The 1119063-nt window shown below is 41.8% G+C and overlaps 2 protein-coding genes across 4 annotated transcripts; one reads left to right on the top strand and one right to left on the bottom strand.

Moving 5' to 3' along the window:
* The first annotated feature begins 398467 nt into the window (after window positions 1-398467).
* MAST4 (microtubule associated serine/threonine kinase family member 4) lies at window positions 398468-1010063 on the top strand. 3 transcript variants are annotated; one of them, XM_068990600.1, is made up of 31 exons: window positions 398468-398809; window positions 577338-577491; window positions 602611-602735; window positions 719338-719369; window positions 890560-890648; window positions 932563-932632; window positions 936543-936551; window positions 937960-938038; window positions 944376-944533; window positions 947117-947192; window positions 949061-949270; window positions 951273-951374; window positions 953792-953924; window positions 957825-957892; window positions 960509-960594; window positions 967979-968187; window positions 969896-970034; window positions 971317-971449; window positions 972418-972583; window positions 974424-974525; window positions 981902-982024; window positions 982229-982341; window positions 984119-984246; window positions 984892-985127; window positions 989338-989538; window positions 991501-991730; window positions 992255-992377; window positions 1001462-1001598; window positions 1003997-1004178; window positions 1004473-1006896; window positions 1008022-1010063. In XM_068990600.1, the coding sequence occupies exons 1-31, from the start codon at window positions 398468-398470 to the stop codon at window positions 1009467-1009469; spliced, it is 7827 nt and encodes a 2608-aa protein (XP_068846701.1). In that variant the 3' UTR covers window positions 1009470-1010063. The 3 variants fall into 3 exon arrangements, with proteins under 3 accessions (XP_068846701.1, XP_068846700.1, XP_068846702.1); XM_068990599.1 differs by lacking the exon at window positions 936543-936551; XM_068990601.1 differs by lacking the exons at window positions 936543-936551; window positions 989338-989538.
* Window positions 1010064-1022917: 12854 nt separating this feature from the next.
* CD180 (CD180 molecule) lies at window positions 1022918-1037552 on the bottom strand. Its single transcript, XM_068990725.1, has 3 exons — window positions 1037410-1037552; window positions 1028466-1028632; window positions 1022918-1024646 (listed from the first exon to the last, which is right to left on the bottom strand). The coding sequence occupies exons 1-3, from the start codon at window positions 1037497-1037499 to the stop codon at window positions 1022918-1022920; spliced, it is 1986 nt and encodes a 661-aa protein (XP_068846826.1). The 5' UTR covers window positions 1037500-1037552.
* Between the last annotated feature and the right edge of the window lie 81511 nt (window positions 1037553-1119063).

Genomic DNA, 1119063 nt, shown 5'->3' with positions numbered 1-1119063 from the left:
TCTTTGCCTTTTAACACACTGTCTGGGATTGTCATAAGAAGCAGCCGTCTTCTAGTTGCATGGCTGCAGTCACCATTTGCAGTGATTTTAAAACCCAGGAAGAGGAAATCTGTCACTGCTTTCACACTTCTAGTTCCCATGAAGTGATGGGACCAGAGGCCATGATGTTAGTTTTTTTAATATTTAGTTTTCAGCCGGCTCTTTCCTTCTTCACTCTCATCAAGAGGTTCTTTAGTTCCTCTTTGCTTTCTGCCATTAAAGTGGTATCAGCCGCATATCTGAGGTGGTAGATATTTCTCCCAGAAATCTTGATTCCAGGTTGTAACTCATCCAGTCCATTTCGCTTGATGTGCTCTGCATCTAAGTTAAATAAACAGAGTGACAATAAACAGCCTTGTTGAACTCCTTTCTCAATCCTGAACCAGTCAGTTGTTTTCTCTTCTAACTGTTGCTTCTTGACCAGCATACAGGTTTTTCAGGAGCTCGGCAAGATGACCTGGTATTCCCATCTCTTTAAGAGTTTTTCACAGTTTGTTATGATCTACACAGTCAAAGGCTTTTAGCATAGTCAGTGAAGCAGAGGTGGATGTTTTTCTGGAATTCCTTTCTTTTCTCTATGATCTAGTGAATGTTTGCAATTTGATCTCTGGTTTCTCTGCCTTTTCTAAACCCAGCTTGGACATCTGGAAGTTCTCAGTTCACATAATCCTGAAGCCTAGCCTGTAGAATTTTGAGTATAACCTTACTGGTATGGGAAATGAGTACAATTGTCTGGTGGTTTGAACGTTCTTTAGTATTGGCCTTCTTGGGAATTGGGATGAGGATAGACCTTTTCCAGTTCTGTGGCCACTGCTGGGTTTTCTAAATTTGCTGACATACTGAGTACAGCACTTTGATGGCATCATCTTTTTAAAATTTTTAAATAGTTGTGCTGGAATTCCATTGCCTCCACTAGCTTTATTGACAGCAATGCTTCCTAAGGGCCGCTTGACTTTGCTCTCAGAATGTCTGGCTCTGGGTGAGTGACCACACCATTGTGGTTATCCGGGTCATTAAGATCTTTTTTTGTACAGTTCTGTGTATTCTTTCCATCTCTTCTTGATCTCTTCTGCTTCTATTAGATCCTTACTGTTTTTGTCTTTTATTGTGCCCATCTTTGAATGAAATGTTCCTTGGATACTTCCAATTTTCTTGCGATCTCTAGTCTTTCCCTTTCTGTTGTTTTTCTCTATTTGCATATATAACAGGCTCTGAGAGCTTCATCCACCTCAGTACAACTGACTCAAATTCATTGCCTTTGTGTGGCTGAGTATCAAACTACCGCACAATTGCACTCATCTCACACGCTAGTAAAGTAATGCTCAAAATTCTCCAAGCCGGGCTTCAGTAATACGTGAACCGTGAACTTCCAGATGTTCAAGCTGGTTTTAGAAAAGGCAGAGGAACTAGGGATCAAATTGCCAACATCTGCTGAATCATGGAAAAGGCAAGAGAGTCCCCAGAAAAACATCTGTTTCTGCTTTATTGACTATGCCAAAGCCTTTGATTGTGTGGATCACAATAAATTGTGGAAAATTCTTCAAGAGATGGGAATACCAGACCACCTGACCTGCCTCTTGAGAAACCTATATGCAGGTCAGGAAGCAACAGTTAGAACTGTCTCTCCTTCTCTGGCGGGACATGGAACAACAGACTGGTTCCAAATAGGAAAAGGAATATATCAAGGCTGTATATTGTCACCTTGCTTATTTAACTTCTATGTAGAGTACATCATGAGAAACGCTGGGCTGGAAGAAGCACAAGCTGGAATCAAGATTGCTGGGAGAAATATCGATAACCTCAAATATGCAGATGACACCACCCTTATGGCAGAAAGTGAAGAGGAACTAAGAAGCCTCTTGATGAAAGTGGAGAGTGAAAAAGTTGGCCTAAAGCTCAACATTCAGAAAACTAAGATGATGGCATCTGGTCCCATCACTTCATGGGAAATAGATGGGAAAACAGTGGAAACAGTGTCAGACTTTATTTTTTGGGGCTCCAAAATCACTGCAGATGGTGATTGCAGCCATGAAATTAAGATGCTTACTCCTTGGAAGGAAAGTTATGACCAACCTAGATATATTAAAAAGCAGAGACATTACTTTGCCAACAAAGGTCCGTCTAGTCAAGGCTGTGGTTTTTCCATTGGTCATGTATGGATGTGAGGGTTGGACTGTGAAGAAAGCTGAGCGCCGAAGAATTCATGCTTTTGAACTGTGGTATTGGAGAAGACTCTTGAGAGTCCCTTGGACTGCAAGGAGATCCAACCAGTCCCTCCTAAAAGAGATCAGTCCTGGGTGTTCACTGGAAGGACTGATGCTAAAGCTGAAACTCCAGTACGTTGGCCACCTCATGGGAAGAGTTGACTCATTGGAAAAGACTGGTGCTGGGAGGGCTTGAGGGCAGGAGGAGAAGGGGATGACAGAGGATGAGATGGCATCACCAACTTGATGGACATGAGTTTGAGTGAACTCCAGGAGATGGTGATGGACAGGGAGGCCTGGCATGCTGCGGTTCATAGGGTCACAAAGAGACGCGACTGAGCGATTGAACTGAACTGAATATTCCATTGCATATATGTACCACATTGTCTTTATCTGTTCATCTGTTGATGAGCTAGTATTTGCAAAATGAAAATTGCCACTAGTTGTAACAGCAAGTGGAATGCCTTCTCCCATATGTCAGAAGTTTAACTCTCCATTTGGTGAATGAGCTGTGTACTTGGGATGGTCATTTGAGTGAGACAAACTATTAGGGGTTTTAGGGGTTTCTCTTAAAAATAAATTGGCTGTCAGATACGTAAATTTGCAACCCTATATGACCTACTGGTTTAACTGGTCCAGAGGTGGTGAGGCTGCACACAAATTTCTCTGTGTAAGCGTTCTGTCCTGTGGTTAAAGGTCATGAGCTGCTTTGGTTTCCAAATGTTGACCTACATGTGTGAGGACAGGTTGGGGGCGAGAGAGGAGAGGCCCTTGCCAGTAGTGAGTGTGAACTTTTCCAAGTGTGACCTTCACATGACTTCCTAGAGGAATGACACGTGATCCTTAACTTTTTGACTTCCAGACAAAATGTCTCATATTATTTTTACTATGAATGATTTCTAAATAGTAATTACTTAAGGAGTATAATGAGAATATATTTAGTTTTTATAATGCTGATTTTCTTACCTGGGGAAAAATACCCTAAGATTCACTGACAAACGAGTAAAATCTCTAGAAAGTATGTTCCGCTATGCTACAGCATGATGTCAGAGGTGGTGCATGCTAAGTTGCTTCAGTCTTGTCTGACTCTGTAGCCCTGTAGAGGGTAGCCCACCAGACTCCTCTGTCCATGGCAAGAATACTGGGGTGGGTTGCCATGCCCTTCTCCAGGGGATCTTGACCCAGGGATTGAACTTGCGGCTCCTGCATTGTAGGCAGATTCTTTACCACTGAGCCACTGCGTAAGCCCCTTCAGAGGTGGTAAATGGAATCAATTATATAGACATGACCTTTAGTACTGTCTTTCTATTGAGCACCAGTCCATCCACCTTCTGATTAGCACATGACAGAAGAACTTACTGATTCTTAGCTCCTAAATACTGGATGTCTTACCAACACATTAAATTTATTCTGTTCCAAACAAAACATTCCATTTCCAATATCAAGTCTATGCCTCTGTTGTTCATTGGTTTCAGCCGAACTGACATCTTTTTAGTTCTGCATCACCACTGTTCATTTCTGTCTTGACTTCACTGTCAATCGTATTTGCTAAATCCTCTCAATCCTACTTTTCCTCTGAAATACTTTAAATGTGCCCTTGTGTCAGTTTTGATTCCTAGTTACACAAAAGAGTCCACTCTATTAAGTCCCTTCTCCTTTGAGCCTGTTTGTATAGGTTGCTAATTGGTTTTCAAACCTCAGGCCTTTTTCCAAATTCTTTTAAGCATAACTTGGCTAGTGGATTACTAATTCCTTTAAATTGGTCAGTAGTTTTATAAAAACTTTCTGATTTTAGTGTGCCTGTGTGTAATTCTTTGAGTCATGCTGGCTTGATAGAATGAGTTGGATGTTATTCCCTTTGGAGTTTTCTGAAGAAATTTGTGTCATGTTCACTGTTTCTTCCATAAATATTAGATAGGATTCCCCAATAAAACCAACTTGAGCTTGGAATTTTCATGCTACAAATCCAACATTCAAAATAAAATTAGGGCTATTCATGTTACTTAATCTTGAGTGAGCGTTAGTGCTGTATGTCTTCTAAGGAATTTGTCCATTTTATCTAAGGTGTTGAATTTGTCAACATAAAGGTGTTCATGATGTTACCTTCTTATCTTAGTGTATGTAAGGTCTATAGTGAAAGCCTCTCATTCCTCGTATTGTTAGCTATTGTCTTTTTCACCTGATCAGTTTGCTAGTGATTTGTCAGTTTTCTCCAGTAAGATTTTTTTCATCATATTTTCTCTTTTTTCTCTGCCTTTTATTTCCCTGATTTCTACTCATTATTTCTTCTGCTTATTCTGCTTATTTTGAGCTTAGTTTGCTCTTTTTTTCCCCCTAAAGTGTGAGCTGGTATCACTGACCTGAGACCTTTGTTGTTTTTTTTTAAGCCATTAAAAAAAATTGAAGTATAGTTAATTTACAGTGTTGTGTTTCAGGTGTATAGCAGAATGATTCTTTATACATATATATACACACACACACACATATGTACTCCTTTTTAGATTCTTTTCCATCATAAGTTATTACAAGATATTGAGAGTCCCTCTTTTCTAGTAGAAGTAGCCTGATACACAGTAGCCTGCCAGGCTCCTCTGTCTATGCAATTGTCCAGGCAAGAATACTGGAGTGGGTAACCATTCTCTTCTCCAGGGCATCTTCCCGACTCAGGGATCAAACCTGGGTCTCCTGCATTGCAGGCAGATTGTTCACCATCTGAACCACCAGAGAAGCGCCAGAAGTATTTTAGTACTATAAATTTCCCTCTAAGCATTGCTTTAGCTGCATTCCAACAAATTTAGATATGTTGTGTCTTCAGTTTCATTCAAGATACTTCATAAATGGGGTTATCAATGAAGGAAACAATAAGATTAAAAGACAGCCTTCAGAATGGGAGAAAATAAATACAAACCAACTGACAGGGTTAATCTCTAGAATATACAAGCAGCTCATACAACTCAACATCAGGAAAGCAAACAGCCCAATCAAAAAATGGGCAAAAGACCTAAGAACACATATCTCCAAAGAACACATACATCTGGCTAATAAACACATGGAAAGATGCTCAACATTGCTGATTCGATTCAGTTCAGTTCAGTCTCTCAGTCGTGTCCAACTCTTTGCAACCCCATGAATCACAGCACGCCAGGCCTCCCTATCCATCACCAACTCCCAGAGTTCACTGAAACTCATGTCCATTTAGTTGGTGATGCCATCCAGCCATCTCATCCTCTGTTGTCCCCTTCTCCTCCTGCCCCCAATCCCTCCCAGCATCAGGGTCTTTACCAGTAAGTCAACTCTTCACATGAGGTGGCCAAAGTATTGGAGTTTTAGCTTTAGCATCAGTCCTTCCAGTGAACACCCAGGACTGATTTCCTTTAGGATGGACTGGTTGGATCTCCTTGCAGTCCAAGGGACTCTCAAGAGTCTTCTCCAACACCACAGTTCAAAAGCATCAATTCTTCAGCGCTCAGCTTTCTTCACCATCCAACTCTCACATCCATACATGACCACTGGAAAAACCATAGCCTTGACTAGACGGACCTTAGTCTGCAAAGTAATATCTCTGCTTTTAAATATGCTATCTAGGCTGGTCATAACTTTTCTTCCAAGGAGTAAGTGTCTTTTAATTTCATGGCTGCGGTAACCATCTGCAGTGATTTTGGAGCCCCAAAAAATAAAGTCTTGACACTGTTTCCACTGTTTCTCCATCTATTTGCCACGAAGTGATGGGACCAGATGCCACCATCTTAGTTTTCTGAATGTTGAGCTTAAGCCAGATTTTTTCACTCCTCTTTCACTTTCATCAAGAGGCTTTTTAGTTCCTCTTCACTTTCTGCCATAAAGGTGGTGTCTTCTGCATATCTGAGGTTATCGATATTTCTCCCAGCAATCTTGATTCCAGCTTGTGCTTCTTCCAGCCCAGTGTTTCTCATGATGTACTCTGCATATAAGTTAAATATGCAGGGTGACAGTATGCAGCCTTGACCTACTCCTTTTCCTATTTGGAACATTGCCCATTAGAGAAATACAAATCAAAACTACGATGAGGTATCACCTCACACCACTCAGAATGGCCATCATCACAAAATCTACAAACAATAAATGCTGGAGAGGGTGTGGAGGAAAGGAAACCCTCTTGCACTATTGGTGGTAAATTGACAAAGCCACTATGGAGAACAGTATGGAGATTCCTAAAAAAACTAGAACTACATGCTTTTTAAATTATTTTGATGGGGATCCTAGCAAAACTGAAATGTTCTCAAGGACCTGAGAATTAGTGCAAAGTTAAGTGGGCCTTAGGAATCATCACTACAAACAAGACTGGTGGAGGTGATGGAATTCCAGCTGAGTTATTTCAGATCCTAAAAGACGCTGTGAAAGTTTTGCACTCAATAGGCCAGCAAATTTGGAAAACTCAGCAGTGGACACAGGACTGAAAAGATAAGTTTTCATTCCAATCTCAAAGAAGGGCAATGCCAAAGAATGTTCAGACTACCGCACAATTGCGCTCATCTCAGATGCTAGCAAAGTAATGCTCAAAATTTTCCAAGCAAGGCTTCAACAGTACATGAGCCAAGAACTTCCACATGTTCAAGCTGGATTTAGAAAAGGCAGAAGAACCAGAGATCAAATTGCCAACATTGTTGGATCATAGAAAAAGTAATTCCAGAAAAACATCTGCTTCATTGACTACACTAAAGCCTTTGTGTAGATCACAACAAGCTGGAACATTGTTAAAAAGATGGGATTACCAGATCACCTCACCTGCCTCCTGTGAAACCTGTATGCAGGTCAAAAAGCAATAGTTAGAACTTGACATGGAGCAATGGACTGGTTCACAATTGGGAAAGGAGTACATCAAGGCTTTTTATTGTCATTCTGTTTATTTAACTTACATACAGAGGAACATCATGCGAAATGCTGGGTTGGATGAAGCACAAGCTGAAATCAGGATTGCCGGGAGAAATACCAGTAACCTCAGATACGCAGATAATATCATGCTAATGGCAGAATGTGAAGAGGAACTAAAGAGCCTCTTGTTGAGGGTGAAAGAGGAGAGTGAAAAAGCTGGCTTAAAACTCAGCATTCAGAAAAACTAAGATTGTGGCATCTGGTCCCATCACTTCATGACAATAGATGGGGAAGCAATGGAAACAGTGACAGATTTTATTTTCTTAGACTCCAAAATCCCTGCAGGTGGTGACTGCAGCCATGAAATTAAGACGCTTGCTCCTTGGAAGAAAAACTATGACAAAGCTAGACAGTGTATTAAAAAGCAAAGACATCACTTTGCTGACAAAGGTCCATCTAGTCAAAGCTAGGGTTTTTTCTGGTAGTCATGTATGGATGTGAGAATTGGACTGTAAAGAAGGCTGAGTGCCAAAGAAGTGATGCTTTTGAACTGTGGTATTGGAGGAGATGCTTGAGAGTCCCTTGGACAGCAAGGGGATCAAACCAGTCAATCCTAAAGGAAATGAGTCCTGAATATTCATTGGAGGGACTGATGCTGAGCCTGAAGCTCAATACTTTGGCCACCTGATGTGAAGAGCCTCACTGGAAGAGACCCTGATGCTGGGAAAGATTGAAAGCAGGAGGAGAAGGGGATGTCAGAGGACAAGATGGTTGGATGCCATCATTGACTCAATAGACATGAGTTTGAGCAAGCTCTGGGAGAAGGTGAAGGACAGGGAAGCCTGACGTGCTGCAGTCCATGGGCTCGCAAAGAGTTGGACACTACTGAGCGACTGGAGGAAAACATGATCCAACAATTCCACTGTTGAGCATATACCCTGAGAAAACTGTAATAGAAAGAGACACATGTGCCCCAGTGTTCATTGCAGCAGTATTTACAATAGCTGGGACGTGGAAGCAACCTTGATGTCCATCGTGACAGATGACGGATAAGGAAGTTGTGGTATGTGTATAGACAATGGAGTATTACTCAGCCATAAAAAACCACATTTGAATCAGTCCTAATGAGGTGGGTGAAATTAGAGCCTGTTATACAGAATGAAGTAAGTCAGAGAAAAATATATATTAATATATATGTATACACACGTGTGTGTGTATGTATATATATACACATATATGTGTGTGTGAATATATATATATATATATATATATTAATACATATATAGGGCTTCCCTGGTGGCTTGGACAGTCAAGAATCTACCTGCAATGTGAGAGACCTGGGTTCAATCCCTGGGGTAAGAAGGTCCTCTGGAGAAAGGAATGCTACCCTCTCCAGCATTCTTGCATGGAGAATTCCATGGACTGAGGAGCCTGCAGGATATATAGTTCATGGGGTCGCAAAAAGTCAGACGCGACTGAATGACTAGCATGATGGTCATTAGAAAGATCATACTGATGAGGCTATTTGCAGAGGAGCAGTGGAGACGCAGACAGAACAGACTTGTGGACACAGTGCTTGGATTGGGGCAACATACATCACCATGTGTAAACTAGATATCTAGTGGAAACTTGTTAATGTCGCAGGGAACCTAAATCAGGTGTTCTGGGACAGCCTAGAGGGGTGGGATGGGATGGGAGGTGGGAGGAAGTTCCAAGAGGGAGGGGACATACGTGTACCTATGGCTGATTCATGTTGATGTATGGCAGAGACCAACACAATATTGTAAGGCAATTATCCTCCAATTAAACACTTAAAAAATAGGGTTAATTTGCATATTTACCTTTCTATCATTATTAAATTACTCTTATTCCTGGTAATATTCTTTGCTTTGAAATATTTCTCTTTTATTTATGTTAGTAATCCAGTTAAAATTAGCATGGTGTTATCATTCCTCATTCTTGCACTGTTGTTATATTTAAAGAGTATACTTCTTGTATACTCAAGTATACACAATGTGGTCCACTGGAGAAGGAAATGGCAAACCACTTCAGTATTCTTGCCTTGAGAACCCCATGAACAGTATGAAAAGGCAAAATGATAGGATACTGGAAGAGGAACTCCCCAGGTCAGTAGGTGCCCAATATGCTACTGGAGATCAGTGGAGAAATAACTCCAGAAAGAATGAAGGGATGGAGCCAAAGCAAAAACAATACCCAGTTGTGGATGGGACTAGTGATAGAAGCAAAGTCCAATGCTGTAAAGAGCAATATTGCATAGGAACCTGGAATGTCAGGTCCATGAATCAAGGCAAATTGGAAGTGGTCAAACAAGAGATGGCAAGAGTGAACGTCGACGTTCTAGGAATCAGCGAACTAAAATGGACCAGAATGGGTGAATTTAACTCAGATGACCATTACATCTACTACTGCGGGCAGGAATCCCTCAGAAGAAATGGAGTAGCCATCATGGTCAACAAAAGAGTCTGAAATGCAGTACTTGGATGCAATCTCAAAAACGACGGAATGATCTCTGTTCGTTTCCAAGGCAAACCATTCAATATCACAGTAATCCAAGTCTATGCCCCAACCAGTAACACTGAAGAAGCTGAAGTTGAAAGGTTCTATGAAGACCTACAAGACCTTTTAGAACTAACACCCAAAAAAGATGTCCTTTTCATTATAGGGGACTGGAATGCCGAAGTAGGAAGTCAAGGAACACCTGGAGTAACAGACAAATTTGGCCTTGGAATATGGAATGAAACAGGGCAAAGGCTAATAGAGCTTTGCCAAGAAAATGCACTGGTCATAGCAAACACCCTCTTCCAACAACACAAGAGAAGACTCTACACATGGACATCACCAGATGGTCAACACTGAAATCATATTGATTATATTCTTTGCAGCCAAAGATGGAGAAGCTCTATACAGTCAACAAAAACAAGACCAGGAACTGGCTGTGGCTCAGATCATGAACTCCTTATTGCCAAATTCAGACTTAAATTTAAGAAAGTAGGGAAAACCACTAGACCATTCAGGTATGACCTAAATCAAATCCCTTATGATTATACAGTGGAAGTGAGAAATAGATTTAAGGGACTAGATCTGACAGATAGAGTGCCTGATGAACTATGGACTGAGGTTCATGACATTGTACAGGAGACAGGGATCAAGACCATCCCCATGGAAAAGAAATGAAAAAAGCGTCTGAGGAGGCCTTACAAATAGCTGTGAAGAGAAGTGAAAAGCAAAGGAGAAAAGGAAAGATATAAGCATCTGAATGCAGAGTTCAAAGAATAGCAAGAGGAGATGAGAAAGCCTTCCTCAGTGATCAATGCAAAGAAATAGAGCAAAACAACAGAATGGGAAAGACTAGAGATCTTGTCAAGAAAATTAGAGATACCAAGGGAACAATGGGAGTGATAAAGGACAGAAATGGTAGGGACCTAACAGAAGCAGAAGATATTAAGAAGAGGTGGCAAGAATACACAGAAGAACTTTACAAAAAAGATCTTCATGCCCAAATAATCACGGTGGTGTGATCACTCACCTAGAGCCAGACATCCTGGAATGTGAAGTTAAGTGGGCCTTAGAAAGCATCACTACGAACAAAGCTAGTGGAGGTGATGGAATTCCAGTTGAGCTATTTCACATCCTGAAAGATGATGCTATGAAAGTGCTGCACTCAATATGACAGCAAATTTGGAAAACTCAGCAGTGGCCACAGGACTGGAAAAGGTCAGTTTTCATTCCAATCCCAAAGAAAGGCAATGCCAAAGAATGCTCAAACTACCACACGATTGCACTCCTCTCACACGCTAGTAAAGTAATGCTCAAAATTCTCCAAGCCAGGCTTCAGCAATACGTGAACTGTGAACTTCCAGATGTTCAAGCTGGTTTTAGAAAAGGCAGAGGAACCAGAGATCAAATTGCCAACATCTGCTGAATCATGGAAAAAGCAAGAGAGTTCCAGAAAAACATCTCTTTCTGCTTTACTGACTATGCCAAAGCCTTTGACTGTGTGGATCACAGTAAACTGTGGAAAATTCTTCAAGAGACGGGAATACCAGACCACCTGACCTGCCTCTTGAGAAACCTATATGCAGGTCAGGAAGCAACAGTTAGAACTGGACATGAAACAACAGACTGGTTCCAAATAGGAAAAGGAGTACATCAAGGCTGTGTATTGTCACCTTGCTTATTTAACTTCTATGTAGAGTACATCATGAGAAACGCTGGGCTGGAAGAAGCACAAGCCGGAATCAAGATTGCTGGGAGAAATATCGATAACCTCAAATATGCAGATGACACCACCCTTATGGCAGAAAGTGAAGAGGAACTAAGAAGCCTCTTGATGAAAGTGGAGAGTGAAAAAGATGGCTTAAAGCTCAACATTCAGAAAACTAAGATGATGGCATCTGGTCCCATCACTTCATGGGAAATAGATGGGAAAACAGTGGAAACAGTGTCAGACTTTATTTTGGGGGGCTCCAAAATCACTGCAGATGGTGACTACAGCCATGAAATTAAAAGATGCTTACTCCTTGGAAGAAAAGTTATGACCAGCCTGCTGCTGCTGCTAAGTCACTTCAGTCATGTCCGACTCTGTGCGACCCCATAGATGGCAGCCCACCAGGCTCCTCCATTCCTGGGATTCTCCAGGCAAGAACAGTGGAGTAGGTTGCCATTTCCTTCTCCAATGCGTGAAAGTGAAAAGTCAAAGTGAAGTTGCTCAGGCGTGTCCAACTCCTGGTGACCCCATGGACTGCAGCCTACCAGGCTCCTCCATCCATAGGATTTTCCAGGCAAGAGTACTGGAGTGGAGTGCCATCGTCTTCTCTGATGACCAGCCTAGATAGCATATTTAAAAGCAGAGATATTACTTTGCCAAGAAAGGTCCGTCTAGTCAAGGCTATGGTTTTTCCAGTGGTCATGTATGGATGTGAGAATTGGACTGTGAAGAAAGCTGAGCACTGAAGAATTGATGCTTTTGAACTGTGGTGTTGGAGAACACTCTTGAGAGTCCCTTGGACTTCAGGGAAACCCAACCACTCCATTCTGAAGGAGATCAGACCTGGGATTTCTTTGGAGGGTATGATGCTGAAGCTGAAACTCCAGTACTTTAGCCACCTCATGCAAAGGGTTGACTCATTGGAAAAGACTCTGATGCTGGGAGAAATTGGGGGCAGGAGGAGAAGGGGCGACAGAGGATAAGATGGCTGAGTGGCATACTGACTCGATGGACATGAGTCTGAGTGAACTCCGGGAGTTGGTGATGGACAGGGAGGCCTGACATGCTGCAATTCATGGGGTCGCAAAGAGTCGGACACGACTGAGCGACTGAACTGAACTGAATACTTCTTGTGGGCCTCATATAGTTTGGTCTTGCTTTTTTAAAATCCAGTGACAAGTTCTGCTTTAGTTGGAGTGTTTAAACTAGTTACAGTGAATGTGGTTATGATGTCATTGGGTTTAAATCTGCCGTCTTGCTGTTTATCCTCTGTCTCCTTTGTTTCTGTCCACGTTTTCCTCTTGATCTGCCTTCTTTTGAACTGAGTACTTATTCCATTCCATTCACCTTTGTTGGCTTATTAGCTATGATTCCTGAATTTTTAAATGATTTTAGGGTTTGTATGTGCATATTTTCATTCATCACAGTGTATGTGTAAGTTTCACTTCACGTATATCACTTTATGTTTAGTATAAAAGAGCTTCCCTGGTGGCTCAGTGGTGAAGACTCCATCTGCCAAGCAGGAAACACAAGTTTGATCCCTGGCTGTGGTCCATGGGGTTGCAAAAGATTTGGACACAACTTAGTGACTGACTAAACAGTACAGGAACAATAGTATAGAGACCTTGCAGTGCTATTCTTTTGTTTTCCCGCTCTCAGGTTTGTGTCACTTATGTCATACATTTTACTTAATACAGGTATTAAAATCCCCACAGTATGGTGTAATTTTTTTCCTTTAAACAATCAATTTAAAAGAGATTTTAAACAAGAAGAAAAGCCTCTTCAGTTTTTCCACAGATTTACAATTCATGGTGCTCTTCATTCCTTTGTGGATACTCATATTTCTGCTTGGTACTCTGTTCATTATGATGGAAGACATCCTTTAACATTTCTCACAGTTCAGGTCTGTTAGTGATGGATTCTTTCACCTTTTGCATGCTGAATTTTATTTCAACTTAATATTTTAAAGGTATTTTTGCTGGATATAGAGTTCTGCGTTGGCTTTTTTTTACCCCAGTACTTTAAAAATGTGACTGCTATGTCCTTTGGTTTACTTTGTTTCCATGAAGATGTCTGCAGTCATTTTGATGATTGTTCCTCTACATAGAATGTAGAGGCCTCCCTTGTGGCCACTTTTAAGGTTTCCTCTTCATTCACTAGTGTTAATCAATTTGATTATGATGTGCTTTGGTGCTGTTTTATTTTTGTTTTATGTGCTGTGTTTCCTTGAGCCTGTATGTTTCAAGGTTCTATTAAATTTGGAAAATTGCAACCATTATTTCTTCAAATATGTTTTCTTTTTCTTTGACACTTTTCTAGTCTTGAATTACATGTATATTGCCATGTGAAGTCCCACAGCTCACAGACTGATGGCTCTGTTCATTTTTTTTCAACTTTTTTCTTTGTTTCACTTTGGATGGTTCTGTTGCTATATCTGAATTTGTTAATATTTTCCTCTGTAAAATCTAATCTGTTCATTTTATCCAGTATATCTTTTAAAAAGATCTAAGATATTATTTTTTGCAACTCCGAGTTCAAATTTAGTCATTTTTATATCTTCCATGTCTCTATTTTACATATTAAAATGTAATTTTTATATATAATATATATTAATAACCTGTGAATTTCACCTTTTTTAGTTCTGAATATTTTTGCATCCTATTGATTGATATTCTTTAGTTTTGTTCTGAGATGCACTTAAGTTACTTGGAAATTGTTAGAAGGACCAGATTAGCCATTTAGGGCTTCCCAGGTCGGACACGACTGAGCGACTTCACTTTCACTTTTCACTTTCATGCATTGGAGAAGGAAATGGCAACCCACTCCAGTGTTCATGCCTGGAGAATCCCAGGGACGGGGGAGCCTGGTGGGACTCCCCAGAGTCGGACATGACTGAAGTGACTTAGCAGCAGCAGCAGCAGCAGCAGCAGGAGGTGGTGTTAGTGGTAAAGAACCTGCTTGCTAATGCAAAAGACTTGAGAGACGTGGGTTCGACCCTTGAGTCAGGAAGATCCCCTGGAGGAGGGGCAACCCACTCCAGTAATCTTGCCTGGAGAATCCCATGTACAGAGGAGCCTTGTAGGCTACAGTCCATAGTGTCACAAAGAGCTGGACGTACCAAAGTGACTCAGCACATAGCACACAATGTTACTCTACTACAGAAGTGATACTCTTCTGAGTACTTGATGGTCTGTGAATTATGCTCCCCTCCAATCCCCACCCAGGCTCATGGGAATTCCAACAGTTTCTAGTCTGCTTAAGCTTTGGGGATTTTCCCCTTTGATCCTTTCTGGTGTCTTTTTTCCTGAGCCTTGGATAGTTTCTTCACATGTGTATGCTGACTGTTACTCAGCTGAAAACACAAGCATCCTGGTGTGCAGGTCTTCAGAGCTTTTCTCTGTGCGGCTCTTTAATCGGTCCTCTGCTCTGTGGCCCGTGGCTACCTTGTCCAAGTGTACCCCCAACATCTCAACTCAGGCCGCTGTGTTCTCCCTGGTTGCCCCTTCTTTTGCTTCAGCTTGTAAGCTGGGGGCAATCGTAGGGCTCGCCTCATTTGCTGATCAGAGATCTTCACTGTCTGATGTCCAATATCTGAAAATCACTGTTATGTATTTCTTTCCAGTGTTTCAAGTGAGATGGTAAACATGTTTCTGTGGTTCCATCTTGGCCAAAAGTGGGCATCATGTTGGTGTACAACCAACATTTTTTGACCACAGTTTTTTCTATAATATATATTATGTTTTTCTATACACATAATGACCAGATTTCTTAAAAAGGACTGGGGTAAGTGATGGGTATTGAAGCTTAAGCATTATTATCTTCCTTGGGTCTTACTTAGGTAAAGGAGGAGCTTTGGAAGGATGGAGGCTTCAGTCCAGCCTGATCTGACTCTTCCTAAGTGCAATATGGCCAGTGACAACCAGTGAAGGAGGTAGTATTTACAAGGGCTGATTTCTTGATAGGTTATAAAAACTCATTTTCTTGAATATTCAGGGAAGCCGCTCAGCCAGTGGATCCACCTCTGCCTCCAGGGAGCCATCCATCCAAGATGTTGTCCACCTTCATGAGGGAAATCTCACTTTACAGTATGCCATGAGCTAAATCTGTATTGCATACCCTTATCTTTGTTGTCCTAACTTCAATCTTCTACAAATTACATGACGTGAGAGCAAGCTAATATCATATATTTGAATAGAGGTTAAACTAATATCCACCCTAGTCAGGAGAACGTGATTCTAGGACAAACCACAAAGCTAACAATTTAAACATTTTTTCCCAAACTTGTTTATTTTTAATTAAAGGAAAAGTGCTTCACAATATTGTGTTGGCCTGCACCTTACGTCGGCATGAGTCAGCTATAGCTATACACATGTCAGTTCAGTTGCTCAGCCGTGTCCGACTCTTTGCGACCCCATGGATCACAGCACACCAGGCCTCCCTGTCCATCACCTCTCTCTTTAATCTTCCTCCCACCTCCCACCCCTTCCCACCCTTCTAGCTTGTTACAGAACAATTTACACATTTTAATGGAATCACAACCAGCAACGTAGATTGTTGTCATGTATAGAGTAGAGTATTATAAGGGCTACTCGAATTGGGGAATTATTTAGCCTGTCTATGGCTCCTTGGGTCTACAGGAATGAGGCTGTTCATCAGTTCTTAAGACAAGTGATGATAAACAGTAATGAATTAGTAACTAATAAAAAGCGAGTATGCTCTTTAGCTGCTTTCTCTGAAATAAGGAAGGTATCTGCAGCCTTTCAAAGAAAGTATGAAATCCAGGGAGGTGGGAGCCCGGCAGCCTTGAGCCTCTTCGGGGCCTTCGTTGGGGTTAAGAAAAGGTGCGAGGCCACCTCGCGGCTGCCCTGCAGTGTCCTTGTGCAATAAACAGACTACACAGTTGTCTGTGGGGCACCAGTGGCAAGAGGTGGCTTCAGCAATTTCCTGACTCCAGCCCTGGCCTCTGGCTGGCCTGTCTGGCTGGTAGAGGGACGGAGAGATGAGCGAGACATTTTTTGGCTTAAAAAAGGATGGAAGGCTCGCCATGGAATCCTGAGCCCATATAAACATGTTGCAGGGGAATAAGAGTAAAATGTCCATGGACAAGGCTATTTGAGAGCTTGGATGGATTTTGGAAACAATCTAGTTCTTCCCTTCCTACCTTTAACAGATGACGACTCACAGGGTTCAAAGGTGAAGTAAGTAGCTCTAGATCTCAGCACTATGAAGGAGCAGAGTCAGAAGAAGGCTTGAACGCCGTGATTCCAGGCTGTGTTCCTTTCATGACCCGCTGCCTGGCCAGGAGCAATTTTCTTTCGATATTTAACTGCCATTTTTATAAATTAAAATTTGAATAGTTTTTTTCCCTTAAAGTGCTGCTTACAACCCATCTTGAAAATACAGATAAAAAGATGACTTCTATTATTCAATAATTATAAGACTTCCAAGCATCATCATTTATAGCACTTGAAAAATACAATTTTAATTTCCATGGAATCATGGCTTCTGGCAGTAATAATTTCATTAATCTTGATGAACCAACCGAGACATCCGCGGTAATGTAATTTGTGTTCAAAGATGTCCTAAAAATCTGATGTAACTTCATTATCAGTACATGACTTTAAAAAGTATTTTATCTAGGAAAACAAACAATGAGAACATCTTCCAACATTAATATGATTTTCTTTTCTTCCAGGTCAGATGGCAAAAGTTTAATGAGCAATTTCATTGCTTGATGAATCAGATCTGTCTCATTTTTGGCCCCAAGGGCTGGGGTAACACTGATTCAGATGAACTATTAGAGTTTTCGTTAGGGTATTCTACCTTCAAGGAATAAAACTACCTGAGAACTCATCTCCAGGTCCTCCAAAGCGTATATTGTACCTAACTTCACTGTCATTAATTACTTATCATAAAATCCACCAACTTTAGAGCTAAATTTCATTTTAGAAATTATTTATTATCATCTTCTCATGGTACTCAAGTGGCAGATAACAGGACTACTATATGTATCAAAATACCACAACTGGGTGACTTAAAACAATAGAAACTCATATTCTCGTGAGAACATCAGTTATATTTGATCAAGGCCCCTCCTTACTCCAGTATGACCTCATCTTAACTAATTACATCTGCAATGACCCTAATTCTAACTGAGGTCATATTCACAGGTACCAGGGGTTAAGACTCAGGTTTATCTTTTGGGGGACACAGTTCTCACACTACTACTATGAATGCCAAAACACTTCAGACAGTCATTCATTACCCCACCATTTGGGAGGGCCCTTTGAATTAGGTGAAAGTGGAGTTCAGGGAATCAGCATTTATGCAGACCATTCTTTTCCTCTCAAAGCTTATAGTCTCATGGAAAAACTGATGATAAGCAAGTCAACTGGTAAGTATTCATTAGAAAAAATGACTGTGTAGAACATGGTTTACAAAGTGTGGTCAGAGGAGGCCTTTCTGAGGATGTGATATTTATAGAGATTTGAAAGATGACAGTGAGCCAGGCATGGGAAAGATAAGGAGAAGAATGTTCCAGATGGAGGGAAGAGTAAATATCCCGAGGTGCAAAAGATCTCAACACTTAAGGGAAGAAGAGGGGAAGGTGATGGAAGATGAGATCAAAGAGGTGGCAGGGGCCCTGACCTGATGGGGAATAAATGGCTTGCAAACATGTTTGACTGCAACCCCACAGCTAAGGAAAACCGGCTCAGAGATGCATATATACACACCTGCACGGTGAAAACAGAAGGGAGTGGACAGTGGTTAGGTTTCAGTTACAGTTTGGAGGCACCCTCTCAGGGTGCTTGCCTGGCGTTTTGGCTCGAGCGGTCGGGTTGAATGTAGTGCCAGAAAGTGCAATGGTGAAGACTGAGGTGGGAAATGGATTCTGCTGGAGAAGGAGGGGCTGACAAACAGGTCAGTGTTTGACATTTTCAGTTTCAGTCACCAGCAAGTCGTAAGTAGATATGTCTCTAAAGCTCAGAGACAAGCTCTGGGCCGACAGTATGAAGCTGGAAGTTGATGACTATAGATAGATGGAATGTGAAACCATGGAAATAGATGAGATTTGAAGAAAAGGACTGGAAGGACTCTTAAGTAAATGAAAACAAACCATGCCATCATTTGTGTGTGTTCGTTACTATTTTTCCATGCATAGCATAGGTGTGCTGGGTGAAATGATTTGTCCTACATGTGTCAGTTGAGTAAGACATTGACTCTTTCTAAGCTTCTATTTCCACATCAGCAAAATGGGCACAATAGGGGTTTAGTAAGTGTCAGTTTCCTTTTCTTTTTTTTCAGGGCATGTGCTTCAGTGCTGGGACCTTGGGGAAGAGGAGAGAGAACAAGAGAAAAAAGATGTTATAGGTCTACCTGAACTTCTTTAGTGCTTTGCTTAAAGACATAAAAAATTAAATTGTATAGGTATTTAATTTCATACCTGTTTAACTCCCCTGTTGAGGGAATGTGTGTTTGCTTCAAGTACCTGATGGAGCCATATGATTTTTGCATGTTTATTTAAAAGCCACCACTAATAAAATAGATCACAGTCATTGTTCTGTTTGGCAGGTCTCCACTGAGTTCACATCAGACAGGGAAGTGCATATCGTAACTGAGTCCTTGCTCAGGTGTAAAACAAAACTCTGGTGCACTGAGCCAGAAGCGGAACTGTAGCTGAAACGGGAGGAGGTGGGAACCTGATATTTTAACACCCTTCCCTGGTGATTCTTATGTACATTAGACTTTGAGAAGCATTTCTGTATGCTGGAAAGAGAGTTGTTCATATTAGATCACTAACACAAGAACGTTCTCAATCCCCTGTTATCACCGAGTGAGTCAGGTGTGTGGAGAATGTTCTACGTGAAGAAAATCTTATGAGGAGATGGGCTGCTTCTGCTCTTTCAACTCTGAGTTCTCTTTCAACCATGGGGTTCTCAAATGTTTTGGATCATGAGAAATTGGTACAAATACATCTCAGTTCAGTTCAGTTCAGTTCAGTCGCTCAGTCGTGTCCGACTCTTAGCGACCCCATGAATCGCAGCACGCCAGGCCTGCCTGTCCATCACTATCTCCCAGAGTTCACTCAGACTCACGTCCTTCGAGTCCGTGATGCCATCCAGCCATCTCATCCTGGGTCGTCCCCTTCTCTTCCTGCCTTCAATCCCTCCCAGCATCAGAGTCTTTTCCAGTGAGTCAACTCTTTGCATGAGGTGGCCAAAGTACTGGAGCTTCAGGTTTAGCATCATTCCTTCCAAAGAAATCCCAGGGCTGATCTCCTTGCAGTCCAAGGGACTCTCAAGCGTCTTCTCCAGCACCACAGTTCAAAAGCATCAATTCTTATCTCAGGGTAGGATAAAATAAAGAAATAAAACATAGGAATAACAAATCACATTTTTGACCTAAAAACAGAGCTTCTTTAAGTCTTTTCAGAAAGTAATTTTTTGAAATGTGTGAATTACCCATGAAGGTTTTTGTTTTGTAAAGACAGAAGTGTGTGTGTGTGTGTGTGTGTGTGTGTGTGTGTGTTTCTAAGGTTTTTCTAGAAGACAGGAAGTCCTGCCTCCATATGAGTTCCTGACATGGCCCGTAGGCTCCCCACCACCTCTTCAGAGTGGTCCCTGCAGAGGCAGTGTTGGAACGTGTTGGGGACTGCATGACCCTAGGGCGTGCCTCTCCCAGGCCAGTCCGTGTAGATGTGGCAGTTTTCTGGCAGAGGTCAGGAAAGGGCCTGAGGAACGAGTGCCACGTTCTGGACCTCGTGGAGGCTCTGTAGGGCTGGCAGCGGTGCTGCGCCACGGGCCTCTGCCCCCAGAGTCACAGAGCCACTTCCCCCCAAGGGTAGCCTTGGTCTTGGTGAAGCAGGAACTCATAGAAACTTCTGCACTGGGTTTGGCAAGCTCTCTGGGGGGACTTGGCTCAAATCCCCAGCCTGTTTGTACCCCCTGCTTTCCTATGGCCTCCATGAACCTCTGACCTTCTCAAGGCTGCCTGTAGTCAGCTTCTCGGCCTAAGTGTGCTGCCTCAGTATTGGCCCCATACCAGCCGGTTCACTAGCCTTGTCCTGTCCCCGTTTTAAGAAAGTCCAATTACACTCATGATTTCGTGACTTTAGAAGTGTTACTGAAGGTCTAAGGAGTGGGAATTCTCTGGTGGTCCGGTGGTTAGGACTCCGTGCTTTCACTGCCAGGGCCCGGGTCAATCCCTGGTTGGGAAACTAAGATTCTGCAAACCACATGGCATGGCCAAAAAAATAAAAACAAGTGTCTAAGGTGTTACAGTGCCACACTGGTGTGTGTGTGCTAAGGTGCTTCAGTCATGTCCGACTCTTTGCGACCCCATGGACTGAAGCCCGCCAGGCTCCTCTGTCCGCAGGGATTCTCCAGGCAAGAATACTGGAGTGGGTTGCCGTGCCCTCCTGCAGGGGACCTTCCCAACCCAGGGATCGAACCCATGCCCCCTGAGTTTCCTACATTGGCAGGCAGGTTCTCTACCACTAGCGCCACCTGGGAAACCCAGTATCCTACTAGCAGCATACCACTTAGTCTCACACTGGTTTTCCCTCCTCTCTGGCTCCACCATAGCCCAGAAGGCCACCATCCTGACCTTGTTCGCTTCTTTCACTGCAGTGTGTAGACCCCTACTCTACCCCGCAAGCGGGCTTCCCTGGTGGCTCGGACAGTAAAGAATCTGCCTGCAGTGCGGGAGACCCGGGTTTGATCCCTGGATTGGGAAGGTCCCCTGGGGAAGGAAATGGCAACCCACTCCAATATTACCTGGAAATTCTCATGGATGGAGAAACCTGGCAGGCTACAGTCCATGGGGTCGCAAATAGACACGACTGAGTGACTTATTTTCTACCCCACAAGTACACTTCTGTTAGGCCTACCTTACTTAGTCAACCTTGAAGCTCTGGTGAATAAAAATATTTAAAAAACAAGTATGTGTATTTTAAATTGTGATTTCATTACTTCCTTTTGAATGTGTGTTTCAGAATTCAAAGGTGACAAAGCATACAGTTTTCCTCAGAAGCAAGCAGCGTAATGAGTTTCTTATGTATCCTTCCAGAGATATTTTATTTACATGCAAGTAAATTAATTTACATTCATTTTCTCTTATTTGAATACCGTTAGTAGCTTACCATATGCAGAGCTCTGAACTTTGTATTTTTCACTTAACATTGGAGTAAAACATTTCTCCACCCCATTTCTGTCAGGGACTGAAGGTGAAGGAATGGTTTCTCATCTAGAGAAACATCATGCAAGCTGCTGGGTAGACAATAGGAGTGGCTGGGAGAGTGGGGCTGTGCCCTCAGTCAAGAGAGGTGCAAGGATTCTAAAATCCAAGAAGACTGACTTGGTTTTCAGAAAGTTCCAAGGAGAAGGTAGGGCTTGGCTGGGTGGGGTCTTAAAGGAACTGGGGAGAGATCAAGCCTTCTATTGTCCTCCTCCTGGCCCGTAGGTAATGGAGACCAGGTGGAAGGGAAGATCTTTGATTTTCCCAAGGAGAAGACCAGCCACTTTTCAGAGATTCAGATTCAGGCATTCTCTGGTGAGCTGTGGGATGGGGGACTTAACATATTTTAGAACTTCAGATTAGTTTCTGAGGTTGAAAAATAAAGGTGGGTGGAGAGATGGGATATTTCAGGGATAAGTGACTAGTGTAAAGTGGGGCAGCATGAGCTGCTTTCTGAGATTTTCTGCTTCTGAGGTTCTGTAGCCAAAAGTAGCTCCTAAAAATCCAACTTGCAGGCCTGGGATGACTGGGCAGCTGGTCCCACCTAAGACCTCTTCCCAAGACATGGGGCTGGTGAGGTCAAAACCACAGGGATTATTGCTAAAGTAAAAAGATCCTTTCATGCTATGTGGCTCTGCAACTCAGCCTGCCTTTTGTCTGCGTGTGTATGTGTGTGTCTCTCTGTGAGTGTGTGTGTCCGTGTGCTGAAGGGCTTTTCTAAGGTAAAGCGCGGTTCATGAGCTGAGACTGTGCTGAGCCGTGCAAATTGGTTTCAGCTGACGGCCCATGTTAGTGGAGGCTGCACTCCTGCTATCAGTCTTATTTTTTTAAAATTTTCTCTCTGAATTCCTTTCTTGAGCTTAGGGCCTCAAAATAACCAGCTCTTAAAATGACTCAGTGTGCTCTCAGGCTCCGTGGATCCAGCCTCCCCCAGTTCGTGTTCTAAGCAGAGTTTTCAGATCCAGAGGCACAGAGCAGGCAGAGGGAGCCTCAGCTCGGGAAGGAGGATGAGCAGGGGGAGGGGAGAGGGGATCAGAGGTCTGGGGAGTGCTCACACATCCTGCTTGGGCCTGCAAGCTCAGTAGCTCATAGAGTGACTCCTTGCAACCCCATGGACTGCAGCCAGCCGGGCTCCTCTGTCCATGAAATTTTCCAGGCAAGAATTCTGGAGTGGGTTGCATTTCCTTCTCCAGGAGGTCTTTCTGACTCGGGGATGGACCCTGTGTTTCTCGCCTCTCCTGCGTTGCAGGTGGATTCTTTACCACCAAGACACCTGGGAAGACCCGTGCATCATGCTGTGTCCTAAAGTGCTCTTGAGTAACCTTCAGCTTGTTCTTGAGTCTGAAGTTGCTGAGCAAAGGCCCTTTGGCGATGGACGCCTCCCTTGCTCTGGACGGTGGCCCTGGTGCCTGCAGGAACCCACCCAGGCTCTTAGGGGGCCCTGGCCTTGCCGGAGGATTTGTCTTCCCCAAGATCTTTGCCTCCAGAGCAGAAGCAGAGTCAGAGCATATGCTGACCGAGTCCCAAGAAGGCACAGGTGACCACAGGATGTGGGGGCCGTGTGGGGATCAATGGTGAGGGTTTGGGGCTGGGAGCAAGTAGGGATGGGAAGCAGGGAATTTGTTGATATGGGAGCCATCCTGGCAGAGATGTCTGCGTGGGTCTTGACAGGCAACTGACTTGCTCCCTGAGACAGGAGGAGGGTGGTGGCCAAACGCCTCCTGGCAGAGTGCTGGGCTGGGAGCTCAGGGGCCGGGTATGTTAGCATGGGTTTACTCAGTGAGGTGGGAGGACCTACCACCTGGCTGTGCACCGGCGTGAACTGGGCACCTCACTTCACCCAGGCCCAGGGAGCACTGGCCAGCAGGGCGCAGGCGTTTTCGAGAAGTGGTTGATTGGATGATGTGCTGCCACCATTGGGATGATAGAATCACTGGATGGATGGCAGCCACAAAGCGGAGATGACTAACTTGACAGAAGGGGGAGGCGTCAGTGCTGGTTTATAGTGACAGAACTTTAGACTTGACCTTAAGAAAGCTCTCGTCCTCCTGCAGCCCAGCATCCAGGGGCCGCTCAGACCAGTAGCCCTGACCCAGTACCGCCAGTGCCCTTGCTCTGCTTGTGACGGTTCCTCACCAGTGTGAGAAGCTTCGCGGTCCTGAGGGCAATGGTTCAGGCCTCCAGCAGGTCTTGTTCAGGTCATTCCAGGAGCCTCCCATCAGACCCCTCCCACTAACCTTTGCCTATGGTGAACTTCTGAACTCAAAGTTGCTCTTGCTACTTCCTGGCGTCAAATCTTTCAGTCGCCTCCTATTGCCCTCTGGGCAAACCTGGGGCGTGGCATACAAGCAGGGGTGGGCTGGGGTGGCGGTGGGAAGGCAGGGGCACATTGAGCAGCCATTGCACTGGGCCAGCAGACAGCCCCTTCCCCACCCCCACCCCCACAGCTACTGGTCTCATAGTTCCATCTTAGTCTCTCTCTTCTCTGCCTTATTGGTCTGACCAACACTCTGACCAAAGCTCCTCTTTCAAGTCTCAGCTTGAGCAACATCTTAATGAAATGTTTTTGAGGCCCCAGGGAGAACTAGCTACTTCCCTGTTCTGCACTCCTCTCCAGTTTATCTCCCTACCCTACTGAACTTGCTGTGCCCCAAGCCACCAGATCAAGGAACAAAAGTTACAATTCCTTCCCTTTGTCATATATATTTCTGAATGCATATGCAGTGTATATTTTTGTTACGAAGGTAAAACTGTTCTATACAACATCAGAGTGTTCAAGATGCAAAGTGAAAGACCCTCTCCTCTTGTAAACCATTGTTGACTTGGATGCATGCTTCTGGATCTTATTTCAGACATGTGCACAGATCATGTAATTATCCTCCAGAACCCCCATCTGTTGGACTGGGAAAAGCTCATTCCACGTCCCACCCTTTCCCCAATATTAAGTCTTGTGAGTCTGTTGGGGTCACAGGCTTGCAAAGAAACCACTGAAGCCTGGTTGTTTTACGGGGGCTCCTATTCCCTTTCGCCGGTGTTGGTTCTGGGGTAAAGAGGTGAGGCCTGCTCCCTCCCAGTGCTCTGCTCTCCCCTGTTCGTCCATGGCAAGGACCTGTCCTCTGTACCTCCACCAGTACAGACTCAGAGCTGAGCCCTTAGAGCTGGATGGACCTGCCGCCGACCGCTGCAGTTCACTCTACCCACTGGCTCTCGACTCCCCTTCTAACTAACTCACATCTCTGATTATGCCTTTCACCTTAAAAGCATCCGCTGTCCCTGCCACTGTCTAAAAAATACAGTCCCAACCTGGTTCTCTTTGTGGCCCTGTGGTGGGTTGTGTTAACTGTGCATTTTATATCCTGCTTTCCCATCCCCTTTCTCATGATTTTGCATCCTAGTCTATGGCAAGAGGGTGGGCATATAAATCAGGCCTGGCCAACCATTGCACCCCATTTGCCAGGGCCCAGTGATTGGCTCAGTAAGAGGCAGGTGCTTTAGGCAGGGCCATAGATTGACCTGCTGATCGTTGTTTTCCATGACTACCTGGAAGAAGTGGGCCTGCAGAGGGAGTGAGCCAATACCCATTTGTGAGCAGCAGAGGGAAGGGGAGAGAGAGAAATGGAGGACATTTTTTAGTGCTTGGATCCAGTCATGCCTGAGGCAGTCACCATCTCTAGATGTACCAGTTATGACAATCAATTAATTCCCTTTTCTTTTTTTGACTCAGCTAATTTGAACTGGGTTTCAATTACTTCCATTGGAAGAACCCTTCTAATATAGGCCCCATCCATCTTTCCAACCTCTGTTCTTTTTCCCTTCTTTGAAAATATATTCTGTGCTCCAGGCAAACTCTGCTCCTCACTAGCTGGCCCCCTCTCCTGTCCTTGCCTTTTCAGCTTGGAATACCATCCTCTCCAGTCTCATTTCTACAAGTCCAGATTCCATTTCTCCCCAGTGCTCAACACAATGGGCCTCCTCTATAAAAAGTTCCCTCTGAGGGACTTCCCGGTGGTCCAGTCATTAAGACTTCACTTTCCAGTATAGGGGTAGGGCTTTGATCCCTAGTTGGGGAGCTAAGATCCCATACGTCTTGTGGTTAAAACACCAAAACATAAAGCAGAAGCAATATTGTAACAAACTCAATAAAGACTTTTCAAATGGTCCCTCTGCAAATTTCCCTCATATATTATCTTAGCCTATATGGACTGCTATAACAAAATGCTACAGACTGGATAGCTTATTAACAGCAGACATTTATTGCTCATAATCCTGGAGTTCGGGAAGTCCAACGTCAAGGTGCCAGCATAGTTAGATGAGAGCCTTTTCCCGGGCTCACAACTGGTACATTTCACTGTGTCCTCACATGGTGTAAGGGTGAGGGCGCTCTCTGGGGCCTCTTTTATAAGGGCACTAATCCCATTCAGGAGCACTCCACCCTCATGACTTAAGCAACCCCCAAAGGCCCTACTTCCTAATACCATCATCTTGGGAAGGGGCAGGATTTCAATATATGAATTTTGGAGGGACACATGAAGACTGTGGCAGACATTACAATTGAATGGTTAGATGCTATTTCTCTCCCTGCACACTGCAGCTCAGTCCCAAATAATGTAAGGTAACAAGCAGTTTGTAGTGCTCAGGGGGGAGCTGTGGCCTTTCAGGAGGCTGCCCGCACAGCCCCGAGTCAAGACAAGCATCACATCATTTATCATAGAAATTGATTTTTCTCCAGCATGTATTACTAAGCTATATCCATCTTACTTTGAACTTGGAATGTGCTGCAGCACAAAAATCACAATAAGCATTCAGCACCAAGGTCAGTCGAAGGTATTGATGCCTAGAAACATAAATTGTTTCATTCTGATCTCAGCGAGGATCAAGAAAGGCTTGGCAGTTTGCAAGAGACTCCCTCCAACTATCTCAGCCTTGTCTTGCATGTTATTTGGGAGGAGGCTGAAGAGCCATAGTGGAAATCTACCAGTTCACTGACCTTTCATTGGCCTGTCCTTCTTCGGGATTTAATGGGTTGAACTCAATTTCAAACCAAACCAAACCAGCCCAGGTTTATCACCTGTAGAACTGGAGGATGAAAATAGGAGCACATTACTAAGGTCATTCCAGCTTGGAGTCTGTGAACCCAGGATGCTCCAGGATCGAGATGACTTAGCAAAACCTGGTAAGTGTAACCACTGTAGATAAAACAGGTGTGAAAATCACAGCGACACATTGAGGCTGTTTCCTCTTTTGTCAAGTAGGGGATGATATTGTCTACCTCAAAGGGTCTGGGGTAAGACTTAGACATAATACTTGTACAGTACTTAGTGCTATAACTGATAGACAGGAGGTACGTAATAGATGGTTGTGGCTGTTATTATTAGCATTACAAATTATCATTTATTATAAGAACCCTCAGGTAGTTATTCTTCCCTGGTGGCTCAGCTGATAAAGAATCTGGAAGCAATGCGGGAGACCTGGGTTTGATCCCTGGAGAAGGGAATGGCTGCCCGCTCCAGTATTCTGGCCTGGAGAATTCCATGGACTGACTGTATAGTCCATGGGGTCGCAAATAGTCAGACACGACTGAGCAACGTCCACTTCACTTCACTTTAGCTAGTTATAGAGCATATGCTAAGAGGGTGCCATAGAACCAGAGACTGGTTTTGTGGAAGATAATTTTTCCATAGACTGAGGTCAGGGGATGGTTTAGGGATGATTCAAGTACATTACATTTATTGAGCACTTTAATTCTATTATTAGTACATTGTGATAGATAATGAAATAATTGTACAACTGACCACAGTGCAGAATCAGATCATCAGACATTAAATTCTTATAAGGAACCTGCAACCTAGATCTCTTTGCATGTGCAGTTCACAGTAGGGTTTGTGCTCCTATGAGAATCTGATCCTGCTGCTAATCTGATGGGATGGGAGTGATGGGGAGCAGCTGTAAATAGAGACGAAGCTTCTCTTGCTCACCCCGACTCACCTCCTGCTGTGAGGCGCAGTTCCTGACTGGCCACAGACCAGCACCAGTTCGTGGCCTGGGGACTGTGGACCCCTGTCTGAGAGGGGAGTGAGAAAGAATTCATGAAGACCGCATGTATTTAGAAGGAAGGAAAGATGGGTAAAGTTGGGTGTGGTAGGTGAAAGTGGAGACAAACCCTGTGGTCAAAGGACATGCTCTGGTCTGGAGAACATTCTCCCTGCTCCCTGTTCATTCCCGAGCATGAATGTCTTTCCCATTAATCAAGTTCCTATTCTAACATCACCAGCACAGAGGTCCCCTCATCCTCTTCCATATATGTTTTAGCGACCTCACAACGTCTACACACCGCGAGAACCCTGTCAGACAGTGCTGTCATTATTTTCAGTTGCCGTGTGTATTTTCAAGAACACAAGAGGGGAATAATACACTATGATACTTACCAGATATTTGCCATTTTGTTTCTCTTCCTTGGTTCCTGAAGATCCAAGTTTCCTTCTCGTGTTATTTCTCTGCTGCCTGAGGAGCATGCTTTAGCACTTCTTTAGAGCAGGTCTAAATGAATTCTCATAGTTTTTCTTCATCTGAGAATGTCTTTCATCTCGAGGGATATTATCCTGAATGTAGAATTCTCATAATTCTTTTCCTTTCAGCCTGTCAGGTACTGGACTCGAACCCAAATCGCCTGCATTGGCAGGCAGATTCTTTACCCCTGAGCCACCAGGGAAGCCTGAATTAGTGCCTAGATTTATTCTTTGTGTTGCTCAAATTGCCTTTTATTGGTCTATCTTTATGTTCACTTGCTTCTGTTATCTCCATACTACTATGCAGCTGCTTCAATGCGGTTATTATTATTATTTGGTTTGAAATTTTCCACTTGGCTCTACTTTCTATCTTATATCCTATCATATTCTTCTATCTTATATCCTTTGCTGATACTTTCTAACCTTCTGTTCATTTCATGAATGTTCACCCTTACTTGGTGGAGAAAGTTTATAATAGCTGCTTTGAAGTCTTTTTTTATAATTGAGGTATCAGTTCAGTTCAGTCACTCAGTCGTGTCCAACTCTTTGTGACACCATGAATCGCAGCACGCCAGGCCTCCCTGTTCATCACCAACTCCCGGAGTTCACTCAGACTCAAGCCCATCGAGTCAATGATGCCATCCAGCCATCTCATCCTCTGTCGTCCCCTTCTCCTCCTACCCCCAATCCCTCCCAGCATCAGAGTCTTTTCCAATGAGTCAACTCTTCGCATGAGGTGGCCAAAGTACTGGAGTTTCAGGTTTAGCATCAGTCCTTCCAATGAACACCCAGGACTGATCTCCTTTAGAATGGACTGGTTGGATCTCCTTGCAGTCCAAGGGACTCTCAAGAGTCTTCTCCAACACCACAGTTCAAAAGCATCAATTCGTCAGCGCTCAGCCTTCTTCACAGTCCAACTCTCACATCCATACATGACCACTGGAAAAACCATAGCCTTGACTAGACGGACCTTAGTCTGCAAAGTAATATCTCTGCTTTTGAATAGTTGATGTATAATATTATATGTTTCAGATGTATAACATAGTGATTCACAATGTTAATGTTATATTCCATTTATAGTTTTATAGAATATTGGCTATATTTCCCTGTGCTGAACAATATATACTTGTAGCTTATTTATTTTACACACGCTTGTTGGTGCCTCCTGGTTCCCTCTTCATCCCAATCTTCCCTCTTCCCCCTCCCCACTGCTAACCACTAGTTTGTTCTCTGTAAGTCTGTTTCTTTTTTTGTTATATTCACTAGTTTGTCTTATTTTTTCAGATTCCACATCCAAGTGATATCACACAATATTTATTTCTCTGTCTGACTTATTTCATTCAGCCTAATACCCTACAAGTCTATCCAAGTCACTGTAAATGGCAAAATTTCATTTTTAAACAGTGGCTGAGTAGTATTCCATTATATATGTACTGCATCTTTTTTGTCCATTCATCTGCTGATGGACACTTAGGTTGTTTCGGTATTTCGGCATTTGTAAATTATGCTGCTACGAGCATCAGGATCCAGCTGCTGCCGTGAAGTCTTAATAAGATAACTCCAACATCTGTGTCATCTCTGTGAACATCTGTTCCTTATCTTTTCCCGTGGAAACTGAGAGTTTCCTAGTTGTTCATCTTCCAGGTGATTTTGGGCTGCGTGTTAGACATTTTGACATTTATGTTATGTGACTTTGGGTGTTGTCTAAGTTCTATGGAGTATGTTGGTACTTTTATTTATTATTTATATTATTATTATTTTTTGGTAATTTCTTTTAGAAGAGAGTTGGTCTGCTTGGGTTCAGGTCACAGGTTCTTAACCAGTATTTTGTGGGCTCTGGTTTCAATGTCAGTTCTTTTTCAAAGCCTTCACAGTGCTATTCAGACCTGTCCCATGTGTGCCACCTGCTGACACTTGGGAGATGGTCTCTTAGTTGAACTCTGAGCTGTTTTGCTGGTTAGGATTATGTCTGTTCATGGGTAGCTTGGCAGTGAGCCCAGGGGTTTATCAACAACTTTATGGGACTGATTTTCCAAGTTCCTTTCTCTCTGTGATTTCTTTGTATGTTCAGGGCCCTGGGGACTCTTCTTTTCGGTACTTACACCAGAAAGCTGTGACTTTATTTACCCTGCTCCCCCACAACTGTGTTTGCTTCAGGACCAAGTACTGGGAGGACGCAGAGAGAAAAAAGCAATGGGTTTTGCCTCTTTCTTTTGGGAATGTAGCTCCTCTGATCAGAGAAGAACGTTCCCCTCCCTCAGTGTTTCAGGCATTGTAGGCCCCTTACTGTTACTACTAGAGACCTGTTTACTGCCCCTGGAGTCAGAGCTGGAGGGTTTCTCCCAGAGCTTTCTGTCTGCATGGAAGCCTACTTGTGGTTCCTCCCGATCTGCTCCTCTGCAAAAACCCCAGCACAGGCCAGGGTTGTTGTTCAGTCACCAAGTTGTGTCTGACTTTTGTAACTGCAAAACTGCAGTTTGACTTTTGCAACTGCAGCATGACAGGCTTCCCTGTCTTTCACTATCTTCTGGAGTTTGCCCAGATTCATGTCCATTGTGTCAGTGATGCTATCTAACCATCTCATCCTTGTTGCCCCCTTTTCCTCCTGCCCTCAGTCTTTCCCAGCATCAGGTGGCCAAAATATTGGATTTCAGCTTCAGCATCAGTCCTTCCAATTCAATATTTAGAATTGACTGGTTTGATCTCCTTGGGGCTCTCAAGAGTCTTCTCCAGCACCACAGTTTGAAAACATCAATTCTTCAGTGCCCAGCCTTCTTTCACATACATACATGACTATTGGAAAAGACACAGCTTTGACTACATGGGTCTTTGCTGGCAAAGTGATGTCTCTGCTTTTTAATATGCTGTCTAGGTTTGTCATAGTTTTTCTTCCAAGGGGCAAGCGTCTTTTAATTCCGTGGCTGCAGTCACTGTCTGCAGTGATTTTGGAGCCCAAGAAAGTAAAGCCTGCCACTATTTCCACTTTCCCCCCATATATCTTCCATGAAGTGATGGGATTGGATGCCATGATCTTAGTTATTTTAAATGTTGAGTTTTAAACCAGCTTTTCCACTCTCCTCCTTCACCCTCATCAAGAGGCAAGGGTACACTGGAGTTTAAAAAATGGTATACTCTGCACTGGCTCAGGGGTACTTCAGAGGCTGATTCCCCAAACCTCCTGCTACTTTATGTTTGCTGCTGCTGCTGCTAAGTCGCTTCAGTTGTGTCCGACTCTGTGCGACCCCAGAGACGGCAGCCCACCAGGCTCCTCTGTCCCTGGGATTCTCCAGGCAAGAACACTGGAGTGGGTTGCCATTTCCTTCTCCAATGCAGGAAAGTGAAAAGTGAAAGTGAAGTCGCTCAGTCGTGTCAGACTTTTCGCGACCCCATGGACTGCAGCCCACCAGGCTCCTCCATCCATGGGAGTTTCCAGGCAAGAGTACTGGAGTGGGGTTCCATTGCCTTCTCCAACTTTATGTTTAGATTGCTTAAATCACTGCTCCTTGCATTCAGTCCAGATTTTATAATTGCATTTAGTTGGAGGAGACATGGGTGGACCTGCTTACTCCACTTTTACTTGGACTGGAACCCTACAACTCAGAAAAAAACATTGTTAACATTTTGATGTCTTTTCTTCCAATATATATATTTTGTGAACATATACAGGACATATACAGAAAACTACAATATTGTAGTGGTTTTTCCATACATTCACATGAATCAGCCATGGGTGTACATGTGTTTGCCATCCTGAACCCCCCTCCCACCTCCTTCCCCATCCCATCCCTCTGGGTCATCCCAGTGCACCAGCCCCAAGCACCCTGTCTCATGCATTGAACCTAGACTGGCGATCTCTTTCACATATGATAATATACATGTTTCATTGCTATTCTCTCAAATCATCCCACCCTCACCCCTTCTCCCTCAGAGGCCAAAAGACTGTTCTTTACATCTGTGTCTCTTTTTCTATCTCTCATATAGGGTCATTGTTACCATCTTTCCAAATTCTATATATATGCGTTAGTATACTGTATTGGTGTTTTTCTTTCTGGCTTACCTCAATCTATATAATCGGCTCCAGTTTCATCCACCTCATTAGAACTGATTCACATGTATTCTTTTTAATGGCTGATTAATACTCCATTGTGTGTATGTACCACAGCTTTCCTATCCATTCGTCTGCTGATGGACATCTAGGTTGCTTCCATGTCCTGGCTTCTACAGCACATTTTAAAAGGCTACATTATAATCCATCACATGAATGTACCAGGATATATCAAAATGTATTAAAAAAAAAGTTTGAATGTCCTTGAACACCATAACAGCTTGATAAATATTTAATGACTTCTAAGTCCAATGCTCAGAATGCTCAGAATATGCAAGGAGATGCAACCAGTCCATCCTAAAGGAGACCAGTCCTGGGTGCTCATTGGAAGGACTGATGCTGAGGCTGAAGCTCCAATACTTTGGCCACCTCATGCGAAGAGTTGACTCATTGGAAAAGAGTCTGATGCTGGGAGGGATTGGGGGCAGGAAGAGAAGGGGACGACAGAGGATGAGATGGCTGGATGGTGTCACTGACTCGATGGACATGAGTTTGAGTGAACTCCAGGAGTTGGTGATGGACAGGGAGGCCTGGTGTGCTGTGATTCATGGTGTCACAAAGAGTTGGACACGACTGAGCGACTGAACTGAACTGAAGCCTAGCGCTCAGAATATTTACCAAAATTGATCTGAACTTTGACACAATTTGGTTCTGTGTAAGCAAACCTTCCTCTGGTCAGTTTACCTTCAGAACCAGAGATTTCTCTTCTGGATCCTTCCAAATCATTGTTCAATCATCATAATTTTATGGCACATCATTTCAGAGTCAAGACTAGTCTGCTGTTTTGAGTTCATCTGGACTCTCAACCTCAGGCTGACCTCTGCTCCAATCCAGTCCCCATTCATTTGCTCATTTAGTCATTCAGCAGATGTTTATCCAGCACCTCCTATGTGTCAATACATACTATGGCCTAATGTTTGGGTTATGGCAGAGAACAAACCAAAGATTCATTTCCCCACAAATGTTATTTTAGTGGAGGAGATAGATATTAAACGATAAACACAATAAGTAAATTATAGCTATGTTAAAAGATATGGAAAAAAAGAGAAAAGAAGTGTAAGAGGAATACAAAGTGCCCTGGGAGGTAAGAAGAATACAGTGGTCAAAGTAGGCCTCCTAGAGAGCATGACAATTAGGCAAAGACTTGAAGGAGGTCAGGATGTCTGGGGATGGGTCGTTGCAGAGAGGGAATGGCTGCGAGGAGCCTCGAGGCATGACTCTGTTGGTGTGTTGAAGGCAGCTGAGGGTTGTATTGATGGTTATTGAAGGTTGTGTTGAAGTTTGGTGTGTTGGTGTGCTGAAGGTTGTTGAAGGTTGTGTTGTGTTGAAGGTTGATGCGTTGGTGTGTTGAAGGCAAGGAGCCCACAGTGGCTGCAGCAGCGTAGGTGGGAGTGTAAAGCAAGGCTACGGTGAAGCACAGGAGTTAAATGGGGAAGAAGAGGAGTCATGATCTGACTGAACATCTGTAAGGACCATCCTGACCGCCGTGTGGACAGTAGGTGAAGACTGGCAAGAAGGAAAGCAGAGGGCCAGGCACTTCAAATCAGGACGACACTGGCTTGAATCAGGATGGTTGCCGGGACTGGAAGAAGGGACATAAGGTGTTTTTCCTTTATGGCCGTGCCATGCAGCCTGTAGGATCTTAGTTCCCCGATTAGGCATTGGATCTCGGCCATAGCAGTGAAAACGAGGAGTCCTATCCACTGGACCTTCAGGGTGTTCCTGGGAGTCACAACTTAGAGACACTTGGAATATTGAGTCCATAGGATTTCCTGACAGACTGGATATGGGGGCGGGTGTAGAGAGAAAGGCTCCACGTTGTGAATACATGGAAGGTTGCAGGTTGTGTTGTAAAGGCGTTAAACCCTGCGAAAGCTCCCCCTCAGTCAGCATGAATCAATATTAAGTGAAATCCAAGTTTAACAAAAACATACTGGGCTCTCCATGGCTGGTTTCATCTCTCCCCTTTTTGCGTTTTACACGTGAGCCATAATCAAGCTGTTGACGTCTCACCTTCCATCCCCGCACCCTCTCTACCCTCAGCTCACGTGTTGTTTTATTTCTTGAAACTCTTCTCCGGTTCATCATACATTAGTTTCCTATGCCTGTTGAACACCGTATTGTCATGAACCCCGTGGCCCCAAACAACAGAAGCTTGTTTTCTCACAGCTGCGGAGGCCAGGGCCTGGGTCAAGGTGTCAGCGGGGCTGTGTTGCCTCCGGAGGTTATGGGAGGGCCCCTCCATTGACGTTCCCCAGCTTCTGGAGGCTCCTGTTGCTCTGTGGCTTGAGGCTGCATCACTTCAGACTCTGCCTCTGTCTTCACGGCGTGTTCCCTTCCATGTGTGTGCGTCGCGTCTCTCTGTCTTTCTCTTATGAGGAGGCTTGTGATCAGATTGTCCAGGCCCACCAGGGGACTCCAGGACAATTTCCGCATGTCAAGATCCTTATCACATCTGCAAGGATCCTGTTCTTTATAGGATAACAGCTATCAGGGATTAGGACCTGGTGTCTTCAGGTGGCCTTTAGCCAGCCTACTATGCTTTCTCGAGGCCCTGGGAAATGTGTGTTCTAGCACATGGATCAGTCCCATTCAGAGCACTTGTACACTAGCTCAGACCTTCCCTCTAAACTGAGCTTCTCAAGGCCATGGATTATATCTTATTAATTGATCTTAATAATTGATCTTCCTTCCCCCATCCTGCCTTAAACCCTGAGCCCCCAGCACAGTTTCACAACTGATGGTCAGGGCACATCGACAGATTGGGTAAATGAATGAAGATTCAAGAAGTAGAGTTTGTAACTGCTATGTGCTATTGGGAGTTAATACTCTTAAGAAAAATTTTAAAAAATTATTTATTTGACTGTGCTGGGTCTTAGTTGTAGCACATAGGATCTTTAATTTCTGCATTTGAACTCAGTTGCAGTGTGTGAACTCTTAGTTGCGGCATATAGGAGCTAGTTCCCTGACCAGGGGTCAAACCTGGGGCCCCTGCATTGGGGGTGTGGACTCAGCCACTGGACCACCAGGGAAGTCGCAGTCTTAGAAAGGCTAAAATAGGATTGGATTCCTCAGACGTCTGCACTCTGGCTTTTCTGTCTCATTCCTGTTATCTTTCAGTGTCCAGCTGTTGTATTAGAATATCTCCATTAAATAAACCCAGTCCCTTTAGATTTGGGCCCACTTACAGCCCTTGGTAAACATAGCTATAGTTGGACAGAAGAATCACTGTTTTCCTTTAATTGGTATATAACAGCTAGAGTTATATCTTTGAGATTAGCTGGGTGCTAAAGAGATTGATCCTGCTGTCTGTTTGGGACATAGGCTCTCTCAGGAGGATGACAGGTGAGGGTAGCAGGACCTCCTAAGAATGGTCCTTCCTTTGCTATGTGTGGTCATGGCATTGATCAGGAGGCAGGTGGGCTAGCCAGCAGGGTACTTGGAAGTTCCTGTGACTTGGGCTTTTAAAAATTTGCGCAATCCCTGTATACTTGGGTTAGGGCTTAGCTGGGGCATTGCTTGGCTTACATGGCCTGAGATGCAATGAGGTCAGAATCCCCTCTCAAGAGTCTACTTACAAAAGATTTCTGCTTTTATTTACTTTATTCTAGGGCTTCATTAACAATAGGTCTCCGCGGCTGAAGAGCAGGTCAGTGTTGTGCTTCTGCAGTGGGTTGTATCTACCCAGAAAAGGTGCAGTGTTTAATTTTCCATCTTGAAAATGACTGTTTCCCAACATTTTCTCTCTGTGTTCATTTGATTACTGTGATTTTTGCAGACAACACTGTGTCCTACTTTGCTGTAGTTAGTAAGTCAAATTTGTTATCGATCTATCTGGGTACAGGCCAGACACACTCAAACATTACACTGATTAAAATCATGCATTTTTTAAAACCCCTATGGGGGCAAACTGTGCACATTGTAAAATTCTTGAACAAAGCCTGAATACATTGGATGACAGATATCCCTCACTGTTATGGAAATGCAGTGATTTGTGTTAATAATCTACTCAATCCAACTATCTGCTTTGTCTATTCATATCTATAAAAATATAATAGTTCTATATAAACTTATTTTTATATTTATGTATGTTATATACTTTAGATATGTGTGCACGTGCACTCAATCATGTCTGACTCTTTGTGACCCTATGGACTGTGGCCCACCAGGCTCCTCTGTCCATGGAATTTTCCAGGCAGGAATACTGGAGTGGGTTGCCATTTCCCTCTCCAGAGGATCTTCCCAACCCAAGGATCAAATTCGTGTCTCTTGCATCTCCTGCATTGGCAGCTGAGTTCTTTACCAGGTGAACCATCAGAGAAGCCCATATTTTAGATAGATACACATAATTTTTAAAAAATATAATTGGGACAATGTGTACTTGGAGAAGGCAATGGCACCCTACTCCAGTACTCCTGCCTGGAAAATCCCATGGACGGAGGAGCCTGGTGGGCTGCAGTCCATGGGGTCGCTGAGGGTTGGACATGACTGAGCGACTTCACTTTCACTTTTCACTTTCCTGCATTGGAGAAGGAAATGGCAACCCACTCCAGTGTTCTTGCTTGGAGAATCCCAGGGACGGGGGAGCCTGGTGGGCTGGCGTCTGCAGGGTCGCACAGAGTCAGACACGACTGAAGCGACTTAGCAGCAGCGACAGTATATATACTTGTGACAGATCGATTAGAAAAGGGCCCCAGTTCTCCACTTCTCCCTATTTAGAATCTTTACAAATTTGCAAAACCTTCCCATCAAGAAGCAGAGTCCATTACCCCCATGTATGCTGGCCTTGCGACTTGTTCTGGCTCATAGAGTGCAGTGGAAGTGATGGTTTGTCAGATCTTAACCTGGGCCTCAGGAGGAGGCCTGTGTGCCTCCCCCACCTCTCTCTCTGCCCGGCTGTTCTGATGACTGAGAAGGGCTGAGGAACCTCAGCTGGTAGTGAGTTAATAGGGCAGTTCCTTCCTTAATAATGTAGTCTTTATTCTGTAAAGCAAAACTTAACCAGATCTGGTAGATGAACATAGTATGTTTTAACTTGTATTTCACTGATGACTAGTAAAACTGAGCCATTACTGGCCATTGCCCGATCCTGTTCTTTGCATATTTCTCTCTTGAGATAGTCATCTGTTTGCAGAGTCCTGCAGAGTGAGCTCTGTCCCTTTACTCACATCCTTGCTTATATACGGGCAGCTTGTCCCGAACATCCATTAGGCAGCCCCAAGCCTCGGGAACACGGATCTCATTTTTATCAGTGAGAAAATCCTAAATGTGTTGGCAGTGAGAGATTAGATGGAGAAAATTGAAGTTGAAGAGGGAGAGGGAAGTGGAAGTGAGCTGCGAGAAAGAGCCCTTTCAGCTGGGGACATCTGGGTCCCTCCAAACTCGCTGTCACTTCTCCTGACCTTTTTGCAGCCGCTCGCTAAAATAAGCATTGTGGATTCTGCTGTGCTGTGTGCTGGTGATTTAAAGGGCCAGAAAGAGCATAAAATAGAGCAGAGGAGTGTGCTCTGCCAGAGGGGGTGCGGTGGGAGTAGCAGGGCAGGAAGGAGCTGGGTAACAGCCACCAGAGCCACGGCCACTGGGGCTGGTTTTGCTGTAAAACAGGCCCTGCTGGGTTGTTCTCCAGTGGTTCAGCGGTAAAGAATCCCCCTGCAATGCGGGAGACACAGGAGACTCAGGTTTGATCCCTGGGTGGGGAAGATCACTTGGAGGAGGAAATGGCAACCCACTCCAGTATTCCTGCCTGGAAATTTCCATGGACAGAGGAGCCTGGTGGGCTATAGTCCATGAGTTTGCAGAGTCAGACACGACTGAAGACGTAGGCCTCTGCAGGGCCTGCTGTTTGCGTGTGTGTTCATGTGTGTTCACTGGGGTCCAGTCAAGCTGTGGTGCTTATTGCAGTCTGCTGAGTGCCTTTGGGTCCCACCCCCACAGAGGCTGGGTCTCGCACACCAGACATGCCTCCTGGCTCTTCCCTGGCCTTCAGCTGGCCCCAGCAGGCCCCTCTTCTGTGGAGCTCTGTGCTGGGTTCAAATGAAGACTCTACTCAAGAGATATTTGCCTTTTAACTGGGAAAACTTTAAAAGAAGTTGAATTCTTCTTATTATTTTGTACATATTGTTACTGAAGTGAAACACACAGACAGCAAAGTGCCAAAGTTTCAGGGACACATCTTGAATTGGTACAGTGTAGTCACAACCTAGATCAAGACCAATTTGCCAGCAGCACCTTGTGCCACACTTGGATCACCCTGTTGTCAAAGGTAACTTCCATTCTGATTTCTGTGATCACAGGTTAGTTTTACACACATGCAATTACACTGTAAGGTGTGTACCTTTTTGGGCTCTGGGTGTGTTTGCTCAACATTGTGTCTGTTAGAGTTACCAACTTTGTTGCTAGTAAAAAGTATTTATTCTTTTTCCTTCAGTTCAGTTCAGTTCAGTTCAGTCGCTCAGTCGTGTCCGACTCTTTGCGACCCCATGAATCGCAGCACGCCAGGCCTTCCTGTCCATCACCAACTCCCGGAGTTCACTCAGACTCACGTCCATCGAGTCAGTGATGCCATCCAGCCATCTCATCCTCGGTCGTCCCCTTCTGCTCCTGCCCCCAATCCCTCCCAGCATCAGAGTCTTTTCCAATGAGTCAACTCTTTGCATGAGGTGGCCAAAGTACTGGAGTTTCAGCTTTAGCATCATTCCTTCCAAAGAAATCCCAGGGCTGATCTCCTTCAGAATAAACTGGTTGGATCTCCTTGCAGTCCAAGGGACTCTCAAGTGTCTTCTCCAACACCACAGTTCAAAAGCATCAATTCTTTGGTGCTCAACCTTCTTCACAGTCCAACTCTCACATCCATACATGACCACAGGAAAAACCATAGCCTTGACTAGATGGACCTTAGTAGGCAAAGTAATGTCTCTGCTCTTGTATATACTATCTAGGTTGCTCATAACTTTTCTTCCAAGGAGTAAGTGTCTTTTAATTTCATGGCTGCAGTCACCATCTGCAGTGATTTTGGAGCCCCAAAAAATAAAGTCTGACACTGTTTCCACTGTTTCCCCATCTATTTCCCATGAAGTGATGGGACCAGATACCATGATCTTCGTTTTCTGAATGTTGAGCTTTAGGACAACTTTTTCACTCTCCACTTTCACTTTCATCAATAGGCTTTTTAGTTCCTCTTCACTTTCTGCCATAAGGGTGGTGTCATCTGCATACCTGAGGTTATTGATATTTCTCCCAGCAATCTTGATTCCAGCTTGTGTTTCTTCCAGTCCAGCGTTTCTCTTTCTCCTTACTATGTACTATTCCATTTTGTGACAAGTCTCACATTTTATCCTTTCCAATGTTGATGAATATTTTGGTTGATCTTGGCTATCATAAATACACATCTATGAATATTCTTAATCATGTCTTTTTTGTATATATATGTATTTATTTTGGGTATATACCTAGGAATGGAAGTGCTGGGTGTTAGAGTGTACATATGTTCAGTTCAGTAGATATGGACAAGTTTCATAGTGATTCTACCAATTTGCATTCCTACCAGCAAATTGGTAGAATGGCAATGGCAACCCACTCCAGTACTCTTGCCTGGAAAATCCCATGGATGGAGGAGCCTGGCAGGCTGCAGTCCATGGGGTTGCTAGGAGTCAGACACGACTGAGCGACTTCACTTTCACTTTTCACTTTCATGCATTGGAGAAGGAAATGGCAACCCACTCCAGTGTTCTTGCCTGGAGAATCCCAGGGATGGGGGAGCCTGGTGGGCTGCCATCTATGGGGTCGCACAAAGTCGGACACGACTGAAGCGACTTAGCAGCAGCAGCAGCAGCAGTAGTAATTCCCTATCTCACCAATACGTGGTACTGTCAGCTTTTAAGAATTTGTTTGTTTTAATTTTAGCCATTCTGGTGAGTAGGTAATGGTGTCTCTTTGCAGCTTTAATTTGCATTTAATTTCCATGGCGACTAGTGCTACTGAAGATCTTTTCATAGACTCGTTGGTCATCTGGGTATTCTCTTTTGTGTGGTATTTTTTCAGTTGAGAGTATATTTTTATGGCTGGTCTATCTATCTACATATCACATATATTTATGTATATATATTTTAGATAGATACACCCAATTTTAAAAGCGTAATTGGAACAATGCAGTATATGCTTATGACAGATTGATTGAAAATGGACCCGATTCTCTCTCTCTTCCTATATTCAGAAACTTTGCAATATGAGTTTACAAATCCTCCCATCAAGAAGCAGAGTCCAAAAAAAAAAAAAAAAAAAAAAAAAAAGAAGCAGAGTCCATCTTCCCCCAAAGCTCTGCTGGGCTGGTGACTTGCTGTGGTAAGAGTGATGGTTTGCCAGTTCTGAGCCCAGGCCTCCAGAGGCCTGTGTGTTTGCTTCCTCTGTCTCCCTTTACCCCTGAGGCCGCCGTAGTAATGAAGCCAGGCTGGTCTGATGAAGACTGAGGAGGGCTGAGCAACCTCAGCTGGTAGCCAGGTTAATAAGTCAGTTCTTTCCTGATAAGGCAGTCTTTATTCCTTTAAGGACAAAACAGCCAATTAAAAATTGTTAGATGAACATGGTATTTTAACTCGTACTTCTTTATTAGTAGTAAAATTAAATATTAAAAATACATTTAATGGCCGTTGCTTGTTTGTATTTTTTGCACTTTTTTTTTCTTGAGGTATTCACCTATTTTCAGAGCTTTTTATATAGAAACAATATTAACTCTCAGTACTGTATGTAGAAAAATTGTTCTCCAGTTTACTGTTTCCCTTTAGAGTTTAATAACGGTATTTCTACATTAAAATTTTAACTTTATGTAGTTAAATGCATTAACATTTTCCTTTATAAACCATTTCCTTTTGTGCAATACTAAGAAAAATTGTCCCTTCTCTATACAGTTATTTACCTATTACCTTTTAGAGAACACAAATATTCAAAGGAATAAATCTCTAATTGTGGAACATGGGGACTTGCTTATTAAAGGAGATTATTTGGGCAGGAAACAAGATACATTAGGATGCTTTTGTATCTCAGTTGAAAACTCTGCCTCAAACTAGTTAAAAATATACATTTTATATTACAAGAAATTCAGAAGTATGACAGGTTCAATAATTGGTGAAGTCATCGGCTCAATGGGTTTTTTCTTATAGACTTGTGCTTTTTCCATCTTGCCATAATGCCCTTGTTGGGTGTTGCCTTTGTCTTCATGTGGTTCTCCTCAGGATCACAATATGGCTGCCAGTTAGCCAAAGGGTGATACATTTCCTTGTCTGTTCAGAGAAAAGACAAGAGTATCTCTCAAGATTGGAATACATGTTCCTGTCTTTAGTATAATTGCCATCTAAGGTCATGTGCCTACCCCTAGATCAATAACAGTGATTAGGAGAATGCCAATCAAGGATTCTCTTAGTTCAGTTGGGATTCTCCTTTGGGAGTTATAAATTGGACAATTACATAAGTGAGGTTTGAACAAGAAAGATGAAAGTGGGAAAGGCTGTTGAACAGGTCATCATTGATGGTAACCCCAGGCCCTTCTAGGCATACCTCCAGTTGGAAGCCATTTTCCAATTTGTAGTCTCAAAAAAATCATAGCCATTTCCCACGTATTCTAAAAAAAACAACAACAAAAAACAACCTGGGCTTTGGATTCAACTCAACCTCAATTTGGATCCAGGGTCTGCTCTTTATCACGTGTGGCATCTCCTGTAGGTTAGGTTATTTAGTCCCTTTAAGCCTCAGTTTCCCCATATGTAAAATGGGAATAATATCTATATTGTTTGATACATAGAAGATCCTCAATAACTGCTGTTTCTTATTATGACCACTCATAAGTCAACTCATAATTTTCATTTCCTTAGCTGCATTTTGTCTCAACAAGACATTTAAGTCCATTTGTGATTTACTGTGCTATATATTATTTGCTGTGCAGCAAGGCTCAAACACAGACCTGGCTTTTCTTTCCATAACACTCCCATTTGCCTTTCCTCTGCCCTTCTATTTCTCTTACATGCTTCTGAGTTTGGGTGTTTGATGCACTTTACACATGAGTGGCGTTGACCCCCTCACCCCTTATGAATTATATCTGACAAAATTTTGAGGGTTAGCATTTATAAAAAGATGATTCCATCTATGAGAAAGTAGCCAGCTCTCCAATGCATGTTAAATCATCCTTTGGTTTAATAATAAAAACCAACTGCCCGTTCTCATTTGCAACTAACGTAAGCAGAGTTCTTTTCATTTCTATTACCTCATGCTTATCAAGTGAAGCTGAGCTCCTCTCAGGCATCACCTGTTTGTGTGTGTGCTTGTGTGTGTCCATCCCCCAGCATGACACAAGACAATCTGTCATCCTGGCAAAGAGGAATGAGGCTCGGAGACAGGAGGACTGAGAAGCAGGCAGTCTCCTTGTGCCGTCAATCTGGGCTGATGACCTGGGGCCTCTTTACGCATCAGCACTCATGCTTGGGTCATGACCAAATAAAGTGTTTCTTCAGCTGGTGCTGTGATGAGTTGGTCTGGAGGTGAGACATAATTTTGCTTTCCCTGCCAATGATGGGAGTGACTGCTCTCCATTTATCAAAACAATACGTGAGCCATCTGGGCCTCCTGAACACTCCCTCAAACACTACACACCATAGACATATGTAATGATGTTACGTGGAGGTTACCTTGATACAAAGTCAAGTTGACCCCTCCAATATTTCCCAAAGTGTTTGGATGTTCATTTCATTATTGTGTTTATTATTTTTTTCATGGGAGGTGCCCCTTAAGACTGGAAGACTGAAAGGCTGTATAGAATGATTAAGCATAGAGGCTCAAACTGGCCTACTCAAGTTCCTTGATGTATGACCTCATACAAGTTAATTAACCTCTTTAAATTTCAGTGTTCCCATCTGTACAGAAGAGTGAATAGTACCCACGTGGCTATCATAGGAAGCTCTTTGATCTTTGACTCAGGTTTTTGGCATAGGAAGGAAGGACAGAGCTCTTAAAACCCTTTCAATTTCCTAAGGCATAAAGATATTAGAGAGTCTTTTATTCCACTGAAGCAAATTCTTAGTGTGTCGTGGCAGTTCAAATGCAGGTTGGAAAAGAATTTCCAGATAGAGTACTGTAGAAAGGAGTGAGTTTATTAAGAACAAAGAGCAGAGAGAATGTGGGCACTGTGAGTGCAGCAGGCCAACCTCCTGATAGACCAGAGAAAGTCAATGCTTTTCACGGGTTAGTAGACAATTTTTATAGTCTCAAAATTATTGCAGGAATGTTGGCATTAGGTGATTGGTTAGGACACTATTGTCTTCCCTGGTGGCCCAGATGGTAAAGAATCTTCCTGCAAAAAAGGAGACCCAGGTTCGATCCTGGGTTGGGAAGATTCTCTGGAGAAGGAAATAGCTACCCACTCCAGTATTCTTGCCTGGAGAACTGCATGGACAGAGGAGCCTGGTGGGTTACAGTCCATGATGTTGCAAAGAATCAGACACGACTGAGTGACTAACAGTAGGGTGCTATAGGGTGACTGCCAGGGTGGTAATATTTTGCCTAATTTGGGGTCAGGAAACCTGCTGGTGATGATCAGGGGGCTTTCGGCAATGGTAAAAAGGGGGTCAGTCAGTTTCACAGGCGACCTTGGTTCTGGGCTCTGCTTCTGTGCCCTTGGTGCAAGGCCTTGCACCTGTGGCCTTGGAGCAGGACTCCGCAAATGGGCCTGTGGATAGCTCAGGATGGGGGCCAGTCTCTAGAAAGAAGAAGGCTTGATTAGAGGCTTGGAAATTTCATGCCCACCACTCAACCTGAGAGAGGCTGCCGGTTGAGTTCAGTCATCAATGGCCAGTGATTTAATCCTGCCTATGTAATCAGACCTCTGTTCAGTCTCTAAACAGTGGGGTTCAGAGAGCTTTGGAGTTGGTGAACACATCTGTGTGTCAAGATGGTGCTGTAGGGACAGAAGCTTCTGTGCTTGGGATCCTTCTGGACCTTTCCTGGTACACCTCGCCATCCTGCTTTTCACTTACATCCTCCAGAATAAACTCGTAATATTGAGTATCCTCTTGAGCTCTGTGAACCCCTTTGTAAATGATCAAACCTGATTGGGGCTGGCTGTGGGAACCCCTGACTTTGCAGCCAAGGCAGACAGAAGTGTAGGTCCCCTGGGCACCCAGGACTTGCCGCTGGTCTCTGGTGAGGGCAGCCTTGTGGGACCCAGTCCTTTAATCTGCGTGGTCTGATGCTAACTCCATGTCTTTAATTCCAGAACTGCATTCAATTGTGAGACATCCAGGTGATGTTGGAGGCTTGGAGGACTGGTTGTTGGTGTGAAAAAAGCCCACACATTTGGTGTCTGAGGTGCTGTGAATCTAAATAGCTCCTCCCATCACAGAGGATTGTTATGAAAATAAATAAGGTAATCCTGAAAGGTCCCGTATGGGACCAACCTTCAGTAAACCTCAACAAGTGGTAGTGTTGAGAAGGTTAGGATTGTTTTTTAACCACAATTAGAACCATACCTGATTATTTATTTATGTGAAAATTATTGTTTCACTTAATTCCTCCAATTTTAAAGATGATTTTTTTATTCAGCTATTCAGCACACCATCCAGTTTTTGACACCGTGGTTTGGAGACCAATCAACACCACTCTGTTTCTCTATGAGAGAGGTTGAGACTTTCCAATGAGTTATGTAAAAACACATCTTTGTAGATTAATAGAGAAAAACAGCCTGTGCAATCAGCTGAAAGCCTTTTTGCTTGTTTGTTCACAGTTCCTGTGTTCCTGTCCTGGTGTGGGTTTTGGGGAGAGAACTCAGACATCATGTGACTGCGTCCGAGGGGTCACGGGGGATCCGTGTGGATGCTCCCTGTAGCAGGAAGGGCTCAGAGGCAAGTCTGGGGAGGGGTGGGAGGGCAGCAGGTCCTCCCCTTGGTGGCTCCCCGGGCTATAGGAACCAAGTGTGTTTGTCAGGAGGCTGGTGGGCCTAATTGGGTGGTCTTAAATATCTAGATATAGCCAGCTTGACCACCATAAGGCAGTGAAACTGGGTTTGGCATGTGGCCTGCATAATCTCTCTCGATGGGGGAGGCTCTGGGATGAATTAAGTGATGGAAATCATGCTTGCTTTGTCTCTGAATGTCCAGAGGGCCTTAGGTTGGGCTGGGTTGTATTCTGCTTGAGCGCTGGCTTTACAGATGGCACATTGGAGGGCCTGACCGGGGTGGGGGGGAGACCTCAGGTGGTCTCCAGCTGTGCTGTAGGGAGGCTTTGGCCAGGGTCCAGCTGCTAGCTCTCTGTGAGCTCAGGAGGATGTAACCCAGCAACACGGTTGAGAAGACAGCTCCACGGGGGCTGTGGAAATGTGCCCAAGGAGGGAAAGCGCATCCCTGCTGTGCGTCCCTGGGAGGCTCTGCTCGAGGCCTCTTCTGTTATGGACGGGCTCTTCCTTCCTTCTAGCCTCTGTCCCCGAGGTCACCAAGAGGGCACTGTCCTGTCTCAGCAGTGGAGGGAGTGCTCCAGGATGGCTTAGTGTTTAGTGGGAGCATCTCAGAGCATGGGGCCAAAGGCTCTGAAAGTCTAGAGCAGACTCTCTGGCTGTCCAGTCCGTGTGAGCCCCCACATGGGGGTTTTCTTACAGTGCAGCTTCTGCCTCAGGAGGCCTGGGCTCAGACCCAGCATTCTGTATTTTTAATAAGCTCCCAGGTCATGTGGTGGCTGGTCTGGGACTACAGTTCTGGTAGCGAGGGTCTAGATCAGAGGGTCTCGGAGTGTGGTCTGCCCATCAGTACCATTAGCACCCCTGGGAACAGGCTAGAAATGTGCATTCTTGGGCTTGACCCAGATGTACTGAAACAAAGCCTGTGGATGTGTTGAAATCTGTGTCTTAACAAGTCTGCTAGGTGATTCTGATGTCTGCTCAAGTTTGAGAACCACTGGTCAAGGATACAGACAAACTTGACCATCTTGATATCACCTATTTATATTTTTTTCCAAAATAGAAGAAGGAAAACTTTTAGAACATTAGGATGTGTAACAGCCAAGTTTGAATAGAAATTCCCTTGAACAGATCATGTTTAACAACTCTTGACATTAGCTGTCCACACCTGGAGGCTTCCATTTGGCTCACAGCTGTGAAGAAGGAAGAGGCAAAAAGAGAAAAAAATTTAACCTCAAAGGAAGTCCATGTTAACTTAAAAAAAATTCACACAGTATTGAACATTATAACTGAAAAAGGGGATGTTCCCCTCTTTCCATGATTCTTCCCCATTTTGTGTGGGAAGTAACCACTGCCCACGATTTGACATTTGACATCGGATTTCTTTTTTTTCAAAAGGTTTGCACACAAGTACACCATAGAGAGCCCATTTTTAAGTACAAAAATTATAATGTCTTGTGTATTGTTTTCCAATTTGTTCCTTGCATCTCACCTTTTTCCACAGGTATGTGGAAGTTTCTGAAACCTCAGGGCCATAGTGAGGCCAGCTCTGTGATCACCCCTTGCTGCTGTGGGGGTACTGAGCCAAGGCTTTGCCCACAGGGAGCTCCCAGGAGGGAGCAGGGCCAGAAGCTCCCCGCTGCTTTGGCTGGCTGCATTCTGTCTAATAGACCTTCTCCCTGTGGATGTTACCGCAGAGAAGGGAGGTTAGATGCATGTGCCTCAGTGCCTGCTTCTTCTCCCTTCTTTTGTCCTTTTCCCTGTCCTTCTCACCACACCCAGCTTGGTTGGAAGGGGCAGGCTTGTCTCCCTCCTTCGTGTTTCAGAAACCAGTCCAGGGTCATATCTTCAGTGCTTTTGTATTCTGAAAGAGACTTGGTGATTTCGATTGGAGCTGGGCTCTTAATAAAGGAGGGGTATCAGTCTGGGTTGAGCTCCAGCTGGCAGCAATTACTTGGTAGATTTTAAAAATCATTTATTTATTTTTGGTTGCCCCGGGTCTTCATTGCTGTGTGCAGGCTTTCTCTAGTTGTGGTGAGTAGGGTCTATTCTCCAGTTGCTGTGTGCACACTTCCTGCTGTGGCTTCTCTTGTGCTGGAGCTCAGTGCATGGGCTTCAGTAGTTGCAGCGCATGGGTTCAGCATCTGTGGCTCCTGGGCTCTGGAGCACAGGCTCAGTAGCTGTGGCGCACAGGCTTAGTTGCTCTATAGTCTGTGGGATCTTCCCCGATCAGGGATCAAACCTGTGTCTCCTGCCTTGGCAGGTGAATTATTTACCACGGAGCCACCAGGGAAGCCCTTGATTTTTAGTTTTAACACAGGCAGATGGAATACATTATGTTCAAAGGCCAGAGAAGACGGCTCCAGACTTAGCTTCTGGAAGTGACTCCCAGAACAACACTGCAGAATTAGCCCCCTAAAGGTGCTGCTGCCTCTGTCGGGAAATCAGGAAGGGAAACCTCTGTACCCACAGCAGAACTACTACAGCCTCAGCCAGCATCCACGCCAGCAAAATATGTGCCGTGAGTTCCACCAGTGAAGAGGTCACCTCACCCAGGATTTGCAGATATCTTGTGGGGTGTCTGCTTGATGCCAGGTGACAGAGGAGCCTGAGGTCAAAGGACATCAGCGAAGCACAGTCTTGTTTTCCTGCCCCTAGTGTGTGCAGCAAGGGTACTAGGGAGTGGGTGAAATGGAAAAGGCTGAGACAATCTGAGAACAAACATCAACCACAGAGCAGTGGAGGACTAGATAACACGTGCGTGAAAATATGTTGGTTTATTGCCCTTGATGCTGTGATCATAATTCACAGCTACTAAGTCCATAATCCTCCTGGGCATAAACTCTTCCAGAGCTCATTTTTTTTAAATTAAATTTAATTTTTTTACTTTATTTTACTAGATGCTTGGTACCAAAGTCTCCAGCCCAGGACAATGTGCTAAAGGGACCTCAAAATGAAAAAAGAGAGAGAGAGACCTGGATTCCAAGGAATTTAAAGTTCATGGGGGTCTCATCAGAACTACCTAATAATGCTATTGTCACTACCACCATCATCATTATAGAGTGATTATTATGTATAGTTCCATGGTTGCTATACATACACTGTCTCATTTGTACCTTAGAACAGCCCTGCCTGATAAGGGTTGTTTATCCCTTTTGTTTATGAGGGCTTTCCCTAATAGAGCAGTTGGTAAAGAATCTGCCTGCAATGCAGGAGACTCCGGTTCGATTCCTGGGTTGGGAAGATCCACTGGAGAAGAGATAGGCTACCCCACTCCAGTATTCTTGGGCTTTTCTTGTGGCTCAGCTGGTAAAAAAGCTGCCTGCAATGCAGGAGACCTGGGTTTGGTCCCTTGGTCAGGAAGATCCCCTGGAGAAAGGAAAGGCTACCCATTCCAGTATTCTGGCCTGGAGAATTCCATGGACTGTATAGCCCATGGTGTCTCAAAGAGTCGGACATGACTGAGTGACTTCCACTTTCACTTTCTTTTTTCATCCCTTTTGTTGGGTGAGCAAACTGTATTTCAGAGGACTGAGTAATTTTCCTACATAATGTCACAGCCAGCACATGGCAAGGCTGGAATCTGAACACAGAACTGGCTACAATCAAAGCTGATACTCTTTGTGTTTTATCCTACCGCTTCCTATAATTGCCCAAGATTTGAAACATAAGAACACAGTCATCCTAATTGCAATTTTACAGATTTAACCTGGGGATTAATAAATTATGGCCTGTGGGTGGAATCTAGTCCATCATCTCTTTTTTGTACATACAGCTTTATTGGAGCACAGCCATGTTTATTTCCCTATTATCTGTGGCTGCTCTTGTGTTATAATAGCAGAGTTGAGTAGTTAAGACAAAGGCCAAATAGCCTGTAAAGCATAAAATATTTACCAATTGGCCCTTTACAGAGTTTTCCCTGATTTGAATAATTCCAGGCAAATTCCTTCTTGTCCTTCATCTTTCAAATATGACCATAAGAAACTCATCACTTGAGAAGTTAACATTTCTGGTTGTGTCTATTTGTGAGCTGTCCCAAGCATATACAATCATGTGACATAGGGAATTTCCCGTGCATACATGGTCATGTGATACAGGGAATTTGTGAGTGGAAAGCACAGTGTGGCCGCAGATAAATGTGAGCTGGAGGCCTGTTTCTGGTCCTTACTTGCTCTGTGGCCTTTGAGAAATTGATTAATCTACTTAACTCTGTTCATTTTCATTTATTCATTCAAAAATATTGAGTACCTACTATGTACCAGGCAATGCTGTCTGTGTTGAGGACATAGCTGTGAACAAAACACAAAAACCCCTGCCTTTGTGGAGTTGGCATTCCACCAGGTAGAGGCAGACACTAAGAAGAGAAGTAAATGTTTATAGTGTGAAGATGACAATTAAGTGTCATGAAGAAAAATAAAGAAAGGGGGAACAGATAGTTTCAGGGTAGGAAGAAGAGAGGATATAGAGGCATTGTAGTTTTTTTTTGAAAAACTTTTTTATTGGACTATAGTTGCTTTTCAATGTTGCATTAGTTTCTACTGTACAGCAAAGCGAATCAGCTATATGCATACATATAACCCTTCTTTTTAAATTTCTTTCCCATTTAGTTCACCACAGAGCACTGAGAAGGTTCCTTGAGCTATATAGTGGATTCTCGTTAGTTGTCTATTCTATGCAGAGTATCAGTAGCGTATATCAGTTCAGTTCAGTTCAGTCGCTCAGTCGTGTCCGACTCTTTGTGACCCCATGAATCACAGCACGCCAGGCCTTCCTGTCCATCACCATCTTCCGGAGTTCACTCAAACTCACGTCCATCGAGTCCGTGATGCCATCCAGCCATCTCATCCTCTGTCGTCCCCTTTTCCTCCTGCCCCCAATCCCTCCCAGCATCAGAGTCTTTTCCAATGAGTCAACTCTTCCCATGAGGTGGCCAAAGTACTGGAGTTTCAGCTTTAGCATCATTCCTTCCAAAGAACACCCAGGACTGGTCTCCTTTAGAATGGACTGGTTGGATCTCCTTGCAGTCCAAGGGACTCTCAAGAGTCTTCTCCAACACCACAGTTCAAAAGCATCAATTCTTCAGCACTCAGCCTTCTTCACAGTCCAACTCTCACATCCATACATGACCACAGGAAAAACCATAGCCTTGACTAAACGGACCTTTGTTGGCAACGTAATGTCTCTGCTTTTGAATATGCTATCTAGGTTGGTCATAACTTTTCTTCCAAGGAGTAAGCGTCTTTTAATTTCATGGCTGCAGTCACCATCTGCAGTGATTTTGGAGCCCAAAAAGATAAAGTCTGACACTGTTTCCCCATCTATTTTCCATGAAGTGATGGGACCAGATGCCATGATCTTAGTTTTCTGAATGTTGAGCTTTAAGCCAACTTTTTCACTCTCCTCTTTCACTTTCATCAAGAGGCTTTTTAGCTCCTCTTCCCTTTCTGCCATAAGGGTGGTGTCACCTGCATATCTGAGGTTATCGATATTTCTCCCGGCAATCTTGATTCCAGCTTGTGCTTCTTCCAGTCCAGCGTTTCTCATGATGTACTCTGCATATAAGTTAAATAAGCAGGCTGACAATAGACGGCCTTGATGTACTCTTTTTCCTATTTGGAACCAGTCTGTTGTTCCGTATAGTAGTGTATATAGTAATGTATATACATCAAGCTGAATCTCTAGTTCATCCCACCCAGAAGGCTGCAGTTTTAAGTTGGGTGGTGAGGGACACCCTCAATGGGAAGGTGATATATGAGTAAAGACCAGAAGGAGAGAAGAAGTAAGGTAGTAAAAGTCTGCAAAAAACAATGCTCCAGGTTGAGGTAAGGGAGAGAAAGGCCCTGAGGCAGAAGAATGCTGAGCGTATTGAAGAAATGGCAGAGTGGCCAGAGGGGCTGAACCAGGATGAACAGTGACGCAGCAGCAGAGGAGGCCCAGGTGGTGCTCAGGGCTTGCACATCTGATGTCCTGTAACTTATCATAAGCAGTTTAGTTTTTACTTTTGATGTGATGGAAAGCCGATGGAGAGCTTTTGAACACTGACAGACATAACTTGATTTATGCCTCAGACAGTCCACTTTGGTTTCTGGGTTGGGAAGAGCCTGGAGGTGGGAGAGTGGCCAAGGGCAGCAGGAGTGGGGTCAGTTAAAGAAGACCACTGCAGTAATCCGAGTAAGAGATGATGCTGGCTCAGATCAGGGTGGCTGTAGTGAGCTGGTGAGATGTGGTTGGATTCTGGAAATGTTTTGAAGGTAGATCTAAGTCTTGGATCTGGACAGACTGTACGTAGGCTTTAAAAACATTCTTCATTATTTTTGGCTGTGCTGGGTCTTCATTGCTACTCAGCCTTTTCTCTGGTTGCAGCAAGCGGGGGCTACTCTTTGTTGCAGTGCGCAGGCTTCTCATTGCAGAGCACAGGCTCTAGGGCACGCCTGTTGCAGTAGTTGCGCAATGCAGGCTCAGCAGGTGCGGCTGCTGGGCTCTGGAGCCCAAGTTCACCTGTTGCGGTGGAGGGGCCTAGTTGCTCTGCGGCATGCAGCATCTTCCTGGATCAGGGATCGTATCCAGGTCTCCTGCACTGGCAGGTGGATTCTTTACCACTGAGCCACTAGGGAAGCCATGGATATAGGCTTTGAAGAAAAGTAAAGACTTTGGTCCACAGGCCTGGAAGGATGAGGCTCAGTTAAGAGTCTTAACTGAGATAGCAGACTAGCAGTTGGAGTAGGTTTGAGCAGAGGATTGAGTTTGGTTTTGGATGTACTAAGTATGAGATAGCTGCAAGACAGTGGGGCTATTAAATAGGCAGCTGGATAAAGGAGCGAACCTGAAGTTGCCATTGTTGATAAATGACAAAGTCCAGGGTGTGACTGTGGGAGTGGGTGGCTGAGATGGCACAGAGGACAAGATCTTCAGGACCTGAAAAGACAGAATATTGGCAAGATTATCCGAGTGGATATTAAAAGTACCAAGAATTTTGATAAGGGTGCTGTTAGAGTGGCAATGAGCCAAGCACAAAAATCTTAACGGAATGAGGGTAGAGATGCGAGGACTGGGGACACAGTGGGGATGACTGTGACAAAGAGGGATGAGGGGAACCGTGTGATGATGTAAGATACGAAGCTCTGGGGTGCGGATTTGGGAAGAAGAAAGGTCTGAAAAGGTAGTGAGGAGCAGAGAACTGTTATCCCATCTCCAGTCTGGCTGTTTAAGGGGTGTGAAGGGGGAAACAGCCACCATTTACAGGGGCTGCCGGAGAAGCAGCGTCCTCAGATTTAGTTACAGTGACGGGCGAAGGGCATGGTTCCGAGGAGGCTGAGGATAGCAGAGGTTTTGCTGAGGATTGGCTGTGTGATCCGACAGGTATAGTAGTGGATTTCAGAAGTTAGGAGTGGGTGCTGGCAGAGGACAAGGGTCAGAAAAGGAGATGTCCCCATGGTTTGGGGCCCTGGAGTTCTTTTGGTAGCTGATTCACAGGAATAAAAAGTCTGGTGGTCATGAGGAGGAGGGTGGTGGCTGAGACATGAGCAGTGGAGGGAGTCAGGGAGGGAGGGTGTGGGGCCTTGCCAGGACAAGCAGTTCTGGGGCTTCGTCTTGATTCCTGCTAGTGGAAGTGCCGAGGCTGGGAAACTAAGGTCTTCCTGGGGTGTGGAGCTCCCTCTCAGTCCCTCCAGTGGGGCAGGGAGCTCCCTCCTATCTCCTGTCATGAAGGGCATGGTGACCACAGCAAGGAGTAGAAAGAACTCAATCCAGCTTAGGAAAGAGTGCTTGCTGGAAGGTCTCGTGTGGGCTCCAAGGGCTGCCTGGAAATCAGCAGCTCAAGTTCGACGCTCCTCTTTTCAGTCTTCGCTGTTAAGACTCATCAACCAACTTCATCTCTCTTGCTCTTCACTCAGATTTGAGCTTTTGAATGGGTCAACTGACAGAAAGAAGTGGTACAAACCTGTTTCCTGGGAGGCTACCTCTCTGGATGAAGACAGGGGAGATCAAAGAGATGGGAAAATGATTATGAACTGGACAGACCCGAGCTGAGATGTCTAATTCACTAAACTGAAGATTCTCATGCATTAAATGAGGGGTCATATTTACCACATTGAATTCAGGTAAAGATTTAATGAGGTCATAGATAGACAACTTTTAGCACAGTATATCTTACCCAGTTGGCACCCCCTACATATCAAATTTTATTTTTTTAATCACAGTATCTAGTAATTTGTCATCATACAGAGGGACATGTTTGATTTGTTCCTGTTGCGTGTGAATCACTGAGCTCCTGAGGAAGCTGGGGAGGCGGTGTGTATGTGCTGGACAGCACGGGAGCACTGGGGTCTGGTTGCCCCCACCGGGACCAGCAATGGGCATTGACATTTCAGTGTGGCTTTGTCGTTCTTTACTTTGGTCTGAAGGGACATTGCATTTCTATTTGTATTTTATTGCTTTTTCTTGTGGAATCCTATCCTATAGAGGTTTGCTTGCATACAGGAACCCCCGACAGTCTGAGGACTCATTCTCAGCTAATGCCAAGGGTCTCGGTGGGTCTCCTTCTCTGCCTGCTACGGCAGCTCCCTCATCTCCTTGACCTTCACGGCTGACCTCCACTGGCTTGCTTTTGTCTGGTTTCTAACTCAGTTTCTATTAGGACAGACCTTGAATGTGAGCAGCCATGCATTCGCCCCTTGGATAAGAATTTTTAGTTAGCCCTTTCATTTAGAATGTATTGACTTATGTGTCTATCTGAGCACTTGTGGATAAACGTGGGCACGATGCATAGATGTGCCCTCTATTGTGTGTCTTAAAGAGATCATAAATGTATTGATGGAAGCTGTGTGATAAGAAAAATGTGGTGTGTGCGGGAATCATTTTGGTTCCTACTGAGAAGCCCCAAGGACGCCCAAGTGTACTAAGTCAGTAATGTATTATTGAAGAGGAGCCTATTATAATTCAGGTCACAGTGATTTGCAGCTGCTGCAAGGTCACCAAGACCCCTTCTATGATCTCTGGATTGTCCCAGGTAACAGAAAATGCTAAACTGTGGATATCAAATGCTGATTTTTCTGATTTCTTGCTTTATTGCTGTGGACCTTGCTGTAAAACATGGGCAGTTTAGGGGAAATAAACTGTTATGGAATTGAAAAACAAAAGCCCCAAGGCATTTTTGACATGAATCATAAATAACATATAGTTGTAACTTGGGAAATATATGACTACAGAAACTCTTTGGATATGTTGCCGATGATATTATTTGATCAGTTTCTTCCAATTTATCCTATCAGATGTCTGAAAAAAGTAGATAAGTGGCTGAAGACAGGTGTTTTAAAATAGATGACTTAAAAATATTAGAATTTTTATGCCTATCCTCCACTGACAGACCAAGTTTCTGAAGCCAGGTGACTTTTCTTCATTATTAAAAATATAAATGATGAGCCTACCATAAAAGCTCTTATCAGGACCCATGTTCTATCACCACTGCTCTTGAAGGGGCATGGAATATACTGGTTCATCCTCTTCAGAATATCACGGTGTTTTGTTACTTCACTCTCTCTCGTTTTAAAGGATTTCATGGCAAAACACATACTTTATTACTTTAAGCAGATTTTAAAGACACTTGGTGAAATATCGCATGGTTATTACTAGAAAATGAAGTATGTTGATTCAGTTTGCCCAGTTCCTGGAACAGGAAAATTTACAAAGTTATCTTAAATTATCAATTTGAATTGCAAAGAACCATCTTTTTATTATGTAGATCAGTTCACTAGGGGAAACATGATATATGTATTGAACTTTGTGTAGGGGAAAAGACTTTGTTACAGACCATAAAATATAGCACCCATAGTCTCCAGTTAGCTTTAGACTGAAAAATAGCCAGCCTGCATATTCCGTTTTCTGGTCCTGTATTGGATCCTAGTTCTCAGTCATGCTGAATCATGGCAATTCAAACACTCCAGGGCCATAGTGGGGTGACTTACTAGGCAGCTTTTTCAGTTGTTGTTATTGTTTTAATTGGAGCATGATTGCTTTATAATGCTGTGTTAGTTTCTGCTGCCCAACAATGTGAATTAGCTATTAGTATACATCTATCCCCTTCCTCCTGAGCCTCCCGTCCACCTGCATTCTCCATCCCGCCTCTCTAGGTCATCACGGAGCACTGAGCTGAGTTGCCTGTGTCACACAGCAGCTTTCCACTGGTATCTATTTCACACGTGGTAGTGCTCTCCCGGGTTGTCCCACCTTCCTCTGCTGCCCACAAGTCTGTTCTGTATGTCTGTATCTTTATTTCTACCTTGCAAATAGTTTCATCTCTACCGTATTTCTAGATTCCATATATATGTGTTAATATACGATATTTGTTTTTCTCTTTCTGACTTACTTCACTCTGTAAAGCGGTCTCTAGGTCCATCCACATCTCTATAGATGATTCATTTTTGTTCCTTTTAAAGGTCAAGTCATATTCAAGAATGGACAGTGTTTATCAATGTATATTTGGTCCATGACCCAATCCTGGGATCAGGATGCCCTGTCATGAGAGGATCAGGCCAGTTTTCATCTTTCCTTGTCAAAGCTGGTATCAGTGTACAGACTAAGCCTGCACTTACCCTGGGATTCATCAACCATTTGGTCCTACACGGAGATCCCAGTTCACCCCCAAGCTGACAGCATTGACTCCAAGTCTAACTCTGAGCTTCTGCCCTAAGAAAGGCAGCTGCCATTTGTTTGAGACTTGGTGTGCCTTCTCCAAAGCCAAGGGTTAGTTAGTGTCTCCATGGAGAGCTTTAAGACAATTGCTTTTGTTGCCTCCAGTTGATTCTCTCACCTCCATGCCTTTGTGCAGGCTCTTCCCTCTGCCTGGAACATTTCTCACGAGCCCCTCTCCTGCCTAATTTCTGTTTGTCTCTCAGAATTTAGCTTGATGTCACTGCCCCGGGAACCCCCAGGTTTGCCTTACATGCTGCTTGAATACCCATGCTTTTTCTGGGGGAGCCCTTCCCACTCTGCATTGGAAATTTGGTTTGTAGAACTGCCTCCACCAGTGGGCTATAAACTATTTTCTTTGTACTTAAAAAATGATTTCTTTTCCATATTTAAATCTCTAATCATATTGACTTTTTGGGTAGAATGTGAGGTCCTAATACTTACAGAAGAATTCTTCCCTTATCTCTTCCTTACCTGCCCTGAGAAGATCGTTCTATACTCATCTACTGTTTGTTGAGGGACTGCTAAGTACCAGCCTTGCTGATGCCAGGAATGAGAAATGAATGATGCTGCTCCTGACCTCAAGAAGCTTGCATGCATGATTCCTACTAAGTCATTTCAGTTGTGTCTGACCCTTTGTGGCACTATGGACTATAGCCCACCAGGGTTGCCATGCAATCTTCCAGGGGATTTTCCTGATCCAGGAATTGAACCCGAGTCTCTTAATCTCCTACGTTGGCAGGCAGGTTCTTTACCACTTGTGCCACCTGGGAAACCCCAAGAAGCTTACATTCTATCAACTATGCTTCAATTAAAATAAATAAATAAATGGAGGAAGAAGAAGTTTACATTCTTTTGGAAAAGAGCAAACAAATAATCATTAGATCATATGAAACTGGCGTTTTGTAGGCCAAGAATGATCAATATTGGCAATTTCATATAGTTTAATCCAATGCAATACAAAATAAACACAGTGTCTTACTTGATTCCAGGGATCAGAAGAAGGGGAGGGACCATGGGAGTAAAACAGGGAAAGAAGAAAGAATACACGGATGCCTTTGGAGGTGGCCCCTGTTCCATCCACCGGTGGTCAACTGCTGGAACTTCTGAGGAGCTTCATGAAACTTGAGTCAGAACTGCCTGCACAGGGACAAAGGAGAAACTTCATCTGTGAGTAGTCTCTGAGGGGTTACTTCCCCTGCATGTCATTGGATTGGCCCATGGGTGAGTCCGTGGGTTTCTGTGGATGTCCCAGTCTTGGCATCAGAGAAGGGCTGGGCCAGGAAGTGAGAGGCAAGCAGGTGGGCTGAGGAGAGGTGCTGTCATATCACACGTATGTGAAGTTGGTTGAAGTGGGGCCTGGGGCTGGTTGCAGGGGGCAGTGGCTGGAGTGAGAGACCAGACTGAGACAAACAATAGATAAGGGGCGCATCTGAGGAGGAACGGCGGATTCTGTGGGAGTTTGGCTGGGAGCCAGAAGGGTGCAGTGACGAGGGAAACGGAAGCAGGGAAACTGAGCTGATTCTTCTAGGGCTCGCTGGTCCCCCAGGGGGAGGTGGGCACGGGAGGGGATATTTCAGGTAAGCAGAGCAATCTGGGCACAAGCCCGGAGGCATGAACGAACACAGCACATCTGGGGGATTTGAAGCAGATGGACATGGCTGGATTGTAAATCCTGGGGAGGGGAAGGTGGGATGTGGCTAGATAGGCAGGAGTCAGATCAAGAAGCTGACTTGGGAGGTGTATTAGTGTGCTGGGCTGCTGTAATAGAATACCACAAACCAAGGTGGCTTGAACAACAGAATTTTATTGATTCAGACTCTGGAGGCTGGAAGTCCAAGACTGAGGTATGGGCAGGATTGGTGTCTTCCCAGGGATGAGAAAGACTTTTCCTTGTTCAAGATTCCTTCAATATTTTTGGTGTCATTCACACTGTAACAACTGCCAACATGATATATTTTAAAGTCTAATCTGCATTATTAATATTTTTCTATTACTGAAGTATAAACAACCAACAGAACAATAGATCACGCCCTGATTTATAGCAAAGAGCAAAATGGCTGTCTGAGGAGGCCTTACAAATAGCTGTGAAAAGAAGAGAAGCGAAAAGCAAAGGAGAAAAGGAAAGATACACACATTTGAATGCAGAGTTCCAAAGAACAGCAAGGAGAAATAAGAAAGCCTTCCTCAGTGATCAATGCAAAGAAATAGAGGAAAACAACAGAATGGGGAAAGACTAGAGATCTCTTCAAGAAAATTAGAGATTCCAAGGGAACATTTCATGCAAAGATGGGCTCAATAAAGGACAGAAATGATATGGACCTAACAGAAGCAGAATGTATTTAGAGGTGGCAAGAATACACAGAAGAACTGTACAAAAAAGATCTTCACAACGCAGATAATCACAAAGGTGTGATCACTCCCACTCACCTAGAGCCAGATATCCTGGAATGTGAAATCAGGTGGGTGTTACGAAGCATCACTACGAACAAAGCTAGTGGAGGCAATTTAATTCCAGTTGAGCTATTTCAAATTCTAAAAGATGATGCTGTGAAAGTGCTGCACTCAATATGCCAGCAAATTGGAAAACTCAGCAGTGGCCACAGGACTGGAAAAGGTCAGTTTTTATTCCAATCCCAAAGAAAGGCAATGCCAAAGAATGCTCAAACTACCACACACTTCCACTCATCTCACATGCTAGTAAAGTAATGGTCAAAATTCTCCAAGCCAGGCTTCAGCAATACATGAACCATGAACTTCCTGATGTTCAAGCTGGTTTTAGAAAAGGCAGAGGAACCAGAGATCAAATTGTCAACATCCAAAAACATCTATTTCTGCTTTATTGACTATGCCAAAGCCTTTGACTGTGTGGATCACAATAAACTGTGGAAAAGTCTTCAAGAGATGGGAATACCAGATCACCTGACCTGCCTCTTGAGAAACCTGTATATAGGTCCAGAAGCAACAGTTAGAACTGGACATGGAACAACAGACTGGTTCCAGATAGGAAAAGGAGTACGTCAAGGCTGTATATTGTCACCCTGCTTATTTAACTTATATGCAGAGTACATTATGAGAAATGCTGGGCTGGAAGAAGCACAAGCTGGAATCAAGATTGCTGGGAGAAATATCGATAACCTCAGATATGCAGATGACACCACCCTTATGGCAGAAAGTGAAGAGAAACTAAAAAGCCTCTTGATGAAAGTGAGAGAAAAGAGTGAAAAAGATGGCTTAAAGCTCAACATTCAGAAAACTAAGATCATGGCGTCCAGTCCCATCACTTCATGGCAGATAGATGGGGAAACAGTGGAAACAGTGACAGAGTTTATTTTTCTGGGCTCCAAAAATCACTGCAGATGGTGACTGCAGCCATGAAATTAAAAGACGCTTGCTCCTTGGAAGGAAAGTTATGACCAACCTAGACAGCATATTCAAGAGCAGAGACATTACTTTGCAAACAAAAGTCCATCTAGTCAAGGCTATGGTTTTTCCAGTGGTCATGTATGGATGTGAGAGTTTGGACTATAAAGAGGGCTAAGCACTGAAGAATTGATGCTTTTGAACTGTGGTGTTGGAGAAGACTCTTGAGAGTCCCTTGGACTGTAAGGAGATCCAACCAGTCCATCCTAAGGGAGATCAGTCCTGGGTGTTCATTGGAGGGACTGATGTTGAAGCTGAAACTCCAATACTTTGGCCACCTGATGTGAAGAGCTAACTCATTTGAAAAGACCCTGATCCTGGGAAAGATTGAGGGCAGGAGGAGAAGGGGACGTCAGAGGAAGAGATGGTTGGATGGCATCACCGACTTGATGGACATGGGTTTGAGTGGACTCTGGGAGTTGGTGATGGACAGGGAGGCCTGGCGTACTGCGGTTCATAGGGTCACAAAGAGTCGGACACAACTGAGCAACTGAACTGAACTGATTTATAGCAGTTGCAGACTTCTGCTATGTATGTGCTCTCAGCAAGGAGTTGGGAAAAGGGTTCAGGATCACGTTATTACCCAGCATTGCTGCTTTCCAGATGCAGTAGATGTAGATAACCTCAAGAGCATCAATAATAGTAAGATGCAGTAAAATAATTAGGAAGTGATGAGTTCTGAGTATTTATTTAGAGTATTTATTTAGTATTTATTTATTTAGTACAGTATTTATAATACTGTATAATGCTAAATTATACAGGGCTTCCCAGGTGGCGCTAGTGGTAAAGAACCTGCCTGCCAGTGCAGGAGACATCAGAGAGGCAGGTCAAGACGATCCCCTGAAGTAGGAAATGGCACCCCACTCCAGTATTCTTGCCTGGAGAATCCCATGGACAGAGGAGCCTGGTGGGCTACAGTCCATAGGGTTGCAAAGAGTTGGACACGACTGAAACGAGCTAACATGTACTCATATATTATACATATAAATTAAGTTATAAATACAATATTATTTAGTTAGTTGTAAGCTTGTATATTTTAATTTTTAATAATGACTGCTTTAGCAACTGGTAAACATTATTCCTGAAAAATGTAAGAGCCACTTCTCACGAGACAGTGGGTACTGGCTCCTGTAGGCCGTTCCTTCTCGTTTTCCTCTCCACAGACTCAAATTCAGTTCAAGCTTCAAGGTCCAGTCACAGTTCCACCTTGCTGCAAAACCTTCCAAGTACATATCACATCTTACTTTCCCTAATTCCTTCAATCCTTTCAGTTGATACCAGTCCTTACAATCTATCTTATACTACTGCTCAAGTTTGTCTCCTGTTTTTATCTGATCTGTTTCATCATTGATATGGTCAATCCTGTGAGGGCACAGAGCTTGCATTGTTGTCTGTGTGCTTTCTGACAATATCAGCATCATCTTCACACATGAGGTACTAGATATTATGCTGTTGAGTTTCTTGCTTTTTGGATAAATTAACATATACATTTGTATAATACCCAATTGTCCCCATCTCATAAAGATGAGCACAGAGGTGCAAGTCTGATTCCAGGCAAATGGGAGTTTATTGTGTTTGCATAGCTCAGACTCCACTGACATTGGGTGTTGCAAGATTCTCCCAGTATGACCTTGACATACACTGTTCACATCTCCAGACACACTTTCTTTGAAAAGATCCTCCTTTTGCCCTCAGAGCTCTGGCAGCCCACATCCAAGCATCATTACTTGTCTTCCCTTAGTCACCTCATCCTTTTCTTATGCAGGGAGTTCTGTCTACCTGTTGAATTTTGAATGAAAACCCAATGGACAGAAGCTCTGTACTGAATTCTATATTTTGTTCCTTGCTGAGCTTCCATGAATATAAAACACCAGCACAAAGGGGAGAGTCAGCAGGTGGAGATCAACACTATCCATATTTAATGAGAAGGGAGCCTGAGTTCATAGTGGGAAAACCACATTTGATGAAGACCAAGTTCAATAACTTGCCCAGGCTTACTGAGTAAGTTTCTAGCAAAAAAATGAATAAATATCTTATGATGAACTTTCATGATTTACGCTTTAAAGTATTACCATTATTTTAATCCCCAAGGGGGAAAAAAAGCAAGCAAGGAAGGAATTAAATAGTGATTGGTAATCGGGAAATTTCCCTCACCTACAATGGAGTAAAAAAGGAGAGAGGCAGGGACCCATATCCTTCAGCAAGAGTCTGACTCTCTGAGTGGCTGGCCCAGATCCCCACCGTTCTCTCTCCTCAGAAGACACCAAAACCCTCATAATCTCCACCCACTGCCAAAAGGTCAATGGTTAAGAGGCACAGAGGCCTGGAGTCCGAAGCACGGTGGTCTTCCTGCCTGTCTCTGGTTGTGTGACCCCCAGTTTCTTCCCTGGTCCCTAGTGGCTTCTGACATCTTTCTGAGGAAATCCTTCATGGCAGCAGGATCAGTAGTAGCTGTGGCTTCAGTTTCAGTACTATTGCTTCCAGAACCCTCTTTGGGTGCCTGGGATCTCTCCTGTGTTCCTAGGTGCTAAGTCTCTCGGTGGCTGAGCAGCCATCATCACTCTTTCAGTATCAAATATACAGATGAATACATTCTTTTAATAAACTACATCAACAGATAAAACCTGGAGTCCCACCATCAGCCCAGTTCCTGTTCACAAGCACTCCTTTCGCACTGGACATAGAAGCACCAGTGAATCTGTCAGAAAGATCTAGCAAGTCCCAACCGCAAATTCAGTGGGACTGTGCCTTGCATTCTTGCTCTCACAGCTGCTTGCTCATTTAAATAGTTGTCTTTCTATTCATTCATTCAGTCACCCACCCAATATTTATTGAGCAGCTAGTATGTGCCAGGTACCATGACACGGAGAATTAGATCAAAGGCTCCCATTCAAGGTGCTCACAGCCTAATAATAATGATAATAATAGTGATAATAATAATAGCAGAAAATACAGAATGCTTAGTGTGTACCATTTCTCAATATCATAAGGTAAATATTTTTTATTATTCCTTACTTTACAGGTCAGAAAATAAAGACACAGTGAAGTTTAGTTGTTTGTTTTCACACAGTTAGACAGGTAAATAGACAATTACTGTATCATGGAGTAACCCAGTGATGCGGGGAGCCCCCTGTTCAGGGTTACACTAAGGAGTTAGGCGGGATTCAAACCTACTTGGGTTGCATACTCATGCCCCTGCCTAATTCTAGGATTTTCCAGGCATCATAAAATTTTAAAAAGGGGTTTTAGGAGAAACGAACAGGAACCTGGATTACTGTGACGTTGAATGGTTTTCCTTGGAAATGAACTGAGACCACTCTGTCATTGTTGAGATGCACCCAAGTACTGCATCTGGGACTCTGTTGACTCTGAGGGCTACTCCAACTAACAGGAACACAGTAGCAATAAAACAAAGAAGTGTTCATCCAAAATGGAAAAAAAAAGTCCAGCTTTAGGGTTTGTGTGATTTCCCACAAAACTCAACCCTATTCCTGGAGAAAGGGTCTAGTGATGAATTAGAAGGGGATGGAAAGAGTTGTGATTGCAAAAGAACGCTCAGGAAACCTGTTCAAAATAGACAAGACAAGGCATCTGGAGCGTGACTCCTCCTGTCTGGAAGTAGGACTTCTGCAGACACAGAAAGAAGAGACTGGAACCAGCAAAGCTGTTCTTCACACTGTGGTATCTGCTCAATTTCACCTCCTACCATTGTGCTAACTCTGGCAGTTCTTTGGATGTGAATTGATGCCAGGTCTCCTTGAGCTGATTTTTTAAGATCTGAGAGAGAGCATATGAACCTGAATCATATGACCAACAGTTTGAAATTCTGAATAAATGTGCATTCTTGCTACAGCCACATGATACGAAGTCCCTTATCAGCTCTATCAGTTCAGAGAAGAAATCAGGACAGTGAAAATCCCTGTAGGTTTCATGAAACTGATAGAAGCCCTTAGACTGATGTACTCAGCCATTTGTTTTAATGTCGTGTAGAAACAGCCCCTGGTTTCGTTTCTGTCTTTGTTGATATTATGCTTTGGTGATCAGCTAAACCATTCACTCGGAGAGCCGAATTCTTCTGGTGGTACTTTTCCACATCAGTTTGAGGCATGGTAGGAGTTTTTTTTGTCAGCAAGAACAGAAGATGATGCCAAAAGGAAGCAGCTTAATGAGCAATTGGCAGTGATTCTACACTTATCTCTAGAAGAAAAGGCTCAGGTTTCAATGTGGTTTTTGCAAAGTAATAATTCTTTGCTGACTTCTTCCTAAACATACCTTTCCTGATTGTGAAGAAATAGTCACAATTAATCTTTTTAATTGGGCTTCCCTTGTGGCTCAGCTGATAAATAATCCACCTGCAATGCGGGAGACTTGGGTTTGATCCCTGGGTTGGGAAGATCCCCTGGAGAAGGGAAAGGCTACCCACTCCAGTATTCTGGCTTGGAGAATTCCATGGACTGTATAGTCTATGGGATCACAAAGAGTCAGACGCAACTAAGTGACTTTCACTTTCCCTTTCCCTGATGGCTCAGACAGTAAAGAATCTGCCTGTGATGTGGAAGTCCTGGGTTTGATCCCTGGATTGGGAATATCCCCTGGAGAAGGAAACAGCAACCCACTCCAGTATTCTTGCCTGGAAAGTCCCACGGACAGAGGAGCCTGGCGGGCTACAGTCCATGGGGTCACAGAGTTGGACAAGACTGAGCGACTAACAGACTGAATCTTTTTAAGTAACAAAGGGCCTTTAATGAAAATATTTTGCTTGATATTAAGAGATTTTGGAGAGATTTATCAATTATTTTTGCCATTATTTCTTTGAATATTCTTTCTTTTGCTTTCTATTTCTTCTTCCTTTGGGACTCCCATTATATGTATGTTGGGATGATTGATGGAGTTCAACAGGTTCCTGAGATTCTTTCATTTTCCTTCATTCTTTTTTCTTTTCTCTTTCTCTCATTAGATAATCTCAGCTGACCTGTCTTCAGGGTTGCTGGTTCTTTCTTTTGTCTGCAATAATTTGTTGTTGAGCTCCTGTAGTGAAATTTTAATTTCACTCATTGTACATTTCAACTCCAGAATTTCTATTTGGTTCCTTTTAATAATTTCTCTCTTTTTTGATATTCTCTTGGTAAGACCTTGTTCTCATGATTCCTTTCATTCTTTAGGCATGATTTCCTTTAGAAATTTGAACATATTTAAAATAGCTGATTCAAACTGTTTTTCTAGTATCTCAATGTCTGGGTTACCTCAGGGACCTTTTCTTCTTTTTTTAATTTATTTTTTGTTTTTACTTTACAATATTGTATGGGTTTTGCCATACATCAACATGAACCCACCATGGGTGTACACGTGTCCCCAATCCTGAACCCCCCTCCCTCTTCCCTCCCCATACCATCTATTGATTGTTTCTTTCCTGCTGTGTATGGATCACATTTTCTTGTTTCTTTCCATGCCTCATAATTTTTAAATGGAAACAGCATTTGAATACTATAATTGGTGACTCTAGAAATAAGATTCCCCATCTTCCTTCAGGTTTGTTGTTTCTACTTGTTTTAGTTGTTGACTTCCTAGTGACTTTTCTGAACCAGTTTTAAAAAGTGCATCTTTTGGTCATTTGTGACCACTGAAGTTTCTGTTCTGTTAGTGCAGTGGTCAGTTAATGCTTGGATATGGATTTCCTTAAATGTTTAGGAACAAAGTAGCTCCCCGTTTTTGCACATGGGCTGTCTATGTTGGGGCACACTTCCAGTACTCAGCCAAGCAGTTCGCAGCTCTGCCTTAGTGTTCGTTTCCTGTTTGTGCAGAGTCAAGGTCAGCCAGAACTGAGAATGTGAAGCCTTCTAAGGTGTTTCCTGAGCATGCGCACAGTCCTGTTTATGTGTGAGACCTTCTATATGGTCAGGAATATGTTGGAGCCTTTCAAAGTCCTTATTCCCCAATGTGTATCACTTCCCAGCCTTTCCTCCAAGTTTTTTGTTAATCTAGTGTTTTTTTTTTTTTTTTTTAATAACCGTTACCCATTGTTGCATACAGTACCTATTAAAATATTTGCCTGTAAATGTTTTTGACAGACACCCCTGGGTAGTGGTCATAGTTCTGGCTGAGTTCCAGGTAAGAAAAAACATGCCTTTTGAGCTTGTCTTCCGTGGAGTCACTGGGCAGATCAACCAAGGATAACTCTTTCCAGATGAGGTCTGTTCTGCTCCCTCTGGTATCAGCTCTGTTACTGGGAAAGGGAGCTGTTTCTTTCAAGGCTACTGTTAAGCTGAGCAACAGGTGATGGGACTAAAATGCCACAAAGGTCAGTGTTCTTACTGAGATTCAGCCCTTTTCGCTGATTCAGTGCCTCCCAAGTTGCAACAAGCTTTTGGTTTGTCTCCAGTGTTCCAAAAAAATGTTTGATTCTGACAGTTTTTGCCAGAGTTTTAGTTGCTTCTATAGAGGGGTGGTCTTCTGCAGTTTCTTACTCTGACCATTATATTGATATCATCTTGCCTATTTTTTCTTACAGGAATCTTGGGCTTTATTCTTGTATTCTTAGAAGCTCTTTATATGTTTGAGATATTAACACTTTGTGATTAGTTGTGAACTGTTTCGCCCTAGTTCATCATTTGGTATGTTACTTCGTTCACGGTGCTGCGACGTATTCAAATATTTTTGATTACTGTCAGATTTATTAATCTTTTCTCTTACTTCTGGATATTGAGCCACAGTGACAAAAAAATTTCCCTCATTGTAATTCTAGAGCAATTTACCTATGTTTTCATTTGGTATTTGTAGAAGTTTATGTTTTACTGTTTTTTGGTAGTTGGAGAATATTTATTTATTTATTGTATTTAAAGGCACTAATTTAAATTTAAATCACTAACCCATTTGGATTTTGTATAGTATAAGGTATGAGAAATGGATCCAATTTTATTTTTTTCATATAGCTAGCCATTTATACTTTCAGCATTTACTATCTTTTCTCACCAATTTGAGAAACCTTCTTTATACTAAACTTCCATGTGCAATCGGGCCTATGCCTGAATTTTCTATTCTGTTCCACTGGTTCTCTAGTCATGCGCCGATGCCGTGGTGTTTTCAGTTGTAGTTATTTTATTTTATACAAGCTCGTTCCCTATATTCCTCCATTGTTTTTCTTTTTTAAAGATATTTTCATGGCTATTATTGTTTATTTGTTCTTCCAAATGAAACTAGTTGTAAACTGCTATATGCCAGAAAAAAAACTGATGAAATTTTATATTGGGATTGTGTTAAATTTATATATTACCTTCATGATAACTGATATGCCAAGACATGGTATATCTCTTTTTTCTTTCATGCCTACTTTTGAGACTTAAATGAATGCTTTGTGGTTTTCCTCATATAGTTTTTGGGCATATCTTTTTAAGTTTGTACCTAAGAATTTTATTTCATATTTTGATATCACAAATGGGGCATTCTCTTCCATTCCAGTTGTTTTTTGTTTGAATATATATAAAACTTACTGCTATACATTAATTGTATAATATACTATTTTATTATTATCTGTAGTAGTTTTCCCATGGGCTCTTGTGAGTTTTCTAAAGTAATGTCAGCTTCTGGAATATTTTATTTTGGTGGTTTTAAAAAACTGTGAAGCCATATAATAAGAAATCCTGGACATCAGTATTCAGTAATAAGACCCATAAGCCGAGTTATTCTGTTATATACCTCAGCATTTCTTATGATGTTACTTTGATTTGAGGCCTAAATCAGCCACTAAAAGAGAATTTAAAAAGTGACATTAATGATAAGCCTACAGCAAACATTATTCTCAATGGTGAAAAACTGAAAGCATTCCCCCTAAGATCAGGAACAAGACAAGGGTATCCACTTTCACCACTATTATTCAACATAGTTTTGGAAGTCCTAGCTACAGCAAGTAGAGAAGAAAAAGAAATAAAAGGAATCCAGATCAGAAAAGAAGTAGTAAAGCTCTCACTGTTAGCAGATGACATGATACTGTATGTAGAAAACCCTAAAGATAGTATAAGAAAATTAATAGAGTTAATCAGTGAGTTTAACAAAGTTGCAGGATACAAAACCAATACACAGAAGTCATTTACTTTTCTATATACTAACAATGAAAAATCAGAATGAGAAATTAAGGAATCTATCCCCTTCACCATTGCAACAAAAAGAATTAAATATCTAGGAGTAAACTTACCTAAGGAGAGATAAGAAAGCCTTCCTCAGTGATCAGTGCAAAGAAATAAAGGAAAACAACAGAATGAGAAAGGCTAGATATCTCTTCAAGAAAATCAGAGATACCAAGGGAACATTTCATGCAAAGATGGGCTCAGTAAAGGACAGAAATGGTATGGACCTAACAGAAGCAGAAGATATTAAGAAGAGGTGGCAAGAATACACAGAAGAACTATACAAAAAAGATCTTCACAACCCAGATAATCACGATGGTGTGATCACTCACTAGAGCCAGACATCTTGGAATGGGAAGTCAAGTGGGCCTTAGGAAGCATCACTATGAACAAAGCTAGTGGAGGTGATGGAATTCCAGTTGAGCTATTTCAAATCCTAAAGGATGATGTTGTGAAAGTGCTGCCCTCAATATGCCAGCAAATTTGGAAAACTCAGCAGTGGTCACAGGACTGGAAAAGGTCAGTTTTCATTCTAATCCCAAAGAAAGGCAATGCTAATGAATGCTCAAACTACTGCACAGTTGTACTCATCTCACATGCTAGCAAAAAAAACACTCAAAATTCTCCTGTCCAGGCTTCAGTAGTAAGTGAACTGTTAAATTCCAGATGTTCAAGCTGGATTTAGAAAAGGCAGAGGAACCACAGATCAAATTGCCAACATGCGTTGGATCATCAAAAAAGCAAGAGAGTTCCAGGAAAACATCTACTGCTTTATTGACTATGCCAAAATCTTTGACTGTGTGGAATACAACAAACTGTGGACAATTCTGAAAGAGATGGGAATACCAGACCACCTGACCTGGCTCCTGAGAAACCTGTATGCAGGTCAAGAAGCAACAGTTAGAACTGGACATAGAACAGATTGGTTCCAAATCAGGAAAGGAGTATGTTAAGGCTGTATATTGTCACCCTGCTTATTTAACTTATATGCAGAGTACATCATGAGAAATGCTGGATTGGATGAAGTACAAGCTAGAATCAAGATTGCCAGGAGAGATATCAATAACCTCAGATATGCAGATGACACCACCCTTATGGCAGAAAGCAAAGAAAAACTAAAGAGCCTCTTGATGAAACTGAAAGAGGAGAGTGAAAAAATTGGCTTAAAATCAACATTCAGAAAACTAAGATCATGGCATCTGGTCCCATCACTTCATGGGAAATAGATGGGGAAACAGTGAAAACAGTGACAGATTTTCTTTTTGGGGCTCCAAAATCACTCCAGATGGTGACTGAAGCCATGAAATTAAAAGACGCTTACTCCTTGGAAGAAAAGTTATAACAAACCTAGACAGCTTATTAAAAAGCAGAGACATTACTTTGCCAACAAAGGTCTGTCTAGTCAAGGCCTTGGCTTTTCCAGTAGTCATGTATGGCAAAAGACATAAGAACTGTGCACAGACAAAAGAACTGTGCACAGAAAATTATAAGACACTAATGAAAGAAATCAAAGATGACATAAACAGATGGAGAGATATGCCATGTTCCTGGGTAGGAAGAATCAATATTGTGAAAATGTCTATACTGCCAAATGCAATCTACAGATTCAATGTGATCCCGAGCAAATTACCAATGGCATTTTTCACAGAACTAGAACAAAAAAATCTCACAATTCATATGGAAACATAAAAGACCCCGAATAGCCAAAGAAATCTTGAGAAAGAAGGATGGAACTGGAGGAATCAACCTTCCTGACTTCAGATTATACTACAAAGCTACAATCATCAAGGCAGTATGGTACTGGTGCAAAAACAGAATATAGATCAATGGAACAAGATAGAAACCCCAGAAATAAACCCATGCACCTATGGGTACATATTTTTTTGCCAAAGGAGGCAAGAATAAACAATGGGGCAAAGACAGCCTCTTCAATAAATGGTGCTGGGAAAAGTGGACAGCTACATGTAAAAGAATGAAATCAGAACACTTCCTAACACCATACACAAAGATAAACTTAAAATGGATTAAAGACCTAAATGTAAGACCAGAAACTATAAAACTCTTAGAGGAAAACCTAGGCAGAACACTTGATGACAAAAATCAAAGCAAAATCCTCTATGACCCATCTCCTAGAGTAATGGAAATAAAAACAAAAGTAAACTGAATAAACTTAAAAGCTTTTGCACAGCAAAGCAAACTAGAAGAAAGGTGAAAAGACAACCCTCAGAATGGAAGAAAATAACAGCAAATGAAACAACTGACAAAGGATTAATTTCCAAAATATACAAGCAACTCATACAACTCAATGCCAGAAAAACAAACAATCCAATCAAAAAGTGGGGAAGACATACAGATCACTAACAAACACATGAAAAGATGCTCAACATTGCTCATTATTAGAGAAATGCAAATCAAAACTACAATGAGATATCACCTCACACCAGTCAGAATGGCCATCATCCAAAACACTACATGCAATATATGCTGGAGAGGGTGTGGAGAAAAGGGAATGCTCTTGCACTGTTTGTGGGAATGTAAATTGATACAGCCACTATGGAAAATGGTATGGAGATTCCTTAAAAATCTAGGAATAAAACCACCATATGACCCAGCAATATATCCTGAGGAAACCAAAATTGTTCATTGCAGCACTATTTACAATAGCTAGAATGTGGAAGGAATGTAGATGTCCGTCGACAGATGAATGGATAAAGAAGTTGTGGTACATATACATAATGGAATATTACTCAGCATTAAAAAGGAACACATTTGAATCAGTTCTGATGAGGTGGATGGACCTAGAGCCTATTATACAGAGTGAAGTGAATCAGAAAGAGAAAGATAAATATCATATTCTAACACATATATATGGAACCTAGAAGAATGGTACTGAAGAACTTAAAACAGGACAGCAATGAAGAAACTGCTGCTGCTGCTAAGTCACTTCAGTTGTTTCCAACTCTGTGCGACCTCATAGACAGCAGCTCACTAGGCTCCTCTGTCCCTGGGATTCTCCAGGCAAGAATACTGGAGTGGGCTGCCGTTTCCTTCTCCAATGCATGAAAGTGAAAAATGAAAGTGAAGTCAGTCATGCTCGACTCTTAGCGACCCCATGGACTGCAGCCTACCAGGCTCCTCTGCCCATGGGATTTTCCAGGCAAGAGGACTGGAGTGTTACCACTGAAGAAACAGACATAGAGAATAGACTTCTGGACATGAGGAGATGGGAGGAGAGGGTGAGATGCATGGAAAGAGTAACATGGAAACTTATGTTACCATATCTAAAATAGATAGCCAACGGGAATTTGCTGTATGGCTCAGGAAACTCAAACAGGGGCTCTGTATCAACCTAGAGGGGTGGGATGGGGAGGGAGATGGGTGGGAGGTTCCAAAGGGAGGGGATATATGTATACCTATGGCTGTTGATAAAACTGAAAGAGGAGAGTGAAAAAGTTGACTTTAAGCTCAACATTCAGAAAACTAAGATCATGGCATCTGGTCCCATCACTTCATGGAAAATAGATGGGGAAACAGTGGAAACAGGGTCAGACTTTATTTTTCTGGGCTCCAAAATCACTGCAGATGGTGACTGCAGCCATGAAATTATAAGACGCTTACTCCTTGGAAGGAAAGTTATGACCAACCTAGATAGCATATTCAAAAGCAGAGATATTACTTTGCCAACAAAGGTCCATCTAGTCAAGGCTATGGTTTTTCCAGTGGTCATGTAAGGATGTGAGAGTTGGACTGTGAAGAAAGCTGAGCACTGAAGAATTGATGCTTTTGAACTGTGGTGTTGGAGAAGACTCTTGAGAGTCCCTTGGACTGCAAGGAGATCCAACCAGTCCATCTAGAGGAGATCAGTCCTGGGATTTCTTTGGAAGGACTGATGCTGAAGCTGAAACTCCAGTACTTTGGCCACCTCATGTGAAGAGTTGACTCATTGGAAAAGACTCTGACACTGGGAGGGATTGGGAGCAGGAGGAGAAGGGGACGACAGAGGATGAGATGGCTGGATGGTGTCATCGACTCGATGGACATGAGTTTGAGTGAACTCTGGGAGTTGGTGATGGACAGGGAGGCCTGATGTGCTGCAATTCATGGTGTCACAAAGAGTTTGACATGACTGAGCGACTGAACTGAACTGCCGATTCATGTTGAGGTTTGACAGAAAACCACAAAATTCTGTAAAGCAATTATCCTTCAATAAAGAATAAATAAAATAAAAAGTGGCATTAGCAAGACCCTTTGTGTCTACAAACTCACTATGTATATATACACTCACACACATAAATACTCCATCTCTTTTGTTCTCGAGAAATAGATATATTTACAGGGCTGACTAGATTCTACCTGATAAGGTCACCAGGTAAGTTAGTGCAGGACTGGTGAAAAGAACATCGAACCCCTCATCTATTTTTTGTCCAAGCTGAGGTAATTCCTTAGATTTTGCTAACACGCTTTACTTTTAAAAAATTAATTTACTTATTCTAACTGAAGGATAAATGAAGTAAATGAAAGTCACTCAGTTGTGTCTGACTCTTTGCAACCCCATGGACTAAACAGTCCATGGAATTTTCCAGGCCAGAATAGTGGATTGGGTAACCTTTCCCTTCTCCAGGGGATCTTCCCAACCCAGGGATCAAACCCAGGTCTCCTGCATTGCAGGCAGATTCCTTACCAGTTGAGCCACAAGGGAAGCCAAGTTGGAGGATAACTACAGCATTGTGATGGGTTTTGCCATATTATCAACATGAACCAGCCACAGGTACATGCTTCACTTTTAACGTGTAATTTTGTGCATTTGAGTGCCCCTCATTGCTTTTTTGTGTGCCTGCTAAATTATTTCAGTTGTGTCCAACTCTTTGTGACTATGGACTCTAATGCACCAGGCTCCTCTGTCCATGGGATTCTCCAGACAAGAATACTGGAGTGGGTTGCCATACCCTCCTCCAGGGGATCTTCCCAATCCAAGGATCGAACCCACATCTCTTATGTCTCCTGCATTGGCAGGTGGATTCTTTACTACTAGCGCCATCAATTATTATTAGGTGGGGAGGTGGCTATCCTGTTCTAATTTCCCAGAAAGCTGAAGTACTGAGGCTAGTTAACCGGCTAAGGGAGAAAAGGTTTAGAACTCAGATTTTCTGTCTTCATATATATTCTTTCCAACGTACTGAAATACTTGCAAAGCCTTTTGCTTCTATTGAAGCCCATTTCTTACCTGTGCTCAGAGGAATCGGGAACAGCTGCTCAGTATTCCCTATTATAATATCCCTTCATATGTATGAATCCTGTGATTTTGTTCCCTTCCAGCATCCCCTACGGCAGGTTAAATAGCCCAGATTCTGTCCCTCATAGAGTTTATCTCCCACCTCTTTTGTCAGTTTTAACAAAGAGGTTGTGACTCTTGGGTTCCTGCTCAACAGAGCTCTTCCTCATTATTTTGTAACCTTTATACCTCCTTCCAGGGAGAGTTAAATAAAGCCTGTGGATTTTTGATATGAATGTCTGGCAGGCTCCCGCTCACACAGAAAGGTTTCCAGCAGGGCTGGCTGATGAAAGCCTCAGTCCGACGACTGAGTCTCATTCATGGCAGATGAAAGGCAGCAGCACCTCTGCTCATTCCAAAACCCGCAAATGGGCATAGTGCCCACGCGAAGGTCCAAATTCCACACTGAGTCCTATTTTGGCAGGAAGAGGTGGGTTATAATGAGGATATTTAGAAACTAGGAACCACTGGCTAATTACCTCAGGTGAACAATTTATTTTTTGGAAAGGCACTATTCTTTTAGCTTGTTAATCATGTGTAAAAATTATCCCTGACCTAGAATCTCATTTATTGCACCTGAGCCAGCCTGAAAATTAGAGAAATGAAATATCATAAAGTAGACATATTAAAAAGGAGAATAAGCCTTGAGGGTAACAACAGTGTGACATTCTGAATGTTAAAGCATGGAGCACATCCTGCTTGCTTCAGTGGTGTCGAAAACGATGACCCCAGCACCACTTCTCTTTCAACATCTTTGGGTTTTCTTCCCAGAACCTTCTCTCTGCACCCACAAAAATTTGCTAGATTCAGACGATGGGAGGATGCTCTATCCATCAACCAGGTTACTTGCCTTTTCTCTTTGTGGACATTCCCATATGTGCGGCTGACATCACTGCGCTTGAGAGAATATTGATATGAGTCAGAAAAATGAGTGCATGCTCAATAGGATCGACTGCTCCCTGTTTCTGAATAACATGTCTCTGCAGTTGAGCGCCTACCCGTCTCATGGATTCCCTGGTTATTCTGTCACTAAAGGAAGACTCTCCTGAAGGTTTCCATCATCTCAGGTCAAGATGAGAAAGTGGGAGGAATTTGAAGAAGCCCCTTTGTGCGTCCCTCATCTTAAAGAATGGGCTTCCCAGATGATGCTAGTAGTAAAGAACTTGCCTGCTGGTGCAGGAGATGTAAGAGATACAGGTTCGATACCTGGGTTGGGAAGATCCCCTGGAGAAGGACGTGGCAACCCACTCCAGTATTCTTGCCTGGAGAAGCCCATGGGCAGAGGAGCCTGGTGGACTGCTGCCCATGTGGTCACAAAGAAGTGGGCATGACTGAGCGACTTAGCACCCATACATCTTAAAGAACTGAGACTGATATTGATTCTTTTTTTTTCAAAAGATTTGACTAATGAGTGTGGAAAACTTTCCAGGAGGGGGAAATGTAGTGAATAAATGATGAGGCTAAGTGAGCACCGAGACTCTATCTATCCTGGCATAAGTCACCTTGATGTGGGTTAAGCAGGGCCTGATTAGACAGGTCCCCAGGGGCATGAAGAGATAGGTGGGGCCTGGTGGCTTCTTGAGCAGGGAAGGGACATTATAAAAGTGGTATTTTAGAGGGAGAGTCTGATGACGGTGAGTGTGGAGCATGGTCTGAGGTGTAGCCATAGGAGTTATGGGAGAGAATGATGCCAGCATCCATTGTGAAGGGAATTTGCTCTGACTTTTGACAAAAGGAAGCTCTGGTATAAGTGGAGAAAACACTGGTCTGAGAATGAAAAGGCCTACATTGGAATTCTTGTTCTGCCTTTAATTAGCTGGATAACCTCAAGTCTCACTTCTCTTGAGCCTTAAATCCAGATTTCAAACTGGATCTGACCAGTGCATCAGTTTCACCTGCTGACATGTTGATTTTGGCTAACACAATATTTCATCTTCCATAGTCCCCACTGCTCCCTACTGCATCAGAGACAACCTGCTTTTCATTTTTACATCAGCAGCCTGGCCCCTCTAGTTGTGCAATCTCTGCTCTAAATCTTGGTAAAATAAATACATTTGTGTTTGCCTCATTTGTTGGTGTTCACTCTAGGTTACAAGTTCTTAGAGTCAGGCAACTAGTTAACTTTTCCCTTGTAAGTAGAATGTTCAGGGCAAATTAGTAATTCATAATTACTAGTTGATAATATTCAAGAATACAAACATAGGCCCTCTTCCCTCTCCTTGCTTCTCTACTTTCTGGGAAAACCTATAGCAGTTAGAAAGCATGTTTGGGAAATGTTCATAAGGTTAGATTTGCCATTACCTTTACCTTCCCTGCTCAATTTGGACTCTTATATATTTAGGGCCACAAATGCACAAGGACCTGTATTTGGGAGAAAACTGGTTTTAGCCCCTTTGGTTGATTTATGATAGTGCTTCGGGGAGTATGATGAAGAGAGACTCACTGTAAAAGTAGCACAGGGGAGGATTCTAGAGATAATCAGCTCCAACACCTGTACTTTGTAGAGGAAACAGCTGAGCCCCAGATAGAGCAAGGGACTTTCCTAGTGCCCCATGTCCAGTACTGGAATCCAGTACTGGAATCCAGTACCACCTCTCTTGAGCCCATGGCTTCTCTAGCTTGGTGCTGACATAATGTTTGTAAAAGATGATATTCTGCTTGGGGACTGGCTCAGGACATTTATCTAAAGTTAATTAAACCTCTTAGACTGAATATCTCTGCTGAGTTGCTTAAATTGCATTTAAAAAAATGTGGGTAGTGATGTGTTCTTATAGAACTAAAAATCTGCAGTGTAGGTTTATTTTCCCAAAAGATTAAAGAGTCAAGTTACAGAAACCAGATGATTTAAAAGTGTAAAGATTTATTCAATTATCATAGAATTTTAAGTATTTAATTATATTTTGAGATAATTGTTTAGTTATGGCAAATGCTTTTTTCTTTCATTTTCCTTTCTTTGTTTTATTCACTATGAGTTATTTTATTGTTCCCAAGAGCATATAACTTTAAAATGCGTTGACATGTTACATTTTCCTTTATAACATAAAATTTCATTATATTGTATTTAATTCATGTAAGTGTTCATCCAACAACTGGATTTTTAACTATTTTTTGAGTTACTAGAACTAGAGCCTCTCTTTTTTCTTTTTTCCTTTCCTTTTGCTCCTCTTTTTTCTTTTCCCTCTTTCTTCTCAAATAAATTCCTCAGCACTGTCTCTTGCTTGCAGAGTCACAAAGCTGAGCCCATTAGAGCTGAAAGATGCTTAGCGATCCTCCTGTCCGTGAGTTTCTGACCCTGGGTTCACTTGCACAGGTAGAGTCCTAGGTGGGCTGTTGCAGGGAGCCCCCAAACCTTGAAATTCTGTGCAAAGCTCTGTGTTCATGTGCGCCTGGGAAGAGGGTCTATATCTTCCTCAGATTCTCCGAGGGATCCCTGACCTCAAAGGTTAAATAAGTATCAGTGATGAGAAAACAATGGCTAAGATATCAAAATAACTCATCCAGGCTCGCATAACTGTGTAGCTGCAGAAGCAGGAGTCAAAACTAGGTCTCAGGCTTCTAGTACAGGCTTTTCCTGCAACACTAAGAAAGCGGGCTTAGTTTCAATTTTTATGGAGTTGATGATGTAGTGTTATGTCTTCTTAAACCTGTATTCCATGGATGGCTAAGAAATTAGAAATAAATTACTAATAAAATCAGATTGATTAAAACAACTTCTCAGCCAGCCCAAACCAAAATACTCTCTGAATTCCAAGTGCTCTAGTTTCTTTCATATGAACTATCACACACAAGAGTATGTCTGATATCATATATACCTGAAGGCAAAGTAAAATTGGGAGGGAGGCAGAGAGAGTGAGAGGAAGTGGGGAGAGGGTAGGTCATGTATTTCAGGGCAGTAAGGGAGGGATGAAAGGGAAAGAGAGTGAAAAAGTTGGCTTAAAGCTCAACATTCAGAAAACAAAGATCATGGCATCTGGTCCCATCACTTCATGGAAAATAGATGGGGAAACAGTGGAAACAGTGTCAGACTTTATTTTTTTGGGCTCCAAAATCACTGCAGATGGTGATTGCAGCCATGAAATTAAAAGACGCTTACTCCTTGGAAGGAAAGTTATGACCAACCTAGATAGCATATTCAAAAGCAGAGATATTACTTTGCCAACAAAGGTCCGTCTAGTCAAGGCTATGGTTTTTCCAGTGGTCATGTATGGATGTGAAAGTCGGACTGTGAAGAAAACTGAGTGCCGAAGAATTGATGCTTTTGAACTGTGGTGTTGGAGAAGACTCTTGAGAGTCCCTTGGACTGCAAGGAGATCCAACCAGTCCATTCTAAAGGAGATCAGTCCTGGGTGTTCTTTGGAGGGAATGATGCTGAAGCTGAAACTTCAGTACTTTGGCCACCTCATGCGAAGAGTTGACTCATTGGAAAAGACTCTGACACTGGGAGGGACTGGGGGCAGGAGGAGAAGGGGACGACAGAGGATGAGATGGCTGGATAACATCACTGACTTGATGGACGTGACTTTGAGTGAACTCCAGGAGTTGGTGATGGACAGGGAGGCCTGGCATGCTGTGATTCAAGGTGTCACAAAGAGTCGAACACGACTGAGCGTCTGAACTGATCTGAAGGTAGGGAAAGAACCGTGAGAACTTCCAAATGAGCAAGTCATGCCTCCTCCTTCACTTGTAACAGATGATCGGGGCATCCTCCCTTGGAGAACCCAGAGTATTTGAAACTTCTTGAATATCAACTCTGCTATTGCCTTCTTCCTGATTGAAGAAAACATACTGGTAGGGAGAATTTCAAGACCCTCACGAACTGAGTGTAAGCCATAGCATGCTGGACTCCATTGCAAGAACCACCATGCCCTAGAGCGCTCTTTCATAAAGCCTGCAGGCATCAATCTGCTATATACACTAAGCTGGAATAAGACAGTGTTTCCACAGCCCTGCTCATATCCCTTCCTGTGTGACACAGCACTGACTCCTAAACCATGAGCCCTGCTGTGGGCTGCCTGTCCTCAGAAGGATCTTTTATCTCGGTTCCATGTTTCATTTTAGCTGTTTTGACAGGTGGTAGAGATTTCTAGTCCACATTAGGGTAAGCGATTGTCTTTTCAGACACAATATTTAACTCTTTCTTAAATGCTCTGTTTGTGGCCAGCTCCTTGATTGTTAATAACAATGAATGGATTGAAAATTTTTTTCTGAGCCGAGGTGCAGTCTTCAGTGGCAAGGAAAGGTGTTTTTTTTTCTTTTTTTTTTTTACCCAAAAGTAATAATGAGGATGATTTAATCCTTTTTTTTTTTTTCCTCATGCTGTTATATAATAGAGACAAATCATGCCCAGGCAGTTTAATCATACCTGTCATAAAGGAGGCTGTAATTCTTTGGATTCTTTTTTATTAGGGGTATTTAAAGATATGCCACAACTTAGATTGTTCAGTTGGCCAAATGGCTGGACATCTGTTTCCCTTCCTCACCCCCAAATTTGAATAAAATAAAGGAAAAGAAGGAAGGAAGGAGGGAAGGAAGGATGACAGAATTAACTGTCTGTGACAGAGGCAGGACGAAACACCAGGCCAGGGCGTGTTACTGCTGCTGCTTGAGGAGCAGTCAGGGGCCTGAGGAACCAGAGAAGAGCTGCAGAGGGTGGGCTGCTCCTGAGTCTGGGCCACGGAACCCACACCCCGCAGAGAAGGGCTCATGAGACTTTCAGTGGTTCCTGGGAGGATGTCGAGGTTAGGTTGGTTCTGGGGCTTTTAATTAGATTTTTCCTGTTGCTTTCCCCTTCCCCACACTGAGCCCACATGGACCTCAGGGTAATTTGGATCTCCACAGCTGATGGCTCAGGTGAGTTTGACTGATGGCTTCTCAGCTCACCCCTTCCCTCTGCTATTGGTAGGTCAGATGCTTAGTCCCTGCCCTGGCTTTGGCATCTTTCTCTGGGCTTTCTAGGGCAAGCAGTGATTTTTGGCAAGATGAAGCCCTCAGCAGCAAGCAGAGGCATCTCTTTCAACTGTCTGCATTTTAGTACCACTTACTAAGCATCTGGCTATGGTGGCAACCATATGATGTCGTGTTCTGGAGCACACAGCATTTGATGGCAGTCTACCATCCTCAAGGGAGGTGTAGGGATGAGTTTTTAATATACCAAGACCATGACTTGGCCTGTGGGAAAGACCATCTGCCAACATCCATATCCTATTCAGACAGAGGGAGCAGAATAGTACATGGAAGGCAAGCTTCAGCTGCTATATTTCCTTGCCCTGTAGACTGAACTCTAAATTAGGCATCACCCTGTGAACTTCCAAACATATGGATGGCAGCTGTCATATAGCAGTAAGTTTTTTTTCTTCTATTTTTCCAGTATTTTACCAAAATATGGATATTTTCCATCAAGTGTGTTCCTATAACAAAAACCATTCAGTGACTAAAACAAAGGAAATCAGGTAAGTTTAGCCAGACTTAATCATATGGAACTCATTATTTTCAATAATTTCATCTTCCTTTCCAAACCACTCACAATCCATCTCTAAATATTTTGTTCCTGAGTTTGACCAGGAATTGACGTCACATCTATTGAAGTGTTCTTTTTCAGACTACATCTTATTCCCTTTTTTGAAAATTGGTGATTTTCCCATTTCAGTCATCCAGCACCTTTTAAAATTTCTATTTCGAAAAAGGGGAAATTTTAATATGTGTTGAATATTTATTATGTTTCAGGCACTGTCTTAAGTGTATCTTTCAAAACTCAGGTTGGTAATCACGCTTTCCTGTCCTTTCCAACATGAAGGTGATTTCTTTTATGCAAAGGATGGAAGCAAAATAGACATTGAATCATCCTCTTTTCTTTTATCAATTAACTGATATAAGAGTAAATTTAAGCACAGGATGGCGAATACTGCTTTAGTGATTTCCAGTTTGCTTGTTTCTTTTTTTGGCAGGAGCATCTTTGATTGATTTCCAGAGATTTTTTGCATCATTGACATCAAAATTAGATGGAAGGGAATCTTAAACAGTTTGGCAGCCATTGTGTGTGTGTCTGTGTGTGCGTGTACGTGCGTGGCAATATGAGTGTGTGTGTGAAAAGCCTTCGTTCTTGATGTTGAAAGGAAGACAGCCCCTGACCTTTCAGGACCAGAAGCTGGGGGGAGGTGTATAAATAGTTAGAGAGACTTCTGGTTTATTTCTTACTAAAATATCCACAATGATCCCGTATGAGATGACCATTCATATCGCCATCGCAATGACAGTCTGGGATGGACTGACAATAATTATGAAGCGGATGGAGTTGGACTAGGAGAACTAGTCAAGCTTCAGATTTGTTTTCAAAGCAGACTGCCTGAAAGAAGTCAAGAGATATTGCATATCCCACCACCACTTGTCCTCTTAATACAAGAACTTAGGTCCCATATAATTTTAAAATGATCAGTTGCATTTCTGGGGTCCCTCCCCCCCACCTTGAGGCCAGAAGAGTGTATTCTTTTTCCAGTTTTCTCCATCTGGGAAGAAACTTAAAATCTCAGAAGTCAACTGGGCATGAGGTGTGTGTGTGTGTGTGTGTCTGTGTCTGTGCTCGCGCATGTGCACACCTGTGTACAATGGCACTATATATTTTGGGAGATGTAGTTTCATGAATAAAGCACTAGTTTAGAAGCAGCACATGCTAGGAACTCCAGCCTCTCATGTATTCCATTGGTTCAAGGGGGAGAGATAAAGGAAAAAGAGATAGGAAGTGATACCTCTGCAGCAAACCAAAGATCATTATGAAAACCCACACAAAACTGGAAATGAATTACCCTGGGAGAGTGCATATCACACTCTTTGTTGACAAACTCTGAGGCTAGCTGGATACTTCGAGAAAACAATAATGTGGGGCATGTGAAAAGACTGTGCAGAGTAAAGGGAAGGAAAGGATCTGGGCAACTCAGAGGGAAAAACATACCTTTAAATATCTTCTCCCACAGAACCCATGAGAAAATTTCACAAGACTTTTTGACATTCAAGAAGACATGACCTCTATCAGGAGAGAAAGCCAGAAGTAAAAAAGAGCTGAACTGAAAAGGCAGTGGGTTAAGATAAAAAGGAAGTTAAATGAATTGAGAGAGGATTGCTCACAGCAAGAACACAATTGTGGAATTAACAATTACTACATTGAAGCCAGTAAAAGCAGAACTGATGTGAAAAAAGCTGAGTGCAAATGTCCCATGATCCTCCTTAAAGAGAATATGTAATATGAAATTAATAGTAATCTGAATTTTATGAACAAAAAACCTGAGAGTGAACAGAAGAGAAGAAGGAATGTGTTTAACTTCTTATGTCAAATGGCACAACTAAAAACTACAATATTCTCTTGGTTCTGACAGGGAAATATAAGCTAAAGTATTATATACAGAAGTATTATTTAGCATAATAAAAAGCAAATGAATTTCCAGAACCCTAAAGAAAATAAATCAAAATCACCTAAATGAACATAAAACCAAAAGAATCCACATAGTAAAACATAAAACTAAATTAGCATCAAGAAAGCATAGAATGCTGTGATAAAACTACAAACAACCAGATCATTGCAATAAATACAAAAAGGGACAAAATATCATCCTTATTAAAAGAAGTAGAATCTCATATGGTGTCAAAAAACAGAATCCAGTTTTGTGTTGTTGAAAAGGACCTCCAATTAAAATGAATAAATTTATATTAAAAAAAAGAAAAGAAAAGAAATCGATCTAAAACAAAGCGAAGAAAATGCTTAAAAGGTGTTGGTATATTAGAAAATGAATAAAAAGGGATAATGTCAATATGTAAAGGTAGAATAAGGAGCACATTAAATAAGATTATGGGAGCTTTATGTTGATAAAATAAATAATTTTCAAAACTATATATTCATAAACTCTTATGAACCAAATAACATTGTTTCAAAATATACAAAGCAAATAATGTCTAAAGTAGAAAGAGAATCGGAACAACATCAGTAATAAAGGTTACTCTGATATCTATATCTAATCTATATCTATGTATGTTCTTTTTCAGCCTCCATGGAAATATTATTAAAATTATCTAAAATAAATCTTAAAAGTAAATAAAGTTTCCAAAAAAAAACTCCAGAACACCGTCACCACCACCACAATGTGCTTGTGATCTGGCCTGGTGCAGAACTTTTCTGAATTGCATACCTTCTCCAGTTTACACAGTCCACCAGTCCCTGATTGTTTTACTTATTTGTGTTACTTGCCTGGCCCTGTACATTTGAATTTGCAGCCTTTGATAAGGGCCTAAAAAGCCTCTTGATGAAAGTGAAAGAGGAGAGTGAAAAAGTTGGCTTAAAGCTCAACATTCAGAAAATGAAGATCACGGCATCTAGTCCCATCACTTCATGGGAAATAGATGGGGAAACAGTGGAAACAGTGTCAGACTTTATTTTTTTGGGCTCCAAAATCACTGCAGATGGTGATTGCAGCCATGAAATTAAAAGACGCTTACTCCTTGGAAGGAAAGTTATGACAAACCTAGATAGCATATTGAAAAGCAGAGACATTACTTTGCCAACAAAGGTCCGTCTACTCAAGGCTATGGTTTTTCCCGTGGTCATGTATGGATGTGAGAGTTGGACTATGAAGAAAGCTGAGTGCTGAAGAATTGATGCTTTTGAACTGTGGTGTTGGAGAAGACTCTTGAGAGTCCCTTGGACTGCAAGGAGATCCAACCAGTCCATCCTAAAGGAGATCAGCCCTGAGTGTTCTTTGGAAGGACTGATGCTAAAGCTGAAACTCCAGTACTTTGGCCACCTCATGTGAAGACTTGACTCACTGCAAAAGACTCTGATGCTGGGAGGGATAGGGGGCAGGAGGAGAAGGGGACGACCCAGGATGAGATGGCTGGATGGCATCACGGACTCAATGGACGTGAGTCTGAGTGAACTCCAGGAGTTGGTGATGGACAGGGAGGCCTGGCCTGCTGCGATTCATGGGGTCGCAAAGAGTTGGACACAACTGAGAGACTGAACTGAACTGAATTGAAAGTTTAGTAAGAAGTTCTTACTATCTTTGTTTGGGTTAAAACCTATTACACAGGTTTTTATATTCACAGAATCTGCTGGGGGCTGGGATGGGGCAATCTCCCGAAGTGTGAAGTAAGTTCAGTTGAAGCTGCATTGGAAAGGCTGTGGAGGGCTCTGCCAGATGTTGAAGAAAGGTTGGCTGTTTGATCTTGAGTTAGAGGTGAGTGAATGACATCTTCCTAAAGCAAAATAAGAAATGTAAAGATGATCAAGCAGTGATTGGTGACAGTTGTAGATTTATTCAGATGGTTTTAATGGGATTTTCTAAAGGCAATGGTGTTCTGAAATTTCTAAATATATCTTCTAGGTATATTTAGTTCCTAGGTATATTAGTATTCATCCTTGCTTCATTCTGAAAAGACTTGAGGCAGTTACTAAGACTGTGATACCCCAAGGGAGGGAAACTGTCTGTTCCAGAGACAAGCAAAAGAGAGATTTAAGATCAATAGTCAGTTCAGTTCAGTTGCTCAGTCATGTCCAACTCTTTGTGAACCCATGAACCGCAGCATGCCAGGCCTCCCTGTTCATCACCAACTCCCAGAGTCCACTCAAACCCGTGTCCATTGTGTTGGTGATGCCATCCAACCATCTTATCCTCTGTCGTCCCCTTCTCCTGCCCTTGATCTTTCCCAGCATCAGGGTCTTTTCAAATGAGTCAGCTCTTTGCATCAGGTGGCCAAAGTATTGGAGTTTCAGTTTCAACATCATTCCCTCCAATGAACACCCAGGACTGATCTCCTTTAGGATGGACTGGTTGGATCTCCTTGTAGTCCAAGGGACTCTCAAGAGTCTTCTCCAACACCACAGTTCAAAAGCATCAATTTTTTGGCACTCAGCTTTCTTTATAGTCCAACTCTCACATCCATACATGACTACTGGAAAAACCATAGCATTGAGATCAATAGTAAAACTGGCTAAAAGCCAGTCTGTTTTTATAGCATTTACACCAGTATCCTAAACAATATCAGTGATAAAATACTCCTTCTTGCCATGATGGACAATTCTATCATATATTTTAAATACAAACAGTGTTTTTATCTATTTAAAATAGGTGTTTGTATTTATTTGAAATCCTGTTTCAAAACTGCATATCAGAGCCTATAAATGGGAAAATAGTATCTATACTTCATCTGTAAATAAAATTTTATTTTCAGTGAAAAATAAGTGCAATATGTCTATAAAACAATAAGTTGGATTTCTATGGGACTCAGCCTGTGACTTACTTAGATAAATTGCCTAGGTAAGCTGACTTTCTCTTCAAACCATTGATCAGGTATTACCACCAGCCTAGTCCTAGTTCCAGATATACAAGCTTATATAAAAGATTTATATACATATATATATATATATATATATATATATATATATATATATACAGATTTATAAAAGGCAGAGGAACCAGAGATTAATTTGTCAACATCTGTTGGATCATAGAAAAAGCAAGGGAATGCCAGGAAAACATCTACTTCTGCTCCATTGACTACACTAAAGTCTTTGACTGTGTGGATCATAACAAACTGTGGAAAATTCTTAAGGAGATGGGAATACCCAACAACCTTACTTGCCTCCTGAGAAACCTGTATATAGGTCAAGAAGCAACAGTTAGAACTGGACATGGAACAATGGACTGGTTCCAAATTGGTAAAGGAGTACATCAAGGCTGTATGTAGTCTCCCAGTTTTTCTGACCTATATGCAAAGTACATCATTCGAAATGCTGGGTTGGATGAATCACAAGCTGGAATCAAGATTGCTGGGAGAAATATCAACAACCTCAGATATGCAGATGATATCACCCTAATGGCAGGAACCATCCTAATGTGATATACTTAGGCTCATATCAAAATATTTATTGGAAGAGTTTTTTCCTAAAATGGTGCATATTTGTCATTTGTCATCTGTATGCATTCAGTCCACTTGTAATGAGACCCCAAGCCAATTCCATGTACCTTCTCATCAGTTCTCTGTCAGGCCGGGATTTTTACCTTCCCTTGTGATAGGCAAACATCACCTTCCTGTTGCTGCGGTATTTGCGGTGCTTCCTTTGTCCTCTCTTTCTATGAGAGGAAGGGGAAGCCTGCAGACTGAAAGTGTTTTCACTCTTAGGCGTCTTGTTTTTTCAAAAGTTAGGAAGCAGGCTCTGGGAAGGTAGGTTAATATAGGCACCTGGTGTGGACGTTCTAGGAACCTGCCCACATGACTTTCCTAGGAAGGTGTTAAGCTCCTGATGATGTCTTCCTTCTCAAGAAAGTCCATTACAGGCCATTACTCAACTTTCAGGCACAGAATAGCCCTCTTCTTGGTGGAGTACCTGCCTGTTCCTGTGGGCATGTCCATGACAGTGTGGGATGGTGAGGGGGGCGTTTGTGCCACAAGGGGAGACAGAAAGTTGTAGGCCTGGACTCAAGGTGTCGCATCCACCAGTTGTCCAAGACGAAGGGAGATTCGTTCCTTGCTCTCTATTCAGTGTTCTTCTCCTGAGTTGTCCCGTTACTGTCAGGTGATTAGAGGGACCCTCTTGGGTCTAAATTTCTGTTTCTAAAATAGAAGCCACATTGCAGCACTCAGGGAGCTTATGTTTGGCATCATTCCAGCTAGCGTTGCAAGGAAGTGTGAAGTTGTTTGCAGTTCTCCAGACTCAGAGTGTGAGGACCAGACTGACTTTAGCGCTGAAGGAGAGCAGGGAGGGCGTGGCTGTGCTGGTGTTCATCCTCGTCAGTGGTGGGTTTGTCATGCTGGCCACTGGTGAGGAGGGATTTTGACCTCTGAGCCCTACACAAATTGTTCAAAAGAGCTTTGGAAATCTTCAGACAGAAGTGCTATGAGGAGGATGATGCATCTGAGAAAAGAGATAGATGGGGCCACAAACTCTTGTTCTACAGGCTTTCCTGTTTCCTTCCTTATCTTTTGAGAAAGAAAATGCATAAAGAGCAGCCACTCTGTAGCTTGCAGGGGATTGACTTTGACAAATTTGAAAAGGACCACAAAGGACTGACTTTGGGGTATAGAAATGGCTAATTCTCAGAAGGAGAAATAGGTATAATTGTTTTTAAACCTCTTGAAGGGAATAATTTTGAATATGACTTGGTATATCTATTCTATTCTTGCACACATATTCAAATCTACAACAAAGTTTCTTGGGTCATTGCTCATGTCAGAACCGTTGAAAAGCTGGTTCCCCAGGGTCGTCATATGGCTAATACTCAGGCAAGTGGTACAACAAGGGTTATACTAAAATGACTTAACTGGAAGCACAGGCACTAACCAGCCAACTTGGAGCCCTGATGAATCTATCTATATATATATATATGTATGACTGGCACAGCTGTGTCAGTGTGATCTGACTGAGGGTTAGTGCTGGGAATAGTAAGGGGTGGGGTAGCTTGGGGGGTTTCCCAAGTGGCTTAGTGGTAAAGAATCCACCTGCCAACGCAGGAGACACAAGAGACTCAGATTTGATTGCTGGGTCGGGAAGATCCCCTGGAGGAGGAAATGGCAACCCTCTTCAGTATTCTTGCTTGGAAAATCCCATGGACAGAGGAGCCTGGTGAGCTAAAGTCCATGGGGCCACAAAGAGTTGGACACGACTGAAGTGACTGAGCATACACACGGGGTGACTTTGGAAATTTCAGAATGTCTTCATTGGCTATGCTGCTCCCAAAGAAAACAGGTGCATGTGGGTGTGAGTGCACAAGTGTGTGTGTGTGTGCATGCATGCATGCACACACATACAAGCAGGAGAGAAGTGAGATTTATCAAAACCAGATTAAGACTTGCCAAGGCAACAGTCTATAATTAGCACCAACATATCACTGGAATAAAAGGGAAATATTATATGAGTTAACTCAGGGATCCTAATAGAACGGAAGTATAAATGCATTCCTCTCATTGAAATAAACAGTACCCTTAATAGTGGAAGTATAAGACACTGATCTACTGAGTACTTCTGTAGAGGGCAAGATTCATGGTGCAAAGGCAGGTGGTGTATTGTTGTGTACCAAACTTGGTACCAAAGGCCACCGAAGTCAGTGATTCCTGATCATTAGTCATTGGTATACTCAGATGTCGCAGTGGGCACCTGTGTTGCTATAAGACTTCATTGGTGTTCCCCAATAAGTCGTGTCTGATTCTTTGTGACCCCATGGACTTTAGCCTGCCAGGCTTCTCTGTCCATGGGATTTTCCAAGCAAGAAAACTGAAGTTGGTTGCCATGTCCTCCTCCAGGAGATCTTCCCGACCCAGGGATTGAACCTGCATCTCCTGCATTGTCAGGTGGATTCTTTACCACTTAGCTACCTGGGAAGCCCAAGACTTTGTTACGCTCAGCCGTAGGTGGCAGGGCACGGCCTGCAGTGGCAGGAGCTCCCGAGCAGCCTCGGGAGGGTAACCCAAGTGGAGCTCAGGCTGCTCTGTGGTCCCCTTGGGGACAACTGTGTTGAGCAAAACCCAGCATGCATGACCCTAGGTTGCTATTCAGAGTGAGATCAGGGAGCTCTTCTCCCCAGAGACTTACTTCAGCAGCCAAGTGGAGAGTACACTCTGCCACCTGTGGACATGGGCCTGTGGAGCTGTTGGAGAATCTGTGTGTTTGCTGCCCCCAAAGTAGGTGGTTGGAGGTGGGGGAGGTGCAGAGGTTGGCCAGGGTTCCTTGTGGGCCAAGCTCTAGGTCCTGACTCCGCATCCGTCTAGGTACGTTAGTTTTCCATTAATATTCCCACAAACTTAGTGGCTTAAAGCAACACAAGTTTATTATCTTACAGTCCTAGAGGTCAGATGTCAGAGATAGGATTGACTGGGCCCAAAATAAAGATGTTGGCAGGATTGCATTCCTTTTGGAGGCAGTAGGGGAGAATCTTTCTGTTCCTTAACCTTTTCTAACTATCTGAAGCCACTTGCATTCCTCGACTTGTGGCCCCTCCCTCCATCTTCAAAGCCAACAGCATGGCGTCTTCAAATATCTCCCTGACTCTGCCCTCAGTTTCTGTTGTCATATCTTCTCTGACTCGACTGCCTTCTACTTTTTCTTATAAAAACCCTTAGGATTACACTGAGTCCACATGGGTAATCAGGAGCATCCTCCCATCTCAAGAGTCTTTAGCTAACCATTTGCCAGTGAAGTAGCATGTTCACAGGTCCCAGGAATCACAGCATAGATATATTCAGCCTCCCGCACAGATGAAGGCTTCCTTGTCTGTTTTGTAGGTGATTGGCCCTGGAGGGTGACATTCATACCCTCCAACTTAGAGTGTTATTATTTTGAAATGTCTGAGGTAGTAAAGTTCATTGGATCAAAAATCTGTTCCCATCATTAAATACATTTCAATATTATATTGCCACTGAAAAGAAAGAAGAGTGGTTAGATTTTTAAGGTACAATTTTTACTGTTGTGAAATTTTCAATGCTTATTTATTTTCAATGGTTTTAAAATTGTTATTATATGTATGTGTACAAAATTTCTCATTGATGTGACTCTCACAAATTTCAAGGGTCACCAGTAAAAACTGTTGATCAGGAATCGTGTGTAGCCATTTCAGCCTTAAAATCTTATATAAGAAAGTTATGCTTGTTATCTTCATGGAAGCAAGCTCAAGGTTCTCATTTAAAAATATGAAAAGATTTGGGGAAAGTTTTATTTTAGTTCAATATTCAACATATTCCCTATTATCTTTTATTTTTATCATGATTATATAAAAACAAAGAAAATGTAATGTATTACACCAAGTTTCAAAGAGATATGCTCAAATTTCCCCCAAATTACCTCAGCATGGTATATAATTATTATCATTTGCTATATGTGGATAATATGAAAAAAGATTAAGGAGAATAGACTGGGTGACCCCATCCTTTGTGACTGTGCAGGACCAACTCAAAACAATTTCAAAGACAATATTACACAATGATAGAAAATTACATTATAAGATCAACTGCAAACTTTACAACACATAATAAATCTCTTAATTTGACCATAAAGAAAGAAGTATATAGTTGCTCCTTGTTGTCTATGGAGGACTGGTTCAAGGATTTCCCACAGATGTGAAAATGCAAGGATGCTTCAAGTCCCTTACACAAAATGATGTAGTATTTGCATGTAACCTATGCAATCCTTCTGTATACTTCAAATTATCTCTGGATTACTATAGTACCTAATACAAAGTAAATGCTACGTTCAGTTCAGTTGCTCAGTCATGTCAGACTCTTTGCGACCTCATGGACCACAGCACACCAGGCCTCCCTGTCTATCACCAATTCCCGGAATCCACCCAAACTCATGTCCGTTGGGTTGGTGATGCCATCCAGCCATCTCATCCTCTGTCGTCCACTTCTCCTTGTGTCCTTAATCTTTCCCAGCATCAGGGTCTTTTCAAATGAGTCAGCTCTTCGCATCAGGTGGCCAAAGTATTGGAGTTTCAGCTTCAACATCAGTCCAATGAACACTCAGGACTGATTTCCTTCAGGATGTACCGGTTGGATCTCCTTGCAGTCCAAGGGACTCTCAAGAGTCTTCTCCAACACCACAGTTCAAAAGCATCAATTCTTCGGCACGCAGCTTTCTTGACAGTCCAAATCTCACATCCATACATGACTACTGGAAAAACTATAGCCTTGACTAGACAGACCTTTGTTGGCAAAGTAATGTCTCTGCTTTTTAATCAGTTCTCTAGGTTGGTCATAACTTTTCTTCCAAGGAGTCAGCGTCCTTTAATTTCATGGCTACAGGCCCCATCTGCAGTGATTTTGGAGCCCAAAAAAATAAAGTCAGAACTGTTTACACTGTTTCCCCATCTATTTGCCATGAAATGATGGGGCCAGGTGCCATGATCTTAGTATTCTGAATGTTGAACTTCAAGCCAACTTTTTCAATCTCCTCTTTCACTTTCATCAAGAGGCTCTTTAGTTCTTCTTTGCTTTCTGCCATAAGGGTGGTGTCATCTGCATATCTGAGGTTATTGATATTTCTTCCAGCAATCTTGATTCCAGCTTGTGCTTTCTTCAGCCCAGCGTTTCTCATGATGTACTCTGCATTGAAGTTAAATAAGCAGGGTGACAATATACAGCCTTGACATACTCCTTTTCCTATTTGGAACCAGTCTGTTGTTCCATGTCCAGTTCTAACTGTTGCTTCCTGACTGCATATAGGTTTCTCAAGAGGCAGGTCAGGTGGTCTGGTATTCCCATCTCTTTCAGAATTTTCCACAGTTTATTGTGATCCACACAGTCAAAGGCTTTGGCATAGTCAATAAAGCAGAAATAGATGTTTTTCTGGAACTTTCTTGTTTTTTTAATAATCCAGAAGTTGTTGGCAATTTGATCTCTGGCTCCTCTGCCTTTTCTAGATCCAGCTTGAACATCTGGAAGTTCACAGTTCATGTATTGCTGAAGCCTGGCTTGGAGAATTTAGAGCATTACTTTACTAGCGTGTGAGATGAGTGGAAGTGTGTGGTAGTTTGAGCATTCTTTGGCATTGCCTTTCTTTGGGATTGGACTGAAAACTGACCTTTTCCAGTCCTGTGGCCACTGCTGAGTTTTCCAAATTTGCTGACATATAGAGGGCAGCACTTTCACAGCATCATCTTTCAGGATTTGAAACAGCTCAACTGGAATTCCATCACCTCCACTAGCTTTGTTCGTAGTGATGCTTCCTAAGGCCCGCCTGACTTCCTATTCCAGGATGTCTGGCTCTAGGTGAGTGATCACATCATCATGATTATCTGCGTCGTGAAGATCTTTTTTGTCTATGTTCACTCTTGCCATCTCCTGTTTGACCAGTTCCAATTTGCCATGATTAATGGACGGCAAATGATTAATGATTAATATTATTAATATTCCAGGTTCCTATGCAAGATTGCTCTTTACAGCATTGGACCTTGCTTCCATCACCAGTCACATCCACAACTCGGTGTTGTTTTTGCTTTGGCTCCATCCCTTCATTCTTTCTGGAGTTATTTCTCCACTGATCTCCAGTAGCATACTGGGCACCTACCGACCTGGGGTGTTCATCTTTCAGTGTCCTATCTTTTTGCCTTTTCCTACTGTTCATCGGGTTCTCAAGGCAAGAATACTGAAGTGGTTTGCCATTCCTTCTCCAGTGGACCACATTTTGTCCATATTTGTCCAAATGCTATGTAAATAGTTGTAAATGCAATGAAAATATTGTGTAAATAGCTGCCCTCAAGTTTAGTTTTTGGAATTTTCTGGACTTCCTCCCCCTCCCCTGAATATTTTTCATTGAGGTTGTTTGAATTTGAGGATGTGAATCCCCCAGGATATGGAAGGCTGACTGTCTATAAGTCTGAATGTGTTTATATATGTAGATATGTGTATCCATGTGTTTATATATGTAGATATGTGTATATGCATATACATACTATACATGTGTATGTGTACATGTGTGTACACACACATACACACACCTTTAGAAGGTTTGTATTTTAAGGTCCCAAACTGGTCCTTTGCTGGGCTTGCTGGGGCGTATCCAGGCTGTCCTCCTGTGGGCCCTTGAATGAGTTAGTTACCTACCTTGAGTCCTGCTTTCTGCTTCACACCTATGGTCTACCTTGTAAAGTTAATGTGAAAGTTAAAAGAGGCAGAAATGCACCCAAGTGTCTGTTACAACCCCGGATGCTAATAGTGATGACTCAGTAAAGGTTAACACCCATCTTCTTTGAACTCTTTGGAAAGAAAATGATTCATGCCTCTAAGTCAAGCCTGGTTTTTTCTTTTTTTTTTTTTTTAAGTGAAAAACATCCATTTCATCAATAGGTGAGCTGAAATCCTGGGGATATTGATGGTTAGGATGATGTGCAGGAGGCCTTCCCGCATTGGCCTGAACGCCCACCCCGCCCAGGGCAGCCATTGGGTTCACACAGCAGTGAGAGGAGGAAGGCTCTGCCTTCTTCTCCTTGTCCACTCCTACACGTGCCAGGCAGTCAGTTCGAACATGGCTTTGTCCAACAAGAAGTGCAACAAACCATAATTGCTAAAAAGCCCACGCTGCAGCATGAGCCCTGCCTTCAGCTTTTCTCACCTCGGAAAGGCGGGGAGCCACCGGGAAGCCCAGCAGGAAGGCCAAGGTTCCCACCTCCTGCAGACCAGGCAGGGCCTCGGCCTCCTCCATCAGTATGCAGGCGGCAGCCGGCACCCTTTGTGGCAAATATTTATCAGGCCCCACTCTGTGTCTGGTTTCTGGGTCTAATGAATGAGGTGGCAGCGTGTGTTAGGTTAAAAGGCCTAAAATCCATTTACCGCCTGGGTGGACATCAGAATTAGGTGACAGATGAACTGTAAGAAAATCAAGGCAAGAAATGAGCCCTTGCTGGAGTATGCTCACTGAGAGGCGGCCCTGGATCATTTCTTCGTGCTGCATGTTCCCTGTGTTTCTGCAGACTGTAGGTGCTACCTAGTCAATGCTTGTTAGTTTATGGTGTGAAGGATTTTGGAATTAAACCTCTTCTTTGCTCTAGGAACATGCAAAACCATGAATAGTGGATGAAGAGGTCTGCGTTCGAAGGTTGGGGAGGAGTTGATAGGCTCCAAGGCAGTCGTGCACGAATGACCCCTGTGGGTGAGAGGAAGGGCAGCCGCTTGCTTTGCTTGCTTGCCCCTCTCCCCCCGACCCTCCAGGACAGAGCCGGCTGTCTCAGGCACTCAGGTGCCTTGACGGCCCTTGGGTGTATCCATGCCTGATGAGGCCAGGATATTTTCGGGCTTTGGTGTGAGCACAGCTCTGCAAAAGCAGAGAGGCCTGGCTTTGGTATGATCTGCCACAGGGCTGGTGCCTGTCCGCAGATGTCTAGATTCTCGCATCCTGGAGGCAGGGGGAAGCCGCGAGGGTGACCGTGCTGCCTCTATAACTGTGCTCACCTGCAGCGTGCAGGGGTGGACCGCCCCGCTTGCGCTCTGTGCCTTTTCTTCTTCTCCCAGGGCTACTTCCTCCCTTGGTTCTTTCCCATTCATTCATTCAGGAAACATTATCTGGTGCTGGGTCCTATGACCCCCGTACCCAGCGTGGCCAGCAGAGACAGAAGTAAGCAGATGGTTACAAACTAGGGGGTTCATGACATGCAGGCTGAGACCTGGAGGAGCTGAAGATGTTGGGCAAGGGTCTGAGCAGGAGGACTTGAGGGTGGTGGAGAGCATTCCAAAGAGGCCCGGAAGTGAGGGAGCAAGTGGGGGCATGTTCTGTTAGGGCTCCAGGTCCTTCTGTTCTCTCCTCCACAGACCAGGAAAGGGTGTGGTTGAGAGCAGCAAAGAGGCTGAACCGGGCCGAGCCTGGTAGAGGGGCAGTGTTCAGTATCTAGAAGCTGTTACTAACTCTTTTTGAGTGCTTCTTGTCTTTCCCCCATGCCTTTTCTCGTTTTCTTGGCCTCTTTCAATTCTCTCTCTTATTTGAGGCTGAGCTCTGATCCATGATTTCTGAAAACCCTCTTCCATTTTATCTGTCAGCCTCTTCTCCTGTGCCTCCTGTTATTTTTAATGAGACCTGTGACATTTTATGCTTCAAGAATCACCTTGAGTGTTGTAGTAATGCTCTATAGAAATAGAACCAATAAGATGTGTGTCTGTATCCCACAGTTAAGAAGGCTGGCAAGCCCAGAATCTGTAGCATGGGCCAGAGGGCTGGAGACCAGGAGGAAAGGCCATGTTGCTGATGAAGTCCAAAGGCTGTCTGCTGGCAGAATTCCCTCTTGTTGGGAAGAGGTCAGTCTTTTTGTTTTATTCAAGCCTTCAACGGAACAGATAAGGCCCACCCACATGAGGGAGGGCAATCTGCTTTACTCAGTATCTACCTGTTTAAATGTTAAAATCATCCCTTCCTCATTCAAATACCCTCATAGAAACAGCCAGCATAATTGCTGACCAAATAGATGGACACTGTGGCCTAGCCAAGTCACATAAAATTAGCGATCACAAGTATGTGGATGGTGCTTTGAAATTAAATGAGAAGCATTTTGAAATTAGAAAGCCCCTTATTCTGAACTCTCCGTATACTAGACAGCTCTAGCATTCTGCCAGGCTCCAAATGAAGCTTGAGTAATGTTGGCCAACAGAGTGCTTGAGTAATGAGCAAGCTTCAGATCCAGCATGGGGGTGGGGTGGGAGTGGGTAAGGTGTCTATTCTACTATTAGGGTGACCATTTAAATTAAGGTGTTCCTGCTTGGAGGACTTCAATGTGGAGGCTAATTTTGAATTAGATGAAAAATTTATAAAAGCTTTAAAGATAGTGGTATTTCCAAATGCATCAGGAAAGCAAATTATTAACCTTCATGATTTTGACTCTCCTTATTTTCTCTTACTCCGTTTATGTTTTTATTCCTTCCTCACTTTGGAAAGAATATAAAATGATAATGAATGGAAAATATATGTGCAGGTGTCCAAGTGCCCCATGGAGACAGACCTTCATAATTATTACTTAGTGGGTTGTGAGAAGCTGATCTCCGGTATGAAGTATGGAGAGTCTCTGCTCAGTCAATGCATTCATGCCACCAGTCATGGTCAATGGCTCATGACCTCTGTCCCTCTGGAGTTCCCACTCCAACCTCATTTCTGCTTCCTCCAAGTGAAAATTCACACATTGTGACATACAGACACATTGTGAGGTAATTTGTGAGATATGAGGGTGGCAGAGGATGAGTTGGTTAGCTAGCATCACTGACTCAGTGAACATGAATCTGAGCAAACTCTGGGAGATAGAGAACAACAGGAAAACCTGGCATGCGCAGTCCACAGGCCTGCAAACAGTCAGACATGACTGAGCGGCTGAATAACAGCGAAGGCACAGCACCACTGGAGAAAATAAACTATAAAGGACAAGTGAAAGTGTGAGTTGCTCGGTTGTGTCCAACTGTTTGTGACCTTGTAGACTGTAGCCTGCCAGGCTCCCCTGTCCAGGGAATTTTCCAGGCAGGAACACTGGAGTGGGTAGCCATTACTTTCTCCAGGGGATCTTCCCAACACAGGGATTGAACCTACTTTTCCTGCATTTCAATTAGATTCTTTACCATCTGAACCACCAGGGAAGCCATCAGCAGACTTATAATACACAGGACAGAGACTGTGTGATGGTTCATTTTACGTGTCAACTTGTCTAGGTCTTGGTACCCAGATGTTTGGTCAAACATATGTGGGTGTTGCTGTGAAGGTATTTCTTGGGTAAGACAGACATTTAAATCAGTACACTTTGAATAAAGCAGATTACCCTCCATAAAGTGGATGGGCCTCATCCTATTGGTTAAAGAACTTAAGCAAAAGACTACTTCCCAGTGGTAAAGAACTCACCTGCCAATGCAGGGGACATAAGAGACTCGGGTTTAATCCTTGGGTTGAGAAGACCCCCTGGAGGAGGGCTTGGCAACCCTCTCTAATATTCTTGCCTGGAGAATCCCATTTACAGAGGAGCCCAGTGGGCTACAGTACATATTCAGTTCAGTTCAGTTGCTCAGTTGTCTCCGACTCTTTGCGACCCCTTGAACTGCAGCACTCCAGGCCTCCCTGTCCATCACCAACTCCCGGAGTCCACCCAAACCCATGTCCATTGAGTCAGTGATGCCATCCAACCATCTCATCCTCTGTTGTCCCCTTCTCCTCCTGCCCTCAATCTTTCCCAGCATCAAGGTCTTTTCAAATGAGTCAGCTCTTTTCATGAGGTGGCCAAAGTACAGGAGTTTCAGCTTCAACATCAGTCCTTCCAAAGAACACCCAGGACTGATCTCCTTCAGAATGGACTGGTTGGATCTCCTTGCAGTCAAGGGACTCTCAAGAGTCTTCTCCAACACCACAGTTCAAAAACATCAATTCTTTGGCACTCAGCTTTCTTTATAGTCCAACTCTCACATCCATACATGACCACTGGAAAAACCATAGCCTTGACTAGATGGACAGCACATGAGGTCGCAAAAATCTGGACACCACTGAGCATGTACACGTGCACTGTTCCCAGAGGAAGAAAGAATTGAGCTCCAGGCTGTCTCTGCATCTGAGCTGCAACATCAACTCTTCCCTGATCTCCAGCCTGCTGATCTACACTACAGATTTTGGACTTGAATCTCCATAATTGTGTGAGCCAATTCCTTAAAATTAATCTATCCATCTATCTACTTACATATTTATCTATCTATAAACCAGTATATCTAAATACTCACACATCTCCAATGGGTTCTATTTCTCTGGAGAATCCTTTCTATCACACTGTGGTCAAATGGATGTTTATGTTTATTGGACCATATGACTGGAAGTCCAGAGATAGAGCAGGCTTCAGTGCTGGCTTAATCTAGGGGCTCTTGCCCCATTTCCCGAGATGCTCTTGGCTTTGCTGGCCTCTATGGGTAGGCTTCTTCTTCAAATATTTTCTTTTGTTTCCCAGGTCTGAATTCAGTGATATGCCCTTGTGGAAACAATCACCAGAAAAGGATGGAAATGAGATTACCTTTGGAACATTGTGAAGCTGGGAATGAGATCAAATTTCCCTTATGGGCTACCTGGAGGAGAAAGTATTTCCTTGAAGGAGATCAGAAATCTCTTAGAGAGAAAGGGAAATAGGGAAGAGACTCTTGAATAGTGAAGAATTGTTGTTCAGCCACTAGGTCATGTCCAACTCTTTCCGACCCTACGCACTGCAGGAAATAGTGAAGACTCTGGGGTAGCAAAAAGCAGACACAGTTATTAGATGCTCTTGTGCTGAAAAAAAATCTCTCCATGTTGTTGATTTAATTGATGCCTTACAATTTTTATTCACTCAACCAACACTTTTGGACCATTAAATCTGCGTCTGGCACTATGCTAAATGCTGGAGGTACAAAGAATAATACAAGTAGTGCCCTATCTCTGAAGGGTCTCACAGTCTATTGGAGGAGACATATAGGTGAATGAAACTATTGTGAGAAACGTACGAGGAAGTTATTGAAGAGATAAAGCAAAATGCTATGATGACTCAAAGGAGGGAACAGCTAACTCTGTAGGGAAGGAGGTTGAGGAGGAGAGTATATATATACTTCCATACCTGGCAAGATGGGGCATCCTAGTAGAAGGAGCAGTGTGTGAATGGCACAGAGCCATAGCAGGTGGTGGGACATTCCACTACCTGTGTGTACATGGAACGGTGTGCATTTGGGGGATGGTAAGGGATGAGGGCTGAGGATTCAGGTCCTAGGGAAATTTGAATGTCTTCGTGTACATGTTAGGACTTAGAAAGTTAAGTAGGTAGGAGGGCCATGGGGGTAAGAGTAGAAAGTCTGTTTTGACTTGGTATGGAGGACAAACTGGAGGAGGCGACCTTGAGGGCAGGGAGGTTCGTTCGTTCATTTAATTTGTAAACACTGGAGTATACTTGCTTTACGGTGCTGTCTTAGTTTCTGCTGTACAACAAAGTGAACCAGCTCTATGTATACGTACGTCCCCACCCCCATCTCACCCATCTTGTTGTTTAGTCACAACAACAACAACTACACTGTTGGTAGGAATGTAAATTGATAAGGCACTATGGAGACCAGTGCAGAGGTTCCTTAAACTAACATATGACCCAGCAATCCCACTACAGGGTATTTGTTGTTGTTTAGTTGCTAAGTTACGTCCAGCACTTGGTGACTCCATGGACTGTAGCCTGCCAGGCTCCTCTGTTCGTATACACTGCGAAAACCACAATTCAGAAAGATACGTGTATGTCCACTGTAGCACTGTTAACAATAGTCAGGACATAAAAGCAACCTAAGTGTCCCCTGATAGAGGAGTGGATAAAGAAGATGTGATTCCTTTATAAAATGAAATAGTACTTAGCCATAAAAGGGAGGTTCTTTCAGTAGCCAAGTGGGAGATAAAAGGCAATGAGAGCCTGAACTGAGGACCTGATGGAGGGTCTGTAGCAGAGGACACACCAGAGGAAGATTCAGAGGAAGAATCAGGTCCTGATGATGGCTTGGATGTGGAGGGGATGGGAGGAGAGGGCGTGGCAATTCCAGTGGCACCCAGGAATATGAGTAGGAGAGGGCTCCAGCAATAAGCAGATCAGGGTGGTGTATTTGAGATAGAGTCAGGAAAGGCCATTTTGAGGAGGAAGCATTCAAGCCCATACATGAATGGACTCATGGAGCAAGGCATGTAAATATTTCACATGAGTAGCTGGCCACTGCTTAGGCTGCTTTCCCTAATAGCTATAAGAGCTATGGAGCCAAGGTTGGGAGGAAGATGCTCACTCACAGGTGAAGGCATAATTTCGTTTGTCCTCCTGAGCTCTGTGGGTAGCAATCTATTTATCCGTGTATTCTGGTGAGGCTGCTGGCCCTGATGGTGAGTGTGCTGGAGACTGGCCCTGATCTGAGTGTGCCTTCTGGCACGACTTCTCTTCCCTTCCACCCATACTCCTGGCACAGAATCTTCCAGGTCTTAGAGCTTGGCTGTAGTCTGCATCTAGCAGCAGGGAGCTCCACTTGATGCAGATACTGCTTCTGAACACCAGGGGACTCTCTTGAGAACCTGAATCAAACTAGATGACGTCTAGGACAAGGCATCTTCTGAGGTGTCCACATCGAATTGGGTGTGATGCAAGGAAGGGACTGAAGCGTTATCCACTTATTCAAGCTCAAATTATATTTTTAACTTGGGATCAAAAACACCTCATCCAATAATTTCAATGACTAAAACAAAGTGTCATAAAGGTCTCATTTCTCTACTTTACTCATCTTGGTATTGAATTATTTGTTGAGTGAATAAAAGAATGAATACTTAGGCAAAATTCCAGGAGAATTTTCAAATGGATGTAAAGATAGGAAGTAAGCAATTGCTATTTTCTTGCACTTGAATCAAGTCCCATCTGAGTGTTATTCTCTGACCCTTGTTCCTTTCACTATCAGTTTACTCAGAGATCTTTACTGACTCTTCAATAATAAAAGCCTCCTCAGAAACAGTGTCTCAGAAACGGAAGTGTGTGGCCATATGGACACTTGGAGTTTTCGAAGGCACATTGTCTTGCTACTTCACTGTCCAGGAAGACCTTTCAGTTCAGTTCAGTTCAGTCGCTCAGTTGTGTCCGACTCTTTGTGACCCCATGAATCGCAGCACGCCAGGCCTCCCTGTCCATCACCAACTCCCAGAGTTCACTCAGACTCACATCCATCGAGTCAGTGATGCCATCCAGCCATCTCATCCTCTGTCGTCCCCTTCTCCTCCTGCCCCCAATCCCTCCCAGTGTCAGAGTCTTTTCCAATCAGTCAACTCTTCGCATGAGGTGGCCAGAGTACTGGAGTTTCAGCTTTAGCATCATTCCTTCCAAAGAAATCCCAGGGCTGATCTCCTTCAGAATGGACTGGTTGGATCTCCTTGCAGTCCAAGGGACTCTCAAGAGTCTTCTCCAACACCACAGTTCAAAAGCATCAATTCTTCGGCGCCCAGCCTTCTTCACAGTCCAACTCTCACATCCATACATGACCACTGGAAAAACCATAGCCTTGACTAGACGGACCTTTGTTGGCAAAGTAATGTCTCTGCTTTTGAATATGCTGTCTAGGTTGGTCATAACTTTTCTTCCAAGGAGTAAGCGTCTTTTAATTTCATGGTTGCAGTCACCATCTGCAGTGATTTTGGAGCCCCCCAAAATAAAGTCTGACACTGTTTCCACTGTTTCCCCATCTATTTCCCATGAAGTGATGGGACCAGATGCCATGATCTTCATTTTCTGAATGTTGAGCTTTAAGCCAACTTTTTCACTATCCTCTTTCACTTTCATCAAGAGGCTTTTTTAGTTCTTCTTCACTTTCTGCCATAAGGGTGGTGTCATCTGCATATCTGAGGGTATTGATATTTCTCCCAGCAATCTTGATTCCAGCTTGTTTCTTCCAGTCCAGCGTTTCTCATGATGTCCTCTGCATATTTTAAGACAGAGTTTACGCCAGCCAGGTTTGGATGATATAATATAAAAGCACAGTAAGTCCTTGGATAAAAGGGAGAAAGGCTACTAGTTCGGGATAAAAGCATCTTTTAAAAGTCGTTATTTTATACACCGCTGTGTCTTTTTTCCTGTCTTGCATACAGGGTCGTCATTGCCATCTTTCTAAATTCCATATATATGTGTTAGTATACTGTATTGGTGTTTTTCTTTCTGGCTTACTTCACTCTGTATAATTGGCTCCAGTTTCATCCATCTCATCAGAACTGATTCAAATGAATTCTTTTTAACGGCTGAGTAATACTCCATTGTGTACATGTACCAAAGCTTTCTTATCCATTCATCTGCTGATGGACATCTAGGTTGTTTCCATGTCCTGGCTATTATAAACAGTGCTGCGATGAACATTGGGGTACATGTGTCTCTTTCAATTCTGGTTTCCTCGGTGTGTATGCCCAGCAGTGGGATTGCTGGGTCATAAGGTAGTTCTATTTGCAATTTTTTAAGGAATCTCCACACTGGACTCAGAGAGAGAGGGAGAGGGTGGGATGATTTGGGAGAATGGCATTCTATCATGTATACTATCTTGTAAGAATTGAATCGCCAGTCTATGTCTGACGCAGGATACAGCATGCCTGGGGCTGGTGCATGGGGATGACCCACAGAGATGTTATGGGGAGGGAGGTGGGAGGGGGTTTCATGTTTGGGAACACATGTAAGAATTAAAGATTTTAAAATAAAAAAAATAAAATAAAAGTCGTTATTTTAAAATGAAATATGCTGTCCATTCTTTGAATGAGGTTATTTTTTGGTGCCACTGTCCTTTTAACATCCGGCCTGTACCAGGTGACATGTCTTAGATTGTTGACCTACAAATGCCGTGTTTTTGCGGCAGCAGCCATCTACTGTGTTTTAAGAAAGCAGGCTTATATTAGCACCAATTTAAGTACAGATGAAAAATACAACAGGTCTGGAGGCAATCTGTTCTCCGTGACTCTTGTTACCATATTCTGCCATCGCATGTGATTCTTCAGGTCCTGGTCCATGGGAAATGGGCAAGTGAATGAGAGTTTACTTAAAACAAAACCAACCCCCAAACTCTATGTGCCAGCCAGTAGGCAAGTTTGGTGAATTCATTGTTTTACCTCAAAAGAACACCCGTAAAGGCTTTCATATCGGACACCACTAGGTGTCACTAAACATCAAGCTTCTCAGAACAGTTGAGCTGGAGGATTTACCAACCGTGGCTCCCCGCGTTCTATTAATATTTTAAAACTCTATTTGTACTGTATACATTTTCCACATCATTATTTCTTTCTGCATCTTTTACGTTTAATGTGACATGCTTTCCTAGGAACACAATTTCATCCTATTTGACAGTAAGCCAGCTTATTCTTCAGATGGAGTTAACTCCTCCAGCCCATCCTCCGTGTGGCAAGGGGATTCACGTTTCATTTGTTATTAAAATATTAGGGCCAAATGTGCATGGTTCTGTTTTTTACGTCGGCAGAGTACTTATTCTCTGATGCCTTTTGGCTGCTCAAGCACAATGTGAGAAAACCAGAAGCTTGATTGCTTGCGTATGATTTAGACTGCTCGGGAAGTGTGAGGCTCTCACAGATATCATGGTGTCCATCTGTGGCCTTCCGACAGGGCCACCGTGGGAACCATCTGTGGAGAATGAAGAGTCAGTTCTGCCTTAAAGACTCTCTAGAAAAGGTCTTTGCTGAAACAAAACCCCTTCCTTTGATGCCCCTTAATCCCTTTATCTTTCTCTAGGCTTCCTTGCCGTATTTTCTGTGACAGCTCTCAGGGGACCAAGGCCAGCAGAATTTTCTATGCCTTGGGAATATCTATCCCCATCAGTAATTCAGACAGTAGGAAGGAGAACTTGTGCGTGTCCCCAGGGGACGCTTCAGTTGTGCATTTGATGTTGACGGCTTTCTTTGTCATGAAGAATGGAATCAGGGGTACATGGATCACACTATCTAGTGATAAAACTTTGGAGCTATATCAGGCTTTACAATTTCCGGAGCACTTTCACATCTATCATCTCACTTGATTCTCACAACCGTCTGTTAAGGAAGGCAGGATGGGTGTTTGTATTTCTGTTTCACAGAAAAGGAAGCAGAAACTCAGAGAGGTTAAATGGCTTGCCCAAGGTCATCCAGATATAAGGCAGAGTTGTAACACTCACTTGCTTTTCCACCTCCTCTCCAACCCCCTCACACCAACCTGTTCCCTGCAGTGGAATTGTTAGGGGCAACAAGAGAATGCGATTCTAGCCAGGCTGCTTCCACAAAGCTGGCCAAGAATAAAAAATCAGGTGCTGGAGATTTCAGGGCAAGGGCAGAGTAGTCCTCGTCATTCTGCTGCCAACTGCCCCCTTCCCAAGGCACCTTACCGAAGGCACACCATCACCTGGCTGATCGCATGACGGGTACTGCTTGATGAAGCTGCCATTTAAGAGATGTGAAAAAGATGGAGAGTACACAGGAAGCTATTAAAAATACTTTCATGACTGCAGGGTACTTTGGGGGAAAAAGGGTTCAAGATATGGAGCTTATTTCATTTAGAAAAGCAAAGTTGAAAAGAGAAGTTGAACACTGTTTTCAAGTCAAAACCCCAAACTTCGCTTCTTGGAGTGTAAGAGGAGGCAAAAGGATGCAGTGGGTGGAGGTAAGGGAAATGGCGCCAGGGCCTGTGGGATGCATTTCCGGCCTTCCCAGACCACGAGGGCCAGGAGTGAGTTTAGGGAGGCTTTGGTAAACTTCTTTGTCAGTTTCAGGGGCTGTATGTGTTAGTTGCTCAGTTGCATCCGACTATTTTTGACCCCGTGACTGTAGCCTGCCAGTCTCCTCTGTCCATGGAGTTCTCCAGGCAAGGATACTGGAGTGGGGAGCCATTCCCTTCTCCAGGGGATCTTCCTGACCCAGGGATTGAACAGGGGAAAAGCAGTACTGCTTTTAAAAAATTTTTTTACAATTATACAATTTTAACCTTTTTACTTTTAAAAAAACTTGTAAAGTTTTATACTGGAGTATAGCCAATTAAAGTGTTGAGATAGTTTCAGATGGACAGCAAAGGGACTCGGCCATATGTACACCTGTATCCATTCACCCCTAAACTCCCTTCCTATCCAGGCTGCAGGGGCTACTGCTATCAAAGCTTATCTATAAGCATTTTACTAACCTGAAGAAAAATACTAGCTGGCTGAGAAAAGAAGACAATCTAAAGGCGAAGGAGGAAAGGAAAGATATTCCCATTTGGATGCAGAGTTCCAAAGAAGAGCAAGGAGAGATAAGAAAGCCTTCCTCAGTGATCAGTGCAAAGAAATAGAGGAAAACAACAGAATGGGGAAAGACTAGAGATCTCTTCAAGAAAATTAGAGATTCCAAGGGAACATTTCATGCAAAGATGGGCTCAATAAAGGACAGAAATGGTATGGATCTAACAGAATCAGAAGATATTAAGAAAAGGTGGCTAGAATACAAAGAAGAACAATACAAAAAAGATCTTCATGACCCAGATAACCACAATGGTGTGATCACTCACCTAGAGCCAGACATCCTGGAATGCGAACTCAAGTGGGCCTTAGGAAGCATCACTATGAACAAAGCTAGTGGAGGTGATGGAATTCCAGCTGAGCTATTTCAAATCCTAAAAGAAGATGCTGTGAAAGTGCTGCACTCAATATATCAGCAAATTTGGAAAACTCAGCAGTGGCCACAAGACTGGAAAAGGTCAGTTTTCATTCCAATCCCAAAGAATGGCAATGCCAAAGAATGTTCAAACTACCACACAACTGCACTCATCTCACACACTAGCAAAGTAATGCTCAAAATTCTCCAAGCCAGGCTTCAACAGTACATGAACTGTGAACTTCCAGATGTTCAAGCTGGACCTAGAAAAGGCAGAGGAACCAGAGATCAAATTGCCAACATCGTTGGATCATCAAAAAAGCAAGAGAGTTCCAGAAAAACATCTACTTTTGCTTTATTGACTATGCCAAAGTAGTATGGCGTGACTGTGTGGATCACAATAAACTGGAAAATTCTGCAAGAGATGGGAATACCAGACCACCTGACCTGCCTCCTGAGAAATCTGTATGCAGGTCAAGAAACAACAGTTAGAACTGGACATGGAAGAACAGACTGGTTCCAAAACAGGAAAGGAGTGCGTCAAGGGTGTATATTGTCACCCTGCTTATTTAACTTATATGCAGAGTACATCATGAGAAATGCTGGACTGGATGAAGCACAAGCTGGAAATCAAGATTTCTGGAAGAAATATCAATAACCTCAGATACGCAGATGATACCATCCTTATGGCAGAAATCGAAGAAGAACTAAAGAGCCTCTTGATGAAAGTGAAAGAGGAGAGTCAAAAATTTGTCTTAAAACTCAACATTCAGAAAACTAAGATCATGGCACCTGGTCCCATCACTTCATGGCAAATAGATGAGGAAACAATGGAAACAGTGTCAGACTTTATTTTCTTGGGCTCCCAAATCACTGCAGATGGTGACTGCAACCATGAAATTAAAAGACGCTTGCTCCCTGGAAGAAAAGCTATGACCAACCTAGACAGCATATTCAAAAGCAGACACATTACTTTGCCAATAAAGGTCCGTCTAGTCAAAGCTATGGTTTTTCCAGTAGTCATGTATGGATGTGAGAGTTGGACTGTAAAGAAAGCTGAGCACCGAGGAACTGATGTTTTTGAACTGTGGTGTTGGAGAGGACTCTTGAGAATCCCTTGGACTGCAAGGAGATCCAACCAGTTAATGCTAAAGGAAATCAGTCCTGAATATTTATTAGAAAGTACTGATGCTGAAGTTGAAACTCCAATACTTTGGCCATCTGATTTGAAGAACCGAGTCATTGGAAAAGACCCTGATTCTGGGAAAGATTGAAGGTGGGAGGAGAAGGGGACAACAGAGACTGAGATGGTTGGATGGCATCACTGATGCGATGGACATGAGTCTGAGCAGGCTCTGGGAGTTGGTGATGGATAGGGAAGCCTGGTGTGCTGAAGTCCATGGGGCAAAGAGTCAGACATGACTGAACAACTGAACTGACTGAACTGAATCACTAAAATAATCTGTTAATCTGTTGAATGGTGGAATCCCTCTGCTGATGAATAGAGACTGAAATATACTGAATATTTTATATATATAATATAATAATATATATATACTGAATATATATATATATATATCATTAATCAGTGATGACGACTGGGCTCATTTTCAAATGCAGCTGATAATTGACTGAAGAGTGCAGCTGTAATGTCATACTTATAAGCCATAGGATGCTGGAGCAAAAGGCACCTACCTGGTGTTATTTCAGAGAGAGGTCCTACCTGCAAAATCCATTTGTGAATTCCAAAGCAGCTTGCTTTCAGGGTACATTCTGAAATACTGGCCTTTCCACCAGATGCCCAATTATTTCTAAGGTCCAGCCTGAGTGCCATTTGAAGGCAGCAGTGTTTGCCTTCGCTTTCCAAGGTTGGTTTTGCAAGACTAGCTCCTTAGTTCTCATTAGAACTGGTGGTTCTTGACCTTGGCTGCACATGAACATTGCTCGGTGAGCTTTAAAAAATTGCTGATGCCTGGACTCCATCCCTAGATGTTCAGATTTAATTGGTTGAGGTTGAGTCCAGGCACTGGTATTTTTAATAAGTGCCCCCAAATGATTGTACTCTGAAAAGCACTGTGTTAGAGCTATAGGACACTTGTCTCATGGTTGGTAACTGAAAATTCTGGTTAGCATAGCTTTCCATTCTTTTTGTTTGTTTGAGTGAAAGAAACTTTGTGCACTAATCAGTAATTATTTTATTTATTTAAAAGTTCAATCACATTAAAGTGCTGAATTGAAATATATATACCAGCTCCTAGTTAAAATTTGTTCTATAATTTAATCTAGTGTTTTTCAAAGGGTTTTTTGAATCATTCACATTACAATATGTGTGTGAGTGCGTGCTCAGTCGTATCTTGATTTTTTGCAACCCCAAGGACTGGGGCCCACCAAGCTCTTCTGTCCACACAGATTCTCCAGGTAAAGATACTGCAGTAGGTAGCCATTTCTTCTTGCAGGGGATCCTGACCCAGGGATCGAACCTGTCTCCTGCACTGGTGGGCGGATCATCAGCCACGGCTGAGTCGCCTCGGAAGCCCTGTCAGAATGTAGGGTATTTGCTGACATGCAGGTTCCTGGGCTCCCTTGCAGACCTACCGAATGGAGCCCTCTGGGTGGAAGCCCAGGAGTCTGCATTGTGGCAGCCGTTCAGGGGTTCTCGGTGAGAGACCGCAGCAGTACTTAACAGGTTTTAATGAATATTAACACTGTCCTGAGGGCATTAGTAAATCTTAGTACTTATAGTGTTTTATTTTGTTTTGTTTCTGAAATAGCAAGGCTTCTAGCCCTGTAGCCCTTCATCACTTCTCTGTCAGAACCATTAAATATTTATCTGTGTAGGCTGTTTGCTGATGAGAGGGATTGCCTGATTTAACCTTTCTGGCACTCCTGACCAGCTAAAAGATCCCTTGTATCTTTCCTCAATTCTGTCACAAAATAGGAAGAAAAAATGAAGTGGCAGCATGATGTCACTGGTGTGCTTTAAAACCCCATGACTGTCTATTCCCAATTAGCAGTCTCCCTGCTGGCTGGCTCCTAAGTCTTTCCAAGCTTGCCCTGGTGTCACGTATCCAGCTGCTTGGTGTTTGTTGATTTATTTGCATCAAGTAGTCCCCTAATAACTGTGTCTCACAGGATCAAACACTTCTGCTTTTTGGCATGGTTTTCTCTCAAGAGTTTGGAGTTAAACAAAGCCAAGTTCTATCCATGATGTTGCAAATCAGTTTTAGAAAACACAATATAATTGTGAAGTAGCTGTAAAGAGGTTTTTCCATGTAGATGAAATCTTTCCTATCCCTGCTTTGCTGTGGTCCCTCTCCTGCTTCTGGTCTTTCCAATGGCAAACAGATTCTCAGTGGGTGCCTTACTCGCACTCTCAAACTTTTCTAAAATCAAGCTGCCTTGTATCTTATTCCCAGTTACACTGAAGAATTAATGTAATGACGTCTGAATCAAAGAGTCAAACTGATAGCAATGATGACCCTGTATGCAAGACAGGAAAAAAGACACAGCTGTGTATAACGGACTTTTGGACTCAGAGGGAGAGGGAGAGGGTGGGATGATTTGGGAGAATGGCATTCTATCATGTATACTATCATGTAAGAATTGAATCGCCAGTCTATGTCTGATGCAGGATACAGCATGCTTGGGGCTGGTGCATGGGGATGACCCACAGAGATGTTATGGGGAGGGAGGTGGGAGGGGGGTTCATGTTTGGGAACACATGTAAAAATTAAAGATTTTAAAATTAAATTAAAAAAAAAAACAAAAAAACCCAAAGAGTCAAACTGAACACATGTTAAGGATCCTATTCCCATATCAAACATATAGAAATGGCCAGAAAAAGTTATTCAAAGTCAAAAGAAACCAAGAAGAAATCTTGAAAGTGAGAAACAGAGTCATTGACCTAAAAAGCTCAATAGATCAGTTATAGGATGGTTTAGACACAGGTAAGGAGAGAATTAGCATTTGGAAGATAGAACTGACATCGTTTTCCCTATGTAGCAGAGACTGATCGACAGAAATTGAGAAATGAAGGATATGATGAGAAACGCCAAGTTATATCAAATAGGAACTCCATTAAAAAAAGAATATGACACTGATGGAAAGCCAAGATTCACAGAAGAGCAATGGCCAAGTATTTTCTAAATACGAAGATACAACATTTTAGAAAGAAAAAGAATGCCAAGAAGGATTGAAAAAGAAAAAAATCCTTCTGTAGGTTCCAATTATAGTAGAATGGCAGAATACAAAATTATAATATCCACCGGAACTACATACAAGGCAGTGGCCGTTGGACTGACAGAAGGCTTCTCATCAGTAGATGCTGGAAGATAATAGCTTTTATTCTGGAACACTCTACCTCAGAATTTCAGATCCAGCTGTTAAGAACAACTAAGTCTATTCAATTGCTGCTTTATTCTTTTGGTAAATTTTGGTGCCTTCTAGCAATTGGGAGTGAGTGAAGTCCTCTTCTGTACAATTTTGCCACCAGGTAGAATGTAATAATGAAAACAAGTCTTATACAGAATTCTGCCCCACTCCCAAACATTTTTGGTAAGCAGGCATAAATAGTAATCACTCCTGTTTTTATAAGGTCAAGGAAATTCCAGTTTGGCATCCTTTAGGCATTTCTGCCAATGCCTTGCATAAAATATTTCATAGAGGCAGATGTGACATTATTCTAGAAGAAGGATATTGTTGCTGGATCAAATGACAAGAGTCCTCCTTTAAATGGTAGCTGCTGCTGCTGCTGCTAAGTCGCTTCAGTCGTGTCCGACTCTATGCGACCCCATGGACAGCAGCCCACCAGGCTCCCCCTGTCCTTGGGATTCTCCAGGCAAGAACACTGGAGTGGGTTGCCATTTTCTTCTCCAATGCATGAAAGTGAAAAGTGAAAGTGAATGGTAGAATGCTGGTCAAAAGGGAGCTTCCTGCTCTACGGGGAGGTAAGCGGTTGGGCTGACCCAGTTCTGTACAGGACCCAGTTCTTATACAGGAGCAGAGAAGGTGTCTCCTCAATATTTCTAACCAATCCATGTAGCCTGACCACCAATTATTTCAACAATGAGAAATATTTCTATAAAACTGTGATAATTAACATGCTCTCTCTGTGGTTTTGGATAGCAGTCTTTATGAGGCTTGCAGAAGTTGCCTCTGGGGAGTCTTGAATGGAATCTTTCAAATTCAAATTGTAACTAACCACACTTAGAGTGTTTATTATTAATTAGGGTACTACCAGTCTTACCCAACCACGACAGTAGATTAAAACTAGCGTGCATTTTCATAGATGTATGTCATGCTATCTCTGCTGAAATATTTAAAAGTAAATTATAGACTATGTAACATCAGCCAAATAATATTTCTAAGGGTGAGGGCAAAATTTTTAACCATAAAAGAACTTGAATAATTTACTACTTACAGATAAAGAAAACTCATAAAGAATGTCCTAGGGGTTTCTGTGGTGGTCCAGTGGTTAAGAATTCACCTTGCAATGCAAGGGACACTGGTTCAGTCTCAGGTCCAGGAAGATCCCACATGCCACAGACCAACTGAGCCTGTCCGCTGTCACTACTGAGCCCACGCGCTGCAAATACTGAAGCCTGAGCACGCTAGCACCCACACATCGCAACAAAGAGTAGCCACCTCCCCTAAGCCACTCACTGAGACTAGAGAAAGCCTGTGTGCAGCAACGAAGATCCATCACAGCTAAATAAATAAATCTAAAAAAAAAAGCATGAATGCAAGTAAACCTGGAAGGAAGATACGGGATGCAAAAGCAAAGCAATTTACGTACTTGTTTAAAAGTGAAATATAACAAAAACTCTTGATTATGAAACAACAAAGGTTTAAGACTGGGTAAGTTTGGGAGGGAAGCTAAAGCAAGCAAAGATTTGGAAGGTGGAATGCAGGTATCAAATAACTCTAGATTGAGTTGCAAAAATGGGAAGTTAGGTATGTATTTTAAAATCTTAAGGGTGACCATTGAAAAATAGAAGTGGAAAGTGAGATCAGGAGTGAAAAATAAAGTGAGATCAGGAGTTAAGAATGTAAAATTGTATGAAAAAATGGATGGAAAGATATCTGCTAAACTTCCAGGTAGTGATTTTCTGTGGGGGAAGGCTGGCAGGAGAGTAAAGATGGGGGGATAAAGCTTGTGAGAAAAGAGATAGCGAACAAAATGATTAATTCTGCATGGTGGGAATACAGACTTTTTTGGTGATGTTTAAGAAACTAAGTCTTAAAACAGGAAAATGCACGTTGCAGCTTTGGATCAGTTTAAGTGTAGCTGCTGGGAGACAAAGACTTGGGTGCGAGGCTCATAGACTGAGCACCTCAGGAGCTAGGACCAAGCGTTTTAATCATTGTATCGAGCTCACCGTAGATGCCCAATTAATGCTTAAAGCTACAGATTTGTCTCTGAAGGCTGACATATTTGATTTCAGCCCCCTTGAACCACTTTCTCAGAAGGTCCAATGTTGCTCTTGTCACTCTCTGCTGTACCCTCTCTTCATCTGCCCTTCCTGGGGTCCCTGCCCCAGCACACCCCACAGTGATGGGAACCTTTAGCTCATCCCACAATATTGGGCCTTCAAGTGTATTCAGGACAATTAAGGAAAGTCTGTTCTCAGACAATGTAGGTGCAAAGGTCCCCACTGGCCCCTCGCCTGTCCCATTGACACTTGTCACTGCTCTTCTGTTGGGAGGAGGCTTCTGGGAGGACCTAGGCTGGGTAGGAGCCATATAGCCTGAAGGGCTTTAGACTACTTGGGTTTGCATCCCTGTCCTGCTCCTCACCAGCTCAGGATCCCAAGCAAGTTACTTAAGCTCATGCTGTCTCAGTTTCCACATCTGTGAAATGGGGATAATAACGGTGCTACCTCACAGAATTTCTGTGAGAAGAAAATGAGTTATTTTATGATGATGGCTAAGAACTACCAAGAGTTCCTGGCACAGTGTATACTTGTCGACTATATGGGATGTGGGAAGGTGGGGGTCTGAGGAGTGGAGGAATCACAGAGAAGGGGTTCAGATTGTACTCTGCCATCTACAGGCTCTGCATCCGTGGAGGAGTTCTTCAGCCTCTTAAAGTCTAAGTTTCATGTGTGTATAAAGGAGAATATAGCATCTGTACCACGTGGTGGTGAGGATTAAAGGAGATGAAGGATGGAGACTATCCAGCGGTGTTTGTCATACATAATAATCTTTCAGCACATGTTATATTGGTAGTAAAATGTCTCACTGAAGGTTTAGCTTATGCTCTGTGTGAGAGATGAAATCCCTGGGGTGAAACTCAGGGAGTAGCTTTGTTCTTTTTGGGGTGAGGATGGGCAGGGGAAGAAAGAAGGTGGAGTTGGCACTGGGAAGAGGAAGGAATGGGGAGGGTGGGGGAGGGAGCAGAGAAGGAGAGGGGAGGCAGCTGGCAGAAGACAATTAGGACAGCCCTCCTTGATTGTTTTGAGATCTACTGAATTTCAAAGCTGAAAAGAAAACTCAGCTTGCCATCAGAGGTCTAGATTCAGGGAACTAAAAGGGAGAGCAGGCTCTAGCCACATGAATGAATTCTGATAGAGAGCTCCTGAGAACTCTGACATCTGGAGAACAGGTCAGAAGGGAGTGGGAAACACCAGCTAAGAACTGCTGTCCTGGGAACCCACGTTAGGGTGGGCACCCTTCGCTGAACTTGACATTGAAGGTCACTGTCCCCTCTCGGAGGACCAAGGGTACTGGATCAGCACAAGATGGATGGACAATCAGATTTCAACAGCCTCTCTGGTGGCAGCAAGAAGCCTGGCGGAAGGGGACCACCAGAGACCGGGGTTTGCCTTGGTCAGTGTGGAAGGCAGGCTGGCCTTGACTTGGAGGGTAGGTGAGAAAGAATACTGGACATAGTGCTGTGTGGTAGGTGGGTGATTGAGCCAGTTCTGGATTTATTTCAGAAAAGAGACTGAGGGAGGGAGGAGAGAAAGAGAGCAAGAAAGGGAGGGAGAGAGGGAAAGGAGGAGCGAGGGGGGAGCTGTTTCCTGAATCAGTGGGGCAGGTCTTTCCTTTTCTGTCTTTTTGAAGGAAAAATGCGAGAGTCCTTTTCTACTTCCAGAGTTGCCTTTTTCCATGGGCTTCAGTTGGCACCCCACTCCAGTACTCTTGCCTGGGAAATCCCATGGACGGAGGAGCCTCATAGGCTATCGGACACGACTGAGCGACTTCACTTTCACTTTTCACTTTCATGCATTGGAGAAGGAAATGGCAACCCACTCCAGTGTTCTTGCCTGGAGAATCCCAGGGACAGAGGAGCCTGGTGGGCTGCCATCTATGTGGTCGCACAGAGTCGGCCACAACTGATGCGACTTAGCAGCAGCAGCAGTAGGTCAGGAAAGGTGGCTATTCTGAGACAAGAGTCTGCAGGCTGGACCCATGCCTCTCCTCACACAGGATACCCACAGCAGGAATTTGTACCCACTTTGAGTTTCATCCATGACTTCTGCCACACAATGATCACAACAACCCCGATAATCAGTATTTTTATCCATTTTACCAGTGAGAAAACAATCCTAGAGAGACGCTGGAACTTGCTCCAGGTCGCACGGGGAGGTGCTGCTGTCTGATCTAAAATTCCACATCGCTTCCACTCCGCCATTCCCTGCCCCTTGCAGTCTCAGTCCTTGTGTGAGCATACCCCTAATGTTCGAATTGGATACAATGGCAGTTCTATCACGATTTCATTTTTCTTTATTGTTCTGAGTCTAGGCTTCTTTAAGTCCATAAATAATACATAAATTAGTATGTTGAGCTGATTGCCACCTTTTTTCAACAAGCCTTCAGTTCTTCCTGAGATCAATAAAGCTTGAAAGAGAAGAAAAAAGCCAGCTCAGCTTGTGTCTAGATCCTGGACCTTGCTCTAATTCAGACCCCTTCCCTAGCGTTTAGGAAGCCATGCTTGACAGCTCAGCTTTCTTGTCACTAATGAGATGGGATGTGATTGTGCATTCCAAATCTAGTAAGGACGAAGCCAGTGCACTTGGATCCACAATGCTGATTAAACATAGGTGCAAAGAAATTTCTTTTCGAGGGGATGTGTAAGAGGAGAGGCAGAGGTTTCTTGTGTGTGCAATGCTTCCTCTGAACCGTGGCTATGCTAGGGGCTGCTGAACTTTCCACAGGGGACAGCGGACAAAATTAAAGAAAAAAACAACAACAAATACCTGCGGGGAAAGGCTGGGGGGAGGGATAGATTGGGAGTTTCGGATTGACATGTACCCATGGCTATATTTAAAATGGATAATCAACGTATAAGACAGGCAACTCTACTCAATACTCTGTAATACCCTAAATGGGAAAATAATTTTTAAAAAGGATTGATGCATGTATGTGTACAACTGAATCACTTTGCTGTACTCCTGAAACTAACATAACTTTATCAATCAACTTTAAAAAAGAAAATTAAAAAAGAAAGAACTGGAAAACAAATAACCAAAGAAGAAAAGAGCAACAATTCAACATGATGAGAAGAAACAACACCCTAATGTGCCCTTTGGCTCAATGCCTCATACAGAAGAAGCTACCCACTAAGAGCCCAGGGAAGCTGCCAGTTCAGATGGCATTTGGTGCCAAGTGGGAAAGGGACCCTCTGTAGGCACACACAGCTCTACGTGGGCTGAATTTCAGGTCCACTCACCTCTCATCCAGGCGCCCTTGTGCAGGGGACCCCCCCTTATAGCTGTGCATGGGGCCCTGAGGGTCTGCAGGTAATCATGTCATATTTCCAGTCTTTCCTTTTGTCAGATTTTTCCTTCTTTCTTTCTTTCTATTTTTTTTTTTTTTAAAGATTCAGGAGCTACTTTATTTTTTTAGGACTATGAGGCTGTGGCCTCTGACATGATATATAGATAAAAGATGTCACAGGGATAAGAGCTGGAGAAAGCTTTAATGAGAAGAGCTTAGACCATTTTCAAAGCACCACCATGGTACACGGAGAGGCCCCAGAGCTGGTGGAGTGCTGGGTGACATGCATGGGTGCCACACCATGGCAGTGGGCTCTTGCTTGTGCAAGGCTTGCTCTGATGAGCTGCGCAATTGGAGGACTGTTTGAACAGACCAAAGAAAAAAATCAAAAGGCAAATTGGAGTCAGGGGGAAAATGAATAGCCCATGATCTCCAAGGGAGAATACAGAGGTAATGATAAAGCAGTCAGGTTTTAAAAGGAGCTGTTATTCGAAGACAGGTAATTTTGTTCAACTTTTTTTTTTTTAATGGAAAAGAGGATGAAGAGATCAGTACCAGCTACATCATCACTGTCAGATAAAAGATAAATCTTTCATTAGGAAACATTTCTTTGCTTGGCCTTTTGACACTGAAGAATATATTTGATATAAGGATTTGTGGCTTTATCAAAACTGTAATATGCTAAAATAAACAAAACCGTGATGCCATGTTTTATTGGAGAAGAGCAGCGGTGGGAAAAAAAGAGGAAGAGAACTTTCAAGATTGATAGTGTGTCTTCCCTATGGGAGAAGCTCTTTTTAATCATTTTTTAAGATCCGTACTCAGGAATGTTTGCACATTCAGCAAACACGGGTTTGGATAGCGAGAGTGGCTGCCTTGACCCCTAGAGATTCAGGTGCAAACTCCCATCCAGAGATTTCTGCTGCCTGCAGAGCTTGGTTTCCTAAATAGGTTTCTTGCCCCAAACCACTGCTGAGATCTTGCCTCTATCCTCAGCGGGTACGTTAACTGCTCACCACCCCTCCCAATTTCCCAGTTCCCGCACTCCACCCAAACATCTGCAGGCACAGGTTGCCCTTCCTTCTGGGACCAATGAGAGAGAGAGAGTGAAGGTGTTAGTCACTCAGCTGTGTCTGACTCTTTGCAGCCCTGTGGACTGTAGCCCATCAGGCTTCTCTGACAATGGAATTTTTCAGGTGAGGATACTGGAGTTGGTTGCCATGTCCTCTTCCAGGGAATTTTCCCAACCCAGGGATCGAACCTGGGTCTCCTGCATTGCAAGCAAGTTCTTTACCATCTGAGCCACTGGGGAAGCCTTGGGGATGAGTGAGGGGAAATTAAAGAAACTCTCCTGAGATGTGATCAGCCGCTGGCCCTGCTGGGACCCAGTGCTTCTGCATGGTCCTGGCCTTCCCTCTGCCATCACACCTCCCCCCGATCCCCTTGCCATCAGCGCAGGGCTGCGCATCCACCAAGTCTCCGTGGGATTTGTGTTGTGCCCGCATCATGGCCCCTGCCTCTGACTTCCTTAAAGCTGTCTCCAACCCCCCGTATAAACTCTTCCCATCCCCTGGCAAGAGCTCTGCCACTGGGCAGGATCCCACTCAGGACCCTGGACTGTAATTCTGGGGTCACCTATGTGTCAGTCCCCAGTTTCTCTGCACACCATCTGGTGACTGCTGGGTGCCCTCCTACAGCCTGAGCTGTGCCCAGGCCTCAGCACCTGACCTAGCCTCCTGGACAAATGTGTTCTCCAGGTTACCAACCCCCTAGTCTCACCTATAAAACTCTACCCTAGTCGGGGAGTTCTTGGCTTTTCATTTTAGAGTGCTGCCATTAACACAACACAGACACACCCTCTTGGAACATCTGCTCCAATGTCTTGTGGATTACACTTCTCATCCTCCACTTAGTGTGTGTTCTCTACCAAGTGTCTCCATTACTCGTAGTATATGCTCCCTTAGAACTTCAGCTTCTGCAGGGCGCATTTAGCCTGTGTGTCTCTCCTCTCCCTCTCTGTGTGTCTCTCTATCTGTCTCTGTATATCTGTCTCTCTACCTCTACATATCTTTAGAGAGAAAGACATATGTAGACATTTATGTATTTATAGAAATAAAATTATTTATTTATACAGATGTTCGATATAGACATTTCTCTGGTGCTGTAGTAGGCACTACCCCTGGGCCCTGCCCAGATCCCCATTACTGGGCCAGTGGGCTCATCCCCCAGCTGCCATGAGCATTGCCTGCTAAAGCTCCCAGCTTCTCCTTTCCCTGGAACATTATCCACTACAGATAGGAAGGCAGACCCTACCATCCCAGATGAGACGTGGGGCCAGCTCTCCAGGTCAAGACTAGACTTTTTCTGAGGTCACAGCTTTTCTAAGCACTTTCCTCTTTTCTGTACTGCTTCACTTGCTCCCTCATAGGTTTTCCTGAAGAACACTCCCTCAGTAAACCATGTGTGCCAGAATCCTTGTCTCAAGCTCTGCTTTTAGGGAACATGATTTAAGCAGGAACTCAGTTTACTTCTCTGCAAAGTGAAGTAGGAAGCTTGATTAATGAGCTCTTCCTACTCTGATGACACTTGGTGCTTTTCCTGTGCACTGTCCACTTCTGTTTTCCAAAAAGACAAGGCTTAGAAGAAAACTAGTGGTCAAACAGGAGATGGGAAGAGTGAACATCGACATTTTAGGAATCCGTGAACTCAAATGGACTGAATGGGTGAATTTAACTCAGATGACCATTATATCTACTACTGTGGGCAAGAAACCCTTAGAAGAAATTGAATAGCCCTCATAGTGACTTAGCAGCAGTAGCAGCAGCAGCATAGTCAAAAAAGAGCCCAAAATGCAGTACTTGGATGCAGTCTCAAAAATGACAGAATGATATCTGTTTGGTTCCAAGGCAAACCATTCAATATTAAAATAATCCAAGTCTATGCCCCAACCAGAAATGCTGAAGAAGCTGAAGTTGAATGGTTTTATGAAGACCCACAGGACCTTCTAGAACCAACACCCCCCAAAAGATGTATTTTTCATCATAGTGATTGGAATGCAAAAGTAGGAAGTCAAGAGATAGCTGGAGTAACAGGCAAATTTGGCCTTGGAGTGCAGAGTGAAGCAGGGCAAAGGCTAATAGAGTTTTGCCAAGAGAACATACTGGTCATAGCAAACACCCTCTTCCAACAACACAAGAGAAGACTCTACACATGGACATCACCAGATGGTCAATACTGAAATCAGATTGATTATATTCTTTGCAGCCAAAGATGGAGAAGCTGTATACAGTCAGCAAAAACAAGACCTGGAGCTGACGGTAGCTCAGTTCATGAACTCCTTATTACCAAATTCAGACTTAAATTGAAGAAAGTAGGGAAAACCACTAGACTATTCAGGCATGACCTAAATCAGATCTGTTACCATTATACAGTGGAAGGAACAGATAGATTCAAGGGATTAGATCCGCTAGACAGAGTGCCTGAAGAACTATGGATGGAGGTTCATGACATTGTACAGGAGGCAGTGTTCAAGATCATCCCCAAGAAAAAGAAAGGCAAAAATGCAAAATGGTTGTCTGATGAGGCCTTAAAAATAGGTGAGAAAAGAAGGAACCTAAAGGCAAAGGAGAAAAGGAAAGATATACCTATTTGAATGTCGAGTTGCAAAGAATAGCAAGGAGAGATAAGAAAGCCTTTCTTGGTGATCAGTGCAAAGAAATAGAGGAAAACAATAGAATGGGGAAGACTAGAGATCTCTTCAAGAAAATTAGAGACACCAAGGGAACATTTCATGTAAAGATGGGCTCGATAAAGGACAGAAATGGTATGGACCTAACAGAAGCAGAAGATATTAAGAAGAGGTAGCAAGAATACACGGAAGAACTGTACAAAAAAGATCTTCATGACCCAGATAATCATGATGGTGTGATCACTCACCTAGAGCCAGACATCCTGGAATGCGAAGTCAAGTGGGCCTTATGAAGAATCACTGTGAACAAAGCTAGTGGATATGATGGAATGCCAGCTGAGCTATTTTAAATCCTAAAAGATGATGCTGTGAAAGTGCTACATTTGATATGCCAGTAAATTCAGAAAACGCAGCAGTGGCCACAGGACTGGAAAAGGTCAGTTTTCATTCCAGTCCCAAAGAGAGGCAATGCCAAAGAATGTTCAAGCTACTGCACAATTGCACTCATCTGACACGCTAGCAAAGTAAAGCTCAAAATTCTTCAAGCCAGGCTTCAACAGTACATGAACCATGAACTTCCAGATGTTCAAGCTGGACCTAGAAAAGGCAGAGGAACCACAGATCAAACTGCCAACATCTGCTGGATCATGGAAAAAGCAAGAGAGTTCCAGGAAAACATCTAGTTCTGCTTTATTGACTATGCCAAAGCCTTTGACTGTGGATCACAACAAACTGTGGAAAATTGTGAAAGAGATGGGAATACCAGACCCCCTGACCTGCCTCCTGAGAAATCTGTATGCAGGTCAAGAGGCAACAGTGAGAAATGGACATGGAACAACAGACTGGTTCCAAATCAGGAAAGGAGTATGTCAAGGCTGTATATTGTCACCCTGCTTATTTAACTTATATGCAGAGTACATCATGAGAAATGCTGGACTGGATGAAGCACAGGCTGGAATGAAGATTGCTGGGAGAAAAATCAATAACCTCAGATACTCAGATTATAACACCCTTAGGGGAGAAAGTGAAGAACTAAAGAGCCTCTTGATGAAAGTGAAAGAGGAGAGTGAAAATTTTGTCTTAAAACTCAACATTCAGAAAACAAAGATCATGGCACCTGGTCCCATCACTTCATGGCAAATAGATGGGGAAACAATGGAAACAGTGTCAGACTTTATTTTCTTGGGCTCTAAAATCACTGCAGATGTTGACTGCAGCCATGAAATTAAAAGATGCTTACACCTTGGAAGAAAATCTATAACCAACCTAGACAGCATATTAAAACCAGAGACATTACTTTGCTGAGAAAGGTCCGTCTAGTCAAAGCTATGGTTTTTCCAGCAGTCATGTATGGATGTGAGGGATGGACAATAAAGAAAGCTGAGCTCTGAAGAACTGATGCTTTTGAACTGTGGTGTTGGAGAAGACTCTTGAGAATCCCTTGGACTGCAAGGAGATCCAACTAGTCCATCCTAAAGGAAATCAGTCCTGAATATTCATTGGAAAGACTCACGCTGAAGCTGAAACTCCAATATTTTAGCCACCTGATGTGAAGAACTGACTCATTTGAAAACACTCTGATGCTGGGAAAGATTGAAAGTAGGAAGAGAAGGGGATGACAGAGGCTGAGATGGTTGGATGGCATCACCAACTCAATGGACATGAGTCTGAGTCGGCTCCGGGAGGTGGTGATGGACAGGGAGGCCTGGCGTGCTTGCAGTCCATTGGGTCACAAACAGTTGGACATAGCTGAGCAACTGAACTGAACTGATTGATAAAACTGCAATGGCTGTGTTTCTGTGTAGCTTGTAAGATAATTGACTTAGGCTAAGAGATATCTTAGCCAATTAGATTGTAGCACTTACTTTGGGCCTCTGGCAACAGGATCTGGAGAAGTTCCGGGGGTGACCACCACGGAGTGTTTTCATCAGCCTGGGTGCTATTTTCACCTGAAGTTTTTGACTTGCTGAGCCATGTAGACATTTCAGGGTCCCAGGTTCCTGGAATGTAGACCCAGGCAGTCACTGATACCAGCCCAACTTGGTGCCAGGTGACAGCTATGCAGACATTTTAAAGTACCGTGTCATCTCCAAGTGAGCAATATGTAGATCATTGAGAGAAACAGGCGGACTGTGTTCCAAATTATTTATATCTAGAAAATATTAGTTGTACACAATGATGTTATCGACTGTTGTCAGTCTTGGCTTGGGTCATGGAAAAACTGAAGATGAATTAGATCATCCAAGTTAATAGCACAAACAACCCTGCAAAAGAAAGTATCTTCTCCCAAATTAAAATTCTTTCAGCTCCTGTGTGGTTGTTCTAACCATACAGTGTCTTGCTATTATGCACTTCGCAGTTACCAATGTCTGCCAGAACTGTGTCACGTGACTGTTGTCAAGTAGCCATGAATTGCTTTCATTTAGGGAACCTCATTAAACTTATCTATTGGACATGTGGGTTTTGGCCTGGAACAAAAGACCTGACTGCTCTCTTGTCTACTGACTTCACCTTGTTAGCATAACAGGGCACTCAACACTCATGTGGCTGCACAGTCTGAGTCATCAATGGAAGATAATAATTATTCCCAAAAGTTTCTATGAGAGGGAGGTGCTTAGGAAACACTTAAAAGATGCTTGCCACACCTCCAGTAGGGCTCTAAGCCAGCCCACAGAGTCCCCTGAAACACACATGCCTACCTGGGGTTATGGGAACACAGAATTCAGAAGTAAGTGGTCCTCTGGAACTTGTTGCTAAATCTGAGTACAGTCTTGGGGCAGAGACCTCCTCAGGAGATTGTTTTGCTTTGATCTGTACTTTGAACTCTTCATGGGGAACATGGTAGAAGAGGAAGGGTTGTGAAAAATTAATATTTCCTTAAGGCCTTTATGCTAATAGCATTGCCTTTTGCCAAAGGGAGCCAAGGAGAATACTGCAGGCTCCTTCCACCCCTTGCTGTGTGGTCTCTGCATTTCTTTTCCTCGTTCCCAGAGGCTTCAGTCTCCTAGGGCCCAGGAGAGGTAGTCTGGAAGGACTCAGTGGAGCTGGGCTCTGGAGGCAGAAGACCAGGCTCTAAAGACCACTGTGAGCTTGGCCAAGTCAGTGTGCTCCCCAGGACATAGATTTCCTCATCTGAAACAGAAGAGATGGAGGGAAAACGTCCCTTTCAATCAGAAAACTGTGTCCTTTTAGACAAGTTCTAGCTCCAGAAAGTGTTAGTCACTCAGCTGCTGTGTCTGACTCTTTGCAACCCCATGAACTGTAGCCCACCAGGCTCCTCTGTCCATGGAATTCTCCAGGAGTGGTATCCAGTCCCTTCTTCAGGGGATCGTCCCAAACCAGGGATCAAACCCACGTCTCCTGTGCTGCAGGGAGATTCTTTTCCAACTGAGCCACCAGGGAAGCGCTAAAACCCAATACCAATTTCCTTACTGATGGATGAAGAAACAGCCCAGTCACTTCTCCCAACTCCCAAATCTGTGCTCAGAGTCCCTCAGCAGTGCAGCCAGCCTCCCTGTGACTGCTTACTGAGCCATTGTCCCCATGACGACTTCCTGAGCACCTTCCAAGGCTTGGTGGCGCTGGTCAGACTACCCATCCTCAGCTTTGACCACGTTGGCAACCCAGAGTTAGCTTCAGGGTTTAGTTTGAAGATGGACTTTGGACAGTTCCTGGCACCCAATTTGCATGCATTCCTTGTGTCCTGTGTAGGTTGAGTGGAGGTGTAAAGGCTAATTCAAATTTTTTTAGAGTTCCCAGTTTCTTGTATATCAGAGGAAAGGGTAAGGTGTTCAAGACTGCACTACTCAGTGGGGAGGGGGTGGCAGTGGACACAGATACCCTGGGACACTTGGCACTGGGCCTGGGCCTGCTCAGATCACAGTGTGGTGGAGATGGACGGGGATGGGGAGTGTGACACCAGCTTGGTGATAGAAGGGTATTCGATCCAGGAAGTGATTCGGCACTTCCTGGTGTTATTCACTTTAAAAGGCTGTGGAACACTTCCTTAAAAGAGTCTGGTGGCCTCTAGGCAGGGACATTGATGTGAATTGTTTTCCAGAGATGAGCTGAAAGAATACTTGGCAGGCTTACCAGGATGGAGTTACAGTACAGGGACCTGAGGGAGATTTCCAAAGCACTTGGCAGGAATCCCTTTTGGGTGTGGGTGTGTGGGAAGGGAGGGAGAGAAAAATAGAGGAGCCAAAACCCAGAGACCGAGTTTGAGGAGACATTTCTAAGTGAAGGTTTCCACCATCCCTTTGTTGGTATGGGGGGGCATATCCCTTTAAGAGATAAAGAGACTAGCACATGTCTGGGGAAATACAGAGTTTCCCACCAATAAACCTAGGAACCTCCTGAATTCTAAGCGGGGAAGTGAATTCTTAGTCAAACCCTTGAATTAAAACTTGATATCACAGTCTGAGTGGGAATGGGTGGGGTGAGGATTGAGAACGGCTTGGGTGTCTCACCTGAACAAATGAATCATGGAAAAGAGCTTAAATCATCCAGCCCTGCCTCGCTTCCACCACAGAAATCCCTCACATGACAGCTCAGTCAGATGAGCATACATCTGTTTCAGTTCTTCCACTGAAAGGAAACTTACTCATCATATCTCTTAATAATGATAGACTTGAACATTCCATGGTGGGACAGGCTTAATTATTAAAAGCTGCTTCCTTGTGTGAAATTAAAGAAGCCTCCCCTTGGTCATAGTTTTGTCCTCTAGATCTAAATATTCAAGTATATTGACTTTCAGCGTATTTTCACTGAAATTCCTGAAGGGAGGTTGTTAGCGCTCTGCAGCCACCTTTACTCTTCTCCCACCAAATGCCTGGGGCTTCCCTGGTGGCTCCGCAGTAAAGAATCTGCCTGCCAATGCAGGAGACATGGGTTCAACCCCTGAGCTGGGATGATGTCCTAGAGAATGATATATAGTAACCCACTCCAGTATTCTTGCCTAGAAAGAGCCCAGAGGAGCCTGGCAGGTCTACAGTCCAGTTTAGTTCAGTTCAGATGCTCAGTCATGTCCAACTCTTTGCGACCCCATGGACTGCAGCACGCCAGGCCTCCCTGTCCATCACCAACTCCTGGAGTTTACTCAAAATCATGTCCATTGAGTCAGTGATGCCATCCAACCATCTCATCCTCTGTTGCCCCTTCTCCTCCCGCCTTCAGTCTTTCCAAGCATCAGGGTGTTTTCAAATGAGTCAGTTCTTCACATCAGGTGGCCAAAGTATTGGAGTTTCAGCTTCAGCATGAGTCCTTCCAATGAATATTCAGAACTGATTTCCTTTAGGATGGACTGGTTGGATCTCCTTGCAGTCCAAGGGATTTTCAAGAGTCTTCTCCAACACCACAGTTCAAAAGCATCAATTCTTCAGTGCTCAGCTGTCTTTATAGTCCAACTCTCACATCCATACATGACTACTGGAGAAGCCACAGCTTTGACTAGATGGACCTTTGCTGGGCTACAGTCCATGGGGTCACAAAAGAGTCAGGCACAACTTAGTGACTAAACAATGACAACCAAGTGGCTGACGATCTTCAGTTCATTCAACTGTTGATCATACATGACATTACTCTAGACCCATTCCTTTTTCACCTAATGTCCTCCGGCTTGTCAGTGTGAGCTGTGACCCACCTCCTTTCTTCTCTCTGCAATCCAGGAGGATCACAACACCAGACTTTCTTGTGTATGGAGTCTGGGAGTCTTTTGAGCCTCTCCAAGAGATTTTGTGGTGTAGACCGGCTTGCTCTGTGCCTGCTGACCATGTACGGCAGCCCAAAGGCAAGGGGTTTTGCTCATGTGGGAATACTGAGACCTGGGAAACTGGACGTTCCCACCAAGCATGGGAAAGGAGGTTGATAAAGCCTTGCCTGTTGTCTTTGAGGATCTGCATATGCCCCAGATTTTTTCTCATTTCTCCCCAGACTAGGGCCTCCTAAAGCCCAGGGTTACAGCACAAAATTAACTTTGGCCCTGAAGAAGAATGGATAATGATCTGACATCCCTTACCTCCATCCATCCATCCACTCACATATGTAATCTTTTGTCAGTATATATTGAGCACTATTTAAGGCCATTTACTAGGCTTGGTGATAGCACCCGTGAGATGTGGGTTCCTGCCAACTAACTTTTTTCATCTTCTTGAACCTCACTTCTCTGAGCAGCCAGAGATCCAAAGAAGATTTAAGAAGATCCGAGCAGATTAAGACAGTGCCTCCAAAGGGTCACAATCTCAAATAACTTTCAATTGAGTATTTCCAATTGGGGGACAAAATTTCTCAATTAAGGGTGTATCAGAACCTCAAGCAGTGGGGGTGGGAATGGCGGTAGGAAAATTGGAGACAGAGAGAAGTAGCAAGCTTAGTTCAGAAAGCATATGCTTATATCACCATTATGCCTTTTGCTTAATTGAAGTCAATATACTAATTTACTTGAAATTTATACAACTCTAAAAGAGGGTGAGAGGTTTTCATATTTAATACAATGGGGCCTGGAGTTTAGATAATGCCAAGAGCTCCTGTCTCAGATTTAGAAGGGTGGACTCTTCCGTTATTCTGTGTGCTCCCTTCCTCCTGAGATGGATATAGCTATTTTTACTCTCACTGCTTGTGGCTTACAGTTCACTGATTCTGATGAATGGGGAATCTTTTCTTGGCACTTCCTATAGATCAGCTTCTCAGATCTTCTCTCCTTCGGGTCTCTGGCTGCTCAGAGGCAGGACTCTCACAGAGAAAGAGAAAAGAGGTTAGTCAGCAGGAGCCTGCATCTTGCCTCTGCGCCCTCTACCCACTCTCTGGCTGCTTTGCAGACCACTTTCTCCAGGATATCTCAAAATCTTGCCACCTCTGTGGCCGGGGATCTCTGGCCACCCCAACGCTTTCCCACAGGGGAAGCTAGTCTAGGTCAAAGGTGATGGATTACTTCCCTGCCAATCTGAGATCCCAGAGGATCACACCTAGGGATGCAGAACACCTGACAATAATGCAATTCATAGAGGGCAGGACACCTTTTCTAAAAAATTGAAGAATAGTTGATTTACAATGCTGTGTTAGTTTCAGGTGTAAAGCAAAGTGATTCAGTTTATATATATGTATATATACATATTTTTTCAGATTCTTTTCCATTTTAGGTTATTGTAAGATACTGAATTAGGCAGGACACTTCTTAACAGCAGACAGGGAAATATGACAGGGTTTACAGCATCTCATCCAAATGCCTCTCCTGGCTGCTGGAGTTGGAGAGAACACTGCCCTACTTCTGGGTTCTCATCCCCATTCCAAAATGTACACTTTCTTCCTGGCAACAGTCTCCAGGTCACATTGCCCAAAGGCATATCTTACTCTAGGTTCTGGAGAACATTGTTCCCTTAGCTAATCACCTGTCCGCTGTAGGTGGGATTTGCGTGTGGCCAGGAAGACAGGGTTCAGTAGGGCCCAGCTGAGCACTTGGTACCTGGTGTGTGCATGCTTAGTCGCTCAGTCATGTCCAACTCTCTGTGACCCCATGGACTGCATGGGGATTCTCCAGGCAAGAACACTGGAGTGGGTTGCCATGCCCTTCTCCAGGGGATCTTCCCAACTCAGGAATTGAACCGAAGTCTTCTGCATTGCGGGCAGGTTCTTTACCATCTGAGCCAACAGGGAAGCCTGTGGTAGGCACTCAATAGAAGTTGGTTGAATGGAAGGCTGATGGGGCTAGACAAGGGATGGTTTCTGCCAGGTTGAAGTCTTGAATTCTGGACAGGGTTTTCATGGAGGGGAATGTTTCCTTGTATTTTGAAAGTGATGACCTGGTACAGATTTTTACCCACTCTGTTACCCGCAGAGAAACTGGGGTGGGTTCTATGGATTAGGATGTCTGGAGCTGAGAAGGAGAACCTAGCGGCCTTGGTATGCCCACACACTGGGAGACAGAGGGGCAGTGATGTTTGTCCAGCTCTGGAGGCCCTGAGAAGGAGGTGGTCTGCCTCAGTTCAGTTCAGTCGCTCACTCATGTCTGACTGTTTGTGACCCCATGAATTGCAGCACGCCAGGCCTCCCTGTTCATCACCAACTCCCGGAGTTCACCCAAACTCACGTCCATCGAGTCGGTGATGCCATCCAGCCATCTCATCCTCTGTCGTCCCCTTCTCCTCCTGCCCTCAATCCTTCCCAGCATCAGAGTCTTTTCCAATGAGTCAACTCTTCGCATGAGGTGGCCAAAGTACTGGAGCTTCAGCTTTAGCATCAGTCCTTCCAAAGAACACCCAGGGCTGATCTCCTTTAGAATGGACTGGTTGGATCTCCTTGCAGTCCAAGGGACTCTCAAGAGTCTTCTCCAACACCACAGTTCAAAAGCATCAATTCTTCAGCGCTCAGCTTTCTTCACAGTCCAACTCTCACATCCATACATGACCACTGGAAAAACCATAGCCTTGACTAGATGGAACTTTGTTGGCAAAGTAATGTCTCTGCTTTTGAATATGCTATCTAGGTTTGTCATAACTTTCCTTCCAAGGAGTAAGCGTCTTTTAATTTCATGGCTGCAATCATCATCTGCAGTGATTTTGGAGCCCCCCAAAATAAAGTCAGCCACTGTTTCCCCATCTATTTCCCATGAAGTGATGGGACCAGATGCCATGATCTTAGTTTTCTGAATGTTGAGCTTTAATCAACTTTTTCACTCTCCTCTTTCACTTTCATCAAGAAGCTCTTTTGTTCCTCTTCACTTTCTGCCATAAGGGTGGTGTCACCTATATATCTGAGGTTATTGATATTTCTCCCAGCAATCTTGATTCCAGCTTGTGTTTCTTCCAGTCCAGCGTTTCTCATGATGTACTCTGCATATAAGTTAAATAAGCAGGGTGACAATATACAGCCTTGAGGTACTCCTTTTCCTATTTGGAACCAGTTTGTTGTTCCATGTCCAGTTCTAACTGTTGCTTCCTGACCTGCATACAGATTTCTCAAGAGGCAGGTCAGGTGGTCTGGTATTTCCAGCTCTTTCAGAATTTTCCACAGTTTATTGTGATCCACACAGTCAAAGGCTTTGGCATAGTCAATAAAGCAGAAATAGATGTTTTTCTGGAACTCTCTTGCTTTTTCAATGATTCAGCGGATGTTGGCAATTTGATCTCTGGCCAACAAATTTGGAAAACTCAGCAGTGGCCACAGGACTGGAAAAGGTCAGTTTTCATTCCAATCCCAAAGGAAGGCAATGCCAAAGAATGCTCAAACTACTGCACAATTGCACTCATCTCACACGCTAGTAAAGTGATGCTCAAAATTTTCCAAGCCAGGCTTCAGCAGTACGTGAACCATGAACTTCCAGATGTTCAAGCTGGTTTTAGAAAAGGCAGAGGATCCAGAGATCAAATTGCCAACATCTGCTGTATCATGGAAAAAGGCCTGCCTTAGAGATGGTCAGCTAAAACTCCATCAGTCTCAATCAATAGGAACAGGGCTGGCTATGCAGTTTGCAGGGCCTACTACAAAGGCAAAGTCTCTTGTCCAAAAATGATTTAGAATTTCAAGATGATGACAGCAGGGCACTAAACTAAGGACAAGCTCTTCACAGTGCGTGGCCCTGTGTGGGCTCCGTGAGGCCTCTGGGGCCGGGAGGCGTTGCTTCTTGTCGTTTCAGGAGCAGCTGAGTCAGCTCCTCTGCAGTGCGTCCCTTTGCCCTCTCTGCTGGGCCCAGTCACATCAGGTCCACTTTGCTCTTGTTCTGGATCCACTGCATTTGTTTCGTCTTGTTTCTTTGCTCTGTTGTTAGCTGCTTACAAGTCTGAGATTCTCTACAGCTAGTAATGCTGTTTCCGTTCTGTCAGGTTGCCATGCCTCTGGCAGAAGTGCCTTGTATACCTTATCTTTATCTATTCAAAAACACTTGGTGGTACGTAGTTTTATCCCCTTTAACAGAGACACAAAGTGACTTGGCCAAGGCCACACAATTTACAAAAGACCGAACCGAGATCAGGACGGCCTCAGAAGCCCAGGCTCTTTCCTTTTACCACTTGGTCTGGGCACAGTTGTCTCTTGCTAATTTTGTTCATCTTCAGGGCCTTGTGGCTTCCCTGGTGGCTCAGCAGTAAAGAATCTGGCTGCCAGTGAAAGCAACATGGGTTCTATCCCTGGGTCAGGAAGATCCCCTGGAGAAGGAAATGGCAACCCACTCCAGTATTCTTGCCTGGGAAATCCCATGGACTGGGGAGCCTGGTGGGCTACAGTCTGCTGCTGCTGCTAAGTCACTGCAGTCATGTATGACTCTGTTGAACCCCATAGACGGCAGCCCACCAGGCTCCCTCATCCCTGGGATTCTCCAGGCAAGAACACTAGAGTGGGTTGCCATTTCCTTCTCCAATGCATGAAAGTGAAGTCGCTCAGCTGTATCCGACTCTTAGTGACCCCATGGACTGCAGCCCACCAGGCTCCTCCATCCATAGGATTTTCCAGGCAAGAGTACTGGAGGGGCTACAGTCTATGGGGTCGCAAAAGAGTCAGTCACGACTGAGCAACCAAACAATGATGACAGGACCTTGCAGATTGCAGGCCCTCAACATTTTGCCTTGTTTTTTGAGTGCCAGGGTATGTGGTAGGAGAAGCAGTCACATGTGGAACTAGAGTGAATTAGGGGTCTCAGCTCCAGGCAGTTCTCTGCCTCCCACACCTCCGTGCCCTCCTGTCCTGGTCTGAGCATAGTGGGAGAGACCTGGGTGGTGGAAGTTGCTGCGGTACACTGGGGCCTTCTGGATTCTGGACCCCATTGACGTTAGGGTTTCCCTGACTTGGGCCTGACTTGCACGTCTTTCTGCCTCTCACAGGCACTGAGCCCATTCCCGCTGAGTGCATCTTTCTCCTGGGTCATCTGCCTATACCTTATCTCTTCTCTGGCAGGGACGTGGGCTGATAATGTGGGAGTTAAGCAATTCCCCTCGTTTCCCAAAGACTCGGCCAGCATGGAACTGGAACACCCAGTTTTTGCTCTGTTCCCCCAAGCTTCACCCTGACTCTTCTCCACCTTCCAGAGGGCCCTCCAAACAGAAGTCTTCCCAAGCAGAGGACACGCCCAGCCACAATAATTTTTCCAGGAAAGAGAGTGAATGAACATGTGAGCCAAGATTTTTTTTACTGTGATTCCACTTCCCACCTGAGGCAGGAGGGGCACAGGAGGTGAGTAACATTCCAGACAAGGCTGTTGTGTGTGGCTGAGGCCTCATCTTATGTTTAACCAGCCCTTTCAATTGGAAGGGTGCATTTGGCCAACACTATACAACTCATGTACAATAAAACCTTGTTGCCCTCCTGCTTTCTAAAGCAAGACTCATATGCACCCATGACTCTACTTGACACACATACCCACTGTAGACAGGTGATGTGGCCCAAAGGCCTTTGCCCGGGGACACTGTTGTTGCCCCTGCAGGCCTCATAGCCTGATGCCTCGTTAGCCTGGCTCTTTGTGACTTAGATCTATTTGGTGTCCTGCCTCACGAGGTTCCTCCGAGTCTCCGAGTTTGCCCACTAAGAGTCTTCATCTTGTTTTCCTCTGGATGGGATTAGGTTAGTGCCTTTGTGCGGCTTGTGAATAGTGGCTCAGAGGGTAAAGTGTCTGCCTCCAATGCAGGAGACCTGGGTTCGATCTCTGGGTAGGGAATATCTCCTGGAGAAGGAAATGGCAACCCACTCCAGTACTCTTGCTTGGAAAATCCCATGGATGGAGGCACCTGGTAGGCTACAGTCCATGGGGTTGCAAAGAGTCGGACATGACTGAGCAACTTCACTTTGTGCGGCTTGGGATCTCACTTAGCCGAGTTCCTTTCCCTCTGGCTTATAATGAAAAATAAATTGAGAGGACTCCTAGGTATGCTCTGCTGATTCTTGCTGTTTGGGGAAAATGGGGTTGTGCTGGCAGATCTCATTTGGAAGCTGTCACTTCTCGGTCTAGAATGTTCAGCAGGACGAGTTTTTATATAAGTAATGTGGACAATTGATGATATGTACCTGCTGGGCCCTCAGGGATTTCCTCTTTGAAATCGCAGTTGAAGCAATGAGATTCCGAGAAGCTGAGCTAACTGGAGTTTCCATTTGGAAGATCTTGATCTCTGGAGTCTTCCGCGTGAGCTGGTTTGGCTTTCATGCTGTTTCGCTCATCTCTGTTCAGGTTTTGTAGCAGTGGAGAAAGACTAAAACTTCTTCTGATGTTTATTTGACTATTGAGGCGAACTGTCCATTTGCTGAAAGGGTCTCTCAAATATTACTCGTTGTAAGGGGTGAATGGGAGGGTTTTTATGTGGACGTGGTTATTCACTTGTTTCTCTGTGTTAGAGAATTAGACGTAGGCACCAAGCTTAAAATAAAGACAAGAGCATTTTATAAAGAACATTTTCCTTTTTTTCTTCTCCCCGCAGAAGGTGCCGCCTTTCAGCTGTAATTACACCTTCTATTTACCACTGTGAATCAGTTACACAGGTCCGGGCAAACTGTTGCATCGTCATGTTTCTCTTTTGATGTATAATTGTGGTTGAAATACAAAAGGCATGATTAGATTTCAGGAGGGAGAAGGAAGCTGGAATCTGAGATCACAGCACTCTGTAAGTGTCAGACTTGGGGGAGAGGATTCTGTCTCCTGACTTGGGGTGTGGACCGTGCCTCAAAACCCAGGCAGGCATCCGTGGACGCTTAGGAAAACCATTTCCCTAGAATAGGGAAGACGAGGAGAGGTGGTAAGAGACTGCCTGAGACTCTAGCCACCAGAGACTAATGCTGATGAAAATTGTGCATATCTGAAAGAGCGAATCACTCCTCTTTTTTTCAGTGATTGCCCTGGATTTTGAAATTAAACCCTGCGGGGAGAACATACCTGCCTATAAATGGTCGGGCGCAGCACGGGGTTTGTGGGCTTATGAGTTGAGAGCATCTATTTTTCAAGCTCTGGAGCTCTGTGCCTGCCCTGCTGTAGCTGCTATGTGACAGATTTCCCTTTTTAGCCCTACTTTAGGTGGAGAGGAAGCTGATTTTACCTTGGGAGCCTGTCGGGGAGGGAAGGGTGTGGTGACTCAGGTAGTAGAAACCAGCACCTTCTTCTCTTTTCACGTCTGGGAGGCATTTGTTCCATTGCTCATGCTACCCTTAGAGGAGGATGTAAATCTTCCAAAGTCAAAAACAGCTCTTAGAAAGCCTTCAACATTTCTGATTCAATTAGAGTTTACTCAGTGCTTGACAGACAGAGGTGCTGGCACATCTCTTTTTAAAGGGAGGTTTGGCTTCCAAAATCAGTATGGAGGGTGAACATTGCATATAGTCAGATTTATGCCTGAAGTTCCCCTACCTCACCTGCATGTTCGTGGCAAGATGTTCAGGACAGCTGGGGCTGGGAAAGTGGCCCTGTTGGTGGGACAGGCTCATGCCACCCTCTCTTCTGGAGCTCACCTTGTGCTCCCTGATAGAAGGCAAGGAAGACTCGCAATATTGAAACTGTTCTCCCTACCTCATCCAGCCAGGTGGGCATTCTTGGATTTTCTTAAGTTAAATCCATGTAGTATGCAGGTTCATGGCACCAATGAGTGGTCCAAAAATATGCATTTGCTTATGTGGAAGAAAAGAGAAGACAAGTGAAAAGAAGAGAGAGAGACCGGGAATGCAGGTGTTAAAAGCCCCAGCGTGAGCTCAGGGACTCTTAGGTTTCACTGTGACACGTTTTAGGGCCTCTAGCTCTTGAGTCCCTTGGACAGCAAGGAGATTAAACCAGTCAATCCTAAAGGAAATCAACCCTGAATATTCATTGGAAGGACTGATGCTGAAGCTGAAGCTCCAATACTTTGACCATCTGATTCGAAGAGCCGACTCTTCAGAAAACACCCTGATGCTGGGTAAGATTGAGAGCAGGAGGAGAAGGGGGCAACAGAGAATGAGATGGTTGGATGGCATCATCAACTCAATGGACATGGAGTCTGAGCAAACTCTGGAAGATGGTGAAGGACAGGGAAGCCTGGTGTGCTGCAGCTCATGGGGTCTCAGAGTTGGACACAACTGATCAACTGAACAACAACAGCAAGCTAATAATAATAGCTAATATATTGCACTGAAAAATAGAAAAATAGGTAAATAAAATAATCGCCAGCATATTGCTAGGCACTGGTCTAAGCACTTTTCATATATTAACTCATTCGATACAATAACTTTAGAAGGAGGAACTTTATCCCATATTTAGATGAGGAAACAAAGTCTTAGAACCCATTCACAGTTTGTCCCTGAAGTAGCTTAACCTGAAGATGATGCAGAAGCCTGTGGGCAGAGCCCCTGAGAGGAACTGGAACTCTTCTTTCCTGGGATTCAGTGAGGGTGCCGCAGTGGGACGACCTGCCCTTTTGGGCGCAGTGATGCACCCAGGTTCAGCTGCCTTTTCCTCTGTCTTTGGGCTTTAGTATGGCCTGTTCATCCCCTCTCCTCCTCCTGCTCATGCCTCCTTGGCTCTGGGAGCTGGATGAGGGTCCCACCACTTGCTCCTCCGCCTACTCCCCACTTACTCTGCTGGCCCTCTGGTCCCATCCTAGGGCTCTTCCAGACACAGATGCTGGCTCCTTCACTCTTGTGTCCACAGCCCACGACACAGTGCTGGGCTCATAGTACTCAATCAGTGTTCCTGAGTGGGTGTGGAGTAAGTACAGTGGTAGAGGGCATCACTTCCTATGCAGTTTCTAAAATACTGTCTCCTCCCATTAACACCAGTAATCTGCTTCTAAAAGTCAGACGGTCTACATGAAAAATGCCAACCAGAGCCAATTTCTTGTTATTGGAAGTGGGAAAAGTTACACTGTTACACATCAATTCTAAGTTTCCACACAATTTCCTAAAACATCATGGAAACATAGTAAAACATGCATGCATGCTAAGTTGCTTCAGTCATGTCCAACTCTGTGTGACCCTATGGACTGTAGCCTGCCAGGCCCATCTGTCCATGGGATTCTCCAGGCAAGAATACTGGAGCGGGTAGCCATTCCCTCCTCCAGGGGATCATCCCAACCCAGGAGCTGAACCCACATCGCGTATGTCTCCTGCACTGGCAGCCACCACTAGTGCCGCCTGGGAAGCCCACAGTACAATGCCTACATGGAACTAAAAGACTCTCCTACTGGGATGTAAGATGCTTAAAACATTCCTTCCTAATCCCAAGCTATTAGTGTGGTTGTTGACAAGCAACTTCTCTGTGTGCAGTAAGATTTCCTCTTTCAATGTCAAGGTTTCCTCTCGTTTCCAACTTTTTCTTCAATACTTTCCCAGATTTGAGGGGACTTGTTGTATAACACTAAGCAAAAACCAGGGCAGATTACCCAAGGCTTGCAGAAATATGTTCCGGGCAAGAATACAACAGGCAGAGAGTGGTTCATACTGAATATGAAATCTTACCAGTTGAATTTGGAATGTTATTCAAGTCTTTCACCATACATTGTTTTGTGGAAAATGATGCACTGAGTTTTGGGGATGTAAATATAATTTTCCCCTCAAATTCATACTCTGTATGAAAAAGATTTGATCTGAGCCAGTGCTTTTTCCCACACAGGATAAAATCAGTAGAAGAGATTTCCAGAACCAGTTACCAAGAAGTGTGGGAGTTTTCAGGTGTTAATTTCCTTATGTTGGCTGGCTTGAACTTTGCTCTTGATAGAATCAGGCCTTGGGGTGAACCAATCCTTCTGCACAGTGGCTTCAGCCAAACAGGAGGGAGATAAGCCTCATGCCTTCTGAGCAGCTTGCCTACATCCTTAGCCCTCTGTCCTTGGATTTTTATCTTTTTGTTTGAAAAAAATATCACAAGGACATGGGGCCTAACAGCATTGATTGTCTTGATGGTTTGTTGATTAAGTCCAGGAGATGCTGGCATCTGCAAATACATCTTATTAGGTGTGATCAGGCAAGTAAATTGTCCATGCCCTCCAGCATGCTGCAATAATTAACTCTAACACTAATAACCAAAAGGTAATCACAGCACGTGCAAAGCTGGGCTCTCTTTTGTCTGCATGCAAAACCTCTTTCCCACCATGGCTTCAAGGTGTTAGTCCTGAGACTTGGAACAGGTTCTTTGAAAAAGAGCCTTTTCTTCCAGTAAAATTGTTCCACATATTATTATTTTAATTTAATTAGGTTTTAAAAAGGTTAACCATGACATTTTAATAGCTTAAGCTCACATTAATATTCTGAGAACACAGTTTAGCCCAACCACTTGTGATTCAAAAAGGATGTTTTTCCAGAAAAGGAATTGGCTTTTAGGACAATTACTGAAAAATAGCTTTCATTTGATTCAGATGGATATCTTACTATTAAAAGATAGTTATTGAAATAAAATACATATAAGACATTGAAAAATGTTAAAGCCTTAGCATGACACTGTTTATCTAGTAGAAAGGAAGTCTGGGCAGTGTGTTTATGGAGATTATCCCAAAGGTGACTGATGTCCTTCGGCAATGAGCGAATTAGTGAACTGTGCTTGTGATGTGCTGAGTGTTGTCAACCTAATGTTTTATTTATTTGGCTGAGAGCTGCTATCTTCATTAGGGAGTTTAGAGAGAAAAGATGATATTTATTAGCCTGGCAAACTAATAAACTCTGCTCATGTTTCTTCTTTTGCTGTCATAGCTAATTGTGGTGGTGGTTGTGTTTCTTGAATAGCCATTCAATGTGAGAATGAATCCTGTGGGAACAGGAGCTGACCATCCTTTCCTGTTGAGGGAGGCAGCGAGCAAGAGCACAGCCGTACATGTGTGTATGGCCTCTGTGTGTCAGGCGTCGTGCTTGCTCTAGGGGTTCAGGGATGGGAAGGCTGTGGGCCAGCCCTCCAGATGCTCCCAGTTAGCAGGGAGCTGACATTGATTATACAACTCACTCTAATTATACAGTGGAATAGGTGCTCTTCTCTCCCCCAAGAAGCACAAGGGACGAGTAATTAGTTCAGCTTGGTGGGATTGGAGTTGGCTGCAAAAAAGAAGGGAGGAGCTGGGGCTGGAAGGACTGGAGAGATTTTGCTGGGAGAAGGAAGTCCTCTGAGGCAGACTGTTGTTTACCCCAGTGGTTCTCGAAGTGTAACCCCTACCAGCAGCAGCAGCAGCAGCAGCAGCACCTAGAACTTGTTGGAAATGCACATGCCTGGGCCTCCCACAGGACCTGCTGAGTCAGGGTGGCAGGAGAATGTGTGTGTCAGGCTGTGCTGTAACCATCTTTCCAGGTGATTCTGATGCTTGTGGAAGTTAAGAATGGTATGTATTCATGGTCCCTCTGGTCCACTGTGAGAAGTTGGGCTTGACCAGAGCTCTGAGTTTGATGGGGGCGTGGGTTGGAGAGATGGGGTAACAGGCAATGCAGCTGAAAAGGTTAATTGGGATCAACTATGAAGGAAAGAAGGGGAGGATAATAATATTTATATTGGCTATCTTTGTATGTGTATGTGCTCATAATAATGATGGTCCCTGAGCCAGGTAACAGGACCTAACGTGAAATAATTTAAACAACGGAAATACATTGAAAAGATATCATGCTATCTCGTTGCTACACAAGGGAGAATTCAACAACCAGAGGCCAGGAGAGATTTTTTTTTTTTCTCTGTATTTCATACTATTTCCTTAGGATAAATTCCCAGATGTAAAGCTACTGGTTCAGAGAGTGTGAACAATTTCATGGCTCCTGATAGGTATGGTACACAGCTTCTAAATGGTGGTAGCAGCAGACGGGGCCACCAGTGTGGAGCATAAACACCAGTTTTACTACATCCTTACCAACCTCAATTCTACTGTTTCTAATGAGGGGAATGATATGCCACTGTTGCTGCTGGCAATCAGTTGACTATTACAGAAGTCAACTATTTAAAATTGCTTATTTACTAATGGTATGTGTTGCTTGAAAGGAGGTTTTTTTCTTATTTTAGCAGGATGGGATTTCTAAATTCTGTCCAGGGATTCAGAATAAAAGTCATTCTATTGAAATAAAGAGGAAATCATATTAGTTTTGGTTGCTACAGAGGCAGTCAGCTTACTACTGATCCACCCTCATGAGTATCCTCACCAGTGACTGAAAGGTCCAGAGGGTCAGGAAACAGTGTCCAAATCCCAGCTCTGCCTCTTACCAGCCTTGTGATTTGCTGTGAGTTTCTGTACTCCTGTGAATCCCAGTCTCCTCATCTGGAAAATAGGACTAATCTCTCCTCTCTGCCTGCGTGGTATTTTGAAGAGCAGAACAGGGTCAGGTCCTGGAAAATGCTTAATAAACTATAAAGCCCTGTAAACACGTAGATGTTGCTGTTGTAACACTGGCTTCCCTATATGAACATTATTCCTGAGCTTGTGCCAGCTCAGGACTTTGGCTGTTGACTTTCAAACAAAAGCATCTCTGGTTTAGTGCTAGACTTTCTCACTTTTCACACAGATGGGACTTAATTCACAGATGCAAGTTCAGGAGAGACCTAGGTGGTGGCTCAGGTGTTCTTCCTCCAGCCAGCAGGTAGCAGGCATCACAGATAGGGAGAGGACCTAAAATTTTATACCTCTTGGAGGCGTGGTCTTCTTCCTCCCACCCCTCCTCCCTTCCCTGTTCTGAGCACTGGGAGTAAATAGTGAGAGAGCCACCCGGCCTTCACTCTGAAGGCTCTGATGTATTCATTCACTGCCCTTGATGGGGGTCTTCAGTGTACTGAGCAGTGCTTTACGTTCCTCGGGTGTTTAGAGTGACGCATGTATTAGCCACTTCCATCGTGAGAAGGGCTCAGCAGCGTGATCTTCTGAAGTCTAGGCAGTTAGGTGACTTGATCGTGGGGTGGAATAAGCAGTGGGGGCTGGCCCTGTGCTGGCTGATCGTGGGGTGGAATAAGCAGTGGAGGCTGGCCCTGTGCTGGAGCCCCGGGTGCCTGCTTGAGCACCTTTCCCGGCACCACACTCATCAGCCCTTCTCATTCTCATGTTTACAGTGGGTTCCATTTAGCTCTGCTTTGATGAGGGAATAGATATAATGGGATTCCCCTCTAGAACCGCAGTTCACCCAAGGCCTAGGTTGGCTTTTGTTGTGTGAAATGTGGTCCCACACATGATTAAGAAGAGGAAGCCTGACAGCCAGAAATTAAAAAGCTAAAGGAGAACGAAGTACCATCTGGGAAAGTCCCTGCTGACCTCAAAAGCCAGGCAGTGGGGCCACTGAGGTCAGGGAGACTGCAGATTGGAGGAGGGGCTGGGGGGGCTCAGCTCTGCTTTCTGATGGAAACATGTCCCCTCCAGTCAGTGGAATGACAGGAGATGACTGTGGGGGATAAAGGGAAGTAAGTGAGCCAGATAGAAAAGCTTGCAGAAAATTGAACAAAACCAGCGGAAGATGAGATGGGCCAAAAAAAAAAAAAAAAAAGCAGCTCAGGGAATCTGAGTAAGAGAAGCCACCTGTGATTCTCAGGCCATCTTCATGTCAAGGGAGAGTAAAAGGTGCTGTGGTAGCTGGCAGTCTACACCGCCTGTCAGACAGGATGGCCAGGCCAGGAGAGGCAGCTTCACTCTCTCTCAAGCCCCTGTGTACCTGGTGGCTATACAGCAGGTGGTTTCTCACCTGACCATCTCCTCTACTTGGACCTTGGAGACAGCAGAGTTGCCCAGGTCAGCTTTTCCTTCCTGCAGGTGGAAGGGTGACCCTGGAAGGCTCAGGTGATCCTGGAAGCAATAAGAGTCACCAGATTGTGCTGGACAAGGCCTGCCCCACTGGTGTTTAAGATGTTAAGATTTTCAAGCCATTGAGATATTTTTCACACAAATTAAAGATGCTATTACATATCAAATACTCCCTGACCCACATTAGGTAAGCATCTTGGAACCGGACTTGGGAGTTATTCTGCAGCACGAATCCACAGGTGAGTCAGAGAGGTGGGACAATTAATTCAGTCCAAGGTGATTTTTTAAAAAATCCAAATTTCCATGAAATTGCCTCATTCTCTGCTTTATTTGAAGGAAGAATGGTTTGACTGTTGGTTCCTCAGTCTGCTATGGGCTGTATCACCTCCAGTGAGCAGAAATAGCCAGCTCTCTGGCTTTACCTTCTGACCCCTGAAATAATAGGAGAAGAAAAGAAGGAACCTTTTCTGTGCCCGCCTCCCTACTCTATCCTTCCCTTTTCCCTCTTCCCCAGGATTGTTTGTACTCTCAGCTGAGAACAATACGACTTTAGAGACCTGTAACCCAGATGCTGTCTGTCTGTTGCTATTCAGGGTACTGGGGCCACGCTTCCAGTTGGTGGTCCCATACAATGACTTGAGCCTCCCTCTCCTTCTTGGGAAGCCCAGTGTTTCCCCATATCTCCAGGAATTGTAGACAGCCCTCTGTTTCGTCTCTAGCTCCAAGTTCCTGTTTCCGGTGAATTCCTTCTTGATCTCTTCTCGTCTTTTCTCCTGTACACACTATCCTTTAAGCACATCATCTCCCCCACATGGACACAGCCCCCTTTCTTTCAGTTCTCCAGGGCAAGGCCATGACTTTAGTGAAAGACCGTAGGTACTGAAGCTGGTTACATTGCCGTAACACTTAACAGACGATTTTCACAAAATCAAAAGGAGAATGGATATTAGATACCCCTGCTGTTGGAACATCCTCATACTCCCTGGCTCTGCTTGCTAGTGTGGTCTGCTTTGGTCTTCCACATTCTTTTTCCTTCCTGATCTCTCTCTTTTCCCTCTTCCCATTTGCTTTACCTTTGGAAGCCTAGCAGATCACCTTCCCTAGCAGATCATCTTTGGAAACCAACTCCCAGGAAAAAGAAGAGGAGACACTGAGCTGAGTCACCCTAGTTATTCTCCTGAAACTTACCTATCATGGGATGCATTGGGGAAGAGAAACTCCCAAGAGGAGGGATTAGAACCCGGGTGGGGAGAGCCCAGGATACATTCTCATCTTGGAAGTAATCCTAAGCCTGTTGAAACTTGTTAGTTTCTCATTGTCTATTCTCAGCCTGGCCTGACTAACTTTCATCTCTAAATGTAAAACAATGGCCAAAAAGAGTCTGTGGTTTTCAGTGCTTCACTGGTTAGAGAGCTTCAGCATATATTCTTTCTCCTGTTTAACTGCCACCATCCTTCTTTAGATGCAATGTATCATGTACTGACCAGAAGACATCTTGAACATTTATGGGTTTTTTAAATTTATTTTTTCCTGCTTCCTATAATTATCTTTTCTTCTAGTTGTATTAAGATATAATTGATATATAGCACTATATAAGTCTAAGGTATACTGCATAATGATTTGCCTTATATCATGAAATAATGAGATTAGTGAATATTCATTATCCCATATAGATACAAAATTTAAAAAATAGAAAAAAAATTTTCCTTGTGATGAGAGCTCTTAGGACTTACTTTATTAATAACTGTACAGCACTGTTAATTATATTTATCATGTGGTACATTATATCCCTGAAAATGCTAGTCACTCAGTCATGTCCGACCCTTTTAACTCCACGGATTGTAGCCCACCAGGCTCTTGGAACATCCTCATACTCCCTGGCTCTGCTTGTTAGTGTGGTCTGCTTGGGTCCACAGAATTCTCCAGGCAAGGATACTGGAGCGGGTTGCCATGCACTCCACCAGGGGATCTTCCTGACCTAGGGATCGAACCCAGGTCTCTTGCATTGCTGGCAGATTCTTTACCATCTGAGCCATCAGGGAAGCTCTTATATTTATTTATTTGAACTTTTACTGTTGAATTTTGTTTTCCTCTTATTTCATGACCGTTTAATATCAACATATTGAGAGATGGAATATACAAACTAAAACATTAAAACAAATTAAAAATTAAATTAAAACATGCTTCCTGGGGGAATTCCCTGGCTATCCAGTGGCTAGGACTCTGAGCTTCCACTGGAGGAGGCATGGGTTCAATCCCTGGTTGGAGAACTAAGATCCTACCAACTGTGTAGCATGGCCAAAAGATAAACAAATAAAAGGAATAATAAAAAAGGCATGCTTCCTGCCCTTGAGGAAATCATGATCTAGTAGAAGATAAGTACAGAGTACGCTATTATCTTTAACATGCTTTGAAGACATTATCCTACAATGCCTGTGAAGTAGGGAAGGGGGATGACGATCTGCCGTGAAGAACGACAGAACAGCAACTTGGTGCTATTAGGTTCAGACTTGCACAGCTAGTATGTGATAGACCAGAGTCGGGCTTTATTTCCTGGCCCAGCCCCTTCCTACTCCCTACACCCACACTGGGTGCATCACTCCCACTTGAAGCACATTCCCAGAAAAAGGAAGTATTCTGAAGATGATTGGATTGGTTCCAGGAATGGAGGAAACTCACTAGGTTGTGGGGAAAAGAATATGTTGTGGTAGGGAGTAGTTTTGTTTTTTTCTCTTAAAAGTCAGTATCCAAATCTATGTCAGTCCCATAAATCATATCAGGGTGAATTTCAGGGGAACTGTTTGTTCTCTAAAAGATGTTTCGATTAGGTTTCTTTTGGGTTAGCTAGATATGAATTTCTTATTTTGAGAAGGTTGTTATCCTGTTCTCAGGTAGATTTTTAAACAAATGTTACTTGTGCGAGCTGAATAATTGTTGACATCCCCAAAGCTCAATAAATGTTTATTCAATTCACATTAGGCAAATTGTGTGATAGAATCTATTTAGGCACAATTCATTATTTTTAAAAGTTTATGTTGACTGTTCCTGGCAGGAGAAACCCAAAGAGGAAGCTATGTTACATGAATATACGAAGCCCTCAGGGTGGTAGAGTCCTAGGAAACGGAGGCAGCAGAGCTGACCCTGAGCTGCTTTTCAGCACTTTCCAAACCAGGTGTCCACAGCACAGTTTCATTTCCTGTGTACAAGGCTTTGTACATTCCAGGACAGCCGGCAGCCGTACTGAAGTGTTCATGCATGTACTTCTGTATCCAGAGCCACAATGCAAAGAAATGGAGAGCGTCTTTGGGTCATTATTGAGCTGCTGATCAAACAGTTCCCCCAAACTGCCTTACTTCTGGTCTTGCTTTCTTATTGTTGGGTCAGATTGATTTGAGGCTTTTGATTATTTGCATAAACCTCAGAACGAATGAGAGAAAACTTATCTACTGTTTCGGATTGCCTGTTTTTCTGTACTCTCCAATTAGTGCAAATAATCGAGAGTTGGCTGGTTCTAGGATTTCTGGGTTGAACAGGGCCAAAGTTCCATAGTGCTATGTACAAGTTATCAAAATATGTGGAGGTCCTTTCTCTCCTCTGGTCACAGACAAATATATGAAAGTAGTGTGTATGTTAGACTGTGAAAAAAATGTCATGGTGGTTGACATAAATTAACCAGCCCCTGGTCTGGTGCCTGGCATGAAAGCTCAATAAATATTTGTCGACTTTCTCACTATAGGTTCAGTAAGTATTTGTTGACTACTAATGTAGATTACGTTATCATTTCTTTCTTGAAACTATCACCATGAAATTAAGCACTTATTCTCATATGGCTTAAATATGTCTTGTCATATTACTTGGTATTATTTGATAAATAATAACATCATTGTTTGAGAAGATTAATAATTGTTACCATTTATTGTTTGCTAAGTGCTAGGATCTGTGTTAAGTGTTACATATGTGTTATTTCATTTCATCTTGCTATAATTCTATAATGCATTATTATCCTCACTTTATCAATGAGAAAATTGAAGCTGAAACTGTTCTTATATTCTGATGAAAATACTCCTAACTTTAAAATATTTAAATTAATTAATCTTTTATTTATAAACAGTGTGTCTTCTTTAAGAAATCTTTCCCTATTAGAAGGCCTAAAATATATTCATCTAAATTTTCTTCTATAAGTTTTAAAGTTTTGTTTTTGACATGTAAGACAATCTGGAGTTGATTTGTTCGTGTGGTGTCATTTAAGGATTCTGTTTCATTTTAGTCCCTATGGAAAATTATTTAATTTTCTATCGCTATGTAGCTGAGTTTCTCTTTTCCCCACTGATATGCCTTACTAAATCTGACATACATGGGTGATCCACATAGGCATTCCCATAATGAGGTGTCACATGGCAGTTTAAAATACGCCACCTATATGCAACAATGTGAATGAATCATTGCAATATGCTGGATTAATGATGAGAAGGTGTCATGAACAAAGGATTGTGATGAACTGAATTCTGTCTGTTGGAGGTCCTAGGGAAAAACAAACCAACCAACCCAGGGCTAAAAGAAGTTAAATGATTTGCCCACGCTCACTTGGTTAGAAAAGTGGTATAACTAGAACTCAAAAATGGTTCATCCAATTCCAAATGGCAAGGTTTTCCATTAGACAGTGTGGTACAGCCAGTTCACAGCCTCTCTAGAAACATATCATTCCTTATGAAGACATCAGCACTTAATCATCCATTATTCCTACTGTCTCAGCTCTGGAGACACGGCTGTTATACCTATGGGTAAACAGAATACCAAACAGTTAGAAGGCTCTAGATCTTGCTCCCTTTCTGAATCCCTGAGGTTCTCAAACCACTAGTTACCCTCCGCTCCCCTGCATCTTCCAGGCTCCTTTCCATTAGTGGTTAGGCTTGGATACTTGAGTTTGCGTGGCTATGCTTGCATCTTTGCATCTTGATTGAAGAAGCGCAGAAGCCCCTGTGGCCACTGCCATATCCCCTCTCAGTGCTGTGTCCTGTCGATCCTCAGCTGTTTGTCTCCCTCTGCCCAGAAAGTCCTGCAGGAGCAAGGTTAGCTGCCTCACCGTTGCACCTGGTGTCTAGTCTCCTGACCAGCACATAGTATGCCCTCAGTCAATATTGATCTAAGGAAAGAAGAAAGGTGCTATATTGGGTTACCCAAAACATTTGTTAAGATTTTTCCATAAGCTCTTATGGAAGAACCCAAATGAACGTTTTTACAAACCCAATAGTTACATACTTATATTTCATTTCTAGTTTCTGTCTCCCCTTGGCTTTTAGAAGAGTCTTGTTTTAAGATGAGGGAATTTAAATGGCCAACTGGTGATTTAATAAGCCAGCATTGTTGACAAGTCCACTGTGACCGTGTTTTCAGTTCTAGTAACTGGTTCTTGTTTCCTTCCTAGTTGATAAGCTTCTGCCTTTGATTTCAGCTCCAATAAACAGATCCCTGCTCCATTCCTCTGGCAGCTGCAGGGAACACAAACCCTACAACAAGCCTTGGTCCTTGACTGTTTCCCTGCTGCCCTCACCACATGCCCAAAAGGCAGTTCTGCCCTCAACCCACGGACTTCTCTGTGCAGCCTGAACCCCATCTTCCTGATGCTCTGCCCTCATCCTTACTGCTGGGGCCTGGCAGAGAGCCGCCCTGCCCCACGTGTGTCCAGCCTCTGAGTCCACTCACTCTTCTCCATGTGAATGCCTGCTCTCACATACTGCTGAGCCCTGCAGGGACCCAGCCACCATCTAGGATGTCCTTAGAGTCACTGCAGGCAGAACCACTGATGCCCAGATCCTTATGTTCAGTGAAGATGGAGGGATAGGAAGGCAGGAAAAAAGCAGAGAGGAAAGTCCCAGGAAACTAGCAGGAGCCAGTGTTGCTGCAGGTCCCACATCCTGACTGGAGAGAAGATTCTATCTCAGTGGGAGTGGGTGGCCCAACTATGAAGAGTGTGAGCATGTGTTGTGGGGGAAACATAACTTGTTTGTCTTCTTATCCCCAACACCTGCCACGGAGCCTGCCATAAACAGGTTATCAGTCAGGAGATGTTATGGAGGGGCATGGACACATACCAGCCCAAGCTGTGTCCTTCACACCACATGTGACATTGAATTAGTAGGTTCCCCTCTGAGCCTCAATTTTCCCATCTGTTAGATGTGGATCATAGTATTTTCATATTGTTGATTCAAGGAAAAAGTAATTTAATGCATTTGGGGATGCAACATCAGTAGCCTCCAATAATTTTTCAGCATGACCTCCTATTCATAGGAAGTTTTAAATATGCATCCTGTTAGATTATATATATACATAAATGACACACATGTTCTGCTACATATTTACAGAGTATGTGTTTTTAATGAGTGAAACAAAAAATAAATAGATTTTCTAATATATTCTTCCTATAACCTAGTGAATAATCTTATGAAATCTTAGGGTGTGTTTTTCTTCTTTGGACGGCATGACTTTAAAGTCTGATATATATAAAGTCTGGCTTTAAAGTCCTTCCTTAAGGAGGAAGAGATAAGCTTTTGAACTGCTCTTATTCATAACACTTCTGACATTAAATGCATGGGATCTTTTTCAATACCACTTCAACCCACTGACACCAGCTGGGTGTCCCACAGTTCCATTCCATTTTGAAACTATCTACCTGGAATTGGCGTTAGATCCCAGGAGTTAAGGGCTTAGTCCCACAAGCCTGCCCCCACTTTAGATACCAGTCACAAATCCCATATTGTCGCTTCTGACCAATCAGCCATAAATTCAAGTGTCCCTACAACCCCCTCCTTAGGTTTGATGATTTGTTGGAATGACTCACAGAACTCAGGAAAGTGCTTTCTTTACTATTATTGTGTGAGTCTGTGTCAGTTGGTCAGTCGGGTTTGAATCTTTGCTGCCCCATGGACTATAACCCACCAGGCTCCTCGGTTCATGGAATTCTCCAGGCAAGCATACTGGAGTGGGTTGCCATTCCCTTCTCCAGGGGATCTTCCCAACCCAGGGATTGAACCCGTGTCTCCTGCATTGCAGGCAGATTCTTTACTGTGTGAGCCTCTAGGGAAGCCCACTTAACTATTACTAGTTGATTATAAAGGATAATTCAAGAATAGCCAAATGGAGGGGCTGCAGAGGTCAAGGTATGGGGGAAGGGTCACAGGACCCCCATGTTCTCTTCAGGCATGACAACTTCCTAGCACCTTGATGTGTTCACCAACCTGGAAAATCTCCAAAGTCCACTGTATAGGGGTTTTTAAGGGAGGTTTCATTACATAGGCATGATTTATTGTATTATTGGCCACTGGTGATTAAATTCAGTCTCCAGCCACTTTCCCGCCCCAGAGGTGGTGGGAGTGGGGGACGGACAGCAGTCGAAAGTTCCAACCCGCTGATCACATGGTTGGTTCTTTAGGCAACCAGCCCCATCCTGAAGCTATCTAGGGGCCCATCAAGAGTCACCTCATTATCGTAAAACTCTGGTAAGGTTGAAAAGGGCCTGTTATGAATAACAAAAGACACTCCTATTACCTCCACCTCTCAGGAAATTCTGAGGGTTTTAGAAGCTCTCTGTCAGGAACCAGGGGCAATGACCAAATACGTATTTCTTATTATGTCACAGACATCTATGAATCACTGTTCCTATTAGCATTTGAGTGGTCCAAAAGTAAGGCCTATTGCCCACTGATATATGTCTGATCAATAAAGTACATCATTGCAGTGGTAAAAATACACACCATTTCTTCCTCCCCATAGGATTCAGTAAAGTTATCTTCATATTAAATTTTTAAATGCTGATCATAAACATTTGTATTTTTCCTGAGTTGGGTCTCAAGCAGAAAATGTTGCTCACCACTGGCTTAATGTCACTAGTAACCACATGAGTTTTTTGCCAATGTAAATTCTTAGCTTGTTAAGGCAAAATGCTCCCTATGGTACTCTAAACAGATGTTGCAAAGGCATTACCCACATCAACAGAGAAAACTTCACTCTTCTAGCTCCAACAAAGAAGTTACACGGTCAATAAGCTGGGTAATATTCCTTCATTTAACAAATACTTATTGAGTGCTGGACACCTGGCTAGTATTTGGAAATGAAAGATCAAACATGAGCAATGAAGGTTTTACCTTCATGGAGTTTACATACTAACTGAAGTGAAAGACAACAATAACAACCAACAAACGGAACAATTACAGGTAGGATGAGTCTAGGCTAGGAGTCAGAGAAGGCAATGGCACCCCACTCCAGTACTCTTGCCTGGAAAATCCCATGGATGGAGGAGCCTGGTAGGCTGCAGTCCATGGGGTTGCGAAGAGTCGGACACGACTGAGCGACTTCCCTTCCACTTTTCATGTTCATGCACTGGAGAAGGAAATGGCAACCCACTCCAGTGTTCTTGCCTGGAGAATCCCAGAGACGGGGGAGCCTGGTGGGCTGCTGTCTATGGGGTTGCACAGAGTTGGACATGACTGAGGGGACTTAGCAGCAGCAGCAGGTTAGGAGTTCTCAATGTTGAGGCAGGGAACTGGGGGATAGGAGAAGGTGTGCGTGTGTGTGTGTGTGTGTGTGTGTGTGTGTGTGTGTGTGTTAGTTGCTTAGTCATGTCCGACTCTTTGCGACTCCATGGACTGTAGCTCACCAGGCTCCTCTGTCAATGGAATTCTCCAGGAAAGAATACTGGAGTGCATTGCCATTCCCTTCTCCAGGGGATCTTCCCAACCTAGGGATCAAACCTGGTCTCCTGCATTGCAGGCAGATTCTTTACCATCTGAGCCACCAGGGAAGCCCAGGAGAAGGTAAGGAACCTCATGAGAGTCAAGGACCTTTCTCTAGGACAGATGACAGCCTGTCTTATCAATAAGAAGCCTTTGGGAGAGTTTGTAAGCAGCATAGAACAGAGTGTTGGAAAGCACTGGAAAGGGTCTGGCAAGCCTGAGACTCGAAAGGATGCTACCGTGGCTGGAGAGCGTTAGCTCAGCGGAGAAGGGGACAAGGCACAGATGGAGTGGGAGGCAGAGCCTGGATGATGCAGGAAGGCTGGGACCATGGCCTGGCCGACCTCCTAAAGTCATGGTAAGGAACCGGGGTTTTATTTTAATGGTAATAAAAGGTCACTGAAGCTGTACACCCAAAACTAACACAACATTGTAAATCAAGCGCTGCTGCTGATGCTGCTATGTCGCTTCAGTCGTGTCTGACTCTGTGTGACCCCATAGATGGCTGCCCACCAGGCTCCCCCATCCCTGGGATTCTCCAGGCAAGAACACTGGAGTGGGTGTCATTTCCTTCTCCAATGCATGAAAGTGAAAAGTGAAAGTGAAGTCACTCAGTCGTGTCTGACTCTTAGCGACCCCAGGGACTGCAGTGCACCAGTCTCCTCTGTCTCAACTATACTTCAGTAAAAAGAAAAAAAAAGTCATAGAAGGGGAGGCAGTGTGCCGGGGATATGCAATGAATAGTCTCAAGCGTGGAATAGGGAGACACTATGTCCGTTACTAGTATGGCGGATATGGCTGAAACCTCAAACATGCTGTGGCAGAAATGCAGCTTGAAGTCTTTTCTTTCTATACAGTTCAGCTGTCAAATTCCCATTCTTCTAGGTAGTGGAAACTTTTGCCTAGAGTCTAGTCTGTCTAGACAATTCAAGGTAAACACAGTCACTTCCATGTTTCTTTTGTCATTTTAGGATTCTGCCCCACCTCCTTCTCCTCCTTCCCCCGACCCCAGGGGTGCTCTGAGTTCTGGAGTTGATTTCCACGCCATCCTGTCCCTGACCGACTGGATTCTGCTCCTTGGGTCTCACCATCCTCTGTACCCAGTGGCCCCTCTGAGATGAATAGCCCCTCTGGGACTTTTACCATCTTTTCCCACTCTTGTCAGGTTCTTGCCAATCAAACACATCTTGGCTATTGAGACTCTCAACTCTCTCATGTAATAAAAAACTAACTACTTAGAAACTTAGTTGACTTCTCCCCTCTCCTTACACTGAAATAGGTGTGAATGTCCACTGGTCAGAGCAGTGAGTGAGTGCTCTTGGCTCTTTGGGCACTGGGTTTGGGGGACAAAGAGAGTCGTGGGGCAGATGCAATAAGAAAAAGCAGGCTGATAGATCCACATTTTCTATCTCTCCTTTTTTTATCTAGCAAAGCTTTGAATAGCTTCTTATGCCCTTTTGCAGTCACTGCCTCCATCTCACTGTGTGTAGCAGGGAGCTGGTGTTCTCCAGAACACTAGGCAGGATATTCTTTTTGTGGATCTGTTCTTTTCAGGAGAATGTGCTTCAGTGGTTTCCGTTGCATCAAGGTGATAAGGACATTATACTAGGAGTTTAAAGATAAAGAAGGTGCCTAGCTTCCACCTTGAAGTACCAAAAAAGATCCTGCTTATCAAGACAGTGTCAACATCTAGGGAGAAAAAGATGTTTTGAACATTTATAAGCTAAGATCCTGGACTAACCAAGAGACAGAGAAGATGGGTCAACAAGCTCTCTTTGTTCCCAGAGATGAGATGTTTCCCAGGTTAGAAGAGCAGAAGTGAAGAATGGACTGGTGTCCACTACAGAAAATGGTATCATTAGCTTCCAGAAGAAAGTGAGAGGCAGAGTTAAAGAATAAAGCCTAGTTTTCTGTCACAGGAAATGATTCTCTTTGTGTAGCCTTACACCCTGAAGTACCAGGGTGGGGGGTGTGGTGCAAGGACACAATCCAGGGTGAATTTGAAGAGACCAGAATGAGGTTTCAGTTAATTCAAGAGGCAGAGCGACTATTTAGTGAAAAGGGTGAGGCTTGGGGAATTTGTTTTTCACAGAATGTGTGTTATGTCTGTTCTAGGAAACCTTGGGAGTCAGTCCTGTGAAAGGAAATAAGGCTAGGAGGAAGGAAGCCCAAAGGCGGTAGATAAGACAATCAGCTAATCGCTTGCATCTTGGGTAGGGACCAGGCTACAGAGCTGTGAGGCTCAGTGGGTTTGTGTGGCCGTGAGGCTTCCATCTTCAGGAGCTGGAAGGACTCAGGTTTCCTGATGGAACCCTGACCGGAGAACCAGGGATTCCCACCAGCAGCTTCTTGTGGCTAAATGAACATTTATGAGACTGTGGCCCCCAGAATAAGGACAACGATCACAGGTAGCGTCAAGCTTTGAATCCCTCAGGGTACCTTCTGCTTTATCCAGTCAATACTAAGTGCCTAGAAAACATGCAACGAATAAATAAAAATGTGACTCTATTGTTTTGGTTTGCTAGGACTGCCATACTGGGTGGCTTTGTTGTTGCTGTTTAGTTACTAAGTTGTGTCTGACTCTTTTGTGACCCATGGACTGTAGCCCAGCAGGCTCCTCTGTCCATGGGATTTCCCAGGCAAGAATACTGGAGTGGGTTCCCCTTTCCTTCTCCAGGGGGTCTTCTTTACCTCAGAATTGAAACTGTGTCTCCTGCATTGCAGGCGGATTCTTTACTGCTGAGCACTGGGTGGCTTCAATAACAGTACTTTGGTTCATAGTTCTGGAGGCTAGAAGTCTGACATCAAGGTGTCCATTGGGTTGGCTCCCCATGGGGACTGTGAGGGAGAATCTGTCGTGCACACTTCTTGTAGCTCGTGGTGATTTGCCAGCAGTGTTTGCTGTTCATTGACTTGTAGGGATGTCACCCAGATCTCTGCTTCCTGTTCAATGTGCTCTTCCTGTGTCTGTCTACACAAAGTTGTCTTCTTATAAAGACACTAGTCATAGTGGGTGAGGGGCCACCTCACACCAGCATGACTTCACCTTACCAATTACATCTGCCGTAACCCTATTTCCAGGAGAAGGAAATGGCAACCCACTCCAGTGTTCTTGCCTGGAGAATCCCAGGGACGGGGGAGCCTGGTGGGCTGCAGTTTATGGGATTGCACAGAATTGGACATGACTGAAGTGACTTAGCAGCAGCAGCAGCAACCCTATTTCCAAGTCAAGTCCCATTCTAAAGTACTGGGGGTTAGGACTTAAGCATATGAATTTTGGGTGCCGCAGTTCAATTCATAACACCCATTTTTAAAAAATTCAACCCATTATGGGGTCCCCAGAGTACTGCCTGTGAAATATGACTTCAAGCCACCCACTTCTCTCCAGTTCTTCTTCTGCTCTTTAATCCAGGCTGCCATCAACACTCACTCAGACTCCTGCTCTAGCCCAGGGAGTTGGAGTCACACTTCGTATGTGCAGAGATATAAGTTATCCTTTAGCTTTACTGAGTTTCTACCTCCAGTCACCATAGTGACTGATACAGGAAGCTCAATCTAGTCACGCCCAGATCAACTCAGGGAACTTCAGTGATTTCTCAGTTTTCTTGAGTTTGTGTTCAGTCACATCAAGTATTTCTCTCTCCCTCCCTCTCCTTGGCAAGGCAAGACTGTTCCTTTTGGGGGGACATCATAGTGATGTGGCATTAATGGGGCAGGATTTGTGGTCACTCTGAGCTGGCATCCACAGTCCACAGCGCTGTCTGGTCTCGACTGTTGGCTCCTGGTGAAGACCCCCACCGGGATGTGCTGCAGCAGCCTGGGTCCATGTCTCAGGGCCAGGCTGCCATCTCTAGCTGCATCTCATCTTCCTGACTGTGGTTCTCATCAAGCTCCTCCCCTGGAACCTAGGAGGATTTGTCTGCTGTCTCTGCAGCTGCTGGGATCTACAGAGCTCCAGAAGGTTGACCCCAGGACCAGTGGCCCAGACACCTTGCACAGTGATTAGTCATCCGTGGATTCATCTGCATGGTTTTCCAGGGTTCTAGAACTCCAGGTAGCAAGTCAGGACCAGCCTCTCTTATTCCCAGATTTCCCAAAACCTGTTTGAGGGTTCGATTGTCTGTTTTCGAGGAATGCGCTGTTGGAGTCTTATTTCCTTGTGTGTCTTTAGTAGAATAGAAGCCTCCTGTCACCTTTGTACCCCTTGGAATTAGCACAGTGTCTGACATGACGTAGATGCTCAGTGAAGTGTCTGCTGGGTGAATCTCCCGCTATCTGACACCTCTGGTGGATGACACATCTTAGGACTTCCAATGCAATGGGGAAATGGTGGGCTTTGGAGGCAGAGCAGACCCTCCTTCAGATCCCAGCCCTGCCCTTTGCTACTTGGGCCACCTTGGGCAAGTGATTTTTTCTCTATAAGTCTGAGCTTTCTCAGACATAGATGGGAAACTACATCACAGGTTGAGATTGGGTGTAAATTAGATAATGTATATTAAAGCACTTAGCCTACCTCCTGCTGTTTAAGTAAGTACACTGTGAATGGCTTTTTATTATCACTGTGCTCTCTTTAGCTCCTGTGAGCCCCTCAGAACTTGCAGTTAGAATGCTTTCTGTGAGCTTTGAAGGAGGGACCCATCCTGCTTAGCCTCAGATCCTTACTTGGCTGAGGGTGGGTTGAGTTTCAAAGTTCTCAGACAGGAGGATGTGAGAGCAGTCAGGACTGATGCCTCCACTTCCGGCTCTCGCTGAGAGCTATGATCGTCCTGGGTCTGACTCAGATGGAAGGTTGCATGACAGTGGCAGCTGTTGACGTGCTCAGATAGAGGGATGAAATTTACTGTGGTTGAAACATGGAAACCACTTCTTTTTCCTTAGAAGAAACCAGATAATGGATGTGAACTTCAAGTTCCAGAAGCAGAGATAGATCAGGAGATTCTAGACTGGGGGGCAAGAAAGGGATGTAATTTCCTGGCCGGAGTTCCTCTTGGGATTTGGTGCTCCATGAACGTTGGTCATGTGCTCTCATTATAGTTATAAAACAGCGGGATCTTGCTGTCTTCTTGTCTGTCTGTTCTTTATTTCACATTGTATTCAGAAGGGTAGGGAAGTGGTGACTTCACTGGTTTCTGTCTCTAGGTCTGAGTAGGCGCCAACTTGATCCTGTTTTCCACAATGAGGTCCCTCTTTGCTAGGGAAATTTTCCAACGCGCCATTCTAAATATTTTGAGCCCTGCGCTTTTATTTTTATGGAGGAAACCAAGCGAAGTCTAGCGGGTCTGAAATGCAGGTGAGTTGGCCAGAAATACTGGCCTCCTTGTTTCTAAAATGCACCAGGGGAAAATAAAATGATAACAAGTAGTACGTACACACCAAAAAATCATTCTAACGTTCAGAGTGGAATTTAATGGAATAAGCAATGAAGCAGAAGACTGAGTTCCAGACGTGGCTCCAGCAACAACTGGCTGCCTTGGCTCACTTGTTTGTAAAATAGGGACAACAATAGCAAACCCAGTGAAATCACTGGCAGTTAACTAAGCTCGTGCTAGTAAGAACTGATGGCATTTTTTAGCATGATGTGCTGGGTGCTGTTATAGATGAAGGAAACCAAGGCCAGGGGAAGCCGTGTCTGACTCTTTGCAATGCCATGGACTGTAGCCTGCCAGGCTTCTCTGTCCATGGAATTCTCCAGCAAGAATACTGGAGTGGGTTGCCATTTCCTTCTCCAGGGGATCTTCCCAACCCAGGGATTGAACCTGGGTCTCCTGCATTGCAGGCAGATTCTTTACCATTCTTGAGCCAGCAGGGAAGCCTAGATTACTATTAAGTTCCCATGGTAAGAATTGATGGCTTTTTTTTTTTTTTTTTTAAGCATGATGTAGGAAACCAAGACAAAGAGAACTTCCAAAATTTACCCAAGTGTGTGCAGCCAGGAAGGGCAGGACCAGGATGGGGCCCAAGGGGTCTGACCAGGTCTGCCTGGCCCTATCCATGCTGTCTTTTGACCTTGAACCTGAAGCCCCACAGGCTGCTGGTGAGCAGTGCAAGGTGGTTATTTGCGAGGAGCAAAATGAAGTGATGGTAGAAAAGTGCATTTTCTGATAAGGGTTGTGTACAGTGTAAGGGTCTAAATCTAATGTGAGCCATTGGATGAAGGCATCCACACACATCTCTTTCCCTCTCTTCTTAAACACAGTGTAGACAAATATTTGTTTATACCCTAACATATTTAGCCCAAGCTGCATACTCTGTGTCAAAGCTGTTCCAAGTGCTTTGCCTGCATTCTTGAACACCAGTTCCCAACCAACCAGGGAGACTGAGAACAACCCTTTTTACTGATAATAAAACTAAATCACAGAGGTTGGGGCTTCCCTGGTAGCTCAGATAGTACAGAATCTGCCTGCAATGGGGAGACCTGGGTTCTGATCCCTGGGTTGGGAAGATTCTCTGGAGAAAGGCATGGCAACCCACTCCAGTATTCCTGCCTAGGGAATTCGATGGACAGAGGAGCCTGGAGGGTTACAGTCCATGGGATCACAAACAGTTAGACACGACTGAGTGACTAATACTTTTATTTTTCACAGAGAGGTTAAATAACTGGCCCTGGGCCACAGAGCTAGGGCTGAATCTGGGTTTGAACTTGGGCTCTGGCTCCAGGGCCTGCACTCTTCCTGACCAGAAGTTCTCAGTTACAACCTAGTGGGCTGCGCAGGGCAGCATGAAAGGAATGGGTATGTTTGTGGTTACTGATCCCTGAGTCTGTGCCAAGCACTGTGCCAGGAGCTACACAAGCTTTCCCTCATTCAGTGCTTCCCACAAGCCAGAAGTCAGGTGCCGCTGTAGCTCCACCTTGTAGCTCAGGGAGTAACGGGTAGAGAAGTTAAGTCAAGCGCCCATATCATATAGCTCATAAGTGTTAGAGCTGAGCTTCAAATTTATGCTCTGTGGCAGGAGGTCCAAAGTTCTCCAGCTGCTCAGTGTGGCCAAGTAAATGGTCAGGCTTGCTAGCAGGCGTATGGATGGGGTGTGTGGTATATTAGGGTCTCATTTGGTTGTATGCTCTTTGCTCTCTCCCACCAGCTTCATCCAATATGTGAAGTAGCTGATATGAGCTGCATCTCTTGGCTCGTGTGTATTTCTCAATCAATTCTAAAATCAGAGGCCAGGGGTATAGTTTCTTGTTTTCCTTAAGTCCTAACACAGGATAAGCACTATCACAGAAATATGAAGAGGGGACTGTGAGGCCAAAGGGGCAGGTCTGAACAGGAACACCTTCACAGAGGAGGTGACTTTGCAGCTGGGACTTGAAGAGAAGGGCATTTGCCCGGTGGAGACCCAGAGGCTTGATGCGCTACATCTGATTGGTCTTTGCCCACCTCCCAGCCTAAGCACAGGGCAGGGCTCCCGGCAGGGGTTCCCTACCTGTCTGGGGGATGGGGAGATGATGAGCCCTAACTTATGACTGACATGCAGGTGAGGTAAGAGGATACAAGGCTGGGGTGTGAGGAAAATCTAGGGAGAGTTTAGAAGAAAACTCAGGAGCTTAAAGCAAACGGCCTTTGAAGTTAGGTATTTTCTTGGAAGAGAAACCAAGGCAAGCAATTCAGTTAGGTGAGGGGCAATTCAGACTTTTTCTAATACAAAATGCCAACTTTGTGAGAGGTTTTTTTTCCTGTGAATTTATGGTGGGTAAAAGCATTCAGGAACTCTGGGAAAACCCAGTGCACAGGCAGAAAATCAACTCTAGCTGAAAATAAAGGACTGGAAAATTATTATTGAAGAATTATTTTTCTGTGGTTCATCTTTCCATATCTGAGACAAGGATTTATTTCATCAATGTAGTTAGTGATTGTATTTTCTACAGGACATTTTTTGTGTCAAGCAGGCAATGGTTCCAAAGAAGAAGGCGGGTGGGGCTGCACAGAAAGAGAAAACAGTGGCAGGCTGATGCTGTTGTGGGGGTGCAATTGGATTCAGCAGAGGCACCCTGCTTGCACCATGAGTTACTCTCAAGCATCAGTAAGCCTAAGCTGACTTTTGAAATGTAGTTGAAACCCTGTGGTAATGCACCCTCAGGAGCTCCAAGTGATTTGGCTATGGTGGAGCTTTGCCAGCTCAGTTCAAGTTCACTTCATCTTTCTATCTTGCTCTCTTTCCTTCTCCCTCTTTTCTTCCTTCTTCCCTCCCCACTTCTCCCTCCCTCCCCAACTGCCCCTCTGTCTCTCTCTCTTTCCCCTCTACTAGGTATTAGTAATACTCAGATGAAGACTTCCTTAGAGGTCAGGTGGTTAAGACTTTGCCTTCCTAGGCAGGTGGTGTATTGGTCTGGGAGCTGAGATGCCATGTGCCTCATGGCCAAACACCCAAAACATAAAGCAGAGGCAATATTGTAACAGATTCAATAAAGGCTTTAAAATGGTCCCCATCAAAATAAATCTTAAAATACTCAGATGAAAAAGAGATAGCCTCTGTCCTTATAAGAGAGAGAGGAGTAAGTTGGCAGGACAGTGCAGTGTGGTAAGTGTTGTGAGAGGATTCCGAATGGGACACACTGAGGGGTCATCTACCCAAACCTGGAGCAAGGTCACCAGAGAGACCATGCTGCCTGGAATGAGTTAATTACTTGGTTGTGGCTGTTAATGTCTTCCTTGGAGTTAATGCTTCAAGCCTGTTCTTTTTATTTCACTCTCTTCTTGGAAACTTCCCTTCTAGCCCTTCACTTTTGACCCCTGCCTTCCCTGTTCATTGGAACTACCATCAGTATCCACAGTCTCTTTGGCTCCTACCCACTTCCTCACCCACGGTGGTCCAGCTGTGACAGCTGACCGTGGTTATTTGGTTCACTCCCCAGCCTTGCTGTCCTGGGTCCCTGTGTAATCAGTCAGGCTTCCCCAGGTGTGAGGATGAAAGCATGCTCCAGGGTGGGGATGAGTTGTGAAGGTCACTGGAAATAGAAGGCGAATATATTTCATCAGGTGTGCAGCCAGGCCTTCAGAGGATCTAGACCACGGTTCTGGGGTGGGCAGTATGGTCTCCGTCTATCATAGTCTATGACAGAGTCTCCCAGTTCAAGCAACTCTGTTGTGCAGGATGTTCAGTTCAGTTCAGTTCAGTCGCTCAGTTGTGTCCGACTCTTTGTGACCCCATGAATCGCAGCACGCCAGGCCTCCCTGTCCATCACCATCTTCCGGAGTTCACTCAAACTCATGTCCATCGAGATGGTGATGCCATCCAGCAATCTCATCCTCTGTTGTCCCCTTCTCCTCCTGCCCCCAACCCCTCCCAGCATCAGGGTCTTTTCCAATGACTCAATTCTTCGCATGAGGTGGCCAAAGTATTGGAGTTTCAGCTTCAGCATCAGTCCTTCCAGTGAACACCCAGGACTGATCTCCTTTAGGATGGACTGGTTGGATCTCCTTGCAGTCCAAGGGACTCTCAAGCATCTTCTCCAACACCACAGTTCAAAAACATCAATTCTTCAGCACTCAGCTTTCTTCACAGTCCAACTCTCACATCCATACATGACTACTGGAAAAACCGTAGCCTTGACTAGATGGACCTTTGTTGGCAAAGTAATATCTCTGTTTTTTCATACACTATCTAGGTTGGTCATAACTTTCCTTCCAAGGAGTAAGCGTCTTTTAATTTCATGGCTGCAATCACCATCTGCAGTGATTTTGGAGCCCCCCAAAATCAAGTCTGACACTGTTTCTACTGTTTCCTCATCTATTTCCCATGAAGTGATGGGACCAGATGCCATGATCTTCATTTTCTGAATGTTGAGCTTTAAGCCAACTATTTCACTCTCCTCTTTCACTTTCATCACGAGGCTTTTTAGTTTCTCTTCACTTTCTACCATAAGGGTCGTGTCATCTGCATATCTGAGGGTATTGATATTTCTCCCGGCAATCTTGATTTCAGCTTGTGCTTCTTCCAGCCCAACGTTTCTCATGATGTACTCTGCACATAAGTTAAATAAGCAGGTGACAGTATACAGCCTTGATGTACTCCTTTTCCTCTTTGGGACCAGTCTGTTGTTCCATGTCCAGTTCTAACTGTTGCTTCCTGGCCTGCATACAGGTCAGGGTGTTCGCCTTCTCTCATCTCTGAGTTGCCTACTGACCCTCCTGCTGATGATCTTGCCTGCTGCTTCTTTCCCCCTTCATCCCTCCCTTGCATTTAAGCATCTTCAAGAAACTTCTTCCCCAATTTTGGGTTTAGTTGGCATTTTTGGGGGCAGCACCTTTTCTTGACATAGTGTGTGTGCCAGGAGCCACTTGGTGTATGCTTTACTTAGAGCAGGGCCTGGGCATGACAGAAACATAGGTCTCCACCGACTGGCTGGCGTGGGGGTGAGTTTCCATTCCTGGCCGTGCACTTAGACCTAAGCTCCTAAACATTCTGATCTTAGCTCCAGGGTCTAGCCTGGTACTAGGGTTCCTACAAGAATCTACCTCATGCTCCCAATTCTGATCCCACCCCTCACTCTGACATCACAGCATTTTACCTTCTCAAACTATTATTGCTTTAAAACGACGTTGTTGGAGGCTCAAGAGGAAGGCGATATGTGTACAATTATGGCTGATTTGTGTTGTTGTACAGCAGAAACCAACATAACATTGTAATTTTCCTCTAATTAAAAAAATAATAAAAAATAAAACAAGGTCGTCATGCCTTAAGATGGACCATGAGGGCTATTTTTCCGGGTTTGTGGGGTGACCACCCTGCTGCAAAGACTCGCAGTCTGTAGGTGCCTGAGCTCAGCTCTGCCTGCTTGGGTGCCCAGGACACTGACTGGCTATTTAGTTCTTTCTTTTGCCTCAGCAGACTTCCTTTTGTTCCTATTGCTCGACTTGTTATAGGTGTAGATTATATGCCTTTACAAAGTGTTTCTTTTGTGTCATATCAAAAGTTCTTCTTTTTTAAAATGGAGGACAAGAAGCTCCAGGTTAGGGGTTCAGACCAGGTTCAAACAAGGCCGTCAAACTCCGTAAGCGCTCTGATGCCCTGGAACATCTCCCAGATGACTGCTGGAAAGCCTCCGAGGTCGCAAAGCCAGCCCTTTGGAGAAGGTCCACAATTCCCCCACAGGCAGTGATGCCCCTTTGGACACTCTGCAGAGCTGAAGAAGGAGGATTCCATCCAGAGGACTATAAACTCAGTCTCAAAGTAACCCAGCAGAGCTATTAGATATTGGTGATGTTTATGAGCTCATTCAGGGTATGTGCTTCTGTGTCGTGCAAGTCGCTTCAGTTGTGTCTGACTCCTTGCGGGCCCACGGGCTGTAGCCCCCCAGGCTCCCCTGTCCTTGGGATTCTCCAGGCAAGAATACTGCAGTGGGTCACATGCCCTCCTCCAGGGGATCTTCCTGACCCAGGGATCAAACCCGCATCTCTTACATTTCTGGCATTGGCAGGCAGGCTCTTTACCGCCAGCCCCACCTGGGCAGCTCCATTCGGGGTATTTGTTAGCGTATTCATTGACCTTACTAGGTGTCCCACCTTCTGCTCTTGCCAGATCTGCCAGGGAGCATATATTATGCACTTGGGTGTAGTCAGTGTTTCTCTAATTTCAGTCTTTCATATACTCATTTTCATTATTTTGACTTTGTTAAACTATTATTTATTTAACTCTTTCTGTAAATCAGCTCAAACAATTAAACATAAATATCTTAATCTTGTCCTAAACAAGTATCCGTGAAATCATAATTTTGGTTTATTACTTATATTTTCCTAATTAACATTAAACACATTCAGAATAATTATTATTAAACATTTGCCTGCATACAGATGAAATCCTTTAATACACCTGCATGGACCCATGTGTCACGCTTTGTAAAGGACAGGCTTAGAAGGAACTTTAAGTGACGAGATCCTTTACATTGGGAGAATCTATTCTAACTTATCCACCTTCTCTCGAGATAGGATTTCCAGAGGATTCTCCTTGATGCAGCTATTCCGGATGCTTTCTTATTGTGGAGATCAAGGTCACTTTCACCAGGAACTTTAATTTTTCGCAGTGACTAAGATTCTAAGCTCTCTTAATTCAAATATTTGAGTCCGCCTAGTGCCTGTGAGGCACTGTGGGTGGGGCTCTCCTGGCCCTACATTTAGCAGCTCCCCTTTCCTGTGAAGTTTCAGAGGATGATAGGAAAGGCATGCAGAGTTCCATGGGTTATGACATAATGTGCCAGAAACCCCAATGAGGAAGTCTGTGGCTTGGGCTGGAGGCCTGAAAGGAAACTCTCCCTCCTCTGAAACCCAGGCCATTTGATCACTCATCAGTCACATCAGGGGACAGAAAATGAAGCAGATGAGAGAGCTTAGGGAAGAAGAAAAGAGAGAGCTGGGTGGCCAGACTTCTTTGTGCACTTTTGTACCTGCCATATGGAGAGAAAACCATTCATGGCTAGGAACTTTGACCACACTGCAACCTCATCCTTTGTAAACAAGATCTAGTCACATCCTGGACTCTCCAGGCCAGGGCCCTCTGTGATCCCTGCAAGGGGAACAGGAAGGGAGACGCATGGCATCAAGACAGAGCTCCCAAAAGCAAGATTGTCTTCAAGTGTGTTTGTAGATTTAAAGTTCCATTTGGGGGCAGAAATGTTGGTTCTTTCTGCCATCACCTCTATGGCCAACCTCCATTCTGTATTCAAATATGAATTAAATCTGTAATTATCCACAAGAGGAAATTAATGTGATAGGAATCCCTGGAATAACCTCCCTGAGGTCCTGGGTCTCTCCAAGAAAATGCTCCTTTATGAAAGAAGCTTTTTTCGGTTGCCAGCCTGTGTGCTAGAGCGTAGGGAAAGCATATAGCCTTAGGCACGTGCCTTGCTGTTGCACATGGATTGGGATGCTGCATTTAGAACAGAAGTGTCAGTGCAATGATGGACGTTTAGCTGTGTGATTGTCTTTTAGTCATGTACATGTTTTTGTAAGGCCCATGTTTGAAAGTAGCCCTCCACAAGAGGCAGGACCAAACTGGTCCCATTTGAGAAGAAGCCCAGTGCCCCTCCCATGGGGTCCGCTGAAGGAACAGGACCTGCGCTGGGTCCCTGCCACTGCTCTTCTTCCCACTGGGATGCTATAAAACGTTGAGATGGCACCAGTGCCCCTTCCAACCATCAGGATGAGCATAATTCTGCCTAGAAGGGTGAGAAATTATAACCCTGAGCCCCCCACTTTATTCAAGGACCCTTCCTTTTCTTCCTCACTGGATCTGAGGTGAATGGGAAGCAGAAGGAAAGCCATCTTGGGTTTTAGCCATTCAGTGAGTCTGGCTGTCTGTGCAAACTGCTAGCAGCATAGAAGAAAAAGAACCTGCTTTATTTCTACCACAGAAATGAGCAAATTAGTTTTTAGCAGCTGAATGCAACATTGCTGCTGCCACCAGATCACCAGGTGCCTAAAGAGAGTGGATGACTCTTTAGACAACAGCAGCAACACACGGCACTTCATACCCTTGAGAGCAACTCCACTGGAAGGATCTGCAACCTAGCAATTGCTAAAGACCACTTGAGACATCTGTCACTTGAAAGAGACCATCTAAGGGGCATGCTGCACGTCACCTTCACTCCATCCTCTAAGCACCATCTGTGTATTAGTTCAGGTTTCCAGGAAACAGCACACAAATGCTTTTGAGTCCCTTAAAGAAAGGTCTACCAGGAGAGATGACTGAGTGTTAGTTATGCCTTTGTAAGTCCTGAGAGTTAGTACAGCAAAGGACCCGTTTTCGCATGTGTTTTTGTATCTTTTGTACATCTCTTTTTGAAAGTGTCACTCATTACACAATTCATGCAACATTTCCTGAAATTCATTGCTAGGAAAAAGCTTTTTTGACCAGATTAATTTATTAATTCTCCCAACAAACCTTTACTGAATGTTGTGTGCCAGGCACTGGGGTAGGTATTGGAACGTAGATGAACCAGGATGTTTTCTTGTATTTGGTATAAGCACTAAGTCACCCAAGGTGTATTCAGTTTTGCTAGATCTGGCAGGAGCACTAAACTCAACTGAGCTTTCAAATACATTGAGTCCTTCTTTCCAAGTAGAACTCTTTGACACTCTTCTCATTTTTATCGTTAATTAAAGCTGTATTATAAAGAGATATATTCTCATTTAAATTTTTTTATAAGACAGAAAAGTTCATAAGTTTTCTGCTCTTCATATCTGCTCTTCAAACATCCTCTAATTCCACTCCTAGGTGTGACCGCTATTAACTGTGTGTTGTTATCATCTGGCTACTAAGCATGCAGGTGAGCACACACACACACACACACACACACACACACACACACACTGACATTCCAAGAGCAAGATTGGAATGATCCTCCCCAGGTGCAGACTGAGGTGCATTGTTAGGAAAGAACTGTAAAAAATAATGAGGACTCCTAAAAGTTAGTCTGTTTTTTATTAGCACCATATACCAGCAATTCTAAACAATGTCAGGGATAAAATACTCCTCCTTATGGGGCGGACTATTCTCACCAGGTCACCTTCTCCAATGCTGTAACTCTGAACATACATACACACATAGCAAATGCACACAGGTACACCTATATATACAGACAGGTGTGCAAATATGTACTTGTACAACACATAGCTTTTGCAAAATACAGATGGGTTATCAGACGTTATTCTTATAATATTTTTCTATTAATTTATTTTGGATTTTTTCTACATCATTCTTACACATCCAGTTCTTTCTGCTGTGCTGGTCTTAGTCACTCAGTCATGTCTGACTCTGCAACCCCATGGACTATAGCCTGCCAAGCTCTTCTGTCCATGGGGATTCTCCAGGCAAGAATATGGAGTAGGTTGCTGTTCCCTTCTCCAGGGGATCTTCCCAACCCAGGAACTGAACTGGGGTCTCCTGTATTGCAGGCAGATTCTTTACCAATTGAGCTACCAGGGAAGCCCAGTTCCTTCTGAATGATTGCCAAATTTTCTGTGATGTGAATGTATTGTACATTTTTTATCCAAGCCTTCATTGTTTCGCTATTAGCATGATAAGTAGATGAGTTTTACTAATCCAGACTGGTAGTCTTTTTCTTTTGTTAGGTACAGATGCCTCATTTACATTTATTTTTTGACAACATGTATTTATTACACTTAATTTTATTACAATATTTGGTTGGTGATAGTATCTGTTTATATTGTTGTCGTGAAATTTATTTTGGTTATTTTGTTCTGTCTGTGCCTTCTTTGCTTTGCTTTGTCTTCCCGTTTCTCATAATAATATTTGAAAATTTGATAGTTAAATGTCTCTTTCTTGTTGGGCAGATTTATACCTCATCATGAAAGGAGAGGAAGATTTATACTTTACACGTCCTCTCAGCTTCTTTCACTCATCTCACTTTTTATTATTATTATTTTCTATATTACCAAGATTTACAGCTTACATAGAACTAAGTTCTGAGAATGTAATTACACACTCAGTGGTCACCAATAGTCCTTTCATCCATGGCTTTCGTGATCATGACATGACTTCAAACATTTTTTTACTTATCTTTGGGTTGGCTGGATTTGTTCTGTCTTTTTTTTTTTTTTTTAAAGAAGGTCTCATAAGTACTATGTTATCAGATTCTTTGCATTATTAAAACTGTCTTTAGACATAAAACATATAATTCTCGGGTCACACGTTTTTCTCCATCAGAATTCTGTAGACATTGTTCACCTACTGCTTGTATTGAATGTTGATATGGAGAAGGCTGAGGTCAGCCATTTTCTCTCTTTGGGAAACATGCTTTATTTAATTTCTGAATGTCCAAAGGAATCTTTTTTAATTCTCGAACTTCATGGTTTTCACTAAGTTATGGTTTAAATTTGAGATTGTATTTTTCCTTCATCAAAAAGTCTATTTTCTGTAGATTTTAATCAGTGGATTCATATTTTTTTGTTATTTAAGAAAACATTTCTTCCTTGTTATATTGAATATTTGTTCTGCTTTCCGCTTTAGGAATATTAGCTATACATCTAATGAACTTTCTCACCCATCTGTCATCTTCTCTATACTCTCTCTTATCTTTTAGAATTCCTTTTCATTTTTTGTTATACAAATTGCTTAAGGTGTACCTCTACCTCCATATGGCTCCCCTGGTGGCTCAGCTGGTAAAGAATCCGCCTGCAATGCGGGAGACCTGGGTTCGATCCCTGGGTTGGGAAAATCCCCTGGAGAAGGGAAAGGCTACCCACTCCAGTATTCTGGCCTGGAGAATTCCATGGACTGTATAGTCCATGGGGTTTCAAGGAGTCAGACATGACTGAGCGACTTTCACTTCACTTTCACTACATCCATATACATAGCTGTGTTATTTATTCTTGCTGCTTCTGATGTGACTTTTGTTTTTATGCCTTTATTGTCTTAAACTTTTTTCAAATGCTACTTCAGGTTATGTTTTATTTCCTTTTGATATTTCATACTCTAATCTTTGATTGTCTGATTTCTTTTCTATCTCTCCATAAAGAGCCTAAGTTCTCTTTCTTTAAAAATAGAGAGATGTGTGTGTGTGTTCAGTCATATCTGACTCTTTGTGATCCCATGAACTGTAGTCTGCCAGGGTCCTCTGTCCATGGGATTCTCCAGGCAAGAATACTGGAATGGGTTGCCATTTCCTTTTCCAGGGGATCTTCCTGACCCAGGGATTGAACTTGCGTCTCTTGGATCTCCTGCATTGGCAGCCAGATTCTTTATACCACTAGTGCCACTTGGGAAGCCTCCAAAGGAGAGATAAGTATATGAAAATTTCTTCTCTTTCCTGAAGTAGTTCTTTTTCTGAATAGTTTTTTTAAAAATCTGTTGTTATTTGGTAGGTTCGTTTCTTACCTGTTAGGTACTATCTTTTCATGGGTCCCCTTTTGCTTTGTGGTAATATGTGAAGGAGACAAGTCTACACAGGATGAGAGTAATAGGGAAAGTCACGAATGTCAATGTGGGCAACATCTTCACAGAACTCTTTCCAGATTTCCCTTCTTATGCCCTGAGGGCTCGTTTTGCCTCAGTTTTTTGTTCTTCTCCATTTGCGGAGAGTAGATCACCCGAACGGGAGGTCACTGTGGCTCCATGTAGGGCCTCCAGCTCATGACTGATTGTTCAAGCATTCTTTATAAAGAATTCAAATAGTACAACAAGATGTAGGTTGAAAAACAAGTCTACCCCACACTTAACCCTTTCCCCTGAGATAACCACTCTTACTGGTTTTCTTTGTCTTCCGGACTGAGAGCCTATGTGTATACAACTTGGTAAAATAGTATCCAGAATGCTTGTGTTTTCTTACTTAATAATAGATGCTGGCAGTTGTTCCATATTAGCAGATATCTTTCAACTTCAGTCTTGTTAATAGTTGCAGAGTGTTCTTTCAAATTCACACTCAGGGCATACTGAATAATTCAGGCTTTCTCAGCCAGCACATAATTTCTGATAATGATGAGGGAGTATTTTCCTTCCTCTGTTTCTTCTGTGTGTTCTCCACCTCTCGGGTTGCCTGAGTCGTCAGGATCCCCTGAAGGCCTAGTTAGGACAGGGGACAGAGCAGGAGGGATCTTGTTGGAGATGAAAGGATGATCATTAATTCCTCCTTGTACCTACATCTACCCAACCATAAAGTACAAGACTAGGAGGAACAGGATGGTGGGAACTCGGTTATACAGACATTAAAACAAGAAAGAAAGTTATGTAAGTGAGCATGGTATCAAAAGACTCTTCATTTTCTCTCTAGTTCCCCTTTCTACAAGGAACGAAAACCTGGAAGATACAAAGTGTGTTTAGTTTTGGCCAGTCAGAAGTTTGGCTTGTACAGCTGGCTTCACTCTATACTTTAAGTGTTTTCCCTAAAAACAATACAGTTATATCTGAGATAGGGACAAAAAATAAGTTAACCATATCAGATAGATTAAACAAACAGATTCAAGAAGGGCTGAGATAAACCGCTGGAAGCTTTAACCTCAGTGAGAGAGATCGTTCAAACATGAATCTTGGATCTGATCTCCCAACTTGTATTTATTATCCTCCATGAAGACAAATAGGAATCTCTCCAGGGGGTTATTTGGAGTGCTTTCCCTGGTGAGGTAAGACTCTTTCCTGTGGTGCTTTCAACCAGAGGAGAATTCAGCATAAACAGAGTCTCCACATAAACCCTCTGTACAAACCTTCATATTGCATATCTGATCTGTTGGTTGCAGTGAGACTGGAGAAAGGGCGGGGCAAGCTTAGTTAAAAAGATTCTTGAAAAATTTATTATATGTACTTATTATGTGCCTGGCATCATGCAGAGCATTTTATGGGGTGTTATCTCATTTGATTTTCACAAACAGCATCATGAAGAAGGTGGAGTCATCTTCCTAGGATCAAATTCCGACTCTGCCAGTTCTAATTCTTGGTGAGAATTTAACTCCTTTGCCTCTCTATTTTTCATAAAATGAATTAAATGCAGTATAATGCAAGGAAAGGTCCAAGCAGGGTGCCAGGGACCTGGTCAGCCCTCATTAAATGTCTGATTATATCTGTACTATTACTCTTAGTACTCCCATTTTACAAATGAAGAAACTGGGGTCCACAGAGGGAGTGTTTTTGCCATGTCACCCAGCCAATAATGTGGAGCGAAGATCCAGACCTGGGTCTGTCCCATTGTAGAGACTGGGATTTTAAACATGAAGCTCTCTGGTCCCTTCATCACAGGCAACACTGAAGCTCAGATGTGGGGCTCAGAGCTCTTTGGGAATGTCAGGTACTCTAACAAAACAAAATGCCTTTGAACTTCCATATATAATAGGTATAATCTGAAAAATTATGTTCATGTTGAATCCTGTTTTTCCTTGGCTTTCATTACATGAATAATTATATGATCATCCCTTTCTTGCTCAATATTTTCACTCAGAGACTCATAAATACATCTGAATCCTAGTTTACTCTCTGGAATCTTTAGTATTCTTTTAGAGTTTTCATCCATTTACTATGAAATTAAGCTCCAGCTAGAGTTATTCATAGGACTAGCTCACTAACCCTTTGTTGAATGCCATTAGGAATCTCACTAATATGTCCCTTCATCAGTGAGTGAGTGCATTCCTAAAATATTCTGCTTAGAACAAAAGATTGTTTTGTGTAAGTCTAGGTAGGTAATTATATGTGAGAGTTGTTTTTGTTATGCCTTTCAGAAGTGTGATATTATATGTGGAGATAAGAATATAGGTTTTGTTATTTTAAAATCTTCTTTAGAAGATAAAATCTTTTTCTAGAAGCTCAAAAATAAATGGAAGCACCTTTGATTCTAATTATTTGTGGTCATTATTGGGTTGGCTTAAAGCTCATTTAGAAAACCCGAATGAACTTTTTGGACAGCCTGATATATTCTATGAATGAACTTTTTGGACTACTCAGTATATTCCATGAATATTTTTTTTGTTGCTGCTCAGTTGCCCAGTTGTGTCTGACTCTTTGCAGCCCCATGAACTGCAGCACATCAGGTCTCTCTGTCCCTCACCATCTCCCGAAGTTTGCCCAAGTTCACGTCCATTGCATTGGTGATGCCATCCAGCCATCTCATCCTCTGACACCTGCTTCTACTTCTGCCTTCAATCTTTCCCAGCATCAGGAACTTTTTCCAATGAATCAGCTGTTCACATCAGATGACCAAATACTAGAGTGTCAGCTTCAGCATTAATCCTTCCAGTGAGTACTGAGGGTTGATTTCCCTTAGGATTGACTGGTTTAATTTCCCTGCTCTCCAAGGGACTCTCAGGAGTCTTCTCCAGCACCGCAGTTTGAAGGCATCAATTCTTTGGTACTCTGCCTTCTTTACAGTCCAGCTCTCACAACCGTACATGCTGCTGCTGCTGCTAAGTTGCTTCAGTCATGTCCGACTCTGTGTGACCCCATAGATGGCAGACCACCAGGCTCCCCCATCCCTGGGACTCTCCAGGCAAGAACAGTGGAGTGGGTTGCCATTTCCTTCTCCAATGCATGAAAGTGAAAAGTGAAAGTGAAGTCGCTCAGTAGTGTCCGACTCTTAGCGATCCCATGGACTGCAGCCTACTAGGCTCCTCCATCCATGGGATTTTCCAGGCAAGAGTACTGGAGTGGGGTGCCATTGCCTTCTCCACAATGGTACGTGACCACTGGGGAAACCATAGCCTTGACTCTACGGACCTTTGTTGGCAGAGTAAAGTCTCTGCTTTTCAACACACTGTATAGGTTCGTCATAGCTTTCCTGCCAAGAAGCAAACGTCTTCAAATTTCATGACCACGGTCACCATCCATGGTGATTTTGGAGCCCAAGAAGAAGAAATCTGTCACTCCTTCCACCTTTTCCCCTCTATTTGGCATCAAGTAATGGGGCTGGATGCCATGATCTTAGTTTTTTTAATATTTAGTTATTAAGTCAGCTCTTTCACTCTCCTCCTTCACCCTCATCAAGAGGCTCTTTATTTCCTCTTTGCTTTCTGCCATTAGAGTGGTATCATCCACATATCTGAGGTTGTTTATGTTTCTCCTGGCAATCTTGATTCCAGCTTGTAGCCCCTCCAGCCCAGCATGTTTCATGATGTGCTCAGTATATAGATTAAACAAACAGGGTGACAGCAGACCGCCCTGTCATACTCCTTCCTTAATCTTGAGCCAGTCAGTTGTTCCATTTTCCATACAGGGTTCTGACTATTGCTTCTTGATCGGCATACAGGTTTCTCAGGAGACAGGTAAGATGGTCTGGTATTCTCATCTCTTTAAAAGCTTTCCACAGTTTATTATGGTCCACACAGTTTGTTTACAATATTTGCAGAGTACATCATGTGAAATGCCAGGCAGGATGAAGCACAAGCTGGAATCAAGATTGCCCAGAGAAATATCAATAACTGCAGATATACAGATGACACCACCCTTATGGCAGAAAGTGAAGAGGAACTAAAAAGCCTCTTGATGAAGGTGAAAGAGGACAGTAAAAAAAAGCTGGCTTAAAACTCAACATTCAAAACACAAAGATCATGGCATCTGGTCCCATCACTTCATGGCAAATACATGGGGAAACAATGGAAACAGTGGCAGACTTTATTTTTTTGGGCTCCAAAATCACTGCAGATGATGACTGCAGCCATGAAATTAAAAGATGGTTGGTCCTTGGAAGAAAAGCTATGACCAATCTAGACAGCATATTAAAAAGCAGAAACATCACTTTACCAACAGAGATCCATCTAGTCAAAGTTATAGTTTTTCCAGTAGTCATGTATGGATGTGAGAGTTGGACTATAAGGAAGGCTGAGTGCTGAAGAATTGATGCTTTTGAACTGTAATGTTGGAGAAGACTCTTGAGAGTCCCTTGGACTGCAAGGAGGTCAAACCAGTCAATCCTAAAGGATATCAATCCTGAATATACATTGGAAGGACTGATGCTGAAGTTGAAACTCCAATACTTTGGCCACCTGATACAAAGAGCCGACTCATTAGAAAAGACCTTGATTCTGGGAAAGATTGAAGGTAGGAGAAGGGGACAGCAGAAGGGGATGGTTGGATGGCATCACCAACTCAGTGGACATGAGTTTGAGCAAGCTCCGGGAGGTGGTGAAGGACAGGGAAGCCTGGCGTGCTGCAGTCCATGGGGTCACAAAGAGTTGGACAGGACTAGCACAAAAACCACACCGTCAAAAGCTTTTGCATAGTCAATGAAACAGAAGTAAATGTTTTTCTGGAATTCACTAGTTTTCTCTATAATCCAGAGAATGTTGGCAATCTGATCTCTGGTTCCTCTTCCTTTTCTAAATCCCTCTTGGATATCTGGAAGTTCTTGGTTCACATAATGCTGAAGCCTAGTATGCAGAATTTTAAGCATGACCTTGCTAGCATGGGACAGAGAAGGCAATGGGACCCCACTCCAGTACTCTTGCCTGGAAAATCCCATGGACAGGGGACCCTGGTAGGCTGCAGTCCATGGGGTTGCTAAGAGTCAGACACGACTAAGGAGCTTCACTTTCACTTTTCACTTTCATGCATTGGAGAAAGCAATGGCGCCCCACTCCAGTTCTCCTGCCTGGAAAATCCCATGGATGGGGGAGCCTGGTAGGCTACAGTACATGGGGTCACAGAGAGTCGGATACGACTGAGCGACTTCACTTTCACTTTTCACTTTCATGCATTGGAGAAGGAAATGGCAACCCACTCCAGTGTTCTTGCCTGGAGAATCCCAAGGACAGGAAAGCCTGGTGGGCTGCCGTCTATGGGGTCACACAGAGTCAGACATGACTGACGTGACTTAGCAGCAGCAGCAGCAGCTAGCATGGGAGATGAGTGCAATTGTCTGATGGTTAGCACATTCTTTAGTATTACCCTTCTTGGAAATGGGGAGGAGGATTGACCTTTTTCAGTTCTGTGGCCACTTCTGGGTCTTCCAGACTTGCTAACGTATTGAATGTAACAGCTTGATGGTATCATTTTTTAGGATTTTGAATAGTTCTACTGGAATGCCATTGCATCCACTAGCTTTATTAACAGCAGTGCTTCCTAAGACCCACTTGACTTTGCTCTCTAGAATGTCTGACTCTGGGTGGCTGACCACACCTTTGTAGTCATCCAGTTCATTTGGATCTTTTTTTATACAGTTCTTCTGTGTATTCTTTCCAGCTCCTCTTGATCTCTTCAGTGTCTGCTAGATCTCTACCATATATGTCCTTTATTGTGCCTGTATTTGGGCAAAATGTTCCCTTGATATCTCTAGTTTTCCTGAAGAGAGCTCTAGTCTTTCCCTCCTGTTGTTTTCCTCTATTTTCATACATTGTTCATTGAAGAAGCCCTTCTTGTCTGTCTTTTTTTATTCTTTGGAAATCTGCATTTAGTTGGATATACCTTTTCCTTTTCCTCTTGCTTTTCACTTCTCTTCTACCTTTAGCTATTTGTAAGTCCTCCTCAGATAACCACTTCTTGCTTTTTTTTTCCCCTTTGGAATGGTTTTGCTTGCTTCCTCCTGTACAATATTATAACCTCTGTCCATAGTTTTTCAGGCACAGTTTACAGGTTCTAACCCCTTGAATCTATTTGTTACTTCCATTGCATATTCATAGGTGATTTGATTTAAATCGTACCTGGCTGACCTAGTGGTTTTCCCCACCTTCTTTAGTTTAGGCCTGAATTTTGCCATGAGAAGTTGATGATCTGAGCCACAGTCAGCTCCAGGTCATGTTTTTGATGACTGTATACAGCTTCTCCATCTTTGGCTACAAAGAATATAATCAGTTTGATTTTGGAATTGGCCATTTGGTGATGCTTTTGAACTGTGGTGCTGGAGAAGACTCCTGGAAGTCCCTTGGACTACAAGAAGATCCAACCAGTCCATCCTAAAGGAGACCAGTCCTCGGTGTTCATTGGAAGGACTGATGCTAAAGCTGAAACTCCAGTACTTTGGCCACCTCATGCGAAGAGTTGACTCATTGGAAAAGACCCTGATGCTGGGAGGGGTTGGGGGCAGGAGGAGAAGGGGATGACAGAGGGTGAGATGGCTGGATGGCATCACCGACTCGATGGACATGAGTAGGGGTGAACTCTGGGAGTTGGTGATGGACAGGGAGGCCTGGTGTGCTGCGATTCATGGGGTTGCAAAGAGTCGGACAAGACTGAGTGACTGAACTGAATTGATGTGTAAAGTCATCTCTTGTGTTGTTGAAAAAAGTTATTTGCTATGATCAATTCATTCTCTTGACAGAATCAGTTAGCCTTTGCCCTGCTTCATTTTGTTTGCCAAGGCCAAACTTGCCTGTTACTCCAGGTATCTCTTGACTTCCTACTTTTGCATTCCAATCCCCAATGATGAAAAGAACATCTTTTTTGTGTGTGTGTGCTAGTTCTAGGAGGTCTTCTAGGTCTTCATAGAACTGATCAACTTCAGCCTCTTTAGCATCAGTGGTAGAGGTGTAGACTTGGATTACTGTGATGTTAAATGGCTGGCCTTGGAAACCGACCGAGATCATTGTGTCATTTTTGAGACTGCACCCAAGTACTGCATTTTGGGCTCTTTTGTTCACTATGAGGGCTACTCCATTTTTTCTAAGAGATTCTTGCCCACAGTAGTAGATATAATGGTCATCTGAATTAAGTCTGCCCATTCTTGTCCATTTTAGTTCACTGATTCCTAAGATGTTGATGTTTATTCTTGCCATCTCCTGCTTGACCGCATCCAGTTTACCTTGATTCATGGACCTAACATTCCAGGTTCCTATGCAATGCTGTTCTTTGCAGCACTGGATTTTACTTTCATCGCCAGATACATCCACAACTGAGCATCATTTCCACTTTGGCCCAGCCGCTTCATTCTTTCTGGGGCTATTAGGAGTTGTCCTCTGCTCTTCCCCAGTGGCATATTGGACACCTTCAGATCTGGGGCACTCATCTTGTGGTGTCAAATCTTTTTGTCCTTTTATATAGTTCATGAGGTTCTCATGGCAAGTTTACTGGGGTGGTTTGCCATTCCTCCTCCAGAATATATTAGAAACACTGAATGTGTGAGTATTGACCCATTGCTCACAGGGGAAATGTAGGGTTAGGTTCCTGTGAGCTTCTGGTCAAAACATTTCAGCTTACCAATATATAACTTTGTTTTATGTGTCTGTCTGCTTAAAAACACCTTTTAAAATATATATTGTTGACTCATTAACATTGAAGTCATGGTCAACAGTACTGTAACTCATGCCTTGAAGAAAGCTTATATACCACATTTTTCCCCCCCTTAAGGCATATCTCAGCCTTCTTGTGCTTGGGAAAACCAGACAGCACTTCAGCACTGCACTTGGGGGCCATTTTAAACAGTGAAATCACCGATAAAAAGGACAAAAAATGCAAAAATGTTGGTATTATGCATACTGTTAAAAGAACACTTGCTTGTAGTATGAGAGCTGAAACACAAGAGCAGAGCATCTCCTTGTTCAACCTCAGTCCAGGGCATGCATAAATTTCCACTGCTCTGTGCACATAGAGCAATGATTGTCAAAGTGTCCCCAGCTAATGAGGATGAGGTTACAAGCAAATTTTAGCAAGGAAGCAAATTCTCATATACGGAATCTTCAAATAATGAGGAACTACTGTATTTTGCTTTCAAAATGTCCCTTTTTGCTCCTTTTCAGGTTTTAATTTGGGAACTATGAGAGATTAATTGCATTTATGGCCACCATATTGGTCTTCCAGTATCAGGCTGTCTGTCCTGTAACTCTTGGTCCCCTCCTACATTAATTCCAGACTTGGGCATGTGATCTGGCTTGGCCAATGGAATGTTAACAAATCTGGTGCAGGTAAAAGCTTTAGAGGTACCTGTGCATTTCCTCCTTTCCTTGTGGACCTCTGCCACCATCATGAGAACATAGCCTACAAGAAGGGAGTGGGAGATACGTGGAAGAGAGCAGAATTGTCTTATTCAAGGCCATTTAGACCAGCTAGCCATTAGTTGACCACAGATGCATGAGAGAGCCCAGCCAGCTAAGATCAGCCAAACCTGGCTCAGGTCAGCCAGTTGACCAACCCAATCCATTGACCGTGAGAAATAAACATTAGATTTTCTTTTTATTTTTTAATTTATTTATTTTAATTGGAGGATAATTACTTTACAATATTGTATTGGTTTTGCCATACATCAACATGAATCCGCCATGGAGGGTGGTTTTTTGCACATCACTAACTAACTGATCCAAGGATTTGAGCATCTCCAGTTTTAATTTGAAGGTTTCCCTGGTGGCTCAGAGGTTAAAGCATCTGCCTCCAATGCGGGAGACCCGGGTTCAATCCCTGGGTCAGGAAGACTCCCTGGAGAAGGAAATGGCAACCCACTCCAGTATTCTTGCCTGGAGAATCCCATGGATGGAGGAGCCTGGTAGGCTACAGTCCACGAGGTCGCAAAGAGTCAGACACGACTGAGTGACTTCACTTAGTTTTAATTTCGGAGCTTTAGCATTCTAGATCCTCTAGAAGAGCATCAGCCAGCCACTCCAGCTGAAGGTTGATGCCTGCCTGTCTGTCATGTGAAGATGGAAAAGGAGATAAATCATTTCAACTTAGACCAGGGAAGAGAGAAGGGAGATAATGGTCAACAGGGATGGTCATTAGACTGGGGGAGAACTCAGAGTACAGTTTTTCACATCTACCTTCCCAGGTCTTAATGAGTATCTTCCAATTATTTTAATTTAACTTTGGCTTGGCTAGGCTCACATATGACTGTTAAGCTTTTTTCCCCCTTTTACATGTAATAATGATTTTTAAAATTTATTTTGCACTGAAAGGAGAGAAAAAGAGGTAGCCAGGGAAAAGGAGGGGTAGAGGTGGAAAGAAGGTAGTAAATTATGTACAGAAAATAATTTCTCTCGTTTCAGTCTCAGAACATGAAGGAAAATTCACAAGGGGTACCATACATCAATAACTACACTGTGTTTCTCTAGAAAAGCTACTGGCCCCAAGGTATAATAAAAGTTACACTTAAGAATACCATAAACCTTTTAAAAGTCACTGTTTGAATCAAAATAATTTTGTGATAAAATATTAATTCTCAAAATGAATTGTAAAATATGAACACAAAACAGCTTAGGCGATTTTTATTTCTGACAATAAAGTTAAAATATCCTGGAGAAAGTGACAGGTACTAGGAGCTAGTTCTCAGAATCAATGAATGAAAATATGAGTTTGAAATTCCCTCAGATTCTATTCTGTCTTTTAGTTCTCAGTTACTAGGAAGGTGCCAGGCGCCATGCTTGGCCCTATATGGGGCTTCAGGCCAGGCTGTCAAAGGGAAATCTCAAAACACAGTTGGAGCTCAAAATGTAACTTTAGGGTAACTCATCACCCTTTCTGAATTTATTTCCTGGACACTGGCTCTTTAAATGAAAAGATAGATCTTAGCTAAAGATACAAATCAGAGGCAATTATTTTAAAATGCAGAAAAAAATGAACTCACTTATTGAAGGACAGCTCTGAGTGGAAGTAAAAATGCTGTGAAGTAATTAACTGAAAATTACCTTACGGAAATTTATGCTAATCTAGTACTTTACCGCTAATGTTAAAAGGATCAGTTCCCTTAATTTATAAATTTTACTGTTGGGTTTTTGGTATAGCAAATATTGGTTTTATCACATATTCCTGTGATAACACAGGTCTCTGGAGTCAGACTCCTTGCATTCAGCTCTTAACTTCACCATCTGTAAAACCTGTAATTTTAGGTAAACTCCTTGACCTCTCTGTGCCCCAATTTCTTCATCTGTAAAATGGAAATAATAATACTACCCGTTTCCTTTTTTTTTTTTTTTTTGCTATGTGAATTAAATGAGGTGATGTGTGTAAGGGGTCATTCCATGTCAGCTAATAATAAATATACATTAGTGTCAGCTAGGAAACCCAAGCCTTCATCTGACATTTCCCCAATACATTTCCTGACCTGTCCTGAGTGTCAGTTTCAGATCCACCAACCTTCATGCCCTCCTCTGCTTTTTCTCAATGGTAGGTGAATTTCAGATATTACTATGAAAGTCCTTTTCCACCAGGAGCACTGCCTTCCTGTGTAACGTAAAATCAACATAAGTACTTTCAGATTTGGATAACAACACTTAATTCAGCTTGTTTGTATAGGAGACTAGATGAATTAAGACTCTTCAGCGAACCCATTCCTATGCTGAACCCCTAAAAGTCTCTTTCCTGTCCTCCCAGACTCTGCCCATCACCTCCAACCTCAACTGTCCTGCTTATCCTCTACAACCTAGAAATTTCCTGGGTTTGAGGAGTCCCTGCTGTGTCAGGGCTGGGCCCTGGTGATGACATTTTCTGAGGCTAGTTAAAGCATTTGTTGACATTTTTGTTGGATGTCTATATGTAGTCCTTGAACATAACTGAACTATAACTCTTTACAAGTTCGCTCATTCATATTTTCCCTATATTAAAACAACCTCCTATTTACAGCTGTAAATCTCTGGGGATTTCCTGCTCCACCTTAGGAAATCCGATGTGCCTGGCAGACTCTGAGGCCCAGATACGACTGAAAGTACATCCTTGTTTTCCTCCCAGCCCATTTTCAAATCTATTTAAATGCAGTTCCAGTCCAGAGCCTCTGGCAATTCCCTCCCAGTCTCCCTGAGCCGACCCCCTGATTGACCATTGATAGATCAATTCTCATCTTGCCTTGTTTAACTCATATGCTCTCTCAAGCTGCTGTTACACAAACACAAAATGGGGGAGGTCAGGGGGGTTAGAAATAATTTAGAGTCCACGACAAGGTGCAGTTTGGAAAGGCCTGACTTCAGCTGACCCAGCCTCCAGCCATAACTCCGCATCACCATCCACACTGACCTTCATCAATCTTCCCTCTTCCAATTAGCCCCCTTCCCTAAAGAAAGTGACATGCTCACAGTTACAGGGCATCCAGTAACAAAGTTAATTATGAGTTAGGTCTCTAAGTAGTATTGCCTTTCCCTGGGAAAAAATTCCTCTGTTACCAGAAAATGGAGTTTGAAACCAAGCAAAACAGAAAATGCCATGACTGAGCATAACAGTGTCTCTATGAAATGGAGCTGTGCATAGTAGCATGTTTGTTTAGAATAGAAAAGACAAAGGCAGAGTGTGTTGTATTATTTAAATAATAATAATAACAATAATGGCTACCATTTACTAAGCATATATAACATGCTATGTGTTGTGGCAAGATTTCGGTATTTTATCTCATTTTGATTCCCATGACAGCGCTATTCTTCATCAGAAGGCCTATATGCTTATCATGTGCTCAATAAATTTAAAAAGAATAAGGTGTGGTAGGGATAATATTTGGAGAAGGAAATGGCAACCCACTCCAATATTTTTGCCAGGATAATCTCATGGACAGAGGGTTCTGGCGGACAATAATCCATGGTGTTTCAAAAGAGTCAGACACGACTGAGCGACTGAGCACACAGGGATACTATTTTCAAAATATTGAGGCAGTACGTTTAAATGTTTTCCTGCATAGTGTCTGGTGGCCACTCCCTCCCCTGTAGGATCTGGGAAAGGGAAGCAGTGCTGTGCGATGTGCATTGTGGGTATATGGGAAGGTCAAGGATGGAAGGGGAGAGGAAGTGGAAATCCTGTTGCTGGGGCTGTGGGAAGAAGGGGATAAAACATGGCGAAGGTGTGCTGGCAGCATGTGGATCCTGGCCTTGCTTACTCTGGCTGGAGCCCAGGGGATAAGAGACAACTGGTTCCTTATAATAATATAGACATTTATATTCGGCTGAAAGATTTGATGCTCATGACACGGCTGAGCTAAGCAGGACCTTAGATCAGCAGTCAGAGAGGCGATGGGGTGGCTGCCATATGCTGCCTTTGCTGTTCCTCAGATGAGGCAGGAAGAGGTCTGGGGAAAGCAGAGGGAGGCTCAAATTTGGAAACCAAAGTGAGGAAGGGACAGGGAGCAGGGAGGGGCAGTGAAAGGCCAGGAGACAGAGATCCTGTGCTCTGGACGGTAGATGGGGAGCAGCCTTTCTTTCTAACTTCCTTGTCATTTCTTTCCCAGATATTCTGACTGTGGGGAAAACTCCCCATGGAGAAGGTCTGCTCCATCACCCGCATTGGAGAGGGTTTGCTGAAGGAAGAGGGGAAGGAGGCTGTAGCCCTGCACCAGAGCTAACTAGCTTCTCTGAAGGCAGGTCTCCCAGGGCACTCCACGGTCCCAGCCGTCTCTATGTACTTGACATGAGAAATTGATTAATCATGCAAATGGACAGATTCGTGGTGGGCAAACAGCTCTGTGTCACCATTCCCCTTGGGAATAGCATGTGAACAGAATTAGATATTTGTAAAAATTGGGTGACAGATGGGCTGTTTGGAACAGTTTCATTTATGGTCATTAACTGGCACCTTTTGAAACAGCATCTGGGATATTGGTGGTCCCTTTCAGGAACAAATTGTAAAACCCACACGATCCAGTGTTTGGTTCCATGTGTTTCCCAGAGTTGCAGCGACTGCACAACTGGGTCCTTGGTCTCCCCTCTCCTGGGGCTGAAACCACCATGAACCCTGCTGTCTTCCTCTCCTCATCTCCGCACCTTTGGGGCCTCACACCATCCTGCTCTGGTCCTTCACCACTGGGAAGCAGTTTTCCGTTCCCTGAGAACAGACAGTGGGGGAATATGGCCCTAACACAGCTAGACGAATGCCTAGCCACCTCTGCCTTAGCCAGGCCCATTCCTGAATCTTCTTTCCTTTCTAATTTTGTTTTAAAAGTAAAATACTCAAGTGAAAATATTGATCTGGGTTTCCTGTTCAGACATTCTCACCAGCCCTCAGGAAGGCTGATGTGTGTTAGGTACCATGGGCCTAGGGATTCTAGATCTAAGGAATGCTAGGATCTCAGAATCTGCTTGTCACCCTGTGATGGACCACAGAGGTCCAGCCCCTCCCCCTGCATGTTTGGGCGGAGCCCCAGAGTTGTAAAATGCCTTCCAAGGTGGCGCAGCTGGGCGTCCCATGCCCCACAGCTATCCTTGCAGCCATGTCTCTTGATTCCCATATTACATGGATGCAGTGATGTGGTGTGTGAGAGGCTGCTTTTCCAGAGAAAAGGAGAGGCCCTCCTTTGCCGTTTCTCCCATTCTGAAGTGAGTTTAGAGCTCTGGAAGTGTCAGGCCCAAGGAGGTTAAGTCTCTACACACATTGATGGTGTGGACATTCTGTCACCCTCTGACCCCAGGGTCAGAGGTCATTTCCCAGAGCCTTCAGCCACTAACACCCTTCTCCACTCTTGCCCTCACATGCCCTCATCCCCTCTTAGGTGGAACCTCCCTCTCCCAGCAGCCCCTCCAACAATCCCCTCCAGCCTCCACCACTCCCGAGGCTCTCTCCACACTCTGACTCAACAGGTGGGTAGATTTCATGTGTGTATCCTCTCTCCCTGACCTGCTTCATGGAACACACAAGTCATACTTGAAAAGGATAGTGAGGTCTGATGAAGAATCAATATCGTTAACCTAACGAGGGCCTTCTGGGGCCAGAAATTTCCTGCTGGATATGCCTTGACCTTCTGCCTCATGACATCTGCTTTCCCTCAGGCTCTGGTATTGAAGGGCCCTCTGAAGTATGTGGGTCAGGCAGCAGAAGTTTCAAGTGGAAGCTTGGATTAAGACACATTCTTTTTTTTTTTTTTTAATTAATTTTTTTAAATTTAATTTTAAAATCTTTAATTCTTACATGTGTTCCCAAACATGAAACCCCCTCCCACCTCCCTCCCCATAACATCTCTGTGGGTCATCCCCATGCACCAGCCCCAAGCATGCTGTATCCTGCGTCAGACATAGACTGGCGATTCAATTCTTACATGATAGTATACATGATAGAATGCCATTCTCCCAAATCATCCCACCCTCTCCCTCTCTCTCTGAGTCCAAAAGTCCGTTATACACCGCTGTGTCTTTTTTCCTATCTTGCATACAGGGTCGTAAGACACATTCTTACAAGCTCTTGGAGCAGTGGGGATTGGGGCTGATGCACTAATCCAGAGAGTGAAGGCAGGGGGCGTTTCCCAAGGATAGCTGGGTGATGAGGAACTTTGGCAGCTTTGGGTGAGCAGAAGCATGGACCATGGGGCCAGGAATAAGGTCACAGTTGAGAGTTTCTGCCAAATTCCTGCCTTCTTGGCTTCGTAGAATCTTACTGTAAGGCAAGACTACAGAGAGCAAAACCCAATCTCCTACTCAGTGTTCCACATCCCTGACCTGCTCACTCAGCACCTGCTTGTATATATCCAGTGACAGATATCTGACTGCTCCGGGAGGAAGTCCACTGCCTATTGGGTCTCTCTAGTGCCACCAGCTGAACTTTAGCTCCTTGTGACTTCCGGCTGATTCAAGGTCCACTCATGGAATAACAGAGAACAGTTTATTTTTCAGATAATAACACTTTAAATATTCAAAGGGAGATACCAGTTTCTTCCCTGCCTGCCTCTACTCTGAAGTCTCCTCTAGGCTCTGCATTTTCAGTGTCTTAGATGCTCTTGTGTGGACTTCCATCAAGAGAGTATCATATAGTGGACAAAGCAAAGGCTTTGAGTCAAATGAGGGTTCTAATATACTGATACATTAACTCTGGATCAGCATCATCATCTGAAAATGGGGATAAAGTGCTGTAGTGGGCAAGTTATTATTGGGCAAGCTTGGGCATTCTCCACTGGTTCAGATTGTTCCCCATTGTTGCAGGCATGTGTGGGTCCTTCCCAACTCCTATGATGGCCAGTGAAAATCAGAAGAAAACCAAGAAAAATCTTGACCACATGCTGGGTGGTCTTCAGTGAAGTGAAGTTCCCATGGAATCTTTCTTGGGGACTGATCAGCAGTCTCTGAGGATGGTGATGGATGCTGCTCACTTGAATGGAGGCTCCCACTTGATCCTCAAGTGGTACCCATTCATGGTGCTCTGTCCACCTGCTTCTGCTGGGTAGGGACCTCTCTATCTTCTTGGACAACTTCTCTTTAATTTGCTCCCAGACTTCTGGGTACAAGAGTTCCAGTCAATGGAACTAGCTCACAAAGAGTGATGTGAAGTGGGGCTTAAACTTGTACTACCTAGTGCAGTGAAGAAAAGGAAGAAACACAAAATGGTTGTATTTCTACATTAAAATAGTCTTAGCAGGTTATTATTATGAGTGTACCAGAAATGCCTGGGCTTCCCTGGTGGCTCACTGGAAAAGAATCCACCTGCCAATGCAGGAGATGAAGGTTCGATCCCTGGGTTGGGAATATCTCCTGGAGAAGGAAATGGCAATGTATTCTGATATTCTTGCCTTGGAAATCCCATAGACAGAGGAGCCTGGTGGGCTATAGTCCATGGGGTTGCAAAGAATTGGGCACAATCTAGTGACTAAACAATGACAACAACTAGAAATGCCCAGCTCTCGTCCTGGCCTGGCCATGGAGGATGCTCTCTGAGTGAGGGTCTTGATCTTCCCTAGTAGTAATACTGTGATAGGTAAAATGTGTGGTCCCCAGTTGGAAGCAACACTTCAGAAGCAGTTTGCCAGGGCAAAGCAATGCAGAAGCATTATTTCCCTTAATTGGAACATCTTTCTTCCATTGAACCGTCTTGAAGCTGCAAAATCATCTTTGGGACTTGCATCATTCTGTTAACTCTCACTGGGCTGTTGTAACTAAACTCCTAGTTTTATTATTGCTTGTGAACCACATAGAGTTTAGTCAAATCTCTCCTGTTCTCTACTTCTGCAATTAATTAAAAAACTTGTGGTGTATAATTTCTTCTTCAACCTGTATGGCACTTTGTTTTAGACCTGTCTAAAGCTTAGCTTTCTCACCTGAAAACTGAAGGCTTTGGGCTTTGTGATCTTGAAGCTTTTGTCCAGCTTTGACAGCCTGTATTTCATAAGTTGTGTCTCTCCTTAGACTTTTTCAGCAGTTTAACAAGTATCTCACATCCAACTTGTTTTTCAGCTCTGCCTTCACTGCAAATCTGGGCCTTCATCCTCGTCTAACAACTTCCAGCCCTAGGGCCAAGGACAGAACCTTGCCAGGGTGATGGTTAATTTTGTGTGTCAAGTTGATTGGACCATGGGTACCCAGATATTTGGTTAAATGTTATTTTAGGTGTGATTGTCAGGTTGTTTTTGGATGAGACTAACATTAACATCTGCAGACCGAGTAAAGCAGATTGTCCTAACCAATGTGAGTGAACATTATCCAATTAGTTCAAGGTCTGAATAGAAAAAAGAGGGTGACCTCCTCTGAATAAGAAAGAATTCTTCTTGCCTAATTGTCTTTGGGCTCAGATATTGGGAATTCTCCCCCCTTCAGTCTTTGGACTACAATTGGAATGTTAGTTCTTCCTGGGTCTCCAGTCTGCCAGCTTTCAAGCTGAAAACCATTGGCTCTTCTGGTTCTTAGGCCTTTAGACTCTGATAAAACTAAATTGACAGTTGTCCTAGGTCATTAGCTTGCTGACACTTTGCAGATCTTGGGACTTGTTTCCATAATCATGTGGGTTAATTTCTTATAATAATTCTCTAACTTTACATATATAGTGGCTCAGACAGTAAGCGTCTACCTACAATGCGGGAGACCAGGGTTCAATCCCTCGGTCGGAAAGATTTCCTGGAGAAAGAAATGGCAACCTGCTCCAGTATTCTTGCCTGGAAAATCCCATGGACAGAGGAGCCTGGTAGGCTAAAGTCCATGAGGTTGCAAAGAGTTGGACATGACTGAGTGACTTCATTTTCTTTCTTTCTTTCACTTTCTATGGCTTATACATATATACATTTTATTTTTCCATATGCATAAATTACATGTTTTTAAACATCTAAATCATATATATATAAATTCGTGTCCAACTCTTTGCCACCCCAAGCCCACCAGGCTCCTCTGACCATGGGGATTCTCCAGGCAAGAATACTGGAGTGGGTACCCATGCCCTCCTCAGGGGATCTTCCCAACCCAGGGATCAAACCCAGGTCTCCCACATTGCAGGTGAATTATTTACCATCTGAGCCACCAGGGAAGCCCAAATTATACATATTTGCATACATATGCAAATAATATGTATGTATATATATATATAATTAGATTTATAATTATACCTATGAAATTTATAATAATGTAAGTATAAAAAAATATATGCACTATTGGTTACTCTGTAAAAACTTGATTAATACTCGAGGAGAATTTTCCATCTGTGTTGAGTGAATCTCATCAATCAACCACTAACTAAAATTAGAGTCAGCAAACTATGGCCCCCGTCTGTTTTTGTAAATAAAGTTTTATTGGAACACAGCTACACCCGCTTGTTTATGTACTGTCCATAGCTGCCTTTCCACTACACTGATGGAAGTGAGCAGGTTATGGCAGAGACCATCTGTCCTGCAAAGTGCAAAACACTTGATTTCTAGTTTTTTCAGGAGAATGTTTGCTGACCTCTGCTCTAGAATATAGTTGTTCAGTTCACCTTACCTACTCACACTACGTTTCTTAACTTGCTTCTTTTCTTAACTGTCCACCTCTAAAATGTGGCATGTCCATCTCTGAACTTCGAGGCTAGGGCTCCAAGCTGGTTTCTGTCATGCCACTTAGAAATTGCTGCATTTAAGGAGATGGACAGTTTCTAGAGCCATTTGCTGAGTGGTCTAGATTTGGTGCTTTCCTGGTGGCTCAGACGGTAAAGAATCTGCCTTCAGTGCAGGAGATGAGGTTTGATTCCTGGATGGGGAAGATTCCCTACGGAAGGGAATGGCAATGCACTCCAGTATTCTTGCCTGGAGAATTCCATGGACAGAAGATTCTGGCGGGCTGTGGTTCATGGGGTTGCAAAGAGTTGGACACTACTGAGCAACTAACAGTTTCACTAGATTTCCAGGTTCTACCACTATCAACTACAGATGGAAATATTTAGGTGAGATATAAGAAAGGAATTCTGTGATTTTGGTACCTTACAGCATCAGTACTGTCAGGATTTTGGAAACTTTACCTGGAGAACCTAGAGAATAGTACAAGGGTAAAATTGAAGAAAGTAGGGAAAGCCACTAGACCATTCAGGTATGACCTAAATCAAATCCCTTATGATTATACAGTGAAAGTGAGAAATAGATTTAAGGGGCTAGATCTGATAGATAGAGTGCCTGATGAACTATGGAATGAGGTTCGTGACATTGTACAGGAGACAGGGATCAAGACCATCCCCATGGAAAAGAAATGCAAAAAAGCAAAATGGCTGTCTGAGGAGGCCTTACAAATAGCTGTGAAAAGAAGAGAAGTGAAAAGCAAAGGAGAAAAGGAAAGATATAAGCATCTGAATGCAGAGTTCCAAAGAATAGCAAGAAGAGATAAGAAAGCCTTCTTCAGTGATCAATGCAAACAAATAGAGGGAAACAACAGAATGGGAAAGACTAGAGATCTCTTCAAGAAAATTAGAGATACCAAGTGAACATTTCATGCAAAGATGGGCTCGATAAAGGACAGAAATGGTATGGACCTAACAGAAACAGAAGACATTAAGAAGAGGTGGCAAGAATACATGGAAGAACTGTACAAAAAAGATCTTCATGACCAAGATAATCATGATGGTATGATCACTCACCTAGAGCCAGACATCCTGGAATGTGAAGTCAAGTGGGCCTTAGAAAGCATCACTACTAACAAAGCTAGTGGAGGCAATGGAATTCCAGTTGAGCTATTTCAAATCCTGAAAGATGATGCTGTGAAAGTGCTGCACTCAGTATGCCAGCAAATTTGGAAAACTCAGCAGTGGCCACAGGACTGGAAAGGGTCAGTTTTCATTCCAATCCCAAAGAAACGCAACACCAAAGAATGCTCAAACTACCACACAGTTCCACTCATCTCACACGCTAATAAAGTAATGGTCAAAATTCTCCAAGCCAGGCTTCAGCAATACGTGAACTGTGAACTTCCAGATGTTCAAGCTGGTTTTAGAAAAGTCAGAGGAACCAGAGATCAAATTGCCAACATCCTCTAGATCATTGAAAAAGCAAGAGAATTTCAGAAAAACATCTATTTCTGCTTTCTTGACTATGCCAAACCCTTTGACTGTGTGGATCACAATAAACTGTGGAAAATTCTTCAAGAGATGGGAATACCAGATCACCTGACCTGCCTCTTGAGAAACCTATATGCAGGTCAGGAAGCAACAGTTAGAACTGGACATGGAACAACAGACTGGTTCCAAATAGGAAAAGGAGTACATCAAGGCTGTATATTGTTACCCTGCTTATTTAGTTTATATGCAGAGTACATCGTGAGAAACGCTGGGCTGGGAGAAGCACAAGCTGGAATCAAGATTGCCGGGAGAAATATCAATACCCTCAGATATGCAGATGACACCACCCTTATGGCAGAAAGTGAAGAGGAACTAAAAAGCCTCTTGATGAAAGTGAAAGAGGAGAGTGAAAAAGTTGGCTTAAAGCTCAACATTCAGAGAACAAAGATCATGGCATCTGGTCCCATCACTTCATAGGGAATAGATGGGGAAACAGTGGAAACAATGTCAGACTTTATTTTGAGGGGCTCCAAAATCACTGCAGATGGTGACTGCAGCCATGAAATTGAAAGATGCTTACTCCTTGGAAGAAAAGTTATGACCAACCTAGATAGCATATTCAAAAGCAGAGACGTTACTTTGCTAACAAAGGTCCGTCTAGTCAAGGCTATGGTTTTTCCTGTGGTCATGTATGGATGTAAGATTTGGACTGTGAAGAAAGCTGAGCACAGAATAATTGATGCTTTTGAACTGTGGTATTGGAGAAGACTCTTGAGAGTCCCTTGGACTGCAAGGAGACCCAACCAGTCCATTCTAAAGGAGATCAGCCCTGGGATTTCTTTGGAAGGAATGATGCTAAAGCTGAAACTCCAGTACTTTGGCCACCTCATGGGAAGAGTTGATTCGTTGGAAAAGACTCTGATGCTGGGAGGGATTGGGGGCAGGAGTCAAAGGGGACAACAGAGGATGAGATGGCTGGATGGATCACCGACTTGTTGGACATATGTTTGGATGAACTCCGGGAGTTGGTGATGGACAGGGAGGCCTGGCGTGCTGCGATTCATGGGGTCGCCAAGAGTCGGACATGACTAAGTGACTGAATGGAACTGAACCTGATCATTTAACTCAGGTGAAATTCTGTTCTGAGCTGGAAGGATGGATTAGATCTGTGGTTTCTGCAACATGGTATGGTTTGCATCCAGTGAAGAGCACGTAAGGTAACTTTAGATGATATATGGGTCAACATTTCTTATTTTAATATTAATATCCTAATTTTAATGAATTAAATAAACATTCAAACTGTAATGTGTATTTTAAAGAGGTAAAATGAGCACATCTCAGCTCCAATTTTATGATCACTATGACTTAGGATAGGGCTAAAGAAAAGCAAATCAATAGAGTTGATTTAAGGGAAATATTAAATGAATAAAATTACAGGTATTATGCAGCAATGGCAAAAACTGCAAAAGTGGAGCTCAAATGACAGAGATTGGGAAAACACTGACTGGACTCAGTGACAAAGTTACTGCCTTTGTCTCTTGCTGTCATGACATCTGTAAGAATTTCAACACAATTTAGAGCTTTAAGGTCTCTTTATTCTACCCACTGTCAGTGTGATGCAAGAGATTTTGCCGGGCTAACGTGATTTTCAGGTATTTGGGGCAGAGGCCCTGCAGCCTGACCCGGGTAATAGAGTTCATCTCCCCAGCAGCCCAGGCAGCTTATCATCTGTGCCTGATGCGTGGCCACTGATGAAGATGGAATGGTCGAGCCAGCAGTGTTATTAACGCCAGCGCCACATCCATGAACATCTGCAAGTGAAACGGAGTGAGATGCCCTTCACTTAAGCCCACGAGGACAATGAAAGGCAATGTGCCGCTTGGCTGGGAGCCAGAAGCCGGCCTGCTGTCAGAGGAAAGAAATTCATTAGAGGAGAGCTTGCAGCAAGGACTGAAGAGAAAAAGGAAGAGGGGGTGGGTGTTGATGGAGCGACAGCAAATTAAAACTTTGTCCCTTGCTCCAATATGCACTTTGGTCGCTGCTTCTTGAGGGGATTTATGATGTAGTGGCCCACAAGAGGGGCTTTCAAACGCCTGTGATCATCCAGCCACACCACACCCCCTTCCATGCCGCAGGCCTTGTTTACTTTCTGGAGTCAGAAGAGAGGGCTGCCATGACACCTTTGTGCAGATGGAAGAATTCCGAATGGGAGGACCTGCTGCCAACAGCTGGAAGTCCAACACCTGAAGTCCAGAACAGAGGGTAAAATGTTAGTCTGCGATCCACTGGTCAGAATTTGCAAATTTAAGGTGTGAGGCCGGTCACATAGCCTGAAGTGGGCCAGGAGTAAGTGGCACTGGGAAGAGGTGGAGACTACAGCAGCCTGGGAGCTTCATGTCCCTTTTAAATGGGGAGTCACTCTGGGCACCAGCCTTTGTTTTGATGAGGAAATCCAGGTCCTTGTTTCTAGATGGCTGACATCTCTGCACATATGCATGGTAAGTCGCTTCAGTCATGTTCCACTCTTTGCGACCCCATGGACTGTAGCCCACCAGGCTCCTCTATCCATGGGATTCTCCAGGCAAGAATACTAGAGTGGGTTGCCATTCCCTCCTCCAGGGGATCTTCTTGACCCAGGGATCAAACCCACATCTCTTGTGTCTCCTGCATAGGCAGGTGGGTTCTTGACCACTACCTCCACCTGGAAAGCCCCTGAGGTTTCTAGATGTGGACAGGTTAAAAAATACACAAAACTTCTCAACTTAAAAATCTTTAACCTAAATTTCTAAAAAACATTTTTTAAAGAGAAAAGAAAAGGAAAACACTAGACTGATAAAACCCATGGCTTGTGGCTCTCTATGGTAAGTAGAATAATCCCCTTGACAAAGAGGTCTGAGTCTTAATTCCCAGGACCTGTGAATGTGCTTTGTTACATGGCAAATGGGCTTCCCAGGTGGTGCTAGGAGTAAAAAAATCTGCCTGTCAATGCAGGAGACACAAGAGACTCAGGTTCAATCCCTGGGTTGGGAAGATAACCTGGAGCAGGAAATGGTACCCCTTCCAATATTCTTGCTTGGAAAATTCCATGGGCAGATGAGCCTGGTGGGCTATAGTCTGTGGAGCCACAAAGAATTGGACACAACTGAGCGACTGAGCACCACCACAAAGGAGATACAGATGGAATTAAGTTGCTAATCGCTGACTTTAAGATGGGGAGATTAGCTTGAATTATCCTCATCGTCTCAACACAATCACAATTGTCCTTAAAAGTGGACAGAGGAGGCTGGAGAGTCCATGTCAGAGTGATAAGATATGAGAATGAGTCATGCAGTGTTGCTGCTTTGAAGTTGGAAGGGGACCACGAGCCAAGGAGTGTGGGTGGCCGCTGGAAGGTGGAAAAGTCAAGGAAACAGATCTTCCTGCAGATCTTATGGAAAGGGAATCAGTTCTGCTGACCCTTGATTTTAGCCCAATAAGATCCGTTTTAGATGCCTCAGCTACAGAAGTGTAAGGTGATAAGTCTGTGTTCTTTAAACCACCAAACTTGTAATTTGTTACAGCAGCAAAAGAAAATTAATACAGCCTCTATTTTCAAACTCCAATATGGAGAATGAAAGGCAAGTCCAGTCAAAGTGGAGAAATGTCGTGGTCCTCTATTTGCCCTTCATCATAATGAGGGAAGGACAAGAGAGAATGAATGCTAGGCTTGGTTTCTTGAATTCTTCAGTGACTATTTTGATGAAAAAATACCTGCCCAGTTAAGCAAATGCATTTGGCCTTTTAATTCTGAGATAATCTGGCCTGTCCTGGGGACAGTTTTGGAGCAGTGATCCAGGGGCTTTCTAGGTCAGTACACCTATGCCAAAGCCTTTGACTGTGTGTATCACAATAAACTTTGGAAAATTCTGAAAGAGATGGGAATACCAGACCACCTGACCTGCCTCTTGAGAAGTCTGTATGCAGGTCAGGAAGCAACAGTTCAAACTGGACATGGAACAACAGACTGGTTCCAAATAGGAAAAGGAGTACATCAAGGCTGTATATTGTCACCCTGCTTATTTAACTTCTATGCAGAGTACATCATGAGAAACGCTGGGCTGGAAGAAGCACAAGCTGGAATCAAGATTGGCAGGAGAAATATCAATAACCTCAGATATGCATAAGATACCATCCTTATGGCAGAAAGTAAAGAAGAACTAAAGAGCCTCTTGATGAAAGTGAGAGGAGAGTGAAAAAGTTGGCTTAAAGCTCAGCACTCAGAAAACAACGATCATGGCTTCTGGTCCCATTACTTCATGGCAAATAGATGGGAAAACAGTGGAAACAGTGTCAGACTTTATTTTTGGGGGGCTCCAAAATAACTGCAGATGGTGACTGTAGCCATGAAATTAAAAGAGGCTTACTCCTTGGAAGAAAATTTATGACTAACCTAGACAATATATTCAAAAACAGAGACATTACTTTGCCAGTAAATGTCTGTCTATTCAAGGCTATGGATTTTCCAGTAGTCATGTCCAGATGTGAGAGTTGGACTGTGAAGAAAGCTGAGTGCCGAATAATTGATGCTTTTGAACTGTGGTGTTGGAGAAGACTCTTGAGAGTCCCTTGGACTGCAAGGAGACCCAACCAGCCCATCCTAAAGGAGATCAGTCCTGGGTGTTCGTTGGAAGGACTGATGTTGAAACTGAAATTCCAATACTTTGGCCACCTTATGCAAAGAGCTGACTCATTGGAAAAGACTCTGATTCTGGGAAGGATTGGGGGCAGGAGGAGAAGGGGATGGCTGAGGATGAGATGGCTGGATGATATCACTGACTCGATGGACGTGAGTTTGAGTGAACTCTGGGAGTTGGTGATGGACAGGGAAGCCTGGTGTGCTGCGATTCATGGAGTCGCAAAGAGTCAGACACGACTGAGTGACTAAACTGAACATCTAGTTTGGAGACTAGGTGGGGGAGACCCTAAGTGCTCCCCAATAATCTGTGAGAATGGCTGTTTTTCTGTTTCACTTGAAGTTGCATTGGGGCTACATGGCCAGTGGGATATAGACAGACGTGATACAGGCTACTTCCAGGCCTGGCCCTCCAATGAATCCATTCGATCGCTTTCTCTTTTCCTGCCCATGGTGACCCCGTAGTCCATTTTCCCAGATGATTTAGGTACAAGGTGGAGGAGGGCTGTCCCATATGTGTTCTGAGCAAGGAATAGACTCTCGTTTTGTTGAACCATTAAGATTTTAGTATTATCTATGGCAACATTTGGAGAAGGCGATGGCACCCCACTCCAGTACTCTTGCCTGGAAAATCCCATGGACAGAGGAACCTGGTAGGCTGCAGTCCATGGGGTTGCTAAGAGTTGGGCACGACTGAGTGATTTCACTTTCACTTTTCACTTTTCACTTTCATGCATTGGAGAAGGAAATGGCAACCCACTCCAGTGTTCTTGCCTGGAGAATCCCAGGGATGGGGGAGCCTGGTGGGTTGTTGTCTATGGGGTTCCACAGAGTCAGACATGACTGAAGTGACTTAGCAGCAGCAGCAGCAGCATGGCAACATTACTTATCAGTTATTAAATCCAAAATGGACAAAAAATCTGCCTTGGGGGAATGTGAATATGTAAAGATAAGTGATAAGTTGGAACCCAAGAGAGAAGATGTGTGATGGTTCAGAGAGGAACCATGTTTGTCCAAGTGTAATCTGTAAACCATTAATGGTAACTGAGCATATGTAGATGGCAAACTTTAAAAATTTTAATGGGCAAATGTTTATTTGACTGTGTAGTAGAAAAAATTTTACCCAACATCTGCAGCCATGAAATTAAAAGATGCTTACTCCTTGGAAGAAAAGTTATGACCAACCTAAATAGCATATTCAAAAGCAGAGACATTACTTTGCTGACTAAGGTCCATCTAGTCAAGGCTATGGTTTTTCCAGTGGTCATGTATGGATGTGAGAGTTGGACTGTGAAGAAGGCTGAGTGCAGAAGAATTGATGCATTTGAACTGTGGTGTTGGAGAAGACTCTTGAGAGTCCCATGGACTGCAAGGAGATCTAACCAGTCCATTCTGAAGGAGATCAGCCCTGGGATTTCTTTGGAAGGAATGATGCTAAAGCTGAAACTCCAGTACTTTGGCCACGTCATGCAAAGAGTTGACTCATTGGAAAAGACTCTGATGCTGGGAGGGATTGGGGGCAGGAGGAGAAGGGGACGACAGAGGATGAGATGGCTGGATGTCATCACCAACTCGATGGATGTGAGTCTGAGTGAACTCCGGGAGTTGGTGATGGACAGGGAGGCCTGGCGTGCTGCAATTCATGGGGTCACAAAGAGTCGGACATGACTGAGTGACTGAACTGAACTGAACATCAATGTCTACACTGTAATTTCATAATTTTTGCTTAGGAGTCAGTTAGAAGTAGACTTAGAAAAAATTTAAATAACAAATATACAAGTGGTACATAGGGATGGAATAAAAATGTGGAGGTGGCAATAACTAAAATCTAGGGGCCAGGTAAATAGGCTATAGGGAAATCAAGGAGGCTTGGAATATATCTGAAAAGAATAGAGAGCTGTCATGACTTTTGCTGTGGGAAGTCATATATTTAGCTAGAAAATTATAGGAATTAAGTGGGACCTAAAATTATCAGCTCCTTGCTGCCTTTATAATGATGTCCAACTTCCTTGGCCTGGCATTCAAAACCTAGATTTCTAGAATCTAACAGTAATTTAACTTGTTTGTTTAATTTCTATTGGCTGTTGTGTATGATTCTAAAAGTTAATTCCACTCAACTTGTAAGCCGTAGCTCAAATTTCATCCTCCATGAAGCTTTACCTTATTGTCCCTCGCCCCAGTAAAAGTGATCTCACCCTCTTGAAAAGCCCTGCTACTGCTACTGCTAAGTCACTTCAGTCGTGTCCGACTCTGTGCAACCCCATAGATGGCAGCCCACCAGGCTCCCCCATCCCTGAGATTCTCCAGGCAAGAACACTGGAGTGGGTTGCCATTTCCTTCTCCAATGCATGAAAGTGAAAAGTGAAAGAGAAGTTGCTCAGTCCTGTCTGACTCTTAGCGACCCCATGGACTGCAGCATACCAGGCTCCTCCGTCCATGGGATTTTCCAGGCAAGAGTACTGGAGTGGGATGCCATTGCCTTCTCCGTGAAAAGCCCTAGACCACCTATTAGGTACTAACCAGATATACAATCCTAAAGTCATTTCTGTGAGCATCTTTTCTTCCCATTTAAACTCTAAGCTCCTGGACAAGACTAATCTTATTCTTACAATATTTCTTTGAATCTTTCATACTTCCTGATAATTTTCAGTAACACACAATCAATATGTTGTAATTTTTTGTTGTAAAACATCTGTTTCTCATGCTTCAGAGCTTTTCAAAGTATAAGCCAAGAATTGCAAGGTATGATGGAATTGAACTCCTATGACATGAGGATAATTTAATGAGCTTTCTGTTTGATGAAACTTCTAGGCTCTAAGGAAGGTGTCTATTGGGAATTACATGAGGTTTGCTGTTACCTGGTTTATTATAATGGTCATGTTGTTGAAATGTTTTCAGGCAGGATGTTAAAGTAATGGTAGCTGCTAAAGTAAGTAGACTTCAAAATTAAATAATAGAATTTGACTTCCCACTTATATAATAGTCAAGGAAAGTCAGCTTTCCTCAACACAGGTATCCAGGCTCCTTTTATCATATGGCTCAGCCATTCTCTAAGCCCTGTTGTCATCTGCATCCAACTGGCAGAAGATGAAAGGGAATGTGAAGCAGGTACTCCCACTTTTAAAAACCTCTGATTAGGAAATGAGATACATGATTCTAACTTGAATTCCATGGGTGAAAACTGGTCATCTGGTCACATCTAGATGTCAAGGGGCCAGGAAAATGTCATCCCTTTGAGAAATTATGGATTGGAGAGTGTGAACTCTACTTGGATGGTTGACTGTTTCTGGCACACAGCTGGGTCAGCCCGCCAGCTGCCTTCCAAGTTTAGCCACCATTTAATTAGACATTTACAAGGAAATGTGGAAGAGCTTGATAAATAATTGGAACAACAGAGGAAAATGGTGGAATAAGATAACCTGAGAAATAAGCAAAATGGAAACAAAGCCCATCTGGGTCCCTAAACGACTGTCTTCATCTTTTTAGGAGATGGAGAGAGGCTAGCATAGATCCTGGAATTCAGGTGTGCTGGCTTCTGGAATGGGGAAGCATGGGTGCAGGGTAACTTTTTTTTGTTTGTTTTGGCTACGTGAATATGTTTTTAAACCTTTGTGTTTTGTTTTATTTAAAAAATTTTAACCATTTTATGTGGAGTAGAGTTGATTAGCAAGACTGTTAATTTCAGGTGTACAGCAGAACAGTACAGTTGTTCTCGTATCTGTTCTTTTTTAAGTTCTTTTCCCATTTAGGATGTTACATAATCTGTGTGCTTCTAAGAGTTGCTTTGGGATTCTGGTCGGGTGGAGGAGTCACACTGCCAGTCCCTTCCATCTGGACTGTGGGCCAGTTTATGCTGCTTCCCCAACTACTGGACGTGGGCCGGAACCCAGAGCACTGGCTTTAGGTAGAATGCTACTTTGTTGTTGTTGTTGTATTTTCACTTGTTCCCTTATTTGAACTTAGAATAATTTGGTATAATAGAGAATATTATCACTTAACAGGCTTGAAAAGTGAGTCATGGAAATGCCCCAAGCTCTCTCATGAGTGAGTCATGACTAGAGTCTTAATCCTCTGACTCTAGATTCAAGGCCCAATGCATTATAATATGGTCTCCCTTCTGGGAAGCAGTTGGCTTTAGGTAAAGAGGAGAAGGTCAGTTCTGTCCTTCAGTCTTCCAGGTTCACTTTTCTAAGACTGTTTGCCCTCTTGGTTCCTAATGTCAATCCAGACTTGCTCTGATCTCCTTGGTGGTACTGACTTGTGCCTGTCCTGGAGGTACTGGCATCTTTTTCTAGGCTAAATAGAAAGAGATGTGGCTCTACCAGTGGCACCCTGCGGGAGGATATCAGTGAGCATTAGGGCCTGTGGCAGCACCTGTGAAACACAATTAAACAATCACATGCTCCATAAAGCCAGTTCTGGCTTCAGCCAGCATTGCTATAACCATCTCCTCTTGCCAGAGCGTGAATCACACAAGTCAGATTTTAGAGCTTCAAAGGCTTTTGGAAATCACCCAATCTAGCTATTTATGTTTGGGTAATAAATATATGAGTACTTGAAAAGATGCTTACTCCCACTAGTGAGCAGAGCAGTGCAATTAAAGTAAGAAAACAATCTTTTCCTTTGGCAGGTTGGCAAAAACAGAACCATACCCAGTGTTACCAGACAGGTGGACAAATTGTCTCTCTCCTACACTGTTGGATGAGTATGGATTGATAACAACTTTTGAGGGGTACTCTAACACATTTCAAAGCAAAACTAAAAATAATACAAAATTAAAAAACAACGTAAAAGGCAAAAAAAAGAGAAAAATATTAAAAGCAAAAATTAAAGGGACATAGTAATTTCAAGTGCAAGAATCTACATTTATGGAGGTGTACAAAATTAGATATTCATGAATGATTGTGATTAATTGTGATTATAAAAGAAAAATGGAGAAAACATGAATGTATTTCAATAGAGAAAATGTTGAATTAATTATGGAAAATCTATGTTGCTATTTTGTGGAATTTTGCATAGATTTTAAAAAGAATGAATTAGAAATGTAAAATGATACAGCTGTTTTGGGAAGCACTTGGCAGTTCCTCAAAAAGTTAAAGGGTTTTCATATGACCCAGCAGGATATAACCAATAATACTGAAAGCCTATTCTACACAAAACGTGTACACAAATGTTTGTAGCAGCATTATTCAGAGTAGCCAACAATGTGAAACTGGGCTTCCCAGGTGGCTCAGTGGGTAAAGAATCTGCCTGCAGTGCAGGAGATACAGGAAACATGTGTTCGATCCCTGGGTTGGGAAAATCCCCTGGAAGAGGGCATGACAACCCACTCTGATATTCTTGTCTGGAGAATCCCATGGGCAAAGGAGCCTGTGGGCTATGGTCCATAGGGTCACAAAGAGTTGGACATGATTGAAGCACCTGAGCACACATGCACAAGTGGGGACAACCCAAATTTCCATCAGCTAATGAATGGGTAAGCAAAAGGTGGCATAGCCATACAATGGAATGTTGCTGCTGCTGCTGCTGCTAAGTCGCTTCAGTCGTGTCCGACTCTGTGCAACGCCATAGACGGCAGCTCAACAGGCTCCCCTGTCCCTGGGATTCTCCAGGCAAGAACACTGGAGTGGGTTGCCATTTCCTTCTCTAATGCATGAAAGTGAATAGTGAAAGGGAAGTCGCTCAGTCATGTCCGACTCTTAGCGACCCCACGGACGGCAGCCTACCAGGCTCCTCTGTCCATGGGATTTTCCAGGCAAGAGTACTGGAGTGGTGTGCCATTGCATTCTCTGATAATGGAATGTTACTCAGCTGTAAACAGAAATGATGTACTGATTCTTGCTATAAGGTGGTTGAGCTTTGGAAACATACTAAGTGTAAAAACCTGGACATACAAGTTCATGGATTGATTATATGATTCTATTCATATCAAATGTCAAAGAAGAGGCAAGTTCATAGAGATGAAAAATATGTTGATAGTTTCCAGGGACTGGGGAGAGGGAAGTAATAGCAGGTGACTGCTAATGAATACAGATAGGGTTTCTTAGGGCAGTGATGAAAATATTCTAGAATTAGATAGTGGTAATGTTTACACAACTTTGTGAACAATATATACTAAAACCACTGAGTTGTAAATTTATTTATTTATTTATTTATTTTACTTTATTTTACTTTACAATACTGTATTGGTTTTGCCATACATTGACATGAATCCACCACGGGTGTACATGCGTTCCCAAACATGAGCCCCCCTCCCACCTCCCTCCCCATAACATCTCTCTGGGTCATCCCCGTGCATCAGCCCCAAGCATCCTGTATCCTGCATCGAACATAAATTGGCGATTCATTTCTTACATGATAGTATACATGTTTCAATGCCATTCTCCCAGATCATGCCACCCTCTCCCTCTCCCTTGAAGTCCAAAAGTCCGCTCTACACATGTGTCTCTTTTGCTGTCTCGCATACAGGGTCATCATTACCATCTTTCTAAATTCCATATATATGTGTTAGTATACTGTATTGGTGTTTTTCTTTCTGGCTTACTTCACTCTGTATAACTGGCTCCAGTTTCACCCATCTCATTAGAACTGATTCATATGTATTCTTTTTAATGGCTGAGTAATACTCCATTGTGTATATGTACCACAGCTTTCTTATCCATTCGTCTGCTGATGGACATCTAGGTTGTTTCCATGTCCTGGCTATTATAAACAGTGCTGCGATGAACATTGGGGTACATGTGTCTCTTTCAATTCTGGTTTCCTCGGTGTGTATGCCCAGCAGTGGGATTGCTGGGTCATAAGGCAGTTCTATTTGCAATTTTTAAAGGAATCTCCACGCTGTTCTCCATAGTGGCTGTACTAGTTTGCATTCCCACCAACAATGTAAGAGGGTTCCCTTTTCTCCACACCCTCTCCAGCATTTATTGCTTGTAGACTTTTGGGTCACAGCCATTCTGACTGGTGTGAAGTGGTACCTCATTATGGTTTTGATTTGCATTTCTCTAATAATGAGTGATGTTGAGCATCTTTTCATGTGTTTGTTAACCATCTGTATGTCTTCTTTGGAGAAATGTCTATTTAGTTCTTTGGCCCACTTTTTGATTGGGTTGTTTATTTTTCTGGAATTGAGCTGCATAAGTTGCTTGTATATTTTTGAGATTAGTTGTCAGTTGCTTCATTTGCTATCATTTTCTCCCACTCAGAAGTCTGTCTTTTCACCTTGCTTATAGTTTTCTTTGTTGTGCAGAAGCTTTTAATTTTAATTAGATCCCATTTGTTTATTTTTGCTTTCATTTCCAAAATTCTGGGGTGTGGATCATAGAGGAAGTTGTAAACTTTAAAAGGGTGAATTTTATGGTATGTGAACTGTATCTGAAAAAAAAAAAAAAGAGAGAAATTCTGTTTGTCTGAAATAGAGGGGTGTCCCTGATACATTGTAGGTTTCAGGAACAAGTTGTTAAACAATATATAGGTTATTTTTTTATTGGAGTGTAGTTGGTTTACAATGTTGTATTAGTTACAGGTATACAGGGAAATGCTTCAGATATATCCCTTTATATATTCTTTTCTGATTCTTTTCCCGTATAGGTTATTACAAAATATTGAGTATAGTTCTCTGTGCTATACAGTAGGTCCTTGTTATTTATCTATTTTATATATGGTAGTGTGTATGTGTTCATCTCAAACTCCTAATTTATCCCTCCCCCAGTCCCCATTTCTTCTTTGTTAACCATTAGTGTGTTTTCTATGTCTGTGGATCTTTATAGCTTATTTTTATTACAACAAAACACACTTTTATCAGTTTTGGTCTAACCGAAAAAATAAAAAGTCCTATAAATATTTAAAGCAAGAAGCTTTTACACAGGGAATTGATTACAAAGGTGAAAAGCACCCTTACACTGGAGGGGCAGAGTGAGGAGACAGTATTCTTGCCAGAGTGACCCATGTGTGTGGTGGGCCCATCTCATGGGAGCTGAACCCGTGGAGGAGTTGCAGCTGTGAGAGAGAAGCCACAGGAAGCAGGATGAGGGGGAGAGATACCCTTTTCTTCTCCCCTCCTCCTACTGTCCAGTCTTCCCCTATCATAGCCTATTGGTCACATCTACTCAGAAGCCAGGGGAAAGAGAGCCTGAGAAATGCAGTTCCCTGAAGTACAGAATAGAGCAGAGGAGGAACTGGAAGTGTCTATGAAAGCAATCAGGCTGTTGACCTCCACATTGTATCTCTTTTGCAATCTGGTGTCCATTCTCACCTGCCTGACTTAAGACATGTCGTGGGCTAGCAAACCAGACTGTGGGATAGCTACCATGCAAAAAGCTCTAACATAAGACACTGCCAGGACCATGCACAGAACAAAGAATGGAACAGAATTAGCTGGCTGCAGACCATCCCCCTCCGGTGACAGGCAGCCAGAGCTGGAAGAGCCGGAAGAGGGCAATAGCACCCCCAGAGAGACATTAACTACCAAACTGCAAACAGGCTTCTTTGCTAACTAAGACTTCTTGGGGTTCTGGACAGTCATCATCCGCCTGAGAAGGTGAGCCAGTTGTACACCCAGAAAACTGAGCAGCAGGGATGGGAGAGGTGATAAGTTGCAGCGACCACACTCGCCTAACACCTGAGCTACTCGGACCTGGGAAGGGCACAAAACGCAGGCCCAACCGAGTCTGTGCCTCTGAGGACTCCCTGAGTGCCTGAGCCTGAGCGGCTTAGACCTGGGAGGTGCATGCAGCCCAGGGCCGGCCTCAGACGGTTCCCGGCAGAGCAACCTAGAGCCTTAGCTGTGTGCACCGTGAGCGGGGGCAGGCCCAGCGGAGCTGAGACACTGCGAGCACACGCCAGTGTTATTTGTTTGGAGCATCCCTCCCTCTGCACAGTGCGAATGAACAAGTGAGCCTAAAAGAAGTGTCCACCACCAGCCCCCTTGTGTCAGGGCGGAAATCAGACACTGAAGAGACCAGTAAACAGAAGAAGCTGAAACAGAGGGAACTGCCTTGGAAGTGACAGGTGCAATAGATTAAAACCCTGTCGTTAGTACCGACTACATAGGAAGGGGCCTATAGATCTTGAGAAATATAAGCCGGACCAAGGAACTAACCGAAAATGAACTGACCCCACACTGCCCACAACACCACCAGAGAAAGTCCTAGATATAGCTTTACTATTTTTACGATCATTCTTTTTGTTTGTCCGTTTGTTTTTTTCTTCTTTGTTTTTTCTTCTTTTTTAAACATTTAAAAAATTTTAAGTCCTCTATTACTCCTTTAATTTTCATTTTTATACCCAACTATTACTTTTCAAAAAAAGACCCTATTTTTAAAGCAAACTTCATATATATATATTTTTAATAATTCTTGTGACTTTGTTTTTTTCTTCTTCTTTTCTTTAATATTGTATTTTTGAAAATCCAACCTCTACTCTAGATTTTTAATCTTTGCTTTTTGGTATTTGTTATCAATTTTGTACATTCAAAAACCCAATCTTCAGTATGCATTTTTACTTGAGAGCAAGATTACTGGCTTGACTGCTCTCTCCTCCTTTGGACTCTCCTTTTTCTCCAACAGGTCGCCTCTCTCTCCTCCCTCCCCCTTCTCTTCTCTACCCAACTCTGTGAATCTCTGTGTGTTCCAGACGGTGGAGAACACTTCAGTTCAGTACAGTTCGGTCGCTCAGTCATGTCTGACTCTTTGCGACCCCATGAATTACAGCACGCCAGGCCTCCCTGTCCATCACCATCTCCTGGAGTTCACTCAGACTCACGTCCATCGAGTCTGTGATGCCATCCAGCCATCTCATCCTCTGTCATCCCCTTCTCCTTCTGCCCCCAATCTCTCCCAGCATCAGAGTCTTTTCCAATGAGTCAACTCTTCGCATGAGGTGGCCAAAGTACTGGAGCTTCAGCTTTAGCATCATTCCTTCCAAAGAAATCCCAGGGTTGATCTCCTTCAGAATGGACTGGTTGGATCTCCTTGCAGTCCAAGGGACCCTCAAGAGTCTTCTCCGACACCACAGTTCAAATGCATCAATTCTTCAGTGCTCAGCCTTCTTCACAGTCCAACTCGCACATCCATACATGACCGCAGGAAAAACCATAGCCTTGACTAGGCAGACGTTAGTTGGCAAAGTAATGTCTCTGCTTTTGAATATGCTGTCTAGGTTGATCATAACTTTTGTTCCAAGGAGTAAGCATCTTTTAATTTCATGGCTGCAGTCACCATCTGCAGTAATTTTGGAGCCCAAAAAAATAAAGTCTGACACTGTTTCTACTGTTTTCCCATCTATTTCCCATGAAGTGATGGGACCAGATGCCATGATCTTCGTTTTCTGAATGTTGAGCTTTAAGCCAACTTTTTAACTCCCTTCTTTCACTTTCATCAAGAGGCTTTTTAGCTCCTCTTGACTTTCTGCCATAAGGGTGATGTCATCTGCATATCTGAGGTTATTGATATTTCTCCTGCCAATCTTGATTCCAGCTTGTGTTTCTTCCAGTCCAGCGTTTCTCATGATGTACTCTGTATATAGGTTAAATAAGCAGGGTGACAATATACAGCCTTGACTTACTCCTTTTCCTATTTAGGGAACTGATTACTGGCTGGATCTGTCTCTCTCCTTTTAATTCCCCTCTTTTATCCTCCTGGCCACCTCTGTCTCCTTCCTCCCTCTCCTCTTCTCTGTATAACTCCATGAATATCTCTGAGCGGTCCAGACTGTGGAGTGCACATAAGGAAGTGATTACTGGCTAGCTTGCTCTCTCCTCTTTTGATTCCACCTCAGCTCATTCGGGTCACCTCTAACTACCCCCTCCCTCTTCTCTTCTCCATGTAACTCAGTGAACCTCTCTGGGTGTCCCTCAATGTGGAGAAAGTTTTCATCTTTAACCTAGATGTTTTATCAACGGTGTGGTATAGAAGGAGAAGTCTTGAGACTACTGTAAAAATAAAACTGAAAACCAGAAGCAGGAGGCTTAAGTCCAAATCCTGAGAACATCAGAGAACTCCTGACTCCAGGGAACATTAATTGATAGGAGCTCATCAAACACCTCCATACCTACATTGAAACCAAGCACCATCCAAGGGCCAACAAGTTCCAGAGCAAGACATACCATGCAAATTCTCCAGCAACACAGGTACACAGCCCTGAGCTTCAATATACAGGCAGATCAAAGATGCTCCAAAACCATTAACATCTCATAACTCATTACTGGACACTTCATTGCACTCCAGAGAGAAGAAACCCAGCTCCACCCACCAGAACACCTACACAAGTTTCCCCAACCAAGAAACCTTGACAAGCCACTGATACAACCCCACCCACAGCAAGGAAATTCCATAATAAAGAGAACTCCACAAACTGTCAGAATACAGAAAGGCCACCCCAAACGCAGCAATATAAACAAGATGAAGAGACAGAGGAATACCCAGCAGGTAAAGGAACAGGATAAATGCCCACCACACCAAACAAAAGGGGAAGAGATAGGGAATCTACCTGATAAAGAATTCCAAATAATGATAGTGAAAATGATCCAAAATCTTGAAATCAAAATAGAATCACAGACAAATAGCCTGGAGACAAGGATTGAGAAGATGCAAGAGAGGTTTAACAAGGACCTAGAAGAAATAAAAAAGAGTCAGTATATAATGAATAATGGAATAAATGAGATCAGAAACACTCTGGAGGCAACAAATAGTAGAATAATGGAGGCAGAAGATAGAATTAGTGAAATAGAAGATAGAATGGTAGAAATAAATGAATCAGAGAGGAAAAAAGAAAAACGAATTAAAAGAAATGAGGACAATCTCAGAGATCTCCAGGACAATATGAAACACCCAAACATTCGAATAATAGGAGTCTCAGAAGAAGAAGAGAAAAAGAAAGACCATGAGAAAATACTTGAGGAGATAATGGTTGAAAACTTCCCTAAAATGGGGAAGAAAATAATCACCCAAGTCCAAGAAACCCAAAGAGTCCCAAACAGGATAAACCCAAGGCAAAACACCCCAAGACACATATTAATCAAATTAACAAAGATCAAACACAAAGAACAAATATTAAAGGCAGCAAGGGAAAAACAACAAATAACACACAAGGGGATTCCCATAAGGATAACAGCTGATCTTTCAATAGAAACTCTTCAGGCCAGGAGGGAATGGCAAGACTATACTTAAAGTGATGAAAGAAAATAACCTACAGCCCAGATTACTGTACCCAGCAAGGATCTCATTCAAATATGAAGGAGAAATCAAAAGCTTTACAGACAAGCAAAAGCTGAGAGAATTCAGCACCACCAAACCAGCTCTTCAACAAGTGCTAAAGGATATTCTCTAGACAGGAAACACAAAAAGGGTGTATAAACCCAAACCCCCCCAAAAAAGGTAAATGGCAACGGGATCATACTTACCAATAATTACCTTAAATGTAAATGGGTTGAATGCCCCAACCAAAAGACAAAGACTGGCTGAATGGATACAAAAACAAGACCCCTATATATGTTGTCTACAAGAGACCCACCTCAAAACAAGGGACACATACAGACTGAAAGTGAAGGGCTGGAAAAAGATATTCCATGCAAATAGAGACCAAAAGAAAGCAGGAGTAGCAATACTCATATCAGATAAAATAAACTTTAAAACAAAGGCTGTGAAAAGAGACAAAGAAGGACACTACATAATGATCAAAGGATCAATCCAAGTAGAAGATATAACAATTATAAATATATATGTCCCTGATGGCTCAGAGGTTAAAGCGTCTGCCTCCAATGCGGGAGACCTGGGTTCGATCCCTGGGTCGGGAAGTTCCCCTGGAGAAGGAAATGGCAACCCACTCCAGTATTCTTGCCTGGAGAATCCCATGGACGGAAAAGCCTGGTAGGCTACAGTCCATGTGGTTGCAAAGAGTCGGACACGACTGAGCGACTTCACCTCACCTCACCTCACCTCACCTCATGCACCCAACATAGGAGCACTGCAATATGTAAGACAAATGCTAACAAGTATGAAAGGGGAAATTAACAATAACACAATAATAGTGTGAGACTTTCATACCCGACTCACACCTATGGATAGATCAACTAAACAGAAAATTAACAAAAAAACACAAACTTTAAATGATACAATAGACCAGTTAGACCTAATTGATATCTATAGGACATTTCACCCCAAAACAATGAATTTCACCTTTTTCTCAAGTGCTCATGGAACTTTCTCCAGGATAGATCACATCCTGGGCCATAAATTTAGCCCTGATAAATTCAAAAAAAAAAAGAAATCATTCCAAGCATCTTTTCTGACCATAATGCAGTAAGATTAGATCTCAATTACAGGAGAAAAACTATTAAAAATTCCGACATATGGAGGCTGAACAACACGCTTCTGAATAACCAACAAAACACAGAAGAAATTGAAAAAGAAATCAAAATATGCATAGAAACAAATGAAAATGAAAACACAACAACCCAAAACCTGTGGGACACTGTAAAAGCAGTGCTAAGGGGAAAGTTCATAGCAATAAAGGCATACCTCAAGAAACAAGAAAAAGTTAAATAAATAACCTAACTCTACACATAAAGTAACTAGAAAAGGAAGAAATGGAGAGCCCCAGGGCTAGTAGAAGGAAAGAAATCTTAAAAATTAGGGCAGAAATAAATGCAAAAGAAACAAAAGAGACCATAGCAAAAATCAACAAAGCCAAAAGCTGGTTCTTTGAAAGGATAAATAAAATTGACAAACCATTAGCCAGACTCATCAAAAACAAAGGGAGAAAAATCAAATCAATAAAATTAGAAATGAAAATGGAGAGATCACAACAGACAACACAGAAATACAAAGGATCATAAGAGACTACTATCAGCAATTATATGCCAAAAAAATGGACAACTTGGAAGAAATGGACAAATTCTTAGAAAAGTACAACTTTCCAAAACCAAACCAGGAAGAAATAGAAAATCTTAACAGACCCATCACAAGCACGGAAATTGAAACTGTAATCAGAAATCTTCCAGCAAACAAAAGCCCAGGTCCAGACAGCTTCACAGCTGAATTCTATCAAAAATTTAGAGACAAGCTAACACCTATCTTACTCAAACTCTTCCAGAAAATTGCAGAGGAAGGTAAACTTCCAAACTCATTCTATGAGGCCACCATCACCCTAATACCAAAACCTGACATAGATGCCACTAAAAAAGATAACTACAGGCCAATATCACTGATGAACATAGATGCAAAATCCTTAACAAAATTCTAGCAATCAGAATCCAACAACACATTAAAAAGATCATACACCATGACCAAGTGGGCTTTATCCCAGGGATGCAAGGTTCTTCAATATCTGCAAATCAATCAATGTAGTTCACCACATTAACAAATTGAAAAATAAAAGCCATATGATTTTCTCAATAGATGTAGAGAAAGCCTTTGACAAAATTCAACATCCATTTATGATAAAAACTCTCCAGAAAGCAGGAATAGAAGGAACATACCTCAACATAATAAAAGCTATATATGACAAACCCACAGCAAACATTATCCTCAATGGTGAAAAACTGAAAGCATTTTCCCTAAAGTCAGGAACAAGACAAGGGTGTCCACTTTCACCGCTACTATTCAACATAGTTCTGGAAGTTTTGGCCACAGCAATCAGAGCAGAAAAAGAAATAAAAGGAATCCAAATTGGAAAAGAAGAAGTAAAACTCTCACTGTTTGCAGACGACATGATCCTCTACATGGAAAACCCTAAAGACTCCACCAGAAAATTACTAGAGCTCATCAATGAATATTGTAAAGTTGCAGGATATAAAATCAACACACAGAAATCCCTTGCATTCCTATACACTAATAATGAGAAAGTAGAAAAAGAAATTAAGGAAACAATTCCATTCACCATTGCAACGAAAAGAATAAAATACTTAGGAATATATCTACCCAAAGAAACTAAAGACCTATATATAGAAAACTATAAAACACTGATGAAAGAAATCAAAGAGGACACTAATAGATGGAGAAATATACCATGTTCATGGATCGGAAGAATCAATATAGTGAAAATGAGTATACTATCCAAAGCAATTTACAAATTCAATGCAATCCCTATCAAGCTACCAGCCATATTTTTCACAGAACTAGAACAAATAATTTCAAGATTTGTATGGAAATACAAAAAACCTCAAATTGCCAAAGCAATCTTGAGAAAGAAGAATGGAACTGGAGGAATCAACTTGCCTGACTTCAGGCTCTACTACAAAGCCACAGTCATCAAAACAGTATGGTACTGGCACAAAGACAGACATATAGATCAATGGAACAAAATAGAAAGCCCAGAGATAAATCCACACACATATGGACACCTTATCTTTGACAAAGGAGGCAAGAATATACAATGGAGTAAAGACAATCTCTTTAACAAGTGGTGCTGGGAAAACTGGTCAACCACTTGTAAAAGAATGAAACTAGATCACTTTCTAACACCGCACACAAAAATAAACTCAAAATGGATTAAAGATCTAAATGTAAGACCAGAAACTATAAAACTCCTAGAGGAGAACATAGGCAAAACACTCTCAGACATAAATCACAGCAGGATCCTCTATGATCCACCTCCCAGAATTCTGGAAATAAAAGCAAAAATAAACAAATGAGATCTAATTAAAATTAAAAGCTTCTGCACAACAAAGGAAAATATAAGCAAGGTGAAAAGACAGCCTTCTGAATGGGAGAAAATAATAGCAAATGAAGCAACTGACAAACAACTAATCTCAAAAATATACAAGCAACTTATGCAGCTCAATTCCAGAAAAATAAATGACCCAATCAAAAAATGGACCAAAGAACTAAATAGACATTTCTTCAAAGAAGACATACAGATGGCTAACAAACACATGAAAAGATGCTCAACATCACTCATTATTAGAAAAATGCAAATCAAAACCACAATGAGGTACCACTTCACACCAGTCAGAATGGCTGCAATCCAAAAATCTGCAAGCAATAAATGCTGGAGAGGGTGTGGAGAAAAGGGAACTCTCCTACACTGTTGGTGGGAATGCAAACTAGTACAGCCACTATGGAGAACAGTGTGGAGATTCCTTAAAAAATTGCAAATAGAACTGCCTTATGACCCAGCAATCCCACTGCTGGGCATACACACTGAGGAAACCAGAATTGAAAGAGACACATGTACCCCAATGTTCATCGCAGCACTGTTTATAATAGCCAGGACATGGAAACAACCTAGATGTCCATCAGCAGATGAATGGATAAGAAAGCTGTGGTACATATACACAATGGAGTATTACTCAGCCGTTAAAAAGAATTCATTTGAATCAGTTCTGATGAGATGGATGAAACTGGAGCCGATTATACAGAGTGAAGTAAGCCAGAAAGAAAAACACCAATACAGTATACTAACACATATATATGGAATTTAGAAAGATAGCAATGACGACCCTGTATGCAAGACAGCAAAAAAGACACAGCTGTGTATAATGGACTTTTGGACTCTGTGGGAGAGGGAGAGGGTGGGATGATTTGGGAGGATGGCATTGAAACATGTATACTATCATATAAGAAACGAATCGCCAGTCTAGGTTCAATGCAGGATACAGGATGCTTGGGGCTGGTGCACTGGGATGACCCAGAGAGATGGTATGGGGAGGGAGGTGGGAGGGGTGTTCAGGATTGGGAACTCATGTACACATGTGGCGGATTCATGTTGATGTATGGCAAAACCAATACAGTATTGTACAGTAAAATAAAGTAAAAAAAAATGCATGTATCCTTCACTCAGCACTTTACTTCCAGGAGTTTCTCCAATGGATGGATGCTTTGCACATGAATTCAATAGAATATCACAAGGATATTCATGGCAGCATTTTTAAAATTTATTAATTTTTTTAACTGAAGGATAATTGCTTTATAGAAGTTTGTTGTTTTCTTTCAAACATCAACATGAATCTGCCATAAGTGTACATATCATGGCAGCATTTTTTTGTAAAAACAAAAGGGGGGAAATTATTTACATGTCTATTGATATGGCATCCATACAACGGAATGATTTCAAACAATAAAGCGAATCTTTAAGAACAGGTATGGACTTATCAGTAAAATGTGATGTTTAATGAAAAAAAAAAAAAAGACATGTCATATAAGCCAAAATGTTCTCACCCTCTCAACAAGGGGAGACCCAAAGTCACTTCACTGTCATCACCTGCTTCAAGTGCATAGCTTCCAGTTGATAGCATCCTTCCCAAAAGTCTGGGTGTGGGTTGTCTTAGTCTGGTGGTCTGCTGACTTAACTGTAAAGTTAAAATCCTTGACACTTTGTGTAAAAAATAAGAGAATAGAAAAAGAAAAAAAAAGAATAGAATGATAGAAATGTAACAAAATATTCATAGCTGCTAAAGCCATCATTGGGTTTCCCTGATAGCTCAGTTGGTAAAGAATCCACCTGCAATGCAGGAGATCCCCATTTGATACCTGGGTCAGGAAGATACTCTGGAGAAGGGATAGGCTACCCACTCCAGTATTCTTGGGCTTCCCTTGTGGCTCAGCTGATAAAGAATCCGCCTGCAAGGTGGGAGACCTGGGTTTGATCCCTGGGTTGGGAAGACCCCCTGGAGAGGGGAAAGGCTACACACTCCAGTATTCTGGCCTGGAGAATTTGGACTATATAGTCCAAGGGGTTGCAACTGAGCAACTTTCACTTCACTTCACAAAGCCATCATCTCTGTCACTGGGCATGAGAGCACAGTTCATGTTTATATCTTCCTTTTTCTTCCACCCATTCCCTTTTACCTTGCTATTAGTCAGCACTCCACTTGGTTGGGGTTCTTGACCTGCTGGGGTGACTAAAAGCACAATTCCTGGAGGTTCTGAGTCTTTAGTGACTGTACCTTTAGTGGATTGCTCTCTACTTCTATTTGGAAGTAATAAGCAGCATCTAAGATTATCCCTGGGCTCCTGTGATGGCCTCTTTGCCTCCACTGTGTGGAAGCAACCCAATATCTCCAGGATAATTGAAATCAACCCCATTTTCTGTTGATCCAGGAACATGGGGAAATCCTACTAGCTAGCTGGAAGTCTCCTCGTCTCTTCCCTGTGGAAGCAGTCACTCCTTGGAACACCTTCAAGACTGCAGAGACAGTAAGCAAATCTCTGAGGATAGGTATAATAGCAAATGGAGCCAGTCCTCATCTCTTGGTTCCCAGATCTGTATGTTCTGATTATAGAAGAAAGAGCAGTGACCATTTATTTCAGTTTAAAGCATATATTGCATCCTTTGGGACAGTATCCCACCTCACAGGGTATGGTCTCCTATCTGACTCTGTGACCGAGTCTGTAACGACCCATTCTATCAGACCAGCTTTTCCAAGGCATTTGAGAGATGTGTCAAGGCCAGTGAATTCTGTGTGTGTGAAGCCACTGCTACACCCCCTTCACTATAAAATGTATTCCTTGTTCAGAATGTCATGTGAGATACTCTCATGATAAATGAGGCATTCCCTAAATCCATGGATTGTGGTACTGACAGGAACATGCAAAGCTCATTATACTAGGGAAGTTTTAGTATCTTGATGTAATTGAATGAAAGCAGTTGAATCCAAGGCTCAGTCAACCAATCAAGGACACTGTTGGAGCTATTTCTGGCTGCAGGAGCTAGAACATTATCTGGAATCTTGAGTAAGGGTATCCTTATTGACAAATTTGGCCTCATCTAATTTTATTTTCTATTCTTAGGCTGTTAGCCTTAGAATCTGACTGCACAGTTGTTCTTCAGGTTTCTGCTCTTAAGAATTACCAAGAGTGTATAATTCCTCTGGTGTATAGGATGTCTTTCCCAGAGCACACCTTGCAATTCATCCCTTACAGTGGGATCGGATTCTACTTTAGGGTGCAGAGGCAGTAAGAACTAGTAGGAATGGGTCTTGAGAATAGTATCCCATTGCAAAAGTTGCTTAAGGTAAGATCGTTATTTTACATTGCAGTGACTTTAAGCAAGGGAAGGATAGTTTCTAGAGATAAGGAAAGATGGACTGCTTGCAAGGTTCTAAGCATCATCAAACTATTTAATATTCAAATGTCCTCCTCTTGAGGGTCAGGATCCTACTCTTACAACTAGTTCTGACATTAATATATGAGACATAGCTAGGTTTTGCACTCAGGTAACAGTGTTTTTTTGTGACATGTACTATGTGGTCTGGGACCAAATTTTCAGACAAATCTACCCAGTGAAGAAAGGCAATGCCAAAGAATGCTCAAACTACCACACAATTGCACTCATCTCACACGCTAGTAAAGTAATGGTCAAAATTCTCCAAGCCAGGCTTCAGCAGTACATGAACTGTGAACTTCCAAATGTTCAAGCTGGTTTTAGAAAAGGCAAAGAAACCAGAGATCAAATAGCCAAAATCTGCTGGATCATCAAAAAAGCAAGAGAGTTCCAGAAAAACATCTATTTCTGCTTTATTGACTATGTTAAAGCCTTTGACTGTGTGGATCACAATAAACTGTGGAAAATTCTGAAAGAGATGGGAATACCAGACCACCTGACCTGCCTCTTGAGAAACCTGTATGCAGGTCAGGAAGCAACAGGTAGAACTGGACATGGAGTAACAAACTGGTTCCAAATCAGGAAAGGAGTATGTCAAGGCTGTATATTGTCACCCTGCTTATTTAACTTGTATGCAGAGTACATCAAGAGAAATGCTGGGCTGGAAGAAGCACAAGCTGGAATCAAGATTGGCAGGAGAAATATCAATAACCTCAGATATGCAAAAGATACTACCCTTATGGCAGAAAGTGAAGAAGAACTAAAGAGCCTCTTGATGAAAGTGAAAGAGGAGAGTGAAAAAGTTGGCTTCAAACTCAATATTCAGAAAACTAAGATGATGGGATCTGGTCCCATCACTTTCATGGCAAATAGATGGAGAAACAGTGGAAACTGTGGCTGACTTTATATTTTTGGGCTCGAAAATCACTGCAGATGGTGGCTGTAGCCATGAAATTAAAAGATGCTTACTCCTTGAAAGAAAAATTATGACCAACCTCAGTTCAGTTCAGTTCAGTTGCGCAGTCGTGTCCGACACAGCACGCCAGGCCTCCCTGTCCATCACCATCTCTCTGAATTCACTCAAAATCACATCCATCGAGTTGGTTATGCCATCCAGCCATCTCATCCACTGTCGCCCTCTTCTCCTCCTGCCCCCAATCTCTCCCAGCATCAGAGTCTTTTCCAGTGAGTCAGCTCTTTGCATGAGGTGGCCAAAGTACTGGAGTTTCAGCTTTAGTACCATTCCTTTCAAAGAAATCCCAGGGCTGATCTCCTTCAGAATGGACTGGTTGGATCTCCTTGCAGTCCAAGGGACTCTCAAGCATCTTCTCAACACCACAGTTCAAAAACATCAATTCTTTGGTGCTCAGCTCTTCACAGTCCAACTCTCACATCCATACATGACCACAGGAAAAACCATAGCCTTGACTAGATGGACCTTTGTTGGCAAAGTAATGTCTCTGCTTCTGAATATGCTATCTAGGTTGGTCATAACTTTCCTTCCAAGGAGTAAGCGTCTTTTAATTTCATGGTTGCAGTCACCATCTGCAGTGATTTTGGAGCCCCCCCAAAATAAAGTCTGACACTGTTTCCACTGTTTCCCGATCTATTACCCATGAAGTCATGGGACCAGATGCCATGATCTTCGTTTTCTGAATGTTGAGCTTTAAGCCAACTTTTTCACTCTCTTTCACTTTCATCAAGAGGCTTTTTAGTTCCTCTTCACTTTCTGCCATAAGGATGGTGTCATCTGCATATCTGAGGGTATTGATATTTCTCCCAGCAATCTTGATTCCAGCTTGTGTTTCTTCCAGCCCAGCGTTTCTCATGTACTCTGCATAGGGTGTGATGTACATAAGGTGACAATATACAGCCTTGACGTACTCCTTTTCCTGTTTGGAACCAGTTTGTTGTTCCATGACCAGTTCTAACTGTTGCTTCCTGACCTGCATACAGGTTTCTCAAGAAGCAGGTCAGGTGGTCTGGTATTCCCATCTCTTTCAGAATTTTCCACAGTTTATTGTGATCCACACAGTCAAAGGCTTTAACATAGTCAATAAAGCAGAAATAGATGTTTTTCTGGAACTCTCTTGCTTTTTCCATGATCCAGCAGATGTTGGCAATTTGATCTCTGGTTCCTCTGCCTTTTCTAAAACCAGCTTGAACATCTGGAAGCTCACAGTTCATATATTGCTGAAGCCTGGTTTGGAGAATTTTGACCATTACTTTACTAGCGTGTGAGATGAGTGCAATTGTGTGGTAGTTTGAGCATTCTTTGGCATTGCGTTTCTTTGGGATTGGAATGAAAACTGACTTTTCCAGTCCTGTGGCCACTGCTGAGTTTTCCAAATTTGCTGGCATATTGAGTGAAGCACTTTCACAGCATCATCTTTCAGGATTTGAAACAGCTCAACTGTAACTCAGTCACCTCCACTAGCTTTGTTCGTAGTGATGCTTTCTAAGGCCCACTTGACTTCACATTCCAGGATGTCTGCCTCTAGACGAGTGATCATACCATCGTGATTATCTTGATCGTGAAGATCTTTTTTGTACAGTTCTTCTGTGTATTCTTGCCACCTCTTCTTAATATCTTCTGCTTCTGTTAGGTCCATACCATTTCTGTCCTTTATCGAGCCCATCTTTGCTTGAAATATTCCCATGGTATCTCTAATTTTCTTGAAGAAATCTCTAGTCTTTCCCATTCTGTTGTTTTCCTCTATTTCTTTGCATTGATCACTGAGGAAAGCTTTCTTATCTCTTCTTGCTATTCTTTGGAGCTCTGCATTCAGATGCTTATATCTTTCCTTTTTTCCTTTGCTTTTCTCCTCTCTTCTTTTCACAGCTATTTGTAAGGCCTCCCTAGACAGCCATTTTGCTTTTTTGCATTTCTCTTCTATGGGGATGGTCTTGATCCTTGTTTCCTGTACAATGTCATGAACCTCATTCCATAGTTCATCAGGCACACTATCTATCAGATCTAGTCCCTTAAATCTATTTTTCACTTCCACTGTATAATCATAAGGGATTTGATTTAGGTCATACCTGAATGGTCTAGTGGTTTTCCCTACTTTCTTCAAATTAAGTCTGATTTTGGCAATAAGGACCAACCTAGACAGCACACTAAAAAGCAGAGATATTACTTTGCCAACAATGTTCTATCTAGTCACAGCTATGGTTTTTCCAATAGTCATGTATGGATGTGAGAGTTGGACTTAAAGAAAGCTGAGCGCCAAAAAATTGATGCTTTTGAACTGTGGTGTTGGAGAAGACTCTTGAGAGTCCCTTGGACTGCAAAGAGATCCAACCAATCCATCTTAAAGGAAATCAGTCATGAATATTCATGGAAGGACTGATGCTGAAGCTGAGACTCCAATACTTTGGCCACCTGATGTGAAGAGCTGACTCACTTGAAAAGCCCCTGATGCTGGAAAAGATTGAGGGCTGGAGGAGAAGGGGATGACAGAGGATAAGATGGTTGGATGGCATCACTGACTGAATGGATATGAGTTTGAATAAATTCTGGGAATTGGTGATGGACAGGGAGGCCTGGCGTGCTGCAGTCCATGGGGCCGCAAAGAGTCAGAGACGACTGAGCAACTGAGCTGAACTGAACTCAGTGACTACTAGAAATAAGAGACATTGCTAAAGACTCAAGGCATCTCAGTGGTTCTGTGCCTGACTTTATAGTTTCCTTTCTGAAAGCTCTCAGCACCTTTAGAAATAGCTGGCCACCTTGCGGCTTATACCGGTTGAGTGCAGGAGTCATTTGATTTCCCAAAGCCTTGTCTTAACTGGTACATGATCCCAGGCAATCTTCAGCTGATAATTTAAGTGAAGATGTTGCCACTGCATGACAGATATGACTTCCATTTGCAAGGAGATTATCATTATATTAATGCTATAACAGGTGAATAATCCAAACCAGAATTCTACTTTGAAAACCTGTTTTTTGGTTTTTTAAAAAACCAATGCAAGAGCTATATCATCCAGGAGAATGAGAAACTTCTCTAGAACTTAAAATAGACCAAATCTATAGTATGGTGAATATGCTTTTTGCTATTGAACTGCACACTCAAAATGGTTAAGATGATGTTATGAGTCAATCTAGTACAGCGAATTGGTTTCAGGAAATGGAAGAACGGAGAAGCCAATAGAAGATCTTGAGATCATCCAGGGATGAGCAACAGCAACATCCTTCTGCTAGAGGAGCAAGGGGAGAAGATAGCTGGACAGGCCTCCAGAGTCAGGGCCACACTCCAGAGCCGAACCTGGGGGGGCCTGGTCCTCCTATGAAGGGGATGCCATAGGAAGCCGAGGAAGGCTTCCTTCTGCTTCCTCCCCTCCAGCCTTCCACCAGGACCTTCACTGGCAGAGCTGACCACAGATACAGGAACAGAGCAGAGGAAGAACAAACAGGCAGCTGACCTGCACACAGGCCTCTTTGCAGATATGTATAAAGGGAAAAAAAAATCTGGAAATGTAGAGTCCAATAACAAAGCAGACTGCATCTCTCAGGAGGGTGCAGCCACTTCCAGACAGCCTCTCCCCTGGAGCACCTCCTGCCTTCGAGGAGAGGACCCGCTGTGTGCCAGGCGCAGAGAGATGTAGCCAGCCCACAGCAACCTGTGAGAGGGTCTGGTCCCTCCAGGCAAGTGGTCACGACACTGTCTTTCAGTCAGGAGGAGCAAGGGCCATGCTGGCAAAGCCTGAAGCAGAAGGGGAAGGTGGCTGTGCTGAATGGTGAGTGGGGTTTTTTTAGGAGCACAGGCTGGAAGGGGTGGGCAGTGAGTCGGCTGAATACAGACCTGCCCCTGTTAGTGTGTCAAATCCTCAGGAGGAGCCAGACACCGGGGAGGTGGGGCAGGAGTCTAGAAGCCTCAGAATATTTTGGCTCCCCGTATATTTGACTCTCTCAGTTCCAACACGTTCACCTCAATCTGGCAGTCCACAGTGCTTTTTCCAGTAACACAAATCAAATATTCTATTGGGTCGGTGCAGAGCAGTCAGGAAGGGGCCCTGCTCGGGGAACTGGGGGCATCACTGTTGTCAAACTGGTGCTTTGCTGTCAAGTAGGCACAGGTCTGGCCACAAAGGCTCAGTTATTTAGTGACCCAGACTCGACCGTGAGGACAGTGGCAACTGTGCCCTTGTAATCGCCAGCCTTCGTTCTGCCTGGATCAGCACTCTGCCTTCACTGAATTACGTAAATATTCATGTTTTTATATAACGATGAGGCAATTGCTTAAACAGAATACATAGTTTTTTGGTGGCTGTTTGTCTGCTGCCTGTAAGGGGTCAAGGGCAAGGCAACCTTCAAGTACCTTGCAATGCTGGGAGGGCCCACGACAGGGCAGGGTCTGAAGAGCAGGAAGGAGTCCCCTCACTCTGACAGGCCTGTGGGATCACTCCAGGGGCTTCGTTATTAGTATTCTGGCCCAGTGCTCCCCTGTTGCTTGCCAGGAGCTGAGGTGAATGCAGACGCTTGCACGGGCAGGAGGTGTGCCTTCCCTTGCCAGCCCGAGGTTTGGAGGAGTGGCTGGTCCTCGGGCCCTGGGAAGAACAGAAGAGGCATGGTTGAGCCTCCCCTAAGCCCGCGGTGCAAGGCCACTGAGGCTGGCCACTGAGTCTTGCCCATCTGCCACCCCACCTTGGTTTTAATGGAAACTGTCCATGTGCTGCTGCTCATTCCTGATCATCTGCTCCGGCCTGGCCGGCCGATGTGTTTATTTTGCGGCTGCCAGACTGGTGGAGATGGCTCTTTCATAAAGAATCACACCCCTTTCAAGTTGAATTTCCTTTCTGCCCATCATTTGTTTTTGCAAACATTTCAGGATTAATTGAACACTCTTCCCCCTTCCAACCAAAACACATGGTCGCGTTCCCTGTGCAATATGGCAATCTTGGCACTTGATCATCTCCGCACGCTTTGATTTCTGAGTCCCCAGGGCTGACAAAAGGCGGGTCTCAAGTAACCTCAGGCCACTGACTTGGAGAAAATTGAGTTTCATTTCAGATTAGCCTCTTCAGTTTCTGTCTCTGAAAAGCTCATTTTCTATAAATTTAGGTTTGCGTATCTGCAGGCGCACCTTGAATATGCAACTGCATATCTTTTGCTCATCTTTTTAATTATAACTATGGGTTTGGAAGCTTCACACAATATGTCATGTTTTGAGTAAGGGAAGAAGGAGGAAAGAGTTCTGGGCAGACTTTAAAAAGTGTCAGGTAAAACTTGTTCTTCTCTAACATGATTTCACTATTAAGACCCCATTGGAAAAAAACAAAGCTAGGAGTTGAAATGATTGTCTTTTTTTATTTCTGCTATGCACACCTCATTTTAAAAGACAAAACAAAGAGAAACTCTATAAATTCCATTATCATCCTCTTCCTCTGTCTAGGGTTGCTTAATCCTGGCTGCTCAGAAGAATCACCGGGGGTTTAATTTTACCCATATGTGAGGTCAGAATACCCGCCTTCCAGAGATGTCCATGTCCTGATCCCTAGGACCCGTTACCTTCCCTGTGATTAAGTTAAGATCTCAAGGTATGGAGTTGCCCTGAATTATCCAGGTAATCATGGGGGTCTTTAAACGTGGGAAAAGGCCTCAGAAGAAGAGGGTAAGAAGATGTTACTATGGAAGAAACAGAGAGAAGCAACATTGCTGGCTTTGAAGATGGATGAAGGGGGCCTTTAGAAGCTGCCAAAGGTAAGAAAACAGATTTTCCCTGGAGTCTCTAGAAGAAATGGAGCTCTGTTGATACCTTTGGTTTGGTCCAGTGAGACCCTGGAGGACTTCTGACCTACAGAACTGTGAGATATTTGTATTGCTTTAAGCCACTAAGTTTGTGGCCATTTGTTCCAGCAGCAGTAGGAGACAAACACACCATGTAAATTTGCCTTTGGAGAGAGGGCTCTGCGGGTGATTCTGGTACAGCAGGTTTGAGTGCCCATGGGCTGTGCCGTGTCCATTTCCTCACACCTACTTGCCCCCTTGGTCCACTGCAGTCTGGCCCCTATTCCAGTAATATCTGGACTCTTCTTACGCACCAGCCACCTCTTGACAAATTGAGCGGACGCTATGCCCTACTTATGTTACTCCATGTTTGACACCACTGGGCCATTTCCTCATGCAGAAGCAGCTCCTTTCTTTGGCTTCCCAGATACCACTCATCTGTTTTCCCTCTTACCTCCTGATTATCTTCGTGATTCTCTTGGCTACTGGTTTTCTCCAGCCCATTCTTGAGTGTCAGTGCTGGGAGGGTTTGATTCTAGGGCCTGGTCTCTTCTTGCCCTGGGTGGTATTCTTGGGATGTTTCATCTGTCGCTTTGGCTTCTGTATAGTGATGGATACCTAACCTCAGTTATCTTCCCTAACTTTCAAAACCATGTATTCAACAATCTACTGTAAACTCAACATGTCCAGTCACGTTAATTTCATTCTCCCGCCTTATTTCCCTTCCTCTGTACGTGGCTTTCTCGTCCACGCCGTAACTGAAGTCAGAAACCTGGAGTCATCCTGTCTCCTCCTCCTCCCTCGCCTCCTCCTCTCCTAGGTGTAACAAATCATGTCTCTTTATCTGTTCAGTATCATCCTGGTTCACGCTACTTTGATCTCTCCCTGAATTATTGTGATGGTTAAAGCCACTTCTCAAAAATAAAAAAGTCATAACTCTACATAAAACATTTTATCATCTCCCTCATCCTCAGGAATAAACCTCAAGCTTTTCACTTGTCTTCTGGATGCAATGTCACTCTGTCCCTGTTTTCCTAACATCATCTTCTCCTGTTCCTGGCCTCTTTATCCCCTGCCTACCCCTACCCAACCCTGGGCCCCATCCATTAGGAATTACTTTAGTCATCTAAACTCGCCACACCTCCTCTTGTCCCAGGCTTTGCTCATGCTCTTCCTGAACATACGTTTTTCTCACCTGAGATTAGCTAAGTCTTCCCCAGGCCTCAGTCTCTGTTTAGCTGTTGTCACAGACTTGGGTCATTTCTTGGGCTGTGTTCACCCTTCCTTTAGCATCTTGATTGCCTTCTGGAGAAGAAACCCTTTTTTGTGTATCCTTGGCTAGATGGTAAACTTGAGTGTCTGTCTGTTATCACTGAACCTAAAGCGAGTTAGTTCCTTTCTCTCCTGGCCTTGGTACAATTGGGTAGATGAACTGTGATCTGAACTGATCAATCAGCTGCCTTTTTCTAAAACTTGAATATTGAATAAACAGTGCCAGGAGGAAAGAAATGGGGATTCCTCCTTGCCTGGGGCAGGGTTCTGACTGGACTGTTCTGGCTCAGAGACCCTGCCTGGGTTCCTATTTTCCAGCCTTTCAAATCCACCCTGATTTCTGTCTTTCTATAAGCCTACTTCTCCATCTATTCTGTTGATTCTACTTGCACCAGTATCCTTTCACAACTTTCTTCATTTCTTCCTGACTGTGTCCGGTCTTAGCTGTGGCATGCAGGATCTTTCATTGAGGCACTTGGGTTCGTTAGTTGTGGTGCGCTGGCTCAGCTGCCCCACTGCATGTGGGATCTTCTTTCTCCAGCCTGGGATAGAACCTGCGTCCCCTGCACTGGAAGGTGCACTCCCAAGCGCAGGACCACAAGGGAAATCCCTACATTTCTTTATTTTTGAGTTAGAAAGAGTTGGTTTCTACCCTTTTTTCATATACAAACTATTCCATGGCTCCCTAGCCCTCCTATGTGTTATCATTGAACCTAAAAGAAGTTTGGTTAGATGCTTTAATTACATTAATTTAATTAACTTAATGTGATCTAAGAATTCACTTAGTTAAAGCAAGCTTTTTTAAAATTTTTAATTAATTTTATTATATTTTGGAGTATAGTTGATTTACCATATTGTGTCAATTTCAGGTGTATAGCAAAGTGATTCATTTATACATATACCTATATTCATTCTTTTTCATGTTCTTTCTTCCAAACTCACTTTTCCTTTGCTATTCTCAAGCATGAATCTCAGCCCATCTGAGGCTTCTAGATTTATATTTCAAGGTTTCCCTTAGCTGCTTTTTATTGATTTGTAGATATCTGAAACCATGAATGCTATACTCAATATTCTTTTATATTGTTTCTTTTTTTATAGGAGTACAGTTGCTTTACACTGCTGTGTCAGTTTCTGTAGGACAGCAAAGTGAATCAGCCACGCATGTACATATGTGGGTATACTCTTATTATGGTAATTACTACTGTACAGTGTATTAAAATATCACTTCTCTGTTTCTCCTTTTAGACCATAAACTTCTTGAGAGCAAGGACAATGCTTTGTTCATTATTATACATCCAGAGTGAAGCACAGTGGCTGGTACATAGTAAACATTCAGTAAGCAGTTGAGAAATGTATGAATGCATTTTCATTCTCTGATAAGGTCAGAATAAATGTGGAAAAGAATCACGGATGCTAATGTTTTCAAAACTATTGCCAGTTTATATAAATTATCACCAGAAAGTTTCATTAATGCTTTCTCTGCCCAGTGGCAGAAACATGCATATAATTGTGCAAAGCCCAGAACAAACTAAAAATACCAAAACAAGAACTTCTACTTTCAAGGAGATAGAATGGACATACTTTTCTCTTTTCTCTCACATGAGTACAACAAAAATCCCTGGACAAACATCACTTAGCAAAACCACAATGAGGTGTTATCTCACACTTATTAGAATGGCTATTATCAAAAAGACAAGAAATAACAAATACAGCAAGGAGGTGGAGAAAAGGAAACCCTTTTCTACTGTTGGTGCGAATGTAAATTGGTACAGTTACTACAGAAAATAGTGTAGAGATTCCTCAAAAAATTAAAAATAAAACTACCTTACAATCCAGCAATTCTACGTCTGGGTATATAGCCAAAGGAAATGAAATCACTATCTTAAGCAGATATCTGTACTTTTGTGTTCCTTGCAGCATTATCAACAATGGTCAAGATACGGAAACAAACTTAGTGTCTATCAAAGGATGAATGGATAAAGAAAATGTAGTATTTATGTACACAGTGGAACAGTATTCATACATTAAAAAAAGAAATCTGACCATTTGTGACAAAATGGATGGAGCTTGAAAGTGTTATGCCAAGTTAAATAAATCAGAGGAAGACAAATACTCTATGATTTCACTTAATTATAGAATCTAAAAAATTTCATAGAAAGAGATCAGATTTGTGCGATGGGGCTGGAGGAATTAGAAGGTGATCAAAAGGTATAAACTTCCAGTAATAACATAAATAAGTTCTGGGATGTGATGTACATGATAGCAATAGTGTTAGTCACTCAGTTGTGTCTGACTCTTTGCGACCCCACGGATTATAGCCTGCCAGGATCCTCTGTCCATGGGATTCTCCAGGCAAGAATACTGGAGTGGGTTGCCACTCCCTTCTCCAGAGGATCTTCCTGACCCAGGGATTGAACCCAGGTCTCCTGCACTACAGGCAGATTCTTTATCATCGGAGCTACAGGGAAATCCTGATGATGTACATGATAACTATAGTTAATCAAACTGTATTATATAGTTAAAAGTTGCTAAGAGAGTCGATCTTAAAAGTGCTCATTTCAAGAAAAAATTGTAACTGTGAGGTGATGGATGTTAACTACACTTATTGAGTAATCATTTCACAGTATATACATGTATATCAAATAATCACATTTATATACTTTAAAATTATAAAATATTATGTAATTTAAAATTTTTATTTATAATTAATAAAATTTATTTATAAATTAATAAAATAATGTATTTTATTAAAATAAAATTTATTTAAATTTCAATAAAATTAGAAAACAAATAATAAAAATACCCATAAAATATAACAGTATACATGAAAAATAATGTGTAATTAGTCATCAAGGAGGGCTTCCCTGGTGGCTCAGATGGTAAAGAATCCACCTGCAATGCGGGAGACCGGGGATCCTTGGGTTGGGAATATCCCCTGGAGGAGGGTGTGGCAACCCACTCCAGTATTCTTGCCTGGAGAATCTCCATGGACAGAGCAGCCTTGGGCTACAGTCCATGGGGTCACAAAGAGTCAGACACAACTGAGTGACTAAGATCAGTCATCACGGAAATGCAAACCCAAAATGCAACACCACCACTACACACCCACCAGAATAACCAGAATGAAAAAGTGTTGATAAGGATGTGGAGGAACTGGGACTCTCATATGTTACTGATGGGAGTGTAAATTGGTGTGTGTGTGTGTGTGTGTCTGTTAGTTGCTCAGTTATGTCTGACTCTTTGTGACCCTATGGACTGTAGCCTTCCAGGCTCCTCTGTCCATGGAATTCTCCAGGCAAGAATACTGGAGTGGGTAGCCATTCCCTTCTTCAAGGGTAAATTGGTATACTCACCACTGAAAACAGGCAGTTTCTACTAAAGCTAAACATATATATAATGCTGTGACTCTAAATGGATGGAGAAACATACAATGTTTGTGGATTGGAAGAAACAACACTATAAAGATGTCAGTTCTCCTTAAAATGATTGACAGGTTTTACACAATTCCCATTAAAATCCCAGAAATTTGTTTTACAGATATAGATAAGATTATTCTAAAATTTATGTGGAACAGAAAAGGGACTGGACTAGCTAAAACAATTCTGGGAAAGAATAAAGTGGGAGGACTCTGTCTTCATGGTTTTACTATTTATATAACTATAGTAATTAAGATTGTGTGGCTTTGGGGGAGGACAGACCCATAAATCAGTGGAACATAATAGAGAACAATATAACCTTTCTAACAAATGGCACTGGAACTTGGACATTCACAGGCAAAAAAAAAAAAGGGAGAAATAGAGGGAAGAAGGGAGGAAGGAAGACCCAAATCTCATAGCTTAATATAAAGCTTAACTCAAAACAGTTCATGCATGTAAGTGTAAACTATAAACATTAAAAAAAAAAAAAACATGATGTCCAAATAGCCAATAGGTAAATTAAAAATATTTTTGTATTGAAATAAAAATATTGAAATAATCCAAGAGAACAAATAAGAAAATGATAGCTCTAAATCCAGCCATGTCAATAATTAGATAAAGTGTAAGTCTGCTTTAAATATAAAGATATGGATAAAAGTATGAAGAAAGATATGTCATGCAAACAAAAATCTAAAGAGAGCTGGAGTGACTATATTAATATCAGACAAAGCAGACTTGAGAACAAGGACTATTACCAGCAGTAAAGAGGCAGTATACAATGACAAAAATATCAATTCACCAAGAAGATATAATAATTCTAATTGTGTATTCAGGATTTGTTGCAGTTTGACAAAATAACGAGTTGGTTAGTTTTTTGGGGGAATGGGGTGGGGAACAGCCTTGGGAGAGCCTAAAAAATGAGTTTAGTATATATCAGAAATATAAAGTCACATTTATTGTTTCCTGCAGTAGTTTCTAAAACGAATTCTTAGTTGTTTCTCAGTCAATGAAACATCCCTTGGAAGTGTGTATTCCTCTGCCATCATAAAGGGTAGGAATCCTGAGCAAATATGGCAAATGCCTTCTGACAGGCTGACTTCTGATTTCTGACCCTAAAAGGTATGAGTGTTTGAAGCTGTAACTCAAGCCTGGAGTGAGCAATCATAAATGACCCTACACTTACTGCCCTCAATCCCAGTTTACAGCATGCTGCTTTTCAATTTAATGAAAAGCACACATCTAGAAACCAAAGCAATGGCTTTAGAAATTCTCTGAGCTCCGGGTCTCCATAACCTGCTTCTTACTGGCTGCAGGAAGCCCCGGTGGGCGGATCTTCGTCTGACCTTCCACTAGGAGTGTTTCTAGTTCTTTTCTTTACTGCGTGGAGAGTCATTACCTGATTCTCATTCTTTCTGTATTTCCTCACAAGTTAAGTGAGAAGTTACAGGCCAGTCTAACTACTGGATTTTGACCCATCTGCCAACTGTTTCTTTTCATCACAGAATAGAATATATGAAGGGAAATAAGTAACCAAAAAGACGTGGATAGATTGCTGCAATAAAATAAAAACAGGGGATGAAATTATCAGGAATAAATATCAAACCTAATATTTATATTTAAAAGATCAGTTTCACTGTAATTGGCATATAGGAGGTCATTGTAAGGAACCCTGAGGAAACTGGTAGCAAGGTCACTATCTGAGAGTGAAGCTGGTAAAAATGGATTTAAAATGAATGACAAAGAGTACCCACGTACATGCATAAGCCTACAGACCAATTTCACTCATGCTAATCGATGCAGAAATCCTAAAGAAAATATATGCAAACAGATAGCATATTAAAAGGTTAATATTACATGACCAAAGGAATTTATTCCATAAATGCAAGGATGTTTCAGTATTTGTATATTTATTAATGTGGTTCCCATTAATGGATGTGAATAGAAAAATCATGTGATCATTTCTATGAATGTTGTAAAGGTTTCTGAGAAAATTCAATGCCTATTCTTTATATTTTGAGAAGTTTTAACTGAATGGAAATCAGATATTATTCTTTTGTGCCAAGCCCAGCATTATATAAAATAAGGAAAGAGTAGGAGCATTCCTATTTAAATCGGAACAAGGAATGGACACACTATTACTATTAATTGTCATGGTCTGGTGGTGTTCTTTACCACAATTAGAGAAGAGAAAGAAAAGAATGGTTTAAAAGCTGAAGTAGAGGACATAAAATTCTAATTATTATCATATAATATAACTTTTTGCCTCAAAAATGCAAAGGAGAGTAAATTGAAGTACTGTTACAGTCAGGGAATTCATTAAATTCATATATGGAAATCAATACCTTTCATATATGCAAGCTATAATCAATCAGAGCAAGATACCCCCAGAATAAATACAAAATGTATGGAATAGTTATAAGTAAACCTAACAAGAAATGTTCAAAGTCTATAGAAAGAACATTTTAAATACTAGCAAGGATCACAAAGGGAAATGAACAAATGTATACTGAATTCATAGACAGGTAATTTTATTTTCATCAAGATATTATAATACTTCTCTCTAAGATATACTAAAATTATAATATACTTTCAATAAGCTGCAGACTGACTTTTTTGGAAGTATGAAAGCTAATTCTAAAATTTATATGGAAAAATAAATAACCCAGGAAAGCTAGGAAATTTCTGAGAGAATAAAATGAGAAGAGATTGTCTTTACTAGATAAAAAAACATTATATTCAAAACAGTGTTAACACTAAAACTTAAATAGACTAATCAGAAAAAAATTGTCTGGACCCTCACACATGGGGAAATTTATTGTATGGTAAACATGGCTTTTCAAATCAGTGGGTGGGCTAATTTTTTTGTTAGCACTCAGCTCTAATCTTAACCTTCTGGGCTCTCATGTGTTACAAAGGTGCTGGCTGAAAGCCAGTATGTATTGTTTCTAGATTCCCTCATCAGCTTGCTTTGGTTAGGTTCTGTGAAGGGGAAGGGTTTGCTAGGGTCGGGCTTCCCTGGTAGCTCAAATGGTAAAGAATCGGCCTGCAATGCAGGAGACCTGGGTTCAGTCCCTGGGTTGAGAAGATCCCTTGGAGAAGGGAATAGTTACCCACTCCAGTATTCTTTCCTGGAGAATCCCATGAACAGAGGAGCCTGGTGGGCTACTGTCCATGGGGTCACAAAGAGTTGGACCCAACTGAACGAGCGACTAACTCTTTTGAATGGAAGGCATTGGTTGGGGTGGAGGAGTAAGAAGTAAGGAAGAGCCATTTTTATGCCTCCAGTGCCTCTTCTTGCAGTAGTAGTAACGGCTGGTAATTTGGGCTCCACTAAGGCACTGGAGAAGGCAATGGCACCCCACTCCAGTACTCTTGCCTGGAAAAGCCCATGGGCAGAGGAGCCTGGTAGGCTGCAGTCCATGGGGTCACAAAGAGTCGGACATGACTGAGCAACTTCACTTTCACTTTTCACTTTCACGCATTGGAGAAGGAAATGGCAACCCACTCCAGTGTTCTTGCCTGGAGAATCCCAGGGACGGGGGAGCCTGGTGGGCTACTGTCTATGGGGTCACACAGAGTCAGACATGACTGAAATGACTTAGCAGCAGCAGCAGCAAGGCACTGGCAGATGACACCATCCTTATGGCAGAAAGTGAAGAGGAACTAAAAAGCCTCTTGATGAAAGTGAAAAAGGAGAGGGAAAAAGTTGGCTTAAAGTTCAACATTCAGAAAACTAAGATCACGGCATCTGGTCCCATCACTTCATGGGAAATAGATGGGGAAACAGTGGAAACAGTGTCAGACTTTATTTTGGGGGGCTCCAAACTCACTGCAGATGGTGATTGCAGCCATGAAATTAAAAGACGCTTACTCCTTGGGAGGAAAGTCATGACCAACCTATATAGCATATTCAAAAGCAGAGATATTACTTTGCCAACAAAGGTCTGTCTAGTCAAGGCTATGATTTTTCCAGTAGTCATGTATGGATATGAGAGTTGGACTGTGAAGAAAGCTGAGCGCCGAAGAATTGATGCTTTTGAACTGTGGTGTTGGAGAAGACTCTTGAGAGTCCCTTGGACTGCAAGGAGATCCAACCAGTCCATCTAAAGGAGATCAGTCCTGGGTGTTCTTTGTTTGTTTGTTTGTTTGTTTTCTAGGTTGTGACTATTTTTCTTTCTTTTTTTTTGTTAATATAAATTTATTTATTTTAATTGGAGGCTACTGGGTGTTTTTTGGAAGGAATGATGCTAAAGCTGAAACTCCAGTAGTTTGGCCACCTCATGGGAAGAGTTGACTCATTGGAAAAGACTCTGATGCTGGGAGGGATTGGGGGCAGGAGGACAAGGGGACGACAGAGGATGAGATGGCTGGATGGCATCACTGACTCAATGGACGTGACTTTGAGCGAACTCCAGGAGTTGGTGATGGACAGGGAGGCCTGGTGTGCTGCGGTTCATGGGGTCACAAAGAGTTGGACACAACTGAGCGACTGAACTGAACTGAAGGCACTGGCGACCCACTCCAGTACTCTTGCCTGGAAACTCCCATGGACGGAGGAGCCTGGTAGGCTGCAGTTCATGGGATCACTAAGAGTTGGACATGACTGAGCGACTTCACTTTCACTTTTCACTTTCACTCATTGGAGAAGGAAATGGCAACCCACTCCAGTGTTCTTGCCTGGAGAATCCCAGGGACGGGGGAGCCTGGTGGGCTGCTGTCTATGGGGTCGCACAGAGTCAGACACGACTGACGTGACAGCAGCAGCAGCAGCAGCATTAGTGAGAAAGGTGGAGGTTTTGAAACTGAATGTCGTTCAGTCAAGCCCGACTGTGACCCCATGGACTATACAGTCCATGGAATTCTCCAGGCCGGGATACTGGAGTGGGTAGGCTATTCCTTCTCCAGTGGATCATCCTAACTCAGGAATCCAACTGGGATCTCCTGCATTGCAGGTGGATTCTTTACCAACTGAGCTATCAGGGAAGCCCAGTATCATTAAAGTTTAAGTTCCTGAATTTCTGTTCAGTGTTTACAGTGAGATTCCAACAAAAAGAAAGAAAGAAAGAAAGAAAACCAATGGCCATACTGCCAGCAGTTCATCAGTGAGCACCATCTGGTGGTCTCCAGCTGGGGGGTACTAGGGGCTTCATGATCTCTGAATAATATCACTATCCCCTTTGTTACTTTGGTTCAATGTCTTTGTCACTAATTCAGATCATTGAATTGCCCCCTGCTTGAAATATTTAGAGTGCTTTCACATTTCCTGATAGGACACTAACTAATGTAAGGAGAAAACAATTATTCAATAAATGATATTTGGTGAAACTAGGTAATTCAGCATGTGAGGAAGTGGAAATAAGGTTTGGTTCTCTCCCTTATACCTTATACCAAAATACATTTTAGATGACTCAAAGATTTGAATATAAGAGAAAAAAACCATAAAAATACAGAAGAAAACATGGTGGATTAAGAAAAAATTCTCAGAGATGTTCCAGATAAGAAACATTAGAAAAATTAATCCCATAAAAATGGTGGCATAACAACAAAAAGTCCAGCATGTATAAAAGCAACAGGAAAAATATTTACAATGTCTATCCATAGACAAATACCAAAACCCCAACAGAAAAATCAACAAAGATCCCAGACAGAAAGTTTACAGAAAGAATATATAAAAGATTCTTTTAAAAAATATACTCAGAAATCATTAGTGAAACCACCAGGTCACAGGCTTTCCTTTGCTGGGAGGTTTTGATTACTGATTGAATCTCCCTCCTTGTCAGTCTGTTGAGATTGTCCATTTCTTCATGATTCAGTTTTAGTAAGTTGTATGTATCTAGGAATTTCTTTCTTTCTTCCATGTTATCCAATTTCTTGGCATGTAATTGTTCATAGTAGTCTCCTATGATCCTTTTTATTTCTCTGGTATTAGTTGTAATGTCTTCTCTTTCATTTCTAGTTTTGTTAACTTTCTTTTTCCTTAGTTATTCTGGCTAAAGTTTTGTCAATCTTGTTTCTCTTGGAATGTGTTGGATATGTCTGTTACCTTGATTATGGTGATGGTGTCATGAGTGTTTTACAATTTGTCCAAACTCATCAAATTGTGTATATTAAGCATGTGCAGTCTTTGTGCATATGCTTAATATACAGTGAAGCTGTTACAAATACTCAATCTCACTCATAATAAGGAAATGCACATTAAAACCTTATCTACCTACTTTCCTATCTATAACTGAGTCACTTTGCCGTACACCTGAAACTAACACAATATTGTAAATCAGCAATACTTCAATTATAAAAAGGGTTCAATTCAGTTCAGTTCAGTCGCTCAGTCGTGTCTGACTCTTTCGACTCCATGAATCGCAGCATGCCAGGCCTCCCTGTCCATCACCATCTCCCGGAGTTCACTCAGACTCACGTCTATCAAGTCAGTGATGCCATCCAGCCATCTCAACCTCTGTCATCCCCTTCTCCTCCTGCCCCCAATCCCTCCCAGCATCAGAGTCAATGAGTCAACTCTTCGCATGAGGTGGCCAAAGTACTGGAGTTTCAGCTTTAGCATCATTCCTTCCAAAGAAATCCCAGGGTTGATCTCCTTCAGAATGGACTGGTTGGATCTCCTTGCAGTCCAAGGGACTCTCAAGAGTCTTATCAAACACCACAGTTCAAAAGCATCAATTCTTCAGTGCTCAGCCTTCTTCACAGTCCAACTCTCACATCTATACATGACCACAGGAAAAACCATAGCTTTGACTAGACGGACCTTAGTTGGCAAAGTAATGTCTCTGCTTTTGAATATGCTGTCTAGGTTGCTCATAACTTTTCTTCCAAGGAGTAAGTGTCTTTTCATTTCATGGCTGCAATCACCATCTGCAGTGATTTTGGAGCCCCCAAAAATAAAGTCTGACACTGTTTCCACTGTTTCCCCATCTATTACCCATGAAGTGATGGGACCAGATGCCATGATCTTTGTTTTCTGAATGTTGAGCTTTAAGCCAGCTTTTTCACTCCCTTTTTTACTTTCATCAAGAGGCTTTTTAGTTCCTCTTCACTTTCTGCCATAAGGATGGTGTCTTCTGCATATCTGAGGTTACTGATATTTCTCCTGCCAATCTTGATTCCAGCTTGTGTTTCTTCCAGTCCAGCGTTTCTCATGATGTACCCTGCAGAGAAGTTAAATAAGCAGGGTGACAGTGTACAGCCTTGATGTACTCCTTTTCCTATTTGAAACCAGTCTGTTGTTCCATGTCCAGTTCTAACTGTTGCTTCCTGACCTGCATATAGATTTCTCAAGAGGCAGGTCAGGTGGTCTGGTATTCCTATCTCTTTCAGAATTTTCCACAGTTTATTGTGATCCATACAGTCAAAGACTTTGGCATAGCCAATAAAGCAGAAATAGATATTTTTCTGGAACTCTCTTGCTTTTTCCATGATCCAGCGGATGTTGGCAATTTGATCTCTGGTTCCTCTGCCTTTTCTAAAACCAGCTTGAACATCAGAAAGTTCACAGTTCATGTATTGCTGAAGCCTGGCTTGGAGAATTTGGACCATTACTTTACTAGCATGTGAGATGAGTGCATGGTGCAGTAGTTTGAGCATTCTTTTGAACTGCCTTTCTTTGGGATTGGAATGAAAACTGACCTTTTCCAGTCCTGTGGCCACTGCTCAGTTTTCCAAATTTACTGACATACTGAGTGCAGCACTTTTGCAGCAGCATCTTTCAGGATTTTAAATAGCTCAAGTGGAATTCCATTGCCTCCACTAGCTTTGTTCGTAGTGATGCTTTCTAAGGCCCACTTGACTTCACATTCCAGGATGTCTGCCTCTAGATGAGTGATCATACCATCGTGATTATCTTGGTCATGAAGATCATTTTTGTACAATTCTTCTGTGTATTCTTGCCACCTCTTCTTAATATCTTCTGCTTCTGTTAGGTCCAGAGCATTTCTGTCCTTTATCAAGCCCATCTTTGCATGAAATGTTCCCTTGGTATCTCTAGTTTTCTTGAAGAGATCTCGTCTTTCCCATTCTGTTCTTTTCCTCTATTTCTTTGCATTGATCGCTGAGGAAGGCTTTCTTATCTCTTCTTGCTATTCTTTGAAACTCTGCATTCAGATGCTTATATCTTTTCTTTTCTCTTTTGCTTTTCACCTCTCTTCTTTTCACAGCTATTTGTAAGGCTTCCCCAGACAGCCATTTTGCTTTTTTGCATTTCTTTTCCATGGGGATGGTCTTGATCCCTGTCTCCTGTACAATGTCACGAACCTCAGTCCATAGTTCATCAGGCACTCTATCTATCAGATCTAGGCTCTTAAATCTATTTCTCACTTGCAATGTATAATCATAAGGGATTTGATTTAGGTCATACCTGAATGGTTTAGCGGTTTTCCCTGCTTTCTTCAATTTAAGTCTGAATTTGGCAATAAGGAGTTCATGATCTGAGCCACAGTCATCTCCTGGTCTTGTTCTTGTTGACTGTATAGAGCTTCTCCATCTTTGGCTGCAAAGAATATAATCAATCTGATTTTGGTGTTGACCATCTGGTGATGTCCATGTGTAGAGTCTTCTCTTGTGTTGTTGGAAGAGGGTGTTTGCTATGACCAGTGCATTTTCTTGGCAAAAGTCTATTAGTCTTTGCCCTGCTTCATTCTGCATTCCAAGGCCAAATTTGCCTGTTACTCCAGGTGTTTCTTGACTTCCTACTTTTGTATTCCAGTCCCCTATAATGAAAAGGACATCTCTTTTGGGTGTGAGTTCTAAAAGGTCTTGTAGGTCTTCATAAAACCGTTCAACTTCAGCTTCTTCAGCATTACTGGTTGGGGCATAGACTTGGATTACTGTGATGTTGAATGGTAGATATCATCAATAATAGAATGCATAAATAAATTATAATATATTCATAAAAATTTGCAATAGATACCATTTCTGGTAAAAAAAAATCCACAAATTCTTTGACACTTTACCTCTTTAAGAGAGGAAACAATTTTCCTCTAAATGTGGACTGGACTTCAAGGCTCACTTTCAGTGAATAAAATATAGTAGATATGATGGTTTGTGACTTCTGAGACTAGGTCAGGAATGATCACGACAGGCACTGCTGTTTCCTGAAGTGAAATGAAGTGAAAATCACTCAGTTGTGTCCAACTCTTAGTGACCTTATGGACTATACAGTCCATGCAATTCTCCAGGCCAGAATACTGGAGTAGGTAGCCGTTCCCTTCTTCAGGGGATCTTTTCAACCCAGGGATCAAACCCAGGTCTCCTGCATTGCAGGCAGATTCTTTTCCAGCTGAGCCACCAGGGAAGCTGTGCTGTTTCCTGCTTGCTCTCTTTTGGATCACTTGCTCTGGGGAAAGCCAATTCCTATGTCCTGAATACCCTCAGGGAGCCCTGAGGAGAAATCCGTGTGCTGAGAGGAACTGAGCCATCCTGCCAGCAGTCAGCAAGGAACTGAGATCTTCTGCTACTAGTCCTGTGAGTGCGACATTTTGGAAGTGGCTCACCCAGCCCCAGGTCAGCCTGTGGATGACTGCTGCATTGGTTAACGAACAGAGACACTGAAGCAGAACTGTCTAGCTATGCTCCTCTTTAATTTCTGTCTTGCAGAAACTGAGATAACACATGTTGTTTTTGGCTATTTAGTGTTGTGGTTATTTGTTACACAGCAATAGATAACTAACGAACTTGCTCTGTGGTAGGTATGTGGGAAGAGGCACCCTCAAAAATTGCTGGAAGGGTATACACTGGATCAGTGCCATGGAAACATGTTAGGTGATATCTATTACAGTAAAAATGTAATTCCACATCTATAAATATTTCCAAAGATATACTTGCACACGTGTGAAATGTTAATTAAACAACCCTGTTTATTGCAGTATTGTTTGTAATGGCACACTGGCAACAGTCTAAATGTATATTGTTATTGTTGTTCAGTTGCTCAGTTGTGTCTGACTTTTTATGACCCCATGGACTGCAGCATGCAAGGCTTCCCTGTCCTTCACTATCTCCCAGAGTTTGCTCAAGCTCATGTCCATTGAGTCAATGATGCCACCCAACCAGCTCATCCTCTAGTCACCCCCTTCTTTTCCTGCCTTCAGTCTTTCCCAGCATTAGGGTCTTTTCCAATGTGTCTCTTCATTTCAGGTGGCCAAAGGGTTGGAGCTTCAGCTTCAGCATCAGTCCTTCCAATGAATATTCAGGACTGATTTCCTTTAGGATTGACTGTTTGGATCTCCTTGCAGTCCAAGGGACCCTCAAGAGTCTTCTCCAGCACCACAGTTCAAAAGCATGAATTCTTTGGCTCTCAGCCTTCTTTATGGTTCAACTCTCACATTCATATGTGACTACTTGAAAAACCATAGCTTTGACTATATGGACCTTTATTGGCAAAGTGATGTCTCTGCTTTTTAATACGCTGTCTAGGTTTGTCATAGCTTTTCTTCCAAGGAGCTAGTGTCTTTTAATTTCCTGGCTGCAGTCACTGTATGTAGTGATTTTGGAGCCCAAGAAAATAAAGTCTGTCACTATTTCCATTTTCTCCCTCCATCTATTTGCCATGAAATGATGGGACCAGGTGGCATGATCTCCATTTTTTGCATGTTTAGTTTTAAGCCAGGTTTTTCACTCTCCTCTTTCACCATCAAGAGGCTCTTTAGTTCCTCTTTGTTTTCTGCCATAAGGGTGATGTCATCCGCATATCTGAGATTATTGATATTTCTCCTGGCAATCTTGATTCCTGCTTGTGCTTCAGCCAGCCTGGCATTTCACATGTTGTATTCTGTATATAAGTTAAATGTCAGGACTAGTTAATTAAATATGATACACCCACACAGTGGAATTCTATACAGTTGTTAACAAATAATATTATTCTATGAACAAGTAACAAAATAACATGGATAATATACTATGATTTATGTGAGTGAGTGAGTGAAGTTGCTCAGTCATGTCCGACTCTTTGCGACCCTGTGGACTATAGCCCACCAGGCTCCTCTGTCCATGGGATTCTCCAGGCAAGAATACTGGAGTGGGTTGCCATTTCCTTCTCCAATGCAAAAGAAAATAATATGTATAGATTATCTTTGGATGAATGCACAAGAGACTGATAACAGATTGGGGAGGAGATGGAGGATTAGGAGTGGGTGAGAACTTTTTCACTATATATCTTTTTCTGGATATCTTTTGAAAGAAATTTCTTATACCATGTGCATGCATTACATATTCAAAAATGTCAGTAATTGGGAAGCTAAAATAGATGAAAGGTCATCCATGTTAAGAGATAGTTTCTAAATGTGTAGCTGATAGTGAACTGGAAAACCTTCTACTGTAATCCTGATAGCTGCAATGCCTTCACGCTTGGAACATAACTTAAGAAGACTATTACCTAAACCATTGTATTTTCTCCTGTTTAGAGAAAGAATAGGTTTACTGGAGGTGACTGCTCTGTTTAGAGTCTAGAAAAAGAGAAATTAGATGGTGTGGATTTGTCATTATTTACCCAAACCAAGAAAGAAAGGCAGTGGTTAGCAGACATGATGATAAGTACTTTCCTATTAAGAGGGAATATTTTATGTAGCACAAGAGCATTCAGTTCTCTTGGTTTAGATTCTGTACTCAATTTAGCAGTTACTAATTGGGCTTCCCTAAGTTTTTACAAGCAATCCCTTTCATATTAAATATATATTGTAGTCACTATAAAACCACAGCCCCCATTAGAAATTTTGAAAGAGCACTTTAGTTTATATATCAATCTTTTTGGAGTTAGATTTGCATGATTCAGGTCCAAGAGCCTGAATAGCAATGACTACTGTGATATGATGAATCTCTTGGCACAAAAAACCGAGGAGTAGCATCCCATCTCCTTCTGAAGCCAGTGGAGTAGCCAGCCAATCTCCTTTGTGGCCTCTTTGTGTGTGATAAGCGCAAACAAAGCATGAGGGAGAGCTTACTGCAGAGCAGTCCCTGTGAAAAAGCCCTGTGTGATCTGATGGTGACCCAGCGAACAGAAGAGGGCTGATGAAAGCTCAGCTTCCACGATTATCAGGGGGACCATATACTTGTCAACCCACTGGATTCCTTTAGTCCATTTGGAAAGTCTTTCACCTTTATAATTTGAGAGGAATCTGATCTCAGAATCTTGCAAACTCCAAGAATTTCTGATATCACAGAAGAATATCATTTGTACTATAAAACACATGCATAATAAAAGTCAAACTGGGATTTAGATGTTGAAGCATCAGCTAAGTACCCTCACTAGCTAAATGCCTTAACTATCACATCACCCTGGTGGCATCAATTTGGATTTCCTTTCTGCCATAGCCAAATAGCACTAGTATAGGTTATCTTGGCAGAGAAGGCGATGGCACCCCACTCCAGTACTCTTGCCTGGAAAATCCCATGGACGGAGGAGCCTGGTGGGCTGCAGTCCATGGGGTCGCAAAGAGTCGGACACGACTGAGCGACTTCACTTTCACGCATTGGAGAAGGAGATGGCAACCAACTCCAGTGTTCTTGCCTGGAGAATCCCAGGGATGGGGGAGCCTGGTGGGCTGCCATCTATGGGGTCACACAGAGTCGGACACGACTGAAGCGACTTAGCAGCAGCAGCAGCAGCAGCTATGAGAAACCGCTGAGGGAACTTCAGCCGTACCACCAAAAGAGAAGATTTAAAGGGGCCATGACTGCTGTTTTCAAGGGTATGATGAAGGAGGAGGCTTATCTGTGTTTTTCCAGAGGGCACAAGTAGGGAAAGTGAGTCGATGATAAAGGGTGTCAGACTTGGGCATAAATTACAGAAGAAACTTTTGACTTTAGAATGAGCTGCCCGACAATGGAATTCACTGCCTTGCAAAACAGTGATCTTCCGGCCAGTCAAGGGAAATGCCAAAGCACAGATAAGGAAGATGGGGCCCAGAAAGATGAAATGACCTGGATAAAAATGCATAGCCAGTTAGTGTAGGGGGTCTGGCTTGGCACCCAGAATTCAAGTCAGCCCAAGCCAGTCAACCCTTGGCATGCAATGATTTAACTTTGTTCTTTCAACCTCAAAGCTCCATGGTTGTCGTAATTTATAATTTTGATGAAACACACGCTCCAAGGCTAGTGTGTGGGAGTGAGTCCCTGAGCTTGCAAGCAAATACTCACATCTCCAACAGACTTTGAAGTACTCTGCTTGTAGAGGACACAGTCATTTTGGTGATATATTACAACTTCTTTCTCATGATGGAAAGCAGTTAATGGGCAAACGAGCAAAAAAATAAAGTAATGAGCAAAAATACAGAGATAACCTAGAAAGTGAAGTTTCCTATCAGAAATGAATTCTCAGATAAACTTGAGTGTCTTGGCATGTGAAATTGGGAGGTGACACGGATCAGAGATGGTGAAATTGTTTCACAGAATGTTCCATGGTTTTGTCAATGGGCCACAGAAGTGTTGGGAAAATGTTCAAGAAGAACAAGGGTAGTTTGTCCTCATTCCATTATATTCCACAGTCTCCCTTGATCTTTTGCTCTAAATCACTTGAACAACTTTGGTCATGAGGAAGGAGAGAGAGAGAGGATCCATAGTGAAACTTACTATTCAGGCAGAGAATTGCACATTGTCTGTCCTGGTGACTTCCAGGCGAGCCGGGGGAGGACCTCGTTCTATGTGACTCAGATGTTCCAGGTTAATGTAACACCAAATACTGTCCCCCAGTACAGCCACTGAGTCGAAGATGTCCATGCCTTCCTCTTCAAGGAATAGTCCTGTTCCTGTCAGCTCTGGGCCTGAGAGCATTGTTTCAGAGATAACCACGCTCACCTTTCCCCAGGATATCAACAGATTTGAATCCTGAAGACAGAACAGGACTTTCAGGGAATGCCTCAGCCCCCCAAGTTTTCCTAACATAGGAGTTCTCAAAGTGCAATCTCTGGACCAACAGCATCTGCATCCCTTGCTAGTACTTACTAGATCAACAGCTGGAACTTGTTAGAAATGCAAATTTCCACTCTCCTCCCCGAACCTCAGAAGCGCTGAACGGTAAACTCTGGGGATAGAAGCATGTGTGCATGCTCTTATGGACTGTAGCCCACCAGGCTCCTCTGTCAGTGGGATTCTCCAGGCTAGAATATTAAAGTGGGTTGCCATTTCCTCCTCCAGGGGATCTTCCCAACCCAAGGATTGAACCTGCGTCACCTGTGTCTCCTGCTTTGCAGGCAGATTCTTTACCCACTGAGCCACCTGGGAAACCCTGGGGGTAGGTGGGGTCTTAGCAATTAGTGTTTTAACAAGCCCTGCCAGTGATACTGATAGGTGTTGGAGACTGAGGACCGAGAGAAGACATTCAGGAGTGGGAAGAGTGGCTTGGGTTTAATGGCTGGTTCAAAGTCCAGCCTTGACTTCCCAACCTCCTTCTCCCCTGAAGAGGAGAGAGTTCACAGAAGCCACCGCTGATCCATGTCATCTCTGCATTCAGAATCTACGGGTTATATTGGGATTTCCTGGAAGACAGAGCAGTAAGTAGAAAATGCTTGAGACACTTTCTGTTTGGCTTTCTGAGGCCTTGCCAAGGTTTAAGTGGCACCTGGATTTTTCATAAATGAAAAATAGAGATGTCAGCACACCCATGAACAGGGAGGCCATTTGCACAAATCGTGCTGAGACCCCCAAACCAGCTGTTTTGTGCACATTTCTATCTGCGAGGTTGTCAACACAGCACTTTTGCCAGCTCCAGTTTTACTTGAGAAAGCCAAAGCCCGACCATTTACAGGATTCATCTTTTAGGACGAAGCCTTTACCAAATTAAATGTTTAATAACTAAAGTAACAAATTCTTCATTTGTGTATGTGTGTGTTGTTCACCCAGCAAATACTTCAATCCAGTTATTTCCCTCCCCTGCTTAGTCACTCGGTTCTTGTTTTGCTTCTTTATGGCAGGCTATGTTTACATGACAGCTGTTTTACATTGATATAAACATGCACCCCACTCCAAGTGAATCAATGTCAGGAGAACAGCAGGAAGCCTATGTCTTCCTGTTACATCCTACCCCTGCTATAAATGTGTGTGCCCACTAATGGCAAGCAACATTTGCAGTATCCACACCTGGGAGATAAGAGGTTGTCCACATTCCAGGAAGAGCACCCGGGGTTTGGGAGACCTGAATGAAAAACCCCAGTGGACTCTCCATGGCAGAGCTTGATCCCACCCACTCTTTATTTAAACTCATAGTGTGTTTATGGGGTTGATAAACAGGGTAAGTAAACAAACTGCTGGGAGGAAAGAGTGGGAGAGGAGAAAGATCTGAATTCGCGTCAGCAGTCCTGTGTAGCAACACCTCATAATTGAGCGGATTTTTTGGGAACACATCACTAACACTTCTGGGTCTTACCTGCTTAAAAAACATAATATCTGTCAGCTCTGAAGGTTCAGATTTCCAGGTGGTTCTCTGGTGAACAGATGGTTAACTGCTTAATGAAATCTGTTCCCCTTTTCATTGATGCCAACTGATTTCAGCCCTTAACCCTGAGATCTCAGCTCTTTTTCTTGTGGTCTGAAGGAAGGAAATAGGGAAGGGAAGGGTAAAAAATTTAGGTATTATGATCAGAAATTCTGATCACTAGGTCCTGAAGACATGTACTCATTGGAAAATTAAGTTTAAAAATGTAAGACGTGGTTCCCTCTGGCTGGCAAGCGGTCAGGGAGGCTCCCTTGTACGCCTCCACTCTATTTTCCTGGTTGTGGGTGCTGGGGGCCAAATGAAGAACTGGCCCTGGTTCCACTGCTTCATTAAGGCCTGTATAAAGTTATTCTGGGTTCATGGACAGAAGTGGGCCTCTCCTCGTAAACCTCTCTCTAGTAGTTAAAGAAATGGTGATCTTTGGTGAATAGACCAACCTGGGTTAGCCTTTACTTGGTTGGCAGAATTCATTCTGAAAGCATGCGTGTTTTTATACAAAGCTCTGTGTGCTAAATAAAGGTCAAGGGAACAGTAGGCAGCCGGTTTCATCCCATTATTTCCTTCCCATGTCACAAACCAGTTTAGCCTCCAAACCTTCCTGACAATGCAAGGCTTTGCAGGTGGCTGTGGGTGAGAGGACTGTCCCACTGTTCTGCTTACACGCATTGTTCTGAATAGCATTCAGGATCCTTGTGGGATCTGGTATGGATGAGACTGTAGCTCAGTCGTGGGGCAGGGACCAACTCAAGTTCATGGGGGGTCTTGTGCCCCCACAGGCATCCTTGACATGTAAACAAAAATTTGAGAGGGGAGCAAATGACAGGAAATTGGTTGGAGGAAAGATCCAGCAGGATATATGGGTTATAAAACAGAGCTGTTCTAAAAATGGGGGCCCCAGAACAAATCAATGTGTTCCCCTCCAAATATTTTACCATGTGCAGTCACACTGAAATGAATTAGAAGAGACAGACTGAAGGTAACATATATTGGGAGTCCTTGCTATGTGGTGGGCATTGTTCATAATATATGGTGTGAATTGTCTCTCATCAGCCTTAATGCCGTGGATTCTTTCATTTAATCCTCATAATAACCTCTGATGTAGACAGTCTTATTGTCCCTAATTTCACAGATGAGTGCATGGGAGTTAAGGAACATGCCTGGGGTCACATGGATGGTTTGAGTGGAGAATCAGGGGTGCTAATTCAGATGCTATAAATCCGGCATCTACACTGAATCACTGAAAAAATGAGTCTCTAAGTTTAATGAACCTATGAATCATGGAGAGATCTTGTGAGGAGCAGGACGTGATTTCATTGGTTTGAGGTGAGACCTGGAATCTGTCTTTTTCACAGGCTCCCAGTTGGTGCTGCCACTGGTGAGCTGTTCTGGGCTTATGGCCACCTCCAGGCAGGAGGCAAATGATTTGACTAAGAACCCAGGGCCTGGTCTTCCATCTCCAGACAACACGCTTCCCATGGTACAGCTGCCCTGGGCACCATCCTCTCCTTGTTAATCCAGGAAGGAGATGGGGAAGGGAGTCCCGGAATTTCCACGGTTGTGCTCATCCCTAGGCTGCCAGAAAGGCCTGTGAGCCCCCACCCTGGCACCCTCCTCCCTCGCGTTTCCAGGGCTACCGGGGGCAGGGTGTGCAGCAGCGAGAACGCAAGCCGTGCCATTCCGAGCTGTGGCTTCCCGTCTGTCACCCCTACCCTTGGCCGTGTTCTTGTGTTCTGAGCAAGAGAGCCTTGTGTGCTTCTCTTGTGTGTATCTAGTGGGGTGGAAAACAGCCCTGGACTGGAAGGCAGGAACAGGAGTTCCATCCATGGCTTATGTCTTGATCTGCTCAGTGACCAGAAGCTAGAAACTTAACCTTTCTAAGCCTTCCTTTTCTCTATCTGTAAATGAAGCTAATAAAACTAATCCTCATTCTGTAGCTGAGGAATACGCCAAAGATTAAGAAACTTGTGTGTGTAAAACTATTTGCGCTCCCTCGGAACTAAGTGCTTATTATGGAAATGTATAAATAATATCATTATGGCCAAAGTCTGTGAATGACTTCTCTGGCATTCAGCCACTCCTGAGGCTTAATGACCAGCTCTCCTCTTTGGTTTTAAAACGCTCTCTTCATGACAACCTTTCCCTGAAGTAGTCAAAGGAAATGGCCTGCTTGAAATTCACATTCAGTTTCACCATCAGTCAAACCCCATTGAAGTGCCAAGACACTGCATTTCTAGAGACTGAATTCCTTATTTCTGACCTAGACTGGAGCCATGCACGGCTGGGCTTCTGTAGAGAAAGTAAAAAATGAGGCAGCTCCATAGAACATACTTGATACAGACAGGCAGATGGGCTACAGTGCAACCCAAACGGTTGCTTTGCTTCCTTAAGAACAGTCAGTCCATTGATGAGTTTGACAAGTTCATATTACCATCACCAGTTTGGGTGGGGGCACACGGGGAGGAGGAGCGGCTAGATTAATCAGCACAGCAAGAGAGAATTCTCTCGGTGGGTGTCCAGAGCTTGGGGTGGATGGCAGGCTCTGAGAACACGTCTGACAGGCACTTTCAGTCCCTTATCCAAAGTGCCACTTCACACTTCCTCGGCAATATGCAGGGAAATTGTTCTTGTCTCAGGGCGAGATTGCTTTATTCGAAAGGGGGAAGTTCACCTGGTGTATTGTCTGCCAGGGAATCAGGCAATCACGTCACTGAGATGATGATTTATCTTGTACCTGGGATGTCTTAACAATCTCTCAATCACTTCATTACAAGGTTATGTTTCTGCATCCTCCGTCTCTTGACGAGCAGCATGGAGCTCTCCTGCCTTTTCCCATTTGATTTTCATTTGTTCTTCCACTGAATGCATCAGGAGGCTAGGGGTTCCCATTGCTGGTGACAAGACTGAGGACTCAGCAATCATTTCTAAGCAGCTGGGACAGGCTACACAAATCCAAGTGCACTCAGAGACCCAGACGGTTTGTTTTTGTTTATTTCCTGCCAAATAAATTATCTTTCATTTTCATGTAAAGAGATGAAATGGCAAATGGAGTCCACAGTTCTCCAAGTGCCCCTCATTCTAATTCATCGCCCTTCTCACAGACCGTCTCCCAAGGCTGGTCGCTCTGGTCCACCTCCCTCATTGGTAGTTTACATTATGCTCCCTTCCTCTAGGTCGCTTCAGCTTCCCTTCTCCCCACTTCCTCTTTCCTTCTTCTTCCAGGTCTTTGCTCTGTCTCTGGAACCATTTTCTATTTTCCTTGCTGCCTTATGTAAGACTCTGGTTTCCAAATTGTTTTCCTCTAATAAATCTCACCAAGTAAACCTAGATGTAATCCATTCTGTAATTGCAGCATGACCCCCTCAATTCCCCTCTCCTCTTTAGGGTTCAATTATGTCTTTAAATGTCAGAACTGACTATCACCTTTCTGGGTAGGTTTGAACCCATCATAGTGGCAGAAGTATGAAAATCTCTCTCAGATGCTATGTGAACAAAACACCACCCCTCACCCGGTGCCCAGGCATCTTCTGGGCACCTGTTTTCTGGTTCTGCTGACTGACCATGGCAGTGGGAGTGAAATAATTTGGGTTCTAGGGGGAAATGGTTTATCCCAAATTTCAGGAGAGCCCATTCTCTTCTTTTAATGGAACACTGAGTGCTTTTTATTTAGGTCTGTGATTTTCTACCTTTTTATTTTAATTTAAAAAATTTCATATTGAAATATAGTTGATTTACAATGTTAGTTTCAGGTGTACAACAAAGTGATTCAGTCATACATATATATATGTGTGTGTGTGCATGTGTGTGCACTCACTCAGTGGTGTCCAACTCTGCGGCCCCATGGACTGTAGCCTGCCAGATCCCTCTGTCCATGGAATTTTCCAGGCAAGAATACTGGAATGGGTTGCCATTTCCTCCTCCAGGGGAATCTTCCTGACTCAGGGATCGAACCTGAGTCTCTCATATCTCCTGCACTGTCAGGTGGATTCTTTACCGCTAGCACCACCTGGAAAACCCATACGTGTATATGTATGTAAATATATATATGTTCTTTATATTCTCTATTAAAGGTTATTGAGTATATTGAGTATAGTTCCCTGTGCTATGCAGTAGATTGTTGTTTATTTTATATAGTGTTGTATGTATATGTTAATCCCAAACTCCTAATTTATCCCTCCCCCCTTTTCCCTTTGGTAACTGTAAGTTTGTTTTCTATGTCTGTGGGCCTATTTCTGTCTTGTAAATAAATTCATTTGTATTTTTTTGAGATTCCACATATAAGTGATATGATATTTGTCTTTCTATGTCTGGCTTACTTCACTTAGTATAATAATCTCTGCATACATCCATGTTACAACAAATGCAGGATAGCCCAATCTTTTTTTGTTTTTTGTTTTTTTTTTCCTTTGGCCCCACCTCATGGCATGTGGAACTTCTCTGACCAGGGATTAAACCCACACTCATGCAGTCGAAGCATAGAGTCTTAAACCAGTGGACCACTAGGGAAGGCAGGATGGCCCAATCTTGATGGTAGGCCAGAACTGAACTCTTGGTGAAATATTCTCAGGCTGCTGGCTGCCACGTGGGAGCATAGGTTTCACCACTAGCTGGCTCTACTTCCCAATAGCTGTTTGAGCTTGAGCTTCATATCCCCACCTGTAAAACAGGAGTGATACTATGTACCACATGGGATGATTATAAGGCTAAAACAAACAAAAAACTTTTAAGTAAAACATTTAGTATGGAGCCTGGCATATATTAAGAAAATGATAGTTAATTCCTTTACTCATCAAATACTTACAAAGCATGGAACTACATAGTTCCATTTATAATGCGAAAGTACTTCTGAAGAACTTTTTCTTGCCTGCACGGTTCTTCATCACTTTATACTGAACTCTTTGAACCCCGTCAATGTACAAATCAGTTCTCCTTTTCTCAGTCTTTATTTTTGGCCCTGAATACTGACATGGCCCAGCCTGGATAGAGGTGGAATCCATTCTATACAACTTAACCTCTAGAAGAAAATATCCTTTCCTCCACAGAATTTTTTTCTCCCAGTGAAGAACCATAATAGTTATCATTATTATGTAAATAAAAGCTCCTTTATGGATTTTGGAGAGGGCTTTATCTATGTGGTTTTAGAATGCTCTATTTTTACACTTACAATCATGAACCGTTGATATCAAGCAAACAATAGTTCACATTTTCTTCATATAAAGTGACCTTCACTCACTTACCTAATTCAGTGCATTTGATAAAATATATTTTTGAGACAACTTTTCCAGTAGTGGAGCCAGCTGCTAGATGGTTTATATTTCTTCCTAATAAAAACGTCCAGGATACCATGCTGATCCCTCATTTACATGTTCCTTCTGGTAATATGCTTAAGGGGTACCATTTCACTTTCATTTTAAGTGCTTTAGATTTTAAGGAATTGAGTTTTGTTTGAATTTATTTTAGAGGCGTGTGTGTGTATTACTGCTTGCCAGTATCCCTCCCTTCTTTCCTCCTTTTTATCTGTCTTTTCCTAAGACTTCTTTTCCCAAACAAATGAATGACACCTATATGCTTTTCAAGTATAATAGTAAGATTCAGCTGCTATTAAGCACTAGAAAGTTCTTTTTAGTTATTTAAGGATGCAGCAAGTGTGGTTTATGCTGTGTGCTTAGTTGCTCAGTTGTGTCCGACTCTTTGCCACCCCATAGACTGTAGCCTGCCAGGCTCCTCAGTCCATGGGGATTCTCCAGACAAGAATACTGGAGTGGGTTGCCCTGCCCTCCTCCAGGGGATCTTCCCAGCCCAGCGATCGAACCCAGGTCTTCTGCATTGTGGGCAGATTCTTTACAGTCTGAGCCACCAGGCTCTAAATCAGGTGAGTCCATTGTCAGTATACTGACTACATGCAGGTCAATTGCCCTTAATCTTTAATACCCTGGTTTGATTTGACTTACTTAGATCGACCATTTTGCCTCAACAGCCTAAACTTTCTGCAATATACTTTTGTTTTCTATTATTTGTTGTTATTATGACTGTGAAACAACCAAATGGAAAGGAAAATTATGAAAGAGGTGTACCAGGAGGACAATTTTCAACCTCTGTCTAAATTAGAGTTACAGTTAGAACGGGTCTAGACTAAGGCTCAGAATGAAATTCTGGGGCTAATCATTCTTTTAAATTGGTTTAACTGTTTAATTTAGTCAAAATCCCTACCAAATTGATCAGGTGTCAAACTGACTGATAAGATATCTGGCACAGAGTTTATACAGCAGCTTATCCAAATGGTCCCTACAGCAACCGCATTCACTCATTCATTCAGCACAAATGCCTGAGCATCCTTCTGTGTTCTCAGAGTTCTGGCAACTGGAAATACAATGAGGAATAGAACAGTCTAGAAGTGAAATAGACAATAAGCAAGAAAGCATGCAATCTACTTAAGCAATTGACTTAACGGAAGTGCTCTAGAGAAAATGAAAGCAAGAGACTGGAGAACAGCAAAGGGGATCGTGTGACTGAATGATTTGGGTGAGCCAGCCTGCACAGGTGACATCTGAGTCAGCTCCTTTACCTGTGGTGAATCCAGTATGTTCTTCTTTCTCTCAGGCTGTCCCCACTGTTCTGGGAGGAAGCCTGACATTTTTCATTTTTAATCAATTTCCCTACAGTTCACAAGAAACTACTCCTAAACTGGCCCACCACTGTGGTTTCTCAGAGCTTTTGATTCTGCAGTTTTTTACAAATTGTAGACGATGGTACCAATGAGCAGATTTTTCCAAAAGCCACAAACATGTCTTTTTCAATTTTTTTTCTTTGATTTGTGACTTAAGAGCTCTTTTTATTTTCCCACAAAATAATGGCCACTGTAAACAGAACTTAAGCAAAAACTCTGGCAAAAGTCCATTTCAGGATATAGACATGAAACAGTTGTACCACAGAGTGTGTCTTCCTTCCAAATTCCACTTCTTAAATAGCATTTTAGTCAAAAGTCCCAAACCTTGCTCCAAAAAAGCAAATGCCTTTGAAATTCTTGTAGTTCCAACCATGAAATGTCTGTAGTGAGTTTTTGGTTTCATTTCAAACATTTTTTTCTCCCTTACTGATTTCATCTAACTGAAGTATCCGAAGCAGTTGGGATTTTTTCCCACATTTTGTTTAGTTGAACTGAAGATGCTAATTGAATTTAGGAGTTTGTCCAAGAGGAGATCATGGCTGTACAAATGCATCATTGCCCATATGGATTCAACACGTCTGAAAGAGCAAGGCTCAGCTCTGTGGGTTTAGGAAGGCAGATTTTCCCCAAGGCCTAGGTTATTCTTCAGAAATGATACTAACAACTAACATTTTCTAATGCTTTCTACATGCCAGGTGGCCAAATCAGAAATAAAAGCCAGGCGGCCTGGATCTGAAGCCCACTCTCTTAACTTCCACCTTACACTGTGCCTCAGTCATAATCAGTGAGGGTCTTGGGAGGTGCACACTCAGCCACAGACATAAGTGAGACCTATGCAGTTTATGTGCCAGCATCCCACCTGATTGGTGGAGGTTCATTCTGATTGGTGGGTGCCCATACACTGGGCTGGAAGAAGCACAAGCTGGAATCAAGATTGCTGGGAGAAATATCAATAACCTCAGATATGCAGATGACACCACCCTATGGCAGAAAGTGAAGAGGAACTGAAAAGCCTCTTGATGAAAGTGAAAGAGGAGAGTGAAAAAGTTGGCTTAAAGCTCAACATTCAGAAAACGAAGATCATGGGATCTGGTCCTATCACTTCATGGGAAATAGATGGGGAAACAGTGGAAACAGTGTCAGACTTTATTTTGGGGGGCTCCAAAATCACTGCAGATGGTGATTGCAGCCATGAAATTAAAAGATGCTTACTCCTTGGAAGAAAAGTTATGACCAACCTAGATATTTAAAAGCAGAGACATTACTTAGCCAACAAAGGTCCATCTAGTCAAGGCTATGATTTTTCCTGTGGTCATGTATGGATGTGAGAGTTGGACTGTGAAGAAAGCTGAGCGCTGAAGAATTGATGCTTTTGAACTGTGGTGTTGGAGAAGACTCTTGAGAGTCCCTTGGACTGCAAGGAGATCCAACTAGTCCATCCTAAAGGAGATCAGTCCTGCATGTTCTTTGGAAGGAATGATGCTAAAGCTGAAACTCCAGTACTTTGGCCACCTCATGGGAAGAGCTGACTCATTGGAAAAGACTCTGATGCTGGGAGGGACTCGGGGCAGGAGGAGAAGGGGACGACAGAGGATGAGATGGCGGATGGCATCACCGACTCGATCGACATGAGTCTGAGTGAACTCCGGGAGATGGTGATGGACAGGGAGGCCTGGCATGCTGCAATTCATGGGGTGGCAAAGAGTCTGACATGACTGAGCAGCTGAACTGATACTATATTGATTATTAAAAATTTTGGCTCTATGATGGTTTTAATACATTTCCTTCATTCTCTATATAAGGAGGAGAGAAATTTTTCACTACCTGGTATCCAAAGCATCTTTCATCAAAGCATCTGCCAAAGCAATAGTGCTAAAATAGTTGATTTCCTTGAAATTGTTCTACCTGGTCCTACTGATCTCCCCTCTCTGGTCTTCTGTGTGGCCTCATTTCCTCTCTCTTTCTCTATCTAGATACACACATATATACACATGTAATATATATGCCTATATCTCTATCTACCTATCAATCTACTGAGAGAGAGAATGTGTAATATACTGGTGCTCTCTGGGGGTCCAAGCTCAATCTACTTCCCAAAGAATACATTCAAATACATTCTCCTGGTTAACTTTCAACCGACAGGTGCTTCATTTACCACTGACACATCAGTGATATACATCTATTTCTGGGCTCCTCTTCTCTCCCAAGATACTGACCTTTATTGCAAAGCCTCAGTGGCTCAAGCTCAACATATCCGAAAATAAAACCTGTTATCTTCCCCGAAAACCCATCCTCCTATGTTCTTCATCCATCAACCCCATCCTTGTTAATGCCAATGTTGTCAACCTGGTATCCCAAACACTATGACTCTGGCTCCCTTGCTCACGTTCTATTAATTGTCAAGCCCTATTGATTTTATCACTGAAGTATATCAATTGTGACTACTTCTCTCCACTCTGACTTTAGTTCAGGCTTCCTTATCTCTCTCCTGGATATTTAAAAATTCTGAATTGAAGCATAATGTGCATACAGAAGAGGACACGCATCCTAGTGTACGACTGACCACACCCATGTGGCCCACACTCAGGTCAAGAAGTACAGGGTCACTTGGAGTCTTATCTCCTCCATGATGGGGTCTGAAATTCCTCTGTTGACATTTAATGACTTTAAAGCCCTAATATGCCTCAAAACACAAATATCCACACTGGTGCAGCATTTTAGGTTATTGTCAGGTATTGCTAAGTGTGTGTGAATGATTTAAGAACACAGTTTGGTAAATGTGGGGAGGAAAGGCAGGGCCACTGGGGAATTGAGAGATTAAAAATTGTCTCCACCAAGGGGTGGAGAGTTCTGAGAGACATGGCTGGGGATGCTGACCTTGACTACCAAAGACAAACTGTCTGCTTGATAGTTGCTAGAAGGACAGGCTCCTATGTAACTAAATAGGGTAAGAAGACTTTCTTGCCCCCAATGTTCTATTCCTTTTATTCAATTATTTGTTGAAAATACAAAAGTTGGGATGAAACTCACGAGGGCTTCAAAGTGAGAGTAGGTGAGCTCAAAGGATTGAAAATACCCTTATGTGAATTACCCTAGTTTGTTATATCACATTCATTCTCAACCTGATAATAAATCAAAGTAAAATTCTCTGCATTAAACTGTATTTGAGAAGAGGTCTTGAACAGCACATTCCTTATTCCTAATTAAGTCCATGGGAAAAAGCCTCTTGGAGCGAGCTGTCTGTAAGGTTCTCATTTCTCTTCTAGAAGGCATCCTTCTCTAACCTTAGAACTGCAATTTGTACCTTCTATTAGATTTATGATTTTGGCCACTACTGCCACTTATTTAAATAGATATTTGTTTAGAAAAGCTCTATCTTTTTTAATAACCATTAGAAGAACATTTAGATTTATTTTTTGATGACTCATTTCAGTTCAGTCGCTCACTCGTGTCTGACTCTACGACCCCATGAATCGCAGCATGCCAGGCTTCCCTGTCCATCACCAACTTCCGGAGTTCACTCAGACTCACGTCCATCGAGTCGGTGATGCCATTCAGCCATCTCATCCTCTGTCGTCCCTTTCTCCTCCTGCCCCCAATCCCTCCCAGGATCAGAGTCTTTTCCAATGAGTCAACTCTTCACATGAGGTGGCCAAAGTACTGGAGTTTCAGATTTAGCATCATTCCTTCCAAAGAAATCCCAGGGCTGATCTTTAGAATGGACTAGTTGGATCTCCTTGCAGTCCAAGGGACTCTCAAGAGTCTTCTCCAACACCACACTTCAAAAGCATCAATTCTTCGGCACTCTGCCTTCTTCACAGTCCAACTCTCACATCCATACATGACTACTGGAAAAACCATAGCCTTGACTAGAAGGACCTTAGTCAGCAAAGTAATGTCTCTGCTTTTGAATATGCTATCTAGGTTGGTCATAACTTTCCTTCCAAGGAGTAAGCGTCTTTTAATTTCATGGCTGCAATCACCATCTGCAGTGATTTTGGAGCCCCCCAAAATAAAGTCTGACACTGTTTCCACTGTTTTCCCATCTATTTCCCATGAAGTGATGGGACCAGATGCCATGATCTTTGTTTTCTGAATATTGAGCTTTAAGCCAACTTTTTCACTCTCCTCTTTCACTTTCTTCAAGAGGTTTTTAGCTCCTCTTCACTTTCTTCCATAAGGGTGGTGTCATCTGCATATCTGAGGTTATTGATATTTCTCCTGGCAATCTTGATTCCAGCTTGTGTTTCTTCCAGTCCAGCGTTTCTCATGATGTACTCTGCATAGAAGTTAAATAAGCAGGGTGACAATATATAGCCTTGACGTATTCCCTTTCCTATTTGAAACCAGTCTGTTGCTCCATGTCCAGTTCTAACTGTTGCTTCCTGACCTGCATACAGATTTCTCAAGAGGCAGATCAGGTGGTCTGGTATTCCCATCTCTTTCAGACTTTTCCACTTGATTGTGATCCACACAGTCAAAGGCTTTGGCATAGTCAATAAAGCAGAAATAGATGTTTTTTTTCTGGAACTCTTGCTTTTTCGATGATCCAGCGGATGTTGACAATTTGATCTCTGGTTCCTCTGCCTTTTCTAAAACCAGCTTGAACATCAGGAAGTTCATGGTTCATGTATTGCTGAAGCCTGGCTTGGAGAATTTTGACCATTACTTTATTAGCTTGTGAGATAAGTGCAATTGTGTGGTAGTTTGAGCATTCTTTTGCATTACCTTTCTCTGTGATTGGAATGAAAACTGATCTTTTCCAGTCCTGTGGCCACTGCTGAGTTTTCCAAATTTGCTGGCATATTGAGTGCAGCACTTTCACAACATCATCTTTAAGGAGTTGAAGTAGCTCAACTGAGATTCCATCACCTCCACTAACTCTGTTCAGAATGATGCTTCCTAAGGCCCCCTTTACTTCACATTCCAGGATGTCTGGTTCTAGGTGAGTGATCATACCATCCTGGTTATCTGGCTCATTAAGATCTTTTCCTTATTGTTGTGTGTATTCTTGCCACCTCTTCTTAATATCTTCTGCTTCTGTTAGGTCCAGACCATTTCTGTCCTTTATTGAGCCCATCTTTGCATGAAATGTTCCCTTGGTATCTCTAATTTTCTTGAAGAGATCTCTAGTCTTTTCCATTCTGTTCTTTTCCTCTATTTCTTTGCACTGATCACTGAAGAAGGCTTTCTTATCTAAAAATAGATTAATATTACCAGTCAAAAATTGTTTAAAAGGTTTACTCCTAGGGTGGCTTTCATGCAGAGAACAATTGTTACATGTCATGGAACAACTGTTATATGTCACATGTCATAGAGTTATGTCAAAATAATTTTTAAGCCCAACTGAATAGTGAGAAGTTTTCAGATGCAATTGAATTGCTCCCAACTCTATCAGTCACTGTTCAGTTGCCCCTGAAGATGTATCAACAAGCAACTCAATTGCATCCTATTTCTTCAGAAACAGTTGAATTGCTCCAGAGGTATTCAAATGATTCTCACCTTCTTGGGCAGAGCTCAGCTGTATAAAAAAGGAAAGACATGTAGTTAAAGGAATTCTCAGTGAATGTCAGCTAAGAATTCACCAGATGCTTTTATGAGCCAGAAAGGTTGTTAGACTGGGGCAAGGGAAAAACAACATGGAGCGTGCAGTAACATACATTACTAGACATTTACTCTTTCAGTGAACAGTCTATACTGTGCCTGGTGCTGTGCCAGGCGCTCAGGCTATAGGACTAGGTAGAAAAACTATACTACTCATTTCCCTCCCCAACTCAATTCTTTTTCTGGTTATAGTCTCTGACTTTGGGAATGAGGAATCCACCCTCCATGCTGGATCGATGTAGTCCAGGGGAATTTACCTCCAAAATTCAGAGGAAACATATCATCGTGGTTTAAGCCAGCTACTGGATCGTATTTCCATGACCATGATGATTGATTCAAGAGGTGCATGTGACTTAACTTAGTCCAGTCAGAGTGAGCCTCATCAGACTTGTAAGAGGACTTTACGAAAACATTTGCTATTTTGCCCACTTGAGAGGTTTTAGCCACTCCATGGCTGGTTTTAACTACCACAAAGAGCCCAAGCTGTCAGGAGTTCATCATGGAGTCTAAGCATTAAACCAGTATAGTAGGAGGCTCTGCCATAGGATGGTGAAAAATAGTCACAGTGAGTTATTTGATCTCTGAATCTAATTGTACCTGAATCCAGCCCTGTATCCTCATCCCTTATAGCCCCATAACCATTTTTCAGTAACAGATGAGAATGAAATGAATAGTGCATCTATAGGAAAAAAAACCTGAGCTGAGTGGGTCTTCAGTCTGAATTAGCATCAAGAAAATTGATACAGGTTTTCATTAGGAAATAATGTAAGAGGTAGGTACTGGGATATTGTGTGGTGAAAGGAAGAACTAAGAAACAGAAAACAAAATAATAGGAATACTGTTCTTGGGTAGCTTGGGGAATGGGTATCGATATTTGAGAGTCACCTCATTTAAAAGTCAACTTTCTCTAAATTTGAAAAGAGCTATATAAGTACATAATTCAATTAGTACTTAAAAAAACTAGTAAAACATTGGCACAATGTTGATGATATATGTTGCACTCAAGGCAGAATTTCATGGATCCCATGTGTCTATATTTAAATTTCAGGCTTAATTCCATAGCAGGACATTTAAAAATCTATTTTACAATGTAAAGTAATAATATCATTTGAAACTGCCATGGAATAGTTGGGTTAATTGTAATGGTTCACTATGTATTTTTATCATTCTAATTCTCTGTGACATCATGGTGAAAATTTGATTCAATTATGGTGGATAATCTGTTGGGAAGAAGCACCAATGATGTTTTAAAAGGAGATGTGGATACTTTGGTTTCAAAGTAATTAATTCCAAGGGGACTCTTTCTGAGATGAAATAGTGAGGTATTTGGTCGTGAGAGCGTTCATAGTCATGAAGGAAAAAGGAAGCACCATTCTTTTATTAAATTGACATTGCATCAGGAAAATGAGCTAAAAATGATTGATTGCAAATATAATGTAGGGGAGAGAAGCATCTGGTTCAGGCATAAATAACAAAGGCTCTTCAACACATGGCACTAATTTGTGATTATGCTTGTGTAATCTCACCATTTCAAATGGATGTGCCTATCTCAAGATGGGCTGTTCTGGGTACCAACGTAGAACAGCATAGCACAAGTGAGAATCATTTTCTTCCTGGCCTTTTCTGTGAGAAAGGGTGTTCAGTATTAATACAGGGGCTTGAGGCAAGTGAATGCTTCTGGCTCTAATTCATCCATAGTCATAGCTGCAAACCCCAAAATGGTTTGGCATTAAGTCTAAGGGCCTTGGTTAGAAATCCCACTCAAGACGTTGAGGGCAGAGCATTTCAAAGGTTTACCTGAGGCTTAAATTCTCCTCATTTCTTTTTTTTTATTTATTTTAATCGGAGGTTAATTACTTTACAATATTATATTGGTTTTGCCATACATCAACATGAATCCACCACAGGTATATACGAGTTCCCCATCCTGAACCAAAACCAAAAACCTAACTTTGGTGAAGCACAAGCAGATAGGATTTTTTAGGCCTGCGTCTCAAAGGAAGTTTGCTCTGTTTGGCTTTAAGGAAGCCAGAGAGCATCAAACACCTCTTTCAAAGTTGGTGGCCTCAGATGAACCTTCCTTTCACTGGTGAAGAAGACGGCCAGCAGCGTCTCTTCTCCCTTACACTCTGGTAGTACTCTGGTCCCTGCTGTTGCTTTGTCGCTTCAGTCATGTCCGACTCAGTAGGCTCCCCTCTCCATGGGATTCTCTAGGCAAGAGTGCTACAGTGGCTTGCCATGCCCTCCTCCAGGGACTCTTCCTGACCCAGGGATCGAACCCATGTCTTCTGCATGGCAGGCAGGTTCTTTCCCACTGAACCACCAGGGAAGCCCATACTGGCCCCTGCTGCTGCTGCTGCTAAGTCACTTCAGTCGTGTCCGACTCTGTGTGACCCCAGAGACGGCAGCCCACCAGGCTCTGCTGTCCCTGAGATTCTCCAGGCAGGAACACTGGAGTAGGTTGCCATTTCCTTCTCCAATGCATGAAAGTGGAAAGTGAAAATTGAAAATGAAGTCGCTCAGTCGTGTCCGACTCTTCCTGACCCCATGGACTGCAGCCTACCAGGCTCCTCCATCCATGGGATTTTCTAGGCAAGAGTACTGGAGTGGGGTGCCATCGCCTTCTCCAACACTGGTCCCTAGGCATCTTTAATCCCAGCGCAGCCCTGCAAGCACCAGATGTTGGACCTCATCACTCTCCTCCTAAGAGCTCACAGAATACACAACCAAAAGCACACTAGCAGAGAGGCCTATTGATATCCAGTAGATCTCAGATAATAAAGAGTAATATTTCCTTTGGATTTAACACTTGGGAAAAATGTCCTTCCCCCTGGCCCCTGTTACGTTTCAATCTGCTTTCTCTCAGTTAGATGAAGCGCTCTAACTCCTGGCATGGTCCAGAGTGCTTCTGCTCAGCCTGACCCTGACTCAAGACAGCTCAGTTACTCAGCTCACAGCCAGCTGTGGCTGTGACCTTGAACATAATTTCAGGTTACTGTCCTTGAGAATACCAAGTGCTGTTCTTATAACAGCTGTTCTGTCTCTTCCTGGAAGAAACTGTTCAACTTTTCACAACTATTTCTCATAAATCTAATTTTTAAATTCAATTTTTCTTAAAACAATAGAAAAGTTGTTGCTCTCTGAGCTGACTGGTTTCCTACTTCCCTCTAGCCAGCTGCCTGCCTCTCCATGGGGCAAAAGCCTCACACGATGTCCTAAGTGTCTAAAGCTAGACAGGAAGGTTTTGCTAAATCTAAACTTTTAAAATGGATATCTGACTTTTCATTTTTTATTTAATCGCTGACACATCTGAATTCTTGTGACAATAGAACTTCAAGTCTTATCACTCTGGGACAAGAATCTCTCATGTTCTGATCTCAGCAGTTGATTTAATAGAATTTCTGAGACTTCCCTGATGGTCCAGTGGTCAAGACTCGGCACTTCCACTGCAGTGGGCACCAATTTGATCCCTGGTTGGGAAACTAAGATCCTGCTATGCTGTGTGGCCAAAAATAAAAAAATTTTTAAAAATAAAAAAGAAATATTTTTCATCAGAAATGGCTTAAATGGGTGTTTCAAGGTTGTGTAGATAAATCATATAGTTCTACTTTTTTCATACTCAACCTCATTTTTATGCCTAATAAATTTTAAGATACAGATTTTTAGCTCAGATTTTCTAAATATGAAATGCATCCTATATTCTAAATTTATCTTCCAAAGATTTATAATGTGCTTAGTAGATCTGCCATGTTCTTTGCACCCCCATGGACTGTAGCCCACCAGGTTCCTCTGCCCATGGAATTTTCCAAGCAAGAATACTGGAGTTGGGTACCATTTCCTACTCCAGGGAGTCTTTCTGACCCAGGGATTGAAGCTGCATCTCTTGCATCTCCTGCATTGGCAGGGGGATTTTTTTTTTTTTTTTAACCACTAATGCCACCTGGGAAGCCCCATGAAAATCCAACTAAATAGTAGATGAAAACATATCTTGGACTCATAATAGTTGCCTGCTCCAGGGAATACAAACAACAAATTGAAATACAAATAAACAACACCTCTGTACCCAATTAACTTTTTCCTGTAAGTATGATGGTTGCTGAAATGCTTTGATATCTCCAGGAAAGTGACATTCTCAAAAATCTACACCTAACAGGGTGAGAAGGATGGGAGATGATTTAGAGGACAAAAGAGCAATTGAATGTCTATTGGAAAAGTCTTTTGTGTGACTACTCTTACTCTGGAAACTGTATTATATTTACCTAAGTTACAGAAAGTAGCTGTTGGCATACATTTCTAGAAAACTTTGGAAACACCAAATTAGAGCAGCAAGAGCTACCACACTGTTGACTGAGTAGAGTGTCAAGTATGCTGGTAAACATCAAGCTACATATGGGCTCTGTGGCAGTAAAGGCTCTGGAGCAATCTGTGGGGAGGAAGGAGATGAAAGGCTCTGGGTACTTAGTGCTTTCTGGGAAGAAGACATGTCTCTGCACAGGAGCTTAGGAAGCCAGAAGCAGCTGTCAGCTTGGGCCGAGTGGAATGTGCATGACATATGCTCAGTCTGAGCCTCTTTTATTATTATGTTTCATCTTGGTGGGTGCTGAGTCTTTAAACCTAATGGAAGGAAATCTTGTATAAATAAATCTCAATGTTTTAAGAGTAATTATAAGCATTATCCATACCAATGGTGGTTATTCATTCATGTAGTATTTTGAGGACTTCACCTGTTTACTAGGAGATAGAGAAAACACCCCTGATTTTGCAAGCTGATTCATTCTTTTTCCTGTTCTCCTCTTTGCTATTTTGAATAAGAGGCATTGAGCCAGAAGTTAGATAATGCGATCAGCATTAGGCATAGTTTGTATACAGACAGCTGGAAAATATTGGTAATCAAATTAAAACATGACTCCTGTCAATACTTACTAACAGATGAACCCGTGGGAGACATCTCTGTTCCCTTCTAAATGAACCTTTTGACCTTCTGTCCCTTTTCCATTCCTCCCAGATTGTCCTTTTCCCCCTGTCTTTACCTGCTAATATTACATGATATTATTATAGCACAAAACACAAGCCTTGAAGGGGCCAGACATGATTTCTACCTCTGATCTCTGTAGACTTAATTTCTGTGCAAGGTGTTTGACACTTAACTTTCAGTGGCTTGCGGTAGAGTTAGCACGACATGTCCTGATTTGACCGCAAAGTCCAGATTAACCTCTTTCCTAGCATCCTTTCTTATGTAGCATTTGCCTCAGATCTGGGGTTTTGTCTTATACAAAGTCTTATTATTAACAATGACATTGCAATAACCAGGATGGACTGGATGGACCTCCATTGTGCAGTTCTTTCTTCAGCCAATGTTGCATCTAGGATTGTGCGAGGCACACATGCACTGAACAAAGTTCTCACTTTAACATGTAAATTAAAGATGATCCAGCAGTAACCTGTCTCTTTTCCTGACCTTTTAAAGATACAGTGTCAGCTAATATTTCCATCTCAAGGACAGCAAGCAGGATACTCACTGATAAAAACAAGTGCTGGAAACAGAAGCGGTAAAGGACAGTTTGCTCATGCCTGCCCACAGTGGTGGGGGAAGCGATTGACTCTGTCACTCCAGCTGGATACTGATCATCTAGCCAGTTGTGCCAGGACCTCTAGGAGCATGAAGCAAGGTCTCCAGGCCACTTGGCAAGAGGATCAGTGGGAAAATGGGGAAATTAGAGGTTGTACCATGGAATATGTCCAGTAAACAGAGGCTGAACAATTCTGCCATAGTGCATACAGAGAAGACTGTTGAAATGCTTTTGTTGCAACAGCTCTCTCGTTTATCATATGGTGCAAACCAACACTGACTTATTTTATTGCTTGGCAGCACGTTTTATTAAAAAAAAGTTCCTGTCGTCAGCATGAACTTTATTATTATGGATGAGATTAAATCCACATAGCATAAAATTCACCATTTCAACCAGTAAAAAGTGTCTAATTCAGTGGTTTTTAGTATGTTCACAGTGTTGTGCAGTCATTACCACTATCAAACTCTAGCATATTTCCAGAACTCCACCCCCCCGCCCCGAGTCTGTGCCTGTTTGCAGCCACCCCCAACTTCCCTCTCCTTCTCTTCCAGCAGTTGTCAGTCGCTCTGTCGTGTCTCCAGGGTTTTGCCTGTTCTGGATATTTTAAATAGATGAGTCACAGAATATGAAGGCTTTTGTATCTGGATTCTTTTACTTGGGTTCATCCATGTTGTAACATATATCAGTACTTCATTCCTTTCTATTTTTGAATTATATTCTGTTGTGTAAGTAAACATACTACATTTTGTTTTCCATTCATTTAATGGACACTTGTGTTGTTTCCAGTTTTTGGTTACTATGAATAATGTAGCTATGAATATCTGTGGACATTATGTGGACATAAGTTTTCCATTTTCTTGGATTATATACCTGAGATGGGAATTGTTGGATCATATGGTAGTTTTTTGAAAGACTACCAAACTGTTTTCCAAAGTAGATATATCATTTTGCATTCCCACAAGAGAAGTATGAGAGTTCCAACTTCTCTACTTCCTAACCAACACTTGTTACTGTTATTTGATTAGAGCCATCCTAGTGGATGTGAGTTGGTATCTTATTCTGGCTTTGATTTATATTTACCTAATGATGGATGATCAAATTGCCAACATCCGCTGGATCATCGAAAAAGCAAGAGAGTTCCAGAAAAACATCTATTTCTGCTTTCTTGACTATGCCAAAGCCTTTGACTGTATGGATCACAATAAACTGTGGAAAATTCTTCAAGAGATGGGAATACCAGATCACCTGACCTGCCTCTTGAGAAACCTATATGCAGGTCAGGAAGCAACAGTTAGAACTGGACATGGAACAACAGACTGGTTCCAAATAGGAAAAGGAGTACGTCAAGGCTGTATATTGTCACCCTGCTTATTTAACTTCTCTGCAGAGTACATCATGAGAAACGCTGGACTGGAAGAAACACAAGCTGGAATCAAGATTGCCAGGAGAAATATCAATAACTTCAGATATGCAGATGACACCACCCTTATGGAAGAAAGTGAAGAGGAGCTAAAAACCTCTTGATGAAAGTGAAAGAGAAGAGTGAAAAGGCTGGCTTAAAGCTCAACATTCAGAAAATGATCATGGCATCTGGTGCCATCACTTCATGGGAAATAGATGGGGAAACAGTGGATACAGTGTCAGACTTTATTTTTGGGGGTTCCAAAATCACTGCAGATGGTGATTGCAGCCATGAAATTAAAAGACGCTTTACTCCTTGGAAGAAAAGTTATGACCAACCTAGATAACATATTCAAAAGCAGAGACATTACTTTGCCAACAAAGGTCCATCTAGTCAAGGCTATGGTTTTTCCAGTGGTCATGTATGGATGTGAGAGTTGGACTGTGAAGAAGGCTGAGCGCCGAAGAATTGATGCTTTTGAACTGTGGTGTTGGAGAAGACTCTGGAGAGTCCCTTGGACTGCAAGGAGATCCAACCAGTCCATTCTGAAGGAGATCAGCCCTGGGATTTCTTTGGAAGGAATGATGCTAAAGCTGAAACTCCAGTACTTTGGCCACCTCATGCGAAGAGTTGACTCATTGGAAAAGACTCTGATGCTGGGAGGGATTGGGGGCAGGAGGAGAAGGGGACGACAGAGGATGAGATGGCTGGATGGCATCACCGACTCGATGGACGTGAGTCTGAATGAACTCCGGGAATTGGTGATGGACAGGGAGGCCTGGTGTCCTGCGATTCATGGGGTCGCAGAGTCGGACACGACTGAGTGACTGAGCTGAATGATGGATGATGTTGAACATCTTCCCTTGTTTATAGTGGCCATTTACAAATCTTCTTTGGAAGAATGTGTATTCAAATTTCTTGTACATTTTTCAGTTGTGTGGTTTGTCTTTTTATTATTGAGTTGTCAGTGTTCATTGTATATCTGGATACTAGCCCAGTGAGAGATACATGATTTACAAATATTTTCTGCCATTGTGTCGGCTGTCTTTGCATTCTCTTGGTAGTGTCCTTTGATGTACAAAAGTGTTTAATTTGGATGATGTCTAATTTTATCTGTTTTCTTTTGCTGCTGTGACTTTGGAGTCTTATTTAAGAAACCACTGCGTATTTTACGGTTGTGAAGGCTTAACCTTGTATTTCCTTCTAAGCATTTTTAGTTTTACACTTAGATCTTGTTATTCAGTTTGACTTCATTTTTACATATGGTATGTGGTAAGGATCCATCTTCATTCTTTTGCACATGGCTATCCAGTTGTCTGGAAGAAGGCAATGGCACCCCACTACAGTACTCTTGCCTGGAAAATCCCATGGATGGAGGAGCCTGGTAGGCTGCAGTGCATGGGGTCGCAAAGAGTCAGACACAACTGAGCGACTTCCTTTTCACTTTTCACTTTCATGCATTGGAAAAGGAAATGGCAATCCACTCCAGTGTTCTTGCCTGGAGAATCCCAGGGACGGGGGAGCCTGGTGGGCTGCCATCTATGGGATTGCACAGAGTCGGACATGACTGAAGCGACTTAGCAGCAGCAGCAGCAGCAGCAGAACCATTACAGAGGGATTTTGTATGTGTATTGGGACATGCCTTCAACACTCAGCCAGGAGCCTGACAACCCTGTCCTAACCTTCACTTTCTGCTTCTTCAGAGTCTCAAAGTCAGCCCGAGGTTGAGGTGTAGGGCCTTCTCAGGTCTTTTATGGGCATGAAGACAGCTAACTATAAGCCTGAGCTTTAGCATGTATGTCTAAGTTTCCCTCTCTGAGACTTTCTTCCCAAGCTTTTTGCTTCATCTGCTGTTTTCTCTACATGTTGTTTATTTCACTGGGTAGCAGGGACTAAAACATTTGCCTATAAATGTTTTCAACAAAAAGTCTTTGACCCTATTATCAGCTTTAGCACTCTTAAATGAGAATTTCTGTCAGTTGAGGTAAAGACAAACCTTTTAACAACAATAATTTTGTTGAAGCATAGTTGATGTGCAATTTTGTGTTAACGTCTACTCTACATACAGCAAAGTGATTCAGTTATACATATATATATATATATATATATATATACACACGCCTTCTTTTTCATCTTCTTTTCCATTATGGTTTATCACATGTGGTTCCCTGTGTGACCCAGTGGGACCCTGTTGTTTAGCCATTCTATATGTAACAGTTTGCTTCTGCTAATCCCAAGCTCCCAGTTGATCTGTCTTCCTGCCCCTTGGCAACCACAAATCTGATCTCTATGTCTGTGAATCTGTTTCTGGTTTGTAGATAAGCTCATTTGTGTCATAGTTTAGATTCCACACATAAGTGACATTGTGGTATTTGTCTTTCTTTTCCTGACTTATTTCATTTAAAATGACAGTCTCCAGGCCCATCCGTATTGCTGCAAATGGATGCTTCCTTCTCATTTATGGCTAAGTAGTATTCCATTGTGTACATGTACCACATCTTCTTTATCCATTAATTTGTCGATGGACTTTTACACCGTTTGCATATCCTGGCTATTGTAAATAGTGCTGCAGTGAACACTGGGGTGTATGTATCTTCTTGAACTATTGCTTTCTCCAGATGTATGCCCAGGAGTGGGATTGCTGGATCATAAGGCAACTCTATTTGTAGTTTTTTAGAGGAACCTCCATATGGTTTTCCATAGTGGCTGCACCAATTTACATTCCCACAAACAGTGTAGGAAGGTTCCTTTTCCTCCACATTCTCTTTAGCATTTTTTATTTGTGAACTTCTTAATGATGGCCATTCTGACTGGTGTGAGGTGGTATCTCATTATGGCTTAGATTTGCATTTCTCTAATAATTAGGTGTGTTGAACATCTTTTCATGTGTCTGTTGGCCATGTGTATAAAAGACAGCCTTTTGAGAATCTTCTCCAGAAAGCCAGACAGAACAACTAAGAACAGTTTGCAAAGGTCGTCTGTTTTCTCTCTATCAGTAGCAGGAATGTAGGCTGCTTGCTATTTTCAAGGCTACTGCTGAGCTGGGGGACTGGAATAAATTAAAGTAAGATGCCGCAGAGCTCATTGTTCTTAGTAAAATTCAGTCATTTTTCTTGAATAAGTTCTTGCTACATGCTCTTAGTTTCCAAAGTTCAAAAAGTTGTTGATAATGTTTTTTAAATCAGTTTTTTTCATTGCTCTTATGGAGGGGCAAGATTTCAGCATTCCTTAAGCCCTATTTTGAAAAGTTAAGAACTGAATTTTAACTTCTCAAGAAAGTCAATGGTAAATATGAAATCTGAGCAAAGTCACTTCCATTTTACATTCACCATTGAGTCAGCAGTGATAGCTCTGACCACTGAAAACAAGGGGTAGAAATTTGCTGAAGAACTATCTCATTTACTTGAAAAGTTGGTATTTATTCTAAGAATACCATGTTTAAGATAATTAACAAGTACAGCTGCAGAAAGTGTGTTTATGCATCACTCTGTGAAATCACTTTTTTTTGAAGGTTGACTCTTGTTTCAAATTCATTTGCCTCATTTTTAATTCTAAATTCTCTTGCACATGTACCAGAAAAAATGAAGTGAGAGCTGTCAATACGTTGTCTCCATTAGTAAAGAAAGAATTTGTAAACAACTGATGCCTGTTTCATATCTGTGACATCAAATGCTTCAGACAGAAATCAGTTGGGTTAATACCAATAATGATTCATTTTTCAAAATCAAATCAATAGAGTCAGAGTATCTTTTGAAAGCTCATTGTATTGAATTTGAAATATTTGACATTAGAGTGAATTTCACTGTGAATACAGTTCAAAAGTTTAACATTGAAGATAAAATAATTTGTTTTTGTAGTCATAATACAAACAAATTTTGGGAAGGCACAGAATCATAGTAATAACAGTGTTCTTACTAAATTAGGAAACTATGGAGCAGAAATATATTTGGAACTGGTTGTATGCATGTATAATTCACAATTGTGTGTTCAAACAAGCTGTAGTATCCTACCAATAAAAATTAAAACTGCAGTCGTTAAGATTTACAAATATTTTTGTATCTTCACAGAGTAACTGAATCATAAAAATTTTGGTGACAAAGCTGATGCTGAATTCATAAAGTTATTTCATCCTAGCCACAATTGTTTTCTCCCCTCATTGTTCATTATCAAATGGAATTCAGAAAATTTTGAATCTTTGAAGAACCATAAATCCACCAAAGTGATCTACAATGGTATTATATTATTTTGTAAATGAGTTATTTAAGTTTTGGCTGCATTGTATTCAGAAAACAGCATTTAAAGATCAACAGAGACTATTTGGTAAGTTTTATCCTGTAAAATTAGTCATAAAACAAAATCATTCTGAATAGAGGCAAAAGGTAGTATGTGTGAAAATACAGTGTTCCAATATCTACTCATTTCAATTAAAGAGCTCTTACACCTAGGTAAGAAGAATCTTAGAAAACTAAAACAGATAAAATGGAGAGAAAATTATTGTTGAAAATAAACAATAATTCTTAGGAATGAAGGATTAGCATCTCCACACATAAAGACTACATCAAATTTCCTGCCCAAAGAATAATAATAATTTTTAGAAATCCACATGAATGCACATTAAAGAGGGGAAAAAAAGCTAGTGTCAAATGACAAAGCTAAAACAATTTAGTCACATGTTTGATATCCTTTAGGCTTCCCAGGTGGCACAGTGGTAAAGAATCTGCCTGCCAGTGCAGGAGCCGTGGGTTCAATCCCTGGGTAGTTTCCCTGGAGTAGGAAATGGCAACCCACTCCAGTATTCCTGCTTGGAAAATTCTGCCGAGAAGCCTGGTGGGCTACAGTCCATGGGCTCATGAAGAATCAAACACAACTGAGCTACTAACACACACACTCACACTCACACTCACACACACACACGATCACACACACACACACGATCACACACACACAATCACACACACACGATCACACACACACAATCACACACACACACAATCACACACACACAATCACACACACACACACAATCACACACACACAATCACACAATATGAGGAAGCAGAGAATGATTGACTAGGAAGTCAGAGATTTCCTTCTAAGCCAGCAGGTCTTATTTTCTAGGATAAGATGAGCCAGCTGAGGTGGAGGACTACATTTGGTTTTCTTGTCAGGCATTTCCTGAAAGTGCAGGATGTCTTACGTTTAGAGCTGTGACTTGGGCCAGACCACTGTGGAGTCCTCTGTTTTGTGGTTTCTGACATGCAAGTTCACTTTGTCTCAGGTCAGACACTACAGACCAGGAATCAGAATGACAGCAGGCTTCTTGCTGGCACCACAGAAAGCTTGAAGACAATGAAACAAGGCCTTCAAAATCTGAGTAAAAGTGACTTCTTAACCCAGTCAAATGATCCATCACATGTGAGGGTTGAATAATGACATTTTTTGACATTTAAATTCTTTCCAAGCCCTGTCTCAAGAAACAACTAGAAGATGTTCTCTAGCAAAACAAGACAGTAGATCTAGACAGGAAAGGACAAGAGTCCAGTTAACAGGTCCCAGGAGGGCCTTGAAAAGAGAAGCCCCAAGAAAACTGACCTGGCAGCCTGGGGTCTTGGGGGCAGGTTCCCTGAGGCCTTGGTACAGATGTACCCTATTCCTTTGTGAAAGACTATCCCTTTAAATGGACAGCACTTACACTTGAAAAGGATTTCTTGAATTTGTGATGTTTTCACTGCAGCATTCTTTTTATTGTGAGCTCGGGCTTCCCTGGTAGCTCAGCTGATAAAGAATTTGTCAGCAACGTGGGAGGCCTCGATTCGATTCCTGGGTCAGGAAGATCTGCTGGAGAAGGGAGAGGCTACCCACTCCATTATTTTTGGGCTTCCCAAGTGGCTCAGCTGGTAAAGAATCAGCCTGCAAAATGGGAGAATTAGCCTGGGTTGGATATCTGGGTTGGGAAGATCCCCTGGAGAAGGGATAGACTACCCACTCCAGTATTCTGGCCTGGAGAATTCCATGGACTGTTTAGTCCATGGGGTAGCAAAGAGTTGGACATGACTAAGTGACTTTCACTTCACGTTTGCATTCTTTCCCTATTTGTTTACAGACCATTACTGCTAAGTCGCTTCAGTCGTGTCCAATTCTGTGCAACCCCATAGACGGCAGCCCACCAGGCTCCTCTGTCCCTGGGATTCTCCAGGTAAGAGTACTAGAGTGGGTTGCCATTTCCTTCTCCAATGCAGGAAAGTGAAAAGTGAAAGTGAGGTTGCTCAGTGGTGTCCGACTCTTAGCGACCCCATAGACTGCAGCTTACCAGGCTCCTCCATCCATGGGATTTTCCAGGCAAGAGTACTGGAGTGGGGTGCCATTGCCTTCTCCACAGACCATTAAGTGATGCATAAAGAGAGGTATCACTGGAATCCTAAATTTCCTCTCCTGTGAAAGAGAGATAGAATCCTGCATCTTTGAACCTTAAGTATACTTCACTGTCCCTTCTCTGCTCTATGCTTATGTTCTGGCAGAAGACTAGGTTCCATAAGGCTTGCTGGTTTCCTTGGGGCTCTCTGGGTATGAGTCCTTCTAAGATTGATTCATGTGGAGCACTGATGATGGACCCCTGCACTGAGGCATAAGTGAGCCACTTAATTCAGAAATAGGATGGCTGTCCTGCTTCCGCACACCACTGGGAGGTCTGGTTAGGCCTGAAGGTGAATTACCTCCTTAACAAGAAAGTAGAATGTTTACTGAAAGGAAAAAATTATAGAATAAAACATTAGGCCTCTCCTTTCAAAGAAGGGAACCTAGCATAGTGCTCTGTCCCATAGAACTTTCTGTTATGGTAGAAATATTCTGGGTCATCTAATAACTTAGCTGCAGCTATTAAGTATTTGATAATGAATGAGACCAAGGAACTGGAATTTTCATTTCATTTAGCTTTAGTTCACTTAAATTTATATTTAAATAGCCATTCCTGGCTAGTGGCTACCATATTGGACAATGCAGGTCTAGAAAGAAGTTGTCAGTGTTTCTCGTTCAGTAAGTTATGTTTATAACTTCTTAGGGTTTTCTGAACTCATTATTTCCTCTCCTTTAGAGACAAATAATAACCTAGAACTCCAAGGGTTAGATTAATTATTTCAGGGAGAAGGGAACAAGGGAAAGTAGAGGCTTAGGGGATGAAATAACCTCAAGGGAAGACTGTGGGACCAGCTAAAAACAAGAAAGGCAGAAGTATTGATATCAATTAGTTTTGGTAGAAGATGGAAGGAAGGGAGTTTAGAAGTCCTGTCAGGGATGAATGTCTGAGTCTGGGCACTCAGCCGGCCCATTGCTAGGGGAGCCCAGCCTGAGAGATCACACTGCATTAGCGTGAACTCACTTCTTTCATTCATTTTTCAAAATTAACTGCTCATTTCTTTTAAATAATATCTTTCAATTTAAATACTTAAAATTACCATGAATAAACAAAGCGTGTTTCACCTTGGTTAGCATAATCAAGGCAGTGATTCTTCTTAAAATTAATAGATGAAGTCTAATGTGAACATTTACTGACAATTTGAACACCAGAAAGTGCACGATGGCACATGCGTGCACGTACACTGCAAATCTTATCTTACATCTTTTCTGTGAATGACCTAGGCACTTCCCTAATTGGTTGACTGAAGAAACGTGAGCAGAGATCCAAAGGAATTTCCTGTCCCTGCTCTAGAATGCATGATTGCCTTCCCTCAACTTGGCAGTAGGGCCCTGACCTACATTATAGAACTTGCACACGTCTCTCTTTCACGCAAACACACACACACACATACATGTGCTCCTTAATTTTTCATAAACCTGAATAGATAACCAGTTTTCTGAGGCTTCACTTTCTCTCAGAAGAAATATCAAGTTTCTCCAGTCCATATTTGGCCAAATGTCTTCTGTCTTCAGGGAAGTATCAACATTTACTTCAAACGATTGTGGATCTGGAGGACCAGAAAAATACTCTTTGGAAAGTAGTAAGTAATAAAAAATTTAAATAACTTAGATTTGATTCAGAACACTCTTACCAGGGTTCATTGCCTCAGGAAAAAAATATTGACTATTATAGGGAACCCTGTGATGGTGCTGTATAAAGTTTGATGGGAAAAAAAATACCAACTCAACGCTATTTATTTACAACAAACACAAATAGCTATAGCAGTACTCAAAGTAATATGCTCTAATATATTTAGGACTTTAAATTGGATCTGAAACCCTTCTTTCAAAAGTAAAATATCTGTTCAACAAGTCTTTATTTCAAGAGCTCAAAAGATTGGCACTTAAGCAAATTTTAGCAGATTAGTGAGGGGAAAAAAAAAGAATCATTCAGGAAAAAGAAAAACAGACATTTTGGATAAAACGTTCTTCAGAGGGGCTAGAAATGCTATCATCTTTTCTTTTCTAGCTCTTTCAGTTCTCGTACCAGAAATTTCCAAGTGTCCAGGAATATGACTAGTCATAGACGTTTGTCGGTCAGTGGCATTAATTGGGTCTGTCCTCTATGCCAAATGTGAACTGATGGCATGGGGGAAATTTAAAAGAATTGCAAGATCAGATTTTCTTCCCTGCATATGAAAAGCATATTCATAGAGTAATATATAGTGAGAGCATATGAATAGTGGAAAGTCTCTAGGTACATAATTAATGAAGGCTCATTGAGTACAGGAATTAAGAGAATTAGGTCAAGTTAATCAGGAAAAGTTCTTAGGAAGTGATTTTGCAGCCAGATTTGAAAGGTAAGAGAGAGTTTAATGGAATAGTATGAGAAATACCTCCCTTTTTCCCTGACCATCTCCCTTTGAGGATGGTTATAATTTGGGGCTTGTCTTTCATTGTTGCACTGGTTAATGGCATGAATGGAGCCAGGCCTCATGACACTGCAGATGCTGTTGTGCTAAGCTACAGAACAGGCAGGGGATGGGTACTATTCTATGATCCCTCTCTTTGAGTGCCAGGTTTCAAGCCAACTTCAGATCAAATGAGGGTACAGATCCTTCTTAAGAAAACAAGAGGCAATTGAGGACAGGAAAGCCTGCTGTGCTTTTTGAAACAAAAGAGTAGCTTAAGAGCAGAGGCACCTTGGAGTCACAGGGAAAAGGAGGGCCCTTGGAGGAGAGTGGTCCTCTATGGACCCCTGGGGGCAGTTGGTGAGGGCTTGTTAGGGATCTAGGGGTATCCTAGAGGTTTGGTGGAAGGGTGTGGCTGAATATTTGCTTCTACTCAGATAAGATGGTCACTTCTGCCAAGGACAGGGAAGGGGTGGAGATGGGGGACAGGGGGTGTGTGGAAAAGTGATGAGTTCAGGCAGTTGGCACAAGGTGGGCAAATGCTATGATTGAAGGGAGTGAGAATGCAGTAGGAACAAAGTGATTTTTTTTTTAATTTATTTTTATTTATTTGGTTGTGCTGGGTCTTATAGAGCCAGACACAACTGAAGCGACTTAGCAGCAGCAGCTGGGTCTCAGCTGTGACAGATGGGATCTTAGACCTTTGTTGTAGCATGTGGCATCTTTAGTTGCTGCATGTAGGATCTAGTTGCCCGCCCAGGGATCGAACCTGGACCCTCTGTGTTGGGAGCACAGAATCTTAGCCAGTGGACTTCCAGGGAAGTTTCTCAGTGATATATTCTGCTGAGGGAATGTGTCAAGATGTTACAGAGTTTTGAGCAACAATGACTCAGGCCCTGAAAACTGAGTTGTTGATTTTCAGGTAGAAAAGCAGGGAGGGCACTTCAGACAGTGGGAGAAGATGGGCAGAAAGCATGACGGGGCAATGTGTCCAAAGAGGCCGCGTCTGCACTAAGGTGGAAAGTCCCTTTCCTTTATCAGGGGAGATGGGGAAATAGGGAGAGGAGGAAATTTTGGTCATCAGGCTTGTTAAAGCAAAGCAACCTAATGACTTCATCTTCTAGTTCAGTGTGCCATTGGCAAAGTCCAGACAATGGCAGACTCTACCCATCCAACTGCCTGAAGCCTTCAACAAATAAATTATAAGGAAAAGAGAAGAATTTGGGGCAGGGGAGGTTTAAGGAGGCTTAAAGTACATCTTTATCACTTGAGAGAAAAACTACTCAGGAGCATAAGAAAGGCAGCAATAAAAATCAGAGTGGTAATTATTTCAGGAAGAAGGGAAGAGCTTATAATGGGGGCCTATGATGGGGCAGTGTTCTACTTATTGACCTGAATCATAGTTATAAAAGTGTTTGCCCTAATCATTTTCTTAAGCTGTACATTTGTTTGGTGAAATTGTCTGAATTTCTGAAGGGAAGTTTTAAAAATAAAGGAATGAGTGATACTTTTCCAAGAGTGAACTGACTTTCATGCAGAGCTGGGTATTATGTGTAGAAGAGATCTTACCGACATCCACCCCAGCACCATCCTCAGTGAGGTAAGCTGGAGTGTTGATGACAGGGAAGCCCAAACATGCTGACGATGGCAAAGATCAGCTTGGCATCACCCTGGCTGTTCAGAGCTTGGGAGCTGAAGGCACAGTGTGCTCTAACTTGTGGACCACCAGCTTCCACAACTCGCCTTTCCCACGCAGCTTATATAGAAAAAACCAATGAATACAACACGCATGACCACAGGTTCCCCTGACCAGAAGGTCTCAGGTCTTTGCATTCTACTTTGCATGGGTTGGGGCTTCCCTGGTAGTTCAGCTGGTAAAGAATCCACCTGCAATGCAGGAGACCCCGGTTTGATTCCTGGGTCATGAATATTCTGTGGAGAAGGGATAGACTACCCACTCTAGTATTCTTGGGCTTCCCTGGTGTCTCAGTTGGTGAAAGAATCTGGCCACAATGCGGGAGACCTGGGTTGAAAAGATCCCATGGAAGAATTATCCTTTTGGAGAAGGAAATGGCAACCCACTCCAGTATTCTTGCCTGGGAAATCCCATGAACAGAGGGGTCTGGTGGGCTACAGTTCATGGGGTCACAAGAGTTGGATACGACTGAGTGACTAACCCACCACCACTTGCTTGGGTAGCTTAAATTTAGGTTGCTTGGCTTAAAGTATATTAATTAACTCTTCAGTCTGCATTTTAAGATGAGGACCAATGTGGTTCTAGGGCAGAAAAAAAAATGCATGAAAACTCCATGCCTTTCTCTCTCATCAATAATCTCTGCATTGTGCAGGTTGGGTGTTGAGTTTCAGATCACATCCCCCAGTTCCTCAGTTTCACATGTTTGTTTTGGAGTAAGGAGTTAAACATCTCAAACTGTGGATTCCAGCGCTGAACATACAGTCAGACTTTAAGCTGGAATAATAATAAAGCAATAAGGAATATGGCTAAACAAATATGTTTCCAATCCCCTTTGTCTTCTTCAAACAGCTAATGCAGATGTCTCTGTCCTTATTAGCCAAGCACTTGGCTTCTCCGCCTGCCCTTCCCCTGGCACCGGTGGAAGCTGCATTTCTTGAACAACACTTTCCCATGAAAAAGGCTGTCAGACTCTCTTAAATATAAACAAGAGAACGTGACTAGGGACTATTTTTGTGTGTGTGATGCTTTTGGTACTGGTCCCCGTAGTAATTCTAGCTTGCTCATTGTAATGAGTGAGGTTTGGACCTTGCTGTCCTCATGTGTATATTAACTCTTCACACAAAGGCAGGGAGGATATGGTGTGAATAACAAACAGAGGATCAGATGCTCAGGTCAACAGGGCTTTTACAAATGAACACTGTTCAATGTGCTGGCCAAGGTCAACTGAAACTGGAATGCTACTTGGCAGAAGGAGAAGAGACTGAGAAAGTGCTTTCACAGTTTGAAGGCAATTAACTATCAAGAGTTAATCAGCAAGTGTTAGCTATATTTATAAAAGAAAGTTCACTTTTGAATAGTTTTCATGGTGATCTCTTGCATGGAATTTGTGAGAGAGTAAAGTCTCAGCTTTCTGCTACCCTTTTGAAATGGGTCATTCTACGTAGCTGAGCACTCTTTATAGCCAGAAATTTAATGAGGGTCAGAGAAGGTTGTGAGCGCACATTTGGGGAGAATTGCAGCAGCCAGGGACAGTCTGGGAGCTTGTAGGGGGTGGGTGGAGCAGATGAACTCTGTCTCCTCTCTACAGGCTGAGGACACAGTTATCAGCCAAGAACAGAGATGAACCTAAGGGAGGCATGGGAGTAGCTGAACGGTACTTGACATAGATGTCTTCCAACCTGGCAACAACTCTCCGAGTTGGATACAAAGGAGGAAAAACAGGGAGTTAGGTAACTTGTTTGAGCTAGTGAATGGTGCAGGTAAGTCTGACTACAGATCCCTTACACGGAGACGTCTCTGAAAAGAATGAGACGAAGATTGACCACTTTTTTTTCTGTTTGCTCAGCATCTTTGGCCTCTGGAAATGCTCTGTCAGTCATGTAGCCTTCCCTTTCCCATGGTGTGGATGATGAGAGGGAGTAGCAAGGTTTGGGCTGGCCAATCAGATTGCTCAGTATCCCTGGGCCTAGTGAATTGTGTGGGTGTGCACATGAACCAAAGGGGCCATGGTATTTTCATAGATTGATATAGACGCTGGCAAGAGGAGTTCTCTTTCTTCTTGCTGCAACTGGAAGCCAAAAGATGGTACAAACCTGGAGCTAACTGGGACATGTTTCCCGCCATTTGGAGTCTGTTTGAGGCTGAAGTCATTGTGATGGTATGATTTGAGGACACTTTAGCATAAGGGAAACATCCTTTTTTGTTTTCATGAGCTATTTTGATTTGGATCTGTACTACTGACTGTGTGTTTTGATTAATAAAATACCAGTTGCCCACATTTATCCTAGTGGTAAAACTGATAGTGCCTCTGGGAAGTGTTCAGCTGCTAATCAAAAATGAATATGGTATTTGAAAAGATAAGAACATCTGTTTCTAATAGGGATGGCCTAATACTGGTTATTCAAGTTTTCTTAACAGGAAACCAATTATTATCTTGTATGTGAGTCAAAAATGGCAACTTCCTTAAGGTTTGTCTAAGTTCCATAATAACTTATTCTGACATATAATTAGAGTGTTCTGTCTGGGAAATGCCTAAATTTTGTAAAAAGGTGAGCTAAGTTAAAGGAAAAAAATTATGATCAGTGTAGAGCAACACTGAACCGGATTTTTCAGTCTGAGAAAAAGGGAAAATGACGCTTTAGATCTTAAACCGCAGTCCCAAACAGCATACTTCTTTCTGATAGGTTATAAGAATGTCACTGTCTGAAATTACTCATTGAAGATAGGTACCAACAGACATCTGGGAAAATCATCTCAGCAGCAGCCCACCTAGGAAATGATCTGTTAGGGCTACAGCTAAGACTTGGGTATTTCTGAATTTCAGCAAGAGGGTTTAGGTGATGACCTTACAAGAAAGCCATCGGCTTAAGCACAGCTACTGTAGTCTACAGATATGCTATAATCTTCCAAACAAGGAGGTATAAAGACAAGTCTTAACAATCCAATACAGAATATTTCAAAAAAGAAGGTTGTTGAGTACTAATCCAGACTTGTACCTGGAATGAAGATACTACCTAAGCCTGAAATCCCAGGTTCCCACGACTGGCTTAATACACCTCTTTAGAGCTCCTCAGGATCCACTAAGCTGCTACTTCATGTTTCTTTGGCTTTGTAAGATAGTTGCATTAACTGGTGTTTGAGGTGTTCCACTTTCAGGTAAAGAGTTACTGCTGCTGCTAAGTCGCTTCAGTCGTGTCCGACTCTGTGTGACCCCATAGACGGCAGCCCACCAGGCTCCCCCATCCCTGGGATTCTCCAGGCAAGAACACTGGAGTGGGTTGCCATTTCCTTCTCCAATGCATGAGAGTGAAAAGTGAAAGTGAAGTTGCTCAGTCGTGTCTGACTCTTAGCGACCCCATGGACTGTAGCCCACCAGGCTCCTACATCCATGGGATTTTCCAGGCAAGAGTACTAGAGATGATATTTCTGAAAGGATCCTTGAAAATGCCTTCTAGCACTTCTTGTCTCAAAGATTGTGACTCCTATTCAAACCCTCCTTCCAACCCTGACACAAAATTTTAATGTGACAGATGCACTCAGTCCCAGACACATTTGCAAAGCCCTATTATCCTCTGAGGGCCAACTGGCTTACTTCCCCAAGCTCTCTGCGCTAATCTCTCCTATCCTCCTTCACAGCACTGAGCAACTCATGAGTACATTAGTAAATACATTTGTGCATTTACGTGTACATATATTCTCTGTTAAATATGAAGATAAATGGCAACAAGATAGGCAAATGTTTGCTTTTTTAGAGTTTATATCCTCTGAATAACTTACATGCAAATACAGGTTGGCAGGGGAAACCTATCAACTAATTGTCCCAACCAATTCCATAAATACACTTCTCTGTATCCACATACACCTTTTTCCACATCTTAGTGGAGAAGCTGTCCCATTACCTGTTCAAGACTAACCTTGATACCTGAGACATTTCCCATCCTTGACTCCTCGTGGCATTTTCTTCTTTAATCAGTTCCTTACTCATGAATCTTGGCCTTTTCCATTTTTGTTATCTAGTTTCCCTTTGCATATAAATAAAAGCCAAATATAGGGTAATCAGATGGTGATTGTATGAAAGCAAATACACCTATACAAATCACAGAATAGTAATGCAATTTTTGTTGCTTGTACATTATTAGTTAATCAGTTTCCTAGCATGCTTCTTAAACTGAAGAAAATTAAACTCTTGGCAAACAGTGATCCCACAAAGATACTACCAACTGGTGAAATATTTTTGAAATAATTAGCTCTTCCCATCTGTCTTAGTTCAGGCTGCTATTACAAAATACCATAGACTGGATGGTTTAGGCAACACATACTTATTTCTCACAACTCTGGAGGCTAGAAGAGATGCCATAAGATTCAGGGTCTGGTGAAAGCCCTTTTCCTGGTTTGCAGATGGCTGCCTTTTTGTTATATTGTCACATGGTGGAGAGGGGAAGGAGGGTAGATGGTACTCTGGTCTCTCCCTGTAAGGGCACTAATCCCATCATTAAGACTCCACCCTCATGACCTCAGTTCAGTTCAGCTCAGTCATGTCCATCTCTTTGCAACCCCATGGACTACAGCATGTCAGGCTTCCCTGTCTATCACCAACTACCAGAGCTTGTTCAACTCATATCCATCGAGTCAGTGATGTCAGCCAACCAACCATCTCATCCTCTGTTGTCCCCTTCTCCTTCTGCCTTCAATCTTTCCCAGCATCAGGGTCTTTTTCAATGAGTCAGGTGGCCAAAGTATTGGAGCTTCAGCTTCAGCATCAGTCCTTCCAAAGAGTATTCAGGACCTTATTTAGACCTAATTACCATTAAGGGCTAAGTTTCAACAGATGACTTTAGGGAAGGAGGGGAACACAACATTCCATTCACAGCACCAGCTCCTGGTAATTCTGCTTAAATTTGCTTTGTACATATTAAGACTATATTGTCAGATGCCTATTCAAAAAAATTTAAAAACATTAAAAATTTTTCCTTTTATCAGAGCATGATGATCTGTTTTATTTCTAATATTATTGTCTTAAAGTTTGTCTGAAAATAGTATTGTCACATATCTATTTTATTAGCATTTCCTTAGTTTATTATTTCCATCTTTTAAAACTTTTGTGTTAAGTTCTAGGTGTGACTCTTATTACTAATTTGATTTTGTTGTTATATTTAAAAAAATAACCTGAGAACTTCTGGCTTTTAAACCGACTTGATCTGTCTAGTCAAGGCTATGGTTTTTCCAGTGGTCATGTATGGATGTGAGAGTTGGACTGTGAAGAAAGCTGAGCACTGAAGAATTAATGCTTTTGAACTGTGGTGTTGGAGAAGACTCTTGAGAGTTCCTTGGACTACAAGGAGATCCAACCAGTCCATTCTGAAGGAGATCAGCCCTGGGATTTCTTTGGAAGGAATAATGCTGAAGCTGAAACTCCAGTACTTTGGCCACCTCATGTGAAGGGTTGACTCATTGGAAAAGACTCTGATGCTGGGAGGGATTGGGGGCAGGAGGAGAAGGGGACGACAGAGGATGAGATGGCTGGATGGCATCACTGACTCAATGGACGTGAGTCTGAGTGAACTCTGGGAGTTGGTGATGGACAGGGAGGCCTGGCGTGCTGCGATTCATGGGGTCGCAAAGAGTCGGACATGACTGAGCCGCTGAACTGAACTGAACTGATGCAGTTTCTGGTGTATCTGAATTGATTTCTGCCTATCGTCCCATGAATCTTTCTTTCTTTTCCTTTTCCAACTATTATTGGATTTAATCTTTTTTAAAATTAACTTTTAATCCTTTTATTGGTTTTGGAAGTTGAGCATTCCCTTTTTTTTCTTTTTTTTGGTTTCTTCCCTTAACTTGCACCACTTGACTTAAAATCTAAGTTATTGTTGCCTAATATTATGGTTCTGTCTTATTTTTAAGATCTTGGACATCACTTATTATCATTAAAGCATATTTAAATTACCCACAGAAAATGAGTCTCTTCTCAGCATGGCACTCAATTCCTTCCTTTTGGATTCAATTTCCTTCTATCTGAAGTGTGTCTTCCACCAGTCCTTTCAGTGAGGGTATGCGACTTGTAAACTGTTTCAGAATTTGTTTCAAAGTGTCTTTATTTTTCCCTCATTCTTTAGTGATAGTTTTTCATGGTATCTAATTATAGATTGACTACTATTTTCCCCAGTTCTGTGAAGACTTGATCCTTTTGTTTTGGATTTTATTTCTTGCTGATGAGAAATGTGCTATCAGCTGGTCCTTTATAGATACTCTACTTTTTTTTCTGGCTGTGGATAAAATTTTTCTCTTGGTCCTTGTATTCAGGAGCTTCATTACTGTGTGACTCAGTGTGTTTTATTTTTATTTATTTCACGTTGGACATTGTATGCTTCCTCATCCTAAAGGTCAAGCATTTAAAAATTCAGGAAAATTCTCTATCGTCTATCAAATATTGACTTTCATCTCTTATCTCTGGCCAAAGGTCAGTAAACTATGACCTGGGGCAAAAATCTTGCCACTGCCTGTTTTTATAAAGTTTTATTGGAACACAGCCATGCCCATTTGTTTACATATTTGTCTATGACTGCTTTTGCATTACAACTTCAAAGTAGGGTAGTTGTAAAAGGAATTATATGGTCCACAAAGCCTAAACAATTTATTGTTTGATTCTCCACAGAGGGAAAAAATTGTCAATCTCTGCTCTGCACCTTCATTCTAGAACTATTAGACATAAGTGGTCATCTTGAATTTATTATATTAATAATAATCTCAAGTTGGAATAATTTTATTTTTTCACTGCATTCTGGGTAATTTTATTTTTTTTTTTAGTCTGGCCATTTTCTGCTTTATTTTGTATATCACTTCTACGTAAAAACTGGTTAGCCAGTCTGGCATATTTTTGAAACCAGAAATTTGCCTAGCTTTTAATACATCATCCTAACCAAAACATTCATGACAGCTATCAAGAAGTGATCTAATCATCTTGTGTATCAGGTTTCTGCAGATAAATAGAAATCAATTCAGAGAAAGAGAATATATATGTAGAAAGAGATTTGTCTAAGGAATTGACTCACAGAATTATGGAGGCTGGCAAGTCCAGAATCTGCAGGGTGGGCCAGAAGTGGAGACTTCAGGAAGAGCCAGTGTTGCAGTTCAAGTGCAAAGGCCATCTTCTGGAGAATTCACTCTGTGCAGGCATCTTTTGCTCTATTCAGTCCTTTAACTCATTGGATGAGACCTATCCACATTATAGTTTGCAATTTGCCTTACTCAAAGTCTGCCAGTTTAGAGTTAATCTCATCCAAAACCATCCCCACAGAATCAACCAGAATAAAAATTGACAAAATATCTGGGCACTGTGGTCCAACCAAGGTGACACAATCTTAACCATCACAAATCTACCCCCTGGCAACTTGGCACCCACATTCATCTTAAACCATGCTTAATCTCTAAATAAAGATAGTTATAAGGTCATACTTATGCCTAACGTAATACAGCTATCCTATATCCAATTGAAAATACACTAACTCTCCTCTCAGAAAAGGATGTCAAATCCTTGGTAATTTTTACTTTTCTCCTTGATATCCTTTAACTGAAATACTATGAAGTGAATGAAGTGAAGTGAAATAGCTCAGCTGCGTCTGACTCTTTGCCACCCCGTGGACGGTATCCTACCCAGCTCCTTCCTCCATGGGATTCTCTAGGCAAGAATACTGGAGTGGGTTGCCATTTCCTTTTCCAGGGGATCTTCCTGACCCAGGGATTGAACCCAGGTCTCCCGCATTGCAGGCAGACGCTTTAACCTCTGAGCCATCAGGGAAGTGGCTGTGATGAGAAGTTAAACATACTTAAATACTATGATATAAAGTAAATACAGTTTATGTTATATGATAAGGGGGTGTGGGGGGAAACAAAGATATTTGCAATATATACATATACACACAAATATATTCATAAATATATTCATTGGAAGGACTGATGCTGAAGCTGAAACTCCAATACTTTGGCCACTGATGTGAAGAACTGACTCATTTGAAAAGACCCTGATGCTGGGAAGATTGAAGGCAGGAGGAGAAGGGGATGACAGAGGATGAGATGGTTGACTGGCATCACCGACTTGATAGACATGAGTTTGAGCAAGCTCTGGGAGTTGGTGATGGACAGGGAAGCCTTGAATGCTGCAGTCCATGGGTTCGCAAAGAGTCAGACATGACTGAGTGACTGAACTGACTGATATTCAGAACAAAATAAAGAAGACAGATTCATGACAATTACGGTCCTGGTTTCTGTGACTGGTGTTGTGGTTGTAACTGGTGTTTATAACTGTTGTCTTCCAAAACTCATTCTGTATTTCTTTTGCTCTTAGCAAGCACCTTATCTTCTCATGGTTCTTAGTCTGGTGGGATGACCCAAATCTTCATTCCTGAAGGATCTCAGTTACTAGTAGTCCTTTTTGGATTGGGTTGATATAGTTTTCCATCGATTTTAATCACAGGACATGGCAATACTAAGAGATGTCCTAAGGGATCTCCTATATTCCAGACACCCTTCCTTACCTCCACCATGGCACAGCAGTCCAGTTTCTCCTAGGTAGTCAGCATCACTCACCCCAGCCAGCACAGGGACTCCCTTTCTAAACTGTTGATTTAGAGACATAAGGAGCCCAAAATGACTGGGTGGCAGCCCTAACTTCTAGCTCAGTGGAATCACTATTGTGTCTCCCAGTAGAAGCATTCCTCTATTAGGAACTAAAAACTCTAGGGCATCAGATCATAAGGTTGCAGAGAGAGGACGCAAATAATTTGCTATTCAGTCACTAGGGGGTAACAGAAGTATCATTCTTGTTTCTACTCCTGGATCCCCTGACCCACGAATCCTGGCTGTAGGAGAGAAAGCACCATTTATTGGAGATGCGAAGCATAGACAACCTCCTAGAGAACCTGTTCCAGTACAAGATACAGCCGTCTAACTGGGGTTGTTACGGAGTCTTCAAAAGGCTGTCCCATTGTTTTATCAAGCCAGTTGCTTCAGGCTGGTGGGGACCATATTAAGATCGATAAAGTCCACAAGTATGGGCCCATTGCTGTGCTTTATCTGCTATGCAATGATTTACCAGTACCATGACAGTAGACGAGTCCATGGATGGTAGTTTTGACAGAAAAAGTGAATGCACGGAAGACAACTCTGTATCCATAAGAAGCATCTCAACTTTTTTCCCCCTGGCACATGCTCTCCTGTCACTTCTCCTTTCTAAAACTGTGGATAATCATAAACATAGCTGACTGACTTGTTGCAGGTACCAGAAATAAACTAGAACTGTGGGAAGCTCATGAATGAATTAACAGTATTTAAAAACCAGGAAAAATGTAATAGATCTTTATATAACATCACTGAACCCACAAAAGTATTGAAGCATTTATATGCCATAAATCAACCTGGGCTATAGAAATGCTTGAGTAAAACCTCTGCAAATATATACTCAGGGGCTTCCCTGGTGACTCAGATGGTAAAGAATCTGCCTGCAATGCAGGAGACCAGGATTCAATCCCTGGATTGGGAAGATTCCCCTGGAGAAGGGAACGGCAACCCACTCCAGTATTCTTCCCTGGAAAATCCCATGGACAGAGAAGCCTGGCAGGCCATATAGTCCATGGGGTCAGACAAAATTGGGCAAAACTGAGTGACTAACACTTTCACTTTCCCCTTGTACTAAACATAACCCTCTTGGAAAGGGAAACACCAGTGGCCCATATTTTAAACTAAAATGCATACTGCTTTTAGGAAAAAAGGAAAGTCATTTAAGGCAGCTAATTAAAATGCCATTTAAGCAATTACAGTGGGTAACAGGATCATAAAGTCATTAGCAAAGTAGAAGCTTGTCACTGAAGCTCCCACATGATCTTACTGACTAGAAGATCAGGCTTCATAGACATCAGATAACTGAAGTTTCCAAGCTTCATCAAGTCAAGTTTCAGAGTCCTGGTTTTTTTTCTGAGAAGTTCTAAAGCAAATAAAAGGAAAAGCTATGGTAAGAAAAATATGCCATGATCTGTGGTAAGAATTGATCTGAAGTTTCAGCATAAAAACTTGTTCTATATATATAAGCCAGGTAGGTCAAGTACCTGCTGAATACTTAAACATGTTAGCGCTTTGCCAGCTACTCTGGGGAAGGATAGAAGTGATAGTAAATGCTATGAGATGCTTCTGCCAAGGTGAAAAAACCTAGACATACTACAATTAGAGCCCAAGACAGTGGGTTTTATAAGAATTAACCATGCAGTGCCAACTATTAATATTAGCTATGGACATCAGGGATGAATTCACACCTGGAAATATTATATATTATTTGGTTCCAATTTGGATGAAATCTTTTTATTATTCCAACCACTCAGTTGTTTGTGTTGCCTGGAATAAGAGCTTCCAAGGAAGCTTAGCACTCCTGTCCTGCTTCAATTATAAATTCCGTGCCTGTGGGGGCTTCTTTCTCTGGCTCTAAGTACATCCCTATAAGGCCCTGACCAGGCAGCTCCTGGTCATATAAAGTGTGATGGGACAGGGTGGCTCGTTCTGGGTGCAGCACTAAACCTGGTGGCCCCTGCTTTACGGTGCTGCTCCCCAGCTCTGGATGCAGACGGCCCTGTGCCAACGCCTTTCGGCCGAGCCTCCTCCATTCTGCCTCTCCTCTCCTCCGCATGGAGGAGGTTGGCCTCCTGCTTCCAATTCTGTCTCCTCCCCTTGATGGCCTCCATAGCGCCTCTTTCCCGAGATACCAGCAGGTCTTTTATGTCAGTGGGACTCTGAGTTCTAAACACCACTGACACCCGAATCCACTGTATCCTGGATTATTGCACTGTGATAAGTGGCAGAGGAAGAAAATCTTTTAAGTGACTGCTCTCAGGGGCCCAGCGGTCACGCTCTGCTCTGCTCTGCCTTTACCTGTGGCTTTTCCTCAGACTCCTGTCCTCAGCGCGCTTCTTTTTCACCCCTACATACACTCCTTGGACAACCTCATGCACACCTCTGGATTTCACACCTTTGGATTCCACACCTCTGGATTCCACGTCTCTGTTTTCTCTGACGAACCCCCAGTTCCTCTTCCAGGTTTCTGAATGTGGACTGCTCAGGGATCTCAGTTGTAATCCACAGAGGTGGCTTGAGCAGAAATGTGAATTATTAATATCAAAGAAATATTGTATATTAATAGCTCTCAGAATTGTTGGCAAACTGAATAACAAGACTCAGAAAATGCACTGGGAGAAACGGAAGCCAGAGTTACTCTCCCTCCCTTCTTAAAGTCACTGGTCATCAAATCCTATGAATTATGCATTATAAATGTTTCTTAAATACATATCCTTTTAATTTAATTTTCTTGTATTTTTTAAATTTATTTTTGATTGAAGGATAATTGCTTTACAATGTTGTGTTGGTTTCTGACGTACCTCAACATGCATCAGTCATAGGTGGACATATGTCCCTTCCCTCTTGAACCTCCCGCTTACACTCCACCACATCCCACTCCTCTAGGTTGTCACAGAGCCCTGGTTTGAGCTCCTTGAGTCATACAGCAAATTCCGCCTGGCTATCTATTTTACATATGGTAGTTTATGAATTTCCATGCTACTCTCTTCATTCATCCCACCCTCTTCTCCCCTCCCACCTCTGTGTCTACAGCTCTGTTCTCTATGTCTCTGTCTCCATTACTGCCCTGCAAAGAGGTTCATCAGTACCATCTTTTTAGAGTCCGTATATATGTGTTAGTATACGATATTAACTTTTCTTTCTCTGTCTTACTTCATTCTGTATAATAGCCTCTAGGTTCATCCACCTCATTAGAACTGACTCAAGTACATTCTTTTTTATGGCCAAGTAATATTCCATTGTATACATGTACCATAGCTTCTTTATCCATTCATCTTTTGATGGACATCTAGGTTGGTTCCATGTCCTAGCTACTGTTAATAGTGCTGCAATGCACATTGGGATGCTTGTGTCTTTTTCAATTATGGTTTCATCAGGGTTTATGTCCAGTAGTAGGATTATTGAGTCATACAATGATTTTATTCCTAGTTTTTTAAGGACTCTCTATAACTGTTCTCATAGTGGCAGCATCAATTTACATTCCCACTAAGAGTGCAAGAGGGTTCCATTTTCACCACACCCTCTCCAGCATTTATTGTCTGTAGATTCATTCTGCCCACTGTGAGATGATATCTCATTGTAGTTTTGATTTGCATTTCTGAAGAAAGCTGAGCGCAGAAGAATTGATGCTTGTGAACTGTGGTGTTGGAGAAGACCCTTGAGAGTCCCCTGGACTGCAAGGAGATCCAACCAGTCCATTCTGAAGGAGATCAGCCCTGGGATTTCTTTGGAAGGAATGATGCTAAAGCTGAAGCTCCAGTACTTTGGCCACCTCATGTGAAGAGTTGACTCACTGGAAAGACTCTGATGCTGGGAGGGATTGGGGGCAGGAGGAGAAGGGGACGACAGAGGATGAGATGGCTGGATGGCATCACTGACTAGATAGACATGAGTCTGAGTGAACTCTGGGAGCTGGTGATGGACAGGGAGGCCTGGCGTGCTGCGATTCATGGGGTCGCAAAGAGTCGGACATGACTGAGTGACTGAACTGAACTGAATAATGAGCAGTGTTGAGCGTCTTTTCATGTGTTTATTAGCCATCTGTGTGTCTTCCTTGGAGAAATGGCTGTTTAGGTTACTCTGTCCACTCTTTGATTGTTTTTTGTTTGTTTGTTTGTTTTTTCTGGTATTGAGTTACATGAGTTGCTTGTATGTTTGGGGGATTAATCCTTTGTCAGTTATTTCATTTGCTGTTATTTTCTCCCATTCTGAGGGTTGTTTTTTCACCTTGTTTACAGTTTCCTTTGCTGTGCAAAAGCTTTTAGGTTTAATTAAGGCCCACTTATCTATTTTTGTTTTCATTTGCATTACTCTAGAAGGTAGGTCATAGAAGACCTTGTGTGATTTATTTCAAACAGTGTTCTGCATCTGTTTTCCTTTAAGAGTTTTTATAGTTTCTGGTCTTACATTTAGGTCTCTAATCCATTTTGAGTTTATCTTTACGTATGGTGTTAGGAAATGTTCTAGTTTCATTCTTTTAGCTTCAGCTGTCCAGCTTTCCCAGCACCACTATTGAAGAGACTGTCTTTTCTCCATTGTATATTCTTGCCTCCTTTGTCAAAGATAAGGTGCCCATAGGTGTGTGGGTTTATCTCTGGGCTTCCCATCTTGTTCCATTGGTCTACATTTCTGTTTTTGTGCCAGTGACATAGTGGCTTGATGACTAGCTTTGTAGTACAGTCTGAGGGTTGATTCCTCCAGCTCCATTCTTCTTTCTTAAGATTGCTTTGGCTATTTGGGGTCTTTTGTGTTTCTATATGAATTATGAAATTTTTGTTCTAATTATGTGGAAAATGGCACTGGTGATTTGATAGGGATCACATTGGATCTGTATATTGCATTTGGTAGAGCAGTCATTTCCACAATATTGATTCTTTCAACCGAGGAACATGGCGTATCTCTCCATCTGTCTATGCTGTCCTTGATTTCTTTCATCAGTGTCCTCTAGTTTTCTGTATACAGCTCTTTTGTCTTCTTAGGCATCTCTTTTGTCTCCTTTATTCCTAGATATTTTATTCTTTTTGTTACAATGGTAAATGAGATTGATTCCTTAATTTTTCTTTCTGATATTTCATAGTTAGTGTATAAGAATGCAAGTGATTTCTGCATATTAATTTTGAATCCTGTGACTTTAGCTCTAGTAATTTTCTGAAAGTATTTTTTGGGTTTTCTAGGTATAGTATCATGTCATTTTCAAACATGATAGTTTTACTTCTTCTTTTCCAGTTTAGATTCGTTTTATTTCATTTTCTTCTCTGATTACCATAGCTAGGACTTCCAAAACTATTTTGAATAATAGTGAAGACAGTGGGCACCCATGTCTTATTCCTGATCTTAGAGGACATGTTTTCAGTTTTTTACCATTGAGAATAATGTTTGCTGTGGGTTTATCATATATGACCTTTGTATGTTGAGGTAGTTTCCTTCTATGGAGAAAGCAATGGCACCCCACTCCAGTACTCTTGCCTGGAAAATCCCATGGACGGAGGAGCCTGGTAGGCTGCAGTCCATGGGGTCGCTAAGAGTCGGACACAACTGAGTGACTTCACTTTCACCTTTCACTTTCATGCATTGGAGAAGGAAATGGCAACCCACTCCAGTGTTCTTGCCTGGAGAATCTGAGAGACAGGGGAGCCTGGTGGGCTGCCGTCTCTGGGGTCGCAAAGTGTCGGACACAACTGAAGTGACTTTGCAGCAGCAGGTTCCTTCTAAGCCCAATTTTGAAGAGGGTTTTTTTTTTTCCCCCCATAAATGGGGGCTGAATTTTGTCAAAAGATTTTTCTGCATCTATTGAGATTATCATATGGTTTTAAATCACATTGATTGATTTGCATGTATTGAAGAATCCTTTCATCCCTGGGATAAACCTGACTTGATCATGGTGTATGATCTTTTCAATGTGTTGTTAAATTCTGTTTGCTAGAATTTGTTGAGGATTTGTGTTTTTATGTTCATCAATGATAATGGCCTATAACTTTCTTTTTTTGTGCTGTCTTTATCTGATTTTGGTATCAAGGTGATGGTGGCCTCGTAGAATGCGTTTGGAAATGCTCCTTCCTCTGCAATTTTTTGGAGGAGTTTCAGAAGAATAGGCATTAGCTCTTTTCTAAATGTTTGATAGAATTCACCTATGCAGCCACCTGGCCCTGGGGTTTTGTTTTTTGGGAGATTTTTGATATTCTCTTAAAAAATTATCTCAGACCCTTTCTTTTTCACTTCTTCTTTTGGGACCCCCTATAATTTGAATGTTGGTATGTTTAATATTGTCTCAGAGGTCTCTGGGACTATCCTCAACTCTTTTCATTCTTTTTCCTTTATTCTGCTGTTTAGCAGTTATTTCCACCATTTTATCTTCCAGCTCACTTATCCGTTCTTCTGCCTCAGTTATTCTGCTGCTGCTGCTGCTAAGTCACTTCAGTAGTGTCCGACTCTGTACGACCCCAGAGACGGCAGCCCACCAGGCTCCCCCATCCCTGGGATTCTCCAGGCAAGAACACTGGAGTGGGTTGCCATTTCCTTCTCCAATGCATGAAAGTGAAAAGTGAAAGTGAAGTCGCTCAGTCATGTCCAACTCCTAGCGACCCCATGGACTGCAGCCTACCAGGCTCCTCCGTCCACGGGATTTTCCAGGCAAGAGTACTGGAGTGGGGTGCCATTGCCTTCTCCGTCAGTTATTCTGCTATTTTTTAACTTTAGCAATTGTGCATTATTAGAGTATTTTTAATTTCAGTAATTGTGTGTTCATCTCTATCTAGTCTTTATTTCTTCTAGGTCCTTGTTAAATGTTTGAATTGATTCTTGCATTTTCCTCCATTCTGTTTTCGAGGTTTTTAGATCATCTTTACCATCATTACTCTAAATTCTTTTTTAGGTAGTTTGCTTATTTCCTCTTCATTGATTTGGTCTTGTGGGTTTTACCTTGTTCATTTGCACAATATTTCTCTCTTTACTTTTTTTTCCTAACTTACTGTGTTTGAGGTTTCCTTTCCCCAGGCTTTAGGGTTGTATTCCTTCTTCCTATTGGTTTCTGCCCTTGGTGGGTGAGGTTGCCAGTGGTTAGAGTAAGATTTGTATTGGGAGGGACTTGTGCCTGTGTTCTGGTGGGACAAGGTGTTTTGTTATTTTTTCCCCTTATCAGCAGGGTTGTGTGAGATGGTATGTTTTGGAGTGTCTGTGGGAATCCTGTCTGCTGGTGATTGGGATTGTGTTTGGTCTTGCTTGTTATTTGGGTGAGGCATCCTGCACTGGGTGCTGCTGGAAGTTGGGTGATGCTGGGTCTTACAGGCAGAGGCCTTCAGGGGAGTTCTCACTAATTAATACTCTTTGGAGTCAGGAGTTCTCTGGCAGTCTAGTGTTCTGGACTCAGTGCTTCCACTCAAAAGGCTCAGGCCAGATCTCTAGCCAGGTAACCAAGAGTCCACAATCCACATGTTAATGGCATGAAAGAGGACTAAAACAAACACTCCACAACAAAACAAACGAAACAAGAAGCAAGGCCAACGGTAGACAAGTGGTAAAGACAAAATAAGACAAATGAAAACAAAGGAACACACACACACGTATACACATACACACACACACAACCAAAACAGTCCAAGGAAAAGAAAGTACAAGAGAGTAACCCAACAAGCAAAGGAAACCAAAATGATATCAACCAATTAAAACCAAAACACAAACCTAAAAAAACCAAAGCAGAGTGCCAAGTGAAGAATAAAGCAAACAAGGAAAACAAAACATGGTAAAGTAGAGAAAGAAAAGGAAGAAAAGAAAAAAAAATAGAAAAGTAAAGTTAAGTGAAAGTGAAGTCGCTCAGTCGTGTCTGACTCTTTGCGACCCCATGGACTGTAGCCTACCAGGCTCCTCCCTCCATGGGATTCTCTAGGCAAGAATACTGGAGTGGGTTGCCATTTCCTTCTCCAGGGGATCTTCCCGACCCAGGGATTGAACCTGGGTCTTCCACATTCAGGCAGACGCTTTAACCTCTGAGCCACCAGGGAAGCCTCCAAAGTTAAATAGAAGTATATAAAAAAGATTTATGTATATTAAAGAATAACTACAACAGGAAAAGAGCAATAAGAAAAGCAAATAAATAAATAGAAGAACAAAACCAAAATTTAAAAAAGAAAAATTCCACAGAACCACAAAAAGCCAGCACAGATATAGAAGTATATAAAGGAAATAAAAAGTGTGATTAAAAAAACATGTTCTCAAAAGTTTACAGTAAAAAATAAATTCAACAACTGGAGCAAAAGAGAAAAGAAAAAATAATCCAGAACCAACAAGTCAAAATATAGCCATAATAATAAATGTTTTTCTCGGATCTCAGTTGTCAGCATTCTTTCCCTTGCTCTAAGTCACAGTCTACATCTGCTTCCTAGGATATCCTCCAATACTGCACTGGTCTCTGGACCTGTTGTGGGGACAGTTCAGACTCTAATGTGGCCCTACGTTAATCTTGCCTTCAGAGTCCAAAACCGCCAGATCTAGTGCATTTTCTTTTCTGTAGACACAGTCTGCCTAGTTGATTGTGTGGATTTAAACTGTAGCTCATACAACTGGTGGAAAGGTTTTTGATCTTCCTTATCCACACTGCCCCTGGAGTTCAACTGCGGTTTTATCTCCACGTCTGCATGTGGGTCATCCACAGTTTACTCCTGAGGCTGCTCTGGAAACTTGGGTTTGCCCCAGTGAGGTCCATGTGTGGACATGGGGCAGCTGCTTGGATTGCAAGGACCCTGGTAGTGCCAGATACACAGGGGAACTGGTAGCCATGGGAGCAGGAGATATGCTGCTATTAGGGTGGTTTTTCCTGGCCTCTGGCAGCTCTGGTCCAGTGAGGATTGAGCATGGAGGTGGCACAGCTGCTTGGATCACGGGGACCTTGGTGGCACCAAGTGTGCAGGGATGACGGCAGCCTCAGGCGCAGGAGCTATGGCACTATAGAGTCCTTTTCTAGCCTCTGGCAGCTGGTGTCCAAAGGGCCTCCCTGGCTGGAGTCCTTCTCTATTGCTCAGCACATCAGGCAGTTAAAGGGCCACCCTCTCTGGGGTCTTTCTCTATTAGTCAGCTGCTGGTGCTGGCACGTGGCCGGAGAGAGGCTACAGTGATGGCTTCACCCCTACGCGTGACTCAGCAGTATTGCCTTGCTTCCATGGCTGCTCAGCTTTCTTCCAAAGGCATTTGGCACCACAATCTCTTCCCTCACATCCCTTCCAGCCATCTCCCCACAGTCAACAACAGGCCTCACCCTGGAATTGCTCTCCAAGTCCTAAACTCCAGCTCCCAGATGCCATGTGTTCCAGTGGACTTGCATCCCTGTCTGGGCTATGTAGACTGCAGCAAGGATTGTCTTTGTGGTTCTTACTCCATTCAAACTGTCACAGATCAGCTGCTGCGCTCTGTAACAGCCCCACACTCTTCCCCTTTGTCTCAAACAAGTGCTGTGCTGTAGGGGTCTGACCCCTGCTTCAGTTCCCCCACCCCTCTGGGTTCAAGTCCAGTCCAAGTTCAAGCCCAGTCCAAGTTCAAGCTCACTCTCCTCTTTTTTCCTTCCTTCACCCTACCAAGTTTTGTGTGTATCTGTATACTCCTTTCCAGTGGTCAGGGACTCCTGCCCAATCTTAGCTGGTATTCTATGAGATCTTCTGCATCTGAAGGTGTATTACTGACGCATTCAAGGAGAGAAATGCGCTCCACATTCGCCTACTCCTCTGCCATCTTCTCTCTGCAGTGCATCTCATTTTCTGAAAGCCCTCTGCACGGCTTTCAGCAGATCCTTACAGCAAATTCAAAATTCATCATCTCTTGTCTACATTACCCAGGTGCTCCGTAACTATTGTCACAGCTTCTGACACCACTCCAAGGCCCTTGTTAGAGTTGCCGCCCTATTTTTTATGGGATTATTTGACTGCCTCTTCCAATTTTCTAATTCTACTTTCTTCAGCTTTGTTAATCTCATCTTTTCAGCTATCTAAAGGTAGAACAATGAGAGAACCATCTCTAGATAAATGGAATTAAGTTGTATCATGACAGCTTAGATTATCACTCTCTGAGTTTTCTCACTCTGAGATCAAGAATGCTCCTCTGTAAGATTGACTCTTAGGAAAGAGTAAACTGAAAGGAAAAGAGGCCAGGTATATCATCTTTGTTATCTGCTCTGGACTTTGATTATAACATGGTGCTTATTCTCATTGTTGAGCTCAGGTTGTAGTAATAGCTTCCTAGACGGTGTCTAGTGGGCCACAGCTCCTAGCATATAGTCTTTTAAATTTCCAGACTATTGCATCTAGGCTGTACCTATGCTTCTGTTTAACCAATAACATTTGGGAGAAATGACCTTATGTTGGTCCTGGGTCTTGGGAAGACTTGGCAGATTTTACTTCTGTGCTTTTGGGCATCCTGAGCTGCCATTTTGGAAGTACAGCTATGTTGCTGGAGAAATTACATGGAGATACCTGCTAGAGAGGCCATATGGAGAGGAGAGGCCTGGAAATTACATGGGGAGACAGCAAGTCCCAACTGTCCCATGTCCCAGCTGTACCCAACTTTCCAGTTGTCTCCACCAAGGCATCAGTGATAGGAGACAGCCATCATGGATGTTCCAGTTCAGTCAAGTCTGAAGAGGACCACAGCCTCAGCTGATATCATGTAGAGCAGAACATCTCAGATAAGCCCAATCAATGTGCTTAATTATAAGGGTAATGCATGGTTTTTGTTTAAAGTCACTGTTTGGAAGTGGTTTCTTACACAGCAATAGATAACTGAAATAGGGATCATTGATTATATGTGTGGTCCTGTTTAATTATTCATTTAGGTGAACTTCACTTCCAGGCATGTAGTATGTTTTTCTATGGGTTATATTAACTGTTCAATGCCAAATCCCTCTAGTTCACCATCAGCACAAGGCTCTGACTTTGTTTTTTAAAGATGGACTTACATAATGGCCCTTATCAATATTTGAAGCCCAGAAAAACACACACATAACAAACTCACAAGCTTCAGGCTATAAATTTAGTTGACCAGATTCTTCCTGCTCTTTCCTCCATCAGACTTAAGTGAGTAAGTAAAGTGAAGTTGCTCAGTTGTGTCCAACTCTTTGCGACCCCATGGACTGTAGCCTGCCAGGCTCCTCCGTCCATGGGATTCTCCAGGCAAGAATGCTGGAGTGGGTAGCCATTTCCTTCTCTAGGGGGTCTTCCCGACCCAGGGATCGAACCCAGGTGTTCTGCATTGCAGGCAGATGCTTTAACCTCTGAGCCACCAGGGAAGCGCATAGTGTAGCACAATTACCTTGGCTCATGAAGATAGTTGTTCAAGACCTGAAATACATTGATCTGAAATTCCTTTGGCAAGAAGTAAGGAAAATGATAAGCAGAAGAGGAATGAAATTTTAATTTGGAGAAATTTTATGCACTAAGAGAAAAATAAATAATGTCCATCATATTTAAAGATGCTGTAATTTGACCCACTGACAGCATGGATTGAATGGTGTATAATGGTGATATTATATTCCCCCTTTATAGATAGAATGGAGTTGTCATTGGGAAGCAGCTGGCTGGCCAGGGGCTTTGTTTCCCAGAACTTTCTACATCTAGATGTGGCCATGTGGTTAGTTCTTAACAGTGGGAAAGTGGAAGTGATGCCTGATGAGCCAAGGCTTTTCAGAAGTCATTATGTCTTTTCTATGCTGTCTCTCTCCCCTTGCGCCAGCTGGATATAAATGACTTCAAGGCCTTGGGGATGGCAGAACTCCCAGATGGAAGAAATGTGCATGTCTGAATCATGGCGAGGAGGAGGATCATTTGCCAACTGGAAACAACCATTGTAAAAGTTACCTGGAAGAAATACACATCTTTTGTGTTTGAGCTTTCAAAAACTCGAGGTTTATTTGTTATAGTAGCTATCATTCCCCTAATGAATATGGTCATTCATTCATTTGAAAGTTCATTTAATTTTTTTCACAGACAAAATCATTGCTTGTTTTGAAATTGTGGATATGTCAATTTATTTTCCTTAGCCTCAGTTGTCACATCTATAAAATGGGACTAATGGTATATACTTCATAGGATTATTGTCATTCTTAATAAGACATTGTAGTATCTCATTTATTGCACATTATCATGTGTCAGACCCTGTGCTAAACACTTCACATAACTTATCTCATTGAATCACCTCAATAGTGCTATGATATCAGTTCTATTAATTCCCATGTTTCTCAAGTGATTAAAAAAAGAAGCTTAGAGAGGTTAAGTACCTCTCTGATGTTTCATGGCCAGTAATGGCAGAGTTGGGCTTTCAACTGAGGCAGCCTGACTTCACAGACCACATGCCTGAGCTTTAGGCTGCTCTGATTAGGACCAGCACAAAGACTGACACATAATAAATGCACAATAGACATGAATTTTATTTCTTCCTTCCTCTTCAAGGAAAGAAGTGGTATAGACTTAAGAATAAATGTGTCCAGTCTTGACAAAGTGCACAACACATACACACAAACTTGCACAGCCTTACTTTTGTTTATACTCATATTTGGCTTGGTGTGTTCCAATTAGAAGTAAACTAGAATTTACTTATGTTCACTGCATACATAGGTCCTCTCAATTGAGAATGTTATTATTTTGTGCTCATAGCCCAACTGCAGCTTGCATGATCAAAAGAAGTAGCAAGAACACTGAAGAAATGAATCCCAAAATGACTAATGCATTTTAAAGTTGCTTGTGAAACATTCATGTTATCGACCTGCTGGATGGAAATTGACAGAAAACTCAGCTCGGAATGGACATAACTCCAGGAAGTCCAGGAATTCTGGGTCCCTGAAGTCTTTCACATTTCATTTAATATATCACATATTTCTTGAAGCAAGCTAGTTTAAAACATCCAGTCTGAGGTATATCTTAGAAATAGACTGACCTTTATAGTTTTGGTCATGTGGAATTTTATAAAACTGAAATACATTTCAAAAATTACAATCCATAGTAGGAGTGCTAGTACTGTCTCTAAAGTCATATCAGCTAGTATTAGATTGTCTACGGAATCAAGCTCAGAGTGCTTTTTCAAAACAGTACAGTAATTTTCCCCATTCTAATTGCTGTACCAAGAGTAATTTGTCTTCTGGGCTTTGGAGCTGCTGAACCACTTTCTTCTTTTGCTTGAAGTTTCATCAAGGCAATATGCTTAATCAATGTTTGCTGATGTTTATGGTCTAATGCTTACTGACAGCAGGTGCAAAAAGAAAAAAAAGAGTACATCCCCATCTGCATAAAAATCTTTCTTAAATTCCCTAGCATGCTGTTTTGCTGTAATTTTAGTAGACAGGTGATTTTTCATGGCACCTTCACGAGTTGTTTCCCCCTCCATGGCTGGCTCTGTTTTCTTACCTGCTGTTCCCAGAAGCTGTGCTCTGACGCACACCACCACATGGTAGCTCCTTTCAGGCTATCTACTGAGCTTGAGATGAACTCTCCTTGGTGCTTCATTTCCACAGTCTGGTCCAGCAAATAGACTCTATCCCTGAGTAATTTGGAAGCTGTTGTTAATGCATCAGTTAAGCCAAACCAGAGATGGGTTCTGGAATTGTACCTTTTGGATAACAGCAGAGACCCTAAAAGAGCTTCAGTGATCCAAAGGATCTATTTCCAATGGTATGCAATGGAAAGGAATTTAACCAAGGGAAAGTCCATTAACCTTAATGATAAGTCACTTGGATAATTATCCATCAAGTCCAGGGAAATGCGCATCTAACTACAGCCTCCTCCTCATTATTTGTTTACTGAAGCAAAGGAGGTGGCTCACCTTTTTGCTTCCCATTAAGGAAGGGTAGTTTGTAAACTGAAGATTGTGTGTACAATGCACTGGGCAGGCATTTTTTTCATTTTGGATTCTGCATTTCAGTTGGTCTTAGATCCTTTTAGGCAAAGAATATAGTTTATCATCCATTTTTCTGAGGAGGAGAGAAAAGGAGGAGGGTTTAGCCTGATCGAGAGATTCCTGTTGACCCCTCTGGCTTATCAGTGCTTCTGTGTCTATTCCTGTTCTGCCAATATACAAGGGTGCACTGAAAATCATTTGAGTGTTAATGTAGATTTTTTATTTTAAAGTGGTAAATAAAGTTAAGGCATTGTTTTACTCCATAGAATTAAAATTTTGGTAGCACCATATATAGACTGCAAACGTCTTTGGATCTCAGGAAACTGCAATAAAGACAGCAAAACTAAACCACAATATTTATTTAGCTTGCTCTTAAGATGTGGAAAATATACAACTGCCCTAAGCAGAAGCCCTCCAAAGATCCCCTGAGGATATGATAGACATTTTAAAATGTAACCTGGTTGTGAACACATCACTGCCAAGATCCCAATGCCTCTCTCCTGCCACGCCCTACCCAGAGCACACATATTATTTCTAAAACATTACATGATGATCTTGCTAAATCAGCTTAAAAAATAAGAAAAAAGAGAAAAAGAGATGGGGAGTGGAAATCTAGCCCCTCAGGGGGTTCAAAGTTCAGACATAAAACAAGCGAGAGAGAATTAAAGCCTAGAGAGAGAAATCTCAAAACAAGATGCATCAGAACCAATAGAAACTCAAGATCAATTGTGTCAGCAGATCAAAGGCAAGACCCAGCCTAGTGAAGAGTATTAGCTATCATCAGGGGAGACACATCCTACTTACTAGAGTGAAATAGACACTTTGCTTCTCTATCGTGATCAGGCTGACTTTTGAGTAAAGATAACCAAACTGAGCAAAACAGATACATTTACTCATAGATTGGGATTAGAAACTGAGGGAAAAGCATATTAGCCCTGTAAAAGATGTTCTAGAGAGTTTAGATCCTAGAGTTCATCATCTCTATTAAAGGAATTGTTCTGCCTAAACAGAATCTAGATCCCATTGACAGGTATTTTGCAGGAAGATTCCCTCTGACTGCTTCCATGAGTAACCCTTAGTGCTTATCTGGCAGATAAGCAAAAAACCTGTTCCTCCATTTTAATTTAGCAGACTTAAATAAATGTATTGTTGGCTGAGAATCAGGACCATGGAGTGATGGTAACAGTCATGGTAGAAAGACTTGGCAGTAGCAACTGCACAGATTTGTCCAGACTCTATTTAGAGACCTGCATGAGATGGAGGGTGATAGACTGCCAGCACTGTCTAGCTGCCAGAATCCTATATTCATCTCAACACTGAAACATTTAAAACAACGCTCAAAATGAACCATACTGTTCATGCAGTACAAGTGATATGCATACCTAGATAAGCAAACATTTTACCAAGTAGGACTGTAACACTGAAGTCTTCTGAATGCTTATCTTTTTGGTTAAGATAAGAAACAGTGCTCTCTTATCAAGATAAGACAAGGGACCATATTCCTGATGGCCCACAGTCAGTAGTAAAATAATCTGTGATTCCTAAAAACAGAATGGTGTAAATAGAGCTAAAGCAATGTGAACAAGTGTGATTAAACAGATGATTCAAATGCAATAGAACTGTTATATCTTGGTTATCAACAAGCAAATAGAGGAAAATGGGATAGTTTGGCTGTTAATTGAATATCTGTATAAGCTCTGTAATGATCATTATTGGGAAGTAAATTATTATCACCATAGGGTAATGGAGAAAACTAACCCACAGAAGAGTAAGATTGGCCCATCTGCTCTACAGAATGGGTAGATGTATTTTGGATGATCATTCAGTTTCTGATCTGTTGGTTAGCTCATTGTAACATAGTACCTGATTCCTGCTAAATACATATTAAGGTATAATGGAATCAATTTGCTGTGCACCTGAAACCAACAAATTGTAAAACAACTGTACTCCAATAAAATTAAAATAAAAATTACATATTAGGATTTTTTTTAAAACTGAGATAGTCCTATCAGTCCATAATAGGTTGATGTGGAAAATTATCTCCTTGAGACTCCAGACAGCTAGTCCTTTCTCAAGCCCTCCAAAAATCTATCAGTTAATATTAAGTCTAGGCAGAAACCTTCGGAGAAGGCAATGACACCCCACTCCAGTACTCTTGCCTGGAGAATCCCAGGGACGGGGGAGCCTGGTAGGCTACAGTCCATGGGGTCGCTAAGAGTCGGACAGGACTGAAGTGACTTAGCAGCAGCAGCAGCAGCAGCAGCAGGCAGAAACCTTAAGATTTCAGATGAAACTTGGGCTTTATCTTAATTTCTTTGGCTTGAATAAAGAGAGGATGGTGAATCATCACTTAGAATAATTTCTTCAGTAGAAAATATGTAACAACCACAGCAACCATCTAAAACAGTTCTCACTTGTGAATGAGAATCCAAAAGAGAGATTAAATGAACAAAAGAGCTAGCTAATTTATTCTCAAAGTATTTTCAAACCTCTCAGTTGGATTGTGGATTCATCCATTGTTCCTTAAAGTGCTTTAAATTTTTGCTTTATATCAGTTCAGTTCAGTTCAGTCACTCAGTTGTGTCCAACTCTTTGCGACCCCATGAATCGCAGCATGCTAGGCCTCCCTGTCCATCACCAATTCCCGGAGTTCACTCAAACTCACGTCCATTGAGTCGGTGATGCCATCCAGCCATCTCATCCTCTGTTGTCCCCTTCTCCTTCTGCCCCCAATCCCTCCCAGCATCAGAGTCTTTTCCAATGAGTCAACTCTTCGCATGAGGTGGCCAGAGTACTGGAGTTTCAGCTTCAGCATCATTCCCTCCAATGAAATCCCAGGGCTGATCTCCTTCAGAATGGACTGGTTGGATCTCCTTGCAGTCCAGGGGACTCTCAAAAGTCTTCTCCAACACCACAGTTTAAAAGCATCAATTCTTCGGCGCTCAGCTTTCTTCACATAGTTAAACACTACATTATTATATGCATAAAACTATAAAATAATTTTTCTTTCTGATGAATATTTTATCATTATAAAGTATTCCTCTTTAGTCTAATAATGCTTTTTGTCTTGTTTTACTTTCTCATATATTAAAATAGTCACAGTATTTTTATTTTGGTTAGTGTTTGGATGCTATATATTTTTCCATTGTTTTGCTTTCGATCTTTATACATCCTTATTTTTGATATTACCTCTTTTAAGTATCATATTTTTGTTTTTTGTAAATATTGGCTGGTTACTTTTTTTTGTCTTTTAACTGAGACATTTGGTTCACTTCATGTATATTGAGATTTAAATCTACCCTCTTACTTTATTGTTTCTATTTCCATCTTTCTTGCCTCTCTTCAGGTTGATTTGTTGCTGTTGAGTCACTAAGTCACGTCCAGCTCTTTGTGAACCCATGAACTGCAGCATGCCAGGTTCCCCCGTCCTTTACTATCTCCCAGAGTTTGCTCAAAGTCATGTCCCTTGAGTCAGTAATGCAATACAACCATCTTATCCTCTGTTGCCCTCTTATTCTCTGCTTTCAGTCTTTCCCAGCATCAGAGTCCCCTCTAATGAGTCAGTTCTTCACATCAGATGGCCAAAGTATTGGAGTTTCAGCTTCAGCATCAGTCCTTCCAATGAATAGGATTAATTTCCTTTAGGATTGATTATTGCTAATAATTCTTTAGGATTAAGATTATTAGCAAGTGTGATCTCCCTGCTGTCCAAGGGACTCTCAAAATTCTTCTCCAGCACGACAGTTCAAAACATCAATTCTTCAGCACTCAGGCTTCTTTATGGTCCAACTCTCAAATCCGTACATGACTACTGAAAAAACCATAGCTTTGACTAGACAGACTTGTCAGCAAAGTGATGTCTCTGTTTTATAATATGCTATCTAGATTTGTCATAGCTTTTCTTCCAAGGAGCAAGTGTCTTTTAATTTTATGGCTGCAGGCACCATCTGCAGTGATTTTGGAAACCAAAAAAAAAAAAAAACCTGTCACTGTTTCCACTTTTTCCCCATCTATTTGCCATGAAGTGATGGGACCAGATGCCATGATCTTCATTTTTTGAATGTTGAGTTTTAAGCCAGCTTTTTCACTCTTCTCTTTAACCCTCATCAAGATGCTCTTTAGCTTCATTCAAGCAGTTATTATTTCATTCCTCACCCTACTTCCTAGCTTGGTAGCTGTTCTGGTTATCTATTGTGGCATAAAAAACCACCTTAAAATTAAAGAGCTTATAATAATCACTTTAGTTTTATCATGATTTTGTAAGTCAGAAACTCAGGAAGGACTTACTTGAGTAGCTTATTTCAATTCACATGGCACAGATGTAGGATTAACTTCTTGGATGGCTTCTTGTATATCTGATACATGGTGCTCCTTGGCCTCTCTTTCTCTTTTTTCTCTCTCTCCAAACGTGCCATTTTGTAGAGTCTCTTTACTTTGCTGGTTTTAGAAAAGGCAGAGGAACCAGAGATCAAATTAGCAACATATGCTGGATCATCAAAAAAGAAAGAGAGTTTCAGAAAAACATCTATTTCTGCTTTATTGACTATGCCAAAGCCTTTGACTGTGTGGATCATAATAAATTGTGGAAAAGTCTTCAAGAGATGGGCATACCAGACCACCTGACCTGCCTCTTGAAAAACCTGTATTCAGGTCAGGAAGCAACAGTTAGAACTGGACATGGAACAACAGACTGGTTCCAGATAGGAAAAGGAGTACATCAAGGCTGTATATTGTCACTCTGCTTATTTAATTTATATGCAGAGTACATCATGAGAAATGCTGGGCTGGAAGAAGCACAAGCTGGAATCAAGATTGCCGGGAGAAATATCAATAACCTTAGATATGCAGATAACACCACCCTTATGGCAGAAAGTGAAGAGGAACTAAAAAGCCTCTTGATGAAAGTGAAAGAGGAGAGTGAAAAAGTTGGCTTAAAGCTCAACATTCAGAAAATGAAGATCATGGCATCTGGTCCCATCACTACATGGGAAATAGATGGGGAAACAGTGTCAGACTTTATTTTTAGGGGTCTCACAAATCACTGCAGATGGTGATTGCAGCCATGAAATTAAAAGACGCTTACTCCTTGGAAGGAAAGTTATGTCCAACCTAGATAGCATATTCAAAAGTAGAGATATTACTTTGCCAACAAAGGTCTGTCTAGTCAAGGCTATGGTTTTTCCAGTGGTCATGTATGGATGTGAGAGTTGGACTGTGAAGAAAGCTGAGCAGTGAAGAATTGATGCTTTTCAACTGTGGTGTTGGAGAAGACTCTTGAGAGTCCCTTGGACTGCAAGGAGATCCAACCAGTCCATTCTAAAGGATATCAGTCCTGGGTGTTCATTGGAAGTACTGATGTTGAAGCTGAAACTCCAATACTTTGGCCACCTGATGCGAAGAGCTGACTCATTTTAAGAGACCTTTATGTTGGGAAAGATTGAGGGCAGGAGGAGAAGGGGACGACAGAGGATGAGATGGCTGGATGACATCACTGACTCGATGGACATGAGGTTGAGCAAGCTCCGGGAGCTGGTAATGGACAGGAAAGCCTGGCACACTGCATTCCATGGGGTCATAAAGAGCTGGACATGATTAAGTGACTGAACTGACTGAAGTGTCATGACCTGTTTATAAATTTTGGAGATTAATCCCTTATCGGTCACATCATTTGCAAATATTTTCTCCAAATTTGTGGGCTGTCTTTTCATTTTGTTTATTGTTTCCTTTGCTGCGGTGTCTGTTTTTAATTTTTAAAGGAAGCTCCATACTGCTTTCTGCAGTGGTTGCACCAATCTGCATTCCCACCAACAGTTCCCTGTTCTCCACATCCTCACCAACACTTGTTGTTTCTTGTCTTTTTGTTTTAAGAATACCCATTCTAACAGGTATAAGGTGGGAACTCAGTGAACACTTTAAATCCCTCCATTCTTACATATATGCTATTGTTGTCATGTATTTTAATTCTATATCTAGTTTAAATAACATAAGAAATTATTATTACCATTTAAAATAGTGTTCCTTGATATTTTGCCATGTTTACTGTTTGGTTGCTTGTCATTCTTCCCTGTATCTTTGAACTTCTAACTAGGATCACTTTCATTGCATGCCCTATAATATGTGCCTGCCAGTAACAAACTCCTCCCACTCCCAATTAATCTTTTTATATCAAATTATCTATGAGAGTGAGTGAGTGAAAGTTGCTCAGTTGTGTCAGACTCTTTGCAACGCTATGGACTGTAGCCTCCCAGGCCCCTCTGTCCATGAAATTCTCCAAGCAAGAATACTGGAGGGGGTTGCCATTCCCTTCTCCAGGGGATCTTCCCCACCCAAGGATCGAACTTGGGTCTCCTGCATTGCAGGCAGATTCTTTACTGTCTGAGTTATCATTGCATGTTGCTCAGTTGTACCCAACTCTTTGCAACCCCATGAACTGTAGCCTGCCAGGCTCCTCTGTCCATGGGATTTTCCAGGCAAGAATACTGGAGTGGGTTGCTATTTCCTTCTGAGCCATCAGGAAAGCTCTTAAATTATCTATATTCCACTTTTATTCTTGAAGGGTGTTTTCCCCTACATATAGAATTTTAGTTTTCAGGTATTTTCTTTGAGGATGTCAATCTATGCTGTCTTAACTTTCATTGTTTCTGGAAAGAAGTGTGGTGTCAATCTAATTATTGCTTCTTTAAAGTTCATATTATTCTTCTGGTTGCTTTCAAGATTTTCATTTTTGTTTTATGGATATTTGCTTGCTTTCTGCAGTTTCATTATTATATACCTTGTGATTTTATACAGAATTATAATGCTTGACATTTGTAGAGCTCCTTGAAAATGAGGCTTAGTGATTTTCATTATTTCATTATTTGGGGAGAAAATTCTCAGTCCTTATCTCTCTAAATACTGCTATGCCTTTAACTCTCTTTTACCCTTTGGTACCTCCATTACATGCATGTTAGACCTTTTTCACTAAACCCCTATGTCTCTTATAGTGAAAATCACTCAGTTATTTTCAACTCTTTGCGACCCCATGGACTATACAGTCTATGGAATTCTCTTGGCCAGAATACTGGAATGGGTAGCCTTTCCCTTCTCTGAGGGATCTATCTTCCCAACCCAGGGATCAATCCCAGGTGGATTCTTTACCAGCTAGTCCACAAGGGAAGCTCAAGAATACTAGCATGGGCAGCCTATCTCTTCTCCAGTGGATATTCCCAACCCAGGAATTGAACCAGGGTCTCCTGCATTGCAGGCAGATTCTTTACCAATGGAGCTATCAGGAAAGCCCCATGTCTCTTATACTCATTCCTAATTTTTTTCCATTCTTTTTTTGTTTTTGTATTTTATTTTGGGTATTTTCCCTTCTAGTTCATGAATTCTTTCTTTAGGTGTATCTAATATGCAATTAAACCTGCAATGAGTTCTTCATTTCAATTATTATATTTTTTCAGTTCTAGAATTTATATCTTGTTCTTTTATTTATTTATTTATTTATTTTTAAACTTTTTATTTTTACTTTATTTTACTTTATAATACTGTATTGGTTTTGCCATACATTGACATGAATCCACCACGGGTGTGCATGCATTCCCAAACATGAACCCCCCCTCCCACCTCTCTCCCCACAACATCCCTCTGGGTCATCCCCGTGCACCAGCCCCAAGCATGCTGTATCCTGCATCAGACATAGACTGGTGATTTGATTCTTACATGATAGCATACATGTTTCAATGCCATTCTCCCATGGACCTACTTATAATGTTTGTTGTTTATCTTGTTTTTAAATTACATCATCTTGTCTGTTCATGTGCCTGATAATTTTTTATTATTTACTGGACATTACCTTTTTTAAAATGTGAAAATAATTTGAAGCCTAAGAGGATTTATATTTGTTTTTAGTAGACAGCAAGGGCCCAGATCACCCTAATACTAAGATAGGGATTGGGGTTATTTTAAGATAGGCTTGAGTCTAAGTGAGGGACAGGCTACTCTAGTTCACTTTTTCCCCCCTAAGGTGCAATCCTTAGAAATTCTAACCAAAAGCATGGATGTCTCCTCTTCCCTGGTGAGTCCTGGACTCTCACTTTCACTCCCTTGGTGAAGCTGACAAAGATTAGTGTTTAACTAAATCTCTTGGATGACTCTTTAAATTGCCAGATGCTCCTAGGGGAAAATCTGACATAAATGCTGAGCGTAACTCTCTGGTATTTCTTTCTTTCCTTGCATCTTTGCCTCACAATTCTTCACTATCTTAGTAGTTCTCCTATGGTCTCAATATTTCTCAAAAGGGTGGCTGTTCTACATTACCCAGTCTAATATTAATTGAAGCAGGAGTCCTATTCTCAAAGTACTTAATTTAATATTTATAAAAGAAACTGAATTTTATCTTATCCTCACTAGTGCTGGAATTGATTCAGAAAAAATGCTAAGAATAATGAAATATATGCCAGTTTTGTGTTACTTTTTAAATATGATAGAATATGTGGGTCTTAATTTTTCTCAAATTCAAGGTAAGCAAAATCTGTTAGATCATAAATGGACATATTCATTTTAAGTTAAGTACCATTGTCACTCACCCATGTAAAGTCTTCTGACATACATCATTAAATAAGCCTGTTATTCAAGATATACTTTTATGCTAAGACAGAAGCAGAAAAGCAGTTTCTCAATCCAGAAAAACTAAATAAATTTTGTGCCACAAATGGACAGGGCAATAGTTGATAACTGTTTATGATGTTCCAAGCCCAAGTGAATAGCAACATCTGAAGAACAAGTTTATATAATTTAAAAATAATAATTGAGCAATACCTGGCAATAAGACAGTATGCTATGTTCTCCTGAGAACACAACTTTTGATAACTTGTCTTTTTTTTCCAGAAGTTTGCAGTTATCTATTATCAAGAGCAGATTCCCACCTGATATCAAGATACACCAACCAACCTGGGGAGTTCACCTTTCAGTGTCCTATCTTTTTGCCTTTTCATACTGTTCATGGGGTTCTCAAGGCAAGAATACTGAAGTGGCTTGCCATTCCCTTCTCCAGTGGACCACATTCTGTCAGACCTCTCCACCATGACCCACCCGTTTTGGGTAGCCCCACAGGGCATGGCTTAGTTTCACAGAGTTAGACAAGGCTGTGGCCCGTGTGATTAGATTGACTAGTTTTCTGTGATTATGGTTTCAGTGTGTCTGCCCTCTGATGCCCTCTTGCAATACCTACCGTCTTACTTGGGTTTCTCTTACCTTGGACGTGGGATATCTCTTCACAGCAGCTCCAGCAAAGCGCAGCTGGCCTTGGACTTGGGGTAGCTCCTCTCAGCTGCTCCTGTGCCATCGCAGCCTGGCACTCTCGGATGCCACCCCCCCTGCAAAGAAATAGAGGAAAACAGCAGAATGGGAAAGACTAGAGATCTCTGCAAGAAAATTAGAGATACCAAGAAAAAGGCAATGGCACCCCACTCCAGTACTCTTGCCTGGAAAATCCCATGGATGGAGGAGCCTGGTAGGCTGCAGTCCATGGGGTCTCTAGGAGTTGGAAACGACTGAGGGACTTCACTTTCACTTTTCACTATCATGCATTGGAGAAGGACATGGCAACCCACTCCAGTATTCTTCCCTAGAGAATCTTGGGGACGGGGGAGCCTGGTGGGCTGCCGTCTCTGGGGTCTTACAGAGTCGGACACGACTGAAGCGACTTAGCAGCAGCAGCAAGGGAACATTTCATGCAAAGATGGGCTCGATAAAGGACAGAAATGGTCTGGACCTAATAGAAGCAGAAGATATTAAGAAGAGGTGGCCAGAATACACAGAAGAACTGTACAAAAAAGATCTTCATGACCAAGATAATCACAATGGTGTGATCACTCACCTAAAGCCAGACATCCTGGAATGTGAAGTCTAGTGGGCCTTAGAAAGCATCACTACAAACAAAGCTAGTGAAGGTGATGGAATTCCAGTTGAGCTATTTCAAATCCTGAAAGATGATGCTGTGAAAGTGCTGCACTCAATATGCCAGCAAATTTGGAAAACTCAGCAGTGGCCACAGGACTGGAAAAGGTCAGTTTTCATTCCAATCCCAAAGAAAGGCAATGCCAAAGAATGCTCAAACTACTGCACAATTGCACTCATCTCACATGCTAGTAAAGTAATGCTCAAAGTTCTCCAAGCCAGGCTTCAGCAATACACGAACCGTGAACTTCCTGATGTTCAAGCTGGTTTTAGAAAAGGCAGAGGAACCAGAGATCAAATTGCCAACATCTGCTGAATCATGGAAAAAGCAAGAGAGTTCCAGAAAAACATCTATTTCTGCTTTATTGACTATGCCAAAGCCTTTGACTGTGTGGATCACAATAAACTGTGGAAAATTCTTCAAGAGATGGAATACCAGATCACCTGACCTGCCTCTTGAGAAATCTATATGCAGGTCAGGAAGCAACAGTTAGAACTGGACATGGAACAACAGACTGGTTCCAAATAGGAAAAGGAGTCCGTTAAGGCTATATATTGTCACTCTGCTTATTTAATTTATATGCAGAGTACATCATGAGAAATGCTGGGCTGGAAGAAGCACAAGCTGGAATCAAGATTACCTGGAGAAATATCAATAACCTCAGATATGCAGATGACACCACCCTTATGGCAGAAAGTGAAGAGGAACTAAAAAGCCTCTTGATGAAAGTGAAAGAGGAGAGTGAAAAAGTTGGCTTAAAGCTCAACATTCAGAAAACAAAGATCATGGCATCTGGTCCCATCACTTCATGGGAAATAGATGGGGAAACAATGGAAACATTGTCAGACTTTATTTTTTTCACCTCCAAAATCACTGCAGATGGGGATTGCAGCCATGAAATTAAAAGACACTTACTCCTTGGAAGAAAAGTTATGACCAACCTAGGTAGCATATTCAAAAGCAGAGACATTACTTTGCCAACAAAGGTCCATCTAGTCAAGGCTATGGTTTTTCCTGCGGTCATGTATGGATGTGAGAGTTGAACTGTGAAGAAAGCTGAGCACTGAAGAATTGATGCTTTTGAACTGTGGTGTTGGAGAAGACTCTTGAGAGCCCCATGGACTGCAAGGAGATCCAACCAGTCCATTCTAAAGGAAATCAGTCCTGGGTGTTCTTTGGAAGAATGATGCTAAAGCTGAACCGGCAATACTTTGGCCACCTCATGCAAAGAGTTAACTCATTGGAAAAGACTGATGCTGGGAGGGATTCAGGGCAGGAGGAGAAGGGGATGACAGAGGATGAGATGGCTGGATGGCATCACTGACTTGATGGACGGGAGTGTGAGTGAACTCCGGGAGTTGGTGATGGACAGGGAGGCCTGGTGTGCTGCGATTCATGGGGTCTCAAAGAGTCGGACATGACTGAGCGACTGAACTGACTGACTGACTGATCAAAATACACATTACAAAGCCATAGTTCAATAAGGCAAAAGTGTGGTGCTCGCCAGAAGCAGGCAGATGATGCCCCAGTGAAACAAAAAAGAAATCTCATTAAAAGACTCACAAGTACCTGAAGACTTGATGAATATAATGAGGTGGCATCCCAAATCAATGTTGAAATAAGAGGTTAGTTAATAAATCATCCTGGGACAAATGGCTTTCTGTCTGAGAAAATAAAATTGATCCTCCATATCAAGTGAAACAAAAACCTATGTGTAAAAGGTAAAATTATAAAGCTACTGGCAGAAAGTAGAGGAGAATATTCTTGTGACTTTGAGGAACAATCTCTTAAATAAGACTCAAAAAAATCACAAACCATAAAAGGAAAAATGAGTTTGACTGAGTCAATATTAAAGATTTCTGAGTAACAAAGGGAACCATGGATAAAGTTAACAGACAAGTATCCTCTGGGAAAAGATATACAGAGCATTTAAAAATGGACAAATAATCCCAATGGAAGTAGTATATACCATACACAAGAAATTCCTCCTTCAGATCTCTAGTCAAACATTACAATCTCAGAAAGGACTTCCCTGACTTTCTATCCAAAATACTACTCCCTCCTTACTTTTTTAAAACAAATTATTTATTTATTTTAAAATTATTTTTTGACCCTGCTGGGTCTTTGTTGCTGTGCTTGGGCTTTCTCTAGTTACGGTGAGTCGGGCTGCTCTTCATTGTGGTGTGCAGGCTTCCCATGGCGGTGGCCTCTCTTATTGCTGAGCATGGATTCCAGAGTCAAGTTTCAGTAGCTGTGGCCTTTGGGCTTCATTGCTCTGCAGTATGTGGGATCTTCCCGGACCAGGGATCAAACCAGTGTCCCCAGCATTGCAAGGTAGATTCTCAACAACTGGAGCACCAGGGAAGCCCCTTCCTTACTTTAATCCCCTTAACTTTATTTTTCTTCATAATACCTATCAAAACCCAAGATTATATGGTTATTTATTCATTGTTTTTTTTCCCCTATAAATCCTAAGCTCAGTCATGTCAGAACTTTTTTCTACTCTGTTCACTTAGCCCTACTCTGTTCACAACCTCTGACATACAGTAGATGCTCAATAAAAATCTAAGTAAATCAGTGAACAGACTTCTGCAAATAGACATGAAGAGACGAATAGGCAATTACCCAAAGGGAAAGTCTTTTTTATTTTTTTTACATTTTAAATTATTTTAATCTATTTGTCTTTTATGTTTTCCTTTTTGTTGTTGTTTTGTTTCCCTTTTTATACTTGTACAAGAGTGATATATGATTTTTCTCTTTTTTCCAGCATTTGGTATTTATTTATTATTATTATTTTTTTACTTTACAATATTGTCTTGGTTCTGCCACACATCAACATGAATCCGCCACAGGCATACGTGTGTTCCCCATCCTGAACCCCCCTTCCACCTCCCTCCCCGTACCATCCCTCCTGGTTATCCCAGGGCACCAGCCCCAAGCATCCTGTATCAAACCTGGACTGGTGATTCGTTTCTTATATTATACATGTTTCCATGCCATTCCCCCAAATCATCCCACTCTCTCCCTCTCTCACAGAGTCCAAAAGACTGTTCTATACATCTGTGTCTCTTTTGCTGTCTCACATACAGGGTTATTGTTACCATCCTTCTAAATTCCATATATATGTGTTAGTATACTGCATTGGTGTTTGACTGACTTCAGGCTCTACTACAAAGCCACAGTCATCAAGACAGTATGGTACTGGCACAAAGACAGAAATATAGATCAAAGGAACAAAATAGAAAGCCCAAAGGGAAAGTCTTAATGGCCAGTAATATATGAAAAGATGGCTAATCTCATATCAGAAAAGTACAAACAAAAAGAAGTATGATATAATGTTCTATGTCCATCAAATTGGCAAAAGTTCAAATGTCAGATGATAAAAAGAAAAGTGGAGAAGTGGAAACCCCCAAGCACTGCTGGTAGGAGTGTAAATTGATGCAGCCATCCTAGAGAGCCTTCTGAAAGTAGTAAACAAAATTAAGCGTGTATGTATTTTGCAGCTCCAATGATCCTATTTCTAGATGTCTACCTAGAATAACTCTCACATTGACCCCAAAAGAGAAATATATGCAGTTTTCCACGGAAGCATTTTTTTTGTAGTAGCAGAGTAGGAAGCACTTTGCGTGTCCTTTACCAAAGAACTTGAGCACTATAAAGTTATATGCATACAAAGGAGTGTTATGTGGCAGTCATATGAAATGAACTAAATTTACATGTAGCAGCATGAAAAGAGCTTTTAGTTCCTTTTTTATTCCTTGAAATAAAGCAACAACAAAAAAGTGAAATTGTTAGCTGCTCAGTTATGTCTGACTCTTTGCAACCTCATGGACTAGGCCTCAAACCTGCTAGGCTCCTCTGTCCATGGGATTCTCCAGGCATGAATACTGGAGTGGGTAGCATTCCCTTCTCCAGGGGATCTTCCTGACCCAGGGATTGTACTCAGATCTCCCACATTGCAGGCAGATTTTTTTTTTTACCATCTGAGCCACCAGGGAAGCCCAAAATAAAGCAATAGAGTATTTCAAAACTAACCTAAAAACAGATAAGAAAAATGAAATAAGTAACTGTTGACTATTTCCTATGACCCTGTGACTCTTGGTACATAAAAGATCCTCAAGCTCTAATAAAGGCTTTCTCACCTTAGCAATTTTGGGATCCTAAAATCCACCTGCCCTAGTAAGTTTGCTAATATACTTATGTTCATTTCAGAGGATCGTTTCATCTGCAGTCTCTGGTCTGTCTTTGATTCTAAATGCTAACCTTGGGGAATGACCTTTGGGATGTATAGTATCGTTCCTGGGTCTTCACTTGCTTTGTAGCTTTGAGATTGGATGAAATTTCTAGGTGAAGGCCTCTTCAACTGGAAATCTTGTTAAAATGTGGATTTGGATTCAGTAGGTCTAGGAGGACCTAAGATTCTGCATTTCTGACAAGCTGTCATGTGTGGCCAAAATTTTTGGACCACACTTTGGGTACAAGCCTCACCAGGAACACCCTGTGGAAGGGGCTATTTTAGGATCTCTGAAAGCTCACTGTGGGTCCAGAACAATCCCTGAATTTATGCACGTTCAGCAAAAGATTTCTGGTGATGGGCATTTAGGGGAACTTCACTATGAGACAGTACAAGGGCTTGCTCCCCCAAAGCTACCCTAGAGAAAGGCAGACACATTCCCCGCAGAGCTTTGTGCAATGATGTACCAACTCCGACTTATGCTTGAGCTGTGTGCACGTCTCATTTTAACTCCACGCTTAGTGACATAATGTTGGTAGCTTGAAATCACCTTTGATTTCAAGGTATTGACATCACGGAAATGGAAAATACTGCAATTCAAGGCTTTTCCCCACAAAGAGCCAGTTTACCAGTACACCACTCTGATCACAGTGTTCAGTGAGGAGACTACACAGATCCCCTGTGTGACCCAGGGGTGGGAACAAGAAGTTTCTGCCATGGTTTCTGCCTGGGATAGGAGTCATTTCCAGAGGCATCTCATAGTGACTGGCCCATCTAAAAGAGTATGGTGGTTACCATATATAAAGTAGATAGCCAATGGCAATTTGTAATATGACCTAGGGAACTCAAACCGGGCTCTGTAACATCCTACAGGGGTGGAATGGGGCGGGAGATGGAAGGGAGTTTCAAGAGGGAGGGGACACATGTATATCTGTGGCTGATTCATGTTGATGTTTGGCAGAAACCAACACAATACTGTAAAGCATTTATCCTTCAATTAAATTAAAAAGTAAAAGCATGAGGCAGAGAAAAAGAAGAGATTACATAAGAAAATAGGAAATAGGGTTTAAAATAAACTCCAGTTTCTTGTCTATCCATGATCCTCATTCTAATCATATATAGGCCAACAATGAAAGAACTATGGCTGCAGTGAGGTGTCTGTAACAGAAGCTGATAAACTCTTGACAACAAATATATTAAGTATTCATAGAACTTAACTTCAGGGATGGAAAAAATAGAGAAAATAAATTATTTAGAACAAGAAAAATTTCATTAAAGAATTAGTGAATCTTTAGTGTTCACTAGGAGCACAGAGGAATCAGTGCAGTAATCGGCAAGTTGATTTCCTATTAAAAGACTACTAATCAGCTTATCTAATGGCTTTAGACAAGTTCTATATTTTTTCCCCCACACTTTGATAACTTGTAAAATAAGAGTTAAAATAGCTTTCATCCACCTCACTTCACAAGTTCCACAGCATTGTATGATAATAAATTAGATTGAAATACAGGTTAGGAAATACCTGTGAACTACTTTGATTAAGAAAGAAATGCCTATGTTGTTTTTCAGTCACTAAATCGTGTCCCTCCCACTCTTTGTGAAACCATGGACTGCAGCATGCCAGGCTTCCCTGTCTTTCACTGTCTCCAGAGTTTGCTCAATTCATGTCCATCGAGCTGGTGATGCTATCTAACCATCTCATCCTCTTCTACACCCTTCCTTTTTTGCCTTCAATCTTTACCAGCATCAGGGTCTTTTCCAATGAGTATTGTTATCTGCAATGGGAGACCTATGTCTTCTTAGGGTTAATTCAATTCCACACAACCCAATTAGAAAGTCTAGTAAGTACATGGAAGAAGCAGACTATGGCAAACCTCACTGAACCACCACAGGAAAGAGCAGAAAGACACGTTGACGTTTGTCACTCCAAAAACATGTTTTCTTTATTTGCATCCACTCTAATATTTTCGCTTGGAGAATCGCATGGACTGAGGAGCCTGGTGGGCTACAGTCCATGGAGTCACAGACAGTCCGACATGACTGAGTAAGCATACACAGTCCTATATTACACAGAAGAAAGTCCTATACTATAGCCACTCCCTATGTGAGGTCTGTTCTGTGGCTACCTTGGGACTTTCGTTGCTTCTCCTTGGCATTCATTAAAAGAACATTGGAAAACATATTTGAGAAAGTCAGACTTTGGTCTTTCAAGGAACCAGTCACATGCCATAATTTCTATTCTGATTCAAAATTATTTTTAAAAAATTCCAGTTGCAAAACATTGAAGGTATGATCCTAAGTTTACTAAAAACATATGCCTTCAAAAATATGGGAAGTTATTTTCCAAATTATTTCTACAATTATCTCAGAGCAGTGGAATTATGGATGATACTAATTTGCTTTTATATGTATTTTTACATATTCTAAATTAAAAAAAATGAAGATATATTATTAGAAAAGAATAACACATTTTGGTCACTTTTCCATGTATAAGCCTATCACTTTCAACAGCACTTTAGACTCTTAAGGCAACACCTTCAGATAGGAGAGCTAAAGGACATAATTTGATTATCCTTCAGTATGGCCATGGAGTTCATATCTGAGATGTATTTTGAAAGTAGCTGCTGATCAGACTCTTCACAGCTCTGTAAGAGGCATTCACTTAGATGGTGAATTGAAGTTTTAGGATACGCTGATTTGTGGTGTCTCTGAAAGTGACGTTTTTCTGTTTTACCACCCTGTACTTCATCTTCAGGGTTATGTTGACTGCCTTCAGTCTTCAAAATCCTATAACTTGCAAGGCATGGCTTGCCAGCTGGAACTAGACTTATAGCAAACTAAGTATTGACATCATCTGGCCAAACACAGAGCCAAGGAAATGAACATGCCTGATATATGTGTGTCCTGATTTACTTTGGAACGTTCTTCCACAGCTCATAAAAAGTCAGTTGTACTTTATCCATATTGCATCCCAAACCCACATACTACTGGCCAAAGTTTAGAGTGTTCTCAATGGTAAGGAAAGACAGGAAAACCTGCCACATCATATGTACTCTCAACTGTCTGATTAGGGAGAGATTATTCAGTGTTATGTTTAGAATACTGGAACTCCAGGATTTCCATTCTAGACTGAGTGACTTCACCTGGTTATAATTTGAGTTTTACTGAGAGAGTCAGCAGAGCACTCACCGACCCCTGTGGAGACATTACCTCATCAGTCCTCCCTGTGGTCCTTTGGGAGGGATGGGTCAGGCGTGCTGGGGAAGCGAAAGCAGAAATCAGGCTTGTCTCTTAGGAACTCAGCTCAGAGGTGTGGGTCCTGGTTCCAAAATGGACAGGGGCTCCTGAGTCCCTGGTGGGGCTTCTGTCCCTGGGAAACCAGCATGAGAGATGTTCCTCTAACTCAGCCACCCCCTGTTTTTGCTCCATGCAGTAGATCCAGGGGGCCTTCTGGGGGAAGTTCTATTCGTTGGCATTCTCTTCCCTCCTCATTTGTTTAATTCCTCAGCATACCCCAAAGCCTTTTTGAATTTAGCTCAAAATATCAATACATAAACTTTCTTGTTTGGTCCCCTAAAGGTCAAGCTGTGGTGTTTGATCTCTTTATCCAGACTGTCAACTTTTTATCACAGGGATGATTTTATGATTTCTGCCATTACTCACTGCTCCTGCCTAGCTAGCCCAGTACAATGCCCACCTACCTCCACCTACCTCACCCCTTTCTACCCCTTCACCAGTTTATTTTTGTGATTTGCACTTCCTGTTTAGTGTGTGCTAACTTCCTTAAAGTCAGGAACTTTTTCTGTATTGTTCATTGCTGCCTCCCAAGTACCTGGCACACAGGAGGCCCTCAATAAGTATTCATTGAATGAAAGAACTAATATTTATAGGAGGAGCTCAGTAAGGTTATATATTTTTGTTATTAATTGTTGGGGGCTGGTTCTTCAGTTATTCTGCTTGGAAAATCTTTTTCTTTTTTTCTGCATTCAAAGTGACCAAACGAAAAGATCACAATTGATGACTTTTGAGTTTACACAGATGAGCCTATTTTAAATGGAGAATAGATGAAAGAGAGCAGAGAAACAGCTGAATTTCATATTTAGAAAAGATATATTTCCTGACATTGAAGAGAGCATTTCATAGCAAATGACTTAGAAAAAATGCGCCATCTAATAGAGGGGCCAGGGAGAGGGTCACTGAGATGCAAATAGGAATATAGCACTTTACCTTTTCTTGTGTGCTGTGTGCTTAGTTGCTCAGTCATGTCTGACTCTTTGTGACCCTATGGACTGTAGCCCACCAGGCTCTTCTGTCCATGCGGATTCGCCAGGCAAGAATACTGGAGTGGGTTGCTATGCCCTTCTCCAAGGGATCTTCCCAACCCAGGAATCGAACCGGGGTCTCCTGCACTGCAGGTGGATTCTTTACCAGCTAAGCTACCAGGGAAGCTGGTACCTTTTCTTAGACTCACAGAATCCCAACACAAGCTGAACCCTAGGTAAGGAAATAGGGGTGCAGAGAGGTGAAGTAATTTACTCCCAAGTCACACAGCAAAATAATATCAGAGCTGACCTTTGTCAATGCAATATGCTAAGTACTATTTAAGAAGTATTTACTTAAACATACATCTACTGTGACCCCACTACTGGTAAGCTTCCAAGGTTTCTGGAAATCCCAAAAGTTACTTAGCTAGTTTTACAATCAGTGATCATGCGGAATCAAGTGCAGCATTTTGTACAGATTGTGGTTATATCAGCTCAAATCAGGTAATGGCTTGGTTTAGATAAGTGAGACAAACCTTATAGGAAGACAAAATTTCCTAATCCATCTGCTTCAGGAGAATTAGAATTGCCTACTGCCTTGTGAGTTTGCAAATCATCACCCTTGGTGTAGGGGTGGGGAGTGGAAGGAAGGCTTTTCAGTACCCCCACTTTTGTGGCTGTCTTTTGAAAAGCTGAGCAGAGTTAGAATCAGGGACTTGCTACCAGGATGACAGGTTGAGTGCTGCTTTTTAAGGTTTTGTTTATTAATGTGGACCATTTTCAAAGTTTTTAATTGAATTTTTGTGATACTGGTTCTGTTTTCTGCTTTGGTTGTTTAGCCACAAGACATGTGGGATCTTTGCTCTCCAGCAGGGATTGAACCTGTTCCCCCTGCATTGGAAGGTGAAGTCTTAACCACTGGACCACCAGGGAAGCCTTGAGTGCTGCTTTTTGATCCGGAGCAGGGCAGAATTGCAGTGCACTTCACTGGAGCAGGCCTTGAAATAGGAGTAATACTTCTCCACTCACCGCTCCTGGTGATCCTTGCCCATAGCAAAGCTTTCTGACTGCCCCTCCTCTTTGGCTGTGCTTGTGGACAGAGAATAATGCTGGAGTGATTCCAAGAGGTTTAGAGACAAATTAAAACCATTGCAACAATTTGAAGCAAGTTGATGCTCTCTGTATTAACACAGTACCTGTATTATGGAAATACTGACTTTAATATTGTAAGTTCACTCAGAGTGGAACAAAAGTTAATGGTACACAGGGAACTGAAAGCTGATGCTCTGTGACAGCATAGAGGGCTGGGATGGGGAGGGAGGTAGGAGGGGTTTCAAGAGGGATGAAACATGAGACAGGGTGTTCAGGGCTGGTGTACTGGGATGACCCTGAGGGATGGGATGGGGAGGGAGGTGGGACAGGGGTTCAGGATGGGGAACACATGTACACCCACGGCTGATTCATGTCAATGTATGGCAAAAACCCCACTACAATATTGTAAAGTAATTAGCCTCCAAATAAAATAAATGAATTAATTTTAAAAAAGAGGGAGGGAATGGAACATTTGTATACCTATGGCTGACTCATGTTCATGCATGGTGGAAATCATCACAATATTATAAAGAAATAATCCTCTAATTTTTAAAAAAGTGCAAAAAGTGGTGAGATATAGCTTGCTGTTGCCTTTATGTTGCTGTTTCTCTCTTCTCTACCCTCACTCTTTTATCCATCCTTTCCTGTTGATCCCACCTTCCTCCTGGCCTCCTCCTCCTCTCTCTTCCTCTCTCCTTTTCTCTTCTCTTCTGCCCAGGTCTTTGGCCTGCCAGGGACTCTACTGTCATCTCAGATCTCTCATCAGCAGACAGGACTAAAAAGAGACAGAAAGAAGTTCCCAGCCTCTCCACAACTGTCAAGATGTTCTTGAAAGTGAAAGCGGAAGTCTCTTAGCTGTGTCCGACTTGTTTCTACCCCATGGACTATACAGTCCATGGAATACTCCAGGCCAGAATACTGGAGTGGGTAGCCTTTCCCTTCTCCAGGGGATCTTCCCAATGCAGGGATCGAAACCAGGACTCCCACATTGCAGTCAGATTCTTTATCAGCTGAGCCACAAGGGAAGCCCTAGGATGTTCTTAAATATGGTAATTTCCCTTTATTTAAATGGAATATTTAAGGCTGTGGTTTCCTTTGCTGTTGAAACAAATGACCACAAACCCAGTGGCTTAAACAACACAAATTTATTATCTTATTTCTGGAAATAAAGCAGTCCTAAAAATTCAAGGTGTCAGCAGAACTGAGTTGTCCTGGAGAATCTGTAACTTTGCCTTTTCCAGCTTCTACAGGCCACTGGCATTTATTGGCCATGGTCCTTTCATCTACCCTCAAGGCCAGTAGCATAGCATCTTCAGATGCCCCCTCCTCTGCTCTCACCGTCACTTGTCCTTCTCTGACCCTCTTCTTATATGGACCTTTGTGATTATGTTGGGTCTACTAGGATAATCATTTATTGATTTCATTTTTTTTTTTTGGCTACACAGAGTCTTAACCACGAAACCAGCAGGTAAGTCCATGGGCAAGGAGAGCTTTGAAACAAACTGGACTTAGGGTTTGAAGTCCAGCTCTGGCATTTGCTGTGAGATCTTGGATGCATTTGTTTAACTGTAAAATAGAAATGATAATTCTTCCCTCGTGGGATTGGAGGACTAAAGTAAATTATGTATATGATATACCTAGTATGGTTCCTGGCATATAGAGGATGCTTCCTAAAAGTTATTACGTTTAACTCTTTCCTCTGTGATTAGACAAAAGGTCAGGAATGTAATTACAATGTGGCCAAAAGTAATTAGGCTGAGAGTAATCAAATGGATGTTGAGCAATGGAATTTTAAAATCAGAGGATACACCCACACAATCCAATGGGAACTGACAAAGCTGTTTCTTCTAATCTGGCTTCAGTCTAATTACATTTTATGTCTTCTAATTGAATAAAGATGTGGAAGGGAAGACTTGACCTGTCTCACATCTGTATCTGTAGAAACATAGTAGAATTTCTCTCATTCCCAAATTTGACAGAAACATACCATAAGGATTCAGTGGATCTTTAGGTACCATCTAGGACACCCTCCTAACAAATGTCAGCACCTTGTCTTAAATACTTTCCACAATGGGAGGGTCATTAATTTTTGAAACAGGTCATTTGCTTTTTTGTCTAGTTTTTATTAGAAAGTTCTTTCTTATTTTTAGCCAGGAAACTGCTTCCCTAAATGTTCCATCTTTTGATTCTAATTGTGCCCTCTAAACTTAAAAAAACCTGATACAGTTTTTACAATAACAATCCTACAGAGGCACCCACTCTGAGTCTTTTCTTTTCCAAGTTAGAAATCCAAAGTTTCTTCTAAAACCATTTATCATTTACTTTTCTTTTTGAGTCTTACCAAATCTTCCGATTGTCTTCTCTCACTGTGCTCCAGTTTATCAATGCCTCCCTTAGAATGAGTCACCCAGCGCTAAAGAGAATTATTCCAGATATGGTCAGATTAGTGTACATATGCTGGAACTTATATTTTCTGTTGAATCTGGGTTATATTTTCATCAGTGAAGTCCGATTTCATCAGTTTTTTTAAAAAGTAGCCTCATAACACTGTCATTTGGCTTATTCTGAGCTGGCAGTCAATCAAATCACCAGGCGCTTTGCAAACAAGCTTTTGTTTCCCCCTTATCTTTACTTGTCCAACTGACTCATGACAACTTTCATTGTACAAATGATATCATGAAAAAATATATAAAAATGAAATAAATGACCTAGAATCTCATTAGGCCCACTTTGGCAATTTTCAACTGTCCAAGTTTTTTTTTAGCCTTTGCTCATAAGCTTACATAAATTTTATATACATTTCAACATAGCCTAGATAATTTTTCATATTCTGACTTTGAGGGCTAACAAAACAACATTTTCCCAAGCTACTGTATTGTTTTTTTATAATTATACTTTAATATAGCTGCATTAATTCCATAGTAAGATGTACCATATTTACTTATCTACTCTCTGTCTCAGACACTGAGGTGGTTCTATCATTGTACAGAAATTGGTTACTTTGGGGGTGATTTTAATGTAGTCCTGAAATCAAATGATGTTTTGGGCCACAATGAAGATTTTATGTTTCTCTATTTAAAATGTTCTCCTTTTTCATTGCCATCCTTGTCTAGACTTTTGTGGGACCACTTCCCCTATCTTCCTCCCCTTTGCTCTTCACATCATCTTTCAATTCTGAATACATATAATAGAAAAATAAGATTGTGAGACTTTAAGCTTTAATATCCATATTAATACCTCCAGTGGGTTTGTAATCCTCTCACCCTGGCACAACCACCTCTCTCAGTGCCAGCCGGTGAGTTCCTGTTTGGGGCAGTTAGGAAATCCAGCCCCACGCCAGACTACTCCTTTCTTGCTGGTAAGCTGATGCCTGCAATTAATGGAGGCCAAAGTTTCTAAGTTCCTTGGGGGCAGGCTCTGCTTTGCTTTCACTTATCATATTCCAGCTTAGTCATGGAAGGCTCTCAGTGAATACTTCTTAGGAGAAGAAATGAAAGAATATAATTAAAGATAGGACTTAACAATTTAATTCAGCCTGGGGGAGATGCCACTTCATTCACACTAACGAGTAAATTGCTGGTATTAGATAGTTCCCCGAGCACAGGTTTTACTATGAGGAAGGGCATGATGCACTCCAGTCCTATCTAAGAGGATGGTAATGGATTTGAGCCACCCAAAATAGGAATATTATACTTTTTCCAGGGGCCAGTCTTAGAATTATAAAGCCTAAGACTTTATATCCCAGACTATTGTATGGGATGCTTTGTGACCTTCTATAATTTCAGACTTGGCCTTTTTTGGGGAGGGACACCCCACTTGCAGGATTTTAGTTCCCTGAACAGGGATTGAACCCACACCTGTGGCAGTGAAAGCATGGAGTCCTAACCACTGGAATGCCAGTCCCTCAGACTTGCGCTTTTAATTTGCACTGATGCTACCAAGCAATAGAACTTGCCTTTACTGCTACTACAAAACAGCAGATATCTGGAGAGAGGGGTTGGGGAGGGGAGACACTGGGAAATAGTAAGTCTTGGTTGTATGTATATATTGAGCCCTACCACTTCTTTATTAAAGAGCTAGCCAGAATACAGATGGAAGATTGATGTCCTTATCTGATATTCCTCACCTCACTCAGGTCAGGGCCTGGCCCGGGTAAGAAGGAATATTAGAGTGACCAACTGAATGAGTTTGTCTAGGACTCTCCTGGTTTTAAAACTGAGAGTTCCACATCTCTGGAGCCTCCCAGTCCTGGACTAAGCAGGACAGTTGGCCCTCCTCATCCAAAAGCTGCTGGCAGTCTTGATTGGATTCTCTGAGAATTAAATTGAAAAGGGGCAAAAATAGCCCTAGCTCCCTGGACGTCTCTGTTTTCTGGCCCTGCCCCTTAGCAATGGCCCACAGAAGGTAGTCCTGCCTCCCCAGGCTGAATCAAAGTTCTACACGATGTGACCTAAGAAGCTATGCCCGTAGCAAATCCCCTATCTAAACTTGTCTTCCCTACATACCTGTCAACTGACCAAGACATCTTTGGAACCTAACTGGATATTTCTAGAAAATCATCTAGAATCATCTAGAAAATCTAGAATCATTTAGAAAATCATAAGGGCCCTGGCTGATTAATTAGCATTTCCATTCAGATATGTATGGGTAAGTTTAACACAGCATAATTTAGAATAGTATTCTGAAATTAGAGGACAGCAGATTGGAATGTTTCAGTGGGGCCAGGGCAATAAAGAAACCTAGGCGTGGTGCTCAAGTGAGTACCTCGGTTCACTTTCTGTCTAACCAGAGCAGTAAGAGGCCCTAGATCCTTTGGAAGAAAGTACCAATTATTTATAATCCAACTTTTGATTTGTGCCTTCACTTAATTTCCAGAGTAGAGACACTCTCTGTGCTACCACCTCAGACCGTGAACATCCATGTGATTCACCAAAGACACAGATTTGCCTCTTGTCACTGCAGAGATGCAAGACCTCTGCATTTGGGTCTCATTCATTAGACCGCCCCCAAACAGCTACTGGTACCAGACTTATGTCTATCTTCTTTTCTCCTTAAGCTTTTCTTTTTCTTTTTTTTAAATTTAAATTTATTTATTTTAATTAGAGGCTAATTACTTTACAATATTGTACGCTTTTCATCAGTTCAGTTCAGTCGCTCAGTCATGTCCGACTCTTTGCGATCCCATGAATCGCAGCACGCCAGGCCTCCCTGTCCATCACCAACTCCCGGAGTTCACTCAGACTCACGTCCATCGAGTCTGTGATGCCATCCAGCCATCTCATCCTCTGTCGTCCCCTTCTCCTCCTGCCCCCAGTCCCTCCCAGCATCAGAGTCTTTTCCAATGAGTCAACTCTTCACATGAGGTGGCCAAAGTACTGGAGCTTCAGCTTTAGCATCATTCCTTCCAAAGAAATCCCAGGGTTGATCTCCTTCAGGATGGACTGGTTGGATCTCCTTGCAGTCCATGGGGCCCTCAAGAGTCTTCTCCAACACCACAGTTCAAAAGCATCAATTCTTCGGCACTCTGCCTTCTTCACAGTCCAACTCTCACATCCATACATGACCACTGGAAAAACCATAGCCTTGACTAGATGGACCTTTGTTGGCTAAGTAATGTCTCTGCTTTTGAATATACTATCTAGGTTGCTCATAACTTTTCTTCCAAGGAGTAAGCGTCTTTTAATTTCATGGCTGCCGTCACCATCTGCACTGATTTTGGAGCCCAGAAAAATAAAGTCTGACACTGTTTCCACTGTTTCCCCATCTATTTGCCATGAAGTGATGGGACCAGATGCCATGATCTTTGTTTTCTGAATGTTGAGCTTTAAGCCAACTTTTTCACTCTCCTCTTTCACTTTCATCAAGAGGCTTTTTAGTTCCTCTTTACTTTCTGCCATAAGGGTGGTGTCACCTGTATATCTGAAGTTATTGATATTTCTCCTGGCAATCTTGATTCCAGCTTGTGCTTCTTCCAGTCCAGCGTTTCTCATGATGTACTCTGCAGAGAAGTTAAATAAGCAGGGTGACAATATACAGCCTTGACAGACTCCTTTTCCTATTTGGAACCAGTCTGTTGTTCCATGTCCAGTTCTAACTGTTGCTTCCTGACCTGCATATAGGTTTCTCAAGAGGCAGGTCAGGTAGTCTGGTATTCCCATCTCTTTCAGAATTTTCCACAGTTTATTTTGATCCACAGAGTCAAAGGCTTTGGCATAGTCAATAAAGCAGAAATAGATGTTTTTCTGGAACTCTCTTGCTTTTTTGACGATCCAGCAGATGTTGGCAATTTGATCTCTGGTTCCTCTGCCTTTTCTAAAACCATCTTGAACATCAGGGAGTTCACAGTTCACGTATTGCTGAAGCCTGGCTTGGAGAACTTTGAGCATTACTTTACTAGCATGTGAGACGACTGCAATTGTGTGGTAGTTTGAGCATTCTTTTGCATTGCCTTTCTTTGTGATTGGAATGAAAACTGACCTTTTCCAGTCCTGTGGCCACTGCTGAGTTTTCCAAATTTGCTGGCATATTGAGTGCAGCACTTTCACAGCATCATCTTTCAGGATTTGAAATAGCTCCACTCGAATTCCATCACCTCCACTAGCTTTGTTCGTAGTGATGCTTTCTAAGGCCCACTTGACTTCAGATTCCAGGATGTCTGGCTCTAGGTGAGTGATCACACCATCATGATTATCTTGGTCATGAAGATCTTTTTTGTACAGTTCTTCTGTGTATCTTGCCACCTCTTCTTAATATCTTCTGCTCCTGTTAGGTCCAGAGCATTTCTGTCCTTTATTGAGCCCATCTTTGCATGAAATGTTCCCTTGGTATCTCTAATTTTCTTGAAGAGATCTCTAGTCTTTCCCATTCTGTTCTTTTCCTCTATTTCTTTGCACTGATCGCTGAGGGAGGCTTTCTTATCTCTTCTTGCTATTTTCTGGAACTCTGCATTCAGATGCTTATGTCTTTCCTTTTCTCCTTTGCTTTTCGCCTCTCTTCTTTTCACAGCTATTTGTAAGGGCTCCCCAGACAGCCATTATTCTCCACTGATCTCCAGTAGCATTTTGTGAGTACTATGCGGCTGCGACCCAGCGTGCTAAGCGCGGGCGGCTGCGACCGGCGGCCGAGAGGAGTTACCCCATGTCCGAGGTCAGGGGCAGCGGCCTAGAGTGCGAGGCTGCGACGGCACAGGAACTGCCGAGAGGAGCTACCCAAGTCCGAGGTCAGTGACGGCTGGGAGGAGACACCCCGCGTCCAAGGTCGGGGGCTGCAGCCGAGAGATGCTACCGCGCGTCCGAGGCCAGGGCAGGCCGGGAGAAGCCACCCCGCGCCTGAGGCGGGGGGGGCGGTGGCCCTGAGGAGCAACCTGGCGCCTGAGGCCAGGGGCGGTGCCCGAGGCCAGGGGCGGCCGGGAGGAGCGTTGGCTGCGTAGGCGCAGGAGGGCCTAGAGGAGCCATCCCACATTGAAGTTCAGGAAGGGCGGTGGTAAGGAGATACCCCTCGTCCAAGGTAAGGAGCAGCGGCTGTGCTTTGCTGGAGCAGCCATGAAGAGACCCCACCCCCAAGGTAAGAGAAACCCAAGTAAGATGGTAGGTGTTGCAAGAGGGCATCAGAGGGCAGACACACTGAAACCATACTCACAGGAAACTAGTCAATCTAATCACACTAGGACCACAGCCTTGTCTAACTCTATGAAACCAACCCAAGAGGGGCGGGTCATGGTGGAGAGGTCTGACAGAATGTGGTCCACTGGAGAAGGGAAGGGCAAGCCACTTCAGTATTCTTGCCCTGAGAACCTCATGAACAGTATGAACAGTATGCTTTTCATAGACCATTCCTTTTTCTGTACACACATGCTCTTTTCTTTAAACTTCTTTCCCTCTTTCCCCTTATTTAGAGAAACCTCAGGAAAGTCTTTCTTCTGACATTTTATCCTTTCTTGTCCTTTCTGTGTCCCTTTTATGGGTATATACATTCATATATTAATATATATGTGTGTGTACACCTTTGGATGTGTGTACATACACACCCCCTTCATCTATATCTTAATAGTTTTCTGATATATACCTCTTTGAAGTAAAAAGAACAGTCAGAGATTTTACATTAAACATAATACAGACTCAGGAGCTTTACCTACAATTTCTAGATAATTTGAAAGTGCTCAGAAGATTTCCTTTAAAATTTTTACCAAAATCTCTGTCTGCCCCTCTACAGTCCACTAATTTAACCAGCTTTCCTCAAGTACTAGTATTCAGCATAAATAGAAGAAAAGAATTTCCTACCATTTTTTCTTTTTTTTTTTACTTGAAAAAAATGATAGCTAACATAATAGCACCCTTTTCTAGTTTTCATTGTAAATCTAAGGCATATGCAACAATATTGTGTGTTGAAGAGGGTTTTGTGGACTATGTGGAAATTTAAGCACTATTTTATTAGGAATGATTAGAAAGCGAGGAAAAGCAGATGGTGAGGTGGTTTATGGAAGGAGACTATGTGTTTGAGACAATAAAACACAAAAGCACATCAGGCTTTTAAGCTGCATCTATTTGTTAGGGGAGGGGACTCAGAAATCTTTAAGAGAGATGGGAAACCTGGTATGTGGTTGAAAACAGAGCAGAAGGATCCAGTGTGTTCTGGCAAAAAAAAAAACAAAAACACACACACAAAAGGAAATGAAGGTGTTAATCACTCAGTCATGTCTGACTCTGTGCCACCCCATGGATACGCCAGGCACCTCCATCCACGGGATTTCCCAGGTAAGAATACTGGAATAGATCTTCCCGACCCAGGGATTGAACCCAGGTCTCCTACATTGCAGGTAGGTTCTTTACCATCTGAGCCACCAGGGAAGCCCGTTATATTCCAGTGAGTTCTGGCCCAGTGAGATGGTCCTTGAGGGTTATTCTAAGAGGATATAAACCCTGTACAAGGAAGAAGTGTTCAGAATTGTGGGTCTGTGGGCAAGCTCGATGACTTCCAGGCTGTGAGAAAAGAGAGTCCACTGGTCTTGCCCTTGGTGCTGGATCTACTTGCCTGAGGTCCTGACTGCTGGGATGGGAGAAGTTTAGGGGTGCGGCTCCAGGCTATCTAAGTTCCAAACGGTGGATTTCAGTTGCATTTGTATGCCAGGGATGTTTTACATTTTAGAAAGGTCTTTTTATTAATTCACACGGCAAACCTGTAAAACATAGCCATTATCACTATTTTATAGATGTTAAGTAATTTGCCCAAGTTAATAGTATATTTGACTTCTCTCTCTCCCTCAGCTCCGAAAATCAAAGCCCTGTTGATTTTCCTTCAGCATGCTACTCACTCCTTGCACTCTTGTCATTCCACTGCTACCTATCCTGTTCTAGGCCTGTAGAATTTCATTCCTGAAAGTGAAAAAACTGTCAGTTACTCAGTCGTGTCTGCCTCTTTGGGGCCCCATGGAGTACAACCCACGAGGCTCCTCTGTTCATGGGATTCTCCAGGCAAATAGTGGAGTGGGCAGCCATTCCCTTCTCCAGGGGATCGTCCCAAACCAGGGGTTGAACCGAGCTTCCTGTATTGAAAGCGAATTCTTTTACCATCTGAGCCACCAGGAAATCCCTCTCCAGTAGCCTCCTAACCACCCTCTGTGCTCCATCCTGCCTTGGCTTCAGTATATTCAAATATTATTGCAAGGGTTCAATGTCAGATTCATTGTCACAATGCCGCTTTTGCTACATCACTTCTATAGTCAAATCATCAATGACATCCCCATCTCACTGTGGGATAAGGAATAAATCCTTCAGCCTGATGGTTGAAGTCTTCCATGGTATTTCCTCAGCCTTCTCTTGCAGTCTTAGTTCCCTTTACCCTGCATGACAAACCCTTACTTTCTTTGTACATTAAACAACACTTGCCCTCCACACTCACACATCGGCTTACTGTGTGCCCCTACCTGAAATTCTGCCTCTTCTCACCTCTACCCATCAGAAGCTGTGTAGCTCAGATCTCACCTTTCAGTGAACAGCCACACTTAGGGTCTGTACCACCCCTGAGAGATGAATCATGTAGATCTGGGTGACATCTCCTCTGTTTAATATTATTACTTTACTCTTTATGGTTATTAGCGTTTCATGAATTTCCCCATTTTTCATGTTTCCTCGGTTATATAGGCAGCTTGGAGGCAAGAATCCTGTTTTCTACTATTTTGATGTCCCAAGATAACATCTTGAAATATTAATCTTTGTGCTTTTGTCTTCCTCTTGTCCTTGCAAGTGACTTCCCCCCTCTTAGGCAGAGGCCTCTGTACTGCCATGGGGAGAAAAACAGGAATAAGAGAAAAAGCAGGAAACTGTTAATGTTCCAGATTTCCTTTTTTCCTTAACTTTCGAAACAGGGTTTTTGAAAATTCAAAAGGGGAAGTCTGAAGACTTTGCACCATCCCCAAGGTTTGTGCCATAGCCATGCAATTGGAAACAGAATGTGATGTATTGGCCATGGTCCACTCAGCTGATGGAGACCTGCAGCTGCCTCAAGATTTTTCTGAGACTTAGTCCAAATATTCCCCACAGACACCTTCTGCCAATGTCCTGGTCCAGGATGGTCATGGCAGCATCAATCTGGACTAAAGGAGGAGGGCTTTGATCACCTGGAGGAGACGGAAGTGGGCAAGGAAAAGCCCAGGGTTAGGATCTGGGAGGACAGACAATGGGAAACTCTGCTGTTACCATCTGTCTTGTCTCGTGGCCACTAGCCACATGTGGCTAAGTACTTGAAATGGGGCAAATGTGACAAAGGCGTTGAATTGCAGTTGTCACCTGTGCCTAGTGACTACTATGTTGACTACTGTGTGGAGTGCCTGACCACTGTCTGTCTGATTCCAGTATCTCACAGAGTCCAGCACCATTCCTGACACATAAGAGGCACTCAGTAAATATTCCTAGAGTAAATGAATGACACACATTATAAAAGCAATAAGTGTGAGTTGATCACTGGTTCAAGATAGACCTGAAGCCTCATAACTTCAGTATTTTCTGTAGATCATATATAGGCACTACTGCAGCTTACTCCATATAAAAAACTTTATAGGAATTGATTTTCTAGGGGTGCAGAATTCCAAAACCATTGGTATCAACTGACAGCTGGCTATTGAGCCTGACCATCACTGTGCTGCTTTGAATCTGAAAGTACCTAGACCAAATTTGCCAGAGCTTCAAATTACCATCTCTGTAACATTCCAAAGGGAACTTGGGTAACATGCTTTTTCATTCTCCCAGTTGAATTGAGCGTTGTTTTATATTATATTTGTAACTTGACTGTGCCAGGTCTTACCAACCTGCAGATAAAGAAATACGCTGCTGTTGCTCCTAAGTTGCTTCAGTCATGCTAATATTCAGATTACAACAGCTATAGTACTTTAGACCCTCTCTAGGTTTCTTTGGTGTTCTTATAGACTGGTACCAAATAGGAAAAGGAGTGTGTCAAGGCTGTATATTGTCACCCTGATTATTTAACTTCTATGCAGAGTACATCATGAGAAATGCTGGACTGGAAGAAACACAAGCTGGAATTAAGATTGCTGGGAGAAATATCAATAACCTCAGATATGCAGATGACACCACCCTTATGGCAGAAAGTGAAGAGGAACTAAAAAGCCTCTTGATGAAAGTGAAAGAGGAGAGTGAAAAAGTTGACTTAAAGCTCAGCATTCAGAAAACGAAGATGATGGCATCTGGTCCCATCACTTCATGGGAAATAGATGGGGAAACAGTGGAAACAGGGTCAGACTTTATTTTTCTGGGCTCCAAAATCACTGCAGATGGTGACTGCAGCCATGAAATTAAAAGACGCTTACTTCTTGGAAGAAAAGTTATGACCAACCTAGATAGTGTATTCAAAAGCAGAGACATTACTTTGCCGACTAAGGTCCGTCTAGTCAAGGCTGTGGTTTTTCCATTGGTCATGTATGGATGTGAGAGTTGGACTGTGAAGAAGGCTGAGCACTGAAGAATTGATGCTTTTGAACTGTGGTGTTGGAGAAGACTCTTGAGAATGCCTTGGACTGCAAGGAGATCCAACCAGTCCATTCTGAAGGAGATCAGTCCTGGGATTTCTTTGGAATGAATAATGCTAAAGCTGAAACTCCAGTACTTTGGCCACCTCATGCAAAGAGTTGACACATTGGAAAAGACTCTGATGCTGGGAGGGATTGGGGGCAGGAGGAGAAGGGGACGACAGAGGATGAGATGGCTGGATGGTATCACGGACTCGATGGACGTGAGTCTGAGTGAACTCTGGGAGTTGGTGATGGACAGGGAGGCCTGGCGTGCTGCGGTTCATGGGGTCGCAGAGTCGGACATGACTGAGCGACTGAACTGAACTACTGCTGCTGTCTTGTAAGAGAACACTGGAACGAGGCACAGCTGACTTTTCCTTGGGGCTACTCCAAACCCCTAAAGGGCCCAGGCTTCAAAGAGTTCTAGGTTTGACCTCTTTTCTTCCTGGGCCCTGAATCAAGTCTCTTATGATCTGAGTCCCATTATAGGTTCTGCTTTGTTTTTTTTGTTTGTTTCAACGAACACTAATCTTTCAGCTTCTGGCTCTCCCCATTCTTCTGGGGATCAAAATTAGTTCATTAGGCAGAAGAATTAAGCTGAATTAGATAATCAACAAATAATTACAGATTCTATTATGTATAAAGATTTTATGTTTTAAAATGAATGTGTGTGTGCTCAGTCACATTCGACTCTTTGCAACCTCATGGACTGTAGCCTGCCAGGCTCCTCTGTCCATAGGATTTTCTTGGCAAGAATACTGGAGTGGATTGTCATGTCCTCCTCCAGGGAATCTTCCCCACCCAGGGACTGAACCCGAGTCTCCTGTATCTCCTGCTTTGCAGGTGGATTCTTTACTGCTGAGCCACAAGTAGATACCTAATACACACTATCATCTTTAATATCCAGACATCTTGCTGGACTCCCACCTTCCATGTCCCTTTCCTTCATCTAGGAAACCTGAAACTCCTGTGCATCTCATTTCATGGCAAGAGACCTGTGAGGATCACTGGTTACACAAGTAGCCAGATGCTGAAACCTACCTTTGGCTCAGCTGGGAGTAGTCACTCCTGAACCTAGAGGTTGTTAGACCTCAGTGTATATCAGAATCAGCTAGAGGGCTTCTTAAAACATAGATTGCTGGGCTCCACCTACAAAGTTTCTGATTCAGTAGGTCTTGGGTGGGACCCAAGAATCTGCATTTCCAACAAGTTCCCAGAGGATGCTGGTGCTGATCTAAAGACACACTTGAAGAATCACTGCTTTAATCATCTGGTGACTAGCTTTCTGGAAAAAGAGCTCGTGGATGCATGACAGTCCTCCAACTTCATCTTAGGTTTTCCTTGCTCTAAAACTTTTGTCAACAAAGACCTTTCTTGCCTGAATCCAAGAAGATAATTTTGGAATATGATGAGAATTCTCAATACCTTCATTTTTCTATTAAAAAACTATCTGTTTAGGGTTTTTATAAGCTTTTGAACAGCTTCGTTTATAGGTGGCAGAGAGCAGTGAATTACTGGAGAGTCAGGATACTGAGTAATTTTAGTAAATCTCACTGAAAACACTTGACTAATTAGGTGGAGCTCTGTCTGCTGTATGTATGAGCCCAGAGGAACAGGTCCACTGACAGATGGAGATTGTTATTCTAATTATATAATATAAATTATTCCCTCCAAAAGGTCAGACAGAATATGACTCCTTTGCTTTTTATTATTTGGGTGAAATTTCCCCAAAGCCTCAAAACATTTACTCAGTTCAATCAATCTGTTAAAAAATCCAGTTACCTTACAGATGTTTTATCTACATAACTCTGAAAGGTCAGCTGGATGAGATTTTTATTATCACCAGATGTTTTGCTGTCAGGAAAACATAGCTTCACTTGAAATGTTGGAGAACCTAGATTTTCCTCTGTGCTTAATCACCCTCCTGGTTAATAAATTCTATTTTCAGTGACCACATTTCATTGTTGAAATTTAGACTCATTTCTTCTTATTTCTATCTTGTGTAGCAGGAGTGAGCAATACTGTTAATTATCTATTGGTAATTACTCTTAATTTATTTGAAGACAGGTAGTCACTCTTTATCTTTTTCTTTTTCATGCAAAATTACCTCCAACCCTTTTTAAAGCTTCCTTCATAGATCCTAATTTAAGTCTCCTTAATTTGTTCATAACTGTCCTTATTGACCCAGTTTTTTACAGGCCCTTCTTTTATTTTTATTTCAGTTCAGTTCAGTTCATTTCAGTTGCTCAGTCGTGTCCGACTGTTCGCGACCCCATGAATCGCAGCATGCCAGGCCTCCCTGTCCATCACCAACTCCCGGAGTTCACTCAAACTCATGTCCATCGAGTCAGTGATGCCATCAAGCTATCTCACCCTCTGTCATCCCCTTCTCCTCCTGCCCCCAATCCCTCACAGCATCAGGGTCTTTTCCAGTGAGTCAACTCTTTGCATCAAGTGGCCAAAGTATTGGAGTTTCAGCTTCAGCATCAGTCGTTCCAGTGAACACCCAGGACTGATCTCCTTTAGGATGGACTGGTTGGATCTCCTTGCAGTCCAAGGCATTCTCAAGAGTCTTCTCCAACACCACAGTTCAAAAGCTTCAATTCTTCAGTGCTCAGCTTTCTTCACAGTCCAACTCTCACATCCATACATGACCAATGGAAAAACCACAGCCTTGACTAGATGGACCTTTGTTGGCAGAGTAATGTCTCTGCTTTTAAATATGCTATCTAGGTTGGTCATAACTTTTCTTCCAAGGAGTAAGTGTCTTTTAATTTCATGGCTGCTGTCACCATCTGCAGTGATTTTGGAGCCCAGAAAAATAAAGTCTGACCCTGTTTCCACTGTTTCCCCATCTATTTCCCATGAAGTGATGGGACCAGATGCCATCATCTTTGTTTTCTGAATGTTGAGCTTTAAGCCAACTTTTTCACTCTCCTCTTTCACTTTCATCAAGAGGCTTTTTAGTTCCTCTTCACTTTCTGCCATAAGGGTGGTGTCATTAGCAAATCTGAGGTTATTGATATTTCTCCCGGCAATCTTGATTCCAGCTTGTGCTTCTTCCAGCCCAACATTTCTCATGATGTACTCTGCATAGAAGTTAAATAAGCAGAGTGACAATATGCAGCTTTGATGTATTCCTCTTCCTATTTGGAACCAGTCTGTTATTCCACGTCCAGTTCTAACTGTTGCTTCCTGACCTGCATATAGGTTTCTCAAGAGGCAGGTCAGGTGGTCTGGTATGCCCATCTCTTTCAGAATTTTCCACAGTTGATTGTGATCCACACAGTCAAAGACTTTGGCATAGTCAATAAAGCAGAAATAGATGTTTTTCTGGAACCCTCTTGCTTTTTCCATGATCCACTGGATGTTGGCAATTTGATCTCTGGTTCCTCTGCCTTTTCTAAAACCAACTTGAACTTCTGGAAGTTCATGGTTCACAGACTGCTGAAGCCTGGCTTGGAGAATTTTGAGCATTACTAGCATGTGAAATGAGTGCAATTGTGTGATAGTTTGAGCATTCTTTTGCATTGCCTTTCTTTGTGATTGGAATGAAAACTGACCTTTTCCAGTCCTGTGGCCACTGCTGAGTTTTCCAAATTTGCTGGCATATTGAGTGCAGCACTTTCACAGCATCATCTTTCAGAATTTGAAATAGTTCAACTGGAATTCCATCACCTCCGCTAGCTTTGTTCCTAGTGATGCTTTCTTTTTTTTAAAATATAAATTTATTTATTTTAATTGGAGGTTAATTACTTTACAATATTGTATTGGTTTTGCCATACATCAACATAAATCTGCCACAGGTATACACTTGTTCCCCATCCTGAACCCCCCTCCCTTCTCCCTCCCCATACCATCCGTCTGGGTTGTCCCAGTGCACCAGCCCAAGGAAACCAGAATTGAAAGAGACACGTGTACCCTAATGTTCATTGCAGCACTGTTTTTAATAGCCAGGCCATGGAAGCAACCTAGATGTTCATCAACAGATGAATGGATAAGAAAGCTGTGGTATATATACACAATGGAATGTTACTCAGCCATTAAAAAGAATACATTTGAATCAGTTCTAATGAGGTGGATGAAGCTGGAGCCTATTATAGACAGTGAAGTAAGTCAGAAGGAAAAACACCTAGTGATGCTTTCTAAAGCTCACTTGACTTCACATTCCAGGATGTCTGGCTCTAGGTATTTTTATTTAGGTTTTGAAAATAATTTTATCTGTTACTGATTTGTTTTTGGCTGCACTGGGTCTTCGTTGCTGTGTGGGCTTTTCTCCAGTTGTGGTGAGTAGGGGTACTCTTGATTTGCAGGGCAAAGGCTTCTCATTGCAGTGGTTTCTCTTGTTGCAGAGCACAGGCTCTAGGTGGCTCAGCTCTAGGCGTGGGTTCAGTAGTTGCAGCTGGTGGGCTCTAGAGCGCAGGCTCAGTAGTTGTAGTACACAGGCTTAGTTGCCCCACGGTGGCATATGGCATCTTCCCAGACCAGGTGTCGAACCTGTGTCCCCTGCACTGGGAGGTGGACTCTTTACTACTGAGCCACCAGGTAAGCCCTGGGCTCTCCTTTTAAAGCCCAGACCAAAATGTGACTCCCTGCTCCTAAGGGATGTGCTCTCATCATGTGGGCCCTGAGCAATGCAAGCTCCTAAGCCTGTGATCCCTGGATTCCCCAGCCTTGTTTGGCCATGCCTCCATCCTGTGAAGTGGGAAAGTCTCACAGCCAGTCTCATCAAGTTTGAAGAATATGGTAATGTTGCAGAATTTTGTGTCTAATAATTATTTTTAACATATGAATTCAAAGGAGCCATTAGATTTATATAAATTGACTCAGTTCACAGTACAGTGAAGTTGACATTGGGTTAAATAAGCGAATGCAAAGCATCAAGTTCATATTTATTTGGAGGTCACACTTAAGGCAGAATTAAAAAAACTTTTTTTTTACAGAAATAAAAGTTAAGATAGCTCTCACGGGTATGTGATAAAATTACTTAATTTTTTAAGTTGTGAGAAGCCTGTTACTCTAGGCTCTTGCCAGGGGAAAATCAAGTTATAGGCAATAATTACAGTGTTTATCCTAGTCCTCCGCAACCCTGTTACATTTTGTGACCTGAGGGCTTTCCAGCTCTTTTCTTCCAGTGGGTTCTATGTGGCTCAAACCCTTGATAGCATTACTATTACTCTAGTTATGATAAGACAGGAAGAAGAAGAGATCTCTCCTCGCAAATTACACTTAGATCAGCATGCAGCCTATGAATCTTACAACACGTATTTTTCATTTCTGCCTGCTCATCTTTTGTGATATTGTTATAAATTTCACTTCTCATATGCTATATATTGCATTTTCAAAATGCATTTTCATTATTATTTTTAAAAAGTTACTTTAAAAAAGATTTTTTAAAAGAGAAAAAAATATTCTCTATTTATTCATGTATTTACCATTTCTGGCTCTATTCCTTTATGCATTTCCACCTACCTGAAGATTTCATTTTCCTTCTGCCTAATGAACTTTCTTTAACATTGCTTATAATTCATGTAAGCTGGCAATGTATTTGGTTTGCCTGAAATACCTTTAGTTTGCCTTCAAGTATGAAAATTCTTTTTATGGGAAAAGAATTTTAAATTTCTATTCTTTTCATGCTTTTTTTTTTGAATTGGAAAATTCTTTCTTTTTATTTTACTTTAGATGACTTTCCTTCATATTCCAACTTGCATAGTTTCTGATAAGATGCTTACTGTAATTCTTGTCATTTTTCCTCTGTGTATATATCTTTTTCTTCTGACCACTTTACATTTTTTTCTCTTTATCATTGGCTTTAGTCATTTAATTATAATGTGCCTTTTTAATTTTTTGCTTTTTCTGCTCAAATTTATTGAGCTTCTCAAATCTGTGTTTATGGATTTCATCAAATTTGAAAAAATTTAATCGTCATTTCCTTAAATATTTTTTATTCCCTTTTCCCCTGTTTTCCTGAAACTTCAGTTGCACATATATTAGCCGACCTGATGGTATCCCACAGGTCATGGCTTGTCTCTTATTTTTTGAGTTGTCAGTTTCATTTTGAATATTTTTATTATTGTGCCTTCAAAGTCATTGAACTTTTTAACATTTAGTCTTCTCTTAATCCCAGTGCATTGTTCATTTCACATGTTGAATTTGTTTTTTCATTCATTTGGGTAATTTTTATATCTTTACTTTCCTCTACATTATGGTCATGTTTTTCTCTACTTCTTAAGCATTTGAAGAATTTTTACAACAGCTGTTCTAACATTTTTTATATAAGATTCTTATGTGCTAGTTCCATTCTCTTCATCTTTTGGATCTGTTTCAGAAGAAAATGGCAATCCACTCCAGTATTCTTGCCTGGAGAATCCCATGGACGGAGAAACCTAGTAGGTTACAGTCCACGGGGTCGCAAAGAGTCGGACAGGACTGAGCGACTTCACCTTCTATTGACTGAGTTATATTGAGTGGTTTGGGGCCTTATTTGCTGCTACTTTGCCTGCCTATTAATTTTTTAATGGAAGTTAGACATTGTGAATTTTGCATTATCGTTTGTTGAATTTTGTGGTATATTTTCAAATAGTGTTGGACTTTGCTCTGGTATACAATTAATTTACTAGGAGTTAGTTGAAGCTTTAGAGGCTTCCTCTTAAATTTTGTTGGGATAAGTCCAGAGCACCCTTTAGTATAGGCTGAAGACTATCTGAGGATTCTGCTCCATGTCTTGTGGATTGTGATCACCTCTATTCTTGCCCTGTGTAAACTCTGGAAACTGTTCTGTTTACTCCTTCCTGATGATTATTTCCCTGTATTCAGGTAGTTTTTTCTCAGACATATACAGATTAGCACTCAACCAGAGATTCAAGGGGACCCCTCAGTAGACTTCCTGAGATTACTCTCTGCAGATAGTACTCTGACTCACAAATTCTTACTGCCTTGGCCTCTCTCTTTCTTCACTTCATAGATAGAGAACTCTGATTTCTCCTTTCATGTAACACAGCTCAGAACTGCCTTCAGACAATAAGCTGGTATGATTGTTCCACTGGCTTTGATTGTTACTCTTCTGTTAGAAATCACAGACCCTGGATATCTGTTGTTTAATATCTGTGGTAGGCAGCTTCTAAAGTGGCCCCCAATGATACCCCTCTTCTAGTATTCGTACTTTGAGTGAAGGCAGGATCCAATAAGTAACAGATACATAGCAAGTGTAGTAGATGTCATGTCTGTGATTACGGAAGGTTACAGAGTACTCTGACTTCCATCTTGCTAGCAGGCTCTCTCTCTTGCTTGCTTTAATGCAGCACATTATCATGTTAGGGAGGCCGACATGCCAAGGAACTAAGAGTAGTATCTGGTCAACAGCCAGAGAGTAATGGAGGCCCTCAGTCCAACCACCAAGGGGACCTGAGTCTTGCCAATGACTGCATGAGTGAGCTTAGAAGTGGATTCTTTTTCAGTTTAGCATAAACGTGACACCATGGCGCTGGCCAACATTTCAGCTGCAGCCTTGGGAGAGACTCTGAGCTAAAAGATCATTCTTGAAACTTTGTGACAATTTCATTCTACTTAAACCATGCCTGGCCTCCTGAGCCACAAAAACTGTGAGGAAATAAGAGTGTGTTTTTTTAAGCTGCTAAATTTGGGGGTAACTTGTTACTCAGCAATCAGTTCAGTTCAATCACTCAGTCATGTCCGACTCTTTGCAACCCCATGAATTGCAGCACGCCAGGCTACCCTGTCCATCACCAACTCCCGGAGTTCACTCAGACTCACGTCCATCGAGTCAGTGATGCCATCCAGCCATCTCATCCTCGGTCATCCCCTTCTCCTCCTGCCCCCAATCCCTCCCAGCATCAGAGTCTTTTCCAATGCGTCAACTCTTCGCATGAGGTGGCCAAAGTACTGGAGCTTCAGCTTTAGCATCATTCCTTCCAAAGAAATCCCAGGACTGATCTCCTTCAGAATGGACTGGTTGGATCTCCTTGCAGTCCAAGGCACTCTCAAGAGTCTTCTCCAACACCACAGTTCAAAAACATCAATTCTTCAGTGCTCAGCCTTCTTCACAGTCCAACTCTCACATCCATACATGACTACTGGAAAAACCATAGCCTTGACTAGACGGATCTTAGTCGGCAAAGTAATGTCTCTGCTTTTGAATATGCTATCTAGATTGGCCATAACTTTTCTTCCAAGGAGTAAGCGTCTTTTAATTTCATGGCTGCAGTCACCATCTGCAGTGATTAGATAGTTAATAAAGTCTGAAGATCATAGTCTGCTATTTTTGTTCTGTCATTTAAGGCAGGAAGGATAAATTAGATCTCTGCAACTCAATCTTGATTAGAAAGAAGTCCCAGACCATTCAAATTACAGCTTATGGAGGTAAGACCCAAGCATCAGTGTTTTGTAAAACTTCCCAGGTAATTCCAATACACAGGTAACTATGAAAACCATTCCCTTAGATCAGTGATTCTCATCCATTAATGCAGGAGATCCCGGTTTGATTCCTGTGTTGGGAAGATACCCTGGAGAAGGGATAGGTTACCCACTCCAGTATTCTTGGGGTTCCCTTGTGGCTCAGCTGGTAAAGAATCTGCCTGCAATGCGGAAGACCTGGGTTTGATCCCTGGGTTGGGAAGATCCTCTGGAGAAGAGAATGGCTACCCACTCCAATATTCTGGCCTGGAGAATTCCATGGCCTGTGCATTCAATGGGGTCATGAATAGTCAGACACGACTGAGCAACTTTCACTTGGACTTCAGTCATTAATGTGCATGTGAATCATTGAAGGATCTTGTTAGAATCAAGGTTCTGATTCAGTAGTTCTAGAGTGGACCTGGGATTCTGCATTTGCAACAAGCTTTCAGATCATGCTGATGCTGTTGGCTTGAGGACCATGCTTCGTATAGCAAGGACTTAGATTATTGAGTGCCTTCTTTTTATCCCAATTACTGAGTAACTTGGAATGAATTCCTTAGTGTCTGTACCAAAGAATATTTGGAGATATGAATGGCCTCTCCAGTGGATAAATTGGAGAGCTGCTTTCTGAGAGAATGAATACTGGAATATTACCTATGCTTCCTCTCTTTTCTTTCTTTTTTTTCTTTTTTTAAAAAAAATTTTTATTTTTACTTTATTTTACTTTACAATACTGTATTGGTTTTGCCATACGTTGTCATGAATCCACCACGGGTGTACATGCGATCCCAAACATGAACCCCCCCTCCCACCTCCCTCCCCACAACATCCCTCTGGGTCATCCCCCTGCACCAGCCCCAAGCATGCTGTATCCTGCATCAGACATAGACTGGTGATTCGATTCTTACATGATAGTATACATGTTTCAATGCCATTCCCCCAAATCATCCCACCCTCTCCCTCTCCCTCTCCCTCTGAGTCCAAAAGTCCGCTATGCACATCTGTGTCTTTTTGGCTGTCTTGCATACAGGGTCATCATTGCCATCTTTCTAAATTCCATATATATGTGTTAGTATACTGTATTGGTGTTTTTCTTTCTGGCTACTTCACTCTGTATAATCGGCTCCAGTTTCATCCATCTCATCAGAACTGATTCAAATGTATTCTTTTCAACGGCTGAGTAATACTCCATTGTGTATATGTACCACAGCTATCTTATCCATTCATCTGCTGATGGACATCTAGGTTGTTTCCATGTCCTGGCTATTATAAACAGTGCTGCGATGAACATTGGGGTACATGTGTCTCTTTCAGTTCTGGTTTCCTCAGTGTGTATGCCCAGCAGTGGGATTGCTGGGTCATAAGGCAGTTCTATTTGCAATTTTTTAAGGAATCTCCACACTGTTTTCCATAGTGGTTGTACTAGTTTGCATTCCCACCAACAGTGTAAGAGGGTTCCCTTTTCTCCACACCCTCTCCAGCATTTAGCCTTGGTGTCTTTTGCCCTCATGCAAATTGGACTCCTGGTGTTCTGCCCTAAAGTCTCAGAACCCTGAGATAGGTATGCAGATTAGGTTCCTTCTTCTGCAGCTCTAGCAATCTTCACCCTCTGTGTTTAAGCAAATGTATTTAAGAAATATCTTTTTATTTTTAGCCTCAAGTTAGTTTTACTATAGGGAAGGTTCAGATATCAAAAATGACTATCTTTCATTTTTATCTCTGCTCTTTTCTCAGAGGATGGAATGGGGAGTGGAGTAGATAGACATGGCATATTCCATAATTTTTTTATCTATGACTGAGTTCCTGACTTTTCCCTCTAGGAGACTTATTTGTTGCTATAAAACCCTTTTCAGCAATCTTCCAAATTATTTCAGATTAACTAATGAAAGTAACCAATGGATTTAACTGTGTAGAAAACAAAGCAGAAAATTTTAAGCTTTACTCCATTGGGATCATAAGAGGCTGTTTCTTTTGTAGAATAGCTAGTGCAGTGCAGGCTTGTGAAATGACAATAACCCAGTGTTTTTCCCCTTGAGGTGGAAAAATCAGCCACTTACTCTCTCTTCACAATTTTTCAATAAAGCTCAAGGGGCAAGCATGACTCAATCTTCCTCATAGAACATAAGGACCTTTTGCTGTTATTACCCCGAACCTAAACCCGACTTATCGTCTCCAGAAAAGGTGTGGTTAGGAAGATGATGTTGCTGGTAAGTAGTCCAGCAAAGTCCTTGTACAAGTTCACAGATTATAAGAGCATTAGGATCCTAGAATCAAGTAGTAATAGCATCCAGTGGAAGATATATTTTCTTCTAATTACAAAGACTCAGTGGTTTATTTTCAAAAGTCTAAGGAAGGAATCCAAGTGAATAACTGCTGTTCGAGATCCGTAATCCTCATCGTGATCAAGATGAGAGTAAGTGTAAGAAGTGATTACACAAGATGTGATCAAATGTGAGAGTATGGCACACTGCCATAGTGTCAGTTACTTTTGCTGTGTAACACACAGCTCTAAAACCTAGTGTAGAGGGAATGAAAGTGTTAGTCACTCAGTTGTGTCCGACTGTTGGTGACCCCATGGACTGTAGCCCACCAGGCTCCTCTGTCCTTGGAATTCTGCAGGGAAGAATATGGAGTGGGTTGCCATTTCCTACTCTAAGACATCTAGAGATTGAACGCAGGTCTCTTGCATTGCAGGCAGATTCTTTACCATTTAAGCCACGAGGGAAGCCCATGGCTTAAAGCAATAAATGCTTATACTTTCTACTTATTCTTTGGGGGTTTTTGTTTTTATTTTTTACTGGAGTATAATTGCTTTACAATGTTAGTGTTACTTTCTGCTGTACAACAATGTGAATTAGCTCTATGTATACATATATCCCTTCCTTCTTGAGCCCCCCTCCTTTCCTCACATTCCGTCCCTTTAGGTTGTCACAGAGCACTGAGCTGAGCTACCTGGGCTATGCAGGAGGTTCCCACTAGGTATCTGTTTTACACATCAGTTCAGTTCAGTTACGCAGTCGTGTCCGAATCTTTGCAACCCCATGAATCGCAGCCTTCCTGCCCATCACCAACTCCTGGAGTTCACTCAAACTCATGTCCATCGAGTCAGTGATGCCATCCAGCCATCTCATCCTCTGTTGTCCCCTCCTCCTCCTGCCCCCAATCCCTCCCAGCATCAGAGTCTTTTCCAATGAGTCAACTCTTTGCATGAGGTGGCCAAAGTACTGGAGCTTCAGCTTTAGCATCAGTCCTTTCAGTGAATACCCAGGACTGATCTCCTTTAGAATGGACTGGTTGGATCTCCTTGCAGTCTAAGGGACTCTCAAGAGTCTTCTCCAACACCACAGTTCAAAAGCATCAATTCTTTGGCGCTTAGCTTTCTTCACAGTCCAACTGTCACATCCATACATGACCACAGGAAAAACCGTAGCCTTGACTAGATGGACCTTTGTTGGCAAAGTAATGTCTCTGCTTTTTAATGTGCTGTCTAGGTTGGTCATAACTTACTTCCAAGGAGTAAGTGCCTTTTAATTTCACAGCTGCCATCACCATCTGCAGTGATTTTGGAGCGCCCCCCCCGCCAAATAAAGTGCCACTGTTTCCACTGTTTCCCCGTCTGTTTGCCATGACGATGGTGGTGTGTAAGTGTCGGTGCTGCTCACCCAGTTTGCCCCCCCTCTCCTCCCTGACCTGTGTCCACATGCCCGTCCTTTACATCTGCATCTCTAGTCCTGCTTATGGGCACTTCTCCTTCAGGCCAGCTTAGCTGAGGTGTGATTGTTTAGATTGGTGTCACTCATGTGTATACATGATGTAAGAATGGCTGGAATAGAGCCTCTGTCCATTAGCCCTCTCACCCTCCAGGAGGCTAGCGTGGGCTTGTTCACATGATGGTGAAAGAATTCCCAGGGAACAGCAAGAGCCGGTCGATGTGTAAGCACTTTCCAAGCTTCTGCTTATGTCATGGTTGTTGATGACCCATCTGTCAAAACCAGTTACCCGGCCATGCCCAAATTCAAGGAATGAAGATACAGACCCACCTCTTGATGGGAGAGGAGTGAAGTCACGTTGAAGAGGGTGTGGGTGTGAGGAATGGCAGTCTACCGTAGGCAGCCACAACTTTCTTCTCCTGCTCCCAACACCCTGGTTAAATCATCCCATGCATCAGTTATTCCAGGCAGTCAAGTAAATCAAGACTGGCTGCTGATGGTAATGTTCGGAATTACTTACTATCAGTCTTACTACCAGCCAGTTACCTCTAGGGTGACTTTATTCCTTACTCTTGTCTCTTACCAAATGCACTTCACATCTCTAGCCTCTATGCATGGAGTTGCATCAGGCTGGAGGGCCCACCTACAGTATATTTGTTAGTATATTATTAATATATTTATCTAATGAATTCCTCCAGATATGCTGATCCGAAGTTTAAATATTTTTGCAGTTGAATGCTTTCATGGCCTGGTCAGGTGGGTCTAAGTGAGCTCGCACCCTTGCACTCTTAGATCACAGTGTTTGTAACTCTAGGGTTGTCCTGTAATTTCACATCAAAATATTTTGTCTATCTCTCATGCTGGCCTATAAATCTTAGAAATCCAGGGAAGGCATTTTGTCTTCTTCGGCCTTGTATTCCAGGTGACTAGCCCAGGCTCTGGCTCCAAGCGGGAGGTCTAATCATTGTTGACTGGGTGTATGACACATAGCATAAGTAATGCTATATTCAGGTAGTTTGTGGTTTGGTTGTACAAATAGTATACTCGCCTGTGAAACATCTAGGCAATGATATAAATTATTTGCTATATGAAAAAGAGCAGGTAAAAGTGTTTCCTAATTCAGTTTACAATATCTAATTCACCTTAAATTCTTCCCTTTTCAACATTTCTGTCTCCCTCTACCCCCAAATGTAATCTGGCATCTTTTTCCACGGTTCTGGAAGCAGGTGCATTGGGTCCTGGTCCACATCACCGGGGCTTCCCTGGTGGCTCAGATGGTAAAGAATTCACCTGCAATGCAGGAGACATGGGTTCAATCCCTGGGTTGGGAAGATCCCCTGGAGAAGGGCATAGGAATCTACTCTAGTATTCCTGGCTAGAGAATTCCATGGACAAAGGAGCCTGGTGGGCTACAGTCCATGGGGTCGCAAAGAGTCAGACATGACTGAGTGACTAACACACATGGGCATACCACATCACCTACTGACCTTTTACAAATTACTTAACCTCTGAAAGTCTTAATTTCTTCATCTTTTTTCTGAGGTTCTCTGAGGATTAAGTAAGTTAAGATACTTACAAGCACTTGGCACTGTGATTAGTAAATGTTAGTTTCAAGTGATGTTCCTAATATCACTAACACCATTACATATCCAACGCTACTCCTCCTGCTTTCATCCCAGTCCCTGTTATTCCTCTCCTGGACTATTACAATCACTTTCTCAATACGTTTACCCCTCATCCATCCTACAACTTTCACCTGATTGCCTTTCCTATACGACAATGCTGACCACTTCCTTTAGATGCCTTGAAACCGTCTCTGACTTCCCTTTGGCTCATGAATCAAGTTCAAACTTCCTAGCACTCTCCTAACGATACTAGACAACAGTCAGTGGCCCTGAATATGCCCACCTGTTTTAAAGATCCTTGTTTTGCACAGATGCAGATGAATGATGATGCTCATGAACCTTTTGCTCAGGGCCCATCATTTGTACCTGTACCTTCCAAGGCTTGGCATGGTCTCAGGACTCAAGGAGGAAGCAACAGCCGGGGGTGAGGTTGGGGTGGGGGGAGGGTTCCTGAGCCAAGGAGCACAGCCACACCCTGGAGGGTAGTCCTGGGGTGATGGGTGGGCCCAGTGGGCTGCTCGTATTCCTCCCCATCTAACCAGATTTCAATGATAGCCTGCCGCTGGCCACCTCACAGAGCATCTGCCTGTCTTTGACCTCCAAGGGTCAAAGACATCTGAACTGGAAGCCTCTCTGCTCCTGCTTGGGGGCCACCATGCCTCAGGCTCCACAACTGTCTCACACTTCCACCTCCATCCCAGGGGTGCTATCAGGGGATGGGGAAGCTTGGCCTCCAGAATATTACTGCAGGGGAAGTTGCCGATGAGGCATGGCTGATAACGAAGTGATAAAGCCAGGAAAATTTTTTAAAAACATCAGTAACAAGAACTCAATTTCTCCATGCCTTGCCACGGGAAAGATTGAATTGTCTTCCCAGTTTCTCTGTTGAAAAAGATAATAAAAAATCAATCCCAGGAGGAGGCCAAAGTATAGGGGGGAAATATCATGGAAATATTTTGAGCAGGTAATTAACTAATAAAAATAACAAGAATGTGTTGTTCTTGTGGAATTTGTGAACCTCGTGTTTATAAACTTTAGAAAATCTGTCATTTCAGCTGCCATTATACTTTTATCATTGCATGGTAGGTTTTTGGGGGGCTGTGCCACTCAGTACGTGATATCATAGTTCTCCAACCAGGGATTGAACCTGCACCCCCTTCAGTAGAAGCATGGAGTCTTAACCACTGGAGCACTGTGGAAGTCCTAAAATTGCATTCCTTTTTAACTCTTTTTTTTTTAATTATGAGTTTTTTAATTGGAGGATAATTGCTTTTTAATATTGTGTTGGCCTCTGCCATACATCAACATGAATCAGCCACAGGTATACGTATGTCCCCTTCCTCTTGAAACCCCCTCCCATCTCCTACCCCATCTAGGTCAAAAGCCCCCAATGGCATTTGCTTCAGGCCCCATAAACTGAATCTATCCCCACAGCACACGAGGCTCCCTCCTCACTGGATGTTCATTTCCGCTGACAACACAAGGTAAAGGGCATCCCCTCAGACAGAACTGATGTCCACTCTCCTGGACCGTCACTGCTTCCTGCAGGTGCCTTTCCCGCTGCCCGTCGCACAGCGATCAGAACTCACTGTTACGTCTTCTGTGGGCGTCCTCAGGTCCGGAGGCTGGTCTGATCCATCTTTGTATTCCCTGCACCTCACATTGTGTCTGTCATGTAACCACTGGTTCATAACATTTCTTAACTACAAGAATGAAGGAATAAATGGGCGAATACCTGGATAGACCAGATAGGGCAAAATCAGAGATTCACAGAGACATGGAGTTTGCATGATATCTTGACAGATGAGTTTTGTAGTTTTTTTTGAAAGAGCAGAGAAGTAGGGGATACTCAAGGCAGTTAGATCAGCAGAAAAGCTCTGTCAGGGGTTATGGTGGGATGAAGGGGTGACTAAAGGCAGAGTGCTGTAGATGGAGCTTTTGGGGAAAGTGGAATTGTTCCATATCTTCTTTTGTATCAGTAGCAATGGGACCATAACTCTGAGTCTGAGTCTGGAGGCTCCTCAATTTCATCTGTCTTTTTCATCCATAAATTTATTTTTGACTATTCTATATTTTGATTATGGTGGTGGTTGCATGAATCTACACATGTATTGACATGGATTGTACAACTACACATCAAAAGAAAAAAGTAAATTTTACTGTATTTTAAAAAATAAAACTTCTGTAAAAGAAAATTAGGGCCAGACAAATTGTTTGGTATTTGTGAAAGACTATAAAAAATTAATTTGATGAAAATAAAGGAGTAAACCTTTTACTTGCATAATATTAATATAATTTTTAAAATGAAATAGAGCAAATAATTCTTATTGGGAAATGGTGGCAGATAAAAGTGAACTGGCAAAATACTGGGCCTTAAGTTAGGATTGATATTTAGCTTTGATTCAATGCATAACAGAGTGTTTTGCCTTACAAAGACAGGCAGGTTAGTAGATCAATCAGGGATAAGAATGGGTGTAAATTATTGATACAGGGATGGCAATAGCAATACATACAGTGAAAGGCAGAGAGCCAAGACAGATTGAAGGGAAGAGTTGACAAGAGATAAAACATTTTTTTGGATACAGGGAGTGGAGAGAGTCAAAGATAATTTCAGGATTTCAAATCTGACAGAGGAAAAATGAGGGTGAGAGAAATGGTGAGATTGGAAGGAGACGGTGATTGTGGGAAAAATGAAAGGAAGTTCCCAGGAAGCACAAGGTACCCCCGAGGAGATGGAGGCCCACATGGGAGGAAGACTGGACTTCCTAGTATAGGAAGTATTGGGAGGAGGCACTTCCCAGACCTCCAGATTCCCTATTCACCAAAGCAGAACTGACACCCAAAAGAGTTGGTTTCTCAGTTAAGCAGAAAATGTCAGTCAGGCTATCAGGGGTTATGGTAGGATGAAGGGGTGACTCTAAAAACATAGCTCTATAGATGGGGTTTTGGGGAGAACTCCATCTATAGAGCTCTTACTGTATGTCAGGCTCCATGTGAAGCATTTTAGCCACACTCCACCTTCTTTAATTTTCTCAGCAACTCTGTGATGTCAATGCTATTTTATCCTCATATTATAAATAAGGAAATCGATGCTTAAAGGGTTTAAGTAATTTTCCCAAACTTATAACTAGGAAAAAGAGGTGCTAGAGTTAAAAAAAAACCCTCTTGAACTTGAGTAGTATATTATATTACCTCTCTCCAATAACCTAAAATCGCTTTTGGATTCTATTTAAGATATTATGAGAAGATATTTAAGAAAATATGCCCCAAGTTGTATTTAATGTTAAGGATATCACAGTTTCTACCAAAGTGGCAGACAGTCTTCACCTATTCTTTTTACTTCATGTTGCACAAAGTTTTGCTTACTGTAATAAGCTAAGGTTTGAGTCTTTTGGACACACAGCAGACCACAGTTACATCTTGGTGTGTGGTGGAGGCTTTTTCAAGCACCACATTACTTCCACTTGAAGTCTCTCTAGAACTGTTGACATGTCTTTTGGAAGGACCCATTTCACTGAGTTCTCTGTAGTTGGTTCTGGGGATGCTGAGCACACATGCTCTGTTCAAAGTATGAGAGTGAACTGCTTCTCTCTGGCCAAAGTGGACTCACCTGTAACTATGTCTTGCTTGGCTTAATTTCCCCAAGAATGTAGCTCTCTGTCCCCGCCAAACCAAGATGAGTGAAGCAGTGAGTCACACGCATGATCATCACTGTTTTCTCAGTATTTCACAAGGGAACATACAGACACTTGTATGTTTTCATTCTTTCAGCTGATCCTTCTTATGTAGAGCAAGAGATCAGAGCAAAGGTATGTGAATCACTGGAAATGATGAACAATGGCCTCAGGCAGAGAAAAGTGTATGTCAGGTATGTGGTTTTGCCAACCCTAAAATATTTGCTTTCAATGCACTTAACAGGGTTATAATTATAGGGTGTGAAGCTCTTCGAAGTGCTGTGCCTACACAGCAGTACCTTTGATCATTAAAAAAAAAAAATAGCAGCTTTATTGAAATGCAGTTTGTGCATGTACAAAGCATGCTACCACCATCACCAATATCTAATTTCAGAACATTTTCATACCTGATGGGGATTGTGTACCTGTTAGCTTTTGTTTCCTATTCCTCCCTCCCCTAGCCCCTGGGAAATGCTTTACCACTTTTTGTCTCTATGGATTTGCCTGATCTGGACATTCCATACAAAGAGAATCATACAGTGTGTGACTCTCTGTGTCTGGCTTCTTTTACGTAGCACAGGATTTTCAAAGTTTGTCCATTCTGTAGTACATACCAATGTAGTATGCATTACTTTTCATGGCTGAGTAATATTCCATTACATGAATTTACAACATTTTGTTTATCAGTTCATCAGTTGATTTACATTTGAATTGTTTCCACTTTTTGGCTATTATGAATAATGGTTCATTGAACATTCACATACAGGTTTTTGTGTGGAAATGGATTGTAAATTCTCCTGGGTATAAACTTTTGGATTATATGGTAACTCTATGTTTGGCTGTTTGAGAAATTACTAGCTTGTTTTCCAAAGTGGCTGCACCGTTTTACAGTTCTACCAACAGTATATGAGGGTTCTGATTCTTTCATGATCTTCCCAACACTTGTTATCATTTGTCATTTTGATTATAGCTATCCAGTGTGCATAAAGTAGCACTTCCTTGTAGTTTCTAATTTTATCATGTAAAATATAAATAACATGACATTTACCATTTTAACCACTTTAAGGGTATAATTCAGTGACATTAAGGACATTCGCATATTGGGCAATCATCATCACCATCCACTTCCAGAAGTTTTTCACCATCCCAAACTCCCTGTTAAACAGTAACTCACTACTCCCTCTCTTTCTTAATTGTGGTTTGGATTTGTATTTTTCTAATGGCTAATGTTTTTCTAATGACTGAGCATCTTTTCATATGCTTATTGGCCATGGGTTCATCTTCTTTGAAAATGTGTCTGTTCAAATCCTTTGCCTGTTTTTAAACTGGGTTGTCTTTATCATTGAGTTATAAGAGCTATTTGTATTTCCTGGATACAGGTCCACTATTAGATGTGTGTAACTTGCAAATATTTTCTCGGATTCTGTGGAATGTCTTTTGCTTTCTTGAAGAAAGCACAGAAGTTTTAAATTTTGATTGTCTCATTTACCTACTTTTTCTTTGGTTGTTTGTGCTTTTTATGTTATATCTAAGAAACCATTGCCTAATCCAAGATCGCAAAGATTTGCCTCTATATTTTCTTCTCATTATTGGATAGTTTTAGCTCTTAAATTTAGTCTCTGATTTTCTGCTACTTTTTTGTAGATGGTGTAAAATAGGGATCTATCTTTATTCTTCCTGGTGAATGTCCTGCTGTCCCAGCACCATTTGTTGAAAAGACTCTTTTCCCCCAGTGAGTTGTCTGGCACATTACAAAACCGTAATTGGCCATAAATGAACATTCACATCTATTCCACTGATCTATATATCTGTCCTTATGCCAGTACCACACTGTCTTAATTATTGCAGCTGTAGTAAGTTTTGAAATTGGGAAGCGTGAGTCTTCCAACTTTGTCCTTTTTTCAGATTGATTTGGTTCTTCTGGGTTCCTTGCATTTCCCATTAATTTTATCATAGTATGTCAATTTCTGCAAAAAAGTCTGTTGAGATTTTTGACAAGGATTTCATTAAATCTGTAGGTCAGTTTAGATGATCTTGACTTCCTTAATAACATTAAGCCTTTAGATTCATAAATATGGTACCTTTCTGTTCACTGAGGTCTTCTTTAGCTTTTTCAGCATGGTTTTATACATTTTCTTGTGTCAAGTTTGTGTGTGTGTTGGCTGCTCAATCATGTCTGACTCTTTGTGACTCCATGAACTATAGCCCTCCAGGCTCCTCTGTCCTTGGAATTCTCCAGGCAAGAATACTAGAGTGGGTAGCCAGTCTCTTCTCCAAGGATCTTCCTGACCCAGGAATCAAAACTGGGTCTCCTGCATTGCAGGCAAATTCTTTACCATCTGAGGCATCAGGGAAGCCCTTCCATTAAGTTTATTTCTAAGTATATTAATTCATTTTGGTGCTATTATAGCTATAGTTGTGATCTTAATTACATTTCTGGGTAGTTCACTGCTAATTTATATAAATACAATTATTTTTGAATATCAATATTTAACACTACAACCTTGTTGAACTTGTTTATAAATTCTAATCATGTTTTTAGTGGATTCTTCAGGATTGTCCATAGATAAGATCATGTTATCTGCCAAAAGAAATAGATATACGTCTTCCTTTCCAATCTGGTTGCCTTTTATTTCTTTTTATTGCTGGATTGCCCTGACTCATTGAGTATTTTAAATCCAATTTAAGATGAGCTGGAGAATTTGGAATTTCTTTTGTCAGAAGACAAAAAGCTCAGATTGGCTAGGCCCAAGAATATCTAGGAATCCAGTATCTTGCAAATAAATCCATTCCTTGGTTTTCTTTTTTCCTCATTCCCAATTAAGCCATCTAGAGAGATTCTTTTCTGATCCCTTATTTAGAAAAGAATATATATTTGAAGCAGAGTACCTTTTTTTCCTTTATAAAACTGTATCCTTTGATATTCTCCAGTGTTCCAGAAAATAGCATTCATCTAGTTTTCTTTCACCCCAACCTTCTGTATTATCTTATACCACCATATTGGATACAAAGGTTGGCAAATGTAAACTTTAAACAATAGAAACCATACAAGTAACCACCTTAGTTTACTTTTCATTTATATACCTGGACTGGAACCCTCAAATAACCAGATTAGTGACTATCAGTTTTCCTTTCCTGGCTTCCTCCCCCTTTCTTGGGATATCTGATTAAAAAAAAAAAAAATCCCATTTATGTCCGTGCTGGGAAATAAACATCCCAACTTAGAGGCTATGTGTATTATCTGGTCTTTGCTGAACATGTGTTATTTAGCCTCCTGATTACCTGGCCAATGCAGAGAATTTAAACATAAATTTTAATTTTCTCCCAATAAGAACTGAAAAATATGTCTAATTATAAGAATGCTACATACTACATTGGGAGAATATTCAGTTCCTATGGATAACCTTGACATATCTGAAATCATGTGTTATTTTTGGAATTCCTATATTGCTCTTTGAGCTGTTAGGGCTATTTTTCAGGGAAGCAGCTGTAAAGCGATGGAAAGAACACCATGCTCTGATCCCCATCCTGGGCTTGGGTTCTTCTACAGTTAGCTAGGTGTGTGGCTTTGACTAAGTTAAGTCACTTAAGATCTCAGAGCCTGAAATGAAGGGATTAGACTAAAGAATCCTTGCAAGCTCTGCTGTTCTGTGACCCTGTGGATGAGAAGTGCTGTTCGCAAGCCGAGTACTGTGTCATTTCAAGAGCTATGTACGTTCAGCAAGAACGTTGCAGATGCAGTGAAATCACAGCTGTTGGTAGCAGAACCTCTTGAAGGAGGGCACATATGTGAGGTTTTGTTTGTACATTTCTACCTACGAGCTTGTATGTATAGTCTTTCCTTTCAAAGACCACAGAGGGTGGGTGGTCATATGATGAGAGGGGGTACTGGAGAATGAGTTATAGGATTGGTTTTCCCAATAGTTAATAAATAAACAATGTTTAAGAACAGAGTTCATCTAAGCAGAAGGCAGCATAAACCCACAGTCTCCTTCACTGGCTAATGTACAGGCTACAGATTTTCCTCCTTGGCGCTCCTCCCTCCTCGTCCTTGTGACCAGTCCTGAAGTAGGGGCTGGTGGGCTGGGTGCAGAACCAGGAGAGGTCCTCCAGCTGTGGGCTCAGAACCCAGTTCACCGGCATATGACTCCTCATCCTTGTTCTCCCAGGATAGAGTCTGCTTATACCTGTTTTTTTCAGAATAATTGCTAATAGAACCCCTGTCCTCTCCAAAGTCTCCTAGTTTAGATAATAAATTGTATAGTCACCATAAAAGCATATTTATTCTTGGATTCGTGTACTCATTTACTTTTTAAAGTAGTAAAGTAGCTTAAAACATTATCCAGTTAAGTCCCTTCACTTGCTTCATTTTCTTGCCTAAATAACATTATTAGCTTCCATTTATTCTGTACCCACTTGTGGCACATTCTGGGTCAAAGTTTTATACGTGAAATCTTATCCTCAGCCCCTTGACACAGTGAGTACTATTAGTTCTCTTGACTGATGAGAAAACGGAGGCTCTGAGAGGAAAATCAAAGCCAGAACTTGAACCTAGGTCTGTTGGCATAAAAAAATCTTTTGTTATTATTATCATTATTTATCATCATGTGTGTGCTCAGAAACAAAACCGGTGACAGCAATCTCCTTTGTGTTTCTGGATTTAGAGTGCTGATAATAAAAGGAATGAAGCACTTCAAATGGTGTCCACGCTCATTGTGTAGTCTTTCTGTCCCTCAGTCTCCTCTTCAGAAAAATGGGAAGGTTAATAGTTTCTACCCCATGAGGGTGTGGTGAGGGTTAAGAGCCAATACATGTAAAGTGCTTAGAACAGTCCCTGGTACATTGGAATCTCTCAGTAAATGTTAGTGTTACCATCACCATCAATTTAGAGTTGAATTAAACACCTCCAGTGCCTGGGACGTCTGAAGAAGTTATGAGCCTGGCTGCTCTCTGTCATCCTCAGCTGACATATCCTCAATGACCACACGTTATCCTCTTACCTTGCCATCTGCCTCTGGTTATATTAATTTTGTGTGGAATCTTAGTTCCCTATGGAATCAGGAATTGAACCTGTGCCCCTTGCAGTGGCAGCATGACATCTCAACCAGTGGACCCCCAGGGAAGTCCCCTATATTACCTTTTTTTCATATTTAAAAAAAAAATTTTTTACTGGAATATAGTTGATTTACAATATAGTTTTAGTTTCCAGTGTACAGCAAAGTAGATCAGCTATACATACACATATATCCACTATTTTTTAGATTATTTTCCCATATAGGCCATTACAGACCTATATTACCTTTTCATTAACATCTCTTTGCTGTTATAATTTCAATGAGTACAAAACATGTAAGAATTTTGTTTTCGCTATGGACACATATGGTTTTCCTCTGGCTACCAACTCATTTACCCAGCTTTGAAAAACTAAAGGACTCTGAGGTAACATTTGAAACATAATTTGAAAAGGAAACTGTTTAAAACATCAGTGGTAGTTTCTCAGTTTTGCAGTAATTCACAGTATTATTTCATCCCTCAGTTTCTCTACCTCTGAAAGGGATAACTAACAACTAGTTTTGAGACTCTTATTAAAGTTTAGTCTTAAGATGAAGGATTGGTAGTTAACTTGATTTAGGCATCATAATGGTTGAAAATTTTAAAATGTTGAGAATCGTGTAGCAAGCATACTTTTAAAATTAAAAATAATCTATTACCAGAAAGAATAACATGTTCATTGCTGTATAAATTCCTGGTGTGTTCTTTTGTTAAAAAATTTTTAATTATTTTAACTGGAGGCTAATTACTTTACAATATTGTAGTGGGTTTTGCCAAACATTGACATGAATCAGCCATGGGTGTACATGTGTTTGCCATCCTGAACCCCCCTCCCACCTCTCTCCCCATCCCATCCCTCAGGGTCATCCCAGTGCACCAGCCCTGAGCATCCTGTCTCATGCATCAAACCTGGACTGGCGATCTGTTTCACATATGATAATATACATGTTTCAGTGCTATTCTCTCAAATCATCCCACCCTTGCCCTCTCCTACAGAAGCCAATAGACTGTTCTATACATCTGTGTCTCCTTCGCTGTCCTGCATACAGGATTATCATTACTGTCTTTCTAAATTCCATATATATGCGTTAGTATACTGTATTGGTGTTTTTCTTTCTGACTTATTTCACTCTGTATAATAGGCTCCAGTTTCATCTACCTCATTAGAACTGATTCAAATGTATTCTTTTAATGGCTGAGTAATATTCCATTGTGTATATGTACCACAGCTTTCTTAACCATTTGTCTGCTGATGGACATCTAGGTTGCCTCCATGTCCTGGCTATTATAAACAGTGCTGTGATGATCATTGGGGTACATGTGTCTCTTTCAATTCTGGTTTCCTCAGTGTGTATGCCCAGCAGTGGGATTGCTGGGTCATATGGCAATTCTATTTCCAGTTTTTTAAGGAATCTCCACACTGTTCTCCAAAGTGGCTGTACTAGTTTGCATTCCCACCAACAGTGTAAGAGGGTTCCTTTTTCTCCACACCCTCTCCAGTATTTATTGTTTATAGATTTTTGGATAGCAGCCATTCTGACCAGCATGAGATGATACCTCATTGTGGTTTTGATTTGCATTTCTCTGATAATGAGTGATGTTGAGCATTTTTTCATGTGTTTGTTAGCCATCTGTATGTCTTCCTTGGAGAAATGTCTGTTTAGTTCTTTGGCCCATTTTTTGATTGGGTCATTTAGTTTTCTGGAATTGACCTGCAGGAGTTGCTTGTATATTTTTGAGAATAATTCTTTGTCAGTTGTTTCATTTGCTATTATTTTCTCCCATTCTGAAGGCTGTCTTTTCACCTTGCTTATAATTTCCCTTGTTGTGCAAAAGGTTTTAAGTTTAATTAGATCCCGTTTATTTATTTTTGCTTTTATTTCCAGTATTCTGGGAGGTGGGTCATAGAGGTTCCTGCTGTGATTTATGTCGGAGAATGTTTTGCCCATGTTTTCCTCTAGGAGTTTCATAGTTTCTGGTCTTGCATTTAGATCTTTAATCCATTTTGAGTTTATTTTTGTGTATGGTATTAGAAAGTGTTCTAGTTTCATTCTTTTACAAGTGGTTGACCAGTTTTCCCAGCACCACTTGTTAAAGAGATTGTCTTTTGTCCATTGTATTTTCTTGCCTCCTTTGTCAAAGATAAGGTGTCCATAGGTGCATGGATTTATCTCTGGGCTTTCTATTTTGTTCCATTGATCTATATTTCTGTCTTTGTGCCAGTACCATACTGTCTTGATGACTGTAGCTTTGTAGTAGAGCCTGAAGTCAGGCAGGTTGATTCCTCTAGTTCCATTCTTAAGAGTACTGGCATGGGTAGCCATTCTCTTCTCCAGGGGATCTTCCTGACCCAGGGATCGAACCCAGCTCTCCTGCATTGCAGGCAGATTGTTTACCATCTGAGCCATCAAAGAAGCCCTATCTAATATATATATATAAAAGATTTGTGTGTGTGTATATATATATATATATATGTGAAGTGAAGTGAAAGTCACTCAGTCGTGATTGACTCTTTGTGACTCCATGGACTGTATAGTACATGGAATTCTCTAGGCCAGAATATTGGAGTAGGTAGCCTTTCCCTTCTCCAGGGGGTATATACATACATACATGTATATATATGTATGCATGCATGCGTGTATGTGCATGTGTGTATGTGTATACATGTATGCACACGTGTATGTATGCTCACATGTGTACACGTGTGTATTATGTGTATACATGTTTATACATGCATGTGTATACGCATATATACATATACACATACATATATATACAATTGTATATACATATACATATGTGAAGTCGTTCAGTCGTGTCCAACTCTTTGCGACCCTATGGACTGTAGCCTACTAGGCTCCTCTGTCCATGGGATTTTCCAGGCAAGAGTACTAGAGTGGGTTGCCATTTCCTTCTCCAGGGGATCACCCTGACACAGGGAACGAACGTGGGCCTCCCGCATTGTAGGCAGACATTTTACCATCTGAGCCACAAGAAAGACACACATACATATATGTACACATACATACACATGCATGCATATACATACATGTACACATATATACACATGCATATACGTATACGTGTGCATGCAGGTATACATACGTATGCATGTATGTGTATATGTATGCATATATGCGTGCATGTATATACACGTATACACATGTATACACATACACACATGTGTGTACACATATGCATGTGTATGTATGCATATACACGTATATGTATATACATATGTGTATATACACACAGTATATACATATGTGTATATACACACATTTTTATATATTCTTATATATATATCTTATACATGCATAGTAATAAAAATGAGACAAAACTAGTTTTATAGTACATTTTATTTTACTTTATGAAATATTATAGATATCTTTGTATTTCAGTCATATTCAGACCATCATATTCAACTATTGTTGGCAGCAGAACTAATTTTGCAAAAGGAGTCACCCTACATGAAACATAAAATTCAAGCTTTTGAGGGCAAGACAGGAATGGGAGATCCAGGGCTCCACTTACTCAGGCTCCCACTGGCTCTCTTCCTTCCGCACCTACCCTCCACCCTGTGGGCCCCAAGGCACAATAAAGGCACCCGTGGACCCAAGAGTCATCAGAAAAATATCATAATGTATTTAGCCAATCTCTCTTCGTTTAGGTTATTTCCAAAGGCTTCCTACTATAAGTAATACCGCAGTGAACATCTTTATAGTTAATCTTGGCACATATGCTTCTTTATATATTTATTTATTTCCTTGGATACTTTTTTTAGAAATAGAAAATCTGGGTCAAAGGGTATGCCTATTTTAAGAGTCTTTTTTTTTTAATTGATATTGCAAAAGTTGTCTTTCAGAAAGTCTGTACAAATTAACCTGCTAACCCTGGGTATTGTCATTAAAAATAAAATCCTGGCCAAGTGTGTTGGTTAATAGCAAAACTATAAAATTTAGAACCTATACCAGATCCTATTAACTTAATAGAGAAACAGAGACAAGATCTCCTCCCCCCACCCTCCCCCACCCAAAGAATTCTATTCCTCAATACTTGAGAGAATTTCAAAGCAAAGACTCTGTCCTCAAAGAGCTTATATTTTACAGTAAAAAGAAAACAGAGAGAGATAAACATGCAGAAACTCTTGCTCATGCCTATAAACTGAGCTATAAGTTGCCTTAAAGCTCAAAATTCAGAAAACTAAGGTCATGGCATCTGGTCCCATCACTTCATGGGAAATCGATAGGGAAACAGTGGAAACAGTGTCAGACTTTATTTTTCTGGGCTCCAAAATCACAGCAGATGGTGACTGCAGCCATGAAATTAAAAGATGCTTATTCCTTGGAAGGAAAGTTATGACCAACCTAGATAGCATATTGAAAAGCAGAGACGTTACTTTGCCAACAAAGATCCATCTAGTCAAGCCTATGGTTTTTCCAGTGGTCATTTATGGATGTGAGCATTGGACTGTGAAGAAAGCTGAGCGCTGAAGAATTGATGCTTTTGAACTGTGGTGCTGGAGAAGACTTTTGAGAGTCCCTTGGACTGCAAGGAGATCCAACCAGTCCATTCTAAAGGATATCGGCCCTGGGTGTTCATTGGAAGGACTGATGCTAAAGCTGAAGCTCCAGTACTTTGGCCACCTCATGCGAAGAGTTGACTCATTGAAAAACACTCTGTTTCAGGGAGGGATTGGGGGCAGGAGGAGAAGAGGACAACAGAGATTCAAATGGCTGGATGGCATCACTGACTCGATGGACATGAGTTTGAGTGAACTGTGGGAGTTGGTGATGGACAAGAAGGCCTGTAGTGCTGCGATTCATGGGGTCGCAAAGAGTTGGACACGACTGAGTGACTGAAATGAACTGAACTAACTGAACTGAAAGTCTTTGCAGATCTCTCTGCAAAGAGAAGCTAACTAAAAAATTTGGTGTTGGGAACCTTAAGTACATAGCAATGCTTTTCTTTTGTACTGGATGCCTCCTTTTATGGTAGGTTGCTAAAGTGAAGTGAAGTGAAGCGACTTAGTCGTTTCTGACTCTTTGCGACCCTGTGGACTGTAGCCCACCATGCTCCTCTGTCCATGGGATTTTCCAGGCAAGAATACTGGAGTGGGTTGCCATTTCCTTCTCCAGAGGATCTTCCCAACCCAGAGATTGAACCTGGGTCTCCTGCATTGTAGGCAGATGCTTTAGCATCTGAGCCATCAGGGAAGTCCTAGCATAGTGCATGAATTTGAAGTCTTTTAAATTAAACCAAGTAAAAGTATTTTCATAGATACTTTCCTCGATATAAATCATCCTTCAGGTTATTTTACATCATAGGTTGCTAGAACATTTCCAGGCCCAATGCTGCATGTGAGCAGAGTACTAAACTGACTGCCTTTTTGATGATTTGAAGCACACCTCATCAATTTGACTCAACTCTCCTAAAGATTCTCAATGGTGCAACACACTGGAACCTCTTGCATAACTTTGGAAACAGATCTCTGGATCCAGTCCCACAGACAGCCCCAGATCTTCTGATATAATTGGCCTGGGGTGGCGACTGGCATGGAACTATTTTAAGAGCTCGCTTGTGATTCCAACGGAGAAGGCAATGGCAAGCCACTCCAGTACTCTTGCCTAGAAAATCTCATGGACAGAGGAGCTTGGTAGGCTGCAGTCCATGGGGTCGCTACTAGTCGGACACGACTGAGCGACTTCACTTCACTTTAGCACTTTCCCTTTTCACTTTCATGCATTGGAGAAGGAAATGGCAACCTACTCCAGTGTTCTTGCCTGGAGAATCCCAGGGACGGGAGAGCCTGGTGGGCTGCCGTCTATGGTCGCACAGAGTCAGACACGACTGAAGTGACTTATCAGCAGTAGCAGCAGCAGCAGCAGTGATTCCAATGTGCAGCCAGGATTAAAAATCTGGATTTAGCCCAGTACTTCTCTGGTTTTTTATTTTTGTCTTTAAGAGTTGAGTTGAATGGAAAGTAGTCATTTTAAGGAGGCTAGAGAAAAAGAGATTAGAGAAGTAATTTCTCTATTTTAAGAATGTCCCACTTTCCAAAGAAAGTGTTAGCCATTCAGTTGTGTCCAACTCTTTGTGACTCCATGGGCTGTAGCACACCAGGCTCGTCTGTCCATGAAATTCTCCAGGCAAGAATACTGGAGTGGATAACCATTCCCTTCTCAGGGGATCTTCCCAACCCAGGGATCAAACCTGGGTCTCCTGCATAGCAGGCAGATTCTTTACTGTCTGAGCCACCAGGGATGCCCACTCTCCTGAGATAATGCATAAATATTGAGGCAGGATTATTGTTCTCTGACCTTAACTGACCTGGAAGGAGGTCAGTATCAGGGAAAGACCATGGGCAGTGTGAAAGGAGACGACATTAAATTAACATCGGTTTAACATAAGTAGCATCTTCTTATGGTGTGTGTGCGCGCGTGCTAGGTCATTTCAGTTGTGTCTGACTCTTTGCGAAGCTATGCACTGTAGCCTGCCAGGCTCCTCTATCCATGGGGATTCTCCAGGCAAGAATATGGGAGTGGGTTGCCATGACCTCCTCTAGGGGATCTTCCCAACCCAGGGATTGAATTCATGTCTTTTACATTTCCTGCTTTGGCAGGCAGGTTCGTTACTACTAGCACCGCCTAGGAAGCCCGCCTTCTTATGGCCTCACTGCTGAATGACCTTTGTGGTTCTAGCCATCATTCCAAACTAAGTTCTTTGCACTTCAGAATAAGGCCGTACTTCTTCCTCAGGATCAAGCATTTCATTACTTAATTTGTCTGGGATCTTATTGTGAAACTCATTACTAAATCCATCAGGGCCCAGCAGGTGTCAGAATGATTTAGCAGTCTTATAAATTTCTCTATATTCTTTCGTAGTTTTCATTGTATCTTAAATGCTTTGGAATGACAGGAAGATGTAACTTATCAAAATGATTTTTAAAACATCTTTTTTTAAAAAAAAAAAAGAGGAGAAGAGAATTATGGAAAGAATCTTTTAAATCCCCAAGTTAATATTTAACTAAGTTAGCATTAAACCTGTTCTCATCCAAGTCCTTGATTGCTTTATTAGAAGTAATTGCTTACTTTGGTTTAAGAAGATTGGCTAGGGCAGGTTACTTGCTTTCATGTCTCAGTCACACAAACTTTATATTAAGTATTTTAAATGCATTTTAACTTTTAAAGTTTTGCAACTTAGACAAGAACCTGCAGAAATAAGAGGTATGCTCTTTTTTTTTCCATCGATATATTACTCCTATTAAAAATATCATTCCCACTAATGTCAAATGGACTTTTGGTACCTAATGATCTTGACAAGAACAAATACAACCGTGTGGATTTGGAATCAGGAGAGAATAGGGTCATTTATCTGTGGTGCTGTGGGAGAGACATTTTCTTTTTCAATTTTCTCCCTCCGTTTTCTTATTACAATTACTGTTTGGGTTCATTATGACAACTCTCATCATTATGACTTTTCGAGCTCTCAAGCTGGAGAAAGATTAATAGTAGAAGGAAATACGGTCTTTGGCATTAGAGCTACATCTAGCTGTTAATATAACACAGCAGAAGTACATGAAATCCATTTATTAGATTTATGCTTGTGATGGAGAAAGTGGTATAAGGTATAAAATGTTAAGATGTAGAACCTGAAATATTGGCAGGTGGCATGTATATTTCATCTATTCATTCACTTATTCATTCAACAAATCTTAAGCATCAATTATGTGTGCATGCCATTCACTGAGTTAAAAAATAGACCTTCATAAGACCTAATCTGAAAGGGACTTTGGACAGGAAGGGTGCACAGGGGGTAGGGGGGTGGCGGAGCTACTTACCTGGTTTTGCCCATTCTGAAGACTAGAATTTTGATTCTGATTATTTGGCAAGAGCTCCTGGATCTAGGTGTCTATAAAATTGATAACTAGAGGTTGTTTAGGACAAGTTTTGTTAAAGATCAGTGAATCTAGATATGAAAACTGTATCTTTACTAATTCATCCTGTAGCATACAGGCAATAAATGTTCCAACAGTGAGTCTGAGACAAGCCTCTAATTTTTCCTCACCAGAGAAATTGGTAATCCTTTTTTAACTATCACAATAAAGAGAAAAGTTCTTGTCCTGAACTGGGTTGTTTTCTTCCAGTGTAGCTGTGTATCTATGTGATGTCCTCCTGTGATGGGTTTAGAGATACCTTCCTTGCCACAGGTCTCTTATTACTAGCCCTAGAGAGTGATTCATTGGACTTTGTTGTTTAACATTGGCAAGGACTACTCTAGGTCTGTTTACAAGAGCTCTCCAAGTGTTCTCTCTGTGGGATTTTGTTTCTCAGCCCTATGGCTTTGGGTAGGGCATTTAAAAGATGCTTTGAAACAAAAAGAGTCATTTCCTGCTTGGAGATCTAACTGTAAAGACCTTTGTCATAGCTCAGAATTAGGGAATCATGACCAATTGCTGTGCAACTCCATTTGACACCCTCCCTGGTAGAAGTAGGTAAGGAGTAGCTCAGGGGTGTTTCCCTTAAATCTCTTAATGCTCAGTATCATGTAGGTTACAGTCAACATTGCTTGGCACAGAAGATACAATTGAGCAGTGTCCCTGTCCCCATGGAGCTCAGAGTCTGGTGAGGGACTCACACAATTATAAAATGATGTGATTAGTGCCATGATAGAAGAGTGTAGGTGTGTGGGGCAGGGTGGGTAGAGGGCAACGTATTGTAGGATTATCCAGAAAGGTGACTTAACCCAGAAAGTCTGAAGGTATTTACAACTTTGCTAAGTATCACAATTTTTAGAATACTGATCACTCCAAAATAGCCTAGGTAGCTCAGTTGGTAAAAAATCTGCCTGCAAGGCAGGAGACCCAGGTTCGATTCCTGGGTTGGGAAGATCCCCTGGAGAAGGGAATGGCAACCCACTCCAGTATTCTTGCCTAGAGAATCCCATGGACAGAGGAACCTGGCAGACTACTGTCCTTGGGGTTGCAAGAGTCGGACACGACTTAGCGACTAAACCACCACCATCACTGTATGAAAATATAAACTGGTAAATCCTGTACAATGTTTGTCAAGGTAGCATTCTGTTGCTGTTCAGTTTTATCAGTTCTTACATTGTGAGATGTATTAAGGAGTGGTCAGGGTAGATTTTCCACTAAGATCCTACCAGAGCTACGGTTTAAAGTCAAATGACAGTAAGTCAGAGAAAATCAAGAAGGGAACAATCTTTTTTGCAGAGGAAATAGCACTCGGAAAGGTCTGACAACAAGAGGGAGTGGGTTAGGAGAGCTGGGTCTATGGTTTCCACGGCAGTGGGGAGGGGTGCCTAGGACCACAAAGGAATGGTGCTGAACGGGTCAGCAGGGGTATGATCATGGAGAATCTTAGGTGCTGAATAATAAGTGAGTTAAAGCTTATCTTGAAAGAAGGCAGTGGATGAAAGGGAGATAACCAAAGCCTTTGAACAGGAATGGGACAAAGTCAGATTTGTATTTAAATAGAACACTATGGCTGTACTTGGATCATGAACTGGAGAGATGAGACTGGAGACACAGAAGACCCTGGAAAGGCTGAGGCAATAAATTAGGAAAGGTAAGCTGGTAGCCTGAACTTAGGCAAGGAAGACTGGAGGATAGAAAGAAACAATGGACTAGATAGGTAATTATTTGGACTGGATTTCGTAAGGAAGGGAAAATTGCAGGGATGGGGGAACCCTATTCAGCCTGGGCATCAGCCAGTGGGTACTGAATCTGTCTCGACCAATAATAAGTGTTCAATGAAAGGAAAGAAACTATAACAAACCAAATTTTTATTTTGGTTTGTTATATTTGATGATTCCCTTCCTTTATCATCAGCACCATATTTTAAGTATTTTTATGTTGTTTTCTGTTTTTTAAATTTTTACTATTTGTTTTGAATAAGAAATACATTCATATGTTTCAAAATTCAAAAACTTCTTAACAAAGTAAACATCAAGCAGTCTCTTTCCCTCTCATCTACTTATCTCTTATGTTTCTTTGCAGGGGTCTTTGTGCAGATACCAGCAAATACAAATACCTATTATCCCTTTCTTCCACAAAAGGCAGAAGCCTACTTGATACTGTGACCTTTACCTCGATCTTTTTTGTTGTTTTGTTTTGCTTTATTTTGTTTTTTCAACCTAATAGTATATCCTGTGTAACTTTCCATATTAATATCAGTTCAGTTCAGTTGCTCAGTTGTGTCCAACTCTTTGCGACCCCATGGACTGTAGCGTGCCAAGCTTCCTTGTCCATCATCAACTCCTGAACCTTGCTCAAACTCATGTACACTGAGTCAGTGATGCCATCCAACCATCTCATCCTCTGTTGTCCCCTTCTCTTCCTGCCTTCAATCTTTCCCAGCATCTGGGTCTTTTCCAATTAGTCAGTTCTTTGCATCACGTGGCCAAAGTATTGGAGTTTTACCTTCAGCATCAGTCTTTCCAATGACTATTCAGGACTGATCTCCTTAAGATTGACTGGTTTGTTCTCCTTACAGTCCAAGGGATTCTCAAGAGTCTTCTCCAACACATTCAAAGGCATCAGTTTGTCAGCACTCAGCTTTCTTTATAGTCCAACTCTCACATCCATACATGACTACTGGAAAAACTATAGCTTTGACTAGACAGACCTTTGTCAGTAAAGTAATGTCTCTGCTTTTTAATATGCTGTCTAGGTTGGTCATAGCTTTTCTTTCAGGGAGCAAGCGTCTTTTAATTTCATGGCCGCAGTCACCATCCACAGTGATTTTGGAGTCCTTCAAAAAATAAAGTCTCTCACTGTTTTCATTGTTTCCCACCTATTTGCCATAAGGTGATGGGATCAGACACCGTGATGTTAGTTCTTTGAATGTTGAGTTTTAAGCCAACTTTTTCACTCTCCTGACTTTCACTTTCATCAAGAGGCTCTTCAGTTCCTCTTCTCTTTCTACCATAAGGGTGGTGTCATCTGCATATCTGAGGTTATTGATATTTCTCCTGGCAATTTTGATTCCATCTTGTGCTTCATGCAACCTGACATTTCACGTGGTAATCTCTGCATAGAAGTTAAATAAACAGGGTGACAATATACAACCTTGACATACTTCTTTCCCAATTTGGAAGCAGTCTGTTGTTCCATGTCTGGTTGTAACTGTTGCTTCTTGACCTGCATACAGATTTCTCAGGAGGCAGGTGAGGTGGTCTGGTCTTCCCATCTCTTTAAGAAATTCCACAGTTGTGATCCACACAATCAAAGGTTTTGGTGTAGTCAGTAAAGCAGAAGTAGATGTTTTTCTGGAACTCTCTTGCTTTTTCGATGATCCAGCAGATGTTGGCAATTTGATCTCTTGTCTTTTTGCCTTTTCTAAATCCAGCTTGAACATCTGGAGGTTCACAGTTCATGTACTGTTGGAGCCTGGCTTGGAGAATTTTGAGCATTGCTTTACTAGTGTGTGAGATGAGTGCAATTGTATGGTAGTTTGAACATTCTTTGGCATTGCCTCTCTTTGGGATTGGAATGAAAACTGACCTTTTCCAGTCCTGTGGTCACTGCTGAGTTTTTCAAATTTGCTGGCATATTGAGTGCAGCACTTTCACAGCATCATCTTTTAGGATTTGAAATAGCTCAACTGGAATTCCATCACCTCCACTAGCTTTGTTCATAGTGATGCTTCCTAAGGCCCACTTGACTTCACACTCCAGGATATCTGGCTCTAGGTGAGTGATCACACCATCGTGGTTATCTGGGTCATGAAGATCTTTTTTGTATAGTTCTTCTGTGTATTCTTGCCACCTTTTCTTAATATCTTCTGATTCTGTTAGGTCCATATAATTTCTGTCCTTTATTGTGCCCATCTTTGCATGAAATGTTCCCTTGGTATCTCTAATTTTCTTGAAGAGATCTCTAGTCTTTCCCATTTTATTGTTTTCCTCTATTTCTTGGCATTATTTATAGACAGTGGCTTCCTTCTGTTTTGCTTACAGCTGCATAATATTCCATGGTGTGGATATACTGGAGTTTATTAAACTGGTTCCTCACTTAGATTCTTTCCAGTCTGCTGGTATTATTTTAAAAAATGCTTCAAATAGGCATCTTATATTTTCATAATTTTGTATGTGGGTATGTGTATCTGTCAAAATATTTTTGACATATCAAAAGGAAAAACATTTATAAGTTTGATACATAGCAGTATGTTTTAAAAATTGATCACTCTACTCAGGAAATTTTCTTGAAGATACCCTGGGTTTGCATATTAAAATATGATCTGATTTGGTATGGTCTCACCCTATTATTATTCAGTTGTATTAACCTTTAAAGTAGCAGCTGTGATATACTGATATTTTTGTTACCTGAGAAGATAACTTCCAGAGCACCACAAAAACAAGGCTTGGAGTCACTAAGCCTCTATTTGTTAGTAACAAAAAATAAGAAATTTAAGTGATCATTTTATAATTTTTCTCCTCATATTTCTTAAATCACTCATCTTCTTAAGAGATGACTGATCCTTGATGCTAGCAGGTCATGGGTAGGCAAGAGGAGATACATTTATTACATGTTTAACATCTCAAGACTGTCTATGGTCATACTTTTAAAATCAGGTGTTGATCAGAACAAACAAACAAGTCTTTCTTGGATCTGGGCTATTTTATAGGTAGAACTGAGTTTTAGATAAATGTGTCCAATTATACACGTTTTAGGTAAATTTGCAGTAGAAACAAGACAGCTTTTCCCTTTAAATCTCTGCTGCAAGAACCCAGCTTCTAGCTTAGAGCTGACAATACAAATTTCAAGAGGCTTACTACCCATGGAGGCACAATTATTCTTCCTATCCAGGAGTATGGGCTTTGGACATTGGCAACTTGTGAAACATTCGCAGCCCCCCTGCCACCTGGGGGCACATGATATCTCATTTCTGGCACTCTCGGAGTCAGGGAGTCCTCCCTATGCTAACTCTAGGTCTGCAGGTAGAGCCCATTAAGTCTGTTGCAGTTCCATTTGCATTTAAGGTTTTGTCAGTAAGGAAGTTGAGATGATATTGAATTTCTCCAAGTCTTACTGAGAGGCAGAGATGCTGCTTAGATCTTGAATACCTTTAAGCCTTCAGCAAGAGGAAAACAAGAAATGTTATGGTAAAAGGGTGGGGTTGTCTTGGCTTTTTCTCTGTTTGTAACGTAAGCCCACCTTACGTGGGGTGCCTGCACACCCACCCAGCATCTGGTATCCATCAACCTTCATTATGCCCAAACTGCCTTCCCCAGATGTTGCTGTATCTGGTCTCTCAGCTTTGGACTGAGACTGTTCCCTCCCTCCCTTTCTCTCCCAGCCAAAATTCTGCAAGAGAAGGACTCTGCCCTGTCCCTATACTGTTCTTAAACCTTGCTGTGCTTCAGAATCCCTGGGGGTATTTGTTAAAATCCTGGGCCACTTGTCCTGTGTTTCTGAACTTGGGAATCTTCATTTTAACCAGCGGGCTCCATCTCCCACCCTAGGTGATTCTGAATCGGTGAGGAGATGACGCTTTGAACAACCCTGTGCTATTCATCTCGGGGGAGGGTTGCCAGGGAAGGGGAGCGGTGTTAGTTTCAGCTCTGCCCACCCACCCCCAGCAGTCCCTGGCCCGGTTTCAAATAAGTCTCTCTGTCAGTGCTTCTCTTTCCTTCTCTAAAGCACATGAGAGCAGAGAGAGAACTGCACTGTGTGTTATTATGTGCTTAGGCACTCAGTTGTGTCCTACTCTTTGCAGCCCCATGGACTGTAGCCCTCCAGGGTCCTCTGTCCATGGGGATTCTTCAGGCAAGAATACTGGAATGGATTGCCATGCCCTTCTCCAAGGGATCTTCTCAACCTAGAAATCGAACGTAGGTCTCCCACATTGCAGGTGGATTCTTTACCATCTGAGCCACCAGGGAAGCCCACTTAACTTAAACTCACTTGTCCCCTTGTCTTTCCTTCTTGCCTGGCTGGAAAACTCCAACTCCAAGTGGCGCTACTATCTGGCTTCTCTTCCCTGCATCTGGCTGTTGAGTGTGACTGAGGAAAACCAGGGACTCAGGCCAGTCAACCCTGCTCAACCAAGCTCTTAACACTGCAAATACCACAGTGCCTCTCCAGACAGCTCACTGTCTCATTCTGCATAAGGACAGTCCCAAACGTTCTTTCTCCTCAAACTTCAGACCCAGTCTCTTCCCCCACACCTTAACTTATGAACTTACTTTCCAATTCACAGATAAAATAAGGAGCCATGAGAAACCCACCACCAAACCTACAGATGCAGCTCTTTTCACATCCGCTTCCTTCTATTGCATTGTCTGTCCTCCTAGCTAAGCCAGGACCTTCCCAGATGCTCTGGCTCTCATTCCTCAATGCTTCCCTCATCTCCTCAATCTCTTCTCAACCTCTTCCTCTCTGCCATTATTAGGTTGGCCAAAACATTCGTTTTGTTTTTAAGTAAAAATAAAAGATGTTTTTCACTTTCACTGAGAACTTTATTGAACAACACATTCACTGTTTTGTTGCACTACCTTCTGCCATTTTTCAGGCAACTTCAAAATTCTGTCTTCCCAAAACTTTTAATCTTTGTGAGCAAAGAACTATTTCAGGTGCATTTTACAGTCTTTCAGGGAATTGAAATTTTTCCATTTAGAGAATTTTGGAAAGATGGAAATAAATGGAAATCTGAAGGTACAATGTCCGGTGAAGATGGTGGATAAATCAAAACTTCCTCGCCAAGCTGTAAGTTTTTGCCTGGTCAGCAAAGAGACTTGTAGTCTTTCGTTATCCTGATGAAAGAGTATGCATTCGTTCTCTACTGACTAAAACTGGATGCTTTTCATCGAGTGTGTCTTTCAGTTGGTCTAATTGGGAGCAGTATTTGTTGGACTTAATCATCTGGTTTTCCAGAAGGAGCTCATAATAGAGGACTCCCTTCCAATTCTACCATATATACAGCATCACCTTCTTTGGATGAAGACTTGCCTTTGGTGTGGTTGCTGGTGGTTCATTTCACTTGTCCCATGATCTCTTCTGTTCCACATTATTGTACAGCATCCACTTTTCATTGCCAGTCACAATTTTTTTAAAAAACAGAATGATTTCATTACATTTATGTAGAGAATCACATGTGGAAATATGGTCAAGAAGGTTTTATTTTCACTTAAATTATGTAGAACCCAGGCATAAAAGCAATTAACATAGCCAAGCTGGTGCAAATGATTTTCAAAGCTTGATTGGATATTTGGGGTATGTTGGCTATTTCCTGTGTGGTATAATACTGATTTTTCTAGTTAATGTCTCAATTTGAACACTATCAACTTCAGTTGGTCTACCCAACCATGGAGCATTGTCCAGTGAGAAATATCCTGCACAAAACTTTCCAAACCATTTTTGGCATGTTTGACCAGTCACAGCACCTTCTCCATACATTGAACTAATCTTTTCTAGCATTTCAGTTGCATTTTTACCTTTCTTGAAATAATAAAGTATGTTATGCCCCAAATGTTGCTTTTTTCTTCCATCTCCAATATTTAAATGGCTATACAAAAATTCACCAATTTTGATACTTTTTTTTAATGACAGCTGTCACAATTACAATCCAACAAAATTGTTTCGAGTGAAGTTTAAGGCAACTAAATGTTATTGGACCCATTGAATGACCCTTTTGGTGAACCCAACATATTCCTACCACCCCGAAATTATACTGTTAACATATTGCTACGTTTCCTTTTAGTCTCTTTATACATATATAAGCATACATTTTATACATCATTGGGCTTTTTCTCTGTTACAGTTCAAACAGGGGAGCACAGTCACCATGCTATGGTATTTATCCACAGTTGTAAGGAGGAGAGAAGTAAAAGTCCATGATGGGGATGTTGGGGATGCAGTGGAGTTGTTAACCAGAAAACAAAGAAGCCAAACACATTATCCCGGCTGTCCAGGTGGGCCCAATATCATGTGTCCTTGTACGAGGGGGAGTGGGAGATTTAACCACAGCAGTCAGAAATGTGATAACAGTTGGAGCTGTGTGAGGAAGGGTCCTAAGCCAAGGAAAGCAGGTGGCCTCCAGAAGCTAGAAAAGGCAAGGAAACAGATTCTCCCATTGAGCTTCCAGAAGGAACCCGTCCTGCTGACAGTGTGGCTTCAGTTGAGTGAAACAGATTTTGGACATCTGGCTTTCAGAATTGCGAGAAAGTAAAGTTGTGTTGCCTTAAGCCACCAAGTTTGTGGTTCATTACAGGAGCAAGAGGGCACAAATGCACACATTCAGTCATAAAGTGAGATCACTAGGGGAATGGGTCTAAGGAAAGCTGTCCAAAGCTGTTACCTCTGTGTAGCTGTGCCCTCTATGGACCTGCAGATACACCTGGTGCTGGGCCTGAGACCACTGTTGGTTGGTCAGCAAGATCAGAAGCAAGACATACTGGACACAGAACAGAGAAGAGCTGGAACCATCCTGGTCACCTCTTGACCTATCCTTTCCTCCATCTGGCCACAAATGCCTTCGGACAACAATTGTGGCTTTGTCAATTTTGCCTTCTAAATCCTACACGAGTTTCTCTCTGGGCCAGATCTGATCCATGTAGGGAACAGAATTCAGAGTTCAAGGATCCGTGATTCCCAGCTAAACTAAGTCCACACAGCATATTCCAACTCAGGATCATATAGTTTATAGGTTTTCGTCTGGCTTCCTCCCTCCTCCCACTTAACATAGCAAGGGCATTGTCCAATATCACTGAATATGCCTCTTAAACTAATTTGTAAGAAATTCTGACAAACCATTATTTATTTCACCATCTCTGTATTATTGCTAACTTAGAATGTTTTATGTTTCTCTATATTACAAACAGCACTGCAGTAATTCTGTTCATGTAAATCTTTGTTGGTATCTCTGACATTTCTTGGGAATGGATTCCTAGAAAGAGGGTTACTGAGTTAAAGGAAATAAATTTCTACAGATCATGGTGATTCCTGCCAAACTGCTTTCCAGAAATGATGTATCAACTTTTGTTTCTACTAATACTGGGCCTTGGCCTGCAGTGAATACTGTGTTTTCAGTCCTTTCAGTGAGGCATTTCTTGACCTTTTCTGATGCTGGTGATCGTTATTGCTTGAGATTTGGAGCTGAGCAGGCTGCAACACACACATCCAACTGGCTGGTTGGGCTGGAGACACCTTCCTCCTTCCCCCTCCATGGATGTTTGTACCTTCAGAAGCTACACTCATGGGAAAGGGCAAACCTGTTCTGATAGGGAATCCAGCATTTTTCAATCAATGACTTGGGGGAATATATTACTTAAAATGAAACATGTACTCATTAAACACTGTGTACAAAGGAAACTGTCACTCTTGTTTCACAAATAAAGAAGCAGAAATAATAGGAAAGCAAATGACATCTCCAGCTATAGCTGACAAGTCTCTAGCTGAGTCACAATTAGTATTTACATTCCTAAAGTTTTCATGATTTAAGACATTTCAAAGTCTTGTAGTTATTGGAACAAAAACTAGATTCTGTATCAGATATAGGAAAGAAATGATCTTTGATTTAGTGTTAAAACACTAAAGCACTGGCTAATTCCTACTGCAAAGATTTAAATTAATAAGGATAGTTTCATGGTACACTATTTTAAATGATCTTTTTGATTCTCCGCTTTACTGAAACAGAAATAAAAAATAAAATATGATGGTTTCATGGAAGTGGCCCAAGGAGAAAAGCTGCCACACCAGAGGATGTTGTGTAGGGAGTGATTAGGTAGTCTGCTGTGTGCTTTCCCAGATTTATATTTCAGCTGAAATGTAGTGGTTAGGTGGAGAAGCAGTAATTGGTACACTGAGAAAAGAAATTAATACTGACTTATCTTTTTCCAAACTGCAAAGTGTATTTTTTATATACCACCTCAGAATGCTAATAAAAGAATCTAGTTTCCATTTATCAAAATTAGAGATGTCAACATTTCTGATGACTGGTTTGCTGTATGAAATCCTATTTTAGAGTTATCAGACTGTCTGAGATCTTTAGGGAATTTCGGTGTCAAGTGAGACAACCAACAAACAAACATCCACTTAACATGTACAAAATTATAGAAGGCTGAGCTGTGAGGGGCACAGCAGAGATGATCAGCAGTTCTCAGAGTGGTCCGCAAACCAGCAGTATCAGCATCCCTTTGGCGATGATCAGAAGTGCACATTCTCAGGGCCCACTTAGTCCTACTGGATCCAAATCTCTGGGGGTTGCGCTGGGCAATTCGGGTTTTAACAAGTCCTCTGATGCATGCTGCATTTTATTTAAGAACTACTGATTTAGAATGATGTCTTCATGTTGCAGGTGAGGATGCTGAAGTGCAGTGAGGTTGGGTTTCACTCCCTAAATCACATGAGATGCTAACGGCATTCTCAGGACCAGACTCTCTAGTCTCTAGGCAATTTCAACAGTCTTTACCCAACACGTAGTTTCTCTGAGGTATGCAGTGAGGATGAAAAGTGTGTTTAGCATGTTCTGCCAGTGAAGCCAGGCCAGCAACGGGTGATGTGCTTGGGGAGGAAAATTCAGTGCTGCGAGAAGTAACACGTGCAAAGCTTGTTACTGTTGCTTAGTCGCTAAGTCGTGTACGACTCTTTTGAGATCCCATGAACTGTAGCCTTGCCAGGCTCCTCTGTCCATGAGATTTCCCAGGCAAGAATACTGGAGTGGGTTGCCTTTTTTTTCTCCAGGGGATCTTCCCAACACAGGGATCTAACTTGCACCTCCTGCGTTGGCAGGCAAGTTCTTCACCACTGAGCCACCAGGGAAGCCCGTGCAAAGCTTAGCCACTAAGAAAATTCATCTCTGTGAAACAGCCAACCAGCACTTCAGTGACCTAGATGAATAATCTATTACCATAGGGTTGGTTATTTTAATAATAAGCATTAGGGAGAACTCTACATTGAGATCACAAAAGTTCTCACAGAATTCTGTATAAAAATCTGCTCAGTATCTGCCTTATAAAATGTAAAAAACTGTGTAGCTCTACCCCTTTGGGGGTATTACCTTGTTCAAAAGATATTATTCATTGGGGGCAGGGGGAAATGTGGGGAAATTACACCAAATTGCATCCACACAGTTTATGATCTCAAATCAAAGAGAGGTTTTTTTTTTGAAAGAAAAACTCTTATCAAAATACCAATGGGAACAGAATTTGATATAACTGATTTTTGTGGTATGTTAGAATCTCAGAGATGATAAAGAAAAAATCAAGTAGTTTCTAACTCATACTGTGACCTTACTTAATTAAGTTTCTCTTCATTTAATCAAGTTGCCTTTCACCAGATGGAAGAAGGGATTTATTTGATCGAATTTTTTTCATAGTCATCAAGAACATCTTAAGTCTTATAATCATCTAGGGTAGGATACCTGAATTTTAACACTTTCACAGTTCAACAAGGACCAGATGACCCACATGGCATTGTCTTAACTAAGATGTAGGTCTATCGCACAATGTAAGCATGTATCCTAAATACCCAAGACATTGATTGGCACTTTTCTTTTAAGTTGTGACCATGGTCTATGCCTTTAGAAAGACTTGTAGCAAATATGTATGGAATTCTCATATAAATTCATAGGTACATATATATGCTACAATGGCATTTAAGGAAAATCAGGATGAGACTGTAGGCAGAATATAAAAAACCAGCACAATAGAAATAGAAATAGAAATGGAATATGAACCACATATGCAATTTGAAATTTTCTAGAAGTCACATTTAAAAAGTACAAAGGAACAGATGAAATTAATTTTAATAATAGTTTTATTTAACCCAATATATCCAAATATTTTTAATATGTGATCATATAAAAATTATGAGAATTTACATTCTTCCTTGTATTAGTTTTTTGAAATCCACCATGCCTTTTATACATATCTCAATTTGATGAGCCATATTGCAAGTGCTCCACCAGCCACAGATGGCAGGTGAAGACAGTGTAGGACAGGACAGGTAGGTATAGACTCACTAATCCACTGAATATATTTCCAGATGCTTCCCTTAGCCTGCCTTCCCCCAATCCCAATTTTCAAATTGTCAGGCTTACTCTCTGATCTCTATAGGCAACTCTGAAATGGCCCTGGGATTTCATTCTCCACCCTATTCTCCTTTTCTCTCCTTTTTCTCCTTAGCCCCTATGACTTTAGATACTGGCCTTATGCTGATGACTCTCAAATTTGTCTCCAGCCCAAACCTCTCCTCTGAGCTGCGGACAGTCATATCCAACTATGTATTCAACATTTCCTCTAGGATGAATAATTAACACAGAAAATGCAATGTGACCAAAATAAGTACTGATTACCAACCCCCAGTATAATCACCATATTTGCTCCCCCATAAACCTTTCTTAAGGCAATAAATGGTACCACTGCCTATACAGGGGTTCAGCTAACTTCTCTTTCCCACACACTTACAACCTACATCCAATCCAACAGCCAACTTTGTTGTCTCTGCCTCCATAATGTATCTGCATTCTAGCTCCTCTTTGCTTTGACTATTATAAGCTGAGTCCAGGACACTATCACCCACCTCTGGATCACTGCCGCTATCTCCTAACTAGTCTCCTATCTATAGTCGAGCTGCCATTTAGTGATCAGATTGAGCTTTAATGCATAAACTACATCATATCTCCTTCTTGCTTACAACTTGTCCATTGGTAATAAAGACAGAAAAAATTCTCACATTCATTAGTCATTAAGGAAATGCAAATTAAGTCCCCAGTGAGATATCATTTTGTACTTATTTAGAATGACTATCATAAAGAAGACATACAACAACAAATGTTGGTGAATATGCTGAGAAGTGGAAACCTCATACATTGCTGGTGGGAATGTAAGATGGTGCAGCCACTTTGGAAAACAATTTGGCAGCTTCTCAAAATGTTAAATATAAAACCATCCTCCCTACCAGCAATTCCGCTTTTAGGTATCTACGCAAGAGGAATGAAAACATCTGTCCACACAAAGACTTGCATGCAACTGTTTATAGCAACATTATTCATATCAGCCCCAAACTGGAACAACCTGCGTGTTCATCAGCAGGTAAATGGACAAACCAACCCTGGTGTATCCAAATAGTAGAACATGGTCAGCAATAAAAAGGCATTAACTATTGACACATGCCATGGAAACCTACAAACATTATGCCAAGTGAAAGAAGCCGGACACAAGAATATACTATGTATTATACAATTCCATTTACATGAAATGCTAGAAAAGGCACATTTCAAAAAGCAGATATTAGGTGAGCAGCTGCATGGGGCTAAGTGGGAACAGGTGATAACTGTAAGTGGGCATGAGAGGTTTCACTGAGAGGATTAAAGTATCCTAAAACGGATTTATGGTGATGGTTGCACCCTTTAGTTGAACTACTTAAAAAAAAAGAATTGTACACCTGAAATAGGTGAGTTCTATGATATATAAAAAATGTAGCTTAATAACAATGTTTTAAAAATAGCTTCCTACTGAAGTTGGAATAAAACCCAAACGCCTTACCATAGTACACAAAGCTCTACACCCCTACCTAACTTTCAGACCTTGTTTCTTACTGGCCCCCTCTTGGCTCACAGAATCCCAACTCCATTGGTCCTGGTTTTATCCTGGTTTTAAGATGTTTGTTCCTCTGCTAGGGATACTGTTTTCTCAGATCTTTAGACACCTGTCTCTTTCTCAACTTTGGAAATTCAGTCCAGAGAACTTCCCCAACTCCATCAGAGCCAAAGGAGAGACCCTACCTGCCATAGCCCATGTCATCTTTTGCAACTTGCTCATCATCCTTGTGGCAATTACCAGCACCTTGAAATTATATGCACTGCTGTGGTCTGAATGTTCGTGCCCCTTTCCCAAATGTGTATGTTAAAATCCTGACCCCTAAAGGTGATGGTATGAAGAAATGTTAACTTTGGGAGGTAAAAGTTACTAGTGTCTTTACAAAAGAGGCTGCAGAGAGATCCCTCACCCCTTCCACCATGAGAAGATTCAGAAAGGAATCAGTGACCTGGAAGAGGTTCCCTCACCCAATATGCTGGCACCCTGAGCTTAAACTTCCAGCATCCAGAACTGTGCGAAATCCATCTCTGTTGTTTGTAAGCCACCCAGTCTGTGGTATTTTATTATAGAAGCCCAAAAGGACTAAGACATGCACTTAAGACATGTGTTTGTTTTTCATTTATGAATCTTTATATTGTATTGAGATATAGCCCATTAAACGGAGAAGGCAATGGCACCTCACTCCAGTACTCTTGCCTGGAAAATCCCATGGATGGAGGAGCCTGGTAGGCTGCAGTACATGGGGTCACAAAGAGTTGGACACAATTAAGCGGCTTCACTTTCACTTTCCACTTTCATGCGTTGGAGAAGGAAATGGCAATCCACTCCAGTGTTCCTGCCTGGAGAATCCCAGGGATGGCGGAGCCTGGACTGCCATCTATGGTCACACAGAGTCGGACATGACTGAAGTGACTTAGCTGCAGCAGCATAGACCATTAACAATGTTGTGATAGCTTCAGGTGAACAGCAAAGGAACTCAGCCATACATACGCATGTATCCATTCTCCCCCAAACTCCCCTCCCATCCTGGCTGCCGCATAACATTGAGCAGAAATCCATGAGCTACATATGGAACCTAAAAAGACATGATACAAAGGAACTTAGAAAATAGAAAGAAACTCACAGACTTAGAGAACAAACCTATGATTGCCTGGGGTGGGTAGTGGGGAAAGAAAGGGGGAAGGGATAGACAGGGAATTTGAGATGGGTGTGTCAGTTCAGTTCAGTTCACTCGCTCAGTCGTGTCCGACTCTTTGCGACCCTGTGAATCACAGCATGCCAGGCCTCCCTGTCCATCACCAACTCCCAGAGTTCACTCAGACTCACGTCCATTGAGTCCGTGATGCCATCCAGCCATCTCATCCTCTGTCGTCCCCTTCTCCTCCTGCCCCCAATCCCTCGCAGCATCAGACTCTTTTCCAACGAGTCAACTCTTTGCATGAGGTGGCCAAAGTACTGGAGTTTCAGCTTTAGCATCATCCCTTACAAAGAAATCCCAGGGCTGATCTTCAGAATGGACTGGTTGGATCTTCTTGCAGTCCAAGGGACTCTCAAGAGTCTTCTCCAACACCACAGTTCAAAAGCATCAATTCTTCAGCACTCAGCCTTCTTCAGAGTCCAACTCTCACATCCATACATGACCACAGGAAAAACCATAGCCTTGACTAGACGGACCTTAGTCGGCAAAGTAATGTCTCTGCTTTTGATTGTGCTATCTAGGATGGTCATCACTTTTCTTCCAAGGAGTAAGCGTCTTTTAATTTCATGGCTGCAGTCACCATCTGCAGTGATTTTGGAGCCCCCCAAATTAAACTCTGACACTGTTTCCACTGTTTCCCCATCTATTTCCCATGAAGTGATGGGACCAGATGCCATGATCTTCGTTTTCTGAATGTTGAGCTTTAAGCCAACTTTTTCACTCTCCACTTTCACTTTCATCAAGAGGCTTTTGAGTTCCTCTTCACTTTCTTCCATAAGGGTGATGTCATCTGCATATCTGAGGTTATTGATATTTCTCCTGGCAATCTTGATTCCAGCTTGTGTTTCTTCCAGTCCAGCGTTTACACACTGCTATATTTTAAAATGACACATGTTTGCTACCTGCCTCCCCCTGCTAGACCCCAGGTTTCCGTTGAAAGACTTTTCAGCTTTTGGCCCTTGTTCAGAACAGTAATTGCCAACACATAGGAGGTACTTATGAAGGCAGCCTGAGTGACTTGCTGAATGCTCTTTGACATTTCATTAAATGCTCTGGGCTGAAAATTATCCTTCTTTAAAATAACAGATAATAATTATATCTGTCCTTCCCACCTTACAGGGCTCTTTGTGAGGGTTGAAGCAGAATTATGCAAGAGCCCTGCGGACAGAAACCTAGCTCTTATTATTTTATGAGAGGGATACCTTGTGATTCCCTTGGACCACCCTCCTGTTTACATATTTTGAGGTCGGGAAAATACTGTAAGCGAATGACGCTTTCTATACACCAGACTAAGGGAGACATTGTACAAACCGCCATTCTATCTATGTGGTTATTTGAGGAAACTGCTCTATTGCTATGCAGGGCAAGCAATGCTCTTTCCCGGCACCTAATTCTGTAAGCAAAAGAGAATCTCATACAGCCTCATAGGAAGCCAGCTATTCTTTCAGTGATGATGAGGAATCTGTATGGAAGTAGATTTGTATACGCTTTTCCTTGCCATGGAAAGGGGACAAGAGAGAGCACTTGGCATGTCTGCTGAGAATGTAAAACCCCAATTTCCAAATATAGGAAACTGAACTTCAGAACGAGCTCATTTCACACGAGTCACTAAATGGATGTTGGAGGGTGACAACTTTTCCTGGCTCTTTATCCAAGCTGCCAAGGACAGTTGTTTCCAGCCTTCCCCGTCTTTCTTCCCTCCTTCCCTCCCACCCTTCCTCTTTCTTTCTCCCCTCTCCCCCTTTCTTCTTTTATTTGCAGTAATCTTTCTTTTAACACTTGATTTTTTAAAGAGTAGTTTTAGGTTCACAACAAGATTAAAAGGAAGGTTCAGAGAGTTCTCAGTTGGTAAAGAATCTGCCTGCAATGCAGGAGACCCTAGTTTGATTCCTGTGTCGGGAAGATCCTCTGGAGAAGGGATAGACTACACACTCCAGTATTCTTGGGCTTCCCCTGTGGCTCAGCTGGTAAAGAATCTGCCTGCAATGTGGGAGACCTGGGTTTGATCCCTGGGTTGGGAAGATCCCCTGGAGAAGGGAAAAGCTACCCACTCCAGTATTCTGGCCTGGAGAATTCCATGGACTATATAGTCCATGGGATCACAGAGTCGGACATGACTGAGTGACTTTCATTTTCAGAGAGTTCTCATATACTACCTGCCCCCACTCATGCATAGCCTCCCCCATTACCAACACACCGCCTTCCCCCTCCCCCCACCCAGTACTAATTTTTGTTACAACTGATAAACCTACATGAGCACGTCATTATCACCCAAAGTCCACAGTTTACATTACTCTTGGTGTACATTCTGTAGGTGTGGACAAATGTATACTGACATGTAACATCTTTATAGTATCATACCGAGCATTTTCAGTTCCCTAAAAATACTCTATGCGCTGCCTATTCATCCCCTCTGATCCTGATCTTTTTACTGTCTCCATAGATTTGCCTTTTCCAGAATGTCATATAGCTGGATCCATGATATATGCAGTCTTTTCAGACTGGCTTTTTATTTTTTTGTCTGTTTGTTTTTTTTGTTTTGTTTTATTTATTTATTTTTTAATTTTTATTTTTACTTTATTTTACTTTACAATACTGTATTGGTTTTGCCATACATTGACATGAATCCACCACGGGTGTACATGCGTTCCCAAACATGTACCCCCCTCCCATCTCCCTCCCCATAACATCTCTCTAGGTCATCACCGTGCACCAGCCCCAAGCATGCTGTATTCTGCGTCGGGCATAGACTGGCGATTCGATTCTTACATGATAGTATACCTGTTACAATGCCATTCTCCCAAATCATCCCACCCTCTCCCTCTCCCTCTGAGTCCAAAAGTCTGTTATACACATCTGTGTCTTTTTTGCTGTCTTGCATACAGGGTCGTCATTGCCATCTTTCTAAATTCCATATATATGTGTTAGTATACTGTATTGGTGTTTTTCTTTCTGGCTTACTTCACTCTGTATAATCGGCTCCAGTTTCATCCATCTCATCAGAACTGATTCAAATGAATTCTTTTTAACAGCTGAGTAATACTCCATTGTGTATATGTACCACAGCTTTCTTATCCATTCATCTGCTGATGGACATCTAGGTTGTTTCCATGTCCTGGCTATTATAAACAGTGCTGTGATGAACATTGGGGTACATGTGTCTCTTTCAGTTCTGGTTTCCTCGGTGTGTATGCCCAGCAGTGGGATTGCTGGGTCATAAGGTAGTTCTATTTGCAATTTTTTAAGGAATCTCCACACTGTTCTCCAAAGTGTCTGTACTAGTTTGCATTCCCACCAACAGTGTAAGAGGGTTGCCTTTTCTCCACAGCCTCTCCAGCATTTATTGCTTGCAGATTTTTGGATCGCAACCATTCTGACTGGTGTGAAGTGGTACCTCATTGTGGTTTTGATTTGCATTTCTCTAATAATGAGTGATGTTGAGCATCTTTTCATGTGTTTGTTACAGACTAGCTTTTTAGTCATATGTATTTAAGGTTGTTCCATCTGTCTTCATGGTTGATAGGTCATTTCTTTTTAGCAGTGAATAATATTCCATTGTCTGAATGTACCAAGATTTATTTATCCATTCATCAGGATACTGAAGGATGTGTTGGTTGTTTCCAGGTGTTGGCAGTTATGCATAAAACTTTTATAAGCATCTATGTTGTTTTTTATCTGGACATAAGTTTTCAGCTCCTTTGGATGAATATCAAAGAATATGAGTACTGGATCATATGGTTCAATTCAGTTCAGTTCAGTCACTCAGTCGTGTCCGACTCTTTGTGACCCCATGAATCACAGCATGCCAGGCCTCCCTGTCCATCACCAACTCCCGGGGTTTACCCAAACTCATGTCCATCGAGCCGGTGATGCCATCCAGCCATCTCATCCTCTGTCCTCCCCTTCTGCTCCTGCCCCCAATCCCTCCCAGCATCAGAGTCTTTGCTTATGAGTCAACTGTTTGCATGAGGTGGCCAAAGTTTTGGAGTTTCAGCTTCAACATCAGTCCTTCCAATGAACACCCATGACTGATCTCCTTTAGGATGGACTGGTTGGATCTTCTTGCAGTCCAAGCTACTCTCAAGAGTCTTCTCCAACACCACAGTTCAAAAGCTTCAATTCTTTGGTGCTCAGCTTTATTCACAGTCCAACTCTCACATCCATACATGACTGCTGGAAAAACCATAGCCTTGACTAAACAGACCTTTGTTGGCAAAGTAATGTCTCTGTTTTTTAATATGCCGTAGGGTTGGATCATATGGTAGGGGTATGTTTAATTTTGTAAGAAACTGCCAAGCTGTCTTGCAAGTTGGCCCTACCATTTTGCACTCCTCCTGGCCATGAATAAGAGTGCCTGTGCCTCCACATTCCCACCAGCATTCAGTGTTGTCAGTGCTCCAGATTTTGGCCATTCTAATACATGCTTAGTATGTGTGTAGTGGTGCCTTGGTTTTAGAAAAGGCAGAGGAACCAGAGATCAAATTGCCAACATCTGCTGGATCAAGGAAAAAGCAAGAGAATTCCAGAAAAACATCTATTTCTGCTTTATTGACTATGCCAAAGCCTTTGACTGTGTGGATCACAATAAACTGTGGAAAATTCTGAAAGAGATGGGAATACCAGACCACCTGACCTGCCTCCTGAGAAACCCATATGCAGCTCAAAAAGCAACAGTTACAACTGAACATGGAACAACAGACTGGTTGCAAATAGGAAAAGGAATATGTCAAGGCTGTATATTGTCACCCTGCTTATTTAACTTCTATGCAGAGTACATCATGAGAAACGCTGGGCTGGGAGAAGCACAAGCTGGAATCAAGATTGCCAGGAGAAATATCAATAACCCCAGATATGCAGATGACACCACCCTTATGGAAGAAAGTGAAGAGGAACTCAAAAGGCTTTGATGAAAATGAAAGAGGAGAGTGAAAAAGTTGACTTAAAGCTCAACATTCAGAAAACGAAGATCATGGCATCCGGTCCCATCACTTCATGGGAAATAGATGGGGAAACAGTGGAAACAGTGTCAGAGTTTAATTTGGGGGGCTCCAAAATCACTGCAGATTGTGAAATTAAAAAACATTTACTCCTTGGAAGAAAAGTTATGACCAACCTAGAGAGCATATTCAAAAGCAGAGACATTACTTTGCCAACAAAGGTCTGTTTAGTCAAGGCTATGGTTTTTCCAGTAGTCATGTATGGATGTGAGAGTAGGACTGTGAAGAAGGCTGAGCGCCGAAGAATTGATGCTTTTGAACTGTGGTGTTGGAGAAGACTCTTGAGAGTGCCTTGGACTGCAAGGAGATCCAACCAGTCCATCCTAAAGGAGATCAGCCCTGGGATTTCTTTGGAAGGACTGATGCTGAAGCTGAAACTCCAGTACTTTGGCCACCTCATGTGAAGAGTTGACTCATTGGAAAAGACTGATGCTGGGAGGGATTGGGGGCAGGAGGAGAAGGGGACAACAGAGGATGAGATGGCTGGATGGCATCACAGACTCGATGGACATGAGTCTGAGTGAACTCCAGGAGTTGGTGATGGACAGGGAGGCCTGGCGTGCTGCGATTCATGGGGTTGCAAAGAGTCGGACACGACTGAGTGACTTAAATGAACTGAACTGAACTGAACTGAACTGAGTGGTGCCTTATTGTTATTTTTATTTGTGCTTCCCTGATGACGTATGAGATGAAGCATCTTTTCAAATGTTTGTTTGCGTCTGTGTTTCCTGATTCGTGAGGTATCTTTGGCCCAGTTTTTGTTTCGGGTGTTGGTTTTGTTATTGTTGAGTGTTAAGAGTTTTTTGTGTGTTTTGGATAGTAGTCCTTTATTAGTTGTGTCTTTTTTCCCCCAGTTTGTGGCTTATCTTCTAATTTCTTGATGCCATATTTTGAGGAGCAATAAATTTAATTTTAATGAAGTTGAGCCTCTAATTCTCTTTCATGAATTATGTCTTTGATGTATCCTTAAAAATCATCACCATATCCAAGGTCATCTAGGGTTTTTTCCTACGTTTCAGTTTTAGATTTTGCATTTAGGCCTGTGATCCATTTTGAGTTAATTTTTGTGAAGGGAATGAGGTCTGTGGGTAGATTCACTTTCTTTTTAAAAGTTTTCTTCTTTTTTAGATTCGTTTTCTTGCATGTAGATGTCCAGCTGTACTCGCCCCATTTGTTGAGAAGACTATCTTTGCTCCATTCTTTTTCTTCCTTCAGTGTACATCTTTACAGATTTTGCTGGATATTCTTGGGAGTTATTTTAAAGGCTATCAAAATCCTGCTTCCTCTCAAAAAAGGAAATACAATTTCCCAACTGCTTTATCATTTTAAAACTTTAATCCCCTTATAAATTCTTTATTGCAACATTTCTCATACTTAAAGTCATTTTTTTGTTGTTGTTGCTCTTTAACTTGAATGTTAGTTTTTCTAGGATAAAATATTCTGTTCAGAATACTTTTCTCTAAAAAATTTGAGTAGATTTCCTATTGTCAGTTAGCAACCAGTGTTTCTGCTGAGAAGTATGATACCATATTGACTCTTGTCCCAAGTAATCTTTTCTTTCTGTCTCTCTCTTTGGGAACTTTCTCCTGGTATTAGGAAATTTCATCAACATGTGTCTATTTAAATCTATTTAACATTCTTTGAGACCTTTAAATCTAAAAACTAGTGTCACTTGAGTTCGGGGGAATTTCTTTGATTTTTTTTTTTAATTCTGTGAGTTTTAGTATTCTTCCATTCTGAAGTTCCTATTAAACTATTCCCACTCCCTTACTTGTATTTTTTCTACGAGATTTGGTCATGGTTTCCTGTATCCAGTATGATTATATTATCCTTAATCTTTCAGGATTTCTTCAAAATTCCTAGATTGATGGTAACACACAATTCTACTTTTCTAGGGCTAACATTTTGTGTGTGTTAGTTTGGGATCTGAGGCTTGGAGTTAAAAATCTGTGATGAATTTGCCATATTGATCCAGGTTATCAAGTGATCATTTCTGTGAGGCTGGATCCTGCTTATATTACATGTAGAGGTTCCTAGTCAGGGATTTCATAATGCTTTCCTCAGACAAACTTTTGGGAGAAGAATGTTTTTTTGTGGATGTTGTTGTTCAGTTGTTCAGTTATGTCTGACTATTTGTGACGCCATGGACTGCAGCACACCAGGCTTTTCTGTCCTTCACCATCTCCATGAGCTAGCTCAAACTCATGTCCAGTGAGTTAATTATGCTAACCCACCATCTCATCCTCTGTCGTCTTTTCCAGTGCATCGGCTCTTCACATCAAGTGGCCATAATCAGTCCTTCTAATGAATATTGAGGATTGATTTCCTCTGGGATTGATTGGTTGATGTCCTTGAGTGCAAGGGATTCTCAAGAGTCTTCTCTAGCACCACAGTTCAAAAGCTCAGCCTTCTTTATGGTCCAACTCTCACATCCATACATGACTACTGGAAAAACCATAGCCTTGACTAGACTGACCCTTGTCAGCAAAGTAATGTCTCTGCTTTTTAATATGCTGTCTAGATTTGTCATAGCTTTTCTTCCAAGGAGCAAACGTTTTTTAATTTTGTGACTGCAGTCACCATTTGCAATGATTTTGGAGCCTAAGAACATAAAGTCTATCACTGTTTCCATTTTTTCCTCATCTGTTTGCCATGAAATGATGGGACTGGATGCCATGATCTTCGTTTTTTTGAATGCTGAGTTTTAAGCCAGCTTTTTCACTCCCCTCTTTCACTTTCATCAAAAGACTCTTTAGTTCCTCTTCACTTTCTGCCATAAGGGTGGTATCATCTGCATATCTGAGGTTATTGATATTTCTCCCAGCAATCTTGATTCCAGCTTGTGCTTCATCCAGCCTGGCATTTCGCATGATGTACTCTGCATATAAGTTAAATAAGCAGAGTGACAATATATAGCCTTGATGTACTCCTTTCCCAATTTGGGAGCAATCTGTTGTTCCATGTCCATTTCTAACTGTTGCTTCTTGACCTGCACACAGGTTTCTCAGGAGGCAGGTAAGGTGGTCTGATATTCCCATCTCTTTAAGAATTTTCCACAGTTTATTGTGATCCTCACAGTCAAAGGCTTTAGCACAGTCAATGAAGCAGAAATCAATGTTTTTCTGGAATTCTCTTGCTTTTTCTATGATGCTGAATTCTATGATGTTGAATTTCTATGATTTGGCAATTTGATCTCTTATTCCTCTGCCTTTTCTAAATCCAGCTTGAACATCTGGAAGTTCTCGGTTCATGAACTTTTGAAGCCTGACTTGGAGAATTTTGAGCATTACTTTGCTAGCATGTGAAATGAGCACAATTGTGTAGTAGCTTGAACATTCTTTGGCATTGCCCTTCTTTAGGATTGTAATGAAAACTGATCTTTTCCAATTCTGTGGCCACTGCTGGGTTTTCCAAATTTGCTGCCATATTGAGTGCAGCATCATCATTTAGGATTTGAACTAGCTCAGCTGGAATTCCATCACCTCCACTAGCTTTGTTCATAGTGATGCATCTTAAGGCCCACTTGACTTTGCACTCCAAGATGTCTAGCTCTAGGTAAGTGATCTGGGTCATGAGGATCTTTTTTTTATAGTTCTGTGTATTCTTGCCACCTCTTCTTCATATCTTCTGCTTCTGTTAGATCCATACTGTTTTGGTCCTTTATTGTGCCCATCTTTGCATGAAGTATTCCCCTGGTATCTCTAATTTCTTTATGAAGAGATCTCTAGTCTTTCCCATTCTACTGTTTTCCTCTATTTCTTTGCATTGATCATTGAGGAAGGCTTTCTTATCTCTCCTGGATATTCTTTGGAACTCTACATTCAGATGGGTGTATCTTTCCTTTTTAACTTTGCCTTTAGCTTCTCTTCTTTTCTCAGCTATTTGTAAGGCCTCCTCAGAGAGCCATTTTGTCTTTTTGCATTTCTTTTTTCTTGAGGATGGTTTTGATCACTGCCTCCTGTACAATGTCACTAACCTCTGTCCATAGTTCTTCAGGCATCATGTCTATCAGATCTAACCCCTTGAATCTGTCACTTCCATTGTATAATCATAAGGGGTTTGATTTAGTTCATACCTGAATGGTCTAGTGCTTTTCTCTACTTTCTTCAATTTAAGTCTGAATTGTGGATGTGGAAAACAAATTATTCCATTATTGCTCTCATTCCATATAAGTCAGCTTTGGCCATTCTAGCTTATATATTCCTTTTATCTGTAAATATTTGTGATTGTTCTTAATACTGTGTTATTCTATATGGAATATAATTGTAGTAATCACAGGGAAGAAAGGAAATTTTTGTCCTGTAATTCTTGAGAAGAGATAGTTCTTTTATGTGGTTTGGGGCTGGAGGGAGAGGGCTTTTTAAAACATGCTGCTTGGTGAATTAACCTTATGTCAGTAACACCTTTATAAGTTCTAGACGTTTGAAGGGAAGAAAGATCATTAGAGAAAGAAAGTGGTTATGCTTCTCAACTCCGTAGTCTGGGAACCAGTCAAAGGAATAATAATGTTCCAGCCAGAGTAATCAGAGCAGATATGGCTAATAGGTTTCAACTTGAGTTGAAATAAATGATTGATAGGGTCTGCCTGGAACACAGCTGTGTTGGAAAGGATTTTGAGGCCACATCTGGGTTCACAGGACAAAGTGTGATTAATGATGTCTGCCAAGGTTGTGAGAGGATGTGGTGGTGGTGATAGCCATGCCATGTATTTTTAATATCCGAATAAGAATCTTCTGATGAATAGAACTATTCATCCGTAAGGTTGCCAGATTGCAGTTGGAAGATTATGGGCATTTTCTGACAGCATGGAGATAAGATGCTAATGCTGTTTTACTAATTTTGTTCAACTTATAGTCAGGATGATTTCCTAACACCCCAATGCTTGTAAGTTGAAGAATAAAATATGTCATATCTGTATACCTACTGCTTGGTTCAAACTCAAGCCAGGATCACAGTGCATCCTCATGCAGACACAAGTATGATGTTACACAGAAAAATGGGATATTAAGCTATTCAAATGATCATTCTAATAAAAATCATTCTGTGTCCCAGAAAATAGGGGTGGATTATTTTTTTCACTTGCTTTATTTTACATTCAGTAAGTATAGAAAGACAGAGTATAGAAAGAGGAGACTGATATTTACTGACAATACTTCTGAGATAAATATTGCAAATATTTTGGTTTAGAACCCTCTAGACTGTTTTCCATGTATATGTTTAAGTTTAACAGGATCATACCATACATACCATTTTTAGCCTAAAGTTTTCATTTGATGAAGTCTAGACCTCTGTCTAAGTTAATAATAAAGATGATGCTTTTGAACTGTGGTGTTGGAGAAGACTCTTGAGAGTCCCTTGCACTGCAAGGAGATCCAACCAGTCCATCCTAAAGGAGATAAGTCCTGGGTGTTCACTGGAAGGACCGATGTTGAAGCAGAAACTCCAATACTTTGGCCACCTGATGTGAAGAGCTGACTCCTTTGAAAAGACCCTGATGCTGGGAAAGATTGAGGGTGGGAGGAAAAGGGGACAACAGAGGATAAGCTGGTTGGATGACATCACCGACTCAATGTACATGAGTTTGGGTAGGCTCCAGCAGTTGGTGATGGACAGGGAGGCCTGGCTTCTGCAGTTCATAGGGTCGCAAAGAGGACACAACTGAGTGACTGAACTGAACTGAGACCTCTTTAAGTTGATAATAAAGATGACTACATAAAGATGACTACATTATAGTATCTAATGGATCAATAATATTTTATTGTGTGTGTGTGTGTGTATATATATATATATATATATGCTGCTGCTAAGTCGCTTCAGTCGTGTCCGACTCTGTGCGACCCCAGAGATGGCAGCCCACCAGGCTCCCCCATCCCTGGGATTCTCTAGGCAAGAATACTGGAGTGGGTTGCCATTTCCTTCTCCAATGCATGAAAGTGAAAAGTGAAAGTAAAGTTGCTCAATCGTGTCCGACTCTTGGTGACCCCATGGACTGCAGCCTACCAGGCTCCTCCGTCCGTGGGATTTTCCAGGCAAGAGTACTGGAGTGGGGTGCCATTGCCTTCTCATATATATATATATATATATACACACACACACATATATACCATCATTTATTTAATCAAGCTTCATAGATTGTTTCTCATAGTTTGGTATTATGATAACACTTTGATGAATAACCTTGTATGTAAGTATTAGTGAACTGATTATTTCCTTAGAGTAACTTTCTAGAATATTTGCTGGGTCAAATTCATAAATCTTCATTTTCATTTTAAGTATTTTGATAATGTCTTCCAAAAGGTATTAACAATATACACACTCAATTTTAAAAAGAATGATACAGAAAGCACAATAAACTGTTAGGATCACTACTCTGAGTGAAGAGCCTGAACTATTTTCCACCCACACACTCACATACTCTCTTTTCTTAGTTCATAATAGTATGTATATTGACTATGGAGACCATTATAATTCAAAACTGCATCATCGAATTCAGAAATTGGCACCCGGGCCTGTGGAGTGAAGCCAGATATGCTCACAGGGGTTTTCTTTATTCTGCAGACAAAATGCTCCGTGGCTCCAGCTGTCTCGACAGTCTGAGCTCTTGGGAGGCACCAAGCATTCTTCCCTTGTACTTCCTAGGACACGCTGGGCTTGTGATGACGGATTTTGCTGGCCCTTGGTTCCATTATACTGGTTCATCTCTGAGGTTCCCTGCATGTCTGCAGAGCTTGGGAGACTGGGGACTAGAGAGGGCTGGTGAAGTCTGGAGGAGGAAGAGGCTGCACTTCCCCAGAGGAGGGGCAAGGTGGGGTATTGCTCAGAGTGAATGTGATGAGGAGTTTTCAGTTACTGACTTCCTCTTGTACCTAAATGCGCTTTCTCTATTCACCCCCAAGACTCCTCTCTCATCCCATTCTGTTGCTTTCTTTGTCCTTGAAGTACTTTTCTACCTTCAGAATGTTTCCTTTGTCATCTGTGGCTCTTGAACAAGTATTTGGTGCTGTGTATAAACTGTCATTGTTGTTCAATCGCTAAGTCATGTGAAACTCTTTGTGACCCCGTGGACTGCAGCCCACCAGATACTGGAACAAATAAATCACAGTTAATAGTATCCTATATCATAAGTAACAGTATCTATAAAAAGTAGGAAACTAAACATCACAGAATCATTTTGGAGGAAAATAAGCATTTTAGAGAAGTGGTCTTTATTTAATTTTCAAATAATAGCATGAATATTTAGTGATTCCATTTTCAAAGTTTAATTCTTCTCATAAAATGTTGTGGTGTTGCGTTTTAAAAACTGGTAACCAGAGTAACTAGGACAACTACCTCTGCATGTAGGAATGCACAGTGAGTGAGAAAACATGATGGGAAACTGTTAGCTTATCCGATTTGCAGGGCAAGTTTCCAAACACACCCAGTCTGAGTAGGTGTCATGAACAGTCATTATCAGTAATAACAGTTTAGTTTCAGACCTAAAAAATCCTGTTGGCAAACACACACATACACACATGCACACACACATATATTTCCCAGGAGACTAGAAAAAAGTACAATTTTCACATGTCATTTGTTTTCTAAGATAATGTTAATAGAATTTTTTTTTCTTTTTGTTCAAAAGGAGGAGTTACAGAATTTAAGGGTAGGAAAAAAAACTACAAATGATGGAAAAATTAGATATGTACTGAAACTTAGTTGTGGAAAATTTTCACTCAGTTTTCTATGGAGAATTTGTAATTTTTTTCCTCTGGTTACAAAAGTAATACATATATGCCCATTGCAGAAAATGTATATATGAAAGTTTGAAAAGGGGAGTAACAATGACTTAAATTCCTACCACCCAGATATCACTCAAATATAAGCAGTTTTGTTTCTTCTTCAGTATATATATACATATGTATGTATGTATGTATATGGGTGTGTGTGTGTATATATATAAATATATATACACATACATGCATATATAGAGGTATTCTTGCCTGGGAAGGCTCATGGACAGAGGAGCCTGGAGACTTAGCAACTGAACAACAACAATATAATCATTGTTTAGTCGCTAAGTCTCCAGGCTCCTCTGTCCATGAGCTTCCCAGGCAAGAATACTGGAGTGGGCTGCCATTTCCTTCTCCAATGGCTCTTCCTGACCTAGGTAGAGGTCAAAGCCATGTCTCCTGCACTGGCAGGCAGCTTCTTTACCACTGAGCCACCTGGGAAGCCTTCATGTGATTATACACACACACATAATGTCTCTTCTTTATCTTCTGAGTCTGGATCAGATTTTATACATATTTTTGTATTTTGTTTTCTTTACCAGAAGTTTTATCATGACCATTTCCTCAAATTGTTAATATTTACTTAGCAACTATTTGTTTTAGTGCTTACAATGTGTCAGGTATTTTTCCAGGCACTTGGGATATATCTAATTAAAAACCAGACACGGCCCTTGTCCTCTTGGTGTTTGTGGTTGATTAAGAAGACATGTGATTAAAAAGCAACCACAATAAAAAGAGGTAGGTAGTATAACCTGGAATAGAAAATGAGAGAGTAGCACCTATCTGAAGAGATTTTCTAGAAGTGAGCAGATAGTCAAAAGATTAGTAGAGGCTAGCCTAAAAATATGATTGTTTTTATGGCTGTAGACTATTTCATAGTATAAGTATGCCCAATTTAACTAGTCTCATTACTGAGCAGGAAGAGTGTATCTGATTCCTTACCACTATAAACACTATTGTAATGAACAAACTTATACCGAAATCTTTGTCAACATTGCTGATACTTGTATCAGATTCCTAGAAATTATTAATAAACCACTAGGTGAAAGAAAAAAAGACCTCTTGATATTTCTTGATACGTATTGCTGAATTACTTTCCAGTTACATCAACTTTAAACCAACACCCAAGAACATGATGGTACCCATAATGCTACTCTCTTGCTATTAAATATTATCATTTAATAAAAGATACCAAAATGATAACAAAGCAATATATTTAACTGTGGATTAATTGATCTATGTTTAATTACCAGAGAGACTGAATATTCTTTTTTGCATGTATTGGTCTTTGGGGTTCTTCTTTAGTATAATTAAGGGCTTCCCTAGTGCCTCAGATGGTAAAGAATCTGCCTGCAATGCAGGAGACCCAGGTTCAATCCCTGGGTTGGGAAGATCCCCTGGAAAAGGAAATGACAACCCACTCCAGTATCCTTGCCTGGAAAATTTCATAGCAGAGGACCCTAGTGGACTACATCCAAATTACCTCTTTATGCTCCTTACCCAATTTTCTTTTGGAAGTTAATGGATTTTTCATGAGTTGATTTTTAAGAGCTATTTTTATATTAGGGATTATTTGAGGTGTGTGTGTGTGTGTGTGTGTGTGTGTGTGTTTAGAAGGATGGTTTTAGGAATGACTGGGGCATCCCTGGTGGCTCAGAGGGTAAAGAATCTGCCCACAAGGTAGTAGACCTGGGTTCTATCCCTGGGTGGGGAAGATCCCCTGGAGAAGGGAATAGCTAGCCACTCCAATATTCTTGCCTGGAGAATTCCAGGGACATATAGCCTGATGGGCTACAGTCCATGGGATCGCAAGGAGTTGGACACAACTGAATGACTAACACTCTACACTACCTCTTTTCTGGGCTTCCCTGTGGCTCAGACGGTAAAGCATCTGCCTGCAGTGCAGGAGACCCAGGTTTGATCCCTGGGTCAGGAAGAACCCCTGGAGAAGGAAATGGCAACCCACTCCAGTACTCTTGCCTGGAGAATTCCATGGACTGAGGAGCCTGGTGGGCTATAGTCCATGGAGTCACAAAGAGTCAGACACGACTTCACTTTCACTTTCTTTTCCCTCTAGAAGTAACACATTACTTGAATTATTTGTTTCCTGTCACCATATCTTGCTATGAACAAGAATGGAAGGTTACTGGATGAGCACAGATGCTGAGCAATGTTGATAAAAGGGCAAGCATTCAGGGCATAATCTTACTTTAGGTTCTCCTGTTCCAAATGAATTAGCATGGGAAGCACTCTAAAAAAGAATGTCAAAAGTCTTGTGCTGGACAAATATGAAGGCAGATAGGGATTTAAGATGAAGTAACTCTTGATGTACTGACCCTGCTGCTGCTGCCGCTGCTAAGTCGCTTCAGTCGTGTCTGACTCTGTGCGACCCCATAGACAGAAGCCCACCAGGCTCCCCCTTCCCTGGGATTCTCCATGCAAGAACACTGGAGTGGGTTGCCATTTCCTTCTCCAACGCATGAAAGTGAAAAGTGAAAGAGAAGTCGCTCAGTCGTGTCTGACTCCTAGCTACCCCATGGACTGCAGCCCACCAGGCTCCTCCATCCATGGGATTTTCCAGGCAAGAGTACTGGGGTGGGGTGCCATTGCCTTCTCCTGATGTACTGACCCATTTAGGTCTATCTCCTAACTACACAAAGCCAGGAAAAGGAAACGCCCACTGAGAGTAGCTCCCATCTCCAGTGGAGGAGAGGTGTGGGAGTTAAGACCCAGGGCCACATCTGTAGGTCTCTCGTATCAACCCTAGAGATGAAGGTTGGGAAGGTTCCTTACCTGGGAGGAGTTGCTGTGGGGCTCAAGAAAGAAGTGGATGTTTCATTGGTCATCAAAATATCTATCACAAGACACGAAGCTTCAACCTAGGGTTGAGGGCTTTTAGGGACAAAAGAGCTTTTATCAGAAATGCTTCATTGCCCAAGAGAGAGTTTGCTATAAAACCTGGACCAGAGTCTAATTTGATTGGTCTCATGTGTTTTAGAAAAGAACTTGGAAATCTGTAGGAGTGCTGTTTTTATGTGTGACTTAGTTCTAACCCAAGGCTAAGTCTAACCCAGAAAATTACCTTCTGTTTCAATTGTTGTTCCTATACTTAAATATTCAAAATTCCTTATTACCAAGTTATAAATTGATTTTACTTCATTTTCAATAAGCGTGAATAATGCTATCTATATAGAGTTTGGTATTGTGCTATTTAACTTGACATCATTTTCCAATTTCATTAAATATCTTCAAAAGGTCATTTAATGACTGTACATTGCTGTTGTTTAGTCATTGAGTAATGTCTGACTCTTTTTCGACCCCATGGACTGTAGCCTACCAGGCTCTTCTGTCCATGGGATTTCCCAGGCAAGAATACTGGAATGGGTTGCATTTTCTTCTTCAGGGGATCTTGCCAACCCAGGGATCAAACCCATGTTTCCTGTATTGGCAGGCAGATTCTTTACCACTGAGACACCAGGGAAGCTAATGTTTGAAACAGGCATATCACATTAAATTGACCAGTTTATAAATTATCTATTATTTTAAAAATTATAATAAACTCTATAATGAGCACCTGTATACACAACTCTTTTTTTATGCATTTCTTATTACCTTTTTAGGATGAAAGTTAGAATTGGGCCAGCCTGGAAAGTTTCATCCCAAGCATTTATATGTTAAAAATGGATATCATACTTGTACATATGGATTTTCACTCAGATTTTTCACTTAGCAGATTGTGAACATTATTCCATGTCATTAAATATTCATTGAAAACATGATTTTTCTTTAGTGGCTATATGTTAATTTTATGATAATTTAATTTTTTAAAATATATTATCATCTATCATTTTTTAGCCATTCTCTTAAATAATCCAGTTATTTCTACCTTTTTGGTGTTATAAATATTGTTACTGTGAACATCTATATGTACACATTTAATTACAAAACCAGAATAGAAAAATGAACTTCCTCATCCTATTATCCTGTGTCAACAATTATCAACAGATGCCAATCTCATTTTGCTTATAACCTCCAAATCTCCATTCCCCAGAGGATTATTCTGAAGCAAATAGCCCAGAACATTTTTTGTCTCATAAGACATAATAGGAAAATGACCATTGTGAGGCAGGTATCATTTCATGGTTTTTTTGTTGGACATATCTGACATTTTTACCTTAGTAATTTATTTTAAAAAATATTCAAAGATGCATAAGAAGTAGAAAAGAACATTGTTGAAAATGTGGTTCTCAAACACATCATTTTTCATTAGTAAAATTAAGTAAATTAGTTAAAATTAAGTAAAGCTTAGGTTATGCCTGGTTGTCTGAGAACAAGGAGTCATCACTGATACTCTCTGGCCAAAGACTCTCTGAAACAGAGGAAGTAGGTGCCACCCTTCCTGGATAAACAAATGTTACCTCTCATCTCCACAAATGGTAAAGACAGAAAAGGTTGAAAATAACTAGGAGACATATTTACTTTATAAGTCATATACAATTATCTGTAACTTCATTTGTGCCTTTAGCACTGAGGCTAGAAAGCAGAAGGGTGATGGTTCATATGAGGGACAGATTGTTCAGTGTGGTCCTTCTAAAGTCAGTGAACGGGCTTTTTAGAGTGTGGTGCACCACTTACCCACTCACTGTGAGCCATGGGAAGGAGACCACAGTGATAAACACATCACTAAAATACTTCAGTATGTCATAGATCAGGTACTAGCAGCAGGTGTTCCCGTTTTTGTAATCCAGCTGAATTTTCTCTGCACAGCAAACTGTCAGCCACTTCCTCACTCACACACTCCAGCTTCCTCCATGAACCTCCTACTCTAGCTTGTGTCAAGCAAGTATGAACAAATAACTCGCAGGGGACAAAATGAGGTATTAGACACTACTTTTAAATTGCTTCACTCACTGTAAATACTACAACAAAAATATTTTTTTTCCAACCATAGGGCCAATATTTCCTTCATTCTGCTTTTGAAATCATCCATATGTTTCCTCCTTTTCCCTCATTGACTTTATTATTTTTTGAGGAGGTAGTTAAGAATTTTATTAGGACTTATGTCCCCAGATTTTTAAAAAATTAATTTTATTTATTTATTTATTTATTTGGTTGCCTAAGCAGAGATATTACTTTAGCAACAAAGGTCCATCTAGTCAAACCTATGGTTTTTCCAGTAGTCATGTATGGATGTGAGAGTTGGACTATAAAGAAAGCTGAGCACTGAAGAATTGATGCTTTTGAACTGTGGTGTTGGAGACGACTCTTGAGAGTCCCTTGGGCTGCAAGGAGATCCAACCAGTCCATCCTAAAGGAGATCAGCTCTGGATGTTCATTGGAAGGACTGATGATGAAGCTGAAACTCCAATAGTTTGGCCACCAGATATGAAGAACCAGCTCATTCGAAAAGACCCTGATGCTGGGAAAGGTAGAAGGCAGGAGGAGAAGGGGATGACAGAGGATGAGACGGTTGGATGGCATCACTGACACGATGGACATGGGTTTAAGTAGGCTCCGGGAGTTGGTGATGGACAGGGAAGCCTGATGGGCTGCAGTCCGTGGGGTTGCAAAGAGTCGGACACTACTGAGTGACTAAACTGAACTGGGTCTTCACTGCTTCGTACAGGCTTTCTCTAGTTGCAGCAAGGAGGGGCTACTCTGGGTGCAGTGTGTGGGCTTCTCATTGTGATGGCTTTTCTTGTTGTGGAGCATGGGCTTTAGGTGCTGAGGCTTCAATAGCTGTGGCACGTGGGCTCAGTAGTGTGACCAGATTTTTTAAAACAAATTTTATTGAAATATAGTTGATTTGCAATATTGTGTTTCAGGTGTGCAGCAAAGTGAATCTGTCATGCAAATAAATATATCCACTCACTTTTAGGTTCTTTTCCCCTATAGGTCATTACAGAGTGTGGAGTCGAGTTCCCTGTGCTATACAGTAGGTTCTGATTAGTTATCTGTGTTATATATAGTAGCATGTATATGTCAGTCCCAATATCCTGATTTATCCCTTCCCTCCAACCCCCTTAATGACATTAATACTTCAACCTCTCCTTAAAGCAATCTGAGTCAGTCTTTTTTTCTTTTCTTTTTTCTTTAATAACATTTTGTTTTCTTATTCTTTTCTCCCACCATTGTTTTGTTTTCAATAACTTTATTGCCCCAACTTTGCTATATTTGCAGGTCACTACCTAAGATTTGATTGACTCTTACTTCCTTACTCACCTCTCTATCTTCTCTTCCTTGTGTTAAACAAAAATAAAAACACTGTCAAGGGCATGTATTCACCCCTAAAATTATTGCCTTCCTTTTCTGCTAGTGGAAAGTTAGCCTAACTATGGTAACATTATTTTTTATCTCTTTTTTAAAAAATCCAAGACTCTAACTAGAAAAAGTAACTTTTGATAAGCTTTGCTTTGTAAACCTAGCCTATTTTGAAAGCAGTTTTACATATGAAGTCATGATTCAGGATTGATTACTAGATGAAACAGTTAGGTTTCCTCAGGTACTACATGTCTCTATGCACATTACTCTCTCTCAGTTTCTGTTAATATTCCAGAAAAAAAGAGAAAAAGGACACGGATATGCACTTAAAAGAAGAGAATTAGAATTTATGGGAAATTGCTTGAGTAGTACCCTGGAAAAGCAGTTACAAAAACATTACTTAATCAGAAATAGTCAAAGGGATATCAGTTAGAGAAAACGGTCCAGAAAATGGAGGTTTGATTTGGGGAAAGATAAAGGGTGTGTTATTTCTCTTTAAATTCAGGATAAACCCAGGATTAAATTAAGCAATGATTAACAGCAATGATTATGAGAAAGGAGATGTAGTTTTATATTTATTTAGTCTTATATTTATTTAAATTACCTCCTAATTATATGTCCCATTTAAGCAGAGCAATTATGTAGGAATATTAATAAGTATTTGTGTTTGTCTGTTTTAATAAGAGTTTTACTTTCATGCAAAGAAGGATAATTACAGGGGAAAACACACTAATCTTTATTTCTTATTTAATAATGCCTATGGGACATTTTTGGGGACAGCAAAGCCATAACCACCAGCAACACTATGATAGTTGATACTATTTATAGATTAAAAGTTTATAGTTTAAGTCCTAGTAATGGAATAGGATCCTTTAAAGATTGACCATGAAACACCAAAATTATAAAAAGACAGCAAATGTTAGGCCAATTCAATTGCCTTTCTCATAACAAATAACCATCAACAAATATTTTAAATTACAAAATTTAATCACTTACTATTTGCATAACCAATAGAATTGGATAATACTTGAAAAAAATATTATATGATGTATTTCTTTTTGTTCCTGGAAAAATCTTAGTTGTCCTCTTTTCTCTCTATTGTATCAACGACATTTATCAGTCAAGAAATGGTGAATAATACAGTCCAGAATAAAGCAATGTTGACTTTCAAAGAGGGTATTAGAATCCAGAGCAGAGAAAGTCATCTGATAGCCAAAACAGTTTTTGATTTTCAAGAGCTCTTCAGGTTCTTAAGAGAGAATAGGTTTTGAGAGAGATTTTCAAAACTTGGCTTCAGGTATGAAATTCTATGCCCTAAATTGGTATTGTGACATAATAAGAAATATATGACAGAAGTGGGGTTTTTTTATATGTGTAAATTTTAGAGAATGTCTGCCGTGAACTCTCAGGAAGCTCCATGTCCATGGGTTCTTGGGAGGTAGAGGAGGAATGACTGAGGGAGATGGCCGGGGCTCCCAGGGTGTGGTCCCTGCAGTGGAGGATAAGGTAACTGGTCAGCAGACTTGAGAGAGAACAGAGATGATTCCGGTTGCCTAGATCAACAGAAGCAGGCCATGATGGGGCCTCAGACATAAGCAGTGGATACAATGAAGAAATAGTTGTGGTTTTTTTTATAATGTTTTTTATTTTTATTTTTGGCTATGCTGGGTCTTTGTTTCTGAGTGGGCTTTTCATATAGTTGCAGCAAGCAGGGGCTACTCTCTAGACGCGGTGCAAGGCTTCTCACTGAGGTGGCTTCCCTTGCTGTGGAGCATGGGCTCAAGGGTTTGCAGTCTTCAGTAGCTGCAGAGCCATGGCTCAATAGTTGCGGCTCCAGGGCTCCGGAACACAGGCTCAGAAGTTGCAGCACCCAGGCTTACTTGCTCCATGGCACGTGGGAACTTCTCCGACCAGGGACGGAACCCATATCTCCTGCACTGGCAGGCAGATTCTCTACCACTGAGCCTCAGGAAAGCCCCAAATGAAGACATAGGTTGATATTCAAAATCTGAGCGAAGGAGTGCCACCCAAGCAGAGGCCAGCACATGCAGTGGACGCTAATGGGAAACAGGCTCTCTGCCAGGACCAAACATCAGTACCCCTGAGAACCCAGATAATCTTGGATTTGAACATGTACTAAGAAAAAGGAATGTGTTTCAAAATAGAAACAAATACATTGCATGAATGATGGCAAGATTAAATCTGCCATCAGCAGGAATGGGAACCAGATAGTTCCTTTCAGTTAACAAAAAATTGTTTTCATTTTTTACATCTGAGTCTCGTAACTATGTGAAATTTGCAACAGAAACTCTTCCTGTCCACAGAGACCATGAAGCTTTAGAGAGACCATTAATATTTCATGTAATGTCAGTCATGTAAAGCGTTTCATGTAATTATTCTAGACCACAATGAAATGAATGTAAGAGACATTCTGATTGTAATAATCAGAGACATTCTGATTGTCTACATCAACATTATGCTTCTCGGGCCTGATTTATCTGGCCCTCACAGCATTTCACATAGTTGACCAGCCCCCACGCCCAACACCGATCCTTGAAATAAATACTCGTTGACCTTGATCTGAGGAACTCACAGACTTCAGTTCCCTTGCCTTTTCTCTGATCCTTCTTTTCCTTTGAAGGACACTCTTTGTTTGCATTAAAGTTCTTGCCTGGGTGGGGCTTCCCACCCCAGTTTCTGGAGAATCTCATCCACGCTTATGCTTTTGCTATCATCAAGTGTTCAGTTCAGTTCAGTTCAGTCGCTCAGTCGTGTCCGACTCTTTGCGATCCCATGAATCGCAGCACGCCAGGCCTCCCTGTCCATCACCAACTCCCGGAGTTCACTCAGACTCACGTCCATCGAGTCCGTGATGCCATCCAGCCATCTCATCCTCTGTCGTCCTCTTCTCCTCCTGCCCCCAATCCCTCCCAGCATCAGAGTCTTTTCCAATGAGTCAACTCTTCACATGAGGTGACCAAAGTACTGGAGTTTCAGCTTCAGCATCATTCCTTCCAAAGAAATCCCAGGGCTGATCTCCTTTAGAATGGACTGGTTGGATCTTCTTGCAGCCCAAGGGACTCTCAAGAGTCTTCTCCAACACCACAGTTTAAAAGCATCAATTCTTCGGTGCTCAGCTTTCTTCACAGTCCACTCTCACATCCATACATGACCACTGGAAAAACCATATCCTTGACTAGACGGACCTTTGTTGGCAAAGTAATGTCTCTGCTTTTCAATATGCTGTCTAGGTTGGTCATAACTTTTCTTCCGAGGAGTAAGTGTCTTTTCATTTCATGGCTGCAGTCACCATCTGCAGTGACTTGGGAGCCCAAAAAAAATAAAGTCTGACACTGTTTCCCCATCTATTTCCCATGAAGTGATGGGACCAGATGCCATGATCTTCGTTTTCTGAATGTTGAGCTTTAAGCCAACTTTTTCACTCTCCTCTTTCACTTTCATCAAGAGGCTTTTTAGTTCCTCTTCACTTTCTGCCATAAGGGTGGTGTCATCTGCATATCTGAGGTGACTCCCAAATCTAACTCTCTAGCCCACTTCTCTCTGCAGAACCTCAGATTCACATACTCAGTTATTTCCAGGATAATTCTGCATCTATGTCTCATAGCCTATAAAAATTAGCATCTTCAAACTCATCTCTTTGTGGCACATTGCCCTGCACAAAATAGACGCTCAAATATTTATCATAGGCATAATGTATTACTGCCTGTTTTCTCATCTTTCTCCATCAGCCTCTAAATACCTGTGAGCAGGAATTCGTTTCTTCCTCAAAGTCTGTTGCTTCCCCAGTATTCAGCATATGGGTCTATATGACTTAGTAGATGGGTTAATTAATATTGCCAGAATGAATGAAAATAGAATAATTGCTATGGAATTTAAAAGAGAGATGACTCTAGAATTGGGAGGTAAGGAAGAGGATTCATAGCAATGTTCTAATTACTATTGTTGCATAGCAAATTACCCTCCAAACTTGGTGGCTTAAACAACCATTTGTTTTGATTTGCTTGGGGGTCAGGAATTTGGCTAAGGCTTGGTGGAGCAATTCGTTGCTGGGATGTTGGCGGGGAGTCACCTGAAGGCTCTGTGAGCTGGACATCAAAGAGGTCTCCTTCCTTGATGGGCATTTATGCTAGAGCTCAGTTGGGCTGTTATCAGAGTATTTAGATGAAGTCCTTCCATCATGGTTCCTGATTGTCCCTAGAGCAGGCATTCCAAGACAAGCAGGCAACAGGCACATGGGCATTTCTGATGGAGCCTTGAAAATTATGCAGCCTCCCCTCTGCTGCTTTCTAGAAAAGAGAATCCCTAAAGATCAACCCACACTTAAAGAAGGGGACCTAAACTCCACTTCTCAGTGGGAGAAGTGTCAAAGAATTGGAGGACATGTTTTAAAACTGCTACCAATGGGACTGGATTTTAGTTGGGTTTTGGCAGAAAAATAGAATTTAAGTAGTTGCTGGATTTGATTGGGTGGCTGCTGCTGCTGCTGAGTTGCTTCGGTCGTGTTCTACTCTGTGCGACCCCATAGATGGCAGCCCACCAGGCTCCTCTGTCCCTGGGATTCTCCAGGCAAGAACACTGGAGTGCATTGCCATTTCCTTCCCCAATGCGTGAGAGTGACTGGGTGGCAAAAAGGGCTAAATAGGCTTCTAGATGCACTGAAACTCATGGGGGAGAAGATTGGAGCAGAGTCTGCATCACAAATGATGAATTATCCAATTTGGCATGACTGTAAGGTCTGTGGAGTGAAACTTGAAAGGTGAACCTGGAAAGACATGGGGTCTTGCATGCTAGGCTAAAAATGTTGGCCTTCATCTTGCTGATTTGTAAGAGAGTGGCATGATCAAAGCAGTATTTCTGGCAGATTTACCTGGTGTGGGAATATAAGATAAATTGGAAGAGCTGGACTACTCTAAGCTAGAAAATCATCCAGAGGGCTCGTGCTGTAATCTTACCGGTGACAGAAACCTGTGGAAGGGAAGCTGAATTTAACATGGAAAAGAGGCACTGAATGAGAAAGTTACATGAAGGAAAAATCAACAAGACTTGATAACCAGTTGGTTGTGGGGGGAATCCTGAGAGCTGGGGCATGATCCGTTTCCTACTGAGGCAAAACAATGTGGCTCAGCCTTCCTATGCCAGTGGTGATCTGAAGAATTCCTTACTTCCTGCTCCCGCACTAGGCATCTAGATGAATAAGTACAATGAAGCTTCATCCAAGTGATATATAATAGTGTGGTTTGAAGTCATGAGCTACAATAGTTGGAAGAAAGGGCTTCCCAGGTGGCACTAGTGGTAAAGAGCCCACCTACCAATACAGGAGGCATAAGAGACAAGGGTTCGATCCCTGGGTCAGGAGGATTCATTGGAGAATGGCATGGCAACCCACTCCAGTATTCTTGTCTGGAGAATCTCATGGACACGAGCCTGGCAGGCTACAGTCCATAGGATCTCAGAGTCAGACACAACTGAAGCAGCTTACCATAGCCTAGCATAGCATAGTTGAAAGAAAACATCAAAAGTACTCTGTTTTCAAAATTTATCCTTTGTCTCTTTTCCCTGCCACCTGCTTCATGAATGTCATATGCTGAATCCTTACATTAGATACCACAAATAATTGTTAATTTATTTATATTTTTTCTTTTATGTAAACTACTCCAGGGAAAAAAAAGCCAGCACAACAATAACAGCCAGAACAGCCAGAACCACCAACTGAACTTCCTACTACCTGCCTTTTTACCCTGTTTGAGGTGAGCTCTTGACTTGCCATGTGATCATCCGTATTTCCATGAGTATGAACAGGCTGAGCTCTGGAAATCACTCATTGTTTTTATTTATGGCCTATTCCACCGCCTTGAAATTAAGTTTACATCTGGTGTGAGTAGATATTCATTACCTTTCTAAAATGCCATTTAAAAAACTGATTGCTTGGGGACTAGACGGCAAAGAAGGGGCCATTTCACACCCAGATGGTTGACCCTGTTCATCAAATACCACATTTAGACAGTCTTCTTATATTTATGGGGTTTACTGCTACTTCTACAAGTGGGCCAAGCTAACTCTCCTGGGCTCCTTTGCATCTTTCTGCTTTAAAACAATTGTTATGTTGTTTCTGGAATAAAGCTTTTGGGTTCTGTAAAAATAATACACGTGCTGACAGCAAGACATAAATAATGAACCATCTAAAGCAACATTCTAGCTAGCTAACACAATTTGAGTGGCTTATTTATATTGGCATTTTTTAAAAAAACACAACAAATGGAAAGAGGAGAAGAGGCAACCCCCTAGAAATGAAAAACTAAGAAGTGAACAAGTTGTACTTCACCAAGAACTTCCTGCGGTGTATGCCTGTAAGGCTCAGAAATCATTCAGTCCTAGCAGTTGTAAGCCAAGCCTTCTCCAAGGTGCTTTTCTTCCCCCCAAAGAAGTCATAACAGGTATATACAGAGATCTATAATGCCTTCCTGTTGGGGAAATGAAAGTACTTTCAAAACAATCTCATAACATTGTGATGGAGGAAATGATGGCAGGTTTTATATTACCCATTCATACAGGTGATGGAGGCCGTGATAAATGGAGTTGGTGACAAAATCACAAATAGATGCTAGGCCTTCTGATGTATAGCTAGGACTTCAGTAGTTAAACGAAAAATATGTTTCTGTTTTGTTCAGCCCTTTCTCATCTTGCACAAAGAACTTTTCTCTTCAGTTTTAACCCTTGCTCATTCCTACATAGATATGTATTTCTCCCCACCTCCCCCAAGAGATAAGGCTCCTGATTAAAATTTTGATCTCATATTACAAAATGATATCCTAGTCAATAAATGATAAGATCAAAAAAATTAGTTGGAGTGTACCCCCATCCCCAACAACAGGTTCATGATCACAAATAGATGAACTATACCTTTGGGTAGTACAGTGGTTCATTACTGTTTGAAGGTCATGTGCCCCTTTGGAAATCTGATAAAAGCTCAAGATGCCTCCCCCCCAGAAAGATGCACACTCACAGATACAAGGGCTCCCCAACCCACTACCTCCTTCACTGGGTTCATGAATGGCCTACATAGGAGTCCAACACACAGATCTTCCTGGAACTACAGTGGGGTTGTGTCCTGATAAACCCATCCTAAGTGGAAAGTGCATTTCATACACTTAACCTACTGAACATCAGAGCTTAGCCTAGCCTACCTCAGACATGCTCAGAACACTTATGTTAGTAGTTGGGCAAAATCATCTAACACGAAACCTGTCTTATAATAAAGTGTTAAATGTCTCAAGTAGTTTATTGAATATTGTACTGAAAGTGAAAAACAGCAATGTTGTATGAGATCAGAATGGTTGTGAATGCATCAGTTGTTTCCATCGGCGATGGTGTGGCTGATTGGGAGGCAGGCACCCAGGCTCATCAGAGAGTATAGTGTGGGAAAAGATCAAAATTTGAAGTATGGTTTCTACTGAACAAGTATTGCTTTTGCACCATAATGAAATTGAAAAACTGTAAGTCGAACCGTTGTAAGCAGAGGACCATCTATATTACAAAGAACATAACTCTAGAGAGAGAGACCTTAGATTAAATCTTAGCCCTACGTTACTGAGGGACTTTGAGAAAAACTATTTACTTTCTCAACACCAAATTTTTATCTATAAAATGAGGACTGTACCATGGGACTGGGTTATGGAGGAGATTAAATATCTAATGCATATAAAGCATTTGGCATAGAGTCACATAGGGCTTCCCTTGTGGCTCAGATGGTAAAATGCCTGCAGTGCGGGAGACCTGGGTTTGATCCCTGGGTTGGGAAGATCCCCTGGAGAAGGCAATGGCAACCCACTCCAGGATTCTTGCCTGGAGAATTCCATGGACAGAGAGGAGCCTGGCATGCTGCAGTTCACGGGGTCACAAAGAGTTGGACACGGCTGAGTGACTTCACTTTCTGTCATGTAGAATGTGTCCAGTATATGACAATTCTTTCCCCTGTTGAGATTTCGCAGGGAAATGACTGGAGTTGCGGGCAAACATCTTGAAGCTGATATTCAGGCCCACTTCAAGCTGATGGCTGAAAACATTACGCCAGGGGGCAGATCAGTACAATTAATCAAGAACTGGAGCCTTTAAAATTCTAAATCATTCTAGTTTACCCTGTTAGCCAAATCTTTTGACACTCCTACATTATGATGGTTCCCTATGGTGTGAATTCCAACCTTCCCAGGATAGAATGCAAAGCCCCCACATTTCTCAGTTTCCTTTGCCTCCAGGGAGCATCATGTGACTGAGGTTCTGCTAATGAGATGCACATACAGAGATACGGATACAGAAGTGATTTATGTGAGGAAGCAGATGGGGTGCGGGGCATCTGTTTTGCAGGCACAGATGGTGGGAGAGGCAGTGTGGTTCTAGAATCATCAGGACCAGCAATTCCTTCCTCAGCCAGTTATGCACTGTGTTCTGGGGACTGTTTCTGGAAACTCACTCCACAGACCATTTCTTTATTTCTGCCAAAAACTCCGTGAGGATTCTAATATTTTTTCATAAGTCACTTTCTACTTTAACCACTATAGAGTAGATTCTGTGGTTGGCAACCAAGAACTCTGAGTTGCACAATGCTGAGACATCCCATTATTTCATTTCATCTTCCTCCCCGCCACTACCATTTCCTTGCTTTAATTATGCAACACTGATATAGTTACTAAGCCATGTCAGACTCTTGTGACTACATGAACTGTAGCCCACCAGGCTCCTCTGTCCATGGGATTCTCCAGGCAAGAATAGTGGAGTGGGTTGCCATTTCCTTCTCCAGGGGATCTTTCCCATCCAGGGATAGAACCTGGGCAGTCTGCATTGCAGGCAGATTCTTTAGCAACTGAGCTACCAGGGAAGCCCCTGTGAAACACTGGCTAAGTGTAATAACGAGTCTTAATATTCTAAGAATGGAGTTTCTGTACAAATGAGACTTTCTATAAGTGAGTGCACAGACTGTTCCCACCCTGTAGGGTCCAGAGTGGTGTCCTTGGGCTGCTGGCAGGAAGCTGTCTTGCCAATAGGTTAAATGCTCCTCACGTGTTCCTTCTACCTTATTCACATCACACGCAGGCAGTTCTTATTAGTTTGGCTGCTTCAGGAAGGCAAATAGCTGGGACGGAACTTTGGTGAGCAAGGCAGTTAACAGTGGTAGTTTGAGCTGAAGCTTTTTATGTAATTATTGTTTTCATTAAAGTGAGGAACTGTTTGGGAATGAGGCTACAATTAATCCATTAACAGATTTTTTTTGTCCTACACAACTTTTTTTGTTCTTCTAATTAACCTATATAAATCTTGGACTGAGCAAAATTTAGATGAATGTAGTTTTAATAAATTGATTTAAAGTCATGTGGTGGCAATCACTTTATCCATTCATTCAATAGTTATTTATTATGAGCTATTTTATGTCAGATATTGTGCTAGGTGCTAAATAAATAATATTTGGTTTGCTTTTGCCCCCAAGACTTCTCATGAGCTAGTAGAAAGACAGACAGTTCTGCCACAGAATGTGCTAAGATCGATTTCTGCCATAACTTGTAATGTCTTTTTATCTGTAAGTGCATTCTTTTTTCACAAACATTTGAATCTCCAGTAAGACAGATCCTTTCTTCTACCTGAAACATTAACAATTTCCTTAAATTTGACCCTTATTGAGGTCAGGAGTACATCTCTAAATTTAGGACCACGAAGAGCTTTTGGATGGCATTCGGATGTCTGCTTCCCATCTGGATTGGGTGACGAGTGGATTTAGGTCAATAGACCGGTATTTCTTAGTTTCCTGGTGTGAAGCAATAGCTGATTTTAGACAATTCAACCAGAAGGAAGTGCTATTGGTAACTCAGAGAACTGAAGGAAAAGCCGGAGAGTAAGCCTGGAAAAGTACTGGAATCACAGCAGCTCTAGACATTGTTAACAGGAGTTAATTGATAGCTTTGTCTAGATATCACTGTCCTTGTGTTACTCTTCTCAAGATTCAGAATCCAAGGATGGCCTACTCCTGAAAGGACAAGAGCATCAAAGGGAAATAGGCAATACCTTAAAAATGAATTGGGGTGCTCTTATCAAAAGGAGAGAGAATAGGTACAGTTAGCCAGGTACCATGTGTGTCTATCATTATGTTTATGCTCCAAGTGTGTCTCTGGGTATAGCATCAGTGCTATTACTGACAGTGTTGCCCCCAGCCACAACCATCCCAAGCTAGTCTACTTGATGAGGGCAAGATAGGAAAAACTTATTTTTCTTGTGTAAGGAGAAAGGAGGGAGGGAGGACATGAGCCATTGAGGGTGGAGTTCTCAACTTTGGCTATTACTGTATTCACCTAGGGATTTTGCTTTTTAACTTTTTACTTTGAACTAATTTAAGATTTACAGAAAAGTTGCAAAATAGTACAGAGAGTTCCTTAATATCCCTTACTCTGATTCCTCTGATATTGCTTAGGCATAGTATAATTGTCAAGGCATTAATATTGATAAAATATTATTAACCAAACTGCAGACTCAAATTTCACCATTTTCCCCACTAATATCCTTTCTGTGGTTCCAGAATTCTATGCAAGAGCCCACATTTTATTTAGTTATTACTTTGTAGTTTCTCTTAATGGTTCCTAACACTTTCCTTATCTTTCATCACCTTGATATGTTTGAAGAGTCCTAATCACTAACTCTGAACAATGTCTCTCCATTTGGATTTGTCATGTTTTCTTATGACTGGAGCTAGTCATATATTTTTTTGGTCAAGAATGCCAGAAAATTAATGATGTACCTCATAGCAAGGGGTTTAGGATGCTGATATTTCCTGTTGCCAGTGACATTTATATGGTTAGGTTGGTGTTTGTTGGGTTTCTGTACTGTAAAGCAGCTTTACCTTTGTGATGGTAGATTTCATATTTGTTAAGTGTTATGGGGGAAGTACTTTAAGTCTACACAAAACCTTTTTCTCAAACTTTTGCCTTGCTAATTTGAGCACATATTTTTGGATCTTGTCTGTTGCATTTGGGATGGGTTCGATCCTTGGGTCAGGAAAATTCCCTGGAGAAGGGAATGGCAACCCACTCTAATATTCTTGCCTGGAAAATCCCATGGGCAGAGGAGCCTGGCTGAGTACAGTCCATGAACTTGTAAAACAGACATGACTAAGTAGCGAGACAGCAGCAGCACAAGCTGCTACATTTATTCTTATGCACAATAAATAGTGGTGCTTGCTTAAGGTTGATTCTTATTTCACACTCTTTCTTTCTACATCTGTTAATTGGAATTCTATTGTAAGGAAGAATTTTCTCTGCTTGCCGATTTACGTTCTTATTTCATTATTTATATGAGTTTGGATTCACAAATACTGATTTTATTCTATGGTTTAAAACCCACTTCATCATAATTTATTTTGTTGCTTAGATTATGCTGGCTTTGGCTATTGAGAACTCCTTTAGGCTAGTACCTGTCTTCTGCTGACAAGGTCCTATTTTTTTTTTTGAGCAATTTCTTAGTGTACAGCACCATGAATTGTTGTTGTAGGCTTATCTTGTATTTCGCCACTTTGGCCCTAAGATAAACCACTTCCCACTTGGGGAACCTGTTAAATCCTGGTATCCAGACAACAACCCAGACCAGTTAAATCAGAAGATCTTGAGGGATGGGACCAAAGGGTCAGTCATTTCTAAAGTTCCACAGATGGTTCTAACATACAACCACAAGTGAGAACCAAACTAAAGTGATGCTTTTCTAACTGCCATGTGGATATGAAGTCCCTGGGAATCTTGTTAAGATTCTGATAGAGTCTGCATTTCTAACAAGTTCTTGGATTGGCTGAATGGCAAACCACACTTTGAGGAGAGAGGGACTAGAAGGCTTTTTTCTTCAAGTACAAAAAATCTTAAACATTACCTCTAGGGCTGCAAGCTGGCTTATGATTAAGGAGAGTTGCTACTTGCTAGGTTACTATTCCAACCCACTCCAGAACTCTTGCCTGGAAAATTCCATGGATGGAGGAGCCTGGTGGGCTGCAGTCCATGGGGTCACTAAGAGTCGGACACGACTGAGTGACTTCACTTTCACTTTCATACACTGGAGAAGGAAATGGCAACCCACTCCAGTGTTCTTGCCTGGAGAATCCCAGGGACGGGGGAGCCTGGTGGGCTGCCCTCTATGGGGTCGCACAGAGTTGGACACGACTGAAGTGACTTAGCAGCAGCAGCAGCAGGTTACTATTCAGCACTGTTTTATCTGCTAATTAGTTGGGGTGGGTGGTAGAAGGAACTACTTGCCATGCAGTGTAGACAGGGTCAAGGAGGTTGCTGTATGAATTGAAAATGGAAGTTTTTGATTCTGAAAGTAAACCACTACAATGAATTAAAATGAATAAATGTGTTCACTTTTCTTCTATTTCTAAACAGGCGAAGAGTCCTGAATAAATCTTTTTAAAAAATGAAGAATGAAATAAAAGAACACTTCATGCTGAAAGCATAACAACAACAACAACAAAAACACCCAGATGTGAATATCCATCTTATCTATCTTGGAAAGGCAGATGCAAAAGAGTGGAGTCTCTATGGGAAATAGGTCACCATTTTGGATTTTATTTAAACAGAATTCTCCAGGGTTCTCTTTGTGTATTAGCTCAGTTTTCCCAGCTGTTTGCAGAATATGCATATTCCTGTCCAGCTGCTAAGCTGCCTTCATCTCCCCAAGATAGTTGTCCTCCAAGAACAAAGAGGTCCAGAGAGACACAGACTGCAATCCGTCAAGCTCGTTCTAGTCACTTTCTACAGAGCCGTGCACATGTGTGCCACAAAACAGCTCTCTGATCTTCAAATTAGGATCATCTTCAGTAATCCTCAAGCTTCAGTACTCTTGATACATGCGTGGGGCATTCCTTAAAGATGCAGATCCGCAAACCTTTGGCTGGAGCCATGAAAAAGCGCCTTGTTCCTCTGTCTGTATCCTGGCCGTACGAAGCAAGTGCCCCACATGCAGCACGTGGAGAAGCACCGACCTAAGAGAACAGACTGCAGCGTCCTCTTGTTCGGTCCATTGGTGGCTCAGATGGTAAAGAATCCGCCCACAATGCCGGAGACCAAGGTTCGATCCCTAGTTTGGGAAGATCCCCTGGCAAAGGGAATGGCAGCCACTCCAGTATGCTCGCCTGGAGAATTCCATGGACAGAGGCTACAGTCCCTGGGGTCTCAGTCATGGGGACATGACTGAGAATAACACACACACAGGCTTATTTTAATTGGCTAATAAAACAGCTTCCCACCCTTCTCGATCTCTAGGTCAGAGACTCCAACAGAGGCAAATCATGATATTATTGGTCCTCCCCTGTCCTTTTCAACTATCGCTTAAGAAATGCATGATACAGGATGCTCGGGGCTGGTGCACTGGGATGACCTAGAGGGATGGTACGGGGAGGGAAGAGGGAGGGGGGTTCAGGATGGGGAACACGTGTATACCTGTGGCCGATTCATGTTGATGTATGGCAAAACCAATACAATATTGTAAAGTAATTAACCTCCAATTAAAATGAATAAATTTATATTTTTTAAAAAAGAAATTCTCTACTCCTCTTCTGACACCTGTATACTACAACCTTTCGTTTCCTAGCTTCTCAAACACAAACAGGAAGTTGAGATGCTATGAGAGCTTTTTATTCCAGCTGGATGGTCAGAAACCATCATGATCCATATCATGATACACCCTCTGGTATAAATCAAAAACCCCAGTCGAGGCTACCTCAGTGGCCACATGTTTATAGATGTTTACTGTGTCACAAAATTGTACTTTATTGGTCACAGAGCAGCAGGCAAATTTATTATTAATAATTAAAACTTCAAAAACCTACCTACCAAAGGTGAAATCTTAAAAACCTACCAAAGGTAAAGATGATATTTCATGTTTATAATCCAAAGACCATATGGTATTTAAGATTTGGGGAGTATTGAATATGAATATGTAACTTTGCAAAAATATCTGTTCTGAATTCATGATGTTCTCATTTTATGTATGTAAGGAAAAAGGACAACTGACTTCAAGTTTATCAAGTACTAAACTTGGAGGGAAAGTCATGACGCATGAATAGACTGTGTGATGACTTGTCCTCAAAAATCCTCCATCTCTTAGAGACAAGGCTTGACACTGACAGTCACATGTGGTCCCACCCACACTGCAGAGATTGGCAGAGACAGCAGAGACTCTCAGAGGCACCATCTCCCATAACCTGGGAGAACAACACAGAAAACTGACGCCAGTGTCCAGTCACAAAACAAAACGAACACTCAGTGCCTGGGGTGCTTGTTCCAGAACCAGACACTTGGGAACATGTCCAGTAGAATGGGCAAATCCTGATTACCTTGGAGTAGCCTGACCCTGTCCTTCCCACTCTATAGGGTAATCTGGCTCTGCCTTTCAAGCTACACTATCGGCTTCGCAGGAGTAATGACTAAGTTGTTTTTATTTTTCTTGCGCTTGCCAACAGTGACACAGCAGGGGAAAAGCCACGCTTTTATAACTATCTCTGGTCCCAAAGTCTCCAACATTAGGGACATTTTGTGAGATGTTCTCTGGGAGATGTGCTTTCCTGGTCACCGAGGAAGGTGTTTATAATTTAATTAATAAGACAGGTGAGCTGTAGGATTTAAATCAGAGCTGGTCACGTGGTTTTGTTGTACCCTAACATTTGTCTATAGGTCCAAATGGGTTGACTTTGGGGAACTATCCTGACCTTCTGATCATCTTCTATTTATAGAGTCATCCTTTGAGTTTGCATAGTTCTGGTGTGGAAACTCTCAACCTGAACCTGAGCTGTATTTCCCTCGTAGGTCAGCTGTGGAGATGATTAAGTACGCTGCCTGGAACTGCATGTGTCAAAGTGGAATCCATTTTGCTGATCACAACTAGCATTTTTATTTTCAATAAAATATAATAAAAAATTCCAGTGCCCATAGGAAGGGTAAGTATTGTTTCATGAAATTTTATTTATATTTGTATGCCTGTACATGTATCATGAGTTGCAGTGTAAAATATATTTCTTATTTGAGCTTAAAAAGTTTAGGAAATATTGATCTAATACTTGACTTTGATCTAGTAAGGGTTAAGAGCATGAATGCTAGGGTCCAATTGCTCTAGCATGAACCCTGGCTCCATTACTTTCTAGCTGTGTGGCTTTAGGAAAATAACCTGGCTTCTCTGTGCCATAGTTTTCACACATATCACATATGAAATATGAGAATAATAGTGGCTACCTTATTGGGTTGATATGGGGATTAAGAAAATTAATACTTGTCAAGTGCTTGAAACCTTGCCTGGCACATGCTAAGTGCCTTATATAGGAGTTTGTGGAGGAAAAATCTGTTTTGCAAATATCCTTTTATAACCTTTTATGTTTTAAATCAAGACAATAGAGTCCCTGCCCTATGGATATCTGTAGTTTAACATACATGTATACTTGAACAAGTCCCCTTCTGAGTGCAATATATTGGAATATTTAAGAACAGAACTTGGACCAGATTGCTGTTGTCAAATCACTGTTCTGCTGCTGACTTGCTGTGTAACCTTTGGCAAGTTATTTGACCTTGCAGATCCTCAGTTTCTTAATCTATAAAGTGGAGTTAACCGACTGTCTCATAAGGTTGTTGCCAGGATTACACGAGACTACCCGTGGATGCTTGGGAAGAAGCAATAATAGCTATTAGCACTCTTCCCATTGGCAATTCAGGTCATGCCTTTATTCTGATGTACTGAAAAGTAGCCCTCCTCCTCTTTCATGTGAATGGCTTGCTTAAGTCATCATTTTACTTCAGCTGTGGTGAATCAACCACATAGGGGCTCAGATAAAGACCAATACTCCTGACTAGAAAAGCAATTGTGAGGCCCAGGATCGGATTCAGACTGCCCCACTGTGCTCTCTCTTTAGCCTCGCTCTCACAGCTAGTCACGGCCCTAGAACTGTTCTTTTGCCTCAGCGGGTCTTCAGAGCCCCTAGGATAATTCCGAAGTGTCACAGTGGAAGCCTGACAGACCGAGGTGTTTTTCAGTATGGCTGTCTGTGGCGGTGGGGTCACATCATATTTCCTTCCCCTTCATCTTGGGGGAGGAAACTGATCCAGACAAAGCTTGCTGTCCAACGTGATGAAGCACTTTGTATGATGTATCACTTTTAAATACGGTGATAGCATAAAAGGGCTCATTAGCTGAAGGGGCTTTCAGCTTGAGTCCTCCAGTTCTTAAGGACCTTTGGCAAGCCTGTTCTGACAAAGAGAAATCTAAGATGCTTGAGGACTCCTGAGCTTGAGGACCTAAACTGTTTTTCTGTCACTCTCCCCTCTTCTTCCGTGGTACATTGTTCCTGCAGCACTACCATAGCTTTTGAAAATTAATAACGGAGCTATATTATGCAGCATCAATCTCTTGCTTGACCGTAAGCTCCTCAAGGGCAGGAGACCTGCCTTATTCATCTTTGTATCCCCTGCAAGCACTGGGCACACATCTCAATCAACATCTGTGAAATTGAATCTGGTTGAATTTATCTCTCAGGTTGCAGTGCCAGAGCTCAGAATAGGACTGGAGCTGAAGGTGAGTGAGGAATCATTTTTTTTCCCACTGCGGAGCTGCCTACTGGCTTCTGAGAAATTCAAGTCACCCAATCACCCTGAAGGCCACCCAGAGGGGGAGGCTGTTAAGGTGATTCTATTGGTATCCCTGGTGGAAGTTCTTTCTCCTGGTTCTTAGAGGTAAAGAAAATGAATCAACTAGTCCTGCACTTTGTTGATTTGCAAGCCAGGGCTGCTGCTGCTGCTGCTGCTGCTGCTGCTAAGTCGCTTCAGTCGTGTCCGACTCTGTGCAACCCCATAGATGGCAGCCCACCAGGCTCCCCTGTCCCTGGGATTCTCCAGGCAAGAACACTGGAGTGGGTTGCCATTTCCTTCTCCAATGCATGAAAGTAAAAAGTGAAAATGAAGTTGCTCAGTTGTGTCCAACTCTTAGCGACCCCATGGACTGCAGCCTACCAGGCTCCTCTGTCCATGGGATTTTCCAGGCAAGAGAACTGGAGTGGGGTAGGAGAATGTAAAGTGGAAATGTGATCTCTTTTCATCCTCTGCTTGGCTGATGTGGAAAGACAGGAAGTGGTGGGCCAGCACTCCTCTCTAATTTTGCTTTGTCTAGTATCGGGTACAGAGCTGGGCATATTCTTGGGTCCTAATTAAATTGCTGTTTAGTTGCTCATTCGTGTCGGACTCTTTTGCGACCCCAGGGACTGTAGCCCACAAGGCTTCTCTGTCCATGGACTTTTCCAGGCAAGAATACTGGAGTGGGTTGCCGTTTCCTCTCCAGGGGCTCTTTCCGACCCAGGAACCCCAGCCTCCTGCATTGCAGGTGGATTCTTTATCACCGAGCCACGATAGGGGCATAATTTGTCATTTCCCTCCCTTTCAAAAGGTACACACATCTTTATTCAATTGACAAACAGAAATAAAGAGAGAAAATAGTCTTTTGAAAACCCTCCATGTGTCTAAGTCAGGCAGTCTACTGAAGCTGTGTATATATTTGTTCTAACTCTGCTCATAGGGAGACAAGACAGGTGTGAACGTCTTCATTTCCAGTTGAGGATACTGAAGCGCGTGGAGCTCAGGTGGAGAATCTGGGATCAGAGATGAGCTCGGTTTGGACGCACTCACCATACCATGAAGTTTCCCCCTTTCTCCTCCAGCACGCAGGTGGGTGAGTGCGTGTGTGACGGTTTGTGTTTCCTTTTACCCCTAAAGCCCAGCTACTTCTCTTTCTGGTCAGTTTCCTGGATTCCACTTTTTCGAAACAAAGTCCAGTTCTCCAAGGCTGCACTGCCCGCCTCGGCCATTTCCTCTCCCCCTGGGGTTCCCGGGGCCGCCAGCCACTCCTTGGCTAAATTCAGAGTCCCTGCCTTCGGCTCGGATTCCGGGCTCCACTCCGACCCTCCAAGGCCGGGGGTCTTCCTCGGGTCCCCGGGGCCGCGGGAGCCCAGGCGGGTCCCCGCAGCCAGCGCTTCGGCCCCGCCTCCCCTACCTGACGCCGGTGCGCCTGGGGCGCCGTAGCCTCCGCCCACCGGCGCGCCTGCCCTGCCATTGGCTCGCCCTGCTGCCCGTCTCTTTCGCCGGCCCCCTTCGGTCCCAGAGGCAGGTTTTGCCGGAGAAGCCGCAGTCCCGGCGGCTCGGGCGCAGAGCCGGACTGTGGAACGGAGGGCGTACCGGCACTGGCATGTCTCCTCGCCAGGGAGCTCCCGTCAGCCGCCAGGCCCGGGCGGCTTCTAACTTGGCTGCAGGCTCCGGCGGTCCGGCCGCGGCCATGTAGTCGCCGGCGGGGCTCCCCGCAGCCCGGGAGCAGCTACGAGAGCAAGCCGGAGCCCAGCAGCTCGCGGCTTCCCCGGGAGGCGCTGAGTGCGCGCCTCGCCCCCGCCGCCCCTCCGGCCGCACTTTGGGTCCGAGAGGGAAATGGGGGAGAAAGTTTCGGAGGCGCCTGAGCCAGTGCCCCGCGGCTGCAGCAGTCACGGTGCTCCGACTCCCGCCCCTGCGGTGGCTGCCGAGTCCTCGCCCGGCGCTTCCTCGGCGGAGTCCTCCTCGGGCTCGGAAACTCTGTCGGAGGAAGGGGAGTCTGGCTTCTCCCGCGAGCAGCCGCCGCCGCCGCCGCCGGGTGGAGCTCGGCCGGCCGCCGCGTGGGCTCCCGCGCTCTCGGTGCCGGAGCGTGGAGTCTCAGCGCCGCCGCCGCGCCCGGGAGGAGCCGCGCCACCCGCGCCCCGGGGCAGCAGCGCGTCCCAGGAGGAGCAGGACGAGGAGGTGGGCCCCGCCTTCCCCACCTCGACCCCTCTGGTCCGGGCTGCCAGGCGACCCCAGCTCTCTACCCCGCACGCGAGTGGTGGGCAGCGCGCACTGGGGCATGGAGCGGGGAAGGGACCCCAGGTGCTGTGCGCCGTGCCCCGGGTAATGACAGTTAGGAGCCTCGCTGTGGGTCATTGGTTTCCCCGTGGCTGTCACGTGTGTGTGTGTGTGTATGTGTGTGTGTGTTCGTGTACATGTGCTGCCTGACAGTGTGCTTATACAGTATCAAAGCAGCCAACTCCTTCAGGTCTGGATTTGTTGCGCTGGGTGTGTGAATGGATGTGACCTGACCACCTGGTTTGTCCCTACAACTAAGACTTCCTTCTCCGAAGTGGGCGTTGCTTCGCGCCGTAGCACTTGGGCACGAGGGGAATGGGGCGAAGGGACGGGTGTGAGAGTAGCGTGGGTGTGTGGGGGTGGGGGCCAGTTGGGGGCAGTACCCGCGAAGTTACGCAGCGGGTTTCGGTGGCATCCGCCCCAGGATCGCGGGAGGGTGGTTTTGGCTGTTCCCCCGGCGTCGGTTCTTCGAGAGGCGGGGACTCCTAGCTCTGGGCCGGCAGCGCTGAACTGAGCTTCTGCATCTCCCATTTGGACTCGTTCCGGGGTGTCCAGGTGCGTGCCGGTCGCCAGACTGAATAGGGAATGCAGCCCCTTCTTCGGGAGACTGTGTCCATCCTGGTTCATTCGTCCACCCTGGTTTCTTGAAACAATGTTTGTGTGAAACTTGTGGGGCCGTGACTTGGTGTCCTCCCGCCTGTTTTCTCTGGCTTTTTCCTGTCTTTGGAGGACAATTAAGGAAGCGTAAGATTCCTGGTGTCTTTGATTGTTTGCTTTGGACGTTTCTTGTGGGGAAGTCATCTTGATCAGGCAGGGCCATAAATAAAACATTACCCCAACAGAACCGCCTCCTTGTGAAGTTAATTCCTCAGTGCCAGAGTTGTATTTTCCTCCTCTCTGATGGGGTTAGCTTTAGTAAGTAATTGTCTTTGCCCCTCAGAACGTGCAGACAGGCCAGTGCTCTGACAGTAGACCCCTGGGGACGCCAGCCTGCAGGCAAAGACTGGATCTGGTACAGAATGAGAAGAGTCAAGTCCTAGCCCGGCAGAGATGGAGCAAACCCTAGTGGTTGGCCAACCCTCTGGCAGTAACCAGATCCCATGCCCCAATGCCTGGCAGAGCGTGGAGATCCTGGACAGGTGTCTGGAGGTCTGTTTCCTAGAACTGCCTGTGCTTCTGAACTGTGAGACATCGGTTGAGTTGATTCCTCTGAGGTCAGTTTAATAATCTGTAAAGTGAGGGATATGACCAATGAACTTCAAGGTAAAGTTTATTGTCACACAAACACTCCCCTTTTTTGGTCAGGAATTTAGGATGGATCCAAAGTTCAGATTGATCCTAAGAACAAAGTACCAACAGTTAAGCTGAGCACCACACCTGTCACACAGCTACCTGGGGATATGACCCAACTTAATGATTTATTAATACTATTAGATTCCAATATAGTGTTGCCATTGGTAGAGAAGGTGGTACAGTTAGTTGCCCTGTGTTTTCTGGAACCTGGGCATATGCTTCATGATACATAACATGGTCTTGCAGATCCCAGGCGGAGGAAGACAGGAACTTCTCACTTTTGATCCGGATCCTGTAGCTGGTTTATTGCTTGGCCTCAGGGTGACAGTGTTTTATTTTCTTGGAAGTGGATACAATGATAGCTTATTTCACAGGCACTTGCAGTGAGGATTGGTTGATTGAAACACATTTTGAAAAATGGAATGACTAAATAACATTGGTCAGTATTTGTGAAATCTCAATTGGATGTAAAGTGATACAGTATTGCAATTTATTGTGTAACTTAACCTGTAGCAGGGGATGCTGGAAATTGTCCAGGAGTGGAAATCTTGACTTGCTCTGAGAATTTTAAAGCAAGACTGAAACTGTGGAGTAGGGAAATGATAGTCTGTGGCAGGGGTTGAAGTCCAGTGCACATTTTCTGGCTCTTACACTGGTGCAGGGGGTCCCCTCTTCGAGGGGGTGCAGTGGGTCTCTTTGAGAACCTCATGAAAGCTCTCCATCCTCTCCTTAGGAAACAGGCATCATTATGAATACCATTCTAGTGGGTTGAGTGAGGATTACTGGGTTACACAGTCTCAGTTTGGTAGAAAGATGTGGGTTTGATTTCCAGCTCAGCCACCTTAACTGTATGTGGGGTGTGGACTCCACTGATGTAAGGCCTGATTTCCCCCCTCTTAAATGGAAATGATAATAGTAGAGTCATTTGGCATTTTATACATGCCACCTAATTTAATCCTAGTATAATATCTAGAATTGAATACTAAATGAACATTAATTTTTCAGGTTCATTTGTGATTAAAAATGTTGTGAAAGGAGGTACAAGTTTGGGCTGGCTTATTTTATTTATACATAATTAATCTGCTCCCTACTTTCAGAGGACTGAAGGCTGTGGCTTTTCTGTTTATTACCATTGTATTAGTACAAGCTGGGAAACAGTTTTTATTTGTATCAGATGCATTATGGCAAGGCACTGTTAGTGTAGTGTTAGTTATGCAATAGCAAGATACTGAATATAAAGCCTTTAAAAGGCTTAAGTGAAACCCATAAAATGGAAGAAGATTCATTTAGATTTAAAAATTGTATGTCTAGCTTGGGATAATCACTGTTTTCCAAAATTTTTTTCATCACTTATTGCATCAATTTTTAAAAAGCAGCAAAATTAAATTTCCTAGTGTATGATTGCAGTGCTAATTTTTGGCGCACCTTTATTAAAGCTGCTTGCATATATTAGTGGACAAGACAATGGCAACCCACTCCAGTACTCTTGCCTGGAAAATCCCATGGACGGAGGAGCCTGGTAGGCTGCAGTCCATGGTGTCACAAAGAGCTGGACACGACTGAAGTGACTTAGCAGCAGCACCATACACTATTAATATCAGCAGTGTTTGACCTACTTCATATTTTATCTTATTGTCAGTATTTGTGTAAACTTGCAAAGTCTCATAGGCTTACATCAACCCTTTAAGCTTTTGGTGTCTAAACACCATAGTTTAACATGACAATGGTTGTAATTTTCATGTACTTAATAATCAAACACATGAGAGAGATGGTGTATGATTTTTTGTTTGAATAAAGTGCATTTGACTTTTCCCTTGATTCCCCAAACCTGTGTACTTTGGGCTCTCTGCAAGTCGAGGGTAACAGGCTGTGTTTCGAGTAGTCATGATGAGCTAAATTGGAGTATCCCTCTAACCACATTTCTGCGTTTTGCTCTCAGGCACATCTCTGCCCTGTCACTTCTCAGAGCACCTGTGCTGACCCTCATAAAGGACTCAGTGCTGCCTGTTGTGTGGCAGTGAACTCCTGAGGGCAGGAATTTTGTCTTTGTGTGTTAGCCCAGTGCTTCTAATACATTAGTGGAGGCTCAGTACATATATATATAGTTTTTTTTTTCAGTACATATATTTTGAATGAAAGAGGAAAATACATCTTTGAAAACAGTTGCACATTTGACTGAAGGGTGACTGTATGAGTATTCTTTTGTTGTGAATTATGCTTAAACCTCTAGATCTCTTCAAAAAAAAAAGAAAAAGCCGTCATGGATCCCAGTGAAAATATTATGAGCAGTTTTTCCAGGTAAATTTTGAAGAAAGTCAAATCAATGAGGATCCACTCACAATGCCTGTGCAAGGACTTGTGCATTAACTTGCATTAACTTTGCTTTTCACTCTGTGTGTTAGAACGTGAAACTTTCAGGGATTCTTAGCATGGTAGAAAAAAGGCTAAATAGCTAAAAGGATTTTCAACTCAGTATAAAGCGTTTCATTCATACTTTGCTACCCTGAAGGATTTACTTTACTGGCAAGAGGGGGAAAACTGTTGCCCTTATTAACAATAGGCACAAATTAGGGGATGTCATTTAAGCGTTCTATTAATGATCTGAGCTTGAAGACTGCTTTTACTATCATGCATAGATGAATGTCTAGACTTCATTGGTGAAGACAATAACTAGCAAAACAGCAGCCATGAAATCAGTGAAGCTTTTCAGGGAATTGATATTTTATGAATCACAGCAGCTACATAATTTAAAAAAAAAAGTAGTACATAAATCTTGGCACATTTATCATTGAGTCTTGTCTTTGATTCCCTGATTCAATAAGAGTCACAGGTTTACAGTGTCAGACAGCAGACAGCCAACGTATGTTAAGTCTGACTCCTGAGAAGCAGCATCCTGGGTGCTGAAGATATGCAGGTGGGCAAGACAGAGATAGTCTTGACCTCATGAAGCTTCTAGTGTAGTGGGGGAGATACTCCTGAAACACATGATTCTTCACTAACTGATTTCCAAGGTGGTAGATGGGGAACAGGCAGTGAGGGAGTGTATACCTCTTCTTACCTGGGAGGTGGGAACTGCCTTCCTGGGGAGTTACTGGAGAAGGGAAGTGATAGAGTCCTGTGGGTAGCAGAGGGAGCTTGTGGGTCTAGGGGCGAAGAGACGTCTGCGTCGCGTGCATGAAGCAGAGGAGGGCCTGGCATCAGGGCATGCGGGAGACAGAAGCAGTGGCTGGGTCATGCACGGCCTTTCGACTTTATTCTGAGGCCCTGGGAGCACACTGAAGGGTTTGAAGCAAGGAAATGACTCAATCAGACTGGCATTCCTGGAGGTCAGGCGGTGTGGAGCCCACCTGTTGATGCTGCAGTGTAGCTGGTTGAAATGTTCCAGGTTACCTGGGAGCTGACGACCTACGAAGATGAATGGAGACTGGGAAGAGGGCCTTGCGGATGCTCGTTTCCACAATCAGTTGCAGGGTCCATTGACCTAAGGTGAAAATAAGGGGTGATTGCCCAGAGGTGGCGTGAGATTCTCTGGCCATGGGAAGTGCGGTGTCTGTGAGCTAGTAACACACGTTCTGAGAGTCTGGCTTGTTTGCCTGCATGTCCCTAGAGAAGGAAGGGTCGGCATCAGCGAAACAAGCTTTTGCCCTTTCCACCCCAGGTCTGAGGTGTTCTAGGAAATGTCAGTCCACCGGTGTTTTGGAGCCAGTCACAAAGGCTGACTCTCTGTTTGCTCACACTGACTGGATACAGTGCTGAAGCCCAGCTGTTTGTGTTTTTGCCCCTCTGAAGAAGGGTGTCAATGCACGTTAGAGTGCAGGCTGTGAAGATGGCAAACTATGGGGAGAATCCTGGTAGAAAAGTTCTCACGATGAGAAGGATCCATAACCAGGTGGCTTGGTGTTAGAGAAAACTGAATGAGGCTGTGTGTGTGTGTGCACGCACACATGCATCTGTGTATGTGTTGGTGTACCTGTCCTTGTATATCTAAGAAGAAATAATTGTCCTTTTGAGATGAAAGGTACCCCAGGTCATTTATGAGCAAGGTCACACATTTTACAGTGATGCCTGGGAGGGACTTGTGCTCCCCTTCACCATCGCTTCAGACCAGCAGCCAGTGTTCCCCGCCCTGGGGTCAGCGTCTGTAGGGCCTAAGGGTATAGACTAATGACCCCGGTTCAGCCACATCTAGGCTGTGTGCCTTTGGAACAGTTATTAATACCGAGACCATTTCCTTCTCTGTAAAATGGACATGCTAGTATTTACTGCAGAGGGTTGTTATGAGAATTTTATATAGAGGTCCCAGCACGATTCCTGACATACAGTGTGCATTCCATGATGGTGTTTGCTAGTATGACTAAGTGTGGAAAAGCTGGTTTATGCAGAATGGCAGCACCATAGCCAGGAATAATCAGCACCTGGACGTCCCTTCCCTGATGGATTATGCTACCACCGTGGTTTGCTGATGGTTCTGAGAGGCTCTTTCATTCATGAGTAGGTAGATGTGTAACATAGTGATCACTTTTAATTTCATGGACACAGCATTTCTTATGATATACAAATAGCAAAGCTTTATGAACTATGGTTCATTAACTCTTCTGTAAGACACGATCTCTCTTTTGCTCCTGGAACCTGCTGTTCGTAATCACTTATTAAATGATGTCCTCAAAGACTCTGTGAACATACAAATTACTAACTCAGCCCAGGAAGTTAGTCAGAAGGCAGCATGTCATGTGGTGAGGCTGGTGACATGACCCAGTACTTCGTGATGATTGGGGGCTGAGAAGAGAGTGACAAGGAAATGAAATGATTTTCTGGAAGCCAACTTTGGTTCATATAAGAATTGGGTGGAGGGGCAGGTGGTCCAGGGGCTACCCCCACCCCCAGCTTCACAGAGGGGAATCTGTTAGAAATGAGATAGAACTTTTAAAAATGCAAGAACTCATGTGAATTGCCCAGCAAAAAGTCTCTTTCATCCCTTTGGGGCAGTGTAAACATTTCAATTTTTTAAGCCAAAATTGCAAAACCCTAGGATCCACTTTTGCTATAACTCAGATAAATACTGCTGCAGTGACTGCAGGTGGCTTCCCTTCTACCAGCCTGGTGCTCTCCCCTGTGTACCTGTTTAGGCTGACATTTACACAGCTTTCCATCACTCAGTTCAAGGCTGATTGTGCCCTTTGTGCCTCTGTTTAGTCTGGTATTAATCAGATATTTCTTATTGGGCCCTATTATTTTGGGGTAGAGCAGAAGATCAAATATAGTCAAGCAGAAATCTCTTTCTCCAGCAGCTTGTGGGCACTTATTTCTTTCCCCTTTTTTGTCCTTCTCTCTCACTCCTTCAGAATTCCTGGAGAGGATTGGACAGTAGTCGTGTCCTAAGCCTGACTTAGGAGAGAAACGCATGCATGCATGCTCAGTTTGCTTCAGTTGTGTCTGACAGCCTATGGGCTGCAGCCCTCCAGGCTCCTCTGTCCATGGGATTCTCCAGGCAAGAATACTAGAGTGGGTAGCTCTTCCCTTCTCCAGGGGATCTGTCCAACCCAGGGATCGAACCTGGGTCTCTTGCGTTGCAGGCTGGCTTCTTTACTGCTGAGCCTCTGAGGAAACCCCTAGGAAAGAACACCCTTCCCTAAACGTGAAACGTCAGTTCAGGACCGTGGTCAGCGGTACACATACACATACATTTAAGTTTATAGAACTTGTGTGAAATTTCTGGTTGCTTCTCCAACTTCTTTTTAATAAAAAGCTCACTTCTTATTTAATGATTTGAATTCATAACCAGGTACATGTGTCTCTGAAACAGCTGATAAATTTATACCCTATGCCTGCACTCTTTTGCTGGCCCATCAATTCTCCTGTTGGACACAGTCCATATACTTTTGATTATGGTACTACTTCCACTGAACATTTCAGCCCTAATGCTTTGTACTGATATTGGGGGCAGGGGGTTGGTAGAGGGGAGGCTGGGGATACTGACAAATTGGCTTTCTTTTCTTAACTAATTTCATAGGTTATGGTGTGGAAAATGAAAACTTAATTATAATGTTCTTGACTTTGTATTTGGGGGGTGTTTTCAGTGGCCAGTGACTCACAGGCATGACCACTTTAGTGTGAGTAGCAGAATATACATTTGAAACTCATCTCAGGTGTGGGAATTTTGGCCTCTGCCTTAAGACTTGCTCAGCTACTTTTTTTTAATAAGCTAAGAAGTTAGGTAGGTAGGTAGCTCCTGGTAGATGATTTTGTGCCTTTCCAAGTTTGTTTTAAAAACAAACAAAAAATAATAAGATCATCATATCTTGGGGTTCTAGCGTTAACATTTGTTTTTTGAGGCATTTCTTTGTGCAGAAATGGGTGTACCTTTAAAATGCAGGAAGGGTCCCAGTGCCTCACCAGTGATAGGGAAATAAAGTATAATCGGGTTAAAGTTGATGGTTAAAATCTTAGGTCGCTGTACACTGCCCTTGAGACTTATATTCTCAGAAATTACAGATTCACAATTGCTTCTTAGGGCAATCATTGCTAGGTAAACGGCATTAAGATATTGAAATAGAATGCAGTTGTGATGAAATTCATTTTATGTATAAAGTTTAAATGATTAATTTCACAAAGAGGTTCTTGATGAATAAATTGGCTCCATAGGAATGTGTCCAGCTCCTGGACACTCAAACTCACAGAATTTGCTTTGCCACGCCTTTAGTTTTATTTAGCTAGTTTTTTGATTTAAAAAATGCAACTAGGAAGAGGCGAGTGCTTAATTGAAAGCAACTGAGTTGTAAGTAAAGTCATCATCAGCCCAGGCTTCTCACCTAGATGCAGCCACAAAGAGATGGGGAGAGCAGCTCCAGAGAAAAGGGCAATCCTGAAAGTTTGTTTGGAGGGAAAGGACCATTGAGAAGTTTTACTTAAGGAGAACTTCTGATTCATCTCAAGTCAGTAGAGTACAAATCAGGAAGACCCAAGAAAATGCCCACCTTCCTGTTCTTCTGGCTCTTATGAGACAAGTAAGTCAGATTGCTAGGTTAAGCCAGCATGGCCTTAGTTTAAAGACTCAGCGAGCATATGTGAGCAAGAGAGAGTGGAGGAGAACAAGAGAAAAACTGCTGGTCACATAGGGAAAGACTTCTTTCCCTGCTATGTTTTGATACGTTATACTTTGTTGAAATTTTACTTTTGTATGTTTTATCTCATGTACCACTTTGTAAATTTTTGTTGTTGTTGTTGTTCTACAAACACGTTTGCCTATAAGCTACACGAGTTCATTGTTGGCTGGGAAGAGGAGTATGGTTCAAAATGGCCTCTTGAGACCTTTTAGGACTCACTTTAATCTCTGGTGATGGTGGGTCTTAGCCCTGATGCCGAGTCTCTATTAGGACAAGAGAGAACATGGAAATTCTAACTGTGAACTCTCTTAGTTTTCTTTATTATAATGTCAGTGTCACTTTGACTTTTTAAGAATTCCATTTTTTAAATTAAAACATTTCTACCTGAGAAAGCTGATGGCATTGTTTTAACGTTATAGAATAAGTCCTGTTGGGAAGAGTTAGATTAGTAGAGTAACTATGTGACAGTTGTGTAACCTGCTTCTGTCATGCTGTTTTAAATTCCTTTAAAATTATTTGAGTCATCACTTTCTCTGTGTTATGTTACCTGTCATTCTGTGTTCTAATTCATCCCTGTTTCTTTCAGTCCCTTCCTACCTATAGCTTAGTCATCAGAATTTTAAAAAGAACAGCACAGATCACTTTGGTTTGAAGGCTGTCGTAAAACCTTTGTTTAAACAGAATATTTGGGGGAGAGACTTTTTTTTGGTTACTCAATCGTATGATTCACTGAAAATTAACTGAAAAGCTCTTTTGTTCTCACTTTGTTGTTTACCTTTTTTCTTATAATTTCTAGACGTGGATTTTCTGCCTTATTTTGTGATGAACAAGCTATTCTTTTTAGTGATTAGGCATATTATAATGCTTTAGGGATCTCTCTTTGGCTATCAGTAATCTTCAAAGCCTTCTGAAGATGGGAAAAGTGCATGAGAAAGAGTAGAAAGTATAAAATTGAGTGTGCTATTAACAAAAGTAGATGATCTTGATTTCTTTAACTTTAGAAGTTGGAGTTAGCAAAGCACTTCTTCTTCTGAGAGCTTTGCTTCATTATCTTTGCTCCTGGGTTATGCCAGATCATGTATATATTGTTAATGTTTGTACAGTGCTTAGCAGTTTTCACAGCCTTTCCTGATACTATTTCAACTGTTGTCTCATTCTCATTTTGTACACACATCTTCTTCTCGTGTAGTTAATAGTTTCTCTGTCTCTCTCCCACTAGACTGTATGATATTGAGAGGGTCACTTAGCCAGTATGACGAACGTGAAGTCTCTCAGTCATGCCCGACTCTTTGTGACCCCATGGACTGTGTTGCCTCCCAGGCTCCTCTGTCCATGGGATTTTCCAGGCAATAGTACTGGAGTGGATTGGCATTTCCTTCTCCAAGTGATCTTCCCAACCCAGGGATCGAACCCAGGTCTCCCGCATCGTAGACAGACGCTTTACCATCTGAGCCACCAGGGAAGTCCTGTATGGTAGTGTGGGCCAATTGAATTGCCAATTAAGCTTAAAAAACTTTTACAAACATTGAGTAAATGCATGTAAAACACTCAGAATGATGTCTTGACACACAATATGCCTCAGTGGAAATTTGGGGGCAGTGCTTTATTATTACCCCACTATACGTCCTGTGCATTTGGCATTAAGAATGCAAGTGTCTGAAGAACTTTAAAGATCAGGGTGAAGATTTAGTTCAGTTCAGTCACTCAGTCATGTCTAACTCTTTGCAACCCCATGGATGCGGCATGCCAGGGTTCTCAGACCATCACCAACTCCCAGAGCTTACTCAAACTCATGTCCATAGAGTCGGTGATGCCATCCAACCATCTCATCCTCTGTCGTCCCCTTCTCCTCCTGCCTTCAACTTTCCCAGCATCAGGATCTTTTCCAATGAGTCAGTTCTTTGCATTAGGTGGCCAAAGTATTGGAGTTTCAGCTTTAGCATCAGTCCTTCCAATGAATATTCAGGACTGATTTCCTTTAGGATGGACTGGTTGGATCTCCTTGCAGTCCAAGGGACTCAGAAGAGGCTTCTCCAACACCACAGTTCAAAAGCATCAGTTCTTTGGTGCTCAGCTTTCTTTATAGTCCAACTCTCACATCCATACGTGACTACTGGAAAAACCATATCTTTGACTAGATAGACCTTTTTTTGGCAAAGTGATGTCTCTGCTTTTTAATATGCTGTCTGGTTTGGTCAGAGCTTTCCTTCCAAAGAGTAAGCGTCTTTTAATTTCATGGCTGCAGTCACCATCTGCAGTGATTTTGGAGGCCCCCACCCCCATCAAAATAAAGTCTCTCACTGTTTCCATTGCTTCCCCATCTATTTGCCATGAAGTGATGGGACCAGATGCCATGGTCTTAGTTTTCTGAATGTTCAAAAAGCCAACTTTTTCACTCTCCTCTTTCACTTTCATTAAGAGGCTCTTTAGTTCTTCACTTTCTGCCATAATGGTGGTATCAATTGCATATCTGAGGTTGCTGATATTTCTCCCAGCAATTTTGATTCTAGCTCGTGCTTCTTCCAGCCCAGCGTTTCTCATGATGTACTCTGCATAGAAGTTAAATAAGCAGGGTGACAATATACAGCCTTGACATACTTCTTTCCTTGGAACCAGTCTGTTGTTCCATGTCCAGTTCTAACTGTAGCTTCTTAACCTGCAAACAGATTTCTCAAGAGGCAGGTCAGGTGGTCTGGTATGCCCATCTCTCTCAGAATTTTCCACAGTTTGTTGTGATCCATACAGTCAAAGGCTTTGGCATAGTCAATAAAGCAGAAGTAGATGTTTTTCTGGAACTCGCTTGCTTTTTTGATGATCCAACAGATGTTAGCAATTTGATCACTGCTTCCTCTGGCTTTTCTAAATTCATCTTGAACATCTGGAAGTTCACGGTTCACATACTGTTGAAGACTGACTTGGAGAATTTTGAGCATTACTTTACTAGTGTGTAAGATGAGTGCAACTGTGCGGTAGTTTGAGCTTTCTTTGGCATTGCCTTTCTTTGGGATTGAAATGAAAACAGACCTTTCCCAGACCTGTGGCCACTGCTGAGTTTTCCAAATGTGCTGGCATATTGAGTGCAGCACTTTCACAGCATCATCTTTTAGGATTTGAAATAGCTCAACTGGAATTCCATCACCTCCACTAGCTTTGTTCATAGTGATGCTTCCTAAGGCCCACTTGAGTTCGCATTCCAGGATATCTGGCTCTAGGTGAGTGATCACACCATTATGGTTATCTGGATCATGAAGATCTTTTTTGTATTGTTCTTCTGTGTATTCTTTCCACCTCTTCTTAATAACTTATGCTTCTGTTAGGTCCATACCATTTCTGGACTTTATTGAACTCATCTTTGCATGAAACGTTCCCTTGGTATCTCTAATTTTCTTGAAGAGATCTCTAGTCTTTCCTGTTCTATTGTTTTCCTGTATTTCGTTGCACTGATCACTGAAAAAGGCTTTCTTATCTTTCCTTGCTATTCCTTGAAACTCTGCATTCAAATGGGTATGTCTTTCCTTTGCCTTTCACTTCTCTTCTTTTCTCAGCTATTTGTAAGGCCTCCTCAGGCAACAATTTTGCCTTTTTGCATTTTTTTTTCCCTTGGGGATGGTTTTGATCACTGCCTCCTGTACCATGTCATGAACCTCCATCCATAGTTCTTCAGGCATTTTGTCTATCAGATCTAATCCCTTGAATCTGTTTGTCACTTCCACTGTATAATCATAAGGGATTTGATTTAGGTCATATCTGAATGATCTAGTGGTTTTCCCTACTTTTCAATTTGAGTCTGAATTTGGCAATAAGGCATTCACGACCTGAGCCACAGTCAGCTCCCATGTTATTTTTGTTGACTGTATAGAGCTTCTCCATCTTTGGCTGCAAAGAATATAATCAATCTGATTTTGGTGTTGACCATCTGATGATGTCCGTGTGTAGAGTCTTCTCTTGTGTTGTTGGAAGAGGGTGTTTGCTATGACCAGTGTGTTCTCTTGGCAAAATTCTGTTAGCCTTTGCCCTGCTTCATTTTGTACTCCAATGCCAAATTTGGCTGTTACTCCAGGTATCTCTTCACTTCCTACTTTTGTATTCCAGTCCCTTGTAATGCAAAGGACATCCTTTTTTGGTGTTAGTTCTAGAAGGTCTTGTAGGTCTTCATAAAACTGTTCAACCTCAGCTTCTTCAGCATTACTGGTTGGGGCATAGACTTGGATTACAATGATATTGAATGGTTTGCCTTGGAAATGAACAGAGATCATTCTGTCGTTTTTGAGATTGCATCCAAGTACTGTGTTTTGGACTCTTTTGTTGACTGTGATAGCTACTCCATTTCTTCTAAGGGATTCTTGCCCACAGTAGTAGATATAATGGTCATCTGAGTTAAATTCACCCATTCCAGTCCATTTTAGTTTGCTGATTCCTAAGATGTTGATATTCACTCTTGCCATCTCCTGTTTGACAACTTCCAACTTGCCTTGATTCATGGGCCTAACATTCCAGGTTCCTATGCAATACTGTTCTTTACAGCAGCAGACTTTACTTCCATTACCAGTCACATCCACAACTGGGTGGTGTTTTTGCTCTTGGTCCATCTCTTCATTTTTTCTGGAGTTATTACTCCACTGATCTCCAGTAGCATAATGGGCACCTATTGTCCTGGAGAGTTCATCTTTCAGTGTCCTATCTTTTTGCCTTTTCGTACTGTTCATGAGGTTCTCAAGGCAAGAATACTGAAGTGGTTTTTCATTCCCTTCTCCAGTTGGCCACATTTTTTCAGAACTCTCCTCCATGACCTGTCTGTCTTGGGTGGTCATACACAGCATGGCTTACAGTTTCATTGAGTTAGGCAAAGGATAAAGATGGCAGAGTAGAAGGACGTGCATTCATCCTCTCCTGCAAGAACTCCAAAATTACAACTTGCTGCTGAACAACCATCAACAGGGAATATTGGAGCCCACCAAAGAAAGATACTTCACATCCAAGGGCAAAGGAGAAGCCCCAGCAAGATGGTACGAAGGGTGAAATTGTTTTTAGAATCAAACCCCATACCTGCCAGAGATGCTTGGAGGGCTCAAACAAACCATGTGCACACCAGGACCCAGAGACTGAGCCAGAGCTGTGTTTGAGTGTCTCTTGCAGAGGTACGGGTCAGCAGTGGCCTGCTGCAGGGGCAGGGGCTCTGGGTGCAGCAGACCTGGGTATGGCATAAGCCCTCTTAGAGGGGGTTGCCATTAACCTCACCATAGAGCCACCAGAACCTACACAGGACTGGGCAAACAGACTCGTGGTGGGCACAAACAAAAGCTTGTATGCACCAGGACCCAGGAGAAAGGAGCAGTCATCCCACAAGAGACTGACCCAGACTTGGCTGTGGGTGTCCAGGAGTCTCTGGCAGAGGTGTGGGTTGGCAGTGGCTTGCTGCAGGGTTGTGGGCACTGAGTGCAGCAGTGTGTGCCTGGGACCTTTTGAAGGTCACCATTATCTTCATTAACTCCACCATAGTTTGGCCTGAGGTCAAACAGCAGAGAGGGAGCACAGCCTTGCCCTTCAACATAAAACTGGATTAAAGATTGACTGAGCATGGCCCCACCCATCAGAACAAGACCCAGTTTCCCCCTCAGTCAGTCTCTCCCATCAGGACGCTTCCATAAGCCTCTTATCCTTCCCCATCAGAGGGCAGACAAAATGAAAACCGCAGTCACAAAAAACTAACCAATCTGATCACATGGACCACAGCCTTGTCTAATTCAATGAAACTATGAGCCATGCTGTATGAAGATTTAACTGGTGGCCTAAAACCCAAGGTCATAGGTTTAATTTGCTGAGTGGGTTTCAACAAATGAAAAGTTTTTGACATTAAACCAGTTCTTATTTTACTGTTAGCATTGGGAAACTGTATTCTGCCAAGATGTTCATTACAACCGTACTTGTAACTCTGAGCCATTTTTGGCCAGATGTTTCAAGGAATTATTTTAATTGCTGTTGACATTTTAACAACTAGCCTTAAAATTTTAACAGTGGTACTGGGCTGTACTCATTGGTGTTCAGGATAAATGGCTGTCAGTAGAAGTGTCAGAAATTCTGGCAACTTTGTCAGGACTGGGGGAGTGTTGGTGGAGAAGTTAGGAGTTCTGACCTCTGCCTCTGCTCCTGTCTGGGCAAGATATTAACCCCATGGAGTTCACATGGGATGAAAGGTGGTCCTTTCCAGCTCCCCCCCCCCTTTTTTTTTGTTTGTTTGTTTCCTCTTACTACAGAAACTTTGATTTAACATTTTAAAGTTGTCATCAGTATATAATTTGTTACAGAACTGTTCATTCACATTTGTCTTTTGACAAATCTGCTTTTTTCCACCTTTTAAAATTATTTGGTATGTTTCCGTTGGTTATCATGATTACATGTTGAGGGTGCTCTTACCTCCCAAGCCCTGAAGAGGGATTGGACTCTGGATAACAGGGCCAGTCTTGTATTTTTCTTGATGCACTAAGTAGCACACTGTTGTATGCACCAGGAATTACTGTTGTAAGTGAAATAATGGTTTTTAGTGCTGACTTTCAGAGGCTGATTGCAGAAGAGCATCTGCAGATTCTTAGTTCAGTAGCAGAATCTGCTTATTACAATAGGCTCCAAACAGAAAAGACTTGGGTTTCCTGTCTGGAATTACTCTGGGCCATACATCCTGTCACAACCAAAAACTTTGGTTTTTAAAACAATCATTCTTAAATTTACAAGATTTATATGGTCTTAGCTTCCCCAGCGGGCTTCCCTGGTAGCTTAGCTGGTAAAGAATTTACCTGCAATGCAGGAGACCCTGGTTCAGTTCCTGGGTTGGGAAAATCCCCTGGAGAACGGATAGGCTACCCACTCCAGGATTATTGGGCTTCCCTTGTGGCTCAGATGGTGAAGAACCTGCCTGCATTGCAGTAGACTTGTGTCCAATCCCTGGGTTGGGAAGATACCCTGGAGGAGGGCATGGCAATCCACTCCAGTATTCTTGCCTGGAGAATCCCCATGGACAGAGGAGACCATGGGGTCACAAGGAGTCAGACTCAACTGAGCAGCTAAGCACAGCTCCCCCAGGCCAGCCAGGGCCCTCCTGTACTGTTCTGGATCTTAGCCACTCACTCCGTGTAGTGGACTAAAGTTTGTTTGCAAAGGTTAAGTTAGAATCTATCAAGAGAAATTACATTTACCAGTGTTTTTTTTTTTCTTTAAACCAGAGGCTGGCACTTCTAATCTAAGCTGTTAGCCTGAGCTTTTGGGCTTAGCTGGAGCTTGGAGTGTGAAGTTCCATAGAGATGTTTTAAAAGGTGTTAGGCATTACTGACAATGGTGATTTGGTTTCCAGGGCTTCCCTAGTGACTTAGGTGGTAAAGAATTTGCCTGCAATGCAGGAGACACAGGTTCGATCCTTGGGTTGGGAAGATCCCCTGGAGTAGGAACCCACTCTAGTATTCTAGCCTGGAGAGTTCCATGGACAGAGGAGCCTGGCAGGCTGCAGTGCATGGGGTCGCAGAGTCAGACACGACTTGGTGACTGAACATGAGTTCTCAACATCGGATTGCCTGGATGAGGGCCCTGCCCTCCCTTCACTAAGTCCCTTCTGTGTTAGTGAAAGTTGAGCTGGGGGAGGGAGAATCCATATGCTCAGCCTCTGCTGTAGCCACTTGGTGGCTCTGGGTATCCTCCTGAAGGTGTGGTAATGATTTCTGTTTGTCTGTAGGACACCCATATGGATGCCCAAGACTCCTTCCCATATTGGGGCAGATTATTTTAACCCGAAGCATTATCTCCTGCCACTTTTCAGCTCAGTTCTAAAGGAGAAAGCCTGTGAAGGCTCAGAATTTAAGGCAGAAGGTGGTAGATATCATCTTATGCCTGTTAGGATGGCTGTTATGAAAAAGACAAGTGTGGGCATTCTCCCATGCTTGTTCTTTCAGTTTAACTCAGGTGATAGGATTGACACATCTTGTAGATGAGGCTCTAAATAATTGCCACATATCCTTGTTCCATTGGGGTTTTACACTTGAATGTGTATTTTAAGGCCGTTTTACCTAGAACCCAAATCCAGAGTTGAGGAGTGGTGGCTGTTTCACGGCACCAGTACGATGGTTTTCTTCATGTTGCCACAAGCTGCTGTTTTGCTTGGTTTTCTCTCCCTTGTTTCTCTCCCCTTCCTTCACGTGAAGGTTAAGACTGAGTTTTAGAATTAGTGCAATGTTTTAAAAAGTGGGGTGAAGGCCCCCCTCCAAATAATTTATAGCCAGGTTCCAGCAATGAGGATAATGTCATCAGAGCCTCTCTAAATGTCCCTTTAGAGATTGTTTGTGGTAATTAAAAGGAAAATGAAACACAGATTGTTGAAAAATGATAAATACAGGTTTACCAGGTGATTTCATGATGCTAGATGGAAGCCCTGCTGAGAAACATCCTGGGTACTCACTTTATACTCCCGAGAAACCTGTAATCAGATGGGCACTGTTGTGAAATTGTTCAGATACCATTACCTGCGGTTTGTAGAAATTTATTTTGACACTTAAGGACATCTAAGGATGTAAATTTAATTACTGCTGCTGCTGCTTTCTCTGTGGGCTTGAATGAAAAGTGGCAGATTATATACTGAAATTGCCACTAAGATGTAGTTTTTTTAAGTTTCATGGGGGCTTAAAATTTTCTAAACTTGCAATATGGATGGATGACTTTTAAAGCATTAACGGAGTCTTCTTGGGCAATCACACTCATTTGACTTGAGGGGGGCAGCTTTCAGTTTGATGTGATTCAAACAGCTGCTCACTTAGGATATTCTAGAAGAGTAGAGCTTGAATATGGTATGTTTTCTGTGTGGGTTTCCTTTTAATCCAAACTGGCAGTGGAGCTATAGATCTGGTATTATTAAAGTCCAGAGTGGCAAGGAAGCTGAGCCAAGTCCACTTCTTCTTGGGTCTCTCTCTTGCGCCTTTTTTTTTTTTTTTTTTTTGGCAGTGTTTCTTTCTTTCCTTTGCCTGTTGGCCTGCACGTGTGAGAAGCAGAGAAAGAGGACTTGTTAAAGTATCGGATGGGTGGGCGCAAGTCCTAGAAGAAGTGAGGGCGGTAATGTTAGCATGATGTGGCAAGAGTAGGTGCCGATGAAGACGCTCTTGTTGAAGGTGAGGACTCCTCCCTGCTATCCAGGCTGCAGCTAACCCTCCCTGCTGTGGGGTAGAGCTGGTGTGAAAATGCAGGTTTTCCCTGGCTGAATCCAGACCTTTCAGTGAGCCCTGCTGTTCTTGAAGCTCTGTAGGAGTTAGCAGTGGGAGGGACAGGAGATGTGAAAGCACTAAGAAGTCTGGTCAGTGCCTAACGCCGCAGACAGTCGGGTTAGGAGGCCAAGCGCAGGCAGAGTGAATTGCCCTGTATGCACACGGTGCACATTTCAGCAAGCGCGAGTGTGAGCGGGCTGACGGTGGGAATGGGAAGGGCGCCGAGTGCAGAATCAGCAACACGATGGGACGCATCTGGGAGTGGGTTTTCCTGGTGCCCTTAAAGATGTAAATGTCGGAAAGAAAAGGTGCTTGGGTCAGATTAAATGATTTGCCCTGTCCAGGATGTCCAGTAGATACAGTTGTAGTCTTAGGAAAGTCTTGTCTCTTTAAATGTGGTAATATTTAGAAGGAGTGGTAATTGGCATTGATTCCCTCCCCCCCCCCCCCGTTTGTTTATGGTTTACTCTTGCTGTAATTTAAAATTACTGGTAAGCATGTACTACCGGAATTGTAGTATTTTTCTCTAACATCAGCTTATTTATGGCTTCATAACTTTCTAATCAAGAGTACTAAAAAAAAAAAAAAAGAGAGAGAGTACTTCTTTAAGCTTAATATTTCCCTAGCTAACTAGCAATATTTCCAACTAATACTTTTTTTTAATAACTGCTTTAACAAGCTTGTTTGTTATGAAGGCAGTTTAGGGAGAAGGCATGTTGGGTGCGAATTTACCAGGTAAGCCATTTTTGGTGCTCTCTCTTGAAAATAGCACTTTCTTTGCTTGGGTATCTTTTGGTTACTCAGTAGTTGAAATTTACCAAGTTTTGAGAGCAATGGTGTTTTGAGCTCAGCTGGAATTTCAAACACTCCTTCGATCTTCTCCTTTTCTTCAAAGTACACTTGAAAATCTTGAAGGATAAGCTCTCACCCTCTGGGTCTTTGGCAGGAATCGTGGCCTTAATTGGACCAGAGCCCCCTGCACAGTGGAGGACTTGCCCGACGGCCGTGGTAGCCTGTGCCCTGGCAGCTTCCTGAGTCCTTGGAGCCATGTGGACTTGCTTGAGATCCTCAGGCATCCACAGACCAACTGGTCTTATGAGGCGGAGCCTGTGATTTTTGTAAAAGGTGGTGTCTCCAAGCCTCACACACCTGTGGGCATGATGACACAGACATGCTGGGTTTCCAGGGCCCTTGGGTGCTGCCAGGGTAACTAGTTCCCCATGTTTGCAGGTGTGGAGGGAAGTGAATGGAGAAGGAAATGGCAACCCACTCCAGTATTCTTGCCTGGAGAATCCCGTGGACAGAGGAGCCTGGTGGGCTGCTGTCCATGGGGTCACACAGAGTCAGACACGACTGAAGCGACTTTGCGTGCATGAATGCATTGGAGAAGGAAATGGCAACCCGCTCCAGTGTTCTTGCCTGGAGAATCCCAGGGACGGAGGAGCCTGGTAGGCTGCCGTCTATGGGGTCGCACAGAGTCGGGACACAACTGAATTGACTTAGCAGCGGTAGCAGCAGGGACATGAACCTGCCGAGGTTAAAAGAGACTGTTGCAAAGTCCCTTGGGACTTTCTCTGTCTCCTTCAGGAATCTGTAGGCATAGAGGAAAATTCCTTCACCTGCGAGTTAATGGGTGCTAGCTAGTCATGGTCTACCAGTGTGGGGGCCGTGTGTGACATGGGGGCTGCTGGCAAAAGCCGCAAAATTGCACAGCTGGGGAGCTGGAAAAATGAGTTTATGGCATTAGTGGGGAGAACTTAGAGGTGGTGTTACTTACGTATGGCCAAGCAAAGGTGGGAGGATGAGGTTAGTTCTGCTTTTATAATTAACTTGAAGCTCCCAGATGAAGCAGCTTTTAGCCCCACCCCCTCTTTCCTGGCCCAGCACATCTTCCCCTTCACTTTTTTCAGGAAAAATAATAAAGAAAGCAGCCTGTGAGCCCCGGGTGCCTGTCTGGCCAGTTCCATGATTTCTTCAAAGATTCTCTGTCCCAGTTATTTTTATTCTAACCACAGTGTGTGTGCTCTGGACTTTTGAAATTTACAGTTACAACTATGCTATTAATCTCAACTCTGAAAACTAAATATTCGCTCTTCACCCAGAGCTTGCAGACAGCCTGGGTGATGCATGAGATGACTGAGAGGATAGCAGCTAGTCCTGTAAACCTTGCACTGTCTGGCCGATGAAATCAAGGAGTTGGTTTGCCCTCATGGAAAGGTGTCTAGATTTCTTTGACTCTCAAGGAGGGCAGTGAGATCCCAATCTTAGATTAAGCTATGAAGCAAATCTTATTGGAGGTTTTCTGTGCTGCAGAAGGAAGACCACGCAAGGCACCCCAACTTTCTTACTCTTAGAAGCAGTTCCTCCTGTTCTTTGAGCTGGCAGACTTCTTTTGTGCCAAAAAGACATGGTACTTCACACACCTCCAAGCAGGAAGGCGCTGCTGGGATGGTGATCTGGGGAGAGAGGAACCTCTCATGGTCCACAGGTAGGAAGAAATGTGGGGACCTGTCTTGTGGGAGGTACATCTATACAGCTGAAGACAAGTCAACCTTTGTGATGCTCTGTTAGAAGGGGTCACCTCTGACAGGAAAATCTGTTTTGTTAAGCTTTCAAACCTCTGTTTTGCTTTTTGCTTTTCTTTTTCTCTGATGTTTTAAGTGGAAACTGGGACGGTGGTAATTCATTGCCTTGGGGATAGAAAACTGAAGCAGTTGAAAGAATAGGTTCTTCTCAGTCTGTGCCGAAGAAATAGAGAACACTATGTATCCTGGCCTGGAGGATGGTTTTCCAGTGAGGACAGGGAGACAGGAAGCAGATTGCCTGAACTGGGAAAAGGGGCCAGGGTGGGTGGGGTACTGGGGTTGGGGTTCATGATCTTTGGTGGCAGCCTGACCCACTGGCCCCTGGGTGGGACCTGGAAGCTCTACAACTCAGACACCTGAGCTTCCTGCTTTGGCAAAGATCCTGGGGCACCTGTGGGCATGGCAGTATGGGCAGGCTGGGTTTCCAGGGCCCTTGGATGCTGGCCGAGCATGAGCACCAAGGGTGGCAGGCCGCCCTCGGTGCCACATTGCAGGAACCGCTCTGAGGGATCAGTTTCTTGACCGTGGGCTTTGGAATAGGAATTAATTTGACTTCAGGAAAAGAGTGGTTGTTTTGTTTGTTTGTTTTGGTACATCTAACTTTGTAAAATGAGGTCTCAGACCCACTGTATCCATGATCCAAACGTAGGTTCCTGGACTGAGATGCTGCATGTGTGCTAAGCTGATTCAGTCGTGTCCGACCCTTTGCAACCCTATGGACTGTAGCCCACCAGGCTCCTCTGTCCGTGGGATTCTCCAGGCAAGAATACTGGAGTGGGTTTCCATGCCCTCCTCCAGGAGATCTTCCCAACCCTGTGAATGAACCCCCCTCTCCTGTGACTCCTGAGTTGCAGGCGAATTCTTTACCACTGAACCACTGGGGTAGCTCGATGAGCCATCAGGGAAGCTACTACCCCATATATTTCTTGGTCCTGCCCTTCTGTGTGATTTTACTAAAAAAGTGTGAGATTTGTGCAGATAAGGCACTGAGAGCTCCCTTCGTGCGTCCCCTTTGCCCTCCTGGCAGGCGGGTGGCTTCTGGCACTGAGTGTCACTCACCAGCCTGCACTGTCCTCAATACACTTTGAGCTCCACAAGAGCAGAGGCCCTGCCTTATTCATTTTCACAGCCTCAGCAGCTGCCTCCCGTGTGCAATAAGTCTTTGAATAAATAAACACATGGAGAAAACTTTGCAGCTTAAGGGAAGCTCTGAAATGGGTGCTGGCCCTGAAAGACTAATCCAAAAGGAACTCCAGGATAGAACCCCCTCACTGTAGCTTGATGACCGTAGGTGGGTACAGAGCGTAAGGGTTTCACATTCGTTCCATGTCCGCTTGTCAAAGGGGAGCAATTCAGAATGGGGCTCAAAGCAGATTTTTTTTTATTAAAAGATTTTTTTTCATTACAACGTTGTGCTGGTTTCTGCTGTACAACAGCAAGAATCAGCCATAGCTGTACATGCATCCTCTCCTTGGGCCTCCCTTCCTTCACCACCTCCCTCCCGGCTAGGTCGTCACAGAGTGCCAGGCTGGGCTCCCTGTGTTATGCAGCAAATGCCCACCCGCTGTCTGTTTTACACACGATTGTGTGTATATGTCACTGCTGCTTTCTTCGTCCGTCCCACTGTTACCCCCACAGTGCCCACAAGTCTGTACTCTGTATCTGTGAAGATCTTAAGGTTTTAAACCATTTTTTAGGAGTACATGTTGAAGTTCTATGTAAGAATCAGTTTATAGAAGGCTGGCAGTGCTGGCTGGCCAGCTGTCAGCAGTCAGGCAGATCTGACTGGCATAAGGCCAGTGCAGGCTGGCTGGACCTCCGAGTGGACAGCTCAGGGCTCCTGGTCCTCTTCCCATGACTGCTGAGAGCTGGTCAAGGAGAGGATGAAGCTCAAGGCTGGCCCCCTTGTAGGTGAAGGGCTTCTGTTCTGAATTGACAAGTTCTGTGTGGCCCTGGGGAAACCAGGGTTTTGCTTTCTCGAGCCCCCAGGGTAAGCAGCTGGCAGGGGCACTTGTGTGAGTGGGCGTGGGTGCTCCATCCTCTGAACAGGCAAACATTTAAAAATGTTTGCAAAAGCAAATTCTAGAGAGAAGTCCAGGACTTCCTCATGCAGAGACTTGGTAAGTCCTGCTTCTTTTTCTTTCTTTTTTTTTTTCCTTTTGCTAATTAATTTCCCTGACAGCCTTGCTGGTAGCTCTTCGCCACAATCAGTTGCTGAATTGCAAAGCTCAATTATCTGTGTAATAACATGCTATAAAAATATATAAGGCCAGGAAAAAAAAAATGATTGCAACCAAAGAGGCTGAGCCTTGGGAATAGACACCTTGTATATTCACATCTGGGCTGAAAGGAAACCACAGCATCTTTCAGTAATGATTTGATAGACTGAATTTCTTTCTAAGACATAAAAGAAAACACTTAATTTGAGGAGGAGGCACTTAAGTTACCTTCAAATACAAGCAGAAGCAATATCTCATTAATATATTTGAGTTTTGTGATGCAGTATATTAGAATTGGCTCCCTAGCTTTTGAAAATGTTAAAGCATTTTTGCACAGGCCTTTTTAGTAGCTTGCTATGTACTAGGCACTTATGCTTACATACCTAAGTTTTTTTTAAAGAATTTTGATGTAGACCATTTAAAAAATCTTTATTGAATTCATTACAGTGTTGCTTTTGTCTTATGTTGTGGTTTTTTAGGCCGAGAGGCATATGGGATCATAGCTCCAGACCAGGGATTGAACCCAACCCTGCTGCTTTGGAAGGTGAAGTCCTAAACCACTGGACCTCCAGGGAATTACATTATATATTTTTTACTCCTGCTTGTGATCTTACAGGGAAGACAGGAAAATCTCCATCTCTCAGTTAAGAAAAATGAAGCTCATGAATCTGGTGTAAAAACCGGTGCTTCTCTCACAGTTGGTCATTAGAAGCAGAGAGGAGCTGATTTTTTTAAAAAGTTGTTCATGAACAGATTGACCAACCTTTTGTAACAGTTGCTTTTAAAAAATATATATAAAAAAATTTGGAGCAGAATTGCTGAACCCTGTGTGAATTTTTGGCTCATAAAATTGTGAAGTAAGATGAAACAGTTGTTTTAAGCCTCTAAGTTTGGGGATAGAATGCACCACATGCCAGATAAGCATCTTCCATGTCTTGGTTCTTTGTTTCTCTGGATGAAGAGGCTTACTGTTCTGTCATAAGCCATCTCTCCTACAGTAGCACCTTGAGGTAGCTTATTGTAGGAGCACAAATGTGGAAAGGCCAATGACAGTTAAGGAAATAAATCACCAGGGACTTCCCTGGTGGTCCAGTGGCTAAGACTCTGTGCTTCCATTGCAGGGGAAATAGGTTTGATCCCTGATCAGGGAACTAAGATCTCACAATGCTTCATGGTATGCACACCCCGCCCCCCAACAAGAATTCACCAAAGCAGACTATTAAACTGGGAAAGGTAATGCCTGGGAAAACTAGAAGCATAATAACAATTTTAGCCTGTGTTTCCAGCAGCCAGGGTGGAATAGAGAAATAGGTGGTATGACAGTGTTTTTGGTTTCAGCTTTGACTATACGCAAATTCCCTTTGGAGCTTTGACATGCCAGGCTCCAAGGGGGAGATTGTAACTCTGCCTGCATGTCTGATAAAGGCTGCCAGGTGGTTCTGTGAGCGGCCAGGAATGGTAGAAATGTTGGCCTGGCTCCCAGTGGCATACGGAGAAAGGCCACGTTTATTGCAGGTGTATTTACCCAGGGCCTTCATGAACAGGAGCCGTGCTGGTTACTCTCCATACATCCTTTCTATCCTCACTGCAGGCCCACTAGGTTGAGGGGAGAATCCTCATGTTATAGGTGAGGGGACAGGCGGGTCTGAGAACTGTCATTGGTGCCCAGTCTTCTAGTTGGTAATAGGGATATGATTGGAACTCATCTGTTTGTCTTTCAACAATCGACATTTTTACACTTGATTTTCTCCTGATCTTCATTTTCTTTTATTTTCTTTCTTTTGGCTGCACTATGCAGCATGCAGAATCTTAGTTCCTAGACCAGGAATTGAACCTATGGCCCCTGCAGTGGAAACATGGCATTCTAGCCATTGGACCAGGGAGGTCCTTCCTGGCTTCCAGTTTTGACTTGAGGGATTTATGTAAAGGACACTTACCTGTGTCCTCAGATTAACAAAGGGTTTTGCATACTTGGCACTACTTACTTAATTGTTGATGAATATTTTTTAACTTTTAGAAGACTTGAAGAAGGTATATGTATGGGTATATGTGTGTGTGTTTGAAAACATAGCTCCTTGTAAATTTATATCCCCACCACAACCTAACTTTTGGACAGATGTTAATGTCTCATTACAGAGCTAAACGCTTTTCTCTTCATTGAGGAACAACAAACATGGTAGCTTAAAAGGCCTCAGATTAATTGGATGCAACTTCAGATGTTTATCCTGATTATCTTTGGGTGGATCCTCAGATAGCAAGGAAATTAAAAAGTGTCATTCCTATTAGGAGTGTGTGCTTTTCATTTCCTTTAGTAGTCTGAGGATTGCTAGTACACATTTCTACAAAAAGAAAAAGGGTTTTTTTTTTTTTCTGACTTAATTTTGCTGAACTGTTGGATATTTTGGGATATGAGAGAGAAGAAACGGAAAAACATGCCTACCTCTCTCCCTTTCTGGGGTGCCAGTGTCTATATTTGGTTGTTAAGCCAGCAAAAGGGGGTTCCAACGGAAACACCATTTATGAATGTAGTATTGTCATCATGTAACATTCTGTGTGCCAACCTGTCACCCCAGGGCAGGCCCAAAACCCATGTGGAGGGCGATGTGGATGGTGAAAACAGTGGCAGAGAGGAGACCAGTGGTGGTTTAGTCACTAAAGTCATGTCTGACTCCTGCAACCCCATGGACTGTGGCCCACAGGCACCTCTGTCCGTGGGATTTCCCAGGCAAGAATATTGGAGTGGGTTGCTGTTTCCTTCTCCAGAGGATCTTCCCAACACAGGGATCAAACTCACATCTCCTGCATTACAAGAGGATTCTTTCCTGCTGAGTCACCAGGTAAGTCCTGACTTGCTCGTCTAATAGATTTTGGCCATCACTTGGTTACTTCTACGGGAGTTTCTAGACTAGAGGATTTTACCCTTGGGTCTTGATGTGGTTCCTGTCCTGCCTCTTGGATCCCTGAACACAGTGGGAGCTCCCTGGGTGCTGAGTTAACTGCTGTGACTTGGCAAGTGGGAACACATGGGTGCATGTACTTCACTTACTCAAAGCTGTCAGGTCTTACCAACTTTTTGTAAGAAATATTTTTTTGTCTCCCTGAAAACTCATAAAAATTCATCTTACAATTTCAGGACCCACAGGATCCTGTGGCATTTTGTTGAGCTGCTGATCCTCTTTTCTCCTAATAGATAACATCTCTCTCCTCGTGCGCACAGGCATAGATGTGTGCCTGTGAGTCTGTGCAGGAGCTCCTGTATATGCCACAGTGGCTCTGCTGCAGGAAATCAACTGATTTCCCTCCACTGGTTCAGTGTGACTAAGGTCTCTTTTGCGTATTCTCAAAAGACTCCATTCCAATGACTATTTTAAGTTTCATTAACCTTGCCTACATTTTGCCAGATACCTTTTCAGTATATCTATCTATTTTATTATCACAATGATGCTTTGCTTTCTTGTGTATCTAGAAAGAAAGAAAATTAGTGGATTTAATTTTTTTTTATGATGAGCATTTTTAGTGAGGTCACTTTTTGTGTTAGTATTTAAAAATAACAGTTACCCAGGAATGATAGCGCATCATTTCCAAAATATTCTCTAGGCAAAGTCGTACTTCATCATGCTTAACTCTGTAAGATGAAACCTTGATACTGAGTGAAAGGCATATAGCTTGTCGTTTTCTGCCAGCACTTCTGTTAGAAGGTGATGATGACACTGTATGGTGTGTGTGCATCTCTGAGTGGGAGGATACCCGGAACTACAGGACTATCCTTTTCCGCCTCAAAATGATATAGACTTACACCTGTAACTGTTTCAAAGGCTCAGGACAATTTTGAATTTTGCATCTTACATGGGACATGGGCTTCCCACGTGGCACAGTGGTAAAGAATCTTCCTGCCAGTGCAGGAGATGGGGGTTTGATCCCTGTGTCGGAAAGATCCCCTGGAGGAGCAAATGGCTACCCATGCCAGTATTCTTAACTGAAAAATCTCATGGCGGGCTACAATTTATGGGGTCACGAAGAGTCAGACATGACTGAGTGACTGAGCACACCGCATGTGGGTGTGGTGTTTTTTATTAAAAAAAAAATTTATTATAAATGAAGAAGTTACGATGTGAAATTAGAATGGGCAGATCATCCGTGATATTATTACGGCAGTCAGCCTTCATGGACTTTGGAAAAATTAAAACATGTTTTATTTTGTAAAGACAAAGCAATATGTAGCATTCCTGGTTGTAGAGAAGAATTTAGCTCTGTGGGCAGTAGTCTCATTTATGGAATATTAATTATGTATAAATTGTGACTGCACATTCTTGTGAGTTTTTTAAGAGAACATAAAAATGCTTCCCCCCCCCGCTGCTAATGCTTTTTTTCCTTCTGCCTCTCTGTCCATCCATTTCTCCTACCTCACTTGAGGACGATTCTGGTTTTACACATCTCGATTTTTCTCCTTATGTCTCACCAGAAGTGTTAATTCACTTTGCTAGAATGGTAGTGATCTCAAAAGTGGAGGATTATGACTCCAGTTGGGGCTTCATCAGCCTGAGCAGGTGCATTCTAAGTAAGAGAGATACTGTTTTAATGCAAATGTCCCCCCTAATTCCGAGGAAGGGAGATGTGGATGGGAATTGACACAGTGGTTAAGCCAGACTTGTTTCTAAATAGATTGTTTTTTTTTCCCCTGAATTCTCTGGGCACCAGCAGCAGTGTCTTGTTAATAAATGGAAGAGAAATATAGAGGCAGAGAAGTTGAGGGTGGCTGTCTTAATTCTTTGTTCTGAGGGATCACAAATGCTTAAGGAAAATGAAGTTGGAGGCTCACATAAATACTTGGGAGCCTCAGTGATACGTGCTCATATGAGAGTAGAATTGAATTCGGGGACCCCCAGATAAGAGGGGATGGTTGTATTAAAATGCCGTAAGCCCTACTGGGAGGCAACTTAACAGGAGCCTTAACAGAGTGGCTTTATAGTGAGGGTCCGGGATTTCTCCTGTCCTTCCTTTGTTTTGAAGTGCGCTATTGTCTGAGAAGGAGCCAGCAAACACTAGAGTAGTTGTCTGAGAACCAGGGCACACAGAGTGAACCCGGGCTCTGCTGTGCTGTGAATAGAGTTTTCATGTCAGGTATAATTCCACTTTGCATTTTTCTTAGCTGTGGATTTTTAGAGAAACACAGTGTTTTGACTGAAAATGCATTAGCCATATTTCCCTCCTTGGATGGTGGTTATGTGAGTGTTAATAATTTATTACACTATACTTTTAGGTATTTTTCTGTTCACTTAGAAATAAAAAGGGCTTATGGAAAAGTCATCAGTGTGTCAGCCATATGAAATTCATTATTCATTCTTCCATCTACTCAACATACGTTTATTGAGCACCTACTATGCACCGGGGTCTATCCTGGCTCTGGGAATACAGTAATGAATAAAAGCAAGTAAAAGTCCCCGATCTCATTATTTTAGAGAGGGACAGACAAGACATTAAGCCACATGTTAGAGCAGGGTGTCAGCAACCTTTTTCCATAAGGGGCCAGATAGTAAACAGCCTAGGTTTTGTGGGCCAGGGGGCTTCTGTCTTTGGAGTGAGAAAGCAGCTATAGACATTATGTATGTGAGTGGGTATGACTCTGTGTCAACAAAATGTTATTTACAGAATCAGGTGGCGGGCTAGATTTGCCCTGCAGCCTGTAGTTTGCAGACTCCTGTGTTAGCTGGTAGTATGTCCTAAGGAGAAAATAGAAAGGGAACGTGGAGTACTGGGGTGTGGGACAAGGTATGTTGCAGTTTTTGACACAGTGGTCAGGGGAGGCCTCACTGAGAAGGTGACTTATGTAAAAGTTTGGGTAAACTGGGTTCAGCTATGTGTATATCTGGGGAAAAGAATGATCCATACGGAGGGAACAGCACGTGCAAGGTCCCGAGGTCAAACATAGGTGGGGAATTCAAGGAGTGGGAAGAAGGTCAGGGTGCTGGGAGCAGAATGAGTGATGGGAGCGTGGTGGAAGGTGAGGTCAGAGGCACAGTCTGAAGGTGAAGGATGAGGTCACATCATGGCACCTTGTAAGCCTTTTTTATTTTTCTTAGTTTGCAAGTCAGTTGGGTAGTCATTGGGGGATTTTGAGTAGAAGGGTGATAGAATGTAACTTTTAATAGGATCCCTGGTTTCTGTATGGATAACAGACTGTAGGGGGGCTGGGGTGGAAACCCAGAGAACCAGGAGGTATTCAGGTAAGCAGGTTAGAGGTGCTGGTGCTGGGACAGGCTTGTGGAGGTGGACATGGTGAGAAACGGCTGCTCCGCGAACTGTGCTGGCCATGGTCTCAACAGGAATCGCTCACCGTGGAAGCGGGGTGTGAGGACTGGAGGAGTCCTAGATGACTCCAGAGTAAACTGGGAGGGTGGGGTGCTGCTCACCGAGTGGGGAAGGTGGGAGGACAGCCAGCAGCCTCCTGCACAGGGCCCTGATATGGCACACAGCCCGAGACTCAAGGCAAGTCTGCCTCCGCCTGGATGTGTGTGTGCCGTGTGGCTTTAAGTGTCTCCAGGCTGAGGTCTTGTGTCCATGCTGACTTGTCGCAGACTTAGCCACTTGCTGTGGTTCATATCTTGTGCTGGTGCAAGTTCCTGAGATTTTGGGGGCAGGTGAGGTCTCCACACACAAATTCTATGAGTGAACCCATTTTAATTCGTGAAGTTATTGAAAGAAATCCTGATGCCCTGTGTATCACAACGTAGGCCCTCAAAAGCAGGGAGATAGGTAGGCTGACATCTGGCAGCTGCAAGAGCCAGGGTCTTAAATGAATTGTCGATTCTACACACTACTGATGGTTCTCTGTGCTTCTCAGAGAAGGTGTAATACTCTCCCGCTCCGTGGTTGCTGTGCATATAAATAACATGTGGAATTCGGTGCCAAAAAGCAATTCAGGAAATCATATCTGTTTAGAGGGTTCTATAAATTGTCTGCTAAAACATCTGCAGACTGTTTTTCAAATGCATTGCCAAATTTAAGACAGTGAAAGTATGATAATGATTTGAAGACTCCAAGTGGTGGTTCTTGTTTCTAAGGAGATCAATGCTTTGGCCTTACCTTTATCTTGTTAGGGAGTTGTATGTCAGTGTTTAAGATTCAGTGCAAAGAAGATAGTAAATCCTATTAAGAGGTGGGGGGGTTGAGATTTCTATTGGACATCCAGGGGGAGATGTGAAGAAGGTACTATAAATGAGTCTGGGGGTGAGGAAAGACCAGGTTCTTAGAGAGAGAGAGATCTGGGGAGGCTTTTGTGGTAGACAAAGTTGTGGGACCAATGGGATCACTGGCGGAGTTGACACAGATAGAAGAGAACCAAATTCCTAGAGGCAACAAGCAAGGAGACTAGGAAGAAAGGCCAAAAGGGATATGTAAGAGGAAGGTCAGTGGTGTCCTGGAAGTCAAGTAAAGATGATGTTTTGAGGAGAATGTGATTAGCTATGTTGAATACTATTGAAAGGTCAAGGAAGGTTGGACTAAGAAGTGAACCTTTACCAGGATACAAGACATCGGCACCTTTAGAGCAGTAATAGATAGTGTAGTGTGTTTATGATGGAACATTTAGGTCAATATTGCAAATGAACTCAGTATGTATACAGTTTGGGCAGTTGTGGCCTGTATTAATCATTGCCATTTTTCTTCTAACCACTTACCATTCGTCATCATTAATATTTTAGTAGTACTAGTTATAGAAAAACCAAGTCTATAACAAAATTCTTTTACAAAATCTTCATTGGTTTTTCTCAGTTAAGCTCTGTGACTTTGAAATCTTGCTTGTTGTCAGTACAGTTTCACATCCTTTTCTTTCAGATTCGCTAAAAATTTGTACATATTTATTAAATACACTTTAGCTCCTCTTGGGCACAATGTTATCAGTGCTTCCTTTAAAAAAAAAAAATTAGGTCACGGTACTATGAAACCAGGGGCAAGAAGCATTCTTGTCAGTAGATCAGAGGTATGAGGGAAGTTGTAGCCTATTTTGCCAAAATCACATGTTGATTATATATAATTGCTTCATCTAACATGGTCAGGTTGAATTTCTTCTTGAAAATCATAGTGGAAACTTTTTCCTGTGCTTAGAGGATAAAATTAATAGATTAGAAAATTGGAGCAAAGGGAAAATTAAGGGGAGAGGGAAAAAAATCATGGAGAGGTTAGCGTACAAGAATGTATGAGAATAGATCCTATGTCAGTGAGTTCAGTTCAGTTCAGTTCAGTCGCTCAGTCATGTCCGACTCTTTGCAACCCCATGAATCACAGCACGCCAGGCCTCCCTGTTCATCACCAGCTCCCAGAGTTCACTCAGACTTACATCCATCGAGTCGGTGATGCCATCCAGCCATCTCATCCTCTGTCTTCCCCTTTTCCTCCTGCCCCCAATCCCTCCCAGCACCAGAGTCTTTTCCAGTGAGTCAACTCTTCACATGAGGTGGCCAAAGTACTGGAATTTCAGCTTTAGCATCATTCCTTCCAAAGAAATCCCAGGGTTGATCTCCTTCAGAATGGTCTGTTTGGATCTCCTTGCAGTCCAAGAGACTCTCAAGAGTCTTCTACAACACCACAGTTCAAAAGCATCAATTCTTTGGTGCTCAGCTTTCTTCACAGTCCAACTCTCACATCCATACATGACCACTGGAAAAACCATAGCCTTGACTAGATGGACCTTTGTTGGCAAAGTAATGTCTGCTTTTGAATATGCTGTCTAGGTTGGTCATCACTTTTCTTCCAAGGAGTAAGCGTCTTTTCATTTCATGGCTGCAGTCACCATCTGCAGTGATTTTGGAGCCCCCAAAAATAAAGTCTGACACTATTTCCACAGTTTCCCCATCTATTTCCCATGAAGTGATGGGACCAGATGCCATGATCTTCGTTTTCTGAATGTTGAGCTTTAAGCCAACTTTTTCACTCTCCACTTTCACTTTCATTAAGAGGCTTTTTAGTTCCTCTTCACTTTCTGCCATAAGGGTGGTATCATCTGTATATCTGAGGTTATTGATATTTCTCCCGGCAATCTTGATTCCAGCTTGTGCTTCTTCCAGCCCAGCGTTTCTCATAATGTACTCTGCATAGAAGTTAAATAAGCAGGGTGACAATATACAGCCTTGACGTACTCCTTTTCCTATTTGGAACCAATCTGTTGTTCCATGTCCAGTTCTAACTGTTGCTTCTTGACCTGCATACAGGTTTCTCAAGAGGCAGGTCAGGTGGTCTGGCATTCCCATCTCTTTCAGAATTTTCCACAGTTTATTGTGATGCACACAGTCAAAGGCTTTGGCATAGTCAATAAAGCAGAAATAGATGTTTTTCTGGAACTCTCTTGCTTTTTCGATGATCCAGTGGATGTTGGCAATTTGATCTCTGGTTCCTCTGCCTTTTCTAAAACCAGCTTGAATATCTGGAAGCCTGAAGCCTGAAGCCTGGCTTGGAGAATTTTGAGCATTACTTTACTAGCGTGTGAGATGAGTGCAATTGTGAGGTAGTTTGAGCATTCTTTGGCATTGCCTTTCTTTGAGATTGGAATGAAAACTGACCTTTTCCAGTCCTGTGGCCACTGCTGAGTTTTCCAATTTTGCTGGCATATTGAGTGCAGCACTTTCACAGCATCATCTTTTAGGATTTGAAATAGCTCAACTGGAATTCCTTCAGGTGGCTCAGAGGTTAAATCGTCTGCCTGCAATGTGGGAGACCTGGGTTCAGTCCCTGGGTCGGGAAGATTCCCTGGAGAAGGAAATGGCAACCCACTCCAGTATTCTTGCCTGGAGAATCGCATGGACGGAGGAGCCTGGTGGAGTATAATCCATGGGGTCGCAAAGAGTCGGACACGACTGAGCGACTTCACTTTCACTTTCACTTTCTTTCAACTGGAATTCCATCACCTCCCCCAGCTTTGTTCGTAGTGATGCTTTCTAAGGCCCACTTGACTTCCCATTCCAGGATGTCTGGCTCTAGGTGAGTGATCACACCATCGTGATTGTCTGGGTCATGAAGATCTTTTTTGTACAGTTCTTCTGTGTATTCTTGCCACTTCTTCTTAATATCTTCTGGTTCTGTTAGGTCCATACCATTTATTTCCTTTATCGAGCCCATCTTTGCATGAAATGTTCTTCCAACAACACAAGAGAAGACTCTACACATGGACATCACCAGATGGTCAACACTGAAATCAGATTTATTATATTCTTTGCAGCCAAAGATGGAGAAGCTCTATACAGTTAACAAAAACAAGACCAGGAGCTGACTATGGCTCAGATCATGAACTCCTTATTGCCAAATTCAGACTTAAATTGAAGACAGTAGGGAAAACCACTAGACCATTCAGGTATGACCTAAATCAAATCCCTTATGATTATACAGTGGAAGTGAGAAATTTAAGGGACTAGATTTGATAGATAGAGTGCCTGATGAACTATGGACTGTTTGTAACATTGTACAGGAGACAGGGATCAAGACCATCCCCATGGAAAAGAAATGCAAAAAAGCAAAATAGCTGTCTGAGGAGGGCTTACAAATAGCTGTGAAAAGAAGAGAAGCGAAAAGCAAAGGAGAAAAGAAAAGATATAAGCATCTGAATGCAGAGTTCCAAAGAATAGCAAGAAGAGATAAGAAAGCCTTCCTCCACGATCAATGCAAAGAAATAGAGGAAAACAACAGAAAGGGAAAGATGAGAGATCTCTTCAAGAAAATTAGATCCTATGTAGTTGCTGGAAAAGGGCCAAAATTTGAGTCTGATTTTGATAGAATTATAGTTTAGGTCAAGAAAGAAGCATTATTGTTATGTGGTTTAGTGTTAAAGAAGGCAAAAACAAACTGGTTACTCAGGTGAAGGAGAGCTTTTCTTAGTCTTGAGGCCTGAGAAATTTCCCCACATCATAGGGAATGGTGAATGATGAGAGTGCAGTGTCCTCAACAATGTCTCCATAGTAGGTATTCCAAAGTTACCTAGAATTGCATCTTACATTGAGGGATAATGCTAAAAGCATACTTCTGTTAAGGATCCAAAAATTCTGCTTTAAAATTTTTTTTATTTATGTTGGATTATAGTCAATTTACAATATGTTAATTTCAGATGTACTGCAAAGTGATTGTTCTACCTAAACATATATCTATTTTTTAAAATTATTTTCCCATTTGGCTTATTACAGAATATTGAGCAGAGTTCCTGGTGCTATACAGTAGGTCCTTGTTGGTTATTTTAAATATAGTAGTGTGTGTATGTCAATCCCACAGTCCCCTTTTGTCCCCCTTCCACCGTTCCCCACTGGTAACCATAAGAGTGTTTTGGTTCTCTAAGTCTGTAAGTCTGTTTCTGTTTTGTAAATAATTTCATTTGTATCAGTGCTTTTAGATTCCACATGTGTGAAATGTCATTCGGTATTTGTCTTTCTCTGACTTACTTCACTTAGTATGTGAATCTCCATGTCCATCCATGTGGCTGCAAGTGGCATTTTCATTCTTTTGTATGGCTAAGCAATATTCCATTATACATATGTAGCATATCTCCTTTATGCATTCCTCTATCAGTGAACACGTAGGTTGCTTCTGTGTCTTGACTATTGTAAACAGTTGCTGCAGTGAACACTGTAGTGCATATATCACTTTGAACCGTGTTTTTCTCCAGATATATTGCCTAGGAGTGGGATTGCAGGGTCATATGGTAGTTCCAGTTTTAGTTTTTTATGGAACCTCCACACCCTTCACCACAGTGGCTGTATCAAATTACATTCCCACCAACAGTGTAAGAGGCCTCCCTTTTCTCCACTTCCTCTCCAGAATTCAGTTTGCAGATTTTTTGATGATGACGACCATTCTGACTGGTGTGAGATGATCATGTAATTTTGATTTGCATTTCTCTAATAATTAATGAGGCTTCCCTGGTGGCTTAGTGGTAGAGAATCCATCTGCCAAGGCAGAAGATGTGGGTTTGATCCCTGGGTTGGAGAAGGAAATGGCAGCCCGCTCCAGTATTCTTGCCTGGAAGATCCCATGGACAGAGGAGCCTGGTAGTCTACAGTGCACTGGGTTGCCAAAGAGTTGGGCACAACTTAGTGACTCAACAACAATGATAATTAACAATACTGAGTATCTTTTCATATGTCTATTGGCCATGTGTATGTCTTCTTTGGAGAAATGTCTCTTTAGGTCTTCTGCCCATTTTTTGATTGGGTTGCTTGTTTGTATGATGTTAAGTTGCATGATTTTGAGTTGTTTGTAGATTTTGGGGTCTAATCCCATGTCAGTCCCATTGTTTGCAAATGTTTTCTCCCATTCTGTGGGCTGTCTTTTTGTTTTGTTTATGGTTTGCTGTGTAAATGTTTTTGAGTTTCATTATGTTCCAGTTGTTTATTTTTGCTTTTATTTCCATAGCTCTGGGAGATGGATAGAAAAAGATATTGCTGTGATTTATGTCAAAGCATGTTCTGCCTATGTTGTCCTCTAAGAGTTTTATAGGATCTGGTCTTACATTTAGGTCTTTAATCCATTTGGAGTTTATTTTTTTTGTATGGTATTAAATAATGTTGTAATTTTTTGCATGTAACTATCCAGTTTTTCCAGCACCAGTTATTAAGAGACTGTCTTTTCCTCATCGTATAGTATTGTCTCCTTTGTCATAGATTAATTGACCATAGGTGCATGGCTTTATTTCTGGGCTTTCTCTTCTGTTCTGTTGATCTATGTGTCTGTTTTTGTGCCAGTGCCAGTACCATACTGTTTTGATTAGTATAGCTTTATAGTATAGTGTGAAGTCAAGGAAAGTGATTCCTCCAGCTCTATTTCTCTTTATGAAGATTGCTTTGGCTATTTGAGGCCTTTTGCATCTCCGTTAATGAGTTCAGTAAAGTTGCAGGATACAAAATTAATGCACAAAAATCTCATGCATTTCTATACGGTAATAATGAAAGATCAGAAACAGCAATTAAAGAAACAATCTCATTTACCATCACATAAAAAGGTAGTTTTATCCCTAGGTATTTTATTCTAAGGAGGCAAAAGACCTGTACTCTGAAATCTGTAGAATGCTGATGAAAGTAATCAAAGATGACACAGACATATGGAAAGATATACCATGTTCTTGGACTGGAAGAATCAATATTGTCAAAATGACTATACTGCCCAAGGCAATCTACAAATTTAGTGTAATCTCTATCAATTTACCAATGCCATTTTTCACAGAATGCTATTGTTTCTTAGGGAAACTTGCTCTACTGATAATTGACGCTGTCAGTTTAAATCATCTCCATGTTTTTAACAGTTGAGAGAATGAAGTGCAAGCCGGGGACTGACTTTGGGTATTAAGCCTCTTTGGGCTGTTTGCCTACCTGGTTGACCATCCCTGGGGAGGGGAGGCAAGGGAGGGCTGCACCTCTTTCTTACTGCAATCCCTTTAGATAAAGAAAAACATCCTTGGCAATTAAAAACATGCCTTTCCTGCCCTCAGACTCCATTAGATGGTCCAGTGTGAATTCTGGTTTTGGTGCTGATGGCTTTAGTGAAAACTGGAAAAGGTAAAGAGGTTGCTATAAACACATTTCCAGAGAGGTGATACCTGTGAGTCCAGCTGTGTGATTAGCTTGGCCAAGCTCCAATCCACTTGTGGACTAGCCTTTCCCTTTGAAAGTCTTTTTCTTTACCATCCCAACTGTCTTACACTGTCTGCTGCTGCTGCTAAGTCGCTTCAGTCATGTCCAGCTCTGTGCGACCCCATAGACGGCAGCCCACCAGGCTCCCCTGTCCCTGGGATTCTCCAGGCAAGAACACTGGAGTGGGTTGCCATTTCCTTCTCCAATGCATGAAAGTGAAAAGTGACTTCTGTTCAGGTTTTAGCAAATTACTCTAGAACATTTCATATTATACATCATGAGTCATTTCTGCCTAGGTCTATATATGTCTCCATTTGTCTCCCTAAAAGATTTTCAAGTAAAGCTTCAGTGTGTTTTCCAGCATTTATAGCAGCTACTGTCTCCCTGTCTCTCACTGGCTTTCTTTGGTATAACTCAGTATTTAGTGGAACACTCTGAGATATTGTCAGACCACTAATTATCTGCTCATTTGCCCTGGATGCTGGTGCAGGAATGACTGAGAATGTGCAAACTAACAGTAAAACAACTTACTACAAAGCCAGTGCTTACTAAGTGTAGTCAGTGGTAAAGGATATCTGTTGTTGCTAAGTTGTTTCAGCCATGTCCAACTCTTTGTGACCCCATGAACTCTATCCTGCCAGGCTCCTCTGTTCATGGGATTCTCCAGGCAAGAATACTGGAGTGGGTTGCCATACACTTCTCCAGGGCAACCTCCCAACCCAGGGACTGAAACCGCATCTCTTATGTCTCCTGCTTTGGCAGGTGGGCTCTCTACCACTAGCACCATCTGCCAAGTCTGAAAGATGTCTATGAGTTGTTAATATGCACATTTGGGTAGAAATTTTTGTGTATATTTTGAAACTTTGAAATATTTGGGTTAAGACAGTTGATTTGCAAATAAAGATGGAATAAGGGGCTCTTTCAGAATAAAGTGTAGGATTGAACACAATTTTTAGCTCATTACATTTGATCTTTATTGATAAGAACAAGCCATTTTAAGGCAGAGGTTCTCATCCTGGTTGTCATTTGAGTTTGAAGGGGAAAAACAATCCCTGGCCAATTAACAATCCCTGGCCAATCTGACTTTCTGGGATGGAACCTCACTATTACTTAAGTTCCTGAGGAAGAATGAAACTATTTCATACTGACTCAGAAGTAGCCTTACACACATGGTAACCATGCTGGGTCATAGAGGTGCTGGATTTAGAAGCAACTGGGAAGGTGTATAAGGCTGTTTGTACTCTAAGTGCCCCGAGACTGCTGCACTTTGTATTCTGTCTTATTTCTATAGTTTTCTATGGTAGTTCCCACTTTTTTCCCTTTTAATTTGTTGTTTCTCTGCCATAGACTTAGAAACCATGTGATCAAATTGGTTAGAATTGTGGGGCAAATGAAGAATCAATAGGCTGTCAGTAAAGATCTAAGGACCTTTTTAAGACATAAAATCTGTACATTGCAGTGGATAAACCTTTTAGGGGTTTACTTCTGTTCTTTTAGCTATGCTCTAGAAAGGCTTCCCTGGTGGATCAGATGGTAAAGAATCTGCCTGCAGTGTGAGACCAAGGTTTGATCCCTGGAGAAGGGAATGGCTACCCACTCCAGTATTCTTGCCTGGAGAATCCCATGAACAGAGGAGCCTGGCAGGCTACAGTCCATGGGATCACAAACAGACATGGCGGAGTGACTTTCACTTCCACCTTTCTTTCTCTTTCTAGGAAGGTGAGCTGGATGAGTAACTTCTAAATGGGAGCATGGAGATACTATATGAAAAGAAGCAATTAAAAGTGAAAGTGAAAGGCACTCAGTTGTGTCTGACTCTTTGCGACCCTGTGCGCTATATAGTCTATGGAATTCTCCAGGCCAGAATACTGGAGTGGGTAGCCTTTCCCTTCTCCAGAGGATCTTCCCAACCCAGGGATCGAACCCAGGTCTCCTGCATTGCAGGCACATTCTTTACCAGCTGGGCCACAAGGGAAGCCCAAGAATACTGGAGTGGGTAGCCTATCCCTTCTCCAGGGGGTCTTCACCACCCAGGAATCGAACTGGGGTCTCCTGCATTGCAGGTGGAGTCTTCACCAACTGAGCCTTGAGGGAGGTTTCCATGTTTCATGTATACATTCACCTCTAAGTCTGAGTCCTGTATGTCAGCATGTGATCTTGGTAAGATGAGATACGCCTGAAGGAAAGAAGCTGCAATAAGAACACATGTCACAGTGAGCTGTGGGAAACCAGAGTTAGGAGAGGGCATATGAGGATTTATTTAATGCCGTTTGTGTGGTAGGCAGTGCTGTAAGTGCTTTACATGTATAATAAATCCCTCAATATGCTCTAAAAGAATGTAATTTTGGAAATAAAGCTTTTGGTGACTGTTGGATATTTATGGAGCCAGGATAAGGGCAAAAGCTTGCCTTATACATAGCCTCACAGTGACTAGATTTTGTATTTTGTATGATTTAATATTTTGTATTCAGCAATTATTTTGTTGCATTAATTCTTGAAATATCTGGTGAGGTATCACCACCATCTCCATTTTAGGGATGAGGAAGCTGAAGCAAAGAGAATTTAGATAACTCTCCTGGTATGGCTCAGTTAGTAGTAACTGGCAGGGTCTGCATTTGAGCTGAACCTCAGCAGTCTGCCTCGTGACTCCACGCCCTGACAAGCTATGCTCTACTGATGCTGGCACGCAAGCTTAGTCGCCTCAGTCATGACCAGCTCTTTGTGACCCTATGCACTGTAGCCCACCAGGCTTCCCTGTCCATGCAGTTCTCCTGGCAAGAATACTGGGTTGGGTTGCCATGCCCTCCTCCAGGGAATCTTCCTGACCTACAGATCGAATCTATGTCTCTTACATTTCCTATAAGAGACCCTCCTGTAGGAGGGTTCTTTACCAGTAGCACCACCTGGGAAGTGGGGTGTCCTTTCTATTTGGTACTCAGTTCTGATTTTTATCACAAACAACTCGTACTGAGTATTTCCATACATAAAATTCTCTTCTTTGAGTTAACTTCCTAGGGGTAAAAGTCCCATAAACATAATCTTAGGTATTATGGGTTGAATTATATCTGCATAAAACCCAGATGTTGAAGTCCTACCTCCCTCATGCCTCAGAATGTGACCTTATTTGGAAATAGTCACAGCTGATGTAACTAGTTAAGGTGAAGTCATACTGAGGTAGGGTGGGCCCCTTATCCAGTATGACTGCCATCCTTATTAAAAGGGGAAATTTGGATACAGACATGCACACAAGAAGGATACCTTGTGAAGACTGGATTTATGCTGCCACAGGGCAAGGAGTTCCTAGTAGCTTGGAAAGGGGCTTGGAATAGATCCATCCCTGGTGCCTTCGAGGGGAGCATGGCTCTGCTGACGCCTTGACCTCAGACTTCTATCCTCCATACCTGTGAGATGATACGTTTTCATTGTCTGAGCTTTGTTGCATCGACCATAGGAAACTAACATAGATTGCTGGAAAAAAGTTCTCCTAGGTCAAAGAGTAATCTTAAACTCACTGCTATTCAATAACTCTCTGAAACTCTGAAAACTTATAGCATAGATGCCTGTTATTTCTCCCTGGCTTCTTTCTTTCCTAGATAATTGTCCCTACCCAGTCTGCTGTGCATTGTTTTCTTTACATGTGATCTTGCTCCACAGCTGATTGGACCAAGCTGGGTACCTGACCCTGGGAAAAACAATTGGATTGGCTCTTCAGATGATCAGGAATTGAGGTAGAGAGAGTTGTTAGGGAGCTGAGTGTAAAAGTCGTGAGAGTATATAGATGTATTACTGAGTCACTTTGCTGTATAGCAGTAATTAGCACAACATTTTAAATCAACCATACTTGAATAAGAAATTAAAAAATCAAGGTCATGTGGACATTCAGAAGCAGTCTTGGAAGAGCTGTAAGCAAGTAAGTGGACAAAGAAAGCTCATCTCAGTGACAGAGGAGAAGGAAGCAGAGAGGGACAAATATAGAGACCATTGGCTCCAGAGTGCAAGAGAATTCTAGAGCTGCTGTCTTGATTCTTGATGCTGTACAATTTGGGGGGTGAATTTTTTTGATGCCCAGTTGTCCTTATTGCATGTGGACTTGGGTGAAACCACTATTTGCATTTATTAAATTCCTGTGAGTCTCAGTTCTTGTAATCAAATGAACCCTGATGGAAATAGAGAAATGGCATAATAGAAGGCTGCCTGAAAGATTGATAGTATCTATGTCCCTCTGTAGCCTCCAGAACCTGTCCCTTAATTCAGCCTGGTCTCTGGAGAGTTTTGAGTCTGGCCTCACCGTATTGGTCCTCTTAGAATTTTATTGTCAGACTTGTCTTTCGTTGGGACGCATTCTTAGGGCTCCAAACCGATTTGGGTAATACCAAAATACTAAAAGGGATGTGTCCATACATCCTACAAACTTTAAGCAGAACTCTTTTACAGAAACTTACCAGCAATTATTTGCTAATCAGCAATTTATATTAACTTTCTTGGTAGCCTAGTAAACCATTTATATTTTAATAGCTTGGTGATTATCTTGCAAAATTGAGAATTTGACTTGGAAGATCTACAGAATTTCTTCCCCTAAGATGATAATTATAATTTTTATCCAGAGAGCACACATAACTTCTGGTTGTTTTATATGAGGAATTGCATATTTAAGAACTTAAAATCTCTGTTACCATCACTTTAGGGCTGGAGGCCTAGCAGGATAGTTGCATTATGTAAATCAGAAAACAAGTAGGAAAGGAGTTCAGCAAAACTTGGCCTTGGGGGCGACTTGCTGGTCTTGAATCTCCAGTAGAAAACACAGTGTTTTTGCAGAGGTGGAGCATACCTGAAGAACATCTTCAAAATAAGCATCCAAAACCTCAGTCTTTAAAAATATGACTCTGAGTGGAGGGTACGGGGTGTGCATGACTCCTGAAACAGTTAAATGCCGTCTAGAAGAAAGGCATCATGCTTTGACTGGATGTGTATCTTAGCTTAATTTTTAATTTTTATCCTGCATTCCTTACATAGAACCCACATGCTGCTACTGCTGCTAAGTCGCTTCAGTCGTGTCCGACTCTGTGTGACCCAGAGACGGCAGCCCACCAGGCTCCCTCGTCCCTGGGATTCTCCAGGCAAGAACACTGGAGTGGGTTGCCATTTCCTTCTCCAATGCATGAAAGTGAAAAGTGAAAGTGAAGTTGCTCAGTCGTGTCCGACTCTTGGTGACCCCATGGACTGCAGCCTACCAGGCTCCTCCGTCCATGGGATTTTCCAGGCAAGAGTGCTGGAGTGGGGTGCCATTGCCTTCTCTGAGAACCCACATAGACAGAGTCAAACGGGACAGCCGTCCATTGCTTTCCTCTGCCCTGCTGAGATTTACTGCCCTGTTCCCTCGCAGTTAGAGTTTTCTCACTTTGCCATTGGAAATGTGTGACAGTTGCCATATTTTTAAGCTGTAAACTCTGGCTTCTTGGGCTCACATTAAACTGCAGGCAGGTCTGAGGCACAGCTACGCTGCTGTTGATAGTTGTGTGTTGATTGCCTTCTGAGGAAGGCTGTTGGAAGGAATGTAGATTTATTTCCTTCGTGTTTTTAATTTATTCTTCTGTAAAGTAGCTCTGCTGGGGTGGAAGAGATCTCAGGAGTACTTTTAAATAGCAATCCTAATGACGCCATTAATATTGTGAGTAAATATTGGTAGTATAATTGGTGGGCAGCATGGTGGCTGAGCAGGGACAGGGGCCAGCAGGCCTGTGCTGATATATCCCCAGCTGTGAAGTGGGGATGGGAAGGCCTCTCTTGTATGGTGTGTGTTTGGTAGAGAGAGCTTATTAGCTATTACCCTCCCTTGCATCTGTCTGGAATTTACCTACCATTCCTGTACACCTTGTCTGCAGCCTGGCACTCTTTTCTAAAAGAGTTTCTAACAAACTCTTTTCAGGGAGTTTGTTATAAAGTTCTTTACCCTAATTTACCTTGGTGAAGTGTGGTATGTGTTAATGGCTGAAAGAGGTGCTTAATCAAAGTCCCTATAAAATATTTTCTAACTAAAAATTATTCTGGCCTTGAGATGTAGAAGAGTATCTTATAAAAATCAAGTGTATTAAATATATATACATAATGTTACATTATGTATATATATAAATATGTATATATATACATAAATGTTATATATGTTCTATATAAATAATAAACTTTATAACTATATATCTTACTATAGATGGGTTTGAATTTTTTTCTTTCCATTGACCTAATTTTCTTTGTGTGTCTTCAGACTTCCTGAATTAGTCATAAGTGCTAATTCCTAGGTATTTGGCAGCATACCTCATAGCAGCAGACTTTTTAAACATTTTATTATAGATGGTTTATAATATTGTTTTAGTTTCTTCTGTAGAGCAAAGTGACCCAATTATATATTCTTTTCCATTATGCTTTATCACAGAATATTGGATATAATTCCCTATACTATACAGTAGGACCTTAATGTTTATCCATTCTATGTATAATAGTTTGCATTTGCTAATCCCAAACTCCCAGTCTTTGCCTCTGCTACCCCTCCTCTCTCCTATGAACCACAACCCTGTTCTCTACACTTGCTTCTCTGTTTTGGTTTGTAGATATGTTGACTTGTATCATATTTTAAATTCCATATATAAGTGATATTATATGGTATTTGTTCACTGATGCTGCTACAAATGGCATTATTTCATTTTTTGCAGCTGAGTAACGTTCCATGGTGTGCATATACCACGTCCATATCCATTCATCTGCTGGCGGACATTGAGATTGTTTCCGTGTCTTGGCTGTTGTAAATAGTGCTGCTGTAAACAGAGAGGTGCATGTATCTTTTTGAATTATAATTCTGTGTGAGTATGTGCCCAGAAGTGGGATTACTGGGTCATATGGCAACTCTACTTTTACATTTGTGGGGAATCTCCGTACTGATTTTTATGTTGGCTGCACTGATTTACATTACCTCGAACAGTGTAGGAGGGTTCCCTTTTCTCCACACCCCAGCAATTGTTATTTGTAGACTTTTTGATGATGGCCATTCTGACTTGTGTGAAATGATACCTCATTGTCCAACCAGTCATTCTGAAGGAGATCAACCCTGGGATTTCTTTGGAAGGAATGATGCTAAAGCTGAAACTCCAGTACTTTGGCCACCTCATGCGAAGAGTTGACTCATGGGAAAAGACTCTGATGCTGGGAGGGACTGGGGGCAGGAGGAGAAGGGGACGAGAGAGGATGAGATGGCTGCATGGCATCACTGACTCGATGAACGCGAGTCTGAGTGAACTCCGGGAGTTGGTGATGGACAGGGAGGCCTGGCGCGCTGCAGTCCGTGGGGTCGCAAAGAGTCGGACACGACTGAGCGACTGAGCTGAATAGTTAGCGATGTCGAGCATCTCTTCACGTGCCAGTCGGCCATCACAGCAGACTTTTCTTTCCGATCCTCTCTTTTTACTTTAAGAATCATGTACGTTTTGCATCTGCCACAAATATAACGTTAATTTCTTAAAAATGACTACCTAACACCACAAAAGGGAGGCATTAGACAGATGTCCCATGTCCATTCTGTGGCTTCCATGCACCCATCACGTATCACGTTCACTTTGGAGTACAGCTGTTGTAGTTCGAGAAGCCAGATTCTGGAGCCTTGGATTCCCACATTTCTTGTGTGGAAGAAGGCCTTTAAGTTATTTTTTGAGGGAAATCTGGCCATGCCTATTGCTGTTTCCTCAGCTGACTTTTCTGCAAAGGTGGGAATGCCTTCTGCTCAGGGATAGTTTTTTCTGAGCCAGCACCACCGTCTTGGTTAACATAACATACTGAGGCTTGCACTGGAGGGCAGTGGAAGTGTCTGTTCTCCTTCAGGTTCTTTGTGAGAAGTCCAAACAAGAATCTGTTGCCATTCAATTATCTAATGCTAGGTCAGGAGCATAATAGTTATGAAGAATTGCCTTAAGGATATGCTGTCAATCCTTGCTCTTCTAATTAAGATACTTTATTATGACCATGCCTTACATGCCTATCATCTGGTCCAAAGTATCACATACCCAGTTTCATAACAGTCTCAGAAGTTCCCAAGATCACTCTGGCATCCTGTTGCATTCTGAAGCTGAAAAGATTGAAATTTCAGTGATTAAGATCTTTAAAATACAGTTTCAGAGAATTCAAAAGTGGTAAAGTGTTTATTTTTTTCCCCAAGCAGGGTGCCTGCCTGTGTTCTTCAATTTTTAAAATACATACATAGCATTGAATTCTTCTAGACAGTCTAAAGTTTGTTGCTACTTTAGCTCACCAGACAGCTGAGTTCCTAAAAGCCTAGCGTTAGACCCTTGGAATTAGCTCTTCAGCATCAATTGAATAGTGCTGGTTGGAGGCTGTCAGCTTACACTGAGGCACACTCCGGAGAAAAATCTCCTGAAACCCTTATTTACCTTAAGGATCCTGTTACATAGTCGCCTCATTATGAGGCCACAGGGGACAAATTTCTCCCTGGCCTTGGTCCTGAGAATTATGCTGCTCCAGAGTAACTAGTTTGTTTGTTCTTAGGGACCTTGTTTTTCATGCAACTGATTCTGTTTCTTTCTCATGCTGATGATGAACATGATAAAAAGTCTAATTTGTGGCCTAGCTGTAGTACTCAGAGCTGTAAATCTTTTTCTGCTTTCATTTGATTTTTAAAAGTTAAACTCATCTGTTAAAAAAAAAAATCTTACCTTTTCCCCCTTGAACTCTTATTTCTTCCTTTGTAGAAATTTGCACACATTTGATGAACTGCTTTAAGTAAATTTTGAACACAGTCAGGGACAAAAGAACCCTAAGTGACCCTCAGTGACTGTGGAAGCACATTCACTGTAGTCTTGGCAAAGGTCAGCAGAGCTCGATGGAAGGTGTTAGCCCTTTTGCTCTATTAATAACCACTGCACCCTGGGTGTGAGTGCCCTGGCATAGGTCCCAGGGATGGCCCAATGATGGAACCAAGCTCTGCCCAGTGACCCCAATCAAGCCAGCCTGGCCCACTCTGCTGAAACCCTAGACCCCTCTGCTTCCTGTCCTAGGATAGTGCTCCCTGTCACCCTGCTGGTCCTGCCCCAACAGTGCTCTACATGTGACCAGACCTGCTGAACAGCTGAGCCCGCCTCCAGGATGGGAGCCCTTCCCTCCTTGTGTTTCCATGGAAAATCTTAGCGTCTAAGTTCCCAAAAGAGAGAGGTCTATACCTTCTTGTTTTTGTACATCAGGTATATCCATTCACATAGGCAGATAAAAACACCACCAAATCTCTCTAGCTTAGGACAGCGTCAGGCTCTTCACAGGTCCACAGGTGTATCATGGTCACCTGGGGACGCAGAGTCGCTGAACAGCCTCTGTTTCTAACCTTGCTGGGCACAGTGCCAGAGGAAAAGAGCCCCAAGGGGTTTCCATCAGCAGTTAAATGTGCTGGTCTGGAAATGACGTGTGTTAGTTCTAGCTTATTTGCTAGACCTTGTTACATGGTCTGCAACTAGGAAGGACGGTGCTGTTACATGTCTGGAAAAGGAGAGGACTAGAAATAGAAGGCCATCACACTGATGATTCTCAGACTAGGTTTTGGAATTAGTGTGATGTTGTTGTTGTTGACCATCCTTTCCCTATCTCTGTTCCCTCCAAATCAGTTTTCTAGAATAGGTAAACTTCAGCAGAACAGTAAATTAAAAGTTGGTTAGTACAGGGATGTGGGCTGGAACCAGGTATGCAACTACTGCAAATGCATCCCAAGATAAACTGTGAATTTGTGGAAGGTGGGCATTAAATGAAACTTTCTAGCAGCCCATGTGAGAAGAGAGCTTGTGGGAAGGAAGCTTGGCCCGTAAGATGTGAATTCTTAACCTGGAGACAGGGGAGATGTCTCTGCATGCCTTGCAATTGTTTGCAAACTGTAGGGTGTGTATATGGAGAGGAGTCACAGCTTTCATCAGATTCTCAGGAGCGTATGTAACCATACCCTCCTCCCCACCCCCACTCCCCGCCCCACTTAAGGTTAAAAACCACTGCCATGAGATAGAGACCATTTAGTCAAAAGAAACACTACAGACTTGTGATGCTAATCCCAGGCAGGAATTCCTCCTAGGGGGGACAGATTCTCCCCTCACTTACGATAGACACAATGATGAATTTCATAGGCATGTTTGGTACCACACTCCATGATACAGACTGATGGAATTCCACAGATGCTCCGTCAGTAGAAGCAAGTCTATAACAGATTGGGAGTGGTAGGTTTAATACCCAGAGGTGGTGGTTGGAACAAAGGAGGTCAAAACTGCTTCTCTGCTGATTTTGGCTCACTCTAGATGCAGAATAGGAAAGAAAGATGGATTTCATATCCATCAGGTCATGATTCCTCAAACTTGTTTCCCCTTCACCCAGCTTTTGATAAGTATTTGGTGGTACTGATGTAAGAGCGTAATTACTAATTGTACCTGGGGTATTTAGTAAGGCATATGTGTCCAGGGTATGAGGTAAGCAGAAGGGCATGCCACTTTGACTTGAAGATACTAGAAAGTATATGGAATGTACCACGACTGTCTTTAGAAGTCATCTCGTTTAAGAGGATATTTGCTTTTCATCTTACTCTATAACTCAGAATATTTTAAACATGGTAATTTCATTTTTAATGGATACTTTTTTATTAAAAAATTAATATGTTATTTTGTTAAATACCAGAGAATTAAATGATAAAAAGCCATTTGTATATGACCTAGAGGTGACACTACTCTGGAAATATTGATAGCCTTCAGGGTTTTATCTACATAAAAATGAATCCAAGATGTGGCTCATAAGAGACATATAAATTCATAATCTAGCTCTTCCACTTAATACATCTTAAATACTTTTCCATATTAGCAAAACTAGACTTTTGTTCTAAATGATTGCACATTGTATGAATGTCCCATAATTTCTTCCCTAGTGGCTCAGTTGGTAAAGAATCTGCCTGCAATGCAAGAGACCTGGGTTCAATCTCTAGGTTGGGAAGATCCCCTGGAGAAGGGACTGGCAAGCCACTCTAGTATTGTTGCCTGGAGAAGCCCATGGACACAGAAGCCTGGAGGGCTACTGTCCATGGGGTCACAAAGAGTTGGACATGAAGAAGCGACTAACAATTTCATTTCACTTTTTTTGCAAATGTAGTCAATGAAAATTTAACCAAGAAAACAGAAGATATGGCCATAAAAATTTTTTAAATAAGAGAAATTTTTAAGCCGCAAAAAAAATGGATAATTTAACCCATTCATATACCACTAAAACTGACAGGAAGGAACCAGTACCCTAAGAGTATAGAGAACTCTTACAAATCAGAAAGAAAAAGATCCAATAAAAAATGTCAAAGGACACAAATGAATGAGGGTTTTATTCTCATTCATTAAAAGAGTTGTACACCATACTTTGATCACACACTTTCACATAAATCTTTACACAGCTGTGTGATCTTCCTCTTAGGATAAATTCCTAGAAGTTGAATTGCTTGAAGACAGAGTCGATAAATTTTTAAGATGTTGCATATGTATGCCATGTTGTCCTTTAGAAAAACAATATAATGTGTATGAATATTTATCTTTACCTTTTGCTTGTATTAAGTAGCATTGTTGTTCAGTCTCTAAGTCATGTCCAACATTTTGTGACCCCATGGACTGCAGTTTGCCAGGCTCCTCTGTCCTCCACTGTCTCCTGGAGTTTACTCGAATTCATGTACATTAAGTTGGTAATGTTATCTAATCATTATTATTATCTTTCTTTAAGATTTGTTAGTCTGATAGATGAAAATATCCTATTTCAGTTTGCAGTTCTTTGATTACTGAAGTAGAAAATTATCATATTTTGTGGACAATTTAGTTTTTCTTACTAATTTGTGTCCTTTGACATTTTTTATTGAATCTTTTTCTTTCTGATTTGTAAGAGTTCTCTATATTCATAGGGTACTGGTTCCTTCCTGTCAGTTTTTGTGGTATATGAATGGCTTAAATTATCCATTTTTTTGTGGCTTAAAAATTTCTCTTGTTTTAAAGCTTTTTTTGGCCATATCTTCTGTTTTCTTGGTTAAATTTTCATTGACTTCATTTCTGTATCAAAGATTTTAAAATTAACTACCTAGTCACCTTTATGAATTGTCAAGGGTTCCTTATTACACTATATGGAAGTTCCAGTTCAGGAGTTCTTTAACCTTCTGTGTGTCGTGAGCCTGTTGAATGTCTGAGGAGGTCTGTGGTAGTCTAGGTAACTGTGTTCCAAGGGAAGGGTGATGGGAATGGTCCATTCTGGGAGTGGGTAAAATGGGGATGCATGGCCTGGAGAGAACTTAAAAATAATACTAAAATGGACAAAAGGGCAGTCTCCTTTTCATTGTCACTATGTACTGGCAGTTCTGAGCAAGTCAATAAATGAATACTTGTCCCCATCAGGATGGATTTCTTTTACCTCTTAGTCCTTCATGATACCACTAGTATGTGGACCCAAGCAAAATTTTAAATGCATAAAGCACAAGGGTTACAAAGGAAACAATTATATTGAAATAGTTATCAAAATATTAAAAATGTATAATACATTAAAGCCCTGACTGACAAGATCTAGCAGTATGTTTAATAATTGTAATTTCAAGGTAGTGATAATGTTAAGTGCTATTTCACGATGTTTAAGTTATGAGATATGAAAACATCTGAAGGTTTCCATTGGTGACAAAGTTACAGGTATTGCAACTAGTTTGTAGTTGACCTTCATAGTGACAGGGAATGCTAAATTTGAGGTTTTGAACAAAAACGTGGAGTTGTTTTCTCACCCCAGTTCATGGCCCTCTGAAATCTATCTTTGGATTCATTGGGAATCTGTGTACCCAAGGACTCTTTTCTAATAGAAAAGTCACTGTAGGCTTCGTTTTAAGGCCTGTGTATCTGCACATAGTCCAATGAGATAAAACTAAGAAATGGGCTGGGTGTTCTGTAATTCTTGAGTAGAGGAAGAAGCAGAAGGACTCCATTACCAAGTGAGCCAGAAATAGAGAAGGAATACTTGGGGATTAAATCTGCTGATGCTTAATAAGAAATGCATTACATCAGCCAGTGCAGGGAGCAGTATGCAAACCCTCCCTCCATGAGAAGTTAATGGGGTTGTGATACATAATTAAATGTAAGCTGAAGGGATAGGCGTAGGGCTTGTCAGGGAGGGCTCCTTAGAGGAGGTGACATTTAAGCAGAGAGCTAAACAGTGAGGTGGGGCCAGCCATGTGAAGATGGAAGAAGAGTGCAGTGAAGAGCTTGCAAGCTGATCACCTACCTGTGCAGAGATTGTGAGGCAGAGAGAAGAGCTTGGATTGAGAGGAGGATTTCACTTGAGGATTGAGAGGAGGCCCCTGGGGGCAAGCAGAGAGCAGGAGAATGTAACAAAAGGCAGTGGAAAGGAAAGCAGGGTCAATCATGCAGGACCCTGTAGGCTTTGAGAAAGACTATAGAATTCAAGCATGTAGGAAGGGCATTGGTCCATTTTACACTTCCAGGTGGTATGTTCAAGAGGACCACTCTGGATGCTGAGTGATGATGCCTCGTGTGGAGGGAGGCATGAAGCTTGGAGGCCTGTGAGGAGAACGTAGAGGTTTCTGAGGGGAGAAGGGGGCTGGGTAGGGGGAGTGGTATGGGAGACAGGGAAGAGGGGACAGGAAGTAGAAGACTCACAACTTTACAACAAGATTGGGTAAGAAGTATGAAGCAGAGGCAGCAATCAAGGATGATGCTTGAGTTATCAGTTTGAGTAACCAGATGGCATTTCCTGAGCTGAGGAGACAGGAGGCCCACGGTTGCGGAAACGGTAGTGATTTAGGGTTCTGCCTTGTATGCGCAATGGCACCCCACTCCAGTACTCTTGCCTGGAAAATCCCATGGACGGAGGAGCCTGGTAGGCTGCAGTCCATGGGGTTGCTAAGAGTCAGGCACCACTGAGCGACTTCACTTTCATGCATTGGAGAAGGAAATGGCAACCCACTTCAGTATTCTTGCCTGGAGAATCCCAGGGACAGAGGAACCTGGTGGGCTGCCATCTGTGGAGTTGCACAGAGTCGGACACGACTGAAGCGACTTAGCAGCAGCAGCAGTAGCAGCTTGTATGTGCTTGAGGTGTTTATTAGACACCCAAGCATCAAAGTTTTATAGATAGTTGGGTACCTGAGTCTGGAGCTCACAGGAGGGCTTCAGGTCGGAGATAGAAATTTGCAGCCATTAGCATAGAGATGGTATTTAATGGCGTAGGAACAGATAACTTGCTGGGGGGAAGGTGTAGACAGGAGAAAAGATTCTGGTTTGAACCCCGAGGAGCTCCATTAAGTATATTGACAGGTTTGAGAGAAGGAACAATAGGAGAGAGAGAAGGGAAAACCAGAGAGACAAGGGCAGTCTTCAGAGAATATGTAGAAACCAAGAGAGAGAGCGTGGTCAGCATGTTGGTGGCTGCTGAGAGGCAGCTTACATTAAACAGTGCATGAGAAAAACTGAAAAGGAGAAAAGGCAAAGTAAATGTCTCACATAATGAAAAAGCAAACTTAAAGTTTCAAATTGGGCCTAGTTAATAATTATCCCCACTTCAGTACTCTTGCCTGGAGAATCCCATGGATGGAGGAGCCTGGTGGGCTGCAGTCCATGGGGTCGCTAAGAGTCGGATAAGACTGAGCGACTTCCCTTTCACTTTCACTTTCATGCATTGGAGAAGGAAATGGCACCCACTCTAGTGTTCTTGCCTGGAGAATCCCAGTCACGGGGGAGCCTGGTGGGTTGCCGTCTCTGGGGTCGCACAGAGTCGGACATGACTGAAGCGACTTAGCAGCAGCAGTTAATAATTATGTATTATGCATTTAAAGCTTTGTTAAGAATAAATCTCATGTTAAATGTTCTTACTACAGTAAACAACAAAGATCCTGAAAAAAGAGAAAAAAATAAAAAACACATTTATCCTGGCTCTCCAATTGGAATTATTCCTCAGGATAACCAAATAATTGTTTGGTTTCTCTTTACAGAAGTTTGTTTGGTTTTTTTTTTGCTAATAAATGAAGAAGAATTTATCTAGAATATTACTGTTTTGCAAACACTGATAAAATACAGTTAACCCTTGAACAACCCGGGTTTGACCTGCATGGGTCTGCTTATAAGTGGATATTTTCAATAAATACTATGGTCCTATAAATTCTGTGGTTGATTCTGTTTGTGGATGTGGAACTGTGGTTATAGAGGGCCAGTTGCAAAGTTATATGCAGATTTTCAACAGCATGATGGTTAGCACTTGAACCCCTCTATTGTTCAAGGGTCAATGATAATGTATTTAGGTAATGATCATTAATAACCACTAACACCATACAGAGATAACTGAATATTGTGTACCTCTGAATGGAAGTAGACAATACCACCTAGGATATATTTTAGCGGGAAACAAAAAACAACAACAAAGTTTTTTGTTCAAGTCTTGATTTTGTTCAAGTCTCTGGACCTGTCAGCTTACTTACAAGAAATACAAGGGAAAAGAGAGACCTGTTAAATGAGACCTTGGGGATACAATCAACAAAATCTGAACCATGGAAAACTGCATATAGAACAAACCATGTGGCTTTGCCAAGTGAGGTGAATTAGATAAGAACAGAGTAGGAACCTGAAGATTTTAAAATACTCTAAAAAGATATTAATGGCAATGTATGAATGCCACATGCATATGCGTTCAATCAAACAAAAAACATTTTGAGACAAATAGGGAAACTGAGCTGCTGCTGCTGCTGCTGCTGCTGCTGCTGCTGCTGCTGCTGCTGCTGCTGCTGCTGAGTCGCTTCAGTCGTGTCCGACTCTGTGCAGCCCCACAGACGGCAGCCCACCAGGCTCCCCCGTCCCTGGGATTCTCCAGGCAAGAACACTGGAGTGGGTTGCCATTTCCTTCTCCAGTGCATGAAAGTGAAAAGCTAAAGTGAAGTCGCTCAGTCGTGCCCGACTCTTAGCGACCCCATGGACTGCAGCCCACCAGGCTCCTCCATCCATGGGATTTTCCAGACAAGAGTGCTGGAGTGGGGTGCCATTGCCTTCTCCGGGGAAACTGAGCAATGACCAGATATTTGGTAGTAAGGAATCAACTGTTTGGCTTTTTTAGATGTGATTTTTGTGGTGATGATTAAAAGAGTTACCCTTTAAATATATAGATAGAAGTTTTAAGGGGTGCAGTGAAATGATGCCTGGAGGGTGGGGAAGTGGGTAGGGACAGAGGAAACAAGAATGACCATGACTTGATGATAAGGGCTGAATCATTTTACTCTCCTTTTGTCTAAGTTTGAAATTTTTCTTTTTTAAAATGACTCTTAATCTTACCCCCCATCAAGAATCACTAGGTATAATTATGGTGTTATTACTCATAATTATACATGCTGAGATACTCAATTCTGAGAGGAGTGAAATTCAGTAGCTGAACACTTTGTCAGATACTGGCTCTTAATTGTATTGCACTCTTACATTGTCTAGTGTTTTTTTCTGGGATGGACATGGCACTAATAATACCTTAGATTATGATTTGCTGTGAATTTTATGTTATTGCTTGTGTTCTTAATCTAAAATTAAATCTGTAGCTTTTGAACATCAACTGTCCCATAAGTGTGAATTATTGAACAAGTATCAGTTAATTTCTCTTTCAATGGACTTAATGACTGTTAATATATATATTAGCTAAGAAATTATCCATAGGCTAATGTTCAGATATATTTTATTAGGAGAGGAATGATTTTTAGTTGAGTCATTTATCTGACATTTATAGAATTAAATATGAGAATTACTTGCAGGATAGACTTAGGCAAAATCCACTTGATACATTTTTGGTTCCTGTGAAATGTCAAGGGAAGTGTATTTATTCAAAAGGAGGGGCTGTTAGAAAGGGCCTTCCCGGAGTGCTGACTTAAGGAAGTCTGTGTGGAAATTCCCTTATTATTGAGGTATTATCTTTTGAAGCTATTGATATGCACTGTATCATATGGTGTCTCATATTACAATAGCCACACATATCTTCTAAATTCAGATTTTGATTTTCAGCATTTGTTATAGTTGCATGTAAAATCCATGGTAGCAAAAGGAAATAAAAGGGGTGAGAATGTAAAACATGAATGAATTCAGATGGGTGTGTATAGGCTTTTAATGTGAGGTATTCTTCAGTACTTAATGTTGTGCAGAAAGTGGGACTCCATATTCCATCACCATCTGACCAGGCATCAGAGTGCTGTTTTTTCAAATTTCTGTTTGGCTTCAGCTGCTTTTTTTTTAATATCAGGCTTTTTTCTTTTGACATTCTTTTTATTTTGCCTAGTCTAAATTAGTTTTTTTCCCCCCAAAACAACATATTCCTCTGGGTTCAATCTCCCTCCAAAAAATTAAGCTATATTCCTTCTGGTTAAGTCATCATTAAGTATAAATGCAAACGGAAAATCCATTTACATTCCTAAATTGTTGCTGATGTTTCTAAGGGGTTTTATTTGGAGGGAAAGAAGAACATGACTTGATTTTTATCATAGTCAAGTGACCCAAATAGCTTTCAGAAGTAGAAAATGAATTTTGACAAAGGGTTTTAATAGTATTTGCAGTATGAGTTTGTGTTCTGTTTTATAGAATCATATATAAATAAGTGTTCATTTACAAATCTTTTTTTAAGTTTTGAACTATGCTCTTTGATTTTTTGGTACCTATAAAATTTAGATAGTTAATAAACTGTTGAGGAAAATTTCAGTTTGACTTACTTTTTCCTTTTTTCAGATTTAAAAGGAAATGTTAAGATTCCGGTAGATACATGTGTGAACAATATCAATAGCTCTTAAATTCTTTATGTACTAAGGAACTGCAGATCAGACCTTCATTTCTCCAGGAATTAAAGAGGTTATGGGCATTTTTGCAAGTTTTCATTTAGGCAGAGGAAAGCATGAAAATGGTTATTACACGTTTATTATGTCAATCAAAATCTGTACTCTGGATAATCTTTGTTCATATTTTTGTACCATCTTACTCTACTTGCTTTGTTTCTTAATTCACATTATTGAGAGAGAGAGAGACAGAGAGGAAACTCATAAGCTCAGCTCAGTTTATGGATCGAATCTCCCTGAGAGAGGCACGCATGCCTTGGGAATTATTATTGTTCCAGAATGGGGGCATTCTGTTGGATAGGGCTGGCTTCCAAGGGCTCCAGGTGGGGATGGTCAAGCCTACAGGAGCTGGGATCCAAACTGACACTATGTAATATTCCAAATAGGGGCCTAGAAGAGATGAGCACAAAGACACGGTTCTAATGAGTTAGGGTTCTTTGTTCTGGAGAGCTACATTTCAAGTAGTTGATTTTTTTTTTTTAATTGACGTTGAAGAAGCTGTCACTTATAGGACATTTCTTAGCTCTCTGAAATGTACTTGACCGTATCTTAGGAAGGCTCTAACCTGTCATCAAATGGGCATGGCCCAGTATATCCATTTTGGAAAGTGGTTTATCAAGGGATGGTATACCCTGATGACAGGGTCAGAATGTGAGAACTAAGTTGGGCCTGAGAAGTTCTGTAGTGTAGGGATTAGAAGTGGAGTTGAGGCGTGGGCTTCAAGACACACAGTGCTCACATATCAAGTGATGAGCATATGTCCTTTTTTAAATTTTTTTTCTTGCAGGGGGAGGTCCTGGGGATTTCATTACAAATACCAGGAAAGCTTAGAATCACTGTTAACCCACCTTTTTTATGTTACTGATGATGAAACTAAGGCCTAGAGAGTTGAAGAGCCATACTTCATACTGTTTTTCTGAGTCATCAGAAAATTCTAGATTAAGACCTAAGTTTCTGGAGAAGGAAATGGCAACCCACTCCAGTGTTCTTGCCTGGAGAATCCCAAGGACGGGGGAGCCTGGTGGGCTGCCGTCTATGCGGTCGCACAGCGTTGGACACGACTGAAGCGACTTAGCAGCAGCAGCAGCAACCACTTTTTTTTTTTTTTAGATTCTGCACATAGCTATATCATAATTATATAATAATCTCTATATCCATCCATGTTGCTACAAATGGCATTAATTCATCATTCTTTTTATGGTTGAATAGTATTCCATCCTATAAACATACTGCATCTTTTTATCCATCCAAAAAAAAAAAAAAGACCTAAGTTTCTGTTACTACTTGTCTGTTGTTTTTATAGGCACACAGATTCCATAAACAGTTATCTAAAATGTGGCATCCTAGGTTTAGTTCTTTCAGGCTTTGAAGTGGAAGGGAAAAAGTGATTTCAGTTAGTTTCTCAAGATGAGGGGCAAAGACCATGTCCAAGGCAATTCTGTTTTGAGAATGTAACAACAGAGCCAGGGCTTCTGGGAGCTGGTAGTGGCATTGGGCAGTCTGGGGTTGAAGAATGTTTATTTCAGCTTTATGATTTTCAACTACACATGTCCATCATTCCCAGCCAGTGGAAGATGGTTAAACAAGCTGATTTTTTTTGCTTTAACTAACTTACTGTCTACATGTAAGGGGAGACTTGGATGAAGTTTTTCTCCCAAGTAATTAAATGTCTTTAAAGTACTCTTAGAGTATTTGTTTGGCTGCCCCTTTATTATTAAAAAAGAGGAATACTGGCTGTAAAGTCATGTGCTTTTGTAATAATAAATCACTTTAAACTGCTTTGGAATTCTCTAGCAGCCTTTGAGATTTTACTTTGAATTTCAACTTTGTATGTTAGCCGTCTTATTTTGTCCTTCAAATTGCAGCACAGTCCGCCTTTCCTCCCCTTTCCTCCTTCTCCTGGTAGGGCATTCTTCCCAGATTTGAATCCCACCCCCACCCCACCCCTGCTTTTAGTTTTAGAATGATCTGCAGAGAAGTATATTCTTTGTTCACCTAAGATGTGAGATAGTTGTATCTTTTGTTCCATATAATGCTCTGATTTTACTATAACAGGTTAACATGTTCTGGAATTGAGATTGGTACCATGAGAAGTTATAAGGCATTTGATAACAATTGAGACCATGTGCCTTTTTTTGTACATTTCACTCCCCACGCCACCCTCTGCCACCACCAAGCATTGCTTCATATTATTTCCCTCGACAACATGCAATGGGTAAATGTCATAAACTCCATTTTGCCATTCAGTCAGATATCTGGATGAGAGAACTTTCTGGTCATTAATCACTGATAAAAGATATACTTACAGAAAATGTTTTGTTATAAATCATTTTGACTCCTTTTAGGAGCCCCAGATTTATGTGCTATGGTGTGGGTTATAGGCAGACATCAGAAATTGAATTGTGACAGTGACGTATTTTAAATCTCAGTTATAGACTGTGATTTTAACCCTTCTTCCTGAAGCCTTGAGCTTCTCTAAGTGCTAAAAATTCTCTTTAACTGCTACCTTTGAAAAGGTAACAGTCTCTTCTACTTAACTTGTCCTTTTAGCTTATGTAGGAATACCAAAAACGTGGTGATAAAATGTAAATCTTGCACAGATTTTTTCCAGAAAGCTAGTATTATTTTTGGGAAGAATGCAGCATTTATTATCTAAGTTCATACAGATATTGTTAATTTCTTTATTAATCTGTTTTAACACCAAGTATTAGAAAATCATTGTACCCTTTATTTTCCCTTTAATTCTAAGTCAGGTTTCACTTATTTCTCAGCTTTAGTGGATAACGTCAGATGTGCCATGAGGAATTTATGAAACCATTTATTGCAACCAAAGAATAGGCCAGATAATGCAAGACTGCTCTAGCCCCAAGCAGAGCTTGGCTGATAGAAACCAATGTCAGACTTAAGATTGACGTCATGTTTCTTTGCAACACCTTGGCTTAAAGGCTGCAACTTCTACAATCTTATTGTTATCAGTGTGATTGAACTTTTAAATGACTTTTAAAATAACCTTTAAATTAGGTGGTCCAACTCAGCTATTTGTTTAAGTCATTTCTGTTAATTTCACAATTGGAGATTTGCCCTCTGCCTCCAAATATAATAGAACATGGGTTGGTTTCACCAGGGCATGTCACTGCCATTGCAGGGCTGAGACTTGTGCTTATGAATGTCAGTGCTTCTTAAACAGACTTCTAAGTGACCTTCATACGCTGAATCCCTGGCCAAGGAAGCTGGCAGCTCCTAACCTGTATCCCCATTCTCCTCTGAAAAGTGACAGTTTTCAAAAGTTTAGCTCCAGAATCATTGACTGAGACATCATTTAAATATTTTGTATATCTAGAACAACATTTTAAATCTTTAAAGAAACGATGAGTTGGAAGAGCTCTCTTCAAAACTAGTTATTCAGACCTCTTGAGTCACTCTGCCTTCCTGCTCCTGAGTGACTTGATTCCAAAAGGTAAATAATTCATTTCAAAATACCTAATAGACTCTCCCTCCCACAAATGACTTAGATATTGAGTAAAAAAAAAAAGTTATTACAAGCAAAAGCTACGTGTTAACTGTATCCTGAAGGCTGGAAGTTATCTAATGTTTTACATAGATCAGCCAATTCTTAAGAAAAACAGTACCTAGAGTTATTTACATTGTTTTATTAAGGAGGAGAAACATGAGAAGTTAAAATGTCCTAAATCTAATCTAACTCTGCTGTAAGTGCTTTGTAGTTTGATTGAAGCCTTAGTGTCTACATGACCAAACAGAGACATGGGGGTGATGGGTTTTGGGCTACCGCCGTGCGGTGCAGGAAGTAAAGGCCCATTATATACCCATACAGGTGAAATGCCACAGGTCTTTTGCCACTGGTGGGCCATTGTCGCTTCTTGAGAATTGACTGGACAATTCAGTTTTCTTGCCTTGAGCTTTGCTGCCTTAAACATAAAGGGGAAAAGACCAAGTTTTGGGGATGAACTTTAGAAATACAGAGGTCAAGGCAGGAATGAGGCCTAAGTCTAATAACCTGCACTTTATCTGATGAGTTACTTTTATATTGTGTGTTTGCAGTTTGAAGGAAATTCTTAAGTTTAAGTGGTTAATGTAGCCCGTGTGTGTGTGTGAACTGCATTTAGTATTTACATGCTCTTTCAGACTTTGTGGCAGTGTGGTAACTCTGACCATAATATTTTTAAAAATCTTAATTCTGAAGCAGCTTTTTGTTATAGATCCTAGTTGTTTTAAGGAAGCTTTACTTAGTTATTTTTACCAGAGTTCACTGTGCTATGTTTAGAACAAGAAGATTTGGGAAAGTTTAACTTGGTATGGCAGAGATTCAAGCTGAGCAGAAAAAAATACTTGGTGAATAAAGAGTGAACAGGACGCTCAGGAGTAAAGTCCAGGAGAAGCAGAAAAATGAAACAGGAAGACCATCTCTTGCACAGTTTACATTTTGGTTTTTATGCTGGAAATGCCTCGAGTGTATATTTAAGCAGTAGCAGAGAAAGACAGTAATGAGCTGGTAATTTGACTTAACTTTTTTCTTAAATTAAATGAGTCTATCCTGTCTGTGGCATTCCTACTGTGTTTTTATCCAAATCTCTGAAGAAAATGTCCTTATTAATTTTAATATATGATTGCAGGCTAACAATTTCAGAAGAGATTGGTGGTCGATTGAACTGTACCCTGAGATATTGCTAAATGAAAGCCTTGTCAAATATTTTATTTTCCTTCTGTGTTCCAATATTTGAATTGTCATCTAGTGAAATGGCTTTTGTATGCTTGATTTACCAGCGTGGCTAAAATGAAGTTGGTTTTCATATTATTTGCACAATGGTTGTACTTGCAGAATTAATTCTTAAACTAAAAATCTTAAAGTAAGACCTTCATTTAAAGTAAAAAGTAAAAGTAAAAACCTTCATTTCAGGTTTGAAATCACGATCATCTAGAATTAATTGAAACTATTTGAATTATAAAATTAAATTTCAGGATACCTTAACATTTTATTTTTCTATTGAAAATGTCTTATTTTAGCTGGGTAGGTTGGACGTATCTTCATAAGTATGAGTAACAGATGTGCTATTGCAGTAGCACTTGCAATAGTGAAATGTAGTAAAATAATCAGGCAGCTGTGAATTTTGAGCAACTTTTAAAATATTTATCTTTAAATTTATGTAATTTAATTTTCATTAATGGTTTGTTGTGTTTAACAGCTGGCCTATAAATTGCTAAAAATTTAACAAGGGGTTTTCCTGAGCTGGTACAAGCTGGCTGCAGTGCATCACTGGGTGAACCCAGATACACAGTGTGCAGGAAAACCTAGGCTCAGAACCACCATATTGTCACTTTTGTTCACATCCCATTGATCGAAGCAAATATTGTGGCAGAGATCAAAGTGAACGGATAGGGAAGAGTACTTTAGAGGAAGGAGCTTCAGGGTCAGCTGGCGAAGGGTATGGCTGGTGATTCAGTGTATCACACATGGTTACTAGATGTCTAGTAACCATTCCATACCAGACAGTGTATCTCCATGCCCAGGACCACTGAAAAAAATATATCTGTATTATGTTAATTTTCATTTAATCCTGTCTCTGAAATGCTTAAATCATATTTCTTATGGAAGTAGCCTTGGATATAAATTCTAAGCAGATTTGCTTAAGATAGTAATCCTTTTCTTTTTTAAAGTATGTCTCATACAGTGTAACAGCTGTTATTCAGGAAAGATTTAGGGATAAAAAAATGAAGTCTGAAATTCTGCTCTGTATGTTGTGAGGCAGTGATAGGCAACCATAGCTGAGGGTTGTTTTTTTTTTTTTTAAGTAGGCTATTCCTATATCATTTAGTATATTCTTTGATGCTAATTTTTTCCCTCTAAAGACTTTTGCCTGATAGTAATGTTCATTCTTACTGTCTATTTATGTTTTGGCCCTGTGTGTCCCAAGTAGCACAGCTATCTTCATAGAATTTGTCAAAATTCTTATTTTGATGGCTGATTCACCTCTAATTTGGGATAATACCACCGATGAATTAATTAGATCTCATATATGTTATGTTATTCAGTTGCTCAGTCCTATCTCACTCTTTGCAATATGCCAGGCTTCCCTGTCCTTCACCATCTCCTGGAGTTTGCTCAAACTCATGTCCATTGAGTCGGTGATATCATCCAGCCATCTCATTCCCCTTCTCCTCCTGCTTCAGGGTCTTTCCCAATGGTATTGGAGCTTCAGCTTCAGAATCAGTCCTTCCTGTGAATATTCAGGGTTGATTTCCTTTAGGATTGACTGGTTTGATATCTTTGCTGTCCGAGGGACTAGCACCACAATTGAAAAGCATCAACTCTTTGGCACTCAGTTCTTCTTTATGGTCCAACTCTCACATCCATACATGACTACTGGAAAAACCATAGCTTTGACTATATGGATCTTTGTCGGCAGTGTAATGTCTCTGCTTTTGAATACGCTGTCTAGGTTTGTCATAGCTTTTCTTCTAAGGACCAAGCGTCTTTTAATTTTATGGGTGCAGTCACTCTCCACAGTGATTTTGGAACCCAAGAAAATAAAGTCTGTCACTGTTTCCATTTTTTTCCCCATCTATTTGCCGTGAAGTGATGGGACCACATGCCATGATCTTAGTTTTTGGTATGCTGAGTTTTAAGCCAGCTTTTTCACTCTCTTCTTTCACTTTTATCAAGAGGCTCTTTAGTTCTTCGCTTTCTGCCATTAGAGTGGTGTCTCCTGCGTATCTGAGGTTATTGATACTTCTCCCAGCAATCTTGATTCCAGACTGAGCTTCATCCAGCCCAGCATTTTACATGATGTACTCTGCATATAAGTTAAATAAACAGAGTGACAATATATAGGTTGACATACTCCTTTCCCGATTTGGAACCAGTCCGTTCTTTCATGACCAGTTCTAACTATTGCTTCTTGAACTGCATACAGGTTTCTCAGGAGTCAGGTAAGGTGGTCTGGTATTCCCATCTCTTTAAGAATTTTCTACAGTTTGTTGTGATCCACACAGTCAAAGGCTTTAGTATAGTCAACGATTCAGAAGTAGATGTTTTTCTGGAATTCTCTTGCTTTTTCTGTGACCCAGTGGATGTTGGCAATTTGATCTCTCGTTTCTCTGCCTTTTGTGTATCCAGCTTGTGCATCTGGAAGTTCTCAGTTCATGTACTGCTAAAGACTAGCTTGAATGATTTTGAGCATGACCTTGCTGGCATGTGAAATGAGTGCAATTGTGTGGTAGTTTGGACATTCTTTGCCATTGCCCTTCTTTGGGATTGGAGTAAAAACTGAGCTTTTCCAGTCCTGTGGCCACTGCTGAGTTTTCCAAACTTGCTGGCATATTGAGTGTAGCACTTTCACAGCATCATCTTATATATTATAGTAATGAATAAAAAATAGATTACTTTTATCCAAGACTAGGTTGATTTTAAGAGGACTTTAAAATTGTGTTTGCTATTGTCCCAGGTATATTTTTTAACTTTATATAATGTATTTATTTTATAAATTGTATTTATATTATTATCTATTGCTGTGGACAAATTCCTCCAAAATTAGCAGCTATTTATTATCTCCCAGCTTCTGGTGATCAGGAGTCTAGATATGGCTTAACTGCCTGCCTTGGCCTCAAGGTTTGTCATAAGAGTACAGTTATAGTATCATAAGACTACAGTCAGTGTGTCAGCCAGGTTTGAAGTCTCGTCTGAGTCCTCATCTTGGAGACAGGCCACTTTCTAGTCACACATGGACTTGGCAGGATTCATTTCCTGATGGTTGCTGGACTGAAGGTCTCAGTTTTGCACTAGCAATTGGCCAGAGAACTCCCACAGTTCCTTGCTACATGGGATTTCTCCACAGGCTGAGCAAAACCAAACTGACAGTCTTTCCATCACGTGGTCGAGAAGCAAGTCACTAGGTCCAGCCCACGTTTAAAGGGAGGGGTGACACAAGGGCATGATTTTGAGGAAGTGGCAATTGTTGGGTCTTTTCTAGTGGCTGCCTACCACAGTTACACTGTTGTATTTGGTGCCCTATAAAATTCCTATTTTTCAGATTTGGAAGTGAGAGGTTGGAGAGATTAAATTATTTCTTTCCAAGGCTCAGATGCCAGTATATAATGTAGCTGGTTCTTCAGATTGGAATCTTCTCCATCCCAGAAGACCATTTGAAATGCTAAGGCCAAAGCAAATGCTCGGACATAGACTTGATGAAGGAGGTACTTGTTGTACTGTATTACCCTCAATGTGCTAGAAATGTAGTCAGTATTCCACACACATGTGTAGGGATGAATGCTGAAATGATCACGATAGTGTGACTTTCTTAGCTGTTCCTATTGCTCTGGTTTTCTTTCCGTTTATTTCCTTAACTGTAGACAAAAATACCGTACCATACAGCAAGCACATTTAAATACTTTTCAAGCTTGAAAGAGCTAATCCTTCAGCTTGGATTATTCATGCTGCTCCAACCTGTTTAAAGATCATTGCTCTCCACTAAAATAATATAGCTAATTTATCAACAAAGCAGATACAGTTACATTTTGGCTTTATTTCAGAATGAGGTATAGAGAGCAATATGATAACTATCTACCAGTAGCCGTTTATGTCCCTAAATACCCATGTTGCCTAAGAAACAGAATTCAATCTCAAATGCAAGCTGAGAGATAATATCGTTTTCCTACTTTTTCTTTTTTTAACAGTTCTTTGGCCATAGTGTTGAGTTGGCCATAAAGTTCATTTGGGTTTTTCTGTTAAGAGCTAATGGAGAAACCAAAGGAACTCTTTGGTCAACCTACTAGGTCATAAGAGCCTCAGAAACATGCGTGGATTTGGGCATAGACTAACATTACTTTTAACTTCTCTTTATTTTTACTTAAGGAAAACAAATTTTCTGTTCTACTTGAGGCAAATACTCCTTTGTCTGCTTCTCTAAGTACCTGCCTTGAACATTTGAATTGGTGTGATTTTGACCTTTGCCTTGTTAACATGGATCCTGGTTTCAGAAGAGGCCAGCCGGCTCTGTTGTTTTACACATATTCTGGGAGCAGTTCACATAGGAGTCTATGGTGGTTCCCAGGGGCAGAGCTGTGCTGGGTCCATGATAGATTTTCAGTGGTTCATTCTTGGAATCAGCCTTGCTTAGCTCATCTTAAGTGTGACCAGTTGGCAAACAGAGGTGTTAGGTTCTGAAGGAGTTGCTGTGGAATAGCTAAGTCTTACCTGCTGTGAAGTAGGTAAGTCTCTCTAGGAGCTTCTTGAAAGAACCGGGGACCCAGAGACAGTGATTGGCAGTCAGAGAAGATGCTGGAAGGGAACTTGAGAACAGAGATGGTGCTGCATGTGTTGGGGCCTTGCAGTGACTGATTCAGAGAAGAGAAGGAGCAGGAAGGGAAATGTTCAGATGAAAAGGGTAGATAGAAAAAAACATTTAGCTGTTGTCGAAGCCTTTTTTAGTACAAATTATGTAGCAAAGGTGGAAAGGAGGTTTAGAACAAAGAATAATCACTGTGTCAATATACCTTTCTTTCCCTTTTATTGAAGTATAGTTGATTTTCTGTGTTTTACATTAGTTTCAAGTATGTAGGAAAGTGATTCAGTTACACATATATTCTCCTTCAGATTCTTTTCCATTATAGGTTATTATAAGGTATTGAATGTAATACCCTGTGCTATACAGTAGGTCCTTGTTGTTTATCTATTTTATAAATAGTAGTGAAGGCAATGGCACCCCACTCCAGTACTCTTGCCTGGAAAATCCCATGGGTGGAGGAGCCTGGTAGGCTGAAGTCCATGGGGTCGCTAAGAGTCGGACACGACTGAGCGAATTCACTTTCACTTTTCCTTTCATGCATTGGAGAAGGAAATGGCAACCCACTCCAGTGTTCTTGCCTGGAGAATCCCAGGGACGGGGGAGCCTGGTGGGCTGCCGTCCCTGGGGTCGCACAGAGTCAGACACGACTGAAGCGCCTTCGCAGCAGCAGCAGTGAATCTCTGATAATACCAACTCCTAATTTATCATTCACTTCCCCTTTCCCTTTAGTTGCTTTCTGCGTCTGAGTCTTGTTTCTGTTTTGAAGGCAAGTTCATTTGAATCATTTTTTAGATTCCACATGTAAATGATATCATATGATATTTGTCTCTGTCTGACTTCCTTCATTCAGCATGATAATCTCTAGGTTCATCCATGTTGCTCCAAATGGCATTCTTTCTTTCTTTCTGATCGCTGCATAGTATTCCAGTGTGTGTGTGTGTGTGTGTGTGTGTGTGTGTGTGTGTGTGTGTGTGTCACATCTTTATACATTCACCTCTCGATGGATACTTAGGTTGCTTCCATGTCTTGGCTATTGTAACTAGTGCTATGAACTTGGAGTACATGTATCTTTTCTAATTAGAGTTTTTATCTTTTCTGGATGTATTAAAAAGGTATATATATATATATATATTTATATACCTGTTTGATAGAATAAAATGGGTTTCTTCAGAATTATGTTCAGATGATTTTTTAGCATGAAACAAGATTCATGTGAGTGATGAGAGGATCCCACAAAATACAGAAATTCTGCATTGCTGGGATATGCTTTCTCTTAATTATATGATGTGTAGTGGCCAAGTGAATACATTATGACCCCCCCTCGACCTTTTTTTTAAAGGAGTGTCTAAACAGACTCAGTTCTGCCAACTTACTTACATTGAGCTTATGAGTTTTGATGAAACCTATAGAACTAATTCCAGTTGTATTTGTTTTAATATTGATAGCTGACTTTTTTGTTGAGTGCTTTACTGAACACCAGGCATTAAGCAAACTTACGTTCATTACTTGATTGAACCTTTATTACAAACAGCAACACTGTGAGGCAGATGCCGCTTTTAGCCCATTGAATCAGCTCAGACATGTTGTGTTGTGACTGGAGTCCAGAACTTTGATGCTAAATGCTTCGAAACTCACTTGAGTGTTCGGATATTAATGCTTTTGTTAGAAGATTGCTGTGCTTTAAAATGGTTTAAAAAAAACCATTTTAAATGTAGAATCATGGAACTTTCATGGAGGAGTTAGGCTTCAGCATTTTGAAGTTGAGGGAGAGAAGTAGAAGTGATTTACTCCAGTTACATAGCTGGATGGTGGCAGAGCTGGAGCGAAAACCCAGGTACTTGGCTCCCAGTCAGCCATAAAAGAAGACAAAGAGCCCATTTTACAAGGAAGACTTGAATGAAAAGAACAGATATCCAGATGTTAAGAGATGTCAATTTTAAGGGCAAATTGGCTGAAGACTAATAATCCCAGCCATGTGGGATAGCCTTTGTCCCAAGTTTATTCTTCAGGAAACCAGCCTAGGTGGGTCCAGCCTGCTCTGCAGCAAATGCTCAAACTTAGGACCTCTGAGAAAATGTAAAGAAAGCACCCTGAGAAGATTTACTCTGAAGGAGCTTGCACCCCATCTTGGGAAACAAGATGCCTCACTTTGCTGTGATGCTGCACTTACTCATGTGTCGAAACGCAGTGTGAAGTGCCTGTGTGTTATCATTTGCACGGTGGAAATGGGCTCATTAATATACAGGCCAACCCAGCTGAAGCATGGTAGTACCTGTCCTGAGTGCAAATGAGTGGCATGATTCAGAACTTTTACTGTGTGTGTATGTGTGGTTTTTTTTGTTTGTTTGTTTGTTTTTTAATCCACAAGCCCTTAGTCCTTCTTTTGAATTTGGAAAATATTTTTGATAATTAAACTCCTTGGTAACTTGATAGCTTTAAAAGTTGAAGAGTGGCATATGAAAGTTGGGGATGGCAGTGTGAAGGCAGTGAGCCAAGAGCCTGGTGATGAAGAAAGGGGCTCATGTGACAGGGCAGAGGAGGTGGGAAAGGCCAGTTTGGGGGAGCTGGGAATCCACAGGGGGGACTCTGTGAGGGCTGGGAACTTTCTGGTCTGTCTTAATGGGCTCCTGCACATCAAATACTGCTCAGGTTGTTGTTGTTGTTTTGAAATAACCTTGAAATGTGAAGGCTGTCTCTCCATTATCTTTCATGAGATTTATCTTCTCTAGCATATTTTCCTCAGAAATTGCCTGTTTGCTTGCTGATGAGGTTGGGAACGTTGTTAAATCCTGTTCCATTAAATTCCACATTTAACCCTTTTCCATTTATTCAGTAATTGAAATGGCTTCCCTGGGTATGTTAACTCTGTTTAACAGTGGAAAATAAGCTTGTGCATATCTCCCATCAGTCACAGGGTTATCTGGTCTTTTGTAATTGGGGAAGAGGAAGCCGTGAGGAATATTGATGAGAAGACAGTGTGGGTGGGACTCTCGATTCGATTAAAGAAACTCTGATAACCTCACTTGATTAGGTTCACTGGGTTTTCCATGTAATGGAGAGACGAATCTAAGATAACTTGCTTTATTGGCTAAAGGAATGCTTTTTGCATTGCAAGCGCATCTTTTTGCTTCTGTGATATGACTTTATGGAAGAAAAAAAGCCTCTCCGTTTTAAAGTACTCTGAAGTTTTAGGTTCACATATGTTTTATAAATTGTTAAATGAAATGTTTTCCTTCTCTAGTGCCTTGGAAAGGCAAAATGCCATTTTATGCCTGTGAGACATAATTCTCGGGTATATAATGCAGGTAAGTTCAAATATTGGTTATATCGGTTTCATTTTTCTCAAGCAAAATTGAGTTTTGAGAGCCTATATATCTTACTTTGCCCAGTAGTATCCAATATCTTTCTTTCTTGTATTCATTTACTTTTACAGTTGTAGAGTAGATCTTGTTCACCATACTTCTGGGAAGATTCAGTAGAGGTAAGAAACTTACCTGAAAAATGTTCATTCCAGAGGTTTTAAAAATTATTTCTGCTTCCTGGACTGATTGCTGATCAACTACATAAAACTGATCTGTCTTTTCCTTCTCTTAATGACTGAATTTATTCACTGTTCATTGTTGTTCAGGGTTTTTGATGTCCAGACTAAATCAATAGCCTATCTAGTTTACTGGGTGACAAGCGCAGATAAAAATTATCATTGTTTTAACAGAGGACACTGCCTTATCACCAAGGAGAATATCTTCAGAGTTTCTGAATAGTTAAGCAATCTGCAATCTGACGACAGTTGGACAACACCCAGAGACCCTTTCAAACGTCAGTTGCATCCTCATCAAAGGACACTACCCTAATATTGCCTGAAGAAGAAATTGCATATTCTCTGCTAATGTGCTGATAGTCCGTCCCCTCATCTCCCCCCAGTTCAGTGCCGGTCATTTTCTTCAGCATCTTAGAACGTAGTGAAATCGGTATCTGTAATGTAATTCCCCCTGTACATTTCCAGTTAATCGAATCGTGCTTTTGTAAATGTATCGTCCTGATTGAAAGATGTGTGTGTGAATCCTATCAGCAAGGGAAGTTTAATTTCCATTCAGTTTGAGTTCTGCTTATTTCTATGTGTTCTCTCTTCCTACTTTGCTGCCTGTCATTTTCCTTATTAACCGTGAAGATGACTGGAAAATATGCTTTGGTTACTGATGGGTATGTGGGGATATTTAGCTCTGGTAAAATGTGGTAAACCATGAAAACAGTAAAATGGAACCTGCCTATGCAGGAGATGGCAGAGCTGAAAATAAAGGAGGGAGGTAAAAAGTGAAGCGTGCTTTCTAAAAATCCTCTCTAGTGCTCCTGTGTGGAGGAATATGTGTGTGTTGAACCGACCAAAGAGGGACTGTATATAAATTTAGTGTCCACAGGTGAACATTTATTTTCTGGATCCTAGTAAGCTTTGGACTATCAGTTTGCCTTTCCCAGTGTCAGCTGCTACTTGCTGCTTCAGAACAGCAGATCCCCTCTGAAAAGAAGCACTAATTGGAATGTGTATGGTATATAAAGAGAGCTTAGGAATAGATGAACACAGGCTGCATTATTCCACGTTTTCAATTTGCATCATGAAAACACATAGATTAAGTTGGTTTTTAGGCACAATTGTGAACGTGCCCTTGATTCTCCAGCGGAACATTGAGGTTGGCCTGTCTAGCCTAAAAAGGAATGCGTTTCTGTTGTAGAGAAGACAAAATGTCACAGAAACCAGACTGTTTCCAACCAAGTTGTATGAAAGCTTAACTGTTCCTTGTAGAATGGTTATGGGTTCCTCCCCTCCCCCACCCCGCCCCCGCCCTCTTTCCTTTCAAATCAATATCAAATTAAACCCAGGCATGTGGGATTGTCAAGGCAACATGGCATACAGTCTTTCAAGAAAACACTGAGGGGCTTCCCTGGTGGTTCAGTGGTAGAGAGTCCACCTGCCAGTATAGGAGACCCGGGTTCGTTCCCTGGTCTGGGAAGATCCCGTGTGCTGCAGAGCAGCTGAGTCCATGCGCCGCGGCTTTTGAGCCTGGGTTCTAGAGCCTGGGCACCACAGCTCCTGAGCCCATGTGCCCCAACTACTGAAGCCCACATGCAAGTCCATGTGCGGCAACAAGAGAAGCCGTCCCAGTGAGCACCCCTGTGCACCACTGCTGGAGAGGAGGCCCTGCTCGCCGGAATTAGAGAAGAGCCCACGCGGCAACCAAGACCTGGCACAGCCAAAAGTAAATAAATAAATAAAATTTTAAGAAGAGAACCAGTAACCCATAGTTGGAACTCGAAGAGAAAGTGAAGTGGGATTTTTGTAAGGAAGCGTTGTGAGCCTACATGGTGTGGTAGGCAAAGGCCTAGTCTTTGAGGCCAGACGCTGTGTCTTCTCTGGGTCAGTGATTTGGTGACATGTGACTGCTCCTTAGGAGCCAGACAGCATGCTCTGGCTTGGCAGGAGAGCAGCAGCTAATAAGAAATTTTATCCAACAGCAGCCTGCAGGGTTGGTGGGAGAGCAATTACTGCCTGGAAGTAGCCGGGCTGGGACCTGAACTTGAGTCATCATATTTCCCGCGTTATCTCTGATACTCGACATCGCCACACAGTCTCCACCTCGTCTGGGTCCTGTCGCTTCCTCATACAGTCTCTGGGCAAACAAACACTCAAGCGCTTTTCAAAGGTAAGATGGCCTTGGATATCCAGGTTTAAAAGATATCTAGGCCAAAAGGTGAACAAAACAACTCTTTTCCTTTAAAACTTTCATCTAAAGTCAGCTTAGCCCTATGTGCATCCTGTAAGTCACAACTTAAATTTTGATGCATTTTCCCATGATATTGGCAGTGTAAATGCCATCATGTATTCATTGAATCATTCAATCTGTCATTCAGCAAACTTTGATTATTCGTACATGGGTTTTATAGATCCTAGGGATGCAAAGATGAAGAGAGTGGAGTCTTGGTGAGCAGTTTATAGCCAAATAAGAAATATCAGATATACAAAGAGACAGTCATAATGCCATGGAGCACATGCTGATGTAAAGGTGGGAAAGTAAAGGGCTGAGAGAATAGCCATCGCGGAGTGGATGGTTCTGAGTCTTTAAGGGTCGGTAGTAGTTTGCTGGCTGAGGAGGTGGTGGAAGGAGTTTCTGGCATATGGCAGAGTGCTAGTGAGGACGGGGATGGGGTTCACCACTGAGCATTGCCCAGGGTTCAGGAGTCACTGTGAAATGTGATGTTTATGAGCAGTAGCCTCTCTTCTCCAAAACCAGAGGGTATGAGTTTGAGTAGGCTCCCATCATCTCCAGCCTCCAATGACCAAGACTTATTTAAAGAACATCAGTGATTGTTTAGTAAAACTTCATTGTTTTGTCTGCACAACACAAAATATATTGTCTGCATAACTCAAAATTCGTGATAAATACAGTAAGGCTGGTCTGACTTGCTGACTGTGGTGTAGGAAACATTGTTCTCATGTTGCAAGTCAATGGTTTGGGGCATGCTTTGGGGAGGGATTTTAGTGTTTGAGATTCAACTGTTTTTTGACGGTAGCAAATATTTTTGAAATATTCTTTATATACAAGTAATTATCTTAATTATCAAGATAAAAGAGAAAATTAAATTCTATAATTCAGACATTCATTAGTTGTGCTTAAATTTCCCAACCTCATGTGAATTTTTTAAGTTAATTTTATTTAATAAAGGAATGTGCCTTCTTAAAGTTTAATTTCTGTTAGCAACAGACAACAATTAGTCTCTCAATGCCATTGCTTTGCTTAAAATGTGGGAAATCAGATATTAGTATGTAGTTTGTTTTCAGTTTTATACATGTGTCAAGTTACGTTTAGGCAAAATAGTACCAAAAGCTATCATTTCATTTCCCCCCGTCTTCTAGTCCCCATTAATATCTGTATCAGTGAGGATTCAAATCTGCATCATGAAATACAACCTGAAAACAGTGGCTTTGACCTAGTGAGAAGTTCTATTTTCAGTGAAGGAAAAACTCTGGTAGGCAGTACATAGGTGGTGTGACAGCTTCTCTCTTCCCTTCGGGATCTAGATGTTTCTTCCCCTGTTGTGTAAGCTGGCCTTGGTGTGTGCACGTCCCCTCATGGTCTTAAGATGGCTTCTGTGCTTCTGGTATTGTATCAGCATTCCAGCAGGACAAAGGGAATAGGTAAAATGCACGTTCCTGCTGCATGCCTGACTAGTACCTCCCCTAACCACTCTTTAATTCTAGGTAGGCATATTGCTATTTGGAAACCAACCTGGACTCTGCTAGTGAGAAAGAACGAGAAAAGGATACTTGATAGACAAGTATCGTGTATGAGCTTTCCTGGTGGCTCAGATGGTAATGAATCCACACGCAATACAGGAGAACCAGGTTTGATTCCTGAATCAGGAAGATCTCTTGGAGAAGTGAATGACAACCCACTTCAGTATCCTTGCCTGAAAAATCCCATGGACAGAGGAGCCTGGCAGGCTACAGTCCATTGGGTCACAGAGCTGGAAATGACTGAGTGGTTAAGCATGCATGCATAGTGTATGTCGCCATACCCAATGTAAGGATCTTCGGGTATGCCTGGCTAGAGCTTGGGTTCTTCATGCATTTGCCCCATCACTTTGAAGATGGAATTAATATTCACTCCAGCTAGGGATGAACTGAAAAGGGGGAAAAAAAAAAAAAGCCAAAGTAGACACCTGTATTGGCCACTAATAAATTGAGAAATAGGCTACACAAAGAATTTCTTAATATTTTTAACTGAGGGGTGTATTCTCAAATATTGAGCAAGAGGGAGTTCCAAGAGTCAATTTTAGGTCCACCTAAGTTTTTATTTTGAAAGAACCAGCAGAATGTAATACTAATCTATTATATAAGCTTGCTTTTTTCCCCCTCTAAAATAATGCTTTTCAGATGCTAATGAAACCGAAAGGGAGCCATGCAAGATAGGTGGTATTTTACTGATGGCGGTAGTAATCAAAACCAGTCGGTTTGCCTTATACCGTGTCCGGTATTCAGGGTACTACTTAATCCGTCAGGGTTTGTTTGTTTGTTTGCTTGTTGTATGAGCACTTGACATGGATCAGACTGTATTCTAGGCTCCTGGGATATAACCGTGAACAGAGGAAAAAACCTCTACCCTCATAGAACTTACAATCTAGCATTTTGAGTGAGCTGTGGAGGAGCTGGAAGGCTTTAAGCAAATACTGAAAATGTGTTTGCTCCACTCATGACGAAGGTTGGAAGCTGGGACGAGCATAACAAAGGGTTATGAGCGTTCACTGAGTGCCCAAGGCTGGGAACGGATGACGAAGGGTCAATACGCCTGGCCTTGAGGCGCTCGAAGGCTTCCTTCTGACCACCTGTTTCTGAGAGCAAGGACTGTTGTTTCGTGATAAGACTCCCTTTAGAGTTTCGCCAAAGCTATGTTATGGCTTGGGCGGTAGGAACTGTATTTTATGCTTGAATGCTTTAATGTTTATCTGGAATGGCTACATGCAAGTCAGCCTGATGCTCTATTCCCTGAAAATTATAAAACTACACAATTGAATAATAAACTTTGTCAGTCCACTAGAGGTTGTCCCCGAGTGTCCTTTTCAGAGTGCGGTTCTCCGAGCCTTACAGTGAGCTCTTCATAATAATTAGGGTTATTAAAGGAAAACACTCTTTGGACTATTATTGGCCTTCCATTTTGTTTTTCTATCTTTGAAACTTTGGTTGACTGAAATGTGATGGTTGATTAATTAAGCCATAGTCTTCCATTTCAGAGAGACCATACACAAGCAATCAAAAGGCATGAGCAGAAAGATTTCTTTGGAGTCTGTCATATCTTTTCATTTTAAGCTCTTCCTTTCACATTTCCATCATGTAGAGTACCTTAATTACAGAATTCTTTTCTTTTCCTAATTAAATATTGTAATATAGTCAAGGATTTTTGTTCTTTAGGCACTTCTTAATGTGTTCAAGAGCACTTAATATTCTGAACTTTGGGCGTGTAAACAGTTTATTTTAAAATTAAAGGGACAGTGGCATTTTAAGAGAGCTATAGTCAAGTAATTAGCACACTGAGCTTGCTGGATGCCTTTTATTGCTTCCATCTGTTTAAAGATAATGAAAAGAAACTGGGGAAAAAAATCTTCTAGGAGACTAAAGTCGTTAGCTGCAGAATGTGCTTTTAAAAGGGAAATATTTAGTCTAAGATATTTATGCAGTTACAAGTTCGTTAATAATTTTGATATTTCATTGCTGAAGTCAGTATTGGCACTTGCGTTGTATGCTGCTTTGGTTGTTGCGCATTTTCTATTATTGAATATAGTAAGTCATAAATCCTTAAAAAGATACCCTTTTCAGGAATGGTCTTCATCTGTTCATAGAAGTCTGACGAGTACAAAGCGATCCATTAACTTGGTGTTTCCTTATTCACCATCACTCTCTTCATTGGTTGAGTACCTACCACCTGCAAGGTCCTGATTTCACAACAGTGAACGAAACAGATGATGTTCCTGCTCTCGTAGAGCTTGGAATCTAGAAAAGAGAGGCAGGTAGCACTAATGAAGCACATGCATGCCCGTGCTTGGTTGTTCAGTCATGTCCAGCTCTTTGCGACCCCGTAGACTGGACTGCAGTCTGCCTGGCTCCTCTCTCCATGGAATTCTCTAGGCAAGAATACCAGAGTGGGTTACCATTTCCTGCTCCAGGGGATCTCCCCAACCCAGGGTTTGAACCTAGAATCTCTTGCATCTCCTGCATTGACAGGTGGATTCTTACCATGTACCACCTGGGAAGTCCGTGGGAATAAAACACACAATTAATGCTAAATACTGAAAACTTCTGTGGCAAAAAATAAATTTAGGGTAAAGGGAAGAAGTGATAAGAGCAGTTATTTATGTATTTATTTATTCAGTTAATTGCATGACAGCTCCTTGAGAAGGTGATTTATTTAAATAAAGACCTAAGGGAAGTGAGGCAGTTATTTCTTCCATAGCTGTCAGGGACTACAATGTTGAAGATAGAGGGAACCAAAGCACCAGGTCATGAAAGAGAGGGTGTCTGCCTTCTGACCTGTTCAGAGCACATTAAGGAGCTGCTGTGGTTGAGGTGGAGGGAGCAAGTGACAGGAAGCAGATGTGCTCAGAGAGATAGCAGGGAAGAGCACAGAGGGGCTTAAGCACCATTTGGAGAACTCTGCTTCTTATACTGCTTGAGAAGAGAGGCCAGTGGAAGGCTTTGAACAAAGGAGTGAATGATACTTTGTAAGTCTTCAAGCCAAGATCATGCTGGCTTGAAGATGATGGTAGATTGTGGGAAGTCGAGGGAGGAGCAGGAAGTGCCCAGCTGGGAAGCCGAGGCAGTAATGCACGGGGTGGTGCGTGGGCCGGGCTGCTGGTGTTGGCAGAAGCAAAGGTGTTGAGAAGTGGCTGCATCCTAGGTTTGGAAGGTAGACCCAAGGACTGACTGATGGAATTGGATGTGGGGTGTAAGGCAGACAGGAGACACTGGTGACTCCATAGTTTCTGATCAAAAGTATAACTGCCATGTCCGAAGAGCTGGAAGATTGCTAGACGAGGTGATACAAATAAAGTTTGGTTTTGTACATGTTAACTTTGATGATATATTTATGAGATTGTCAAGTCCAGATATTCAGCAGGCAATAGAGATAAGAATTTGAATTTAAGGGGAGAGATTAGGGCTAAAAATACCGATTTGGAGTAATCACCACAAAGGAGGTATTTATACATAGAGGCTGGATGAGACCATGAAGGAGATTAGTGTAGAAGAGGAGAGAAGAAGAAGGAAAAGTTAAGACCTGTCCAAGGGAAAAATAGAAACTGACTCATGGGAAATGGAGAAAATGGATACAAACTTTAAAATAGTGTTCATATGTTCAAGTATGTTCAAGGAATTAAAAGATGAGACAAAGAATTTTGTCAGAACTAGAAATTAGAAAAACAAGTGGAAATAGGATAACCAAAAGATAATAAAAATAATGAACTTAATGAATGGGTTTAATGGAAGATTAAGCTCCATTGAAAAGTTAGCCAAGTATATTCTTACCATGTGATCAAGCAGTTATACTCCTTGGTATTTACGGAAAGGAGTTAAAAACTTACGTCTACAGAAAGACCTGTATACAGATGTTTATAGCAGCTTTATTTGTAATTTACCAAACTTGGAAGCACCCAAAATGCCTTTTAGTATATAATGGATAAATAAGCTGTGGTATATCCAGAATGTGGAATACTATTCAGCATTAAAAAGAAATGAGCTGTCAATCTGTGAAATGACACAGAGAAGCCTTAAATGCATATCACTAACTGAAAAAAGTCAGTCTTACAATGTTACAGTCTGTATGATTCCAGGTAAGACAGAAGTTTGGAGTCGGTAAAAAGACCAGTGGAAGGAGAGATGAATAGGTGAAGCATGGGATTTTTAGGGCAGTGAAAATACTCTGAATGATACCAGTGATGGGTGCTGCTGCTGTTGAGTCACTAAGTTGTGCCTGACTATTCTGTGACCCCCTGGACTGTACAGGCTCCTCTGTTCTTGGGATTTCCCAGGCAAGAATACTTGAGTGGTTTGCCACTTCCTTCTGCAGGGGATCTTCCTGACCCAGGGACTGAACCCATATTTCCTGCACTGGCAGGCAGATTCTTTATTGCTGAGTCGCCAGAGAAGCCCATAATGGTAGAGACATGTCATTAAATATACGTTTGTCTAAACCCATAGACGCTTCCTCGGTGGCTCAGTGGTAAAGAATCTGCCTGCAGTGTAAGAACTACAGGAGATGTGGGTTCGATCCATGGATCAGGAAGATCCCCTGGAGGAGGAATTGGCAACCCACTCCAGTATTCTTGCCTGGAGAACCCAATGGACAGAGGAGCCTGGCAGGCTACAGTCCATGGGGTTGCAAAGAGTCGGACACTACTGAAGAGACCAAGCACAGCACACATAGAAGGCATAACACCTGAACTGAACCATGATATAAACTGTGGACTTTGGTGATTGTGATGCAATCAGTGTAGGTTCATTGATGATAACAAATGTACCACTTCAGTGAGGGATGTTGATAGTCGGGGAGGCTATCCATGAGCAGGGGCGGGTTTACGTGGGAGTCTCTGTACCTACCTCTCAGTTTTCCTGGAAACCTAAAACTGCTCTAAAATGCAAGGGTAGTGCCAGCCTTATGCAGAATTTTAAAGAAGTTAGCTGAAAGATAAATCATATAAAAATCTTCAGACTGCAGCAGAGAAAAGAACTGAAGAGCTACATGAGGTCTGGTAGGAAGGTTTAACGTACGAGTCACTGGGGTCCAAAAAAATAAATAAATAAACAGAGAATACAACACAGCAATATTTGAAGAGATTGTGGCTGAGAATTTTTCAAAACTGATAAAAGCAGAATGGGAGAAGCATTTATAGGATAAAGGTAGAGAATTCTTTTGAAGAGTTTTGTATCAAGGGGAACAGGGAAAGTAAGTGATGGCTTACAGGGCATGGGGAAAAGCAAGGGTTTTTGGTTTCATTTTAGATATTGTAACATGTTTATATGTTGATAGGAATGATCCAGGGGACAGTGGGTAGAGAAGAGTGGGGACCACTGCTTGTACTACATCCTTCAGTAGGTAACATTGACTATGAACCAATGGCAAGAGAATTACCAGCATGTCTGCATAGCTGCCTCCAAGTCCCGATTTGGCTTTAAATGATGTGGATAGGAATGTAGATCAGCTATCACAATATTTCTTAGAACGCAAACAGGTATTTTAAATTATATAATTCTCAGTATCGTTGACTTGTTTAGTGTTAATAGCATATTTAAGCAAAATCCTTCTCTTGTCTCACTCTGCGCTCCGCCTAAGCCTCCACTCCCCAAGTCATATTAGATATGGAGGCCTCTACTTGGGACCTCTGGGGTTGTTCTTTAGTGGGAATATTTCTACTTCAGAGTTCTTATGAGAGCTGACTTGGGTAGGAGACAACTGAGGTCTGAGTTCTATTTTCTTCACTTATTAGACGGGAAAAATGGACAAGTTATTTAACCTGTTGGAGCCTCAGTTTCCTTGTGGGTAAAATGTGGTGGGATAGTTATTGTGAGTGTTGAATGAGTTAGTACACCTCCCTAGAATATTGTCTAGCACATAGGAAATAGTAAATGTTTCTTGCTATCATCTCTGATTCAGGGAAAACCTGTTGGAAGAATAGTTGTCATTGGTTGTAAAAGGTTTATAGGATCTCTTAAAAAAATTCCCATAGCTGGGCTTTATCCCTTGAAGTTCTAATTTAATTGGCCTAGGGTCAAGTTCCTAGACCATTAGTACTTTGTAGATCATTAGTACTTTGTTTAAAGACAAAAATAGTTTAATTACTCCGATTTATAGCCAGGGTTGTACTTGCCCTAGGTTTTTGATTCTATCATTCAGCATCCCCTGCCCTCAAGAAACTTTGTACTAGGCTTCAGTTTGCCAAGACCATGTTTACAAATGTGCTTTGGGTTGAGCTTTCAAATTTTGACTTACAATTTTTATTCTGGGAGACTTTGAAATGTCTCTGAGGGTAATGATGTTTATCTCTACAAACCCCTGCTGCTGCTAAGTCGCACTAGTCGTGTCTGACTCTCTGCGACCCCGTAGACAGCAGCCCACCAGGCTACCCCGTTCCTGGGATTCTCCAGGCAAGAACACTGGAGCGGGGTGCCATTTTCTTCTCCAGTGCACGAAAGTGAAAAGTGAAAGTGAAGTCGCCCAGGCATTCTAACCAGCTAGAAAATTATGTATCCTTCTCATTCCCCATGTCATATCTGGTAATCTATGTTCTGCTGTGTGCTTCCCTTATATGGAACTTTGTAGTCTGCAAGAAATTGCACAAATCACACCAAATGAATTGTGCGGCATGCCAAAAATAAAATGGAGCATTCATTCCTGCACGTTGGCTTTTTATGTGACCTAGAATGTACAGCCTTTGGGACAGTTGTTATCACATTGACTCCATTATGGCAAAGAAAGCTAATTTAGTGGTGAAATTGGCTGGAGTGCCTCCCCTAATAGAAATAAACATGAAACCACTTTAGTGTCTCTTCTTTTCAAGGACTGCTGTTTTTCCATAAAAGTTGCAAGCCTGCAGCTTGATACAGAAACCCTGGCAATTCATGTGGCTGTGACTTTATAATTTAAAATTTTATTTCACCATAAATTAATAAAATTGAGAAATGTGAGGCCATTTGAAAATCACAGCATGCAAATGAAATTTAGGAATAAATTTTGGGCATAGCTAGTAAAGTGTCCAGATGAGTAAACAGACATTTATAATAAAATGTAGCAAATGCTGGGGTAAGAATAGGTGCTGGGGTGCAAGCAGGCACTTAGGAGGGCAATTCACCAGCGTCTTGAAGGGTGGAGGGAAACAACCCAGGGAAAAAGGCAGCGTCTGCACTGAAAGCAGGAGGCTGAGTAGGAGAAGCCAGATGTGAAGAGGAGGGGGTGGTGGTTATTGAATGGTAAATATCATGGGATATTTATGCTTATTAAGTAAAAAGATAATAATAACACCCCTTGTACTCGCAAAAATGAATTGATTTGGACGATGTTATGTATATAGTTCCTCTACCCATGGTTAAGCTTTATACCAAGGAATGATACAAGAAAATGTAGAGGCATTTAACTCATTAGATTCTCTCCTCTCAAATGGCTTATCGTTCATACCTAGATAATTAGTCCTTGTAAAATAGAGGATTGTCCTAAATAATACCACTGTAGTATTATCACCAGTGTCTTGTTCCTCAGGATGTGTGTGGGGGGAGGCGGTTGGGAGTTCTTGTTTTATATTTTTCATTCTTTTTTATGAAATCCATTCCCATATTAGGATATATGATAATCTTACCGTGTTTTTGTTGGCCCTTGTACCTCCTTCCTCTTTTCATTTTAAAAAATCGTCTGTGGCCTGGACTAGACTGCCAAATGCTTTTGGCAGCCTTATCCAGTTCAGCGAACCCCCAGTTGCTGCTGTTCTTGCTGTTGAGCTGCTAAGTCATGTCTGACTCTCTGCAACCTCCATGGACTGTAGCCCTCCAGGCTCCTCTGTCCATGGGATTTCCCAGGTAAGAATACAGGAGTGGGTAGCCATTTCCCACTCCAGGGAGTCTTCCCAACCCAAGGATCGGACCTGTGTCTCCTGCTTGGCAGGTGGATTCTTCACCACTGAGCCACCTGGAAGCCCAGCCCCCTGGTTAGCATCCCTCAATTCATGGTTTATTTCAGGTTGTCACCTAGTTAGTCTTTGCTGATTCCCCACTCCACCATTTATCATTATAAGTGAATTCTGTTCTGTTCCTCATTTCGCTGCCCACAAACTGAAATCTTGGTAACACTGTTCGCCTGATGCTTTTGGTCTCTGGAATGCTGCTGCTAATAGCATCTCCAAGAAATGATTGAGTTTTTGTTCTCCAGCGAATGGGAATTGAATTTGGTATTCACATTGTCAAAATGCAATTTGTTTTCATCTATTTATTATAATTTGAAAGTGTTAAGGACCAGCTTCACTATCTATCAGTAGTAAGACTGACTTAAAAGGATTGCATTTTAGAGTTTGTCGTAATAGTTGATGACTTAATTTTTTCCTCATGCGTTGAACTTTGGATTGATTAATTTATTGAATCACTTCCTATTTGCTCTATATTAAGGAAAATCATCCACTCAAGGAGAAAGTAGTTCTATGGGGTTAATAAATTAGCCGATGGCTTTGCACTGACTACTCAGAGTGCAATCAAAGTTGGGTGAATTTGGAACAATTTGATTTTGTAATGATCACAATATGAGATGCAAAGGAAGAACTAGAGTTATAATTTTTATCTTTAGCTTTATATTCTGTAATTAGATAGCAATACTCATGGTCAGAAAGCTTAAGCAGTTAAATCTAATTTTAAGTTGATTTTATATACAGTTTTCATCCTCACAGAGTCTCCATTACAGCCCTTCTGAGTATTAGCTTCACCTCTGCTTAATTACTTGCTTTGACATTTTAGTTCTTTTGCTTGTAGCAAGTGCATGAGATGTTTGAAATCCAGTCTCCAAGCTTTGCTCCCACCTTTTTAGAAAGGATTTGAAAGATGGCTTTTTTGACTTAGGATGGTAATTTGTACCTGTTTAAGAAAGGACTTGAGCTGATTTGGGGAGGTCCTGAAGGTAATCTTAGGAGTAGCTGAGCAGCTTTACCCCTCATCCTAGTGAGGTCCCCAAAGAGGGTTAGTTTCCTTCTCTGTAAAATGGGGCAGCAATAATCCACACCCCACAAGGTGATTGTGAGATCTAAATGTGAATTCAAGTAAAGTGGTTAGCAGTGTGCCTGGCACATAGAAGTGTAGCTATGTCCACTGTTACGGGTTTTGTATAATTTTGTTTCAGAGAATCTTCAGGACATCAGACTTATTGTCTCAAGAAAACTGTCCACACTTGCAAGATATGATTTGCTTAATAACCAGAGGTAGTAGAAGAGAGGAGCTGGTGGGTAGGAGGAAACCTGGCCTTGGCTGAATTTGATCTCCAGCTGCTGGTTGCTTGGAGACCGGGCGCGGTGGGAATTTACTGTTGTTGCAGGCAGAGGAGGAATCCTGTGTGGGAGAAATCTGAAAGCTACCCTTGATGGGAAAAGTCGGGAAGTGCCCTGAGTTCTAAGAATAAGACCTTAGTGGCTATCGTAAGAACGAACCGTCCATGATACAAGTTCCATTTTTAAAATCTCAGTCTAGTGCCTGCGTAAGAATTCAATTCAAGGATAACTGTAGAATCAACATGAGAGAATTTGCCTTTCACCCAGCATCTATTATATCCCAGGCTTAGGTCTCAAAGAAGCTAGTTGTAGAGAGATACAAGGGAGATGTTCTCAAATAATCTCTAGCTCAGGATGCTCTGGGGCTAGGGTGCTTCCTGCACCCTGGCCATCTAGAAATGTGCTCCATTTCTATAGAAAAGATGCTGCTGTTGGGGAGGGGCTGGGGTACCATTTCTTCTTTAGTGAAAATGAGCAGAGATGATGGGTGTAGTGATGGGTCTCTGACTTCAGAGAGCTCGGTTTCTTCGGGAGACTTGCAGGGCTAAAGTTGCCTGGGGTTGTTTGGGTGAGATGGGAGTGGGGAATGAGGGCTCTGGGAGGAGCTGGTGAGGATCCTACAAACACAGGGTTGTAGACTGTTGCAGCCCTTGGGAGATTTTTTTTCCCCTGAACTCTGCAGTGGTGGACCCAGGTGGGGAGCAGAGGTCAGGAAAGCAGAACAGAGCCAGGGTTGGCAACGCACTGGACTTAGAAGACAGACAGGCAAGGAGAGTGTGCACTTGACTCTATGAGCTGCAGAGGGTGTTTGAAGCGATTATCCACAGCACCCAGAGTGGAGAAAAGGAAATCGTTGAGGGCCTGGGGAGCTCTGCCAGCACCTAGGGGAATTGTTTCCGGACTGAGTGAGCTAGTTCAGCATGGAGCATAGAGGAAGGAATTATACTTTTGGCCTGGGTCACTTGGCATCAGCATATGAAAAGAGAGTGACATTTGAGTTGCACTTTGAATGAGGAATAGATGTTTGCCAGGAGAAAAGGGGACAAAGGCAGAGTCGGAGGACAAAGCTTATCTCCCAAGTGTGAACGTCTGCCCAGCGTTCAGCCAGTAGGGGAAAGTGACAAGACATGAGTCTGGGAAGCCAGGTTACTGCTGGGACGTGCAGGGCTTTTTAAAGTCCTGTTAGGGTTTGCTGGTTTACCCTGCGGAATTGGGGTGATTCCCAGGGAAGGTGTGGCAATTAACCTTCTGCACTACGTGGTTGTAATTTCTGTGAGGCTATTTCAGAAGCCTACAGTCGCATGTGTCCTGATCTTATTCAAAAGGAAGTTTAAGAACAAATTCTCCAAGGTCAAATATAAATGCCTCTTGGAATTACTGTTTCTTGGAATCAGTCATAGCTCTATAGATTCTGCTCCAGTGTCTGCTTGTCTGTCTGTGGGTCTCAGTATTAGGAAACATGTAACTAAAGTATTTTAACTTTCCAGATACTCATTTGAAATAATTTGCCACTACCTATATATTTCTTCTTTATTGACTATGCCAAAGCCTTTGACTGTGGGGAGAGGCTGGGGTACCATTAAAATGTTAATGTCTTCAATAAACTGTGGAAAATTCTGAAAGAGATGGGAATACCAGACCACCTGACCTGCCTCTTGAGAAACCTATATGCAGGTCAGGTAGCAACAGTTAGAACTGGACATGGAACAACTGACTTGTTCCAAATAGGAAAAGGAGTCCGTCAAGGCTGTATATTGTCACCCTGCTTATTTAACTTCTATGCAGAGTACATCATGAGAAACGATGGACTGGAAGAAGCACAAGCTGGAATCAAGATTGCCAGGAGAAATATCAATAGCCTCAGATATACAGATGATACCACCCTTATGGCAGAAAGGGAAGAGGAACTAAAAAGCCTCTTGATGAAAGTGAAAGTGGAGAGTGAAAAAGTTGGCTTAAAGCTCAACATTCAGAAAACGAAGATCATGGCATCTGATCCCATCACTTCATGGGAAATAGATGGGGAAACAGTGGAAACAGTGTCAGACTTTATTTTTTGGAGCTCCAAAATCACTGCAGATGGTGATTGCAGCCATGAAATGAAAAGACGCTTACTCCTTGGAAGAAAAGTTATGACCAACCTAGATAGCATATTCAAAAGCAGAGCCATTACTTTGCTGACTAAGGTCCGTCTAATCAAGGCTATGGTTTTTCCTGTGGTCATGTATGGATATGAGAGTTGGACTGTGAAGAAGGCTGAGTGCCGAAGAATTGATGCTTTTGAACTGTTGTGTTGGAGAAGACTCGTGAGAGTCCCATGGACTGCAAGGAGACCCAACCAGTCCATTCTGAAGGAGATCAGCCCTGGGTGTTCTTTGGAAGGAATGATGCTAAAGCTGAAACTCCAGTACTTTGGCCACCTCATGTGAAGAGTTGACTCATTGGAAAAGACTCTGATGCTGGGAGGGATTGGGGGCAGGAGGAGAAGGGGACGACAGAGGATGAGATGGCTGGATGGCATCACTGACTTGATGGATGTGAGTCTGAGTGAACTCTGGGAGTTGGTGATGGACAGGGAGGCCTGGTGCGCTGCGATTCATGGGGTCGCAAAGAGTTGGACACGACTGAGTGACTGAACTGAACTGAATCTTTGATTTACTTTTCTTCTGGGTTGATCTATTTTCCAGTGTGTGTGGGCTAAGTCGCTTCAGTCGTGTCTGATTCTGTGTGACGCTATGGACTGTAGCCCACCAGGCTCCTCTGTCCATGGCATTCTCCAGGCAAGAATACTGGAGTGGGTTGCCATGCCCTCCTCCAGGGGATCTTCCCAACCCAGGGATCGAACCTGAGTCTCTCAAGTCTCCTGCATTGGCAAACGGGTTCTTTACCACTAGTGCTACCTGGGAAGCCCCGGTTTTTCCAGAGTTTGTGACAGATCAGGATCCTGGAAGCCACTTAATTATGTTATCTGATGAATGTGAGTTGTATTTTGGATAAAATATGCTAATTTTCCAGGAGGTTTTGCCTGGGGAAATTCTGAGAAAAATAACTGTTAGGGTTTTCCTTTCACTGAGGGTTGCAGGGAGTATGCACGGAACAGCACAACTGTTTGGTGCTGACTTCTTTCTCAGAACAAGCACAGAGTCCATTCCAAAGGAGATAGAGGCTGTTTAGGAAGTCCATTAGAGAAGTGAACATGAAGTTTTTGCTCTTTTGTAATCGAAAAGGTGAGATGAAGGTGAACAGTTTTGAACAAACTAGAAGCATTAACTCGTGTATTGCATTGCTGCACAGTTTCTGTATGTTTTCATTGCTGCTGTATCAGTTAGGAATGCCTTTAGCTGAACCTCAATAGTGGCTTCCCACATGGGTTTTGTTTATCTTAACAAACAGTCTGAAAATAGGTGGTCTAGGGCTGCTCAAGGATGTTGTTACGAATGGAGACCCTGTCTTTCCATTCCACCATCTTGGGGGCATGACTTTTATCCCTTGCCTCACTCTTGACATTGTTTTTATATTCAGTGGAGGCAGAGGCGTTGGTGGTGGGGAGGGAAGGGCTAAGAGCCAAAGAGGCCCTGCCAGCTTAGTCTACCCCTTGGTAGAAATTTTTCCCTAAGTTGGGTCTAGCAATTTCTGTGAATGTCACGTTGGTTGAAACTGGGCCCCATGCTTCCTCAGCTGCGAGTGAAATTTTCAAGTTCTTTGTTAGAGGAGGACTAGCAAGAACCATCTGTGAGTGGTAGCCAATCCACAGCATCTGCCACAGCTATAAGATATTCTTTTGTCTGTAGAAGTGATGATTTTGGGGATAATTCCCTTTAAAAGTTAGCCATGCACCACCACAAACCCCTATAACATCATGACTGAGCAAGGACAATGAGAGGTCAAATTGAGCTCCTTCAAGTGAGGTCTTACACAATGTCCAACTTAATTTTTTCCCTAATTTAATTCTGAAAAATCTAACTGATTCACCCACTGCATCGAGTGTTTCATTAGCTTAGATTGTGTTAAGCATGACCAACTCTGCAAGGTACTTAATGTCATTAAAATTTGGGGGGAAAAGTGCTGTGTAATTTTTAAAAGCATCTTATAATGTCAAGTATTATGTTGGAAAACCAACGTTAATTTTTCCCATTTTTAGCTGAGCTAGAAACTTACCAAAGATGTGCATGAATATTCTAATTCCTTCAAATCTGTGTAAGTGCCTTAATTTTGTTTAAATTAAATATCCCATGTGTTTTATGATGTCTGGTGCTGCTATGAATACAAACCATGTTATGTAAGTGTTGGTTACAAGTAACAAAGTGTAACTGAATTATACGTATGTATATGTAGGCTTTAGCTGGGCTTACCCAGCTATGCATACTGACCTAGGCTTCCCTAGCTTCCTTTCCTGGTCCCAGTGAAAAATTACCCCTCATCACTGACACCTGGGAAATATTTTTTTTGCAAGTTGAGTCTCATTCCTTTCTTTTTTCTTCTTCCTTCCTTTATCCCATAGTCAATTCTCCTTTTCTCCCATCCCTTATAGGTAGTCAATTTAAGTGCATCTTTTTACTTGAGCTGTTGCAAAGTATTATTTGAATGCATTTATATTTTATTATTGTATATTTTATGTTGCTTCTCTTTATATTGTTTATGTTCCCAGGGATGGTAGAAGAAAGAGAAAGGATACCTAGTATCTTAAAAGCAAGTAGTATAAAGCCTTTCTGCTTTTGTCTGCTGCACACAGTGATTCTCAGATCAGTTCTGTGTTGCTGTGCAGACATGAAACCCATGTATCCAGCTGCCACCTGGGCTGCCTCCCGCGTCTAGTCCTCCCCTTTGTCACTGGTTGGCACTTAGGCTGCCTCCTGATCATCCAGCATGTGTAACCCCACAGTGGCGTGGCGGGCACTTCCCAGGTCCCACTTCATGGGCCATGGACATCCCTTCACACCTAGCTACCTGTTCACTCATTTTACCCTGGGAGAGTTTCACTCATCAGCAATGCAAGCCCTGTTGGGGTGAGGGGCCACTTTTATCAGAGTGCAACCTCTCCCAGGCCCCAGGGAGAGGGGATGACACAAAGGATGCTCCAGGAAGCCTTCCTGTTGATGCTGCCTCTGGTTCTGTGGGGCTTTCCTGGTGGCTCAGTTGGTAAGGAATCCACCTGCAGTTCAGGAGACCCCGGCTCGATTCCTGGGTTGGGAAGATCCACTGGTGAAGGGATAGGCTACCCACCCCAGTATTCTTGGGCTTCCTTTGTGGCTCAGCTGGTAAAGAATCCACCTGCAATGCGGGAGACCTGGGTTTGATCCCTGGGTTGGGAAGATCCCCTGGAGAAGGGAAAGGCTACCCATTCCTGGCCTGGAGGATTCCCATAGTCCATGGGGTCGCAAAGAGTTGGACACGACTGAGCGACTTTGACTTTCTGGTTCTGTAAGAGCACTTTCGTGGACCTTCACACAGGAGCAGAGCTGTGGGGTCACAGGGTACGCAGATACATTGTTTTACATCCCCAGTGCCTGAGTGCGCCCTCTAGTGGTCAGCCCAGGTGCATTTCTGTGAGCTTTTCCTCTTTCCCCACATACTTGCCCGCACTAGGTATTGCCCACTGGTGGCACTAGTGATAAAGAACCTGCCTGCCAATGCAGGAGACGTCAGAAACACAGGTTCGATCCCTGTGTTGGGACGATCCCTTGGAGGGGGACACAGTAACCCACTACAGTATTCTTACTTGGAGAATCCCATGGACAGAGGGACCTGGTGGGCTACCATCCACAGGGTTGCACAGAGTCAGATATGACTGAAGTGTCTTAGCACTTATGCACTTTGCTGATATTTGCCAACTTGAATGGTGTCAAGTAGTAACTCCTGTTCCCATAGTTTTTCTCTGATTACCAGTGTGTTTGAGCATGCCATCAACTACATATTTTTTAATGTGTAGTTTTCTTTTCAGCAGATTGCTTGCTCACATCCTTGTTTTTCTAATGAAGTTATCTTTTTTTTTGTCGATTTGTCGAGGTTTTTATATACCTGATTGTAGAAATGAATTATCTGTACAGTTGTATACATATAAAATTGTATCTCCCTACAATCCTCAGCTATTTATTGACTTTGTTCATGTATCCTCTATACAGAAATTCTAAATTTTGATGATATCATAGTCAGTGTTTTTGTTGTTTGTATTTATAGATTCCTAGGCCACTAACCTGGCTCATTTCTTGGTGTTATATTTTTCTGAAAGTAGTTACTGTGTCTTAATTTTGAAGGAACATCATTTTTACTTAGCATCCTATGAGATCACTGTGCCTTTCCGAAACATAAATTGCTGTATTTTTATTTATTTGAACTCTTAATAGTCTAGATTTTTTAACTACTCTGCTGACAGGCCAGTTTCAACTTCACTGAAATAGCTGAAAGGTTTAGCTTCTTTAATGGCTTTTGAGCCTTTAACTTTTGTTAACATAACAAACTGGTCATATAAATGAAATTGTACTTTGCATTTTTATGCTTAGGTAAACATTTAAAAACAGCATTATGTAGTATAAGGCTTCCTAGATTTCACAAAATCTGAAAAGTCATATTATGGAAAATCTGTTAATCTCAGCTTTGTTCCCCAGAAAATAACTTAGATCTACAATGTGAAATTAAAGTTTCATAAGAATGTGCCTAGCCATTGAATTATAGCATCTGATGTTCCCTTAAAATAAGAATGAATATATGATGTGGGAATTTTTATAGTCTAACCTTGGGAAGTGTGACTTGGGAATGAAATTCTTTTATTGACTTGTGCTGCGGACAAAGTGTAATGACTAACTTTTTGAGGGAAGGAGAAAGGTAATAGGTAATAGGTTTGGGGAGAGTGGCTGGCTTCCTTTTGAATCCTACACTCATAGGTTAACCCCCTGCTTGCTTTGCTATCAGAGAGTTTCTAGACCTCGTAGGCAGTGCCCACTTAGCTGTTCAAAGAAAGTCACAGAGATAATGAGAGTATTTCTGGGAGTTCTGGACAGATGACAGAGAAGGTAGAAAATACTAAGGTTCTGTTTTGCTTCCTCCTTAAAGAGAATGTTAAGCTGACTGGGAATGGTAAGAACAAACCTTGGGAAGAGGGTTTTCACTCATCTTAGAAACCTAAGTTGAGTGAAAAGATTGGACAAAAAGCACTTTTCTGTCTAAATGAGTTCAGAGTCTTTGTTTTGGATGAGTTGCATCCCAGTGCACTGAGAAAAATGTATGGATGAAGCTGCTGAACTTACAGCTGGCCCAACCTTCAGAACTGCTAGGGTGAGAACGGCACCAGAAGTGGAGATGGTGGTGTCTACTTTTAAAGGAGACAAGAGGCGGATTGCATGCTGGTGTAGACGCTGGGCCGTGTTCTAGGCTGATTGACTGTGATACTGCTAACAGTCCTTGGTTATGAATAGCAGAGTCTAACTCTGATTAACTTAAATAGCAATGGGTCTTAATAGAGGGATATTAGATATCTTCATGGGAACATGAGACAGCCAGTCTCAGGAAATAGCAGACACTAAGGAGGCCGGAGAGTTAGGCAGTCAGCTTATGCTGAGGGAAAGCTGTCAGAAAACTCTCACTGGCCCTGCTTTTAGACTTTCCTCGCTGCCTGCTGGGCTCTTGACTCTGCCACCAGTATGTGTTGTGAATTGCCCTGGCTTTTTGGAGCCATTCCCTGCACACTCAGAGTCCCAGGTAGGCACAGCAGTTTGCTGAGCTCAGGTAAATTGTCCACACTCGAACTACCTGTGTTCTGGCAAGAGATGCATGTATTTAGCTTCCTTTGTACTTTCTTTAGAAGAAAGTGAGACTCCCTCATCCCCACCGCGGCTCACACAGTAAGTTCAGTTCAGTTCAGTCGCTCAGTCGTGTCCGACTCTTTGCGACCCCATGAATTGCAGCACGCCAGGCCTCCCTGTCCATCACCAACTCCCGGAGTTCACTCAGACTCATGTCCGTCGAGTCGGTGATGCCATCCATCCATCTCATCCTCTGTCGTCCCCTTCTCCTCCTGCCCCCAATCCCTCCCGGCATCAGAGTCTTTTCCAATGAGTCAACTCTTTGCATGAGGTGGCCAAAGTACTGGAGTTTCAGCTTTAGCATCATTCCTTCCAAAGAACACCCAGGACTGATCTCCTTTAGAATGTTTTCATTCCAATCCCAAAGAAAGGCAATGCCAAAGAATGTTCAAACTACCGCACAATTGCACTCATCTCACACGCTAGTAAAGTAATGCCCCAAATTTTCCAAGCCAGGCTTCAGCAATACATGAACCGTGAACTTCCAGATGTTCAAGCTGGTTTTAGAAAAGGCAGAGGAACCAGAGATCAAGTTGCCAACATCCATTGTATCATGGAAAAAGCAAGAGAGTTCCAGAAAAACATCTATTTCTGCTTTATTGACTATTCCAAAGCCTTTGACTGTGTGGATCACAATAAACTGTGGACAATTCTAAAAGAGCTGGGAATACCAGACCACCTGACCTGCCTCTTGAGAAACCTATATGCAGGTCAGGAAGCAACAGTTAGAACTGGACATGAAACAACAGACTGGTTCCAAATAGGAAAAGGAGTACGTCAAGGCTGTATATTGTCAGATGATAAAGCGTCTGCCTATAATGCGGGAGACCCAGGTTCGATCCCTGGGTCAGGAAGATCCTCTGGAGAAGGAAATGGCACCCCACTCCGGTACTCTTGCCTGGAAAATCCCATGGATGGAGGAGTGTGGTAGGCTCTAGTCCTTGGGTTGTGAAGAGTCGGACACGACTGAGCATCTTCACTTTCAGGGATGGTGTGTGGTCACTACAGTAGTCATGGAACAGAGATTGCCTTTGGGAACCAGAAGTCTTAACTATGGGCCATTCAGAACACAGAAAACTCATCCTTTTTGTTGGGATGCTTCAGTTACAGTGGCACAAAGATGGTTATTCTGAATTTTAGAAAGATCTTTGCTAAACTCCCCCACCAGCCCAGCGTCTCATGTACAAGTCATAACTGATGGAATATCTGACCTCAGAGATTGTTGGGTAATGTGAGTGACGCCTTGAGGCATCTCTGGAGGGGCTGTCCAGGCTCCTTACTGACTTGGCTGAGAACATCAGGGGGTGCTCATCAAACCCGCTTTTGAAGTTAAGTGAGAATGGACAGTGAGTACATTGGAACAAAGAGCTGACTCTAATGGCATGAAATTTCATAGGGAATAAATACTATGTCTTATTCTGATATTTGAAAAACCAGCAGTGTTTACGTGATGAATAAGGAAGTTAGCACTTTACAGCATCATAAGTGGAAGTGCCTTGAACATCCCAGTTGAAGTCAATAGTTTGACGTCTTTTTAAAAAAAAAAAAAACAGACAAAACTCCTAAGGTGATCTTACAGTGTTTGTGAAAATAAAATGTCCATCACAAGGGAGGGATTTCCCCTTTACTTTCCTGGGATCCTGTGACATGTGAAGTATTCGTTGATTCTGGCCACATTTAAGAATGCTTTTGCAGGGGCAGAGAATGACAGGAATGCAAAGGGATGTAAAATCGTGGTGTGTGAGGGGCAGTTAAAGGAGTGAGCTGTTCCCCTGAAGACCTGGGGAGTGTGGCCGCTGCCCGCACATACGGGCAGGCATCCAGAAGCAGGGATAGGTGGTGTGACCATAGAGGTGAAGCTGAAGCCAGTGCATGTCAGTCTTGAAGACGAGGATTTCTAGGGACTTCGCTGGTGGTCCAGTGGTTAAGAATCTGCCTGCCAGTGCAGGGGTCACGGGTTCAATCCCTGGTCCAGCAAGATCTCACATGCTGAGGAGCAGCTATTGAAGCCCGTGTCCCTAAGAGCCCGTGTACCACAACAGAGAGTAGCTCCTGCTTGCTGTAACTAAAGGAAGCCTCCACGCACAGCACCCGAGGCCCAGTGCAGCCAAAAGAAAGGGGGGAGGGGTTTCTAGCACTAAGAGCTAGGTGAGTCCACCTTGAAAGGAAGTGTCATAAATTGCCCATTGCTTGTGACCACTCATCGTGACCAGTTAGGTCATAGGTCTGTTTCAAACATTTCACTAGCATATTTGCAAACACTGCTGTCACAGGTTTTAAAGTTGCCTGATGGTTGAAATTCCCCTAAAGCTCTCTCCTCACAAGTCTATTGAACATTTTTTAATATCTGTATGAGGTTAGCAAAAGACTCAGAGTAACTTTCAGACCTGGGAATATTAATTTATCATAAAGCTGGAAGGGAAGGTCTTATAAAAGGGAGCTATGTGAGATGATCAATATTTGATTTGAGAAGATGAGCTCATAAACCAATCAGCTGAACACTTGCTGAGAAGGAAGTTTTTCTTAATTGGCATCAGGCTGCCATAACCCAAGTGGCCACCCTTTAGGGGGCTCGTGGTTTCCCATTAAAGGTGTTTCCTTTAAACTTATTTTCATCCTTCAGATGTCAGTATGTTAGAATTGCCTGGCTGATGAAGTAAATTCTAAAAGTAATTGTTATGGGAGTTTAACTTGCCAGAGACTTCGAGCAGTCTCTCTCATACTTTAAAAAATATAAACAAGTTGCAAAATAATGATTCTGTCAAGAAAATTACATATTGATTCATCATCCAGTGTTGGGAATTGGGCTAAAGAGTTTGTTCCTGGAACATCTCCTTTTGGAAGGTCATTTAGTGGAGGAGCAGCTTTTCAGGCTTTGTACACTGTGTAGGCTGCATCGATTGCCATGCACCTCAGTGGACATTTATTGAGTACCTTTTGCATTCATTATTGCAACTGAGGCAAGTTCTAGAGCCTGGCCCCAGAGTGGAAGTTAAAAGTTGAAAAAATGATGTTTTCCAGATTTTTGGCCTTTATGATGTCAGCCAATGTTTGTGTCTTCAGCAGTGGTATTTATTGAGAGATTAGCATAAAAGCAGTTAGCCTGCAGCATGATTTGAAAATTACAGCCTTGTAAAGGATCCCCAAGTTGGAAATGTACAGTCGTGAGAAACGACGCTGTAAGTCTGTGCTGATTCCTGGACTCCCTTCTAGGGCATTTCTCTTCCCAATCTCTAATCTCGCTCTTCATGTATTGTTCTGGGGTAATGAAAGCTCCTCTGAAGGTAAACATGGCCAGCTTTCCATCACCTGGTGAACGTGTTGAAAAGGTACATTCCTGGACCCAGCTACGCCATCAGCTAGGATTCTCTCAAGGTGGGGCCAGGTTTGTCCAAATGTGAAGTCCCACAGAGTCTGAGAACCCTCTGTTGTGAACATTGAGAGCATTTGAAAAATAGAGAGCTGGTGAGTGCTTTGTCTGATTAGATTTTAGAAAGCTTCCTGTGACAGTGGCAACAGATGATGATGATGTGAGACTCGAGGTAGACAGGATATGGTGATAGTTCAGAGGAGAGATAAGGGCAGGGATTAAAGCTGTCAAGGGGGTTGGTCACGAGATGGCAGATCCAAGTTGTATTTTGGAGATAGAGTTGACCAGATGTGGTGATGATTGGATGTGGCTGAGTGGACAAGCCCTCCCTTTCTGGCAGAACTCAAGGGCACTCTGTGTTCAGAAAGCTGTTTCAGAAGCACCGTGGTGGCAGCTGTGCTGGTGGCAGGCGTGGGCCCCAAGCCCCTTCTGTGTGTGGTGATTGCTGTCTCTGGTTCCCTAACAGAGGAGAGAAGCCACTTAGAAGCCCTGTGTGTAGACCCCACAGAAGAAGGAGTCTGGTGAAATTTTTTTCTTCCCAGCTGCCATAACCTTCTAGCCCTCTTCCTTGCTTTCTGCTTAAACTTGATAAACTTGGTACTCCTAGAGCAACTGTGCTATATGGAAAGCAGCCGGAGCTACACCATTATAGCAGTTCTAAAGAGTCCCCTGGACCACAAGGAGATCAAACCAGTCCATCCTAAAGGAGATCAGTCCTGAATATTCACTGGAAGGACTGATGCTGAAGCTGAAACTCCAGTACTTTGGCCACCTGATGTGAAGAGCGAACTCACTGGAAAAGACCCTGATGCTGGGAAAGATTGAGGACAGGAGGAGAAAGAGGCAACAGAGGATGAAATGATTGGATGGCATCACTCACTCAAGGGACATGAATTAGAGCAAACTCCGGGAGATAGTGGAGGACAGGGAAGCCTGGCGTGCTGCAGTCCATGGGGTCACAAAGGGTCAGACATGACTGAGTGACCGGACAACAATGAGAGAAAGCTGTGGGCTTCTCAGTGGGGTTGCAAGCTTTCCCCTATGTTGGAGCGGCGCTTTTGAGCATGTACACTGTCCACTGTGCTCTGTGCAGGACGGTCACATGGCTTTTGCTTGTCCAGTGCCTTTGGGCTGATGGTGGAATTTGTCATCCTCCAATGCCCATATTCTAAATCACTGAGAGTTGGTAATGGACAGGGAAGCCTGGCGAGCTGCAGTCCATTGGGTCACAAAGAGCTGGACACGACTGAGCAACTGAACTGAAGCTCAGTATAGACTTTTTTCTTCATGTTACAGTTGCTATTACTCAAATATTATTGTTCTTTAGCACATGAATTTACAAGCTCCCTGAGTGTAACTAGCTCCTGCTTCCCTCTTTGGATAAAGGCTGATCTTGTTCACCCTGAAGAATGAAGGAGAATGTGTACATCCATAGCAGAGCCTGGCTTTATTGTTCACATCCGGTCTATAGCCTCCACTTGAAATGCTGCTCCTAGATTGAAGGTTGAGCCGAGAATGGCTGGAAATACACTTTGTGAACCTGGGTGTCTTTCAATTTTTTAGTTCCTGGCTCTTTCATACTGGAAAGAGACACCAGATCAAGGCAGAGTTCCATGGACTTTTTTTTTTTTCTTTATAGGATTCACTGGCTGGTAATCTAATTTATTTGGTTGTCTGAGAAGGAAATAAGGGAAGAGCCAGGCAGCAGTTATGAGGCCTGTCTGTGCTGTCATTCATCCCCCTTCAGGGTCCCTCCTGTCCTCATTGACAGTCCCCTCCGTCCCTGCTGCTGGCCCCCTCCCTTGGTAATTCAAGTGGAATGAGAGTGCCAGCCCAGCTGCTCGCTCAGCGTCTGCACTGCCCACAGATCTTATTTCAGGGCAAGGCCTTTCCCCCCGCAGCTTCTTTAGATCCCCTATTAATTCAGATGCTTTATTTACTGAACAAACAAGCTGTGGTTTCACAGAGAAGAGTGAACAAGCGCTATTCTTCTAGGGGAGGAAAGCCCTTGGTGCAGGTGTGCTCGTGCTGAAGCGACACCAAGGTCTCCCTCCATCCCTCGGGGTACCATTCTTCCCACTCGTCCCCCCCTAGAAGGCAAATCTAAAGTAGGAAAGAATCAAGACTGCAGTGATGGCCTTTTCCCTGGGCAGACATGGGATTAGTCTTCTTTAGAGCAGCAGTCCCTTGACTTGGAGCGCATACACATGTGGGAGCAAGATGTCCCATCTGAAGAGCCCAAGGGGCTGGGCAGGCCTCCCTTGCATCTGGTCGGTTGTTGACACCCTTCCATGTCACCTGCACCTCTGACCTCCCAGTCACAGGACACGTGCCTTTGGTCACAAGAGAGACTGTGGCAGAGCACGTGTTCAACTCTATGCGGTTTGAACAGCGATGCTCACAAATCCAGTCTGGTATCACCCTTCACACCCAGGTCCATCCCTGTGCACACCGAAGGTGCTGACTTGGAGAGTTCATGAAGCAAAAATGTGTCAGGCTACCAGGCTTGCTGTCACACGCACTTTTCACAGTGACGGTATTTCAGAGCTGGAAGGGAGCCTGAGAGATCATTTCCATTCTCCGTATTTGGCAGAAAAAGACATCCAGAGACATCAGATAACTTTGCCCGCGTCCTGACACTCCGAGCAACAAGAGGTGGGAGTTGAGCCCAGGCCTCCATCTCTTTTTCCAGAAGCACTCTTCCAGGTGCTGGGCGGGGATGGCCAAGTCAGCATTTGACCCAGTGTGGCCCAAGCATCTGCCTCAGGTCCCCTTGGGCCCATTGAGGAGGCAGATTCCGGGGACCTGCTCCAGGACTGCATCAGCATCCAGGAGGGGTGGGTCTCAGCTACCTGCATTTGGAACAGACATCCTGGGTGACTGACCCCCCAGATGTGGGAGGACTGCTGGAGGAGCCCCTACTGGTTTAGCCTTGACCCCACCCTTCCCTTGTTCAACCGCAAACTTAATTCTGAACATGCTTCCTTAGCCCCAGTTCCTTTCTATTTCTTCTTCTTGTGCTAAGGAGCACGGCTTGGCTGACAAGAGGGAATTTCTGGGAAGGTCTGGGTAGTCTGGGGACTGTCTGTGGTGGCGACCGTGTGGCTGCTGAATGCCGACCCACCTGTATGTCTGCCTTCCTTTGTCTTCTCTCGAACTGCCTATTCATGACGTGACACAAACATGCCTTCAATTGTCACTACTTTCCTGCTCACCTCTGCTCTTAACTAGCATTCTCCTCCGGCCCCCACACCGCCAAACAGCTTTACCATCATAAACTCCTCATTACAGGATCATTCTGGGGGTTGGATAAAGATGATGGATCATTGGTTAAGGTAACTTGGGGGTAGACAAGAGGAGAGGACGGCTGGGCAGTCTAGTGTGTTTATGTGTATTTTAACTGCTTTAATGTGTAGACAGACATCCAGACTTTATTTTAGATCATAAACACACTCGTTCCCTGACCTGCATGAAGTCATCTGGTTGGACGGGTCTGCTATCACTTCCTGTGCTCATAAGGAAGCAGAGCCAGGAGCCAGTCATGGATAGACCCACAGCCCAGAAATGGATTAGAATGTGTCAGGCCAGGCACACCTGGCCTTAAGTGCTTGATGCCTAAATTTTGGGGGCATGGAGCTTACTCCTTGGAAGGAAAGTTATGACCAACCTTGATAGCATATTAAAAAGCAGAAACATTACTTTGCCAGCAAAGGTCCATCTAGTCAAGGCTATAGTTTTTCCAGTGGTCATGTATGGATGTGAGAGTTGGACTGTGAAGAAAGCTGAGCGCCGAAGAATTGATGCTGTTGAACTGTGGTGTTGCAGAACACTCTTGAGAGTCCCATGGACTGCAAGGAGATCCAACCAGTCCATTCTAAAGGAGATCAGCCCTGGGATTTCTTTGGAAGGGATGATGCTAAAGCTGAAACTCCAGTACTTTGGCCACCTCATGCGAAGCGTTGATTCATTGGAAAAGACTCTGATGCTGGGAGGGATTGGGGGCAGGAGGAGAAGGGGACGACTGAGGATGAGATGGCTGGATGGCATCACTGACTTTATGGACGTGGGCTTGGGTGAACTCCGGGAGCTGGTGATGGACAGGGAGGCCTGGCGTGCTGCGATTCATTGGGTCACAAAGAGTCGGACACGACTGAGTGACTGAACGGAACTGAACTGGAGGTGAATTTCATCAGCATTGTCAGTAATCTCAGTTATAGTTCCTTAAGCGCCTTCATATGCTTGTGAGTCCCCAAAGGGCAGTGTGAGGAATCACCTAGACACTAAACGTTTTCTCACCTGAAAGATGCTGTGCCAGTGCTGACTCCGAGAGCGGGGAATTGTACCAAGAGAGAAGCGAAAAATAAAGGTGGTTTCAGTTTAGTTAGGGTTCTAGAGTCCTGACTGGTTTGAATTCTAGATCTATTGTTTGATAGCATTGCATCTGGGCCAAGAGGACAACTGTGGGGCCTATCTCTTGAGACTGTTAAATTAGATAATACATAATAGCATTCAGTACAGTGCCTGGCACAGGAGTGAGGGGATAAATGTTATGTATTGTTCTTACTGCCTGAGAGGGAGAATGCCATGGTAATAACCTACTTATCTGAAGAGGTGAAGGGGGTGTGGGACAAATCATTGCATATGTAAGCTAGAAAATCATCTGAGTTTTTCTTCCACAAAGGTTGACCTTTGTTTTTATGTTGTTGTTTTCTGCATTGTTTTTTGGCTGTTCCCTTGGCTGGTGGTATTAAGGAGCTACAGATGGAATGAAAGATGGGAAAGGAATGGTGGGGTCTTTGGAAGAAAGAAGTACCCCCTATATGAGGCCCAGCCCCCAGGGCTCACCTCCGTTAGAAAGTAAGACCCTGAGTTTTAGAAATGGGTATTCACTTCCTTCTGATTGAAGAGCAGCTCCCTCACTGCCCTAAATACCACAAGCTCCTTTATCTCTGGGGCCTTGTCAACATCATTTGGGCTGCCACTTAAAAGATTAAACACCTTAATTCAGCCTCAGCTCTCGCTATGGATATTAGCCTTTTGGCATCATGTAGATTGAAGCAAGGGTGCCCTCATCAAGATAGGAACTACCACTGGATGCCCCTGTCCTGCAGTTATTTTGTTTCTTTGGACCATTTGATGGTTTCTGCCGGCTGCTGACCACCTGCATATAAAAGGTACATGTAGTAGCATTTCCCACAGTAACTAGGTCTAGTGACTGATCTGATGGAGTAGACATCTGTCTTCAAACTGATGTTCTTACATATAGTATCCTGTTCCCTAAGTTGACCAGTCTTCAAGTCTACCAGTTAGGATCAGGGCTGAAGGATCACTAAAAGTAATGAAAGAATGTCCCAGAGCTGACTTAGCTGGCACTCCCGCACCTCTGGAGCAGATTCCCCTGGTCATCTGTGAATATGTAACATTAATGTTCCAAGGCCTGTTTCAGTTCAGTTCAGTCGCTCAGTCGTGTCTGACTCTTTGCGACCCCATGGACTGCAGCACTCCAGGCTTCCCTGTCCATCACCAACTCCCGGAGCTTACTCAAACTCATGTCCATCGAGTCAGTAATGCCATCCAACCATCTCATCCTCTACTATCCCTTTCTCCTCCTGCCTTCAATCTTTCCTAGCATCAGGGTCTTTTCCATTGAGTCAGTTCTTCACAGCAGGTGGCCAAAGTATTGGAGTTTCAGCTTCAGTATCAGTCCCTCCAATGAATATTCAGGACTGATTTCCTTTAGGATGGACTGGTTGGATCTCCTTGCAGTCCAAGGGACTCTTGAGAGACTTTCAAAAGCATCAATTCTTTGACGCTCAGGTTTCTTTATGCCTTCCCTGGTGGCTCAGAGGTTAAAGCATCTGCCTGCAATGTAGGAGACCTGGGTACAATCCCTGGGTTGGGAAGATCCCCTGGAGAAGGAAATGGCAACCCACTCAAGTATTCTTGCCTGGAAAATCCCATGGACAGAGAAGCCTGGTGGGCTACAGTCCATGGGGTTGCAAAGAGTCAGACATGACTGAGCGACTTCACTTTCAACTTCATTTTCAGGTTTCTTTATAGTCCAACTCTCACATCCATAAATGACTACTTTGGGGAGTCATTAAATGTTGTATGTCCTCAGAAGATGACCTAAGAGTGAGATTTGGTTTGCTCAGATAAACTAGACCCCTGGGACACATCATCCAGCTCCCTTTTTTAGCTCTGAGATAACCAGTGGGGCAAGGTTAAATTAGTGTTCTTCTTGGCAATGGGAGGGGGCTGACATAAGGTGTAGAAACTGGTGGTCATGTGGACCTAGAATCCAAGCATGCTGAGAGAGAGTGGAGTGTGGGGGCCGGAGTTGGGAAGACAGGTACAGTACCTTAGGAATTACAGTATCGCCACACAAGTTTTATGTGTTTTCAGCCTAATCTCTTAGATTTTGGAGAGAAGGCTTCACTGTCTTAGGTACTAATATGGGAGCTAAATTTAAACGGTGCAGTAGGGCGAGTGGATGTGTAAAGGAGCTCCGTGGGTTCCATTCCACACTCAAGATGAAAGCGGAGGCAGTGCTTGTTCTGCAGAGCCTGTTTCAACAGCTTGCCTTCCAAACAGGGCACACATTTGACTGACCCTTTTCCTGCCTGGCCGTTCAGGCTAGCCTGCCCACAGCACTTGAAGCTGACAGCGAACCTGGAGAAATGGGAAGAAGTCTATTGTGTAACCATTGAGGAAACGTGCAGTCATTTCTTGAATCTTCCAGCTGTACTAGAAGCTCTTTTCCTGTTTTCTTTTTTATGTTCTGTTCTCCAAGAGCACTAGTTAATAATTCGTACGCAGTTACCAATTAAGTAGAACTTTCATTTGAAGCAACCGTAGGTTCAATTAAATGTGTTTGGAAATCGGGTGCATAAATTGTCCTGGAAGGAATTTGTTTTATATGTATGTATATATAAATATTCATATATATTCAGGTGTATATCTGTGAATGTGAGTGTGGGTATAGGTGTATGTGTCTTTTTATACATACATTTGGCTGAAAGTTAGTGATAAAAAATTGCCTGAAGGGCTAGTTGCCAGTCACATGTCTAATTAGTCAGGCTAGTTGTTGCTGTTCAGTCACTAAGTCATGGCCAACTCTGTGACCCCTGGACTGCAGAACACCAGGCTTCCCTGTCCTCTTCTGTCTCCCAGATTTTGCTCAAATTCATGTCCATGGAGTTGGTGATGCCATCCAACCATCTCATCCTCTGCCACCCCCCTTCTCCTTTTGCTTTCAAGCTTTCCCAGCATTAGAGTCTTTTCCAATAAGTTGGCTCTTCACATCAGGTGGCCAGAGTATCGGAACTTCAACATCATTCCTTCCAAAGAATATTCAGGGTTGATTTCTTTAGTATTGACTGGTTTGATCTTCTTGTACTTGAAGGGACTCTCAAGAGTGTTCTCCAACACCACAGTTCAAAATCATCAGTTCTTTCACACTCAGCCTTCTTTGTGATTAGGCCGAAATGGTGTAACAATTGCTTTGTCAGTTATAAGCAGGGAGATTTCCATTGTTATCCCACTTCCTGGAAGGAGTAAGGACTCTCTTTTTTGAGGACTTACAGTAGGTGAGAGGAAGGGTTATGGAAAAGGGTCACCTTGACAGTTGAGAAATGCTGCAGGGAACCAGAGTTTGCTGGTGTTAAGTCAGCACCTCTGCGCTCTCATGGGAGATGGAGGGCCTGCTGCTGGCCTCTAGGATACTACTGGTTCTTAGAGTGTAAGGACAGAAACAGATGGTCAAAGGCCTGGGCTTGGTACTTAGCAAAATAACAGCTACACACATGGTCAAAGGAGTTCTGCAGAGGTAATCTGGTATGTTCTAAAGGATCAGAGAAATAACACTAGAAATTAGGAATGTTATTAGGAATTAAGAAATAATTATTTCAGGAGTTATGAAATAAAATATTTCCTAGGGACTAGGAAATAACATATTAGCATAGTTATTTCAATAGAATTAAAAAATAAAACATTTATAGAGTTGTTTTAGTCAGTCAGCTCAGTCGCTCAGCTGTGTCCGACTCTGCAATCCCATGGACTGCAGCACCCCAGGCTTCGCTGTCCATCACCAACTCCCAGAGTTGACTCAAATTCATGTCCATTGAGTCGGTGATGCCACCCAACCATCTCATCCTCTGTCATCCCCTTCTCCTCCTGCATTCAGTCTCTCTCAACATCAGGGTCTTTCAGTGAGCTGGCTCTTTGCATCAGGTGGCCAATGTATTGGAGCTTCAGCTTCAGCATCAGTCCTTCCAGTAAATATTCAGGACTGATTTCCTTTAGGATGGACTGGTTGGGTCTTCTTGCAGTTCAAGGGACTCTCAAGAGTCTTCTCCAGCACCACAGTTCAAAAGCATCAATCTTTGGCACTCAGCCTTCTTTGTGATCCTACTCTCACATCCATACATGACTACTGGAAAAACCATAGTTTTCACTATGCAAACCTTTGTCAGCAAAGGTTGTTTCAATAGAGGCAAACATAGTTGATCATTTTGCTTTTCTTCCTCTCTAGAGATTTTTTTTCTAAAAGAAATCATTAATAAGAGAGTAGATATAGAAGGATAAGTCTCCTCAGAATGGTAGTCATTGAGTTAACTATGTATTTCATAAAAACGAGTAGATTCACCATAATTTTGTCCTTTGTTTCAGGAACCATGTGTAGGAGAGAGGTCTTCCCTCTGTGTGCGTGACTACAGAAAGAGGATGTATTTCCTACTGGAGTTTGCTTTAGAGGAAAGTGTGGCAATCAATTCCATCAGAGCATGGGGGTTAGAAATGTGGGCACTAGAGTCAGACCATCTAGGTTAAAGTCTCGGCCCTGACAGTAGTTCTGTGATTTAGAGTGGTAGTAACCTCTCTATGCCTTAGTTTCTTTATCAGTAAAATGGGGATAATAACATTCCTTAACCTCAGACTGTGCTTATAGGATTAACTGAGTTGATATATTTCAGTACTTAAACAGTATCTGGCCTAATAATCCACATTCAACAAATAACAGCCGTTAGTAGCTATTACTCCTACTATTGTTATTGTTTTTATTATAACTATATATGGCAGTTTTATAGAAATGTCTTGTTCTAAGTAAGCAATCTGAAGATTTGAATTTCCTAATTTGGAGATTTGAAAATTAAATTAAAAATCTGTCATGGAAATAAACTATTTTAATCAGATTTAAAGGAAGGGCTCCTCTTTGTCTTTCTCAGCTGTCCCCTACTAGGACAAAGTTTTCCTTCATTATCTCCTCTGCCAGAATGAAACTTAAAAGCAGCATATTTCACAATATCAAAATTCCGATTGTATGCTTCGAATTGGATTACTTCCTCCTTAGCCCGTAATCAGCTCTTTCCCTGTGCTTCTTCCCTACTCTCACCCTTACATTTTTATGCTCTTGAAAAAAATTACTTTCTGGGTTCCAATTTCTCCTCACTTCATTCCTCAGCTTCTCCCCCTTCCTCCCCACTCCCCACCCCCTCTTCCCCTTGTAAGAGTGTGTGACGTCTGTGGGCAGGAATTATAGCACATCCACTTTTGGTATTGTCAGATACTTAATTTGGTACCTTATGCATGGAAAGCATTTATACAAAATTTACATTGTAAAATCATAGCCATTACATTAATATTTGAACCTTACTTTAGACTTTTTATTTCAAGGGGTTTTGAATTGGCTGTTGTTTGGAAGGCTGAAAGTCAAGTGTGCAAAGAATGTTCTTCCTTAAAAAAAAAAAAAAAAAAACACCTTTTTTTTTTTTTTTTTTTAGTGGATTGAGTGGAAATCCTAGCTTCAATTGCCTACCTGAAACTGGTTTCATAGCTTTGTTTTCCAGCAGCTGATTTCTTTCTTTCTTTTTTTTTTTTTTTAGGAGAAAAATTGATTTTTAAGAAGACATTGGTCCTAAATTCAGTTATTTTCTGTTGTATTTGAACATGATGCAGTAATTCTCCAGGTACATACACATGGCACAGAACGTTAGCTTGTGATAATGCTGCATAAATAGTTGAACTGTCCCTATATCCAAAACTTAGATCCATGACAGTTGTCAAACTTTTCCACTCTCAAGTAAGCCTTTGGTTTACCAGATGTTTGCACATCCATAAGCATGACTCACTCTCAATGTAAGGTCATGGTAGCTTCAGATTTATCTTAGCACAGTTCCCACTAGACTCAGGTGCTTCTACCTTCACGCACATCCATGCCAAGTAGATCAGGGTGAGTGATCTATACTGTCCAACATAGGTGTGCCAGAGCACATTGGCAAGGGTGCCAGCAGCTTTGACATGCCCACTGAAATAGGTATGAAGTAACCTTAGGAATGTTCTGGCAATCATACCTCTTGAAGCACTGTCTGGAAGCAGTTCTGTTCATGGTTACAGACCAAGTTTGGATGCGCCGAGCCTTTCTGGCCAGGCTGGTTCCCACAGCTGCCCTTTAGTAGAGCTGAATTTCACAGAGGTTGAACCTACAGGGGTGACCTGTGCTCTGGTGAGGATAAGGATGAAAAGGGGCTGACTTTTAATACCTTACTCTATTTCCTTGGGCAAGAAAAGAATCAGCCTTCCCACAGACTCTCTTAGATAGGTATTGAATAGAATGGTATCTTTTCTAGTACTTCTGGAATGAGACAAAGAGGAAGCATGACTGCTATACTGAATAAGGTTAACTTACAGAAAAATTATTCCCATTCAGTGTTCAGTGATTTCACGGAATGGGAATGAGGGTGATGTTCTGAACTTTTAGCTAGGATAGGGGACAGGTGGGGAGAGATGGCGAAGGAACTTTCTTAGACCAAAACTGACCATTAAGGCCAGGCAGCCCTTCTGGTATGTGGGGACCAGGGATATACCAGGAGCATTTGGGGAAAATGTGGTTTAAAAGGCTTGCATGTGAATTTATCCTGTAAAATGATATTCTGCTCATCAGAACAGAACCACAAAAGGACTTCTTCCAGGCATTTCAGGCACTTTATTTCAGGCATTTATTCTATCCTTGGAGGAAAAAAAAAATGTTAAAGAAGGATCTGAGGGTCTCCTAGTAACAGTGTCTTAAGTGTCAGTAACTGCTCTGCTTAAACACTTTCTCTTTTTGCAATTTAAGCTTTAGTGAAAATGAAAACAGTTGGTTACTTTGATGTTTGTAAAAATTCTTCATATTCGTGGAGACCATTAATTGCTACTTAGTATTCTTTTCTTCAGGCTATCTGATCCCATGCTGCGTTATCATTTTATCTTAGGTCTCCCCTGAAACAGCTAGTGAGCACTTAGAAGAGATTCCAGGGCCAGATTTGATCTGTATTGTACCCTAAATAGGATTTCTTCAGTCCCAAGGAGAGGAGGAAATGGGTCTTCTTGGAGTACTCCCATCTACTGAACCCCCAGTGACCACTCTGTACTCTTCTGGTTCCTGGATATTGACTTTTCTCCTGGTAATTGACTTTCCCTTCTCAGAGGCTACTCTTTCTCTCTACTTTGCTTTCTAAACCTACTTCCGCCCCATGCTTCCTGGGGAAGTTCAGCCCAGTGCGTGCTAAGTTACTTTAGCCATATCCAACTCTTTGTGACCCTATGGACTGTAGCCCACCAGACTCCTCTGTCCATGGAGATTCTCCAGGCAAGAATACTGAAGTAGGTTGCCATGCCCTCCTCTAAGGGATCTTCCCCACCCAGAGATTGAAGTCACATCTCTTTATGTTTCCTGCATTGGCAGATGGATTCTTTACCATTAGTGCCACCTGGGTAGCCCACTTATTGTTTATTTTGGTCTACCTTGATCTTAAATCCAATGGCTTCCAAATTGTTATAAATTCTAAGCCTTGTCAGTATGTGCTGGTTAGCTTTGGCTGTTTGTCCCTAACGTTGATGAATAACATCTCTGGTGACTAGGTAACCTTAGCTCTGTGTTTCTGATTAGTTTACTTTATATCCTGACAATCATTAGATGGACCGTAGCTGATAGTATCATACATTGTGTAGTACTGTCTCTATGGAAGGCATAAGTGTTACAAGAGGGCAATAGAATCTCAAATTTTCTACATTCTACTGAGTAGTAACGTAGATCATTTGGGTTTTAGTTTTCTCACGTGACTTGGGTACACCTGGAATAGGCCTCCTCCGCTGCAAAGCTTTAAGTGTATTATAGGCATGTGATGTGGAAACTTCTTAGTCCTTGCAGTCACATTAGTCTCATCAACAATAATTAACTTATGTGGGGTGAAGGAATAGCTCTGATTTCAATTCAGTTCAGTTCAGTTGCTCAGTCTTGTCCGACTCTTTGTGACCCCATGAACCACGGAACACCAGGCCTCCCTGTCCATCACCAGCTCCCAGAATCCACACAAACCCATGTCCATCAAGTTGGTGATGCCATCCAGCCATCTCATCCTCTGTCGCCCCCTTCTCCTCCTGCCCTCAGTCTTTCCCAGCATCAGGGTCTTTTCCAATGAGTCAGTTCTGTGCATCAGGTGGCCAAAGTATTGGAGTTTCAGCTTCAGCATCAGTCCCTCCAGTGAACACCCAAGACTGAGCTCCTTTAGGATGGACTGGTTGGATCTCCTTGAAGTCCAAGGGACTCTCAAGAGTCTTCTCCAACACCACAGTTCAAAGTCATCAATTCTTCGGTGCTCAGCTTTCTTTATAGTCCAACTCTCACATCCATATGTGACCACTGGAAAAACCATAGCCTTGACTAGACGGAACTTTGTTGGCAGAGTAATGTCTCTGCTTTTTAATATGCTGTCTAGATAGGTCGTAACTTTCCTTCCAAGGAGCAAGCATCTTTAATTTCATGGCTGCAGTCACTATCCGCAGTGATTTTGGAGCCCAGACTGTTTCTATTGTTTCCCCATCTATTTGCCATGAAGTGATGGGACCGGATGCCATGATCTTAGTCTTCTGAATGTTGAGCTTTAAGCCAACTTTTTCACTCTTCTCTTTCACTTTCATCAAGAGGCTCTTTAGTTCTTCTTCACTTTCTGCCATAAGGGTGGTGTCATCTGCATATCTGAGGTTATTGATATTTCTCCCGGCAATCTTGATTCCAGCTGGAAAGCTCTGATTTAGGGAAACTATTCCTGTCCCCTCACTTAACTGGACTTGTGGCCTTGGACAAACCATTTAGCTTTTAATGTCTCAGTTTCTTCATTTTTAGAGAGCCGTGATACCCACCTTGAGTACTTCACAGGATTGCTAATTTCAGTGTTAAGTAATGAATGAAGGAGCATTTGAAAAGCTTTGGAATATTTTGTCAGTGTCATATACTTAGGGCTGCTAGTTCATAAGTATGTATGGGAAGAAGGTTTTCATGTTTCGGTAACCACATGAAGAACTGTGTGTTTGTTTTCGTTGTCTGGGGTTAGTACTTGCTTTAGCTTTCTTCTCATTATTGCTTTCTAGTCTTGAACTAAAACTTCATAGATCGTTAGCTGTTAATTTTCAGAAAATCTTCAAACTCCCTTTTCTTGAAATACTAGAATGTTCTGAAAGACACCTGGTTGTTCCCTTCTTTTACCTCAATTATGATCACTTCATTCAAGCAGCTAACCCTTTATAAGCCTATTTTGTGTACTTGTGTGAATTTTCAGAGAAGAAAGAGTTAAAGAACTTTTTATCTAGCACTGTTGACAATTTGAAGAGGTGAATTTGAGGAGCACCGGAACCATAGAACTGCTGGTGAAGATGTTGCCTCTAATAACCTTATTTTTGTAGTTCTGGAAGTGTGAATGTGTCCGCTGGTGATTCTGCAGATGATACCTTTATGAAGGATGGCTACTCTCTCCAGCATTATGAAGCCTGTGGGACATCTTGAATTTGAATTTTGATAGCTGCTTTCAATTTAGGTTGGTAAATAAGAAACGGGCACTTTCATTTCAACATACTTATTGTGTGACTATTACTGAGTCCACTTTGTTAAGTGACATAGTATTGCCTAATTTTATTTTATTCTCTACATAACTCTTTTAGAGTGACAGTAACGTAGTAAGTTAGGTTAGCAACTTGTCTAAGGTGCCATAACCTGATAAAGGGGAGACTGCAGTTCTTATTGTTGTCAAGCATTAAAATAGAATTGATTTCCTTTTCCCACGTATATGCTAAGAAATGTTGAATCAATAAAATAAATTTCCTTGGGACAAAAACAGGGAATTTCAGATCCCTTTGCTGGAGAATTCTGTTTTGAGAAATCATTACCTTTTTGTACTATTGGTTATGATGGTTTAATTCTAAATTACTGGTTTTTCCAAGTGGCTTAATTTCCCTAGGCTTCTTGCCAAAGCCACAGAAATGTAAAATATTAAGGCCATTTTTAACGTGTGAACATCAAATTGAGTAAAACCTGTTTTAGAGTAGCCGGGTGACAATAACAAAAGACTACATAGAAAATGATCTAGATAATGGCCATCTTTTAGTTGTTTATGGTAACGATCGTTCATGTCCAAGATTATGGCTTTATTAATAATGTATGATTAATTAGTGGTACCCAATTTCATTTTGACTACATTGAGGGAGGAACTATGTGTGTGTGTCTGTAAATTATGATAGGAGTCCAAGGACATACATAGGATATCCTAGTGAGAGTCTGATTTAATTTTGTGTAGCCTTGAAAGATAATTGCTTGTTAGACTACAACCTCTGAGAAGTTATACAATACAAAGTGCTTTTCCTTCTCTCATTCTTTTTTTTTTTTCATTTTTTTTTTAATTTAAATTTACTTATTTTAATTGGAGGCTAATTACTTTACAATATTGTATTGGTTTCGCCATACATCAACATGAATCCACCACAGGTGTACACATGTTCCCCCCTGAACCCCCCTCCCATTTCCCTCCCCGTACCATCCCTCTGGGTCATCCCAGTGCACCAACCCCAAGCATCCTGTATCCTGCATCAAACCTAGACTGGCGATTCGTTTCTTATATGCTATTATACATGTTTCAATGCCATTCTCCCAAATCATCCCACCCTCTCCCTCTCCCACAGAGTCCAAAAGACTGTTCTATACATCTGTGTCTCTTTTGCTGCCTCACATATAGGGTTATCGTTACCATCTTTCTAAATTCCATATATATGCATTAGTATACTGTGTTGGTGTTTTTCTTTCTGGCTTACTTCACTCTGTATAATAGGCTCCAGTTTCATCCGCCTCATTAGAACTGATTCAAATGTATCCTTTTTAATGGCTGAGTAATACTCCATTGTGTGTATGTAGCACAGCTTTCTTATCCATTCATCTGCTGATGGACATCTAGGTTGCTTCCATGTCCTGGCTATTATAAACAGTGCTGTGATGAACATTGGGGTACACATGTCTCTTTCTATTCTGGTTTCCTCAGTGTGTATGCCCAGCAGTGGGATTGCTGGGTCATAAGGCAGTTCTATTTGCAATTTTTTAATGAACCTCCACACTGTTCTCCATAGTGGCTGTACTAGTCTGCATTCCCACCAACAGTGTAAGAGGCTTCCCTTTTCTCCACACCCTCTCCAGCATTTATTGCTTGTACACTTTTGGATTGCAGTCATTCTGACTGGCGTGAAATGGTACCTCATTGTGGTTTTGATTTGCATTTCTCTGATAATGAGTGATGTTGAGCATCTTTTCATGTGTTTGTTAGCCATCCGTATGTCTTCTTTGGATAAATGTCTATTTAGTTCTTTGGCCCATTTTTTGATTAGGTCGTTTATTTTTCTGGAATTGAGCTGCAGGAGTTGCTTGTATATTTTTGAGATTAGCTGTTTGTCAGTTGTTTCATTTGCTATTATTTTCTCCCATTCCGAAGGCTGTCTTTTCACCTTGCTTATATTTTCCTTCATTGTGCAGAAGCTTTTAATTTTAATTAGATCCCATTTGTTTATTTTTGCTACAAATAATTTCACAATTTGTATGGAAATACAAAAAACCTTGAATAGCCAAAGCAATCTTGAGAAAAAAGAATGGAAATGGAGGAATCAACCTGCCTGACTTCAGGCTCTACTACAAAGCCACAGTCATCAAGACAGTATGGTACTGGCACAAAGACAGAAATATAGATCAATGGAACAAAATAGAAAGCCCAGAGATAAATCCACACACCTATGGACACCTTATCTTCGACAAAGGAGGCAAGAATATACAATGGATTAAAGACAATCTCTTTAAGAAGTGGTGCTGGGAAAAACTGGTCAACCACTTGTAAAAGAATGAAACTAGAATACTTTCTAACACCATACACAAAAAATAAACTCAAAATGGATTAAAGATCTAAACATAAGACCAGAAACTATAAAACTCCTAGAGGAGAACATAGGCAAAACACTCTCTGACATAAATCACAGCAGGATCCTCTATGATCCTTCTCTCATTCTTGAGAGTTCAATTCTACCATTTAAAAAAAAAATTTTTTTTGCAAGGAATTAAAAGAAAATTCAACCTAAGTTCTAACTTAACTGTGATTGGATCAGAGATTCAGGCACACTTCTTCCTCTTATTACTTTTTCACATCCTCTTTTCCCTATATAAATGTTTTTGTGCTTATATTCATTCTTTGATCAAGTCCACCTCTCTTTGATTGGGTCTTGCTTGGTCTTATTTTGTTGTTGTTTAGTCTCTAAGTCGTGTCCGACTCTTTGTGACACTGTGGACTGGGGCCCGCCAGTCTCCTCTGTCCATGGAATTTCCGGGCAAGGATACTATAGTGGGTTGCCATTTCCTTCTCCAGAGGATATTCCTGACTCAGGGATCAAACTTATGTCTCCTGCATTGGCAGGCGAATTCTTCGCCCCTGAGATACCAGGGAAGTCCCTGGCCTTACTTTAGAGCTGTCCTTAAATCACATGAGCTAGACCCAGCTTGCAGAACAGCTCATGTTCATCTTCCATCCCTGAAGGTGGTTTTCTTTTTTAGCATATTAGAGGCAATAGCTGTTCACCACCAGAACATTCAAGTGGGTCTTTTACTGACTGCTTCCAGGTAGTGGGCTCATTAAACTATTTTGCTAGAAGATAATTAATCAACTCGTTTGCATTTCATTCTTCATTTTTTGATCCCCCAACTGTTCTGCAGTAAGTTTCTCAGTATGCTTTGAAATAGGTCAGTGTCTGGCAGGTAAGAAGAAAAATGAAAGGGGTGGTATTAGACAGTCTTGTAAAAAAACTGAAAAATGAAAATCTTTAGATTACATGAATACAGATTTTTTTTAAATTGTAAAGCTTGACTGTATTGTTTTTCATTGGATTAAGAAAGCTCCCAAACAAACAAGCCACAACAGTGTAAAGGTTACAAGATTTCACAAGATTTTTTCCTGGGAACTAGTAGGTTGCTCCATTGAACATGCTCTCGGGACTGACAGTTGGAAGGTCCTCTGTTGGGAGGTAGCAGCTAGCGTCCCATGGTACCTCCTTACTGATGTCTCACATCCTGTGCTTTGCATGGCTTTCACTAGTCTTTAACGATCAATACTGCAATCATATGAACTGTAAGAGTTTTACAAATGTTGATGCCTGTAATATAATTTTACAATTGAAATACATTTTAAAGCAATCCAATATTAAAATATTTTAAAATGTGTGAATATTTTACAGGGAAATGAAAGTTATAAAATAAAGGCTTTAGTATTCATTTTCACATTGTTTTAATAAGTGAAACCCTTTTGAGGAACACCCTAATTTCAGGGAATATCTGAACTACCAAATGTGTGTGTTTTATTTTCACTTTGCCACAAGATTATGAAAGAAATGCACTTGCCACACAGTATGAGCGAAATGTGATTTTTAGATCATGTAGTTTATATGTCCATGATTGTAAAACGCAGTGCTAGAAGCGATGAAATCTCCTAAGATACAGCCCCAACTCACCAGGAGCCTTCACTGCAGATGGGGCCATAGCATATTTAGAGATAGCACAGTAACACATGGGTGTGTAACTATGGAAAGAGAAACAAGCTAGCAAGTGCAGTGGAGGGTAGGAAGCCTTCAAGATTGCCATGATTACAGAAAAGGTGTAAACAAGGGAATGGTTTGGCTCCAACTCTGAAGGTATGTATAAGGCTTACATAGGCAGGGATAGAATATTTTAGGTAAAGGAGGTGATGTGTGCACATATTTTGGGGAAAGCTCAAGCTCTTTAAGTTGGCTGGAACAGAGGCTTTTTGGAGGTAAGAGTAAGTTCAAATGGCATTTCTACCATCTGCCAATGGCTTTCAACGTGGACTAAGCATCAGAATCATCAGGGAGGTCACTGAAAGAATAAGTTGCCCAGAGTCCACCCCAGACTTGTATTTGAATTTCTTGGCGTGGAGCCCTAAGCTTGGTTGCTTTTAAAAAGCTCCCCAGGTGACTATGGAACTGAGACCCATGGCATGGGTAAGGGAAGCTGGTGAAGGTGTGCCAAGGGCCTGCCCTCTCTCTGGTGTATGGCAGCCAGCAGTCCTTTTCCCTTACCTGGTCAGAACTTGGAAGCTGGGAAGTACTCTCACTGTGGCTGATGCCACTTCCAAGCTATTGTTCCTTCTTTATCCTTAGAAAATCTGCACTTGTTTGAAGCATCTGTCATCAGGCTTTAGCCGCCCCTACAGGCTTTTGGGTCGTCCTAGACTCACCTGTTCACTCATTAGTGTCATCTCCTCATTTTTCCCCCCTTTCCCTTAGTGTTCCTGTCTTTCTCAGTAACATCAGCACCCGTATGATGGTCAAAGCAACATTTGGGTCTCTCAGGCCTTTGGCTTTCTCAGTCCAACACCTTCTTCTCTCTCCGAGTTCAGCCATGCACACGTGTTCATGGTCATACTCTGGTGTAATAGTTCTTTACCCATGGTCTGTGGACTTCGTGGGGTCCATTTTCAAAGGTCTGCATGGTCACAGTTTTCATAATAATACTAAGATATTATTTTTACCGTGTTGATGTCTATATCATGTGTGGGCAAAAGCAATGGTGAAAATTCTAGCACCTTCACACCAAATGGTATAAGCTGTTACTTTTTCTTCACTCTTACTTGCAGTAAATAATGCCAGTTGCACTTAGGAATGTTATTGATGGAACAGTAAAATACAATTAATTTTATTGTATTTCAGCCCTTTAGAGTACTTCTTTTTATTATTCTGTGTGCTGAAATGGGAAGTAGCATGAAACATCTCTGCAGAGTGAAGTATGGTGGCTGTCTCAAGGAAAGGCACTTGAGTGATTGCTTGAATTGTGGGGTGAACTAGTCTTTTTTTTTTTCTCCATGGAACACCATTTTTGTTTGAAAGCATGACTTGGTTATTTGGCAGACATTTTCTTGACAGAAGTCAGCTTGCCTCTTCAGGAAAATAACCAATTATATTTGTTACCAGTGATAAATTTAAGTCTTCAAGTGAAAATTAGAATATTGGAAAACTTAACACCTGCCATTCTGGGATCGAAGACTTCTTGGATACTTTAAAGACTTTTCTGATGTATCTTTTTTTTTTTTTTTAATCTGTGTAATGTAAGGAAGCTGTACTTTCCAAGTAACTAAAACATGACTTGACAAAATTCTGCATGGATAAAAGATCCGTAAGATCTGTCCATTCAAAGTGCAATTTGGGCCAAAGTGCGTGATAGACCAATATGTGTAAGTTATGGAGTCTGAACTGTTCATTAATATGGTTTCATATTACTATCATAACTAACCTTTAAGAGATTAACACTTGTTGAGGCTTAGTGTATAATATTAAGGAATAATATCCCCAATTATCTGAAAAGCTATTAGAATATTTCTCCCTTTTTCAACTACATATATCTATACAAGGTCAAATTTTCTTTATATACTTCAACCAAGATAATATATTGCAGTAGACTGAATGAAGAATCAGATATGGGAATGCAATTTTCTTCTTTTTATATCAGAGATTTGCAAATAGGTAAAAAAGAGTGCTATTCTCCCATTGTATTTTGAAAACACAGTTATTCGTTTATAGGAATAGTATTTATGTTTACATGTAGTGGATTTAGTTTAAAATGAATTTGTATTCTTTAATTTTTATTTTTTCTCTTTTGGTCATACCTTGTGCCTTGTTGATCTTAGTTCCCCGAAGACGGATTGAGGCCAGTAACTGGCAGTGGAAGCACTGAGTCTTCAACACTGGACTGTCAGGGAATTCCCATGAATTAGTGTTTTTAAATGTCTGCTTTAATTACTCATGTGGTAACTATTAACAGGTAGAACCACAATAATTTGTAATAGATATGATACTTAGTAATTTTAAAGAGTACAAAGGGACCCTGAAACCAAAGTGTTTAAAACTGGTATCCTAGGCCAAGTCAACAACCAACAATATACCACCTCCAAAATCTGAATTTCAAATATCTCATTATCTGAACACCACCACTTCCTATCCTTTAGCATAGCTACACCCTCATTTTTGCTTGGGAGTCTCCAGTTCACTGCCCCTCCTGCTTTGCAGCCCATCAGCCCCCTCCTGGCCTGGCTTCCTTCCAAACATAGAGTGTATTGTCTGGGCTCTCACCAGTCCCTTGCCCATCTCTCTGTCTTCCCCAGTGAACTGACCTTAACACAGCTCTGACTTTGCAGAATCCAAGCATCTGCTCCCTCAGCACTTCTAGCTGAGTATTCCGGAGACAGTCACACAACCAAGTCCACTGGCTGAACTTGGCTCTGGTGGGCCTCTCGCTGCTGTTCCCATTCCCTGAGATGACCATGTCACATCACCTTCCCTTCTCTCTCCTCTAACTTTTTACCCTCCATTGCATTGTCTATCCCTGTCCACCCACCCCTCTTTGTTCGTCGATTGAAACCGCACATACTCTTGGTTTTCCTTCTCCATTTTACAGGGACCGCCTCTTTGGGTCCATCTGCAAGGGTTGAAATAGTTCAGAGCTTTGTCCTTGACTCTCTTCTCCATCTAGACATTTGCTTTAAGTGACCTAGCTAATTCCTTGATTGTGAACACACCTGTGAGGTGGTGTTTCCTGTCCTGATGTCTCCCGTGAGCTCCAGACTCATAATTCAACTGTCTTCCTGGTGTCTCCACCTGGAAATCTAATAATTAATAAGCACAAGATAGCGTTCTTGGTTTCTCTTCTCAAAAGTGGCACCACCCTGTACCTTCAGCCCCCACCCCCAAAATGTGAATGGCTCTTCATTTCCCCATGTTCTTTAAACCTGTAATCCAAGCTCCGGGAGTTGGTGATGGACAGGGAGGCCTGGCGTGCTGCGATTCATGGGGTCACAGAGTTGGACACGACTGAGCGACTGAACTGAACTGAAGCTCTGCACATTCTGTGGTCTCTACCTTTAAACTGCCTCCTCGTCACCTTGATCTCCAGCATCACTACCCTTGATCTCCAGGACACCACCTTTTCCTCACTTGAATTCTTGTATATTACAAATGTTTCATCTTTGGCTTCTTCCTTCCTGCAGTCCATCCTCCATTTATTAGCTTGTATCTTGTTTAAAACATATCTTGTTCAAAGCATGAGTCATATCACTCCTCTGCTTAAAATCTGCTGCAGTGACATCTCAGGGCCCTCAGGATAAAGCCCAATTTCTTTTTGCCACCTCCAGGCAGCCCTGTGTGATCTGGCCCCTTCTCTCACTCTGCCCCCATCCCCACCCCACTGCCTCAACCCAGCAAGGTCTCTTCAACCACAATGACTGTTACCCTTCCCTCATTAATACTGAGTTCTCCTCTCAGTCTCTGAAATTACTATTGTTTCGTCTCTTAAGTGCTGTCTACCTTAGATGCTGTGGTTGTGTCTTCTCTTTTAATTCTCAAATACTGACTTTCTTAGGAACATGTTCTGATTGCCCTAGCCGAATCAGGACTTCCATCCCCAACCCCAGGCCCTGGCATCCCTGAACATGTTATCCTGCTTCTTGTCTTCGGAGGACCCATGTCCTCTGCTGATAGTCATCCATTGCTATCTGAGCAGGAGTTCTGAAGGTGCTTTGTCTTGGCCACCACTCCATCCATAGCGCTGGTCTTCTGGTAGGAGTTCAACACATATTATTATATGAAGAAGTCAATTGGCAGTGCAGCTGTGATTGTGAAACTGGAATATGATAGATGCTGCATGGACGCTGTTTGCAGTCATTTTTGGTGCTACTGGTAGCCTTGTTTCATTTTAAACTTGTTGGCCTTACAGCTATTTCCCTCCCTTCTTTCCATGTCGTATTAGAATGTTGAATGAAAACTGATACTTCTGTGCTTACTTTATTGGGAGCAGAGAGAATATAAATCGTAGTTTAAAAGCAGAATTATATTACTTTTGTGTTTCTTAGCACCGAGATATTTGATAAAAATTTGTTGCTGTTTCAAAATGGAAAATTCTGATAGTTTATCACTCTCCATTCCAATCCCATACACATTTTTGTTCTGTCTCTTCTTTAGTGTTCAGGTTGTCTTTAATCTTGGTAAAATCCTCTAAGCCTTAGATTGTGAGATGAAACATATAAATGACTTGTGTTAATCTTGTTAGAACTGGTTAAAATTGGGCAGCCTATCGGAATTTTATAAGCCAAAAAAGGCACACAAGCAGAAAAATACTGCTTATTGGAAAACTTTGCCAATAGTTAAGATATTTCTTTTCTTCTTAAACTTCTTAATAGATTTCCTGTATAGACTATTTAGCAATTTAGATCATTGAGAAGTGTGCTTTCTAGTTGATTTGTCCTGGATTAAAGATTCTCCTGCTTCAAAGTGTATCTTCTCCATGGGGCCTTTTGCTTTTGAGGATTCATCTGTTGTGATATGAAGCAAAACTGTGAGCAAGTGTCTTCCCTGTATGAAAATAAGGCAATGGGGAAAAAAATGTATTCACACACACATTCACATATATGTGTGTATTTTTCTGTAAGATGTTACAGAAAAACCAATCCAGTATATACACACACACATACAGATACACACAAACATATATATATATACACACCCATGTATACATATATACACTGTATAGAATTTCTAGATAGCAAGTTCAAATATTTTCAGTTTCTAAAGCAGATTGGCTAATTTATGGCCTTTTAGGTCTTTACATGTTCACAAATAGAACTTGGGAGTGATTTAAGATTGATTAGGAAATATATTTTAAATTTTGAGGATTGCATTGTAAATGCTATTTTCATTGCTATTTATATTGATACTGTAATGTACATTTATTTTTAATCATAGTTTATTATTAATCATTAATCAATATATTGTTAACCATATATTATTAATCATAATCATATATATCATAACCATAATTACATAGTCATTAATGTAATTAATAATTGTTAAAAGGAGTATTGATTATCACTAATGATTATTCTATTGAAGTTACTTCTAGTGCATATTTTAAACATTTCAACAAATGGTGGTTAATTTAAATTTGAATGTTAGTGACTAAAGCTTGGGTATTTCTGCATTGGTTTGATATGCATTGATTAACTCACATGGCCTTTGAGATAAATTATACAACTTGCTTTTCTCTAAATTTATCTTGAATGCATTTTGGAAGATGATGACACTATTGTCTGATGTCTGGTGGTGCCTGGGTGTGTTTTCTTTTGTTTTGTTTGGCCTCTGTTCCATTTTATAATTAGCAAGGTGCGTTACTATGTATCTCCTTACAGAGGTCTGTACCTTACAGATCTAATCTTCTGTTTCATTTAATGATTTTCCTGGCCTGTATCTTATTTTAGACAAGTCGCTGTGTCATTACCCCTCCAGAGTCTTGCAGCACGTTAGACCTTGATGTTCTGATCTGGTCGCTATTTGAATTTAGATGTTTCTTCAGTTAGGGTTTCACTTCAAAGATCATTTTTCCTTTTTTAGAACTAGGTTTTCAATAAAAACAACATACAAATAACAGGGGGCGGGGGGGGGGGGGTGGATATGAAACGGAAGAACTAAGTCAAGTCCTGATGCTAGAGTTTCATGGCCTTGAGCAAGTTGCTAAACCGTTCCTAACCTTTCTGTTCGCTCTTTTACCAAAGGGAAATTGGTGATCATACCTACCTCATAGGGTTGTTGTTGGGAGAAAAAAGTGAAAAATGCCTTATAGATATTCTCAGAGGGCTTTGCTGTACCCAAAACATGGACTTTTTGAGTTAAAAACATGTAAAAAATATTAAATTCACATACAGTTCAGAATATACAAGGCTATATTAATATTAATAAAATATTAATAAAATATTCATGTTTATTTTATTTTCATTCACTTTTATACATATTTTTATCTATTTTTCTATCACTGAAAAATATTTCTTTTTGAAGGGTGATGGTTTTTGCCCAGATAATTGTGGGTCTGAGTGAGTACCACTTCCAGAAGCAGACGTAGAATTTCCATGATCAAAAAAGTCCCTAATGTTGAATTTCTTCTTGGCCCTCTCCCCTCTCCTTCCATAGAAGATGGGAGTGTTTGGCTGCTGGGAATTTGTAACTACCCTTGTATAAAGCAGAACGTCTTAATCCCAAGTGGACTATCACCTTTCTGACATAAAGTTCACTTTTTAAAAAATTCACTCACTACCACCAAGAATTTATGAAGAACTGAAGATAGTCTTTCTTCTCATGGACTGACAGTCAGATGTAGAGAGTGTAAGGCATGAGCAACACATGAGTAATTACATATGGTCAGATGGTGATGAGCGCTAAGATAAGGGGTGTGTGTGTGTGTGTGTGTGTGTGTGTGTGTGTGTGTGTGTGTGTGGTGGAGGGGGTTGTATATTGATATGTTGGTCAGGGAAGGCCTTTCAGGTAGGGTGACATGTCTGGTAGGGCAGAATGAAGTGAACAGGCCGGTTTCTAGGATATCTGTGGCAAGAATCCTTCTGGAAAAGGAATGGCAGGTACAAAGGCCCTGAGGTGGGACTGTGTGTGTGTGCGAAGAAGGAGGTTGATGTGACCTGAGTGGAGTGAGGGACAGAATGTTAGGAAAGGAAGTCAGAAGTGTCAGGGACTGAATGAGGTACAGCTTTGAGGCTATTGTCAGGATTTGGGCTCTAATTCTGAATAGATGGGAAGCAGCTGGAGGATTTTGATCAGAGGAGTAGCGTCGCACTGGCTTGTGTGTTGAGAGTAGACAAGAGGGAAGATGGGCGGGAGCAGAGAGATTGGAAAAGAGGCTGAGGCAGTAGTTGAGAGGGGAAGGAGCCGTGGCTTCAGCCCAGAAGTAGTGACATGTGACCAGAATCTGGATCGAGGTTAGATCTGCCAGAAATCAATATGAGTTAGATGCACAGCTTCATGGCTTCCCCAGGGTGGCCACACTGCACTTATCACCTCATTTCTCACACTCTTCAGGAGTGTCTTCTCATAGGTGGTCATGAGGGAATGAAGGGTAAGTTCCTAGCCTTTCTGGAATTCTTTCGGTAACTTGATGCTGCTGCTGCTAAGTTGCTTCAGTCGTGTCCAACTCTGTGCGACCCCATAGACGGTAGCCCACCAGGCTCCCCCGTCCCTGGGATTCTCCAAGCAAGAGCGCTGGAATGGGTTGCCATTTCCTTCTCCAATGCATGAAAGTGAAAAGTGGAAAGGAAGTCGCTCAGTCGTGTCCGACTCTTCGCGACCCCATGGGCTGCAGCCCACCAGGCTCCTCCGTCCATGGGGTTTTCCAGGCGAGAGTACTGGAGTGGGGTGCCATCGCCTTCTCCATTCGATAACTTGAGGAAGGTTCAATTCCCAGCAAATATCTTCAGGGATAAGATGGCACTGACATGACAGATGTTCTTAATATTAAGCTCATTTTGTGCAGCGTGTATGGCATAAGCCACCTTAAAAATGCTACCTTTTAAAAATGTTATTAAAAAGTTAGGATAATCTTGAAGGTATTACGTAGTATAATCATTTTCATCTGGAAGGTATTACATAGTCTCTCAAAGAAGTATAATCATTCTCATAAAAAAAAAGTCCCCTTACATTTTGAGTAATATGTGGGTTTTATACTTGAATCCCTGGAGGGATTGGGGAAGTGTGGTAGGGAAACAGAACTACTTTTTTTCCAGTGAGTAATTCTCAGGGTGAATTCTACAGGCATGTAGCAAAGGAGAATTGTTGTTTCATTGGGGTATAATTCATATGCCATAAAATTTGCCCATTTTTAGTGTACAATTCAGTGGTTTTTAATAAATTTAAAGAGCTGTGTAGCCATCACCATAATCTAATTTTAGATAATTTCTCAAAGATCCTTCATGACCATTTGCAATCTTTCCCTGTCCCATGCATCCAGAGAATGGTTTTGTTAAGGCCATTCATTTTGTATAAAAAAGATCAAATGAAGAAAAATTATGTTTATGCTCTAGTTTGAACTCCTTAGGCAAACAGAAAATACAAGCTGTCTTAAAACACAAAGATAATGATATTTTGAGTCACAAACTTTTACAGGAACATGAAGCATGGACACATGCAAACACTGTCAGCTTATCCATATTTTATATAGAGGGCAAGAATGCTGTAGGTAGGTGAGATTGGTTGGTGTGTTTTAATGATGAATTATGGTGGAAGAGGCCAGAAGGTTCAAATGGACTAATTTTCATCAACATTATGGTTTGTGTTCCAGAGTTTATGATTAAGACACATTCTTCTTGAAAACCTGATTTTTTCCCCCATAACCATTTATATCTCATTATGTCATGTCTGTTTAGAGTGCCAAATTTATACTTCTAAAAGTATACTTCATTGGATCAACTTTGTCAGTGTATTGTATGCTTATTAAGTGCCATGTGTATTCCATCTGTGAAAGGGGACTCTTAACAACTACCTCAAGGGTTGTTAAAAAGACTTACTAAGTGTGTGTGTGTTAGTTGCTGAGCCGTGTCTGACTCTTTGCAACCCCGTGGACTGTAGCCTGCCAAGCTCCTCTATACATGGGATTCTCCAGGCAAGAATACTAGAGTGGATTGCCATTCCCTTCTCCAGGGGATGTTCCCAACCCAGAGATTAAACCCCAGTCTCCTGCATTGCAGACAGATTTATTAACAGGTAGTGTAAGCAATGCATATGGTAATAAAGAAATAACTTTTCAGCAATGTGCTTAGTTGCTTAGTCATGTCTGACTCTTGACCCTATGGGCTGTAGCCCACCAGGCTCTGTCCATGAGGATTCTCCAGGCAAGAATACTGGAGTGGGTTGCCATGCCCTCCTCCAGGGAATCTTCCCAAGCCAGGAATCGAACCCAGGTCTCTCACATTGCAGGCAGATTGTTTGCCATCTGAGCTATCAGGGGAGCCCATGAGTACTGGAGTGGATAGCCTATTCCTTCTCTAGGGAATCTTCCTGACCTAGGAATTGAACCAGGGTCTCCTGCATTGCAGGTGGACCCTTTACCAGCTAAGCTACCTATTTTCAGCACTAGGTTGTCATTAATAATCGTTCCTCCCATCTGCAGTATTTTGTCCAGTCTTACACCACAAGACGGTACTGTGTGTACCTCCTGCTCCTCTACTTTCTCCTTTCGTGTCTTGTCTTTCCATGCTTGAGAATCTCCCATCTTCCAGAAAAATGGAAATTTCATGTATTTCAGGGTGCTGGGTACCCTGGAGGAGGGGTGTCACTCAGCCCAGCTCAAGGGCTCTGGAGTGTTCTGGTGTAGGATAAGCCATGAGCATTTGGTGCCCACCTCGGCACAGACACTGCCCTGCCGTCATCTTTACAGTTCTTCTGGGGTCCTAGTTTTTGGATGGGGACCCATTCAAAAAATGCTCCCGAAGCTAACTCTGGAGAGTGCATATTGGAGGAGCAGATTTCTGCTTTTTATTTACATGCAGTAATTTGGAATTCTGCTTGCACAAATTCATTGGAGATCATCTGAAGATTAAACTTACTGTGTGCTGTCTGCATTTCCCTGTAGCTTCCTTTTTTTCTGTTCTTAATGGGGATAGCATGAGCATGTTTAGAATGATAATGCCAGAAGCCTCACCGTAATTAAATACATGTGCCTCTTCAGTTCTGCAGAAGTTCCCCAGTGGGTTTCTAATCTCTGCTTTACTAGTATATAGGGATTTTTTTAAAGATAAAAACAAAAGATAGAAATGATAAAAAAAAAAATCTGAGCCAAATACATAATTATATAGTCGAATTCTGTGGTGTGATATTGGACAGCAAAGTCAAATAATGTTTCACAGAAACAGTTTCAGGTTCCCCTGAGTCTGCTGTGACACCTCCATTTGAGATGCTGTGAAATGAGAACCTCTCTGACGACAGAACTGCATTTTCAGAATGTGTTCTTACAGCCATATGCCTGGCATTTACCATTAAATATTAGTTAAACTGAGTGCTCCAAGCTTTTGGATTTTTAATCAGAAGACATGTTTCCATGGTTCTTTTAGAATATTCACTTCACTGTAATGAAGGGTTAATGCATCACCCAACCCAAATTAATCAATGCAAAGTCCTTTTGCATACCGTAATAATAATTTTTAGCATTTTTGAATATTTCAGTGGGTTGGGCAGTGTGTGGCAAGCTTTCTGTAGATTATTTGCTGTTATCCTCCAACACTTCTCCGAAGGAGATAACGTTGTTGTGGTATCTCGATTATAGACAAGGGATCAAGGGTGAGGAGGGTGAACTAACTTATCCATGGTCACACATGCTGTAAGTGACTGTGTCTGATTCCACAGCCCCATGGCCTCAGCAGTTAACTCTCTGCTGCTTTGGATCTTAAACTGTACTCTATATAGGAATCAATTGAGGAGCTTGATTAATATGAAGATTCCTGGGTGTGGTCCTAAAATTAATAAATTAAATCTAGGTGTAGCCCAGGGATCTGCATTTTCAGCAAGCCTCCTGCTGTGATCCAGGGACTTCTCTGAGAAATACTGCTCTTCTGTCCCCAGAGGCCCTTCCATCTTCACCAACACAAAGGATGTTAGGGGAACATAGAGGCCTTCATGATCTAATCTCTGTGATCGCGACTGTACTGTGTGCCCAGGACAGAGGAGGTGAGTTGGAGGACAAAGCCACGCTCCAAACCTACCTCTTATTCACCATGCTCTGTGAGATGGGAAGGCAATTTATAACTCAAAATTTAACTGAAACTCATTGTAAAAGGAGGCGGCATTTGAGCTTAATAAGACATATTACCCTATATGTTCTTTTAAGGAATGTTTATGACTTGTCATAATGAATGTTCTTCATAGCTTCTTTCACTGAATGATACTCTGAAAAGATGTAGAATCTTCCAGGGAAATGTGTGTTCTATGCGAGTAATGATGGAAGAAATAAATAGTAATTTTTTGTTCTTTAAAATGATCAGATAAAGCTCTCAAACTAATGGTTCATAAAGATTCTTCCTCTTTGGGTAGTCCATTTCATTCTTCAAACCAGACATTTTGAATAATTGCCATTATGTGAAAAGGGGATTTAGTTCTCTGGGGATGAGCTAGCAGAGTTTGACTTAGATTTATGAAGAGCCACAACTGAATTACTCGTTGTCTAATAAATGTTTTGGCCACAAGAAACTTTGCTCTAAGGCCTCATTTAAATGTCTAATAATCATAGTAATAACAGTACAATTTCATCATAATCAGGGAAAAGTCAAGAAATGACCAATGCAAAGCTAGCCCTGCAAAGCTACTGTGAATTTTCCTTGTGGTCATCCCCACCACAGCTTTGAAACTTTGTGGTGCTCCTGGTTGTTCGGACATTGAGGCTCCATTGTTTGTGCCTTCCATCTTCAGGGGATCTTCCAAACCCAGGGATCAAATCCGGGTCTCCTGTATTACAGGCAGATTCTTTACTTTCTGAACCAGCAGGGAAATCCCTGTCTCCCTTCAGGTCAACCTCGTTTCTCTTAAGAAGTTACCAGGAAGAGACCAGGGCTCTCCTGTTCCTGGATTCCAATCCCTCCTCATGAAATCCTGTGAACTAGCCACTAATGCTGAAAAAGGTTGGTCATTTTGTGGGCTATAAATGCCAGGATGGCTACATAACAGGTTGCCACTCATTGGTGAGCCAGCCGATTTTCTGGCACCTTGTGTAGTGACAGTGGAATCACAGCTGGGTGTTTCTCATCCTGCGCTGAGCTGCACGCAGGGAGAGGATGGCACTGGGTGGGTGTGTTGGTCTGCTGGGGCTGCCTTAACAGAGTATCAGGGAGGGGGTGGCTTACAGAGCAGACATTAATTTTATCGCACTTTCAGAGGCTGCAAGTCCAAGATCAAGGTTTCAGCAGGTTTGGTCTTTTCTGAGATCTCTCTGCATCCTCTTCCATTGTCTGCACAGGGTCTTTCCTCTGTGCCTATGTTTTAAACTCCTTTTCTTTTAAGGACACTAGTCATATTGGATTTAGCTTTTCATTAGCTTTTTAAAGACCCTGTCTCCAAATATGGTCACTTTCTGAGATAGTGGGAGTTACGACTTAAACATAACGAATTTGTGGGGGATATGAATCAGTCCCCAACAGTGGGAAGCTGTTAGATCCTGGAGTGATGGAGACCAAGGGCATATGCTGTGATAAAGAACAGAGCCTTTCAAACTGTTTTAGTCAGTGGAATCCTTTTGTGTTGATTTCGTAAAGATGATTCCTTCTTGTAGCATGCTTTATGGAAGACTTACTATGAGGATAGGACCTGTGTTATTGACATTAGCAACAGCTACCATTTGAGTACCTGTAGGTTCCAAACCCTTTACACATGATTCCTCTTCTTCCAGGGATGGGAGTGGTGCTGGTAGATCTGTTTTAAAGGTGAGAAGACTGAACTGCCAAGAAATGAAGCAACTTTTCATTTAAAAAATGTTTTTCTTGGAGTCAAGTTGCTTTACAGTGTTGTAGTAACACTGTAGTTTCTACTGTACAGCATAGTGAACCAGCTACATGTATATATATTTAAGTGACTTCCCTGGTCATACAACTACTAAGTGGGGTTCAAACCCAGTTCTGTAAAGCCCATCCTAATTTTATCACACTGTCTGGCCTTTGCAGCCTGAGTACGGAAGATGCAAGACAATTGGAATCTTGGCTCAGCCACCGAAATCTGACCAGCTTGGGTCACCATAGCTCTGTTTGACCTTCTGTTTCCTGATAGGTGAAGTGTTGTGGGGGTTGATATCTCTATCACCAGATGGCTGAGAGGGTGAAATGAAGAGTGTGAATAGACCTCTCACAATCTCAGTAAGCCCTCAGTCATGTTGAATTTTGTTGGTAAGGGCAGAATTGCATAAATGCACAAAAAATAGAGTATTGGAACCCATCTCACCTAACTGACTCTGGGAAGCCACTTGAACTCTGAACTTTAGGTCCTTTTCTGTAAAAAGGAAAAAAACAGTAGTGGCTGGCAAGTGGTAACCATTGTTGAGTATTCCAAATTCCTTATCAGGATCCTGTTTGGTGTTGGCTTTCTGCTTTGTGTAAACTTGGCCTTCTGTTGGTGAGTGGGAAACACTCATTTTTCCCTTGGTGATAGTGAGCTGCACATTTGGCTGTCATTAAAGTTTTAGTTAGGCTGTTGGTTGCAAACCCAGTTATCAGCAATTAATCATTTAAAACAGCAATAACATCCCCCAAAGTTCTTTCAGTTTCCATGTGTTCCCTTTGTCCAAAAGTGAATTTATTTCCTGGGGTGGTGGCAGTGTTTGAGAAAATTTAAATGATCAGGGGAAACACAACATTAAAAAAAATGCTGACATTTAAAAATAATGAGAAAAATGAGTAGATATTAGTAAGAATTTATATTGAGAGGTAATTATGGGGCATGTACATGGAAAGCATATTATTTTCCTTATTTGGGCTTTGATTGACTTTCAAACTTAGGGTTCCCCTTCTTTTATACCTGTTACTTTATCCAAAGGCACCTAAAACATTTTTATAGGTGGCTGGTTTATAGAAAATTTCTATAAAATTCTTTTTATCCTTTTTTCTGTTAAAATTATGAAACATTCCACACTTCCAGAAAAGCACCAAAAATGTCACAGACACTACCCAGATTTAGCTGTTTTTGACATCTTGATTTGTTTCAGATTTTTAAAAAAAAATCTGTTTTCTGAAGCTTAAAAATCTTTCACTGTGCTACCTTCTAAACCAGAGAATGTGTGTTTTGGGCTTGACAATTACCTTCAGAGGAGAAGGCAATGGCAACCCACTCCAGTACTCCTGCCTGGCAAATCCCATGGACGGAGGAGCCTGGTGGGCTGCAGTCCATGGGGTCGCTAAGAGTCAGACACGATTGAGCGACTTCACTTTCACTTTTCACTTTCATGCATTGGAGAAGGAAATAGCAACCCACTCCAGTGTTCTTGCCTGGAGAATCCCAGGGATGGGGGAGCCTGGCGGGCTGCCGTCTATGGGGTCACACAGAGTCGGACGTGACTGATAACCTTCAAAGATACTGAAGTTTCAAAATTCATTTTTAAAGCTAAAATGAAATTTTTGGCTCTTTACCTCTTTTTATCTTTTAGATTTAATGATCAAACTTATATTTGATTATATGAATTCAATGAAATTCAGATGAATTCAGCGCAATGTTGATATTATATCTGAATGTGATAGTTTAGTGTGATATTAAAACTAGCCTCATGTCAACATACTAATGCTGGCACTCCTTTGCCAGAGGCTGAATGTGGAGAAGAACCACTGCCAGAGTGTTTAAAAATCCCCGCTTGGTGACTAGCTAGCTTTGTGATTCCCAGGCTCTCGGAGCCTCCTTCTGCTCCTGTGGCTGTTGCAGTGAAGTGATTTTAAGCTATAGAAAATGAAGTATTTCCCCAACGTTGGTGCCATACAGGTATGTGGACTGTGAACTGTTTCAGCCTTGTGACTGATTAGCTGTTCAAGCTTGGTTTTTCCGTTAATAGTTGCCCACCATATAAATTGATCCCTTTGGCTCCAGAAATGTAATGGAAGGAGAAAGGGCTAGCTTTCTGCTGCCTCTCTCCTTCCTTTTCTGTCAAGCCTCATCTCTGCTTTGCCCCTGCAGATAGTGCGTCTAGTTTGGTTTCTTCCACCTCTCTCTAGATTTATTAATTTTAGTTATGGAAACGATGCTGCTTCCCATTCTGACTCATTCTGATATGATTTGCCAGAGGAAGCAATGATAGTCTTTTTCTTTTTTTTTTTTCCAAACAGAAAGAAGTTTGTTTTAAACTCTGCTGTGGTATAGAGTGTTGTTATATTTTATAATATATATCATATCAAGGTCAACAAATTACTACTTTTATTTTTCTTTCACTTGGTAAGAACCAAAGAGAAGGGGACCTTGTAGCAGCATCTTGACCTTGTTAGATGAACAGGGCTTTTATCACTGATCATTTTCATCTCCATTCATCTTTCTTCCCTAGACATGAGCCTGCAGACGTTTGTGTATCTTCCGGAGCCCAGTGGATCCACTGGAACGTCTCTACTAAATTCTTACTCTGCTGTGCTTAATATAAAGTAATAGACCAAGTTTGGGGGAAAAAAGAATTCTAGGTATGGAGTCTTTTTAGTTACAAAAACATATCATCTTCCTTCTGCTAGAAACTTTGGTTTATTTTTGTTTGCTGGAGACCTCATTCTTCCGGTTCCCATATGGACGGTTTGAGTCTAGTCTGTGGCCTGCTTATCTTGGTTCCTTTCCCTCGCTGTGTGAGAACGGCCAAGCTCTCAGATCCCTCCCAGCCAGTGCTTCCCCAAGAGACACTTATTTTGTAAGTCACTGGGACCTAACGATTTTTTAAAAACGTAGTTGTTTTTTTTTAAAGGACAAATCCCCTTTTGTTTATGTATATGGGGCTTCCCAGCTGGCTCAGTGGGTAAAGAATCCGCCTGCAGTGCAGGAGATCTGGGTTCGATCTCTGGGTTGGGAAGATCCCCTGAAGGAGGGCACGGCTACCCACTCCAGTATTCTTGCCTGGAGAATCCCATGGACAGAGGAGCCTGGCAGGCTACAGTCCATAGGGTCACAAAGAGCTGGACACAACTGAAATGACTTAGCACACACATTATGTGTATACACTTTGAATTTTCCAGGAGTACATATGCTTGTGTAACCAGCACCCGAGGGAAGAGATGCTTACTGCAGATGCCGCTTCAACTGCCTTCAAGTCAGTGCCACTTCCCATCAATCACTGCTATCCTGACCTCTAACTCTGTGCATTAATTACGGCTGTTTTCGAACTTTCTGTGAATGCTCTTATGCAGTGTGTCCCATTGTGTAGTTTTTTTTTTTCAGTTTTATGTATTTATTTGGGGCTGCGCTGAGTCTTCCTTGCTGCACTCAGGCTTTCTCTGAGCCCGAGCACTTTCTCAGCCTTGCACTCAGCCCCTGCAGCGAGCAGGGCTATTCTCCACTGCAGTGCAAGGGCTTCTCAGTGCTGAGGCTCCTCTTGCTGCAGAGCGTGGGCTCTAGGCACGCGGGCTTCAGGAGTTACCGAGCATTATGGTTCACAGGCTTAGTCACTCTGCAGCGGCATGTGGGATCTTCCTGGGCCGGGAACTGAACCCATGGCCCCTGATGTGAGAGTTGAACTGTGAAGAAGGCTGAGCGACGAAGAATTGATGCTTTTGAACTGTGGTGTTGACGAAGACTCTTGAGAGTCCCTCGGACTGCAAGGAGATCCAACCAGTCCATTCTGAAGGAGATCAGCCCTGGGATTTCTTTGGAAGGAATGATGCTAAAGCTGAAGCTCCAGTATTTTGGCCACCTCATGCGAAGAGTTGACTCACTGGAAAAGACTCTGATGCTGGGAGGGATTGGGGGCAGGAGGAGAAGGGGACGACCGAGGATGAGATGGCTGGATGGCATCACGGACTCGATGGATGTGAGTCTGAGTGAACTCCGGGAGTTGGTGATGGACAGGGAGGCCTGGCGTGCTGCACTTCATGGGGTCACAAAGAGTCGGACACGACTGAGCGACTGAACTCACTGACTGACTGACCCTGCGTTGGCGGATGGATTCCTATCCACTCTACCGCCAGGGAAGTCCTGTCCCATTGTATCTTGTATCACTTATCAAACACTTCGTCTGTGAGAACGGTGTTTCTTGTTGTGTGTAACAGTTTACTCTTTCTCATTTCTGTATAGTATTGCCTTAGTTTCCTGTTGCTCATGTGACAAGTTATCACAAAGCTAGTACCTTAAAACAACATGCCGTAATTCTTTCAGAGATCTGCTGGTGAGAGTATGACGTCGTTTTTGCAGGGCCCTTGTCAAGGTGTTGGTGGGATCCTCTTTTCCGTGGGCTCTGAAGGGAGAATGCATTTCCCTCTCTTCCCCGGCTCCCGTGACTCGGTGTACTCCTGGGCTTGTCGCTGCTGCTTCCGCCTTCAACGTGCGTCACTGCAGTATCTGCCTCCTCGCCACCTCCCCTCTTCTATCATCAGATCTCTCTCTTCCTTGCACACGCACACACAAATGCACACACAACACACGTACATTTCCCTTATGTATATACCTCATAATCAGTTCTTCGGTAAGCTTAAGTTCAACCCTTCAAGTCAATGCCAGTTTTCCAAAGTGGCTGCACCAACTTAGACCCATCCTAAAGTGTAATAGCATGCCACATATCTTTCATAAAGAATAGAGCATAGTCTGAACCTGACTGTTGTGCTTCAGAATTTAACTTACTGACAGACCCGCATTTTATTTGTTTAAATTTATTTATTTTTAATTATTTATTTTGTTGATTTCTTTTCTACATCAGCATGAGTCAGCCAAAGGAATACATGTTTCCCCCCTCTTGAAACTTCTCCCGTGTTCCACCCCATCCCACACCTCTATGTTGTCACAGAACACCAGATTTGAGCTTCCTGCGTCATACAGCAAATTCCCACTGGCTATCTAATTTTACATATGGTAATATATATATGTCAGTGTATATACATTGAAATGTCTCAATTTGTCCCACTCTTTCCTTTCCCCACTGTGTCCACAAGTCTCTGCTCTATGTCTGCCTCTCCATTGCTGCCCTGAAAATAGACTCATCAGTACCATCTTTCTAGACTCTGTATATATATGTTAATATGTGATATTTGTTTTTCTCTTTCTTGATTTATTTCATTCTGTATAATAGGCTCTAGGTTCATCTACCTCATCAGAACCAACTCAAATGTGTTTCTTTTCACGACTGAGTAATATTCCTTTGTGTCTGTTTGCCGCAGCTTCTGTATCTATTCATCTGTTGATGGGTATCTAGGTTGCTTCCACGTCCTGAAAACTGAAAGTGAACATACTAGTTGCTCAGTCATGTCCAACTCTTTGCCGCCCCATGGACTGCAGCCCACCAGGCTCCTCTGTCCATGGGATTCCCCAGGCAAGAATACTGCAGTGGATAGCCATTCCCTTCTCCAGGAGATCTCACCAACCCAGGGATCGAACCTGGGTCTCCTGCTTTGCAGGCAGATTCTTTACCATCTGAGCCACCAGGGAAGCCCTGTAAATAATGCTGCAGTGAATGTTGGGGTGTCTTTTAAAGTCATTGTTTCTTCAGGATATATGCCCAGTAGTGGGATTGTTGTAGACCTACATTTTAGACCTGTTATTTATACTCCAGGATTCTCCCAGTGCGTTGATGTGAAGAGTCCTGAGAGATATGCCTGTAGGAGAAATGTTTCTTTTATCAAATGAATTGGTGAATAGTGGAATCTACTTGGAGATTTACTTTGCGGATGAACATGTGAGATGTTTCAAGCCTGTTTAGTCTTATCTTTGTTTGAATTAAGTCTTCCAAGTGGGTTTAACTTTGACTCAGTTTCCTTCTATTGAGATCTCAAAGAAAAAGAGTTCCAAGGAATATCCTTTGAAAATTCAGGAATAAACCATGGTTTCTTTTTAAAAGAAAAGATTTTATTTGTCTTTAAGGATATTTTTTAGGCTCTCAGAAAAGCTGAGAGGAAAATACAAGGTTTCCTATGTGCTCCCTGCCCCCACACATGGGTAGCACCCCAGCCTCACCGCCATCCTGTCAACACGGCCCACCAGGTGATGCGTTTGTCACTTCTGATGAACCTGCTCTGACACATCATAGTAGCTCAAAACCCATAGTTGACCTTCGGGTTCACTCTTGGCCCTGTGTATTCTGTGGGTTTAGACAAATGTATGCAGGCATGCCTTGTCTTATTGTGCTTCACAGGCACTTTGATCTTCTTTTAAAAAAAAAAGAAAACAAGTTAAAGAGTTGTAGTATTAAGACCTATTTCATTGCTAACAGAGGCAATTTCTTTAGAATATTATATAAACTTAGTTAATAAAGCAGTGGAAGTGATTGAGAGGATTAACTCCAGTTTTGGAGGAACTTCCAATGTGGGTAAAATGCTATCAAATAGCATTGCATGCTGCAGAGAAATCCTTCTTAAAAGCAAGCGTCCATCAATGTGGCAAACTTTATTGTGGTTTTATCTTAAGGAATTGCCACAGCCACCCCAGCCTTCAGCAACTACCAACCTCATCAGTCAGCAGGTATCAACACTGAGGCAAGACCCTCCACTGGCCAAAAGATTACAACTCACCAAAGGCTCAGACGATGGTTAGCATTTTTAGCAGTAAAGTGTTTTTTAAATTAAGATATGTACATTGTCTTTTAGACATACTTCTATTGCACACTTGATAGACTAAAGTTTAGAGGAGACATAACTTTTATATGCACTGTGAAACCAAAAAATTCATGTGACTCGTTTTATTGCAATATTTCTTTATGGCAGTGGTCTGAAACCAGACCTGCAAGGTGAGCCTGTACTGACATGTATGCATCGTTGTAGGATCATATGGAGCATTTTCATTGCCCTAGAAACCCTTGGTGCTCTGCCTATTCATTACCCCCTCCTAACCTGTGGCAACCATGGATCTTTTTACTGTCGCCATAGTTTTGCCTTTTCTCGAATATCAGATAGTTGGAATCACAGTGATTTAGTTCCTTTATTCGATAATAGGCATTTCAGGTTCTCCCCGTGTCTTCATGACCTGGTAGCACATTTCCTTTTAGCACTGAAAAATATTCCGTTATCTGGATGTACCACAGTTTATTTATCCATTTACCTCCTGAGGGACAGGATGTTTCCAAGTTTGGCAATTATGAATAAGACTGCTGTGAACACTTGTGTATGGGTCTTTGTGTGGATGTAAGTTTTCAGCCTCTTTTGTTATATTTATACCAAGGAGCTTGATTGCTGGGTCATATGGGAAGAGTTGTTTAGTTTTCAGAAACTTCCAAATTGTTTTCTACAGCAGCTGTACCATTCTGCATCCCTCCTCACAGTAAATGAGAGTTCCTGTGGCTCCCTATCCTTGTCAGCTTTCTAAAAGGTGTATGAAAGTGAAGGTCACTGTCGTGTCTGACTCCTTATTACTCCATGGGCTGTAACCTGCCAGGCTCTGCTGTCCATGGAATACTCCAGCAAGAGTACGAGAGTGGGTTGCCATTCCCTTCTCCTGGCATCTTATTCTTGTTTTGATTTGCATTTTCCTGATGACATATGATGTGGAGCATCTTTGCATATGCTTACGTACCACTTATGTATCTTCCCTGGCTCATGTCTTGGACCCCAGTTGTTTTGTTACTGTTGAGCCTTTATAATTCCCAGACTTCCCTGGTGGCTCAGAGGGTAAAGCGTCTGCCTGCAATGCAGGAGACCTGGGTTCGATCCCTGGGTCAGGAAGATCCCCTGGAGAAAGGAAATGGCAACCCACTCCAGTATGCTTGCCTGGAGAATCCCATGGACAGAGGAGCCTGGTGGGCTACAGTCCACAGGGTCGCAAAGAGTTAGACATGACTGAGTGACTTCACTTTCACTTAATAATTCCCTGTATATTTTGGATAACATTTTTTTATCAGAACAGTATTTGTTACCTTTTGCAAATATTTACTCCCTATGTGGAGTTTCTCATTCTCTTGACATTGTCTTTTGCAAACAAGTTTTAAATTTTAATGAAATCCAGCTTATCAATCCAGGTTATCTCTTGGTTTGGCTCTAGGTTTTTTCCTTGTTTGCATCTCCTGATGACCTTCTTTATATCATCACAAAGATTCCCTCCTGCTCTTGGCACCTAGAAGCTACTTAACTCTCCTCCCTCAAACAGCCCCTTTCTTGTACTGCTTAGGTATTAATCTCCTGCTGATATTGGTCTGGTGGAGAAGGAAAGGCAGAGACTGATATGGCCATGGAAAATGAGTAGAAGAAACCACTTATAGTGGGTAAAGTTACTTTGGAACTTAAAATAATCAGTTTTTGTTGAACATTCTCTCCATAATTCCTTCATCCTCCTGCCTTGGGAAATACTAATTACCAAGCTAGACATGATACAGAGTACATTGATCAAATGATAATAATTTAGACTATTTAGGTTTAAGGTTAATTGCTTATCCTATTTTTCTGCATTTCTTATTCACTTGGATCAAGATCTTCAATAGAATTTCTTGTGTTTTAGTTTTGTATTTCTTATTGCAACTAACAGTTATGGGAGAAATAGCCGTTTGTGGGAATGTTGTGCTTTTACTAATGACTTAGTTGTCTGTGCTTTTCCCCGCAGAGGCTGGTGAGGCCAGTAGAAAATTTAAACTGAGGTTCTCATCAGAGGTTGGTCATCTCAGTTTTAGATTTGAATACTTAGAAATGGGGCCTGGACCGCATGGCCTCTTATTATTATTATTATTATTTTTTTTTTTTGCAGACCTTTAAATTCTTTCCCAGTTTTATTGAGATATAATTGATATGCATTACTATATAAGTTTAGGGTGTGCTGGTTAATGATTTCAGTTACTTTTTGATATGGCTTGGTTCTCTCTTGGAAATGACGGTAATCATGATAGCTAGAACTTATTTCCACATACCTGTTACTACTAATGCCATATATATTATAAATATATGTGTGTGTGTATGTATATGTATGTCTGTGTGTGTACGAGCTTCCTAGGTGGCTCAATGGTGAAGAATCTGCATGCCAATGTAAAATACCTGGGAGACGCAGGTTCAGTCCCTGAGTCAGGAAGATCCCCTGAAGGAGGAAAGGCAAGCCACTCCAGTATTCTTGCCTGGAGAATCCCAAGGACAGAGGAGCCTGGTGGACTACAGTCAAAAGGTCACAAAGAGTTGGACATGACTGAGTATGCATGCACACACACACACACACACAGACATATATATATACCTATATACACATATATATATTCACTGATCCTCATGATAACCTCATGAGGAAGGTATTTTTGATACCCCCATTTTACAAATAGAAAATTGAGGCACACAGCCTTAAGATTACTCAGCAAGCTGGTAAGTAGAGGGACCAGGATTCACATTCAGGAAATCTAGCCCCAGAGTCCATGTTCTTAATCCTTCTGGTAGATGGCCTCTCTGACCACACAACTCCCCAGTTCAAATTTTCTTGGTTCTTTCCTGTCCGTGGCATGCAGAGCATTGTCTTTTGCTGGTAAATCGTATTTCTCCAATGAAAATTATTTCTTCCTCTCCCTCTCCATTTTCTTAAACCCTGTATCTAAATATAATGTCCTAAGCCTTTTAAGCCTTTGCTTCTTGCGTTGGTTTTTACTGCTCTTTGCACACAGCCACCCCCGCCCCCCCCCCCCCACACACACACTACCTTCTTTGAATTTAACATTTTAGGTGGCGTATTTTTTCTTTTCTACATTTTGGGTGGGAGCCCCTGCTCAGGTGTGGCCAGTGGAGAAGCACTGGGGTTTGCTTACTGTACTTTGTGGTGGAGGGGGTGTCCCACCTGTGTCTCCGCTGGGCTTGTTCTGTCTTCTGTTCCACTACAGAGCTGACTCCTCTATTGCACATTCTCTCTTTCTTCTACTGGTTTTTGTGCTCAGTTGCTCAGTCGTGTCCGACTCTTTGCAGCCCTATGGACTATAGCCTGCCAGGTTCTGCTGTCCATGGAATTTTCCAGGCAAGAATACTGGAATGGGTTGCCTTTTTCTGCTCCAGGGGATCTTCCCGACTCACAGCATTTGAATCTATTTTCTCTACCTAGGGATAGACTGCTGGCATTCTGGCCCATGAAGTCAACACACTCAGGCGTGTCACTTCTAAGGTACATGAAGACTATAGGAGGTACCTGGCCCATGCAGGGTTGTGAGGAAACTATCCAGACCTTAACCTTCCTGTGTGCATGTGTGTGTGCTAAGTTGCTTCAGTCGTGTCCAACTCTTTGTGAAGCTATGGACTGTAGCCTGCCAGGCTCCTCTGTCCATGGGATTCTCCAGGAAAGAATACTGGAGTGGGTTGCTATGCCCTCCTCCAGAGGATCTAACCCAGGGATCGAACCTGCATGTCTTATGTCTCCTGCACTGGCAGGCGGGCTCCTTACCACTTGCACCACCTGGGAAGCCCCACCATACCGGTACTAATGGCTTGCCTGACTTTACCTCTCCCAAATCGCATCATGATGTATTGTCGCAGGAAATCACCTCCTCTACTTTGTCTGGGGTGTCAAAGAGACATTACTGAGGAAAACAAATGAATCTAATGACTTGGAAATTAATCCTTTTGCAAATCAAGTGGCTTCTATTTTTTTTTTAAACAAAATTGAGGATGACTCAAAATAGTTTGTCAAGGAATACTGATTATCATAAAATTATATTGAATTATCTATGGTTTGGGAGACATAAATCTCAGAAGGAACTCAAACAATTAAGTACCACTGGTATAGTAAAACTTTCATTCTCTAAAATAATTCATATGAACAAGGTTTTTTACTTTGGATTTCTAACACAAAAAAATGGGAATAGAATTGCTGTTGAAACTTTTTATTCTGATAATAAAGACTATTTGTTCATGGATAAATGAACTACTTTGAAAAAATAAACTATCACCATTCATCTCATTAAGAAATGCATTTCCTATACAAAATGACTTATGCTCGCTTTAATTTTTAGCTATTACAATTGGACATTTGTTTTGGTAAATTCACATTCTGTTAATATTAATAATTGAATCCAGATGAAGTTTTAAAAAATTAGAGCCATTTGGTCACAGGAAATAAAAAATTTAATTTTAATGTTTTTGTTGCAGAGAAATATTGATAGTGTGATCAATAAAAAAAGTCCATAAAAGTATTACATTATGTGGGAGAAATGAAATGGAAATACAAGTTTAAGGGGGGGAAAAAAACTATAAAAATAGAGGAAAGCAAAAGAAAGGTTGTTCATGAATATTTAATATGGATCTTGGGTATCAAATCCCTGCAGTACTTAGATAACAATAGACACATTGAAGGCTTTCCTGGTGGCTCAGAGTTTAAAGCGTCTGCCTCCAATGCGGGAGACCCGGGTTCGATCCCTGGGTCGGGAAGACCCCCTGGAGAAGGAAATGGCAACCCACTCCAGTATTCTTGCCTGGAGAATCCCATGGACGGAGGAGCCTGGTAGGCTACAGTCCACGGGGTCGCAAAGAGTCGGACACGACTGAGTGATTTCACTCACTCACTTAGACACATTGAAAAGCTTGAAGAAAAGCAGTTTCATTTAAAAATGTCAATATTTACGAAATGCTAGAAATTAGATTCTGTGCCACTATTTAAACCTAGGTTGAACAAGCTTAGATTCAACTTTAAATTGAGTTGGGACCTATATCGTTTTTCACATTTCTTTGGATGAGTTTGGAAGACCAAAATATTTGCAAGCCACTTCGCCAAGGAATTTGACTTGGGCAAGTAAGGCTTATGACCTCCTTGTTCTATTTTTCTGGCCCATCACCTTGGGCGCATTAATCACTGTAGTGGAGTCCCATGGCCAAACCGATGTTGCCTTTATCAATTGTTTTCTTCTGTTTTGACTCAGCGCAGGGTAAGTCAACATTCACTCATTAGTCGCATGCCTCCCACTGTGTCTCACAGCTGGAGGGGACAGAGTACCCCATCAAGGAGCTGGGGTCTGTAGAGAGAGACTGGCCATGTGATAAAGGCGAGGAGCACGAAGCTGGAGTGAAGCAAGGGTTTTCCATGGAGCTTTGGTCTTTAATAGGAGGCTTTTCTAGCAGAGCCAGGACTTCCACCTAAGTTGAGTCCTGGAGGATGAAGACCCAGGATTGGATCAGAACTGTTTCATCAGGTGAGGAAGGTGGAAAGGAAGCATATACTTCCAGTAAAAACACTGCTATTAAGATAGAAGGCCAACATTCCTGCTTTTCACTTCCTCCCCCCATGATTTTTCCTACGGTCTTTTAAACATTTTCTCTTTAAATAAAGATCTGGGCAAAGGACAAAATATTTTTAATAATACAGAGTCATAGCTTATGCTCCTATCTGAAAAGGAAAGATTCCTTTGGCACTTTTAGTTTTGACTTTTTCCTTGCAAATCGTGAGTAAGTACCATATCCAATGTATTAGTTTTGACATATGGTTACACCCAGTGCAACCTCAGCCAAGCTGTCTCTGGGGATTACAAAGGGATAGAGTTAAATTTCCCAAGTTGGAAAAGAGACTTTCAGAAATGAATTTCTCGCTCCACTCTGAGTGACTTTGCTACAATTTCCCTGGGGAGGTTGCTAGGCATTTAATAGATCTCCATGTTCAGAAAATTCTTCCTAGCATTTTAGTCTTTAGGTGTTTTTTTTTCCCCTCCCTTGGCCTCAGTTTTATGTTGTAGAGGCTGCATCTAATTGCCTTTATGTTCATGTTTATAAAATCTCTCTTGAAGGTTATCTCTTAACCTGTTGTCATTCGGATACTCCTCAGGTATTAGGTGTCATAGTCATTTCCAGTTAGCAAAGCCCAATTAACTGAGTGAAGAAAGGAAGGAGGCCATGTGAGAACTGAGCCCAGGCCGGTTCCCACCACCTCTGCACAGCTGTCGGCCTTCTTCCACCCCTGAGCTCTCCCTGGGACGTGAGGGACTCCACTCAGCTGTGACAGTGCCTTGTTGCTCTTGGCACTGCACAGTAGCTTCCATCCTGTGTGATTAGGAAAAAAAAGTCATTTTTTCAAAGACTCTTTTCGGTATCTATACGGTTTATATCGGAGAAAGCGATGGCACCCCACTCTAGTACTCTTGCCTGAAGAATCCCAGGGACGGGGGAGCCTGGTGGGCTGCCGTCTATGGGGTCGCACAGAGTCGGACACGACTGAAGCGACTTAGCAGCAGCAGCAGCAGCAGGGTTTTTATAGTGTCATACACACACACACACACACACACACACACACACACAATTTGAAACCATTATTTTGTTAGCTTTGCTAAGGAAATAAAAGCATAAGCAAAATGAAAGAAGCCATATTTGAAAGTATTGTTTTTTTTAAGCAGCCTTAAAGCTTTGTGCTGAGATTCATGGGGTCGCAAAGAGTCGGACACGACTGCGCAACTGAACTGAAAGCTTGCCCTTAAGTAAGGTTATTGAAATATAACATCTTCTTACTCATTAAATCAGACACCTGGCCTCTTTTAACTTCTAGTATTTTGTTAGTTTATAGAGACTTTTCCTAGTGACGGTTTTTTGCATATCTGCTAAACCTGAGGGGCCCACGACGGTCTGGATCCGCTTGAAGTGCCAGGCAGAGGCTGGTCAGAATACGCCTGATCGTCTCAGTGTGCGCATGCGCCTGCCTCAGAGCCTCGTGCTCCAGCGAGATCACGTGGCACAATCATGGCTGCTACATCCACCAGGTGGCTGTTACAAGAGAAGGAGGCTATGGGGTTGCTGGTTAACCTTGAATATATCATTTACAATGTTTTTGTGTGTGTTTGAAAATGATTCAGTTTTAACTTCTTCAAGAAATACCAGTTTTGAGCTTTTCGCTAATTCCTAATCTTCTCAAATTTACTTGGATTGTGCCCTGTGGGTGCAATACTCTTTTCTTCCTCTTTCTGCAAATGTATCCTGCCTTTGAGGTCTTTTTCTTGGTTATTCTCTATGCTATTTTGTTTCTCTTCTTTGCCTCTTACTTGGATGCATCCAGTTCAGTTCTCCAATAAAGCTTTGCATTTTGCAAGAATGACCTTGTGCTATTCTTAGTTATATCTTTGTATGTTCACATGGTTAACTGTCTGGCTGTGAAGTCCTTCTTCTTTTGGTCTTTAACAGTTAAGTGCAGTTATAGCGTGGCATTTTCCAAGAAACACTGAATTTTCTGAATCCTCTGGAGGAGAAGCAGTAGAAATTTCAAACACAGAGGGGTTGGAGTGAGTTAACAGAAGTCAAGTGCATGTGTTGGGAAGTTATTTTCTTTTAGGAAGCTAAGTATCCAACTGCAGTGGATAGCATGGAGTTGCTTTGCAGTCAGGTGAACTACTACCAAGAAGACACCATATTTACTGATGAACCTATTTGCAGGGAAGTGATGGAGATGCCGACATAGAAAACAGACTTATGGATGCAAGCGGGGAAGGGGAAGGAGAGGATGAGAGGCGTGGAGAAAGTAGCATGGAAGCATATACACTACCATATGTAAAATAGATAACCAATTGAAATTTGCTCTATGACTCAGGGAGCTCAAACTGGGGCTCTGTAACAACCTAGAGGGGTGGGAAAGGGTGGGAGGTGGGACGGAGATTTTAGCGGGTGGGGACACGTGTACCTAGGGCTAATTCACTTTAATGTGTGGCAGAAACCAAACCAATATTGTAAAGCAATTTCCCTTCAATTAAAAATAAATAAATTTAAAAAGATTAAGGCACCATCTTGCTTACTTCCTTTTGCTTGATGATTTAAAAAGGTTTCTCAGACCTCAAGAGTTGCAAATGAGGATGTAACTAATCCTTTTTGGAGGAAATATAAACTAATTCGAGTCCTAATAAGCCTTCTTCCCAGTGGGAAATCACAGTGATTTAAAGTCGGAAAAGAAAAGCAAGTGTTTTAAAGCCTTCTTTTCCTTCTTAAGCTGAGAATGTCCTGTTTGTAAACTGTCAGCTGAATAAACATTATGACCAAATGTTTAGTGGGTTATACATTATCATGAATTATTTACAAAGTGAGATGAAATAAAATATTCTTGCTTCACTGTTCAGTGTTTTACAGATTTGCTTTTCTTAATTCATTGAAATTTGGGCAAACATCAAGATCTGTGACGTTAAGACAAAATGCAATTAAAACAGGCTTTTTTTTCTTGAAGTATTTGTGCTTTGTGTTTTATTTCAAAAAGGTTTGTGATCAGCTTGTCTGATTTATGCTCAGGTTTTTAAAAACATATTTCATTGAAGTATAGTTGACTTACAATGTTGTATTAATTTCTATTGTATAGCAGAGTGATTTCCTTACATGTATATATATAGATTTTTCTTCATATTCTTTTCAGGTATGTTTTATTACAGGATACTGAATGTAGTTTCCTATGATACACAGTAGGATCTTATTGTTTATCCATTCTGTGTATGCTAGTTTGCATCTGCCAACCCCAGACTCCCAATCCGTCCCGCCACCTGCCTTCCGCCTTGGCAACCGTAGGTCTGTTCTCTATGTCTGTGTGTCTGCTGCTTCCATAAGTTCATTGTGTCATATTTTATATTCCACATTCAGGCAATGTATTAGTCACTCAGTTCTGTGCAACTGTTTGCAACCCCATGGACTGTAGCCCGTCATGCATCTCAGCCTGCCATGTTCCTTTGTCCATGGAATTCTCTGGGCAAGAATATTGGAATGGGTAGCCATTCCCTTCTCCAGGGAATCTTCCCAACCCAGGGGTCAAACCTGGGTCTTCCCCATTGCAAACAGAGTCTTCACTGTGTCTGAGGCACCAGGGAAGCCCTACATCTAAATGGCACCGTGTGGTATTTGTCTTACTCCGTCTGACTTACTTTACTTAGTGTAATAATCTCTAGGTCTACTCATGTTCCTGCAAATGGTAGCTTTCGTCCTTTTTTATGGTTGAGTGGTATTTCATGGTATATATGTACCATATCTTCTTTGTCCATTACTCTGTTAATGGACATTTAGATTGTTTCCACTTCTTGTGTCTATTTTCAATAGTGCTTTTATGACCATTGAGTGCACGTGTCTCTTCAAATTAGAGTTTTGTTTGGATATGTGCCAAGGAGTAGGACTGCAAGTTGGATGACAACTCTAGTTTTAGTTTTTTGAGGAACCTCCATACTGTTTTCCATAGTGGCTGCACAAATTTACATTCCTACGAACAGTGTAGGAAGTGTTAGAAGATTCCTTTTTTTGCCACATCTTTGCCAGCATTGTTATTTGTAGGCTTTTTAATGGTGGCCATTCTGACTAGTGTAAGGTGTTACCTCATTGTAGTTTTGATTTATATTTCTCTAATAATTAGCACTATTCAGCATCTTTTCATGTGTCTGTTGGCCATCCACATGTGTTCTTTGGAGAAATGTCTGCTTAGGTCTTCTACCCATTTTGTGTTTGGATTGTTTTATTTATGGCATTGAGTTGTATGAGCTGTTTGTATGTTTTGGAAATGAAGCCCTTGTTGGTCACATGATTTTATACTCAAGCGTTTTTAAGCTTTGGCTGCCATCGTTGGGCCATCGCCTTCACTGAGGACTGGGAAGAGTTGCCTTGTGTACAGATGTAAAATATCAGTAGTGGGAGCTGACGTTCTTGTTTTCATCTGCTGCTTCTGCTGCCAGCACTATAGCAACTGACGTTCATTGAGCCATTATCATGTATTTCTGCAGTTAATGAGAAGGCCTTTGGTAGTTCATTGTGAAACAGGATCTCAAATGTTGGTTAGTGATAGATATTGTGAGTTTATTAACATTTTTTATTAGGATTTTTTTTTTTGGATTTTTTTTTAAGTGCAGTTTTGGCATCTAACAACATAATCACATCATAGCTGTATGAGACTTGTAATTATTTTAGAATTTTTGATATACTTAAATATTATATGTGTTATAAATTAGATGTTTCTTACAGAGTTTTTTGAGGTGTTGATGCCAAGGTTATGCTGGATTTTAGAAAGTGAAGTGTGAAATTTGATTTCTTTCTTCTATATCATGTAATGTTTTAAATAGCATAAAAATTCTGTCTTAAAAGTTTGGGATTGCTCCCCTGTTAAATCATTGTCAACATTGTTTATTTCTGTATAGTTATTGAATTCTTCAGAATCTCCTTCTTAAGTCAATTTTGATAATTTGTTTCCTTAGGAATCATCTTTTTCATCTGGTGTTTCAAATTTTCAGCATAGAATTGTATATATTCCATTCTACTTGTAGTAAATCTCCTTTGTCTCTTTGGTTATATCCATTTTCTTATTTCCAAGGTTGTGTAATTGTATTCTTTTTCTCTCCCTTGATGAGCTTTGCAAGAGTTTTGTGTATTTTATTCATCTTTTCAAAGAACCAGCTGTTCTACTGTTTGTATTCAAATCCCTTAATTTCTGCTTTTATCTTTTTAGTGATTTTTTTTGGTTCCCTTAGGTTTGATTTTTTTCAAAGCTTGAGTTGAATAATTTAATTAAAATTTTTTTCTTATTTAAAAATGACAGTGTCTTTTTTGTTTTTCCAGTGTTATTTCCTGACCTTGTTTCTCTTCAAACCTTAAATATCTCTCCTTCCATCTTCACTAGAGGCTGATGATTCCTATGCTGGTGAGAATTGAAACAGAAGAGAGGTTCCAGACATTCCCTTACCCATCCCGCACCCAGCATCGTCTCTGCTAGGCTCTCTTCCTGCTTGTTGAATAGGGCTTTCTTGGTAGCTCAGATGGTGAAGAATCTACCTGCAATGCAGGAGACCCTGTTTCAATCCCTGGGTTGGGAAGATCCCCTGGAGAAGGAAATGGCAACCCACTCCAGTATTTCTTGTCTGAAAAATTACATGGACCGAGGAGCCTGACAGGATACAGTCTGTGGGGTTGTAAAGAGTCAGACTGGACTGAGTGACTTTCACTTTAGTCACAATTAACTGTTCCAGCTCCTGTGTAAAGGAAGTTTCTCTTCAATGCCCCCATCCTATCTCCTCTTGCCTAGGCAAATGAAACTATCCTATGGAGGATGGGGAAATTGGGGAAGTGTTGTCTGAGGGTACAAACTTTTAACTCATGGATAAATAAGTTCTAGAGGTCTAGTGCACAGCACAGTGAATGTAATCAACAATACTATAATCTTCAAAGTTGCTAAATGATTGCATCTTGTCTGTGTAAAAAGGAAATGATAATTATGTGCATGATAGAGATGTTCTGTCTTGCTACTGTGATAATCATGCTGCAATATATAAATGTATTAAATCAATGCAATATATACCTTAAATGCACACAATTAAATTGACATATAATTATATGTCAATTATATCTCAAGAATGAAAGAAACCACCCTAGCACTTCTCCCTTCTCTCTTATACCTGAGATATATCCTTCCCTGAACCCTGCTTGTTATAGCCCCATCTTTCAAGAAATTTCTCTTGCTCTTGCTTTCCCAACAGATGCCTGCAATTTATTGTTCTATTGGACAGACTTCTGCAAAGAGTTATTTATACACAGTCTCAAATTGACCTTTCTCTCAGTCCAGTTCAGTCACTCAGTCATGTCCAACTCTGCGACCCCATGAATCGCAGCACGCCAGGCCTCCCTGTCCATCACCAACTCCCAGAGTTCACTCAAACTCATGTCCATCAAGTTGGTGATGCCATCCAGCCATCTCATCCTCTGTCGTCCCCTTCTCCTCCTGCCCTCAATCCCCCCCAGCATCAGAGTCTTTTCCAATGAGTTGACTCTTTGCATGAGGTGGCCAAAGTATTGGCATTTCAGCTTTAGCATCAGTCCTTCCAATGAACACCAAGGGCTGATCTCCTTCAGAATGGACTGATCGGATCTCCTTGCAGTCCAAGGGACTCTCAAGAGTCTTCTCCAGCACCACAGTTCAAAAGCATTAATTCTTCGGCACTCAGCCTTCTTCACAGTCCAGCTTTCACATCCATACATGACCACTGGAAAAACCATAGCCCTGACCAGACGAACCTTTGTTGGCAAAGGAATGTCTCTGCTTTTGAATATGCTATCTAGGTTGGTCATAACTTTCCTTCCAAGGAGTGAACATCTTTTAATTTCCTGGCTACAGTCACCATCTGCAGTGATTTTGGAGCCCCCAAAAATAAAGTCTGACACTGTTTCCACTGTTTCCCCATCTATTTCCCATGAAGTGATGGGACCAGATGCCATGATCTTCGTTTTCTGAATATTGAGCTTTAAGCCAACTTTTTCATTCTCCTCTTTCACTTTCATCAAGAGGCTTTCTTCACTTTCTGCCATAAGGGTGGTGTCATCTGCATATCTGAGGTTATTGATATTTCTCCTGACAATCTTGATTCCAGCTTGTGCTTCTTCCAGCCCAGCGTTTCTCATGATGTACTCTGCATATAAGTTAAATAAGCAGGGTGACAATATATAGCCTTGACGTACTCCTTTTCCTATTTGGAACCAGTCTGTTGTTCCATGTCCAGTTCTAACTGTTGCTTCCTGACCTGCATATAGGTTTCTCAAGAGGCAGGTCAGGTGCTCTGGTATTCCCATCTGTTTCAGAATTTTCCACAGCTTATTGTGATCCGCACAGTCAAAGGTTTTGGCATAGTCAATAAAGCAGAAATAGATGTTTTTCTGGAACTCTCTTGCTTTTTCTATGATCCAGCGGATGTAGGCAATTTGATCTCTGGTTCCTCTGCCTTTTCTAAAACCAGCTTGAACATCTGGAAGTTCATGGTTCACGTGTTGCTGAAGCCTGGCTTGGAGAATCTTGAGCATTACTTTACTAGCGTGTGAGATGAGTGCAATTGTGTGGTAGTTTGAGCATTCTTTGGCATTGCCTTTCTTTGGGATTGGAATGAAAACGGACCTTTCCCAGTCCTGTGGCCACTGCTGAGTTTTCCATATTTGCTGAGCTTCTCTAGTCCCTCTTAAACTCAGTATAGACTTTCATCTCCTCACTCCATAGAGACTACTCTTATCTGGGTTATTGATGCCCGTCATTGGTGATTGAACACCAGTGGTCAGTTCTCAGACCTCACGTATTATGGTCAGTCCTTCCTTTGTTGTCATATGTAGCTCTTATTTGACCCCCAGGGCAGCTCAGAATCTTGGTCGTCTTTCTACATCACTAGTTACTCATCACTCTTCTTTGCAGGTTCCTCCTTTCTCCCCTGGCCCAGAGTATATTCCTAGACTTCCTCTCTTGTCTATTTTCACTCTGTCCTTCGTGATCTTACCTGGTATGATGGCTACCACATGTGTATACGTATGCCCTCTGACTTTAAGTCCCTAGCCCTGAATTTTCTCCCAGACTCTAGATGAGCATATCCAACTGCCTACTTGATGTGTAACTCTACTTGAATGACATATAGGTATCTTGAAAGTAATGTGTCTCACACTGAGCTTTTCATTTGCTTCAAATCCTGTTTGCCAAGTCTTTCCCATCTTAGTAAATGACTTCTTCATCTTTCTCCTTGCTCAAGCTATGCTGAAAGCATCCTTAACTTTTGATGCTCTCTCATGCCATATCCAGAACAGTTCTCTTGGCCTTACTTTCATACATAGCCAGTGTCTGGTCAATTCTCATCTTCTTTTTGCTACTACCCTGGCCTGAGTCACTATGTCTTCTCAGCGGTGGTACTTCTGTGGTCTCCTAAATCATGTTCCTGCTTCCATCACTGCCCACCTACATCCAAAAGAGCAGCCAAAGTGATCCTTTCAAAAAGTGAGTCAGATTAACCTGCTTTCCTGCTCAAAACTCTGCAGTTACTCCAGAGTACAGAGGATTAAAGCCAAAGTCCTTAAACATGACTTAGGCCATTACTTCTTAGACCTTCCCAACTCCTACTGGGTTAGCCAAAATTCATTTGGATTTTTCCAGAACAGCTTACAGAAGAATCCAAATTAACTTCTTGGCCAACGTGATACTTTTCCCCTCCCTTGCATGCTGTCCAACATGTGGCTTCCTTGCTGTTGTTTGGATGCGCCAGGCATGCTGTTGCCTCAGGGTCCCTGGCATGGCTGTTTCAAACTTCTGTCTAGAAAGTCTTCTGCTGGATATCCAACAGGTGAATTCCCTCAACTCCTTTGAGTCTTTACCAAATGTCATCTTCTCCTTTAGACTCACACTGGCCACCCTATTTAAAACTGAAGCCCTTCCCATCCACTTCCAACTCCATTGACGATGTCTAAATTTTTTTTTTTTTTTTTGGTTTACATTGTGCTTTAAATTTTCTACGAGATTATATAACTTTCTGTATCTGTTTATTATCTGCCTCCCTCATTAAAATGTAAATTCTAGGAAGGCAGGGATCTTTATCTTTTTTTTTCCCCACACAGATGTGTCCAAAGTACATGGAATGGTGCTTGGCAAATAGAGGGATCTCAATGAGTGTATGTCAGATGCATGTGAGTGAAGTCTACAGGTTGACTGTGAGAAGTATTGGCAGGAACTCATATACTTTGATGCTCAACATACTCATTGTCCTTAGTTTTTAAACAGCTGTCTGGGATTTGTGTCTCTCTCTGAGTGGAGAGAGGTGACCACTGTGGGAGGCAGTCATAGGGGCAGTAGCAAGGGAGATGTATTCAGGAAGCAGTGCTCTCCTTAATTCTCAGATCACTGTTTGAAGCGGAGAATGAAGCTGCTGCTGCCATTTTCATTGAAAACGTATGTGCTTGAGGCAAGGAAGTGGTGCTGTGCTGTGCTTAGTCGCTCAGTCGTGTCCAACTCTTTACAACCCCACGGACTGTAGCCTGCCAGGCTCCTCCGTCCATGGGATTCTCTAGGCAAGAGTCCTGGAGTGGGTTGCCATTCCCTTCTCCAGGGGATCTTCCCGACCCAGGGTCTGAACCCACATCTCCTGTATCGGCAGGCAGATTCTTTACCTCTGAAACACCAGGGAAGCCCCAAAGTGGTAGAAAGGTTATAAAGCCAATTCCCACGTTTAAAAATAGAATCTAGTAATGAAGTGAAATGAGGGTGTGCTGTGAGCAGAAGCATGGGGATATTTCTGTCTTATCATTACAATGGTTATTTGCCAGATTCTGCTTGTCCTTAGTGTTTTCAGCAAGCTTGATGTTTGGAGGTACAATGAATATTCACTCCTTTCGAAGTCTTCAGTGACATTTCGGTGAGAAGTTAGGAGAGGCAGCATCAGGAACTTAGATGGACACCACTTTTACTAGGAAGTCTCTTCTTTTAAGACGTGTCTGTAGAGATCTTTGTCTAGAATATTGCCTGACCATTTCCAATTCCTGAAAGATGGTTCTTTCCATTGGTTATTGAAATTAATCTTTTTAAACACAATGAAGTCTATTTTAGAGTTCTTGACTCTAGCTCTCTTATTAAGCCTAGTTTATTAAGTGGCCTGAGAAATAGCCCAGAGCCAAGTTTGCTTCCCTACTATATGGCACTGCTGTGGACTAACATTGCTAAAAAGAGCTTTAGCTATTGCATTGCTGAATGTGCCCTTTCAGAGGATGTCCTTCTAGAAATCTTGAGAATGACATAAAGCTTAGTGATAAGAAAATTGCTAATTATTTTTCATATCGCATAGAGGTATAAAGAATTTGATACATTAAGAGAAATTGCTTAGAAATTGCAATTCCTTTATAAAAACTTGAGCTTTCTTTGTGGCTGTCTAGGAAAAGGGGAATCTGCAGAGATGGTGCTTGAGTGTTTTTCCCAGGAACAATCTCAAATTGGTTCTTTTTTCCTTTTTAGTCAGATTATTGCATAATACATTTTTGTCACTTAACTAGGTCATTTAAGAGGAGAGACCAAATTACTTAGAACTAAGTCACATTTTTATTAAAACCTGACGCTTTACGAAACTGACTTCTCTTAGTTTATCTCCTTTTTAAGAATACTTTAGGCGGAACATTTGGTGATGGTGAAATTTAAACCAGGCACTTTCTCCCAGATCAGTCTCAGGAACACCACCCCACATCTCTCTTTGCCAATACGTGGCCAGGATATTTCTGGGGATGTCAAGCTGAAGGGAAACAGGAACATATTTTGGAGGTTTGACTCAAGGACATAAAGTATGAGATTGTCACTTTTAGTGGAATTACTCTCATTTTATTTCCAAGCAAATATGATAATTGCCTATTGGCCCACCTTATTAAGCAAAGTATTAATTTTCCTCTAGGCCAAGGAAAGAGTTCTTGTTCATTCCTTTTTTTTTTTTTTTTTCCTTTAGCCACAGTTCTATCATTATTCTTGAGATTTTAGTTGTTGCTTTTAAATACACTTAGGAAGCATGGAGCACAGAAGTACAGGGCAGGGTTTTGTGTATTGAACTGTCTCCCTGGTTAACCAAGCATATTTCACGATCAGAGCAAGTTTAAAACTCATATATGGTAAACTACCCAACCAGCTGGAACTCTGACTGCTAGTGTTGAGTTAGAGATTTGATTTGGGTCATTCTTGCCATAACTTAGTAACTAGTGATTATTTTTGTACATTATGAAATATCACACCTTTTCAAGTAATATTAAGTGGTTCTTCTATAGGCTGTAACCATCTTTTTTTTTTTCTCTGTAAATGTCCCATTTAAAAAAAGAACACTTCAAAAGTGGTTCTTTCCTTATTTACCACCTACATCTACCTTGCTCTTAATGAACGATTATGTCATTTTTAAGAAATGCCACTATTTTTCTGGTTGTATGATTTCACCTTTTCTTTTTAATTTTCTGCCAGTTGTGTTTAATTTATGTCTTAAGGAGGAAGTAATATACTTTTCTTACTAGAACATCTATATTAATCTTTCATTTGATCTGAAGAGATGCTTTAAAAATGGCTTCATATTTTTTAGTTTTAAGTATTGTTCATGAATTTGTGCTTTAACAGAAATCATTACAGTACATGTGTGAGACTTAGTTTTAAGCTCCAAGAACATATGCATATTTTATCATTCTCCTTACAATCTTAATCTGATTTTCAAAATGATTATAAATATTGGATGTGCCCATGACATATTACCAAGTAAGATCCTCCTTCCCCCAAAAGAATAAGATGCCTGGTGATTCATTTGCTTCAAATGCCTTCAGAGCTTTAATGATTTTAATATCAACAAATAAGACTGTTGAAAATATGGATATTAGAAGCTTTTAACCTATATGTATTCATGCCAAATTAGTAAATGTCTCTTCTTACAGTACTGGCTTACAAGATCCCTCAACATTTCTTAGATAGCTTGCTTACCCATTATCCAGGTATGATGGCATTTCAAAATTTCTGCTTCTCTTTTGGTCTGCTAACTGTCTAGCCTTGTCTTTCTGTGTCCTTGTGTCTACTAAAAGGATACGAGTCTGAAGCAAAAAAAAAAAAAAGGTTGTACTTTTTAAAATGCAAGCATTTATTATGTATCAGCTCTGCAGTAGGCACAGTGATAATGTGCTGGAGGCTCAAAGTTGACTCTGCTGTAATATCTGATCTTGATGGTATTCATTCATTTATTCATTAAACAAGAATTTATTGAGAACATATTATGTGTCATGCATTGGAATATAGCCATATTAAAACAGATAAAAGTGAAGTTGGCATTACTAATTGGGGAAACAGATAGTAAACAATTTCTTAAGTTAAAAATATGTACATTGTATATGTATGTGCATACCTACCTAACATGCATACATGTGCACTCAAGTTAATGGTGAGTGATAAAGAAAGCAAAGAAGCCAGTGGAGGGAGCCAAGATGGGAATGGGAAGGCAGTCATAGGTTCAAATTTTATATAAGGTGGTCAAGGAGGTCTTACTAAGGAGATAACATTTAAATAAAGAGCTGGAGAAAGTAGATAAAAGCCTTGCCTAGTGGAAGAGATAAACACATAGGAAATGTTTTGTTTGTTTGCTTTTTCATTTTATTGGAGTATTGTTGCTTTGTGATGTTGTATTAGTTTACACTGTGCAGCAAAGTGAATCAACCGTGTGTTCCCTCCCTTTTGGACTTCCTTCCCACTCAGGTTACAACAGTGAAGTAGAGTTCTCTGTTCTATACAGTGTGTCCACATTCCTTTTCTGTTTTATACATAGTATCAATATTGTATATGTGGCAATCCCCCTTTAAGTAAGAGCCTGACAGGGTCAGACCTTCATTTTGAATAGGTCATTCTGGCAAAAGATGTTGATTTAAGGGGATGTGACAATGTAACAGATTGGTTTGGAGGCCATTCTAATGGTTCTGGTGAGAGATGGTGACTTAACCTAGGAAGTGGTGTGCAGGGAGCTGGGGCTTGAGACGATGTGGTCAGTATACACTTAGGAAGTAATCTCAGCAGAGGATGAAATGGTTGGGTGGCATCACTAATTCAGTGGACATAAACTTGGGCAAACTCTGGGAGATGGTGGGGAACAGGGAGGCCTGGCGTGATGCAGTCCACGGGGTCGCAGAGACAGGCACAACTTGGTAACTGAACGACAACAGTCTCAGCAGAGCTTGGTAGTTGCCCCGAGGGGTAAGGTGAGAGAAGTCAAGTAATCTTTCTAACCTACAGTAAGAAATACATGTTGTATCTCAGTTCAATACACATGCTTATAAATATGCAACTGATTATGGAATATGTTGCTGAAGCAGAGTTACTTAGAACAGTCCTTTACCCAATTGTCTGTAACAATATTCCGATATTTTCTAATTCACTCAGTTTTGATTTCTTTAAAATGTTGACTTTGACTTGGTAAATAGATTCTGCTGATGGATCATGACCCACAGAATGGAAAACACCTGCTCAGGTTTCTTCATGTCATCTTCTAATAGGCAGGATATCCCCCTCTGAGTTCTTTGTGGTCTCGTCTCCAGACACCTTCACTCAGCAGAGTGGGGAGAGGGAGAAGGCAGGAAAAGGTATTATTTCCAAGTGCACTGTGCTGTGGAAGCATTTCCTTTGAGGAAATAACATGCTAAGGCAACTGATGATGTCTCAGCAGGGCAGTTGAAGAGCCATACACAACATGTCCCTGCCAGTTACCTAGGTAATACATCACTGCAGAGAAGGTGGTTAGTTGTGCTGGAAACATCTTTTATGCAGGTTTTTATTTGGTGGAGGGAGTGGGGAGGGAGAGAGAGAAAGTCTTTCTCTACTCTCTTTGCTGCTAAAATTGCCTGTCCTCATTAGATACAGAATGGCAAAAGTTGGGGTGCTGCACTTTTTTCTGTGGGACCCTAGGTTGGGCCCATGTTGGAAACCATTGTTGGTTTTCTCCAACCAAATAGCTCAGGTTTTCAGTTACAAAATGGAAGCTAATACTACCTACCTGGTTGGTTTGTTTCATGAAGATTAAGTGAGATAACATGTAGAAAGTACAGTGAAGTATAGGAAGCATTTTGAATAAATGACCACTGTTATTTTTTTCATGCAACTAAAGTTATTATTGGCATTAGACCATTTTGACCATTTTAATTAGCACTAGGAAAGATGTGGGATTTTTCTGAGTTTCATATATAGAGTAAGTTATAATCAAAATTCTTATGCTGGTGTGTGCTGAAATTTTTAAGAGTATAAATCTCCATAAAAATGCATTTGAATTCAGATAGGAAAGATATTAAAGTGTACCTAAGTTGAGATAGTTCTATAGGCAGCTTCTGAAAGGTCTTGGCTCTTTGTAATAGCACACCCTGAATTTGGAGTAAACAAGGCTTTTTTATGCCCCATAAGTTATATATAAATGTATATGATCTTGAATATTTTAATATTCTTGTTCTCACTTTTTGCATGGTAGGTCTCCAGTGCATTTCAGATAGCTAAGCTAAGTTTCATGAATATGAGATTTCTTTGAATGATGAAAAAAAAGTCATGGCTGTAAAAGGTTTGATTTCTGTTGAACAATAAACAAGCTTAGCTCAAAGATGTCACTGGGAGAATCTATGGAAATAGGCAACAGAGGACACCTCCATCAGAAGAATTTTACTGAGACCAATTTTCACTTTCCCTTTCCCTTTAAGTAAAATGTAGAAACAGGAGGAAGGAACCCTTTCATCTGGAAGGGGTTGGCAAAATGCTCCTTAACAAAAGTCATGATGGCTATCTTTACACCAATAGGTATTAAATATAACTTTTTAGGGAAATAACACCAAGAGGTCAGTCCCCAATATTTGGGGCCGGTGGAGGTACAGGTGGGGTGAACTAAGAGGGGAGGAAAGAGAAGGGACTGCTGAGTGCTGTGTGTTTCCTTGCTTCCCTTGAGCTGTTGTTCAGTTAACAAGTTGTATCTGACTCGTTGCAGCTCCATGGACCACAGTGTGCCAGACTTCCTTGTCCTTCATTAGCTCCCAGAGTTTGCTCAGATTTATGTCCACTGAGTCAGTGATGCCATCCAACAATCTCATCTTTGAGTACTATTTTCTTTTTGGTAGTTTTTGCTCTGTTTTATAAACACAGTACTACATTTTCCATGAAGTTAATTGAAGCAAAAACATATTTAGCTGTTAGGTTTGCTTTTTGGAAAAAGGAAAGAATTGGAGCAGCACTTAATTGACCCATTTAATAGGACAGATAAGGTAAATGTGTGTTCTACTTGAGTGAGTACAATGATCATGCAATTAGGGGTGGTATTTAGTTATGGATTTTGGGATGCAGTCTGAGGAAGAATAGTATGGTTTTTATTGCCAGGTTTTGAAGGGAGTGTGTCTGGTAAATGATAAAGTATATTAGGAAATAGGTCTTTGGAGTGTGTGTATGTGTTAATGGGGACATTTAAATTACAAGTGAAATATTTCAAGGGGCTTTGTTTAAGAGAAATTACAGAGATGATGGTGTTGATTAGCTCTATTCCCTGGAATTCTATGTATTTAAGCAATGTGGTACACACTTTGCATGTCCACAGCATGCCCAAGCATTTAGTCTGAAGATAGCATTCTTTTTCATAATGAAATATACGTTAACTATGCAGACCCTTCATAGAGCAGTGTTTTAATCATGCTTTATTGATTTATACATCACTTCGGTGCTGAGTATTGAGGGCCTCTTGTTCTGCTTTACTCGGATTCTCATTCTCATGCGACCCTGTTAACTTTTTTTCCCGTGGGAAGCAGTCATGATTAGGAAGCCACAAAAGGTCAACCGTATTGTCGCTCTCTTTCAGCTTTCTGAGGTACAAAGAACCAATGATGGGCTTAGAGAAGTGTTGTCATTGTCCATAATTGATAGTGGGTTATCAGAACTTCCTTAAAATGAGTAAATGCTGAGTTTCCAGCTTTGGCATGAACCTGAATGATTTATCTCAAGCTGCTGATGCCAAGAGGATGTTTTACATGTACTGAAGGAGTGGGGTGATAACGAGAAGACTCTGTCAGTGATTCCTGGTTTCCCTACCAGGGGACCATTCCAGGCAGGGCCATTGTGAGCAGCCTTATGAACAGTGATGGTTCTCGGAAGCTCAGGTTGTTGCTACAAGGTGCCCAATACAAATGGGAATATTTTATTATTTTTCTTTTGTCTTAATGTTAATTTGAGTGAGAAGAAATGTAGATCTAGTTGGTATGGATGGAGGATGCCTGCATGGACTGGAATAAATAAGTTGAATTCCTTGCCCTCCACCTGCAACTTCTAGAATCTCATTTGGATTGAAAGACTAGAGCTAGATTTTACACAGGAATGAAGCTCTGCTCACTTCATTATTATTCATGGTCAGATCCCCAAATCTCCTCCCTGAAGAGATGTATTCTTCCCAGCAAATTAAAACATCCTTTTTTTCTAGAGGCCAAATGATGGTGGTGTCAACTATTGATGAAGATGAATAGGTAATTCTTTTCTCAATTTATACATTCCTTCCCCCCGCCCCCTACTGTTCAGGATGGGTGGGGGGGCTGAGGAGGGTTTGCTCATTTAAACCAAGAGCCAGTATTTCATTTCCTTTCCTCTCCATAGGTTGTAGGCATTGTGTTAATCTCCTGATTAGGTAATGGAGGAAAATATTGGAAAGTGTGATGGCTCATTATAAGGGTATTTGACATAAGCATATTTGCTGATGACGGATTGCCGGTCAGTGGTAATTTAAAGGGATTCTGAGCAGTGGTTAAGGTAGAACATTTTTCTTGCATTAATCAGTTAGGATCAGGATAGCCTAAATTACAGAGATCTGTCAAAGTCTCTAAGTGAAAGGTAGATTTTAGAAGCTGGTTATCAGTTGAACATATGCACATCTTATGCTTACCTGCTGTGTTTCTCCTCAACTTAATCAAGTCCTCATGAAAGAAGATCTGGGTTAACAACTTGCTGTTTTACTTTATGTACTGGTATATTAATTCATTCTGAGAAAGGAAAAAAAGTACTTTAAAACACATTTTAGGAAATGAAAACTGGGGTAGAGTGGGAATATTGACTTTCAAGATTTTCAGGATATTGGCAGTAGAAACACATCAAATTCTAACCTAAATAGATCTGGAACTTTAATCAAATGTGTCTTGAGCAGTGTGACCTAGTTACACATACTCCTTAAAACAGACATTAGTCCACCTCTGAAAATTATTGGAGTGGTTATGTTTTCATTTATGGAAAAATGTCTTGGATGTGCCCCAGGTGAAAAGTAGTTGTTTACAGGCATTTTGGAGCTCCCAAAGAGATGCATGAGTGCATGATAACACTTCAGTTTCATAATGACATGCTTTATGATAAAGCAGCGTTGGGCACAGCTTAGCAATATCCAAAGATCAGAACAGCTGTTCTCTGCAGAGCCACTGGGGTGTATCTGTCAGCTGTTTGCATATAGAACAAGGTGTTCCAGTTAATATGTTGTGATAGTTTAATTACATCACCTTTCCTGGGAGTTTACTTGATTCCTGGTTCAAGAGCATCCAGTGAGATGGCATTCTATCAATTTCTCCTCCTTTAACAGCTTTCATTTTTCTTACTATTGGGTCTAGGTTATATGTATTCATTTCTAAAATATATGTTGAAATAAATAAGTCTTATGTATAAATAACTTTTTCTGTCCCTCCCTACTAAATTCCTGGATGCTGAGGTGTCTTATTGTTTTAGCACTTTCTTTCTCTGCAGAGCATGTATAGACATTAGGAACTCAGGAAGTGTTGTTATTAGCTGGTAAACAGGAATAATCCACAGACCTTCCACTGGCTGGCAGCTCCAGAGACACTTGGATCTTAGGTGGAGTCCAGGGTACTTTGTGCTGTGCTGTGTAATATACGACCATTTTCCATTGCTCTCAAAATTCTCTATCTGAACAGTTTTCTACCTCCTTTGTTCCTTTATAAATAGAACTTAGCTGAAAATAGTTTGTCTCTGAATCTATGTGCTTTATGTCCAAGACTAATTAGACTCTTAATGTCTTCTGGAGTTTTACTTTCCAGAATGGAATGGTGCTATCCAGCAGACCTTTCTGTGATGATGGACATGTTCCAGACTCTGCAGTGTCCAATATGGTAGCCATTGCACATAGCTTTTAAGCTCTTGAAATGAGGCTAAATCCACTGTGGAACTAAATTTTTCATTTAAACTGAACTTAAATAGCCATGTGTGGCTGGTGGCTACCATATTGAACAGCACAGTCCTAGAAGCTTGAAAACAACTCAATTCATGTATCTTTCCTGTTTTCCAGTTGTTCTTTATTTTATCTCTTAGTCCTACTTACTCCTCATTCCTTCCATCCGAACAACCTGTTACCATTGTATCTGGGAACATGTTTCATAGGAGACACTGCAGAAATGATGAGAAAAGATTTTCAAAAAATCTCTTGTGCCTTGTATAATAAATAAAGTGATGTAGAGAAATGGAGCTTTTCTAAGAATTCAAATATACAAGTGAATTTTTGTACTCAAAGTACAGCAAAAAATTATTTAAGCCATTGAAACAGCTGAAGTGCTCAGCTTGTTATTCTGGAGCTAAAGGAAATGTTTGTATTCAGAATTAATTGTATAGAATAACTACAGAGTGTAGGATGCAGTTCAAAATGATTTAGGTTTCACACAAATTTAATTTCATTTTAATCACTATTACCTGCAAGAAGTGATGCCAGAGATGGTAGTAAATGTTACTTTTACCTGAATACATGTATTTGTCCTCCACAGTATCTGGTGCATGATTTTTCCTCCCAGTAGATGAAGAAGTGCTTACTGTAGGATCCATGGGCCTTGCGGATTTACAGATAGCCTGAGACTGTTAGCGAAGTGTTGTATTTGTTCTGCCTCTTTGTTTATTTGGGGAAAAGAGTTGTAAGTCTTACAGAATCTGAGAACTTCAAAGGGCAAGTCACTTATTAGACTGAGATGTTCCTGATGGCAGGGGCTGTGTTTACTTACCGCTTTATCCTCCCATTTTCCTTATAGTACCCTAACATTCAGTCAACATTTTTGGAATGTAATTGGAAACCATTTCTTTCAAAGTTGATGCATTGCCTTTCTTTTTATCCAAGTGTTAAAATGAATCCATAATAACTTTTATTTTTCCTTTGCTTCTGGTGTAAGGTTTCTACTGCTCTCCCTCATATGGTGATGTGGAACACTTAATCCTAGAGGAAATAGCTCTGGCATTTGCAGGATCAGGAGAAGTTAACGTCCCCATTTCCCACCACTTGCTTTCTCTTGAAGCTGACTGATTTCACTGCAAACCTTAGCACCATCCTGTTTTAACCTTTCCTGACCCTCACACCATTGTCTCTTTTTTTTTCTTTTTTTAAATTAATTTATTTTAATTGGAGGCTAATTACTTTACAATAGTGTCGTGATTTTTGTCTCTTTCTTTCCTTTCTTCATCCAGGGTGGGTTAGTGACTCAGTTAATTATTTTTTTCAGAAACTAAACCTTAGGCTGTCTAATGAGCATCTATCTGGGCTTGCCAGGCGGCTCAGAGGGTAAAGAATCTGCGAGCAAGCAATGCAGGAGACCCGGGTTTGATCCCTGGGTCAGGAAGTTCCCCTGGAGAAGGGAATTGCTACCCAGGACAGTATTCCTGCCTGGGAAATCCCATGCACAGAGGAGCGTGGAGGGCTACAGTCCATGGGGTCGCAAAGAGTTGACACAACTGAGCGACTAAGCACGCACTGCTATTACTTATCTCTGCAATTTAGGCAGAGGCACAAGATACAAAATGCCAGAAGATGGAAGATACTTCAGTGACCATGTGTCTTGTTGCTTTCTGTTCTCTAATGTGCGTGTGGCTTGGCTTGTGCGCGCTTCCCAGCCTGCTGACACACGCATGATTTGAGCCATATTTTCACTCTGTACCACTCACCGAATGGCTGTTTAATAAGATGGTAAGTAACCTGGAGAATCAAATGCAAGTTTCAAGAAGAGGTAGGAAGGCTGTAACAACTATTAGATAACTGAAGATGGCACTTGGTTAGTGTCAAAGGAAGAGACTCCTACTGGAGTCATTCTATCAAATGATTTGATTTCTTGGAAAAAAGTTAGAATATGAAAAAAGATATGAGTAGTTGGGTTTCATAGTCTTATATTCACTTACTGTCAGCAGCGGCCCATTCCTTGTTTTCCCGTCTGTTCTTCAGTAGGTTTTGAGTCATGGTGAAGTGACAGGTCCATCATGTTGATAGATGGTGTGATATATATATACACACAGAGAAGATCTTGATAGCAATGAAGGAAAGTACTGTTCTATGCTTGAATATGACAAAGGATTAAGAGTAGGGACCATGGGGAGTACTATCCTTGACTGAACATGTTTGCATCCTCATAGCTATATCTGGGCTATTGGGGTCAATGTGTCTTCTGTTCTATAAAATCACTGTGAACATGTCATTCATACAAAATAAACACACAAGCTCACATCAGAGCCAGAGGACACTTGATATATTACTTATCTTTTGCTGTGTAAGATATTATCCCCAGCAAACTGAATCTAACAATGCATAAAGAGACTTACACACCTTGATTCATCCCAGGGTCATAAGGATGCTTCATTATATGCAAATTAATTAACGTGGTACACCACATAGACAAAAGATGAGAACTACATGATCATATCAATAGACTCAGAAAAGGCATTTGAATGAATCCAACACCTATTAATGATAAAAAAAAAATAACCTGTCACCAAAATGGGTATTGAGGAAGCATATGTCAGCATAATAAAAGCTATTTATGACAAAACCCACATCTAACATAATATTCAATGGTGAAAAGCTGAAAGTATTGCTACTAAAATCTGGAACACTACAAGGATGCCCACTCTCACCAATTCAGCAGAGTAGTTTTTATTTTTTTCTGTTGACATATAGGTGGTTTACAGTATTGTGTTACTGCTGGACAGCCTATTCAACATGGCATTGAAAGTCCTAGCCACAGCAGTCATATAAGAAAAATAAATAAAAGGTATCCAGATTGGAAGGAAAGAGGTAAAATTATCATTATATGCAGATGACAAGATATTCTATATTGAAACCCTGAAGACTCCATATAAAAACTATTAAAGCAGGTAAATGAATTCAGCAAGGCAACAGAATACAAGGTTTAATGTACAGAAATCTGTTGTATTTCTTTATAGTAAAAATGAGATATCAGAAAGGTAAAAAAAAAATCTTTTTTTTAATGTTGCAAATGACAAGATTTCTTCCTTTTTTAATAGCTGAATAATATTCATGTGCATATCACATTTTAAAAACATACTTTGGAATAAATCTGACCAAGGAGGTGGAAGACGTATACCCTGAGAACTATTAATATATAATATTGATAAAAGAAATGGAAGATAATTCAAAGAAATGGAAAGATACCCCATGTTGTTAGGTTGAAAGAATTAATATTTTTAAAGTGGCCATACTACGCAAATCAATCTATAGATTTAACACAATCGCTATCAAATTACCTGTAATATTTTTCACAGAACTAGAGCAAATAATCCTAAAATTTATTTGGAACAAAAGACCCCAAGCAATTCTGAGGAAAAAGAACAAAGCTGGAGACATAACCCTCCCCAGACTACAGATAATACTATGAAGCTACTGTAATCAAAACAGCACAGTATTGGCACAATGGTGCAAAATAGAGAGCCCAAAAATAAACCCACACACCTACAGACAATTCATTTTCAATAAAGGAGGCAAGAATATATAAAGGAGAAAAGAACATTTCTTCAGCAAGTGGTGCTTGGAGAGCTGGACAGTGCATGTAAATCAATTAAGTTAGAACACTTCCTCACATCATACACAAAAAATAAATTTACAATGGCTTAAAGACTTAAACATAAGACATGGCACCATAAAACTCCTAAGAGAACATAGGCAAAATATTCTCTGACATAAATCACACCAATGTTTTCTTAGGTCTGTCTCCCAAGACAGACGAAATGAAAGCAAAAATAAGCCAGTGGGACCTAATCAAACTTGGAAGCTTAGGCACAGCAAAAGAAACCATAAACAAGATGAAAAGAAAACCTACAGAATGGGAAAAAATATTTGCCAACAATGTTACCAACATGGGATAAATTTCCAAAATATATCAACAGCCTCATACAACTCAAAAAATGGGCAGAAGACTTAGGCATTTTTCCAAAGCAGACAAATGACCAACAGGCACATAAAAAGATGTTCAATATTACTAATTATTAGAGAAATGCATATCAACATTGTAGTGAAGTATCACCTCAAACCAGTCAGAATCGCTGTCATCAATATTAAGTGGTGGAGAGGGTATGGAAAAAGGAATTCCTATAATGTCTGTGGGAATGTAAATTGGTGCAGCCACTGTGGGAAACAGTATGGAGGTTCCTTAAAAAGCCAAAAATAGAGTTACCATATGAAACAGCAGTCCTACTCCTGGGCATATATCCTGAAAAAACAGAAACTAATTCGAAAAGATACACATGTCCCAGTGTTCATAGCAGCACTATTTATGATAGCCAAGATATGGAACCTACCTAAGTGTCCACTGACAGATGAATGCGTAAAGATGTGGATGGACTATTGCTTGGCCATAAAAAAGAATGAAATAATGCCATTTACAGTAACATGGATTGACTTCATATTAAGTGAAGTAATTCAGAGAAAGACAAATATCCTATGATACTAGTTGTATGTGGAATCTAAAAAAGTGATCAGTTCAAGGAAATTGTTTACAAAACAGAAACAGACTCACACCATAGGAAACAAACTTATGTTTACAAAAGTGGAAAGGGAGGAGGAAAAAATTAGGAGCTTCGGATTAACAGATATACAGTCTGTAGGTGTTTGTGAACACTCAGTCATGTCCAACTTTTTGTGACCCTGTGAACTGTAGCTGGCTGGGCTCCTCTGTCCATGGGATTTTCCAGGCAAGAGTACTGGAGTGGGGTGCCATTGCCTTCTCCAAAGATATACAGCACTAAATATCAAATAGATAAACAAGATTCTACTGTATAGAACAGGAAACTATATTCAAGATCTTGTAATAACTTCTAATGGAAGAGAATCTGAAAAAGAATATATACATATCTGTATAAGAGAATCACTTTGCCATCTACCAGAAACTAACACAGCATTGTAAATCAACTATACTTAAAAAAAGAAATTATTCCCCAAGTTTAGCACTTTAAAAACAAAAAAAACACAAAACCAGGCCCAGTGAGTTAATACACCCAAGTTTTTTAGTTAGTAATTCAGGAGCAGCTTATCTGGGCACAGTCATGAGGTTGCAGCCAGGGCTATAGTCATCTGAAGACTTGACTGTGGCAGGGAGACCCACTTTCAAGATGTTTCCCTCACACTGCTGGCCCATTGTTGCTGGCTGTTGTCAGGAAGCCTCAGTTCCTTACCACACAGACTTCTCCATAGTGATGCTTGAATGTCCTCATGACATGGACAGCTGGTTTCTCCCACATGAAATTGTTGATGGATGGAAGGGGAAAAACAGTTGGATGGATGGGGGCTGGGGGTTAGGGGTGGAGATGGGCAGAGAATGAGAGAACAAGGAGAAACTCACAATGCCTTTTATGGCCAAATTTTAGAAGATATACACCATCATTTCTGTCCTGTTGTGTTAGTTAGAAAAGGGTCATTAAGTACAGTCTGCTCTGAAGCAGGGAGAATTACCAAGGTCTACCTCTCTTCATGGGAAATAGATGGGGAAACAGTGTCAGACTTTATTTTTGGGGGCTCCAAAATCACTGCAGATGGTGACTGCAGCCATGAAATTAAAAGACGCTTACTCCTTGGAAGAACAGTTATGACCAACCTAGATAGTATATTCAAAAGCAGAGACATTATTTTGCTGACTAAGGTCCATCTAGTCAAGGCTATGGTTTTTCCTGTGGTCATGTATGGATGCGAGACTTGGACTGTCAAGACAGAGCGCCGAAGAATTGATGCTTTTGAACTGTGGTGCTGGAGAAGACTCTTGAGAGTCCCTTGGACTGCAAGAAGATCCAACCAGTCCATTTGCAAGGAGATCAGCCCTGGGATTTCTTTGGAAGGAATGATGCTAAAGCTGAAACTCCAGTACTTTGGCCAACTCATGCGAAGTGTTGACTCATTGGAAAAGACTCTGATGCTGGGAGGGGTTGGGGACAGGAGGAGAAGGGGACAACAGAGGATGAGATGGCTGGATGGCATCACTGACTCGATGGACGTGAGTCTGAGTGAACTCCGGGAGCTGGTGATGGACAGGGAGGCCTGGCGTGCTGCGATTCATGGGGTTACAAAGAGTCGGACACGACTGAACGACTGAACTGAACTGAACTAAACTGCTTTAAGAAAGGAGTACCAAAGAATTCCTGGGCATATAATAAAGCCACCACATCTGAGCGACTGCGAGTCCTTCCTGGCCTAGTACTCATTCCTACACTTTGATATCTTAGACCTGCTTCTACTTCTAGACTCTTCTCAAGTCTAAAGTCAGTCCTGGAGGGGCTATATTTCATCCTTTCAAACAGTCCCTTTGACCTTTTATTTCAACTTAATTATGACAATTATTAATGAATAAATTCTTCTTGTAAGATATTGTGACTGTGTAAGATTCTGAAATGCAAGAATTCTTTAAACATTTTAGGTAGATCATTTCCCTCATTTAGAGCAGTTATTAAAGCCTTGGATTATTGACACCTTCACTGTCCTTTTCCTGTAGATTTTCTTTTTTTTTTTTGATTTTTAACTAGCTGTGGTGTGAAGAGTGAAAAAGTCCTTGATTATGTGATTTATGTAAAGTTGTTTCTAAGTTTTCAAAAATAATTCTCAGAGTTGACTTTCCAGCTTTTTCCTTTGTTTGTATTCATTTGGGAAATATGGAAATGTTGTATAGTTCCACATTTTTAGTATTTACTTGTGAAACAAAAAGTGTAAAATAAATTTACACTTGTAGATAATCCTGCTGTTACTGGCTTCCTCCCCAGACAGAAGACACTCACGCCTGTTTAGCCACATCTTTCCCCAGTTGTTGGAGGAGAGGTCGTCTTATTTATTTTCCTTGACCTTGCTAACCCCCATGGCAGGATTTCTGGGGAGGAAAAAGAGGAGACAGGTAAGACTGGTTTGCCTCAATCAGAGAAGAGTAGCGGGCAGGTGTAAGGAGTGACTGGGCCACCTCCTAACCTAGCTGTGGGAAACGTGTGTGTGTATGGCGAATCCAGTTCTGCTTTTACACATAGGGAGACTTTTTAACCTTATTTCAGTCTTATTTTCATTCCTTCTCAATGGTGCATCTTTTAACTCCTTTGGGTAGTTATCATCTAATAATGCTCTCAGGTCCAAAGTAGACATTTATTCATAGAATGCATGCGCTAAATGTTGACTATTGAGGCCTTTTGCTAAGTTGTGGGAGGCACAGATAAGCGATTAGGATTCACAGGGGGCCGCAGACATACTAACCAAGGAGAAAATTTGTTTTCCTGCGTATTATGCTAAAAGAGAGGAATTGGCAAGGCATTTTTCTAATTTTTTTTCCACCGAGCAGAGAAAGTTATTTTTCATCATTCTTGACACTTATCCATTCCATGTTTTATTTATTTATTTTTGGCTGTACCCAGTCTTCATTGCTATACTGGTTTTCTCTAGTTGTGATGCTTGGGGGTATTCCCTCGTTGTAGTGGGCAGGCTTCTCATTGCAGTGGCTTCTCTTGCTGCAGAGCATGGGTTCCAGGGTACCTAGGCTTCACTAGCTGCGACATGTGGACTCAGTAGCTGCAGCTCCTGGGCCTTAGAGTGCTGGCCCAATAGTTGTGGCCCATGGGCTTAGTTGCTCTGTGACATGTGGATCTTTCCAGATCAGGAATCGAATCCGAATCTCCCACATTGACAGGCGGATTCTTCACCACTGAGCCATCAGGGAAGCCTCCCTGCCCCATTCCATTTTTTATAGGTAGCATTTATTGAGGTGTGTTCCTTGCTCTTCTAGTACAGTTTACCTTGGAACACTATCATGAATGATTCTTGGTTTCCTAGTAGTAGCATAAATTGAAGGCTATACTGGGGCATTAGTCCACATACCTGTCTTGGGAATGCTTGGGAAATCCTGGTAAATCACCAGGTATCCTAACTGCCCATGGGCTCCTGTGGAAGAGGTAAATGGGTATATGCCTAAATGGTTGCTTTAGGACTAATCAGCTGTGCCCAGGACACCATCACCACACTTGTGAGCAAAGCATAAAGGCTGACATAAGCTCTTAAAGGAGAGAGGGGAGACAGTAGGGCATCAGAGAACATGGGCTGAGATAAGAAGGAATAGGATGTTGCTGTGTGTCTTGTCTCAGGACATTGGACGATGAGTGGTCATGAGGAGCAGCGTAGCAGTACTTGTGGTCCCTAAAAGTTACAGTCTGTCGGTGCTGGATCACCTTCTGCTGACTCCTGCACTGTGGAATGCAGAAATCCAAATGGAAGATGTTGTGTTTTTCTACTTCGACTTTCTCACCAAGCATCATCTCCCAGAAATAAAGTCCACAATGTTTATATCTGCGCCTGGCCCACAGAAGGCTTTCTGTAAATATTAGTTCCCTTCCTCTTTGCTTCTTTTGCAAGTCATTTGCCAATGTTGGTGAGGCTTCTATAGCTTGGTGACTTTGTTTTGGAAGTAATTTGAGGCGATTATGTGACACCGGGGATGGAGGAAGGAGCAGAGTTCAGTGAGCATCTGGTCCAAAAACAGAGAGTGGAGAAGGAAGCAGGCTCAGGGAAGCCTCTTCCATCAGTCCAAGTGGCCCGCACCTGCCACCAGGTACCCCAGGTACGACAGTCACAGAAGGCTGCAGGGCCATAGCTGGGTGGCAGGGCTGGTGCTGCCCGCACGAAGATGGCATAGAGGAAGAGGATGGGTCTGACAACTAGCCGTGGGCTCAGTCTTTGTTGGTCACTAGTTCTGATGCCAGGGGCAAGTCACTTGAACACCCTAGACCTCACTTTCCTTATCTTTAAAATGAGGATGACAATAATACCATGCCAGAGGGTTGTTTTAAAGATTAAATGAGATCACTTGCCTAAAGCACTTAGGATGGTGCTTGGCACGCAGTGAGGCTGTGCCTAGTGAGAGAGGGAGGGATGGTGGACTGAGACTGGGGAAAGGGGGCATGGCCCAGACACCAGGATGCTGTTTCTCACGTGGTGCTGTTTCGCTCACTCTCACTTGCAGGCCCTCAAACTTGCCTTTCTCTTGGCTTGGAAGCCTCTTCGTCCTTCACTCCTCCTCCCTCCAGGTCTCTGCTCGAATGGGCCCCTGTCAGAGAGTTGGTCTCTAACCACCCGTATCCTGCTTCTGCGTCATAGCCCTAATTAGCGCCCGAAGAAAGGGGCTGGGTTTTGCCTGCGGCTCCCTCCACAGAGCCCAGGCAGCACCCGGCACATAAGCGATGTTCAGTAAATTTACTGAAGACATCAGTTCAGGCAGGGGGGCCAGATAGTAAATATTTTGGGCTTCATGAGCCATACGGTCTCTGGGACGACTGCTCAGCCCTGCCGATGCGGGCAGAGTGGAAGGTATGCGAGCAAACGAGTGTGGCTGTGGTCCAGCACATTCTTATTTGGCATGTGGGCTGCAGTTGACTGGTCTTGGCAATGTCAATGAATGGTGAAGGTCAGGAATGAACATTTAGTGGCTGTGGTGGTTTGAGCTTATGGGAATGGGGTATCTCAGCAGCAGGGGGTGACTATAACCATGGCGGCAGTTGGGGGACAAAGAAAACCCATAGCCTTGATGGGGAGGCAGCCAGGTTTCTGGTAACTGTGATGATACAAATTGATGGGGATTCATCCATTGTTGCTGTGTTGGTCTTATTTACGCAATTTTACTCAGTCCTTGGGGGCTGCTTTGAGGACTCAAGGGATTCCTGACTGTTATCTTCTGCCTGTTTTTACTATTCTGTGGCTTCTGGTGAATGCTTATTTTAGCAGAGTTATGAACCTGTACCCAAAGGCAAAATCTTCCTGGCCTGATTTCAGATGGTTGCTGGGAACATCTTGACTTGTCCTTCACTCCTGAAACTTTGAGAAGAGTTTTCTTCCCAGAAGGTGTGGGCAGGTGGGGGTGGGAGTTCAGAACAGAGGGCTCCTGTTTGGGGGCCAGACCCTTTAGTGGAGAATACTTAAAAATATGGGGAAAAATATGGGGATCATGTACTTCGCTAGCCAGACCAGTCCTGTGAGCGCAGCCTTGGAGATGAGAGCTCTGCTCTCACATTTGGTGAATGGGTTTTTCTTAAACTTTAAATAAACATTTAAATGGCAGAGAAATTCATTGTTTAAAATCCCCACAAAGGAGAAGAAATCTAATTTATCCTACTTTTATGTTTTATACATGAGAACCCTAGATTTAGTGAAAAGAAGACTATATGTGTAGAGTGGAATGTTCTGTTCTCAGCCAACGTCAAGCTCAGATTTGAAGCTTTCCCTAATTTAGTGTGTTTCTTGATTCCAGTCTGGCGCTAGTGGTAAAAGAACCCACCTGATCATGCAGAAAACATAAGAGATGCGGGTTTGATCCCTGGGTCGGGAAGACCCCCTGGAGAAGGGCACGGCAACCCACTCCAGTATTCTTCCCCGGAGAATCTCATGGACAGAGGAGCCTGGCAGGCTATAGTCCATAGGGTCACAAAGCATCAGACACGACTGAAGCAACTTAGCACTCCCATATATTCAACATACAGCCTCTTCCACCAGCAGTCTCAGGCAAAAAAGGAAAAATAAAGACCTGAGCATGGGAGCCAGAGCTGGATCAAATACTGACTGTTGAAATGTCCCCAGATGTGGGTCATCTGTTTCAGATGTTGGCAGATATCAGTGTGCTCATGCTTTCTGAGGTAAGGACTGGTTGGCTCCATACCTTGTCAGGAGTTTCCTTGGCATTCCTGTGTATTGGGTTGGTTTTGTTCTTTTGTGGAAGGGGAACAGAATTGTTTCTTCTTGGCTAAAGTGAGTATATTTTTAATAGTAGTTTTAGAGCTCTTGTTTATAGATAATAGTTAAAAAAAGAATAGGATCAAACTCTCAATCCTCTTCAACTCTTCTTGTTGCTGTGTTGGTCTTATTTACACAACTCTATTTAGTCCTTGGGGGCTGCTTTGAGAACTCAAGGGATTCCTGACACTGTGTTATCTTCTGCCTGTTTTTACTATTCTGTGGCTTCTGGTGAATGCTTATTTTAGCAGAGTTATGAACCTGTACCCAAAGGCAAAGTCTTTTCCTGGCCTGATTTCAGATGGTTGCTGGGAACATCTTGACTTGTCCTTCACTCCTGAAACTTTGAGAAGAGTTTTCTTCCCAGAAGGTGTGGGCAGGTGGGGATGGGGGTTCAGAACAGAGGGCTCCTGTTTGGGGGCCAGACCCTTTTGTGGAGAATACATAAAAATATATGAGCTCCCAGTAATGGTTGGCCATCCTATCAGACTTTTCAAGAACATTATAATTGGTAATCGGAAGATCAGAGGAATCAGGTTACTCATGCACTCGTGACCCAGCTGAATAGTAGACTGTGGAGAAAGGTTAAGATGGATTCACGTTCTGAGAGTCTATCAAGCTATTCGGTGCTCGTCCTTCTCCTTTCTCTTGTTCTTCTCACTGCGTTTCCCACCTTCTCCCTCCCTCCTCTTATGTCTTTCCAAGTCATTTTCTCCTTCCCATGTTTCTCTGGCTCATATTCCCCTGGGGGCTCGTAGGTTAGGGCTCACCTGACTCTTGAGGGCTGGGAGTCCATGCGGTGGAAGATGACTTGGGAAGCAGCCCTGGGATGTTGTGACCGAACAAAGGAAAGCTGGGATGTTAGCACTAGAACCTAAAGTTCTAGGTGTAGGTTGCTCAGTCATGTCCGACTCTTTGCGACCCTTTGGACTGTAGCCCTCCAGGGTCCTCTGTCCGTGGAATTCTCCAGGCAAGAATACTAGAGTGAGTAGCCATTCCCTTCTACAGGGGATCTTCCCAACCCAAGAATCGAACCCACGTCTCCTGTATTGCAGGCAGATTCTTTACTGTCTGAGCCACCAGGGAAGCCCAAAGCAAGCCTTAAAACTTGGGTGTGGCTCCCAGTGGAGGTGGGGCAGATGTGTGGCAGTGGGCAGACAGGCACTGAAGCCCCACACCATGCTGGGATCTGGTCCTTAGCAGGCTGCCTTTCAGACACAAGAGTCAGTTGGCGCCGGACCCTGGACACAAGGCCTGACCTTGAGTTCTGGGGCCTCAGGCCAAGGATTCTAGTAACTGAGGAGCAGAGACTCAGCCTGGGGATCCATGATAGACAGCGGGCCAGACTCTGGTCAGAGAGAGACCAAGTGGTAAGAAAGATTTTGTGCTGAGCAAGCGAAATACTGATTGAAGGTCTCATAATTTATTTATTTAGAATTATGGACTATATTCATTTATACATATTTAATAGATTTAATATATTTGTTTCCTTATTATGTGGTAATTTTGCTAAGGCTTCCCTGATGGCTCAGACGGTAAAAAACCTGCCTGCAATGCAAAGTTCAATCCCTGGGTTGGGAAGATCCCCTGGAGGAGGGCATGGCAACCCACTTCAGAATTCTTGTCTGGAGAATTCCATGGACAGAGGAGCCTGGCAGGCTACATACAGTTCATGAGGTCACAAAGAGTCAGACACGACTGAGCAACTAACACTGCCATACTTTTCAATTTTGCTGAGAGAGAAGGTTTTTAGGCTCTGTGGTAGGGGTGGACACAACCAGAGTGAAAGTGTGAGGTCCTGTCAGAGGGGGTGGGTAGGGTAGGAGCTGGGGAAGGGGTGTGGCAACAGGGCATTAATGTCCCTGAACAGCTCTTCTCAGACTAGTCTCCTCTTCCCGCCTCCCTCCCCTTTCTTCCTCAGTCATTTCCGTCTCTTTCTTCTCCATTCCCTTCACATTCTCTGTTATGCTTTCCCTCTTAAAGAAGAAATGAAGCTGATAAAAATAGTTTGTGTGGGCTGGCACTACCTCTGACCCCCAGAGCACTCCTTTGAGTTCTCTATTGGCCAATTTCTCAGTGACTGTCCTTCTAAAATATTTCCATTTTAACCAGGTGAGGCCCCTAAGCTGCTAAGAACGCGTGACTCATACTTCTCAGGAATGCTTTTCCAAACAGTGTTTGCTTAACTCTTGGGTCAGGGTTCATTTCGCTACTGCTACCCACAGTGGACTTGCTCAAACAGCCCTTTTTCCCTCTTAATGTCAAATCATGAAATGAATATTAATTTATATGTTTTTCCAATTAAAGAGCACATTGTTTTTACAAGAAGGGCAGGTTTCAGTTTTTCCCTAGACACTTGTGGAAAGTTTATTTTTAGGTTCAATAGATGTTACTGATCAGAAGTTCTAGGGCTTGATTATTTTCTTTTATGGTTCTGTCAAAATGAACCAGGCTAAGAGGAAATGGAAGGGGGAAGAGAAGAAACATATGAGTGCTATGTCTTGCTAGGAACTTGGTATTTCATCCTCTGTCACCCTCTTCTCCTGCCCTCAATCTTTCCTAGCATCCAGGTCTTTTCCAGTGAGTCAGCTCTTTACATCAGGTGGCCAAAGTACTGGAACTTCAGCTTCGGCATCAGTCTTTCCAATGAATATCCAGGACTGATTTCCTTTAGGATGGACTGGTTTGATCTCCTTGCAGTCCTAGGGACTCTCAAGAGTCTTCTCCAACACCACAGTTCAAAAGCATCAGTTCTTTGGCACTCAGCTTTCTTCATAGTCCAACTCTCACATCCATACATGACCACTGGAAAAACTGTAGCTTTGACTAGACAGACCTTTGTCAGCATAGTGATGGTTTAGCTGCCAGTTTTCCTCCTCCATTGGTTTTCATTTAGTTGAAAAAACACCTTGTCTTTCAGTGCTTATTTTGTATTTAAAAAAGCTTTTTGTTTTATGTTGGAGTCTAGCCGATTAACAATGTTGTGATAGTTTCAGGTGAACAGTGAAAGGACTCAGCCGTACATATACATGGATCCATTCTCCCCAGACTCCCCTCCTATCCAGGCTGCCACATAACAGTGGGCAGAGTTCCATGAGCCATACAGTATTTCCTTATTGGTTATCCATTTTAACTATAGCAGTGTGTACATGACCATCCCAAACTCCCTAACCACCCTTTCCCCACATCCTCACATTTTTACATGTTCTTTCTCTTTCCATCTCTGGAGCAGCAAGCAAATTCTTCCTCCTGCCATAGCACAAAAGACCCTGTAGACTCAGGTATTTCCCTCATATAATGTTTATCTCAGCAGCTTCTCAACAAAGATAGATTTCTCACATAAGTCCTGCTTAGACCACTTTGCTTAGAAAACAGATTTTTTTTTCTGTACTCCATTAAAGACAAGTTTGAAAAGCCCAAGCTAGAATGAAAATTCCCAATGTTGTCAATCCTGAAGGAAATCAGCCCTGAATATTCATTAGAGGGACTGATGCTGAAGCTGAAACTCCCAATATTTTGGCCACCTGAGGCAAAGAGCTAACTCATTGGAAAAGACCCTGATGCTGGGAAAGATTGAAGATGGGAGAAGGGGCCGACAGACAATGAGATGGTTGGATGGCATCACCCACCAACTTGATGGACACGAATTTGAGTAAGCTCTGGGAGTTGGTGATGGACAGGGAAGCCTGGCATGCTACAGTCCATGGGGTCACAAAGAGTCAGACACAACTGAGCAACTGAACTGAACACGCTATGCTGTGCTGCTTTCTGCACTGGCTTCAGGGTCCCTGAGAAGATCCTAATCTCTGTGAGTAAATGCTAGTCAACCCCTTCCTGAATTTTAGGCATGAGGTGATGTCAGCATGGCTCAGCAAAAACAGTAAGGACTGGAAATTAATTAGATGCTGGACCACAACTCTGCTCAAGGTTATTGCAGTCCCTCACACCTAACTCTGTTGTTACCTTTGCCATGTCATTTCATGACTCTGCTTTTTGTGTCTATCTCCTGCACTGTGATAGAAGTGCCCTCAGGAAGAAGCCTATGTTCATTCTGTTTTCCATCCTCAGCCCTTAGCACCATGTCATGTTGTTAAAACAACCACTGGCTGATAAAGCCTGTATGAACAAAACCCATAGAAAATCACACAAGTCAATTATAATGGAGTGATGGATACCAGTGGGATTGCAGGAGTAGGCAAGGGAGAAAGCTGTGAAAGATAAGAAATAGATGATAGGCCTAGAAATCTGCATTCTGGGCTGAATTCATGCTCCAGCTATCTCTGCAAAGCTTGGTGGTTGACTTGGCTGGACTTCTGAAAAGCTAGGAATTAGACTACAGGTGATTTTATTTTGTAATTCTGTAATTTTGACTTGAGGATTTTGGCTAAGAAACCCTAGAAACTGCTTCTGTAGATGGCCAGTTAGGACTGAACTAGGTCATTCACTGACTGACACCAGGGTGTAAGACTCCATTTTCTCTGCGGAGCTTTCCCAGACCAGGGATGGAAGAAGAAACGAAAGTTAACTTTCTGGGGCTCCACGTGCTCCATGGCATTGACCCCTCTTAAGGAGGCTGTTTGAAACAGTGGAAGCAACATGGGCTTTGGAGTTAGGAATCTTGAGCTTGATTCCTTTTGTACCTCCTGAGCTGATAACTTTGCAGGGGTTACTCTTTCCCAATGCGTTTGCCCATTGGTAAAGTGAGAATAATACTACTACCTGCTTGGGAGTCTACTCTTTTTACCAGATGGAAAGTGGGCACAGAATGTCAAGTTTTGTGGCATTGTGGGGACTTTCCCCTCTGACTTTAAATGCAGAGACAATGACTGGCGAGGAGAATATTCTCTGCCTCCTTTGTTAACTGTGGTCAGACTCTTTAGTTATATTGCTGATGGGGACATGATGGTACCAGGGGAATTTAATGTCTTCAGATACGTAAACAACTTCAGGCATAGATCAGATCCCTAACTAAAGGTCAAGGACTCACCCTGAATATTAAAGAGACAGGAAAATAGGTGATGTGTATGCAAAGTCAAATCAGCATATTCCTTGTACTTCTCTAGTGTTGTCGTTTCTAAACTAAACTTAGAAAACTGCTATGTTTCAAAAAACTGTAATATAATATTAACTCTGTTTTTTCATCTGTAGACAGTTGAATTTATTGCTTCGTGTTCAGATCACAATTAAGTGCCTGCTGTGTGGTGCTTTGTCCTTGGGACTGATGATATTGCTGGCGGGGTGTGTGTGTGTGTGTGTGTAGGGGGCGGGGGGATGTTCATAAGCAAAGGAATTAACTTTCTTGAAGCTGAGTTGACAGACAACAGCAAGATTGTGGTATCAAAGTGCTAATTTACATATTTCTCTCGGGAGGGAAGAAAGAAAATCAATTCTCTTAAGAGATGAAACTAGCCGTGCAGCTCTGTTTAGGTGAATGCCGTTGTAGTTTGATCTACTAATGTATGTGAGGATGTTTCTGAAACACGTTTATATTGCTAATTGAAGTTTGTGATTCAAAGAATTAATTACAAAACTGAAGATGGAAAATGATATTGGTATCTAGTACATCTTTCAGTTTAAATATGTTCTATTGAAGTAGCTTTCAAAACATGAATGTTCACTGAGAAAGTGAAATGCAATGAACAGCTAACTAGGTTGGGTAAATCCATGCAGCTCAGGAAATGGTTTGCTTAACAAATTTTGTTGACATGAACAATTCTTGGTAAGATTCTATCTATGCTCTCTGTTTTTTGCCTGCTACATTCTTGTTCTCAGAAGATTTTAAGATGACCTACAGTAACATATAACTCAGCAAGATGAATAACTTAAAAATAGGTGGAGACAGACGAAAGCAAGTGTAGAGCAGAGCAGAGTGTCTTACCAGTGGTATTATGGATGTTTTCTGCTGAAATAACTCTGTTGTTGGGGGTTTTCCTGTGCATTTCAGAGTGTTTAGCAGTATCCCTGGTCTCTAGCCAGTAGATCCCAGCGCATGCCCTGACCCCTTTATGTTGAACAAACCAAAAATTGTTCCAGACAGACATTGCCAAATGTCCCCCAGGCGGCAAGATTACCATGACTTGAGACCACTGGTGTAGAGAGTGTCTTAGTTTGAACCACTGTAACAAAATACCATGGACTGGGTACCTTAAAAGCAGAGTTTATTTCTCATAGTTCTGGAGGGTGAGAAGTCCAAGGTGGAGCCACTGGCAGATGAGATCACAGCCACAGTCTCATGAGAGCCTGTTTCCTAATTCATAGTCACACCTCTTCTAGCTATGTTGTCACATGGTGGAAGGGCCAAGGGAACACTATGGGATTTCCCGTTTGTGACAACTCTGCCCTCATGAGCTAATCACATCCCAGAGGTCCTACCTCCAAATACAATCACTTTGAGGGGTTAGGGGTCAACATTCGAATTTGCAGTGGGGACACAAGCATTCTGTCCAGCAGAGGGTAAGGTGAAATCCAGTGCGGTTATGCAGCAACCAGATCCATGGCGTCTTGATAGAAACTGGACAGCCACAGTTACTGATGACAGACTGCCAGCTTTACCCTGTGCTTTCTAGAGGCTGAATTAGAGGAACATGGTTCGTTTTATGGTTCGTGGGCTTCCTAGGATAAAATAAGACCATAGCCCAGCAGAAGCAGAATGGTTTCCAGTGCAGAGAACTGACAGCATTTTCTCCTGGGATCTGTCTCTCCAACTGGAATGAAGCTTCTAGTGGACAGAGATTTTCCCCTTTTCTGTCCACTCTTGTGCCCAGAGGAATATCTGGTACACAGCTGCTTAATATTTTCATAGCGATGAGTCTTGACAAGGAGGATACTGTTCAATATAGGCTGTTATGTTTATAGAACAAAAGGGCAGGATTTACAGAGGGCTGTTTCTTACAATATTATTAAAGGGAAGCATCATTCTGGGTGGCACAATCCAAGATGAATACCAGCAAATTCAGTTCAGTGGGCCCCAGAAAAATGTGGTCCAAGATTGTAGCTCTCTCAGTGTCTAAGTCAATCTGTAGTGAGAATTTGGGATGCTGAGGGAAGGGAGGTTGTATATTATTACTTAGCGCTTACATGTGCCAAGCACTGTGTCCAGTCCTTTGCATCCATCCTCCCTCTGCATCCTAACTACCTCTGAGGTCCACGAGGTCCACTCTTCAGAGAGGAGTTAAGTAGCATGCCAGTGGGATTCTGTGCCTGAGAATTCAGATTTGGAGTTGGCTTCTCACTTCACACATGCTGAGAACCTCATGATCAAGACCCGGGTGTTGTGCTCTAGGACCCAGCATGAAAATTACAGCTTGAAATGATTTTTATTTATTTATCTAGTTATTTCTTTTTTGGCCTGAAATAATTTTAAAGCGGTTCATTCAAACCAAGTTCTCATTTGAGTCATAAAGAAAAAAGAAAACGCAACTCAGTAACACTGTAATCAGGTTCATTTCCTTGCAAACCATTTATGATGAAGCGCACATGCAGAGATGTTTCCGAATGAAGTGACTTCCTACACAGGGATGTTAATAACCAGCACAGCTAAATTGTTTTAAGGGCATATATGAATTCTTTTAAACTTCATAACCACCTCAGGAGATAGGTAGTAGTCTTATTAACATTTTGTAGATGAGGAAACAAGCGTAGTAATAGTTAAAAGTCCTAAATAGGATAGCAAGTATTAGCATTCCTAGACACTGAGGAATTAGTATGAAAACAACAATGACTGTCTTAGCTATAGAACCTTATCAAATTTTAAAATGTTGTTTATAGGCTTTTGTTTAAATGTAAATAAAACCCAATTTTGCAATAAAGTCATTTCAGGTTTCTAGTTTGATTCCTTTCTGGATGGAAGCAACAGAGCAGTTAATTAAGATTACAAGCAGAGTCTATGCAGTGGTACAATTATTCATTTATTTTCTTATCTATGGTTTCCTAGAATACTTAAAATCAAGAAACAGAATAAGTGAACAGTGTCTTCATAACCCCATGTTATTAGTCACTCTTTCTCTACTGTGAGATCCATCCATTATGTATGCAGTTGACATTGGTGATCCCTTTGAACTAATGAACTTTGGCCTCAGGACACATTCATTCTGGATGGGTCTTTAAAATACAGGTCCCACATCTTGAGAATCAATGAGGAATTACCAAAAGGGAGAATAGATAGACACAAGTGATATGCTGATTAGGATAGAGTTAACAGGTCTGCTAATTCATTATTAGGAATTACCTTCAGAGGTAGCAGTGCTCAAAAATTAGCATATTAGTTTGTATTTAGAAAAGATTCTTTTCAAGATGCCATTTGCTCAAACCTGAGGGTCTTTTTCGTGCATATAGTGTTCAACTTTGTCAAAATTCAAAATGTTAGAGACTCCCTTTAGTATTTTCACGTGGAGTAACATTTAATATTCAAAGCTGATTCTGTTTTTTTCCCAGTAATTGAAACCCTTTATTGTGTATGTTTTTGTTGTTGTTGTTTAAACCAAATACCAGAGATTTGCAATTTGTTCCTTCAACCAATATTGACAAGATGCCTTTTATGTAGAACAGTGGACAAAAAGAGGACAAAAGCGTAGTATATAATTTCATGTAACTTACTTTCGAGTGGGAGAAGAGGAAGAATAAATATGAGAGATCTAACATGCCATGTGGCATTAGATGCTATGGAGGAAAAATTGGAAAGGGAAAAAGGTGGTGGGCATGCCCTTTTGTAACCAAGCAAGATTCTATGGGACTTTCCTGGGTCAGAACCCTATGGGGCCTTCCTGGTACAGACATCTCCCCTATATTCTCTGCTTTAGCTCCTCTCTGAAGTACCTATGTAGTATGCTCAGTTGCTTCAGTTGTGTCCGACTCTTTTTGTGACCCTATGGACTGTAGCCTGCCGGTTCCTCTGTCCATGAGGTTTTCTAGGCAAGAATACTGGAATGGGTTGCCATTTCCTTCTCCAGGGGATCTTCCTGACCTGGGAGTTGAACTCACATCTCCTGCATTGCAGGTGGATTCTTTACCACTGAACCACCAGGGAAGCCCCACCTAGATAGTAGTATCCAATGTATATTCCTGAGTTTTTCTGCAGGAAATGGAAGAAATTCTTGCTTAATGATCATGAACACCTAGCCCCCAACCTTCTGCTGCCTAAGGATTGATCATCGTCAACCAATCAGAGAGTTGTGTATGGGCTGATAATAAACCCTAGGATGCCCCTCCCTCATCTTCTCTTTGAAAATGCTTTGCTGAAACCCTTCAGTGAGTTTGGGTTTTTTTTAACACAAGCCACCCATTCTCCTTGATTGGCCCTGCAATAAACCTCTCTCTGCTCCAAACTCTGATGTTTCGATTTGTTTGACTTCACCATACGTGGGGCATTCAAATTTGCACTTAGTAACACATTTACATAGGGCAATTAGAAAACCTTCCCCCTGCCAAAAAAAAAAAAAAAGAAGAAAAACCTTTGAATAGAGACCTGGAGAGTGTGGGGGAGCATGGTAGCTAGTGTCTGCAGTGCATCCCAGATATAGAAAGTGATAGAGGTAAAGGTCATGAATGGAAAGATGCCTGGGGCTTTTCAGGTCCAGCAACAGACAGAAGTGGAGTGAGTGGAGGAGTAGGAGCTGGGATCAGAGTGATAAGGGTAGAGGTGGCGGGACCTTGCAGGTCATTGTCAAGACTTAGGATTTTGTTCTGGGTAGAGGGGAAGTCCAGGGAGGACTCCAAGAAGAGGATCTGGAGCACCTGCCTTACGTTTTACAAGGGTCACTGTCTGCTGTGCTGAGAGTAGGATACAAGCAGAGAGATTTATTGGGAGGCGATCACAAGAGAGATCTGAAAGGTAGAGATAGGAGTGGCAGGAGTAGAAATGGTGATGTGATTGGGTTCTGGATATATTTCAGAGGTTGAGCTAGGGGATTTGCTCATTGGCTATGGAGTAAGAAAGAGAAGTTTAGAGCAAATGTAAGGTTTGTGACTTAAGCTAGACAAAAGGAGTTGCCATTTACTGAAGTTGGAAAAATCTCTTTAATTTCCAAATAATGATGGCTATGTGAACATGCATAAATGAAAGAACCCATATGTTTGGGCAGGAAAGTGTCAGGAGATGAGTTTGGAGAAAATTGTCAATTAAGAAGGCTGCAAGTTCAATGTTCATCAAAAGTTGTAACATGCTTTTTGAGAAAGAAATGGATGAAAACTATGGTATAGAGCCATAGAAGAATAAATCCATGGTTTATGTTTGGAGGTGGTGGTGATGGTGATGGCAGAGACACCAAACAAAGTGATAAGACTGAATCTTATAAATAATTTGCCTTTAATTCATCTTTACCAATGGCAGTAACCATAGTGTAACTGTGGTGGACTCTTGTGTTTTGCCCAGCCTAATACTTGTAAAACAGCAAGCAATGGGTAGAGATGATCAATATAAAAAACCGATGTGGATTTCTGGTGATTAGTGCTTCTACAGGACTGGTAATTTTGGAAACTTAACCCCAAGTCTGTATCAGACTTATAGTAGTTGTGTATTTGTTCTCTAAAACACTTACATGTGTCCCATGATAAACTATTAGCAAAATTATTACTGAAATGCAAATCAAAACTACAAGTATCTATCACCTCATACCAGTCAGAATGGCCATCATCAAAAAGACTACAAATAATATAAGTACTGGAGAAGGTGTGGAAAAAAAGGCTTCCTGCACTGCTGGTGGAATGTACATTAGTGCAGCTACTATGGGAAACAGTATGGAGGTTCCCTAAAAAAACAAAATAGTTATATGATCCAGCAATCCTGCTCTTTGGCATATATACAGAAAAGAAAAATACTCTTAAATTGAAAAGATAAATGTACCCCAGTGTTCATGGCAGCACTGTTTACAGTAGCCAGAACATGGAAGCAACCCAAGGGTCTCTTGACAGGTGAATGGAACCTGTTCCTGGAAAGTGCGTTTCAATCCAGGATACTTTGTGGCTAGCAGTGTGTTAGGTGAGTATGCGACAAGAAAAAAGGGGCTGGCTTTCTTGCAGTCTACTGACTACTTGGAGAGGGAAATTAGAAATGTTTGGAGCAAGTGTGACAAGTGCAGGCTTAGATGTCCTTGAACATGAGTGAAAGTTGAAAAGACACCCTCTGTTTTCAGTTGAATTCCTGGTAGTATGGAGACTTTGGGAGTTTGGAAAACATTAAACTGAAATCATTCAGAGGACAATGTCCAAAGTGATATGTTGAGTGTCTGCCATAAGCTTCAGGGTCTGATGAATTGTCTTTAAAGGGATCATAAGTGTTTGAAACAGGACAAAAATGAAAAATATATTGCAAGGCTGTAGTGGACCGTTTTGAGAAGCTTTGACTAATTGTAGAAAGAAAAGTAAAGCCACAGACAGCACAGCAAGTTTGGAAAAACGATGTATTTAGAGAGAGCCTTGTTGGGAGTGTGATTTGAGGTGAGGAAGCAAATGGGATCCTGGAATATGGCACAATGTTTATAGGTTTTTCTGCTTATACTGTGTTGGAAACATTTGTGGTGCTCACTGTTCACCACCTCAGTTTTGCTGGATTTTAAAAAATAATACCCTCCTCTTGGGGTTGTGATTCTGATGAAAAAGTTGGGCTTAGGGACTAATAGCTTATGATTCTATACGTGATGAAATGGATTTTATTTGCCCACACTTTCCCCTTGATTTCCTTCTCTTTCTTCTACATTTGTTTCACGCCTTTTATGTTGGAAACATGTAAGGAAATCACATAATTCCTCCTTAGGAATTATCTTTTTTCCTCTGCTATTTTTTCACCCTCTGTTAATTGGCGATATAACAGTCTTCCCCAGAGAAATTAATTATAATTCTACAAGCTGAAAAATTTTACTTCAGGTGAAAAATAAGTAGCAGAAGTTGATGAACCTTAAACAATAAATATGTGTATTTTATGCAGCTGCCACTAGTAATTAAGAGAAAATGACGAAATGAGAGGAACCCTAACTTCCTCGGTTATTCTGAGGGGTTACTGGTGCATTTACACAAATAGTAGGGATTATGGAGCATTTTGTTGAATGTCTATGACACATTGCCACCTTGTGGCTGCAAGCTTTGCTTTCAGTGTAAAAGCAGATTTTTTAATATTAAGTCTACATGTTATTTTGTCTTATTCCTAGCATTTAAACTTCCCTGAGAAAAGGAAAGACTCGCCACATAAGAATACATACAATACAAGGCAAGAGAATTTAAGAGGATGCATCTTCTATTCTTAGAAGAGGCAGGCTGAAGTACTGAGGGGTAGAAATTCACAATGTCTAGAACAAACTCTGCTGTGGGATTGGTGCATGAAAGAGAAAGGGAGAGAGAGGGGGAGAACAAGGTCAGCAATTCACCCCTTGTCAAGGGAATATGGTGTTCATTGTATTAAACTTTTTTGTTGTTGTAGATTTGCTTAAAGTTCCCCAAAATATTGGCAGAAAAAAGAAAAAACAACTGGGATAGGCCTATAAACGGAGCTAAGAAGGAGGCAGAATCAACCTCTGCGTTGCATAATGGACTGATTGCATTTGGAACCCAGAGTGCGTTCTGCATTTTCTAGTCGCTGACGTGTTACTGTCCAAGGTGCCCTTGCTACATTTCATCGTCCGTAAGGTTTAAGGGCAAAGTGTCTAAGACTAGACAGAAATCGGAGTGTCGTTGGAGGCCCTCCTAAGTAGGACACCGATGAAATGAACAGCAAAATAACGAATATTTCCAGAAATACAGTCTGTAGTTCCTTTTCCCTGCTGGTCAGGGCAGATCCTGGAGTGGATCCGCCTCTAGTTTGAGGACCTCTCGCTGAACTGCTAGGTAACAGTGAAATGTACCGAAATACAGACTGGCAGTGAATTTCAGATGGTACTTGTTGACAAGTGCTTGAAATCCCGTTGTTCTGTGTTATCAATGAGCACAGCTGAGTTTGGGGGAGAGTTGACATCATGTAATAGTTGAGCAAGCGTAATCTATGGTTGGATGGCATCACTGACTCAATTGACATGAGTTGAGTAAACTTCGGGAGTTGGCAATGGACAGGGAGGCCTGGCATGCTGCAGTCCATGAGGTCTCAAAGAGTTGGACACGACTGGGTAACTGAACTGAACTGAATCTACTTCATCTCAACCAGCTTGAGAGGAGTAACTCATAGGCAAGGTTAGTTTTCTTTTTTGCATGGTTTTGAATATGCTGCATTGCATAGTCAGACACATATGACTTCATCCCTGATTTATTTTTCCTATGAATACATCCATGAGAGTCTTAATCTGAAAAACTCTGACAGGTATAAACAGATGACCTTCTTTCTACCCAAGAAAACAAGACATATCTTAGTGAGTTCATTTCAGTTCAGTTGCTCAGTCGTGTCCAACTCTTTGCGACCCCATGGACTACAGCACACCAGGCTTCCCTGTCCATCACCAACTCTCGGAGCTTGCTCAAACTCATGTCCATCAAGTCAGTGATGCCATCCAACCATCTCATTGTCTGTTGGCCCCTTCTCCCGCCTTCATTCTTTCCCAGCATCAGGGTCTTTTCTAGTGAGTCAGCTCTTCACATCAGGTGGCCAAAGTATTGGAGTTTCAGCTTCAGCATCAGTCCTTCCAGTGAATATTCAGGACTGATTTCCTTTAGAATGGACTGGTTGGATCTCCTTTCAGTCCAAGGGACTCTCAAGAGTCTTCTCCAACACCATAATTAAAAAGCATCAGTTCTTCAGCGCTCAGCTTTCTTTATTGTCCAGCTCTCACATCCATACATGACTACTGCAAAAACCATAGCTTTGACTAGACGGACCTTTGTTGGCAAAGTAATGTCTCTGCTTTTTAATATGCTGTCTAGGTTGATTATAGCTTTCTTTCCAAGGAGCAAGCATCTTTTAATTTCATAATTGTGGCCCCACAAGAGACTGACCCAGACTTGCCCGTGAGTGTCCAGGAGTCTCCAGCAGACGCATGCGTTGGCGGTGGCCTGCTGCAGGGTCCCAGGCACGGAGTGCAACCGTGTGTGCATGGGACCTTTTGAAGGAGGTCACCATTATCTTCATTACCTCCACCATAGTTTGGCCTCAGGTCAAACAACAGGGAGGAAATATAGCCCTGCCCATCAACAGAAAATTGGATTAAAGGTTGACTTGAGCATGGCCCCGCCCCTCAGAACAAGATCCAGTTTCCTCCCTCAGCCAGTCTCTCCCATCCGGAAGCTTCCATAAGCCTCTTACCCTTCCCCATCTTCATGAAGAGGCCGTTAGAATGCCTGGCTTTGAGCAATGCTCCTCAACTCTTTCTTGTTTTTAAATTTCTGTGAAGTTGACTCCTTTCTGTGGTGGTTGGGGTATCCATGAATATTTTTTGTAATTCATGTTCATTCTTAATACCTCGCTGAGAATATGGGACTCAGGAATATTTAGTGCTCAGAAATATTTTTGTCTTTAATAACTATCCAGACACATATACATGCATGTGTACTTACTTGGAGGAAACCATTTAAAAACATAGGGCACTATTCAAGTATGAAATGTTTCCTTGTAAAAGTGGGACAGATCTTGAAATAAGTTTCATGACACAAGGGATTCTTTTGTAGAAAGCTGTCTTTTGAAGTGACTTTGGTTTCTCTGACTCTTGTGACAGATTTTCTTTTAAGAAGCTATAAAGTGATCTAGGGATGTATTGATTTCTGCTAAGGGCTGTGGTGCTTAGAAATTTCCCTTCCCTACATATATTTGTGAGCACCAAAAGCTTGTGATTTTTTTTTTTGTCAACAACCGGAGAAGTGATCTATGGATTATCCCTAGAATCAGTAGAGCAATATTCTTCTTTTTTTATGGGGGATCATGGCCCATGTTGTTGTTGTTCAATCACTAAGTCATGTCCAACTCTTTGCGACCCCCTGGACTGCAGCATGCCAGACTTCGCTGTCCTTCACTATCTCCTAGAGTTTGCGCAAACTCATGTCCATTGAGTCAGTGATGCCATCCAACCATTTCTTCCTCTATTGTCCTCTTCTCCTCCTGCCTTCAATCTTTCCCAGCATCAGGGTCTCTTTCTATGAGTTGGTTCTTTGCATCAGGTGGTCAAAGTACTGGAGCTTCAGCATTCAGTCCTTGGCACATGGAAGGACATATTTTACATAATGACTCTGGATACACACACCCCCATGTATAATGTATACAGTTCATATAACAATTCTTTTCCTTCCTTCCTTGAACTCTGATCATTTCTGTTCTGTTGCACTAAAAAATACTAGTCACAAACTACTAACTTGATTTCATAACCCACTAATATACCATGGCCCACAGCTTGAAAAACACTATGGTAGAGATTGTGCAGCCAGCCAGATACTCTTTCAGAGGGAAGACTCAACAGTGGAGCCCTGGAGTCTCTAAACCAGGGTTGGGAGAGAGGGATTTAGAGAAGGAAAAGAAGGAAGGAAGTGTGTCTGTGGCTGGGGTCTTTCATTCAGGTTGAAAGTGTCCCCAGCAAGTGATGCCACTGTCCTTCTCTCTGCAGCTTGATCACATATTATCCCCTCCACCCATGCCATTTCGGAAATGCAGCAACCCAGACGTGGCTCCTGGCCCTGGGAAGTCGCTGAAGTTTAAAAGACAGCTGAGTGAGGATGGAAGACAGCTGAGACGGGGGAGCCTGGGAGGTGCTCTGACTGGTGAGTTGTGTGAGTGGCCTGCTTAACAGATGAAATTGTGTTTAGACAGTACGGGTTTCCCTGGTGGCTCAGATGGTAAAGAATCTGCCTGAAATGTGGGAGACCCCGGTTTGATCCTTGGGTCAGGAAGATTCCCTGGAAAAGGGAATGGCAACCCACTCTAGTATTCTTGCCTGGAGAATCCCATGGATAGAGCAGCCTGGCGGAGAGTCGGACAGGACTGAACGACTAAATGACTTTCTAGTACAGTCAGCCCTCCATATCCTTGGGTTCTGAACCCATAGATTCAACCACCTGCAGATGAAAAAATATATATATATATATATATCTATATATACACATATATATGTATATATATGTAAAATTCTAGAAAGTTCCCTAAAGCAAAACTTGAGTTTGCTGTCTGCTGACGACTATTTACATTTACGTTGTATCAGCTATTATGAGTAACCTGAATGTGGCTTACATTATCCAGTAGGATGTGCATAGTTGATAAACAAATACTGTGCCATTTTATATACGGGACTTGAGCATCTGTGGACTTGGGTATCTGTGGGAGCTCTGGAACCAATCCCCGTGGACAGGTAGAGACGAGTGTAGAGGGTCCCCAATGACAACAGAGTTCCATGTGTGAGAGTCAGCCCCTTGAGGGAGTGCCTGTCCCTCCACAGACCATGTGGCAAAATCTAATCCAATTCAGAGAGCAGTTAAACTGAGGATTAGATTAGTAAACTTTACTGAAGTGTAATTTACATATAAGTTGTATTCATTCTAAGTTCACATGTGGATGGGTTTAGCAAATTTATATACCAGAATATCTTGATTTTGGAGCTACAACCAAAACCAAGATATAAAATGTTCCCTGCATTCCCTTCCCTGGGCCCAGGCCACTCTATCTCTGCTTTTGTCCATATTAATGGAATCATGCGGTACATGTTTTTTTGTGTCTGTCTGCTTTCGTTCAGTATGTTTTTAACATTCATCCATGTTGTTAGTGGAAAAAGAAATGGCAAACCTCTCCAGTATTCTTGCTTGGAGAATCCCGTGGACAGAGGAGCCTGGTGGGCTACAGTCCATAGGGTCACAAAGAGTCAGGCACGACTGAAGTGACTGAGGACGCACTCACGCACACGCTATTAGTTGTATCAGTAGCCTATGTTGAATTTTATAAGAAACTGCCAAACTGTTTCCAAAATGATTTATTTTTACTTTCCCACCACCAACAGGTGAGCTAATTACTCTGCATTCTTAACCACCTGTGGTATTGCTAGGCTTTTTAATTTTAGCCATTTTAGTGGGAAAGTAGTTCTATCACATTCTGGTTTTAATTTGTATTTTCTTGATGACTAAATGGTGTCAAACATCTTTTAATGTGTTGATTCTCTGCTCTGCTCTGCTCTGCTAAGTCACCTCAGTCTTGTCCAACTCTGTGCGACCCCATAGACGGCAGCCCACCAGGCTCCCCCGTCCCTGGGATTCTCTAGGCAAGAACACTGGAGTGGGTTGCCATTTCTTTCTCCAATGCATGAAAGGAAAAGTGAAAGTGAAGCTGCTCAGTCATGTCTGACTCTTAGCGACCCCGTGGACTGCAGCCTACCAGGCTCCTCCCATGGGATTTTCCGGGCAAGAGTACTGGAGTGGGGTGCCATTGTCTTCTCTGCCATGTGTTGATTGGACATTCGTATTTTTCCTTTTGTGAAGTGCCTGTTCAGATCTTTCACCCATATTTTTCTTTCCCCGTTTTTGTGTTATTAAAATAAATTAATTGAAAAGTTAAAATCCCTAAATCTATAAATGACTTTTATTGACTTGAAAGATAAATTAAAATTTTAAAAATTAAAATAGAGTATATTTTTTAAAAATGACTTGCCATATAAATGTTCATGCTATTAAACTTAATTTTAAATCACTGAAGGTTAGATTTCTATTCATTCTGAGTGCTTTTTCCTCTAAATATAAATATTTTGGGGGAAACTTTGTTGTTTTTGAAACCCTGACACAAAGTTTTCTCTACGAGTGTCAGTCTTACCTGCCAGTTCATAAATGACCTCAAAAATAAATTGAGTTTTTTTTTTGGAACATTATGAATTTTCAGTTTTGGAGATGAAATTTCTGGGAACAAAAATGCTTCTATACCGTGACCAGTCTAGAACATGTGACCCAGTGTGGGCACACTACTGGGATCGAGGGTGAAGCTGACCTCAGACCAAGGGGAAAAAAGTCAAAAAATGCTGTACTTCACTAACATTAAGAAAATGTTCACACTGGAGTTTTACTGATGTTCTTCTAATGCATATTAGGACATTTTTCTTGGCTTTCATTTCTATAAATGCACATTTTTTAAAAGTAGGATATCCTAAAGGTTTAGTATAACTCTTAGTTTTTTAGAGGGGGATATGGAATCTTAGAGCTTAAAAGATTCACATCTTGCTTACTAATTTCACTTAGGAAATTTACTTAACTTTGGTTAAACTACTTTTGACCAATAGGAGGGAAGGAGTAAGAGTTCTCTCCAATTTTTGCCAAAGCAGTTTGCTTAAAACTTTCAAATGATGCAAAAGCATTACAAATACATGACCTGAAATATGAAATTTGGCCTTTTGGGCTTCAAAAAAATACTGAACTTGATTCCAATTTTAACATAACAAATCTCAACAGCTCCAGTAATTCTAGCCTTATGTAATTTAGCTTGGTATAAAATTATTTTAGGTAATTAAATCTTTGCTAAGATAATTTTCAAAAATGTTTAGTGGGGGAAAAAATATCTAGTGATCCTCGGGAGAGCTTTAAAAAAATAAAAATCTCTTGAACATCAGCCCGTTTTAAAAAGACAGTCACTTGGAAATTATTTCAAAATATGAAGAAAAAACATTCTTAGTTGGTCTTTTAGATAGCTTTGTTGAGGATTTAAAGAATTAACATATGCAGAGCACTCAGCCTAGGGATGGTGGCTATTAGCGTTGTGTGCATAGTGAACTGAATTTAGAATTTTTGCAGTTGATGGGTAGCTTGGGCTTGGGAACATCAGTTTGAAACTTCTATCACCTGAGCTTCCACTTTGTGTCAGGCACTAGACTACTGTCAGGTAGTAGAGCAGAGAGAAGAAAGATCGTCTCTGATCATTAAGAAAAGTGGTTTCCACTAGTTTTAGGCAACTGTGAATAATCACATATGATCTTCCCTTGGGGTAGATCTTGTTGCTAAACATAAATTAAGTCAAACTGGTTTTGCCATCATGAGTTTGTGGTATTAGACTATCAGTTTCTGTAGCTTAAAGACCAGTCACCTTCCTACTGTTTACCTTTATTTTGTTGAACTTATTGTCTACCTTTGTTTTATTCCAAGGTTTGTTTTCTTTTAGGAGTTTTCTACTGCTTTCTTTGAAGCAAAGACTTTATGAAAGGCTAACTTTCACAAAGTCTGAAAATCTAGTTTGAAAGTTTTGCTACCCAATCATCCTCTATAAGTTTCACTAAACTCTTAGGTTGTTGAGAAGAAGATCTGTGATCTTCCTCATCTATTCATCCCTAATGACAGCTAACATGAAGGATTTACTATGTGGCAGGCACAGTGTTTAGGGAATTACATTTATTGACTTACATCTCTGTGCTCTTATGAGGGAGGCAGTCTTATCCCCACTTTACAGGTGAGAACACTGAGGCACAGACAAGTTGAGTAAATTGCACAAGATCATGAAAAGGATGATGCCAAGACGTGAACCCAGGTTTTGTGGCTCACAGTCCATGCTTGTAGCTACTACGCTGTGCCTTGCATAGCTGGTACCCAATAGGTCTTTAACATGTTCCAGCAGGATTGATTGGAGTAATTTTTTCCAATTAATTGGACAATTTTTGCTCAGTTTATATCTGGAGCTTCCTCAATCTGTACAGATCTTGGTTTATTAATTACAAAAGTAAATTAAAAGTAGGCAATTAACACTGATATTGAAGCTTTAAAATTTACCTATTCCTTAACCCAGACATTCTGTTCCTCAGATTTCATCACAAGGAAATAGTCATGAAAATGTGTAGAGAATTTGCCTTAGTTATGTTTAGAGAGCACCCTTAATAATAATAAAGATTGTAAACTATCTAAAATCTAGATATCTGGCAAAAGAATATTGGTGAAACATAATATGGTATACACATAAAGTAGAAAACAGCCATAAACTTAAATCATGTTGCAAATAATATATTTTAACATTGAAAAAGACTCCATATATTTTTAATGTGAAATCTCTTTATTCAACGGACTCATTATCTTTTCATAGGGCTTACTATAATTGTAATTAAATAATTATATTTTTAATGAGAGGGAGGAAAATAATTCCTATCTTCTAAAAAGTTTTCTTAAACCGTGGTTCAATCCATGACTTACTTTTGCCCCTGAGGTTTTTTGTGGCATTAGGTGGTATACCAGTAGACAACAGTAATGCTGCTGCTGCTGCTGCTGCTGCTGCTGCTAAGTCTCTTCAGTCATGTCCAACTCTGTGCGACGCCAGAGACGGCAGCCCACCAGGCTCCCCCGTCCCCGGGATTCTCCAGGCAAGAACACTGAGTGGGTTGCCATTTCCTTCTCCAATGCATGAAAGTGAAAAGTGAGAGTGAAGTCACTCAGTCGTGTCCGACTCTTAGCGACCCTATGGACTGCAGCCTTCCAGGCTCCTCCATCCATGGGATTTTCCAGGCAAGAGTACTGGAGTGGGGTGCCATTGCTTTCTCTGAACAATAATGCTGCATAACCACAAAATTTCACTGTAAAACAACAGTACATATACCTTTCTTTCTCCCATGACTGCAGGTCAGCTGAGTTTTGGGTGATTTAGCCTGGGCTCTGCTGTGATTGCTTCCTGGGGACAGCCTAGGTCAAGATCTGCTCCACATGTCTCTCTTCTTCCTTGAACCAGCAGCTACCCAAAATACTATGTTCTCTTTCTACAAGATGAGAGCAAGGATGTGTATATCCACCTGCACAGGCAGATTTCAAGTCTTTTCTGGCGCCATGTCTGCTAACTTTCTATTGGCCAGAGCAAGTCACACGATTAGGGCCTGCATCAAGGGTCAGAAGCATGCCCTACCCACCATGACACCTTGGCAAAGATGCAGACACATAACACAGTTGGGGAGAAATAAAGAATTGGCACCAGTAATTCAGTCTGCCATAGTTAGCCTTCCTCTCTTTTTAAACACCATCTTTTAGAATATTTACATTTACCTATTTTTCAATTAAGAAAGTATTATGTGTTCATTGTGGACAGTTTAGAAAATACAGAGCAACATAAAGGGAAAAACTGTAAGGCCATAACGCTACCATGCAGACACCCTTGATTGAACTTTTGACATTATCTTCCCCAGCTAAAGCTTTGAATGACTTGAGTAGTAGATCAGAAGAAAAAACAACCAGTTCCTTTTATGCAGGGCTGGCATTTCAACAACAGACCTAGAGTTTACCATGCCCGTCACTGCCTGCATTTTTTTTTTTTTGAGTCTGCTGATGTTTTATATCTTCATGGCCCACAGCTTGCTAAATAGGCACCCAGAAGCATCATGTAAACACTGACTGAGCTTTGGAGCCCCCTGATGAGGAAAAGAAGCATTATTCAAATTGTTATACAGATTCTTAAACCTGAGCATGACTAAGTGGTAATGTGCCTGACAGTTCACAGCAAGAAAGCCGCAGAATGAAGGGCAGAACCTCAGAATTTTGACTCCTGGCTTTTTGCTATGCAGATAATTGCCCTGAATCCTAGTCCTGCATTCCATAGCTGTGATGTCTGTGTGTTGCAGCCTTAACAGGCAGAAAATGAGGGAAGACTTCTCTCTCTTATGCAGAGTTGTGTTTTTTGAAACATAACTTAGGTTGTTTGGAATATAAAACCAAGAGGAATCTGTGCATGTGTGTCATGTGCACGTTATAATGTCAACTTTGTAGACAGTATAAATGAAAACTCCTAAAACCGTTAGCATCATTGTATTCTATCTAGGGGAAAAACTGAGAGATTTTTCCTGCTTGGACTGTGGAAATGAGTTGAAGGTAACATCTGAAAATTCAAAAAAAAGGCATTTCAGAATGAGTTTTAGTTTAAGAGGGAAGGGAAAAACAAATCATATAATCCCAGAGAGCATTCTTTCCTATAAAATTAACTTGAAAGACATTCTCTTCCAAGTGCTATATAGGGTTTAATGGGTTTCTCATCCTAAAGGCCTCCTTAGCATAGTGGGCAAGTCTGAGAAAATTTAGATAAAAGCACATTTACATAAAATATAGCTATGTTGTATGTAGCCTTGCTGTTGTTGTTTAGTCAGTCACTAAGTCCAGTCCAGCTCTTCACGACCCCATGAACTGTATCAGACTCCTCTGTCTGTGGGATTTTCCCAGGCAGGAATACTGGAGTGGGTTGCCATTTCCTTCCCCAGGGGATCTTCCTGACCCAGGGATTGAGCCCACATCTCCTGCACTGGCAACCAGTTCGTTGCCTCTGAGCCACAGGGAAGCCCAGGTAGCCGTGGTATTCAGGAAGCATTGCATCTGAACAATCTCCTATGTGCTCTGAATTTCTTCATCTTTGTAATGCCGTTGAAAGAATGCCTATGTACAAATGGTGTATGTTGGGATGATACCACATGCTACAGCAAGCAAACCAAGGGGTTTCTGGGGCTTAACACAGTAGTCATATATTTCTAGCTCATGTAAGTGTTTTCTCCTCTTGATGAGTTCATGCTCAGTTGCTCAGTTGTGTCTAACTTTGTGCAACCCCTATGGACTGTAGCCCGCCAGTCTCCTCTGTCCATGGGATTTTCCAGGCAAGGATACTGGAGTGGGCTGCCATTTCCTCCTCCAGGGCATCTTCCTGACCCAGGGATTGAACCCACATCTTTTGCATCTCCTGCATTGGCAGGTGGATTCTTTACCACCATGCCACCTGGAAGCGCCTGATGAGTCAGGGTCCTACATTCCTTCCACCTTCTGCTTGGTTTCTTCTTTTATGGCCTTGAGATACTCTGTTTCTAGCTGGTGGAAGTGGAACAAAAGAGAAGAAAAACCTTTCTGGCTTTTTAGAAGTCCCATCCTGGAAGAGACACACTGGATTTCCATTCCCATTCATTTAACAAGCTCCCCTTGCGCAGGCAGAGCCAAGTTCAAGGCTAAGTGGTAGTCACTCCGTCGTATCTGACTCTTTGACTCTTTGCAGCCTGCCAGGCTCCTTGCCCATGGAATTCTCCAGGTAAGAATACTGGAGTGGGTGGCCATTCCCTCCTCTAGGGGATCTTCCCCACCCAGGGATTGAACTCAGGTCTCCTGCATTGCAGACAGATTCTCTACAGTCTGAACCACCAGGGAAGCCTGGGCTATTTGAGGCTAGTACTGGAATTAGAGGAGAGCTAGAAACTATGGACCCTGTTGGAACTGTTGTCTCCAAGGCCAGCTATACAAGAGGCAGGGGAGACTGAGAAATGGATTTTAATAAAGAAATTGAGTGTGATTAACTTAGTTTTCAGTACATTAGGTCTGAAATGCCTATGAGGCACGTTAAACTGGAATGTCTGGAGAGGATTGTGCAGTAACAGAAGTGGAGAGTCATATGTTGATGAAGTGTGGATAAAACCTAGAGCGAATGAGCTCAGGAGCAAATGGCAATGAAGGACCTTGAGGTAGCCAATGTGTTGATGAGAGTGCAGATGGCCCTTTTGAGAAGTTCCACAGTGTAAGTGACTAGAAAAAACGGGTATGACCTGGAAGGATATGAGGGGCCAGAGGGGGCCATCTTGATGTGGGAACCAGGCAAGTATGTTTGTAAGGTGTTGAGAATGGTTCAGAAGAGACGGCAGTTGGAGAGGTGAAGTGCTGTGAAAGCACCCGGCAGGGTATCCAGAGCACATGTAAAACGGTTGGCCTTTGTAGAGAGAGAGGCGCTTCCTTCATCATCATAGGAGGAAGGAGGAGAAAATGGATGCAAAAGCAGCCCATTTCATCCATACCATGAAATGGGCTTCCCTGATGGTTTAGATGGTAAAGAATCGGACTGTGATACAAAAGACCTGGATTCGATCCCTGGGTTGGGAAGATACCCTGCAGGAGCACATGGCAACCCACTCCAGTATTCTTGCCTGGAGAATCCCCATGGACAGAGGAGCCTGGCAGGCTACAGTCCATGGGGTCAAAAAGAATCCTATGCAACTGAGCAACTAAGCACAGCACACATACTATGAAATACTACACAGCAATAAGAAGGAACAAACTACCAATTATTTACTGAAAAAAACACACAACCTGAAAGTTGAGAATAATATTTTATTCAGTGGACTTGCTGAGGACTTAAACCAGCCTTTCAGACTACTCCAAAGAGGTAACAACGAAGCCAGGATATTGAGGAGTTTTTGGAAACAACAACAACAAAATCAGGTAGCAGAGACATCAAAAGGTTAGTGTTAATTCCAGAAAAGCGCACATCTCAAGTTAATGCATTTGGCACTTGTCTGTGTCAGGGAAGATGCAAGATTCTGGGCTCACTGAAATTATTCCTTTGATGTGCACCTTAACTGTCTAGGGCCAGTATCCCCTTCTCCATCCTGAATTCCCTCAGGGAGCGCAGGTGGACAGCAGCTGCAGTGGCAGCTGGCTTGATGTCCCTAATCCTTCGTTTACTGATATGGAAGGTGACATTCTTCATCCACGTGACGCATGTGACAACCTGGGTAAATCTCCAGAGAATCATGCTGAGTTTAAAAAAGAAAAAGCGGAAGAAGGAAATGGCAGTCCATTCTAGTGTTCTTGCCTGGAAGATACCATGGACAGAAGAGCGGGGAGGGCTGCAGCCCATGGGGTCACGTGACTGAGCACACGCGCATGAGAGGGGTAGAAGAAGAAGGGTTGGTAGCAATAAACAGAGGTAGAACTAAAAAAAAAAAAAGAGGTTACATGCTGTGTAATTTCATTTCTATACAATCTTCTTGAAATCACAAAATTGTAGTAGTAGAGAACCGATTACCGATTAGAGGCTGTTGAGACTTGAGCAGATCATGGGAGGGAAGTAGGTGTGGCTATGAACTGGCAACATGAGGAATTCTGCAGAGGTGAAGACGTTCTATATCTTGACTGTATCAATGTCATTATCCCGGCTGTGATTGTACACCACAGTTTTGTAAGATGTTATCATTTTTTAAACTGGGGTGTAGTTGCTTTACATACAGTCTGCTAGTTTCTGCTGTACAAGGAAGTGAATCAGCTATGTGTATACATATATCCCTCCTTGGACCTCCCTCCCAGCCCTTTAGGTCATCACAGAGCATGGAGCTGAGCTGTCTGGGATTTACAATAACTTCTCACTACTCTCTATTTCACATATTTGCAGGGCAGGCATAGAGATGTTACTGTTGAGGGAAACTGTTGTAAAGACTATCTGGGATCTCTCTGCATTATTTCTTACAACTGCATGTGAACCTACAGTTATTTCAAATTAGCTTTAATTTTAAAATATGTCCTTTCCAGATAAGTGATTTTAATAAATTTTCTTTTCATAAAAAGCAGGTAGTTTACTTGATTTAGCGGCTTTACTTGTCAGTGCCTGATGAGATATCTGGGTGGGTTTGGGGTGGGTTATATGGGAACTGAAAAGAGAAACAAGTCTGAAATGGTCTCAGAGAATAGGAAGGAGAGCTATAAATGAAGCAGGATTTCTTGGAAGCACTGGCAGCCCATATAAGGTCTTCAATCATGAAAGTGAAGTCTGTGTACGTGTTTGAGGCAAAGTTTAAGGCACCAGGGAAATTTGTGAACTGGGAACATAGTTCCACACAACATCGCAGAGAGGCCTGGGGCATGGTCACCCAGGAGAGCCGTGGGGAGGGTGGAGGGAGCCAAGCTGTGTAAGAGTCAGGGAGGGGAGTTTTGCTGCCCAGCGTGGGATTTTCCAGGGGTAGAGCCAGAGCCCACGGGAGCTTGTGTGATAGTGTTGTGGACTGAGCAGTGGATAGGCTGTTCAACTTAACCAGCCTGTGAAGGATGACTGGTATGTTAATAGGCTAAAATCTGGCAAGTTTTAAAATGTTTAAAGGGCAAAAGTCTTTACCGTTGTTGTGAATGATGTTCTCATGATGCTCTTGATTTGCGCTCTTGGCCGTTGGCCAACAGGAAAAGGAACCCAGATAATTCAGACTTAAGATTATAGTGGCTTAAAAACATCCCGCTTCTGTTTGTTTTACTATTTCTCAATACTTACACATTTTCTACTTAGAGGGCATATAACTGGGGGCTGGGATTCTCTTCAGTTGCTTTAGTGCTCTGTTTTAGAGCTTGTAACATTGTGTACTTCATCAACAATGGTTTATGAAGCTGGAGAGTATCTCTAACTATTTCTCTGAGTCACTGAGCAATCAAAAAGCAAATCCATTAGCATCTTCTTTTTCGTGAGGGTGCATGACTCTCAGTAGCCTTTACAAATCACTTGCTGGTAGTTCCATTTTTGGTTTCTTAAGGAACCTCCATTCTGTCCTGTATAGTGGGATGGGGGGTGGGTAGGAGGGAGGGAGGTCTAAGAGGGAGGGGATGTATATACGTATAGCTGATTACATATAGCTATATACATATAGCTGATTCACGGCATTGTACAGCAGAAACTAACACAGCATTGTAAAGCAATTATACTCGTTTTAAAAAACATGTACCCCAATGTTCATCGCAGCACTGTTTATAATAGCCAGGACATGGAAACAACCTAGATGTCCATCAGCAGATGAATGGATAAGAAAGCTGTGGTACATATACACAATGGAGTATTACTCAGCCGTTAAAAAGAATTCATTTGAATCAGTTCTGATGAGATGGATGAAACTGGAGCCGATTATACAGAGTGAAGTAAGCCAGAAAGAAAAACACCAATACAGTATGCTAACACATATATATGGAATTTAGAAAGATGGCAATGACGACCCTGTATGCAAGACAGCAAAAAAGACACAGATGTGTATAACGGACTTTTGGACTCAGAGGGAGAGGGAGAGGGTGGGATGATTTGGGAGAATGGCATTCTAACGTATACTATCATGTAAGAATCGAATCGCCAGTCTATGTCCGATGCAGGATACAGCATGCTTGGGGCTGGTGCATGGGGATGACCCAGAGAGATGTTATGGGGAGGGAGGTGGGAGAGGGGTTCATGTTTGGGAACACATGTAAGAATTAAAGATTTTAAAATTAAAAAAAAATAAATAAATAAAGTAGCCATCTTGTTAGAGGCCAAAAAAAAAAAAGGTGAAAAATACATCATTAAAATATATGCATGTTCAAATTCAAAAAAAAAAAAAAAAACAAGCAAACCAAAAATCACTGCTCTCTTCACTGCCCATGTCAGTTTGTCTGGATATTTTATTTTCTATCTAGGTGTTCTAATTGGGAGACAGTGATTTTGGTGTATGTTTGTGTTTTCAGTCTCTCCATATCAGAGTAGGAAGCTCTCCTGAGACTCCCACTTAATGGGGCACACAGCTGTTAGCACACTCCTTTGGCAGAAGCTGCCTCCCAGTGGCTGGCTGTCAGGGGCCTTCTGCTGCAGCTCATCATCCATGCAGATGGCCTACCCATGAGTCATTGCTCCTAGTGATGGGGTGGGGGTGGGGGGAGTATCACATGGCGGGTCCCAAGTCCTGCTTAGGGTCCCCATAGCAATTTATCTCTCCTCCAGTCTCCCTCCCAGTTATCTGTTTCTTTTTCTCCCTATCTCTCCCCATTATTTCTTGTGTTCAAGTGTGATTCTATAAATAATGGACTTTGGTTATTCCTGCTACCTGGGGATTGCCAAGCGGCCTCCTTGTTCAGAGCCAGGCTGCAGAGTCCTATTTGAGGCTCAGTTTTCTCCCTCAGACATTTTGCACCGTTGATGGCATCACAGGAAGTGATGTCAGGCATGAGAGGACAACCAAAAGAAGAGCCTACATGAGGACTTGAGGACTCAAATGTGTTGCTCGTATACCGAGAGTCAGATGAGAGGCTCAGCTATTTGCTTTAATGTGTGCAGGAACTCCGGAGAGGACTGGCAGCCCTGCTCCATCAGCAAATTCAGCTCTTCAGAAGTCCTTTGTCCAATTCTGTACCAGATAGAGTTTGAAGGACTTAAAATTAGTCCCAAGTGTTAAGAACAGATTGTTGCCAGAAGATCTGATTTCTCTTAAGTTTCTTGAAGTGCCTTCTGTGAGGCAAAAAGTAGCTTGGGCCTTAAATCTTTGTGACATAGAATTCCAAGACTGCTAGCGTAGGAGCATCAGTTGCATACTGAGATAGAGCTAAACTGTGATCACCTGCAAAATGTCATTCTGGACCTTCCTGGGTATGTCAGATGTGATCAAAAACAATGACCGAAATTCTTCAAAGTAACCCCAAAGAAGAGAGTGCCTAGTGGTCATTTAAAGTTTTTGCTGGTGTTATTTTAAAGGTTGTATGTGTCCAAATGTATTTATATAAGGAAGTTCTCTATACCAGTTAGACTAATGAAGAAACTTAACAGAAACTAACCCAAGATGTATGAACTAGGTTTCCCAAAGCTGTTTATCTCTCTCCCAATTCCTCTCCCCATTTTTGCTCTCTGTCTTTCCCCCTTATTTCTTATAGTCAAATGTGATTCTGTAAATGATATTGGTTATTCCTGATTGAAAAACTGAATTTATTGAATCCATATATTAAAAATTTAAGTTGCTTGTTCTTAAAATTTTTTCTAGAATAGAAAATTGATTTCAGGTTTTTTATTGAGGTATTAAATTTTTTGAAGGGGCATAATCATATTCCCTTTTTTCTCCCCAGTTTTTTTTTTTTTTCTCTTTTTTTTTCAGTGCTTCCCTGAGAATCTGTTTAACTGATAGGGTGGACTGAGGCCTGGGCATGGCTGGACATGGTTTTCCTCTCCTTCATGCTCTGTGTACTTGTAGGTGCTGAGAAGCGTGCCGATTCCAAGTTTGGAATATATACAGTTGGAATACGCGCACACACACACAACTTGGATATATATACAGTTTTGTATGTATATCGTTTTCAAAAGGTGAAGCAATTTTAGACCCCTGTGAACTCTTCAGCATATATGAAAATCACAGAAGTTGAATGAATTGTATCACAGTTAAGAATATGAAATCATGAATTTAAATAATGGAAAATTAGTACTGATTATTAAATCCCACATACAGCACTCTGAGTCAGGGGGAGGTAAGGTTGGGGAAGGCAAGGAAATGGTGGGTGCTGCCATTTCCCGCCACACTGGCACCCAGGTGTGAAGTTGACTCTTGCAGTGATGCTTTCTTATACACAGTCTAACTGCAGTACCACTGCACACAGGTGCATGTGGGTACTAACTGCACATGTGTTGGAATCAGTAGATTAGGCCACAGATAAGACCTCTGGAAAACACAGACATGGTAGTTGGCTATAAAGCAGTAGTGACTAGGGGAGACACAGATATGAAGGAGAACGGAATGCATGACTCACACTGAACGGGGTGTAAAGATGGGGAAGCAAGTGACTTGTCTGGCTGGGGAGAGTGTCTCAACGTCTGTGCTAATTTTTCAAGGTGTGATGAGAAGGGTCTGAAATGGGGATCTGAGGCTTAGATTCTTGTCCCAGGTCAACTGCTCAGTAGCTGTGCCTTCATTTCTGGTTCTCAGTCTTCTCCTTTGTAAAATAAGCACATCGAACCAGATATTTTCAAGGTCCCTTGGAGTTTAAGTAGTAAATGCCTTCAGCTCGAGAGATGAGGAGTAGTGGGAGTCTTTGCAGACACTGGCTTGCTTCCTTTTCTCACTTCACACTTACATCCTGGCTCCACTGTTGAGCAGGGAAGCCTGCCTGCTTCCCTGGATGGCGGTTATGTTCTGTCCTGTGAGACTGAGCTCACCAGGCCATCCATCTCCTGTTTAAAACTCATTTTCATGGGCTAATCAAAGATCAAGAATGTAGACTTATTTTTAACTTCCTGGATGGAAACTGAAAATGAAGCTGGCTTTTTGTCATCTCCACAGGAACAAGAGTAGGCAAAGAAATGCAGATGCCACCAACCGGGATGTTTAAAGATTGATAAAAATTAGTGTTTCTGATGTATTAATGACCCTGGTGGTGGTAGCCTGCATTTGTCATTGTCATGCTCTGTTGTCATTCAAGTACTTAATCAATGCATATTGTCAGGGCTAAATTTATTTTCTTGTGTCTGCCTAGCCAGATCATTTCTCTGTTTTTTGACAGTACTGTCTCAGGCCCCTGCATCCCACCAAGCACAGCCTGAAGAGACAGCTGAAAGTAAGCCGCCTGGTGTTTTAACTCCTAGCTGACTTGATCCCTGGGGGGTGAAACTTTTGAAAAGAGAAAACAGTACCATTTAAAAGTCTGTTTCTCTTTTTCTGAATAAGAACAGAGTCATGACCACTGTGTAAATCATTATCACTGCATCAGATTAGGCTTGAAGAAGAATTTAAGGTCCCTTAACTCCCAGTTCACAAGTCCCTGTAAAGGAGACTTAGGCATTCACATGCACATGTGTACACACAGCATCGCATCCTTAGGTTTTGTTTAGTGTTGCATAATGTAAGAGGCACCTGCAGTTTTGCCCCAAAGCACTCTAGACAACAGTGAGAATTACATAGGCCATTGCCCTTTTATTAAAACCTCAGAAACAAATTGCTCCAAGCTCAGAACAAGGAAAAGGAGGATAACTTGGTCTGATACATTTGAATTATTTCTTTTGCTGAGTAGTGAGAGTTGGGTTTCTTACTGTGCTTCTCTCTTTGGTTTGGTTGCCAGGAATCTCAATGCAAAGTATTTTTCTTGTTTTGTTTTCACTCCATTTTGCTAGCTTTTGTCTGCACCGGTATGTATAAATAATAGAAAAATAATGGTAGGTGATACATGCACAGACCCGGAGCAATGAGTCCCCCATCTCCAGTGTACGAAACAGGAAGATGAAGTTCACAATTCTCTGTTACATTCACATTCCATTTTGAACCCCTTCAATCACTTTTGCAGCCACACTTTCACTCTATCTTTCCTGTTACCATCTTACATTGTTCTTTTCTTCCAGGATGGATCACTTTTAACTTTCTTTTATCTGTGTACCTATCGTCCCTTTTACTACTTAATAGATTCCTCTTTCTGTACCCTTATAAAAAGCCTCCTGTATTGCCAATCCTGAGTGCTCAGGAAATAGGGTCCCCGGATAAAATAGGTGACGTTCAGTTAAATTTTAATTTCAGAGAGACAAGGAATAATATTTTTAGCACAGAGGTGGCCAATGTAACATTTGGAGTATGCATATTCAGATTTATTTGAATTGCAATTTATTTAGGCATCCTATGTTTTTCTAAAATCTGGTAACTCTATCAGTAACTACAGCAAGGGTCTGTACTGAGGCTTTTATGAGAGATGTTGTCTCATAGGTACATGCATGGTAGAAGGGGCAAGAGGCTGGGGCCTTACACACAGACCTTAGTACTCTATCCTTTCTCATGCCCCACTTCCCTTCCTTTATTTGGAGACAGGTCACTTGGAGACAGGACCAGCTTTGTAGACACCCATTAGTAGATCTGATGTATCAGTGTGAAAGTCTGTGTGTATATGCCCGCTGCCAATCTTTCAGCAGTCACAGTGTTCTCTGTGAACTCAAACAGTAGGAAGTTAAATGCATTTAATGACTGACTGGAAGAAAATGATCAGGCTCTCAGTCTTGAGAGATGACAATTTGGAGGATGATTGGAACAACCAAATGGCTACCTCAGCCCCAGAGCACAGATTTCCTCATAAGCATGACTGAATTCCCTAAAAAGGAATGTTAAATAGCCTAGTGATACTGTTACTTTAAGACATGAAGCACCGACCCTGGAATTCAGGGCTGAATTCACCTGAAGTTCATAATGTCACCTGAACTTTCAAAAGTCAGGGGCAGAATAATTGACTAGAAATAGAAAGCCTGAATTCCACCCCTACACTGGTCATTAATTTCCAAGCAGTGCTTGAAGCATTCATGAGGCTAATCCTGGCTTAAATTTCTCTCTTCTTAAAAACAAGGGCAATGCCATATTTCGCAAGCCACTAAGTGACTTGTTAGAATTTAATTCAGGGCGCAGGGCTATAGTTTGGATAACCATGTTTCCTAAATCCTATTGCTTTTAAACCAGGTAGAATAGACATTAACTTTCCTAGTAGGGGTTACAGAGTCCAGGGGTCTCCAACTTCCAGGATCTAAAGCCTGATGATCGGAGGTGGAGCTGATGTGCTAATAATAGGAATGAAGTACACAGTAAATATAATGCACTTGAATCATCTCAAAACCATCTCCCCCCACCTCACACCAGTCTGTGGAAAAGTTGTCTTCCTCGAAACCAGTCCCTGGTACCAAAAAGGTTGGGGAAGACTGATTAGTCCTTGATTGAGATCTCCCATCCCAGAAACAGGGCATTTTAATAAACTGTCATTTGAAAGTGCTGGAAGAGACTATGCAGTATTTGGGAGAAATTTTTACAGTTGTGTCTTAGATTTTCTGTTTATTCATTAACCAGTATCAACAAAGATTTCTTAAGACAAGAATAGTATATTCTTTAGGAAGCATACACAGACATTCAGGAGGAAGAATTTGAATTCTGTTTGGAACAAAAACCAACATAAAACTAGAAACTGTTCCAAAGAAATACATTTGGAAATATACTGGTGAGTGAATTAGATTGAATATAAATGTTTCCTTGTAAAAATATAGAACTTGTTAGGAAATTTGGACTCATCTGGAAGTTTTTGCTTAGATTGTCATATGGAGTTTATTTTCTCTCTGTGGCTGCCTTTGTTCTTTTTGTTTCTCTTGGAAAGCTCTTGATCCCCAATTCTTCCTTGGCCTCTGTCGTAACTGTTTAGAGGTAGAGCAGTTGTCAGAATGTTTACCATCTCAGGATGCCAGTGACATTTGGGTGTGTCAATCAAAGCATCCTAGCATGCAAAAGAATGTTACTGAGTAGGATTCTTAATTTCTCCAAAAAGTAAGTTACTGACTACAAATTGTTCTCATGTGTACTCAGGTTCATCAGTTTGCTTTGGAAACAGACAGTGTTTTGTGGTGGTGTCAGATCCTTTTGGAGAAGGGTTTTAGAAGAGAAAATCAAAGCCAGAAGAAGTGACATTATGTTTTTGTATCATTTTAATGCTGCTGAGCCTTTTTACCATTGTTATGGTTACAAAACTAACAGCTGAACCATAATTGCATATTTGAGGCAATGTTGTTCAGTTGCATCCGCTTCTTTGCAACCCCATAGATTGCAGGCTTCCCTGTCCTTCACCATCTCCTGGAGTTTGCCCAAACTCGTGTCCATTGAATTGGTGATGCCATCCTCTATTGTCCCCTTCTCTTCCTGCCTTCAGTCTTTCCCAGCATCAGGGTCTTTTCCTATTTGAGGCAATAGGGATTTAAACAAAGATGGAAAAATCTTTACTTTGGGAGAAATATAAATGAGAGACAGAATGGAGAGTTAATATGCACAGACATAAGTATGTGATCCTGTAAAAAGTTTAGTAGGTTCTGTGTACTAGGTGCAATGTGGGACTACAAAGACAGATGAGATATGGTTCCAGCTGACACTGAGTTTCCAGGGGAGGGAAGCATATTGTGTACAGAAGTAAAGGGCATTCTATACACAGGCAGCCCCGTAGAAGCAGGCGGCTGATGGGGGAAGGTAAGGCTAGAAGTGCCCTGGTTGTGGATTCAATGCCAATAATACCAAAATGGGTAAAGCATCTTGGAGGGGACCCGAGCCAGCACTGAACACATACTGTGTGTGTTCAACACCGCACTGGGCACTTGACACGTGTTACCTACAATCATCCCCACCTGAGGGCTGGACAGGGAAGCTCAGAGAGGGAAAGTCATTCATCAAGGGTTTCCAACGAATAAATGGTGAAACCAGGGTGCAAATCCCTGTCTGACTGGTTTCCTGCTCTGTGCTCTTGAGCTCACTTGGTGAATGAAATAAGAGCCACGTATCCCAAAGGGCCCTGAGCTGGAGAGAATTTGATCCAGTTTGAGGAAGACACTGAGGAGGAGTGCCCTTTACAGGAAGAGTTGTTTAGCAACGGAAAGTAGAGAGAGTAATAAGCCACTGTTTATTGTGGGCCTTCTGTTTGCCAGATGATATAACAGGCTCTCAATTCACATTCTGTGTCCTCACAGTCACCCCAAGATGTTGGTCAGTCATCTCCATTTTAAAGAGCATTTATGGCAAATTGAGGCTTAAGAAATTAACAAGGTCATGCAGCTGCTGTATGGCAGTAGTCAGGCTTTGAATTTTAGATTTGAGCTTTATGACTGGGGCCAAAGGCTAGTGGATTTGAATTCAGCCATTTCATTTCATGAGTTTAAAACCTGAAAGTACAGTTGACCCTCAAACAGTGAAGTGGTTGAGGATGCCAACCCTCTGCGAAGTCAAAAATCCTCATGCAACTTAAAGCCAACCGTCTCTGACCATGGTTCCCTCCAGCCATGGTTCCATATCTGCAGATTGAACCCTTCACAGTTTGGGCAGAACTGTAATGTTGACCACTGAAGAAAATCCACAAGTAAGCGGAACTGTGCCATTCCAGCCTGTGTTGTTCAAGGACCAGCTGTCTTTCCAGGATCCAGAGCAGGCAGCTAACATGTTCAAATGGAATGAAATTTTGGAAAGGGTTGGACTAACTGGTTGAGAAGCCAGGGTATGACAGGGGAGGAGGAGATGGCTCTTAGGAATTTGATTATTATTTTAAAAAGATGCTGGTCCTCCAGGAGGGTTTAGAAAGGTGTAGAGAATGCAGAGGAGGGTGAGGAAGGAGAAAGAGGAAGAGAGCACGGGGAGCTGACAAGTAGTTTAACAGCTGCTCCACATATCCGCAAAATGACTCTGAGAAAAAATGGTTCTATTTATTTGCCGTTTCCTTCCATATATCTTCCCAACAGCATTCATCAATATCTGTCATTTCCCAGGGGGTTTAGACATGTCTAGCAATTCATTCTGCTGAATTATATTTCAATATGAGGATGGAGGGAGGCTAGATTGCAGATGTTCACTCTGACCTGTGCCCGGCGTCACTCAGACACCATCCCCTCCTGGCTCCCGGGTGCCCTCACTCACACCGACACTGCAGGCAACACTGCTTGGTGTCCGATTCATATTACCATGTTCTCATTAGGGTAGCTCTACTTAATACTTCCTTAAAAATCAATTTTAAGTTGTCACATTAGCCTTTGGTCTGTACAGCTACAGCTTAGAGTCAAACCATTATGTTTTTTTTTTGATAGGAATTTTATATCCAGACGATCACCCCATGAAAGGTGCAAGAGGGAGTCGCTGTTGAGGGCTGGCTGTCATTGCAGGATGGGAGAATTTGCTGGGTGTTGGTCCATCAAAAGGCAGCAGTCAAGTACTAAAAACAATAGGAACACCGAAGCTTACTAAGCTCTGTTTCATGTATTACCTCATATGACTCAAATATCTTCTCTTATTAGAATTTGGTAATCTCAGTAGATGAGAAGAAATATTTCTTCTTTCAGAACAAGTTAAGGGAAAAGAAAAGAGGCCAGATATATTTCTCTTTAAGTGTAGATCTGAATTGTTTCCACTTAAAAATAGACCATGTGTTGGCTTTTCTGCCCTTTTGTCATTCAATGGCAGGGGTAACAGGGTGTCTGTCTGTGACTGGGGGTGAAAAGACCACTGTACTGTTGAGTCATCTTGACACGTTTTCCAAAGTTACTTTTGATTAAAAACTGCAGTCGACAGTGGCAGTGGCAGCTTGAGTCACTGCTCCATAGCCTTGTGGTTTGTCCAGGGGCTTTGATTTCCATAGATATGTGTTGTTCTGATATTTTTCTGCAGTCCCTAGCTCTCTCAGGGTATGGAATTAGGCTTGAGAGACTCCTCGACGTATTTGCCGTGGACCCAGTCAGTCTGGGCTTGCTCTACCAGTTAGCATCTGCTACTTGCCCTGCTTGCTACAAGCTTCCTTTTGGAGTGTCCCCCTAACTTTCTCAGGTTTCCAAGGCGGTGCTACTGGTAAAGAACCTGCCTGCCAGTGCAGGAGATGTAAAGGACACAGGTCCTATCCCTGGGTCGGGAAGATCCCCTGGAGGAGGGCATGGCTATTCTACTCCAGTATTCTTGCCTGGAGTATCCCATGGACAGAGGAGCCTGGCAGGCTACAGTCTACAGCGTCACAAAGAGTCAGACATGAGTGAAGCAACTTAGCATGCATGCACCTTGTCACCTCATCAGGTCCATGTGGTTAGTAATGTTGCCTTGCCATTTCATGTTTAATATAGAATGCTGCTGATAATATTCTAAGAAGTGAAACTGGGCATCTCTGGTGGGATTGAGTCTTAGCAGCAAAACAGGAGTTGACTGCTGCATTGGGAGATTAATTTGAATCAGACCTTGATACCCCATTGGCATCACAGTGCTGTGACAACCAACCTCCCCAAAAGTATGTGTTCTCTCTTCATTCGGCTTTCAGTTCCTGTGTCTTCAAGGACTTGGGGTCATGCCTACGCTTTGGACTTTCCTTGTGTGAGTCAACACACACTTTTTTTTTCTTTCTTTTTTTAAGGCTAGAATAGCAGCTCAATATAGGAGTCGCTGAACTTCAGCCCTCCCTGGTCACAAGTCTGTTGGGTTCTCAAATTACATTTATTTATGCCATTAAGAAGAATGATTGAGCAGCATTGTCAATACTGTCTAGGTATAGTTATTCTTTTGCAGTGGGGACAAGAAATTGGAAGTCAGTCACCCATGTGAGAGGGAAGATGAAAGAGACCGTGTCTCTGTGTTGCAGCCGCCCAGCTGAAGATGAATAAAGGGAGCCTGTAATTGCCTGTGAGCACGGCAGCCACTATGATGCGGGAAGCGATGTTTAGGGCTGAGCAATGGGGCATAAAAGAGCAACATCTTGATGATGATGGAGTACACTGTAGGGCAATGGCTGCTGACTCGGGGACCCTGTCCAGGCACTGCCACTGTCTTAGCATGGCCTTTAAGCTCTCTCCATTTTGAAAGTTTGGAGAGGTCTTGAAAAACTTAGTTCCTCTGACTAGTAAACGATTTGGAGGGCTTCAGTATAATTTGAGTATAATTTGTGAAAGCAGGTGCCGATGGAGTTCACTGTAGATACCTTCTTTTGGACAACAAAAGGACTCCTTCATTTTTTCCTATATAAGATATGAAAGTTTTAGCTAGGCAAGGGAGGGTGTGTATGTATATGTGTATGGAAATATACATAACAAAATTTGCCATTTTAACCTTTCGTACTTTATAGTATATTAAGTATGTGATTATTAAGTACTTTCATATTGTTGTGCAGCAATCACCGCTATCCATCTCCAGAAATTTTTCATCAAATTGAAACTCTGTACTCATTAAACAATAATGCCTCATTTCCTGCCGCGCCCCTCCCACAGCCCTCCAGTAACCACTGTTAAACTGTGTATTTCAATGAATTTGACTATTCCAGGGACCTCAAATAAGTGGAATCATATGATATGTTACAATATGTGTTCTTTTCTATCTGGCCTGTTTTACTTAGCATGTTTTAAGTTTCCTCCATGTTGTAGAATGTGTCAGTTTCTCTCCTTTCAAAGGCTAAATCATAATCCATTGTTTTTACATGCTACATTTGGTTATCTATCCATCCATCCATCTGTAGACGTTAGGATTGTTTTTACCTTTGGGCTAGTGTGAATAATGCTGCTTTGAACATGGGATACAAACTTCTGTTTTGAGTCCTTCCTTTCACTTTTTGTGTGTATATACCCAAAAGTGGAATTAGCAAGGGAGGTTTCAGTAGGCAGCAGGGAGGGTGAAGGGCAGGTGTGAAGTTTCTGGGGACTGCTGCGGAGCTTCAGTAGATGCTGGTGACAGCCCCAAAAAAGAAAGCTGACGGATGAGAGACGGGAGCCTGTGGCCCCGTCTGCGTGCTTGTGGCACCAGCACCGTGCCAGCTGTCCATTGTTCTTTTTGTCGCAGCTCTTGCCTCTGTAATGCTCGCCCCATTCTCCGTTCCTCCCTTCTGTGGCTCCCCCGCCCCTCACCAAAACCCTTGAGAGCAACACACGGGCCACCTGAGCTTCCCTTTCTTCCTGGTGGCTACCTCAGAGGGATAATCAAACTTTGCCAGCATTCTTATGTATAACTGAGCACCAGAAGCCATTTCTCAAGCCTGCTTTGTTCTGTAGAGTTCCTAGGTCTATTTTCCCTTTACTATCCTATCTGTGGTCAAGAGAAGTAAGCCCAAATGTAAGACCATAGCCTGACTGCTAAATCTGTATTGCATTTCAGGTGATACGGAACTTACTGGAGGCTTTAAAATCTAGGCAGGTACCATTATTCTCTGATGCCAAAGTAGGTCTCCAGAGGCTATATTTAAATCTTTATATAGCCATTCTGCTGGATTTGTGGCTGACCTGATATTTTCCTACTTCAGAGGGATACTTCAAGCATACATCTTTGAAAGCATACATCTCATGTTTGAGGACATGTGTTTATGGAGGTCTTGCTTCTTGTTTTTTGGGGTTTTTTTTGAAATTCAGGATGAAAACAAAGGAAAACTCATGCCAGGAAAAAGACCATATGTAACCTAGATAGAACCAAGGTACAATCTGAGTCTTAGTACTTATTTTTGTACATAATCTTAAAAGGTTGCAGATCTTTCTACTCTGTTGAGTAAAGACCCTGTCACCCCTGAAACAGTGACAATAATCAGCATAAAAACTCCATTCCAATAACCCATACCTCTGTAGTTGAAGCTTGACAAATTCTTGTTTCACTCTGACCAACAGATTTCAGCTTTAATATGGACCTCTCTTTATTGCCTCTAAATTTCTAGTTATGTCAGTAGACAGTACCTAATAAAGGTTTTAATCGGCATATTGGAATTTTAGCAATGTGTTTCCAAAAAACACAAAGCTGATCAAAGTTCCAGTTGTAACAACAAGCTTGATGCAGCATTCAAACAGAGCAGCCAGACTGCCAGGCAAGCTCACCTCTCCTACAACAGAGTGGGGATGGTATTGCCCATTAATTTCCACCCTGTGCAGCTGAATAATGCATTGACAGATGCTAATTTTCTTAAATCGTAGGCAGCAAATGATGCATGAATACAGCAGCAACACACTTTTCAGAGGCTCTTGGTAGTCATCAGAAAGAAAATTTGTATAAAGTTTGATGTAATCACTACCAACTATGGCACAATGTTGATGCCTTCTAATGACTGCCTTAAATCCATCTGTTGTCCTCTTTTCCCTATTAACACTAATGGGGGTCCAGGCAGGAATAAAATATCCCATGTGTTGTGCTATCAGACCCTCCAATTTGTAACATTCATGTGATTCCTAGGATGAGACTAGGAATAACATCTAAAATCTTACCTATGACAGGATAATAAACATTATGTAAATGCTTCCTAATTTAATTATTTGTTCCAGTGGATTAACAAAATTTTATTTCTTGCTCACCTTGCTATCCCTCATGTGTTGCATATCTCTTTGTGCTTATTTTTTTAAGTTTATTGAATGTTCATTATATGATGTATTTTCTTTTTTTTTAGTACCACCCTATAAGTTTACCCCTGTTTTACAGCTGAGGAACCTGAGGCTTGGAGAAGGTTGTGAATAAGTGATAGAATCAGTTTGGGGGGGTCAGAATGGGCAGTCAGCATTTTTGTATGTAAAAAATTATTGTCTTGCCATAAAATATGAATTCTCACATATTTAATATGGTATGTGCATGCATGCTCAGTTGTGACCGACTCTTTGCAAACCCATGGGTTGAAGCCCACCAGGATCTCTGTCCCTGGAATTTTTCAGGCAAGAATACTGGAGTGGGTTGCCATTTCCTCCTGCAGAGGATCTTCCTGACCCAGGGATAGAACCTGTGTCTCCTGTGTCTCCTGCATTGGCAGGTGGATTCTTCACCACTGTACCACCTGGGAAGCCCATTTAATATGTTAATAGATTTCAATTTATTTCAATGTATTAGTAATATTTCAATTGTTATTATGTATCAATAGTTATTAACCAGTGAGTGCTTGTGAAGTGCGTGCTTAAAGAAAGATATGGGGGTTCTTTTATAAGGAACAGACCTGCTGGGGAGAACACCAGGCACAATGTTACTTCTGCTGCAGGGTTACCAGCCACACGGGCCACAGTCCTCATGAATCTTGGAGGGATGAAGCTGCAGTCCTCATACATGCAACCCGTAGAGGAAAATCTATGGTTTGGTTACTGTCTTTTCATTGCCTTCATGTGTTTTTTGGGAAAGAAGTGTCCACTGGTTCTTTCATCATTCAACAAATATTTAATGAGTACCTGCTATGACCAATTACTGTGCTACAGCAAAATGTCAGACGTGGGCTCTGTTTTTACTGAGCTTCATCACTATGTGACTATCCATGCCCATCCTAACATGAAGGTGTGTATCTTATGTGTTGATAATTAGTCTAATCCGTGTACTGAAGAAGTAATACAATGTGAGTTGGTTCAGCTGTTTGACTTTTAAAGACATGCACATATATATGAGTTCAAGGTCGATATAAATTGCTCATTGAACCTACACTGACATTAATGTCCTGCTTTATGCAAATGGATACCATCATCTGTCCTGTGGACACAGCTGGATGAACACCAGTAGCTTCAGAGGCAGAGAAGCTGGGAGAAAAGGGCACTGGCCCCATTTCACCTTGAAAGACTTCCAACTCCTCCTTTTGTTGGTCATGATCTTCGTAGACACTTCCTAGTGCATTCCAATATCACTTTCCATATTAGCTGTTTTAAAAGTACATTTCTAAATGCACATGTTCATTTCTACGATGCTGAGGATGCTTCGCATGTTTATATATATATCCTCAACTCCTCAGCATAGTAACAAGACCCTTCCTCTTGCCCTACAAATTCTGGAGATGAAGAGACTCACCTGGGCTTATGTGGGAACTTCGGATCACAACTTAAAACTGAATCTCCCGACTTGAAACAATCTGCTTCCAGCTGCTATACAGTATAATTATAACATATGGCTGAAACGATATATAAGGATTTCTACTGAAGCACTGCTATTCTACCCACTACTCATACTGCCTTCTTTTTATCCCCAACAGGCAGGTATCTCCTTCCAAACCCGGCTGCCGGGCAAGCCTGGGCGACCTCTGTGGAGACGTCCAACCTCGTGCGCATGCGCAGCCAGGCCCTTGGCCAGTCGGCGCCCTCGCTCACCGCCAGCCTGGTGAGTGTCCTCGGGCTCTGTCTGCCCTTGGTTAGGTTTGCTGCGTCTCACCACCGACGTAGGGACGTCTACATTTATTGAGTTTATTGTACTAGATTTGAACTTAAAACTACATTTAATGTTAAGCACAGATTTGACCCTGAAATTTTTTGTTTCCAGCGTGCTGGGTTTTCCCAGATTCTCCCCTTCAACCTAAGTTGGAATATTTTTGTAAACTTAACTCCGTCTCAACTTTTCCCTCGAAAGAAATGAAAATGGTTCTAAGCTTTTTTTAAAAGAACTTACTTGAAAATGATTTCAAACTTACAGGAAAGTTGCACGAATAAGACAAATACACACAGCGCCAGCTGGTCCTTGGCCTGGGTTTGAGTATTAACTCCTGCCTGTTTGGTGTGCTGTTTTCTCTCTCCGTGTGTATGCATATACACTCACGTATAATGTTTTGAGCTCTTTGAGAATAGGTTATATATATCATGGCCTTTTGTTATCACAGGTAACTACGTTAAATTTATGCATGAAAGAAGTCTTTTATCTGCTCCGCCATCTGTATTTCATTTTTATCAATTGACCCAATAATGTCCTCTCTAGTATTTTCCCTCCTTCAGTAGAGGGTCCAGTCTGGGGTCATGTATTGTATTTAATTATCCTTTAACCTGGAAACTCTCCCCAGTGTTTCTTTGCCTTTTATGACGCTGACAGTTTTGAAGACTAAGTGACTTCCCCACCCCATTTTTTAAAGGAATATTCCTCATATGACAATGGCCTGGTATGTCTGATGTTTTCTTACAGTGAGGTTTGGGTTTTGCATTCCAGCCCAAAATGTGACATTGGTGATGCTGTGGCCTTTCAGGTCCTGCCATGGGCAGGTGATGATACGTCCATCTGCCCATCATTATGATGGTATTTTTTTTCACCCAGACAAGACACTGGCTGGTTTCTCCACATAGTTAGAACTTTTCTCTTTACAGTCAATAAGCCTTTGGCAGGGAGACACTTTGAAGCCATCTAAGCATGTTTCTTCTTATCAAAAATTTCCTTTGGATTCCATATTCATTGGTGATTCTTGCCTGGCTCCTTCTCTTCTGGAATCATTGAAAATGGTTATTACTTTCAGCTCCAGCACTCTCTCTACACCTACAGGTTGGCACATGGCATAAATATTTATGCATCTGTTAGCAGCATGGGCTCCAACATTCCTTAAAAAAAAAAAAAAGTAATATAGACTATTTTAACCATGATGCTTATGAGAATTTTGCTTTCCTGTGGGCCCATTACTTTTCAGCTTTAACCTTTGTCACAGCCTATACAGGTCTATACAGGTTGCTTTTGTATTGGTGGTGGGGTTATATGGTATAGGAATAGATTTTGAAATATCCTTTACTGATGGTGATGCAAATGGTATGTCAGTGCCTTATAATGTTATACACTGATAATAAATTATGTGAGATATTTGGAAATCATTCAGTAATGTAGAGAGATCTGATTTAGGTCTAACCTCTAATCCTGCTTTTGTTGTTAGGTAGCTATATACATTTAAGCATGTTCCTTAGTTTCTTAGATTTTATTAGCTCTTCAGCAAACTGCAAGACGAAACAACCTATTAAACAGTCTCTGGAATTCAGCATTGAAATTCACTGTTTCTAGTTCCAGAATCATAAAGATTCTGAACATACTGGATAGTTATCCCTGAAAAGTTTCTTTGAGGATATTTTATGACTTCAAAATTGACTATGGTCTTTAAATCAAAATGTATCTTTTACTTCTCAGGAAAATTTGGGGGCTTCTTTTTAAAGGTTCAGTTAAATGATGCCTTTTAGCATTTTCCCCCATCCCATCCCCGAGTTCAAAGTTACTTTTTCTTCTTGAGAAATTTTATTAAAAGGTTATTTTACTGTAAGCATTTACTTTTTAAGGAAAGAAGAAAATTCCTCACAATAAGTGATTTTATTTTTTTTTAAACAGAAGTGCTTTGAGGGCCACTACAATATTATTCTTACACATAAATAGATAATCCTGTATGTTTATTGCCAAGTAAATCGTTCTAATTAAAACAATACTGCCACAAAGTAATGTGTCTAATACTGGTAGTTATGTACTCAGATTAGAAACTGATTGATTCATTGATAAAAACACGTCAGGTGACCTAAGATATTTGGAAATAAGATACAAAACCAAGGAGTATAGCATTCTTATCAGAGAGTCACTTACCAGCTTATTTACCCTGCAAGTATTTATAGGGTTTAGGAGCAAAGCTAGAGAAAATGTTAAAATACCATAAGAAGCAAACTTAAAATAGTACCTGGCACCTAGCAAGCCTCAAATATTAGCCAGAGTAAAAATCACATGTGGCACCAAAGCCAGATGGTGACTGACCATTTACTACTAGACAGTGAAGGTTTAAAATGTCACCCTCATCATATCTTTTCTTCAGAGGTTTCCTTGCTTCCTAATTGTTGTCTAAGGAAAACCATTTGCAGGCTGTTTGACCATGTCTTCTGTCCCCTACCTTCTGGCATTTCATGAGCAGGAGCAGCTGGAGGAGAGCTGCCAGGCAGAGCACCGTCTTGATTTCCTCATTGTTCGGCAGCAATTTGCTCAGGTTTCTCTGCCATGTCACTTATTTCAGAATGTCACTCAGTATACTTTCATGACTTTGCCTGTTTTTTTGTGCCCTTTGCAGAGTCATTCAAGTTAGTCTATGTTTCTTGGATTGGCTTATATCTAAATTATGCCGATTACACCTAACAGATTTGATAGAGAATGATACTGAAGGAGTATTAATATATATCTATTAGACCTTTTGCTTTTTCCTTTCTATCCCCCTTTTTCTTGTCTTCAAAATAAGCCTTATGTTACTGGAAGTGCATTGTACAGTAGAACATAAGAATTGTTAGTTACTCATTCGTATCCAACTTTTTGCAACCCCATGGACTGTAGCCCACCAGGCTCCTCTGTCCTTGGAATTCTCCAGGCAAGAATTCTGGCCTGGGTAGCCATTCCCTGGGGTTGAAACCGAGTCTCCTGCATTGCAGGAGGGTTCTTTCCTGTCTGAGCCACCAATAGGACATGCTTCACTCTCATTCTCTCCTGGCCACTATAAGCCCCGTTGCCCTCGTCCTCGAGCTGTAAGCTGACCTTCCTTCTGACTCTTAGCGTATATCAAGGCCCACCTTTGTTTTAGTTTTTTGTGTTTATGCCTAATATCCCCCTGCTAGACTGCATGTTCCTTGAGGGAAGAGTTCCTGTCTGATCTGACATTCTGCTCCTCACTGTTCCTAGCATAACACCTTGCATATAGGAGACATTCAGTAAATAATGTTGATGGAATGAATAATCACTGGTGGAAAGTGACAGATTCCTTTAGTTGCAAGGCTGGAGTGATGATGCGATTCTGTATGCTATCATGGGTATCTAATTAAGACCATCTATCTAAAGTATTTTTGGTTTTGCTGTCCAGCACATCTTAAAATCGTGATTAGCCTCAAAGTCCATGTAATGGACCAAATCCCATTCAGTTGTAAAGAACCCGCCTACCAGTGTAGGAGACATAAGGGACATGGATTCGATCCCTGGGTTGGGAAGATCCCGTGGAGTAGGGCGTGGCAACCCACTCCAGTGTTCTTGCCTGGAGAGTCCCACGGACAGAGGAGCCTGGAGGGCTGCAGTCTATAGAGCTGGAGAGGGTCAGACACAACGGAAGTACACCGGCACGCTATTGAAAGTTCCATGTCAGCTGCTGACAAAATACGGTGACAAAATGAAGAAATTATCACAGTCCATATTCAAGGAAGTTTCCTTAACTTGCTTGTGAGTAGTCATGCAGTCACATTGGTTTAAGTATTTTGTTGATTCTTTGAAGAGGAAAGTTGAGACAACACATATGTTCAAGTGTGGAGAAGTTAGTAAAATCAGAGTCAACGCGGTTTATGTCTAAATGACAGGATTACACTTGATATCACAGTTTTATGTTCAGCACAACAATAGAACATGTGGGGAAAGTATAGACCCTCAATCTGAGAGGTTGTCATATGTTAGTAAGATATAAATGAAGGCTGTGGTTGGGGAGCTATGCGTTTCAGTAAATGCATGACCTAGTGTGATTTAAATGCCATAGGCAAGCTTCAAGGTAATGCTAACTACCTTCTCAAGGAGGAGATTAATTCCTAGCCGGAAGTATCTAGTTTTCCCTGGCAATGCTAAATGTAGTGTGTTCCTTCTCCCAGACACATTGGGCATTTCTGATAAATGGCACATTCCAATTCATCCTAAGCAGCCTGGTAGCTGGCAGAATACATGCTCAGCCAGTGTCCGCCTGCTGGGGCACCAGCCGGGAGTGCTGATGAAGTGTCAGACGTATACCTCGTATACATTAATCTGAAGAGGGGAAAACTCATTTCCCCATTTGCTTCCTCCATCTTTCTGTCCCTCCCCACACACATGGGTAGTTTATCAAAGAAGTCATAGTCGTTGAAAGCAGGGGATTTATACAGATGCTGCTTTCTGGTAAGAAAGATGGAAATTTCAGGAGGCAAAGCAGGACCCGGGGTAACTTATTTTGTTCGTAGGAAAATAAGGTTGTAAGCCCTGGTGATTAAAGTTTAGAAATGGTATATGTAACCATCATAAGAAATAGTCACTTCTTTTGTTCTTTGAAGTGGTAGATGGATGGCAGAAACAGTGAAAATTAGTTTCCAGTATTTTCAACAGTTTTCTGTTTGATTTGAGTCATGTGGCTCATCTGTTTTTATTCTTGTGAGCATCTCTGTCATATTCTTTCTTATTGAGCACTTCCTTGACCGGTCTGTTTGAAAGTCTTTCCCTCACTGCATGCCACACACCTCACTTTTCTCAATAGCTTTATCTCCTTGCAATATACCACATGATTTGCTTATTGTTTATCTCCTATTATTCTGATGAAAAATTCTTGAGGACAGCTAGTTCTTTCTGTTTCACTGAGTGTTTCCCTGGGGCCTAGAACAGTCCTTGGCACATAATAGGTGCTCAGTGAAGGCTTGTTGAATGTAAAAGTAAATATATTTCCTTTCTTTACCTTTTAAGTGCCCTAGAACAGACTTATTTTTTGTTTTTAATCTGTAATTTACCTTTTAGGTTTATATCGTTTAGCCTAATCAAGAAGATATTCCTCAAGCCAGAGAGTAGTTAATTTTGGAAACTGTGTTCAGAAATTAAACTGTAATTATTCAGTTGGGCAATGAGAAGCAGAGTGTTTTCGAGATCAGCTCCAGTTTCCACCACTTATTGGCTGTGTGAGCCTCAGTTTCTTCATCTATGAGGTGGGGCTGGTGGATCTGGTTGCCTCATAAGTTTAAAATGAGGAATAAATGAGCAAATTCTTGTGCACAGCTTTGCACAGCATCTGTGACTCAAGAAGTGCTGATGTCAGCATTCCTGGGGTTGGTAGAAAAAATATTTCTTGGGGGTTATCAGGTGGTCTTAGCTGAAGTGGTGTTCTCAGAATGGAGGAAATCAGATCCTTTGATTTGAGTAGGAATTTGACCTTTTGGCCCTTAGCTTTTTGCATGCTTGTGAATGCTAGTGGTTAAGAACCCACCTGCCAGTGCAAGAGACAGAAGAGATGTGGGTTCAGTCCCTGGGTCGGGAAGATCCCCTGGAGAAAGGCACAGCAACCCGCTCCAGGATTCTTGCCTGGAGAATCCCATGGACAGAGGAGCCTGGCAGGCTACAGTCCACTGGGCTTCAAAGAGTCGGACATTACTGAAGCGAGTTAGCACAGGACAGCACAGACCAGCTTGTGGTTTCTTTCTTCCTTATTTTCACTCTAAATTCACCAACCACACAAACTGAAAGTTTTTTTTTTTTTTTTAAGAACAGTTAACTGTTTTGAGGGGTGGAAGTACTTTCAAATATTGTTTTTCAATTTTTAATATTAGGTTAAGTAGTATAATTTTATGTTTCTTCAGTGGCCCTCTTTTGACACTGTATCCATTTCATTTAATGGAAAAATTATGTTTCATGATGTATTATAAATATTAAAACCAAACTATTTAAACTGTAATATATTCAGAGAGCCTTAATGAATATTCATCTTTTCCATTTGCAAAAGTGCATTATGAAGAGTCAGGGAAAATTCACTAAACATATGCGAAAGTGCATTTTTCCTTTTAAATTCATGCAGAATGTACCGACAAAATGTCAGCATTTATTTAGGGTACAGACTTTATTTGCAGTCATTTAATATTATATCAATACTTCATTGGCCTTATAACTCAAAAACAAAAACCTGAGCCGAAGTCCAATTAGTTAACTCTGAGAGAGTGTCTGTTAAATATTGATGTAGGAACTATTTGAATGCCCTTGGATAAATTGCTTAACAAAAGTTGTACAATACAACGTGAATTAGCATTTCTCCTTAGCCATTATGACTCAATTTAAAGGCTGCATAATATTCCAGTGTATGGATTTCTCACAATTTATTATACTATTTCCCCCTTTAGGTTATTTCCAAGTTTTATCCATTGAAAATAATGGTAATGAGCAGGCTTTTAATAAGTCTTTGTTCACCTCTGGTTGTTTTGTCAGGGTAGATTCTTGGAGGGGATTAATGTGGCAAATGATATGAGCATGATGTAGGTTTTCCGTACTCTTGCTAATTTGTTTCTAGGAATACTGTGCAACTTTGTGCTTCCATATATTGAGAAATCAATATATGGCTTCCCAGGTGGCTCAGTGGTAAGGAATCCACCTGCCAAGCAGGATATATGGGTTCTATCCCTGGGTTGGAAAGATCCCCTGGACGAGGAAGTGGCAACCCACTACAGTTTTTTGCCTGAAAAATCTCATGAACAAAGGAGCATGGTGGGCTACAGTCAGGTTGCAAAGTCAGGCAAGACTGAGCATAGACATTACAGCGACTGAGTTGAGACATTGTGTCTCTTTATATTCTGGCCAGCAGTCAATATTCCCCAAAAAAACCCACCCTGAACTTCTAAAAAAACCAAGTTTGCTGGTTTGTTAGGTGAGAAATAATTACTTTTTAAAATGTATTTTTTCTTTTTAGTGAAGTTGGTATGGTTTTTGTACATGTTGAACTCTTACGCCAAAGTCCCCCCAGATGAAGCAAATATGAAATTAGGATTATCTATGTTTTCTCCTCCAACTTCTTCCTTCCATTCCCTAAAACAGCTCACCAGCCCAACTACTGGTAACCTGTATTGCTCTTGGGATACAAGAACTGCTGAGTGTGATTACAATGTATGTAGCTGAAGGCATTATTCCACAGCTCAGAGTTTTTTTCATCTGGAAAATAGTAATCTCAATTGTGAAATAGTGCCTTCAGCTGTGGACATTATAATCAAAGTCTCAGGAGTGCTTGTATTCCAGAAGTAAGTAATACATCTCCTAGTTATTACCCTCTGAGCTAGGTTCTATTGATAGCAAAGGGATGAATTTTCGTAACTCAGGGCTGAAATAGCAGTAAGGACCCCTGAGCAGGTTCTTATAGGTCAGGCCTAATCCATGAAGATAAATCTCATTGTGGGCTCACCTGGGCCTATCCACAGAGTAACTGGTTTATCAGGAGTCTATTAATCAAAGATCGGCTTAAAAATGAACTATAAAATCCTTGCTATAATCCAACTCCTGCTTCTGTGAAAAGATATTCTCAATGTGCATCCTTACTCTAAACATGCCTGGGTGCCATAATTAGCAGGAAACAGGTGAACGGTATTGTGATTCAGTGAATGAATGAAGAAGAACTACTAATTATTTGGAAGGGGGGAGTTTTTTCTGAAATGGAATTCCTGGAATTAGTCACTTAAAACTTTCAGCCCCAGTTTGCTCTTCTTTACATTTTGCAGAGGTTAAAAAAAATTCATTACTTTATGTATGTGTTGTCCTTCCTGGGAAGGACAGAATGCCTGCTGGAGCGGCTCTCTGCGTGGGTGTGCCTGAACAGCCTGATCAAGTGTGGACTTCTTATCAAAGGTGTTTGAGAGTCCGTGAGATGGATGGCACCAATAAATATTCTATGGGATTTACAGGGTGGAAATGCATGCTCTCTATTAATTGCTGACCATCATAGAGGGGAGCAAAGCAGATTTATAACAGCAATACCATGTGTGTGTGAAAGAGGGAGAGAGAGAGATCATAGGTTTTACTTACTCCCCACTTACACAACTGGCATACCTATTTCAGTACCTGACCAACCTGTGTATTAAGCATGATGAGATGATCCAGAGAATGGAGAGTGCTGCACTCCAGCTTTCTTATCCTCACTGTATCTTTAGCACTGAGGGTAGCTCCTGGTATGTACTGTTTAGTACTTAGATAATGGTAGATTTTAAAGAAATGTTGAGGAGATCTTTTCTCTTTTTTTTGGATGCACCACATGGCTTGCAGGATCTCAGTTCCCTGACCAGGAATGAACCCAGGCCTTGGCAGTGAAAGCCCAGAATCCTAACCATTGAGCAACCAGGAAGCTCCCATAAGGAGGTCTTAATTCAACTGTTGATAGTTTCTGATGCTGGGAATGATTGAAGGCAGGAGGAGAAGGGGACGGCAGAGGATGAGATGGTTGGATGGCATCACCGACTCAATGGACATGAGTTTGGGTAGACTCCAGGAGTTGGTGATGGACAGGGAGGCCTGGCGTGCTGCAGTCCGTGCGGTCGCAGAGTCAGACATGACTGAGTGACTAAGCTGAACTGAACTGATGCTTCTGTTCTGCTTCCTGAAGCCCAGACTGGTTGAATGGTTGGGCTGTCAAGAATTTGATTGGGTTGTGTGTCTGGGGAGATGATGGTGGAGGTAAAGGTGGTGAAGTAGGCATAGCTGCCATCTTCGAAGCGTCCTTTGGTACACTGGTGGACAGGTGCCTCTCTGGTGGGCTCCTTGCCTTGACCTTTCTGGTGTCCTTTTGCCCTCGTGGTAAAATTACAGCACTTACCTTTTTGCTATCTTAGTGTGTCGAATGAATTCTACCATTAGAAACCAAGAAACTCATAGTAATTAGACAGTGCTTTGGGGGAGGGAAGGTATTGGGATGTAACATTTCCTTTCTTGGGAGAAGTGAAAAATTATTATTTTAATTCATGGACTTCTTAGGAAGGTCCTGGTTATTGTGGCCTTGGAAAATCTAACATACTTCAGTATCTTTCCTACCTTATTTTTCTAGAATACTTGGCTGGTTAGCTAAGAATTAGCAGTATTGATAATTATACTTATTCCTAGTTTATCAGCACCCACAGTATCAATCTGTGGCACTGGATTCTGAATCAGTGTATTCTTTATTATGCTCATTAATCAGTTAATTGATTATTAGTGGAGTCTCTATTATACAGCTGGTATTAAAACCTATATAGAAAAGATGTCACACATGGTCTTGAGTTTTAAGCAGCTTCTAATATAGTTGAAATGAGGCTTCTGAGAAATTAGAAAACAAAGTAGAAGATTACAGGCTGGAGAGTTTGCAGTGTATTCCTAGACTTTCGGGAATGATATGGGCTGCAGGGCCTAGAAGGTTTTGGTTGGGCAAACTTCAAGGCATAGTGGAGCTACGTACAAAGTAGAATGAAGTGAGGAGTGGTAGATAAAGTGCACAATGTGTCATGGACAGTGATTTTTAACATGGACAGTTTCTTCTTAATGTGATGTTTCTAGTGTGGGTAGGGAGGAAAAGGACCACATGAAAAGCTGGAAACTCATGGGTATCTGTGATAGAAGGATTTCTAATTTAATCTGAACTATAGGAGGTCACCAGGATTTGTACCATCTTTTAGTGGGAAAAATGTCTGCATGAAGTAGCTCGGGAGCCTTCAAAGACCCCATCAAGTGATGCATTTTCCCTTAGGAAGTTTCTTGGGTGGAAAAGCTGTTACCTTCAAGCATTTTAGTCATAAGGAAATAGTCTTTGTATTTGTTAGGTTCATTGACTGGATGTTAATAATGGCTTAAGGGATTATGAGGTCTTTTCTTTGTGATTTGACATACTATTGGGGATTTAGTTTTTAAGAGCAGAGCCATGTGACAGGTCCAGCTTAGCTATTTGTGATATAATAAATACATTATTTTATTTTTCAGGGCAGATCAACCTCCATTTAAAGAAAACACTTAAAGAACAGGTGCCAATAAAATTGTGCTGAAAAGTAAAAAAACTAGGAATAAACCCGATCAAGGAACTGAAAGACTTACATACTGAGAACTATAAAACATTAATAAAGGAAACAAAACAGGATTCAGTGAAATGGAAAGATAACCTATGCTCTTGGGTTAGAAGAATTAATGTTGTTAAAATGGCAGTATTACCCAAAGCAATCCATAGATTTAATGTGATCCCAATCAAATTACCCATGACATTTTTCACTAGAACAAATAATCCAAAAATTTACATGGAGCCATAAGAGATCCCTATTTGTGAGGGTGGGATGATTTGAGAGTATAGGATTGAAACACATATATTGCCATATGTGAAACAGATCGCCAGTCCAGGTTAGATGCATGAGACAGGGTGCTCAGGGCCAGTGCACTGGGACAACCCTGAGGGATGGGATGGGAAGGGAGGTGGGAGGGGGGTTCAGGATGGGGGACACATGTATACCCATGACTGATTCATGTCAATGTATGGCAAAAACCACTATAATATTGTAAAGTAATTTGCCTCCAATTAAAATAAATTAATTAATTTTTAAAAAGAGATCCATATTTGCCAGAGAAATTTGAGGGGTGGGGGGGGGGTGGAAACAGGAGATAAAACTCTCCAAGACATCAAACGATACTACAAAGCTACAGTTATCAAAACAGTGTGGCACTGGTACAAAATCAGGCATATGAATCAATGGAACAGAATAGACGGCCCAGAAATAAACCAACACACCTATGGTCAATTAATCTATGACAAAGGAGGCAATAATATACCATAAGAAAAGGATGGTCTCTTCAACAAAGGGTGATGGGGAAGTTCAGTTCAGTTCAGCTCAGTTGCTCAGTCATGTCTGACTCTTTGCGACTCCATGAATCGCAGCACGCCAGGCCTCCCTGTCCATCACCAACTCCCGGAGTTCACTTAGATTCGCATCCATCGAGTCAGTGATGCCATCCAGCCATCTCATCCTCTGTCGTTCCCTTCTCCTCCTGCCCCCAATCCCTCCCAGCATCAGAGCCTTTTCCAATGAGTCAACTCTTCGCATGAGGTGGCCAAAGTACTGGAGTTTCAGCTTTAGCATCATTCCTTCCAAAGAAATCCCAGGACTGATCTTCAGAATGGACTGGTTGGATCTCCTTGCAGTCCAAGGGACTCTCAAGAGTCTTCTCCAACACCACAGTTCAAAAGCATCAATTCTTCGGTGCTCAGCCTTCTTCACAGTCCAACTCTCACATCCATACATGACTACTGGAAAAACCATAGCCTTGACTAGACGGACCTTAGTCAGCAAAGTAATGTCTCTGCTTTAGAATATGCTATCTAGGTTGGTCATAACTTTTCTTCCAAGGAGTAAGCGTCTTTTAATTTCATGGCTGCAGTCACCATCTGCAGTGATTTTGGAGCCCAAAAAAATAAAGTCTGACACTGTTTCCACTGTTTCCCCATCTATTTCCACATTAAATCAATGCAGTTAGAACACACTTCACACCATGCACAAAAATAAACTCAAAATGGCTTAAAGACTTAAGCATAAGACATGACACGATAAAGGCCTAGAAGAGTGCATAGGCAAAACATTCTCTGGTATAAATCATACCAGTGTTTTCTTAGGTCAGCCTCCCAAGGCAATAGAAATAAAAACAAAACTAAGCAAATGTTACCTAATCAAACTTACACTGCAACGAGATCAAAACCAGTCAATCCTAAAGGAAATCAACCCTGAATATTCACTGGAAGGACTGATGCTGGAGATGAAGCTCCGACACTTTGGCCACCTGATATGAAGAGCTAACTCATTGGAAAAGACCCTGATGCTGGGAAGGATTGAGGACAGGAGGAGAAGGGGATGACAGAGGATGAGATGGTTAGATGGCATCATTGATGATGAATTTAACTATTCGTTGAACATGAATTTGAGCAAACTCTGGGAAACAGTGAAGGACAGGGAAGTCTGGCATGTTGCAGTCCTTGGGGTTGCAAAGAGTTGGACATGACTTAGTGACTGAACAATATCAGCAGAGACCATCGTACTAAGCAAAGTAAGTCAGACAGAGAAAGACAGGTGCCATATGATATCACCTGTATGTGTAATCTAAAATAGGGCACAAATGAACCTATCTACAAAACAGAAACAGACTCACAGACACAGAGAACAAACTCATGGTTGCTAAGGAGGCCGGGAGAGGAATAAACTGGGAGTTTGGTGTTGATAGAGGCAAACCATTAATTTAGAATGGATAAACAACCGGGTCCTACTGTGACTAGCACGGGGAACTGTATTCAATACCCCATGATAAATCATAATGGAAACCAATATAAAAAAGAATGTATGTGTGTATATAACTGAGTCATTTTGCTGCACAGCAGAGATTGATACAACGTTGTGAATCAACTATACTTCAATTGAAAAAAGAAAGAATGGGTTCTGGGTAGCAGACAGCATGTTTACAAATCTCTGAAAAGACAAAAAAGCTCTAGCTTCAGTTTTGGTAATCCTGACCTCAGAGTAGGCCTGATTGTCATTCTAAGCCCTGGTGCTCCTGCAGTTTGGCTTCCTTAGATCCCTAACTTCTGTTTCTTCTTTCTTTTACCTGTGTGCTTTCCTTTTTAATATATTAACTAAGTATTTCTTTAATAGGAAATTTTTAGTGTCTATATAAAATTTAATATGTATAGAAAATTTTGGGTATGTATATATGCTTCTTCTAGAACTCCTGTGAAATCTCTTCATTACATGAAACCTGTTTGATTTTCTCTCATTATAGATGCCTCCTGCTTAACTTATATAGGTGCTAAGTTAAGTAGGTTTCTTTCCTAGTTTGCTTAAGTGTAACTCATTTGCTTTTTTTTTTTCTTTTTTGATCCTATACATGAGCAGTGGTGTTTTAGTCTGTAAATAATATGAACCAGTCATATCGTTTTGTCTCCCTTTGTACATGGCTCTGATCAAAAAAACATTAAGAAACTTCTACACTTTTCCCATTTGCTGGAACATCCATCCCCTTGAGAGAGTCACCTGATGGAGGGTCAGGGGGTTTCTCATCTTCAAGTGCGTCTAAATTTTGGCTAGATAACCAGGGCAGGCATGGACCACCTGTCATTCCCCAAAGGGTATTAGAGTCCTCATCTCATGCCCTTCCTTGTTCTAGAAAGAAAATACCTCTCTATGCACCTCCCTTCTTTCTGCCAGGGTAATACCTGTCTGTACCTTAGCATATGCACTTCCTCTTCCAGGAAGCCTTCCCTGATGTCTCTCCACACCCTCACATTAATTCTCCTTTGAATTGTACATGTCCAAACCAAAGCATTTATCACATGAAACTGTAAGGGTCTCTCTGCTTGCCTTCTCCCACTCCCCTCCTCATCTCCAAATGGTCTGATTGCCTAAAGAGCCCAGGAAAATGACCTATAGCTGATAAAGACATGAGCCTAAAATATTTCATTTGATGGGCTATTAAAAATGACACTAGGTAAAATATGGGTTTATATTAGGTTTTGCCCATAGGACCTGTCTACATTTTAATTGACCTTTGAGAGCCTTGCTTCTGAAAATAAATCCTGAAACTGGAAAATTTTATGGATGCAATAGACCTTGGGTCAGCCCTTTCCCCTTGCCCAGAGAGACTGTGTACTTTGGTGGCCTTTATCTAAATTGTGATCAGTTTTTACAAGCGCTTGATTTAGAACTTAATTACTGTAGGCAGTTTAGAGTCGTGTTTAAGAGCGTGGACTTCAGAAGCCAGGCTGCTGGGGTTGGCATCTGGACTGTACCACCTTGACCATAGAACACAACTTTTCTGTGCCTCTGAAAAATAGGAATATTAGTGGCACCTATTTTAGTGTGGTTGTTGCTAGAATCAAGTGAGATGGTATATATTAAGGTCCTTGGAACACACAGGAACTGAGTAACAGTATTAACTGTTGTTGCCATCTTGTCCAAGAGTAGAAAACTGATGTGTTCATTTAAACCAGGAAATTTGAGTTTTATTGAGTACATGATCTACAGTTTATGGTTGAAGGAATTGATGAAGCTGCACTGATAAAGATAAGTTTCTCTGATTGTTTTCAGATAACTGCAGGTCTACTATGTTTTATGCAGGATAATTTGAAAGGCATGAAGTTTGTTTGAAATGTAAAGTTGTAGGGAAAGGATAATGTGGTGTTTGCAACATGAAGTACTCTTTTAGGAATGATGTCACTAAACAATTAAATAATAATTTTTAAAAAAAGCATCCGGAAAAAGAAACCCCAAGTACTTTCCTTTCATTCTTCTCATTGGATTATGCAAAAGGTTCAAGAGTCATCTTTTTATGTCAGGTATACAATTTGCGTCCTTTTGGGTTGACAGTTTGTGTCTCATGTAGCACAGTGCCTGTATGCTTGGACCTTTAGGATACTAACATCTGCTTTACAGAAAACATGACTAATGTTGCAATCATTTATTTGCCATTGCCAAATTTTGCTATAGTTTGCCCATGTGTAACAAAGTCAGAGGATGCCTGCTGGGCCTCTACTATTTTTTGCTGGCTCACACCATCAATAAAACATTTTGAGTATGCATCCCCTAATGTGTGACCATGTTTTAAAATGATTTACACATAGGTAGAAGAGGTACTAAAAAATATTTTAACAGACCTGTGAGTCTCCACTAGGAAATCATTAGAACATTGACTGTAGGGTTTCAGCAGGGGCCTGGAGGCAGCTCCCTTTGTCAGGTGTTAATCATGTAGCTGCCTCATCATGGAGAGGTCCGGGGGTCCTGGGTTAGGTGATGGGAGAGGTGGGATGTACTTGGAGTGCTTGAGGCAATGGCTGTTTGGTATCCTGTAAGGAAGTATTTTAGCCACCAGCACTGGTGCATATCAGCTGACTGTCAGCCTGAATGCCAACTTATGGACTAAAACCGACAAAAAAGAAGAGACAGAAAACAAACTGGTATTCTATTTTTTTTCCTAAACCCCATTTGATTATACTGTGCTCCCCCTAAGGTGCCCATATTCCAGTTTGTAGATCCTTGGAATAAACTACAAGGTCTGCCCTCTAAGCCTGCCAGGGTAGTGCTTTATTGATTAGAGGGTTTTGAGTATCCATTGAGGTTGCCGTTTCTTTTTTGGAAAGGTTTTTTACATTTCACTTATAAAAGAAAGGAGCAGCAGTTCTTTGTGACACATGTCGTTAACTGCTACTAAATTGACACAAATGTTAACAGTTATTGTGTGAACTGCTTCAAAGCTAATTATGTTAATTAGAATGTTACCTACCAGTAATTGTATGTATTCAAATATTATACAATCACTTTTTGTGTTTTCTCCTCCAGATGTAACACACTCATTTATTTGTTGCTTGAAAAGCTGCAGAATTATAGCTAAGATAACAAATACTTGCCAGCAAATAAAATTAATTCTTTAGAAATATGCTTTAATTGGTTAGCTGTGTAAAAGACAGAAACAAATGTTAGCATGTGAATCATATAAATTAGAAACATTGCTTATGAAATCCTTACTTTGGGGGCTTTTCATTTAAATAAGCTTCTTATTGCAATTAATATTATAGTTTGGTTTATGATCCTTAAAAATATATCCCCTTTCAGCACTTCTTGGAGTTCCAATTTAGCTTTCTTATACATGTTAGATGATTTGCAATTTAGATTTTAATTTGATTTTCATCCTTTAAAATGCCATGTTTTTTTGGTATTTCATTTTTATTTAAAGCATGATTCCCTCTGTATTCATGGAAGTTAGGCATAAACAAACTCCTAGAAATATCAAGCTTTTAAGTGAGCTGAGAGCATAAAACATTTTAATAGGAATTTCAATAGGAGTAACTAAATAAGGTTTTGAGAGCCCAGCCAGAGAATTATGGCTCATCACAAACAAACTTTATGGGACATGATGTTCCTAATTTACTCTCTGTTATAGTTCTTTAAAAATAGCATTTCTATTAATTAATTTTAAATTCTAACAACTTCTTATATATGTAGAGTGCTAAATATATGCCTCTGCCTGATGATTTGGGGTCCGTAACTACTTGAAGACAGAGTTTTGTTCTCCGTAGTTTCTTTTAGAGTTTTGAGTTGTTTGTTTGTTTGTTTGTTCCCAGTTGAGAGTGAGTGCCTGTCTTTTCATTTGAGTGTGTGTGTGTGTGTTTTCCCCCCAATTGTGACCCACATAAATCAGCCTGCATCTTTCAGTGCCATGGCCCTTAATTCTCTAGGACTTGCAATACACCTTTCTCAATTAAGTGGACTCATGGTCTGGCTCCAGTGTGATGTGCTCAGTGTGATGTGCTCGGAAGGGCAGAGCATTTTTCCTAACCCCTCTTAACCCCGATCACTGCCTAATTCTGCTGGCAGCTGCTGTGTGCTGCCTATTTTTCTGCTAAGGATTTTGTTCAGTATTTGTGGGGCTCCCATCCAATGGCACCCCACTCCAGTGCTCTTGCCTGGAAAATCCAATGGAGCCTGGTGGGCTGCAGTCCATGGGGTCGCTAAGAGTCGGACACGACTGAGTGACTTCACTTTCCCTTTTCACTTTCATGCATTGGAGAAGGAAATGGCAACCCACTCCAGTGTTCTTGCCTGGAGAATCCCAGGGACGGAGGAGCCTGGTGGACTGCCGTCTATGGGGTTGCACAGAGCCAGAAACAACTGAAGCGACTTAGCAGCAGCAGCAGCATCCTTAGCACACACGCCCTTTGTCTTGCTTTATTTGCAAACTGTTCTTCTAAACATAGCAGATGGTGAAAAGGACTGGTGTGTTTGGGTCTGGGAAACTTAGGAATGAATTATTCTAGTACTGACATTTCTTGGCTAAGGAAATTTGAACCTTGTTGAGGTTGTTGAATGGGAATGGTTAATACTGACCTCATTGTCATTAAGTTAAAGAACATAACACATATCAGAGGTGACTGCTAAGTATTAGGCATTCTTTGTGTGTTTCTCTCTTTCTGGACTCTCAATCCTGGAATTCACCAATTTGGCTATTCCATGCCAATATCGTACTTTATTAATTATTGTAACTTTGTAAGAAGTCTTATTAATAACTGGACAAGAGAACTCCCATATGTCATTGTTGTTCATTGATTGTTGGCTATTTTGGGCTTGTTTATCTTTTCTGTAAAATCACTTGTGACATTCTGAAAGCCGATTGAGATTTTAATCAGAATTATGTTAAATCTAGAGGTGAGTTTGGGAAATTGACATTTTTATGGGGTTTTACTATTCTAGATCACAGTATATTGCTCCATTTACTTAGGACTTTGTTAATGTTTTTAAATAACTTTTTATTATTTTTTCCATATATCCTTTTTTGATTATTCTTAATAAACATGTATACCTAGTTGCTAATGTATGGAAATTGAATTAGGTTTTGTATATTTTTAAATTCATCAGCCAGGTGAATTCTTACTGATTCTTTCTCTTCTTTAGATTTGAGGGATGGGAATTTTTTGTAGACAATATAGACAGTGATGATCTTCAAATAAATGCAGCTTTATTTCTTCCTTTTCCAATCTTTTAAACTTTTCTTTTAAAAAATCTTTCTTTATTTACCATGGCTTCTAGGATTATGTTGAATAGAAATGATGATACCATGCATTCACATTGTCCTTAAACACAGAGAGAAAATCTTGAACATTGCATATTAAATATAATGAATACTCTGAGTTGTTTTTTTTTTTTTTTGAAGGGGGAGCTCTACATCAGGGAAAATTTTCTTTTTATATTTTTATAGAAAAATCCTTGTTCTGTATTTGGTGTTGGTTTTTTATTTTATTATTTACAAACTGTATTGCGTATAGTTGATTTGCAATGTTGTCTTAGTCTCAGTTGTACAGCAAGGTATATCAGTTTTGTGTTTATATACATTCCCACTCTTACTTTTTAATTCTTTTCCCACACAGCTCATTAGAGTAATGAGTAGAGCTCCCCGTGCTACACAGTAGGTCCTTGTTTAGTTGCTTAGCTGTGTCCGACTCCTTGCGACCCTATAGACTGTAGCCCTCTAGGCTCCTCTGTCCATGGGATTTACCAGGCAAGAATACTGGAGTGGGTTGCCATTTCCTTCTCCAGAGCAGTAGGTCCTTATTAGTTATCTATTTTATATGTAATTGTGTATATATGTCAATCCCAGTCTCCAAGCTTATCCCTCCCCCTCTTATCCCCTGGGAACCATGGGTTTGATCTCTACAACCATGACTATACTTCTGTGTTGTAAGTTAGACTGCACCCTTTTTTAGTCACATGTGGGCAGTATCGTGTGAGATTTGTCTTTCTGTGTTTGACTTGCTTTGCTGAGTAGGACAGTCTCTAGGTCCAGTCTATGTTGCTGCAAATGGCGTTACTCTTTTTCTTTCTTGTGGCTGAGTAAGATTCCATTGTATGTATGTGCTGCGTCTTCCTCATCTGTTCCTCTGTGGATGGACATGGACATTTAGGGTGCTTCCCTGACTTGGCTGTTGAAAACAGTGCTTCAGTGAACATTGGGCTGCACGCATCTTTTGAATCATGGTTTTCTCTGGGTATATGCCCAGGAGTGGATTGCTGCGCCATATGGTGGTTCTATGTTTAGCTTTTTAAGGAGTTTCCGTACTCTTCTCTGTAATGGCTACACCAAGTTACATTCCCACCGACAGTGTAGGAGGGTTCCCGTGTCTCTACACCCTCTTCAGCATTTTTGGTTTGTAGATTTTCTGATGATGGACATACTGACCCGTGTGAAGTGATACTTCTTTATAGTTTTGGTTTTCATTTCTTTTATAATTAGTGATGTTGAGCGTCTTTTCATGTGCTTTTTGACCGTCTGTATGTCTTCTTTAGATCTTCCACCACTCCCCCCCTTTTTTTTTTGATTGGGTTATTTGTTTTTTTTAATATGGAGCTACATGAACTGTTTCTGTATTTTGGAGATTAATCCCTTGTCAGTTGCTTCATTTTGCAAGGTTTTTTTTTTTTCCATTCTGAGGGTTGTCTTTTTGTTTTGCTTAGGGGTTCCTTTGCTGTGCAAAAGCTTTTCAGTTTAATTAGATCCCATTTGTTTGTTTGTTTGTTTGTTTTTTGTGTTCATTACTCTAGGAGGTGGTTCAAAAAAGATCTTGCTGTAATTTATGTCAAAGAATGTTCTGCCTGTGTTTCCATCTAAGAATTTTTATAGTGGCTGGCCTTATATTTAGGTCCTTAATCCATTTTGAGTTTATTTTTGTGCATGGTTTTAGGGAGTGTTCATTCTTTGACATGTATCATGTCCAGTTTTCCCAGCTTTTTGGTGGTGCTTTTTGATGTTACATTTTTTCTGGAAAAAATACATTGTCACAGCAAATAACATGAAAAAAAAATACATTCTTGCATCCAGCTTACTAGCATTTTTGTTAGAATTTTACCTTCTGTATTTATAAATGCTAGTAGCTTAGAGTTTCCTTCTTCTGTATGGCCTTTGTTAAGTTACGGTAGTTCAGCAAAATGAACAGGAATGTTTCAGTCACCCCTACACTACTTCTGTAATGCTATGTGGTAAAGCAGAGTTCCTCACCGCAGTCCTCAGTAGTATTTGTCTCTTGCTGTGTATCTGCGGGTTGGCTTGGGGTGGGTGCCTTAGGGCATGGATCTGTGAATTGGCTTGGCTTCCATCCAGACTGGAGGTCTGAGTTCTGTACTCTCTGTATCTTACTCTGGGGTCCAGGGTGAAGAGCAGCACTTACCTGGGGTGTGGTTGTCCGATGGTGGAGATTGGAAAATCCTATAAGGGGAAGCAGGAACACTGACTTATTTCTTAAGGGTCACGCTTGGAACTGAGCCAGCATCACATCTGCCCACTGGTGAAAACTGGATGGTTAAATCCAGCATCAGGGACGTAGGGAGTGTGAAGGAAGGAGTATTTGCTAAACAGTGATTTTACCACCACAGGGAAAGGTCCTTCCTTTTCTCATCTCTGAAAGAGTATCTGTAAGAATGGATGGATTTCCTTCTTGGCTCTTCTGAGTTTTGCCTATAAAGTCATCTGCATCTGATAATTTCTCTGTGGGGACATTCTTGACCTAATTGTTTAATGTTTACCAGAATATTCAGATTATTTATTTCTTCTTGAGTCAGTTTGGTATTTTGTAATTTTGCATGAATTTGTTTACTAATCTAAATTTGAAAATTATGTTCATTCTGTGTGGCATCGGCAGCTTTGACTCCTTTCCTGTTCTTAATATTGTTTATTAGTTGTGTCTTCTCCTCCTTTTTCTTTATTTTTTTGCTTAATTTGGGCAGATGCTTGCCTATTAATTTTGAGTGGCTCCTGGATTTTGTGGGTTAGTTTTTAATATTTAAACCTCTAATCTATTTGGAGCTTATTTTTGTTAAGGAGTAAAAGAACAGTTCAGCTTATTATTCTTTTTTCTAAGTGGCTAGACTGTTATTCCAACACTTTACTAAACAGCTTCTCCTTCCTGCAATATCTAGTACCACTTTAAGCATATACTAAATTCCCAAGTATATTTTGGGTCTATTCCTTGACTCTGTTTTGTTTCTTTGGTTTGTCTTTATGTATTTATAGTATATATAATCTAATTTCTATAGTTTTGTGCTGTTTTTAACATCCAGTGTAGCTGGTAGGGGAACCTCATAACTTTTAAAGTTAAATATATCTTCAGTTACATTTAAAAGACTGCCTCTCACTTTCACATTTTTCTCTCTGTGAGAAATAATTTCCTCACTTTCTTTGAAAACTAGTGAGGGGGAGAAAAAATTATCCCCCGTGAAGTTATTACACATCTGCGACTTGTATGCAGTCACAGGCGTTTCGGATTGTCATTTCTTCTTCTGTCTGGGTTCCATGTTCAGCCTCCTGGGCTCTGCGCTGCTCAACATCAGGGCACCTCTCAGCCCGCCTTTAATGTGGGTTGTTCTCCTGGAGTTGTGTAACACTTAACCCTGGACCTCTCTGCCCCCTGGAGTGGACTCACTGATTCCTGCCACCACTAGCCTGAGAACCTGGAGCTTGCTGATAGTGGGTCTCCAAGGGCTGGGGATGGGGGGTTTCAGAGATGGGGGGTTGGCAGTGTCAGATCCAGGACCCCCTCTCCATGTGGAGATTAGCCCCCTTAGTCAGTCTCAGGGGCTACTTTGTTCATGATAGGAGTGACCAGGCTTCCTTATCACTTGCAGCGTGAAAGCATAAATGTCACCAACTGCCACACTAGCTCTTGAGATGTCCCCTGCTGTAGAAACTGTTTTTGATGGCAGTGTCACAGGAGCCCACAAAGAAGTGAAGAGTTAACGACTCTAGCGGTTTGCTGACATGAGCTGGTTCCCTGTTCGGCCTGTATTCTGAGTTATTCAGAACATCCTCCACCTCCTGTGCTGATGAAAAGGAAGTGCTCACAAGGAGATGGGCACTGACAGCGCACAAGGAGTGATTTTCTTCATCCATCAAGCCTGACAACCCTTGGAATCCTTGTCCTGTCGGAGCAGGGAGAAGCTTGAACAGGACCGAATGGTCCCCACTCATCTGGCGTTTTAAGCAAATCTGAATTTGGTGTGAAATTAACTAGATGCCACTGAAGTTGTTGGTGGCAACAGTTCTCACCGAAGTCCTAAGCTTATAACCTGTCCCACATGGCTGAAGGATGCATCAAACTTTCATCTGAACTGTAACCATCCTCTGAACCTGTCAGTGTAGAAAGCACTTCATTAAGAGGGAAAGATTGGGAATCTGCCACCAGGACAAACACAACCACATCTTTGATCGCATAAAACTTTTTTTAGCTTTCTATCTCAGGAACCTTGGACCCAGTCAATCATTTAGGAAATTTGGGATTTGATAAATTCTGTTTTATTTCATTTTAAAAAGTGAAGTTATATTTTCATCGTAAGCAGGTAGGTTCCCATAGGAATTTTAGAAAATGTTCTTAGGAGGTTGGGACAGAAATCATGTATAACATACAACCAATCTTAACATCGTTTCTCTAAGTGTAGATTTACTTTTTGTGCATCCCAGTAATTTATGACAGCGCATATGTATTTCTCATCGCTCACATCTTGTTTCTTTCCCAGAAGCCAGTCTTGAGCTGATTACCTGTTAGGTTTTAAGGTCTCCCTCTGGCTTTCTTCCTGCTCTTTCCCCTTATCTGCAGATCATAGCTCTGGCAGTGGAACTCTAAATGTTTCTGTGTCTCAGGAGGGGCCAGCCCTTAGTCCCGGGTGCCCCGTCTGACGCATCTTTTATTCAGGTGATCCCTTCTCTCTAATCCTTCTAATCCCTTGTGCCCACTTGTCCTGTCACGGGAGTTCCCATTTTGACTCTCATGAGAATTGTGGAGCTGAAGCGGCTCTGTCTGGCTGGGCATTTCCTCCTCGCCCACCGTCTCCTCACGCAAGCAGAGGACCTGTCCCTGGACAAGTACATCCCTCGGGCAGCCGCTTCCGTAAGACTGTGAGCTCCTCCACTTCCAGCATCCTCCCCTCTTTTGTGTTGGCTGCGTGGCCATCAAAGCCAATATCCTTAACTGCCTCTAGATGGCAGCATTTCCCTCCCTCTGCCTTGAGGCTAGCCTGGAACAGAACATGGACGGGAGCCCCAAGGGTGCTGTTTGGTGCGTCACCCTGGTCCTTACAGCCCTGCCTCCCCTTGCCCTTTCTTCTGTGTCAAGTGCATTTTGAACTGCAGACAGTCATGAAGTGGGAGCATCAGATACATCCTTACTCTGGGTCATCAATTGTCTCCACCTTGCTAAGCCAGAGACAGGAATCCAATTACTCAGCCGTGTTATGTCCAGTAATTTTTTTGTGAGGAGCATTGCTTCGAAATGTAGCCTGGGGTTTTCTGTTAGTAATTTTTCCAAGGAGGGCTCAGAAGAGCTGGTGGGTACTGCTGCTGGCATGACGCAGGAACTGAAACGCTAGGTGCTGGGCCCTGTTCTCCTAGTTCTTGGCAGATCCTTTGGCTTGCGAAGCTCAGTTTGTTTCTGAGCAACTCAGTTTGACGTAATGTTGAATATACAGCCCCAAATCAAATGAATTATGTTTCCTGGTACAGAATACTTTAAAGAGGAAGATAATGCCGAGTTGAAATCAAATTCAGGAATGTTCAGCTATTTTTCAAAATATGTATCGTGTAGGAATGTTTGGCTAGTTTTAATTTTTTTCACTCACCTATCTCTCCTATGAGCTTTGGACTCTCGGAAGCCTGTGTCTTTGTGTCCCCCGTTGTCCTCGGTCAAAGCAGGCACACAAGTTGCCCTGGGATCCTCACTTAGACTAATAGCATTGTCTCTGCCCTACATTCAGGGATGGTGCCTGAGACCATAGCATAACCCATTTATCTCAGAGTATGTAACCATGCATTCTCTCTGCCAGAGCGTCTCTGTTCCGGTGGAACTGCATTCAGTTGATGTAAACAAAATATCAAACACCTCAGCGAGCACTTACTTTGTGTTAAATGTGGAACCTGTGTCCCGGGTCAGCCTTTTCTCTGCTGCTACAAAAATTCAACCCAGGCAAAAGAGACGAGCCCAGGGTCATAAAGCTGCATTTTTGTACTTTATTGGGAAATGTTGAAGACATCCTCCTGCTCTGAGGAAATTTTTAAACAACACCCAGAATTTCCCCAGGGTTAGGAGAGAACATTCCTAACCCCAGGCCCTCCAGACACTGCTTGTGCACCAGCTAATGCCCCTTCAGCCTGTGTTTTTCTTTGCTGGTGCCTTTCTCCAGAGTTTGAGTGCTTCTTCTGCCCCACAGAATGTGCCATTTGGACGAATATCACTGGACTCAGACGAAAAGCGTATGAACGCATCTGGGAGAGAATTTACAAGAGGCTGGCTCTTGAGGCATTTCTTAGTGATCACTAATGGGAAATGCTGTTGCACATGTCAATTTTCTAGTAAACAAATAGGGAGCCCTAAGTCCCAAATAAACAAATAGGAAAGCCTTACGGTCATTCATGACATCAGTACAGATTGACAGCTGTGGGTTATACTGGGCTATTGATCAGCAGCCACCTCACAGTATCCTTATTTGGGGGATAATCTGCCTTGCAGGAGGGAAGAGAGTTCATTCCACTTTATTGATAAAATCCTTCCTTCAATGCCCTGATTGACATTTTAATGGTAACCTTTTGTTAATACAAGAATGCATGAAAAAGAGAAGTAACCCAGTGTGTTGCTATCCCTGTTGACATTTTTTTAAAACATACACAATACAAACACAATATTACAATGACATAAAAAAAATTCACTTCTCCTTCTTGTCCTTTTCCCCAAAAGCAACCCATTGATAATTGTTTCTTGTTACTTGTTGCAGAAATAAAAAATTATGTGTATATCTCTATAAATAAAGCAATTAAAATACTATATATATTGTTGGAGCCTTGCTTTTTTATTTATTAGTGATGTGAAGATCTCTCAGATTAGCGCATACAACTCTACTGTGTCCCTCTTAATGGTGGCACGGTATTTCATCACACAGCTACATCATCGTATAAATTACCCGAGCAGTCCCTTGGTCAACTCTCAAACAGGTTGAAAAGCCCTCCAGCTCTGACCTATATGACATCTGCTGTGTGAATGCTTGCCCACAATTCTTTTTAGTTGTAGGATGATTTGTAGTTGTTGATGAGGTAAGTTTTCTCCCAGCGTTTAATCAGAGTGGCATGGAGTATATCACGTCGTATAGAAGAAATGACTTGGAAGTTTATTTACTATTATTGTTTATTTCTACAAACAGTAGTTTTTCTTCCTTGCCTGCAGGCCATTTTGGCAGAGATATGCTCCGTTCCATGAGGTCATTCAGGCTAACAAGTGTTCTGCCACCTTTGTGTCCTTTCCAAGATCACCTTGGGTGTTGACACCCCGGTGTGCTTAGTCACTCATTTGTGTCCGACTCGTTGCGAACCCACGGACTGTAGCCTGCCAGGTCCTCTCTCCATGGGATTCTCTAGGCAGGAATACTAGAGTGGGTTGCCATGCCCTCCTCCAGGGGATCTTCCCAACCCAGGGATCAAAGCCAGGTTTCCTTCATTGCAGGCGGGTTCTTTACCATCTGAGCCACCAGGGAAGCCTGTTGACACCCAGATTGTAAATAGTATAAGGGCAGGAATCGTATGGGAAGTGTTCATGGACAAATCTTTTTTTTTAAGAATATTTATTTGGCTGCATTGGGCCTCAGTTGTGTCATGCAGCATCTTTGCTACATCACGCAGGGGCTTTCGTCACAGCACATGGCCTCTCTAGTGGCGCATGGCTCAGTAGTTGCAGTACACGGGCTTAGTTGCTCCAGTACATGTGGGATCTTCGTTCCCCAACCGGGAATCAAACCTGCATCCCCTACATTGCAAGGTAGATTCTTAACCCCTGGACCACCAGGGAAGTCCCTTCATGGACAGATCTGAAAGAACGGCACACACCTACGCCATCATCCACGGTCTGGAGCTTGGTTTTATGGCCACACCCAGGTGCATGAGAGGCTGGGAGAGATATTGCAGCTTTGTACCAGGAACAAAAGGAAATAGTTTGAACAAGAAAATAGCCCGTTAACATTGCCAAAACCTTCTGAATGGGATGATAGACCTAAGCATCAGTTATCACCACAAATGGTGTGTCTGGCTACCTGTCTTCTCCCTTGAAGTTCCTGGTATTGAGTCTTCTTGCGGGCTGAGTTGCTTCAGTCGTGTCCGACTCTGTGCGAGCCTATGGACTGGAGCCCTCTAGGCTCCTCCGCCCATGGGATTCTCCAGGCAAGAATGCTGGAGTGGGTTGTCATGCCCTCCTCCAGGTATTGCATCTACTGGCCAGTGAATTCAGACGAGCTTTCCCCTCTGTAATGCTTTCTGCCATTCGCCTTTGAGGCCTGCACAGTTCTTTGATGACTATGAATGTATTTCTGGCTGTGTGCCAAGATCTTAATTTTCAGATGTGTAACTGAACTTGAAGAGAAGTAGCAAAATAGGATGGGAAGGTCTTCGCCGAGTCCCCAGAAAGACTCTACTGTGAAAGCAGAAGTTATGGGGATGCTGCTGTTTCTCTGCAGAACAGCCTTGTGTCCATTCCCTCGGTCCTTAGAGTGTCTTTTCCTGATAAACATCACCGGGAGCTTCTTCAGTGATGCTTTTCTGGAATAGAGGAGGACTAAGCAGGGCTTCCCTGGTGGCTCAGCAGCAAAGAATCCGCCTGCAATTCAAGAGCCGCAGGAAACTCGGGTTCTATCCGTGGGTTGGGAAGATCCCCTGGAGGAGGGCATGGCAACCCACTCCAGTACTCTTGCCTGCAGAATCCCCTGGACAGAGCAGCCTGGCGGGCTACAGCCGTGGGGTCGCAATGAGTCGGACACGACTGAAGTGACTGAGCACGCATGTGTGCAGGTGCAGAACTGGGCAGAGGTGGCTCACATGGGTTTCTCTCTTCCCCACCCCGGGCTCCTTGCCAGGTGGTCCCTGAATGCTCGGAGAGAAGGGGCAGGGATGTTCTGCTGTCCCTTGCCTCTGCTGCTGAGGGTTCCCAGCTCAGCTGCACCAGAGTCAGTGGTTTATGGCCGCATACAGCTTAATCATATATTTCTCTGTATCAGCACTTATTTTTTGTTTTTAATGATATCGTTTTAGGATGAGAGTGAAAGAGAAAAAAAAACTATGTTCTTGGTATATGGGTCATGTTTTCAAACTGAAAAATGACTTAAATCACAGACTCATCTAAACATGTTTGAGCTTTAACTGAAGATGTGATTCAGAAAATGTTCAAAATTGGTGCTTTGTCCTTCTGTAGCCCTCTCCTTTGTCATTTTTTCTTGTGTTTATTCAAGTAAGGTGGATACATGTCAGAGCTTGGGAAAAGCCTCAGCATATTTCTGATGTCTTCATAGAACAGACAGGACTTTCTGAGTTGGTTAACGTTTGTTACCGTAATCATCTTACTAGTCAGTCATGTCAGGAAAGGATAATCTGGTCACCATCTTGATTTATTACGTAGTTAGTCCTAGATGGTAAAGAATCTGCCTGCAAGGCAGGAGACCTGTTTGATTCCTGGGTTGGGAAGATCCCCTGGAGAAGGAAATGGCAACGCACTGCAGTATTCTTGCCTGGAGAGTTCCACTGGACAGAGAAGCCTGGCGGGCTACCGTCCATAGGGCTGCAAGGAGTCAGCACGACTGAGCCACTTTTTCCCTTTGGTCCTAGCACAGTAGTTTGTAAAGGAGGCAAATGGTTATGTTAAAAGGAATAGAAAGACCTGTTTTGTTCCTCTCGACTGATGAAGGCATTGCATACTGCTTAAATAATGATGCCTGTCAGGTTTTTGGACATTTTTCTAACAAAGGAGAAAAGATATTAAAAAGATAGCTGCAAATGCAACAGGGACTGACAGAAAACCTGGTGACTTTAGAGATCGATACTGTAATTGTGTACATGAGCTGTAATTTATCAAAGCTGCTCAAAGTATTTTTATGAAGGCGTTCAGGAGTGCTCTGATTTTACAAATGAAGCAATTCATGGACGACTGTAAACCTTTCCAAGACCAGGTCTGTTTTGAGTCTGGAGTCAGAGAAGTACAAACAGCAGAATAAAAGCTCAGAGAGGGCCAGCGGGATAATGGTATGACCTTCTGCGTTGGTGCGCCATCGGTCAGCATCTTTATGGCACAGCCAGTGGTACCGAGCTGACTGTGGAGCCACACTGGGCCAGGAAGGATGCCAAGAAACAATCAATAGAAGATGTATTTCTGAAAATTAATATTCTACTGTGGAATTAATCTTATTGATTCAGGGATTCTGAAAGTAGCCACAGATAATTTTAAGAAACAAAAGCATATGAATTTTTTGAGAAGGCCAGAATAACAAGGAAATCCCATTTCCAACACCGAACCCAGAAACCTGGTTCAGCAAACCTAAAAGCTTCTCTGCTCATCCTCCGGAGGCCCCTGCCTGTGCTGGCTTAGAGAGGTGGTTGGCGTGTGGAACCATCTGTGAAGCTTCACTGGCACTGGTTGAACCTCTGTTCCCGTTTGTCTTTCGTTGTTGCTCAATCATGTCCAACTCTCATGAGCTGTAGCCTGCCAGGCTCCTCTGTTCATGGAATTCTCCAGGGAAGAATGCTGGAGTGGGTCGCCATTCCCTTCTCCAGGGAACCTCCCCGACCCAGGGATTGAACCCTGGTCTCCTGCATTGCAGACAGGTTGTTTACCATCTGAGCCACCAGGGAAGTTCCCAGAGAAGCTCCCATAGTACCTGTATTTAATGATGTTGTTAAGAGAGACAGTAATAGCATGGTGAAACTAAGAGGAAAGATAGAAATGCCTGGAATGTGAAGGAGGGGGTATGAGGCTGAGGAGGAAAGGGGAATTCTGGGCGTTTAGGAGTAGAAGCTTCCCCTCCAGCACCCGAGGAGGGCGGTGCTGCTGCAGGTGAATAGCAGTGGTTTGGGGAGCTGCTGGCCTTGACCACACCTGGCTTCCTCGCTCCCTCTGTCCTATCTTCCTGCTTCTCTCATTTTCCTTCTCACATTCCCATTTCTCTTGTGAGTCTATTATTTATAACATACAGGGAGTGGTTGGTGATAAGAAGCAGCCTCCTTGGGTCTCAGTTTTCATGTTTCTAAAAGGGATGGTTTAATGTCTCTAAAAGGTGGCTTCCTGCTCTGGAGTGGGATGATTCTGGGCTTCACCTTAGGCTGACCATCCTCATTGAAGCATTTCCTGAAAACTGTTAATGAAAACTCTCTTGCAGTCCTAAGTTTTTAAAGAAATCTAATTCCTGATAAAATTGTTCTTGGGAAGTCTTGTTCAGTGTATAGTTAATGACCACGTCCCACCTTCTTGTGGGGTTTTTCATCTTTCGATTTTCTTATTGAGAAAAAGAACGATTTTTGTCTGCATTGTATTTTCACAAATATGGATAGCAAGAAACATTAGGGGAACTGTTTACAATTGGTGAATTGAAGTGGAGACTATGAGGAATGTTGTATTCTTTCAGCTGTTTTGTAGGCTTGAAAAATTTCAGAATGAAATATCGGAGGGTAAAAATGGGCAACTGAGACAAATCAAATAAAGCAATTTATTCAATGACTTTCCCAAGGGCAATCAAGGGTTAAGTGGCCGGACCTGGAATGGGTTTTAGTGGCTCAGTTGCCATTCTAGTGCTTCCTGGGCCCTATCTCCCCCCTAACGGAAAGACAGGTATAGGAAGGAATTTCCTCCAGGCTACTGCTTCTGAAGGAAATGTCTCTGAGTCTGGCAGCATTTGTATTTCTGCTTACAAATTACCCAAATGGGCAAAGCAGGCGATAAGGACCTGTCAGCTCTAGAAAAGTGCTCAGTGAATGGCATTAGATAAATAAGTTCACCCATTGAGAAGAAATGCGTGGCTCTAATTCTGAACCTGGGATTTTCATTACTGACGGCTTTAAACAGAAAAGAATTCCTTGGGCAGCAGTACTTGGCAGTGAAGGAAGGGATGATAGGTGCAAATATGATAGGAGGGGAGACAAAGTCAAAACCGCGCAGTCTGTCCCTTCACTGTTTTCCTTGGAAGTGCATTGTGACCAGTGGAGTCTCAGAAGATCCTTGCCCTCTTTCTCTAACTTAGAGCAATTCAGGAGAGAAATGTTGAACACACCCCAGGCTCTGCCTGAACCCAGGCTCACATGGCTTAAGAGGAAGGAGAGGTGAGTCTCCAGGGGCAGCTTTACATGAACAGAAAGTGATATTTGCCTGGCACTTTCCCCCAGCTCATGTATAGCCTGTGCTTAATTGCTCAGTCATGTCTGACTCTTTGCAGCCCTATGGACTGTAGCCCAGGCTCCTTTGTCCATGGAATTTTCCAGACAAGAAAACTGAACTGGTTTGCCATTTCTTTCTCTGGGGGCTCTTCCCAACCCAGGGATTGAACCCACGTCTTTTGCTTGGCAGGAGGATCCTTTATCACTGTGCCACCTGGGAAACCCTCAGTAACAAACTATGAAATCAAAATATCTGTGTCTGATGGGTGCACACCTCACTGACATGATGCCATTTGTAAAAAGCTGAGTATCACTACTCTGTGTAGTCGGTGCTAGGAGCTCTGGGTGGATCATCAGCTCGGGCGGGAGGCAGTCACTTTCATCCTGGTCTCAAGAAAGCATCGTCCTCTCACAGGTCTGTCATGACCTTTGGTTGCCTCCCTTGTGCCTGATCGAGCAAGATGAGCAGCCATGATGATAGGTAAGAAGCCAGCACTTCCACCGGAGCATTCAAAACCTAGGGCACCCTTGATGGGACAGACTCTGTGATTTCTGTTAGATCACCTTCATTTCAAACATATATTCACATCATCTGCATTAACTCAGAGAAAATCAAGACTTTTAAAAGCTGAAAAAAGGAAATACGATGAAGTGCGCTGATGCTAATGGTGTTGTGTCCAGTAGGTGGCACCTCAGCAAATCTCATTTGTAGCTGATAGAAATAAACGTTGAGAGGATTTTTTTAAAAGATACATTCATATTGCATGTGAGAGAAAGGTATGCCCTGGGCGCAGGGTGGTTCATAAAGTCAACTGGGGGAAAAAAAAAAAACCAAACAGTTGGACTTTGTAAAAATAACTGTCTCACTGTAAGAAAACTGTTGGAAGAGCTTATAAAAAGCTAGTGTCTGGTTGAAATTAAAATGCTTCGTCACATCACATGGAGATTTTTCACAACATTTGGGCTGCAGATTACTGCTATAAGTAAGACAGTGCTGTTAATCTTGATAGCCTTTTGAGCTTCAGAGAATAATATACGATCAATGTTTTGGTATCAGGTTTGTATATTTGAGTTATGTTCAGAAAATATTGAATACTTGAGCTGGAGAAATTCCTTCCACTAATATTTTAAAGGACATTTTAGTGCATCATGTTAGCTGTAATTCTTGAAAGAATAGACTTCATGTTTCTAGAATGCATTGTTAGAAACTTTTAATGCATGTGCAGTTAAACACCACGCCAAATCAGCAGCCTCATGCTAAGAATCTGTTAAGGTTTTTATAACATAAACACAACTTTATAACAAAGAAAGATGCTTCTTCAGGATCATGCAAAGAAAGCAGCATTTTCACTCCATAAATACAAGTGTCCCCTCTGAAAACTGAGTACTGAAATTGGTAACTTATTTCTAAAACATGAACTTCAGAAGGCAAGTAAGAATTTTTTAAAAAATCCTGCTTTCCAGTCAAGTATTAGAATTGCATTGTGTATTTTTCCCTGAAGAAGTCTATAGCTTTCCTGGTGACTTAAGGAATCTCTATGTAATGTTTTGCAAAATGAAATCAGAGTTCATCTATTTATGTTTTCTGTAGATAAAATGGTCAGGGTACACACATCCTCTTGTTCTTAGTTTTCTTCAGAGGACAGGTAAAGAACACAATTAGTAGGCGCCTCACAAACGCCCTTTCCTGTCTGTCTCAGAGGAGAGTGGCGACAGCCAGTCAAGGTTGTCAGGTGAGGTATGAAACCATCACCCGAGCTCGGGCGGCGCTGGGGAAAACCTCAAGAAGGACAAGATGAAGGATCCTGTTTGCTTTTAATAATTGAGTCATTGTAATCTGTTTAGTAAGACCAAGACAGATAGGACTTAGTTCACTGAGCTTCAGTTTTAGAGAAAGATTGTACAAAAATGCCTTGTCTTTCCATGGAAGTACTCATCTTTGGTGACGAGATTAAAAGGCATGTTCTCTCACAGCTATGGGAATCAGTCCTTCCTTTCCTTGCTGTTCCCCATCACCTCTCTCCCCTCGCCCTTTTCTCAAGCTGACGCATCACTTACCAAGTAGATGACAGGGAACCAGTGGGAAGTAGTGGAGGCCTTCTGACCACTGGGCTCCCGTCATCTTCCCCATCGACCCTGCTCAGTAGCTCCACTTCCTTCAGACCAGTGGTTACCAAAGCGTGTCTGCACAGTGGAATCACCTGGGGAAATTCAGAAATTACTCACATTTGCCTCCCGCCCCCACTTCCGCCTAAGATTGGGATTTAATTGGTCTGGGCGTAGCTTTAGTTTTTGGAAATTATGAGGGCTCTTTCAGTGATTCTGATGTGCAGATCAATCTGGGAACCATCATTTACGTCCTCTTCCCCGAATTCCCCCATTCTCTACCCACCCTTCTGTGTTTGCAGCACCAACACCTTGAATAAATATTTGTCCCTGAGATTCCACCAATCAATCCCCTTGTTGTTTTGTTTTGTTTTGTTTTTCATGTGTTTTGAGATTCCATGACCATGTTCCGGTGGAACGGAGTCTCTTCCCTCTTTCTATTCTCGACATCCATCTTAATGCCTAATCCCTAGCAGCTGTTTAGAGATTGGTTTTTGAATCAAGTGCATAAAATTGTGTGTATGTGTATGTATATATCTATATATAGTAATACAATAATTTAAACAAGTTGATTCATGTATTTCTGACTCAGGGCATTTTTACTGCTCAGGTAGATACTTCTCCTTTACTTGAAGAGCTGAGATTTCCTAATCTCCTATCTTTTCTTAAAGCGATGATAAGTACACAAAATTAAAAAGGAATATGTTCTCTTGTGTGGTATTAGCTTGTGTCACAAAATCCAGCTTTAGATAAGGGGACAGAAGAAGACTAAGCCAGTGTTCAATGAAACTCAAGGAAGTTAAGTATAGAGGGCTGTCAGTTTCTAGCAGGAGAATTTCCTCCTGCCTTCCTTGCGTAAAGAATATTAATTTATCTAATTGATGATAATCTGGTCAATTTATTGTAGCATTAAAAATGAAAATCAGTTATGCCAAAATATTCAGTGATGTGACTGAGACTTTTAACATTTTATTTTATGTTATTAGGTGATAATGGGAAGTATAATTGTTAATGTTTGATTCTGGCAAAATACAATTAGTTTCTGTGAAACACATTGTGCATTAATGATGTCATTAAGATTAATGAATATAAATGAATGAACTAGGGATTTCAAATAGAACCGAGTGACTTTCTATCAGTCTGTAAAACTTGAGATAGATTTCCTTGATTTTTTGAGGAGAAAATGCCAGAGCCCCTGCTGCATTTTCGTATAGACTGGAGAGAAATTCAATCAGCCACCCAGACAAACCAAAGTTTTAAAATATTTTTTAGGAAGACTGTTGTATACTGATTTCAGTCTGTAAAAGCTCTCTCTTAATTTTACTTTAAGAATTATTTTCAAGACCATTTTTTAGAAACTTCTATATCCTGTGTGTGTGTGTGTGTATATATACATACACACTGGTGTTTAAGAAAATCAGGGTAATAAATCATTGTTCATTAAATTAGAGATGACACTGTGGTGGTGTCTATTCCAGATGTTCCCCAATAGACATCTATTACATTTATATTTAAAGTATTATTAAGAAACCCAGACAAGTTAAACATTTTTCTTGAGCGAACAGACGGAGAAAGGGAAAATTGGGAGAGACTACCCGTCAACGTTTTAGATGAGAGTCAAGGACTAAATGTGTAATAACATGACCCTAAGAAGCACGGTATTTTGAGTGCTATCGCGTGACTCTATGTTCTTGTAGTGTAGAGAGCAACTCTGCCACTGCAAGACAAAACAAAACCCCAGTGTATCTGTGGTCCGTGTACTTGTCATTTAAGCCCTGTGCTTGCAGTGTCCTCTTACTGAACCAGATAGATAGAGGTGCTGTGTCATCAGTGAAGCTTAGTGTGGGAGTTCGTCTCCTTGGTCTGACCTTCAGCTAATGCTTCTGTTTCTCCCTCTCTGCTTCTGCTTGTTTGATTTTCTTTCTTCCTTTTCTTCATTTGTCTGCCTATTTTAAAGTTTTGCAGGGCAGCCCTTGCCCTTGAATTGCAATTGAGGCAACTTTGGGCCACAGGAGTGGACCACCACAGTGAAGGAGGGAGGGAGGCTCTTTTGGGAAAGTGGCTGCTGTGTGGCGCCGGGGCCCCGCCTGAGAAGCCGGAATGCTTCTGTTGGCTCTGGCTTTTTGCTGTTTCCTCGGCCTTGGGCTCTTCTTTTAACCCCATTGCCTCTCTTTCCTCGTGGGTAAATTGGGCCAGTCTCTTCCTTTCCTCCTTTGAAAGAAGCTGATGAGGATTAACGAGGCAGAATCTAGAGCACATTTTGTGTTTCTCCGAAGAGTACATTTCAGGGAAGCTGAAAGACAGTCGATATAGGAGAGAAGTGGAACTCATATTGCTTACTGTGTTAGATGACAGAGTCCCAAGGAGTACTTCCTCTCCGTCAACTGAAAATGAGTTGTGGGCACAGCCCCATTTCGGCTCACTTCTAAATCGGATGCGATGTTAGTAGAGGATGATGGAAGGAAAGACGAACCAATTTGAGGAGCAGTGCAATGACAAACAGGATTCAGGATAGGTGTCTGACTGCCACCTGGTTGCCTGAAGGAAAGCAACTTGTTTGTTTTTAATCATTGCTATCTGCACCTCTCCTCAGCATTTTGCAGAAGAGTCACCAAAATTGCTTGACTCTATGAACACAATCCAAAAAAGATCAGAAGGAGGTTCCCAGCAAAACCTCAGAATTAATCCAACCTGGAGCCTCAAGGTAGAATAAGGTTCCAGACATGATCGCTGGATTTAAAACAGTTTGCTCGAGGCTCTTCAGATCTATCGTAATTCATATGGATACAAACCCAGAGACGAAGAAAGACTGGTTACTTCATGCGTGAACTCCCACCCTAGTTTTGTTTAGCATGCTGTCTTTGGTCAATCAGCTTTTAAACTCCGAGATGACTAGGCTTGGTTTTTCTTCTTGGCAGATTTTCTATAACTTTTCTTCCCTTGTAGTTACTCTTTTGGAGTAGTTTAGATAGGTAACAGTACATTCAACCTAGAACTTAGCTTCTTGTCATCGTAGGACTAAAAAAGAAAAGTTCAATGCATGTGTGGCCTAAAAGTGCATTTATAATCTTTGATTTCAGTATATGTAATCTCTGATTCCATTAAACTCAGAATAGAGTTCCAAATTTGAAAATAATCTTCATCTTTTATCTCTAGGTAGATCTCATCACTTTAGGAATAATTTTAGAAATCTTTGTTTCAGAAGCTCATAAAATACTTAGTTGATGCCAGGAATATTATCATGCATATAAACACATTGACATACCCATGTCTGGAGCTCATACAGTGGGTAGGTAGCCTGTGGTGGCAATACAGCCAGTATCACCCCACTCGTCTACTCCTGTCTCCATCTATATATTAATGTGACATATAGGAGTTTGCTAAATATTAGTTTATGGTCCCAGTGTTAGCTGGGTGTCATGTAGAGATGAAGGGACATAATTGGAAAAAAAAATTGGAGCCATTTCCCATTGTCAGATCTTCATAAATGCCCCTCGATGAAAAAAATGAAGTTGTATTACCCAATTTTATTAGAAATGCTATATTTTGTTGGATCCGTGTGTTCACAAAGTAGAGAATATTTTCCTGCTGTGATTGATGTTGGGGCATTTATGAGGATAGTCTGCTATATTTCATATGTATATGAGGGTGTCATTGTTAAAATGTTCAAAGGAAAATTACATATGTGATTTATATTTTATTATTCCCTCCTAGGATGTAATTTTTTCAATACCATGATTCCCGTCATATTGTCAGTGGTGATTTGATGGCTAATATGCCAGAAATAATTAGATTTTAAAAGGTGATGCGGACGTCCAGACGATATAGCTCTCTTCATGCATGTTACATTGTAGAAGTCACTGATTGCATACATTGTAACAGTCTTCAGGGTTACAGGCAGGATGGAAGATGGAGCTATATGCAGGAAGCGTGGAAGGCAGCATTTCAGAGGCATATGCTTGCTACTGACCCTACCTGCAGTTTTCGCTAAATGAAACGTGTTTTAGAAAATACCACTCTGTGGATAAATTCAGACTTTTGTGTATTATTGGTGGGAAGATGTGGATCCTCTCTTTTCTTTTGAAAGTGAGAAAATTCCTCCTCTCCCTAGAAGGCACCAAGCCCTTTTGTTTTAGTCTCCTTGACAGGTTTACATTTTTTTTTCCTTTGGGGAGAAAAAGACATAAAGTATGAACCGCATTTCTTCAACTTTTGAGATTAGAACTTTATTTTCCAGTTTTACATGACCATTTTAAAATACGAGGCAAGGTAATTTGTAGTTTCAGTATTTATTCCTGGGCATAATAGCTCCTGGGACTTTGTAGAAGGGAACCCATTTCTGAGTACCTTTTGGGCATTGATGACACTGGTGATCTGTATCACTTGTATGTTACTTTAATGTTTCTGAAGATTAGACTAATGCTGTAATATTCTGGTATTGGACATGGGTGAAGATGAGTGGCCACTGTAGCCAAGCATTTAACAGTTAACATGAAGTCCACAGCGTACTTTTCAGCCCCCACGCTTCAGCACATCCCTGGCGTCGGAGCACTGCTTTCTCGCTTGGGAGAGTCCCGATGAGCAGGCGCTGCTGGGAAGCTAAGTTCTGCCCTCAACCTCTTGCACATACTTAGCCAGTCGAAGGAGCCTGAGACCAGGCAGGTAGCTGAGTGGCATGTAAAGCAGATGCTTGATGAGATGCTCATAGCCTGGAGGAGGAAGGGGAGTTTTGAGTCATGGTTGTGGAGTCAGTAGAGGAGGGACCAGGCGCCCAGTGTGAGGGGCACTGGGACCCAGTTTCCCAGCAGGTGGCCGCCTCCTCTTTGCAGTTCCCACTTTTAAGCCTGTAGTAACATCTGGATTTCACAAACTGAAGCTCAAAAAGCTGAGGGACTTTCCCTGGCTTCCTGGCGGTCTTGGTGGAGACTGCCTGGGGCGCTGGCTCTCAGGGTAGGACACTTTCTTCCAAGGATGCTGGGAAGTCATGACTCCCGGAAAACGGAAGGAAAAGTCCGGGTTGGAATTTCCCCTCCCTTTCAGCTTCTCATCATGGCTCAGGACAGCCTTGCCCTGAGTCACTTCACCTGCAAGGAAAGAGTGATTTACCAAGTGCCTTTGATGGCAGATTCCAGAAAACTGAAGTGTGTCGGTCTGCTGACTGAAGAGCTTTGAAAAGCCCTCAAGTTCACGGGAATGTGTAGCATGCTGGCACCCTAAAACTGCAAAGGGAGCCTTGGTTCTGTAGAACTGACTATTTGTAAACAAATATATGTTATATTTAGAACTGAGATTACTTTGCCAACAAAGGTCTGTCTAGTCAAGGCTATGGTTTTTCCTGTGGTCATGTATGGATGTGAGAGTTGGACTGTGAAGAAAGCTGAGTGCTGAAGAATTGATGCTTTTGAACTGCTGTGTTGGAGAAGACTCTTGAGAGTCCCTTGGACCACAAGGAGATCCAACCAGTCCATTCTAAAGGAGATCAGTCCTGGGTGTTCTTTGGAAGGAATGATGCTAAAGCTGAAACTCCAGTACTTCGGCCACCTCATGCGAAGAGTTGACTCATTGGAAAAGACTCTGATGCTGGGAGGGATTGGGGGCAGGAGGAGAAGGGGATGACAGAGGATGAGATGGCTGGATGGCATCCTCGACTTGATGGACGTGAGTCTGAGTGAACTCCGGGAGTTGGTGAAGGACAGGGAGGCCTGGCGCGCTGCGATTCATAGGATTGCAAAGAGTCAGGCATGACTGAGCGACTGAACTGAACTGAACTGATACTTTGGGAGCCAGAAGGGTGAAGAGTTGTGAGAGTGGAACATATGAAGGCCCAGGTGCATTTGAGAAGGAACAGAGGCCACACCCCAGAACTATTCCCTGGCTGCTTTCTCCCTCCATCCAACTCTTGCCGAGGGGCATCGATCTCTCTTCAGCCCTAAGGTAGCCAAGTTGTTGTTGTTCAGTCACTCAGTCATGTCCAGCTCTTTGCGACCCCATGGACTGCAGCATGCCAGGCCTCCCAGTCCATCACCAACTCCTGGAGTCCACCCAAACTCATGTCCATTGAGTCAGTGATGCCATCCAGCCATCTCCTCCTCTGTCATCCCCTTCTCCTTTTGCCTTTAGTCTTTACCAGCTTCAGGGTCTTTTCTAATGAGTTGGCTTTTCACACCCTCCTCCTTTTGATTTTTAGAGACCTCTGGCCATGAATCTGGGATTCTGCAAGCTCTTTCTGGTATGTTCTGACCAGGGATAGCTTAGAATGTGGTAATTTTCACTTTGAAGCTAAAAAATTTGACACCTGTCATGCATTCTTTTCACCTTGAAAACAGGTTTTTCTTCTGTGTTTAAACATTTAGAGGCAGTAGGGTTGTTAGGAACCCAAACTCCAGAGTCAGCCTGTCAGGGTTGGTACCCCAGTTCTGCCCTTCCTTGGCTGTGTAATCTTTGGAAAGTTACTTAACCTCTCTGGTCAGTTCCCTTATCTGTATAATGGGGATGATAATATACCTAATTCATAGGACTGTTGAAATAATTAGATGACATGACTTGTATAAAGTACTTCGAGCAGTGATTGTCACCTACTGTGTGATCAGTATTTGTTGGCTGTTATTAGAAATTAAACATGGAGGAAAATAAGGTGCTAAAATAAGAAGGATTATAAATGTCAACACTGAAACGTATATTTTGAGTAAATCTCACAGCTGCATTCGTTACTGGTGTTCAGGGTTCTCTTTACCCCTTAAACTGCCGGAGGAATAATAATAATCACATAATAGATATTTCATATGCATTGTCATGAATGACCTGTTTCTTATTTGCAACTTTTTATGACCTTTATGTTACCTTTTTAAAATATGACATATGCATTTTAGCCACTGGCTTTTATCTACGAGTAGAAAAAATAATCAATGAATGAATGAAGGAATTTATCCACTGGGCTATATTGGATTTCCTCATGAGTGAACAGAGGCTGCAAACCCCTGGTCGGTTGTCTCAAAGTAACAAGATGTTGTGGCTTATGCATTTTGTGGGTGTTTGTCTACCTTGCTAAGAAGTAGTAATGGCTACAAACACACACAAAAGCAAACGTTAAGGGCAAATCCCACCGCAGATAGTGGCGATGGTACTAGAAATCACATTCTGAGCGCACCGAGAACTCTGGTGAGATGAGGAATGCAGACCCTCCTCCCACAGGCTGGTCTGGAGGGAGAAGCCTCCTACTCCACCGGGCAGTGATCTCTACTCCCCTCACTCACCACCTCCTTGGCTTCTGGGTAGGTGGTCCAGGAGCCAGAGGCTGAGAGCTGCCGGCAGAGAGTGGATATAGCTGGTGGAGTAGAGCAGGTCAAGTTAGGTTTGGAAACATCCCCCAGCTTTGGTTTTTAAAAAATTGCTCACCGTGTTCCTCACCAAAGTTTCCTGGTAAAGGTCAGTTGCTGAAGAGTGGGTAAAATCAGAAGCCGCTTTTACTTTAGAGAAACCAGTGTGGATCAGGAGGAGAGAGGTGTAGCTTGGTTTTAAATTTGTGAGAAATGCGTGACTGTGTAAATCACGTGCCACACCTGTGTCCTAGCACCAGGTGACATTGCTGTGGATGTCAGGGATCACAAAATCTCACTCTCTGTGAAAATTCGTACAACCAAACTCTTCCCCGCCGCCCCCCCCCCCCCCCGCCCCGATTGTTCTCCCCTGGGATTTGGGCTTGTTTTTGTTTCTGTGAGCCATTTATTGTAACAATGAATAAAATTTAGATTTGGTCCTTATTACAGTATCCACAGATTTTGAGTATTCTATGAAGTAAATTATGCCTATGATAGTGTGTACACGAGGTGTACACATACAAATAATTTAAGTACCACAAAGCCTCTGGCTTCAGATTATAATTAATGACTGAGTCTACCAAATTTTATTTGAATACACATGTAAAAGCTCTACACGTTGAGTTTGGTGCTTTGTGAACTGACTCATAATAATACGAACAGATTCCACAAAGGTATAAAATCGCAGGAAAAATGAGTTTATTAATGGAAATTAGGCTCGCTCCTAATTATTACCTGTGAATAGTGTCATCATCTGAAGTTTTTATTGCATTTTAACACATGGCCTATCTTGATGAGAAAATATATAGCAAAGGGTAAATGTAGCAATTTTCCTCTTACTATCCCGTCTGCTAAGCCATTATTGCTTGATGTTATTTTTCAGCAGCCTTTCATTTTTGTCCTAAATGTTTTTGCCTCTGGCTGGTTTTATTTCTTTAAAATGTACGTGTATCACTTCTGAAAGTGATACATTTTGACAGGTAATCGATATTTTTTCATACTAGATTTGATGGTGCAATGGTTATAATCTTCATCTTAGACTTAGTTAATGGTTGAATACTATCCTAGATTTTTATCTCAGAATATTCCTTTGTTAAGAAACATACTTTTCACCTTTAGCCAAGATCCCTTTTTATCAACCCCAGCCACCAAACAGGTCTAGCTGCCGAGTGCCTACGATGCCCAGAGCCCACTTATCTGAGACACACATCACCTGACTTTTTGTCAGGGTGTCCTCGAAATGTCTTCTGATAACACTTCCAACCATCTTACTCAATTGGTCACAGAAAAGATACTTCTGGGCTCTACATTTTTTTTTTCCTCCCGACATCCTATGATCTCTGCTTGAAGGAGCAAAGTCTTTTCCCTTCCTTTTCTTTAGTGGGAACTTGATGTCCTCTGTCAGACCCCACATTCTCTAGAAGGACCAGCGCAATGAAGATCACAGCTCTCAGATCACAAGCACATATAAGGACACCATGCTCGGCCTTTGCTTTTCTAAGTTCAGCTTCTTGGGTCATGATTTTTTTTTTTTTTCTTCTAAATTCAGTTAGGACTTTCTTATGCCTCTGTGGGCAGATAACAATGACATCTAAGTTGGTAAATATATTCTGACCTGCTGCCAAGGTACTTTGTGAAAGCCGGCACTTCAAATTCAGGGAGCTGCTTAAGCTCTTCTCTCAGGAGGGTGAATTGAGGGACAAAGGGCAACAACTGTCTTTCCTTTTGTTTTCATTGAACAGAAAGGTCTTCCTTTTGCAGGAAAAGATTAAAGTACAGGTGGGCCTGTCAAGGATGGGAATCTGTTTCCAACCCCTTTGCAGATTCTCCTACAGACAGCTCACCGATTCCTCCGTTCCAGACCCTAGACATTTTCTTTTCATTTCTTCTCTGCCCCCCTCCTTTTTTTTCCTTCAATTTAAACAAAAATGCATAGTATTTTTAAAAATCTATAAAAAATTGTGCTAGAAGGTTGGAGGTACATTTTGGTTTGAGCGATGACCAGGCTGGTGCCTTTTCTTTGCTTTTAGAGATGGCCTTACTCCTCCACCCAAGAGCAAGAGCTAAAAAGTCTCTGGGGTTTGCTTCCTTTAAGTAGTACCCAATGAACATGCCTCAGTGGTAAAACACCCTGACACCCTTCTTCGTGGGTGCTTCTGTGAGGGGTGTGTGGGTGGGGGGCAGCGTTTCTTGACAGAGTTTCTGTTTGTATGTCTAGAAATGTCTGCAAAGATGGTTTGGGAACATAAAATGCAATCAATTTTCCTCAGAGGTTAGATTCATAAATCCCTGAGCTATTTTTAATGACATAATCTAATCAATTGATAGCAACCCTAAGAGTGTGTTGACAGCCAGAAAGAGACAGAAAGCTAGTGTAATAGCAGGGGTCTGGGCAGGAACCACTTGTCATTTCTTCCCCACCCCCATGCGTAGAAATTGCTAGATACCTGGATTAGGTAAAACCCAGAAATTACTGATTTTTAAAAAAAATAAATTATGCATTATGCCTGCCTTCTTGACTATCTTTCTTTCAAGCAAAAAAAGACTAATGGATAAAATGAAGAAGGAGGTAGTTCTGAGACAAACTATAGATAGCCCTGGTATTTGCTTCTCAGGACCATACTGTGCTCCCAATTTAAATCTCTTTAGAAAAGAAGTCAAGGGGGAATAATTTATTATAAATTGGTAGTATCAGATATTGTTACTCCTGTGCTAGGTCAGTAATGAAAGCTTAATATGCATCTCTTCTGTTGCTTTGAATTGAAATAAGATGAGGATGAGCGGAGTAAACAAGCTGAAACAGACTGTGAAATTGCACGTGATGGGTATCTTTTTCTTTTTAGTTGTTTATGGGCTAGAAATAGGTTAATATTCCAACTAATGATGGGTCTTAGAATTTCTTCTCCCTTTTTACATTTGGGTCTGGTATTAACAGAGAAAGTTGTTATCATGAGGAAGATTAAAACCTGAACTGTATCTTTGGGCTAGGAATGGGCGGTGAGGTATTTATGTAAATAAATTGGCTTTGGCGCTGGCAGGGGTAAGGGTTCCTCCCCCTGTAAGTGGAGAGCCGCCGCCCTGAGCCCGCTGTTTTCAGGTTTTCCGGCTGCCTGTGTGTTCTATTACATTTTTTTTTTTTTCCCTCCTTTGATGCCATCAGAAAAGATGAGCGGCAGGAAGGTGGTGCTGCTTGGCTGGCCAGCTGTGCCCTAGTTTCTCACCGTCCCAATCAGCAGCTGCTGTTTGCAGAGGTGTCTGTCACCGCTGATTGACTTAGCTACTTTGACCTTATAGTTGCTTCCGAAGGGACTTGACCCGCGACCACTGCCGACAGCTATTTTCTGGTCGCCTGGAATGCCAGGGCCAGTGTTCTGAAAGAGTAGTGAAAGCAGAGCTCCCACGATTTCTTATCTATTAGCAAGAGCCTCCTCTCCCTGGGTGGATGCATTAGGTGTTTAAGCCCACTTGCTGCGCTTTCCCACCGAACTGCAAGCATCCGTGATCCCCGAAGTTGCTGGAGTGAATAACTAAGCGGGACCAGCTGACTCAGGGCTCCAATCAGCTAGAGCGTGATGTAAGTGTTTAGCAGCTGCCGGGCTCTGAATTAGCGTGCCGAAGTAGCGGTAGTACAGCATGGCTAGACTGTTGTGAGAGGCTCAGAGAAGGCGGAGGGGGAGATGGATGAGTCCAGCATTCTAAGACGAAGAGGGCTCCAGGTAGGAGATCCTTCCGTTCTTGAAATGTAGCCTTGCCGGTGGCCAGCAGTGGAGGATTTCAAAGTTCCCTTTTCATTCTTCTTCTGGGCACAAATACGTGCACAGTTCTCAGTATCCACTTGGCAACGTGATACGCTAAGTCTCTCTTTACAGAACTCAGCGACACATCACAGGGTTCAGTGAGAAAGGCTCTATTGTCACAGACAATAGGTCGGACTTTTAGTTTGAGACTTTGTGGCTTGTTTGTTGTGCTTTGTTTTTTTCCTGCTGGTTGTTCAAGAATAGTTAAATTGTGGCTGGCAGTGACAGCTGATGAGCCGGTTGGGCTTTCTGTCAAGAGTCTGGGAAGTCTGTTGAGGGTAGCAACTCTGTTCAGTTCTGGGAACACAGGACTCAGTTTTGTGTCAGACTCAGCTCTTGCGGCGGCAGCATCTGTCTGGTTGCCTTGCAGATGTGTGCAGCTGTTGAGAGGTTTCTCCTATCAGTGAGATGAAAGTTTCTACTAGCAGTTCAATCAGAGTTCCCTGTAATTTGTTTATGTTGAGATGAGGAAAGATATGTATCATACCGCCTTGATTCTTTGTGCCCAAGTTCCTCAAATTAAGTTACTTTGACTTTAGTATACAAATGTATTCCAAGTTAAAACTTGGCAGATCAAAGAAAACTTGGAAAAAACATCTGCTTGGCAGTTTGTAAGTTTCAGGAAGCCAACATATGAGTATGTTCAAAATTAGTTTGTTAACTCCTTGTTAATTCTTTTTTTCCTGTTTATAAGGGGCAGTTTTCTCTGTGAAAGACTCTAATCATTAGCCATTGATAAACTCTCATTCATTATTTTGGAAACTAAAACAAAAAGTGCTTGGGAAAACTCACTATACCTTACATGTAGAAATGCCTTTCAGTATTCCTTAATGGTCTTTGACTCATGGCTGGTGTAGCTGTCTGTCAATTGCTAATACTAATATTATTCATATTACTCTTATATTATAATAATATTATAGATAAACTAAAGGATTATTTGTAGGTAAACAAAAGAAGGATTAAAAAAGTTGGGGTTAAATGTCATCTATTGTTCCAGACCTAAGTAAACAGACTGCCTCTAATGATTTTCAGTGTGGTCATTGTTTTGAATGTACAGTGTGGTTAGTCACTGCCGTGGATTTCCTTTTCTTTGTTTCCATCACATCTATAAAGTTCTGGTAATGCACAGCTGTCTGTGTGGGTCCATGTCCTTTTTGGAGTTGTTAGTTAAATATGGAAAGGCTCTTTGTTAAAAAGGTGATAAACTCTATCAAACTCCTAATGGTCATATTATTAGTATGTTGATGGCAATTCTCCTGAGAGTTTTCTCTCTCCTTTAATTCACTTTAAATCATTCAAAGTGTGTTATTGATAGGAAACTCCTTTTTGTGATTAATTTCTGTAATATAAAATTATCACAATTTCAGAGGATATGATTGAGATATATGGTGCTTTTGAGGGTATAGATTTTGTGGAACTTTTCATTTTAGACATTTTTGTGGCTCTTTAAAATAACCAAGCTATTTTCTGCCTAAGATTTGCAACAAAACAAAGGAAACCTTGCTGGTTAATATAGTACTTAGACTGTTAGATCTTCATGGTACTTAACATCCTTTTACTATTCCTGCCATACTCTACTATATAATAGATAAAGAATGTCTGCTTTCTATTATAGATGAAATAAAACTCTCCACCTTGTGAGAAATAGTAATATACAAGTGCTTGAAAGTTCTGCCATCTCGTAGTTACAACTTTATTTTGGCTTAAAACAAAGCCTGTTAATCTTTTACTCCCATTATGTCCAGTATTTATTTTGAAAGACATGGCACATATAGGGTAGCTGTTTTAAGAAATTCCAATATTAGGAAACTTCTTACAAAATACCAGATGTAAGTATACATTTGTATTACAAAAGATGTCACTGTAGAGTTCTTATGAGCAACGCCACCTAGTGAATTTAGGAATTAAGTTAATTTTCAAATACATACTATATGAAACACTTCAACACACAAATGAGGTACACCTGTAGTGAAGCTAGTCTGAAACCTCTCTTTAGTATGCTTGATTCTGACTGTGTTGCTAGGTGATCTTGAGCCAGTCACAAACCCTCTTGGTGTCTGCTTATTCTTCTGTAAAAGGCATGCTATAACACGAATTTTGAGTGTACTAGACAGAAGATAAGCATAACTGAATTTAAGTCAGAGGCTATGTAATAAATACACTATCATACAGTAGGTCCTGAATAACTATCATATTGTTGAAAGCAAAGATGACCTCCATTCTTTATAACATTCCACATCATTACTAGTGAGATAAAATAATTATATTTTTATTCCATAATTTGTTGTTTGAATCTATTTTTAAGTTAGAATAATTACCTGTAAGGACAGTTATCACTATTTATAGGGATCATATGACAGAATATATTATCTAATGATAAGAGGTGAATAGATGCTTAGTGTTAGATGCTTAGAATTGGAACAGATTCGTTCTTTAAGTAACTTAAAGTCTAGTGTCAGAAATCTGGAGTATACGAATATTCTAATTCTCTAAAATTTAATTCTGCAATAATGCAGAATGTGTTTAGTGTAGAATAATATAATATGTGTTTAGAACCTGTTTTTAGAATTTCAGTACCTCTAGCTCTTAAAACATAGGCCTCTAGCTCATAAAAACTAAGGTGTTTTAAAAATTTAGACTCTGAAAAATTATTTTTCATCAGAACATATAATTTCTCAAAGCATGACTACTTCATAAAATGGCAACCAAACTTAGCTGTTCATCTTTAGTGACTTCATGTTTCCATCTTTTCTGTGGACTGTGTTACTATGTCCAGTACTACTGACAGCACTTCAATCACTGCCTTAGAAATGAGAAAGAGAAAGAGGCCCCAGTGGCTTCCCTGGTTAGAATCTGGGAAACTTTTCAGATTGCATCTCCAAACATGGGAAATTCTGACGGATGGATGGGCTTGGGCAGACCTTGGACTTAGGGCAATTTGAATTTCTAGACAGGTCTAATTCGTCAAAGGATAACTGGCTCCTTTCAGTCCTAATATCCCTCAAACATGGGTCATATTTTTTAACTGTTAGGGAAATTAATTGTTTCAGTGATTTCTGTTATGTGTTTCCCTTTTATTTGTTTTAATGAAAGTGTCCCTATCCCTAATGTGATAGATCCCAAGGCTGGAGAAAAATGAATGAGCATCATTAAAGCAGGGAGGAGGCACTAAGGGGGGGAGGAGTATCCCAGAAAGGCACCCTGGGAGCCCATTCCTGCCATTCTCTTGTGCTTTGCTTTCCTTGGTAACCTCTTCTGTTGATTTACCCCATCTCCAATTAAATCTGACCACTTCCGCCAACTGTCACATGTAGCTGAAATATTAAATTTTTTTTTCAAGTATGGTGTGGTTACCAACTAAATGTTTATAGACATCTAGATTTGTGTTTAGGTTTGTGTTTCGGTTGCTTTTCTTTTCCCTATACCTTACCCCATGCCCCAGCCTTATTTGAAACAACAAAAACATAACATTCTTACCTTGGCCGCAATTCTGATTTTCCCCTGGCCTTTGTCCAGAATTCAACTTTAGAAGCAAGTGGACTCACATTCTGACTGGGTATCAAATTCCCTCTTGCTAGAATGTAGGTGGTTCAGGTCACGGTGTCTGTTTCTTCTGTGTCACCGTTAATGTGGTTGTGCTTACACTCTACCTGAACTTTAATGGAGGGGCCTTACATGGGAGTGAAGACTCTGGGTGGCTACAGGAAAGAAGTCTAGTTAGAGGATTGTAATAGAAATACCTATGATAATTATGCTTTGGGATAAAGTACTTTTGATATCCATAAGTTCCAGTAAGGCACAGTCATGACTTTGGGACTGAAAGAATCAAAACTATAAATGAACTTTTGGTGGTGATGGGTCCCTAATCAGTGAGACCAGTTGGGGGCATATCTGAATGGTGTTTCTTATCCACTGAAGCAGTTGAATTTCTCCCTCTGAAATAGAGATAGAATACTATAGTTTTGGTTTCCTGATCCACGGGAAGTAAGGATGGAGTGCCCTCAGAATCTTATGTCCACTCAAAGTTCTATTTTGTACCCTAAGAATTGTTTTCTTAATTCTTTGCCTTTAAAATGCTGTCCCATCACCTACTGTCCAGACTTGATGTATCTCCTTTGCCTGCCATATCCTGTCCTCCAATTCTCCCTGCTCATTAGGAGCCAAAGTGAATTATAATTCTTGCCTGAAATTTTCCATAATCACTGTGCTCCATTCTGAATCTTATCATTGTCATTGTTTTATTTATTTGCACACCTAATCCTATTGCATTATTTTAAAATTATCTGCGTCTTACACCAAAACTGCAAACCCATCAAGGACTAGTGTCCAGTGACCATGAGCTGCTCTGTAACTTTGGACCAGCTTCTTCCCCCTTCTATGTCCTCATCTGTAAAATGGAGATAATACATGCTTAAAGATTGAAGGTGGTTGTAAATCTTTAGCACAGCATCTGACTTGTGGTACTTATTCAGTTAACCTTAGTTCACTGCCCTCTGGGTTGGCACAGAGCCTTGCATAGTGTAATTTTAAATAATTAACTATGGGAGTATCAGGTGGGGCTTAGGCAATAAAAAGATGGCCAGCATGAATTGGATAATTTGAAGAGAGTTTATAAAAAGGGATGCTAATAATATGAACATATTAGCCGCTAATATAAAAGGTGTGGGTGGGGTATAGAGAAAGTTTAAGGGACTGGAAGCAACAGGAGGCCACTAGCTTCAGTAGACCTGAAGGAATGAGGGAGGGAGCAGTTATAGAATCTGGAGAGAGAGAGAGAGAATGAAGGGACACAGTCCATGGTGACTCTGCAGGGAGATAGACATCTCAGCCTTATTTGCCTCCATCCTTCTGAGTGCTTTCTGATGCTCCTTGTTAGCAAAACCCAGGAGAAAGCAGAGGGGCACAGGAGCCCCTGGCTGTGGTCCATGCAGCTAACTGTACAGCCCAGTATAGGGTGGATGATCTGAATTGACAACTGAAGTTCATGCAGCATCCTTACAGTGAGCCCGTGTTCAACTGCCCCTTGCTCTTAGCACTTGCCAGTCAAAGGCAATGTCCAAGTTTCACAGCCACAGATCCCTGGGGCCTGAACTGAGTTCAAGCATTTGAACAGATTCAGAGCTGCTTTATTTATTTATTTATTTATTTTTTGCAAAAAGTCATGGCCCCCAACCGTTTCCCACTGCTTAATAATGATGTCTTTCCTATCAGGCTCTTAATCCTCCTGGGAAAATGTTGGTCCTTTCCTTTGCACTTTAGTATCTGATACGCGTGGGTTTCCTTCGAATCGGCCACGCAGTGTGCCTGCACTTCCTCCTGCTGTCTCAATCTGAAATCGCTCTGCTCTGCAGGACCTGGCTGAGAAGTGATGGGGGAGAGCTAGCCCCAGAGACCTCTTACCATTCATCTCCTGGATCCCCTGAGCTCTGCCCTCTGGCAGATCCTAGCACGCGTAGACTGTCTATCTCTGCTCCTCTCCAAATCCCTTTACAGAATTACAACTTCACGTTTTGTCCTTGACTTTTATGGAGGGTTGCTGAAAGAAATGGTTGTGAGAGAACATCTTTGTACTTAAAAAAAAAAATTCCCCTTGAAGACTCACCGATTATGTTATGTGTTGTCTGTTATATGAGGCTCACATGATAAACTGTCTTCAAGTTCAGTAATCAGAAAGTTTCTTCCTCTCTAGGTAGACCAGTTAGCTTCTTTTAATCACTAATAACTGGCTTGGTCTTCATTTCTGTCTTCTGATCAGGACAGGGTTTCATACTCAGTTGTAGTAGTTTTGTAGATACCCATGAGCCACCACTTCTTCACTGTCTAGGTCTTAGTTCCTTCTTTTTAAGATTTATGTGGTTTTATTTATCATATCTTTCAAAAATCTTAAGTTGCCTGAAAAGATTTCACGAAGTAAAGTGTAATAACATTGCATGTAAAACACAATGAATAGTTTTAGAAGAAGACAAAAAAGACTAAAAGACCAAATTATCAGTAAGCTAGATAAAATATTAAAATTTAGAATTACATGAACTGACAAATATCAGTATGCAAGTAGAGACCATTTTATTGTTGGTACCAGAGTCAAATATGGTGTTGGAATTTACTTGAAGCTTACATTTGAAATAAATTATGTGTAATGATAGATTTTTTAAAATGTCTTGGTAATCCTACATTTGCCTTGAAAGCAACCAAAAGCATGGAGATTGGCATCTAATTTGTGAAACACACAGGTTAGAAGACAACATTGCCATTAAAATCATGCTTTTGACAAATATTTAATGATATGGGCAAAAGGTTGACAATAATGTCACGGAAAAGAAGAGGTTACTGTACTATGTACTATAACATACATAATGTATGTTGTTGTTATTGTTCAGTTGCCCCCCCAGTCGTGTCCAACTCTTTGCGACCCCATGGACTGCAGCACGCCCATCTTCCCTTTCCTTCACCATCTCCTGGAGTTTGCCCAAGTTCATGTTCACTGCACTGGTGATGCCGTCCGGCCATCTCATCCTCTGATACCCACTTCTCCTTCTGCCCTCAGTGTTTCCCAGCATCAGGGACTTTTCCAGTGAGTCATCTGTTCACATCAGATGACCGAAATACTGGAGCTTCAGCATCAGTCCTTCCAGTGAATATTCAGGACTGATTTCCTTTAGGGTTGATCTCCTTGCTCTCCAAGGGACTTTCAGGAGTCTTCTCCAGCACCATAGTTTGAAGGCATCAATTCTTAGACATTCTGCCTTCTTTACAGTCCAGCTCTCACAACCGTACGTGACCACTGGGAAGCCTCGTGGTCTCGACCATAGCCGTGGCCTTGACTGTGCGGACCTTTGTCGGCAGAGTAAATGTCTCTGCTTTGCAACACACTGGCTTGGTTTGTCATCACTTTCCTGTCGAGAAGCAGTTGTCTTCTCATTACATGGCTGCAGTCACTGTCTGCAGTGATTTTGGAGCCAAAGAGGAGGAGACCTGTCACGACTTCTGCCTTTTCCCCCTCTGTTTGCCATGAAGTAATGGGGACTGAGTACAAGAACAATGGGGCTGGATGCCATGATCTTAGTTTTTTTAATATTTAATCTTAAGCTGGCTCTTTCAGTCTCCTACTTCACCCTCATCAAGAGGTTCTTTAGTTCCTCTTTGCTTTCTACCATTAGAATGGTATCATCCGCATATCTGAGGTTGTTATTTTCCCCACCTATCTTGAATCCAGTTTGTAACTCATCCAGCCCGTGTATGTGCTCCACATATAGGTTAAACAAACAGGGTGACAGCAGACAGCTCTGTTGTACTCCTTTCTTGATCTTGAACCAATCAGTTGTTCCATACAGGGTTTTAACTGTTGCTTCTTGACCCACATAGAGGTTTCTCAGGAGACTGGTAAGATGGTCTGGTATTACCATTGCTGTAAGAGCTTAGTTGGTGAAACAGAGATGGATGTTTTCCTGAAATTCCCTTGCTTTCTCTATAATCCAGCAAATGTTGGCAATTTGATTTCTTGTTCCTCTTCCTTTTCTAAACCCAGCTTTAACATCTGAAAGTTCTTGGTTTGCATACTGCTGAAGCCTGCTGCTGCTGCTGCTAAGTCGCTTCAGTCTGTGTCCGACTCTGTGCAGCTCCATAGATGGCAGCCCACCAGGCTCCCCCATCCCTGGGATTCTCTAGGCAAGAACACTGGAGTGGGTTGCCATTTCCTTCTCCAATGCATGGAAGTGAAAAGTGAAAGTGAAGTCACTCAGTCGTGTCTGACTTTTTGCGACCCCATGGACTGTAGCCTACCAGGCTCCTCCGTTCATGGGATTCTCCAGGCAAGAGTACTGGAGTGGGGTGCCATTGCCTTCTCCAATGCTGAAGCCTAGCATGCAAGATTTTAAGCATGATCTTATTAGCATGGGAGATGAGTGCAATTGTCCGATAGCACAATTCTTTGGTACTACCCTTCTTGGGGATTGGGATGAGGATTGACATACATTATCCTCTGGGCCAAAGCAGATAGTGTATGTACAATTCTATAAATGTGTGTATGCGTGTGTGTATGTGTATGTGTGTGTGTATGTGTGTGTGTGTGTGTGTGTGTGTAGAATAGCCCTATGGGATGGAAGGAAAGCACATGTATGGATTTTGGAGTATTTAAGACCATCTTTGCCACTTCACTGTATGAGTCAGGCTAGTTAATTCTTCACCAATAAAATACACTTATTTGTGGAATTGTTGAGAGTGAATTAAAATGAAGTATGGAAAGGCTAAAACATGTCTATCATATCTAACATTTATTAAGAACCTATTTTTTTCTTCATTATCATCACCTAAAATAGTAGTGAGAAAGTATACTAAAATGTTAGCTCATTATATATTGATGGTGATGCCATAAGAATTTTTAACCTTCAACTCTTCCATAGTAAACATGTATTGCTTTTATAATCAGTTTAAAAAGTGGCTTTGGGGGTCACTTTAATTTTTTTGCTTTATTGTCTAAGAAAAAAACTTGATTCCACTCAGTACTATCAATGAAAACCTCTTAAAGTCTGTTTTGTATCTTGTGCATCCTTTTGGAATTGAGAAAAGTAAATCAGTTCTGTGTGTTCCTTTGCTCCAAAACTTAGGACCACGGTTCAGTGAGGCTGTACTTTTGAACCACCTGGAGAACTTTCTGAACCCTAGGACCTCGGCACAATCCCCATCAGTTGAATGAGCATCTCTTGATGGTGTGCAGCCAGGCTTGAGATTCACTACTCCTAAGGGGTCATGTGTTCAAGGAACTCCTAAGTCATGGCACATACCACTTCTGTATCCCCAAATGTAAGGTTTGACAACCTTTAAGATGTCGGGGCCTTGCTTTCTTTCTTCCAGTGAGGCTGGGTTTTATTTTTATGGAGAGGTGCATAAAATGGGTGTGTGCTCATTGTATTTGTCTCTTGACTTCTCAAATAATGGCAAAGGTAGTCATGTGAGAGCTCAAACTATTAACTATTCCACCTTGGGGGACAATTCTTACAGTGGTGTGGCTGGAGGCAACCCTGGGTCATTACCCCTAAAGGACGCAGGGCACTGGTAGTATCCAGGTGCAGTTTGACATTTTTTTTTTTAGATTGCTGGCACATGCTCCATGGTTTTGCAATAGGAAACTACCTCCAGGGCATGATAAGACAGTTGCTTTGCCCCTTGAAGTGTTCTAATGTAGAGACAGCAAACACTTGTGATTTATCATAGGCCTTATCATAGACAGAAACTCTTCCTTAAGGTATATGCTTGAGTTCTCAAAATATTTGCTATTTACTTAGATTGTGAATGCATGTGCTTTTGTTTCAAGCAGTCAAGAAAAAATTCCATTCTCTGCTTTCCTTTAAATTAATGTATAACGGTATGCATCATAACAGCAGCAACAGCATATATTGAACAGGTTTGTGTCAGCGAACTGAGTGCTGTGTCTTAAATGTACACACTTGCACCTTTATCACCAGGCTCTACCAGTTCAGAAATGAGTGGAGTATGGTACTGATCTGTGAGGGGTGTATAGCATGGTGGGAGAGACAGCAATTTCTGTAACAGCAAGTATCATAACTGATGCCAGTTGCAGTGCGTGGACGCTGGAGGTAGCTGGAGTTACCCCACTGCTGCAAGAAGCTGGGGAGGCTATGTGTAGATGGGGCTGTTTCTGCCAGATGATGTCAGGTGAACAGGTACCAACTGGGCAAGAAGGGCATTCCAAGCAGGGTTAACGGCAGTGTGTGCAAAGGTGTGGTGGTCATACAAGGTGCACCCTTTTCAAGGTGCTGCAAATAGTGCACGTGAGAAGTAGAAAGTGATGAGCAGAGTCCCCAGAATGATGCCATATTGGAGGATTTGGACTTTAGTCTAACAGTAGGAAGCCACTAAGATTTCAAGTAGGTCACAGAAATATTTTACCAACTGTAAGCATTAATGAAGAATGCTTGGGAAGAAGCCAAGAACAGCTAGGAAGTTAAAATGGGGAGGTGAGCAATGCTTCTGCTGGGCCGAGATGTTGGCAGTGGATGTAAAGACAAGGCAACTGAAGGTACCGTTAACAGGACTTGATGACCTGCTTGAGAAAAAAAAAATGCAAGGAGCTGGAGGTGACTCCCAGGTTTCAGGCATAATTAGAAGCAAATGCCGTGGATGGTGAGAAGGTGGTTAGTTGATTCTGTGCATCTTGAGTTTGCAGCATCTGTGGAAGCTTTTAGGTAGAGAGTTTCAGAAAGCAGATGGATATATGGGCTGAAACTTCTGGAGAGGTCAAGTCTAGATATAGATTCTAAATTCATCCCCTTTAAATAATTAATTGAACTAGGCTGTGAATAAAGAGAGAAGCCAGTTTCTCTTAGAGTCGTAGGTTTCTGTTAGTTTTCAAGAATTACCACAATGTGTATTTTAACACTTATTTTGCAGGACTGGTTAAAATTATATACAGAGAAAAGTGGTTTTATGGTTTAGTGTCAGGGCTTGAAAATAATGTATCCAATTTTGAAGATGTGTGTGCTTTTTTTTTTTTTTTTTTTTGCAAATTGCTTTCAACTTTGACAACTTGCCTACCAGTCTCATTCCAATACAATTTTGAAAAGGCAAAATGAAATATCTCAAACTGGAGGCTGTAATAGAAAAAGCAATTCATTCTTAAATGAAGATGATGAGGTGGGTGCCATATTGCTTGAAACAGCAAGTGAATTTAAAACCTGAGTGAGATTACATCAAATCCAAGCAAGATTTTTGTTACATTTGAATGAAATATCCGTAATTGAAGATGAGGGTTCAACCAAGAAAGACACATGGCAAATGTACAATTTTATCAGTTTTCTGACACACTGTTGTCAGTTTGTGTGTGTATACACAAACAAATTAAATCACATGGATTAAAAACTGAATTTTTGTTTTTTTCATTTTGGCGACAAATGAAGATCCAGGCTTAACTTAATTAACTGCAGCACTTTTTGAGTTCCTGCCTGGTAATTTAGTAGATTGAGGACATGCAAATTCCCAGTAAAGTGATGAGGAATTAGAGGTAGAATAGAATGTATTATGACGAGCTCAAAATGATTGTAGAAAATGTTAGCTATTTTTTTAATGGATTTGTTTTAGCTTATTGCTCAAAATTAGTGAGATAACAGCTTGGTCTAGAAATATTTCATCTTATAGGATTTTCATCATAGTGATATTTTTCATTATGAGATATTGATAGCTTTTTATTTTCTAATTGCCTCTTCTCTCAATTTTAGCATTGTCATAAAGGTGAAGATGGAATAATAACATTGATTTGGCTATTTACACTTTTCCATTAAAACTTTATTCCAAATATAAATTTTTATGCTCATAGGTTCATTTTCCATCAACTGTTTAGCTATCCAAACCAAAAGGCTTTATGGTAAATACAAGTTGAATTAGGATAGTGTGATAGATTCAATTAAGCTCTTAACTTTTCACTCCTCTGGAACAGAAGGATACATTAACTCCCTTGCCCCAATCTCATGGCCTCATGGCCCTCAGAGATGCTTTCCCTCTCTTAACTTTGGGCTCAGCTCTGTGTCTTACTGAGCTTCAGGAATGTGTCCCAAGCAGAGGTTGAAAAATACTGTTGTTTGGTGATCAGGAGAGGCCTTGCCCTGGGTAGCCACTGCCCACTTAGCCTGGGTCCCAGAAGGCACTCTGGTAGAGTTGACCTGTATAAACCTGCAGCCAGAAGCCAAGTCCAACAACCCCGGAGTCTACCTGCAGACCTGCAAATTGTCATTGTTGGTAGTCACTAGTTGTGCGGGGACTTGTTACCGAGCATGGTGTGGCAATGATGACTCTTACTGGGGACAGGCTTGTGTTGTGGGATTAAGAGCGGCGTTTTAGAGTTCTATGAGAATGCTGATCCACCACCTGCTCACTTGACTGTCCTGGGCATGCTTCTCACTTCTAAATTTTAGGTTTTTCTCAGTAAAATGAGAATATCATTTAACCCCCAGGAATATTATAAAAATAAGATGTATGCATGTCAGTTACTCTGAGCAGCTTCAAGCAGATAGTAGTTACTGTGTTTCTAGAGGTGAGCCTTCCTCCTCCTCTGTTTGCCTTGCTCCACGTGACTTTACCACATCCTAGCGAAGGACTCTGCGTACTAAGTCACTTCAACCTTGTCCGACTCTTTGAGACCCCATGGACGGTAGCCCACCAGGTTCCTCTGTCCAGGGGATTCTCCAGTCAAGAATAGTGGAGTGGGTTGTCATGCCTTCCTCCAGGGGATCTTCCCGACCTAGGGATTGAACTCAGAGATCTCTTATGTCTCCTGCATTGGCAGGTGGGTTCTTTACCACTAATGCCACCTGGGAAGCCCATGTGACTCTGGAGCAGGTTAAATCTTTTCTGAGGCTTAGTTTCCTTTCCTACTATGTGCAGATACCGACACCTACCTGGTGGAATTATTCAAGGACTGCAGCAAAGGGAGGCGAGTATCTGTCATTGAGGCTGCTCTAACAAAGTGACGGACGGGGTGACTGAGATGGTAGACATGTGTGTCTTATGGCTCTGCAGGGTGGGAGTCCAAGGTCAGAGTGTCATGAATTCCATATCTGATGAGAGCCCTCATCCTGGTGTAGAGATCTCATGTCTCTTCCTCATTTTGTAAGGGACTGTCTTGAGGACCCCACCATCGTGACCCAGTCTCCCCCTAATTACCTCCCAAATACTCCACCTCCAAATTCTGTCACATTAAGACTTCAACATTCAACAGATGAATTTGTGCGGGGTGGGGGTCGGGGACACACAGTCTATGGCACCAACCGTGGCTTGGCGAGTGGGGACTTAGTACAAGTAGCTTTTCAGAAAATGAAGGAACCAAAGAGCTGCAATTCAAAAGACATATATTGATAACATCATTCACATATATAATATCTGTGTTTTATACTTTTGCTCTTGTGAGCATTAAAAAAAAATAACTCCTTTAACATGAGAAAATTTATAAAGATGAAGGAGTAGCTAATGTGGAGTCCGAGAAGGCTTTGGATGGGAGGATTGAAAAAAATGCTGATTAGAATGGATTTAGGATTAGACTGCATGGATTGAGGTGGAATGTGGAATGGCAGAGGCTGCTCATTTATAGTATGTTTGTATTAATCAGCGTAGCAGAGCTGGCTTCAAAAACGCCTTTGTTTTAAATGGACAAAATTTGCTAAACTTAACTTTTCTGCCTTCTGGAAAACGTTCTGATGTGTTGGCTGTAAACCTTCTAAGATGTGCCTGTTTCCCCTTGTTTGCTGTGTACTGCTTTGTCCGTTTCATTTCTGTGTGTGTTCTCTGACCACAGCAGCACTTAGCTCCTGGCATTGTATGCTTCTTATCCAGAATTTGTTCCATAGAAAGCCTGTGTCCTCGACATACTTGCTTTGAATCTATTTTGATCTGTATCAGCTGGAATAGGTTTTGAGCTGCTGGGTATTAGCTTTCTGTATGCTTCTTTCTCTAGAAGCTAATTGACTGATTTGGGGTGGAGGCGAGATGAGAGTCTATACATTTGACCAATTTCACAGAGCTTACCTTGCAAGCTATTGAAATGCAAATACAGGCTACACTTAAGAGGCTCTAAGAATTCACACATGCAGTTCTTTGTTTTCTTCTGAAAAATAAGCATTCAAAATTCATGCACATTCTATTATTCATGCGCTATATATTTAGGTTCTGCTGGTGTGCCTAGATAAATCTTATCACCATTATTTAAAATTTCATGAATGAAACTTTACATCTCCAGTGCCACACTAGCCTAGACAACTTTACCTAATCAAAATAATTCGGAATGTAACACTTAAAATGAGTTCTTGTGTGTGTCTGCGTACATGCATTTATATATATACACCTATGTCACTGCCTTATCTACAGCTGTTTTTATTCAAATCTACTCTGTGTAAATGGGTTAAGAACTCACAAGCTCCTTTTGGTGTTTTGCCCCCCAAAAGCCTGAATCTTTGGTATTTGCTGCCTACAAAGCTTCCCTGAGATATAGCACTGATGTCAAAGCATTTTTTCTTTGTTTGATAGCTGCCACACTGGTGGTCCTGAAAACGAGACTTTTTTCTGTGCTGTCCGTTCACCTGTATTTTCAAAGCAGTCATCCACTACTTTCCATTTGTCTGGTACTTTGAAAGAATATAATGTGTCAGCAAGGCAGTTACTCTGTCATTTGCTCGAATCTTGGCCTTCCTGGAACAGTTAAAACTTTCAATAGTCCTTTATTTTCCCCCTAAGGTGTGGTCACTTCACCGATGACACTGGAGAGAATGATTTTTGTGGGCAGATCCAGAGCCCTCCTACCCAGCTTCCTGCCTACTGCCCCTGGCTGCTGGCTCCAACTTTTTCTGATATCAGTGTATGAAAGGCTGACTGCCCCGCACTGTGTTTGGAAGAAAGCACATAGGCTTACTTGCAATCCTCATTAAGCCTTGTGTCCTCGTAGAGGAATATTGGTGATGGTTAGAATTAAGCTGCCAGTTTTTGGGAGCTATAGGAAAATGGACTTTATTAGTTCTCTTAGCACTCTTGAAGGTTCTGTAATTTCCAAGAGAGGAGGGTCTGTTCTGGGAACACAGCAAATGTTCATGAGAATTTTGACACAAAATTGAGCCAGGGTCTATCAGTATCCATGCTTAGCCCAGAAAAGAGTTGCAAACGTTACTGTGACTGGATACTCTTTATTTCTTTGAAGAGTTATCTCAGTTTTCAGCCCTTTCCCCCAGGCCCTCAGATCCGTTTCAGTGGATATGCTGCGGTGAGCAGAGCTGATGGTGAACAGGGGCTGCGTCATTTCCTGCCTCCGCACCCGTGGAGTGTCTTTCATTATAATAGTCCTTCCCGTCATTGTCAGATGCTTTCCTTAAGTTGTTCTAAACTGAAAACTGGTGTGAAGTCTGACATTCATCTCTAACAACTGGTCTCAGTCAGTCTCTGTGTGTGTGTGTGTGTGTGTGTATGTGTGTATGTGTGTGTGTGCGTGCGTGTATGTGTGTGTGTGTGTGTGTGTGTGTGTGTGTGTTGGTTATGGGCTGTTGGTTTCTGCTTTTTGCAGTTTCCCCCTAGGTTTTCCCAGTTAGGGACTATGACCTTTTAAACCTTCAGGCACACACTCAGTCTTCTTTCCCATTTCCTTAAAAGCAGCATCGCTCTGGATATAATATAAGAATACTGATTTAATTTGAGAAAGTTTCTTTGGATTTCTTTATCCAAAGATATTTACTATGTACTTTTAATTTGTGCAAAGCTAGGGCAACCCACTCCAGTATTCTTGCCAGGAAGATCCCATGAACAGAGAAGCCTGTGGGCTACAGTCCATGGGGTCCCAGAGAGTCAGACGTGACTGAGCCCAGCACAGCAGCAGAAGAGTTATGATAACTGTTCTACACATTTACCAGCTTCCAAGTGCTTTATACGTGTCAATTCATTTCACTTCTGCATCGCCCTCTTGAGAAAGGTACTGTTATCCTCAGTTCTCAGAGGCGAGCACTGGGTGGTTAGCTAACCTTTCTGGCTCTTAAAGTTACTCAGTTGCAGAACCTGGCTTCAAATCTAAATGTCTAGATTCAATCTAGGCGGTTCAACCACACTCGTAATGGGTTATGACTTTTTTTTTTTTTTTTCCTTCTCTGAGGTGAGCAAGACAGCCCAAGTATAATTATCATCTACTGTGACAAGCTCAGTAGAATACTGTGACAAGTTCAGTAGAAATTGTACTGGATAACATGATAATATGGAAGCTCAGAGACGGGTGTCCATGTTAACATACTTTGCTGGATAGACATAGTAATGAGTTCCATTCATCCATACTCTCCAGTGTCTGTGAGGGGCTAACATTATGTTGTATTTTTGTAACTGTAGGCTTAGATAGCGGTTCTGGGCATTTTATTCATGATAGGCTGGGTGAAATAATGTCCATTGTTCTAAGAGGCAGGCTGTCTTGGTCCATGAAATTGTTGCTAGGGATTAGTGAATTGGGTGTTAAAGAAAATAGAGGTAGTCCATAATTACAAACTGTATGATTGTATCAGAAAGGTACATTTTGGTTTAAAACCCCCAGAACATTCTTTGGAATCCTAGAAAGATTTCTTAAACTAGTTTATGTATGAAAAATCTGTTTGTAAACAGGGCGAGGTGGATAAGGCAAAACGATAGATTAAAATTTTAGTTGCTATGTAAGGTCATTTTAGTTCTTGGAAGATAGTATGAAAGACATCCAATGAGCTCATGGAGATAAATGGATATTTAAGAACAGTTATTAATATTATTACAGAAACAATTTTGAGTTGGAACCTATAGCTTGGTATAATTTAACCAAATCGAGGTCTTCTTGAATTAGAAGATGTGGTACCCTGATATTGAGTACCTCCCTGACGTTCATTCCTCACTTGCTTCTTCTTAGCATCCCCTGCTTTGCACTTGGTTTTGGAACAGTGGGTGGGTCCATGCTGACAGGGGTCCGTGCCTAGGAGAGCATGTCATGTGGATGGGGCCCATCAGCATATTCTGTTGCATGGACCATAGTGGATGCAGCAATGACATGAGACCTAAACTGAGTCCAGCAGAGTGAGCTTCTCCTCGTTTATTGGTTAATGGTGAGACAAAGATGCTTCTTCTTGCTGGGCATTAGTTAGGAAACGCATAGCCAGAGGAGTAGCTTAAAATTATTTGGGATGTATAAACAAAGCATGCTTTGGGAAATCAGCTGTACTGTTACAAGTAGGACCATAAGATGCAAAGAAACCAGGTCCTTAACAGTTTGATTCAGACTGCTGAATCAAACATGGTCTGAAGCAAAATCTCTCACTGGACTTTTCAGTCACACCAGTGGGTAGCCCTTTTATATTACTTACGCTGCTTTGAATTGAATAGTTTGTTACTTGGAATGAAAAGCATCCTCATTACTTGCTGAGTTTTAGTTGCCATTTGCTTAAGATAGCAGTTTTTCCTTGTCAATATTTTGAAGCTTTTATTTTGATGCCAAAATAAATTTATTATTTCTCCTCTGAAATATCTTGCTTTCTTTCTTCTGCAAAGATATCTTACTTTTGTTATTTTACAATGTAAATGTGGTTTAATACATAATTTCTTTATGAAGATATTTGAAAATGCATGAGAGAGGATACTTAAGAAATGAAAATTTATTTCAGTGACATTCGCCATGAAAATGAAATACTTTCTTCTTTGAAGGATTAGTATGTTTGTGTTCTTGCTGTGATAACCTCTGAAAAGCAGGCAGGTATTTGTAGCTGTATAACAAGTAAACAATTATTAGGCATGACTTCACCAATGATCAGCTAACCTAAAAGTCATTTTAATTTTTACCCTAAATGACTTGACAATGATAGACAGCTGATGTGGCAAGTCAGCAGAAAGGTTTATTGCCTTTTATCATTTCTGCTGTAAATAATTGTTCACATCTGTTGGTTATTAGATGCAGTTACGAGGGGGATTAGGATGTGTAGAACAGGAAATCCTGCCTAATGATGGTTTTTTATTCTCCATTTCTTTTCCATCAGTTCTTCCCAGTTTTCCTCTTTTCATTAGTGCATAGACTTTATGAAATATTCTCAGATTTGTGCTCATGACGGAAGATCCAACTCCACAGATGCTCTTGCCAAGCCACATATGTGTCTGTGGCTGCAGCATTTATACACGTAGTGCAGGCCACTGGGGTGGTTGGCATGTTCCTAGCAGAAAGCTGCATCGGATATGCAGAGTAGAGGCGGCTGAGGTTCATTCTGCCCACCCCAGCTTTGTGGTCTTTTCACATCATGAGTTGATGTGGTGAGATCTGGAGGAGGGTTGATAGCCCCAGCAAACTAAGAAACCTCTCTGACTCAGTGAAAGTAATTGGGGTAGACAGGAGTGTTCCCGTTCCGGGTTCCCGCTTGGTTCTTTTGGGCAGCTTTGACTTGTGATGTAGCCAGACTGGGCCTCTGTGGCCTACAGGTTGACCCGAAAGCAAAGTTGATGGAGATCTTGAGGGTTCTGTTTAACTTTGCCCAGTTTACTCCATTCTGCTTCCTAGCCGACAGGGGGAGGCTTAGGGAGCAGCAGAAGCCCAAATCTTTTATCAGAGCTTCAGCGGGGAATCGCTGCTGCCCCTCTGCCCTCGGCCTGGAGCAGACGGCCTCGCTGCCTTGATTGCCCCGCTCTCCTCCAGCGTCCTGCTTCCCGCACAATCCCCCACCTTCCCTTTCCTGCACCTCCCTCTCTTCTCCGTTCCCCTCCTCCCTGCCCCGCCTCCCTTCACTCTTTCTCATTTAATCCAGCTGTGCGGGCTTCTCTCTGGTGGCAAGGAGGGGACCCCTTCTCTGTAGTACGGGGGCTTCTCATCGCAGTGGCTTCTCTCCACAGGCTCTGGGGTGCGCAGGCTTCGGGAGTTGCAGCGTCGGGGCTCAGGAGTTGCGGCTCCTGGGCTCTAGAGCACGGGGTCCGTAGCTGTGTCCCACGGCTGAGTTGCTTTGTGGCACGTGGGATCTTTCCCGACCAGGAATCGAACCTGTGTCTCTTAACATTGGCAGGCGGATTCTTGATCACTGAGGCACCAGGAAAGCCCTGAACTTCTTAAGAGAATGGTCTTGGTCCTCTTAGATCCCCAGGACGTGGTCAGACTGTGGTAAATGATCAGTCGCGTCTGTTATCTCCCAGGGTTACGCACAATTTTAACTCTTTGTGCTTTTGCGTCATTCTTTTGTGAACCTATTTAATCCGTTTTTACCATCAGAATGGGAAGTTTAAAAAAAGAAATATAATTTGATAAAAGCTATGTGTGAAGTAAAGGAGAATCTTTCAAGGTCTGTTCCGATGTTAATGGGGTTCTTGGCAGAAAGCATATTACCTCACAGGCATGAGGCAATTATTTATAGTGGTTACATCAGCCTGAGTAAAAATGATAAATTCTAGATTTCTGTCTCTGTTCTCACTGCAGGATTCCAAGTAAAGAATTTGCCTGATTTGCCTTTCACTGCTTCTGACACTTTACCAGGGTCCAGGTTTAGAGCTTTTCTGTTAAAAAAGAAAAAAAAGTTTCTTTTTGTTCAACAGCTAATGCATGAGGTGCTTTGAATTAGAGGATCATAGAATTTCAAGTTCCAAGAGAGAAAACTTAGATTTAGTCTAGCTTAATTTCTTCATCTTCTGGCTAATAGTATTGACTTTCAAGGAAATAAAGTTACTGAACTGAAGTTACCCAAATAGTGAATACCAGAATCACGGTGTTTTCATGTATAGTCTTCATTCTAGTATGCTGTGCATAGCAGATGCTTGAGTTTTTTTGTGTGGTCTCCTTGGGCTTTTAAATAATATCTTTTTTGTTGGAAGTATAGTTTATTTACAATGTTGTGTTAGTTTCAGGTGTACAGCAAAGTGATGTGTTCTTTTTCAGACTCTTTTCCCTTATAGGTTATTATGAAATATTGAATGTAGTTCCCAGTGCTCTATATACAGTGGGCAGTTGTTGGGTATAATGTGTGTATGTTAATCCCAAATTCCTAATTTATCCCCTTCTTTCCCCTTTGGTAACCATAAGTTTCTTTTCTGTGTCTATGGATGTGTTTCTCTTTTGTAAATGAGTTCATTTTGTATCATCTTTCTAGATTCCACATATAAGCAATATCATATGATATTTGTCTTTGTCTGACTTCACTCAACATGATAATCTCTAGATTCATCCATGTTGCTGAAAATGGCATTATTCCATTCTTTGTAATGGCTGAGAAGGAAATGGCAAGCCACTCCAGTATTCTTGCCTGGAGAATCCTGTGGACAGAGGAGCCTGGCAGGCTACAGTCCACGGGGTCGCAAGAGTCAGACACGACTGAGAGACTAAACCAGCACCACCACCAATATTCCATTGTATGTACATACCACGTCTTCTTTATCCTTTCCTCTGGGGATGGACTAAACAATAACATTTTAAACAAAAAACTAGTCCTTGCCTAACAGAAATGATTCCATTTCAGAAAGTTTATTACCATCCCTGAGTGAGGCTTCTGATTTAACTTAATAACGAAAATCTGTCCCAAGTTGTTGCCACCCCTCATTTACTAGACTTCAGATATGTATGATTTCTTAGCCGTTTATATTTTAGGAGAATAAAGGCAAACTAAAATGCCCTCAGGCAGTAGACACAGAAGATCCATATGTAAAGGCCAGTAGGGAGTGATGGGGCCTGTGGTCAGCATGCAGAGCTTATTCCTTACTAAAAGGCGTTCAGGTTCCATTTTTATTTAAAAACCCTAAACAGAGCATATCTGTAGACCAGAACTAGCCTTAGAATCTTTTGTTCGTGATTTCTATCAAATCTAAGGCCTGAAAAAATTTTTTTACAAAGAACCTAATATAAGTGTTTTTATTTTTTCTCTTTTAAACACATCACAAAATTGCTTCCAGTGGGAAGAATCTTCTTTTGGAATGGGGAAAGAGTTTCTCTTGCCAGTAGAGGCTGCTTAGGCAATATTTATACTCAGTGCATGCTGAACATATCCCCATAGATGGTAACCTCAGTCTTTTATAATTTAGAATGATGTAGAATCATTCTAAAAACAAATGGGATTTTAGCACAGTATTCCATCTTGGCCCCACTTTTTTTCTGTGTAAGAACCATAATCTTGTCTATTTATTTATCTATCTATTTATATGTATCTATGTAAAGACTTGGCAGAAAGGCTTGGAGAAGAGAAAAAGAACCCGGTAAAGCATCTCCTTAACTAGGGTTTAATAGGAGAGGGGGCAGGGGCAGCAGTCTAATTGATGAGGCTGCCAGGCAATTTGAACCAACCCGTTAGTTACAAATTTTTGTTACGCAAAATTTAACACCCATGGCGGGGGCCATAAGCAGGCTGCAAGTAGCCTTGGATGCATTCTTTTTTGTGCTGGCCATTGCTCTTAAAGGACAGTTTAATTTGTGTAAGATACTGTTCCAGCTTGCTGTCTCCTTATTCCTGGGGAAATGACTCTTTAGAGTCACCATTTTCTTAATGTTTTAAAAACTGGGGCTACATATCTAAAACCCTTTTTGTTTTTATTAGCTCCACATATCACTGGATTATTATAATGTGTCCACCCTTTCTCTCTCTGTTGAGCATCTCTTTGCACAGTCTTACTTTGGCGCATATTTCCTTCTGAAGGTCGGCATTAGTAACTGTGGAATAATTCTTTTTAAGAAAAGTTCATATCTCTACCTTCCTTTGACTGTTTTCAAACTTGCTAAGTGGTACCTGATTTCATTGCATTATTTATTTTAGGGCTGGAGAAGTCCTGGAGGACCACCTATTCTAATCCCCGGGTACCCCAGTAAGGTTACCTGACTCCTGGAGGACCACCTGTTCTGATCCCTGGGTAGCCCAGTGAGGTTATCTGACTTGAGCTACACATCTCCTGTTTTTTAACCGATAATAATAATAATTTCCATTAACATTTTGAGCAATATCCTCAATGTGGTGAAATATTTTGAAAATGCATGATAATCTTCCATCGTATAGTGAATGCTACTCAGTATTAGCTGCTGTGCTGGACATTTCATGTGTATTGGCTATGATCCTTGAAAGGACCTGTTGAGGCATTATTGACCTTATTTTCTAGAAGAGAAGACTGAGGCTCAGATGTTCAATAAATTGTGCTGACATAATCAGGCTTGTTTTTGTGGGTACAAACCTGTGTTTCTTTGGCTTCATAATTTATACTTATCCTCTAAACCATGGTCTGGTCTTTTTTTTTTTTTTAACTTCAAAGTGATTTGGGGAGAGGGACTGGACTGAAAGATGTTTTGCATAGCTGAAATACATTAATTTGAAATACGTTAATTTTTTCCCCCAACATCAGAAACACAGGAATTTCCTTTTATATGGAAAATATTGCAGTGAAGATTCATAGCACTCAATTATGTGCAGCAAATTTACAAAAGTTGCAAAGATACAGGTTAACTATTCTTTTCAAAAGATACCTAACAAAGTGTAAACTATTTGCCCCGTGTAAATTAACTTCCTATTGTATTCCTTTTCATGAGTAAGCAAAGAGGTGTGTGGAAAACATGATAAGATGAAGAGGAAGATTACAGTATCATCTTATCTGAAACTGGGAAATGAAATTGAATGGCATACCCTCCTTAAGACTGTCATAGTGGGGGCAGACTCTGGTTGAAGCCCTAAGCTAGTCTAAGAGAGGGTGGTTAGTAAATCTTGAGTCCTTTTGTGACCTTCCTTCCCTCACTGTTTTCTGTTTTTAAGTTCCTTGGTTTATGGCCTTATCCCACTGGTTGAGAGTCAAGGAAGTGCTTCTAATGAAAGTTCAAATTTGCTCAGGCCATGGCTGGCTAAAGAGGACTGTAGGAATGGGAAGAGAAATAGAGCATGTTGGAAAAGGCTGCTCAACCTGTGTGATCATTAGTTAGCTCTCTAAAAGATCTACCTGGAATTATTCCAGCTGTATGTGTTTGATAGGTCCAAGTGTGTCTGTGTATGTTTAAATTCTTCACTGAAAAATCACTTCCCCTTATCATTTTCTGCTGATTCCCAGAGCTGTTTGTGATGCTGTGGGAAAGCGAATGGTATTTTTGTAGAAAATAAACAAGTAGGACTAAAGAAATATTTTATGAATGAGAGAGAGAGAACATTCCTGGTTTTTTTTTTTTTCTAATCAGTTTGTTTTTTCCTAGTTAGTATCACGTGTAAAGGAAAAGTTCTATTACAAAAGATGGAAGTCTCACAGAAGTAATATTGTTCAATAATGTTTACGTGTTTCACCTGGGTTTGCACAGTGGCTACCGAGCCTCATCAGCGAGTCAGAGAATGTAGCCCTCCAAGTAGCTGATTCGGAAAACATTACAGAATGTTTGGATATAAAGGTTTCTAGCATGCTGCTTTGTGGGTTTTCTGCCTGTGGGAATAGCATTTTTGAATGAATAGAAGGAAAAGGCCTAATTCCTGTTAAGGACTTTTGTGCAGAAGAAAATCAGAAGTCTTTTCTAAATATATAGCTTATGTTCTGAGCAGATGTGACATACCTTTGGGTATCTTGCATCGAACACAAAGTGCATTAACACAAAAAAGACATTTAATTATATATTTAGTAAATTATACTCAGCAGAAGTTAAACATTTGTGAAAAATCATAGTTTAGCAAGTTAGTGAAGTTGCATAAAGAGGTTTGCCACAAACCTTGCAAGCTTGCGTTTTTCCAAGAATGCATTGACCGTGTCTTTTTAAAGTTAACTTTTGTGTCTGCACTGCCCAGGACATAGTACCTGCTCATTGAGTAAGTATGGTAAAGAACAAGAATTAGGCATCAGATGTGTGTTGAGACTGTATCCATATCAATGGTAATTTTTAATCATGGTTAGTGTATACACTGGTATGGTTGTATGGCTGCGAAACAAATCGTCCCAAATACAGCTGTTTCGAACAACATTTATTATGTCAGTTTTCATGGAACAGGAGTCCAGGAGCAGCTTGGCAGGGTGATGTAGCTCTTGATCTCTGACAAGGCTAAACTCCGGCTGTTAAGGTATTGACTGGAGCCATCATCTCAAGGCTGGATTGGGAGAGGAACTGTTTCCAAGGTCACTCAAGTGGTCGTTGGTAAGATTCAGCTCCTTGCAGGTCATTGGAACAAGGGCCTCTGTTCCTCACTGAGTGTTGTCTGGAGCCCATCTTCTGTTCCTTGTTACGCGGGCCTCACTGTAGGTCAGCTCACAATGTGGCAACTCACTTCCATCAGAGGGAGCAGTCTTCCGAGACCCAGTCTTGGAAGTGACCCCTCTTCGCTTTGGTCATATTCTAATCATTCACATTAAATCACTGAGCCCCACCCTGAAGGGGAGGAGATGACAAAAGGAAGGCATGCCAGGAGCTGAGGATCGCTGTAGGTCATTTCAGATGCTGTCTGTAGTCAGAAGAGAAAACGGGTGCTGTCCTGGGAGCACCTCCACAGGCAGAAGCAGGAACCCCTATACTTCACAGCATGGGTGCCTCTTACACACCTGGCATCAGCTCATGCCACACTTCTTCCAAGTGTGTCCGTGTGAATTCTTCCTTATGAGACTGAGTTCCTTAATGACAGGGGCCTTGTCCTGTTTGATTTTGTGACTGTAGTGCACAAGCTGTTTGACCCTTAAGTATTTAAAGAATAATGGAACCCGTGAATTAGAATACTTGCCTTCAGAGCAGGACTAGGTGGTATTTGTTCTCTTAATTTGGGTGCACTGGTGGGACAGTGGTAAAGAATCCACCTGCCAACGCAGCAGACGTAAGAGACCTGGGTTCAGTCCCTGGGTCAGGAAGATCCCCTGGAGGAAATGGCAACCCACTCCAGTATTCTTGCCTGGGAAATCCCACGGACAGAGGAACCTGGTGGGCTACAGTCCATGGGGTCTCAAAGAGTCGGACATGACTGAGTACTTAGCACAGGGAAGCAGAGCTGGAAATGTGGAAAGTTAAAGGCAAGTTGTTGGAGAGCTGATCTCAGGATGTGGAAGGAAAGCCTGATCCCTACAATGGGACCTCCTGAGACACGCATGGAAAGAGCGCCCCCCAGTGTCAGCGATTGGAAGGACTCCTCTGGAAGCTGGAGGTATCCACCTCTGGCTTTTGTCCCCCTCTGTTGAAGGATGTGTCTCAGAAGAACTAATTCCTCCTTACTCTGGGCCTCCCAGGCTCCCCTGGTCTTGGAGAATGCATGGGACCGAAGTGGAAAAATGCCTAATGGATGTGTTTGAGATGAGACAACATTATTAGCAGCAGGTTTGAGCTTTCTCTGGGTCCCCACTGCAGCTGAGGCTGATGTTGGAGGGGATCAGAGTGGGCCCTGAGGAAGGGGTTACAGGTCGCCCTTGCAGCCCCTTACAATGGCAGAGGGTGTCTGGCTGTGTTACACTGATCAGAGGCCTGATCACACGTGGGGACTGTGGACCTTGATGGTCACAGTGGGAAAAGGAGGGAGCTCAAAGACCTCTTTGGCCCCTTCCTGGGATATAAGTGGATAACTCTCTGTACAGGAGTTTCTGGAAGGTTTATGCTATTTTACATTACTGTTTCCACTTGAACAAAAGGACAACTGAGATGTTGATGTTTTGAAGAGTTATAATTGCCCTCACATATGCCAGTCAATGTCAATGCTGTCCAGAGGGAGAGATTAGAAGTTCCTGTGTGTTGTCTTTATCAGGAAGACGCACACTGCCTGATTGTCTTCCTGATTTTAAACCTGATTTACTTTTTATCTAATTTGGAATCCAGCTCTGTGCGTTTGCACACAGGGAGAGCCCTTCTGCCCACATTGTTGTAGGGAGATCTTTTGATTGTGCTTTTTATGAAATTGTTTTTGTTTGAAGTATTGACCTAGACAAGAGTTGTGGTTACACGGTTACATGGCCAGCTGTTAAATGTGATCTTTTAAAAAATGTGAAAAGTTCATAAAATAACTAAAAGGATAGAGACTGACGTAGCAAATACCTCTGTACCTGACATCTGGAATTAAAAAGTGTTTTCCTTTTGTCATTTTTCTTAAGTGTTTTTAATGAAAGCAATTGAACATTTTAACAAGCAAAAAACTTAGAATATGAAAGAAGCATGACTGAAAACTCCTCTCCAGGCCTCTGTTCCCTTATCTCACTTCCCAGAAGCGACTCCCATCATCATTTTAGTGTGTGTATTTCCAGTCGGTTTTTATTCTCATAAATATTGTGTGGCCCCCCCTCAATTTTTTTTAAGCTTATATTTATCTTGATTCAAATAGATTTAATTCATTCATTTAAAATCCTGACTAGTATTTCATCTTGTGGATATACCAGTTTCCTTTCTCCTTTCCCTTCATAAAGATGTTAGCTGTTCCTAGGTTTTCGTTTGTTTGTTTTTACTATTATAAGAACGCTTCAGTGCATATTCATGTATGGATTTCTTGCTGCCTGTGTATAAGAAGTTTAGGATATGTGCCAAGAAGCAAAACTGCTGGGTTATATGGTATACACGTTTTCAACCTAATAGATACTGCTAACATTTTTGCTAAAGTGCTTTAATCAATGTACACTTCTACAACAGATTGCTGTTCTCCTTCACACCCACCAGGACCTGGTATTTTGAAACTTCTAAAATTTTTGCTGTTCTGATTGGTGTAAAGTGACTATTGTGCTGTTTTATTTTGAATTATACTAAAGAGGTTGTGTATCTTTTTATGTCCAGTGGCCATTAGGTCTCATCTTCTCTAATCTGTGGGTCTTACCTATGCCCATTGTTTTTATTTCCTTTTTCCTATTTATATATTTTACATATTAGAAATGTCTAATTTCAGTCTGAAAGTTAAAGTTGCTCAGTTGTGTGTGACTCTGCGGCCCCATGGACTGTAGCACCCCAGGCTCCTCTATCCTTGGAATCCTCCAGGCAAGAATACTGGAGTGAGTAGCCATTCCCTTCTCTAGGAGATACTCCTTCCTCAGGGTGGGTCTCCTGCATTGCAGGCAGATTCTTTGCCATATGAGCCACCAGGGAAGCCCAATTTCAGTCTCAGTTCAGTTCAGTCGCTCAGTCATGTCCGACTCTTTGCGACCCCATGAATTGCAGCACGCGAGGCCTCCCTGTTCATCACCATCTCCCGGAGTTCACTCAGACTCACATCCATGGAGTCCGTGATGCCATCCAGCCATCTCATCCTCGGTCATCCCCTTCTCCTCCTGCCCCCAATCCCTCCCAGCATCAAAGTCTTTTCCAATGAGTCAACTCTTTGCATGAGGTGGCCAAAGTACTGGAGCTTCAGCTTTAGCATCATTCCTTCCAAAGAAATCCCAGGGCTGATCTCCTTCAGAATGGACTGGTTGGATCTCCTTGCAGTCCAAGGGACTCTCAAGAGTCTTCTCCAACACCACAGTTCAAAAGCATCAATTCTTCGGCGCTCAGCCTTCTTCACAGTCCAACTCTCACATCCATACATGACCACTGGAAAAACCATAGCCTTGACTAGATGGACCTTAGTCGGCAAAGTAATGTCTCTGCTTTTGAATATGCTATCTAGGTTGGTCATAACTTTTCTTCCAAGGAGTAAGTGTCTTTTAATTTCATGGCTGCAGTCACCATCTGCAGTGATTTTGGAGCCCAAAAAAAATAGTCTGACACTGTTTCCACTGTTTCCCCATCTATTTCCCATGAAGTGATGGGACCAGATGCCATGATCTTCGTTTTCTGAATGTTGAGCTTTAAGCCAGCTTTTTCACTCTCCTCTTTCACTTTCATCAAGAGGCTTTTTAGCTCCTCTTCACTTTCTGCCATAAGGGTGGTGTCATCTGCATATCTGAGGTTATTGATATTTCTCCCGGCAATCTTGATTCCAGCTTGTGTTTCTTCCAGTCCAGCGTTTCTCATGATGTACTCTGCATAGAAGTTAAATAAGCAGGGTGACAATATACAGCCTTGACGTACTCCTTTTCCTATTTGGAACCAGTCTGTTGTTCCATGTCCAGTTCTAACTGTTGCTTCCTGACCTGCATACAGATTTCTCAAGAGGCAGGTTAGGGGTCTGGTATTCCCATCTCTTTCAGAATTTTCCACAGTTTATTGTGATCCACACAGTCAAAGGCTTTGGCATAGTCAATAAAACAGAAATAGATGTTTTTCTGGAACTCTCTTGCTTTTTCCATGATCCAGCGGATGTTGGCAATTTGATCTCTGGTTCCTCTGCCTTTTCTAAAACCAGCTTGAACATCAGGGAGTTCACGGTTCACGTATTGCTGAAGCCTGGCTTGGAGAATTTCAGTCTAGCTTTCCTTTAAAATTTATGACATCATTCAGAAGGCTTAAGTTCTGATACAGTCTAGGTTATCAGTCTTTTTTGTGAGAGTTTTTGCTTTTCGTAACTGTGTAGGAAATAGGTTCCTAAAAACAGGTCATAAAAGTATTTCATACTTCACTTTTTCTTCTAAGATCTTCAAAGTTCTGTTTTGACATTGTTTCTCATCATCCTTCTTGTTTATTTCTTAGTGTGGTGTGTAGCATGAATTAGAGTAATTTTTCCAGGTGGAAAGTGATTTTTCAGCGTACTGAGTTAATGTATCTTTTCCTCGGGTCGTTTTTTTGCCCCCTTCCCATCTGTGTAAGAGTCTGTTTGGGGGTTCTCTAGCCACCCCAGTTTGTTTATTCTCCAGTGAATACCACATGATTTAATTACTACACTTTTGTAATAAATCTTGACTTCTGGAGGGCAAGTCCCCTTGTTCTTCTTTTTTTTCGGAGTTGATACGTATTTTTTTTTGACTGTTTAGACTTCTGGATGACTTTTAGAAATCATTTGTGTAAGTTCAGCAAACCAAATATACTTAGAATTTTTCGATTAGAATTCTGATGGCTCTTCGGATAAACTGGGGACGCATTTGAGTCTTCCCATCCGTGTATGGTATAGGTCTCCTATAATTCTGATATTCACTTGTGCCCATTAAAGTATTTTACAGTTTTCACTGTACAGGTCTCATTCATCCTTTTCTTTTTTACAGTGTTTTTTGCACATTTATTCTCTTTTTAATTAGCATGTACATTGCATTAGTTTAAGTTGTACAGCATAATAATCTGATATATGTGTATGTTGTAAAATAATTGCCACCAAAAATTCAGTTACCATTTGTCACCTCACACAGTTACACACGTTTTCCCCTTGTGATTAGCACTTTTAAGATTTAATCTCTTAGCCACTTGCAAATATTCAATATACTGTTATTAACTGTGGTCACCATGCTGTGCATTATATCCCCAGGACTGATTTACAGCTAGAAATTAGCACATCTGACCACCTTCACCCATTTTGCCCACCCCCGCATGCTCTGCCACTGGCAACCACCAAGCTCTTCTGTTTCTATGAGTTCCATTTTTTAGATTCCACTTGGAAGTGAGATTATACAGTGTTTGTCTTTCTCTGTCTTATTTCAGTTAGCATAATGCCTTCCAGGTCCATCTGTGTTACCATAGATGGTAAGATTTCTGTTTTATGGCCTAATAGTATTCCATTATAGATATATACCACATTTTCTTTATCCATTTATCCATTGGTAGACACTTCGATTTTTTCCATGTCTTAGCAATTGTAAATGACACTGAAATGAACATGAAGGTGCAGAAATTCCTCCCCAAATTCAGCATATGCCTGGAAGGGGAAAACAATAGATATTAGTTATTAATGGTATCAAGCTGGCTCTCAGGAATTGCTTATTTATTGCACATCTAACATCCACCCACTTTGCTTCCGGTTTTAAACTCCTTGTAGTTGATTGTGTGAGAATTTTGAGCGTTTGTGAATGGACACAGCCCTAAAGCCTAGACCCCAGAGTTCCAGGCTTTGTGGGATCAGCAATGACTCAGATCCCCTGTCTGCACAGAAAGAAATCACCTTTAACAGAAGCATACAATAGGTGCTATCAGTTACTGCATTCCAAGGCAAATCCTAGGCTAACCTCTGAAAGTAGCTGAGCAGTGACTACAGAGTAGAAGCAGAAGGCCGCCTCACCGACCTCAGAGCAGGCAGTGTTTTGCTGCCCGTTATATCGTGTATCCTGACTGCGTTATACAAGCCCTGTCCGCCCCTGGTGACACGGTGACTTTCCCATGGTGTCAGGGTACTTCCACTCTGATTGTCCCAGTCGCCCAGGGGAATGCAAAATAGGAAGGAAACATGCTAAACAATCAATGAACAAAGTTGTTTTTTTGAAGTGAGAGGATGGGAAGTGGTAGGAGGGAAGTGCTGAAGCCGGGGGAGAATGCCGGCAGACGGCAGAGGGACAGAAGCAGAGGAAGCTTTTGGGAAGAAAAACAAGAAAGGCTGCTGACGAAAAAATACTCCAGCAGAAGAAGGAAGAGGTGCTCCTTGCCAAGGAAAATGTGCTAATCTTATGCAGCTGAAACAGATACTTAAAGAAACATTGTAAGACTTTTGTCTTTAACTCCTTAAGACTTAGGCTTCCCAGGTGGCTCAGTGGTTTAAAAAAAAAAAAATCCTCCTGCCAATGCAATAGACACAGGAGACGCTGGTTTGATCCCTGGGTTGGGAAGATCTCCTGGAGGAGGAAATGGCAACCCACTCCAGTATTCTTGCCTGAAGAATCCCATGGACAGAGGAGCCTGGCAGACGTCCTTGGGGATGCAGAGTCAGACATGACTGGGCCACTGACCTCGCAGGCCTTAATATACTTAATCTTGAAAAAAAAACATGTGATCTAAGGCACTCCTAAAGGAATCAGGGGTCCTCCGTGATTTCCATTAAGAACAACACTTCTCTAAGTGTGAACTTGTCTTCTTGTGCAACAACAGAAAACCAGAGTAACATATTTTACTGTCTATATCAACTTGCAAGGTCCTTAGAGGAGAGGAAATATTTTTGTGAATATACATTTTTAAATAGTTAACAGTTATATGGAGCATTTCCTGTGACCAAATTCTCTTGTATATTACATAAATTAACTACTGTCATCCTCCTAACAGCTTTATGAAGTGGGCAGTTTTACTATCCCCATTTTACAGATGAGAAAATAAAGGTATACAGAGGTTTGAAATGTGGCTGACATCACAGAGCTGGTAAAACATGAAGTCGAAATTCAAATCCAAGCACACTGGTCACAGTTTCCTTTTATCCACTACCCCAAAGGATCTCTCACTGGTTGTAATCCATCAATAAAATATATTGAACCAGGTATTGAAGGTAGCACTGATTTATCAGTTTGGCTTTTTAAATTCTGTGACCTAAGGTATGCTGAGATGTTTCATAAAGGATGTGTCAATACCTACTAAAACCAAAACCTTACTGCTGTATTAGTACAATTCTAAGAGAGCCATAAACTTGTGACTTGCAGTCTCACTCATGTCCTGGCTTCCCAGAGGAAGAACCCTTGCACAGCAGGGCAGCCTTCTTCCTCCCACTGCTGCTGCCGTTCACTCTGAAGAGTGTGAGAAGCTCAAGGACCATCCTGTCCCCATTAGACGTTCTTCCACTTGCACTTCCATCATTCATTTCATGTGACATTGCACTCGGTGACAAGCTTTCACCCGACTTCCCCAAAACCAGTGGCTGCATTTAATTCACTCTTTAGTAGCACTACTTTTCAATTATCTTTGAATTTGATAAAAATAGACGGCAAGATAAAGATACCCTTTGGAAAATTGTTGCATAGTCTGAAGACTTCAGTCTTGTGGAGGCAGCTGTTATGCCCATTTTATAAATGCAAACATCTGCGGGTCTTGGGGGACCTTTTCCACTATGTTTGGGTGCCTTCCACACTTGCTGTGTACCCCGAAAGGGCAAAGCCTAATATGTGGAAACTCTAGTGGAGAAACCAAAATTCGATATTGTATATTCTCCAGATAAAAGTGAGTTTTGGTTCAAGAGTTCAATAAATGGAATTACAGCAATGTGACCTGAACATGAGGCTCTTGCTTTTTTTGTACTTGTTTAAAAAGTTCGTGTTTTCTAAGCATCCAGGACCTTATTAATGAGAGTGACAAGATAAACTTTCTTCCATATACTGTCCCCCAAGAATTTATAGTGATTCATCTTATGGTTTTAAAAAAACAAAAACACAGGCTTGTCATTGTGTTACGGGTTAGCAGTGTTACATCAGGTGTTCAGTGTTGTCATTATGATCGGCTGTCTATGTAGGCATTTAATCTCTTTCACACGGGAATCTGAGATAAGCAGCGACAAGATGAAGGGGAGAGAGAGCAGTTAAACTCTCTCCTACCTTAATCTACAAAGCCAGGTTGCTGCTTCCCCCTTCCTGGGCCCCTGACCATTCTCCCCATGGCTGCTGGAACAGATGAAACAAATCAAAATGCCTTTGAGGAGTCTAGTGCTTCCCTCTGCTTAATTTAAACCCCAATCAAGCCTAATTATCAGAACCATATTACTTGCTGGCAATAATTCGCTTTGGGTGCAACCCAGAGCTGAGTTGAAAATTTTATTTTGCCTTCAGAAAATTGGTTTACCTTTAAATTCCACCCCCCCAGATTTCCCTGTGGAAAACTGGTCCTCTTAATTTAGGTATCTTGTAATTTTTCTCATTAAAAAAAGTATGGCATGTGATATCATTAAATTTTTTTTTTTCTAAATTGAAGTGACTTAAGTGGGTTGACATATGTGCCGCAGCATAATTGTGCTGTGTTTTTGGAGCTCAAGTCAGTAATTACATCCATAAACTTATTGTCACTGGTAGAATATGTTAACTGGCCTTCAACACAAAATTCATTAATTTGAATCAATATGTAATGTTCTGAAATGCTCTAACAAAGGATCGTTGACAGATATAACACAGTCTCAGACCCAAACATTTCTCTATGAATGGCAGTAAATGTAAACATTCTCTGAATAGCAGGTCAGTACTGTGATTCCCAAAACACACACATTATGAAGTCTGAAAGAAATCTGAACTGTGACATGATGCCAGTAATTGAATTCACTTGTTTTTAAAACAGGATGTCCTGGATATTTTTGATCTTTACCACATTGAGCTAACTCTCAGAGAAGGTCTTGGAATTTCAAGCGTGCAGATGCATCATGCCTCATTACAGACGGGGATGCTGGTCCAGGGAGGCTGAGGGACTGACGGGGGGGAGGAGACCAACCCCCAGCGTGTCTTTCCCCACTACCCCTCAGAGAGTGCCAGAACACGCCCTTCTCCTTGGAACCGTAGCGGATTAGATGCAGACTAGCTTTTCTACTTTCCTAATGTGGAATAACTTTAAAAGGCAAATGGAAATGTGCCGGGGTTGGGAAGTAAATTTGAATTCAAAGCAAGAATTTCATCAGAAATCCAATCCCAGGGTTTTCTTTTGATTTGACACTGCAGACCTACCAAAATTACATTAATGTGAGACCTTGACAAAAGAAAAATCCCCGTCATTAGATATGTGGTGCTTCACAGATAATATCTAGTTCACCCTTTCAGCATTTCTGGGAATCGAAAGCCAGAGAAGAAAGGTACCATGTGACTTCAGAGGGGCGTGTCCAGCGTGCCCAGTGCTAAGGCACAGCCCGGGTTCGCTATAGCCAGGGCCGCTTTGAAGGTGGAACAACACGTGCTGGGGAGTAAACTGGAACTTGGCAAGGAGCAAGAAGGGAAGCTGCCCCCGTGGTTGCAGCTGGTAACTTGTGCTCTGTGATGCAGTGGGGACCTTTTGTCTTTTCTTTGGCCTCCGATGAGTTTGCTCCGCCCCCTCTCCCCTCCCCCTCGCCCCCTCCCCTCCCCCTCTCCCCTCTCCTTCGCCCCCTCCCCCCCTCCCCCTCTCCCCCTCCCCTCCCCCTCTCCCCTCCACTCCCCCTGATGAAAGTCACTGTTCTCTGGAGGGATGCTCTTCTCAAGATGACCCTCCACACCTAGCTCTCCTTTTCAGGTTCTGGAAGCAGCTCTCTCCCTTTTGTCTTCTGACCTAGGGGAGGTGAAGGAACCCTCCCCCTAAGTAATTCCTGTGTCAGAATTTTCTCAGACTACCTCTTCTGAGGGTGCCCTCTGTTTGCTGCAGAAACTCTGACTGACACACGGGGTATGGGTGAGCTGGCGCTTCATTTAAATAAATGTGCTTCATTTGTCATTTTGATAATTATTTAAAATTGTTTATCCAGCATCTACCAAGGGTCAGAACTATGAAGACAAAGTTCCTGGCATCGCAGAGCTTACAGAAAAAAAGACAAACACGTACAAGGTACCGTCAAGCAGTAATAACTGTTATGAAGTAAAGGAGGATGGGGTAAGGGAGTTGTGCACTTAAAAAAATACGCAACGTGAGAGTTGCGAGTTCAGTTTTATTTGAGGCAGAATGAGGGCTGCTGCAACCTGGGAGTTGGCACCTCAGATAGCTCTGAGAACCTGCTCCAAAGAGGCAGGTGGGAGATCAGCATATAAGTGATTTTGCTGAAGGGGGAATACATGCAATCAAGCACATCTTTTTTTCAGGTTTCTGCTGGTCACAAACAGCAGTCATCACCAGGAAGGATTTTAGTGCTTTTCCAGATATAAGGAGATACAAGAAATGGGCTCATAATTGGCCCCTTAAAGTATCTAACTAGCTGAAGACCTGTCCTGCCAGTTCTTCCCAGAGCACTCAGTTGCTCAGTCGTGTCCAACTCTCTGTGACCCCAGGGACTGTAGCCCACCAGGCTCCCCTGTGCGTGGGGATTCTTCAGGTAAGAATACTGGAGTGGGTTGCCATGCCCTCCTCCAGAGGATCTTCTTCCCAACCCAGGGATCGAACCCAGGTCTCCTTCGTTGCAGGTGGATTCTTTACCACCCGAGTCACCAGAGAAGCCCTCCCTGAGCACAGAGTACTTCATTTCTGCTCTCCACTCTGAGCTCCTTTCCTGGGGTGTTGAAAATCAGCAGCTGCAGCAGCTCGTGATTTAACTCCTTGTAGAGGTAGATGGCTGGAGAAGACAATGGCACCCCACTGCAGTACTCTTGCCTGGAAAATCCCATGGACAGAGGAGCCTGGTAGGCTGCAGTCCATGGGGTCGGGAAGAGTCGGACACGACTGAGCGACTTCACTTTCCCTTTTCATTTTCCTGCATTGGAGAAGGAAATGGCAACCCACTCCAGTGTTCTTGCCTGGAGAATCCCAGGGACGGGGGAGCCTGGTGGGCTGCCGTCTGTGGGGTCACACGGAGTCGGACACGACTGAAGGACTCAGCAGCGGCAGAGGTAGATGGCAAGGGCCAAGGTGTAGTTGACAGAGCGGTGGGTCCCCTTAGAAGAGGGGATAGGTGAAGTTTCCAGAACTGAGTGAATAGGCTGTAATTTGCAAAAAATTTTTTTTAAAAAAAAGGGAGGTTTTTTTTCAGTGAAGGGCATCTCCAGGACCCTGAGCTAGGAAGGGGCTTGGAGGGCTCTGGGAATAGCACAAAGACCAGTGTGGCTGGAGTGAGTGAGGGAGAGCCCCTGGAATCCAGAAAACATGCAGGGTGGGTTGCCTGATGCTTTATAGGATCCAGAAGGACTTGGGGTGACTGGAAAGAAAAGGTATGGAGAATCTGGAGGATAGTGATATTATTTATATATTTTATTAGGGTGGCTATGTCTGCTGTTGGGAGGATAGACTCATCAGAGGCCCAAAGTAGCAGAACACAGACAGGAGCCTATTGCTGGTATATGGATAAGTTGGGTGGTGTTATCGGGTTGAATTGCATCTCCCCCGCAGATATGTTGAAGTCTTGGAAGACTTAGAAGAGAAAAACATTCTCTTTTTGAGAATATGTCCTTATGTGGACATAGGGTCTTTACAGTCAGTGATCAAGTTAGCAAGAATTTTTTGCGAGATCTCTAATCCAGTATAAGTAATGTCCTTACAGTTAAGGAGATATTTGGATGGAGCGACAGATGCACAGAAAGGAAAGGTTGAGACATGGGACGAAGATGGCCATCTGGAGGCCAAGGAGAGAGGCTGAAACAGAGCCTCCCCTCACTGCCCTCAGGAGAAACCAGCCTTGTTGACACCTTGATTTTAGATTCCTAGCCTCTAGAACTATGAGGTGGTAGAGTCTTGTTGTTTAAGCTACCCCATTTGTGGAATTTTGTCAGCAGCCCTAGGAACCAAATACAGAGAAATGACTTGGCAGAGACTGATAATGGTCAAAAGGGTTGAATTTGAGATGCATTCTGAAGTTAATACCGGGAGGATTTGCTGGATTGGAGATGGGTGGTGGGGTGGATGTTTGGCCCTTGGGAACTGAGTTTAAGGATGGGATGGCCGGTGACCCCTAGGTCATTTGGTGAGTGGTGGTGCCCTTTCCTGGAGATTAGGAACACTGAGGATGATAGACTTGGGGGACAGAGGTCCAGAATTGGGTAGGGGAGTTGTGAGTTTGCAGTCCCTGTTTGACATATCAGAGTAGGCAGTTATAGAGGTTGTGGGGGGGATATCATAGCAGGGTCATAAATGGTGACCACTCCCTCCTCCCCGCAAACGCTGCAGTGCCTGGCCTGTTCACTCCCGTGAGCTGCGACCCCAGGTGTTGTGGACTCCACAGATGCGCAGAGATGATTCTATCAGCACCCAGATGCTTTATGCGATGTTGAATGTGCTTTTCTTAATGTTTGTATGCTCAATCATATCCAGCTCTTTGTGGCCCCATGAAGTGTAGCCCGCCAGGCTCCTCTGTCCATGGGATTTCCCAGGCAAGAATACTGGAGTGAGGTGCCTTTTCCTCCTCCAGGGGATCTTCCTGAACCAGGGATTAAACCCACGTTTCCTGTGTCTCCTGCATTGCCAGGTGGATTATTTACCACTGCACCATCTGGGAAGTCCTGTTTTTCTTGATATATACTAGAAAAAAAAAAAAAACATAACTAGCACAACCAAGCCATGATTTCAAGATGTTATTACTTAGGCCATCATTAAAATTCGAATATATAAGTTTTTTAAAACCAGAGTCATCTTTTTAAAGAAAACAATTAAGAAATGAGTAGTATTATATATGTAGCAGATGTAATAGTCTGCATTGTATGTGGATATGGGGGAAAAAATAAATGGCTAAGGTCTGGGACACAGTCTAAAGCCTTTGTAAGGAGTTACTAGGTGATTCCTACCTCACGGCAGTTTTTGTTTGTTTTTTGGCCACATGTCATGCAGGGATCTTAGTTCCTAGACCAGGGATCAAACCTGAGCCCCTGCAGTGGAAGGGCAGGGTCTTAACCGCTTGGTTTTGTTCTAACTGCAGGTCAAGTCAATAGACTTGGTAGTAGAGACCAGCATTTGTTTGAAAAAGAGTTAAACTAGATCAGAAAGTAGAGCATACTGCTGGTGGTATTTGGAGGCATAATTTCATGATGCAGAATATCTTTCTCAATGAACATCACAGCGAGAAGTTAGAAAGTCTCTGGGTTTGCTTTCCTAGTTGCAAGTATCACTTCCCCTGTCCTGTTTTGCTGACTCTCCTCTTGAGCCAACTTGAAAAACTTGGGTTTGTAAGGAGACAGGAAAAAATGATGTACTTTCATCTTTACAAGGTCATGAATAGTTTTCATAACTATTTTGTAACTCCTGTTTCATAGGAGGTTTTCATACATTACTGTGAGATTAGTTCCATGGGTTTTAGAAGCCTATGATATCATCATCGAAAATACATAGCCCATTTCTTCCATGTTCATTTGGGTTTCTGATCCCTATTTGATACACCTGGTAATTGCTAGATCTCCTTAGCTTGTGAATTCTTCCAATCAGTTTATTTGCATGGTTTTTTGACTGCATGGTCCTAGATTGCTTTATTGATGTGCCTTTACCAGGACCTGTTTGCAATAGCTTTGTTGTACATACTTAAGTATAATGTTGAGTAAGAACTTTGATTGAAAGTGAAATATATTTATTCAAACGAAAGTATGTCTCAGGGTTGTGTGAAAATGCTTATTCTTATACAAGAGTGCATGTGATTCTTTTCGGAATTAAAACTACTTTGAATGGATTTTTAAGAAGTCCTCTAGGAGCCCTTGTAGCAACTGTGTGATACTTTTTTTTTTTTTTCCTTATGATAAAATATCTAGGCTGGAGATGTCTAATGAGATATTTCTTTGAAAAATAATGCCAAAATTATACATACACTTAGTTTTAAATTTTCCCTGTGGCTCTAATTTTGAGATAGAGTAACCTATACCTGATTTAAAGAGTTAGGCATTTAAATAATCTGATGTCAGCTGCTGAATTCATTGGGCACCCATTACTTCACACCTGATATACTGTTTTCCACAGAGCATTCTTGTAAATTTGTTTATGTGATGCAAATTAGGCTAAGTACTACCCTATCAGATCTGTAACGTTTAGGGAACAATAATTTCTCTCAAAGTATAGTTTGCAGTGTTCAGGGATGTTTATATTTCTAAAATGACTTAACAGGAGAAGCTTGATAAAAGCATTTAGTATGGAGCTGATAGGTGTCTCATTAAGTTTCCAGAAAATGCACATGTAAATGCTTCTTCAGTCATCTTTCAATAGTTTATTTACATAACTGAGGGCTGCTACTTTTATTGGTTATCACAGCAAAATGATTTAGTAAGTGGACCTAAGTGATAGAAGATGCTTCTGTTTCTAGAAACTAATGGTGAGGAATCCAACCCTCCTCCTTGGCCCCCCTACCCTGGCAGTAAAGAGCCTCTGTTTACATATGTAAATAAGTCATTCAGTTGATAGTCCCATTGGATCCAAGGTCCAATCTGTTATTTTGCTGATGTTGATGACATTAGCCAGAAGGTAAAGGGTACCAAGAGACTGAAGTCTCAGCCTGGAATGACAGATACCGGAGACCAAAGGCTATCTTTTAAGAGGAGAAGTGGATTCTTGGGACTAAGAATTTAGGAAAAGAAAATAAAGGCACAAATTTTGTCTTTAATGTTGGCCTGAGTGATAGAATTTAATGTTTCTCTTGAACATGGCCAGTTATACAAATGAATATGCTGTGTAAGGATGTTGGTTTCATGCCATCCTATTTTTGACAGCCCTGTTTCCTATTTAAAGAATGTAAAATATTTCATAATTGAACTCATGAAGTTGACTTTGCTCAGATGTTGTTTGTACCTGTCTTGGATGTAGGAATCTGGCTTAAAATAAGAAAGGAAAACTTTTAAATTAAGGTCTCCCTAAACAAGATTGCCAACTTTTTCACTCTCCTCTTTCACTTTCATCAAACTCCCGGGAGATGGTGATGAACAGGGAGGCCTGGCATGCTGTGATTCATGGGGTCGCAAAGAGTTGGACATGACTGAGCAACTGAACTGAACTGAACTGAAAACAAGATCGCTCAGAGAAGGCAATGGCACCCCACTCCAGTACTCTTGCCTGGAAAATCCCATGGATGGAGAAGCCTGGTAGGCTGCAGTCCGTGGGGTCGCTGAGAGTTGGACACGACTCAGTGACTTCACTTTCACTTTTCACTTTCATGCATTGGAGAAGGAAATGGCAACCCACTTCAGTGTTCTTGCCTGGAGAATCCTAGGGCCGACGGAGCCTGGTGGGCTGCTGTCTATGGGGTTGCACAGAGTCGGACATGACTGAAGCGACTTAGCAGCAGCAGCAGCAAACAAGATTGCCAGGAGAAATATCAATAACCTCAGATATGCAGATGACACCACCCTTATGGCAGAAAGTGAAGAGGAACTAAAAAGCCTCTTGATGAAAGTGAAAGAGGAGAATGAAAAGTTGGCTTAAAGCTCAACATTCAGAAAACTAAGATCATAGCATCTGGTCCCATCACTTCATGGGAAATAGATGGGGAAACAGTGGAAACAGTGTCAGACTTTATGTTTTTGGGCTCCAAACTCACTGCAGATGGTGACTGCAGCCATGAAATTAAAAGACACTTACTCCTTGGAAGGAAAATTATGACCAACCTAGATAACATATTAAAAAACAGACATCACTTTGCCAACAAAGGTCCGTCTAGTCAAGGCTATGGTTTTTCCAGTGGTCACGTATGGATGTGAGAGTTGGACTGTGAAGAAAGCTGAGCGCTGAAGAATAGATGCTTTTGAACTGTGGTGTTGGAGAAGACTCTTGAGAGTCCCTTGGACTGCAAGGAGATCCAACCAGTCCATCCTAAAGGAGATCAGTCCTAGGTGTTCATTGGAAGGACTAATGCTGTGCTGAAACTCCAATACTTTGGCCACCTCATGCGAAGAGTTGACTCATTAGAAAAGACTCTGATGCTGGGAGGGATTGGGGGCAGGAGGAGAAGGGGATGACCGAGGATGAGATGGCTGGATGGCATCACCAACTCAATGGACGTGAGTTTGAGTGGACTCGGGAGTTGGTGATGGACAGGGAGGCCTGGCGTGCTGCAATTCATGGGGTCACAAAGAGTAGGACACGAGTGAGCGACTGAACTGAACTGAACTGAAAGTGAAGAAAGCAGCATGTCCAGTCTGTAATGAATTGAGTTCTTCTCAAAGGTTCCTATCTAGGGCATAGGTATGGCCACCTTTCTACAAAGCCTTAGTAACTCAATACATGAGCCACTGACCACCACCAACTTTTTTGTTAACAATAGAATACAGTGTGACTGTTTTTGAAAATTAAGATTAGGTTAAAACATGAGTCATATGGAGAAAATCTTGCTGTGAGCTGTTCAGAATTCCCTTATTTCTATTCCATATGCAATTCATTAAAATGACATTAATACTCCAGGCTGTTCTTTGGTTTCTATTAAGATGCATTACTAAAAAAGATAAAAAGATGTATTACTGGAATCTGTACAAATATATTGATTATCTCATAGGCCTATTTGTTCACCACAAGCAGACTATTGTAACAGAGTCAGTGTACCTGAGAATAAATGAGACAAAATGGAGAGCAGGTTTTAAAAACACGCGGCCCCCTCCATTCCCCTTGAAGGATGTGCTTGTGCTCTTTAAACCAGCCTTTCAGTAACTGGGAGTTTAAGATTGAGGTTCTCAGTTTAATATCAGCATCTGCCCCCTGCTGAGTTCATGGTGCAATTAGCTAATTAAAAAAAAATAACATTTTTCACCTTGAAGTCAGAAGAAGAGCAATAAACCACAGGCTTAGGATTTAGTTAATTTGCACATTGACTGTAATTGTGTATTTAACGCCAAGATTAACTTTTTTTTTTTCCTGATGAGTGGGAGCCTGGCACTGCACACTGCAACTCTTAAATCAGTTATAATCATTCCATAGGGAGCTTGATAAGGGCAGATAATTCTATAGATATATTAATGAGGATAATTATTTATTTACATCTGGTAACTTTTTAAGGAAAAAAAGCCTTAAAATCACTTTCTGATAAACCATTAAATTTATTTATTTATTTTTTCTTTCTTTCTTTCTTTTTTTTTAGCTGTTATTTCTTTATTTTTTTTTTTAAATTTTAAAATCTTTAATTCTTACATGTGTTAAACCATTAAATTTAAAGGAGACTTCAGGTTAAATAAATAATCTGTGATTTAAAAAAACGACTATTTCTCATGTAAAGTCTATTGATTCTATTGAATAGAAAGTCATACTCAATTTTTGTTTGTTTGTTTTTGTTTTTCCAAATATTCAGTGACTTAATGAGAACAATTTCTGCTGTCAAAGCTTTTGGTGTCTTTTCTAGGTCAACTAAGATTTAAAACTATTGCCTTGCATTTTTTTTTCTGGAAGAGGGTAGGGAAAGAATGCATGTTGGCAGGGCAGCTGGTAGGAAAAACATAATCCTGACTTGCAATCTGCTGCTTATGACATTTCCTTTTTGAAAGGTAAGCGTTACGCTTTGGATGCCGAAGCAGTGATGGTTGGCAATTCAAGTGGGTGTGATTGATCCATGTCTTTAAAGTAATAGCACTGTTATTCTTAGAAGAAAAAAGAAAAGAATTCTCAAGTATGGTAATACAGACCCTGCATTTTTACTAATGTAGAGGATCTTTTACCCTCCTCTGTGAGCAGATGCTAACACTCATCTGACAGATACTTCACTCCCTGTGGAGAGGCTCACTTGGACCAGCGGCCTTACTTCCAGGGGTTTACAGACCATCTCTCTGTGGCTTTCATCTCCCTGTCTCTGAAGTCACTGCCCACAATGGATTGCGCTTGCTTCTTAAATTCTTGCTTACTGTTGCCCAACTTTGAAAGATGGAGAAGTGAAACTCTATTCCATGCATGGGGCCCCCTATTCCAAACTTTTCCTTTAAAATACAGTTGCTTGGGTTTCTTTTGGTGTGTGTGTTTGACATGGAATGAGCAGTGGGAGGTGTTAAGTTTTTCTCTGTGGTCCATTTGTCACGTGTGTGTTTGTGTGTGTGTTTACAAGGGTTGATCTAAGGAAAAGAACACCCTTCTACACAGGTTAGGTTATAAACTTAATTCTCAATCTCTGAGCCAATAAAAGTTAATTGCATTCAGGAATAGAGCTTTTGGTGGCTGCCGGATACCAGGAATTCTGCCAGGATGATGAAAAGAGGAGCTTCTAAGCCAAGAGAGTTTTCATGATTTGGGGAAAGATTATAATTTCTGTATCTTTTTGGTGTTAACCGCATGAGTGGCAGGTTTAAGAATGTGTTCTGCTACTCTAGGAAGAATGACTTCATGTTCAGCGAAATCATGCTTCAGTTTTCCTTAATATCCTTGATATAATTAGAGGCAGTATCAGGTAATAGGAAAACGCACACTTGATGGGAAATGCGATACTGGCCTGTGTTCATGATTATCACACACATGCATAGGAGGGCTGTTTTTAATAAAATGACTTGCACATGGCATGCACCTTTGTGGTCGAGGCGGGGGGCGGGGGGAGTTGTGTCGTGTGTTTTTATTGCTGGATTTTAGCTGAAACAGACAAGTACAGTGCTGTTAAACGCTGTCCCTTTCCCTTTTCTGACCATTTCCCCATCATCCCACGCCCCGCCTTCTCCTCTCCCACCTCGTTCATCCCCATCTTCCATTCGCTGTCAGGAAGGGCAGCCTCCGAAGAGTCATTTCAACTCAGCCCGACATCGCCAGAGACTAGTGGACCCCGCTGCTTCAAAAGTGAGTGTGTCCTGTCGCATGGTGCATGGCGGTGTTGTCCCTGTGAGGAAAAGGGGGTTGTGGGCCTTTGTTTATGCTGGTGCCTTTGATGGTCTTAGAGGAGGCAAGGTCTTCTCTACTGATTGAAGACCGTCCGCATCAAAGGAGTTGTGGTGTCGAACCACTAGACCTGGAAACCAGCAAAACCCTGATAAGTGGCACCTGCTGGTTTCCGTGGGTGTAAACCCTCCCCCCACGGCCAATTTCAAGCAGCCCTGTGACAAAAGTGACCTCAGGGCTGGACAGAGGTGCCCCATAGAGCTCTGTTACATCCAGACACAGTTGACATACTTCCACATTAAAATATAGCAGAATAATTAGGAAGTGAACCGTTGGGGGTATCTCTTATCTTTATTTTCAATATAATGCATTTCTTTGGAAGTTTTGATAGTTTTAGTCAACAATAACGGCTGTTTTTAACAACCGGCTTGTAAAATTCCTGATAATTTTACCAAGCTGGTGTACCTGGGCTCTAGTTCCACATATGATATATTTGTGGAGAACAGCTCAAGCCAGTTTTGTCGTGTTCAGCTCTGATGGTCTACAGAAAAGTGGCTGAGGTTTTGAGCAAGGATTTGCTCTCCCTACACAGCTTTGAGTAAGTCGCAAGTCTGTTCTGCTGCGCACAGGCCTTTATTAAAGAGACATTTGCTGGCCACCAGGCACAGAATGTTTCTGCAGCCTGTCCTGTAAACTCGGCGAAGGGCTCTGCGCTCAAGCCTTTTAGGTGCTCCAGCCAGATCTCTTTGGAAGGTTCCACTTAAGGTGGATGAGGTGACAGCTCTCTGGAGACAGGATGCTCTCATTGATATGGTGGGCATCATTCACTGGAGCCCCTCTATCCCAGCTGCTGAACATAAGGCCATGGCACAGCGGGGCCTCGGTGCCAGACCTCAGGGTCCGATTTAGAGACCTTTGTAGATTCTTAGGCTCTGTTCGTGCAAAGGTAGAGAGTATCTGTAAACTGACTTTGCCAGGCCCCTTACCTTAAAGACCGCTAGTGTGAACAATGAAATCCTGTTTCTAACATCCATTATATTGACCAGGTGACCACTGATTTTGATTTCAGCAATGAAAACCCATTTCAGTACAAGCAAACACGTACACTGGTGTGACTGAGAAACGGATACCTCTGATGTAATGCTGGTTGGCCACCCTGGGGGAGTCAGTGATTAGGATATAATCTTTAGTCAATATATAATATTACATTGCCTATGTGGAAGTATTTGGAAGTGGCCCCCAAATGTCATAGCATTGTGTGACATTTAGGGGTGTCTCCTCCCCCCTCCCAAGTTCTAAACAACTCAGTTTGACCTTATGATGAAGTCATGAAAGTTTGTGAGGGGGAAAAATAAACTAACTCTGAATAAGTTGGATGGTTTCATCATGTAAGAGGTGAACATTGCTAAGGTAGAGCCTAGCTCAGAGGACACCAGGTCCTTCTCAGACCCAGCCTAAGAGTTCTCATCAATGAGGCAATAAAACATCCTGTGGTTAAGCATATCCCATTATACCCAGCATGTTCCTCTTGGTCAATGGTGTGTTAAGGACTCAACTTGGCACATGCTTTTGTTCCTCCTCTTTCTTTTTTCCTATGTTCATTTCATTCTGCCTTGGCATTTTCAGAAATACTACTGTGCCTCACCATGCAAAGTGCTGTCTATTATACTGTAAATTAGACAGGTTTCTTCTATTGAGTCTTTGTTGTTCCATTTTGTCTTGAGTGAGAATCATGGCTTCTTTTTCTAGACATGCTCTGAGAAGAGCTCATTAAACTGCTAAAAAGAAGATGTCTGGTGCCTTAATGTGCTGTGTGAATAGGTTCAGCCAATATTCACAAATAGGCTTTAAAGGTCAAATCCCTTCTTCCCCAAATACTGCAGTACTAGAAATTTAAGAAAGGCCTAAAATTTTTTTCTAACCTTAAGAACTGATGAGGGGAAACACATTTGCCACTTGGATTGGTTACTTGAGCAATGAATATAAAATGGAAATGTGCATTAGTGTAGCCAGTGACCTTTTGTTATAAGCACATTGGTGCTTAGACTCTGCACTGCATTACCTTCAACTCAGTAACCTGAGTTGTTATAAAGAACCCTGGCAGATTCTGGGGTCAGTAATAACTTACAGTAAACCAGCTACTAAAGTTTTTGAGAATATGGGTTCTGTTGAGTCGGCATCACAGTCTGGGGAGAAGTGTGATCAAGCAGAGATACTTCGCTTCCCATTAGCAGTATGGAGTGGTGAGGAAGCATATCCTTGACTGGGATGTGCATTAGCCTTCGTCATAAGCCAGCTCTGTGACTGTGGGCCGCCATGCAACACTGAGCCTCCATGGCTCAAGGTTCTCTCTTGTATGAAATGCGTGTGCATGCTAAGCCGCTTTAGTTGTGTCCAACTCTTTGTGACCCCGTGGACTGTAGCCTGCCAGGCTTCTCGGTCCATGGGATTCTCCAGGCAGGAATACTAGAGTGGGTTGCCATTTCCTTTTCCAGGGGATCTTCCCAACCCAGGGATCGAACCTCCATCTTTTATGTCTCCTGCACTGGCAGGCAGGTTCTTTCCCACTAGCGCCACCTGGGAAGCCCATAAAGTGAACGTCACTCAGTTGTGTCTGACTCTTCGTGATCCCGTAGACTGTATAGTCCACGGAATTCTCCACGACAGAATACTGGAGTGGGTAGCCTTTCCCTTCTCCAGGGGATCTTTCCAACCCACGGATCAAACCCAGGTCTCCCGCATTGCAGGCGAATTCTTTACCAGGTGAGCAACAAGGGAAGCCCTCTATTAAATGAGAGTTTTTTAAATATTCTCTTAACCAAATTAAGGAATTATGTTTCTTTTTCATCAAGGCTTTTTATAGCTAGATACTTTTCCATTTAATCTGAGATTTTTGAATGACATTCCTCAGTCCTAAAATTCCTCTAGAAACAGCATCTTTCCTCATGAATTCCAAAGCATTATTTGTGGGCGGTCTTTTATCAGTGTCTTCAATGGATGCTAATTTTTTAAACAGAATTACTTTAAAGCTGTGGGGGAAAATAGGGACCAGAAACAAGAGGCTCATTTTCTACTCAGGGAGGTTTGTTTTTTTTTTTAGCCTGAATTTTTTAATCTTAGTCTTCGAAAGCTTTTGAAAGTGCTTTGAGTATAGGAAAACAAGCTCTTAAATCTGTTTTATTTGAATAAGAGTTAAAGAGTGAAGGAAAAATCAAAGGTAAGTAATGTACCTCTGAATGGCTAAACTTGTCCACTGGAAATTTCTAAAATATATTTCATTTGGAGAATATGCTCACCTGTCTATCCCCCAGTATGAACCCTTCACACAGTAAATGAACAAAGAAGAAAACAGGCAGCAGGAATAATAGTTCAAAGACCACTGAACAGTTATTTGTGGAGCTGGTAAAGAATTCTGTTAAATAAAAATCAGTTTGATATGGGAGCATCAGGGACATGATCTGGGGAGGCAGGAGGTGGACAGAAAAGAACACGAGAGTGTACAGAGGATTAGCTTTCAAATCTCCTGGCATTTAAGCACAAAAGGATGATGAAGATTTATTCTAGATGAGCTGTCATTTTTCATTGGAAGCTTTGCTGGTCCAAAATAAATGGGTTCATAGAGATCGTATTGAAATTTTGAGCATGTGACAATAAGTAGTGGTGGGCATAGCATCTAATAAATTTCAAAACCAGAAAGTGTTGTAATATTCTATCCTCTTAAAAAAAAAAAAAAAAAAGGAACTCCCTAAATGGACAGATATTCCAGCTAACCAAAACCCTGCATATGATTCTAAGATACATCATTTCAGTATGCCACAGGGCTTGAAAATCCTTTATACTAATTCTCAGTGATTTCTCTACCTTTTTCTAATGAGAATAAGGTTTATAAAACCTGGGCTCTCCTGCTGGGAGAATCAGCCCTGAGCTATCTCAGAGCAGACTGTCTTCTTTTCTCACTAATATAAACCTTTTAGGATTGATCCTTTTCTTCATTTTTATCTCTCTGAAGAGTAAATGTCTCTGGGACCTTAGAAACCCATTGTTTGGAGGGGGCAAAAGGCTGCATTGACCAGGGTTCATAATTGCAAACATGATATAGAATAAAAGCCATGGAAATCATGATATTGTGTTTCTTTCTTTAATAACAAAAGAAATAGGGTTTTTTTTAAGCACTAAGGGGATAGGCTTTAAAATATTGAATATCTACATTTTAGAGCCTTATTATGGATTGAATTTTTGGATGGTAATTAACACCTTCCTAGTCCCAAGAGTTTCAAGTATTAAAGGATAATTTCTGCTTTTTCAAGGCTATAATACTTGTTACTATATTTAAGGAGATATTAATAGAAAGATGGGGAAGGGGCTGGGAAGATTGGTTGCCATAATTATTCTGGGAATATTTTAGTTATATAAAATGTTGTTACAATGTAAACTTTTGTTTGTTTTTACAAAAGATTTTACGGGTAGTACATTGCTGATAGAAAATTTTGAGGCAGTTTACAGTTTTTGTTTGTATATGAGCTGGCTATGAATTACTTCTGGTCCTGGCTAAAATGGGTGTTGATCTCATATCTGAAACTTAATAGCTGTGACATTGGGGCGGTTACTTAATTACCCTAAGAAAGCCTCAGTTTGTTTAGCTGAAAACAAAATAATATCCATCTTGTGGGATTGTTTTGAGGATTAAATGGGAGAATGTATAAAAAGTTTTTACTGCACAGGTAGGGACTTAAGTGAAAGTCGCTCCATTGTGTCCAACTCTTTGCGACCCCTTAAACTATACAGTCCATGGAATTCTCCAGGCCAGAATACTAGAGTGGGTAGCCTTTCCCTTCTCCAGGGAATCTTCCCAACTCAGGGATCAAATCCAGGTCTCCTGTATTGCAGGCGGATTCTTTACCAACTGAGCTATCAGGGAAGCTCCAAGGCACTTAATGAGAACCGAAAAATTGTAGCTATCCTTTAAATTATGATTATTCTTATTATGGATATCAGGTAATCATTATCTAACTTTTCTAAGATTTTTTTTTTCCCTCATATAAAATAAGGGGTTGAGGTAGAATGTCTGCATTGTTAAAAGTGTGTCCAGTTCTCGTTATGTTTGAATGTCTGGTGTGTACTCAGCTGTGTGGTAGGCGTAGAGGAATATAGCTTGTAGGATTTAGTTCTTACCTTTAAGAATATAGTGTAATTGGCAAAGAAATAATGCAGAGACAATAATCAATTGTTTGGTCAACATACCTGAGCTGCATTAATTTCAAACCAAAGGACCTCTGTGGCCACAGTCAGAAAAATCTTCCTGAAGCTTGTAGGTTTTCATCTGGGTCCTGAAAGAAGCAAAGGACTTTTTAAACCTTATGAGCGTGGGCATGAACTTTGTGAGAATGCGTGAGGTAATGTAATGGGCCAGACTGGAGTGGAGTGAACGAGGTGATGTGTTCCTGAATGGCTGTTCCTGGTGGGATACAGACAGGCTTTGCCTCGGGCGGCTTGTTCTCAATGAAGTTCTGTGTACTAGTTGCATGGCCGAGGAAAAGTCTCTTGTTTCCTCATCCGTACAGCTCAGGAATAACAATATCCACCTCATTGAGAATGTTGTTACAATGAAATGGTCTGGTGTCACCATTCCATAGAGTGATTGTGCTATTTTGGGGACAAAAATGACAGTTTTTAGCTAAATTCGACAGTCTGCCCTATGACCCAGCAATCCCAATAGAAAAGAAGTGGCCTCTGTCCAAGGACACAGATGCTTCATGCAGCCTTGTTGTTACACCAGAACATTTGGGGATACTGTGCACTGAAGGAGTGATTGGGAAAAGAGAGGGCATCGCATAACCCCCAGCAGTTAGAAGCAGCAGCCTTCAGTGCAACGATGTGGATGGTACTGAAAACGTGTTATTCTGTGAAACCAAGCTTAAACAAATTCACTTCTTTACTACCATGCTCGTAATGTCGATTAAAAATGTGTATACATCATACAGTTTCCAGTTTCCAGAAGCTCATACAAATGGCTGATTGTCCATTGGGCACATTGCAAGGGTAGGCTAAAGGCAGGCAAGAGGTGTGGGAAGGTTCTGTCCAAATAAACTGATGGGTGGGAATAATGTTCTCTGTCTGAGGAGTATGCTTATCCTCTCCTGTACCCTTGAATTTCCCCATGAGAAAGTAGATAGGCCAAGAAATAAGATGTAAGGGAGACTTAAAGAAGTCTCCAAAGGTAAAAGCAACGCTCCTATGCATCGTGGAGCAGCTGACACTTAGGCAGCCCCGAAGCTTGTCCGCCTGCTTCTAGGTGCTGGTGCACCTGGGACTGACAACTTTAGTCCTCACAGCATCCCAGGAGGGTGGTACTGTTGATCACCTAGTGGCAGACGAGGCCACGGAAGCTTGCACGAGATCACACAGCTACTAAAATGGAAGCTGGGATTCGAACCTGGGATTCTTGGGCTCTTGGGATCCCTGTCCTTAACCGTCCTATGTACAATGGCTGGAACTGAAGCGATGAGGAAGAACCAGGCCTTTTTCTCCCATGTGTCCTTGGACCATGCCTAGCAGTTGCAACTACCTACTTTCATGGAAACTGCCAATTGGTGTGTGTACTTGTATATGTATGCATGTGTATAAAACTTTTTATACACATTCACAAGTGTACAGCTTGATGAATTTACACAAATTGGACAATCCCATGGGACCAGTACCCAGAACAGAACGTGTAGGGCAACGCTGAAAAACCAAATCTTCTGTCACTTACTAGGCATGAAGTTCCAATTGCTGGAAAGCAACATCATGAAAAACCTAAGCCTTTAAAAGCGAAAAACAATAGAAATATCAAAGATTCTGGAAATGGCTGCAGGTTTTGGGTGTTTGTAAGGTGTAGGTAAAGCCTTCCACCTTTTCTCAGTTTTTACCACAGTTGCTTATGTTACAAATAGTGGAGAACACAGACCACTCCTGAAGGAAAGCAGAAGGTTTTCCAATGAGTTTAGGGTCACCTCACATTATTTAAGGATAAAACAGATTGACCTGCAGGCCTTAGACAGAAATAAAGATAAACGCCTGCATGGTGTGGATCGTAAGATGGCTTTGCAATGGACAGGTAAGTGAATTTTCACTTCTCCCCTGGTTCTTTAACTTCCCGGCACCTGTCTTTGATGTTCAGCCTCAACTCCTATGGGCTGTATTTGTCAGCATCGCCCTCTAAGGGTGATGCTTTCCCCAAATCCAAACACTTGGCTTAGGTTCAGACTGAGTCTGAAGTTGTGTTTTGGGGTCACATCTACAATGTGATCTGTCTACCTGGTACCCCTGTGCATGTTTTGCTGCCTTTGGCAGACAGCACAGAGAAGTGAAATTCCTTGCAGGAGGCCCAGAGCTAGTACAGGCTGAAGCCCACTCAGTCCCTGTGCATAGCCACCACGCCATGCCCTTTGTACTGCCATCTTGGAGGGGCACCTCCCTTTCCCAGGGGACACCCTGTCCCGAGTGGCATTTCTCAAGGTTCAAAAGGGAGGCAACCACAGTTCCCACAGTGATGTGTTTTCTCCCTCCAGTGCCATATTCCTCCTTTGACCCATAGCCTGCTCTCCTGCCACCTGACTCCACAGTACTATTGACCTATGTAATGCTGCAAAACTGTCTGAAAAGCTTTCATTTTCCTTACCATTCCTGTGTGTGACTATCCCAGTTTACTGGATTTATTTCTGTTAGCATTAACAGAATTCTAGAGCCCTAACAATTCAGCTGAAAAAATGGGCAGAGGGCACCCCAATTTTTTCAGCCTAACATCTCTCTACTCAGACATATACAAGTAATTCTACAGAAAGTGGGTTCCAGTTATTTATTTTCCATGATTCTGTGTATAATGTATGACATAAACACAGGACTGAAGCACTCAAAATTACAGGGCTGCAACATGCTTTTGGAGTTCATACTGAATGATTTGGGTCTTGTGACCGAGCATTACGGGATTTATTTTGTAGACTTGAAGGTGGGTATAGCCTGCTGCTTTTGAAGAATCACTCTTTAATCTTCAACAAAATAATCTTTTCATTGAGGTATAACATACATACAGAAAAGTACAGATATCTTAAGCTTGCTATTATCCCAAAGATCTTAGTAACTGATTTTTTTTTTTTTCTGTAGTAGTAACATATCCCAAAACTGCAGATTTCAGTGAGCTTTCACACACTGACTATGCCCAGGTAACAACTCCAAGGTTTAAAATACAGTGCATTACCAGCACCCTAGCAGACCCCTTGTCCTACCCTTGTAGCAGTTTTCAGAATGTTTTAAATTTCCATTTTTGTTTTCAGAGTCACGTTTCTTTCCTGATGCTTGTCAACATCCTAATTGATTGTCCAATAAAATGATGTTTGTCTTTAAGAAAAGAATGGGACTGGGTTTCAAATTGGAAGTAAAGAATGTGTGAAAACCATTTTGACTTTTAATATTTTAGTTGCTAGAATTTCTATTTTAGGCCCATTTAAATGTTGTGACTGAAAATATTGAGAACTGTTTGACCTGTTTGTCTTTCCTAACACAGATTTTTTTTTTTTTTTGGTAGCAGTTACCTTTTTCTGTTCTTTTTTTGTTTTTTGTTTGTTTTAACTGACAGGGGTTAAGTAGGCATAGGTAAATTGTTACAGCTCAACCTATCTTATCCTTGGGTGGATTTTTTTCCCCAAGGACTTTAAAGAACTGGTGAATTGCTCTTGTTGGCTTTTCTCATAGTCCTCAGAGCAGTGCTTACCAAAGACGTGTAACAAATAGTTGGCCAAGATGCGGTTAGTATTTTATTTGGAGGAAGGGTGTAGGAAACCTTTTTAAATTAGAGGTTAAAAGATCATCAGTGGGGTTAGGACCCTGATGATGGAAAAGATTAAAGGCAAAAGGAGAAGGAAGCAGCAGAGGATAAGATGGTTAAATAGCACCTGAGGATCGAAAAAAGTCAGACACAACTTGGAGACTAAACAGCAACAATGGACAACTACAGGTTATCCAGTTTAGCTTTAGATTTATTTATGAAGCATTACTGAAATCATTTCTCTGCCTTCAAGGAGTCTTGTATCCTGTTTGTCCCTTATAATCCTTTGCCCCAAGGCAAAAAGAAAAACAAATCAAAATATAGCCAGCAACTCTAAAAGATTAATTTAAACATTTAGCCAGGCAGTCCTTGAAAGTGAAGTTGCTCAGTGCTATCCAACTCTTTGGGACCCCACGGACTGTAGCCCACCAGGCTCCTCTGTCCATGGGATTTTCCAGGCAAGAATAATGGAGTGGGTTGCCATTTCCTTCTCCAGGGGATCTTCCCAACCCAGGGAATGAACCCAGGTCTCCCCACATTGCAGGCAAATGCTTTAACCTCTGAGCCACCAGGGAAGGTAGTCCCTATCTAGTCCTTATCTAGTGTTCTGAGGAGTCTGATAGGGTTTTGGAAGGAGTCTCTTTGTTGGCAGTAGTTGAGAACAGCATGAGTACCTCAGACACACGTGCTGGCCAGTGCTTAGAGACCATGGTATCTGTTTGTAATTGACCTGATTATCTTTAACTTCATTGCCTCCTTTAATATTTTTATAAGTTAATGTTTTTTTCCCCAAGGTGGGTTAGGATAAGTTCTCCCTTCCCATTATCTCACACACAATTTTCTGCTTCTTTCCTGAAAGAAAGATTTGACTATGATGTGCCCAAGTAGAGTTTTCCTTGTATTCATTCTGCTTGGAGTTCACAAGTATGTAGATTGATGCCTTTTATCAATTTTCTGGAAAGCCCTTAGCCATTATCTATTCAAATATGTCTTCTACCTCATTTTCTCTCCTCTCCTGTGGTACTCTATTTGTACCTGTGTTAGGCAGTTGAATATTGTTGCACAGATCTTAGACACTGTTTTTTGTTTTTGCTTTATTTTCCTGGTGATCCATTTTGGATAATTTCTATCATTTTGATTTAAACTTTACTTATGCCTCTTCTGCTTTGCTCAGTCAGCTGGGAAGTCCTTTTCATTCTGATATCTTTCATTCCAGCTTTTCCTGTTGTTCTTTATTATTATTATAGTTTCTATCTCTCTAGTAAAATTTTCCATGTATTTGTTCATGTCAGATATCTTTGCCACTGTATCCCTTTGCATAGTTATTTTTGAGTCTTTGTCTGACAACGTCAAAATCTTGGTTATCTCTGCATCTGTTTGTATTGCCTGTTTCTTTTGTTGAGTATGGATCCCAACAGTACCCAGCACAGTTCAAGTAGACAGCAGAATGACTCAGCACTCTGACTCAAGTGGTATGACATAGAAGAGACACACCTTTTTTTTGGAGCTAAATATTATTTACCTCAATTTCTACTGTTCTCTCATTTAAAAATTTTATATAAACACATGATAAAGCAACATCTCCTATTTCTCAAGCCTCCTCTTCCAGTTAGAATGTAGACAATTACAAGAGACCATTGTTGTTACCTTCACAGTCAAAACAAAGTATGTAAGCTACAAAACCATACTTTAAAAAATAACTTAAAAAGCTGAGAGCACAAGTAAACCTGGGGCTTCCCAGGTGGTGCTAGTGATAAAGAACCCGCCTGCCAGTGCAGGAGATGCAAGAGATGCAGGTTCAGTCCCTGGGTCGGGAAGATCCTGTGGAGAGGGAAATGGCAACCCACTTCAGTATTCTTTCCTGGAGAATCCCAGGGACAGAGGAGCTTCGTGCGCTACAGTTGATGGGGGTCACAAAGAATCGGGCACAACGGTAGTGATCTCGCATGCATGCACAAGAAAGCCTTAATAAAGTGAATTCCTGAGTGATGAATTCATGAAGGGAAAGGCCCATGGCTATCATGGTGAAATGACAGCCGGAAGAGAAACCTGCCATAGGTCAGCAACAGAGGAATCAGACCAAGTGAGAACACACTTCGTTCCTAGCTTTTCTCCAAATCTTCACTCCTGTCATTGAAAGTAATGGTCTCTGGTGAATGTCTACTTCTTGAATGGAAGAGGAAGTCTCAGAAATAGATTTGTCCAAGGAGATCAGGGAATTTGTGAATAGGGAAAAGAGAATAAAGATAAGCCTTAAAACTGAAACTGAAGTCGCTCAGTCTTGTTTGACTCTTTGCGACCCCATGGACTGTAGCCTACCAGGTTCCTCCATCCATGGGATTTCCCAGGCAAGAATACTGGAATGGGTTGCCATTTCCTTCTCCAGGGAATCTTCCCAACCCAGGGATCGAACCTGAGTCTCCCACATTGCAGGCAGATGCTTTACCGTCTGAGCCCTCCGGGGAAACTGTAACGATAAGCCTAGCCATTCATAAATCCGGGCTTAGTTGTGTCATTCGGTCACTGTTAGAAACACATGGCTATGGAGATAGTCTTTAGTTGCTGGCTGTGTCTTTCACATGAACTCTAGACCTATGGCATGGTAGTCATGTGTTCTTATACTTTGGGCTCATTTCTTTAATGATTTCATCCCTGTTGTGCACAGGGCTTTGTTTATGTAGTTGTCGTGCAGTCTTTCAAGGTATACTAGAGGACACTTGATTGAATTACAGTGTAGGGCACCTACCTCTTTCATCAGAGTGCAATACCAGACTGTGAAATTCAGTTACTAAATGCAGTTGCTGGTGTATCACATGGCAGTAATTTAGTGTCTGCTTTTCTTATGACCATCCTATCATTGTACCAAAGTAAAGGCCCTGTGAAATGTACATTTCTCAAAGCATATTCTGTGTACAGGCCTCAGGGATGGTTCTGCCCAAGTGTTTCATGGTCCCATTAATTTGAGAAATACTGCAGATCATACCCTTTGATCTTGTTAAATAAAAATGCCTGTAATTTTAAAAAGTCTTGGGGAAATCTTACAGTAAGTAAATTCTCTGAGCTGTATTTAAGTATATTTTCTGAAACTTATTTGAGTACAGAACCTTTTACCAAGAAACTTTTAAGTTTTTCTTATCAATACCCATTAGCAAAGTTCATTGAGTAATGTTGAGTTAAATGAACCCTGTTCCTCTGTATTTCAAGGAACATGAATTTTTGTTTTTTCTTTGTTGGCAAAGTAATGTCTCTGCTTTTTTTTTTTTAATTTTTATTTTTACTTTATTTTACTTTACAATACTGTATTGGTTTTGCCATACATTGACATGACTCCACCATGGGTGTACATGCGTTCCCAAACATGAACCCCCCTCCCAAAACATGAATAATTTTATTGACTGACACTCTCTATATGTGAGAAACAGCTTCCCCACTGTTTTCTGGTGAGATAACTAGCGTTTTTGGAAGGAGGAGGAGCTCTAATCCAGCAGCCTATCAGGTTACAGGATTATACTTAAGGCCTCCTACTTAGGACAGTGGTAATGTTGAGTTCTGCCTTTGTAGATGTATACTGGTCTCCGCTACCTCACTGGTCCAAGGACTCTGCTAGTTTGCTAGTTCAAGAAAATAAGCTAGGTCAGCTGTCATATCCCCCTAAATGAGAAAAGACAGCTAGCTGCCTGGACTGCAATTGGAAGGAAAGGTCAATCAATATATTACCTTTTCTTCCATGTGTTCCTTGCCTGCCGGCTGAGTTGTGCCTTCTCTCTAGCGGTGGTAATCTCTTCTGCTAAATTTTATTTTAACCTTGCAAATAGGTAAAAGGAAGGGCACAGTAATAACATCTCTCCTACACCTCTGAGTATATTATTTGGGCTGACTCTTACTCTGCCTTTCCCCAGCCCCGCCCTGCATGGTCCTGCTTAGATGGAGAGTTAGGCAAGTAGCTGGTGTCACGTACTGTGGGAATTTCTCCGAGAACCCTGTCATGCTCTTGCACAGGCAGAATGCAAGCATGTTTGTGATTTTTGACAGTACCCAGGATCTAGGTGGAATAAAGTTTTTTCAAAACATTTCTCAGTCAACATGTTTACTCTCCTTCACCAGCCATGCAGTGTGATACAGTGCATCACCGATACTTGAAATAGGCTGCAACAGGAGGTCAGAATGGGGCATAGATTTTCTAACACGGCATGTTAGATGGAATGATTTTGTGTACTCTGAAGTGGAAAATTCAATCAGAATTTTCCACACTTTTTAGTTAAAGCAACACTGTTGTTTATTGATGAAAGGTAGACTGGGAGAAATACAGAATGAAAATGGAGTAGATGACAAGTCTAGCATTATTCCTGGTCATAGCAGGAAATACTTTTTCTCTTGTAATTTAATGCAAGCTATATGAGATAAAAAAGGGTCTGCTTAAAAGGTACACTATGGAATACTTGGAATATATGCCAGCTTGTTTAGCGTGTGTGTGGGTAAAATGCAGTCTGGCTTTCTAAGAAGCTTGTTTCTCATTGAGATGGACTTTGTGCTTGACAAAGGGTAGTTAAAAGGCCCAGGTCATCTATTTTGGCTCAGTTTTAATGCAGCAGAACTCATTTGGAAAGCATCTGAGAGAATCAATAAGAAATTCAAAGATAGATTCTGTAAGTTTTCATTCAGGTGGATTATTTAAATGTATTACTAGTTTTCATTCATCTGTGCTTTGGTGCACAGAAGATACATCAGCGTAACTACCTATTATGTAGATGAATACTTTATACTTTCAAACTGCAAAACCTTAGGGTTGCTATGTCAGATTTGTGAATGAATATTTAAGAGAGAATAATGGCCTAAGATTAGTGTGCTCAGTGTGTGCCAGTCAATTTTCTAGATACTTCATGTGTATTCTTTCATTTAATCTGCACAATGACACTATGAGCTCTTATGACTGATCACTTCCAGTGAGGGTATGTCATTTGTCCAAGGCCATCCTCCTAAGCCAGGTTCCTGAGCCACCCTGCCTGGCTGCCCTCCTAGGACTCTGCCATCTCAGCACTTTCATCCTGGTGAGCCTAAGGCCCCATGGGTTAGTAACTTAATTCAATTGGCATAGAGTCCTTAGCACTTAGGGTTTTTATATTTAGATTTTATCTTTAAAAGATAGAATATATATAATTTGTATGTGTGTGTGTGTGTGTGTGTGTATAATATTTTACATGTAGAATCTGGGGGAAAAAAAAAAAACTGGACTGGAAAAAATGAGAGTAATGGTGTTACCAGGGACTCGGGATGGAGAAATGGGAGAGATGTTTAAGGGTGCATAGGACCCGCCTGCCAATGCAGGAGAGGTATGAGATGCAGGTTCGATCCTTGGGTCGGGAAGATCCCTGGAGGAAGGCATAGCAGCCCACTCCAGTATTCTTGCCTGGAGAGTCCCATGGAGAGAGGAGCCTGGTCCATAGGGTCAAACAGAGGCAGCCATGACTGAAGTGACTTAGCACACATGCATGCCTGTGCAACTAGCACATGTGAGTGCTGGAGATCTAATACACAGTAGTGATTATAGACCTCAAACTGTACTGTAAGCATCAAGCTTGCTAAGAGACTAGATTTTAATTTTTTCCATCACCAGAAGAAATGATATTTATATGAGGTGATAGAGCTGTTGGCTGACATTACAATGACAATTATATTGCAATACAAATGTATCAGATCAATGTTGTATACCTTGAATTTATATAATGTTATGTCAATTATATCTGAAGAAAAAGAGACATGTAGTTCTTTAACTATTCTACTTAACTATTAATACTTTTTTCCTGATTGATATATAATTCTGATGTTTAGTTTCCTTTCTCTTTTTTGTTTTACTACCATTTAAAGTGACAGAACCATTTAAAACCAATACAATATTTTAAAGTAATTAACCTCCAATTAAAATAAATTTATATTAAAAAAAGAAAATCCAAAAAAAATAATAAAAGCTTTAGTGCAAATTCAGCAACTTGTCTAAATTGTGTGACTTTAAAAGATAGTTTAGGCTGCTTATAATTTTATGTTCTTCAGTGTGCTAGAGTTGATTATTTCCCTCCTTTGTTCGTACTTTGTTATAGTATAGGTAGTTTATACTGTTTTTTTTTTAATCTTATAGACTGTGAGTCCAGATTTAACTATCAATTTTAGGTTTCCAAGGTGATAACTGCATAATTCAGTGTGTGAACACATAGCGTCTGTGGAATGTAGTAATCATGGCAGTACAGTAAGTCTAGTATGCTTTTTATTTTTAAAAGAAAGAACTTAATTAGTGTAAACAGAAACCGAAGTTGAAACCACCTAAACTCGGTCCTGAATTACAAATGGCAGCATTCACATGTGATAAGGGGGGAAACCTTCTTGCTTGGAAATTACTTAATTTTTTCAGTTAATAAAAATAAGATGCCACCTTATGAGAACTTTCTTAGGTCTTCAGTTTAAATGTCCACCCACGTTGTAGCCCTTGTGATCCGAAAACCACACAAGATGTCATCCTGACTTTAAGAGAAAGGATTCTTTCTTTGCAATGAGAATAGAATTCAGTCTTAGGGAAGAAACAATTAAAACCCAAAGCCTTTCATTATTTTTGATGCTTAAAAAAGGGCAAAAACTGATACACTATAGTATTTTCTGCTAATTAACTGTCACAAATGTGATACCATTAAGTTTGAAGTCACTTCGGTTAACTTCAAAGTCATTATTAACACATACTGTGTGGACCTCCCAAATTGACTTTGGAAAAGGAAACCCCATTGACAGATCTGTAATCAGTGTTTCCAAGGATTTTGCTTCTCATAGAACCTAATCCTAATTTGGGGCTTCTCTGATAGCTCAGCTGGTAAAGAATCTGCCTGCAATGCAGGAGACCTGGGTTCGATCCCTGGGTTGGGATGATCCCCTGGAGGAGGGCATGGCTACCCACTCCAGTATTCTTGCCTGGAGAATCCTCAAGGACAGAGGAGCCTGGTGGGCTACAGCCCTTGGGGACCCCAGGAGTCCGACCCCAAAGAGTCGGACTTGCCTGAACGACTAAGGACAAGCACAGCACATAACTTAATCCTAATTTAAGCAACATTTGGTCACTTCTTCTGGGTAACAAGCACGGGCCCTTCTGATGCTCAGAGATGGTGTCAGGGTTGTCTTAACGCCAGGTATGCTTTTGGATACACTGCTCCAAAGCTCACTTGCAAAGTTCACTACTATTTTTGGAGCATATCAGGAACATGTTTAGCTGCCAACGACCAAAACCACAACAAATTGCAGCTTAAATAAATAAGGACTTATTATTTCTCATATAAAAATATTAGTTGGTTGGGTGTCCAGGACTGGTGTGGTGTGGGAGAGGGCCATCAAGGCGATGTTGTCTTTGCTCTGCTATCCTTAACATGAGACATCTGACCTTGGCAAAATCACAGGGTTACTTTTCCAGGGTTCAGTTTCCCCATCAGAAAAAAATGGCGGTCACCCTTCCTGCAATTGCAGGGTAGGGTAAGGCTCAAATGAAATCCTGTAGGAAAATATGTGTAGCACAGGGCCTGGTGCCCACTTGATTACTCATACCACAGCTTCAGCCCCACAGCACTGGCGTTCATAGTGTGATGGAGGGGAAGGTGTTAAGCGGGAGACAGGGGATCCTACCTTCCTCTCTGTTCCGAATTAGGGTTCCCTATTCCAGAGTTCTTTCAACTGATGTTATTTGAAATAACACATTGGACAAATTAACTTCAAAAAAGATCCAGTATCCCTTTAACAAATAGGACCTATTACTTAGTAAAATATATCGTTTATAAGGCAATTGTTTATTTTATTCTGTGACCTCTTTCCAATAAATTTCAATACCATTAAAGGCTTAAGGCGCATTATTGATTATCTGACCACGTGTGTCATTAATCTTCCCTTGCTCTCATACATTTTATGTGTACATTTTAAGTGTCGTCTTTTGCATTTAGATGGAGAAGAGTGGATTAGAAGAAAGCAGACTTGTGGGTATTAGCTTCATATAGCACTTCAAAAGCTCCCTTGTGCTGTTTTGCCTGTAAATTTCTACACTAAGATGGGCTTTCAGAATAGTGACGGTTAGATAAACTACAGAGTGTCTTTAGTAAATAAAAATGATTAATCTCAGCTGAATAAATTCACTATCACCAGCCAAATAGTCTCATCCAATTCCGTTTCCTCATTCTATAAAGAGCGTTTTTCTTTTTGTGTTAAAGTTGTCTGTAATTTTAATGGAAGCTTTGAGTTATTATCTGATTTTTAAAAATTGGTTCATAAAAGGATATTGATTCTTTAAATTAGGAGTGGTTGAAATGTTGTTTATGGGCAAGCAGTCTCCTTTGCTAGAACCTGGAACCCTCAGTCAAGAAAATTCATCTTAAATCTCTGTAAAGACACCCTTAAAAAAAAAAAATAGCTCTTAGAGACCATCTCTGGATTGGACAGTAACGTTGGTTTGGAAATGCAGGGGGAACCAACAGGTAAAAGAGAAAGACTATTAAGCACAGTCCTTCCTAGCTGCTTAATTTTTATTGCCCGCTATTGATATTCATTTCTTTCCCAGGGTGTTTTCCTGGGTAATGAGAAGATTCTAAAATCAAATAAGGGTTTTGAACAGTGAAGATGTTTGCACTGTTCTCTTGAAGAATCCTATAGATTTATAGTGATCTTAAGAGGTGTCTCATATCCACTATATTAACTAGCCTTTTAGAAGCTTATGAACATTGTAGCTTTTATTGATTCCAGGGAATTGTACCCAACAATAAGCAATAAAAGTCGATGGTAACTTTCTTCACATATAGGGGTGTGCAGATCAATATTTTGAATTTACTGTAATTTTCTGGTAATGGATGGAAGACCTGAAAAAATTGTGGAGCCTTGCAGGGCACAGCTGTGCAGTGTTGCCTTTTTATTTAAGCTCACTGTAGGTCACAGGCTTTCCCAAGTAACAAGAAACATAGTTAAGTGGCAGGGCCGATGCGTATATTTACCACAAGCCTTCATAAGTCTCTTTGGAAGGAAAAAGGAGAATCACAAAACTTGTCCACAGTGACCTTAATTTTCTAGTCCTGAAGGACCTCTAAAGTGTACTGACTTAAAGGCAATTCAGATGTTAAATATCCAATATTTGTATATGATCTCCTTCTACTAAAGGAATTTTTTGTCCTGATTAGTAACAGGGTTTGTGTTTTCACTGAAGCCTGCTTTGCCTGGAATCTTTCAATTGTTTGACAGAATTGTGCCCAGGTTCAACAGTCAGAGAAGAGGAGATAGGCATCCTGAACACTTGCTCCTTGGTTTTACCCCTTTCTCACTTGTGCCCCAGGTAGCACATCTGATGTATCACACTTCAGCCAAGTCATGGCTGACGTCTAGGATGCTGGTGTGTTCAAAACTGTGCTATGGGCATCAAGTGTGGTCTCAGTGTTCTCCACACCTTATGACATACGTTATAATAGCCTCATTTTATAACTCAGAAGATTGAGTCTTAGAGATAAAGAGATTTTTCAAGGATGTTTTCCAGCATTGACTTACATTAGAACATAGATATATCTGAATCTAGATCCTGTTCATTTACTCACTATGAAGTATACAATGAGCTTAAATAAGAATTTCTGTTTAACACAAAGTTTGGTTGATCTAATATCCATTTTCTTGTTTCACTTCTTTTGTTGCAAAGGGCTGTGGCTCCTCTAATTTGATCACAACAAATTTCTTTAATTTCAAAGATGGCTTGCTTTTTGAAAGCAAGCAAGCTTGTCTCTTTTGCTTGAAAGAGACAGTATTTTGTTCTTTAAGAAGATGAACACAGAAAATACTGTATGACAGGGCTGAAAGCTCCTAACCTTGAGGAAATAAATTCACCTCACTTAGAGGTGAATATAGTAAGTATATAGTAAGTAAGTATATAATAAGTATATAGTAAGCACTCGGTCAACTGGAGATGTTATTAATACTAGCTACTACTAGGGTTCGAACCCTGCTACTCAGGAAACTCTGGAGAAATGTGAAACTCAAGAGACAGATTTACCTTATATCATACTGAATTGGAAGGAGGTATGTATATAAACATGAGATTCTAAAGCTTGATTTTTTGATATCAAGGGTGTAACATGTTAGGAAGCAGCAAAACCCTAGTAATTGGCTGGAAAGGAAGCTTGTTTCATTTCCTCATTTACTTGGGGTTAACCAATAATTTGACTTGTTACACTTTTTCGATTTTAAAAGATCTGTGTTAAAAGTAATGTGTTTGCAAAGCTTTACTTCAAATAAAACCAGAGTCTATAAAAATACTTTAAGTGTGAAATTTGCTTAGAAAGTGTGTTGTAATACTCCTTTCTAAGAGTAATTGCCACTGTGTTATCAAGTATGAATGCAACTCAATATAGCCTACTTGGGGGTGGGGGGAGGGAGTGTTATCCCTGGCGGAAGGGGGCGGGGGTGTCGCTAGTACAAACACACCAAATCTTACTTGGTGATGAAAAGTAAATAAAGCTGTTCTGGACTCAGACTGCTGTGGATTCGAAGACAAGCTAAGCCATTTACCAGCTCTGTGACCTGTGTCGCTACGTACTGCTCTGTGCCTCAGTTCCACAAAATGAAAATAATAGTGAAAATTGAAGAAGATAACGCTCATCACCACGTGGTCCACATTAGGAACTGTGGCTAGATGGATAAAGGTGGGCTTAGTAAAGAAGTACAATTCCCACCAATTGTGTAAAAAATTTAAAGTGGAAAAGGGGGTTGTGATTAATGATATTTAACTTTCATGCAAGAAAGACTTGGGGGACTGCCGTTGTAGTCCAGTGGTTAAGACTTTTCTTCCAATGCAGGGGGTGTGAGTTCAAACTAAGATTCCCACATGCCTCTTGGCCAAAAAGTCAAAGCATAATACAGAAGCCATATTATAACAAATTCAATAAAGACTTAAAAAATGGTCCACATTAAAAAAAAAAAAAAAAGAGTTCTGAAGACCTGTCCTTTGCTCTAATCTTATTTGCAAATCTCTCTCACGTTCTCTCCCATCAGGGACCCTCTGGTCTAAATTAAATGGTTTTGCATCCTCTTATCCACATTCGGATTTCATGATTTGACTTTTGAATGGCCTTCTTCTTTCATCTCTGAATGGTGCCTGCCTAGTGGTTTAGTTGCCCAGACCTATCTGACTCTTTGAGGCCCCATGGATTGTAGCCCATCAGGCTTCTCTGTGCATGGGATTTCCCAGGCAAGAATACTGGAGTGGGTTGCCATTTCCTACTCCCAGGGATCTTTTCTACCCACAGATCGAACCCACATCTCCTGCATCTCCTACACTGAAGGTGGATTCTTTACTGACTTAGCTCCTAAATGTTCTAAACTTTCCCAGAAGTTAAGCACTTCATTTCAGCTCCCATAGATCCTAGGCACACATTTCTCTCTTGAATCTGCCCCTCCTCTCTTTCCCCACTGTCTCTTTCTTGGTCCTGCCACTGAGCTATGGATAAATTAATAAGCCTCTGAGTTACTTTCCTGTGTAACTCATTTACACCCTGTTACCAGAGTGATCCTTTTTGACGTGTAAATGTAACCATCTTATTCTACTTAAAATGCTCTCTGAATTCCTCATTGCCTATAGGATAAAGAAAGACTCTCCTAAAATCCTATGGCTTTCCCTCTGCCTGCCTCCCTCCATACTCATGTCCTGTTGTTTTTTCCTTTCTACCTCCTGTTCGGGCCTTTCCAAGTTTACTAAGAGCTCTATGCTGTTTCACCCCACCCTGCTTTGCTGCATGCATTCCCTCTTCTGGAATGCCCCTGTCCTCGCCCACTCCTGAGGCTGCCTCGCCAACTCCCAGATGCCTCTGAAGAAAGCCCAGGCTTAAGTATTGCATCGCTTGGGAATATTTGATTTGCAAGGAGCAGAAACAGCAAGTTAAACTGGTTTAAACAATGAAGGGACTTGATTGGCTCCCATAACTGAGAAATTCAGGTAGAGGCAAGACTGGATCCATTAATTCAGAGAAATCACCCAAGACCCAGTTTCTACCTGTTTTTCTTCTCTGTCACCTTCTGCCCTGCAGCTGTTGTTAGTGTCTTGGGATTAATGCCCCTCCTCTCTTGCTAGCTCTCTTGGAAAAGGGAAGGAGTTGTCTCCCAGGAGCCCAGAACACACATTATTTGGCATCTTATTTTCCCAGATTGAATCAGATGCTATCTGTGAAGCAATTACTTTGGCTCAAATGATGAACTTTGTCATCAGTTTAACCTAACCTGAGCTAAGCCTGGCAGTCAAGAATACTGTCAGTTCCACCAGATTTTGTTTTTATTAATGATGGGAAACATCACTGGGCAAGAAACCATCTTGACTCTCCTTAAAGAAAACTGATCACCCCCCCTCCCTTGGGACTACTGCATATTTTGAAAAAAACTCTATTCCAGGCTTTTCCACACTGTATTCTAAAGCAAGCCAAGTCATTTAACCTCAGCACTTGCCTCATCAGCCTTTACTAAAAAGTGTTCAACGGATTAAAAGACACAAAAAACATTCTGCTCACTTTAATCCCCGCATGTGTCCCTTGTTTTCACCTTTGGTGGAAGATTTTGCCTTCTGTTTCTGAAATTACAGGACTCTAAGTAAATTGCTTCCGTTTTCCTTTGTTGTTTAAAAGGTATCTGTTCTTACCCATACTTTTCTTCCTTTTAAAAGGAAAAGCTGCCCTCCTTTTTAAAAAACATTTTATTTATTTATTTTTTTATTAAAGCCAACCCTCTCTGCTTATGTATTCATTCAGACCCCCACCCCCTTCCCTGTTGCTCATATCACCACTTTGACCTGCTTTCTGGCACTTTCCCTTGGCATGTAGGCAAAAATTGGGGCGGAATAGTGGAGGTTCAGATTTTGTGTCCACCATCTCCTGGCCTTGCAGTGCTGGGCAATCTCTCATCTCTGGACACTTCATGGGAAGGCTGGAGTGTTGCACCAAGCAGCCAAGTGAATTTGTTAGGAAATTTGTAGACTCCATTTTTTATAGAATCTTACAAAACCCAAAGAGCCAGACACCCATATTGTGACTGAGGAACTTGTATATGGAGAGGCGTAGGAGATGAATGCCAAGTCTTGAGGACCATGACTGTTGATTTCAGTGCAAGGCAAAAAAAGCTAACTCAGAAAGGAAGGCAGTAACTACTTGTGTTTTGTCAGAGAAAGTGAGCATGTGGTTGTGATCAAGTAAAATTTACACGAAAACCAAGCAAGCATTTTAGTGTGCCTTTTATGGTTTATTTTGTTGAACTTTACTGCCACAAATAAATATGTTAAAGTGCACTATGGTTATAAATACAGAAATAGAATGAAAGAAAACCTGCAAGAAAGGGAACTCCTTTAAGATTCTCCACCCAACTCACATTCTCACTGTGAGAGAGATTTCAACGCTATTTTACCAGTTGGATGGTTTAAAAGACCAGGCATCTCTGTAGATTTCTACTGCTGCTTTTCCAGCTTTACTCTACAGTTTGTATGCAGACAGCTGTGTACATTATGGGCAATTCACTGGATTTTTCAAGGGTGGTTTGAACGTGAGCCACTTTTGAGTATAACTCAGTTTTAGAACCAACCTTTCATGTAAGATCTGGTTCTAGGGTGTGGTGTGTGTATTCTTCTGTTCTCTGTTTCTGCCTTTACAAGTAAAACTGGAGGTCAGAAAAATGGGGCTGAAAACCTTCCCTTAAAAGAGCCCATCCCTGGCTGAGCCTATACCCCTAGTTCCTTCCCACTGGGTAGGAAGAGTTCCATTTGGGGCACCCCTCCTTGCCCCATGCTTCCCACTTGGAAAGGAAATAATAATAAAACCCTCACACTTCACTACTATAATAACAGTATTCCATTAAAAAAAAATCCAACTAATGTGCCCTTAAGGGCACTTAGAAGTGCCAGCCTCATGAAACAGCATATACAAAAAACTCTCTCTCCATCTCCAGGGTGGTGTTCAGACATCGATATTTGTCAAAGCTCCCTGGGTGACACTGATGGGTAGCCAGGCTGCGTTCAGAACCACTGCTTGAGCTGAATTATCTCACCCCCTTTTATTTCCTCTCCCCTGTTACCATTTACTCATTCAGTTATACTGCATGCTCTTGCACCTGGTGATATCTCTCTTCTCCTGTGTATGTGTTTCCCCAAGTAGCTTTTAAATCTGTTTTGTTTTCTCCTTATGTGTCCCTGACAGTGCCTGATACACAGCCTCACACATCTTGGCTCTTTAAACTCTCTCCCTAAATTAATGGTTTGTCTGTCCGTGCAGAGTAGTCGGAGTCACCCTTGATGACAGGGTGAGGCCACTGATGACTAATTAAGGGATGATGATATGGAGGAGTATGGGAACTTTAATGGTTTCTGGAAAATAGTGAGGAATGGTACCTGCTGGCTCTCAGGGTTCTATTTGTTTGCAGGATTTTGCTTTTCTGTTAGGGGTTGGGGGGAGGGTGGGTTACTGAGTTCCAAATCCTCTTCCCTTTCTTTCCGAGGACCTCCTGGGGTGTGAAGCCTGGTGGAGCTGGCCCCACCTCCTACTGTGCTCAGGAAGGGAGCCAGTGTTTCCTTGTTCCTGCCCCCTGGGCAGTTAGGGCAGGGCCCCAGGTGTATCATGCTGACACCCACCAGGAATGGGACACTCATGGGGAGTGCCTGCCTGAGTGCTAAGGGAAGGTGCTGGGACCTGTCGAAGGTCCTTCCCAGAGGGAAGCTGAGCTGAGCTTTGAGCAGCAGAGGTGTCCTAACAGGGCTGGTCCCCAGAGGTGGTCATGTTCTCTGGGGGTTCGTTTCCTAGTTCCTGCCCATTTTTGGACCTTGTCTGTGAAGCTGCCTTGTGTGAGAGCTGGTGTCTGCCCGGTAGTATTTTTGCCTGCTAGCCTCTTTCCGTTTGTGTGGTTTCAGGGTTTGCATAGTTTAGCACATCATTTAGCAGTGGTACCACCTCACGCGAAGAGTTGACTCATTGGAAAAGACCCTGATGCTCGGAGGGATTGGGGGCACGAGGAGAAGGGGACGACCGAGGATGAGATGGCTGGATGGCATCACCGACTCGCTGGACATGCGTTTGAGTGAACTCCGGGAGTTGGTGATGGACAGGGAGGCCTGGCGTGCTGCAATTCATGGGGTCGCAAAGAGTCGGACATGACTGAGTGACTGAACTGAACTGAACCACTAGCAAACTTCTCCCCGCCTGTAGATTTGAAGCGGCCCTGTGTGAATACTTATGTGTGCGTGCCACTTCTCCTTTTTCTGTCTGTCCTCTCTTTTCCTATCTCTTCCAGGCCATGGTTTTACATACCATCTTATACATTAATGATTTCAATGTCTATTTCCAGCCCTGATCTCTTTCTTGAACCCCAGGTTCATTTGTCCGACCACCTGTTTGGAAATTTCTGTTATTCTTACAGACATCTTGAATGTGACATATCCAGACTGAAATTCTTCCCTCACACTCCACTTGATCAGGCCAAGAACTTTGACTCTTTCTGGCTTTATCTTCCATCTTCCACATCCAGTTCTTTTGTAACTTCTATGAAAACATATCTCAAACCCAGCTCTGACCATTTTCACTGATGGTCCAAGTCACAATCTTCTCTCATTTAGACTATTCTATAACTTTCTAAAATACTGGATTAATTATGACCTTATAGTAAGCTTAGAATATTTCGGTATTTATTAGTTTATACATTCCATGCTCTAACTTAGATGTCCCTAACTTCCAGAGACTGGTTCAGTTCAGTTGCTCAGTCGTGTCCAACTCTTTGTGACCCCATGAATCGCAGCACGCCAGGCCTCCCTGTCCATCACTAACTCCCGGAGTTCACTCAGATTCACGTCCATCGAGTCAGTGATGCCATCCAGCCATCTCATCCTCGGTCATCCCCTTCTCCTCCTGCCCCCAACCCCTCCCAGCATCAAAGTCTTTCCCAATGAGTCAACTCTTTGCATGAGGTGGCCAAAGTACTGGAGCTTCAGCTTTAGCATCATTCCTTCCAAAGAAATCCCAGGGTTGATCTCCTTCAGAATGGACTGGTTGGATCTCTTTGCAGTCCAAGGGACTCTCAAGAGTCTTCTCCAACACCACAGTTCAAAAGCATCAATTCGCTGGCGCTCAGCCTTCTTCACAGTCCAACTCTCACATCCATACATGACTACTGGAAAAACCATAGCCTTGACTAGAAGGACCTTAGTCAGCAAAGTAATGTCTCTGCTTTTGAATATGCTATCTAGGTTGGTCATGACTTTTCTTCCAAGGAGTAAGCGTCTTTTAATTTCATGTCTGCAGTCACCATCTGCAGTGATTTTGGAACCCCCCAAAATAAAGTCTGACACTGTTTCCACTGTTTCCCCATCTATTTCCCATGAAGTGATGGGACCGGATGCCACGATCTTCGTTTTCTGAATGTTGAGCTTTAAGCCAACTTTTTCACTCTCCTCTTTCACTTTCATCAAGAGGCTTTTGAGTTCCTCTTCACTTTCTGCCATAAGGGTAGTGTTATCTGCATATCTGAGGTTATTGATATTTCTCCCAGCAATCTTGATTCCAGCTTGTGTTTCTTCCAGTCCAGCATTTCTCATGATGTACTCTGCAGAGAAGTTAAATAAGCAGGGTGACAATATACAGCCTTGATGCACTCCTTTTCCTATTTGGAACCAGTCTGTTGTTCCATGTCCAGTTCTAACTGTTGCTTCCTGACCTGCATACAGATTTCTCAAGAGGCAGATCAGGTAGTCTGGTATTCCCATCTCTCTCAGAATTTTCCACAGTTTATTGTGATCCACACAGTCAAAGGCTTTGGCATAGTCAATAAAGCAGAAATAGATGTTTTTCTGGAACTCTCTTGCTTTTTCCATGATCCAGCAGATGTTGGCAATTTGATCTCTGGTTCTGGTACCTCCTATTAAATCAGCAGCAGCCTTAGATTAGAAATAAAGTGCACAGTAAATGTAATGCACTTGAATTATCCAAAACCATCCCCCCTGACACCCAGTCCATGGAAAAATTATTTTCCACAAAAGGTTAGGGATCACTGCTCTAAAATACACACATACACACAACACAGTTTTTGTTTCTCCCTACTTCTCTCTCCTCCTTTTAGAGAACTTTAAAAACTTTTAAAAGTCATTTTGTTGCAGGAAGGCGGACCCCTTCCAGGTCTCGTCTAACACTCGGAAATGAATTGTCCGAGGAGACACATGTGCTGACAAAGCAAGAGATTTTATTGCGAAAGGGCACCTGGGTGGAGAGCAGTAGGGTAAGGGAACCCAGGAGAACTGCTCTGCCGCGTGGCTCTCAATGTTGGGTTTTATGGTGATGGGATTAGTTTCCGGGTAGTCTTTGACCAATCATTCTAATTCAGAGTCTTTCCTGGTGGCGCACGCATCGCTCAGCCAAGATGGATGCTAGCAAGAAGGATTCTGGAAAGTGGACGGACACGCAGTGTCTCCTTTAGACCTTTCCCGAACTCTTCCGGTTGGTGGTGGCTTATTAGTTACAAATTCCTTATCAGGATCTCCTGTCATAAAACAACTCATGCAAATAGTTACTATGGTGCCTGGCCAGGGTGGGCGGTTTCAATCAGTGTGCTTGCCCTAACCATTTGAGATTTGCAGAAAAGTTGCAAGATAGTTGAATTTTTGCATACTCTTCCCCCAGTTTCCACTAGTGTTAACATCTTATGTAACCTTAATACACTTGTCAAAATTATGAAATTGACATTTATACATTACTGTTAACTACACACTTTATCTGGCTATCACCAGGTTTTCCACTAATGTCCTTTTTAATGAGTCAAAATCCAGTCTAGGATCCAACATTGCATGTAGTCATTGTTTATCCTTAGTCTTCTCTGATCTGTGACCATTTCCCAGTTGTTCCTTGTTTTTCACAACCCTGACAGTTTTGAAGATGTTCTATGGAATGACCCTAAGTTTGGGTTTCCCTGGTGTTTTGTTTCTTTTTTTTTCCCAGAATGAAATGGGAGCTAAGGATTTGGGGGAGAGAATGCCCCAGAGATGAAGTCCTTCCCATCACATATATCAGGGGCGCATGATATCGATGCTTATCATTGGCATCATTAGCGTTGGTTGGTTCAGATGGTGTTTGTCAGGTTTATCCACTGAAAAGTTGCTGCTTTTCCCTTTCCCTCCTTTCTTTTTGGAAGGGAATCACTAAGTCCAGGGGCTTCCTAGGTGTTGCTAGTGGTGGTAAAAGAACCCACCTGCTAACGCAGCAGATGTAAGAGACACTAACACTAGTTCGATCCCTGGGTTGGGAAGATCCCCTGGAGGAGGGCATGGCAACGCACTCCAGTATTTTTGCCCGGAGAATCCCCATGGACAGAGGAACCTGGAGGGCTACAGCCCATGGGGCCACAAAGAGTTGGACACGACTGCAGCGACTTAGCACACATGCACTAAGTACAGCCCCTTTCCAGGGGAAGAGAGTTAAGCCCCACCTCTTGAAGGAGGGGAGATTTTATTTGTAACACAATCTATGGACATCTCCTTTCTTTTTTAAATCATAACTGGCCTATCAGTTAAAAAGAATAGTTCAAAGATTTCATGGCAGGTATGACAATGTTATTTGTGTAAGAAGAGCTACTAATAGTTCAGAAATAGTATATACTTTTAAAGTTGCCATTGTGGATATTACATACATATTAAACATTGCAGCTATTTCTCAGTTGTCTTTATGAATAAGACAAGTTATTTTCTCTGTTTGAGGCCAAGGTTGGCCGAAAGGAAAAGGAAGGGAAAAGAATCACCTGTTATGCTTTCTCTTTCTGGACTCACAGAAATTCTCCATATGAGCTTGAGGAACCTGTGTGTCCTCAGTCTTATCAAGAGATCACAAGATGAAAAACCAAGTACTTAGGCAGATTAACTTTTCTTCACCTTTATTTTTAGTGTATATACACTGAAAATATTTTTGCCAGTTAGAATTTATAGAAAAGAAGGCAAAGAAGATCATAATATTAAGCAAATAATGATATAAAGTGATTCTAAAAATATTAGAAGTCACTGAAAAATCAACATCGTGAAAATAATTTTAAATTTCTAATATTCTTAAGTATACTCATATGTATTTCTTTAACTTATGATGATCAATAATCACACTTTTTAGTTCAGATGGATGTTTCTTGCCCTTTTTTTCTCTCTCTGCCCTCATCCCTTCTCTGTTCTTATGCTAAATTTTTAACACATGTTCCACATATACTCAGCACAAGCTTTGGTTTATGACTGGCACTAAAAGGTGGCACAGTGGTAAAGGATCTGCCTGCCACTGCAGGAGGTGCAGGAGATGCAGTTTCCATCCCTAGGCTTAGAAGATCCCCTGGAGTAGGAAATGGCTACCCACTCCAGTATTCATCCTGAAAAATTCCATGGACAGAGGAGCCTGGTGGGCTGCAGTCCACGGAGTCGCGAAGAGTCAGAAACGGCTGAGCATGCATACACGTGCATGGCACTAATACCATAATTCTCCAGGCAAGAACACTGGAATGGGTTGCCGTTTCCTTCTCCAAGGGGATCTTCCCAACCCAGGGATCAACCTGGGTCTCCTGCATTGCTGGCAGATTCCTTACTGTCTGAGCCACCGGAGAAGCCCAATACCGTATGCCTTACCTAATTATATAAATGTGTGTTAGTGACCTTGTCCTGACACTAAAAGAATAAGATGAGGATACACACACAATATCGCTGGGGTTGGGGCAGTAAGTGCCTAATGTTGCTCATTTGCATCCAACCAGTTCAGGTTCATCAGCGTGTGGTCCCACGAGGCAGGGCCACAGCCCTTCCTGGCTCCATCTGCAGTATCTCAGCCTTCCTGGCATTTGCAGGCTTTTGCAGCCATTGTTCACAAGGTCTTGGCCACAGCACATTCATTTCTCTCACTTTATTACCATCACATCTGATTCCAATTTGCTACCAAATTGAGTTTCCAGTTCCGCGCCTGACATTCAAGCTGTCAGGTGGATTAGCTCCTCAGCTAGTTTAGCGTGGACCCTGCAGGTCAGTTGACAGTGGCCTATTAAATGTCCCCTGCCCCTCTGCCTGCAACCTCGGCTGCCGTCCCGGGAGCGGCAGTGCGGGGTTTCCCACTGTGACCTTTCTTCTTGTTTAGAACTCATAATTCTAGAGCTGTTGGAAAGACTTTCTGATTAAAAGCAGAGTTGGCTTTGTATCCCTTATCTTGCCATTTCAGCAGTTTTTTTTTGTTTTTTTTTTTCCCCTCAGAGCAAAGCAGCCAGCTTTTGGTTGGGTCATTTGATGGAATATGATTGATTGAACTATTTGGGGATCATTTATTTGGCCCATCCCCTCTTATCTTCTGAGTGATCTGTTTACCTACAGACTTGAAACAACATCTGACTTCTTTTCTGTTATTAATACTAACACCTCGGGTACCCCTCCTTTTCTTTTAAAGCTGCTGTCAGATGAGCTTACTAAACAGAAGTATTTATTTGTTTAATTAAGCTCTAGGCCTTTTGCTGTAGAGTAGGTCTCAGGGATTCTTTTTCTTTATTTATGGAAGCATAGTTGCTTTGCCATAGCGTGTCAATTTCAGGGGTACAGCACAGTGATTCAGTTGTATGCATGAATTCCTTTTCAGATCAGTAATTTCTTTTTAAAAGAAACTCTCCGGTGAGTGAGTACTTCTAGGAAGTTCTTTTTTCTTTTTCTTTTTAACCTAAATACAAAACAGATTTCTCAGTGCTTGTCATAACCCAAGACACACATATAGAAAATTATTCATTGGTTGTTCCATTTACATTTCAGTTTTCCAAAGAAAACTGTCTTGGTCAGAAACGCTTCTCTCCTCATTAGAGGCTTTAGCAAATAAAGGTGTATTTATGTTTTGGAATCAGGGGCCTAAGTTCAGCAAACACTATAATTTCTTGGGGCTAATGAAGGATTAAAGAAAAACTCAAAACAACAAAAAACATTCCACCACTGAACCCTGGAGCCCTTGAAAAGAAAATGGTTAGCTATTAGGAAAAGGAAGAAAATACTCTGTCCCTAAAGTTTTTTTTTCTTGCAATTAATCATCTGATTATTATAACTCTATATCAAAATATATTTTCCCGTTAATAAGAGAGTAAAGTAATAACTTTGATTAAGTTCCGTTTAAGGCAGGATCCTCCTCTGGGCTCCTACTCTCAAGTCCGTTTTATTTTTTTTTTTGGTAAGCTGTGCTGAAGTAAATTGCATGCTTTAGAAGTAAGATGGGAGGCCACAGGCCATGACAAACATTTAAGGATCCAATAAGAACTGGGAGCAGGAAAGGTGAGTTTGAGCTGAAGGGGAAGCACCTTTCAGAAAATGATGCTTAAACTCCAGGCGGGCAAAAAAATAAATGATAATTATGGGAATGAAGGCCCAAATTTAGGCAAGCCTTTCAGATTTTGAGTTAAAATAGCCAGATGACTCATTGCTTCCTATTCTTTAGTTATCGTCATCAAGTAATCATTCTCGAATGCCCAGGCTTCAGAAAGCTCCATTAGTGGGTGGAAGTATTTCTGTATCCCTTTTTATTGATTTGTTTGCCTTGTTTGCTGGGTTTGTTTTGTTTTGTTTTCCCATAGACACTCCATAGAAAGGTAGATAATGATCTTAATTTGAGATAAGTGTGAGAGCATCCTTTGAAACTATAAAGCAATCTATTAATGGTTGTTGCTGTCTGGTTACCTTTTGAGAGGTTCATTAACCTACTTTAAAAAATACTCTAAATCATAAATCACATTTGCTTTAAGAAATAACACCAAAAGGAAACCTTTTGCAGTGTTTCTTTTTAAAAGTATGATCTTCAGTAGACACAACGTTTTGCGTGAGTTTATTTCTGTTGGCGGCAAATACTCTGATTTAACTCCCTTTTCATTTCACTTTTGGCTTAATTATAATCCTGCAGAATTTCCCCTCCTCCTTCTATTTCCTTTTTGGTTAAGTCCTTTGCTTGCTCAGATTTCCGTTACCCTCAATTATAGTGTCACGTACTCAGTATTTGACTGTCATTGCTTTGGAAGGATTGATGTCTTTTCTGCTCTGGAATTTAGGTAATCTGTGTTTGAACCTTAAACACAGTGTATAAAAGGGACAATGTAAGAAGGGATTCAGTATAAAATAACTACACTAAAATCTTTTCAGTATAGAAAATGCCAAATCAAGCATAACAAGGAAGATACCTTGTTACCTGTTTGGTCTCCTAGTAGTCTAAGGTTAAGGCAGCATCTCATATACATGTTTTTTGTTTTTTTTTTTTTGCAGAAGGAGCTGAGTCTTCCCAGAAGAGGAAGTCTGTAAGTAGAATAATTTAGTTTCCTTATTGATTCCTTCATATTTTGGGATAAAGTGTATAATGTCATTATCCTCTGACTTGTTAGATTTTCAATGGCAATCAAAAGATTAATGATAATCAACTGAATTAAGAAAAGACAAAGCTTTGCACTTATTTATAAATGTCAGAATTAATGATTTCAAAATAACTTGAAGAAAATTGCCAGCGTTTGTTCCTCACGCATCCTGTCAGCCAAAATGCATTATTCTTGGGATAAGCTTGAATTTTAAAATTCTATTATGTAATCAAGCAAAAACGTTATTTGGTCTGCAGATAGTTTAAATTGATCTGACTAAAGAATTAGTGCTTTTCTACATGATCTAGAAATCCATGATTGTTCTTTATACTATGAATTTTTGCAGAGTAAATGATACACTTTTGCCTTTGAATTAATGACGACTTTGCATCTGTTAACCTTTCTACTAGGTCTAGAACTTACTGTGTTGATTCATGTATTGTTCTTATATTAAAATAGCAAATTTGCGAACATTGACTTGATCTCTTTATTGTGTGTTTCAACCTTTTCTTTTTAAGGCTAATAGTATATTTGCACAAATCATAGTTTTTTTTCATTATCAAATTGTGGAATACAATTAATTGCCTTTAATAATGCACTAAGGTCGATTTATTCTCAACTAGTACTGTATAAGGGCTGGTTTAGAAATATTTGGATTTGATGTCTGATTTATGTTGAATTTAGTGGATGGGGCAATGCCCTTTAAAAAAAAATAAGTATAACATGTAAGGTAAGTTCATGCAAATCCCAGCTTGGAGAATTAGAAACGTATGTAGTGACTGTTGAAAGAATTCATTCTTTTGACTATGTTTTGAAATTTTCAGTCTTTGTATCTGGGAACCAAAACTTCATCAGCTAGGAACATTTCAGTACTATCCATTTGATCTCTACTTTTTTAGTTGCCAGGAGGATACTGGATCATTATTCTTGGAGAATATGCCTGAATAAATTTTTACTGGCTCCCAGCTTATATCTCTGGATGCTACAGGTTGATGGCCTAATAGTTTATCATAGAAATGCCTTTAAAATCAAAAAACCCCATTCTTCTGCATAATGATTAGGACTCTTCTGCCTAGACTGGTAGAAGTTCAAACTTTTTTATATTTTCCATCATGATGAGAAATAAGGAACAAGAAAAACAGAAATATCCACATAAAATATATTTATAGATAAAAATCTCTTTCTCTCATAATTTTTTTAATCCTTAAAGTATCTTAGGCTTGTCTTTTATACTTTGTTTAAAAACTTTAGAAACCTAGTCAAATCTTCATTTTAGCCTTTATAAATGTGGTGCTTTTTTCTATTAGCAAATTTCCTATAAATTATTATGATGATAATGTTAATTAACAAAGTAGCTTCTTCATACTTATTGAAAGGCCATATCTCCTTTTGTACTTGTATAAATCTCAAATCTGATTATATTAGCTGATAGCCATCAGTTGGTGGGAGAAATACATAGGAAAATATTTAAATTTCTTTACTTGAGAGAATGGAATCTTTAACAGAAAAAAAAAAGAATGATGACATTAGTTTGTTTGGATTACATGCTTTGAATACTTAGTAAGAGAAAGATAAAATTATATATAAGTCAATTAAAAATCCCCTCCTAATAAAAATCTGCTGATCTATTGATCAAATTATGTGAATAAGGCATCATATATATATCAACATAAATCTACCTTTTTTTTTTTAGTGAACTTTGAAAAAATTAACAATGGCAAGTAAAGCAAATAAGAAATAAACATTCTATTTTTTAAATTTTCTATTAAATACAAGTATTCCTCAAAGAATTAATGACATGACATCGATGTTCTGGGATGTAATGCCACTCTGAGTTTTCAGTACAAATCTAATGAAGACAAGCGCATGTGAGTTTTTCTTAGGTATTGGTGCTAGCCCACATCAGGATCACTAAACCTGTTAACATTTCCTCCATTTATTCACTGTACAATTCACTGCACGAATGCTTTCGAGTCTTTTATTACCTCTCCCGGAAAGATCGATGATTTCATCCTGCTCTTCTGTTGTCCTTCTGTGTCAACAGCGAGCAACTATGCGATGGGATGCATTCCATGTGGTCTGTGGTACCTGGGCATGTGACTGAACTTTCCAGAGGGCTTGTCCCTTCAGAAAAGCTGTCTTTTGAAAGAAGGCACCTGGTTTTGTTACATCTGCAACTTCTAATTTGTGTGCGTGGAATAATAATATTTTTAAAATGCATTTTCATCATTCAGACACATAGATTTGCCAGATTTTTAAAAGTTTAGTATTGTTTTAAGTAAGCTTATAGATATTGCTTGTCTGGAATCAAGTGATCAAAACATATGTGTGATATAATGCATACATATGTATTATATGAAAGTTAAAGCTTTTACAAACAAAAAAACATAGAAAGTGGCTTTTTTTAAATGTCCATCAGCAGATGAATGGATAAGAAAGCTTTGGTACATGTACACAATGGAGTATTACTCAGCCGTTAAAAAGAATTCATTTGAATCAGTTCTGATGAGATGGATGAAACTGGAGCCGATTATACAGAGTGAAGTAAGCCAGAAAGAAAAACACCAATACAGTATACTAACACATATATATGGAATTTAGAAAGATGGCAATGACGACCCTGTATGCAAGACAGGAAAAAAGACACAGCGGTGTATAACGGACTTTTGGACTCAGAGGGAGAGGGAGAGGGTGGGATGATTTGGGAGAATGGCATTCTATCATGTATACTATCATGTAAGAATTGAATCGCCAGTCTATGTCTGACGCAGGATACAGCATGCTTGGGGCTGGTGCATGGGGATGACCCACAGAGATGTTATGGGGAGGGAGGTGGGAGGGGGGTTCATGTTTGGGAACACATGTAAGAATTAAAGATTTTAAAATTTAAAATAAATAAATAAATAAATAATATCTGAGAAAAAGAAAGCTTATTTTATAAAATAATAAATACGATTTAACCCCCCCAAAAAATAAAATAAAATTACTAATTGAAAAGGACAGAAAAGCAAACTATATTCTGTCTAGGAAAAAAGGAATAGAGATTGCCAATAATATGTAATTGACGATCATTTTCTCCAGGGCTAACTTGAGGTCTGTGTTTCTCACGTGTTTTAAAAGATTGTGAAGACAATGATTGTGACTTTTCTGTTTTTAACAGTGCAAATGTCATCAGAAAGAGAGGTTAAGGGAAACTGTTTCTAGACCTGATGTTACTTAATAACCAAATGACCCCAGGTCAGTTTTCCAGAGGTTCTTCCAGCCCTTTACTGACTTCAAGACCTCAAATCCCATCTCTATCTGACTCCCTGTAGGGTAGATTTTAGCTAGTTGCCTTCTTCTTACAAAGAGTAGCCATTTTCCCAGATTCTTCTAGATCATTCCTTCTCTTTGTCCTTGGAACAGAAGTTGCCATACTCTCTGCTCCCCTTCCTCTTAGCTATTTGTCAAAAGCTATATATCTTATCATGAGATAGTCATGCAGTGAAATACTAAATACCCAGTAGGATGGCTAAACTAGAGCAAATTCCAGATTCAAGATGTTAACAGCATTTAAGTTGTAAAATTTCTAATAACCGCGGATCTAAACTGTCCATATTTATTAAAAGGTTAATAAAAGGTCTGGTGGGTCCCTTAACTAGTCTTTTGAACATGAGTCCTAAAACGACAATGCTGAGTGATAAAACTCAGCTTTGTTTTCAGACAGGGAAAGTGGTGAAAGCCCAAGGTGTGAGCTGATGGATAGTTCAGAGCAAAACCACGGTCCCCTTTAATTGTAAAGGACCCCATTATGTTTTGTTAATTGATAAATAAATAGCCCTACAGGATAAAGGGCTTCTTTTTCTTTTTTTCATGGAATTCCCTGGAGAGAGGAGCAGGCTCTCTGCAGTTACCACTTTATTTTAGTTGAAACAGCAGCTGACACATGGTGAGTTAGTTTCTTGGCTTTTTGTGCTTTTGCCCCCACACATCTAGCAGTAGCAACTCAAAGCAGAAAGCAGCTCCTCCCTTGCACACAAGACCTGGAAAAGTATGTTTCCTACATGCTGAGGAGTTGCTGGAGTATTGAAATTACTGAAAGCAACTGAAGTGTCTTCTTGGCTTAGTTTTAATTGCTCGATCTAGCAACAGCACTGTTCTCTCCATAGAGTTTTGTCCCTTCTCCATTCCTCCTTTCCTTTCATTGTTTTTCTGAGATGGTTGAAGTCTAGTAGGATTGGTCATGGAGTAAATAGGGCAAGGTGCTGCTGGCATAACATAGTTTCAGTCTGCTAGGAAATTCATCTTCCTGTCCACAAAGAAGCATCTTAAACACACTTATCATAGTGCCAGACATCCATCCCGTTGGATCTGAAAGACCTGAAATTCATTCAGTTGGATCTTAAAGGTGTTTTTTCTCTGGAGGGGTCTCACCGAAATGAACATACTTTTGGGCAGGGTGTCTCTGAGCTGCATTTAGCACAGCAGAAGCTGAGTCATTAATGGGATGCTTCTGGTGGACTGACAAGGGACAAAACCAGATAGGGGAGGTGCTGTCAAGAACCATTTTGCAACATGTTAAAAAGTACATGAAAAAAGTGATAAGCTTATTTCATGTCTTTCCCATGTTGTATCCCTTCAGCAGGTGCAAGAAAGGATGTTTAGGTATGAGATAGAAAACCAGAGTGAGCCACAGAGAGAGTGTGTGTTATTAGAGAGGTTAGGACAACAGAGGCAAAAGACCCTGAAAGTTATTGGAAGCTTCTGGGTGGAGCTGGGCCGATTGGACTTAGAAGACATCTTGTCTCACAGTAGATAGGTTGAACTGGGTGTACTGGATTAGGACACAGTAGGTCCACTACTTATGAATGAATTCTAGTCTGAGAGCATGTTTGCAAGTCCAGTTTGTTCCTAAGTCCAACAAAGTTAGCCTAGGTACCCAGCTAACACAACTGGCTCTATAGTTCAGTTCAGCCACTCAGTCGTGTCCTACTCTTTGTGACACCATGAATTGCAGCACGCCAGGCCTCCCTGTCCATCACCAACTCCTGGAGTTCACTCAAACTCATGTCCAGCAAGTCGGTGATGCCATCCAGCCATCTCATCCTCTGTCATTCCCTTCTCCTCCTGCCCCCAATCCCTCCCAGCATCAGAGTCTTTTCCAATGAGTCAACTCTTCGCATGAGGTGGCCAAAGTACTGGAGTTTCAGCTTTAGCATCAGTCCGTCCAAAGAACACCCAGGACTGATCTCCTTTAGAATGGACTGGTTGGACCTCCTTGCAGTCCAAGGGACTCTCAAGAGTCTTCTCCAATACCACAGTTCAAAAGCATCAATTCTTCAGTGTTCAGCTTTCTTCACAGTCCAACTCTCACATCCATACATGACCACTGGAAAAACCATAGCCTTGACTAGATGGACCTTTGTTGGCAAAGTAGTCTCTGCTTTTGAATATGCTACCTAGGTTGGTCATAACTTTCCTTCCAAGGAGTAAGTGTCTTTTAATTTCCTGGCTGCAGTCACCATCTGCAGTGATTTTGGAGCCCAGAAAAATAAAGTCTGATACTGTTTCAACTGTTTCCCCGTCTATTTCCCATGAAGTGGTGGCTACATAGTACCACACTGTAATAGGTTTATAATAGTTTTCACACAAATAATACATGAAAAAACAAACACAAAAAAATAAAGAATACATTTTTAATTTTACAGTACACTACCTTGAAAAGTACAGTAGTACAACAGCTGGCACACAGGGGCACCTTCACATTTTTGAAAGTTCACAAATTAAAGGTTCATATTTAGAGGACTTGCTTTATTTCTTAGATTGAAATTCCTTATTTTGATACAAAAAACGAAGTGGTCTTCTATATAATTGGATAGACTCAGGTTGATGTCATTGGCATATGTAGGTCTCTGTATTTTTTAAAAAGAAGACTTATATTCAGGCCAGTTGTATTTCATCCAGAACATACTGCCTTGACAAGCTGTTAGGAAAAGTAGTTTGAGTAAAATGAGGTTGTTTCTAGAATGCAAGGAGAGGGAATCACCCTGGTTTTACAACTGAGTCGAATTAGATTTATGAGATTTTCAGCAAGGTAAAGGCAAGATTTTCTGAAACAGAGGAAAAGGGCTTAATTCAAGCAAAATAAAGGGCATGTAAACAGTATTTGGATAAGTTTTAAAATGAATTTAGTTTTCGTCTTAGTACTTTCTTCCCTCCCACCCCCACAAATATGGAAGCAAAAATTCAAAATAACTATTGTTGAAGCCAATTGGAAGTCCAGTGTCATTTTGAATGTTAGAAACCAAGAAACAAAATGAAGAAAAAATTGAGTGTTGCATCTGAATTAGCATTTAAAGTGGCATGTTTATATAAAAAGAGAATGGTGTAATATATCCTGAGAGTAAAGAGAGGATTTCGGACTGTGAAAGAATGTCAATTGCATTTATGTATTCATCGAATAGCCAGTTTGGTATTTGGTATGTATTTGCAGCTTCCCCTATCACGCCTACATTTATCTTCTGTGAGGGGGTTGGGGGAGGAGACTTAGGAGATAGAAACAATGCAAGATTGATCTTCCCACCTTTGCAAAATTATTAGGAAAACCTTAGCTTTGCTCCAGGGGAGGGAGAGTTGGGTCACCTTGGGGGGTTTATCAAAATACATGCGCACATTTCTAAACACACTTGGGGGTGCAAATCGAAACCTGTGTGTATGTGTGTTGGGTGCTGAGAAAGGGAGAGTGGGGGGGGGCTTGTGATCTTTCAGCCCATTCTCTGGGTCAATTTAAAATGCCACCCTTGGCTGAGAACTGCTGTTCTTAGGGGAGCTGCAGGGTACGAGGCAATCAAAGTGAGCTTTTGGATGTCCAAAGGCATGAGGGTGAGTTCTCTTTCAAATTTACTAGGATGATTTTTTAGCAAGCCTGAATCAGACAGGAATTTGGAGGCTTTTGAGGGGAACATTTCTTTTCAGCATGGGCTTCCCTTGTGGCTCAGCTGGTAAAGAATCCTCCTGCAGTACAGGAGACCTAGGTTCAATGGCTGGGTTGGGAAGATCCCCTGGAGAAGGGAAAGACTGCCCACTCCAGTATTCTGGCCTGGAGAATTCTGTGGACTTTATAGTCCTTGGGGTTGCAGAGTCAGATATGACTGAGTGACTTCCACTCACATTACTTTTCAGCAAGCCTTACAGAAGATGGCCCACTGTGCTCTCTTCCTAAAAGCCACCTTCTTGGGTCTGTTACTCAGTAGGCATTTCAGAGCCACACTGCCTGGATTCAATCCTACCTCTGCCGTTTAACCAGCCTATGATTTGCAGAAGGTTATTTCATCTCTCTGTGTCTTTATTTCCTCATCTGTAAATCATGTATACTATTTTATCCTGGAATGTTTTGAGGATTAAATTAATAAATATTTGTAAAATGTTCATAACAGTACCTGACATGCAGTAAGCTCTATGTGTTTCGTTAAATAAAACATAAAGGGAATGGAACCTACCCCCACCCTCCCATCACTTCTTTCTGTCTTGTCGAGTTAAGCAAAGGACTGCCAAGTAAACTGAAGAAGTTCTGTTAAAGCCAGATCATTTGAGTAGCACTTTCTAGAGAGTGACAGTGTATACCAATGCTTCCGTCAACAGAGGGTATTAAAGAGGGCAGCTGGCCTCTTGGGTAGATTTTTTTCCTTGTTCCCCTCCATGGTTAACCCCTCATATCAGGAGATGTCTAGGTATGTGAAGGAGACAGGCCCCACACATGTTCTGGCTCTGTAGCATCAAGCTGTGCGGGAACTCCATGTGCTCAGGGAGTGGCCTATTTCTAGAATAATCCTTCACTTGACCCCTGCCCATCCTTCTCAGCATGGTATACAGGTTACTTCTCCTAACTCTGTTTTGAGACAGATATTGAGAAAAATGAAATGGGATATCATAGATGCACATGCAGAAAAGTTTAACCATAGGATTCTGAAGCTGAAAGAAACCGTAACAGAAAACTGCTTTTAAATACCATTGTTTGATAAGTGAGGAGCCAGCAACTCAGATGACATGAGGTTTGCATGTTGAAATTGCTTCTTGACCATGGCCAGAATGTAGCGTTCCCACCCACCCAGGACTGGAAAACAACCTTTCCTTCTTTAGGGAAATATTTGAGTTAGAAAGAGATGATGAACAAGGGTGTCGATACACTCTGTTCTGTAAAGATGTGAATTACAGCGTCTTCATCCACAGTGCGGGTCACATCAAAGGCAGAATTTTGACTGAGTACACTTGACTTCACTGTGCTTGTCACAGTTTCTTTGAACATATTTTAAAGTGTAGCCTCAAACTTTTCTTAAATATGTGTGCGTACAGCTGACTCACTTTGTTCTACAGCAGACCCTAACACAAAATGGTAAAACAGTTATACTCCTTTAAAAAGAAGAGAGTTTACACCTAAAACTGCAACCGAAAGGAAGACATTAAGTCACATACCAGCACTACCAGGACACTGAGTTAATTCAGACTAGTGATGGGACTAGTGATGCTACACTGGTGGGGCGTGGCAGTCCCCAAAGCTCCATCATCCAGGGAGCTGTGTGAACGGGGCAGCTGAATTCTGTATTGTTCTCCTGATTCCATTGCTGTAGTAAGTCAGGCCCTCTGTGGGGAACCATTGCTCGTATTCATTTGCTCCTATAGCGGAGTACGTCAAGGCTGTATATTGTCACCCTGCTTATTTAACTTATATGCAGAGGACATCATGAGAAACGCTGGACTGGAAGAAACACAAGCTGGAATCAAGATTGCCAGGAGAAATATCAATAACCTCAGATATGCAGATAACACCACCCTTATGGCAGAAAGTGAAGAGGAATTCAAAAGCCTCTTGATGAAAGTGAAAGTGGAGAGTGAAAAAGTTGGCCTAAAGCGCAATATTCAGAAAACGAAGATCATGGCATCTGGTCCCATCACTTCATGGGAAATAGATGGGGAAACAGTGGAAACAGTGTCAGACTTTATTTTTGGGAGGCTCCAGAATCACTGCAGATGGTGATTGCAGCCATGAAATTAAAAGACATTTACTCCTTGGAAGAAAAGTTATAACCAACCTAGATAGCATATTCAAAAGCAGAGACATTACTTTGCTGACTAAGTTCCGTCTAGTCAAGGCTATGGTTTTTCCTGTGGTCATGTATGGATGTGAGAGCTTGACTGTGAGGAAGGCTGAGTGCTGAAGAATTGATGCTTTTGAACCGTGGTGTTGGAGAAGACTCTTGAGAGTCCCTTGGATTGCAAGGAGATCCAACCAGTCCATTCTGAAGGAGATCAACCTTGGGATTTCTTTGGAAGGAAAGATGCTAAAGCTGAAACTCCAGTACTTTGGCCACCTCATGCGAAGAGTTGACTCATTGGAAAAGACTCTGATGCTGGGAGGGAATGGGGGCAGGAGGAGAAGGGGACGACAGAGGTTGAGATGGCTGGATGGCATCACTGACCTGATGGATGTGAGTCTGGGTGAACTCTGGGAGTTGGTGATGGACAGGGAGGCCTGGTGTGCTGTGATTCATGGGGTCGCAAAGAGTCGGACATGACTGAGCGACTGAACTGAACTGATAGCGTTTCTCTTTAGAATCACTGGATTTTCCTCTGCCACTCTGACTCCTGGGAATTAGACTTCCTGCTCTTTGACTCTTTGTGGCAAATGACTGTCAGACGTAAACTGGGTGAGAAATGGCTTAGGATTTCCCTCTCTGCTTTTCTGCAGTAAAGGCCTGAACCTCTGAGCCTTCTGGGGGTCATCTCTTTCATCTGAATACACAGGCCTTGTCTTTGAACATGCTTTTATATAAAGCCATCTCTTCTGGGATAAGGATGAGGACTTCTCCATGCTTCTGTATTGGAACCTAAGACATGCCCACAGAACATGCCAGGACCTGTACACCTCTCTTTCCAGTGGCCTTCTGGGCTCTGCTTTACCTCTGACATCACCCAGGTAGCTTTTGATTCCTACCATAAGGAAATTGTATGCAGAGTTCCACAAATGCAATTGCATGGGAGGAAAGATTTATTAAGCATATTCTATAAAGTTTATTGGCATGTGGAAATGGGTGCCTAGTCTGGAAGGGTAAATTTTGATGTTTTTTTAAAGCATAAAAATTCAAATGATAATAAATTTAAATAGGCCTAATATATTGAAGGAAAGGATTTTTAAATGCCTCTTTCCTAGAACTATAATCTTTCAGGAAATATTTGCCTATTTTGTAGATGCTTAGGTTCTTCCTCTATTGGAAAGTATTAATCTGGCCTAGGCATTGTGCCTTTTATTGTGCGGGAAGAAATGATTTTTAATTTCTGCTGTGTCCTACAGATCAGTGAGATTAACCTTGGGGTGACATTAGCCCTGATTGCTGAACTCTTACTACACCTTGATTTTCCAATGCTGACTCTACTGTTATTGGTGGTGGTTTATGTGCTTTTACTCAGGAAGAGGTTGTCTTTAGCATTTGTGTTTTTCAAAACCTGAGAAGGGCGTTTTCATGGCACCCTCTGCATCCCTGTGTCACTGCTGTGGGACAGATGTTTACTGAGGCGTCAGTGTGGACCGTCCCCCGGGGCTGACATCAGGTCCAGGGGAGGGCCTGGTCTGCTCTCCTGGGTGCCCCTTGGCCTCCTGCTGAGAGGATTTGCTCTGTGCAGGGCACAGGAGTGAGTTCACCAGGGGTTTGATATTTCAGGTTGTGAAGCATAGTGTTTAGTATCTTAACAAATCAAGAATCAATTATCTGGGAGAATAAGCAGAAGGTTTTTTAGGTCTAGGATAAATTAAATACTAACACCAGTCCTAGTGGATTAAAAAAGCCTTTGGAAGCCCTGGAGTATATTTTTTAAATGCACTTGACATCATATACTGAAATGAAATTAATAGATCAGTATATGGTTTTATGTCTTAGGGGAACATTGATGGTTTTTTTAGTGAGATTCTAAGGTATTACCAATTTGTATGTAAAAGAAGTTGATTCTGGTAGAATCACAGGTAAAAATACTGTCATCAAAAAGTATGTTACTTAATTTTTATCTTTGAAAATTCAAGTCATTTAGCTCTATCCCACTATTTTTTTTTTTTTGCTGGAAGATGTTGATTAGACCACATCTTTAAGACCATAGCAGGAGGCGGTCATGATGGTGGTGATCTGGGAAAATACTTAAAAGGAGAATTAAAACAAACATAGTTTAGATTGTTACTCCTCAAGGCTCTGTGTAGTTTCTTTTCATCCATGGACCTTTTATTTACTGTTTAACATCACCTCGGCTGTTTTATATTAAGTACCAGGAATTGTAAATTCTAATTGTATTAAACCACAGCAGAATTTAAAATAGCACAATGAGACAAAGCCACTTCCTGCCATGAAATCTGATGTAGGATGAACCAATTTAGGCTTCCCTGGTGGCTCAGTGGCGAAGAATCCATGGCCAAGGAAGAAACCTGGGTTTGATCCTGGATCAGGAGGATCCCCTGGAGAAGGAAATGGCAACCCACTCCAGTATACTTGCCTGGGAAATCCCCTGGACAGAGTGAGCGAGGCGGGCTACAGTCCATGAGGTTACAGGAGAGTCAGACATAACTTAGTGACTAAGCAACGAGAGCAGCATAACCCTACATGCTTACAGTATGTAGCACACTTCCCCTTCCCCTTAAAAACAAAAGCTTCATTGACCCATAGTTGCTGCTAAGTCACTTCAGTAATATCTGACTCTGTGCGACCCCATAGACGGCAGCCCACCAGGCTCCCCCGTCCCTGGGATTCTCCAGGCAAGAACACTGGAGTGGGTTGCCATTTCCTTCTCCAATCCGTGAAAGTGAAAAGTGAAAGTGAAGTCGCTCAGTCGTGTCCAACTCTTAGCGACCCCATGAACTGCAGCCTTCCAGGCTCCTCCCTCCATGGGATTTTCCAGGCAAGTGTACTGGAGTGGGGTGCCATTGCCTTCTCCAGACCCATAGTTGACATATCATAAATTGTACTTAAAGTACACAATCTCATAAATTGACATGCACACATATATACAGACACTCCTGTGAAACCAGCTCCACAGTCAAGGTAATGAAATATCCATCTCCTCCAGAAGTTTCCTCTTACAGGTTTGTAATTGCTCCCTCCCCCTCCCCCAAAATGACTAATCAGACAGTAACTAATATTTTCCATTCCTTAAAGATTAGTTTGCATTTCCTAAAATTTTAAATAAATGGAACTATACTGTTTTTACTCTCTTTTGTCTGGTTTCTTTCACTCAGTGTAATTATTTGGAGATTCAGTTCTTTTTCAGTGTATGTTAATAGTTCATTGCTTTTTATTTCTAAGTAATATCCTATTGTGGGTACAGCGTAGTTTGATTATCCATCCACTTATTGATAGACATTTGGGTCACGTATAGTTTTGCACCATTATAAATAAAGCTGCTGTACAGGCTTGGTAGATTTTCTCCTGGCTTATGGTTTCTGTTGCTTTACAGCATCTATTAAAGAGCCAAAATTTTTAGTTTTCATGAAGTCAAATTTATCAGTTTGTTCTTTAAGTGGTTATAGTTTTGGTGTTGCATCTAAGCCATCTTTCCCTGTTTCAGGGTCACAAAAGTTTTTCTCCTCTTTTTCCATAAAATTTATAATTTTAGACTTTTTTGTCTATCATCCATTTTGAGATAATTTTTGTGTATGGGTGAAGTATGGATTGAAGTTTTAAGTTATTGCATACAGGTATGTAACTGTTCCAGCACCATTTGCTAAACAGACCGTTCTCTGTCCCCTCTCCACTGAATTTCTTCATAGTTTGCTTGAAAATTGGTTGTCCATATATGGGTGTCTATCTACAGACTTTCTTTTCTGTTTCATGTCTTGTTTGTCTTATATCAGTGTCTCCACTGATTGGATTATTGTAGCTTTATAGTAAGTTCAGATATTAGATAATGTTAGTCATCCAGCTATGTTCTTTTTTTTTTTTTTTTCAAAATTGTTTGGACCATTCCAAATTCTTTAGTTTTGAAGTCAGCTCATCATTTTCTGCCCCCCAAAAGCCAGCTGAGATTTTTATTGGAATACATTAAAGCTTTAGAGCAATTTGAGAAGCTATGAAAAAATTTCCAGTGGTTATAAGTCTTAAGGATAGATTAGGGAGAGTAGTGTGTCAGTCAATGCAATGTGGAGAGACTGGGACAGAATTGTCACCCATGGTATACTGATGGAGGAGATGGGTAACCCAGCTATGATAGACTGAGCTGTGGAATAAGTGACCACAGATAAGCAAACGTCCCCTCAGAGAAGCCCAAGAGAAATGGTTGGGTGGGTGGTTCAGGGAGCGGCTCAGGTAATGATTTCAGGCTGAAGTCAGAGAGGACTAGGTGCATTTCTTCTGGGAAGAAGACCTTCAGCGGAGAGCTCAAGCTCAGCATAGGCAGAGGCTAGAGGAGGAAGGTTCACACGTTCATGTCTGGTCTAGGAGAGGGCCACAGGCCTGTAAAGATGGTGATTCAGAAAACACTTAGAGAGGGGAGGCATTTGTCGTGAAACAGTGAAGGTCAGCTGCACATTAGACCTAACTACTGGTCTGGAAGAGTGGTTCTCAACCAGAGGTGATATTGTCCCCTCGGGGACGTGTGACAGTGTCTAGAGAAAATTTTGATTGTCACAATTACTGGGAGGTGGATTTCTCCTCTCATTTATGGGTATAGAGAGGACAGTGTTGTTGCTAAACATTGTGCAGTGTATGGGAAAGCCCTCCCCTCCACAAAGACTTGTCAACCCAATATATTCCTAGTGCTAGAGGTGGGGACCACTGGTCTAGAGAGGAAGGGCCAGGAAAGAGGGTGAAGTGAGAATGGGGCGATTGATTTCTCTGATGCCCATTGTCTATATTGTCCTGAGGAGAAATGCTCTCTTGTGTGGTGACCATGCAGAGTTACCCTGCTTGCTCAGCAATTAGTCTCTGGAAATGTTTTTTGGGAGTGTTTTCAGAAGATGTCTGAAAGTGTTATCAAATAAGGATAGTTTAACAAAAGCATGCCTTAACTACAGGGTAGGAATGTTGAACATTTGAGTTAATTCACAAAAAGAAGAAAGTATTTGTTTAGACATGGCATTGTCCACAGATGAATTTATCAATTGGGATGTTTTTGATTGCAAGTAATAGAAGAAAACCTAACTGAAAATGGCTGAAAAAAATAAAGGAAATTTACCAGCTAATGTAACTAAAAAGTCCTGGCTTCTGGCAAGGGTTAACCAAGAGTTTCAGTGTTTCAAGGACCCAGTTTCCTTCCTAGCTCATAGATGACTGCCAACAGTTTTCACAGTTTGTTTTTTCTTATCTGTCCTCACCAGGAGTGGATTTTTCTTCTCCTGCCATTATGGGTTTCTCTTTGATTGGGCCATCTTAAATTAGGTATCCATCCTTGAATATGACAATATTTATAGCATTACCCTCATTAGCATAGACTGTTTGGTATGGCAACCACTGCCCGCATGTGGCTGTTGAGCTCTTGAAATGAAACTAGTCCTAATTAAGACAGGGAAAATGTGAAATATTTAATAATTTGTGTACTAATTGCATGGTGAAAGGGTAATATTTTGGGGTATATTGGGTTAGAACACAAAACTATTATTAAAATTGCTTTCACTTGTTTCTTTTAAATTTGTTTTTAATGTGATTACTAGAAAATTTAAAATTGTATTAGTGGCTCCAAATTATATTTTTAGTGTGCCAAACTGGCTAAGACTACTCAGGAGTCCCTTCAAATAGAGTGGAGTCAACTCCATCCAAATCACATGGTTGATAGCCTTATGGGAGAGAGATGGGAAGGATATTGGGCAAGCAATCAGAAATGAACACTGCAGTGACTGGCATAAGCAGAGAAGGGAATATTTGTTGAATTGCTGCTATTTTACTGCAGGTGAATGTCTGGAGATACTTCTGCTCTACTACCACTAAAAAGTTAATATTTTTTCTTAAATATATTTTAGAAAGTTCTAGAGCAAACATATGGCTCATAGTAACTAGTGAAACAGCACAGATACACTAGGAGGAAGGAAATAATCCCCATTCCTCTCGTCCTTGTTTCCACTCCTAACCCTGGGCGGCCCTTGTTAGTCTGGTCTGTGCTCTTCCGTTCCTTATTGCATGGACATGGGAGTGCCTGCATGTCCATTGTTTCATTGTGTCTGTTGCTACTGTCATAATGGAATTATAGCGTTTCAATTTGCTTCTGTCACCTTAGCAAGTCACACTCTACAGCTTTATCCCATTCTTTTGAATAATACATAATATTCTATCTATGGATATTCCAACATTTCATTTAACCATTTCCTCACTAATGGACGTTAATGTTATTTCTACTCTCCCCTCTTCCTGTGCCCCACAACAGACAATGCTGCAATAAATATCATTGTACCTGTGTCCTTACGTACTGGTCCTTTTTTTTTTTTCCCTATAGGATAGATTCCCAGAAGTGGAATTGCTTGGTCAAACGGTATGTGTATTTTTAATTTTAATAGATATTTCTAGATTCTTTCCCCAAAGAAATAGCAAATCACATTTGCACAAAGAATTCCCATTTTCTACATTTTCACCAGCATTGGATGCCACTGTTTCTTTTCCTTCTTACCAGTCTTAAACCTCTGATCATTAATTTACATTTCTTCACTGACTGTCAGTGATGCAGAATATATTTTCATGTTTATTATCCATTTGAATTTCTCTTTTCTTCATTTCCTATTCATTTCCACTACCCATTTTTCTAGTGTTTTTCTGTCACAATTTCTGGGAGCTATGTATTGTTTTAGAAATGTTAATCCAGTGTTATACCAATGTTATATATGTGCAAATATAGCTTTATGATTCTTGTCTATACGTATGATGTCTTTTACTAAAAGAAAATTATTAGTTATTATTTAATCCAACGATCTATCAACTTCTTTATTGCTCCTGAGTTATCCGTTTTACTCAGGATGTCATTGTCCATCCCATGGTCAAACAAATAGTCTTATAAATATTCTTCCCTATTTTTAAAAACATTCAAATCTTACTCCAGTTTTACAATTTGTACATGATAGGAAGTAGGATGCTCTCTATCTTTTTTCTCCCCAATATAGTTACTGTAAGAAACTTTCTTTTCCATGGGATGGAAATGTTACCCTTGTCACATATAAAGATGCCACGTGCCCCTGTGCCAGTCTCTGGCCTCTTCATTCTGCCCCCCTGTCTGTCTGTCTCTGCGCCAGCACCGTTTTTCTGTGAATACAGTGGCCTTTCTAGTGAGTTATGATGTCTGATAAGTTCTTCCTCACTGGTCTGTTTTCATACTTTTCATGGTTGTTTTTAGCCATTTTTTTTTTGTTTCATGTTGGTCTGGCTATATTATATTTTAAAACTTAAAGGTGGGGAATTTTATATTTAAAATATTTAAGATAAAATTCCCCACCTTTAAGTTTTAAAATGTAATATAATAATATATGATAAATAAAACTGCAAAATGACTTTGCAGTTTGGGATTCTCTTTACTTGATGTTACTGACTGGAAAATAGTTACTGATAACTTATGGGATTTTCTGTTAATTTTATTTCTTTAAGTGTGACTTTGTTCCTGTGATAATTGTACAATTATCCTAAGATGCAAAAATGGGGACGCAGGCACGATATATTTTAACCTGTCTAAAAATTAGATTATAATAAAGCTAAAGTGACCTTGTAAATAATTTGTATTTCTATTTATATAATGAACTAGAAGTTATATCCATACCTGGATTGGTTGAGGGGTGTGTAAATATGATAATATGACAAAGACCTGTAGTTGAAGTTTATGATAAATTGTGGGTTTTCAATCTTTTGCTTTGGATTTTTCTAAAATTTAAACAATGTTGACTTAAGAAGTTATCACATTTGAAGTTTGAGGTAAAGTTGTTTTTAATATTTTCTGTTTTTGACAATTCTTACATTAAGTTTTTACTAATGTGATATTGATTTTGTTCACTGAAATTCTTGATAGTTTTTTGGAAACTTTAATTATAGTATTAAGGTAATAAATACTTCTGCATTTCTCTGAAAGCATCTGAAATTCTAAAGATCCCAGTGATTTAAAATAATGGTTACATTTTCTTACAAATTGAACACATATGCAGATACACATGAGATCTATATTTTGCTTATGAAAGTGAAGAGAAGTCCTCATGTTGGTCCCTGCCCATTTTCACTTGGTTAATTAGGAAAAAACCATTAGTTTCTTCTATAGCCAAAAAACGAAAAGGTAAGGTAACACATTGTGATTAATATTGAGTGATATAAATACTTGACAAATTATAATTGTGTTTTTAAAAATGATATTTTTAGTACTTTCACTGAAGATATAATTCAAATAAATAGATTGGTATGGCAATTTTTTACATGTGTATAAATATTAAAGATGATAATTTAGAGAAGGAAACTAATTTAAATTGTTTACATGAAAACCAATAAAGGACTTAGTAAAGTTAAGAGTTCACTTTGAACTTTCTAAATGAATTTATAATTTTATTAGGTCAAAATCAAATATAATTTTCCTGCTCTGTTCTGAATTAGGTAATTAATAATCACTGCCTGGCTTCCACCCACTGCTTATATGAAATCAGCTAGTAGGCACCCCATGGACCCCAGTTTTATCACAAAAACTACTTTCCACTATTTCAAGACTCTGAAACATATCTGGATGTTACAGTTGGGATAAGGGAACACTTTGTTGGTTTCAGAACAGTGTTTTGTTTTTTTTTTAAACCAAAGAGCAGGAATGCTTTCAGTAGTGTGTGAAGCTATAAAGAGATTAACCCAACTGAAATAACTTCTGCTGGCTAACAGTGGAAATTTAGGTGACAGAGCAAATGGTAATTATAAGCCATTGAACAAGCTGAGCCTACCGAGAGCCAAGAGCAATCATGTTTTGTCAAAGGTTGGCAAATGATATAAACTGTACTGTATTAAAGGCATATCATGTTTCTCATATTTCCTAATAAGCTGTATTTTAACCAGCTCAAATTGTGTTTCCTGCACTTACATTTTGTTGTTGTTGTTGTTAATTGCTAAGTCATGTCTGACTCTCTGCGACCCCATGGACTATAGCAAGCCACACTTCCCTGTCCTTCACTGTCTCCCAGAGTTTGCTCAGACTCATGTCCATTGAGTCAGTGATTCCATTCAACCATCTCATCCTCTGTCATCCCCTTCTCCTCCTGCCTTCAATCTTTCCCAGCCTAAGGATCTTTTCCAATGAGTCAGTTCTTCACATCAGGTGGCCAGTCCTTTGCACCAGTCCTTCCAATGAATAGTCAGGGTTGATTTCCTTTAAGATTGAATGTTTTGATCTCCTTTCCATACAAGGGACTCTCAAGAGTCTCCTCCAGTACCATGATTTAAAACCATCAATTCTTCAGTGTTCAGCCCTCTTTACTATCTGCAATGCAGGAGACCCTGGTTCAATTCCTGTGTTGGGAAGATCTGCTGGAGAAGGGATAGGCTACCCACTCCAATATTCTTGGGCTTCCCTTGTGGCTCAGCTGGTAAAGAATCAGCCTGCAATGCAGGAGACCTGGGGTCGATCCCTGGGTTAGGAAGATCACCTGGAGAAGGGAAAGGCTATCCACTCCAATATTCTGGCCTAGTCGCAAAGAGTCGGACAGGACTGAGTGACTTTCCCTTTCACTTTCAGCCTTCTTTATAGCACTTAAGTTTTAATCATCATCAAAACTGACAAAGATGATAACCAGAAATATAAAAAGATATTTGTGTTATCAAATATAATATCACTTTTATGTGGAATCTAAATAATAATACTAATGAGCTTATTTAAAAAACAGACTCACAGACATAGAAAACAAAATTATGATTACCAAAGGGAAAAAGGGAAGGGATAAACTAGGAGTATGAGATTAACAGATATACACTACAATATATAAATTAACAAAGATTTACTGCATAGCACAGGGAGCTATATTTGATGTCTTAAAGTAACTTATAATGGAAAAGAATCTGAAAAATAATTTACATATATCTAATACACATATACATGTATATGTGTGATACTGAATCACTGTACTGTACACCTGAAACTAACACAGTATCATAAATAAACTTTACTTCAGGGGAGGGGCCTGGGTCACCCTACCTTGAGCAGTCCCAGCGTCATCATCCTCTGCCACTGTCCAGTTATCTTTGACTGCCACATATGGATTCCCACAGATCACTGAAGGAAATGGTTCTCATTACGGGAGGAGCCTTGGCTGTGCTCTGGACCAGAAGGGAGTCCTTGTGATTCTGTTTGACATCAGCCCCCTGCTCAGACCATTCCAGAAGGCATCCGGTTTATACCAGGAGACATCCGCTGTCTCTCTGATGTAGAGAATGACTTCCAGGGTGTCGATGTGGCTTGTGTGTTCCATATCATGTCTTACAAGTTAACAGTCCAGCAGTGACATGGTGTGTTCATCCAGAAAGGTGACTGAGAGACCAGAGATCAAGCCTTGAGCCTTTGGAGTGGGAGCACTGACTCCGAGACCCTAGACTACCAGAGAACTAAACCTAGGGAGTATCAAATAGTGAGAACTCACATTCAAATACAAGACATGGCATCACCCAACCACTGGTAGCACCCTGTGCAAGGTGCCTCATCTAAACAACAAACAAAACAAAAACACAAACCCTATCATCAGCAGACAGGAGTACCGCCTCACTCAGCCTTGCCCATCAGAGGAAAGCAAACAAACATACAAAAACTCAGCACAAATCTCACCCTATATGAAGCTCACACAAACCACTGGACCAACCTTAAGAGGGCAGAAACCAAAAGGAAGAAAGAATTCACCCCTGAAGCCTGGGAAAAGAAGACCTCAAACAGAATAAGTTGATGAAATAATGAAAAGGCAGGGAAATACTACACAAATGAAGGAACAAACTAGAAACACAGAAGTCCAAATAAATGAAGAGGGAATAGGCAAACTACCTGAAAAATAATTCAGAATAATGATAGTAAAGATGATCAAAACGCCTGAAAACAAAATGGAGAAAATGCAAGAATCAACTAACAAAAACCTAGAAGAATTAACGAATAAACATCCAGAGACAAACAACACAATTATTGAAATTAAAAATACTCTAGAAGGAATCAATAGCAGAATATCTGAAGCAGAAGAATGAATCAGTAAGTTGGAAGGTAAAATTGTGGAAACAACTTCAAGAGGCACAAACAGTCCCATACAGGATAAACCCAAGGAGAAACATGCCAAGGCAGATACTAATCAAACTAACCAAGACTAAGTGCAAAGAAAGAATGTTAAAAGCTGCAAAGGAGAAACAACAAGTAACATACAGGGGAAACCTCATATGCTTAACAGCTGATCTTTCAGCAGAAACTCTGCAGACCAGAAGGGAATGGCAGGATGTATTTAAAGTACTGAAAGGGAAAATTCTACAACCAAGATTACTGTACTCAGCAAGGATCTCCTTCCAAATTGATGGAGAAATAAAAAGCTTGTCAGAAAAGCAAAAATTAAGAGAATTCAGTACTACCAAACCAGCTTTACAACAAATGCTAAAGGAACTTATGTGGTCAAGAAATACAAGAGAAGAGAAAAGATCTACAAAATCAACCCCAAACAATTAAGAAAATGGCAATAGGAACATATATATCAATAATTACTTTAGATGTAAATGGATTAAATGCTGCAACCAAAAGACACAGACTGGCTGAATGGATACAAAAACAAGACCCATGTACATACACTGTCTAAAAGAAACGCACTTCAAACCTAAAGACACATATAGACTGAGACTGAGAGGATGGAAAAATATATTCCATGCAGATGGGAAGCAAAAGGAAGCTGGAGTAGCAATCCTCATATCAGACAAAATACACCTTGAAATAAAGAATATTACAAGAGATAAGGAAGGACACTACATAATGATCAAGGGACCAATCCAAGAGGAAGACAGAACAATTGTAAATATCTATGCACCCAGCATAGGAGCACCTCAGTACATAAGACAAACACTAACAGACATAAAAGGAGAAACTGACAGTAACAAACAATAGTAGAAGACTTTAATCCACTCACACCAATGGACAGATCATCAAAGCAGAAAATAATAAGGAAACACAAGTCTTAAATGATACATTCGATGAGATGGGTCTCATTGATATCTTCAGGACATTCCATCCAAATTCAGAATACGTCTTCTTCTCAAGTACACATGGAACATTCTCCAGGATAGACCACATCTTGGATCACAAATCAAACCTCAGAAAATTTAAGAAAACTGAAGTAGTATCAAGAATCTTCTCCGACCACAAGGCTATGAGACTAGATATCAATTACAAGGAAAAAAAAAAAAAACTGTAGGGATCACAAATACATGGAGATTAAACAACAGGTTTCTAAGTAAACAACAGGTTACTGAAGAAATAAAAAAATTTCTAGAAATAAATGACAATGAAAACACAACTCAAAACCGATGGAATACAGCAAAAGCAGTTCTAAGAGGGAAGTTTATAGCAATACAATCCTACCTCAAGAAACAAGAAAAACACTGAATAGACAACCTAACTGTACACCTAAAACAAATGGAAAAAGAACAAAAAAAAACCCAAAATGAGTAGAAGGAAACAAATCATAAAGATCCAAGCAGAAATAAATGAAAAAGGAATGAAAGAAACAATAGTAAAGATTAATTAAAAAAAAAAAAAAGCTGGTTCTTTGGGAAGATAAACAAAATTGGTAAGTAAACTATACTTCAAGTTTTTAGAAAAGAATAAATTTTAAATATAATTATGCATGTGTGTAAATTCTTTATTATTAATTATAAACTTATTTTTCAGTGTATGTAGACTATCACAGGATCTTAAAATCACAGTAAATAAGCAATGAATAAGCATATCATAAGATTAATAATAAAGGAATATTTCTTTTATAATATACCAAGTATTTAAGACTTTAATTTGCTCCAGGACTACCTAAGCTTAGACTCTGAAAGATAGAATTCTTAAAAATTAGGATGGAGAACCTATCTTTCTTTGTAGAACCAATATACGTAATTATTTGTGACTAGGTGTTGGAATGGCTGTAGTAGAGTCCATGGGCAAGAAACAGAGTTGTTTGTGTTTGAAGCTAGGAGAACTCTAGCTGCTGCAAGTGTGCCATCATAGCCCCCCCGCCAAAAAAAACCCCAAAACAGTGATTTAGAGGACGTGAAGTGATAGACTAGAAAGATACAAGCACTAGAATAATTAAAATAGTGCTCACAGAACCTAAAAAGTAAGGAAAGAAACGCCCCCCAAACTGCAACCTTGGGTACAAATAGTCACATATATTGATTTGAATTAATCAATTCAGATTATAGTCAGTGTCGCTGCCTTACATGAAGATACAAAGCAGTTGATATTATGGTGTTGGACAAAAAAACAATGATGTACCTCCAAAAATAATTCAGATATTATGTTCAAAGCAATGTTCCTGAGGGCCAGAACCCTCCTTAATTCATAGATGTTCTTAATCTAGATCAAACTGAAGTAAAAACAACAACAACAACAACTTATGTGGCATTGTACTTTTGAAAGATGAAAAAATCTTACAACTTACAACTAAAAGTTAAAACTGGATCAAGGTAAATATTTTGCTCACATTAGTTATCAGTTTAAGACTTGAAAGTGTTGCCTACAAATGATCACAGTAAATTAGAGCAGTAACACTGTTCTAATTGAATACTATTCTCTTGTTCTTGTTTAAATTACCTTCATTAAATACTACCTTCATGTGTTTGGTACTGTCTTCAGTTAGGTTCAGTCGCTCAGTCATGTCTGACTCTTCGAGACTCCATGGACTTGAGCAGGCCAGGCTTCCCTATCCATCACCAACTGCCAGAGCTTACTCAAACTCACATCCATTGTGTCAGTGATGCCATCCAACCATTTCATCCTCTGTCGTCCCCTTCTCCTCCTGCCTCCAATCTTTCCCAGAACTAGGGTCTATTCCAATGAGTCAGTTCTTTGCATCAGGTGGCCAAAGTATTGGAATTTCAGCTTCAGCAATCAGTCCTTCCAGTGAATATTCAGGACTGATTTCCTTTAGGATTGACAGGTTGGATCTCCTTGTAGTCCAAGGGACTTCCAAGAGTTTTCTCCAACACCACAGTTCAAAAGCACCAATTCTTCAGTGCTCAGCTTTCTTTATAGTCCAACTCTCACATCCATACATGACTACTGGAAAAACCATAGCCTTGACTAGACAGACCTTTTTTGGCAAAGTGATGTCTGTTTTTTAATATGCTGTTTGTGTTGGTCATAGCTTTTCTTCCAGGGAGCAAGCGTCTTTTAATTTCATGGCTGCAGTCACCATCTGCAGTGATTTTGGAGCCCAGAAAAATAAAGTCTGTCACTGTTTCCATTGTTTCCCCATCTATTTGCCATGAAGTGATGGGGCTGAATGCCATGATCTTCGTTTTCTGAATGTTGAGTTTTAAGCCAACTTTTCCCACTCACTTTCATCAAGAGGCTCTTTAGTTCTTCTTCACTTTCTGCCATAAGGGTGGTATCTTCTGCATATCTGAGGTTATTGATATTTCTCCTGGAAATCTTGATTCCAGCTTGTGCTTCATCCAGCCTGGCATTTTGCATGATGTACTCTGCATGTAAGTTAAATAAGCAGGGTGACAATATACAGCCTTGACGTACTCCTTTCCCAATTTGGAACCAGTCTGTTGTTCCATGTCCTGTTGTTGCTTCTTGACCTGCATACAGATTTCTCAGGAGGCAGATCAGGTGGTCTGGTATTCCCATCTCTTTAAGAATTTTCCACAGTTTGTTGTGATCCATACAAAGTCTTTGGCATAGTCAATAAAGTAGATGTTTTTCTGAAACTCTCTTGCTTTTTGATGATCCAGCGGATGTTGGCAATTTGATCTCTAGTTCTTCTGCCTTTTCTAAATCCATCTTGAACATCTGTAAGTTCACAGTTCACGTACTGTTGAAGCCTAGCTTGGAGAGTTTTGAGCATTACTTTGCTAGCGTGTGAGATGAGTGCAATTGTGCGGTAGTTAGAGCATTCTTTGGCATTGCCTTTCTTTGGGATTGGAATGAAAACTGACTTTTTCCAGTCCTGTGGCCACTGCTGAGTTTTCCAAATTTGCTGGCATATTGAGTGCAGCACTTTCACAGCATCATCTTTCAGGATTTGAAATAGCTCAACTGGAATTCCATCACCTCCATTACCTTTGTTCATAGTGATGCTTTCTAAGGCCCACTTGACTTCACATTCCAGGATGTCTGGCTCTAGGTGAGTGATCACACCATCGTGAGTATCTGGGTCTTGAAGCTCTTTTTTGTACAGTTCTTCTGTGTATTCTTGCCACCTCTTCTTAATATCTTCTGCTTCTGTTAGGTCCATACCATTTCTGTCCTTTATCGAGCCCATCTTTGCATGAAATGTTCCCTTGGTACCTCTAATTTTCTTGAAGCAACCTCTTGTCTTTCCCATTCTATTGTTTTCTTCTATTTCTTTGCATTGATAACTGAAGAAGGAAGGGTTTCTTTTCTCTTCTTGCTATTCTTTGGAACTTTGTATTCAAATGGGTAGATCTTTCCTTTTCTCCTTTGCCTTTAGCTTCTCTTCTTTTCTTAGTTATTTGTAAGTCCTCCTCAGACAGCCATTTTGCCTTCTTGCATTTTTTTTTCTTGGGGATGGTCTTAATCGCTGCCTCCTATACAATGTCACAAACCTCCATCCATAGTTCTTCAGGCACTCTATCGGATCTAATCCTTTGAATCTATTTGTTAGTTCCACTGTACAATCATAAGGGACTTAATTTAGGTCATACCTGAATGGCACCTTCTTCAATTTAAGTCTGAATTTGGCAATAAGGAGTTCATGATCTGAGCTACAGTCTGCTCCTGGTCATGTTTTTGCTGGCTGTGTAGAGCTTCTCCATCTTTGGCTGTAAATAATATAATCAACCTGCTTTCAGTATTGGCCATCTGGTGATGTCCATGTGTAGAGTCTTCTCTTGTGTTGTTGGAAGAAGGTGTTTGCTATGACCAGCGTGTTCTCTTGGGAAAACTCTATTAGCCTTTGGCCTGCTTCGTTTTGTTCTCCAAGGCCAAATGTGCCTGTTACTCTAGGTAGCTCTTGACTTCCTACTTTTGTATTCCAGTCCCCTATAATGAAGAGGACATCTCTTTTGGGTGTTAGTTCTAGAAGTCTTTGGGGTCTTCATAAAACCGTTCAACTTCAGCTTCTTTAGCATTACTGGTTGGGGCATAGACTTGAATTACTGTGATATTGAATGGTTTGCCTTGGAAACAGATCGTTCTGTCATTTTTGAGATTGCATCCAAGTACTGCATTTCGGACTCTTTTGTTGCCTATGACAGCTACTCCATTTCTTCTAAGGGATTCCTGCCCACAGTAGTAGATATAATGGTCATCTGTAAAATATCACCAGCTTCCCATCTTTATTTTGCCTTAATCCACTGTTAGAAATGTTAAGCCTCAGAGACGTAGGAGAGAGTATGAAATACTGATGCAGCAGATCCCAGGCAAGGATGAGGTTTCCATACTGCTTCACGTGGAGACCTGGTGACACGAGCGGCAAAGAACTCGCCTGCCTGTGCAGCAGACGTTAGAGGTGCTGGTTCCATCCCTGGGTCGGCAAGATGCCCTGGCAACCCTCTCCAGTATTCTTGCCTAGAGAATCCCATGGACAGTCCATAGAGTCGCCAAGAGTTGGGTATGCCTAAAGCGACTGAGCGTGCATCAGCAGTTCAAGTGTATTATCACCAGGGAAGATAAGGTTCCTTTGGAGTGATGGTCCAACCCTGTCCCTGGGCTCCTTGCAGAAATTATGAATCGACTATAATTGTGACCTAAGCACTTGTCCATTCTGCTGCCAGCTCTCCTGCCCATTCAGAAATGTGTCGAGACTGCTCCGTTTGTTTGCATGAAGCCGATCCTTATACTGGGTGCCTTAAAGAGAAATAACCACTCTTTTAAGAAACCTACTGTGAGCTGGTCATATGAGCCTCCAGCTGCATTTAATTTCCAGGTTAGTTAATGTCAGAGGATGCCTTTTTAAAATGGTATGTTGAATGTGGGGACCAATTATTAATCCCTATAGTATTTTCATACACCTAAATGTCGATCTGTCCGTTTTCTTGAGTTTTGTAATATCTTCTAACATTCAGATTCTGATGAATGAAAGAGCTCTTTGCAAAAAAAGAAAAAAAAATACCATTGGTCCCTTCTCTTAGTATTGAATTTGTTAAAAGCCAGCTCACTGTCTCTTAGCAAGGGATAGGATTATTGAAATGTATGAATAGAAAACTTCAAAAGCGAACCTGTCAAAGCAGTACAAAGTAAAAATATTTTAAATATAATTGCAGTTTTATTCAGTAGTGAGAAAAAAAGAGTCAAAGCATTTCTCCTTAATGCCACACTGAGGCGTGGAACATTTTGTGAGAATGAGGAGAATATTCACAGGAAGGAGGGCACCTCGGCGTTCTCCAATTTAGGACGGCTCATGACCCCCAACCTCCCATTTATCTGACCAGATTCCCAACAGCTCTGTTGAGGCCCCTTCATTTTCATCTTCTTAGACACCCCACGGTGTAGCATGAGATCACATTTGTAGGGACACTGGGACTGAACAAACACTTTCTTTTACATGGTGCTTTCAGAAGAATCCTTTTATGTCCTAGATGGCTAGGCTCCTTGGATGTCTGAACAATGAAGAATCGGAGCAAGAAATTTCTGCACCAGAACCCTGGGAGCATAACACACTTTGAAGTAAATTTCTCTGGTTTGTGGGACCATAGTAAAGAGTGGGGTTTTTCATGATCCTTGCATTGATGTCGGCAAAGCCAGATGGCTTTGTAAAATGAGCCCCAAGCAGTATAACTGATTAAAAGAAATGCCATGTGGTTGAAGGCTTTCCTATCCATTATGAGCCTCGCAGATAGAATTGTTCTCTTGGGGTCCATTGATATTGGGGAATTGCACTCTCCATCTTTAGGGGTCAGCCAGTGACAACTGAGGCAGGTGTTGGCAGCAGAAGCCTCCGAAATGAAGGCTGAAAAAGTCTCTCCAGCCAGCCACCGGGAGAACTTCCTTGAAAAGAAATGAAGCTGGCCACTGATGGGAGTGGCAGATTTTATTTTCTCGGCCTCCAAAATCACTATGGATGGTGCCTACAGCCATGAAATTTAAAAAATGCTTGCTTCTTGGGAAAGAAGCTATGACAAACCTAGACAGTATATTAAAAAGCAGAGACATCACTTTGCCGACAAAGGTCCATCTAATCAAAGCCGTGGCTTCCCCAGTAGTCACGTATGGATATGAGAGTTGGACCATAAAGAAAGCTGAGTGCTGAAGAATTGATGTGTTCGAATTGCGGTGCTAGAGAAGACTCTTTAGAGTCCTTTAGACAGCAAAATAATCAAACCAGTCAATCCTAAAAGGAAATCAACCCTGAATATTCATTGGAAGGACTGATGCTGAAGCTCCAATACTTTGGCCACTTGCTGTGGAGAGCTGACTCATTGGAAAAGACCTTGATGCTGGGAAAGATTGAGCATAGGAAGAGAAGGGGGCAACAGAGGATGAGATAGTCAGATGGCATCACTGACTCAATGAACATGAATTTTGGCATACTCTGGGAGACAGTGAAGGACAGGGAAGCCTGGCATGCTGAAGTCCATGGGGTTGCAGAGTCAAACACGACTGAGTGATTGAACAACACCAACTGAGGGGAATAAGTGCTTTGAGGGTTGTAGGTACTTCCTGAAGTTGTGACTCACATATTTCAAGTTCCCCTCTCATTCTTGGCTTCCTACATCTGCATCCTCCTGAGCACCCCAAAGCTTCCAGCGCCTCGCACATAGGATGACCCTCACTCATTCATCTTCTCTGTAGAGTATAAATGACTCTTTTGAGGATACTCAAGCTCTTGCTATTGTTGTTGCCCGTATAGAAATCATTCAGCCCGTGTTTGTGGCCCAGAGCACTGACCTTAGTGTAAGAACACAATGATATATTTCAAGTTGTTTAGGGCAGGGGGGAAAGGAAGGGGCGCTGATGAAACTTGGCCTTCAGGTAGAGGAATTCATAGATGTAACAAATTGTTCTCTGGCTCTATAACCTACTATTTGATTATTGGGAAATGGTGTTTGCGGCAGAGGAAGGAAAAGCTCATCTTAAGACAAGCTTTAAAACCCTGTTGTAAAAGAGGTAGCTGGCCCTGCGTTTAGTCCTGTTCCTGTCCTCAGGAAATACTTCAGTCCTGTAGAGTTAGTTATAGGCAGTGTTTGAAAACCAAACCACCTCACTCTTCCTTTTCTCCCTGTGGCCGTGTCCTCTTATTGACTCATCAGATGTAGTGCTGATTTGCTCACAGAGTAGCAACGGTGGGGAACCAGGGACCTGTGTCCCATTGAAATAGCTCACTTCCAAAAAGTTTGTACTTTCTGTCTCTCTGAATTTATAAGAATCCTTTCAAAGAAGAAAATAATTCAATCCTAGGGGCATTTCCAAAACTTGTTATTAGAGAATGAACTGATATGTGGTCTCTTATTGGGGTCTATTTTTTTAGTAATAATGTAGAATTTATAGCATCTTAGTAGGTTAGGGTTAATTGGTCTTCGTAGAAAATAATCATTTAAACAATACTTTTATCAGTCGCACAGGGGGTCATTATAGAACTAGGAAACAGGAAAAATGCATTCAAAACTTCCCTATATCTGACCACTTGAAGAAAAGATAGTTTAAAAAGCAGAGCATTTACTTTTTACTTGTGTCTTTTGATGCATTAGATAATTTCTCCTTTGGTTATTTTTGGTGTTTTAGTCATATAGCTTTTAAGAAATGGGGTAGCATTTTATTTTGCTGTGAAAATTCTTAGATCATGAAGCATGGATCATTTTTCACAATTACTTCCATTGTAGAAAAGTGGAGAAGTATAAAGAACTGTTTTCGTCCATAATCCCACCTTGTAGAGACAGTCCCCACTAGGCTTTTAGTGTATTACTTTTCAGGTTTTCTTCTAAATCCTCGTTCTTTGGTGCTTATCGATTCTTGGAGTCCATTTTCTTTCCAGCTGGGAAAGAAGCCCACCAGTCATATATGAGCTGAGTGACCTACTTGCCCACAGAATTTGCTCTGTCTTCCAACAGAAACAACCAGGAGAGCAGAGTTCTGGGCTGTTCCTAATGGTCACGTATCATCGTTTAGGTTCCTGACCCATTTCCTTCCTTCCAGTAACTCATTTTATAAAGTTCCAAATGATAACTTTTTTTTCTACAGCTGTTGGCAATATTTGTTTAGGTTCAGAAAAGCTCTTACATTTTATGTGTGAGAAATCACTCTGAACAACACATTTTAATAGGTTCCACTGGTCAGCAGAGAGATGCTATATTCATTTAGGGAATAGAACAGATTTTCCTTTGTTTGGCTTTAACACTTGGGGCTTTGTAAGATTTCCCCAGAAACCAGCACTGTGGTCATTCTTAGCCAAGTTGTGATTTGCAGAGTGATTTACCGATCCGGGAGGGTTTCCCAGAGTTCCTCAGGATGTGTCATTAGTGTAACTTTGCACATGCTGGAGCAGAGCTTCCCTAGAGCCAGGGAGTTTCATTCCCTACTGTGTCCCCTATGTCTAGAATCATATAACAGTGGTTTTATAATTATGGTCTATGTGTGTTTTAAAATCATGTATCTCCCTTACTGTTTTTTTTTTTCAATTTATCATTTTTTTAATTGAAGGGTAATTGCTTTACAGAATTTTGTTGGTTTCTGTCAAACATCAACATGAATCAGCCATAGGTATACATATGTCCTCTCGTGGACTAACCCATTAGTTAAGTGGACTGAGCGGTTATTGTATTCCTCCGTTAAGTTATTGTAACTTCCGATAAGAATATGCTGTGCTTCAAATATGAATGTAGATGTTGGGCCCTCCCCTTGATGTATTTGTGTCTAGTGCAATTTCATCTTATTGTTTGCATTTACACCTTTTATGAAAACAGGCAACTGTGATGGATTCATTACTGATTAATGTTTTTATGTTTTTCCAGCCCTCTGTATAAAGAAGTGTAATTTAAATTTAACCTTATCCTAAATTCTAATTTATTTGTTTTGGTTTATTGTCAGAGAATTTTAAGCATAGGTGATGGAGGCTTTCATTTACCAATAGGCATTGAGGAGTGCCGGACATAGATAACTATTCAAGGTATATTTCCTCTTGGTCTGGCTTGAATTTCCTACATCACAGTTTCACAAAGGGGAGGGAGCAGGTAATGCCGTACATGAAATGGATATTAGTTGATTGGAATCAGATTAAGCTTTCTGCTGTTACAATTCCCATGGTTTGAATACATTTATCTGATAATCATTCTTTTGCTTGATGAAGGAAAGAAAGGAAAAGAGTTAAAAAAAGAAGTAATCAATGGGACTGTGACCAAGGAGCACTCTGCGTTTGTTGTTGTCTTTTTTTTTTAAGTCAAGGTAGAATGGCTTCCATGAAGGGGACTTTCCTGGTGGTCCAGTGGTTGAGACTGTGTACTCCCAATGCATGGGACACAGGTTTCATCCCTGGTCAGGGAACTAAGATCCCACATGCTGCAACTGAAGATCCTATGTACCACAACTAAGACTCGACCCAGCCAAATAAATAAAGATTTTTTTAAAAGGTTTGCATGAGAGTAAGAAACACTGAATTCATGTTGGTGATTACCTCTGGTAGGAGAAAGGGGAGCTAAGATCAGGATGGGTGCTGGGGGTTTCAATGGTGTGTGATTTATCAAGGTGAGCAGCTGATACTCAGGTATAGATGGTCATTCCATTCTTCCTTTCCTAGATTTTGTATTAAAAATTATAAAAGATGGAGAGTGGCTGTGCACGGAAGGGAGATTTCCCCTAGGCCACTTGTATCTTTGAAAGATTTAGCTTTCTTTAACAGCTCTTTCAGCCTTTGCTATTCTCAGCCTCTTTCAGACACATCCTGTGGCTTAAAAGGCCAGGAGAGGGAAGAAATGGGAAGGTGTTGTGGACACAGGGAAATGTGTGTGAGAAACATCGAGAAGATATTGACAAGCAGAGGACCCTTAGTCGACTGCTCAGAAATGAGTGATTGCAGTGCCTCTGTCTGCACGATCTTTACTCTTCCTCCGCTTTCCCTCAGTTGTTTCTGCATAAGCTTGGGGCAGCTGCATATGTATGCAGTTCGGTCCTGTGTACAGACTCTGAAATGTAGCTACCCTGTTTGCCAGGGCCTGATTTCTCCTTTTCTTACACAGTGATGGAGGATCCTTGTTAATGGGGGAGGCCCTGTTAGAGGGAAGCACTCACCTGGCCATTAGTGAGTATTCCTGGAACCCACAGGGCTGGAGCCCCAAGTATGTAATGATGGTGGCTGAGAAACCAAGAGCCTCGAGAGGCCACTCAAAGCCCACAAAGGAGGTGGACACTTGAGAGAAAAAGAGCATCGTGCCCAGCCTGGCAAGGTGGGTGAAGAGGCTCCGCTCAGCCCATGAAACTAGTCTGCTAAGGCTTCTGTAACAAAGTGCCACAAGCTCTGGGTGGTTTAAACAGCAGAAACTGTTAGGAGTTAGGAGTTAGGAGTCCAAGACCAAGGTGTTGACAGGGCTGGCTTCTCACGAGAGCTGTGAGGGAGGATCTGCCCCAGACGTCTGTCCTAGCTTCTGCGGTTTGCTGACCCAGCCGCCTAACTTGGCTTGCACACGTGTGGCTCCCGTATCTGCCTGCATCCTCACATTCCCCTGTCTGCATGCCTCTTCCTGCATCCAAATCTCTCCCTTCTGCGCGGACACAGTCACAGAATAGGACCCCCAATGACCTCATTTTAACTTGATCATTGGCAAAGATTCTGTTCCCAGACTGTATTCACAGGGACTGGGTGTGTGGACTTCGGTGTCTTTAGAAGGACACAGTTTACTCCGTAACAGCGCCTCCATTTCTCATTCTCACTGCTTACATCTGAAAGGGAGATTCTACCTGTCAGCTTAAGCTTGTACTGGTCTATGAAATGTCTTCTTGTTTTCTCAAGAATTCCTCTGAATGGACTCTGTCATCCTGCTGACAGAGAGAGAAAGGACTGTGGGAAAACACAGAGATAAGACAAGATACCTGTTAGGGAGAGAGGCGTTGAGAGGAGCATTTGTAAGAGAACAAAGCCAGGAAGAAATAGGAATTACTCCTTGCTACAGTTTCCTTTTTCCTTCTATCCAGACTCTTCTGCACACCTCATTAGAGCAAAATCTATCAAAATCCGTCGTGGCAGCTTTCTCCCTCCCACGTCAGGGTGCTTGGGGGTTGCAGAAGGGCACTCTGAGCAATGTCGCTCTTCCCTGCTGGAAGGTTAGCACCTACTTGATGTCCCTTTGGTCAACAAGGCTGGACCTTCACATGCCTCAAGGAGTTCCCCTGGGAGCTGGGCTCATGCCCAGAGCTCACACCACTGGGGGACCTGCAGAGACTTTCAGCTGTATCCCCAACATCCATGGTGCCCTTCTGCTTTATGGATATGACTGATTTTTGTCAGGGCGGGGTAACGTGCTCAATTAAAAGGCTATGCCTAGGAGCTGCTTTCCCTCACAGTTGGATGTAGTTACGGTATTGTGTTTTGGCCAGTGAGATCTAAGCGCAGAAGTTTCTTGGGGAATAGACAGCTGATGAGGATCCTTTTTCTTTTCTTCCGCTTTTGTCTTTCTCTATGTAATGCATTTGTGTTGGCCAGAGATCAGGCAGCCACATTGGTCCCTGAGGTAGAACATGAGGGTAGATTACCAGAAGGATGATAGAACAGAAAGGTAATAGTTTAATTAGATGATTTGGCAGTCACCGCATCAACCATGGATTTCCTGCTTCTGAACCTTTTTCATGTGAGAAAGCAGTACGCTCTTTTGCTTAAACCACATATTGGTGCAGCTGAGGCTATGACCCCTAATCTTAAGTGAGACAGAAATCCTCTCCCAGGAACCCCCATCACTGCCCTTTAGAGTGTATCAGAAAGGCAAGGTTGGTCCAAGGAGAATGAAGAGAGGAGAATTTCCCCCTCAGACTTTTAAGAAGAACTAGTCTGCTGGGCCCCATGACATCTTTTCCTCAAAGCATTTTTTATGGGAACTGGAGGAGAAGACTCGGAAACTATGCCCCCTCTAACTGCTCCCTTATTCATTCACAGCTCTCTTTCCTAATACCATAGATAGTGTCAGTCAGTACCATTTCTACCAACTAGCTTGTAGTTTCAGCAGCATCACCATCATGGTAGCAAGACACTATTTTGAGTGCTTCACTGCTTTTTACCATTGGTTCAGAAAGTTGGCTAGAAAATAGAGCAAGGAACATGCCGATATCAGTGACAAGATGTATAGCAGGCATAGATTTAATGCAGCTGACACCAGAAGGAAATTATTTCTTTCCCAAAAGGACTAATACTTAGCTTCCATCAGACACCCAATGCTCTTTGGCCAATGGTGTATGTATTTGTGAGTGAAAAGAGCAAAATCAAAGAAGGTGGACAGATTTAATGTGTATTGATGAATCATTAAGAGATTTGGATTAAAAAAAAAATGCCCTGATTATATATTTGGCTCTGTAGCATGTTTTCAGGAATGTATGAGGCAGGATAGAAAATTGCCTTTCTACCTGGATCCACTATCTGCTCAGCACTGATTCTCTGATATGATGCAGGGAATTGGGAGGAAAGAGGGGTGAGTGGGCTTGCTTTGGAACTGTACCTGTGACCCTGAAGGCGGGAGAAGCTGAGATTTATAAAACTGCTGGGGCTGGACTGAGGTTATATATTTTATGCTGAGCTGGGGGCCCACTCCACAAAGCTGTGTAGGATAAAGAAAAGTCACCCCAAAGGTTTCTTTATCCATCTTGAATTATCTTGTGTCCCTGCATTTCCAAATTCACAGCTACCCTCTAGAGATGAAGATTTTCATGGAGGTCCAGACTTAGAGGAAACATAGTTTCCTAGGACTTACTGTATCTGTGACAAGGGGCATCGTTTTCTAAGTGTCTCATTTAATGTCACAGTGGTGTGAGATTCTAAAAAGTATCTGCTGCTTGAGGAACTTAGAAGGCAGTTAAAGCCATCCATTTATGGCTTATTTTAAGTGTATAAAATGTATTTTCTCATGGAGTATGTTTTTCCTTATTTTATTTTTACAGGGTTTCAAAAACTTACCAAGGCTTTTAAAGGTTCACTCTTAACCTCAATTCCCATTACAGTATTTCTCCCCAAACTATTGATTTTATCACTTGTGGGTTCACCTTTTTTGGTGTTTATCAGGACCCTAATTCTTGAGGTGAGAGATGAATTTCAGCATTGTTTGAATAAGTATTATTATTTTTTTATTTCTTTAGCTAGCTAGTGAAGATGGGGAAATGATGAAGTTCATGAAAGGAACCCCACTAACTCTGATACAGTTTTCTCTTATACATTCCCAGTGAAGTGATAGTTATCACTTGTAGATAAACTAGGATTGGGCATGACATTATGCTGGATGTCATTTATTAACTTCTGAGTGTCAATCTGAAGCAATCTAGAAGGTTGAAAATTATTTGTGTTTTATATATTCACATTTTCCTTGGCCTCCATCACCAAAAATATTCAGATCATATTGAAGGCAGTGTTGCTGCTGAGAAGGCATGCATCTATGAAATACTGTTAAAAAGGGGCACATCCAGGTTCTCAAATGCGGAACCCCAGTGACTTCCCACTGAAATCCCAAGCAGTATGGGGATACTGACACCTGGTGACCCTGTTAGATGGTATTACCAGTATTTAAAGGACATTTTGGAGGGAGCGCATGAATCCATGGTAGCTTCAGAAAATTATGGAAGCACTATAAAATGAAGTTAGTATCCAGCATTCTTTTTTCAGTGGTGGTGATGGTATGGATGCTATCTTCAAATAATAACCTGTCTGGTGAGAAATAGAACATACTGACAGCTGTGCATTAACTGTCACTTCTGAATTGCTGTACATAGAATCTTAATCAATAAGGGTTTTTTACAGATGGTCGTGTGTCACACTTCAATACGAATTATCTGAGAGGATCATCTGTGGAGATGAGTAAGTAGGAAGTCTTCATTAGGAGAAGCTCTGACACCTTCACTGGGAAAGATGATGAAACCATCAATTGTATAAGAGAGTGGCCTTTTCACTGGGAATTCTTGGGCTCCGGTGAGGAGTGCAAGTCTAGAAATGAATGCCTTGTTTTATCCTCTAGTTTGCTCACTCAGTAATTTCATGAGATGCATTTTCATAGAAGACTTTATTATCTTCTGGTAGTTGCATAGTATGATTTCAAAAGTGGAGGTGACCAACAACTCTAGGCCACCCTGCAGGTTGTGTATTTCAATAAATAATCGTTTTGTTTTCTCATAAAAATAAAAATGAAAATGTGGAGGAAAAAGAAAAGATGAAATAAACTTGTGTTGAAATTGTGCTGGCACTTTGAATTAAATTCTCTGCATGGCTGGTTTTTATTTATGACCAGAAATGATGAAACCTTGATCTGAAAGTGGCAGTGCAAACTGAATAGGCGATGAAGGCTTTCTCTGTTTGGGGGTTGATAATTAGCTATGTGCAGGTCATGGGTTGACAATTAGTTCTGTTCCTCAGAGCATGTCTGCAATCTTTGATATCTACTTAGGCTATATAAATAATTTGCACAGTTTTTATTACGACTTTTCTGTTAATCTTTGATGGAGTGAAATTTGATGTTTTCTCTATGACAAACCATGAAATTTAGTAATTAAATCCTTTTATTTATTCAAAGTCTGCACTTAGTTAAAATAAATTTCCACAAAGCATTGTGTTGGGGTTTTCAAAATGTTACTTTGTGGTTCTTTTGCAACCAGCAAATGTATCTTTTCATAAGCATTTCTAATCTGATAGTTTCATTCTTTAATTCTCATCTAAACAGGAATCATTTAAATTGGGAAGCCAGAGATTTCTTTGGCCTTTCAGAGCTTAATATGACCAATCCTTTGCATATCTCAAATTTGTTATCATTTATTACTACATTCTGGAGAAGGAAATGGCGCCGCACTACAGTATAATGGATAATCTCTTGAACAGAGGAGCCTGAAGAGCTACAGTCCATGGGGGTTGCAAAGAGCCAGACACGATTTAGCAACTGAACAACAATTACTACATTTAACCATTCATAGAGTCTTTCCATAGTTCTTTAATTAGACTAAGCAAAGCACTTATGTTTCTGGTAACTCCTTATGCCTATATAGTACTTATATGCCCCTCTTATGTAGTAAAACTTCTGATGAAATATTTCAGTGATGATGAGATTTATGAATTTTGACTCCTTGAAAGTGAGATCTTGTGATTTGGAATTGTATATACTTGTGTTTGAGCAATATTCCCCCCACCAAACCTACTAACAGTTTTTCCTAATTGTTTTACTGATCTAGCAATTTGTTTTCAGCTTTTTTGGTCCACACTTATTTTCTTTTCTGGTTGTGCATCATCATCTCTTTTCCACTTATTAAATGGAATAATTTGCCTTTTATATATTATTCTTATCCTCTGATTGTTTAGACTGTTCTCATCTTAGGGGCTGTGAACAGCGTTGTGGAATGTATCAACTCCCTGAAGTTACATGTAAACGTGTGTGCCTGTGTGTGTTTTCTAAAGCTTTCATCCGAGCCTCAGAAACCTCCTTAAGCAGGCTTATTTTGGAAATTCCCTGGTGGTTCAATGGTTAGGACTGTGTGCTTTCATGTCAGAGAACTAAGATCCTGCATGCTATGCAGCACGGTCAAATAAAAAGAAGAAGGCTTAGTTGTTTTTTTTTTCAAAGAGACCTTTTTTCTCTACCTAAATTTTAAGCTCCCTGTGGAAGGCACTTACACTTATTCTCCCACGTGTTCTATGAGGAGTGCAGACCACACGAGTGGCAGCTCGTGGAGAATGTTGACTGCTTCAGTGCTTCCCAGACCAATGCAATTTGTGACCACGCATTTAGAAGGGTTCCTCTAAATTGAATGATGCATGAATTTCTTTTAAAAGTGAAACATTTTCACACCTGCAATATCGACTTCAGTATATTTATTTTAAAGATAATTGTGAACGCAGAGAGAAATCAGGTATAAACTTGTGTTTAATGGCTTTTACCACTACAACTAAAACACATTAAAACAAATATGACTGAACTGCAGAGCACCATTTAACGTAACAATACCAATACTGTATATTAATGATTTACATGATATATAATGTATAGGATGTAAAGATATAATGATTTGTCAAAACTAGATCATTCTTAGTAATACCAATACGCTATTGACTACTATGCCACCTGCTTCCTTCATGTGTGTTTTGAGTTGACATGTTTGTCATATGTAGTGTAAAGCTCAGTTCTATGACTTTTCTGATAAAAAACCTTCAGTGATGGTTCCATGTTACTCCATGATGTTATTTGGCCCTCACTTCACTTGTGTACTTGGGCCTCTGTTATTTTCTCATTAGCTCAGGGCAACTGTAATAGTAATGTTTGGCCAACTTGATCCTTAACACAAATGGAAATACGGCACTGAAACCATATTTAATTAATTTTGAGCAATCTGAAATTAAAGGATAGTCATTATATAGCATCAATGAAATGTCAATAAAATTTTTAATGTAGTATGTTTTCATATTTCCCTAAGAATTACTTTTAGATTGTGCTCTGAGGACTGCCATGCAATATATGTAGGGCCAGAATTGGTGCAAAATACTTTTAGTACATTAATGAATATAACTTGATTTAGTGGTCTAATTGAATATTTATAATTAAAACTGGTGAGCCCAGGTTTAATTAATCCTTGTCATCATGCACTTTACTGAAATAATTATTTGAACCTAAGCTTTGTGGTTGTTGATGTTGTATTTTGTATTTGGCTTCGGTCATCTCTTATTCAAAATCCAGCCTTGCTTTGAGTTGTCTCATGTACTATAGTTAAATTAACCTGGCAGCTCAGGAGGGGTCCCAATGGTGGGGTAGGGGAAAATATCTGCAAACCAGGAGTTAATGAGTTAAAAGGCAGTGGCCATCTATAGTGAGTGGAAACAAGGCATGCTTGACTTGGCAAGTTCCTGTTTTCTCTAAAGCTTTTCCCCCAAAGTCTGCGTTTGAAAGCAATAACTGCTGTATTTAAGATCATATGTTTTTTTCAGGACGTCAGTGTATCTTCCAGTATAGTTCTGCCATTTCACAGCTATGTGACTTTGCCTCTGTTAAAATGGGAATGATGGAAATGAGGATTCAGTGAGATAGTGCATCAGAACTACTCTGCATAGAGTGTGGCTTGTGCTAGACAGCAATAATGTTTGCTGATCCCTAATAGAAGACTAGTATGAGAAGAAAGTATTCAAATCAGCCAATTTCTGACTCATTTTACACAGGTAAATGTCAGAAGAGGCTTCTCCGTTTTTCAACTTCCTCCTTAGATTTCAATACTCTGCAGTGGTTTTTGGAGTCAAAGTTGGTGTACCTTTCTTATTATTTCTTTTATGAGGGGAAGTGCCATCTTCCAAGGTGCCTATGGAGCCAATTATATTGTAACCTTGTAACCTTTTTTACTGCCCATTGAATCTGCCCTTTTGCCCTTTTCCAACCTAGTTATCCCTCAACTCCTTTAAGTTCTCCGAGCCATCTTTCTGTCAGTTCTGTCCTCTCTTTCCAGCTCTGTCCTGAGGGACCCCCGCCCCAGCATGCCTTGCCCCCTCCCTACTTAGCATGATGCTCATTGCTGATGCAACCGTAGCTATGTTTGCCGCCCTTGTGCCAACTTTGTGCTCCTTAGTTGCCAGGTGCTTCTCCATAGACTTTTTTTTTCTCAGTCCCTAATTCTGAAGCTGAATTGTATCATCTCCATTTAACTGACATGAAAAGCAAGACCCAGAAAGTTTCTTTTACTTGCCCAGGGTCTCATATCTGGTCACCGATAGAAAGAGGATGGAAATATTGGTCTTCATCTGTCCTTTGACTGCTCCCTTTATTTCTTGTTTTTCCGTTATTCTCATCTTAAAAGGAGAAAGTGTTCATTTGAGGATCATGCATTTCAGATAAACTTTATCAGTGGGAAGTTATTAATAGCCTGAATTCAAATCCTGTTTTTACCACTTAGTGGGTCCATAGTCTTGGTTGAGCAGACATGGTCATAACGGAATCCAAATCATGAGTTACTATAAAGATTAAATTATATAATATTGAGTGATTTCTTTGTGTGTTGCATAAATGAAATTTGTTTTTATATTATTACATTGTCCTGTCCTTCAATTAAATGCATCTTATGAGCTTACATTTTTGTGAAACTTTTTACTGTGTTTATCCTCTAGAAGTTTTTTTTTTTTCCTTTTTAAGGGATGTTTTATTTTTTTCTTCCAGTTTCATTAAGATTTAATTAACATACAGCACTATATAAATTTAAGGTGTACAGCATGGTGATTTGCATTATATACATCAGGAAATGATTACCAAGATAAGTTTAGTGAACAGTCATTATTTTATAGCTGAAAGTTTGTGCCTTTTGGCTGCTTTCAACCTTGTCCTTTTCTCCCCACCCTCTCACCTCTGGTAACCACATATCTAGTCTTTATTTTGATGCGTTGTTTGCTTGTTTTTGAAGTTTCATTGACCTACAGCAATATGTTAGTTCCTGGTGTACAGCACAGTGATTCAGTATTTCTGTACATTTCAATACATTTCAAAATGATCACCACAGTAGGTTTAGTTGCCATCTGTTACCATATAAACAAATGACATCATTATCAACTATATTCCCCACACTGTACATTTTATACCCATGACTCATTTATTCTGTAACTAGAAGTTTGCACCTTTCAATCTTCCTCATTTACGTCTCCTCACTCCTTGCCTCCCACCGCAGCAATCACCTGCTTTTTTCTCCATGCCTACAGGTCTGTTTCTGTTTTGTTATGTCTGCTCATTAGTTTTTAGATTCCACATATAAGCGAACTCATAGAGTATTTCTCTTTTTCTGATTTGTTTTACTTAATGTAATACTCTATAGGTCTGTCCATGTTGTCATCAATGGCAAGATTTCATTCTTTGTTTTACTGCTAAACAGTATTCCACTGTGTATATATACCACATTTCTTTACCCATTCATCTGCCAATGGAAGCTTAGGTTACTTTCATATCTTAGCTATTGTAAATAATGCTGTGAGGAACATACAGGGGTGTACTTTTTTTTTTTTTCAAATTAGTGTTTTTTTTTTCTCTTTGGAACAACTCAAGAGTGAATTTGCTGGACCATATGATAGTTTTGTTTTTAATTTTTTGAGAAATCTCCATATTGTTTTCCAAAGCAGCTGTATCGGTTTACATTCCCAGCAAACATGTGTGAGGGATCCCATTTCTCACAGGCCCGCCAGCACGTTATTTGTTGTTTTTTTGATAGTACACACTCTGACAGGTGTGAGGTAATATCTCACTGTAGTTTGGTCTGCATTCCCTCGATTACTAGTGATGTTGAGCATATTTTCATGTGCCTGTTGACCATCTGTGTGTCTTATTTGGAAAATGTTGATTCAGATCTTCTGCCCAGTTTTTAGTTTGATTGATTAGGTTATTTTCATGTTGAGTTTTACAAATTCTTTATGTATTTTTGCATAGCAATCCCTTATTCAATATTATGCTTGCATATGTCATAGTAGGCAACCTTTTTGTTTTGTTGATGGTTTTCTTTGCTGTGCAAAAGCTTTTTAATGTGAGCAGTCCCATTTGTTTATTTTTGCTTTTGATTCCTTTTCCTAAGGAGATACATTAAAAAAAAAAATTGCTAAGACTTATGTCCGAAAGCATACTGCCTGTTTTCTTTTAGAAGTTTTATGGTTTCAAGGCTTGCATTTAAGTATTTAGTGCATTTTGAGTTTACTTTTGTATGTGGTGTGAAAAAGTAGTCTATTTTGACTCTTTTGCATATAGCTATCCAGTTTTCCCAGCATCATTTATTAAAGAGGCTGTCTTTTTTCCATTGTATTTTCTTGCCTCCTTTGTTGTAGATTAATTGACCATATAAGTGTGCTCATTTCTGGTCTCTCTCATCTTTCTATTCTATTGATTTATGTGTCTTTGTTTGTGTATGTGTGTGTATGTGCCAGTACCATACTGTTTTGATTATTGTAGCTTTGTACTATAGTTTGAAACTAGGGCTCATGACACCTCTAGCTTTGTTCTTTCTCCAGATTGTTTTGGCTATTAAAGGCCTTCCATGTTTCCATAAAAAAATAGAATTATTTGTCCTAGTTCTGTGAAAAATGTCATTGGCTTATTTTTGGTAGGTGTTTTACTGTTTGTCTTAAGCGGGGTGATCATTTTAACAATATTAGTTCTTCCAGTCTGTGAGCACAGTGTCTTTCCAGTTGTTGGTGTTTTCATTGTCTTTTATCAGTGCCTTATAGTGAAATATGAAATGAAATAATATTTGTAAAAACACGTAGAAGAGTTTCTGGTTTATATGAAACATGGTGTAAATGTGTTAAACAAATAAAATAAAACAACTTCATAATATAAGTTAATGAAAAAGTTTTTTTCTTTTCATAGAAATGTCTTTTTGTTATGTAATCTTCATCTCTGAGCTCTTAAGCTACCTGTCTTTGCTTTTAGAAAGTCATAAAACTGAAGTGTTTGGGTCTTTGGTCTTATTCTTGTGATCTTTAGCAATATCTTCTTTGCTACTCAGAAATACTTTCTTCCATTTTTTATTTTATCCTTTTGCTTGGAATAGCTCTCTCCTTCTGAGTACAGTGCCTGGCATAAAGTGAAAAGCTTAAAAGATGTTTTTCTTTAATAAAATCTCCCCCTTGCTCTCCTCCCCTCTAATCATTCTACCAGTGACAAATTGCAATGAACTTTCCCTCTTTGGAAGTAGAAGGATGAGGAGAGCCCAGACTTTTCTATGAGAAACACACACATAGGAAAGTACTCATATGATTTTAAAATACTTACTGTAATTTGTTATTCCTTAAATACTCGAGCATCTACTGTCTGTCAGGACTGTGTGTGTGGGTGAGACAGCATTGAGACATGCAGTGAACTGGAGACACTTAGCACCTGCCAAGTTTTATCAGTGCTTACTCAAGTTAGCATATTTCCCACTAGAAGGGATCAGGGGGGCTTCCGTGCACTTTCGTGCATACTCCTTCGTTTATTGTACTACTAGACTGTCTTCATTTTTGAATCTCCAATACTGTCGTGTCTCATACCAACAGTCACAAAATATTTCTTCTCTAAATGGATTTGTAATCTGTTCTGTACGTAGTAGGATGACATTTTCCTCCCATTTTGCTAACCAGTTGTTCCCTTCTCCCATTAGTAAATAACTCTCTCCCTGCTGATTTGTTACACTGCATCATACTTAATATATGCCCTGTAATTTCAAGCTTGTTTCTGCACTCTGTGTTTGCTTTAACCATACCACACTGTTTTTTTTTAAAACTGTAGACATGTATTTTTCTGTTTATTTTTCTTCAGGTTTTCATGTAATAGGCTCATCTCTTCTTCTTTTTAATTTATTCATTTTTCATTCATCCATCTTTTTTTCTAAGTAAATGTTAGAATTATGTTTCTGGTTTAGTCACCACGTCAGTTTTCCCTAAGTGGAATATTAAAAATATTTCATTTAGAAGGAATTGTCATCTTATGGTATCTTTTTTTCATTCTAGTAACATTTATTATTTTCAGCTTAACCATAATAATCATAGTTTCTCTTTGTAAAGTGTTTTTTTTCCTTTTTCTTACAGATCATAGTTTTCTTGATAAGATATCTCAAAGTATTTTTTAACTATTTTTATGTTTAGATAGAATTTTTGAAATCACATTTTCTCTTTGTTATTGGTAGCAGAAGTGTTGTATTTTGCATATTTATATGGGCTCTATCCAAGTTATTTAACTCTTTTATTCACTCTGATAGTTTTTCAGTTGATTCTGTTTGGCTTTCTTGACATAACATTATATCATGTACAAATAGCAATTTTTATTCTTCAGTATCTTTACCTCTTTTTTAACTGTCATATCACAATGAACCCTATGCTCAAATAAGCATTACATAGCAATCATGGTAGATGGCTTGCTCCTGGAATGCTCTGAGTGCCTTGTAAAGTGAAAGACTTAGTGTGAAATACACTCTCTAGTGGAGGAAAGACTACAATTAAAAGGGATATAAAACTGAATGTTTTTCTTAGGTTGCATAGAAATTTTCTATGTGTTCTGTTCATATTTAGTTAAGAGTTGCTTGCCATCCAGAAAGAAAAAGAGCTTCAAGAAATGAGTAAGTTGCCTGAATTTAGTAGACTGTTCCCTTTTAATCAGAAGAGTTGTTTCTTGTTTGGTTCTACAGTGAGGATGCTCATTTCTGTGTTCTAGTCATGAGTTTAGAGAGGAGCTGGGTCAAAATCCACCAAACTATCAGTTGAATACCCTAGAAGGCCTGCTCTGTACGAACAGAGGCAAGTCAGAAGTAGGCTAAGTCATACCAGAAGTGCAACAACTTGGAATTAGCTCAGGCTGTGATTCATCCTTTCTCTAGAAGAGGAAGAATAACCCTTTTAGGTAGAAGATAACATTATTTAGAGTATGTGTCCTTAAGGTGGGTAATCTCTCTCCTGAGGGTTTTAACCTTGGTTTTTAAGTGGTTAAAAAGTATAGACTATTGCAGTCATTTGTGGTTTTTAAAGGTTACAACATATAAAAACGATATACAATTTATTGGTGTCATTATAATAACCTGGGTGGGTGAGGGAAACACTGACTTAGATTCTTCATTTTTTTTTTTACACAAAACCTAATAATCAAAAGTTATAGGTATACTAAGAGAGAAAACCATATGACCAAAATAGAAGAGAAAATAAAGAGAACTTAATTTTGGAATTTTGCCCCAGAGATTGAGGTTAGAATGTAGTGACTTAAAAATAACATGACTAATATGTTGTTTGGTTTTTTTTTTTAAAGAGAAAAGAAAAATTGGAAAGTTTCACTAGGGAATTGAAATTTGTGATAATAAAGGCAATTAGAAAATGTTATGACTGAAAATACAGAAGCCAAAATTAGGAACTCTGTGAATAGGTTTGAAAGGAGATTAGACACAGTAGAAGACAATATTCATGAACTAGAAAACAGGTTAATAGAAAATATCCACACTGAACTAGAGAGAAGAAATAATATGTATATGTATTTCTACTAGCTAGTGATTTGATGAGAATCATCTTTTTCTATACCCCAATCAGGAATAGGTATCTTAACACTGCTTAAATTTTGCCACTTTGTGTGTGAAATGATATTTTATTGTTACTTTAATTTGCATTTAATTAACTAACAAAACATTTTATGCTTAATTTTATTTTCCTATGTATGTGTTATTTTCTGAGAAACATCTATTCATATATTTGCCATTATGTCTCTGAGAGTGTATACTAGTCTTATCAATCTGTGTATTTTCTTGTATATGAGATATGACTTTTCAGTGTCTCCATTACAAACATATTATATATATATATATATATATAATATTTGTGATTAATATGGTATTTTAATTTGCAGCAAAACTTCTGGATTTGAATACTGACAATTGTATTAAAAGAGTATATAACATGATAAAAATGAGCTTTTTCAGTGAAGTCGGAGAAAGATAAATATCATATGATATCACACATATGTAGAATCTAAAAAAATTGAATGCTTTAGAGGCAAGTGAACTTACAAATAAACTTATTTATAAAATAGAAATAGCTTCACAGACATAGAAAACATTCTTATGGTTACCAAAGGGGATAGAAGAGGGGTTGGGGATTAATTAGGAGCTTGGAATTAACATATACTCACTACGATATATAAAACAGGTAAACAGCAAGGATCTCCTGTATAGCACAGGGAACTATACTCAATATCTTTAATAAGTTATAACAGAAAAGAATCTGAAAGAGAATACTATATATGTCTATATCTGAATCACTTTGCTGTACACTGGAAACTAACACAATATTGTAAATCAACTGTACTCAATAAAAAATAGCTTTCACAACATGATTCTATACTATATTCTTACGTATAGAGTCATTATTTTCTATATTCCAGATTGTCATATATACAAGTTTGTGTGCATGTACTTTATAACTGCCCTTGTAATTTAGCTTGTATGATAAAAGCTGTTGGAGATAACTTTATATTCTCAGTTGAGTTTCTTAATGATTTTCTTTTTGGTCTTGGATTAACTACATCAGCTTACTCTTTGCTTAGAAATTAATGTAATTTCTCTAATTTGCACATTACACATTTACTTAGGTAAGATTAAATAGCTAGTAACTTTCATGCAATTTGAGATGACACTGTTATTGATTCCAGGATGAAAGTGTGTCTGTGTGAGAGTAGGGGGAATGCAAGTGTGTTGTTTTTCTCATATAGATCTAAAACTGTTAGATTATGAAAAAATTTTCCATTGATTTCTCCTGTCTTGGTAAAGTAGCTGCAATGGATGTCACGCCTCTATTGTTTCATTAAGGGTCATCGTGTTGTGAAAGATGGCTCATCTCGGGGTTGCTTGCTTACTTTGGCTGTGCAGACTGGCCATCCTAGTTCTACCACTTACTACTCCACCTAACCTTAAATAAGTTAAGTAACCTTTCCAGGTCTTAATTTCATTACCAATGAAATAAGTTTGATGGAAGTATCACCTCATGGAATTAAATGTGATAATGCATGTCAAGAGGCTTCCCTGGTGGCTCAGAACTTAAATAATCTGTTTGCAATGCAGGAGACTCGGGTTTGATTACTGGGTTGGGAAGAGTCCCCTGGAGAAGAAAATGGCACCCCACTCCAGTGATACCTGGAGAATTCAGTGGACAGAGGAGCCTAGCAGGCTACAGTCCATGGGCTTGCAAAGAGTGGGACACGACTAAGCGACTCACACACACCAGGCACGTCAAGAACTCACCCAGAGCAAGCACTTATGAATGGAAGCTGTAGTTAGCATTTCTGGTACAACCTGCCTGTTCACTTTTGGGCTGAGATATAAAAATCACTCTGAGATTAAAGAATGTTTAAAGAGTCTTCCTTCTGTTCTAAAGCTGTTACTACTTCTAAAAAATGAGCAGTGACTGCAGGGAAGTTTCACATGTCCAAATAGTTCTTGATGTCATTATCTCATGGAAGCTATAAAACAACAGCTAAAGTATATTTCTATAAAATTAAGAAATATAATATAAATTTTTACATAAAATTAAAATTTATATAAAATTAAAATTTAATATAAATTTTATATAAAATTAAAATTATATAAAATTATATATTATATTATATTAAATATTATATTAAATATAATATAATATAATATTATATATTATATAAAATTAGGAAATTTTATATAAAATTAAGAAATATATAAATTTTATATAAAATTAAGAAATTTAATATAAATTTTCTATAAAATTAAATTTAATATAAATTTTTTATAAAATTAAGGGGACAATAGAAGATGATATGGTTGGATGGCATCACTGACTCAACGGACAGGAGTTTGAGTAAACTCCAGGAGTTGGTGATAGACAGGGAGGCCTGGCGTGCTGCAGTCCATGGGGTTGTGAAGAGCTGGACACAAATGAGCAACTGAACTGAACTGAAAGTTAAGATAGTAACGAAGTCCAAGAAGCATATTGGCTTAATAGGACTGCATGGTGAATTCACTTTGTCAAGTTCTGTCTTTAAGCAAAACTTACTACTAATAGTATTTAAAACTTTTTAATACTTGTTTGAATATTTCCATTCCTGTGGAACAATTAAAATACAGAGAACAATGTGCTTACTGAAGAACAGCGCTGTCTTTTCCCTGTGGTTGCATTCTGAAATATTTTGAGGCTATGCTTAATTCTCATGTTTTTCTTCTTTTTCTCTTTTTAATATTTATTTATTTGGCCACACCAGTGAGGCACTCAGGATCTTTAGCTGAAGGCATGCACACTCATAGGTGGGGCATGTGGGGTCTAATTCCCTGGCCAGGGATTGAACCTGAGCCCCCTGCATTGGGAGCACCGAGTCTTCACCACTGGACTATGAGGAAAATCCCTTTTTCTCTTTTTAAAGAATTAAAGTTGGAGTATGATGAATGGTAGGAATGTAAAAATGATTCTGAAGCAGCAAAGCTATGCCTTGCATTCACCAGTCTTGTCTGATAAGTCAGTTTCAGTTTTCAAGGAACCTGAAGGATTCTGGTGATGTCAGCTTTACATATCTTGCATAGATGTTGAGTTTTTAAGGTAGAGATAGCCCTGTTCCTAGTTTCTGCTCTGTGGTTGTGCATGATTCCTATTTTCAAAACATTGTGAGGTATTTTCTGATTTTTCTATTTAAAAATTGGTCACAATTCATATTTTATTCTGGATAGCTTTGGTGAAATTAATTGTTTTTTGTATTGCCGTGTATGTTATGTTGCATCTATTTCTAAAATAATGGATTAGTTTGCCCAATAAGAGAGAAACTGTTTCTGAATGACCTATATGATCACCATAACTTTATTTTGTATAGTTGTTTTCAAGGTTGCAATCACCTACGCATTGGTTGCTCTGAGAGTTTTTAAAATAAAAATGTTCAAAGCCAACTTTGGATTCTATCCTTTTGCTAGTTAAAAGATCTGTATCATGATAAGAAGTTAAAACGTGTTAAGTTGGTGGTAATTTGGCTTTAATTTGAAACTTTATTTTAGAGTAATAGAAGACACTAGAACGTCTTTCTAAATAAAATTGTTTCTTTACAAGAGACATTTGTAAAGCACCTACCAGAGTGTCTGGCCCAAGAGATCTGAAATCTCTCCCCTCTCTCTTCCTTTTTCATTGTGTGTATTGTGTGTGTACTATGTTACTTCTGATGCCTCTTTTCCCAGTAGTTATGGAAAAAAACATGAATTCATAGATCTGCTCTGTGCCGGTTTTCTATTGTTGGGTAATAAATTACCATAGACTTAGTGGCTTAAGACAACGCTTGTTTATTATCTCCTAGCTCTGGACATCACAAGTGTGGAAAGGGCTCAGCTCTGTTCTCCTCCCAGCTCATGTGGTCAGCAGAATTCAGCTCCTTTAAGCTGTCGAGCTCCTGTTTTCCATCTTCCTTGGGCTGGGCCAGTGAAGCCGTTCTCTGCTGCTTTACTTTCTTCTGAAGGATTTACCTGGTTAAGTCAGGCCCACACAGGATCATTTCCTTTTGATGAGCTCAGAGGCAGCCGGTGGGTAATCAGATCATGGGGATGATGTTCCATCATCCTGACAGGTCTGGCCACAGTGATCAGGGGAGGAGTAGTATACATGAGTGTAAGTTACTGGCTTCTGAGAATTCTGCTGCCATATCCTTGGTTTTTTAAACTTTTCTCTGAAGAACAAAATACACGAACATGACTAATTCCTGGTAGTGAGGCAGTGTTTTGACCACCATTTTACGAACAAGTGAAACTTAGACTCACTAGAAACTCACTGACTTAAAGGACCAAACAAAAACCCTTAGAGTCAGAATCTCCATTTTAAGCTGCTTTTTCATCGACAGCTACAAGTTTGCAAGTGAGCTCTTTTTTAACAGTTCACATTGAGATCACTCATTTGAGACCTCTGAACAAACTTCCCCAGGGAAGCTATGCCAGAAATGGTGGGTGAGTTCTTAGGCTGCTCCACACAATCTGACCTAACACGTACTCTCAGCCAAATTGTTTTAGTAGTCCAGAAGCCCTCGGGTCGTAATCCTTGAGCCCCATGGAGGCCCCCAAGTCCCGTGGGGCCCCAAGGTCCTGGCACAGTGCAGGTGGTGTCCCCGCCTTGTGTGATGAGGGTCCCCAAGGCCGGGCCACCAAGGTGGGGCAGGAGAAGATGCTGTCCCTCAGCTCTCTCTGAGTCTACTGGCAGGTAGGTGGGGACAGCAGTAATAGCTGCTTCTGTTGTCATAAGAAAAGCCTCCAGTATTGAGTATTGGGGCCATATTTAGCTTACCAATTTGGTAATTATGTTATAGCTTCCCAGGTGGCTCAGAGGTAAAGAATCTGCCTGCCAAGACAGGATTCAAAAGAAATGCGAGTTTGATTCTTGGGTGGAGAAGATCCCCTGCTGTAGGAAATGGCAACCCACTCCAGTATTTTTGCCTGGAAAATTCCATGGACAGAGCAGCCTGACAGGCTACAGTCCATGGGTTTGCAAAGAGTCAGACACAACTGCACACACATAATTATGCTATACTCTCTATATAGAATCTTGTTAGTTGAATTATCTTTTGTATAGCATCAATTACTGAGTGATGTCAGGGTTTTAAATGGGGCAATTAAACTTGTACAATAGCTTAAGTGTGAAACTGCTTGACAGTCATTTCTACTCTTTGTTTTTCTTTAGCCATCTTGTTTTGGATCTGCATAGAAAGATGGCTTAGGATACTGATGCTCAACTGATATTTGCATGTTAGAATCATTTCAAAATAAGGCACCCTCTCTTTCTTCTTCCCATCTTGAGTTCTATCACGTTCTTCCTGTCTTTAAAACATGTTTGAGGAAAGAGAGAGAAACATGAATGATTCCCAGGGAATCCCCACAGGAAGGAGGAACCATTCTCAGGCTGAAATTATTGAAGAGAACTGAAGTGAGGCCCATGACCAGAATACAGGAGGAACCGTGTGAGTGAAGGTCAGCTCCAAGGTGACTCAAAAGAGAAGCGAGAGGAAGGAATATCTGGTTTTATTTTTCTATAACTCTTTTTGTTGCCTAGCCTTTGGTTTTATGGCTCAATGTCATGTTTTGTGACTTAGAGGAAATTATTGGACTTTATGGATCTTCAGAACAAAGTGTTGATATTTGGCTACATTTAAACTTTTTTTTTTAATCCTAAATTTTGCTTTCTTTTCATTCACTGCCTCAGGTAAAATAAATAAATAAATGAATTCTATTCCCTTTTGATCTTCATTTCAGGTTATTCAAAATGTATGGCTGACAGCCTTCAAAGGAATAATGCAGGCATTGGATGTTTTATTCAGTGTATTGCCGCTCTGCCCTTTGGTGCAGCTGTTCAAATTGCTACGGAAGTGCCTGAAAGGTTGTCATGGATTTTGCCAGTGGTAAATGACGAGTCATGATGTATATGGCAAATGTTCTAGGTGTATTGGAAATTATGGTTGCAGCGTCCCTTTCATGGAAGTTTGCTTGTTTCCATGTAATACTCAAAGTTCAGTCTACATTCTTTAGTTAGATTCAGGTCTCGTCTCACAATTAATGTGTGGAGTAAAAATAATTTAGAATGCAATTACAAGTAGGAAACACATAAAAGCACACCGTAACTTTTTAAGCAGATTGTTTCTTTAATAATTCCATGCCATTGGGACAAATGACATTCCCTTTTTGTGCCCTCTCCCTTTAAGATGTCCACTTACTTCTGCCTTGGCTGTAGTGAAACCTTCCGCAGATCATTACCTTAGTGCCCCCTAATGAAATGCAAATGAAATGAATGATTGCAGCTTGATTATGGGGCCAGTATTTATGAGGCTCCTGGTATGGTAACTTGCTGCGTAAATTTAAGTATGTGAGTAAATTCTCTCAGGGACAGTCAACGTGAGAGTATTTTTCTTTCCTATTTTTTATGATGTACTATTTCTTTTCACCTATGATTTCTTTATTGTTGCTTCTGCCTTAGAAGAAGTAGGACCTTGGAAAATGGATATATTTTTTTTTTCTGGATGACTTTTATTATGGTCCCTTTAGGGTTTGAACCAGATCCGAGTTTCAGCCTGATCCTGATCTGTCAAAGGAACATTAAAATAAGGGAACACAGCTTTTCTTTTTAATTCCTGTACCATATTCCATCTCCACAGGAGGGGAAAAGGTGCATGAGCAATTCTTTTTTCTGCCTTTTAATGCATAAAATTTCAGTCTATACGTTCGTGGAAATCATAAGGGAATGAGTTAACACTATTCTCTGGTTACTTAGGGATTTCAAGTATTTTAAGCTGGTGGCTCAGACGATGAAGCGTCTGTCCACAATGTGGAAGACCCAGATTTGATCCCTGGGTCGGGAAGATCCCCTGGAGAAGGGAAAGGCTACTCACTCCAGTATTCTGGCCTGGAGAATTCCATGGACTGTATAGTCCATGAGGTCGCAAAGAGCTGGACACGACTGAACGACTTCCCTTTCACTTTCTCACCTTCTGATACCCAGGTCCTTTTTGTTCCCTCTGTCCATTGCTGCTGCTTGTCTGGGAAACCACCTCAGGCTCCAGTTTACATTCTAGGTTGTGTGACTATTATTGCTGTTGATAGTTGATGCCATCTGTATCACTGGCTTGGGTGAACTTGAATGGTTAGTTCGAGTTGGCATGCTGGATTTCTCAACATAGCCCCAGAGTGATTCTGATATTTCTAGTCAAGAATGATAGCTAAGCCTTCTAGAAATCATCTCCCAGTTGAATTTGATGTCTTAATGCCTGTGACTATAGTTTCAGTTATCTTTGTTAACTATTCTTTGCTTTGTCAAATATTTATTGAGTGCCTTCAACGTGTGAACACTGTGCTAAATAAATACTTAGTATGAAATAGTGGACAGAAAAGGCATGACCCCTGCCCTTATGGGGTTTATATTAATATTTATTATTTAAATTTTAGTCTGTAATAAGCATTCTGAAGGAAAAGAACAGAATGACCTAGGTGTAGATAATTGTGGATCTAATTGAGATCAAAAGGGCAGGGGAAACCTTTTTGAGCAAGTAGTGTTTAATTCAAGTTGAGGTGAATATTTTAACAGCACATTAGCAGAGAGGCATTTTTTTTCTACGATAAATTTGAGTTGTTTTTCTTTTTTTTTTTTTTTTTTACCATAGGGTTCTTAAAGCAGTTGAAACCATAGCTCCTTCATATATATTTAATCTTACAGTACTAACCAAGTAATAGATTTAAGATGTCACCAAAAAATAAATAAATAAAATAATTCAAAATGTATAAAATATTTATAAATAATAATCCACATGAAGGGAAAGAATATTGGGGACAAACAATAAATACTGCAATGAAATAGTTGAATGTGGAAATAATGAGGGTTGGGACTGGAGATAATTATTTATTTTGGAAATAGGAAAGGTCTGAGTTCATACAACAAATTTCAGTAACTATGATGTGCCAGAATGTGTGCTGGGAGACAAGTGCTTTGTCAGACTCCACAAGTAAATCATTCGGTTCAGAAACAATGTCCTAAAGTAATCCTAAAAACCAAAAACGTTCAGTACACTGGTCTAAGAGGCACTTGCTTTTGGAGAGGGAGCAGATGTTTTAACACAATGTTGTTAATATTAGGTCAAGAAAATAAAAAGTTAATTAGGATTTGAATGGATCTCTGTTAAATGTTATATGCTATAAAAGTAGACTCTGTCTTCCCACTGCACTCTGCAGTACTTAAGGAACATTCATCAAATCGATCCTTCATTAGGCTACAGAAAGCAATCTCAATAAATTATGCAGAGCAGACTGTTAAAGGTCGTTCTCTTCCTAGCTGGGTGACCTTGGACAAGTTAATTATTACTTCTTGGCCTCCTTTCTTCATTCATAAAATGGGGGTAAGAATGCCTATAGGTTCAAGTTTATTAAGTTGACATGAGCACTACATGTTAGATAACTTTATAGTATAATATTAGAAATTCACAACATTTTTCAAAGGTGTTGAGAATAATGTTCTCCAAAATAAAATTTGGAGGAGAAGAAAAGAACGGCTTTATTACTTTGTCAAACAAAGCGAGAACACAGTAGGCTAGCACCTGAAGAACTGTGGAAAATTGTTAAAGAGTTGGGAATACCAGACCACTTTACCTGCCTCCTGAGAAACCTGTATTCAGGTCAAGAAGCAACAGTTGGAACAACAGACTGTTTCAAAATTGGGGAAGGAGTATGTCAAGGCTGTATATTGTCACTTTGCTATTTAATGTATATACAGAGTACCTCATGCGAAATGCCAGACTGGATGAAGCACAAGCTAGGATTAAGATCACAGGGAGAAATATCAATAACCTCAGATGTGCAGATGATACCACTCTAATGGCAGAAAGCTGAGAGGAACTAAAGAGTCTCTAGATGAGAGTTAAAGAGGAGAGTGAAAAAGCTAGCTTAAAACTTAGCATTCAAAAAAGTAAGATCATGGCATTCGGTCCTATCACTTCATGGCAAATAAAAGGGGAAAAGGTGGAAACAGTGACATATTTCCTCTTTTGGGGCTTGAAAATCACTGCAGATGGTGACCACAGCCACAAAATTAGAAGACGCTTGCATCTTGGAAAGAAAGCTATGACAAACCTCGACACCATGTTAAGAAGAAAAGACATCACTTTGCCGATAAACGTTCATATAGTCAAAGCTACGGTTTTTCCAGTAGACATGTATGGATGTTGGACCGTAAAGAAGACTCAGTACTGAAAGACTTGATGCTTTTGAATTATGGTACTGGAGAAGACTCTTGAGAGTCCTTTGGACAGCAAGGTGATCAAACCATTCAATCCTAAAGGAAATTAACCCTGGATATTCTTTGGAAGGACTGATGCTGAAGCTGAAACTCCAATATTTTGGCCACCTGAGGTAAAGAGCTGATGGAAAAGACCCTGATTCTGGGAAAGATTGAGGGCAGGAGGAGAAGCGGATGACAGAGAATGAGATGGCTGGACGGCATCACCGATTCAATGGACGTGAGTTTGAGCAAGCTCAGGGAGATAGTGAAGGACAGAGAAGCCTGGTGTGCTGCAGTCCATGGGATTGCAAAGAGTTGGATGTGACTTAGCGACTGAACAACAACAAATAAAATTTGACTAAAAGAAAAACATAAAAAGTACAATTAGAAATTCTTTAGAGGATAATAGTAATGATCAACCAAAATATTGCAAATTTTAAAATTCAAGTTCTGCTCAAGAGAAAATCAATAGTGTGAAATGTTTCTCTGCATATTTCTACAGAATGTATTTTGTGTTTTCAGGTAATTCATTTTCATGTATATACCTCAGCAATATATTCTTGCAAAATACATTAATCTTTGATTTTATAAGATGCTTATTTCAACAATTCCTAGTTTTCTAAAACATGTGCCATATTTTCTTTGAAAGATTATAATTTTCAATGGAAGAAATGGGAATTAGAGAAGGATTTTCAGATTAAAAAAAGGTGATATTTGTGTTTCAGCCTGTTTTCTCTGTTTGGTTTTCTTCTTTGGATTCATGATACCATGGAGATCCAGCTTATTTGTCCCTGGGGACAGCTCTTACAAGCTAAAAAAATAAAACTGACTGTAAAGGAGATGAGATAGGATATACTCTTTTAAAAACTGTAAAATACACATCAATGAGAATGGAAAATATCACATTAACAACATGTAATTCTCTTTATGTTGCTTGCCCAATTGAAACAGACATTTTCTTTCTTGCTCAAATAAGATGCTTGAAGTCCAAGCAGATATTATGACCACAAAGTCAACATTAGTCTTTCCAGGCTTTAATTTCACTTCTTGTATTATTTAGTAGAACTTGGAATATCAGAATGAAAATCAGTATAACCGCTGTTGTTAGGGCAAGCAAGTTTGAGCCAGCTTGTGCTACCTTCCCCCCCTTCCTTTTTCATTCCCTTCTTCCCCAAAAATGTAGCCAACAAAAACCTTTTCCATAAAATTCTACTTTTAAACCGAGTATACACTTTATAATAAAACTATGAGATATTAATTTTCTTTATTATTTCCAGTCTTGCACATATAATAGGTATTCAGTCTATGTTTGTCAAAAGAACGATAGCCGTCAAACATGCCACGTAAAGAAATGGCGTTTATTTTCCATTGCTCTACTTGCCTCCATTGTGTGCACTGTGATGGAGACATGTAATTTTGGTGTTTTTGTTGCCATGACTTCAAACTGCAGAGCAACGCATGCATTTGGGTCATCTGTTACACATTGTCAGACCATCATAACATTTCATAATAGCTAAAGGATACGCTTGACTTGGAATTATGCAAGATATGTTGGGAGCAGAAATTTCAGAGAGAGGAGCATTTTTAAAGAAGACTGTAAATCTTCAGTGACAATGCAAACGTTTGTGTCTCTACTTTATACTTTGTCTTCCCCAGGTTTCAGAACCTGGTGTCCATGAATGTAGATGATAGCATTCCCCTGAAAGAGCCTGACTATTACATGCGGCCCGTTGTCTTTACAATTTACTGATCACCATCTGAATTTTCACTTCTTTTAAATGGTTTTGAATTTTCCATTCCCCCTCTTTTATTAAAAAGCAAGATTTTTCTTTGATTTGTCAGTCTTCATGTTACCTCTTTTAGGTCTCTCTAGATTTTACATCTATTATTGATAAAAGTTTTTGCAAAGCTCCAGCTGTGGAAAATACCTCAGTTGTGTAATTCACAGTGTGAAATTTTTTTTTTTAAATATTACATATCGGACACCATTAGGGTAAGCTATTAAAGAAGGCCTTTCTCTAATGAGGAACTCTGCTAACGTGAGGTGAGCTCTTGAAAGATGTTGGTGTGGCTGTTAATGGGTCAGGCCACAAGTGATTAAGCAGTTCACAAAAATAGAAAGTAGTAAGGAAAATGCTATCTACTTTGTATCCCTGATAATCTGTCCCAACAGGAGATAACCATGGCGTTACTGAGTGTGGAGACAGAGGTCTTTTGTCAATTATCACCTCCAAAAAGTACTTTGTGACTCTTTTCCCCAAACCCTGTGTCATTTAATATTTTTGTTTGCTGACCATTTTTGACAGAATTTATCTGTCCAAAAGTAGAGTTTATTAGCTTACCTTTTGGGTTACCTATCCAGAGAATATCTGATTTTATGCAATATATTTTCCAAAATTCTGTTGAAAATCAATTTTTTATGTGAATTAAATATGTTGAATATCTTACCTAGAAAAATGTTCCAGGAATTATTTTGTCAAGTGACTCAATATTTTTACTTTATGATCTGGAAAAGTGTAGTGTACTTTATTTAGTAAAAAGAACAAAGTAGTTGGAGTCAGAAAAATCCAATTTACAATCCTAACTCAGTCACTTACTAACTATATAATGTTGGGTGAGTAATTAATTATTTTGGTTCCAGATAATGCCATCAAATTTGCCCCTTTACTTTGTCAGTCTGTATTTTCTGAATATTTGGTTTCATATTTTCCCATGGATTTTCCCTTTTATTCTGTTTTCTATTTTCTTTGATTCTGACTTATTGTACTTTTACTTGTGTGTGATTACTTTTTTACTGTTTCATTTGTAATTTACTAAATAGTGAGTAGTATATTCTTATATATTGCCCCAAATCCTGCATGGAATGATGAAGAGTATGAATAACTTCTTGAAAAAGAGGGGCTATGTTAAAGAAGTGTGTGGTGGTTTAGTTGATAAGTTGTACGTTGTGTCAGACCCCATGGGCTGTAGCCGGCCAGGCTCCTCTGTCCATAGGATTTTCCAGGCAAGAATACTGGGTTGGGTTGCCATTTTCTTCTCCAGGGGATCTTCCTGACCCAGGAATCAAACCCGGGTCTCTGGATTTTTAAGGTTTTTAAGTTTTATTTTTTATTGAAATGTACTTGATTTACAATGTTTCAGGTATCCAGTAAAGTGATTATAAATGATATCAGCTAATGAGAGAGTGAAAATGTTAATGGTGTGGGCTAACAATTATCAGATTATGAGTCAGACACACATACATACACACACACACACACACACCCCTTTTTCAAGGTTTATCCATATTAGAGCATATATCAAAATATCCTTCTAAGACTGAATAGCATTCCATTCCATCCTCCTACCGTATCTGGCTTGTCTGTTCATCCATTGATGGACACCGCCATCTTTCTGCTGCAGACTGCTCTGAATGCTCTGTAGGTCTATTGCCTGGCTGTTTTCTTGGGATTCCCCTTTATTGTCACTACTGTCCTGCTGGTAATTCACTTTACTTCTTTCCATGTACTGTACTTGCCTTGATCTCATGCATTTCTCTTAAGTGGCTTACTTCATTATTTAGGTGGAGCATATCCCCTAGTAGTTTCTTGAGAAAAGGTGTACTGGTGGTTAATTTGATACCTTAAATGTCTTAAGATATCTTTAGCAAACTATGTAGGTGTTGGTTATAAGCCTTCTCTATTAAGAAAGGGTTTCATTTTATTTGGGGAAGGAAGAGGAACAGGAGAGGGCGCAAGAAAGGGAAGGGAGAAAGAGTGGAAGATGCTTCTGCTTTGATCTTTCCTCATCTTGTGCCACCAGGAGGGGTCCTTTCTTCACCGTCTTCTTTAATGTCTTGCCCGTAGGAAGCACTTGATATGTGTCCTTCAGGGAGTGGACACATGGCAGTTCCATGTTACCTGGTTTGTGAAGTGACAGAGAATCGCTGTGAAATCATTTACTGACTTCTCAAAAAGGCCTGCTTGAAAAGCCAATACTCATATTAAAGATATCACTAAAATTGAAACCTGGTTCTTCATCTCCATGGTGTATACAACAGAAAACTGATCCCTCCTTTAATTTATATCCTATCCTTCATCTTGCTTTGCTAAATGATAAAATCCTTAAGAATCAAGCTTGTATATGATTCATCCTTACATCCCACACAATGCCATGCTTTATATAAATGCTCAACGAATGTTTATGGTGTTACTACAATCAGGCACATGGCCCTCTTTATGGCCATTAAATGAGCCAGCCTGTCCCAGCTTCAGAGACTTTGCGACTGCTATTCTCTCTGCCTGTGGTACTCTTTTCCTGACTCCTCATGAGCTCGTTCCTTTTCACCCTGCAAATGAAGCTTGTACATCACCAGGTCTTCCGGATCCCAACCTGAAAGCAGTGTCTGCTCCCTGAGTCGCTGACCATCGTGTCACCTGTGAAGGCCCCTACACAGTACCCGTCCTTATCAGAAATGATCTTAGTTATATCCTTATTCAGTTTCCCCAGCTTAAATGGACTCCATAGATGGGTCTTTCTGTCTCATCCACACCTGTATCTCTCATACCTAGAATAAGGACTGCTGAAAAAATTTTTAAGGTTTTTAAGTTTTATTTTTTATTGAAATGTACTTGATTTACAATGTTTCAGGTATACAGTAAAGTGATTATAAGTGATATCAGCTAATGAGAGAGTGAAAATGTTAATAGTGTGGGCTAACAATTATCGGATTATGAGTCAGACACACATACATACACACACACACACACACACACACACCCCTTTTTTGAACATTTTCCTCAACCATGCCCACCTTTTAAGAATATATAAATAATTGAACATTCAGGGAGAGTGATGCTGATTTTCACTCTTGCCTTGGGGTTTTCTTTCTTGTGGAAGCCTTGAGTCCAGAGAGACAAAAAATGAGAAAATATTGGATTGGGGAGATCTGCGCCTTGAATTTCATCTAAGAAGTCAAACTCTTCTGTGTAAATCCTGTCTGCCTGAGTGCCTCAGGTCAGTGTGCCTGGCTGGATGCGTGTGCTGCCCCTTCACTCATGGCCTCGGTGTCACCATGGGACTCATTTGCCTGTAGTTTGAGTTGTCTTGTTTGCAGATTTCGATGTCTAGGTTACCACTCCGGTACGCACGGAGACCCTGGTAATTAGGTCTCTGTAATCTAGAGACACGTCTAGGATTCTATTTGTAAAAAGCCCTTCCCCTGAAAGCAGGATGGAAGAATTACATATACTTAGGTTAGTAATATTGCTGAGAGAGGAAATATTGACTGAGAAATGAAACAATAAGACTGCTCTCTTTTTTTCCCCCCGCTAAGCTTAGTGCAATGAAATCAGAAGCAAAATATTTGAAACTGGTTAATGAGGCGGCTGCTGCTGTTGCTGCTAAGTCGATTTAGTTGTGTCCGACTCTGTGCGACCCCATAGACTGCAGCCCACCAGGCTCCTCCATCCCTGGGATTCTCCAGGCAAGAACACTGGAATGGGTTGCCATTACCTTCTTCAATGCATGAAAGTGAAAAGTGATAGTGAAGTCGTTCAGTCATGTCCGACTCTTCACAACCCCATTTACTGCAGCCTTCCAAGCTCCTCCGCCCATGGGATTTTCCAGGCAAGAGTACTGGAGTGGGGTGCCATTGCCTTCTCCATAATGAGGCTGAGGGTCCTGCAAAAACTGATATTTGCTTTTACAGCAGGGTTCCTAGAGTAGCATTGTTGATTTGGGGTGGGTAGTTCTTTGTTGTGGGGGCCGTCTAGTGTGTTGCAGGGTGCTCAGCAATATCCCTGATCTCTGCCCAGGTATGACAACCGAAAATGTCTCCAGACATTGCTGGCCCTGGTTGAGAATTATTACTCTAGAGAATACATAGAAGAACCCTGCCTTAAGCCATGCCACTGGGTTTGTCCAAATCCGTATTGCCACCATTAATGTGATTGCACAGTGATCTTCTCTCATAAGACGAGAAGGCTGCTTAACTCCAGCCTCCGTGAATGTCTTCTCAGTGATCCCAAAGTAGTTTAAACCAGTTTCCCCATCTACGCACCTCCCGTCAAAACGCAGCATACTAGCCTCGTGTGACCTTGGTTTCTCCACACCCGTGTGTGAGCAGCTGGTCTCGGATGTGTGCCTTGCGGTCAGTGGGGGCTTTTTGGGGTCTTCATGTGATGAATGAATATGTCCCAGTTCTCCAGTCTCTTGAAGACAACTCTATGAGGTCATGGTTCTGACATGCAATTTCCAACAATTAATACTGCGGAAATCTATAATTATGAGAAAGAAGAGGCCAAGTCTCTTTGGTTGGCGGTTGCAGCTATATAGGGAGGGACATTTATTCAGCTTTCAGGAGACAGGTATTAGAAACCTGTGTGAGCTGTTCTTGGCACTGGAGATACGCACGACCTACTTACCTTCTTGGCGCCTCCCTGCATAGGGAAAGGCAGACAATCAGTCAATAAGTACCAATAACATCTAATGATGATAAGTGCAGAGGAGAAAAAGACATCAGGATGATAAGGAAGCTCTAGGTGTGGGGAAGGCTTCTCCCTTCAAATAGGCAGCGTATCTGGACATCTCAGAGGAAAGAGTTCAGGCAGTGGAAATAGTTAGTGCAAAGGCCTTGGGGTAGGAGTGTTGCTGGTACATGTGAAGAACAGCCAGGAATGAGCATGAGAGTTGTAGGAGAGGAGGCCAAGGAGATGAGCCTCTATATGTCACATGGATCGTTGCAGTCCTCGTACAAACTCTTCTTCAATTTTTGTTACAGAAAATTTCAGGCATGTGCTGAACAGAACAGTATAATGAACCCCCTATCTACCTATCACCCAAGCCTAATAAATATTTACTGAGGGCCACTTTTCTTTTTTCTTTTCTTCTTCTTTTAAAAAAAAAATTTCTTTTTTCTCTATTTATTTGACTGTGTCAGTTCTTGGTTGTAGCGTGCGGGTTTAGTTGCCACGTAGCAGGTAGGATCTTAGTTTCCTGACCAGAAACTGAACCCACGTCCTCTCTATTGGAAGGCAGGTTCTTAACCATTAGACCACCAGGGAAGTTTCTACTTTTCTCTCATATATCTTACTCTCTCTCTCTAGGTTAACCTGAAGCAAAGCCTAGACATTTTATCTGTGAATATTTGGGGGTATATCTCTGGAAGGTGAGAAATTAAAAATGATTGATTCCAATATTATATTTAAAGATAAATTATTAGTATTAGCAAATACCCACTATGTGTGCACATATTTGGGTATGGGAGGAGTCTATTATAGTAATTGTTTTCTAAATGTTTGATTATATGTTTGATATTAGGACCCCAAAATGTTTATATGTTGCAATTAGTATTTCTCAAGTCTTTTTTAAAGTTGAGATTCTTTTTCCATCTCTTTTTTTTTTTTTTCACTATTGCTTTGAAAATGTTTAAAGGATCAGATCATTTGTTCTGGCTTTCACAGCATAGCTTAGGCTCATATTTCTATGGTATTAATATGTTCCTTTGTCACTATGATCCCTGTAAAATGGCATTTTGATGCAGAGGCGCGGTTGTATCCAAGAGTGACGTGGCTTTGTTTGATGAGAAGACTTCAGATGTGTTATATCAAACAGCACATAGTATCCAGCTATCTCTTAGTGATGTCAGTAGTTATCATTGATTATAGCCTAGATCTGTTGATTTGTTGGGGTTTGAAAATGGCAGTAATCTCATGTTGTCATTCATTCCATATTTACCACTTGGAATATGTCTATGAAAAGAATCATTTTGCATCTCTGAGGTTCTGTTCATAGGGAAAGCAGGATAAGTGCTCGACTTCCCCCCTTTACCAGTTTTTAAAATTAATGGGATAGTGTTCTAACCTCTTCCAAAGATGACCTTGGCTGACTGGCTGGCTTCCTTCCTTTTTTCCTTCCTCTTCTATTTCCTTGGGCTCATAGTTTCAACCTTTGGATACATTTCAACGTATTGCTATTGTCACTCCTACTCATGCTCAGTTGTCCCACTTTTTGGCCAAGTTTGCCAGGTTTTTGGCTTTTACTTGGAATAAGAAGGAAACTAGTGAAGAATTTTGAGCAGAGGAATGATACATTCTGAAAATGAGCATCTTGGAGTCTGTGTGGCCAACAAAGTGTAGGAGGGTGACAGGGAGAAAGTAGAGAATTCAGTTAGAAAGAAATGACAGAGACCTAGTCAGGACACAGTATATCTTGAATCAAGGTGTTCTGGGTGGAAAGAATGGCGAGATTCTGGATATTTTACATTGCAAACAAAGTACCCTGGGGGTAGAATGGGGAGCAAAGTTGATCCTTCCTCTTTTGTATTCCATTGTATTTTCATTATTTCTTGTTGTTTTATGCTTTTATGCTACTTATGGTTATTAGTTTACATTTTTAGGGGCCTCCTTGCAGTACTAACCAGTGAATAGTCTCCGTGTGGATATGTTGCCTGTAACAGGGTAGAGGATTGGTGAGTTCTGTGAGCTCACAAAGAAGGAGAAGTAATATTAACAAACGCCCAGAGCAAGTTGGCAGGTTAGGACGTAAAGGTTCGGGGAAGATCATGTAGACGTCCTCTAGTCCACGTGCACCTTCAGTCAGTCAGTCAGTTCAGTCGCTCAGTCGTGTCCGACTCTTTGCGACCCCATGAATCGCAGCACGCCGGGTCTCCCTGTCCATCACCAACTCCTGGAGCTAGGCTTGTAAACAGATGATCCTCTGGATGGTGCATAGCCGAGAGTAACGCTGTAAAAGTGAGGAGAGAAAAGAGGTGGAAGCAGCCCAGAGCCTGAGTGCAGGCTTGGCCAAGTGAGAAGCAGGCTGGATTTCAGCCTTGACTTCCCTTCCTGCCCAGCATCCTTGTGCAGGGCGCAACCTGAACAGCTGCATGGGACATCCCTATTCTGAAGGCCCCTGGGACAGGAATAAACACACCCAAATCTAATCCCGGTTCTACCACCAACTGTGAGCCCTCAGCTTCCTCATCTGTTAAAAGATGGAGTTTGACTTCATGGCCTTTAAAATGTAACCACTTGAACACAGTTGCTGTGGTGAAACAGCCATGACTTGCTAAAGTAAAATCCTGATTTGTCCTAGCATTTCTTCTCAACAAACCAATGGTTGCCAATTTGTAAATCATTTTAAAATTTGCATTAGAGGAAGTGAGTGAGATACGTTCTTCATGCACAGCAATGGAGGTACACTTGGTCCCAAGTTATGAATACTGTGAAAAACTGTGCTCCTTAAATAAATACAGGATGAAATTTTCAGGCTTCCAGAATATATGTTCTCTGTTTCCTTCCTTATTCGTATTTGATTGCTCTTGTTAACATACTTACTGCTGCGCTGTTGTTAAAAATCAGTTTTCCAAAATGAAAATACAGGCTCCAATCTCTTGTCTCCAGTTGGTATTTTCCCAGTTGTAGGGTTTTGCCTATTCACAAAAGTCTCTGCCTCACAGCAGAGTTCAACTTCCCCCAAATTAAGGCAGTTAGTTTATTCCTCTTTCTGATGATTGCCATATATAGAAAAAATTCTAATTATTTTCATTGGGCAACCGTTCCCCGTGTCTTTCTTGTGGAACATGACTGATTTTGTTAACTCCACCAGGGAAAGAATAAGCAGAACTTCCTGCGGGTGGCCAAATTCTATTCAGGAGCATCCCCAGGAGGCAGGGAATAGTAGAGGTTTGCTGAAATAAACTCTTTTATAAGTATGATGCTGTTGCTTTGTTATTATTTTTTCCAGTCTGCATGGTGAAGAGGACTTTTCATTTCACTGAGGTGAAAACTGGGTCTGTGAGAGGAGCGACTTTCTTTGAAAAAAAAAAAAAATCAGAAACCAATTACTTGATATGCAGAGCCAAAAGCCTCATTCCCTTAACGAAATCAGTGCGGTGTGCACTGTCGTTAACCTGAGGAAAGCGGCTGACATCTCTTGATTACCGCTGGAGGTGGAAGGACGGAAACTTGCAGGATCCCCCTCCCCCTCGAGAGAAGGTTAGTCCAGCCCTTCCGAGAGGTTCATTTCGGCTCTCTGTCATCGCCGGGACGCTGGCAGGGAATGTGTGTCATGCTTACCATAGAGTGTGGTAACATATAACAACCATGAAAGCCCAGCGGGAAAGGCTACAGATTCCGGGGCTGACCTTGGAGTAAGTATTGTCTCTCTTTAATATTTTAATGCTTTCTGCATGGCACTCGCTTTCCTGCGACCAATAGCTCTTTAGCATTTGTTTGTACTGACAGCCTCAGAGCACTGCAGTGTGAGCTGGAAGGAACCTGTCTTAAATGTATGGCATTTGATTTCAGCCTATGTGGAAGCCCCGACCCAGCATTTTGCATTGCAGTCAGAGGAAAAGCGCTGCTGCATATTTAAAGTTACTAAACCTCAGTGCTGGAAACATCTTAACAGCTCATTGTGAAAGAATGTATCAGCAGGCCGTGGTGTGTCTTTTTTTTTTTTTCCTTCTCTCTTACTGTTTGTTTATCCCCATACTGCCTTGTTCTAAAGAAGGGCCTCTGTCTGGCTTGGATAACAGAAGACATTACAATGGATAAGAGTGCAAGAGAAGGGTTATTTGTCACACTCATTAGATATGATCCATGCTTTATCTGTGCAGCAGAATATTAATGAACTGTAGTATATTTTGCGTCCTTCTGCAGAGTCTCCAGCCACCTCATGCGGTGTGTTTACCTAGTTGAGCTCTGTGTTTGCTTACCTTTTTTTAAAAAACCCATTAACACATCTGACTTGCCTTCTGATTTGATGCAGCCACGTAAAATGCCCATATCTAATTTGTGGCGCAGAAGTTAAACATCTGTGATGCAGGAAGTGTCAGCAAATTTTTATTTTAAATCTGTTTGTCAAAGATGCAGAAGCTGTGAGTTAGTCTGTGCTGGCACACTTAAAATAATAAACAGCACAATAGATTTCTGCTAGAAAAATATAAATATGTTGTCTCACTTGCCATACAGTTATAAAATTGCATTTTCATTGAAATCTGCACAATCCTGATCATCTCATTCATGCTGGACTCCTTCCAGGAGGAGACTGCAGGGGAGACCTGTGCCTAGTTCTGAGGAGTCACTCTTCCCTTTAAACCCTGTAGGTGCGTCACGCAAGGGGAACTGTTTCCACAGTTGATAAATGAATGAAAACATGACATTTCTGAAACGATTTGAGTACTTTCTCCATCAGTTCTTGCTCTAAAATCACACACTGATTTTTTAACTAACAAGTGCTCACTTAGAAAACTTAGAGGGCTCCTACAACCTTCTTGCTAGACACGGCTTTTTATTACAACAGAGATACAAAGAGTATTTGCCCAATGCTACTGCTTTGTCCCCATCTCCACACTGGCATTCAGCCCCTCTCATCTGTGTGAAATATTTTAGTGGCATCCGCACGTTTTTCTACTTAATCCTCCTCTCTCCAGCATTCTGGAACTGCACAGCTCAGATGCCTGTGGCTCTGTGTTCCAGGCCCAGAAAGTTAGTTTTAACCCCCAGCTTCACTGTCACCTTTCATTCTGGTTGCGCTGCTCCCTTGCTATCTCTTTTGGCTTTGGTATGTATCATTTCACATTACAGTTTTTCTTTCTTTCATTTTTGATATCTCATCCACATTAACAGGAGATACTTCAAAGTTACTTTCTAAAGTACAAACTCAGTTGTATCTACTGTTCCATCTATAATTTGAAAGGCTGAGCTGTGCCACCAATTTTAGGACGTTGCCAGTGATGATGACATACAGGTCAGCTCAACACAGGGGGTTCCCTGCATTTTGTTTTGGTCCCGGGGCCATAACCCCTCAGTCTAGCCTCTACCCTGGTGTATGACACTGTGGATCTGAAATAGCTTATTTTGTACCTGAGGAGCTTGAGGCAGTAGAATAAAGGATCACTCTTCAATGTCATTGACAATGACAATAGAAATTCACTTTGAACATTTTGATTACCTTGAAATGTAAAACTACTCTTAGGTAGACATAGCTGATTTCATATTCATTCATGGAGAAAGGTAGTTCTGCAGTCTTTGAGTAAATTCAGTTTCTTACCACTGCAGAGAATGGTTATAGTGAAAAGTCTTATCATTGACTTTATTAAGGGCACATTTAATGTCTATAATTTTACTTATTTGGGGACCTTAACAGACAAACTGTGCAGAACAGCTTTTGAATGTTCTCTCATGAGACATTTCTGGTTTTCTTCAGGAAAGTTTATTCCATAGATCCTGCAGTGTGGACTCTTACGCTGGCACATTTTACACACTGTAGAGGCAACTCAAAATTTTCCCATCTGATTTATCAACAACACGAAGCATTTCTGATTCCTGTTTCAGGAATCGAAATCCTGGATGTGAGACAGCAAATATATTAATATTTCAGAAATTAATGCTTATTAATTTATTCAGAAATTTCTCATATGTAGAGAGCCTATGCATGGCTTTCTGATTTCTGAGAAATTGAGTGGTTTTTTTTTTTTTTAATTCCTTTTTTTTCCCCCAATTTTAGTGTAGAATTAGGTTCATAGACACTTCATAGCACGTATGATAACATGTCTCTGCATGGAGGCAGAGTGGCTCCATTGTCTTTTCATGCCTATTTTAGGACCAGAGGAAAAAGATAAGGCTGTGCTTAGACTAGATGACGGCTCTATCAGTGGGCACTCAGGAGGGCTTTCCAGTGAGCTGCTAAGTTAGAGTACAGTGTGTTGAAGGGCGGCAGACTCTGAATGTGCTCTGAATGTATAAGGAAATCAGTGCCTTAGTCTACTGAGTACTGGCACCAAGCCCAAGCGTGGTTTTAGAAGATATAAAATGTTCCTCCTTTGAAACATTTTGTTAAACAACTTGGAGCATTGTGAGCAAGGACTCACAGTTTGGTTTGAATCAAATACAGCCAAGTCTCAATTATCCACATAATGGGAAGCTAGGACGGTGTTAAGAATTTGGTGAGCTTGAATCTGATGTTAGCCACGGCTGCCACATCTCTGTTCATTGAAAAGCACAGCCAGCTTGAATTACCCAGTGTGCAGCTCAGGTCCAAGAACTCTTTGCCTAAGGTAAGAACATGTACAGTGTAGAGTCGTGGACCAAAGGATGGGCAGACGACTGTTCTTGAAGAAACTCATTGTAATGGTGCAGGAGTTTTCAGGGCTCACTTCAGCTTAAGAGTTGGTACTAGAATACTCAGCTAATTCTTATTTTGATTTTGCCATGTGAAAGTAATTGGAAATTGACTAGTATTTACTTCATATCTTGATAGATCTCTTGGCAGAATTGTTGCAAGTAAACAAGCTGACTAATTTGTTCCCTTTCCTCTCTAAAAGAGAAGAGCCATGAGGCTAAAAGAAAAAAAAGGTAAAGGGACTCTAAGCTTGGGCCCCATACTGAATATTTGAGAATTGGCTGCTGAGTGTGCTTGGGGACTTGGATGGGTTGATGGGAGTAGGAGTTACAATGGTCCATTGAGAGATGAATTTGAAGGAAAAAAAGAAAACCTCTTAGAGAATAAAATATAACCATATATGAGAAATTTTGAAGTTCCTTATTATGGACATAAGCATAAGCACTTTTTACCATGAGACTTAGACAACATATTGCTGAGTATTTTTCACTAAAACGTGCTTAAAAATATAACTTCCTATATGGAAATATTTGTTACTTTGTTTTTTAAAAAATGACAATATTTAACCTGAATTTTCATTTCTATTCTGGTGACTACTTCTCGATGGTTTTGGTACAGATTTACCATTAATTCTTACTTGGGAGTAGAATACATGCAATATAAAAAAAGTCACCGACTTTTCTTTGCAAAAAATCACATGTCGAACATATATGACAAGCTGCTCTGTAAAACTAGGCATTAATAAAAATGGCAGTAGTAGTTTTGAGAATGTAAATTTCAGCAGGGAGCATTGTGCTTGTTCTCTGTTTTAGAGCTGAGGAGGGGTGCTTGATTAGATGGTTACCTAGCGGTACTGATAGGCACGCCGTGATGTTTCTGGCCTAAAGGGAGCAAAAGTCCCTTCACTGAGCTATGCTGTTTTTACTGCCATCATTTCTCCCACTTGGAATGACATTATTTTAACTTTCAGTCTCACTCCAAGGAGCCTGAGTCCAACCCCATCCAGCCCAGGCAGTCCCTGTAGTCCTCTCTTCGCATTTCACTTCTGGAGGTAAGCGCGCTCCAGTGCCTGCCTGGGGCTGCTTTGTCCTGCCTTCCCATCCCCCATATCCCACCATGAGTATCTGAACACTGTGGACCACAATATGCAATAAATGTTTTTTTCCCCTTAACTATAGTCTTCATGTTAACATATGAAATGAGGAAACTGGTTGAGTTGTTTGCCTGATGACTTTAGAGGAGCACTGAGAAAATGTACCTTGCTTATTCCACTGAGCGTCTCTTACTCATGTTTCACTTAGTGTCCAGTGATTAGTAGTTTGTTTGACTCCTGTGTGTATGTTACATGTGGCTTTCCTTAGGAAATGGTCTGCACTGAAAGCCATGAATTTTGATTCATCTTTTATAATACTATTTATTACAGTTTCTAGGAAACATTTTCTAATTCACATTAGAAATTATTTTATGTATGCTATAAATTATTTTATGTCATGTTATTTCCAGGACAAAGTACTTGACTTGTCTAGAACTATTAGTATTTTTGAATTTTTAGAATCCTCACGTATATACCCCCACCCTCTCACTCATAAGCTGATATAAATTCATTCTTCTCGTCTCTGGAGAGAAACATCTTCAAGGAACTCTACTTGCATTTTAACCCAGCTTATCACGAGAGTACATAATAGAAAATGTTGTTAGCATTGTATGTATAGTACATACAATCTATCAGGATTTCCATGAATTCAGTGTCTGTGAATAGAATTCGTCTCACTGGATCTAATCACAACTGAACTTCCCCTTACCCATATTTTAAAAATATATATATATATATAATTTTCTTTCCATGCCGCATGTGGGATCTTAGTTCCCTGACCGGGTATTGAACCTGTGCCTGCTGTATTGGGATCATGAAGTCTTAACCACTGGATCACCAGAGAAGCCCCCCCGCCATTTTTTTAATCCTAAAGTAGAAGGTACAAGCACACTCTCAGTTGATGCAAAGAGTGACTCAAATTATTTTCTGTTAATGAATACTTTTTATTTCTTATATGCAAATGAATGAAAAATTTGCCATGTGTGGCCAGTTCCTTAAAAATACTACTCTTTGTGACCCCATGGACTGTAGCATGTCAGGCTTCTCCATGGGATTCTCCAGGCAAGAATACTGGAGGGGGTAGCCATTCCATTCTCCAAGGGATCTTCCTGACCTAGGAATCAAACCCGGGTCTCCTGCATTGCGTGCAGATTCTTTACCTTCTGAGCCACTAGGGAAGACCCATCAGTGGAACAATTTAATGTGTTTCTCTCATTTTTCTACAATAAGACTGAACCAAAATTTGAAGAATTGACTGCAGAAAAGAGTGAAAGACTTTGAACTTTGGTTCTACTCTTCTGCTGATGGGATTATATTTATTATTGTCAAAGTGACTTTCAATATGAAAGTTTCATGTAATAACTTTTATAAAGTATCCCCTGAATATAATAGGTCCTAAAATATAGGAATGATTTTCTCACAATCCAAAGAATTCCATTGCTCTTGTAATTTGTCTATTTTGATGATCCAACCACAAGCAACAGGACTGTCTTCTGAACTTTTTTTCCCGCAATGTAACATGCTTTTATTAAATACCCACGTGTCCTTTTCCTTCCTAAAAACAATAGGCTACTTGAAATAAAGTTGTTACCAATAGTGGAAGAGAGAAATTTTGAATAAAACACTGTGGTAGTACAGAGGAGGATGAGGTTCTGAAAACTGATTTTGGAGAGAGATGTAGAAATGTCTTTGGAACTGGTGATATTTGAGTTGGACCATGAAGAACTGGAGGGTTTTAATGAGAGTTAGCAGTGAAGGTCAAAACTAAACAAAGGATAAAACAGCAAGGAGGTAAGAGAGTGTGGCACATTGAAGAAATGGGTTTATGGCTAGAAGATAGGGTGGATGAAGCAGAAAAAAAGCATGGACTTGTACAGAGATTGATATGGATTTAAACATTAATTTGGAACTATGCTATGTAAGGTCTTAAATACTCAGCTGAAATGTTTGACTTTCATTTTGCAAGCATTTCAGGGTATTAGATTTTTTCTGAATAAAAAAATGACTGAGAAAATTTACCTTTACCAATCTCCCAATCTGTTTACTAATCTATTCTTTAAGAATAGATAGGACTTTAGTTAGAAGCTCCAGTGAAGGTGCTGGTATGATAACAGGTCCTGAATAAGGAAAATTGCAGTCAATTAAATTAAAATTTGCAGAGTACCTGATAGTTGACAGAATGCTTTCTATCTCTTTCAATTTAATCCACCTGACACTAGGCAGGAAGGAATATTGCTTCTGTTTACAGATGAAGATGCTAACACATTTAGGTATTTAAGTGGCTTAACTAGCCTTGGATTCAAAATGAAGTCAAATCTTTCCACTGTGACTAACTTAAGACATACACATTGCCATGGGCTCACTTATATGGGGTTTTAATCATCCAATTTATGTGGACTTTGTGACCTCCTTTAGTGATTTTTATTTCCCCAGTGCCTTTCTCAATTCATGGAATGTAGTAAGCATTTGCAAAATGTTTATTAAAGAACGAATGAGTGAACTGAAAATAGAAGGTGTGTTGGTTACGGTACTGCTCACAAATCAACCACCAGGCAATTGGTTTAGATAAAATGGAATTGTATTTTTCACTCACAGACCAAGAGTGTGGAGAGGATGCACTCTACATAGTCATTTAGTAATCCAGAGGGTTCTTCAACGCGTGGGCTTTAGAGTTGCCCTGGGTATCATTCCAGGTGGTGGGAAACGAAAAGATCACAGGAGATGGTGCAATGCTGGACCTGAGAGAGGCAGGCATTGCTTTCACTCCCACTCCATGGTTAGAATTTGGAGTTCTCCTATGCCTAACGACAAGGATGACTGGAAAATGCAGCTTCCTTGCATCCAGGAAACAGAGGAAATGAGTTTGGGAAATAGCAGTCTTTGCCACAGAAGGTGATGAAAGAAAGGTGCCCACAGTAGGTGTTCAATAAATAGTTTTGAATGAATTTACGCGGAGATTTTTAGCATTAATTGAGCAGAAACCAAGAGAGCAGAGTTGGAGAGGGAGGAAAATTAGTCACGATTGAGTTTGGTTCTGAACACACCGAGTCATCTCTAAGTAGAGATTTCTGGTTGATTGCTTGGAGTTGGCTGTCTCTAATAACGTGCCCCCAGATTACGGTCTAACGTAAATCAGAGTCTGTCTAGTCAAAGCTGTGATCTTTCCAGTAGTCATGTATGGATGTGAGAGTTAGACCATAAAGAAAGCCTAGTGCTGAAGAATTGATGCTTTTGAACTGTGGTGTTGGAGAAGACTCTGGAGAGTCCCTTGGCCTGCAAGGAGATCCAACCAGTCCATCCTAAAGGAAATCAGTCCTGAATATTCATTGGAGGGACTGATGCTAAAGCTGAAGCTCCAGTACTTTGGCCACCTGATGGGAAGAACTGACTCATTGGAAAAGACCCTGATGCTGGGAAAGATTGAAGGCAGGAGGAGAAGGGGAAGACAGAGGATGAGTCGGTTGGATGGCATCACCAACTCAATGGACATGAGTTTGAGCAAGCTCTGGGAGTTGGCCTGTCGTGCTGCAGTCCACAGGGTCGCAAAGAATTGGACATGACAGAGTGACTGAACTGAATTGAGATTTTGGAATCCCTGAGATTCCAAATAGATTCGTGCTGTTACCACAGAAAAGCATTTATTGTATCTGTGCATAGAATTGTTCTTTACTTCCATTGATTGTGATGGATCAGATTTCTTCTTTGTTCCTTTTCAATGAGTGGGTGGCAACGTTCCAGGGAGAGTGGTGGTGGTGCATATTGTCTGTTTCTGTGCCCTTTGGAGGTGCTGACACACACAGTTTCTAAGTGCTGTGGTGGAAGACGCTGTTCCTTTCACGGTGAAGCCCCGGGGGCAGGCTATGTCAGGACGGGAGTTAGTGTTAGTCTCCACGGGCTGCCTGAAAGTTGCCTGGAAATGAGAGAAGCACTTCTGGGGCAGCTGAGCTGCTAAACAAAATGTAAGTTTAGCTGAGTATGTCTTGGGAATGTAACCTTGCACTGCTGCAGGAGGCTATAGCATGGCACAGTTTGGCTCCCTATGAGGGGAAGAACTTTCCAAGAAAGCTTCATGGTGTAGAATGGATCCTCTCATCAGACCATCAGTTTCACACTGCTGGAAATCTCCCAGAAGGCCAAGTTCCCACTTAATTGGAAAGATGTAGAACAGAGAATTCAAGCATGTTATTCCCAAAGCCCCTTTCATCTTGAAATTCTGATGCTCTTATTGTCTTACAACAGGGCTGGAGAGAGATGGGCAAATGACACAATTTGTCCACAAGCTTTAAAAAAAAAAATGGCCCAAATATCTGTTTATCTATACCAATGTGATAGAAAACATTTAAAAAATCTTAAGTGGAAGTTATATATACCTTCACTTTCCCTCTTCTGGGACAACTATAGCTGCTCAGAATTTCTGCAATCCCCGAGACTTAGCACACTTACCTTAATTTAGTAGCCGTTGATATAATGAGGACGCCTGTGCCTCATGAGTAATATGAATGTGACCTAGGCCAGCTCATAATCTGGACCATGATTATCAGATAGCAAGATTCCAGGATTTCCTCATTTTATATTTTCAGGATCGTTCATGGTACCTGGTAGGCCTCACTCTCAATAGTGACTAGTAAATAGCTGAAGGCTGGCTACCATAACTCAGGGACCACATTGCTGTCAATAGGAAAATGTTGTTTCGCATTTTAATTGCATGGCCCAACTTCTGAGTGGATGGCAGCCCTTAGGGCATCTGTTGCACTTCCTACATCCCTCCTATTTTACTTCTTCCATCCTTCTGTCCACCTCCCCATTTGGTTCCTGGAGTCTCATGGTGGTGGCGGACACACAGCTAAGCTGGAGATGGCAGTGGAGTGGCTGTTCCACTTCTTCTCAACTCTCCCAAATCTCACTCCCTGTTTCAACTGGGACTGAAGCCACACATGCCCCATGGCTGGTAGGATTCAGTGCTAGTTTCAGAGAAAACTATTGCCAGTGTGCCATCAGATGTATCCACGGACCCTAAAATAGCGCCTGACATATATAGTAGAGGCTCCACAAATATGTATGGATGGAATGAATGTTACTCCCGGGGAATTCAGCCTGTTCTGATGTTTTTACCTGTGCTCACAACAGGGCACACTCTTACTCTTACGTGTGCTTTGTAATTGGTGCTGACACTTTGAGAGGTAGGGCATGCATTCTGATGATTCCATAAATATTAAATTATAACCTTCAAAATTTAAAAACTGACCAGGTATTAATGATAAATAAAGTAAGGTTCAAGGAGGGAGTAGAAAGGACTTATTACAGAAAAGTTAACGTCAGAGTATATTAGTGACTGTGCCTGGCTATGGTGAGGGGCAGAGAAAATGGTCTAGGAGGTCACAAAAGATGACATACTGAAGAGGCTAAGTCACTTTGATGAAAGGGAGTTAAATGCAAGCTCCACGGAATGGAGGCCTGTCTGATTGCTCCTGCCATCTCCCTGGCACCTGTGAGAGCAATTGTTATGGGGCAGATACTTCATAAAATCAATTTGTGTGAGTGCTAGTGTGAAAGTATTAGTCGCTCAGTCGTGTCTGACTCTTTGCAACCCCATGGACTGTAGCCACCCAGGCTCCTCTGATGGGATTCTTCAGGCAGGAATACTAGAGTGGGTTGCCATGCCCTTCTCCGGGGTATCTTCCTGACCCAGGGATCAAACCTGATTCTCCTGTGTTGCAGGCAGATTCTTTATCATCTGAGCCACCAGGGAAGCCCTAAAATCAATTCGCTTTTGTCATTGAAGGTACTTTGAAGCAGCAGAAAAGTTCTAACTGGGGACTTTGGGGGCAGTGAGTTGGTAATCGCTCGTGGTATGAGTCTGGTCTAGCCTAGAGCTGGGCTTCTGCTGCCCATTTCCTATGGGGCTCCTGTTCCCCAGTGTACAGCAGACCCCACCTGGCAGGCTCCCTTCATTCCCATCACCTGACCAGCCCTGGAGGAGTCGGATTTGGGACCCAATAGACTAGCAGCATGGTGCCTGATCTTGGTCACTGCACTCACCGTGCACAAGCTTTGCGACTTCGGGCAAGTCATGAATCATGAACTTCACGGACCTTCATTGTCTTCACCTACCTCCCCCAAGAATAAGAATAATAGCTTATAGGTATTTAGGGGGATGTATTTCTATTAGCAAGAACAGGACCTGTGATGGTCCTAAAGGCCATGGGAAGGCCAAGTAGACAGCACTTTAGCAGAAAAGGGCATCAGGGACAATGGTCACCTAATGCAGTTTTGCCAAGAGCTTGTCCATTTGTCCTGCTGCTGCCAGAAAGGTGACTAGGTGTCCACAGCTCCCTGAATCCCCCATCGCTCCGCTTGTTGCCATGGCGAGGGGCAGGCCTAATAGTTCAGTTCAGTTCAGTTCAGTTCAGTCGCTCAGTCGTGTCCAACTCTTTGCAACCCCATGAACCACAGTACACCAGGCCTCCCTGTCCATCACCAACTCCCAGAGTTCACTCAGACTCACGTCCATCGAGTCCGTGATGCCATCCAGCCATCTCATCCTTGGTCGTCCCCTTCTCTTCCTGCCCCCAATCCCTCCCAGCATCAGAGTCTTTTCCAATGAGTCAACTCTTCGCATGAGGTGGCCAAAGTATTGGAGTTTCAGCCTCAGCATCAGTCCTTCCAATGAACACCCAGGACTGGTCTCCTTTAGAATGGACTGGTTGGATCGCCTTGCAGTCCAAGGGACTCTCAAGAGTCTTCTCCAACACCACAGTTCAAAAGCATCAATTCTTTGGCACTCAGCCTTCTTCACATAATAAGCATTTACTAAATACATGGCAGTATGCTGTGAATATGTCTCCTTTTAAAATTTTTATTGAAATATAATTGATTTACAATGTTAGTTTCAGATATATAGTAAAATGCTTCAGATATATCTATTCTTTTTTTTTTACATTCTCTACAACTATAGGCTATTACAAGATTCTGAGTATAGTGCTATACTTAATATCCTGTGGTATACTGTAGGTCTTCGTTGATTATCTATTTTATGTATAGTAGTCTGTATATTTTAATCCCAAACTTCTAATTCATCCCCCTCCTCAGCCTCCCTGTGTTTGTTTTCTATGTCTGTGAAGAAAAGGGAGCCTGCCTACACTTGGTGGGAATATGAATTAGCGTAGCAGCCACAGAGAGCAGTATGTGTGTGCGTGTGTAAACACAGTCACTCAGTCGTGTCCAGCTCTTTGCAGCCCCATGGACTGTAGCCTACCAGGCTTTTCTAAGTGTGGGATTTTCCTCGCAAGAATACTGGAGGGGGTACCATTTCCTCTCCAGAGGATCTCCCCCACCCAGCAATCTAACCCTTGTCTCTTGTGTCTCCAAAAGCACTAGAACTGGTGTCTGCAGACTGAAAAAACTGCCATCTGGTACCAGCTTCTTCAGATTTTTTTTTTCAATATTCTTCACAAAGTGAAGTGGCAGGGGGTGCGGTGGGAGGGGGGGGGTGGGCAGGTGCAGAAGAAACAATGGAAAAGACAAATGGTCCTACTCGTCCATCCTACAAACTCAGTGAAACTAACCAGGTTTATCAGTCAGGTGACTTTCCCACACCTGAGAAGCCGGGAGAACAGTATGGAAGTTCTTTAAAAAAATTAAAAATAGAACTACCATATGATCTAGCAATCCCACTCCTGGACATGTATCTGGAGAAAACATAATGCGAAAAGATACATGTGCCCCGGTGTTCAGAAGCAGCACTATTTACAATAGCCAACGTATGGACGCAACCTAAATGTCCATCAATAGAGGAATGGATAAAGAAGATGTGCTACACAGCTGAGTACTAAAAAAAGAATGAATCAGTAGCATTTGCGGCAACATGGATAGACCTAGAGAGTTTCATACCAAGTGAAATAAACCAGACAGAGAAAGACAAATATCATATGATGTCACTAATATGTAGAATCTAAAATGGGGTACAAGTGAACTTATTTGTGTCTCCCTTTCACGGGACGCCTGTAAGTGTGGGAAAGTCACCTGACTGATAAACCTGGTTAGTTTCACTGAGTTTGTAGGACGGACGAGTAGGACCATTTGTCTTTTCCATTGTTTCTTCTGCGCCTGCCCCCCCCCCCACCGCGCCCCCTGCCACTTCACTTTGCGAAGAATATTGAAAAAAAAAAAATCTGAAGAAGCTGGTACCAGATGGCAGTTTTTTCAGTCTGCAGACACCAGTTCTAGTGCTTTTGTGAATGTGATGGTTTAATGAACTGCCTTATGCACCCTGGGTTTTATTTCTGAATTGCTGTGTAGGCCCAGGTCTATTTAGTACCAGCACTGTACAGAATGACTCAGTGAAGCGGAGATGAGCATGACTGTGAACTCTTGGCTGGCCCTGTGGGTGCGGTCCGGGCAGACGTGGGAAGGTTGGGGTCTCAGGTGTCAGTGGTGGCGCAGGAGGCGTGGACGGGCCACTTAGTGCTTCACTCAGCTACTGTGGTTTCTGCAGGTGCTACCAGCTGGCAGCTTCTGTCTCCTGTAAGAAGGGAGAGTGAGAGGGCGTGTGTGGTGCTCCATTGAGGGCTGGGTGAGGGGGCAGAGAGTAGACCGTAACGGGGAAGAGGGGATGGAGTAAACTTACTGCAGTTACTGGACCTAGGGGGTGAGGTTTTAGGAGGTCAGATGGCAAACAGAGCTTTCACATCCTTCTGGGTCCTGGGAACATGTTATCCTCTCAAAGCCTTTGCTCCTGCAGGCTTAGGTGCCCCTGTGGCCAGGCCCTGAGAGACATTCAGGGGCCTTGGTTTCTGACAGAATGAGTCTCCTTTTTCTATTATGCGTTCACTTTTTCATGGTAACTTTTCTCCTTGGCTTACTGTTTTGAGCAGGAGGCTAAAATCATGTGGATATCTGCATGTGGGGTGGCTTAGTTTCACTGAGAGCTTGCTACCTGCCCGGGGCTATTCTTATTGCTCCCCTATAAACTCCTGTAGTCCTCACAGCAGGACTGTGAGGCCAGGAAGACCGTTTGACAAAAGTGAAAACTGAGACTTAGAGAAACAAATTTATCTCTAGTGGCCACACATCTCAGTCTGCCTAGGTGCTGTTCAGTTGATGCCTGCTGTCCCATTGTCATTAGTAAAAGGGCCCCCCTTTCACTTTCACACCCCCGAAGTTTGAATAGTAAATTATACCCACAATGTCTGGAAAGTGGCTCGATCCTGTTAAAACTCAGGCCTCTGGGGGAAGAGCCCTCACTCTTATTCTGTGGCATAAAGTCAAAGTGTCTACACTTGAACACACTTCAGTTCCTAGTCATTTCAAATTTTGTATTCCGAACAGAATATGATGTTTACAAGGAGGTGATTTTGTTACTCTGTCTGGACCTCAGGGCTTCCCTGTTGGCTCAGTTCAGTTCAGTTCAGTCGCTCAGTCGTGTCCGACTCTTTGCGACCCCATGAATCACAGCACACCAGGCCTCCCGGTCCATCACCAGCTCCCGGAGTTCACTCAGACTCACATCCATCGAGTCCATGATGCCATCCAGCCATCTCATCCTCGGTCGTCCCCTTCTCCTCCTGCCCCCAATCCCTCCCAGCATCAGAGTCTTTTCCAATGAGTCAACTCTTCGCATGAGGTGGCCAAAGTACTGGAGTTTCAGCTTCAGCATCATTCCTTCCAAAGAAATCCCAGGGCTGATCTCCTTCAGAATGGACTGGTTGGATCTCCTTGTGGTCCAAGGGACTCTCAAGAGTTTTCTCCAACACCATAGTTCAAAAGCATCAATTCTTCGGCACTCAGCCTTCTTCACAGTCCAACTCTCACATCTATACATGACCACAGGAAAAACCATAGCCTTGACTAGACGGACCTTAGTCGGCAAAGTAATGTCTCTGCTTTTGAACATGCTATCTAGGTTGGTCATAACTTTTCTTCCAAGGAGTAAGCGTCTTTTAATTTCACGGCTGCAGTCACCATCTGCAGTGATTTTGGAGCCCCCCAAAATAAAGTCTGACACTGTTTCCACTGTTTCCCCGTCTATTTCCCATGAAGTGATGGGACCGGATGCCATGATCTTCGTTTTCTGAATGTTGAGCTTTAGGCCAACTTTTTCACTCTGCATTTTCACTTTCATCAAATGGTGGTGAAAAAAAAAAAAAAAAATCTGCCTGCAATGCAGGAGACCTGGGTTTGATCCCTGGGTAGAGAAGATCCCCTGGAAAAGGGAATGGCTACCCACTCCAGTATTCTTGCCTGGAGAATGCCATGGATAGAGGAGCCTGGCTGGCCTAAAGTCTGTAGGGTTGCAAAGAGTCAGACAAGACTGAGCAACTAACGTGGGCTTCCCTGGTGTTTTGGGTCACCATACAAGTGAATTTTTGAGTCCTCTGTTGAGAGTGTGGTTATGGGGCTGGGGAACATGTTTTGAATTGTAGTGCCCTATATTTCTCTTTTCAAAAAAGTTTTATTTTAGACAGAGCCCAAGTGACACAATGAAGGTTAAATTGATTTCATTTGGAAATCAGGCCGTAGGGCCCCAAGGCACTAATAGCTGCTGCTGCTACCCTCGGCAGTCTACCCAGCTTCCTCGGCCAGGGCTGGCTCGCTGCAGCCCTGGGGTGACAGTGTCTCAGCATTGCTGTGATGGCTCACACTTTTTGAGCCCTATTAGAAGACTTGCCTCTGTAGGCCTGAAGTGCAAGGAGCCTGGAAACTTCCTTTGTACCACCCACACTGAGAAACTCATTTGGCTTTCATCAATCACGAGTATTTATTGTTACATGGTTTTTCTGTACCAAATATTGTAACTTCACTTAACCAAATTTTGATTTTTGGTTGTGGAATATCTTAAAATTATTCTATGTAACATTTAGCTCTCAGCTATTAGATCATCTTGGAGCAAATGAAAAAAAACATACTTTGCTGTGTGTATGTGGGGTAGGGCGGCATGGGATTTTACTGTATATTCCATTTTGTTACTGCATAGCTTTGAGACTAGGAAAAAAACATCTCACATCACTTAAAAAACTTATTTCCTACACTTAAAATGCGGCTACAGCCATTAATACCCACCCTATTGAAAAGAGAATTAAGTTGTGATATTCTTTGAAAGCAAAAGATGGCAATGAGAATGTGAAGTTCAGAGGTGTCTCAGCAATAGGAGTGATACAAATGCAGAATTTAAAAAAAAATTATCAAGTTTCTCCAGCAGTAAAATGGGGATAATAATACCTCTTAGAGGTGTTATAAGAATTAATTAGATGCCATTTGTGAAGAGTTCCAACCTGAGCATTCTGTTTTATTATTATTATTAGCTTCGTATTGTTCTTGGAAATTCTGCATTCAAAATGATCTGCAAAACCTGACCTTTGTTATCAAGGATGTTGCGTATGCTAATGGAACGTGACAATGATGAGATATTATGAAAATGGGACAGCTGTACTCATGATCTCAGGTGAAGAGAGCTAAATTTCATGGACTCGTATGCTTTTCTACTACTATTTCCATGACAGTATGCTCAGGTGAACTCTTCCTGGATCCATTTAATAAAACAGTGTGGGGACACTCCAAAGTGAGAGAATATTCATTTTCCTGCAGTGGTACTGGAATTGTTTTTCTTCTCCTCTTTATGTAAAATATCAGCTTGGCTCTATCTTAAGTTCAGAGTCAGAAGTCATATCCCTGGGTTTCTAAGCAGCCTCCTAACTTGTCTCCCCTCCCCAGCCCCCTATCCTCACTTCCGTTCAACGCCTGCCCTGCTGCGCTCATTCTCGGTCCAGCACTCAAAGTGGTCTTTGCTGTGTCCTCCCTCCCTCTGCTCAGAGCCTGCGAGTGGCTGCCCTCCCATGTTGCATGGCCCGTTCCTGTTGCCTCTCACTCCTTTCCTTCTGGTCGCACTGGATTCTGATTTTTCTTGACCACTCTAAGAATGTTTGTGTCACAACCTTTTTGTCTCCTATTCCTGAAATACTCTCACCTACCCTTTCACTTAAAAAAAAAAAAAAAAAAAAAAAACTCCAAATCTACAAAAAAGTTGAAAGAATAGTGCAGTCAACACCCATGTTCACCTTGATCCACCGATTAACGCCTTCCACATTTGCTTTATCTTCCTGCCTTCTTCCTTTTGAGCCCGTATAAATATTAAATGACTGTTTTTGTTTGTTTGTTTGCTAAACCATTTCACAGTAATTTGCAAACATTCAGACATTTCACGCCCAAATACTCCAACATTAATCTGAAGACACGTGCTTTCTCCTTCATAACCGTAACGTCATTACATCATCATTATACTCCCAAGTTGAACCTGATTATAGTAATATCTGATATGCAGTCCATCTAAAATTTCTCCAGTTATTCCCCCCAGAGTTCTTTAGAGTTGCACTTTTAAACTCCAGAATCTCGTTGAAAGTTACACGTTTCATTTAGTTGCCATGGCTCTTTAGTCTCCTTTAGAACAGTTTTAGTTTTTTCTTTCATCTTTTCATAACATTGACATTTATCAGGAATATAGGACAACTGTTTCGTTGACTATCCCACAATCTCAATTTATCTGATGGTTTCTTGGTCATTAGATTCGGGTTGAACATACTTGAGAAGAACAGGTGAAGATGTCTTACTCATAGCATCATACTGCAAAGCCCCAAATCTGGTGCCTGCCAAACTTTTCCCTTGCAGTTTTATGCTTTTTGCTTTATTAAGTAATCTCCAGAGCACCGTTTTGAGGTCATATGAATATCCTTTTCTCAACAAAATTTTACCCAGTGGTGTTTGCATTCATTGGTGACCTGGCTTCAATCAGTTATTTTGTTGCTATTTGTCAAGTGGCAGTTTTCTAATTCTGTTACTGGCTAGTGTTTTTCTGTTACAGAAGAGATTTTCCTCCTTTTTCTCTCCCCATTTTTAGGAATGTTAGTATTGATTCATGCATACTTTTAAAGAATAAAACAGATAACCTGTATTTGGTGCATAAGGATCCGTGACCAGTATTCCTCTTTTTGTTGATCATGTTGTCCCAAAATCCATCAGTGGGAGGTCTTTCCAGCTGCCTCCTGGGTCCTTTTAACATGATCTTACTGGTCTTTGAGCACTGCGTTTTCTGGCACATCAAGTTATTCTAGCTGATCAGGACAGTTAGAGGAGACTCTCCCTCCTGTTCCTCAGTCATCTGATCTCTTTCACTCAGTGTCCAAACGAAATGTCATTGCAACAGAGAGGCCTTCCCTGTCCCTCTAGGAGACGTGTCCCCCACCCCGCATCCAAACCTGCTTCCTGATGTTTCCTTTGGTGCGTGCTAGTTGCTCAGTCGTGTTCAACTCTTTGTGAAGCCGTGGACTGCAGCCCGCCAGGCTCCTCTGTCCATGGGATTCTCCAGGCAAGAGTACTGGAGTGGGGTGCCACTGCCTTCTCCAGGGGATCTTCCCAACCCAGGGATTGAACCCAGGTCTCCTGCATTGCAGGCAGATTCTTCATGGTCTGAGCCACTGGGGAAGCGTATCCCCATTCAATATTTGTTTGTTTACTTGTAGTTTATTTTCCCAACCAGCACAAAATTTTTAAATTGACAATTCCCCTGTTTTGCTCATGACTGGGTTCGTAGTATCTGGCCCATAGTGTGTCCTCAGCAAATAGTTGTAGAAAAAATTGAGTGAATGGATTGCCCACCCCATCTTAAGGCTTCGTCAAGCTCTTCCCTATTAGCTGCTGCCTTTCTTTCCTTGGCACTGGGGTGAATCAGGCTGCCTGGAGCTCACACTCGTTTGCCTGGCATCTGTGGCAATTTCCCTTCTAGTAGTTCCCCTGCCTCTGTGTTCAGGTGATAGTTTGCAACAGTTTTCACTAAATGCATCACATGACCCTCCGTGCAAGGCACTTGGCTGTAACAGTGGAAGCATCTACCATGCAGTTCCTCCTTCCCCAGCTTCCCTGAGCAGGCCATCTGGGTATTTTAGAAATAAAAAATGAAACCCTTGACACTATGTTAGAATTTTTACATGGGCTTCAATGCTGGGAACTAAAAATTAAGTAGAATAAGGGCTTTCTTTTCTGTATGAACAAATAAAACCTTAAAAACCATCATGGAGTATAAGAGTTGTTCTTGGCCTCAAAGGATTTCAGTCCTAGTTGTGATGATGAGAATTAAGAATAGAATATGGAAGTTTTCAACTGTTATCTCCTCAAGTATTTTCTCATGCCCTTTCCTTTTGTCTTCTCCTTCTGGGATGCCTGTGATTTGAATGACAGGTTGTTTAACATTGTCCCAGGGGTCTCTAAGACAATACTGCTGCTGGCATATACCCTGAGGAAACCAGACTTGAAAGAGACACATGTACCCCAATGTTCACTGCAGGACTATTTACAATAGCTAGGACATGGAAGCAACCTAGGTGTCCATCAGCAGATGAATGGATAAAGAAGTTGTGGTATATATCCATAATGGAATATTACTCAGCTATATAAAAAAAGAATGTACTTGAGTCAGTTCTGATGAGGAAGGTGAACCTGGAGCCTATTATACAGAGTGAAGTAAGTCAGAAAGAGAAAGACAAATACTGTATATTAACACATATATATGGAATTTAGAAAAACAGTATGAATGATCCTATGTGCAGGGCAGCAAAGACAGATGTAAAGAACAGACTTTTGGACTCAATGGGAGAAGGTTCAGTTCAGTTCAGTTCAGTGGCTCAGTCGTGTCCAACTCTTTGCAACCCCATGAATTGCAGCACGTCAGGCCTCCCTGTCCATCACCAACTCCCAGAGTCCACCCAAACCCATGTCCACTGAGTCACTGATGCCATCCAACCATCTCATCCTCTGTCGTCCCCTTCTCCTCCTGCCCTCAATCTTTCCTAGCATCAGGGTCTTTTCCAATGAGTCAGCTCTTCACATCAGGTGGCCAAAGTATTGGAGTTTCAGCTTCAACGTCAGTCCTTCCAATGAACACCCAGGACTGATCTCCTTTAGGATGGACTGGTTGGATCTCCTTGCAGGCCAAGGGACTCTCAAGAGTCTTCTCCAACACCACAGTTCAAAAGCATCAGTTCTTCATTGCTCAGCTTTCTTTATAGTCCAACTCTCACATCCATACATGACTGCTGGAAAAACCATAGCCTTGACTAGACAGACCTTTGTTGGCAAAGGGAGAAGGTTAGGGTGGGGTGAATTGAGAGAATAGCATTGAAACATGTACATTACCGTATGTAAAATAGATGGCCGGTGCAAGTTTGATGCACGAAGTAGGGCACCCAAAGCCGGTGCTCTGGGACAACCCAGAGGGATGGGGTGGGGAGGGAGGTGTGAGGGGGATTCAGGGCGAGCGGATCTGTGACCAGTTCATATTGATGTGTGCCGAAAGCCATCACAATATTGTGAACTAATCATCCTCCAATGAAAATTAATTAATTTTAAATAAATAAATTAAAGAATATGTGGCAAGAATTGTACTTTAACACTGAATGTAGTTGATGGGTGGAGAGGCCTGAATGGTGGCCCCAAAGATATTGGATTGTAATCCCTGGAACCAACAAATGTTATCTAATTTGGAAAAAGAGCCTTGGCAGCTGTGGTTCATTTTAATGATTTTGAGATGAAGAGATAATGCTGGATTATCCTATGGGTCATAAATCCTATCAACAAATGTACTAAGAGGGAGGTTTGACACACAGAGAAACTGAAAGAGGCAAGGAACAGGTTCTCCCCAGTGCCTCCCGAGGAAGCGTGGTCTGTTGATACCTTCACTGGGGCCAATTGATACTGATTTTGGATTTCTGAGGACTTCCCTGGTGGTTCAGACAGTAAAGCGTCTGTCTACAATGCAGGAGACCCGGGTTCAATCCCTGGGTCGGGAAGATCCCCTGGGGAAGGAAATGGCAATCCACTCCAGTACTATTGCCTGGAAAATCCCATGGACAGAGGAGCCTGGTAGGCTACAATCCATGGGGTCACAGAGAGTCGGACACAACTGAGCGACTTCACTTGGATTTCTGACTACAGGAACTATGAGAGAATCCATTTCCACTCTTTAAAACCACCAAGTCTGTGTTAATGGGACAGCAGGCATAGAAGTCAAATAGAACCGTAAACTATATTCTCCCACCTTTATTGTGATCCTCAAATGACCCTGTACATGGGCCCCTTTACCTCTGTTTCATAGAAGAAGGACCAAGGGCTGCAGGAGTCATATGACTCGAACCAGCTTTTCTGAGTCTTAATCCAGCGTTCCGTTCACTCCCAGCACCCTGCCTCCCCCTAGGAACGAAAGCCAGTGAACAGCACAGACCACTAGTCAAGATAGTTCATAAAAGAGGCAGACCACTGTCCCTGCTGGAGCCATCAGGGACAGACAGGAGAGAGGTACACACCCAAGGGCATCCTTAGGGGTAAAGATACTTAAGAGTTGGAGGATGAGCACCCTCTTTCCCGTGGCCCAGGGGACTTACTCCCTCGGCAAGTGCTGATTTAACCTTCCAGACTCTGGATGCCTTTGAGCGTGTGTGTCCATCTATCTGTATCTGCTTGGAGGAGAGAACCCCTTGCTGTCTGGTTGTTGGGATGTTTTATCCCCATCTCATGGAATCTTTGCCTCTTCAGTTTTCCTGTATGTGATGGCTTCCTGACACGTTACAGGCGGTGGGATCTGGGCAAGCTTGAGCAAGGCTCCAGATAAAAGCCACAGAATGAGTTGCAGTTCCTGCCCACTGCAGAGCACTTGCTTTGGCTCACTTTTTCTCCCTGGCAGCTTTTACAGCTCTCTCTTTGGAGGCCCTGCTGTGGACTGTGCTCTAGACCTCTTGGCATGCGCGGCTGTTCCTGCCACTTACCCCACTGATGGGGCTCTGTGTGCCCTACTTCACTCACCAGTCATTTTCCTTCTGAGAGCCAGGTGTGGTCTGGAGGAGAAGACAGTAAATGGGCTTCCATCCCTCCCCTCAAGCCCTCAGCCGTGTATGAAACAAGCAAGGAGACAGCCTGACTGAAGCGTGGTGACACTAATGGGGTGATGAGAATCCCGCACGGCTCCTCCCGCCCCCTTCCTAGGGAAATGAGCCGCGTGTTTAAGAAAGAGGGCTCTGTGGGCTCACTCCTGAGTCCAGGGAATCCTCCCAGGGGGATCTGGCAGCGGCATCTGGATGCTTCATATCCCCACAATGTAGATCCAGACCTTTTGTGTGTGGTGATTTATAATGTGCTTTGCTTTATCCATTCATTGTCTGTTTCCGTTCTATAACTTAGAGCATGGTCTTGAAACCTTGAATATATGGGCTTTTGGTTTAGCTCAGTGTAAGATAGAGTATGGATACATTAGTGACTTGTTTGTCTTTTCAGCATCCACTGACCGCCATCCTCAACTCATTTGCATTTACTGCCTTTTATCAGTGATGGGAGTTATAAAAGCACCTGAATTTTATAGGCATTGTGTGGAGCCCAGCAGCCGCCGGAGAGCTTGAAAAGCCTCAGATCTGTGTGGCATTGGGTGACATATGGGCTCAGCATCAGGGATCTGGGATAGATTGTCTCACCTTTATCATTCTGGGGATCCTTTTTAATGTCAGGCTTTGTGTAGAACATCCCATACAATCCCCTGACTGAACATTATCTCTTGATTAAGCAGAAAGGTAGAAAGCAGAAAGTGACTGTGAATTTCAGGACATTTAATATTTTCTAATTTATTGATCACAACAACAGCTGTAGACATGTGGGGGGAAAATACTAGGGCCTCTGTGCGTGGCTTGGTTTTTCCAGGCTGTTGGCAGTATTTGGACTCACAGGTCTCTCCTAATAGCTTCACAGTCATGAGTCACTGTCTGCACCTTAATGACCAATCAGGCTATACTGCAAGCTTACTACGGCCATTGTCTCTTTCCTAAAGGAGGAAAGATAATAAATTATTACAGCTATTGAAATAAGTAAGATTCCATTTGATGTTACCTTTTGTGTGTGTGTGTGAAAACAGAACTGAAAGAATTTGACAGAAAATGTATTTTATTGTTTTATTCATACTGTCTTGATGACGGTAGCTTTGTAGTATAGTCTGAAGTCAGGAAGGTTGATTCCCCTATCTCTGTTCTTCTTTCTCAAGATTGCTTTGGCTATTTGAGGTTCTTTGTGTTTTCATACAAATTGTGATTTTTTTTCCCCCTCGTTCTTATGAAAAATGCCCTTGATAGTTTGATAGGGCTTGCATTGAATCTGTAGATTGCTTTGGGTGGTGTAGTCATTTGCTCAATTTTTGCTTAACTGTGTGTGTTCCAATGAAGCGGCAGTGACTGCAGTGGGTTGGAGCTTAGCACTTTGAACTCGGTGGTTGTCCTGTCTCCAAAGACATTTTCACTTCTATTCCCTGCTTCTTGGAGCTTCCAAGTGATTTTATTTTTCACTCTGGAGTCCACTATGTAGGTGGCTGAAAACCATACATATTTTTATTGTTTGCTTATTCTGAGACACTGTGTTCTTGTATGATACGTAGAAGTTTGTTAGTGTGGTTATGAATGAACATGAGAGAGGATATACTTTGAAATTACTGTCATCAATTTAACACATTATTAAAACCAGATATAATTTCCTTTTGTTTTTATAGAAAATAAGCTTATCTATTTTCCTCTTCCCTCCCCAGATGGAAGTTTCTTAAGAGCTTCCAAGGTTGGATAGCCATTAGGTGAGTTGTGGTAATGAAAATAAAGTTTATTAAAGGAAGGCAGGACCTAAAATGCACCCATTCTAGTTTTTCTGTATTCTAAATCAGTCCTTAGAAAGTCATCTCTCTATTTGCAAGTTGTACCATATCAGTGAATAAGCAAATAGAACCAACTTTGGTTGGTTTGCTCTGCTGATACTGTAAGACATATCAAGAAGAGGAGCTCTGATTTTCCTGGAACTTATTTTGGTTTTGAGTAACAATTTAGTTAAGCCTGGATATCTGAAAAAGTAAAATATAATGGGTTATGTTACAGAGGCCACATGAGTAGCACAGCCAGAGGTTTTAGAAATGCAGGAGAGAACCTGAACTGGACCATGAAGGCTGAATGGGGCAAGTAAGCGAATGAAGGAAGGCCACCAGGGATGAGCGCACGAGTAGGAGTGAAAGGAACGATGAAGACGTGATCAGAAATGGAAATGAGCCAGCTTCTCTGAGAGCCTCAGTAACCCTGAGTGTGGGCAGAGGGCACTTCATGGAAAGAGCAGTCGGGCACAGACTGTAGTGTCTCTCACATGCCGGCCTATGAGACTCGGGTTTTATCTTCTCAGGGTGGGGCACATCTGAGGTCTTTAGCCAGAAATCCTCAGTAAGATTTCTGCACTGGAGAAACATGGTATGAATAGAGTGGAGGAAGCAAGGTATAGCAAAGGAAGAAAAACAGCAGATCTAGAAAGATGAGCTTGAGAAGGGAATGGAAGCATGTGACAGGTGCATTGGAAGGAGAGTCAACAGGACAAGCTGAAGGGCGGGAGGCAGGGTGCCGACCAGAGGCGCCGTGGTAGTTCAGAAAGAAATAGGGAAGTAGGGGAGAAATCAGCTGGGGGGATAATAATATCCCTTTTAGTTGTGTTTAGTTATGTCAGATCTGAAAATGAGGGCATAACGGCCACGTGGGACGTCCCACCTGCTGCGGGAGGCGCAGCGTCCTGGAGCTCAGCGCTGTTTCCGGGACTCTGATGTGATGAGGCGGAGGTGCGGGAGGAGCAGCAGGGACACCGAGGCCTCTGCGAGGCTGCTGGCGGGAGGCGGACGCTCTGCAGAATCCGCCTTGACTTGTGCTCCTGCGGTTTGGGTCTTAATGAGAGAAATACAGTGACTTCTGTGCAGCTCAGAGTATAGGGACTGGCCTTGGAAAGTGTGTTCAGTTGCAGCCTGCAGCTGAGATTTCTTGAGTCCATCTAACTGGATCATGAGCCTAATGCTCTGAATGGAGAAACACCTGTATATCCTGAATTTGGGTCATCAGCCTCTGTGTCCCCTAGAGATGCCCCCAGAAGCCAGGCGGAAAAGCTCTTTTTATGATTCAGTGAAGACCTGAGAAATTCTAGCAGTGACAGAAGTCCCTCTCTGTCTTCCTCTCTCTTACTGAAGGAGTTGGACTGTAGGGATGGCTGTTAGCCCAGCCACTGTTCTTTTCTCAAGAAAGAACCTGAATTATACTAAAAAAAATAAGTGTTGGACTGTGAAGTTCTGTACGGTTCAGTAGGGGAGATGTCATTTAGGCCCAGAAACTTTAAAGGGAGAATTTTGTAATCTGCTGCCTTTTTCACATAATACGATAACACAATGTGTGACTCAAGGAGCACTGTGTATTTTCAAGCCTTCTAGTGTGAGGGATTTGCAAAATGTTACCTAGAATAGCTGACCAGATGGTTTAGATGAATGAAATGATTATTTAATATTACTACTTTTATTTGTTGGAAATTATCAGCCCAAAGTAGAAAATTTCATTTTGGAAAGCCATTTGACTGGAAGTCATTTGCTCATTTCACTATTCTAGGGATGGCTAATAATAAACACTTTTCACTAGTCCTGTGTAAGAGGCACTCAGAACTCCATGTTAAGATGGATTCTGAGGATCAGTTTTGATCTTAGTGGCTAAACACTAAGGAATCAGTCAAATGGTAAGACCGAATGTGGCAGCAGCACCTGCCAATGGGAATTGTGTTGTGAAATTTGCATAGTTGCACTGGATTTATTTTGATAGAAATTGGCCAGAAACTTTGGATGCTTCTTAAAAACAAAAGAAAAACAACATTCCTAACTTGTATTTAGGGGAAATACATTCCATCACCCTATGAATTGATTTGGGTTGTTGAAGGATAATGGGGGCTAGGGCAGCCTTATTTTTTGCCCCAGTTAATTTTGGAATTCCATTTTTCACGGGACTCTCTGACCCACTTTGGGTCTGAGGGTTGTACTGCGATATTGCTTCTGGAGAAGCATTCACAACTCTGTGTCTCTGCCAAGATCAATTTGGCTCAGTAATTGTACAGAGCTCTCCAATTTAAGGACACTTCTCACATATAAACTCTAATTGGTTCCTCATAAAAGCCCAGTGAGGTCACTCTTACTGTTTATTTGTCTGAACTTTATCCCATCATTTATTTCTTTGTAATGTTTGAGGCTGCAACTTTGTGGGAAATAGGCAGAGTAGGTGGAATTCTTTGGTGGTGGTGTGCCCACTTCACAGGTGAGAAGATCATCCCTAACCTTATAGGACTGAAGTTACCATCCAGCGTGTGTGAAACTGAAAACAATGGCAAAGCCAGGGACCTGGTTCCCTTTCTATGACGGTCTAGTACGTCTCAGCTTTCTGTAGGTGAAATGCTCCTTTTCCCTTCCCAGCATCTTCTCTACCCCATTCTGTGCCAGGACATCACTGTGTCTGTGTCTGTGTCTCTGTGTGCATGTCCCCATGTGTACTCACTTTAAGAATCTTCATTTGTCTTAAGGAGGCTGAAGTTGATTCTAACCAGTTGATTCTAAACAGCTTTTGGTGTGAGGGTCGATTAGAGAGGCTGTAGAGTGATATGAATGTGTCTGGACATCATTACCTGCATAGGTAGGAAAATCATGTCCAAAAAAAGGATGACAGGAAATTTTTATTATTTATCAAAGTGTGTGTTTCTGATGACATCATGACATTCTGTTGGAATCTCCTATTGCTGGTCAGGGAGAACCAGTGAGTCCTGAAAAAAAAAATGACATCAATAAAAATCACTAAAAGGGCTGACATTAGGAACAAAACCCGTGCTCCCCTTGAGAGTGTCATATTTTAGCTTGAGCCCACACCCCGGGCTGTCTCGGCCTGGCTTTGATGGCCTTTTGTTCCCCCAGCTCACCTTTTGGCGCCAGATACCACCACGTCGGTTCCCGTGCTTCCCCTTCCGTAGGAACTGATTTGACTGCAGTTCTCTCTAGCTCATATTTTCTCCCTCATTAAAGTGCCTATGTGCAATTTGCTGGAAGGAGGTTGCCAGCCTACAACCACCGTTGGGCTGCAGTGCCCTTTGGCTGGTGATTAATTTCCCCAGCGACACAGGCTTCATTGTCTAGTTAGATTTAGTTTTACAGTCCATCTGCAGTTCACTGGAATATGTATGAAGGAATGCTCCCCCATTCATCAGCAGTTATGGCTCTGATTTAGCATTTTTATTTAGGGAGTTCAGTGGTGTGCATTGCTGTGGCCATGTAGCCAACTTCATTTCAGAGGAGTGGTAGAGACACACTTTAAAGTTCTAACCTTTTGCTGCCAGTGAGCCCTTCTTCCCGTGTTCTCGACAGCTCTGTGCAGCTTCTTCGTTAGGAGGATGTGAAACATCCCCGGGGCCATCACAAACCGCAGTGTTGGTGGGTGAGACCCCAAGTGAAGCCAGTGCATGGGTTTGGTTCTGGAGACATGAGTTAATGTTCCCTGTTTTTTGTGGTGCTGTCTCTTCATGATCACAGATGGCCCCCGCTTAGCTTTGTTCCAGAAATCTGAATGTGTGACTCTGGATCTGATCATTCTCATGATTTTGACAGAAGCTGGGACTTGGGATGCTGAGTTAAAGGTGCATAGATAGTTATTTTGTTTAATATGGTGGCTCAGATGGTAAGGAATCTGCCTGCAATGCAAGGGGACCTGGGTTTGATCCCTGGATCAGGAAGACCGCACTGGAGGAAGAAATGGCAACCCACTCCTGTATTCCTACCTGGAAAATCCCAAGGACAGAGGAGCCTGGTGGGCTACAGTTCATGGGGTCGCGAAGAGTGACGTGACTAAGTAACTCACACACACACTTTGTTTAATATATCTAGACCTTCCTCTGAGATGTTCTAACATACCATTTTCAAGGCTCATGCAGCTTTGTCACTTGCTTTAAAGGACTCTGTTCTACTTATATGGTATTTCTGAGCCCAGTTTCTTCATCTGTATAATAGAGAAGTTAATGCTTATCTTTCAATGATGGGGATGATTAAGTACCAGGCACAGAGAAGATGATTAGCAAATAATAGCTACCAAGCTGATGAGCGCAAGGCTGGCTTAGAGTAATTTTTTGAATGTAACTGGCAACTTATTGACAGATGCTCTATTCCAGTGGCATACCTTCTGCAAAATTTTATTAAAGACAGAAATTCTGGAGAAGTACAAAAATTAACTCATGGCATCAGATTATGGAACATAGAGTATAGATTATCATGGAGAAAAGACAGAGCTATCTTGGGCTATGCATCCCAACGTCTTTTGGCCGAGTGTTGAGAGGTGACGTGGGAGACATGAGTGCTGGGATGGACTGACCTTCATTCATACAGCACTTGTGCGGTTTGAGCATCAGTTACTGACGGGGCTGTGTTCTAGCTCAGAGGACACACCAGGGAACAGAGTGGAGAAGGTTTCTGCTGTCACGGAGCTAACAATGGGGACAGGGTTCCCAGGTGGCACAGTAGTAAAGAATCCGCCTGCCAGTGCAGGAGACGCGAGAGACTCAGTTTTGATCTGTGGGTCAGGAAGAGCCCCTGGAGTAGGAACTGGCAACCCACTCCAGTATTCTTGCCTGGAAAATTCCATGGGAGTTTTGTCTTGTTTTGTTTTCTAGCAGGCTACAGTCTGTGGAATCATATAGAATCGGACACGACTGAGCAACTGAGCATGCATGCACGCGGGGACAGGGGTGGTGGGGGCCAGGGAAGAACACCTGGCATAAACATACAAGCCAAGAAACCATCAGAGAATAACAAGCGATTTCCCAAGAAATTAAATACGGTGATCTGATGGCTTCTTTTTCTCTGAGGGTGTGACATGCTAGCTGGACTAGAATGACCAGAATTCCGAGTAAGAGAACCTCCTCCAGCTAGGGCAAGAACAACCTAAGAAAGAGCCACGTGGGTGAGGGGGAGAGTGTGTGAGGGAGAGGGGGTGAGGGGGGAGGGTATGGGCGGTGATGATGGTGGCTGGCCCAGAGGGTGAGTGGTGAGGTTGGAGAAAAGTGATTGAAGTCAGGCCGTGTTCTGCAGGAGGGTGTGTAGGACTTCCTGGCAGATGAGTTGGAAGAGGCAGGTCAAGGGAAAATCAAGGACAGCTTCTAGACTGTTGGCCGGAGTAAGAGTAGAAGGTGGTTCTGGTTACTAAGGTAAGGAAGGCTTGAGGAGGGGCAGCTTATGGAAAAAACAAGGGTTTGGTTTTATGTGAAATTTGAGAAGTCTGTGTGATACCCACGTGGGGTCTGAATTCCAAAGAAAGGTTCAGTTTGGTCTGGAGAAGCCGGCTGGGGACTTCTAGGCCAGGGGGCGTTACATAAGGCCATGGGAGGTAATGAGGTCAGACAGCAAGAAAGGACTCCAGGCCAGACCCTGTGAGGCCGCAGATCCTGAGATCAAGCAGAGGAGCTCCCAGGGATCAGGAGGAAAACCCGGTGAGCAGTTTCAGGCAGCAGAGCGGTCGGTCCCCTGTGTAGTCATGCTGGTGGGTCCACACTGATCTGGGCAGACACCCTGGAATTGGGTCTGGGGTGAGGGCACATGGCTGGGAAGGTGAAGACAGGGGCCAGAAGAAACACTTGACAAATGACAAAGGCCTTTGTGATCCCAGCAGCTTGAGGGTGTTGGCTAAAAAATGATGCACAACTTGAGAGTTGTGAGTTAAGTTTTATTTGGGCCAAAATGAGGACTGCAGCCAGGGAGGCAGCACCTCAGATAGCTCGGAGAGACTGCTCCAAAGAGGCAATGGGAGGAAGGTCAGTATATACGGTTTTGGTGAAGGTGGAGTTCAGTACTATTAGGCACTCATTTTACAAAAGGTTTTTTGCTAGTCAGGAGGATCTGAGGTCACCATGAAGGGATTTAGTGCTTTTCTAGATATGAGGAGATGCAAGGATTGAAATCATAAAATCTGTTCCTAAAGACCTGTCCCACCAGATCTCCTGGAGCACAGAGTGCCTCGCTTCATGCTGAACTCCCTCAGGGGATGTTGAAGGTGAGCAGCTGCGGTAGCTCAGGGCTCAATCTCTGCAGAGGCAGGTGGCAAACGCCCTTGTGGTTCAGTTGTAGGCGATGCTCTTGGCAAGAGCCAGTTTGTAGTTGACAAGGAGCACTAGAGTCCCCTCTTGGGAAGATCGGGCTCTTGGTTAAGGCAAGATTCTGAGCACTGTTTTGAGACCTTTCCCTTCCCTGTTACCAAATCAGGCTTCTTTAGGGCCAGCCTTACGTGAGCAGTAGGGCCTGGAGTGATTTTACAACTTAAAACTATTTCTTTTCCTTCAGCCTGGAGCCTGCCTGGGCATGTCTGTGTAACTGAGAAAGGCCTTCAGGGTGAGTGAGATAGGAGGCCAGTCTTGGAGGAAGCATAAGTTTTGGGTAGATGGAATAAGGGTGTGGCAGATGGGGAGGGGAGTAGAAACACTCCAGGTGGGAAAAAACTCAGCACTGTATCAACATGGCAATAAAAACTCCAGTAAGTAGCACAGCAGGAAGGGGAGCGCAAGCCTTACTTTTTGCTCGTGTACCTCCTTCTGCTCAAAGAGATTTGAAGCCACCGACGTGCAGACACACATTGTAGAACCTGTCACTCACCCTGCAAGCATGCATTGATCTCCAGGAATGACCTCACAACAGAGGCCGGGCTACCAAGATGGGTGACCCATGACCTTCCCTCAGGGAAGACCAACATGAAAACCGTTGACTGTCAAATAATAACAGACAAGGGGAGAGAGAATTAATTCTGTCTGACTTGATTTCAGCAGGAAGCTCCCAGAGGAGATGCTCTTTGGCTGTAGAAGGATGAAACGATATCAATCAGGAAGAGAAGAGGAGTTGGCAGGGGGGGCCCACCTGGGCAGAGGGCACGGCAGGGGCGGACAGAGTGGGATGAGAGCCTGTGTTGTGGTTACGACACCGGCAGCGTGGTTCCTGGTGAGCCCAGCGCGGGAACAAGACAGAAGGGAAGACAGAAGACGTGTTACGTGCTGAGCCCGGAGAGAGAGCCTGGACCAAGCTGGGCTTTATTTTTCTGGGCTGTAGGGATTATAGGGTGTTTTTGAGGGGGGTTTATTTTAGTCCTTTGGCCTAAAATAGAGGCTAAGAATTTTTTTTTTTAATTTTTGACTTTGAAAAAAAAACAGAACAGTTTTAGGCTCACCACAAAATTAAGAAAGTACAGACATTTCCCATATACCATATGCCCCCTGCCCTATACATGAATTATCGTTGTTGTTCAGTTGCTAAGTGGTGTCTGACTCTTTGCGAGCCCATGGACTGCAGCACACCAGGCTTCTCTGTCTTTCCCTGTCTTCTCCCACAGTTTGCTTAGATTTCATGTTCATTGAGTCAGTGATGCTATCTAACCATCTCATCCTCTGCTGCTCCCTTCTCCTGTTGCCTTTAATCTTCCTAAAGTATCAGGGTCTTTCCCAATAATTTGGCTCATGGCACCAGGTGGCCAGAGTATTAGCACTTCAGCGTCAGTCTTTCCAGTGAATATTCAGGGTTCATTTCTTTTAGGGTTGACTGGTTTGAACTCCTTGCTGTCCAAGGGATTCTCAGGAGTCTTCTCCAACACCCCAGTTTGAAAGCATCAATTCTTTAGTAGTCAGCCTTCCTTATGGTCCAACTGTCACATCCATGTGGAAAACTCTTAAAGAGATGGGAATACAGACCACCTGACCTGCCTCTTGAGAAATCTGTATGCAGGTCAGGAAGCAACAGTTAGAACTAGACATGGAAAAACAGACTGGTTCCAAATAGGAAAAGAAGTGCGTCAAGGCTGTATATTGTCACCCTGCTTATTTAACTTATATGCAGAGTACATCATGCGAAATGCTGGGCTGGATGAAGCACAAGCTGGAAGCAAGATTGTTGGGAGAAATATTGATAACCTCAGATATGCAGACGACACCACCCTTATGGCAGAAAGGGAAGATGAACTAAAGAGCCTCGAAGAAAGTGAAAGACAAGAGTCCAAAAGTTGGCTTAAAGGTCAACATTCAGAACACTAAGATAATAGCATTCAGTCCCATCACTTCATGGCAAACAGATGGGGAAACAAGGGAAACAGTGGCCGACTATTTTTATGGGCTCCAAAATCACTGCAGATGGTGACTGCAGCCATGAAATTAAGAGATGCTTTCTCTTTGGAAGAAAATCTATGACCAACCTAGACAGCATATTAAAAAGCAGAGACATCACTCTGCTTTTGCCAAAAAAGGTCCATCTAGTCAAAGCTATGGCTTTTGTAGTAGTCATGTATGGATGTGAGAGTTGGACTATAAAGAAGGCTGAGCGCCGAAGAACTGATGCTTTTGAACTGTGGTGTTGGAGAAGACTCTTGAGAGTCCCTTGGACTGCAAGGAGATCCAACCAGTCCATCCTAAAGGAAATCAGTCCTGAATATTCATTGGAAGGACTGATGCTGAAGCTGAAATTCCAATATTTTGGCCACCTGATGCGAAGAGCTGACTCATTGGAAAAGACCCTGATGCTGGGAAAGACTGAAAGCAGGAGGAGAAGGGGGCGATGGAGGATGAGATGGTTGGCTGGCATCACTGGCTTGATGGACATGAGTTTGAGCAAGCTCTGTGAGTTGGTGATGGACAGGGATGCTTGGCATGCTACAGTCCATGGGGTCGCAAAGAGTCTTCATGACTGAGCAACTGAACTGAACTGAACTCAGTAAAAGTTAAGTAAATAGGGTGATAATACGCAGCACTGACATAGTCCTTTCCCAGTTCTGAACCAGTCAGTTCTTCCATGTCCTGTTCTAACTGTTGCTTCTTGACCTGCATGCAGGTTTCTCGGAAGACAGGTAAGACGGTCTGGTATTTCTATATCTTTGAGAATTTTAAACATTTTGTTGTAATCCACACAGTCAAAGGCTTTAGTATAGAAGTAGAAGTAGATGTTTTTCTGGAATTCCCTGTCTTTCTCTGTGATCCAACAAATGTTGGCAATTTGATCTCTAGTTCCTCTGCCTTTTCTAAACCCAACTTGTACATGTGGAAGTTCTTGGTTCACACACTACTGAAGCCTAGCTTGAAGGATTTTGAGTATAACCTTACTAACATGTGAAATGAGTGCAAGTGTATGATAGTTTGAACATTCTTTGGGATTGGAATCAACACTGACCTTTTCCAGTCCTGTGGCCACTGCTGAGTTTTCCAAATTTGCTAGCATATTGAGTGCAGTGCTTTCACAGCATCATCTTTTAGGAATTGCATCACTGCCCTCACCAAAGTGGTGAATTTGTTAGCACAGATGAACCTCTACGGAGGCATCATATCACCTATAGTCCACAGTTTACATTACGATCGACTCTTGGTGTTGTACAGTCTATGGATTTGAACAAATGTATAATGACATGTATCCATCATTATGGTATCATACAGAGTATGATATTTTCATTGTCCTAAAAATTCTGGATCGCTGGTTTTTAAACAGAGAGCTAATTGATCTTTATTATAGAAGGAAGGAGAATACATAAACGTGCATATGTTTTTCTTTTCCACGGCTCATTTCTAGCCCTGTGGGTCCAAATGCTGAGAGAATATTGCTACTTAGATGAATTGCCAACGTAGTAAATAAAGATTTCTAAAAATCGTAACTTCCTTCTCCAACACAGTATTTTGCTTCACACAGATATGCATGCACATGTGTGTATTCTTACACACTTCTCATTATCTTAAGTGAATATGAAATTATGTAGATTCACTAGGTTCTTCATGGTACTTTACATACTAAAAAATATTCCTTGATGTTGGTGTATTTAATAGCATGAAATAAAAAATATACTTTTTGGAGATGGAAGGAAACAAAAATAAATACTCTATTTAATTGGGTGTATTTTATATAAGATTTTTAAAAATCAGCTGTCTTTATAAAGTTTATATGAAAAAACAGGAGAGCTTTGTTTTAGAAAGATCTTTGTTGGGCAGGTTGACAATTTTTAGCCTTCTTAAGTGAATTTATAAAGGAAAATGTAGTCATTTATATTTTATTTGCTATAATCTTCCTTCATCAGTATATAGCACATAGCATATGCGGATGAACCACGGGCAGTGTGTTTTTAATATCAGAACCTTTCAGAACAGCTGGTTTGAGTGGCTGATATGGTTTAGGACATAAATTGCTAAAAAAGAATTTCAGGACTTTTAAAGAAAATCTGGTCCCTTTCGCTATATATTCCTTATGTAAAACAACTGTAGTGAAAGATGTGGTATTTCCCTTTTTTTCCGTGCCTCCTCATACCCCTGAGAAGTTAATGGTTTAAGGAAAACACTCCAAGTCGAACAGATCATGTCAAATATTTGGTTTGGTAGGATTAATATTTCACTACAGAGCAACAGTGGGAGCAATGTCCTAGTTTTCGGGATGATTATGCAAACTAATGAGCCCTGTCCATTAAAAAAACTTAGGGAAGAAGAAGCTATTTATCATGTGGATTACACTGACTATACTTAGAGGACCCTGAAGTAGGTGTTAAATGCCTACAATGGGGTTACGTTTAATTAAAGTTGCTCTTTGCATGATGCTAAGGTTAATAGTTATGACGTTGTACAAATGTTCAGTAGTTCTGTGTGAAAAAACTTGGTGTATTATTTTGCACCTTGCTCTTTAATGGCTTAGAATGGACTTTCAGTTAAGTTTGCGTGCATGCTTGTTCAGTCACTCGCCAGGCTCCTCACATGGGACTTTCCAGGCAAGAATACTGGAGTGGGTTGCCATTCCCTTCTCCAGGGATCTCCCTGACCCAGGGATAGAACCTGGGTCTCCTCCGTTGCAGGTGGATTCTTTACGCCCTGAGCCACCAGGGAAACTCCTCACTTAAGTTTACCAAATTCTCAATTATTTTCTTGACAACAGACCTAGAATTACACTTGGCTGGAGGGAGTTGTAGTTGAATATGTCAGCCGCTAGAGGGAGCTGACTCTAGTATTTATTCTGGAGAGACAAGGTGTTTAACGTCTCTGATCCTGAGCCTGTGTCTTGACCTTTAACTTGGAAAGAATTATCTTTATCATTGGGATCACCCCTGTTCCTAACCCAGAGAAGAATCTCTGGGAAGGAAAAGGAAGGTAAAGACATTGGTCTAAGACTTGGCATATGGATATATATCTGCCTGAAGTTTGTGGTCCATCCGCTTCCTTCAACATAGTTGCAGTAGATGAGCAGCTTTGTTGGGGAAAGTGAGTGATTCTTTCAGAACCATTTCATGCATTAAGTTTGAAATAACAGTAACATGACTAATACTTCTAGAATAACAGGCACTGTTCTCAGTGCTCAAAAAAATACTAACATAATTCTAGCAATAATCCTGGAAGGTAAGTACTCTTAGTCTCATTATAGAATAGCAAACCAAGGCAGTTACCCAACGTTACAGAGCTAGTAAGTGTTGATGCTGTAATTAGAAACCCAGACAGTGGCTCAAGAATCTGCATTCTCCAACTTTATGGGAAATCGCCTCTCCATACGTACCCAGTTTCCCGAGCACAAACAGACATTTGTAGAATTAGGCCAAGTTTGTTGCAAAGGGGAAGGTGTTTTGGTTCAAAGGGCACAAAAAGAAAACTGAAGAGTAAAAATTTATACCATATTTTATCTATGAAAACGTAGATTTTTTTTCACATTTTAACATCTGAAGTTAAGTTGTGCTTACAGCTTTACTAGAGGAATACTTGCCAACACAGCATATCAACTTTATTAACTGTTAAGTTTAACATTCATAAAAGTATAACTTTTGAAAGCAATTTCTATTTTAGATCTTCGCACTTCATGAATTCTCAAGTGTGTGATGGTTGTTTAGCTTATAAAGCAAAAATGTGAAGTACTTAAAACCTATCTCACGGGAAAAAATAAAGATTCGGTTCATGATTTGGGTGTATTTTAATATGTTTGATAGTATGTCAGATGGAGCTTCCAAGGGTGAGAGTTCTTAGGACCATGATGTTTTTTAAATGGCCCTGAATTTGACCTCTTCTTAGATTCTTAGAAGCACCTTTTAACCATGTCTCTCTCCACCCTTATTTGTACACAATCTGGTTAAGTCTACTTATTTTTGCTTTGGGCAGCCAGCTCATCTAGGCTTCAGCAACAGTAACAGTATAGAATGTCTGGGAAAACTGTCTTCAGAGGGATTGTGCTGTCATTGATCACTTGAGGGTCTCACCATCCCACTGAAGTGTGTGTCAGCCCAGAATTATTCAAGTAAACTGGGCAGAGTCTTTGATGTTTTGGGATGGGTACATGATAGCAATGCAGGTGTGTGGGTTTCGTTAAAACTCATTGGCAGACAAGCACATCCCTGTGAAAATGCTGTTCTACGTGGTGAAGTGTTACTGATTTTCCCCCACTGACATATTGAAACCAGCTTCTTTAAGGAAAAAAATAGAGTTTCAGATAGATTTTTTAAGGGAGTTCCCAAGAGTCTGCAATTACACACACATTCACCCCAAGTAGAAGTTTTTTCAACCAAGAAAGAAAGAAGTGTTTTTCTAGAATAAGTAAAATATGATCAATATTTTTTACTTAAAACGTAAAATAACTTTTATACCATTTACCTTAAATCTGTTTTAAATGATGACTGTATTCCATGTCTCCTTTCATTAATTTTTTTATCTGTAGTCAGTGCCAGAATAGTCGCACTGACTCTCTCTCTCTCCCCCTCCGTCTCTCTCTCACGTGCGTGTGCTTGCACACACACACACACACAGTAGCTGAGGATTTTGCTTTCACTGCTTTTTCCTAGATCTCTACCTTAGGGCATTTCTCTGTTCTCTGGCAAGCCTACACAGGTTTCATAGGGAGAAGCAGAAGAAGTGAAGTTCAGACTTAGAGTTTGCCAGTTGCTGACCACTCTATGGAAGGCCCATTGTGGCAAGAAGTTAAAATAATTTCATAAGTTTGCAGTTGCTGACCACTCCGTGGTGGTGGTTTAGTCGCTAAGTCATGTCCGACTCTTGTGACCCCATGGACTGTAGCCCGCCAGGCTCCTCTGACCATGTGATTCTCCAGGCAAGAATGCTGGAGTGGGTTGCCATTCTGGGGGGGGGTCCATTGTGGCAAGAAATGAAAATAATTTCATAAGGTGAAATTTGTGGATCATTAGTGAGTTACTGTTCCTTATGTTTTGCTTATTCTGTTTAATCGAAGAAAAATAAAGCTTTATATCACCTTGGAAACATTAGTTTTATTTTCAGATTATAATAAACTTTAACTAGAAGTGTATTATATTTATGAATTCAGTTTTCATCCTCAACTTTAAAGAACCATATTCCTTCATCTCTCAGGTGATGGTAAATTTACTTGGTCATATTTCTCTATGAGATTTTTTTTAAAGTTACTTAACTACTCTTGGAAACTTCGAGATACGAATCTATTCTAGAAGTTCCAGGAATCTGACAGGTAGATTAGATGTGATTTCACTGGGAAAAAAAGGTACCATTGTTTTATTTACTGGGCTATTTGTAGGAAAATAGCATGTTATGATTTTAGTTATTCCCTTCAGAAATGCTGAGTCTTTGAATGAAAGGTAAAAATAAACAAGATTCAGAATTGTTGTAGTGAAAGCTTCTGGAGGCACAATGCCTCTAAAAATATAGGACCTTCAATTCCTACTTCACTCAAAAAAGCAGTTATACCCTTAATCTCCTCTGAGATAGCCAGTGGCACAGGAGAAGGGATGTCACAGGCTGCAAGCATGACACATTCTTGTGGCACATTTGTAAGCTCTGGCTGTCTGCTTTGCATACTCAGATCTGCTCATTGTTTCCCGCTTGTTCTTTCATTTGCTTCCCTTGGAAGGAACACACTGAAAAATCCAACAGTCTGTGGCGTGGCACTCACTCCTGAGACCTCACAAAGTCTTCTTTCCCTCTTCCTTTCCAAAATTGTCCTTGTTTGGATACTTATGTTAACCAATGGGCTCAACCCACGGATCACCTGTTGGGTGGGTATTTGATCCATCCAGAACTTCCGTTCCTTGACTTGTATTTTCAAAACACAAAAGCCCTTTGTGATTTGTGGGGCTGGGCCAGAGATTTCCATTTATGAAGATTACATGCAGCAGGCTTTGCTTCCCAGAAAAGCTGAAAGGGACAAACAATACCTCATGTTTGATATACTCTACAGATACCTGATCACTCACTGAGTTACATATAGTCATTCCTCGGTATCCACAGGGCACTGGTCCAGGATCCCCTGTGGGTACCACAATCTGTAGACACTTATGTTCCTTGTATTAAATGGCATAGGACAGTGGGCCCTCTCTATCAATGGATGGGGAGCCAGTGGTTATGGAGGGCTAGCTCTATCTACGGAGAAGGCGATGGCACCCCACTGCAGTACTCTTGCCTGGAAAATCCCATGGATGGAGGAGCCTGGTAGACTGCAGTCCATGGGGTCATGAAGAGTCGGACACTTTCACTTTTCACTTTCAGGCATTGGAGAAGGCAATGGCAACCCACTCCAGTGTTCTTGCCTGGAGAATCCCAAGGACGGGAGAGCCTGGTGGGCTGCCGTCTATGGGGTCGCACAGAGTCGGACATGACTTAAGTGACTTAGCAGCAGCAGCAGCTGTATCTGATCCCATTTCTGGGACAAGTCAATGGATGGATCTTGGAGAGCCGTGAATTCTGCAGTGATGTTTTTAAAGCTGTGGTGCTAGATGCTAATAAGGATAAATAGGAGGGAAAGATTATTTCAAAGAGGAGAGGAAGGACTTTGATAATGTCAGATGGCACTCAAGACGTTCAGATGTTCAGTTTTTGATGTTAGTATTCGATGTTTAGTTTTAGCTCAGTTTTAGCTTCATTTAGTGTCTGTGAACAACAGAAGGTTGTCCCTCCCTGAGCCCCCATCAGAGACTGCCCAAGTGCTCCTGCTTTTTCTGTGTGTTTTGTTTCTGGCAGTGTTGTTTAAAAGCGGTTGGTGTTGGGGAAGATGAGTTGGCATCAAGGCAGATTGATCCAATCATGGAGCAAGTTACTAAAGACCAGGAAATAACTGTTAAAATTTACACTGTGCTTTCATATGTATTAAAACCACAACAGTAGAAATAAAAAAACTAAGATAGTTGCTTGTGATAACGATGTTCAGTTTTCTATGATGCCTATAAATCTTTTTTTTTCTATATACATATATGATTTTATATGATTATAATCATAGTTGAATGTCTTCCCTTGTCTTTTTCAAGTTACGTATAACTATGCTAATGACCATGTTTGGTGGTGGCATAATGATTACACTTAAGTCTTCTACCCCTGATGCTTGTGTGGAAACTAGGAGACAGTAGAATCCACATCAGAGACTGCTAGCCCTTTCAGGGCAAGGGCTTGCATCCTCATGTCTGGATCTCCCTAGTGAAAAGCAGTGGGAGACGGGATGATGGCTGCTGCTCTCTGGGATCCTTGTCTCTGGGTTCTCACTGGCAGCATCATCCACTGAACTCAGACCCCTGCAGTCAGGGGTGGACTGTGCCCCACACCTACTCCTTGCTCCTTACTCTAAAAACTTCAATCCTCTTTAAAATGGAAACCCAGCTATATGGAGAAAAGGGAGCCTTGCTACACTGTTGACAGGATTGTAAATTGGTATAGCCACTGTGGAAACACAGGATAGAGGCTCTTTAAAAAACTAAAAGTAGACTTTCTGTATGGTCCAGCACTGCCAGTCCTGGGCATATATACAGAAAAAATGAAGACTCTGATTCAAAAAGATATATGCACCCCAGTGTCCATAGAAGCACTATGTACAATAGCCAAGACATGGAAGCAACTTAAATGTTCATCAGCAGATGAATGGATAAAGAATATGTAAGATACATATTTATATAAATACATATGTATACACACAGACAAATATATGTTTATATACATACACATATGTATCAGTTCAGTTCAGTCGCTCAGTCGTGTCTGACTCTGTGTGACCCCATGAACCTCAGCATGCCAGGCCTCCCTGTCCATCACCAACTCCCGGAGTCCACCCAAACCCATGTCCATCAAGTCGGTGATGCTATCCAGCCATCTCATCCTCTGTCATCCTCTTCTCCTCCTGCCCTCAATCTTTGCCAGCATCAGGGTCTTTTCCAATGAGTCAGCTCTTCACATCAGGTGGCCAAAGTATTGGAGTTTCAGCTTCAGCATCAGTCCTTCCAGTGAACACCCAGGACTGATCTCCTTTAGGATGAACTGGTTGGATCTCCTTGTAGCCCAAGGGACTCTCAAGAGTCTTCTCCAACACCACAGTTCAAAAGCAACAGTTCTTCATTGCTCAGCTTTGTTTATAGTCCACCTCTCACATCTACATGACCACTGGAAAAACCATAGCCTTGACTAGACGGACCTTTGTTGGCAAAGTAATATCTCTGCCTTTTAATATGCTGTCTAGGTTGGTCATAATTTTCCTTCCAAGGAGTAAGTGTCTTTTAATTTCATGGCTGCGTCACCATCTGCAGTGATTTTGGAGTGCAGAAAAATAAAGTCTGACACTGTTTCCACTGTTTCCTCATCTCTCTGCCATGAAGTGATGGGACTGAATGCTATGATCTTAGTTTTCTGAATGTTGAGCTTTAAGCCAACTTTTTCACTCTCCCCTTTCACTTTCATTAAGAGACTCTTTAGTTCTTCTTCACTTTCTGCCATAAGGGTGGTGTTATCTGCATATCTGAGGTTATTGATATTTCTCCCGGCAATCTTGATTCCAGCTTGTGCTTCCTCCAGCCCAGCATGTCTCATGATATACTCTGCATATAAGTTAAATAAGCAGGGTGACAGTATACAGCCTTGACGTACTCCTTTCCCAATTTGGAACCAGTCTGTTTCTCCATGTCCAGTTCTAACTATTGCTTCCTGACCTGCATACAGGTTTCTCAAGAGGCAGGTCAGGTGGTCTGGTATTCCCATTTCTTTCAGAATTTTCCAGTTTATTGTGATCCACACAGTCAAAGGCTTTGGCATAGTCAAGAAAGCAGAAATAGATGTTTTTCTGGAACTCTTGCTTTTTCAAATATCCAGCAGATGTTGGCAATTTGATCTCTGGTTCCTCTGCCTTTTCTAAAACCAGCTTGAACATCTGGAAGTTCACGTTCACGTATTGTTGAAGCCTGGCTTGGAGTATTTTGAGCATTACTTTACTAGCATGTGAGATGAGTGCAATTGTGTGGTAGTTTGAGCATGCTTTGGCATTGCCTTTCTTTGGGATTGGAACGAAAACTGACCTTTTCCAGTCCTGTGGCCACTGGTGAGTTTTCTAAATTTGCTGGCATATTGAGTGCAGCACTTTCACAGTGTCATCTTTCAGGATTTGAAATAGCTCAACTGGAATTCCATATACATACAATAGAATATTAGTCCTTAAAAACAATGAAATGATGCCATTTGTAGGAATATGGATGGACCTAGAGATTATCATAATAAGTGAGGTAAGTCAGAGAAAGACAAATATCGTATGATATCACTTATATGTGAAATCTAAAAAAATGATACAAATGAAAAGCAGAAATAGACCCACAGACATAGGAAAAAACTTAAGGTTACCCCAGGTGAAAGGACAGGGGTAGAGATAAATTAAGAATTTGGGATTAACAGATATATACTATGATATGTAAACTAGGTAAACAGCAAGGACCTACTGTATAGTTCAGGGAACTATATTGAATATCTTGTAATAACCTGTAATGGAAAAGAACCTGAAAAGGAATATTTATATACACATATGTCTGTATAACTGATTCACTTTGCTATACACCTAAAATGTTTTAAATCACCTACACTTGTAAACCCAACTAAATGTAAACCCAACTAAATAATCACATCTTCCACACTAAAACATCAACTGAAACATTTCTTCTTAGCTAAACTCTCAGAAGGGATTGGTTGACTGTGGAAGAAGGGCGGGACTGAGATGTAGGGGTGAGTATTTGCCAAAGAGGAAGAGCGGGGCAAGGATGGGAGATGGACGGAGGAGGCCGGTGGTCAGATGCGGCGCAGATGTGTCCATTCGCCCTTCCAGCTCCTCCTAAACAGGACAGATGGTTTGGCTGTGGACGTTGACATAGCTGAGCTGGGAGTCCCATGGTGTGCGGTGGTCATCGCAGGCTGCTCATCTTGAGCACTACGGCTGTGGCACTCTCAGTTCTTCTCTGATCACAGCAGTGGGTTATTTATGCTGATCATGTCCCCAGTAAGACTGAGTTTCCAGCCTCAGGTGAAAGTCACCCTGCCCAAGTTCCAGTTTTAATCACTTTTTTCAAGCAAGATAAAGTAACTCTTTATTTCAGGCGTATTTGTTGTGAAGTAAAAAGCTACTTTTTACTTGTTGCACAGACTTTAATTTTTTGGGCTCCAAAATCACTGCAGATGGTGAATGCAACCATAAAATTAAAAGACGCTTACTCCTTGGAAGGAAAGTTATGACCAACCTAGACAGCATATGAAAAAGCAGAGATATAACTTTGCCAACAAAGATCCGTCTAGTTAAAGCTATGGTTTTTGCAGTAGTCATGTATGGATGTGAGAGTTGGACTATAAAGAAAGCTGAGTGCTGAAGAATTGATGCTTTTGAACTGTGGTGTTGGAGAAGACTCTTGAGAGTCCCTTGAGAGTCCCTTGAGTGTCCCTTGAGAGTCTCCCTGCAAGGAGATCCAACCAATCCATCCTAAAGGAGATCAGTCCTGAATGTTCATTGGAAGGACTGATGCTGAAGCTGAAACTCCAGTACTTTGGCCACCTGAGGCGAAGAACTGATTAATTGGAAAAGACCTTGATGCTGGAAAAGATTGAAGGCGGGAGGAGAAGGGGACGACAGAGGATGAGATGGTTGGATGGCATCACCAACTCAATGGACATGATTGTGAGTAACCTCTGGGAGTTGGTGATGGACAAGGAGGCCTGATGTGCTGCAGTCCATGGGATTGCAAAGAGTCGGACATGACTGAGCGACTGAACTGAACTGAGAAAGCTACTAGTGTTTTTTGATTTGTTAATGAGTTTTAAAAATCTGTCTAAAAATCAGAGATTTAAATTTCTATTGTTCTTTTCATTAATCATCATGAAGGCTATCAATAATGGCAGTGAATTAAAAAAACATCCAACCAATAGACAAAAACCAAGATGGTTTTAGAAGTATCCCCCAGCACTTGTGGGTAGAAACCAATGAGCTTTCTATTAGGGAAAAAGAAAAATAATCAGTTTAGTTTTTTTTAAGCTAACTTTAGAAAATAACATATATGGGTTCACACATTCTTCTGAATACCTAATGTGTACTTTGAGTTATACACAGATGAATAGAAACTGACCTTGTACTCGGAGAGCTTAAAGCCTAGTGGAGAGCTGGACCTACATATACAGACAATGGTGCACAGTAGAACGACTGCTTAAAAGAGGCATATATATGCATAAAATTCACTGGCGATTCAGGAGGAAAAACAGTTAGGCCTGCAGGAGAGAGTTAGGCAGGCTGTACTGGAGAGGTGACCTTATAGCTCACACTTGAAAGATGAGCACAAGTTTTCCAGGCAGAGGAGGTGGAAACTCTAGAAACAGGGAACAGGATGTGCCAAGGCAATGAGGTATGGCAGAGCTACTGTGTCTGGGGAGCTTAAAGTAATTCAATATTTCTGACAGGTACATATTTTAGTCTCATTGGAGCATAAACCACAAAGAGGCACACATCAAAGGATGAGGCAGAAGAAATGACAAGGGAGTGCACCATAAAGTCTTCCATTTAAAGAGGTTTTGATTTTCTTAGGAAAAACCTCTAAAACTTCAGTGTATGTGAGAATCCCCTGGGCACTTTGATAGGATTCACATTCCTGGGCTTCATGCTCTGAAATCCTGAGTCAGTGGGTTTGAAGATGCCTCCATGAATGTGAATTTCTAACAAGCTCTCTAGGTGATTCAAGGATGGTAGGTAGCACAGGCACCAGGCTTGAAGAAATGTTACTATGAGTGGGGAACCATTGAACCTTGTTGCACAGGGCGTGAAATGATTGTGTGCATCCACTGGAGCTGCGCAGCTTTGGAAGAATAATTTGGAGGGGGAGCGGGAAGAGAAGGGTATTAATCCAGGCAGGAAGTAACGGAGGGCACGACCAGGGTGTGGCCAGTAGGGAGGAAACAGGAACATCCATTCTTCTTCAGCACTTTAAATACAGAAAAACTTTCCCAATTTATTTTTCTCCCATTTTCTTTTTTTTTATGAGTTTTTTGGTTGGGGTATAGTTGCTTCACAGGTTCCCAGGTGGCTCAGTGAGTAAAGAATCCACCTGCAATGCAGGAGAGGCAGGAAACACAGGTTCAATCCCTGAGTCAGGAAGATCCTCTGGAGATGGGCATGGCAGCTCACTCTAGCATTCTTGCCTGGAGAATCCCATGGACAGAGGCGCCTGGCAGGCTACAGTCCATGGGGTAGCAAAGAGTCAGACATGACTCAAGTGGCTGAGCACACACATATGCATATTTGCTTTACAATGCTGTGTTTCTGCTGTGCAACAACCTGAATCAGTTATATGTATACATACTTTGACCCCATTTTCTAATTTTCCAAACTAGTGTATTTTTCTGCCATTTTAAGTGGGGCTTGCTCTTTCCTCTTCTGCCGTGTACATGTCATCTGGCCTTACTTTTCTTTAACCTTGATATATTAACATTCTTTAGAAGTCTGTGTTCTAAGAGTCGGTGGTAGAGATAATCCTTGTTTCGTGTTGATGGATGTTCATCCATCTCTCATCTTTCACTATAATGGATGACATGATGGGTTTTTGTTATAGCTCTTATTAACCAGAATAACTTATTTTTGAAAGTTTGTTGATCCCTATGAACATTAATATGGTTGTCTTCTCAGACATGTATGACAATACATTGATTCAAAGAATATTTCCATAGTTGGCATCAGAAACTTGGTTGTACTCTTTCAGACTTTAGACTCTAGCCAAGTAAAGACAGTAAAATCTGAATTATCTAAGCCTCATTAAATATAATGTTTGTATGTGTTGGTGAGAGGTGAACCCAAATTATAGCTAATATAATTCTTTGAAATTATGAACATCATTTTTTATGGCACACATATTTGGCTAATATTAAAACTGAGCTTGCTTTCAAGAGTATATGATTTTTCTGAGCCATGAAAGAAGAAAGCTTTTATCTACAGCCCAGTGGAGTGAAGCAGGTCTGGAATTCAAAACTGTTCACATAAAATGCACAGCCTAACGAATCTGCAAGTAATAACATATATATTCAACCCAAAACAAAGCTCTGTATGGGATTTATAACCCAGTCAGCTTTGCACATATCCATTTGCCCAGTTGCCATAGACAGGTAAGAAGTTATATATGGAAAAGAGATATTTTTCATTTTTATTTATTATTCTTTTTTAAAGAGCAATTTTGGTGTTTATTTATAAGGCTTGTAGCCTGGTGGGCTGCTGTCTACGGGGTTGCACAGAGTCAGACACGACTGAAGCAACTCAGCAGCAGCAGTAGCAGCAGCAGCAGAGCTTTTACATAATGCGTTAATTATGTTTGTCAAAAATAGCAATCAAATTTTATGAAATTTCAGAGTGAAAGTGTGTGTTTCTTAAATTTGTAAAACCTCAAAATATTTGTAAATTCTCAGTAACTCGAACTTTCATTTCCTATTAAAAATGGCAATTAAAAAATTAATATACACTTTTTACTAAAAAGTATAAAGAGGAATAAAATTAACCATAATCCCATACTCATAACAGTCCACTAAAAATGCTTTGTTTATTTTCATCTCTTTTATTCATGTACATTCATACTTACTATGTTGTAAATAACTTAGCTCATAGAACTCTTGTTTTTTCCTTTTTTAAAATAGACCTATTTCAAGAGCATTTCCCATTTGTTACATATTTTTCAAAGCATTGTTTTAGCTTCCTATGGCCATTGTGACAAATTCCAACAAAGTGGCTTAGGACAACATATATTTATTCTCTTAGAATTCTGTAGATCGTAAGTCTAAAATCACTTTCACTACGCTGAAATCAAGGTGTTAGCAGGGCTGAGACCCCTCTAGAAACAAGGAGGTCAGTTTGCTTCTGTGCCTTTTCCAGATACTGGAACTGAATTCCTTGTTTCCTTTGCTCCTTCCTCTGTCTTCAAAACTATCAACATAGCATCTAGCTTCAGTGTCATATGACATTCTCCTGTATCTCCTGCCTCTCTTTTATAAGACATTTGTGATTACATTTAGGGCCCACCTGGATAATATAGGATAATCTCCTTGTTGCAATATCCTTAATTTAATCACATCTGCAAAATTTCTATTAAGGTAACATATTCATAGATTAAGGAATTAGAACTTTCTATCTTTGGAAGGCATTACTCTTTCTACCACAGTGGTCTTTATTGGCTTATAGTATTTCATTTTATGACTGTTTCAATATTTATTAACAGTTGCCCTTGTCTTATACCTTTGGGTTTTTTTCCAATGTTATACTATTATGAGGGATTCTAAGATTAATTTTCATATGCATAGATTTTTGTGTGTTCAATTTTAGTTGCATAATTTCTAGATGTGGAATTAGTTCAAATATATATGTGTATATCATTTATGTGTCTATATGCACATATATACATTTGTATGTATCTGTGTATATGTGATATATAAATGCACGTGCTTATGTGTAGCGTGTGTGTTTTCATTCTCCAGATTACTTTCCAGAAAGTTGGTAAAGCATATTTATCTCCTTGTGCTCTCACCAGCATTCACTCTTATCTTTTTTTAGTCTTTTCCCATTAAACAGGTAAAAAGTACCTGATTGTTGTTTTAATTGTATTTCTATGATTTATCAGTTAAACAGGTAAAAAATATCTGATTGATGTTTTAATTGCATTTCTATGGTTTATAAAAAGTGAAGAGGTTACTGCTTTTTATACTTAACACATTTATTCTCTGATGAATTAATATTTCTTTAAAATTCTTTATCTTCACTGACATACTATCCTCTCATTTGTGGAATAATTTGAGTCAAGTTTAACAATGGAACAAAATTCTGATTGCTGCAGAGGTTCATGGTTTCTACCCCTGTCTGTATATGCTCCCTATATGGTACTTGAATGGGAAATTCTTATCTCTGATTTTAATGGGATCATTTTCTATAACTTTAGATGTCTGACCTGGAAAAATATTCAAGAAAAGAAGACCTGATAAATTAACCTTAATCTTATATTACAGAAAGGTCTTAGTGTCAGCTACTAAAGGGCTAAATATAACCACAGTGACCCACTTAATTGACACTCCTTATAATTGCACTGTAATTCATGCTTAGGAGCTGGATGAGAAATGATGTACCTTAGACCAAGCTTCTGGATCAAGAAACACCGTGTCCTTGAAGTTAACTCCAGACTGACAGTCTAATGCAATGATTAGTATCTAAGGTTCACTGTTACTCAAAAAGCATTTGGCATTTCATACAAACCAGTTACACACATATTTACATGTGTCCACATATATACAACTACATATATATTAGTCACCTGGTCGTGTCCAGCTCTTTGTGACCCCATGGAGTGTAGCCAGCCAGGCTTCTCTGTCCATGGAATTCTCTAGGCAAGAATACTGGAGTGGGGTGCCATTGCCTTCTCCAGAGGATTTCCTGGACCCAGGGATCAAACCCAGGTTTCCTGCACTGCGGGCAAATTTTTACCATCTGAGCCGCCAGGGAAACTCGCCACTACATATGCATGGCCTCTTTTCTGAGATTTTGAAATCTGAGACAGTAGACCTTCTTAACAGGCACAGCATATATGGATAATATTATGGGCTCATGAAATTCAAAGAATAGTAGCCAAAAGAAGCTTTTCAAAACATAGATGGGGTCAATCTTCTCAATATCAGGATTCTAGACCTAACATTGCTATCAAGTATCTTTCTTACCCTGAGCAAATCCTTCTCCCCTTTCTCCCTTAACATTCATTCTAATGATTGTATTGAGGATTAAAAGATAGCAATACAGCCTTGCCCTCATGGAGTTCTTACTCTGAGGGGAACTCCTCTGCAAATGTGCAGATACTGATATGGTGGGGGAACACTTTTTCTGCACGAGCTCTCAGGAGCAGAGCCCAGTAGAGGGATACCTAAGCCAGTAGGGGTAAGGAGGCTTACAGGAAGGTTGTCTGGGGTAAGCGGCAAGGAAGTTTGGTCATAAAGCGGTCAAGGAGTTAGCCTTCCTATTTGTCAGATGATGGCCTTGGTCTCTAAGCACTACTCTCAGTTCCATAATTGGATTGCTTAGCTCTGTTGGAGGCCAGTGGTTCTGAGTGGAGAGACACACTCTTTTCTGGTTTTCTCCCAGTAGTTTCCCTCCTACAGGATGAACCTCTCCAGCTCTGTAAAGATGACATATTTTCTAGCAGCCTAACTCCTCTCCTAGTGGGACATTAAGCTATGGGGCTTCTCCCAGAACCTTCCCTGGCTTGAGAGTCTATGATAGGGTACACAGAGTGCAGCAGTAACATGCTTACAATCAGTGACTTTGGTCCTGCATGTTCAAATCCCCTTATCTTTCACACAAATCAAGGAGTCACTAATTTGGGAGGAAAAATGCATTTCCCATGTCTATTTGTTATCTCCTCTTTGATTTTGTGAAGTTCTTGGTTATTTGCCACATTTTCTGCACCTTTAATTCTTCTGGAATCCAGGGAATACCTGAGGAAAATATCACATTCTCTTCCTAGTCTGCCTGCCTTTCTGTCTTTCCCCTCCTGGACGTTGTCCTTTGACCTGCCCTTGGGGATTATGTAGTTCTCTAGTTAACCTATCAGGAAAGAGAAATCAGTTGTATTTGATTTATCTATTGTTTTATCTATTCCTTTTAGAAATCTGAATCTCTCTTACCTTGTGATATTGTTTAAACATGTTTTTTAATATTCCTGGCACTATGTAACCCCGATTATTATTCATCTTGTGGCTTTGCAGCATTCAGATCTATCCTTACAAGTTAATTTTCATTGATCCTTTTATCTTCCTTCATATTTTAGCAATGGAAGCAAAAATCTTTGCTTAGTAGTTCCAGCAGAGCTTTCTTACAACTCGTTCCCATTGATTCAACTTTCTTCACATTTCTGGCCCAGTTTTTGATTTTTTTTCTTAAGAGGTACAGTGATTACAAGGATGGCTCATTCAGGATGGGCAATTTGCTCTTCATACTCCTAGACTCAAACTCTTCAAGAGAGCATTTAGAAGATGACAAAAGTCCACCTGTAGGTATGGACAGCCCAGGGGATGCAGTCACTCTGGGTACTCTGATGATAACGTTGGACAGAGATCAAAGTTAATGTGCAGCAGAAATCCCAGACCAGGCCAAGATCAGAATACATTTGGAAACTCATTAGGAACTCCACTTGCCTTGGTGTCTGTTCACTGGACATGGCCTTGTGGCAAGGGTGACAGAGCGGGGAGCTGACAGCTTCCTAGCCTCACACCTACACTAGAAAACTCAATCTCCTGTAGGGCCTAAGTTCAAGGCGAAGTCCCAGGGATATTATCCTTAATGCTGTTCTATGTAAAGTGGTGGAAACCCTACTGAATGAACATGGGTCAGAAGGTGGGGTTTAGACAGAAGAATTAAGTCTGCAAAAAGGATCTGGAATTTTTTATATTAGGAGAAGGTAAATAGTGAAGAATTTGACCCTTCTTTAAATGCTTACTTCATCTTTAACATTTCAGGAGCATGACAAGCTTATTTTTCAATTTCATTCACCTTTCTCATAAAAACAATGACTGATAACATCAACCTGATTAAATGAATGAGTATTCTGAATCACAAAGCTTGTCCAGTGGTGTATAGGCTTAGTTATTGTTCAATAAGTAGAAAATCTTACTGAATATTCGTATAGTGACCATAGACCAGCTGTAGTCTTAAGAATTTCCAATAATCTCAGTTTCTTCTTAGTTCTGTAGCCAGAGTTTGACTGCCTTTGCAACTAAAATATACTTTAGTTTCTACACATGTAATTATTTTGTCTGAATAAAAATGTCAGTAGTTCTGACAATTTTAATTCTTGTATTTGCTGACTGCATTACCTTCTGAATCATAGGTTCCCAAATCAAGTCAAACAGGTTAGGAGACAAGCTACACTTCAGTGTCACACCTACTCCTACTCTTAAAGGAGTGTGGGAATATATTAGTCACTTTCACTGTATTAACTAGTTCATTTCCAGCTCTTCACACACTTTACCAATTTTTACTTTTCATCTTGGATACAACCCCAATTCTTGAAGACTCCAAAGTGCAAAAAAATTAAAGTATACTTTAAACATTTAAAGTAAACATTAAAAATATTCAGGTCTTTACCTATTCCTTTGAGAATCTGCATGGTAGAGTCCCCGAAATGTACAAGGGGGAGATAGTTACGACATCTGCTGCCCACAGACCAGAATGTGTGTCACTCAATCAAGGGAAGAAATTCATGTTTTATATCACTGATTTATCCTACTTACTGCTGTCATCTTTGTGGTGTTGCCCACATGCGTAGACTTTTCTGGAAGGACCATGGAGGATATGAGAGCTGGTGGCACAGAGCTGCCCCAGCATTGAGCCATTCCGAATTTGACTCTCACCCGCTGCCTCTCCTTCAGTCTGCCTCTCCTATAACACCCACACAGTAAGCCCTTGTTGTTTCAGCCTTTTTCGTCTTTGCACTTGAAGATCCTTCCAAACGGTAATGATCTCAGTATCCAAGGACAGCTGTTGCTAGCTTCTGAAGTCTTTTCCACATGCATCAGGGTCCTTCCACCCCGTAATTGATGTAGCACAGTTTCAAATCTCCTTTCACCAGCTTCATTGTTCTTCCCTGGGCAGCCTCTGATGTGTAATTATCCGGATACCTAAAAAGGGAGCACAGAACATTTTGGGGGCTTATCTTTGGGGATGGGGTGGGGGGTAGGATTCAAAGAGAGTTTACCCTGGATTTGACTGTGACATTTCTTAGAGCCGTGTTAAGACCCGAAGGATGTTACCCTAACCACTATTTCCAGTTACAGAATATAGATAAAAATGAGTCAATAAGAGAAAGTCTTTAGAATTTAAAAATATCCTCATGGGCTTCTTTAAAATTCAAGATTCTTTGAGTAAATCAATAGACCTGCTAAAACTGATAAATTTCAGGGCATCTGAAGAGAAAGAATAGATACCTGAACATCTGAAGTATCCCCATTCAAAAAGCATGTCTTGAATGCTTATATAAATCAGGAACTGTCAGACTGTCGAAATACAGAGATCAATAAAACATGACTTTAGCCTTGAGGAAGCTCACAGACTCATAAGAAAGACAGCAGTAAACAGTCAATTGTAATACAGTGTGACCAGCACCCCCGGAGAAGCATGTTCAGAGCACCATGGAAGCAGAGAGTATGCTGTGGTGTGCCCTCTGCTCCAGGCTTGCGTCTCTCCAGCATGGTATTCTTTTAGCTTCTGCATATTGCCAACATTTATGTGTGCTGTGTTCTAGACACTGCATGACGGGCTTTATGTATGTCATCTCATTTATGTGTGTGAACCTCTTAGACCTTGGTCCTGTCATGGACCCTATACAAATAGGGAAAGTGGGCAGACATTAACTGACTTGCTTAGGGTCATAGTAAGTGTTGGATCCAGAATTCAAACCCAGGGATTTTGCTCTTAACCAATATTCTATACTACTTTATTAGAGAAAGCTTTTATCTAGAGTGGTAGTTCTCAACCAGGAGCCATTTTGTCGTCCAAGGAACTTATGGCAATGTCTGCAGATATCATGAACATCACAGCTGCTATCTAGTGGGTAGCAATCAAGGAGGCTGCTAAATACCTCCAATGCACAAGACAGCCCCCCTCAGACAAAAAAATTAGCCTAAAATATCAGTAGCGCTGAGGATGGGAAACTGCTCTGGAGTATGGTACCATCTCTGTGTAAGCCTTTAAAGATATTTTTTGAATATTTAAAACCATTTTTTTAAAAGAAGCTGGGGCAAAAAATGTTGGACCCAGTTCCTAAGTATCTGATGAAGTGTATTTTGCCACATAAAATTGAGAAAATACTGTAGTCTTTGTTCACTCTTATAGATTTCAAGGATCTGAGGAGGCCCTGAGAGTTTGAGGAGATAATTCATAAGAAAGCCCTGGATGAGAATTATCAGAGATTTTTAGCATTCTTGGGGTGATAATATATCTGTGGGTAACCAGAATTAGATAAAGAACACATCCTAAACCAGACTCCTGTTTTGTTCACCCGGCTCCCTTGTCAGTTGACCACCTCCACTGCCTTTTTCTTCACCTTTCTAAGAGTTGGACACAACTTAGTGACTGGACTGAACAACAACATATATTTCTGTAAGCAAGTTTGTTTCAGTATTTACTGGATGAAGTAAACCATCTTTTTAAGTGTTATTTTTGCTTAGACATTTTTTAAAAAATTGGTATTTCTTGTCCTATTACACCAGATTTGAGGCAGATAATTTAAATTCTAATGTTTTCTTTATATAAGAAAATCATAACCATTGGTAGGTTTGGGGAGTAATTGGAATACTGTGGCTTTCTTGGAAATGAATAACAACACTGATCCAACCTCCCCTTCATTCCTTCCTTTCAAGCTCTTAACATTCCTGGCAGGAAAATGATTCTAGCATTGGTTTACTGAATGCCAGGCAGTGTCTTCACAGGTAGTGGGCTGACCAGTCCCGAGATTGCGAGAAGCCACACATATGTGCATTGCGGCAATTCATCAAATGGATGTAAACTCGTAAATTCAGTTTACTGAGGTTTTAGGTGAGTGTGGCATCCCCTTGGCGTGCTTTTTCTACGCAACCAACAGCGTCTCTTGGCAAAGAGTCATTACTGACTTCCTCAGAGCGTTTTCCTGATGATCCAGTCTGCAGTGAATCACGCACCAGCCTCCAGGTGTGCGCGGCATTCTCCACCCGGTTCCGGGTTGCGCTGGGTCTATTTATGTAGAGGGGAGGACTCGTGAGGGGTGAGGGGCTGGGGACGCGGGGGCAGCTGGAGATGCTGGGGGTGCTCACGCACCGGTCTCGCCTGCCGCCTTTCCCATGAGGCCCCGCTCCTCAGGGGAGTGTCTGCGCTGGGACCGGTCCCCGCCGCCCGGCCCCTTCCCGCGGAGGCTGCACAAAGGTGTCCGGCTGGAGTGCGCCAACAGGCCAGCTTTCTCAAACTGCTTTTAAGTTTGCCTTTTTTTTTTTTTTTTGAGGAGGGGCGAAGAAGAGGAGCTTTTTCCATTTACATTCCTTTCCTTGTATGTAGATACCGAGAGGAAACTCAGCACTGGGCATGTTCGGATGTTGAATGGTTTTGCTGATAAGCAACCAGCCCTCCCGGAACCAAAGACTTAAAATAGTCGTCACCCCTCCCCATCCCCACCCCCCTCGCAGGAGCTGCAAATGGTATCTGCCAAACAGATGACAAAGTACCTTGGACTAAATCACACACAGACAGCATTTTGAGCCGAACGCACAGCCAAACTCGTGTAATTACTGTTTATAGCTGGCCGAGGCTGACCAGGAGAGGGTAAACCCAAGAGGAAATAAGTTTCCTGAACCTTGGAGAAATGGCTGTGTGTTAATTAAAGGCTAGGACGGGCACTTCTCACTCACGAACCAAGTTTTTCTTGAGATCACAGTTCGCAGCACGTTTCCTCTGGAGGGAGTGAGTAGATAATTGGGATCTTTTTGTCTTTTTTTCCCCCCCTCTCCTTTTTCTGTCCTCTCCGTTTTGGCCTTATGGCCTCGAACCCGCAGTGAATTGAAGCGAGAAAGAAATGGATATGTCTGACCCCAATTTTTGGACTGTGCTCTCAAACTTTACTTTGCCTCATTTGAGGAGTGGGAACAGGCTTCGGCGAACACAAAGGTAAAAACGCGGGGGTTCCTTTTTGCCTTGCAGAGGGAATGAATGCTTTGGCTTCAGAGGCTGCCCGACGGCCTGGGCCCCCTTAGCAACTGGGGTGTTGTTGATTGGGTAACAGTTTGAGAAGTTTATACTCTGCCAGGGGCGCCCTGGCTCAGGTGTTCCCTCCTCCTTGCGGATTTCCTGGCTCATCCTGATAAATGTGGTTTTTCGGAATTCTCTTTCTGAAATGTGGAGAATCGGGACCTGGAGTTGTGAGTGGTGGGAAGAGCAGGGAAGCGCGAAGAGATACTTTCTCACTCTCTGATCTGATCACTTGTCCATTTCATTCACTGCATTGTGGGAGCTTCTGCTTCTCTGTGTAGAGCCTTTCAGATGCTCCCTCTGCTCTATTAAATATTTAACCTTTATACAATGGACATGTCCAATGCAAAGATAGCTCAAGTTTTCCTGTTTCAAGTTGTCTGCTTAAAGAGATAAGTCTGCATAACTTTGCGTTTTATTTTTTAAATTGATTTGCTGACATGTATTTCTGGTACAAGACTGGCCTTTTCATTTTGTAACATGTATCTATTAGAGTAGGTGAAAAGAAAAAAGATTTTTTAAATCAAGGTAAAGCTCAAGCCACAAGTGAAAGGCAGTTGAGAGTTAGTTGCTGACAGTTGGGTGAAAGAAAATGATTTTAAAGGAGACGTGCCTCCTCTGTCTGCATTTGTGTCCAGCACAGGCAGCTGGCATGATTGTGGTTTTAGAGGGGTACACCCTCTGAGTTGTGTAAGTACAGATTCTTTGTTTTTCTTCAGAACTTGCCTTGAACATACACGTGAACACACACAAGGCCACGGTGCAGTCAAATAAACAGGATGCTTGGCTATCAGATTGGAGATTCATAATCTCTGTGCTCCAGTGTTTAAAGAACACAGGAAAAGGATTCATTCTGTTTGGTTGTGCCAGTAACTTTTTGCAGCGTTAGTGCAGATAGGTGATACTTTGGAAAACTTAGCAGTTTTTCCTTTTGACCTCTCTCATGGTATTTCTTAAATTTCAGAAGTGTCCTGGAATACACTGACGTATGGTGTTTATATACGTGCATATATACATATAGAAAAATACGTGTGTGTGTGTGTGTGTGTGAGAGAGAAAGGGATCACATCAGTTTGTAAGTCATACCTTTTCATGTCACTTGAACGATGTTGGTACCACTAAGCCACGTGATGATCTAAAGCTGTACCTTTTAAATAGGATGGCTGTGCTTTCTCATCTTGCTACAGTGTTCAGAGAAAGAGAGACTCTTTTGGTGTTGGTCATTTTTGTACAGGCTGTGTCATTCACACATCAGACCCCCCCCCCAAACAATGGATCAGTTGAAGAGATACCTACTGTAGTGGAACCAGGCCTCTACTCCTCATGGCAGTAAATCCTGTGACTTGTGTGTCAGGAGTCTTAACTGTGGCTAAGGGATGTAGCCTGGGCTGTGATGCAGCTGCTGCTCTCACCTGGAGCCACTTCTGGGCGAGAGAAGTCTGCTCTGGCATCATGCCTGTGTGTCTGAAACCGAGGAGCAACTGGAGTGTTTCCTTCCCGTACCTAACCTGTTGGATGGATAATACCATCCAAACACATAAAGGACTCTCAGGCTGGTCCGACCACGGCCTTAGGGCAGTACCTACTCAGCCCGGAACACCCCATTTGAGACAGCCCGCCCTGGCAGAGAGCCTCAGTTCTAAAGAAACTTGGGTTCTTCCCAGCCAGATGGGAGTGTGGGAGGGCTGTGTCCGTTCCCCAAGTCATGGGCCCGCACCTTCAGTTTCGTGATACAGAGAGAGAGGTGGAATTTCTTCCCTCCCTTCTCAGAATAGAGGTTGCCACAGCCTGTTTGTTAACTGGGGATTTCCAGGATTCACAGGGTTTGGAAATTTGTATCCTGAAGTTCATCTCTAGATACACCTACTTACAGGTTTCCCAGGGCCCCAGCTCCTTTCTGTTTATTATGTACGTTCGGCAAGATGAAGGGCAGGTGTCCCTCTCTCCGGGTCAGTGTATGTGGCTGTTGCCTTCTCTTATTATATGGCAGTCAATTCTAGCTCTGTGTCCTTTTTCCTTTTGTAAGGACACGAAACCTATGCTTGTAGGATGACTCTTCCCCTTCTGTGACCACCCTTAACGGCTCTCAGTCCTTCTCCTCTATGTGCCATGTTAGGAGTCTTAACCGTGTCTAAGGGACACGGTTTCTTACCACACTGATCAGCTTCCCTAAGTCTGCCCTTTGAAGAGGACCTCTCCATTCCCAGGTTGCCTGCCCCTTTTGCCAACCTCGCTGAGGGTGTGCCCAGTGTCGGGGTGAGGATGCCTTGCCCTCATCCTCAGCTGGGTGTGCCTGAGCCCTTGAAACAGCTCTCCTGCCCAAGCCCGGCTGCTTCTCTGTACCTTTGCTTGCATATTTTATTTCAGCTGTTTCTTCTGATTACGTTGTAATCCAAAGGACTTCGGGATAACCTTTTCTTCAGTATTAGCCTCTTGCATCTATCAAAGAATAAAATCCAGCTTTGAACCTGTGAATGAGTATCTTGGAGCGCCTCGGGATAGAATGTTTGGTACCTCTTAGACAAACGGAAGAGACGCTGAATGGTTTCCAGCTCTTCTCCTCAGTTTAAGTCATGGTAGAAATTGTCATCATGGAGGCCTTTGGGTTTTTGCCGGATCGCATCTGCTTTGCCATTCACCATGGCTCTACTTTGTCGGTTTGCGCTCTCACGGGAATGCTTTTACGGTTTCTCTTCCGGCTCAAAGCTCTGTCTGGTTCATAACTCCTGAATTCTTGGGGAAAGGTCAGTTACAGACTGACCCTCAGGCCTGATCTATTGAATGGGTCCTGATGCACTGAAAGCCTAACTTCGCTGTGCTACGTCCCAATGGTGATATTTTGTTCTCTTCGTTGCTTTTTGCCTGGCATGTGGCAGACACAGAGTTGTCTGGATGCAAGCTGATTTTGTTTGCTGTTTTGCTGTAAAGCCCACATTTCCATTGGTAATGGTTCCTTTGTTATGACTGGCTTTGCCTACCTATCCACCTCCCTCATTTCCTCAAGGTGGTCTTAATACAGCCATTCACCTGCTGCTGGGACAGAAATCTAGGCTCAATAAACAGGGTATTTCAACCAATATGTGTTGTTTTAAACTGAAGTAAGAATTGCACTTTTTAGAGGCTGTGGATTTCATGGATCTTTGGATTCTCCATTCACTGGAGGATCCCCTTACAACTTAGAATGGGAAATAGTTTGCCTGCTTTGTGTTACTATTTGTTTGTAACATCTTTTCCTTTCTCGTTGAATTAAAAATTTTGAGGGAGGCAGGATCAAACATCTCTTTGGCTTCTATCTTTTTTATGTCCACACTGTTAAAAAAACACACACCATCTATTTATAAATGTTGCTGCTTGATTTTATAGTGCACCCTCAGTTTTGTTGAAGTCTAGTGACTCTAGACGATGCTTGAATTTTAACCTTAATGGTAAGAAATCTGTCATGTTTTCTTTGGGCTTAAATGATAATCTCCAACCCTCAGGGACACCTCAGTCAGCACAATCCTACCCAGGCCATTGGGTAGTTTGTGACTCAGTTCATCATTTTGACTGAAGCTCCAAATGTATCTTTCTGAGAACCCTTGGGATAAAAGGGTATTTCCTGTTTTGCTTTACTTTTGCTGAATTCACATTACTTAGCAGTTGCAATGAACAGCAGGTACGTTCAGGGATCTTAAACTAACTGCTGTCGTTGTCAGAATGCATTGGACTTTTATGCACTCTGTGTCTTCTCTCCAGAAACATCTGGGGTGTTTGGTGAGTTTTTCTTATGTTTTGAGCATGAATATATGTCTTTAAGAAGGATAGAATATGCTTCCTTCCTGCCCTGGCATGTCAGGTATTGGCTAACTCATGCTTACCCCTTTTTCAGAAAGCCCCGTTTAATCCACATTTATTGTGCATCTATTGTGTGCCCGGGCACTGTGACTCCAAGCTGAAAGTCGTAGGCATGCCTTCAGTGAAGGGGTACAGGTGAATCATTGCAAATCAGGGCGACCAGGAAGTATTTACCAGGTACACAGGAGCCGAGAGATGTACTACCCAGAAAATCGTGGGGAAGTTTTGAAGGGTAGGTTGGCATTTATCAGATAGAAAAACAAGGCCTTCCCAAGGAGCAAGAGAAATGGTGTGTATGAAGGCATGGTAGCCTCAGCAACACAAAGTTCGAGGGATTATACATAGCTCAGTATTGCTGGAGCATAAAGAACCAGAAGCATAACTTGGTACTGCTGAAGCATAAAGTTTAAAGAGGCTATATAATAGAGCCCAATGGTTAAGAGGGTTGATCTGAAGCCAGTTTACTTGAGTTTGAATCTTAATTCTGTGATATTGTCTATTGAATTAGTTAACTTATTTGGAATTCTGTTGCTCTATCTACAAAATAGGGAGAAGTACATTACTGATTTCATAGGATTGTTGTAAGATTAAAATATGTTCATATATGTAAAATGCTGAGTGCAATGACTCACATATGAAAACTTTCAATAAACCCTAACTCTTGTTATGGTTACTGTCATTACAACGAGGGGATGAATAGAGGGCAGTGACTAAGGAGAGAGATGAGGCTCTAGGTATTTGTGGGCCTTGGCCTTTATCCAGTGGGAGAGAGGCACATGGGCAATGCTGGGGAGTTTTAGGTCTGAGAAAGGAGAGTGAGACCTCGAAACCAATGGATAAGTTATTGCAGTAGCCTTTTTAGAGGGTTTTGTAGGCCTGAGCAAAGAATGTGGTGAGATTACACCCTGAGAGCTACTGAGGATGTAAAGTTGGGAGAAGTTGATGAGTTGTTGGCTCTGAGGAATGAAGAAGGGTACCACAATGGCCCTGGGGGTTTTAACTTGGGGAAATGGAGACTCACCTGTACATATAAGACACGAGAGCTGGGACTTGTAGTCCCCCCTTGTGTCCCCAGAAGGGACAGTTCATCCACATTGAGTGAACACCTGTCCTGTGCTGTGCTGTGGAGCAGCCATTCGGTCATTCAGCCAGAACCAGTGGTCTGTATCAGGCTGGGGATGGAGAGGTGAGCCAGACAGAGGGCGTGGGCCTCAGAAATAAGCCAGCATCTAAGGAAGTCAAGCGCCATGTGGTGGTCGCTGTGTCCTGGAGGCTGTAAGCAAGAGCTGAGAGGAGAGAGTGACAGTGTGGAGTCTACTGTAGATAATGTGGTCAGGGAAGGTCTTTGAAGAGATGGTGTTTAAGAGAAGATCTAAAGGATGAGAAAGAGATGTGGGCGGGAAGACTTCGGGAGTAGGCATCTGGGAACAGTCAAGGCTTGGCGGCTGAGAAGACAGAGCTCCTAGGCAGGCCGAGTTGGGTTGTAGGTCCGGGGCCCTCGGGGAGGCTGGACCAGAAATAATAGGCTTGGAAGTCCTCATTAAGACCATGAGAAATGTGCTAGATGAATCTGTGGGAGAGCTGAAGATGTCCCATTGAAGGAAGGGGCAGAGATGGAGATAGGAAGTGGAAAGGAGATGCGGAGGAGAGTCCCCTCAGAGGGAAGGGAGCCAGCAGTGTTCTCACAGAGACCCCAAGGGAGCGGCCGGCTGCTGCTCCACGGAGACGAACCGAGGTGTGCGTGTGTCTGAAGACTGGGGAGCCCTGGCTGACTTCACCCTGAACCCCGGCCGCAGAGGGATGGGGTAGGGGTCGGGAACAGAAGTGAAGTGAGGCGTCGGGACTGTGGGTGGCAACCACTCTGTGGGTAGCCAAGTCCAGCAGCGACACAGCCCCGCGTGCCAGCCTCTGCATGTTCACAGCTGGCCTGTCAGTCCTCTTCCCTGAATCATATCCCCTTACTCACTGTTGCTCACTTCACTGTCTGCCTCATCACCCAAATAGGCAATGACAGCTTCCTCTCCCCGCCCCTCTGGAAGCTCAGGTTCTTTCTCCAGCCTCCTGAGTTGTCTCCTTTCTGACGTGTTTTCAGTTGGAGCTGTTCTCTAGCTCCCCTCGGCCCCCTCATTGATTCTGCCAGAGCCTGCACCTGAGCTGAGGGTACAGACAGGCGGAGGGTATGCTGCCTCGTCCCCCTGCCTGTTCCACAGATGGCTGAAACCTGGTGCTCACGCCCGTGCTCTTGTCCTCTCCACGCCTGACCTGCAGTCCCTGCCCCTCCCTGCGTCTCTGCACCCATTCCCTCCCACTCCTTGCTTTGCCCAGGCCTGTTTCATAACTGCTTCCTTTCATACTCCTTTCTTCATGCTCCTGACTGCATTTTCCGCCGGCAGGACAGGCCTGCCCCTCACTGCAGGGCTTGCCCTTCCGTCCTCTCATCTTGTCTCTAGTTCTGACATGGACACTGTCTATGAGGCAGTCATGCCTGCACCCTTCCCGCAGCCTGATCAGGGGCACCCCTGGGGAAGCAGGGACCACTGAGATCCCAGGCCAGGAGCTCCTCGCAGTGACTTGTGTGCAGCGCCCGGCTGCCCCACACCAGAGCAGCGTGTTCTTGGGTCTTCAAGCTGACCAGACACAAAGGATGTGGGCCAAAATATACACATCTCAGAAATATTGCTTGAAACTTCCAGTGGGAAGTTTACAACAGGAGCTGACCGATCATTTGTTTTCCCCCTTAAATGTGTAGGTCTTTTGTGAGGGGAGAGGGAAGGAGTAAGAGGGAGGAGAGGAATGAGAGCGGGCACAGTGTGTGAGACTGCAAAAAGTAGATTTCAAAAGAAGTTCATTAAAAACAAAGCTTCAAATATGGAGCATATGTTCCCGGGGGAGGTGTGGGCTGTTGATTGCTTTAACAAGTCGACTCTGAAAGGGGTATACTTGTGTCTTCCCAAGTTCACAGTGAGGAGAGAGAACGTTACATGCTTTTTTGGCTCTGTTTGCTTCTCCTTACATATAGATTTTGTTATCAAGTGATACCTTTAAAACAGGGGGATCATAAGCTTCAAGATAGAGACCATCTGCCTTCTGGGCTAAAAACCGACAAATGTTGGGGTTGAGACGTTGCCCCTTCACACAACAGTGTGAAGATGACTCAGAGGAGAAGGCTTGGGGTAGGGCTTTATTCTGAATAATTTGGGAGAGTCCTCCTTGTATTGGTTAAACGGAAGTAGGCTGGTTTCTCAGGGAGCTCAGGACTTGAGGCTCTGAACCCCTAGCTCACCTCCCCAGCACTCCCATCTCTTAGTGTGAGTAAGCATGCACAAAGCTATTTTTAATCGGAGCTGTCTTCACTACATGTAACCTAGTCATTTGGGAGTGACATCATGGTAACTGAGTAATCCCTTTGAAAGTTTATCAGAGATCGAAGATAATAGAATGGTCCTGGGGCTACCTGGATGAAAGTAGGTACAGGGTGTGTGTAAAACTATTTATTAAAAGCAGGCCAAAGCTCTATTGGTAGAAGACTTAGATATCTAGCAACACACTGGGTTTTTGTGACCCATGGCACATTTTGTAACTAGAGGACTATCTCTAAGTAAAAGTTAACGTGGTTATTAGCGCTTGTTCTGATACTTTATTTTCTTTCCCCTATCTTGGTAATTAGGAAAGTTCCCTTGTGAACTTGGTGATAAATTCTGAAAATATTGACCTTAAGTCTTATTAATAGCATGAGAAGACCAGTGGGAATTCTAGCTACACTAATGGTTATTGGATATGCTTGTTAGGGAGGTAATTATAGCAATATCAAACTGAAACATCATGTTGTTTTGTTTTAAAGAAAAAAGGCTCAAGCAGAGAATTTAGGCTTTGATTAGCATTTGAAGGTAAAATAGATTGGTGAAAAGAATAGACAGTCAATGTTTATCTTATTCTAAGCATCTTCATTGCCCATTTTAGGACTTTATGCATTCTGCTGACTTTGGAATTTACATTTATCAGTGATTTCTATTTTGTTAGAGTTTGGAGTTTCTTGGGAAACTAATTGCAGGCAAAATTCACACACACATGTATATGTGTGTTTATGTGTGTGTGTGTGTGTGTGTGTGTGTGTGTATATACATATATATATATGCTTAGTTGCTCAGTCGTGTCCTCCTCTTTGTGACCCTATGGATTGTAGCCTGCCAGGCTCCTCTGTCCATGGGCATTCTCCAGGCAAGAATACTAGAATGGGTTGCCATGCCCTCTGCCAGGGGATCTTCCCCACCCAGGGATGGAACCCAGGTCTCCTGCATTGCAGGCAGATTCTTTACTGTCTGAGCAACCAGGGGAGCCCATATATATTGTTATTGTTCAGCTGCTTAGTTGTGTCTGGCTCCTTGTGACCCCATGGACTGCAGCACACCAGGCTTCCCTGTCCTTCACCACCTCCTAGAGCTTGCTCAAAGTCATGTCCATCGAGTCGGTGATGCCATCCAACTATCTTATCCTCTGTTGTTCCCTTCTTCTCCTGCCTTCAATCTTTCCCAGCATCGGGGTCTTTTCTAATGAGTCGGCTCTTCGCATCAGGTGGCCCAAGTATTGGAGCTTCAGTATCAGTCCTTCTAATGAATATTCAGGATTGATATCCTTTAGGATTGACTGGTTTGATGTCCTTGCAGTCCAAGGGACTCTCGAAAGCCTTCTCCAACACCACAGTTCAAAAGCATCAATTCACTGGCACTCAGCCTTCTTTATGGTCCAACTCTCACATCCATTCGTGACTACTAAAAAGACCATAGCTTTGACTGTATGTACCTTTGTGGTCAAAGTAATGTCTCTGCTTTTTAATACACTGTCTATGTTTGTCATAGCTTTTCTTCCAAGGAGCAAGCGTCTTTTAATTTCATGGCTGCAGTCACCATCCATGGTGATTTTAGAACCCCCCAAAATAAAGTCTGTCACTGTTTGCATTGTTTCCCCATCTATTTGCCATAAAGTGATGGGACCGAATGCCATGATCTTCATTTTTTGTAAGTTGAGTTTTAAGCCAACTCTTTCACTCCTCTCTTTCACTTTCATCAAGAGGCTCTGTAGTTCCTCTTCGCTTCCTGCCATAAGGGTGGTGCCATCTGCATATTTGAGGTTATTGATATTTCTCCCGGCCAATCTTGATTTCAGCTTGTGCTTCATCCAGCTTGGCATTTCATATCATGTACTCTGCATATAAGTTAAATAACCAGGGTGACAATATATAGCCTTGACGTACTCCTTTCCCAGTTTGGAACCAGCCTGCTTTTCCATGTCTGGTTCTAACTGTTGCTTCTTGACCTCCATACACATTTATCAGGAGGCAGATAAGGTGGTTTGGTATTCCCATCTCTTTCAAAAATTTCCACAGTTTGTTGTGATCCACACAGTCAAAGGCATTAGCGTAATCAATGAAGTAGTAGTAAATGTTTTTCTGAGTACTTCTCGAATACGCTTTTATCTCTTCACGGGAAAGAAGGAGCTACATATCTCTGGAAACTTTCTAACCTAACATGGACATTCATATAGGAGATAGCTTTTTCAGATAATGTATTAGTTTCAGAGTGAATCACTTGGCTCAAGGGAAGAAGGAACTAGTGAAGCTTGGTGAAGTCTCCTAGGGTCATAGAATGAATGAGAAAGGGAGGGAAGCTGATGGATCCACCAGGCTCATTTTGCCATATGAGTGTTTGCTGAAGCTATCTTTGCCGTGTTTTATTCTGTCTAATTTTAAACATTACAGTGTGTGTTGATGTCTCAGGACCCTGACTGTGACCTTATGACATTTCTCTTGAGAGTAACTATTATATCATCTTGCCACTGTCAGATTTCTTAGCTACTAGATCTGAAGAATCTGAACCTGTGGCTGGCTTTTTATGCGCCTATGTCCCTTTAATATACCTTTTTTTTTTTTAAGTGCAATATGATGAATATTTTTTAATTAGAAGCTATAATTATTGAATGTTTTACTTTTACAGATAGATGAAGGGGTTAAGGGGAAAAAAGTATGTTTGTCATGGGAAAAACTGCTAGCTGAATAAAACACTCTAGGAAATACGGCACATGAAACCTTTGTTACTGTAAAACAATGGCCATTAAGTGACTATTATGTAATGTTATTTCTTAAGTCTGATCTGGAATGGCTTGTTGCTTTTGGAACTTGGGATAGAGTTCCTGTACAAATATTACTTTCACTTGGCTAATCTCAAGATTTTTGAAACAAAATTGAAGACTTTTCCCTGTAGGTTATCTGCGTCAGACACTGAGCATGAAGATACAGAAGCCATGTCAAATGCCTTATTTTTCCAAGTGAAAGTTGGTTTTATCCTCTTTGTACTCTCCATTCTGGGCATCCCATGTGGCTCAGTGGCAAAGAGTCTGCCTGCCAATGTAGGACCCGCAGGAGATGCAGGTTTGATCCCTGGCTGGAATAATCCCTTGGGTACGGGAGCTTGATGGACTTTAGTCCATGGGGTCGCAAAAAGTGGAACATGACTGAGCATATGCCCAGGCTTACATATTCTCCATTCTAGACCCATCTAGAGAAACACAAATTATTTGCTAATCCAAAAAGTAGTTCACTGTAAAATTAGCCTACTCCTGCTTAACTGCTCCAAAGGGCAGACAGGTGGCAGGACAGCTGATAGGCACACTCACCTGACTTGGCAGGTTGAATGAATGACTATGAATTTGTATTTTCCATAAAACATAGTGAAGTGAAAGTTGCTCAGTCATGTCTGACTCTTTGCGACCCCATGGACACTACAGTCCATGGAATTCTCCAGGCCAGAATACTAGAGTGGATAGCCTTTCCCTTCTCCAGGGGATCTTCCCAAGCCAGGGATCGAACCCAGGTCTCCTGCACTGCAGGCGGATTCTTTACCAGCTGAGTCACAAGGGAAGCCGCCATAAAAGATAGGTCCCTAAGTGAAGGAAATTTTTAATTTATGATTCAAATGGTCATGGTGGGACAGGTAGCATATAGGATAGTTCAAGGATGCTTAAGGTCATAGTTGTTGGTGAGGATTCTGCAAAATGAGCTAGCATGTTTATGAATTATAATTTCCTGTGTGTTTTAGGATTTGATGTTTAGGGTTAGATGTTTGGACCACAGAGCTAGTAAGGAATAAAAGTTGCCCCATTTTTATGATATGACCTATAAACTTTGTATGTAGCATTTTTCCTCAGTAGATGACTTTTCTCATGTCAATTAAAAAAAAAAAACTAACCTTGGAAATCTAGGATTTTTAGGTGAAAAGTCAATAGTAGTTTTTATAAACCTCCTTAACATGGTAATCCAAACTCAAGATCAGACCTCTGTCTGCTTCCTTCAATATAATCCTTAGATCTTAGTGATTTTTGTATGTTATTTTTTTTACCAGCATTACCCTGGCCAAGATTCCCTCCGGATAGGTTGACTTAAGTTTTTTCTTTGAAATTGTTATTGATTACTGATCATTTGATGGCTTCTTTAAAAAAAAAGGAAATAAAAACTCCTTAAACAGAAGAAATTCTGGTTTATTTTACCTTTGAGATTTAATGTTATAAGTATTCTACCTTCTCAAATCAGACCTAGGGTGATATTTGGATCAAAAGATACAAGTTACTTGAACTGCTAGATATACTGCAACTTTTTGATGGCATACAAACCTTTCATTTCATGGATCCCAGGTTTGAAATCCGTGAAGAATAGCGTTCTGACTCTTGGCACGGATAGACATATTCAGAAGTGTTGTATTCAAGCCGGAGTAAACATATATGCCCTTTACACTTTCTTTCGGTTAGCAGAAGTCACTTCTGAACACTTATTTTGGCATTAAGGAAGCTCGTCATGACCTATTGTTCCAGAAAGATTATAGTTCTCACTCTAAGCCAGTTTTCTAGTTCCCATGTAAATGAAATGCCCAGCCGAGAAAACAAGCTTCGCTTTTCAAACCTTCCATTCTTTTAGGCGTGTCCTACAGGCAGGGGCTTGTAGCTGCTCCGTCAGCCTCTTAACAGGTTTGATTTCAAATCTATTTGATAAGAAACTAACATGTTTGGAGGGGATTCATGGCCCAACATTTATGGATTTTGTTGGGAAGTTCCAGGTGTGTATATATCTTAAACTCTATGTTAAGGCATGTGAGACTGAAATGATTTTGGCTTGCTTTCTTTGGTTTGGTTTTTTGCCTTCTAGTCATAAGTCTTAGGGATTTGATTGGGAGGGCGCAGCCCCCCATCCTTACGGCCGTGTAGCTCCTCTGTCAGTTTCTTGTCTTTGGCTACCTTAAAAGCACTAAAGAAAACTCACATGTTTGTAAACTGGGCCAAAAAAAATAGAGAAACTAGAAGCCAAGGGGGATTAACCTCTGAAAGATGGGAAGATAATTACATTTAAAGATACTTGGAGGGACTTATTTATGAGTTATGTATCTCGGTATGATTCTTTTTCTGCTTTGGAGCTCATGGATGAGGCTGAATCGCCTTCTGAAAGCTGATAGCAAAATAACCTAGTCTGACTCTGTCTGACTTCTGGGGGCAAGTCTGAGGATTTATTGCATTGTCTTATTTATTCATTTGTGTATGAAATACTTATTGAATGTCTTTCATATGACCAGGACTATGCTTATCATCTGGGAAACAAAGATATGCATGGCATGGTCCTTCTGTTCAAGTAGCTCAATCTAGTGGGGTTAGAAAGTGATGTGGACAGATAATTACGGTAACCTGTAATAGCCAGTAGGAGATCCACCAACATCAGTTCGGGAGGAGGGAGAGGAAGAGTATCTGTTGGTGTATGTTGTCTCCTTTAATGCTGCCTGTAATATCTCTTATATAGATGAAAAAAAATTGAGGCTTATAGAAGTTAATTAATTGTCCCTAAATTACTAATAGTACAGGGTAAAACCGGATAAAAACATAACTGGCTATCCTGACTCCAAAGGAAATACAGATCCAACAATGTTCTAATTATTGAAAATAGTATTTGTAAAGAAAGATTTTAGTCACTTAATTTTTATTGTACAGCAGCCTCCTAATAATTCAAAGATATTTGTGGAATACTGAGTGCTGATAATTTTGATCTTTGCTATAGAAATGCCACCTACTGTCTCAGGGAAGAGAATAAAAAATAGAAGTAGGTTTTACTTTGTTTTAAAATGCCACCTGCTGATTCTCTTTGCCATTAATGAAAATTGTATATGTATTCTCCTGTAATTTCCCCATCGTAAAGTATCACAGTTTATAATGGTATTTGAGTGGGCTTGTGCTTTTGAAATTGAGGTTTTACTTTATAGTGAAGCTCTGAACAGCTGCTGTCTTACAGGCCTTTTGAATGAATAATGCTCTACGACACCCCTGCTTGTATTGCCGAGATTTCTAGGCATTATAAAATCCTGTGCATTCACATGAGTTGTATGTATTATGGACTTATCTCAAAATCTTTGCCAATCTTGTAATAGAGCGTGTAGTTCATTTCATAGAAGGAATGAAACTTCTAACCTCTTACATGGCAATATGCTGTGAATGCCAGGAAAGATCTGTTGGGGTTTTAGAGAGGAATTGCTTACAGGCTGCTTCTTCACTGTTTAAAAGCATAGTAATTTCTCTTAAGTATGCTAATGCTAGCTACATTCTTAAGGAGATAAATTGATGACACTTAAATGCATATTATTCTCTTTGAAAAAATCATTGTATTTAGAGAACTAGGATGTAACTGCTTTCCTGTGCTTAAAACAATTGTGTAAGAATAAAGTATAAATAATCTACAACATACAAAAGGCACAGCTATTGTGTCCAGTGTTCTGTGAACCCCCAAAATCTTTCATTGGCCATGTGTTTGTTCTCAGTGGTGCAGTATGTGAACTGCTTTTGAGAAATGGCTGTCCCTTACCAAGGATGGGGAGGAAAGAAGTCTTTCCTTCAGGTACATTTTTTTACATATGAAAGAAGGTGTTTCTCACTGCCACCAATCCAGATTCCTACTGACACAGGGTTTATGGCTCTAGTTTACTCACACTAGAAAAAAGAATGTCCAGGCTAAGCCAGGTGTGCTTAGCTTTAACACTGTTTTTTGAGACAGAATTTACATGTAGTACAACTATCCTTTTTAAGTATGCAGCTCTTTGAGTTTTGACAAATACATTCATGTAATTATCACAAAGAAGATATAGAATACTTCTATCACCTCAAGAAGTTTTAGGTACTTTTTAATTGTTTGGTGATGCTACTGCAGGTTTAGAATGGCAGGTTTTGTTCTTCCTTCCCAGCCCCCTTTAAAAAATTAGCTCCATATTTTATTATGTCTTGCCTAGCTGTGCTCCAGTGTCCTTATTCTATTCCAGAATCCCAGCTAGGATACCGTGTTACATTGTGTCATCCTCTTAAACAATCATTTTGATGAAGAAGATGGTTAACATTACTTAACATCGTTTGATTACATGGTTGGTAATGTCAAGTAGATACCAGGAAAATGCATCAGAATGAGATACTCAAAAGAGAAGCTTAAATTACCTAAATTGTGTGGTCCATTATTAGTGTATAATAGGCCCTTTGATGCTACATAGGTGAGGAAGTTTTAAGAAACCAGATAAACAAATTCTCCTAGCAGAAAATGGTTGTAAATAATTTGGTGGTGTTTCTTGGGGAAGGAAACAAAGCCGTGGGGTGGAAGATTGGAAGGTATGTAATTTAAGACGTAGATTATGGCTGTTAGAAAATAAAGAGACCCAGAAGGAAGCATGAAGTTTTTCCATGCCAGTAAAGACAGACCAAAACATACATTTTGAGAAAGGTAAAATCAAGATACTTTATTTGCATTGTAAAATAATATACCATGTCTCTTCATGATTTTTATTATATTTTAATTTCAGTGAAATCTATATAACTTTGAGAAGAAAATGTAAACTTATGCGTAAGACAGAAAATGGAGAAAATATGAACAACTGTTAAAATCACCCCAAAATTCTAGTGCTCAAATACAACCACTGTGAAAAATAAGGGGTTATCCTTCCATGTATTTATTCTGGGCGTGTGTGTGAACATGTGCACATACATACCACAAAACTTATGTTTTATTGAGCTTCCTGTTTGATAAACTACTTCCTGCACCTCTTAAAGAGGTTCCTTTAAACACCCACCTTTACAATGGTAAGATTTCCAAAAATTTTGAAAACTATAATGTACAAGAAGGCATGGGCAGGAGGTTATCTGTAAGATTGAGGGGAAGCATTCAAAATCATGCTGTGAAAGCTGGCCTGCTAATGAACAGTCAGTCTCAGCTGATGTGGGAGTGTCCACGCCGGCTCACTGGTGTGCAGCCGTGGATGCCCGTGATGTCACCTTGGATGGTCTCACATTTTAGCTTCTGTTTTTCTCCACCTGTATTCAGATCTCTTTTGAAATGTTCCCTTTAAAAATACTCCTGCTAACTCAGAAAGATTCCAATTACCATCTCCCCACAGGCTTAAATGTTAAACCTCAAGATCTAAACTTTATCCCTTATGTGTGTGAGCAGGCTTGCCAGATGGCAGGCCAATTAATATATTTTTGCAAGGTGTAGAAATGTTTTTTCTCCATAGGGGAACAATGAATCCATCTGCTCTACATCTTCCTTTCCCCTCTGTCCTTTGGGGGAAATCATCATTTAATTTTCAGAAATAAATTGTGCAACTCTCTAAGTAATGCTTTCTGCTTTTTAAGGGAGATGGTTTTAAGAATTGAAACTTTTTCTTACTGTAAGGATGTAACAACCCTATGTCATGGATTAAAATCTCTGGACATTTAAGTTTCATCCAGGGTACTTTCTTTTTTAAGTTGGACATTACAGAATCATATATTTAAAAGCTAATTTATAGAAGCCTTAACTTGGAAGCAGCTTCGGAAGCATCTAGTCAAACCCCCTCATTGTAAGATGAGGAAGTTGATGCTTAGGTACCAAAGTTTCAAGCTAGTCTCTAGATTCCAAATTAGGACAATGATGTTGAAAACAAAATCTTTCTTTTCTCAAGGGCAATAAAAGGAGAGAGAACCTTGAATAAGATTCAATCAGGAGAAGAAGCACATTCATATTTATTGCCTAGTTTTTCTTGAGTTTTAGACACTGAGCTGTGTGCATCACCCTTATAGTTCTTTTCATACACAAGTAGCAATTGATATCAACAGGTAATTAACTATTTAGTGCCTGTGTGTTCCCTCCAACTCTGTTAAAGTTCCTAAAGGACCGAGTACCATGTCTTTTTTATTTTAAAGTGCTTATAAAGTGTGCTATCCAGGCATGGAATGAATGAATTACTGAGTATGTGAATATCAGTGGGGTTAGTTTACAAAATCCTTTCAGGGAGTGTTGGAATTCTAGGAGCGTGACCATCTTAGAGCTTTGCCGTAATCTGGCATGTTATAATATAGAGTTCGTTATTTTTTCCTTTGTGGTTATGAAGGTATTCAGTACTGGTTATTCCAGAGGCTTCCCTTGGGAGGAATGTTTAACCCTTAACTCTGTTTGCAAGCACTTTTGCTGTCATAGTTGGGCATAGATTGGGTAATATTAAATTAAAGAAAAGATTTAGACTTGCCTTTTTATTTTCTTTCTTTCAAGTTGGCTCTTCCTTATCAGCATTTAACCTAATAGACTCTGTTCATATAGTAGAAAAAGTTCAGACTTTGGGGCAGGGAGACCTTGGTCAGAATCTCAGTGACAACCTAGACATGTGATTTTGGCAGGTGACCTTACCTCTGATGCTTGGTTTCCTCATCTTAAGTAGGAACAAATCTTTTTTGTGCCTTAAATAAGATAAATTGTGAAACATTTAGATTAGGGGCAGACAAGATACAGTCTACAGACCAAATCCACTCTATTACCTGTTTTTATACATAAAGCTTTATTAGAACTCAGCCACACCAGTTCAATTAGATATTATCTATGGCTTCTGGTAATACAGTAGCATAATCCAGTGCAGAAATCCATGTACGAACTGGTTTTGTTCTGAGACTATGTTCAAAAGTTCAGTTTATTTGTATGTCCCACAAAGGTAGTCTCGATATCCAACTAATGCGGTCAGCTATGTGGTACTATACTGTAATAGGTTTAGAATACTTTTCACACAAATAATACTTTAAAAATAAACTCAAAAGATAAAGAAAACATTTTAAATCTTACAGTACAGTACAACAGCTGCCATACAGGGCACGTTCAGATCTTTGAAAGTTCACTACTTGAATGTCCTTATGTATGGTACTTACTGTAGTTGTAACACGAGACTCTGGTTTGCAAAGTCAGAAACATGTACTATCTGGCCTTCTACAGAAAATCTTTGCCAAACCAGGAGCTAGGGCAATGCCTCACAAATATAGATGCTCGGTAATTGTTAATTTTACCTTCTTCCCATAGATTATTTCAAGCACAGTCTTTCCCTGTAGGCACTCTTAAAAAAAGATGGTGTGGGACAGCCTTCTGTGGTGATTCTTCTAAAGCCCCTGCCCACTTCTGGAGTACGACCAAGCCTTGAGCCGTGACGCAGGCCAGAGCACGCTGAGAGAGGTGTCTCCGTGGCTTCCACAGCCCTGATGCGGATGGAGCATGTCTGAACTTGCACTGGGTGTCATTCACGTGGCAGGACGAGAGTGTGCTCTAATCTGAGTGTAAATAAAGGCTCTGCTCTTTTGTAACATGCCCAATTTAGTTCATATTATTTCTCACAGTGAATTAGTAGGTGAGTCCAACCTATACTTCTTCAGAAGTTTCCCAACACAACTCCTCAAACTGTGGAATTTTTTTCATTTCTACACTAAAAAAAATCATACCATATAATAAATACCGTCTTTAGTAAAGGACCTTCTGAAATCTTCCAGCAGGATTTTTCTGCAGCAATTGTGGGCCGTTTGAAAGAGAAAGTTCTCAAAGGAGCAATAACATTTTTTGGTTTGTTTATTTTGTTTTGGGTTTTAAGCAAAATGAACTCAGAGTTCTTTCGCAGTTTTGATGAGGGACACCCTGGTGTGTAGTAGAAAACTAAGACAGGGAATAGATTGCGGGCATGTGCCCGGTGAGGAGTTAGTGATACGTGACTATGCCCCACCTCCCACTTGTGGCGGCGAGAAAGACGGGGGGCCTTAAAGAGCTCTTAAGGAGCTCTTAAGGGCTATTTAGACTTGCTTGTCATTTTTTATTGTAAAGAACGTATTGAGTAATTTTTTTTCAGAGTAATAAAGGTTATTTTTTTAAAAAAATATTTCAGCACTACATTGTGTCTTTAAAAATAAAACTGGGAAGAAATTATTAAAAGCATTACCTAAAATGTTGTAAAGTCCTCCTTGACTCTCTGCCTTTCTGTTCCAGCACATTTTAGTGTTTCTGGTGATTCTGCATAGGCTTGTTAGCATTCATCCCAACATGCTGTGATTCTGTACATACTTCTCTGAATTCCCAGCTGATTGTGACTGCCTTGAAGCAGAGACTTTCTGCCAGCATAGTGCCTGGCACATAATAGGCACTTAATAAAGGTTTATGGAATGAAAGCACTCCACAGTGAGCGTATCTGTGCATATAGCTTTTTCTGTCTTTCCGAGCTATTTTGTTAGGATAAATTCCCAGTATAGAGATTCCTAGGCCAAAGTGACATGAACATGTTTATGAATTTTGATACATCGTGCCGGGTAGCTTTTGTATCTACTTGAGGTTCCTTCCAAGTTTGTGACTCTTATATCACATGTTATGTTATTGCTAGATTGGCAGTCTGGTGGTTCCATATTTTCTCTAGCAAAAAAAAAAAAAAAAATGACAGGAGGGTACCTCATTGCCAGATTCAAGTCTGGAATGAACATTGCATATGCTTTAGGATGAAAAGCTTCTAAAAGAATGAAAATTCCTCCTGTGGAATGTGGGAAATAGAGGGAAGCAAGCAGTAGGGGCAAGATGCAGGGTTAAGGACACTATTATAGGAGCAAATAACTCCTGGAGTTTTACTGCTGCTCTGAACTTTTAATGTAGTGTCATCAATATTTCATGAAAGCAATTGGCTATTTCTTTTATTTGTTTTTTACCCTCAGCACATTTAATGTTCAAAAGTGAAACATTACTAAATGCAAAGTGCTATTAATGCACATTCCAAGATCTGCTTTTATCAAGGTTTGAAATTGTTTGTCTAATGTATTATGCATCTCCATCTTCAATTGATCTGATTTGTGTGTGTGAAATAAGATTGCGTCTCCATGCTGTGACCTTGGGCAGTGCTAGCTTTTTTGAGTTTGAATTTCCCCTTCCTTGTCTAGTACTTGGCAGGCTCATAAATGAGCACTGATAAATAACCATGCTACCTTTTGGTACAAGTAGGCTATTGGTGTACACCTGGAGTCACCTAAATGCCACTTCATAGATGGCATACAAAGTTTATGGGGGATAAACTGAATACAGCAAGTGTGAAGTAAAAGTTGCTCAGTCATGTCTGACTCTGCGACCCCAAGGACTATATAGTCCATGGAATTCTCCAGGCCAGAATACTGGAGTGGGTAGCCGTTCCCTTCTCCAGGGGATCTTCCCGACCCAGAAATTGAACTGGGGTTTCCTGCATTGCAGGTGGATTCTTTAGTAGCTGAGCTACCAGGGAAGTCCTGAATATACAAAGGGCATCCTTCAATTAGAAATAGCTTGTGTTTAGATTGAGGATTCTCATGAGTACAAAAGTTTAACAGATATTTTAAAGAATTTGTGAATATTCTGTGTTCAATATTCCATTGTGCATATATTCTCTTCCAGCTCAGCTTCAATCCGTTCATACTCAGACCTGTGACTTCAGTCTCTGAGAATAAGATGAAGGAGTTAGAAAAACTTCCTGTATGCTAGATCTGACTTTCGGGGAATATCCCTCATCTTTTCCAGCAAACTAGAGCCTCTGGGCCTTGATCTAGTTAGACATATGTAGGAGGATCTCTGAGAAGCCAGTAATTAACATGGTAGCACGTGACCACACTTGGGTCATTCCAAGCTGCAGCTGTTAAGGACTCTATGAGCAATGAAGTCAGATGATCTTGTTTTTAGTCACATTTCTGCCACTAACAAGCTGTGTGACATTAGCAAGATTTCCTAGGCCCTCTACTGCTAACCAGTTTTTAAAATCCTGGATTCTATTGACATTATGGTGAAACCTATGAACCACTTTTCAGAATAGTATCTTTTAAGTGTATAAAATGAAATAAATATATAGAATTATAAAGAAAGCCAGTTATATTGAAATCATCATTAAAACATTAAAAATTGATGATTTTTGTGATTCTTTTGTAGTACACCAGATTATCAGGAGTTAGAAGTGTGTCTCAGTTCAGTCACTCAGTCGTGTCCTACTCTTTGTGACCTCATGAATCGCAGCACGCCAGGCCTCCCTGTCCATCACCAACTCCCGGAGTTTATTCAAACTCATGTCCATCTAGTTGGTGATGCCATCCAGCCATCTCATCCTCTGTCGTTCCCTTCTCCTCCTGCCCTCGATCCCTCCCAGCATCAGAGTCTTTTCCAGTGAGTTTATCAAAACACTGATTTGGGGCACTGGCATAATTAAGGGACTGTTTTGCCAGGAAAGTAACATGTGATTCACCTGGGAAGTTACCTGGGCAGTTAGTAGTGAGAAATTCCCTGGGTTTCATCTATTGCTTTCATCTAGCATGTAACGAGGGCTTCATAGGTGGCACCAGTGGTAAAGAACCTGTTTGCCAATGCAAGAGACATAAGGGATGTGGTTTTGATCCCTGGATCAGGAAGAGTCCCTGGAGGAGGAAATGGCAACCCACTCCAGTATTTTTACCTGGAGAATCCCATGGACAGAGGAGCCTGGAGGGCTCCGGTCCATGGGTCTCAAAGAGTCAGACATGGCTGAAGCAACTTAACACATACATAGGAAGCTCAGGAAATAGTAACACGGTAGAAACAATTGTAACCCTGGTCATTTCCCTTTGGAGGGACCCAAAAATCAGAGCTAATGGGAATGTGACTGTGTCCCTATTCTATATGTATTAAGCTATGTCCTTTGCTTGCATTGCTAAGTCACTTCAGTCGTGTCCAACTCTGTGCAACCCTACAGACAGCAGCCCACCAGGCTCCCCCATCCCTGAGATTCTCCAGGCAAGAACACTGGAGTGGGGTGCCATTTCCTTCTCCAATGCATGAAAGTGAAAAGTGAAGTCGCTCAGTCATGTCCGACTCTTAGCGACCCCATAGACTGCAAGCCTACCAGGCTCCTCCATCCATGGGATTTTCCAGGCAAGAATACTGGAGTGGGTTGCTTGCATTAGAGGAGCCTGTATCTTTCAGCATCTTCCCATCAGAGCATTGCCGTGTCTTTGTGATAACCACACATTTTACACAGAAATCGTGTGCTGTGCCCACCTACTTACCAGACTCAAATTGTATTTTCTCACTGGAAAGTAAGATCTTTGAAATAAAAAGAAGTTAAGGAATAATAGTGATAAAGCACTACTCATTTACTTAAAGTTGTCTTCTTTCCTATACTTTCTATGTGTTTTAGTCATGCAGCAAGTATGTTCTATGTGAGAGGAGTGGCAGGCTAAATTTATCCCAATTCTTCCAGAAAATGGAAGCCATTTCTTCTCATTACCTTCCTACCCCCTTCAACTTTGCATTTTGGAGAGAAAATTTTTTTTTTTTCTTGAAGAGAACTGTAAATACTTTTAAGTGTCACACCACTTGCCTAATTCAGCATCACTTCACAATATTCATTGCAAATGGAAAGCAAGATTCCTTTTAGCTTTGCAGTTGCATTATAAATGCCTCCATGTTAATCTGGGTACAAACTCTTAGTCTGATAAATCTGGGAGTGGAGAAGTGTTGAGATTTGATTTGTCAATTTGCTTGCGAAAGGTAGTTCATATAACCATAAGAATGCTTTGTAAATGTGGACTCATTTTCAGGCTAAAAGATCCTCTGCCAAATTAGACTGGAAGCCTGAAGCATAGGCAGTAAGCAATTTTTCCTTCGTTAGGTGCTGCTATGGATCAATATCTGTTATTGACTCTTCTAGGGTTTTCATGCAATTTTCTATCATGGTCATTTATGCTAATCAGCATGAAACAGAATAATTGTAAATCATAGCCCCTTAGGCACATTTTTCTCCCTTGTAATACTTGAGACCACAGAATTATGTTCAAAAGAGAGGAGAAAAACAATCCATCATTTTTCACTGACTCATGAAGTTGACGCAGATGTGGATGGTAAGGACTCCTTCCGTCCTTATATTTGGACTTCACTTTATATTTTAATTCTGAATGCCAGTCAGTGCAAATGAAACTCGCTGTGAAAAGAAATCAGGTTTAAATTAGCCAGTTACCTTTATTTGTGGAAATGCAAATACAACATGTTAACTATGGAAGGCAGAATAAGTATAATATACCCTATTCTAATGTGTGTACCTAAGATTATTAAAAGTTATCTTCATCAGGATGGTGTGTTTATGTAATTATTGTAAATTATCAGAGTTATTGCCTGAAGATGTATAAGGATATTTATCTATATATTTAATGATACAATTCAGATAATTAGTGCAGAAGATAGCCATTTTTTTTACTTTAATGTTATACTAAGATAGATAGCTTGTACTGTTTACATTTATTTGCAGTATTGAACTCATTAAAATATATAGTTATTACAAAAGCAAAGTAAAATATATCTGTCTTGACCAGTAACTCATACATGTCATGTATGCTTAGTGTCATCAGAGTTCCAGCTATGCCATGGAAGCAAAGTCAGCTTTAGCGGTAACCATATCACTGTGCATACCCGCAGGTGAACACGGATGTGTTGTGTACATAACACAGTCTGGCTGGGCTGAGGATACAACTCCACAAGGAAACCCTATTCAGTAATAGAGGCTTCAGATACGGTGCCTGGATGCAGAGTTGCCTCTACCTATGGACCTGCATATGAAAGATGGGGAACCTTTTCCTAGTTTTCTTTGGATCATTCCAAATAAAAACTTGGCTTGTCAAAATGGAAAGTAGAAGGTGTACACTCCCAAAGAAGGATAAGCCTTTTCTGCTTGAGAGTTTTCAGGCTAAAGAAGGTTTGTGGATTGTCACCGAGAAGAGTTGGATGAAGGAGTTGTTTGGCTCCCAGTTTGTTTTAAACAATTCAGATACATCCTTACTTCATGGAAGCCATTCCTTAGCATCAATCTGTTGTCATGGCCACTTCTGAGTTTAAAATGTGCTTGGAAGCAAGGGAGATCTCGCTTGGGAGATGAGGCTTGGGCCGTGGTGGTGGGGGCAGTCTGCTCCCCATCCTCTGCGCCTGTTGGTTCATGAATTCAGTCGATATTAGTGGAGCACCTTCTTTATGTCAGGGATTGTTCTGAGGAGGCAATGGTGAAGGAGACAGGTAGTTCTAGCCCTCTTGAAAGCTTGCGGTTTCGTGGGGAGTGCAGCGGGGGGAGACGGGGAGAGGAAGACACAAAGGCTTAACAAGAATTTACAACCCTGTGTGTGATTATATGTCTGTGCTTACCCACTGTCAGCCATGTTGCGGTGGGAGGAACATAAAACGTGTTGAGAGTGTCCCAGGGATTTGTACCAGAAAGTGGGCTTTCAGAAAATTTAAGCAGGTTGGTTTTTCAGTTTAAGATGAAAGAGAATGTTCCAGGCAAAGAGACAGGTTCCTATAAAGAGACCTGGAGCGAGAGTTGAAAAATATGATGAGAGTGGTCATCGGAAGCCTGAAATTTTCTCTGTGAGTGGGAGGAACCAGTAAAGGGTTTTACACAGGGTAGTGGTAAGATCATGTTTGTCTGTTTGGAAGATTTCTGGTAGTGGAGGATGAGCTGACATTGGACAGGGGGGCAGCCAGGATTCCAGTTAGAGCATGCTTCAGCAGGCTTCCAGGACAGAGCTGGTGGCGATGATAACCACGACCAGGTTTGGGGCTGTGAGGGTGAAGGGAGATGAAATCCATAGGACCAGATGACCAACTGAGTGATTATAGAGCTTTAGGCTGTTGGGTAATGGTACCAGTCCCTGAAGCTGGAGACTCAGGAAGCAGGGCATCTTGGGTAAAGACGATCATTTCAGTTGGAGAGTCACTGAGTTGGTGTTTCCTTAGATACCCTCATGGAAATGTGCTGCTGACTGTTGGAAACAAGCATCTGGAACCTGGGAAGAGTTCTGGGTTGGGGATTAAGAGTCATCCACCCAAAGACTAATGGTGGTGGGTTAGTTGCCAAGTCATTTCCGACTCTTGTGACCCCATGGACTGCAGCCTGCCAGACTTCTTTGTCGATGAGATTCTCCAGGCAAGAATACTGGAGTGGGTTGTTACTTCCTTCTCCAGGGCATCTTCCTGACCCAGGGATCCAACCTGGGTTTCCTGCCTTGCAGGCAGATTCTTCACCGACTGAGCCACCAGGTTAGCTCCAGCATTAATGACAAGCACTCAAGTCACTTAGTGTTGAGTATTTTTCTTCCAAGAGTCTCAAGTATTTAGGACTGCCTAGACCCAGGGACTGACTCTAATCTTTTGGACCTTCTCTTTTCACAAGTGAAATGGAGACAATTTGTACATGGTTTAGGTAGTGTTTTCTCTGCGGGACAAGCTGCAGAAACATACACTTATCTTGTACATAGACATGTGCTTTCTTTTTCTTTGAAATGGTGTTTGCGATCTAGGTATCTTTGGTCATGGAAAAGCCATAGCTTCGGAAGTTTCATGGTACTTCTGAAATTTTCCGTATAGTTAAAAAGTATGTTGGGAACAATTTCTGTTGTCTCAAATGGCAAGACTTCATTCTTCTTTATGGTATATAGAATATGGTGTATATAGGTATATGTGTGCATGCTAAGTCACTTCAGTCATGTGTAACCCTTTGTGACCCCATGGGCTGTAGCCCACCAGGCTCCTCTGTCCATGGGAGTCTCCAGCAAGAATACTGGAGTGGGTTGCTGTGTTCTTCACCAGGGGATCTTCTCAACCCAGGGATCAAACCCACGTCTCTTTACGTTTTTCTGCCTTGGTAGGCAGGTTCTTTACCACTAGCACTACCTGGGAAGCTCCATATATGTACATATGTGTGTGTGTGTGTATGTGTATGTGAGTGTGTATATATATATGTGTGTGTGTGTATATATATATATATGATCATGTCTTCTTTATCATCTATTGATGGGCACTAAGATTGAGTCTACATATTTTTCTTTCATTGAAGTATAGTTGACTTACAACGTTACGTCACCTTTATAGGTGTTCAGTACAGTGATTCAGATATACCTATGTCCCTTTCCGGATTCTTTTCCCTTCTAGGTATAGTTCCTGTGCTATGCAGTCCATAGCTTGACTGTTGTAAATAATGCTGCAATGAACATAGAGATGCACGTATTTTTTTCAAATTAATGTTTTTGTTTTCTTTGGATAAATATCCAGGAGTAGAATTTGCTGGATCGTATGATAGTTCTTTTTAAGATTTTTTGAAGACTCTCTATACTGTTTTCCATGGCAGTTGCACCAATTTACCTTCCTACCAACAGTGCGTTGAAGGTTCCCTTTTTCTCACACATCCTCACCAATATTTGCTTATTTTCTGTTTGATAGTAGCTATTCTGACAGGTGTAAGGTGGTGTCTCATTGTGGTTTTGGTTTGCATTTCGCTCGTGATTGGTGGAGTTGAACACCTTTTCATTTGCCTGCTGATATGTCTTTCTTGCAAAAATATTTCTTCAGATCCTCTGCCCACTTTGCAGTCAGGCTTTTTTTTTTTTTTGGTGTTGTGTGAGTTATTTCTGTATGTTGGATATAAATCCCTTATCAGATGTATCATTTGCAAATATCTTCTCCTATTCAGTAGGTGGCCGTTTTTTTGTTTGTTTGTTTTTGATAGTTCCCTATGCGAAGTGAAATAAAGCAGACAGATAAAGACAAAAAGACAAATAGTGTATGATTTCACTTATATGTTGAATCTAAAATACAAAAGAAATAAACAAAAAAGAAACAGTTATAGATACAGAGAGCAAACAGGTGGTTGCCAGAAAGGAGGGGACTAGCAGGAGGAAGAAATAGGTGAGGGAGATTAAAATGTAGAAACTTCCTGTTACAAAATAAATGAGTCATGGGTATAAAATATCCAGCGTGGGAAATACAATGAATAACTATGTAAGATCTTTGTATGGTGACACATAGTAAGTAAAATTATCATGGTGATCAGTTTGAGATGTATAGAAATATCTAATCACTATGTTGTATAACAGAAACTAACATGGTATTGTAGGTCAATTATACTTCAAAAGCAAACTCAGAAAATGGATTTGTGGTTACCAGAGGTGCAGAGTAGGGGGAGGGTGATTTGGATGAAGGCAGTCAAAATGTGCATCCTTCTGTATAAGATAAATAAGTGCTCAGGACTTAACATACAGCATGATACATGTAATTAACTCTGCTGTTTATTATATATGAAAGCTGTTAAGAGAGTAAATCCTAAAAAGTTCTCCTCACAAGAAAAATATTCTTTTTTCTATTTCTTTAATATGTATCTGTATGAGATGATGGACATTCACATGTTCACTGAAGCTTATTGTGATACTCCCTTCATGATGCGTCTAAGTCAAAACATGATGCTATACACCTTACACTTAAACAGAGCTGTGTGTCAATTATATCTCAATAAAACTGGAAGAAAAAACTACATTGGGGAATCTCACCATCCTGTATATTCTGTCTCTAAGGAAAAAGAAATGTATGGAAAGAGATAATAGGAGTTGAGTAGGAAATTGAAGTTGCAAAATTCTGTGGCATAGTGATAATGATTTTTGATTGTTCAGTTTTACTTTGCTATTTCATTGTATTTTTCTTGACAGAAACAAAAAGCATTTTTCATTGAAAAGTGTTCTGTTGGCAGCATGATTTCTGGGTTCACATAGAAGAAGAATGAGGTGGACAGAATGGTAGAAATTTTAGAAGCAAAGCATGTTTCCTCATATGGGGACAAGGGTAGGAGTAAGAAAAACATGTTTATTCTTGTTAAGTTTAAAATCTGATGTTGACCACATCATTGAAATGGCTTTACAGTTTGTGTTGTGTATGGGTCTGTACAAAGTTCCTAATTAATCTGAAAATTAATCCAGGAAGATCCCCTGGAGGAGGGCATGGCAACCCACTCCAGTATTCTTGCCTGGAGAATCCATGGACAGAGGAGCCTGGCGAGCTATCATCCATAGGGTTGCGAAGAGTTGGACACGACTGAAGTGACTTAGCAGCAGCAACAATCTGAAAATAAGACATACATTATTTTTATACATTTTGAGATATTTTAAATTACAAATTGCATTTATTTTTTTTTAATGTTTCACAGTTCATTGTAAAATGCTGTGTATGTTTAGGAATAGTATAGCATTGTAAATCCAAATTTCAAATTAAGTATACAGTTGACCCTTGAACCATGCAGGGTTGGGGGTAGGGGTGCTGCCCCTCAGAGTAGTCAAAAATCTACCTGTAACTTAGAGTCAACCATTTGTATCCAAGATTTTGCATCTCTGGATTTAGCCAACTGAAGTCATATGGTACTGTTTTCTTTAGTAAAATCCACATGTAAGTGGACTCGTGCAGTTCAAACCTATGATGTTCGAGGGTCAACTGTGTATTTTTACCTAAATATTTTGTATACATGTGGATAAAGATCATCTACTTACTTATAGTTTTTCATTTCACAAATAAGTTTCCAGTGCAATTCAGTATTAAAACTCAGTTAACTTAGAGGCAATATCTGATGGTATAGATTTTTCCCTTTTGAATCTTGGCTTGATCCAGGCTAGTACTGATTGAAAGCCCTGCGATGACCGCTTGGTTAGTGGATGGAGTGACGTGTTTGTCCATTTGCTTCTTGATGAGGTAATCATAGCCCTGGGAGCAGAAGCACATCATTTGAGTGACATTTTGCTTCAAAAAATATATGTGATGATTTCTGTAAATCTGCATTCTAGAATAGTCTTGTAAGAGTCCCAGGGATAGTATTTGGAATAAGACCTGTTGTGTGTATGGTAATGAGATTGTGGTTTTAAACTCCTTCATTCTGTCTTATAGTTTCAGGTGGCCTTAGTTTGAAACATTAAAACCATATGGTCTTTATATATTTGGAGTACCTAATGTGTGAGTAAGTGTTCTCTGCCTCAGCCTTTTCCTGTCTTTGGTGTTTGTATCACTAGCTTGCAATGTCTCATTTTGTAGAACCTTGGATGTCTCAATAGCTCTATTTTAATTTAGTATCTTGGTTCAGTAGAGTATTGTGCTAAAGATGCCACAGTCATGAGTGTTGATTCCATGCCAGTCAGCTTTTACAGTGAAAATTAATTTTCCTGTAGCTTCAGAATTGGCTGATGATTTTTGACTACTTTTGTTCAAGTATAGATGAGGCTATCTAATTCATTAACTGTACTGGAGAAAAATAAAACTGATGTCTATTGGGTAGAATTTTTCCAGATGTCCTGGGATACTGCTTTTTCCTGTGTGAAGAAAAGCATTTCCTTTCATCTGTGGGTAACCTCCCACTAGAGTAAAGTCTACGCATTATTTCCGCAAACTTATTTCGATGTAAGTTCTTGGTGAATGGAGCCACCAGTCTCCTGGTGGTTACATCCCATCCTGCGTCCTCTTCATGGACAGGGAAGCTGTCAGCTTGTGGCTGCTCCTGCAGAAAACACTGGGCATTTCCTGGAATAGATGGCTGATGAGGGTCATCTCTTGTCACCTCTTTAACCAGATTTATTGCTTTCGAATTTTTTAATAAGGACATATTTTAAGGTCTGTCTGGGGACTGAGAGCTCTGATCATTCATGCAGTGAACTTTGAATAAGTTGGTAAGATTGACTGGATCCTATTATCATAATGGATGGTGACTATTTGACATTTACAGTGGTATGCTCCATTTGCACTAAAATAAATGAATTTGTATTTAAAAATAATTGACCAATCTGATTTCCTATCAAACCTAAAATAGAGGTTATTTGCGTTCAAAGTTAAAACCTGAAAAACTGCATGCAGATTTAGGGACAATTTGCTGAATATGTCCATTGGTGGAACCCCATTCAATTTGATTGAATCAATCTTTAGCCTGAGGAAGAACAGGAAAGATTGTCCTGGGCCTACAATCTAAGTTGTTAGCTTTACTGAATACGTGAGGATTTTTATTAAGTGCATATTTTTCGTCAGGCCTATTGGCCTTCCTGCCTACTGACCTGTTTCTAGGTCGGGATGGCGGTTCTCCCCGCGGAGTCAGTGTTAATTCTAGCTTCTTTCCTTAGAGTTCTGACTTGTACAGCTCTTCCAGGTGGAGACTCATTGCTGCCCATGATACATGTGGAAATGAGTCAGTGGAAAATTCACTTACTCATTGTGACCTACTTCTGTCTCTTGCACTGAAGGTGTGCTAATTTGTCAAAAGCCATCTGTCCCCCTTCCAGAAACCCTTGCTTCACTGCAACTTTAACTCCTTAGCCTATAGATTCTTTTATAATATTACCTAAATATGTTGATTATTCTGTTGTATATGTAGTCTGCTTTAGATTCAGCCCTAGAGGCCAGGGTTAGGATCTGACTTTGTATAGCTCTCAGTACATCCTGACCCATGATCTCTGCTTTCTAATGAAGATTCTTGGCTTTTGAGGAGAAACTATAAAATGGTTAACTTTTACTAATTTAAGAAAGGAGGGTTCATTATGCCAGAGTTTGCTGGGATCAAACTTCTCACCCATTTTCAGCAAAACTTTCCTTGTCTCAGTTTTATTAGCATATTCTTAGCGATTTCTCATTTATCCAACAAGGTTTAATCAGCTTTTCTGTCAGGTATTGTACTAGGGTCACAAAAACAGTAAGATGCTTGCCTGCAGGAACCTTACAATCCCTAATAAAAGAACTCCATACAGTCATTTTAGAGTAAACCAGTTTAAACATCATTTTAACTGTGGGGAAGTGATGAACATTCCACTGTATGTAGAACTATGTAGTCCATGGAATTCCCCAGGCCAGAATATTGGACTGGGTAGCCGTTCCCTTCTCCAGGGGATCTTCCCAACCCAGGGATTGAATCCAGGTCTCCTGCATTGCAGGTGGATTCTTTACCAGCTGAGCCACCAGGGAAGCAGAACATTCCATGCCAACACCCAGATTAGGATTACTGCTTACCTGACTTTGTTGCTTTCAGCGTTAGTCTCGGTGCTTTCACTTAATGCAGCCACATGTATCAGTATGTGAAATCGGGTATTTACCATCGAACTTCATGGAAATGGTGAAAGAATTTATTGAGAATAATATGATTCTAAACTCCAGAAAAAGAAAGCGATGTGTCATATATTTTATTAAGCACAGATACAGAAACACACATGTGTAGCAACTACAAACAACATATAGTAGCTCAGATTTATTGCTATTGACTTCATGTCCATTGTTGCACAGACTTCAAAGTATTAAAAGTGATAGACCATATGTACAATTTCAAAAGATATATTTCAGTCCAGCATTATCTAAGATAATCATTGTGTGTCTTAGTATATGTATATTTTTTGCCCGAGTCTAACCGTATTCTCAGATTAGGAATGAACAGTCTTACTTAAAGTTAATATATGGAGAAGTAAATGGAAACCAGCATTTGACGAGTAGAATAGTATTTTTGAAACCTATCTTGTTCTTGGCAGTTATTTCGTTTTTACTGTGAACAACTCACCCTTGAAAAACGAAATTCATGCTGACTTGATAGCACTTTTAAAAAAGTGGCAGCTATTAACATTAAAATAATAAAGTAGAGTTTTGTTCTCTGCTAACTGTTGGAGTTGTCAGCACTGCTTTCTTTGGATCTTAATTTCTCTGTGCTTTTTTCAGATTGTTGTAGATACCACTCCTTTTTGGGGAAAACTCGTAGAGAAGAAACTCAAGATCAGACTGAGCTAGTTTGCTGTGATACATTGCAGCCTAGACATCATGTTATAGTCTAGCAAATGTCCTGTGCTTTTTCACCAAGAGATGGAAGCTTCTGGTCAAAGTTGTGAGGGAAGCAGTCAATTCTAAAGTAACTGAGTGATGGTTAAGCAGAGCTGCAGTGCTGCAGCAAAAATGTGTGATGCCCTGTGAGTTTTGTCACGGTAGAATGATCTAGATTTTGCTCTATGGATGAATTGATTAACTTGGACTCTACTGTGGAAAGACAGTTTGCTTGTTTTCATTTTCTCCTTACAGTTGTCACCTTTATCTTCGCTTTTGCAGCCAGTTTCTATGATAAGCAAAATAAGTTTGTTTCAAAGGAACGTATCAGTTTATTGTCAAATAATATGACACGGTGGATCCTCATCTACATACAGGTTCCTCTGGAGATGTACATGAACAATGACGTCTACGAACAGGGTTTTGCACTCTTTTGCCATTCATTATAGGTGTACCCTCTTCATTTATTCCATCATCAGACCCTTCATGGTATTTTATTCTTCACACCAGAACACCTTTCCAATGGAGATTAGAACATAAGCCTCAATTGGCCAGGGACTTAAGTATACAATGTCTTATCTGGCTTTGTGCAATCTCTTCATTTAAAACCACTTACCTGAAAGGCTTGTATCTTTTGTTGTGGTGTCATCAGAAGCCGCACCTGAGAATTTGGCATTGTTCCTTGGAGCTTATTCAGATGTTTTCTGCTAAGCTGCTTTTTATGTAAGATGTTGAAAATCGAATTATCCTGTCTGGGCCCTGAACTCTGAACCTGATTAATATGATCCCCGTCACCACAAAAGCATGGCATTTCTGCAATCTTTGGAGAAGACTCAGGAGAGAAGTGAATGGGGTCCATGCCCAGTGACACTTGTAGGCATTTGGGTGGGGCTCGAGGGTAATGAAACTGATTGCAAAACCATGGGTCCTTCCACCCTCCCTGTGGTGCTGGATTCCTAGTTTAGGTTTTCCTTGGTTCTATGGCCATGAGCTCTGCGATGAGAACTAGGTGGCCTTCCTAAGATCTTAGTAATAACAGGTGAAATGTTCCACATCACTAACTCCAATACTAGAAGCTTTATGCTTTCTTAACATGTGACAGTATGATTCTAGTTAGTTTAGCATTGCAGCTTCAGCTTTGCAGGTTTTCTGCAAATTGAATGTAAGACAATATTCCAGTGCAATATGTAATAATTCCACTTGAATATAAATTCAATAATTAAATCTCTAAGAGGAGTGAATAGATTTAATGATAAATGCTGGGGAAAGACGATGTCTATAGAGTTCTCTGTTGTTTTAGAGTAACTGGTTATGTCTACCACTATAGAAATCATGTACACTGTGGATATTCTAAAAGGATAATCTTCATTAAAGAGTGTATTCCTCTAATGCCTGGGGGGTGAGTTTATAAGCAAAAGAAAGATTCCTCAGAAGGTTTGCTGATTTTGAGGGAACCATTGTGATGACCTCCATTTACTTTCAAACCTCTGCAACTCCTGTGTTATATGTGGGGCTGTTATTGGCATTTTAAGTCAAGGAGACCTTATTCCTTTTGGCTTTACCATTTGTTGAGCCGACCAAGCCTGCCAAAGTCTTAGCTGTGTCCTCCCCACATCATTAATAACTATTAAAGTTGGGCCCAGCCCAGCTTTGATTAGTACCAACTGTGACTGTGCAACCTGCAGCCATTGGATTGTAATTAAAAGGGCATAAACAGTTCCTGTCCTTAGAAAGCTGTATGGTCAACATTCTGGGCTTTGTTTCTGTCTTCATGTTTTAAATCACATTTTGAGGAGGGCTGAGCCTTTGCTAAAACAATAAATATCATTTACTGATGATTTCCTAAGAGAGACCTTACTGATATTTTGGGTTGCTGTGAGTTAAGACTGGCTGGTACTTCCCAACCAAGGGGACCTGGTGTGCTTTTTTTTTCTCCTATAGCTGTTGAGTTGTTTGTTTTCTTTTTTTATGTCACTTTATTGAGGTAGAGTTGACATACAAAAAGCTGTGTGTATTTGATGTATACAATTTGATGGGTTTGGAGAATTATGCACCCATGAAACCATCACCACAAAAAAATTAGCTATGAATCCTGCAACCTCTAAATGTGAAAAAAATACATGTGCATTATAAAGAAAAACAGATGCTTTTGAAGAATACTGCTCACCATGATTCCCAGGAGGAATGGAGAGTGGTAGAGAGTTGACAGGGTCATTCACTGAGATACCAATTTGTGGTATTCTTTCTACTGGGGCTTCCCTGGGGGCTCAGATGATAAGGAATCTGCCTGCAGTGCGGGAGACCTGGATTCGATCCCTGGGTCGGGAAGGTCCCCTGGAGGAGGGCATGGCAACCCACTCCGGTATTTTTGCCTGGAGAATTTCATGGACAGAGGAGCCTGGGGGGCTATACAGTCCATGGGTGGTGGGGGGGGTGGTCACAAAAAAGTGGACACGACCGAGCGACTGACACTTCCACTTCTTTCTTCAGTGCCATGCTATAGCTTCTTGGCCTTTCTGAAATGCTCAAGTGGAAACCAGCAGGGACTTTCTACTCACCTATGTCACTTCTAGGTGAAGCCCGCGTGAAATGGTGAGACCTGATCTGACCTGGGATATGGGTACACGAGATGCCTATCCTGGGTAAGAACGTCTCTAACTGGCACGGGCAAAGCAAATGTGGCTCCTGTTCCTAACTCTGTCACCGTGACCCTCTTGAAGCCCTGCTTTGAAAAGGAGTGGACACAGGTCCTGGCCACTCACACAGCCAGATATGCCACCAGACACATGTGCCTTCTCGCATTCCTGCCTTGGCCTCAGGGAAGCGCACCCCTGTCTTCGAGGCTTGGCCAGCTCCTCCCTGCCCTCGCCCTGTAGGAGCCTCACTCACAGGCTCTCGCATCCTTCGGGAACGGCCACCTGGGGGAAACGTGCCTTCTGGCTCTTCTGACTTCTACTGCCACTGAATCCAAAACCTATTAAAGACCTTCTAAGGCATAGGAGCCCACACTGTGAGAACAAAGACTTCTTGGAATGAGGGAAAAGCCACCTTTCATTCCCCTCTGATAGAAAGAATACCACTAATTAATATCTCAGTGAATGACCCTGTCATGGGGCACTTTGTCATCACCCTGGACCTCTCTCCATTCCTTCTGGAAACGTGGTGAGCAGTGTGTGTAAAAGGCTCTGTTTTTGTTTATAACACATACATTTTTTTCCAGATTAAGAGGTTGCAGGGTTCATAGTTAATTTTTTTGTAAGCAAAAGTGCAAGGACACACACATTTTCCCTTATTCCCATCACTGAGAAGTACTCACCATTATTATTGGTGTACATTTCCTTCCAGTCCATTTTCTTTGCTTTCTGTGTATTTTAAGCATATTTGGTGTCAAACTTTGGACTCTCCACTTTTCACCATTGTAAGCAAGCATTTTGGGAAAAATATCCCATCTTGTGGTTGTAGCATAGCTTATTTAGCTACTTCATTTGGGGTTTTTAGGAGAATAAGATTGATCATGAGTCTTATTAAGACTACATCATCCTTTGTTCTCTGCCATCTCAGAAAAAGGTCTAAAAAGACATATGTGTCTCAGGTCGGGGAGGGGAGATGGTGTCTTGGCCTGGTTAGAAACAAAAAGGAACTTTCACAGAGAGGAGGCAGTTAATTCTAGGTGATTGTTAGTGATCTTAACAGAGAAGTGAGTGGGTGAGCAGAGAGCCTTTGTTGCAGTCCGCAGTCGTCTGTCAGCCTCAGTCCTTGGACCTTCTTGGGCCACCTCGTCTTCTTCAATTCTGGACTTTCTGTCTTTCGATGCCAGGCTAGTGTGACTAGGGCAGAAGTAGCTCCTTATTGTGAGGCAGTTTCTTTAAAATACATATTTCATTTAGTACATAAAAAGCATTTGGAGGATGGAATGGCCCCAAAATGAGCTGTTCTAAGAAAAGCGGCCAACCCTATTTCTATTTCTGAGTCTTATCAATTTTTAAAAAACATTTTTAAAAGGTTAGGGAAGTAGTTTTCTTCATTTCTCTACACATTGATTAACTCTTTCACACAGTTGAGTTAGAGATTAATCTTGTTGGGCTAAAATCATATGTTACATGAAGAGGTAGAAAACTAATCAAAGTTCTTTTTCTGAAAGGAAGTTTTAACAGTTGAAAAATGACTAATCTCTGAAGAAAGTCGGTCACAATGAGGATTAGGGGGATAGAGTTATTTATAATTAATATGCCAGTAATTCTTCCTAACTTTGGGGCCAGACTCATTGCCAGTATATTTTTTTCAGCTAGAACACAAATATTAATTATTTATTCTACTGGTCTTTACTGCAATAAAATAATTAAGATTTTTTTAATGGAATTATGCTTTGGTTTAACAGTGTATTATGGACACATTACATAATCTTCCTGGGACCTCCCCTAACCACTCATTTCCTATTTCACATTTCTCAATGATTAAGTTGTTACCATGTTAATAATCTTTACTGTCTCTACTTACTTGAGAAAATGCCTTAAACTAAGTAATAATTTGCCTACTTGGATAACTGAAAGAGTTCTTTAACAGTTGCATTTCTAATTTAGGTGATTGTACATTTATTTCATTTTGGTCTTTAGTCTTTTTGTTTTTAAACATCGGCTGCCTAGTTTCTGTCAAACCTTGGGTAGGCCTTTTTTTTTTTTTTTTTTTTTGGTTCTTTCAAATACACAATGTCTCCTTGTTAAACAATGGAGCTATTTAAAAACTCAGGGAAATGTCTCCCTCCCCAGATTTCCTGATTGCAAACTTATAAGCACATCTTCTTTGGGGTCCTGGTAACTGTCTTCCCTCGGCCTGGGTCAGAGGCTCTAAAAACTCTTGGGGATTTTGGTGATGTAATCAAACTGCGTATCAGAAAAACAAGTTGAGTTAAAACAAGAAAATCAAGTGGATGGCGGTGGTGTTGGAGGAGGGGAAGGAGGTAACTTTGTCTTGTGAAACTGGTGATCACCAGGTGCTAGTCCCCAGTGTGTAGAAAGGTGATAGGACCCATTGCTTACCACTGATCTGCTGTTTAAATATTATTTTACAGTACTGATGCTTTCAGATGCAAAAGGCATAACTCAATGTGTGATTTTTTTTAAGTAAAATGAGACACAGTTTTTGTCATTTGAAGAACATCACAATTTTTATTTATTTTTTAATTGAAGGATAATTGCTTTACAGAATTGTGTTGATTTCTGCCAAACATACAGTTTTGAGGTATTGTCCTTGAGGCTGACTGGCTAATAGTGCAGCGTTTTTGCTCCTTACTCCATAATTGTGTGGGGCTTACCAAGTGGCGCTAGTGGTAAAGAACTCGCCTGCCAATGCAACGTAAGACTAGGGTTCAATCCCTGGGTCGGGAAGATCCCCTGGAGAAAGGCACGGCAACCCACTCCAGTATTCATGCCTGGAGAATCCAAAGGACCGGGGAGCCTGGTAGGTTACAGTCCATAGGATCGCAAAGAGTCAGACTCATCTGAAGTGACTTACATGCTCATATATCATTGGGTGAGTTCATAAACTTTGGGACCTGCTGTACTAAACAGTGTAGCTAATATCTGACAACGAAGCAGAAAACACTCTTTGTTATATAAGTGAACCCTACAATTTTATGATTATAATGTAAATGGAAATATGAGGTGGCCACAAAGCCAAAGGAGTGACTCACTTGGTAGCTATAGACAGTTTTTATTTTCCTGATGATTTAGCTTGTTGTTTTCATATGCATGTTGCCCTTTCAATAGGATTGAGGGTCTGTTTAGAAAAACGATAAGCACAAGTAGCCAGTGGGAGAGTTCACATTCATTTCTCTCTTAGTCTCAATGATTTGTTTTCAGTGAGTTGAAGTATCTTAATTCTACTCATGATATGTAATTTAATTTCAGGTGGGCAGGTTACACTGGTTCCTTTTCAATATGGAAATGTTACACTGTTGGGTGCCATGTCTCTACTTTGAATTTCTCCTTTGAAATGTTTTCCTGTGAAGGTCAGGGATTCCATAACTGTAATAAACTGGAGTCCAGGAACACAATGAAGAGGATGTCTCTGAGTCACTGCGTGCAGGGAATGCAGAATGAGTTGAAGTGGGACGGCTGGTGAATGTGGTGAAGAGGCGGAGTGCCTGTGTTGTTCTGGAGCTCAGGGTACTTACTAATAAGGGCCAAATTCCAGGCTGGGACGATGAGGTCACCTCTTTGAACACAAGGCTGGCCCTGTGAGAAATAGGTGGCCATGCCCATAAGAGGCAGGCTGGTGATGTGAAGGTAGGTGAAGCCAGCAGTGAACTTTTCCTTAGGAAATGACGCTTTCCTGGCACTCCGCCGTGTCTGAACTCCTGCCACAGTTTTCATGTAATTCACACAATTCAGTGAAACCTCTTTCCACAGTCACATTTGCGTACATGCTCTCGCAGAGTCTGGGAAGTCTTTGGGAAGCAAGAATGGAGGCAGATGCAATTAGGAGTTAGGGACTAACAGATACGCACTACTGTCTATAAAATGGGTAAACAGCAAGGACCTACTGTGTAGCACAGGCACTGATAGTCAATATCTTGTAATAACCTATTAGCACAAAGAATCTGAAAAAAAATATATATGTATAAAGTTGGCCAAAGAGTTCATTCGGGTTTTTCCACGAGATGTTATGGGGTTGAATCACTTTGTTGTACGCCTGAAGTTAACACACTTTAATTTAAAAAAATAAGGGAAGATGCCGGACCAAAGGAATGACATCCTGAAAGAATAAGTACAATAGAAGAATCTGAGGTTGGGGATCACAGGTTTATAGAAGTCATAAATATGTACGTTTTATAACGTTGAGTTTGTTGTATTTTGAGATACATCATTTATAAATCCTTCTTTTTTAGAAAAGCTTATCTCAATATGGTCAGTATATGTATGTTTTAGATCTTTTGCTGGCTAAATTCACTTCCTAATGTATGTTGTAATATCCTCCTTTCCTCTAAGACCAGTACCTACAAAGAGGCTTCACACCACAGCTCCTGATTTCTGTATTCTCTAATCCTTAAAGAGTCAGATATCTAGACACAGAAAAAAAGGAAAAAGCCACGCCGTGTTAACGAGGATATGATCCAGAAACTTGGATTTAATTTTAAAGTCTTAACGAAGACACAGTTTAACAAAAGAATATGAATCACACATGCTTAAACACAAGTCTTTTCCCTAGCTGTGTCTGACTAGACCAGCTGGTTTGAGAAGGGATAAGGAGGAAATGCCTGCTTGAAATGGCTAATCTACGTGCCGGTTCATTCATCTGCATTCGGATCCTCAAGAATACACTGCGGAGAAAGGAATGTCCAAATCGTGACATCTTACTTGTCTGGCTTCTGTGCGCCTGATAACTGCGTGTGCAAATATGTGTGTACGTGTGTGCTCACTCGTGTTTAGTTCCTTGTGACCCCATGGGCGGTAGGCTGCCAGGCTCCCCTGTCCATGGGATTTTCCAGGCGAGAATACTGGAGTGGGTTGCCACTTCCCTCTCTAGGGGATCTTCTCGACGCAGGAATCGAACCTGTGCCTGCTGCATTGCAGGCAGGTCCTTTACCACTGAGCCGCCTGGGAAACCCCCATGTACAGATATACCACAGGACACACTCGGGTGTCTGTCCACCTGGGTCAGGCTTTCTGCTCCTAGAAAATCTTCCCAACCTGAGTATGAAGCTTATTAACTTGATCTACCTCATCTACCTGACTGCCAGGCTACAGGCTCCAAAACCCGGGTTGTTGGTATCCCAAGAGCAGCCCCATCTCTTTGGCATGGGTCTGTGGTTAGTAAGCTCACTGATTTATGAATAGGACCAGAAATGCTGAGACATTAAATTACAGGGAGGACAGATAACTGGTACGGGGTTTAAATTTGTCAAAGTTCTTACTCTTTGCTTTATAGACCTTTTACAAAATGGCTGAAAGCACAGGCTCTGAAGGCACACTGCCTGGGTTTGGATACCTGTCCTACCACTTATTAGCTGTGTGGTCTTTGGCAAGTTTCTGAACTTCTCAGTTCTTCAGCTTTCAAGTCTGTCAGATGTGGAGAAATGTAAGTCTTCCTCAGGATTCTCAGGCAGATTAAGCGGTTGCTTGGGGTGCGTTAAAAGACATTTAGTCTAAGCTAGCAGTTGTCATTATTGTTCTTGTTATTCACTTTGGGCAGACCTCTCCCTGAAGTAGTCAGAACGTGGCTCGGGGGATATGGTAGCAGAGCAAGGCACGTTAGCTGGCTTACAAGATCCATGGCGTCGGGCAGAGGTGGATGGATGCATGTGATTTTGAGAGTTGATCTGAAATGAAATCTGTGTTGGGTTCAGTCCCTTGCGTGCCCTTCCCCTGGAGGGTGCCGATTTGAAGCCCTTGGAGGCACAGTTGACTGGTGGTTCTGCAGTTTTTGTTTTTCTATGTTTCTAAAGCTAATCAATCGCCCTTCTTATTGTTATATTCTTTCTATAACTGTGTTAATATTTACATTTATTGTCAAGTCTGCTGCCTTGGAACCAGCCTTTTTAGCTCTTGAATAATTCATTGTATTGATTTTAGAAGTTAATTCTATGGGCAATCTTGTGGATCTTGTTCCCCAATCCTTGGGGGAAAAGCCTTAGTGTAACAGTCTATATAGGAAAGCATGTATTCATGAAAGGATGTACTGAAGAAAGAAAGACCAAAACGTTTTCGTTTTTTTTCTTTTAAAACTTTGTATTTTACATTGGAGTGTAGCCGATCAACAATGTTGTGATAGATTCACGTGGGCCGCAATGGGACTCAGCCATAGCTATACTTGTAACCATTCTTTCCCAAACTCCCCTCCCACTCAGGCTGTCTCATAACGTTAAGCAGAGTTCCCTGTGTTCTACAGTAGGACCTTGTTAGTTATACATTTTAAATGTCACAAAATGTTTTCTTTTAACAGCTAATATTTATGAAGTACTCATTTTGCCAAGCGCTGTGATACTTTCTTCACATGCGTTATCTCATTTCATTTGTGCTTAACCCTCAGAGGTAGTTCAAATTTTTACCCCTAGTCTACAGATCAGTAAATGACCTCAATTTAAAACCAGCTCTACCAATCAATGGCAAGTCCTTGTATTTTATAACTGTACTCTCCTAAGAAATAGACAGTCAGTGAAATCTAAAACCGAACTACCTTTTCCTTTGTGGAATGTGTAATACATAAGACGTAGTTAATGTAGATATTTCTAACTTTGAGTGTACCTTGGTTGTGGGAGCCCACATGACCTCCTTTCCTAAGCCTTATTTGCCACAAGTTGGTGGTGCTGCCTTGGAAGTCATTACCTCATCTTCCAGAGGTAAAATTCTGTGGCTCAGCCCACAAATTGCAAGAGCAAGGAGACTTCATTCATTACCCAGACTGAGTACTGAGCAATTTAAAGACCAGCATCTTCTGGTATCGTCCCAGCCCTCCTGTCTTTAGATACAGAATTGGTTCCTTGTGGCCAATTTCATCTTTGCAAGATGAGAGACTAAGAAAACATCAGTGGATGCAAATGAGGAAAAGAAAAGGCATCTGTCAAGTTAATTAAGGGAAAACATTCCCTGACCTCTTGTTTTTTTTTCTTTTTTTTCTGTGCTTTCCATCAAGTTGGGCTATTCTTTCCTCCTTAGAGATCTGCTCTTCCTTTCACATTGGCCGTGAATAGTAGGGCACTCAACACTTAAGGATGGAAGGAACACGCGACTTATTTTAATATCCATTTGGCAGTTTTCCTGTTGTTTTTCCATTTAGGAAACATTTTCTTCCACTTGTGCCCATTATCACAGCTTTGACATTCCTGTCATTAGCAGAATGTCATTTTGCAAGATTCTGAGTTGGGCACAGCCAGCAGCAAAACATACTGAACAGAAAGAGGCTGGCTTTTTGCCACCTGACGTTTCCTCACAGAAAAGCACCAAGTGGAGCTCAGATGTGGGTTTTCCGTGTGTGTCTGTTTGTGTTCTGACTGTGGAGGCACAGGAATCAGAGACAGTTCACTTGTGAGCAAAGTATTATGCCAAATTGCTGTAAATGGAAAATGCTTTCCAGTTGGAAGGGCGTTATACAGTTACGCTGTTCATTCTGGGCTTGACATAAATTTCTGCCAAGTGTCATAAAAGGAAATCCAGTGGTTACAGAAGTCAACTCCTCCACCCTTTTTGTGGGTCAGATTAGAGTGGCCCCAGAATCCTCCGAACCAAAAAGGGGGAACTGATTGTATGGGTCATGTTTAGCTTTGTGGTTAAATTACCCTACGAGAGCGAAGCATGGGCTTCCCTGATGGCTCACACGGTAAAGAATCTGCGGGCAATGCAGGAGACCTGGGTTTGATCCCTGTCAGGAAGATCTCCTAGCGAAGGGAACAGCTACCCACTCCAGTATGCTTGCCTAGAGAATTCCATGGACAGAGAAGCCTGGCAGGCCCCAGTTTATGGGATAGGAAAGAGTTGGATGCTACTGAGTGACCAGCACTTTCGCAGTGAAACATGTCCACCAAACTCAGTGTTTCTAGATGTAGTGAGTTAAACAGATTCAATTTATATATGGAGACCCTGGAGTGGGTGAAATAATAGTGTTATCAGTTCAGCTGCTGCATATATGTTCAGATAAGATTTGAATATAAGAAACTCTTTCAATCCAGATTTATAGAACGTGTGACCATTTCTTTAAAGCCATAAAGCAGGAGGTGCTAGGTACAGAAGAAAGAAGTTAATAGTGAAATTTCATTACAGTATTTCCAGATAGGAGAACGGAACATTAGATTTAAGCTGTTGTATTTTCTCTGGTTTGGTGTTGCCACCACTTTCTTAGTGGTTTTTTTTTTTTTTTTTTTAAATATCTTTGCATAACACTGGCCAACTGAGAAAAATCCAATGCTATTAAATTCATTAAAAATAATTTTTGTACTTGGCTTTCTGCTGCTTAGTAAATAAAGTGTATCAAGTTGTGACTTTTATCCGTGCTGAATATGAACCATGGAAACTTAAAAAAAATGTGTCATGTACATCTCCCACCCCCACAACACAAGAGGTTTAAAAGAACATTAGTTTGTATTTTGTTTATTTTTCCTTAACTCTCAAACATGTCTGTAGACTTACCTTTGGTCCCGGGCCAAAGCTGTCCTGAGAACAGCCAAAGGCTTATGTGTCAGTCTTATAGCTGTTTGTTTTTATGACCCTTTACCCAGTTAGAAAATTGGGGCCACCACCTCTGTCCCTCCCCTCGCTGACTCTCATCGCCTCTTTGATGGCCCAGTCAGAGGTCAGCCCAGCCAGGTGATAGAAGCACAGATTAGACCATAATTTTGAATGACTCCAGACAATGTTTGGCCAGATCAACCTTTGGAGCAGTCTACCAAGATACAGCACATGCTCTTCAACTCTTGACCTTACCTTCGCAGCATTTTCTCCACACCTTCATCTCAAGTACAGTCTTTAGTATGTGTCTTTCATGAGGTTTAAGCTATTACACTCTATGTGACTAGTCAAAAGTATTAGTCACAGAATTCATCTCTTCATCGACTGTTCCAGCCTTTAAGTGTCTTCGTTCAAATAGATGACCTGCCCTGTTGTCTTAGGATTCCTGGGGGACACGAGTCTAGGTATGTCCTATAACACGTGCTGCAGATACATTGCACTGCAAAAATTGACAGGTATTGAGAGTCTTCTCACTTTAATTATTTTTTACTTCTAACATTTTCAGCAGTTGGATTTAATGTTGCTACCATAAATCCCGCATTATTACCAGCTCCTGCTTGACTTTGACCATTGTATTATGCCCCTCTCTGAACTCCACCGATTATCCCATTCTGCTTTATTCAGAGTGACATGTATGTAGATTTTCTTATTAAGATGTTTCACATCATATAAAGCTGTCAGTTCTTTGTGTTTTCTGTTATACGTGGCCTTGGTCAAACTAGTAGAATTAACTGTTTAATACCATCTTGGATCAGTTTAGTCTTACAGATTAGACTATGTGTGTCCTCCAAGTTAAACTAGAAACTTCTTAAAGGCAGGAACTATATGTAGTTATTCAAAAATATTTGCTGACTCTGTATTCAAATCATTTTTATTTTCGGTAGTTTTCTGAGTATCCAAAGAGATTTACTATGTATAAAATGCAATCCTTGACCTCAAGGAACTTGTCCCCCATCTCCTAGACTGTAAGCTCCAGGTGGAATCCCTGGTTATGTTTACTGAATGTATGAGTGCCGACAGAGTGAATGCTCTGCTTGCCGGGGTCACTGGTGCAACATGGTGCGTGTCAGCCCACCCATCCGTCACATGCTTACATATGACATTGGAGCTCACCATGTCAGCCACATAGAGTTAGCTGTGTTCATGTATCTTGCTTTGCAGTAGCCGCAAAATGGAATAATTAAGACGAGATAGGTTTAAAAAGTTTGTGTCAGGCAGATCACTGAGTTTAAGGGGTTGTTTAGGGAAGACTTCTGAAAATGGAGGGACAGTTTCCCCTCCTGAGTGACACTCTAAAATCCTGAGCTGATGGAGGTTTTATCTCACACTTTAGATAGCAGTATATTTTTGTTTGTACATCTCTGCCAGATTCTGCCTAAGAATACAGTTATCTGTGAATCAGTCTTAGCTCTTTTACACTTTAAACACTTTGAGAGTGTTTTCATTTTCTTATTTCCCATAGTGCTTGGTACATAGGAATAGACATTCCATAAATGTTTGTTGCATTGAATAGCATCTTGCCAATATCTATATATTCAGCCATCTCTTTTCCCCTACAAAGTTAGAAAGTTGGGCTAGATCTCACCAAGGGCTTATCTTAATGGATTAGATATATTTCTGAGAAGTACTGTATACAGTTATACACACACACACACACACACACACACACACACACTCCTCTTGATTTTCCTAAGAATTTTTGAAAGCTTCAAGACCTATACCTTCCTCTGGGTATGTTATTAGCCTAAATTTTTTGCTCCTACCTGAAAACTGTATGAGCAGTCATTCATTTCCATGATAATTAATGTCTTTAAAAAGGAGTTTTTCTACTAATGGAAAAGTTAAGTTCAAGTATCAAGCTGATAACATCAGTACTAAGTGTTCATAATAATATACCCCAGAAAATGATAAACTAGGTTATTACACGGATGCCAGTATGCAGAGGCCTGACACTATCTGCTCAGCCATCAGCACAGTGCTGGCTACCTGCTCTTTCTCCAGCATTTCGGAGGCTGTATGAAGGAGTATGGCTCAGTCTCATACGTGCATTGAATCTTGGAGGTGATTTTTGGCATGACTTTTTAAAACAAAATGCTGTATGTTAGAGTCGAGGCATGGAGATGAGAATGTACTTCTACCCCTGCCCACCTGCTTTCTCACTGGTCTCCCTCCCTCCTCCTCTGGTTGGAATGAGTCTCTGAGAACAAAGATCAACTGGTGTTCAAAACCTTCCAACAGCTTCCCTTTTCACCCAGAGTAAAACCTGTCTCAGTCCTGTGGCCTGCGAGCTGCCACAGTGGGCCCCATCCTCTGTCCATTGGCCTCTTTGCTGCTCGTCTATGAGCAGCTCCGCTCCTCCTCTCTGGCCTGCTAGCTGGTCCTGGAGCCCTGCTGCCTCGGAGCCTTTGCTCTCACTGAATGCTCACTCCCTCATCCTTCTGGTCTCGCTCGAATACCACCTTCCCAGTGCAGCTTTTCCTAACCCCCTGTTTGAAACTGTGATTCCCCACATCCACTGCCGGGTCCTACAGTCTGCATCATGCTTCTCCACCGCCATCTCTCGTACTACAAATACCATCACCGTCTCCAATCCTGTTCTGCTAATTTATTGTGTTTATTATCTTCTTCCTCCTCTAGAATGCAGGTCTCCAGAGGACAGCAGTGATATTTGTTTGCTTAGAAGAGATGTTGTTCAGTCGCTAAGTCTTGCCGACTCTTTGTGACCCCATGAACTGCAGCATGCCAGGCTTCCCTGTGCCTCACTGTCTCCCAGAGTTTGCCTAAAACTCATGTTCCTTGAGTCAGTGATGCCATCCAACCATCTCATCCTCTCGTCACCCCCTTCTTTTCCTGCCCTCAGTCTTTCTGAGCATCAGGGTCTTTTCCAGTGATTTGGCCCTTTGCATCAGGTGGCCAGAGTATTGGAGCTTCAGCTTCAGCATCAGTCCTTCCAGTGAATATTTAGGGTTGATTTCTTTTAGGATTGACTGGTTTGATTTCCTTGCTGTCCAAGAGACTCTCAAGAGTCTTCTCCAACACCATAGTTCAAAAGCATCAATTCTTCGGCACTCAGCCTTCTTTATGGTCCAACTCTCACATCCATACATGACTACTGGATAAAAACCATAAAAACCATAGACTAGATGGACCTTTTTTGGAAAACTATCTCTGCTTTTTAATATGCTGTCTAGGTTTGTCATAGCTTTTCTTCCAAGGAGGGCAAGCATCTTTTAATTTTGTGTTTGCAGTCACCATGTGCAGTGATTTTGGAGCCCAAAATAGTTTAGAATACTACCTAGCATGTATTAAGGGCTCAAAAAGTAATTTGTTGGATGAATTCATGGAAGCTTGGTTGGAGCCCTAATTTCACAGGGCATAGGGAAGATGTTAACAGTGTCTTAACTTTGCCTTGGGCTTCCTTGGTGGCTCAGATTATAAAGATTCCACCTGCAATGCAGAAAACCCAGGTTCAGTCCCTGGGTTGGGAAGATCCCCTGGAGAATGGAATGGCTACCCACTCCAGTATTCTTTCCTGGAGAATTCCATGGACAGAGGAGCCTGGCAGGCTACAGTCCATGGGGTCACAAAGAGTCAGACATGACTGAGTGACTTTCACTTCAGTTCAGTTCAGTTCAGTCGCTCAATTGGGTCTGACTCTTTGCTACCCCATGAATCACAGCATGCCAGGCCTCCCTGTCCATCACCAATTCCCAGAGTTCACTCAGACTCACATCCATCGAGTCAGTGATGCCATCCAGCCATCTCATCCTCTGTCGTCCCCTTCTTCTCCTGCCCCCAATCCCTACCAATATCAGAGTCTATTCCAGTGAGTCAACTCTTGGCATGAGGTGGCCAAAGTACTGGAGTTTCAGCTTTAGCATCATTCCTGCCAAAGAAATCCCAGGGCTGATCTCCTTCACAGTGGACTGGTTGGGTCTCCTTGCAGTCCAAGGGACTCTCAAGAGTCTTCTCCAACACCACAGTTCAAAAGCATCAGTTCTTTAGCGCTCAGCCTTCTTCACAGTCCAACTCTCACATCCATACATGACTACTGGAAAAACCATAGCCTTGACTAGCCGGACCTTAGTTGTCAGAGTAGTCTCTGCTTTTGAATATGCTATCTAGGTTGGTCATAACTTTTCTTCCAAGGAGTAAGCGTCTTTTAATGTCATGGCTGCAGTCACCATCTGCAGTCATTTTGGATCCCCCCAAAATAAAGTCTGACACTGTTTCCACTGTTTCCCCATCTATTTCCCATGAAGTGATGGGACTGGATGCCATGATCTTCGTTTTCTGAACGTTGAGCTTTAAGCCAACTTTTTCACTCTCCTCTTTCACTTTCATCAAGAGGCTTTTGAGTTACTCTTCACTTTCTGCCATAAGGGTGGTGTCATCTGCATATCTGAGGTTATTGATATTTCTCCCGGCAATCTTGATTCCAGCTTGTGTTTCTTCCAGTCCAGCATTTCTCATGATGTACTCTGCATAGAAGTTAAATAAGCAGGGTGACAATATACAGCCTTGACGTACTCCTTTTCCTATTTGGAACCAGTCTGTTGTTCCATGTCCAGTTCTAACTGTTGCTTCCTGACCTGCATACAGATTAAATAACAGAGTCTATCACAGAGTCAGGAATATTAATGCTTTGTTCCCTGTTGCCTTCTGAGGGGGACTAGAGTTTATCCAGCTGGCTGCCAGCTATGGCCTTGTTGTGCTGTCCAGGAAAAGGGGCAGAGCTGTAGACTTGAAGCAGCCCAGGGGAAGGGCAGATTGACTTACATATGAGAGACAAAAAGTCATTTCTGATGAAGATAGTATGAAGGCAGACATGGAGAGAAGGGCATGGCAGCATCTGAAGGAATTAAGGATATGAGGGAGAGGTGTCCAAGGGAAATTGTAGGAAGATTTACTTTCTGTTGTGCGTATGATTTTTCTTTCAAATTTAGTCTCAAAGATACTTTTCAAGGCTTTTTTTTTGCAATCAGATTTGCAAATACAGAGAGGCCTAGATACCTAATATTGCCCAAAGCAAAAAAGAAGTGTCCATGATATATATAATTTTAGTGCACTTAAGAATCCTAAAATCTGCTTCAAATGAGTGATCTAAAAAAAGCATGAATTAAACCCATCTTTATGTTGCCATGAGTAAATCTCAAAAATATAATGTTGAGTGAAAAAATTAAGTTATAGAATATCTATAATATATAATTTGTGCTAAAGTACAGTTTATCCAAAAAGTCAGAAACGTGATGGTCATACAAATATAAAATAAATGTGTCGAGGATTTAATTTGCTTATTAATGAGGATAACAGTAAGAGATTTTGAAAACCATATATATATGTGAATAAATATGTTAAAATATATATATGACATTATATATATAATATATATTTAATAAAAATGATGAAATAAAATTTGACAGCAAATATAAAACTAGTTAATATCTTTTAAGACAATGAAATTAAATGTTTGAAGTTACTTTTTATGAGTGGGTATTAACTGTATTTGTACTAGACAAAGTTCATTTGTGTGTTGTAAATGAATTTACTAGACACTTTATGGTCTAATAATGTGAACAAGAATCACTTGTGTTACTGCTTATTTTCTTCGACTGAACTCCAACCCCTACAGAGTTTTAAGGTAGCCTAGGGAGAAGGCGATGGCACCCCACTGCAGTACTCTTGCCTGGAAAATCCCATGGACGGAGGAGCCTGGTAGGCTGCAGTCCATGGGGTCGCTAAGAGTCGAACACTACTGAGCGACTTCACTTTCACTTTTCACTTTCATGCGTTGGAGAAGGAAATGGCAACCCACTCCAGTGTTCTTGCCTGGAGAATCCCGGGGACGGGGGAGCCTGGTGGGCTGCCGTCTCTGGGGTCGCACAGAGTTGGACACGACTGAAGCGATTTAGCAGCAGTAGAAGCAGCAGGCTCTAGAAAGACAGTGAAAGGTATACACCTGATGGAACCAGATAATCTCTTGGGGGTTCATTGCACAAAACCTTCCCAGCTACTGAAAGGAAAGCCATTCATCTCTTTTGCACAATTCCAAGTCTTTGACAGTTTTTCCTCATACATGGCACCAGTAGTGAAAATACAGATGCACACACAAATGTTGTTAGGTGTAGGTATTTGTATATGTATATGAGTGTATCAAGAATGGATGGGAAAGCTACCAGCCACAATTCTTTTAGAATTGCCTGGTTGGGGAGTGGAAAGTGTTCATTCGTTTGGATGTTTTGGATGGCAAAATGTACATTTCCTTCTGTATCTTTAGTATATATATATATGTAATATTTACTAAATCCTAGGAATAAATATCACAAAATGATAGTATTGATATTCTAGGTGGTAGGAAGTGTTTGGTTATTTTTTTGTATTTCTGCTATTTTTAAAATTTTATAAGCCAAACAAAAATAGATAATGACACCTCTGATCTGACCCAGCCCCTTCATTGTAAAGATGAGGAAACAGAAGCTTGCCTGTTTTATAACATGTTTTCAGCAATACCACATGAACAGGATAATTTCTACCCTCTGGTCACACCCAGTTTTCCTCTACTTCTGCCTTCCTCTATGTTTGAAGAGTATTCGGTGTCAGATTCTATTAAGGTATCAGAGTATAGTTAACAGATGTTCACATTCAGTACAGCTTTGGTCTATAATTGGTCTCCTGTGCAAATTTATCAAATTTTCCATCGAGATGAATTAATAAATTATAGCCTAGCTGTTCAGAATTCCTGGGGCTCTTCCTCGGCGGTCCCCTGCCCCACAGCCGCGGTCAGCTCTCTGTCTTACTGAGTGTTGACCTCTCACGTCAGCGGCGACCGTTAGAAATGACTGCCTGTTGGGGTTTCACTTTCTCAGCTTGTCTCGCCGCCATTAGACACAATCAGTATTCATGTCCCCAGATGATTGTAATTTAAAATTAAGCATCATTTCAGCCACTCAGAGCTGTTGCAGAAGGCCACAGCCTGGTGGGCCTCACAGCTTTTACAGCCCTGTCAGAGGATAATTAACTGGTTCCTCTGCCAGGAGAGATGTAGCAGATTGAGGTGCGAGACGTGTACAGGTCCCTCCAAACCCTTCATAGGGAGCTTTGAGCAGAAGGACAGTCTAGGCAGCAACAGAATATGGGTCCTCTGGACCGAAAGTCCATACAGCGCTTTCCCCTTCCCTCAGGTGGTAGCTCATGGTCCTTTGTCCCTCGCTCTGAGTTAGGCCTGACTTACACAGTAGAACGCATGGTTTGTCTCTCCATGTTCCTGACAAACGAAGGCACTGTTGGCAGGCATGGGAAGATTGAGGAGCTCCTTGTGAAACTGCCCTGGTGAGCTCAGGGAGCAGGTGGCACCCTGTGTGAGCCTCAGGTCACCTGGCTGAGCCAAAACACCATGCTGACAAAGGAAGTCCTTCCCAGTGGTGGCCTCCCGTCACGCTCAAGAGTCTCCACCTGAGTGCTCGTCCAGCTGTGACGAGCACTCTCGCAGAGGTTGTGTCCCCACCCGACTTGCCTCCCAGCCCGCAGGGGCTAGACAGTCCTACTCACTTGGAAATACTGGCATCGCCTTTGCACCTTCCATTCTTCTCAGATCCCAGGTTCATGGTCAACAGTAATTGTAGCTTGGGCGTGTGTGTGTGTGCGTGCGTGTGTGTGTTGTCTGCCAGTAGGCGGGTCTTTCCAGGGAGGAACCAGAGGAATGAGGTAATAAGGAAGGCTCGCTTGGCACCATCAGCCCCTGTTCTAGTCCACCGTTTCACCTTTGCTATTATCTCAAGTTGTACAGGGTTGTCTTCTTGGGCTGAATTCAGAGTTTGCAAGTAAAGAGTCTATGCCATTGTGTCACCTCCCCAGATGAGAGGGCAGCTGAGCATGTTGTCCATAGGCCGTGCCCCACGCCTTGTTTTCAGCTGGGTGTCCTGAGGAGAAGCAGGCACTCTGTGGGCATTGGCTGCTCCTGGGTTTGGCATTAAGAACCAAGCACTGTCAGGGTGGATGACTTCCATTTCTTCTTAAAGAATGAAATAAAGAGATTGTATTTTGGGAACGGATAGCTGGAACTTGAATTCATAATGGTTCTTTGGTTTCACCTTTGCAATCAAATACCTTTAAGATTCCTAAGGCTGAACTGGACTTTACAAGCTGAAACGCATAGAAGAAGGTAAATTTTCAGCTGAGATATTCCTGCTACAGTAGGAATGGTTTTCCTGTTGTGCCTGGTAGGATGGCACTTGTTTTTCCCCTTTGACAGGACTTGAGAAAAAGCAAGGGTGGTTCAACTTGGTTGTGCTGCTGAAAGAAAAGGGACCTTGATTTGGCTCAAGTGGTGATGCCGCCACTGCTTTCTCACTGTATGGGTTAAATGAGAATGGTGTGGTCGCCAGCTCCGGGGCAGCCTGCCTCACACTGCTAACCGCGAGCTCCTCCCTGTCATTAGGAAAAGAGTGTGCTGCCTGGATAAATGAATAATGACAGCAGAGGTCAGGTCAGCATTTTGCACCAGTGCCATTATTAACGCAGGTCGTGCCAGGTGCTGTGGCAGTCTGGGTAGTCAGTATTCAGGTCCCGTCCACCAGGAGTGCTCTTGTTTCGGGGTTAAAGGCAGATTTTAATTCATTTATTTTGAATCAAGTGCTTAGAATAATAAGTGACTCTCAGAGATACCAGAAGTAGGTGACAATGAGACTGGATGACCACCCTCCTGTCCAACTTTGAAAAGTTAGGTACAGAATATCTCAAAAGGGTCCAGTATTTTTAAAGTACACACACACACACACACACACACACACACACACACACACACACACTATCTCAATAGGGTCCAGTATTTTTAAAGTACACACACACACACACACACACACATTTAATATATGGAGAAGGAAATGGCAACCCACTCCAGTATTCTTGCCTAGAGAATCCCATGGACAGAGGAGCCTGGCAGGCTGCAGTCTGTGGGGTTGCAAGAGTCGGACATGACTAAACCACCACCACCACACACATACACTTAATATACATATATACTTGAGATATATGGGTTTCCCTAGTGGCTTAGAACGTAAATAATCTGCCTGCAGTGCAGGAGGCCTGGGTTAGATTCCTGGGTCAGGAAGATCTCCTGGAGAAGGGAATGGCAACCCATTCCAGTATCCTTGCCTGGAAAATTCCATGGGCAGAGAAACCTGGTGGGCTACAGTCCATGGGATCTCAAAGAATCAGACATGACTGAGCGACTAATACTTTCATATATATATGTGTGTGTGTGTGTGTGTGTGTGTGTGTGTATTTTATATATATATATATAAAATCTCAAGATCTAGGTGCTTTAAGGTTAAATATAATATAAAATATGCCTCTTTACCCTTAAAAATATTAGCAACAAATAAGTGCATTTGAGAGGCCAAGACCCTATTTTGTGCATGTAGAGATGTGTGTACATATCTAAATTTCTGCCTGACCTATATTTTGTAAAGTCTAGTTTTGCCACGCTGAGGAACTTTTCATGTTTAAAAGCTTCATGTTTGATTTTGAGAGATTTAAAACTTTTACTTCTCTCTCTAGCTTCATGCTAAAGATCAACATAGAGGTTAGAGAAGACAGCCTCAGTTTTGACTGCTCATCACATTTGTCAATAAGATATGCCTCAACTACTTAAGGATTTGTGTAACACAATACCAGCGTCTTAATGGTGAACTGTTCAAATTCTGAGGCAACTTGTTTTTAACTTCCTCTAACTTGCTCTTGTGTTATTAGGCAAAGAATCCTATTTTTCTTCATCCTTAATTACAATCTTCAATTTGTAAAGATTACAAATCTTTTTAGACAATGGGCAAACATGGGATGAGTGTAATATAAACTTTGTTCTTATTTTTGTATTTTATATTGTTATATTGACCACACAAGTGGATTGTTGCTATTGTTCAGTCGTTAAATTGTGTCTGACTCTTTGCAACCCCAAGGAGTGTAGCACACCAGGCTCCTCTGCCCTCCACTATCTCTGAGAGTTTGCTCAAATTCATATCCATTGAGTCAGTGACGCTATCTAACCATTTCATCCTCTGCCGCCCCCTTCTCATTTGCCTTCAATCTTTCCCAGCATCAGGGTTAGCAGTGAGTCAGCTCTTCACATCAGGTGACCAAAGCACTGGAGCTTCAGCTTTAGCATCAGTCTTTCCAATGAATATTCAGGGTTGATTTCCCTTAGTATTGACTGGTTTGAGGAGAAACAAGTAGACACCATCATTTTAGTCAGACATTTCTTTTTGAGATTTTTTTTTTTTTTAATCACATTTTTGAAATCAGTGCTTTTTCAATATCCATTTATTCTGGTAGACTTTAAATAACTGATACAATTGTGAGAATTTTTGTGTTTTTCTTTGTTTTAGATACAAATTGTTGGCTACTTTCTTGCTGTGGTACTGGACTAGTTATACTCTATATATGTCTCAGGAAGATTTAATTAAAATTTTTTTAAGAAATATCGTTTTCTAAATTTTAAGTCAGCATACTTCACTAATATCCCTATGTAAATATTCATTAGATTACTGTTTTTATTGATATATCGATATCAGTAGATATCAATTGATAGATATTTCTTATTCATTTAATTTATATGTATATAAATTAATAATTCAATGTCAATAGAAAATTTACATAAATGATTTAGATAAAATACTAAATGTAAAAAATAACACTTATTTCCATTTCTGTGTAAGTTAGCCTGTGTTTTAGCCAGTTTCCTCAAATTAGCAAATGACTTTGCTGAGAGTTCCAGGATACAGATCTGTCATTTATAATTTCTTTTATTAACATCAGCAAGTTGATATATTTAATATTTATATTAAAATGAAAGATATTAATTTGAATTAACATAAATACAGTGTATAAAATATTTCTTTTAAAAACACACACATGATCAGACTTGATTATGAATTTATTAATAGGTCAATGATTCTTGATAGATGAGTTGATAATACCACATTCTACCTTCATAATTAAGTATCAAGGGTCTATTCTTATGCAACAACTTCTTTAAGGCTGAGTAAACATGATCTTAATTAAACACATAGATAATGCTAAGGGCTGTTGATTGCTCCAGTAAGGAAAGTAAAATGATGTAGCCTGACCTTGAGTGAGTGAAGTCACTCAGTCGTGTCCGACTCTTTGCGACCCCATAGACTGTAGCCTACCAGGCTCCTCTGTCCATTGGATTTTCCAGGCAAGGATACCGGAGTGGGTGGCCATTTCCTTCTCCAGAGGATCTTCCCAACCCAGAGACAGAACCCAGGTCTCCTGCATTGTAGGCAGATGCTTTACCGACTGAGCCACAAGGGGAGCCCTTCAGCCTGCCCTTAAGAAATTATAAATATGAGAATGTTGACAAATGATAATAGGTAGCAAACATCTAAAAGAGAGGATTGGTTCCCCAAGTCGATATTGTGGAAATAAATTTGGTTTGGTTTTGAAATGTGTTATTCAAAAGTATTTAGAAATGTTCCTTTCATATATTTTGTAGAAACTCTCATATATGTCCACCACATGTTACTTAAAAGTAGGTGAAAATTCCTGTTTAAAGAGTACTGTAACAGAGATATATTCTGAATTAGGAAGCAATTACAGTAAGTCTGTAATGGTGGTTAAAGGCAGCTCTAGTGTAGGAGGATGGAATTACAGTGAACCTTATAAGTGAATTCAAGGAGGTAGCCTGCTGGTTTTTATCACCCTTTTCTAACCATGGTTATGATGTGGCAGTCTGTGCTGCAGAAAAGCAAAGGAAAGTAAGATAATATCCACTTCATCATCAACCATTGTGTTATGCTTTAAGGCTTGTCAAAGTTTGGAGTCAAATTAACCATTTTATAACTTTCTAGTAGCAGAAACAGGAAAAAAATAGTTGCCCTGTAGTTGTTGCCCTGTGCATATATATAGCAATTTATTTCTACTCTGGGTACCAGGATAAAAAATAGTAGGTAATGTGCCTATGAGAAAAGGGCTTCATTGTTATTTTAATACAAACTGGAATCTGTTTTTATGATTCCAAAAATAGGAATTTGAGTGCTGTATGAGATGAAAAATGAATGAGTAGTGAAATATTACATATGTATCTTAAGCATCAGCTGTTTTATTGACAAAAGGCACAAGTATGAAATTTGTCTAAATAATTAGATTTTTAATTAGTGCCTCATTGTAAGATTAATGTCATTGCGCTTCATTGCATGTAATTTTGTATTAGAAATTTCATGTCAACAGAGATGCTACCTGGGGTTTGCTGATTTGAATCCTTATCACTTGTGTGTATGGCATGTTACCTATTTGCAGTCAAGAGCCAAAAGAAGGCATTTGATTATAACTTCACTGGTGGTGAAGAATATTGATTGTGTTATATATGATATGAATATATTACGTTTTCTGCTATTCAGAAAACAACCACCTTTCAAATATTAGTGACTGTATATTGCAAAAATATTAGAAGTAACATGAGCAGATAGATTGTTCAATCTAAGCTATGTCTTCTTTGAACATACTTGAACATTATGGATGCTAGGTTCTTTTGTGTCTTAAACTGTTTTTCCTTTCCTTTTGACAGTTGCCGAACCAGCAACCGGAAAAGCTTGATAGGCAATGGACAGTCCTCAGCATTGCCTCGGCCCCACTCACCTCTTTCTGCTCATGCAGGTAATAAATTACTTTGAGTTCTGTTTTACTCATTCTTGTAGTTTTTTTTTTTTTTCTTGCTAGTTTTTAAAAGCTGGGCATTTTGAAATTTAGATGTGTCTCCACACCTTGTTATCTTGGTTTCTCTATTGCTTTCTCACTAAATCATTCTTTTTGAGAAGTCAGTCCATCCTCTCTTTGAGCACGTGAACTCTGAAAGCTAGAATTCCTTTTTATTCCTCATGAGGTCTTATTTCAGTTTTTTTTTTCCATGTCTAAATTTGTGGATGATGCAAGTCGTGCTTCTATATTAGGATTTCCTTTTGGACATATAGCCATGATAATTCACATGCAGTGGATTAGTGGTAAGAACTGTAGGGAAAGAAAACTATCTTTCTCTCTCCCCTCCTAACTTCTCCACTGTGAACCCTGGTAACCAGAGACAAATTACAAAAGAAAAGCACGCACAATGATTTAACGTATATTTTACGGAGCGTTCATAAGGAAATGAAAATCCAAAGAAAGAGTTAAATTAGACTGTTTTTACAGTTTTGATCAAGAATGGGGAGTCGTGCAAAGATGTATAGGACAAAGGTGGGCTAATCTTAGTAAGCTGGGGAAAACTCAGCAAGACATGTTTGTTCAGATTCTTCTTTGTCCCTTGTCTTCAGAGATAAGAAGGCTCCTTTCCTGCAGGTGTAGAGAGTGTGCCTCTCACATGAGCGTTTTATGACCTGTGTATGAGGCAAGACAGAAAGCCCTTCCTCCATACGTTGTTCCTCATATCCCTTCACCTTAAAATATTCAATGTGCCAGTGTTCCGTATTTTGGGGTCTCGAGTCCTAAAGTGTGTCAGAACTATTCAGCATTTTTCTCCCTCCATTAATTATCACAAACGATGATGCTCTGAGCAGTCTAGAACATGTCTATTATATGTGGGCAAGAGTTTAAAGTCTTACCTTCCAGTGGTTTATAAAACTTAGCTTTACATCTAGACCCATTGCAGGCACAAAGAAGATTCAAAAGATGAGACATTTAGCCTCAAGAGCTAATTAGAAGGACGGTAGAGCCACATTACAAAAACTATACAATGAAGACTGCTTTTTATTTTTTTGAAATTCTGTCCAAGGTGGTACAAAAGGGTTAATTCCAAGCAGGAGAGTTTGGGAGCTATTGAAAGAGCCACTTGCACATGGTGTTGAAAGGTGAGCAAGACTTGGAGAATTCCTAGTGTGTGGCTAGAGCGTGGGATGTGTGTGCTTGACTGTATGGGAATGTAAAGGTGAAAAGAGATGAGAATCAAAAAGGAGAATGAATTTTGAATTTTGAGTACCTTTCAGAGATTTTGTGGAGGATCTGTAGGAAGATGTACTTGAGATTATGCAGGATGTTGGGTTAAAAGGATAAGTGATTAAGCCCTACCTCTGATAACTCTTATGGAAATTCTCACATACAGGTTTTCAGATTTTATATTTAAACTAGGGTATGACTGTCCCCTAGAAAGCAGTCCTTTTGCTCAGTGGGGATCTCCATTTGAGAGTGGAAGTTATCTAAACATGTTTGGGGATGAAACAGGAGAGAGAAACAGGCAGGTAGATAGTCCTTTGGAATTAAGTTTTATTTTCCTCATAAATAAAAGATGGTAAAGTTTAAAAAGCAAAAGATACGTTCATAAAATTATGATACTGTATGTAGTAAAATTACTCAAGTCCAGAAATACTACTCCTAGACAAAACTTTATAGAAATTCCTTCATATATATGCAAGAAGACATGTTCTAGACTACTAATAAAAATGTTACTTGTCATAGCTAAACATTTAAAGGAATGCAACCCAAATGTCTGTCAGTTAGAAAATGGGTAAATGAACTGGGGCATAGTTTATCCACAAAGCATTGGGTCCATAGTAAACAAATGAACTAACACTCAAAGATGGTGTTGGGCATAAAAGCTAGTTGCAAAAGAATCATATTTAAACCATACCTGTAAGGTTACCATGATGCTACCTGCAATGTTTTCTTTAGGGATACACGCACACACGCACGCACGCGCGCATAAATACGTATCTGTATATATACATTTGTGGGCTTCCCAGCTGGCTCAGTGGTAAAGAGTCTGACTACCAGTGTAGGAGACCTGGGTTCAATCCCTGGGTCGGAAAGATCCCCTGAAGAAGGAAATGGCAACCTACTCCAGTATTCTTAACTCGGAAATCCCATGGACAGAGGGGCCTGTCGGGCTACAGTCCATGGGGTCACGAAGAGTTTTTCATGACTTAGCGGCTAAACAACGACAGCAACAAATACACATTTGTAGTAAGAGTCTAAAGGAAAAAACAGGCATCTGAAAGCCCCATTTGGTGGTAGCAGTTACATCTGAGAAGGTGTGAGGAGGTATAATTGTGGAGAGGAGTAAGCAGTTGCTAATATGTTTCCAAAGCTGAATGGTGGGTATACAGCTATTTATATTGTTACTTTTATACTTTGGAGATTTATTGTCATTTTAGTGAAAGCTGACTGGAGGGTCAGGCAAGATCAAATACTTCACTTAGGGGCTGGAAGTATCCCTTCGTTGCATCTTTTTTATTCCTCTGTCAGAGTGCCACAGTATATACTAGGTTCTAAGTCTTTGATACATTTTCTTTCTTTTATATAGTTCCTGCCCCTCTGTATAGTGTTCTGTACTGAGTGCATGACGTTGCTGTGCCCATTGATCAGGCTTTTATTGCCATGATTCTCTTCCGTTCTGATATTGAGATTAAAGAATATGCTGCAAGACTTTAGCGATCCTTTTAATTATCTTTCTTTTCTCTATGGAGAATTCTTTCCCCTTCAAAGCATAGTTTTATATTTAATCAGAGGAATCATGGGCAAAGAAAATCCTGTTTTTCAGGTTCCAAGAGACTTTTCCTTTACGTTACAGAGGCAACAGGTTGTTATTCACTCAGAAACTGTAGAGAAATCTGCGAGACTTTTTGTGAGAAATGACATTTATCACAGGCTGGTAGGTTCCTATTTCTTTATAAAAAAGAAGAAAAGGTAAATTAAATAAAGGACCCACCCTCACATCTTGATAGTGTGAAATGCCTTCTCTCTCGCCGTGCCTCTCACCTCTTCCTGTTGCTACATTCCCTGCTATGTATGGTCCGCAGACGCCAGGGGACAGTTCCTGGATGTCCCTGTGAAAAACGAGAATAAAAAGTAAGTGCCACTCTCAATGCTTCGTCAGCCAGTAGGTACACGTTCTATTTTTCTAAGGTGAGGATTATGTGTCAGGCCACTCATCACTGACACAGGAATTTATGCCTGTCAAATGAATCAGTAGAAATGAAAACATGAATTTATTTGTGTAGATGTGTCAATAATGCACGGAGAAGGCAATGGCACCCCACTCCAGTACTCTTGCCTGGAAAATCCCATGGATGGAGGAGCCTAGGAGGCTGCAGTCCATGGGGTCGCAAAGAGTCGGACACGACTGAGCGACTTCACTTTCATTTTTCACTTCCATGCATTGGAGAAGGAAATGGCAACCCACTCCAGTGTTCTTGCCTGGAGAATCCCAGGGATGGGGGAGCCTGGTGGGCTGCCGTTTATGGGGTCGCACAGAGTCGGACAGGACTGAAGCAACTTAGCAGCAGCAGCAGCAGCAGCAGCAGTCAGTAATGCCCTGAGGAAGAAGAGATACTGGCATTGTGTTTTGGAGCTTATCTCTGCAGACAAAATAGTATTTGTTGACAGATCGGGATTCCTAAAAGAGCTATGATCAGGACAGTCCCATTAAAAGAAAAAAGAAAGGTAAAAATCACAAGTTTCTAATGCTAACTGTGAAATTTAATGCAGAAGCCTCAAAGGAAAAGACCAGTATGTCTCTCCTGAATTGAAAAGTTTTGTATAACAAACAAAATCAAAAGAAAACAAAGTGTGAAAAATGTTTTTAAGCCCGTAACTGAGAGACATCTGATTGCCTTAATATATGAAGAGCTTGTGTAAATTGATATGGAAGTGGTGAATGTACCAGGAGAAAAATAATCAAAAGGTGTGTCACAGGAAAAAAAAACTAAATTGGCCAACAAAAATGTGTGAAATGATGATTCATTTCTATTATAAGAGAAATATGAACCAGAATAATGAGACCATATTGTTCACCTAGCATACTATCAAAAATTTCCTAACACTGATAGAATCTGATGATAGCAAGGTTGTGGAGAAGCAGCCTCTCTCATATCACTTAGATGTTGATGTGAATTGGCACAACACTTTCTTTAGTTAGTTAGTAATATTGGTTAAAACTTCAACTACATTTACTCTTTGGCAAATCCATCTCTAGGAATTTATCTTACGGATATCTCACACAGTAACAGAAAAGAGTAAGTCTAGGAGAATCCCATGGGCGGAGGAGCCTGGTAGGCTGCAGTCCATGGGGTCGCGAAGAGTCAACACGACTGAGTGACGTCACTTTCACTTTTATGCATTGGGGAAGGAAATGGCAACCCACTCCAGTGTTCTTGCCTGGAGAATCCCAGGGACAGAGGAGCCTGGTGGGCTGCCGTCTATGGGGTCACACAGAGTCGGACACGACTGAAGCGACTTAGCAGCAGCAGCAGCAGCAGCAGCAGCAGCAGCAGCACCATTGCTTATAACTAGCAAATGGAAAATTAAGTTGTTACCACTTTGTCTTTTATTGTACCCTTTATTTATTTAGTTTACCCGTTATTTTTTAAGTGTACCCTTTATTTATTTAGTGTACCTTTTATTTATTAAGCATCTGGTTTAGTAGAAAATAATACAGGTATATAACCCAAGAATTCATGTTTGTTACAAAGAATGAGGTGGGGGCTTTTATATTCTGATATATGAACGCTGCCCAAGATAGACTATTCAGTGAAAAAATACGTTGTGTAATCTTATATAAGTGTGTGTGTTTGAGTGCATGTACACATACATACATACTTGTATATTCATACATATTCATAAGGAGTTTTGGGAGAGATGCATTTAATAGTTTTTATCTTTGGAGAATAGGAAAGTAGGGAAATTAGTGTATAGTGCTTTTATAATGAAATAAGTTTCTGTAAATACAACTGGTAAATGAAACAAAATAATGTCTGATCTAGTTCTCTGTTACTATACAATAAATTGCCAAAAGTTGAGAGGCTTAAGAAAATATCCATTTATTAATCTTATAGTTCTGTACAAGTCTAGGTAGGCTTGATTTGTTCGACCTCAGGTGGGCTCTCAGGGTATCTCAAGGGCAAAATCAAAGAAAGAGAAGATAAGTTCCTAGCTCTGTAGGAACCCTCACCTTTTTTTTTTTTGTTCAGAGTTTTATTTGGCCAAAGTCAGTATTGGTTGTTGACCTTAAAAATTTTTTTTAAGTTATTTTACCAGCAAAATGAGTTTATTTCGGGATAGCAGAAAGTTGTAATTTGGCACAAGCAAATTTTCCTTAAAAGGTAAATCCAAAAAACAGAAGAGAGAGGCTTTTGCCTTTATAGAGGAAAAAGAAGTTGGGAGGAGAGTCCAGGGTCTGGGTGGCTTATTAGTGGCTGAGCTGTTGCTGGGCTAAGAGAAATCCTTACCTCCCTCTGCCGGGGTCTGGGTGGTGGTGTGTGAGAGCTCCCCCTTTAGGACTTCCCCATTCTATTTAAAACAAGTGAGCGAGTGAGTGAAGTCGCTCAGTCGTGTCCGACTCTGTGACCCCGTGGACTGTAGCCTACCAGGCTTCTCTGTCCATGGGATTCTCCAGGCAAGAATACTGGAGTGGGTTACCATTTCCTTCTCCAGGGGATCTTCCCAACCCAAGGATCGAACCCTGGTCTCCCACATTGGAGGCAGACGCTTTAACCTCTGAGCCACCAGGGAACAAGGCTTCGTTTATTTTCAGACAGGGCTGGTCTCTTATCTGTAAATTGAGAAGGAATCTACTTCAGGCTCATACAGGTTGTGGACAGATTCAGATCCTTGTGGTTGTAGAATTAATATCCCCATTTTATCCTGACTGTTAGCAGGAGGCTGTCCTCAAGCTTGCATTGGCAATCCAGTCATTCTCATGGCTCATATCTATAACTTACTCTGCTATCAATCAAAGAAAATTATTTTAAAGGGCTTATCTGATAGGGTCAGGCTGAGTCAAATTAAAGTCAAATTAAAGTCAACTGATACGGGACTTTACATCTGCAAAATCCCGTCATAGTAGTACCTAAAGGAGTGTTTGCTTGAATAACTGGGGGACAGGTGTCTTGAAAAGACCATTTTTAGAATTCTGCCTACCACAGTATCACTTCAATACTTTATTTTGATTCGAATGGCTAAGTATAATCTCTAAGAGACTACAGAGGATGAACCACAGACTAGAGGTAGATAAATAAATGAGACCTATTAGACTTTTAGAGTCCCAAGATCAAATGTTGCCCCATTGGTCAAAATACCTAACCTTTTATGTCGTCAAAGATTATTTTACTGGGAATTTTCAGCTGGCTACTTAGAGTCATTTATATGAGTGTTTTTTGAAGGAAAGAAAGAAAAAAAGTCTCACTTTTCTATTGCAACTCTGGAATTATTAAAGATAAGAAATATCCTTAATCTATTCTATGTTTTCATAACCTATTAAGTTAGTATCTACTTGGGAAAACTTTCATAAATTACTGTCTGTCTATCTATTGTATATATGGACCTCGTTTCTGAAGGATTAGTCACCACACAATTTTCTGTTCTGTTCACCAGGCCTCTCTTCAAAGATATAACTCAGCTAAAGGAGGCCCCATACAGGTGAAAATAACCAGAGAACTGGAGAGATTGTGTGAACAATACAACTCCAAGTAGAAACTTGCAAAACTCAGAAAAGTACTGGGGTAGGCATATGAGGTGAGGCAATGAAGCACCCCAAATCTCACTGTTCAGAACACCCTGTGAACATCTCGATGTGCATTTCTTCATTCTTTTCCCTTCTGCTCACCTCTACCCTTGGAGCATTGGCTTAACAAACACAACCCCGAGTATAATGTGGTTCCCAAATAGAAACTATGAGGCATCGTGTACATTTTTTCAATAAAGTTTTTATTGTTTCAGAAGACTACGAGGACCTGAGCCACACATTGGTCTTGCCACTTTAAACTTGCTGTCCTTGTATTTCTGCTGTATCAATTGTACTCATTCACCAGATGTGACGCTGAATAGGATGGGGTAACAGGCACAGGTTTTGCAGACAGGCATGCTGATACAAGGATTTGAAAGTCACTAGACTAGCAGGGAAATGGAGAGAGTGAAAGATACACAAAGCAGAATAATAAATTCAAAGAAGAGCCTCTGGGATAGAACAAGATTCATCAACATTCCAGGGTGCCAGAGACGTACGTGAGAGCATCCCTGATGTCGGCGAGGAACCTCATAGTAACTTGCTCCCCTGAGAATCTGAACCATAAGCTCTGAAGATATGTAGCTGGGGGGTTAGGGGTTTAGTAAAACCTGAAATGTTGGCCCTCTGTGCCAACCAAGTCCTTAAATCACTTACCAACATCCATATGACCCTGTGCCATTTTTAAGGTATGATAAAATCTCATAAGAAATTTTGTAGCCTCTGTTCCCATGACTGATTTTTAAGGCTGATATGGTTAAAAAATAAAATGTGATACTCTGATTGTGACAGGAAAGCAGATAGTTTGTAGAAAATATGAGAAATTTATGTGGAAATATAAATCCCCCTTAAACCCACTATCCAAGAATAACCCTGCTAACATTTCACTGTATCTCTGGTCTTTCTCTCCTGTATGTACGGGGCTTCCCTGGTGGCTCCGATGGTAAAGCGTCTGCCACAATGTGGAAGACCAGGGTTCGATCCCTGGGTTGGGAAGATCCCCTGGAGAAGGAAATGGCAACCCACTCCAGTATTCTTTCCTGGAAAATTCCATGGACTGAGGAGCCTGGTAGGCTACAGTTCATGGGTTTGCAAAGAGTCGGACACGACTGAGCAACTTCACTTCACTTCATTGTGTGGGTGTGTGTGTCTATATATCTGTCCATGTGACTGAAATGCCTATATTGAAACTATTTCTTTACTCCACCCTGACAACACTTGAGTTATAGTTTTTCAGGTTCTATTGATACAGGCCAAACATAATACCATAGTACCAGTTTTATTAATATATAATTGATGTGTAACATTGTATTTAAGATACACAACACAGTGATTATATATCTTTTTTTTAATGACTGCCACAATAAGTCCAGTTAATATCCATCACCTCACGGAGTTACACATTTTTTTTCTTGTGAGGAGAGCCTTTAAGATTTACTTTTTCAGCAACTTTCAGAGAAGGCAGTGGGACCCCACTCCAGTACTCTTGCCTGGAAAATCCCATGGACAGAGGAGCCTGGTAGGCTGCAGTCCATGGGGTCGCTGAGGATTGGACACGACTGAGTGACTTCACTTTCATTTGTCACTTTCACTTGTCACTTTCATGCACTGGAGAAGAAAATGGCAACCCACTCCAGTGTTCTTGCCTGGAGAATCCCAGGGACGGGGGAGCTTGGTGGGCTGCTGTCTCTGGGGTCGCACAGAGTCGGACACGACTGAAGTGACTTAGCAGCAGCAGCAGCAACTTTCAGATATTCAATACAGTATTGCTAACTATAGTCACCATGTTATACATTACATCCCCAGAACTTATTTATTTATCATATAACTAGAAGTTTGTGCTTTTTGATCAGTTCAGTTCAGTTGCTCAGTTGTGTCCGACTCTTTGAGACCCCATGGATTGCAGCATGCCAAGCCTCCCTGTCCATCACCAACTCCCGGAGTTTACCCAAACTCGCGTCCATTGAGCGGTGATATCATCCAACCGTCTCATCCTCTGTCATCCCCTTTCTGATCACCTTCACTCATTTCACCCAACCCTCACTGCTGGCAACCACCGGTCTTGTGGCTTTTCATTTCTTCCATTTTGTTGTTCTGAGCTTACTTTTTGTTTTGGGGGTTTTTTGTTTGTTTCTACATTCTATATATTCCTGAGATCATACAATATTTATGTTTCTTTGACTTTTTTCATTTAGCATAATGCCCTCAAGATTCATCCATACTGTTGAGAATGGCAGAATTTCTTTCTTTTTTTATGGCTGGAGAATATTCGGTTGTAGAGACAGACCCCATTTTCTTTACGCATCCGTCTGTTGACAGACGCTTAGGTTGTCTCTGTATCTTGGCTATTGTAAATAATGGGAGTGCAGATGTCTTTTTAAGATACTGATTGTGTTTCTTTCCAGTATGTACCCTAAACTGGAATTGCTAGATCATATGGTAGTTCCATTTTTTAAGGAACCTCCGTAGTATTTTCCACAGTGGCTACTCCAATTTACATTCCCATCAGTAGTACACAAGGGTTCCCTTTTCTCCACATCTTCACCAATGCCTGCTCTCTCTTACCTTTGATAATAGCTATTCTTTGATCAATAGCTTTGATATTCTAGTATCAATAGCTTTGATAATAGCTAGCCTGGAAAATCCCATGGACGGAGGAGCCTGGTGGGCTGCAGTCCACGGGGTCGCACAGAGTTGGACACGACTGAAGCGACTTAGCAGCAGCAGCAGCAGCAGCACGTGTGAACTGAATATCTTAGTCATTGTAATGTATGCATTTAAAAAGACACAGATGTGTATAACGGACTTTTGGACTCAGAGGGAGAGGGAGAGGGATAGGGCGGGATGATTTGGGAGAATGGCATTGTAACATGTATACTATCATGTAAAAAAAAAAAGTAATGTATGCATTTTTTCTTAATCTTTTGTTATTTCACTGAATTTCTTTTCTGATTCACGAATGATTTTAATGTTGCTTTTTGATTAATGTAAGGTTTTTCTTATTTGTCATTTAGTTTGTCTTTTTCTTGCTGATTTCTTCCATTTTTTTTTGTTTTATCTAGTTGTTGTAGTTTCTTTCTTTCTTTTTTTTTAAAACAAGACCGGTCTTCCTCTAAGACTCTGACAGGGCTGTTCTGGCCTCGCTGTTTCCCCTGCCTTTTCATGCTTGACAAGCTGCCTATCAGCGAAGCGCCTCTTCACCTCCTTGAGCTCTTAGTCTGCCATTTAGGGTGGTGGTTTTCCCAAGCACTGAGTGAATTTTTGAGCAGCAAGAGTTTTCCTGAATTCTTCCTAAACTTTATAGGCTAGCCTATGAAGGGAGGAGATAGCAGTTTAAAAAAAAACAAAAAACGGCATTAAGTCAGTTTCTGCCAACTTGAGGAGACTGTACACGCACATATCTCTGCTCAGGTATTTGTGGCCCCATCAAGTCTGCATGAAGCACACAGAGGGAAAGTTATTACTATGAATTTTAGTTTGCTGGTAGGAACAACCCAGTCAGTAGAGATGAATGATCTTTAGGTATCAGTGAAAGATTTCTCTTTAGGTTCGACTAGAGGCATTGCCCTGAGCGTAAGAGTGCCTTTATTTCATCTTTCTTGTTTTGTTGAGATTCACACTTTCAGCAGATTTTCCATGCTTGAAATATTATTTGCCAAGTTGTTTAAATATGCTTTGTAGATCTTTAATAAAAATGCTTGATCAGCAGGGCAGTGACCTCCTTTGGCTACACACAGACGTGATGGTATAAGACAGATGGCTCCTTTGCCTCTTTATATTTGAAGAATAGGACAAAGCAAGATTGTGTGCTTTGAGAGTCATGGCAAATTGATGGCCAGCCTTAATGGAAATTAAGCTTGCTGATGCCCCATATAACCACTCTTTCTTTGAAGTGATAGAAACTTTCTTGTTTTACTCAAGAGCAATCACTGACATGGTCGCCCATTAACTTTTTTTCTAATTCTAAGCAGATCTTAACAAAATCAACTTAAACTTGTGAAACATTGTGTTCAGCTGAGAGTGCTGTAGTGTCCTCCTCACAGTTTCAGTTTATGTAGGTCAAATTGGCAAATCATATTGCTAAATCCTTGGGTAGATATTACCTTGGAATCATCTGCTTGTCTGCTTTTATTAAAACCTTAAATAGGCTCAAGGCCAGATTTCTTCATCTAGTGTGAGTGTCCACAGTGTACGATTTCATGGTACATTTGTTCTGTGACTTCAAGTACTTCATAAATCAGTTTCTCTGAATTATAGAGAATACATCTTTTTTATTCCATACTGTACCCACAGTTTTTTTTCTTTTTTGTTTAAACCTTAGCCTTTGTGTAAATACCAATTGTTGGCTTGAGTAATGACCCATCTTGCCCTTCCTGCTTAAGGAAAAGGATGATAAAATCAGACGAACTGACGTCATTGTGTTTTCCTAGTTTGGGGTACAGCTTTGTGTCGAGTCGCTAATCAGGCACATATACCGACATCATTAGTGTTTGTTCGTTACTTCATACAGCTCCATCTGCTCCATGACCTGCATTTATCATTTTGTTTCTCTGAGAAGAGTGTAATGTTTATATGTTATTTTCTTAATAATAATTTAATGACTGGCATGGGCTTCCCTTGTGGCTCAATGGTAAAGAATTAGCCTGCCAATGCAGGAGATGAAGATTCAACCCCTGGGTCAGGAAAATCCCCTGGAGAAGGAAAAGGCAACCCACTCCAATATTCTTGCCTGGAGAATCTCATGTACAGAGAAGGCTGTACAGTCCATGGGATCGCAAAGAATCAGACATGATTGAGCGACAACAGTTCAATCCAATCCGGTCTTTCCCCACTCTTTAGATAGTCCCCTAAATTTAAATGTAGAATTTAACCCAAACGGTCATTGATTTAGCTTTTTGGTTTCTCCTTTATTACAAAGTGAAGCTTTTGGAAGCTTAGTGTTAAATTTAATGCACCCCTGTGTTAACATATGTGGCCTTGTTTTGTCTTTGTTTGTGAACTTAGGTCTCTTGGGCAGCACTTAGGAAGATATTACTCCTCCATCCTTTGGGAAGGGTGCTTCCTCTTTTTTTTTTCCCCCAAATCTTTTTGTGTTTATGCATCTACTATGGATTTTCTTCTGCTTGGTTTCTGTTAATTACATATTTTTCAAGTTAGAATTGACAATATCCATCATTGACAAACTGATGGATTTGTGGGGTAAGATGCAGTTAATCAAAGGTGGCTTCCAGATACCTTGCTGAGAATTGGATTAGTGAAAGGGAGGCTTCCCAAGATTCAGGAGACAAGCATAGGTTTGAGGTAGCACTTAAGAGTTCACTTTGCTGCTTATTGGATTTAAGATGCCCATGAGACATCTAAGTGATGTAAATTACCAGTTGTCACATGGGGGCTGAAACTCAAGAATCTGTGCTGGTGAGAACAGTCTGGACTGTGCATTTATAGATAGTCTTAAAAACCTGGGGATAGGATAAAATCATTGAGGGAAAGAGTTTTAGAAGTTTTTAAGATGAAACAGTGAACTGAGTCTATAAGGCCAACATTTAGATGTTCTGAGAGGACAAGAAACCAGCAAGAAATGGAGAAGCAGAAACCTGAGAAAGAGGAGGGAAAGAGGAGACAGTGTCACAGACGTCAAGAGAAGACGAGGGCTCTCAGAGAGGGACAGGTGAGTTTTAGCATGAGATCAAATCTCTGTCAGGCACATAACAAGTATTTGTTGAAATATAAATGAACTGTTTATAAAGAAACTTGCAGAGATCCTTTTTCCTCTGTTGACCAAAAATGCACCAAACTTCTGATCAAAGGCAAAGTTTGTTTCCCACCCAAAGAGAAAATCCTCTTAAATATCAATCTGAGTACTTGCAAAGCCTTACATATTATAGTGCATTACCTTAATAACCATATTTAAAAGTCATTTTAGTAAGTCTTACATTTACCTTGTCCATAATATAATGTTTCCACCATTGCTGAAAGCTAAGAGGGTGCTATTGCCCTTTTTTCCTCTTCATTCGTTTTGATGCTAAGGTGCTTTACCCCTTCCCAAGTCCACAGAGCAGTCAGACAAGCCAGCATTTCACTGAAATTAAGGGGATCTAAACTGTTATCCTTCTGAGAGAGAATAGACATTGGGAATTCTTGAAGTTACTATTTTTTTTTATGAGAATAGAGATTCTTATAAATTTTAGACGGTTAAGAATACTTTAGAAACTTGGATCTCAAATAGACCAATTTCTTGAAAGTTAGTGAGAGGTAGAATCTTAATTTCAAATTATGAAGATTGAAGTGATTAGCTTATCAACTTTGTCTACTCTGAGTTTAGACATTCTCAGATTTAAATTTCATAAGTATGATGATTATATATTTCACTGTTTTAAAATATATAAATGACATGTATTATTATGTCTCCTAAGTCTCTGGGAAGCTTATGTATTCAAATTGGCCACCCAAGAAACCCTTTTTATCTGCTAGTTGAAAAATATTGGATTGCCTTCTGTTTAGGGTTGCTTTTTTCTTTAAGAAAACTTGTAATTTTGTATTGGCATATAACTGATTAACAGGGTTGTGATAGGTTCAGGTACATAGCAAAGCAACTCAGCCATACATATATATGTGTGTGTGTATCCATTCTCCCTTCAACTGCTCTGTTATCCACACTGCCACATAACACTGAGCAGAGTTCCCTGCGCTATATAGTGGGTCCTTGCTGGTTATCTGTTTTAAATGGAGCAGTGTGTACATGTCCATCCCAATCTCCCTAACTATCCCTTCTCTGCTAGGGTTGCTTTTATTCTAAGAGACATGATCAGTAAATGATGACCTAGAAAGTGAAAAGGTACATTTAAAATTCTTGCAGAATCACTTCTCTCCTCACCCTTGAGGTTCTCCCAGCCTGATGGTCTCAGACAGGACAGTCTGCTTTGGCGACCATCACGGTGACGTCAGTTTTCTGGCACTGTGATGCTTTTGGCATCGTCCTCACTAGCTTCCTCCCAGATTATCTCTGAACTTGAGTGAGAAATTCTCAGCTATATGCAAATACAGACGGTCATCTTCAGCCTGTTAGCTGGTGACTGTATGCGGATTCATATCACAGGAAAACTAACTCTACCCCAGAGATAAAAGAGCTTGAGGTGGGGGTCCTGTTGGCCTGGGGATCAGCCTGCTGTCTTCATTACATGCCCAGGTCCTTGGTGGAAGGCTGGGGCTCCCTCTCAGGCAACCTGTAAAGGGGAGTTAAAGTCTGTGTTTTTAATTCAAGTACCTATACTAAGGAACATTTTCCTAAATATCACATATAGCAATGGGATCTCTGTTTTTGAACTTAGCCTGGTATAATTACAATTTCCGCCCTAGTGACGCCTTAATGCAGATTTTTGTATTTACTGTAGTAATGTGTGAGGACTTCTCCACAAAGCCATGCAAATTGCAGGCTTTTTAAGTTCTAAGCTTCTATATTAGGAGTTGCAGTGGGTAATTGCAGAGCTTGTCATGGATGTTAAGGTGTATCATACATGGGGAATCATCACAAGTTTGGAAGGTTCAGCTGTTGGAGCAGGAGCCCATCCACACTCTGATGGTAGAGCCGATAGCAGATTTGGTTTCTGTAGACTAGGGAAGGGAGAGGTGGAGATAATTTAGGAAAGCATGGATACAAGGAGAGTTACAGACTTTTAGGAAGATCAGTTTTGCTTAAAAAATGGAATATTAGGTTTTTAAAAAAGGTCTTTAAAAACCTTTTTTTTCCTGTTCACAAAAGCTATACATGTTTATCATGGAAAATTTGGAAAATATAGGAAAGTATAAAGAATATAATCATCATTTATATTCTTATTCACCACTCAAAATTAACCACTTAATTCGATATTTATTCAAATATGTAGATTTTACACATCTACCTCTATTATTTGTGCTTCCCTGGTGGCTCAGACGGTAAAGCGTCTGCCTGCAATGAGGGAGACCCAGGTTCGATTCCTGGGTCGGGAACATCCCCTGGAGAAGGAAATGGCATTCCACTCCAGCACTCTTGCCTGGAAAATCCCATGGACAGAGGAGCCTGATAGGCTACAGTCCATGGGGTCCGAAAGAGTCGGACACAACTGAGCGACTTCACTTTCTTTCACTTTCACCTCTATTATAATGTTTATAACATTTATGTATATGTAAATTTGTACATACAAACTTGTATTTCCCTGGTTGCTCAGCTGGTAAAGAATCCACCTGCAATGTGGGAGACCTGAATTTTATCCCTGGGTTGGGAAGATCCCCTGGAGAAGGGAACAGCTACCCACTCCAGTATTCTGGCCTGGAGAATTCATGGACTGCAGAATTCTGGACTACAGAATTCATGGACTACATATAGTCCATGGGGTTGCAAAGAGTCAGACACAACTGAGTGACTTTCACTTCACATACAAATTTAAATTTGCATATGCACACATACCTTTGTGTATATGTGTGTGTGTTTGTGTGTGTATATACATGTATATATGTAAGTATGGGATCAGGTATAAGCTTGTGTCTATTTTCTTCTGGTATTGAGATTTTTACATACCATTACATACTTTGTTTCAAATATTTGGTTTTCAGGAGTAAAAAATATTCCATTTCTTGAATGTGCCATAGTTATCTCCCCGTAATGAGTATTTTGGCTATCTCCAGTTTTTTTTCTTATGAGTCATATTGTGGTGAACAGTATTGTAACATGAATCTTTGTGATCAACTTTGATTAGTTTCTCAGCCTAATCTGGGAAGGTATTCATTAAAGTGCTGGCTTCTATTGTCTTGTATTTGTGTTGTTGGGCCATCCATTGTTGTCTGACTGAGATTTTTGAGTCCTTAAGAATTAGCGATTAGGTCCACAGGAAATGCTATTTAATGCTTGCTGCAGATGACATTTAATAAGCATCAAGAATGTGTTGTGTAGGCACCAAAATAATCTTACATGTATCCAAGTACATCTCTAGAGTGTTCTCTCTAGGTGGAACAATAGCTAGCTCTGTAAACTTCCAGGAACTTTGTAGCCACTGACATCACGTGACTTGATAATGTTAGTGAGGTAAATGGAAAAGGAACTCTTACACAAAGCTGAGAGTTGTTCCCACTTCACACTGTGTTCCTGATGTCCCAAGAGTTGAGGAATAGACTAATGTAGAAACCTCCAGCTACCATGTAACTCAGTAATCCTGCTCCCCGAACCCTTTTAATTTGAGATGTCAAACTACTAATAGAAGTACTAAATGATATATGTAATAAACACTGGTCCTCAGCTCTGCCATGTATCAGCAGTGTTGATTTGGGCAAAACACTCTCTAAATCAGCAGTGTTGATCTGGGCAAAACACTCTCTAAATCTGAACGTCCTTATCTATAAAGTGGAACGAGTAGAACTTTCCCCTTACAGCCTCAAATGACTGCTTAAATGTGACAGTATGTTTACAATATTGTAAAGAGCCAAACAGTGTGGAGTTTTAGGAAACTTTCAAAGTATTGTTATAACCAATTTGAATTCATCGTGTAGTTAAAATGCGAAGATAATACAGTGTGTAAAGACAGATTGAATTAGAACACAGGCTTGTTGCAGTCTCCAGGTGGGTTGCTGGCAGTGGGTGTGGCCCCCTTGTAACAATCTCTGTTGGCACGTGTTTATAGTAGTCTATGATGCTTTCATTCTGGCATACCAGCCTTTGAAGATCCTCCCCTGTGTACTGTACTCTGGTTTACAGCCGACTTGGGAAATAAACAGCATTTTTTTTTTAAAGCCAGTTCCAGTGGCTCAGAAGCGCAGCAGTTACAGTGGAGCTGCCTTGGGGTTAGGGAGTGGGAGTTGGAAGTGGGGTTTGCGCTCCCCTACTCCACCTTTGCTTCAGCCAGAGAAGATCAAACTCTGTCACATTTTGGGCTAGAAAGTAGTCTTTGGCTTGAGTGAAAGATTTAGCATCTACACGTGTTTGCACATGCATTCAGGTTTGAAAACAGTTCTATGGGCATTGAGACGCAGTGCACCCAAGGGTTGAGGATCACATGGCTTGTTGGTGTCAGAGCCGGGTCTGAATCACTGCCTACCATCTCTGCCTCTTGGACTCCTCCCAGTGAGACTGTGGAAGCTGGCCCCTAATATATAATACCTCTGGAGGGATTTGGGAAGACCTGGGACATCCCCATTGTGAGCTTTTTCTCCCGCCCCCAGTTTCAGATTTGTTTATTTATTCATTTCATTCCTATGTTCATTCATTTATTATTGGGTGCCCAAATAAACTTTTTGGCTAACCCAATATTTTTTTAACCTTAAATCCTACGTTTCATTTTGTTGTTTCTTTATTGGAGGATATTTGATTTATAATCTTGAATTAGTTTCAGATGTACAGCAAAGTGATTTGGTTATACATATAGCTATTCTTTTCAGATACTTTTCCTATATAGGTTATTATACAGTGAGTTCTCTGCTGTACAGTTTGTCCTTGTGGATTAACTGTTTGATATATAGTAGTATGTATATGTTAATCCCAAGTGGTGGTGAGCATAGCTGCCTTCCAGAGTAAGCTTTGATTCAGTCTTTTCTAGGGCCAGGCACAGTGTGTAGATCAATGCTTTTCTTCATTTCTGATTCTTCTACTCTCTCAAAGAGCTTGGTCCCACACCTGAAGTGGAGGAGGGGAGCTCACTTTTTTTTTTTTAAAGAAACACATAGATTTACAGGCATTTTGTTGTTACAGTTATTCATGTTGTGTTTTAAGGCTAGAGAAAAATGCCAGATTATTTTAGGAATGAACTATTGCTCTGATACATGAAAAAAGTAACTGGTAGTCAGGAGATGAGCAGAATAATGCTATACTAACAACCTTCCACGTGACTAAATCATCAAGGATGGTCAGCTGGAAATGGTACCTACCAAGTAAACAAGTGGGCTGAGAGAGAGAAAATCCCCCATTTTAATGAAAACTGTACACCCCCTAATTACACTGCTGCTGAATCTCATGCGGATGTCCTCCTCATTGGTGGAGAATCTCTGATACAGGTATACTGAAGGATTTCCCCTCAAGCATAAACGTTCCAAAGTGGTTCATCTGTTAAGGTATCTGATGTTGGTAAACTAAAAGCCAGCATTTGATTATATACACTATTTTTCCCTTAGATAAAGAAACACTATGTTCATATTTTTTCCTTAGATAAAAAGAAGTGATATTTCAGGTTAATTTTAGTCTGCTGTCAGTTAAGTCTTTTTTTTTTTTTTTTTGGCTTTAATTTCTCTTAAAGGAGGAGACTGAATTACATGTATTTTTTTTCTAATAATCTTTTAAAGTATTTCTTTTAAGGCTTTAGTTCCATATTCCTAAATTTTTATTTGTTTGTTTGTTTTAAAGGGGTTGTTTTCACCCTGTGTTTTTGGTATTGATTCATAATGTTCTTTATTGGGGTCATGCTTTAGGGTCTGAAGGAAAATGTTCTCTCAGCATCTAAAATATTAAGAAAAATGTTGGTTGGGACAGTAGGTTGGCCTCTGCAGATCTAAATGGAGGCAGGAGGACATGACTGAATGCCCCACAAGCGTTTTCTAGATGTGGTCACCTTTTTTCATCATCATCTGGAGATGGTGATGGAGAATGGATGCTCCATTTGACTTTTGATGGAAAAACTGGTTGCCTGTTCTCTAGGCATCCCAGGCCACCTTGAAGGCTTTTCCCTTGATTAATTGGTATAGTGTTACATTTCAGTTAGTGGTAAATATATCTATAAACTGGAACTTTTAGGCTTGAAAACCTCCTTTTGCACATGTGGGAATATTCTGGAACTCTACAGTAGTTACTGGTGTGACCAACCAGTTATTAAAGGAATGAATTTAGTTTTGAAGGTTTTGAAAGAGGGAGAGGTGGGGAGTGAGGGGGTTGGGAGAAGGAAGTGTGAGTGTGTGTGTGTGTGTGTGTGTGTGTGTGTGTATGAGATCTTCAGGCAAAGAACATGCTCCACTTCAATGTTAAGAGATGCAAATCATATTAAATAGGCCAAAAGCAGGAAATGAAGCCGGTTCCTTAATTGGTTAAAAAAAAAAATAGTCTGATTCCTTGTGGAATCAGTAATTTGGCTCAGGAATGGAAATATTCTAGCATTCTTGAAATTGAAAAAAAAAATATGTGACTTAGTTCACATTTCTTTCTTTTGTGCCATTATTTCAGTGGGATTCAGGAAATGTGTTTTAAGCTTATCACTAGTCATTTCATTTGACAGTTTTGATTTCTAAAGAAAAAGACCAATGCAAATTCGTCTCCCTCCTCTGGTGACCCAAGCAGACTTTTAGCATCAAGAAATGTACACACCTCTCCTGACAATGAATTTCACATAACCAGAAGCAGTCTGCTTTGTCAGTAATTCCGTGAAACTTTTTATTTCATCCCTCCTCTTTTTATTGTTGATACAGATGACGGATACTTATTTCTTCTGGTGATGTGAGGTTTTAAGCACTTCTGTCGTGAATATGTTCTGTCTAACCTGCTGCTACTTACCATTCTGTTTCTTGAAATAGCAAGATAAAAGTTATCATTCAAACTAGCAAAATAGAAGTTACAAAACCTGATTTTAGTCACTGACTCACGTAGCTCAGAGTGAATGGTTGAGATACAGGTCAACCCGTTTGGTGTTTGGGGGGTTATTCGTGCTTTTCATTGAACTATTTATAACAGCCCACCAACCCCAATTTGTGAAACTGCAGTAATACTGGAGATTAAGAATATATCAATAATTGGTCACATCTTTAGGAAAAACACAACATGATTCAAAAATGGGTCATGGCTAGATCTCAGAAACAGTATGATAATTCAGCAGGCAGAAGCAGAAGTGAATTTCAGCCTCCTGCACTACTTAGCCCTAGAGCAGAGTCTGCATTCCTGGCCCAACAACCAAAGTGTCTGGCAGACACTTCCCACAATAGGAAAGCTGCCTTGTGAGGTGACCGGAGACATCTACTGCCTACTTTGCCCCAACAGCCTCATATTTCTGTGTCAGAATTTTTTCTTTTTTTAACTAAAAAAAAAAAACAAAACACTTTATTGGAGTATAGTTGATTTAAAATTTTGTGGTAGTTTCAGGTGTACAGCAAAGTGACTCAGTTATACCTGTATTCATTCTTTTTCAGATTCTTTAATGCATACAGAATATTGAGTAGAGTTTCCTGTGCCATACAGTTGTTGATCTTATATATAGTAGTGTGTGTTCATCCCAAGCTCCTGATTTATCCCTCCCCCACCGTGTTTTCCTTTTGGTAAACATAAGTTTGTTCAATATGTGCGTATTTCTGTTTTGCAGATAAATTCATTTACATCTTTTTTAAAACCTATATTCTACATATGAATGATATCATGTATTTGTCTTTCCCTGTTTTCTGTGTGAGATTTCAGAAACTATACTTTCTGCTAGTAACATCCATGCCAGATAAATTGGGGATTAATTAATTTATAGCAGTATCTCCGCTTGGTGGGAGACCAGATAAAATGTCACAGAAGCAATCATGAAAGATACTATTAAGGAAGACTTTCCAACTTGGAAGAAAAATTGAGTGAAACAACAAAGAGAAACAGAAATAAAACTGTGCCCTAAATATAGTCCCAAGATTGAAATTTTTGAAATTTTTGAGTAATGAAGGGAAAATATCTGAATAGGGGAGAAAAAAAAGACTAATTGCTTACAAAGGAATAAAATTGATACTGGCCTCCGACTTTCCACAAATTGCTTTGTAATGGTGTTGTAGTCAAAGACTTCTATTTGCTAAGATATTATATACATATATAATCGTGTATATAAACATATTTGTGTTCATGCATTATCATATGCTTGAGGTCTCATAAAATATACTTTCCATATCTTTCCTGAGAAACTCACTTAAAGATAAGTAGAAAATGACTGAGAGTTAATTTAAAATGAAGAACTAAAGAATTGGAAGGATGGAGTAAAAGTGTACAGTGGTGAGTGTTAATAGAGAAATAAAAGTTTGAAAAGTTTTTTAAAAACATAGTAGTATAAATAATGACTCACCAATAGCAATATAGAGTGGAACTAATATCAACTTAAATGAGAGATGAAGGTGTGGCAAAAAGTATATATACGCTGAGCTCCTTGATTGATTTTGGAAAGTAGAGTAGGAAACAAGAGTTATACTGCATCCCTTTTGAATTTATTAATCAGTAAAATATGCATTCAGGTATTTATCTTAAACACTTAAAGATAACTTTATCTTTAATAGCATGAAAAACAATGATTTCTTGGTACATTAAGAAACTACTCATACAGCACAAAACAAGAAAACCACCAACCCAATTCATTTTTGAAATGTAAATGTTAAAATTTAATAAAACACTGTAAGAATCATTTACTGTAAACTCCTGAGGTTTATCCCAAGAATGCTGATTGTTTTGATAGTATGAACACAACTAATATATCATAATAGTGGGTCAGCAGTTCATCAGAATAGATGGTGAAAGAACACTGTAAAATTAAACATCCATTTCAGCTAAAAATTCTTTAGAGAATGAGAATGAACAAAGAATTCTGTAATGTAGTAAGAAATACCTAACTTAGTCTTACTTTAGAAAATACTAGAGGCATTCTGTGAAAATCTCTCCCCATTAATATTTAACTTTATTCTAGAGGTTCTTTGCAGACAAGCAGAAACATAAGACTGAAACAAAATCTATAATTCAAAGATGGTAAAATTTGTTAACTTCAGATGATATAAATAACCTAGACTATCCAACAGTATAAGGTATGTGTTAACATTAACAAAAGAACTCATTAAATAGATTGTATACACGATGAATATACAGAAATTAATCTTACCGTATATTGCCAATTGTAACCAGTTAGAAAGGATATTGAAAGAAAGGCATCAATTCATGATAGCATTCCACTCTCTTTCCTCATACTCCCTATTCCCCATAAAAAAGTCATAAAATATCATACCTTTGAATAACTAGAAAGAGATTTGAAAGAGATTTCTATGAAGAAACAACAAAACTTTATTTGAAATGTGAACTATTTTTGCATAATGAAAAGACATGTCGTATTTGTTGGAGAAAAGGCTAAAAATTATTTCCCCAAATTATGTTACAGTTCTTAGACAATTCCCATCAAAATCTTTGTGTGTGTATGTGTGTATATGTGTGTGTGTAACTGTTTCCTTTGTTGCAAGCACCACACATCCTCTTATCTAGTTCATGCAGAGGAATATTTTAAGGTGTATTATGTAGCTCACAGAATTGTCAGCTGGGCCAGAGAGTTAGCACTGAAGGCCACGTGGCCTGACGGCTGCGGTCCCCAACCGTCCTGGCGCTCAGCACTGGTCGTGGCTGCTGCTGCCCCTGATCCCTGGATTCCAGAAACTCTGACACTGTCGCCCCCAAAGAGGGACAGCTTTGCCGCCAAAAGCACCTCCGTCCTCATACTACCTTCCTTTGAACTGAAGTTAGACTTCACTTGTGCTCTAGATACAAGGAAAGCCGCAAAAGTGGGTGGTGGCACCAACTTTGGGGAGACAGGTCTCATGAAACAGGAAATATTTTTTTATGTAAGGAGGCTGTTCAGAAGATACTGGGTGACCGTAAACATGACGAATGCTCCCTGTGGTACCCGGCATGATGATTCTAGAGTACATTTGGAAGACTGAGTCAACACGGCTGGCCAAGCAAATTCAGTGAGCCAGACCTGACTACCTGAGATTAATACACATCATGAAGTAATAATAGTGCGAGCAGCCGTTCACACATGAAATAAAAATTGACAGAGCTTGGAAATAATATGATGAGGGAAACATCACACGCCACTGAGAAAGAAAAAGTTCGATTGGCAAATGATTTGAAATTGGCTATCTGTATAAAAATATGCGAGGTGAGCTTCCTCCATACTATATGCTAAAATGGTCTGTATGTATCTTAAATTATCTGTAAAGAGCTACACCCTAAAAAGTAAAATTAATATGTAGTTGAATATTTAATATATTTAGAATGGGGAAATAATTTCTGAGCATAAATATGTAGAAGAAATTGCTAAGGAAAAGATAGATAACATGAATATATTGAATTTTAAATTCTGTAAGTTGGATACCATAACCAAAATGAAGACGCTAACTAGTAACAGAAAATACCTGCAATAAATATAATGGGCAGAAGTATAGTAAAGAGCTCTTCTAAATAATTTAAGAAAAAAATTCTAATATCCCACCAAATAAATAGGCAAAATACATGAACAGACAGCTCACAAAGGAAGAAATGGAAATGACAAGTAAACAAATGCAAAGTTCAGTCACTCACTAATCAAATGAATGTAAATCAAAATAAGGAAATGCCGGTTTTTACCTGATTTGCAAATATTAAAAAGCCTATGTAGTGATTATTTTCTGGTGATGGTATAGTGAAATGGATATTCTCAATACACTGATATGAATTAACAGTCTTTTTAGAAAGCAGAGTGATATCTTATGTCAAGAACCCTAAAAATAGTTCATATCACGTGAACTATCATTTGCTCTTCATGAAATGTAATTTAAGGAAATCCTCAGAAAAATGCTCAAAAATCCATATTTCAGGATGTTGATTGCAGCATTATTTATAATATCACAAAAATAGAAACAGCTTAAACGTGAAATAGTAAGAAGAGTGATGCTTAATTTGTAGTCCATCTGTATAATGAATGGTTTGCAGTCATTAAAAAATCATATTAAAAAAATACGTAATGGCATAGGAAAATTTTAATCACAACCTAATTTCAAAGAGCAGGCTACAAAAGCTGAATGTGGTTTATAATCCTATTTAAAAATATGTTTGCCTACACATGTACACACTATCAAAAAACAGGCCAAAGAAAAACCCCACATTACGTTTTTAGAATTACTAATTTCATTCTTGTAATTTTAGGTATTTTCAAGTCCTCAACAATGAGTGTGTGTTAGCTTTAGAACTGGATTTTTGTCATTTATTTTAAAAATGAGCAGTTCCTTTTCTATGGATTTTAAATGTTCCACCAGCAAGATCCTATGTGCATATTGCTTCCACCCTTACCATCTGCCTCCAGTTTAAAGCAGTTCAACAGTTTTATGTTTAGCATTTTCCAGTATCAGAAGTACTACTGAAGTTATCCCCTCAGTCTAATTTATCCTTAATCAGCCCCACGGTGGTGATGGGCGTATGCTGCTGTATGCTCCTGTTTTGTACCCTGACACCGCCTAGAAAAGCTCGCTACTGCTGGCCCTAACATCGCCTAGAAAAGCTCGCTGCTGCTGGCCCTAACATCGCCTAGAAAAGCTCGCTGCTGCTGGCCCTAACATCGCCTAGAAAAGCTCGCTGCTGCTGGAGGGTAGTGTTTGATCTGGGTGAAGAGTGGAGTGGTTTTTTAAGACATATATTGCTGAATAAAAATGTCTTTTCTTTCTTTTTTCCTTTGGTCTGAGTTAATTGTTGTTGGAAGACATTGCAAAACTATTTAGCAGAACTTTTTCATATATTTTCTAGTACAAGAGCTGTGGTTAATTAAAGATACCCTGAGTAAAATTGTCCGGTGCTAAGGTTCAACAATTAGGTATTCTTGCCCATAGAGGAAACATTTTGGTTTGCTATAGCTTCCTATCAGAAAATGTGAAAGCCAACCCCTAATTTGATTTTCTGCCTGATAGCACATTTTTAATATTAGGTTTTAAATCATTCTGTGAAATTCTGAGCTATTACAACATTTGAAGTGTTCTAAAAATTATAACTTGATTAAATTAATAACCAAATGTAGATGTTATATTCATTTAATGTTGCAGTAAAACAAAGCCAAATATTCCTACTCCAGTACCCTTGGAAAACTAGTTCAGGTCTGATGTTGACCAAGATTCAAGGATGTACCCAGGCATGGCACCACTCCTGTCCTACTGCTCTGCTTAAATCATGACCTCCTACTGATTGAATGCAATGGTATCTTTTTAAAATAATATTACTGAGCACCCTTGCAGGTTTTGATATTAGGAAGCACTTTCTAACTCTTGACTATTTCTCTTCCCTTGATTCCTATGATACTTCCTTCTATATTTCTGTCTTTCTGTTGGCTCCTTTTAGTTTTTTCATTCATTTAAAAAAACTCTTAGGATCCCTTGGGTGGAATCCTTTGTCACCCTGCTACTTGTGACAGTCACTTCTTGCCCACTGTCTTTTGATTCATATGTTTGATGAATGTTCCTGCAGTTTTTATCTCAGCCTTTCCTCTGAGCACAGATGCCTGTTTGTACTTCATAGTACTTTCTGCTTATGAATATGTCCCACCAGCACCTTAAATCCAACTGTTATTCAATACCAAGTTTCTTGTCACCAGTTCTATTTATTCTCAGATATTGGCAACATCATCCATGTGGTCCATCCAAGCTAGCAGCTTCAACATCATCTTTTGTTAAACCCTCCCTGCTGAGTTTTCCCTGAAATATGTTTTAAACCTGGCTTCATTCCCCACCCAGTTGCTCAGGGCTTTTGTGGTGAAGTGAGAACTGGGCTCCATCTTTCGCATGCTCTTATTGCCTCTCAAATCTCTCTTCTAATTGAAGCTGTTATTTTTTAAGATATGAACTTAATTATGTCTTTTAACTAAAGAACACCATCCCATGGTTTGTCATGACACACACGAGTGTGAAATTTTATAAAATGTTAGCCACTCAGTCATGTCTCACTCTTTGCAACCTCATGGACTGTTGTCTGCCAGACTTCTCTGTCCATGGGGATTCTCCAGGCAAGAATACTGGAGTGGGTAGCCATTCCCTCCTCGAGAGGATCTTCCCGATCAAGGGATCGAACTGAGGTCTTCTGCACTGCAGATGGGTTTTTTACCGTATGAGCCACAGGTGATCTGCAGATCAGCGGCTCAGCGGCTCCAGAAGACTAGTTAGAAATACAAACTCTCAGGCTCCCACCCATCCTTACTGAGTAACCATGGGGATAGTGCCCAGTAATCTGTGGTCCAATAAATCCTCAAGGTAATTCTGATGCACTCTGCAGTTTGAGAATGACTGCATTGCTGGTCCTAAAGCCTTGCTGCATATTATAATAACCTGTGGAGCTTAAAAAAAAAAAAAAGAAAAGAAATACCCAGGTCCCAGACCAATTAAATCAGAAACTTCATCTGTCTGACCTGGCATCAGTATGTATCTTTTTAAGGGCTCCCCAGGGGAATTAGATACGTTGAAAGGTTAGAGAATAACTTAATCTATACAATTCACTTTCTTCTGCTGAATCTAAAGCAGTGCTTCTCCAACTTGAGTGCACAGTGGAATCACCTGGGAAGCTTTAAAAATGACTGATGCTTCCCTCACCTCAATCCCCATTCTGATTTAATTGAACTGAAGTATGACTTGGTCATTGGATTTTTTTTTAAGCTCCCTAGGCGATTTGAATGTAAAACCAATATTAAGAAAAAGTGTTCTAAAGCCATGCTGAAACTCTAGCGTGCCTAAGTACCACCTGGAGTACTTAATAAAAGCAGAGACACCCATCGTCCTGTCCAGGTCAAGAATCACCTGAAATATTGCACTAAAAGACTTTTCCAGCTGGCCTTCAGATTTCTCTAGTTTGATCCTGATGCATTCTCTAAGCTCCGCATCATTTACTGCCCTGTCCTCACTTCCTACAACCACCCCCTCGACGGCATCATGTTACTTAGCATACCTTAAATATACCTTACTTAAATCATTGGGAAAAATGTAGATTATTAAAGTCAATGGTTTTGAACCAGTTGATAAACTATTTGGAAAAGAAGTTACCTGGATTGCTATAGCTTACTCCTTAAATAAATCCCATGTAGATACAGGAAAAAAAAAATTAAAGAACAACCTTAGGGAATTCCCTGGTTGTTCATCGGTTAGGACTTCATGCTTCCACTACAGGAGTCATGGGTTTGCTTGCTAGTGGGTAAACTAAAATCCCGTAAAATACAGAGAGTATCAGAAAAATTAAGTACTAGAAGAAAATATGGTTGCACTTAGAAAATAATTTGGGAGGGTGGGAAGACCTTTCTGAACAAGGTACAAAACCTTATAAGCCATAAAGGAAAATGATTGTTAAATCTGATTAAATAAAATTGTCTCTGCAGAATAGTTCATATTAGCAATATTAAAAGATAAGCACAAATGGAAGAAATGTCTTTAGTGTGTTCAAAGATTTTCCTCAGTATACAAAAACAAAAACTACAAATTAATTGCAGAAAAAGACTAACATAAGAGCGTAGTCAAGTATGAAGAAGGTAGTCTGGCCAAAAAGGAATAAATGGTCAGGTAAGATTTTAGAAAATGTTCAGTTTCACTCATCCTAAACAAATTCATATCAAAACAATATGATACCACCAAAATCTGTAAAAACTGCAGTGTTGACAAGATTGAGGGGAGATGGGGTTCCCAATGCCATTAGTGAGAGTGTAAATTAAGGCAGTGTCTTTGGAGAGCAGTTTAGCTATATGCACCAAAGTAAAAAGTGGACTGGCTTTGGGGGCCAGTGTAGTCCTGCTTTTAGGAGTTTAGCTCCTGGGTATAATCACCTGAGTATACAGAAGATATTCATTGAATAATCAAAACACTGAAATCAGTCTAAATATCTGTTAATAGTGAGTGCAGGAGTGAAGTCGCTCAGTCATGTCTGACTCTTTGCGACCCCATGGACTGTAGTCCACCAGGCTTCTCCCTCCATGGGATTCTCCAGGCAAGAGTACTGGAGTGGGGTGCCATTTAAGACTGAGTAAATTATGGTATATGACATACTGGAATTTTATTTGATACTAGAGATGACAGATTTAGATGAACTGATATAGAAAACTGTAGCTAGATTATTAACAAAAAAACATCAGTTATAGAACATGCTGTGCTCTGCTGTGCTTAGTCGTGTCTGACTCTTTGCCACCCCAGGGACCGTAGCCCCCCAGGCTCCTCTGTCCATGGGATTCTCCAGGCAAGAATACTGGAGCGGGTTGCCACACCCTCCTCCAGGGGATCTTCCCAACCCAGGGTTCAAACCTAGGTTTCCTGTATTCTTTACCATTTGAGCCAGCAAGGAAGCCCAAGAATACTGGAGTGAATAGCCTAACCCTTCTCCAGGAGATCTTCCTGACCCAGGAATCGAACGGGGATCTCCTGCATTGCAAGCGGATTCTTTACCAGCTGAGCTTAGAACATATATATATATAAACAGTTGACCCTTGAACAACACAACAGAAGTGCCCACCCTCTGTGCAGCTGAACATCCGAGTATAACTTAGAATTGGCCCTCTATATCTGAGGTTCTTCTGATTGGCAGGTTCTCTGTATTTGTGATCCATATCCATAGTCAACCAACTGCTGAACTCGTGCGGTGGTAAAGAGTATTTACTATAGAAAAAAATCCACATGTAAGTGAACCTGCACATTTCAAGTCTGTGTTGCTTGCTCAAGGGAAATCCTATACAGCACAGCATTATTTGGGAAATTTTTAAAAATGTACATTGTATATACTTGTATATCTATCTGTATTTCTGGGTGAATCCGTGCATCTGAAGAGTGGAACTGGGGCTGGGGAGACGACATGGAGCCATAGCTTGCTGCAGCTTAGCTTGCCATAGCTTGCTGGCCCATGATGAGTTCATAGTAAGTGTTTGATTGAATCAACGAATGAGAATCAGAGGCTGGAAAAGAATTTCGCATACCACCTTTAACTGTTTTCTATACCACCTTTATTTTTTTAATACCACCTTTAACTCTTTGAACATTTTTACAATGTATATAATTGTTTTTATAATAAAATGAAGACGTGTAAAAATGTGCTATTCACTTTTGAGACTCTGTCCCTTTGCTCATTTCCTCTGCTTCAAAAGGATCACTTCCTTTCTCCTGCAATTTTCCTTTGAGTCAGATGAAAGGTGGCCCCTGTGCAGCCATGCATTCTTCTCTCTTCTGAATGTGTGGCTTCCTCATTTTATGTGTACTGGATACATACCACCACAAGTGCAGTATCCCGTCATGTTCTGTTGGGTCTTTCTTTCCTGCCTGGTGGGTGAGAGCATTATCCGGGATGGTGTGATTCATCTAACTTCCTCCAGAGGCTACTAGGGGTCTACCACATCGTAGCCAAAAAGGAGGAAAATACGGCAGTACTTTCCTGTCCAACTGCTACGTGCTGGTCTGTGTTACATTCACGCTGACCTGACACCCAAAGTCATGGTCCATTTTTGACCCTTTCAGTATTCTCAGGATACAGAACTCTAGCTTAGACAGTCTCCAGAATACCAGTATTCCATTTCATCCGGCATCTCTGCCAACATCACTTGAAGGAGAATCCCAGTATCAGTTACTTACTAGGTCTAGAAAGGTATTCAGCAGATATTGACTCTTTTTCTCTCTCAAGCTTTATTGAGATATTAATGACATATAACATAGGCAGGTTTAAGGTATATGACATGATGATTTGATATGTGTATGTATTGTGAAATTATTACCACAATTAGATTAGTTAACTCCCATATCCCCTTACATAATTGCAATTTTTGTATGGTGATAACCTTAAAGCTTTACTCTCTTAACAACTGTTAAATATATAATACATATTGTTAATTATAGTCACCATACTGTACGTTAAATCCCCAAACTTATTTATCTTATAACTAGAAATTTGTATCTTTTAAACATCTCCCCATTTCCTCCACCCCTAGCAACTGGAAACCAAATTTCTACTCTCTGAGTTTTTTTAGACTTCACCTATAAGAAAGAATATACAATATTTGTCTTTCTCTGTCTTATTTTGCTTACTGTCATGTCATCAAGGTCCAGCCCATGTTGTCACAGTAGGCAGAATGTCTTTTTTTTATGACCAGATAACAGCCCATTGCGTGTGTGTTCATTCATTCATCAGGGGATACTTAGGTTGTTAATGTGTCTTCAGTTCAACTCAGTCGCGTCCAGCTCTTTGCGTCCCCTTGGACTGCAGCACACCAGGCTTCCTTCCCTGCCCATCACCAGCTGTGTCTTGGTTATCGTAAATGATGCTGCACTGCACATGGAAGTACAGATGTCTTTTTGAGATGGTGATATCATTCTCTTCAGGTTAACACCCAGAAGTGGAATTGCTGGAACATATGACATTTCTGCTGTTAATTTTTTGTTGAGTCTCCAAGGTGTTTTCCACAGTGGCTGCACCAGTTTACATTCTCACCAACGATGAATCAAGATTCTCTTTTCTCCACATCATCACCAACACTTGTTATCTCTTGTCCTTTGGATAATAACCTTTCTGACAGTCGTGATATGAAATCTCACTGTGGTCTTGGTTTGCGTTTCCCTGATGCTTAGTGATAGTGAGCACCTTTTCATGTGCCTGTTGGCCATTTGTTTATCGTCTTTGGGAAGATATCTATTCAAGTTATTTCCCCTTTTTTAATCAGATTGGTATTTTGCTATTGTATTATTTTTTAATATTAACCCCTTATCAGAGACATAATTTGCACACATTTTAGCTCATTCAGTAAATTGTCTTTTCCTTTTGCTGATTGTTTCTTTTGTTGTGAAGCTTTTTAGTTTGATATAACCTCATTTGTTTATTTTTGCTTCTGTTTCTTGCTCTTTTGGTGTCATAGCCAAAAAATTATTGCCAATAAAATGCACAGGAAAAGATGTTCAACATCGCTAATTATTAGAGGAATGCAAATCAGAACTGTAATTAGGTATCACCTCCCACCAGTCAGAATGTAAAAACATCTATAAATAATAGATACTGGAGAGGGTGTGGAGAAAAGGGAATGGTCCTCCACTGTTAGAGGGACTATAAATTGGTACAGTTATTATAGAGAACAGTATGGAGGTTCCTTAACAAATGAAAAATAGAGCTATCACATGATCCAGCAATCCCAATCCTGGACGTATATCTGGAGAAAATCATAATTAGAAAAGATACATGCACCCCAGTGTTCATTGCAGCACTGTTTTCTTGCTATAGCCAGGACATAGAAGCAACGTAGATGTCCATCAGTAGAGAAATGGATAAAGAAGATGTGGTTTGTGTATACAATGGAACGCTACTCAGCCATAAAAAGAATGAAATAATGTTATTTGCAGCAATGTGGAGAACACAATGGCACCCCACTCCAGTACTCTTGTCTGGAAAATCCCACAGATAGAGGAGCCTGGTAGGCTGCAGTGTAGGGTGCAGTCCATGGGGTCGAGAAGAGTCGGACACAACTAAGTCATTTCACTTTCACTTTTCACTCTCATGCATTGGAGAAGGAAATGGCAACCCACTCCAGTGTTCTTGCCTGGAGAATCCCAGGGACAGGGGAGCCTGGTGGGCTGCCATCTCTGGGATTGCACAGAGTCAGACACAACTGAAGTGACTTAGCAGCAGCAGCAGAGATTGTCATAACTGAGTGAAATAAGTCAGAGAAAAACAAATATCATGTTATCACTTATATGCAGAATCTTTAAAAGGGGTACAAATGAACTTATCTACACAAGAAAAATAGTTACAGATATAGAAAACACACTTATGGTTGAAAGTGAGAGTGAAGTTGCTCAGTCGTGTCCGACTCTTTGCTACCCCATGGACTGTAGCCTACCTCTCTCCTCCATCCATGGGATTTTCTAGGCAAGAATACTGGAGTGGGTTGCCCTTTCCTTCTCCAGAGGATCTTCTGACCCAGGAATTGAACCTGGGTCTTCTGCATTGTAGGCAGACGCTTTGCCATCTGAGCCACGAGGAAACCCCTTATGGTTAAACTTATGGTTATCAGGATGAAAATAGGGAGGAGGATAAATTGGAAGGTTAGGATTGACACATCCATACTATTATTTATAAAACAGATAACTAATAAAGACCTACTGCATACCACAGGGAACTCTACTCAGTACTCTGTAATGGCCCATATGGGAAAAGAATTTTTAAGAGTGGATTTATATATATGGGTAACTAACTCACTTATGCCTGAAACTAACACATCATTGTAAATCAACTATACTCCAATAAAATTAAAAAAAAAATTGTTACCAAAACCAATGTTAAGGATTTTTTTCTGTTTCTTTCTAGCAGTTTTATTGTATCAGCTCTTACATTTAGTAAGACAAGTATTTATTAAATGATTCATTATGCCAAAGTAAATTTTGGCATAATTTTGGCCTAATTTTTCATTCAGAGGACCTTAAAGACTCTGTTGTGCTTTTTAAAAGAATAATAACAACTTTTCCCCCTGCCTCAACACACCCCAGTATGCCTGAAAGGTTCAACACATTAGAATTAATAGCTATGGGGGTCCTTAAGGTAGTGGTTCACTGAAGATTGATATCTGTGCATTCAGAATCTCAGAGTTGCAAACAAGTGCCCCTCACCCCATCCATCAGTTACTTGGGATTGTATGCTAAAAATATGGGCACATGTATAGATCATAAATAGAGTAAGGCCCTGAATGGACACATCCCTATTATGGATAAGGAAGAATCATGTTTTCTGCAAGAAGGAATGATTAGAATAATTAGAATGATTTTAATTTTGCTTCTGATAATCACTGGTTCAATTGAGTCGCCCCCTGCCCCATGCCTTGGTTTTAACCTTTCTAATAATTTTACATGTTCTAATGCTCAGTTCAGTTCAGTCGCTCAGTTGTGTCCAACTCTGTGCCCCCATGAATCACAGCATGCCAGGCCTCCCTGTCCATCACCAACTCCCGGGGTTCACTCAAACTCATGTCCATCGAGTCAGTGATGCCATCCAGCCATATCATCCTCTGTCATCCCCTTCTCCTCCTGCCCCCAGTCCCTCCCAGCATCAGAGTCTTTTCCAATGAGTCAACTCTTTGCATGAGGTGGTCAAAGAACTGGAGTTTCAGCTTTAGCATCATTCTTTCCAATGAACATCCAGGACTGATCTCCTTTAGAATGGACTGGTTGGGTCTCCTTGCAGTCCAAGGGACTCTCAAGAGTCTTCTCCAACACCACAGTTCAAAAGCATCAATTCTTTGGCACTCAGCTTTCTTCACAGTCCAACTCTCACATCCATACATGACCACTGGAAAAACCATAGCCTTTACCTAGGCCAAATATTAGGCATTCTGCTTGTTTTAAAAATGGAAGAATGAGATGTATAGTTCTAAGGCTAATATCTTCTTCATGTACTGTTAGATACGAATTATAAAGATAGCTGGCATTTCAGCTTTAAGCAGTCACATGATTAGAGTTGATAGTAAAAGCATAAACACAGTTGTGGTTAATGAGTGTATTCTTCCCTACGATTTCCTTATACAGAGGCTTTTAACCTTAACCCAGGAACAGAGGAGTGGTATACAGCTTAGCTTGGGGTGGGGGGTGTTCTCTTTTAGAAGAGAGGAGAAATTGTGAAAATAATTTTTGAGTTTAGAGAGAGTTACAATTGGACGCCAGTAGAAGCGTAATAACTTACTTGATTGACCTGTGACACCTGTGAACAGGTGGTGCTTCTAGAGTGTTGACATGGTGGGATGCTGTTTGTTTAGGCTGATGGGGAAGAAATTTCCAGCCTTAGTCCTGTTTTGAGACTACTTGGAGGTCAGAGTGAAGCGAATTAGTATAGCTGAAATAAGAGGCAAGGAAGTTATAGAAGGTGGGCAGTATAAAATCTTCAAGACTTGAGGGCCCTAAATAGGTAGTGAAGTCTTGAGCTTGATTTACCAGAGTACACGGAAATTCTAAAGTTCTCAGCTCTTGCGGCTTACTAGAGTCACTTCATTTAAAAAGGGTAGACTAGGGCCTGGGTATCAGCATTTTTAAAGCCTCCCAAGTAATTCTGTGCATCTGAGCTTGAGAACTGTTTATTGATCCAAGCTGAAAGTGAGGGGGGGAAGAAAAGGTCCTAGAGGAGAGTCTCAGGGCCAGGGTATTTCCAAGATCTTGTGTAGTGTGGTTTATGGAATCGAAAGCCAGAATTTTGATTTATTAGATACTTGGTACATTACATATTATTTTATTATGAAACAGTAGAATTGAATGTATTAGATTCTTTTAAATCTTGAGATATTTCTGGAGTTAGAAACTGAACATAATTAAGTAACTATTTAAAAAATACATAACACATATTTTGTTTCCTTCAGATGGAATGCCTTTTAGTCAGAAGCCAAAAGAACATTTTCCATTTGTTAAATTAAACCACCTTAAATTTAGTATTTATATTTTTAAGGGGAGCTGAAAGGAGGAGATTTATAATAGAGAATACATCTAGATTCCATTTAGCAAGTTATAAGGACATGCAGCATTTCAGGACATGCAGCATTTCATTTAAATATTTCCTCTTTGACTAGAAATTATTCAGCAATTGAAGGAAACAATCTGAGAGGAACCAATTTCTTGATATCATTCACCCTTTTTCTAGGTAAAAATGCAAATTCTTTGTATCTAATTATGTTAAAGAATTGAAATCCCTTCATGTAAGATAGAAAAAAATATGCACACCTTAGGTTACGTTCTTTGACTTGGTCTTTTATCTACATTCAGAGACTAATTAATTATCTAAAATTGATACACTGCATCACATTTCATAAAGCTGCATGAAACTTAGGAGTATCTGTTATGGTAGCTATGTTCTTATCTCCCGTTTCTTGACCTTACAGACACTCCTCAGTAACTTTATACAAAGGCTAAAAGTAATCTCTTCTCTATTGCTGGGAAGATGAATTACTGTAGATGGGAGGAAAACACACAACTATAAATCAACTTTCTTCATCACTCTTGACATCACTAGTCTTTACTCGAGATCACCTTGAGATGTGACATCAATTCAGAGTAATAAGGAAGGGTCAATGAAAAGCTAAAACATTCTTGAAAACCCATTATAACACATCTCCAAGGGATTTGTGTCAATGCCACAGCATTTCAAATACGCTACACAAATTTCAGAGGAATGGCTTCATGAAATGGAGACAACAGGCATCTGTGAGAGTCTTATGACATAGAAAGTGACCTGTTATTGGATCTCTCTTTCACTCCCTACATGTTTTTCACCCTATAAACTCATCAGTCCTTCCTTAAAAAGCAGGGCATGTCCATTTGTTAAGTGTCTGTTGCTACACGCTACATCCTCCATGTGGTGTCATCATTGAAAGCTGGTTTTTAGTGAGTAATTTTGATACATTGGAGATCCAGAATTGATTTCACAAGATGTGTCTAAAGTTGGTAATGTACACATCTTCTATCAGGAGATTTCTAGTACTTTGGGTCTTGTTTACCTGTTTAATCTGTTCAGCAGGTAGCGCAAAGCTCTGTATATAATAAGAACTTCATACATAATTGTTGAATTAGAAAAAATTCAGTACAATTCTCATTTTCTGTGTAACAGACTACATTAGGCACTGAAAATTCAAAATATGCTTTTTGTGTATCTATACGTATGTATAACCAGAGTTTATCCTTCACCAGCATTTAGAATAAGTTAGTGAGAAGTAGCGAGAAATGAAATATAGGACACATCATTATTCCATTCCATTTTACCTATGGTGACAGGACATAGAATGGTTGAAATTATCAATATTCAGACTTCAGTGGTTAGCCTATAAAATTATCTTTCTCTGCAAACCTTTAACCAGCACTGTTGACTAGTTTGGCCATATTAAACAGACCAAAGCTATCAAATCTGTTAGGCACTAAATAATGTGAGCTGGAAGAATGTTATTTGCTCTCAGGTACAATAAAAAAACTGCAATAGAATTTTTATGTTTAATTGAGTAGTATAAATGCTACGTACAAGAAATGTAACATTGTTAATTGTATATAGTATGGAAGTGTAGCATTGTTAGTTGCATACAGTATGGGACATAAGTACATTTTGTGTGTGTGCATTCAGTTGCTCAGTTGTGTCCGCCTCGGTGGCCCCATGGCCTGTAGCCCCCCAGGCTCCTCTACCCATGGAATATTTCAGGCAAGAATACTGGCGTGGTGTGCAATTTCCTTCTCCAGGAGACCTTCCCGACCCCAGAGATGAACCTGGATCTCTTGCATCTCCTGCATTGCAAGTGGATTCTTTACCATGGGCGCCCCCTGGAAAGTACATTTTAATATATTTAAAATTATTTGAAGTGGTGCCTCCATAAATAAAAGAGCATAAATCCCACTCAAATTTTCAAGGGTTTTATTTTGCACTTTTTAAACTAAGTATAATGGATTTATAAGATTGTGTTTGTTTCAGGTATACAGCGTAGTGACTTGTTTTTTGTTTGTTTGGTTGCTTGTTTTTACAGATTATTTCCATTTTAGGTTATCACGAGGTACTAGGTATACGTCTTTGTGTTATACAGTAAATCCTTTATTGCTTATCTATTTTACAGATAGTACCTAGTTTGTACCTATTAATCCCATACCCCAAATTAGTCCCTCCTTCCCTTCCTCTCCCCTTTGCTACCCCTAAGTTTGTTTTCTAAATCTGTGAGTCTGTTTCATTTCTGATGTAAATTCATTAGTATTACTTTTTAGATTCCATGTATTATAAGTGACTTCATATGGTGCTTGTCTTTCTCTGTCTGACATATTTCACTATACATAATGCCCTCCAGATCCATCCATGTTGTCACAGATGGCAGTATTCTGTTCTTCTTTATAGCCAGGTAATATTCCATTGTGTATATGCACCACATTCCTTAAGCCAGTCATCTGTTGATAGGCACTTGGGTTGCTTCTGTGTCTTGGTTATTGTTAATTTCTCCTCACATTCCCAACCCTGTCCTCTTTCAGTCTTCTCCATCACAGTTCAAGTCACCATCAACCTATCTTGCTTAATCCTAAGATTTAGGAGGCATCCTATATACAAACATATATATATATATATATATATATATTTTTTTTTTTTTCCCCCACTTTGTGGCTTCGGGATCTTAAAGGTCCCCTGACCAAATCCAGGCACTGGTGGTGAAAGCTCTGGACCACCAGGGAATTCCCTAGGAGTCATCCTTGCTTCCTCCCTTTCCCCCATTATTCCACTTGGTCTAGTTTCCTAGTAAATCCTCTCGGGTCTACCATCAGAACATACCTGAGCTCTACTTCTGTTCTCTCCAAACCACCATCACCACTTACCTTGTCTATGCTATAGCCTCCTTTCTGATCTCCCTGCTTCTGTTCATTGCCTGCTTAGAGCCCACTGGACATGGAACAGCACGAGGGCTCTTTCTAAAATGTAAGTCAAATCATACCACTCTTCTCTATTAGGAAAGGATTGATAAGTATTTGTCAAATTAATCAGATGACAGTGAGAAGTGGTACTGGGTGAGAGTCAATGTGACAAGGATGAAAAAAAGAGGTTCAGAGAAGCCAGGTTTTAAGAAAGCCTTGATTTATTATCCATAATTCTTTTTCTACTTGAAAACCAGGCATAAAAGTCTATTTCTTGGCCTGCTGTATGGGCATGCCTGATGGTTTAGGTGGTAAAGAATCTGCCTGTCAAAGCAGGAGATGCAAAAAGATGTGAGTTCTATCCCTGGGTTGGGAAGATCCTCTGGAGAAGGAAAAGGCAACCCACTCCAGTATTCTTACCTGGAAAATTCCATGGACAAAGGACCCTGGCAGGCTACAGTCCTTGGGGTCGCAAAGAGTCGGACAGGACTGAGCATGCACACGCTATATACTATGTTATATTGGCCTGCTGTGAACGCTTAACAGCTTTCCCTAAGAGAGCGCTACTGAAGGCCAATCAAGGTTTTTCTCTGTCCACTTAGAGTCTAAACAGCTGCCCAGGTTTAATTAATATCCCACAATTATATCTGGAGAGTAGCCAGTTTCTGAAATGGCTAAGTGAGAGGAGGATTTTTAACTCTCCTATTGCATCAGCTGGATCTGATAGCATAGACATCAAGTTCTCAGGTGAATTTGAACTGTTATTTTTCAAAGTCCACTCAGCCTGCGGTCCCTGCATAACTAACTGTTCAATTGTCCCTTCATCTGCTGCCATTACATTTTGCAAGGGAGTCCTAGGTTTGGGCCTGTGAAGTTTGGACTTCAGGTTTTTCAGCACTGTCAATTTATTGCTGAGAATCTCCTGCAGAGCGATGAGAAACACAGTGCTATTTGTTAGGGTATAAAAAAGTCACAACTCATTTAAGCCGATCATCAAGTAATGACAAGAAGGATTAAAGTGGGGGCTTACTCTTTGATCCACCAGGAGTTTCAAATGGCAGTTATCATTAATTCTTGGATTCCCTCAGTCCTGATAGAAAATCAAGGCAACCAGAAACTATCATTTTGTAAACAGGCAGCTATTAAAAACACATTAATAATCTATAGTGGGTATAGCATATGCCTTTTAAAAAGATTTGCAGCTTGTTTCTCTGCGGTGAAGACAGAGGACTTCTCCAACCTAATTACAAAGCAATCAAACAATTTAATTAATCTGGAAATCACTTTCTTAACAATAACTGCCTCCAAAATGAGGCACCCCGTGTAGCTCCGTTAGGTAAGTACTGTTTTGATGTACTGCCTGTGTGTTCGCCATGCCAGTTCCCCCTGGGAATCATGGAGTTAATTACCTATCCAGCGCCTGCCCACCCACCACTAAGGTTTCCTTTACCAGGTCAGAAGCAGTGGTCTGTAAAGTGTCCTGGCACTCAAACATCCAAGAGCCAGCAAATCCCTTCGAACAGCAGGATTTGAGTTATAAGCAAGTGTTGCACATATGGGCAGAGAATTAACTGGCACTGGTTTTCATTTGAGAGTCTCGCAGGTATTGCTTTGCAGATGGGTGGATGAATTCAGAGAGCAGTGCTGTGCGCAGTGAAGGTCAAGTATAGGACTCCGGTTCCACTCCATCTTGTTTTCTTGTCCTGGAAAAGTGCTACAAGTGTCCAGAGCAGTCTGGTCCTCATCTCCAAGTGAAGAATGTATAAAGTGTGCTTTATATTTCAATCTGTTCTAAATCAGTGTTGTTGTGTATCACAGAACAGTATCCCTACGTCCTCAAACACAACACACAAATCAATGTTTGTTTCAAAGAAGACCAAAGGCCTCAAAGATTGAGGTGTGCCTATCTAATCTACTCATCTTGTCATTTCTCCCTAAGGAAAATTGAGGAATTTTCTGTAACAAACGACACAAAAAGCTCTAGAATACTCATCTGTCCTTTTCCTCTACTATTAATACTGCCCCAGTTCTCTCTAAAAGTTCCCAGTTAGTGGAGCAGGCATCCTCCCCGTCTGCTAACCTTGGAAGTATCAGTTCGTCTGTAATCGTTTTCATCACTTATTTCTGATCCATCACCAGTTACACTTGGTTTGGTCACCAGAACATGCTTTCTGTTGGCTTTCCACACCCTAATCCATCTCCTTCTCCTTGGCAACTCCTCTGTCCACTCAACATACTCACACCAGGTTAAAATATCGAGCGCCTCTCTTGCGTTCAGATTTCTCTTAAGCCTTCCACTGCTGCTGCTGCTGCTGCTAAGTCACTTCAGTCGTGTCCGACTCTGTGCAACCCCATAGACGGCAGCCCACCAGGCTCCTCCATCCATGGGATTCTCCAGGCAAGAGTACTGGAGTGGGGTGCCATTGCCTTCTCCCAGCCTCCCACTAGGTAGTACCAAAACATGTACTCATTGACTTGACCAGTCTGAATTCCCTGATAGTAGAGAATCTGTCTCTCTACTGCATCGCCTAACTGTATTTGGATTGATTCTGTCCCCTTCCTGAAGTCCTTCCGTTCCTTCTCTTATCCTGAGCTTGCTGAACTGCCCTCAAATTAAGCTGCAGTCTCTTGTCCTCAAGGAATTACCAAGTATTCTAGTTTATACTGCCCTTGTTTTCTCCAGTAGCCCACTGTACATAAGGGCTTTTGTGATAATGTGGGATGTGTGTGTTTCTATCTCAACTAGCTCTTCAGTGTGCCCAGAAACAAGAAGAAAGATCTGTGATTAGTAGGAGAATACAAATGGCTATATAACTTAGAGCTGAGGAATATTTTCAGTGTATGGGCCTGGAAAGGCCACATAGAATGAGAAGGCAAAACCCAAGATAAGAAATGGTTAAGGGTAGCCCTGATTTTTTCTTTTTGTCTCGTTTTTTTAAAGAGTGGAGTTAAATTAACCTACGTCTCTATCTCTGTCTCTGCCCATTCATCCTCAGTATGACAGGCCACCACGTATTATAAGACGTTACATGGTTTCCTGGAGGGCCGCTCGTTAAAATCTGTAAAAGTGAAAAGGTTCTTAAGATAATTCCTGTTTCTGCCTCCTTCAGATTCTTCAAAATATTTAATAAGCTCCCTCTACTTGTTCTGGTTGATCTCATATAATCTCCAGATATAATGTTCTCTTCACAAAGAACACAGGGCTAAGAATTTGGTGCCAAGTTTCATTGGCCTTATTATTTATTCTCAGTGATTAGAGTAGTAGGGATTGTTCTCAAAATGCCTTGGCTTCAATCAGTTGTTTTGTTTCTCATAATTTACTGATGGTTTGCTCTGTGTGGGGTGTGAGCAAACCAAATTTTTTTTTTTTCCCCAAATAAAAACAAAATCAACCCAGAGATTTCTGGCATTTGACCTGTTTCCCTTTAGAAACAAAATTTCTAGCCATCTTGAAATCAAGACCTTTTAAGGAATATGAAGAGCAATGCGCAAACTAACTAGAGGAGGGGCTGGGGGAATGAAGGCTGTTGGGAGAAGTTCAAAGAATGTAATTTAGCTGTGTAGATAAAGGACAGAAAGGGTCCTGGATTACCGGATGGCAAAAGCAGAATCCATTTCTCTAGAGGCCTGAGAAACAACAGATGCAAAGGCATGATAAATTTCATTGCAGCAGGGGGAAAATGCTTCTTGATTCTCTATCCATAAAGAAAGGGGCTTTTCAGCACTTCCCAGTTAAGTGACTTTAATTGTGCTGTCTGTCATAAACTTAATGGCATCTGTTGATACCATCACTACAAAATCTGCAACTTTAAGTTAACTGAAAAATTTCAGTAGAGGTGCAGCCAGTCCAGAAGTCAAGGTAACACTGAAATTATCCCCTTCAAGGTGTTAATCTATTCTTTTTGCACACGGGTAATAGATTGGTTACCTTTATGGCTGGGTGCCATTTTGTGTCCCTTCCACCTAATTATAAATTGTCACGTCCGGTGTGAAATCAGCAATGTGGCAACACTGGCTTGCTGTTAAGGATTAAACACGTCTTCTTGATTTATTTTCTGTGTTTCAAGAACATGCAGCCTCTGTTTGCAGCCTTTCCTAGCCTCCTTGTTTAAACCGGCTACAGTCCCATCCGGTCCTCAGGCCATTCTGCCAGCCTAATTAACCATGCAGGGGGAAGCAGGGTGGTCTGGCCGCCTTGGGCCTCCCCTCACCTGCTGCCTGCCAAGCTTGCCCAGTGATCAGCAACAGGTTGCATGTTCTCGTGGGGAAAGTAGCAAGCCTCCAGACGAGCTGTCACCCTATATAAGCATCCATGTTCCACCCACCACGTAAGAACCTGGGGAAGACACCTTCTGCCAGCCGCTGGGTGGCTGTGGCTTTACAGGCAGCCTGGCCAGTCATCCCCTCAGCTGCCTAGGAGCAGAGGGACTATTGAAGAAGATACTTCTGGGCCTCTAGGCTGGGTCATTTGAGGTCTGAACTGCTGGGGTTCTCCACAGTATTTTATGCCATGTTCTGACATTTCTGCCTTTAAAATATGTGCTTTGAAGAATGAGGATTTATTGAGACCTCAGACTTTTCTTCTGTTTCGGTAAATAAAATTACCGAGGCTGCCTTCCTAAAATGGAAAGTCTCACCCTCCCGATTGAAGCTTAGCTTCTCTATCTATCCTACTGTGGAAATGCTAACATCTGGGAGAGCAAGAACCAAGACATATGTATGTACTCATTATTCTGTGGGACTGAAATACTTATATTATGCAATATATGGAAGTCTGTTGGTTGGTGACATGGGTTTGTTTATTCATAAATTACACCCTTGGAAAGTTGTGCTGGAACTCAAGCCAATCCCTTCCTCTCCTCCAAATAAAACGAAAGCAGTTTTTGAGGCGATGGACATTTTACAAAGGTGTACAGAAGCTTACTGCTAAAGAGAAGAGCGTTCTGGATGTAGCTAATGATACAAGAATTAAATCTTCATGTCATTTTTTTTTTCCCTTCTTTCTCTCTACAGGAAATAGCCCTCAAGATAGTCCAAGAAATTTCTCCCCCAGTGCCTCGGCCCATTTTTCATTTGCACGGAGGTAAGAACTTTTTGTGAGTAGAGTGATAACATGTTATGTGGAGAAACCCTCCCCCCTGCCCCAGTTCCTCCACTACCCATTAGAGTTATAGATGCCTCCCTTGATCCTTCCCTAGATAGTGGGCTCCCACTAAGGGCAGAAAAAAACATTTTCACCTTTTCTCCCATCCCTAGTGTAGCGTCTCATACATGCTTTTGATGCTCAACAGACTTTTACTGACTTATCCGAGCTTATATTATAAGGACTTGATTCATCGTGTGTCCTGGTGCAGTTGTCATTGTTACTGAAATACTCAAAAATAAATAAATAACTAAAAATGGCCTTACTTGGCATCACAAGGTATAAACTCTTAAGATGCCTCTTTCCCTGAGAGCACCAAGCCAGCAATTTAGTGACTTTCCTGAGTGTTTTCTCTTCCTTTCTTAGTTAGAATTGGACTCCAAGTATCAAGGCTATATGTCTCATATCTGGGTTGGTGAGTCACAAGGAGATATTGTTGCTCGGAGGATAGTGGGCATACGATCTGCTACCAAAGCTTGTGTCTTGGGATCACCTACTGTGATTTCTCCCAGTCAGAGATGTCTGCACAGCCTCCTCTTCTGAGTGTGCAATAAGTGTGCTTCCCCTGTCTCATTCAAATCTTCACTTTCCTCCATTCCTCTTCCAGTCAGGGAAAACACACGGAAGACAAAATTGCCCCTTTAGCCGGGTTTCTGAATATTCGGAAGGAATTGCTCTTATGGTCCGAATGTCCTGCATAGTTATTACATTTTGTTCAGAGAGCTAATCATACCTTGAAATGAATTAAGGTCACATTTAATCAAGACATACAGGTAGGTTAAAAAAATAGGTTTAACACATTATGTGCAAACCTGCGGTGTCATCACCGCCATTTGTCATCACGTAATGTGTTTTCTGTTACTAGGTCCAGAGGACAGGATCTGCTTACAGTGTATTTGCAGTCCCTGATAATTAAGCTTCTCTTGTCTAATCACACATTCGCCACCACATGGTAAATGCCTACGTGTACCAGGCTTTCCCCATAGGGAGGCACAAAAAGTAATTGAGATGTGATCTCCAAGGAACTTTCTGAGACCCACACCCTGGTTTTCCCCAATTCCAACTTTGATTCTTTCAGTCCTCTTACAGCCTGTAAGCACTGTAAAGAAAATGTGACAGTTAATTGGTTCCACAAAGCCTGTGTTTGTCCAGTGAATGTTAATTCACGATGATGCTACTATGCTAAATGAAAAGGGAAATCCTATAAAAATTGGTTTAAAAAAGAACACAGCATAGTCCTTAAAATACATTTCTTTGAAAAAGAAAAAAAAAGGCGGGGGAGGTGGTGGTGGAATGCATTTAATTACTTGAAGTAAAAAGAAAATGCACATCTCATAGCCTGTTTTTAAATGTGGCCGAAATCAGTCTTTTAATCCTGCCAGATTTATAGGAATGAAGAGAACCTAATAATTAAGTGGCTGACTAGAGGACAGATGACTGGTTTCTGTGCTATTAAAAAAAAAAAAATACACAAACCCCCAGGCATGTTAATTTTTGACAAATAAGCTGTAAACTGTAACAGAAAATTATCACAGGAGACCTCTGGTTCATTTTGCAGGAATTTCCAGATGGAACTCACTGCACAGTCTTCAAAAAGTATTAATTTAGATTAGGACTTGAGTGATCATCTTTTTAAACTTTTATTCAAATAAACAGAACCTGTGTTTTCTATGAAAACTCAAATTGGCCTATTTTTAATATCTGGCATCTTTCTCTTCCATTTTAAAGTTGATTTTTCATTCAAGAAACATGGAAATTCCACTCATGGGTCTCCATTCCCTACCATTTGGTATGCATTTCTGAGACCTTAGGAAGTAATGCCATTTTGGGAGTCCCACATTTTATTATTTTGTATATTCAGTTCAACAGATGAAAGAGATGGCCCTATTTTAAAAATTATTCATGGGTAAAGGGATAAAGGTCGGACTTATGAATCTTTTCTGACCCTACTTATAACATGTGAGAATTTCCCTGCAGTATTCATCTCCTGGTAATGTACTAGTTGCAGTTAAGACTGGGAAATAAGACAACACACACTTGTTTTCCATACCATCTAATATGTGTCTGAGAGTGAAATTATCAAGTTAATTTTTTTAGTATTGGATTAAAATACTAGGATAAAAATGCATGTCATAGTGTAGTGGGTTTTATCTGGAACAAGGAAATACATTTGTATTTTGCTAGTAGCTGTGATCGTTGTTATTCAGTTGCTGAGTCGTGTCAGACTCTCTGCGACCCCGTTGACTGCAGCACACCCAACCAGTAACTGGGCTACTGAGTTACAATCCACCTGCTTGTGGAGTCCCTTGATGTTGTCTTCCTTGGTGGTAAAGTGGAGGTGATGACATTGGTCTGCCTTCCCCAGAAGTTGTGTATAGGTTTCCATATCATACCTTGCCTTCACTTCCTTAGAAATATTGAGAGAGCCCTGAATAAATGCTGGGGATGTCTTCTGGCTGCCTAGTTGTTATTTATCAGGTGAAATATCAGAATGTATTTCCACAAACAAATTAATTAAACAGATTTGCCCGCTGAGGTCAGGTCATGAGACGCTCATTGAGCACAGGTGGGCTGAAGTTACTCTGGTTACGTTATATTGGCATAGTTCATCTTGTTCCCATATCAACCAGACTATAAAATGTATCATGCCAGATGACTCCAACAAACAAATAATGAAACCTGCTTCCTCTTTATGCAGTTGTAATAGCCAGGTTGATACTGGAACTTTTCTTTCTTCCTTTGTCGTACACCGTATCAATCTAACTTTTTGTGGTTAGTATTGAAATGATGGAGGTTTGTGGGGAGGGGTGGGTTTTGAGCGGGTTGTTTTTGTTTGTTAGCTTTTGTTATTGTTGTTTTTGCTAGTCGCTTTGTAGCCTGTGTTCCCATCAGATGTTTTTCTCATGTTACTTTTTCATTTAGTTTAACATTGAAATTTCCACCCACAAAGGAAACACACTTTTCAAAAAAAAAAAAAAAAGCCTTGTGGCTTTGGCAAGAATGTAGTTTTGTTTTCAGGTAACGTTTTTCTGGTAGCTGCTACAAAGAAAAGAAAACATTATTAGTAGGATCCAAACTGTACTTCTGTGGATAGCTTTCTTCAAAAAAAGGGCATGCTATCTCTTAGAGCACATATATCGCATATATAGGAAGTTCTCATGTGCAGTTGTCATGGTAATGAAAATGCAGTTGGTCCTTTGTGTTCCGTTTGAATAAATAGACACAGACAACTTAGGGAACTTTATGAGACATAAATTAGTTCTGGTCCGTGGCTGTGCAGAGTACTGAGCACATTCTTGTTTAAACATCTGTCTAGTCACGTGTTTTCCAGAGTAAGCAAATGTAATTTATGCTTCAGAACTAATAAGAACATGTCTCCTCTTGGAGTTGTTCATGCATCTGAAATACGGTCACTGATACCTGAGGGAAAGGAGAGTTGATGAATCACAAAGCAGAGTCATGGTGGGGAAATTGTGTCCCTCACTCTTTCCAAAGACTAGTTTCTGATAATTGCTATTAAATGGACTGAATAATTCTTTGAAAGCCATATTCTTTTAAAAATTGTTAAAATAGAGAGTCCAGGCATAGGTTCTTAAGTCTGTAATAATTAGCCAAATAAGCCAGGACCAACCTGTGTCTGTTTAATTTATGGTCAGTTGTCTTTGGAAACATATTATTCGAATTAGTTTCTTCTTAAATCTTTTAGCATTTTAAATTGTATAAAATTATTTCTAGAGACCTTGTGGCATTTATTTTCATTCCTTTTATCTGATACATTTACAAACATCTTATTTTGCTTCTTTAAAAACAAAAAAGACTTGATTCAGTTGTCCTCCAATCATGGTCACAGAATTGACAGGTAAATTTTACTAAAATCTTAACATTGTACTATTTCTGTGATTTATCCCCTTGAATCTCTCATTTTGTCTTTGTGGACCATTTGCATTTATTGGAGATAAAAATAACATCCATGGTGACCTATGATTATATTTTCCTTTGATTATAATTTAGGCTAAGATGTCAGTTTTGTACATAAACGTGTGATTGTGACATTTCTCAAATTCAAGTCAAATTCTGAAGAATTCCCTGATGCCCCCTTATAGTGAACATGTCTGTGGTCAGTTTGGTCTGCTCTTATCTCTCACTTGGTAAATTAATATAAATCATGAATTACAAAAAGGCTACATATGATCAAAGAATGCAGTATAGCTCTTTAGAAAAGTGTGTTTTTCCTTTTCTCCCCATGGCAAATGTGTGTATATTTGCCTTCACCGTGTTATGTGATTTTGAAGGCATAGTCCTATTCAAAATTGCTAATAAAATAGTTATTTTATTATTTCTAATAAAATAATCCTATTTTAGCAACAGGATTTTCTTCACTGCTTTGACAACTCATCTGAGACCCTTGTAATGATCCCAATTAATAACTATAGAGTTCAACCCAGAAGCTATCCATCCTGTTGCCATTTGGAGATAAAAACCTTATTCTATTAAGACTCCTGACAGCTTCGCCTCTGTGACTAGCACAGGTCACTCTACCCTGCATTAGCTTCTACCATGAGTGGAGAATTTTCTTTCTTCACTCCCTGTCACTGGCCAGAGCTGGGCCACACACTCATAAACTCTGAAAGAGGCATTTGCTGGAACACTTTATAAAGCCAGGTCATGTCAGAAGGTAATAACTCTTAAGAGATTCTGAACACAAGGTCAGTCACTTTCTTAGTGCTAAAGTTATTTGCCACTTAAGGCTTGAGCCGGCCACGAGCCCCTGATCCTCCCTTCCTTTGGTGTGATGAGTAGGATTGTTCTCTTGAAAGTAATAAGCTGAAAGTCTTTAAGATGCGGTGGAAGTCCCCAGAGGCTCTTATGCCATGCTGGAACTCAGGCCCTTCCAAAGATCGTGGCCCCAGTTACCAGTTTCCACACAGGAGTGTTTTTCCTCCTGCCTTTCTATTTTTATTCATCTGAATCTGCTGAGTCCGACCAATGTAATTATCCCTGGTATTCATTTTGTCAAAGTGTATTAGTGAGAGATCAATAATATGGATCAACCCATTCACTTTCTACTTGTTTGGGTGTATTGATTCAGTTTAAATAAACGTCAACCTGCTGTATAATGTTTGTTTACTCTGGCCCTTGCTGAACATTTCCACATCCTCATTGACTGTGTTTGTGCCATTTGTTCGACTGAGAATACTCGGCTTCCCTGGGGTTCCCGTGTAGCCCTACCCTAGTGTTGGCCTAAGCTAATCGCACTTTCTCACCAGGACTGATGGACGCCGCTGGTCCTTGGCTTCTCTCCCCTCCTCTGGCTATGGGACAAACACTCCCAGCTCTACGGTCTCTGTAAGTGCCCAGTTTTCCTCTTGTCTACCCCAGAGCTCTTGCATGGGCAGCACTTTCTCCGGCTGTGCCCTGATAGGGAGGAGAGGATAAATTCTGCATGTCTGCCCCTCCAAGAAGGCTTCATATCAAATGATGAGCTGACGAACGCAAAAAGGACATACTCTTTGCTGCAGGCTTTTAAATTATGGTGCACAAATTGAGCAAGTCCCCAGATCACAAGGTGGGAGGAGACTGGGAGCTCTTGTTTTAATACTGTTTGGTGTTTGGGGGGAGGGGAGGGAACACAATCTGGTTTTATTGCTTTGGTTCCATGCCAGTGATATTAGTACTGAAAATGCCATTAAACGTTGATGGCCTGGGTCATTTTTTTCTTGTATGGCTTAGATGTAGAGTTCTGTTTTGTTTTGTTTTGCAGTTTTTCTCTTTCAAAGAAAAGAAACGGCAAACCTTAAATTTGTACCTTCTGGATAAAAACTTTCTTTTAAGGAGAGATTAAAAGAACTTAGCAATAGGTTAAGATCAATACAGAGACAAGATGAAGCCATGGAAATGGGATAGGGGAAGAAGAATACTGTTGCCGCAAACTACAACATTTCAACAAGAGCCCTAGCAATTACTGAAAGTGATTCAGTGGCTTGGATACTTGCCTTCTCCATTTAAATTAGTGATATTGTGGGATATTTGTCTCTACAGAGCTTTATTTTTTTTTACTTTACTTTTTTTTTATTGAAGTATCATTGATTTACGATATTGTGTTAATTTCTGCTGTACAGCAAAGTGATTCAGTTATACACATACACATATATACATTCTTTTTTATGTTCTTTTCCATTATGATATATTCCAGGAAACTGAATATAGTTCCCTGGGCTATACTGTAGGACCTTGTTGTTTATCCATTCTTTATATAATAGTTTGCATCTGCTAAAGACGCCCTATCTGTCCCTCCTCTCCCTCCCTCCCCTTCTACAGAGCTTCTACAGAGATTTAGAAGCTGGTGGCCATTTAGAAGGACCTAGGATATGGTGTAGGTCAATCAATAAGTACCCAGTGGAGCAGTCTGAAAGCTCTTGTACTAGCCAGGAACGTGGACCTGATGGTTTTAGAGCCGCTTCTGAGTCATTCTCATCTTCATTTTGTCAAAATCTTTGGTTTATTGCAAAGGGGTATCTATCTTTCCCCTCCCCCATAAACCCCAGCACTGTGCTAAGCATATAGATTCACACTTAATATCAGTGAATTGAAAAGAAACTGTGATTAAATGTATAAATTTTAATTGGTATCACCAGTGCCTTATAGTTTATGTTTCCAGAGTTCCAGATGCAATGTAACATGGGTTTTCTAGAGCAAAACACTGGCCTGTTAAAATCTGTTGGATTGTTTTTACCATATTCTTATAATATTTTATTGAGGAGCAATAATTTATTTTCCTATCCATTATTCCATTGTGTTGTGGTATGGGGGTTAATTGTCCATTTAGATCATTTCTGTGAAGCATCCTGACAACCTTGGATAGTTTCAGTGGCACTTCAGCCTCACATCCAGGAAAGGACATTCAAAACTCTTGAGTGGCTTCAGTGGATAGAATTGTCACTAAATAACGGTAAACAAAGTCAGCCTTGTTTTTTGTGTGTCAGTAAGCATCGTTGTTTATCATTAGCCCATGTTTTAGATCTTGAAAGCATTGGCTACCACAGTGTGAAAATGATTGCTGAAACTGATTGATCAGAAAGCAACCCTAGACTTGTGAGCATCTCGTCAGAAGCCAACCACCAGTAAACAGAGTACTTCTCCCATTCTCCTACATTCTCTCATCGAATCATCCCCATGCCCCAGATTTATGTCTTCTTTCTTGACTTCAAATCCTTTTTATTTTAACTATATCACCTTGCTTTGCCCTGCCGTCAAGTCTTATTGTAGTTTGGATATAGAAGTTTCTCTTTTGCAAGAAAAACAGGGGAGCATGCAGGATCTTTCTTCTTTCTGTCTCTAGCTAGTAAATCAATGTCATTTTTAAAAGTGAATCTAAAAAGTGAGGGTGAGCTACATAGACGTGGAGCCCATTTGGTACAAAGTACTTCAGAAATATTTTTATAAACACTTATTATGTGCTAAGTACTAGTCCACTGCTTACAATGCATTGGCTCATTTAATAGTAAATGAAAAATTTGAAAAAAAATGAAAAAAATATAAACTGTAGAATTTAATTGACTTGTTTAATTGTCTCATTTATTTGTAAAAACATACTTTATAATGTAGTTGCCTTTGTTTTCATCATTTTATGGCTCAAAGCTCTGAGGCACAGAGAATGAACTGAGGGGCTGTTTACTAACCCCTGTGTTGTAGCAATAAGAATACAGTAAGCTTCTCAACCCTGGCACTTGACTTTTTAAAAAAGGAATTCACAAGGTGTTGCTTAAACCAAACTTGATAATTAGTAAATCTGACCTGCCCATCTGTCATGATGTCATTGCTGTCCCTGACTTACGTATGTGCCTGAAGAAGAAGCTTTCTGAGACAACTTTTAGTCACACACATGTATTATATGTTTCTAACAGCTTCTACCCAGAGGTAAGGCAGCTTTTCTCTTAGGTGTTTATTTTATTGGAGAAGGTCAGGCAGTCAGTCAGTTCAGTCGCTCAGTTGTATCTGACTCTTTGCGACCCCATGAATCGCAGCACGCCAGGCCTCCCTGTCCATCACCAACTCCTGGAGTTCACTCAGACTCACGTCCATCCAGTCAGTGATGCCATCCAGCCATCTCATTGGAGAAGGTGGTATCATATAATTGTGGATCTCACATTCCTCTTTTCCCCTTCAAAATCAAATTGTAACTTTCAAAATGACAGTCATTTTGAAATGTATTTTTGAAAATACATTGCAAATAGATTTTTGAAATGTAGGTGCTCTAACAAGTTCAGTTATTTTTTCCTCCTTATTGGCTATTGATAAAAATGATAATTGAAAATTTGAAATACTGGTTCTCATTTTCTTCAGTTTCTCTATGTTCTTGCCCTTTAAATGTTAGGACAAAAAAATGTGCAAAGCTGCTCAGCAGTTGCATTTTTTTCTTTTCTAAGTCTAACCTGAATCACTTTTAGAGTCTCATTTTCTGGGTTAACTGGTTGTGATTAAGTTAATTAGAAATGATTTTGGTTATTTTTTAAGTAAAAATACAGAATATATATGGATAAAGTCACAAACACTTTGAAAATACAGCTTAAGTTTTACAGATGTTGTTAGCCAAGTTCCAAAATTGCTAATGCTGAAATGTAAATACCATGTCCTTTGGGTATTATAGAAACTGAAAAATTCCCAAGTGTTAAAATGCTTCATTCTGAAATTGAAAAGATTTGGTCATATGAAGTTAATCAGTCCTTCCTCAGGATATTTAGTATTGCTGCTTCTCTTAATTTCAAGTTTTGTAGTTAAAATTAATTTGAGAAACTTTTCCAAAGTAATATTCAGATTATAATTTTTAATTTTAAAATAAGTAATATGGAATTATAGCAGTCAGAAGACATCTCCCATATATTTCTCACAGAGAGATTATTTTCTGCTGGGGGAAAGAATAAAAATAAGAGTATAAATACTTATAAATATAAGGTCTGACTATAAAATAATATTACTTTGAGTAGAAAACTACACGTACATATGAATACTGTCCTTTGCAAAATGCTTATCTTGGGAAACTAGTTTATTTGAATGATATCATTACTCACAAGATTTTGGGGAAACTCTCCTAATTGCCTTGAGAACTAGAAACAGTTCTTTTTGTAAATCTTCACTCTTTGAAAGTGGATTTGATTTATGATGTAGTCAGAAGTTATATATGCAAACTAGTTGGGTGATGAGACTTATTGGCACCAAATTTAGAGAGCATGGTAGAAATATAAAGTCATGGGACTTAATTTATTGAGGAATTCCAAACTAATTCTTGAAACTCTAGTAGAAGTACCATTGCAAGGATGTATTGACCAGCAGAGGCATCTTTTCAGTAAGCTTGTGAGGTCCTAGGGACAGCGCCTGTAGCCTCTGTCACTGATTCTCCTCTGGGTCCCTGATCTTTGCTAGAACTAACTTCTGGACTGACCCTCTGCTGTCCATTAGTGACTCACTCTGGGGGCCCCTGTTTGATACCTTTTGAATTCCCAGGCTGTTTGGAGAGCCTCCAGTTGTTCCCTGTTCCATAAACTCATCCGGTGTCACTTGGATAGTGTCACCCTTTTCCCATTCACACCTCGTTTGTCCCAACTGAGAGGAGGGACGCTGTTTCCCCAGAGAGGCCCTTTGCCTCTCATTTCAGTAATACTTTTCCCACCTCATCATTCATTCTAACATACCCCCATCAGTAAGCCCTGGGCACGTTGCTATGGAGTTCAGTCACATGATTATGTATATGGTATAACCACAAAGTTTTCCGGTTGGAGTTAGCACCTGTAAACATTTCATTACATTTGCTACAGCTATTTTTAACATAAACGTTTATTTTGATTAACAAATAAAATATTAAAGTGGAAATAAAGCCCTTCCTGCACAGGCCTTTTCTCTTCCCTCCTCCTCAGAGGGAATCACTCCCTAAAGTCACTTGTGTCCTTCTCATGCAAGCACAGGTTCATAATGCCTTGTGGGAAACTAAGTCTGGTGTGGTTCTGGAATTAATTTTCACATTTTACAAAGTTAACATGATCCTCCCTGTACTGTACATAACAGCCCAGCAGCAACTGGGCCAGCAACTCAGAATCAAATGCATTAATATTTCTGTGGCAAAGCTGAATTAACATTCACATCAAGTGGATTAAATGCATATTTTAAATGACTTTCCATCAGTTCAATTGATGGTTTGCCACCAAAAAGTTATTACTGGGAATTTATGAATAGACATCTGGGTTTTTGAACCTTGGCTACAGAATTGTGTACATTGATTTACCTTTGAGACATATATACATATTCTTAATTCCGGTTTTCCATTTGCTAATTTCATCATCTTTGCTTTTATGGCTGCTGCTTCTCTCCTGCTGGCATTGATTTTTCTTACTCTTTCACTGATGTCTTGAGTTGACTTTGTGTGTTTTGTTTCTTTTTTCATAGTGACAGTATTTACGACTTTCCTTGTGTTTTATGACTAGAGCTTTGGTTTACCTCAGAAGTCTTTCTAGCCGTGTTCTCATTTTTATAGTTTATAAAATAATCTCATTACATTGTAAAAATTCCTCTTTGTCTTAGTATGTACTTAGAAAGTATTTTATAATTTCAAGGTATAAGGATATTTTAAAGCTTTAGTCTATTAATTTCTAATTACTACAGTGTAGTGCTGCGGTGTTTATGAAGTGTGCTCTTGATGTGGCAGGTTTTTTTTAATTAAAAAAATGGAATATTCAAATGAGTGGTATCTTTCAAAATATGCTTATTCTACCTGTGTTTCCATTACTCAAACATTTCTCATTTCTTTTGTTAGAATCACTTAAAGAGTCTACCTCTCAATAAAAACAAAAAAGCAATCACATTGTTTAATAGTTATATTTGTCAAATTGATTAAAAGCAGTGTTGTTTAGCCATTCACCTTTGCTATCTTACTTTTCTCTAAGTGCTGAGTGATTTTCAAAGAGCACATCTAGGTTCAAGGGATTAAAAAACTCAACACCACTGAAGCAGTTAAAAAAAAAATAGCGTTAAGTCAGAGAACACAGAAAAAATTTCCAATTCCCAGTTTTTAAAACAATGGCATTAGTGAGACAAATATTTTCTTTTCCCATCCCCTTTTTACCCAGGACTCATATTGATGATAATCGCGTCAAAGGACAGCATGCTTTGGAAAGACAGATCTCATTACCTTATTACTTTATTTGTGATTATACATCATAGAGTTCATTTATGATTATACATCATAGAATTAATTTTATGTTACTTAGCTGAATAGCAAGTGTTAGAAGTGAGGATGTCACACTCAGCTGAGAACTAATCTATCATTTATTGCACCCAAATTCTTACTCCAGTTGTCACTTTCTTGCTCTGGTTTTGACTGGGTCCCATCCATTTTCAGACCCTGGTTTTTCTTCAGAGAGTAAACTATTTTTGAGGAAATTGTAGACAAGCGAGATAAAATATGGTAGTCATCTGGACCTCTGGAGACCACATCAAGGTATACATACCGTCCATGGGTCGGCAGAGAGTCGGACACGACTGAGCGACTTCACGTTCCACCTTCATTGTCATTATGACATGGACAGGATGCAGTATAAAATGGTGATATAACAAGATTTAGTGCTGTGACCTCTATTCATGTAAAGCATTTCTCTTTGAGATAGTCATTAAACCTCACTTTGGTTTGTTGTAGTCATCCTGTTCCTCCCAGGAGAAGTTGCATCAGTTACCATATCAACCGACACCAGATGAATTACACTTCTTATCAAAACATTTTTGTACCACCGAAAGCATCACCACAGAGAACAGATGCAGAAACACACCCATGCGCCCCCGTTCCCGAAGTCTAAGGTATGTAGACCTGATTGAAATTTTTTATTAGTTGGATAACCTCTTTTCAACCATTTCAGGGAAAGACTTTTGGTCCTTTAATTCATATATGTGTTAATTGGTTTATGAATTACTATAAATGTAGTGTGATTATTTTTTGCATCTACACATGATATAGTAAATTGCCATTGAAAGGCCGCTTACTGTTTTTCTTTTAAATTCTTACAAGTTGCTAATTGCTGTGGTAACAGAAACCTAGTGGACTACAAGGACCACCGAGAAACTTCTAGTCACTGGAAATTTCAAGACCATCTAATTATGGTGCCACATCAATTAATATTTTACAAATAAACTTGGCTAAAAAGGAAGGGCAGCGTGTTCAGGTTCACATTTGGAATTCAGGCTCCTTTTTGTGAAAATCCACCCAGGCCTTGGATTTTTCCTTCTCATCACAAATCTTAATTTTTCTAGGATTATGAGCGAGCCGTTAGGAGTTTGTGTCCCTTGTATTTTGTTGATGCCAAATGTAGTCCATTTGACATTGAATAGGGCTGGTTTTATTTTGGCCTTGTCTCAGAAAATAATGGATGTCACTGTTCGGTTCCTCTGAGAGTGACTCTAACAGAGAGACGAAGCTATTTATTAAGGAGTGCTTGGGAATCACACCTGTTGCGGGGAAGGAGTGGGTAGCGGGATTGAGCAGAAGAGAAGTTGAGCTGCAGTGCAGGCCTGACAGCCACAACCAACTCCATAGTGAGTTCTGGGGATGACATGACCTATCAGAGCTGTCCCTCTGGACCAAATGACCCTTCGTTTCTATCTCCACTCAGTCCTGGGATGTAGTACCCTGGGAAGGACTTGGCCTTGGATGAGGGGTCTCTGCATGCATGCCAAGTTGCTTCAGTGGTGTCTGACTCTTTGCAACCCTGTGGACTATAGCCCACTAGGCTCCTCTGTCCATGGAACTCTGCAGGTCAGAATACTGGGGTGGGTAGCCATTCCCTTCTTCTGGGGACCTTCCTGACCCAGGGATAGAACCTGTGGCTGCTGCCTTGCAGGTGGATTCTTTACCGTGGAGCTACTGGGGAACCCTGAGGGGCTCTGCATCTGAGGCCATGTCCAAGGGGACTGACAGCTGAAGGCTTCTACAGCCCCAGCAGCTGGGACAACAGGTCCTTCTCTGTAGGGGGAGCAGGGTAGTCCATCTCTGGGTCCTCCAGAGTATGAGATCTCCATGGTGTATAGAACTGGCTACTTTGATAGGAAGGTTTATTATGAAACCTAGTTTCACAGGTGTTCGGTTGAACATCAGAGTTTGCTGAAAAGGTTTTTTTTTTCCCTTTGTACTTGCTTAGTGTTGTATAATAAACATAGCCACGTGGTGTAATCGTGTTAGATTATTTTGAGATATGGAATAAAATGTTATGAATTCATTTAGAGCCATTGTATTTTACCACATGGGTGCCACTTTTGGTATTATGAAAGGAGTTCACAGGATAGCTAGTGCAAGCAGCTATATCTTCTCAGGAATACATAAGGCCACACGGCAGTTGCCCAACTGTGTTGCTACTAGGAAGGAGCAGGAGCCTACTATTGAAATAAAAAGAAAACCTCAGAGTGTGTGCCTCTGTTTCATACTGCACACGGTTCCTGCCTCAGCATCCCAACCCCAGCTAGAAGATGGATTTTGGTGGTGACACCTGTGCTGTGGAAAGCTCTTCAATCTCTTCAGTGGTACGTGGCAGAGCACAGGTGTATGATAACAGTGTGAAATTAGACAGTGCAGCACACCCTGGATATTGCTGTTTGTACTCTTTTATATCCCAGTTCATTCATTGGTTTCTGGAGCCAAACAAGTACATGCTACATACAAAATGTAATTGCAGTTTAAGAATGTTTTATGGTCATGTATGGATGTGAGAGTTGGACTGTGAAGAAAGCTGAGTGCCAAAGAATTGATACTTTTGAACTGTGGTGTTGGAGAAGACTCTTGAGAGTCCCTTGGACTGCAAAGAAATCCAACCAGTCCATTCTGAAGGAAATCAGCCCAGGAATTTCTTTGGAGGGAATGATGCTAAAGCTGACACTCCAGTACTTTGGCCACCTTATGCGAACAGTTGACTCATTGGGAAAGACTCTGATGCTGGGAGGGATTGGGGGCAGGAGGAGAAGGGAACGACAGAGGATGAGATGCCTGGATGGCATCACTGACTCGATGGACGCGAGTCTGAGTGAACTCTGGGAGTTGGTGATGGACAGGGAGGCCTGGCGTGCTGTGATTCATGGGGTTGCAAAGAGTCGTACCCGACTGAGCGACTGAACTGAACTGATGAACTTTTATATTGTACCTGTAGTTAATTTTCAGCATTCTACTTCTGGAACTTTCTTTTTGAATGGTATTCAGGGTTTCCCTGTGTTTGTGAGAGTGTGTGTGTGTGCGAGCGCGCGCATGCCCGCTAATAACTGATTTTGTAGTTTATTACCTAATATACTTTTCTTACAAAGGCTGCATAGTACTTTTGTTGCAACCCATTGTTTATAAATAAAAAACATTTTCATTTCATGCTGTGGCAAGTTTAAAAGGGTAATTTGCTTTGCTTGCAGCCCTGGACGTTCTCCCGCCTGCTGTGACCATGAAATAATTATGATGAACCATGTCTACAAAGAAAGGTTCCCAAAGGTAATGAATTGAATTGAAGATGTCCAGCATCTAAACGACCAGGCGGCACAGGCTTAGCGTCTGTAAGGTGGTTTTGTTGAGGGAAGTAATGGTCTAGTCCAGTCATGACTCACATAAAATAGCACTGTAACCTTCTTTAGAAAGGTAAAATCACTAAGCATTTTTAAAAGCTGCTGAGAATTAGCCACACATTCTGTGGACTGAAATGGCTGTAAAGTAAATCCCCTTGGTTCACCTGCCCACGGTGACGAGTTGGAGGTGGGGTGGCTGGTGAGATGCTCTGTGGGCATCTGCTTTGAAAGGCCACTAGACTCTGGGGCTCCCCTGGGGCTCCTTCGGCCCTTTCTGGCCTGCTGCTGTTTGGTCCAGCAGAGACTGTTTGGCTTCCTCAGACGCCTGTAGATTGGTCTATGTCACAAAAGTCTTCTACTTTTTTCACCTAATTTTTCTTTTCTGTGGCTTCCAATCTCTTCAGCAATTATAGGTCTAACCCTCTTTATTCAGAAGGAGAGTCCAGTTGCAGTGTTCCCCATTAGACGGGCCAGTAGAATTTGGACTGAGCCAGAGAGCCTTTGGAGACGAGTTGATGCCAGTTGCCCCTCTGCAAAGAGCTGCTTTCCGCCAGTCCCCATCACCTAGTCTCCATGGCTTTTCCACCAGCGTGCTTCTACACATTTGGGACAAACAGTTGCTCCATTCTGTCCCCGTTCCTCCCTTTATCACCCTAGGCAAGAGAGCAAAAGGAAATCCTTGGCTTCATAAATCAGGAGTAGAGTACTTATTATTTGTAATGAACCCAACATTGATGTCATTGATTACGGTCGTTTAAGCCATTTATCACATGTTACTTGTTCACCAGGGAAACAGATCCTGACTTTACTAGTTAATACTGGTTAGGATTTTAGAAAGGAATAGAAGAGAATCTCCCAGGATATACAATAAATGCAAGCAAGGAATATTGATTAGGCAGTCAGGGATCCCAGAGAATGAAATAAAAACTGAGAAGGAAATTTTAGACTTATGTTGTCAAGGGAATCCCTTTGACCTTTTGCCCAAGATGTAGCTTTTTGAGGAAAGGATATTGATGGTATGAGATGCTTGTTCCTGGTACATTAAAATACAGCCAAGAGAGCAAACTGGTGGCCTGTCCTATGGAACTCTAACTTCAGTTCTGATTTTTGAATAGGTAAAAACAGAGCTGTAAGTATTTGATATTTTCAGCAAACTATCTGAAAGAGCCCAAGGTCTGAAATGACAGCACAGCAATTCACAGATACTGAGTTATTTGGAGAAGCTTACATGGACCATTTTACATTTGATAAGGCATAGAAAATAAGTAATTATCACCCTAGGAGATTCAGTTTCTCATATATACCTCTTTTTCCACTTGGTAAGGCTTATTCTTCTTTTTTTTTTTAAATAGACTTTATATTTTTAAGGCAGTTTTAGATTCATGGCAAAGTTGAACAGAAAGTACGGAGAGTTCCCCAGTGCTCCCTGACCCCATGCATACACAACCCTCTCTTATCAACAACCCCCTACACACACCCCTGGTCCCAGAGTGGTCCATTTGTTATCATTGACAAACCCATACTGACACGTTGTAATCAGCTGAAGTCCATAGTTTACATTAGGGTTCACTCCTGTATTGTATATTCTTTGGGTTTTGACACATGTATAATGACATTTATGTATGTAGCATTTTAAGTATCATACAGAAGTGAGGCTTCTTTTAAATTTAATTTCTAGAATTCTATTTGATAACTTATAGAGGTCTCCAAAAATACTAGATAAATGTGATGATCGTGCTGTTTACCTGTTTGTGTTTCCTTGTATTATGTCTGTGTGTGCATGTCTTCTATGAACAGGCTACAGCTCAGATGGAAGAGCGCCTAAAGGAAATCATCACCAGCTACTCTCCAGACCACGTTCTCCCCCTTGCAGATGGAGTGCTCAGCTTCACTCATCATCAGATTATTGAACTGGCTCGCGATTGTTTGGATAAATCCCACCAGGGTCTCATCACCTCACGATACTTCCTTGAATTACAGCACAAATTAGATAAGTTACTACAGGAGGTATGGACCTTATAAAGTTTTTTGATTTGTTTTGCTTTTACCCAGAAAAAAGACAAATTTTATGAGTGCATCTGCCTAACAAGTTTCAACCATGAGATGGAGTTCATGTTACAGAGAAGCAAAGAAGAAGAAAAAAATTGATTGCTACTTGCTATAAATTGATTCCGGTCAACATTTAGAGTAATAGAAAGTTAATGTAATAACCTTTACAGGAACCTTGGGACCCAGCAATCTATGGCTGTTGGAGAAGTGGATTGTGAAGGATTCTGAAGCAGTGATTTTTTTTCTCCCTCCTTAACCATAAAGTTATAAATTCCCTGAATGTATGTGCATTATTTGATGATGCTATCTAGTTCTAATATCTGGAAAAGCTAAATGGAAAATTGCTGGCTTCTTTCAGGCCATGTGTCCTGTTAATTAACCTGCATGTGGTATTGGGTAGTTAATGGCAACCCTACATTTTCATTGGTGTCAATATTTCTTCTGACAAAATATTCAATTTCTAAAATGACAGATAAACACAGGCCACTTCCAGGCCTAACACTTGCATGCCTAGCTCCTGATAACACCCAAGACAGGAAGGGAGTGTGCATGGTGGGATGGAATTAGTGCATAATATTGCTGTCCTGATTGAAATTGATCATCCCCAGCCTACAAGTAAAACCTGTTTAGCCTATATATTTGGATATATTGAATTTTTGTATCCCATCGGCATACATTATGCCCATGTAAATAAAACCGTAGGTGGTTTTCTCTAAGGATGATTATGTAAATAATTGCATGGAACTGAATGAAAATATTGGCATCCTGGTTTTCTAGGAATCCATCTGTCCTTGCTCATACTGAATTTAGTTGTGGCAAGATGAGACAGTCCTCTCTGACAAGCAGCCACTATTTTTCTTCCCTTTCCCATCTAAACCTCCCAACAGAGTTTTGTGCTCTGTCCCCATTTCTCACATTTCAACCTTTTGTAGCCCACAGAGGCAGTTTTTCTCAGACTATCTTTGTGTGAACACTGTATTCTGGGGTTTTATTGTCAGTTTCCAATGTGTCGTAGACCAATTCTACTATAAATTACGATAAAAATGTATTTACCTCTGTGAGATATTTTTTCCTTAATTTCTCAGTTCTGTATCAGGATATTATTGTAATTAGCACTGAAGTTCTGTGGTTCATTCCTTCATAGGCATTCTCTGTGAAGGCTTGAATCCATAGCCGAAGCTATTTGCATTGAAATACCCCGCTTAATTTTGTTTCTATATGATAGACTTGGAAAGCTGTTTCATGGCAATTAGAAAAAAAATCTTAGGGTTTCAAAAAACCATCTGAATGCACCATATAATAGATTAACTGTTGACTTTTGGAGAAATTTTTCTCTTGGGCAGAGGAGTATATATACGTGTAACATAAAGAGCATCATCAGGAGCTATAGTTATAGTGCCAGTTGGTTGTCTTTAAACACATTTTATTTTATAATCATTCCCCAGTGGTCATTTTCTCTGTTTTTTTCTTTTAAATGTTAACTGTTTTGTTTTTGCTTGTACATAGTTTCTCTACCTACATTTTGGAACGTTGCCTTTGATTTAATTATTCACCTAGCATTTGACATAAGCAGCATACAGCTTCTCCAGTTATATCTGGAGAATCAAGGTGCCTCATCAACCCTCCACTCTGCTTGTATCATGTACTTGATGTGTCATAAACCTTTAATGTCGCCTTCATTCATGGCTCACATTAAGAGCCCTAATGTTTGGTTTCTAACGCAGAGAATAAATCAACGTTTTGCAATTAAAATGTAGCTAATGGAGCCATTTTGTAGATCTAGACGTTTAGTAGTGTCCGTTTATGCAGAGATGAAGTCTGCTTATCAATCTTTTAGAAGTATTTTCTAAGTCACTTAGTTCTTGAATATTTTCAGTTATCTAATTAGCATGCTTTGCTGATTTTCTTTCCCATTTAATGGAGCAACTCTCTCATCATTCTTTTCATTGCTTCCTCATAGGCTCACAATCGTTCAGATAGTGGAGAGCTGGCATTTATTAAACAACTAGTTCGAAAGATCCTGATTGTTATTGCCCGCCCTGCTCGCTTATTAGAGTGCCTGGTGAGTTGTCCCTCGAGGTGACTTTGTTATTTATTGTTAACTGTGGGAAAGCAGGGACCACCCAGAAGCTCCAGTTGCATTTGGCTTCAGAGACAGAGCTAAATGGAAAGAGTCAAGAAAGAGAAAGTGAAGTCGCTCAGTCATATCTGACTCTTTGAGACCCCATGGGCTGTAGCCTGCCAGGCTCCTCCTTCCATGGATTTTCCAGGCAAAAATACTAGAATGGGTTGCCACTTCCTTCTCCAGGGGATCTTCCACACCCAGGGGATCTTCCACACCCAGGGATCAAACCCACGTCTCCCACATTGCAGGCATACTATTTACAGTCTAAGCCCACCAGAAAAGCCCAAGAAAGGGTCAAGAGGAACAGCAACTCATGAATGTTGATGACAGCATCTGTGCTTTCTTTCTCTGGTTTTCGGTAAAATTCTAGGACTTGTGTTGCATTAAGAGATGGTCGTTATCACATTCTGCTCAAACCTAAAAACCTGATCATGAAATAATGCACTTGACTTTATCTCAGCATAATTTCTGTGTTCGGGCTCATTCAAGACATTCACTGTGCCTCACTTTTCTGGAGATGCCAAGATGCAGAGAAAGGGAAATCAGAGCTAGGAGAAATGGTAACCTGTGGTTGTAACTCTTACTTTTGAAGTGTTGCATGTTTGAAATAAGAGCTTAGCAGCAGCGCATTTGGAGAATACAATAGGGCCTTATCCAGACCTCAAGGAATCAGACTTTCCACAATTAGTTTGTTTTATCAATTATACTTTCTTTATTCAGTGACTATTTTCCTGTTTGAAAATCTTTATGTTATTTTATTGAAATGTCAGTCAACACTATGAACAAAGATGAGGGTTCAAATAAAAGAACAGTTTCATGGGGCTTCAAGTAGTATCAAAACTCACTTTTAAGTTCGTAAGCCATTAGAGTATTGATATTTATAACACTGCGTACAATACAGCTTTTCAGAATTGTACATGTACACATATATACATACTGGGTGATATTATTTTGGTTTTATTCTTATTATAATTAAGATTTGTGGTTTTTTTAATACCAGCGAAATGTTTACAGCCTCATAAACTTATACCAGCGCATAATAGTGAGATGTGGTACAGGGTAAGTCTGGAGGAGAAAGGTAGGCGTATGGTGGAGGAAGTCTTTCCATCAATGCGGGGACTCTTAGACTCTAGACGCAAAAGCACCACTCAGCATTTGAGTGTCTCTGGAAGAATAAAGGGAAAGCAAAATACTCCGGATGCCTCTGGGGAGGAGAGCCATGTGACTGCCAGATACCGGCAGAAGGAAAACTGGTTTTCTCCCTGCTTTTTGTGTTGTACCTTTTGAATTATGCACCACAGGCTTGTACTTCCTGCAGTTGTTCAGTTTGGGGGGAAATACCATTTAGCATTGAAATTTGCTTCTCTGGACAGCAGCAGACATGCAGAGAGAGATGTTGCCTTCAAAGAGGAAATGACTTTTTTACAGTAATCAATCTTAATCAGGAGAGAAGCAGTAAAGGTCCACGTGGCCTATCAAAGATAGAAACAAGTGAGCTACTTTTTGAGCTGTTTAAAGCTCACATGAAACTGGAGTTTGAGAATTTTAGGGAATATTTCTCCCAGCCATTCATCTTAGGCCTGTCGTTCCAATCTTGCCTTGCCTCTGGTTCTAGGTTTCTGTAAAGGGTGCTGAGTGTGGACGTTGGTTTGGCTTTCCTCCATTTGCAGTGTGCTTTTTCATTTAGAAGCAACAGCCAGCCAAACGTAAAGTACTTAAGAGAATGTTACCAAATTTTTACAAAGAGGTAACTGGAAATACAAGTTTTGTAATTTTCTTTCTTAATGTTCATATCATGTGAATATTAATACCATAATTTTCGAGTTCAATGATAGAAGTGGTAATTTTTCTTTCTAATATTTTAATTTCTAATATTTTTGGACACCTCTACACTAAAGGAGTTTCCTTCAAAACTTTTCAGAAAAATGCATTCTCATATTGCTTCTTCTTAGGTTCTTTGTACAGAGAGAGAAACTGAATCTCTTTGGAAGAGATTCATGGATTTTTAAAGCTTTTCTAAAATGGCACAATAAAAAATTCAGACCTGTTCATTTTCAGTAGGAAAGATAGCTTAAGTGAAGCCTGGTACCTTCAAAGTCACTTTATAAGGAAATTGGAAATGGAAATTATCTTTAGGTTACCAAGTATTTAAATGTCTTACAATATGATTAGTCTTTGAATATAACCTGAAAATTATATGCTTTTTTAAATGAAGTAATCATTTTGCCTTCTTTCAGTATAAATAACTTATAACCATATGTATCCAGCAATTTCACCGTGAATGGGGTTTATGTAATAAACCATTAGACAATTTTGGCTCAAAGAAGTATACATCTGTGTTTGTCTTCTGTTAGGAATTTGATCCTGAAGAATTTTACTACCTATTGGAAGCAGCAGAAGGCCATGCCAAAGAAGGACAGGGTATTAAAACTGACATTCCCAGGTACATCATTAGCCAGCTTGGCCTCAATAAAGATCCTCTGGAAGGTGAGTAGTACCTGGTTGGGTTGACCTTTTACCTGCATATGCATAATGCCCTCATTGAAGAACTTAGTGGCAAATCTTTCCTTTCTCATGTTTTGACTCTATCTGGTGAAAAGGCCAAATCTGGGGGCCAATTGTGATCCAAAAGAAAGAGCTCTAAATCGAATTTTGTGTTTACCTAAAGTGGGGAAGAGACCTTGAAACCCTGAAGGCTTCTCAGCCTGAAACTTATTTCCAGGAAGAGTTAGATTTCCATCTTCTCTGGGTGTTTTTTCTCCTGCAAAGCACTACTTGATTCTTCTCAGGGGTGCACATTTTTTAAATGTTGGTAAAGAAATTAATTACATTTAATTTAAAAGTGACATTTCAATGTAACTGAGGAGTAAGATAACTAATCACTGGTGATTAACTTTAAGTAAGGTGCAGTGTTCATAAATCTATTTTTACTTACCTGTCTCAGAAAGGTATGAAAAATAGTAATATGTATATATTATTATATATATACTGGGGAGCCAGTTGGAGAGAGGAGGGTTTCTAGAACTTAAGCAAGGATTTCTGCTTGATTAAAAAAAAGAAAGTCTAGTGCTATTAAATGCAGAGAAGGGGAGGCACCCTGTTAGTGGGTTGTGTTTTATTTTTTTCCAAATCTGATACTGGCAAACCACCCCTGTCACCACCTTTTCCTGTTCATTATTGTTTGGGATTGTCATTTAAAACACTTAGGTTATATACTGCCTGAAAAGACTCAAAAACAATCATAGACTCCTTTATTCAAAATTGTCTTCCTGGTTCATTAAATTGATTTTGCAAACAGTGTTTATCTGGCTAAATTGTTTGTGATGATGCTAACTGTTGGCACAGATATGTTCCCATCTACAGCCTGGGAACCTGCTGCTCTCTGCCTGCTCTCCTATTTCCCCCGCTTTGTCTGCTCGTATGGCCATCGAATCTTTGCTTCCAGTGAAATGATGCATGCATTACGGGGAGATAATGCCAGATAAATTTATACTGTACTGAAAGCAATACCACAACAGATTCATCACTTATCGGAGACTGGTGGCTGCTTTTCTGAAAAGTTCCCTGGGGAGAGATTTTTCCCCAGGGCTTTTAAATTACCATCTTTACCTTTTTGAATCATGAGTCTTCAGAAATGGTTTAAATCAATGAAATAAAAAGGGCAGATGTTTAATGGTATTTAGATGAGTTTTAAAAATCTCTTCAGGCATTACAAAATGATGCCTTAGCTTCCTGCTTCAAAAGCTGACTCTTGGTTCCATTCCATTACTACCCACTGCTTACAAATAATATGTATTTCCCAGATAATAGTTATTTAGCAGCAACTCTATTTAAAACAGAACCATCTTTTAATTTGTTTTTTTATGAAAATAATTGGAGTGGGGGAGGCTGTCAGAGTGCATTATAGTGAGTCTTCACGCTGGTAGAGTTAAGATTGTGTCAGCCCTTGAATTGTAGACCGAGTGAGCTCTTCACAGTTTTCTTACCCGGCAGGAAATATCGCTATAGACTGAACCTTTGGTAGGGGAATAATCTGAGGCCCATTTATATACCTTTATAGTCTTAAAAAATGTTTAACACTGATTTTTGACAAGTTTCATGTTTAGTTATACAAATTTATCACTAGTTGTGTTTTTAACTTTTTAATTTTCTGGATTCAGATCCAAGGATAATTTTTAATCTATTTGCCATAATCACTTGAAACATGATTATTGCAAACTCTGATCTACGTATGTTTGCCTTCTTGTCATCCGGGACTCTGGCAGACCTAAAGCTTGGCTTTTGAGGGTTAGGAGTGAGGGTCTGTATGGGACTGCCCGGAGTGTCGGCACTGTAGGTGTATCACCCTGATCACGCTGTGATGAGTGTCCTCGTGCCTCAGTGCTTTCCCGAAAAACTGAATAATGGCACCTCTTCATACAGTTGTTTAGGATTATATGAGTTCACCTCTGCACCCAAGATGTATAATAATGCTTAATAAGTGGTAGCTGCTGTTGCTGTTTTGGGGCTTCCCTGGTGATTCAGATGGTAAAGAATCTGCCTGCAGTGCAGGAGACCCAGTTTCAGTCCCTGGGTTGGGAAGATCCCCTGGAGAAGGGAATGGCTACTCACTCCAGTATTCTTGCCTGGAGAATTCCATGGATAGAGGAGCCTGGTGGCGTACAGTCCATAGGATTTCAGACAGTCAAACATGACACACAAATGTATACTTTGAGCCCCTCCAACTGAATACATTATAATTTAACTCCCAGTCCACAAATTCACAGTGCTAGCCACATAGGATGTTGACTCATTTGAATGACACAAAGAAAGCACACAGTTTTTACTGAGCTCACTTTTAATTCCTGGATTTCCCCTATAAGTAACCTGGTATAGTGTCAATCTCCAGTTATTTCAATTTCTGGAGTTACTTTTTCTTTAAAGGCAACACTCTAGTGTTGCTTTGCTTCATATCTTTGATGTGTAATCTCTCCCAAGAAAAGGATGATTATAAGAATGTGAATACATGAAATTCTGAGAGCATAAGAAATAACATTAGATACACACAAAAATATGTAACTAAATATTATAACTTTTATTACACTTGCTTTTTTTAAAATTAGAAAATTCAAATTATTTGTGGTCCTGCCACTTAGAGATAACCCCCTATCAAAGTTTTGGAGAAAATTATTTCATGTTTTTTTTTTTAATAAAGCATGTTTCATTTTTTTCTTCTTAAATATAAAAATCAAAACAAACCATTAAATGAGTTAGGTTGTCTCATTTACTTATATAAACTCAGGGATGCATTCCAGTATTGGTTGAGCAATTAAATGCTTTGTCTCTTAACTAGACCACTAGGGTGGAATTTAGACTGGTGTCAAGCATGTGGCATCCAGCCCAGAACTGACTACTTTACATGGTATAATTAATAGTAATAAATAACAGTCAACATTCAGTAAGCACTTAATTTTTGTTAGTTAACATGCTAAGAGCTTTACATGCATGTCACTTGTCATACTCATAAAAAACTGAGATAAACAGTATTGTTTCCATCCTACAGAGAAAGAGCCCAAGGTTAAAAACTCACTAGGAAGTGCTCTTAGTGGTGGTAGCTCAAGTCATTTCAACTCCAAACTCGTCTTAACAATTACTGTTGCTTCCTTTCTGACAAATTGCAAATTCTTCTGTACTAGGAATGCTTGCTCTCGGTGCATGTGAAGGAATGGAGCAAAGGGTGGCTCATCACAACTTGAGACTCAGTCTCTGAGTTGTAGTCAGTACATCTCTGATGCCCATCAGAGCCTAGGAAACTTGCCTCTCTTGAGTATCTGTTTATAGGCATAGTCATTGAACCCTCCAAACCCCTCCCACTCTGTGGTGATTGTGTCAACCTGCTAGTGAATCCTGCCAGCATGAGCAGAGGCCCACTTCTGAGTAGGACTATGTCTAAGTGTTCATAAGGAATGCGGTTCTTGGGAAAAGGGCATGTAATGAACAGTTTCAAAACATCAGTTGTTAGTTCTTGCCATTTTGGATTTAAGGTTTCCCCATGTGTCTCTTGGAGTATAGAGTAAAGTTTTCCTTTTTTAATATTGAAGAAAATATTTTTTCTTTGGTTTTATTAATAGCATAGTTCAGTTCAGTTCAGTGGCTCAGTCGTGTCCGACTCTTTGCGACCCCCCGAATCACAGCACGCCAGGCCTCCCTGTCCATCACCAACTCCCGGAGTTCACTCGGACTCACGTCCATCGAGTCGGTGATGCCATCCAGCCATCTCCTCCTCGGTCGTCCCCTTCTCCTCCTGCCCCCAGTCCCTCCCAGCATCAGGGTCTTTCTCTTGTCCAATTGCAATAGTCCTGTTTCTCTTAAATCTTGCCTTTTTTTTTTTTTTTTTTTTCAATTTAGAAATGGCTCAACTGGGAAACTATGATAGCGGGACAGCAGAAACACCAGAAACAGATGAATCCGTGAGTGTAAGTCTCTTTCTTGATGAGGCATGGTGTTGGTTTTTCTGTTTATGAGCATCTGGAGATTTTGGCTGTGTTAATTACTTTATTTGTTCAACACATATTTATTGTGCTTCTATAGGCAAGGCACTAGGTATACAACTTTAGCTCCTCTCTTCAAAGAGAAACAAGTTAATACAAGGAAATCACGCACGAAAAGATCAAAATGAGAAACTTGAAGGAGATCGATGAAGAAAAAGGGCCACGTGTTCCTGGAACATAACATAAAGAGATTTACCTTCATCTTGCCAGTCCAGAAAGATCTCCTAAAGAAGGGATGCTTGACATGTGAGGAGTTACTAGGATGCGAAGGGGCAGAGGGAACATTCCAGGCCAAGGAAACATCAGGAGACACATGATAGGAGAGGGCTTCTGAGGGCTTTAGAGTGGCGGTGACCGAGTAGCCTTCAGCTTCACGTTAAAACTCTCCAGCTCTGCTTAAAACTGGACACAGACCTCCTTGCAGTTCATCTGTGTCAAATCATTTCTTTCGAGGAATAGTGGGAAGCTGTGGTGCTGTGGAGGAAAGGTGTGTGGGGGGGGGTGGGGTGGGGACGAGTAGAAAGCAGATGACCCTAGTAGTTACAGCGGGAAGAAAGTCACACTGATCACAGTGCAGGAAATAGATGGGGTGAAGGGAGCAGGCAGGGGGAACCCTGGGGAAGCCATGTAAAAGGCTGCAGCAGTGGCACCGGTGAGAGGTCCTCGTGCTGATGCCATCTTTCCTATTTGTGAACAGCAGAAGAGGAACCAGGATGGGCCACCCTCAAGTGTCAGGGGTGGTTAGGAGAGAGGGGCAGCTGTGTAGCCTGGGGGATGGAAAGCCCAGACTCTGGAATCAGGTTGCTAGATTTCAAGCCTGCCTTCACTTCTCACTAGCTGTGGGAATCTCTCTATACCTCAGTTTCCTCATCTGTAAAATATATATGAAAAATTAACTGAGGTAGTCTGTGTGAAATGGTTAGGACAGCATCATGTTATGAATGCTAAATAAAGGCACCTTTTTAATTAGTTTCATTATAACTGCCAGAATTTTGAATGCACTAAAGCTGAAGTTCCTTTGAGCCATCTAGCAGGCAGTTGTGTGTAAGGTGCGGGATCTTCCAGCCCTCAAAGGGAGAGTTTCTGGAGGATGGTCTAGGTGGCTAGGGAGTCATTCACGGGAGTAGGCTCCAGTACTCTTGCCTGGAAACTCCCATGGAAGGAGGAGCCTGGTGGGCTGCAGTCCATGGGGTCACTGCGAGTCGGACACAACTGAGCGACTTCACTTTCATGCACTGGAGAAGGAAAGGGCAACCCATTCCAGTGTTCTTGCCAGGAGAATCCCAGGGACGGCGGAGCCTGTTGGGCTGCCGTCTGTGGGGTCGCAGAGAGTCCAACACGACTGAAGCGACTTAGCAGCAGCAGCACGGGAGTAGGTGAGGAAGAATTAATGAGACAAGAGATTGGTTCAGGGTCTTTGCAGCCCGAGCTGTGGAGAGCAGTCAGAGTGGGGTGGCTGAACAAGTAAGTGGTCCCAGCCTTGGATTATGTTTCCTGAGGTAGAGTGCTGGCAGGGATGAGTAGACCCAGGTCCTGTGGCCAGAGGCCAGGGAGAAGTAGAGAAGGGAGCTGTTTGAGATGAGGAGGCCAGGTAGGCCCGGACCAGGTTGTTTGGTGAGCTCTCTGTGTAGATGCTGAAGTCATCCTGGATGGTGAGAGAACCCCGGGTTGAGGAAGGTGGGGAGGTCAGTCTAAGTCTTCCAAGGATGGTGGGCAGCAGGTCAGCGGGTGCCATCTCTGAGTGGGGCAGGATTCCTCAGAGTCATGGAGGTTCTTCCAAAATTATGAGGAGGGGATTCTGGTCTCTGCAGAGGAAGCAAAATGACTGTTAACTCCCTCTCAGTGCGAAGATACATGGAGCGTGAGACGATTTTGTAGAAAAACAAAACACCGTTTATTCTTTGAGCTGAACTTTTAAAAGGGCTGTCTTTTTGAAAATTGGTATCTAAACCATGGTAAGACTTACAGTGAATGGGAGTAAAGAAAGACAGGCATGCTCTTCTTGGCCATCCCAGTCATTGCCAGCTGCCTTCTCCAGATAGGAAAGGTTGCCATAGGAGTGAGATAGACATGCTTTGGGTCAGGGGCCGAGAAGTCACATGATCCACTAGCCTGCATAGAGCCACTCCGGCCCATTCTATTCTGATTGACTAAAAGCAGAATTAAGCTTTGGCATATTGGACTTAACATCTTAAAACTTTAAGATGACTTTAAAGACTTTAACAGACTAGGATGAGGTTCACCTGAATACTTTACAGAGGTAAATTAAAATCAGAAATTTTCAAAACCTTGGTGCCTCTGTCTCCCGGAGATGAGGTTCACTTCGGTGACACTGAACCACACTGTCCTGAGGAATAGTTTATCAGCGCTGCTCTGGAAGACTGATCTTTAAAGTTGTCCCCCAGGTTCCTTTGGCTGTAACACTAAACTTTAACATATTAAACAAGAGAGCATCTAATTCAGATATTAGTTATTTTGCTGCTAAAATCATTTTCTTAAATTCTGCGCTGTTTTTTTTAACATCTATATTTTGTCTCCAAGAGCTCTAATGCTTCCCTGAAACTTCGAAGGAAACCCCGGGAAAGTGATTTTGAAACGATTAAATTGATCAGCAACGGAGCCTATGGGTGAGTAATTCAAGAAAACTATGGTGTTTTAACACACCTAAGAAATATATTCTTCACATTGATCTTATGCCAAATAGATATTGTTGGGGACTTTAGTTTTCAGATCACTGCTCCTTCATTGATGGGTATAAGGTGAAGCCCAAATCATTTTTCATTGGATACCTCATCAGAAAATATTTCCAGTGACATGGGTGGGAATTATTGTAGAGAGTTGGAGAGAAAGACTTTAGAAAGCAAACATTTCTAAAGTAAGGGAACATTTTTGCATATGCCTGTTTCTGTGTAGATATGTAGATCTGGCTGTATATTTATGTATATATATATATATTTGAATATATATAAATTCATTTATAGCATTTCTTCTTGAGAATTAGCCAATATTTCCTGCCTGACCAGCAGTCAGCATTGGAAGAGAAGAACTTAAATAAGAAGGCTGATTGAAAATATAAAGTAATACAATTCTGTGTCTTTCTGTTACACCAGAATTTTTTTTTTCAATTGGCCTGTATGTTATCGTCTGATCATGTTAGTGGTGCCTCTTCCTTGACTCAGTTTTATAGACACAGAGTTTCTTTCTCATGGCTTAAGGTCAATACTGACAAGATCCTTCTTGAGTTACTAATAATTTGGAAGGATAATTCATACACAAACTGTGTCCTGATCCACTTTAGACAGCCCAGAACTCTAGTTTAATTAAGTATTAATCTCAATTCCATCTGTAGGTGGAGGGCAATAAACCATCCCATAGACATTTATTGCCATTTATCACATACACGAGCAGATGAGATAGAAACGATTTTTGTTATGCCACAAGGGATGTTTCTTCTTACAGTTTTTTTCACCTCTAATATTTTCCACACCATTAACTTAGTGAAGAACTTAAATATTTGTGAGTTCTTTCTATGCTCCACTGATTTGTTTCCAGGATTATGTCAAATGGCATACTTCCTGATATGGCTTATAAATGCTTTCCGATGTTTGTTTTTTTTTTTGCACTGTTTTATTTTTTTCAAGGACCTCACTGAAACTCTTCTGCCTAAGAAGATCATTTTTAGCATGTGGTTGTTTGTGGGTTTTGTTTATATATTGTTGGCTTTTAGTCCATTTTCATTCTGGGGATCCTCTGAGGATTTCTTCTTTGATTAGAAAGAAGACTGAACTTTGATTTAAGGGATCTGTGGGTATGACCACTGCTTGATTTTATTGGAAGTGAAATTCTGGCATAGGATTGTCGGTGAAGCACTTTTATAAAATTTGAGCAAATATCTTAGCTGTATATGGAATTCTAATTGGTTGAGTAAACTCATTTGTAGTGCAATTAAACCACTGTATAGTAAATGAGGTATATCACACTTTGGGGAATGGTTGGGAATATACAAGAAGTTAAACAAGCTGTGAATCCGTAAACACCCAGGACGCAGGCCAAGTCATTAATGGGCTTACAAGCTGCCTGCGGGAGCCTCTGCTGATCAGCCAAACTTTTTTTTTCTCTTTTGCTTTTCTCCAAGTTAATCTCTCACTATGTTTCCGACAGATTTCCTCTAAGATTTAATTATTTTGAACTTAAAGTTTGAATTGAGCCACACCCATTGGCCCACCTGATCAGGATGCTATGGTGGGCTTCTGTGAACTGGCTGAACAGATGGATCCCTTGTGGGCCATGAATTGAAGCTGTTCAAGGCTCTCTTGGGCATCCCTGTAGCCGAATCCCCTGCTCACATCAGTGACCTGTTCTTTGACTTTCAAAAACTGGTTATGCTGGAAACTAACCCTTTCCTTAGAGAGAGCTGTAACAGGTCAGGATTTTCTCAACATCCCTACTTAGTGACAGTTCATGGCAGGAAGGGGCTTCCCTGTTGGCTCAGATGGTAAAGAATCTGCCTGCAATACAGGAGACCCAGGTTCGGTCCCTAGGTCAGGAAGATCCCCTGGAGAAGAGAATGGCTACCCATTGTAGTATTCCTGCCTGGAGAATCCAATGGACAGAGGAGCCTGGCGGGCTACGGTCCATGGGGTCGGAAAGAGTCAGACAAGATTGAGCGACTAACGCTTTCACTTTCACATGGCCTGAAGCATTTTACCAATTTGATAAGCACTGAATTTCCTTCTCTGTTAGCAGGTTTCAGATCCCTCCCTGGAAGTGGAAACTTCCTTCAAGCCAAACTTGGCACTTTGTAGGAAGTGAACACCTACTGTGTGCCAGGCATTGGACTAGTCTCTTTATGTATATCCTCTTCTCACAAGACCCTTTGAGGTTTTGATGTGGGGAAAGAGGCTTCCAGGCCTGGTCACACATATACTGACTGCAAGCAGAGTTCTTGTCTCCTTTATATTTTGTTTATAACTTTTAGTCATCTCAATTGGGGTATAGAAATCCTTCTTCCATTGAGTACATCCACCAAGATTTTGTTTTTATTTATTTAATTTTAAATATTTTTGGCCACAAGGCTTGTGAGAGCCTAGTTCCTTGACCAGGAATCAAACCTGGGCCCTTGGCAGTAAGAGCATAAAGTCTTAATCACTGGACGGCCGGGAAATTCCCTCCACGTAAATTTTTAGATAACAATTTTGAGTGTTTTCTAAGTGAAAGAATAAAACTAATCTAAAATTTTTTAAAGTAAGTAAACTGAAAAATAAAATAAGTATACTGGATCTGAGAGGCACAGCTCTTCTCCACTTCACACTCCTTTCTTGCCTTGCTGCCCTTTCTTTTTTTCACCCTCAAAAGGCAGTGTCATTTACCTGCGAGACCAGGTGTGCAAGCTGACAGATGCCCCTTCTTGATAGCTTTTTCTCTCAGCGTCTGGACAACACATGCGCTCTCCTTCCCACGTGAGGCTCTGCCCACGGGGATTCGTGTATCAGGCTCTCAGATTCATGAGTAACTGTATATGCATGAGACATTCACGCTCCCCACAGGACTGATTCATTCTGCTCTAGATCCTGCCTGCTTGCCATTCTGCTCCTCCCCGCCCTCACCTCAGTTCTGCTTGAGTGGAGTGATGCTTGGCTCAGCGGCTTGCCCCTCCCGACGCATCACCTCCCATCCTTGAGGCTTCCTGTTTCACAGAGGGGTCAGTATAGGAAAAGAGACACAGAGGCCTTTTCAAAGAAAGCAGCCCTTGGGGACAGAAAGCAGAGAAATGGGAGCCAAATCAGTTCAGCCTAGTTTTATAACTAGACTTGGGCGGTTTGCAACTCTGCCTCGCAGTGTTAGATGTCTGTCTGTCCCACTGCTGTTTGTCTCTATTTCTCTCTCTTTTTCAGCCTCTCCCTCCCTCCCTCCCTCTCTCTCCTCTCTCTCTCTGCTGACTTGAGTAGATTTTGAACACTGACTTACAGGAAGGGAGGAAAGGAGTATGTGAGAGTACACTTACTACTAAAAAAACGAATTTCAGCATTAGAAATAATATTCCCAAAGCAGTACCGAAATGTAAGAACATAAACCAAACAAGCCCAGCTGCAGGGGATTCTAATTAAGTCTAAGTTGACTTTTGCAACTTGAACGAGATATGTTTGTCCTGAGGAAATGGTATCTCAGGCTACCTATAGGATTAATTTCAACTGAAATTAATTTCAATTAATTCCTGAGGATTACCTGACTGTTTTAAATAAAATAGCAAGGGGAAGCAGAAAATCAAATCAAATTTTACGAACTGAAAATCTGAGGACAAAGATTGAAGGCCTTTATTAACACTGTACCTAGTGTAAGTGCTGGTCAAATTGAGCCTGAGGCTTCTTTCTCTTTTGTTCTTTCATAAAGTCACGTGCAATCCTATTCTTTTTTCCTCCACTTCCTGTTGTCTTCACACATACTGAATTTTTTTGCAGTTATTTATGTAAGAAATGGTGGTGCTTGGTTGAAAATCAAAATGGTGACCTAGGGGATTCCCTGGCAGTCCAGTGGTTAGAGTTCTGTGCTTCCATAGCAGAGGGTATGAGTTCAATCCCTGGTCAGGGAGCTAAGATCCCACATGCCTTGTGGCATGGCCAAAAAAGAAAAGAAAGATATAACAAGGGAAAAAAATGGCAACCTACTGATAGTCTAAAAGTAAAATTCTCAACGTCATAGGTCTGGAGATCCTAGCACTAAACCTACTTCATATTAAACACTGAAAGAAGAGATAGTAACTGAGCTATACTCCAGTTGACTCTCAAGAATGGGCAAGTGCTTATATAAAGATACTGGCTTTTTCTTTTTAACATTTTCAGTTCTGAGACTTATTGTAAGAAGCAGATTTTGTATCGCAGAAATCCCTCTTCATGACAACATCTGCCAGTGCTTGTCTCATATCTAAGCCGAGGCCACGTTCTTGTCTGTGCTCCCTTTGAGTACGTCTGTTCTTCTATCAGCTTCTGATTAGGAGAAGCGCAAGTGTTTTTGGATCTTTTGTTCTACTCTATCCAATTAGTAATCGGAAAAAGGGGGGAATTGGTCAAAGTGTTTGATTCAGAAAGAATGAGTTAAGTTGGTTAATGAAAAAGTTAGTCAAAGTAGGAAATGGCCAAAAAATGATATGTACTTTAAACATTTTAACTTAAATATATGTAAATTGACCAGTCTTTGTAAGACCTTTGTAAGACAGCTAATATAAACCTTAGTTACATAGTCATTCTTTGGTATTACCTCCCTTGGATACTAAAATCCACAGATGCTCAAGTCTCTTAAATAAAATGGCATTCTCTCGTATAGTTTAAATCGCCCGTAGACTGCTTATAATACCTAATACAATATAGTGAAGGTCGCTCAGTTGTGTCTCTTTGCAACGCTATGGAACAGTCAATGGAATTCTCCAGGCCAGAATACTGGAGTGGGTAGCCTTTCCCTTCTCCAGGGGATCTTCCCAACCCAGGGATCGAACCCAAGTCTCCCACATTGCAGGCAGATTCTTTACCAGCTGAGCCACCAGGGAAGCTCAGTACAATGTGAATGCTTTGTAAATAGTTGTCAGTGTAGCAAATTCAAGTTTTGCTTTATCGAGTTCCTGGAATTTTTTTTAATGTTTTCAGTCCTCAGTTGGTTGAGTCTAAGGATATACAGAATACAGGGATACATAGCGCTGACTGTTTTATGTTGTTTGTTGCCCATCTTTAGCTTCTTTATAGGTGAAGCAAAAACTGAAAGCAATCTGTGTCTAGATTTGTATCATTTTCTTAACATTTAGAATCTTTTCACTTTACTAAATTGATGGGAATTTAATTAGTTACTCACATTTATCAGTACTTTCCCAAGTATTCCATTCAGTTTTCTTATACACAAGGATGTTTTCTTTTTTCACACTCACTTTCCATCAGTTTAAATATTTATTTAAATTAGTCAGTTATGGTATCAAGCCTAGTGAGGAGAACAGGTGTAGAAATAAACCCAGCTGGTGGAAGCCCAAGTGTCTGGGCATCCTGAAGAGGACACCAAGCCCACATGGAAAGTAGGGAGCACCCAGCTGGCCAGCCCCTATGCCAATTTATTGTACAGTGGAAATAGGAACCCCAAGTTATTCCTCCAGTTGGCTGTGTGGAGTGTGGTTCAGACAGCTTGTGTGATTTTGTGAGTCAAGGGAAAATATGGATATAATGAGAAGACAAAGATGTACACATTTGATAGAAAGATGAATTCCTAGTTGAGCACTGAAGAGGAAGATGTGAATGTTGATTAAATTGAGATTGAATATACTTAAGATTTACATCAGTGGATCACTCTGACATTTTGGTTCAGCAGGCATGTAGGGTGTCCTAGTCCCCTTTGTGTTCATTTTTTCAGGGACAGTGAAAATCACAAGTGGGAAATCTCAGATAACCCTTTGTTTAGGAAGCATCCTGCTGGGTAGAGTTGACTGTGACTGATAGCTTCTTAGGTAAATTATTCCTTAGGTTATCATTGCATTTGTTTCAGGACAGCCTCATATAACCTATTACACACTTCTAATGATGATGGCTCCTTAGATAAATTATTAAGTTTTTGCACATTGCCTCACCCGAGTTCAGACCTGTTCTCCCTCAATAACGAGATAAGTGAGGAGTAACTTACGAGAAAAGGAGCCTGTCCAAGACATTTTCCTTGTTGCTCATTATTTCCAGCTGGGGTTTGAAAGATCTTCCTCCTGATTACTTGTTTTCTGTACATCATTTGAAGCTCCAAGGAGTCCATTGTCTTTTCTCAGACAGAACTGGTTCTGTAGAGTATTTGGGTGAGGCATCTGGCAGAAATTCAATGCAACCTGCTCATTTTAGGGTAAAGTTGCTGGACACCTCACCCACCTCTGGTGGGTCAGATGCACCAGAAATGCCATATACTCTGGACCCCTTTTAAGTTGAGAAATGCATTTCCTGTTGAAACAGGCACAGGTGTAACTCATGCTGAGGTCTGTAGTGAAGAAATATGCTTCTCTTTGTAGCAGGGTGGGCAGCCCCCTATGACACGCTTCATATTTATCTAGAAATTTATGTGTGTATGCTAAGTCACTTCAGTCATGTCCAATTCTTTGCAACCCTAAGGACTATAGCCTGCCAGGCTCCTCTGTCCATGGGATTCTCCAGGCAAGAATACTGGAGTGGGTTGCCATGCCGTTCTCAAGGGATCTTCCCAGCCCAGAGACTGAACCGGCATCTCTTCTGTCCCCTGCATTGGCAGGCCGGTTCTTTACCATTAGCGCCACCTGAGAAGCCCTATGAAAGCTGCTGCTGCTGCTGCTGCTGCTAGGTCGCTTCAGTCGTGTCCGACTCTATGTGACCCCATAGACAGCAGCCCACCAGGCTCGCCCGTCCCTGGGACTCTCCAGACAAGAACACTGGAGTGGGTTGCCATTTCCTTCTCCAGTATGAAAGCTAATGTGAAGTAAATTACTCTCAAGTTGGAAGTCAGCTACATTAAGAAGCTGTAATCTATGGTCTCTCTTTGTAGATCTCATGTGTATCATATAGAAAATTATGGCTTTAGTCAGTTGTGAAAAAATGCCTAATAGACATCTAATGCTAGAAAGGCTTTAGCTCAGAATATGGATGTCCTTTTTTCGTTGTTTTCCTGTTCTAACTTATATATTGGATTTTGTTCTATTTATGAAAAAACTGAAAACATCAGCTAGCTATTGAAAAATAGCTCACTCTGGAGACTGTCCATATCCTTCAGCAGTGAAATGAATTTGATGTCTTATGTGTGACCTATAACCTTTATTGAAACGATAAAAAAAAAAATCAATCTAGCCAAAGGACTTTGACCTGAAATTGAATGTTGATAGTTGCCAGCATAGCTAATGTGGGCTGAATCCCAGCTGTCATGTGAACTTAAAAAAAAAAAAAAAAGTGGATGATCACATCCACCTACATGGCTTATTGTACCCAGAAACATCCCCTCTTCCTTTGAACCCCAACTCCTTGTGCTCCTTTTCAGGGCAGTCTATTTCGTTCGGCACAAGGAATCCCGGCAGAGGTTTGCCATGAAGAAGATTAATAAGCAGAACCTCATCCTCCGCAACCAGATCCAGCAGGCCTTTGTGGAGCGGGATATCCTGACTTTTGCAGAAAACCCTTTTGTTGTCAGCATGTATTGCTCCTTTGAGACCAGGCGCCACTTGTGCATGGTCATGGAATATGTGGAAGGTGACTATCTTTGTGTGGCTGATGTTTTCTGTACTTGTGCTTGACGGTGGTTGTATCCGCAGAGGAACCGAGGCTGGGCAATGAGATGGCTGTATTCCCAGTCATTATCTTCTGATAATTGCCTGTAAAGTGCCAGCTCTATTATAACAAAGGGAAAATTAGTGCTATTTGAAAAAAAAGGTTGTTTTCCTTTTTAAATAGCCTTTCCATCCTGAGTACCTCCTCTCAATTGGTCATTAAAGTTAGAATATAGGTGATGGGATTTTTCCTACTTATTTTTATCATGTACCATAAGATCATTCATTACAGTGGATCCTCTTAAGGAATGTATTAAAAATATGTCCTTTTCATTCTATAGTATGAAATTAAAAGTGAGTCAGAAGAAAGATACATTCAAGAAAATCTAACTTCTAAAAAAAGTACCAATAAACTTATTTACAAAAGCAAAATACGCTCACAGACATAGAAAACAAATTTCAGGTTTTCAAAGGGAAAGGGGGAGGGGGAATAAATTAGGACTATGGGGTTAACAGACACACACCACTATATATAAAATAGATAACGAGGATTTAGTGTATAGCACATGGAACTGTATTCAATATCTTTTAATAACCTATCAATGGAAAGAATCAGAAGCTGTACACCTGAAGCTAACAACATTATAAATCAACTACAGTTTAATTTCAGACAGCTTGTTTTTCTTTTGGAAGTTCATGGTCTTTTAAATGCTCCAAGAAATGTTATTTCCATTAATTTTACATGAATTGTTTGAGTGTTTCAGTAGCCATGACTTATTAACATAAACAAAACTATAAAATGAATAGGTAAGCAAGGGCCAAAACAGTTTTCAAAGCATCTGATTTAAGCCCTTGTAATTATTTGAACAGAATCCCAAAACTTTACAATTTGAAGAAATATTAAATAGCATTTTCATTTTGCAGATGAATGAACTGAAACCCAAGTTTCACTAGATATTTAGTGGTAGATACAAGATGAAAACATAACTTGTATGACTTCTACCCAGTGTTCTTTTCACCACACCAGTACTTTATTAACTTTTGCTGTGGTTATTTTAACAGCAATCATTAATGTTTATCACATGTTTAATATGTGTTGACAGCATCATGAATTCTTTACATAGATTACTTCATTTAATCCTCACAATAAAAGGGATGATGTTATTCATATCCTCACATAGCAGACAAAAGGACCAAGACCAGTTTGCCTAAGATGTCCCCACCTATAAGAATCAAAGCTGAAATTTGCACTCAGGCAGCCTGATTCCAGAATCCATGTTTTAAAATGGTTTATTATATATTTTTTAATTTATTTATATATTTTAATTGGAGGCTAATTACTTTACAATATTGTAGTGGTTTTTGGCATACATTGACATGAATCAGCCATGGGTTTTATTGTACTTTAAACTGTCACACTGTTCCTAAAACACATCATTAGTTCTTCAACTTTTTGTTTCACTTCAGGTCAAATCTGCTCCCTCCTGAACAGTGCTTCTTAAATAGAAGTCTGTATTTTCTTCACAGTACATCTGAAGTAGAAACATGATTACCTAACACAGTCTCCACTTAGGAGCATGATGGACTTTGTGGTTAGAGGCCATTCTGTTTTGAAATTCTGCAATCTAAACTGGTGGTCTTTAATCCCAGCTGATATAATACTTGCTAAGTCTTTTTCTTGTGTTTTATAGGGGGTGACTGTGCTACCTTAATGAAGAACATGGGTCCTCTCCCCGTTGATATGGCCAGGATGTACTTTGCTGAGACGGTCCTGGCCTTGGAATATCTACATAATTATGGAATTGTACATAGGGATTTGAAACCAGACAAGTATGTACACTGATGCAATATGTCTATTTTTCACATAATACAAATTTTTGTCTTTAAAAAATGTTTTCTTTTAATGCTGCTTTGCACATTTTAATATTCTCCCATAATGTTCTCCAAAGTTATTTTTAGCAGAATTTATAATTTTTGTATAATTTTTTTAAAGGCTATGATGTTTATAATGATAGCTTATAAGAAGCAAATAAAAGAATATAAAGCCAGGGTTAATTTTTTTTTTAAGTTTTTTATTATGTAAATAATAGGTACATAGGATGCCATGAGTTGTTTTCTGGATAGTTTCTGCATTTAGAATCATATTTAGATAATTCTTTTTTCCTCCAAGATGATATTCTTGTAGAATCTATTTTATTCATAATTTATTATTTAATTTTTAATCTATGTGGAGTTCATTTTGTTGTCTGATTTGAGATACAGATACACTGTTTTCCCACCAAAGTCTAGGTATCCTTCTTGACACCATTTATTAAAATGTTTCATGCTTCCTCCACTAATTTGAGATGCCTCTAGAAGTAGTTCTTCAGTGTGCTGAAAACTTTATGATAAAATTAACTCATGCTCATTCCAGAAGATTTGGAAAGTACAAAAAAAAAAATTCATTCACAAAATTACCAAACACAACTGTTAGAATTTCAGCATATATCCTTCCAATAGCTTTATTTTTTAGACTCCTCTTTTAATTTTTTAAATTAGCCACTTAAAATGAAAAAAAAAAATTAAACTCTAAATTCATAAAGCTTTCAAATGTGCATTCTTTGCATGTATATGAGATGTAGGTCTTGTCCTTAGTGAGTAGAAACTTAAGTTTGAGCCAGAAGTTAAAATCTGAAACAATACTACATTTTTCTTCCAAGTTCTTTATCTTATTTGAATCACAGATTGGTAGCTTATCTTAGTTGCTGATGTGTAACATAGCATTATCAGTAGCCCTTTCTCAGTTATTTTTTTTATTCTGAAAATGCAAAGGCGTCAGAGTTCCATACTTGAATTTTTCTGAGTTGTAAGTGATGCTGTATGTAGATGCTCCAGGGAAGACGAGCAGGTCCCAGTCTCCAGCCCTCCGTTGTGGATTACACTCAGCTGCCAGATATACATTAATATATTTAACATCTTTGTGTGACTTCATCTCTTTGCAGGCTGGATTTTATAATAAGATTGATACCTCTATACTACATAGTCTTAAAAACTGTCAGTGGAAGGGAGAAGAGTAAAAACAAAAAAATGAGCTTCAAAGGAGCATTGTCATACATGTTCTTCTGCTTCACAGTTTGTTGGTCACCTCCATGGGGCACATAAAGCTGACAGATTTTGGATTATCCAAGGTGGGACTCATGAGCATGACTACCAATCTTTACGAGGGTCATATTGAGAAGGATGCCCGAGAGTTCCTGGACAAGCAGGTAAGGTCACATGCTGCTCAGTTCTAGTAAGTGTTGGTCCCGTGGTCAGGTCTGACTCTTTGCGACCCCATGGACTGTAGCCCACCAGGCTTCTCTGTCCATGGGATTCTCCAGGCAGGAATACTGGAGTGGGTTATCATTTCTAATACAAAGTACAGCATTGCCAATGAGATTCAGAACCAAAACTTGCCTAGGCTGTCTTCGTATTAGCGCTGGGGCTTTAGATGTCTTGATAAGCCTTACGTTTAATAAAGTGCAAATTGCTCCCATTTTTCTCCCAGGACCTCTTTGAACTATAGGTCCCTCCACAGTCCTCCCCCAGCATTATGCTCTATTAGTAAGACGAATGATGTAATTGCTCACAAGTGAGAGTGTGAGAGAGACAAATGGAAAACTGTTTTTGTAAGGAATTCAAGAGTCTCAGTAGAGTCCTCATGAAACTCATGATACGTCGTACAATCACGGGTGCTAAACTCCGAGCCATGGACCATTTCTCTTTAAGCACGCCTCATTACCATGTGCCCACAATCTGTTCATTGTACAGTTACTTAAGGTGAACATGTCTCAACCATCAGGCTTTTATGAAGTAACCAGGATGTGAATATATTTCGGTTGTATAAATACTAAAACTCTCTGAGAGTGACAGATGAAAAAAACATGCAGTATTATTTTAAATTTCAGGGATTACAAATGTTTTTGCAAAGTAAGTAAAGCTATTCAAATTTGAAATTAGATATTACACACAGTCCTCTGTTAAAGCAGCATTTTAAGCTTTGCCTTTTTTTGGTATTTAAGTAATTCATTGCCTTTGGTATGATAGATAATGATTGCAAATCGCTGGTCTTAAGTTCTTTGTCCATGTGGTTGAGCAGGTGCACTCTAGGCAAAATAATTGATATTGACCCATCTTGCTCATTTTAATTTGTGTCTAATATTCCAATTATTCTAATATTGCAATCATCTTTTAGGTCTGTGGCACACCTGAATACATTGCACCAGAAGTGATTCTGAGGCAGGGCTATGGGAAGCCAGTGGACTGGTGGGCCATGGGGATTATTCTCTATGAATTTCTGGTTGGATGCGTGCCATTCTTTGGGGACACTCCAGAAGAGCTATTTGGACAAGTCATCAGTGGTAAATATTGTCAGGAGTTATCTCTAGGCTACCGTTGGGAAGCAGCTTTTTAATGTAATTCTGGGGAGTATTACTGTTTTTACTACTAAATTGTTAACCTTTATCAAATGGTTTAGCCAACAAATTAAAAGAACTCACTCATCATAGGATGAAACTGACTTTCACAATCTCAACGGAGCCATTTGTGTTGGAAATTGATCTGAAGAAGTTTTGTTAACGTGGAATTTAGTACTAGCGATGTAACTGATTTTTATGGCGTGCTTTATCTGCAAAAGAAATTGGTGTGGGATTTGCAAATGATTTCACTGCTGTCCAGTGTTCCTTTCCATAATAGGAGAGTTGCACCAGGGAAGAAAAGGTTAATGTGGATAACATTTGCAGAAATGGGGAAAATGGCTATTGGCACAGTGAAGAAATTAGCAAAAATGTAATAAACCCTAAAACAAATGTCTACCAAATAATAAATAATGAGAATGGGGAGGAAGCAAATTTAATCCACAGATTGTTAATGATTTCATTGGTAGTTGTTATGGTGTAATGTTATTTCTTAACAGCTGTTCATCTTTCATTTAGATTCAATAACCTTTAGATCTTAACCTGCAAGCTGACCCGAACTATTGTTATGTGGCTTGTGGCAAAACTAAATGATAATTAAATAGGCCTGTTACTACCCTACCTGCTGTTTTTATAAATGTTCCTGAAGCAGAGATCAGAAAGGCCTCTCTTACTCTAAGTTTGTTAGTCATCACTCACATCTTCACCCACCTCTGGGCCCTTCTGGACTGTACTTAGAAGGCCCAACGGTGGAAATAGGGGGATAATTCCTTTTGGTATAAGGAGCCTTTTAATCACAGCATTATTTTCTGTCACTGACTTTGCAAGCCAGGCATCTTTGTAAACTTGAACAAAGTAGATTTGTGAGTTGCCTGCAGTGTATAACCCTTTTATACAATATCTGAGCTCTTTATGGATTTATAACTAGACTGTCTTCTGATATACCAAAGCCTGAGTGGCAAGAGGAATCAACTGTTTAATTAACACAAGCAGCAAATGCTGGCTTTGTTTTCTCAATGCCTTGCGGCTCAGATGCATATTCATGTTTTATTTTCCAAATCAGATTTAAACTGCAGGAGAGGAAGCTAGAGGCAGGCACACACAAAAATAACTCATGTTTTTATTGCATTTCCATACACACTGGCATGCACACCTATCTTCAGGCCAACTCCTTGAGAATGTAGAACCTATTCTAATATTTATGGCAGATTTTAAATACTTCCATTACTACTATTTCTTTGGGTTCTTCTCTTCTTCTTCAGCCTTAGCATTTTAACCTTTTCTTTGTCTCTGGAGATAGTTATTTTCACAAAATTATTTTTCACTCCTCAAAGCAGAAGAACTCTAGAGCTGTGGCCAGATTCTCAGTTAAGTATGATAGTAGAAGAGAAAATCTGATTCCCCATGATCCCTGGGTGGGTGATTGCATTAAACACAGGAGTTTAGAATTTCCACTATATTGAGGCCTCTTAATATCGAGAGGACTAAATTGCAGTGTCAGTTCTACCAAAGAAAAATGAATCAAAAAGGTAAATGAGAGATACTCATTTGAAATGTTCTCACGCAGCCTTGTTGATAGCAGTACTGTACATATCTTGTGCAACAGTGCTTCTCAGACTTGACTGATCCTGGGAATCAACTGGAGGAATCAGCTGTGGATTCCGATTCAGCTGGTGGAGTGGGACTTGAAGTTCTGCGTTTCTGACTCCTGGATGCTATCCATAGTGTTGGGACGTGGACCACCATTTGAGCAATACAGACTATCAGTTTCTTTTCTTCCTTCTAGATGAGATCAACTGGCCTGAAAAGGATGAGGCTCCACCCCCTGATGCCCAGGATCTGATTACCTTGCTCCTCAGGCAGAATCCCCTGGAGAGACTGGGAACAGGTTAGAGCACATACGTTTTAATTTTGCTAATGAAATGTCAGTGTGGAGTACTCAGAGGTTTGTATTTTTGTTTTGTCTTTTGCATGGGAAACATCTGTTGACTGATGCAGAATATGACTACAATACAGTATAACAATATTTAATTCTGTTTTCTGATTCAGAGCAGTATGTATGCTATGAGGGTTGGTGGCTGTTGTTTTGCTGTTGTTCTTTTTTGGAAAGCAGAAATTTTTCTTACTTTGTTTCAGTCAGTAAAATTTCTCCGGAAGCAAACTTCAAGGGCAAAGAGCATATGTAACTCTTCTGTCTTGAAAAGCATGAATCTTAAAAATTTGAAACAGAAGGTTAGGAGTATGGAGTTTTTTTTTTCCTCTGGAAGGATTTGACCCAGCAGTTACTATCTACAAGTTCTGAAACAGGTTATCAGTATTTGAACTAATTACTAGAAACGAGTGCCTTGGGTTGAGCCATGCTATCCTGTCTTGGTGATCAGCACCATGGCCCAAGAAAGAGGATTAAAAAACATTAACATTCAAGATAAAGAAGGTAGTAGATTTATTTCTTGCTGATTATTTTTTCTGACTGTTCTACTACTAGTTTTTTGTTTTTCGAAACTCCTTTTCCTTTTCTTCCTTATATTCTTAATAGACAGAGATTGCAATACAGTCCTAGCCAACTCCAGTATGTGAATTTACCTAGATGAGTCTAAATATTAAATGCACATAATGTACACACATGCACACACATACAGCACACATCACACATACACACTGTATTGATAAAAATTTTCATCAATGACAATTGTTGACTTGCTGGGTTGTTTATTCTGAGCTGTTTCGTCCTACCCCATTTTACTAGAAAGATAAAATGCTGATGAGATCGTTCTCTCACTCAGTTTTTTCTAGACAGAAATCATTTGCAAAAACACCAAATATATATATCTTATCTTGTGTTCCACTTTTGCTCAGAGCTTCCTCAGTTGCAGAGCTCTTTTCTTGCTTAAGTATGGACTGCTGTGCTACCCAGAGTTTCTGATGATGCATTAAAATCCGTGGACCCAATCTTTATTTTGTAAATAAAGTTTTATTGAATCACAGCAGTGCTGTTCACTTGCACATTATCTATGGCTGTCTTCATGCTGCTTGGCTGAGCTGAGTAGTCATGACCAACTCCATGGCCCACGAGGCCTAAAACATCTACTGTCTGGCTCTTGGCAGAAAAACCTGGAAGACCCTGCCTTAGAGAATCCAAGAAGCTTTCATTGTTTTTATTTTTTATTTTTTCTTGGCCACACTACAAGCCTTGTGGGATCTCAGTTCCCCCACCAGGGATTGAACCCAGGTCAATGGCAGTGAAAGCCAGTGTCCTAACCACTGTACCACCAGGGAATTCCCAAGAAGTTTTAAAATCAGAACTCAACTAGGAAAACTAATTTGAGTTGAGTTTTGTGCTAGAGTGCCTGCGTGCATGCTAAGTCACTTCAGTCGTGCCCGACTTTGTGACCATATGGACTGTAACCTGCCAGGCTCCTCTGTCCATGGGGTTCTCCAGGCGAGAAAGCCGGAGTGGGTTGCCATGCCCTGCTCCAGGGGACCTTCCCCACCCAGGGATTGAACTGCGTCTCTTCCATCTCCTGCATTGGCAGGGTGGTTCTTTACCACTTGTGCTGCCTGGGAAGCCTTTATGCCACAATACCATGTGCTTTCTGCTTTCTTCCTTGGATAAGTGGGCCTTTTCCTAGGAAAGGCGATATAATGGAAGCTAAAGGCATAAACTCAGTTGTCAGCTTGCCAGGGTTTAAATCTGAACTGTGTGATCACGAGCAGGTTGCTTCCCTTTCTGTGCCTCACTCCCTCATCCATAAAGTGGAGCTGATAGAAGGTCTACATCCCAGGATCACTGTGAGGATAAAAGATCATCAACACTGTCTATTGGGACCAGATGTGACATTGCTGCTGGTGTTGTCATTTTGTATTTTTCTTGCTTGTATAATCCCATGCTTTCCCCTTTGGCATGTGAGACTTAGGAATGGTGAGTGTGCTCCCACCTTTGAGCTGATTGAACTCTTTGAACAGAATTCTTTATCTTTCTTGTCACCCTATTTGGATTTCCTTTTGTCTGAAGTGACTAGCAAACTGGTTATTTCCCTCTGCCTGTGATCTACAGTTGGATTTGCCTTATGGTTCAAGAGATGAGCATAGCTGTCCAAGAATGGCAGTCAAGGCTCTTTGTGGTACAGAGATTTGAGAGGTGGTTTTACTCACTTGAGTCAAATATGAGAAGCAGAGGCATTTTAAGATTGCCCTGCAACAATAGAAATATCTGTTTGTATAGTCTAATCAACTGTCCCAGGGAAGTATTGTTCTAAGGTAAAGCTAACAATGTATAGGAATCATGTCAGCACTCCTGCTAAAGAGTTCTCTTCAGTGTTCACGTGTCACTTTGGGGAATTTTCCTTTTTACTCTGCCCATTTCTTTCTCCTAGGAATGTGTGGGCTCTCGATTGGCCTTTGCTTAGCAAGACAGGGCTACAGCTGGTGGTCAGAACATCCACGTCTCTACGTTATATGCTGCAGCTTATCTTTGCACATTTTCTCCTTGACTGCTGCTTTCAGTCTTTTCAGGGTTTGACAGATTGAGAAACAAATCTAGCAGAAGCTTGAAAGAGACTTTAAAGGACCCTGCCCAAGGTCTCAGCGTTGTCAAGGAGAGCTTGCCAAACAGGCAGGTCCAATGTGACGGGTCCCAGTAGGGCCCAGAGAGCGAGTCTGAGAATCCCGCAAGTCTGCCATGCTGCTTCCAATGACAGTGTTTGGATTTGATGCATATTAAGAGGGCAAAATAATGCACCATGAAAATGTGTGAATGCACATTTGCCCGAGAGACTAGAGAGGCTGAGAAAAGGAGTGTGAAGAACATAATGGATGTTTAAGAAAATTCTGTGAAAGGAAAGAAAAGCTCACTAGTGCCAAACCCTAACTTGCGATTTGGGACCTTGTCGTACTTGAACTTGACTTTTGAACTTGTAGAATATTGAGAGCACCTGGGCTCATTGGACTTGAGACCTGCTCAGATGTGACTCATTCCCACCCATGAGTCAGCTGGGAGGTCGTAAGTCATTTCTTCATTGCCCGGAGTCTCAGTTTCCTAATCTATGGAAATAAGCATGTTACACACCTCACAGGATTATTGTAGGATTGAGTGTGGGCACGTTGGAGGAGGTATGTGGTTGCATTAATCTGGTGCAGAACAGGAGCTCGAGAAATGGTCACTTTCCCTTCCTTTACCTTTCTGGTGAATTCTTAAGGTGAGAGTGACGTTTGCATGAGCTCCTGTGTCTGATGATTAGTATTTGGTTCATAAAGCCACCATCTATATTATTCCAAGAGGTTGTTGCTCAGTCGCCCAGTCATCTCTGTCTCTTTGTGATCCCATGGACTGTAGTATGCCAGGCCTCCCTGTCCCTCACCATCTCCCAAGTTTGACCAAGTTCATGTTCATTGCATCGGTGATGCCATCCAGCCATCTCATCCTCTGATGCCCTCTTTTCCTTCTACCCTCAATCTTTTCCCAGCATCAGGGACTTTTCCAATGAATCATCTTTTCACATCAGATGACCAAAATACTGGAGTTTCAGCATCAGTCCTTCCAGTGAATATTCAGGGTTGATCTCCCTTAAGATTGACTGGTTTGATCTCCTTGCTGTCCAAGGGACTTTCAGGAGTCTTCTCCAGCACCACAGTTCAGAGGCATCAATTCTTTGGCATTCTGCCTTCTTTATGGTCCAGCTTTCACAACTGGACGTGACCACTGAGAAAACTACATGGACCTTCGTTGGTGGAGTAATGTCTCTGCTTTTCAACACACTCTCTAGGTTTGAGGTTGTGCTGCGTGCTTAGATGCTCAGTTTTTCCAGCTCTGCGACCCCATGGACTGTAGCCTGCCAGACTCCTATGTCCATGGGGATTTTCCAAGCAAGAATACTGGAGTGGGTTGCCATGTCCTCTTCCAGGGGATCTTCCCAGCCCAGGGATCAAACTCAGATCTCCCACATTGCAGGCGGACTCTTTGTCTGAGCCACCAGGGAAGCCCAAGAATACTGAAGTAGGTAGACCATCCCTTCTCTAAGGATGACTTCCTGACTCAGGAATTGAACTGGGGTCTCCTGCATTGCAGGTGGGTTTTTTTTTTACCAGCTGAGCTACCTGCGAAGCCCCAGGTTTGAGGTTGTTAGCCCAGGGTTAATTTTTCTCTGGTATGTCCTTTTGATTCTTTTGTTCCCCCTCTCTGCAGAAGTGCATGAAAAACAGGGCTCAGTGATAAGCAGCTGCTTCTCAGTGGGGCACAGAAGGCCAATGGGTGAGACCTGGGCACTGGGTCAGCAGTGGGCTGGGCTGCCTGGGGAGGGCCCATTTGGCATTCTCTATAGAGAGCAAGTGAAGGCTCTCACCAATATGTGTCCCAGGGTGCAGGTCAGGGAGAAAACCGTCTGGATATGGTCTGGAAGTGTCCTTTGAGCCTCTGGGTCTAGAGAACTATACTTTTCTGGGTAAAGTTGAGTGACCTGGATGTTCCAGAGCTGTCATTTGATGAGGCCCCAAGAGTGGCAGCTGTACAGTGCTTGGTAGGCCACAAGGTAGGGCCTGACTCTTTGGACCTCAGTGTCACTGGCACAGTGAGGGAACTGAATTGATGCATATTTAAGCCCTTTGATCGTCTCCAAGCAAAGATCACTGGAAGAAAACATTCCTGGCAGCTGTGTTTGGGGATGTTTGTTGGGGTGGATGAGAACCAGGATGCACGGAGGACTGGAGTTGGACTAGGCAGAGATGCTGGGGAGCTGGGTGTGTGGCTCCCTTCCCCGATATCCACATGGTGAATCCATTTGAGAGTTGATGTGAGAGAGAGGGCAGAGTAGGATCCAAACTAAACCAGGCCTCCCCTTGCGTGGCCTGTGGTGCTGCGGCACTGAGGATGGACTGGTGGTCTTTAGACAGACCTCAGCTCAGCCCTTCTAACCCTTCCTCGCCGGACGATCTTGACCCAGTATGGTTTACTGCTTATTTGCTTTACCCATCCAAAAAATGGAGCTGACAATGCCTACTACGAGGCATTACTTTCAATGGTTTAATTAAAAGAAGCAAGTTGCCTCTTGTCTTTAGTGTAATACTTGTCAAAGCTGGCCCTCAAATCCCAGCTGCTGATGTTGTTGCTCTTGGGCTCAAAATTAGACTTGAGTATTGTGCTGTAAACAAGGAAAAAGCCTACTGAATTCTAGATGAAGAGTCTAATCATACTTTGTAAAGAACTGATTCTCCCTTTTGGGGGTTGATTTTTTTCGCTTGGCATTTTTCTCTTCATTCCATCATTTTCAAAACATTGGTTTCCCTTCGCTGGTTTGGAGCCCTAGCCAACCTGCTCCTTGTGCTCAAGTGAGGCCCAGTGAGGACAGAACGATGAGTTTGAACTTTACAGAAACCTCCCCTGCCCCAAGATTTTTCATTCAGCTTACATTTCTCACCCTATTCCTTTTGTACCCCACCGAGGACAGGATGAGAAGCATGGGTAACAACTGCATTAAAGAGGCATTTGCAACCCCTGTTGAGGGGCATCTCCTGGTTGGGAGATGGATTAGATCCCGGTACTAGTCTTGCGAGAAGTATCTCTTCCTGAAATTGTTTCAAGACTGAATTTTCCTAATCTCCCCCATCAACAGTGTGCATGTTGATGGTAGGGTGGGGGTGTGTCTCCGGGTGAGATTCTTATAACATGTGTACCTTCTCTTTGCATGGGAAAGTGAACGTCGCTCAGTTGTGTCCAGCTCTTTGCAACCCTGTGGACTATATAGTCCATGGAATTATCTAGGCCAGAATACTGGAGTGGGTAGCCTTATCCTTCTCCAGGGGACCTTCCCAACCCAAGGATCGAATCTAGGTCTCCCACACTACAGGCAGATTCTTTACCAGCTGAACCACAAAGGAAGCCCAAGAATACTGGAGTGGATAGCCTATCTCTTCTCCAGAGGATCTTCCCAGCACAGGAATCGAACCGGGGTCTCCTGCATTGCAGGTGAATTCTTTACCAACTGAGCAATCAGGGAAGAAAGTATACTATACAGTCTGTGGAATTCTTCAGGCCAGAATACTAGAGTGGGTAGCCTTTCCCTTCTCCAGGGGATCTTCCCAACCCAGAGATCGAACCCAGGTTTCCCACATTGCAGGTGGATTCTTTACCAGCTGAGCCACAAGGGAAGTCCCTTTACATGGGGGACAGTGTAATACTTTGATGGGGTCTGCCCTTCAAAATCTCTTTAAAATCATAAACTGAATTACAAATATTAATTCAATTCATTGAATTGTCCTATCAGGCTCACTAGGCAAAAAGAAACCTAAAACTTAGGAATTGTGATTGCTTTCATCACACGTATTATAAATCTATCAAACAAGTTTGCCAGTTTCTTATTTAAGAATCTGTAAGCCATAGAACCTAATTCCTACCAACGTTAATGGACAATCCAGTAAAATTGAATGATAACCATTATATATTATCATCTTTATTAAAATCTTACCTTCATACATATACCTATGGCTGATTCATCTTGATATATGGCAGAAACCAACACAATATTGTGAAACAGTAATCCTCCAATTAAAAAATAAAATTTTTGGACTCATTTGGAGTTCCAGTGGTTAAGAATCTGCCTGCCAATGCAGGGGACATGGGTTTGATTCCTGGTCTGGGAATATTTCACATGCCTGGGTCAACGACTAAACCTGCATGTCCTAGAGGCCACAGGCCACAACTAGAGAGTAACCCCACTCACTGCAACTAGAGAAAGCCTGTGTGCAACAACGAAGGCCCTAGTAGCCTAGATATATATATATGTAACTTTTAAAAAAAGAGAAAAAGAGAAATCGATTGTGGTAGGTACCCCCCACCAAGAAAATAAAACTTACCACCAGAGGAGTTACTGCCATGAGCATGTTTTATACCATCTTAGAATTTTAAGGAGTTATAAGCAGCAAGTCTGCTTTGGGCCAGTGTGTGTCCACGTCCCCAGGTTCAGCATAATGGGATTTTAAGTGGCCGTGTCATTAACTTTTGAAAAATGGAGGAAGTCATGGAAAAATTAACAAAGAAAAACTGTGCCATAGCAACTGCTGTTAGCAAAATCAAATCCCCTGCTGATAAATTATGGGAAAATTTTTGGAGCTTTGGGTTGTAGCATGAAAAAAATTTCCCTGATTTCTTTAATTCTCTCTTGATAGAACTTTTTCTTTTTTTTTCTGTTGTTCTTAAAAACTGATGCTTACCTTTGTTGGGAGGATAACTGAACACTTTTCCCTCTGTTCTTTCCCTCCACTCCCTACCCTAAGGTGGTGCATATGAAGTCAAACAGCATCGATTCTTCCGTTGCTTAGACTGGAACAGTTTGCTGAGACAGAAGGCAGAATTTATTCCCCAACTGGAATCTGAAGATGACACAAGTTATTTTGATAGTACGTGCATTATCTGACATAAAACATTATTTGGCCTTTTCTTTGTGGAAAATCAGCTCTGTTTTTGATAGGTACCTTTCAGTCCTGAACCCATGAGTTCTGAAACATAATGTTGCCTTGATAGAGAAACTCATAATTAAAATAACTAAGTTAAAAGCTGAAATTCTGAGTAATTGAAACTGCTTTCCAAACCTTTCCCTGCAGCTCGGTCAGAGAAGTACCATCATATGGAGACCGAGGAAGAAGATGACACGAATGATGAAGACTTTAATGTGGAAATAAGGCAGTTTTCCTCATGTTCACATAGGTTTTCTAAGGTAAGTGAAATATGGCATAAACATAGAGGGTCTCCATGTTGACCCTGGTCTAGCTCTTGCTGGGCCACGGAGGCATCTTCCCATTGCCTTTATAAGAAGAACTTTGAGCTCATTGTGTGCACAGCCCTCTTCTAGGATTCCACAGATACAACATAAAGGAGAAGGCTTAGTCCTCGACATAAGCCCATTCACTTGGAGACAGTTGATTGTGAAATGAGACAGTCTCTTAATCAGTGATAGAAATTGTAAGATATATTAAAGGGGCAGTAGGCCAGCCAAGCTAGAATTTTGGAAATAGATCAAAATCAATGTTGGAGAAAGGTGCTTTTTGACTGGTAGTGGGAAGATTTAAAAGACAAAGAAACCAAAGACACACCTAATCGTCCTGAGAAGCAGGGGCCTAGGACGATAGAAATGAACCTACAGGGCACCCTACCTTCATTTTGCTATTTTCACTCAAGCTATATTTTCTGTTGCCATGGCATTTTACAGCATTATTGTGTAGCTTTTCTATAGCAATGAGTGATTTGAGAGTGTTCCGTAGCTTTTTCTAAGTGACTGCCCGGAGTGCTCTGCAGATTGGCCGACACTGCCCTCCCCGGGTACAGGAATGACACAGAGAAATAGGGATTTCCCTGGAGGGGAGGCCCAGGTCTAGAGCAGAGCCAGGAAGGAAGCTGATGACAGAGTTCAGGCTCTCCTGGTACCTGTCCTCTGGCCCGTCAAAGCCATCCCCTAAGCTGCTCCCTCTCTGCTGTCTCCTGTTCTTTCGCTGCTGCTGCTAAGTCGCTTCAGTCATGTCCGACTCTGTGTGACCCCATAGACAGCAGCCCAACAGGCTCCCCCGTCCCTGGGATTCTCCAGGCAAGAACACTGGAGTAGGTTGCCATTTCCTTCTCCAATGCATGAAAGTGAAAAGTGAAAGTGGAGTCGCTCAGTCATGTCTGACTCTTAGCGACCCCATGGACTGCAGCCCACCAGGCTCCTCTGTCCATGGGATTTTCCAGGCAAGAGTACTGGAGTGGGGTTCTTTCACTACCTTCCTCCTAATCCCAGGAGATTATAGGAGCTATAAGGGCCATCCCCATGAGAACAGCAGTTGGCTGGCTTGGGCGTAGCGAGTGCTTCCTGGGTTGGACTCTCAGCACTCTGTTTATGCTTCCATCTTGCCGGTGGTACAGCAGAGACCTCAGTTTGCTTAAGCTATGATCCCCTTCAGAAATCCCAGTATCAATACATGAGGCTGCCTGTTGGTATATGTGATTTATAAGCCAAACACATAACTCTGACTCCTCACCAAGTACACACTGCAACTCCCCCCAATGGGTCTTGAAACAGGTAATTTATTTTTCTCTTTCCTCTCAATTCCAATTCATTTTTCTACTTCCTGCACCTGACTGGGGGCCATTCAGTCTTTTTCTCTGTGATTTTCTTTTTCTGATTGACTTCATGGTTAAATGTAATCTAATGCATGCATTGATCCTAGGCCTGGAAACCCCATTGCATCTATGGATTTTGTTTGCAGATACAAAGTCCATAGTGAGATATGGTGAGAATGTGATGAATTCATATCTCCCCACTCCAAAAGGAAATAAAATTGTACAATTGGCCACTCAACTCAGGACTCAAGTAAATGCATCGGAAAGTACCTTCTGAATACATGGCCCCAATTCAAACCTTAGTCAAACTCTCAGCTTGTTCTCCCAGGACTTTTTTTTTTTCTTCTGACAATCCCTTTCAAGAAAATATTAATAAGCACTGATTCTTTGCCTTGCAGGTTTTCAGCAGTATGGATCGAGGTACTCAGAATTCAGGAGAAGAGAAGGAAGACCCTGGGGACAAAACTAAAAGCACAACTTTGCCATCCACGGAAACGTTAAGCTGGAGTTCAGAGTATTCTGAAATGTATGTGAAATGCTTGTTAAGAAGCATTGTAAACAGTAGCTACTAGGGCAGTGGTTCTTCAACGTGACCATGCATCCGAATCTCCTGGAGGGTCTGTGGAAGCAAAGTGCTGACCCAGGAGGTCTGAGATGAGGGCTGAGAATGTATGTTTCTCTTTTCCTTTTTTAAAAAAGACAATTGTCTATCCTTTTACATTTTTTTCATATATTTATTTTTAACTGAGCTGGGTCTTTGTTGCTGCATGGGCTTCCTCTAGTTGCCCTGAGAGGGGGCTACTCTCTGCTTGCAGTGCGTGGGCTCACTAGTTGTGACTCGTGGGCTCTGCGTGGGCTCAGTACTTGTGGTGCATGGGCTTAGTTGCTCCACAGCATATCAGATCTTCTCAGGGATCAGACCTGTGTGCCCCACATTGGCAGGTGGATTCTTACCACAGGACCACAAGGGAAGCCCCAAGAGTGTGCATTTCTGACCGGTTCCTGGGGATACCTCTGGTCTGGCACAGTTTAGAAGTCACTGCCCTCAACATGTGTTGGTTAGGAGATCTCAGTTCCATTTTTACCTGTTTTTTTTTTTTTCCTAAAATTCACCTTGCACACAATTTTCCAGTGTCTATAGATATATGACTTTGTTTTTTGTTTAATTAAGGCAACAGTTATCCACATCCAACTCTTCGGATACTGACAGCAACAGACATAGGCTCGGTTCTGGGCTGCTTCCCAAGCTGGCCGTTTCAGCAGAGGCAGAACATGATGGGGCTGCTCCCCAGCCCAGAGAGCTGCACGAGGAGCCGGAAAAGCCAGCCCTCCCCGCTGCAGAGAGTGCCCAGGAGGAGCCCGAGGTCACCACCCCGGCCAGCACCATCAGCAGCTCCACTCTGTCAGGTAAAGCCGTGGGCTGGCCCCTGCCATCCCAGCATCGCCCGCCAAGTTGACAAGTGACTGCAGTGCTCGGAGTCCCAGGCCTGGCTTCGGACCAGTCTTGTGTTGCTAGACTCTCTCACAGCCCCACTCCTTAGGCCTGGGCGGTGGACTCCTCAGAGCTGAGATCAGACACATCAGCCCTCTCCTTGGAGCATGGCTGTACGGCCAGTCTTTCTTGCTGCACCTGAAGCCTTCACGTCCTCCGATGGGTTCCAGCGGCGCCCTTGGATGGTCTTCAGAAGTAGAAGTAGGGGAGGTTGTTCTTCATTGTGGAGGCAAAGGCACAGCAAAGGTCTTGTGGAGTTGCATCTAACTCAAAGTGATGAGTAAGCAACCCTGTCAGACAGTCAACAGGACCCTCAATAGCGTCTTAAATCACCACCTATATAGTGTAAGCCAGTTTTTCCTCCGGTGTTCAGATGGGTAGTTGTTTCCTTGAAGGAGCTGGTTTTTGTTGTGGGGCCACATTATACCCAGTCACCGAATAGTCTCCACTCTAAACTGTACCCCAGTCAGTGCAGCAAAATTCTCATGCCATGAGGTTCACGGATTGAGAGGGGAGAGGGGAGTGAGAAATACCGACATAGTTCAAACTGATATCTTGTGTGGCTATGAAACCACTCCACTGCACACAGGTTTCCAGCCTCTAGGTAACCGGTGAAGACGCTTCTGAGACATAGTTTGGTGTGTGGGAAGCAGTCCAGGGGCTTAGGTCTTTCCTGGGAGAACTCTTCTTGGTGTTACTTTTGTGTGAAGTAAGCCTTCCTGACCAGAAGAGCAGCGTCTTCATGGGTTTTCGGATGCCTGTGTATCATGGCGGAGAAGGCAGTGGCACCCACTCCAGCACTCTCGCCTGGAAAACCCCATGGACGGAGGAGCCTGGTGGGCTGCAGACCATGGGGTTGCCAAGAGTCAGACATGACTAAGCGATTTCACTTTCACTTCCATGCATTGGAGAAGGAAATGGCAACCCACTCCAGTGTTCTTGCCTGGAGAATCCCAGGGACAGGGGAGCCTGGTGGGCTGCCGTCTATGGGGTCGCACAGAGTCGGCCACAACTGAAGCGACTTAGCAGCAGCAGCAGCAATATATCATGAATACTTGCAGCCCTTAATCACAGAGGTGTCCTCATTAAATGATTGGACTTGCGCTTTCCTCAGAGCAAGCCCTTGAGGCGCATTTTGGATATTATTTGGTTTATAAAAATGTTATGCATAGCACATCCTTCCACAGAGCAATGTGCATTTATGCTTTCAAATAATAAAAATATGGGTATGGCTTAAGGTTGCTATAATAAATGTTTTCATTAAGCCATATCCAGTATGCTATATTGATAACCATGAATGATTATCATGAAATTTTTTCTTAACTAACTGAATATTCAGTGTCTATTTGTTTTGTTTTGAATCATTTCAAAATAACAAATTTTACACACAGGGTTTATTTCCGCCTCACTAAAAGGTCTGGTTCTGTGGAGCTTCATGTGAGCTGATAGTTGATCATGGGGAAAAATAATGTTGGGTTTTCCCCTTCTCTCTTTTCCTCTCAGTTCTGTTTCCGTGTGGGATAATTCCGCATGTCCTAACTTGCTGGAGCCAAGATAATAGCAATGAAGAAGTGTGCAAAGACAAGCTAGTAGCCTCAGATTCCTGTTCCTCTTGGTTTCACATCAAATATGGATATGTCAAGCGCTTTATATTTCTGGTTACTAAGTTCTCATGTGTTTCTTAGTTTATTATTTACTCTGAATAGAGTTGCCTCTATTTCACATTTATTCTTAATATGATGAATTATTTATGATCTTTTGGACTCTTCTGCCTACTGACTCTCAGAAAGTTATGAGGGAGAGGGAGGGGAATGGTGTCTAAGCATTTGATTGATTACTTTCATAATTAAAAAAAAAATCTGTCTCTGTCCTGCCATGCATTTTGATTAATAGATTCAAACCACCTTTCTTTCTGTCTCCCTCAGACACACACTAAAAATAATCAAAGACCTTGGGGGCCATACAGAATAGAGAGATGAGCTGATTTGCTCATAGCCAAGGGTAATTAGGAAATCTGAAAACCGTGACTGTAGTAAAATTAAATTTGTTGATTTTTATATTCCTCCACCATCAAAAAGAAAGAACCCTTGACATTTACAGAACATTAAAGTGACATTATCCACCCTTGGCAGGAAAGACTCACACGTTTATATGCAGTGCTATGAAATGAGACAGCAGAGGCAGGCAGGGGGATGATAAAAGGCACGCACTCCAACAGTGAGGGGAGTCCAGCCTTGTACTCGTTTCCTTCTCTTGACTACAATGTATTTGAATCAGTGAGAAGCAAAAGTCTTGAAAATTTAGGTGTAGTACTTGAACGCATCTGACAAATTATTCATCGTGAAGAGATTCAGCTTTCCAATTCATGCTTGTCAATGATCCCATCCAAACCAAACTAGAAGGGAGAAGTGAGTGTGCAACTTATCCCAGAGCAAGCTGAAGGTTTTTGAGGTGAGATTTGATTTGTGAAGCAGGTTTTGTCTAGTTTCTTAATTTAGAGTGAATAGAATAGATACCCTGTTTAAGGGGGTTGAGTCTAGCATATACAAGTGGAAAGAGGGTTGTTCTTTGCCTTGAGATTATCTTCTTTAGTAGGTCGGATGGGTGTCACACAGATTACTGGGAGTCTTCTCCTGTGCCCACAGTGCCTGCAGCGCCTGGGTGGCCGTGGACAGCGCTGTTCTCAAGCCCCACTGTCCCAGGTCCTAGGCTTCCCTTAGCGAGGACCACGCCTTGGGGGGTCATGCCACCTCTGTGAACTGGGACCGAACTTTAGCTGTACTGTTGTGAGTCGAGCACTGCAACAGAAATGTTAGTTAAATCCAATTAAGCCTCTTTCCTAGGCAAAGAATGTCGTGGTCAGCACTTTGATGTGCTGGCTGGTCTTCCAAAGGATCGTTTATAATGGGATTAAATTCTCTCTGTGGATTGCATATCTTAATGTGATGATAGTGTTGATGATTTTTAAAACACAGGGGGCTTCTAATATAGCATGTAGAAAGAAAAGGGAGATAAGCATTGTTTTTTCTGGACAGACAAATATGTATTATCAGTGGTAAGAAAAAAGAAAGGAAAAAAAAAAAAACCCCAAAACTGATAGACTGTGAAAGAATAGGAGAAACGGAAAGAGATGGTCATGTGACTTGTTTTTCACTATGTCACTTCTGGCAAGAGAGAACTGTCTTCACACTGGGCCTGTGTACTTACCAGACTGGGATCAGTGATACTCCATTTCTGCGTTGTTCTATATGGTGGCATATTCTCTTACATTACTCTGCTGAGGGAAGTCCTAATTTTTTAACTTAAAAAAACCCTTCTGGTTTATATTCAGGGTAATAAAATTAAAAATAGAGGAGACATGTGGCTGCCTTAGAGGGGGACAGATCTTCTCACTGGTCCAGGAGTTTCAGGACAGGTCAGCATAGGGCTGTGTCAAGACTAAAGCCGAGAAGACGTAGTGAGCCATTGGGTCATCCCGCGTGTAGTGGAAGAAACTCTTGGTCTTGGCTTGTGAAATTTACAAGCTCAGAGTGGAAAGAGGTGTGGGAGGTCAAAGGTGACACTTTAGGCGCTTTTATGTAAGTTACATCCTGAGCCTAGTGTGAGGTGTGTCTTGAAAAGATGGTAGGAGATGACAGGGGCATAAGTCTCTATGAAGTGACTAAATGATGTCCACTTAGCAAAAGCCGGTATTAACTGCCTTGCGAATGCTGATCACCAGTATCATAGGATGATGGTGGTATGCTGTGGGCGGTCATGGGGTTCGTAAGGTGACGTTTGGTTCATGACCTTTCACAGTGGGGTCAGGAGGAGGAATCGTCTGTTAGAGTTGTAAATGATTCTAAAACGCAGTTGTTCTTCTAGTTAAATGGAGTCGACTAAGAATTAGTGGACCTGTGTACAAGGAGAATGCAGTCTGGATGGACAGCTCTTTCATTCTCTCTCCTCCGACTCACCTTTCTCGAACCAGTCGCGTGATTTCCGTGTTTGCCTGACACCACGTGGACTCACGCACCACACGGGCCTCTGCTTCCCAGTGTTCGTCCTTCCCTCTCTCTCCTCCCACCTCCGCAGCTCTTCTATCCCAAATTCTCCTGAAATGTTTTTCCCTTCTTCTTTGCACAGTTGGCAGTTTTTCAGAGCACTTGGATCAGATAAATGGACGAAGCGAGTGTGTGGACAGTACAGACAATGCCTCCAAGCCCTCCAGTGAGCCCGCCTCTCACATGGCTCGGCAGCGCTTAGAAAGCACAGAGAAACAGAAAGCCTCGGGGAAAGTCACAAAGTCCCTTTCTGCCAGTGCCCTGTCCCTCATGATCCCAGGAGGTAGAGAGACATCGGCTCGCATGAAACTGTGTGGCTTGTGCATGTGCCCCCGCCCCCGATGTGGCATGCTGGCTGAGATGCAAGACTGCTTGAACCAGTGATGGTGGTGCCCTGGCACAGCCCTCCTGAGTGACCCCCTGGAGGGCCTCCAGGGCTCCCAGAAGACAAACGTGACTTACCCCTTCGCACTTCTTTCGGCAGCAGGAGATGAGGCAGGATCCCTTCCCACGAAGGCTTATTTCTTTTGTTTTCGTTCTTTTCCCTTTCTCCCTTCCCCAAGTTAAGTGATAAATTTCGCTCTTCTGAATAATTTTTCTTCCCTAGACCAAGCATCATTTATATCCTTTGCAGAGCTGTTTACAGCATCTGTGTCAGAAAGCTAAGTATAGTTTTTCTCATCTAATTAATGAGGAAATCAATACAGAGAACATACGTTTTTCATTTCTGGGGATGCAGAGTGTATCACAGACAGCACTGAAATTACAAGTTTTACCAGCCTTGTCTGTTGGGTTATGCTTCCTCCTACTGGTAGCCCAGTCATTTTCTGCCTTGTATTTAAAAAACTGGGCTTAATTATGATTTTGTTGAATTGCAGTATTTTTTGACAACCTAGTTTTGCCTCTACTAATCACAAAGTCTGGTGTAATTTCACTGGCTGAGATGAAAATATACACCCTGGTGGTTGTGACTTATCACTCAGATGACAGACAGTAAGAGAATGGAAGTGTCAGTCAAATTATACTGCAGATGGCTTGCAGTTGGGAGAATACAGCCCATGTATACAAGGGATTGTTTACATGGTTGAAATTTGAAATTTGTGCAGAAAGAAATGTTCATTGAGGGGGCAGTGCTCACTGTAGCATGTTCTGTTTTCTGGGAGATGTGCGTATAGCACCTTAAAACAAACACCCTGGTCTGAATGACTGTTCACAACCAAAAGGCAATGGCTCCAGGGTGGTCGGTAAGTGGAATGTGGTCCAGTCCACTCTGAGAGCTGGTGAGAAGGCCCACCTCTTAGTGGACGTGGGTCAGTTACTCAGTGTGGGGAGATAAGGAAAGATGTATTGAGGACAAGAGTCAGGGGCATGGCTTTCTTAGCAGTTTGGATCTGTGTGTCTACTCCGTCTTCTTCTATCTCTGCATGTTTTGAAGTTCCCTGCCCACCAGCGTGGATCTGTTCAGCTGGCCTTTGTATGAGACAGAAGGTAGCCAGGAAAAAAGTGTCAAGATGCCACATGAAGTCAGAGTGGAAGAGCCTGGACACTGATGCATTTAGCTAATTGTTCTCCTTTGGACAGATGTAAGATTCTTGCCTGGATAATCCCATGGACAGGAGCCTGGCAGGCTACAGTCCATGGGGTCGTAAACAGTCAGACATGACTGATCACACACGCATCCCAGGAATTACAACAGAAGATAGTCTGGATACTTCCAGCTTGCTGTGGCCACCGTGTTACTCACTGCATCCTGGGAGTCTTCAATAGCACTGGCCTCTTGTAGCCTGGCCCTTGCTGAGCTCACATTTAAACCACAGCATCTTTGTGTAGATTATTCTTTTTCATACACAACACACACACAGGTGTGCGTGCACCATTTCATATGACCAGTTAGGATTTGTTTAGATTCACATAGATAAAACAGTGACAAGAACTATAAATAAAAAGTGTGTTTGTTCATAAAACAAGGAAAACAGGATAGAATTGGTGTTGAAGAATATGAAGTGAGGTTTTCTTAAAATTTCTCTATCCACCTGCATTATCCTCTCAGAAACCTTGCTAGAACTGCAGGTAATACATGAAGATAATCAGTTCTAATCATAGTAATAAGGACTGGTTCCCTTATAGGCAAGTTAACATGACAGGGTTTTCCTGATGCAGATTACCTAGTCAGCACTTGCTCAGTAATCCAGCTTCCCTGGTGGTTCACTTGGTCAAGCTTTGACGACTGGCTTCTTTGTTGCAGATATGTTTGCTGTTTCTCCACTGGGAAGTCCAATGTCTCCCCACTCCCTGTCCTCGGACCCTTCTTCCTCAAGGGATTCCTCTCCCAGCCGAGATTCTTCAGGAGCTTCTGCCAGTCCACACCAGCCCATTGTGATCCACAGTTTAGGGAAGAACTATGGTTTCACCATTCGAGCCATCCGGGTGTACGTGGGAGACAGCGACATTTACACAGTGCATCATATCGTTTGGGTGAGACTCTCTTTCTGGCCAGTTTTCATTCCCAGCAAACTAGAGAATGAATACGTCAGCTGAGGCATGGTTAACAGCAAATGAGCTTCCTGTTAAGCTGGCATTTGGGACCTACTTCATACTCTTGCTCTTTATCTGTGTGGTAGGACTGAATTTAGCAAAAGTTAATTCTTTTTAATAATTGTGTTAGTCTTCAAATCTGATTATCCACTCTATATACCAAGCTTGTAGAAATAGTACAAAATAATCTTATTTTTATCCTTCTTTTCTTAGTTTTTTCCACCTGGCCTTCTTTTTTTCTAAAATACTTTCTCAGGTCACCTGAAATATTGCTTAAGGAACCATAGGAATTATCCTATTTTAGGAAGATGGCAGAACAAAAATAGTGAGCCATATTTTACTGGTTTCCTCTTAGACTCACAGGATCATTTGATGATGAACTCAGAATATTGTGCTGCAAGAGAACAGTAGGTGTCAGGGTTGTCATTTGTTTGCTTACTAATGTATCTTCTCTTGAACTTTAGAATGTCGAAGAAGGAAGTCCAGCTTGCCAGGCAGGACTGAAGGCTGGGGATCTGATCACACACATCAATGGAGAACCGGTGCATGGACTTGTCCACACGGAAGTTATAGAGCTCCTGCTGAAGGTACTGTCTTTTTTGATGTTAGGGCCATCTAGATGAAGCAGGTAGCCAGAAAGAACTGGCACCAGAAGTTCTTTACTCAAGTTCTAGTGTTCTTCTATGTGGGCTATCCATACACACTCAGTCTCTTTGCTGAGAAAGCGTTCAGTGGTCTGTTTAAGGTAAAGGCAAGAACAACATGAATTTTTTGGTTTTATATCATGAAATCCACTTTCATGTATCTGCACAGTCACTTCCTGATTTAATTTTGCTTCTCATCCTAAATTACAGAGTTCTCTTTGTTTTTTGTATCACACGTAGTAAAATCTGGTTGGAAATCATCCATCCTCGGTGCGATTTTCTTTAGCAACTTTCAATACACTTTATTCTATTATGGCAGAAGACAGTGGTATTAAACTGTGAGGTCAGGTCTGAAGCTTGATTTGAGAGTTGAGTTTCTTTGGAAGCTAGAGCTGTGAATGTATAATAGGTGGTAATGGAAGAAGGGATGCTAGCAATCATTAGACCTTTCCCTCCTGTACAAATAAATTTGAATGTAGATCAGTCTCTACTTGGAATTAAGCTGATTCAAGCCAGTGGAGTAGGAGGATCATAAAGAGCAGAGTGTGATGAAGAGAGATGGTCTACACTCATTCTCTCATTGCTGTTGGGCTCTTTGCTTTGCCACTGCTAACGAAAGAATATAAAGGTATAGCCCCAAATATGAGTCTGGTTAAAACAAAGATGAATCTGAGTCACAATTTTAAGTTTTTTCAAGGAAAAAATCCTATCTGTGATTTTAAAAAAAAATGCAATCATTAACTGTAGGATTATTTTACAGGTCAGCAGATTTATAGATGACTTCTCAGTGTGTGAACACAGGGAGGCATTACTAGGGCCTATCAGAGAGGTGTGAGCCATCACCTCAGGTAGCCTGCAGCCTGTTGAGAAATAAAACATAAATGCATGTGTGTCATTTAAACAACATCCATTCAGACTGTTTCTAGAGCACTTGCTAGGCAGGTGCCATGGTAGACACTGGTGACATGTCTAGACACGGTAGACATTGGAAATTATGTACAGTTCTTACCTTGAGGACTGAGAGAGACGCAGGAGATGTATGCAGGTAGATGAAGTTCAGCCTGATTAGCCAGAGCCACAGCAAGGGGAGGAATGCCATGCTTCTGCAGAGAATATTCTGTGAATAGGGAGAGTCATCCCCGAGCAGTGACACTGAACTGAAACCTGAAAGAAACTCGGGAATTTGGAATTAGTGCAGGTGGGCGGGTGTACAAAGCCTTTGATAAGTAAGTAAGCCTTTGATAAATGACTTTTATCCTTCTTTTTGTCATCCCCCAGCCAACACAAGTATATTCTTCAAAAGATTCAGGGTCTGGCCCACATTCCGAGAGGAGTAATAGTATGTACATTCAAAGGTCCGTTGTGAAGTAGCAGATTGTAGGGAAGTTATTGCCATTGATCAGTCCACAGCATTAATGAAATTTTGGTCTTGACTTCAAGCCCCATGGGAGTAGGTGACTGTCTTTGCTATCCTCCATACCTACGGGTGGTTCCCTTAACTCTAGTCAGCTTTCTCACAAAGGCATAGTATTGCTCACTGGAGGAAGAGGATGAATCTTGAGAGGACATTGCAGGGCCGTAGGCAGTATGGGAAGCCAGCCGGGGCCGTGCTGAAAACGTGGCAGGCCTGACGGCAGCCCTGCAGGAGAGACATGGAGCTACTAGTAAGGCTCTGCACGTCATCCCTGCATTTGCACAGTGCCGGGTTTGCAGCTGGGTACTCAGAAAGTGTTTGTGGAATTGAGGTGACTAGTAGGGTTCTCCCTCGCGTGCTGTCCAAAAGTCACTGTGGGAGGAGCCGAGCACCATACAGCTGCTTGTGTTAATGTCTTCATGTACATGCTGCTCAGTTTGGGAGTAAAACCTTGAGATGGCTGGAGCCTCTACACTTTGCAATACGCCTGCTGAGTAGTGCACACGTGCTTAGTCGCTCATCATGTCCAGCTCTGCAACCCTTTGGACTGTAGCCTGCCAGGTTCCTCCATCCATGGGGCTTTTCAGGCAAGAATTCTGGAGCAGGTTGTCATTTCAAAACAGGTAGCATTTCTGGCACCTACGTGGGTAAGGCTTGAGTTTTTTTCTTTTCATTCACCATCAGTTTCTGATAATACTACTTGTCTAACTGCCATGAAATAACTGTCTCCTAGTAAGTGCCCCCAAAATGGGAGGCAGAGCAGGGTTGTGGACTTTCAGAGTCCTTGGCTGTGAGAGTCCCCTGAAATGACGTCAGACTTCCCAAGACAAAATTCAAGAACCCTGACCAGCCTGTTCTCTCGTAGTGCCTGGCCCAGTGGTCCAGGGATACGCCATTGCTGGCTCGCATCGACCCTTTGTGAGTGAGGGCCCAGGCTCTATCTGCCACAGCCTGTTTGTCTTTCCAGTGGTGTAGGGACCACAAAGGTAGGCAGAGAGGTACTTCTCTCTCCCAAGTACTCCTTGAGCTTTTCTAGGACCTCCCTTTTGTTTAGATAATAAGGCTATGTTTTATATGTGAGTTTCTTTTCATTGTCAACTCACAGGACTAGAAGTTTTGGCATCAGCAGTTCAAAGATGGTCAGATGGATTTTAAATGGTAATAGGTTTGACCTCTTCCGTTCTTTGTAGCAGTATTACGCTACATGCATCTTAGGTCCTGGCACAGTATATCTTTATATTATTTCTTGCATTTGCTCATAAAATCAGAAGAAGAAATAACAAGCTGAAATATGCATATCTTTAGGAAATATGCCTTCTGTTTATTTTGCTGAGACATACTTGCTCTTTCATAATTTATTTTATAAAACATTTTCGTGTGATTCTGGATTTTAAAACATCTCTTCCTACTTCTGTGAAATTTGAACGTATGTTTCTCCTGAACGCCTCTGGCAAGGTCTCCAAAAAGAGTCAGTCAGTTCCATTTATAACATTTTGTCCTCATCTGGTTACGGAGTGCCTGCATTCCTGGATCTGATTGACCTATGTCCCTGAAATGCCACGACCATGCTGTAACGGAGAGCTTTGGCATCCTCCTGGGCCATGGCGTGCTGTCTCACATCTAAGCAGAGGATCCTGCTTCTGGCTCATAAAGGAAGCTCTCAAAAGAGCAACCCCTGTAAGGAAACAGAGTGGATACAGGGGATTTAATTACCTTCCCAAGGAACTGTGTTATCATGCATCTTTCTCCTAAATGTGAATAGTGATTCTTGGACAAAGGATTGAGTGACTAGTACCAGTCCTGGACTCCCATGTGCCATCAGTGGCAGACCATCAGGGTAGTAGCTGTATTTTTGTTTTCTCACGTGCTGTTTACCCGATGCTTTATACTTGCAAACTACGTCACAAAATCTCATGGCATCCTCAGAAAAAGGTAGAAGAGCCATCACATAGGGCTATATATATTATTACTCAGCCATTAAAAAGAATTCATTTGAATCAGTTCTGATGAGATGGATGAAACTGGAGCCGATTATACAGAGTGAAGTAAGCCAGAAAGAAAAACACCAATACAGTATACTAACACATATATATGGAATTTAGAAAGATGGCAATGACGACCCTGTATGCAAGACAGGAAAAAGACACAGCTGTGTATAACGGACTTTTGGACTCAGAGAGAGAGGGAGAGGGCGGGATGATTTGGGAGAATGGCATTCTATCATGTATACTATCATGTAAGAATTGAATCGCCAGTCTATGTCTGACGCAGGATACAGCATGCTTGGGGCTGGTGCATGGGGATCACCCACAGAGATGTTATGGGGAGGGAGGTGGGAGGGGGTTTCATGTTTGGGAACACATGTAAGAATTAAAGATTTTAAAATTTAATAAAAAAAAAAAAAAAAAAAAGAAATCCATGTGCGATACTGGGCTTCCCTGATGCCTCAGATGATAAAGAATCCAGCCTACAGTGCTGGAGACCCCAGTTTGATCCCTGGGTGGCAGAGATCCCCTGGAGAAGGGAAGGGCATCCCACCCCAGTATTCTTGCCTGGAGAATTCCATGGACAGAGGAGCCTGGCGGGCTACAGTCCGTGGGATCACAGAGAGACGCAACTAAGCGACTAACACTGTGTACAATACTTATTTATCTTTTGGATTGTGAACATATTTAGCATATCCTCTGTGTCATGGCTTCACTTTTGGCCTCACCCACCCTCACAGCTTCAAAGTGAGCCTGCTGTGAAAGCACTCACTCACATGCACGAGAAGCAAAGTCATAGTTTTTCGGTTCAGTTCCCCATTGGCTCTGCGCTTTCTCAGTGCTGCCTCAAACCTCTCTAGCCACAGGGAGTTAATCACCTCCATCCAGATTACAAGTAGCTTGCTAAAAGAACTTTCCCACAGCACCGAAATCGCTCTCTCCCCACTATGGTGGAATGTGGAGGCCACGTGGACCCAGTCATACCCCCTGTTCACATGATTACCTGCCTAGTGTGGCCTCTCAAATGCAGGAAACCCCCTATTCAGCCAGGTTGCTTTCTTAGGACAGCATTAGTTTAAATGCCCAGTCATAAGAGAACCTAAAATAATGCCAGCCACTGCCTCAGTGTTTCCTTTCCCTAAACTCTGGGAACCTCTGGATACTAAAATGGGGGCTAAAAGAGCACCATTATTACCAATTTTACATATTAACTGGGTCCCCAGAGTGTGCAGAGTTGTGTGAGGTACCGAAGGGTCACACAGCACGTGGCGGATATGAATAGTAGGTAGTCAGGAGCACTTTACATGAGTAAATTCAGGTCATCCTCATAGCCTGTGCACAGGTGCTGTACACAGAAATGTCCCCATTTTACAGATGAAGAAATTAAAGCAAGGAGAAGCTAGCGAAGCAGCCAAGGTTCTGTGCTCGGAAAGAGCAGAAGAGGATTTGCATACCAGCAGGGCAGCCCCAGAGCCTGAGCTTTCAGCTAGTGTACCGCCGCGCTCGGACAGGAGGTCTGATTGCCAGAAGCTTAGAGCCCAGTGTTCGCAGGAGAAACAGTGGCAGCGCTAGGCTACAGTCAGGCTGCCAAGCCAAGGAACAGTCTGTAAATAGGGCCCAAGTGCGGAAGGAGAGAGAGCTTTCCACCACAGTGGGCGGGCGGAGAGTTGGGGGTTTTCTGTGCAGGGCTGTGAAGGGTGGGTGGATAAGTATGTAAGGGAAGGAGTGCGGGACGGTCTAGGCACAATAAAATGACGCTTTAAACCACAAAAACAGGAAACTCAAAGTACTTGAGGTGCATGAGTAAACCAGTGTGGCTGGAACCTGAGTTCATGGTGTCTGGGATGCAGTGTGCAAGGTGACCAGGGCTGGATGGTGGAGAGTATGAATGGGGCTAGGACACCGGCATGGGAAGAATGCATTCCCCATGGGTATTTTGCAGAGGAAGAACTGTGAAAGCAGTGTAGCTCAGGGAGATACCCAAGGCCAAATGATGAACTAAGGTGGAGTCAGATTGAGAGAAGAGGCTGGGCAGCCTGACTTCTGCTTTTGTGTTCAGTTCATCCAGCTTAAAATAACTTCCTCCCCACCATGCACTAATCACACAAGCAGTTTAAAGTAACGCGTAACTTAATAGAACATTTGACAGTCTTCTGGCCCCATTTTATTGTTGTTATTTTTTGAAATAGTGCCACAGAATCTCTCTAATAAGAGATTGTTCCTTCTTCAAAAGAATTTGTTGAGGTCAAAGGACCCAGTAAAACAAATTGCCAGTTCTGGCAGCACTTGCTATAGCTGATGGGTCCACCAGGTGGCAGGCTTCACAATTCTCACCTATTCCCCATAAAATTATTTTTCAGTCATTTACTTACCATTTTTGTCATCATTAACTTTCTCAACCAAAGGTCTGCGCTCTGCATTTTTTTCTGTCTGTATTTCCTCTTAGGAAAGTTACCCCCTTGTGTATTTTCATAAGTCAAGTGAACTGTCCTCTGAAACAGCCCTATGTAGAAACAAACTAAAAACTAAGTTTGTCTTTTTCGAGTTTTTTCTTTTAATTTTTAAAAATTTTATTTATATTTTAATTGGTGGAAAATTGCTTTACAATTTTGTATTGGTTTCTGCCGTACAACAAAGTGAATAATTATATATGTATTCTTTCCCTCCTGAGCCTCCCTCCCCTCCTCCCCACCTCACCCCTTTAGGTCATCACAGAGTGCCAGGCTGGGCTTCCTATGTTCTTTAGCAACTTCCCCCAAAGTGTTTTACACATGACCGTCTATATATGTCAATACTGCTTGTGGAAAGGGACATCTGTAGAAAGCTTAATGATACGCTCTGATTCAACAAACTCCGTAACTTTTCTAATGAAAAATGTTAAGCATTGTATTATATTTATCTCATACAATGTATATGATATTTTTCTATTTTTAAAATTGGTCTGTAATAGGAGGGTTAGCAGTGGTTCAGGCTTAGACTGCTCGTGGGCTCCAGCAGCCCCAGTGATCACTGTGGCACCGTGTCCTCTCTGATATGATATAGTAAAGGATGGGAAGAATCCCGATGACGGACGAACTCCCATCCCGTTTGTTGCCTCTTTCCTTCCCCTAAGCCATTTAGGAAAAACCAAAACTCGAGTCTGGCCTCAGTCAAATTGTAAAGAACAAACCCCATTCCAAACAAATTTTGGTAGCCCTTTCATACTTAAAAGTGGAGTTTTCAGTTTAAAGAATAAATTGAATGCCAGTCTCTACTACCAGGTAAAGGTTTGCTTTGAAAGTTTTGGCATCTGCTTATAAATATAAGACAAGTAATTTATTTTTTCAGAATGAAAAACGTTTTTTTCCCTTGTTCAGATTCAAATCCCATTTCCCTAAAATATTTTTTTTTATGGTTATGGCACTAAGTACGGGCTTATATGTTCTTAAATATATAAAGAACTCAAAAAATCATTAATTTTCAGTTGATTATTGATTTTTAGATACAAAATTGGATGTAAGACATGAACAAATCATGATCTAAAGAAATAAAAACAATGAAAAATAAATGAGACAAAATCCAGCTTTGTTAATACCCAAAGAACAAAGATTAAAACTTGCTGTAACTTTTTCCTGTAAAATTGGCAATTTATTTAATATTAGTATTCAGTTCTGACAGACATGTGCTAAGATGGGTACTCATGTGCTGCTGTTAAGAGTTTAAACTGACATGAACTTTCTGGAAATTAGTGCATCAATGTGGAGAAGGAAATGGCAACCCACTCCAGTGTTCTTGCCTGGAGAATCCCAGGGACGGGGTGGCCTGGTGGGCTGCCGTCTATGGGGTCGCACAGAGTCAGACACGACTGAAGCGACTTAGCAGCAGCAGCAGTACATCAGTGTGTACCAACAGTCTTTAAAAAGTTCAACGAGACCCTCCAATTCAGTGTATTGAGTCTAGATAGATAATCTAAGGAAAATGTCAGAGGTTAGGACACTATAGATAAAGATACTTATTTCAACTTTTACAAGAATTGGAAAATAGAAAACAAGAGCTATAAGGAAATAGTTAAATTGTGATTTACCTATCTCATGGAACATTTTTAAACAGCCAGTAAAAATTATGTGAAGGAATATTCAGTGATAAAAGTGCAAGCTTTTCAAAGTTATGAAATGTGAAGTGAAAAAAATACTATTAGATTAAGATTAAAATTACTTATAAAGTATGTCTACATATATATATATATGCATAATTTTTACATGCTTAATAGAAGACCAGCAGGAAATATACAGAAATATTCCCAGCATTAGCTGAGTGGTAGGCTTCTTAATGATTTTTAAAAATATATATACATTATTGTTTTCTTCCAATAATGGCATGTATTACTTTCCAAGTTGGGTGGAGAAGTGGATGTTGGTATTTAAACAATCTGTTTTTTCAGTCCCCTGCCCGACCATACTCAACTCCCCATCTCTTAACATCACTTAGATCTGAGTTGCTAGGCATCTTCCAGGCATAGGCCTTTTAAAAGGCCTTTCTATGTATACTTCTTGTCTTTTTAAGGTAATCAGGACCATCTGTGACTTTGAAAGGATATGAGTCTCCCTTGGTTATTAAGAAATTCAAGAAGAGATCATTGAGAGTGAAGTGAAGGGGGAGGGTTCTGCCCACCTGTCCAGGGCACCCCCTCCCTCACCCTGGCCCCCGACTCTGCTCTCAAATCCTCCCCTAGGGCCTGTCCAGCAAGTCCTGGTCCCAGGTTCAAGTCGAGGGGCACAAAAACCCCCAGGAATGACCTTACCGCTCCCGACCTGACAAAGCAGAGGCTGCTTTACACCTGCTAGCATACACTTTCCAGCTCTGCTGGGCTGACAGGTTCTGGTGCTAGAAAAAAAAAAACAAACCTAAAAATAATTAAAGATAAAAGTCTCATTCAGTTGTGCTGCTTTATGATTTCTAGGTCAAAGGAAAAGCACAAAAAGGAGAGAGAAGGAAAATAAATCAACCAAGAGCACAGCATCTCTGGGCATGTTTACACTTAATACATATGCATGAGTGTGACTGTTATTTATAGAGCCCTTTCCATGTGTCACTCTGGGTGCTAACGGCTTTACACACTCTATCCCCTTGATCCTCAGATGAGCCCTGGGAGACAAGTGTGATTCTGCTGCAAGAAGATCCAGAGGAAAACAAGTGCTCAGGTCACAGGCTCAGATTTAAACTCAGCTCTGCTGGGCTTCCCAGTTGGCTCAGTGGTAAAGAATCCACCTGCCAGTGCAGGAAACGCAAGAGAGGCAGGTTCAATCCCTGGGTCGGGAAGATCCCCTGGAGTAGGACATTGCAACCCAGTCCAGTATTCTTGCCTGGAAAATCCCATGGACAGAGGAACCTGGAGGCAGCAGTTCTTGGGGTCGCGAGGAGTTTGACATAACAGCACAACAGTAGCTGTGGAATCCGCATCCCACCACCTCAAGGAAACCTCACATTTTTTTTCCCACCCAGTTTATCAGGACTTCACTACCTGAAGGGTCCTGATAGAGGGACCTGGTCATGTCCGTCCTTTTGGATGTTTATTTGTCTTTGGATCTCCTATATCTTTTCTGGCCTTGTTTCAACATTTCCCTTTAATACCACCTCATTTTTTTATAGAGTGGAAATAAGGTGTCAATCACGACCACCCCATTTGAAAACACATCAATCAAAACGGGACCGGCCAGGAGAAACAGCTATAAGAGCCGGATGGTGAGGCGGAGCAAGAAATCTAAGAAGAAGGAAAGTCTGGAGAGGTAAGTTAGAGCCGTCCTCTTCATGGGTTTGGTGTGTTCCCACACTGAAGGAAAATTACTCCTCACTTAATTGAAATGCTTGCATGTGAGGAAGATCTATTTCTCTGTGAGACATGTTGCCCTGTGGTTCACATGTATTTATACACTAGAGTTTATATTCATTCATGACAGCATTATGTTTCATAATGAAAAGATTTATGTAGTTACACTGTAGAATTTACTTTTTCTCATGTGTGAGAACCATGAAAAGCTCTGCTTTTTCTTAAGTTTCCAGACTTCATTTCAGTTGGATTTGAGGAACTAAAACTTCAGGTAAAAGTTTTAAATCTTAAAATTATTATTATTAAATCTATATTTAATAATGTCCATCTAAAAACACCGTGGTAGCTCAGTGGTAAAGAATCTACCTGCAATGCAGGAGATGGGGGTTTAATCCCTGGGTTGGGAAGATCCCCTGGAAGAAGGCATGGCAACCCACTCCAGTTGGGTTGCCTAGAGAATCCCATGGACAGAGGAGCCTGGCAGGCTACAGTCCATGGAGTCGGGAAAGAGTAGGACATGACTTAGCAACTAAACAATAGTGATAATAAATAATCCAAAAGTATATAGTTGCTATTTTTGAATGCCAGATGTTCTAAGATAACTAGATCTTCAAAGCATCCAAATAAGCCTGGAAATAAAAAGACTTTGTTTTACTGCCTGAAAGTCTATCACACATTAGCACTATGAAAGGCACCCTGAGTGTCATTTAGTGCCCTGTGCAGACACTGGTGAGGGTTGTGTGTGTGTCCGTGTGTGTGTGTGTGTGTGTGTGTGTCTGGTGGGGAAGTTTCTTCCAAACAATTGTCTAGATGTGTTTCCTGCATGATGCGACAGCATCTTGACTCTACCCACTTGAATTTGGTGTGTTGGATCACAGTATAAGGATTTTAATGCTAGAAATGAAAAATACGCAAGTGTAAAAAGCAATGATTGTTAACTCCAGGAAAGACAAATTGGTATAAGAAAGGAAAATACAAGTATGCTTTTCGTGGCCAAACTATGAACAGTATTTATTGTGTAAAGTAAAGAAAGTATCAACCTTTTGTTCCTAACCAGAAAATTTGGTTTCGCTCAACTGGGAGGAAATGTGCTTGTTTAGAAGGGGAATAAGTTGTTACAAGGGCTAAATTTTTCATCTTCTGTGGTAGGAAATCAACAGAGAATTTCTAGGGTTGAAAAACTGAAAAAACAGCATAAGCACATTACGTAGCAATTTGCAGACAGCTAAAAGAGTAGAAAGAGTTTCGCTGGGGATCGGGGAAAAGGCAGAACAGAGCTATTTTTCATTATAAGCTTATAAAACTATTTGGCTTTTTGACCCAAGTACATTTATTACTGTGATTAAAAGTACACATGTCCACACGCACACACATACATTGATATCTTTTTTTTTAACGTGAGCTTTATATTTTGAGTGTGTGTTGGGTCATACAGAACACACTGCTTCAAGGGACAGTAGAGTGGAAAGCATGTGACCCAGCCCCTGGAGGTGAAAGAACTCTATACAGCCACCTGCGTTTCAGAGCCACCTGAAGCTATGCTTTTAGCTCTAAGACGTGCTTTACACATTTGCCCTCTGCTGCAGCGTGGGGTCTGCTGCCCTGCTGCCACGATAAGCATCAGTTCACCTCCCTCAGTTTTTCTATGTAAATGTGCAGCCTCGTTGTCCATAGGAATATTCAGGCGCTCACGATGGAATAAGCACAGCCAACAGCCCCTCAAGGATGAAAGCCTCTACCCAGCAGATCACCGTTAAAGAATCCAATATTCCAAATGACAGTTTTTCTTCCAAGGATTTACTTTGCACTGTCTCTTAATTTAATTTTGTCAGTCTGTTTGGAGCTATATACTTGGAAGCTTTCAGGCAAAAAACAGTATCCTCAAAAACCTGACATACAAATAAATGAATGTGCGTTTATTCTTAGTTGCTCAGTCATGTCCAGCTCTTTGTGAGCCCATGGACTGTAGCCTGCAAGGCTCCTCTGTGCCTGAAATTTCCCAGACAAGAAGACTGGAGTGGGTTGCCCGTTTCTTCTCGGGATCTTCCCGGCCCAGGGATCGAACCTGGGTCTCCTGCATTGCAGGCAGATTCTGAGTCACCAGATATATTTTCCTATTTTCACAACTTGTCTTAAAGTGCTTGAAATTAAGAGGGTTTCCATTGTGTATTCTCAAAGACTCTTCCTTTCTAAGTCATAGGAAAGTTTTGAATGTAAAAGTGGAATCCTTCTCTTTAAGAGGACCCGCCATCATGTCACCGTCTCTGGGTGTACTGAATCAGTGCCCTGGTGCTTTGGGGAAGCGGGGGTGGTTTTGAACGTAGAATCTGATCAGTTTCCTCCTTTTTTCACTCTAGGAGGAGATCCCTTTTCAAAAAACTAGCCAAGCAGCCTTCTCCTTTACTCCACACCAGCCGAAGTTTCTCCTGCTTGAACCGATCCTTGTCATCAGGGGAGAGCCTCCCAGGGTCCCCCACTCACAGCTTGTCTCCCCGATCCCCTACACCCAGCTACCGTTCCACCCCCGACTTCCCATCCGGTGAGTGAACCTCCTCTCCTGGCAGGAGTTGAGGGGCTTAAATAGAGAAGGTGGGGATGTAATTGACAGAGAACAGGATTGACAGGAAGTTCAGAAGATATAGCTATCCGGTCCCTTAGAAAAGACAGGAAGTACTGGGTTGACCTTTGGGGAGGTTTATCTGAAAAGTATTTATTCACTAGACTGAGATGCTGAGACAGCTCGCTGCCCTTATCTGAAACAGCTCAGGTCGGAAAGCCTGGGAAGAAAGGGGAAGGGGGCTCTTGCTCACAGTCTCCTGTTTCCCACCCACAGGCACTAACTCCTCCCAGAGCAGCTCCCCAAGCTCCAGCGCTCCCAACTCCCCAGCGGGGTCAGGACACATCCGGCCCAGCACGCTCCATGGTCTGGCCCCCAAACTCAGTGGGCAGCGCTACCGGTCAGGAAGGCGGAAGTCAGCCGGCAGCATCCCCCTGTCTCCACTGGCCCGGACACCCTCTCCAACCCCACAGCCCACCTCCCCGCAGCGCTCCCCATCCCCTCTGCTGGGGCACTCACTTGGCAATTCCAAGATGGCTCAGGCCTTTCCCAGCAAAATGCACTCCCCACCCACCATCGTCAGGCACGCCGTGAGGCCCAAGAGTGCGGAACCCCCTCGGTCCCCGCTGCTCAAGCGTGTGCAGTCGGAGGAGAAGCTCTCTCCCTCCTATGGAGGCGACAAGAAGCACCTGTGCTCCCGCAAGCACAGCCTGGAGGTCACCCAGGAGGAGGTGCCGCGGGAGCAGCAACAGCGGGAAGTGGCCTTGCAGAGCCTGGAGGAGAATGTGTGCGACGCGCCTGCCCTCAGCCGGGCCAGGCCCGTGGAGCAGGGCTGCCTGAAACGCCCCGTGTCCCGGAAGCTGGGCCGCCAGGAGTCTGTGGACGAGCTGGACCGAGAGAAGCTAAAGGCCAAGGTGGTGGTGAAGAAACCTGACGGGCTCTCGGAAAAACAGGAATCCCGTCCAAAGCCCCACGGACTCGGCAGTGACTTGGAAAACCTCTGTGCTTTTAGGCTGGAAGAGAGAGACAAGAAAATCTATTCGAAAGCTTCAGAGAGGTCAAATCATTTTGAAAGCAAAGCAGCCGTGCAGGAGGCCCAGCCCCTGTCCAGCCTTTTGAAAGATGCTCTCCACAAGCAGGCCAACGTGCGGGCCAGCGAGGGTGTCACCTCTGAGGGGGCAACGGCAGCTGGGGACCACGGCCAGGGGACCACCTGTGACCTCAAACGAGCCTCGACGCACAGCACCCTCCAAGACGGCCTCTGTCACACCACCCACAGGTCCACCTCTGGGAAGGGGGACACCGCAGAGAAGGTCCCCCAGGCCAAGGAGGGTCTGCGGTGTGAGAAGTTAGACGGCAAGTTGGCCAACATCGATTACCTCCGAAAGAAGATGTCCCTCGAAGACAAAGACGAGAGCCTCTGCTCTGTGCTCAAGCCCAAGGTGACGGCCAGTGCCCAGGAGTGCCTGCCTGGGAGCCTGGGCCGGCCCGTGGGAGGGCAGCAGGAGGCCCCGCCAGCCTCCGAGGGCCGCACACCGTTCATCGGCAGCGCCCACGCAGCTCAGCTCAGCGCCGTCTCCTTTGTCCCTCTCAAGGCCCTTTCTGGCCGGGTGGACAGTGGAACGGAGAAGCCAGGCTTGGCTGCCCCAGAGTCGCCTGTCCGGAAAAGCCCCTCTGAGTATAAGCTGGAAGGGAGGTCTGTGTCGTGCCTGAAGCCCATTGAAGGCACCTTGGACATCGCTCTCCTGTCGGGACCTCAGGCCTCCAAGACAGAGCTGCCTTCCCCGGAGCCTGCCCAGAGCCCCAGCCCAGGCAGTGATGTGGAGTCCCCCGTGCCCCTGGCTCTCCCCAACAGTGCAGGGAGGAAGGCTGACACTGCGGGTCAGAGAGAGTGCTCCCCTGCCAGCTTCAAGGTGAACAAGTCCTATCTGCTTGAGCCCCGGTTCCCACCGTCCAGTCGGGGTCTGCAGAGTTCACCGGTGGCTGCCCCGCCTGACCCAGAGCTGAAGCTGGACAAGAAGGTCTCCCAGGCAGCCCGTGCCCCAGCGACCATCATGGAGAACCATCCTCAGCAGGGAGAGGGCCACCCCAGCCAACACCAAGACCGCAGCCCTGACGTTAAGCTCCTTCCCTTCCCAGGGCAGAACCTCCAAGGTGCCAATTCCTCTAGATCCCTCAGCCCACTCTCGCCTGAAAGTGTCCCTTCCAGGGAGAAGCCGAGTGGCAGAGAGTTGTCCGAAAGGGGCCCGTCAATAGTCAGGAGCGAGCGGTCAGCTGTGAGGCCCGACATCCGCAGAGACCCCTCCAAGGAACTGTGTCCCCCAGAAGCTGCTAAACCCAGCGACAGCTCCCAAACCCTCCCTGTGGTGGGGAGGACCCACCCGGATGTCTCCACCCAGACCCAGGCCTTGGAGAAAGCATGTGGGCCTTGCGGGAGAGCAAAGCCCAGAGATGGCCGAGAGGAGGTGAGGCTGCCGGCCAGAGTGGACTCCTCTTTGCGCTCTGCGGGGGCTCCTTGTGAGAGAGAGCTGGGCGCAGAGAGTGGCCTGGAATTCAATATGGAACCTGCTTCTACCAGGCGGTCTCTGGAGCCACCCAGGCCAGAGAGTGAGAAGAGTAGAAGGCTTTCTGGTTTCCAGTCTGTGCAGAAAGACAGTCCCAAGGAACCGGAAAGGAAAGAACAGCCTCTGCAAAAGCACCTCACCAATAGTTCTCAACCGGGTCCCAAGGAACCAGAAAGGAAAGAACACTGTTTGCAGAAGCACCTCACCAGTAGTTCTCAGCCGGGTCCCAAGGAACCGGAAAGGAAAGAACACTGTTTGCAGAAGCACCTCACCAGTAGTTCTCAGCCGGGTCCCAAGGAACTAGAAAGGAAAGAACAGCCCCCACAAAAGCACCTCACCAGTAGTTCTCAGCCAGGTCCCAAGGACCTGGAAAGGAAAGAACAGCCTCTGCAAAAGCACATCACCAGTAGTTCTCAGCCAGGTCCTAAGGAACTGGAAAGGAAAGAACAGCCTCCACAAAAGCATGTCACCAGTAGCTCTCAGCTGAGTCCCAAGGAACCAGAAATGAAAGAACAGCCCCTACAAAAGCACCTTTCGAGTAGTTCTCAGCCGGGTCTCAAGGAACTGGAAAGGAAAGAACAGTGTTTGCAAAAGTACCTCACCAGTACCTCTCAGCTGGGTCCCAAGGAACCAGAAAGGAAAGAACAACCTCCACAAAAGCATGTCACCAGTAGTTCTCAGCTGAGTCCCAAGGAACCAGAAATGAAAGAACAGCCCCTGCAAAAGCACCTCACCAGTAGTTCTCAACTGGTTCCCAAGGAACTAGAAAGGAAAGAACAGTGTTTGCAAAAGCACCTCACCAGTAGTTCTCAGGTGGGTCCCAAGGAACCGGAAAGGAAAGAACAGCCTCTGCAAAAGCATGTCACCAGTAGTTCTCAGGTGGGTCCCAAGGAACCAGAAAGGAAAGAACAGCCCCCACAAAAGCTCCTCACCAGTAACTCTCAGCCAGGTCCCAAGGAACTGGAAGGGAAAGAACAGTGTTTGCAGAAGCACCTCACCAGTAGTTCTCAGCTGGGTCCCAAGGACCTGGAAAGGAAAGAACAGCCTCCACAAAAGCATGTCACCAGTAGTTCTCAGCTGGGTCCCAAGGAACCGGAAAGGAAAGAACAGTGTTTGCAGAAGCACCTCACCAGTAGTTCTCAGCCAGGTCCCAAGGAACTGGAAAGGAAAGAACAGCCTCCACAAAAGCATGTCACCAGTAGTTCTCAGCTGGGTCCCAGGGAACCAGAAAGGAAAGAGCAGCCCCCACAAAAGCACCTCACCAGTAGCTGTCAGCCCTCACCCCCCACCAAAGAGCTCCCTGGCCTGGCTTGTCAGCACTGCATTCTGCCCAGCCACCCTGCTGCCCCTCTGCCAGGGAGCACACCCTGTGCTACAGACTCCAGCTTCCAGGACGCTCTCAGGCTCGCTGCTGTGCCCAGTGACAGCAGTAGCCACAAGCCCAGGTCTGACCCCGACCTGGGCCCTCCAAAGTCTAAGTTCCCAGACCGGCCCCTCTCCTCCCAGAAGCCGAGTGCTGAGGCTGCAGTGAGCAAAGAGCCTGGCGCCCCGACCCTCGGCAGAGCGGGGGTGGGGAGTGGTAAGGGTGTATCAGAGGAGTTCCCTGTCCTCCTAAGTCCCCAGAAAACAGCCCGTGAAGTGATCGGCCAGGGAGCCAGTGGGCGCTCAGTCCCCCTGCCCACAGAAGGGGGTCCTCTAGACACAAAGCTGAGACCCCCCAGCGCTGGGTGTCCCCCAGAGGCACTGGAGATGCTCGCACATCCACCTGGGCGAGGACTCCTCGGGGCCAGTGAGTCAGTGGACCAGAAACTTCCCACCGTCAGGGAAAGGCAAAACCTGTCTCCAAAGGCCCCCACACCATCCACTGTGAAAGATTGTCCCCCTCTGTGCAAACAAACAGACAGGAGCCCGAGTCCGCTGGCCACCAGTGCCGACGCCAGCAAGTCTGAAGGCAAGAAACGCACTGAAGCACTTTACACCCCTGCGGATGGGGAGAAGCCGGGGGCTGGCTTGTCCTCGGTGCACAGCGAGGCTGGGCCCAAGGGTGCGGAGCAGCCGGCAGCAGCCGCTGGGAAGGGCTGGCCAGAGGCCAAGGGGAAAGGGCTCGGTCCCCAGAAGCCACTGACCGAGGCGAGCAAGCCCAGCGTCATGAAGCGGTCACCTTCAGCCACAGTGCAGAGCGCTCTCGGCTGTGCCACCCTCCCAGGGAAGTCTCAGAGCTATTCCTGTGGCTTTCCTGAGGCCAGACCAGCAGTTCCAGAGACTTCTACCACCTCCAGCGACACCTCTGCCAAGGCCGGCGGGCCTGCAGCAGAATGCCCAGCCTCCAGCAGCAGGGACCAGCGGAAACCCCTGCCTAGCGGGATTGGCAGAACCCAAATGACCAAGAGCGACTCCTTGCCATCCTTCCGCAGCTCAGCCGCCACTCTGGAGTCCCAGCACCCCAGCCCTGGCCTGGTGGCGGGCACCAGCCACCGGGACAGGGCCCTCTCAGTAACCACCGCCGTGGGAGAAACCAAAGGGAAAGACCCAGCCCCCACCCAGCCAGCTCAGACCAGGAACCAGAATGCGAGCAGAGAGGCGGCCAAGCCGTCCCCCGCTCCAAGCACTGAGCGCCCCGTCATTCTTCCTTCTGAGAAGGACACTGGGCTGCGACAGAGGCGGGGGAAAGAGAGTTTGCGCGGCAGCCCCAACAAAAAGGCCTTGTGATGGGGCAGGCCCGGGCGGCACTGGGGAAACCCACCCTGCGTGCGTCACTGCGTCTTGACTACCTTGGAAACCAGCGTCGTGGGACACCACCCCCCTGCTATCGGCAGAGCCTGGAGCCTCACTGAAGAAGCGAGGAGACGAGACAGAGAAAGAGGGGACCTTCTTCCAAATGCCTTCCCAAATTGGAACTGGCAAACTTACCAGATAGTGTTTGTACAAAATAAAACAAAAAAAAAACAAAAAAATTCTTTCTGGTTGAGGTTGAGGGTTGTTGAGGGAAAAGATTTTCTCTGTAAATATCTAGCAATGTGTTTGGTTTGGGGTGTAGAGTTGATACCTTGCTGCTGATGGCGTCATTTACTACAACTTTTGGGTTTTCTTTAAGTAGGATTTTTGCTCTACCATTGATCACGATGCAGTCATGAAGCGAAATGGCTAAAACGGTGTTTGTTAAAATATAGATGCACCCATATTCATGTATATACACATCCACCCACGTGTTTCGGTCTGTGGTTGAAAAGATTCTTGCAAGGCTACACTTTTTTCTAAGTTAAAACATTCTGAGTAGAGTTGATGGTGGAAGAAAGCCTGAAATACACTAGATGGTGAGTTTGTATGTGTATTTTTAACCAGAAATTTTGATAGCGCTGTATCTGGCTACCTGTATTTCCAGATCTAAAGCAAGAATGACTCGAATCACTGCGTCTGGAATGCTCCTCCATCAGGAATGGCCACAACAGATGGAGCTAGCCATTTTCATTTCACTAATGGCCATTTTGATCCTGGGCCCAACTGTCTCCAAGGCCAGTTGTCCTTGTGTGTGGATGTGGGTGTCGACTCTTCACTATAGGTAGAGCGAGGGCTATAAACACACGTTGACTTTTATTTCTGTTCTGCTTTCCCTCCTTCTCATGCTCTTAAATAAACTCAGGCCTTTATGCTATGAGTCGCTAGTCCAGGAAGCACACATTTTCTAGTAGTTCTGCGCCCGCCCTGCTGTTGAACAAAACAGAAAATAACTGGCCGCACACAAATCTGCTCGTATTTAGGTTGATTAATAAGCACTAGGCATTGGAAGAGGTTTTCACTTTGCTTTTTTGAGGAAAAGTGGAGGGGGTATGGATTTTGGCATCATAGCATATATTTTAAGGAATAATCAGGACATCAGATACATTTTAATACATAGCTGGGGCCTTATGTTGTAGATGACGCTTGCTGTTTTTAGCAAGTTCCTGGGTTTCACATTCATTTCTGGTGCATCAAGTAGCTCCATACATTTCATAACATGGTCTCTTTATTTGTATGCAAAAAATATATATACTGTATTAATAAAGAGCAGCATTTTTGTAATAAAAAGACTTGGAGCTATTTGGTGCTTGAATGTGACTGTCCTTTTTACTTTTGCTAAGCCTTATTTAAATTTTGTATACCATGGAATATGTAGGATTTGTCCAATGATTTTAGTGCTGAGGGGGTCTTTGTGTTTTTTGTTGCAGTTTTCCTGGTGGCTTGTTTTGTATTGTAAGACAGCACTTGCTGACGTAAGTACTAAGCACTAAGAGAAAATATACACAGATAAGTATTTAAAAGATGCTTGGGATCCATAGCAGGATTTTTGTTTTGTTTTGTAAGAGAAAAAATCACCAGTAAATACTAGTCCAGCACCCAACCCCGCTCCCCGCAGGGATATCTTAGTATCTTCAGGCTATAAAATTGTTCACCTAAGCACAGCATCATCTTACATCCCTGTGGATTGTAAATCATTTAGTGAGGCTATAAACTCCACTCCAAAAACAATTGCTTGGTTGTCCTTCATTGTAAAATGAGTTGACAGTGGTGAAAAAACTCTCTTCCTTGCCCCTAACTTTTTTCCCATAAGGTTCTAGCCATTCCCCATCACTGTGTTGTGAATTGTAGAAGAAACAAATATTTTGAAAGAACTTCAATGGGTTTCAAAAATGGTCTCAACATTTATAATTCATACCTGCATTCGGCGGCTGTCATAACCCAACCCTTCTGCACCCAGACATCTAGACAGGTCTGTCGGGGAGGTAGTGTATGGTTTACAGCCTTTGCTTTTTAACTGTCCAGTTTTCTTTAAAGCACAACTAGCTGCTTGTTTACAAATGATATTTTAAAATGTATATTTTGTATAGTGTATTTTCATTTTTGCCAAATATGTTTTTGCATTTTGGATGGCTACAGAGTCCCTAAGATTGCATTTGTGTAATACCTGTCTGTTGTTGTAAACCTCTCCAGTCAGATGGTAGAAACCCTCCTGTGTTCTGTCTGGTCGGTCTCCTGTGATTGTAAGGTGTGCTCCTCGCTAGTACTCCCAGCTGTAGATTTACCAGCTTAAAGTTTGTTAGGATCTGTGCAATAAAGTGTTTGCAGTCTTATTTTCTCTAAGGAATTCCCTATGGATGTCATAATTGTTGTATATTGAACAAATATTTATACTTATGCAGTTGCATAACATTGAAATAAAAATTTAGCATGAAAAGATAATGACTATTAAGTTTTTCCGACCCCCCCCCCCCCGCCCCATCTACACACATGCATAGCATCTCCAAAACATGACTGAATTGTGACTCTGTTGTGGAAAGGGTGGTTTTCTGCAGCTCCCTTTTGGTGAGTGGAAAGCGGAAAGGTTTGCTAATTTTTTAAAAACTGAAACAGTGTTCCTTTCTGCGAGACTGTCTGCCTTTAAGTAGACTCCACTCCTCCTCCAGTTCTCCCAAAACTTTTGCTCCATCCGTTACCATTGTGTTCTCTCATCTTTCTTTTCCTTCCATCCGATCTCCGCCCTTATAATTAAAAACCAAGAAGACATCAGGATGGAAGGAAGCAACCTCACATTTATTGTCTGCCTACTCTGTGTGCACACTTAGTGCTGGGCAACATGGGTTTTATCTGCCATCTTCTCTGAGCCCCAACACCAGCCTCAAACCAGATGGTGATGGCATCCCCATTTTACTGAGGAGCAAACAGGCCCGGACAGGCTGTATGATTTGCTTAACACACACCCTATAAAGACAGCTTACTTTAGGATGTCGATTTTTCTGGTTCTGAAGCTCTTGACCATTCTAAACATTACCAGGTATCATGCACTTGAATTCAGATCCAGGCCCCTCTGAATAAGCTACCTCATTTTCTCTTTTTAAGTTTATATGCAGAAAAACCATATCATGCAAAATTACAAACCTGATGATTAGTGGGAAGCCATGAGCCAAGGAAGCTAATCGTTCTCTGTAATAGGGATCCTTTATTAGTTGTAATGAATCAGTAGGCAATTTCCCTTCTAGATTTTTGGTTCACAACACAAATGTTACATGAAAAAGTATAGCTCTATTAACTGGAAATTCGCTTGCTTCAGTATAGGCTGGACATTAAGCAACTCAACGGTAGGGCAGTTTGCTCAATTTAATTTCCTTCCTACCAGTGTGTTCTTAACACTTTCCTCAATGTCATCATTTTGTGTATTCCTCTCTCTCTACCTCCTACCTCAGTTAGTATTGGATGCATCTCATATATCTAGGAAAGCTGGAAATCACCACAGCTTTGTTGAACTTTGGTTTCATTACTTTTTTTCTACTGAAAGTCAATCATTTGGCCCAGGTTCAGTTTCTCTGGCAGTTCATACACCTCAGACCCTGGACTGGAGGCTTTAACACCATTCATTAGAAAAAAAACATGCAGCAGCATCTCATGAATTGCTGGGACCATGCATTCCAAAAAACAAGATCGCCTTCTCATAACGTCATAGGCTGCAATGGGGCTGTCAATCCCAATACTTGGATGCAGGCAAACACATCAAAAAGGGACTCTTTTCCCAAGACCGAAGTTCCCTGCATGTTTTGTGACATGCCATTGAGTGTGTTCAGATGTAGGGAAAAAGGAAGAAGATCTGTTGCGTACAGTTTCTAGGAACTGCTCCACAGAGCTTTACAAAAAGGCTCTTAATATTATAAAGCTGAAAGCATCTCCCAAAGTCACTGGCTGTTGCACTGAAGCACTGAAGAGATGGCTGTCAGAACCTGGAGGTGAAGAAAGAAGTTGTTTGCAAGGCCTAAAGCAAGCATGCTGCCACTACCCAGCCGTCATATGTGAGCTGGCATTGCCATCTCCTCCAGCTGTAACCAGTCTAAATAAATATCCTTTGCCTGCAAGTTCTGTCTGTTTGGAATACGAATACCGTGTGAAACTGTTGTGCTGAAGTGACTTTCCTCGGCTGGAGGCAGATTTTCTCATGCGGGGGACTGAGGGCAGGGATGGCCTCCCATGTCTGTCAGCTCAGTGCCACCCGGTAAGACGACTCTCAGCCCCTTGGCCTACTGTCCCTTTCCAGGGGGGATCCTTAGAACACCCATGGCTCCTGTTCTCAAGGGAAAGGAAAGAGCAATCCAAGAAACTTGGGCTTAAGCTTTTGCCTTTGAAATCGCAAAGCTTTAGAAAAAGCCCACCTCCTTTTTCAGTACTGGAAATCCTCACCATCTCTTTATTCTTGCACTGTTGTGAAAAGCAAAAAAGTCTTTAAAAATTCTTATTTTTCTTTATTGTGCAATACATGGGCAAGTGAAGGCAAATTACAAATATAGAAAAGCAAAAAAAAAAAAAAAAAGAAAAAAAGTCACTGCTCTTCCCCAGATACTTTTATTCTTCAATTTATATGGAATTTTATTTTAACAAAAAAAATGAAATAATAGTCAGCATGATGTTGGGTAACTTCTGCTTAGTATTAAATCAAATATAGATTTCAGTGTGTCTGAGTATCCTGCAATACTACGTAACGACCACATGGTATTTCATATTAAAGATGTGACAGTATTTTCTCTCATGTACACGTGCACAAGTAGAGAACCTCACACTCGCATGTTTGAGGTCATCCTGCTCTAAAGTCTTGGCTCATCGACCTTGGAGCCAGGATTCATTTAACTTACCCCTACACTCCCATCCAGCCTCCTCCTGCCCCATAGGCAACTATGTTAATTGTTTGTGTTCTTAAAAAATGTAAGTATCATTTTTCTGTTTACATGTATTTTTAATTTATGAAAATCATGTTAATAAGTCGTTTGGGTGTTTGTTTGCTTGTTTTTTCCACTAAGGTCTATATGTTGGTTCACAAGCTAGCTCTCCTACATGGAGGACAAGGAGAGACCTAAGAGACAGCAGCCCGAGTGGTAGGTGGCAGGTTTATAAGCAGGGAAGCTCACCGACAAGGCTTCTCCTCGGTGGCCACGGGACAAGGGGATCTCTGCACCCACCTGCCAGGGTCTTGAAAGTTAACATAGAGGCCTTGACAGGATTCAGGCATGTATAACATGCAGATGATCTCGGCACCTTGCTCTCAAGGCCAAGTCCTTGAAAACGACTCCTCCTGTGGGAGCACCATGCATACTTTATGAGGACAGGGGAGGGGGACGAGGAGACTCCAGTTGATGGGTCCACCTGCAGGTCAACTGGTGATCATGTCCTCTCCATGACCTCCTCCAACGCTGTATGCTTAAGATTCCGCTACGTTGCTGTAGCTGTGTCCAACTCACCACTTCCAGTTACTGGATGATGCCTCGTGGTGTGCGTCTTAGATGTTTTAAATGCCTATTTCCCTAGTGATGGCCCCTCAAATGGCTTTGAACTCGCCCCTAAAGAAACAATGCTGCACTGAATACCACTGTGGAATTGTGAAATTTTCTTGTCATACACACCCAGCATTGGATTGGTGAGTAGTGTATTTAATTTGATGAATTTTTGCCTCATGGTCCTATAATAGCTACACCAGTCTACACCCCTAAGCAGTGTGTGCAGTTCCTATAAGCTCACATCCCACCTACACTAGTATCCAGTCTCCTTTTTTTTTGCCAGACTACTAGATATAAACCTTATTTTAATCTGTGTTCCTTAATTCCTGGTAGTATCAGCATGCTTATGCTCTTATCCCACCCAAGAACATAGAGTGTCTTGGGTGGGATTTACCTTATTTAATCCTTTATCTTACCTTATTTAATCCTTTATCTCTTGTATATTTAGATCGTTTCCAAGAAGAGTAGAAAGAGAAAAAAGAAAGTCCCAAGCTAGTTAGAGAGCCCATGAACTGACATGAATGGAGAAGGGGGAGACGGATGAATGCTCAGGTGGTTCCCTGTCCTCTGCTTCCCTTTGCAGGATCTAGTATCATGTCTTCAACAGCCAAGTGTTTAGACAATATTATATAAAAATCGAAGAAGAGGTGGGCAGCAAGAGGTGAGTGTTCAATGTAGTTCACTGTTTAATTTTTCAAGAGCAACAAGGGCTTTTTAAAACCAAATTTAAAAATGGTAGATTCAGTTCAGTCGCTCAGTCGTGTCCGACTCTTTGTGACCCCGTGGGCTGCAGCACGCCAGGCCTCCCTGCACATCACCAGCTCCTGGAGTTCACTCAAACTCACGTCCATCAAGTCGGTGATGCCATCCAGCCATCTCATCCTCTGTTGTCCCCTTCTCCTCCTGCCCCCAACCCCTCCCAGCATCAGAGTCTTTTCCAATGACTCAGCTCTTTGCATGAGGTGGCCAAAGTATTGGAGCTTCAGCTTCAGCATCAGTCCTTCCAATGAACACCCAGGACTGATCTCCTTTAGAATGGACTGGTTGGATTTGCTTGCAGTCCAAGGGACTCTCAAGAGTCTTCTCCAACACCACAGTTCAAAAGCACCAATTCTTCGGTGCTCAGCCTTCTTCACAGTCCAACTTTCACATCCATACATGACCACAGGAAAAACCATAGCCTTGACTAGACAGACCTTTGTTGGCAAAGTAATGTCTCTGCTTTTGAATATGCTGTCTAGGTTGGTCATAACTTTCCTTCCAAGGAGTAAGTGTCTTTTAATTTCATGGCTGCAATCACCATCTGCAGTGATTTTGGAGCCCCCCAAAATAAAGTCTGACACTGTTTCCACTGTTTCCCCATCTATTTCCCATGAAGTGATCAGGGTCTTTCAAATGAGTCAGTTCTTCGCATCAGGTGGTCAAAGTATTGGAGTTTCAACTTCAACATCAGTCCTTCCATTGGATAGTCAGGACTGATTTCCTCTAAGATTGACTGGTTTATCTTCTTGCCATCCAAGGGACTCTCAAGAGTTTTCTCCAACACCACAATTCAAAAGCATCATTTCTTCAGTGCTCAGCTTTCTTTGTGGTCCAGCTCTCACATCTATACATGACTACTGGAAAAACCATAGCTTTGACTATACAGACCTTTGTTGGCAAAGTAATGTCTCTGCTTTTTAATAGGCTATCGAGGTTGGTGATAGCTTTTCTTCTAAGGAGCAAGTGTCTTTTAATTTCATGGCTGCACTCACCATCTGCAATGATTTTGGAGCCCAAGAAAATAAAATCTGTCACTGTTTCCACTGTTTCCCCATCTATTTGCCATGAAGTGATGGCACCAGAAGCCATGATCTTAGTTTTTTAAATGTTGAGTTTTAAGCCAGCTTTTTTACTCTCCTCTTCCACTTTCATCAAGAGACACTTTAGTTCCTCTTTGCTTTCTGCCATAAGAGTGGTGTCATCTGCGTATCTGAGGTTATTGATATTTCTCCTGGTAATCTTGATTGCAGCTTGAGCTTCATCCAGCCTGGCATTTTGCATGATGTACTCTGCATATAAGTTAAATAAGCAGGGTGACCATATACAGCCTTGATGCACTCCTTTCCTAATTTGGAACCAGTCCATTGTTCCATGTCCGGTTCTAACTGTCGCTTCTTGACCTTCATACGGGTTTCTCAGCTGGCAGATAAGGTGGTCTGGTATTCCCATCTCTCTCAGAATTTTCCAGTTTGTTGTGATCCACACAGTCAAAGGCTTTAGCATAGTCAATGAAGCAGAAGTAAATGTTTTTCTGAAATTCTCTTGCATTTTCTATGATCCAACAGATGTTGGCATTTTGATCTCTGGTTCCTCTGCCTTTTATAGGTCCAGCTTGTGCATCTAGAAGTTCTCAGTTCATGTACTGTTGAAGTCTACCTTGGAGAATTTTGAGCATTACTTTACTAGTGTGTGAAATGAATGCAATTTTGCGGTAGTTTGAACATTCTTTGGCATTGCCCTTCTTTGGAATTGAATGAAAACTGACCTTTTCTGGTCCTGTGGCCGCTGCTGAGTTTTCCAAATTCCTTTTCCAAGGCGCACAGTATTCAGTAAGTGATTTACAGTTGTCCGTACCTGGAATGGAGTGGGGATGGGTAGGTGGCAGAACAGGGTAGCTGAGGAACAGAGGCTTTTGGCCTGGCGGTGATGGCACAAGAGACTAATGCGCTGCTTGCTCAGGCGCCTCAGTCTTGGACTGGAAGCCTCCTTAACCTTTTCTTCCCATTTTGTTGGGCCATTTCCTCTCATTATGTATGGCCTAGTTTTTTAGCTCATGGAATCTGACACGTATTTCTGTTACTGTTTGATAAAGTTAAGGGAAGGATTTTACATGAAATAATTTGGCTAAAAGTCCAAGGCCAGCCCTAGTCTAACAGAATCCCAATATCTACAGGGTGGGACATGGAAATCTGTTCTGTAAAGAATTTCCCCAATGATTCTGGTGATAAACCAGTGTTTGAGAGCTCTGGGAGTCACACTGGGCTGCTGACTCCTCTGCAGCCAGACTAACTCCCATCATATTAGGCATCCTAATTCTTAATGTCTCAGGCAATTGATTCTAGCTCACCATTCAGGACCCCCCTCAGTCATGACTTGCCTAGAACTAACCACATCCTCTCTTGCTCTAATTCAAGTTAATTTTCTCTTCGGCATTCAGAACAGATGGAAAGCAATGTCAGCCACCCCTCTTGCATCCTACAGTAATATATGAAAGTATTGTAAAGCCATTTATTTCATACTTTTCTAAACTTCAAAATTGCAAGCATCACCTATTGGGGAATTAGATGAGTAGATGTAACGCGACAGTTTCCTGTCCTGGAATTTTACATGGACACATAGATAATGCCTACGTTTGGGTCAGTGCTGTGTTCAGTTAGCAGCCAGGGCCGCTGGCACAGAGGAAAGGTGTAATTTGCTCTCAGACTGTGGGAGCTGCAGTTCATTCAGAGCATCCTCTGATGGAGGCCAGTCGGTTTTTATGGACTTCATCGCTGTTTGCTTCAGTACACTTTGAAATGCACGGTCAGCTCACTGAGCTACAACATGCAATCATAACACATTTTTATAGGAGTAGCTTGTCAGAGCAGCAACAACATGTGATACATAAAACCAGTAAACCCACTGCAGCTACAGAGTCTATCCTAGTAACTAGGATAAAGCAATAAAATTGACAGCAGCCATCGAAAAGCTCCCTTTCTGACTTTGTAGGGTGAATTTACTATTGCTTAAAACAGAGGAGCTGTCACAAAGCCCTAGATCAGTGCCCAGTTATGGAGTAGCTCGTGGCACCGCATAGAAGGGCCTGATACAGCAAAGCCGGGCCATTACAGATTGTTAGGGCTCGGGTCCCTAAGGTCTCTGCTGCTGCTGCTGCTGCTAAGTCACTTCAGTCGTGTCCGACTCTGTGCAGCCCCGTAGATGGCAGCCCACCAGGCTCCCCCGTCCCTGGGATTCTCCAGGCAAGAACACTGGAGTGGGTTGCCATTTCCTTCTCCAATGCATGCAAGTGGAAAGTGAAAGTGAAGTTGCTCAGTTGTGTCCAACTCCTAGTGACCCCATGAACTGCAGCCCACCAGGCTCCTCCGTCCATGGGATTCTCCAGGCAAGGGTACTGGAGTGGGGCGCCACTGCTCTAGGGGGATGCAGTTCACAGCAGTGGTCCCCAACCTTTTTGGCAGCAAGGACCAGGTTCCTGAAAAAGTTTTTCCACAGATTGGGGGTGGGGAGCGGGGAGATGGTTTGGGGATGATCCAAGCACATTACATTTATTGTGTACTTTAATTCTTATTATTATGTGTAATTATTATTACATCAGCTCCACCTCAGATCATCAGGCATTAGCGCTCAAAGGCTGAGGACCCCCTGCTCTACAGAATGGTTTTGTTTTTCCAAGTTACATGTTACCGGGGACAGTGTGGCAAGGGAGTGGTTAGGTCAGCAGTTAGCATTTCCTGAAAGTGAACGTCGCTCGGTCATGTCCGACTCTTTGTGACCCCATGGGCTATACAGTCCATGGAATTCTCCAGGCCAGAATACTGGAGTGGGTAGCCTATTCCTTCTCCAGCAGATCTTCCCAACCCAGGAACTGAACCAGGGTCTCCTGCATTACAGGCGGATTCTCTACCAACTGGGCTTTCAGGGAAGCCCCATCCGCAGCTTAAATCCTTAAGGCAGGAAGGAGCTTAAGTTTGCTAGGATACACAGGGAACTGGTGGGTTGGTGTATCAGTCTGAGTTCTTAAGAGTGGAGACTTTCATCCTCTCTGATAGGATTGAAGGAAGAAGGAAAGGAGAGGAAGGAAAGCAGGAGATAAGTAATGAAAGGAAGTACGGAGGGAGAGGACGAGTTAGGAATAAAGGAGGGGAAGAAGCAACAAAGAAAGAAAAACAGAAGAGGGGGGAAGGGGCAGTGAGCGTGGTTTTGGCGTCTTCAGGTCACCACCAGGAACGTCCCTCAAACTTTCCAGAATTGATCACTGAGTTTGCTGCAAGCAAATGAACAAAATCAACAAGACGAAATAACTGTGTGTCCAGCTATGTCCCTGCCTCAGTTCCCAGAGGTGGACAGTGGATGATGGTCAGAGGGAGGTGTGCTCCCTGACTTGGGAGGGTTGGCTGCCTGCCTGGCTTCAGGTCCCTCGAAGGAGGGGCCTTTCCTGTGGCCACAGCTAGGAGGCTTCCTGGAAGAGCTCCCGCTCAGCACAGGCTGGAGCAGTCATGCCCACTTCTGTGTTAGGTCGCCTCTGAGCCCCAAACTCAAGGGGAAAGGCCTTGGTGACTGCCAGGCTCAGGGCAGAACAGTACAGCAGGGGCTCAGGCTGGCCTTCTCGGGGGCCGCCCACCATCGCAGGCCCAGGGAGGAATGACAGTGGCTGAAGTGGGGTGTCCCAGGCCCTCAGCGTCCCAGGCACTTTCTTTCTCCTTTACCATGTGTCCTTAAATGACTTCCTTGCCCACACTCCCTCAGGAAAGCCGAGGAAAATTCCTTTTCCACACATCTGTTTTCCCAAACGCTGGAGTTTCAGATAATCAAAGCAGTGAATTGTGTGAGGTTTCATTTCATTAGCAGGACGGTACCCTGCTTGCCCTCTCTCACCAGAGGGTTTTGGTACCCATTCATCTCTGCCACCTCTCTTGATTTTAAAGGAAGGATGCAAATCTTTGCGCCCAAGAGTTGGGAGACAGCTGAGGATGAGAACAAGGTGTAAGATCTTGAACACTTCTCCCTGTTTCCAGAAACCAAGGAGAAGGAGGTGGGACATTTTGGAGGGAAACTGAGATGTGGTGCCTGCTAATAGGCCTCCATAGGTGGTGGCCTGGGAGTTAGATGAGAAGCCCCACTTCTGACCAGTCCTCAAGGGAGGGACAGGGTGAGGTGAGTGAGGCACCTACTTGGGTGCCAAATTTAAAGGGGCACCGAAAAACTCAGTAGCAAAGATAAATAGTATTTTAATGCAACATTAAAAGAATCAAAACTAATGTAAAATCTCCACAATGAACAAAATATCAAAGTTTTAAACAAAGACAACATGGTTTCTAACAATTTTCCTTTTGCCTCAGGCCCTAACACACTTCAGCATGGCACTGGTGTAGATCCTGGCTATGTTTAAAATTTTTTTGTACTTATTGTGGATTTTTGGCATTAATTTAGAGTTTAAAAAATAAGATTTTTTTTTGGGCCTTGATTACTGAGTTTTTTGGCTCCCCCTTAAATTTTGCACCCAAAGCAAATGCCTCACTCCCCACCCCGCCCCCACCCCCCATTCCCTGGCCACCGTCTTGTGTCCTTAACCAAGAACCTCTGGGAATACTTAGGCTCCTGTGTAGTATTGCACACACACACACACGCACACACACACAACCCCTAAGACTGGTAAAGCATTTGCAATGTATTTTTATGGCTTTCCTTCACTATCCCCTTGTCTTTCCTACTTTTCTGGATAAAGAGATAAAGAAGAGCTGGTCCCCAAGTTTCTACTCTGTTCCAATATTATGCCGCCAACCTAAGGTCAATCAATTCTGATTGACTGTTAACTAATTTTTACTTTGATATCCAATCAATATTTAATAACTCCACTATCTCTAACCTAAAATTGGTTATTCTACTTAATCCAGGCCTTATAAATGCAACACCTGAGTACAAGAGCTCAACTCTCTTCTCTGCCAGTGCAGACTTCAGAAGACCGAGGCCTGCGTGGGTGTCGCCCTTTGGGCCTTGGGAAGAAGGCCTGAGTATAACGCTGCTGGCTTCCCAGTTCTCTGTCTGCATTCATTGGCCCTGTCCACTCTCTTGCTGGAACCATCTTTGCAATATCTCCAGCCTCAACAGAAACTACTGCTCACGGAGGCAGCTTGTTGGGTTCCCAGTGGTGAGGGTGCCTGAATGCTTTCTTTCTTCCACTGGTTTTCATTGTAAATGTGCTGTCTCAGTTGCTGTCCCAGGTGAGTAGGCTTTTGAGAGCTGGCTTGGGAACCAAACCCCCATTTATCTCATGGTTCCTATGAGAAAGAAGCTTCCAAGGACCAGACATTCAAATGAAAAGAGTATTTTTCTTTTGAAAAATACACAGCCCACCTGTAAGTTAGGATCTGTAACATAATAAGAGTGAGAACCCCAGATAGGTTAAAAAAACAAATAAAAAAAAAGCCTCCTTGGTTCTGAAATGAGGGTAGTCAATGTGCAAAACATCTCAACCTTGGGGGAGGGGCATCTTGGTGACAGTGTCTTTTTTCTCTTTTTCCTTAGAGCTATTTGTACCATGGTGACATTGTGGAATCCTTGGAGATTTAAGGATTAAGGAGGTTAATGAAGTCAATTTGATGGTAAGATTCATTTCTCAGCCTCTTCTTTTAAATTCATTGTGTTTTCTCTTTTTCATTTAAAATATACTTTGAGACTTTATCCCCAACTTGTTTCCCAAATGGCTATATTACTGAGAACTCAGACCCAAGCCCAATACCAGAGCTGCCGGAGAGAGAGATGTGGGAGGGTCAAGGTAGGAGGTGCCTCCAGGGATGCTCATGAGTGGAAGTGATGACCTCCTAATAGTCTCCTGGCCTTTCCCTTCCACTGGTCCCCCTCAACTTCTACCCACCTTCCATATGAGCAAAAGACTCTGTGCCTCTCATAGCTGCATCTGACCCTCTGGCCCTAGTCAGTTTACCTTCCTGGGAGGTTCATCAGTTCTGGGACTCTGAAAAGTACAGTGAATCCCTACCCAATTCCAGGAAGCAATCAAAAAAATCTAGTCACTAACAGACAACAGTTCCTTTACCAAGGGCAATTTTGCTAAGCATATTTATTTTCCATCTCCAGAAATCTTCAGCACTAAATGTGCTGGTATTTCCACCTAAGAATAAATTTAACGGAAAAAATGAGCAGAAGGATGAGCGAGAATACAAATACTACAATAAAGAAAATGCCCATGCCGGTAATCCCACAGTGCAGTTTGACGCTGGACAGTTTCATTCCCCTTAAAGATGGGGGATTTGCACATGTAGTCTCCTCCAAGTCCTCAAGTTTATGTAGATTTTCTTTGTACCATGTTATGAAATGAATATTTGAGCAAGTGCAGTCCAGGGGATTGTGACTTAAATTAATGGTACTCTGCTGAGACAAGGCAGGGAGGAGATGGGGTGGGATGATGCGAATGTTATTGGAGGCCAGATTGAGATAGATCCCCTTAAGATGGTTAAGAGCATCTATGCTGTCTCCTGTCAGGCTGTTGTAGCTCAAGTCTAAGTGGTTCACGTTCCCAAGGCCTTGGAATGCTTGCTGGTCTATGGAGAGGAGATTACAAGAGGATAAAATCAGAATCTCCAAGCTGCCTACTGTCTGAAGTAGGTTGGTCTTTGAGATGCTCCCGTCTTGAAAGGAATTCCCTTGTAAATTCAGATGCCGGAGACCCCGCAGGCCTGCTAGAAGGTGCTGATTGCTGGTATCAAGGAGGCAGTGAGAGAGATTCAGAACCTGCAGGAGATGGAGGCTTTGGAAAGGGCTGTGTGGAGCCTTAACACGTAGGTGGGTAAATGCCAAATCCAGGAGTTCTAGCTGAGGGCATTCTTTGAACGCCTGATCCTCGAGACCAAGGGGCTCATTGTAGCTCAGGTTTAAGTATTGCAGGTGGCGTAGGTTTTTGAGTTGCAGATTGCAACAGTCAGAAGCCTCGATATCACTGTGGCTTAAATCAAGTTTCTGAAGAGTTTCTAGTTTTTCTAAACACCTAGTGCCGAGGTCAAGTTTCCTCATGTTGCCTTTGATATAAAGCTCCCTAAGGGATGGGAAACTGGCAGCATTGATTTGACACAGTTGATCAAAATTATTTGCATTGAGAACTAATTTCTTGAGAGAGTTCATACCCTCAATCCCAGAAGGCAATCCTTTCAAGTGAGCTGCTGTCAGATCCAACTCCTGGAGTTGAGTGAAGCACTGAAATGTGGACGATGATAAGTCATTGAAACGGTGCTTTTGTAAGTTGATGCTCTCAACAGACATGTCACAAAGTCCCTCAAATGTGGCTGAAGTGAGGTCTTGGTCATCAGTGTCCTCAAATGTGCCCAGCCAAAGAGACTGAATAGTACAGTTCTGTAGACCTTTAAATACAATAGATAAGTTGAGAGACCCTCCAAATTTCAAACTTTGAAAGATCTTTGAATTGAAAGCCCCAGATTCAATGCCTTTAATGTCATTGCCATTGAAGTTAAGGCTTAGGTTGGTGGCCTGTTCCAGAGCATTGGTGTCTTTTCTAGAGATGTAGTGTATAGCATTATTCTGAAAATCCAGGACTTTCAGATTCTGTGTTGGGAAGTTTTCTGGGAGATTAATGGAGGAAATATGGTTGCTTCCAAGATGCAAACTTTCCAAATTTTCCAGGTTGTGCACTGGTATAAACTCAAGATTAGATATTCCTGTTTGGGTTAAGAAAAGATGCTTCAGCAACTTGGGCCCAGTAAGTGATGTTTCTGCCATGAATATCAGGGGATTTCCAGTTAACACAATGGTGTTCAGTTGATGATGGCTTTGAAAAGTATCTTCATGTACCCAGTTAATCTGGCACCTTAAAAAGATAATAGAGTTTACGAAGAATTAATTAAAGAAAAGAAAAAAATTCTATTACAGTGACTTATAATAGCAAGGCCATCTTTTGTGTATAGTAAAAACAGCGTACATTATTATTCAAAGTAAAAGACAATAAGCTTTCTTCAGTACCCTCAGGTGGCCTGTGGAGTTAATGACTAGCCTCAGATCTGAACACGCTGACTTAGAATTTTTTTCTATATATTTTAAGTTGAACTCTCAGAGATTTGTGTTTGGAACAATTAGTAGTTTGTTTGTAGACAAATTATTTACTGTTATAAGCAATATAAAATATGTCATAAAATACATAATGTATAACATGATATATAAATAGGTTATCTATGCCATCCTGGGCAAGTCACAAATTTTCTCAACCTCTGTTTTTTCTTCTATAAAGTATAGCGAACAATGATTGCTATGTAGAATGGTTGTGATTCAGATGATATATATGAAAATGCTCCATAGAAATATGGAACTAGAGGTTCAGAGAAAACTCATCCTGATGTTATACCTCAGAATACTGCACTGTACATCCACACACAAACACACAGAGCTCCCCTGGAGGTCAATAAGTGAATGGTTTAGAGATGTCGTGTCAAAAGGAAGCTTGAAACCATAGGACCAAATTCTGGAGCTAGTTGTGCCGTATCTGTCAATATCTGCTGATCCTTAGTGGCCTAGAGTCCAGAGTTTAATGAGCCACACAGCCCAGTGGCAGGAGACAGAGCTTTGGGGATAGAATAGGAGGTCTTTTAACTACCAAGACCCTCAAGGGATCCTTTCAGTGGGTGAACCTAAAAAAAGAAAACTCACCGACGGAGACTTTGAGGATATATGCTTATCTTGACCTTGCTTCTGGGTAGAAAAACAAGAAGAACAACAAGAAAAACATCCTCTGAGATTCTCTAACCACCACCAGCTTCCACCAATGGAAACTGTAGCCTGGGTTTACACTGCCTCTGTGGACTTCTCCAAAGAAACCCAAATGGAAAATTTAGCTTAAAACAGTTCCAGAATGGTAGTGATTTCAGGTAACTAGCAGGTGAAAAGATTTACATAAAAACCATTCCAATTTACATAAAAGTAAAGAAAGTAGTACAATGAATTTCCATGCATATATCACACAGATACAACAGTCCTCACCATTTTGTCATAGTCATTTCTTCTTCTATACCTATTTCTCTCTCTTAAATTAAGTCAAATCCTAGGTGTCTATACATATTTCTGTATGCATCTCAAAAAAAAAAAAATAAAAAGGCTTATTTTCTATAGCCATGATGCCATTGTCACATATACCAATATTAATAGTTCATTGGTATTATCTAGTTCAAGGAAACATTTTAAACAAAGATTTATACAAAGTTCTACATGATAAATTCTCAAAAGAAAAATTAACTAAACACATAAGGAAAACACATTAGCCAAAGTCAGCCAAAGAAAAAAAAGCTCTACAGAATCGGATTTAAAAAGGCAGCAGATGCCAGTTATCAGATATATCTGATAAAGTATACATACATATGTGTGTGTGCATGTAATATATGTATAAGATGTATAAAGAATAGATGATAAAGCTTATATGTATTATCATATCATTATAAATACACAATGTCAAACATGCTTGATACACTTAAAGGAAATAGTAAGAACCAAAAGTATGATGAAGGAAAAAATATTAAAACTGACCTCATATATTTGTAAAATATAAGATAAATGATATTAAAATGGGAAAAGTTAATAATTGAAATTAGAAAACCAGTGGAGAGCTTATACAAGAGACTAAACACAGCTAAAGAGGATATTAATGGACTAGAAGTAAATATGAGGAAATTACCTAGAATGTAGCCAAAATAAAAAAAAAATGAGTTGGAAAACAATAAAGAGATATTAAGATATATAAAGGACAGTTAAGATGATGCAGTATAAGTCTAATCAGAGATCCAAAGATGATACAAGGGTTAGTGGGAGCAAACCAGAGTTCAAATGGATAGTGGCTAGAATATTTTAGAACTGATGAAAGATACCAAACTCAGATTCAAGGAGCCTGACAATCTACACAATGCGTCCCTGTGATATTATAGAATTCCAAGGACAAAGAGAAGCTATTGAAAATATCCAGAGAAGAAAAGACAGATATTCAACATATGAACAGTGACTGGACAGATAGATGACCTCCCAACAGCAACAATGGGAACCTGGAATGATATTCTTGAAGGGCTGAGAACAAAACTACTGTCAGCCTACATAGTTGCCACAGAGTGATGACGTACACAAGAAAACATTATCTTGCAAGAATCAGAGTGAAATAAAAATATTTTCAGAAAATAAAGAACTGAGGAACTTGACTGCACACACAGTAACCAAATGTCTAAAAAGGAAAAGAATTCCAGAGAGGAAGTTCTGAAAAGCAAGACAGAAGAATGAGCAAAGGGCAAAGAAAGCAAACTGGTAAAGCTAAGAGGACAGCAACTGTGTAAGATGGTGAAAACAGCGCCTCATTTGTAGCCAGATACAGGGTGGGGAGGGGCGCAGAGGGAGGAGGACTTTAGAAAGTATGAGGTCCCGTTTCACCACTCTTTGAAAACAGCAGAAGAGGAAACTGAGAGTCATCTAGTTACGAAAGCTCTCCTGGCCCAGTACTTCTTAAAAAGTCAGACTCTTCTCATGTGAGAATGAGAAATGTTAAAAAAGAAAGTAAATCCTGGACCGGGAGTCAGGAGAGCAAAAGTCCCAGTTTCCTTCCTGTGTGAATTTAAGCAAGCTCGCAAAATCTCCTTAAGCCTCTGTTTCCCCATCTAACGCGGGTGGAATGGCAGTATTTACCGTGCCTGCCTCCCAGTGGTGGTCATGCGGATGTGACTGTATAGTCTTATGGATGTGAAAGGACTTTCCTGGTGGATCAGCGGTAAAGAACCCACCTGTAGTGCAAAAGAGGCAGGAGACACAGGTTCGATCCCTGGGTGGGGAAGATCCCCTGGAGGAGGAAATGGCAACCCGCTCCAGTATTCTTGCCTGGGAAATCCCCCGGACAGAGGAGCCTGGTGAGCTACAGTCCATGGGGTCACAAAAGAGTTGGACATAACTTAGCGACTAAACAACAAAAAAGGATATGAATACTCTCCTGCTCTGTAGAAGCTTAAGTTGAAGGACCAAGGTAGAAGAAATGGAACTTCTGCAAGAGTAGCAGGCTCCATCCACATATGGAGCCCTCCACCAATTTACACACACACACACACACACACACACACACCAGCTGCATTTCTCTCTCACACACACACACACACACACACACCAGCTGCATTTCTCTCTTGCTCTAACCCTTTATTTTCTTCTGGCACTTCTGCCCGCTGGCTCAGAAGCCCTGGGTCAGCATTTAGAATCTTCATCCTGCCTCTAAAACCAATTTTCAGGAAAAAAGTTAGTAGATGGTGTATATGTCTCCTCTAATTTTTTTCTTAAAATGTCACACCCATTCATAGTCAACTCTGCTAAAATATAGTATGATGTGACATCTGATTTAATACAAGATTATTTTCAGTTGTGTTATTGACATTCTTTCAAACTTCTTAAACAGCACTGCAGACACAATCTATTTTGAGAATAAGCCACTTTCCTCTCCACTGATTGGTGCTTATTTAAATCTTATTTTACCTGTGTAAAAATATTTCATGGGAAGGGGTAAACACGCAGAATAAGGAGGTTGTCCTGCTCCCCAAAGGAAGGTCCTGGAAGCAGTCTGAATGCACATTGTGTTTTGACCTAAGTAAAACATCAAGCACACACAAAAAACTCAGATACAAACCTGGTCAGATCCAAAAAGATAAGATTTATGAGCCTGCTGAAGGTTGTATTTTGAATTGTAGGCAAGAAGTTGAAGCTGAATTCCAAAACTTCTGTTGTGTTTGGTAGAGTGTCAGGAATTTCTCTGAGACCTAAATTTTCACAGCTGTATGTCCTGTTGCCTTCTTTCTGATAAGAGAAACAGTGTGAGCCAATATTAGACAGTATATTTACTGGCTTTCGAGGAAAATTACATGTTTTATCCTTTGGGCAGAGGTCTCACTTCTAGGAATCTTCACCAAATAAAATACTTAGAAAAGCACAAAATGACTATGCATAACATTATTCATTGTAGTATTTTTTACAATAGCAAAAGGTTGGCAATAACCAGATTATCTATCCATATAGGCCAGTTGAAATATGTACATTCACAAAATGGAACCCTGTGTAGCTAAAAGAGAACTAAATACAATCTTCACATATAATCATTCAGTTCAGTTCAGTTCAGTCACTCAGTCGTGTCTGACTCTTTGCGACCCCATGAATCGCAGAACTGCAGGCCTCCCTGTTCATCACCATCTCCCGGAGCTCACTCAGACTCGCGTCCATCGAGTCAGTGATGCCATCCAGCCATCTCATCCTCGGTCATCCCCTTCTCCTCCTGCCCCCAATCCCTCCCAGCATCAAAGTCTTTTCCAATGAGTCAACTCTTGGCATGAGGTGGCCAAAGTACTGGAGTTTCAGCTTTAGCATCATTCCTTCCAAAGAAATCCCAGGGCTGATCTCCTTCAGAATGGACTGGTTGGATCTCCTTGCAGTCCAAGGGACTCTCAAGAGTCTTCTCCAACACCACAGTTCAAAAGCATCAATTCTTCGGCACTCAGCCTTCTTCACATTCCAACTCTCACATCCATACATGACCACAGGAAAAACCATAGCCTTGACTGGACGGACCTTAGTCAGCAAAGTAATGACTCTGCTTTTGAATATGCTGTCTAGGTTGGTCATAACTTTTCTTCCAAGGAGTAAGCGTCTTTTAATTTCATGGCTGGAGTGATATGCAGGTTAATTGTAAGGGGAAAACATCAAGATATAGACATCTGTTAGTATATGTTGCATATAATATGTAGTATACCGTATGACACCTAAGGAAAGTATGTGTGCATTTTCTTACATTTACAAGGAGAAACGGGGGAGGTGAACCCTAAACTGGCTATATTTAAGGGAAGGGAAGGAAGCAGATTGAGGTATGGTGATAAAAACAAGCCTTTTCTGAACGTAATTTGTTTTATAGTTTTGATTTTGGATGCATAAAAATGTTTGTTTGTTTTTTCATTTTGAAACAAAAACATCAACTCTAGTGTCAACACAAGAAGACAATCAGATACTGCACACTTTGTGATGTGATGAAGTTTGAAGCCCGGAGCTCCCCAGGTGGCACTAGTGGTAAAGAACCCACCTGCAAAAGCAGGAGACACAAGACATGTGGGTTCCTGGGTGATCTTCCTGGGTGGGGAAGATCTCCTGGAAAAGGAAGTGGCAACCCACTGCAGTGTCCTTGCCTGGAGAATCCCTGGACTGAGGAGCCTGGCGGGCGACAGTCTATGGAGCTGAAATGACACGATCGAGTGAGTAACACTTTCTTCACTTCTGGTACTTCTTTAGATTCTGATTCAAATAAGGCATTTGGGAAAATATTGTAAGAGAACTTCAAATGAGTACAGGATATTATGGAAGATTAAAGAACTGCGAATTTTGTTAATGATAATGAGCTTGTAATTATGTAGGAGAGATGTTCTTATTTTGAGTTACTTTTTGAAGGTTTTAGAGGCAAAATGACGTGATGGTGAAGATTTGCTTTGAAATACTTTGGCAAAAAAGGAGAGAGTGGATGGAGGAAATTAGTAGCCAAAATGTTGGTGGTTGCTGAATGTGGAGTGATCCGTACAAGGTTCCCTATAACTAACCGTTTTTGTATATGTTTAGAAATTTTCTTAACGTTTAAAAAAGAAAAGAACTATCAGCATGGCACAGACCTTAGGTCATAAGGTCTTATAATCTTGAAGTATGACTCAGTTCAGGATCTCTGAAACTGCAGGCTGCTGATACCAGACCCAGCATAGGGCACAGCTCTGCATGGAAATTCAGAGGACTTCCTCATGCTGGGTCCCACATTGCTGATGTGAGAGTCAAGTGTTCTCACATCTGCTGCTTACCGCTTGCTAGATGTGCTAACTCAAGTTACAGATCTCGGACTAAGCAGGTAAAAATGTGCAGGGGTTCGTTAGAGGCCCTTAGAATTATGGGCTCATAAATTTATCTGGCTGATGCCTTAGGATAAAGGGTGGTGGGACAGGTCTGAAGGTCTGGTGGGGTATATATTGCATGGGGAGGCTCCAGGGAAAGAGAGAAATGCTTCTCCAAGAGAAGTACAACTTGGAGACACAAAGAAGATAGACATTTCAGACCACGGACCATCTCTCAGCTCATCTCAGGCTCCACTTGATTTCATCGCACCTTTCAGGCCCTGCTTTCTCCAGGCCACGTGGTGTCCTCCCCAGAGGCCCCACTGAGACTGCCCCAGATATGGAATGGCCTGCCCCACTGAAATCTGCATCAGCAGCTTTCCTCATGCTGAGTTGCAAACAGGTCTGCTTAACTGCACACAGAAGATGGCACACATCTGCCTTTACCCTGAAGTGCTTTGATTTAGGGGTGTCGCCATTTTAATTGCTTTTTGCCTTACTCACTCTCCGACTTCTGCTTAGCCAGGCCCTTGTTTTTAGCAACACTGAGTACGCTCATTTACAGGAAGTCACTGGTTTTCTTCTACATGAAAGTGTTAGTCACTCAGTCGTGCCCAACTCTTCGTGACCCCATGGACTGTAGCCAACCAGGCTCTTCTGTCCATGGAATTTCTGAGGCAAGAATACTGGAGTGGGTTGCCATACCTTTCTCCAGGGGATCTTCCTGACCCAGGGGTCAAACCCAGGTCTCCTGCATTGCAGGCAGATTCTTTACCATCTGAGCTACCAGAGAAGTCCAGTTTTCTTCTATATTGTAACAATGTTACAAAGTCATCGATGAAAATGCCATGTTTATAATCCCTTGTCATCCATAATTGTTTCATAGACCCAAAGTCCTTCAGGCACTGCCGCAAATCCACAGAATGCCCTTGAAATGCACACTTGGCCTTTAAAATATATATAAAATTTTTTAAATTTAAATTTAAATTTTAATTTTAAATTTAGTCAACTGGTGAGGGAAAACACATGTTGTGAGATCCCTCTTGGTCCCCATGAAGAGAGAAGACCCAGGGAGAAGATGTATGTGCACCTTCTGAGGTTCAGATTAGCTTTGAGGAGACCCATTTTTCTTTTCTGATCTCCCCTGGCATCACTGATATCATAAATACATGGGGAAATGGGGCCTTCCCTCAGTTTGTCTTGCTCTGTTCTGGCCCTGCAGTAAAAGGCTCGGCAATGGCAGTTCCCTCCTTTTCCAGAATATATACATTTCTGTGACAACTAAATTACTCCTCTCGTATGCTTCACTAAGCACTTCACTGTGTTAATGTGATTCCAAAAGTTGAAAGGGATATGAGCTCTCCTGAACCACTGGCCTAGCAAATGGAAAGGGATAGCTCAGTTTCAACCCAGTGAAAACCCGAGAACCAGGGCACAACCCTTCCCAGGAGGACTGAGAAGCTCACTGGGAGCCTGGGTTGTAACCTTCAATAATCTCTAGTTAGGTAAACTGCAGTGAATTATCTGCCCTTGATTCCTAAGGAATGAGGCAAATGATCAGAACTCATTAGAAAATTTGAAAACCAAGCACATTTCAGAGACTCATCTGGGCTCCTCAACATGGCTTTTACATCACATTTCCATTCAATCATTGTCTCTCATTTCCACACCCTTCTGTCTCCTTTAATCTGAGCAGATTCTTCAGCCTTTCATGATCTCTACTGACATTGATTAATTTTTAAAAGAATCCTGGCTAGTAGTTTGCAGGATTTTCCTTCTCTGTGGTTTGTTTCCTCATGATTTGATTCAGGTAACACACTTTTCGTAAAACTGTATCAGTGAGATTGTGTCTTTCTCGCTGACAGTTTTCAGAGCAAAACTTCCTAAGAGTGAGCTTCCATAGCACAGCACAGGATTCCTGGGCAGCAGACATAATAGAAAGGAGCCTGAAAGGGTGGGGGGTAGAAGAGGAATCCTGTGTCCCAGCTATGTGGTCACTGCCACTGTGCTCAGGGCTGGGTCAGCTGCGAGGAACACATGTTCAGTTGCTTTTCTAGGCAGATACCCACCACTGCTTTTGCAGCCCCTGTGGTTTCTTTGAGCCCCACGTGACCACTTCCTATAAACCCAGACTTGGTTGCTAGACCTCAGTCTGGGGTCAGTTTCCAAAGTCACTTTCTCACTCTTCTGCTTTGGCCATTCCACTACAGTGTGGACCCTTCTGGATGTGAACTTACACAGGGCTGAGGCAAAGCACCATGGTATTCAGGACAACTGACCCATGCCCACCTCTATTGCAGTCACGGGCATTTGCACTGGGGCCCATGCCCATCCCTTTTTCTCCAGCTCCACCTCAGAGCGGTGCCATTACACAGAGCGGGGCACCTGAGTGCTTCATCTGTGTCTGCAAATCCCTTTTCCCTCCAGGTATTCATTTGCATTTTTTCAATCATGATCTTATTTTGCTTCTTCCTGCTGTATCTCTGACTCCCTCCCACCACACAGTATTTCTTGCCTCACAAGTGCTGAGATCATTTTCTGACTTCAGATTCTCTGAGTTTCACACACGCACTGATTCCCACCTGTTTGGATGTCCCTTCTGCACTTGGCACCTGCAGCAGCAGCCAGTTCCCCCAGGCATAGGGAATCTGGGACACTGAACTCCAACCTTCCCTTGCTAATCACTTCTCTCTATCCAGAAACAGCAATTTGACTGAGTCAAATCCCAGAGTATCAGTTACTCTCTGAAAATAAAACAAAAAACTCTGAAGAGGTCATATCCCTAAAACTCTGTTGTCAATCTGACTCCAGGCAAAGGGCACTGAGATTAAAAGCAGTTCACTTTCTGTGTGTCTTGAAGCAGACTGCTTGAGTTCACATTCCAGCTCTCAACTACCAAGCTGTGTTCTCTGGGCCTCCTGTTTTGCTCAGCTATCAATAACCTCTCTTGGTAGACCAGCTCTGAGGATTAACGAGGTAATATACATCAAGAAAAGTCAGCATTTCCCTGGATCACTGAAACATCATTGTCACTGTCTAGAGTTATTGGGAAGCCCCTGTATCATGAACTTGGAGTTCTCTTAAAACAGAGCTTTACTAAGCACTTTCCCCCATACCTGGACATGAAGGATTGTCTCCTACCATGGGTTTGAGGGGACTGAATAGTCATCTGGGAAATCAACCCTGAATGATCATTGGAAGGACTGATTCTAGAGCTCCAATACTTTGGCCACCTGATTCCAAGAGCTGACTCATTGGAAAAGACCCTGATGCTGGGAAAGATTGAGGGCAGGAGGAGAAGGGGATGACAGAGGATGAGATGGTTTGGGTGGCATCACTGACTCAATGGATATGAGTTTGAGAAAACTCTGGGAGATAGTAAAGGACAGGAAGCCTGGTGTGCTGCAGTACATGGTGTCGCAAAAAGTTGGATGTGACTTAGTGACTGTACAATGACAAACAGTCATCTGAAAGGAGCAGGCATGCCTATATTCGCAAGCAATAATTCAAGAGCACATCTGAAATATCACCTGAATCCAAATCACAGAAGGCTGAATTCCAGCTACGGTTTGCATATTTACCAACCTTCAAAAACTTGGTCATAGAACTAATTTTATTACTTACGATACACACACATGCATACATACATTCCATTTAAACATGGAAGATTCTGTGTGGAGTATTTGTCTGCATACATTATAATATTTTGAGAATATTTCAGAATTTTTCAAGGTTTGACTTTTTTTTCAAATGAAAAGTTTTATTTAAAAATTCATCTTGACTCCTCCTCTACATCACATGCAAAAACAATAATAATAATTCCAGATGGACTGTAAGTTTACATGTGAAACTTAGAAATAAATACAAAATGATAAAAAATGATAAAACTTCCAAAAGAAGATATAGGATAATATCTTCGTTGCTTTGGGCTGGCAAAAATTTCTTAAACAAAATAGACATTCACTTAAAATAAGTAAAAGAAAAATGATAAATCAAGCTATGTTAAAATTAAGGACTTCTGTTCTTCTAAAAATATTTAGAATGAAAAGGCAAGCCACAGAGTAGAAGATATTTGCAATCTGATAAAGAAACTGTATCCAGAATACATAAAGAACCACTGCCAAAAAAAAACCAAACCCAAAACCTGTGAACAGTCTAAGAGAAAATGGGCCAAAGACTGGAAAAGGCACTTACACACACAGACATACACACAGAAATACACAAATATACTCAATTTAATTATCAGGAAAACAATTATCAGGGGCACAGTGAAATGCCCCTACTCATCCATCAGAATAGCTAATGTTCTTAAACAATAGCAAATGTTGGTGAGGCACTGGGGCAATCAGAACTTATATCCACTGCTGGTGAGAATAAATGGATACTAACATGTTGAAAACTGGCAATATTTACCAAAGTCAAACATATGTGTACCCTATGATGAAATACGTCTACTCCCTGATATATACCTAATAAGTATTTGTTCATTTGTTTACTGAAGACCTTGATAAGAATGTGGAGCTTCCAAAGAATCTGCTCCCAATGCAGGAAATGCAAGAGATGGGTTCTATCCCTGGGTTGGGAAGATCCCCTGGAGGAGGGCATGGCAACCCACTCCAGTATGCTTGCCTGGATAATCCCACGGATAGAGGAGCCTGGCAGGCTACAGTCCACGGGGTCACAAGAGAGTCAGACATGACCTAGCAAACAAAAGCAACGCAACAAAATACCATTCAGTGATGGAAACGAGCCCATGGTGGCTGCACACAACATCGTCGATAAATCTCATATGCTTGATATTGAGCAACAGAAACAGAGAGTATACACTAGTCCCAGGTATACAAAACAAAAAAGAGGCAAAATCCATTTTTGGTGATAGAGGTGAGAACACTGGAGGGTCTGAGGGGCTGGTGATCTGGAGGAGACACGGGAGGGCTTCGTAGGTGCTGAGAAGGTTCCGCGTTTTGTTCTGCAGGCTGCTCACATGGATGTGTCCACTGGGTGAAAACTCACTGAGCTCTGCCCTTAGGGGTGGTAGACTTTTCTGTATGTAAATTTTACTTCAATAAAAAGTTTACTGAACTCAAAACAGAACCAAACCCTTGTTTTCAGGACAGGGCCTGAGAAGAAGGCCGTCAATAAGCCAAGGAAAGGGGCCTCGACAACCTTGCTGACACCTTGATCTTGGACTTCTAGCCTGCAGAGTTGTACCTAAGTAGGTTCCTGTTGTTGGCTCCATCTGGTCTGTGGTACACTGTTGTAGCAGATGGAACAATTTCCCCTGGGCACGGTACTTCCTTTTGGTCTGAGTGTGCCTCCTGATGCCATCCCAATATCAGATCAACAACGCTTCCCAGGTGCCTCGGGGTAAAGAATCCACCTGCCAATGCAGGCGATGTAGGTTCGATCCCTGGGTCAGGAATATCCCCTGGAGAAGTAAATGACAACCCACTCCAGTATTCTTTCCTGGAAAATTCCACGGACAGAGGAGGCTGGCAGTCCACGGGGTTGTAAAGAGTTGGACATGACTTACCCTCCGATCATACACGCACAAGACTAACAAGATCCTATTGCTTCCTGCTCCTAGGCCTTATTCAAGTCCCGGCTTCTGTTCGTGCTCTTAGTCTGGCAGGTCCTTGCCCCACTTTCCCTGATTCTCCTGACCCTGGGTCTTAGGCTCTGCCTTTCTCCTCTGAGCTACTCCTGCTTCTTTTTTGGCATTCAGCTCCAAACTAGGAAAGCAGCCCACTCAGCCACTGAGACTGACGGTCCTTCCCGTCCACAGCCCTTGTCTGACAGGCCATGTGCTGCTGGATACCTGATGGGATCAGAGGTAAAGGGAGGAAGATGGTAAGAGAATGATCCCTTTTTCTTTCTCTGTCTCTTCACCCTGCCCAAGAACTTCCTGTGCATGTGTGATGGTGAAGTCGCTTCCAGTCATGCCCGACTCTTGTAAACCCATGGACTGTAGCCTGCAGGCTGCTCGGTCCATGGGCTTCTCCAGGCAAGAATACTGGAGTGGGTTGCCATGCCCTCCTCTAGGGGATCTTCCCAACCCAGGAATCGAACCCACATCTCTTATGTCTCCTGCATTGGCAGACGGGTTCTCTATCATTGAGCCACTTGGGAAGCCCCAAGAACTTCCCAGAGGTCGATAAACATTGCTGTGGTCCAAGACAGAAGGTACAATTTGGCTCTACTCTCAGATGTTACTCCTGTGGGTTTAGTGAAACAGATGGAGGGTCTGACTCGAGGAGAAAGCCAGGTTCATTCAGAGTAATCTTTCTCTTCTCTAAAGCCTGGCACAGGTGGTCTTCACTTACCTCCACCCTGAATGCCAGGAAACTGAAGGACTCTTTGGGGAAGTCGCCTTATGGTGGGAAGCTGGACAAACAGCTCCTTTATGCTAGGAAGCAGGTTTGGAGCGCTGCTCTTTGCATTGGGACTCTGTTGACATTTTATGTCCCAACTGGGATTATTTGGGGGAAATTGTGTGCAGAGGAGAATAACTCTCACCTCTTCCTACTAGGAATCGGTGAGTACACCTCCCCAGCAGAGCTCTTTGGCTCGTTTTTCACAGCAAAGAAAAAGTTCTACACACCCCATTGCCCTTTTAAAGACAGTGGATATTGGAACGCCAAGGCTCAGATACAACTGCATGCTGAATCTCAACATTTCCAGCCAGTTGAATTTGGACAAAGACAAATAGGTTGGACTCACCTCAGTGCACGTTGGATCTGAGGAGGGGATGGCTTTACAGCCGGCAGAAATCAGCACCACCAACAGGAAGCAGCTGACACAGGGAGCCATTCCCAGGACCGAGGCCACCCAGCCTGGTACAGTTAGCTAAAGCCTGGAGCTGAGAAATCAGATCAAGCTATGACAGCCTTAGTAATCTGGCAGCCAGAGAGGTGCTCAGAGGGTAATCTGGGAATAAGAAATGCTCTTGACTGCTCAGCATTTGGTGGCTTTGCACTGCAAAAAAGGGGAAGTCCCTTTTGCATAGGCCTCATTCTTGCCAAAAATAGCTGAGCACCCAACCTCAGAATGACCCAGGGCACTTCTGGCAAACAGAAATCAGTTGTGCAGTCCCCTTGCTCTGGTCACATGGACACTCAGGGCAATGGTTCCTAGTGACCCTCAGCAAGGTTCTTCTCCATGAAAGTCCTTCTCCATGAAAGTCCCTCTCCATGAAAGAAGCTTCTAGGAGCAGAAGGCTGTCCTCATGGAGGAGGCCACCTTGTTAGTTAGCCTGGGTGAGTGACCAGGGAAGGGACTGGGGTGCACTGGAAGGGCAGAACACTCTGTGGGCGTGGGGGGGAAGGTGCCCTCCAGGGGCAGCTGCTGGAGCTGGGAACTAGGGCAAGAGGGAGCAGGGTCATCCCAGAAAGAGGGTGGAGATGCTGCCTCAGCCTCCTCCATGGTCCCCACATCTAGTCTCGGTATAAGAGGAAGACAAATCCATCCATGACCCAGTGATTCAGGCTTGCTGAAGCGGCTGCCGTGAAATCCCTTCCCAAGGTCATCCAGGGAAGTAAAGGTCACTGCCATATACAGAGCAGTCCGGCTCAGAGAGAGCGGAGTTGAGGATGTCAGCCTTGGCTCTATTTCTTCTTAGAAATAGCCTTGAACTATGACTGCAACTACCCCCATTATGAGGCAAGATATAATAGTGATTAAAGAAAGTTAAATTTCATTCATTCCTCACTGGGCTGAATTCAGCTGCCTCAAACATTGTCGGTTTTCAGTCCTTTGGCATATAAGAGATACTTGGCATTACTGTCCTCCCATTCCGTTTCCAAGAGCCAGTTCTTAGCACTGGAGTTCACAGTGCCTTGAGGTACCACCATTACTGCGTTACCACCACTAATATGATACTTATAGTAGCTACCGTTTATTGAACACATATTATGTCAGACTCTAAGCAGGTTTTCTTTTGTGTATATCTCCTCATCACATATTCTATCAAAGAGATGCTATTTCCCCCATTTTATGGATGTAGAAACTGATAATTAGAGGAATAAATGACCTCTCCAAGGCCACATGAGCTTCTCTGATGGCTCAATGGGAAAAGAATCTGCCTGCAATGCAGGAGACATAGAAGACGCAGGTTCAATCCCTGGGTGGGGAAGATCCCCTAGGGGAGGAAATGGCAACCCATTCCAGTATTCTTGACTAGGAAACTCCATGGACAGAGGCACCTGGCAGGCTATAGCCCATGGGGCCACAAGAGTCAGACATGACTGAGTGACTAGTCACACACACACACACACATGCATGCACGCACGCACGCAAATTGACAATGGTGGATCTTTCAGATCCAGACAGGCTCATTGCAGAGACCGTGCTGTTACTCTGTATAGTTTAAGAAACAATTCTCTCCTGAAAAAGCTGAAAAGTGGACAGGTTAAGGAAAGTTCTTCATCCGGAGATTTCAGAGCAGATGTGAATAAAAAGCAAGGGAGGGAGGGTTGGAGACCCTGTGGACTTGGCTCTGTGCTAGCGCTATTACAAATAATTAGACTTTTCTGGCCACCTGTAAAATGCCATCTTCATCAACAGAAGCACCTTCAAAGATGCTTTTGGCAAAATGCCATCCATCCAAGCAAACCCAGACCGATGTCAAGCACCTTGCTTTAAAGAAGATATGCATCTTAGTGTCATGAAGAGGTCTTAGACTGAAAGAAAGTCTGCTCCAAAGTCTCAGATCCATCGTTCATCAATGGAGCAGAGCTGGGCAAGTCGTTTAACTTTTCTATTTTGCATCTGAATAATAGAACAAGAATTCCAATTCCTGTTCTGCCAATATCACAGGGTAATTATGAGGATCAAACGGGATCGTTTATGTGAAAATGCTTTCTTAACCTCAAAGTTCGACATATATGTGAAGAATGTGAGGCAAAATCTCCTCTGAGTAACCAATTCCAACATCATGTAAATATCACCCTCAGGAAGTTGTCTTCTGCCCCAGAGACATTCAAAAGGCATATTATACTTGGCTTCTTAAAGAAAGGTTTGATGGCTCAGTTAAGACCATAAGATTTTGTCATTTTCTGAGGCCATGCGATTTGCATGTGATTTGCATGTGTTTGCATAATGGATTCTAAAGACTCTCTGCAAGTGTATAAAAGAAAATAAATGAATACGAGTGACCTTCTGCCACAGCATTCAAATCAAATATTCAGGGCATAATACCCTGAAATATGAAATAGATTAAAATTTAAACTATTGCAAACAGATAGAAAGATAGGTTTTAGAGCTTGTAGAGCTTGGAGGCAAGAATGAAACCCTTATTTGGTCCCAGGTTGTAAAGAACCACATACTCTTAAAGGTCACCCTATCCAAATGCTTATCATGCCTGAATTTTCTCCTCCACACCCCTTACCACACCCCTTTCTGTGGACAAAACATACACATTACAGTATCTTCTTGTATTTTCTGAAGTTTCTCTGGTGACAGAAAGCTTACTATCCCCCAACAAATTGTTTTGGCATGTTTTGACTACTGAAAGGATTTTATCTTATACTGACCTACTAAAGTCTTTCCTCTTATCTTCTCATAATTGACCTTGTTTCCTCTGGCCAGGAAGACAAGTTCAAGCCCTCTTACTACTTGTCTGTCCTTCAAGTATTTGGATATGGTCATTATGTCCCTGAACTGTCCCCTTTCTAGGTTAAAAATATCATTCCTTCAACTGTATCACAAGTTCATGCATTACAGTCCCTAACCATCTGTGTATATGAATATTTTCCAAATCTCCCAAGAAAGGCACTAACTTGAATTCTGGTCCTAGCTTTGCCATTAACTAGTTATGCATTTGGGAAAGTCTCTCTGTCTTGATTTCCTTATCGGTAAAATGATGGGGCTGGACTCTTAACAAGGCATTTCTCCATCTGAAAAATGCTATCATTCTATTTCCAAACAAAGATTTCATTTTACTTATTTAACAGTCATTGGTTTGAGCCAATAAAACAGAGTTACACTGGCTTTTTGTTGACAGTTGCTCCTTCTTTACTAATGTAGGTAGGTGATCTTAACCCTTCTGAGAAAATATAAAAAATAGAGAGCTTTGGCTGGAGCAATGCACATCATGACTGCTGCAAATTCCATTTATTCACAATGCCTTTGAGGGATGGACTGCCATCACCTGTTAGAAGGACCAGTTCTTGCAGAGATATGGAGAGCGATATGAGAAGATGAAAAAAGGCACAGGTAACTCATTTATTTCTACAGATTGGTACCCACATCAGTGGAGAAACAACAGATCTGTGGACTGTAGAAATTTTCATAAAATTCGAGTACATATTACTTGAATTATTTTACATACTTACATGTAAACCCCAAACCATTCTTTGTTGTTATTGTATTGTGTCTTGTTTTCCACCCGATTTCCATGAAGTTCATCCCTTGGGTCAGCTGTCACCCTATGGGTGACTCCCCACTTTTATGTGTTTCAAGGCAATTATAGTCTGGGAAGCCATGTGGAGTTCTTATATACCTTGTCTGGCTCTTTCTACCCTTTCTTAGCAATGACTAGGGCTAATTGCTTTTTCTCAAGGGTGTGCAAACCAATACCCACTCCAGTGTTCTTGCCTGGAGAATCCCAGGGATGGGGGAGCCTGGTGGGCTGCCGTCTATGGGGTCACACAGAGTCGGACATGACTGAAGTGACTTAGCAGCAGCAGCAAACCAAAATATGCTTTTGTGATTCAATTTTAGCAAAGAACTAGATGTTTAATATCCGTTTTAGCTTATGGGTACCAGCTGGCATTAAACTGTATTTTTTTTCCCCTTCTTGTACATTTAGTTTTTGTTCTGCTTTTTGGGTCATGCCTGCTTTGCCTTCTGTCTCCAGATGGTTAAATCTACTTGCATATAAAATTCTCCTTTAACTTGACTATTTAAGTGCATTTTATGGTCAGTTTTACTCCTTATCATTATATTTCTGCATATTTATTTGTGTTACTAAGTTCTTATGACACACGGTTCAGAGTCATAATGGTTGTAAGTTGCCCCCCTTGTCTCTAAGAGTGTGAACAGAGCCCGCAAGCCTGTGTGTCATGCTGTCTGGCTGCTACCTTTGCAGTTGATGGCTCTTGGGAAGCCCCCAGACTAGACAGAACAGGCAATGCTCATGGGCCTCTTCCACCTGGAGAGGTGACATGGCTCTTCTTATGTCCTGCTTGAGTCCAAGCTCAGTTCTGTCAGTGGCTTCAATATGCCAGCCTTGATCCTGCTGCTCCAGGCTCTTTCTCTGCCATGTAAACTGATGCCACCACCATGAAAGCAGGTATAGTGTCTTCCCATGGCATTGCCAACTCCCCTCCATCACAAAAAATACTCTAAGACTTTTCATGTCTCAGAGCCCAAGGCTTCTTGGCTTTGCACTCAGGGAAACGGGGTGTTCTTCTTGTCCCAGAATTTCTCTCTCCCAGAGATGATCAGTATTGGAAATACCTATTCCCGTGGGCCATTATAACAATTAAAAAACTCTCTGATTTGGTACATTTCTCTAAAACTATAGATTTCACTATTCTGGGGTCACCCAGTTATACACAAGTGGTTCTGGAAATATGTGTAACATAATAGAATGTTTGTTCAGCTTTAACTTCTAATTAACAGTGAGTGCCATTTACTAACTTCTCTTTCACCTGGTGTATTTTATAAAGGCAGGGATTTTAAAGGCATCTTTACAGCTTTTCTCTTAAGCTTTAAATGAATATGATATTAATAGGCAGTGAAATGTGGGGACTAGAGCACAGGTCTGGGAATTGGAATTCTCAGATAAACACTCTGAAATAAAAGTGGTCCTAATAGTAGTCCATTAACATCAAAAAATTTAAAGCTAAAAATAAACTTTAAAATAATCCAACCATGCCATTTTCTTTTTCTTTTAAGAATGTAAAAGAAAACACGAGTCTAGCATTCTCAAGAGTTGAGATTATTCATATATTTATTAAGTCATTGACTTTTAGGCCTTCTGGAACATTTTCCACATCCTGTCCCTTGAGATGCTTTTTACTGAGAGTGTAGTATTAGTTTAAGTTCCCACAGCCCTTTAGAGTGAAGCATGGGAGGAAAGGAGTTTGTAAAACAGCAAGAGATAGGCCACAATTTCTGTAAATTCGCGCAATGGCCTCCTTTCTTCATCATGGCAGTCCTCGGCGTGTCCTGTCAGCCTGACGAGAAGCATCTGTTGGGGACGAGATGACTGTGGTCAGACGGGAGCATGTTCATTCCTCTGCTCCACGTGTGGCATTCACTTCCTCATGTGAGCACAGGATCTGTAGCACGTAGGAATGTGTGCAGCACAGAGGAGTTCAGCAGCTTTTTTTATCCTCAGACACCGCTACTGATGTGACCTTGGGCAAGACATTGCCCTCCTAGAGTCTCAGCTTCTGTGAAAGAGAAATACTGTCTGCCCTGGGATCTCTCAAGGATGCTTGTGAAAGAAAGGTAACCCGTAAAGGACTATAAAGGATTACTTATTATTTCTGATATAAACTTATGCATGGTCCCTTGCCCTCATGAAAGTTTGTGTTTTTAAGAAGCATCTCCGCAGAAGGCAAAGTCAAGCTGGGAACAAAAACTAGCAAGATTACAGTCATCTCAAATATCTGTGAGACACTGGTTCCAGGACCCCAAGGGAAAGCAACATCCGCAGATGCTCAAGTCTCACATAAAATGGTGTCAGATTTGCATAGAACCTATGACATCATCCTGTATACTTTAAATCATCTCTAGATTAATTCTAATGCCTGTCAGTTCAGGTCAGTGGCTCAGTCATGTCTGACTATTTCCAACCCCATGGACTGTTGCACGCCAGTCCTCCCTGTCCTTCACGATGTCCTGGAGTTTACTCAGACTCATGTCCATTGAGTCAATGATGCCATTCAATTCCTCTCATCCTCTGTCATCCCCTTCTCCTCCTGCCCTCAATCTTTCCCAACATGAGGGTCTTTTCCAATGAGTTGGCTCTTCATATCAGGTGGCCAAAATGTTGAAGTTTTAACTTCAGCATCAGTTCTAACAATGAACATTCAGGGTTGATTTCCTTTAGTATTGACTGGTTTGATCTCCTTGCTGTCCAAGGGACTCTCAAGAGTCTTCTCTAGCACCACACTTTGAAAGCATCAATTCTTCAGTGCTCAGCCTTCTTTACGGTCCAACTCCCACCATCTTTGCATGACTAACCATAGCTTTGACCATTTGGACCTTTGTTGACAAAGTGATGTTTCTGCTTCTTAATACGCTATGTTTGTCAGGTTTTCTTCCAAGGAACAAGCATTTTTTAATTTCATGGCTGCAGTCACTGTCCCCAGTGATTTTGGAGTCCAAGAAAATAAAGTCTGTCACTATTTCCATTGTTTCCCCATCTATTTGTCATGAAGTGATCGGACCAGATGCCATGATCTTAGCTTTTTGAATGTTGAGTTTTAAGCCAGGTTTTCACTCTCCTCTTTCACCTTCATCAAGAGGCTTTTTAGTTCCTCTTCACTTTCTGCTATTAGAGTGGTATTGTCCGCATATCTGAGGTTATTGATACTTCTTCTGGCAATCTTGATTGCAGCTTGAGTTTCATCCAGCCCGGCATTTTGCATGATGTACTCTACATAAAAGTTAAATAAGCAGGGTGACTACTTACAATCTCGACGTACTCCATTCCCAATTTGGAACTAGTCCATTGTTCCAAGTCTGGTTCTAACTGTTTCCTTGGATATGCATACAGATTTCTCAGGAGGCAGGTAAGGTGGTCTGGTATTCCCATCTCTTTAAGATTTTTCCATCGTTTTTGTGAAACACACAGTCAAAGGCTTTAGCATAGTTGATTAAGCAGAAGTAAATGTTTTTCTGGAATTCCCTTGCTTTTTCTCTGACCCAATGGATGATGGCAATTTGATCTCTGGTTCCTGTTCCTTTTCTAAATCTAGCTTGTACATCTGGAAGTTCTTGGTTCATGTACTGTTGGAGCCTAGCTTGAAGGATTTTGAACATTACCTTGGTGGCTCAGATGGTAAAGAATCCACCTCCAATCTGGGAGACCTGGGTTAGATCCCTGGGTTTGGAAGATCCCCTGGAGAAGGGAAAGGCTACCCACTCTAGTATTCTGGCCTGGAGAATTCCATGGCCAGAGGAGCCTGGCAGGTTACAGGCCATGGGGTTGCAAAGAGTTGGATACGACTGAGCGACTTTCACTCACTCTCTTGCTGGCATGTGAAATGAGTGCAGGTGTGCACTAGTTTGAATATTTTTTGGCATTGCCCTTCTTTGGGATTGGGATGAAAACTGACTTTTTCCAGTCCTGTGGCCACTGCTGAATTTTCCATGTAAATGTTGTGTAAACAATTGCTAGTGTGTAACAAATTCAAGTTTTGCTTTCTGGAATTTTCTAGAATATTCCCCAAATATTTTCCATCCATGGTTGGTTGAATCCATGAATGCACTACCTGTGGATATGGGGCCAGTTGGGGGTGTGTGTGTGTGTATCTTTATGGTAAAAAATCCACCTGCAATGCAGGAGACCTGGTTTAAATCCCTGAGTTGGGAAGATCCCCTGGAGAAGGGAATGGCAACCCACTCCAGTATTATCTGGAGAATTCCATGGACAGAGGAGCCTGGTGGGCTACAGTCCATGGGGTCGCAAAGAGACACGACTAAGTGACTAAGCATGCACAGGGATCATTGACTATGTGCTTGGTACTTTTGTAAGCACTTGATGTGCATTATCTCATAAATCTTCAAAGCAACTTGTTGCAGTAGGCCTTTTTGTTATCCCAGGCTTATAGGTGAGTAAACTGAGGTCAGAGGGGCTTAAGGATATTCACAAGGTCACATGTCAGAAAGTGGAGGAGCCAGGTCTCCTACCTAGATCTTGGGTCCAGTCACAGTCTCGCCCCTCAACACTTCCTCTCCTGAAATTCTGTTGCTGTAGTGAAAAAAATCCCAGAACCCCAGCCACATGGCAGGAAATTTGCCTGGCGCTGTGTCCCAGGCATTCAGGTTTGCAATTGGGCCCTCTCAGTCTGCCGTCTTCAGGGACTCTTTCTGGCACTGTTTAACAAGCCCATTTTCATAGAATGGAGAGGGTATTTGGAAGAGATGTCAGCCTTAGAAATTTAATCAGCTGAGCTAAAAGCAATCAAGATGCCATCTGGACAGACTCTGACTTCCTGCCCAGAAGATAAAGACATCTGGACTTAGTAAATGCTAAGGACGTGCTGATTTGTTCCCCAGGCCCATGGTCCACTCCTCGTGTTGAGCAGATGCGTTTTCTTAACTGTGCAGAACGCAGAGCTCTGAGCTGCTGCTGGCGCCACCGAGTGCCTGATGCTCTCGGCCACCCTGGGTGCTCCTGTTCACCTCCAGTGACTGCTGTGAGCTGTGGTGTCTTTCTAGTGCTAAGGAGATGGACTGACTGCAAAGGCCCCTGTAAATAGTCCCCTTTAATGATGGAGCAGGAGGTGGCTGCCCCAGGCCCAATTTATCAGTGTAATTAGAGCTCATCATGACCACTGATTGTTAAGTAGGGCTGAGAGGAAATGTTTGTACAGACAAAGAAGCTAATTAAGGTGGCTCACTGGGTTTGCATACCCATCTAGGCTGCTTCCTCCTGTGAGGGAGGCTCTCTCCAGTCTTGGGAGTTCTTGAACCAACCTGTGGAGGACAAAGGGCTTTGGGGAAGAGCTGAGGAACAAGAGTAAAAGGCTAAGATTCTGCACAGAGAGCTTCTAACGTGGCAACCTCTGGGCACGCTTTTTAAACACATTTCTAGAAATAGCTTGACTCCCACACACCAGCTTATGTCTGTTTTAAAGCGAAGCAATTCTCTCAATAAGCTGCTGAGTGTAGCACAGCTGGAGCCAAACTCTTCTCCCTCCTCTTCCCCACAGAGGTGTCATTTGCCCCAAGTAGACTCCTGAAATCCCAATGCCCCAGAATGGCAGTAATAAAACCTACTCCAAATACTTCTCTTAGCTCCATATAGTTGGAACATACCGAAGGCTTTGGGGTTTGGAGGGAAGATTTGCTAGTCTGGGTGTAATTGACATTTGAGAGTTTTTAATTTCAAAATCATAAAAATATTGGGTCTATAAATGTTTACCAAGTTACTATTGTTTCTGACTTAAACACCAAATCAAACCAACCCCAACAGCAGGAATGTACCTGTTCAGATGGAGATAGCTGGAGAAGGGGTCCAAACCTTTTCATCTCACTGGCCTCCTTGCTCAGGAAAAATCCTTTTCTTTTTTCTTTGCTCTCTTACAGGCTGCATGTCTTTTCTTGATGGTCTTGCATTTCACTTCAGTTGCATTTCCTTTCTGACAGTCTTTTTCCTGTCAGGTCTCTGTCTTTTGCTGGCATTTGGTTCTTGCTTCAGTTGTGTCTCTGTGTAAGGTTTTCCCCCTCTGATTTTCATATTTTATTTTTGAGCCTCACCTTTAGCAATGGCTGGTCGTAATCCTACCATGTCCTTTGTCCCTCACTTGTCAAACCTTGTTTTCTGTAGGATCATTGTATTTCTTAGTCTCTGTAAGGGCCCAAGCAACATGCATTTGTCCCTTCCCCTTAGAACTTTGTTTTGTGGGTATGGAAATGGCAACCCACTCCAGTGTTCTTGCCTGGAGAATCCCAGAGACTGGGGAGCCTGGTGGGCTGCCATCTGTGGGGTCACACAGAGTTGGACACGACTGAAGTGACTTAGCAGCAGCAACCAATAGTATAATTGTCACCTGCTTATTTAACTTCTATGCGGAGTACATCATGGGAAACGCTGGGCTGGAGGAAGCACAAGCTGAAATCAAGATTGCTGGGAGAAATATCAATAACCTCAGATATGCAGATGACACCACCCTTATGGCAGAAAGTGAAGAGGAACTAAAAAGCCTCTTGATGAAAGTGAAAGAGGAGAGCGAAAAAGTTGGCTTAAAGCTCAACATTCAGAAAACGAAGATCATGGCATCTGGTCCCATCACTTCATGGCAAATACATGGGGAAACAGTATCAGACTTTATTTTTTTGGGCTCCAAAATCACTGCAGATGGTGATTGCGGCCATACAATTAAAAGACGCTTACTCCTTGGAAGGAAAGTTATGACCAAACTAGATAGCATATTCAAAAACAGAGACATTACTTTGCCAACAAAGGTCCATCTAGCAAGGTTATGGTTTTTTCTGTGGTCATGTATGGATGTGAGAGTCGGACTGTGAAGAAAGCTGAGTGCCGAAGAATTGATGCTTTTGAACTGTGGTGTTGGAGAAGACTCTGAGAGTCCTTTGGACTGCAAGGAGATCCAACCGGTCCATCCTAAAGGAGACCAGTCCTGGGTGTTCATTAGAAGGACTGATGCTGAGGCTGAAACTCCAATACTTTGGCCACCTCATGCAAAGAGCTGACTCATTGGAAAAGACCCTGATGCTGGGAGGGATTGGGGGCAGCAGGAAAAGGGGACGACAGAGGATGAGATGGCTGGATGGCATCACCGACTCGATGGATGTGAGTTTGAATGAACTCTGGGAGTTGGTGATGGACAGGGAGGCCTGGGGTGCTGTGATTCATGGGGTCGCAAAGAGTCGGACCAAACTGAGTGACTGAACTGAGCTGAACCGATAGTAGGTGGTTCACTTCTAAGAGGATACCAATCTAGCTTTTGGCCTTTTTTTTTGAATGAGATGCAAATATGTGGATTCCCTGGGGGAAGACAACAGGGAGCCAAGAACTGGGGTATCTTGAGATTTTCAACAAGGGAGAGAAAATCCATTTTGTATTGCTGAAAATATTACGATAAGTCTCACCATAAATTAGTGTGAAGTTAAGAGCAAAATCTCTACATGGAGAGTCAATCAATACTGACTAAGTATGGGAAAATTTTAAGATTATAGCTTCAATTCTAGCAGAATCTTTGTCTTTAGAACACAATCTGTTCCTGTTGTACTCTGTTAGTACCAAACAAAAAAAAGGAGAAGAATAAAGGGGAAATTCTAAAACTTCCTTTCTAGTTTCTAGATATGGTTGAATTCACTTTAAGCAAATCAAGCATAAAAATTTAAATTTTATGTAGGACTGATAAAAATACAACCATTTATTTTATCACAGAAGTCAGTTTGTGACTGCTCTGCATTGTAGAATTCCTGCAACCAAATCTTATGCAGTCTATGATCAGATTTTTCAAAATGTAATTACACATATATCTGCTATGAAAATGAGGCTGATCTATAGCTTTTAAATACATGCACTATTCAAGAATCAATGAGAAACTAAACAAATGACAAAAAAGTGTGCTTTATGTAAGTCGATAAGGTCCTAATCACAGTTGAAATTGAGCTACCTGAAGCTGTGTGTATGAGGTTTTTTTGGGGAAAAAATTGTGCCGCCTTGGTGGGACAATGCAGTTTCGGAGTGTCTGGAGAAGTTGCCTGTGATATCAGAATTCTATTCTCATACGGGAAAAGAGAGACCACCACCACAATCAAGACCACAGACAGGTTATAAAGCATCTGCTGGCTCTGGGGTCTCAGGCTCTGTTTTCCTGTAGGGAAGGGGATGGGAAGCTAGATACCTGGGGGGTTAGATGCTTCCTTGTCAGGAGGGGGCCCATTTCCAATCCAGAATTCTACCAGGAAAAGAGCCTGACCATGGCTCATCATTCTAGAATGGATGTAAATACCTTTTGTTGAGTGGTCCCTTTTTTCTTTATAATTTCATCTGAAAATTTGGAACTCAAAAGTTGTTTTTTGTCTTTGTTTTAAAATTACAGCCTAGAATTCCAACTACTTACCATCTTCATAAGAAATTGAGAAAAAAGTTCTTTTTTTTTTTTACTTAGAGAAAATAATAATAATATTTAGCACATAGTGCTTACTGTTTATTGCCAGGTACTCTTCTATGTAAATTGGAGACTTTAACTCATTTAATCTGTATGACTATACTCTGTCACCTCTGGGTAAAGAAACCCAAGGAAGCTAAATAATTTGCTCAAGGTCATTTGGTTCTGTGGCTAAGGTAGGGCTTGAACCTAGGGAGTGTGACACCAGATAAAACAGGACAGTGGCAGGGAAAGCTGAAGATGTAAAAAGCATAAGAGCCACTTGTTTACCTTAAAGCTTTGAAGAATACTTGGCAGCCTTTACCCTCCTCCTCCCCACCCCAAACCTCACTCTGAACCTGCTCCTTAGGACAGAGTGTGTACTGAGCCCAGAGCCCCTAGAGCAGAGATGGATCCAGGAAATGGATCCAGGGTGGATTTAGAAATGAGGGATTGTGTGCGGAGGAAGCTCTGAGCATGATTTGAGAAACTACCCAGGCATCCTATGTCCCTAGGACGCGGCTCCACTCTCCCTTTGGGATAGAAACAAAACATGCTTCCAGCTAGAATCCAGCTAGTAGTTAACTGCTACTGGTGGTAACTTTGCAAATGTTAACCCTGCCACCTAGTGACCACTTTCTGAATGTCACATGGAGATTGCCCCGTAGAACATCCTGTGTGCACCTCAGCTTGGCGACCACCCTTCCTGGCAGCTGAGACTATCTCCTGCTTAGAGACCCTGGCTGGCACTGAACTGCTGACATGTCATTACTGTTTTAGGGCTGCTGTAGTCATACCTGCAGAATAAGAGCTGAGCTGTCATTTCCTGCTCTGTTTCCTCACAATGATAAGGTGCTCTCGAATGTCTCAAGAACGTCCTCCGTGCCCAGTACTGTGATGGGAGGAGGTGACCTCTATCCCTACAAAGGTCCCAGTCCCCACTACCCCTTGTGCTTGGTTCTATCACAGCTCTTGAATCTTCTCTTTACTCCTGTGCTCCTCTCCTCCATTATGAAATCTGTGAGGCTGGGAACAATGTCTGGCTTATATTTTATCCCCACAGCCTGGTTTGGTGTCTGTCTGATGAATGCCAGTTGAGTGAGTGGATGGAAGGTACAGCTATAAGTTAGGGCTTCCGTGGTGGCTCAGACAGTAAAGAATCTGCCTGCAATGCAGGAGACCTGGGTTTGATTCCTAGGTCAGTAGGATCCCCTGGAGAAGGGAAAGGCAGCCCTCTCCAGTATTCTTGCCTGGAGAATCCCATGGACAGAGGAGTCTGGCGGGCTGCAGACCATGGAGTCGCTAAGAGTCAGACACGACTGAGCGACTAACACTCACACATAGCTGTGAGTTAATAGCCCTTTCCACACCCTCCCCACATTTTTCCAGGTGAGGTATCTTCCCCTTTCCACTCTCAGTAGGAACTATGTCATTTTTTTTCTGAAGCTCTCAGACTCCCCCTTACTCCCTTATATACTCCACACGTACTTAGCACTTGAGCTTGTCTCGAATTTTGGAATTATAAAGGGGAAGTTAGGAACTTTCTAACTTACACCCACTAACCCTCCAGACTTGCTTTCATCCATATCTGATCCTCCTCGGACCCAATGCCACTCCTTCCAGATGTGCACTGATCCCCACACCACTCATAGGAGTCGGCTGGGAAGCTTTAATGGTGACTGATGCCTAGGTTTAAACTCAGAAGATCTGATGTCTTTGGTTTTGAATGGAAGCTGGGAATCAGGAGTTTTAAAGTGCCCCCAGGGACACCTAAGCTATAGCCAGGCTTGAGACCTGACTGCAGCATGTTCCCCCTTTCAGCCTTCTCAGGCTTCATTCAAAGGTAACCTCACCCTCACATATCATTTCCATTTGTTTTCATTCTTTTGGATTATTTCCAACTCATACACAATGCCCCAAACTCTTCTATCTGAAAATGAGTGAAAAATCCTCCCTGGATCCACTATCCATAACAACTATCTGCTCTGTTTATGTACGTTCCAAGTCAAGCAAAATTCAAGAACAAGGTGCCCACACAGGCTGTCTCTGCTTTCTCATCAACTATTCAATCTTAAATCTGCTCCAGACTGGGTTCTGCTCCAGAATTGGTCACCCTGTTGTTTAAAAACATTCACATCTCTTGGCCTCAAAGACCCCAGGTTCTCCTGTTGTCTCCTCCCTGCCTCCCCCTGCCAGGGTGTCTTTCTCCCTGCTCTCTCGGTGTTGAGAGTTCCTCAGGACATGGTATTTCGCCATCTTTCCTTTTCACTCTGCTTCTGATGCTTTCCGGGCTCTGGGACCTTGGGGCTGATGACACCTGCTCAGACCATTCCATCAGTCTCCTACCAGCACATCCAAATCCCCGTTTGGTCTTCCTCTCCATTAGCTGTGTGATAGATATCTCCGAGCTCATGTTCCAAACTGGATCTTGCTGTCCCCCTACCCTTAGGTGATTCTCTGACCCTGCTTCTAGTTGTGTTAGTTTCCTGTGACTTCTGTAATGAATTACTACAAACGGATTAGCTTAGAACAGCACATACTTAAACTCTCACAATGGGAAGGCCGGAAATCTAAAATTAGTTCCTCTGGGCTGAATCAAGGTGTCAGCAGGTCTATACTTTCTCTGGAGGCTTCAGAGATGAATCTGTTTCTTGATTCTTCCAGTTTCTGGTGACTGCCAGCATTTCTTGGCATATCAATGAGGTTTTCTAGAGAAACAGGCTTCCCTTGTGGCTCAGTTGGTAAAGAATCTGCCTGCAATGCGGGAGACCGGGGTTCGATCCCTGGGTTGGGAAGATCCCCTGGAGGAGGGAAAAGCTACCCTCTCCAGTATTCTGGCCTGGAGAATTCCATGGACTGTATAGTCCATGGGGTCACAAAGAGTTGGATATGACTGAGTGACTTTCACAACCTCACAACCTCTAGAGAAACAATAGTGTGTGTGTGTGTTTATGTGTGTGTGCATGTAGTTCTTTATAAGGAACTGGCTCATGTAGCAATGGAGGGTGAGAAGTTCTGCAGCCATCAAGCTAGAGGCTCAGGAGGGTCCGTGCTATAAATTCCAGTCTAGGAGCAGGAGAAGATGACTGCTGTGGTTCAAACAGTTAGGCAGGAGACGTTTCCTCTCTCTCAGACTTTTTGTTCTATTCAGGTCTCCAATTTATTGGATGAGGAATAGCCACATTAGGGAGGAGAGTCTGCTTTACTGAGTCCACTGATTCAGACAAATCTCATCAGGAAACACCCTCACAGACACACCCAGAATGATATTCAACCAAATGTCTGGACATCCTGTGGCCCGTCAAATTGACACATGAAATTATCACACTTGGCTTGTGGCCACATCATTTCAGCTTTCAAGGTCAGCATCTTCAAATCCCTTTGTCCCATCTTCACATTGCCTTCAAGTGTGTCCATGTGTTTTAATCTCCCTTTGCTTCCCTCTTGTAAGGATACACGTGATTGCATTTAAGGCCCATCCAAATAATCCAGAATAATCTCCTGTCTTCAAGATCCTTAAAATAATCATACCCGTAAATAGCTTTTCCAGATAAGGTAGCATTTATGGGTTCAGAGTTTAAAACATGGATATCTTTGGAGGGTCCATTATTAAGTCTCCTACACTAACTCATGCAAAGGGCACCTTACTCCAGAAATTAAACCAAAAATTCAGGACTCACCTTTGTCAATAAAATTCTCCCCAACCCCATTTAATCCTATGGACAACACCTATATTTTCCATCTTCTAAATAATCTTGAATCAGTTCAGCTCTTTCTACTTCTTTTACCAACCTAAGCCCAAATAGAATGTCTTTTCTGGACTCTTAATAGTACACTTATGTCAATTGTAATTATCTCTTTATTTGTGGAGTTATTTGTTGAATATCTGACTCCAGTCACTAAGTTGCGAGATCCTTGAAGGCAGGACCATATATGTTTTGATCACCATGATATTTTAGATCCCAACAAAGTGCTTTGTTTGTATAGATTCACTGTGTGTGTGCATGTGTGTGTGCGTACGCTCAGTCATGTCCTACTCTTTGCTATCCCATGGATTCTAGCCCGCCAGGCTCCTCTGTCCGTGGGATTATCCTGGCAAGAACACTGGAGTGGGTTGCCATTTCCTTCTTCAGGGGATATTCCTCACCTGGGGATCAAACCTGTGGCTCCTGTATTAGCAGGTGAACCACTGAGCACCAGGGAAGCCCCATTGATTAGCTGCTCAGTAAACATGTATCCCGTGTATGATGGATGGATGGTACCTATCCTGCCATGCTGGAGCTACTAGTCTGGAAAGGGGCCATTCAGTGGCTTTGACTGTAAATCATTTCACTTGCTTATTTAAGCTATTTGTATTAAGAGCCATCTATAAGATAGATGGTCTAGGAGGCTCAAAGAATTAACATTATTACCCATTAACAAACTACATAAAACTCCTTGCTCTTATGAAACTTCGCATTTTAGTGTGAGGAAAGACAAATAGAAAGCATACTATATGTAAAACAAATGAATTCTATATATGTATATGTGCCTGTATATCACATTAGACAGTGTTAAATGACATGAAAAAAAATAGAGCAGTTCAAAGGGGATTTGTACGCCTTTGTAATTTTGGACAGAGTAGAGCTTTCTGAGAATTTCACATTTGTGAAAAGATCTGAGTGAGTGGAGGGGTGAGTCATGACTATATCTGGGGAAAGATCGTCCCAGACTTAGGGAAGTGCATTTAAGGAGGTCTCTGAGGAAGGGGTGGTCTTGGTCAGTTCAAGGAGGATGAAGAGGCCAGTGTGGCTGGAGTGAGTGAGTGAGGCTGAGGGCAGCAGATGAGGGCTAAGGAACCACGGAAACAGACTGCACAGGATCTTATAAGACAGTGGGAGGACTCTGCTTTTCCTCTGAGTAAGATCGGGAGGGTTTCCAGATGAGGAGGGACACTTTCTGACTTAGAGATTAAAACTGTCTCTCTGGCTGCTCTCTGGCAGGGGAGCAAGGGTGGAAGCAAGAACCCTGGGAAAGTTATTACAGTTATTGAAGTGTTACATGGTGTGGCTTGGACCAGAGTGCTAGATAGTAGCAGAGGTGGTAAGAACTGGGCATAATTTCGCAAGTAGGACCAATAGGATTTCCTGATAGGTTGGGTATGGGGTGGGGGCCAGAGAGAGAGAGAGGTCAAGAATGATGCCCAGGTTTTTGGCCAGAGCAACTGGAAGCTAGACTAAATTCAGTTTTGTCTGGAACTCCTACCCCAAACATCTTAATTCCCTAAAGTCACTGGAACGGCCCAGCAGCCCTGAACTTCGCAGACAGCTGCTCAGAATTGTCATCCATCCTTCCCTGGGGAGTGTCTGACCCCTCCCCTAGATGGACGCCCCCTTTTCTCTCACATCTGTGCACAGAAGCTTGGTCACTGTGCCTTCGGCTCGATGTCAGCCCTCAGCCTTTATAGAACATCCATGACCCGCAGTCCCAGCGCGTCCTGGGCCTTCCTCTAGAGATCAGTCTGAGCCTTGGCACGCTGTTTGAGGTATCCTTCCGACCCTAGCCTTTGTTCACACTCCGGACTCGAGTTGGGCTGGTTATTATTTTTTCTCACAGAAGTTTCTCGTCACTCTAGTCCAGAGCAGTTGAGGTCATTCAGTAGCCCCTGGATCTCTGTTGGCCCCGGGGGCCTGGCCAAGGGCCACTTTAAATAACAGTGCCGTTTATTCAACTTCTTTCTGAATTTTTAATATTCTGATTGACAGAGGCTTTGGGCTGGGCTATATGACTGGTTCAGTGGAAAGGCCATTCCGTCAAGAAGCTGTAGCTGTTATGAAAGAAGGCTCACCCTCCCTTGCATGTGTGGTTATGCCGGCACGGTATCGGGTGCTACAGGGCTTTGGGGAATGTCTGGAAAGTCAGAGGCAGAACAGTTGTCTCCGGCTGGCCTGCTCTGACCCAGTCTCTCGCCCCACATAAGCCTCTCAGCGAGTAACAAGAAAGGGTCAGGCGCCTCATGCCTCTTCCCTTGATGAGAGTCAGGGTACCAGTGTGATGGCGCTTCTCCCCACCATCCGTTGCTGGGAGACCCGGCTCGTGTGTGCGCGTTGTGTCCTCCAGTCCGTAAACCTACGTGTACTTGGAAAGCAAAGTTTCTTGCGGGATGGAACGCAAATGAACTCTCAGCTCTTTCTTCAGGAGTTGCAGTCACCAGCTTCTGCCTAAAAGCCAGCTCTCCACATTCCACAGGCGCCCACATAAACTCGAGATCCTAGTGGTCTTGCCCTCCCCCGTCCCTGCCCTTCCCCACTGGGCGCCTGGTCCGCCGTGGTGCATGCTGGGTAGGCTGGCAGCGGCCGCGGAAGTGAAAGGCTCCTCAGGTATGGGAACGAAACGGCGGCAGTGCTGCAGGGCTCCCCGCGGGGAACTGAAAATGGTGTAAATGCGGGCCGTGGGGTGGGTGCGGTTTCGGCAGAGCTTTTGGACAAAGTCGTCGAAACCGAAAACTGCTTCTAGGGGAGCAAAGACTTCTCTGGTGGTCTCCTAAGGCCCTTGCAACTCGCAGCCGAGCCCTGGTCCTGTTAATTTCTTCATATACACCTCCTGTGAGATCTATTCTAATTACAGGACTCAGTAAGAGAGGTTGGGGGCAGGAGCTGAAGGCTGAAGACCCCACCTTACCTTCTAGAAACGCCTCGTGACGAGATGCGGAACTAAATCAGCTTGGGCAAAATTTGGGATTGCTGATTCAACACAGCTCATAGTACACGGGGGAGTTTATCTTTCGTTACCATGTAATCAAATGAAAGGGCAAGAAGCTGCTTTTTCTCAGTTTTCTAAAAGGGGTTGCAGCAACACACGTTAGGAAGCCTTCGTTCTTGCACGGGTTGTTTGGATAGGTGGGATCAGAGGAAGCGGGGTGTGACTGCGCCGAGGCGAGCGTGGGCTCTGGCGGCAGCGTGAGAGGTGACCGCCGAGGCTGCTGGAGCCTGCCTCTGGAACGTGAGCGGAAAGAAGCACTTCTGAGCCCTCGTCCCGCAGACCTGCAGCTTTTCTGTGCGCGTGTGCTCCTAGGGTCTAATTGGTATGAACTTTAGAATCTTGGAATGTCCTCTGCTAGGTGCCATGTGAAGGGTCATTTACTTAGCACTGACAATGGGCCAAGTACAGTTCCAAAGGCTTTCCATGTATGAGGCTTACAAGTTACTGTGTATTTACAATTACCGAATATTGTTAAGAACAAAAACCAAGTGGCCTACTAATGTGCATTGAGTTCTTTTGTTCTTATACAAAAGTGATTGTCTTTTGTATATATTTGCAAACAAGAGAAAACTTCTAGAAGGGTACCCAGAGAAATGATACAGCAGTTTTCTTTAGGAGACTGAGAGAAGCCTCAACTCAGGAAGCATGATGTGGGAGAAATATTTTTCATTTAGTACACTTTTGTTCTGTCTGAATTCTTTTAACCATGTGGGATGTATACCTGTTTCAATTTTTAAAATATTTGTTTTTAAAGAGAATGAAATGAAAACGCTGTAGCCCAAGACAACCTTGTGGATCAGATGCCTTGGGCTGAATCCTAGAGGACAAGTCCAGAGTAGTACATGGACGGAGGAGCAAAGGACAGGGTTGAGGGGGCGACCTTTGAGGAGATCTATTTTGCCACAAACGAGCTTGCTATCTTGGTGACTGAACAACAGCTCTAATCTCAAATTGAAAGAACTGGAAATGGCAGTTAAAGTTCATCTGATGTGAACCAGTATCAAACTAAAGTAAGAAATAAAAAATTGCACCTGTAACTTGCCCTCTGTGCCACTATATTATCATTCGAATCCCCAAGTTACCGGCCAGATAGACAAGGGGTCCTCACTCTCATACTACTAGGTTCCTTCCCAGCTGGTGAGAAACTATGATGTGACTGTTGTTACTGTTACAGGCAGTCAAGAAACTGGCCCAGTCATCTGGTTCTCAAATAGGGAGACAGAAGTCACTGCTATCATTGTGAGGGGTCCAAGACGAATGAGACCCCAAACCTGCCATGCCAAGGAATCCTGCATCTTACAGAGATAAGGCATGACCCATGAACCTTCAATAGAGGCTCCACTGTGTAAAGACCATCAGAGAAGCAGATCCAGGGTTACAGGATTTCAGGGAAGAGGATGACACTAGCCAGGAGGTAGTCCAGACAATTATAAAGGACTTTGCTTGGCACTTAGAATATTTGTAGAGGGAAGGAAGTGGAGGAAAAGCAGGCTGAAAGTATCAGGGAGGGTCCTGAGTTCCATTCTGGGTAAGCAACAGGTACCACTTTAGTTCTGAGCACAGGATTAGCCAGAGCTTGAGTCCTTCAGGAAGATGAACCTGGCAGCAGAGTAGAGGTAAAGAGATGAAGGACCTAGGCCTGGGAGATGGATTTCTAGACTCTGGGATTAGTCCTTCAGCTGAGAGGTAATGAGAATCAGGAGAAAGAAAGAAGTGAAGACATTCATGACCAATTCTGCAAAGGACACAGAAAAGAAGTGATGATTGTTTGGGGAGCCCAACTGGTGGAGTTCTGAGGCTGACTGGCTAAGAGGAAAGGGATAGAATAAGTGGAACTGGTGGCACTGATGCTAAGGAAGAGGATGAGTCAGCACAGGATATTTTGGGGGTACTGGTACCCATGTACAGAAGCCTGAGGCTGGAGCTTGGGAGGGAAGCTGGAGATTTTGTGGGGAGTGAGTTTTGTAGTGGAAGTGGTTGAATCCCAGATATTAGATGATTTTGCAATTAGGGGTTTTTGAAAGAAAAGAAAATGATCAAGCCAGATAAGCTAAAGAAAGGTGATGGCAGAACAATAAGGAAAGAATGGAGTCACTGAATTTTGGTTATTGCAGTTAAACACAGGAGTTTGTGATAACAACCCGCCCCCCCACACACACACACACAGAAAGGTGAAGAAAATTAGATGAGAAAGGCCTTTTTTTATAGCAGCTATGGTGTCACTGATGACTTTTAAAGAGAACTGTTCTTAGAGAGATATAAGGCGTGTGCATTGTTAGTTGCTCAGTCGTGTCCAACTCTTTGCAACCCCATGGACTGGGACCCGCCAGGCTCCTCTGTCCGTGGAATTCTCCAGACAAGAATACCAGAGTGGGTTGCCATTCCCTTCTGCAGGGGATCTTCCTGACCCAGGGACTGAACCCAGGTCTCCTGCATTGTGGGAAGATTGTTTACTGTGGCCACCAGTGATTTAAAGCATAGTTTGAAAATTTCATGGCTATAGGGTGAATCCAGGAGAGTTATTTCATTTCATTCTCAGTATTTAAAAAATCAAATTAAAGGCTAATATTTAGAAATTGTTCAATTTCACTTAAAAATCCCAAATTCCAAACCTACATGATCTAGCCAACCAGAGCCCTCATGCCTCTTGGTTGGATGATGGCTGGATGTTGGCCCTATGTCTGGAATGTGGAATGGGGAGTGTGAGAGGTGGCCATGGGGTGGTGGGAATCTCCAGGCAATCTCCAGGTTGCCCCAGCTACACACAACCTCATTCTGACAGTTCTGCTGTCAGTGTGTTTGCACTTGGTTAAGGCATGTGCAAGGCTTTCCAGATGGCACTGTTAGTAAAGAAGCAGCCTGCCAATGCAGGAAACGTAAGAGACTCAGGTTCGATCGGTGGGTCAGGAAGATCCCCTGGAGGAGGGCATGGCAACCCACCCCAGTATTCTTCCTGGAGAATCCCCATGAACAGAAGAGCCTGGCAGGCTACAGTCCATAGGGTCACAAAGAGTCAGACGTGACTGAAGGGACTTAGCATACAAGGCACGTGAAACTGATGAGGAAATAGTTGTTTACTCTTTCAAGTAGACCACTCCTTTGAAAGCTTGGTGATGACATGCTGAAGAGAAAAGGATGGTGAATCAGGGTAGTCAGGAGGAGAATGGGTGTGTTAGGGTGATGGAGACCCATGCTCCATTTGGTGTTACCCAAGAGGAAAAACTGAAGTAAACAATAAGAGACTGAGGAGGCAGGAGAGGAAGTGATTGATAAAACCAGAATTATATGTGGGAACTGAGGAATAAGCAAGATTGGGAAGAAAAGGAACCTCTCTACTATTGAACTAGGAGAAGCCACATGCAGAAATAGCAAGCAGGAGAAGAGGGAGTCTGGAAGAGCTGGGATTCATGTTATGTGTGGGTGGGCTAATAAAACTGGGCTGAGTTCAGGGCCAGACCAGCAAGTGGGCGGGACTGGAGGGGCCGAGAGGGGTGATTCTCAGGGCAGGGAAATAGTTTGGCAGTCTTCAAGTGGTTATTCCTTAAATATTTGTCCAGTAGTTATGTTTTTGAAGTGGCAAAGAGAGGCTGATTTTCTCTTTTAAAATTACATGCCTATGTTTATATTTAGAAATTGGACTTCATTACAGGCCCATATGTACCATAACATTTACACTTAGTTGATATTGTCTTTCACTTCACATATTTTCTGTAGTGATAGGTACTCTTATTTGCTAAGTACAGGAAAAACTACATGAATAGTAGGAAAATATTGTTCAAAATGTATTTAAAAGTTTCTTTTTCTGACTTACATGATGGTAAAACACATCTCAGTTTTCTTTAGTTCTCTTTCACTCTGTCCTTTTTTTGAGATTTTTTTTTTTTCTGAGCCAGACAACTTCATAGAAGTCTTAGGTCAGTGCTTCCAACTGAGATAACCGTGTGAATCACTTGTTACTGATAAATACTACAATCTGCCTCCTGCACTTTCAGCATTCGGTTGGTCACTTGGTGCTGGCCTCAGCTGTTCTATCAGCTGATCTCAAGATCTGTGGCTCTTTGGGCAAACCATCTAACTTGTTAAAGTGAACTGTAGCAAACAGGCAGTGCCTTACAGTATGCTTTAATACAGTATACATGTTGGTGTATACATGAGCTTCCCTGGTGGCCCAGCGGTAAAGAATTTGCCCACCAGTGCATGAGCTGCAGGTTGGATTCCTAGGTTGGGAAAATCCCCTGGGGGAGGAAATGGCAATCCATTCCAGTATTCTTGCCTGAAAAATCCCATGGACATAGGAGCCTGGTAGGCGATAGTCCATGGGGTTGCAAGGAGTTGGACACTACTAAGCAACTAAATAGCAACGGCATGTTGGTGAGAGTCGGGCGTGGGCTTCTGTCTGGCCAGTTATGTGAGAAGTTTCATGCAGAAAGCTGAATTCACTGGCATCGTGTTGCAGACTTATTCTTGTGTTGGTTCAGTGCACTTTCCTGATGAATTGGTACCTGTAATAGGTGCTTGGTTCTTCTTGTGGATTTGGGTAGGATTTAGGCTGCAATATGGAATCAATTTGTGAGGGGTGTTATAGAGGATGTGAAAGTAGATCTATTCAAGGCAAATAAAAGAACCACCTAGACTTAGAGAGGGACTTGCCAAATTGTGGCTGAGAGATAAAGGGGGAGACCAGAATGATTTTCTGGAGGCCAGCACGGTGCTGCAATGATGGTTGCTGTGGGCTTACGTTGGGCAAGTGGGGTCAGAGTTGAGTGTGGACTGATGGTGGCTTGGAGGGAGTGGGGAAGCAGAGGAAGTGAAGGAAACTGTAATTGGATTTCAGAAGTCTAGTCATTTTAGTGAAATGCTTGTTTTAATGAAATACCCTTAAGTTGCTTTTAAAAATACAGCCCTATAAAATTATAATTAAAAATTCATTTCCATGATGTGTGAATTGCTTGGAGAATTGACTGTCACTATAAGCTTCGTGTGACTAAGAACACTTTCTGTTTCCCAGTTGTCTTTGGGAATCCAAATTGCAGTGCATTTGTGGCAGTCTTCAAAATAATAGATTTCTCACGTGACTACACGTGATACATCACTTTATTTTTCATTTTAGTTTTTCTGTCACTCATAACTGAGTTACACTAGTCATATTGCTGAGCACTGGCAACTTATGTGGAAATAGTTAGGTGTCATTAAAATGATTTGGTGAGTGTTCATGAAGGGATAAACACTAGCATTATTACGATTGTGACTGTTCCTCAATCTACCTGAGTCTTGGTTCCTTTCTCTTAAACTGCGGTGGGGGGAGAGTGGGGGTGGAACGGGCCAGCTGATCTCTAAAACACTTTCCCTTTTAAATGTCAGAGAACATGACAATAAGCTAGGATGGGAGTTAGGACAGAGTTTGAATGCTGAAAGATAAACCGAGGCATATTAAAATGTTTAAAAGTTTATTTGAGCGAATATGGGCCCTGATCAGGCAGAGACAAACCAGAGGTAGTTAAGAGTTAGAAGGCTTTGGTAGAGAAGACTTAGAAGGAGAGCAAGGAAATGATATGATTGGCTATAACTTAGACTGTTGCCTCATTCAGGAAAGTCTAGTTGGTTTTTGTGATTGGTTCTGTTCGATTTCGATTTCTTAACTTTGAGAGTTAGATTTTGGTTTGCTTATGTAGGTGCCAAACATTAGCACTGCATTAGAACATTCGAGTCACCTCAGTCTGACAGCCTCCTCGCTTAACTAATTTAAAGAATGTGATGAGAGTAAGAAGGCCGTGGCGTGAATGTCTTAGTTTTGTTAGGAGAGCTAGGTCATTTGTAGCATTACCTCAAAAACTCTTCCAAATTCCAAGAAGACACTTATGGTCAGTTACATGTTTAAAGCTCCTTATGGCTAAAATATACATATTTTGGCTACATGGTAGAGCTGTTTGGAGAACACAGGGAGGCCTTGTATAATCAGTGGATACAATATATTTAGTCTTACTTTGTAGGATTTAGGAGATGGTGTTACGACTTTAGTTGATTCTGGAACTTACGGTTTTTGCCTCTTTGTTTCCCTGTGTTCTGGGATGCCACCACTGTTCAGGATCTGGCATCCAGGCCCCATAAGCAAGATTCTCTTTCCTGAAATGACTCCACTCTGACCCCTGCAGGAACTGAAATTTTGCAGGGAAATTCTTAAGGAATTTTGTGGGTCCCCATCATGGTGGTTTTACCTGTTTCCCTTGTCATTTGGGAGCAGTCGGCCTCTAAGCGCTGTGGACCTTCTGTTGATGACTGTTGTACTGTAGGCCATCGTGGGGAGCTCTGCAAGGAAGGCACCATCTCTGACTCCACCTCCCCATTCCAGCAGCCAGAATCCCATTTCCCAAATCAGTATTAGTCTTCTCCATAGAAAGGGTATCATCTGGGGCTTCTCTATCAGGTACCTACTGAATTTCTCGATTGGCTGTCTATAATTCTAGCTTGTTAGCCAAGCTTTCTTTCTATGTGGTTCTACCTGGGCCACTGGAATGTGGCTGCAATTACTAAAAATGGTAAGGTATAACTAGTGAACTCTTGTTTCCTGATATTTAGCTACCAGGCCTGCACTCATCTCACACCTAGTAAAGTAATGCTCAAAATTCTCCAAGCCAGGCTTCAGCAACACATGAACTGTGAACTTCCAGATGTTCAAGCTGGTTTTAGAAAAGGCAGAGGAACCAGAGATCAAATTGCCAACATCCACTGGATCATAGAAAAAGCAAGAGAGTTCCAGAAAAACATCTATTTCTGCTTTATTGACTATGCCAAAGCCTTTGACTGTGTGGATCACAATAAACTGTGGAAAATTCTGAAAGAGATGGGAATACCAGACCACCTGATCTGCCTCTTGAGAAACCTATATGCAGTTCAGGAAGCAACAGTTAGAACTGGACATGGAACAACAGACTGGTTTCAAATAGGAAAAGAAGTATGTCAAGGCCTGCTTATTTAACTTCTATGCAGAGTACATCATGAGAAACGCTCGACTGGAAGAAGCACAAGCTGGAATCAAGATTGCTGGGAGAAATATCAATAACCTCAGATATGCAGATGATACCACCTTTATGGCAGAAAGTGAAGAGAGCTTCTTGATGAAAGTGAAAGAGGAGAATGAAAAAGTTGGCTTAAAGCTCAACATTCAGAAAATGAAGATCATGGCATCTGGTCCCATCACTTCATGGCAAATAGATGGGAAAACACGGAAACAGTGTCAGACTTTATTTTTTGGGCTCCAAAATCACTGCAGATGGTGATTGCAGCCATGAAATTAAAAGATGCTTACTCCTTGGAAGGAAAGTTATGTCCAACCTAGATAACATATTAAAAGCAGAGAAATTACTTTGTCAACAAAGGTCCGTCTAGTCAAGGCTATGGTTTTTCCAGTGGTTTGTATGATGTGAGAGTTGGACTGTGAAGAAAGCTGAGTGCCGAAGAATTGATGATTTTGAACTGTGGTGTTGGAGAAGACTCTTGAGAGTCCTTTGGACTGCAAGGAGATCTAACCAGTCCATTCTAAAGGAGATCAGTCCTGGGTGTTCATTGGAAGGACTGATGCTGAGGCTGAAACTCCAATACTTTGGCCACCTCATGTGAAGAGTTGACTCATTGGAAAAGACTCTGATGCTGGGAGGGATTGGGGGCAGGAGGAGAAGGGGACGACAGAGGATGAGATGGCTGGATGGCATCACTGACCCAATGGACGTGAGTTTGAGTGAACTCCGGGAGTTGGTGATGGACAGGAAGGCTGGCGTGCTGCAATTCATGGGGTCACAAAGAGTCGGACACAACTGAGCGACTGAACTGAACTGAACTTCTAAAACCTCATTCCTTTTAGATACATTGAAACCTTTTTTGTGTATTATTATTTTCCTTTCTATTTTTTTTTTTCTTGGTTGATGTTTAGGCTACAAGGATAATTTTTGTCAACAAAGTTAACTTGTCATAGTTTTTAATGGTTTATACCTAATTGCCAAAGGTATACAAGGCAGCTTAGAACAGCATATTTAATACAGTGCTAGACACTTTATGTACATTAATTCTTTTCCCCCATAATAACACCTCATGGGATAAGAATTATTATTCTTTTCAAGTTCATATCATGAGAAAGGAACAGGTTAAATTCATGCATCTTTTGTCCAATATCTAAGTTCTTTCTGCTGTACTTAGCTGCTTCTTTACCACACAGTTTATTTTTGTTTAAGATTTTTTTGATGGGGACCTTTGTTGCTGCTGCTGCTGCTGCTGCTAAGTCACTTCAGCTGTGTCCGACTCTGTGCAACCCTAGAGATGGCAGCCCACCAGGCTCCCCCGTCCCTGGGATTCTCCAGGCAAGAACACTGGAGTAGGTTGCCATTTCCTTCTCCAATGCATGAAAATGAAAAGTGAAAGTGAAGACACTCAGTTGTGTCTGACTCTTAGTGTCCCCATGGACTGCAGCCTACCAGGCTCCTCTGTTCATGGGATTTTCCAGGCAAGAGTACTGGAGTGGGGTGCCATTGCCTTCTCCAGGGGACCCTTGTTAAAGTCTATTAAATTTGTTACAATATTGCTTCTGTTTTTTATGCTTTGGGTTTTTGGCCTTGAGGCATTTGGGATCTTAGTTCCCCTGGCCAAGGATTGAACCCACACCCCCTGCATCGGAAGGCAAAGTCTTAACCACTGGATAGCTAGGGAAGTCCCTATTAAGTTGTTTATAATATTAATTACCATATATCTCTGTTATATTAGTGTATAGCAATTAACATTAAAATTTTCTCTGAGTTTTCTTGGTAGAAAGGAAAAACATGATATATGTATATACAGGTGTATATATATAGACAGCTATAGGGAGAGGGAGTAAAGTCCATGTTAATAAAATATGTATATTCTTACACATTTAAACACATTTAATATGGTAAATTTGATGAGGATTTTTTCACTAACTTAAAAAGTCAGATTGTAATGAAATGAAAAATAGTTGAAATCACTATAATTCAATACCATAGTGTTTGAAGAGTAGATTATTTAAAGTACTGAGTCATATCCCACCCCACCTCTGCCCTCTTCATGGATAGGTCTTAAATGCTGATCTGAAGATGATCTCAGCCATTTGTAGAAAAGCTTATTGGTCAAAAGGCCCCAAACATGTGCATGCATGTGTGTGCTAAGCTGCTTCAGCTGTGTCTGACTCTGTGTGACCCTATGGACAGTAGCCCGCCAGGCTCCTCAGTCCATGGGATTCTCCGGGCAAGGTGGGTTGCCATGCCCTCCTCCAGGGGATCTTTCTGACCCAGGGATTGAACCCATATGTCTCTTGCATTGACGATGGCATTTTTTTTTAACCTCTAGCACCTCCTGGGAAGTCCCAAATATACGCATACAGTATATTTCATATTTCTATTCCATTTTTAATGTTGTCATTTTTATTTCCGCCTCTAGATTCTGAGCTCCTTCTGAGTGGAGACCCCTCTTCTGGTTCTCTCGTATCTTTTCAGGGAATTGGTCAGGGTCAGGCCCATTATATGCTCACTAATTAGTGGCGGACAATCAAAAGTGCTCTGAGGCCCCGAGAGGAGGCGCCCATGAGTAAACAGAGGAAAAATGAAGATAGAGATGCCTGGCAGGAGAGGCCAACTATGCCGGATGGGAACTGGCCCTGCAGCCTCATCATCTGCTCCTAGGGCTTCTTATTCAGGCTCCAGTAGCCTCAGATGTGCAGATTAGAGCGCTTAATGCTGTTGTCCCTTCCTTTCACTGTGAATGGAATGGGGACACTTGCTGGGGCCACAAGGCATCAGTGATCTGTCATGACTCCAGGCTGGGGTGGATGTTTTTTTTTTTTTTTTGAACGAACAGACTGGCTGTCTCCTGAGATCTGACCGTGACTAGAACTTGGAGGAGATTCAGCTGGCTTTGGTTCAAACCAGACGAACTAAAACAATACCAGCAGTAAGGGAAGGAGTCTAGACCTCGCAAGAAATGCTCCTTCACCTTCAGCCTGAAGTCTGTAAATTCTTAGCGTGAGCCTTCTAGCAGCCCGAGTGTCCTTCTGTATTCCCCCCAACTCACCCCGCACAGAACCACAAATGAAGAGCTTGCGTGGAGATGGATAATGGTTGAAGATTTCTCAGTAGTATTAAGTGATATTGCACCCATGTCAACGTGTCATAGGTAGAAACAATAGAAGCTTGTTCACAATATAGAGGATTTTTAGTTGTAGAACATTAGAGAACTCCTTGGAAAACTCCCAACACTGCTGTTTACTGGGTGTTGACCAGGCCCAGATTGTTTAAGGCCCATCTAATTTTCCCAACTCATTTGGGTGGAAAAGATAATGTCTCTAAGAGTCCGACTGTTTGTGACCCTGTGGACTGTAAACTGTCAGGCTCCTCTGTCCAGGCAAGAATACTGGAGTGGGTAGCCATTCTCTTCTCCAGGGGATCTTCCTGCCCCAGGAATCAAACCTGGGTCTCTTGCACTGCAGACAGATTCTTCCTGTCTGGGAAGCCCAAGAGGGACCTAGAATGGAGTGGAGAAGTGGCAAGGATGTCCATGTTTGTTAATGCTTTGGAAGCAGGCGGTCTGCTGAGTCTAGCAGCAGCTCAGCGTGGTTCTCTGGACCCGGTGTCCAATCCTTTGTGCGCTCTCCAGGCCTCTTTTGGGTCAGGGTGTGAGCAGTAGTCTGAAGCAAAGCAGCTAGCTAATTCCATGGCTTCTGCATCTCTTTCTGTCTCTGTCTGCCTCTATTACTGCCTCTGCCTCTCTCAAACACACACTGACATTTGTATGAGGGAGGGCAAAATGGAACATAGAATGTGGTTTAACTTTCAGAAGTTTAAATGAGAAGCTCTTTGTTAGTGAAAAGCAAGCAAAACAAACTGGCCGCGGGGTCAGCATGCTCTGGAATGCAGAATTGTTTGTCGCCAGTCAAACAGCCGCCTGATGCTGGGTTTACATAAAGTTTCAGCAAACCGAAACAATGAGAGCATTTACCATTAACTCAAGGCCTGAGCCATAAAATCAGAATGGAGAAAGATGAGGGTCATAACTCTGCTCTTTAAGGCCCTCAGCAAATAGTTCTGCCCAGGGCAAAGTAGCTCCTTAGACCAAATGGTCCAAATTTATTAAACACCTAGTCTTTTGCCCAAGACTCTGGATAGGAAGATGGAAGACCCCAGTCCCTTCATAGGGGCAGGGCCGCGCCGACACCTAGCTGGCAGACAGAGAACCAAATAATGGTGAGGTGACACTGGGAAAGTGAGTTTCATTTTAGACAAAACTCCCTATGTGGGAAGAACAGAAGGGAGAGCCCAAGTTCTCACAGGTCAGAAAAGGCCCAGAGAGATAGCATTTGAATTGAAACCAGCAGGAAGAGTAGAAGATTCTCGGTTCTGCCTGGAGGTGTGATGGGGTAGGAGCCGAGGTACATGCTAGAGAGAAGGTTAAACAACTGCAAGGCATGAGGAGCCTGGATTATTCCAGAAATTGCCAAGAATAACTTAGTGTTGTCCAATGTGAGGAGTGTCAGGAGAAGGGGTGAGGAGGGTGGCAGTCAGGTTAAGAAGGGTCTTCTGCGCATGTGAGGCCAGGTGCTGTGCAGGGAGGGACGCCGGGGACATCTTTTGAGCTGGCTTGGCCACATTTGCTTATTGGCCTTGGCCCTGAGGAGTACAGGTGGGAGGAGGTGGCTGGAGGGATGAAGTGGTCCTATGAGGGGAGGGGAGGGCACTTCTGTGGTGATTGTTCTGAATGGACACACTGAGGAGTCGCCAGGCCCAGGTAAACTGAGACCCACACAGATGGTGGCGGGGTTCATGAGGGGGATGGTGGGATGGCAGGAGTGGGCTGGATGGTCAGCTCCAGGCAAACTCCAGGGCTCAGGAATGGCTCTGGGGGGCTCCAGGGTCTCACCTGCCTTTTGAGGGCCATTCTCAATGCTGAGACATAGCATCACTACCGACCTGGATTTGTGTCAGCTCCGAGGAGTGCCTCTGAGGTCCTGCTTCGCTGCAAGCGTCTAGAGCACAGCAGTGGGTCTTAATTAATACTTGGTGATTGAACTGAGTTGATGATATTGGTACTAATAGAGGAGCTGGGGTGCAGCCCTGGCACCGTCACACAAAACTCCATCCAGGTGGTGAGAGAAGCAATTAACGAAAGAAACAAAATGCATAGAAAGCTAGATGGTGAAATATACCGTAAGGAAACAATAAGGCAGAGAGTGTGGTTTGCGATTTTAAATAAGATGAGCAAAGACCTGGAGGTGGGGAGTACCCCTTGGGATCTGTGGGAGATAAGCATTCCAGGAAGAGGAGAGAGGGCCAGTGGAGGGCCAGTGTGTGGACTGGGTGTGTGCTTGGTTTGTTGGGAAGCCCCAGGGAGGCCAGCATGGCCGCAGCGAGGTCTGCGAGGTGGAGAAGAGGGGTGAGGCTGGCGTGTGCTGGGCGGGGCTGCCACTGCCCTTACTCCGAGCGAGGTGGGAAGTCCCGCGGATTCTCCTGTGCTGTGTCCCTTTCTGCCGTCCTGCCCCTTCCCCTCACGATCACCTCTCGCCAGTGCACGTTTTATAGACAGCTGGCGCAGACACAGGCAGGAGCCAACGCCGCTGAAAGGAGAGGCAGGAGGACGGCTCTAGTTTAAGGGCCCGAAGAGCTACAGTAATCGAACACCGTGCTTTAATTCTTAGGGTAAGGAGGGCGATTGCAGTGTGGACTAGTGTCAGGCGATATTAGTTGCTCTTGATTTGCTTAGGTGTGATTTTTCTACTAAGGTTTCAGAGGAGAATGTCTTCATTCTGAAAAGACACATACTGAACTATTTAGGGGCGCAGTGTCTTCGATAACAGCAACTTACTTTCAAATGGCTCAGCATACACTCACATAGCCACAATGAAATGGATACATACAGACAGACAGAATGCCAGAATGCGAACAGCTGCTCCATCTTGGTGGTGGGTATGAAGTTACCAGTTATACTAGACTATCACCTTTCATTTTAGAAAATGCTCATGTTAAAAAGTTGGGGGAAATCCCCTCTGCTATGGACTATTTTTTTGACTCTGACTTTGGCTGCTGTTATTTATTTTCTTGAGATTCTGCCCAGCCCCCTAGGCAGTTTATTTGCTTTGGGTCAGAAATATTTGTTTCTGGAGACTTAGAGCACAGGGATTCAGGGGAGATGTCAGATGGGTGGCATCTACCCTCTTTGGGCTGGCAGACCCCAACAGAACAGGCCCATAGTCAAAGCAAGGTAGGTAGACGCCTGATAATTTTAAGAGACACTCTGTAGGGCAAGAGGAAGACAAAGAAGAAATGCAACCTTGCAGAGGTTATTTCCTCTCTGGAGTGTGTACTTTCCCCCTGATGTCGAGTTTCTAAATTATTCCACTCTTTACCTGCTGTGTGAGTTGACAAAAGGCTAATGTGATTTAGAAACTCAGCAGTCATCCAGAAAGTCTATTTCCAGTCTGGTGGTTACCAGGCTCTGTCAGAGGATTGAGTTCTGGTGTATTAAATCTGAGATTTAATCCAGGGGCCAATATGTCTGTGAATATCAGAAAGCTCAACCCCCCTTTGCCTGGGTCACATCAATTCCATATGGTATTTTCCATGTGGAAACAAGAAATAGTGCATCCAGAAAGTTGGGCTTAGCACCTATGGATCTCCTGATTAAATTTCAGTGTATAGTTAAGATGTGAGGATTTATATACACACAACCTCTGCCAGCCACATAAGACAGAAAAAATAAATATTATTATTATTATTAAGAATAGAACTCTTTAGAGCTCAGAGAAAAGCCAAATGTAGGTGATAATATATAAAGGACTTCCTAAAGAAAAAGTTGTTTGCAGCCTATTATTTGGTTTTAAAAAAGTCTTTTGTTTTGCTGCAGGAATTAAAATAAGAGACAAAAATTATTTGAAACCAAGGGAGGAAGTAGAAAATTGGTCACTATTTGTAGATTTGTCTGTTCTCGGTACAGTAGTAATAATAATAGCAACTATAGCAACAGTTAATATTTTTGAACATGTACCACATACCAGGTATAGTTAGCACTTTTGAAATTTAATTTAATTCTGTGACAAACCTATGAAGTAGCTACTACTATTATCTTAATTTTTAGGGAGCTGAGGGCCAGAGAAGTTAAATAGCTTGTGTGAAGTCAGATGACAAGCAGTTACCATGGGTAGTATTCAAGCTGTCTCTTGAAGTGAGCTAAATAAAATTTGATCCTATTTTCTTTCGCAAAATCTTAGTTCCCTGACCAGGAATCAAACCCATGCCCCCCCCCCCCCGCAGTGAAAGCACAAAGTGCTAACCATTGGATCACCAGTGAGTTCCCAATTCTATCCTATTTTTCAGAGGTATATTTTTGTTTTTAGCTTTCTCCATGGTAAGGCTTGCTCTGGTCCCTCTGGGGGATATGCTGAAAATGCTAGTCCATTACATTCCTAGCAAGCCAGGTCTCTAGGCAGCCAGGTCTCACCAGACTGCCGAGTGGACCGTGGCTCCAAAGTTGGTGGCAGACTTGGCTCCGTGACGGAGAGGGGCTTGAGCGCCAGCTGAGGGGCTCTGGGTTACCTCTCTAGAAATGGGTCGGCCTCGCCACCCAGCATCAGTATCACAGGGAGGAATGGGGTGGTGCAGGACTGAGGCCCAGCGACTTGGTTGCTCCTTTCAGCCTGTGTTTTGCCACTGTGTCTGTCCCTGCATGTTTGGTGTCGCACCTTTAGCTGCTTCTTCCTCCATGGACACGAGCCCCCTCTTGTATTTGGCACACAAATTCATGTAAGGAGCCTTAGAATTACTATTTTTGGCAAATTTATTAAGGTGGCCCTAGTGGTAAAGAGCCTGCCTGCCAATGCAGGAGGCATAAGAGACGTGGGTTCAATTCCTGGGTTGGGAAGATCCTCTGGAAGAGGGCATGGCAACCCACTCCAGTATTCTTGCCTGGAGAATCCCATGGGCAGAGGGGCCTGGCAGGCAAAGCATTGGGCATGACTGAAGCAACTTAGCACATTAATAAATTGAGAAAGGCAGTTTTGTATATTGGATGCCCATTACTTATCATCTCAATGAAAAACCCAAATGACTCATTTTCTTCTCAGTGTGGTGGGAAAAAGCTACACGTCTGAATTGAGTCTTAGCAGTAGTCTTCCTGAATTATCACATTGCTTCACAGAGGTAAAGGGCTAGGGGAATGACCAGTGGGTTTAAATTATTTCCAGACCTCATTGTAAAGTGCTGTGAACGTTAAATAATAAATAACAGACCTGCACTATCACAAAAATCTGATGAAACTTTGTAATGGTTTTCACTTAGTCTTGTGTTTAATTTAGTTATAATGTTCTATACACTTACAGAAAAATTGATTACTGTATATTCTATGATTTGAGATGTTTGACAGATCTGAATTATTTTAATCTTGGGATCATCAATATACATAAACTTTAATCTACCTCTGAAATTCCTTTGAGATAATATGAATTCCCTTCCCTGATGTTATTAGAGTTATCATTCTTAAAAGCAAATTGAATAACTCCCTTCTTCCTTTTTTTTTTATTTTTTGTAAAACAATCTTTCTATGTTTCTTTATTGTCAGTAGATAGGATTTCAATGTACCTGGGATGGGATCCAGTGTTTCATGGTTTGGCCTTTGCTGTCTCTTCATGGTTGACCATTCCCCCAGGTGTTATCTGTTTTTAACTTTTCAGAAGTCCCTGTATTTTCCTGCATGCATTCTGACTTGTCCAACTTCCATGGCTTTGCATAGGTGATTTGTTCACTTATCTTGCTTTACTTCCTGGAAAACTCCCAGTGGTCTTTTGAAACCTCTCAGGTATCACCCTCTCTCTGAAGACTTCCTTTATGCTGACCTTCATTCACTGCTAGCAGAATCTGTCTGTGTTCACATATTAACCAGCGATGTTGATCTGAATGCAGTAACATGGTTTATTTACAGAATTGTGTCCTTCCTTAAAATGGAATTCTGCTTGAACCCAAGGACGGGGTCTTCACTGTCCTTCCTTATAGCCTCTTCTGGAACCTTTTGACTCCAGTCACTGCTGTGACAGCTCTGTGCAGTTGTGACCCACTGGGTCCTTGCTTCACCTGCCCCACACAATTCTTGCTTTCTGACCTGGGGCTTTCCTGAAGCTGTTGTTTCCAGAGGCCCAGTTACCATTCTGCCCCATGCACACACTGGAAGTGGGAGTAAGCTAAAACCCCTTGGGGCAATGATGGGTGTTGGAGGATAAATAATGCCCACATCCCATGCTATTCAGGAAGGCATCAGGGTCCCATTCTACTAGGCAGTTCAAAGCATCTCAGGGCTCTGGAGCTATAGCTGCCCATTTGAGTGACTAGTTCAGTGGAGCGGCTCTGGATCAGCTCAGCTCCCCTTCTTTCCTGTTTAAATCTGCTTAGTCCTCTGCTCCTGCTCCTGGGAATCGCGTCCCAGGGTAGATGATCTTGTCTCAGGCTCCGCTTTCGGGGAGAAGCTAAACTAAAACAGAGCCCTCGTCTAAAACCAGCTTCACTATGTTAACGTTTGTCTAGACCGAGAGATGTTTGGAAACTATTTGCAAGTCTCAAAAAGTAACCCCTAAATAAAGATGGAACAGAATACAAGTAAACAGGGTAGTATCCACTACATAGTAATGCTACAGTGAATGAAATGTTTTGTGAACTAGGCATTTTTATTCCGTCAGTCAGGAGATGGACTCAGACAATTGCTCAGTTTTATAAAAAATAATTCTCCATAATTTTACAGCTGTGTCTTAAGTTGTAATTGAGTAGTGATGTTCTGATCATTGCTTTATAGATGGTGAGGCCCTGACACAGCAGCTTTCACTGAGCAAGTGGTGAGGCCCTAGAAGACTCATGTCTTTCCCATAAAAGGTCAGTGCAAGGAGCCTGGGTGTGAAATCCTATACGTATACCAGTGGGCCAGATGGCTTGCTCTGATGTGCATGACCGTATCTGTGTGTGTGCACACACATGTATGTATGTGTATTTGTTTCTTTTTTAAAACACACAAATGTGTTCCAATCTAATGATCTTAAATATTGCAATCCTTGGATTATGTATAAAAAAATGACAAGTTTTGAAAATGAAAAGTACTGGGCAGTGAAATTGGCATCTAGAACCCTGTGCAATTCAAAGGTTTAAATCACAGGATTTTAGGATCTTTTACAGCTAGGAAAAAAGAAAAAATGTCACTCAGGGCGAACTGCCTTCTCATGGTGCTTCTGTTACACCACACTGCCTTCTCTTGGTGATCCTTCTTTTAAACCAGAGGTTGGCAGACTTTTTCTGTAAAGGTCCAGATAGTAGGTAACTTAGGTCTTGCAGGCCTGTGGTTGTGTCACAGCTCCTCAGTGAGAGCAGCCGTAGAGGATACTGCCGTAAATGAGCATGGCTGGGTTCCAGTGCAGCTTTAGTTACAAACCCCTGTGGTAGGCCTGATGTGTCCCCTGCTTTACAGCATTGGTGTCATGGCAGTTTCTGCCTGATGGTCACCAAAAGGCTACTGAGTCCTAGAGAATTAAAGCCACCCCCAGCCTGTTGGTGAGCTGGGCTGTTGCATCTGCGCCCACACACGACTGGGCTTCCTTCCAGGTCAGGGTCTGGTCAGACTCTGAGCCAGCAGCTGAGAGAGTGAGCCTGGCACCCGCAGCACTCTGGTTTCCAGAAGGAGTCACAAATCCCCTTCCTGTGCAGATAAAGGAACAATTGTACCACGGGAGAACTTACTGGAAAGTAACGCAGGGTCACCAGGAAGGAAAAGGAATTCACTCCTTGGTCACAGTCCTTCGTCTGGGTTGGGAGTCGCTCAGACTTGGAAAGGTCAGTGAGGATGCCTGTCTGATTTTGGCAGGCCTCCAGGGCTCTGCACTCACGGCATGAAGCACTGTGCTTGGCTGATTTCTGTGCCGCTTCCTTTGGCTGCTCCAGTGACCCCGTCCTCTTCACAGTCAGGTATATAATTCCCCCCACTGTTTCACCCCCCGCTCAGACTTATCGTCTGCCAGTGCTAAGCTTTTCTTCCTGTTCATCAACATCTCCAGTAGACAAAGATTGTCTCCTCTCAGTTTCATCTTCCACAAACTTGACAGCTTGACTTGTGAGTCCCAGGTCTGAGGACCTACAGGACAAATGTCTTTCCACAGAAGGTCAATGAAAGAAGCATGGATTAAACCCTATGCTTATGTCAGTGAACTGAATGACTATTTCAGTTCGTGTGCATTAATACGTGTGCATGTGTGTGTATGTGTTCACATGTGTGCCTGTGTGTACATATGTGTGTGTGTATCTGAGTTTGACCTTTCAATCAGGAGCTCAACTTCCCTTTGGGCCTCTCTGAGCAGGAAAGATCCTTTGGTAGCTCTTGGCTGGACTCATGAGTGGGTGTTCCCCAGCCATCATTCTGAAGTCTTCACTCCTTCTCTCTGGGTTTTCACCCTGTGAATTCATACAGTGATCTTACAGGTGGGATGATGCTTTTAATGGATTTAATCATCGCATCCTGAAAAGAGTACATGCATCACTTGTTTTGATGATCAACTGGTCAGAACTGCTGCTGGGCATAAGCTCCTAATGGATGTCTAAATCCCCGGGCCTGAAATGACTTAGGAAAACAAGGGGCATTATTAGCAGTTCTCCAAGTAGCACTCTAGCCCCTGGGGAAAGGGTTGCTGATAGTTCTGTGAGAGGAAGCAGAAATAGAGAGGAAGGAAGAAAGAAAGGAATAATTCATAAACAACCAATTCCTTTAGCACCTGGCTCTGGTGCTACTGCTGTGAGAAGAATACCAATGGCTTCGATGTTCCATTGTTTGTTTCTGGGAAGCATTTGCTTACTGTACGGAGTGGCCTGGATCTCAGACTGGCAACAGGGCAGAAAATGTGGTCAATATGAAAGGAAAACTCCAGCCAAAGTGCTTTAAATCACATTAGTTGTTCTTTTATAACCCGCTTTGAAATTCTTCTTACTAAATCTCTCGTGGATTTTTAGTTACACTCCTTTCCTCTGAAGAGCGGTGTATTCTTAAAGGTTCTGTTCTCCTCACATTATTGCTATTTTGTTAGTTTCTTTAATGGCCTACTTTGTTTTGATGTAATCTTTTTCATCCTTAGTAACAAATGCTGGGGAATGATTAATGAATACAAATGAAAAAACAGCTCACAAAACAGAAGCGAGAAAAGGTGAGGGAAGAGATAACGACCCTGGGAGGATGCATGTGAAATGGCTCATCACCACAAGGTGGCGCTATTGAAACACCTCATTTTAAAGTCCGAAGAAGGTTGCAAGAAGGAAAACAGACTTTCATATAGAAAATGCTTAATATCAAAGGAGCGAAGTGTGTATGTGATGCTTATTTGTGTGTATATGTGTGTGTGTTAAAGCTGTAATCATTTGAGGAAGAGTAAATGTTATGGGGAGCAGTGATAGAATTGTGTTTGTTTTTTTGAGGGAAGTGTTTTACAGCTGAACTCTTGTAATTCAAATATTAAATTTTTTTTATTAGATATGCAATACATTTAATTCCAATCAGATCTTTCCTGGAAGCCTCTGAAATGTGGCAGTGTAGACACCAGAATGATAGGTTATGCTTACCATTCCTTAATCCATTTTCATTCTATACAGAGAGCTTGTACACTAAAGGCATTTATTTGAAAACATGCAATGGCACTCCACTCCAGTACTCTTGCCTGGAAAATCCTATGGATGGAGGAGCCTGGCAGGCTGCAGTCCATGGGGTCGCTAAGAGTTGGACACGACTGAGCGACTTCACTTTCACTTTTCACTTTCATACATTGGAGAAGGAAATGGCAACCCACTCCAATGTTCTTGCCTGGAGAACCTCGGAGATGGGGGAGCCTCGTGGGCTGCCGTCTATGGGGTTGCACAGAGTCAGACACGATTGTAGTGACTTAGCAGCAGTGCTCCATTAGGGGACACATGAAGCCTGCAGGATCTCAAATGTTCTTGACTGCTTTGGAAACTTGGCATGTGGAAAGTTGGTAAATGCATACTCGGAAAATAATTCTTCACTTTAAAACATGTTGTCTGTTATGTGACTCCCTTGGTGCCAGTATCATTGTCATTAAAAGTGAACATTTTTGTGTTTGCGTGTTCTGTGTATGGATGGAGTATCCATTTACTGATGGACAGAGAGATAAAAAGCTGTTTTTCAAGTTTGTACATTGAAGGTGGGGTATTGATATAATGGTACAGATAATCTTTCATGAAGGAAGGCAGGAGTGGCCAGGGATCTAATGTAAGTAAGTAGAAGCACCCAGAACTTTACACTGATGCGCCTTTATTTTGTCTCCATAGCAACCCTCTGAATCAGATGATGTTAATATCTTCATTCTCAAGGAGAGGCTCTAACAAGTTAAATAACCTGTCAACAGTCACAAAGCTACTGTGTGGCAGAATCAAGAGGTAAGCCCAGAAATTATTCATGGGAGAACAGTGCAAGGATGTGAAAGGGAAAAAGGGTCTGCGTTGTCTTGCAATTTGTATTTAGATAAAACCTGGGAAAATGACATAGGTCTCTCTGAAAGGAACAGAGCTGTTCTGTTCTAATGCCTGCTTCCCATACAAGCAGGTGAGGGATGTATATATTGTAATACGTTCACATTACATATATCGTCATACACACACATTTTTCTGATTCTTTTATATACATTTTCATCAACTTCTATGTCAGCATAACTATAACATTTTCCACCATTCACAAAACAGGAGGCCTGGAAAAACTGAATTTTTGCTATAACTGGGGAAAATAGTATAAGTTGATCATGGAAATTGTAGCAGTGGTATCTCCCAGACTATTCATACTACACAGGCATTGACCTAACTGGAAATTCCATTCATCACATAGAAATCAACTGGTTCCTGCTGAAGGAAAAATATGTTAATGAGAATATAAAACTCCAAGGACAGTGATATAGATCATGCTGGTGGAATGTTAGCCTGTAGAAATATTTTTTTAAAAAAAGCTTTTTATTATTTTGAAGTATATGGAAGAACTGTATATCAATTATTAGACTTTATGATTGAACTGTAGGGTAGTAATGTTTAGCCTTTATTTTGCAGAGATGCCTCTGGGTCCATCCGGGAAGCTGTATGGAGGGAAATGTTATGTGTGAAGGTGCTGATGGTGTGTGTAGAGGGAGTGTAGCAGGAGATATGGGTTTTAGTCATTCACTTCAGTTCATTCTGAAGCAGCTGGGCTATTTCTGACATATACAGTGCTTTTGTATATGTGGAATATTTGGTTTTGATGTCAAGTCCCATAATATATCAAGGATCTAAGAGATTTATTTAGGACAGTTTTTCATGCAGTCGTACTTAAAATATTCAGATAGTTTGATGCTTTTTTAAAAATGAGAAAATATCCCCTGTGTCCTATGGCTATCACTATTGGATGTGACGTAATATTTGAGAAGAAAATCACTGTAGATTTTAAAGAGATGCATCGCAAAGGAATCAAGTTCCTAATTTTATACATGTAAGAAGGAAAGACTCTCACTCTGTGATGACAAATCTTGAACCAGCTGGAGGCTAATTATCATAGAAGTAAGAGCAACTAAGAAGCCTTCTGATGGAGGCAGAAGACCTGGGTTTATGCTGAAGTTTTTGATGTGGCCTCCGGTGCTCTGAAGCATTGACAGGAATGCCGTGGATTTCATTGTTTCTTTGCTCATTTGTTCACAAGTATATGTTATGAAGGGCTCTCAAATGCCCACTGTAGCAATGCAGATCAGAAGACTCAGATACGCTGCCAGCTGCCAGCCTTCTTTGTTTATGAGAAAGGTGTGCTGTTTACATTCTGGCCGATTAGTTGTATTTTCAGGATAACATCTTTGGTAAAAGGGCCACCTGCTTGTTGTTGCAAATGCACTGTTGCCGTTTGCCTGTTTTGCTAATGATTTGCTGCACTTGAAACATGGTGTGACTTGGTCTGGTTCCCAGCTCCTGAGACCACAGCAAACACAGGCAGGTACCTGCTTGACTCTCCAAGGCTGCAGACATTTCTTGGCATGTGTTGTGCAGCACACGCTGAACTTCCTGGGCCATCCCACACCTGGTCATTGGGCCCTCACGTGGAGGGCTTCAGGGAATCTTGGGAAAACTTTGTGGATTTGGGCTCAAGGTCAAGTGATCTGTTTTAGACTTTAGGAAACTTAGCTTAGGGAATACGAAAAGGGCTCATAAAGGATGTTTGGAGGGTTGGCTTGCAGTTGGTTTGTTAATGCGACTTCAGAAGCATATCTTGTCTTGGTATTTGATCACTTAATTATTTTCAACATGATATTTCCTTTATTCTTAAAAAAAAAAGTTTGTCCCTGACAGTAGAGCATTGGCAAGAATGTAGTCTTCAGTGAATTCCTGGAATATGCCTTTTGCTTTTCTTTTATTATGATGTCCCATCTCTCCTCAACATAAAAAAACAACAGAGGAGAAAGGGAAGTCTAGGATAAATACATTCAGCATCAGAAGTCAAACAGATATTTGGATTCCAAGTTCAGTACTCTGTTTTAGCATTATGAATAGTCAACCAAATATTTAATAGTTAATCAATGAGGACCTGAGATTGTGGCTTCATGTTTTAAAATTAATTAATTTGTTTTCATTGGAGGATAATTACTTTACAATACTGTGGTGGTCTTTGCCGTACATAGACATAAATCAGCCACGGGTGCACATGTGTTCCCCCATCCTGAACCCTCCCCCACCTCCCTCCCCACCCCATCCCTCCAGATTGTCCCAGGGCACTGGCTTTGAGTGCCCTGCTTCGTGCATCGAACTTGCACTTGTGATCTATTTTACATATGGTAACATACATGTTTCAGTGCTATTCTTTCAAATCATCCCACCCTCGCCTTCTCCCACAGACTCCAAAAGTCTGTTATTTATATGTGTGCTTCTTTTGCTGTCTTGCATATAGGATTCTCATTACCATCTTTCTAAATTCCATATACATGCATTAATATACTGTATTGGTGTTTCTCTTTCTGATTTACCTCACTCTGTATAATAGGCTCTAGTCTCATCCACCTCATTAGAACTGACTTAAATGTGTTCTTTTTAATAGCTGAGTAATATTCCATTGTGTACATGTACCACAACTTTCTTATCCAGTCATCTGCCAATTGACGTCTAGGTTGCTTCCATGTCCTAGCTATTGTAGACAGTGCTGCAATGAACATTGGGGTACCCGTGTCTCTTTCAATTCTTGTTTCCTCAATGTGTATGCCCAGCAGTGGGATTGTTGGGTCATATGGCAGTTCTGGTTTCATTTTTGAGATTCACATACACCAAAAACTAGGGAGCAACATCTGAGGGCACATTTATCACTAGCTTACTTATGCACAACCTCATTCCATAAAAGGAAGGAAGTGTTCTGCACCAATGACATGTACAATAAATAATGGCAAAAGTAAACTGGAGGAGCTGGAAGATCTAGATGGGGACAAAAGGCTGGTGCAAACTGAGCCGAAGGACTCAGCTATGTGAGGGCTCATCAGTTGTTGCAGTCTGTTTTGCTCTGTGGCAGCAAGCCAAGCTGAATTCAAGTGTGAAAGGACCACAGACAGAAAAGAAGAAGCTTTCCCTGATAAAAATATCCTCTCAGTGCATAGAATATTCATCACCACTCAATTCACTGCACCCTAGAAAGTGAAACAATTTAATAGAGTTAATTTCCCTGTGTAGGAAACCAGCATTTATTGTTAGAGGCTGGGGCTCGAAGCAGGCAACTTTGTTGGTGAAAGGAGGTCAAGTTGGGAGGTTAGTGCCCTGAAGCTGAGACCAGAATGGGTAACGCAAGAATCTTGGCCCTGGGAGGGTGGCAGCAGTGTGCGAATGGGGAGCTCTGATGACAGCTGTGACCTACACCACAGTTTTTTTCCCTAGTATTGGTCCTAGTGTAATAAATTACAAAACAAAAGGAGGCAAAGGAATGCTTGGTAGAGAAATATGTACACTTAGTCCTAAGGAAAGAAAGCTGTCAAGGGACGCCCTCTTTCTACAGAGTAATTTGTTGGTCTTTAGTTATAACAGGGTCATTCTAATGAAGCCAAACCAAGGCATGTGGAAGCGAAGAATTTAGGTTAGCCTGATTTTATTTCACAGTCTTTTGCAAACTTTCATGGGTCATATTGTGATGCAAGGCATTTATGTCGGCAGATGACCTTAGGTGCCCTCTCTGGGTGGCTTGGCAATGATGCAGCCGGCCCCCAGGGGCTCCCCTTGCCAGGGAGAGGGGCTGTAGGCCTGAGCTCAGCTCCTTACCTGAAGCATGGCCTTTCTCCTGAGTAGGGTGGCCTGCAGTCCTGCGTGGATCTCAGATCTCTGGATGCTGGGTGCTGGCTTGCCCTGATAATTCTAGTAGACAGCTGGCATCTAAAGCTGCCCCGCCTCACACCAGGAACCTGTCTGCTCTTCCTATAACAGTGTCACCTTCTCCCGTGTGGCCTTATCAGAGGCAGAGAGGAAAGGGGCTCGGGGTCCTTGACTGGGACGTAAGCCACACTGCTTGTCTAGTAGGATGCTCTGGCCCCCTCTCCGTGGAGACAGAGGGTGACCCAACCTCCTCTAATGTTATGAGCCTAGCTGTGCAAGCCTCCACTTCCCTCAACGAAGCCCTTTCTTTAACTTATATTCTGTGACATTGCCCTTCCCTCTAAGGTCCTTACAGACAGATCGCCATCCATGAGATCCATGTTTAGGACAGTTGTGAAGGTAACGAGTGATAGTCCTTATATCCTAGGTTTAAATCAGGACTCAGAGGTCCTTCCAAAAACTTACAGCAAAATGGCATTTACTTCATGATTGAAGATCCTCTTGAGTGCAGGGTGAGCTCTCAACCTGGAGCTAACTGGCTCTTCTTAGGCATCGTTACAGCCTTAACGGTAAAATGCTTCCTCTATTTAAATTCTAATCTCAGCCCTGCTAATGTGCTGCTCTCTGTAGGGAAGTACTAAGCAGGCCATAAAATGAAGTGTTTATGATCACATTTCATACTAACTCCTGAATGAAAGATGCGGAGCATTATGGGTGGTCTCGTCAATGGAGTCAGCATCACTAATGATTATTTATCCATCTCAGACTGGGCGCTCTGCTCCACTGGCTGTGTGCTGAGTGGATCCGAGTACTGGTAACAAATACGGGTTCTAATGTCATGGAAACAGCAAATCTTATACAAGTGGAAAGTCATCACTCAATTATTTTCCTTTTTATTGTTGTTACAACATTAGTTAATTCAATTCTGTCCTCTGAATTGAACTTTAACTAGGATTAGTTTTTATGACTGTGAAAGGCATTGCTTATGAATGAGGGAAAATAGGGATTGAGTTGGTTTTTCACAAGTCTTTAAGCTTTGTGCCTGAACATAGCAGAACTTGTTTTTGCTTTCATTTTTAATTAATATAGTTTATTATGTAGATTCAAATAGGTCATGAGTCCATAATATCCTATAAACAGAACATCTGCTTAAAATCAAAGGCTCCATTATGTGTTTAGCTCACTTATAGATATTGAGCACTGTCTACCGTTTTCAGTATTAAGGAAGGATTTTATTAAGCTTTAGACAAAAATATTAAGTAAGATATAACACTGAGTGTTAATTAAGTTGAAGAGCCATACAAAGACAGAATAATTCTAATAATAGACTGAGGATTATACATTATAGGAAGATTTGCTCTTTTTAGTTTTTTTTTTTATTGCTAGCTGCATTGAATTTTATTAATCATTAATTATGCTCTTAAGTTCAAGACATGTGTGGGTCAATATTTTTAAATAAGATGAACATCCAGGAACCCACTGTCCATTCCCTGAACAAGGACATAACTGAAACTAACATCTGCTCATATGGTTACTCTTTATAGTAAAGTAGCCTGTATTGCCTTTATTGGTTGCTTTCATTATTATTATCATACTTATAATTTTCTTGAGCTAAGCAACACTTGCAGATACATTTTAGAATTATATTGGCTATTCAATTTTATACCCACAGACTATGTAAACTGCATGTCATAGAAGATTAAACTAATACAACCAAATCTGTGTACTTTTGATCTGTCAAATGTTGTCATGCTTCTCTGGGGGTCCTCTATTTTCAGTTGCAACCTCAACTTCATGCTTAATGAGAGAATTGTACTCCTAGCAGGTGTCAACACCCCATGTTCCTAGGCTTCCTAACAGTTCAGTTCCCATCTTTAGCTGATTCCTTTGTTCATCCATTCATTTATTTGGAGAACATTTCTTGAGAACTGAGAACTGAGCTTGCCTCTAGGGTTCCAGATGCCAAGCTGGGGAGAGAGAGTTGCAAAGAGATCACTATACCAGGAAGTGATGCTTCTGACAGAAGCTCTGTTTGGTCAAGAGGCCGAGGGCTGTGCTGTCTGTCCTGGAAGGATTAGGGAAGGCCCAAGCAGCTCATTTTTCATATGGAGAGGTTTTTGGGTGAAGAGAAGTGGAGGTTTATGCAACAGTGAATGGAGAACAGGAGGGAGACTTGAGACTTTTTAGGCACCTCTTGTTTCTCTGAAAGCCCACAGGTCTTGTCAAGTTGTTTATACCTGCTCATAGCCAGAGAAAGAAAAGTATGAAATTGTGCTGAGACCCCATCCCTTGGCTAGGGTTTATTCTGTAGGATACTACAGGAGCTACATTTTGTGGGCAAACGGAAAGATATACTTCCAACTGTCTCAGAATGTGCAATGGGCAGATAGAAAGAACAGCAAGCATAGAATCGTGAGAAGTCTCTGTGGTTCTAACATCTTTACTAACCCCACAGATAGAAAGTGTATTGCAATGTCAGTAATATTACAATGCTGGACCAAAAGTCATTGCCCTTCTATCTTTTACACACCACTCAATTCTGTGTCTTTTCTGCAATAGAAATACAATGTGCATTTGGAAGTCCCCCAGAATCAAACAGAATAAATACAGTGTCTCTTGAAGTTTCTGCTTCATCTGCTTGTTAGAGACAATGGGAGGAGAGACCAGTGAATAAAGATTAGAAAAGTATCATTTGGGTGTACAGTCTACATAATGATGTCATAGCAACAGTCCTTTGTTTCTTACAGTAATCAAGTCAAAGGCTTATCATCATGTGACTCTATAGCCAGACCAGACAGCAGATTTCTGTGGACCTGAGTCTCTCAATTAGATTTCTGTGGCCTTGCCACAGGAAGCCATCAGAGGTTAAAGACTTAATTTTTCTCAATGGTGTGTCCTGAAGAAAAATGATCAGTACACAGTTTTCCGAACTGCCTCTCTGTCTGGTAACATTTTATTTTCTCTTCTTTCTCTTACCATTGTCATTACGGTTCTTCATTGTTACAATCATGATGAATGTGGGGGGTGGGGGTGGGGGGTGGGGGGGCGGTGTTTTCTTTGTTCTCACTTTCTAGAATTATCCTCTGGTTAGGAGAGTCTGCCCTGGGTGCCAGAAAGCCATAGCTCATCTGGACTGGCCCAGAATATGTGAAGAGCCCTCTGTGGTAGTTACCCAGGTTGGGTTCACAAATTACACTTCTTCCCCCTCAGAAACTTTAGTCTTAAAGCCGTCCCCGTCTCATGGTAAAGAAAGCTATTCAGAAGTTTTATTTAAAATTTCTCTTAGCAGATGGGCTGCTGTCATGGAATATACTGAAAATTATTTTCAGATTTCAAAGAGATCACCCAGTACTTAGTGGGCAAAGGTAAGACACAGCAAGGCAGTGAGCAATGAGGAGGGCACGTCAGACTGACACTCTAAAGAGTTTAAAGGGTTCTTTTCATGCGGAAGCTTTCTATTCTCAAGAGTATTAGAATAACGTCTTATTTGACTTCTTTCAACTCCATGGTGGCCTCAGAAGGTGGAGATTTTGACATCCTGTACTTGCCAATCCTTACCTTCAGGATCTGTGCCCTGGAAACAGACCATGATATATAATGATGCCTGTAGAAAGAGGCAGGGAGACCTAGACACCCAAGAACTGGGTTCCATTTCTGCATCCTCCTTTGATCTTTAAAGTGAATGGGATTGGCTTTTTAAATTCACTTCACTTATACCAGTTTTTTATTTGGTAAAAGTATGGCAACTCGTGTTTACCTCTGACACCTTCTGGGACAAGGTGGGAAAAGGTGAAGAGAGTCCCTGTTCATCACCCCACACATGGTGGGGGCGATTATCCCTCCCCTTCCCTCTGAAGACACATATTCACAGAACAAAAGCACTGAAAATCTTTTCTGAGTTATGATTGAATTAATAAACACTTTAGCAAGCTTTACTGACTTTCTTACAAATTCTCATTTACTCCTCATTACAACCCTACAACATGGATAATGTTTTTATCATTCTGTTCTACAGACAAGAACACGGGGGCACAGAAAGGCTAAATAATTTGCCTGAGGTTTCACAGCTAGTACGATATGAAAAAATACTCAAAGTCTCAGAATATTGCTTTCTTTAGGGTCTTTGGGGTCTTTGTTCCATGTGGAATAGGGATTCAAGCTCAGTAGTATGCTCCAAAGTGCATGTTTTGAGTCCCTGAGCTTCACTTGCACTCCTGACTGGTGCTGGCTGGCCCATCTCTTGGGAAAACATATGCTGCATATGTTTTCCCAGTATACTCTTGAGCAACATATCCCCCAAACAACAGGAACCAAAATACAAAACAACAGGCTCATACAGTCTCTTTGTAATAGCAGAGGATGTGTAATTTTGATCCATTACTTTCCAGGTAGTATTTCAGGTAGAGTGAGCCTAATTTCAAGTAGGGCCCTCATGATTCGGAAGGTGTCAGAAACTGAGATTATTGGCATTTTTGCTGACACTTTCTAAGTTAGGAAACGTGTATCCATGGGCTTAATCCCCCAAAATATAAATAAAAGAGAAACAAAATGAAGTGACTTCTCAATTGTAAACTCCAAAGGAAAGCATAGAAAAATCAATGATGATGTTTAGATAGTCAAGGTCAAGGAATTCATTTCCCTTTTCAGAATGAACCACTTTTGCTGTGTCAGACTTTATAGCCTTGTATAATTTATGTACTCCCTTGATGTTGGAGGCACTTGGAAACTTAGTGAACTTGCTCTAGGAAATCATAATCACCAATTTATTTGAATTTTGAATCCTCCACTGGGGATTATGTTTAATGCTCCTTTTATAATTCCAGTGTACTATGTGACATCTTACTAATGAGGATTTTCCCCTAATGTGGCATTAAGATTAGAGACCCAAGCTATGTTGATTTGTAGCAAAATAAAAGTTTTTGTTGACTTGTTCAGTTGTCCTTGTCTTTAACTCCGTGTCCCAATTTAGGGCAGGGAATAATTTGCTGAACAGTCTATTCCTTCTGAATCTCAGAAAGCTAGTTGGAACAAAGACCCATCCCAGATGGTAGCATTCGCTTTCTTTCTTTTTTTTTTTTTACCCAATTTTAAAGTCTTGTTTAATATTGAGGCCCTCTGAGCACTAAATTCCATAGCTCCCCAGCTGTAACATAGATAAAGATACTAGTTGGTGAGTGGAAGTAGCTCAGGAATGGGCAAAGAACTAACATATCTTGAGTTTTGTGTACCAGGAATTGTGCTAGTGCTTTATACATTTTTTCGTTTAATTATCAAACCAAACATATGAGGCAGTAACTAATCACTCCATTTTTATAACTAAAGAAAGCAATATTCTAAGGCTGAGTATTTTTCCCAAGGGCTCAAATTAGCTAAGGACTGAGACTGAGAATCAAACATAGGTCTATCTGATTATAAAATACATGTTGCTTGCACCAACTGTCCACCATGATTCACAAGGCCTTAGGTTGTTCATTTATTCATTCAGTTCACACATTTTTATTGGGCACCTGCTCTGTGCCAGGTATTCGTCTAGTCCTTAGAGATGCAGTACTGGTTAAGATAGGAATTATGACTCTTCTGAAACTTTGCCTTCAAGGTGGGAATGTGGGGAGACAAATTGAGGTGAAAAGATACACACTACACAAATAAATAAATCAACATTTCATGGTAAATTGTTTTAGAAAAATAAAACTGAAGGGTGCGATAAGAGAGTGATAGGGTCTATTTTAAATTGAATGGACAGGGAGGACCTTGTTGAGCTTGACACTTAATGTGAGCTTCAGATGGTCAGCAGGAACGGTCATCTAGTAGAAGAGCTCCCAGGCAGAGAAAGAGCTTGCAGAAACGCCCTGAGGAGGAGATGGTGACGTGGGAAGCTGAAAGAAGGCAAGGGTGGTGGAGAGTGCTGAGAAAGAACAGGTGGGAAATGCGCTTGGAAAGGGACGTGGGGCCCAAATCTCATAGACCTTGTGGGACCCAGTAAGGTACTTAGATTAAAGATGCCTGGGCCGGAGTGGGGTGGGGGGAGTGAGTTTAAGCAGGGATGTGATATGATTTGTTCATTTGTGAGATACAAAGAATGACTTGAAACAGGAACTGTGGAGGGCCAGTGACAAAATTATAATAACAATAGCCCAGGCGAAGTTTGCTGGTGCCTTGACCAGTGGTGGTAGAGACGGGGAGAAGTGGCCTGTTCAGGGATGCATCCTGGAGACGGAGTCTTTGGGACTAGCTGATGCCGTATATACTAAGTTGAGTTACAAATAAAATAGGTGACTTAAAAAAAATTCAGGTATCATTATCACATAAAATTATATTATTTTTAGATGTACAACATGATGATTTGAAATGATCACCACAGTAAGTCTAGTTAATATCCATCTCCAGCACACATAGTGACAAGTGTCTTTTTTCTCCTGATAAGAACTTTTAAGATCTACTTTTAGTAAATTTCAAATATACAATACAGTATTATTAACTGCAGTCACCACACTGCACATTATATCCCCCCAAATTGTTTATTTTGTAGCTATAAGTTTGTATTTTTCACCACCTTCACTGAAATGAATGACTTTTAAATGACAATTAATATTTTTTGGCATCAACTTTACCCTTAAAAGAATGAGAATCGCTTGGAGTTCAGTTGTATAAATCTAAGTTTCAAGACAGCCGATTGTTAAATGTAATTGGGAGAAGATTCCATTCATATAATAGGATACATTATAATATATGAAGAAAATAAATGCATTATTAAGAAAACTTGAATTAAATAGACATGTTTTGCTTGTTCCAGGAAGGAACAGTTTAATCAAATTGTAAGGCTTCAGTTCTTTCCAATTATTCTAATGATATAACACAGTTCTAACCACAATCCCCCATTTTTCTGAAACTGAAGGGATACCTTTTAAATGCATTTGAATGAATAAACAGTTGGTAATAATGAAGGGAAAATTGCCCTCTGAGACATTGATGTGGCTTATAAAGCTGTAATGACTAGAACAGATAATAATGGCATAGGAATCAGAAGAAAAAAAAAATCTGTGGAGTAGAACAATAATTCTAGACATAAACTTAAATATATAAAGTTTTGGTGTAAAATAAAAAATTACAAATGAGATATGATTTCATAGATCATTTATTAAATGGCATTTAGACATTTGGTTTAAAAATTGTAAGAAATAAGCTATATTTTATACCAAGAAATGCTAGATATTAAACATTTAAATGTGAAAAAATCCTTTGGAAGTACAATAAGGAAATTTAAGTTTTCACAATAATCTTGTAGGAGGGGGAGGTTCTTTGTAAGGATGATGTCAATGCCAGAAACCAAAAAAGAAAAGAAAAATTGTGAACATTTTTTATTAAAAAACTAAAAAAATTAATAACAAATGAAAAAATTGGGAAAATATATTTGACACATTATCTTGGCAAGTGATTACTATCTAGTGAGCTGTGAAGTAAAACTTAGCTATTCACGTGAGTAGAGATTTCACAAAAGGACTAATACAAATAACAAAAAAGAAGAGTGTTCCATTGGCAGAACTAATTAAGGAAGCAACTAAAGCATCAGTGAGATCTTATTCTTTCTCTTTTTAAACTGGCGAAGATGATGATAAAATCTCCAATGCTGGTAATGGTGGGGGAAGAGGATGATTTAATACATTTTTGACAGGAATGACAATTCATACACTTCCCAAGGCAGTTTGGCCATATGTAAAAACTATATATCTTGTTTCTAAGAATTTATCTCAGAGATCTAAAGATGTGTGAAGAAGTCATCTATTAATTTATCACAGCATTCTGTATAAGGACCAAAATGTCCAAAAGGAAGATTTATTACATACATTATGGTGTAGGAATAACAATGGAAAACAGTCATTAAATATGATAGGGTAGAAGTAAAAAGACCTCCACAATATATTTCAAATGAAAAACACAAAGCTTTTACAGCAGTATGTTAAGTATGATCTCTGTCTCATTTTTTAAAAAAATTGGGGGTGTATGAACAAAGTTTGTTTATCAAGTTGTCTGAGTGTGGTGAAAACTGTTTTTGCTCTCCTTTTTACATATCTAATTTAAAAACATTTCCATCCTGAAAGTATTTTAAAGCATTGTAGCCAAGATCATGTTCTCTGAGTTCAACTGAACCTGTGCATATCCACTAAGTGTCCATTGATACTGGTTAGCTAATTAAATCTCAGGCTTCCTCCTATAAAATGCACGTCATAATAAGACCAAGCTGAAAGATGGTTGTGTTAGACATTGAAAAGTGCATACCATATTTTTGTCAGAGTTAATGCACTTTACTTTTTACAGTTGGTATTTTATCAATAATGAAAACTGCTCTTTCAAAATAGAAAGGATTGATTCTACAAGTCAATGAGAATTGAAAAAAATAAGCATCAGCTCCTCTTCTTGGAGGGTCAAAACCAGTACATTTTATTTCTTATTTTTCACCTGTCCCTGACACAGTCTCTGGATTGTGCAAGGCAGGTTGCCACCAGCCAGGGCAAGGCAGGCAGCACTCCTTGCCAAGATTATAAAAACCCCCTGGATGTTACTGTGTCTGGGTGCGACCGCTGAGGGTTCCACGTGCTCCCTAGTTTCAGTTGGTCAGCTGGGAAAGTACTTGATTTTGGAGGAGAAAAATAGACTAAGAATAGCACATGCAAACACCACTAAGTAGTCTTGATGTTTCCCTAAATGATGGGCAAACAAGATAGAGCATATTCAAGCAACAGAGAGCGCCTTGAAAAGTTTGGTTCGATGCAAAGAGTTTGTGGTACAAACACAGTGATTGTAATTTCTTCTGAAACAGGCTAGGAAGAGGGCAGGCGCCAGCCTGTGGATTGTTTATCATGAGAGGAGAGGTGTCTTTGTTCACACCTGTGGTCATGGCATGCATGTTTCAAGAAATAATATTTTCTAAAGTGGAGCCTTTTCGGCTTTTGTTCGGCTTCCCATACAGTTACAGGGGGCTTAAGATGTGGAGGGAGGGTCAGCTGTGCCTCAGGTGAGTTGTCTGTTGTGCTTTTGAGTCCTCACTCTCCTTTTCTTCCCTTGCTCACTTTCTTCTTTCTCATCTGTGAAGCACATTCATCCACTGCTATCAGTTTTTCATTGAGGAATGGGTAGATATCCCAGTTGTAAGGAGTGCTTCATCCATGCTCATTAAACATTTTTGATATATTTAAACATATTCGTCCATCTGAAGACTGCAGGCAGTAGGATGGTAGTGAGTTACAGTCTCTCCTTGCCTAGTTAAGGAATATCACCAGCATTTTTAAAGGGACTTTCCATCTAGTCCTTTATGCTGGAAGTTAAGAAAGTGGATAAATCCCAGGAACTGGCCAGTGCAGGTTTTTTTTTTTTTTTTTCCATTAGGCATTCATTTGAGTCACAAAAGAAGAGCTGGATTCAATAAGATATATGCAGGCTGACAAGCGGCTTATTTAACTTAATATGGAAAAATATAAAATAATGGGAACTAGGTCAAAAATGGCAAAAAGGATTAGGGCTTAAATAGAGACAGGCTTCCAGACAGTGAAGGGACGAGGATCTGGCAGTAATAGTGTCTATAAAGGCCGGCCCATCAGCTTCGCGTCTGGCAGTAATTAGGAGGCTAAGGAACACCGCATGAATCTGCTGAGGACAGGATGGAAGGAGAAAGGGTTCTTGGGCTCTGTGGAGCGGCATGACTTTCTGGAGGAAGAGGAGAGCTTGCAGGAGACAGTCCCCCAAGGAGGAAACAGCAGGGGCACCTCCTCTTTGGCTCTTTGTGGGTGCTCGACATGTGAGAGCAGATAGACTAGTGGGCAGAGGGAGTGGTGAGCGTGCCTGAGGTTTCCTCCGTGACCTGTTGGGATTCACACATCCCCAGCCATGATTCTCCAGTATGCCCCAGGTGGCCCACCTCTCGCTGCTGATTCCCACCCGTCACCTTAAAACTAGACTCCTAGGAGTCAGCTATTTAGTAGGGTCTTTCTTAGTTACGACACCTCCAGCTTCCTTAACATCTTGCTACTGAATCTTTCTCCCCTCCATCCTCCTGCCTCCCAGGGATGCCAAACACATGCAGACATGACAGCCTTCTGGACTTCAGCACTGAGCTCTCTGAGACTTGCCAGTCTGTTCCGTTATTTAACCAGGACACATACCAGCTGGGTTTAAGAGTGCAGCTGGATGCCTTTCAAGGCTCATCTGAGCCTCAGCTGCGGTGTATTTTGTGTGTGTGTGTGTCCACATCAGGGATGCCAGTTCATGCTGGGAAGCTGAGCAGGGATCCTTTTCTTGCATTTACTCTGCAGAACACCATGTGCAGGGTGGTATCCTGTCATCACTCCAAGACAGTTAGGACTGCTACCAACGACAGGAGAATGAACTGTGCAAGAAGAACCATAGGCTCAGATAGACATGCAGAGCTCTGGAATTGGAGTTAAAATGTGGCTCTCTTCTCCAGACTGAGACAAACACTCTGTCCTAGGAAGAGAGGGAAAGGCACAGTCCACAGGGGGCCTTTGTTGAGTCAGTCCTCAGCAGGGGTGTGGTGAGGACCTGAGGCCTCTAGGGGCATGAGAAGAGCTATCAAACAGCTGAGCTTAGCAAGATCCATGCTAAGGAAGGGAAATTAACTATTGCGGGTCACCTGAGAAGCCTATAGTGTCTGCTACCAGGGAGAACTTAGCATTTGTCTACATGTGTCTTATTTTTAGGACGATCAAGTTTACATGGCAGTGTGTCCTAGTGACTTTGCATGACTGTTCGATGCCCAATTGTAGAACAATGGATATTGTAATTTGGATATTTCTTTCATGTTTGCCTTTAGGATACTTCCTAGCAATCAAGATATATTTACATAAGCTTAATCATCCCTTAGAAAACTAAAGTGAATTCATTCAGTCAGAAATAAGCTTTGCTTTGGGTATGCAGAAGTGTAGCCATCAACAAAATAGATATAAATTCTTGCCCTCAATGCTCATGCAGTCTTGTGGGTAATCAGAGAAAACACAAAATAAGGTATTCCATATGGGGAATAGGTATAGTTAAAGCTATGGTTTTTCTAGTAGTCACGTATGGATGTGACAGTTGGACCATAAAGAAAGCTGAGCGCCGAAGAATTGATGCTTTTGAAATGTGGTGTTGGAGAAAACTCTTGAGAGTCCCTTGGACAGCAAGGAGATCAAACCAGTTAATCCTAAAGGAAATCAGTCCTGAATATTCATTGGAAGGACTAATGTTGAAGCTGAAACTCCAATACTTTGGCCACCTGATGCGAAGAGCTGACTCATTAGAAAAGACCCTGATGCTGGGAAAGATTGAAGGCATGAGGAGAAGGGGACAACAGAGGATGAGATGGTTGGATGGCATCACTGACTCAACAGACATGAGTCTGAGCAAGCTCCAGGAGTTGATGATGGACAGGGAAGCCTGGCATGCTCCAGTCCATGGGGTCGCAAAGAAGCAGACATGACTGAGCATCTGAACTGAACTGGATATAGGGTATGATAGATGGTGATAGGTACTATGTAAAAATAAGACAAGAAGGACATGGGTAATATTAGGGAAAGGACTGAATTTGACATCTTGAAATATCCAAACATCTAGTAATATGCAAACATAATTTTGCATATCTGGGTGATTATTGTCTGTTATCTTGTAGATACTCCATTTATATGAATAATATCCTTAGGTTTGTATAGTGCAGTATAATTTTCAAAGTATTTTCATATCCACAGACTGGCTCTTTGCCAATTTCACATAGATTAACAATTTGCTCTGGTCAGGCAAAGATTTGAATGAAGTGTATTAAATTTGGACTTTACAGTACATTTAGGTAACTTAGTGGGGAAATGCCCTTTTCCATCTTTGAATGTCTGTCTTGCAGTGAACTGCATCGATTGTTCCTTCATGAAACAGAAGAGTGAGACATCTCTCGAGTGGCCTGGTGGACTCTTGAGGAGGCCTGGAATGAGGAGGAATCGGTCCAGGAGCTCCTGGAACACAGGAGCATATTAGTGGTCTGTCACACTGCCGTGGCTATTCATGATGTTAGTCCCACAGATCCTCCTCCGTCATGTACGTGGAGCATGTACGTGACCGAGAACCCTTGCAGACCATCCCTGTCAGGTATGTAGGGCTGCTCTATGACCACTGTCACACCAAGGCCCTAGCCTCTCATCTCCTACTTGGTATTCGGTCCTCCTTGTGGGTCCCGCTTTCACACCAGTGTCATTTGGTCTAAATGAAGCTCATCCTCCTTTGCCTGCCCCTTCTAATCGGGCTTCTCCTCTTGAGTCTTAAGTCTTTGTGGATTCCTTAGATCTCCTTCCCATCCCCCAGCATACTTAGAAACCTGCCCTTTCTTCCTGTCCTTATTTCCAGTTGCCTCTGGGCCAGTTCAGGACTTTTAAACTGAACAAATGTCTAAATAATGGCAGTGGTCCTCTCTGATCACTTCCATTTCCATTTCAACATTCTCCTCCTTTTCAGCCTCTCATTGTTTGGGAGCACCAACTTCATGCTCTAACAAGACCAATGTGAAAATTCCTTGCAGGTCCTGGTCTCCCTGCACTTGGCTTATCTCCCCTCCCACCGGTCTCCAGTGAGAAAAACCAGTCCCCCTTCTCTTGCCCTTTCTAAATCTGAGTCATCCATCAAGCTCTTGCTCAAAGGCAGCCTCTTCAAAGGTAGGGTTACCAGATAAAATACAGGATGCCAAGTTCAACATGCATTTCAGGTGAATGGATATTTGTTTACTATAAGTAATTTCGCAAATGTTGCATAGGAACTACTTACAAAAAAAAAAAATCATCGCTTACCTAAAAGTCAAATTTCACTGGGCATCCTGTATTTTAATTTGCAGATTATGGCAACTCTGCTCCAAGAAGTCTTCTCTGGCCACTCTGACTTCTGCACTTCCCAGAGCTCTGTGTTTGTGGAAAAGGCTTATAGCACTCATTCACAACCTTGAATCTTTTTACCTGAGGGTAGAAGGCAATGGCACCCCACTCCAGTACTCTTGCCTGGAAAATCCCATGGACAGAGGAGCCTGGTAGGCTGTAGTCCATGGGGTTGCTAAGGGTCAGACACGACTGAGTGACTTCACTTTCACTTTTCACAATTATGCATTGGAGAAGGACATGGCAACCCACTCCAGTGTTCTTGCCTGGAGAATCCCAGGGACAGGGGAGCCTGGTGGGCTGCCGACTATGGGGTCGCACAGAGTCAGACACAACTGAAGTGATTTTGCAGCAGCAGAGTGTAAGTAGTAAGTTAAAAACTAGCAGTGTTTATATTCTGTATTTCAGTGAAAACCTACTATGTGCCAGAAAGTGTGGGAGGCAATGTGGATGCAAAGATAAAAATAGTTCTGTCCTCAAAGGTGCCTGATACAGCAACAGCCCTGCTTGCACAGTTACAAGGCAGCATTTGGTGGCCCCTGTGCTTGCTAAGAGGCTTCCCTTGTGGCTCAGCTGGTAAAGAATCTGCCTGCAATGGGGAGACCTGGGTTTGATCCCTGGGTCGGGAAGACCCCCTGGAGAAGGGAAAGGCTACCCACTCCAGTATTCTGGCCTGAAGAATCCCATGGACTGTATAGTCTGTGGGCTGGCAAAGAGTCGGACACAACTGCTAAGGGCTGACTGGAAGGATGATGGTTGGCAGGGGTGGGTTGCGGGGTGTGAGCATTGGGGAGAGGCAGGAGGAAGGTCTTTCTGGGCAGAGAGAGAAAGATGTGCAGAAGCCCAGGTGATGGAGAGACATGGTTATGGCCAGGGAGTTGGAAGAACTTCATTGCTCAGGGAGAGTGTGTCGTGTGAGATAACACACGGTGTATCTGGAGGCCTTTGTTGTTAAACATTTCTGAGCACACCGCTGAAGATGAGGTTTGGAATGTGGACAAAAGCCAGGTCATGATGATTTTGTGTGTCATGCTTCGCAGGCTGAGCTTTATCCTGAAAGCTGTGGAAGACTGCTGAGCCATTTAGAGGAGTGAAACACTCAGATTTCCCTTTAGACTGAGAACTCGGAGTGGGGACTCGGGGGATCAGATCGGCAGGAGCGAGACTGATTCAGACGCGGCAGCAGTGGTTCAGGCTAGAGATGCTAGGGGTGATGGATGCGTGCAAAAGATGTGAAGGCATACATCAGCAGGACCTTTGGCCACACCGGACATGAGCTGAGGGGGAGTAAAGACCGTTCACGGCACGGGCAGCCTCAGGGAAGGCAGAGGCTTCCAGTGAGGTAGAGGGGACAGGAAGTTAAGCAGCTTTGGGGTGGGGTGGGGGTTATGAAGCCATTCATCAGAGTGTGTTTGATCTCACATTTGGCCTTTTATTCCATTCGGTTGTATTTTGTAACACATCTTTTCAGGCGCTCTGCTCTCTCCCCAGGTGGACTCTGATCTTTCTGAGGTCCTGGACCTTATTACCCCACCTGGGTGAGCCCGTGTGCCTTTAACTCAGGACCACTCCCTGTGTGTTCGCCTCCCACACAGGCCACGTGGCGCCCCGCGCCTCACCCGCCAGCAGCTGCAGCCAGCCTGTCTGCTCAGCTGAGCCTGGCGGGATCTTTGAGCTGGGACACAAGTTCACCAGGGATGTGTTTCTCCTCAGAGGGAAGCTAAACACGCGAGCTAACCTTGCCCCTTTTGGGAGGGAGGGCCCCGTCTCCCAGTGGCAGCAGAGGCTTTGGGTCAGTGGGATGATGACCTGGTCCTGGGAGACCCTGCTGTCTCCTTGCAGAACCCCATAAATCCTTCCAAAGGGAGTAATTCCCTCAGGATCAAGAGGGCCCTCTGCATTCCTGAAACCAATGAAGGCAACATGGACAGGGATTTCTGAGAAAAGCAAACGTGGCGTGAGCATGATCCCTGGGTGTTACTATGCAGCAGAGGAGTCTTTTTTTTTCCCTTTCCTCCACTGAATGGTGTTCTTTGCTCTTCAGTTAACTCACGCTCTGGATTCGGTCCAAGTACATTTTGTTTCTTGATTCCTAGCCAGGCTTCTCTCCGTTGTGGTGCATTCTCCGCTTTGCTCCTGTCCTTCCCCTCGTCCCGTTCTCTCTTTTTATCGGCGTTTCAACTTTTCCGCGTGACTGAACCCGTACAGAGGCAAACCCCACCGGCTTAGGTGGGGCTTCCGCCCAGAGTGAGGCTGGAGGGACTCCGTGCATGGTGGCCCCTCACCCAGCCGCAGCCCACGCCGCAAGGAAGGTCTGCGAGCGGCTGAGGCAGAAAGCGTTTGAACTCTGCCCCCTGCCAAACGATTTCCAGATGTGTAAACTGCAGCCTCCCTCTGCTCTCCGACTGTAGCCCTGCCAGCACACATCTGCAGATTGCCAGGGCGCAGGAAACATGAACAACTATCTTTCGCAACATCTGCTCCCTTTCTCTCCTTCTCCCCTCTGTCCGCTCAGGCTGCCCTATATTTCATCTCCCCCACCTCCGCCCTTAAATAAATTCATTAAGGAATCGCCGCACAGCTCTCCCCCTCCCACGGATGCCAGGTCATCTGTCCTCATCTCCCCACCCCCTGCCCCCCTCCAAGTCCGTTCTTGTCTCTCTGGACAGTCGACCAAAGCACCACCAGACTCATTAAAGAAGCTTTTCCAACTTGCAGAGGGAGAAAAGAGCTGAGTTTTCTCCATGGGGCTGCTGCCAGCCCTCAAGCTATAAGGGTGAGTTTGGCTATAAGGAGGACAGAGCAGGCCCTGGAGATGAACGCGGGAGTCTCCCTAGAGGGTTCGCTTGCTGCATAGCCTCGGAAAGAGGTGAGGTCTTCTTTCAGGGCAAAACTTTTCTCGTGGACATTCAGTTTCTTGAAAGCAAGAAAGCAGGCTCCTGTAAAGTTGGGAGTATATATGTGCAGAGTGAGTTCCTGGCCTCCTCTCATCTCCTGTGGGATGGCATCCATCAACCAAGAGGAGAGAGGAAGACCTATTCTTAATGGAACTCAAAGTGGGAGAAAAGAGTCAGCAGTCCTTTTAGCAAAGTTGAACAGAATCTTGTTCCTGAGGCCCTCACTCTCACTAGGAAGACAATCTGATCAGTCTGGGTAAGATTGTCCTGCCTGGTTTGAAGGACACAGCGCAAAGAGGGCAGCATTGACACCCTGCTTTAGTAGGTCCAAGCATCTCAGTCTCTGGCGTCAGATGAAGCCCTAAAGGATTGTCTGCGTTATTTGCCACCACCGCCTCCCTAGTTGAATAGTTAAGAACATCAGCCTCATAACTTCAAATAGGGCTTAAAAAAAAAAGGAGGAGATAAAGCTGGTTCTAGAATTCCTCTCCATCCGCCCATGTCTTTCTGTGCAGCTCCCCAAAGACGTTGAAACACCCCGAATCTGTGGTAGCTCCGTCCTGAAGAAAGGCCAGAATCTGTAGACTGCTTTTTAGCCAGTGTGGCTAAAGAAAGGGGTAAACAAAGCTTTCCCTTCTACATGAGAACTTGTCCTTTGGGTAGCTGTACAGCTATGTTGGGCTTCCCAGGTGGCTCAGTGGTAAAGAATCCACCTGCCGCTTCAGGAGACTCTGGTTCAATCACTCTGGGTCGGGCAGATCCCCTGGAGAAGGAAATGGCAACCCACTCCTGTATTCTTGCGCGGAAAATCCCATTTACAGAGGAGTCTGGCTGGCCACAGTCATAGGGTCACAGACAGTTGGACATGACTGAGCGTGTGTGTGCATGCACACACACACACACACACACACACATGCTGCCATTACTCTGGCAACCTCTTAAGGCAACCTCTAAAATGCAAACTGTATTTCCAAGTAACACTGCAGATGATAAAAATGACCCTGACTGGTGAGTTATATCTGGGCTGGGAGGAGCTATGAAAGACTGCGCGTTCCTGCTAAGGACACGGTTCTTGAGGCCTCCCTGGGTGTGGTGACTTTTATAGGTATCCCTGGAGGGAATGAAAGCCACGTCCAGGGAGTTGTTACAGGAGAGGCTCCTTTGAGGAGTGAAGATACTCAGCCAGGTTAGCTCCCATACCTGCCAGTGTGGCTCTCACCCTCACACCTGAGCAAAAGCTAGCGCGGAAGGGCTGTGCAGGCTGATGCACAGACTTCCACCGAGGGAGACCCCTGGTGCTGCCCTGCTGGCAACCTGTGGACCTGCCCTACACTGCTCTGAGCAGACCAGTGGCGGCCTGTGATTATCATGTAAATGTCTAGGCAAGGCCAAGAAGATCCTCTGATGGGTAATAGGGTGTAACTGACTTCCTGTTACTGTGTGGCTCCCCTCAGGGTGACTGCCTTTTACAGAAGCAAACTAGCAGGTAGAGAGCATACCTGGGGTGCCCCGTGTGCTGCACATCACCCCTGGGGCTCATTCTGCCTTCAGCATTTTTCATCCCCCCTCAAATGACACCTGGGAAGAAAATGCTGCTGCTGCTAAGTCGCTTCAGTTGTGTCCGACTCTGTGCAACCCCATAGACGGCAGCCCACCAAGCTCCCCCGTCCCTGGGATTCTCCAGGCAAGAACACTGGAGTGGGTTGCCATTTCCTTCTCCAATGCATGAAAGTGAAAAGTGAAAGGGAAGTTGCTCAGTCGTTTCTGACTCTTAGTGAGCCCATGGACTGCAGCCTACCAGGTTCCTCCATCCATGGGATTTTCCAGGCGAGAATCCTGGAGTGGGGTGCCATTGCCTTCTCCCAGGAAGAAAATGGGTGGTGTTTAATTTTGCTTTGCATGTCCCTATCACCTACAGCTGTTATAACTGTAAAAAATCACACTGGCCTTCTACATGACCCTAAAGGCTCTAACGTCAAAATTCAGGGAGCTGATATTAGGGGTTTCCATTTTTTAAGTTTACCTGTCCCAATTATAGACTCAGTTACTGGAGAAATAAGTACAGGTTTCACTGTGACTTGGACCAGGGTGGGACTTTCATTTATCACCCGTCCTCTGTACTTTCTTCTCTAATCAGACAAATGGTAGTAACTGGCATGTATGATTTCTTATAGCAGCTCTGTGTTTCCCTTTATCCAGTACATAGTACTCTGCTAAGTGTCACTAGGTCACTTTGGAGAAAAACTGAGGGAAAGCTCATTGTTTATGCTTGTGATGGACTGCCAGGGCTCTTCAAGGAGATGCAACCTCACCTTCAGTCAATGGGCTCTGGGCCTATGAATGAACTTACTTGGGAGCTAGGCAGAGGGCCTTATTTTTTTTCCATTATAGCATCTAATTTCAGCTTTCTTTCCTCTAGCTCTTAAGCTTTTACTCATTTACTTCTTATAGATAGAGCTCAAGAAACACTCTACTGCTGTCCATCCATGCTACCCCTTGGAATACCATGGTCTGTATCAGACATCATTACAGGCTAGGAGCAAAGCTCTGCCAGGTGGCACCTGTGTAAGGCTAATCAAGACTTGAGGCTTTGCTGCAGCAGTGGCTTGAGTATGAGGTGGGGGCTGAGAAGATTTGAAATAGGACACACATGTATCTGATGTGCCCAGACCTGGGCTCAGACAGCATCTTTGCTGGCCCCAGGTGATTCCTACCTTCTGGCGTTGTGTAAGCCACTCCCCTTGTGCAAGTTCAGTTCAGTCGCTCAGTCATGTCTGACTCTTTTCGACCCCACGGACTGCAGCATGCCCGGCTTCCCTGTCCATCACCAACTCCTGGAACTTACTCAACCTCATGTCCATCAGGTCAGTGATGCCATCCAACCATCTCATCCTCTGTTGTCCCCTTCTCCTCCCGCCTTCAGTCTTTCCCAGCATCAGGATCTTTTCCAGTGAGTCAGTTCTTCCAATCAGGTGGCCAAAGTATTGGAGTTTCAGCTTCAGCATCAGTCCTTCCAATGAATATTCAGGACTAATTTCCTTTAGGATGGACTGGTTGGATCTCCTTGCAGTCCAAGGGACTCTCAAGAGTCTTCTCCAACACCACAGTTCAAAAGCATCAATTCTTTGGTGCTCAGCTTTCTTTATAGTTTAACTCTCACATCTGCATCCTGGCAATCTTGATTCCAGCTTGTTCTTCATCCAGCCTGGCCTTTCCCATGATGTACTCTGCATATCAGTTAAGTAAGCAGGTTGACAATATACAGCCTTGACGTACTCCTTTTCCTATCTGGAACCAGTCTGATGTTCTATGTCCAGTTCTAACTGTTGCTTCTTGACCTGTATACGGATTTCTCAGCAGGCAGGTCAGGTGGTCTGGTATTCCCATCTCTTGAAGAATTTTCCACAGTTTGTTGTGATCCACACAGTCAAAGGCTTTGGTGTAGTCAATAAAGCAGAAGTAGATGATTTTCTGGAACTCTCTTAATTTGCTAGCATGTGAGATGAGTGCAATTGTGCAGCAGTTTGTGTAAGTTGCTTCTAACCAAAGAAGATGGCAATATGGAAGGGCTATCACTCCCAGGACTAGGTTACCAAAAGTGTTACTTCTGCCTTGCTGGAAAATTCTCTCTTTTGGCTTTGATGAAGCAAATTGCTATGTTGGGGAGACCCACATGGCAAGAATTGAGGGTTACCTCCAACCTGCAGACAGAGAATAACCAAAGGTTGCGTTCCAACAGCCCCATGGAACTGACTCCTGCAACAACCTTGTAAGTAAGCTTGGATGCAGCTCCTTCCCTGGTTGAGCTTTCACGTGAAGCCCTAGCCCTCTTTGACACTTGAACGTAGCCTCGTGAGAGGTGTGAAGCACAAGTTCAGCTGAGCCTTGTCTGGACTCCTGACTCACAGAAGTTGTGAGCTAAATAAATGCGTATTATTTTAAGCTGCCAAATTTTACAGCATTTTTTAACTCTTTTATTTTATACTGGACTATAGTTGACTAACAATGTTGTATTAGTTTCAGGTTTACACAGAGGGATTCACTTATACGCGTATTTATTCTTTTTCAAATTCTTTTCCCATTTAGGTGGTTCAATAATATTGATCAGAGTTCCCTGTACTATACAGTAGGTGCTTGTTGGTTATCCATTTTAATATAGCAGTGTGTACCTGTTGTTACTGGGATGATAATCTCAGTTTGCCTTTTCTAGTTTTGGCATTTTAAGGTTTTAAAATTTTTTTTTAGAATTGAGAAATAATTGGTATATAACATTATATTAGTTTCAGGTGTACAACATAATGATTTGTTATTTGTATATATTGCCAAATAATAACCACAATAAGTCTAGTTAATATCCGTTACCACACATAGTGTTTTTATTCTCATAATGAGAACTTTTAAGATCTTTTCTCGTAGCAACTTTCTAATATGCCATACAGTATTATTAACTATCATCACTGTGCTGGGCTTTGCATCCCCTCACTTATATTTTTATAGCTGAGAATTTGCATATTTTCATTCCCTTTACCCATTTCTCCCCTCTTCCCAGTCTCCCGCCTCTGGCAACCACCAATCTGTTTTCTGTATCTATGAGCTTGGTTTATGGTTTTTTTCTAGATTCTATGTGTCAGTGAACTCTTACAATATTTCTTTCCTTATCTGACATTTCACATAGAAGTAGCATAATACTCCTGAGGCCCATCCATTTTGTTGCAAATAGCGGAACTTCATTCTTTCTTTGTGGTTGGATAATATTTCTGTGTGTGCGTGTGTGTCTGTGTGGCATTTTCTTTATCCCTTCATTCCCTGGTGGACACTTAGGTTGCTTCCTATTCTAAACAGTGTTGCAATGAACATGAGGATGCATATATCTTTTTTTTTTTTATTGCATGTATCTTTTTAAGTTAGTGTTTTTGTCTTCTTCAGATAAATACCCAGAAGTAGAATTGCTGGGTCGTACGCTACTTCTATTTTTAGGTTTTTGATGATTTCCATACTGTTTCCCAAAATGGCTGTACCAATTTATATTCCCACCAACAGTACACAAGGGTTCCCTTTTTCCTGTGTTCTCACCAGCACTTATTATTTTTTGTCTTTTTGTTAATAACTATTCTAACAGATATAAGGTGATAGATATTTTACTGTGATTTTGACGTGCATTTCCCTGATGGTTAGTGATGCTGAGCATCTTTTTATGTACCTGTTGGCCATCTGTATGTCTTGTTTGGAAAAATATCTATTAGTATTTGGATCTTCTGCTTATTTTAAAATTGGATTATTTGCTTTTTTGCTGTTGAGTTGTATGAATTTCATATACAATATTTTGAATATTGTATGAGGACATATTGAATATACAATATCTTGAATATTAGCCTCTTATCAGAATGTTATGACCAACCTAGATAGCATACTCAAAAGCAGAGACATTACTTTGTCGATAAAGATCCATCTAGTCAAGGCTATGGTTTTTCCAGTGGTCATGTATGGATGTGAGTGTTGGACTGTGAAGAAAGCTGAGCGCTGAAGAATTGATGCTTTTGAACTGTGGTGTTGGAGAAGACTCTTGAGAGTCCCTTGGACAGCAGGGAGATCCAACCAGTCCATCCTGAAGGAGATCAGTTCTGGGTGTTCTTTGGAAGGACTGATGCTGAAGCTGAAGCTCCAATACTTTGACCACCTCATGAGAAGAGTTGACTCATTGGAAAAGACTCTGATGCTGGGAGGGATTGAGGGCAGGAGGAGAAGGGGATGACAGAGGATGAGATGGCTGGATGGCATCACCGACTTGATGGACGTGAGTCCGAGTGAACTCCGGGAGATGGTGATGGACAGGGAGGCCTGGCGTGCTGTAATTCATGGAGTCGCAAAGAGTCGGACACTGCTGAACTGAAGTGAACTGATCAGACATATAATTTGCAGATGTTTTCTCTTATTCAGTAGGTTGTCCTTTCATTTTATCAATGATTTCCTTTTGCTGTGAAGAAACTTTTTGGTTTGATGTATTACCACTTGTTTATTTTTGCTTTTGGTGTCAGATAAATCATTGCCAAGACCACTGACAAGCTTACTGAATATGTTCTCTAAATTTTAGGGCAGTTTGTTACTAGGATGACCAATAGTCTGAGTTTGCCTGGGATTGTTCTAGTTTGAGTACTGAAAATTATGAGTTTAGTAAAATCCACAGTCCTGGACAAACCAAGATGATTAGTAGCTGTATTTGTGATGCAGCAATAGATAATTAATACACTTTTGCATCTTCAATATATATTCCTGGAAGTGGATTTTTTGAAGTCTAAATGTAAATTCATCTAGACTTGTGTTAGATATTTCCATATTCTCCTTTGTAGGGATTGTAACATTTCGTACTCCCATCTGTAATATAAGAGTGCTTATTCCTCCATGCTCTCCTAACAGTTTGTTCTAATTATTTTTTTGATAATTAATGTTTGATTATATGTGTAACTGTTCAGTTCAGTCACTCAGTCATGTCCGACTCTTTGCGACCCCATGAATCGCAGCACGCCAGTTCTCCCTGTCCATCACCATCTCCCGGAGTTCACTCAGACTCATGTCCATCAAGTCAGTGATGCCATCCAGCCATCTCATCCTTTGCCATCCCCTTCTCCTCCTGCCCCCAATCCCTCCCAGCCTCCGAGTCTTTCCCAATGAGTCAACTCTTCGCATGAGGTGGCCAAAATACTGGAGTTTCAGCTTCAGCATCATTCCCTCCAAAGAAATCCCAGGGCTGATCTCCTTCAGAATGGACTGGTTGGATCTCCTTGCAGTTCAAGGGATTCTCAAGAGTCTCTAAGCTGACTCAAATTAGAATTAAAAAGTACATTTAAACATTAACACTTGTAGAATTAAAGTACATGATTTATACTTTGTTTATTCCCACTCATTTCACTGAATTCTCAAAGGGAAACAAATGAACCTAACTGAATGTAGTCAATCAATCATGGGCTTACACAATGTACATGTATATCTGTTCATTTGTATGTGTCTATGTGTGTCTTTCCAACCTCCCTCCCACATGACTTGATTTCCTGTAACTTGTTGATTAACCTTTCAATTTTGCTTTCAGTCTCTTGCTCCAACATTAGAATTATCCCAAATGGCATGTTTAGCTTCAGTACTGGAAGATGTGATGTGGTGGAGGGAAGAAAAGATGATGATTTGAGCAGACCCCCATATGATTGCTAGCAGACTTGGCAAATTCAGATGCCTATAAGGTCAGGCATTTAACTCAAGGGAATGAATATGGCTGGGTTAGGAAGCTGATGAGCTGGATAGCACGTGCCTTGTCTAAACAATCAACTCTAACAATCATGTGGCATGCAGAAATATGGGCCCACTGTTGCCATCCCAGTTTTTCCAGATAAACTGAAATTGCAGTTTTAGAAAAATATTTAATTGTAATGTCCTAAAATTAAAAAAAGAATCAAAATGAAAACAACCCACAATTTGCAGCAAAATCGTGTCTATAGGCCAGCTTTGGCTTGTAGGCTGCCAGCCTGGGCCTATGATACTGTGTGGAAGACGGGGAAAATGAATCAACATCTACTGAACATCTGTGGCTGATCCTGGGATAAATGTAGTATCGCCCTCATTTTCCTGATGAGGACATGGCAGCCCATGGAGGTTAAGTTCATTTAACCATAAAGCTAAGGTCATTTAACAGAATCATGTCAGGCGCCTGTGCAAGCCTTTAGATGCTTACATCTCCATTCTTCCCACACCATCAAACTAAAGTTGGTGCTCTCCATGGTGTGAATGATCTTTCAATTAGAGTGCAATTGAAGTGACTTCTTGTTCCTCTCAATTTTGTTACCCAGAACAGACACATTATGGTTACAGTTGTTTCAGAAGTGCCCCTGGACACTGGACAGTACACGGTGGAGCTTCACTCTGTGTGTGTACAGTGGCTTCCTTTCAATGGGAAGTGCACCCAGAAAGAACCTCGCAGTTGATTTCCCCTGAACTGGTTTAAACCTCCCTTTTAAGAAACATGGGGGTGAAGGAAACACAAGATTAGATTAGGAGCCCAGTGTAGACTAGCGGCTCTGCCTTCCGCCCTGTGCCTGGCAGGACTTGTGATCTTGTTTATTATGTTTTCTGTTTATAGTCCTTGTTCCCCCAAACTGCTCCCCCAGGGCAGCCTGGGAGGTGGTGTAAACGGAGGGTTTCTAAGGTGGTGTGAATGGGGCTCTTGTAAACACGAGTAAGGCCGAGGAGGTTCAGGCCCACAGGTGATCAGTCCTACGGGCTGCTGGTCCTCTTATAAAAGAACCTCCTGAGATGATAAAACATTCTTATTCTTATTTAAATCATTTAAAAAATTCTAGGTATCTTTTTTATAAGTTTGCTTTTAATCACTTCACTCAGCAATTTTCCCTATTCTCCTTATTTGGGAGTTTACTTTTTTTTTTTTTTAAAGATTTTAGAATTTACATCTCTGTACCTGTTTTGCAGATTTAATTGTTTCTAATGATCAGAATAAAGTTGTCTGAATTTTTTAGAATCCATGTAAGTCAGCCAGCCTCTACAAAATGCAAAGTGTTTGGGTGCTCTTTGAGTACACTCTGTGTGTGTTAAGTCACTTCTGTTGTGTCCGACTCTTTGCGACCCTATGGACTCTAGCCCACCAGGCTCCTCTGTCCATGGGATTCTCCAGGCAAGAATACTGGAGTGAGTTGCTATGCCCTTTTCTGGGGGATGTTCCCCATCCAGGGATCAAACTTGCATCTTTTATGCCTTGTGCATTGGCAGGTGGGTTCTTTACCACTAGTGCCACCTGGGAAGCCTCTTTGCATGCACTGGGTATGCAAAAGGAATTAGTAATAGTAATTTGGCTCCTAAGGTAATTTTTTCCTGATTTGGAAACAAGTAACAGTGCTGGGTACTTTCTTCATGCAGTTTTGGGGACACAGAGTCACAGAGTGATGTGACTTATAAGTATTTTGTTGGAAAAGAAAAAAAGCAAAGTTTAGCAGATTAAAATAATTGGGATTTTTTATGAGATTGACACATTTGTCTTAAAGTGAGCTAAATCAGGGGAGAAAAATCAAGCTATCCACAACTTTTCATTTTTAACTTTCTACTTTTTAGTATTATTTAATAAAGCTAATTAGATCCTTATTTAATTCCACTATCCACAACTTTTCATTTTTAACTTTCTACTTTTTAGTATCATTTAATAAAGCTAATTAGATCCTTATTTAATTCCAATCAGTTAGGAATTGCTTCTGGCTTCTACTAATAAAGACTCAAAATAACAATGGCTTTCAAAACAAGGCCCGTTTGCATTTCTTTCATGTGAAATAGAAGCAAGCAGCCTAGAACTAGTACAGCACCTCCAGGGTCCTTAGCAACTCAGGCTCCTTTTATCTTTTTTGCTTTTATATCCTTAGTGCATGCCTTCTATGTTCAAAGTCACCTCACCTTCAAGAGATGGCTGTTGGAGCTCTATCCATCACTTCTGCCTTGCAGACAACAGGAAGAAGGAAAGCAGGGTGAGTAAAGTTACTTGCATTTCAATTGAATCAACTTCTTTTGAAGACCTTTCTCTGCAGCTTTTGCCAATAACGTCTACTTAAATCTCATTGGCCGCCTGTATCTAAAAGGGATGTTTGGGAATGTGGTTTGTTTATTGCAGAGTCTAACTGTGTAGGTGTCTCTTACTAAAGACAAAGGGAGAATGGATATTGGGTGTGCAAGCAGCAGCTTCTACTGTAGCCCCTGTGGTTCTACTTCTTTCTCTGGGCAGGTTCACCGCCAGATGTGATGGTGAGGGGTAGGAAACAATCAAAGCCACAGGGTCCCGTGGTCAGTACAATCCAAGAAAAATTCACGTAGGGCCTGCTTCTTGTGGCTGAGTTGGGCATATGTGTTCATGTCCTTATATTGTTGTTCAGTCAATAAGCTGTGTCTGACTCCTTGTGACCCTATGGACTGCAGCACACCAGGCTCCTCTGTACTCCACAATCACCCATAGTTTGCTCAAATTCGTGTCCTGCCCTTACATTACCACATCATTATGATGTTTATATTCATTTCCTATAGCCTCGGTAACAAAAGAAGAAGCCAGTAAACTCGGTGGCTTAAAGCAACAGAAATTTATTCTCTTATAATTTGGGAGGCCAGAGCCCAAGATCAGGTTCACCAAGCTGAAACCAAGGTGACAGTTCCTTCCAGCGGCTCATGGGGAGAACCCATCTCTTGCCTCTTCCAGCTGCTGGTGGCTGTCACTCCAGTTGTCACATGGCCTCCATTTTCACACGGCCTCTCCTCTGTGTGTCCCACGGCTCCTTCCTTAGAAAGGCACATGTGATTGTGTTTAAGGCAGACCCAGATAATCCTCCTCTCAAGATTAACTTAATCACACTCCCATATAAGGTAATATTCCTGCTTTTGTATATTAGATAACGTTCATAGGTTTGGAGGATTAGGATGTGGACGTATCTTGTTGGGCGGCCATTCAGTCCATGGTGATGGTGGCGGTTTAGTCGCTCAGTCGTGTCCGACTGTGCGATCTCATGGATGGTAGCTTGCCAGGATCCTCTGTCCATGGAATTCTTCAGGCACAAATACTGGAGTGGGTTGCCGTTTCCTCTCTGGAGGATCTTCCTGACCTAGGAATTGAACCTGGGTCTCTGCATTGCAGGCAGATTCTTTACCAGCTGACCTATGAGGAAAGCCTCACTGTATATAGTTTATATCCTAAATCACCTTCTTTGGCACTATATAAATATTTCCTTTGCTGATAACCCAGTTTAGGATAGTTGGTTTTATTCCAGATATATGAAAACTTATATAAATATTATCTAAATCATACAAAGAGCCAGATATTTACCTTCTTTGTATCTTACAGGCATCAACTAGTGTTAAACTGACTTGTCACTTAACAGGACTTTGTGTTTTTGTTTTCTGTCTGTTTTTTGGTGCAAAAAGAATACTTTTTCTCATTTTTAAAAATTAAGATTTATTGAGGTATTATTTACATACAGTAAAACTCTCCCAGTTTAAGTATATAGTTCTGTAAGTTTTGAAAAACATATATAGTCATGTAATTCCACAAAAGTCAAGTTATAGATATTTTCAAAGCTCTTAGGAAAAGTTCTATCATGCCTATTTATAATAAATTTTGCCCCTCCACCGTACTCCCTGGAAACCATTGATCTTTTCTTGTCAACAATGTCATAAAAATGGAATCCCACAGTGTTTAGCCTTTTGTATCTCACTTCTTTCACTTAAAACACTGTTTTGAGATTCATCTGTATTTTGCATGTATCAGTGGTCTGTTCCTTTTTACATCTGAGTAGTAGTCCAATTTATAGATGTGCCATAATTTCTTTCTCCTAGTTGGCTTGTTTCCAGTTTTTGACAATGATTAAAGATGCTATAAACATTTTTATAGTTTTTATGTGAATATCAATTCTAATTTCCTTTGCAAGGATACCTGGGAATGGGTATTGCTGGGTTGTGTGGAAATTTATGTTTAACTTTCAAAAAAACTGCTGAAGAGTTTCCCAAAGTGGACCCGTTGATGCCCACCGGCAGTGTATGCGAGTGCCCAGTGCTCCGCATCCTCACTAACCCATGGTAATGCCACCTTTTTTGTTGGTCTGTTTACATTCTAATAGGTTTATTGTGGTATCTCAGTGCAATTTCAATGTCCATTTTCCTAATGACTAATAGTTTTGAGAGTCTTTCTTATGTTCCTGTTTGCCATCCACATCTCTCTGATGAAGCGTTTCTTCAAATCCTTGGCCCATTTTTAACTAAGGTTGTTTGTTTTCTTATTAAGCTTTGAGAGCTCTTTATGTGTTCTGGGTACCAGTCATTATCAGATACGCATTCTGTGCATATTTTCTCAAAGCATGCATTCTCATTTCATTTTCACAGCTGTCTTTTAAGCAGCAGCAACTTTTAATTTTGCTGGATTCCAGCTTGTATGCTCATTGCAGAGCTACCTGGGAATGCACAGCTAACTACATCAGCTAAGCATACAGTTTGATTCTTGTCTTTGCCAGTTACATAGGTAATAAAGAGCAGTTTCTTGAATCAATCAATTCATTAATCAGTGAGTGTTTATGAGTCTCGGCTCTGCCACTTCCCATTTGTATGACCTTTGGCATCCTGCCACTTTGACTATAAAAGCAGAACGAGGAATTTAATAGTACTTAAATTTTTTTTTTATTAGCATATAGTTGATTTTACAATATTGTGTTAGTTTCTGGTGTACTATAAAGTGTATCAGTTATACATATATCTTCTCTTTTTTTGATTCTTTTCCCATTTAGGTCATTACCAAGTATTCAGTAGAGTTTCCTATAGGTAGGTCCTTATAATAGTACTTTCAATAAAATGGGTACAGTCATAATTGATTCTTTGCTTTCATGTTGATACTTTTGATGATTTTTAAATGAAAAACAAAAGCTAAAATTATCTTATAAAACATAAAATAGAATCAAAGCATATTGAGCCCTGCTGGATGACCAGTAATCTTCTAGGCCTTTGGAGAAAGAGGGATGTAAGTAATATATAGACTATAATTCTTATAACTGCAGAACTATAAAAATTGTTGCTATTCTATCAATACATGTGGCATCACTACAGAAACCATGTGTCTAGGATTTCCTGGAACCATCCTCTCTTCCCACTGCAAATTCTGTGTCAGACATCATGTCTCAGCTTTTGGTTCAGAAATATATTAATCACAGACACAAAGCCTGTTTTACAGGAAAGTTCATAAACCTCATGGAAACTACCAGGGTTTGGGATTACTTCTGTAATAATTATAATTGTTTTAGTTTTCAAAAAGGCAAAAGCTTGTTGTGTGAATGTATGACTCCTTTGGATTTTGATGAGCCTGAGGGGTATGTGTGTGGGTGTTTATATGTTAACCAATATATTTTTAATTGGTAAAAAAGTAAACCTTTCTTTTCAGGAATAGTATTCACACGATCAGTTTCACTCTCCCCTCATTTGATATAAAGTTGATTTTGAATCAACTAAACACAAGGGAATGCTTTGTCTGAAATGTTTTCTTTCTTTCTTTTTAATTTTTTTTTTTTTTTACTTTCCAGAAACTTGATCCAGCCAAATAAGAGTCTTAGCCAAAAATTTGTTCCCAAATTGATATTATCCTATAGTCTAATTCCAAGAAATAAGAAATAGTTCCTGCTGAAGATAAAGAACCTTTATAAGATCCTTATCTTTAGCAAGAGCTGGTATTTTCTTTTCCTTTAGAAAAGAAAGCATATTCATAAAGAAAGCATGAAAATACTATTTCTGCACTGTGACTGAGCAGGTCAGCAAGTGCAGCCCATTGAGGTCCGAACATGCAGGGATGGAAGGAGGAGCAGACGCTCTGCCCTGTGATGCTGACTTCAGCCGAGGGCCTGGGCTGCCAAACCACAGGAACTGTGATAGGAACTGTGCATACCGTGTCTTCTCATACATAAGATTTTAAATTAGCACATCATTCGAAACATACTACTTGCACGTCAACCTCTTCTTGGTCATTTCGGAGGTAAACAACAAGCAGAGACCTCCTAAGCTGTGTTTCTAAGAGCCTGTTGATATGTCTGTGCCCAACATAAACATAAAATCAAACACAGGCATTTCTAGCCTTGGGGACTTCCACCTGGATTCTGAGGACTCCCTGAATACAAGTCTGGAAATTGAATGGGGGAGCGGAAAGAAACTGGGCTCTTTCCCATCCCTGCTCATCCCTCCCCTTCTTTTTTCTCTTCCACCACTGCAGGGTGCTCTGCGTCCTTTCCTAGGAAATCCAAAGATCCCAGGATGGGCCAGTGTTGAAGGCCATACACACGCCTACCCCACCACGCAAAACTATATACTTCTCTGACCCTGCCCTAAGGCCAGTAGTGGTGGTAGGCCCCAGAGTACCAAAGTGTTCTTTCTTGATGATTTACTGAGTAGATGAGGAATATGCCAACTAACAAAAAAACCCACCCTGGTTAGGCCTAATCATTCCTGCTCTGATACTGGAAGTGGGGGGAACAGATGAAAGCTTGTGCTGAATCTGGGTCTAGTGGTATGACTGCTCCGTCACTGCCAGGTTCTAGCATTCTTCCAACTGGATATACCTTCGGGTGAACAGATTATCTAGGGAAGAAAAGAAACCGAAGTTCCCTTGCCTACCTCGCAGACATTCTTGGCTGCAGAGATTTTCATCCTAAGTGTGGGAGGAGGGTAGCAGAAGTTTCCAGAGGCTTTGTGAAGGGCACAGTCTCTGAGTCTTCTGCTCTAGTCTCCTACTAATCCCCTTATCGAAAATCAGGGCCCAAGTGAGCCGTGGTTTAGACAGAAAAGTGTCGCATCCCTTAGGTAAGGGTGGGGGTGCAGCTGGAAAAAAATCAAGAACAATTTTGATGGTGGACTTGATGACATCATGTGATCTCGTTCTGATTTGTGTGGACAGCCTTACTTGTTCTCTGTGTGAGTCAAGTTCAACTAGAGACCCAGAACCAGTAGGAGATAGATACTACAAGGAACTGGCTTGCATGACTGTTGAAGCTGGAATCCATGGGCAGATAGAGCTAAGAAGTGAAGGTCAAGAGCAAGTTGGAGCCCACAGGCACAGGCTGAAGCTGTCAGAGGGACAGAAGTGCCGGTGAGGAGAGAGCAGTTGGACACCCAGGTGCTACTAGTATGTGACTCAGGGAATGCTATGCTCTATTTAAAAGGCATACTCTGGTTAAGCCAGGTCTATCAATATAATTTTGTTTAAAGGCAGTTGATTAAGGACCTTAATTTGAGCCATAAAACCCCTTCATAGCAGTGCCTAGACTAGTGTGTGAATAACTGGGAGAAGGTATGTGTTTTTGCCATCCCTTCCGTCCTTATAGTTTACCCCAGTCAATCTAACATCCTGAAACCCATCACACCCTTCCTTCCCTCCTTTCCCTCCCTCCCTTCCTTCCTTTCTAAAGAGTTCCAGAACTCTTTTTCTTTAGCTCTTAGAATTCAAGCATTTCCAAGGTGCAGATTAGATTTTTAGAATGTTTTTTGTTGGAAAAATTAGGGCTGTAAGCTAGAACTATGTCAGCACGTGTCCACTGCGTCCGCGTGCTTCTTTGGCTTCTTCCCCCGTCTCAAGATGCCTGTTCACTCTCGGACTCAAGACACTCACTGACTGTCCTATGTGCCACCCCATCCTCAGATTATTCCAGGCTGGCTGTCCAGTCCAGGAGTATGGTAGGCAAAGATCTGTGTAACTGGAGAACCAATCACCAAGCACTCAAAGAACGACTTTAATATGGAAATCCCTACCCCTGCTAAATCTGTGCACACGAAGCAGCCACAACAAATGGGGCCGCAAACAATGCCAATTGTGCTGACTCCAGATCCTACACAGATGCGGCAGCTTTGTAGATTCAGTTTAACAAAGGGATGAGTCAAGCTTGTTGTTGGCAAACAATGCTACATTGTCTTCCCTTCTCTCTCCCCCAAGTGGGGCAACATCCTGTGAGCTCTGGGAAGCACTGCATGCTTGGGTGTGAAGCTCTGTAGGACAGTCAGTGGAGAAACGCCAATTACCCCAAGATCGTGGATTGCCTGACACTCAGCCTGAGCACTGTAAGAACAGGACAGCATTAAATCCTTCAATCCCAGTGGGATTGAATCCATTTAGGGCAGATCCTTTTATCAACAAGGCAAGTCCAGAGTTCTGGCCCCCGGGGTGTGTGTTTGGAATGTCTGATGGATGACACAGTCCAACACCACAAAATGGGGCCGCATTGGCCTCTTTTTCCCTCCTCAGTGTTTAGCTGATGTAATTACACATTTATATGATTACAGTCTGCTGTTTACCATGAGGTAATAGGGGGGACCCAAGGAACTTGAATGCAGGAGCTGAAAACACACAGATCGTTGACTTGAATGGCTACACAGCCAGAGGAATCAGAATCCCGTGACACAGCAGTTTCTTTCAGGCCTCAGCATCCAAGAGCAGTTTGACCTCTGGGTTCTCCTCCTTGGTGAAGGAATCTTCAATGGGGAAAACAGCCTCTTTCTTCCTGATCCCAGATAGAAGCGCCCAGAATACTCTCTGCTCTTTACTCTTTGCCTCAGTGATCTTAGAGAGAGAGAGGCAACTTTTCTTTAAAACCATGCTAAGTTGCTTCAGTCGTGTCCGACTCTTTGTGACCCAATGGACTGTAGCTTGCCAGGCTCCTCTGTCCATGGAGTTCTCCCAGCAAAAATACTGGAGTGAGTTGCCATGCCCTCCTCCAGGGGACCTTCCTGACCCAGAGATTGAACCTGGGTCTCATGTCTCCTGCACTGGCAGGTATGCTTTTTTTTTACCAGTAGTGCCACCTGCGAAGCCTTTTTTTTTTTTTTAAAGGGCCAGATAGTAAATATCTTAGACCCTGGGGGCTGTAAAGTCTTTGTTGCAACTACTCAACTCTGCTGTTGTAGTTTTAAAACTCAACCACAGACAATATGTAAAGGAACAAGTGGGGCCATGTTCCAGTGAAACTTTATTTATGGACACCAAAGCATTTTAATTTTCATGTAATTTTTGCATGTGGTAAAATATTCTTTTGATTTAAATATGTGAAAACCATTCTTGGCTTGTTGTTGTTCAGTTGCTCAGTTATGTCCAACTCTTTGTGACCCTGTCCTTCACCAACTCCCGGAGCTTGCTCAAACTCGTCCATTGAGTCAGTGATGCCATCGAACCATCTCATTCTCTGTCGTCCCCTTCTCTTCTGCCTTCAATCTTTCCCAGCATCAGGGTCTTTTCTAATGAGTTGGCTCTTCACATCAGGTGGTAAAGATTTTGGAGTTTCAGCATCAGTCCTTCTAATTAATATTCAGGATTATTTTCCTTTAGGATTGACTGGTTTGATCTCCTTGCAGTCCAAGGGACTCTCAAGTCTTCTCCAGTATCACAGCTGGAGTTGGCCCACAGCTGGAGGTGTTGAGTCTTGTCTCAGAGCATCTTCAGATGCCACTCAGAATTTGGAAGGGGAGGCATCTCTGGTGCGCCTTCCAGCTATAAGGTCTGGCATTTGGTCCAAAACCCTAGACTTGCCCTGGGGTATCTCAGCCTTGGTTTTCTCATCTGCTCTCTGGTGCTGTTCCCAATTCCCTAGCAGCCCGATGCAGGAATAAATGAATGATGGAAAAGCCTGTAAAGAATCATGAATTCAAGTTCAAACATCCTTTTTATTTTGATTTCCATTTTTTCTCATGTTCACTGTTGTTTTGAAACATTTTCTTCCTTCTTAGCCACCTGTACCAGGGTCTTTTGGTTTTGAGGATGGCAGTAGTTTTGATGAGATAAGCTTGTCACTTAGATTTTGAAGTGTGAAAAGTCACTGAATGTCAACACGCTGATGAGGCTGTGGGAGGCTCTACTGGTACTATTTCAGCCAGATTGAGCGCCCAGTGGAGCCCACTTAAAAGCTTTGTCTTGTCCATTTCTCTGAGTAGAAGAAAACCTTTCCTCAGATGTCTTTTCATTTTAACTCTGATACATTGCTTTTGTAAAGCTTTAGATGAAAGGAATGGTTTTGAATATCTATGTGTCAGACTTGACTCTATCTTGAAAATATAATAATAAGGTCTTTGGATACCATTCCTTGTAAGAATTTAAGGCACAACTTGTAATTTTGCTTTCTTTAAGTCTGAACAAGTTTTTACCATACTTTTAATTTTGCCACCTCCTCTTAGAGGATTTCAGACCCCACGACCTCAAATCAAAAGCCAATATATAGAGATAAGAAAAGTGACAGTGGTCACGATGGCCACCTTTTCCCTCTGTCTGCATTGATTCTGCCTTTACAGAAGAGCTGGGTGATAAGCTTACAACACTTTGTCATCTGGCAGAGAAAGAATAGGACCACACCAGCACTGGCTCCTCTGTAATTTTCTTTGGCAAAGGAAGACAGAAGGCAATAATTTTATTCGTTTAAATGCGCTAAGCTTTGGAAAGGATTTTGAAGTATAGTTTATAGTAAATTATATTGAAAATCACAGTGTCATTCTACACTCAAATGGCTCATGGCCTCTGAAATGGTCAAAAGCTTTGCCAGCCACATACAGAACTTTAGCAAGCCACTAAGTCATATCCGTCACCCTGTCAAGTTCAGACATTGGAGCAGAGTCCAAGGCCAAGCAGAGCTGCCCGCAGCTTCAGTGGCTCCAGAGAGATTCCTGCCCTGAGTGGTCTTTACTGTTTAAGGTTGTTCAGGACCATTCTCCACACAAGAGAAGCAGCTTTTCTGTGCTCCATTCACAGGCGGAGTCCACCCTCGGGGCTGGGAAGCACTGTGCTGGAGGGCAGCACGATTTTTCGTGTTGATGAAGCATGCGCGGGGTTCGGAATTTCATAGCAGTAACTGAGAGTTTGCTTTTCTTCAATTTCATTTTCACCAGCAAATATGGAAGGACGGCTTCTGCAACAGTGACTGCCACCGGGACTTGGTGGTGCAGGAATTGCAGCCCTCGGCTCGCACTCCTGGTCTTTTTCACCACCAGCCATCCCTACCTGCGAGAGGCAGTTGTTAGGTTTTTGCCTCTGTCCTATCTCTCCCCAACACATTGCACGTGTGTGTGTGTGTGTGTGTGTGTGTGTGTGTGTGTTCATAATTTCCCATGTAAGACTAAGGGCAAGGCATGGTGCTCATTCACAAACTACACAAAGTGTAACCACATCTCAATGTGCAAAAGACAGGAAAAGTGACCTTCAGAATAGTGAGGGCACCCTCGGATCCTTCAGCTCCAAGTGCCTGGTCTTCTCATCTGCTGGCCAGACGAAGGGTAATAAAGGTAATTTTCATTTCTCTTCCCTGTCCCACCTCCTGTCAAGAAATAGAATGATCAGTTCCACGGAAGATATGAGCATCATTCACTGATTATATCAAATAGAGCTTGAGTGAAAACTATATGCCTGGTACTGAGTTAGAGGTAAGTGATGAGAAGAAAAACGCTATGCCACTAACCATGTCACTAAATAGCTGTGTGACCTTGGACATGTCACTAAAGTTCTCAGGGCCTGGGCTGCATCTCGTATCGGCCCCTTTCTCTGATAGTTCGAGAAGTCAATAAAAATGAGAGAAGGAAATGAATAGCTAGCTTAGGCATCAGTGGCAGAAAGGACTCCTGAAATGATGTTCTGTTTGGTGACAGTGCTGTCCAGAGGAACAAGTGAGACAACAGTAACCCAGACAGCAACCACCTGGACACAGGGAGGAGCAGGCAGGGCATTGTCAGGGGAGTTCATTACAAGTCAGAGTCCCCTTCCAAAAGGGATCATTGCTGCTTTCCAAGTAATGGAGCTTACCTGTCACATGGGTCATTTGTAGAAGGGGGAGGAGGAAGAAGTTCTCTGTGGCTAATTGCCTTGGTCTGTGTCTCTTTACTGAACAGATTGAGGAATCTCAATTCCTTTAAGTAAGTGGGTGTCCCTTGAGTTTTGGGATTTAGAATGTGAGAGGAGTTGAGGAAAAGTGAAGGTCTTGAAGCCACTGAAAGCAACCTTGCTTTGATGTCTTGGTATGTCTTTGATGTCTTGGTGTGTCTTTGATGTCTTCGTGTGTCTGTTTCCTCTCTACAAAGGGGGCTGATAGAACTCTTTCTGTGTGGGTAATGAGTTACACTTTTCCAAATAGCCTCATGTGCCTGCTAATTTCATTCCTCCAGAGAGCTAGATAGGAAAGCAGGTCTTAATTTGAATAAATCCTTTCATAATGGACTATCCTGTGAACAGTCCATCCATGAGAAGCTTTTGGGCTAGAGCACTAGTCTACATAAAGTGTCTTTTCAATTGAGGTTTCAGGAGACCTTCAACTTTGAGGTCCTCCAAACTTAGAGCAGTTACAGTAGTGGTCATTGTAAATGTCATGGTCCATACCAGTTTCCAGGTCAGCACAAAACATAAACTGGCCCTACCTCTAAGAAGCAAGTCACTCTTTTTCTCATTACTGACGCAATAAGCTCTTAGAATCATTAACTGTTACTGGGGGAGGGGAGGTTGGCTACATTGAGGTAGTACTTTCCAGGTGGTTGGCTTTGTAGTAAAGCACCTAGTGAATAAGCATTTGATTCTTTCATCTAGTTGTTTCTAACCCTTCAGGATGAACATAAAAATGAAACAGTAGATTTTTTTATTCTCCATCTCAATAGAATTTGAAGGGTTCTTGCTGTATTGCGCATTGAAAGCCTTCATTAGCGATGCAAGCACTTCAGAAGGCAGGGAGTGACTCAGACACGTTCCAGAAATAGTACTGAGGAAAATTGCTTTTATGTAATTCTTTCTCAGAATGTCACACTGTGAATTCTTATCATCTCAGCAGAAACGCATGGGAAAGATGGCATCTTCCGGGGCTGGTGGGGATGTTCGCATGCCCAGAGCTGTGTCATGCCCCTCAGGCCTCCAGGAGCCACTGGCAATTTGAGGGCAGCTGCCAAGGCACAATGGGGAAGTGAAACGTGAGGGGACGCCCAAGAAGTGAAGTGTGAGGGGACGGCCATTGCATTCAGTACGTATGATCCAAAGAGGTGACATTTTGATTTATTTTTTGTTAGTGTTTCTTTGCCTCCAAATACAGACTCTTCAGACTTATTAAAAATAGTTCAGTTCAGTTCAGTTGCTCAGTCATGTCTGACTCTTTGGACCCCATGAATTGCAGCACGCCAGGCCTCCCTGTTCATCACCATCTCCCGGAGTTCACTCAGACTCACGTTCATCGAGTCAGTGATGCTATCCAGCCATCTCATCCTGGGTCGTCCCCTTCTCCTCCTGCCCCCAATCCCTCCCAGCATCAAAGTCTTTTCCAATGAGTCAACTCTTCTCATGAGGTGGCCAAAGTACTGGAGCTTCAGCTTTAGCATCAGTCCTTCCAAAGAAATCCCAGGGTTGATCTCCTTCAGAATGGACTGGTTGGATCTCCTTGCAGTCCAAGGGACTCTCAAGAGTCTTCTCCAACACCACAGTTTAAAAGCATCAATTCTTCGGCGCTCAGCCTTCTTCATAGTCCAACTCTCACATCCATACATGACCACAGGAAAAACCATAGCCTTGACTAGACGGACCTTAGTCGGCAAAGTAATGTCTCTGCTTTTGAATATGCTGTCTAGGTTGGTCATAACTTTTCTTCAAGGAGTAAGCGTCTTTTAATTTCATGGCTGCAGTCACCATCTACAGTGATTTTGGAGCCCCCAAAAATAAAGTCTGACATTGTTTCCACTGTTTCCCCATTTATTTCCATGAAGTGATGGGACCGGATGCCATGATCTTCGTTTTCTGAATGTTGAGCTTTAGGCCAACTTTTTCGCTCTCCTCTTTCACTTTCATCAAGAGGCTTTTTAGCTCCTCTTCAAATTGTGGCAAAATATATGGAACATAAAATGTATCCTTTTAAAGTGTATAATTCAAAGACATCAAGTTTGCTCTCCGTGTTCTGCAATCATCATCATCCATCTTTTCCGTCTTTCCAAACTGAAACGCCGTACCCATTATACAAGAACCACCCCCCACCAATTCCCTGTCCTCCCAGTCCCTGACAACCACTGTTCTATCTTTTATCTGTATGATTTTTTTATACTCTAGATAACCCACATAAGTGAAAGCATACAGTATTTGTCCTTTTGTGACTGGCTTACTTCACTTAGCAAAATGTCTTCAGGGGTCATCCATGTTGTAGCATGTGTCAGAATTTTATTCCTTTTTATATGTAAATAATCCACTATTGTATATATTTATATATATATATCACTTTGTTTATCCATTCATCTGTGGACAAACTGGGATTGCCTCTACATTTTGACTCTTGTGAATAACGCTGCTTTAAACATTGGTGTTCTAGTCCCTGCTTTCAGTTGTTTGGGGGTATATATCCAGAAGTGGACTTGCCAAAAAAGCACTGTTAAAAATGGAAAGGAAAGATCCTGAGGGGAGTAGGCAGTCATACAATTTACACTATCAACACACTAGAAGAAAAGGGGCAGTGGTAAATGATCCAGAACCCTGAACCTAGTGGGACTGATGGAAGCAGTCACCCAGGCAAGGAGGGGAAGGTGAGAGAGTGGGTTTGGCCTTAAAGAAGATTGAGCTATTGGCAAATTGAGGATTGGATCTTGAGAGGTTCTCCTTCTCGGTGAGGTTGTAGGCGGCTTAGAGTGAGCTGTGGAAAGCTAACCCAGGGCCAGGACCTCCAGGAGCCACTCCAGAGCAGACTGTCAGGCATGCACGCAGAGGAACCATGCCAGCCCTTCTCCCCTCTCTGCTGGTGAGGCCCTCCCATGGGCAGCTCTGCGCTGTGCCCAGTGATGTTCAGCACCAAGATGTCTGCAGGTACTCCCATGTGAGAAATGGGATGATCCAGGGTGTTCTGGCCTCCAAGCTGCTCTAGGGTGGTTAGGATAGGTGTATTTCCTGCAGATTCATGCATTCAAATGACCCTTGGAAGCCAAATCAGACGTTGGGGTTTAACATATGGTTTCCCAAATGTGGGGGCCCCCGAAGTTGGCTCGGCTGTATGTGCCCTCTGGGCTGTGAAAGGCCTTTAGGGGAAAGGACAGATGAAATGAGCATAAGTAGGAGGTCACGGCAAAGCTTAGGATGGTCACCTTTGATGACCTGGAATGATCTGACCTGGCACCAGGGCCTTCCCTTCCTGGGACAGGCCCAGCCAGT

This window comes from Capricornis sumatraensis, chromosome 18 (genome assembly GCF_032405125.1).
Source record: "Capricornis sumatraensis isolate serow.1 chromosome 18, serow.2, whole genome shotgun sequence".
Lineage (NCBI taxonomy): Eukaryota > Metazoa > Chordata > Mammalia > Artiodactyla > Bovidae > Capricornis > Capricornis sumatraensis.
This window is presented reverse-complemented; position numbering and strand designations above follow the sequence as displayed.

Bases quoted from the DNA above. Each gene is read 5' to 3' on its own strand.
- CD180 (XM_068990725.1), bottom strand. From the start codon at position 1,037,499: ATGGCTCCCTGTGTCAGCTGCTTCCTGTTGGTGGTGCTGATTTCTGCC. The intron at 1,028,633-1,037,409 runs GTGAGTCCAACC...TTCTCTTATCAG, and splicing joins CAGATCCAACGTGCACTGAG to AAAGAAGGCAACAGGACATA. The intron at 1,024,647-1,028,465 runs GTTTGTATCTGA...TATCTTTTTAAG, and splicing joins ATCTTTTTGGATCTGACCAG to GTGCCAGATTAACTGGGTAC.
- MAST4 (XM_068990600.1), top strand. From the start codon at position 398,468: ATGGGGGAGAAAGTTTCGGAGGCGCCTGAGCCAGTGCCCCGCGGCTGC. The intron at 577,492-602,610 runs GTGAGTTGTGTG...TATCCCCAACAG, and splicing joins CCTGGGAGGTGCTCTGACTG to GCAGGTATCTCCTTCCAAAC. The intron at 602,736-719,337 runs GTGAGTGTCCTC...TTTTTTTTGCAG, and splicing joins CCTCGCTCACCGCCAGCCTG to AAGGAGCTGAGTCTTCCCAG.